This window comes from Caretta caretta, chromosome 6, assembly GCF_965140235.1.
Source record: "Caretta caretta isolate rCarCar2 chromosome 6, rCarCar1.hap1, whole genome shotgun sequence".
NCBI lineage: Eukaryota > Metazoa > Chordata > Testudines > Cheloniidae > Caretta > Caretta caretta.
Window position 1 is genome coordinate 61,783,918 of NC_134211.1, and position 994,998 is coordinate 62,778,915.

Consider the following 994,998-nt stretch of genomic DNA (forward strand, 5'->3'; position numbering starts at 1 on the left):
CTTACAGTTTTTCCTCTTCAGACTTCCAGCCCATCTTTCAAAGCAGCTGCTTGTATTACAGTGTGATTCAGTACAAGAGTCTTCTGCTAGTGCCAGGCTTCACCTGCTGCCACACCCAAGGTTGAGGTCCTCTGTATTGTTTCTTCAGACCACCAGTTCCACCCCACTGTTTCCCTACACATTGCAATTATTAATAGTATCTGAAATTATTATTATTAATACGGGACACACAAGACACTAATTTAACGATAAATTCCTTTATTAAGTCCAAAGGCCAAATGGTATTTTATACCATTGCTTTTAACATGCCTGACAGCCTAAAATTAAGCAATCACTACACCCAATACAGTAATAACGTATTCATAAGCATGTGATCAGTATACTTACAACTCATCCTGGCATGCTCTGTGCGCAGTTAAGGTAGACGTCTCATGTATGATCACATCACCCTCTCCATACACTGCCAACAGCCTGAAAAACAAAACAATTTCTGTGTACCCTTAGTGGGAACCTCTGAACAATTTTAACTGACTAGCATGTCTTTCCCAAGGACCCTTGAAGTGCTGTGCCTGGATAAATCTACCTTTTGTTTGTCCAGGAGAAGTTTTTTTTAAGCATAAACCAGGCAATTGTTACATCTTTTTTGCAATTGGGCTGGCTACCTTAAATCACTGAAAAGTAGTACAGTAGAACCTCAAAGTTACGAACTGACCAGTCAACCACGCACCTCATTTGGAACCAGAAGTTCGCAATCAGGCAGCAGCAAAGACAACAACAAAAAAAGGCAAATACAGTACAGTGCTGTGTTAAACATAAACTACTAAAAAACAAAGGGAAAGAAAAAAATTTGACAAGTTAAGGATACTTTCTGTGCTTGTTTCATTTAAATTAAGATGGTTAAAAACAGCATTTTTCTTCTGCACAGTAAAAATTACAAGTTGTATTAAGTCAATGTTGAGTTGTAAAGTTTTGAAAGAACTGTAACGTTTTGTTCAGAGCTATGAACGCTTCAGAGTTACAAACAGCCTCCATTCCCGAGGTGTTCGTAACTCCAAGGTTCTACTGTATCAGTATTTTGGTGGGCCCCTGAAATACATCATGCACTAATCTCAACATTTCCCTTTGAAAGGGCTGTAAAGGAATCCAAACCTGGTAAGGCAAATCATCCCCTTCACTGAGCAATGAGTTATCCCTAACAAGGGGTTGTTTACCATTTAACTGGTTTAACTCCCCAAGCATTACTGTTTGATTAAGAGCAGATAACTCTGGATCAGATTCTTGTAATGTTACTAAGGCCTTGTCTACACCGACTAGTTTCTGCGCAGTAAAGTAGCTTTCTGCATTGTAACTCCAGAGGTGTACACACTGCCAAGCCACTTAGTGCACAGAAACCGTGCAGTTGCAGCGCTGTAAAAAAAAAACCACCCCGACAAAAGGCATACAGGTTTCTGTGCTGGGGTACAGCTCCTCGGTGCTGGTATGGACACCCGGGTCCATTACTACACTTTGATTGGCCTCCGGGAGGTTTCCCACAATGCCTGTTCTCACCTCTCTGGTCACTGGTTTGAGCTCTACTGCCCTGCCCTCAGGTGACCAACCGTCATCCCCACCATTTAAATTCCTTGGGAATTCTGAAAGTCCCCTTCCTGTTTGCTTGGTGATGCGTGCAGTGGTCTCAGTGCATCTTTCCAGGTGACCATGTCTGCTCCACGCACCAGGCGATCCCCCGCTTGGAGCAATGCCGAGGTGCTGGACCTCATCAGCATTTGGGGAGAAGAGGCTGTCCAGTCCCAGCTGTGTTCCAGCTATAGGAATTATACCACCTATGGACAGATTTCACAACCAATGACAGAAAGGGGCTAGGACTGTGACACACTTCAGTGCAGGGTCAAAGTGAAGAAGCTGCGGAACACCTACCACAAGGTGCGGGAGGCAAACTGCTGCTCTGGTGCTGTGCCCACAAGCTGCTGGTTCTACAAGAGCTGGACGTGATACTCAGTGGTGACCTCACCTCCACTGCGAAGGCCCCTGTGGATACTTTGGTGGCTCTTTCTGCATGCAGTCATGATGCTTTCTGCAGCCGAAAAACAAGAATTGAAGGAGTGGCGGGACAGCGAGAAGAGGGACCGAAAGGAGAACACGGTGCGCCAAAACGAAGCCATGGAGTGGCTCTTAAATGTTATGAAGCGCCAAGCGGACATGCTCCATGCACTATTAGCACTGCAAACAGAGCAGTTCCGTGCCTGCCCTCCCTTGCAGCCGCTGTCGCAAAACTCTTTCCCATGCGCCCCCCCCCAGACACTGCCAACACACTCTTATCAACCTCCTGGCTCCAGTCTGTACCCGCTGCATTCCACTCCTGCCCCACCACAGTCCAGCACTGCAGACTCCCAGTACCCACTGCACTCAACACCCATCTCTCTGCAGTTTAGCCGTGCTGAAGTACAGTACCCACTGCACTGTACTCCAAAGGACAAGGTTGGATATGATACCTGGACATAAACAAATCTTTAACCGTCCTGGGACCCTCCCTTTCCCCATCCCCCTCAGTGCTGATGTGTTTTTTTGTTTGTCTCTCTCCACCGGTTGTTGTTTTTTAATAAAATAATTGTTTTGGTTTGAAAGCAATCTTTAGTCCATTAATTGAAAGCAAACAGAGTCCTGCAAAGCAACAGGCCATTTTCTTAGATCTTCATAGTGCATCGTCTGCACCATTCACAATAATCTCCTAGCATTACAAGCACTGCACTCTCAAGCACAGCAACAAACATTAGTGGCTTTCAGCGTCAAACTGCTGCCTCAAGGCATCCCTGATCCTTATGGCCCCACACTGCACCCCTCTAATAGCCCTGGTCTCTGGCTATTCAAATTCAGCATCCAGGTGCTGAGCTTCAGCGGTCCAGCCCTGAGTGAAGCTTTCACCCTTCCCTTCACAAATATTATGGAGTGTACAGCATGCGGCTATAAACATAGGAATATTGCCATTGGCCATGTCCAGCTTCCCACAGAGGCAGTGCCAGCAGGCTTTTAAATGGCCAAGTGCACACTCCACAGTCATTCTGCATTTGCTCAGCCTCTTGAACCGCTCCTTGCTGCTGTCAAGTTGCCCAGTGTATGGCTTCATGAGCCACGGCATTAAGGAGTAGGCAGGGTCTCCCAGGATCACACTGGGCATTTCGACTTCCTCTATGGCGATCTTCTGGTCCAGGAAGAAAGTCCCTGCTTGCAGCTTCTTGAAGAGGCCAGTGTTCCGAAAGATGCATGCGTCATGCACCTTTCCAGACCAGCCTGCGTTAATGCCTGGAGAACCACTGAAAAATACCCCTTGCAATTAATGTACTCGGTGGCTAGGTGGTCTGGTGCCAGAATTGGAATGTGCATGCCATTTATCGCCTCTCCGCAATTAGGGAAGCCCATTTATGCAAAGTCATCCACAATGTCATGCATGTTGCCCAGAGTCACGGTCTTTCGGAGCAGGATGCGATTAATGGCCCTGTTCGATCAACAAGACTCCAACGGTTGACTTTCCCACTCCGAACTGATCAGCGACCAATCGGTAGCAGTCTGGAGTAGCCAGCTTCCACAGTGCTATCGCCACACACTTCTCCAACGACAGGGCAGCTTTCATTCTCGTGCCCCTGAGCCGCAGAGCTGGGGTGAGCTCATCACACAGTCATACGAATGTGGCTTTTCTCATGCGAAAGTTCTGCAGCCACTGCTCGTCATCCCAGACATGCATCGCGATGTGATCCCACCATTCAGTGATTGTTTCCCGAGCCCAAAAGCGGTGCTCCACTGTGGTCAGCACCTCCATGAATGCCACAAGCAATCTCGTGTCTTAGCTACTATGCATGGCAAGATCAATGTCGCTCTCCTCTTGCCTTTGTAGTTTGAGGAATAACTCCACTGCCACTCATGACTTGTTGGTCAGAGTGAGCAGCATACTGGTTAGCAGTTTGGGATCCATTCCTGCATCCTGAAACAGGCAGGGCACACAGTACACAAACTGTTGAAAGATAGTGCCAAATGTGAACAGCAGCACAGGGATTGATGGGATGCATAGCAATGCATCACGGGGCATTGAGACTGGACCTAGGATGCCCCGCGACCCCCTCCATCTTCCCACAAGTCTTAGAAGCAAAAGAAAAAGTGGTGCTCTGTGGGATAGTTGGGGATTGGTCCTGCTTTGAGCAGGGGGTTGGACTAGATGACCTCCTGAGGTCCCTTCCAACCCTGATATTCTATGGCTGCCCAGAGTGCAGCACTGTGAATAGTGCTGCAAGTGCCGCAAGTGTGAACATGCTATTGTGCGGGCAGCTGTCAGTGTGAACACACAACAGCGGTTTCCCTTCTGCACTCTCTGAGCAGCGCTGTAACTGCCGGCCCTGTAACTTTGCAAGTGTAGACGTGTCCTCAATCAGTGTTTTCTGTTTGTGCTTGGGTGGTAACAGCAAGGATAATCAGGGTGGGACCCATACCACAGCCTCCCTAGCAGCAGCAGCTTCATCCACATTTATTCTTCTTCCTTACTTCCTAAGTCTAGGATGAGCTTTTACCTTAACCACATATCACCGAGTTACCCAATTTATCTGCCAATTCCTATATATAGGACAAAAGGGCTTGAGAAGCGTAAAGGCTTGTGATCTGCACTACAAAATGAATTCATACTCCACCCAGGGAGGTATGTTGTCAAGGCATCACAGATCCACTGAGTTTGAACATATCACACCAACCAGTACTTGTCCTTTATTACAGAATGATAATGCCTTTGACACAGCAGCCACTTCAGTACGCTTGGCTGAGTGTGTACTACACCTGTGCTGCAGAGGTACAGCTGCCTGAATGCGGGGAGCTCAAACAGCAAATCTTGTGACTAGGGTCCCTTTTTGGTGACAGGGTGACGCATCAACATATATTGCTAGTCCCTCAGGCTACCGCCCTTCAGAATTTAACTTATGTACTGCTCATGGGATAAAAGGGTTAAGGGCCCCTTTTTAGAGAAAATTTCTCCAGAACACTCACATGGAGTACAATTAACAATCCTGCTGGTAAGGGTGACTGGGTTTTTGAGAGGACAGACTTCAAGATGGTGCTCTGCCAGCAGCAAGGACCATGTCATTTTAGAACTTGACACTGTACCATTTTTGATTTTACCAGACAAAAGATACTTTTAAAGAGTATGAGCCACATAGTTTTATGCGTCCCAGCCCCACCAGATATCTAAAATATGTCAGAGCCCACTAAAAACCCAGTAGTATTTTTCATACAGGCATACTGCTTTTCAACTCCATTTAATACCCAGGAAGCATAACACTAACGCTTTTCTCTGTTGTGAGATACTGAGTTAATAGCTGAAATGGCTGTTTCCCTGGTTGCTACAAACAATCCAAAAGGTTTTGTATAAGCTGAGGTGCTAAGAACTGGAGCTTGTGCTAAAAGCCTCCTAACTTATACGCTGGCAGGGTATGCTGGGGGGTATCCATTCCCACTCTGTCTTCTTCTGGGGGAGGTGGTAGAGGGGTGCAAGGATTACAGTGTAACCAGGGATGAAATCCCCCACAAAAGCCTGTCACACCCAGCAGTGATCTAGTGTTGTTTCTGAAATATGGAGGGGCAGTTCTAAAAAAAAAAAATCACATCACATGAAGCTTTTGTTTGGAGCATACAGGCCTGGTTGAAGGGTTAGTCCCAGGAAGGAAATCTCCTGCTTCATGAGCTGAGCCTTTTTTGGCTTTAGCTTTAGTCCAGCTTTCATTAAAACCTAACACAGGACTTTTAATACCATTACCTGTCTACACCAGAATATCATCTACATCTTATACAACATTTTAAAAGGTTTACCCAACCCTAAACCATCAGTTGCATTCATTTGCAATTTACTAAGGCATTTAAATGTTGTATACACTTGCTTTAGTTTAAATACAATTCTTTTTTCTATTTACAAAACATTCCCATATAGATTCTCACTCCCTAATAACCTTTACTTTACACCACAGTTAATCAGAACTTTTGGATACAATTTTTAGTGGTTAATCATCATTTCTTACATTCACTGATCTTTCTTGGTGCTGAGTTGGTTTCTGCTTCCAAAACACACAGCCATCTGAAAAAGCCTCTTTGGAGCCATGATAGGATTTTAATTAAGTAGTATGTCTTGTTTACATTTCTTTTACAGTATACACTGCATGTTCCATAGAAATGCTCACTCCTTTCATAATTTAACTTTCACTTTTTTATTTGCTATAACTTATTAGCCATATCAATTATATATATATATACACACACACACACATATACACATACACACACACTATACATTAATATTTTATTTTTCTTCTGCAGCTCTCTCAGCTGTTGCTTCATTACTGAAAAAGGGATGCAGGATCTCTCTCCACTATCCCAGTTCTGCCTGTGCCCTTTTATTCCCTATTTTCATTTACTGGTTTATATTTAACATTTATAACTTAATTAAAAAAAAGTTAAACTTTGTAATAGCACTGAGACACCCAAAGTGTTAACTAACAAAGTTAAGACTGCCCAGACATGTTGGCTGCTGCTCAAAGAGTGTGTGTGTGGGTGTCAGCTTTGCAATCTTGAATGAAAGATTTGGATGGAATTTTAATGGAATCTTTTAAAAGCCAATTCATTTTAAACATACAAAAGAGGGTACTACAAACTCTCTCTCATCAACAGAAGTTGGTCCAATAAAAGATATTACCTCACTCACCGTGTCTCTCCATAGTCAAATAGTTCTAATCAGACTGTCACTCTGCCAGCAGCAGCTATTTACAATTGATTATTTACAGATACATTTCTCCAGAAGCGGTCTTTTCCTTCTAAACAGCTGTAAAGGCTTTTGGGGACAAAACATAGTTGTGCCCAACTGATCTCCCCTTTACATAATTTGTTTCATTACTAAGGCATGACTGCATGGAGTTGTACTGCCATTACTGGGTTTCACTATCAACCCAAGCATTTTTTTTTTTTTTTTTTTTTGGTAAAACACCAACATTCTGTAACATTTAATCACTTCTAATTTTTTAACATTTTATTACTTGCACTACCCTCGACTATCGAGTCCCCTCTGAGCTCTGCAGAGTTAATTTGCACAAAAGCTCCTTTTAACTGCACATACCTTTTCCTTAAATTACTCACTAGTTTTTCCTTGTTTAATAAGACACTTCCCAAGACCGCACTAGCTACTAACTTCTGGGACTATAACTCTTCTGTCTTATCTCCCAGAATAACATTTCTCTGCTGACTTTTTCTTAGTCTCTAAGTTTATCTTTATGTTTTTTGCACTTATTTCTTAACTTAGTACACTTTGCCTGCAAAGCTGTACTCACTAAATATGGTCCTTGAAAGACAACTGCTTTTCACTTTGGATTTATGCGACAGACGTTGTTTTTTCCTTCCAGGAATCTTTTCCATTTAGCTTGTTTCCTTCTCTACAACTTTGATTTGTTCTCTATGCTTTTTGCATTCATCCCTCAGGGTGGCATATTTCGTTTGTAGCCACCAGAAATAATGCTTGTGAAACTGCTGCTTTATTTTGGCTCTTTTTGCCTTAGGATAAAAGAAGCTAGATACTGTTTTTTCTGTGGCTGCCAACGGTTTTTTTTGTTTTTTGTTTTAATTTCAGTGGCATTCAACAGACTTCTGCCAAGCATTCTTTTACATAGGTATCTAGAATACCTCCCTCTATTCCCCTTATTTTATTGAATTTCTCTTTTCAAGAGAATTCTATATTGTCCCTAGATAACAGGTCCGTTCACTTTGGGGGTTTACAGCAACTAAAATTGTCAGGGGTCCTTTCTGGTCACCAAAAATTTTGGAATCATTAATAGTATCTGAAATTATTGGAGACCACCAAATGCTAAATTTAATCAACAATTCCTTTATTAAATCCAAAGACCAAATGGTATTTTATACAACTGCTGTAAACATACATAGCACCCTAAAAATGAACAGTCACTACACCCAATACAGTAATAAAATATTGATAAGAACATGATCAGTATACTTACAAACAGGCCTGACCTAGGGAAAACCATTTCATCTCCAGCATGATCAGGTAGGATCTGAAAAAGAACCGGCAGCTTCATGGCTCTCTTTATACACTTCAGCTAACTTGCTAGCTTTAGCAAAAACCCAGTTTGAAGCAGTTTATCCTCGCTACTTTCTTTCCTCCAAGGCCTTCCTTTCGGCTCCTCTCTCCTTATTACCAGCTAAATAATGGGATGGTTTGTACTTGTTTCTTTTAAGACCGTTTTCCTTTGTCTTTTTGCTTTATCAGTTACTTTTTGAACCACATATATCTTTTCCACACTATAAGTAATAATACTTATTATTTTCATGGCCTTCTTTTACTTGCTGATGGGGGCTTTTCCGTACTAGCCACAAATTATAAACCAAATTTAAGCTAACTTTAATTCTTTTAATTTCATAAGTACCTCTGCAGCAGGCATTCCTAGGCATGGGTTCTTCAGTTCCCTCTCTTGTCTACTCCTTGTGAGGTATGGTGACAGCAGCAAGCCCTCAGGTCCAAAGAGTATTCACCCAAAAGTTCTGAAGGATTTAAGAATTAAGTGGGTGAGCTGCTAACAAAACAATGTAATTTACAATGAAAGCTAGCTGATATTCTTGAGGACTAGAAGGTAGGCAATATTAGGTCTATTTTATTAAAGCATTAGGATTAAGTTTGACATTTAAAGGCCAGTATCTTTACTTCAGCACTCGGCAAGTTGTTTGAAGCAATATTAAGAAGAACACCTGTCCTAGAGAAACACAATACAAGACCCAATTAATGTGGGCTTTAACCGAGAATCACATCCCTCAATTTAGGAGAAGTCTTTGAGGGTGACAAAGGAAAACCAGTCGATATTATTGGTTCAGACTTTCAAAAAGCTTTAATCAGGTTCCTCATAAGAAGGTGTAGTTAAGGAAACTAGATACAGGGTGTAAGAGAAGTTCTTTTGTGTAACAGAAATTGACAGAAACAGAAAAACAAACAGGAATAAGTCATCAGTTTTTAAATCATGGAATGAAGCAAATAAGAGGATATTGCAATGATTTATACTAAGAGCAGTTTAAACTTATTTATTAAAGACCTGGAGAGGAAGGTAAACAGTGACCTGGCAAAATCTGCGCATGACACAAGATTATTTAGATTAGTCAAAGACTACAGAAGACTGAGGAAGTTCAGAGGCACCTGAGTTAGAGAATTAAATAAAATTCACTGTAGATAAATATGATGCTCACAGAGAGGAACAGTTTAAATTTCTAACACTGCTAGATTTTAAAATAAACAGATATTCAGAAAAAGTATCTAGCCGTACCTGTTGACAGTTTATGAGAGAGTCATTATGGTGTAGTAGCCAGGAAAATATTTGGGAGTCTCTTTCAGACTCTCTTACCTTAGGATGGGTTTATCCTATTTGTCTGAACTTGATTTTCTAGGACTCCAGGAGGATGCTAGCGTGTGTCCTTGTTATAGGATACACCTGGCAAGACCAGGTAATCACCCTGCTAAGAGTGGGACTAGAGAAATTTATACCAGCATAAAGCCCCACTGAAGTCAACAGGGTTCTGCCTGCATGTTTTACCTTATTAGGGCTCAAGCACTAAGTAGAATCAAAACGTGGCCCCATTCATTTCAATTACAGAATTGAGACACCTTGGGCCTGATTGTCAGAGGTGTTGAGCGTCTGGATCTCCCCATGCCTTTATCTGGATCGGGAGTGCTCAGTGCTTCTGAAAAATCAGGTTCAATGGAGCTCAGTTTTAGATGGGAGGCCCCTACAATCAGCAGCCACGGACAACCTGGGCCTTCGCCTTTCACAAACTACGGCTCTTCGTGAGGAGCCACAACCACGCCTCTGACTCGGTGCCTGTGAATTGGGCCAGCACTGCTGTGCGGCGACCACTTGCGGGTACGGATAAGGGCACTGGGAGACTTAAGTTCCCCGCTGAACGAGCCCATGGGGCGGAGGGCAACAGTCTGTCACTCGGGGGCCGCCTCTTCAGCTGGGCGGCCCCTGGCCTCAGGCTCCCCATCCCTCAAACAGAGATCACAACGCTCCCCTGCTCCAGGAGGGGCCTGCGCACCCCAAAGCCGGGGGCTGCTGCGTAGGGCGGCTCGGCCCCGGACTCCTCGGGCAGCAGCTCCCGCGGGGGCGGGCGGTTCAGGGGAGGCAGGAGACCGAGTCAGGTCAAAGGGCAACACGGGGAGCGAGCCCGGGCGGCGGCGGCGGAAGTGAGAGCTCTGTACCATGGAGCTGGCGGCAAGTGGTGGCTAGAGCGGCGGGCAGCCGGGGCCGCTCTGCGCGGCGGGAGGCCCGCTCGGTGCGGCTGGCTGGCTGGCTGGCGGGGCAATATGGAGGAGGGGGTGTACCGGGCCGTGTCCGGGGGCCGCATCGCGCTGCAGCGCCGCCAGTACAGCGCCTCCTGCCGGGAGTTCTCGGTGCGCTGCCCCCGGCTGCAGCTGCGCTCGCTGAGCGCCGCTACCTGCTCCGTCTGGCTGGCGGCTTATGGGCTCTTCGTGCTCAGCCAGGTACCGAGGGGCCCTCCGGGCCCGCGCCGCCGGGGCTGGCGGGGGCCCCCAAAGCCTCCTCCGCCTTGCGGGCGCCCAGGTCATGCGCCGCCACGTTCTCCCAGCCCCCGTGAGGGGCCCCCGAAATCCGCCGTCAGGGGAGCGCTGGCGTCAGCCCGCGTCCCCTGCGCCCCATCAGGGTCCCCCATGGCCCACTGCTCATTTATCAAAGTGCTGCAGTCTCCAGGCGGGCACGGAAATGTCATTATTTAAAAGAAAGGACCTTTTGTCATTATTTACCCAGGGAATCCCTTTGCCCCCACCACCTTCGCACACAGACACCAGGCAGCAGCCAGCGCCTTAAACCGGCGCAAATTCCGAGAAAGGCATAACAGGAACAAAAGTTAAAGGCAGACAAATTCAAGTTAGAAATAAAGCACAAATTTAACAGTGAGGGTGAGTAACTGCTGGAAGAAGTGAGCAGGGAAGTGGTGGATTCTCCATATCTTGATGTCTTCAAATCAAGACTTTCTGGATGCCTTTCTGAAAGCTATCCTTTAGTCAAACTGAAGTTGTTAGATGCCGTATAGGATAGGGCTGTCGATTAATCGCAGTTAACTCGCGATTAACTCAAAAAAATTAATCGCGATTAAAAAATTAATTGTGATTCATTGCAGTTTTAATCGCACTGTTAAACAAGAGACTACCAATTGAAATTTATTAAATATTTTGGATATTTTTCTACATTTTCTGTCTTATATTCTGTGTTGTAATTGAAATCAAAGTGTATATTTTGATTACAAATATTTGCACTGTAAAAATGATAAACAGAAGAAATAGTATTTTTCAATTCACCTCAGACAAGTACTGTAGTGCAATCTCTTTGTCCTGAAAGTGCAGCTTACAAATGTAGATTTATTTTTTTTTGCATAACTGCACTCAAAAACAAAACTATATAAAACTTCAGAGGCTACAGATCCACTCAGTCCTACTTCTTGTTCAGCCAATCACTCAGACAAACAAGTTTGTGTACATTTACAGGAGATAATGCTGCTCTCTTCTTATTTACAATGTCACCAGAAAGTGAGAACAGGCATTTGCTTGGCACTTTTGTAGCCAGCATTGCAAGGTATTTAAGTGCCAGATATGCTAAACATTCATATGCCGTTTCATGCTTTGGCCACCATTCCAGAGGACATGCTTCCATGCTGATGATGCTCATTTAAAAAAATAATGAGTTAACTAAATTTGTGACTGAACTCCTTGGGGGAGAATTGTATGTCCCCTGCTCTGTTTTACCCACATTCTGCCATATATTTCATGTTATAGCAGTCTTGGATGATGACCCAGAACATGTTTCAGAGTAACAGCCGTGTTAGTCTGTATTCGCAAAAAGAAAAGGAGTACTTGTGGCACCTTAGAGACTAACCAATTTATTTGAGCATGAGCTTTCGTGAGCTACAGCTCACTTCATCGGATGCAGATTTGACAAAGGCAAAGAAGGTACCAATGTGAGATTTCTAAAGATAGCTACAGCACTCGACCCAAGATTTAAGAATCGGAAGTGCCTTCCAAAATCTGAGAGGGACGAGGTAGGGAGCATGCTTTCAGGTGTCTTAAAAGAGCAACACTCTGATGTGGAAACTACAGAATCCGAACCACCAAAAAATAAAAACAGCCTTCTGCTGGTGGCATCTGACTCAGATAATGAAAATGAACATGCATCGGTACATCTAGCCCCCAGATGTAGAAATCTAGGGGCTAGTGAGCATGAACACTCACTCCATCTGACTTCAGCTGCTATGATGGCTTATGGAGAGCAAGATGATGCACCAGGTAGCTGAGACTCTGATAATACAGGACAAAGTAAAGTCTTAGAAGTGAATAGAAAGCCAGTTCCTAGCAAATGGATGTAATATATCACTATTCAGGAAGACTGACTGATGTTGCTGTTAAGTGATCTTTAGGGGTATCCCCATGTAGAGCATTACTGCAATTCTGCTTGAGCTGAGCTTCTGCTAGTTCACATCCCAAGTCTTGGGCTCATCCAGGCTCTGGGAAGGCAAAGATGCTCTGTCATCTTCATTTGATGAAAATGAGTCAGAGTTGCATGACAGCCACATTCTGATCTCATTATTTTCCCAGAAGCCTCAGTTAGTTTGTAAGCTTCTTCAGGGCAGGGATCATGTATCTTTTATGTATATGGATCCATGTCTAGCATATTGATGGGAGCCAGATTATATACACTGAACAGGAGAGATGAGTGTCTGGAAACCCACAGGAGATATTTCTTGGGGGCAGAGAAGTGATCACGGAGAATAATTCTCTCAAATTTTTCTGAGGGGAAGAAGGGCACTCCACTAGCAATACCATCTACGTACTTGTGATCATGTGTCAACAAGACCTTGTGGGCAAAGATTTTAAAGACTGTTGACAGATCTAAAAGAATAGGCATAAATATCTGACCTTTAGCATTACTAAGAGATTGTGAACAACCAATGAGACCAGTGCAATCTCTATAGTTTATATTGAAGCCAAAAGATGGACTGAAAAGGCTCAAGAAAGTCTGAGGACTACAGTTAACACTAGCATTGCCATACGACAACCTTCTCAGTGACATTTCCCAGAAAGCAAAGATAAGAGACCAGGGTGATAATTGGCAAGGTTGTCAATGTCAGAAGATAGTTTATTGAGCAAGGATTTAACAGCCACTTGTTAGTGGGGGAATTGTATCCTAAATTCCTGTAAGAAGGCATTAATCTGTCAGCAATTGCCCCCAGTGCCTTCCTACTTGATTATACAAGCTGTGAAGAACACTGATCCAAGCTGTACACCATTGGTTGAAATTCTTCCATTACCCCAAGAGCCTGAGCCTCAATCTCACCACCCTCTTAGTGCAGCGCAGGACCCCTTTCTCCTGTAATAGTGCTAGCGAGCAGTCCAGCATCATTCCTCCTTCAAGACAGCCACCAAGGATTATTCAGTTTGGGAAGTGGCATGAAATGAGTTAGAACAACAGAGTTTTGGTCCATTAGTGATAGAATTAATATTTCCTATGCTCAGCAATGTTCTCTCTAAAATTGGTCCTGGGGATAGAGCACTGGATTTTGAGTCAGGACACCTGGATACTATTCCCAGCTCTCCAAGTGACCTGCTGCTTGAGTTTAATCTAATCATTGATTTAGCATGTATTATTTATATTGTAGTAATACCAAAAGGTCCCAAGATCAGGGCACCATACAAACACCTAGCAAGGCACAGTTCCATCTCCAGAAAGCTTACGGTCTAAATATACAAGACAAAGCATTGAAGAAAGGGATAAGTATTACTACCATTGTACCGATCAGGGTACTAAGGCAGAGAAATTAAGATTAATAAAGGTCACACATGGCAGAACTAGACTGAACTCACATCTTCTGATTCCAATCCAGTGCTTGAACCACAAGACCATCCTTACTCTCTAATCATGCTGGGCCTCTGATTCACCATCTATAAAAAAGGGGTAATACCTGTCTATCTTTGTAAGTGTAACTGCATCATAATCTGCATTTATATGACAGTCTGTCTTGTATGATATAACTTGGTGTTTTGGGGCAGAGTTAGTAGAACAAAGTAGACAAAGCCCTGGCTGGGATGATTTAACTGGGAATTGGTCCTGCTTTGAGCAGGGGGTTGGACTAGATGACCTTCTGGGGTCCCTTCCAACCCTGATATTCTATGATTCTATGAACCCACTGGTCAGTTATAGGTCCCCCTCCAGGCCTGATCCACTGAGGTATCAGTCTGTTACAGCATTCAACCACAGAGCTTGGCACTTAATTAAGTTCAAGGTATAGAGACTCATGCTTCTTGATCTAGAGGTTAGTCCACAGTGTGTCAAGCAAGATGGGAACTATCAGACTTTCATGGATGACCCTACAATTTACTGTACATAGCCCCATGTCTATGCTTGCATGCAGTTAATTGCAGGGTTGGAGCCTAAATGCCTGTTTGGTTTTCTTTACAGAACAGCATGGTGCTCTCAGCTGCTATATTTATCACCCTGATTGGCTTGATCGTGTACCTGCACTTTGTGAAAATTGACCACGAGTCCCTGTTAGTCATTGGCTCACTTGGCATCCAGATGACCTCATCCTATGCTTCGGGCAAAGAGAATACAACCTTCATTGAAATGAGCCAAGTGAAGGACGTGGTCATCAATGAGGCCATCTATATGGTAATCAGCTCATACAGCCTTTCTTCTTGTACAGCATAATCAGTACTGCATCTGTTATGTTTTCCCGTGTGCTTGGGCTAGGAACAACTGTTTTAACTGGGCAATGGATTCAGATTTTGTTGTCAAGGCATGAAATTCTTGGACTGGTGTGGTGTCCTTAGCTTCACCAACATTATGTTCTATATTCCTGATTTCTCTTCCCATTGCACCATCTTTTTCCTTTCTGAACCCTGCTGGAAAGAGGACATTTAAAACAAAAGGCCACATTCATCCCTGATATAATGAAGTTGATGGTAGTGGATTTACATCAGGGTGAATTTGGGTCAGCGGTTGTAAACATTCCCTCTTGTGCTGTTCCTGTGAGTGTTGGTCCCGATGTCAGACACACCAAATGGTTTATAAATCAGAAGACAGACCACAATACATCTCATTATGTTTGTGGTTTTCTGATTTTGTTTAAGGTCTTACGGGAAAGCCGCAACTATCCTCTCAATTTATTGGAGTTGATTTCATATTAAAAGTGTAATATTAAATGTGGCTAAAATTGCACATATATTGGGTGACAGTGGAGGGAGGGAGTTGCAGTGTCAATGTACTGTAATGTAAACAGGGCCTTAGAGACTGAGGTGCATGGGCTGTGTATGTTTTGGGATGATATATTGGTGTGGGTGGGTGGGTTTGGTTTGGTTGTTTCCCTAGATTTGTTCCCTTCCAGTGTAGACCGGGTACAATTGTGCTTGGCTTGTAAGATTTGAAGAGATCTCAGCTGTAGATGGAATGGCTGCAGGAACTCCATTTTCCTCTGAAAAGTATTTGAGAGAACGCTTTTGAAGTTGATTGGTATAGAAAGGAGATACCTGGCTTCTTGGAATGAAAGAGCAGGAAAACCTCTTGGAGTTCATAGCACTGCAGTGCAGATCTTAACCAAGATCTGCAAAAGAAAAAACAACTGAGCTTGGACATATTTTTTTTTTTCTCTCTTCATTTTGATGGCTAAAGAAGGCTTGAAAGTCTTTAAAATTTGTTTTTTGTTGCTTTAAGTCTATTCAGGTCTGATTAGTCTGGAAGACTCTATGTGCTGCACTAAATAACAAAATGTTACCATGTTTAAACACAGTCATGAAGAAGTGAGTCTACTGACAGGATGTCACTGGCAGCGTCTTTGTAGTCAGTGCAGACCAGGACAAATCCTTTCTTGATTCTTCACAATCCTGTTTAATTATGATATAATTTTATAGGAAAGACACATCCTGTGATAACTGGAGAATTAGTAAAATGATATCATGAGTCAAAAGGGTAAGAGCGGAAGGAATTTTTAGTCAGACTGTTTAAAACACTTTTTGTGTTTGCTTTTTGTTAATACCCATTGAACTACAGTGACTGATGAACATTTTGGAAAAACAACGTCTTTGTTAAAAATTCAGCACCATTACCCTTTCAGTTAAAGGGAAGGAGATCACAATATCTATGCTATAGGAGCCTTAAAAGATCCTCCAGCAAAACCCATAAAAACAGGGCATTCCTGATATTTCTAAGGTAAAACACAGTTGGGAGATGAGAGGAGACCACATCATTTTAAAGCAAAAATTGTTCCTTGTTTAAATCAGCTGTTGGTGCTGAGTCATCTCAATATGCCTTACCCCTTCCCTCAGGTCACTTTTGTTAGGAACAGATCCCCTCTCACTGATAATTTAAGGCACTCTGATAAAATTCTCATGCTTTGTTGGTTTTTGCTTTTGTTTTTTAGCAAAAAGTTATCTATTACCTGTGCATCCTTCTCCAAGATCCTGGGGAACCTCATGGGGTGTCTGAGGTGGTGCCGCTCTTTCAGGTGAGAATGAAATGGATTGTGGAGAGACTCAGATTTGTAGTTTGTTGGTATTACTGGGGTTCTCAGCACTTTTCATTCCATAACCCCTCACTCAGCCCATTGCAGTTGCTCTCTCCGAGATGTGCCTCGGAGTCCGCCAGCTTGATTCCTACAGCACTTTATAGCTGGTGCCACAGGAGCAGTAGAAATTAGTGTTGGGAAAACACTTTTGGCTCTCGTGTAGTCCATTCTGGATTCAGAGTAGGAATAGAAAGATGTGCAAATCTCAACCCAAGAGAAAAGCTCATTGGTCAGCCTAGGAACCAAGGCTGCTGAGTTTCATACAGCTTGGTTTATCTGGCTTCTGTGTGTCGTCTCCTCCTCAGGCTATACAGTGCTGCCACCAGTAGAGTCTCAGCTACCCACGTCAAAGGTTCTGGTAAGGAGGTACTCTGAAGTAAGTGGATGGTCTCTGCCTTTTTTACCCAATGACAATCAAAGGTATTGAAACAGAAGTGGTGAGCTGAGACCTCTGCTTAACATTACCTTCTTTCCTCTCTTCTCTGCCCATTTATTTGTACGATCCACTCGTTGTGACTTGTCGTAACCTAGGTTATGAGCTCTTTGGGGTTGGGAATTCCGTTTTACTGTTTGACTCTGTACGGTGCCTAACACAGTGGGTTTTCCTTTCACGTTCCTAGGCACTACTGAAGTACAAATATAGTAATAACAAATTTTTGTATACTTTGTATAATGTAATGACTCTACAGCCTTCTCTACCTGTGAAAATTACCTACTGCTGAGTGTCAGGTTTTAGCCATGGTTTCTGAATCACTACTGAACACAATTTGTCAATGGCTACACACAGCTAAATTGCATTCAGCTGCACGTGTTGCTGATGATAGGCAAAGATCTCAAAGATACTTACAAATGTTAATGAATTAAACTTCTTCAGCAAATCCAATGTCACTTGCAATGAGTGAATTCCTTACAGCTCCACTGAGAATCCTGGCATCGGACTGTGATCTCAGCTGCCTCTATTCATTGCCAATGCCAAGGGATAGGCTTGTATTTGGGTGTGGTTTCTCGCATCCACCCAACTCTGAACAATGCTACTTTCAAGGGTATACTCTGATACTTGTATTTGATTCTCCTTTAACCACTCACTACCAAGGACCTAGGAAAGAGGATGCTTTAGTCTGAAATGCAGTACCCCTCAAAAATTCTCACCTAAGACAATCTGACATGCTCACTTGAGGGTGTATTCACAGATACTTTAACAGGAGCAGTAACCTCTTGTTGCCTCCACTGTATAGTCTTTATTTCTCTCTGTTATGCCAACTTTAGAGAAGGCAATTTTAATGAATATCATCTGACGGAGCCCGTTAACACGTCTGCACTGACCTGACCTATTGTTCTCTCAAGCTGCCATTGGCAACATTTACAAAGATAACTTTTAGGTGGACTTCATACTACACTGCTGTTTTGGGAGCTCAAAAGTCATAAAACCCTGGGGGACTAGATGACTCAGAAGGTTAGGAATGGGATACAGAACCTTTCACCTCTCTGTTGGCTTTAATCTGACCCAGGTCAGTAGTGACAAAAAATCATTATCCTTTGACTGCCATTTAGTGATTATGTGGAATGAATTGGTGGTTTCAGTCCACGTCCTCTCCTCTTGTGGACAGTAGTAGAAGAGGCTAAGCACTGTGGAGTCTGAACTCCCCTTTCTTAAAGGTAGATCCTCCAGGGCAGGATCCAGATACATTGGGTCAATATGAGGAAAGCTGCTTCTTATGGTAAATAGAGGAGGAGTAATATATGGGGGTAACGATTAGGTTATGGGTCTGAGAATCAGGACACCTGGGTTTTATTCCACAGTCAGAGACTGATTTGCTTTTTGAAAAATCCTCTCACCCTCTGTGTGCTTCAGTCTTACCTATCTGCAGAATGTAGAACAACACTTAACCATTTTTATAAAGTACTTTGAGATCCTTGGATGACAGGTGCTGTATAAATGCCAGTAAGTAATAGTATTCTATTTCCTCATCATAAGTGATATTTGGACCATGTGGATGTTTTGCAGCTATGGCATTGATGGCTTATTATAAGGGGGTCAAGGCTGGGAAGCACAGACTAACAAAATGTCAAAAAGGTAACAATAACATAATACTCTTGGTGGAATGCATTTTGGCATTACATATTATATACACCAGCATCATAGTGCTCAGTATGATATATGTACAAGGCCAATAAAAAGAAGCTGTAGAGATCTCACCAAATCCCCGTTTACTGAGTTATAGTTAAAGCCCAAGGACCACTGAGGCTTAGCAAAGGTTCATTAGTAACTTGCCAGGAACCTGAAAGCCACACTTGATTAGTATAAGAGGGAGCCAATTGCAGTAGTGCCCTTCTTTATTATGGAGGTATTTCTATCTCCTGTCAACCAGGTCCTTCTGGTTTCTCTGTAAATACTCCAAGTACTGACAGTGGACGATTGCTCTCTGTCTCATGTCACATAATTTGTTCCCCACCCTCTCATGAGATATATATGTGTTTCACCTGTAACAAATGTATGTATTAGCATGTGCAGTCAAATTTTTTCTTTTCCCTGCATCTGGCACTGATTTACTGGGCTAAATTAAGCCATTGAATTTAGCAATTACCCCTCCTCATACCAACGTTCAGTTTGGACAAGTCCTCTGAATAAAATCAGTTTATTCGTCAATAAAAAAGATACGCTTACTTTGAAGAGTATTGTGAGGCTTAATTAGTTTACAAAGCCCTTTGAGAACTTCTGAAAAAATGTTACTATTATATTATTACTGAAAAGTCAAGGAATTTTAAACTGGAAAAATGTTACTGTTATATTGTTGGTGAGATTGGGAAGTTCAAAGTTGTGGTTCCTGTGACAATTGTAATTCTGTCCTGTTGCACATGTATATTGAGGCATTAAATTAAAGCTCAGATTTAGTAATACAGAATGCTATATGTACAAAGGATAAAAGTTACAGTTTCTGTGTGACCCATCAACTTGAATATTCTAGCCTCTGGGTGTTTAAAACCTCAACCATAACTTTGCATTAACTTAAAGAACAAAGTGGATGTCCTGTTCCTTAAAGGGACTGCATTGACAGCCTTGAGGACTGAAGTCCTCTAACCACAGTACAGGTACAGCACAGGCTATGTTCATACAATCATTCCCCTCCAATCTGCCTCAGCCCTTCCTTGGAGCCTGATGGATCACCTCGAGTTGTATGGATACAAGAGGAGTTCACTCTATAGAGTCATCATCTTGCTTCAGAAAAATAATCTACTGCAGATGCCTTGCTTTTGAGTTCCCTTTATATCCATGCCAATGGTAGCTTGCTTTGTGTGAGCCTTCTTCCCGCTCCTTCCTCCATCTGACAAATGTTACTGTGGATGAATATTAAAACTCTTACCTCTTCAGCAACTAGCCCAGAGCCTGACTGTTTTTCCTTGACCTCTAGAGCTCCAAGCCACGTCTAGACTGTCTGGTTGAAGTGTACCGAAGTTGCCAAGAAATCCTGGAGCAGAGGAAGACTTAAAACTTCATCAGAACTTTAAACTAAAAAGCTCATCAAGGTAGAAAACTCACAGCAAACTAGGATAGATTGTATATAGTAAATGAACCCCAGACCAAAACAGTCCTGCAGTTGTCCTTCATTAGATGGTGCATGTAGACTGTGATCCAGCAGCAAGTGAAGTTGTTGCTAGTGCCCTGGCTGGTGGCCCACGGTTATGGAAAAATTTTTAGCCCATCCACAAAATCTATCCTTGCCAAGATGATGATGTAAAAGTTAATGACAAATTTACTTGGCTGTCCAAAATATTAACACAACTCAGATTAGTAGAATTTTTCAAGACTGGAGCCTCAGAGATGGGATTTCCTTCCCCGCTGCCCACCCTGCCAATAGAGGGATGGGACTAGGTATGGGGAGATCATGCAACAAATTTAAACTCCTTTAATAAATCCTAAAACAAATTCTGATAAGCACACATTACAACTTTGGCCAAATTGCCAATAAACCCACAAAGAACAAACGAACCAAATGCCCTCTACAGTGAATATTTGTATTACATTTTTGTTGTAAAATTCTTTAAACCTTTTGTTTGAAAAAGGAGGTATCGTCCCTAAGTGAGCCAAAGCCAAGCAGATGTGCGAAGAGGAGAGCTCTGGTTCTCTGGTCTGAGGAGAGCTAAGAGAAGGGAAACTTGCCCAGGAAAATGCCAAACTTACTGCAGCATTTAATTCTTTGTTTTCTGGACTGTTTACCAGTTACTTTGTTTGGATGGTAAAGGCCACCTATAAATGTCTGGGACTCCTTGCGTGTGTGGGGAAACCTGCCACTGATAATGTTGTGTAATGAGAATGTGTGTAAATAAAGTTTTTATTGGCTTGTGCCCTTGGGAGTATTTCATGGTGTGAATTTGTATTGTACCTCATTGTTATCCTGAAGATTATTGTAGCTTTTAACTAAGATGACCTAGAGGTGTGGGGCTTTTTTGAACTCTTTCATAATAATATAACCTGGGCAGCTAAACCTTTGCCTACCTAAAGGACAAGTCAGCAGCTCATCAGGAGCCTATGGCTCACACATAATTTGCATAAAAATGGAGCTAGGTGTGTCAGTATGCAGTGCTCCAGCTGCTAAGATGGCAGTGACTCTGAAAATGTTAAATTTACACTTTAGAAAGAAATGCCTTCCTATTACATGTTAGCACATAAGGCAAGAGCTCTGGGTTCTGCCACTGACTTCTGGGTGGCCTTGGTTAAGTCATTTAACCTTTCTGTGCTTCAGTTTCTCACCCATACTTTAATTCATGTCTTAATTACTGAAGTCATACCTGGAGTTGTACAGACTTTAAGAGCTAAATCTTGTCCTGGTATAAGCTGGTTGGACTCCACTGAACTCAATGAAGTTGCATCCTTTAAGAGCGGGTGCTGTGAGCCCAGGCATAATTGAGGTTTGGCCTTTTAAGAGTGGGAAGCCATGGGAGGTGTAGTTTCCAGGAGGGATTGTTTGAGATCCTGTGAGTAGGGACTGTGGTTCAGTGAGTGAGGGGAATGAAGGTATGAGGTGGGGTGGTTTCTCCTTGGTTGTAGGCTTCAGGAGACAGCCAGGTCACCGGGTAGAACAGAGCTGGGAAAAGACATGCGAGAGATCTAGGGACAGGATAGAGAAAGACCCTGAGGAGGGGCATTGCCAGAAGGAAGTAGCCTGGGCAGGATAGTGCAGAGGGATGTTGAAGAGAGTTGATGCTCAATTAGGGGGTCCAGGCTGGGACTTTCAGTGACAGTGGGAGGAAGCCTTCTGTCTATGGTTCTGTGCCAGCAAGGCAAATAGACTGTTGAGCCCAGGAAGATGGTAGAAGAGGACCTATGGGTGAAGATACTATGTGGCCCTGTGAGGGTGCCTACTGAGTGAACAGGAAGAACTACCTAGTCTGAGGAATGCTGGAAAGTTGTTTTTTAATGCCAGAAGGGGTGGAGTTCTTGTGGCTTACCTGGAGGCCTAAGTCACCTCAGTGACCCCAAGCACTGAGAGCTGGAGGCCCACCAGAGAGAAACAGTGGGTCGGAAAGGGAAAGTTGAAGCAGGTGCATGCCCAGAAGGCAAGGGAAATACGGCCATCTTTTTAACATGCCTACTTACATCCAGGCTGGTTTTGTCTTCTAAAAGATTATCACAATTTGACATTAAACTGCTGCTGAAATGCTGATTATGATATAATGAAACAAACACAGCTTGAGTCACTGACAACTGCATTTTATTAAGAACAAAAAAACCTCACAGTATCTCACAGTTATCCTTTTACATACAGCACAGCAGTTAGGCTTCTGTTATTCAGTATCTCATTCTACACTTTAGAAAATGTCCAGTCATTGCCAAGGGTGTTGACGAAAATAAAAAATTAAATTCTCTACCCAGCAATCAAAAAAATAGTTAAGCTAGCTACACAGTTTTCTGAAGTCAGGTAAGCTATAAATAAGAGGTATATGGTGGCATTCATCAAAGTGGGGGTGTTCCCTGAAATGCTCAAGTATTGATGAATGCTCACAAGATCTAATGCCTAAAGGAACAACATGCCATGCTGTAGAGTTTAAAGTGCAGTTATGGTCAGAAAAATGACAGTAAAAATGGCCCGCTTCTTACTCAATTTCTCTGCTTCCTGTGTATGAGTCAAATCGTTAATGTAACAAGTGTTACTCCCGTAGGGCTTTGTGCATCATTAACACAAGTAACAGCTCAATTTGGACTGAGGAATCTTTGTTGCTGGTGATAACGTAAGAGGCAGAAGGCCAGCTGGATTCTCATATCCCAGGGGAGGATTGCAGCGCAGGCAATTGGAAAAAAAAACACCATTTGACTCAAATTGGCACATTTGTACTGGGATTAGAGAGAGAATAAATACCAGAGACCCCAATGTCAAGATATGTAGTCACTTTTTTGACTATATCTGCAACTTTTAAAAGGCTAAAAATCAAAACTTTGTCAAAATTATTCTTTGACTCAGAAAACCCACAGCTCATCTCAATAGTGTGATGGGAAAGTCCCCGAACATGTGAGAACTCGGTAAATTACAGTATGTGTAAATCAGGTCTCCAGGATTTATCAGCTTCAGACCTGCTGTTTCTGGCACATTAACTTTCACCAGCCCGCCAGCCTTTCTATATTTTAGAGCCCTAAAAGGATTCTGTCAAGAAATTGCTTAGAATCATACAAGATAATTTTCCCAGTTCCATGCTCTTCACTATTTGTGCCTAATTAGTCATTGGAAGCTTGAAATTGAAACCTGCTTTCTTTCTGTAATGTCCTCGTTGTATACACTGGCTTGTTGTTGTAAGGTTGCTTGTAGTTTGCAGGGTTGCTGATGGGCACGAAATTAAGCACATTGACAATAACAAAACAGTTTGCTCATTCTGAATGCTGGGCTGGAAGAACTGGTTTGTTACCGTAGAACAGCTCATGGGGACTGGATTCTTTTGGTGCAGTGCCCATGTCAGCTAGGCAGAGCACATAGTTTGTTATAGGTTGTTCGTGGGTGCTAGGGAGATAACAATTTAAATTTTTTTAAAGCTTTTTAGAAAGCTAGAAGATTGATGAGCACAGCATAAAAACCTAGCTAGGTAGATTTGTGTGTCTTTGAAGAATAATTTAAAAAAACCTATGTGAAACCTCTACAAAAAATTTCACATTTTGGCCCTTCCGACTTTGACAGAGTCCCTTTGGGACTGGTGAAACAGCACTAGTTAGGAAGGCCTGAAGGACAGTATTTGGGAATATATTTGCTAGCCACTTTCCCTTGCCCTAATGGTATGGTGGAAGCTGGGGTTTGGAAGTAACTGCACCTATGAAATTAGTGTGGTCTAGCTATTTCTAAAAACTACAGCAGTTGCTGGAAGACATTATAAATACAAAACTCATTTGCCTTGCCATCCCAATTCGTAGAGATCACGTGCAGTAATGTTATACAGTAGTGAACACATCCTGAAATACATACAATATAGTGGTGAACACCAAGATTCTTTGAAAGCATGTGTCTGGCAGGGGACTGGGCATGATAAATACAGCCCTGTGGTGGAGACCTAGCTTTTTGTCCATTATATAGACCAGCCTGGCATTCCATGGTACCTCAGTCCTGCAGGAGTAAGGACATCGTCAGACATCTGTTCCAGTCCTATTCACTCTTTACTAAGTTCTCAAAATGCAGAGATGTTGCCACATTTCTGCCCTAATTTTACTAAAGCAAAATCGCCCTGGCCTTTGTTTTTAAAGTAGTATTAAACTCTCCTCCTGTACTCTCCCTTTTCTCTATAATATGCTCTCTTCAAAGACAGACTGTGACATTTCTTTGCTTGTCAGCTTAGCGTCCTTTCATCTAGTCAACTTTATTTTTTCCCTATGTCTTTCTTAGACTACAGGTCAATACAGGCTCAGGACTGCATCAGCTTTTGAATCTGAGCACCAATCACATTGATGTGTCAGCACAGCTGTGGGGTTAAGTTCACTTGTAGTCTTGGTTTGCATGCATATTCAGCAGCACAGTACAAAATATTGTAGGTCATACAGAAAGACTGGTTATTTTAACTTGTTTTGGGGTTGGCAACAGTGAATTTAAACACCACTGGAAAGTCTTTGGAACATGGAGGACATTCACCACCAGAGCATAGGGTTAATGTTGTACCTAAACTACATGATAGGGTCACCGTAAAGCTCCATTATATTACTCTTTACACTCTGGTAATTGTCCTGTTTTGGTGCATGTATTTTCTGATCCAGGAATATAAAACTTGTCATACTGGCCGTATTCATTATGAAGTATCCTTGCAGAAGGCTCATACCACAGTTCTCATCACTGTGTATTATGCTTGAAACACACAAAAGTCAAAGTCCATTGCCCAAGTTGTTTACAGTCTAATTCAGGTGAAGGACAGGTAAGTTAATGATTCAAAAGTGAAGTGGACATACAGGATTTGTCAGGAGACGAATGGTGAAAAGCTACTGAAAAGGGATGTGTTAAGGATACAAGAGAGCTCACGAGGAGCGCAAGAAGTGGGAGACAGTTTCTAGGCATAGGGGATGGTGACCTGAGACAAGGTGCAAAGCCAGAATGGGAAGGGGCACACTTATAAGAGCAGCTTGAACATGACGTGGAAGTAGGGTTGCAAACCCTCCAGGATTGTCCTGGAGTCTCAAGGAATTAAAGATTAATCTTTAATTAAAGCTTACATCGTGTGATAAAAACTCCAAGAACATGTCCAACCAAAATTGACAACCCTATGATGGAAGGAGTGCAAAAGCTAGTGAAGAGATTCAGAGGGAGTGATGTGATTGGAGCAGCAAGAAGGGAAGATGACCTTAGCCACAATGTTTAGGATAGCATGTAGCAGAGAGAGGAAATGTGGACAGACCCCAAAATCTAGTCTTTAGAAAAGAAAGGATATTACCTCTAAACATACTTCATACCACACTAAGGAGAGAGAACTGGAGTCTGCATTAAAACAGGATACATAAACAGCAAAATCACGGCAGTCCTCAACTCAAAATTGGGCAGCTTGCAAAAAAACCCAAAACCACTAAAGCCCAAAGGCACTGAGAACAAGCACTCAGAGCAGTGTAGGCCCCTTGGTAGTACGGGGCATGGAAGGAAAGAAACACTGGCTTTGAGTTTCCCAGAGCTTTTTAGTTGGCATTGTGCTCAAAGGCGAGATGATGTTCAGAGAAGGAGGTGCAGGAGACAGGAGGGGAGTCAGTGCACAGTAGTTAATATAGCTGGCAATTAGAAGAGTCACCTCAACAATCTGTGGGAGAAAGAAAATGATTAACGGTAGATCAGTTAGAGGGAAAATGCACTTTGGTTTCCAGCACCCATGTGCAGAGAAATTGCTGAGTATGGCAATGTCTGAAAGCTGAGTTGCTCTATTTAGGGCTGAGCGAATACATTTAGGGCTGGGTTGAATGGATCAATCAGTTTGAGGCCCACACCCATGAGGGGCTTTCCAGGTTGAAAGCACAGGAGGGTTAGTGCAGAAAGGAAAGGAACAATTCCTTTGGAAATACACCAAAGGCCTAGCAGGTTTTAATACACAGTTTTTCTGCTGCCAGGTGGAAGGGACCTATTTTGGTGTTTGTCTTATACCCACCTTTGGAGCTGCCATTCTGAAAAGTAGTTTTTCAGTGCTGTTTTTCCCAGAACTCCTATCCTTCCCCTGACTGACTACAATCATGAAGTCATCCCGACAGCCTCCAAAGGTCAGCACAGACGGGTATGCATAAGATAGCCTTAAGTGCTGCAGACAATGGAGAGAAAGTTCAATCGGCAACTAGATTCTTTTAAAAGAAAAAAAGTTTCCCCAAAGAGTACTCTTGTTATTTGCTTAGGCAACATCAGATTCCCAGTAATGAAAACAGCTGTAAGCAGCTCTGCTGCACTGAACAGAATGTAGACATACTGTTAATAGTCCAAATTTACGCCCCTGTTTGGGATTTAGCTTTATTGGTAATTCAGATAACAAAGAAACATCTCAGCCTAAGCTTGATCCCCGTATTAGGCTGTTCCTAAGATTTCCCTGCAAGCCCGGTGCCTAGCTGCCTCTGAGAGAGATAGTCCAACCGTTTTAATAGCCTGGTTGGAATTAACAAATTGCATCTGCCACTCTGACTCAGCAGTAATGACCCTGTATCTTTATGCACGGTTCAAATACAGAAAACCTTTTCCATCTCTAACTTCTGTGTGTCAAATCCTGGTCCCATTTGAAGTCAATAGAAGTTTACCATTGATTTTAGTGTGGCCAGGATTTTACTCTATGAGTCAAGATTGTGGGAATGTACTTCTGCAGGGATGAAGTTATTTTTCTCAATCAACATGCTTCACCATACCATAGTATTGTAATCCAGTATGCTAATGCCATCTTCATTCACAGCTATCCAAACTGGACAATCTTCCAAGGGAGAAGGAAGGACAGGCTGGGGAAATAATAAATAATTTATACAGGTATTTATACAGCAGCGCAAAAATAAGAAATTTCCACCATATTTCTTGGGTATTGAGGACAAGCTAGCAGGGAACTGAGATTCCTGTACATTAGCTAGCCTGACTGAATTTATTTAACTTGCAATAGCTACTTCATCATTGCATATCTTGTAGAACTGATCCCAGTGACTGATATAATCTTGTTCATGAGAATAGTTCATCTCCATGGTTTTAAAATGTGTTTTCTTTTAAAAATTAAACTAAGTCAGCATACTGAAAACTGAATGTAATGCTGGTCCAAGATGCCAGTTTGACAGTCATAGTCTATTCAGGTTCTTGTGTTGCTTCCATCACCATGGGGTCTGAGGCTGACATCCTTTGTTCTTCCACAGAACAGGTACACTGTGGGCAGCAGCAATGCAGGTGTCCCTACACGGTCTTCTGTCAGTGTGCTTCAGTCCTGTCCTCAAGTAACAGGGTACTGCAGCTCAGTGTCCTAGACTGATATTGCCAAGAGGCCAATTAGTGCCAGTTGTGGGGGTATCCTAAGAACTAGACTCAGATTACCAATGCATTTTACCTAGGCCATCAGAAAGCAATGGTCACTGTCAAACAAGGCTATATCTGAGCCAGTGATTTAGATGAGAAAAACTCTCTAGCCTATTAGCAATCCCCTGAGCTATCCAGTACCTCCACAGTCATTTTCCGTATACAGTATTTATAACATGCCAGAAATCCTGGGGGAGGTGGCAAATCTATGTCCATCAGAGAATTCCAGCCAGAGGGACAATGGTGTTTAGAATTTATTTTGTGTGAGATGTGTTACTTGACATGGACTGAGGATATCCAGGGACTAGAGTTTCCTTCTCAGGAAACTCTATGCTTTAAATTAAGCAACTCAGAACTGCTAATTATTTAACATGAGTTGTGCTCATGTGTGAAGGTTTTTATCTCATCAGAATGAAGTCTGTTTTATCAAAGACAATTCAGATTGTTTGGTAAACACAGGAGACACTGTGTTGTGCATTATTGTTATGGCTAATGCCACTAATTTGTCATGGGACTCTGTGCTGTGTTATTGTTATGGCTAATTCATAGTTCTGGCAGTGTAACTATCAGAAAGGTGTCAAACAGATTGTTCTTTAAACTCTGGATGGAATTATTGTATCTTCTGCTTTTCAACCCCACTGACTCCAAATGCTTGTGATCTTTCCTGCTTTTACTGGTGACAGCCACGGAATTTAAGGAAGCCTGTATGCTCTCTGAACTCAAAGGAAACTTCCAGTTTAACTGCACACAAGGGCAGTACTTTTACTTTAAGATTTTATTTCAGAAAGTCAAGTACTTTGATTGCAAAGCAAGAGACCAAAGGATCACAACTACTATCTGCAATTAAGAGCATGTCTACACTATGACTCTACTGGCATGGTAGGTTGGCATGGGGTTTTTCTGTCAGTGTAGGAACATCACCTCCGTGAACAAAATTAACTGTATTGACTGAAGTCCTCTTCCACTGACCTCACTATGTATATACAGGGTTTCATGCTGGCATGGCTGTGTCAGTCAGGGCTGTGGTTTTTTGCACATTCCTGACATGGCTATACCAATATAACTTTCCTGTGTAGACCTGGCCTTAGGGTATGTCTACACTGCAGGCAGGTCTGATTGCTGCACATGTAGACATACCCAAGCTAGCTCACTAAAAATAACAGTGAAGCTGTGGGAGCACTAGCTAGCCATTCTAGTATAAGCCTGCCTTGTACCCTGGGTACCAATTTGGGTGCCTAGCCCATGCTGCCAGCTGTGCTGCTGCAGCTTCACTGCTATTTTTAGCAAGTTAGCTTGATCTGAGTTAGCTCAGGCATGACTATGCATGTAGCGATCACACCTGACAACTGCAGTGTAAACATACCTTAATATGGGAGGATGTAGTAGACTAGGTCTCTAAGTTTAGGATGGTTGAAAGGTTAGAACAAACTGCTAGAAGCCAGGACTCCTGGGTTCTGTTCCTGGCTGTGCCACTGATGTGATTCTTGGAAAGTGAACTTAGCCAATCTGTGCTTCAGTTTCTCTCTTTGTACAGTAGGGATAGTAATACTGTTTGCCTTCCTCACATGAGAACAGGGATTGTTGCACAGTGTTACCTACAGAATTGAAACATCGGTTCTCTCCATTTACATGTCACTAGCTACAGGGTATGATTTACAGAGGTTTTTTCTTTTTTCTCCTCTGGTAAATACTTAAGGAATACTATTTTTTAAACTATGTTTGCTCTTGTCATCAAAGGCACAGTATTGATCATTAAGGATTTGTCTACACAAACACACAGTTTGCAGCAAGCTGGCATGTAAATCTGCCCTGCACGAGCCTGCTGCGTACTAAGTGTCCATGTAGACCCTGCTGCTACGCGCTAAGGAACTTTTATGGTGTCGCAGCAGGGTTCATGTAGACAATTAGTGCCTGGCAGGTTAGTGGAGGGGAGATTTACACTCCAGCCTGCCACAAACTAAGTTTGGTAGACAAGTTCTGACTCCTAAGATCTTCAGCGTGTAATTTGTGGCACTCTAGCAACCCCTAGTGTCTCTAAAACATATTTGTCTTCTCTATTCCATCTAAACAGATGGGAAACTAAATACAGCTTGGTCAGCCAGATGGAATGGTATGGAAAGTGCTGTATCTCTAAATAACTTCCAAAGGTGGGGAGAACGGGTTCCCCATGAGGTATGAGCTCTTTTAGCAAAGACTGTAATAGAAGCTGAGCTGAACAAATTTAACTTGGGGGGTAAAGAAACAAAGTACTCCAGCAAGAAGCCACTTGTGATTACCTTCGCAGCAAATACCTTGGCTCCAAAGAGAGGCCATTTCCGGGCCACTGTCAAATAAATTCTAATGCATTCTAGTGCAGAGCATCCCTGCAGCATCATCCACTTTGTAGCCAGCCAGTCAGCCAGCCGCCTGTGGGAATCCAAATTACATTATAACATTTGCTCATGTCTTCAAATAACTTATTATAAAAATAATGTTACATTTATACAGTGTTTTTCATCTTGAAGGGCTGGAAGCGTCTTTTAAACTACTGTAGGCAGAGCTGCTAGCACCACCTATTATTTAAGTTGCCCAAGACATCCTAGGATAAGATCTTATTCAGTTGTTCATAAGTTTGTCAGACTTTAACCATTTAGGCTGAAGTTTTCCATGCTGGGCATCTGCCTCAGGCTGAATCTTTTTGGAAAATTTTAGCCAAATGGTTCAGTCATCTAGGAGAAGGAGGCTAGGGGAAAATACATTATCTCGTCCAGGTTAAAAAAAATCTGGTGACCTTTTCTTTTTAAAGCTCCAGTGACCCCATGCTTTGGAGCAGGGATTTGAAATTTGGCAGGGGAGTAGCCTCCGTGTTAAGGCTCTGCTTTTTCACATCTCCATGAAAATCTACCCAGATTTGGTCAAGTCATAAATACACGCTCAGAGACTTCTTCAATTCTAGTCACTAAACGCTCTGAAGATTTCATCCTCCGTGAGCTTGCTCGAGTATCTCACAGCTCCAAAGTACAACTAGGCTGCACATACACCATCCTCACAGAGAAAGTAAGTGTGCTCTATACCGTCACAGCTCCTATATGGGACTAAAGTGTGCATGTGCCATCCTCACTGAGCATGCTCTAGGCCAGGACCAGACTGTTCCTGTAATTGCTGCTTCAGGGTGCTCTGAGCCAGGATGGAGCTGAGCACTGGAAATGAGAGCAGGGAAACTGTTTCTCCTGTGCTCTCAATGACTCCCTTGCTAACGCACAGGCACTGTGGAGGAGGAAGCTGTCAGATTTGAATATAGAGGGGACAAAAGCCATGCCAGAGGGGTAGGAAAGGATTTGATTGGGACAAGGAGTGTGATGAGATGGGAAGAGGGAAGGAGATAAACTGTGACACTAGGGGCTAGAGGAAGGATGACTGGGACTGGCTGGGCATTTGAGCAAGGAGCCTAGGATTGGGTAGAGGCAAGGGAAACTGGAACTTGTTGGGCAAGGAGACTAAGACTAGGAGCTAGGGGGAGATTGGGATCCAGTAAGTGAAATGGATCAGATGACTTGGAGCCAGTTGGCTGGGGAGGGGACACTGAGATTGAAAAAGGAGCTGGGGGGACTCTGACTGGCTGGATAAGGAATGTGGGACTAGGAACCAGTGTTTGGGGGAAGAACAGAGCAGGGGGAGGAGAGACAGATCTGAGAAGTAGTTGGAGTGCAGGGAGAGAACTAGGACTGTCTGGGTAAAGAGACTGTGATGAACCAGGGAGACGGTAAACGGGGCAATGAGTGGGGGAGGGGAAGTGGAGATCGGGACTGTGCAGGGGATGAGACTGGAACTGGGAGCCAGATGGAGGGAAAGGGGGGAGTGGGAACTGGGACTGGCTGGGCAAGGAGACTGAGATTGGGAGTCAGGGGGAGATTGGGACTTGAAGAGTGAGCCTGGAGGGGGAAACTAGATCCATCTGTGCAAGGAGACAGGGCCTGGGATGAGAAGTCTGAGGAGTAGAGACTGGTACAGGGTAGGCAAGGAGGATAGGACTGGGACAAGGAGACGGGGTGAGGAAAAGACAGGACTGGACTAGGGACAGATTGGAAGGGATGAGGCAGAAGGAGTCAAGCTTGTGGGGGAAGAGGCAGAAGTCTGTGCCCACTGGAGCACACTCCCTTCCAGAGGCTAGAATGGAAACCAAAGATTCTGAGTCTCACCAATTCCCCTGCTGTCAGCAAATATCTGTGATAACCACTGGTAAAGGGTGTGTCTCAGTCTCCTCTAGTGCTGGTCCTGTAGGATAACACCTACTGTTGCTAACAGTTACTCCGTTAGCTCCAGTGGCAGAGGTCTGTGCTGTTGACCTAAAGGTTCCAACCCTGCTGATGAACCATGTGGGTGTCAGTATGATGCTGGATGATGGAATTTCTGTATATTCAGTTTGGTTTATTTAAAACCTAGGAAATTACACATTAAAAAACGACATTAGAAGAACATTACTAAGGTTGCAAAGTCAAGCAATCAAAAGTTAGGAGATGCCAGAATTAAGTTTGTCTGTGCAACCTTAATTTGGCCCTCTTGTGCATATGCAATATGATACAATCTTTAATTATATGTCAGTATTTTTTCCACAGGACCCCTGCCTCCTTCAGTGCAGAGGAAGGAACTGCTGTGGGCATTGATCAGGATTTTGTTGTGAAGGAGGCTGATGTCTGTAGGACTCCTGTGTCTTTTGTTGCAGAAATTGGAAGATCTATGGCAGTGGTGGGCAACCTGCAGCCCACAGGCCACACGCAGGCCATCAGGGTAATCCACTGGCAGGCTGCCGGAGAGTTTGTTTACCTTTGCGCGACCGCCCGCAGCTCCCAGTGGCTGCCGTTTGCCGTTCCTGGCCGAAGGGAGCTGCGGGAAGCAGTGGCCAGCATGTCCCTGCAGCCCGCGCTGCTTCCCGCAGCTCCCATTGGCTGGGAACGGCGAACCACAGCCACTGGGAGCTGCAGGCAGCCGTGCAAATGTAAACAAACTATCTAGTGACCCGCCAGCGGATTATCCTGATGGGCCAAGTTGCCCACTACTGATCTATGGTGAATGAGGCAGGGAATTGCAGGAAGAGAAAGGATGATCTCATATTTAAGGCAGGTGAATGTTGCCCTGGACAACTGGATTCTATTCCTGCCTCTTCCACAGAGTTCCTGTGTGAATATTAATTGTTATTATTATTTTATTTATTATTATAGCAGCACTTAGGAGCCCCTGTCATGGACCAGGACCCCACTGTTCTCGGAGCTGTACAAACAGAACACAAAGAGTCTCTGTGCCTGGTCAGCTGACTTCAGTTAGGTTTAAAAGAGGCATTTGGGCCTGGGGAAAGAGAGATTGAGTGAGAAAGGGAGACCTGGTGAGTCAGAGCTAGAAAACTCCAGGAAGCAGGTGCAGTGGACTGCCAAAATTCCCCTCAGAGGGGAAGCAGTGGGAGATTGAGTGGTAAATGGGAAAAATCCCCGAGAATAAAATCCCAGGGTGACCTGAAGAACTGTAATCTATAAAAATAATTTACATTAAATTAAAAAACATATTAAGCTGTTTGCTGTCAAATTTTAAAGAACATAAATCTACTGACCTGGTGCAAGTCACTAGCTAAAGCACCTGGAACCAGTTTGTTGAAGTGCTAACCCAGCTTTTGACAACCTTCTGCAGGTACAGCAAGAATATTTCATTTATTTCAGTTTGTTCAATGAGTTCAGTTCAATGACTCTTTCACTGAAACTTATGAAACTGACTGGAAGTTGGAAAAAGCAGGAAAGCTTATTTTCCTCTTCCAATCTATGAATAAAATCTAACTGTGAGAGAATGAGATCTATTAATTCTAAAATTTTAAGGGACATGTGACCAACAACAATCAGTTCAATTCACTAATTACAGACAATACTTTCTTTGTTTAATAAATTAGTTGGTTTTAATTGCAAAACATATTTGATAAATTTACTTTTTTCTTCTGTATCCAGCCAATTTAAGATTATTTAACTAATAAAAACAAACTGATTTTAAAATGCTGTTTTTGTGCATTTAATTGAATTTCAGTTTCCATCCAAAAGCAACTTGACACAAATCACAAGTATAAAAACTAATTTAGTAAATAAGAAATGCATAATTCCCCATTTTCTAACATAATAAAGTAAAAATTAAGAATCTGAATAAGTGTATGTTAAGCTATGTAGTTGCTTAAATAAATGTGTATAGCTGTATCCTGGTTAGCAAAAGAATCACCACATTTAGTGTAAAGGCTATATTTAGTTACAAATCAACATGTTTGAATAGTTATCAACCTATCAGAATCAACCTTTCTTTAGGAAAGTAACTGAAGTACAAATGCAAAACAAGATTAAAATTCTCTATTTAAATCAACATTTTCTGCTTCCTGATTTAAATCACTTTCATTTAACTCGGTCCACCTTGGAAGAAATTAACAATTCTGTCTTCGGAACAGGGTTTGAATAGTGAGCAGTAAATATGGCCTGGGGCCACACATTGAAAATGTGGAGAAAATAAAATATTGAGTAGCTGCTCATTGATTGTACACTGAACGAGGCAGGGATCCTGTGGGGAGGAATAGTATGCAATAATGTAACTGACGACTGTATCATAATGCATATGCACCAGGGGGCTGAACTAAGAAAACCTTAATTCTGGTATTTTCTAACTGTTGAGTGCTTGACTTTGCAACCTTAATAATGTTCCTTTAACTGTCTGTGTAAAATATAGGGATCACTTCACCCACCGCAGAAGTGCAGCCCCTTCTGTAACAAAAGCACATCAGTTTAGCAGTGCAAAGCAATACTGCACAGCAGTTCAGGATAGGGAGTGATGGAGAACGGAAACAGTGGAAATGTATAGTCTCAGAGGATCTATGTTGGAAGCTCCCACACCTTAACTGAAGGGGTGATGTTGTTGAATTTTTAACAAAGGTTTCCTTTTTTCAAAATGTTAGTCAGTGAAGTTAGCGATTTGGTAGGATCTTATGCCATGGTTGTGCAGGAGATAGAGAGGTTCTTTGCTTCCACATTATTATTGTATTGTGATAATTTCTAGGAGCCCCAGTCACTGACCAGAACCCCATTGTGCTAGGAACTGTGCAACAGTATCTGAAAAATCTCAAATAGTAGCTTTCTTCCATGTGGTAGAAGCCTGTCTAACCCAGGCTGTCTTCTCCCAAGGAGAAACCATTTTTCAGGTGCATACCTTAGTACCATCATCACCTGTCACTTCACAGTTAGACCGTGGTAAAGTTAAGCAGCATGTCTTGCTATGAGAATATGAAATCTGCACCAGTTCATTCCCAGGTAGAGTTAATATATTAGTTCTGATCAATAAAGCCCTTAAAAGACTTAGGACCTGCCTATCTCGGAGATTGCCTTGCTTCCCCGACAACATAGCTGAGATCAGTGGAGGCCCCTGAGCTAGAGCTCAGTTGGTACAGATGTGGATTCTTTTTTAAAAAGTGATGCTTAGACTTCAGAATTCACTCTCTCACGGTCCAAAGAAGCCCAGATTTGTTGAACTTTAGGGCATACTTCAAAGCCCATCTATTTGGCCAGACATTTGGAGAGAGTTGTGGTTTGGAGGGAGTTCAGATAGGGCATGGCTTTTGATTTGGGGCATATCAGGATTGTTGGAGCCAAGGTGGGTAACACAGGTTTTTTAGACTGGCTTCCTTTGTGCATAGAAGGGTGGCTTGTTTGCGAATGCTGTTTTAGTCTAGGTTGGCTTGTATATCACCTTTCAAGGGTATCTATTGCCTGGGATCTGAGTTCTTTTTATACTTATATGTTGAATTCAAAATAAATTTGTGTATTTAACTTGACAGTTTCTCCTTAAACTTTCTTTCTAAATAAGAAAAGGGATGGATGTATTATGAAGTAGCAAGTGGTCTATTTTTTTTCCCCACAGCAAAATTTTATATAACCGAACAAGGCCCATTTTAGTCTCACCTGAGATGCTCAGGGGTAATGTTTTGTTTGTAGCATTTGGGATAGAATTTGTCCAAGACCTGTTGGAGAAGATGTTGCATTTTGGACTGTGGTGTCCCCCCAGGGCTTGAAGATACTGGTCGATCCAAGTCTCCATATTCCACCTGCACCAGAATGTCAAAGGGTTTTGGTTTATATCACAGTGAAAAATGACAAGGTCTCGCATCAATATCCTTTCCATACAGAGCAAGTGACTCTTGGGGATAGGCCTGCCCAGGAAATTTCTTAAATCTGTGGAGGGTGCAACAAGATTTGGGCCAGCCACTCTGTGTGCCAGAAAACTGAACTCTATGTATTGCTATTTTTTTCCCAGTTGGCCAATAAAAAAACAGCTTATTTGTAAACTGCATAGGCAAGATTGCCCAGTCTGCTGCAGTGCAAAATTGCTAGAGATACATGGGGGAGATTTCTCCCTGCTTAGGGGAACTCTGCTGGAAGAAAGGGCTCTGCTCCCTCCAGTGCCAGCTGTTCCCCATAATCCCCAGCAAGATCCCCAGGGATCTTAAAAGGCTGGGTGGAGAGGGGATTCCCCCACTGGGGTAAGGTCTCAGATGGATCTCATGCCAATGGCACAAATTAAAGCTATTCCTTGCAACTTTCACTTACTCTAGAGCTGACTGAGTGATGATCAGGGTCCCACAACTAGTTCCCTGCATCACCCCCATCTCCACTGTACTCAAGCTCTGCTTGAACAAGGTGGAGAGCCTCTCCTCCTCCTCCTGTGTCTAAGAAATGTCCTTTTCAGGGTACTTTTCCCTGATTGGCTTAGTGAACAGACTCATCATTTGCTTGAGCCAATACAGCAGGTCAGTTAAAGTCCAGTAAGACACAACTGTCCTGTCTACTACAACACTTGCCACACAATGTGAATAAATCCACAGTGGTAATATGGTACATGTAACTTACATATGGAGGCCTAATTTAGGACCTTGCAAGATGCTTTTCCTGAGTGAGGTTCTAGGCTGTTAGCAATATAACAGGGAGGGCTCAGACCATTAGGCTAAGATCAGAACAGTGATATTTTAATATCTCCATCAGAATGGCTGTGCAGAGCTGTTTTGAGGCTTTCCCAGGCTGGCTGTGTTTTCCTCAAGCTCTTGCTAGAATAGAATTCCTTTGAGGGAATGATGGATGCACACATGCAATCAAAGCAGTAAACATCATCAATGACGGTCTTCCTGCAGGAGCACCTGCAACAGACTATCTTATCCCCTCTTTTTGTATTAAGACCGTTGCACATGGATAACACTGCTTCTTAGCTTGGTTTCAGTTTTTCACTGTTTATGGTGAATAATTTACTTGAGTGATGTTGGTTTGGCATGACGTGACTCATTCTGTGTGTGAGCAGTTTGATAAGAAACACCATCTCTGTTGTAGCAGCCCTAATTGCTTAATTGAGGAAATGCAATGTACAGCTTGGCTGATGTGCAGCCCAACTAACTGGGCAACAGGACTTACACTTACAATGGAGCACATGAAAATGGCAGAGTCATTGTAGCATGTGGGGAAAGGGGTGTGAATTTTCTCCTATCCTTCTGCCCCAGGTTCTTTATAGAACAGAAATAAACAGTGACGAAAGATCACCACCAGATACCACATCTTTCTCTTTGGACAGTCCAAAACAAAGCCTAAAGAGATGGTTTCCCTAGCGCAGGGTTTCTCAAACTGGGGGTTGTGATCCTCAGGGGGTCGCAAGGTTTTTATGTGGGGTTGGGGGGGATGGTCATGAGCTGTCAGCCTCTATTCCCAAACCCTGCTTCGCCTCCAGCATTTATAATAGTGTTAAATGTAAAAAAAAAGTGTTATTCCCACAGCACACTGGGCTGGTTGCTCACCTGAGCCATCAAAGCCACCATTTCCAGAGCCAGCTCCTTATTGACAGGGAACCTCCCACTGGCTATTTCACTGCTGACCTGGAAGGCCAGCAGCAACCGCTCTCTATCTGTCTCACCTTTTGCCTGGTTTCGAAAATACAATCTAAAAAGGAGAGAAATGCAGGAGAAAAGGTACCAGGCACTAGCTGCGAACAGAGTTGAAATAGCCATTATTTTCAAAGTGAGTTTTGTGCATTAGAAAGGAGTTGTACTGAGAGCCCTGAAGACTAAAGCCCTCTGTTCATGGACAAGGAGAATAGCTTTTGAAGCCATTCCAGTCTGTGAGCCATCCATTTACTGAAAGTGTCTAGTTAGCTTAGCAATATTTTATAAAACTGGGGGAAGAGATTCCCTTCCGTTAAGTACAGACATGGATGGTATTTATTAGATGGCCTTTAACTCCTCCACCTATCACAGAATCCAGATCTAGCTCTGACGAAGCTACAAAGAGAGTATTGCATGAACCTGTCGTTCCATTCCCTTACTTGTGTATGGGTGCTGATACAGAAAACCTTGATATTTAATTCTTCAGTTCCTAAGGAGGGCTTACTTTTGCTAGCAGTGTGGAACCCTTCAAAAGGATGTCATGACCTCACCCTCACTCACAGACAGCTCTCCATTGGCTCCCTATTCCTTTCAGAGTCCACTTCAGAAATGCCCTTCTTATGTATGAAGCCCACCATGAACTCAGTGCAGCTCTCCCTATGGATCTGTCTCCTACTTCCCAACTGTCCCAATTCATCTAGCATCTCTCCATTGTCATACAAGAGCCTCCTCCTGTGCAGCTCCTGCCATTTAGAACAGGCTTTCTGTATTTTCTTGTCCCAATGACTTAGTTTCATTGCAAGGCTCAGGCAGCCTACATTTCCCCCCCAGCAACATAGACCTATGCTTTTTCAATTCTCTCTTGCTCTTATGTAGTATGTATTATTTAATTTTGTTTCAGGATCCAGCCTGTATGGATGGAGCTACACAAAACTTTAGTTGTACTGTATCTAGTTTTTATTTGGTTCCAAGTCTGTTATAACTTTCACAGTGTATTGATTTGATCTTTCGCCCATATACCCCTTCCCATACATTTGGGAATGGAATGCAGCCAGACTAAAGGTTTGTCTACACAGGGAATTTGTCTACACAGGGAATTTTTCTGGGATAGCTATTCCTGATTAACTCCGTGTGTGGATACTTTTATTCCAGAATACGAGTGTTTTATTGAAAATTAACTCCATGTGTGGACACACATATTCTGGAATAAGAGTGGATTAAAAATTGATTAAGCTAATCAGGAATAGTTAATGTGCTTATTATTATTTATTTGTATTATAGAATCCACAAGCCCCAGTAATGGACCAGAACTCTATTATGCTAGGTGCTGTACAAACACAGAACATACAAAGCCCCAAAGAGCTTACAATTTAAGTATAAGACAAAAGATGGAGACAGATAGATGGGGAGAATACAAGGAAACAATGAGACCATATAGGTCAGGACATCAGCTGCCTAACTAGTGTCAGTTTTTTGTAGGCCTCCCAACAAAGCAGAGTTTTGAGGATGGATTTAATGTGGATAATGAGTTAGTTTTGCACATGTTTATGGGGAGTTTCTCCCAAATACGAGAGACAGCATGAGGATGCTTGTTTTAAAACTTTGTGGTGATGAAGGCTGACGTCATAGGCCAATTAAACATGGGAACTGACTTTTCAATACTGAATGAAAAATGATATGGTAGGGATGGGTCATGAAGAGCCTTGAAAGTAAAGACAAGTAGCTTTACATTATTCTGGATTAGTTTTCATGTGTAGACAAGCCCTAAGCAAGTTCTGCCAGTTCTAACAGTATTGTAAAAAGTTATAGGCCCTGTAGGTGGATCTCTGCTCTCAATATTTAACGATGACTCCCTCAAATCACTCAGACCTGAAGAAGAGCTCTGTGTAGCTCGAAAACTTGTCTCTCTCACCAACAGAAGATGCTCCAATAAAAGATATTACCTCACCCAAGTTGTCTCTCTCTCAAACTATGCACAATACCTGCTTTTATAGGTCAGCTTCACTATTCTTGTGCTACCTTCATATTTCCCAGGATGCAGTTCTTTCAAGGCTTGTTCCCATTTTGAAATAACATCACAGATCTGTAAAGAGATCACAGAGAGACAAGCTGCTTAAATGAAAAGTAAGCAAACAAACTTTGTGGGGTTTGGGTATGGAAAGGAGAGAGTGGATCAAGAACACATTCGGCCAGAAAATCACATACAATTCCACCATACCTTTTTTTCTTATAGACAACACATGATAATTAGAGTTACAGACATACTTGCTGACAGGAATTTTGAAAAAAAATGACCAAAAATAATTGAAACTGGTGTGATTATATGGTGTTATTTTGACAAATAAAATATGCAGAATTTTTCAGAATTTGAAAATACTGTGTGCAGAATTTTTAATTTTTTGGTGCAGAATTCCCCCAGGAGTTACTGGCTGCACTGTTGTCAATGGAAAGTTAGGGCATATTCAGTAACATGGCAGGAAGTACCTGGTACCTTCATCAAGAGATGGTATGTGTGTATTTATCAATTCAGTCACTGAGTTTGAACTAGATGTACCTGGCATCCCACAACACAACAGGAACTTGTCTTGACTAGCATCTATAAGTGTAATGTTAAATCGTGCTAGCTAGCTCATTCTGACTAACACCATGTAACACTCTAGTCAAGACAAGGCAAGTTCTACTTCTGCTAAGAAACTCAAGGCTCCTTACTAGGCTTTAACTCTTGCTTTGTCTTTATTAGACTAGTGGGGAGGGAATTACCTTCACATTGCCCTGCAGGCAGTGTTCCAGATCCCTGCCAGAAGGATCATCTGTAAAGAGGGAAAACCCAATGTGGGATGGTTTCCTCATTCCTGTCTCCTGGTTCAGTCGCTGGAGGAATTCATTCACAGTTGAGGAACCATCAAAACCCACGACCTGAAATGGAACAGGAGATTAAAGTAATTAAATAAGTCTATCTTGGGGGACAGAACTAGCCACAAGTGGCGAAAGAATGTCAACACCAGCAAAAGCCCAGTGTAGGACTCAATTACCTGAGAGGTACCCGGTGCCCATGTCTTACCTGGTAGGTTCCATTCATGAAGTGCACTGGAATGCTGAAGGGGAGTGAATGGTGGAAGGGATTCCGCAACAAAATAGACACAATCTCCATTCGTGAAGGCTTGGCTTCCCGTTCTCCAGTGTGCAACGTGCGCTCCACAGATCTCTGACAGTAGATGGCATACTTGCCTATTTCACTCCTAATCCCAGGGTGAGAGCGTGACAACACAAACACATGCTTTGGATACACTTATTGTGCCCATTACCATTTCCTCTCCCTCGTGACTCTCTCCCCGGCATCTTGCTCAAGTGAAAATGTGTGTATTTGCAAATGTCCTTATTCACCTCTACAGAGTTGGAGATTAGATTTGATTCAGATAAACAAAGACGCGTTAGGATTGAGATCCAAACCTCTTCAGAATGCAAAACAAGGCTAGATGCTAGGTTCTCTTTTAAGATTTATAGAATTTTCTGCTTCCACCTATTGAGATCTGGGAACGAGTGGGCACAAGTTCGCCTGTGTCTAAAGATCCCTCTCCCAGTCGAAGGGTGGGAGCAGCTGAACCCGGGACTCAAATAATTCCAGGGGACAACTATGGAGAAAACAGGGACAGGAGTGAGGTCATAGGACCATTATCAAGGAACCAGAGGGTGACACCAAGCAGAGAACCCTGGACAGCGCCCACAGTTCCTCAAAAGTGTCTAGGGAACCAGCAGATGCTGCCCAGAGGAACTCTGCCCAGATACGTGATTGAAGAGAGGAACGGAAGTAGATCCCAGAGTCACAGAGCACCTCCCCACCCAGCATCCTCCTCCTGGTTTAATAAATGGCCACTTTAGCCAATGCCTGGAGGAGCTTGATGAGGAGGTCCTGCTACTTTGTGGGGCCATGGTCAGGGTGTGCATAAATCAGGAAGCGTGGGGAAAAATTCAGACAGAACCTTAGGAGAAGGTTCTGGAGGAGCCGGAAAAGGGGCTGCAACCTGGCGCACTCTAAATAGACGTGCTCCAGCGTCTCCCTCACTCCACAAAAAGGGCAAGTGTTCGGGATAGGGGTGAACCACGCCAAGTACACGCCCATGCTCACGGCTCCATGAAGGAGCCGCCGGCTGATATCCCTGGCAGGCCGTGGAACATCAGCAAGAAAGATTATACAGACTCTTTCAAATCCCAGGAGAGTTTTGATTTGAGTTTTTGACAAAGGTGTATCTAAGCCTGTGTTTGAAATGACACAGCTGTTTACCCACGTTTAGTCTTCATATAGCAATAAACCACAACAGGGTGTGCATTACCTGGCCACTGATACATGCCCCAAGAGTATAGGGAGACTAAAGGCTGAAGTCCAAGCTCCTTAAACTACCCAAGAAATTTATTAACAGACAACTAATGTACACCCCAGGATGGCTTATTGCTATGGGTACCCGCATGGCCCCACAGTATGCCAACATTTTTATGGCTGATTTAGAACAACGCTTCCTCAGCTCTCGTCCCCTAATGCCCCTACTCTACTTGCGCTATATTGATGACATCTTCATCATCTGGACCCATGGAAAAGAAGCCCTTGAGGAATTCCACCATGATTTCAACAATTTCCATCCCACCATCAACCTCAGCCTGGTCCAGTCCACACAAGAGATCCAATTCCTGGACACTACAGTGCTAATAAACGATGGTCACATAAACACCACCCTATACCGGAAACCTACTGACCGCTATTCCTACCTGCATGCCTCCAGCTTTCACCCTGACCACACCACATGATCCATTGTCTACAGCCAAGCTCTGCGATACAACCGCATTTGCTCCAACCCCTCAGACAGAGACAAACACCTACAAGATCTCTATCAAGCATTCTTACAACTACAATACCCACCTGCGGAAGTGAAGAAACAGATTGATAGAGCCAGAAGAGTTCCCAGAAGTCACCTACTACAGGACAGGCCTAACAAGGAAAATAACAGAACGCCACTAGCCGTCACCTTCAGCCCCCAACTAAAACCCCTCCAACACATTATTAAGGATCTACAACCTATCCTGAAGGATGACCCAACACTCTCACAAATCTTGGGAGACAGGCCAGTCCTTGCCTACAGACAGCCCCCCAACCTGAAGCAAATACTCACCAACAACCACATACCACACAACAGAACCACTAACCCAGGAACCTATCCTTGCAACAAAGCCCGTTGCCAACTGTGCCCACATATCTATTCAGGGGACACCATCACAGGGCCTAATAACATCAGCCACACTATCAGAGGCTCGTTCACCTCCACATCCACCAATGTGATATATGCCATCATGTGCCAGCAATGCCCCCTCTGCCATGTACATTGGTCAAACTGGACAGTCTCTACGTAAAAGAATAAATGGACACAAATCAGATGTCAAGAATTATAACATTCATAAACCAGTCAGAGAACGCTTCAATCTCTCTGGTCACGCAATTACAGACATGAAGGTCGCTATCTTAAAACAAAAAAACTTCAAATCCAGACTCCAGCGAGAAACTGCTGAATTGGAATTCATTTGCAAATTGGATACTATTAATTTAGGCTTAAATAGAGACTGGGAGTGGCTAAGTCATTATGCAAGATAGCCTATTTCCCCTTGTTTTTTCCTACCTCCCCCCCACCCCGCGACGTTCTGGTTAAACTTGGATTTATGCTGGAAATAGCCCACCTTGATTATCATACACATTGTAAGGAGAGTGGTCACTTTGGATGAACTATTACCAGCAGGAGAGTGAGTTTGTGTGTTTTGGGGGCGGGGGGGTGAGAAAACCTGGATTTGTGCTGGAAATGGCCCACCCTGATTATCATACACATTGTAAAGAGAGTGATCACTTTAGATAAGCTATTACCAGCAGGAGAGTGGGGTGGGAGGAGGTATTGTTTCATGGTCTCTGTGTATATAATGTCTTGTGCAGTTTCCACAGTATGCATCCGATGAAGTGAGCTGTAGCTCACGAAAGCTTATGCTCAAACAAATTGGTTAGTCTCTAAGGTGCCACAAGTACTCCTTTTCTTTTTGCTGTTAAAGAAGCTCTTGTTTGTTTTCATCGCTTGCATGTTTTCTTGTTGGTATGTTTGTGGCGGGGAGTGCGGGGGAGGTTAGAGTGTTATGCAACATAACCTTCCACTCTGAAACATAATTCCTACTAAAAGGTTAAAAGGGTAGGGAGAAGGTGATGGAAGGTCCTGTTTTGTTTTAAATAACTTTTCTTATCTCTTTGGAATTCAGTTTGGGTTTGTTAACCCAGGAATCCCCCTTAATTTTTTTTTATTTGCACTCCCCCCCAGCCTCTTTTCCTGTCCCCTCAGAAGCCCTGCTAACCTTTCAGAAGCATTTATACTCACTGTCTTTTATAAACAGTCACATGGACTAGGAAACATTCCCACTGAAAAGTGGGTCAAAAGTGATTGAAAGATGGCTTCTGAACAAGGACAGCCTGGCACCTTGGAGAAGGCTTCTTATGTCATCTCCATCCCCAACTCACCTTTGCATGGGTCAGTCATAAATTAGCCTTACTGTACTACAATCCTGTAGTTGATACAGAAAGGAATGGAAGCAACATAGCCAGTGAAAGAAGAAGATGGCATGCTATTTACCTGGGGTCTGCATGCCGCTGCAGGTGTTGTTTGATATACCAGAGGAAGTGGTGCTGAGGAAGAAAGAGAGGAGCACACAAAGCCAGGAGCTGCCAGCACTGTGAAGAGAAACAGGCCACCAACAAACTAAGGTATAATCACTCCTCTCTGCTCTTGTTGCCAGGTATCCATGTGGAAAACACTCGGGCCAAGAATTTGAAGAGTGACTAGGATTTTTGGGTGCTTCCATTTTTTGGGTGTGCAACTTGAGATGCTTTAAAGGGGCCTGATTTTCAGAGGCAGGTGCTCAGCACTTTCTGAACATCAGGCCTCTTTGACATCTCAAATTGGGCACCCAAAAATTCAGGCACCACAAATCAGTTGTCACTTTTCAAAATCTTGGCCACTGTAACTAGAGCTGTGAAAATAGTTCCCAACTACTAATTCAGTAAATTTTGCTTTTTTTATTGTCTGCAAACAGATCACAAAACTCTCAGAATTACTCATTATTTCAAATTATTCATAAATTTCTCCTGCTGGTCATTCTTGCTCTCTACATGATTTGAACTGGGAATATTACAATCAAGAATCCAATAGACACTTTGGCTCAGATCCACAAAAATATTTAGGATCCCAACTTCTACTGAAATCAATGGAAGTTAGGGACCTAAATACCTACGGGGATCTGGGTCTTTGAGTTGTAATGGATGCAGGCAGCTAACTTAATAAGCACATCACAAAATTCAAAATGCACATTCAAGTGTAATAATTAGCCAACAGGATACAAAGCATGATTAAGTCACAATTAGACATGGAACCAATACCCTGTGACTTAGGCAACTATTCAACGCAACACAAACTGAATTTTGCAACTGAACAGTATTTGGAATTTGCTTTTGGTGAATAGTTGAGCATTCAACCTAAACATGCTTTTGCAAGTAAATTGCATTACTCAGTACTTTTTTTTTTCCTTTGCGCATCACATTTCAGATTATTTTTGCCCCCACAATCCTTGAAATGTTTAAGGTGACTAGTCTTTTATGGGGACTAGACCTAATGCTAATTATTCAACATATGGAAGCTTGCAGCCTGGAAGTGGCCGAGCAAAGCTCACCTGAATAACTGAGTGGTTCTGAGGCTGCCGGCAGCTAGTCTGTTTAACCAGTTGGCAGTAGATTTCATTCTGTAGCTCAGTATGTGTCAGACAGACTTGCAATGCTGTCTGAGCAAGTGACACATGGTAATCAATAGATGGAGCCTCCACAGGGACATTGATGAACAGCTGACAGGACTACAAAAAAGGGAAATTAGCATGTGCGGTAATAATAATACTTCACTTTTCCCCCACAGCACCTTCCAGCTCCAGTATGGCTCAGAGGGGAAATGAATTCTCCAAGGTGTCACAGCACATCAGTGGTAGAAACAGGGAGAAAATCCAGATCTCCTGACTTCCAAGCCTATGCTTTAACCTCTACTAGGTCAAGCTTCTCTCATACAAACTTTCTCCCCTTGCCCTATATGCTTCATACACAGACTGGTCCTTAAGTAGCCCATCCTTTGTAGCACGTGCAGAAAGCTACAATCATGCAACATTACACAGCAAGAAAAGCCAGGAACAGAATCCCTGACTTCCAGCCCACTGTTCTAGCCATTAGACTATACTGCCACTCCATCCCCGTTACGATTGGGGTCTAGGAATGATGCTAAACTTAGGGGAGTTCAGATTACCCCATTATTATAAAAGGCATCTTGGTCACACTAATAAATCTGCCACTGGGCTTCATAGCTTGGAAAACCAAGGGTGCTACAAATTTATGGTAAAATACTCAGAGAAGTATCGGGGGTAGTTTGTCTGTATCCACAAAAACAACAAGGAGTCCGGTGGCACCTTAAAGACTAACAGATTTATGTGGGTAAAAAAACCACTTCTTCAGATAAGAAGTGGGTTTTTTACCCACGAAAACTTATGCCCAAGTAAATCTGTTAGTCTTTAAGGTGCCACTGGACTCCTTGTTGTTTTTAGTCAGAGAAGGTGCCTTTATAAATGATAAAATACTGCAACAGTCAACAGTAATGACCCCAAACACTACAAGTGAGACTACTGTAAGATGCAGAGTTTCAGACTATTCCTGTACCATACTGTAGGATTCTTTTATAAAAATTTATTATCCCATTTTGTAGAAGGGAAAACAGAGGCACAGAGGTTAAGGAACTTTCCCACTCTCACAGGGTGAGTGAGTGATAGAGCCATGGTTAGAATTCATTAGTCCTGAATCAGTCCACTGCACTAACCCCCAAACACAACTTTTTATTGTATCTCTCATGTCATTGAATGCAGTTGTTTTTAAGAACCCTCTCTACTGTTACCTGCTCCCCTCAGCGATCCTCTAATCTCATCCTTGCTTTCTAGTCTTAGGGCTTGTCTACGCTTAAAACGCTGCAGCTGCGCCGCTGTAGTGCTTCTGTGCAGACACTACTTATGCCAACGGGAGGTTTCTGGTAATCCTCCTCTCCGAGAGGGTAGCTATGTCAACAGGATAATTCTCCTGTTGACCTAGCCCTGTCAACACTGGGGGTTAGGCTGGTTTAACTGTGGATTTTTCACACCCCTGAGTGACGTAGTTATACCGACCTAATTTCCTAGTGTAGACCAGGCCTTAATGTTGGCATTAATGTTTTCAGGGCTCAAAGCGGAGGGAGAGATGTGGAAATCAGGTGATGAGTTGCCTACCCGAGGTACCCTGGCTGGAAGGCACTAGGGAGTCTGACAATAAGTTGTTTCCTCTCTTTCCAGTGCTGCTATTGGAGAAGAAGATAGACAAGTCCTGCAATTCAGAAGCTGGCTCTGAGATACCTGCTCCCCCACTCCCCCCACCCCCCCCAAAAGTGAGGGCCCAAGTGGGTCTCTGCATAGAATAAAATACATCTGGTAGACAGATTGACCTTTTTTATTACAATTGACACATTAGCCCCATCTGTGCCAACAGTAGCGGCAAACAAAGCCGCAGTAAATGTCTTGCACAGAGCTTACCCCTCCCTTAAGATATTTGAGTAGAACATCTGAAATCTTTTATACTGGTTCCTTGAATACCTTGAAGAGCTTGAGGGCTTCTGTCTGCAGCGCCTCTGATGGCAGAGTAGTGAGGGAGGTGTGCAGTCCATCCTTACTGTAGCACAGCATGGGGTGTTTCCACAAAGGAGATTCTGGGTGGCAGATGAGGTAAAAACATGCAACCTCAGAAACGTAGCAGTGTAAGTTTGGTACAAGGTGAGACAGACTCTCCCAGCAAAATCTCCCATGTAGAGCCGCCTCAGATCTCTGCAGAAAAAAAACCTGGCCCAACTAGCAAGCAATTAGGGCAAGCAGCATTATATTGGGCCACGTTAATCCTTGGTGTCACTCTGTTGACTCCAGTGAAGCCATGACACTAACAGTGGCCAAGTAGCTATGCATGCCAGCAAGTAATGTCAGATGGCTCCAGAGAGCAGCCCTGCGATTTGCCACCAGGTCATCTGAGAGCTTCACACAGGCTGGACTGTGGTGGGAAGCAGCTCAATTTGTTGATGCACATGAGAGACCGATTCTGTGAAACAGACACACACTATTGGGATCTTTATCAGTGGAAGCTATTATGGCACATTCATCAAAGCTCAGAGACAGTTTATGTCTATATGTGGGTGTGCAGGAGAGAGTATGTGCGTATTCAGGGGTGTGAGAGTGTATCTGTGCATGCATGTTGGCACTTGTACGCGTGGTATGTATACCTCAGAATGTGTGCAGGTGGTATGTGTGAACGTGTCTACATGGAGATGAGTGAGTAAACAGATGTGTATGTATGTGTGAGACAGTATATGCATGTCTGTGGGAATGAATGTATGTGGCTGTGAGTGTATATCCAGGGATATGTCGGTGTGGATGCACACATACATACATACATGGAGAGCTAACTGTGTGTGTGTGTATGTGTGTGTTTGAGAAACAGTATATGTGCATGCAACCATGATACATGGGTAAGTGAAACTCAAGGCAAACAGTGCCAGGGAGTCAGAGATTCAGACTTTTCTCTCTTAAGTTCTTATTTATTAAGAACATCCCAGATTTGGATCAACTTTCTGTGCTCAGTATTTACTATAGTTTGATCTGCAATGTAAGAGGAACTGCAGATCCTTTGATAAATTAATTGACAGAGTAGGTTCACTGTAGTGCCTGAGTCCTTTGCTGAAGTGCAACTGTCTAATTAGAGGTGAAAGATACCCTATCCCGTTACTGATCTATCGAGCCATTCCCTCTACTCTTCTGTGGCTGTATTCAAACCAGTGACAGAGATAACTATTCCGCACCCTTTCCCACTATGGAAAGATATTTTGGGGTTTTACTTACGTGAGTCTCCCTCTGCATCCAGTAATTTTCCAATTAGCTGTTCATATGCTGTGCCCACTTTGGCACTGCTGCTGCCTGCTGCTACTGTCAGATGGTACAGCCACGTATCCTAGGGATAAAGGAAAGAACAGCATGAAAAGAACAGGTAATGCTGGAAACCCAGGACATTTCACTGTCATCTTTATAAATGACCAGCCATCAAGGTGCCAAAAGCGAAGGGTCACCATTAAAGGTAAATATGTTTCTCTCTCTCTTAAACACACGCACACACACACACACACACACTGGGGTTTGGAAATCTTGGTATCCTGAGCCCTCAGCTGCAGAGAGGGCAGCAAAAATGAAAAATAAATAGAAGGGAAAAGAAAATCATTAAACCAAAATCTCAACCCGCCTGTTGGGGTTGAGTTTGGGAAAACTTTTAAGTTGGATCTTATTTTATCCAAACTGGTTTAATCATCTGTATTTTCCACTCACTGGTGCCAAGCTATACCAGCATCACATATCCCTGCTCTCCAAAGACACCAGCTCATACCTTCTCGTGTTTGGTACCAATGAGTAAGTAGGTGGGACTCTGATCTTGCGGGTGAATCACCAGGGTGTAATGGGATGAGAGGAGACCCCCTGCAGTGGCTTCATAATCTTCATCTGAGTCACAGGAACGGTCCACCTCCTCCACCTTTGATTTGCGTATGTGCAAATGCCCCAGAGGACACTGGGAAAAGGAAATGAACTCAGATAAGTATGCTGTCTCAGTGTAGAGAAGATGGAGAAAAAGAAGAAACTGAAACCAGGAAACCCTGGTCAGATTGCTGGGAGTGCTAGAAAATGCAAGAACTAAACTATAAAATTCTATGTTCAAATAGTTGGTTTTAAAGTGATAGTATCATTTTGCATTTCTGTAGCACCTCTCCCCCTTCATGAGCCTAAAGTACTTTACAAACTATGGCCCCAATCCTATTCCCATTATTATTATTGTATTGTACTAGCACTAGAATCCCAGTCAGGAATTAGAGCCCTTATCACTGGGTGACTGGACCCTTTAAGGAGCAGGGTCCAGTGCACGTGGGACTCATCAGCTGCCTTCTAATTGGGTTTAAGTGAAGGCACCTGGGCTGTAGGGGAAGGGCAGCACAGATGAGAACTGCTTGATAGCAGGCTGAGATTCAGAGAAGGGCAGGTGAGAACTGCCTGAGGAGAAAAAGGGAGCCCCCAGGAGAAGCAGAGGAGAGCTGTACAGAGACCCTATGGGAAGAGCAAAAGGTGAAGAATGTTGTTAATGAGGTCTGGGCAGAGGTGGGCGGAGCCCATGCGGAGTTACAAGAGAGCTTGTACAGACGCCTTAGGAACCAGGGGAAGACCCAGCCTGATTAAGGGAATCTGAGCCTGAAACATGAGGGTGGATGCTGAAGGGTGAGTCGCAGGGGTAGGACTCACATGGGTAGGGAGGCCTGGGTGAGTGGAATGCTCCGGGAAGCTCTCTTGCAGCAGGCCTTAGTGGAGGGCTGTGGGAAGTTGAGCCCAGAACACGGGCTTGCCATTCCCTGAGCAGGGGTAGGACTCGCAGGTACAAAGACAAAGGAAGTGAGAGAGAGACAAGTGGAGCAATCTGGGAGACAGCAGGAATCCACTTTGTTAGTTATGTCTCTTTGGTATTTTTAAAGACTATTAATATATTTGTATTTATAGTAGGAGGTGTAGACATTTTTGCAGAGTGGGAGGTACTAGTTGGGGCTGAAGTGAGGGAGAGGATGGGATTGTTGGAGTAAGAAGGGACAGTAGGTAAAGGAAGATAGAAACTACATGAGACATAGCAGAAGGAACACAAAGTACCTTATCCTCATTATTTCGATAGTAGTAAAAGATTTTCCCAATCAGTGCGCACCAAACCAACTTAGAGTGACCATGCTTCACCTACAGGAAGGACAAAGGAATGAAAGATTTTAACCTAGGAACTGGATCCTAGTGCAATGCCAGCAGTAGTTTTTGGGATTTTTTCTTCCCATTCAAATCTCTTGTTGGAAGGTTCTCTACACTAGTTAGTCTGAGCTAGTGTAAACTATCCTTCATTTGTGATCCCTGCAAAGATGCAGGGAAACATTTTCAAAAGCACCTAAGCCAGTTAAATGCTTTTGAAAATGGAATTTAGGTGCCTAAGTGATTGAGAGTATGTCTAGACTGCACAGAAAACTGTGTGGCCCTGAGTCTAGGTCAAATGACTTGGGCTCGGGCTGCAGGGCTAAAAATAGCAGGATAGACGTACTGCTCAAGCTGGAGCCTGGGCTCTGAAACCCAGAGAGGTGGGAGGGTCTCGGAGCTTGGGCTCCAGCCCAAGCAGGAATATCTACACTGCTGTTTTTAGCCCTGCGGCCCAAGCCCCAGTCAACTGACCTGGGCTCCAAGACTTGGTGCTGCGGGTTTTTCTTTTCAGTTTACACATATCCTGAGATCCTTTTGAAAATTTTACCCAAAGTGACCTATTGTTGTTGTTTTTTGAAATGCAATATAAAAAATATATGAATAAAAATGTTTAAATAATGAAAAAAATTCAACATACCAAAGCAGACCAATAGACTATCTAGTCTAGTGACCTTTCCCCTGCTACACAGGAACAGACCAATGGCTTCCAGGGGGTACATCAACTCATCTAGATATTTGCCTAGTTTTACAACAGGCTAAATAAAAAGCACTAAGAAAGTCAGTACAAACTAAAAGTTCATGCAGACAATGACTTGTTTATATTGCTCTATATCAGGGGTGGGAAAGCTTTTTGGCCTGAGGGCCACATCGGCATTGCGAAACTGTATGGAGAGCCGGGTAGGGAAGGCTGTGCCTCCCCAAACAGCCTGGCCCCTACCCCCATCCTCCCTCTCCCACTTCCCGCCCCCCTCAGAACCCACAATCCATCCAAACCCGCCGCTCTTATCCCCTGACTGCCCCCTCTTGGGACCCCCGCCCCTGACCACTCCCTGGGACTCCACCCCCTATCCAACCCCCCCTGCTCCCTGTCACCTGACTGCCCCGACCCCTGTCCACACCCCCACCCCCAGATGGCCCCTCCAGGACTCCCATGCTATCCAACCACCCCCTGTCCCCTGACTGCCCCCAGGACCCCCTGCCCCTTATCCAACCTCGCCACCCCCTTACCATGCTGCTCAGAGCAGCAGGAGCTTGCAGCCCCGCCACCCAGCTGGAGCCAGCCACGCCGCCCACACTGCACAGCAGGAGCAGTGGACCAGAGCGCTGGCGGTGCGGCACACTGAGGCTGTAGGGGGAGGGGGGACAGCAGGGGAGGGGCCAGGGGCTAGCCTCCCCGGCTGGGAGCTCAGGGGCCAGGCAGGATGGTCCCGTGGGCTGTAGTTTGCCCACCTCTGCTCTATAAACTATACACTGAAATGTTAGTACAATATTTATATTCCAATTGATTTATTTTATAATTATATGGTAAAAATGAGAAAGTAAACAATTTTTCAGTAATAATGTGCTGTGACCCTTTGTATTTTTATATCTGAGTTTGTAAGCAAATAGTTTTTAACTTGAGATGAAACTTGAGGGTATGCAAGACAAATCAGACCCCTGAAAGGGGTACAGTAGTCTGGAAAGGTTGAGAGCCACTGCCCGGAGCAAACTACAGACCAGCCAGACTTTAGTCTTCACTTGGACATTAGCCTGTGCAGCATGAAGGAGCCCCATAATGCATCTTGTGCAACACTGTTCTATGGGGAGAATAAAAAATTATTTCCTGACTCCCAAGTAGTGATCATTTTTTGTCCTGAAGCATGAGAATCCATAGTGCCTGGAAGTGTATCCTGACTAACATAATTGCCAATGCAATTCTTATATGAATATGTGTTCAATCCATTTGAAACCTTACTAGACAATTTCCTTGATAATATCCTACAATAGCAAGTTCCATACGTTAATTATATGTGACATTATAAAAGCATTTACTTTAATTGGTATTAAATATTTTGCATTGTTCTTGCACTGTACTATTGGAGAGGGTCAATGTGTCCTGATAGGGTGCTCTATGCCATTCTTCAGTGTATATAATTAGCACATCCTCTTTCCCTGCTCCTTTGAACTTCAGGAATCCACCTCTGCCTCTCTGTAACCCCCCAAGTTTCCAGGGAGAATTAAAACACACACCTCTTGCAGGCCCTCAGTATATAAACCCAGAGGCCTGTTGTCTGTCAGGCCATTGGGTGTGGAGGGAGACTGACTGGGGTAGAGCCACCTTACCTTGGTGAGCCAGCCTTTCACAGTGGGTTTGGCATCATTCTGAGGGATAGCAGCAGAGCTGGTCACCTGCACCTTGAGAACGCTCTGCAGAACACGGATCCATTCTTCCAGGATGTTGGGAGAGTCTGCAGTCAGGAAGTAGGTCCTCTTTTCAGTGATGAGCTGGAGGGAAAGGAGGCAGGGAAATGACACTGTCTGATCACGTGTGATCGCTCCTTCAGATGTTGAGTCATATGGTACTTTTATAAGAGTAAAGGAGTTAACCCCTATGTCCTTGGCCAAATTCAAACTCAAATAGTTACATGCTACATCTGTAAATTCCCCCCATGTTTTTGCTGGATACTATATTTTTCTTCATTTCCTCTCCTGTTTTGCAATGTTGCTTAGGTCTATTAAGTAGCTGCTCTATGTCACTATAGAGGTAGCTGCATTTTAGTGGTGGGTAAAGTAGTGTCTATCTCTTTATTTATACATCCATATTTATAGCCAATTGTTTCCCTCTGCCTTCAATAGCTTCCAAAGTGATTTGGGGTCCTTTGAGAGGAAAGCTGTTCCATGAATACAAGATATTACTATTAACTCTCAGTTAACTTCAGTGCGAGACGGGCAGAAGGGAGCTCACTGTATGCTAGTCCCACTCAGAATGCAAGGGAAGCTTTAATATCTCGTCTCCTTTACAAAGAAGTCCCCTGGCATTGATGCTTTGGCCGAGGACAAGTAAGTAGGGCTAGTGAGGGGCCAATTTCAAATGGTTTGGAGACTCAGTTTTGTGATGCACCCAAAATTGTAGATGTTTCTCCAAAGCATATGAGAATGGTCTCGCCAAGAAGATTCTTTGTACCCCTTCTTTTGGTTGAGCCAGAAGCAACACAATAACAGTCTCTCTCACAGAGGTTCAACCTTTCTTAAGAAGGTGCTGGCTGCACAGAGGGAAATGCAGAGGGGGAAAGTTATCTGAACTTCTTTAAACATCAGAAAGCTGGGTTTGAGCTTTAGGTTGCATTTCGGACCTTTGCTCATTTTTATACAAAACTGACTGCCTCCCCAAGCTGAAACACAAGGCAAATAAAAGCCAGGAAAGTCAGTACACATCTGTCATGACCAAGTACACCATCCAGACTGAAGTAACTCCTCTCCCACTTAGCCCTGTTTACATCCTTGAGCATGTGGTTATGTGCAAGGTCAAAAGGCAATTCTCACCTGAAATGTCTGGGACCCTTCACCCCGAATGATCTGGCAAGTAGAATTCAGCTCAACCTGCCCCTGAGGCTTGCGGATAACATCGCTCTGTGGAGAGAAAGGCAACATTCTCAAAAGGATCAGCACTAGCTTCACCAGCCAGCTAGAAGTATGGAGTATGAGACATTATGCCTGGATGCATCTTAGGCAACATGTGGCTGTCTCCCTAGGGACAGACTGAGAGGTGCCTCCTCCACCAGGCTAATGAGAACTTAGCTCCCAGGGACAGAAGTACAGCACACCCATGACCACAGGCACCACCAATATGAGATATCCCCACACTATGCTAGCCACGAATGTGCAGAGACAGAAGAGCAGAATGCTTTTTATTTAAAACTATTTCTCTGTTGAGGAAGTTTTAACAAATTTAGAAATCTGTAAATGTCAGACACAACACAACCATCATTACAATAGCGAACTTTTGTTTAGAGAAACATTATACAGTAATAACAATCAGATCTCTCTTTTTAACAGGGTGTTAACATGTTACAGAGTGAGCATCTTCACACTATCCATGACATGTTCTTTTAGTGTTTTGTGTTGACTTTTTTTTTTTTTTGAGTGAAATCTCTGATTACATGCATTTAACAGACCAGGTAAGTCTATCAGATGTTAATATTCAAAAAAATTGAAAAGGTGTGCTGGGTTTTTGGTTGTTGTTTTTTGTTTTTTTTGGCAGGTGAATGTACTTTGTCTGAATATTGAATAAGTGGTAACCAAACATCTAAGTATCTCTTTCCTCTGTCTGTTTTGCTGGGTACGTAATTGGTGCATTAAATTTTCCATAACAACTCCCATATTTTTTTGAACAATTCCACCAGAGTTTAACTATTTTTTTCTCCAATGAGCAGCTATAAGAAGCAGATCAGCTACTAGCTGATGAGAGATGAAATCTTAATTTCCTTTTGTGGGATCATTTCCACTAGGAAGCCGCCAGGAGGATTACCAAAAATGAATCAATGAGTGGTCTGCAGGGCTGGCCTTTATGTCATCTTTAGGATTTCTTATACTGTGCACTTTCAAGGGTACATTCTTACACAGGTATGGAAATCCATGCAAGACTAACAAACTAATTGCCTTTTGGCCGAATGGTGTACAAGTGCATACTTCAGTAGCAATATTGATAGGCACCAGTTACCCTTGACTGGCTGGTGCTTCTTAGTCATAAAACTGGATAATTTCCTTTTCCTTTTTTACCTTGTAAGCAGATGTTATTTGAGCCAAATGGGTATCCTTCAGAAAATGGAAACCCAGCCCAAGTTAAGTCTATAGAAAAGAAAATGAAATAATAGTAGATAAAATGTGAGAGAGAAATTAAGAGTGCAAAGTGGGAATTGAAGAGGAAATAGCCAAAAACATAGAAACAAATAATGACTTTTTTTTTTTTTAATAGAAGCAGGAAGCCTGTTAGGGAACTGTTGAGTCTACCAGAGAGTAAAGAGAAAATTTAAGGAGAATAAGGACATTGCAGAGAAACTAAGTATTTCCTTTCTGCAGAGGATGTTCCTCAGACCTATTTTTCTGATCTGTTTAAGATGAGGTGCTGGAACAAAATGATAAATTTAAGAGCAACAAGTCGTTAGGTGCAGATGGGATTGATTCAGGTGTTCTGAAGAAATTTAAGAATAACTGGGTGAGCTGCTAAAAAAGTTATGCAATATCTCATCAAAATAAGTTCTTTGACAGAGGACTGGAGAGTAGCAAATATTGTATCTATCATAACAAAGGCACTAGGAATGGGTCTGGGAATTACAAGAGAGTAAGACTTACTTGAGTACCAGGAAAAATGGTTGAAACAGTATTTGAAAAACTGAATTATAAACACTTTGAAAAATGTGATATGGTAGAGAGTAATTAGCATCACTGCTGTAAAGGAAGAGAGACCCAATTTTCCTACCCTTTAGAACAGCTTCACAAAATAGTGGATAAAAGAGAGAACATTTGCTCGATGTGTAGCAGATGTCAAAAGGAAAAATAAAGATCTATTAGAAAAGAACACTGAAAGTATTGTAATGCCATTACAGAGTTCAATTGTGTACCCTCACCTGGAATAATGCATTTAATTCTGGTCACTCTAGCTCCAGAAATGTGAGGAAGGCTCAGAGATGAGTAACAAAAATTATTAGGGGCCTAGGAAGGCTTCTGTGTGAGGGAAAATAAAAAGACTGCCACTGTTTAGAGAACAGATGTAAATAAAAGAATGAATGATATGGTGATGATAAATGGGTGCTCATGTCTACACTTCTTTGAATATCTCTTTTTACATTAACTTGAATGACAACAAATTTAAAACTGATAAAAGGAAACCTTTTTTTTTTTCTTACCCAATTCATCTGCGGAACTTGCTGCCATTAAATAGCAAAGAGATCAAAAGTTTGTAAGATTTTTAACAGAATGAGGGTTTATGGATAATGAAAACATCTAAAATTACCATAGGTCAGATTTAAAAAAAAAAGGTTAAAACCCACTCATGTTTCAGGTCATAAGCCAGCCACAAACTGATGGGAATTTAGGAAGAAATATCCCCTATGTGGGGATAACTGTCCACAACAGAATTTCTTGCACACATACCCCACCCTGTGACACAGATCATGTTGGCCACTTTTGTAGTTGGGATTCTAGACTAGTGGGTCCTGTTAGCTGATTTGGCAATGTCTACATTCCAAGGAAATCATATGAAAGAAAATGTTAACGTGGCACAGTTAAGCACTTAAAACTTAGGAAATATGAAAATTAAAGTTAAACTGGCAACACAAATCAGCCCCTTGTTTATATATTGTAGTACTCCTTAAATGATCACATACCACTAGGTGGAAAAAAATTGTATGCTATTGTATTATTTGAGAAACAGTGTGTGACCATGCAATTAACACTGAATTGTATGTTTATACAAGGGGAAGAAAGAGTTAAGAGTCTGTGGTCAGTTCTAACTTCTTCACATCTGAGTGCCTACCTGCATACCCTTAATGTTGCACTAGCATTTATTTTTGCATTTGCTTTTATATTACAGTAAGATCAATGTGAGGATAAACACTTTTTTTTTTTTTTTGCTTTCAGTGGTCTGTGTGTTGTCAGTCAACAAGTCCCAAGCCAGTTCCTAGTGGATACGTTGTTATTTCACAAAAACCACCACTACACACGGCCCCTCTGTCTGAACAGAGAAACCCATGACTGAATGGAGACTCCCCTCATCGTTGAGGTCATACTCCAGGGTTGGGGTGAGGCACATTGGCAGGGTAGTGGGGGACAAGTCTGCACTGCAGCTGCCCATGTGGTCTCTGTTATATGAATAAACAGAGGATTTCAGTTGCCAGGGCTAGCCGTGTGGCACCTTTCACCAGTTAATGAAACTAACTCAGACTTCAAGCGGCCTTTCCCCTGTGTCTGACACTGGTGTGTTTGCCTCTCACTCACCGGAGACTTGTAGTACATGATTTGTCCATTTCTCAGAACAAACCAACGTCTCTTCCATGTCTTCACCTGGCTTCCCATCTTCAGCAAATACCCTGATTTCTCCATGGGCTCCTAGAGGATAAAGGATAGGTGGATTATCCTGACCCCAAGATGAAAGCAACTGAGAAGTGCCCACATGAAGGGCTGCCATCTGCCAGGTCTCCAGCATCCCCCATCTTCTCTTGAGCTCAGATTGTCAGATGTCAAGGCCCACATCACTGCATAACTTTGAGAATCTGCTCCTGCTCATGTATGTGTAAGTACCATGGTGGATGTGTGGGGCAGTGAAGAAGGTATCTGAAGGCAGGACTGGTCATGCTTTCACAGCTTGCCTGAATCACTGAAAATTATTTTCCCATACAATGTGCTAAGCACTCTTCAAACATAAATGAAGTAAGGGTAAGCCCTAGGCAGCAGTAAGTCTCAAGCCTCTTGCATGTATACTCCTTTACTTTCAAGGATAAGAGAGTAAAAAAAAAATGGGTGGAGGGATGGGTAAATAATGGATTCACATGAGAAATTCATTGATTTTTAAGGCCACAAGGGACCACAATGATCATCTAGTCTGGCCTCCTGAATAACACACAGGCTATAGAGTTGGACTAAGTGGTCCCTGCATGAAGTCTATAATTTGTGGCTGAGCTGAGGAGATGGGAGCTTAAACAAAATATATCTCACGCCACTGAGCTATGTGCTTCACCCTTTGTCCTTACCTTGCTGCTAGGCAGGAGTAACGTGGTGGCTGCACAGCAGCATTCTCGTTGATGCAGCATGCTGTAGCTGTGCTTGCAGAATCAAGCCCATACCAGCAATGATAAAGTAACACTGGGTATTTATGGAATGCTTTTCATTTGGTAATCTCACAGCTCTTTACAGAGGTGTGCAATTATCTTTACCCCCATTTTATAGAGGAGGAAACTGAGGCACAGAGCGGTTAAGCAACTTGCTTGATATCACACAATGAATCAGTGGCCGAGTTGGCAATAAAACTTGGGTCTTGTGACTCCTGCTATGTTGCTCTAATCACTAGATCAAAATGCCTCTCATGTTTCCAAATGAAGAACTTTTTGTTTCTACACAAATGGGTGAGGTCACAACCATCCCCTAAAGAAGAGTGGGATGTGCCAAAAACTGGTATGGATAATCAAACTTCATGCTGATGGCCCCGGGGTTAGGAAGGACTATATCCCCAGTGCTCAGCACTACACAGTTGGCAAAGTACATTATGGGGGTTCCTATGAAGTATCAGGCAGTGGCTGATGCCAGAGACAAGCTGGATCAACAGTCTGATTTGGCATGGCAGATCCTTCATACTGTAGCTTTGCCACTTCCCTTTCAGGGTCAGTGCTGTGTCCATATCCCAGACTGATGTCCGAGGGGGCATAAAACTTACACTGCCGACTCCGCCATCAGTAGAATAGGAAGATGTCCGCTGCAGCTTGTGCTCTGGCTCTGAACAGTCACCATCCAGGGAGTAGGCATCAGGGGGGATGGCATAATCACTCTCTGAGCTCAGCGAGGACATAGAGACACCTGACAGGAATTAAGGGACAGTGGGAATTTTAGGTGCTCAGGATCGCTGTGATATCTGTAACTTGCAGCCTGAGCCTGCGCTGCCAGAAAAAGCCTCCAGTTCAACCCCAAAGCTACTTGGTTCAAGGTGACCAAGTCAATCAGATACTGTTCCAACCCTTGGACAGCCAAACCCCACCACCCAGGCCTGTGAACCCAGTCTTCTCTAAACCCCACCACCCAGGCCTGTGAACCCAGTCTTCTCTAAACCCCACCACCCAGGCCTGTGAACCCAGTCTTCTCTAAACATGAGAATGGGAAGGAATTCTATAATGTAATGAATTCAGGGCTGCCTAAACACAGGCAAGATACTCACTACCCAAACCACACATGATAATTTTAACTAATAGAGCTCAAGAACCTCTGCTGTCAAACCACAAGCCTCTCCCACTTGAACTAAAGGAAAACCAACAAGGAGTCTGGTGGCACCTTAAAGACTAACAGATTTATTTGGGCATAAGCTTTCGTGGGTAAAAAGACACTTCTTCAGTTGCATCTGAAGAAGTGGATTTTTTACCCACGAAAGCTTATGCCCAAATAAATCTGTTAGTCTTTAAGGTGCCACCAGACTCCTTGTTGTTTTTGTGGATACAGGCTAACATGGCTACCCCCTGATAAAGGAGAACCCTGATCATCTGTTACTAATAGTGCAGCTTCACTTTCCGTAATCCTTCTGCCTCTAGATTCCAGTGGCACACAGACACATTCGCAAGTACAGCACAGGAAGAGACCATTTTAAACCATGTATAGCATGAGAAGAGACAATTTTAAACTATTTACACAGAATTCAGGCTTATTGTTTGCCACTTGCAATGACGGTGCTGCTTTTTGGAAAGTTAGATTGGATCCATAAGTCAGTTCTCATTCTCATGTTTTTCACCTTCACTTATACTGAACAGGATGCAATTTATCTGATGCTCCAAAGGCAGGAAAGAATTGTGCACCTTTTTAAGTGTCATTTGGCTTCTGATTCAGAATTTACCAGATTTGACAGAGCTAACAGGCGCCAACAAGAAGTTGATTGACATGAGTTGGCATTAACATGCCTAACAGATGGCCTGGAAAGAAAAAGGTGTTTCTTTTAGCTAATGTAAAAAAGCTCATGATTCCAAGGATCTGTGTGTCATAATCATTTGGCTGTAACAATCAAATGGGGAGATCCCCAAACTGGTCCTGGTGTCAGAGTTCCACCGTAAACTAAGAACTATTCTAGAAGACTGGTTTCTACTGAGCAATGGTTGGCAGCCCAAGTCTGCCTGCTCTCCCCATCTTACTGGTTCACCTTACCACGTTTCACAGCACGAGGACTGCCTGGCATGCTGCTCTTTCTGATCTCAGATCCACCATTGGAGGTTCTGAAGCTGGCATGGGAGCTGCAGTCATCATCAGAGCCTGAGGACTCATCTAAGAAAGGAACGTTGCTGATCTGGGTGGCTTTCTGGAAAACAAGCCTTCAAGATCAAAATGTGAGGAAGGGGGAGCTCCAGTACAGACACATGCTACAATTCATAAAGAGACAGCACAGGCAGAACAGGCCAGTCTCATTTCTTCAAAGCTACCCAGGCCCTCTCACCATCATGCTGAGGTTTTCAACTCTCATTCCTCATTCTCCAGGGACTCTCCAGGCCATGTTCCCCTCCAGGTCCCCTATTCCCGAGTCTCCCCAGATTTTATCTTCCTAGGGCTCCACAAACCCAATCTTTCCCCTTAGGCTCCCAAGATCCATCTTCTATTTCATTCTCATTCACCCTCCAGACTCCATCCTCCAAGACCTCACTTGTCTCCACCATACCCATCTTCCTGAATCTTCCCAAGAACTGCCTGGTCTCAAACATATACCAGGGTTCCATCCTCCCTGAATGGGGATCTGTAACTTCAGTGGACTGAACCTTTGTACATTTCACTTTATGCAAATTTGATGATGTATTCACGGATTTAGCAAGTTGCCAATATTGCCCTCAGTTTGGCAAAGATAAAATAGTTTTAAATATATCTATTACTACCATGTGTGTATGTGGCATCTGCTGCTCCACTGCAGCCTGTCAGCCTGCAGGGCTCCCTGGCATTCTCAAGCCCTCTTGTCTGCTCAGTGTTGTCCCTTGCTGCTCTCAAGATGGTAGCAACTCTCCCCATTCTTTTCTTAACACAAAAGGTGAAGTAATCCCTTACCCCCTTCAGCGTGGTGTAGACTGGAACCGTGACATTTCTGTAGATGAGGCAAGTGAATGGCCCAGAAGCTGAATATGATGGAAAATTCAAAACTAGAAAATTTAGAGAAAGAACAAAGACTGGTGAAAAAACAGCAGGTTTTAATGGAGGGAAGTAGGTGTGATGGCACAATGTAGCAATAGGGAACCCCAACAAGACAAACTAGTGAGAAGGAGGTAGTGTCTTCCTGGAAGACTTGATCTTGCAAAGGTTGTGGGAGTTACTAATTTTGGAAAGTTCTCGGAGGTACTGCACTTTCTCTTCCATGGTGCCTACAGGACACCTCACCCACCCTTGCATTCCTCCCAGGCACAGTGAACCACATAGTGAGAGGCAGAACCAGCAGATTTTAGCATTCTGGTGGATAAGTGCATGACCAACCATGACTTAACTGAACTAGAGTGAGACTGTTTGGCCATCTTACTAACAGAGCACACAAGAAAGGTATTCCATTGCTCCTCACTTTGTGGGCCCAGGGCTAGCCTTAGATCTATTCAATCCCTATAGCTACATAGGGTCAACTTACCGAGGTTCATACACATACCAGAGATGCCAGCCAGAGCACTATGCCCAAGAAAGTTAGTGCCAGAGGGCCATGCCAAATAATTAATTCCCTAACTACCCCATCTTCATTTTGGAAGGTTCCATGCCTAGCTTCCTGTGCCATTTTGGGAGGTCACCAAAGGTTGTGGGAGCTCAGAAATAGGTGGAAGGTGATGGCGGGGTCACCACAGCCTGAGAGCAGATCACAGGCAGGCAACAGTAGGGTATGCAGAAAAGTGTCTTGTCATAAGTGCGGAAGGAGCTAAATTGGTCCCCCCATAGAAGTTACTTAACATAGAGGCCAAAAAAAATCGAGGATTGGTCCTTCAGGGTATTTCTGTGCTGCAACTGAGGGCAAGCCTCCCAGTCCAGGTCCACAGACTCATGCTAGCATGGTTCATGCTACCGTGCTAAACATAGCAGTGTAAATATTGCTTTGACATTGCAGCTCTCACGCCCTCCCGCAGGCTCGGGAGCCCGAACAACATCTACACAGTTATTTTTAGTGTGCTAAATCAAACCCTGCTTAGCACAAATCTATGGACCTAGACTGGGAGACTCGTTCTGAGATGCAGTGTAGGCATACCCATCTAGGCCCAGATATCTTCTTCAACCTGGCTGACAGCCAGGGCGAGATCTGATTTGAAAACAGGCAAGAAAAGGAGAAAACATGAACAGCCAGAGGCTAATGTCCTACAGCCTCAGCCTAAGCTCTCTCTGGATGGATCTTATCTCAAACTTACTCTGGCTGGGAGAGTCAGTCCTGAGGGCCACCTCCGACAGCCTCATGCCAGACTTGGCTACTGCATAGATCCGACTCTCCTAGAACAATAGCATTGCATAGGGTAATGGTCAGAAAAAGCACCAGAATATAAAAATCAAATTGTAAGTCAACTGAACTATTTCATTTGTTCAGATCTAATGGCCTCACGTCCCTTTTTGTCCCGACTGGCAGCCGCATCCATTAAGGAAAGAATCTCTAAGGAGAAACTGATCCATCCCACTGCATGGTGGTTGGAAGGGAGCTGTAGTTGTGATATCCAGTCCCACCCCCGAATCACAGCTGAATTGCTGGTAGTGCTACAGAGATTACATCCTCAAGCTGGGCCATCTATACTCAATCATCAGTTTAAATAATAATTTAGAAATGCTGGTTTCATTGCTATGCAAAATGCATTAAAATGTACTAAAAAAAGATCTAAAGTGAACATCTGTGAAAAATTCCCATTCTTTGCCAAGAGAATGGAGGCAATGGCTGGAATTATTTGAACAAGCCTTGGTCTGAGTTACCATAACATATGGCATTTCCTCTCTAAAGATTTCGAAGAGCTTCACAAATGACACAAATTCCATGGGGAAAAAATCTGACACTAATGCAACATTAAGCTTGAGAAATCAAGCAGTCAAAAGTGGGCAAACACAGAGTTAAGATTGGAAGATAATCCTTAATTCTGCAACCTCACACTTATTCCTGAAAAACGCTATCGCTGTATAATTAAACATTGTCAAATAATATATAATATTACACATAAACTACATGAAAATCAAGCACCCAAAATTTAGGATATGCCAACATTCAGGTTAACCATATGCATATGCATTATAATACACTCTTTAATTACATGAGCACATTCTATTTTTTCCATAGGAGCCCTGCCTCATTCAGTGCACAGCACGAACAGTACTCATTGAATGAGTAACTATTCAATAATTTGGTTTCTCCTCATTGTTTATTGGGTGGCCCGATGCCTTATTTAATACACACAGTTCAAATCTGGCCCTGAAGAAAGTTATTAAATTCTTTATGGAAATTCTATGGCACTCATGACTACAGTATCTGAGAGTTTCACAAACATTAATTAATTTATCTTCACAACACCCTTGTGAGATGAGTGTGTGGTTTTATCCCCATTTTACAGGTGGGAAACTGAGGCACAGAGAGATTAAGGTTAAAAGTGTCCATTAATTTTGGGTGTCCAACTTGAGACTTCGGACCTGATTTTTCAGCGAGCTTAGCATTATATAGCACTTTATATGTTCCAAGCACAGCTCCCATTGACTTCAGTTGCAGCTGTTAGTGCTGAGTATTTTTGCAAATCAGACCCCAAGGCACCCAACTCAAGTTGGGCACCCCGAAAATGAGGAGTGCACAATTAGTGACCACCAGTGAAAAATAAGGTTTAAGTCAGTGGTGCCCAAACTTTTCCTGTGGCGCCCACCCTTACCAATAATGCAATCTTTCCACATGCCCCCTGCATTCCCGCACAGTTGGCTAAGCAGAAGAGCTTGGGCTAGAGGCAGTGCTGGTCAGGGGGTGGACAGAGAATGAGGGCAAAGCTGGGGTGGGGCTGGAGGCAGAGGGGTGGAGCGGAGCTGCAGCTGGGACTGGGGCAGAGCAGGGCTGGGGGCACTTCCTCCCTGCCCCCCATGGGGACTGGCCTGCCCCCCCCCCCAAGTTCCACCCCCTGAATGTTCCTCCATGCCCCGCCCCTAGGGGGACCACACTCCACAGCGCCCTTAGGGGGACCACTTTTTAAAGTGATTCGACTAGCATCACACAGGAACTCTGTGGCAGAGACAGAAACAGAACCCAGTTCTCCAAGGCAGCATTCAACAGCCTTAACCATGAGACTGTCCTTTCTCTTCCTGCCTCATTCGCCACACACCTCCCAAATTCTGCAATAAGTCAGGCAGGAGTCCTACAGGCAACAGCCTCTTTCACAATACAACCCTGATTCATCCCCAGAGAAGGTTCATCCTGTGCACTGATAAAGGAGGGGTCCTGTGAAAAAAACTGTGTAATTAAAGGCTATGTCTGTACTACAAGCTGGGGGCATGATAACCAGCTCACGTACACATCCTCATGGTAGCTCAATGAAAGCTAGTGCCAGTTGTGCACACAAGCTGGGAATTACATCCCTCGCTCATGATATAGACGTAGCTGACTATATCATAAAGCACATGCATAACGGGGCCAAATTAAGGTTGCACAGGCAACCTTAATTCTGACATTTCCTAACTTTTGAGGGCTTGAGTTTCCAACCTTAAAAATGTTCTTTTAATATAGTTTGTGTGTGTCGTTTCCTGAGTTTTTAAAAAAACAAAGTGAATAAACACCCACATGAGTCCTCAGCAGGGTTGGAACATTTAGATCCCCCACAGAGACCTCTGCCACTTAAACTAACTGGTACTAAGCTAAACTAATGGAGTAACTGGTACTAATATTTGTAGGCTGTTATCTTCTATGTGGGCTGGACACTAGAGGGGGATGACACACATGCTTTGCCAGTGCCACATTTTACTTTTGCTGATAGCAAAATAATGTTGAGACTTTGGAATATGGAGTTCCTTTTCAGATTCTGGAGGGAAGCATTCTCTAGTGGTGACAGTTCTTTCTGACCCTGTCTCCTACAATAGTCTGTCCCAGTGCTATTTCTCCCCGTCCCGCCTATCCGGCTTGTAATTTCACATGGGAACAGAATTAATGATGAACCTTCAACTGTAGATTTGCATTTCTTGACTTCTGAGTTTGATCACTCAACATTAATATTTCTTTGGTGGGAATTTTTTCCAGAAATCTTTTGCTTTTGTTTTTTTAAAGAAAAGAAAAGAATAAAAGTTGCCAATGTGAACAGTATGTTCCATTATCAGGAACTATTTGGCTTGATAAAGATGGCTGCCTTCATAAGTAACTAAGGTTGCCAGGAGCCAAACAGCCCAGATAAAGGTCACTATAAGCCTTCATCTAGGCAACCCAAGCCCAACCATTATTGACAGAGGCACCCAAATACTGATGAAAGCTGAGCAGAACAGTATCCGTAGTGTCACCTGTGTTTCTTACCCAGGATGGGAACCTGTGCAGTGGTGGAGTGGGAGGTTTGCCTCCTGGGTCTAGTGGTCCAGCTTCAGAATTCCCAGCTTCATTTTTGCCTGAATCAGGATGCTGATCAATCTCCACACCCATCCCAACCTTTCCCCCCACTGGGCATCCTTCTGTCTCCATCTTCTCTGGCAGCTCATCATCATCAATGTCTGTCTCCTCCACTTGTGCAGGGCAGAGTGTTGAGGTTGTTATGGGCTGGAAGGTGCCAACCTCTGTGCTCATTACATGATGGAAGCGATCAGCACCGGGCTGGGGTTGGCTGTAATGTCTCTTTGCTAGCTGGATACTGTCTCTTGGGGTGCTGGGTGTCCGGATTTTTGGGAGAGTCAGACTATTGCCTAGTCCACATTCCCTCCCTGAAAAGCTTGGCTGTGTTGAAGTAATGAATGATGGCAAATCCACTGTTGGCTCTGCAGTTGGGAGACAGCCATCAGGGGTACTCATCATTTCCCCTGAGGATGAGGAGTCCAGCCTGTGGGAGCGGAACTTGGCACTCAGCTCATCTGAGGAGTTGCCCAGCTCTGATTCCATCTGATCTGAGGTGCTAAGAGAGCTCTGGTTTCTCCCCAAGGAAGACTGGAAAGCCAGGGCTTCAAGGACACTTGCGGACTCAACTGCAGGGTCCTGTAGTGTGGGATCAGGGCACCCTGAGCTACTGTCAGAGATTACAGTAGAGAACGTATCTTTCTCTACAGAGGGCTTCCAGTTCAATGGGTCAGGGATGACCCTGAGCATGTTCTGGGAGGGGAATGATTTAATGGCTTCTTCTGCAATGGAGGCTTCATCAACGAGGATCATAGTTGGTGTAGGGGGAACACCTTTAGCAGCTCTTCCCGGACACTCCTGTTTGACACCCATCCCAAGGAGCACGGGATTCTGGTCTGGTTTCTCAAGCAAGGGTGACAATAGCATTCTGGGCACCATAGGGTTATAGCTCCAAAGAGATTCAATAGGAGGGATGGTTGTCAGATCTAAAAAGAGAGAAAAAGGATAGTTAGGGCATTTAAATGTTTTTTGTCCAAAGTGTTGCTTGTTAGGATGAGTTCCTGTCAGACGTATTTCAGCCACGGGGTATGTCTACACTGCATGTGGGAGCAATTCTCCCAGCACAGGTCCACAGACTTACATGAGCAGAGCTAGCATTAGCATACTAAAACCAGTGTTTACTTTGTGCCAGGGTTTAGCCCCAGCACCTGTGGGCTTGCCACATCAGTTATTAAATTTACAAAATTGCTTGAGACCCAGGACCTAATTGCTTGAGCCCTGGCACCTCTTTCATTACAAATTAAGCACTGACTAAAAATAACTGTGTAGATGTTGTGGCTCGGGCTCTCAAGTCTCAGGGGTGGAGAAGGTAGGCTTGAGAGCCCGAGGAACTGAACCCAGGGCACTTGTCTCTCAGCACTGTGCTTAGGTCATTAGCTCATAGCTACTCTAATGGCAGGACTGGTATTAAATTTTCAATGAATACCTGTGGAGCTGGTGAGGGAATAGCACCTCAGAGGGCAGCCATATCTCCATCCTGATCCCTCCCCTAGGTATAGGGCCTGATCTGAACAATGCCTTAATGTGAGTTTGGAAAAGGAAGTGCGGAAACTGCTCATTGAAACTCTCTAGGCCAGATCTGCTGTCTCACTCCACATAGAACAGCTGGACAAAGAGGAGAGGGTTCTGCCCCCTGCCTTTTGACTTTTAGCCCAAGGATTAGAACATTGACCTGAGATATAGGAAACCCAGGTTCAAGTCCCCCCTCTCTGCCAGAAGGGTAGAAAGGATTTGAAAAGGAGTCTCTAACCACTGAACTATTGGATATTCTCATGTGGGGTTCCCTCAGTCTCTCCTCTTGAAGCTGTTCCACTGTGGACAACTTATGAAGAAGTGATTGGCACACTAACCACTGGACTGTACCACCATTCTCACTTTCTCTCTCTCTCTCTCTCTCTGTGTCTCAATGACTGTTTAAGTGTTTATCCACAATGGAACAGTCCTGGGACTTATGTGACTAAACCTAAGGCTTAGGCCCCTAGGTACCTTTGTGAATCTGGGCCTAAAACCCACATTCTTGAGAAATATCACAGGGTGACTGGCCCTTTGAGAGGGAGCAGAGTCCTGTGCAGCTGCGACTGATTACCTGCTGCCCAACTGGGCTTAAGGGAAGGCACCTGGGTCTGCAGCACAAGGCAATAGGAGAGGAAGCTGCAGAATAGTTTGAGACAGTAGGGGAATAAGACTGCAGCCTGCCTAGCCCAAAAAGCCGGGAAGAATTAGAATGAAGCTGGAAGGCTTGGATCCTCTTCTGTGGGAACACCCAGGACTAAGTTTGACACACTGTGGGGTGGGGGAACAGACTGTGGGTGGGTGTTGGAGTGGACTGGGGTGAGAAGGATTACTAGTACTGAGTGTTTTTGAATTGTATATACATAAATTAGACCCATTAGAGGAATGTTTTAAGGACTCTGGACTGGGAGACTTATTTAAGGAGCCCTGAAGATGGAAGGCAGGGTGCTGTACTGGGCATATATGTCCTCTTACTAGATATAAAGGAACAAGGACCATCAGTGCATGACCCTAGAGGCACAAGGAACTGATTGTGACACCCACCCAGTCCTAATATGATGCCTGTATAAATTCTCCCAACCCTGACATCAGTGTAACTCTGCAAAAAAGTCATTCATATGAAATATTACAGTATGTTTCCAGAATCCCAGGCATGTTGGGAGATGCCTGTAGATGAAGCTGTTAATATCAGCATGGCTGGTTGCAAGAGATTTATCGGTCTACTGAGGCCTCTCAATTTAGCCTGGCAAAGTGAGTCTATGCAATTAGGTGGGGGTAGGGGTTGGGTGGGCAGTGCTGAGCTGTCTGCTGTTCAATGGGTTGGGATCCAGGGAACACTTAATACTAGATTATTAACACAGCTTACCAGTCATTCTGTCTGTGTAAACAGCCAGAGCCAGAGGGGATGAGAGAAACCCACTTGCAAAGCACCTGACCGGAAGTGTGCTGGGATTTGGCAAGAACTTTGCATGGTTTCCCTGGTGATTGAAGGGTGGGGGCGAGGCATAAAACATCTCAGAATAAGAGTTTAGCAGGAGAGAAATGCTCCCTATCTGCCTAGTGCAAATCTAGGTCTTCTGCTCCCATTTCTAGACTTTTTTTTAAATGGACTCAATTTAGGCTAGAAAAGTTGGGGAAAAGGAAACTCCCTCCTTTTAACAGTGAATTATATTCTGATGAAAGGTGCTGGATTCACAGTCCTAGAGAAGAAAGCCTTCTCTTTAGCCACAGAAAAGGTCAGGGGTGCTGGAGAATGTGTATAGTGGGTGCTGAGAGCCACTGAACCAAACTGTAAACCCTGTATATAATGGAAACCACTTCAAGCCAGGGGGGTGCAGTAGCACCCCTAGTTCCAGCACCTATGGAACAGGTACAGCAAAGGCATAGGCAATGTAAGCTTCTTCCTTATCTGCCAAAATGCCTCAACCTTGTGCCGGAGGGAACACTCTCCTCCCTCCCCCCAGAGCAATGGGGAGAGTTCAGTCTTCTTGGCTCAGTCAGTCCTTACTTCCACTCTGGTAAGATGTCAACAAGAAGTCCAATAGTGCCTCTTGTGATGGTGACTCTCTGGCAATGTGGATGCCTCTACCCAGGGAGGAAGTATAGTGAAATTCATCAAGGACTTGATCTTGCACTACTGAAGTCAATGAAGGTTTGCCAATGACAGCCTTGACCCCCTGAGCAAAAGGACCAGCCAGGCCCATTAGCTTGGAAGCAGTCGCAGCCTCCTAAACCAGAGGTCCAAGATTCAATCCCCACTGGAACCAAATAAGGAGCATTGTTAGGATAAAAGCAACTTGCCGTCTATAGCTTCTTCCATCCAGATGGTTTTACAAACATTGATATAATTAAGCCTCACAGGTCAGCATTATTGTTCACATTTCAAAAATGGGCAAATTAAGGAACAGAGGTTATGCCACTTGCCCAAGTCATACTTACTAATCTATGGCAGAACCCATGATTCCCGACTACCAGTCCTCAGCTGGTTACTAGGTTACAATTCCAAAATGAACATATTTACCTTGTAATGCATCTTGAAGGGCTTCAATTTGCTCTGTCAGCCTCTGATTACAGTTTTTCAGGTGGTAATTTCCTAGCTCAAGCTATGAAACAATAATAAAAACTGAAAAAAATTATTCACACACTCTCCCCAACATTAAGAAGTGTTTAGGTGTCTGACTGCAATTAAGTGTCAAGATAAGAACAAGAAAAAGAACAGATAAATTTAACTTTAAGCTCTGAAGCCCTTCTCAGCAGCAGCTTCTGCCAGTTGGAATAGCCCTTCTGCACCTACCCACTCTTCCCAAATATCCTTGGAAAGCACCTTTCTTCTCCCCTGCATAGGCCCCATCATTTCTCTCACTGCTATTATTTATAATTTACCTGTAAAATATTTTGGAAAACAATTGGTATGAAAGAGACAGCTAAACTACTATTACTTGGGAGTGTCAGCTTTCCTTCCTCTTGCACACAATGTAATGGGATCCCCCCTGTGCCCCAGGAGGGACTGGGTGGGGAACACATGAAGTTAACCCTCACGAATACATATTCAAGGGAGGGGAAAGAAACACATCACAGCGAATAATCCAAGCAGTACTAAAGAGACTGGGGACTCTCACCCAAACACAGGGTTCACATAAAGAATCCCTGCACGACCTATAGGTGTAAAGCACCATGCTAACAACTTCCTTCCTGAAACAAATTGAGAAATCCAAAGTTTGGAGATGTATGTGTGGCCTCAATCCAAGGAGTAAAGAGTTACTGAGTCTTTTAAAAAGTGCTTTGAGATGGGACAGCAGGAACCTGATCCAGTGCGCACTGAAGTCAGTGGAAAGAATCCCATTGACTTAAGTGGGCATTGGAATGAGGTAAAGCCCCAGGAGCTGAGAGGGGTTTGGAAGAGAGGGGAAGGGCAGACATGAGGGAATGCCATGCTGGAGGAAAACAGTGTCAGACAGAGTTAGTAACTTTAAGGAATAGCAGGAAATAAAATGGCTATGTGCCAGGTGCTGCCTCGGGAGGAATGACAGGAACTGCATCTCAGGATTCACAGGAGAGGGTGACCGTGGGGAAGTCTTTTGCTTCCTCTAAATGAGAGAACAATTTACTTCAAATTCTGGTTCTTGGAGGTGGAAATCTGATCATGGCAACTCAGCACCAGTTTACTCCATTAGGCACAAACTTTGCCCAAATCAGTAAATTGTCCTAAGTCAAGGACAGAGGATCTGCCCCTGCATCATGAATTGTGTGCTCTGGCAAACATTAACTCCTTTGTGGCAATGAATATCTTTACTCCTGGGGAAATTCTGTACCAAAAAATTAAAAATTCTGCACACAATATTCTCAAATTCTGAAAAATTCTGCATATTTTGTCAAAATAACACAATATAATCATACCACGTTTCAATTATTTTTGGTCATTTATTTCAAAATACCTGTCAGCAAGTATGTCTGTAACAATACAGATGACAAAAAAGACCCCCATGTGTCCCTCCACTCCCACTCAGACAGCCATTTTCCCGATCCCCATGTGGCCCTGCACCTCCCTCCCCAGTGGCCCTGCGCCTCTACTCTCATTCAGCCCCTGCCCCAGTCTGTCCCACACTAGCCCTTATGAGCCCCCCTCTGACTCTCCAGCAGCCCCACAGTGTCTGTCTCCCCATATCCCCTTTCTCCAGACCTAGCCCCACAGGCACTGTGAATAAGGCAGGCTTTTTCTCTTCCCTAGCTGGCCAGGAGCTGTAGCTCTGTTCTATCACCACAGCGCCATCTGGTGGGGAAAAGGAGGAACTACAGCAGCTTTCCAGCTGAATGACAGGTTTCAGAGTAACAGCCGTGTTAGTCTGTATTTGCAAAAAGAAAAGGAGTACTTGTGGCACCTTAGAGACTAACCAATTTATTTGAGCATGAGCTTTCGTGAGCTACAGCTCACTTCGCTGTAGTTCACGAAAGCTTATGCTCAAATAAATTGGTTAGTCTCTAAGGTGCCACAAGTACTCCTTTTCTTTTTCCAGCTGAAGTTATTTTCTGCTGAGGCTGCTCTGTTCTAACACTGTAGTGCCCTCTTGTGGGCAAAAGATGGAACTGCAGCAACTTTCTGGCAGAAGCTTTTTTCTATGCAAAAAATTAAAAATATGCATGGCACATTAAGTATGCGCCTGTTCAGTGGCGTTGAATTCCCACAGGAGTAAGCCAGTGTAGGAGAATACAAGCATTTAAGACAACATTAAAAGTTTCACTCAGTGCAAGAAGAGACCTGACATGAGTTTCTGTATGTAGATATCACCCACACTCTAGTCTGATGGCTGGTTAGTTAACTGGGTGGCACAATAGCTATGCCTTTGAGTGACCACATTTTGTCAATGACTTTGGAGAGCCCATCCTGCCTGTTGGCATGAGGCAGTGGTACAGAATTCCCCCAGGAGTAATAATATCTTGCTTTTATTGTCCATACAAAGTGCTCGATTTACAACTCCAGCAACATATAGAATCACCACTCCCAACTGCACACCACAGAAGATGACAACAGGCTGGAGACTCACCTCTCTTAGCTTAAATGTTACCCATTCCTTGATCTTGGCAGCTTTGTCTTGAACAATTTTAGCTTCCTCAGCCCTCAACTGCTTCTGTGGCAAAGAGAGGATTAAATGTATTATGGGAACATGGTCATGATGTTCTTAGTGGGTTAATGTAGCAGTAGTGGTTTATAAACTGGAACTTCCATTTAGTGAAGTGGTCCCGGGACTAAAGTGTAGTTAGATATTAATGCTCACCTGGCCTCTGATATCAGGCCCCTTTAAGGTGTCTGGTGATTTCAAGATCCACTTGAGTCATTTTTGAAAATTTAGGCTAACAATTCCAGGGTATCTGTTTTGGGGCCCTGTTGTATCTTGGCCTAATTCTATCTTGAGCAATTACATTCTGCCTCCCAGAGTTTCATTTGTACATAGTCTTCTACTCCTCTTATCCTACATTATTATGTAATGTTGCTCTGCGGTGTTAAATAGCTGTAGTTTTCCACCCAATCGGTGGCTACATGTCAGTGGAGAATTAAACAATTCCTGTGTGTACCTTGTAAAATGTTTTGCAGTCCTTCAGAATGAAGAGAATTCTATAAATGTCAATAGTTCTATCTGGAGCTTAGAGGGCAGGTGTTAGAGTTGGAGGTTTAGGAAGGATGGTTACTTTGAAAGCCTGAAATCCCATCAAGGTCCCTGTGACACACAGCTGTTGCTCTCACTGAGAAACCAAAGTCAACGTAATATAATCGGGGACAACAGGCTCAAAACCTGAGACTGGACACCCAGGGAGCACTGGTCTGTCTATAGGTGGTATATTGTCACAGAGTGACTGAGCCCCTTTTTAGGAAGAATGTGTCACACCTCCTGTGACTGAACTGGTGTATCCTAGCTACCACTGATTAGGGGATGAGGTAGCATCTGGGGTCAGGAGATATAAGGAGGCCTGGGAGTTGGAAGGAAGAGAGACAGGCCAAAAGCAGACAGATGGAGACTCTGGAGCTTTGGTTGAGCCTCTAAACTTTATCAGGAGACGATGGGGATAAGCCCAGCAACCTTCTATTTGAAGGAAGATTGAGGACTGAAGAAGAGTCAAAAGTGACAAAAGGCAGCAGAGCCAGAGGCTCTAGTTTATGCCTTTGAGATGTGCTTAATCAAAAACTATCCTGTGACAAAACTGTTCTCAGCCCAAGACAGCACTGAAATGTTTGGAGGGACCCTGGGAGGGAAGGGGGAACTGAGTCAGGGTGCCTACGGGGCACCTTCCTACCATGAGGGGAAACTCAAGGAGGATTTTACAGGTATGTTCTGTGTGTGTACAGTGCCTAGAATAAGTTCCTGGCCAGGTCTCGTAGGTGCTACAATAATATTACGAAGAGTAATGTTTGAGAAATCAAACAGGGAGTATTCTTCCCAAGTGATTGCCAGGGTAATGACACCATGCCATCAGCTTTGCGGTTATGTCATTTTTCTCTTTTTCCCTTCTTAAGGGAATTTGCTGCTGAAAGATGCTAGACTGATACTGCTGGAAAGTGAAGGCCTCTGTCTAGCCTCAGATCAGGTATAGCGTGGGTGGTGGCAGTGCAAGGCTCCCCACTCCAAAAATAGCTTAGATACCTTACAAGGAGAAACCAAGCCTACGAGCAAGAGGGAGAAGTTCAGTCTCCCTGGCTCCTTCAGCCATTGGCCTCTCTACTGAGGCTGACAACAAAGGTGACAATTGTGATAGTGGTTTTGTGCCAAATCTGCTGGAGGCTTTTATAACATGGAGTCTAGTTCATTAGAAACTAAGGATAGTAAAAATGATCACTCGCCTCCTTTTTGCACTCTCACAAAGTAAGAGAATAAAGGGTTCACTCAATCATTGACACGTTCAGATACAACAAATAAAAATAAATCTGCTACTTCATTGTTTTAATTGCTCTGTGCAACTCAATGCCACAGCAGCACATCTAGTTCAGATACTGTTTCTGGATTTAAATAGTCCTGGATAATTCTATGACCAAATAATGACTCTTACTTTAATATGCTTAACTACAAATGTTATCAAATCTCATGCTTCATGTCAGGGAGGTAGGATTCTCTCCCTTTCCCCCCTTGAGTACAGCATTGTAACATTTGCAATGTGTATTACTCTACTTGTTTGCCTTCCTCTGAAGCATCAGGTGCCAGCTTCTGCTGGAGATGAGATTTCAGACTTGATTGACCAGTGGTTTGATAAGACCTGGCAAATCTTATATAATGCATTTTACATAGGCCTTTGAACATCAATCAAATTGTAATGACCCAGACTAGATTCAGATCAAAGACATAATGGTAAGAGACTCACTATCCTATTACCACACCCCAGAACCACTAAAATCTCTACACTTAAGAATTGAATCATATAGACAATCAGGATGTCAAAGGCTGTTTTCAGTCTGAGATGTCCACTCTCCCAGTCTAGTCTGAATTTAAACCAGTGATCCCAATAAAGCATTTTCCCATCCCATTATGAATCACCATCAGCCCAAACTTAAATGGGGGCAGATTTGACTTTGGTTTTGTCTATTTGGATTCCTGTATTTCTCCTTGGCAGGAGACAGGTTTCAGAGTAACAGCCGTGTTAGTCTGTATTCGCAAAAAGAAAAGAAGTACTTGTGGCACCTTAGAGACTAACCAATTTATTTGAGCATAAAGTTTCATGAGCTACAGCTCATTTCATCGGATGCATACTGTGGAAAGTATAGAAGATCTTTTTATACACAAGATCTTCTATACTTTCCACAGTATGCATCTGATGAAGTGAGTTCCACAGCATGCATCCGATGAAGTGAGCTGTAGCTCACGAAAGCTTATGCTCAAATAAATTGGTTAGTCTCTAAGGTGCCACAAGTACTCCTTTTCTTTTTGCAGGAGAGGAATCTTGCTTTGATCAGAGAACCATTGTACGAAAGACTCGGGTCACCCTACCAGCCAGAAGGAGATTGTTTCCCTTCACAGATTGGCATAGATGAAAGCACATGGATGCTAGAGAGATAAGCAAAGCCTTGCACCATATGTTACCTACAGTCCCACTGGCCCATGCATGCTACAGATCTCCCAGTGGAAGGTGGCTTTACCTGTTTCTCCAGCTGCATTTTCAGTCTGCCGATCAGATCATCCTTTCCTTGCACTGTGCCCAGCAGCTCCTGGTATTTTCTGTATAGGGTACTCTCTGATTCGCTGGTTTTCATATTGGCCAATTTCACCTTCTCTTCCATTTCTCTGACCTGAAAGATACCCTCACACTTTCACTGTAATGACCATGGGTGGTGGTGGTGGTAGTGGTGGAGTTAATGAAAACTGAATGTGATGGCATGAGTTTCTTTAGTGGTAACCACTCTGAATGGGGGCTCATCTTTATGATGGAGGGAAAGAAAGAAAAATCTGACCTTTGAAAAAACACTCTTACAGGCCTAAGGTACTCTGCAATTAATTTTATTTTCAAATGCAGTGTGTTCAGTTCTGACATTGCCACTGGCATCATTGGGGGACAGGGTGAAAGGCAATGAGAAACAAGAGAAGATACAAGTTTGTATCTGAGCACTTCACAATCTGTGGTAATAGGGAGGCCATATAAATACCCTACATTATATAGAAAGGCAGGGCTCTCTACACTGACTACTGCGAATACCATATTGAATTATTTACCCCCATTAATACCAGATTCAATACTTCAAGATCCTACTTGTCCTCTTCAAAGCCTTTGTGTTGTAACTACACTGGGGAAACTTACCAAAAAATTCCCACTGCTATGATCCCTAGTTTAGACAAAGCTTTGACAGCTTCTGGTGGTTTTGCAACTGTGCAGGTTAAACCTGCTAACTAACACAGTGGTAAAAATGCTGAAACCCATCAGAGCCTTGCCTCCCTTTGGGCTCCCTTCTATTCTACTTTATGTAGGTTTTTATACCATGCTTATCACTGTAGTATTTGATGGCCTTCTAGTAGTGCATTAAGCCACGTAACACTTGTGTGTGTGCTCTCTCATCCTCTCCCGAGAGGGAGAAGCATGTGCAGTGAAGTGTCTTGTTTTGAGGGAGGGGGCGTGTTTTAAATATAACTATCTGCAGCTACGTGTTTATATTAGAGAAGGCAAGGTCAAAATAATGCACCCTGCACTTGGAGTGGAAAGTGGTGAGGTTTGTGATGGTCCCTAGTTCCTGGGGGAGTTCATGAGACAGTCTTAGGCTGACCACCAAAGAAAGTTCTGTCTCCTGCACAGATGAGCTTTACTCTTGTTAAGAGTCCATTGTCCCAGTGGAGCAGAGTTGTTGACCACAGTCTCCATCCTGGAGCTTTAGATGATCCTTGTGGGTATCTTGGGCCCAGGTCATGGAGTGCTTTGAAGATAAGGACAGACCTTGAACTTAATTTGATAAGTCTATTGGAAGCCACTTTAGCTAGTGGAAGACAGGTCTGATATGTTTGCCATAGCCTGTGTTGCTGAGAAGACAAACATTGCATTTTGCAGTAGCTGGAGTTACGCAGAAGACAACACTGCATTCTGCAGTGCGGAAGACTTCATGCCCAGGCATTGCTATAAACCATCTAAGAGGTGATGAATGAGTGAATAACTGAGGCCTGACCTTTGTCCACTAGAATGGGATGGAATTTTCTAGCCGAGTGTAGATGGTAAAAATGTTACTTGCAGATGCTGCTATGTGAGAGAAATCAGAGTACACCTAGGCTATGGACTGAACTGACCAATTGTAGGCACGTGTCTTCAATGACCAGAGACTGCAGCAGGGCTGCAAGTCCTTCAGAATACTTTCATCTGCCCACCAGCATCACCTCTGCCTTGCTTGGGTTTAGCTTTAGCCAACTGGTATTAATTTAAAAGCTGATCTCACACAAGCACTGGGCCACCTTGGTGGTAGTGGTGTGGTTGTACATGGTAAATGACAAGTATTATCTGAAAATTGCTGGCACTTGAGTCTGTGCAATCTGACCAGTTCACTTAGTGGGTGCATATAGATGTGGAAAAAGATCAGAGAGTAAATTGATCCTTGTGGAACTCCACCAGTAAGGGGTGCAATTTCCTCATCACTGCTTGTTGGGAGTGATATTGCAGGAAGGGCTCAGCCCAGGGGTGGAAAAACTATGCCCCGTGGCCACATCCAGCCCTTGAGCTCCCGCCAGGGAGTGGGATTGGGGGCTTGCCCTGCTCCACGTGTGCCATGGCTCCTGGAAGGAGTGGCATGTCCCCGCTCTGGCTCCTACATGTAGGGGCAGCCAGGGGTTTCCGCATGCTGTCCCCACCCTAAACTCCACCCCCGCAGCTCCCATTGGCCAGGAACCACGGTCAATGGGAGCTGCAGGGGCGGCACCTGCGGACAGGACAGCGCGTAGAGCCACCTGGCCATGCTTCTGTGTAGGAGCTGGAGAGGGGACATGCCACTGCTTCCAGGAGCTGCTTGAGATAAGTGCCGCACAGAGCCTGCACCCCTGACCTCCTCCCATGCCCCAACGCCCTGCCCCAGCTCTGATCCCCCTCCCGCCCTCCAAACCCCTTGGTTCCAGCCCGGAGCACCCTTCTACACCCCAAACCCCTCATCCCCAGCCCCACCCGGAGCCCTCACACCCCCCTCACCCTTGCCCCAGCCTGGAGCCCTCTCCTGCACCCTGAACTCCTCATTTATGGCCCCACCCCAGAACCTGCACTCCCAGATGGAGCCCTTACCCCCTCCCGCACCCCAACCCCCAATTTCGTGAGCATTCACGGCCCGCCATACAATTTCCATACCCAGATGTGGCCCTCAGGCCAAAAAGTTTGCCCACCCCTGGCTCAGACCATTTTAGCACATTCTACCCTGGACTTCTACTATCTCTCTCAGGTGAGATGGCAGAATCTCATGGTCAACAATGTCAAATCCGGCTGAGGTCCAGCCGGATGCCAACACTAGTTCATGTGAACAGGTGGGAATTCTTTTGTATTACAAAGTTTTAGTGCTCTAGAATCTGACTTTTCTTTGCAACCCTCTGAGACTACTACTACTACTTTCTTTCCCAAGCCTATTTCCTAATTCCCACTGTTATCATCATCGTCTAACCCTATGAAGTGTCTGAGTCTAGTTTGTATGGAAGATTCTATAACGAACTTGTTTTGCTAGATAGTAAAGTTCCTTATCAATGACAAACTGACCTCCTTCAACTTAACTCAGCCTGGTAATTACAAAACTTAATGAGTGTCAAATACCCGGTACCATTGTCTTGTCAGTAAGACTTGAGTTGTGAATAATTCTCAAACCAGCTCTTCCCAAATGCCATTCTGTCTTGACAAAGGCTTAGGGCCAGTATGGCAGAGTGCTGGCAATGACCAGCTTTCTTCACAGATTCTGCATGAGAGAGCAGCTTACGCTCCATTGGGCAGCCCTCACCTCAGACTTGCAGAAGCTGTGTTTTGTCCCCTTGTCTGTCTGCATTAGACAGAGAGAAGCAAACTGCTTCTCCCTTGCACTGAATCAGAAAGGCAGGCACCTGCCATCCCAGCCAGAAAGCTAAGCTCACTGAGTCGGATGTTTTTTATGTGTGTGTCTGATGCCCGAGTGCTGACTCTGTACTGGAGGCTCAGAGTAGGGACTGCAGACATGTGGTTTCTTTAATTGAGGATGGCAGCTGTGGGAGCCCATTGAATTAGCAATCCAAACAGCCAGTTTCATGGGGTGAAAGAAAACAAAAGACTCTAAACTCCATGGGGAGCCCTTTCATTTGCCAAATGCTTCTTATTCACCCAGAATATACCTGTTTGTGGGAGGGGCAGCTCCACTTCCTAAAGCTGTTGGATGTAATTAAAGCATTTCTACTGAAAAGCCGCTTCTCTCTCGATATTGATATGGGTAGTGCTGTTGGAAAAGCAGCAACTTTTGGGGCCCAAGTCACTCCCCTGGGTTCTGCCCATGTATGGCAGTACAGCCTGGGCTGCAGGCCTCTCACTGGTGGAAAGTGTGCTACGGTAAGGGTCAGTCACAGTGGCACACACCACCAACCTGAAGAATCTCCACTCTGCCAGAAGTACAGAACGGGCTTGTTTTTCCCAGAAAGTGGGAAGAATCGGCTGGAAGGGTCAGCCTCTGTTAGTGGGTTTCCTACAGAGCCTTGGCTGGAATGTAAAACAATGCTGTCCTGGCAGAACACCTGGAGGGGAGAGGTAGATGCCATTGCTCTGCTGGTTCAGGGGGTGCAATTGCCACCTCTGTATCAGCAAGGCTGAATCAAGGCCATTACCTTTTAATTAAGTCACCAGGTGGTCTAGTGACCTCAACAATAGCAATAGCTACAATCTCTTTGCCTGTCTCACCCACTGACCTGTGTTACAGTCCTATGCTCAATCCTTTCCTAATCCGCTGCCCACTCACTTCTGCCATTATCATCTCAGCATTCAACAATGAGCTGTTCACAGGGAGCAGGGGGAGGAGAGGAACCTCTGATAGCATGGTGCCAACAACCCAGACATTTTGCATGGGGACCAGCTCGTTGTTAACTTCACACACAGTATAATTTTATTGGGGGTTGGGATGTTTCTAGTTGAGATGTTGCTTGTTTACATTTCATAGTACACTTGCTTTCACTTTGGAAAAACTGCACCAGGGTCAGAGAATCCCACATGAGGGCTAATGGGTCTGGAATTTAAGCTATTTTGTTACTTCTCTGGAGTGATATGGGGCTCCTGGAAGAGAGGAGATGATGCTCCTGGGGCAATGCAAGCTTCCCTCTAAAAGCTATGTCAATGTACTTCAATCCTGAACTGCGGTAGCGCCAGCTATTCCACTCTGAGGCCCCTAAAACAGGAACCAGTGGATACTGACCCCCATGCAACGTGACATAGGTATATAATATCTTGTAATCTTGAGCAATGTCATGGGATTGGGGCCAGGAAATAAGTCAGTCTCACAACAGCATTCCTGTGTATTGCACTGTGTTTTACAGCCTCTATGGTGCCCCAACATTGCACTTCAATCTTGATCTGCAATAGCCCGCTGTTATTCTGTGGTCCAGTGTGACATACTGTGTGACAGTTAGTCACTCCATTGGCTTATCTGCCTCCATGCCACAGATCTGTAGGTAAAGGTGCAGCTTCTCTGCAGGATTCTTCAACTATTTTGGTTGCAGAACTGAAATGCAGGTGTCATGTGTTGGGCTTAACTCCTTTAGGGCCACCCTTGAAACTCAGGCAGGAGGATAGCGGGGCAGGACCAGAAATATTAATTCATTGCTCTGTAATAAGTGTCTCCCCAGTGAAGCTTCATAATGTTGGGTGCTCTCTCTACAGTGGTTTGGAGACTGTTAAGAGTGCAGGCTTGCTGGGTTCATAACAGTGTCAGTGTTGGAGAACCTCTTACCTGTTTTTCTGCATTCTCAGCCCTCTGCTCTGCCTCGACTACTCTCTGCTCCAGCTCCTGCATCTTCACAGCCAGAAAAGAGATTTGACAGTGAGCAGAATCATTAATTTTTTTTTTACTCATAAGCTGCTGGTTTCTTTAACAGGAACTTTGATCTTTGGCATTCATGGGGTTAACTGGACAGCTCTGACCAGGAAACAAAGATCTTTGATCTCCCCCAGCCTACCCTGCCACCCCTTTTGGATTTGCAAGAACCATTTCCTCATTAGTGAGCTTCACCATTCATTACATGGGTCAAAGGAACATCCCTGGTGCCCTGACCCGCCTCTGCAATTTATACTTGGTGGGTTGTCTCTGCAAGTAGTGTGACTATAGCCCATCCTTCTTTCCTGTGCTTTCTCCAAACAGTGACTCTTTATTAGGGGGAAATAAAACTGAATACAGCTCTGAATGGCTCCCAGTAGGCTACATACACTATCTAAATCTAAATAGGTCGAGTAGATACTGTGGTCTAGCTACAAAAGCAGCCCCTAATCTCACCAACTACAGGTTAATGATCATTTAACATTCCTATTGTACCTTTCATCCCAAAGAATTTAACTAACTGGTCCTTAATTGAAGGAAAGCTCACAGCAAAGTCAATGGATGTCTCTGCTTGATTAAAGAGTACGGAATTTAATCCTAAACATACAGGAATTCCTTCACCTTCAGTGAAATGCAGCCATGTCTGGAGTGAAACACAAACACACTACATAACTATGTAACGATAAAATATGAAGTCAACTGTATCCAGTTTAAACTGGAGAGAGGATTTAGAGGCAGAATGTAGTTACCCAAGCTAGAATTTGGTGTAGGGCCTATTTTTGCCAAAAATATCATAGGCTTTACAAGTGGTTACAACCTCTGTTGGACAATTCAAGCAAGAAGTGGCACCCCGGCAACGAACACACATGCCAGCTGTCCCTACAGGCCCTACTTGTAGCACAAAGTATAGGGTTTTTTCACTCTATTATTCCAAACCACTATAGAACCCCTATAGAGTTAACAGAAACTATAAACTTTCTATAGACTTTGATAGTGAATTGTATCTAGGCCCCTACTAAATTCATGGTCCATTTTGGTTAATTCCACAGTCATAGGATTTTAAAAATCATAAATTTTATGATTTCAGCTATTTAAATCTAAAATTTCAAGGTGGTATAATTGTAGGGGTCCTGACCCAAAAAGGAGTTGGGGGGGGGTGTCGCAAGGTTATTGCAGGGGGCGGGGGAGGGTTGAAGTACCACTACCCTTACTTCTGTGCTGCTGCTGGCGGTGGCAGTGCTTTCAGAGCTGGGCAGCTGGAGAGCGGCGGGACTGGCCGGAAACCCAGCTCTGAAGGCAGAGCTGCCACCAGCAGCAGCGCGGAAGTAAGGATGGCCTGGTATGGTATTTGCCACCTTTCCTTCTGCGCTGTTCTGGCAGCGGTTCTGCCTTCAGACCTAGGCTCCCAGCCAACAGCCGCTGGTCTCCAGTCACCCAGCACTGAAGGCAGCTCAGAAGTAAGGGTGGCGGTATTGCGAACCCCCTGCAACTCCCTTTTGGGTCAGGACCCTTAATTTGAGAAACGTTGGTCTCCCCCATGAAATCTGTATAGTATAGGGTAAAAGCACACAAAAGACCAGATTTCACCAGGGAGTGTGTGTGTGGGGGGGAACGGACACACACACCAGATTTCACAGTCCACGATGCGTTTTTCATGGCTGTGAATTTGGTAGGGCCATGTAGCAAGGTGCTGCTGCAAAAGCACCTAATTAGCCCCTGCTCAGCCAGCTCCAATCAAGAGGAATAGATTCGGACTGGTGTAACAGGCATGATTCCTGGCCTGGGGATTGGCTCCACCTGTGGGCCTGACAAGCCAGTAGTTATGAGGGCTGGGAGCCAGTATGAAGGGGGGCTACCAGGAGAATGGGCAGTCTTCTGGCTGTGGGCTGATTGCTTGGGAAGGAGGGAACTAATCCTGTAAGCCTTGTACATAGCTCCACACTGATGGTGGGAGAACTGTGTGTGTAAATAAAGTCAAAGGTGCTGCATAACAGGAAGCCTCTCTGAGCTTTATTGGGGCAGTCAGCGGGCCCCAGGAAGAGGGGCGGGCAGAGGACCCTGTTACAGGCCCTAATTATATCCCTGCTATAGAATTCTACAGGATAGTTCAAAAAAACACAGAAAAACCTCACTCTCTATTAAATTCTATAACTTTTTTGAATTTTTTCTTTGGATCCCTAACTAAAGGTCTGTAAAGATTCTGTTGGTTTCATCCCTTCTAAATTCTACAAGACTTTTCCATAATTTCAGTGGCATTTAAAAGAATGTCCCTATTTTTCCTTTTCATGTATCCCTTTTTGTAGCTCTCAAATGTTAGCAGGTAAGGAGCACAGCACATCCTAACAGCATGCTGTAGCATTGATTCAGCACTAACTAATTTACTTTTCACTATTGATGCCACATTTCCTCCATTTGCATTTCAATCAGCTAGGATAGTCAAACCAGAGGGTCAGATTCACATCATTATTAACAGAAGACTCAGTTTATCATTCCCCTTGTGATAGGACAGGAGTAAGGCCTGTCAGTGCATATCCCCACTGTCGAGGGGCCCTGTGCCAGGCACAAATCGGGCTCTGCCGCCTCTGTGCTGTCTCTGCAGCAGCCCAAAATGTGTTGGGTGTAAAATGTGATGGGGTATAAGCTAGGCAGACCTGTATCCCAGTGATTGTGTTCTTCAAAACCCATCAGGGACACAACTTAGGGCAGCCTTCAGGATCGCCCTCACCCTGGTCATACCCCCACCCCCATCCCATCCCTGCCTCAGAACCAGTACTTAATTTGCAATGAAAGAGGTGCTGGGGCTGAAGCAATTTTTTTTTTTTTTACTTTCATAACTGACTCAACAAGCCCAGAAGAGCTGGGGCTCAGCCTTGGCAAGTCCTGGCACAAATTAAGCACTGCTCATAACCCTCTAAATAGAAGAGGCACAAACTACCTCCACTCCTTCTGTGGCAGTATCCTAGAGAGACAAGGTGGGTGAGGTAATAACTTATAGGACCAACACCAACTTCTGTTTGGTGAGAGAGACAAGTTTCCAAATACACAGAGCTCTTTCTCAGATCTGGGAAATGTACTCAGAGTATTCTAACCAATTTCATTTCCTGGTTCCAGTGCTCTAGTACAGTGTGCTCTGCTGCGTCCACAGGTTCGGCCGATCGCGACTCCCACTGGCCGCGGTTCACCGCTCCAGGTGAATGGGGGCTGCATGAAGCAGCACAAGCCAAGGGACGTGCTGGCCACCCTTCCTGCAGTCCCCATTGGGGTAAACAAAACGGTCCGGCGCGCCAGGGGCTTTCCCTGAACAAGCGGCGGACTGGCTTTGAGAACCACTGCTCTAGTACAAAGGTGCTGGGTCTAGATTTTCAGAGATGCTTCAGGGGAAGGTTTACATCTGTTCTCTCCTAAAATGAGTAGATTTTTTATTTCAGGACATACTTGTTTACATTCAGTTCTGTAACTGCCATCACTTCTAATAAAACCTACATTTTGGGCTTGAATCAAGCCCAAATAAAGTTCAGCTCTTATTTCCCTTCTTCAACAGTGTCAAGGATCAGGGGGTAGCCGTGTTAGTCTGTATCCACAAAAACAACAAGGAGTCCAGTGGCACCTTAAAGACTAACAGACCAGGTAACCTCAGGTAACTCCCTTCTCTTCATGTGCCAGTATATTTATATCTGTATCTGTAATTTTCACTCCATGCATCTGAAGAAGTGGGGGTTTTACCCACGAAAGCTTATGCTCAAATAAATCTGTTAGTCTTTAAGATGCCACTGGACTCTTTGTTGTTCCTCAACAGTGTCATCCCCAGGGCTTTAGCCTCTTCTATGGAAACATTCAGCACTGTCAAGAACTCCTTCCTTCAGAGCCTGTCTGGCTTTGATCCCTCTCAAGCTTTAGCTAGTCCTTCCCAGCTCCTCTCTCTCTCTCTCTCTCAACAAAGTAATATTTGCACACTTACTGATCCTCCTACTGGAGAAAAACACAGAGCTGTAGGATAGGGTCCTGGAGACCCTTTGTGTTCACAGGGCTGTGTTTGAGAGCTTCCTCCATTCCCATAACATTTCCCTGGAGAGTTGACTCCGTGCCAGGAAAACCTGGAGGCCAGAGACAGCACCTAGGAAACACATGGACCTTTCATTCCCTCTTGCTTTACTACAGCAACAGCATTGGTGGATGCTTTTGCAATATGGACTACTACTTGACTCATATGTTCCCTGTCCCCTTTTCCAAATATTCTTTGCAGTAGGGGTGAACTGTGAAAGATTCAGTTTATCTAAATTCCCAAAACTTAGATGCTTGTCCCAAACTCTTCAGTCTGCACAAGATGAGATTAAACCCAGACCCTTGGAATCCAGGGCCCAATATCACAGGGAGCCTGGACAAAGCGATGAGTATGAAGCAGCAGATGGTAGTTCTGTGCACAGCTGTTTGCTGCTGGTCAGCTGCCTCACTTGAGAGAAAGATCAATAACTCAGAGTAGAAGACAAGCTCTCTAGGAGAGAAGTGGTAGGAGCAAGAGACTGTTCTGGGGAGGCGACAGGGTTTTGGGGTAGCCTTTTGGTAGTTCTGGGTACTATGATTTAGTCTTAATCCATCCTGGGTCTGCAAAAAATGTTGGAAGCCTCACAAGAACATGTTCGCATATGAAGCTTTCAGTACTTCCTAATGTCCTTATAGAAGAAGGCATGAGGACAAATTGGAGAGTCCAGTGGAGGACAACAAAAATGATTAGGGGACTGGGGCACATGATTTATGATGAGAGGCTGAGGGAACTGGGGTTATTTAGTCTGCAGAAGAGAAGAGCGAGGGGGGATTTGATAGCAGCCTTCAATGACCTGAAGGGGGGTTCCAAACAGGATGGAGCTAGGCTGTTCCCAGTGGTGGCAGATGACAGAACAAGACGCAATGGTCTCAAGTTGCAGTGGCGGGAGGTCTAGGTTGGATATTAGGAAACACTATTTCACTAGGAGGGTGGTGAAGCACTGGAATGGGTTACCGAGGATGGTGGTGGAATCTCCGTCCTTAGAGGTTTTTAAGGCCCGGCTTGACAAAGCCTTGGCTGGGATAATTTAGTTGGTGTTGGTCCTGCTTTGAGGAGGGGATTGGACTAGATGACCTCCTGAGGTCTCTTCCAACCCTAATATTCTATGAGGCAGAAGCAGGTGGTAGCAGATAGACAGTTGTAGTTGAGCTCATGTAATACTGACAGACCCCAGTCGCTGGCGGGCGGGATCAAACCTGGGGCCTCTGGAGCTTAGTGCATTAGCCTCTACCACAAGAGCTAAAAGCCAACTGGCTGTTACCTAAGGCTGTAGAGCAGACTTATTTTATCTCTCTCTCTAAGTGGCCTCAGTGCCATGAGATGGGACAGAACACCACACCCAAGAGGTGTGTGCGTTACACAAAGAACTAAGAACAGGGATACCTGGTGTGACATTGCACTCCATATGCTTTATGGAAATATGCTTATGAATATGATGTAACTGGAATATGCTTTATGCAAAAGGTCTCTTGTAAGGTATCATTACAAAGCTTATAATGTACTGAGTGTTCATCCTATTTGTATGTATGCATCGTTCTTGTATCTGAAGTTAGAAATATGAAGTATAACTCTGAGGTCCTATTGTAATTATGCAAAGTGTGGGCCATTAATGGTGGATTAGAATCTTGATGGCTCCCATTGACTAGAACAACTGGTTGTAGATGGTTTATTTACCTGCAAGCCTTTCTGTAAAGGTGTGGGGTGGGCTAGCCCGTGGGTGTGTAATGAAGAATGAGGTCTCGCAGGACATGTGACCATGTCACCTGATACTGGAATCCATCTTAAATCTGGTACTTTTTCATTTAGAAGGAGGGGTGGGGACCCAGAGAGACAAAAGATTCCCACCTTGTGCCAAAACTATAAAAAGGGATGGAGCAGGACAGGGAAGTGTGGGGCAGTCATGAGAAAACCCCCGCTTTCCACCTTAGCTGTCTGCTGGAAGTAACAAGGACTGTACCACAGAAAGGATTGGGCCCAGACCAGGAAGGAGTCTAGTCTGTGAAAGAAGCTTATTGGAACATCTCTGAGGGTGAGATATTATCTGTAATCAGTTTCTTAATGTATTAGGCTTAGACTTGCATGTTTTTGCTTGGTGACTTACTTTGTTCTGGCTGTTATTACTTGAAACCACTTAAATCCTACTTTTTATGCTTAATAAAATCACTTTTGTTTATTAATGAACCCAGAGTAAGTGATTAATATCTGGAGGAGCAAACAGCTGTACATCTTTCTCTATCAGTGTTATAGAGGGCAGACACTTTATGAGTTTACCCCCTATAAGCTTTATACAGAGTAAAATGGATTTATTTGGGGTTTGGATCCCCTTGGGAGCTGAGTGTTCGGGTACTGGAGGCAGGTGACCTGCTAAGCTGTTTTCAGTTAAGTCTGCAGCTTTGGGGGCATAGACCAGACCCGAGTCTGTGTTACACCAGGCTAGCATGTCTGGCTCAACAAGGCAGGGTTCTAGAGTCCCAAGCTGGCAGGGAAAACAGGCTCAGAGGTAGTCTCAGCACATCAGGTGACAGTCGCAAGGGGGTCTCTGTGACCAAACCTGTCACAGCTGGGCTCTATTTATCTCTGAAATGATGTGTGACAGAGGACAAAATGTAAAGAGCAATTAAAGTTAGTGGGAGCAGCAGATCAGTCCCTTGGAAAAATTGGGCTTTAAGCATCTCAAGCTGATCACCTAAAATTAGTGCCATCTTCTTGAAAATGCGGTCATAAACACTTCTGAGCCCAAGTGTCCCCATATGTAAAATGAGAATGATGTTACTCCCCCCCAGACAGAGGGATTGTAAGCACTAGTTTAATTATTGTAGAGCATATTCATATCCTCAAATGGAAGGTAGCAGAGGGGTGTGTGTGTGTGTGTGTGTGTGTGTGCGCGTACACACATTTTAATGATCAAACAGCAAACAAAATTACATACACTAAACTTAATGTTTGGTAGGGCTAGCATAAAATATCACAATGAGCACTAAATTCCCCTCATTTTCAGTGTTCTCAGCCAAGAGGCCAAGGCTTTAATGGGCCATGGAGCCTGACTCCTCTCCAGCTTGTAAAGGTAATCCGTCTAGGTGAGGATGGAATAGTTCAGCAGGGAAATGTTATGGAAGCTTGCCTGGGTACTGTCCATGCTGCACCTGTTCTGATTCCTGGCCAATCAGTCCTTGGTAATCTTGGCAGAGAAGTCAACTTGGAGGCTATTTAGTGTTAATGGTAGTGGTGGGTCTTGTCATGTGAACATAAGTCCACTAAGACTGGAGATTCACCACTACATTTGTCATACAGTAAGCCCCTGAATAGCCACCGCCAAATGGTAATAGCTTCTGACAGCTACCAGTATGGGCTACATGCAAACTAGGGACACTTTAAATGTGGAACAAAAATCAATGCTGGATGACCATTGTGTTAGAGTCAGCGGAGGAAATGGCTTTATGCCCTCACTGTTACCCACAAGATGGGCATTTCTGTGACTTTTCTCCCCTTGCCTGTATTGCTTAAATTTTATAGAAACATCCCCCACCTTATGATTCAAATGAGCATGGAGTTGACAGCTCAAAATGCACCCATGCTCTCTTGCTGAGTGTACCTTTGGAACTTGTCATCCTGGATTTGGGTTTTTACCAGATGCTGTTGAATATCCTAGGTATGTAACCATCTATTAATTCCTGCAGAATTAACTCTTCCTGCTGCGATACCATTATCTCCCACAAGATAAGCAGGACTGGAGCAGGTCAGGACCTGGATGATAGATTTCCAAGAAAACTCATGATTTTTCAGGAAGTATTGGCTTTTCTTCCCTCTGAAGTAGCATCATGCTAGCTGGCTTAGTACTACTCTAACTGGTGACTTTTGAAGGATATAAAACTGAGGTCATGACTACTTGTGGTCACTAAAGATTCCATACACTTTCTGTAAGATTGAGGTGACCAGGCTAAATTACAGAGGAGTTAAATTCTGACACCCAAACTCCCCATGCAGTTTAAAGTGAACTGATAGTCTTCACTTCCTGTACTAACCGGTTGTGTATCACCTAACTCACAGGGCCTGCGATAAGACTTAATATACTCCTGTTTGTAAGGCTCTTTGATATTCCTAGGGGAATTAATAATACTTAGTATTTATATAGCTTCTTCCATTTTAAAATCTGAAAATACTTCATAATTATACAGATAGGGAAACTGAGTCACATTGATGAAGTGACTTGTCCCCAGACACACAGCAAATCAGTTGAAGAACCAGGATTAAAAGGCCTCTCTCCCAACTCCATTCCTGTACTTCCACCATTATCCCATGCTATCTCCTGCATATGCTACAGAAAGGCAAAGATTTGTCATTCAAATGTCTCAAAATGAAGCTAACATCAAAGCCCCATGGCCATATTAAACCCGAGCGTATAAGAGGCTTTTCAAAGGATTGCTATAAGATGCATCCCTCTTCCATACAAACAAGTGAGAAGCCATGCAACTGGTCCCTCTAAAGGCTGCGTAGGAACCTGCCTGCCACGTACATGAACAGACCTCTGCTCATATGTTCAGTCAGGCATTCAAAATAAAACCAAGGCTTAAAGTTAATTTGTTGCTCAGCTTTTTTGTGTGTTCTTTTTTCTGAGAGGCCCACAGCTCACTTGTAACCAGGTCATCATGCTGCCATGGCAACAGTCTGCCATGTCACTCACCAACAGATGATTATCCCCCTCTGTGTGTGAGAAACCCAGAGAGTGGAAATAAATGCCTGTACCAAAGACACACAATCCCTGATGATGTACATATACTCCTAGAACCCAGTCTCTAGCACCTATGGCGGGCTGAGGGGAATGCAGAACTTTCTCATAAAGACATGGTATTTTAGTATCTTTGACATAGTTTTAAGGACCTGATTCTACAAACACCTAAATCTTAGTAACTTTACTTATATAGTTAAGTTTCCATGGGATCAGGCTGTCAATACGTAACCTCACAAGTGCAACTCCACTTCCTCTGTCCAAAACTGCATGGAAAGGACACTGGGTTAAATTGTATTAGCTTTATAAACATTCCTTATGTTACAAGCAGCACTGTAGATTACTCAGTCTGAAACCCTTTTTAACATTTAATGTATTTGCATCATAAAATGTAGAGTATTACCAGCCACAAGGGTTCAAAAATCATTAGTCAGATCAGATCCCCCAAAATATCATTAGATTGGCTTAAAAACCCAAACTCTTTATTTGCCTTCTGGTTTCCGAGTCTTTACAGTACATGTGGTTCACTTTTTCAAACTTTTATCCACAGCTATGAGGGCTAAACATTTTTGAAAGCTGAGATTCTCTTGATTCTAACAGGCAAGGCTTCATTATCATTTGTATTACCCTAGCACTTGGGAACCGCAGCCATGGACCAGGAATGCATGGTGCTAGGCTGTCCCTGGCCTAAAGAGTTTACAATCTAAGTAAGAAATATCAAATATTACAAGACTTGTGCTAAAATTGGCAACACTACCTGTGGAGTATTTTCACTTCACTTCACTTGGATAGCAATGCTAGACTGGTCAGTTTCACTCTGGTTCACTTTCCAGTTCTCTCAGTGCTATAATGTTTAGGTTGCAAATGCTCTAAAGGGATGGTTGCTTAACAACTTGTTTCCCTTGGAATAAAAAAAATGGAAATATTTGTATTGTCTTAAATTATGCAATAGCTATTTCTTTTTGGGCAATTTTTTTTTCTTTTTAAAAATTTCAGATAAAGTTCCATAACTGGTGCCAGTTAATTTTGCCATTATCTTCAATAGGAGCAGGAGTGGTTTTATATGGCTGAACAAATTTACTAAAAATGTATATATTAAAGTGTCACTGTTCTGATATCTCCATAACCATTACATTGATACTTCTCATGAACAACTTGGCAAAAGTAGGGACTTCCAGGAAGTAGGTCTGAGCTGAGTTGCAAGAGACTGTCCACTCAGGGTGATAAGGTAGCAATTTTGGCACACAGAGGGGTTCTACTCTGCAGTGAGGGGAGGGGGAAGAGATTTGGAGCAGGGGTGTGTGGGAGGGAAAGATATATGGGAGCTGAGAAAACACTGTTCTAGTCCCTCATCATAGAGCCCTAGAGATGAGTGTCTTGTCCTGACAGCACTAAGGATCGGATCACAAACAAATGCACACAACCCAAATATTTTTCTCCGTTCATCTATTAAACAGATGAATGGAAATTGCCAAGGGGTGTCAGTTTGGGATGATGTGAAGGGGACACTTATCCACTGAATGGGAGTAAGCATTTGCCCTCTACATCCCCAGCACACTCATTTCACATAGGCCAGTGGTTCCCAAATGGAGGCTTGTGGGACTACTGGGAATCTAAAAAGGCACTTCCTGGTCATCTGTAGAATGCTGGTCAGTCATATCATGCTGGTCCTCCTTGTTTTCAACAGCTTATACATAGTTCAGAGTCTTCATTGTAAAGAAGAGCCTGGAGGACTGTACTAGCAGCTGAAAAGAAGGAAGAGGAGCCAGCCACCAGCAGGTGAGGAATGTCCAGGAAAGAAGGGAATGAGGCAGCCCAGGCAGTACGACCAGGGGAAGGAGAGGTACCAGCTGAAAGAGAAATCTGTGTGGTACAGGAGAAGGAGAGACAGACAGACATTCTCAGAAGAGGTGGGGTAGGGGTTGGGGAACAGAGAGAGGGAGGAAGAGCGGAAATGAAGAGCAAAAACAGACAGTAGGATTCTCTCTCCTCAAAAAGAACACTTATTACCTTCAGCTAAACAAACAGATGCTCTCCTAATATACCCTTTCCATGTAAGCAATTGCCATAGTTGCTACAAGGCTGGTAAGAGACTGTGAATGAGGAGTGAGTGAGTCTGCAGACAGTCTTCCAGTTCAGAGAGATTGAACCCCTGACCCAGGCCACCTAACCACGATCAGATGGTGGAGAATCTGTATTCAGCAGGGGCACTGTGTACTGTAAAACTTCACTTGGACAAGCAAGTTCACATATGTCCTGAAACCTGACCCTTAACTTGTCCTCCTCTCCTCTCCCCTCCTGATATACGTTAAGTATATGGGGCCCCGCTCTTTGACCTTTCATTAAACCACATCACAAAGCCATACAGCTGGTTACAGAGTAACTTGATCACTGAACCAAACTGTTGAGATTAGGGAACAAAGGGCCTATTGCTTTGACTGAAGGGCTGGATTAGCCCCAGAGTCGCTTCCCTTTCCATAGCAGGGGGCTCCCTGAAGCAGGTGACACTGTCCTTGGCCAGGATTTTCATCAAAGGTTCTATGGAGGGGAGAGTCAAACAAGCGTATGGTGTGTTCATGCTCCAGAAGGAGATTTAATAAACAGTTTCATTAGTTTGATGTGGATTTAGTCTAAGAATTTCCATGGAAAGAAATAAAACTAGGAAGTGGCTATACACAGCCTAAGAAATGAGGCTTAGATTTCCTTGGTGTCATAAAAGCTGGTCTGGCTGCCTTAATACCAGGCCTACGCTCTGGCTCTGTACAGTGCATAAAGTTTGCTTAGCTGCCTGGCTTTAAAACTGGTTAGAAAGTCTCCCCAGTATGGACAGGCCTTGGAGGAGCTCAGCCCAGATGCTGCCTTCCCAAAATGAAGTGAGCTGAGAGTTTCTCAGACCTGTATGAAGTGTGAAATGAACAGGACTGGAACGCTCTATATCATGTTAGTGCAAATGTAATTAAAGTGAAAGTAAGATTGAAAATCACTACAGGGGTTGAGATAACTGTGCTTTCTGAAGGAATGTACAAACAAGGGTTCCTAATGTAAAATGGAGCAAAACTGATGTAGGTCACAATTATCATCAGGGACAGATTAAAAAAGTGTTAAGATGTCTGCAGCTTGCCTACTTAACTATGACTGAAGGAAATTGCTACCACCATACAAATAACTGATTGGCTGAACCCTCTTAAATTGGATTATCATAAACCACGTTGGATCCAGTGAGGGAATCAAAAGCAAACTATAAGCTGTATTAATACAGGCATGAGGTTAATAAAAGGGGTCCCAGCAAAAATGCATGTGGCTGAAAGTACTATTCTTAATTTCTAAAGGTTAATCCTGTGCCTTATGCTTTGTGGGAACCTGTAGAAAGGCAGTTACTAGAGCTACACTAGCAGGAAATAATTTCACATGAAGAGTTCAAGGAATGAGCTTTGACTTGCAGCCCTCTGCAGAACATAAATAAACCTGCTGTTACCAGAGCATTTCAATCTCACTTTCCAGACAGATGGTGTTTTCCCCTCTTCAAAACACTGATAAATTAAAAAATATAATCTCAGAGAAAAAGAAATCCAGGTGTGTGTGTGTGTGTATAACACAGAATATCAAAAGTAAAAACCTCCTTCTCTCTTCCTCCCCAACTTTGAGTGAATTTAGTGGACAAGAAAGTGAGGGACAGACAAAAAGTAGTTTTTTTAAGACAGAAAGGTGCTGTACAAGCTTCCCCTGCACAACACTGATAATGCGTCTCAGTCCTGAGCGGCTGTTCCCCTTGACAGTTTTGGCCTGGGACCTGACACAACTGTCACAATACAGCATAGTTCTGTACCCCTCTAAGCTCTTCTAATACCAACCCAATCTGGACCTGCAGCATCCTCCACTATTGTTGGCCCAAGATCCAAATCAACTCTGCTATTGTGTCTATGCCCTACAGTAGTCAGAGTCATTCCCTGGATAGAGACTGCCAATTGTGCCAGACTGTGTGGTGGTGTGGATAAACAAGAAGCTGGAATAAGCCTGCAAAACTCCTTTCATTTGTGACTTGAGACAAAATCTCAACAAAGGTCTCCAGAGGTGAAAATTTAAAATATTAAATTCCAGTGAGCCACTAAGGAGCCTTTGCATTAAATGAGTCTGATGGTATAATATGTCAGATGCACAGGACCCAATTTTCATTTACACTAATGCCACTTTATACCACGCTGGGAGGCACATCACCATCAGGCTCTTTAACAATATAAAGTGACTATAGTGTAAGTGGGAATTAGGTCCAGATGTAGTACAACTGACTGATTGTTCTTGCTCATTGATTTCACTGCATAGCCCAGTAATAGGTAGGTAGACATGTTCTAGTACATAGCTTTGGCCTCACCTTTTCAGCTAGTAACTCTCGGATCTTGCTAGCCTGCAGACGGAATTTGAAGAGCTGGGATTCCAATGCGAGGCACCGTTTCTGCCAGTCCATGCAGCTGCTGTTCTCCATTGCAAGCTCTGCCATGGCAAAGCTCTTCGTCTCCTTAGGCAGAGCCTCCAAAGTACTCTTTAAAAAAAAAAAAAAAAAAAACACTGAGAAAAGAAAAATACAAACTTTGAAATGATTATCTGGCAGGGTTTTTCTCCATTAGTTCCTCTCCGAGGGCATGTAGGGGAGATGCCTTCTCCCAAAGCTTTTGGCTTTAGCCTACTATGTAGAGAGTTGAATAGTGTAGGTTTCCACCATGCTATTGTGGGGTGTCCTCTTAAAGCCATCCTACCTTTAACACAAGACCTCCAGCACAGCCACTAGGACTGGTAGTCAACATGGACTATCATGAGACAAAGCTTTGTTAATGTTAAGGTTTTTAAACTAAGAGCTGGGGGAAAGCCGACAGCTGAGAGGAGCACATGGTTGGGACTGAGACATTCCTTTGGGGACAATCTATTAATTATAGTAGTAAGTAAGTAATATAGTAAGGAGGAGAGGATCGAAGATGATAAAATACGTGTATGATCTGATGAGAAACAGTCAAATGAAAGAGTCCCATTCAATTACATCACATAATGGCAGACAGCAAAAAAGTGACAATTTTTTTTAAAGTGCTTATACACAAATGCTAGAAGTCTAAAATCTAAGATGGGTGAACTTGAGTGCCTCATATTAAGTGAGAATATATTAATATAATAAGCATCACAGACACTTGATGGAATGAGGATAATCGATCGGACATAGTAATACCAAGGTACAATATATCGGAAGGACAGACTAGGCATATTGGTGGGGGAGTGGCATTATATGTGAAAGAAAGAAGAGTCAAATGAAGTAAAAATCTTAAATCACACTGTACCATGGAATCTCTATGGATAGTAATTCCATGCTTGAATAATAAGAATATAGCAGTAGGGACATACTACCGATCACCTGACCAGGATGGGGATAGTGGCAATGAAATGCTCAGGGAAATTTGAGAGGCTATACAAATTTTAAAAACGCAATAATAATGGGGGATTTTAACTATCCTAACTTTTAACTATTAGGAAGGCCAAAAAAGAATTTGAAGAACAGCTAGCCAAAGACTCAAAAAGTAACAGGAAAAAAAATGTTTAAGTATATCAGAAGCAGGAAGCCTGCTAAACAACCAGTGGGGCCACTAGACAATAGAGATGCTAAAGGACCACTCAAGGACGATAAGGCCATTACAGAGAGACTAAATTAATTCTTTACATGGGTCTTCATGGATGAGGACGTGAGGGAGATTCCCAAACCTGACCCATTCTTTTTAGGTGACAAATCTGAGGAACTGTCCCAGATTGAGGTGTCATTGGAGGAAGTTTGGAACAAATTGATAAATTAAACAGTAATAAGTCACCAGGATCAGATGGTATTCACTCAAGAGTTCTGAAGGAACTAAAATGAGAAATTGCAGAACCACTAACTGTGGTAGGTAACCTATCATTTAAATCAGCTTCTGTACCAGATGGCTGGAGGCTGGCTAATGTGATGCCAGTTTTTAAAAGAGGCTCCAGAGGCAATCCTGGCAATTACAAGCCAGTAAGCCTAACTTCAGGACCAGACAAATTGTTTGAAGCTATATTAAAGAACAGAATTATCAGACACATAGATGAACACAATTTGTTGGGGGAAGAGTCAACATGGTTTTTGTAAAGGGAAGTCATGCCTCTCTAATCTACTAGAATTCTTTGAGGGGGGTCAACAAGCATGTGGACAAGGGTATATGGTTATAGTATACTTCAACTTCCAATGGATATAGTATACTTCAACTTCCAGAAAGCCTTTGACAAGGTCCTTTAGAAAAGACTCTTAAGTGAAGTAAGTAGTCATGGGTTAAGAGTGAAAGTCCTCTCATGGATCAGTAACTGGCTAAAAGACAGGAAATAAAGGGTAGGAATAAATGGTCAGTTTTCAGAATGGAGAGAGGTAAATAGTGGTGTCTCCCAGGGATCTGTACTGAGACCAGTACTATTCAATGTATTCATAAATGATCTGGAAAAAATGGGTAAACAGTGAGGTTGCAAAATTCGCAGATGATACACAAATACTCAAGATAATTAAGTCCAAAGCAGACTGCGAAGAGTTACAAAGGGATCTCACAAAACTGGATGACTGGGCAATAAAATGGCAGATGAAATTCAATGTTGATAAATGCAAATCAATGCACATTGGACAACATAATCCAAGCTATACATATAAAATGGGGTCTAAAATTAGCTATTACCACTCTAAAAAGAGAGCTTGAAGTCATTGTGGATAGTTCTCTGAACACATCCACTTGGGGATGTTCAAATTTTGAACACTGATCTGAATTTTTAGCAAATGGCCCCTGATGAACCAATATCCCAGATTCTGAGTGGGAGTCTAGGAGAGAGTAGTTCCTCTTGTCACTGAAGAGAGCCAGGATGGATTGTGCTTCCCTAAGCACAATCCCTCCTAGAGCCACTCCTGGGCAGCTTGGTCCACTCTAGCACCAGTGCCACCAAGCATGTACATTACACACTTGGTCTGGTCCCTTTGTATCTTAAATGGGTTGGATGAACTGGAAGATAGGACTTCTCACTCACAGAAATAGGGTGAATTGGAAAGGCATGCTGAGATTTCCAGTCAACAGGAGGAGGACAGATAGAAAACTCAATCTATCCTGACTCAGTGGAATAGTGAGTTGGGGACAGGTACTTCTGGACTGTAAATGAGAATAAAACGCAATATGTTGTCAGTACTTTGGGATTAGGGAAGGTCCAGTTTCTGGTCTTTATACAGAAAATAGGATGCTGGTGCTTCTAGTTAATAGTGGGTAGATGAACTGAGTGGGAGGATGTTCTGCAGTTGGATCTATGAACTAAATGTGGTGAGTTGGTGGTGGTCTGAAAATCTGTAACCATATTAGCAGTCTAGAGTGCAGAATGGGTGGGTAAGAGAGTTCCTAGTCTATATTCTGTGGCTGAGCAGGGATGTGGGGACAGAGTTATGGTTGAATATGCAATGTGATGTATTAGTAAATAACTTTACGGAGATTGTATGAACATAAGAACAGCCATACTGGGTCAGACCAAGGGTCCATCTAGCCCAGTTTCTGGTCTTCTGACAGTGGCCAATGCCAGGTGCTTCAGAGGGAATGAACAGAACAGGTAATCATCAAGTGATCCATCCCCTGTCGCCCAGTCCCAGCTTCTAGCAAACAGAAATTAGGGACACATTAGAGCATGGTTTTGCATCCCTGCCCATCCTGGCTAATGGCCATTGATGGACTTATCCTCCATGAATTTATCTAGTTCTTTTTTGAACCCTGTTATAGTCTTTGCCAGAGGGTGTTGTGAAGGCTAAAAGTTCCACAGGTTGACTGTGCATTGTGTGAAGAAATACTTCCTTTTGTTTGTTTTAAAACTGATACCTTTGAATTTCATTTGGTGATCCCTAGTTCTTGTGTTATGAGTAACTAGCATGTCCTTATTTACTTTCTCTACACCACTCATGATTTTATAGACCTCTATCATATCCCCCCTTAGTTGTCTTTTTTCCAAGCTGAAAAGTCCCAGTTTTATTAATCTCTCCTAATATGGAAGCTGTTCCCTGCCTCAATCATTTTTGTTGCCCTTCTCTGTACCTTTTCCAATATATCTTTTTTGAGATGGGGCAACCAGATCTGCATGCAGTATTCAAGATGTGGGTGTACCATGGATTTATATAGAGGCAGTATGATATTTTCCCATCTTATTATCTATCCCTTTCTTGATGATTCCCAATAGTCTGTTAGCTTTTTTGACTGCTGCTGCACTGTAACCTTTCCCAGCAGGACTTACACATTGGCAGGCTGTGGGAATCTAAACATGAAAACCTGCTGCTATGTGGGGAAGACTGGGAGGATGGGGGATAGGGACAGACACAGACATATTTGTCTCTTGACTAAATATTTAAAGTTCACATAGCCAGAGATTCCACTTCATTAGGAGGCCAGGGGCTTAGTGTCCTCCTGCATGACAGCAGTCACGGTAGGGCAAACCTTTGGCTGCAAGCTATTCAAGTGTTGCAGAGAACAGGGGAGATAAAGCCTCATTCATTAGGCTTTTGGAGAAACTGGCACTGTTACCCAGACTGGAGCATATTCAACTAAGTTTATGCTTCCGTTTGCAAACTATAATGTCCCCATTCCCTCTCCCCAGGATCACATGCCTAACACAGTCTGAGTAATCAAGGATGAAGACGACCTTTTGGTAGAGCTGGGCAAATACCTTAAATACGTTCCCCAAATATTTGCTTGACTAAAACTTGGGATTTGTTTTGTCCTTTGACTGCACCTCTTTCATGTTCGTATCCCACAAATATTCTAATGCATAAGTTTACTAGCATGAATGGTTGCCAAAACAGTGAATTTACAGCACTATATACTTTCTACAACTATTCTGAATTTTGAACTTTCAGTTGCAAGTACTTACATTGGAGGAGTATAACTCCTGGAATGGTTCCCAAACAGGAAACAGAAATAATACCATGTGACCTTCTTTACTTAAAAGAAGTAAAATCTAGCCAAACTAGGTTGGCAGTATAGGGGGCTGAGAAAAATTGTGTCTGGAGGACCCTGACAATTTTTCATGGATTTAGGGGACCTATTGTGTCCTAATATAGCAGCTGTAAAACAAGGGTGATTTCTTTACAATGGGAAGTAGGCTGTTTGAGAACAGAAAGAGAGGCAGCCTCAGCAAACTTATTAAAAGTTATTGCACACAGAGGGAACACAGCTGGATCTAGGCAGTGGTAGCAGGGACTTTGGGAGCTTACTTGCTATTTAGGGTGCAGAGTGCTAAATAGTTGGGATAAATTTTTAACCAAAGACCTTAAGAAACCTGCAGTGGAGGTTTAAGGTGTTACAGAGAAGATAGTCCACTCATTCAATGCAGAGAGCTATGCATCAAGAGACCTGGGCTCTCCTGCCAGCTCTGCTGTTGACTCATACTAGGATACTAAACATTATCTCCCTGCGCTTCATTTCCACCCCCATCCTTCCCAACCTATAAATGGAGGAGTAATAAAAATGTATCCACCTTTGTTAAAACACTCTGGATGAAAATATGGAAGGTATAAATAACTTGAGTTTTAAATTTTTGGATAATTTCATGAGCAATAATCATATCTGTACCTATGCAGGCTACAATGAGGTACTCAAGTCTATCACCTTCTGGCATGAGCTGGTTGCTACAGTTCACTTCAGTTCCCAGAGGTCAGCTGTCCATATCATATACACTACCAACACCATTGTTGTTAGGTGGTGGTCTTGTTGACAGTCTCAGCAGAGAGGCTAAAATGAATGGGGTCACCTACTGAATTCCTTTCACACCCTGCAAGTGCTCTTTCCCAGACTGGGGGTGGAGTATGGTATGCCTATAGAAAAGGAGTACTTGTGGCACCTTAGAGACTAACCAATTTATTTGAGCATGAGCTTTCGTGAGCCACAGCTCACTCACGAAAGCTCATGCTCAAATAAATTGGTTAGTCTCTAAGGTGCCACAAGTACTCCTTTTCTTTTTGCGAATACAGACTAACACGGCTGTTCCTCTGAAACCTGTCGGTATGCCTATACTGTTCCTTTATTGTGCAATCCATAAATAGATGACTTAAATATCCAAGGCTGTCAATCTAGCATCTTCCAATCCAGATGAAGTTCTCTCACTCACACATACACCCTAACGCACACCAAAGTGTTACAATCAGTGCTTAATTTGTGCTGGGGTTTGCCAGGTCTGAGCTCTGGCACCTCTAGGTTTGGCAGTTCATAGTCCCGGCACCTCTGGGCTCCCAGCCAGCAACTGCCTCTCCAGCCACCCTGCTCTAAAGGCAGCGCAGGCATCAGCCATAGTGCAGAATAAGGGTGGAAATACCATACCATGCCACCCTTACTTCTGTGCTCCTGCTGGCGGTGGTGCTGCCTTCAGAGCCGGGCACCCAATCAGCAGCCACCACTCTCAGGCTGCCCAGCTTGAACCCTGGCACCTCTTTAATTACAAATTAAGCACTGGTTACAAAGACATTTTGGTGCATTACCATGAAACACCATAAAATGATGCTAGTAAGGGTGGGTGAGCAGGGGGAAGGTGGAAAATACAAGCCCAGTATTTCACTGTAGTTTAGACACTTAAAAGTTTGGCTCCCAGTTTCCTCAGGTATCAGATTCCAAGAACAATTTTCAGGGAGGATGTGGTGTTTTATCTTAGTATTGCAACAGTGGACCCATTACCCAGACAATCCAGCTATTGCAACAGATACAGATTCTTCCATCCCTCAGTGGGAACAAACTAGAACTGAAAGACAAAACATCCACAATCCTATGTCCTTGTTCACATCTAAAGAGATAAAACAGAACTGTGTAAAGGTCACAGCCATGGGTCAAAAACCCTGCATTTGACCTGCTTTATTTGTCTCTTCAGTAACTGCTTGCAAAGTTCTGATTTTTTTTTTTTAAGGTTTGTTTTCCAAATATATGCATGAGGAGTCTTACATACAAAATGAAGTAGAATCATTGAATTCAACCACCTAGAATCCACAAGCAACCTTACAATAATGAACTGGTGCGTGCTGCCTCACCTACTTGTGTAATCCTACAATAACAAACTAGTGGAAGGCAAAAATATTCAAAGACACGGCTTTTAGTTACTGAGCCCCCAAACCAGCAAAGCACAATTAAGTATGTCCTTGAGTAAGTAAGTAAATAATCCAGTTTACTTCAATGGGACCTCACATGCTTACACTTAAGCACACACTTAATTGCTTTGCTGAACTGGGGCCTAAGTGAGAGAACAAGAATTCAAAAAAAGTGAGGCAAAATCCCTGAACATCATGATCTTTAAGTCTACCATCACAAGATAGAAAGAGAGAACTTGTTCCTCTAGATGTAATCATCTCTGAGTCTTCTGCCTTCATCTATAAACCTTAGAAGACTTGGGATCAGAACTTAAGTTCAGCTGAAGTAGTCTGGAGCCCGTAAATATTTTCAAACCTGAGGGAGCCCTTGCAACCAACCCCTACCCCGACCTGGGGCTGAAGCCCTAAGCCCCAGTGTCCCATCCCTCCTCCCCCCAAGCTGGGCTGACCTGCCCATATTTTCACATGATCTGTGAATTAGAGTTCCACATCAAAATGCATGTTCATTTAATACAGGGGAATGACATTGCTCAGGATCTGCATTGTATTGTGGGGCATGCAAGTAACAGACCTGTTCAAAGAATAACATTCTACAAGCCCCAGACCTAAAAACTATTCCAAAATAAGAGCTCGCTCCTCTCCACATCACATTTTGCACAGCTCAATACAGCAGGTATATCATTCTCACCTACAGCATACACATACATATAGTCACAGTCTCCTAGGCACACTCACCACTACATCAGTGTTTACATCTCTAGTGCCTGATATACACCATTACTCTAAAGCCAGTGCACGTGCAATGGTCACGAAAGGTTGAACAACACTGTATAACTACGCTGCCTTATCAATGAAGTTAGAACTCTGTTCTAATGTGGCTCTTTGGACAGAGATCATAAGTGAAACGCTGCTCTCTTTTTATACTGGCATAAACAGATTTTAGCCTGACATCTTCATGCATAGATTTTAAGGCCAAAAGGGATTGTTATGATCATCTAGTCTGACCTCCTTTTAACACAGGCCATAGAACCTCACCCAGTAATTTTGGCATATAGCCCATAACTTCTGGGTTGAGCTATAACATATCATTTAGAAAATATCCAGTTTGGATTTAAAGACTGATGGAAAATCCACACAATCTAATTATATGGCTGAACTGTTCGTTTTCCTAATTTGATTTTACCCCATATGAAATATTTGGGATATTTTTGCTTTAACACAACAACAACAACTGCCTAATCCCCCTAATGGAAAAAAATTATTAGGGATGTTAATTAAAAATTCAGATGTAACAGCATTCTCAATACCTGTGAAATAGAAAGCAGCTGCTTAATTTAATAGGGGCAGGCTTTTCAAAACTAGGGGTCTAAAGCTACATTCTTAAATCCATATGTACACACTTAAATAAGTGGCCTGATTAAATCAAGGTGCTGAGTATCCAACAGCTCTCATTGACTTCAACAGGAGCTGCTTGGCACTTAGCACTTTTGAATATGAGGCCACTTATTAAGTGCATAAATATGGATGTAAGAACCTAGCTTTAGGCACCTAATTTTAAAAAATCTTTGCTGCAGCTATAAAATTTTTGAGTAACTCCAAACTCTGGATCCAAAAATTAGGGGACCTAGGTCCAATTCCAATTTTGGGAAATACAAATCTGGATCAGAACTTTGTGGTTAATCTGTGACTCTCTAGTAGGACCACCTAACATCCCTGCACTTTCTGATGTTCTAGCCTTGATCTAGAGAGCGCCTATATTTTCCACTAAAAGCCTTTTGAAAATGACGAAGAACAAAGTGATCAAGCAAGATGACTGTAAAAGTTCTAAAGTGAAGATCTCCGTGCATGTAGTGTTAGGAGAATCAATCCTTTTTTATTGTGAATTTTTATTCCCTACAAAAATGAAAGCCACAGAGACAATATTTCCATATCTCAACTACACATTTCTCCACGCTAGAGCATCTGCTTAAGCACCTGCTGGTCGGTGATGTTCGAACCAGCCAGTCAGTGTAAAAGAATAAAGTGGAAATGCTTGGAACTGCGCGGACAATGCCCCAGATTCTCTCCCTTGAGGCGCAGTTCAGCTCGGTCTGTTTCGAAGGCTCCCAAAAAGGAGTCAGCGAAGGTGCTTGCTGTGTCTCAGCTGAGCAGCGGGAGGCTCCTCCTGGCTCCAGTCAGCACTCAGCGCCGAACCCCCCCCCCCCCATTAACCTAACGCCTCTTCTCGAGCATCCTGTTCCCCCCTCCCCCCAGCCCTTCACGCCGTCCCTCGGTTTTCCCCTCGGGGGATGTTTCGGAGTCACCGAGAAAGCCAGGCTGGCGAGGGTGTCCCTCACGTCTGTCACTGCTGGCTCGCAAATCCAGGGTGAATCAAAGCAGGGGAATGAATAAGGCGAAAGAGGCCGGTCTATGCGCCAAAGGGCAGGTTGGGTCAACTGAGGAAAGGAGTGGGGCGAGCCCCCCTTTCTAGCCATGCCAGAGGGATGAAGTGGAGGGGGGACGCTCACGAAAGCTCATGCTCAAATAAATTGGTTAGTCTCTAAGGTGCCACAAGTCCTCCTTTTCTTTTTGCGAATACAGACTAATACGGCTGTTCCTCTGAAACCTATGAAGGGAGAGGCGGTTTGTCACTTACTCTGTAAGGACGTCGTTCTCCATGGCCCCGGGCTAGCCGGAGGGCCCCCATGAACTGGATTTCTCCCTTGAGCTACAGCCTTCTCCTGGCCCCTCCTGCAGTTTACTAATCCTACCCAGGGGGCCTCGCCTAGGACGCGCCACACACCGCCGCTCGCACACTACTTCCCCCGGGCCAGCGCGAGCCCCCGCGGCGGCACCTCCGAAAGACCCCGCAGAAGCCCCCGCCTGGCTTCTCCGCGCAGAAGAGCGAACAACCAGCGCCCGACGCTCCGGCTGGAGGCTGCTTGGCAGTCAGGTGCGGGCACTGCCCGGGGACAGCAGCCTCCCGCCCTCACCTGCGGCAGGCTGCTCATGGGCAGGAGCTGAGCAGCCCAAGTAGCCGGCCGGGGAGGCACGGGGACGGCTCCGAGGCATGAAGGGCTCCCAGCGGCTGACCTTGTGTTGTTCTTGGGGTCTGGTGCTGAGGAGCGGGGCGGAGCGGGGCCCTGCTCCTGGGGCGCTCCCGCAGCCGGCGAGGCGCGCGGCTCCCCTGGGGCGCTCCCGTATCCACGCGCTGCTCGTCTCCGTCCCATTCAGCGCTGTGCCATGCTCCCGGGCGCTCCGCTCGCCTTAAAGCGGGAGAGCCTGGCTCCAATAGCAAGGGCAGCCCTCCAAAGCAGCACAGGAACTGACATCATCGGCCCCGCGCTTTTAACCCCTTCTCTGGCCCTGCGGGGAGGCAGCCGGGCCAGACGGATTCTCCAGCGAGAACTGAAATATTGAAAAGCCTGGATTGGACCCAGCCTTCAGCCCCACGCACCCACCCTCTGGCACTTTGGGGGGCTGAGTGGAAAATGGCACTGAATAGATGTAAAGAAAACTGGCCACCTGCTTTATGTGGGCCCCAATAACTGCGGCTCTGCCACTTCTGGTTGCCTCCTTTTCCACCTGCTTGGACAAGATCCGTTTACTCGGCCTCCACTCTATGCAGGTTCACCAGCATTGCACCTTCAGCTGCAGCTCCGCCCAAACGCCCTGAGGCTTTTTTGGATACAGCTAGGCAGGCCGGGGAACTCCCCCAACCTAGCAGGCATGGCTGGAGGGCAGACTCTTCTTCTTTGCCTCTTGTATACCGGGAAATAAATCCAGCGTTGGTTCCTTGACTGCACCTAGAATCCCCTCTAAACTCAGCAGCATGAGGTCCCTCATCCATAAGAGTCGCAGATCCCAAACCTGTACTGAAATAGTGAGTGTTCTGCAGCCAATCCCTCCAACCTAAGGAGGAGTTTCTGTGCTGGACCCTGGGTGGTCACAGCAGCTCACTTACCCCATTCAGTTGTGTACACCGTTGCCCGCCGTGCAGCTTGGGCACTAGCCTCCTCCAAACTTCCATGCCCCGTCGCAGGTTATGGCAGTAGCAGGGCCCTGGGGTCTAGCAGTGGGGTTGTGGCCTGAGTTCAGGCTGCATTAAGGTGCAGGGAAAGGGGATGCGGTTAAGTGGTTGCTGCGTGTTATAGCTGAAGTCTACCTCTGGTTAACAATCCATTAGAGGAACTACCCTCCCCTGCATGCTCAGGCCATCCAGAACAATGGTTATAGAAAGTCTGGGGAACACAAGTTCATGATTTACAAAGTTTTGGGGGGTGTCCACTCTAACATGCCAGATGTTTTAGTGGGGGAGATGGGCATTAGCAGCCATCTCTTCAGATCTACAGAACACACTTGCTGGATACTAGGGCAGGCTATATTATTTAAACAGAGCTCGAAGGCTACCTGTCTAGCCTCCCTCAGCAGCTTGCTGAGGTGCGTATGTGTGCGCACGTTGCTTGCTACTGTCCTCTGCTGGAAAGAATATATAACCAGCCTTCCTTGTATGCTTCTAGGGGCTGTTTGCAGAGTAGCTCCTTTAGTTCACTGGAGTCTGGTGTGTATGCAGAAGAGAGTTGGGCCTAAACTTAAAACCAAACTTCCTCAGACTTTGTAGCTTAGGCCACCCATCTCTAGCTTGCAGCAAAAAGATTGTGAATTCTGGTTCAGGTGTTGCACTTCTGTAGCAGTTACCTTAGCAGGATCCAGATGACTTTCACCAATTGGATAGTTTATAATAACAGCAGAAGTTCCCATGGGCATAGCCAGCTGCAAAATAATTTCCCCACATTAAATCACACCAGCTGACATACATGTGCTTTTGAAACCAGGGAGTACAACTTTGTCTCTTGTCTCCAAAGGGGTGTGGTTTGGCAAAAAGAGGGTGTGGCTTGCTGGGGAGTATGTACAAGCACAAAGTAAATTGTAATGTGACTGTAAGGACAATTCCTAAGTTTAGATTGCTGATGAGATCATCCATGTACCACAGAGGCAGAGCTCTGAGACAGTATGAAATAAACAGAGTTTAGACAATAGAACTGATTTAGGGAAGAACAGGGATGAAGAAAGGAGCTAAATCAAATCTTATTACTCTAAGCAACACTGTACATTAAACATACTCAGGTAACATCCTGGTTACAGTTATCCAACCCAGGGATGTCCCTCAGTCTACCCAAGTTCAATTGTAGTCTCCCATCTCATGTTTGCAGCACAGTTCTGCCTTCTGCTGGAATCCCAGCAGAGAAGCAACGGGCAGCAAGTCAGGCACTCAGCACTAGTAAAAAGGCTGATCATGTGATGAAATCAGTAACATATTAAAAACAATATTAGAAGATTTTCAAACTTGGGTGCCTAAAGTTAGGCTCCTAAATCCATACTTAGGCACCTAAATAAGTTTGATTTTAAAAGGGGCTGAGAACCCATCAGCTCCCATTGACTTCAGGGAGAGCAGACTCAGGCTTACCACATTTTCTGGATTCCAAGGGGCATTCTGCATGTTAGTTGAATCAGGCAGCCTGTCCTGCTGCATCAGAAAGGCAGACAATGATCCACAGATGCATGAGAAAGGTGGGAAGGAAGCTGGGCTGAGACAGGCAGAGAGCTGGGCAGAGTTTGGAAAGGAACTGGCAAGAGACAGAAGGTGAGGGCAGGAACCTGAGCAGAGATGGACCTGGTAATGGCAACATTACCACTTTCCACCCAAAGAGATTCCCCCAGTGATTCCCACTTCTGCTGCCAACAGTACCCGGAAGAAAGGGACTCTGGTTGCTAACAGTATGTTTATGTTAATCATTATTCGTGTTGGTTAAAGTATTGTAATAAATAACCAGTGTCAAGGTACCTAAGATTTGCCCAAAGGGTTTCCTTTTAGGGGAGAAAGGAACTTATTGTGACTGAGTTATTTATTTTTGTCACCCTGGTCCAGGTTCATAGAGTTTAAGACCAGAAAGAGACCTTTAAGATCATCTAGTCTGGCATTCTGCACAACACAGGCCATAGAACCTCACCTAGTAATTTCTGCATCAAGCCCATAACTTCTGGTTGAGCTACAGCAATTTGTTCAGCAGTTGGCATTAGTCTGGGATTATTAATTTTTGTTGCTCTTATATTTTATGTCCATTTGATTTTTTTTAAGGGAAGATTTAACGCTAACAATTTGGAGTTGCTGGCTACTGACCGTGTTGTGTGACCAAGGTATTTATATTTGTCACCCTGGCCCAGGTGCATAGAGTTTAAGACCAGAGGGAGACCTTAAAGATCATCTAGTAGTCTGACTTTCTGCACAACACAGGCCACAGAACCTCACCCAGTAATTTCTGAATCAAGCCCATAACTTCTGGTTGAGCTGTAGCATATCTTCCAGAAAGATGTCCAATCTTGACTTAAACACGTCATGTGATGGAGAATCTACCACATCCCTAGGTAAGTTATTCCAGTCATTAATTATCCTCACTGTTAAAAAAAATGCACCTTAGTTCTAACCTGAATTTGTTTAGTTTCAACTTCCAAGCATTGGATTGTATTTTGTTGTGCCTTTTTCTGCTAGATTAAAAAGAAATCTACTGTCAGAAATCACTTCTCCACATAAATACTCATAGGCCGTAATCAAGTCTTACCCTTCTCTTGGATAAACTAAGTAGATGGAGCTTCTTAAATCTCTCCCTATTAGGGTATGTTTTCCAGACTTCAAGTCATTCTTGTCAATGACTTGGTCATAAGACTGGGACCAGGAAATAAAGTCCAGTTTCTTATCAGCACTCCTGTATGTGTCAGACCTTTATTACAGGCCTTGTCTTCACTGCTAAATAAGATGTACTTTTTTACTTTGTGGGTAATTAACACAAGTGAGCTATCCCAAGGTAAAAGCACAGTGAAGACCAGGCACTTTAGTTTTTACAGGTTAAACTCCCTGAGATCAACCCCTGGCGGGCCTATAGGTCTGTTTACCTCTTGGTTTACCTCATGATAACACTAACATTTTCTAAAGTGCCTAGTTTTTACTGTGTTTTTATCTCAGAATAGGTCACACTCATTAGTTACCCAAAGGGAAAAATGCACCTTTTTTTAGCAGCAAAGACAAGGCTGCAGATGGTAAAGAGGAGTAGGCAATGTGGGAGTAGACAGGCAGAAGAGGAGGAGAATGGTACTTGGTAGCATATTTGTTTTGTATGATCATTGTGTGTCTGGTATTAGGTGGTATGCAGCATATTACGTTTTCACATACCAGAGTACTCCCTGCACCTTTCTCTGAGTCCACAGGCTACAGAGGTAAATGCTGTGTAAGTGATGTCATGCATTATATATCACATGGAAAAACTGTATCAAACTCCATTGCTGTGGGTGTCGAGGTTGCATGTAACCACCCAGAGGGATGAGAAACTCAATGAGGGGATGAGACCAAACTCAGCTGAAGAGGAGTAAAAAAAGGTTCTGGTTCAGGGGACTGGAAATAGGATCTAGAACTTTTCATTTCTAGATTGCGGGTTCAAATTCAGACCATTCTGTAGAAAGCAAACACTGTTGTGATCTGATGGCTGTTAGGGGGCTGATATGAAAAGCTGTGGTGGTCTCAGTCCAGTTCTTCATAGCCAGATGTCCACACCACAAAACCTGCAAATACAATTTACACTTCTGACCCTCCCAGTACAGAGGCCAAGGCCTGAGTGGATCCTGGAGACTGAATTCTCCTCTGAACCTGACAGGTGTTTCTTGGAGGTAAGGGGTCGGGTAAGGTGCAGGAGGTACTGTTGCTGTCTATGTACCTGTTTAGAGGATGCATAGAGGATTTCAATTTCCAGAGCTGTCAAGCCAATACTCTAAACAAGTAAAGAGGAAAGTAGGTCTTGGGGTGCCCTTCTGATCTGTGATTACCTCAGTTCTCAGTGCAAACAGCCTGCAGCAGCACAGTGCTCAGAACAGAATAGGATTCGGAGATGAGCAGAATTCCCTGTTATAGAATCCCTATTTACTGAAGTCTATTTCACTGGAACAAGTAGGTTGGAGTGTTTTGTGTGGGTGAGGGGAGAGAAGAGAAAAGTTTCTAGAACAGATATGGCTGGCTTTGTTGGAAGGGCTTTTGGCTCCCTTCCTGGTCTGACACAGGAGTCAGACATGCAGCTGCCAGATGTTTGCATTCCCTGCTCTGGTATCTTTCAGGTCTGTCAAGGAAATGTGTGATGGGAAGGAATTATCTCACTGGGGGCTTGGGGGAGAGTTTGTATGGAGAGTGCCCCTGCTGTGCTCTCCTCTGCCTGAATCACCCAGGGGAGGTCATTCTCAGGTTTCTTGTAAATAACCATGGAGACTGTGCCAGCTAGAACATTGTCCCAGACAACTGTGCCAAAACAAAGTGGTGATAGAGCAGTTCTTCTTGGGGCTCCCCTGACATGAGACTCCTCTCTCATTAGTTTCCATGGTGACTCACAAAGGGAGCAGGAAGACAAATACTGCTCTCCTAGCAAAGAAGAATAACAAATAGGTTAGTGACTGGCAGTGCTCTTGCTGTGATGTCCAGCGGAATACCTTAGATTCAGTGCCAGTCCTAGTGCCTTGCTCCCTGACCTGGCCTGGAGAGTTCTACAGTGCCATGCCATGGTGGCAATATTACTGAAGGCAGCAGTTGATGCTGGCAGGTGGCATTAGGTGGCGCTGCTACAATGATGCCAAAGTGGTGTTACTAGGCAGCACTGGCAAATGTAAGCAAGTGGCACAGGCAGGTGGCATTACATGGCAGAGGCAAGTGGTATCCCTGAAAGGTGGCATTAGTTAGCACTGTCAGGGGATACAGGCAGTTGGCATTAGCATATGGCATTGGCAGATGGCACAATAGTGTGTATACATGCACATATTCTGTATAGATTTAGCATGCACTCTCTAGGCTTTCTGATATCTCCAAAAAGGTTTTCATATCAAAATATCTGAGGTTTAATCTTTGTAGTATATGAAAAAGATGTGTGCAAAGAATGGTCCGCTAGAACATCCAGTTCATCAGATCCCAGCAGCCTTCACCCACAGACACTGTCCTGAAGGTCTCACCATGACCTGCTCGCCATTACAAAAGCAGCAGACATTACTCTGCACTGTACCTTTCAGTCCAGCTTGTCAGCTGCTGTCTGCCTCTTACTCTTCAGCCCCTCCATGGAGCAACTTGTGATGCAGCAGTGATCAGACATAGAGCAGGCCTCAAGGGTGAAATGAGACAGAGGAGGTGGGTGAGTGGTGAATTTCTGATCTGTATCTGTTTTGTTTTGTAATGTAAGATTTCCGGGAGAATTCCAGGGAAAGGAGAGGAATAGAGGGGGCTAAAAGGTAAGATGGCTTTTAAACATGGCCAAAAACTTTGGGGGGAGGGATAGCTCAGTGGTTTGAGCATTAGCCTGCTAAACTCAGGGTTGTGAGTTCAATCCTTGAGGGGGGCATTTAGGGATCTATCTGGGGCAAAAATTGGGGATTGGTCCTGCTTTGAGCAGGGGGTTGGACTAGATGACCTCATGAGGTCCCTTCCAACCCTGATATTCTATGATTCTAAAAATAGCCACTAATCTGTGGTGCCTCCATTTCTGGCTGACCAATTTGAAACGTGATAGGCCATATTTTAGAGCTGCTGAGCACTCCCATAGGCTTGCTCAGTGTCTGGTTTTTGACTAAAACACCAGGTTGAAAAGGAACCCTGGTGGCTCTGGTCAGCACTGCTAATCGGGCCATCAAAAGTCCAGCTGGCAGGCTCACTGCCCAGCTCCGCACAGCTCCTGGGAAGCAGTCGGCATATCCCTCCGGCTCCTAGGCTGAGGAATGGCTACAGGGGCTCTGCATGCTGCCCCCACTCTGAGCGCTGGCTCCACAGCTCCCATTGGCCAGGAACCACGGCCAGTGGGAGCTGCAGGGGCAGTGCCTGTGGACAGGGGCAGTGCGCAGAACCCCTGGCCACCACTCAGCCTATGAGCCAGAGGGACGTGTCGCCGCTTCCTGGGAGCCACCTGAGGTCAGCACCCCGAATCCCTCCCACACCCAAACCCCCTCCCCCAGCCCTGAGCCCCCTCCTATACCCAAACTCCCTCCCGGAGTCCGCACCCCCTCCCGTATGCCAACCCCTAGCCCCAGCCTCAGAGCACCCTCCCGCACTCTGAATCCCTTATTTCTGGCCCCACCCCAGAGCCTGCACTCCCAGCCCAGAGCCCATACCCCTCCCACACCCCAACCCTCTGCCTCAACCCAGAGCCCCCTCCCACACTCTGAACTCCTCAGCCTTATCCCCCAGCTCGGAGCCCCTTCCTGGATCCCAAACCCCTCATCCCCAGCTCCACTCCAGAGCCTGCATTCCCAGCCAGAGCCCTCACCCCCCTCCCACACCCCAACCCCCTGCCCCAGCCCAGTGAAAATGAGCAAGTGAGCAAGGATGGGGGAGAGCGAGCGACGGAGGGAGTGGGGATGGACTGAGCGGGGACAGGGGCCTCAGAGAAGGGTTGGGGCAGGGCCTCGGGGCAGAGGATAGGGCAAGGGTGTTCAGTTTTCTGCAGTTAGAAAGTTGGCAGCCCTACACTCACAGTTTCAGTGAAGTCAAGGGGAGCTGTGGGGACTGAGCACTTTTGAAAATGGAACTCAAAGTGTTTCTAACAGGTCATGGAAAAATAATGGCACCCCAAATAAATGGCCACTTATAAAGATGTTGACCTAAATATTTAATCATGTAACATTGTGAGCAGGGCAAGCCTCCTCCCCACAGTGGTTAGAGTCTGTGACAATAGCACCACCTCCTAATAAGTGTCTGTGACAGCAGCTTCTCCTAATGGTATAGGGATAGGGTAACCGAGGCCTGGTTCTGCCTGGGTTATGAACCAAGGGCCCTCTTGAGCACTTTAAGGCAAATGTCCACTACCTACAACCCAGTTAACATTCTTCCCTGGGTCTCTTCCCAGCACTTGGCCCCTCCTTGGGGTGCTTTCTAGTTCGTGGCTATCCCTGGCAATCTGGTCCATAGGCTTCAGCAGGCTAGGGAGTCCAGTGTTGTGCAGCAGCCCTTTCCTGGGGATGCCCTCCTGGCAGAGTTCCTCCCTAGCAGTGAGCACAGATCTGCCGTCTCTCCGCCCACCACCCTGCTGTGCTGAAGACACTCCCTTTTAAATCTCTCCTCCAACTGGATAATGCCCACAGCCCCAGGCCTGAGAGGTTGGGGCTCCCAGGGCCCAGAGTTATTTCTGCATCCTTATCTCTCCAGTGTGGGGTTTATCCGCTCCATCACAAACCTCCTTTTGACAAGTGCCCCGGCTACAGGAGGCATAGGTATGAATTCCAGACCTGTTCTCTCACTCTGCTGGGAAGCTGGGATGAAATTGTTAACTCACTGAAATCAATGGGAGTTTTGTCATTGACACTCCTGATGATTAGTACCCTACAGGAGACTCACTTACAAGTTTCAGTCCTCTTTTCTCATTCCTCTGACGAGGGCTGATTTGAGCACCACTGGAAATCTCTTAAAGCCAACTTGTTTGAAGCCCTCTTTCTGGGTCAGTAGTTGCGTCCTGTTCCCCATACCCTACATATTATTATTAACTGTACAATAATTATTAATAATTAATAATTAATATACAATAACTGTTCACACCCTGAGCACCCACATACCTAGAGAGAATAATTCTAGACAGATGGCCAATAGAAAAGACTCAGACAGCTCCAAGCATAAAAGCAAACTGGGATTCTTTACGAGGCTGTCATATCATAATGCCACATGGCAAGAGGGCAAAATGACAGATTCCAAACAGAAAATGGATAGTTTTAGTCAGGGGGAGATATGGGTTCCAGACTCAGTCCAGATCTCTCACACTTCTGGGAATCTAGTGTCAATGCCAAGTGAGAGTCATATCTGCTTTACTCACAGATATGACTCCTTCAGTAATAGTAAGGAAATAAATCCCTTGGAATTCTCTAGAATGGGGCCAGAAGAAAGAGAGAGAGCTCAACACTAGGAGAATCTCCCAAGGGTGCCCTCCTGGGTGATCCTTCCAGGCTTCAGGGCTCTGAACCAGAGTTTTTCAATGGAGTTTTTCATGCATTGGTTGTAAAAAATCACTTGCTGTATGTAGCTGCAAGTAGGGCTGGGAGAACATTTTCTGCTGAAACTTTTTTGACAGAAAATTGAGTTTGTAACTAAATGAAGATTTTTTTAGAAAGTGTCTGCTTTCCACAAAGAAATTCAATTTTTAGTTGGAAAACCAAAATTTTTTTTGGTTTTTCAGATGAAAAATTTGGGTTTTGATTGCTAAAAAACAGTTCTTCATTTTGTAGGGGTTTTTGACAAAAGTCAGTTTTTATGTGGGGAGAAAAACATTTCCCAAGTAGCTCTAGTTATAAGCATGTTGCTATATCAATCTGAGTAAATCCCTATCTTTCTTTGTCTCAAACACAGATTCTTGTTTTTTATTTTTTTTTAATGTATTCTGGAGTACTTGGAGCTGTGTTTAAAGCTCTCTGCTGAGAGTTCAGAAGCAAGACCTCCCCAAGTAGTTTATTCATTCACCCTCCTCTGCACGATTACTGTGAAGCTGTCTCTTAGTGGCACCTTAGAGACTAACCAATTTATTTGAGCATAAGCTTTCGTGAGCTACAGCTCACTTCATTGGATGCATACTGTTCTACACTTTCCACAGTATGCATCCGATGAAGTGAGCTGTAGCTCACGAAAGCTTATGCTCAAATAAATTGGTTAGTCTCTAAGGTGCCACAAGTACTCCTTTTCTTTTTGCGAATACAGATTAACACGGCTGTTACTCTGAAACCTGTCTCTTAGTGCCATCTAGCTGCTGCAATTATTCATGGTTTCTCCATGGTGCCCCAGTTTCCCACTGTAAGGAGGAATGAGTGTCAGTGCATAACTTCATGCCGGGAAACTTTCTGCCTTATAATAACGGGGATAAGGAAATAAGGAAAAATCTAGGCAAGATTCTATATCAGGCATGGCCAAACTGTGGCTCGTGAGCCGCATGAGCTCTTTTACAGTTAAGGTGCGGCTCATGGAGCCCCCCCGCCCCCACTCCCTCCTATTCTCTGCCTACCAGACTGTGGGAGGGAGCTTGGGGCTTCTGCCCTGTGTCAGGGTGGTGGGTAGGGGATTCTGCCCTGCAGGGAGGGGAGTCTCAGGGCTTTCACCCCATGGCAGGGGCACTGGCGCTCAGGGTTTCAGCCAGGTGCATGTCCCAGCAGATGCCACCCCTTGGGGATGAACCCCCGAGCCCTAGCAGGCACCGTCCCATGGGGATGAAGCCCCAAGCCCCATCAGGTGCTGCTCTGTGGGCCAGGGTGTGAGTGTCTTATAGCTCTCAAACTTTTGAATATTATCGAATGCGTCTTGGAAAGTCAGTAAGTTTGGCCACCCCTGTTCTATATTTTACTATTATAAAGATAGATACCTAGATTCTATCATTGGAAGCAATATATCTAGGAATTAAAGCAGAGGATTAGCAATCAGGAGACTTGGGTGCTATCTGGTTCTCCCTCTGACTTCCTGCATGACCTTTGGCATTAGTTAAGTCACAGCCAAATTTTGGCAAGTAGTCTCCACTTTTAGATGCGTCAGTTTTTGGGTTCCATATATTGGTGCCATATATATGGGTGCCATATTTTTGGGTGCCATATATGTCTGCAGTTAGGCACCAAAAATTGAGGTTCGCAAAGTTAGTGGCCACTCTTGTGGTCTTAACCTTTCTGTACGTAGATTTCTCCATTAATAAAATGGGTATGTATTTAGCAATATGTAAGCTGGTGTAATTTCAGTGGAATTGCATCCCTTTATAGCAGGCTGGATGGGGCTCAGGAATGCAGTGTTGTAGCCACGTTAGTCCCAGGATATTAGAGAGACGAGGTGGGTGAGGTAGTATCTTTTATTGAACCAACTTTTGTGGGTGAGAGAAACAAGCTTTAGAGCTAAACTCTGTGTAGCTTGTCTCTTTCACCCACGGAAATTGGTCCAATTAAAGATATTACCTCACCCACCTTGTCTCTCTACCTCTGGAAAGCCCTCTGAGATCTTTGAATGAAAGGCACTGCAGAAGTACAAAGTATGAAAGACTCACTAATTTGCACTTTGCTAAATGGGACATCAAACACTGCAAACCAAACAGAGCTCTCTCTTCACATCTCAGGGCTTGTCTACACCACGCAGCTTTTAGCGACAAGGCTTTGTCGCTAAAAGTCAGCGTGTGTAAATGCTCTTTGTCGGTACTTTGTCAGCACTTTTGCTGATGAAATACTTCCAGCCCTGCAAGCGTTGTTAGCTTTGTTGGCAGGAGAGCGCTTCTATCGACAAAGACGTGTTCACACTGCCACTTGTGTCGGCAAAACTTTTGTCTTTCGTGGCGGCGGGGGGGAGGGGGAGAGCTTTTTTAAGTACCCATGAAAGACAAAAGTTTTGTCTATAGCTTTGCAGTGTAGACATACCCATAGTGTGAAATGTAAGTTCTGCAAAGGAGAGGTGCCCCTGGGGCAGGGAGTCAGTGTTTTGTTTACAAACAGAGGCAGGGTGATTAAGATAAGAAAGGGCTGGTGATTAAATTAAGGATATGGAAGTTTAGCCTGTAAAAGAGGAATCCCTCTGGGGGGGGAGGGGGGGGTGACTCAGAAAAAATACAGCAAAGCATTGAGCCAAGATTGCATTCAGAAAAAAGGGGAGATTTTGGGGCATAGGTGAAAAGAAAGGGTCAAACCCAGGGAAAGGCTAGCAGTGTATAGAGAAGTTCCCACTCTACCTGAGGTACTTATGTGGCCCCATCACCATAGTATCTGAGGCTGCGCCTCACAATGGCTAACCTTAGAGACTAACCAATTTATTTGAGCATGAGCTTTCGTGAGCTACAGCTCACTTCATCAGATGTTCATCTGATGAAGTGAGCTGTAGCTCACGAAAGCCCATGCTCAAATAAATTGGTTAGTCTCTAAGGTGCCACAAGGACTCCTTTTCTTTTTGCGAATACAGACTAACACGGCTGTTCCTCTGAAAAATGTCTAACCTATTTCTCCTCCCAGCCCCTCCGTGAGATAGAGCAGTGCTGTTATCCGCATTATACAGATAGGGCACTGAGGCACACACAGACTAAAGGCCAGATTTTCAAAGGTATTTAGGCACCTAGTGAGATTTTCAAATGCACTTAGAAGGTTAGGTGATTTGTAAACCCCACTAGATATGTAGCAGCATCTTTGGGTGCCTAAAAACCTTTGAAATTCTGTCTTTAAAGCACTGGCTTTAAAGCATGAGCTTAAAGCTTAAAGCATGAGCTTTCGTGAGCTACAGCTCACTTCATCGGATGCATATCCACGGTATGCATCCGATGAAGTGAGCTACAGCTCATGAAAGCTCATGCTCAAATAAATTGGTTAGTCTCTAAGGTGCCACAAGTACTCCTTTTCTTTTTGCGAATACAGACTAACACGGCTGTTACTCTGAAAAGTGTTGTATGAGTATCAGATGTGTTTATGCCTCAAATTCTTAGGGTGTCAGCTGTATTCAGGCCAAATCAAGAACAAAGAACAGAAACTGCATCCACAGAGGCCATAAAGTTGACGATTATTGTCATGATTTGTATTATTCACTGGGCACCATCTGTGTGCTCAGCACTGTTCAGAATATGCCAGAAAATCCAGTCCCTGAGCCAATGCATATAAGATGTGTAACTCTGGATAAGATGGCTCAGATATTTAAATATGAAGTGTATAGTTATTGACCACACATGTTATCACATGTTTACTGTGATGTTTATATCTGTGAGTGGAGGCACAGATGGCAGTAGAAGTTTTACTTGATCAAGGACTAGCAGATTTGACCCTCCAACTTTCTTTCCAGAGGAAGAGCTGCCCAGAGCTCCTGTACCTGTTTATTTTCCTTTCCTGCCTGCAGTGGCCCTGATATACCTCAGAAGTCGCAGTTTTTTTCTCAACTTTAAAATATAGAATTTTCTTGGTGTTTGGTTTTAAATATTCTCCTGTGAGAACTGCAACTCAGTCACTGTAGTGTTGTGTTTAGAAGCCTTCTGGAAAGTAAGTAGCCTTTAAACAGAAGTAAAAGCACTGTTGCCAACTCTCATGATTCTGTCATGAGTCTCATGATAATTGTTTTCCTTAAAGACCCAGCTCCTGGAGTCAAGTGGATAGGTGATGATTTCAGCCTGCATTCTTAAAGAAAAATCAAGTTTCTAGTCCTCGTGGCTGTGGAGAAAGCTTCAAAATGTGACCCTAGTGCACTCTAAAGGCTCAAAAAGCAGAAGGCAAATAAAAAGAACCCCAAATCTGTTATTTTTACATAATCTCATGATTTTAAAACCAATCTCATGATTTTTGGTGAGCCTGATTCATGATTTTTGCACATTTGGGATTGTTAATACTGTGAAAGGGACTTGAAAGTGTCAGATTCACACCTGTTTAAGGTTTAGTTTCTAGTCTATTATTTGTAGTGAGGTAACACCTCTAGAGCCCCAGGCAGGTGCAGTATAAACTCATGGGGCCTTGCCCTAGTAGGATGTTTCCAAAGTTAAATGATCTATTCCAAGCTTGTTGAACTGCAAAAAAGTGAGATGAAGTAATCTAGGTTTTTCTATAATTGTTTCAATTGTTGTATTCAAGAGTTAGTAACAAAGAATATACATTAAAATTTTAAACCTAACCAGTGTCCCTTACGTGACTTGACACAAGATGTGAGAACATGTTAGTATTAGAGCTGAGTGGGTCTAATATTTATTAAATCCTCTGAAATGGCGCCCCTGTGCACTGGACAGCCTCATGTCTACGAGAGGACATTTCAAAGGGTATTGCAGCAGCTGTACTGCCCTGGGATTCCCAGAATCATCCCCTCTGCGGCACAACCTCCAGAATTGCCTGCTGGGGCAATGCCCCTCTACATCACTACTACCACAGGCTGTTGTTTACAGCCATAATTTAGCCCTATGTGTCATCAAGTCACATCTGTTAACTCCATTGTCATAAAAGGTGTTTTCTTCTATTAGCCCTGCAGAAGCCAGTAGAGCTATAGGTCTATTCTACCTCCTACAGAAACAGTAAGATTGCCAGCCAAGTGGCAAATGCTGAATCTTCCATGAGTTTTTGTGCTGTGAACATTATCACCAAAATTGATCATATTTGTGGCACTCACAGTTAAAAAAATAATCTATGGACTCTTAAACTGAGCACAATTAATCTGGACTCACTGAAAAGAAATGTGGGAGCCTGTTGTGTCATTGATTATGCAGACACTTTCCTGAGTGTAACTATAAGTTTGGGCCAGCATGAACATCCTTCTTTAAACAGCAAACATCAGAGTTAAATAATTACTCTTTGCCTTTGCTGTTTGGCTCTCTTGCATACCAAAGCCTTAGCTCTTAGCAACATGAAAACCCATCCTAATTAGCCTTTGCTTAACAATAACTCTCTGTACCATTCTCAGGATGCCAAGATCCTTTTATTCTGGGGCTACAAAAGTGGGAAACAGTTTATTTAAAGCTCTGGTGCAGAGTTTTATGACTCTTTATGTGAAGTGAATTGCACTGTTGCTGTACTTTGGACCTAGCAGACTCAGCTTGAAAACTAAAAGCAGCACTTGAGATATAAAAGGTGTCAGAGTAGCAGCCGTGCTAGTCTGTATTCGCAAAAATAAAAGGAGGACTTGTGGCACCTTAGAGACTAATCAATTTATTTGAGCATAAGCTTTCGTGAGCTACAGCTCACTTCATCGGATGCATACTGTGGAAAACACAGAAGATGTTTTTGTACACACAAACCATGAAAAAATGGGTGTTTATCACTACAAAAGGTTTTCTCTCACTCCACCCCACTCTCCTGCTGGTAATAGCTTATCTAAAGTGATCACTCTCCTTACAATGTGTGTGATAATCAAGATGGGCCATTTCCAGCACAAATCCAGGGTTTAACAAGAACATCTGAGGAATAGGAGGGGGGTAGGGGGAGGAAAAAACAAGGGGAAATAGGAAATAGGTTACCTTGCATAATGACTTAGCCACTCCCAGTCTCTATTCAAGCCTAAGTTAATTGTATCCAATTTGCAAATGAATTCCAATTCAGCAGTCTCTCGCTGGAGTCTGGTTTTGAAGTTTTTCTGTTGTAATATCGCAACTTTCATGTCTGTAATCGCGTGACCAGAGAGATTGAAGTGTTCTCCGACTGGTTTATGAATGTTATAATTCTTGACATCTGATTTGTGTCCATTTATTCTTTTACGTAGAGACTGTCCAGTTTGACCAATGTACATGGCAGAGGGGCATTGCTGGCACATGATGGCATATATCACATTGGTAGATGTGCAGGTGAATGAGCCTCTGATAGTGTGGCTGATGTTATTAGGCCCTGTGATGGTGTCCCCTGAATAGATATGTGGGCACAGTTGGCAACGGGCTTTGTTGCAAGGATAGGTTCCTGGGTTAGTGGTTCTATTGTGTGGTATGTGGTTGCTGGTGAGTATTCGCTTCAGGTTGGGGGGCTGTCTGTAGGCAAGGACTGGCCTATCTCCCAAGATTTGTGAGAGTGTAGAAGCCCTCTACACCAACATTCCACACAAAGATGGACTACAAGCCGTCAAGAACGCTATCCCCGATAATGTTGTTGGGGACACTGGGGCATGGCCACTAGGTAACTCGAGGGGATGGAAGACCACGAGTGTCGATGAAGCCCCCTCGCACTAGGCCCAGGTGTCCTTGGCCCCCCACTCCCGCCTGGAGGCACTCGCAGCAGCTCTGCGTACTGGGCTCAAGTATCCTTGCTCCCCCGCCCCCCCCCCGGAGGCACTCACAGCAGTTATGCTGAGGATCTGCAACAATATGTTGCAGAGTCAGACTGCCTGAAACTAAGCAAGGTCGAACAGGGCAGATATGGAAGAACAATGCTGAATAAAGCAGCTTTATGTATAGTTTAACAAATGATACCAAAAACAAGGGAACTAGCTGGTAACTGGATTGGCTGGCTATATGGATACTTAGGGCAGCTTGCTATTGGATAAGTATGCTGGGAAAAAGGATGTATAAAAGCCTGTGTAACTTCCTGTTCTGTGTGCAGTATTTGAGATCTTATTCTCCCTGTACCTTTTTGCAGCTGCAAATAAACTTTTCTGCTTCTCCACTCCATTGTGATTATTGGGTGTAGCACACCGGGTAGCGAACCAACTCCAGCTGTTGTTTAGCCTCTCGGCACTGGGTGCCGGCAACAATGTCACAGCTAACCTGGTGGCTGAACTTTGTGACTTTGTCCTTACCCATAACTATTTTACATTTGGGGACAATGTATACCTTCAAATCTGCAGCACTGCTATGGGTACCCGCACGGCCCCACAGTATGCCAACATTTTTATGGCTGACTTAGAACAACGCTTCCTCAGCTCTCATCCCCAAATGCCCCTACTCTTCTTGCGCTATATTGATGACATCTTCATCATCTGGACCCATGGAAAAGAAGCCCTTGAGGAATTCCACCATGATTTCAACAATTTCCATCCCACCACCAACCTCAGCCTGGTCCAGTCCACACAAGAGATCCACTTCCTGGACACTACAGTGCTAATAAACGATGGTCACATAAACCCACCCTATACCGGAAACCTACTGACCGCTATTCCTACCTACATGCCTCCAGCTTTCACCCTGACCACACCACACGATCCATCGTCTACAGTCAAGCTCTGTGATACAACCGCATTTGCTCCAATCCCTCAGACAGAGACAAACACCTACAAGATCTCTATCAAGCATTCTTACAACTACAATACCCACCTGCGGAAGTGAAGAAACAGATTGATAGAGCCAGAAGAGTTCCCAGAAGTCACCTACTACAGGACAAGCCTAACAAAGAAAATAACAGAACACCACTAGCGGTCACCTTCAGCCCCCAACTAAAACCCCTCCAACGTATTATCAAGGATCTACAACCTATCCTGAAGGATGACCCAACACTCTCACAAATCTTGGGAGACAGGCCAGTCCTTGCCTACAGACAGCCCCCCAACCTGAAGCGAATACTCACCAGCAACCACATACCACACAATAGAACCACTAACCCAGGAACCTATCCTTGCAACAAAGCCCGTTGCCAACTGTGCCCACATATCTATTCAGGGGACACCATCACAGGGCCTAATAACATCAGCCACACTATCAGAGGCTCATTCACCTGCACATCTACCAATGTGATATATGCCATCATGTGCCAGCAATGCCCCTCTGCCATGTACATTGGTCAAACTGGACAGTCTCTACGTAAAAGAATAAATGGACACAAATCAGATGTCAAGAATTATAACATTCATAAACCAGTCGGAGAACACTTCAATCTCTCTGGTCACGCGATTACAGACATGAAAGTTGCGATATTACAACAGAAAAACTTCAAAACCAGACTCCAGCGAGAGACTGCTGAATTGGAATTCATTTGCAAATTGGATACAATTAACTTAGGCTTGAATAGAGACTGGGAGTGGCTAAGTCATTATGCAAGGTAACCTATTTCCTATTTCCCCTTGTTTTTTCCTCCCCCTACCCCCCTCCTATTCCTCAGATGTTCTTGTTAAACCCTGGATTTGTGCTGGAAATGGCCCACCTTGATTATCACACACATTGTAAGGAGAGTGATCACTTTAGATAAGCTATTACCAACAGGAGAGTGGGGTGGGGTGAAAGAAAATCTTTTGTAGTGATAAACACCCATTTTTTCATGGTTTGTGTGTATAAAAACATCTTCTGTATTTTCTACAGTAAGCATTGATGAAGTGAGCTGTAGCTCACGAAAGCTTATGCTCAAATAAATTGGTTAGTCTCTAAGGTGCCACAAGTACTCCTTTTTCTTTTTGAGATATAAAAGACTCTGAACCAAATGCAGCCTGGTGCAAGTAGGAAAAACTGCCATAGGAAATTTTGGGCCAATTTCAACACTGTTGTAAAAGCTGGTATGGATGACACAGAAAGTGTGTAGTAGTCATAAAACTGCTGTAACATAGTATAAGTAGTAAGGCTGTGTAATTTGCTCTAATTTGTCTCCAATTTGAGTGCAAAATGATTGTAACATACTGTACATACTAATGGGACAGGAAAGGTGTGTAAAATCAAACAACCCCTCCATACATACGTACAACCACCACCTCTACTTTAATTTACACCTGTACCATTCCCAACACTTCCCAGAACAAATTTAGCCCTTGTGCATGTTGGTACTACTTCTGTTCACTTCAATAAGAGTTGAGCCTGCTTATGCCAGAGTCCCATGTTATCTATGGTCCCCAGGGGATACTGAATCAATGAAAGTTACACTGCTTTGCATCTTACACCGACTTGCACCTATTTTCTGATCATGATACACCTATTATGTAACTTCCACCAGCAGTTAGGTTTACTGCTGACTTTGACTCACTGGTAAGAAATACACACACACACATACACACACACTCTGTGGATGAGTAGAAACTCAGAGACTTTTTACTGAATCTTCTATCTTGCTGCCCTCAAAGCAGTGGCACAACTGCACTGGCATAACAGAGTAAACACCTGCATTTCTACACCCCAATTTTTCAATAACTTAGGCCTTGTCTACACTGCCACTTTACAGCACTGCAACTTTCTCACTCAAAGGTGTGAAAAACACCCCCCGAGCTCTGCTAGTTTTAGCGCTGTAAAGTGGCGGTGTAGACAGTGCACCGGAGCCAGGAGCTACTCCCCTCGTGGGGGTGGTTTTTTTACAGTGCTGCAAGAGCCCTCTCCCAGTGCTGGTGCCGGGACTACACAGCCATGTTCAAGTGCTGCCAGGCAGTGCTTTAACGTTGCTAGTGAAGACATACCCTGAGGCACATAACTGCGCTTGCAAAATGCATGCACAATTATGCACCTAATTGGGATAGAAAATGACCATGATTACAAATGCAAATTGGCCACTGAAGATGCCAATGGCCACAGGTCATTTGCATGTGCAGTTGCCCAGGTAGTTCCTCCTTAAGCTACTGTAAACTGTTCCCCTCCCAGGAAAGTCTTTGATCTGCACTCAGCCATAAACATGCAGAGAGTTTCACAGCCATCCTGCTCCACCAGGGAAACCACTTGCAGTCTGTTTCATTCTTTTTTCTCCGAAACTTTGACCTACTTTCCCTCCCACAAATCTCCTCCTCTAATTCAGTTTGCTCTGTGCTAGTGAATAATGCATGATGTCCTTCAAATCATGTCTATCAGCATTTGCATCAAGAGTCTTTGTGGTTCACTCAGCCTCACCTCCCTCTGACATCTCTCCTCCATCAAGAAGCTATGCAAGCGGCATGTTCACTAAAGGAAGGTTCATGGCTGCCAAATTAAGCAGGAGAGTCCCTTCATGGAATGAGTGTGATACATGTTCTTAAAAGAAAACAGTAGTGTCATAGCACAGTTCTTCTGATCATTGCCACTCATTATAAAGAAGTAGGGCTGTCAAGCGATTAAAAAAATTATTTGCGATTAATTGCACTATTAATAATAGAATACCACTGATTTAAATATTTTTGGATGTTTTCTACATTTTCAAATATATTGATTTCAATTATAACACAGAATACAAAGTGTACAGTACTCACTTTATATTTATTTTTGATTGCAAATATTTGCACTGTAAAAAACAAAAGAAATAGTATTTTTCAATTCACTTCATACAAGTACTATAGTGCAATCTCTTTATTATGAAAGTTAAACTTACAAATGTAGAATTATGTACAAAAAATAACTGCATTCAAAAATAAAACAATGGAAAAATTTAGAGCCTATGAGTCTACTCAGTCCTACTTCTTGTTCAGACAATTGCTCAGACAAACAAGTTTGTTTACATTTGCAGGAGATAATGCTGCCCGCTTCTTGTTTACAATGTCACCTGAAAGTGAGAACTGGCGTTCGCATGGCACTGTTGTATCCAGGGTCACAAGATATTTACATGACAGATGTACTAAAGTAGGGGTTGGCAACCTTTCAGAAGTGGTGTGCCAAGTCTTCATTTATTCACTTTAATTTAAAATTTCGTGTGCCAGTAATACATTTTAACATTTTTAGAAGGTCTCTCTCTATAACATAACTAAACTATTGTTGTATGTAAAGTAAATAAGGTTTTTAAAACATTTAAGAAGCTTCATTTAAAATTAAATTAAAATGCAGATCTTATCAGTTTAGTGTGATCCTTGCCCTTGCTTTTCCTTGCTGAGTTTTCCAGTGTCTGGCACGTATTTGGATAGTTTAAGCTGCACACAGGCTTCTGAGTGATCAGTTGTTAACCAGTTCCGAGAGGGACAGAGGACAGATTTCATGTGTTAAAATACCTGTTCACACAGGTATGTGGATCTAAATGCTGAAAGCATTGCAAACGCAATTTTCTTCAAACAGTTAAATTTCACTGACAGGGACGTCCAGCAGGTCAGACTAGAGGCCCCATGATCTCTCTAGGTAGCTTTAAGTGCACTCCACAGATCTCCAAACTGATGCCCACTATCTGAGCTTTTTAACTGAACGAGCTGCATTTCAAAATCTTCAACACCCATCCACTGAAATACAGATAAATCCAAGTCGCTTTCTTTGAACTTTTCAAGTTTAATTAGAAAAGAAAGCATTGGACCAAATCGCTGGAAATCTTGAAATCTGTCAGAAAATTCTGATTCCAGTTCTTGCATGTACATTCCAATCTCATCGACACTGACAGTGCAACGTGTCGATAGTGCTTTTATGTGTTGGGAGTAGCGGAAAGTCGAAGTTTGAATATCCCGAGAAAAAACTGCTAGTTTTACAACAAATGCCTTCCAGGTTTCACAAAGATCCAGAACCGTTTGCTCTGCACCCTGGAGACAGAGGTTGAGTTTGTTTAGGTGAGCAGTGATGTCAGTTAGAAACATGAACTTACACAGCCATTTGTCATCATCCAGTTTGGGGTAGTTTTATCCTTTTTCAACAAAAAGGCCTTGACAGTTTACAAAGCGCACCAAAACATTCCACGACTTAGCCACCAAATGTTGCTGTGACGTGAAATGAATGGACATCTAACTTTGCTTTCTTAGGAGCTGACATTTTGTCAAATGTACCCCTCAACTTACAGTGGGAAAAAAAATCACGACAGACGGCACGCACAAGGTCAAACACAATGTGCTGCTCCACGTGATGTGATCGTGATGTAAGCAGCAAATCAGGAGTTAAAAATATCCCAGTACAGTGGTGCTGAAACAATTTTTAAGGTGGGGGTGCTGAGCTGTGTCCCCTCTTGCCCCTGTCTGCACCCCTCACTGCCCCAGGCTGAGGCCAGTGGGCCACAGCTGGAGGCAGCTGCAGAGCCCCGGGCTCGCGGCCGGGACTCCAGGATGGCAGCAGAGCACCCGGGACCGGTGGCCGGGACCTGGGGCCAGCAGCGGGCTGAGCGGGGGCCGGCGGAAGGGGTCCCGGGTGGCAGGGAGCCGGCGGTAGGACCCCAGGCTGGCAGCAGAGCCCCCGGGTCTGGTGGCCGGGACCCGGGCAGTGTGAGTGCCACTCAAAATCATCTTGTGTGCCGCCTTTGGCACGTGTGCCATAGGTTGTTGACCCCTGTACTAAAAGTTCATATGTCCCTTTATGCTTCAACCACCATTCCAGAGAACATGCGTCCATGCTGATGACGGGCACTGCTTGATAATGATCCAGAGCAGGGCGGACCAACACATGTTCATTTTTATCATCTGAGTCAGATGCCACAAGCAGAAGGTTGATTTTCTTTTTTGGTGGTTCGGGTTCTGTAGTTTCTTTTAAGAGTTCTGAAAGCATGCTCCACGCCTTGTCCCTCTCAAATTTTGGAAGGCACTTCAGATTCTTAAACCTTGGATCGAGTGCTGAAGCTATTTTTAGAAATCTCACATTGGTACCTTCTTTGTGTTTTGTCAGATCTGCAGTGAAGGTGTTCTTAAAAACAAACATGTGCTGGGTCATCCGAGACTGCTATAACATGAAATATATGGCAGAATGCGGGTAAAACAGAGCAGGGGACATACAATTCTCTCCCAAGCAGTTCAGTCACAAATTTAATTAATGCATTATATTTTTAACGAGTGTCATCAGCATGGAATTATGTCTTCTGGAATGGTGGCCAAAGCATGAAGGGGCATACGAATGTTTAGCATATCTGACATGTAAATATCTTACAATACCGGCTACAAAATTGCCATGCAAACACCTGTTCTCACTTTCAGGTGACTTTGTAAATAAGAAGCAGGCAGCATTATCTCCTGTAAATGTAAACAAATTTGTTTGACTTAGTGATTGGCCGAATAAAAAGTAGGACTGAGTGGACTTCTAGGCTCTAAAGTTTTACATTGTTTTGTTTTTGAATGCAGTTATGTAACAAAAAAAAAAATCTACATTTGTAAGTTGCACTTTCATGATAAAGAGAGTACACTACTACAGTACTTGTCTGAGGTGAATTGAAAAATACAATTTCTTTTGGCTATCATTTTTACAGTGCAAATATTTGTAATACAAATAGTATAAAGTGAGCAGTGTACACTTTGTATTCTGTGTTGTAATTGAAATCAATATATTTGAAAATGTAGAAAAACATCAAAAAATATTTAATAAATGTCAATTGGTATTCTATTGTTTGACATCGTGATTAATCACAATTAATTTTTTAATCGCAATTATTATTTTTTATTTAATCGTTCGAGTTAACTGCGATTAATCAACAGCCCTATAAAGAAATGTAAATTCCCTGCATAAAACACTTTAAGGGGAAGTCATGGTTGCACACGTCTAGAGTGGTTAAATCACTCTACATTTAGTGTTGCAGCCCAGTTCCTATTGTAACCCCTGTTTTTTAATTTCCTCTAAAACTCGCAAATAAAGACCTTGGGGGCTGACAATTAGTAAGTTGCCTCTACAGTCAAGACAGAATTTTGCTAACATATTTCACACAAACTGAACAGGGATTCTGGAGCTACAGAGCCCCCAGAATCTGGCTGGCACTTGCAGTTTAGAAATTCCTATAACTGTTTGGCACAATCATTATTCAAAAAGCATATGGAGTACAGACATGAAACCTACATGTGAGTGACACCCAGCTCTGTAAATCTGTTGGATTAGTGTCAGATGGTACAGTTGAAGGACCATGTGTCTAGCTAGGATTTACTGAAGTAAACCTTGACCCACTGGGGGAAGCAATCAGATGACATGGTGGAGATTGTATTAGATCCCCTGACTGAGGGAGCTTACATTTATTACTCAGGTTTGTAATCTAAGGGTCTTTTTGGATCTCTTGTTGATTCTGGATTTCTACACACGAGCAGTGGCTAAGACCATGTTTTTCATCTTTGTTTGGGGAGGGGCTGCAGACTTTCCTTTTGGATGTAGACCTTGTCACTGTGACCCACGCCTTTCATAGAATCATAGAATATCAGGGTTGGAAGGGACCTCAGGAGGTCATCTAGTCCAACCCCCTGCTCAAAAGCAGGACCAATCCCCAATTAAATCATCCCAGCCAGGGCTTTGTCAAGCCTGCCCTTAAAAACTTCTAAGGAAGGAGATTCTACCACCTCCTTAGGTAACGCATTCCAGTGCTTCACCACCCTCCTAGTGAAAAAGTTTTTCCTAATATCCAACCTAAACCTCCCCCACTGCAACTTGAGACCATTACTCCTTGTCCTGTCCTCTTCTACCACTGAGAATAGTCTAGAACCATCCTCTCTGGAACCACCTCTCAGGTAGTTGAAAGCAGCTGTCAAATCCCCCCTCATTCTTCTCTTCTGCAGACTAAACAATCCCAGTTCCCTCAGCCTCTCCTCATAAGTCATGTGTTCCAGACCCCTAATCATTTTTGTTGCCCTTCGCTGGACTCTTTCCAATTTATCCACATCCTTCTTGTAGTGTGGGGCCCAAAACTGGACACAGTACTCCAGATGAGGCCTCACCAATGTTGAATAGTTACCTCAGGAGTGCCTTTGGGCTCAGAGCTGCAAATGTGGCTGGTGAAGAAAGTGGCCACACACCCACTTAGTGGTAATTCTCAGAGAGAGCACATTGCCCATGCGCTCCAGAGTTTGCACTGTCTTCCACGTGATTTCTGGGTGAAGCCTAAGGTGTTGATTTTGAGTTATGTAGCCCTCAAGTAGTTCTTTCGACCTGAAAGGCTGCTTCTCTCTTCATGTGATGCCACAACACTTGTGTTCAGTATGGTGCTGAAGCTCACAGTTCTGTGATTTAAATTGGAGAAGTTTCCTGGCAGGATGTTCTCAGAAAAAGAATCTGGACTTTGAAGTTTACTCATCCCCATGGTCTCACACAGCCTGGATTTGATTATGGTGACAGTCTGCTGCAAAGCTTCGTCTATTGTGCAAGCCTTTCTGAGAGGGAATGTGCTGAGCTGTGGCATGAGTGGGCAGAGAGGTGATAATTTTATCCTGTTTGGCTGACAGTAATATACTGATCTAGTAGTATATTTTTGTATGTATGTGTTTTTATAGATGATCTATAAAAGCCCAGAATTTAGATATATGTTTCTCTGCTCCTGATTATGATGGGCGTCCCACATCCTGCTGGTGGGGCTCTCCGCATGAAAGCACCATTTTTACTTTCTTTGATTGCAGGGATTTCTCTGAATTGAGAAGTCACAGCACAGCATGGACCACGGCGAGAGAGATCCCACTCTTTGCACAAGAGCTGAAACTCTGGTCAGGGGTAAATCCCACTGCAAACTTTCTTGTGCTGTGACTCTCTGCATAATGGGTGTCTGCACTGCTATTGTCTCACTCAGAGGCTGAGATCGCCTTCTTGGGGGATCCAGGAGTTCTGTTAGGAGGGAGGTGACAACTCTGCCCCTAGCAGCTTTTCTTCATCCATCTGGGGGTTGAAACAGTTCTTCACCCAGATTATTTTTCCTATCAGTTTTTGGCATCTCTAGAATTGTTTCTACAAACAGAAGGTTTCAGGACCCCTTCCAAGAAAGATTATTCTGGCACTGTGAAAATGACTTGAAAGCAGATTTAATTACCACAAGCTGATGGAAGAGCTCTGCTGGAGGATGTCAGCTCTACTGTTAGGCTGTCCATCTGGCAGCACAGCCTTGGTCATTTTTGCTTCCTCAAATCATGGGATGGAGACATTGGGAATAGAGGGGATTTTAAACACTGGGGGAAAGAAGATGACTAGCTGCCCTAGTGCAGAATATAAAGAGAAGAACACACTAAACTGTTAGAGAGCTTTTTATTAACCTCAGCTAGACGAGTGATCTAACAGTCTGAGCACAGGCGTAGGAGCCAGGCACCTCTGGGTTAGTTTTGTACTGATAGTTGCAGGTAAGTACACAGCCAAGTATTCATTAAATACATAAGAGGGTATGGAGGTGTGAGGTGTGGTGCAGTGGAGCTATGGCAGGGACTCGAAAGTTAAGCTAGCATGGCCTGATCTGTACGACAAAAAACAGCCTAGCGAGAGCACTTCGTTAGAATAGTTGGCCCCTGACCGTGTTACAGGCTTTGGTCCAATTTCAGAATGTGGTTAAGGCTGTATCTGCAAAGTGGACTCTTTCCAGTTTTTTCACCTCTTTTTCAAACGGTGGTGCTGAAAACTGGACACAGTACTCCAATTGTGACCTCACAGTGCCATGTTTAGTCACTTTTCAGAGTAGACACTTGTTAAGACTTATTTTTAAAGTTCAATGTGCTGTACATGAGCAAGCAGGCATTTGCTAATGTTATATTATTATATTTTCTTATTGAAAATGTCGTGAACTGACATTCCCCAATGCTGTGCAGTCAAGTGACTAGTTTTCACAGCTATTTGTATTCAGGTGGATTTCTTCACAAACAGAAGAGCTACGAACACAAATTTTTGTAATAAAATCTTAGATACTGTGGAAAACATGCCCCCCCCCAAACCACCTTTGCAATCCATGTTGGGGTTATGCCCACTATGCTTTCATTACACAGAGGATATATCAGAATTTGGTGGGAGGTTTTATTTATTCAGTATATCAATAAGAAACTGATATCTTTCTGTACTGACTGGGCCTCAAAGATGGGCTCCCTTTCTCAGTCAAGCAAAAGATTCTGAGAACAATTTGGAAAATCACGCCAAATTGTCTCCTTGCCATCTCTTGAGATCAAGTATTTGGCACACAGACATTGTATGAAGATAATCGAAACACAAAAGGAAAATGAAAACTTATTTATATTATGCAGTTTAAAAGGGCCACGACCTTCCTGATTTAGCACTCTTTGACCCATGTATATTTATTTGGGAGACAAGTGGTTAGGTTAGAGGACTGTGAGTCAGGACTCCTGAGTTTTATTCCCAGTTCTGCCTGATTGGCTGTTTGACCTTGGACAAACTTCTCTGTGCCTTTGTCATAAACATACAGCTAAGGGTAGCATAAAATCCCTCCTTTACCTGTAAGAGGTTAAGAAGCTCAAATAACCTGGTTGGCACCTGACCAAAAGGACCAATAAGGGAAGAAGATACTTTCAAATCTGTGGAGAGAGGTTTTGTTTATGTTCTCTTTGTTGTGTTCTCTCCGGGACAGAGAGGGACCAGGGCAGGAAAAAAACATCTCCTAAAACTCTACCTGAAATAAGCATTTAAGATTACAAAAATTGTAAGTAAAGCAAGGAAATGCATTAGATTATCTTTTGTTTTAGATTGTGAATTTTCCCTATGCTAAGAGGGAGGTTTATTCCTGTTTTTTGTAACTTTGAAGTTTTGCCTAGAGAAGAATCCTTTGTGTTTTAAATCTTATTACCCTGTAAAATTACCTTCCATCCTGATTTTACAGAGGTGCTTCTTTTACTTTTTTCTGTATAATAAAGTTCTGCGTTTAAGAACTAAATTGGTTTTTAGCATTCTAAAAACCCAAGGGTCTGGTCTGTGCTCACCTTGTTTACCTATTTTCTTGGTATATTATTCTCAAGCTCCCCAGAAAAGGGGGTGAAGGGGTTTGGGGGGATATTTTGGGGAAACAAGAATTCCAGGTGGTCCTTTTCCTGCATCTTTGTCTAACTCACTTGGTGGTGGCAGCAATACCGTCCAAGGACAAGGAAGAATTTGTGCCTTGGGGAAGTTTTTAACCTAACCTAAACTAGTAGAAATAAGCTTAAAGGGTCTTTCATGCGGGTCCCCACATCTGTACCCCAGAGTTCAGAGTCAGGAGGGAACCCTGACAGCCTTGGTTTACTTCTCTGAATAACAGGTATATTAATATATGCCTACTTCACACGGGTGTTGTGAGAATCAGTTCTGATAAAACTTGGGGATGATAACAAAGATTGGGAAGGAGTGGTAAGTAATGATGAGGACAGGGCAGTCATGTGGAGTGATCTGGATTGCTTGCAAAGCTGGGCCCATTCAAACCAAATGCATTTTAATGGAGCCAAAAGCAAGGTCATTCATCTAGGAATAAGGAGTACAGGTCATATTTACAGAATGGGAAACAGTATCCTGGGAAGCAGTGACTCTGAAAAGGATTTAGGGGTTATAGTGGACAAGCTCCTGAACATGAGCTCCCAGTGCAATTCTGTGGCATAAAGGACTAATGTAGAACTGGTTGAAACTCCAAATTTTCATTCTGTGGGAAATTCTGACATTTCAAAAAAGTTTTCATTGTAAATCAGAACAAAACCTAGAAAATCTGAAATTCCTGCAGAGAGAAAATTCTGAAAAAAATTGTTTAGGAAAAATCCAACTGCTTCAATTTTCATTTTGTTTTTGATCCCCAGCTTGAGCTGGAGTTCTCAGGGCTTCCTGGCTCCCAGCTGTAAGTCCAGAGGTCCCATGCTCTGAGATAGTCAGCATGGCACGGCAGGGCTTCCCTGGAGCCATGGACCCTGGGAGCCCTTGGGTTCCTCTCCCCAGGGCTGTCCACATGTTAGGGGCTGCCTTGGGGTCACAGACCCTAGAAGTTCATCCAAGTTCACACTTCCCAGCAGCCAGTTCCTCAAAACCAAAATCCTTCCACAAAACATTTTGGATTAGATAAATCAGTCTTTTCTAATGAAAAAACATTTCTTAAAAAAATTCCTGACCAGCTCCAGGTGACTGCAATCCTTGGGATGTATAAACAAAGGAGTAGTGAGTAGGGAGGTGATTTTACCTCTGTACACTGCATTGGTGAGACCAATACTGGAATACTGAGCACAGCTTTTAAAAAGGATTTTTTTTAAAATTGCTCAGTCCTCCTCCACCACCCCAAGCTCTCAGACCTTCCAGCGCTCTGATCCCATGAAGCATGCACTGTGGGCCAGTGAAAGGGTACAAGTGTGGGGGCAGTACCAGAAGAGTCATCCCTCCATTCCTCATGGTTCGTCCTCCTGCTATTCCCCCCTCATTATAGCCCTCATCCCATTTATCTTCTCCTCTCCCACTATTGCCTCTAAGTCTAACCCTGAGCCCCTCCTACCTGGCTCTCCTTCCCTCACTGTGACATTCTCATCTGTACTAACCTTCCCCACACTCACTCTGCCTCCGCCTTCCATTCTCCTCAGTGTAATAGCTCCTTCCTCTGCCCGATCACTGTAACTAGAGGGAAGAATATAGATTTGCATGTTCATCTCTCCTACTTTTTTTTCTTTTACTCTCTTCCATTTCTGTACATTGATTTCCCCTTCCTGCCTGTGGGTGAGTCTTTCTTTCTAACTAGGGAGCATTCTTTTCTTACTTCCTCACTGATCTTTCCCTCATCTCTCACTCCCCGCACAGCATACTCCTTTTCTTCTCACGCTGCAAAATGGTCTTGGATACTTTCCGAAAGATGCGACCCAACAATAAATTGCATTGCACTGTATCACATTGTGGTCCTCTTTCTGACTAATTTATCATCTATTGTATTTGTAAGGGGCATTTCACTGTAATAGCTAAACAGCCTCCTTTTCAGATCTCTTGAAATCTATTCAAAATAATTATTTTTTTTAAATCAACCACCATATCCTAAATGTAGCAATAATAGCCCAGCTTGCAAAGGTCAGCCGCTGAGTTATAACTCAGCCATATGCTACATTTTATTTCCCCATCAAAATGCTCCATGTTTCTGATACTCCTGTTCTTGCAGAGAAATTGGTGTGGTCAGGTGACTCTGTAACAGGCTGGTTTGCTGCATTGTGGCATATTAGGAGGAATCACATTCCTTTGTGCATAGAACTACCTGAGTGAATATTCACTCAGAATGAGATCCTAATAACACAATATTCTTCTCCAGTGTAATCTGGGCTCTGATATCTGCATGGTGCTGAGCACTTACTGGCTCTGCAACTTCTCTTTGATTCCTGACACTTTTATGCTGAAGAAGTTGTCTGTGATAGATAAGAGTATCTATTGTGGCAGGATCCTTTGATGGTCCCTCATTATAGGGCATCCCTTAATTGCCTCTGTCTGGCACAAACCTGATGTTGCCTCGCTCCTCTGACATCAGAATGCAGAGACATAAAATTAAAGTTATAAAAGTGTTCTTATTCTCTCAGATACATTAACTTTGTGCTTCCAGCATTGTTCATAGGTCAGAGGGGACCCCAGTCATCTAGTCTGGCCTCCTACGTAACTCAGGCTATAGAGCTCCCTGAAATAATTCCAGTTTGAATTAGAGCATATCCTTTAGAAAAACATCCACTCTTGATTTGTAATATCCTGTGGTGGATAACTCACCACAACCCATGGTAAATAGTTCCAATGATTAATGACTCTCACTGTAAAAAACATATGCTTTATTTCCAGTTTCAATTTGTCTAGCTTCAGTTTTCAACCATTGGCTCATGGCTTTGTCGGACTGAAGAACCCTTTATCCCATGAAGATACTTACAGACTTATTAACCATAGAAGCCAGGAGAGACACCTGAGGACTATGAAAAAGAAACATGGAATCTGTTGTTCAGATAGTGCTTGAAGGAGAAAGAAAGAGCCACAAAGGGAGTGGCTGATTGGAGAAGAGAGATCATGATTAAAACATGAGACTCAGAAGCAAGTGTTTTAGATTCTATTTCCAGTTCTAGTACAGACAACCTCAGGTGGTGACACAGGAAGTGTCATTTTATCCATCTGTACCTCACTTTCTCTCTCTGTAAAATAACCAAACCTTGTACTTCCCCGCCTTCTATCAGAGGATCTTAAAAAACATTTGTGATGGATTTGGTCACAGAAACTCCCTCAAGACTGTCTCTAGATGTGCTGGGATACCACTGAGAGCAAGCCCCCCTGCCAGAGAAGGCTTCCCTCCACTCCCATCTTGCTGAGTTAGACACTCTAGTCAGCTACAGCACAGACCAAGAGGTTGGGCCACACACCCCCTGCAGTGCACAGAAACTAAGATTCACTTAGCCCAGAGGCATCTCAGGTAACAGGGACTTTTCCAGCACCCAGTATTCAGTCTTTCTGGGAACCTAAACCCCAAATGAATCCGTTTTACTCTGTATAAAGCTTATACAGGGTAAACTCATAAATTGTCCACTTTCTATAACACTGATAGAGAGATATGCACAGCTGTTTGCTCCCATAAGTATTACTTACTCTGGGTTCATTAATAAGCAAAAGTGATGTTATTAAATATAAAAAGTAGGATTTAAGTAGTTCCAAGCAATAACAGACAGAACAAAGCAAGTTACCAAGCAAAATAAAACAAAACGTGCAAGTCTAAGCCTAATACAGTAGGAAACTGAATACAGGTAAATCGCACCCTCAGAGATGTTCCAATAAGCTTCTTTCACAGATTAGACTCCTTCCTAGTCTGGGCCCAGTCCTTTTCAGACCAACGTTGTGGTTTATGGCATGGGTCCAGCAATCACTCACACCCCCGTAGTTAGAGTCCTTTGTCCCAGTTTCTTTCAGGCATCTCTTTGGGGTGAAGAGGCCATCTCTTGAGCCAGCTGAAGACAAAATTGAGAGGCTTCCAGGGCCTTTTATATTCTCCCTCTTGTGGGCAGAAACCCCTTTGTTCTTCTGTGCAAAATCACAGCAACAAGATGGAGTTTGTAGCCACTTGGGCAAGTCACATGTTCATGAATGATTCAGCTTTTTGCAGGCCAACGCCATTGTTTACATGTTAGTTTGAATGTTCCCAGGAAAGCTCAGATGTGGATTGGCATCTCTTAAAGTCCATTGTCAGTTAAGTGTTTCTCGATTGGGCACTTACTCACAATAGTCCTTTTTCAAGAAGCTGACCAAATGCTTTATTGATGCTACTTAGAATCAAACACATCAAGATACAAGTACAAAGCCAATATTCATAACTTCAGATACAAAAATGATACACACATACAGACAGCGTAATCATAACCAGCAAATTACAACCTTTCCATAGACACCTTACTTGACCTCCTTTGTACAAGATTTGGTGCAACTATGGGACCTTGGTTGCCACAATGATCTATGCAGTCAAAGTTCATGTTAATAACATCACAACGTTACCAATGTTAACTAGCTAATCCTCCTCCTTGGAGACTTTCTTTCAGATAGATAGGTATTATTTCCATTTTACAGATGAGGAAACTGAGGTACAGGGAAGTTACATGCTTGCCAAAGGTCACACAGGAATTCTGTGTCAGGAGCCAAATCTCCTGACTTCTAATACAGTGGTTTAATCACAAGAACATTCTTCCACCATGCAAAGAGCAGGCAATTTTGCAGAAGAGTTAACACAGAGAAAGAAGGGAATCTGATTCTGTAACTTTAATTTATTTTCATTATTCTCCATCGGCAAGCTTAGTCAGGGAATAATCTGAAGAGGACTTTCTGGTGGAAATGGAAAAATGGTAAAGAGATTGTTTCAGCATGTAGCAGTGAAGCCTTCAAATATATATTTCTTGCTATGTGTGTCTGATCTCATACACTACAGGGGTGTCAGTGACAACAAATGACATTGGGATCTAAGTTCCCTCCAAGCTGCGTGGCTGCCTATTAAGCCCCATACAGTGGCTCAGGGCTGCAGCAGGGAGAGGCTCCCCTCCTTGCCGGCCCCAGCATGGACCTGTCCCGGACTTGCCATGGCTGGGGGAGAGGAGCTGCCAGGAGGTGCCTCTCCCCTGGCCCTGAGCTGCCGAGGTGAGAGAAGGCTGGGGGGAGTCCTCTCTCCTCACCGAAGCCCCGGGGAAGCCTGCACCTCAAACCCCTTATCTCCAGCCCCACCCCAGAGCCCGTGCCCCCTCCCACATGCCAACCCTCTGCCCCAGCCCTAAGCCCCCTCCCACACTCTAAACTCAGCCCCACCCCCACCACATGAATTTTGTTATGTGCACCAATATGGAAGGTGATGTGTCACATATGACCTCCATATTGGTGCACATAACAAAATTCATTCCGCACATGGACGTAAACAATTAGAGGGAACACTGCTTGGGATTATATTCTTTGACCTTTTTTTTCTTATGTTTCTTAGGTGTTTTATACATAAATTATTATTAATCAGAAATCATATGTGGAATCTGTCTTGTATCTACATTAAGGAAAAGTATTGAAATGACTGTGCAATGCCTAGTGTCCATTCACAACAGCTGACCCAGGCCTTTGACAAGCATTGGTTACCACGTCTGAGAGCAGGTTTTTAGTTAGAAAACTGAGCGGAAAATATTTACCACTTTACAGAGGTGTGAATGAGTGTTTGCAAAGGACCTTGAGATTGTAACAGGTTGGTTTGCCCCTGGGCTGGAGAGCCTGGGGCTAAACCAGCTGTGATTACAAGATGAGCCAACCTGAGAGGAATCAGAAAATTAAAGTATAAATGGCAGTAGGAAGGTGAGGAGGATAGGGTAGTTGGTTGAGGGAAGTAGTAGAGCCTACTAGAAGTAGGAAGCCCTGAAGGCTAGCTTAGCTTTGGGGGGGAGGGATAGCTAAGTGGTTTGAGCACTGGCCTGCTAAACCCAGGGTTGTGAGTTCAATCCTTGAGGGGTCCATTTAGGGATCTGGGGCAAAAATTGGGGATTGGTCCTGCTTTGAGCAGGGGGTTGGACTAGATGACCTCCTGAGGTCCCTTCCAACCCCGATATTCTATGATTCTAAGTAAGTGAGGGAAGCCCAGGAAACAGGATGCTGCAAGCAGCTGGAACTGGTGAAACACTTTGCGTTTGTTTTCGGACTTTTGAGTTCTGTTTTTGATTAAACTCTGTTGGCCTCCAGGAGCGGCAGGTTTGTAGAAACTTTGGTGATGCCCAGAGGGGGGCCCCCCCCAAACTAAGGCTCTGTGAGGGAGTTTGGGTGGGGGAAGGAGGTCTGAGGTGCAGGTCCTGGGCTGGGGCAGAGGATTGGGGTGTAGGATGGTTGAGAGGTTGGGCTCTGGGATGGAGTCTGGGGTGCAGGTTCTGGGGTGGAGTTTGGGTGCAGGCTCCAGGCTGGGGCAGGGGGTGGGGGTGAGGGTTACAGGCTCTGGGATGGCGTTTGGGAGCCAGAGGGGGTGTGTGGGAAAGGGGTGGGGGTGCAGGCTCTGTGGGGGAGGGTGTGTGTGCAGCGCTTACAGGGAAGGGACTGCCATCACACGTGGCTTCCTTCCTCCCCTGCTGCCTCTCACCATAGCCTCACTGGGGGTGGGGGATGGGGCTGCTCCTTGCCCAGCGTTGGGCAGGGGGGTGGGGGCAGATCACAGGGTCAAACACTCACCAAAGCCCCAGCAGCTGCTCAGGTGAGTGAGGTCCACTCCAGATGTCTCCCACCAGAAGCCCCCTCGGTGTCTCCTCCTGATGCGTGCACAGGGAGGGGAGGGCTGCTAAGCATGTGTGCGCCTCTACCTCCTCCTGAGGTGCAGCCGGCTGCCTCAGCCTGCCACCAGCACGGCTCTTGTGCTGGGCTGTAGCTGTAGGCGGCAGCAGCAGCCGCCAGTGCAGGCAGGCGAAGGAGAGCTGTGCCGCTTTCTTTCAGGCAGGGACGCTCTGGGGCCTGGGTGAGGCGCGCGGGGGTGGGGTGGGGCCGGTGGGGGCCGGGGGCTGCTCCAGGCAGGGCTGGGGGAGAGACCCAGCTCCAAACACTGGTGGAGCAGGGGCCCCAGCCCTGAATATTCCTTTGGAGCCTGGGCACCACGGGCCCATACAACTCCTTGCCCCTGCCTGGTAAAGAGTGAATTAAAGGATTTTGGACTGAGAAGGTGACTGGAAACTGAGACAGGAATTCTTAAAGGCGCTCTCATGAGGGGGAAATTGAGGTAGGTGGCAGACACTGTACTAGAGATCATCCAGTAGAAGGTCAAGAGCCTAGGATCTATTCCAGCTAAAGAACCTGAGTAGATAATAAATCAGACTGAGGCAGGAATGAGGCCTGCAAAGATTAGGTGACCCAAGTGCTCTCTTCTAGCTCCTGTTTTTGTGTCCTTTGTTTTGGGCCTTTGTCCCATATTTTGGCCTTGGCAAGCAAGGAGGTATGTCATAGCTGGAATACTGATGGGAGGGAGGTGTCTATTTTCCCTGCAACCCCTCATGGCAACTACAGCATGTAACACCAGGATTCTGAAGCATCACCAGAAAGTCAGTTACCTGTCTTGGTGGACCAGCAGTCTGATGGCGCCTAGCAAATCTTAAATTCTCAGGAGCTGGTACCTGAGTTGCTTCTGTGTTTAGCAGCTACAGATGATGCAAAGTCCTTGCGTGTAAATTTACCAGGTAAATTATTAAAAATTGGAAGAACTGCGCAGAGGGGAACGGTGACCTGAATTAACCCTTAGCAAGCCAGAGAGAGTGCGCTGGAAAGCCGATCCTGCTCTATAGGAGCTGCTGTAGGTGCAGGCAGAAGGCCAGGGGGTGGGAGCAGGTGAGCTGAGGCCTGCAGCCAGATGATTTTCCCTGCTAAAGTCCCCTCCACCATCACCTCCCTGTACCGCAGCTGGCTCAGGACAGCAGCGAAGGAGTTAAGGGCTGGTGCGGGAGAAGGCCGGCTGTAAGGAGGGAGCATGTGCAGTTTGCAACCGCATCCATGCTACGGGTTAGTGTCACTGGAACATTTAATCTCCAGCAGCCGCCGCCTCGAGCCATCCATGGAGGCGAGGAAGACAATGCGCGGCTGAGCGGAGGAGGCGGGAGAGGCAGGAGCGAGGCAGAGCGTGGCCGCAGCAGCTGCCCTGGAGCGCTCTCTCCCCATCTCCGCCAGGGTAGGGGCAGTGGGAGCCAGTCCAGGCCTCCCGCAACGGAGCTGGCGGATGCTGGGCTGGGCGGGGGGATGCCGGGCCGGCGTGGGAGCCGGAGGGAGGGCTCTGGAGCCCGGCCTCTGTTGCTTTCGGTTTCTCGCTGCGCGGGCTCCGGCTCCGCTTCCTGCCGCGGGAGAGGAGTTGGAAGGGGGGTGAGGGGGCACCTCGCACCCGGAACAAAGCGGGCTCCGGGGCAGAGGGGGCGGGGGCGGGGGTTGCCCGGGGCAGCGGAAGGCAAACCCAGCGGGAGGGCAGCGCCCGGGGCTGGGAGCCAGCGCAGTGGAGCGGAGTTGCGGGGGGTTGCGAGAGGGAGCCGGAGCCGGAGCCGGGGCCGGCCACGAGCGGGGCGCTGGAGCCACACGGACGATCCCGGGTCAGGATCTGTCGCCCTCTCCCGGGAATCGGCATCCGCGTGGGGCACCTGGCAGGCGCTGAGACCCGGCTCCCAGCGAAGGGAAGGCGCCTCGCCTCGCCTCGCCTGCCCCGGCAGGCTCCGGCGCTTGCCCGCCCTGGCTGATCAGACGGCAGGGCACAGGCAGGAAAGACCCCTGGCACCTGCAGCGTCCGGGGTGCTGGGGAGGGTGCTGCACCTCTTGGCTTGAAGTGGTTTCTATCATATATATATATATATATATATATATATATATATATATACAGGGTTTACATTTGATTCAATGGCTCTCAGCACCCACAGTATTCAAATTGTCCCAGCCCCCCTGGCTCTGCTCTTTCTCTGCGCCTTCCACGCTGTGCCGGTCTTCCCCTCCTTCCTTTGTCCCCTGTGGCTGTGAAGAGCCGGGGCTGGCATGCACTGTGGCAGGTGGAGGGTAGGCAAAGTTTCTTTGTGTGTTTCACATTCAGCCAGAGCTGATTGAGATGAGGGGCAGGGATCCTCCTGCGGTGTACTGGGGGCTTCCTGGTAGAGCTGGCTGAACAATGTACATTAACCTGGTCCCTTCGGCAAAGCAACGGGTCACCTTTGACACACAGCATTTTCTGTTGATTTGGGGAAATTTTTGTTTTGGGAAACAAATGAAATGGTGTTTGAATAGTGTCCATGTGCCCTGCTTTTTCTGAACAGCATGGCTCAATTTTTCTCTGCCCAATGCCATTCATTGTTTTGACATGAAACTAGTTTTTCAAAAGGTTGGATTGGGAATCAAATGTTTTGATTTTATTGAAATGAAGAAATTTTCAGAATTTTGTGTTTGCAGAAAACTTCTTTCCTTTTTAGTTTTTTTTCCTTTTTCGGAATCGGGGGGGGGGGAACGTTGAAATTCTTGAGGTTCCCACTAAACTGAAAATCTGGCTTCTGCCCATCCCTAGTCCTTGGTACCGGGATTTTTTAAGCTACCCTTAGACATTTGTGACGGCTGGGATATTAAGAGGTTCCCAAGCCCCTGTCCAAGCTCGTGTGTCACACCAGGGCTTCCTTGTCTGGTTTTGGCATCCTCTTGCGCTGGACCTGATAGGAGCCAAGGTTCAGAAGCTGGACCTGCTCTCCTTCCCACCAGAGGCAAGGAAGCTTTCCCAGCTTCAGTATTCCTTTCAGTTTGTTGCATTGCTTAATAACAGGAGGATCCTCTTATTTCCCTCTTGCCTGCTGGAAAAGATGGTCCCTCCAGGAGCTGAAAATATTTATAGGCAGGATGGTGAATTTGATTACCTGAATTGTATTTATCCAGTGTCTGTAAAAGAAATAAAGCACTCAAGAGTGCAACATCCTTTCATTTTCATGTATGCAAATACATTAATACTTATACTGCATTGATCGGGGACTTGATAGCAATAGATGATTCTATGATAGATAATAAATCCCAAAGGAAAATTTTTCAAAAAATTGAGTGAGCAGAAAAACAGCATTTGTTACAATGAGACCTCTACTGGCAGCAGCCACTGCAGGCTACAAGTCAGGCAAGCCATTCACTATGTACCAAATGTTAAGGACATACTTATGTCCTATTTACATCATGGGATTTAAACCTCAGCTTAAGTACTTCCCTGAAGTGCGGTCATAATGAGCTGGTCCAACATAGTCCACACATAGATGACAGTAGTGAACATGTTCCCAACAATGACACAATTCATTGCTGCTGGGAAAAATGTATTACACTTCAAAGTGGATGGGGTATGGTAGGGAATCTCCTCCCTGAGTTGTGTTGTACATGTTGATGGCCTATTCTGCACTGCTTATGCAGAGGACCCTTCCATTTGAGAGACACTATTACCATTTTGTAAAAGGGGAAACTGAGGCACTGTCAGTAGTAGATCTGGGCCTACAACCCAAGAATTGACTCCCATGCCTTGGTTTAACCATTAGTTAACACTGCCTCTCAACAAAGGATAACAGGGAGAGCAAGGCTCACTTATTATTTTTTGTTGTTATTGTAGGGCCTAGGAGCTCTAGTCATGTGTCAGGACCCTGTTGTGTTACATGCTGTACAGACACAAAATGCTTTGAGATCCTCCTGATACTTTGTACTCTGTGCATTTTATTAGCTTATCTCCCCCTACCCAGGAAAAGTGGCATACAGGCACTGGAAAAAATATTTACTTTCTCCTTTATTGAGGTTGTCACAGCATGACCAAAAGGGAGGTCAGTATTATTGTATCTATTCTACACATGGGTGAAAACTCAGGCAGACAGAAAGTGAGTGACTTGCTCAAGGTCACACGGTGAATCAGTGGCAGAGCAAAGAATAGCCTCTAGGAGTCTTGCCTCTTATAGCTACGCTGCAATCAGGCATTGTCATTGTAGCACCTATAGATGTGCCCGAGCTAGCTCAAGTAACAATGGCAATGAAGCCACAGCAATCTGGGCAGCTTCATGGGCTAGCTCTGCCAGTCCAGGAGCCTACATTTCTACTTGCGTGGCTGCTGACTATGCTGCCATGGTTTAACTGCGCTAGTTCCTTGTGCTAGCTTTGACCTAGCTTAGGTCAAAGCTAGCTAAGGTATATCTACACATGCTGCAGTCACATCTCCCAGTTGCACTGCAGACACCCCTCCAGTGGCTTGCCCTGGTCACAGTACTACATATAATATAAACTCCAGAACTGACACAACTACGGCCCAGTTATAACAAACAAGCAAAACACCCTAATCAAACAAAAAACAAATAAATCCAGAATAAATGGTTGATCTATTTGATTAATAATGACTTGTCATAGCAGCAGTTCTGCCCGTAAGGGTCAAATCTTGGCATTCTCACAGTACTGCAGATTAGTGTAAAAAAACTCATGGAGGGTCACACAAATGATCCAGGGGCTGGAAAACAAGCCTACAATGTGAGGCTTAAGGAGCTCAACTTATTCATCTTATTGAAGAGAAGGTTGAGAGGTGACTTGATCACTGTGTATAAATGCTTACATGCGGAATGAGAGCTGATCACCAGGGATCCTAGTTTTCTGTGATTGAAAAAATACCAAAATTCTCTGATTTAAAAAAAATAAAAATTTGCAGTTTTCCATGATTAAAATGAGACACTGAATTTTAGTTTCCCTAGCCACAATACATACAGGTATCAATAAAACATTGTATTCAACTGGTATAGAGCGGAGCCCCATTTGTCCGATGTAATTGGGATTGGGGTCAGACTGGATAATCAAAAATTCAAATAATCTGGAGAGTTTCATCCCCGGGTGGCAAGGCTCAGGCTGTCAGCCCTGGTTTGTAGGGAGAGCTGGATAATGGAGGTGCAGATAAACAGGGTTCTTATTTTTATTTTTTCACAAAATGTAAAAACTAAAGATTCTATGTAAAAATGCAAAATCTGCATTTTTCCATGGCAAACGGATTTCTAGGATTCCTGCTGATTACAGAGGGCTTTTCAACCTTGCTGACAAAGGCATAAAAAGATCCAGTGGTTGGAAACTGAAGTTAGACAAATTCAGCCTTGAAATAAGACACAGTTTCCTAGCAATGAGGGAAATTAAATATTAGAACAGCTTACCAGGGGAGGTGGGGGGCTCATCATTAAGAAGACATAGGATATCTTTTTTTAAAAGATATACTTTAATCCAGTTTCTGGGAGAAATTCTACAGTCTATGTATGCAGGGGGGCAGGCTGGATGGTTGTGGTAGTTCATTCTGGCCTTGGAATCTGTGACTTTATGAACCATAGTGTCCATTCCCTTCTTTTATGGGCCATGGGGACAATGGGAAGTTCTCCATTTCCCTCAACATGCTCATAATATTTGCAACTCTGCAGTAAGACAATGACAATCTCATGCTTCAAGGGCTTCAGCCATTTGCCTGCTGGGGTCAGGAAGGAATGTTTCTTTTCTCTAATGCACAATTGTCTAGATGTATTCTGAGGGGTTTTCCCCATCTTCTTCTGAAGCATCAGCAATTGGCCACAACTGGGTACAGGGTGGACCCGTGCTCTGAAGTGGTACAGCGAATCCTCCGTCTTGATGCCTGGCGGGTGTGTTTTGCTCATCTGCTCAGGTTCAAACTGATCACCAGATTTGAGGGCAGGAAGTAATTCTCCCCCCAGCCCAGATTGGCAGAGACATTGGTAAGGTGCGGGTTTGTCTTCCTCTGCAGCATGGAGCATGGATTGCCTGCTGGATCATCGGGTCATATCTCACCTAATCATTTCCCTGCCATTGCAGGAACCTTGGGCATCGATGGCATCTTGGTCTCCTGTTTTCTGCCTGTGGTGCACATTATTAGTATTATTATATGTATTATCATGGCACCCAGTCGGAGACAGGACCCTGTTAGGCTAGGTGCTGTACAAATACAGAGCAGAAAAATACCCCCTGCTCCAAAGACCTTACAGTGGGATACAGACAGATGGGGTAGTACAAGGAAACAGTGAAACAATATTGGTCAGCATGATCACCAGCAGTCGAACTGTTGTCAAATTATTTGTAGGTATCACAGAAAAAGGAGTGTTTTGAAGGAGGATCATGAGTTAGTTTTGCAGATGTTTACAGGTAGCTTCTCCCATACATGAGCAGCAGCATGGGGGAAAGCAAAAAGGTGCTTGTTTGAAAATTTAACAAATGGGTGATGGAATCCGGCTTCCTGAGCTAATCAGAGGGAAGAGTTGACCTTTCAGTACTGAATGAGAGATGATAGGTAGGGTAGGGATAGGTCATGAAGGGCCTGGAAAATGAAGACAAGCAGCTTACGTTTGATGTGATAGAGAAGGGGGAGGCAGCAGAGGGATATAATGAGAGGGAACATGGTCAAAGCAATAGGCTAGGACAGGGGTTCTCAAACTTCATTGCATTGCGACACACTTCTGACAAGAAAAATTACTACATGACCCCAGGAGTGGGGACTGAAGCCTGAGTCTGCCTGAGTCCCACCGCCCAGGGTGGGGGGCCAAAGCAGAAGCCCAGGCCTGTAACCTGAGCCCTACTACCTAGGGTCAAAGCCCTCGGGCATCAGCTAGGGTTGCCAACTTTCTAATTGCACAAAACTGAACACCCCTGCCCTACCCCTTCCCTTCCCTGAGGCCCTGTCCTTCTTGCTCCATTCCCCCTCCCTCCGTTGCGCACTCTCCCCCATCCTCACTCGCTTTCACCAGGCTGGGGCAGGGGGTTGGAGTGGGGAGAGGGGTGAGGGCTCTGGCTGGAGGTGCAGATTACGGGGTGAGGCCAGGGATGAGGGGTTTGGGGTGCGGGAGAGGGCTCTGGGCTGGGGCAGGGGGAATAGGGTGGGGGTGTGTGTGGGCTCTGGGTGGGGCCAGAATTGAGGGGTTCAGGGTGCAGGAGAGCACTCCATCCTGGGGCAGGGGTGGGAGGGGTAAGGGCTCTGGCTGTGGGTGTGGGCTCTGGGGTGGGGTTGGGAATGAGGGGTTTGTGGTGCAGGATGGGGCTCCAGGCTGGGCAGGAGGTTAGGGGGGTGCAGGCTCCGGGAGGGAGTTTAGGTTTGGGAGGGGATTCGGGGCAGGGGGTTGAAGTGTGGGAGAATGGTTGGGGTGTGGGGTCCCTGTGGTGCTTACTACAGCTCCTAGGAAGCAGCCGCCAGGTTCCTGTGGCGTGGGTGGCCAGGGGGACTCTGAGTGCTGCCCTCATACTTGCAGGTGCCACCCCCACGCCTGCAGGTGCCACTCCCGCAGCTCCCATTGGTCACATTGCCCGGCTCTTGGGGCGTGGGCAGCACGTGGAGCCTTCCTGCCCGCTCAAGCATCTGGGGCCGCAGGTACTTGGCAGCCACTTCCAGGAGCTGTGTGGAGCTAGGGCTGTCTTAGCGCCGGGCCCCCGCTGCACCACTGACCAGACTTTTAACGGCTCAGTCAGTGGTGCTGACCAGAACCGCCAGGGTCCCTTTTTGACCAGGTGTTCCAGTCAAAAAATGGACTCCTGGCAACCCTAGTTTCAGCCCTACGCCCCAGTGAGTCTAATGCCAGCCCTGTCACAACCCACTTTGGGGTCCCAACCCACAGTTTGAGAACCGCTGGGCCAGGAAAATGATCTTTGTAGCGGCATGCTGAATGCATATAAGTGGAACAAGATTGCATCTCTCCGGACCAGAGAGAAGAATGTTGCAGTACTTCCAACACAAGATAATGGGCGCCTGGATGAACATTTTAGCTGTGTGGATGAATAGGAAGGGCCCTCTCTTAGATATGTTATGCAGAAGGAATCTGCAAGACTTAATCATAGCCTGGATGTGAGGACCTAGAGAAGGGTTCAGGTCAAAGATGATAACCAGATTATGGGCCTAAGTGACAGGCAGGATGATGGAGTTGCCTGCAGAGAACAAGAAAGTTTAGTCTCCTGAGTACGGAATGGTTTAGTCTAACCCAAGTTATTGGGTTCAAAACAGGGGTAACTAGGTGAAATTTAATGGCCTGTGATATGCAGGAAGTCAGACTAGATAATCGAATGGTCCCTTCTGGCCTTAAACTCTCTGAAACTATGAAGGCAGAGAAGCAAATTTTTCATGGAAAATGAAAGGAAAGTGTCCTGAAAAGACGGCTACAAAACAGTAAAGATTTGGTAAAGCCTACTATTTGTGAGGAGGTGAAGGCTACAGTGGCATATGTTAGAGAGCTTATTCCTTCACTCTCCCACTTCCCTCGTCCTTCTCGCATGAACAGAGAGCAACAATACCCGAAGTCCGAAGGTGCAAACAATTCGATGTTTATTGGGGTGAACTTCCAGCAAGCTTAAATACAAGTTCCTTTTTCCTTATTTTCGAATCCCAACTTACTTCCTGTTTGCCGCTAATTTATATAGTAATATTCTTAGCTATACCTTAACCAATCATTCTACTGAAATTTAACTAACCAATCCTAACATATTGTAACATGATTAGCTAACCAATTATATCCCACCACAATAATTAGATTACACCCAACAAAATTAACTATACAGCAGACGGAAACAATCACAGAACCAGACAGAGACCATGCCAATAAACAATAGCAAAGTGGGAACTATAATGACAAAACAATACAGAAGTGGGGATTTCACAACTACATCTATAAAGACATAAGAGTTTCCCAGCTGTGTCTATTGATAAGTGAGTTCTTACCAAACAGAAAACTATCAACCTCAATTTCCTTTTACATCTTCTAGGCACTTCCCTTTCTCTTCTTTCAATGTGACTAGTTTGGAATGTGAGGATGTGACCGGTCGCTTCCCAGCTTATGGCTGCCTCTGTCGCTTAGCCAAAGGCCTTAGCCTAAGAACAGGGCCTCAGACTGTCACAGTAAGAGAAGGACCTTACACTGGCAGACAGTGATTTTGATTCTTTCTTTTATACCTCTAACTAGCCAAGTGATAAGAATACACCTAAATTCTTAAAGTACAGGCCTTTGCAGACAGGCCTGAATATCTATATCCTAACAGCATAGAAAAGGGAGCTGTTTGTCATGGCACTAGAGCCATACAAGGAGTAGGGTAGTGGTTATTTCTGTTGATGCTATGTCACCCTCAGGATTTTGTGTGTTTCTGGATTTCATTTAATAAAAGTAATATTTAAATAAATAAAGTGAAGGGGCTTCCAGACATGGCTTTCCGTGCCAAACTCCCTGCCACCCTCAGCAAGATAGACTAGAAAATTTGTAATGCTAATTAAAGGGAAGGAATATTCTTTTCCCCTTGGGTTAATTATTCTGGGGAAACAGGGTCAACTGCTCTGAGTAAACTTGTTGTTTACCAGTGGGAGTCAGATTGAGATATTTTTTCCTTTCTCCACCTTCCCCTACTGGAGAGTTTTGTATATTTAGATATGTTCTGGGGCTCTTGCATCTTTCTTTGCGTAAGGCATTGGCCACAGATGGAGACAGGATCCTGACTAGAAGAATGATTGGTTTGTTCTGCTTTGTCAGCTCCTATGTGGCCTGAGAGTGAAGCAAGACTTTACAAAGGTACTTTTGGTTTTGGTCTAAACTGAAGTGCACTGGGGATGAATTTTAAGCATCCAGCAGTGGGAGTTCCACCTTCCAGAGAAAAACCTATGTGTAACAAGAAGGTGAAAGTGGCTATTTTCTCGTTTATTTTCAAAGGAAGATTTAGCACCAAGGGAGCTAAATATACTGGCAATTCCTGTGCTCATCATAGCCAACAAGTGAATATATAAAAATGGCCCCATTTTGCTTCTCAGATCTGCTTCCCATAAATACCTTTGAGTAAGGTCTGCTGCTTGAATCATCACAAGAAATGTTTCCTCCTGTTAGCCCTGCAAGCCCAATACAGATGTAGTAGAGTGAACTGGAGTCTGTTCTGCATTCTAAGTCAGCAACAGAGTTATCTGGTCAGCTTCTAGTCTCTCCATTATCCATGATGATGTGTAAGGCAAAAAGACCCAGATAGTTTCTCACATCCTAGATGAAGGTTGTGTGCTGGCAGCCAGAAAAAGCACATTCTTTTGAGAACTGAGCCAGCTGGATTTGGAAGTCACACAAGAATGGGCATACTGTGTCAGACCAGTGGTCCATCTAGCCCAGTCTGTTGTCTTCTGACAGTGGCTGGTGCCAGGTGCTTCAGAGGGAATGAACAGAACAGGGCAATGTATCAAGTGATCCATCCCCTGTTGTCATGGAGAGGGGATAAATATGATGTTTTTTACAGCTCCACTTTTCTGCCTATATCTGCACTCTAAGGTACAAATACCATCTGTGCTGGACGCTTGTGACATGAAGTTTAGGCGGTGATTCTGTCTGATAGTGAGTAGGAAAGAAAGCAAACTGAGTTGAAGCTCTGGCTCTGCAGCAACAGATACTAGCATCTGTGCCAGTTTGGAATGATGCGCCCCTTTCTGGTTGGTTAGCATGCCACATTCCTGTTAGCTTCTTTGTAAGTGATTGTGGAAGTATAACATTGTATAAGTATAACGTTGTATAAGGGGACATGCTGGATACATTGTATATGAGAGGGCATGCCAAAACATGTTACAAAGTATCTGAGGGAGCACACGTAGGGACATTTAGCTTTTGAATGGAGAAGCAATTAAGATAGAGCCAGCATGTCTAAGAAGCAGGCATCAGAATGGAAGGTGTGAAGGGCAATTAGTTAAGTTAACTGGAAGTTGTTAAAGGAGATTGTTAAGGGTGGCAGGTAATTGAAGATATGTGACTGGTCTCAGAGATCTCGAAGGGTGGTGACTAAAATCTTTTTCTTCTTTTGTCTGTAACTTCTCTGTAACTTGTTCTCCAAAAAACTGTATAAATTAAAAGACACAAGCCCCACTCGGGGGGCTCACTTCTAAATGTATTAGCAGAGCAGCTTTGCTAATAAAACAGAGTGGTCTGATAAATTGTGAGTCTGAGTCAAACTTTGACATGATACACCCATTGATGTCTGTTACAAGTCAAAGGTTGTTCATAAACTCAAAGGCACCTAACTCCTTCCCACCACCCCATCCCACAAAATGCAAAAGATATAGGTAATTTCCGAGGTTGCATGTGTGCATGTTCATAACTGTTTTTAATGTAATATTAGCCTGAAGGGAAGCTGGGCAGCTTTAGAAGTTTCTCTTGTACACTGTAAATTCCACTCTGAGTGGGGAATCGGAACTGGTTCCCGTTAGTGGAGGGCAGGGAAGGATTTATGTCATCCTCTGCTTGCGTATTGCCATTAAACGCAGCTAATCAAATCTAGTACAGTAGTTCAGAGCAACCCCACTCCTAAACCTTCTCCTTCTCCACAATCTTCTTTTCAAGCTCTTCATAAAAGTTGGATTAGCATATAAAGAGGCTCTTGTCCATTAAGTCTTCACTATCATGTGTTATCTTTCCTTCAGTTGTACAAGGCTAGAGCATTAGTGCTCATTAGATCAGCATTGATGGGGTAAGCTGGCAAGTCTTGAATGATCAGTGAACTCCTTTCTTGCTGGATCATCCCCCTCAGGCTGATATGTTTGTCTTGAATTAAGGCAGCATCTACCAGAAGTACATATTATAAAGAAGCTCTGAAAATCAAACTTCTGTCCTTGAGTTCTGCTGCTCCATCGCGGCTAGTGGGAAAAAAAGGGATTCTAAGTTGCTTTGTGCTGTCAAATGGCTGCAGTGCTCCATTTCGGAGGTGATGCACTTCAGTGGTGCTTGTAGTAATCTCTGTATAGGTGTCCTAGATGTAAAATTCAAGGGGGACAAACTCTAAAAGAGCATAAATGGGCATAGCTCCATAAATCTTGTCCAAGGTATTGATTTAGATCTATAAAAGCCAATATTAGCCTGGGAGCATAACACAGTAAAATCTCATTCCATGGGCAAGTTAGTGATAGAACGGTAAGGGAGGTGTCATTTGATTCGTAAAATTCTACAGAAGCATAATTTAAATGGTGTCATCCTCTGTAGTGTGGCAGGGGAGATTCAGACCCCCACCTCCCAGCTTCAGGTCCTCCAGTTGGTGGAAATTTGAATAATACGATGTTGTCGGAAATGGGTCAAGTTGGGTATCATTCAAAAACCCTTTCTGCATGAACACAATGGTACCAAACCTGACAAACCTACTACAATTATGTAGTTATGTATTTGAGAAAATGTATAAAAATCAACTTTTTAAAATTATACTTTAACACAGTGATGCAATGCTTATATAAAAAAGATGTTGATCTTTGGTAATCCAAGGATAGTTAGTCTTGACACGTAGGAGTGAAACCATTTATTTATCAAAGTCATTATACGTGTCCTCTCTGTCTAGGGCACCACTACTAGACCTAGCAGCCATGTTAGTCTGTATTCGCAAAAAGAAAAGGAGTACTTGTGGCACCTTAGAGACTAACCAATTTATTTGAGCATGAGCTTTCGTGAGCTACAGCTCACTTCATCACCTGTCACACTGATCCTCATCTGCGCCACACTCTCACATCTCTGTGCAAGGCAGGCTGCTGGCCAAACATTTGCAGGACAGTGAACATCCTGGTCTTTGCATACGAGCTTTTGATTACCTGAAGGATTGATTTGGGAGCACGTGATATTTCACACATAACTGGTTTGATCAGTGCATCCCACAAGACTCATCCATGCCTGATAGTGAGAGTTTCTGGATCCGCTCAATCATCCCGGAGCCATTCCATTGCTTGATAATTTGGCCTCTTGATAGCAGGTATGAATGCATCCCTTGTCAGTGGCAGTTTTTCTCCATTTGTCTATTTCTTGGAAAACATCCACAAGCCTAGCTCTGCAAGTGTCATAATGTTGGTCTTCAAATGGTAAACTCAGTATATGAACGCCTCCAGTGCGGTTATGACCTCATCAGAGAGACTCTCAGCTGTTCTGAGGATCCTGAGAGAGAGGAGAGTCTTTGGAAGCTGAATCAAATGCCTTTCAGTAAGATAATTTGTTCTTCCCTGCCAGCCTCCCAGTAGTGTCACATCCTGAAAGGGTGAAGAAACCTGGCAGTGTGGGGGCTTTTAATGGTGTGAATGATAGGAACACACCTTCTGAGAGAGAGACAACGATTCTATTTCCCAGCAGCAGGCACAAAACCAGAATCTTGCAAAAATCTTGGGTAGTGTCTCACAGAAACACTAGAACATCTGTGTCTTGTGCAAAGATCTGGAGTTTAGTAGCATTGATTTTTCTATGGCATTGATGACGTGCAAGATAACTTTAGTGTCAGCTTCCTCAATTAAGAAACTCTACTGAACAGTGCAAGGCAGCAGCTTCATTATGCCATCCAGTGTCAAAATTCTTAGAGCAATTCTTCACATGCTGGAGTATTTTTCCTGTAAGGTATGTGGTTAACTCATCCTTTGTGTGAGTATGAGACAGTAACTTCTTCACTGTGACGTTGGAGATGTTCATGAAGTCAGTGATTTTTGTATTGGACAGGTGCAATATCATGGAGTCTCTTCTTTCTGGTAATATTTTTAATTAATTCCTCTGCATATGTATCAAACACCAGGTGGACTTCGCCATAGGGCCAATATTTTCTCTGTAGCCTAATAATGAAGTGTTCAGCCAAATCTCAGCAGGTATTAACAGTTTTTGGTTTGTCAAGAGCTTGCACCTCAGCCATACCAACTATGATTCTATGCTGAAAGGCCTCTGGTTCATAAGATACTGGTCATGTTGTCAGTAGATGCTGGCTAAGGAAGCCATGCAGGATACGTATTAGTTTGCTTTTTGCCCGGCACATGTAAATTGTTCTGTCGTATTGAAATGTGCATTGTGGTACCACGGAAAACTCATACTTCAAGTCTCACATAGATCAAGCTCATACTGAGATTTGAACACAACCAGGAAATGAGCAAACAACGACCTGTCTGTGGTTAGCCCTGTAATAGTCCTGCCACACCTTCACTTTGACTTTCTTCTTTGCATTCGAGCACAGCTTTAGTCTGTTTTTGATCAGAGCCCATAGATTGATGGAGCCTTGGATAATTCTTTGAATTTTGAAGGTTTCATACATGTGGTGACCTAAAGTATCCATTTGGCTGACATCTTTAGCTATCATATCCCTGAAGACTGCTTTCATCATGATATTAATGAGCTCCTGTCTGTCGTACTCTAATAGGTTGCCAGTATGAGTAAACTCATCCTGTAGCTTTAAAATTTCCCCTTCTTGGCATTTAACAATGCCTAATGAGTCTAGATGGTGCTTGCTTACTTCTGGGGACAACATCCCAGCTATACTTAATGTTTTGTTCTAAATTGGATGGACTTCTGCGGTTGACAGAAAACACCAGGAAAGAGTATTTGGATGCTGTGCTACCAACCCCATAATGACTTTCACTGCTCTGTTTTCCTGTTCTAGGTTTTCAGCTGAACCAAGTATGCAGAAGGGAACTGGCGACCTTTTTTAACAAGTCAATTTCCTTTTTGAAATTCCTCCCATGTGTCAGGGTCAGACTTTTCTCCACCTGCTATTTCAGTGAGGTATAGGGCAATCATTGCAGAATAGTTGGTTAAATCTAAAGCAAAAAACTATTTCACAAACCGCAATGTTCCCTCTAATTTTTTCCATCGATTTGCGGAATGAATTTTGTTATGTGCAGCACCAATACTGAGGTAATGTGTGGATGTGCACTACCAGTAGAAACAAAAAAACTAAATATAATATATATATTTTTTAAAAGCCCGCTCTCCCTGTCGCAGCCCCGGGACTGGGGGAGAGGCCTCTTTCCCCGCCACAGCTCTGCATGCCCCAAGCTCTCCCATCACTGCCCCCCATCTCACCCCACTGTCCACACCTACCCCGATTCCCCACCTCACCCTACACATCCTCCAGGCCCACCTGTGCCTACGCCCCCTGTGCTGGGTGTGTGCCTGCACTAATCAGGTGTGTGCCCCTTGAAACCTCTTGTGTGGCTGCGCAGGCATGCACCTTAGAGTGAACACAGTCACAAAGTCTTCCAGAGCTGTGAGGTGCAAATTCCAATTAGCCGTCCTGACAGATCAAATAAAGAGCAGCAAACACCTGTCAGCAGCTGGCATTTGTCCCGTCATCTTCATGTTTCTCCTGATCCTTGATGAATTTCCTCAACCTGCCTTGCCAAAGCCAATTTATGGGCACACTTCTCATAGCATGTAAGATGCCACTGAGTGCTGTGTTTAAGTAGGTCCTCCACTGTGGTATTCTCCAAAGATTCTGCTACTAGTTGGTACTCTTCATCTCCCCATTGATGCCTAAAAATGATTGAGACAAAAGTAAAAACAAGGATTTTGTAATAAGTTACTTTGAGATTGTAATTAGTTACTTAACATACATTACGTAATTTTGTGCATGCTGTTCGATTCTTGTAATTTTCGGCTTGATGCTGATGTCTTAACCAGTGCCTCATTACAACTCATTTGGCATAATAAACAAAGCTGACAATCAATACCGCTGGTCCCCTTTTTTTTGCTGATGATGGCAAATGAACTTGAAGCCCTCCTTCCATTTATATTAATCTGTCACATTAAAAAAATTAATTAGGTATCATGTTCTGAGCATTAATTGATAGCACAATATTGTTAGTGAAGGACCATAATTTAACTTTTTGTGAGGGCTGCATGTCTGACGTATCTGTGCTAAGATATAATTAAACATTCTTTCAAATATATATCTACATAATTGTTCTAGGTTTGTCATGGTTGGTACCACTGTGTTCCTGAGAGAAGGGACTTTTGAATGAAATCCAGCTCAACGCATTGCCAATGACATTGTGTTATCAACATTTACATCTACCAGAAGATGTGGTGCTGGGAGCTGGGGAGGAGGTGAGGGAGTATCCCTGCAATGCCGCAGAGGGTGACACCATTGAAATTCTGTAGATGTTTGTGAATCAAATGACTGCTCCCTTACTTTCCTATCATTAACTGGCCCATGGAATAAGACATGCTCCCAGACTTTATTGTGTGTGGTTCTTGGCTACCTCCGAGACTCCCATTCCCTTGTTACTGTATATTTGCTCATAGTGCCTCGGTCTGAATGTCTGGTTGCTGGGCATTCTCAGTGGAGGGTTTGCTATTCTGGAATTCTTGCTAATCTGACAAAGCCCAAGCCAGTTGAGTTTCAGGGCACCCTCTTGGGACCATGTATCATCTCAGACTTTTGCATGAGCAGGTGATTGTGGGAAAGACATTCCAGGTAAATTCTTGAGGAGGAGGAAGTCTCCTTCTTTGTTTTGTGATTTTGGTGTTATAATGTTGTGTACATTTTCTTGGAGTGGCTTGATGGGTGCAGTGTAAGCAGATCGAAATAAATATAGGGTCTGATCCCGCAGTCCTCTCAAAGGCACATTATCCAGTGAGGCTTTTAATTGGCAGCCCACTGGAGGGACTACAGGATCTGGTGAATAGTTTGTGAAATACTTTGAAATCTACCAGGATGAGATCAGCTAATATGAGATAGCAAGAGAAGCAAGACAGTAAGGTATGGTAACAATTCCATAGTGATGTAGGACTTCACTGTTGCCACTCTGATGCTCTCCATGGCCATTAAAAACTTCACAAAGACAATAGGGAGAAAATTCAGATTCCCACCACCTTCCAAAAGCGCAAGCCCTTGCTGCTTGGGATAAAGGAGAATATCTGTTATATGTGAACAGCATGGGGGCTATCCTATGGAGTTGAGCAGTTCAGATGCCAACCAGTAGAGGGTAGTGGTAGATGTATAAAACAGCCAGTTTATTATAATATTACGATAATATACAGTTTGGAGATAATTACATGTTTTGGAAACAAGGTCTGAGATTTGACTTTGACATTGTGAGGTATTAGTGATCACCATAAAGGTAATAAAAGGCATGATTCTTTTGTAGGTTTGTTAGAATTAGATCAGTTTTCAAAGATGAAGTCCATAAGTAGAAGACATCCATTTCTAAAAATGTTGCACAGCTACTGAATTACACCTGTTCATCAGAGGGGGAGCTCCATTAATTTTTGTGATTGCTTTTACTCCAAGTTTAAGTTTGTGTGTTACTCCATTTTTTTGGCTACATCCCAGGGATGGGAATGAGGGAGGGTATCACATTCCGATCGGAGAGACATACTTTTAATATTTTGGTACTTGAGATACCAGTGAAGGAAAGGTTTCAGAGTGGTAGCCATGTTAGTCTGTATCAGCAAAAAGAATGAGGAGTACTTGTGGCATCTTAGAGCCTAACAAATTTATTTGAGCATAAGCTTATGTGGGCTAAAACCCACTTCATCGGATGCATGCAGTGGAAAATACAGTAGGAAGATAGATAGATATATATATACACAGAGAACATGAAAAAATGACGGCTAGTGGCGTTCTGTTACTTTCTTTGTTGGGCCTGTCCTGTAGTAGGTGACTTCTGGGTACCCTTCTGTCAATCTATTTCTTCACTTCAGCAGGTGGGTATAGTAGTTGTAAGAATGCTTGATAGAGATCTTGTAGGTGTTTGTCTCTGTCTAGGGGTTGGAGCTCTGTCTAAGGGTCTAGGAATCTCAGAAAGCCCAGATTTGTGCTGTAACCACTGATCTCTACTTTATTATCAGTAAAGAGATTAAATGGGTTGGTTACTTGTGGCAGTAATTTTTTTTGATTGGGTAAGGAAACATAAGAATGACAAATGATTATGTGACAATGATATCTAAAAGTGTATGTGACACTTAGGAAAAGGTTATTCAGACAAGTTTCTAGGCAACAGTGTCCTGCCTTTGATTACCAATCAGCCAATGAGAGTTTGTTCTGATGTTGTAATGTTTGTACTCTAATCCTTGATAGAGCATGTGTGGGTCGAGTTTTGTGACAACTGGTCACTTTGTTTAGCGAACACCACAGCTCTCATCCTGCTAAATTAATTTTATTTTAAAGACACACTATTAAGTCAAATTTGACCTCCAATTTAAATTTGGCAACTTAAAAAAGTTTTTATAAAACCTAAGAGCAATAGAAATGTTTCAGTTATTTTAAAATACCGTAATTCAAAAGTAAATTTTTATAAATACATAACCATTCCTTTCTGCAGTGTTTGCAATCCAAACATTTTAATGTTTTGCTGGTGCCTGAGAGCACAAATGTGAAACAAATATGAAACTGACCGGTCTATTATTATTTTTCATTGTTGAGCAGAGAAAAATTTAAAAAGTGAATAATATAAACAGCAAAAAAGTAATAAGAATTTAATAATTGAAGGCACTTAGTAATAATAGCACTTAGGAAAATATGTGTTTGTTTTTAAATGTTGATTTTAACTGGGCTACGTCCTGTGTATGAAAACAGTTGTAGTCAGAAAATTTTTTTTTTTTTACACTTAACTATTACTTGAAAACACAGGAAAAGTCAGATTTTGCTCCTGGCAGCAAACTGCCAGGAAAATATTTGAAGACATTATAATTCTTCTGTGATACAGGCATCTCCCCAACATTTGTGACACACAGGGTGGCAATGAGGCAGTTAAAAAGAAATGTTGTACTCTGAAGTGCTACTATTGTGATTCCCAACTCTTTGCCTCAAGTTTTCACTTGGGCTGCTGTACCTAGTAGCATTTAGGAAAAAGGATAACTCGTGCATAGCACCTACGATTGTTTGCTTTCATCATTTGCATCTAGAAGTTGTCGTCACTGTACAGACTTGGCTTGAAATGTACAGTAGAGCAATTGTTCTCTTGGGTAGGTGGGGAATGTGTGGTAGCAGTATACGGCAGATAACTTGCAGATTCGAATTCAGGGCTTTCATAGGGAAAACTCAGCTGTGAATATGAGCTCATGTTTTGCCTACTAGTCGAAGTTTACAAAAGTTCAGATTCCTGCTGATCGCTATACAAATTTCAAAAGGCATATGAAGAACTTTGGGTGTCTAATACACTGTGACACAGCGCTCTCAACCGTATTTTCATAAGAGACGGGACTGAGTTTCTGAAAACAGGACTGGGAACCAGGAATTCCTGGTTTCTGTTTCCAGCTTTGTCAGTAACTCACAGAGAAACATTGGGCAAGTCACATAACCTCTCTGTGCCTACATTTCCTATTTGTAAAATGGCACTTAATACTCTATCATGGAATTGTTGTATGGACTGATTAGTTAATTAGTTTTGCAAAGCACTTTGAAGAAAAGTTCAAAGTAATAAATGAACCAAAATACAGAAAAATACGTGGAAGAAATACAGAAACTCCCACTTTCCAGTCAAGAATTGACTCCCCTTTTTTGTTTGGTTACTGCAGATACTCTTATTTGGTGAACAGAACAAGTGGTTAATCCTACAAATGTGCAATCTCCAGCCTTGTTTACATTGGGAACGTTAGTGCCCATATTACAACAACTGCCAGCAATGGCGCATCAGTGCGAGTGGTACAACAGTGTAAGTGCTAGTGGTTCATTGGGTTCCTAATAGATGCCTGAGCCTGGCCTACGCTAGTGGATTTTATTTATTTCTGTCTAGGTATCTTGATGACCCCATCACCATTATCAAAAGATGCCTTCACAAGCATTTCACCTTTTAAGCATTGATATTGCAAACATGTCAGCTTCGTTACAAATTGAACGCAAAAAAAATAAAATAATTTTGGACCCTTACAGTTGCATTATGTGCTCCAAGTATGAGGCTGAGCATGCATCCTTGTCCGTTCTGCTTTACTCATATGCTTTACGATATACTATTTCTCAGATAATATTTTTCATTCAAATGTAGATACACACATGTGCTTAAGGTAATACAGACTGTATTGTAATGCAGCTGCATTATTTTAGTGAAAGGAGGTGTCTCTAGCATCATTGTGCCCCCTCATCCCATGGTAGGCCACTGGTTACAATTGAGTTGTAGGTAAAAGTGCTCCCTACTGAACCCGAAACACCGCTTCCTAGAGCATTGAGTTTTTCCGTGGCAGTGGAGGCTCTCATAGAATCATAGAATATAAGGGTTGGAAGGGACCCCAGAAGGTCATCTAGTCCAACCCCCTGCTCGAAGCAGGACCAATTCCCAGTTAAATCATCCCAGCCAGGGCTTTGTCAAGCCTGACCTTAAAAACCATCTCAGCACTGTCCCAAGATGTCAAATTCCACAAACTTAACAAGGTCAAGATCACTGGTCTAGGTAGTAGAACTGCAGGTTTTTTTTATTCCTGGTCTCTCATCCTGAAATATCTAGACCTATCTTTTTTTTTTTCTTCATTCTTAAATGGGGATGGGTGGGGTTACAGACACCAAAAATGTCTGTGGAGATCCAAATATATAGAAGAGAGCTGCCTTCTGCTCCCCTCCCACTAACCTAGTTTTCAGAAGATAGACTTCTGACCATGAGTTCTGTCCTTGATTCTAGGGCAGCTCCCAATACCGTTTAAGTAAATAGCAACACTCTTATTGGCTTGAATGGAAGCAGTGACCGTGACAATATGGTGCAAAAATATAAAGAAGAAATTCATGCTATGGCCAAAACTTTCAAAAGTAGCCACTGAATTTGGGTGTCTAAATTGAGACACCTTGGACCTGATTTCAGAAGTGTTGAGCAATGCACAACTGCTGTTTAAGTCAGCTAAAAATCAGGCACAAGGCACCCAAAATAAGTGTCCACTTTTGAAAATGTTGGCCTAAATTTTTCATAAGTTTTGCCCCTGTTTCGTGCTTCAGAACTGGCAGTCAGGAGCTCTAGGCTATTTGTGTGCACAGGAACTGTTTCAACAGTTAAAAGGTATTTCACCTTTAAACGAGAGAGCAAAACTAAGGGAATGAATTGGAGTCATAGCCATTAGTTTAAGTACAGTAGTGCATTTTCCATATGAGAGTGAAAAGTACATTTCCAAACATAGAGGATGGATTTGCGCAGTGAAGGAGTTCTGAATAACTGCAAACCTTTCTGTTCGTATGTTCTTTCTCCTCATTTTTTTACAAAATTAATTATGGACTGATAGATTTGGCTATCTAAAAATGTTCACAATATTCTCATTGTTTTGGGGAGAACAGTTATATGCTTTCTCTGCATCTCAACCATACAAAGTTAAATACAAAACCCTACAGCCAACTGAGACAAGATATGTAAAATTAAATTAACATACAATTAAATTTTTTAAAAGCATTATAAAATATATAACAATATAAACCACAGTTAACCCAGTTACAATAGAAAGGCCTTTTCCATATCTGATCCACTAACACAATCTTACTATAATAGCAATGTTATTCTCAGAAAGAGAAGCCTAATTAGATTTAACTCTATCTAAGTAAATATGAAATGGGTGCCAACTCTGTGTCTCTAATTCCCATGGCACATTGATTTAATTAAATGTTTATACTCTTATTAATTATTGTGTAAATCTTGGTGGGAGGGTTTTTGGAGGGGGAGCTTAGTCATTTAATCTGCATTCATTTTATTGGAATACTTTTTTACATTACTACTGTATAAATTAAAGCTGAAGTTTTTGACGGAACCTAAGGGGCTTAGGCACACAAATCCAATTCAATTTCAATCCTAAATCGATTAGGCTCCTTTGAAAATCCCAGCCTGTATGTAGTCTGATACGTAGGGCTTGTCTGTACATGTAATTGTTCCTGATTGAACTCAATGTGTGGACAATCTTTTTTCACAGTAAAGTGCCTTGTTCCTGTTTAGCTTAATGCACAAACAAGGCAGTCTTATTCTGGAATAAGTGGGTCCATACGTGGAGTTAATCATGAACATCTCCATGTGTAAACAGGCCCTTAGAAGATCAGGGACCATCCTGTAATGATATGTTTATACTGTGTCTAGCACAATGGGGCTTGGACTGCTAGGCACTACATCCGTACAACTGCTATTACTAGGTAACTTAGGACAACATCATTCTTCACATACTGGCTGTTGTCTCTGTTAGTCACCTTTTGGTTGGGTTTACATTCTTCTGGACAATAAAATAGGGGCAGCAGACAACTGTAGGGAAAACTTTGAGTTAGTATGGGAGAGTTTTGTGCTGATTCTAGCTGATTCTGATTGTTTGTTACTTGGTGTAGGGAGGCAGAATGGCCTCGTCTAACCTCGCTCTGCCCCCTCTGGAGGAAGTGCAGGGGCAGAGCAGGAAGTATAAGAACAGGGCCCTGCAGTAGGGTTGCCAGGCATCTGATTTTTGACCAGAACACCCAGTTTAAAAAGGACCCTCGCAGCTCCAGTCAGCACCGCTGACTGGACTGTTAAAAGTTCGGTGGTGGCACAGCGGGGCTAAGGCAGGCTCCCTGCCTGCCTTGGTTCTGTGCAGCTCCTGGACCGGGAGCCTCCTGAGGTAAGGGCCACCAGGCTGGAGCCCACACCCTGAACATCCTCCTGAACCTCAACCCCCTCCCACACCCTAACTTCCTCCCAGACCCCGCCTTCCGACCTGCACTCCAACCCCCTGCCCCAGTCCTGAGCCCCTTCCCGCACCCAAACTCCCTCCCAGAGCCTGCACCCTGAATCCCCTCCCGCACTCCTCATTCCTGGCCCCAGCCCTGAGCCTGCTCCCACACTCCAAACCCCTTGGCCCCAGCCTGGAGCCCCCTCCTGCACCTCAAGCCCCTCATCCCCAGCCCCACCCCAGAGCCCACAGGCCCAGCTGGAGCCCACCCCCCCCCACCCCAACGCCTTGTCCCAGCCCAGATCTCCCTCCCCCACGCTGAACACCTCATTTCTGGCCCTACCCCAGAGCTCGCACCCCCAGCTGGAGCCCTCACCCCCTCCCACACTCCAACCCTCTGTCCTAGCTGAGTGAAAGTGAGTGAGAGTGGGGGAAAGCAAGCGACTGAGGGAGGTGGGCTGGAGTGAGTGGGGACGGGGCCTCAGAGAAGGGGCAGGACCTCAGGGCAGGGACGGGGCAAGGGGTGGGGCAAGGATGTTCAGTTTTGTGCAGTTAGAAAGTTGGCAACCCTACCCTGCGGTGCAGCCCAGATAGGGCCGGACAAGGGAAGGAGATGGATGTCCTTCCAAGGGAGCTGATCCCTCAGCCGAGCCCGTGACTGGGAGCAGAAAAGAAAGGCAAACCACTGCCTCAGGAGACGGAAGGCCCCGGGGGGAGACTAGAGGAAGGACCACCTGATCGTGACACTGAGGGCCAGGTCCCAGTGGTGACGGAGTACTGCCAGCAGGATCCAGTAGAAATTAGCCCAGGGAAAAGAGATTTTGTTCAGGGTGTGCTGCCAGGCAGCGAGGCAGCTATCACATATTTCCCTGCTGATCCTGGCTGGGATTGCCTGCCATGTCTAGGGCCCTGGGCTGGGACCTGGTGGAACAGGGTGGGCCCGGATCCTCCTCCCCCCAGCCTCGTACAGGGTCTGGTTGCACTCTAATCTTTAGGCCAGAAGGCCGGCAATATATACTGTTTAATTGCTCAGCCTGCATTCAGAGGGCCTGAGCCATAGAGTATTGTTGTTCACCCCACACCAGGAGGCCTGAACTACCAGCCAGCTGGTGGTTTGCTTAATCCTCCTTCAGAGGTTTGAACTGCTATTTGGGCAATTGTGCAGCTGCAGTCCAGGCTGCCTGACAAAACTGCTGGTGGTCGTACTGACTCCTCACCACTGCCGGAGGAGGCACCCTGGCCCTGAGAGATAGGAAGGCTACACTTGGGCTACAAGAACATTGAAAGGCTCCAAACAAGATTGGGACCCCTTTGTGCTAGGTGCTGTACAAACAGTTAGTAAGCTTTCCTGGTCCAAGGAGCTTACTGTGAAGGACGCGGGGCTGCTCTGCAATAATTTATGAATTATTGACTTTCTTGGCTGCAGCCAAGTTACACAGATTACTTACCAAGGCTGGGACCCAAAAGATCAAAGGACAATAAAAATTTAAGACTCTCTGCCCAGAGACGAAGTGAGGGAAAAAGGCCTAAGACCTGTGGGCAGCACTCAGAGAGACCAGAGAAGGGGTCTGAGGTGCAGGTGGCTTGGCAACTGTGGCACTTAGAATCTAAATAGATGATATAACAGACAAAGGATGGGAGGGGAAACAGAGGCACAGAGTTGAAGTTACTTGCTTAAGGTCACAGTGCAGGTCAGTGGCAGAGCACGGAACAGGATTCAGGTCTCCTGAATTCCAGTCCCATGCCTATCCCACTGGACCATGCTGCCTCTGATTTTCTTTCTTTCCTTTTGGATCACATTGTTCTGGTCACTCATAATTAGTTGCTTAAACAACTGTGATGTTACTATCTCTTTAATGCAGCATAAACAGGTGCACTCAGGGCCAATAAAAATAAGCACAGAAAACAGCAGCTAGGGACTAAAGGAAAACAGCAGGTAAAGAGTAGAAGATCTTGTGGCTAAAGCACAGGGGTGTGTCAGAAGATCTGGATTCTATTCTTGGCTCAGCAAAAAAGTTGATGTATGATTTCAGGGCCTGACTCACCATTGTGACAGGTTTCAGAGTAACAGCCGTGTTAGTCTGTATTCGCAAAAAGAAAAGGAGTACTTGTAGCACCTTAGAGACTAACCAATTTATTTGAGCATGAGCTTTCGTGAGCTACAGCTCACTTCATCAGATGTATACCGTGGAAACTCACCATTGTGTTACTCCAGTTTGACACTAGTATAAATCCACTGGGCTCAATTCACCATTGCTCTGTGCCTTATGTAGTCATTTATACTAGTTGCAGAGTGGGCGTAAAATGCTACCGAATCAGAATGGTTGACGGACACAGTCGACTTTATGTACTTGATCCAGGCAGCTGTGGTTGGCATTGCAGGGTAAATGTAACAATCCACAGACTCCGCAGTGGTCGCAGAGAGTGCTTGGTGGGGCTGCAGTGTGTTTTGTGCACCTAAAACAGGAGGCCTAGTATGGATGATCTGATCGTTACAGCCTGCAGCAGTTCAAGCACACGGTTATTAGCTGCACCAGTGCAATTCTATAGTGTGGACCAATTTTCATTAATAGCTCCCAGTACTTGCAGTACTTCCTGGTCGTCTTTATCTTACCTTATAACTCTGTTTATAACAAGGCAATCCCCCTAATATCTCGGTGTGGAATATGTGCAACTCACATGGACCCAACTCTCCATTCCTCCTTTGATTTATCCTCTGTCCCAATGGGGCTCATTCTTAGTGGCTCTCTTCAGGAGATCCTTGGCTGTGGCATTCTTCACTTCTACTACTGGGGGAAATCCTGCCCAAAGAGAGACTGTGATATCCCTTAACCTCCCAACCAACCTCTCCCGTACCCCACAGATACTTCTCCTTTAGTTAACAATTGTTTTACATAGCACATCTGAACTGCATTGTCCAGCTGAATTTGCAGTTGGGAACCAGGTGATTCTCACGCATCCCCATCAGCTGGGGAGGGAAAGAGATGAGGTTGATTGCAGAAATGCTGACATGGGTAAGCAATATGAGCCTAGGGCTCCAAATGTGATCTTGCTGCCCTTTACTCAGCTGAAAACAGTGCTTCAGTTGGTAGAAAACTGTCATCCACTGAACTGTAAAGTTCAGGTCAGCACTGTGGCAAGGTTACAATAAACCAGGTGTCAGCAGGGTTCCTCAGAAAGCTGCTGGTGGTCTGAGCTCTTGGAATGAATCCAAGGGTTGTGTCCGTGATGAAGCTGTGAGCATGGTTATTAAAAAAGCTGGTAGGAGTAGTGCAAGTGCTGCTTCTCGCTTGCCCTCAAGAGCCATTAAAGGAAGCACAGACATCTCCCATTACTGTTAAAACAAAAATCAAGCACCCGGGTGGGCATAAAACCCCCCAGAGATGTTGGCAGCTGAACAAGGCTATGAATAATTCATCCCTCAGATGCCTCCTGTGTGTTCCATCCATTTAGGCTGCTCAGAGTTCTAGCCACTGAATATGCGGACAGATCTACTTCCAAAGCTACAGGGACGAAACCCTACAGACTGTGATTGCCGCTTCTGTGAGCTTGTCCTCCAGGAAGCTGTTGCAATGTTGCAGTGACGTTTCCCAGGCCAAGAAAGTGATTCTGTGACCTTTGCTCATCCTGCAAGCCATGCTGTTTTTTGAAGCAGTGTCGCTCAGCAAAATTGGGACTAGCCGTTTTCTGGGTGAGTAAATGAGCTGGGGCTGAGCTGGGAAGTAGTAGTCTGATGTTTTCTACAAGAAGGTGTGTGATGGGCTAGTTGGGCAGTGGCTCTTTGCTTTGGGAATTTGCACCTTGAACACTAGTTTATGTGCCAAGCAGTCTCTTGTGAGTCCATGTTTGAAAACAGTCTAGGTGTCCCCTGCTGAAAGTTCCCGAGACACGAGTAAGGATTTTTCCCAGCCCAAACTGTCTCAATGGAAGAGAAGATGTTAAATGGCTGTGCCACAGCCTATGTGAAGTGAGATAGTTGTTTCAGCTCATTTGCTAGTGAGTGGTTGTAAGCATCATGCTTGGCCACCTTGTTGGCAGCCTAAGCAGGGAGGCTGAAGATTCACTCGACTACAGAGTCTGATTTCCCCTCCCACTCCCACAGAAGTTCCTCTTCGATCAGGAGTGAGTTTTTTTGCCAGGGCAGAATGAGGGAAGGCTGCACTGAAGAGAAAAAAGGGCTTTGCTTTCCAGGGCTGTCAACCTGGTACCTGTTCCTCAGCACAGAATTCACATATTAGGCTGCAGAAACCTCTCTTATAATTTACCCCTTCCCTGCTGGTTTATGTTAAAAACCTCTCCAATCATTCTATTCATCGTCGTCATCATCATCATCCTGTTCCCATTTATGGCTTTGACGTTTAGGGCAGCGACGAAAGCACTCTATTAGCTCTGGTCAAAGGATGCTGCCAGTTAGGTTCATCAGAATTCCCCCATCTCTCCTCCACATCCCCCGGAATTCCTGTTGACCCAGAAGGCTTTTTCCCAGCTTGCAGACTCTCAGCTGGCTTTCCCTCACTGTAATCACAGCAGCTACAGAGATGACTGACTGCTTAGGGCAAGAATTTAACCCTTTGCATGTCATGCTTTTTGAGATATCTGTCATCTTAAGGACATTTCAACTGACCTGCCTTCCAGAGCTGCCTTCCCCCAAGAAAAGCTTGGGGAGGGGGAAAGGTGGGATGACAAACTGGTAAAGAGAAGACCACCTCTTAGCTGAAAAATATTTCATGATTTCGATTTGAGCCAGCTGATAGGACGTGTATTCTGGACTTGCCTTGCTCCTCAAGCTAATGAAGGTAATATTCTGGCTTTCTGGGTGGAAGGACTGCAAGTGTTTTCTGGTTTTTCTGTGTAGGCAAGGACAGGAGCCTCCGAAATGGGCATCTGATGGCACGGGAAAAGAGGGATTATTGATGGTACAGCGGGAGAGAGGGCTGGAAGGATTCATAAAAAGGGCTGGGGGGACCGGGCGCCAAATTGAAATGGCAGGTGCTTGTGGGTGTCAGGTAGTCTGGAAAGAGGTGAGAAGGAGTGCCATGGAAGAATACAAAAACAACGAGGCGTCCTTGTGGCACCTTAGAGACTAACAAATTTATTTGGGCATAAGCTTTCGTGGGCTAGAACCCACTTCATCAGATGCATGGAGTAAAAAATACAGTAAGCAGGTATAAATATACAGCACATGAAAAGATGGGCGGGTCAGTGCTAACTAGGCCAATTCAGTTAGGGTGGATGTGGCTTATTCCCAAGAGTTGACAAGAACGCCACCAGCCATACCCTACAGCCCTCAACTAAAACCTTTCCAGTGCATCATCAAGGATCTACAGCCTATCCTGAAGGACAATCCCTCACTCTCAGAGACCTTGGGAGGCAGGCCAGTCCTCACTTACAGACAGCGCCCCCCAACCTGAAGCAAATACTCACCAGCAACTACACACCACACAACAGAAACACTAACCCAGGAACCAATCCCTGCAACAAACCCTGCTGCCAACTCTGTCCGCATATCTATTCAAGGGACACCATCATAGTACCTAACCACATCAGCCACACCATCAGGGGCTTGTTCATCTGCATATCTACCAATGTGATGTATACCATCATGTGCCTGCAATGTCCCTCTGCCATATACATTGGCCAAACAGGACAGTCTCAACGCAAAAGAATAAATGGACACAAATCAGACATCAAGAATTGTAACATTCAAAAACCAGTAGGAGAGCACTTCAGTCTCCCTGGACACTGAATAATAGACTTAAAGTGGCCATTCTTCAACAAAAAAACCTTCAAAAACGACTTCAACGAGAAACTGCAGAACTGGAATTAATTTGCAAAGTTGACACCATCAAATTAGGCCTAAATAAAGACTGGGAGTGGATGGGTCACTACAAAAAATAATTTTCCCTCTGTTAATACCCCTTCTTGTTAACTGTTGGGAATGGGCCACATCCACCCTGATTGAATTGGCTTCGTTAGCACTGACTACCCACTTGGTAAGACAACTCCCATCTTTTCATGTGCTGTATATTTATATCTACTTACTGTATTTTTCACTCCATGCATCTGATGAAGTGGGTTCTAGCCCATGAACGCTTATGCCCAGATAAATGTGTTAGTCTCTAAGGTGCCACAAGGACTCCTCATTGTTTTTGCTGATACAGACTAACACAACTACCCCTCTGAAACATGGAAGAATACATTACTTATTAGGAGAAGAAATACACAGACAAAGCAAGCCGGGTTTTTCATTTGTGTCTGGGTGGTTTCTATAGCAATGTAGCTGTGGAGCCCTTTGTGCTGCTGGTCTTGAGCCTCACGGCAGTTCCACTTAATGGTTTATAAGTGCTCAACTCTCATACCAAGGGAAATGTATCCAACTCAGAAGTGGGATGGAAATCCCAAGACAGGCAACTGTGGATACTTATGTTTATTGTGTTTGCTGTGTCCCCTGAACAAACTTTAACACCAGAATGTTGGAAACCATCGCTCCTTTGCTTCCAAGTGTGAGGCACTGAAACTTCACATGGATTTTGGGATAATACAGTAGCTTCGGCAGCAGCAATGATATTATAAGCACAAGGTTCTGATGACCCATATCCCTTGCTCTCACACGCACTACAAACCATTAGTACTCACACCTAACACATTCAGAACACATACACCAATCTCAAACATACACTAATCACAGGCACATACCTAACGCATTCAATACACATTAATTGATCACAGGCATAACCTTTGGATACACATGCTTCTGTCACACACACACACCTATCACCTCACTTGCATATGTGAGTCGTAAGGGCAAGAGTATGATTATGGCTGCAGGTAGGTCATGAAATTGTGGATTCTAGTATTTTCATGGGGGGGTGGGGTTGTTTTTTAATAGCCGTGACTTCTGACATTTGAGGATTTTTGTACAGAGTAGGGTGGATCTGACTGTTAATAACTGAAGGTGAGAACGTTTTAAAAATGGCTTTCAGGAGAGGCTGAGAGAGCATCATCTTTCTTTGTTTCAGCTAGTGGTTTGTCAATTGGTCATAGGGATGGAAGGGCACAGAATGTGTGGTTTCTCTGTTTTTCTTTGGGTGTGGGGAAAGTCCTTGAGCTAACATAGCTGGTTTAAGAGGTGACTGTACAATGCTGCTTTTTTCAAAGGCCGAGTTCAGGACGGGGATAGAATCATAGACTTTAAGGTCAGAAGGGACCATTATGATCATCTAGTCTGACCTTCTGCACAACACAGGCCACAGAATCTCACCCACCAACTCCTGTAACAAACCCCTAACGTATGTCTGAGCTACTGAAGTTCTCAAATCGTGGTTTAAAGACTTCAAGATGCAGAAAATCCTCCAGCAAGCGACCTGTGCCCCATGCTGCAGAGAAAGGCGAAAAACCCCCAGGGCCGCTGCCAATCTGCCCTGGGGGAAGATTCCTTCCCGACCCCAAATATGGCGATCAGCTAAACCCGGAGCATGTGGGCAAGACTCACCAGCTAGACACCAGGAAAGAATTCTCTGTAGTAACTCAGATCCCACCCCATCTAACATCCCATCCCATCACAGGCCATTGGGCATATCTATCGCTAATAGTTGAAGATCAATTAATTGCCAAAATTAGGCTATCCTATGTTGAAGAGTGACATTCCTCTGCCTTTCTCACCAGTGCACACCCCACCCCCATTATACACCAGTCACAAACATGCATACACCAGTGGCACCCAGTCATGCACTTCCCTGTGACTGCCACATGAACTAACACAAACAGCACACCCACTTATCACACTGACTTACACACTACCAGAAGTATCAATCTTGTGCACACAAATCACACACAGAGACACCAGTCAGATATGTCCTGACTATACTCCTATGACTAATGCAGCCATGCCACGCTGAGCCTTACGTATGCGCTATGCACCTGCCACCTACTTGTACAACACTTACCCGCACACCAACACCTGACATACATCAACTAATCATATGCCCAGATGTTTACAACAACCAATCGCACATGTACCACTCCTCCATATCCACCTGCATGCACTGATCTCTCTGAGCCCCAACATCACTGCACAGGTTGAATTCAGTTTGGATGGCAGCCTCCCATCCTGAGGCCTGTCCATTGTTTTCCTAGGTATGAAACATCGGCATTGTTGTTGGACGCTTGTTTTTCCATTTTCCTGAATGGAAGACCCTCTTCTAGGGCCTTTGTTTTGCTTGTTTAGAGCTGATGTAATGAATGTAATGGGTGCGCTGTTCTCTTTGTAGAAACGAATGTTAATTATTTTCAGCAGACGAATTACACTGCTAATGAGAAGCTGTACTGCAGTGATAATCCCTTTAATTACTTGTTCTTAAGTGCTGTACCGAGCCACTTTTGAACATGCTATTAAATGCAAATGCCTGTGTGTCAGGGTTCCCTCCCTACTCTGAACTCTGGGGTACAGATGTGGGGACCCGCATGAAAGACACCCCGTAAGCTTATTTCTATCAGCTTAGGTTAAAAACTTCCCCAAGGCACAAATCCTTCCTTGTTCTTGGATGGGTACTGCTGCCACCACCAAGTGAGTTAGACAAAGATTCAGGAAAAGGACCACTTGGAGTTCCTGTTTCCCTAAAACATCCCCCCAAGCCCCTTCACTCCCTTTCCTGGGGAGGCTTGAGAATAATATACCCACCAAATAGCTTAACAAGGTGAGCAGAGACCAAAGCCCTAGGTTTTTAGGACATTAAAACCAAGCAGATTCTTAAAAAAAACAGAACTTTATAATAAAGAAAAAAAAGTAAAAGAAGCACCTCTGTAAAATCTGGATGGAAGGTAATTTTACAGGGTAATCAGATTCAAAACACAGAGGATTCCCCTCTAGGCAAAACTTTAAAGTTACAAAAAACAGGGATAAACCTCCCTCTAAGTATAGGGAAAATTCACAAGCTAAACCAAAAGATACTCTAACGCATTTCCTTGCTATTATTTACCATTTCTGTAATTTTAGATGTATCATTCAGTAGGAGCTGGATTACTTGCTTGGTCTCTCTCTTTGTCTCCCGAGAGGACAACAACAAAAACCTTCCCCCACAGATTTGAAAGTATCTTCTCCCCTCATTGGTCCTTTTGGTCAGGTGCCAACCAGGTTATCTGAGCTTCTTAACCCTTTACAGGTAAAAAAGGGATTTTATGCTACCCATAGCTGTATGTTTATGACATGCCTCCCAAATCATAAATGGTGCTGGAGAGCCTGCTCCACACTGAATCAGAAAAGATGGCCACATCATCAAGGTAGGCAACTGCAGAGTCTCCCAATCATGCTAGGAGACTATCTACAAGTTTCTGGAAGGTGGCAGGTGCATTTCGCAGCCCGAAAGGGAGCACATTAAATTCATACAGCCCTACATGGGTGATAAAGGCTGACCTTTCCTTGGCGGATTCAACCAGAGGTACTTGCCAGTACCCCTTGGTTAAGGTAGAGATGAACTGGGCACACCCAAGTTTCTCCGATAATTCATCTGTGCGTGGCATTGGATAGTTGTCTGGGTGAGTTAGAGCATTTAGCTTATGGTAGTCCACGCAAAAGCGTATCTCCCCATCTGGTTTGGGGACTAGAACCACTGGAGACGCCCAGGCACTGTTAGAGGGGTGGATTACACTCATCTATAGCATGTTTTAGCTTGAGGAGACACCCGGTATGGTTGGGCTCTAATTGGACGAGCATTACCTGTGTCAATGGAGTGGTATGCCCGTTTGGTCCATCCTGGGGTGGCTGAGAACGTCGGCGTGAAGCTAGTGCACAGCTCCTTGATCTGCTGTTGCTGCATACGTCCAAGGGTCATGGAGAGGTTCACCTCTTCCACGCCACCGTCACTTTTTTCTTTGTAGTACACACCTTCAGACCACTCAGCGTCACCTCCTCCCTGGGCTGTAAACTGACAAACCTTTAATTCTCTGGAATAAAAGGGCTTTAGAGAATTAACATGGTACACCTTAGGCTTTAGGTTTGAGATGTGGAATGCTATGAGATAGTTAACAGCTCCCAGGCGCTCTTGGACTGTGAATGGCCCTTCCCACGACACTTCCATCTTATGGGCCTGGAGCATCTTCAAGACCATGACCTGGTCCCCTACTTTGAAGGAACACTCTCCAGCATGTTTATCATACCAGGCTTTTTGCTCTTCCTGAGCATCTTTTAGGTTTTCTCTAGCAAGAGCTAAAGAGGTTCAGAGGGTGTTCTGTAGGTTGGTTACAAAGTCCAGAATGTTAGTTCTTGGAGAAGGCATAAACCCCTCCCGTTGCTGTTTCACCAACTGTAGTGGCCCCTTAACTTCATGGCCATACACAAGTTCAAATGGTGAAAACCCTAAACTGGGATGTGGTACAGCTCTGTAGGCAAAGAGCAACTGCTGTAACACTAGGTCCCAATCATTGGAGTGCTCATTCACGAATTTACGTATCATGGCCCCCAAAGTTCCATTAAACTCTTCACCAGGCCATTTGTTTGATGGTGGTAAGGGGTGGCAACCAAGTGATTCATCCCATGAGCTTCCCAAAGGCTTTTCGTGGTCCCTGCCAGGAATTTAATTCCTGAATCCATAAGGATGTTGGAGGGCCAACCTACTCTGGCAAAAATGTGTGTTAATGCCCGGCACACACTTTTAGCCCTGGTGTTGTTTGAGCTACTGATTCTGGCCATCGGGTGGCAAAATCCATGAAAGTCAGTATGTACTGCTTTTCTCTGGGTGTCTTTTTTGGAAAAAGACCCAGAATATCCACAGCTACTTGCTGAAATGGAACCTCAATTACGGGGAGTGGCTGGAGAGGGGTTTTAACCCAGTCTTGGGGTTTTCCCACTCTTTGGCACACCTCACAAGATTGCACATAGGTAGAAATGTCCTTGCCCATTCCCTCCCAGTGGAGTGACCCCCCCAAATAGTCTTTGGTCCTGTTCACCCCAGCATGGCCACTAGGATGATCGTGGGCTAAGCTCAAAAGCTTTACTCGGTACTTAGTTGGAACTACCAACTGTCTTTGAGGATGCCAGTCCTCCTGGTGCCCACCAGAAAGAGTTTCCTTGTATAAAAGTCCTCTTTCTAGCACAAACTGGGATCGATTAGAAGAGCTGAGAGACGGTGGGTTGCTCCGTGCCACCGTCTAAGCTCCCTGGAGGCTTTCATCTGCTTCCTGCTTGGCCTGGAACCGTTCCCTTGATGCTGGAGACATGGACTCACTGGATTGTGGACTTGGGCTTGGTCCCTCTGGAAGTGATGTAGGTGATGGGGCTGTTTCTGTTTACCGTGAACCGCTCTCCGCTGGTGCACTATGTTGTGTTTCAGGCTCCAGTTGAGCCTCTTGCACAGGTTTAGCTGCTGCTGTTAGTGCGGGCTTGGGGGTGCCCTCTGGTGTTGGAGTTGCCGATGGATTTGCAAGCTCTAGATTCAGTGCTGGCAATGGTTCTGGTGCTGGTTGATCCACCAGTCCCGGTTCTGGGAGTGGCTCTGGCTGGGTCTCTGCGACTGGATTCACTACTGCTGTCGCAGACGTTGGCATGAGGTCTGGTTCCATCCCCTCAGTCTGAGTCTCTGGTAACACAGACTGAGCCCTTTTAGCAATCTCAGGAACAGAGCTAGGTGCGACAGCTTGTTTAGCCTGGCTGCGGGTGACGATTCCCACCCTCTTGGCTAGCTTCACATGGTTGGCCAAGTCTTCCCCCAGCAGCATGGGAATGGGATAATCATCATAGATTGCAAAAGTCCACATTCCTGACCAGCCCTTTTACTGGACAGGCAACTTGGCTATAGGCAAGTCAAAAGAGTTTGACTTGAAGAGTTGAATCATCACTTGGACCTCTGGGTTGATTAAGATAGGGTCCAGTAAGGATTGGTGGTCCACTTGTGCTCCAGTGTCCCTCCATGCTGTAATCTTCTTCTCGTCCACACTCACAGTTTCCCTTCGCTCTGAGGGTATCTGGGAGACATCTGGACCTGAGGACCTTTGGTGTGACCCCAGTACAATGAACTGTAATCTATTGGGGTTCTTGGGAAAGTTGGCCTTTACATGCCTCAGCTTGTTACATTTAAAACATCGCCCAGCTGACTGATCACTGGGGCGAGGTGGGTTGCTGGAGAATGGTATGGTGGGACGATAAGGTGTCTAGGGTTTTCCTTGGGGTGTAGTTGGGGCCTTGGGCTGGTATGGTGTGGTCTCGGGGTGTCCCTTCTGATATCCATCCAAACTGCGACCAGGGTTGTTCCTCTCTGTTACCTCCACCCATTTTGTTCCGATTTTTTCTGCCTCTCTGGCTGTCTGGGACTGCTCGTATTGATCAGCATAAGAAGCAAGACTTTCTGCTGAGTCCATTTTCTTATCCCATAACCACTGTTTTACATCATCATTGGTCATAGTCAGGAACTGCTCCTGTACAACCAAATCACACATTCCTTCAAAGCTAATTACAGCCCTTCCTTTGACCCATTTATCTAAGAGATCCTTCATCTGGTTTACATAAGACACATTACTTAGTCCAGCCCCTCTCTTAAGGGCTCTAAATTTTACTCTGTAAGTTTCAGGTGTAATTTGAAATAGTTTCAAAACCAAATTCTTAATTTTACCATAGTCAGAAGCATCCTCAATAGGCATCTTGTTGAATATGTCCAGAGCTCTGCCAGTCAATTTTGCTACCAGTGTGGTCATCTTGTGATTGTCAGGAATTGCATGGAGGGTGCACAGTCTCTCAAAGGTGAGGAAATATTCAGCAATATCACTGGATTCATCATACTGTGGACATAGTCGCTCCCATTTGTGGATTTTTGGGGAAGTGGAGCCAGCTGCTGAAGGGTTCCATCGTTTCCACTCCATCACCTCCAGTTCATGCTTCCTCTCTTTTTCCCTCTCCTTCTCAGCATGCTGCCTCTCTCTTTCCCTCTCCCTTTCCCTCTCCTCCCTAGCAGCCTTTCTCTGGCCACTTGTGCATCAATCTCCATCTGTCTGAGTTCTAGCTGTCTTTCATGTTCCTTCTTTCTTTCCTCAGCTTCAAATCTGGCTAATTCCAGTTTTTTCTGGACGTCACTTTCTGTCATCCTAGCTTTGCTGCGCTTATCTTAGCTTAACCCGGGAGCTAGAAAGGGGGGGAAAAACAGCTTGTGAATTCCCTTGCAGGACTTAACTACTCTGCCCTGAGGCAGAGAAAAAAAAACCTCCAGCTGCTCTCAGCTAATAGGAAAAAAAAAGTGTCCTTTTTTAAAAAACAACAACAACTCCCTCCTTTCCAAGCAGCCAAAAGAAAGAAAAAAAAATCCTTTTAATATCCTGAGGTTTGTGTTTCTGGTTCAAAATGATCCCACTGCTACCACCATGTCAGGGTTCCCTCCCCACTCTGAACTCTGGGGTACAGATGTGGAGACCCGCATGAAAGACACCCCGTAAGCTTATTTCTACCATCTTAGGTTAAAAAATTCCCCAAGGCACAAATCCTTCCTTGTCCTTGGATGGGTACTGCTGCCACCACCAAGTGAGTTAGACAAAGATTCAGGAAAAGGACCACTTGGAGTTCCTGTTTCCCTAAAACATCCCCCCAAGCCCCTTCACTCCCTTTCCTGGGGAGGCTTGAGAATAATATACCCACCAAATAGCTTAACAAGGTGAGCACAGACCAAATCCCTGGGTTTTTAGGACACTAAAACCAAGCAGATTCTTAAAAAAACCAGAACTTTATTATAAAGAAAAAAAGTAAAAGATGCACCTCTGTAAAATCAGGATGGAAGGTAATTTTACAGGGTAATCAGATTCAAAACACAGAGGATTCTCCTCTAGGCAAAACTTTAAAGTTACAAAAAACAGGGATAAACCTCCCTCTAAGTATAGGGAAAATTCACAAGCTAAACCAAAAGATACTCTAACGCATTTCCTTGCTATTACTTACCATTTCTGTAATTTTAGATGTATCATTCAGTAGAAGCTGGATTACTTGCTTGGTCTCTCTCTTTGTCTCCCGAGAGAACAACAACAAAAGTCCCAAACAAAAACCTTCCCCCACAGATTTGAAAGTATCTTCTCCCCTCATTGGTCCTTTTGGTCAGGTGCCAACCAGGTTATCTGAGCTTCTTAACCCTTTACAGGTAAAAAAGGGATTTTATGCTACCCGTAGCTGTATGTTTATGACACTGTTTCTGGCTTGGAGATGTGTCTTTGGACTCCCTGGAAGAAATGCTTTGCTAAGTTTTGAGTCCATGTGATACAGGCAATTGAACAAATGGGCATAGTTCTCGGAGCCACCTAGGCAGGAACCCTCCAGAACAACCGTTTGCTTTATTTTCTGTATGAATTCTGTGCTGGTGAAAATGAAGGATTGTTATTTCTATTCCAGTAGTGCCTGGAGGCCTCAACCAAGATCAGGGCTCCACTGTGCTAGGTGCTGTAGTACTATATAACTAGACATGGTCCCTTCACCAAAGAGCTCACAGTCTAATGAAGCAAGACAGGCAAAGGGTGGGTTGGGAAATTGAGGCACAGAGAGAGATTAAATGACTTGCCCACGGTAGTGACAGAGCTGGGAATAGAATCTAGGTCTCATTAGTCTTAGGGTGATCTATCCACTGAACCACATTGCCTCTAACGTTATGCTTATAGCCAGTACGACTAATAGTTTGACTAGAGCCAGCAGACATATTGCATGCTCGTAGTGCAGGTCACCTTCAGCCAACTCCACAAGTACACTTTAGCCCTGATCCCTACGTGTTCCTATGCTTCTCTCCCTGAATCCTGCAGGTCTTCTCCTTATGTCCCCCAAAGTCTTTTCTACCTAAACTGCTGACAAAATGGCATAGTTTATGTCTGTCCTGAGAGAGTCACTGTACTGTAGCTGGTATTCAAGTCCTGGTGCCCTCCCAGCAGCGCTGGTCAGTCTGCATCTGCAGCACCTCCTTTTATCCGAATGCTGGACCACCTCTGCAAAGGTACCTCTTGTTTTTCTGCAGCACCTTCACCTGTTCCAGTCCTGGCCCCTCTCACCATTCTCCCAATGCACCTCAACCCTGACCTATCTGATGCCCATAACTTGAATTGTGAGACTCCGAACACACAGTAAGCTCTGCCAATGCACCTTAGTGTGGTTATTCCAGTCACAGGGGAGACGTGGGAGGGGGTGGTACTGTATTACTGTCACTTGCCAGGGAGGAGGAAATGCTTGTACAATGACCATGTTAGGAGCCAGTGAAAGATGGAGTGTAGATAGGATTCCAAAAGTCCAGTGCATCTCAGAGTTACAACAGGCAACTTCATGTGTAGTTAAAGCAACTAAAAGTCAGGGGATTTTTGGACCTTCAAAAGGAGCAAAGTGGACCCCAGGAGACAGAAAACCCTACCCAGGAGGGCACTTTCAGCATGATGTGCTGAGAGTTGTCCCCAGAACTCTAAATGGCCCAGCGTGTCTTCTGGAATAAATGTGGATACCGGGTATGTCAAGGTTCCTCCCCCACTCTGAACTCTAGGGTACAGATGTGGGGACCTGCATGAAAAAAACCCCCTAAGCTTATCTTTACCAGCTTAGGTCAAAACTTCCCCAAGGTACAAAATATTACACCCGTTATCCTTGGAATGGCCGCTACCACCACCAAACTAATACTGGTTACTGGGGAAGAGCTGTTTGGACGCGTCTTTCCCCCCAAAATACTTCCCCAAAACCTTGCACCCCACTTCCTGGACAAGGTTTGGTAAAAAGCCTCACCAATTTGCCTAGGTGACTACAGACCCAGACCCTTGGATCTTAAGAACAATGAACAATCCTCCCAACACTTGCACCCCCCCCTCTCCTGGGAAATGTTGGATAAAAAGCCTCACCAATTTGCATAGGTGACCACAGACCCAAACCCTTGGATCTGAGAACAATGAAAAAGCATTCAGTTTTTTAAAAGAAGACTTTTAATAAAAAATAGCAGTAAATAGAAATAAAGAAATTCCCCCTGTAAAATCAGGATGGTAGATATCTTACAGGATAATTAGATTCAAAACATAGAGAACCCCTCTAGGCAAAACCTTAAGTTACAAAAAAAGTACACAGACAGAAATAGTTATTCTATTCAGCACAATTCTTCTCTCAGCCAATTAAAGAAATCATAATCTAACACATACCTAGCTAGATTACTTACTAAAAGTTCTAAGACTCCATTCCTGTTCTGTCCCTGGCAAGAGCAGCACACAGACCCCTTGTTCCTCTCCCTCCTCCCAGCTTTTGAAAGTATCTTGTCTCCTCATTGGTCATTTTGGTCAGGTGCCAGCGAGGTTACCTTTAGCTTCTTAACCCTTTACAGGTGAGAGGAGCTTTCCCCTGGCCAGGAGGGATTTCAAAGGGGTTTACCCTTCCCTTTATATTTATGACAGGGTATAAAGAGCACCCTCAGAATGGTTGCTCTCCCGAGTGTGGGGCATCCTAGCAAACTGGGCTGATCTCCTTCATGGGGCAGTTCCCACCTTTGTTTGGGTTTTCTGAGAGGCACCTGTCGAAAGCTCAGTTCAGTTTGGCAGGAGAATGCCTTTTCTCTCTCCTGGCAAGCACTGCGCCTGCCCCTCATGCTCTCTTTGGAGCAAAGAGGTTGCCGAGCTCTGGGAGGCTGAGTGGGTGGGTAATGAGTTTGAGTCTGCATCGCTGGTATCAGACTTCTGAGGGGACGATAATCCCTGGGGGGGAAATTCTTGAGAATACAAGTAGGTCATTTGTTTGTGCTTCTCGCACTTCCTTTACTTTTTCTTGTCTTCCCCTCCCCCTCCCCCACTGGCTGTTGCTTGGCTGCTCAAAATGCTCTGAAGCAGTTTCACAGTGTTACTTTAAAGCTTGCTGTTGAGATAAAAATTATGGTCCAGGCCCTCCAATGCAGCGCAGTCACTTTGTACCACACTGCTGGCATAAACTGCCCCGACAGCTGGTGGAACAGGCCCAGGCAGGGTCACCCCAGCGCAAGGGTGATCCTCCAGTGGTGCAGAGATGACACAGGATTTTATGCATCACTTCCTGCTGCTGTGGTCGGAGGGGAAAGAGGTGTGGCCAGAGGAAATGGGCATGGCTAGGACACCCCGTTTCTAAGCCAATCCTTTGTTATGTTTTTGCTCTCTTGATGCTATTTACAAACAGCTGATTAAAGCCGATTGCAAATGGCTCCAATATGTTGAAGGTGGGGAGCTAGGTTGGTCAGAGGTAGTAACAGGATGAGGACAGTGCACAGATGGTCATTTAAGCCACCTTTGGACACAAACCTCTGATGTGGACTCCACAGATCATCTGCTTCCCATATTGAGGTCCACATATATACCATGTAAAGTTCCCTTACCTGCCTGACTAATAACACAATAATATTTTTGATCATTACAGTGGAAAGAATTTTGAAAATCTTTGCCCCACTGAAGCCATTTGTCTATTCTTTGGACTTTACTCATCTCTGACAGTGAAACTAGACAGCTCAGTTTCATCTTGTAGGTTGCAAGCCAGCGCTAGGCTAAGTTTAAAGGGAGTATAAAAACCTACTAAATCTGAATGATAGCCTTTTACATTGACTTTGCACAGGTGTAAATGACTGCACAAGCTCCAATGCAGTGGAGAATCAGGCACTGTGAGGTGTCTGTATGATATGAGGATTGATTGCATATATTTCAAAATTAATGATTTGGGGATCCATAGGTAGCCTGGTACTTGTGGATTTTATCAGCATCACTTCCTTTTAGTGTGGATGGAGCCGAACAGTTGAATTCTTGCTTGCCACTGATAATGCACCTCTTAGAATAGGCGACATAACACAATATATTCATCTAGTGTGTTATACCTACTTGGTTTCATGTAAGCTCCTCCGCACTGTGCACATGCCTACCCGAAGAGAAGAATGGGCAAAATGCCCAATGCCAGCTACTTCAGGGCTGTCAGGGTGCAGTTTGAGAGCCAGGACCTCCAGGACTCAAGGATTCAGGCACTGAAGCTGCAAATCTTTTGTCCTTTGTAAAGAGTGGGACAACACTGGCTCAGTAGCTGGTTCCATTTGTTCTAGGTTAACAGATGTCATGCTTGCTTAACAAGTTTTAAACATGGGCTAAAACTAATTGAGGCTAATTTAGTTTAAACACAATTTGGTTGGCCAGGCTGGACAGGACCAAACTGTGTTTCACTGATGTTTAGAAACTGTATTCTGGTTTAGATAGCTATCAGGAGCCCATCACCATAGCATTTAGGTGCCAGTGTCCCCATGTTCACTCAGTCCCCTGCCCAGAAGACATTGTGCAAGTTGGTGTGCACCAGGAAAAGAAGAAAAAAGAACAGTCTCATTGTACAGTGAGTGAGTGTTGAAATAAAAGGTTTGCTTAGACTTCGTAAGTCAGTTATGACCTGTCAGGTGAATAAGTGATCAATCAGAATGGTACCCAGGCGTAATATTGATATGTTAGAGACTGAACCTCAGTAAATCTGTCCCTTGGAGATGCAGTTATCAGCATTCCTAAGAGCTATGTGCCTGCATTAAGGAAGGAGCACGGGTCCTTAGTGTTTAGCTACCAACTAAATGTATCTTTTTTAAAATAATGAACGAAGTGGTTATTTAGATGTTGAAGGTATTAATTATGTCCATTGCTAAGTAAAACTCAGGGGCTGAAGACTGAAACCAGCAGTTAAGCTCACTATAACTGCTGTAGGCATATGGATGGCAAGATCAAGGGCAGGAAATACACCTATCTCTGAGACTCCTACTACAGAACAGTGCAGTAATTAACAATACAGGATACCTGTGCCATAGCTGGCTGAGACTATTCTTTCTCTGTATAACAGCTGTTAATTATATGCCACCTGGCTAAGATTTATGTTACAGTTCAACATGTCAGCTGATCTGGTAGTTCAGTTAAAGGGCCAGGTGTCCTTATATGATTCAAGAGCTTCTTGGTGCTGCAAGCTCACCACTGTGGTGCGTCCCTTCCTTCCAGTGCAGAGTGTGGCACAGCCATAGCTGCTGCCTTCTCAGGCAGTTAGGATCTGATTCTGGGAAGAGTTGAGTGCCAGGTGAGGAGGAGACCCCCAGCCTCTCTCAGAGGGCGTCCGCTGAAACTAATAGGAGTTAAAGTTGCTCAATGCTTTTTTTCCTTCTCTTAACAAAACTAATTTTTTTGGGAGGGTGGTAAATTTCCTGAGTGGCCAACTAAATAAAAATGACTTCAGCTGCAGGCAGGAAGTGGCCTTCACACCACTTCCTCTTGGGAGTTACTGTGCAGAGTGAGCTGCTATGTAGTAGGAGCACTGGCAGAACGGGGTTTTTTCTACCTTCCAGCCAACTGGGAGCAGCCTTTGCAGTGGGATTTAGCCTCCAAGATGCTGTGGGGTGCCTGGAAACTTAGCCTCTCAAGAGAAGTGAGCAAGGTACATTATGTCTCAGTGTGCTGGTGGGTTTTCTGAATGAGAAGATGTTCAGTTTGATACTCTCCCTGAGACGTGACACAGCCTGATACCAAGATGATCAGATTAAAGTAATTGAGCAAACAGTGTAGTTCTCTGGTAGACCTTGGACTTCTTCTCTTTTGCCCCTTATGTCCATGTGTCCAGAGGGCCCCTGGGTGACTATTGTTAATGTTTTTGTAAAGTTAGTTCAGTGTTTGTAAATGGTGTTGGTTTGACAGTCCGGAAGATTCATGTGCTCCGTTTATACAAAAGAAAGCAAAGCACCAGCAATGACTGAGTCTGTTTTCCCTATAGCAGTCTGTCGCAAGGCTGCCCTGGAGAGACCTGCCTTTAGGGGCAGGAGGGGGAACTCAGAACTCCAGTCAACTATGGAGACTGGCTTCTCTGCTGAGGATAACAGTGAGAGCCAAATAGTGTTAACTGTGGCGATGGTTTGATTATAGAAATATGGGGGTGTCAGTCATTGGGACTGAAACATATACAAGAAAACCAGAGAGAGGGAGTCAAATGTGCTTTGGGATAGGGAGAGGGGCTGACAAGACAAGACACTCTCTCAACAGCCTCACTCAGAAAGCAAACAGGATTCTAATTTTCAAATTCCCCTTTTCTAAAAGGAATCCAACGCTGACTAAGAAATGCTATTAGTACAGAAAGCTCTCTGGGACAGGGACAGTCACTTTATGCCTGCACAGTGTTTAGCACAATGGGGCTCCCAAACTGGTTGAGATGTCCAGATGTACTGCAGTATAAATGCTGTAGTAATAATAAGGAGCTTTATGCTTTGCTCTGGAGTATCTGGCACTAGACACAAGCGGAAAGGATAGAAGACACAAGGGAATATTGTTCATTCCTGTGTTTGTTAGGTTTTAGCACACTTTTATTTTGAAAAAGTTTTCTTTTTGGTTGATCTATAATGTTTGTATCCTATCCATCCATTTTAGGAAACAATGGCAATAGCTGTGTTTTTGTGAGCCTCTGCTGGGTGATGGGGCTAAGACTTAAGATCCCAGTTACACTACAGAAGTCTGAGCTAGAAAATCACTTTTTAAAACTAGCTAGTCTTGAGAGTGGTTTCCAAAAGCTGTTTGAATCAAATTATGCCACATCTATTCAGGTAGCAATGCCAGATTACTGGAAACCATTTTAAAATTGATATTTAAGAACAATTTCCTAGCATAGTCAATTTTGTAGGGTAGAAGGGACTGCGTGAATGATACAATCCTACCTCAGCCATTTTATCTTTTATCTGCACACGGCAGCTGTTGCGCTGTGGACAGAAGGAAGGGTTGCAATAGTCCAGCACAGAAACACTTACCTGAGAAGCTGTAACAAACTTCCTTTCAATAAAGCTGAAACAGTGGCTTGTACCAGGAGAAATTACTGTCTCCTTAACCTCCCTGAGCAGGTCTATTGTCTGTACAGTACTCTTCTCAACCGTGACTTGCCTGAACACCTTTTGAATTGGACTTTTCTGGCTGTCCAATAGTTTATCCAATCAAGGGAAAATGTTCTCCAGTCACAGTGAGATACCCAGTCATCTTCCCACCAGCCTCTGCCTCACTTCCTGTGTTTTCTTCCTGCATCCTACAGAGCAGAGTGGTGCTGGTCTGCCAAGGAGGAGCCTCAATCGGTAGCTGCCCAGTGGTCCAGTTTGGAATTATACTTCCCATGTTAGCTGTGCAATTGAACAAAATACTCAGATTAAGGTAGTCCTAAACAGGCTTCTAAACACAGCTGTATTCTAATTTAAGGGACTAAATTGCTCAAATGTATCACTTTAAAAATATTTCTTTATTCTCTGTGTTCACCTGTTTGGACATGCAGCAGCTTTGTATCTCTCCTGCTCTCTTCCTTTCAATAGATGCCTGGTTGATACTTGAGCGCAGCTTGCTCTCAGTGATCCATCAGCAGCCCAGGAATGAGAGGAAAATGGTCTTTGCTTTCCAGACCAGTTAAGGTTCTCAGGCAGGTTTGTTTGAAGGATCCTGATAAGAAGAGAGTGGAGTCATGAAACAAGTTGAAATATTCTGGTATTCCCATATTTACCTGGGCCCTGTAATAGCCACAGAAGAGCAATGCATCTTCACTAGCTCCTTCTCACAGAAGGGATCTCCAAAGGTGACTAACTACCTAAGTATAGCAAGGGTGGGGGAGGATTCACTAGCTTGTCTCCCAGATAGCCCACCCCAGGAAGACCTCTACAATACTAGAGGTTACATTTTTAACAGTGAGGGTAGTTACCCACTGGAACAGCTTACTACGGTTTGTAGTGGCACAGATAATTTTTAAATCAAGGCTGGTTGTTTTTCTAAAAGGCATGCTCTAGTTCAAACAGGAACTAATTCAGGGAAGTTCTATGGCCTGTGTTATGCAGGAGGTCAGATTAGATGATCACAATGGTCCTTTCCACTTTATAACCTATGAAACACACCTTCTGTCTCACTCCCTCCAGTGTGTTCCTTCTTGCTCCTCCATTACACAATCACTGCACTTCTCCATCCCACCTCCATTAATCCACTGCCTCAGATCACTCATCTGTTTTGTTCTGCAGCCTTCCCAAAATGGAGGGGGCTTCAGCTCCCCACACTCAGCCTCTCATTTCCTTCTGTGCCTTCTTCTCTGTGGTCATTGAGAAGCTAATAGAATTCTGGGCCTGTAGTTAGCAGGTTGGAGGAATCTAAAGCAGCAGTAAGGAAAGTCTCCCCACCTTCTAGCAAGGATCAGTCCTATGTAACAGGGCTCAAACCCCAGTCTCCATTTCCCACTGCATCCCTGCCTTCATCAGGACTGCGCTAGTCTCCTCCATCGGAGCATGGGTATTGGCTCCTATTTGGAGTGCTAGCTAGTGGGAAGGGAGTGAGAGTTCAGCATGACAGCGTTCCCTGCCCCTCTGGAAAAGAAGGCTTCCATTCAGTGACACCCGTGCTAGCCCACCCTGCAAAAGGCTGAGAGTCGGATTAGAACTAGCAGCCTTGGAAACTTTTGCCCTCTGAGGCACAGTTGTTGTCAGTACTTCAAGGAGAATGTATTGCAGATATTTTGTCATGATTGGTGAAATTGCATCAGCCCTGAAGTTATTTCAGGACTTTCGATGCCCCAGGAAACTGCAGGATAGTGTCACACAAGGCTGGACGTTCCCATCAAAGATGAATTGCCAGCTAAGCTTCAATTTTAGAATCTTTATTTCTGGAAAGAATATGAAAGGCAGAAAGGCACACCTGGATTCTGCAATACTAGGAGGAGTTCATGGCACCAGAAGCTAGAAAATGATCTTTAGATGCATAGGCAGAGCATGCTGGCTCTAGAAATCACAAAGAGAATCAACATGGGATTCAGTCTAGAGCCAGACTGTTGGCCCAAGCCAAAGTGCAGAGGGTGCAAGTAGGGATGGCAACATCTGTGCAAAGGTGGCTTAAATCTCACCTTGTGCTCTTCGTCATGCAGGGGCCAGTCCCTTTGCACTTGGAGTAGCATGGAAGGTGCCCTAAGTTACACCAGGCTGCAGTGGCCCCAGTGGATAAAAATGCAGCTAAAGATCAATAGAGGTCAAGTGCAGGGGCATCCCGGGCAGGCCATCTTTCTCCTGCTACGCTGGCAGCAGGGAGGAAGGGTGGTGTGAGAGCCCCTGCAGTGGCTCTATGCCACTAGAGCAGGGGTCGGCAACCTTTCAGAAGTGGTGTGCCGAGTCTTCATTTATTCACTCGAATTTAAGGTTTCGCGTGCCAGTAATACATTTTAACCTTTTTAGAAGGTCTCTTTCTATAAGTCTGTAATATATAACTAAACTATTGTTGTATGTAAAGTAAATAAGGTTTTTAAAATGTTTAAGAAGCTTAATTTAAATTAAAATGCAGAGCCCCCTGGACGGTTGGCCAGGACCCGGGCAGTGTGAGTGCCACTGAAAATCAGCTCGCGTGCTGCCTTTGGCACATGTGCCATAGGTTGCCTTGCCTACCCCTGCACTAGAGTATCCCCCTTGCACTGGGAGGATCTTCCCCTGGCTAGTTAAGCCAGCTTTAGAGCCACTTTTCACTGAAAATGTAGAGCCAAGCAGCTGTCCTTTACTGGGGAATCTGTCCTGTCATTTATACAATGTCTTTTCTGATTTTAGCTGCCCCTTCTGGCCCTGTTCTCCACTGTCCTGGTCCTTGTGTACTTGCTTGCATCACGGCACAGTGAATGTGATGTTGGGTAAAATGCAACTACTCTGATTTGATAGCATTTTATGCCGTCTTTGCAAATGACAGCACAAGGCAGTGGAGAATCCAACTCACTGTGTGGGACTACTCTCCTGGATCTCAAGTTCCCTCCAAGAAGGTCTAAAGTTCCTTGCCCTCCTTATCCTTTGGACAAATGAGCATTGACTGTGTGGTGGGGCCAGCTGTATCTAAGCCATAATAACTGGGGATTCGCGGGTTGCTCATTGTTCTCTATTTTCAAGTGTCTGCATTGAAGAGTGCCTGGATAATAGAGAATAAAACTCCCCACTAATTCCTCTGACTGTACAATATGTTTCCACTGCTAATGATACACTTTGAAAACCACGGAGGCAGTGAACTAATCCTTGTGGTAAGCTAATTGCTGGAAGCCAGCAGGAGAGTGGTTTATTCCCACAGAAACTGCTTAGGGGACCTACGTTTCCCAGTTGTAAACACAGTGGCTCTTTTCAGAAATGTATCCTAACAGTCATGCCCACCAATGGCAAAACTTCAGAGTCAGTTTTTATGTTGCACATTTGTTTGTTTTAAAGTAGAGGTCCTGTGCTCAGTGGTTGTGATGTTTTGTTTTGTTTTGTTTTTGTTGTTTTTATTAGGGAGAAGGAAACTTTACTGGAATTGGCCAAGTAGCTCCCAATCAGAAAAGGAAGAAGGAATTTTAAGGTCTTTGGGGACAAATTGCAGTAGCAAGGAAAGGACGTATTTTAATGAATAGTCAATAGGTTTTTGAAGTGTATCCTCTCCTCATCCCCATCCCCATCCAGGAACTATATGATATTTGTATCACCTAGAACCTGTGAACTAGGACCAAAGAACATGACAGAACTACGTTACTGGAGACTCTCAAGGGACTGTCTGGTCAGAAAGAAACACACAATACTTCGAGGATTATTATGAGGAATTTCAGGAATCCCAGATTGGTAAATGGCAGCGAATACAAAGGTTCCTGCGCTGGTATTCGGAGGAACTGATTCCGTGGCATCTCAACCTTCATGTGATAGAAGGAAGATGTGCTTTTTGGGGCGTGGGGGAGGGTGGAGGAACTACCCTTGAAGGGTAATTATACTGTATGAGAGAGCTCTGGAATAAGATAAATATATTTCACAGTGGAAAGGATTTAAAAAAATTTTTTTTTTATAATGTCTTTGCCTTGGATGTTCAGAAAGGTTTATAAGAAAGAAAGTTCTGGAGAGAAGAAAATTTGTTTCCTTCAGTTGTACCTTTACTTGGAAAGCGGTTTGGAAGCTGTCATTTTGTTCTCCACTAAATAACAGGTACAATTGTAGAAGCCTAATTTGCCTGAGACAAGCTAATAGAGTTTGTCAGTTCAACATTTCTAAAATCAATCTTTTACTCTCTGCTTCTAGCTCCCCAGAAGCTTAACATCCTACCTATTTTACCCTTTTCTATAGCACTTTCTGTCTGAGAATCTCCAGGCATTGTACAAATGTCAATGAAAGGTTTCAGAGTAGCAGCCGTGTTAGTCTGTATTCTCAAAAAGAAAAGGAGGACTTGTGGCACCTTAGAGACTAACAAATTTATTTGAGCATAAGCTTGCGTGACGCAAGCTTATGCTCAAATAAATTTGTTAGTCTCTAAGGTGCCACAAGTCCTCCTTTTCTTTTTGACATGTCAATGAAGTAAGCCTCACAGGATTCCTGAGAGGGAGGGAAGTTATGTTATCCCCATTCGTCAGGAAACAGGCAGAGACAATTTAAGTGACTTGCATGAGGTCACACTAGCAGAGGTAGCAATTTAGATGCTCCTAATTTTGTGCCTTAGCCATAAGACCCTATTTCCTCCAGACCACCCTTCCTAAAGCTGGTATGTGTTTTCACTGCCAAATGTGGCTTTCCTCCATTGCACACTGATACTGGTTTTGATTATCACAGTTTGCTCAGAAGAGCTGGGCTGAACATGTTGATTTATTATTGTAGGGTTGCTCCTGAGCGCTGGCTTGCTCACGTTGATCAGTTATTGTAGGGTTGCTCATGAAGGGTGGGCTGGTGGAACTGATTTTCTTTTTGGAAAGAAGATTTGTATCTTTTCTGAACAAATTTCCCACATTTAAAAAGAACTTTGTGGATTTCCAAATGGCTTTAGGAAATCACATAAGATAGGTGACAGTGCCCTGAACTTGATGGTGTCCTCCCTTGAGGTCTGCTAGCTGCAGTGACCGTGCAGAAGGTGATGGGGACTGCAGTGCTTCCTAGGTGGCTGGATGCTGTGAGCTCCAGGATTCACGCATCATTTTGCAAAAACAAACCAATGAGCCGTGATGCACGTAGTACTCAGCTGATTGCTACGCTTGCTGCCATCCACTAATACAATATTTAGGCTCAAACTTTCAGAAGTTGCTACTGATTCTGATTGCACCAATATTTGGGTGTCCTTCTTAACAGACTAGGGGCTTGATTTTTCAGAAGTACTGAGCACCCACTTCTCCAATTAGGAGGTCTGAATGCTCGGCTCCAATGACACAAAACAGCCCTAAAGCTGGCTTGGAAAGCTACTGGAGGATTCCCCTGATGTCAGGGGATCCCTGGGTGCTGTTAAGCCACTATCGCAGCTCCTGGGCCCAACCACCTGCGCCTGACCGCTCGAGCAGGAAGAATAGCATCTGATATTAATTAGAACAGCCCTGGCCCTGAGGGACCTTTCTGGCAGCCGGAGACTACTAGGCTTTCTTCGTACTCCTCCAATGCTCCCTTCCGCTGCCAGTCATACTGGTTTATTGTATGACAGGGGTCAGTCCAGAGGCCGCTGAGCCCCAGCATCGGAGGGGGGCAAATGCCTTTGTACACTCCCCTTTCAGCTCTGCGGAGTGCTGCTCAGCTGCAGCTGAGACTTTGGCCTAGGGAGAGCAGAAGTAGGTCCTCAGCTAACATTATCCTTTTTAGGCTTTTTCTACATTTACAGCAGAGTGCAGCGTATATACGCTGTATGCCCCCCAGCATGAGTATAAGTAGCAGTGTAGGTGGGGAGGCACTGCTCAGGCGAACACACCAGAATCTTAGGGTATGTGCCCTACGCAGCTCTCTACGTGCCCCTGCCCACACTGCTATTTTTAGCAGGGCAGTGTCTCACTGCCAGAGCCTTTCACTGCTGCGTGTAGCTACACACTGCAATGTGGACACAGCCTGCTTCTCACTGTGGCATGTAGCTTCAGGTACCCTCCACGTCTCCTCCAGTGTAGGCCAGGTCTTAGACTCTTTGTTCATTGCTGTGCTGTGAATTTTCTCTCCTGGGAATTACACTGGGCCTGTCCCCTGTGAGCACCTGGAGGTAGCCAAGCAGGCAAGCTTTGAATGGCCAACCTGTGATATAAACAGAATCTACTTGTTGAGAAATAGACAGGTGCCACAGCATAACCTATTAAACACAAGAAGTTATCTAAAGCAATGAAAACAGTGACATACATACCTTTTGAAATCCAGTTCACAGCAGAGACTACCACAGACTTTGGGGCGAATGCTTCTTCATAAAGTTACATCTGTGGTTAGGGAGAGCCAGGGATTATATTTTTATGGGTCTGTAATTCCGATTTTGTGTACATTAGGATCCCAAGGTGGATGGGATTTCAGTTTTTTATGGGTCTTTCATGTGAGTCTGGCACTTGCAGGACTATAAGAAGGTCCTGAAATTTGTAGGCATCCTCCTTGCATAGAGCTACATGCTATGGTCTTTAAGTGTCCCCACTCTTCTTACAGAGACCATGCAATAGTATGCAGGAGTGCCGATAAGAGAGTGAACTTTATTTCCTCTCCCCAGTCACCTGACCCGGGTGAGAGATACAAAGGTTAATACACTTGTGACATAACATGGATCAGTATCCACTGACTCCTGTGGGGGGGCTGTCCCCCACCCTACTGCCAGTGAGTGACCGTCATGAACCCTTGAAAATATTCCAACTTGGCCAGGCCATTCATTAGTGATTAAGAAGCCTTTGGGGACCAGAGTGGAGTGCTGGTAGGAGCCAACCCCTCACTCAGCAGCACTTTGCTTTAAGTAGCACAGAGTTTCTTCTGATAACCCCCACACATGTGGCCAAAGGATTTAAAACCTTCCTGCTAATACTATGCCTGCAATTCGTCTCCAGAGTAGCCTGGCTGGCTGTGAATGAAGTGCCAGTCTCAGCCAAGGAGTCAGTCTGTCCCAACAATTCTTCATAAGCTGCTGGATTGCGTGGACAGGCACACATGCATTATTTAATATGATAGTAGCAATCAGGAGATTAGAATCAACCCCCCATTCTATTAGGCTCTGTACAGATACAAAACCTTGGTCTAAGAATGTATGTGGGCCGTGCATGTGTATGATGGATTACATGTGAGCGTGCATAGACCAGGGATGAGCACATGGGTGCAAGTATTCAGAGGTGAAGACATAAATAATTACATATATTTGTGGTTATATTCATGCCTGTCAGTACATGTTGGTGCACATGTCAATGTGGGTGCACGGCTGCTGGTGCATTTATGAACGTAGGGTGCAGGTGTGAGAGTTCATATATGTACTTGAGTGCCTGCAGACATGTGCATGGGATGTGAGTGTGTGCATGCCTACAGTACATATGCCAGACAGTAGAGTTATCTGTACAGTAGCAAGCATCCCTCATCCTATTGTAAACATAGAGCCTCTGTCTTCATGGCTCCCAGGTTAGTGTTGCCATCTGCCAGGCTTAGTTGCAGTTTTCATTCTCTGCCTTACATTTCGTGGCCCCTGCATGAGGGTAATGGGAAAGTGCAAGCTTTATATTCTTCTACTGCCATTCTCCATCGTTAAAGTCAGTAAAATCACTATATTAATGATGATGCCTTCATGTTCTCCCTTTACTCTGGGGGCAGTCACCTAGCGAAATGGACTGGGGCTGCCTTACTGCTCCCTTGCAATGAATCGTGCCTTCTGGGCAGCGTGAATGGAGGAGTATTACTGTTAAAACCCCCAAGGACTCAACTCCTTTGACTTAGCTGGTAATTGGATTCATGTAATCTTCTTTGGTCGTCATTCTTTTTTATTGTATTCATATTCTCACTGGGAGAGATTTGAGAGATTGGCAGAGATCAGCTGCTGCCACCAGCTACAGGATGTATTGGTCAAGACACCAGAAGTGATTGGGAAGGTGTGGGCCCTGGAATGGGAAAGAGGCAGACATTAAGAGGCAATTACACAATGTAGGTTTGGGGTCTTGTTTGTATCTTTAAAAAGTGTATTCTTAAAAACATGAACATATATTATAAAATTTATTCTCACTTATTTTGGTGAACTTCCTTAAAAATTTAAACTTAGTGATGATTGATTTAAAAAGAAATCTTTGAATAAGGAACCAACTTCAGCCTTGTTAAAATTCACCTGAGCCTACATACATACATACATACATCCCAGCTGGGGGAACTCTCAGCCTCCAGTCTCCCATAAATTTGAAGAAATGTCCCATGAAAAACTTAAATAAATAAATATTGGCAACTCAGAGGTAGGTAAGTTACCCTGAAAAGCATCCAAGGTAAGCTTGCCAGCCCCTGTGGGGGTGCAGGGTGGATACGTAAGATCCAGGAGAACCTTTGGAATACCGGGCACAGATCAGCTGATTTGGCCTTGCTCTCCTGCTGTGGTGGACCTTCTAGGTAGGAGAACTTTGACAAGTAAGCAGACCATCTTCTCCATTTTTGATCACACATGCACATGACACACATTAGCATGTTCCACAAAGTGCTTATGTGTGGCAAATCTGCCCTGCTCTGTGGGTCCCACATCACCACACTTTCTGATTACTTCTCTACTGCTAGCCTGGATGCAGCTTGGGCAATGGATAGTGTCCAGCATCAGAACAGAATGTCAGCATCATAGTTGTGCTCGCTCTCAGATATGCACACATGCAGTGGGCTTCAAAAGGGAAAGTGACTATGACTGCATGATCTCTGCATATAGCTTGCTCTGTGTAAAGGACCACATCTCAGGTTGTTAGACTGCATCGGGGTATTGGCTTGTGTGGTGCAAATATTGGTTGGGAGGGGGCAAGATAACCTTTTCTTTTTCCCAGTGTATTTCTTACGATGGGAGGAAAAGGGAAGAATTAGCTCGCTCCTACTTTTAACTTCCGGAAGCATTTCTCTAGTCGTATGTGAGGCAGAAAGATGCTATCTTCCCCCTGAGGAATTCCACCATCATTTCAACAATTTCCATCCCACCATCAACCTCAGCCTGGTCCAGTCCACACAAGAGATCCACTTCCTGGACACTACAGTGCTAATAAACGATGGTCACATAAACATCACCCTATACCGGAAACCTACTGACCGCTATTCCTACCTACATGCCTCCAGCTTTCATGCTGACCACACCACACGATCCATCGTCTACAGCCAAGCTCTGCGATACAACCGCATTTGCTCCAACCCCTCAGACAGAGACAAACACCTACAAGATCTCTATCAAGCATTCTTACAACTACAATACCCACCTGCGGAAGTGAAGAAACAGATTGATAGAGCCAGAAGAGTTCCCAGAAGTCACCTACTACAGGACAGGCCTAACAAAGAAAATAACAGAACACCACTAGCGGTCACCTTCAGCCCCCAACTAAAACCCCTCCAACGCATTATTAAGGATCTACAACCTATCCTGAAGGATGACCCAACACTCTCACAAATCTTGGGAGACAGGCCAGTCCTTGCCTACAGACAGCCCCCCAACCTGAAGCAAATACTCACCAGCAACCACATACCACACAACAGTACCACTAACCCAGGAACCTATCCTTGCAACAAAGCCTGTTGCCAACTGTGCCCACATATCTATTCAGGGGACACTATCACAGGGCCTAATAACATCAGCCACACTATCAGAGGCTCGTTCACCTGCACATCTACCAATGTGATATATGCCATAATGTGCCAGCAATGCCCCTCTGCCATGTACATTGGTCAAACTGGACAGTCTCTATGTAAAAGAATAAATGGACACGAATCAGATGTCAAGAATTATAACAATCATAAACCAGTCGGAGAACACTTCAATCTCTCTGGTCACGCGATTACAGACATGAAAGTTGCTATATTACAACAAAAAAACTTCAAATCCAGACTCCAGCGAGAAACTGTTGAATTGGAATTCATTTGCAAATTGGATACAATTAACTTAGGCTTGAATAGAGACTGGGAGTGGCTAAGTCATTATGCAAGGTAACCTATTTCCCCTTGTTTTCCCCCCCCCCCCCCCGACATTCTTGTTAAACCCTGGATTTGTGCTGGAAATGGCCCACCGTGATTATCATACACATTGTAAGGAGAGTGATCACTTTAGATAAGCTATTACTAGCAGGAGAGTGGGGTGGGAGGAGGTATTTTTTCATGCTTTGAGTGTATATAAAAAGATCTTCTACACTTTCCACAGTATGCATCCGATGAAGTGAGCTGTAGCTCAAGAAAGCTTATGCTCAAATAAATTGGTTAGTCTCTAAGGTGCCACAAGTACTCCTTTTCTTTTTGCGAATACGGACTAACACGGCTGTTACTCTGAAATTGGCAAACTGACATTTGAAGCCTCCATCTCAGTGCCATCTTGCAGTCCTGAGCCAGAAAATCTAGCTCTGATCCTAAAACCAGGTTTCTGTACGGTAACACAGCCCTTTAAACGTAGACTGTCAGGCATTTTGCTTTGAAAGTGCCCTTGTCAACTGCAGATAGAGGTTCTTGGCTTCTGTCCTGTCAACAAATTCTATGATTAACCACAGAGGCCTTGCCAGGCAAGAAAGGGAGTTCGGTACGGTCTGTTCCCAGGTACACAGTGGGGGAGGATGATGTGTAATTTCAATACTTAGACCTTTTCTCTCTCTAATTCTATCAGCAGATTGGGAAGGTAGCTCCTAAAAGGAAAATGGTAGCAAATGCTGCGCTAGGTTAGCCCTGTTCAGACAAAACATAGAAATGTAGGCCTGGAAGGGTCCTCCATGGGTCATCTAGTCCAGTCCCCTGCAATGAGGCAAGACTAAGTATTATCGAGACCATCAATGACAGGTGTTTGTCAAACTTGTTCTTAAAAACCTCCAATAATGGAGATTGCACAACCTCCCTAGGTAACTTGTCCTACTGCTTAACTACCCAGACAGTTAGGAAGATTTTCCCAATGTCTAACCTGAATCTCCCTTGAGGCAATTTAAGCCCATTACTTCTTGTCCTGTCATTAGTGGTTAAGGAGAACAATTCATCACCCTCTTTATAACAACCTTTTTCATACTTGAAGACAATTATGTCCCCCTCAGTCTTCTCTTTTCCAGACTACCCAATTTTTCAATCTTTTCTCATAGATCATGTTTTCTAGACCTTTAATCATTTTTGTTGCTCTTCTCTGAACTTTCTCCAATTTGTCCACATCTTTCCCAAAGTGTGGTGCTCAGAACTGGACACAGTACTCCTGCTGTGGTCTTATCAGTGCTGCGTAGAGCGGAAGAATTACTTCTCCTGTCTTGCTTACAACACCCCTGCTAATACATCCCAGAATGATATTAACTGTTTTTGCAACAGTGTTACAGTCTCATATTTAGGTTATGATCCACTGTAATGCCCAGGTCCTTTTCTGCAGTGCTCCTTCCTAGGCAGTCATTTCCCATTTTGTATTTGTGCAATTGATCGTTCCTTCCTAAGGCCAGGTCTACACTATATAAACATCCATCGGTATAACTACATCGCTTAAGGGTGTGGAAACTCCCTCCCCCCGCCCCTGAACAACGCAGTTATACCAACCTAACCCCTGGTGTAGACCGTGCTATGCTGATGGTAGAGGTTCTCCTGTCAACATAGCTACTGCCTCTCATAGAGGTGGATTAACTACGCTGACACAAGAAGCTCCCGTCGGCACAGTAGCATCTTCACTAAAGTGCTACAGTTGGAGCTGCACCAAGGTAGCGTTTTAAGTGCAGACCTGCCCTAAGTGCAGTACTTTGCATTTGGCCGTATTGAATTTCATCCTATTTATTTTAGACCATTTCTCCAGTTGATCAAGATCATTTTGAATTCTAATCCTGTCTTCCAAAGCCCTTGCAAACCTTCTCAACTTGGTGTCATCTGCAAAATGTATAGATGTACCTACTATACCGTAATGCAGTCATTTATGAAGCTATTGAATAGAACCAGACCCAGGACAGTGAATCATTGATAACTACTATCTGAATATGTTTTTTCAACCAGTTGTGCACCCACCTTATTGTAGGTTTGTCTAGGCCAGGGGTTCTCAAACTGGGGGTTGGGACACCTCAGGGGGTTGCGAGGTTATTACATGGGGGGTTGCGAGCTGTCAACCTCCACCCCAAATTCCACTTTGCCTCCAGCATTTATAATAGTGTTAAATATATTAAAAAGTGTTTTTAATTTATAAGGGGGGTTGCACTCAGAGGCTTGCTATGTGAAAGGGGTCACCAGTAAAAAAAAGTTTGAGAGCCACTGGTCTAGGTTATATTTCCCTGGTTTTCTTATGAGGTCAGGTGAGACAGTATCAAAAACCTTACTAAAGTTGATATATATCACAGCTACTGGTTCCTCCCCACCCCGGAACCACATGGCTTGTAAGGCTTATTATCCTGTCAAAGGAGGTTAGGTTGATTTGACAAGAACAAATCCATGTTGACTATTACTTATTACTTTATTATCTTCTAGCCGTTTACAAATTGATTGTTAGATTATTTGCCCCATTATCTTTCTGGGTAGCAAAATTAAGCTGTCTGGTCTATAATTCCCTCGGCTGTCCTTATTCCCCTTTTTATAGATAGAGTACCTATCTGCCCTTCTCCAGTCCTCTGAGATCTCTCCCATCCTCCATGAGTTCTCAAAGATAATCACTAATGGCTCGGAGAGCTCTTCAGCCAGTTCCTTAAGTATTCTAGGATGTATTTTGTCAGGCCCTGCCAACTTGACATCGAACTCGTCCAGCTTGGTCTATGCTGAAGTGCTACAGTGGCCTAGTTGCAGGGGTGCAGCTGAGCTGCTGTAGCATTTTAAGGGTAGACGTATCCTAAGTAATTCTTAACTTTTTCTTTCTCTATTTTAGCCCGAGATCCTACACCATTTACACTGATGTTTCCTGTGTTAGTTGTCCGATGACTGCTAACCTTTTTGGTGAAAACTGAAGCAAAAGAACCTAAAGAAGAGCTCTGTGTAGCTTGAAAGCTTGTCTCTCGCCAAAAGAAGTTGGTTCAATAAAAGATATTACTTCACCTGCCTTGTCTCTCTTATATCCTGGGACCAACAGGGCTTTAACACTGCATGAAACAAAAAAAGGCACTTAACACTTCGGCCATTGCTGCATTTTCATGCTAAGTTTGAAGGTACCTCTTTCACTTTAAACATCTGAAATGTAAAGTGAATCTAGTGCTGGAGAAAGGTGCCAGTTTCACAGCCTTGAATAATTGAAGTCCTCCGTTTTTCCACTCAACTTTCTAGAAAACATCTCATACTGAGAGCTAACTTTAATAGCAGTGGTGGCATCTGGTCAATTAGGAAACAAAAAAATTATAATTAATTCTTATTATAACAATCCATAGCCCACTAACAACCCCCATCCCAACTTCTTATGCTAAACAGACTGTTCCACCTTGTATTTAGCTGTGACACTCTGTGTATATCTACACTGCAATTAAAAACCCAGGACTGGCCTGTGCTAGCTGACTCTGGATCACACGAAGTGGGTATTTAATTGCTGTGTACATGCATGGGCTGGAGCCCGGGCTCTAGGACCCTGTGAGGTGGCAGGGTGCCGGAGCTCAGGATGCAGCCCAAGCCGGAATGTCTACACTCCAGTTAAACAGCCCCTTAGCCCAAGCACTGTGAGCACGAGTCAGCTGGCATGGACCCGCCATGGGTTTTTAATTGCCCTGTAGATGTACATTTCCCAGACCTCGGGAAGAGCTCTGTGTAACCTTGAAAGCTTGTCTCTCTCACCAACTGAAGTTGGTCCAATAAAATATATTAACTCACCCACCTTGTCTCTAGAACTAATTTATATCAATCTTTGCAGGCAGCTTTCCTAACAAAAAGTGTCCATATGTGACATCCTGGGAACAGGATGTGGCTAGACAAATTACTCCAGAGGAATGGGGTTTCATCTGGAAGAGGACCAGCAACATCAGTAGGTAGCACAATAAAAGAAAATGTCTTTAAGATACTGTCAATGGCACCTTGCACTAGTCAGGTTAAAATAGAGAGAGGGATTGAATGGGGATAAATGGTGAAGAAATTGTGGTGAAAAAGAAGATTTTAATGCTTATATGGTGGATATGTCCAGTCTTTAAAGAGTATTGGGTTGCAGTCTGTAACAAAATACCACAAATTGTTAGATGTTTATTACCAAATGATCTGCTGGCAATGCACCTTGGGCTTCTTATTGGAAATGGTCAGACACAAAGAGGAAAAAGAATTAATCTCTCATCTTCTAGCAAATGCTCAGCTATTGGTAGCCTTTCACAGGAAAAATAGCTCAACTATAGAGGAATGGCTTAAATAAAAAGGGGGGAGGGTTGTGGTTATGGAAAAATGAACACACCAATTACATACCCAGCAAAATGGACAGAGGACAAATAGATACGTAGATATTTGATTACCTTTTATTCAATACTCAAAGTGCATTCACTTTCAAAAACAAAACTACACCTGTCCAGTTTTTTAAATGTTAATATTTGATATTCAACAGACCTAGTATGTCTATGTGTAATCAGAGAGTTCACTCCAATTCATAAAATCACTAGAAACAACTTTGGGGTTTTAATGATGCTAACTCTGTAATTTGGCAACACCCTGTTAAATAGGAAGCTCTGATGATGACTGTAGTCCGGTATAATATCTCTTTAAACAAAAGCTCACTGCCATATAAATATCAGAAACAATCATTACAACAAAGATTTCTAAACATGTGAGAACTTCCTAAATAAATAAAGGGTTGGGTTTTTTTGTTTTTTTTTTTTCAGTGCAGCATGAGCAGTAGCAGAACAAGCTTTGCCTATGCTGCCCACTGCCAGGGGGACCTGAAAGGATGACCGCCAGGGGTTGGAGAGGAGTGCAGTCTGTGCCCCATTTACTTTCAGCTGTAAACAATCAGCAATGTGCCATCTGTGGGGCTGGCTTTGGGGAAGTGGACACCTGTCTTGCTGGGAATTGCACTGATATACCCCAACTCATTACCCACCAGTCACAGAACAGCTATCAACTCTTAAAAGCTTTTTGATCACTACTGCTGTCATTTCATTAGGAATCCTGTCATCACCTTCAAGCTTCTCTTTGCCTTTAAGACTGTTCACAAATCTGCTCCTTTGTTCTCATCTCTTATCACATCTAGCTTCCATTTCATAGATTCTAGGGCCAGAAAGAATCACTGTGATCATTTAGTCTGCTTCTTGCACAAATGGCTCCATGCTTTCTTTCAGGATGCCCCTTGTGCATAAAATGCTGTCTTTGAATGAATCTATAAGGCCACTAATCTCTCCTCCTTCCTGTCCCTCCTCCAGAGCCACTTCTGCTGTGATATTTACAAGAAATCAGCAGGGCTAGGGGTGTAGTGCTTGGGGATTAGCTGGTTTTTATAAACACTTAGATGATTTAGAACCACTGTGTTGTGCAATTGCTAATCTGTGTAATTATGTGATTTTATTGTTTCTTACATCTCCCCCTCACATTTCCCTTCTGTTTGTTACTCACATGTCGCATCTTGTATAGAATAGAATGTAAGTACTTCAAGGTAAGCGCTGTGTCTTCCTATACATTTGCACAGTGCCTAGCAGGAGGGGGCCTGATTTCATTTGGGGACATTGGGCATTACCAAAATCCAGGAAAAGAGAAATGCAGGCCTTGTTTTGGAATGTTTTAATCATCAAGGAATCTCAGGGGTCAGCTGTAGAGCTTGTCGAAAATTTTTCAATGGGCTATTGTCCCATGGGAAAATGCTGATTTACTGCTGTTGAAATGTTCCCTGGGAACATGTGAATTGTCTCAGATCTTCCTCAGAACATAGGCAGGTTTCAAAACCAGCATGGATTTTTGCCATCCTTAGTAGCCTCAGTGGTGGACTGCCCTGGAGTTGAGACTCTTGGGCATCCAGGCCCGATGGCTGCACAGCAAGGCGTCTGGGAGCCAGGGCCGAGCCGAGAGCTTCAGAGCTTTGGCTTCTAAGAAGACTTTGATTAGAAATTTTCTAAATGAAATGTTCAGGTTATTTCGAAATGTATTTTTCAGAATTACCCTTCTGCAGGAAATTTCAAAGTTGCTACTTTTCATTTTGAAACAGTGACTCTCTCCAAAAATGTTGGAATTTCTCACAGAAAGGGGCATTCTGACTTTCAAACAACTCTGGTTAGGAATTGATGGGGTTGTCACTTGAGGCATATGCATAGGGATAATGTCTCCACAGAATTCGCTGGGAGTTATGTACATAGGTGTGGCTGACACTGCTGTCAGTTGATAAGTGCATGGTTACCTGATTCATTCCCAGCACAGCTGATAATTGTGGGCAGTTGAGTTTTCATTCGTGATTGTCACAAGGCTCAAAAAAGACCAGTTATGGTCTGTCTGGTGAACTAGTTGCCAGTGCAAAGTACGGCCTGCAGGAGGCCTGTGTTCAATTTCTGGCCTCAGTCTCCCATTGTGTGGACTAGATGCCTATTTGGAAAAATGAGAGAGAAGAGAAGAGAGAATGTTGACTTGGCCTTGGGTTAGTCCCCTGGATGGATAATTATCTAATAAGTATGGAGTGTATATTATCAGTAAAGAATGACTTTCCTCTGAGAGCACCACAACACAGCTCTGGGAATGCTGGCTGTGCACTGGAAGGGGTGAAGTTTTAGTCTGGACTGCAGTTACAAACCAGATGCACCTGCACAGCAAAGCTGGCCACCAGAAGGGGGCACTGCTAGGTGGACACATCTCCCCAAGTGTTTGATCACCAGTGGGCAGGCTTAAGGCAACTGGACTTGAACAGAAGCATTTGTGACTTTGAGAGAAGGTGCTTACTGCATCTTTCAATGCTTCTCTTTCTGAGTTTTATTTCGTAAGGCCCCAGAACATTTTGAAAAGACATTTCGGAACTTACTGGAAAGAAAGACCTGAGTATGCAGACATCACTGGGGGTGTGGGAGTTCTCAACCAACAGAATGCAAACACAGCTCCTACAGAGTGGGGGGAAAGTTAGAAAGGCTTGTGGAAATGACTTTAGAAAAACCTCAGCCCTGGACTGTGTCCTCCCTTCTACTAGGTGGTGAGGACTCCCCGACTCTTCTCCTCTCCAGACAGTGGTAGCTCCCTGTGGCTTGTCTTCCCTGGATAGGAGTAGTTCCTCTAATCCTTCTCATAGCTCCTGTCGTCCCTCAGACACTGTCCTGGCCTCCCCGCACTCCATCTCCGACTCCTACCTCTAACTAGTGGGTGTATATATATCTATATCTATATATCTATATATATCAGTTTGCTCTTCAAATCATGTGAAAATGGAGGAATGATATGAAAACTTATTGGCCCAGGTGTCTCAGCTGTGCTGAGAAGGAACCCAGTAACAGCACATTGAATAACTGCTGGCAGTTCCCCTGATCACCCTCAGGAACATTAGTGACATGCACTGCATTGAAGCTCTCATGGATGTTACACCTACACATGTCTCAGGCTACAACCCTATTGCCCTCTGATCCTCAGAGTTTCTTGGCTGATTAAATCATTCTTAGGTTGGGGTCTGAATGGCTCAGAGAATTTTCGAATGACTTTGTAGTCTTTCACTTGTAGGTCAACCAGTTTGATATTGACCCAAAGTCTGTAGCACCTGAAGGCTGGTCAGTGGCCTTATGTAAAATGAGTTAGTGGGAGGCACGGTGTGCCTTTGCAGGTATCCTGCCCGCAGCTCCCTCTGGCTTCTTGGAATAATTTGTTCCCATGCCAGAATACTTAAAGTAAGATCCCCCTAGTTGGTATCATTTATTAAGTCTTATTGGCACTTTGTTCACCCAGTTCCAAACCTTGTTCCCTGTAAATCAGGAGTCCTACAGCCATCCTTCTTTGGCTTGTGCTGTGATTAAAGCAGGGGTTTTTCTCCATGACTGAGGAGTCCCACGGCCTTCCTGCTGGGGGCCTATACTGTGATTAGAGCCAGTTTCCAGCTCTACTTCACAAAGCACCTCTTCTCTCCTTTGGTTCCGGGGCCTCACAGCCCTCCTGGGGCTCTGCTTAGCAGACAGGCTGTCTCCTTTCTGAGCTGTCTTTTCTGCTCCTTTTAGCTTTCTGGGAGCCTCTCTCTTTTCTCTAGGTCTGGACTGAGTTTTAAGCACATGACCTACCTGTTATGTCGCTACACTAATTTTTCCCACCTGAGGAGGAGGGTTGAATGAGTCATAAGTGAGGCTAGACCCATTACCTCATAAAAGGGCCAGTCACCCTGTGACAGTGAGTCTCAGTTCATTGCCTAGTGGGACAGGTGCGCACTTCACAAAAAACATCATGACAGTGGGCGCTGGTTGGTCATCTTAATGGCTCTCATATAAGAGTGAGTGGGCCATGGGCACTCCTCTCCCCACAATAATTTTCCTTCCCTTTATGCCATTTTTAGGTAAATCTCCTCCCTCTGCCATCTTCCCTCTGTCCATTATTTGGCTGCCTTTTCTCCTTTGGAAGTCTTCCTTCTCTCCCAAACAAATCCTTCTCTCACTCACCTCCTGTGCAATTTCATACTGTATAGAGAGAGGCATCATGTTACAGAGCAGGGCGGTTTTACGCTCTCTCTCTCTATGGCATTGGTAAGACCACAGCTTATATTCTGCAGTCAGTTCTGGGCATCTTGTACCATAAAGCTGTCCAGTTCAGAGGGCGCCTGAGGAAGGAAGTTAGAAAGCAGCATCTGAACAAGGGACTGGAGAAACTGATTTGTAAGGATTAGATTTTTAAAAACTGAACTGGTAAGATTCATTTCTGGTATAACTCTACTCAAGTCAATGGAGTTACACCAGGATGAACTTAGGACAATGTGTATAGCTTGGCTAAGTAGTGATTAAGACATGATAAATCTCCACAGATATTTGAAGGATGTAATAGTAATTGTTGGGGGGAGGGGTGTTGAACTTGTTTAGAGTGATGAAGAAGTTATTCCCTTTTAAAACCTTTTTCTCCACCCTCATGTCTATTCCTGTAACTTACACTCCAGTATACAGACACAGAGTCCTTGTTCCAAACCCCCACTCAGCATGACTAACTATATCTCTACTCTCAACTTTCCTTTTTATTCTCACCCTTTATGCTTCCTGTCCAGAAGCCAAATCTGAATGTATTTCAATAGATCTCTTGTGCCTTTTGACAGTAAATCAGGCAATTCTGTATTATATCAAATGCTTCCCTGAATCCCAGATATCTTATGTCTGCCAGTTCCTTAATGTACAGCAACGGTTCAGTTGAACGGGCAGGTGTAACAGCTGAGAACACTCCTCTTTGTTCCTCTCACTAGCCAGTTTACAGAGCACCCTCAAATCCCTGTTTGCTAAACTGAGATTTCTGGGGGCATGAACCATGGAGGGCACCATAAGGGTCTAAGATTATTTCAATACCTTACTTTCCTCATCTGTCCCACATTGCCTGGGATTCAGCAAGGGAGGAGAGGGGTCAGTGCTACTTCTTTCAGAACTAAAGGACTTTTTCCTCCTGTATTTTTCATAGTAATACTTATTTCCAGTAAGCTGATTTGTAGTCACGCTACCCTTCATCTCCCTCATTACCAACTGAGCACCAGCTCGATCCAAGTCCTCCTGGTAGGGCAGTGTCCAGGAAACCTGCGGCGCTGCTGCCTGATTGCCAGCCTCTTAGTCACCAATCTGTCAGCTTTCACCAGCTCTGGTTTTGCATCTCTGGTTAATCCTGTCCTCAAAAGGGATATGTCTCATTTCTTGACTTCCCTCTTGTCGATGTTGTTAATTTACTCGTATTCCTCCCAATGAGATGAGACCCAGTGATGTCCTTATTGATTTCGGCCTGTCTTTATTCCTTTCAGAGTTCCGGCTGGGGATTGTGTGGAATGATGGCTGCTGCGGAACCCCTGACTGCCTTCTCACGGTGGTACCTCTATGCCATTCATGGCTATTTCTGTGAGGTGATGTTTACGGCTGCCTGGGAGTTTGTGGTCAACTTTAACTGGAAGTTCCCAGGTGTCACCAGTGTCTGGGCGCTCTTCATCTATGGCACCTCCATCCTCATCGTGGAGAAGATGTACCTGTATCTGAAAGACAAGTGTAACATTTTAGTGCGATGCCTCATTTACACCCTCTGGACATACCTTTGGGAGTTCACCACTGGCTTCATCCTGCGCCAGTTTAATGCCTGCCCTTGGGACTATTCACAGTTTGATTTTGACTTCATGGGCCTGATCACCCTAGAGTATGCCATCCCATGGTTCTGTGCTGCATTCATCATGGAGCAGCTGGTTATCAGGAACACCTTGCGCTTGCGATTTGATGAAAATGCTGAGCCAGGGGACCCCAGCACCACAATCGCCTTGGCCAATGGCCATGTCAAAACCAATTGAACAATAACCCAACGCCACACTTAAAGTGAGAGAGCCCGCCCACATCCCAGACTGGTCTCAAAGACTGATACGTCCTGTATGATACACAATCCCCTTTATGATGGGGTCATGCATGGGATATAGCAGAATAAAAATGGAACCAATAGATTTTCTATGGATTTTACATTTTTGGCCACAAGAAGCAGTGTCAGCTACTTCTTGGTTAGGTAGTTTCTGACTTTTAACTTATTATGGAAAAAAAAGGCCTGTAAGCTGCATTTTACTGTATGTGGAGAAATGAGAGAAAATGCTACAGTTGAAATGTATACAAAAAACAAACTAGTGGATGGGCATAGACGCTCCGGCTAAATTAGTGATTTGGCTTACTCCATTAGGCAATATTCAGGTGCTTGCTTGCAACCAATACCTCCCATGGGACCTGAGATGCTGCAGGATCAAGGAAAATCCATCTGCTGTTGAGAACGACCCAACAGTGGTGCTCTACTGGGGAGGTAGACAGCGCCCCCTCTTTTGGTTTCCCTGACCTTCCCCTGAGGTTCTTTATTGCACCATGGTATGTTATGGTGCTGGACATCTTGCTGGATTTATATGAAACTTGTACTTTTTGAATTCTCAGTCCTGATACTCACTCGAGAGTTTTCCCCACTCCTTTTTATAAATAAAAGGCCTTTTCTGCCGGGTGAATTCCACCATACTCTGTGCAATCCGAATCACGGCAAAGTGGCCAAAGAGAGAAAAAGCTGAAGTCTTCCCCTCACAGTGGAACTCATCACAAGGGCTGCTCCAAGCTCCAGCTCCATTTCCAACCAGGCAAACCCAATGGAGATGCCACCTGGGGTCTTCTGCCTTCCTTCCCAGGGATTTCTCTGTCACTAAGGATGCTGATGACTTAATTCTGACTGCAGCCCCTTGCACTGCCTGATGTCAGAGTCCTCATTTGACTAAGGCAGCAACCAGGAATCAGTCGGAGTCCTCTGGAACAGACTCTATCGCCTGTGTCTATTTCCTTCTGCACCAGTTGATCTTGTCTCAGCTTGGTCCAGTGTTCTCCTCCGAGTACTGACTTTATTTTTCCTTCCCAGATGCTATTTTAAACTAAGTACAGCAAACCCTCTCCATAAAGCTGATTTGGGGCAGCACAGGATGTGCCTCAGTGCCCAATATCAGGGAGTATGCTAAAAAAGAAAGTTTCTAAGGAGCACAGTAGGACTATTCCTCGATTTCCTCCAGTTGAGGATGGGGTTGGGTTGCGAGAGGGGCAGCAGGGAGATGGAAGGGCTGCAAGGTACTGTTGCTCTATTTTAGAGCTATCTCAGCTAGAGAGAGTTTCAAATTTAGCCACTTGGGAACAATCCTGAGGCTGTGGGGGAGGTGGTGGCATGAAAGATGCATAGCTCTGGCAGCCACAGATTAATTGTCCTGAGGACTCTTCTTGGCTGCTGGCATAAGCAACAAGGATGCACTGTACCACATGTTAGTCTTCTCTCACTCAGAGCTTTATGAGGAGGGTGTGCTGTAAATAGGTATATGAGGCCTGATTAATTCCAGGTGTCATTCCACTGAAGTCAGTGGCATTGTACCAGCAATGAATTTGGTTCAAGATGTGAATGTGTGTGTGATTGTGGAATCTAGCTTTTCTGTTGTGTTGGGAATGGCTGAATTATTACCATGTTGGTCCATGACTGTTCTCTTTAGCCAGTACTCAGCTCATAAATCTGCCCATTGGTCTGTGGAATTCCATTCCAGAGGGAAAAGAAACTCTGTTGCTATCAATGGAATTGTTTGTAGGTAACGCTGCTGCTTCTGAACAAGAATCAACACACACAGTGTTAATTTTTTCTGTACTGCACAGAGTGCAATTGTTTTATTCCTCCCTATGCCCCATTTCACATGACATCCTTTGCCGGCAACGGACATGTGAAAGCAGTGGAAACAAGGAGTTAATCAGCTCTGTCCTGTGGTATGCAATGCCTCCGGAAATACCCAGAACATAGAGAGAGGTATTAGTATTCCCTTTTTGTAGTTCATTAAATTAAACCAACAAACAAAAAACAGAGAACAGAAATGTGTTTTCCATGCTCTGATGCCACTACCATGAAATCAAAGAAATAATAGGTTCACTTTATCAGCCAGGGAAATGATGGTTTCAAATATTTAGATCTCGGCAAAATAATCACTTTGGGTATACAAATAGCATATGGGGGCAATTCATAGGCAGTAGAGTCAGATATTAGGGGGTGGGGTGAGGGAGAGGAGGTGCAGACAGGAACTGAGACATGCCTATCCATTGTGACCGTTGCATTCATGAAGAGAATGTGTGAGGGTGACTAAGGTCAGTGTCTAAATCCAAGGACCCTTCTCGCTGCCCAGTTGAACTCTGGTGTGGCACTGCCTTCCATGCAGCATGCAATGTCTGCGCCAGGCCACGCCCTCACTTTGGAGCAGGTCGCACTGGAACTGTGCCGTTACAGAAACATTAAGAAGGTTTAAGTGGCTTAGTGAATTGGCAGCACAACCAGTGACCGCACAGTTATGACTCCGTGGTGGGGGCAGCTATCCACGGTGGTGACCAGCACCTCAATCATGTGTTCTTTGGCTTTAGAAACTCCCCAAGTGCAACTGTTCTTGCACTGCCGCATAACAATCAGTGGTTCACTTAAGGAGCGGTCCCTGAGTGGCCTTTTACATGTGGTTATATCATGCAAATCAGACCCAGTTGCCCCCAAGTTACCACTGTGGCACCTATTCAAGCTTATTTTTCACCAATGACTGACAAATACCGCTCAGCTCTTGCATCCTCATGGGGCTCTAATTTACCCACAGAAGTGCACTTTACTTGCAGTTTGCACAGCAGGAACTGAATTGGACCCAGTACATTATTAAATCACTGTGTAGCATCCACTGGATCACTCTCCTGCTATTACTGGGTACCCTTGCACCTTCCAACAAAGACACCATTGGCCACATTTCCAAAAGTGCTGAGTGCTCTACAGTTCCTGTTTTCAATGGCACCTGCTAGGTGCTGAGCACTTCTGAAAAGCTGGCTATGTATCTGCTGCTACACCATGCAGGTCTCATTTCTCTTTCTGAAGAGCAATGCGGCTGCAGTCAGAGATTTAATCTCCCCTTTAATACAAGTGAATACTACTGATAACATTTTACAACAAGTTTCAGAGGAACAGCCGTGTTAGTCTATATTCGCAAAAAGAAAAGGAGTACTTGTGGCACCTTAGAGACTAACCAATTTATTTGAGCATGAGCTTTCATGAGCTACAGCTCACTTCATCAGATGCATACCGTGGAAACTGCAGCAGACTTTATATATACACAGAGAATATGAAACAATACCTCCTCCCACCCCACTGTCCTGCTGGTAATAGCTTATCTAAAGTGATCAACAGGTGGGCCATTTCCAGCACAAATCCAGGTTTTCTCACCCTCCACCCCCCCCCCCCCACAAATTCACTCTCCTGCTGGTGCTAGCCCATCCAAAGTGACAACTCTTTACATAATCAAGTCGGGCTATTTCCTGCATAAATCCAGGTTTTCTCACATCCCCCCCACCCCCATACACACACAAACTCACTCTCCTGCTGGTAATAGCTCATCTAAGCTGACCACTCTCCAAGTTTAAATCCAAGTTAAACCAGAACATCTGGGGGGGGGGTAGGAAAAAACAAGAGGAAACAGGCTACCTTGCATAATGACTTAGCCATTCCCAGTCTCTATATAAGCCTAAATTAATAGTATCCAATTTGCAAATGAATTCCAATTCAGCAGTTTCTCGCTGGAGTCTGGATTTGAAGTTTTTTTGTTTTAAGATAGCGACCTTCATGTCTGTGATTGCGTGACCAGAGAGATTGAAGTGTTCTCCGACTGGTTTATGAATGTTATAATTCTTGACATCTGATTTGTGTCCATTTATTCTTTTATGTAGAGACTGTCCAGTTTGACCAATGTACATGGCAGAGGGGCATTGCTGGCACATGATGGCATATATCACATTGGTGGATGTGCAGGTGAACGAGCCTCTGATAGTGTGGCTGATGTTATTAGGCCCTGTGATGGTGTCCCCTGAATAGATATGTGGGCACAATTGGCAACGGGCTTTGTTGCAAGGATAAGTTCCTGGGTTAGTGGTTCTGTTGTGTGGTATGTGGTTGTTGGTGAGTATTTGCTTCAGGTTGCGGGGCTGTCTGTAGGCAAGGACTGGCCTGTCTCCCAAGACTTGTGAGAGTGTTGGGTCATCCTTTAGGATAGGTTGTAGATCCTTAATAATGCGTTGGAGGGGTTTTAGTTGGGGGCTGAAGGTGACGGCTAGTGGCGTTCTGTTATTTTCTTTGTTAGGCCTGTCCTGTAGTAGGTAACTTCTGGGAACTCTTCTGGCTCTATCAATCTGTTTCTTTACTTCTGCAGGTGGGTATTGTAGTTGTAAGAAAGCTTGACAGAGATCTTGTAGGTGTTTGTCTCTGTCTGAGGGGTTGGAGCAAATGCGGTTGTATCGCAGAGCTTGGCTGTAGACGATGGATCGTGTGGTGTGGTCAGGGTGAAAGCTGGAGGCATGCAGGTAGGAATAGGAAACCTACTGACCACTATTCCTGCTGGAAATGGCCCACCTGTTGATCACTTTAGATAAGCTATTACCAGCAGGACAGTGGGGTGGGAGGAGGTATTGTTTCACATTCTCTGTGTATATATAAAGTCTGCTGCAGTTTCCACGGTATGCATCTGATGAAGTGAGCTGTAGCTCACGAAAGCTCATGCTCAAATAAATTGGTTAGTCTCTAAGGTGCCACAAGTACTCCTTTTCATTTTACAACAAGGGCGCCCAAACTGCATGACAGCGAGGCCCACATTAGCAGCTCCTCAGGAACCTGGGAGCTATACCTAATTTGCAGAGACATTTACCAACACCCTCCCCCTTCCCCCCCCCCCCCCCCACAAAGGCCTAATATTTGCTTGTACATGTATCTTCTTCAATAGATTAAAATTGCCTGTTTGAGTTCACCAGCAATAAAAACTTGTGATTTATCAGCTTTGTCCTCACTCTGCAGCTATTGGGAGAGGGTGGCCCAGAGCTGCATTTTTGGATATGATGGGCCACATTTAGCCCTTGGGCTTCACTCTGGGCACCTCTATCTTATCTTTCAAAGCACCTTTCATCCCAAAGAATCCCCAAGCACGTCACAAAATATAGACACTGGTGCCTTGTGCACGTGATCGTTCCTGCTTCCAAGAACTTGCCAGTGCAGAACGGCTGATATTAAAGCCAAGTTAGCTAAACTGTTTAATTTCAGCATTATGATCTAGATGCAGGGATACCAATGTACCAGGTTCTGGTAAGTCTTCCCACTGCTTCTGGTCTAAGTCTGTTTTGTAATTGAAATCCTCCTTGCATAGAGATAATCCTGTCAAGGCTTTGCTTGAACTACAAATAGTTGTTTAAAAATAAAAGTAGGCGAAGAAAGACTGAAAGCTTGAACAGGTTTGGAATTAGCAAACAGGTAACCTGAGACCTGCTGGGTGCAGCAGCACTGGTCGTCAGTAACCAATTTACCAAAACCTGCACTGAGGGAAAAGGGATCTCATATTTAATTTGAACTTCTGCCCTTTCTGCATTATGAATATAGTACACAAGTCACTAGTAAGATGAGACTTTCAGATGAGTTTAAACAAAATGTCCTTTTGTTTCAGCGTGTCCTGGCTTTTCTGAATTGATGCAACATACCATGCAAGAGGTAAGTTTACAGACCACTGCTCTCTGCTTCCCATTCCTCCTGGCTTTTAACCAGGATCTTCTATTAACAAACAAAATGCGTTTTTTTCCCCTTTCCCCCTCACCTGTACAATAGAAGGATACCATTACAATCCCTGCTTTTGAAAACAGAAAGTGTCACTGCTTTCCTGGACTCCCTTCCAAGTCAACTGCTGGTCCTACAATGCCACACCTCCATCCAATGGCTTTAGCATTCACCCTACAGGGGAAGGTCACGGAGCTGAGGAGAACTCTAAGAGCGTAGTTCAATTTTTAGCAAATAGCTAATTACATTTCTGTCTCTTACTACCCCAAAATGGGCTTTTCATGATCTGGAGCCATTGAGAAGGGGCTTTCCACGATCTTTATGTAACCCACACTTGCAGATTGTGGCATTCTATCACTGTCTGGAGCAGGAGTGGCCAACCTGAGCCTGAGAAGGAGCCAGAATTTACCAACGTACATTGCCAAATAGCCCCAATAATACATCAGCAGCCCCCCCATCAGCTCTCCGCCCCCCGCGCCTCCTGATCAGCTGGTTCGTGGTGTGCAGGAGGCTCGGGGGGGGGGGGGGGGAGGTTGAGGAGTGAGGGCATGGCAGGCTCAGGGGCAGGAAGAGGTGGAGTGGGGGCAGGGCCTGTGGCAGACCCAGGGGTTGAGCAGTGAGCACCCCCCGGCACATTGGAAAGTTGGCGCCTGTAGCTCCAGCCCCGAAGTCGGTGCCTATACAAGGAGCCGCATATTAACTTCTGAAGAGCCGCACGCGGCTCCGGAGCCACAGGTTGGCTACCCATGTTCTAGAGGGTGGGCCAGGCACAGAGGTGGATAATTCTGTTTTAGCTCAGCCAGTAAAGATTCATGCTTTTTGATCCAGTGCTCTCTGCTTCAACCCCCACTGTCAACAACCCACGCAGGAGCATCATGTTATGTGCACATCAGTGGGATTAGCTTCCCTTTTCTCTAAGTTGCCTAGGGCTCAATTCACCCAGAGTCTGCCCTCCTGGCACTGAGTCTTACGGCTATCCAGTTGGAGAGGGATTACAGTGGCACAAGATGCCCTCGGTCCCTGCTCTACCAGGAGCCCACAGGCAGCTAGCACAGCCCCCAAAGTAGACAATGCTGCTTTGGAAGGGCCAAAGCTAGGGTAGCTGGGGATGCATTGATTAGTTACTGACCTGTGGAGCCCCTGCTGCAAATGGAAAGTGGTCCTTCTCCGGTGGAGTGCCCAATGAATATGGCAATGCAAAGGCTACCTGTCCTTCCGCAAGGGCAAAGCCCTCCTAAAATGCCAATACTTGCATTGTCTCAGAGAAGGAGGGGAATCTCACATCTGTTAAGTCTCCTGTTTCCCTGGGAGACTCCTAGTTCTATGAGTTCCCCACTGAGTGTCTGAATCACCTGGGGAAACAAGGAGGCTTAAACAGGAAGTGGGGGTGAAATGCTCCATCCTCAAACCCTCATCTTTATGGTTTTAGCTAGGTTGCTCTGGTTTATGGATGGAGCAACTTAGCTGAGACCTTAAGGACCAGAGGTGGATGGGGTAGTGTTCACCCTGACCTCATGTCAGACCTCGGAGCTGTTCATTTCCTGTGTGAAGCAGGGAAGGGCTTTCACAGGGTTAGCTGGGGCTGTAGCGAGATGAACAGCAGGAGTAGAGCCAGCAGTGATTGCAGAGCAGGGGCTGGAGATAGAGTGACCAGATGTCCCGATTTTATAGGGACAGTCCCGATTTTTGGGTCTTTTCCTTATATAGACTCCTATTACCCCCCACGCCCTATCCCAAATTTTCACACATGCTGTCTGGTCACTCTAGCTGGAGATGGCATCTATGATTCCAGCTGTCAGAGGAGATGGACAAGTGCGTCTGAAACAGCCCAGTAGTGATGGAGTCTCCCACTGAAGGAACTTGGCTCCTCCTGCTTGGGGCTTGTTTGGAGTCTAACATTATTAATGGCATTAATGTGGCATTTTTCTTGGTTTAGCTGAAGGAATACAGTTCTCATCCCCTCACCCTGGTGTCTGGGCTCCTCGCTCCCCCTCCATTAGTGGCTTTTGGCATTTCTGATATGAGACACTCCATCAGACTGCCAGCCAATACTATTTTTAAACAATAAATCCAAATGTTTGACTTCAGTTTTTATTTATGCTTCAGTTTCATTAGGACTTAAAAGACACCTAACTATCTAGTAAAGTTATTTATTTTTACAGATGTTATAACATGCCTATCATGGTTGGGGTGGTGAGCAACTGTTACTGCATGAGGGAGCAGGAGTGGAAAATAAAAACAACTTGTTCATTAAAAAGACTACTTATGCAGATGAGTCCTATGCATATTAAATATGCAAACTGCAACATTGCATTATTTGCATAAAACCTGCAGATAGCTGGGTCATCGGATTTACCAGACACAGGGATATACTTTACACCCACTTCTCCAATGAGGGAAGTGGAACTAATCCCTGGAACAGAATGTTCCCCTCCTACCGTTACCACCTGGGGTGGACTCTCTTTTCCATAATGGCTACCCCATTCCCAGCATAGCCACCATAATCTGGAACAGGCTTTCCCTGGTGTTTTGTTTAGAGTAATAATACTACTTAGTCTTTTTGTGGCATCTTCCATTTCAAGGGATCTCACAGTGCTTTTCACACATTAAACCTCATGTCAGCCCTGTGATATAGGTCAGTATTATCCCCATTTAACAGGGAGTGAAATTCAGGCATAGAGAGTATTGCTCACATGTGGGAGCAGGGGCCCTCCAAGCCTCCCAAAGATCTTTTCAGCATTGGAAAAGTGGGCTTATCTCTGCCCATCTCCAAAAGATTCTAGATTTGGAGAACAGACAAATTCCATCCCATGAAAGTCCTGGGATGAGGGAGAAAGGCCGCCTGACTTCGGACACATGGAGCTGAGTTGGGAGCAATTTGCTACTCATCTCTCAGCTTTTTCCATCTGAAGACTCAGGTAAGGCTGGGTGAGGGCTATTCAAGATACTGCCAATTGTTTTTCATTTATCCAGTACTGCTTATTGGGTAAAATTCTGAAGTACTCACTCAGGGCCAGATTGACTTCAATTAAACTATGCTGATTTACACCAGCTGGGCATCTGGGCCTCAGACTTCAGTGGGGACTTAGCTTGAATAAGGGCTGGGTGAGAACTTCATGTGGTCAACCATTATAATTAAATGTTTCTAAAGAGCCCACCATTGTAATCCCTTGGGCCCCTGCTGAATGTTGATTAACTCTTAACCAGTATACATTTAAACTTCTTAATCCAGTCCAATCTTGCCCATAGAAAGACATTTGTCTCTTGATACAACAATGGTACAATTAGTAGCTGTTCTTGACAGTTCACTTTTACTGGCATTTCCCTAGTATTCCTATCCGCTGTGTGGTATAGTTTGTTTTCTGAACCACAATACTGCATTGTAGCTTACATATTCTGAATTAGCTTTTGTTATATTTTCCCAGTAATGTTTAATTGCTGTCCTATTAACTATTTCCATTTATTTGTATTTAATCTTTATATTATGGTAGTGCCCAAAGACGCCAGTTACGATCAGGGTCACATTGTGTTAGGCACATGAGCACTGGAAGCTCCCTAGAAGTGAGGGGCCACTGGCGCCTGAAGTCCCATCCCCCTTGTTCCCCCAAAGCCCCGCCTTTGCTCCGCCTTTTCCCATGAGGCCCTGCCTCCTGCTTTCTCCTCTCTGACTCTTCCACCTCATTGCTTGCCTTTAAGGCAGGTAATAAGCTGGAGGGCATAGCCTTCCCACTTTTAAAAGTGATGGGACAATGGCCCTCTGCCTGCCGCCCCCAGCTAGGTGCTGTACAGATACATACGAAGACACAGTTGTTGCCCCAAAGATCTTACAGTCTAGTGTTTATGCCACTTCATTACCAAGTAGAGTTGTACATACTATGTGGCTAGCTTCAATCCAGGGGTAGGCCAATGTAATCCCAGGAAGAAAGGCTGCTGCAGGGAGATTGTGGCAGTGTGAAGACAGCTAGGATACAAAAAGCACAAAACAGCTGGGATTTAGTGTACTATGTAGGGCAGATAGCACTTATAAAACCTGGGGCTCAGAACATTTTGATGTCTGCTCGTTGAGTTACTGCATGACAAGCCAGGGTGTGAATCTACAACACACCAGTTTGCCGCATACCAAGTCACCAAGTGGACATTGCTACTGTGCAGTGAAAGTCCCCGAGTGTAGCTAGTTGCTGTGCTGTAAATTTGCTGTGTAGACAAGAGACACGTTCTTGCTGCGAGAGTGGAAGGAAGAGCTTTGTCTTCTATACTAGGTGTCTCTATGAGGTTTTTGTTGTTTTATGAAGGAGCTCTGTATATCCACCTTCACAGTGACCTTCCCTGCATTTAAATGGGTGCTTTCCACTTTTGGACATGGTAACTGCTGCATATAACTTCCTTGTTTCTCTGCAAAGCCTCCTTACTCTAATTCCTGGGCCTGCTTTAGAGGTTGTCTGTACATTTCTGGTTCTGATACTGTGTTAGACACACTAGGCTCCCGGAACAGGATCAGCTATAGGAGGTTGCCCAAGGCCCTGCATAGTTATCAAAGTTTACAACTGAAAACATAGATATCCAGATTCTGCATCAGAAAAGGGCTACACTTGCAGCAAGCTCAACATAATTTGTTGGTCGGCAAAACTGGCAAACAAAGGGGACAGCGAATTTATAGCAGGGCTGTGTCTGATTCAAAACAAGATAGCTGTGCCCATTGTGTCTGCCAGCCCACCTCATCTTCCTCAATGGAGTACTCTCAGGTGAAGATTTTGAGTTGGGGCAACCAGCCAGGTTAGTGGATATACTGTGGTGACCATCTGCTCTATCAATTCATGTTGTTGCTGTTACTGAGCCCACTATATGTCACAGCTTCTGTTGCTGGATCACTCACCATCTGCAAGCAGGAGCTGTTGGTCTGTTTCTCTACCAGCCATACTGGCAGTCTATCATGGGCACTGTGATGGGACATGCTCCCATCCCTAGCAAACTTAACCAGTGTCCCTTCACTCAGGCGGTGCCAATTAGGTGCACCTGCCGAGCATGCGCTGCCCAGAAAAGGGGAGCTTACAAAGGTGAAGCTGGCCAAAGAAAAAGTGGGGAGTTTACACAAGAGGAGAGGCTGGTAGAGCTAGCTCTAGGCAGCAACTGGCCTTCCTGCCACCCGCCATTTAGGGTAGACAGATACTCTAGCCCTGAGAGGGGCTCTCCATCAATGCCCTACAGCTGGACTTGAGGAGCAGCACCAGGGACTGGAGGTAACTGGAGTCAGAAAGGACCCTAGGAGTGAGCTTGCCCAAGAGTGGGGTTCTGGAGAGGATGCAGGGGCAAGAGATGATGGCTGAGCCCTGGCTGACTACAGGCATTTAAAGCTGGATATATAAATCCTTATTTAGGCAGCTAAATAAAAGTGGGCTGCTTGCTGATCAGCTGCAGGTTCCACAGACTTCAGTGGGATTTGGAAGTGCTCATACTTCTGAAAATCAGGGCACAAGACACCCCTATTTAAGAGCCTAAGTTTAGGCACCTGAGTTTGAAATTGTCATCCTGTGTTTGCGTTAGAGTGTCTGAAAAACTGAATGTAAGCAGTTTTCTCTATCCTCTGTGAATCTGTTTGTCCTCCATAATTAGTTTCAGCTGAGTCTGCCTATATGCCTACAGGGTAAGGGTGCTCTGCAGTCTCTGCAATGAGGGAAGACATCTGCTGTATGGTAGTTCTTCCCTCAAAAAAGGAGTTTAACAGTGGGCAGGGCTCATATATGCAGGCCCATTTTTGTATGTGCAAACTGGAGAGAACCTGAATCAAAGCCCAGCATGTAGATCTAGATTAAGATGACAGCTCATAGTTTAAGAGGGTCTGTAACTAGCTGAATCTGAACACATTAGCATTGGGGAAAGCTGCTATTCATATCTGCGTTTGAAATCTCCACATTTGGGGTGTTTGGTTCCTAGTATGCAGTTAGGCCCTTGGAAAAGAGATGTGGTTTGGACACACGGATGGAGTCTGCATCAGGGGCTTTGGTTCAGGCTCCTCTCGGGGGTAAATGTATAATTCTTTTCTGCTTCATCTCTAAAGGAGGAGGAATCTATGCTGCTGGCTTAGGGGCATCTTCCAGTGTCTTTGCTATGGGCTTCATTCCCCTCTTCATGAGCTTAGGGGATGTATACTATCGTTAATGAGAACTATGTGCACTCGCCTAAGGGAGAACAGACCAATCTGAATTCCCAGATTCATTCCTCTTGTTGGACTGTTCTTGGGAGCTTGAATATGGATAGAGTCTTTATACTGAATATCCCATTAGGGATACAACAGTGTATTTTCCACAAAGTCCTATTGCTACTCAACTTCAGCTGGTGTCTTAAATGTGCTAGAAGGGGAGATCCTCCAAGGGAATTACTATGAGCACAGGGAACTCAGTTTAACAGGGTAGATAAGACTCTAGCAGGAATATGGTAGGGATACTGCTGCAAAATGTATGGGGCATCAGATTGGATGATCCAAGTGGTCTTTTCTGACCCAATCTGTCTGACTTTAGGAATCCCCATTACAGAAACAGACATGCTAATCAATGAAGCAGGGGTATTATGCTAGTAACATGCAAAACAAGCTTCCTTGAGCTGTAGGGAAACAGCCTTACTACAGGTTTCAGAGGAACAGCCGTGTTAGTCTGTATTCGCAAAAAGAAAAGGAGTACTTGTGGCACCTTAGAGACTAACCAATTTATTTGAGCATGAGCTTTCGTGAGCTACAGCTCACTTCATCAGATGTGAAGTGATGATGAACATCTGATGAAGTGAGCTGTAGCTCACGAAAGCTCATGCTCAAATAAATTGGTTAGTCTCTAAGGTGCCACAAGTACTCCTTTTCTTTTAGCCTTACTACAGAACATGGACCAATGACCTAGCTGCAAAACCAGTTTTTCCTCAGCCTCATTGGCTAGAATAAAGTTTTCCCAGTTATCCTGTCTGTCCTTAAATTCTATGACTCTAAAATGTCTCTCAAAGCCCTTGGTGCCAGAACTAAAAATCCAAACTCAGTTCCATTAACAAAAGAATTTGTCCAGCATTTTCCTGCATGGTAATGAGACATCTTTATCACTTTCCATCTAGCCTCTTCTACCAATGTCACAGCGTAAGGAGAATCTTCTCTGCTAATTTAATCAACTCAGCATGAAAGCAGAGAAGAGAATTCAGCAACAAATACTGTAAACAGACAACAAAACTCATCTACATCTGACAGATGGGTACATGGATTAGCAGATAGCAAGATATTTTAGCTGCAGAGATATTTAACAGCGGGATATTGGTCTGGTTCTTCAGCTAAGGGAGACTGGAACTAGCATGGTAGTCATAATGATGTAGCGTGACACAATGTTGTTCTTAAGCTCACAGGGAAGGCAGCACTGCCCTGGCATTGCACTTTTGATAAAGACAGTGGTGCCTTTGAAGCTTCATGAATGGTGAAGACAGCACTGTCCCTGGCAGCATGCTCTGAGCAATGGCTGTGATTATCCTATCACGGCATTCTCAGCAAAAGCAGTGGTTACTCCTGGTGCCAAAGGCAGTGTGGCTCATGGCGCTACCATGAAGGTAAAATTGCTCCAGCACTGTGTTTTTGGCAAAGGCTGCATGTGAGCTTCTGGCTTCCCACCTCGACCATAAAGCAGTTTTAAATCTTAATTTTGGCTTATGCTGTGTACAGCCAATTAGCCCCCCATTTCCTTTAACCTTCAAACTCGCTGAACAAGCAGTTTACTTTCATAGCTTCAATTCCATTCTTGATCTTCTCTTCACTCAACCAAAATTCCTCTCGACAAGGCTTCTGACCAATTTGTGGCTGGCCTCTGCAACATTCTCATCCTCTGTTTGCCTGTTTTGCTATTAGCTGCCCTTTACAAATAGAATGTCCTTCCTGAGGTGACCCACCAGGAGCTACCCACTCCATATTCAGGTGCTTCAACAAACCAGCTGATTAACTGATCTATTTCACTTATTTATCCTATGAGTGATCTGTTTATTGTGAAGGAGTCAATTGTCACAGGGGAGGGAAATAAGAATACTGGAACTGAAGTGGGGTATGAGTGTGAAGGTATATAAGAACACTGTGTGGGGGTGAATTTTCTGTGTTTAAATTAAATACAAATAACCAAAACAACACAGACAAACATGTAGCAGAGAAGTCGTGTTCCTATCCTGCCCCGGCTCACTCTGCTTGTATGTTGTACCTTTTTCCTCCTTGGTACATTGTGTTCTTTTCCTCTTCGTTATGTCTGTCCCCGTCTTCGGGGCAGGGACTTTGTCTTCCTCTGTGTTTGGAAAGTGCATACCACATTTTGGGCACTGAGGCAATAGAAGGACATACATAACAGACACCCCCTTCTTCGGTGACCTCAAAGTTAATGGACATTTTTTTGTCAGACTGATTAATTTGCTATGCTCCATTTGACCTCTTTGCAGCTATGTGACTTCCCCAGTACAGCAGAGAGGCCATGTCTACACTACGAAATGAGGTCAAATTTATAGAAAGTGGTTTTGTAGAAAGCATTTTTATACAGTCGATTGTGTGTGTCCCCACACAAATGTTCTAAGTGCATTTAGTCGGCGGAGTGTGTCCACAGTACCGAGGCAACCATCGACTTCCAGAGTGTTGCACTGTGGGTAGCTATCCCACAGTTCCTGCAGTCTCCGCCGCCCATTTGAATTCTGGGTAGAAATCCCAATGCCTGATGGGGCAAAAACATTGTCGCGGGTGGTTCTGAGTACATATTGTCAGGCCTCTCCCTCCCTCCCTCCATGAAAGCAACGGCAGACAATTGTTTCGTGCCTTTTTTCCTGGGTTACAAGTGCAGACGCCATACCACGGCAAGCATGGAGCCCGCTCAGCTCACCGTCACCATATATCTCCTGGGTGCTGGCAGATGCAGTACTGCATTGCTACACAGCAGCAGCTCATTGCCTTTTGGCAGCAGACAGTACAGTATGACTGGGAGCCATCCTCGTCGTACTCCAGGGTGCTCTTTTAGCCGACCTTGGTAAGGTCGGTCAGGGGCACCTGGGCAAACATGGGAATGACTCAGTCAGGTCATTTCCCTTTTAAGTTTTGTCTCATGGCGATTCAATCCTGCCAGCAGTCCTACTGCACCGTCTTCCACCGAGCACCCAGGAGATGACGATGGCCAGCAGTCGTACTGCACCGTCTGCTGCCAGCAAGATGTATAAAGATAGATGAAGTGAATCAAAACAAGAAATAGACCAGATTTGTTTTGTATTCATTTTCTCCTCCCTCCCTCCGTGAAATCAACGGCCTGCTAAACCCAGGGTTTTGAGTTCTATCCTTGAGGAGGCCATTCTGTTTCTCCTTGATGCAAAGCCACCCCCTTTGTTGATTTTAATTCTCTGTAAGCCAACCCTGTAAGCCATGTTGTCAGTCGCCTCTCCCTCCGTCACAGCAACGGCAGACAATCGTTTCACGCCCTTTTCCCTGGATTGCCTGAGCAGACGCCATAGTACAGCAAACATGGAGCCCGTTCAGCTCTCCGCAGCAGTTATGACCATTGTAAACACCTCGCGCATTATCATGCAGTTTATGCAGAACCAGCACCTGAAAAACCAGGCGAGGAGGCGACAGCAGCTCGGTGATGAGGACATGAACACAGATTTCTCTAAAACCGCGGTTCCCAGCAATTTGGAGATCATGGTGTTACTGGGGCAGGCTCATGCCATGGAATGCCGATTCTGGGCCTGGGAAACAAGCACAGAGTGGTGGGACCGCATAGTGTTGCGGGTTTGGATGATTCCTAGTGGCTCCAAAATTTTCACATGTGTAGGGCACTTTTATGGAACTTTGTGACTTGCTTTCCCCTGCCCTGAAGCACAAGAATACCAAGAGGAGAGCAGCCCTCACAGTTCTCAAGCGAGTGGCGATAGCCCTGTGGAAGCTTTCAACGCTAGACAGCTACCGGTCAGTCGGTAATCAATTTGGAGTGGGCAAATCTACTGTGGGGGTTGCTGTGATGCAAGTAGCCAACACAATCATTGAGCTGCTGCTATCAAAGATAGTGACTCTGGGAAATGTGCAGGTCATACTAGATGGCTTTGCTGCAATGGGATTCCCTAACTGTGGTGCGGCTAGATGGAACGCATAGCCCTATCTTGGGACTGGACCACCAGGGCAGCCAGTACATAAACCACAAGGGGTACTTTTCAGTGGTGCTGCAAGCACTGGTGGATCACAAGAGACGTTTCACCAACATCAACGTGGGATGGCTGGGAAAGGTTCATGATGCTTGCATCTTCAGGAACTCTGGTCTGTTTAAATGGCTGCAGGAAGCTACTTCCCAGTGCAGAAAATAACTGTTGGGGATGTTGAAATGCCTATAGTTATCCTTGGGGACCCAGCCTACCCCTTAATGCCCTGGCTCATGAAGCCGTACACAGGCACCCTGGACAGTAGTAAGGAGCTGTTCAACTATAGGCTGAGCAAGTGCAGAATGGTGGTAGAGTGTGCATTTGGATGTTTAAAGGGTCGCTGGTGCAGTTTACTGACTCGCTCAGACCTCAGCGAAACCAATATTCCCATTGTTATTGCTGCTTGCTGTGTGCTCCACAATCTCTGTGAGAGTAAGGGGGTGACATTTATGGCAGGGTGGGAGGTTGAGGCAAATTGCCTGGCTGCTGAATATGCGCAGCCAGACACCAGGACGGTTAGAAGAGCACAGCAGGAAGCGCTGCACATCAGAGAAGCTTTGAAAACCAGTTTCATGACTGGCCAGGGTACTGTGTGACACTTCTGTTTGTTTCTCCTTGATGAAAACCCACCCCCTTGGTTGTCTCTAAATTCCCTGTAAGCCACGTGCCCTCTCCCCTTCGATCACAGCTTGCTTGCAAAGGAAATAAAGTCACTATCATTTAAAAAACATGTATTCTTTATTAATTGATTATAAAAATAGGGAGATAGTTCACAAGGTAGCCCGGGTGGGATGTGGGAGGAGGGTAGGAGGGAAGGAAAAGGCCACTTTAAAACTTCTTGAATGACAGCCTTCTGTTGCTTGGGCTGTCTACTGGGGTGGAGTGGTTGGGTGCCCGGAGCCTCCCCCACCGTGTTTTTGGGCGTCTGGGTAAGGAGGCTATGGAACTTGGGGAGGAGGGAGGGCAGTTAAACAGGGGCTGCAGTGGCAGTCTGTGATCCTGCTGCCGTTCATGAACCTCCACCAGATACTGGAGCATATCCATTTGATCCCACAGTAGCCCCAGCATTGCCTCATGCCTCCTCTGATCTTCCTGCCACCACCTCTCCTCACGTTCATCGGCCACTTTGCTGTACTCTGCTATTGTATCCCTCCACACATTCTGCTGAGCTCTGTCAGTGCCAGACGACTGCATGAGCTCAGAGAACATTTCATCGCGCGTCTGTTTTTTTTCACCGCCTTATCTGAGATAGCCTTTGGGACGGAGGAGGGAGGCTTGAAACATTTGCAGCTGCTGGAGGAAAAAAAGGGAGTGAAGTATTTTAAAAGATACATTTTACAGAACAATGGCTATACTCTTTCACAGTGAACAACACTATTCACATTACACAGAACATGTGATTTTGGTACAAGGTCGCATTTTGCATCTTATATTGAGTGCCTGCGGCTTTGGTGTTAGAGATCACACACGCAGTGCCAGGCAACAGAATTCGGCTTGCAGGCGGCCATGGTAAGCCACAGTCTTTCGGCTTCTGCAACCTTCATAATAGCAGCGCCCTCTTCTCCCATACCAAGCAAAGCACGTTGAGTTGGCCATTTAGTGCTGCGGTTTTCCTGTTAACGTGCAGCAGCAAAAACCAAACTAACCCCCCCCAGATCCAACTCTCTGGGATCATCTGTTTACCCCTCCCTGCACCGTGTGGCTGGTATCAGGGAAGATCCCTGCTAGCCAAACACGAACAGCTCAGCACCAATCCCCCGCCCACCCCCACGTGGCTAACTGTGGGGAGGGTTTCTTTTCAGCCACAGGCAAGTAGGAACGTCCCCTTAATTAAATTCCCCTATTTCAATCAGGTTACCATGAATGATATCACTCTCCTGAGGATGACACAGAGAGATAAAGAATGGATGTTGCTTGAATGCCAGCAAACACCAGGACCATACGCTGCCAGGCTTTGTCATGCAATGATACCAGATTACTTGCTACTAGCATGGCGTGGTAAAGTGTCCTACCATGGAAGACAGAATAAGGCTGCTCTCCCCAGAAACCTTCTGCAAAGGCTTTTAGAGTACCTCCAGGAGAGCTTCATGGAGATGTCCCTGGAGGATTTCCACTCCATCCCCAGACACGTTAACAGACTTTTCCAGTAGCTGTACTGGCCACGAATGCATCCCAAGTCCTCAGGGCTACTTAATCATTAAAAACGCTTGCTTTTATAACGTGTATTATATTTAAAAAGGTACACTCACCAGAGGTCCCTTCTCCGGCTTTGTTGGGTTGGGAGGGTGTTTCAGTCAGGGTAATAAAAAGATCCTGGCTGTCGGGGAGAACAGTGTGCGGTGTGCTCTCCTCAAGCTCGTCATCCTCCTCCTCATCTTCCCCATCCACAAAATCCTGAGGCATGGCGGAGAGTACCCCATCATCAGAGTCCACGGACAGGGGTGGGGTAGTGGTGGCGGCCCCCTCTAGAATTGCATGCAGCTCAGCGTAGAAGTGGCATGTCTGGGGCTTTGTCCTGGAGGGTGCGTTTGATTCTCTGGTTTTCTGGTATGCTTGTCTGAGCTCCTTCAGTTTCACGCAGCACTGTGTTGCATCCCTGCTGTAGCCTCTGTCCCTCATGGCCTCAGAGATTTTTTTGAAATGTTTTGGCATTTTGTCTTTTGGAACGTAGTTCTGATAGCACGGATTCCTCTTCCCATACAGTGATCAGATCTAGTACCTCCCGTTCGGTCCATGCTGGAGCTCTTTTTCGATTCCGGGACTGCATGGTCACCTGTGCCGATGAGCTCGCCTGGCCAAACAGGAAATGAGATTCAAAAGTTCCCGGGGCTTTTCCTGTACACCTGGCCAGTGCATCAGAGTTCAGAGTGCTGTCCAGAGCGGCCACAATGGTGCACTGTGGGATAGCTCCCGGAGGCCAATACCTTTGAATTGTGTCCACACTAACCCTAATTCGAAATGGCGATGTCGATTTCAGCGCTAATCTCATTGGGGAGGAGTACAGAAATTGGTTTTAAGAGCCCTTTATGTAGAAAAAAATGGCTTAGTTGAGTGGATGGGTGCAGGATTAATTTGATTTAACGCTGCTAAATCCGACATAAACTCATAGTGTAGACCAGGCCAGAGACTGTGCAGCTCCCAATGGGCAGAAGGATTTGCATGTAATGTTGTTAGAGTGATTTCCCTAAACTCAGCTCTATTTTCCATCTGTTGTGTGCTATTACTTTCACAGGACACACAAGGAGGTGAGATGTTGGCCGGGCACTACAGAAATCTCTTGGGTCACCACGCTGAGCACTAGATAAAAGAACCCTACTTAGTCCAACAGAAAGATACTGTTTTGTGTGTGAGAACTCTTTTCAAATTGGGTTATTTTTGCCTTAAAGCCCCAGTGATTCATTATAGGATTCTGCAGTGAGTGATTTTGGGCTTTGATGGCTGAGCTCCATTCAGATTTAACACAGCACATGCAGCATACACTGCCAAAAGATGATAGTTCTTCATGTACAGTAGGTCTCCTAGGAGATGATACGTACAGGGCCAGCATAGCAGAGGGGTAGCATTGGGCTGCCTCTATGGCTCCCGAGGACGGTGATATACTGTTACAGTGCAAACATCTGTAAAGCACAGGGCATTCCTGAGGGGGGGTCAGCAGTTGACTCTCTGATACTGAGAGGTAGGTGAACCCCTCTGATCGCTCAGTGGAATTGTATCTCAAATGCCAGGTGACTTTTATAGTCAAATCATAAGCATTAGTCAAATAGCTTGCATTTCTGTCGTGTCTCTCATCCCCAGCTTTTGGCACAGCCTCACTTAGATGAGCAGCTCTTACTCACGCACACAGCCCCTTAGTCCCCCCCTCCGGATTCCAATGGGACTATACACATGAGTAAAGAGTACTTGCCCCAGCAGAGGTTTGCAGGAGCAGGTGCTTTTTGTACAGTACAGTAGTACGACGCTACTATTGAAATGCAGACATATCTGGTGAAGACGTCCTCATCACCTGGCCAGCACATAATACACTGCGCAATACAGGCAGGAAAGGAAATGCAGCAAACCTCTACTACTGCATGAAATGCCATGGGATCATTAATGCACACACAGACAGGCCAGAAAGGAGCTCAGTTTTTAAGATGTTCTCAAAAAACTCCAGCTCTGCATGACATTCAATTTATCTGTTTCAGATAATGAAGGATTAAAAGCTGAATAAACCCCACTGGGATATGAGCTTCTGGTTCCACAAAGTCTCAGTATTCCTATCCTCAGCTCACTCCCTTAAAACACCTTCAGGCTATCACACCTGTTAACCAACCAGGCATCAAGTCGAGGCTATGCTATAACATGATCTTGCTTCTAATGCCTTGTTATTGAAAGACATTGCAGGACAAATTCTGGCAATTCTGGCATTCTTCAGGACCAGATTCTCCATTGCCCTGCATCTTATATAGTCATTTACACCAATGGCAAGTGGGCCTAAAAGGCTACCAAATTGGAAAGGTAATAATGATCCATACCTACTTTGCACTAATGTACTTGATGACACATGGGGCAGGGCAACCGAAAACCTAGCCTTCAGTGGCTATTCAGTCCCAACTTTTTGACTTCACTGAGAGTTATGCCTGAATAAGCACAAAGCAAAAACTAAGGCAGGATTTCAGAATTTAATTCAGAGTGCTGAAAACTGAGCCAGAGAAAGAGCTGGTTTCAGCAGGTGCATCTCAAAGCCTGCAAAGCCCTATCCAGAGATCAGTTTTCAAGCATTATGGAGCTATGCGCTGCAGCTGACTCTCACATACAAAATGCCCCATCATCTTTTCCATGTGCACAACTTAATACCAATCAAAGGTAAGTGGCAGGAAGCGTTAATGTGTAGGGATGTAATAAATATGGTTAGGTAACCTAGTGAGCATTATGGGGGGCTGTAAGGGCTTATATATAAAAAGCTCTAAAAAGACCACAAAAATACCTAAAATAACCCCATTCCCCCTTCACTGTGCAACAGCAGCCCTGTGCTACAGACATGCTATCCCCCATGTACTGTAAGAGGGTAAAATTAATAATGAATATAGGGTTGGATGTCTGTGGGTCAGAATGTGCTATCCTGGCACCTGCCCCCTTATTGGCTAGTAGCAGCATTGCAGTATTCCACATAGGTGTGGCAGACATCATGGGTAGGATGACATGAACCAAACATTTATTTCTAAATTACTGCTAGGTAAAAAAGCAAAGCTCCCAATGTTGCAGAAGTCGAGACAGGTCCAAACTGCAGAATTTGGATCCAGATCTGAACTTCTTCAAATTTTGGATGGCTGGGGCTGGGAGTTTAGTTTGAGCCCACCTCTGGGGAGAAGTTTGTTCAGAATCAGTCTGATAATATCCTGGTCACTGGTGCCATTGGTCATCAGACACAAGGTATCACCACTGTTGCCCTTGTTGTACCTTAGCTAAAATAGTGGGGCTAGGAGTGGTGGCAACACCAGATTTTTCTCTCTCTTTTAAATAGGAGGAAGAAGAAAAGTGTTAGACTGGGTGGAGTCTGGGGCAAGTAGGGGTGGGTTCATAGTAAGAACCGCCTGTATGGGAGGATGAAGAAGCTGACCTCCACCACAAGTATGTCTCCCGTTTTCACTAAAGCACGTTACATTTATGTTATTTATAGATTTAGATTTATGACAAAATATACTTAAAATGTGCCTGTCCATTACTCTAGGCACTTTTGGCAGATATTTAGGAGAACAATCCAACTAAGATCCACAGCTAACCCACAACACTACTCAAACCCCAGCCAAAAGCTTCATCCAAGCGAACCAAACATCAGCCTTCCTCAGGCGCTCTGGGCTGATGACAGGGCTCTCAGCCTCTTTAGTGGCTCCAGAATTGCTCTTCAGAGACAGCACGCCTGCTTGCTTACTGATTTTGAAGCAGCTCTGATGTGCTTTGCGGAGGATTTCACAGCTCTTCTTGATGAGAATGGCCCACGGGAAGCAGGGCTTGGAGGATGGGGGAGCTATGGAGCAAAAATGGAAGGGGGAAAAATATGTGTGAGTTACGAAAGGGACATAGATAACAGCTTGGGGAAGGCTGCTATGTCATTTCACAATTGAAAGAAATGAATCTGTTTTTCCTAGCAATTCAGAAAAAGGAGGATGAAAAAATTGTTTAGGTTTATAAAATGTTAACTGGATTGGTGGTATTTATACTGCACTATTTAGCTAATGGTCCCACAAAATACTACAGAGTTTGAGGTTTTCATTCTTTGTAGGAAATCAATGTTCTGGTTAATGGAGAGATTGTGGCACTTGCTATCTGGGAAGTGCCAAGTCTCTATAAATAAGGCAGTAGAAGCCAAAAATGATCAGTAGTACAAGAGGGAAAATCCATTCCTTGCCTTGACTTGAAAACCACTGCCCCCACACTATTTCAGTCTCTGTTCCCTCCACATCTCAGATGATACACATGAGTCCTGAACTGCAAAGTACCACCCATTTTTCAGTCCTTGGAACATGACCACAGCTCTTTCAATGCACCTCTGTCTTGTCCTACAGCATATTCTACTAGCCAGTCCTTGTTTACGAAGGGAAATTGGGAAGTCTATGATTTTCTTTTCAGTTGACATTCATTTACCCTCCCAGTTTCTTTTCTCTCTGACCACTTGGGAAAAAATGGCTGAAATAAAAGATTAATGTGTTTATCTCCTATATTACTAAGCCCCCAAAGGCTTGAGTCGGTTCACACCAGATTTACATCTGTGTAACTCCATTTATTTCACTGGACTTTCTCCTGATCTACACCAATGTAAGTGGAAAATCAGGCTGTTATATTTTAACATATATTCCTCATTTAAAAAAAACAGTTTCAGGAGTTAAAAATAAACTAGTCTCACCCTCCTCCTTCCATCTCCCAGCCCTGGTGATTTGTATTATAACTTCAGGCCCAAATCATCAACAATTGCTACTGATTTTGGGTGCCTCAATTTTTGGATCCCCAGGTGGGGACATTTTAAAACCTGATTTTCTAAAATTCTGAAGTCAGTGGCAGCTGGACATGCTCAGCACCTCTGAAGAATTAAGCTTAAAATGTCTCAAATGGAGGCACCCCAAAAGAATGGTCCCTTTTGATAACTGGGGCCCTAGTGTCTGGTACCAAGTTCCAGCTGAGAGGAGGGGAATACCCTCAACTACCAATGAAAGCAGCTGAGACCTTCTGCAGCTGCTTTTGTGTGGCTATGGGGGGACAAACACAGCCAAGGGCAGGACTGCCCCTTCAGAAGCCATGCTTGCAGTGGGAAGAAGAAGCCAGAACAGCCACATACAGGAAATCATTTGTGCAGAATGACTAAATCCTCTGTTGACTTGAAAGTGCCTTTCCTTGTAGAAGCCTTTAATCTGTTCCATTTCCCACTCTCTGGTTCCATGTCCCAGTCCCCTAGTCCCATATTCAATTCCAGTCTGCCCTTGGGTCCATGCCCCAGTCCCACACCCTCCTCAGGCTCTTTTTCCCAATGCCCCACCTCACTCCTTTTCCTACTGGCTCCTTGTCCCCTTGCCACCCCCCAAGGCCCAGCTTCTTGCTCCTCTGCATGCCATCCAGCCTGCTTCCTCCTCCTGGATGTCTGGGCCCCAGCTGGGGTAGCACTGAGAGCATATGTAAGACAGGCTCCCTACTATCAGTTCCTGTGGCCTGTGCCAAAGTGGCCCAGAGCAGCCAGGAGGTACCAGTATATAAAAAAAATCCTGCTCAGCCCCTGCGACCCTGGGATGGAGCATGCTCAGTGCAGAAGGAACCACTGGAGAAAGTTAGCTGCCACACCAGCACGTTTCTACTGAGCGTGTATGAATTGAGAATTTTTGGCAGCTCACAACTTGGCTAAATTTGAGCAGATTTTCACAGAAAGAGCAAAAGGCACAAATAGGACTACATTAATGCAAACTAGGTATCTTTTAGTCCACACTAGGAGTATCTACATGGGGCAGATAAAGCACAAAATGTTAGTGCACGCTGCAACTCACACCCCCATGGTCTGCATTATGGGGCTGTGTAGACAAACCCTTAGCTCCCTTTGAAAGAGAATTCCAGAGTTCACAATAAATGCAGAGTCAGTGCACTACAATGAATTGTACAAATCTCAAAGCAGATTAACTCAAAAGGCTGCGAATTAAATCCCAGTGTAGATAAGTCGGAAGCCATCTTTGTCTGTGCATAGCGTTCCTTCCAAGTTTTGTCATGGACTAGTTAGGAGAGGAGGACAGAAGCACACAAAATATCTATTTAAGCTGCAATCCTCCCAGTATTTAAGGGCTGGACACCTCCCCCGTAAAAAATCCGGAGCACTGGATTTTATGTCTAGCACTGCTATTGACTGTGTGACCTTGGGCAAGGCACTTCACTTCTCTGTGTCTCTCAGTCTTCCCATCTGTGAAATGGGGGCCATGATATCTGCCTAACTCACAGGGGATTTACTCGGCTTAATTAACTAATATTTGCAAAGCACTTGGAGGTTATTTGACAGAAGAAGCTATAGAAGGGCAAGAAATATCATTTAAGTCCAAGTTCTATTGGCCAGACTTTCCCCCTCCACTTTTCATCTCCAGGAGAACAAAGGCTCTGTGACATGGTACATGGGCACTGCTTGCTTCCCAGTATACAAGAGGTTAACTCCAGCTTCCCCTGCCCCATTCCTTGTACAGGTATCAGGAGATGGGCTATAAGAAGGGATGCTGGGGAGGCAGAAGAGGGAAGTATCTGTGAGAGAACAGAGTTAGGCTGGTTCTGTTATTTTTGTTTTTACATAAAGTAGGTTGTTCTTAATGCACGATTATAAAGATTTTCTCCCTCTCACAAGAAATCCTTGGTGATTATTGTGCTGTCATCCCACCAGTTTACAGCCTCCTCATCTAAGAGGACTTTAATACAGAGTTATAAAAAGCCTGCAGACATAAATAAGGTCTGCTGCTGTCCCTTTAATCAAAAAAACCTAAAGGAAGTAGGAAGAAGCTTTTGGAGGGCAATCTGCTTAGAAGAGTAAAGGCTAAATGTGGAATAATCCTTGAGGCCTCTTATTTAGCCTGTTATGCTTTGGCCAAAGAGTAAACACAACTCTCCCTCTAATCAGTAGTCCTTCAAAGCTGTAACATGTGAGTTGGTCGGTCACCCTGTGTGTACAACGTGCATTTTCTTGTCTAGCAGCGGCAGCTGTTCTGGTTTGCTTAAGCAAAGGGGCAGGAGATACAAAAGTTCTTTTTTAAGAAAGCAGATAACTAATGAGAAATGCAAAACTTATTTTTGGGGGAAGATGCAAGATGCAACTTAATAGTGATGCACTAAACAGTGCACAACCCATACTTCCAGTCCTCTGCACGTTGGGGTGGAAAGCAGGGATTTTGGGAACTGCCCCATCCGGAAAAATCTGTTTCTTTAGGTCCCACTTTGAGAGGCATCCCTATTACTTATTTTTTGTACTACCACAGGGCCTAAGAGCTGTAGTCCTGGACAAAGACCCCATTGTGCTAGGTGCAGTACAAACTCAGAACCAAAAAGAACAGGAGGACTTGTGGCACCTTAGAGACTAACCAATTTATTTGAGCATGAGCTTTCGTGAGCTACAGCTCACTTCATCAGATGCATACCGTGGAAACTGCAGCAGACTTTATATACACACAGAGATCATAAAACAATACCTCCTCCCACCCCACTGTCCTGCTGGTAATAGCTTATCTAAAGTGATCATCAAGTTGGGCCATTTCCAGCACAAATCCAGGTTCTCTCACCCCCTCACTCCCCTCCAAAAAAAAGGGGGGTGAGGGTGTGAGAGAACCTGGATTTGTGCAGGAAATGGCCCACCTTGATTATCATGCACATTGTGTAGAGAGTTGTCACTTTGGATGGGCTATTACCAGCAGGAGAGTGAGTTTATGTGTTGGGGGAGTGGAGGGTGAGAAAACCTGGATTTGTTCTGGAAATGGCCCAACTTGATGATCACTTTAGATAAGCTATTACCAGCAGGACAGTGGGGTGGGAGGAGGTATTGTTTTATGATCTTTGTGTGTATATAAAGTCTGCTGCAGTTTCCACGGTATGCATCCGATGAAGTAAGCTGTAGCTCACGAAAGCTCATGCTCAAATAAATTGGTTAGTCTCTAAGGTGCCACAAGTACTCCTTTTCTTTTTGCGAATACAGACTAACACGGCTGTTACTCTGAAACCAAAAAGATGGTATCCCAGGGACAATTGCAGCCAGGGGAAGCCCTGGTGACATGGCTCTGCTGGAGCTGTACTGCTAGGCAGAGGAGGCGGGATTCAGGGTCTTGTAGCTGGGGTGCAGGGATAGAGCCTCCCTGCACATTACTGGCCTCCTGTGGAGATGTGCAGGACTGGGAATAGATCTGCATCTCATTCAGGAAGGATAGCTGTAGGGAGAATACTACTCTTCCCTCATGGAACAAAGTGGATTCCTTTGTGGAATTTTTCATTCTCGTAGGTAACCTCTGGTGGGTTTTATCCCAGGAAAGCTTGATCTGGCCTGTAATGATTTCCCAGGACAGGAGAATGTATTTTCTCCTCCATAAGAATGTGCTAGGTATCAGTCAAATAGTCCAGTTCTTTGGAGATGTCTATTTCTAGACAGCAAGAATAAACGGGAGAATGATCCATCCTGTGCATTTTGTGACTGAACTGGTTTTGGTCTGCCTACACCAGGTCTGTTTCTGCATTGACATGAATAAACTGAATAGCACTGGTTCGTGCAAAGGCAATGGGAGTACTCTCGTGAACAAGTGCTAGGCAGCAGGAGTCAGAGCTGCAGAACTGGGCACTTAGTAAGCTCTGGGGTAGGGACTGTGCGTCTTCTGAGCATGTGCTTAAGTGTTCTCCTCCCACACTGTATAACTCTAAAGAAATAATGAATAAGTAGAAGATAATCTTGAGAGATCTAATGAATAGAGACTCTGAGATTTACCTTTGTTTTTCAACTGGCTGAATAATCTGAAACTTTTTGCTACTGTGTAAAACTGTTTGCTGAAGATACATGTGGCAGGCTGCCTTGGGTTACCAAGAGAAACTGTTGTGCTGATTCCTGTTCAGGAATTTGCTGAATGGGTCCTGTCCTTTACCTAGCAGGAGCCCAGCAAAGTCATCCAAATGATGAGGGATTTACACTGACAAAAGCTGTTAAGTATTCTATCCTCCACCATTCACATCAGGTTAATTTCCCACTGGTTTGCCCTTAGGCATGCTAATTACTATTAAATTCTTGATGGTAATTGATCTGCTTGACATTAGAACACTTTGCTCCTTCAAAATCTCATTTGTTGTTGCTGTTGTACTTTGTTTCTTTGTGACAATCTTCCTCTGGAGCCTCAGTTTAGTGGAAGCTCCTTGAATGAGTGCAGTGAGACTCGATGTTCATGCAAGTAACTCTCAGCTTTATTATCACCATTTTATTATTTGTATTCCAGTTAGGGTGACCGGACAGCAAGTGTGAAAAATTGAGATGGGGGTGGGGCGTAATAGGTGCCTATATAAGAAAAAGCCCCAAATATTGGGACTGTCCCTATAAAATAGGGACATCTGGTCACCCTAATTCCAATAATAGCACCAAAGAGGCCCCAGCCAAGATCAGGGCCCTCTTGTGCCAGGCACTGTATATATACATAGTGAGAGAGAGTCCCTGCCTTGAAGAGTTCACATTCAAATAGACAGGAAAAAAGGTGGGAAGGGAAATATAGGCATGGAGAGATTAAGTTACTTGGCCAAGGTCATACAGCAGGCACAGCTGATATTATCATAGAATCATAGGGTTGGAAGAGACCTCAGGAGGTCATCTAGTCCAACCCCCTGTTCAGAGCAGGACCAACACCCACTAAATCATTAGAACAGGAACAGGCAAACTTTTTGGCCTGAGGGCCCCATCAGGGTATGGAAATTGTATGACGGGCCATGAATGCTCACGAAATTGGGGGTAGGGGTGCGGGAGGGGGTGAGGGCTCTGGCTGGGGGTGCTGGCTTTGGGTTTGGTCCAGAAATTAGGAGTTCAGGGTGCAGAAGGGGGCTCCGGGGTGTGGTGTGTGGGGGGGTGAGGGCTCCGGGGTGGGGCTGGGGGGTTTGGGTGCAGGAGGGGCTCCAGGCTGGGACCGAGGCATTTGGAGGGTGGGGGGAGATCAGGCTGGGGCAGGGGTACGGGGGAGGGGTGTGGGCTCTGCGGTGGCCAGAGACGAGGTGTTTGGGGTTTGGAGGGGGATAAGGGATGGGGCAGGCTGTTGGGGTACTGGGCGGGCTGAAGGCTCTGACTGCAGGTGCAGGTCTGGGGTGGGGCTGGGGATGAGGGGGCTCTGGGCTGGGATTGAGGGGTTCAGAGGGCAGGAGGGGTTCAGAGATCAGGGCTGTGGCAGGGGATTGTGGAGCGGGGGGCGCTCAGGAGTGCAGACTCCGGGCGGTGCTTCCCATAGGGCTGAAGCCTCAAGATCCCTCTCCCCGCAGTGCAGAAGCCCCTAGCCCCACCGTCCTGTTGTGGAACTGAAGCCCTGAGCCTTGGACCAGCAGGGTGTGCCTCCTGTGGGGCTGCAGCCCCAAGCCCTCCCCCACTCTAGCAAGGCTGAAGCCTTGAGCCCCAGCATGCGCACCCTGGCTCTTGAACCTCTGAAGATTATATGTGGCTCAGAGGGTCAGTAAGTTTGGCCACCCCTGAGGTAGACAAACACGTGATTTGGTACACAAGGAGACACTGCTGGCCAAAACCAGGCTAGATTTGGCAATTGTAGAATGAATATAAAATAAAAATGGCAAACCTTTTACCTCTTGACAGCCAGGCACCTCTAGCCTACAGGAATATAGCAGCTCTCCTTGACTCATGGGCATATCAGAATTTATTATTCCTTTTGGCTACTAGATTAAATTATTGTGCATGCCATATTATATGTGGAGCTGGCAGCACTGCCTATTATTACAGTTCCCCAACACTTCCCATTATAAGACCCTCTTTTCAGTTGCTTATAATTTTGCTAAAATTTGGGCTAAAATATTTCATACCAGCTAATTTATAAGCTGATCTCGTGAGTATGATTATGTCTCCCTTTAGTCACTGGTCCTAGCAAGTACACAGCCTATTATTGCTACCTCTTAGCCATACCCCTGTCTGCCCCCCCGGATCTGGCAGCCAGGACCAGCGGGTGGGGACCCAGAGGGCCAGGCCCCAGGGCACTGGAGGCCGGCAGCAGAGCCCTGGCGAAAAGCTGAGGGTGCTGCAGCATGCCCTGCACCCTCATCCCTGCGCCTATGCTTGTAGGTAAAGGAGTTCTCTTTTAGCTTGAGCATTAGGGACCTGTGCTTTTGTTGTTGAAGGCCTGAGGTTCCATGCCTACTGATGACCATGGTGTCTGTATGTGTATGTGAACTTAGTTTGTTTTGCACACCCACATAGGGCCAGAATAAGGGGGCCCTAACTGCTGGAGGCATATGATTATGTCAGAATCTTAAGAAAAACTTGAAAATCTGACCCAAATGTAATCAACACAGTGATATCTGCCCACAGCTGCAGATGGCCTGGAATAGTAGCTCTGAGAGGGATGAACTGCCCTATGCATCTTAATGGGGTATTAACTGCAAACTTCACTGCTCTGGGAGAACCCTGCCAACACCACCTTACACTGGTGTGGACAGGAGGAGAAGAGTGCTATAAATCCAGCCCATGCCCCTTGCAGATACCCCTATATACTGGGGTAAATACTGGGGGATTTGCTGCTGCTGCTGCAGCTATCCTGCCTTTCTGGAGGAAGAGAGAGAACGCTGCTTCTCCTGAGGTGAGGGGGAACTCTGCATCTGGAGAAGACAAGGAGACCTGTGCTACTGCCACTCTGGGAGAAAGGGGGGGCCCTTGTTATTGCCATGCCAAGTGGGCAATGGGGCTGTGATATCGCATCCCAGATTGCCTTAATCTGGCCCTGGGTATCTCTATACCCTGCCCACTCCACTGGAATATGCAAACAGCTTTCCCTCCCTTGTCCAACCTTTTTCATTGCAAGTCCATCTTAAAGTCCATTTTTGACTGCAGACTTTTTTACTACACTAGGTGGCACTCTTTCTCCATTTCAGAGTAGCAGCCGTGTTAGTCTGTATCCGCAAAAAGAACAGGAGTACTTGTGGCACCTTAGAGACTAACCAATTTATTTGAGCATAAGCTTTCGTGAGCTACAACTCACTTCATTGGATGCATGCAAATAAATGCTCAAATAAATTGGTTAGCCTCTAAGGTGCCACAAGTACTCCTTTTCTTTCTCCATTTCATCTCCCATCTCCTTATTCTGCTAGTTACTATCTAAGGCTGTATCTCTGTATTTGACACATTGCGTGCTCTTTTACCTATTCCTTAAATCCTCTGTGGTATTTCTCATTTAAGACAACTCCTTTCTTTCTTAGTGTGAACTCCCTGTTCCATTCACTTTTTTTGATTGTATATTTGTTGGCTTTCTCATGGCTAAGGCTACATTTTAGTCACAGGTATTTTTAGTAAGTCATTGACAGGTCACGGGCAGTAAACAAAAATTCACAGCCCGTGACCTGTCAATGACGTGTGCTATACCCCTGATTAAATCTTGGGAGTGGGGCTGTGGGTGCTGCGGGGGGGGTGAGATCTGGGGGGGGGGGGTGTCATGGGTGCTGGGGGAGTGCGGGTGCTTGTGAGGGGCAGCCCGGGGAGCTCCACGAGTGCTGTGGGGGAAGGGCAGTCTAGGGGGCGCTGTAGGTGCTTGGGTGGGAGCAACCCAGGACCCCAGCTAGTGCTGTGATGGGGGGAGTTGGTGGAGCTGGCAGGTTCCCTACTCGGCTTCTCGGAAGCAGCGAAGTGGCGACATGTCTCCCCCGAAGCTCCTAGCTCCGTGCGCTGGCAGCTCCACAGCTCCCATTGGCCGGGATCCGCGGCAAATTGGAGCTGTGGGGACAGTGCCTGCAGGCAGAGGCAGTGCATGGAGCTAGGAGCTGAGGCAGGGAGGGACATGTTGCCGCTTTTGGGGAGTCCCCCCCAAGGTAAGTGCCGCCCAGTGCCCTCATGCCCTCTTGTGCCCCTAAGCCCCCTCCCACACCCAAACTCCTGCTACTTTTGGCCCGAGACTGCCCCAGCAGTGGGCAGTGAGACGGGCCCAGGGGCTGCCTAAGCTGCTTGGGCAGCCCCGGAGCCAGCCGCGCCGGCTGTTGCAGAAATCACGGAATCCGTGACAAACTCGCAGCCTTACTCATGGCCTCTTGCTATATCATATCTTTCACCATGTTTTTATGACTTGCTGCAGATATGGATTAGGGGTTTGTGGGACCCTGGGCCAGAACAAGTGGGAGCCCTTCCCCACCCCTTCCGCCTGCAGTCCCCCACCCCATCATCCCTCTCTCCCGGCATTCCTGCTGGAAAAATGGGTTGGGGCATGGGGGCTTGCCCCACCCCCCCACCTGGGGGCGCCCATTTTCAGGAGGCCCCCAATTGGCCAGGGCCCTTGGGCACAGGCCCTGTTGGCACAGCGGCTAATCCACCACTGACTTGCTGGTTTTATAAAGTATTGAACTTGCTATTGTATTTTTTTTCAATTCCACTATATTTTTTTATTGCACTACACACACATAAACATACAGTTCATGGCATGTATCTCCCTCAATATATATTCCAAATGATGTCAACATATTTTTTCAATCAACTAGGTTAATCTTTCGGACTAAATATTATGACAATGATTAATACTGTAGATAACACAAATAATACTCTTCACTTTTTAGGTGTCTTCCACCTGACGATTCCAAATTACATTGCAAACATTAATGAATTAAGCCTCACAAAGTAGTTGTTTTAGAGGTGTCACCGAGCAGCTAATGGATTTGTCCTAGGCTGGAGAGGGAGTCTGTGATAGGGCTGGCTGGCCATAGAAACGAAATCTCTTGACTCCAAGTCCTGAGTTTGAGTCAAAAGATAATCCTTCTCTTATTATTCATTATTACCGTAACTTTATATTTTATACTGAATGCTCCCAAATGATTTGTAGACTGTAAATGATTTGTAGACTGTACATACAGAGGTGTATATGCTAACCTACTCATGGAATGGAAGTATGGGCTGGAAGAATGCACTATAAGGTGGGTAGAAAGCTGGCTAGATTGTCGGGCTCAACGGGTAGTTATCAATGGCTCCATGTCTAGTTGGCAGCCGGTATCAAGTGGAGTGCCCCAAGGGTCGGTCCTGGGGCCGGTTTTGTTCAATATCTTCATAAATGATCTGGAGGATGGTGTGGATTGCACTCTCAGCAAATTTGCGGATGATACTAAACTGGGAGGAGTGGTAGATACGCTGGAGGGGAGGGATAGGATACAGAAGGACCTAGACAAATTGGAGGATTGGGCCAAAAGAAATCTGATGAGGTTCAATAAGGATAAGTGCAGGGTCCTGCACTTAGGACGGAAGAACCCAATGCACAGCTACAGACTAGGGACCGAATGGCTAGGCAGCAGTTCTGCGGAAAAGGACCTAGGGGTGACAGTGGACGAGAAGCTGGATATGAGTCAGCAGTGTGCCCTTGTTGCCAAGAAGGCCAATGGCATTTTGGGATGTATAAATAGGGGCATAGCGAGCAGATCGAGGGACGTGATCGTTCCCCTCTATTCGACATTGGTGAGGCCTCATCTGGAGTACTGTGTCCAGTTTTGGGCCCCACACTTCAAGAAGGATGTGGATAAATTGGAGAGAGTCCAGCGAAGGGCAACAAAAATGATTAGGGGTCTGGAACACATGAGTTATGAGGAGAGGCTGAGGGAGCTGGGATTGTTTAGCCTGCAGAAGAGAAGAATGAGGGGAGATTTGATAGCTGCTTTCAACTACCTGAAAGGGGGTTCCAAAGAGGATGGCTCTAGACTGTTCTCAATGGTAGCAGATGACAGAACGAGGAGTAATGGTCTCAAGCTGCAGTGGGGGAGGTTTAGATTGGATATTAGGAAAAACTTTTTCACTAAGAGGGTGGTGAAACACTGGAATGCGTTACCTAGGGAGGTGGTAGAATCTCCTTCCTTAGAGGTTTTTAAGGTCAGGCTTGACAAAGCCCTGGCTGGGATGATTTAACTGGGAATTGGTCCTGCTTCGAGCAGGGGGTTGGACTAGATGACCTTCTGGGGTCCCTTCCAACCCTTATATTCTATGATTCTATGAGTCTATGATAATGCCCGAACTCTAGGGTAGGGCATGGCAGACACTCTGCCCCAGCAACGATATGAATGTTTTTCAGAGGGACACAGTAAAGACTAACTTTGGCAACTGAACTGCAAGGAGAATTTAAGTCAACAGAATGTGATTATCCAAATGGATTTGAACAGGATATTTTCTAGCTCCCTACTAGATCTTTTTTCATGTTGCTTTTTCTGAACAGAGGATGCCAGTAATACCAAATTGTGCAGTGGCTTTGTGAAATAGACAAATGAGGACTAATTAGAGACCAACCAAATTATTTTTATTTGAGACCTATGTCTGGGTTCTGAATCCTGTTCTCAATCATTTAGGATTTTGACCAAATAATGTGGAACTTAATGGAGATTTCCATCAATTATGTTACCATACTGTTTTTTTATGAGATTCAAATGATGAGAAATAACTTACCTGATTGTGGAGTGAATCTCATTTCTTTTAAAACTTCAGAGAGCTGGACCCCTAGAATGGTTAGTATTTAGTGTAATCTAAAGCATAATTCCTCTTTCTGTTAGCAGTTCTACTTTAATATTGTGTAATCAGTTAGAATCCAACCCTGCCTTGGTCCTTGAAGGCAACCTTTGGCTTTGCCTCCATTACTTGAATAATTTCTTTGTGGGTGTTTCCAGAATTCCCTGCAGGTTGATCTGACAATTTTCTCAAAAGTAGATTAATGTAAAGCTCTTTCCCCTCATGTTGTAATGAATCTGAATGCTTGTGAATAGGTTACTCTGCCATTAGGGTCCCCCCCTTCTCAAGAAGGGAACACTCTCTTTAAAATTACCATGCAAGAATTTGCTACAGGTAGAGACAGCTACCTGCTAACTGGTTTGTACCACGATGATTATTTTATATGCATTTATAATTTGAAATTGCACCAGTGGCTCCACTGTCAGTAAACAATCTTTCAAACATTTTTATGGCTGACTGAGAACAACGCTTCCTCAGCTCTCGTCCCCTAAAGCCCCTACTCTACTTGCGCTATATTGATGACATCTTCATCATCTGGGCCCATGGAAAAGAAGCCCTTGAGGAATTCCACCATCATTTCAACAATTTCCATCCCACCATCAACCACAGCCTGGACCAGTCCACACAAGAGATCCACTTCCTGGACACTATGGTGCTAATAAGCAATGGTCACATAAACACCACCGTATACCGGAAACCTACTGACCGCTATTCCTACCTACATGCCTCCAGCTTTCACCCAGACCACACCACACGATCCATTGTCTACAGCCAAGCTCTACGATACAACTGCATTTGCTCCAACCCCTCAGACAGAGACAAACACCTACAAGATCTCTATCAAGCATTCTTACAACTACAATACCCACCTGCGGAAGTGAAGAAACATATTGACAGAGCCAGAAGAGTACCCAGAAGTCACCTACTACAGGACAGGCCCAACAAAGAAAATAACAGAACGCCACTAGCCATCACCTTCAGCCCCCAACTAAAACCTCTCCAACGCATCATCAAGGATCTACAACCAATCCTGAAGGATGACCCATCACTCTCACAGATCTTGGGAGACAGGCCAGTCCTTGCTTACAGACAGCCCCCAAACTTGAAGCAAATACTCACCAGCAACCACACACCAGAACCGAGGAACCTAACCTTGCAACAAAGCCCGTTGCCAACTGTGTCGACATATCTATTCAGGGGACACCATCATAGGGCCTAATCACATCAGCCACACTATCAGAGGCTCGTTCACCTGCACATCTACCAATGTGATATATGCCATCATGTGCCAGCAATGCCCCTCTGCCATATACATTGGCCAAACCGGACAGTCTCTACGTAAAAGAATAAATGGACACAAATCAGCTGTCAAGAATTATAACATTCAAAAACCAGTCGGAGAACACTTCAATCTCTTTGGTCACTTGATTACAGACCTAAAAGTGGAAATCCTTCAACAAAAAAATTTCAGAAACAGACTCCAATGAGAGACTGCTGAATTGGAATTAATTTGCAAACTGGATACAATTAACTTAGGCTTGAATAGAGCTTGGGAGTGGATGGGTCATTACACAAAGTAAAAGTATTTCCCCATATTTATTCCCCCCCTCCACTCCCCACTGTTCCTAAGTCGTTCTTGTCAACTGCTGGAAATGGCCCACCTTGATTATCACTACAAAAGGTCTCTTCTTCCCCCCCCCCCCCCACCACTCTCCTGCTGGTAATAGCTCACCTTAAGTGATCACTCTCTCGTTACAGTGTGTATGGTAACACCCACTGTTTCATGTTCTCTATGTACATATATCTCCCCACTGTATTTTCCACTGAATGCATCCCATGAAGTGAGCTGTAGCTCATGAAAGCTTATGCTCAAATAAATTGGTTAGTCTCTAAGGTGCCACAAGTCCTCCTTTTCTTTTTGTGAATACAGACTAACACGGCTGCTACTCTGAAACCTTTCAAACTCTGTACATCTCAGTCTCCCCCATCAGAAAATGGGAATAATGCTTACCCACCTTTGTAAATCAATTTGAGATCCTCAGATTAAAGAGGCATATTAATGCTAAGTAACAGTAATCACATTTTAAAAGTACCTCCATTTTCCCAGTGTATGTAGCTTGAGCTCTGCCTTTGGACCAGTCTCTACAAGGAAAGTAACTTTAGTGGTCCCTTGACTTCTAACATTCCGAGCCTCTGGGCAGCTTCAAACCATCATGTACTTGTATATACACAACCACAGCCAAGAAATTATGGGGGAAGAGGAATTCTCTTATCTTTCACCCCTTGAAAACAAGCCGGGGCGGGTACCTTCCACTCTAGATACACTGCAGGGAGCAAAACCACTGCACACCTCATACCCACACTTCACTGCGCGCGCCTCCCCCAGAGAACTACACTTCCCAGCACGCCCCGCGCTTGGTTAAACCATAACGTTACAGTTGATTGGTCGGTGGCTTAGGGTAACGGGCCAATCGCTACCCTGGATGTTGCTCGGTGGCTCCACCTCTGACTCGGGGAAGTGGGAGACTTTGAAAAAGTTGCCAGGTCAGGGCGCGGGGCCGTTGTGGCGGTTGGATGGTGGAGCCCAAAGGGAGGGGCTCGGCGGCCCCAGGGCAGGAGGAGTGGGCTGCAGCCAGCAGTCGCCGGGCGGGGCAGGGGGAGCCTGGCTCGGCGCGGGAAGGCAGTGTGGCTGCCCTGGGGCGCCCTGCACTCCTGCGGTGTGTGTGCGGGGCATCCCCGCGCTATCCCACGGGGGAAGCGGAGTCGGGGCAGAGTGAGGGGCGCCCCCCGCCGCCTGTTCTCTTGGGGGCGCTGGGGTGTGTGTGTGGAGCGACTCGCTCATTACAGCCTTCTGGGCCATGCAAGAAGTGGGGGGTAGGTGGGGAGGCCTCTCCCCCCTCTGGGGGCATTCACAAAGGAGAGGGAATAGCTGGGTGATGCAGTTGCAGGATCCGCGCCATAAACCCTGTCGGCACTAGCAGCATTAGGACCTGTAATTCAGTATCGGTGCAGCCCCGCTGGTGGAAACTGGGATTAAACTGAGGCTATGTATGCACTACAGTTTACCTCGGTATGCGTTATGTCACTCAGGAGTGTGAATAAGACACCCCACGAATGACATAAGTTACATGACCTAAGCGCCGGTGTGGACAGCGCTATGTCTGCAGGAGTGCTTCTCCCACCAACATAGCTACTGCTGCTCTCCGGCTGGAGTAAAGAAGTGGACGGGAGAACTCTCCGTTTGGCTTAGAGCGTCTGCCCTGACAATGCTACAGTAGCACAGCTGAGTTGCTGTAAACTCTGTAGTGTAGCCATAGCCTCAGGTGTCATTTTTGTACCATAGCATCATCTGAGTAGGGTTAAATAACATGGTGGAAGTAACACTTGAGTCCTGTCTACAGGTTCTACTGTATCTGTGATGAATTAGGAGTCCTGTAGACAAAACCTTAATGTCACAATGCAAACATGGCAATGAATTTTCAGAGTATCTTGGCTTTCTGGAACTCCCAATCAGTATTTTCCTTCCTCCTTGTCTCCCTGCTAATCTGTTTCATTTTTTTTTCTTCGAGGCTGCTTCGGAAGCAGCTCTTGTCCCTTTGCCTGGTGCAATGTCATGTGCCAAGGGTTATGGGTACCATTCCTGTGACTAATTGTTTTCTTCTCTTCCTGAAACTAAGACAAGTCACAGAATATCTGATCAGACACATGGGTTTTGCAAGAGCAGTGTGAGAGAGACATGAGAGACTGTTGCTACTCTAGAGCTATGCGCTGAGTGTGTGGATGTTATATTAAAATGGAAAAATATTTACTAATTTAATTCTTTTCATGGCTGTCCTTTTAAAATCCTGCAAATCCTATTCTATGACCAACCTTCTCTTCTCGATCTCCAGGACTTTTACTGCTTTCTCTGGAGGAACCGGAACATGTAAAGATGTATCCTCTGTAGTTGCAGGAGGAATTTAGCTCTTTAATAAAAAGAAAAGGAGTACTTGTGGCACCTTAGAGACTAACCAATTTATTTGAGCATGAGCTTTCGTGCTCATGCTCAAATAAATTGGTTAGTCTCTAAGGTGCCACAAGTACTCCTTTTCTTTTTGCGAATACAGACTAACACGGCTGTTCCTCTGAAACCAGCTCTTTAATAAAATTTCATGGCAGCCAAATGACAAAGATGTATGTTTTGAGCTCTAAAACCCTATAGTGAGATACATAACAATGAACTCCATTGACAGTTTCTGCACTGCATGAGTATTCACACAATACTAACATAACCCCAAGGCTTGACCCACCATGCACCAAGATCAGTGGGATACCTGAGGAACGTTCAGAAGAGCCAGTCTCTTTGAAGTCCTTGTTATGAACCCCAGGATATTATGTGTGAAAGAATAAAATGATTGAATATATGTGTAGATAGGAAGACAAATGTGTATAGTTGCTTTAGACGATCTGTGACATCTGCTTTTCAATTGCCAGGCATACTGGTATCTTTTATGCCCTGGTTGAGAGATTAAGAACATGAAAAATGGTACAATTGTAATATCCCAGCTAATTAATAGATTTAAAGGCCAGAAGGGGCCATTGTTATCTTCATGTCTGAGGTGCAGAACACAGGCCATAGGACTTCCTTGAATTCATTCTTCGCGTCCAATAGCTGTGGCTGAACTAGATCATATCTTTAAGAAAAACAACTAATCTGGATTTAAAAATTGGAAGCGATAAAGAATCCACCACAACCCCTGGAAAGATGGTCTAATGGTTAATTAGCCTCACTGTTAAAAACATGCACCTTTTTTCTAGCCTGAATTTGTCTAGTTTCAACTTTCAGCTATTGGATTGTGTTATACCTTTGCCTGCAAGATTGAAGAACCCTCTATTATCAAATTTCTGTTCCCCATTTAGGTACTTACAGACTCTGATCAAGTCACCCCTTAACTTTCTCTTAGATAAGCTAAATAGATCAAGCTCCTTAAATCTCTCACTGAGGCATGTTTTCCAATCCTTTAATCATTCTCGTGGCTCTTTTCTGACCTCTCTAATTTCTCAGCAACCTTGAATTTTGGATACACTATTCCAGTAGTGGTTGCACCAGTGCCAGATACTCTCTACTTCTACTTGATATTACCCTACTTATACATCCCAGGATTGCATTAGTCCTTTTAGTTACAGCATTGCAGTGGGAACTCATGTTCAGATGATTATCTTCTATGACCCCCCCCCCCCCAAATCTCTTTCAGTCACTGCTTCCCAGAATAGAGTCCCTAATCCTGTATGTATGACCTACTTTCTTTGTTCCTAGGTGCATGGCCTTGCATTTGGCTATTTATGGGTAATTGTTATTTAACAGGAGTTGCTCTGTGATCACTTACACACTCCAATAGTACAAAGATTTGTAGTGTCTGATATGTTTCCATTCTTTAGAGTAGAGAGTGTGTGTTTGTGTGTTGGTATTGTTTGTGTTGGTATTGCAAACTGCTTTTCTAGATTTGTTTTGCTGTACTGTGTGATTGTTTTTCTGTTCACCAGATGTGGGAGCATGGCCACTAAGAAATTAAGAAGAGCAGGGTTATCTCAGGAACTTTGTGACAGGTTGAGTCGGCATCAGATCAATACCTGTCAGGTGAGACTTTCGCTTAATAGATTTATTTTACGTTGGGTTATGTGGCACTTTGACACATGTATGGCCTGCTGCCTTGTAAAGGTGTAGTCTTGAATGTGTGCAGAAATATAACTTCCCCACAAGTTCATACTTTACATTTATATAGAGCCTTTCATCCCAAAGATCCTAAAGTAATGTAGAGATCACTTCTGTCACCAGTGAAATTCAGCTGCCACTTGGGTGGAGCAAGACAATTGTTTAACTATGTACAGCAACACAGTACAAAAGGAAGTGAAGATGGTCAGATTAAACTGAAACTAAAAGTGATGTTTTCGCATTCTCTTCTCAAATCAGAGTTGTTAATCTGGTGTTCTGTGACTTTGTCTGATACAGGATGATTCAGGGCTAGATCCTGCAAGTGTCTGTATGAATGGATCCATAAGCAGATCCAGGGTCTCTGTGCAGAGGCTGCAGTCCTCTGACATGAATCCAATTGTAGGATCTGGCCCTAAGTCTGATAATCAGAAGATGAGACATCATTTGAGGTGGTCTGTGATCATTTTTAAGTTAAGGCAGAGGCTTGTGAGGAAGGCAATATTGTTGTTTCATCCCACCCCAAAATGACAATAACTGAATACTTAATTTCTTCCGCCCTCCCCACACCCACTCAGCCCTTTAAAATGTGAGGCAGAATTAATGCCTTGTATAATTCCATTGTCTTCAGTTGAATTGTATCATGGGAGAATTTGGAATATGAACTGATTCTTTATAAATATATTAAATGAATGAAATCTCTTTTCCCCCTTCAGTCCCCAGATTGAACTCTGTTCCTTTTAATCATCTTTCAGGACTTTCTGTGTCTTTCACTCTTGGAGCTAATGAAAGTGACTGGACAAAGTTATTGGAATGTACGGAAGCTTCTTTGCAAAGTCAGCTTAGCTTGTGCTCCCAAAATGCAGACTGTAAGTATCCTTGCGGTGATACTGTTATGAAATCTGACTACAGTCAGTTTTATTTTTATCTAGCAAGGGTATAGTGTAGTATAGGTTTGTTGCAAATAAAATGAGATGGTGTGCCATCCAAGATGTAAACAGTGGGATTCCATTATAAGGATCAAGTCAGACTATGCCTGTGTTCATTGCTAAATTCAGATCCATAAGACAATGAATTTCTCACTTCAGAAGTGTATAAAAAGAAAATTTTCTTGTCAGAATACAGTGAGTTCAGCTAGGCATTTTAGTGCTTAAGCAGGTTGCTCAGGTTATAACAATAGGATATAAGTAGCACTTCTACAAATGACGTATGTATGCTGAGAGCCACTCAAAAAGATAAGGAATTCTTTCCTACCTTTGAGAATATCAAAGATATTGCTGCTTCCAATCTGAGCCTTACAACTGAAAGTGCCATTGATTAGTGTAGGTGAAGGGTAGGAACATCAGTGCTCATAGAAACTGGCTTTTAGAAAGTAATGTTAGTGCCATAGAGCAGAGTGATCATTAAAGCTATATTCTGCTCATTTTGGAGAATCTCATATTCTCTCATCCTAGGCAAATGGGAATGTGAAGTGGCATGAAGATGATGCATCTGGTGTTAGAGAGTTGGTGAGAGTGGAGGGAAGGAGACAGAAGGTGTGGGCTGCACTCCTGTTGACTGGATTATTTTGGCTACTGTAAGAGAACATGTCTGAATAAGACTGTTCTTGTGTCCTTCCAGCCAGAAAGAAAAGATGCTAATGATGGTAGCCCTCTTGTGGCAGGAGGGGGGAGATAGGGCAGAGAAAACAGGGTGTCAAGACAGTGCAGGTCCAGGTAACTTTTGCTGCAGTTTAAGAATTGGCCAAGAAGCTCTCCAGATAATCAATGTGAATTTTTAATAAACCTTGGGCAACTGGGGAAGTTCCAGAGGACTGGAAGAAAGCCAATGTTGTGCCAGTATTCAAAAGTTAAATGGGCTGACCTGGCTAGCCTGACCTTGATCCGAGGAAAAAATAATGCAGTGGTTGATATGGGATTCTATCAGCAAAGGAAGGAAATATAATTAATGCCAATCTGCATATATTCTTGAAAAACGGGTCTTGTCAAATGAACATGAAATTGTTCTTTTATCAACCACACTTGCAACCTTGTGAAAGGTAACAATTAATATAATGAACTTTTGTAAGGCATTTAACTTGGTGTCACATAAAATTCAGATTAAAATTAGCACTATACAAAATCTAAATAGCACATATTAAATGGATTAAAACTGGCTGATAAATTTCAATGAGTAACTGTTAACTAGGAATCATCAAGTGGTGAGGGTGTTTCTAGTGGGGTCCCACAGGGATTGGTTTTCAGACCATCCTTATTGAATATTTTTATCAACAAGTCTGGGGTGTATTTTGTCAAACAGTGGTTCTGCAAAGGATTTGGGGTCTTGGTGGATAAGCAACTGAACAGGAACTCATAGTGTGATGCTGTGGCTAGTGTGATCCTTGAATGAAAAAAGCAAATACTGAGTATGGGTAAGAAGGTGGTAGTCGTAACAACATTGTTCTATACTGGGGTGGGCAAACTTTTTGGCCCAAGGGCCACATCTGGGTATGGAAATTTTATGGCGGGTCATGAATGCTCATGAAATTGTGGGTTGGGGTGCAGGATGGGGTGAGAGCTCCCGCTGGGAGTGTGGGCTCTGGGGTGGGATCAAGGGGTTCAGGACTGGGGGTTGGGTCACGGGAGGGGGTCAGGGGTGCAAGCTCCAGGTGGTGCTTACCTCAAGCAGCTCCCAGAAGCAGCAGCATGTCCCCACTCTGGCTGCTACACGTAGGCATGGCCGGGCAGCTCTATGTGCTGCCCTGTCCGTAGGCACTGCCCCTGTAGTTCCCACTGACTGCGGTTCCATGGAACCATTGGTGGTGCTTGGGCTGGGAGCAGCATGTGGAGCCCCCTGACTGCCCCTATGCGTAGAGTCAGAGCAGGGACATGCCGCTGCTTCCAGGAGCCATACGGAGTGCGGCAAGCCCCCAACCCTGCTCCCCGCCTGGAGCGCTGGAGTGGAGCAAGTCCTGGACTCCGCTCCCTGATGGGAGCTTGAGGGCTGGATTAAAACGTCTGAAGGGCTGGATGTGGCCCCTGGGTCGTAGTTTGCTCAACCCTGTTCTATACAGATATACTACTAGAGTTCTGTGCCCAAAGATACTGAAAAATTGGAGAGGATTTAGAAAAGAGTAACAAAAATGGTTTGCGGTCTGGAAAATTCCACTCAGAATGGGAGACTTAAGGAGCTGAATCTATTGAGTTCATCAAAGGAAAAGTTAAGAGGTGATTTGATTGGTGGCCAAGAAGTACCTATAAAGAGAGAAGATATCTGATATTAGAAAACTCTAATTGAGCCTGCAAAAGCATAACAAGATCCAGTGGTTGGAGTTGAAGTCAAAAAAATTCAAAGGGGAAATAAGATGGAAAATTTTTAACAATGAACAGACTAAGGGATGTGGTAAATTCTCTTTCACTTGGAGTCTTTAAATGAAGACTGAATGTCTTTCTAAAAGATATGTTAACAAAGCCACAATTTCTTAGATTCAATACAGGAACTATTGGATGAAATTCTATGGCCTGTGTTATGCAGGAAGTCAGATTAGATTATCATAATGATCCCTTTTGACATTAGAATCTATATGAGGCAGATCCACAGCTAGTGTAAAATGTCATCGTTTAAAAAAAGACTAATTTTGTACTAATGAAAAAATGTGTGCAAATTCCTTATCACTCCATGCATTCCTTTTTCCAATTAACCTGAACCCAAATCCATCAGGACGTCACTGGAGCCAGTTTTGCTTTGTGGTGTTTTGTGCCCTGAAAAGATCAAAACAGATGTTTTTCATGTACTTGGTACAGTTCTACTCTCTAGAACCTTTTGGCTGAGGATCTCCAAGTTCTTTTCAACTATTAACTGGTTAAGCCTGCTGTCCAGTATATGGGGAAACTGAGGCATAAAAAAGGGTGAGTGACTGGCCTCATATCTTAAGTCAGCTGGAAGAAGAACCCAAATTTCCTGCCAGTCCGGTGCCATACTCACTAGATCAGGCTCACAAAACCCAAAAGCTATGCTAGGCTCTGGTATTGACCTAGGCTTGTTCAAACAGTTTACAAATCTTAATGAACCTTTCAGTGAACTCGAATGGTTTTGAGATGCCAAGTTCAAAATCAGCCAAATTCTTGGTTTTGGGTTTCATTGTGAATGCTTTGCACAGCTCTGCTGACCACAGGGTTAGTATTTCCTTGTTCAAAAGTAGTAGTTTCGCAGATCAAAAGCAGCACGTGTTGGCCAGGGGAAAAAAAACCATCACTTTTGCAAAGTTATTGTAAAGTGCTTTCTATAATTTGACATTGTGATGTGGGAGAAAAGTGCAAAAGCCTCAGTGTATACAATAAACTCCTTTAAATCTACTTAGTGGTGTCTGCATTTAAGTGTGGTGGAGACTCAGGTGAAGAAAGAACACAGGGAAGGATGAGAATATAGTTTAGGATTTGAACAGTAAACTTGTGGGCAAGTATTAAATCATGCTAGATTGTTGGGGAGCAAATGCCAGAAATTTCTCTTGTCAGCTGAATAAAACTTTTTTTGTGTGTGTGTGTTAATTTTTGCTGTTATAGGCTTATGAGATGAAAATGAAAAGGGCTATCAATCCATCCTCAACCTTCTTATCCACTACCCTAGATGGTTTGGATAAAGCCCTGCATGGTGGAGTGGCCTGTGGATCCCTCACAGAGGTAAAATTAATATTTACAGTTTTTACTGCAGTAGCGCCTAAATGCCACAACCTTTAGTGGGGGTCCATTTGGGCATTATATAAATGTATAATAAATGACAGTTCTTGACCCAAAGAGCTTTCAGTCTAAAATGTATATGTGGGACTCTTCACTCGTACAGTATGTTAAATATATTTTGCTTCCACTTTTCAAGGTAGGTAGGACAACAGTATTTAAGAGATGTTTGTGATTATCTTTTCTGCTTAAAAAATTGCTGTTTGAAAATTCTCCTAATGGTTGTAAATGATAAACACTTCATATTTTTTGTAATATGAATGCACCACTCGCTGACACTTTCGAGTGAGGAAAGTTAAATTTTGTAAACAGCTAGTCAAATGTAATTTTGTAACATGATAGAATAGGACCATAGCATATCTGTTGGTTAGAGCTCAAGACTTGAAATCATGATTTTATTCCTGATCTGACATTGACTTGTCATGTGACCTTGGCAAGTCACTCTTTTTCTGACTACCTTAGTTTACCTATCTAAGTTACTAAAGATATAATGGACCATTACAACAAACAGAAGTGTAAGAATGCAAGGATGAAAATTATTTTTATAAGGAGGATCATGTGTAGCTAAGGCTGTAAAAAAAATTTTATAACTTTATTATTTGAAAAATACATATGATAATGTAATTAAAGACTGGATTGTAATGTGTATGCACAACAGGACAGAATTAAAGTTGTATGTAAACCCTTAACTTTGTCACTTTCTGACTTTTAAGTTTAACTTTAAAGTTTTCTTAACAGAGCTTTTGGCATGGCATTTCCTATGTGTGTGTTAAGATAGAGCTTCATTATCCAGTACTTAGAAACTATGCTGTCTTGCAAAAAGTTGCCAGTAATTGATATACATTCTGTAATTTGCAATTTGCAATGTTGTAGTAATGTGTAATGACAGAATTTGGCAATATAAGGTGCACACAAATTGCTCCCTTAAACTTTTTGTACCTTTTGAATCATTCAGGGGCTGAGGTAAGCACTTCTAGTGACCTTGTTCTCTGAAAACATCCACTCAATGTGCATCGGCAGTCAAAAAAGTGAACAGAATGCTGGGAATAATTAAGAAAGGGATAGATAAGATGACAGAAAATATCATGTTGCCTCTATATAAATCCATTGTACACCCCCACATCTTGAATACTGTGTGCAAATGTGTCTCCCCATCTCAAAAAATATATATTGGAATTGGAAAAGGTTCAGAAAAGGGCAACAAAATGATTAGGGGTATGGAATGGCTTCCGTATGAGGAGAGATTAATAAGACTGGGACTTTTCAGCTTGGAAAAGAGCCGGCTAAGGGGAGATATGATTGAGGTCTATAAAATCATGACTGGTGTAGAGAAAGTAGATAAGAAAGTGTTGTTTACTACTTCTCATAACACAAGAACTAGGGGTCACCAGACGAAGTTAATAGGCAGCAGGTTTAAAACAAATAAAAGGAAGTATTTCTTCAGACAACGCACAGTCAACCTGTGGAACTCCTTGCCAGAGGATGTTGTGAAGGCCAAGATCATAACAGGGTTAAAAAAAGAACTAGATAAATTCATGGAGGATAGGTCCATCAATGGCTGTTAGCCAGGATGGGCAGGAATGGTGTCCTTAGCCTCTGTTTGCCAGAAGGTGGGAATGAGTGACAGGAGATGGATCACTTGATGATTACCTGTTCTGTTCATTCCCTCTGGGGCACCTGGCACTGGCCACTTTTGGAAGACAGGATACTGGGCTAGATGGACCTTTGGTCTGATCCAGTAGGGCCGTTCTTATGTTCTTGTCTAAACCCATAAATATCTTAAATAGATTGATAACAAGTTGCTCAAGATCTATCTACCTTCTTATACTGTGCCCATCACTTAAGTATCCAAATGCCTGCTCTCCTTAACCCCTGCACACCTCACAAAGTATGTAGGAACCCTCCTTCAACCCTTGCATTTTTTTAAGCTGCCAAGGTGCTAAGGGAGGCCTCCTAAGCACTTTAAATTGCATAGGAACCCACAATATATTTGACTAGATTCGATGCACTTGAAGTAAGTTAAAAACCCTACTACTCGGTATGTAATTTTCAAATGCTCAGAGCTCAATCAAGTCCAAACCAATTTTCTCTGGATCACTGACAGTCACTTCTACTCAGTAAGGGCCATTTCCATGCCAAATTTCAAATTTCAACTCAGACATTGTGGTTGTAGAGCTGTACAAATAAGAAGATTGCAAAAATTCTTTTATCACAGGGGAAAGTATATTTTTCCACTCTTCATAATTCAACATGACTGAACTGTTTTTGCTCAAACTTAAAAAGAAATCACCTTTGAAGCATGAAAGTAATAAGTGAAAATGGGCTGGAATGAAAACAGTATTGCAACTTAAACTGTAGTGGTTTCTGCTTCAGTAAATGCTTATATAACAGGGTTGGGGCTGTGACCTTAGAGACATGAAAGAGACCTGTTTTCTTTCTGCTCCAGGTGTAGACTGATGCACAGATTATCTCCATAGAAGTGCTCAAGAGGGTATCTTGTGAATTTATTTTGTCCCTCATTGAATTAATGAAGGTTTTTTCAGATGTGGGTATTGATACCTGTGTTGATAACTGGCCATAAGGGGGTCATGTTGCACAATCCTGCCTGAAAGTGATCATCACTGTGGCTTAGACTGCATTAGGGAAAAAGAGCAATGTTTCATGGCTGGCTAAAGATGAAACAGCTGCTCTTTGGGCAGATAGAACTAGTACTGAGTCAGATGGGATCTTGAGACTATGCAGATGTCCTCAATAGTGGATGAGCACTCAATTCCTGAAAATACTTCTCTCTGTCTAGCAGTAACTGTGGTTACTCACCTGGGTTAAATCAATGCTTTTCATCCAGATTTTAGTTTCCTCCAGACACTGGGACAGTTGGTGAATTCAACACTATAAATGTTTGAGAAGGAGATTGCAGAGCTACCTTTTATCAGATTATTGATGACACTGGAGCCACTGGTATCTCCCAGGCTCCACTGTGATTATGAATGAGAGGTGACAGGAGTGAGCTATGAGGGATTGTATAAGTGAGCACTCAGGGATAAGGAAAAAATACCTGTCATGGTTCTGGGATCTGTCTAAGAGGAATGAGCAAAACCAGCTTAATGTGGCTCTACATCATGCTGAGTTCCTGTAAGTGAGTTAGAAGTACCTCATGATCAGTATAAAAGGCTGCTGATAGATTTAATAGCATTATCTGGGATGCTTGTCTTTTTCCTTCAGCCATAAAGTGACTGTCATTCAGCTTGACCAATACATTCTCCAGGCCATACCTTCACCTGAAGGAGGGCTTTTAGATATTAGCAGAGATTAGGTTTTGCTGGAATTGGCTAGCTACTATCTTTGACCTTGCTTAAGATTAAAGAGATTAAAGACAAGTGGTGGCTACTGAGTCAGTGGGAGTTTTGCTTGAGTTAAGAGACTAAGTTATGAATTCTGCGTCACAGAGTTACAGAATTTAGGACCAGAAGTCATTGATATTCATTTTTGGTCTTTATCTGCATGCACAAAGTGCTGCTGCAGTAGCAAATGATGGGTCCATTTTGTGCCAAAGGCATAAATTTTCTAAGGTGGGCTCAGAGAATGCTCTTTTGGACATGAATACAGATGTACAGTTTTGGAAAATTATTTAAACGTTTTGTAGATCTTTAGGGCCACTTTCCGGTTGGGTTAATTATCACATTGCCTAATGCCCTAATGCAGGTACTTACAGTACATTAAATCTGTGCATTATAGTACTGACTACATGACATGCTGAAGTACATGTCTTCAAAAGAGACACCTATTTGCTTAGACTGGAATTGCACTTGGAATCTGCTCTACAGCAGTAGGCTGGCCTTGGCTGCATTGCTGCTCCAGGGTAATTATATTATATTGTCAGTATTGTACTCCTAAACGTTAAAAAATCACGAGTCGGGCCCCAGAAAATCATGAGACTGGCTTGAAATCATGAAATTTATGAAAGAAAATATAGGGCTCTTTTTATTTGCCTTCTAGGTTTTGAATCTTTAGGGAGCACTTGGGTCACTTTTTCAGGCTTTTCTTCACAAGCATAGTAAAACATTGGTTTTTATTTAAAGTAATCTTCAAAACAGCAAAAGCTGAGATTTTCACTTAATCACTTGACTGCAGGACCCAGGGCTTTAAGAAAAACACCAGATATCATGAGACTTTCAACAAAATCTCAAGAGTTGGCAAGACTGCAACTCTTCTTTGTTTAGTATTAATATAGGTGTTAGTATAAGTCTATCCGCATTCTATTGCTGCTGCTTAATTATGGAGGTGAAGCTTACAAAGAGTTCAGGTCCCAGTCTACAGTACTCTGTATTAAGTCAAGTGATCCTGCAACCTTTAATCTCTCTGATCTGCACCTCCTCTATTAAAATGAGCACCCCAGTGAGCAACATACTAGAAGTTCTTGGGCCATGGCACAGTTGACCTGAATGTTGCACTTGGGATACTTTTGCTTTTAGACAGTTGGTTCAAGCCTGGGAGAAGTTCTCACAAAGCATGTTTCTTGGAGCATGTTTCTTCCCCGTTGGTGTGGGTAAAGCTTTTACTATTTTCCTTCCCATTCCTCTTATACTACGCAACAGCAATTGTGGTTTGAAATTTGGAATTTGAATACATGAATCATGAGAGGATGTCAGTGGTATCTCTACAGCCAAATCTTGTCCTAGCTTTTTGAGTGCCAGAGGCAAATGACTTACACTGTTCTGGCTCTGACACCTTTTTCCAAATCACCAGTGGTGTTTAGGTTAGAAATTAATCATAACTGAAATTTTGTGTTCAAATATCAGAACTTTTGACCAAATCGTTTGAGCAGAAATTTGGTTGTGGCTATTTGAATGTTTAATCCCCTGGGTAACTCTGAAGGAGAATTATCTCCTCAAGACCTTGCCTTCTCCTCCATTAATCTCCCCCCCCCCCCTCACAACCCCTCCCCAAAACCCTGTTCAGATGTGCCTGGGAAAATAACATATAATGTACTGAAAAAGAAAAGTGCATTTTTTTAAAAGTACAGACACATTAAATACTGTTGTAGTTCTGAAATCTCTATTATCAGGGTGGACTCTTGATTTCAAAACCAAGCTTAAAAAAAGACAAACTCATGGACTTTAAGGCCAGAAGGCCATCATAATCATCTAGTTTGACCTCCTGCGTATTGCAGGCCACAGAACCTCACCCACTCACTCCTGTAATAGACCCATAACCTCTGGCTGAGTTACAGAAGTCCTTAAATCATGATTTAAAGATTTCAAGTTACAGAGAATCCGCCATTTACACTAGTTTAAACGTGCAAGTGACCTGTACCCCATGCGGCAAAGGAAGGTGAAAAAAACCCCAAAGTCTCTGCCAATAATCTGGAAAAGAAAAACAAGCTTTCCTGCTTTTTCAGGTCCCAAACAATTTCTCAGTTTGGAATGAATTAGTCCAAAGGAAGAAAATATTCTTTCTACACTGGCAGAAGAAGCTACCGCTGTTAAAAGTGAGATTATCACTTCAACCGTCTCTGAATCCAAGTGCTTAAGTGACTTCCACCAGTTCACTGGTGTGACTTTCTTTAAAACAGCATCAGCAAACATATATTTCTTGAATGGTTCACCCTTAGCTCTGAAGTTTATTATAGTTGGCATTATGGAGGGATGATTGCTGGATGTCCATGTCATAGCCAACTCCTCTTCTTCAGCAGTTAAGGTTTGACCCTGGTACCGAGTATTGAGAATATTTGCAAGAAAACGAGCTGGTGATCGCGCTTGTCCCATTCATTTTTTTAATGCTTGTAATTTAACTCTGTCATTGCATATTTCTCTTTTTGAGATCTCACTCAGTTCCTTCCAGATTTCAACAGGGTCAGCAATAAAACAGCTATTTCCCTTCATTTTGTTCAAGGTTACAGAAATAGGTTTCAGGGTACTCAGCATGGTTCAACATTTCTCTTAAGCCCAGTGCTGAAAACTTTGGTTGTTACAGTGTGTGGCAGGGCAGGGATAAAACCCCCTTTAAAGCCCTGCCAAAATGCTGGCTGCAGATGGCTGTCTGGTCGAAAGGCCAGGTAGGGAGACATGGGTATGCAGCTGTAAGCCCTAATGAGGGCTAGCTCAGAGCAACAAGCTGGGCCGAGTGGGAACAGCTGGGCTAAGGACTGGGACGGCTATAAAAGCCCTGGGAAAGCCTCAGTGAGGGGGTGGACTGGGAGGAGACAGGAAGGTTGTTTCCCTGTCTTCTTACCTACTGGAAGGAACCTCAAGGGCCAGAAGACCCTGGGAGGGGTCTTGGTGTGATTGTTGTTGGGGGAATCCAGGACTGCACAAGAACACTGTAAATAGAGACACAAAGGTGAAACCACTGAAGAAGGTGGTGGGACTCTTTATTGTATGAGCCTAAACACAGGGTGCAGGCACAAAAGTGGGAGTGCCGGCACAGACCCTGTGACACAGTGCCATCTATTTTTTCCCGATTTTGTTCACAACTTGTCATCAGATTAGGCCAGTTCTTGATACAGTGCTCAAAACAGTCCACTGCTGAATTCTATCGCACGTCTTGTGGGAGAGTTAGCTTGGTTCCTCCCACTTTTTTCAGAGCAGCTGCTGCAAAGTGGTTGTTATGGAAGTATTTTGCCATTTCAACAACATTAGCCTTTATTTCTGGAACACTGAAGTCTTTGGCTAGGGGGTGCATCAAATGAGCACTGCAACCATATGTAATTAGCTTGAGACTCTCTTCTAAATTTCTTCTCATCTTGGATACATCTGTAGCATTGTCTGTGACCAAGCTGCATAGTAGTCATATGAATTTTTTTTCAGTTTGTTATAGCTTTTACTGCTACTTCTTGTAAGTATTCTGCTGTGTGTGCATTTCCTGATGTATCAATTGTTTCTGTAAGGAAGACATTCCTTTCTTCTGTTGACGCACACGCACATACAACAGGATCATTGTGGACATTGCTCCACCCATCAAGATTCAGGTTAACAATTTCACCCTCTAGACCTTTTGCACACTGCTCAATTTCTCTTTCATACACTTTATCTAGCAATTTGCCTGCGACATATGCTCTGTTTGGGTGGACTGTATCCTGGTCTTAATGACTGAACCATGTTAATGAAGTGTGGGTTCTCCGTCATATGGAAAGGAGAGTTTGCTGCATAAACAAACTGGGCAATTTTTTCATCAATTACCTCTTTGTAATCTACTGCTTCTTATCACAAACTTATCTATGGTTGTTTCTGGATGATGGAGTTTTGCCACAGGTGGTATACTGTGGCTATGTGACCTACATGATGTGACTGAAACACTATAATTGGCAGATAACTCTGAAACTATAGAAAATGATGGTGATCTTGAAGGTGGATAGTCTTCACAATCCTGTATGTTGAGGATGGATTCTCCTAAACAAAATAAGTCAATGCAATTATTTAATTATTATTACCATACTGCTCATTTAGTATTACTCATTGCATTCACTGACACTCAGTACTACTTTAAAGGTCAAATTGTAAAAGGAAGATCTGCTTATTTCAGCTATTTATTTTTTATCACAGCTGCATCTAAAATGATAGTACCACAGAGTAACAACTATATTTTTTGCTCAAACATGAGAATTCAAGAATGGTCCAGAAGGAAGGCAGGCAATCCTTAAGAAAGAAGTATGAAACACAAAAGTTTACCAACCTGAAGATCCTGCGTGTTCAGACATGTTCCTTTCATCATCTTCAACGCAGCGTCCTCCTGAGAAGGAACACTTCTCCTGATGTTGTTTCATTCGGGCAACCAGGCCTTGCATTTCTTTGTTGCACTGTTTGCATTTTGCATGTATGCCTGTCTTACCCGCAGGTAGAGGAACTTCATTAAAATATTCCCAAACTGGGTCTCTTTTATGGCCTGCTGCCAATATGGGTTTTCCCTTCTAGTGAGAGAATGGTATATAATAGATCTCAAATCAATGAAGACTACACTCAGAAGGACCTCAAGACTTCTGGAATATGCTGCTCAAACAGTTTCACTTTTGTTTCTACTGCCTGTCCCTCCCTTCCCACATTTATCTCCAGGCTTCTTCTCCTTGTCCAGATCTATTCCGCCCCCAACAATCTTTCTATTCATTGAACTTTTTGAAACTTTGCACTTTTAGAGAGAGGTACGGGATTGACTCTGTGTAGACAAATTTGCAGAGGGACAATAGGGTTGATGTCTGTTATTTCTCACCTCTATATATTATTTATTTATTTTAAAACATTTTTGCTGTTAACAAGCATGTTATCTCTGGAGACACAAATCCACAGTTTGAGAACTGCAAAACTAAGCATCTCTGATGGTATCTTCTAGACTGAGCACTGAGTCCCATTGGGTAGATAGAAAGATTAACCTAAATAATCTATACAGAAGCTCCTGGAACCCCATAAGCTTGGGTCCCTAATCCATGAACTATTGGAACTCCTTTACAAAACTTCTCTTAAACATTATATGACTATATTGTCTCATTAGAATTTATAATCCCTCTTCCATGATGAGATATCTTTGAGCTATAATGTATCTTAATTAAAACTATCTTTAGATAGGTTTTTTCCACAAAAAGCATTTTATCAAAAAAATCCAGTTTAAATAAAAAAAATCTGATTTTTTTTTAAAACCATTGATTTTTATCCACCCTGATTTTAACCTATTATGCATCCCTATTTCTTTAGACCAGGAGTGTCAAACGTATAGCCCTCTGACCAGATGCAGGCTGCTTGATGTACATATGTGGTGGCTTCCAAAAGTGACCTGAGTGTAACTGATGTAGTGATGTCTGTCTGAAACAGTGACTCGGGTTGTGAACACGTTGACTCCCTTTATAATCTCACTGGAATGTCAGTTCTAAAACTCAGTAATGGAACTTCAGTAACAGCAGTAATTATTTTGTTGCTGATCAATTTAAGAGATGGAAAGACAAAGAGGATAGGAGTGAAGCCCATAGGGGAGAGAACTGGGAGTGGCTGCAGGGAAGGCAATGCAGAGGGAAGAACATAAGAGACTCACGGTGACACAGCAGAGGGAGTGAAATAGAAAAAAGAAGATGGGAAGGAAGTGAAACAAAAGGCAGGAATACCACTAGTCCTGAAGCTGAGTGTATTTTCTCATCGAGTGATACTGAATATGACAATAATGAACAAATAAAAAATGACAAATTTAGTCACCACATAAAGGCCATACCTAACCTTTGTGTAAACTCCTCGCTGATATCAGTGGGAACTGTGTTGTAAATTGAAGAGGGGTGCATGGAGTCCTAACTGCTTATTCTGACGCAGGGGCTGTAATTAGGCCCTTTTTCCCAATGAGTGTAACACCCCTAGTTTATATGAATACTTTTCTTTTTAGGTAACCGGCCCAGCGGGTTGCGGCAAAACTCAGTTTTGTCTTATGATGAGTGTACTGGCTACTCTGCCTATCAGCATGGGAGGACTAGATGGGGCTGTCATATACATTGACACAGAGTCTGCATTTGGTGCTGAAAGGTAAGAAGTATATGTTCTAAAATAATACTTTCAGTTTCTCTAGCACATTTTATCACACAGCCTTAAAATGTTTTCCAAGCGTTAATTAATTAAGCATCACATCTCTGTGAAGTAGGGAGCTATTTTGCAAATGGGGAAGCTGAACTGCATAGTCTGTGACTTCTGATATATTCACTGTACATTGCCCCATAATATATCATAAAGTTTGCAACTAAAAAACTACATGTCCAATTTTTTTCATTTTGCATATTAGTTTCTGGAGTTAGCAGGGAAATTTTTGGGAGGCAGAGTTTCACTAAATGAATCTTTTGAATACAGGAGAGATCTTAGATCTTCTAGATAAGAGGTTTCAGGAACTTGGCCTGTGTACTGGATGTGCTGCTGTTGATGTATTTCATGTGGCCTGACTCTTCAGCATCTGAAGTATGTGTATTTATGTGACTCAGATCTCCAGCATCTCAAGTTTTCATTTAAAAGAAAAAAGGAAAAAGTGTGACCTAGATACGTCTTGGTGCCAACTGGCAGAAGGCACAGGGAGTGCACAGGGGTTTACAGGGATCTATGGGCCAGATATGTGCATAATTGTTCACCAAAGAGTGGTATGTGCAGTCTCTACTGAGAGCCAATAGCCCACTGGTTGACATAATCATTGTGAAATGTATATATAGATAATATTTAAGGCATATGTATCTATATTAAAATCTATGTTCTTAGGATGTTGGCATTAAGGCAGGTCACATACCTCAGAAAATTCCTTTCAGTCAGGAGGCAGCAGTCACCTATCTCCTTGTCTGGTCATTTCTGTGTATTGTATGCATCACAATATAGGCCTAATTGCATATTGAGCCACAGGCAAGAGAGGAGAGTGTGAAATTGATAGGAGAGGAAATTGACAAAGGATTGTTAGGGTCTGTGTCTGGGTACAAGGAAACACACAGGATCCTTCACCTAGGAGGCAAGCTGACAGTGTGTCTGTCTCATGAAAGGAGGGTCACAACTAATCTGTCTGTGAAATGTTGCAACGGTATTGGGAGAGTAATATTCTGCAAGACAGGAGAGTATCTTATTAATTAAGTCTAGGTCTAGAATGCATGCTATGATTTTGTTTTATATGTAACTGTTTCCAATGCTCCTACTTGCTATTACTTGAATCTCTATGCTTTATTAAATAAACTCATACTTGATTTCACTAAAAAAAAATCTAAGTGGTGTGTGTTAAACGGAGCAGTGATCTGAGGTGGAACTGGTAAGATGGGGTGTACTGGTTTTTTTGGAAGCAGCAAATCTGTGAACACTGCAAGTGTCCAGTAGACCTGGGGCTGAACACTCCAGGGAGGCGCTTGGAGGGCTTGAGGATAGGCACAGTCTAATCATTAACCTATAGAGAGAGAGCAAGGCCTAGAAGGGAGTGCTTATGTTGCCAGTGGCCAGTGGAGTAAGGAGCTGACCCATGGCAGGGACAGGTGGTAGCAAAGTGCCTCTCAACTCTGGGTACTCCCAGGAAGTGTCACAGTAAAGTTCTAGCCCCCATGGTTGTCAGGTTAACCTTGCAGATGTTTGAAATTAGTGCAAACTGATGCAGTGTTGTCTTTCTGAGTCGACAGATGGTCTGAAATAGTTGTACTGAAAAGTATGAATTCCACTGCCTCTATTAATATTAATGTGCTAACTTGGATGATGACCAGTTGCATATAAGCACTGACTTTCATTGCAGATCATCCTGTCGGAGGGTGGGAAATGGGGTGGGAGTGAAGCCCAGTGCGGGCTGCAGTTGCTGTAGTGATGCAAATGCAGAATGAAGAAAGGAAAAATGGGACACACACACACACAGAGATATGGAAGTGGGAAAGAAAGAGAGAGGAGGATGGGGAAGGGAGAGAAACACTTCAGAAATAACAGTGTTTCTAAATGTGAGAATATAATTTCCACTCACCAATGCTAAATGTGATTTAACAGAGACTAATGGTATTTAAAAGTTTTTTTTTACTACAGACAGGCCATAAACTACATTTGATCTTTGATCAAACCTCACATTGACATGCATGGAAAATCCACAGAGAGCTGAAGATCATATGTAGTACTGAGTTTAAATATGTACCATCATAAAAGTGGAATTCAGTCCTTTCCAAAATTCACTTTAACATAACTGTTCTAGAAATGTCAGGTGAAAAAGGGCAAATATCAAGCGTATTTAATAATAATTTTTAACAAATAGATAAGCAGGGAAAACCTTTCCTGTCATTCTTTATCTAGACAAAAATTCACTGTATCAGAAAGTCAAGGATAATGTTCATAGCCCTGCTGTATTTTAGGAATAGGGGAAATGGAAGTATATACTGTATCTGCTGTGCCACAGGCTTTGGTCCATGCTTCATGAAAAAGACACTCATAGGCAGTTGGCGAACTCCCCCACCCTCGCCCCTTTGAGACATTCTTTTTGTCTTTCTGGTTAGGAATTGGTCAGATGGTGTGAAAGACTTAGTTCAGGCACCGCCCCCACAATGTTGCAACTTTCTCACACGGGTGGGAAAAACACCTCCCTGAGCACTGCAAGTTTCAGTGCTGTAAAGTGGCACTGTAGACAGTGCACCAGCGCTTGGAGCCACTCCCCTTCTGGAGCTCTGTCCCAGTGCTGGTGCCGCGACTACATGGTAGTGCATGGCAGGCTGGGGTGTAAATCTACAGTGCATAGTTTGCTGCCCACAACTGACCATGATGTAGGCCATATTACTATGCACTAAAAGTTAGTGCACTTTGACTTACTACTGTTTAAACAAAGTGCACTAGGGAGCTTTTAGTGCATGGTAGAAAAGTCCACTTGCAGGTTTGTGGGCTGTAGATTTACACCCCAGCTTGTGGAGTACTAACTCTCTGGGTGGCCAACCCTTAACTTACTCCTGGGGGAATTCTGCGGGACTGTGTGCCTGCAGAAAATGCCCCTCCCACCACACAATTCCTGTGCTTCCCTGCAGAAAATGGCAGGGAAGCAAAGGGAAGCCACGTGGGGGGATGATCATGGGTGCCGTTTTGGGGGGGATTGCCTCCCCCAAACAGAGGTGAGGCTAGGGGGCGTACACAAGGTTATGTGCCACTGTCCCCCCCTCATTTCTGCAAGTGCAGAGCTGCCCAGCTGAAGGAGGCTGAGTCTAAGGGATACTGAACTGGAGCTGAACGCCGCCTCCTGGGTCCTAGTGCCAGTCATACACTTCTTCTGTGTGCTGAGAGCCTTCCTGTTTTCTGTGCAACAGTGAGTGACTGTGGTGGGGCTGGATAAGGGAGGGTGGGGGAAATGGGAGAAGTGGGGGTGAGGGGCTCGGGGGAAGAGGCAGTGGGGAAGGAAGGGGAGGTGGAATAGGGAAGGGAAATGTGGGAGTGAGGGGAGGGTGATGGGGCAGTGGGTGAGGGGAATGAAATAGGGAAGAAAAGGGGCTAGGGGGAAGTGGGAGCCTGGCATGCAGCATCCCCTCGGCAGCAGTTGGGGCTCCCCTGTTAAGCAGGCCCATCAAACCCTAACCCTGACAAACCCTACCCCCGTAAATCTGGACCCCTCCCACTAAGCCCCCCACACCCAGACCCTGCTGATGAGCGCCATCTCCCCACATCCAGACTCCCACTGCTGAGCCCCAACCACGTTCACCTGGATCCCCTGCAGAGTTCCATTGCCCTGGCATCCAGGATTGGATACCTAAGCAATGCACTGTTGCAAGCTTCTTCAGCAGTTTGTATAATTTAAAATCATAATTTAAATAATAATAAAATCTTAATAAATAATAAACAATAATAAATCATAATAAAAAGCCATATCAATGCAGTGGATATTCTGCATCTTCATCAACAAGCTGTCACTAGAACAGGTAGGTGAAAACATCTCTGTTAATACAGTAAACTGAAGTTGTTTTCAGTTACGTTCTTATTTTTTTGTAGCAGTTCAGTACAAAAGTAACCAGTTAGTGACTGAGGAATCTGTACTATATTTGTCTACTGAGTGTATGAAAAGCATGTTCTCTGTTTGTTCTTTCTTTATCTATGTTTATGGTTTGTGAAAAACACTGGATAAAATCACTGGAAACCAAAGCCAAAGGCATTGTGAGGTTTTCCACCCTGTCTGGGTAAAATGCCTCAACCCTGGTCTTCAGGGAATACAATTAAGCTCCTTTCAGTCCTTGGCCTCTCATAATGAATAGTAATCCTTAGCTCTTACAGAACTTTGCACCTACACTGTGCTGTGCAAACATTAACTACATCTCCCTGAAATTGCCAGTACAGATGTCATTTTAGATTAATCATACTGGTGTTTTTTGTGATGTGGACACCTGTCCTTTAGGAGGTGGATTGAAGCCAGCAAATCTTTCATCCAGACCACTCACTGAATGGCTGCCATATGATAACATCACTCCTTATGAAGAGTGTCCTATCCAGAGTAAGAAAATAGTGGTGTTTTAGAACCAATGTACATGTTAGCAAATATATTTTAATGTTTGTAGCCATCACTTAACACCTTCTGTCGAAGCGCTGAACACCTTTAAAATGTATTAGGCAATGTGAAAAAAACAATGCTTTTACCCTGCTCTAGACAGGGCCTTGGGTTAATAATGAGTTGAACAAGACCCCGAAGCTCTGTTCCACTTTGACAAACAGAAGAGTGCGGGGAGGGATGCCCTCTCTTGAGAGGGAGGCCAGTATGTCAGGTAGTTGAGTGAAATTTCCCCTTTTGACCAATATTCCTTTGGTCTTCCCTGGGTTGAATTTGAGCTGCTTCTCATCCAGGTGTTGATCTCCTGTTGGCCTTGTGATATCCTTGTTATGGCATGGTTGCATATGTGAAAAATGAGTTGTTCATCCAGGTGTCATGGACATGTTTTTTGCAATGAAGCCTGTGCCTTCTCATCAGCTTTCAAACTGTAAATGAGAGTAACTCATGTGCCGAAGGAGGTGAGGCAGGATGGATAAAAATAAAAAGTATTTGTTTGATTTAAATTGGATATCTTTTATTGATTTGATTGAATTAGATACATTTTAAAAATCTATTTAAAATTAAATTTGAAATTATGATAATTTGTTAAGGTCTAAATTTACTATAATCTTTTAAAACCAAGTAATTGAAATAAAAAAATAGACAAGCAGTACATGTTTGCTGTCCAAGTTGTAAAGAAAGTCAGACCCCTGACTGGTGAAAGTCACTGGCTAAAAACCTGGAACCAGAGTTTGTTGAATGCCAAACCAGCTTTTGACAGCAGTAGCTTTTTTTTTTGTAGGTACAAAGAGAATATTTTCTTCGTGCCAGTTTATTCAGCTAGATCAGTTGAATGACTAGTTCATTCAAAGTTCAGAAACCGATTGGGAGCTGAAAAAGCAGGAACGCTTGTTTTCCTCTTCCAGTCTATGAATTAAAATGAGGTGTGAGAGAATGAGATTTACTGGTTCTAAAATCTTGAAAGACATTGTGACTACAATCAATTCAATTCACTAATTACAGATAACGTTATCTTTGTTTAATAAATTAGTTCATTTTAAAAGCAAAACATGTTTTTATAAACTACTTTTTCCCTTAGGTATCCAGCACATCTAAGATAGTTTTAACTAATAAAAATAATTTTACAGTGCTGGTTTTGTGCATTTTTAAATAAATTCAAATTTTCAGCCAAAGGCAGCTAATCACAAATCACGAGTAAAAAAAAAAATCATTTTGTAAATAAGAAATGAATCAGTCATTGTTTTCTAATATAAAAATTAAGAATCTGAATACATGTACCTTAAGCTATAAAAAAATTAATTAAACATATATAGATATAGTGTATCCTCCTGGTAAGCAAAAAGAAGTACTGAATTATACCAACCATTGAGAAACAAACTTTCTTTAAGAAAATAACTAAAAAGTACAAATGCAAAATAAGTTAAAATTGATTATTTAAACCAAGGTATCCTGCTTGCTGATTTAAATCATGATTAAAATTGGTGACTTCATTCACTTTGATTTAACTCCATCCTACCTAAAATGAACTAGGAAAAGCTAACAGAAGGACTTGCCTTACTTCCTTTTACCTGTTGTTTTTTCACGCTACTTCCCCCTCAGCACTCAGCTTGCATCAATTTGGAGTTCAGTTGTGGTGCAGAGTGAGTAAGTTATTATTGAATATTGTTACAGTGCTCGCAATGTGCTGTGCAATATACTGGGCTAATTGAAAGACAAGGTCTCTGCCCTGAAGAGTTGGCTCTGATCTTCTAGATGCAGCAAGTAGTCTTAGTAGTAAATAGAGGAAGGAGATTAATGAAAAGGTTATGTTAGTAAGATTACACTGTTAGTCAAGATGTGAAAATGCCTAACCTAATGGTTCAATTAAGAGTTTATTTTTAAATAAAGTAAGCACAAATTATAATGAAAAGTAACATACATTTCCAAAATAGCTTCAGTTTTAATAATATTGTTATTTCTTGTAAAACAGAGGAACACATTTTATAATATGATTTTTATCTCAACGGTGCAGTGTTTGGGAAAAAATATCACCCACCAGATGTCACTCTCTTCATACATACAGTATGGAGTGTAAATACTACCGAGCAAAGTTAAACAGTTTCTCTTCCTTGTTCATTTTGAACATTGCAAAACAATTTACAATAATCATAGGGATCAAAATTTTTAAACACCAGTGCCTAAAGTTAGGCTCCTAAATCCGTATTTAGGTACCTAGATAAATGTGGCCTGATTTTTTTTTCTGTGGCTGATAATAGCCCACCTTAATTAATTGGTCTCCTTACAGTTGGTATGGCAACACCCATTTTTTCATGTTCTCTGTGTGAATCTATATCTTCCTACTGTATTTTCCACTGCATGCATGTGATGAAGTGGGTTTTCGCCCATGAAAGCTTATGCCCAAATAAATTTGTTAGTCTCTAAGGTGCCACAAGTACTCCTCAGTTTTTGTTTTCGTTTTGCTGATACAGACTAACACGGCTACCACTCTGAAAGGTGTTTGAGTCCTTCCAACTTGCACTGACTTCAGTACAATTTGTGGGAGCTCAGCATTTCTAAAAATCATGCCACTTCCACCTCTGTACCTGAGTAATTTTAAGCACCTGAATTTGAAAATGTTGGCCTTTGAAGACTGAGAATTATTTAGTTTCAGAGTTGTGATTGTGGGTTTTTGTTTTTTTTCCAGACCCTGGGTTTTGAATATAATAATGTTTGGGACCAGGTGAAAAACATTCATTGTGCTCTGGATTTTTTGGTTTGATCCATTAATGAGATGCACTTACTAGCATAAGCAATAAGCAACTGCAAATCTTAATAATGACAACTAATGGACTGGATGGGTCAGGGACTTGCTAATGGGGTATAGAATATTTCATCTCTAGGCCACTCATTTAAATGAGTCAGTAGTATCTCAAAGTTGCTGTCATTTAAAAACTGTTAAGTGACCTATATCGGTGTTTCTTAACAACCGGTCCATGGACTGGCACTGCTCCCTGAGATCTCCCTGACACAGGTTAGGAAGGCAGCAAGCTGATCTTGGTATCAGAAAGATTGAAAAACACTGACCTATGTGAAGCGAGATGATGGTGAAAGACCTGTCTTAGTGACCCATCACAACCTCCTGCCAGCCATCTCGGGTAACCTCTTGGTTGGTTAACTATATTGTGTCTGTTTTGTGGTTAAACGGAATATTTTATTTGCTGGAGCTGTCCATCTAATGATCTTTCACTGTGGCCTGAAAAATACATTTCCCTTTTCTGCTTTAGGCTTTCACATGTCTTTTTAAAAATTGGGTAAGTGGCAAAATCAGAGAATTGTCCATTTGAGAGATTTTCATGCTGAAGCAAACTTTTAAAACAGCACATAAATGAAAAACCATTTGACTTGGTCAAGAACTCTCTCCATATCTGTGCTGCTGTTACCAATTTGCATTTGAATCATGATATCTTCCTCCCAGCTCCACTGTTTTGTCCACTGGATGTTGCAGTGATGTCATAAGCCTGTATATATTGACATCAGCTTATTGCCAAAGAAATTTCTGTGATGACACAAACTCAGCTTTATGACCTCACTACAGGGTTGAGGCAGAAGAGAAGATGATCTGGGATCATCAATACCCGTATTTAAATGCAAATATCATTGATAATCAGAACTATAGCAATAATACTTTGCACTTTAGTAGTGACTTTTGTACAAGAATCTTAAAGTACATTTCATTCAGGCCTGGTCTGCACTACAGAGTTAGGTCGATGCAAGGCAATTAACGTTGACCTAACTATGTAAGTGTCTAAAATTTTGCTCCTGCCAATGTAATTGCCCCACTACACCAACTTAATAACTCCACATCCACGAGAGGTGTAGAGTCAAAGTTGATGTAGTTAGGTCACTGCAGTGTCAGTGTAGACCAGGGGCAGGCAAACTTTTTGGCCTGTGGGCCACATCAGGTTTCCAAAATTGTATGGAGGGCCAGTTAGGGGAGGCTGTGTCTCCCCAAACAGCCAGGCGTGGTCCGGCCCCCGCCTCCTATCTGGGCCCCCCAGGACTCCTGCCCCATCCACCACCCTCTGCTCCCTGTCCCCTGACCACCCCCAGACCTCCCACTCCGACTGTCCCCTGATGCCCCATCCAACCCCCCCGTCATTCCTGACTGCCTCCCGGGGACCGCTGCCCCATCCAACCCCCCCTGTTCCCTGCCCTCTGACCACCCTGACCCCTATCCACACCCCCAACCCCTGACCACAGCCCCTGAACTCCCCTGTCCTCTATCCAACCCCCCCTGCTCCCTGCCTCCTTACCGTGCTGCCTGGAGCACTGGTGGCTGGTGGTGCTACAGTCACGCCGCCCAGAGCACCGGGTCAGGCCGCGGCTCTGCAGCTGTGCTGACTGGCCGCCCAGAGCGTTGCGCCGGTGGTGCAGTGCGCTGAGGCTGCGGGGGAGGGGGAATAGCATGGGAGGGACTGGGGACTAGCGTCCCAGGCCAGGAGCTCAGGGGCTGGGCAGGAGTGTCCCACGCGCTGGATGTGGCCCATGGGCCATAGTTTGCCCACCTCTGGTGTAGACACTAAGTTGCTTACATTGACTGTTACTGACTTTCAGAAGCCATTCCACCATGCCCCTCACTGACAGTACAATCGATTCAAGTGTTTCTGGTGAAGAGACACATCGCTTACACAAGGAGCAAAATCTAAACACATACCAGTGATATAATTACTGTAGCGGCTGTATGCTGACCTAAGTTAGGTTGACTTATTTTTGTAGTGTAGACATGCCGGTAGTAACTAAACCTTACAATTCCCCTTTGACTTAGGGAAATGTTATTACTTTTATTTTATTCATAGAGGAGCTAACACAGAGAAGTGGTGTCTTGTCTAACTTCACTAACGACTCAGTGGCATAACTGGGACTAGAACCGTCATCCCCTGACTTCTAGCCCTCCACTCTGGCCGCTTGAATGTGCTTCCTCCTTGGAAAAGGAAGTCAAATTAGCTTAAAATCTACATCTGCTCACCCTTCCTCTATTTAGTTAATCAAATATCTCTTCCTTTGTGTACTTTGAATTTATGGGGGTGGTGGAAATGGTACAGGAAGGTTGCTGTCTTGTTAGCCCAGAATTTGCTGTGATGTGCCTTTTGAATTTTAACAGGTTGGTTGAGATAGCAGAACACCGTTTCCCTAATTATTTTGGCACAGAAGAAAAGTTGTTTTCAATGACCCGTAGCATTCATCTCTATCGGGAGCTCACCTGTGACAGTGTGCTGAAAAGGTATTGTTTGCTTTGGAGTGCAATGAGAAGCCCGTCATTGCTGAATGGTCTGTAATGAATGTAATGTTTTACATCTCAAGCTTTATGTACAGTAGTTCACTTCTTTGGCCTTTACATTTCAATAACTAGGCAAGTCTGACTAGATAAAATTAGTGCAAAATGACCAACAACCCTGTATCTTGATGCATGTATTTGATCCCCTTTATTCGGAAGGTTTTGAAAAAGCTTTCTGAGATGTCTCGTTTAGCGTATGACCAATTGATATTAATGTTGCTATTTTTATAATGCAGCAAACTCTAATACACAGCCAGCAAAATGTGGTTTGCAGGAATCCCTTCATAATCCTAGATGTAGCTCTGATGGAGTTTGTGCAGCTGATGGGCTCCTGGCTTTCTCTAGCTCAGATTAGGGTAGAGCAAAATCATCGAAGTGCCTCCTAATTATTCCTCCTATCTTCCTCCCATCCCCACATTATGAGGGAGGAAGAAAAGAAGATGGTGGGATCGTCCTGCAAATAGAGAGAGGAGCCCCACTCATGACTGTCATCCAGGAAAGCTTTTACATGATGATCCTGTGTTGCCATGTTACTTTGTCAACTTGTGATGATACGTTGTCATGAAGACAGGTTATGATGTGGCAAGGACGTTTTGCCATTCTTCTTGTGTGTATCTGCAAACATGTTAGTAGCAGACTACTTGTGCTGTATACTACCTACAGCCCCATCAGAGAGGATGAACTCTTAGCATATTATTAACCAAATATATTTTGACATGTATATTACATTGCAAGTATGTAGAAAGGGACCTGGCCCAGTGGCTGTAGAGGGGACCCACGGTGGTAGAAATGGGATGTTTCTCCTATGTGAGAAAGGAGACCGGGCACAACCTCTGTGTGTGCATATCTCCCTGATTACCCCCATGACTGCATGGGACAGAGCAGATCCATATTATGTGTCTCCTCTAACCCTCCACTTCGAAGGGGGGACTTTGGGATACAGGAGCTATGGCAGCCTGAGAGCTGTGGTAGTGGTTATGGAGCGGGATTCCTTCCCCCTTCCACATCTCCATAACCTAGCAACGGTGACTCTTGACAGAGGGGCTTGGCCATATAGAAAAGTTTTAGTATAATTTGGTGTAACAAATTTATGCTTCTAAAATATTTTTTGTGTGTTAATCATAATATTTATACAACTAACATCCCTCTGTCTGATGTTACTGCTTCACCTAAGTCAATACTTATTATTATTATTATCTTTTTTTTAAGGATTGAGACTTTGGAAGAAGAAATCATTTCTAAGAAGGTTAAGCTTGTAATAATTGACTCTGTTGCTTCAGTGGTCAGAAAGGAGTTTGATACGAAACTTCAAGGCAACCTGATGGAGAGAAGTAACTTTCTGGCTAGAGAAGCATCGTTGTTGAAGTACTTGGCTGAGGAATTTTCAATACCAGTAAGTTTTTCCTTTTTTTTTTTTTTTTAAAGTCTCTGGCCCACAGTATCATGTCATAAAATTAGAGAAGCATGAAAATGACAGGAAGATAAAAAACAGATGACCATTTTAACAGAGATGGACAAGCCAGTTACCGTAAGCACATCTGTGGAAAAAAAATCATTCTATTTGGACAGTTCAGTTGGTGACTTTGTTGTGTTTTCCTTAATATTTATTTCAGACTTTAGAGATGACTTTACAAGATTCTTTCTACCATTTCTTTTCAGTGTTTAATTTTCTTTAGCTTTTTGTAAGGCTGTTATCTGTGTTGCTTCAATTTGACTTGGCTCATTTAGTTCCATAACTTCCTTTTGACACTGTCGTCTAAACTAGCAGTACTTCCAGTGCTTTTTGGTGAGTCTTACCTGCTGATGGTCCATTTCCTGCCCCTCCTGTTAAATTTTGTGGCGTCTCAAATGGAGGTTGGCTCTTCCAGGCCCAAGTTCTGTGATTGTGAGTTTGGGATCTGGAGCAGCGACCTTCCTTTATGAGTTAAAGTACTCACAGATTTGTGGCAGGAAGGTAGTGACAGTGCACCAGGACACAGGCTTATCAGTAAGCCTAGAGTACCACTCACAAAAAGCTTCAGAACCATACCAGGATTGGGTGAGGTTGATTAAAGTGGTATTACAAGATGTAATGGCTTTGAATGAAAGAAGGGAAAGTTCAGATATAAAGAAAAGCTTTTAATAGTAAGATCAATTTGAGAATGGAAAAAGTTGCCAAGTGATGTCAGAGAGACTCCACCAACAGAAATAGTCGAAGTATAAGAGAGTAAACTGCTGTAGAGACTTTAGAAATGTGAGGTCTTGTCCATCGGTAACTTCTGTGGTTTGTATAGCTGCCCTCTCAGTCAGAGTTATGCATATGTCAGGGGGAGAATCTATCCCTAGCTTAAGAGGAATTGGATTCTGTTTACTCTGTAAAATATCAAGACATTTGGATATCTTGAGAAAATTAAAAAACCCTGCATCTGTGCCTTGAAAAATTGTGTGCAAATGTAGTGTCCCAAATTCCTGCACCCAATGATATTTATAGAGCTAAAAAGAAGCCAGGAAAAATATGAAGTTTGCAAGAAAGTGTGTATTTAATGACACTTTTATTCATATTTAGGGAAAATGTGATGCAGTTCCCTGGCAAAGAAGAAGGTTATAAAGTTTATACTGGAAGATGTTCGTTTCTCTCTCTCATATTTTTTTAAATTTTGATTTTAGTTGTTAAAATGGTAAATTAGAGCTGGCTGTGAGCCATCCAGAGACCATGCTTATGGCCCTGCTTAGAAACAGGGAGACAGAATATTAATATTCATGGAGCTTCTAATGATTTACAGAGACACTGAATGAATGGAAAAGTTAAGGGTTGTGTGCTTATATTATTTATTTCATCCTTTGGACTTGTTTAACCCCATATAAACCATTTACAGTTGGTTAAACGAAAACAAAAGTTCACCATTTAAAGTTCTTCAGTGTATCCAAACTGCAGGGTAGTGTTTTGAGGTACGTATTATACCTGCTGTCTGTTGGTCCTTTCTTGATTTCAGGGTTCTGTCCATGTTTACCCATTAGAAACCTTCTGTGCAGAGGTTTAGAATTCCAGCCATAAATTTCTGCCTCTGAGTTAAACTTGATATTTGCAGCTTTGGACCAGGAGAGAATTTAAGTTCACAATTTCAAAAAAAAAAAAATGTAAATGGAGGGTGTCAGAAGTCTTAGAACTATTAATAAAAAAGTTTGCCAAATTGTCATTTGAGCACTAGTAGTCCTCAATACCAGTATTGACTGATCAGTGGCTAATTTACTATTATAATTGCTTTTGAAATCTTGTAAAGAGAGTTGATTTACGATTGTTGAAATATTTGTCCTTAGAAATGGACTAAGTCAGAAAATACACCTCTTCATTGTTTTTACTCCTTATCATATCAATTATTATTGGCTAGTTTTTTGTATCAGTTCACAAGGTGAATGCAGCTGTCCTTTTATTGTCTGAATATGTACAGCACATGTATGGAGTTGCTAGGTTACATTAAAAATGTTTAAATTTGTATTGCACAAAAAACAGGAGGGTCCCCTGTAAATTAGCATATTAAGAAGATCGGGTTTTGGATGAGAGGATGTAGGAGGGGTCAGTAGCACTGTCTGTTAAGGTTGTCTGACACTTAGCATTACAAGACCCTTTTTTCAGTTGCTTTTAACTTTTCTAACTTTATCTGTTTGGACTAAAATTTTCTATTTTGAATGGTTGCCTCAAGCAGAATTTTTTTGGAAATTTCAGCTAAAAAAAGAAAATAAGCTTTTTGTTCATATTTAAAAAAATCTGGTGACTTTTTTTTTTTTTTTTAAAAACAGCTCCAGGTCCACTATGCTTTGGAGTAGGGGTCTGGAATGGCTCAGAACTGTGAATGCCAGTCTCAGGTCAGACTGTCAGAAAACAGGGCGGACACCACAAACCGGTGGCATATTCTATAGTTAGATTTCACCAAGCCAGTAACAAATGTAATTTCCTGGATCACTATATTAGCATTACCATGGAGACAAGGACAATCCCCCTTAGACTCTCCAGCCTATCTTACCAGCCAGAAAACCGGACTTTGTGATACTAGGTTACTCCCAACTCCAAAGAATTAGTCACTTACCCCAGGTCAATGAATACTTTTGATCTTACATCAAGACAACGCTTACAACCAATTTCTCTAGTAAACTAACTAAAGGTTTATTAGCTAAGAAAAAGAAATGAGAGTTATCGAGGGATTAAAGCAGATAAAATACATTAACAGATAAGTCTAAATTTGTACATCCACAATGATAGTAGAGATGTAGTAATTTGCTAGTTTTCCATAAGTCTCTCAGAGTTACCCAAAATAAGTTTGAGGATCTCTCTCTTGCATCTGGAACACTTTCATTTGAATGTCCAAATAGTTCAGAGATACTAGATCCTTTTTTGAATTCATATTTATAGCTTTTCCACACAGAAAGCAATCTGATAAGTGTCTTTATTCCTCCATGTCCCCTTGCTTTGAAAATAGCATTTCCTGTTACAGCCATTAAGTCCTTCATTAGCATTTCCAGGGTTCCATTCCGATATGAAAAAAGAAAAGGAGTACTTGTGGCACCTTAGAGACTAAATAAATTTGTTAGTCTCTAAGGTGCCACAAGTACTCCTTTTCTTTTTGCGGATACAGACTAACATGGCTGCTACTCTGATTCCCATTTGATGAATTAATCACAGGGATATACACAATATAAAATGTAATGTAATAGGAAACAAAAATCCATTAGTTTCCATGAAGTTTACACATCAGGTACATTCTTATCTTAACACACATTTGATCTAGAGTTATTTAATTATCAGGATATACATACTGTAAATGTAATTATAGGGGTATATGCAATGCAAATATAATGTAATAAGAGACAATTGCTTACTGATAAGTGAATACAGTAACATTAGCATCTCTCTTTTATCTCTATCAGCATATGAGTGAGCTAGTCTGACCGCATACTTAACACTTCTTTGATATTCAGACACAAGTGAGTTGGCCTATGGCTCTGATCTGAGTTGCCACCCTGGAAGACAGCTTCACACTAAGTATAAAATAAAATCCATCAGATGGACACAGACTGACAGGAAGTACAAGGAAACAATGAATGGTCAGCTTGATAGGCAGTGGAATCAGCACACTCGAGGCCTGATCATGGAAAAGGACAGTTTTAAGGGATTTGAAAGAGGATAGTGAGGTAACATTGCAGATGTTTATGGGGAGTGCCTTCCAAGCATAAGGACCAGCATTGAAGAAAGCACAAAGGTGCTTGTTTGAAAAGTTAACAAATGGGTGATGGAGGGTGACATCATGGGGATTGTAGCAAAAGTTGACATCTCAATAGTGAATTCAATAAGAGATGATAGGTAGAGTGGGACTATGCTGTAAAGGGCCTTTAAAGTGAAGATGAAGCTTATGGGGGAGTTAGAGGATGGATTCAGGGAGAGGGTGATGTGGCCAAAGCCATGGGGTAGGAAAATTATTTTTGCAGCAGTATTCTGAATGGATATGTGTGGGGCAAGATCGCATTTGTCAAGGCCAGAGAGAAGAATGCTGAAGTAATCAAGACAAAAGATTATGAGAGCCCAGATGAAACATCTTAGAGATGTCTACATCTTGCAGATTCTTTCTGCATAACTTAGCCTGGATTTGAGGACCAAGAGAGAGATCCAAGCTGAACAAGACGCCTAGGTTACAGACCTGAGTGACGGATAAGATGATGGTGGTCTCCACAGTGATCAAGAAAGGAGATAGAATGGCAGGCTTGGAGCTCTATTTTAGCAATGCTGACCTGAGGGCTAAAAAACCATGAGGAGATGTCAGAGACAGGCTGAGATTTTAGTTTAGACAGAAGGAGACAATTCTGCAGTAGAAAGGTAGATTTCTGAGTTGTGAGCATAGAGATAACAGCTGAATTTGTTTGCAGATTAGATTACCCAGAGATAACATGTAGAGGGAGAAGAGAAGAGGACCAAGAACAGAACCCTGTAGAACCCTTGCAAAAAGTTGGAGGAGGGTGAGAAAGATCCTCTGAAGGACACACTGAAGAAGCTATTAAAGAGGGAGTAGGAGGAGACACAGGAGGGGGAAGAGTCACAGAAGCCAAGAGAGAGGACAAGGTTTCAAGAAGGCCATAATTGATGGTGTCAGAGGTGGCTGACAAGTCAAGGATGGGGATGGAGTACTGGTTATGAGCTTTAGCTAAGAGGTCATTGGTGACTAGACTGCATGCACCATCCCTTGAGAAACTGAGCATGCTCCTATCAGCTCAGGACTAAAGGGTGAAGCCAGAAGTTCCTTGTAGTTGCTGCTCCTGCACTGGGACTGAGAGCAGGGAGCCTGTCTCTCTTGTGCTCTCAGTGATTTCCCTGCTTGAAGCTAGACAGCATGGAGGAGGAAGCTCTCTGATCTGAATGCAGTGGGGACAAAACCAAACTAGGGAAAGGGAAATGAATAGATTAAGACAAGGACGCTGGTGAGACTGAGATGGGAGGGGAAAGGAGGATGGGTCTGAGAGCCAGAATTGATGGTGGTGGAACTGGGGTTGGGAGCTGGAAATGTGGGTGGATGGGGGAAGGGAATGAAGCAGGAACTGGTTGGGCAAGAAAACTGGGAGCCATGGGGAGGGGGACTGGGTCTGGGAGTCGGGGGGGGGGGAATAGTGATTTAATTGATTGCGGTGGGTGGGGGGAGATGGGCATTGAGATTGGAGGAGAAGGGAAGAGACTTGGCCCAGCTGCATAAGGAGACTGGGAGTAGGAACCAGTGTGGCAGGGAGTGGGGAGACGAATCTGGTAAGGAGTTGTGTGCAGAGGGAGAGCTAGGAATGGCTGGGCAAAGAGGCTGGGTCAAAGAGTCAGGGAAGGAGGAGATTGGGTCAAAGAGTCATGGAGCAGAGACAAAGATTATATGAGGAGCCCAATGAGGGAGACTGGGACTGTGAACTAGTGGTGGGGGCAGGTAGGGGAGAGAGAGATTGGATGAGGAGCAGGGAGGGGAGAATGGAGACTGGCTGGTCAAGGAGACTTGGAGTGGGATGAAAAGCGTGAGCAGTGGAGACTGGGACTGGGTAGGCAAGGAGAATGGGAGAAGGACAGGGAGCCAGGGGTGGGGAATAGACAGGACTGGGACAGGATGGAGGGGATGGGGCGGTCAAGCTTGGAGGAAAATAAGCATAATAGTCTGTGTGCTCACTAAAGTGTGCTCCTTTCCAGAGTTGGGAGTGGAACACACAGCAAATATCTGTGAAACCCACTGGCAAAATGTGTGTGTCATTCCCCTCCAGTGTCATTATCAGGTATTCTTTTAGCTCAAGTGGCAGAGGTCTGTGCAGTGGATCTAAAGATTGCAACCCTGCTGATGAACCGTTTGGATGTCAATATGACACAGTCTTTAATTACATGACCATATATGATTTTTTTCCACAGGATCCCTGCCTCATTTAGTTCTCTGGATGGATCTGCTCTGGGGATGAATTGTGGTTATGTAGTGAAGGAATCTCTTATCTGTAGGACCCTTGCCTCATTTGTTGCAGAAGTTGAAAGGTGTGTAGTGAATGAGGCAGGGGATTGCAGGAAGGGGAAAGATGGTCTCATAATTAAGGCAGTTGAATGCTACCCTGGAGATCTGGATTCTATCCCTACCTCTGCCAGAGTGCTTATGTGATGCTAGGCAAGACAATTAAACTAAATTTTTCACAGGTAGTTATTGAAAGGAATCCTAAGGTGGTTATTGGTCCATTACTAAATGGAAATGGTAGAATTGTCAATAATAATATAGAAAAGACAGAAGTGTTCAAAAAATATTTTTGTTCTGTATTTGGTAAAATGCAGCATGATCTATTCATATATGATGATGGTGAAACACTTTCCATTCCAACAGTAACTCAGGAGGTTGTTAAACAGCAACTACTAAAGTTAGATATTTTAAAATCAACAGGTCCAGATAATTTGCATCCTAGAATTTTAAGAGTTGGCTGAGGAGCTGGCTGGACCGTTAATGATACCATTCAATAAGTCTTGGAACACTGAGGAAGTTTCAGAAGACTGAAAGAAAGCTGATGTGCCAATTTTCAAAAAGGGCAAACGGGATGATCTGGGTAATTAGGCCTGTCAGCCTGACATGGATCTTGGGTAAAACAGTGGAAAGGCTGATATGGGACTTGACTGATAAAGAATTAAAGGAAGGTAATATAATTAATGTCAATCAACCGGGGTATAGAGAAAATAGATCTTGTCAAAAGAACTAGATTTTTTTTGGAAGATTAGGAGTTTGGTTGATAAAGATACTAGTATTGATGCAATAGACTTTTGTAAGATGATTGACTCGATACTGCATGATGCTTAGATTAAGAAACTAGAACAATGTACAATCATCATGGCACACATTAAACGGATTAAATGGCAGACTGATAGGTTTCAAAATGTAATTGTAAACAGGGAATCATAATGACATGGCTGTGTTTCTAGATAGGCTCTTCATAGAGTGGTTACTGGCCCTATGCCATTTAGCATTTGTATCAATGACCTGGAAGAAAACATAAAGTCATTACTGATAAAGCTTGCAGATGACACAAAGATTGGTGGAGTGGTAAATAATGAAGAGGACAGGTCACTGATACAGAGCAATCAGTTGGACGCAGGCAAACAGTATGTGTTTCAGAATGGCCCAATGTAAAGTCATACATCTAAGAACAAAGAATGCAAGTCATACTTACAGGATGGGGGACTGCATCCTGGGAAGCAGTGACTTTAAAAGTGTTGGTGCCCACAATAAAAAAATGTTTAAAAATTGGAGCGGGTTCAGAGAAGAGCCACAAGAATAACTAACAGATTGGGACTCCTTGTTGTTTTTGCTGATACACACTAACACGGCTACCACTCTGAAACCTAACAGATTGGAAGACATACTTTATAATAAAAGACTCAAGGAGCTCAATCTTTTTAGTTTATCAAAGAGAAGATTAAGCGGTGATTTGATCAGTTTATAAATACCTATATGGGGAACTGAAACTGGATAAAAAAGGGCACCTCAGTCTAACAGACAAAGGTGTAATGAGATCCAATGGCTGGAAGCTGAAGCTCGACAAATTCGGTCTAGAAATAAGACTGAATTTTTTTAAGTGAGGGTAACTAACCTTTGGAATAGTTTACAAAGGGTTGTGGACGATTTTCTATTGCAAAATTTTAAAATCAAGAATTGAATTTTTTTTTTAAAAAACATGTTTTAGTTTAAACAAGAATTAATTCAGGGAAGTCATATGGCTTGTATTATGTGGGAGGTCAAATTAGATTATGACAATCTAATCTGGTGAAGTGAGCTGTAGCTCACGAAAGCTTATGCTCAAATAAATTGGTTAGTCTCTAAGGTGCCACAAGAACTCCTTTTCTTTAATCTGGCCATATAATTTATAAATTTATGAATTATTGTGTTCTTCATTTTCTGGGTGCCCAAATTGAGTCTCTGGGGTCTGATTTTTTTAAGAAAAAAAAAGATTTGCAGAATTGCTGAGGACTCACAACTGCAACTGAAGTAAATGGGAGCTGTGCTTTGAATATATAAAGTGCTGTATAATTCTTTGAAAAATCAGTTCCTAGGTCTCCCTAATTGGGCACCTAGAATTAGTGAATACTTTTGACCTTAATCTCCCTGTGTCTCAGTTCTCCTTTTGTCCTCAAAGGTAGGTATGAATTGTGTGCAGTAAGGAATGGGGGCCATACATTAAACAATGAAGTAAAAGTAAAATATTGAATAGCTCAGTGGTTTTCAGTCTGTGGCCTGTAGACCCCTGGGGAGCCTCAGACTATGGGGTCCGCAAAAGGTTGTTGTTACCATAGAACAGTGGTTTTCAACCTGTGGTCCGTGGACCCCTGGGGGTCTGCAGACTGCGTCTAAGATTTCCAAAAGGGCCTGTGCCTCTAAATTTTTTAGAGGTCCACAAATGAAAAAAAGGTTGAAAATCACTGGAATAGCTTCTTAAATGAGCACTGTATAGTCTGTGCACTGAATGAGGCAGGGGTCCTGTAGAAAAAATAGTATGGGATCATGTAATTTAAAAACTGTATCATAATGTGCACAAGAGGGCTGAATTAATTCTTAACTTTTGAGTGCTTGACTTTATAAACTTAATGTTCTTTCAATGTCTTTTTTTGTTTCTGATATACATATAGATTATCTATCTATCTATATACACACACACACAAAATTGGTAAAAAAATCTATTGTTTGTAGAATACATTGAAGATATAAAACAATATAGAAAGCATTTTTTGTGTTTATAAAAGCTATTAAAAAAAGGGAAATTAATAGCACGGTGCATTAAAGGGCATTTGGATCCAAAGGAATGTACCCAATATTGATTCTTTAATAATATACAACAATGATTTAGACTAACTGATCACTAGATTATTAGTATTTTTCATGCTAAAATATTTAAACAATCACCACAGTCTCTCAGATACAAAATTAATTTTTCCCTCATGAAAAAATGGCAGGGCCTAAGCAACTTGAGAGAATCTCTGGATGTATTATTTTGGACTTAACATGGAATGTGAGTCCTTCTGAGTATATGCCACAGCAAAACATGGTGTTGTATGTATTCTTTGGCTTTTCCATGTTGTACACACTGCTTCAATGTGATTTTGTGTTTTGAAACCATTTTATTAATAAGTCGCATCTTCATCACTCGATGAAGGTGGAAGCCAAAACACATTCTGGATTTACAGATGGGTGAATTTTGTTTGTTTTTATTGTGTGTGTGCATCCCATACTTCACACAGGTATATTGTGCCAAAGTTTGGAGACATTACTAAATCACATCCGAGGAAATGTTCATTCTTGCATTACGTGTTTTCTGAGTAATTTTCCCAGGGAGAGTATGTGGCTGATGAGTTTTACAGCTTAGGTTAATTTTTATATGAAATGCATGTGGTGCTTATACTGGTCTGGAAACAAGTGATATCACTATTCCAATGAGAGAGAGAGAACTAGACTTGAATATATAGCAAGAATAGTACTGATCATATTGCTTTTCTTGTGTCAGATTTTTAAATAGTTTTCTGATTACCTACTCAACTTCTGTAAATATTAATTTCTGTGGGCTAGCCTGCTGATTAGTAGTAACAATTAACAAAATGCATGTGGGTGGCTAGCCCTTCTCTCTAGATAGCATTTTTAAAAATGGTACCTGCAAATGTAAACTATAGGAATAATTCTGTTTAATAAATAAAAGTGGAAAGAAGACTGAGGGAGGCTTAGGATGAAATTCAGCTTTTTGTAATGCCATTGATTTACGGTAGAGATGAATTTGGCTCCTAGTGCTTTGTCCTAAACATTGTGGATGATCTCTTCACAAATCTCAGCAAATGTGTCCTCCTGCATATGTTGAGAACATTGGTCAAAGCTGTTACAAGAAAATGCATATCAGTTTGTTTTTAAAAGGGGGGGGGGAGTCCCCCTCCCGCTTCAAAGAGACAAATAGGCTTTGGAAGTGAAATAATTTAAGAGATGGAGAGATTTCCCTTTATCATCTATGAATATAGTGTAAATGAAAGTGGGACATTTTGGGATCAGGCTCTTATGCTGTTTATAATTAACTACTATAATTGTAAAAAGAAAAGGAGTACTTGTGGCACCTTAGAGACTAACCAATTTATTTGAGCATGAGTTTTCGTGAGCTACAGCTCACTTCATCGGATGCATACCGTGGAAACTGCAGCAGACTTTATATACACACAGAGAATATGAAACAATACCTCCTCCCACCCCACTGTCCTGCTGGTAATAGCTTATCTAAAGTGATCATCAGGTTGGGTCATTTCCAGCACAAATCCAGGTTTTCTCACCCTCCACCTCCCCACACAAATTCACTCTCCTGCTGGTGATAGCCCATCCAAAGTGACAACTCTTTACACAATGTGCATGATAATCAAGTTGGGCCATTTCCTGCACAAATCCAGGTTCTCTCACCCCCTCACCCCCCTCCCAAAAACCACACACACAAACTCACTATCCTGCTGGTAATAGCTCATCCAAAGTGACCACTCTCCCTACAATGTGCATGATAATCAAGGTGGGCCATTTCCAGCACAAATCCAGGTTTTCTCACACACACAGCCCCCACCCCCATACACACACAAACTCACTCTCCTGCTGGTAATAGCTCATCCAAACTGACCACTCTCCAAGTTTAAATCCAAGTTAAACCAGAACATCTGGGGGGGGGGGTAGGAAAAAACAAGGGGAAATAGGCTACCTTGCATAATGACTTAGCCACTCCCAGTCTCTATTTAAGCCTAAATTAATAGTATCCAATTTGCAAATGAATTCCAATTCAGCAGTTTCTCGCTGGAGTCTGGATTTGAAGTTTTTTTGTTTTAAGATAGCGACCTTCATGTCTGTGATTGCGTGACCAGAGAGATTGAAGTGTTCTCCGACTGGTTTATGAATGTTATAATTCTTGACATCTGATTTGTGTCCATTTATTCTTTTACGTAGAGACTGTCCAGTTTGACCAATGTACATGGCAGAGGGGCATTGCTGGCACATGATGGCATATATCACATTGGTGGATGTGCAGGTGAACGAGCCTCTGATAGTGTGGCTGATGTTATTAGGTAGGCCCTGTGATGGTGTCCCCTGAATAGATATGTGGGCACAATTGGCAACGGGCTTTGTTGCAAGGATAAGTTCCTGGGTTAGTGGTTCTGCTGTGTGGTATGTGGTTGTTGGTGAGTATTTGCTTCAGGTTGCGGGGCTGTCTGTAGGCAAGGACTGGCCTGTCTCCCAAGACTTGTGAGAGTGTTGGGTCATCCTTTAGGATAGGTTGTAGATCCTTAATAATGCGTTGGAGGGGTTTTAGTTGGGGGCTGAAGGTGACGGCTAGTGGCGTTCTGTTATTTTCTTTGTTAGGCCTGTCCTGTAGTAGGTAACTTCTGGGAACTCTTCTGGCTCTATCAATCTGTTTCTTTACTTCCGCAGGTGGGTATTGTAGTTGTAAGAAAGCTTGACAGAGATCTTGTAGGTGTTTGTCTCTGTCTGAGGGGTTGGAGCAAATGCGGTTGTATCGCAGAGCTTGGCTGTAGACGATGGATCATGTGGTGTAGTCAGGGTGAAAGCTGGAGGCATGCAGGTAGGAATAGTGGTCAGTAGGTTTCCGGTATAGGGTGGTGTTTATGTGACCATTTTTTATTAGCACTGTAGTGTCCAGGAAGTGGATCTCTTGTGTGGACTGGACCAGGCTGAGGTTGGTGGTGGGATGGAAATTGTTGAAATCATGGTGGAATTCCTCAAGGGCTTCTTTTCCATGGGTCCAGATGATGAAGATGTCATCAATATAGCACAAGTAGAGTAGGGGCTTTAGGGGACGAGAGCTGAGGAAGCATTGTTCTAAATCAGCCATAAAAATGTTGGCATACTGTGGGGCCATGCACGTACCCATAGCAGTGCCGCTGATCTGAAGGTATACATTGTCCCCAAATGTGAAATAGTTATGGGTAAGGACAAAGTCACAAAGTTCAGCCACCAGGTTAGCCGTGACATTATCGGGGATAGTGTTCCTGACGGCTTGTAGTCCATCTTTGTGTGGAATGTTGGTGTAGAGGGCTTCTACATCCATAGTGGCCAGGATGGTGTTATCAGGAAGATCACCGATGGATTGAAGTTTCCTCAGGAAGTCAGTGGTGTCTCGAAGGTAGCTGGGAGTGCTGGTAGCGTAGGGCCTGAGGAGGGAGTCTACATAGCCAGACAATCCTGCTGTCAGGCTGCCAATGCCTGAGATGATGGGGCGCCCAGGATTTCCAGGTTTATGGATCTTGGGAAGCAGATAGAATACCCCTGGTCCGGGTTCTAGGCATGTGTCTGCACAGATCTGTTCCTGTGCTTTTTCAGGGAGTTTCTTGAGCAGATGGTGTAGTTTCTTTTGGTAATCCACAGTGGGATCAGAGGATAATGGCCTGTAGAATGTGGAGTTAAGAGCTGCCTAGCAGCCTCTTGTTCATATTCCAACTTATTCATGATGACGACAACACCTCCTTTGTCAGCCTTTTTGATTATGATGTCAGAGTTGTTCCTGAAGCTGTTGATGGTGTTGTGTTCAGCATGGCTGAGGTTATGGGGCAAGTGATGCTGCTTTTCCACAATTTCAGCCTGTGCACGTTGACGGAAGCAATCTATGTAGAAGTCTGTATCTTCTCTTTCCTTTTATGATACGTCCTCCCTTTTATCTCTGTTGTCAGTAACTTTTGTATTATCCTTAACACTGCACTTTCCTTCTCTGTTTGAGTGTGCAGTTCAGTTAACACCTCTGCAAACTCTATCTCTGAACAAATTAGTATGTTGGGGAGGCCCATATAAAACTGGAAAGAATTTGAGGAAAAAATATGGAAAAAAACAGTATTACACTGCCACTGGATATGAATATGGGAAAAATTAGGTAGTCTGTCTTTATAGTGGCATTGATAACCTGTATGTTCTGATATTTCAAACAGCATAGAGATATGTTAACAAATTTGAATTTCAAATGGCCTTTAATTGAGCAATGTCTAGATTGTAAGTTATTTGGGGTGGGACCTTGTTTTCATACTTGTCTGTATAGCATCTACTAGAGTACCTTATTGATGTTATACAAATAATCACATTTGCCTGTTGTTGTCTAGTTCAGGGGTTTTCAAACTTCATTGCACCGTGACCCCTTTCTGACAACAAAGAATTACTACATGACCCTGGGATGATGGACTGAAGCCTGAGCCTGCCTGAGCCCCGCCACCCTGGGCGGGGGGACCAAAATTAAAGTCCAAGGGTTTCAGCCCCAGACAGGGGGCCTGTAACCTGAGCCCTGGCACCCAGGACTGAAGCTAAAGCCTGAGCCCTGCTGCCCAAGGCTAAAACCCTAGGGCATCAGCCCTGGGCAGTGGGGCTTGGGCTTCGGCCCTCGGCAGTGGGGCTTGGGCTTTGGCCTGAGGCCCCAGCAAGTCTAAGCCAGCCCTGGCGATCCCATTATAATGGGGTCCTGACCCACGGTTGGAGAACCACTGGTAGTTTTTCCTCCACCTTTTTCTTGAACAAACCTATGTCTGTTTTCTAAGTGCCTGCCTCACCATGCCCCTTTTGAGTCTGTCTAAACAGTGAGAACTGTTTTTGTATGTTATGTCGTACAAATGTTTGTTTGGTTAATGAGGTGCTGACTAAGAGAGAGAAGCATTTAGAGAAACTTTACTGTCAGTTTGAAAAATGTACCAGCCGTGTTCTAGCCAGAGGACCAGGCCTGTTACCCAGAAATTATTGTGTACAACTTGGCTTCAAACAGATAGTTTCACAGGCAAGATCTCAATGAGAAGTCCACTTCCTCTTCTACCAGCTGCTGGCAAGAAGGATGATGCTGGGATTTTTAGCAGAGTTCTCTCCTTGGACCCTCTAGTGGGTCCGATCTTTTATATCAGTCTCTGGTATGTGTTGTATGAATTTGAAGCCTCTCTTGCACAATTGCTAGAAGGGAGGAGCTTTCTGTCTCTTCTCCCCCACGCTCAGCCTCCTGGCTGCTGCATAAGTAGAGTGTTCTAATCTAGTCCTTATCCAGCCATCTGGTTGCTGCAAAGGAGATGAGGTCTCCTTGATGCTCTATCCCTTCTTCAACCTCTGGTTTTTCAGTCCTTCTCCCCAGTGAATAACTCCAGTGCCTGACTGCGCTGCTGCTGTATGCAGCTTTCTTAATTAAATTGACATGATTTGTGATAAATTCCTTGTAGGGTTCTCAATAGCAGTTGTGAAGCTGATAAGTTTTGTTAATTTTACTCTGCTGCTTCTTGGAAAAGCTAAGGAGCAGCAGCAGAAGTATCTCTTCAGAATCAGGAAGATGAGAAGATACTGTTGCTTTACAAAAAAAGAAAAGGAGTACTTGTGGCACCTTAGAGAATAACAAATTTATTAGAGCATAAGCTTTCATGAGCTACAGCTCACTACAGTCATTGTATTTGGAAGGTTATCTTTGCAACTGTAAGGGCTCGAGATTTGATGTTTATAAATGATAGATTCCTTAGAAGCTGATGAGTCTGAATATTATTCATGTTTATAAACTAAAGCTATATAGATTTTCAATTACCCCGATTTTATATATACATTTTAATTTCTGCGTTGCATACCTATTGTACAGGGAAGAAGGGTGGCCTTGTAGTTAGGTACAGGATTGGGAAATAGAAGTTTGGGTTCTATTCCCAGCTCTTCCATTGCTTCCAGTGTGACCTTTGCAGAGTTACTTAAACTTTGCCAATTTCTCTGTCTATAAAATAGGATAAGAATACTTGCTTGCTTCATAATTGTGTCGTGAGGCTAAATAAATGTCAAGGGCACAAAGATCTTCCGATAGAAGGTGATATATAAATGCAGCGTGTTAAGGCATCTATGATGGTGTTTTGTGTTAATTCTGTGAAAAGACTAATACAAATTAAATCATTAAGAAAGATCACTCACAAAACATGACTTCTGAAAGATTAACACCAACCATACTTGGACCAATAAAAAAAATATTAATTTGAGCATGTGCTTGGATCACGATTTGGCACTGTCCCCACCAACCAGGGAACCAAACTGTGTTAGAAAACAGGACAACAAGAGCTGTATTTGAACCGTGTTTTAATATGGCTTTCAAATACATTTTTCCTTTGATGTAGATAGACCCCCTTCAATGCACTTCAACAGTTCCTGTAACAAATTCTATAAGAAAACATATAAAGCATTTTATATTCAACTGCATGATTTTTTTCTTCTACATTATAAACTTGTAGCAGTGTTTTCATTCAGGTAGCTGAGTCCATAGGTTTGTTTTTGGTTAGCCATTTCTAGTGTACTCAAAACAGACATTGTTTTTTCTCTCTCTCTCTCTCTCTTTTTTTTTTTTTTAACAAACTGTTGAAGTATAATTGCAGTGAAAATACCTCACTTATGTGTAGGGTTCACCTTGGGAAAGTATTTTTTGGAATCAGCTTCCAATTGCATTATTATGTACAGTAATAAAAACTAAGAACTTGAGGGAAAATCTGTCAACTGAAGAGCAATGTTCTTACTTTTTCTACATAAATTTTCACTAAATTACTTTTTATTATTGACACAGTGGCCATGTTTAAATTGTGTTACTCCGCTCCATAGTATTGTGCAAAAACTTTTTAATGAAGGAGAATTATTCTGGTTTACTACTGAATGTGTCAATACAAAGGGAATTGAGATGCTTTTGTATTCCAATGTTGATTGTTAAAAAATTATTCTCAGAAAGCACAACTTTGTGTTAGTTGAAAATGACTAAAATGTAATTATTACCATTTTCAGTACCGATGCAATATGCATTCTTTGTTATAGACCTCTGGAGAATATGCATTTCTGCAGTTTATGGCCTGACACAGTGTTCCTTTTGGAATATCCACACTCATAAAATGTTTAATACTATTGAGAAAAAGGAATGAAAACCACTAGAGCAGTATTTCCTGTTTTCATGGCATGGTGAAATTTATAGAAGGAGGTGGTTTAATGTTATAAAATACTGGAAAGTAATTTTTTCTTTGCTTTTAACTTTCACCCCATTATTTTTTCCATTTTACAGTGCAAATGACCCTGCCAAAAACTAACATCCTGCATAGATGCAGGTACAGCATCATGTGGAAGGAAGGAAGCGAATGGCTTTGTGGATAATGTGCAGGCATGGGAGTTGGGAGACTAGGGTTCTATCCCCAGATTTTCCATTGGCTCACTGTGTGATTTTGGGCAAATCTCTTACCCTGGAAGTGTATTGATTTCCCTATCTGTAAAATTAGAATACCTATTTACTTCATGTGGGGGCTATGAGGCTAAATTCATAGGCAGAGTTGGTAGCCTATTCTTAAGGTGGTTGGAAAATCAGTATAAAGCCCTGTTTTCAGTTGTTTATAATTTTGCCAGACTTTACTTGTTCAGGGTGAAATTTTCCATGCTAGGTATCTGCCTCAGGCTGAATTTTTTTAAAAAAATTTCAGTAAAAATGGTTCAGCAATTTCCAAGGACAAGATTAGAGAAAAATATGTTTTGTTCAGGATAAAACAATTCTTACAATTGTTTTTTTGGGAAGCTGTAACGCCTTCCTGCTTTTGAGCAGGGACTTGAAGAGGGGGAGGGGCTTTGTATCAGCTATGTGCCTTTTGCTGTTTCTATGAAAAATTGTCCCAATTTGACCAAGTTATAAGCCTTTAAAAAATCTCAGTTTGCATGTGCTCAGTAGAGATTTGTTGAAGTTTGACATGAAAATTGCCAAAGATTCCATCTGCACTGAGCAAGCTCCACCCCAGTTGCTGCTGCCAGTTGCTGTGACACCAGGCAGCAGAACTGAACAGTACAGGTGAAAAGAGATGAAGGTATCAGTGGAAATGAAAGTGAGGCAGCACATATGATTGCTGTGGAGCTGTTGTTGATAAGCAGATTTTTCAAAAAGGACCATATCCTCCCAAGGAAGAATGAAAAGAGTAAGCACTTTCTATCATTTCCTGGAAACTGACAGAAGAAAAGAAAGGAAACTAATGTTGCAATATCTCCTCCTTCTGAGTCTACAGAAACCCCTTTATGAGAAAACTACACTAGTAGGAGCTTTGGATATATTGCTGGGGTACAGCTGTTTCATACGGTGTCATCTCCTGACAGCCCCATGGGAGAGTCTCTTTCAGAAGTTAATGCTAACCTGTCAACACTGTCTCTCAGAATTTCTACCGTGTGGGTTCCCTCCTGTGTTTGGGCAGTTGGGTGGGAGTGGTAGTATCTCCAGGGACAGGCAGAGAGACAATGGCAGTACGGTGCTTGAGGGAGCCATACTGCCTTGAGGACAGGAAGGCCTGAATAACAGCATAGATGTTGTTAGCTTCTGTGAATTTACCTTCTGATCTCAAAGATCTTGTGCATGTGAAGAGCCATGAGCCCTGCCCTTATTGGTGGTGCTCCAAACTCAGCCTTGTGATAGGATGATGAGTCAGGAACTGTGAGTTGCAACTTGAGGAGTTTCCTGAGTAATTTCACGCCCGACTTTTTTTTTCTACTGGAGTGTTTGATCTGATCCATACTTTGTATGTCATTTCTTACTTTAATAATAGAGAAACCTATATTTTCATTTTAAACAAAAATATACCTCTCACTTTTTCTTTGCAGAAATAGGCCTTGTAGTGTAACCCAATTGCTAAGGAGGCTTGTCAATAAAAAGACAGAATTTTTCCCACCAAAAGACTCACAAGGCAGGCTCCTTTTTTCAGTAGAAAATTGGGGTGAAAATATTACACATCTGGGTAGCTGTAACTAAGCATTTCAATACTTTTGGCAATATTCATGTAATCAGCCACTACAAAGAAACTTTCTAAATGCACAGTCTCCATCCATAAGTCCATTTGATTTTAACTCCCTTATAAAACATTGTTTGCATTGCTTCTCATTTAGATATGCATAGCATTGTCCCATGTGAGACTTTTGGGTTTTTGTGGTAATATTTTGGGTTATAGGTGCTGACTATGTGGGTGCTCTGGGGCTGGAGCACCCATGGAAAAAAAAGTAGTGGGTACTGAGAACCCACCAGCCACAGCTGTTTGGTGGCTGGGGGAGGGGTTTGGGGGAGGGTGGAGAGCAGCAAGCTGGTGGGGGCCTCGGGGAGGAGGCGGGGCAGGGGCAGTAGGAGGTGAAGTGAATGCAGGGCCTTGGGGGAAGGAAGCAGAACAGGGGTGGTATCTGAGGTCTTGACTTTCTTTTTGGCAGTCTCCAGTATTTTTTTTTCCATCCTATGTTGGTTAGTTAAGTGACTGTTAATATGGGAACCACACACTTTTTTTCTTTTTGGGTCATTAAAAATAACTTTTCATATCCAGAAAAAAAAGACTTAGTTTTCTTTTAATACCTCATGTTTGGGCTCTACCTGCTATCTGGAGGTTCTCAAACTTCAGTGCACTATAATGCCCTTCTGATAACAAAAATTACTACATGACCCCAATTCTGAGCATGCCTGAGCCCTGCCGCCCCGGGCAGAGGGGCCAAAGCCAAAGGACTTCAGCCCCAGGGAGGGGGCCTGTAACCTGAGCCTCACCACCCAGGGCCGAAGTCTGAGCCCCCCTGCCCAGGATTGAAGCCCTCGGCTTCAGCTCTGGGTGGTGGGGATCAGGATTCAGCTTTAGCCCTGGGCCCCAACAAGTCTAATGCCAGCCCTGGCGACCCCATTAAAACAGGGTCGCGACCAATTTTGGAGTCCCTACCCACAGTTTGAGAACTACATTGCTATACCATACATTCCCTCATGAAAAAACTTGTTTAAGGCTGCTGGCACACATCAGTGGTTTGGTTAAAACAAATAAACCTGCAAATGTTGGAAATCAAGGAAATGCAGAGCTAAAGTTATACTTCTCAGACAAGGCACACAAATTACCTTAATGTAATGTTCCCTGATTAGATTGTGAGCCGTTAGGTACGGGACCATATCTACTTCTGTATTTTGAGGCTTAGAAGGGAAACCTTTGCACCACCTAAGGCTCATTAATGACAGGTTTCAGAGTAGCAACCCCGTTAGTCTGTATTCGCAAAAAGAAAAGGAGTACTAGTGGCACCTTAGAGACTAGCCAATTTATTTGAGCATAAGCTTTCGTGAGCTACATTAGGTGACCTGTAAAAAGAAAAGGAGTACTTGTGGCACCTTAGAGACTAACCAATTTATTTGAGCATAAGCTTTCGTGAGCTACAGCTCACTTCATCGGATGCGATGAAGTGAGCTGTAGCTCACGAAAGCTTATGCTCAAATAAATTGGTTAGTCTCTAAGGTGCCACAAGTACTCCTTTTCTTTTTGCAAATACAGACTAACATGGCTGTTACTCTGAAACCTATCATTAGGTGACCTGTGATATTAGGTGTTCTCTCTCCAGTAAACCTGAGAAGGTCCAAAGGAAGGTGAGAAATGCCCTCTAATCTCCTTTACTCAATCCACCACCTACATGGATTTCCTAAAGTCTGCAAGAACAGTGTGCTTCATTCTTGTGAACCTCAGGAGGTCAACAAAAATGGGCGGAGAGCCCTTGGGCGGATATCAGAGGTGCATTATCTCCTCTTCCATATCCCAATGGACTTCCTAAGGGCTGCAGGAAGAGATAACACCCATGGAATCTTAAAAGGCTTATCAGCCTGTCTCATGAGCCTTTTGGTGGGAAAAATTCTATATTCTTTTCATTGATGAGTCTCCTTAGTGAGTGGGTTACATTTTGAGGCCTGTCTCTTCAAGGAAAAAAGCCAGAGCATATTTTTGTTTAAAATGAAAAAAATATAGGTTTCCAGAAATCCTCTGCTGTCCTGAAGTTATACTCCCTAACAATGTTACTAAGGAAAATATCAATTAGTTTGGTAATCTAACTTTAACTACTGGCCTCTAGATCTCTGCAAGAGGAGCCTAGTAAAGTAGGGAAGTAAGCAGGGAAGGGACATAATAAGAAATCCAGGAGTCTTGTGGACAAATCTGAATTGCTGCTGCTATTTGCTTAAAAAAGAGAGAGAGAGGCACAGTGCAGTTGGCTCTGACTAGGGGAGAAGTCAGTCCCAGGAAGGAAATAATCAGGTAGCAATTTTTCAAATTTTTGTTTATGGTACATAAGACAGGATTATAATGCTAATTCAGCCGTGCTCATTATTTTTCTGTGATCTACAAGGTGTTGTCTTTCTAACATATTGATATCCAGTGAATTGTTTTGCCCTCCATCTGCAACGTTCACATATGAATCCCTTTAATTTTAAGGAGAGGCATGTCTGGAAGGTAATAATTATAATGAGTACTTATTCAGAACAAGAATTGACAATGTTGTGGTTTTTAGGGCCTGGTTGTGTCAGCAATTGTGTTCCAAGAGGAAATTGTTAAGTCAAAAAACCTTTAAATGTGTGTAATAATAGAATTTCTTATGATGTAATACATGCAGTTCAGGTTGGTGGATGGTGTATCTCACAATAATGAAATGGTGTTCTTTTATAGATACTCTCTATGGCGGGGGCGGGCACACTTTTTGGCCTGAGGGCCACATTGGGTTTCCAAAATTGTATGGAGGGCTCCCCCCCTCCCCCCTGGGACTCCTACCCCATCCAACCCCCTTTCCCCAATGGCCCCCCGCCGGGAGCCCTGCCCTGCCCCCTGACTGCCCCCTGCCGCCCCATCCAACCCCTCCTCTCATTCCTGACTGCCCCCCCAGGATCCCTGCCCCATTCAACCTCCCTGTTCCCCACCCTCTGACCGCCCTGCCCCCTCACCACCACCCCTGAACTCCCCTGCCCTTTATACAATGCCGCCCCCCCCCCCCCGCTCCCTGCCCCCTTACCGCGCTGCCTGGAGCACTGGTGGCTGGCGCTGCTACAGCTGAACCGCCTGGCTGGAGCCAGCCATGCCACCGCGCAGCACAGAGCACCGGGTCAGGCCGGGCTCTGCAGTTGCGCTGCCCCAGGAGCTCACAGCCCCGCCACCCAGAGTATTGCGCTGGCAGCGCAGTTATCTGAGGCTGCGGGGGAAGGGGAAACAGCAGGGGAGGGGCCGGGGACTAGCCTCCCGGGCCAGGAGCTCAGGGGCCGGGCAGGAGTGTCCCGCAGGCCGTAGTTTGCCCACCTCTGCTCTGTGGGTATGTCTACATTGCAATTAGGCACCTGCGGCTGGTCCGTGCCAGTGGCTCAGTCTCACAGGGCTCAGACTGCTGAGTTGTTTAATTGTGGTGTAGACATTCCAGCTCAGGCTGCAGCCCAAGCTCTGGGACCTTCCCACCTTGCACGGTCCTAGAGCCTGTGCTCCAGCCTGAGCCTGGAAGTCTACAATGCAATTAAACAGCCCCTTAGCCCAAGCCCCGCGAGTTCCAGTCAGCTGGCCCGGGCCAGCCCCGGGTTTTTAACTGCCGTGTAAATATACCTTAAGTGCTTTACAGACATTAAGTCTCACAGTACCAATGATGAGGGATCGATAAGTAGTGTCCTCATTTTACAGACAGGGAAACATAGACAGGTTAAGTTTCAGAGTAACAGCCGTGTTAGTCTGTATTCGCAAAAAGAAAAGGAGTACTTGTGGCACCTTAGAGACTAACCAGTTTATTTGAGCATAAGCTTTCGTGAGCTACAGCCTCCGATGAAGTGAGCTGTAGCTCACGAAAGCTTATGCTCAAATAAATTGGTTAGTCTGTAAGGTGCCACAAGTACTCCTTTTCTTTTTATAGACAGGTTAAGTGAGTTTCCCAAGGTCAGAGCTTCAACTGGGACAGAAAATTCTTGAATAAAAGGCTTAGTATAATTGAAAGAGACATCCAGGGCATTTTTCAGTGTAAATGGGCAAAAAAAGCTATGCTAAGCATTAGTATGCCTTTTAGAACCATAATAATTTTATGGAGAATTCAATTACATGCATTTCTGTGATGGTTTCTGCCTTTGACAAGAGGCAGTCAAATCTCTGGCTGTATTGTCTGTCCCTGCATCTCAAAAAGGTTTTCTTACCCCTGAGGACAGTTTGTTAATAATTGTAACTCCGATTTAGTATGTATGTACTGGTTTAGAAATGCATCGCAATCTGTTGTGTTTGTAGGCTGTAAGGAATCCATGCATAAAGCATTATAATTGAGGTTAGGGCCGGCCTTAGGGAAAATGGCACCCTGGGCGAACTTGTATTTTGGCACCCACCCCGTCACCTCTGGGCCCCGCTGCTTCTCCCGGTGTTTAATTTATATTGAAAGAGATGCCAGAGGCTAGAGCTCAGCCCTGGCACAAATGAAGCACTGGTAGGGCATCATATACCATGCACCCAGCTCTGAAGGCAACGCTACCGCCACCATCAGCGCAGAAGTAAGGGTGGCATGGTATATGATGTATTGCCCCCTTTCTGTGCTGCTGCTGTGGCTTATGGCGCCTGATGCCTGGCATGTGGCTCAAGGCGGGCTTCATGCTGTCACATGGGAGCTGCATCTTGCCAGAGCCCATGGCCTTCCTGGCTCACCCAGGGCGCCATCTCAGATTTGGGGGTGGGGGAGGGGGAGGAAACTTTAACCATGATTCCATGAAACTTAGGCATCTGAAAACTCTAAGTTTTTGCAGATAATAGCTTAGGAATTAGCTGATGGGAGCACTGTATCTAATTGTTATATAAAGAAAGAAAAATATATACAAACTCCAATTAAAGCCACATTTAAAGTTTATATGTAAATTTAGAATGATCAGGAGATAATACAGCAAGATATTCCCAATCCCAAGCCTTGAGGTATCAATTCTAGAGCTTTAACACAGATATCAGAAACACAACATTTGATACTTTGTACACTATCTTTATTAGAGATACATAAAAATAAATAAAATCTGCGTTACTGCCATTATCTACTCTATTTTAGTCAGTTGTTTTTCACTAAAAACATAATTTTAACATATGTGATTAAGGGTTTTTTCTTTTTTATTAAGAAGAGAATTTGTTTTTCTAATTATTTTGGCATTTATGTTTACCAATCACAATCATGTATGTGACTCACTAACATTTTACGCCATCATTGCTATTGGTATCATAAGTGGAACTGCATTTATTTTCATGCAAATTTTAAGTTATTTTACAGATATAACTAAAAATACCATTTGAAAATAAGAAACCATTCTCTGCCCGGTGTCTAAAGTTATGTGTTTAGCTAATATTTTTTAAACTGGCATTACTAAGGTTAGTACAAGCTAAAGTTACATTCTAGAAGGATACCATTCTAGTATCCTTCTAGTACAACTGGCATTACTAAGGTTAGTACAAGCTAAAGTTACATTCTAGAAGGATACCATTCTAGTATCCTTCTAGTACAAGCTAAAGTTACATTCTAGAAGGATACCATTACTCCTCGTTCTATCATCTGGTACCACTGAGAACAATCTAGATTCATCCTCTTTGGAACCCCCTTTCAGGTAGTTGAAAGCAGCTATCAAATCCCACCCCATTCTTCTCTTCTGCAGACTAAATAATCCCAGTTCCCTCAGCCTCTCCTCATAAGTCATGTGTTCCAGCCCCCTGATCATTTTTGTTGCCCTCTGCTGGACTCTTTCCAATTTTTCCACATCCTTCTTGTAGTGTGGGGCCCAAAACTGGACACAGTACTCCAGATGAGGCCTCAACAATGTCGAATAGAGGGGAACAATCATGTCCCTCGATCTGCTGGCAATACCCCTACTTATAGAGCCCAAAATGACATTGGCCTTCTTGCAACAAGGGCACACTGTTGACTCATATCCAGCTTCTTGTCCACCATAACCCATAGGTCCTTTTCTGCAGAACTGCTGCCTGGCCACTTGGCCCCTAGTCTGTAGCAGTGCGTGGGATTCTTCCTTCCTAAGTGAAGGACTCTGCACTTGTCCTTGTTGAACCTCATCAGATTTTTTTTGGCCCAATCCTCTAATTTGTCTTGGGCCTTTTGTATCCTATCCCTACCCTCCAGCGTATCTACCTCTCCTCCCAGTTTAGTGTCATCTGCAAACTTGCTGAGGGTGCAATCCATGCCATCCTCCATATCATTAATGAAGATATTGAACAAAACCGGCCTGAGGACCGACCCTTGGGGCACTCCACTTGATACCTGCTGCCAGCTAGACATGGAGCCATTGATCACTACCTGTTGAGCCCGATGATCTAGCCAACTTTCTATCCACCTTATCGTCCATTCATCCAGCCCATACTTCTTTAACTTGCTGGCAAGAATACTGTGGGAGACCGTATCGAAAGCTTTGCTGAAGTCAAGGAATAACACGTCCGCTGCTTTCCCCTCATCCACAGAGCCAGTTGTCTCATCATAGAAGGCAATTAGGTTAGTCAGGCATTACTTAGTGAATCCATACTGACTGTTCCTGAAGTTCTTCAAAATTGATTCCTTGAGGACCTGCTCAATGATTTTTCCAGGGACGGAGGTGAGGCTGACTGGCCTGTAGTTCCCCAGATCCTCCTCCTTCCCTTTTTTAAAGATGGGCAGTACATTAGCCTTTTTCCAGTCATCCGGGATCTCGCCCGATCACCATGAGTTTTCAAAGATAATGGCCAATGACTCTGCAATCGCATCCACCAACTCCTTTAGCACCCTCGGATGCAGTGCATCCGGCCCCATAGACTTGTGCTCATCCTGCTTTTCTAAGTAGTCATGAACCACTTCTTTCTCCACAGAGGGCTGGTCACCTCCTCCCCATACTATGCTGCCAGGTCCAGTAGTCTGGAAGCTGACCTTGTTCGTGAAGAGAGAGGCGAAAAAAGCATTGAGTACATTAGCTTTTTCCACATCTTCTGCCACTAGGTTGCCTCCCTCATTCAGTAAGGGGCCCACACTTTCCCTGACCTTCTTCTTGTTGCTAACATACCTGTAGAAACCCTTCTTGTTGCTCTTAACATCCCTTCCCAGCTGCAACTCCAACTGTGATTTGGCCTTCCTGATTTCACTCTTGCATGCCTGAGCAATATTTTTATAGTCCTCCCTGGTCATTTGTCCAATCTTCCACTTCTTCTAAACTTCTTTTTTGTGTTTAAGATCAGCAAGGATTTCACTGTTAAGCCAAGCTGGTCACCTCCCATATTTACTATTCTTTCTACACATCGGGATGGTTTGTTCCTGCAACCTCAATAAGGGTTCTTTAAAATACAGCCAGCTCTCCTGGACTCCTTTCCCCCTCATGTTATTCTCCCAGGGAATCCTGCCCATCGGTTCCCTGAAGGAGTCAAAGTCTGCTTTTCTGAAGTCCAGGGTCCGTATTCTGCTGCTCTCCTTTCTACCTCGTGTCAGGATCCTGAGCTCGACCATCTCATGATCACTGCTTCCCAGGTTCCCATCCACTTTTGTTTCCCCTACTAATTCTTCTCTTTTTGTGAGCAGCAGGTCAAGAAGAGCTCTGCCCCTAGTTGGTTCCTCCAGCACTTGCACCAGGGAATTGTCCCCTACACTTTCCAAAAACTTCCTGGATTGTCTGTGCACTGCTATATTGCTTTCCCAGCAGATAGCGGGGTGATTGAAATGATGAGAGCCAGGGCCTGAGATCTAATAACTTCCGTTAGTGGCCTGAAGAAAGCCTTGTCCATCTCATTCCCCTGGTCTGGTGGTCTATAGCAGATTCCCACCACGACATCACCCTTGTTGCTCACACTTCTAAACTTAATCCAGAGACTCTCAGGTTTTTCTGCAGTTTCATACTGGAGCTCTGAGCAGTCATACTGCTCTCTTTCATACAATTCCCCCACCTTTTCTGTCCTTCCTGAATAGTTTATATCCTTCCATGACAGTACTCCAGTCATGTGAGTTATCCCACCAAGTCTCTGTTATTCCAATCACATGATAATTCCTTGACTGTGCCAGAACTTCCAGTTCTCCCTGCTTGTTTCCCAGGCTTCTTGCATTTGTGTATAGGCACTTAAGATAACTTGCTGATCGTCCCGCTTTCTCGGTATGAGGCAGGAGTCCTCCCCTCTTGTGCTGTCCTGCTTGTGCTTCCTCCTGGTATCCCAGTTCTGCACTTACCTCAGGACTTTGGTCTCCTTCCCCTGGTGAACCTAGTTTAAAGCCCTCCTCATTCAAATTGTTACTCAAACTGTCAGTGGATTGTGTTGTTTATCAAAGCATTTCTTTATAGATTCTGCTCATAGTTTTCATAGTTCTTGAAACATTTTTTTAAGTTAGAATTATGCTTGTGAAAGTTGCCAGTTTGACTTTCTAAGGATCCTGACTTGGAAGGCCCACCTCTGGGGAGGGAGGGAGAGAGAGAGAGAAAGGGAGAGAGAGGGGGAAAAAAAAAAGCATTTATTCTTTGTGGGCCATTCATTTTTTGATTCCTCTCCACTCAGGCCATTGAGAAGGTTGTAAGTTGTTTGTAATTAAGATATTTGTTCATTAGAAACTGGACTGAGACTCCAAAGTCATCTTGTCCGGGTTGCCGAACAGCTATTGAACAGCAGCAATTTTATTTACCGCTGATGTGTTCTGGATTCAAACCTGTGATCTGAAGGTGACCTATTGCATTCACTTGTGCAGTCCAGTGTAATTTACATACTTCCACTACCATCTAATACACAAGGCACTAGTTGGTATCACTTGGGGACTGATGGATGCTTCCAGCCTCTCCCTACCCATTCCCAATAGTGGCACTAGATGAAACCTGTCCAGACATGAATGGAAAGTTTTCAGATGAAGCGGTGTTGCTGTATGGTGTGATGGGTTGGATCACAGAAACCCCTTTGGGGCTGCCAACTGATGTGCAAAGACTACTACTGCCCCTGATTTTCCTGCCCTCTCAGCTTGGGACTTCAGTGCCCTGCCTGGTTTGAGCCAGACCTGCTAGCCTGCTGCAAACCCAGACCCAGGTCTGAACCACATCCCTGAACAGCTGTAGGGTTAAACTGAAAGCAGCTTAAGAAGTGTTCCCGTCTTTAACACTCAGATGCCCAACTCCCAATGGGGTCCAAACCCCAAATAAATCTGTTTTACCCTGCATAAAGCTTATAGAGGGTGAACTCATAAATTGTTCGCCCTCTATAACACTGATAGAGAGATATGCACAGCTGTTTGTCCCCTCCCATGTATTAATATATATTCTGGGTTAATTAATAAGTAAAAAGTGATATTATTAAATACAGAAAGTAGGTTTTAAGTGGTTTCAAGTAGTAACAGACAGAACAAAGTGAATTACCAAGAAAAATAAAATAGAACATGCTAGTCTATGTCTAATACCCTAAGAAGACTGAATACGGATAAAACCTCACCCTTAGAGATGTTCCAGTAAGCTTCCTTTTACAGACTAGTCACCTTCTAGTCTGGGTCCAGCAATCACTCACACCCCCTGTAGTTATTGTCCTTTGTTCCAGTTTCTTTCAGGTATCCTTGGGGTGGAGAGGCTATCTCTTGAACCAGCTGAAGACAAAATGGAGGGGTCTCCCAGGTGTTTAAATAGACTTTCTCTTGTGGGTAGATACCCCTCCTTCCCCCTGTGTAGAATTCCAGCTACAAGATGGAGTTTTGAAGACACATGGGCAAGTCACATGTCCATGCATGACTCAGTTTTTACAGCCAGCAGCCGTTGTCCACATGCTACCTTGAATGTCCTCATGTAGACTTCTTATGTGGATTGGAGCCTTCCAAGATCCATTGTGCTTTAAGTGCTTCTTGACTGGGCACTTAACTTGCAAATTCCTTTCTAAAGAAGCTGACCAAATGCCTTACTAAGGCTATTTAAAATTAAACAAGTATACAGTCAGTATTCATAACTTTGAATACAACAATGACACATGCATACAAATAGGATGAATATATTCAGTAGATCATAACCTTTACATAGATATGTTGCATGGCATATGTAGCATAAAACATATTCCAGTTATGTCATATATACATTCATAAACATATTTCCATAAAGCCTTATGGAGTGCACCATTACATATGTTTAAAAGGTGTTGTGTCCTACCACTGTGTCATTTATGTACGTATACCAGTACCTCAATAGTCGTGATGAAGTCCTTACTGGGTTATAAAAGGCAGAGCCATGTGGTAAATTACATTTATCATTCACAATTGGCTGTCCCATCTGCATTCAGTCCACTCATGCCTTTATAGCTGGACTACGAGTAACATTCCAAAGCTCTGAGCAGTTTCTTCAAACAGTTGTTGTTTAAAATAAACAGAAACAAGCTCTGTCAAAGAAATGTTTCCATTTTTACTTCCAAAAATTCCGAGGTCCAGAACTCGCCCACGATGAGTAGGTTTTTTGAAGTAGATTTTTTTTGTGCAGGAATGTTCTGTAATATAAATATAATGATAGCTTGAAGGAAGTTCCTATTCAGGTATTTTAATTTCTACCATCCCCTAATTTAATTTCTCTTTTGTAAATTGCCCTTAAATGCTACTGTTGTTTACAATAAGATGAAGTTGGTTTCATAGTTACTTATGAGGAAATCACTCTCTAGTAGTAATTAGGAAACAGACATCTGTTCTCTCAAAGGAGACAAAGATAAGTGTGTCAGATGACACAAGGGCCAAAGATTTGTAAAACCTGTGATGTTCCCTCCCAAACTGTATCCCAGAAAGCGTGGACACCATTTTGGATGCAATGAGCAAACAGCCTCTGGATATAGGGTACAGTCACGCGGTCATGGAAAAGTACTAATTCCTATATCAATATGCTGTGTATGTTACCCTTGACCTTTACCGGGTGGAAAGTCAGACCTGTTCAACTATGTGTGATCATGTCACTCCCTGTTGGCTGGAGTACACAGACGCTATAAGGCCTAATACTACCACACAAGTGTAACTGTGTCATGGGCTATCACTATTGTTACGAATCACATTTATTATGGTAGCACTTAAGGGCCAACCAAGATGGGCCCCCATTGTGCTAGGCACTGTACAGACAGAGAGTAATAGATGGTCCCTGCTCCGAAGAACTTACAATCTTACTACAGATAGTCAAGACAGACACAGGATGGAGGAAGGGGCAGGACACACAGACAGAGCGAATAATGTGATGATAGCAAATGGCATGTTAGTGCCAGGATTTATTTAATTCGGGGTTCTCAAACTTCATTGCACTGTGACCCCCTTCTGACAACAAAAATTACTTCATGACCACAGGAAGGGGGACTGAAGCCTGAGCCCACCCAAGTCCCACTGCTCTGGGGGGGGCCAAAACCCAAGCCACACTGCTCCGGACAGGGGGGCCAAATTTGAAGCTCAAGGGCTTCAGCCCCAGGGAGCTGGCCTGCAACCTGAGTGCTGCCGCCCAAGGCTGAAGCCCTTGGTCTTTGGTGTCGGCCCTGAGTAGTGGGGCTCAGGCTTCAGCCCCAGGCCCCAGCAAGTCCAAGCCAGCCCTGGTGACCCCATTCAAAGGGAGTCCCGACCCACAGTTTGAGAACTGCTGATTTAATTTATTTGGGGGAGAATCAGCTAAATAGAAAAGAAAAGAGCAGGGCAGGGCAGAAGGTGAGGTGGACCAGGCAGGGAAGGAATTGGTGAGAGGTGTGGAGTGAAGCTGAGATGAAGAAACTGGGTGGGGGGAAGAAGGAGGGGGACGGTTGGAGTAAACAGCCAATCAGCGGAGAAAGTTCAGTCAACGCTGTAGAAAGTTCTTTGAATGTCCAGAGTCCCTGCTTTGGCCTCTTCTGCCCCTGGAGTCGGGCTGGATCCCCTTTGCAGTGGCTGATGCGGGAGTCACCACCGAGTTCCAGTTCCCCGTGTGTTCATGAGGGGGGGTCTTCTCTGCACAGTTCTTGGTACACAGGGGCGTTGGGGAGAGGTGGGCCCAGCTGGTCTCCATTTTATCCCCTTCTCCCTCTCGTGCAGCAGTCCCTGTTTTCGCTGCTTTTTCTCCTGCTGGATGGAGTCTCTACTCTTTACTCATTACTCTTGAATTATGGGACACAATGAAAACTGTTGAAATATCAGTTAAATGATGCGCTTTCAGTAAGGGCCAATAGCATGTGCAGTACCATTTTATTATTATTATTTATTATTATGTGGTGTTGGGCTGAGCATGCTGAAGATTAGAACGTTGCTCTTAGTATTATCTAGAGTGGTTGCATTGCTAACCTGCCTTTATTTCTGTATTATAAGTTGTTTTACAATAAAATAGTAATTCTTCCTTTGGAGCTAGAGGCCCTTCTCATCCTTGTTTCAGACACTGGAGAAGCTAGGAGTATCCAGAAATTTTTTAGTGGCCCAGTTACAGTAAATAAAATTGGGTTGACACAAATCTCTGAAAGGAAGGTTGGAAAATCTTGAATTAAGTCTCATTACATACACACAGAAGCTTATGTAATTGCTGTGGGGGTGAAGGGAAGTATAATGTTTTGGACAGTAGGATCTGAGGTGCTTGCACAATGCTTATAAATGACTAGATGTGGAATTTTGCTTTCTTCCTCCTAGATAATTTCCATGTAATAGAATCATTTTGTTGGACTGAATGATTTACAACTTGTCTTGTGCTTGTCCCTTGCATATGCTACCCTGCTCCCTCTCTTGGATGCATGCACTCTCAGAGGAAATCTGAAAATCTGATGTTCCTGTACAAAGACATTGGGTCTACAGCTATTTAAATATAAAGGCAAATAAGTCCTCCTCTCCCCCACCCCCCAATGAAATAAGGGTTGAATACAGGTGAGCTGGGGAAAGAAGACAGGGCAACAGAGGACTCAGCAGCAGCTGGTGGAATGCTGATATCACCTCTCCTCCAACATAGTGCTTGTGCACTTGGGAGGTGGGCAGGCTAGTATTCCTGGCAAGGAAGCATTACCGGCAAGGAAGCATTACCAGCCAGGAATGGCTCTGGCCACGCTCTGGAGCCCCTGCTGACATCTGTGGGAGGCATAAGGTGTGAAGCACACACCACACCAAGTGTATATGAACAGCTAATGTCTCAGATAACCTCTGCTTGGCTACTACATCTGTATGTGCTCAGAGCTCCTCAAAGAAGCAAAGCCATGATTGGACCCACTCTGTATTTTTATTTTTGAAAAATGCATACCAAAAAAAAAAAAAAAAGACCGTATGTGAATAGTAAAGGTGAATACTAATAGTCCCTATCCAGGCTCTCATCTTTCTGGCCTCACCACTTTGACAAGTTGCCTAGCTGTCAGTGGAGTATGTTGGCTGCAGATTTCAGTGATGCCATTTGAGTTAGTAATGCAATCTAAATGTTAAGAACTAGTGGAAAGTGTCACCCATAGGTGAACCTGGAACCAGGGCCATCCTTACCCATATGCAAAGTACACAGCTGCGTAGGGCACCAGGAAATTTGGGACACCAAATTTCCTGGTGCCCTACGCAGCTGCGTGCTGCTCCTGCTCCGCCTATTCCTGCCCAGCCTCTGATCCACCCCAGCTCCGCCCCCACTCCCCTAAGCTCTGCAGCAGGGCTGGGCCTGTACTCACCAGTGGTGGGAAGTGAGTGACCTGGCCCCAGCCGCGCCACTGTTGAGTGCTGGGGGGTGGTTCCCCCTGACCCCTAAGCCAGCCCCGTCCCCCCTGCCGGGGGGCTGCATAGAACCCCAGAATAGCTAGGGCCAGCCCTGCCTGGAATTATAAAATCCAGAGAATACCTTGCAGTTTTGAGCATACATTGTGGAATCTTGTTTGCTCCTGAGTTTGAAGCGTATGCCATCTATGCAAATAGTCTTCTTTGCTTTGCTAAATTAACCTTACATAGTTGCATAAGTAAACTATACGGCACCAAACACTGATAATTTGTATACTGAGTTTAACTGTAAAAAATGCAAATAACTATAGGACATACCTCAAATGGTCCAGGTATTTCAGTGGTTTGCACGATATACTAGATAACATCCAGTGATCAGTTGGCATCCTGTTAATCTGTCAAGGGCTGACAGCTTTTAACTGGATCAGCATACTCAAGTGGGCTCATGTTTTTGATAATTGGATATATGGTCTGTAATTAGGATACTGTTGTATAAAATACACTGTATAACAGTTCTAAGCATTTCATACTCAATAGAATTCTAATTCAGCTTCAGTTCCCATCCTTTATCTCCCATCCCTATTTATACACACATTTTGTTTCAAACCAGTTAGTTTAGCTGCATATAAAAGAGAGAATGGATAAAGAGAAAATAATTTTAAAATATATAATTCACTACATAGCAAAGATGGCTGGTTCATAATATTGTGCTGTGTATTATAGATGGCATTGTATAAGCAAGAGTCACTGCAATGATACAAGTCAATCTTAGAGTTCTACATATATAAACTAGATGATTTTTTTGTCATGCTTCATTGCACGATCAGAAGCTCTAGATGAAATTGTAGCTTCCTAATTTATCACTGGCCCATGCATTTTCCTGTATTCCCTCATAAACATTTATACACTGAAGTCTTTGTGGCAGAATAAATGTCAGACTTTACAGTAAAGTCTGACCAGTGCACAGACGCTTTATTCTGAAGTCCTAGATTGTAATTGTCACATCTTTTTGAGGCGCCTCAGTGAAGTCTGTTACCTATTTAGAGTCGGGGGAATTGCTAACAGGCTTTGAAATCTGTATTTGAGGGTCAAGGGACAGAGTACAGACATTAAAGCCTCCAGTGTTTCCTAACCAGAACCCCTGCTTATCTGACGGTCTTTTGCTCTCAAATAATTAAGATTATATTGTATATTACAAAATTTTGAACTCTTATTGTAATTTACATGTATATTGCAATCTCTTTGTGCTGGTATAAATGATATCACAAAGTACAAGCCCTTAGTGCCTTCAAAATGTCTCTTTAGTCACTGAAAATGTTTCTCTTACCACTCGTTAGGGAAAGGTAGGAATCCAGTGAAATGATACCTTAAGAGAAGCACAATTACTTAAATGGAAATTACACACCCATTTGTTCCAGGGCTGAATTGCCCCTGGGAGCGGTAGACCAGATGTGGGAGTTAGTTAAAGCACGGATTGAGCCTTCTTGTTAATTATTTTTACCCAGCACCTTTCCATTCCCTCTTTGTACAAATTACTCATTTTGCCTACCTATTGGATGCCAAATTGGTACAAGTTAGACAATTTTTTGGAACTTACATCCACACTCTGACCAAATTTACACCATTTTTTTCAATCACTGCTGAATTTGGTCTGGAGGCTTCCATGGGAGTTTCATATGCTTACTTCAAGGCTGCATTTTGCTGAGTTTGGCCTGGAGAATTTTGCTTTGTTTCCTCATGAAGTGGCATGGAAATGGTGGGTGGGTGGTGAGTACATGGTGTCCATATCAGAGTTAATCAAACATGACACATGAGATATCAAAGATCCTAATACTTGCCTATCCTTGTGGTTATTTTTATTTGGATCATGACATATGTATTTTTGATTGCATATGTGATAACTGAATTGAAGTGCATTATATTTCATTTCCGATTTATTTTCCATAAATATAAGTGCATTGATGGATGGGATGGCAATGACTTACAGGAAAATAATTTCATCCAGGGTTTCTGCTTACATCTTAAACTTCAGGAAAGGACTTTAGATCATTAGAACCCTGAGACAGAATGTAACTCATCACAATCCACTTGTTTCTTTTTAATCTATTGATTTTAAACATATTACAACTTCTTAGTGAATCAGTTACACTAGAAACGATTGTATCTATGGAAAAAGTTTCAAGAATAATGAATGTTGGCTTAATTTATTCTCATACATTTTAACTGAAGTTATTTGATCTACACTTCCCAAGATGCTCCAGTAAATGATGTCTGAATATTCTAAAAATGTCAGTTGATTATGTAGCTGATATCAGTGTGGATTTTGATTTTCTGATGTCATGGCAATTGAATTTTTAAAAAGCTATAAACATTTATTGCCACCTTCCATACTGTGAGCCGTAGGTGTATTGATTTCATCAAGGCATATCATGATGTTTAGTTTGCTAGTGTTGAGAGCCCCATTCCATTGTACATCAATATTTCTTTTTTTGAGATGTGTTTTCAGTCACTTAATGAGAGTGTGTGTTTTTTAGTAATTAGGATTTCTGGCTCCCAGGCTTTCTCGGAGTCTTGTTCCCAGCTCTGCTGCTAACCCTTCTGTGTTTGTTTACACTTCTATAAAATATGGATATTTACTAACTTTGAGTTAGTTGAGGCTTAATTAAGAAATGTAAGGAAAATGGTCAGAGATGAAAGCTGCTACAGAACTACAAAGTATTGTGGATTTGTTACTGATTTCAATTTGTATAGAAGTAACTGACACATAACTATGTAAATGTGATCTTAGCAGGTTTCAGAGTGGTAGCCATGTTAGTCTGTATCAGCAAAAAGTTAACAGTTAGCCTCATTCTTCCTACCCATTTTCTTCATGTTGTTGTACAAACAGTTGGGAGTATCTTGTTCTAAATTAGATTGTAAATGTTTTGCTGTGGGGATTGTCTATTAATGTGTGTTTGCACAGCATCTAGCATAATGGGGCTGTGATTCTGTTTGTGGCCATTGTGTTATTCTAGCATTTGACAAATAATAGTAGTCCTCAACACCGAAGCAGTAATTGTGAATTAACTTGCAGCATTAGCAACAGTTAATGCTGTTTGTTACAGAAGTGATAAACGTATAGATGGGATGCTGGAGAAGCTTGCTGTCCTATTGTAGGTTAAACAAATTCACATTTTGGGGTATTAGCATAATTGGGTTATTGTGAGGGTTGTTTTTTACTAGCCACTTCTAAATCAAATACATTACAGCCTTAATTATTCACACTTGTTATGCAAAACTTCCTATTATCTGAAACATGCCAAGCCCTCATACTGATAATTTTAATTACTGATAATTTTCTCATTATCCAAAGGTATTTGATGTCCCCAATGACTTCTGGATATTTGGGGTTATGTTGTATTAGAACTGTTTCTGCCCATTGCTGATGCCTCTTTCACAGGGAAAGCAGCCACTAGATGGTGCCTTTTCATCATGCAACTCTTTAAATTCAAGAGGAAAGTGAGCTAAAAGATGTATAAAGGATTGCTGGCTTTTTGCCTGCAGTTTGGCAGAAAGGAAGAATTTAGATAGCAAAGTAATAGTTTTGACCCCTTTCTCTCTAAACAAAAGTTAACACCATCATTCTGTACTGTTTCAAACACTGCTCTGTTGCAGAGGTGTCAGCGTGTGAATGGTTTGAGTTGTGGTACTCAGAGGCCCAGAACTAGAGAATAGGATAGTGACAACTGTAAATCAGGATTGAGCTGAATTTGTAGAGCTATGAAAGAACCAGCCCTGGAATAAGAGAAGTTCTGCAGGTCAGGTTTGAGGTAAATTGCCAGAGCTGTTGGTAAGACCAGGAGTAGAACAGCAAAAGTTGCTGCATGTCAGGATTAAGCTGGTGTATTAATTCAGTGGTGTAAAACCCAAGGGTGGAAGATCAAAGGGTGCTGTAGTCCACTGCTGTGGCAGAGGATTCAGAGGGTAGTTGGCATAGTGTCTGTAGGCACATTAAGTCTGATTTAGCCAGCTTGATCAGTCTTTCACTCCAGTGCAGAATAATCAACACTTCACTCCAAAGATTGCCACTTCAGTTACATTTAAGTTTATCTTTATAAGTTTAATATAATTGAAGGCGATACAATTAATAAATTGCATGAGATGTTCTCATCTCTTGTTTAGTGAGAATTGAAACTAGGTATTCAAGGGGGGAGTGTTTTTTTTTCACTTGACCTATATGTATTTCCCATCTGTGAGCCCCCTGGCAACATGCATAAGAACCAAAACACAACTGATAGGTGAAAGGGGCACTGCCTGAGCTGACAGACCAAACACGTAAATACTCATCTGCTCAGTACTTTAAAAAGAAACTGCATGGCTAAGCAATTATATTTTGAAATCTTTGCAGGATCTTCCTATTAGATGTGCACAGTTTCAGACACCAGGGCTGTCAATGGGGGGAAAAAATCTGTTTCTCTCAGGTATTCGCTGCATTGTATCAATTTTCATTGAAACTAGCAAACCTCAGACTCCTTTCTTACCTCTCTGCAAAATTTCCTGCTATAAATTGGTCATGTGTTTGCTTGTGTGTACCTCATGACCATTGCAGAATATTTGTGGTATTTTAAACCCTGCATTGTGTGCATGATGGTGTTTAGTTTGGAAATGAAATTTAGTTTAATCACACATGTTGAGCTTCGTGTTTATTTTGGAATCCAGAAGTGGGAAGGGTCACTTTTAGTATTTTATAAGTGTGGACACAGTCTGTTACTTGATAACCGTGTGCGAGATTGAACTCAGAAATCAATATTCAGAACAGTGTTGAAATGCTGATGACGTTTGGGTATAGCCTCCCATTCACTACACAATTTCAGTATTTTCAGATCTCTCTCACAAGGAACAAGACACAAAACCCTAGGAGTTAGTGACAAAATGGCTATTTGTTTAATAGAAGATTTTGAAGTATTGTGCTCTACATGCTAGTGGAGTGGGATGATTTGGAAACAGTAAAAAGAACGGGAGTACTTGTGGCACCTTAGAGATTAACAAATTTATTAGAGCATAAACTTTCGTGGGGTACAGCCCACTTCATCGGATGCGTAGAATGGAACATATAGTAAGAAGATAGATAGATATATACACACGCACATACAGAGAAGGTGGAAGTTGCCATACAAACTGTAAGAGACTAATTAATTAAGTTGAGCTATTATCAGCAGGAGAAAAAAACTTTTGTAGTGATAATCAAGATGGCCCATTTAGACAGTTGACAAGAAGGTGTGAGGATACTTAACATAGGGAAATATATTCAATATGTGTAATGACCCAGCCACTCCTAGTCTCTATTCAAACCCAAGTCAATGGTATCTAGTTTGCATATTTAATTCAAGTTCAGCAGTTTCTCATTGGACTCTGTTTTTGAAGCTTTTCTGTTGCAAAATTGCCACCCTTAAATCTTTTACTGAGTGGCTAGAGAGGTTGAAGTGTTCTCCTACCGGTTTTTGAAAGTTATGATTCCTGATGTCAGATTTGTGTCCATTTATTCTTTTGTGAAGAGACTGTCTGGTTTTCCCAATGTACATGGCAGAGGGGCATTGCTGGCACAAGCTGGCATATATCACATTGGTAGATGTGCAGGTGAACGAGCCCCTGATGGCGTGGCTAATGTGATTAGGTCCTATGATGGTGTCACTTGAATAAATATGTGGACAGAGTTGGCATCAGGGTTTGTTGCAAGGATAGGTTCGTGGGTTAGTGTTTTTGTTGTGTGGTGTGTGGTTGCTGGTGAGTATTTGCTTCAGGTTGGGGGGCTGTCTGTAAGCGGGGACTGGTCTGTCTCCCAAGATCTGTGAGAGTGAGGGATCATTTTTCAGGATAGGTTGTAAATCTTTGATGATGCATCTACTACAGGACAGGCCCATCAAAGAAAATAATAGAATGCCACTAGCTGTCACCTTCAGCCCCCAACTAAAACCTCTCCAGCGCATCCCTCACTCTCACAGATCAAACTGACTCTGATCAGGAGCACTTCCCTACAGAGCCCCCTGCCTGTAACAGGACTAGAGAATTTAAAGTGATACATCACAATTGTAACACAGTTTAATACACCATCACTATCACAATATCAATGTTTGAGATAGGTTTCAGAGTAGCAGCCGTGTAGTCTGTATTCGCAAAAAGAAAAGGAGGACTTGTGGCACCTTAGAGACTAACACATTTATTTGAGCATAAGCTTTCGTGACCTACAGCTCACTTCATTGGATGCATTCAGTGGAAAATACAGTGGGGGAGATTTATATACATAGAGAACATGAAACAATGGGTGTTACCATACACACTGTAACGAGAGCGATCACTTAAGGTGAACTATTACCAGCAGGAGAGCGGGGGGAAAAACCTTTTGTAGTGATAATCAAGGTGGGCCATTTCCAGCAGTTGACAAGAATGTCTGAGGAACGGGGGTGGGGGGTGTGTGGGGGGGGAAATAATCATGGGGAAATACTTTTACTTTCTGTAATGACCCATCCACTCCCAGTCTTTATTCAAGCCTAAGTTAATTGTATCCAGTTTGCAAATTAATTCCAATTCAGCAGTCTCTCGTTGGAGTCTGTTTTTGAATTTTTTTTGTTGAAGAATTGCAACTTTTAGGTCTGTAATCGAGTGATCAAAGAGATTGAAGTGTTCTCCGACTGGTTTTTGAATGTTATAATTCTTGACGTCTGATTTGTTTCCATTTATTCTTTTACGTAGAGACAGTCCAAAACCAATGTACATGGCAGGGGGGCATTGCTGGCACATTGATGGCATATATCACATTGGTAGATGTGCAGGTGAATGAACCTCTGATAGTGTGGCTGATGTGATTTGGCTGGTGTCCCCTGAATAGATATGTGGATACAGTTGGCAACGGGCTTTGTTGCAAGGATAGGTTCCTGGGTTAGTGTTTTTGTTGTGTGGTGTGTGGTTGCTGGTGAGTATTTGCTTCAGGTTGGGGGACTGTCTTTAAGCAAGGACTGGCCTGTCTCCCAAGATCTGTGAGAGTGATGGGTCGTCCTTCAGGATAGGTTGTAGATCCTTGATGATGCATTGGAGAGGTTTTAGTTGGGGGCTGAAGGTGATGGCTAGTGGCGTTCCGTTATTTTCTTTGTTGGGCCTGTCCTGTAGTAGGTGACTTCTGGGTACTCTTCTGGCTCTGTCAGTCTGTTTCTTCACTTCAGCAGGTGGGTATTAGAATCATAGAATCATAGAATATCAGGGTTGGAAGGGACCTCAGGAGGTCATCTAGTCCAACCCCCTGCTCAAAGCAGGACCGATCCCCAATTAAATCATCCCAGGCAGGGCTTTGTCAAACCTGACCTTAAAAACTTCTAAGGAAGGAGATTCCACCACCTCCCTAGGTAACGCATTCCAGTGTTTCACCACCCTCCTAGTGAAAAACTTTTTCCTAATATCCAACCTAAACCTCCCCCACTGCAACTTGAGACCATTACTCCTTGTTCTGTCATCTGCTACCACTGAGAATAGTCTAGAGCCATCCTCTTTGGAACCCCCTTTCAGGTAGTTGAAAGCAGCTATCAAATCCCCCCTCATTCTTCTCTTCCGTAGACTAAACATCCCCAGTTCCCTCAGCCTCTCCTCATAAGTCATGTGTTCCAGTCCCCTAATCATTTTTGTTGCCCTCCGCTGGACTCTTTCCAATTTTTCCACATCCTTCTTGTAGTGTGGGGCCCAAAACTGGACACAGTACTCCAGATGAGGCCTCACCAATGTTGAATAGAGGGGAACGATCACGTCCCTCGATCTGCTGGCAATGCCCCTACTTATACATCCCAAAATGCCATTGGCCTTCTTGGCAACAAGGGCACACTGTTGACTCAGTGTCTTATTGTACTTGTAAGAATGCTTGATAGAGATCTTGTAGGTGTTTGTCTTTGTCTGAGGGGTTGGAGCAAATGCGGTTGTATCATAGAGCTTGGCTGTAGACAATGGTTTGTGTGGTGTGGTCTGGATGAAAGCTGGCGGCATGTAGGTAAGTATAGTGGTCTGTAGGTTTCTGGTATACGGTGCTGTTTATGTGACCATCGCTTATTAGCACTTTACTCACTTCCTATTCTAAACTTCTGCATAGTGATATCTCCAACACCGTTAGATAGTAACTGTTGACAATTGCTGCCATTTCAATGGTACCACTGTGGGACTTTTCCATCTCTAATTTATGTGATGTCAGGTTGGCAGATGCAAGAGCACTGTGAAAATGGTATCCCCTGTAGGGGGAAAAAGCTGAATAGCATTCCTCTGAGTGGCTGCAATAGTATGTGATCAACCATACTAGAAGTAGATTGAGGAGGGAGTGAAGCAGAGGAAAATGTTGGGTCAGAAGGAAAGGGTGTGTGAGAGAATCTGAAGATCTGTCTTGGACCAAGATAACTTGAGTTCCCTGCCTGAGAACGGTGACAGCCTGAGGCTGGTTGGCATATATGCCATGTGTCGGGATAGTGGGTGAGACTGGGCATACTGTATCAAATTTATTTGATATAAAAAGGGCAAATTTCTTCCTGGGTGTAGCTGACATTTGTCAGCAGAAATACTGGACTCCTAAACAGATGCAGTAGATGGCGCTTTAGTTCTGATTTTGAAGATACAGAGGAGATTAAGGCTAACTCAGCTCTTGAAGAAAGAACAGGAGTACTTGTGGCACCTTAGAGACTAACAAATTTATTTGAGCATAAGCTTTCATGAGCTACAGCTGACTTCATCGGATGCATTTTCCACTGAATGCATCCGATAAAGTGAGCTGTAGCTCACGAAAGCTTAAGTTCAAATAAATTTGTTAGTCTCTAAGGTGCCACAAGTACTCCTGTTCTTTTTGTGGATACAGACTAACACTCCTGCAGCTCTTGAAGACTTTTTTTAAACAGGCAATATTTAATCAGAAGAGCAGTTTCAAAGCTTTTGCGTTTGATAAGATAGGCACTCCCTAGAAGATAACAAAAAATCTTTTTCAGTACAAACATGTTTTCTCAGAGTCCTTGATTTTCTTTCCATTTGCCTCTTTGAAAATAAGACATTTTCAGTTTGAACCATAAGTACATAGGGGCTAGTTGTATGCTCATTTTCCTTTTAAATGTTGCCAGCCTTTTTTTAAAATAATCTGTTCCTTCCATCAGTTTCTCCAGTACTCTTTTCTTTTTTTGTTTCCTGATCTCTTTCTCGCTCTACCTCCCCCATCCCCTGCCCATCTGCAGTAGTAACAGAGTTTCAGAAATTTGTTAACGAAGTGGGCTTTTAGGAATAAAACTTTTTCATAAAACAGCCAGATTGTTGCACAACAGATTCCCTTATTCTAGCAGTGCCTGAATGCCAGAGTTTTGTCTTAAGGGTCTGTCAGTGTTTCTGTTAATCGGAATGTAAAATACAGGGATGAGGACACGGGTGGCAGGTTTGTAGAAATTTTGGTGGTGCCCAGAACCTGCCCCCGCCCAAACTCCACCCCCCACCTGCCCAAGGCTCTGGGAGGGAGTTTCGGTGGGGGAGAAGGTCTGGGGTGCAGGCCCTAGGCTGGGGCAGGGGATTGGGGTGCAGGCTTTGGGAGGGAGTGATGGGAGGGGGTGCAGGATGAGGGCTGTGGGGTGTGGCTGCAAATGAGGGGTTTGGGGTATGGGAGGGGCTCAGGGCTGAGGCAGAGGGTTGGAGTGCAGGGGGAGGAGGGCTCTGCCTGGGACTGGGGATAAGGTGTTGGAGGGGCTCAGGGTTAGGGTAGAGGGTTGAGGGTGCGGTGGGGGAGTGAAAGCTCTGGCTGGGGGTGTGGGCTCTGGAGTGGGGCAGGACTAGGGATGAGTTTGGGGTGCAGGCAGGCTGCTCCAGGACAGGGGCCAGAGAGGAGGACTCCCCCCAGCCCTTTCCCTGCCGGCAGCAGTGAGCTCTGGGGGAGGAGCCCCCCTTTCCCGCCCCCCCAGCAGCACACTCACCCCCACCACTGTCACTGCATGTGCTCCTAGGGCCCCTCTCAGGTCCAGGAATCTCCCTCGCCTCCCCTGTGGTGGGTGCTGGGGGTGCTGTGTGCGCCTCCTCCCTTGCTGTTGCCCCTGACTGTAGCCTCACTGGGGGTGAGGGATGGGGCTGCCTCCTTGCCCAGCATGGGGCAGGAGTGGTGACTGCGTGCGGGGGGGCCCCCTGTGCTGGTGGAGGGTCCCGCTGGAAAAGGGAAGGTTCTGAGGTGGAAGGGCAGGCTCAGTCAGTCTCCCCTGGCAGTTGAGATAGGGGGCACTAGGACCCTGCGGCAGCAGTTGCTGCAGGGAGGCAGCATGGAGCGGCAGGGGCAGGGACGCTCTGCTCCAGGGCCCCGGGGAGGCGTACGGGGGGCCGGGAGTAGCAAGAGTGGGCTGGGGGACACTCAGGAGAGGCCCGGGGGGGGGGGCGTGGCAGGTGAGGGCAGGGGGGACACCCGGCCCCAAATATTGGTGGAGCTGGGCCCCTGGGCTTTGAATATTGCTGGTGCTAAGGCACCAGGTGGAGATATAACTCGCTGCCCCTGGATAAGGATATTCTAAGTCAGTGGTTCTCAGCCTGCAGCCCAATTAGCAGAGAGCTGCAGTCCATGTGACATCCTCAGGTCCACAGAGGTAGTATTGGATGCAGTCCACATAACACATTGTGGTAAATAGGTTGAGAACCACTGCTCTAAGTGCTTACCTAGTGCTATCTTCAGTGCTGCCCTCATGGCCAGTACTATCTAGTCTTTTATTTCTTTTCAAATATCCAGTTTTCGGTACTGGTGAAAGGTACTGGACTAACAGCCCTGAAAGCTGAAGTGGCAGTAGACATTTCTCCCATAGAGCTCTGCCACCAGGACTCAACTTTGATCTGCAGGGACCCTTCAGGGAATAAGAGGATAGCTCAATCTCTGTTGCCCATTCATGCCTTTGGCCTTTCTTTCTCCAAGTAGTGTTGGTGTGATGGACACATGCAACCCAGAATGAAGCCCCTAATAATCATAGACTCATAAATTTTAAAGTCAGAAGAGATCATCATGATAATCTAATCTGACCTCCTGCATGTTGCAGGCCACAGAACCTTGCCTACCCACTCCTGTAATAGACCCATGACCTCTGGCTGGGTTAATGAAGTCCTCAAATCATGATTTAAACCTTCAAGTTACAGAGAATTCACCATTTACTGGACTGAAACCACGAAACTCATTTCACATAGATGTCTGTGTTGGTGGTGGTGTTCCGTCATTCTGCCAATTCTAGTCTTTTCTAAGGTGATAGATATCAACTTGTCAAAGCTGAAAGAATGTCTATACAGCAGTCTGTCTGCAAGAGGGCAGAACTTTTCAGCTGTATATCTTTCATTTTATTGATAAAATGGCTCATTAAGTGGAGATGTTTGTATTTGGTTAAAAGCATTTATGTGATAGTTTGTAATTGCATCCTTTGGGGGAATGCTACTTATTATAATAGTGTTAAAATAGTAAAGGTCAGTGGCAATTAATATTATTGGGAACATCTTGGTTTGGTTTTTGGACTTGACTACTCCCAGGACAAAGAGGGAAAGCTTCATATCTGTGGGTACTAAAGTGTTCTGGAGGGGAGGGCACCTAGCACTGAAGAAGGAGTGAGAAATTCAGGACACTCTGTGGTGCAGAGCCTAATAAAAACTTTTTTTAGCAGCTTGTTAGTTGTGTACATAAAGTCCTACTTCTTTCTTATTTTGAATGAGGCTTCCAAATGCACCAACAGAAGGTACCTCTTTGCCCAGCCAGTTGGCTAAAATGCACATCCGTATGCAAGGACTGCCTTGGAACACACACACATTTCATTTTAATTCCAGGCTGCCTTCCCGCCATGGCTGCCTTCAGAAGCAGAAGAAGTGAACTAATCTGGAATCTTGAAAGTAAAGTACTTAGAGAAGCCCTGGGGTTTACTGTAATTCCAGTTGGCATAATTGAGGAGAGGAACTGTACACCCTGTACCTGATATTTTAAATTAGTCTTCCTTTGATCTGGTCTCTCAGTTAAACTCAGATCCAAATCAACACCCTGCCGCTATATGTTGTTTAGCTTCACTCATTTCTAAAGTCTGATGAGGAGAGGGGAGTTCTTGCCTTCACTTTCTGTTTTTGATAGAGAAAATTATCTTGGCTGCCCTCCCTCCCAACCTGTGATTTTATATTGGAACTTTAACCCTGAATAGCTGCCTCCTTCTTCTAGTGCTTGCTCATGTCCATTCCACATTAGGTGTGTGTGTGCTGAGTGCACTGTTGCCGGAGATTTTTCCCTCAGTGGTATTCATCAGGCCGGCTATAGCGGCCTCTGGTGCCACACACTTACGTGCTGGTATAAGGGATGCTGCTGACCCTCTCAGTTCCTTCTTACTCCCGTGATCGTTGCTGGAACAACTCCTTTTGCTTTGGCAAGGCATTTTTCAGTGATTTCTTCTCTGTATCCTAGTTTATTAGTTTTAGTATAGTTGTAGTGTAAATGTTGTAAATAATACTTGTGTAGGTAGATAGAACCTCTCCTTTATCATTGAGGGGCTCCCTTCACTCCTGAGATCGGGCATGCCCCGGTCCTGGGCTTCCTTGTGCCTCCTGTGGCAAGCCTATGCCCATAATCGACCCACAGTCCAGTTGTCTGAAATGTTTGGGAGAGGCTCACATAAAACAGCGCTGTCAGATTTGTTGGGACTTTAAGACTTGTACTATGAAAACCAGAGGCTAGACTGAGGGCTATCCTAATGGAAGCCGTTCTTAGTCCAGTTTTGGAGTCAAGCTGCTCGGATTTGGCATCGAGCACTTTATCCTTGGTGCGAAGAGCTCCTCTGGTACCACACACATCCCGGCACTGTTCCCCATCTCCGGTGCTGAGGAAGAAACATAAAAAGCAGCGCTGTGAGAGAGGGCACTTGCTGGTACTGAAGAAAGGGAAGCAAGGAGAAGGCAGTGGAGTGCAACTTGTGTTGGGCTGCTCCTCCTATCCCGGTCCCATGGCGGCACCATTGACTCCACCCAGAAGGTTGAGTGCAGTGCAAGACCCCCTGCTGACACCAGGCAGTCATTGCGGCACCAGCGGAATCACAGTGTCTTCAACCCCAGAGGCTTTTGTTGTAGCAACCAGGAACTTCTTATTGCTCCCAATACCACCGACTCCGGTGGGCCGACTTCCAGCTCTGATGAGCATGATCAGGAGAGAGCCTGGTGCTCTGAGCTCCTTCCCAGCACTGGGACCTTCAGTACCTTCCAGGGCAAGCCAATCCTGCTTTCTTCTGTGAGGTTGTCCCCGGTCTGGCACTGGTCCCCAGACACCCAGCTGATCGGTGGAAGTGAGGGGTACTGGTCCCCCATGGTCACTTCAGGAGAACTCTGTATCGGAGTCCGAGGTGGAGCCCTATACCCATCCCAAGAACTGCCACCAGTACCCATCTTATGTGACACTGGACCCCTGTGCGAGACCCCTGGTACCTGGCCAGATGGACTGTGGTCTATGCAATGATCTCTCTAGAATCCATGGGGATTTCCCCTGGTACTTGGACCATCTTCTCACTGATCATTCTCAGTTGCTTCTGAGAGGAGGGCCCCTACATCGCTCTGGTCGGCACCAGACCCTGACTCTGGTACCGAACCCTGTATGGATACACAGAATGTGGGCTGCATGGAGGTAGTTGAGGTTGAAGTAGAGGAAGAAGCCTCACTCTGGTACAGGCCTGTTCCTCCTCTTCCCCAGACAAGGCCGTCTCGGGACTGAGCAGCTCGCTGCCACAAGATGACTTTAGAGCCCATCATGAGCTTCTAAAGAGGTTAGCAGCTAATCTGGGGCTAGAGGTTGAGGAGCTCAAAGAAATGTCCCATAGCCTTACTGACATTTTGGCTACAGCAGCACGATCTAACATAGCACTACCGATTAACAAGGCTGTAATGGGTCCTGATCTTCTCTCCTTCCCACTTGGAAGAGGGAGCCAAAGGGTACGAGTAACTATACTCTCACTCCCCTGAGAGGGATAGACAGGGCCAAGCAACTGCTACTTCCAAACGGAAGGATGCAAAGAAACTCTAGGAGAAAAATTTATTTTACAGGTGGACTACAGCTATGTGTCTCAAACCAGCAAGTCTGGCTGGGGAGATACAATTACAACTTGTGGGACTCATTGTCCAAATTTAAAGACTCTGTGCCTGAGGACTCAAGGCAAGAATTCTCTGCCCTGTTAGAATCCCCAAGCTGCTGCTATTTATTTTGTATAGAGTGCTATTAAGTTAAAATTGATTCTGTGTTGAAAAACAGATTCCTTTTACTATGATGTAGATTATATATATAGTTATATTCCTTGTTCCACCCTTTTTGTATGTTGCTTGTTGTCTTATATTGTAAATTCTGCAGTGATTTTTTTTCTGTATGTATTAGCATAGGCGCCGACTCCGTGGGTGCTCCGGGGCTGAAGCACCCATGGGGAAAAATTGATGGGTGCTCTGCACTCACCGGCAGCCAAGCTCCCCGCTTTGCCCCCCCCCAGCTTGCCTCCGCTCCGCCTCCTCCCCTGAGCGTGCTGTGTCCCCGCTTCTCCTCCCAGTGCTTGCCGCTGCAAAACAGCTGTTTCGCGGTGTAACAAGCTGTGGGAGGGAGGGGGGAGGAGCAGGAATGCAGCGTGCTCAGGGGAGGAGGCGGGGAAGAGGCGGGGCCGGGGCGGGAATTTGGGGAAGGAGTCCAATAGGGGCAGGGAGGGGGCGGAGTTGGGGTGGGGACTTTGTGGAAGGGGTTGGAATGGGGGCAGGGCAGGAGCAAAGTCAGGGCGGGGCAGGGGTCGAACACCCACCAGCACCAGGAGAAGTTGGCCCCTATGTGTATTAGGATAGTGCCTACCATAATGGGGCCTTGATCTTCATTGAGGCTTTGGAAAGCTGCTCCAATATAAATACTATATGATAATATTGGTCTTACATTTTAGGAAAACAAGCTTTTGCAAAACCTACATTTTAGGCCACATTTTAGTGTCCATTTAATTTTGAAAAGCATGGAATCACATATAAAGTATTACATGGTCTTTGCATACAGATATCAAAAAAAGAGGAAAGTAGGCCAATTTTGGGGTGTTGCAACCTTCGCTATATTACAAATTAACCATAGAATACCTACTAGTGATACGCAAGCTTCCCCAATTAGAATGAACCATAAGAGGAACATATTTAAAATGTCTCTTTTTTTTTTTTTTACAGGAACATTTTTATGTAAACCATTGTATAATGTTCCTATGTGCTGTTAAACAGTTAGCATACTCTCTCAGAGGTGTCTGCATTTCCTTTCTGACAAGAATGATTCCTATATGCATATGTGTGGAAAGTGCTTTGCATTCCTTAGAGAGGAAGGGCACTCCACTCTATAAAAGTATGCTCTACAAATTGTTCATTGTTTTGATCATTGTACTTCTAGTTTTAATTATTTACATGTAATTGAAAAACATATTTTTTTAAAGTTACATTAAATACAACAAATTGGTTAAGTTAGGATTCAGTCACTTACACTGATGCTGTTTAAATAAGTGAAGTTAACCAATTGTGAACTCTGAGTAAACTCTGCTAAATGCAGGTAGAGATCAAATGAAACTGTTAGACAAGCACTGTGGTAAGCATACAAAATGCATCCATCATTGCCTTGCATAAGCAATCAGAGTTTAAATTACAAGTCCATTTCAGTTTGTTGCTTCCTTAAGTGAGCATGAGGAATCTCATCATGATTACTTGACAAATGCAGTCAAGCTTTTTGGCTTTTCCCTAAGTATTGAAAAAACAGATGCTTTCAAACTTGCTGGCTTTTAGAGAATTTGTGGGGAGATGATCAGATATTCTGCTCATGATGCAAGTACATATAATTGGTAGATAGAATTCCTGACACCCAGTGTGCAGTCTGAGTGGTTTGGTTGGACTGAGGATCTCTTAAATGGGATTTGAGCAGTGGAGGGGAATCCTCCCAATTCCTAAAGACTGGGCCACTCAGAACACCCTGGTTGTGACCTGTAGCCAGAGCCGGCGAGGGGCACTGCGCCCCGACCTCGGGGAGGGTACCACACCGAAGGCGCAGGACCCTACCATGGTGGGGAGGGAGCGCTGAGGGGCACGGCTCAGAGAGGCTGTGGCCTCAGACCCAGCCAGTGAGAGGGAACCGGGCCCCATCCCTTCCCCAGCCACTGAGTTCTAGGCCGAGTTGCAGAAAGATCCCTCCTTGCGGAAGCTCAGGGACCTGGCCGACCTCAGTGTGGTTGGTGTGTAAGTGCCTATTGGATCTACATAGCCACAGATTTGCTGGCCCCATTCCCTGCTTCTCACCTATCCTGTTTTCCTCTACCACAAAACTGAGTGTTGAAACACAAGGGACCCACACAGAGCCCCTTTGCAGCAGAACTGCACTGCTTCTGCTGGGCAAGAGCCCTCTGAGGATAGTAATGCACATAGGGGAGAAATTTGGCCCAGATTGCAGTGAATACAATTTAAAACTTGAAATCAAAACAATTAGAGATGATAAAGCCCCAAAGGAGATCTAATCCATCACCTACCAAGGGCCAGTGCAGAATGATTCCTAATTGTATATTCTCCAGAGTTTTGTCCTGCCATTTTAAATGTATGTAGCAAAATGCAATTTAAAAACCTGGATTTAAATTCTGCCCTGACTTTCAACCTGTGATGCCCTAGTTAAAAATCAGTAGGATTGCACAGGATGTGAATCAGGGCAAAATTGTCTTGGGTTTGATTGAATCAAAATTGGCCCAAACGTGTCAGGAAGTGAGAGATTCGGTGGAAGTAAAGGCTAAATGGACTCTCTATCTATTGTACGTCAATATATACTACCAGTGTTTAATTTGTGCCAGGGCTGAGCATTTCATAGCCCCAGCACCTCTGGGCTTGCTGCATCAGTTATGAATATAAAAAAAAATTCTCGAGCCCAGCACCCTTTTCACTACTGACTCAATGCCTTGTCAAAACCAGCTCTTGGATGAAGAGCAGCTCTCTAAACCTGTACCTGGGCAAGCCTAAGGTTATGTTTGTCAGTGAGAGCCACTGTAAATAACTCAATTCTTTTGAACACCGCTGCCCCTCCTAATATAGATGCCATTTGTTCTCAGATTGGTCAGTTGGTTGTCTGGGGTTCTCTTGGGCTTCTCAGTGCTACTGGTTGTCCAGGTAATTATAGTGGTTTCACAAAGTGGCTGTCCCCAGTAAAAGAAGTAGGTCCAGCTCCCTGTGCCAGAACAGGTGCTCCCATTTGGCCAATTAAGAGGGCAGGGCCACACCTGGGGGCCATAAAGGCCTGAGGAGAATCTAAGGGAGGAGACCCACTTAGAGAGTGACCTGGTGAATCAGAACTGCCTGCGTTGGGGTCAAGGACAGGTGTTTTCCCTGCCCATTCTTAAAAATGTCCAAGGATGGGGTTCCATAATCTCAGTTCATAACTAGTTCCAGTGCTTTCCTATCCCTATAGTTAGAAAGTTTTCCATAATATAGTAGAACCTCAGAGTTACGAATGGAGGTTGTTCGTAACTCTGAAATGTTCGTAACTCTGAACAAAATGTTATGGTTGTTCTTTCAATAGTTTACAGCTGAACATTTTCTTAATACAGCTTTGAAACTTTATTATGCAGAAGAAAAATGCTGCTTTTAACCATCTTAATTTAAATTAAACAAGCACAGAAACAGTTTCCTTACCTGGTCCCATCTTTTTCTTTAAACTTTCCTTTTATTTGTTAGTAATTTACATTTCATACAGTACTGTGCTGTACAATTTTTGCTTTTTTTGTCTCTGCTGCCAGACTGTGTTCTTCCAATTCCAAATGAGGTGTGTGGCTCAACTGTATCTGAGGCTCTACTGTATCTAACCTAAATCTCCCTTGCTGCAGATTAAGCCTGATTACTTCTTGACCTAGCTTCAGTTGCTGCGGAGGACAATTGATCACTGTCCTCTTTATAACAGCTCTTAACATATTTGAAGACCGTTATCAGATCCCTCCCTAAATGTTCTTTCCTCATAGGTCAGGTTTTCTAAATGTTTTATCAATTTTATTGCTGTCCTCTGGACTCTGTGCAATTTGTCCACATCTTTCCTAAAGTGTGGTGCTCAAAACTGGACATAATACTCCAACTGAGAACTCATCAATACTAAGGTAAAGTGGGATAATTACTTCATGTGATTTACATACGAGACACCTGTTAATACACCCCAGAATATTAGTCTTTTTTGCAACTGCATCACGTTGGCTCATAAATTCAAGTCATGATCCTTTTCAGCTGTACTACTGCCCCGCCTGTTATTCCCCATTTTGTAGTTGTGCATTTGATTGTTTGCTTTCTAAATATAGTACATTGCACTTCTGTTGGTTGAATTTAATCTTATTTCAGACCAATTCTCCAATTTGTGAAAGTCATTTTGAATTCTAATTCTGTCTTCCAAAGTGTTTGCAACCCCTCCCAGCTTGATGTTATCTGTACATTTTATATGCATACTGTCCATTCCATTATCAACACCATTAACAAAAATATTGAATAGTATCAGCTCCAGGACAGACTCCTGCAAAATCCCACTAGATGTGTCCTCCCACTTTGACAGCTAACCATTGATGCTAACTCTCTGACTTCAGTTTTTCAACCAGTTGTGCACCCACCTTGTAGTAACTTCATCTAGACCACTTTTCCCTAGTTTGCGTATGAGAATGTCATATGGGACTGTGTCAAAAGTCTTATTAAAATCAAGATCAATGTCTACAGCTTTCCCCTTATCCACTAGGCCAGTAATCCTGTTAAAGAAGGACATTCAGTTGGTTTGGGGGTGATTTGTTCTTAACAAATCCATTTTGGCGATTACTTATTACCCTATTGTCCTCTAGATATTTACAAATTAATTGTTTAATAATTTCTTCCAGTATCTTTCCAGGCATTGAAGTGTGGCTGACTATAATTTACTAGGTCCTTTCCCTCCCGCCCCCTTTTAAAGATAGGTACTCTATTTGCCCTTTGTCAGTCCTCTAGGACCTTATACATCCTCTGAGATCTTGAAGATAATTTCTAATGGTCCCAAGATTGCTTCAGCTAGTTCCTTAAGTACCCTAGTGTGAATTTTGTCAGGCCCTGCCAACTTGAATATTTATCTAAATATTCTTTAGCCTGTTCTTTCCCTATTCTGACTCGTGTTCCTTCCCCCTTGTTACTATTAATCGTGGTAAACATCTGATCACAATTAGCCTTTTTAGTGAAGACTGAAGCAAAATAGGCATTAAACACCTTAGCTTTCTTGATGCCATCCATTATTAGCTCTCCTTCACCACTAAGTAATGGACCTACACTTTCCTTCCTTATATACTTAGTGTCTTGTTTTGAAATGCAAATATGGAAGGCAAGTATAATTACATCTTATTTATGCTGTTTCTCTTCTTCACTGAAAACAAAATCCTTAGTACTATCAGATTTTGAGCTCTGGAGACTCAGAGGCTGATTTTTTTCTATTTTTTTTTGGAGGCGGGCTTGGTGGTAAATGGGGAATCGAGAGTGTGTGTATTTACTTGTCAAAGAATTGAAATTCACAGCAATTACAGAGATTAAAATAGAATTGGCTAAGGATTAAAAACTTAAGCAACACAAGTTTATATGCTTCTTTGGGAAGACACCGTTTTCCCTGTAGGCGCCTGGGTGCGGGTTTCAGAGATTGTTTCTTTGTGTTGTCTGAAATGATTTATTTAGTTATGATTTCAACATGCCCCCAGGGCTAAACCCCGAAAATGTTTCATAACAAAGTTAACCAGAACAAATGGTGTATGGCTTCTTTATTCATTTGCAAACTGTGAACCTGAAAGGAAGCAGCACTGTTTTTCATGAATGTTTAAGTGATATCTAGTGTGTTTGACTTTTGGGTGTTGCAAGTTCCAGTCATTAAAGCAGTGGGACAGGTTTCAAAGAGAATAACAGTAAGTGAAAACACTAGTCTGTCCAGTTAGATTTTGGAACACTCTCTGTAGGCCTGATCCAAAGCCATTAAAGTCAATAGCTGGGTGCTCATCACATTTGAAAATCAGGCCACTTATTTGGGTGGCTAAATATGGATTTAGGAATTGAAATTTAAGCAGCCATTTAAAAAAATCTTAGCCTCAAAGTTTTAAAACAAGCCCAAACTGAAGAGGTTTCCTACACAATTTATCATTGTTTTTAGTACTACAAGGGGGATAAAGGTGCAGAGAAGAGGGGGAATGGAAATTTACGCAATCAAAACAAACGTGGTTTTAAAATCTAAAACAAAGATAAGATATTCAGAATTAAAACGGAAATATTACATGGGATATTGAACAGAGAACTCTCAGTAACACAAGGTATACACTGCAATATTAAGGCACAATGGGACAAGGAGAGGCTGCATGTTACTTCTCAGCATTTCTGGGTATAATTCAGATCTTTAATTTGCTTTGTACTTATTGCTTTGCTTGTTGTATTTCAGTACTCTGTATTATGCTTGTAAATGTGCACCAGCTTCTTTAGTTTACTTGTAATTTGATCACTAAAAGGGAGACTGCTCCTCCTTCGTTAAAACAACATAACCTGGTTTTATGACACTGAACTTCAGGCTGTAATATTGCATTTTACATTGAAATACTTGTTTGATCATAATCATTTGAGACTTTTTATTTACTGTAATAAGCACATTTTCTATTGACATTGATATATTTTACAAAAGCTACAGAAAGGGAGGCTATTTTTTAACCTCATAAATCTAACTTGGGTCATCTGGTTACAAGCTCCGCATCAGTTTTGAGATGACAAAGATAACAAATGTCTTGTTGACCTTTAAAGCACCTTGGATGCTTAACACACACTGTCAAGATTTGAAAGGCCCTAAATTTTACCTTTTTTTTTTAATCAGTTGGTAAAGCCTATGTAATTATGTACCTGTATCTTTCAAAACAAATGGTTCTTTACATTTTTTTCTTAAAATAAATAAAAGGCCTGTAAACTAGAGCAGCAATATCATACAGCACAATTTGTTATAATAGGGTTTGGGACATCGGTTGTCCCAATCTGTGTTCAGTTTGGACAGTTGGAATACCATACCCATGTCTTAATCTCATATTTTAGAATCAGAAAAATGTAGGTCTGAAAAGGGACCTTGAGAAGTTATCAAGTCTAGCACCCTGCACTAAGGCAGAACCACATAAACCTAGTCCATCCCTAAAAGATGTTTGTCCAACCTGTTCTTAAAAATTTCCAGTGATGGGGATTCTGTACCCTCCCTTGGAAACCTATTCCAGAGCTTAACTTCTCTTATAGTTAGAAAATTTTTCCTCATAACTAACCTAAATCTCCCCTGCTGCACATTAAGCCCATTACTTCTTGTCCAACTTTCAGTGGACATAGAGAACAATTGATCACAGTCCTCTTTATAACAGCCCTTAACATGTTTGAATCCTGTGATCAGGTTCCCCCTCAGTCTTCTTTTCTTAAGACTAAACATGCCCAGTTTTTTTTAACCTTTCCTCATAGGTCAGGTTTTCTAAACCTATTTTCATTTTTATTGCTGCCCTCTGGACTTTCTGCAATTTGTCCACATCTTTCCTAAAGTGTAGTGCTCAGAACTGGACACAATACTCCAGACAAGGCCTCACCAGTGCTCAGAAGAGTGGGACAGTTGCCTCCCATATCTTACATATGACTCTCCTTTTAATACACCAAAGAATATTAGTCTTTTTTGCATCATATTGTTGACTCATTATGACGCATGGCCAGAGAGAGTTAAACATCCTGTAGAATAAATGACTCAAATTTAACCTTAAAGATATATGGGGAGATAATGTTTGTGTTTTTGTATATGGGTAGTGGTCAGCAATGTAAACAACAGTCCCTGTCTATGCTGTATTCTGTTAATTCAAAGATCAAAAGAACAACCTAGCATTTAAATGAATTGTAAAAACGTGATATCGCTGTATGGAAAAACAGGCCATTGCCTTATGTTAATCTGTGAATAATTAGCAAAGATGCTTAGGAAATGAGGGCCTATTGTTCCCTGAGGGACTCCAACTTGTCAAAGAAGGCCTGAAATTGTATAAAAGATCCTTTGGACCTGATCCTTTTTATCTCAGATCTGCTTAAACTTCATCAGGGGAAGTTTGCGTCCCACAATTGAGGTCCCAGTTATGCTGGTACTCTCTGAAGGTGACATTGGACTATAACCTATGAACTAAATTCTAAAATAACTCTTTGCAACTACAAAGCTCACCATCTCTGCTATGTGTTTGAACCTCAAGAATTGAACTCATGTCTTTTGTATGTATATTGATCTTTTTGCCATACTCTCTCTCTTTTCTTTTTTAATACATTTTAGTTTAGTTAATAAGTCTTGGCCTAGATTACACAATAAATCAGTGGCAGAGAAGGTAATGGAATTCACTAACTACCCATAAACCCAGTCTGTTGCTCTGTGCCCTACTTTTAACTATTTACATGCACTACAGTAGTTATCAGAGGCCCCGATTCTGACTCTACCCTGAACAAGACCTGAGTGTTCAAAAGGGGTGAATTAACCTTGTGACAGGCTGATAAGGTCTAATTGATGATGAAACCCAGCTGGGCAGGGGCAGGCTGAGCTAGTATAAAATCAGGAAGTTGGTGGCAGAAGATGGGCTGCAGGGAGGAACACTCTAGTTGCTCCCTAGATAGGAGGGGAGTTGGCAAGAGACAAGGAGGAGTTCTAGGGGGTAGTAAGCTCTGGCATCCTGCCTGGGAATACAGACACTGGCAAGAACCTGAGAGGCAGTGGAATAGCTACATGGAGTAGAGGAAGCTCCACAGGTAACCTGGGGGGAGGCAGAGCTAGAGAAGAAAGGTAGGAAGGAGCTCAGGGTAACAGCAATAGGGTCTGGGATTGCTTAGTCCATAGTTGCTAGTCATAGGGTCCTTGGGCTGGAATGTGGAGTAATGGGTGGGACTGGGTTCCCCTACCAGCCACTGGATAAGTGGCACAGTCTGGGTAGTGGATCAGAAGACTGCCTGAGATGTTTGTCCAGAGGGACTTTGATACCCCCGAAGGGGAAAACTAATGATCTGGCTGCAGGGCCCAGGTCCAAAGAGGGAGCACCCTGAGTCACGAAGATGGAGTAACCTGATTCCAGGGTAGGAGAGAGACCATGGGGCAAGCCACTGAAGGAAGAGGCATCAGACTGGTTGGGAGCTAATCTCCAGACAATGTAAGAAGGAGGTACCATAGCAGTTAGTAGTATACCCCATGACGGTGCTGTACAAACATAAACTAAGAGGTTAACCCTGTCCAAAGAGCTTATCATCTAAAAATAGTTAAACTGAAGCGGTTTTAGTGTAATGAAAAAATCAATAGAAAATCACCATCTTGACAGCAGATTGTGGAGATAGACTTCTTTGTGCAAGGAACCGCATCATATTTTGTAAAAGAGCAGAAGCCTTGTGAATAGATGCCTGGTAAATGGATAGAAGGGAACTGGGCAGAATCTGGCTAATTGAGCTAGGGGCCTATGGTTTCCAAAACTTTTGGCTAGTCCGTTTCATGTTTGCCTTTTTAGGATCAACTTTGGAAGTGGGGAAATTTCCAAAGACTTATTCCTGTACTTGGGTTTTTGTTCCAATTTGCACTGAAAGCTTTTTTTTAATTGCTTGCTCTTTTTCTCTCCACGTTGCTCAACATCATGAAGTAAAGATTTATAGCCTTCACCTGCTGCAAGAACCAAGCACGAGGTCACCCTGACTGACTAGTTTTCTCAATCGCTATTGTTAAATTTTGTTTTTCCAGGTACATTTTTGTTCAAAACCTTGTCTTTTGTCACGAGCGTTTCAGCATCAACTGACTGTCATTTTTGATTTCACAAAGAAAAATAGAGTTGAAATCTGCCACCAGTATTTTGTTGGGGCTGGTAGTGCACGAAAACTGTGTTCTTCCACTCTCCGCTGACTGAAGTCTTTCTTGCCAAGGATCTTTTTACTGAAATCTGCAGTCGTAATCCTTCCTGTGATGTGTCACTTTTTTCATAAATTAATTCATCTTTCAGTAGGTTGGGGTGCTTGCTGGGCCCACACTAACACTCTGGATATAAACACCTGCAGGCTTCCAAGTGTTCAAAATCCAGATCTGAATTTTACATACCACAGCTGTACTTTTTCTTTAAAAATAAATAAATAAAAGCCCACACCACCAAACATACCAGTTGCTGGGAAGAAAAGTGAGGCCCCGTCCATGCTGAGCTCAGAGTCCTACAATTTGTAACTGCCTCCACTTAGGGCTTGTCTATAGGAGAACATTTTTCCAGTTATACTAGTATAATCATCCTAGAATAGTTATAGCGCTGGAACTCCCCCATGTGAAAAATCTTTTTCTGTAATAAGTAGCTTTTTTTTAGCATGGCTTAAACCAGTCTCAAAGTGACATAAACTAAACTGGAAAAAGGCATTATCATTCTAAGTGTCTGCTTGGGGAGGTATACTTCATAACCATCTCTGAAATTAATGTATGCTGAAATTAGGGGATGCCCTACTCACCGACTCCAGTGGCTCATAAACTGTTATCTATCAAACTCGTGAAGTTGTATCTACCAAATTCAGTATATTCAATGTTTGGAGTGGGACACATACAGCAGTATCTGAGTACATTTCACTTGCTCTGTATCTAAAATCCCCATTTATGTAAATAGAGAGTTTCACTGCAAGTTTAGTTTTGTATATATCTCTAAAGCAGTAAGGAATATTCAGCCAGTTCTCAATTAGCTATACATTCCGCACCTCATTAAACTATAAATAGAGAGGCTACAGTTGTAGTCCCTCCCCTAATAGCAAAATCTCATATTGCTTGCGATGGGGTTGGCAAACCCCATAATGGGCCAGGACAGGAATGGATTAATGGAGTGCCATGGAGAAAGGAGTTTAAATCAGGTGATGAAACACCTGTGAAGCATGAAGTACAGACCCATCAGCTATGGTTGGTAATCAAGTAGTGCATCAAACTTAAGAATAGGAGTACTTGTGGCACCTTAGAGACTAACCAATTTATTTGAGCATAAGCTTTCATGAGCTACAGCTCACTTCATCGGATGCATACTGTGGAAAGTGTAGAAGATCTTTTTATATACACACAAAGCATGAAAAATACCTCCTCCCATCCCACTCTCCTGCTGGTAATAGCTTATCTAAAGTGATCACTCTCCTTACAATTCTACACTTTCCACAGTATGCATCCGATGAAGTGAGCTGTAGCTCACGAAAGCTTATGCTCAAATAAATTGGTTAGTCTCTAAGGTGCCACAAGTACTCCTTTTCTTTTTGCGAATACAGACTAACACGGCTGTTACTCTGAAACTTAAGAATGTATATCAGGACCTACAGGCAGAATACAAAGGTGAACAAATGGGAGAGATGATTTGTTTACATTATTACAGTAAAAAAGCAATCGCAACATGACACAAAGGGGTCCAGCACAAGTTGTGTGGTGTCCTGTTTTCAGTAAAAGCAACCATTTGACAAGATTCAGAGTGGTAGCCATGTTAGTTTGTATCAACAAAAATAACAAGGAGTTCTTGTGGCACCTTAGAGACTAACAAATTATTTGTTAGTCTCTAAGGTGCCACAAGGACTCCTTGTTATTTTTTCATTTGACAAGAGTGTCACAAATTGCCAAAAAATGCATAATACATTAATGAAGATACAACTGGAGGACAAAGCTCTGGTGATAATATAAAGTTTTGTTGGGTCTAAAAAAGCTAAGTCATAGAAGCTTCAGTTTGTGACACTGGAGATAAATGAATAAAAAGTTAATTTCAGAATAGAAGCTCGAGATTAGTGTGGTGTCCTCACAGTTGGTAGGTTGGGCCTTCATTGCTGTGACACATGCATAGTGATAAATATTGAAAAGCTTATGAGGCATATGCATGCTTCATCCAGTTAAAAGTTATCAGGAGTGGATTTGGAGCATGAGAAGGTTGTTAAAAGAAATCAGTTAACTAAGTAAAATCTCCTATATTTCAAAATGTTTCTGAATGTTGTCTGTGTAAAGGCATACATGAGGTTCTGCTGACAGTGACTATGAAGGAATAGCAGACTTCACGCATGTTCTGTTTTGCAGGGAGCTGCTTATCTTTGTTATCTCTAACCGATGGCCAGAATATTCAGAAAGCACCTTATAATTAAGCGGTAAGGACCAAGAGGCAGCATCTTCCTGGGCAATTTATAGCATGGCTCTTGTGTTGTCATAAAGCATGGTGTCAAAGGCTGGCTATCTATAGCCATTCAGTGTAAAAAATAGTCTAAGAATGCAACACCTGATGTATCCAATTGCTATTCATACCAAAAATAAGATGGAAAAAGTCAGACTTGTGTACTTAATGTGGGCATAACTAACAAAGGTATGATGCCACTGATGGCCAATCATAATAATAATTTGCTCCAGTTTTTTCCACTGAATGCATCCGATGAAGTGAGCTGTAGCTCACGAAAGCTTATGCTCAAATAAATTTGTTTGTCTCTAAGGTGCCACAAGTACTCCTTTTCTTTTTGCGAATACAGACTAACACGGCTGCTACTCTGAAACTTGCTCCAGTTGTGTCTGCAGTCCTGAATTTGATTCTAAGCCCTTTTTGAAACCCAATAGTAAAACAGAAGAAGGATTGGGTCCTGATGTGCTGTTCACCCACAATTCCCATTGAAGTCATTGGAGTTGAGTGGTCAGTATATTTCATAATTGAGCCCAAGATTATCACCCATCCAAATAAGCATGGTTTGGTTGCCAGGTTTGATACTGATGGGTTGAGTGTTCTTTCATGAATTTTGGATTATGAAACCATGAAGGTCAAGTCATCTCTTTGATTTAGTCAACCTTGATTATGATGTGGACATGTCTGCTTTTTTCCCTCGATAATCCATTCTTTGCCTATTTAGGGGCTGAAATTCTCACTCTCTGGACTGGCACAGAGGGATAGTTTAACTTCTTAATTGTTAATTGGCATCTGCGTGTCTCTGTCTTGTAGCCCAGACATGTCACTCAATTTTAGTTGTTTTGGTGAAGTATGGATCTTCTTTTCTGAAAAAATCTTAAGTATTTCTTTAGAAATAACAGAAATGTTATCACTTTGGAAGTCTAAGTGAGCAGATGCAGTCAGCTCCCTTCATATGGGGAGTGATAGCAAGTGAGTTCCCTTTTTTTATCTCCATCTGCTGGTAAGAAAACTTAAACCGACTCTCTTGAAATAGAGGATCTTGGAAAAATTCAAGTTTACAGGTAAGAAATTGCCATCATCCTTCTCCTTGCCATAAAAACTTTATATAAGGTAGAGATGCATCTTTCCATGGTTACTGAAACAGAAATACAGACAATCAGATTTTAGTGATCTGGTAAAAGAAAGGAGAATGTCACAAGCAGTAGACAAAGCTTTTAAAATCACCTTTGTTAAAAGCCCTCTGGCGAATGCTGTGTAAGTAATATTAAACGCTTACAGATGTGTACTTTCTCCACAATAACAAATGAGGATGAACTTGGTCTCCAGGGAAAATCTGGGAGCAGTGTTTTATTGTCTTGATGGGGAGTAATGCCATATGAAATGATTTATCCCAGAAATGTTCCCTCCGGCTAGCTTGCAGCACTGGCTTTAAGCCTTAAACTATCAAAGCAGAAAGTGTCAGAATTTCAGAGTATTACAGGTATTAAATAATGAACAATTCACGTGGTCTGATCCTTACTGTGCCTCAAAGCTATGCTTATGGCCAAACATTTTGACAGAGGTATAAAGATAAGGAATACATGTCTATATCTTTTGTGGGTGAGGTGTTTAACAGAACGGAGATGTGTAATTTTTCAGTAATGGCTTACCATTTGTAAATGGAAAATACCGGTCATGAAATGTTAGAGTTAAGTACTGAAATGCATTCAAGACAGGAAATCAAAGTTAAGGTTCTTATAGCAATCTAAAATTGTCCTTGTGTGTGTATAGCATTTTCTATTGATGTATTGTACATAATATTGAATATATGTTGCTTACTACAGAAATAAAATGTAGTCAGGTAACAGTTTTTCTGAATCTATAACTTGGAATTACTTGATGTCTGTGTAGTCTTCAGTCACTTTCTCTAACTGTTGTGTAGTGTTGAAGTGTGCTGTTAAGCAGTATCTGCATTCTACCACAAAGGCGGTTGTGTTTCATTTATATGGATCCCTAAACTCTTTACAAACTTGAATAACTGTTTGTACTAGCTACACACCCTTTCACCCACCAATGAAAGAAGCTGTATAAATGTAAAATTGCTGTTTTATCTGACCAAATTCTGTGGTATTTTATGATATGTAAACCTACATTTTCTTGGATAAGTCATCTACCCACACTCTTCTAAGAAAAATAAGGAAGAGGATCAAGCTTCTGTACTGCAGAGCAAGGGCTCGGAGAATGGAAAATTAGAAGGCGCCTTGTATATTTACTTGGATTATTTGGGGGATTTAAAATTTGAACTGTTGAACCGATACTTGTCTGGTTTTGTAGCCCATACTGTTAACTTACTTCAGATTTTTCTTGCAAATAACTACTGTTTCTATCTGATTTTGAAGTCAGATTTGTGTATGTCCTTGTCTGTGAGCCAGACACATTTGTTCTCTTTTGTGTAAAAGGGGCACTGTTAAAGTAAAAATTATGGTCTTAATCCTCTGGTCTGGTTGAACAGTGCATGGCATAGGACACAGAAAATTGGGAGGTAAAGTTTGATGTATGTGAATTAATATTCTCGTGATCTCAAGGGCTGCTGGAAGCTGATTTGGCCCCTAGCATGTTAGAGCAACATCAGGGATTCTCTAATCTATGGCCACCTGCACTTAACCTCTTGGGAGAGGGGTGTTGTAGAATTGGCTTTGTCAGCTCTTCACCACCCCAGTGATTCCTCTAAACTATGGGATTCCTCAGATTGCCACAAAGATTACCTTAAGGGAGCTTTTGGTAATGCTGGTGTGATGCAAAGCAGCCTTATTAGGGCTGAGAATCTGGCCCCATATCTAAAAATAATTATCACAGAATCATAGAATATCAGGGTTGGAAGGGACCTCAGGAGGTCATCTAGTCCAACCACCTGCTCAAAGCAGGACCAGTCCCCAGCTAACTCATACCAGCCAGTACTTTGTCAAGCTGGGCCTTAAAAACCTCTTAAGGAAGGAGATTCTACCACCTCCTTAGGTAACCCATTCCAGTGTTTCACCACCCTCCTAGTGAAAAAGTTTTTCCTAATATCCAACCTAAACCTCCCCCACAGCAACTTGAGACCATTACTCCTTGTTCTGTCATCTGCTGCCACTGAGAACAGTCTAGATCTATCCCCTTTGGAACCCGCTTTCAGGTAGTTGAAAGCAGCTATCAAATCCCCCCTCATTCTTCTCCTCTGCAGACTAAATAATCCCAGTTCCTTCAGCATCTCCTCATAAGTCATGTGTTCCAGCCCCCTAATCATTTTTGTTGCCCTCCGCTGGACTCTCTTCAATTTTTCCACATCCTTCTTGTAGTGTGGGGCCCCAAACTGGACAGATTACTCCAGATGAGGCCTCACCAATGCCGAATAGAGGGGAATGATCACATCCCTCGATCTGCTGGCAATGCTCCTATTTATACAGAACAAAATACCATTAGCCTTCTTGGCAACAAGGGCACACTGTTGACTCATAATTCCTTATTTTACCAACTGATCTTATTAAATCTGAAGTAATTTTAAAATACAACTTGTCTTTCACCATTTATCCAGTTCATTTTAACATGTCATTCACCTTGGATAGTGATAATAGATGTGTCTGATTCCCTTTCAGTTAATAGTCAGATGTTTAACTTCCTTATTGCGGGGAGCTAATATAATGCTGTTTTATTTTGGGTTTCCACAGTGTTTAAAAACGGAACAAAAACAGTTTTTATTTAATTTAAATTATAATCACCAAAATCTTGTACTGTAGGTTTTTTAAACTAATCCTAAATTTTTGGTCTAAACTTCTTGAAAAAGTCCTATGTATTGAATATCCTATTTCATTAAGCACATTACTTGTGAACATAAATTATTTTCAAATTCATATTTTTTTCATTTGAAATTGCAAGAGTACACACATAAAATTAGAGCTGAAGGATGACATTCTATATAGATGAGTTTTTCACCTTCTGTAATTTCCATAAAGTTCACACAAGAACAGAGTGACTAAATTGAGGAGTCAGTGCTAATGTTTCATACTCTACAAATCTAAAGGTTTCAGAGGAACAGCCATGTTAGTCTGTATTCGCAAAAAGAAAAGGAGTACTTGTGGCACCTTAGAGACTAACCAATTTATTTGAGCATGAGCTTTCGTGAGCTACAGCTCACTTCATCAGATGTTTCCACGGTAAACATCTGATGAAGTAGCTGTAGCTCACGAAAGCTCATGCTCAAATAAATTGGTTAGTCTCTAAGGTGCCACAAGTACTCCTTTTCTTTCTACAAATCTAAAGAGACTTATTAATCAATAAGAAATACACAGCAATATATATGAAAGAAAATAATCATTTGTCTTCCATAGGCTGGAACATTAGATTTTGTCTCAAACAGGCATAATAATGGAGGTAAATCTGAAGTATACACATCAAACAGACTGAAAGTCTGGAATAACAGAATTCTTCTTCATTGAAATGTGATGAAAGGCCTATAGTCGATATATGTTCCATTCACTTCAGTGGGAATATTGCCTATATAGGGAATACAGAACTGGTCTTTCATTAGATTTAGATGAATTGATGAGAAATTCTATCTATGACAAGAAAATCCCAAATATCCAAAACCTGGGTGTGGCGGTGCGCTGGGCAACAGCAGCTGAGCACGTGCTCTGGTCACTGCAACTCTAATTGATGGGCTGAGGAGAGAACTAAGAGGGTAATAGGCTGATGATACAAAAAGTACAAGAAGGAAGTGGGAAAGGGAGGAAGTAGAATGCTCTTTCCTGCTTGCCTCAAGAGATGGGGGCTCTAGGGCTAAGGCTTTATAGTGTATAAAGGTGGTGGAAATTGATATTATAAATAAATTGCACCAGGTGTTTTACCAGCAAAAAAGGTCTCTGAGCTGTTTGTGGACTTGCCCAGAGGCAGGAGCAAGTGGGCCCTGTCACACTAGGTTATCCTACATTTATCCCTTGAATCTGAAATTTGTTTGACACTTAATTCAGTACTGGCTCAGGGAACAGTTGGGTTGTGAGTCATTTTCCCTGCCTCTTCTCTTCATTGAATCATAAGTGTTAGGAAAAGATGGGACCATTATGATCGTCTAGTAGTTTAACCTGCATAACAGTGTGACAGGTTGGACCACCTGGGATGTCACCTGATGTGCTGGGGCGCCACTGAGTCAGACTATTCTGCCAGCCTGGGCCCCCTTTTACCTGGTCTTGCTGGGCTAGGCTCCCCAGCCTTTTCCAGCCAAGCACACACGCAGGGCCACACCAGGCTGCACAGAGAGACAGAGCTCTGTTCTGAGAAGGCTTAGTTTAAGGGGCTTGCCAAGGCACCCAGATGTCCACCCTCCTTTGGGGTACAAACCCAAAATTATATGAAATTCACCTCTCCCCTCAATGCAGAGGAGCGTGTGCACAACTTCCCGCCCCTCTAGTTAGAAATTACATAAACTGGGTTATATTATAAACCAGAAATAAATGTATTAACTATACTAGGTGTATTTTAAGTAGTTAAGGATTTAGCAGACAGAACAAGGCAGATTACTAAGAAAATAAAACAGAGCACACAAACTAAGCTTAATACACTAAAGAAACCTGTTTACATGTAAATTCTCACTGAAAATGAGGTTCTAATAATCTTCTTCACAGGCTAGACGTGCTTCCAGCCTGGGTCCAGTTCTTTTCCCCAGTTCAGTCTTATGGTTAGTCTACTTCGGCAATGCTAAAGCGCTGCCGCTGCAGCGCTTTAACATGGCTTGTGATCGCAGCAGAGCTTTTGTGGTCTCTCCCAGCACTCTAAAAAACCCACCTCCACGAGGGGCGCAGCTCCCAGCGCTGGTGCACTGTCTACACTGGCACTTTACAGCTCTGAAAGTTGCTGCGCTCGGGGGTGTTTTTTCACACCCCCAAGCGAGAAAGTTGCAGCGCTGTAAGTTGCCAGTGTAGACAAGCCCTTAGTTGTTTTCAGCCCTTAGCGTGACCAGACAGCAAATGTGAAAAATCAGGCCAGGGGGTGGGGGGTAATAGGAGCCTATTTTAGAAAAAGACCCCAAAATCAGGACTGTCCCTATAAAATCAGGACATAGGTCACCCTATCAGCAGTCATCTTGGTTGTGGTAGCAGGGGAGAACTGACGACCTGGATTACCTCACTCCCTGCCCTTAAATAGGATTTGCATAAGGCGGGAGTCCTTTGTTTCCTAGTTTGACGCCCCCCATATCCTCCCCCAGCTTCTCGTGGAAAAGTACAGAATTCAAGATGGATTTCAGTATCAGGTGACATGGTCTCATGCCTCTGTAGGGCCCCTGTAACCATTCTTCACAGGCTGACCCACACATTCACAGGAAGATTAAGCTCTTTTACAGTCCATTGTCTCTTGTTGATGGGCCATCAGCACTGTCCGGCTTTTTCATTGTTGTTACCTGAAGTGCTAGCAGGGGGCGTCTCCCAAAGTAACAAAGTTGAAATCTAGATACATAGTAAATATTCCTAATTTCAGATACAGAAATGATACATGCATACAAATAGGATAATCATAGTAAATTATAACCTTTCCAATGATACCTTACAAGAGTTATCTTGCATAAAGCATATCTTAGTTTTGTCATATTCCTACCACAAGCATATTTTCAGAAAGAATATGGACTACGTCACACACAGGCCATGGGACTTGCTTGAGGCACCTTAAGGAAATCTGATTTTCAGGTGATTGGTACTCAGCAGTTTCTGAAAATGAGGCCCAAAATGTGTCAAGTTATAAACTGAACACAGAGCAGGAGGAACAGATGTAAACATGGCTAATGGATAGTACTGCTGAATTTATCCTTCATGCATATAAAATCAAAGATCCATATCTCTACCCCAAATCTGTAGGTAGTTATTACAGTTCACTGCATTAAAATGGTGGGAAATTATGGAAGTAAAAGCATGAGACAGGAAAAGCTTAATTCAGAATGTCAGTTTTTAAAAGACCTACACTCCTGTCCAGCATCGATCGATGTGTGTTTTTAGCATGTGTAGTTGATTTTGTTTTAACTTGTAATAGGCAAAGTGTTTGAAAAAAAAATCGGTAAACATGCATCTAAGTGCAGAAACAAGTGGTAAGGCTAGACTGGGAACCTGAATATAGTGTTCTTAGGTTTTCTGAGGCCCTCCTCTGATGACACCTTGCTCCCGGGTGTAGAAATCTAGGTGCAATACAATGTTAATGAAAGCATACATAACTCCAAGCAGTTCTGTCAGAAAAAGTCTTAGTAAATAGAGAAGATTTACAGGGAACTGTGGTCCCATCAGATTGAGGAATCAAGGTATGGGTCTCAGAATTGAGGTCCTCTTTCCAGAACACCTTGCCTCCAGATGTATAAATCTAAATGCTCAGATATTACAGCAAGGTCAGAACCAAGGTAGACACTGTTATCTCAAGAGTAAATCTGATCTTAGCTGCAAGTTAAAATGTGAATTATAGCTGTTTCTAAGTAATACAGAACCCAAACCATTATTAAATTATCTAGACAATCTAGTCAATGGCTACAGAAAAATTAAACTTATGTTTTTCTATATTTGGGATAGCAGGTCTTTGAAGACATGCCTTGTAGAAGTATTACTAGAAAATGTCATATGAGAGAATGATTCATTTCATTTAGAGGATATTGGTGCCAAATGGGGAGAAACATTGAATTACCTAAATAATTAACAGATTTCAAAGAAGTTTTGGAACTGTTTGTCTTCTTGATAGAATAAACACCGTCAGGGAAGTCCAGTATAAGGGTTTTACAGTAGGTCCCTTAACTAACTACTGTCTGGAACAATTTATCTTGTATGATTATTTACCTTGGAGCACCAAGTTAGAATCCACATCACAGTCCCTTTATTTAAACCTAAAACAAAACTTTTGCTTACTCAGCATATACTTTAGTGAAGACTTTGTTAGGAGTAAAAAGAAAAGGAGTACTTGTGGCACCTTAGAGACTAACAAATTTATTTGAGCATAAGCTTTCGTGAGCTACAGCTCACTTCATGATATTCTCCACAGTGTGGTATTGTGCGTGTGTGTCTTTGAATAACTTGGCAATTATATTCTGTGTGAAATAACGTTAAGGGGTAGTTCAGCCAAAGTTTATTCAATGGAACGATTGAAATTGGAACATTTTTATAACACAGTGTAGGTAACATCTATGGTACACTCACAGCTTTCCATTAAATAGCCAAATTATGATTAAACACCATGATAGTTTGGATAAAAGGCAGCAAAAATCAAGAAATGCAAAGGTAAGTCCAACAAAAGCTGCTGTTCACATATGTTATTGTATTAATCTTAAAATTCCAACCTTACCTCAAATGCGTTTTTACATTTTTAAATTCACAAAAAAGTAATTTAAACCAGTACTCTTCTGAAGAGTTTCTCTGTGCAGACCTTTGAGGAAAATTGCAGTGACTAGATATAATTAAAGCTGTGCAAATAAACCATAGTAAAACAATTTGTTAAATGTAGCCCCTTCTCTGTTTGCAAATTGGCCACAAAAGACATTACATTTTCCATACATTTGTTCAGTGTTTGCATTTACTTGATGACTCCTTGGTGGGGTATATTTCTATTTATGGATTCTTTTGCACACTGCTGCAAGTACTGTATTGCTGTTAGCCCAAATATTGAATGTGAATATCAAATACTGAGGTTTGCCACCTAAGTCATGTGCTACCATTTCAGTTCCCTGATTGAATTACTTTTGTAAGAAGGAGAGGGCCTGAATAAGTTTTGATACTCATTTTTCCTTCAGTATGTGTGGTCTATTTGGAAAAAGTACAGCTAAGGCTCCCAATGGAGTCATAAGAGTAAAATCTTATATCATATCGATGCAATATTTTTTACTACTTCACCTAATCTGTTGTGTAGTTCATTGAAAGTGTTGTGTTTTTTGAGTGCTTGCTCATGTCCATTCCAATGTAGGTGTATTCTTTCCCCAAGCAGTGCCGATGGAAAGTTTTCCCTCAGTGGTGTCCGTCAGGTCGGCTTTGTTGCCCCCTGGAGTTGCACCCTCATAGTGCCAGTATATAGGGCCCACGGTGCCTTCAGTTCCTTCTTAACACCCATGACAGTCGCTGGAACTTCTGCTCGTTCTTGCATTTTTCCTGCAAGTACCTTCTCTCAGTGGACTTGTATTGTAGATTGTAAATAGTTACCTTTTTAGAGTTAAGTTTTAGTTAGTTAATTAGCTAGTTAGTAGTATAGTCAGCAGCATACCCTGCTTAGTAGGGCTAGTCCTTCCCCAGCACCAAGATATGCCTTGGTCCCTGAGGTTCAAACCATGTGCATTGTGCCATAAACCAATGCTGGTTAATGACCCACACTCTAGCTGCCTTAAGTGTCTGGGGGAAGCTAATGTGTAGGAGTGTTGCAGGAGCTTCAGACCCAGAACAAAAAAAGACAGGGACACCAGACTGAAGTTCCTCCTCATGAAGGCAGCGCTCCATCCCCCTTCAGAGCTGAGTCATGTAGACTCGGCACCAAGCACTTCGATTTCTGTAAGAAGCGCCCCGCTGTCTCTGAGGGAGGCGCAGCGGCGTTCTGCCTCCCTGGCACTGAGGAGGGACTCTGTGTCTACGGCCTTGGACTCCTGACACCGACACACATTCCTGGTGCTGAGGAAGTCAATTCAGGCATGGGACTCTCGGCACCACTCTCTATCACCGATGGTGAGAGAGGCTCACCAGGGGCATTCTCCATCCTCAAGGTCCATGGGCCATAGAGATGCCAATAGAGTGAGACTTGTGCCAGGCCACTTGGAGACACCAGCGGGGCATGCGGTACTATAGACTCTGGCTCTGGGAAGGGCGTCATTGAGTCCAGTACCATTGGACTCTCTGCCAAGTGAAGCCATTGGAGTTTGACAGTCCTGGCACTACCATCGATGCTGGAGGCATTTGCGGCAACGAGTAACTTACTGTCCCTCCCAGTACCACTATATGTGGCCATTCGGGAAATGACAGTGGCAGCACCAGGAACGAGGACCACCGTGGCACCAAGGCAGGTGCTGTCAAAGGGTAAGATGATCAAGTCGACGCAGTGCCAATCTCCTCCCCCCAGCACTGTTCTCCAGCACCAGTCGGTACTCCGCCCTGGTTGCCAAGAACTGACTCCTTGGACTCCAGTTCTGAAGCGGAGTCCTACACTTCATGCAGGATCAGACACCGTTTTGATCGGCGATATCCTATGGCTGACATGAGCTAGGGCATGCTGCCAATAGCCTGGCCATTGAACAATGCCATCCTGAGGCCTATAAAAGCTCTATGGCAGACTCCTGCATCACTCCAACATCCTGCAAAAAGGATGGAGAAGAAGTACTTTGTCCTTCCCAAGGGGTATGAATTTTTGTATTCCACCACCACCACCACCACCACCACACACACACAGACTAGGTTTACTGGTTGTTTCAGTGGCAAACAAAAAGCAGAGACCAGGTCAACAGGGGCCGACTCCCAAGGCTAAAGATGCAAAAAAACTCTACCTTTTTGGTAGAAAGTTCTGTTCAACAGGTGGTCTCCAGTTCAGGATTGCTAACCATCAGGTGCTCCTGGGCTGGTATGATTTCAACTCCTGGAGCACAATGGTGAAATTTAGGGAGCTTTTTTTCCCTAGCTGAGGAGGAGAAATTAGTGGCTAAGGCGTCCTGCCATGTAGCTCTGGATGTGGCAGACTCTGCAACTCATTCCCTGTCTTCAGCGGTGGTCATGAGGTGAAGCTTGTGGCTTCAGTCTTTGGGGTTGCCCTATGAGGTCTAGCAGACACTTCAGGACCTTCTGTTTGAATGCAAGTCACTCTTCTTGGGGCAGACAGACTTGAAGCTGCATAGCTTAAAGGACTGTAGAGCCAGCCTTAAATCCCTGGGGCTGCATACACCAGCCCCCGCCAGGAAGAATTACAAGCCTCAACCCAATGGCCTGCTTCTGTCCATCAAAGCAGAGACAGGAGTACAGCAGGAGAAGGAACAGAGGCTACAAGAGGAGGCCTCCACCCCAATCCTCATCTGCCCCAGTGCTTCCCTCCTCCTCCCCCCTGTACCGAGACACTTGGCGGGGTCTAAGCAGGCCTGTTGATGGGACACTCAGGGACGACATACCAGGACACTGTAGGGATCTGATTCCCCTACATTTGTGGACTGGTTTTCCCACTTCTATCAGGCATGGGTCCGCATTACCTCAGACCAATGGGTGCTATGCATGATAGAAGTGGGATACATCCTTCAATTCAGTTGTTCCTCTCCCTTTCCGTCCCTCTTCAGAGACCATCTCATGAGACACTTGTAACGTAGGTGGTGCAGTCGCTCCTATGGGTGTGAGCAGTGGAAGAGGTTGCACTAGAACAAAGGGGCCGGGAGTTCTATTCCTGCTACTTCCTAATCCCAAAGGCCAATGGTGACCTCAGACCAATCTTGGATCTGTGAAACCTCAACAGATTCATGAAGAAACTGAAGTTTCACACGATCTCCTTGGTCTCCATTATCCTTTCTCTGGATCCAGGGAATTGGTATGCTGCCCTCAACTTGAAGGACATGTATTTCCATATTGTTATCTTTCGGGGACCCAAAAGGTTCCTACGATTCGTTGTAAACCACAGGCACTACCAATTTGCAGTACTCCTATTTGAGTGTCAGTGGCTTCTTGTGTGTTCACGAAGTGCATGGCAGTTGTTGCAGCCTTTCTAATGAGATAAGGAGTTCAGGTCAGCCAGTTGTCTAGATAAGGGTAGATCAGAGGTCGATCCAAGGCCCGGGTGAAGGCAAACATAAAGCTAGTACAGTCAACTTTCCAGGACTTGGGGTTGTTGATAAACATGCAGAAATCTACTCTTTGCCTGGTTCAAAGGATAGAATTCATCGGGTCCTCTACTCGACCCATGCCAGAGCCTTTCTCCCAGAAAACTGGCTCAGAGCTCTAGGGGTTCGTAGAGAGAGCCTGAGGAGTCACCCCATCACCACAGCAAGAAACTGCTTAAATCTTCTGGGGCATATAGCATCATACACCTATGTGGTGCAACATGCAAGACTGCAACTCAGACCTCTCCAATCTTGGCTAGTGTCGGTATACATACCAGGTCAACACTATCTGAACAAGGCGGTCTTAATGCCCCTGTCAGTGATTTCCACCCTCCTTTGGTGGCTGGACCTGGGGACAGTATGTATAGGAGTCCCATTCTCAAGATCCCAACCATCAATGTCTCTTGTCACAGATGTGTCCTCGTTGGAATGGGGGGCTCACTAGGGGACCCTCAGAACTCAAGGCTTCAGGTCCCCGGAGGAGCTTTCATTACACATCAGTGTGAGGGAACTGAGATCCCACTGGTGGACACTTGGGTGCATCTGTTGTCAACCTTCAAGGCAGAGGCAAGGCAGGGGTAGCCCAGAGGAAAGAGTTTGAGTGGCTAAGAGGCTGGTGGTCTTAGGGAGCTAACACCCATCTAGTACAGGCAAGACTCCCTTGTGCTGGAGGCTGATGGCAACAAAGTGAATCACAGCCCTGGGAGCCCCAAGAAGTGTCGCTGGTTAGTGAGCTCTGATCCATACGCCTTTGAGATACACAGTATAGTTCACCCATACATCCCATCCTTACATATCAGCCACTTAAAAAAACCCCAACCAATTAAAAATAAGGCATAAAAAGCCAACAGGCTGAGAACTAGGCTATGGAAGATGGCCTGGTTCAGTCAATGTTGGGGATGAAGAGGAATTTGCATGGATCCTGGAGGAACTCCATGTAGGTAGGCAGTGCTGATGGCAGAAATAAGGGAATCTAGCAACAAGAAGCTGTTGGTCAGCTAGCAAGGATATGGGGGTGACAGCTGGTGCTTAGCAGAAGGCTTGAGGTGGATTAGGAAGAGGAAGGGGTCTTACCCAAAAGGGAGGGAGTAGAGTAGAGTGTGGAAGGAGGTAACGGGGAGGCAGAGAAGGAAAGGATCTGGAGTTTGTTTACTTTGCTCCTATAGATGCACCAGAATGCATTTACTCCTTCTTAGGGGTCTATGAGCTAAAGAAAAATATCACTGAAAAGTGAATTCTTGACCATATGCAGTAGCTAATTGGCCAGGTTTTATATCTGAGGTTTTATTTAATTTCAACTTGTATTTTTATTTCAATAACTCATATTTCACAGTGTGTAGGCAAGAAGATATATCACACTGTACAACTGATACATTGCAGAACAGATACTTAGCAGACAATATCCAGAGACAAAAGGGTTTTAGCATCTTACATAAGAGTGCTGTAGTGATTTATCTTTTGGTTTAGGTGTAAAATCGTAGTCCTTACCATTTGTGGCCATTAAGCATCCCCTGTCAACTTCTGCAAGAGTTTAGAGATGTTAGCCCTGGTATCTAAACTGCAACTTTGGTAACCACAGTCTGCCTTCCTAAATCCCATCACAGTAGTTTGTTAAATATTGCTGTTGTGCTATTAAATAGCTGTCAGTCTATCCCAGGTATGATTGCATTTCAGTGGTGGTTATCAAATTCTCTCTACTCACACATTTAAAAATTCAGCTATTTCCATTAAAAGAAGAAATGCTTTCAGGCTGCAAATGTGTAACTCTGTCTGGTCTCACCTGCTCTCCTGTATGGGGTTAGCGTAGTTATGGAGATTTGGTTTTAAATTGCAAATTATAGGTAGAAAAATAAATGTAAAAATGAGATTGTGGGGTTCCCAGTTTTCATTATTAATGATTTTGAAACCCTCTTTTCCCTCCCAGATCACCTGGGAGCAGGCTCAACACTTTTCTAGGGACCTGATGTTCTTGAGGATAATGGAGATTCTGGGAAGGTCCCTGTGGTAGTGTTGGATAGTTGGAAATCTTCTATCCACCCATCTGCAGCAGCTCTCTACTCATAGGAAGAATGACAGTTGGTGGTGCCTCCACCTGGCTATATACTGCATACCTTTGTTAGAGTACCTTGGTAGCTTCCAGGAACTACTCTGGCCTAGCAGATAAGGGCAAATAATACTTACTGCTCTAAGGCCGGGGTTCTCAAACTTCATTGCACTGCGACCCCCTTCTGACAACAAAAACTACTTCATGACTCCAGGATGGGGAACTGAAGCCTGAACCCACCCGAGCTCCGTCGCCCGTTGGAGGCCCAAGCCCAAGGGCTTTAGCCCTGGGCAAGGGGCCTATAACCTTAGCCCTGCTGCCCAGGGCTAAAGTCCTCAGGCTTGGGCCCTGGGCGGTGGGGCTCAGGCTTTGGCACAAGTCTAAGCCAGCCCTGGCGACCTCATTAAAACGGGGATGCGACCCACTTTGGGGTCCCAACCCACAGTTTGAGAACCGCTGCTCTAGGGAGATCGTTAAACACATAAGTTGGAGCCAGGATCAGCTTTACTTTGAAGTAATATAGCAACATACAATGATAATGCAATAGAAAAAAGAGTACCTACTGTAATGACTGACAAGTAAACAAATGGCATTGTAATGGTTCAGCTAATGGTGACTGCTTATAAACATTAAAGTAAACATATCTACTACTCACTACATCTGAGGCTTATGTTACACAAGAACATTCACCATTACATTGTGCAAACCCTGAGCGTGCACTCCCCTGTAGTTTTAAAATCCCAGACACATTCTTGTGATGGCATGCTTAACGGACAGGAGTTCAAGGGCGGCACTAGGTATTTCTGAATTTCCAGAGGTTGTCCAGATAATAGGAGTGAGACACTCTTGCATAGAGCAGATTAAAATTGACACAGCAGTAGCTGGTAATAATCCTGGTTATTAAACACGAGCTACCAACGCTAAGCAGGCAATCACTTTTCTTACAAGCTTCTTGGTCTTCACCTCAGCTAACCTGTGATGAGACACTGTCCCTAGCACAAAGACTTTCACTCCAAACCACCACGGCGACTGACAGGGTCTCCCCAAACAAGGATAGTCTCTGGGGTACTCACACTTTCCACAATTGCCTGTGGGCACACCTCAGGATCTGCCTGCAGCTTTCAGTGGTCAGCTGCTGAGAACGAGGAAATGTGATGGAGCTTGTTGCTAGTAGGCCTGTGGGTGCAACATTGCCTTAATACCGATCGTGTGGTCTCAGCCGGGACAACTTGACAGCAGAGTCTCCTAAATCTCTACTTCTAAACATAGGCAACTGCTAATAGTTCCTATTCTGCCAGATGCCTAAACCTGGTAAATTAGCACAGCTAGCTCCAGGTCTAGACTTCCTTTCTCATGAAACTTCTGACATTCTTTTTCAGGTACTTGATATCCCCCGCCCTCTCAGCCTTATCTGTCTTCCAGCTTCCCTTTTCTAACTAATGGTACCACAGACTCCACCCAGACTCTGAAAAACCAGCTAGCTTTCTTTTGCCTCGCATCATCAGAAGTAATACAATTTAGCAATCAGAATGTAGACTGCACAAATTCTCTTGCTGATGTGCAAAGTGGAGTAGAATTCAGGTCATTTCGCCAAAGCTGTACTGATTGCAGCTGCAGTGCTGAGGAATAAAATTATATCAGTGTGACCTGGAAACAGAGCCAAATCCTGTTCACTATATCAAACTCTCCCATGGTGAGCAGTTTTGGCCCATGTGGAGCAGACATATGAAGTAAAAAGCTGCCATTTTAATAGCCATTTTATTGATTAAAACTGTGCTTTGATTGTAACTGCTAACAGTGACACTTTAACACTTTTTATTGTTAAAGGCTTGGGATTGGCACTGTTCTACTCTGGTGTGTGTGAGTTTGGGGTGGGATATGTGTTGTAAACACTTTATCCAAAATAATATAACCAATTTAAGCTCTTCCTTTATTCTAAAGTAATTACAGTACTACAAGTAAAATTAAAATCCTTAAAATGTTTCTTTGCTGAAATGAGTATACATAGGACTGTTATTTCTCTGAAACCCAGATTGGTGGGCATTCCTTAACAATGAGACTGTCAAAAGCTCTCTTCACAAGACGACCCCCTCTTCCCCATGGAGTAAATCAGTTATCTTAACTTCTAATGTCTTTGTGTCATTAGCACACAATTGGAAACAATCACTAACACAGATGTTTGCCTCCTACATACATATGTAAAAGACACCACAGATCTATGAAGCCACTTCAGTCACAACTGCAACTTCCACTGCTATTCCAGTACTAAAGTTCAGCTCCATAGTGACTGACAATTATGCAAAAGTATACAAAATGGTGTGGCTCTATGGCAGGGATTAGATACAAGGGTTAGACTAGCTAAAACTCATTTCATTTATATTCATATGTATTTCACAGATCTCTGGAGCAAAGATAATATTTTAATTCAATAAAGGCATGCCAGAGTGAAATGCATTGACAAGTGTGTAAATGCTCACCCTTTTATTAAAAATGTATTTCCTCTACCCTTCCAATAATTCACAGCATGAAATAAATTCTGTACTTTAACATCTCTCCATTTTAGTTGGAGCTCTATAAGTGGCACAGTGCTTATCCTCACAATTGCTATGGCAGACTTTCAGGATTGCTGACTTTATAGGTTTGACTAAACTCTGCACATCTGTGACAGGATACCCCCTTGTGTTGCTTAAGCCCACACGTTGCATCTACATGGCTATTTTTAGCCATGCTAGCCTGGGTAAAGCTAGTACAGATATGTCTAACTGAGCTCCAATCACATCTTGACTTGCAATATACCTGTACTCTGAGTGATTGCCTACGGTATGCCTGTGTGGCTGGCTGAAACAATCATATGTCCGGTTTCAGAGTAACAGCCGTGTTAGTCTGTATTCGCAAAAAGAAAAGGAGTACTTGTGGCACCTTAGAGACTAACCAATTTATTTGAGCATAAGCTTTTGTGAGCTACAGCTCACTTCATCGGATGCATACTGTGGAAACTGCAGAAGACATTATATACACAGAGACCATGAAACAATACCTCCTACCACCCCACTCTCCTGCTGGTAATAGCTTATCTAAAGTGATCACTCTCCTTACAATAAGAAAAGGAGTACTTGTGGCACCTTAGAGACTAACCAATTTATTTGAGCATGAGTTTTCGTGGCTCACTTCATCAGATGTATACCGTGGAAACTGCAGCAGACTTTATATACACACAGAGAATATGAAACAATACCTCCTCCCACCCCACTGTCCTGCTGGTAATAGCTTATCTAAAGTGATCAACAGGTGGGCCATTTCCAGCACAAATCCAGGTTTTCTCACCCTCCACCCCCCCACACAAATTCACTCTCCTGCTGGTGCTAGCCCATCCAAAGTGACAACTCTTTACATAATCAAGTCGGGCTATTTCCTGCATAGATCCAGGTTTTCTCACATCCCCCCCACCCCCATACACACACAAACTCACTCTCCTGCTGGTAATAGCTCATCTAAACTGACCACTCTCCAAGTTTAAATCTAAGTTAAACCAGAACATCTGGGGGGGGGGGTAGGAAAAAACAAGAGGAAACAGGCTACCTTGCATAATGACTTAGCCACTCCCAGTCTCTATTTAAGCCTAAATTAATAGTATCCAATTTGCAAATGAATTCCAATTCAGCAGTTTCTCACTGGAGTCTGGATTTGAAGTTTTTTTGTTTTAAGATAGCGACCTTCATGTCTGTGATTGCGTGACCAGAGAGATTGAAGTGTTCTCCGACTGGTTTATGAATGTTATAATTCTTGACATCTGATTTGTGTCCATTTATTCTTTTACGTAGAGACTGTCCAGTTTGACCAATGTACATGGCAGAGGGGGCATTGCTGGCACATGATGGCATATATCACATTGGTGGATGTGCAGGTGAACGAGCCTCTGATAGTGTGGCTGATGTTATTAGGCCCTGTGATGGTGTCCCCTGAATAGATATGTGGGCACAATTGGCAACGGGCTTTGTTGCAAGGATAAGTTCCTGGGTTAGTGGTTCTGTTGTGTGGTATGTGGTTGTTGGTGAGTATTTGCTTCAGGTTGGGGGGCTGTCTGTAGGCAAGGACTGGCCTGTCTCCCAAGACTTGTGAGAGTGTTGGGTCATCCTTTAGGATAGGTTGTAGATCCTTAATAATGCGTTGGAGGGGTTTTAGTTGGGGGCTGAAGGTGACCGCTAGTGGCGTTCTGTTATTTTCTTTGTTAGGCCTGTCCTGTAGTAGGTAACTTCTGGGAACTCTTCTGGCTCTATCAATCTGTTTCTTTACTTCTGCAGGTGGGTATTGTAGTTGTAAGAAAGCTTGACAGAGATCTTGTAGGTGTTTGTCTCTGTCTGAGGGGTTGGAGCAAATGCGGTTGTATCGCAGAGCTTGGCTGTAGACGATGGATCGTGTGATGTGGTCAGTGTGAAAGCTGGAGGCATGTAGGTAGGAATAGCAGTCAGTAGGTTTCTGGTATAGGGTGGTGTTTATGTGACCATTGTTTATTAGCACTGTAGTGTCCAGGAAGTGGATCTCTTGTGTGGACTGGACCAGGCTGAGGTTGATGGTGGGATGGAAATTGTTAAAATGATGGTGGAATTCCTCAAGGGCTTCTTTTCCATGGGTCCAGATGATGAAGATGTCATCAATATAGCGCAAGTAGAGTAGGGGCTTTAGGGGACGAGAGCTGAGGAAGCGTTCTAAATCAGCCATAAAAATGTTGGTGTACTGTGGGGCCATGCAGGTACCCATAGCAGTGCCGCTGATCTGAAGGTATACATTGTCCCCAAATGTGAAATAGTTATGGGTAAGGACAAAGTCACAAAGTTCAGCCACCAGGTTAGCCATGACATTATCGGGGATGGTGTTCTTGACGGCTTGTAGTCCATCTTTGTGTGGAATGTTGGTGTAGAGGGCTTCTACATCTATAGTTGCCAGGATGGTGTTATCAGGAAGATCACCGATGGATTGTAGTTTCCTCAGGAAGTCAGTGGTGTCTCAAAGGTAGCTGGGAGTGCTGGTAGCGTAGGGTCTGAGGAGGGAGTCTACATAGCCAGACAATCCTGCTGTCAGGGTGCCAATGCCTGAGATGATGGGGCGCCCAGGATTTCCAGGTTTATGGATCTTAGGTAGTAGATAGAATATCCCAGGTCGGGGTTCCAGGGGTGTGTCTGTGCGGATTTGATCATATGTCCACGAGCCCCAAAATAACTAAATGCAAAGAGAAAAGGAGTACTTGTGGCACCTTAGAGACTAACCAATTTATTAGAGCATAAGCTTTCATGAGCTACAGCTCACTTCATCGGATGCAATAATGCAAAGATCTTACCCACTCTTAAGAGTTTATTGGTTATCATTGTAGATTTACTGAAATACAAGAAGAGTCTGTGGCCTTGTCTACACATTAACTTGCCTAGGTTTAGCTAAAGATGTTTTTCCAAGCACACTTAATTAAACCAGTGCAAGTTTGTGTGTAAATATTTTTTATTTCAGTTCATCTTAATCCATCTTGTTTACAGGATCAAGATATATTGAAGTTAGACACGCTTAAACGGAAATCAGTGCATTTACAGCCTGTATAATGTTTGAGGTGTCCTCCCACTTTAGACATCCAAGTGAAAATTTTGGCGATTGTAGTTTTTACAATAGCATTGGGAAAATTGTTGAGTGTTGGGGTGTGCATGTCAGTGAACTAGGATAGGGAATAATCAGTTTTCGAATTATTAACCAATGTAAATTAGCTACTATCCTATAGCTTTGGAGAAGAGACACCTACTGCATCTTTTACTTCATGAGATGGAGTGAGATAAAAAGCAACATAAGAGAAAAGGTTTGTTCCAATGGAAATTATTTGAACCTATTTTCTCTACAAGTCTAGTTGTGAAAGCATTCTGCCTGCTGTTTCCAAGCAGTTCTCTGTGAAACAGTTAAACATCAACAAAGGAAGCCACTATTGCCATGTAAGCAGTTTTCATCATTTGTTTTAAATGCCTCCAGGTGAGAGAAACAGTGTTTCTCAGCATAACTGTCTCTGACAACTATATGAAAACGACTCACCTGGTGATAAAAATAACCTACAAACATTAGCTGTGTTTGTTTAGAGACAAATGCTTGGGTGTTTTTGGTCAGGTGGCTCTGTAATCACTATTTCCTTTGTTGACATATGCTAATACAATATGTCACTCTGACTGCACCCAAATGCTATTTCTAAAACTGTATAGACTTTACAAATGTCTGTTAGTTAGGGGCTTCTGGCCTTGTCTACACTTAAAAATTTGTGGCTTTATCTATGCTGCCAGCATAATTTAAAGTGTCCAAAAAGCCCACCCTTGTAGATGTAGTTGTACTAGTATAAAAATTCTTATAGCTATTCCTGCTTGGTGAAGCGAATTAAGCCATATGGGTATTAAATGTACTGTACTGGTACAACTGTGTCTACAGTAAGGATTTAGCTGACATAACTTTGCTGTTAAAAATTATACACCTCACTGACATAGTTATGTGGCAGAACTTAAGTGTAGACCAGGCCTCTGTCTCTGAGTCTGTGTAGTGGCACTAATTCTGTGGAGGGTCTCTGTAGAAGATTGCTTCATTGGATTTTGGTTTTAAATGAAACTCATGCTGAGTAAATTCATTTCACAGCTGTTTTTTGCTAAGTGATTACATCACTCTAATTGCCTTATTGGGCTCGATTCAGTGATTATGAAAAGGTTGGTTCAGTGATTTAAGCAAAGGGAAAATAGTCACCTAGGATATATGAGAGAGAAGTATTATTTGCACATTGGGGCAGTTCAGTGGTAATAAAACTGTGGTCTAAATTCCCTTAGTCAGAGTTGGGGTGGTGAATGCAGTGTGAGAAAGGAAAAAGGAGGTTCATGGCGTCTGTTCATCCATTCTGGTAGTGTTGCTCCATATACACTGTTTCACCAGCTCAGACATCCAGATTTGAACTTGATTACACTGGAACACCGTTTTCAACAGCAGTTGCAGAGGCATAATAGAATGCGATTTGTTTTTCTTAAAGCAAGTTGACAATGTGTACAATAGACTCAGGCCTAGTCTACACTTAAAAGTTTTGCTGTGATCAGGGCCGTTCCTAGGGCAGTTCAGGGCCCCAGTACACCCCCCCATCGCCCCCATACTCCAGCCCAGGCCCCGTCACCACACCACCTTTCCCCCGAACACCCTGCCCCGCTTCTTTCTGGCTTCTGCCCCCTCCCCCAAGAGATGCTGTGAGCTGGTGGAGTGGGGCGGGGTAGGCTAGGACCAGGTCACTTATTGCTGCTGGTGCCAGGCCCCCTGCTAACTGCACAGGGTGCCCTGTACCCCACGTCACAAAGCACCGGGTCCCCCAAAGCACGGGGCTTGGGGCAGTTGCCCTGGTCTGTCCTACAGACAGGACGGCTCTGGCTGTGATACCTATGTTGGTTAGGAGTGTAAAAAAAATCGCACCTTTATCAGACCTAGCTATGCCAACTAAAGCCCTAGTATAGATGCAGTTATACTGAGATTTTTTTTTTCCAGTAGAGCTTGTAATTCTTGGGAAACTGGTATAGACTACATTGGCAAAAGATGTGAAAATGGAACATGAAAACTGAAGCAAAAATGTACCTGCAGTTGTCAAAAGCAACAGTTTTTCTTACTTTTTCATAAAAGTTTTAAATTTTTAATATTTGCTTCCCTTTTTGTGTGGGAGGGGGAAATCTTCTGCCTGATAGTCCCATTATTTTCTGGCAACTCATTTGGGAGGAAGAGCCTTAGGGCCATGTGAACTCTGTAAGGTTCCTTCTGTTTAACTGTTGGTCAACCAGGGAAGAACTTGCATCCATACTGGGCTATCAGGGAGACTTCCTCTGATGTAATTCTCTAGCACCTGACTTTTAAGGCATTTGGATGGGATAAAGGCATGGTTTCTGCTTCAGGAAGTCAGGAGTGGGGAATGGCGTAGGATGTTATGTAAGAGGTAGGCAGTAGTCCCAATAGGGAGGTGATCCTATGTTGTTGGCCTCAGGAGAACAGAGTGGGGCAGAGAGTGAAGAATGCATGCAGCTGCTCAGCCCAGGGCGGTAGCTAGGCAGGAATCTCCAAGATGGAGAGAGCAGAGTAGGGACAATGGGAGAGGGTAATAGCTGGGCATACGTGATTGGGGATAGAGTGGGGTTACAAGGAGAGGGTAGTGTGGGGCTATGTGTGGGAGAGTGATTATGCTCTTCCAGTGAAGCCAACCAATGGCTGTCCTCTGCAAGAATGCACTGCAGGGCTCCCTGCACCACCTTCTCCCTCAAGCACAGGGCCATCTCTAATTAAATTCTTTAAACATTAAACACAAAGTTCTTGAGATTGTTTAAGAGTAATATGTATGAAGTATGTATTAATAATTAAGAGGCAGTGTGGTGTAGAACAGTCAGATGACCTAGTTTGCATTCCCAGCTCTGCCCTGACATGCAGTGATATCAGGCATATGACTTGCCATCTCTCTGTGCCACTGTTTCCTGTGCCACTCCTTCTCTGTTTAGATTGTAAACTTGTTGGGTTATGTGCTGTCTCTGACTATGGACATGTACAGTGCCTGGCACAAATGTGGCACTCGTCTTGGTTGGGGTTTCTAAGCATTACTGCAATGCAAATAATAATAAAAAGGAAAAATATTTAATCCAGAAATTCCTGTTGAAATTGAACATAATTACTTCCATGGATATCCTGGGATTTAAAGCAGATGGAAACCAGTTTACAGTTTTACTTTAGGTACTTCCCAGAGAATAGTGGTGTCACAGATGAGGTTGGTTTTTCAACAAGATGTACAATGCCAGCAGACAGCTTGGTGATGCCAGTGTTAAGCAGAGACTCTAAATTCAAATATACTTTAAACCTTATACTCAACAGGAGTGCTCCTTGCTGTGTGAACTTTCAGAACTCTGCAGGGGGCAAAATTGGATGCATCTTTCCATATAGATTCGTTAAGCTTCTATTTCCCCTTCTCATGTCTTTTCATTTTATTTAACACTTTTTTAAGATGCCTGTCATTCAGCATCTAAATGCTATGCAATAAAATGAAACATAAAGATCCAACTAGCCTGTATGGATTAGCAGCCAGAAGTCGATGTTTGCATGGGCAAACACAGTAGGCCTCAGGCAAAAGCATCTTGCCAAAAAGGAGGAACATAAAAAGGGAGCGTTAAAAAAAAATAAAGAAAGAAAGCGATTGGCATATAGAAAAAGGAAAAATGTGAACAAGGAAAATGGGTCCCAAATAAACAGTCCAAAGCAAGCTTGCTGAAATTGCATTGTTTATAAGGACATGTGCATTTTATTCCATTAATGGCTATGGTAGTTTTTCCTGTGTTTTGACATAGTGCCTTAAACAGGTATCCGTTTTTCAGATTTAGTTGGCGTTAGAATGAGTTGGAGCTTATTTTTCCTGAGATCAAGAAACCTATGCTGTAGCTGTTGTCTCCACTGTAAGCATGTGTACAGAGCAGAGTACAGCTATCTTATGGCATTCATGTGAACACAGTTTTAGAGCCTGGAGGAAGGTAGTTTTCCTGCAGCTGGCACAAGACTGTAATTTTCTTTTGATGGTTAATTTCATTACAGTTATGCATTTTCTGTACAAAGTCCAGTTTAAAACAACTGGATTCTGAACCCACTTCTGTACTGATTAAGAAGTTTATTTATATGGTGTGGGATATGGAGGCACAACCTGTTAACAGCTGCAAATTTTGTTGATTAAACTAGGTGCAGACAAATTTACAAGGGAAACTGTTCCCTGAAACATTCCAGTTCACTGACATATGAAGGTATCCTGGCCATTTCTTACCAGTTTCCACAGTCTCTTGCCAAGAATAATAAAGGGTTTCTTGCGAAGTGTTGACACCAGAGGTTTTAAATGCTAAATGTTTTATCGATCATTGTGGGTTGTCTTGAATCCCGATAAACAAACAGACGTATCTATGTAGACACCTGGAGATGCTCTTAGTCTGTGAAGATCGTATTCTTTTTAGGCAGACATTCAGATCCCTATGTGGCCATAGTGCTAAGTAAGTTTGTGTCGACTGCTGAGAGGCACCAAATAGTAATGGAAATTACAGAACACTGGCCTATATTTTGTTTGTTACACAGTCAGTGAAACTCTTGAATGGTAATATTCACAATGAATTTGGCCTGCAGGTAGTACAAATCCTATAATTTATTAAGCTGTGTTATATATTCTGAAATCTTGATATGTGATTATTTGTGTAGTGTCTTTCACCTATGGGTCTCAAAGCACATTGCAAACAATTAAATCTCTCAAAACCCCTATGAGATAGGAAAGAATTACGAACCCCATTTTATGGATGAGTCACTGAGGCACAGAGAGGTTAAATGACTAGCCCAAGAATAGAGTGAGTCCATGGTAGAACCAGGACTAAGACCCAACTCTTCTGATTTCCTGTCCTTTTATCTAACACTAAACTGTTTCCTCTTTGAATCCAAAGTTAAAAGGACAGTGTCAAGTTTGTCATGCCCAAAATGTTGATCTGCTTTTTTTCATGTATGTAATTTAAAAGCTCATGCTCATCTTTCAATGTATTTTTTCTTACTCAAACCAGATGTTTAGAAACTTTTTAAAACAAACAGTCCAGTGCTCATGATTTCCTTTAACAGACCAGTGTGTACAGCCCAGTTTGCAGTAACAAACCAGTGTGTGAATACAGTGGAAGTATATCTTCATAAGGAAATGGATTGTAGTTTGTAGCTTTCAGGATGTTGTTATAAAGGAGTAAAGAACAAAAGAAAAAAAGACACCCTCCTCCCGCCCAATCTGATGAAATACTTTGTTCCATTTAAATTAAAATCTGTGTGTGTGTGAGAGAAGATTGTATAGAGCCAAGGTGACGGACAATTCTGAGTAGGATGTCAAAATAGAACTGTAGCTCTTCCATACAAATTCTTTATTGTGAATTACAGATGGGACTTTTATTATTTGGGTATTTTGAAAAGAAACATAGTCTGCTATTGCATGTGAAACACATCTCCTTTTCAGAAACACATTATTTCCTTGTTCACCTATATTCTTGACTAAAATACTTCTCTAGATATATAGATTTTTTTCTTTTGTTCTGAGACAGTAACTTTAGATAGCTAAAGATTAAGGAAAGTGAGCTCATTTAGCAGAATAATCCAACAGGTGCCAAGCATATTTGCTGATAGCCAGATTTTAATGCCTTGTGGGAGGGCAAGCTAAATGATAGAAAACACTGAAGACTATTTCATGAAAAGACGCAAGTCTGTTTAGGTCACCTAGCAAAGAAACATAGCAGAGAACAAACAGTATACTATTTTAAAATCTTCTTAATCCGGGGACTGACCATCTCTGCAGATTGGTAATATGATATCAAGCTTTTTACCTGGAAGTCAGCAATTCACATCGAGACCAGTTGATCAGGTACCACAATGATGGGGTGCTGTATAAAAACCAAAGCATAATATTACACACACACACAAAACTACTTTGAAAGAACATTATTAAGGCTGCAAAGTCAAGCACTGAAAAATTAGGAAATGCAAGAATTAAGGTTGCCTATGCCCCTGTATGAATTTACATTATGATATAGTCTAATTACAGGATCTCATACAGTTTTTTCTACAGGGCTTCTGCCTCACTCAGTGCACAGGATGGATGACTCTCCCTTAATGAACATCCATTCAATATTTTGTTCTTCTTCAGTGTGTGGTCCAGTGCTTTATTTACTGTTCACTATTCAAACCTTGCTCTGAGGACAGAATTATTAATTTCCTTGTGGGCTTTTGTATTCACTTCTCACTATAGTGTCTGAGTGCTTCACAAATATTAAATTTACCTTCACAACACCTCTGTGTGATGAGGGGGTATTATTATCCTCATTTTACAAACGGGGAACTGAGGCACAGAGTAATTAAAGTCAAAGGTTTTCACTAATGTTGCGTGCCCAATTTGAAACACCTAGAACTTGATTTTTCAGAGTACATAGCATTAGATAGCACTTAATACATTTAAAGTGCAGCTGCCGTTGATTTCAGTTTCAGTTGTAAGCGTCCAGCAAGTCTGCATATCAGAACCCAGGATGAAGTCAGGCACCCAGAAAATGAAAAATGCACAACTAGTGAACACTTATGAAAAGTTTTGGTTTAACCTAGCATCACATAAGAACACTGTGGCAGAGGCAGAGATAGGATCCAGTTCTCCATGGCAGGATTCAGCTGTTTTAACTAGGAGTCTGTCCTTTTTCTTGCTGCAGTCCCCTGCCTCATTCACTACACGCTCTTCAGATTTTTGCAACAAAAGATGTAGGACTCCTACAGTCAAGTCTACTTCATTACACAACCCTGATTCATCCCCAGAGTACCATCCATCCTGTGCAGCAAATGAGGTGGGGACGGGGAGAACTAGTATGTGATCAGTAATTAAAGACTATATCATAATGCATATGCATGGGAGGGGGAGGAATTAAGGTTGCACAGACAACCTTAATTCTGGTTTCAGAGTAACAGCCGTGTTAGTCTGTATTCACAAAAAGAAAAGGAGTACTTGTGGCACCTTAGAGACTAACCAATTTATTTGAGCATGAGCTTTCGTGAAGTGAAGTGATGAAGTGAGCTGTAGCTCACGAAAGCTCATGCTCAAATAAATTGGTTAGTCTCTAAGGTGCCACAAGTACTCCTTTTCTTTTTGCGAACCTTAATTCTGGTATTTCCTAATTCCTGAGTGCTTGACTTTGCAACCATAATGTTAGGCTTTTTGTGTAATTTGCTAGATTTTAAAAAAGCAAACTGAAAAGACAAATTCCATCATGCAGCATCATAATGACAGGTATGTGGGTCATCAGTAAGGTTGGGAACTTTTAGCTCAATGGCTCTCAACCTTTCCAGACCACTGTACCCCTTTCAAGAGTCTGATTTTGTCTTGTGTACCCCCAAGTTTCACCTAACTTAAAAACTACTTGCTCACAAAATCAGACATAAAAATACAAAAGTGTCACAGCACACTATGACTGAAAAATTGCTTATTTTCTCATTTTTATCATATAGTTATAAAATCAATTGGAATATAAATATTGTACTAACATTTTAGTGTATAGTATATAGAGCAGTCTGAACAAGGAATTGTCTAGCTGAAATTGTAGTTTGTACCGACTTCACTAGTGCTTTTTATGTAGCCTGTTGTAAAACTTGGCAAATATCTAGATGAGTTGATGTATAACCCTGGAAGACCTCTGTGTACCCCCAGGGGTACACATACCTCTGATTGAGAACCACTGTTTTAGAATAACCTCAAAGATCTCTGACACTGCTAATCAAGTAAATGATAGCAGTAGTAGATTATAATCCTCTATGTGAACCTGTCCTAAAAGGGATGGGACTCTTTACCAGAGAGCTTCACAGATACTTGCTGACAGCAGAGGAATAGTGAGACAGGAATCCTGGACTCCATTCCAGGTTCTGGAAGGGAGTGTGCTCTAGATGGCACAGACTCTTCTGCCCATTGCTCCAAAGTGTAAGCCTTTCTGACCCTTCCTCTCCAACCTGTTCATGTCCCAGTTCTATTTCTACTGCACGCCTGGCTCCTCATCCTATTCCATTCTCATTTAGCCAGTCTCACTCTCCACTTCTTGGGCTTCCCATCTCAGTTCTAATCTCCTTCCCCAGCAAGTTTTAGCCTCCCCATTCCTTGTCCAATGTATCTTTCTTGCACCCCTGACCTCCAGTCATTCTCTCATCCATGTTCCCTGTCCCCACTGGCTCTCAGTTATGGTCTCTCTCCCTGGGGTCCTCATCGAAGCTCAGTATCTCATTTACCCCACCCACATTCTAGCTCATTGTCCTTGACTCTTTGCCCAGCCAAGTTCTCCCCCCACACCTCGATTCCTCATCAGATCTGTTTCCCCTCACATTATTTTTCCCTAGCCACCTTCTTGGAAGTTGATGGGAAGAAAAAAATCAGCTAGAAGTAGACATCCAACATGGAAGGTTCCAGCCCGGAAGGTAAAGTTTGGCAATATAATGAACAACTGAAAACAGGATCTTATAATGGGAAGTGTCAGCCGATGTTATTAGACGGTGCTACCAACACACCTATAATTACAGAGCATGTTGGCTAATAATGATAAAATATGATGGCTGCTCATAATTTCGGTTAAATGAATCTTAGGCCTTGTCTACACTGCCACTTTACAGCACTGAAATTTTCTCGCTTAGGGGTGTGAAAACACCCCCCCCCCCGAGTGATGCAAGTTTCAGTGGTGTAAAGTGGCAGTGTAGACAGTGCACCAGCGCTGGGAGCCGCGCTCGTGATGCTGATAACTACTCCCCTCATGGAGTAGTCACGCTGGTGCCGCGACTGCACAGACGTGTTAAAGCACTGCTGCGGCAGTGCTGCCATGGCAGTGCTTTAACGTTGGTAGTGAAGACATACCCTTAGAGCCTCAGCCCAGTTTATAATGAACAGGTGTGCCCTTTATAACCACTACTGCCATGTTTAGCACTCTTGACACTCTTGCTAAAAGGCCGGACTAAGTGGTCACAGAGGCTGAATTTCTCCTAAAATACACAGACTACCTGTTGGTGTCATGTGCGATAAAGTTTTTGTGGTACTTATTTGGGATTACCTGCAGGTTGTTCTCACAGGCAAAGACTTTCAAAACTGGGTGCCTAAATTAGGCTCCTACTACATATTCAGACACTTACATTTGTGGCCTGATTTTCTAAAGTTCTGAATATGCAGCAGCCCCCATTTACTTCAGTCGAAACCGTGGCATGCTAACTACTTTGGTAAATCAGGCTTGTTGGGTGTCTAAATAAGAACTCAGGAGCCTAACTTTAAATATGCAGTTTTGAAAATGTTGCCCAAGAACTGGGAATGAGTTGTACCAGTATAAGAATGTGTAGAGTGATCTCTTCATCTGACAACTTTCCGCTTGTGCCTAGTAGTCAGAGTCTAAACTAGGCATAGAATTCTGACATTGGTGAGAAACTTGAATTTAAGCCTAAAATGTAAATGCTGGTGAAGAGTAATGTATGGGATTGATTGCCCGCCGCAGAAAGCAGAGATATAGAGTGGTTTTATGTTTAATGTTGGAAAGAGGTTACAGAAGGACTTCTGAAAACAGTATGATGTACTCAAACTCTTCTATGAGGAGTCTTAGTTTTTCCCAGGTTTTTTCCCCCACTTCAAAGGGTTTACACTACAGGTGGGCAAACTACGGCCCAGGGGCCGCATCTGGCCCTTCAGACGTTTTAATCCAGCCCTTGAGCTCCCAACGGGGAGCGGGGTCCGGGGCTTGCCCTGCTCAGTGCGTGCCATGGCTCGGTGCAGCTCCCGGAAGCAGTGGCATGTCCCTGCTCCGGCTCCTAAGCGGAGGTGCAGGCAGACGCCTCCACAGGCTGCCCCGACCCAAGTGCCACCCCTGCAGCTCCCATTGGCCGAGAACCATGGCCAATGGGAGCTACAGGGGCGGTGCCTGCAGATAGGGCAGTGCGCTGAGCTGTCTGGCTGTGCCTCCATTTAGGAGCCGAAGTGGGGACATGCTGTTGCTTCCAGGAGCTGCTTGAGGTAAGCACCACCTGGAGCCTGCACCCCTGAGACCCTCTCGCATCCCAACCCCCTGCCCCAGGTCTGATCCCCCTCCCGCCCTCCAAACCCCTCAGGCCCAGCCCGGAGCACCCTCCTGCACCCCCAAGACCTCATCCCCAGCCCCACCCCAGAGCCCTCACCCCAACCTCCTACCCTACCCGGAGCCCCCTCCTGCACCCTGAACTCCTCATTTCTGGCCCCACCCCTGAGCCCAAACCTCCAGCCAGAGCCCTCACCCCCTCCCGCACCCCAACCCCTAGTTTCGTGAGCATTCATGGCCCGCCATACAATTTTCATACCCAGATGTGGCCCTCGGGCCAAAAAGTTTGCCCACCCAAAAAGTTTATACTGTTGAAGCCTTGTGTTGCAATTGCTTTGATTTTCTTGTGATTGGATCTTTAAAATAGTTTAGAAAGAATCCTAATCTCTTCCCCCCACTGAAGACAGAAGATTCTGATCTTTGGGGAGGACTACACAAGGAGAGCAGACATGGGGACTGGAAACTAATCAACTTGCAGTTTTGCATTGGGAATACAGGAGAGGTAGAACAGAACCGTGCTTGCCTCTGGAAACACTTAACTTTGGCACCTAGCAAGAATCACTTTGCAAGCATGTTCCTTCTATAGGCTATGTCCCAGGTGATTAATTATATCACAGTGCAAGTTTCTTCAGAGGAAATCCCACAGTAACTTTGCCTTTCTGATTGTCTCATATTAACCTATCACTATCTGGAGGAAAGTGGGGAGAGGTTATTGTTTAAATCTTATTTTTGCTTTATTTTCCCTCCCCAGGTTATTTAAATCTGTTTTGGAAGAAAAGTTTAAATGTTAATTATCCAATAGAAAAGACATGAATTACGTAAATGTATCACTTTCATCATCATAATGGGGGCATCAGTCTTAGCTCTGTAGCTAAAGTTGATTTCATATTGCGCTTAAAGCAAGGACTCAGCCTCTTTTTTATATGAAGGTATAGTGTATCCTCCCCAAGTGAACAGCACTTACTTTTCGAGTATAGAATGACTTTTTTTGAGCATTTAATTGTAGATCTGTAAATTAGTTTGTTAAAATTTGTAAAAATAACTTTACAAGAGTAACACACACTCATTATACTTTCCATATAGTCAAAATGAATTGAAATTATATGCATAGGCTATATTTGAAGAAATTAAGTTGTAATTAAATTATTAATGTTTGTATCTAAATATAGACTACAGACAGGGTCAGGATCAACTCTGCATTTCTTGATATGCTTTGTTGTGGAGTAATAATAACAGTCCTTTAATATTTTTTACCTTTTTAAAGGTGTGTCTTCACTACAGAGTTTCCCCAGATATGGGAACCAGGGTTAGCCAAGCCCAGGTTCCCATATCCACACAACTAGGTCACGCTTGGGTCATATCCATTAAGCTGTGTCCACACTGGCACTGCACTAACCCAGATTAGGTGCTAGGATTTCCAGGGAGATATCCTGTAGCTCTTAGTGCTGCACTAAGCTGCACTGCTTTATTAATTGTTTTGTGGCATATTGTGGGAGAACTTGTCTGTCTTTCCCAAGTCCCTGTGTGGAAATTTTATCAGCTCACCAATTCAGTGAATGAAAGTGCTTTCAACTGGGCACGCTCTTTACTTCTGTCCACAGCCCGCATTGCAGACAGTAGCAAGATGTTCATCCAGCTCAGGACAGTGACCTGTTCCAGCTGTTGTCACTGTTAATGCAATGCTTACTTGGCAACAGAAGACAGCATCATGCCTTGGTGAGGAGATCACACAGGCTTCCAGCAGACATGGTATAGTGCAGAAGTTGATGCAGGTTTTAACAGCTGTGAAATCCTTCTGTGCTGATTGGTGGTTCTGGCAGAGCACCACAGGTACAGAGTGGCAGGACTACCTCCTCATCCAGATCTGGGATGGCCATCAGCGGCTCAAGAACTTCCATATGAAGGAGGACATCTTCATGCAGCTGTGTGAGGAGCTTGCCTTGAACCTTCAGTGGCAGGACATGCTTCTATACTCTATAGCCTCCCTTATCTGCAGGTTGCTACCTTAGGCTATGTCTACACTACCTCAGTAAAATGACCTAAATTATGGTACTCCAGCTACGTGAATAACATAGCTGGAGTCGACATAGCTTAGGTCAACTTACTGTGGTGTCTACACTGCGCTGAGTCGACAGGAGACACTCTCCCGTCGACTTACCTTACTCTTCTCATTCGGGGTGGAGTACTGGGGTCAACCAGAGAGCGATCTGCAGTCGATTTGGTGGGTCTTCACTAGACTGTCTTTATTTAGTAGCGGTGCCTCATGGTCTCGGACACCATCCGATGGTCCAGGGACATCTATATCGAGCACATCACCAGCCACCGACAGTACCAGGAGGAGTGAGCCGGTACGACGTGCACACACTGTGGGAAAGAGACTGAGAGGCCTTCCCCATCGGACCGTATGAACTGGAACCGTAAACCCACTGAACATTAAACCCCACCAAATGAGGGTAGACCCATCCCCACCCCCGTATTCACTCACTATACCCAGCATACTGAACATAGCCGTTGTGTGGATAACTTACCCCATATCTCAATGTCTGTACTCTGACCGGTTAAACTTTTCCCCCAGTCGGGGAGATTGCAGATTATTATGTGATCCTTGCTCCACTAGCTCCTAAATCAAATTTTGCACCCCTTGATAATCTGTACCTTATCCCCTGACAACCAGAAACTTTTATGCTTGAACTCTGTACCGTTCCTTATTTCAACATTATCTTAATTAATCTGTTCTTTGGTTAGCTGTGTTGATCACAGCCATGCACTTTGTGCCTCACTCTAGGAATTTCATTTGCATTTCTTTATGTTCTGCTGCTTTGCATGTGAATGATGCCTTTTCAAGTATAAGGTGTGTGTCACTAAGGATATGTCTACACTGCAATTAGACACCTGTGGCTGACCTGGGCTTGTGTGGCTCCAGCTAAGGGTTCTGGGTTGGGCTGCAGGCCAAGCTCTGGGGCTCTCCCACCTCTCAGGGTCCTAAAGCCCGTGCTCCAGCCTGAGCCCAAACATCTACACCACAATTAAACCTCCCCTACTTAACCCAAGCCCCACGAGCCCAGACAGCTGGCATGGTCAGCCACAGGTTTTTAATTGCAGTGTAAATGTACCCTTTGTAGCTTTTCTTGTACTTTTATACTGATATTTAATGAAGGGAGTCTTCTGATATTCCAGATTCATAAGACTCTGGAAAATATATTTTTCATAGGTAACACAGGAACTAGAGTTGGCTGAAATTTTTTCAACGAGTAATAACTTTGCAGAGAAATGCATTATCAGGACACCAAAACTATTACTGAATTTGGGTTGAATATGGCAAATAGTTTTGGCTGGGGGGAAAAAGACGTTTAGTTTTTACACTTCATTTCAAAACAACGTTTTTGAAATGTTTCGTTCCACCTAAATGAATTTTTGTTGTTTGTTTCAGCCATCAAACCAAAAAATCTATTATATGCTCAGCTCTACTAGGGACACACTAACAGTCACAGATTTTCATTGCTCTCTTTTCTTTCATTTCAGACTGACTGCATTGTAAATATGTAGATCTTCTCCATCAGCTACCATCAACAGCAGTGCAGTTTTTAGCCCAACTTCCATTTTACTACCATCTACATCTTAAATTGCAGTTTGAACCTTTTCCAAGTTTCAGAATTCTCCATGAGATTTATGATCGGTGGATTTACATGTTGCAGTTGTACAGGCTCAACAGTAGCTATTTTTTGTTTGCTTTTCAACCTATTAGTAGACAACATGATTTTCCTCAAGCATTTGCAATCTGGCTGTTTTTCTTCTGGATTTTCTAGGAATCTGCGGCTTCTATTTCTGGAACCATGGAGTATTTCAGTAGTGATCTAGGCAGCACTTAGGGTAACTTATTTAAGTAGCAGCAAGAAATACAGCAAACAGTTATGCTGCTGCTGTAATCTCTCCCGACTATGTTCACTGTCTCCATCTCTGTCGTTGTTTCTTTTGTGTCTGTGGGAGTCAGCAAGAAATGAGTCACTGGATAGTGTCCCGCAGGCTATGTGTCAACTCTGAACTTCCTTTGGAAGCCTAACCATTAATAGCACATGGCCCTTTATCTTTGCAGTATATGGTCTCTATCAGATTCATACTGCACGTGTCAGCATCAAAAAGACCCATTACAGTTGGCACTAATTGGCTCCCATGTTGGCAACTTTGCCAAAGGCTGACTTGATCATGAACTCTGAACTCTCTTCTTACCTCTATAGTTGGTCCTCTTAGGGTAGGGTTGAGAGATTGTAGCAGGGCAGTGCCAAGTAGTTTTCAGTAGAACTGCCTCTACTGTACCAAATCTGTGGAAAAACATAGGACTTTAGTCTCCAGGGGTGTCCATCTGGCAACTAAATTCTCTTTTTAAGGATCCAGCTGAGAATTTTCTTTTTTGATCTTGTTTATGTAACGTAGCACTGGATCTGACAACTCCTAAGGGTGGTCACTGTAAACAAGTACAAAAATACTTGAAAAATGCTTTTTGATAACTGCAATGATATAAGCAAATCTCCTCTGGCTCATAAATGTGACCTTATTATCTTAAGTGGATTTATTAGATTTTCCATAAACAAGCAACATGATAAAATAAAACAAAGGTAAATATAGGAAGAAATATATTGTTGCAACTATTCAAATACAGGTTTCAGAGTAGCAGCCGTGTTAGTCTGTATCCGCAAAAAGAAAAGGAGTACTTGTGGCACCTTAGGGTATGTCTACACTACGGAATAAGGTCAAATTTATAGAAGTCGGTTTTTTAGAAATCGGTTTTATATATTCGAGTGTGTGTGTCCCCACAGAAAATGCTCTAAGTGCATTAAGCGCATTAACTCGGCGGAGCGCTTCTACAGTACCGAGGCTAGAGTCGACTTCTGGAGCGTTGCACTGTGGGTAGCTATCCCACAGTTCCCGCAGTCTCCGCTGCCCATTGGAATTCTGGGTTGAGATCCCAATGCCTGATGGAGCTAAAACATTGTCGCGGGTGGTTCTGGGTACGTATCGTCAGGCCCCCGTTCCCTCCCTCCCTCCGTGAAAGCAAGGGCAGACAATCATTTCGCGCCTTTTTTCCTGAGTTACCTGTGCAGACGCCATACCACGGCAAGCATGGAGCCCGCTCAGGTAACCGTCACCCTATGTCTCCTGGGTGCTGGCAGACGCGGTACGGCTTTGCTGCACAGTAGCAGCAACCCATTGCCTTCTGGCAGCAGACGGTGCAATACGATTGGTAGTCGTCCTCGTCGTGTCCGAGGTGCTCCTGGCCACGTCGGCTGGGAGCGCCTGGGCAGACATGGGCGCAGGGACTAAATTTGGAGTGACTTGACCAGGTCATTCTCTTTAGTCCTGCAGTCAGTCCTATTGAACCGTCTTATGGTGAGCGGGCAGGCGATACGGACTGCTAGCAGTCGTACTGTACCATCTTCTGCCAGGCAGGCAAGAGATGGGGATGGCTAGCAGTCGTACTGTACCATCTTCTGCCGAGCAGCCATGAGATGTGGATGGCATGCAGTCCTTCTGCACCGTCTGCTGCCAGCCAAAGATGTAAAAGATAGATGGAGTGGGTCAAAACAAGAAATAGACCAGATTTGTTTTGTACTCATTTGCCTCCTCCCCTGTCTAGGGGACTCATTCCTCTAGGTCACACTGCAGTCACTCACAGAGAAGGTGCAGCGAGGTAAATCTAGCCATGTATCAATCAGAGGCCAGGCTAACCTCCTTGTTCCAATAAGAACGATAACTTAGGTGCACCATTTCTTATTGGAACCCTCCGTGAAGTCCTGCCTGAAATACTCCTTGATGTACAGGCACCCCCTTTGTTGATTTTAGCTCCCTGAAGCCAACCCTGTAAGCCGTGTCGTCAGTCGCCCCTCCCTCCGTCAGAGCAACGGCAGACAATCGTTCCGCGCCTTTTTTCTGTGCGGACGCCATACCAAGGCAAGCATGGAGGCCGCTCAGCTCACTTTGGCAATTAGGAGCACATTAAACACCACACGCATTATCCAGCAGTATATGCAGCACCAGAACCTGGCAAAGCGATACCGGGCGAGGAGGCGACGTCAGCGCGGTCCCGTGAGTGATCAGGACGTGGACACAGATTTCTCTGAAAGCATGGGCCCTGCCAATGCATGCATCATGGTGCTAATGGGGCAGGTTCATGCTGTGGAACGCCGATTCTGGGCTCGGGAAACAAGCACAGACTGGTGGGACCGCATAGTGTTGCAGGTCTGGGACGATTCCCAGTGGCTGCGAAACTTTCGCATGCGTAAGGGCACTTTCATGGAACTTTGTGACTTGCTTTCCCCTGCCCTGAGGCGCATGAATACCAAGATGAGAGCAGCCCTCACAGTTGAGAAGCGAGTGGCAATAGCCCTGTGGAAGCTTGCAACGCCAGACAGCTACCGGTCAGTTGGGAATCAATTTGGAGTGGGCAAATCTACTGTGGGGGCTGCTGTGATGCAAGTAGCCCACGCAATCAAAGATCTGCTGATATCAAGGGTAGTGACCCTGGGAAATGTGCAGGTCATAGTGGATGGCTTTGCTGCAATGGGATTCCCTAACTGTGGTGGGGCTATAGACGGAACCCATATCCCTATCTTGGCACCGGAGCACCAAGCCGCCGAGTACATAAACCGCAAGGGGTACTTTTCGATAGTGCTGCAAGCTCTGGTGGATCACAAGGGACGTTTCACCAACATCAACGTGGGATGGCCGGGAAAGGTGCATGATGCTCGCATCTTCAGGAACTCTGGTCTGTTTCAAAAGCTGCAGGAAGGGACTTTATTCCCAGACCAGAAAATAACTGTTGGGGATGTTGACATGCCTATATGTATCCTTGGGGACCCAGCCTACCCCTTAATGCCATGGCTCATGAAGCCGTACACAGGCAGCCTGGACAGTAGTCAGGAGCTGTTCAACTACAGGCTGAGCAAGTGCAGAATGGTGGTAGAATGTGCATTTGGACGTTTAAAGGCGCGCTGGCGCAGTTTACTGACTCGCTTAGACCTCAGCGAAACCAATATTCCCACTGTTATTACTGCTTGCTGTGTGCTCCACAATATCTGTGAGAGTAAGGGGGAGACGTTTATGGTGGGGTGGGAGGTTGAGGCAAATCGCCTGGCTGCTGGTTACGCGCAGCCAGACACCAGGGTGGTTAGAAGAGCACAGGAGGGCGCGGTACGCATCAGAGAAGCTTTGAAAACCAGTTTCATGACTGGCCAGGCTACGGTGTGAAAGTTCTGTTTGTTTCTCCTTGATGAAACCCCCCGCCCCTTGGTTCACTCTACTTCCCTGTAAGCTAACCACCCGCCCCTCCTCCCTTCAATCACCGCTTGCAGAGGCAATAAAGTCATTGTTGCTTCACATTCATGCATTCTTTATTCATTCATCACACAAATAGGGGGATGACTACCAAGGTAGCCCAGGAGGGGTGGTGGAGGAGGGAAGGAAAATGCCACACAGCACTTTAAGCACAGCACTTTAAAAGTTTACAACTTTAAAATTTATTGAATGACAGCCTTCTTTTTTTTGGGCAATCCTCTGTGGTGGAGTGGCTGGTTGGCCCGGAGGCCCCCCCACCGCGTTCTTGGGCGTCTGGGTGTGGAGGCTATGGAACTTGGGGAGGAGGGCGGTTGGTTACAGAGGGGCAGCAGTGGCAGTCTGTGCTCGAGCTGCCTTTGCTGCAGCTCAACCATACACTGGAGCATACTGGTTTGGTCCTGCAGCAGCCTCAGCATTGAATCCTGCCTCCTCTCATCACGCTGCCGCCACATTTGAGCTTCAGCCCTGTCTTCAGCCCGCCACTTACTCTCTTCAGCCCGCCACTTACTCTCTTCAGCCCGCCACCTCTCCTCCCGGTCATTTTGTGCTTTCCTGCACTCTGACATTATTTGCCTCCACACATTCGTCTGTGCTCTGTCAGTGTGGGAGGACAGCATGAGCTCGGAGAACATTTCATCGCGCGTGCGTTTTTTTTTCTTTCTAAGCTTCACTAGCCTCTGGGAAGGAGAAGATCCTGTGATCATTGAAACACATGCAGCTGGTGGAGAAAAAAAAAAGGGACAGCGGTATTTAAAAAGACACATTTTATAAAACAGTGGCTACACTCTTTCAGGGTAAACCTTGCTGTTAACATTACATACATAGCACATGTGCTTTCGTTACAAGGTCGCATTTTGCCTCCTCCCACCGCGTGACTACCCCCTCAACTTTCCCCCCTCCCTGTGGCTAACAGCGGGGAACATTTCTGTTTAGCCACAGGCAAACAGCCCAGCAGGAATGGGCTCCTCTGAGTGTCCCCTGAAGAAAAGCACTCTATTTCAACCAGGTGACCATGAATTATATCTCACTCTCCTGAGGATAACACAGAGAGATAAAGAACGGATGTTGTTTGAATGCCAGCAAACATACACTGCAATGCTTTGTTGTACAATGATTCCCGAGTACGTGTTACTGGCCTGGAGTGGTAAAGTGTCCTACCATGAAGGACGCAATAAGGCTGCCCTCCCCAGAAACCTTTTGCAAAGGCTTTAGGACTACATCTAGGAGAACCGCAAATGCCAGGGCAAAGTAATCCTTTCACATGCTTGCTTTTAAACCATGTATAGTATTTTAAAAGGTACACTCACCAGAGGTCCCTTCTCCGCCTGCTGGGTCCAGGAGGCAGCCTTGGGTGGGTTCGGGGGGTACTGGCTCCAGGTCTAGGGTGAGAAACAGTTCCTGGCTGTCGGGAAAACCGGTTTCTCCGCTTGCTTGCTGTGAGCTATCTACAACCTCCTCCTCCTCATCATCTTCTTCGTCCCCAAAACCTGCTTCCGTATTGCCTCCATCTCCATTGAAGGAGTCAAACAACACGGCGGGGGTAGTGGTGGCTGAACCCCCTAAAATGGCATGCAGCTCATCATAGAAGCGGCATGTTTGGGGCTCTGACCCAGAGCGGCTGTTCGCCTCTCTGGTTTTCTGGTAGGCTTGCCTCAGCTCCTTCAGTTTCACGCGGCACTGCTTCGGGTCCCTGTTATGGCCTCTGTCCTTCATGCCCTGGGAGATTTTGACAAAGGTTTTGGCATTTCGAAAACTGGAACGGAGTTCTGATAGCACGGATTCCTCTCCCCAAACAGCGATCAGATCCCGTACCTCCCGTTCAGTCCATGCTGGAGCTCTTTTGCAATTCTGGGACTCCATCATGGTCACCTGTGCTGATGAGCTCTGCATGGTCACCTGCAGCTTGCCACGCTGGCCAAACAGGAAATGAGATTCAAAGGTTCGCGGTTCTTTTCCTGTCTACCTGGCCAGTGCATCTGAGTTGAGAGTGCTGTCCAGAGCGGTCATAATGGAGCACTCTGGGATAGCTCCCGGAGGCCAATACCATCGAATTGTGTCCACAGTACCCCAAATTCGACCCGGCAACATCGATTTAAGCGCTAATGCACTTGTCAGGGGTGGAGTAAGGAAATCAATTTTAAGAGCCCTTTAAGTCGAAATAAAGGGCTTCATTGTGTGGACGGGTGCAGGTTTACATCGATTTAACGCTGCTAAATTCGACCTAAAGTCCTAGTGTAGACCAGGGCCTAGAGACTAACAAATTTATTTGAGCATAAGCTTTCGTGAGCTATAGCTCGCTTCATCGGATGCATGCAGTGGAAAATACAGTGGGGAGATTTATATACACAGAGAACATGAAACAATGGGTGTTACCATACACACTGTAACAAGAGTGATCAGGTAAGGTGAGCTCTTACCAGCAGGAGAGTGGCTCACCTTGATTATCACTACAAAAGGTTCCCCCCCCCCCCACTCTCCTGCTGGTAAGAGCTCACCTTACCTAATCACTCTTGTTATACTATGTATGGTAACACCCGTTGTTTCATGTTCTCTGTGTATATAAATCTCCCCACTGTATTTTCCACTGCATGCATCCGATGAAGTGAGCTGTAGCTCACGAAAGCTTATGCTCAATTACATTTGTTAGTCTCTAAGGTGCCACAAGTACTCCTTTTCTTTATTCAAATACACTGTCCTCAACAGGATATGAAGTAAGCTTCAGCTTTACTGGATCCATGGTACATTGTGATTACATTTAAAAGTCATAATTTTGTGAAGGAACCCAACATCTTGTCCCAGAACAGGCTGCCAGTGTAAAATGAGGAATACAAACTCATTGTATTCTGTGCTATTGCAGTAAAGCAATGCGCACATCCCCAAAACACATCAGAGAGGAGGAGTACAGTAAAAGCTGTGTTATCCAGCACTTTACCAGCTGAAAAGCTCTATAAACCAGCATTTCTGATCTTCATTGAAAATCCGGTTAATAGTCCAGTTGATGTGGGGCCAGCAGGCTCCCTTCCTGGCTCCTCATGGCTCCCCAGAAGTGGCGACATGTCCCTGTTGCTCCTAGGCGGAGGAATGGCCACGAGGGGTTCGGAGTGTGGGAGGCAGTGCAGGAAGCGGGCTCTGAGAGGGAATTTGGGTGCAGAAGAGGGCTTGGAGCAGAGGTGCAGGAGAGGGTGTGGGGTGCCAGATCTGGGCAGAGCTCACCTCTGACAGCTCCCCTCAAGCAGCGACCTATCTCTGGTGCTCCTAGGCGGAGGCGCGACTAGGCGGCTCTGAGCGCTGCCCCGTCCCTGTCCTGAGTGCTGGTTCTGCAGCTCCCACTAGCTGGGAACCAGAGGTCTTACAGTATATCTACACTACAATTAAAAGCTCATGTCTGGCCCGTGCCAGACTCGGGCTCGTGGAGCTCAGGCTAAGGGGCTGATCAATTGCAGTATAGATGTTTGGGCTTGCGCTGGAGGACCCTGCAAGGTGGGAGGTGCCAGAGCCCAGGCTGTAGCCCAAGCCCAACATCTACACTGCAGTTAAACAGGCCCTGAGCCCAAGTCTGAGCCAGCTGGCATGAGCACACCGCAGGTGTCTAATTGTGGTGTAGATATATCCTAAAAGACCTGTTGATGTCTCCTGGCGGGAACGTACAGGTTAGACATTATTTAGATAGGTTTCAGAGTAGCAGCCATGTTAGTCTGTCTTTGCAAAAAGAAAAGGAATACTTGTGGCACCTTAGAGACTAACAAATTTATTTATCCACTGAATGCATCCGATGAAGTGAGCTGTAGCTCACGAAAGCTTATGCTCAAATAAATTTGTTAGTCTCTAAGTTGCCACAAGTACTCCTTTTCTTTTTATTATTTAGATACTTTTTTATATATATTGTTATCTATATTCCTTTTCCTATCTTCTTGTTGTTGGAACATTTGCCTGAAAATAGGTTATTTCTTCAGGTTCATAAACTCTTGTAACTTACTCGTCACCAGAAAACCATAATCCACTGTGATGGTATAATTGGTTGTCATGGAAATAATTATAGGTTGAGTTCTTATTGATGATATTTATATTGCTCCAGGCAGGGGTGCTGGAACAATTTGTATGATGGGGGTTCTGAGAGCCATTGAAGCAAAATGTAAACCCTGCATATGATGGAAACCACTTCAAACCAGGGGGTGCGGTAGCACCCCTAGTTTCAGCACCTGTGGCTCCAGGATCAAGGAGCATCCTCATTTTTAAAATGAAAGAATCACCTCTGATATTTCATAGGAAAGACTAGAACACCCATAATGGATCTAATGAAGCAAGACTGTAGTATACTATATCATGTAGGGAGATGACTTCCTGGCTGAAGCCAAAGATAAACTTAGGCCTAGAAGCATGAGACTTTAGAACCCTTGTAAATTCCATGTCTTCAAGCAGGTCTTTGGGATTCAATTGTTATTCCTTGTTTACAGGATATGTCTGGGATGATTTGTGTAACTTCCAAATCCTATTTGGTATTGCTTGGGTGTGTCTGCACCCAGAAACTGCCTTTCAGAAGTAAAAACACAAATTAGAAGAGGCAATATGGACAAAATTCATGTAACAACAATAAGAGGAGAATATTTTGAGGTTTGATCCAACTGCTCTACTATAAAATAATCTGAGACATATTGAATATTCTAGCGATAATATAGATGCAGGTCAAGACAACAAATAGTAGAGATGGGAAGAGATCTAACACACAGCCCCTTGACTTGTCCAAAAGTTTGTAAAAAGAACAGGAGTACTTGTGGCACCTTAGAGACTAACACATTTGTTAGTCTCTAAGGTGCCACAAGTACTCCTGTTCTTTTTGCTGATACAGACTAACACGGCTGCTACTCTGAAACCAAAAGTTTGTGGGTCTGGGAGTAGCAGTATATCATAGACAATATTGATACTTCGCACTTATATAATGCCTTTCATCCAAGAATCTCAAAGCATTTTACAAAGTTAGGTATGCAATGTTGTCTCCATTTTACAAATGGGGGTACTGAAGCACTGAGTTGATAAGTGACTGGCACCAAGGTCAAACAGTGCTTCCGTGGTGGACGTAAGAACAGAATCTTGTGACTCAATAATATTCTGTTCTAACTACTTGACACGCTGCCTTCCGATAGGATTTGGAGTCATTTGTTATGGAGAGTTCAATTTATCCTTCTACATATTTGCTCAGTAAGGGCAAAACCTTGCTGCCCACATGGACAAGCAAGGTTATGAACACAGCAGAATCAATGTGAGAGGGCAGGAAGGAATCAGTACAGTTGTCACTCTTCCCAAATATGCTGGAAGAAATGTGCCAAAGGAGGAGTAGGGATGGGGCAGATGGGTCTGCCATTTTACCCCACAGTGTGTATGTGTATGTTTGTGCTTCATTTGTGGGAGTTATGGCTTCAACAACAACCTGGAAGTGATTAGCGGCATGAGGATTCAATCATCCCTGCTAGTTCCCTTGAAGGGCTTCTTTGGGCACAGCCCAAGTACTTAACCTGTGTGTTATAAGGTGGATAGAAAGTTGGCTAGATTGTTGGGCTCAATGGGTAGTGATCAATGGCTCCATGTCTAGCTGGCAGCCGGTATCAAGTGGAGTGCCCCAAGGGTCGGTCCTGGGTCCGGTTTTGTTCAATATCTTCATAAATGATCTGGAGGATGGTATGGATTGCACCCTCAGCAAGTTTGCAGATGACACTAAACTGGGAGGAGAGGCAGATACGCTGGAGGGTGGAGATAGGATACAGAGGGCCCTAGACAAATTAGATGATTGGGCCAAAAGAAATCTGATGAGGTTGAACAAGGACAAGTGCAGAGTCCTGCACTTAGGACGGAAGAATCCCATGCACCGCTACAGATTAGGGACCGAATGGCTCGGCAGCAGTTGTGTAGAAAAGGACCTAGGGGTTACAGCGGACAAGAAGCTGGATATGAGTCAACAGTGTGCCCTTGTTGCAAGAAGGCCAATGTCATTTTGGGCTCTATAAGTAGGGGTATTGCCAGCAGATCGAGGGACATGATTGTTCCCCTCTATTCGACATTGTTGAGGCCTCATCTGGAGTACTGTGTCCAGTTTTGGGCCCCACACTACAAGAAGGATGTGGAAAAATTGGAAAGAGTCCAGCGGAGGGCAACAAAAATGATTAGGGGACTGGAACACATGACTTATGAGGAGAGGCTGAGGGAACTGGGGATGTTTAGTCTACGGAAGAGAAGAATGAGGGGGGATTTGATAGCTGCTTTCAGCTACCTGAAAGGGGGTTCCAAAGTGGATGGCTCTAGACTGTTCTCAGTGCTAGCAGATGACAGAACAAGGAGTAATGGTCTCAAGTTACAGTGGGGGAGGTTTAGGTTGGATATTAGGAAAAACCTTTTCACTAGGAGGGTGGTGAAACACTGGAATGCGTTACCTAGGGAGGTGGTGGAATCTCCTTCCTTAGAAGTTGTTAAGGTCAGGCTTGACAAAGTCCTGGCTGTGATGATTTAGTTGGGGATTGGTCCTGCTTTGAGCAGGGGGTTGGACTAGATGACCTCCTGAGGTCCCTTCCAACCCTGAGATTCTATGATTCTATGATTCTAGGCTCCCTGATATGCTCCAGTTGAAGAATCTGCAATTAGAGAGTTGTATTATCATGTGGTTAGCAGATAGTTGAATCTTGTCTGTTTTTGTATTTGGCATCTGGGCCACCACAAGGTAGAAAAACAGTTTTAAAAGGCATCACATCACTCACTCATTCTCAGCAGAAATCCCTCTCTGCACTCCTGCAGAACTGGACCCTGAAGTTTAACTTTATATACATGCATATGCATACACACACACTACAGACTGTCGTGATTTTTAACTGTGTATCTGTAACATGGCATTAACTGGACCCAGTGATGATGATGATGATGTACCATTTGTTGATGCTGTACAGCAGGGGTCGGCAACCTTTGAGAAGTGGCGTGTCAAATCTTCATTAATTTAAGGTTTGGCATGCCAATAATACATTTTACATTTACACAGGCCAACGGACGGAACCCCAGACTGGCAGCAGGGTGAGCGGGGGCTGGTGGCCAGGACCCCAGGCTGGCAGTGGGCTGAGCCGCTCAACCCGCTGCCAGTCTGGGGTTCCGTCCGCCGGCCCCTGCCAGTCGGGGTCCCGGTCGCCAGCCCCGCTCAGCCCGCTGCCGGCCCGGAGTTCAGTTCATCCAGGCCAGCAGCGGGCTGAGCGGGGCTGGCGACCGGAACCCCGGCTGGCAGCAGCGTGCCACCAAAAATCAGCTCGCGTACTGCCTGTGGCATGTGTGCTGCAGGTTGCTGATCCCTGCTCTATAGAAATGTACATATTTCACAGGTTTAAATTTTGAAATAGTTTTGTTGTGATGCCTGCACAAAATCAGCCATACAACAAGGTTGAAGGATGTAGCTGATATTATTTTTTAATTATTAAAGAAACAATCAAATCCAGTGTCACACACTTTCAAATGATTTGGACCCATTAAGTTGCATATATAGCTCACCTACATGATCTTGTTGCCCGCCACTTTCATTCTCCTTTCTCTTTCCCTCCTATTGTGTGTTTCATTCATTTGTTGCATGTTGGTTTAAATCAGATTGTAAACATTTTCAGGGCAGGGATCGTGTCTTCCCATATCTTTGTACAGCATCTAGCACAATGGGACTCCAATGTTGTTAATAAAGCCCTGTGTACATTAAAACAGTAATAACATTAAGAATCAATTTTTCACCATATATGTTGTTTAACTTTTTGCATTCCTCTTGCTTTGACCGTGAAAATAGACGGATCTGTTTCACTTTTCCTACTCAGTATCTCTTTGGGTTTCTTCTTCTGTGCTAACACAGTGCTATTGTGTTTAGGTTTACAGTATTGCAATGGAATGTTTAAATTAAAAAAAAGTATAAACTTCACACTGTTTAAACTGAGCAGGAACAGCTGAATATATTATAGACAATGTGTAAATAAAACAAACAAATTCCAAACCCTTCCACCTTGCTCATGTACACATAATTCTTTAAATGCTTGTGTGAATCCAGCATTAAAACATAGATTCATAGATATTAAGGTCAGAAGGGACCATTATGATCATCTAGTCTGACCTCCTGCACAACGCAGGCCACTGAATCTCACCCACCCACTCCTGCAATAAACCTTTCACCTATGTCTGAGCTATTGAAGTCCTCAAATCATGGTTTAAAGACTTCAAGGTGCAGAGAATCCTCTAGCAAGTGACCCGTGCCCCATGCTGCAGAGGAAGGCATAGGAAACATCCACACGTTTTTTGTGTACTATGGTAAAACTTGACAGTCTAAATTTTTCTGTAAGCGATATCTTGCATTGATAATGTGATGTTCACTTTCCCAATCTAAAAACTTTTATTTAGTAACAAACATTTCCATGCGGTACTTTGGAAAGGCAATCACTCAGTTTTGTTCTCCATGCTGGAAAGGTATCTAAATATAACTAAATACATCTAAATATATTACATGTCAGATATGAATCAATATAACTCTTCTAATATTTAAGGGACTAACAGTAGGGTATCTCTTCTTTTAAATAGTGCATTCCGAAGCTGTTAAGCAATGTTTGAAAGTGATGGGGTTTGTGTACAGTGGAGTAGAGAGAAGGGTTGAACCTTGGAATAAATCAAGTTTTGTAACTCTTTGAGGTACATCTTTGTGTGAAGAGGTTGGTAAAAACAACATTTGGTTCTGTTTTTCACTTCTGTTGTCCTGTACAACTCCCTAAAGACAAGGTTCAGATTGTAGAACTTCTATCCATGTTACTGTGGTTCAGAGAAATCTTGAAAAGGTCATGTAATTTTTTTTTTAATGCAAGAGCAAATAAATCTGAAAGGAAACACAATCTTTACAGTTTGTTCCTCTCTCATTGTTAGTTTTATAAACTGAACCTACACTGCATGTTTTGTAGGTTGGGGAAGGGGACAAATTGTCTGTAAGCCTTCCAATAAAGTGATCACTTCTGATTGTCCATGGACAACTTTTTCCCCTATCGAAGCAATCTGAATGTGCCATACATCAGTCAAAATGACATAATCCATATATGTCAAACATGGCTTTTCCTTTTTGAATAGGTCAGCTGAATGCCAATCTGTACAACCAATGGTTCATACATGTCTTACCAGTTAAGACAGTTTACTATGCACAACTTGTGGAGCACAAGTTCCTTCAGCAAAATCAGAGCGACTGGTGTTTAGGCAATGGAGTTTTCAGTTGGGTTCCTTATGTTAAATCTTTCTTCTGTCTGAAACAATATAATTTTTTAGAAGTTTAATATGACCTGCGTTTAACAATAAATCTGATGGAAAGGTACATTAAAAACACAAGTACTGTCACAGTCTGAAAGCTGAAATATATTGAAGAAATATGACTTGACATGCTGACTATGTTGAACTATCATATGACTTGTTGGTTATAATGTCATATGATGGGTCTTCTGCTAGTGAAATTGTGTAATTGAGTGAAAATGATTACATTCAATAATTAGGACTCACAAACAAAAGTGCCCAAGTGTTTATCTTTTACAGTGGTAGTGTCAATTGCTGACACTTTTCTCAGTTGGTATAAATAGATCTTATTCAGAGGTCAGTGCTTCATGACCCAAAACATTTTAGCCTCAGCTGTTTTTGAAAGTGCTCTATAGTCATTCAGATTCTAGTTTACATTGTTCATCTGCTACAGTTCTATACATGTATGCACACATTTTCTCACAAAATTGGCTATGTCAACATAGAAAGGAAAGAGTCCCACTTTGTGAATGAGGGTAAACGTTTCTTTAAGAGGCATGACTTCTGTTGTTTGGGAAAGCTCAGTGTTATCAATGTGTGTCTAATGAGAAAGGTGAGTAAAGGTTCCCAGGGTGTGCCAAGTCAGCAGTTTGTGCATGTTGAGACCAAGGAGTGAATTAAATAGACTGCAAGAGTTTTTAACAAGTCAGAACGTTTTCACTATTTCCATATTTATCAAACATGTCACGGAATGTGGTCACAAGGCTTCCAGGGATTAACTGCTCTAGTACTTTGATTGTTTTTGTTACTGTGAAGGAAGCCAAGTTCTCAATGTGCTACAGTACTTTCATATCCTCAAGTCTGAAAATGAAGACGATTGGGTGTTGTTGGAGATCCTTTCTAAACAGCAGGCAGATTTCTCTTAATGCTAATTCATTTACCCCTTGAAATTCATGTTGACCTATGATATGGGAGATGACTAATATTTTGGCACATCTCCCAGGACCAAAAGGGTGGAATGAATTGTCTGAAGTGTCTGCAAATGCTTTTCTTTGGATCAACCAGTGGAGGATATTTTAAAACACACACCACCTCCCCAGTGGATGAGCAAGTTACGATTTATAGCCTCGGCAGTGAACTTAATCTCCACGAGCTTGCAAAACCATTCTGAATATCTGACCATCAGTTCATACAAGATTTTGAAAATCAGGAAGAACAATTTCACTTCCTCCAAAAAGACAGAGAAGACTCACCAGAAGAGAACAAGAAATGAAGGAAGCAAACACAAGATTGGGTCTAGAAAATATTGATTCAATTAAAGCAAAACATTTTGCAAAAACATGTCAATTTTGATGAAATTTCTTTTCAAAGGAAAAATTGAGAAAAAGTGTTTCAATAATGTCAAAACATTATGTTTCAACACTTTTGGAATGGAACATTTCAATTTTCCATTTTGACCTAAGTTTCCATTTCATTTTTCTTTTATATTATAATAATAAAAAAGTTGAAATCAGAATGAAACAGTGTGACTTTATCAGAATGAAATGCTTTGTTCAAAATAATTTTTTGGTGGGGGTGGAGGGAAAGATTTCATTTTGTGGGAAATCTAGAAATTTTCTGTTTTTGAAATGGAAATTTCAAAATCATGGATTTCCCTGCAAAAAGAAAAACCTGGGTCCTGCCCCAGTTCCAATATGGACAAAAAGAGATTTGTGGCATAGAGTTGGCTTGTGGGCACTGTGATGGACAATTACGTGCTTGATATAGGAATCACATGGTGAAATTCTATAGCCTGTATTATGCAGGTCAGACTAGATGATTGTAATGTTGTCATCTGGCCTTAAAATCTGTGAAAGGTCAAGAATGAACCTCTAGTTTTAGAGTTTTATATCATTCTCCAGAGCAATATTGAGAGATAATTGGTGCCTTTATTATTATTGTGGAAACATCTCTGTCAGCAGAAACAAGAAGAATAGAATAAATCTGACTTATTTCTTTACAGAATCTAAAGAAATGAGAAATCTAAGGATTCTAGTGGTGACCCAAATTTTGCTTGGGTGTAACTTCAGAGTAACACTGGAATTACTTCAAGTTTACATTGGTGTAATTTAGCATAATTTGGCTCCAGTATTTTCTGAAGTATACCAGGGACAATACCTTTCTTTTTGTGTGTGTTGTCTTCAGGTGACGGTGTTTATGCCCTTAAAATTGGTTTTTGATCTCAATGAAACTTTGTCTAGAAAATTGTAAAATACTGTGTATTGATAGTCAGTTTAAAATCTCATTTATGTGCTTCTTGGAGCAAACATGGATTATGTCTTTTCTACTTGTATGCTTTGGCAGTGTGAATGTGGAAATATATATTGGCAATGCTGGATGAGGTTGGTCTTATTTAGTGATAGCTTCAGTAGAAATAAGGGTTTCAATAGAATCTCTTCAAGTTTTCTTGGTGTTAAGTCCTGTCTGTATTACAGTTCTTATAGTGTTAGGCAGTTCCATATTTAATGCAAGAAAGGTGCTAAAATGTTTTTTCTGGCCAGTATGGGAAGACATAAGCATGCTATAGATTGCTGGGAACGGGTAAATCTGTCTGTAGTGTTTTTTTGTTTTGTTTTTGTTTTAAAACTCCTTATAACATAGTTAGGGCTTGTCTGTCCTGGATAGGAGAAGCATTTTAGCACCTTTCTAGCAAAACCTGTATTTTAACACAGTTCTGGCTAACAGCGTTAGAACTGTAGTGTATGCAGGGCATGAGGTTTAAAGAAATATTTACTAATAAAAGTCTGCTAGAGGAAGTAGATAGTAGTAATAATACTTTCCCCTCTATAGTACCTTTCACCTGAAGATTTCAAAGTACTTTATGCCTCACGCTTCTGTGTGATGGGTATGTTCCTGTTTTACAGATAGGGAAAATAACTATCAAATGCAGTACAAAATGTCACAAGAATCTTAAATCTCAGTTGCTGCTCTATGCTCAGATCCTGCAAACAAACAGCTGCTTAACTCTGGCACTACTCAGTGCTCAAAGTTAGGCACTTGCAAGTTCCTGGCCTTAATTATTCGGCAGTATTATGTTTGTTTATGCTGAAAAGGATAAAAATGCCAAACTTTTTTCAGGCTGCTCATGGGCTTCCGGTTCTGAGAACATAAATATTTTAATTGTGTTGAATAATGCCTGTAAAATTGTACTGTACAACATTGCATTTGTTTCCCCCAAAAACCCCCCTCCTTACACAAAGAAATAAAAATGGAAACACAGACACCCTAAATATGTTGCATAGAACACAATTGTTCTGAAGTTTGGTAACTCTGAATTGAAGGATGTTGAAAAATTGTTCAGATTGCTAGTGAAAATGGTTCAAAAATTCCTCTCCATTTTATATTTTTCTTTTTTGTTACACTTTATTTATTAAAAATGTTCCATGCATACTTCCAACTGAGGAACTATTGATAGTATACTACTGTAAGGAGGTTTGAGTTCCTATACTGCATTAGTCTTATGTGCTTTCAAAATAAGACAAGTTCATAAGCTATTTCAGTTGTGTGTTCACTTAACTTTTCATAAAATCAATGGAGCAGATCTCTAGTTGGTGGAAATTCTCATAGCTCCATTAGTGGCCAATGTACATAAACTGAAGATCTGCCCCAATAATTTTAATAATTTTAGCTTTAATAATTTTAAAGTCTTGGACCCGTATCATGAGCCATGGCTGAGGAACACTGAGTGCATTTCATGGGTCTGTGCAAAAGTAGCCTTTAGCCATATTTGTGCTACCCTAATCCTGTGGCTGTTCTGAGCTAAGGGGCTTCCTGTCATAAATTAGAGCGGACTGAAGGTCGTTCTAATATATGCAAGCTACCAAGCGCCCCATAGGGCTACTTTGGCAGCTGGGGATTAGCCAAATAAAAGGGACTTTTGCTTGCCCACACTACATTGGTGGCCAGGAGGAGTGGTGGTGAAGGAGACCTGCAGGGGATCTGTGCTGTCCAAGGATCCTTCTGTGCTGAGGGAATCCTCCAGTGCCTTTATTAGCTGGTTTTTGGGCAACTTTGCAACAGTGGAGAAGTGATAAGCTGATGCTGTTTAAAAAAAAAAAGACTTAAAATCCCAGTATATTCCCAGTGAGTTGGTTAACTGATTTGAACGTACTACAATGTTTATATTGTAACTACAGCTAATGTTAGATAATTGAGAATTATAGCTAGTTACAGCTTAGATGTTAGTAAAGCACTTTGCATATGAAAAGCACTAAATTTTATTAACACTATTGATGTGAGGATAGGGATTGAATGATCAGTTGCTGTATGTACATGCATTAGTGTTACTGCTGAAAAGACTTGGATTTTTCCTTTCAAAATGAATAAATAAGCCATAAATATGAGAAAGGAAGAGAGAAGTGGTTGGGGGGAAAAATCATGTTATTGTTGGATCAACAAAAAGCAAAAATTTCTTAATCACAAGACCAGAGATTGGTAGTAATTATATGAATTGTTTATTCCAGTTCCAAAGTCAATAATTATAGATGCAGGAATATCATTTACTGTACTAAAATTATGAAAATTTTGTTTTCATGGTTGAGGTAACAAGCAAACTGATAGAGGGATCACTTTTTCTGGTTCTGCCACCATGAAGAATCACTTTACCCAGTGTCTCTAGGCAAAAAGGGTGCTGCATGTAGCCAGGAATAATCCTATGTCTTTGACAAATCATTCAGCTTTTTAAACGTCATTGTTCTGCTTTTGTCCATGGGCATGTAACATTGGATTCACAGACGCTGCAGTGAATATATAGGACAAGTGCCTAAGTAGCTTATAGCTGTTTATGACACAACTTGCAAGCTAAAAGCAGAGAGAATTTTTAATTTGTGTTCATTTGAGAAATACAAGAATGGGTGGAAGCAGCCACAATAAGCAACGTATTTGGTTTAGATTTACAGCAGTAAAGAGACTGGTTAAAACTAAAAATAATTATTATAAAACAAATTCTCTTACCTGTGTTACTGATACATGTTGGATTATTAAAACTGAGAGAATTTTTAAAATCTGATTTATTTTTTACTATTTTATCTACTCTTTTGCATTTTTCTCAGCTTGGTCAGTGGAAATAGATTGATTAAAAATGACCCGTTTCATTTTCACTCTCATTCAAAAAAAAGCATAGTGGTTCAATGTTTAGGTTGCAAATATGGCTGGGGCAGCCCTGCCAAATGTCATGCACTTAGCATGGCAATTGCACTTGCAACACCATCCATTTTTATTCCTGTAGCTCGGCTAGAACCTCATGGATCCTACTGAGCTGCAAGTTTTAATCAAAAGTACTCCTTCTAGCTACCGGGGTGGTTGTGGCATCAGATATGAAGGCAGCTGGGCTCTTTGGAGCCACTGTTGACTTGCAGCCTTCAAGGAACTTTCAGTCTTGAAGCATCCCTAGACAGCAGGGAGGAGGAAGAGGAGAACATGGCAAAAGCCCGCTGCTTCAGTGCGCTGCTCTCAGGGGAAATAAGATGGGTAGATTGGAGACAAAGGCTAAAGGGCTCACAGTGATTTTGGGAAACAGAATAGAGTGAAGGCTAATGGAGTGGCTGGGCCTGCCAAGGCCGTATTGTATGACAAAGACCCACAATGAGGGACACTAAAATTATTCATGCAGGAAATTTAAAATGCAGATTTATGCCTGTAGTGTAAATAACTCTTTCCATAATCAGTTACCTGATTCCTTATTTCTGATTTAAATAATTTTTAATGATAAAAGTGAGGGGGACACCAAATTTGTGTGGAATGTAGGGGCAACTTTGGGGCTAAAATGAGCAACATCCCTCAAAGTAAGGGACTTTACAGGGGCATGGCTGGCTTGGAGAATAGGATGGGGTCCAAAGTTGAACTGAGTGGGTTAGGAGCTGAAAGCATCAGGAACAAAATATAGCTAGCTTAATAGGGTGCAGGAGTACAATGGGGGAGCCTCCCACAATTCTCCCTCCTAGCCCCAGCATTCCAGGCTCCTTCTCTCGCTCTGAACAATCTTTAATGTGCTCCTCTCTCTCCCTGCCCCCCCGATTCCTGACACCACTTCTGGTGGTTTACTCAAAAAAACCCACAGACTCCCTCCTGGCCAGAACATCCTTATTCAGATTCACACAGTTACCTCTGGTTTTCTGCGAGCTGCCTCTGCTCCCCCACCCCAAGCTTCCTGACACCACTTCAGCAGGGTATAGAGAATAAACTCCGGTTTCCCCATTCACTGCCTATTATGGAAATAAGTAACTTGTCATCAGTGAGAAATGTCACACATGGAACTGCACAAAACTTGGCAGTTCTTCAGGCAAAGCAGTTGTTTCTAAAAACTTTTTATTTGATTTTTTAAAAAAAGCGTGGAAACATAGTTCTGTTGGCCTTGTGAAACCAAGCTCATAATAAGTCCGCCATTTTGGATGGCAACAGTGGAAGTTGTAAATTTTCTCAGTAAATGACTCAGTGTGAGAAATCACTGATTCAGTAGAAGTAAGGGAATGAGACTCCTCAGGCACTGTTTACGTAGATTTTCCACATGGGGTGCGTCCAGCAAGACTGAGCTCAGTTTCCTCTCTTCTCCCAGGAGCAGCATAAAGGAAAACACATAAGCACTGGAATCACAGGCAAGTATACAGACAGGAGGTTGCTGAGGTGGCAAAGTGTTTTCATCATATGAATTAGTAATTTCAATTAAACCAGCCACAGATTCTCCTTGTCTCTGCCTTCCCAAGCTGATTGAGCATCCTGTGCTGCTATGAGCCTTCTGTTTGCACCAGTAACCAACTACCTCACTCAGAAGAAATTCCCTCTTCAGCAGCAGGACCTGCCCCTAGTTGCCATGGTGGATCTTCTTATAGGAAATTACAAGCAGATCTGTCTGTGATGCCAGCAAGAACTGAAAGGGGCGGGGGCAGTTGTTCTTTTGGCTGAATAACTAAGAAAAAGGTATTAAGTGGGAGTCTAACATGGAGGAACTTCTAAAATGGTAATAAATTAGAGCCTTGATGGTGCTATGCTTAAGGTTAAGCTGAGTTTTTTTGTTTGAAATGGGGTACTATTCCACCTTTTACTGAATATTCAAATAACATGATCACATAAGTATTTGCTCTCACAGTAGTAGGATATTGTTGTTTTATTACTTTCTTTGTATTATAGTAGTGCCTAGAGGGACCCCTGAGATCAGGGCCCCATTGTGCTAGGTGCTGTCCATATATACATAGGAAGAGATATTTTCCCTGCTCTGAAAATCTACAGTTTAAATGAACCAGACAGCCCCACTGAATTTCAATGGGAATTGGGTGCCTAACTACCATGGATTCCTTTTGAAATCCCAGTGCATATGGATAGGGTGAACATCTGCAGTTACAGCAGTAAGAATTAAAAGAAGTCCTTAGAATTAAACACTTGTACTTCAGGACATAAACCATCCCACTAACTGCTGGGAGTTAGGAAGGAACTTTTTTCTAAGAACTGGTTATTTCATAACTGACTACTGCAGGGTTTCTTATACCTTCCTCTGAAGCATCTGGTACCAGCCACTGTCATAAACCTGTTACTGGACTAGGTTGACCATTGGTCTGATTTGGTATGACACATTCTATGTTCTTATGTTTGTGTTGTAGCAAAACCAATCCGAGGTCTCTTCTGGTAGCTCATTATTTAATAAAAATGGTACATATAATTCACCTTGTGTTTCATATTATGTACTGTGGCTGGATAGATTGCAGTTTACCTCAATCTATCCTTCCCAAGGAATATTGGCCCCATTCCCTTCTCAAAGGTCAAGATTCCCCTCCACTCCTAGTAATTCAGTAAATGTTTGCTTTTGCACAGGGGGTAAACAAATGCCTTTGCATCTAGTTTAGATTTAGGAGACTCACTTGGGCATGTGATTCTCACAATGCACTTTTCAGAGTAACAGCCGTGTTAGTCTATATTCGCAAAAAGAAAAGGAGTACTTGTGGCACCTTAGAGACTAACCAATTTATTTGAGCATGAGCTTTTGTGAGCTACAGCTCACTTCCGATGAAGTGAGCTGTAGCTCACGAAAGCTCATGCTCAAATAAATTGGTTAGTCTCTAAGGTGCCACAAGTACTCCTTTTCTTTTCACAATGCACTGTCTTTGCTTTATCTAAGTACCATGCAACTAGACATATATCTCCAATTAGCTATGCTCTCCGGTTGTGGTTCCAAAGTAGTTGGGTTTTTTTTTGAAGGCTTGTTATTTATGGATCTGAAATATTTCTTTCTAATAATGGTTAGTAGGTTAGAGTTGATCCCATAGTTTGGATTACTTTGATTGTATGGTCACTATCTGTGACCTGTTTTTGCCACTACTTGTTTCCCAGTTCCTGTGTTCAGTTCCTCATTTTGCACCCTGCTGTATCCAGTATTTTACTGTCACATAGATGATGGTGGTTGCAGCAACCTTTTGGATGCTCCCCGAGTACAATAGTGGTAACGCTATCTTTCCCTGGTCTTTTGAATTTTCCCCATAAATTCCCTTGCAGCAAATATTTGACCTGGGCTCATCTTTACCAGTGAAGCCACATGAATGGCTAGCTCTTAATATAATTGTTGTTGTCTTCCCATTTCTGAAACAGTTTTCTTCCTTGTTGACTTTCAGATCTGCCAAATATTGTCTCAAATATTGGCTAATTTCAGCACAGATATGATCACTGCATGTCCTTGTCATTGTTCGTTAGCATTGGCTCTGGACCTGTTTTAGATGATAGTTCTCATCTGCTTGGCTTCGTCAAGTGCAGAGATAATGCACGGCAGCAGATCTATCAGGTAAACAGCCTTAAGAACGAGGAGTACTTGTGGCACCTTAGAGACTAACAAATCTATTTGAGCATAAGGTGCCACAAGTACTCCTTGTTCTTTTTGCTGATACAGACTAACACGGCTACCACTCTGTAACCTGCAAATAGCCTTGTGCACCAAATCTGCTGCAGGAGGATGAGGAAGTTTCCCCGCTAGTTACTACCCAGTTCCAGCCATAGGTTTATAGACTTTATTAGAGCATAAATTTGTTAGTCTCTAAGGTGCCACAAGTCCTCCTTTTCTTTTTGCAGATACAGACTAACACGGCTGCTACTCTGAAACCTATGCAATGTTAGTCTTTCCATAATACTTTTGTATCTTGGTCTAATTTAGTGCTCCAGATTACTTACTGTAGCTGATCCAATCTTTTGACAAGTTTTTCCAATTTGTTCAACAATTACGATCTACTTAGGGAACATTTGGTACCATAATTGTTGTATTTGTGTTTTTAAAATTCAGCTTCCGATACCTTAGTCTTAGATTTATAGAATTTTGGGGGGAATAATATTCACCTCTCTTAAAGTAATCACAACTATTTATATAGGAATACCTTATTTCTATTAATAGTTCTAGAGGGTTCAAAAAAGGCTTTTAATGGACCTTCTGCTTTCAGACTTAAATATGGAGTTGTGTATATGGTTGCATATAATTTCTATAAAATTTTATAAATTATAAATGTTATAAATTATAAAATTAATTTTTAATATTACAAGTCCATATAACCATAATTTTTCAAAATGAATCATGGAGACTGCTTTTATTTATTATTGAATACCTCCTGTACTTTGAATACCTCCTGTACTTTGGTTTGAAAAAGTATGAGAAATGTTTCTGGCTCACATCAGAGTTCACATCTCATTTTCCTCTCTTTCCCCTTCCCCCATCATTGTGTTGGAAATGTTTGACAAGAGATTATGAAGTGAAAGAAATAGGACTGACATGTAGGTGCAGAGTGCTTGGCTTAGATGTATTAATGGTTCCTTTCCCCACCTAGGGAGGAAGAAAAAGGGGGTCAGTGGGTCATTTGCAAGAGGAGTGCATGTTTAAACCTTGTCAAGTTAATTAGCTGACTTGGACTGAAAATTCCTTGTATGTTTTACAAAAGGATTTATCCGGGTTTGTTATTTGGGGGAGGGAGAAATATTCCAAAACAAAGGGGCCTATATTTTTGTTCTCCAACATGCACATGTCGTAAGAGAAAGCATGTGCAAGGTATTTATTGTTGACATTCTTTTCTGTGGAAAAAGGTTATCATGAATTTCTTTAAGTTGTGTGACATTATGACGAGATAACTGGTTCTGTGGATGAAGGGAAAGCAGTGGACTTGTTGTTCCTTGACTTTAGCAAAGCTTTTGACACTGTCTCCCACAGTATTCTTGCCAGCAAGTTAAAGAAGTATGGGCTGGATGAATGGACTATAAGGTGGATAGAAAGCTGGCTAGATTGTCAGGCTCAATGGGTAGTGATCAATGGCTCCATGTCTAGTTGGCAGCCAGTGTCAAGTGGAGTGCCCCAAGGGTCGGTCCCCGGTTTTGTTCAATATCTTCATAAATGATCTGGAGGGTGGTGTGGATTGCACCCTCAGCAAGTTTGCAGATGACACTAAACTGGGAGGAGAGGTGGATACGCTGGAGGGTAGGGATAGGATACAGAGGGTCCTAGACAAATTGGAGGATTGGGCCAAAAGAAATCTGATGAGGTTGAACAAGGACAAGTGCAGAGTCCTGCACTTAGGATGGAAGAATCCCATGCACCGCTACAGACTCGGGACCGAATGGCTCGGCAGCAGTTGTGTAGAAAAGGACCTAGGGGTTACAGTGGACGAGAAGCTGGATATGAGTCAATAGTGTGCCCTTGTTGCCAAGAAGACCAATGGCATTTTAGGATGTATAAGTAGGGGCACTGCCAGCAGATCGAGGGACATGATCATTCCCCTCTATTCGACACTGGTGAGGCCTCATCTGGAGTACTGTGTCCAGTTTTGGGCCCCACACTACAAGAAGGATGTGGAAAAATTGGAAAGAGTCCAGCGGAGGGCAATAAAAATGATTAGGGGACTGGAGCACATGACTTATGAGGAGAGGCTGAGGGAACTGGGGATGTTTAATCTACGGAAGAGAAGAGTGAGGGGGGATTTGATAGCTGCTTTCAACTACCTGAAAGGGGGTCCCAAAGTGGATGGCTCTAGACTGTTCTCAGTGCTAGCAGATGACAGAACAAGGAGTAATGGTCTCAAGTTACAGTGGGGGAGGTTTAGTTTGGATATTAGGAAAAACTTTTTCACTAGGAGGGTGGTGAAACACTGTAATGCATTACCTAGGGAGGTGGTGGAATCTCCTTCCTTAGCAATTTTTAAGGTCAGGTTTGACAAAGCCCTGGCTGGTATGATTTAGTTGGGGATTGGTCCTGCTTTGAGCAGGGGGTTGGACTAGATGACCTCCTGAGGTCCCTTCCAACCCTGAGATTCTATGATTCTATGAAATCTGTAGAAGGAATTAACATCCTTACCTGTTGTTTTCATTGAGGTAGTATCCCACTACCAGCTTGAATTCAGAGAGAGATTGTAAAGAAGTATTAACTCCAAAAGGTTGGTCTGGTTTGTTGTTCTTCATGTAGTCAAGGGAATATTACTCTTTAGGATAGGACTCTCCTAAATGCAGTCAGTAGAATGTGTGTTTATGGCATATCTCTATTATAAAATGTCCTGGTTCATGATTTTATTTATTATTTACTAGGCACAGGTGAATTAAATAATAAATGTACCAAATGGCATAAATATCAGCCATATTCATGAAGACAAATATTAAAAAAAGAAAACTATTTGCCTGAAAGGCATGTGAGAGAGTACACATAAGGAAAAAATGGGAGGTAAATTTCCCAGTTTCAGTATAACATTCTAAGCAATCCGAGGCCAGATTTAGATTATAGTGCCGACATTTTCAAACTTCAGGCCTACTTAAAGCTGCTCAACAAATACTTACATTGTGAATAAAGATATTTTTTCTTTACTGTCTTCATTCTCCTTTTTTAAAAAATAAAAAAAATTCTCTTTCAAGCAGAGACACCACCTGGAAAATTTGTTAAAGTTTTACATGACTGAAAAAAGGCCTGAGGAATGGAAATGGTTCGTTCAATGGCTCTCAACCTTTCCAGACCACTCTACCCCTTTCAGGAGTTTGATTTGTCTTGTGTACCCCGAAGTTTTACCTCACTTGAAAACTACTTGCTTACAAAATCAGACATAAAAATACAAAAGTGTCACAGCGCAGTGTTGCTGAAAAATTGCTTACTTTCTCATTTTTACCATATAATTATAAATCAATTGGAATATAAATTTTGTACTTACATTTCAGCGTATGGTATATAGAGCAGTATAAACAAGTCATTGTATGAAATTTTAGTTTGTACTGACTTCGTTAGTGCTTTTTATGTAGCCTGTTGTAAAACTAGGCAAATATCTAGATGAGCTGATGTATCCCCTGGAAAACTTCTGAGTACCCTTAGGGATATGCATACCCCTTGTGGAGAACCACCAATGCAGGTAACCTTATCGGTAGGTATTACTATTTACTCCAGCTGTGACACACTTCATCATTGTCATGATAATGATCTTGTTGTTCTGTTCAATACTTCTCAACCAATTATGTTGAAAAGAAAGGAGCACTCAAAACCAAAATAATAAAATTATTGTGAAATATGTATTCATTTTACTGATACAAGTGACAGCACTTGGTAAATATGCAGCATCTTTCATCAGTGGATCTCAAATCATTTTCCAAATACTTTAATTAGGCAATTATTTCACTTAATTTAAAGATAAATAACGGAAGACAGGGGCTAAGTGACTGGTACAATATAATACAGTAAATCAGTAACAATCTGAAATGGAATCCAGGAGTTTCGGCTCCCAGTTCCCTGGTGTCACCAGATAATGGCAGTGGAGTGCCTCATTTTGCATCTGTATAGCATAACGTTGCATAAAACAATGAATAATTGCAGAGCTTAAGTTTTCAGAACTGTATTGAAGCTGATAATTTCTTATACTTTCTCTACACTGGTGTCACAGAGTTTGTTTGAAGTTCTGGAAGCAGAGTACGTCTGCTTCTCCATTCTCCACAGAATGAAGTAATGCCACTGTCATATAGGCTTTGGCAAAAACTGGGAGGGCCAACGTATTATTGTAACAAAGTGAAAACTGCAACTCTTTTAAATGGAGTCCTTACTGGGAACAGTCTCTATTAAATAAACATTGACTCTGATGGGTTCCTGTAACTCAGTGGATTTCTCATTATTTGAGGTTATATACATTTTTGTCTGATATATATTATTTTAAAAGATCTTTTGAAGATTACATTGGCCCTGAATTCTTGGTGTTTATCCCTTCCAATGTTTAGTTATACAACATTATAACAATTTTTCCTCTTTTTATTCAATAGAGGAATGGACTAGAAGTGGTAGTAAAGTATCCGGCAAGAGGAACACCACTGAGCATGATTTGTTACCCTTCTTTTGTACTGTTCCCTTTGGGGCTGAGTAGGAACAATAGTATAGATCTTCTGTTGTATCTGGTGTATTTAACCTTTACCTTTTTGCTCTCCCTAGTAAAGAATAATCTCTTATTTACTGGAAGCATGCATGTATCTGTTGGCAGCCTAACAAAGGCTAGAATCTGTAAAGCCTATTCCTTAGAGTGCCTGCAACACCTGCTTCCAAGGTTGTGGCATATAGATCCTGCTACCAAATAGCCAAAAGGCATTAATGTGACATAATACACACACAAACCCTCCAGAGGGAAAGCTACTGTAAGACTCTTTGTTCTCTTTTGGACCCATTCTTGGGACTAACCTTTTAGAAGGTTCTGAAATATTTCTTTCTTCCATCTTACTCCTGGTTATTTTCTTATGACTTCTGGGGTCTATTTGGAAGTGTCAAGATACAATGAGAGAGGTTGTTACTAGCCCCTCTTGTGAAAGAGCTGCTTCTTCGGAAGTTGTGGTCAAATAGTGCAGATTCAGGAGGTTTGGAGAGCTCAGACAAACTTTGGGTAAACATTTAAAGCTTCTGGGCTCTTATTTGAACAGAGTAAACTTTGATATTTGATCTTTTAAAAGACTGCACTTAGCACATCATAAATCTGGATGCATTGGAACTTTGGCATTTATGTGCAAGAAAATGTCTAGGCATGTCCGCCATTTGTTATGAAGGACTAATGCATCAGAATGAGGGGTTGGCCATATGGAGACTTTGAGGTCAAAGCACACTACAGAAGTGCTAGCAAGGTCCACATGACATCTAGTGTGCATCAGACTAGAGTGCTGTAGATTTACACTGGCTTGCCATGCACTAAATCTCTGGGTAAAGAAGCCCTTAGAAGACAAACCTTTTGTATTATTTTCTTCTTACATGCAGTGTTAGTTTCATTTTCCTGAAGGTGACTAATAACATAGAATCATAGAATCTCAGGGTTGGAAGGGACCTCAGGAGGTCATCTAGTCCAACCCCCTGCTCAAAGCAGGACCAATCCCCAACTAAATCATCCCAGCCAGGGCTTTGTCAAGCCTGACCTTAAAAATTGCTAAGGAAGGAGATTCCACCACCTCCCTAGGTAACACATTCCAGTGTTTCACCACCCTCCTAGTGAAAAAGTTTTTCCTAATATCCAACCTAAACCTCCCCCACTGCAACTTGAGACCATTACTCCTTGTTCTGTCATCTGCTAGCACTGAGAACAGTCTAGAGCCATCCACTTTGGAACCCCCTTTCAGGTAGTTGAAAGCAGCTATTAAATCCCCCCTCATTCTTCTCTTCTGAGACTAAACATCCCCAGTTCCCTCAGCCTCTCCTCATAAGTCATGTGTTCCAGTCCCCTAATCATTTTTGTTGCCCTCAGCTGGATGTTTTCCAATTTTTCCACATCCTTCCTGTAGTGTGGGGCCCAAAACTGGACACAGTACTCCAGATGAGGCCTCACCAATGTCTAATAGAGGGGAACGATCATGTCCCTCGATCTGCTGGCAATGCCCCTACTTATACATCCCAAAATGCCATTGGCCTTCTTGGCAACAAGGGCACACTATTGACTCATATCCAGCTTCTCGTCCACTGTAACCCCTAGGTCCTTTTCTGCACAACTGCTGCCTAGCCATTCGGTCCCTAGTCTGTAGCGGTGCATGGGATTCTTCCGTCCTAAGTGCAGGACTCTGCACTTGTCCTTGTTGAACCTCATCAGATTTCTTTTGGCCCAATCCTCTAATTTGTCTAGGGCCCTCTGTATCCTATCCCTACCCTCCAGCGTATCTGCCTCTCCTCCCAGTTTAGTGTCATCTGCAAACTTGCTGAGGGTGTAATCCACACCATCCTCCAGATCATTTATGAAGATATTGAACAAAACCGGCCCGAGGACTGACACTTGGGGCATTCCACTTGATACCGGCTGCCAACTAGACATGGAGCCATTGATCACTACCCGTTGAGCCCGACAATCTAGCCAACTTTCTATCCACCTTATCGTTCATTCATCCAGCCCATACTTCTTTAACTTGCTGGCAAGAATACTGTGGGAGACCGTGTCAAAAGCTTTGCTAAAGTCAAGGAATAACCACGTCCACTGCTTTCCCCTCATCCACAGAGCCAGTTATCTCGTCATAGAAGGCAATTAGATTAGTCAGGCATGACTTGCCCTTGGTGAATCCATGCTGACTGTTCCTGATCACTTTCCTCTTCTCTAAGTGCTTCAGAATTGATTCCTTGAGGACCTGCTCCATGATTTTTCCAGGGACTGAAGTGAGGCTGACTGGCCTGTAGTTCCCAGGATCCTCCTTCTTCCCTTTTTTAAAGATGGGCACTACATTAGCCTTTTTCCAGTCATCCAGGACCTCCCCCGATCGCCATGAGTTTTCAGTGATAATGGCCAATGGCTCTGCAATCACATCCACCAACTCCTTTAGCACTCTCGGATGCAGCGCATCCGGCCCCATGGACTTGTGCTCGTCCAGCTTTTCTAAATAGTCCTGAACCTCTTCTTTCTCCACAGAGGGCTGGTCACCTCCTCCCCATGCTGTGCTGCCCAGTGCAGTAGTTTGGGAGCTGACCTTGTTCGTGAAGACAGAGGTGAAAAACATGAGAAAAGCTTTCTTGAAAATTTCACTGCAACAATTTTAATTGTTTTTTTAATTAATGGGGGTTACCTGGTTTGCATAAGAAAGTTAACAGAGTTACTTGGCAGGATTACTCCTTTTCTTATTGCATTGTTGTTCATGTACTAATAGAAAGCCAACTGAATTTCTCATGGGAAAAGTCACACTGATGGAAATACGCAGCAAATCAGGACATTAACTTGAACTATGCTGAAATTAATTTACCTGCAGGACAAGACAACATGAATCATGATAAAGTGTGATGAGTTAGTAAGGAAAGTTAAAGAAGATTGTGGCCTGATCAGAAAAGTTACCCTAAAAATAGTTACAAATTATTGAACACCGCTGCATTATATGGATTACTATTATACATTTTGGTGCTTAAATAATAAGCATCTTACACATGATCTATGAATGCATATTTGTTCATTGAAGACAGATTTGCTGCTTTTACACTGAATAGTACCATACTTTGCAATAAACCACGTTAGTTTCAGTGGTGCTGCTCACAGCGAAAGGTACTAATTAACATCAGTAAAGATGGCACAATATAGCTCTCTGTAATTTCAGAGTGAGAGGCTCAATGTGTTGACAAAATAAATCTATACTTCTTTTGGGCCTGCAGAGCCAGTATATCTGCTAAAGATTGAGCTGGATTGTACTGTCTCTCACACATCAACAAAATAACTGAGTTCTGATTTTGGACTCATTGTGTGTGGTGAAGTACTGGGCTTAATTTGCAGAGATATTGCTGAGCTTGTAATGCTCTCACAGCTAGAAAAATCTGTTTTTAACTTGTAAAATGAGCAAATTTGCTCAGGAGTGAGAGGGAAGAATAATGTGAAACCAGAAGATGTCATTTTACAAAGTCACTTTTTGAACCCACTTTAATTCAAACACATTGTGTAAAATATGTGTTTACTTGAGTTAAGATTGGTCTTTGTTCTGATGATTTGGCTTGATTTGCAAAGGTCTGTTCCCTTGTAAATTGGTAACCTAACTGATGAAGTCCCAGGAGTGCTGTTTGGAAGGAAGGCAGGAGACCGTTTAGTCCATTGAGTACAGAAAATGGACAGGCTTTTATCTCTTCTTTTTAATGCCTCCCTACTTCATTTCTATCTAGTGCAGATCACTCTCTTCTCAGGAAGAAGCATGTATTTTAATTCAGAGGGATTAAACTCTGAATTAAACTGGTCTGTGCTTCAGTTTCCCTATCCATAAAATGCTTACCTAACAGCAGGATTGTGAGCCTCAGTTCATTAATGTTTGTAAAGAAGGAAGGTGCTGTAGAAGTGCAAAGTATTATCATTTTAGCTCTGTTTGCATTTCTTCTTAGTTCTGGATTTCCAGTGTGAATGAAAGCAAATATTTTCCTTATCATTCAGACCCATTTGGATCATAAGAGCCACAGCTGGAAAGTAGTTTTCTTTCTCACCCAAAACTTTTAATTTTCCCTCCTTCCTCTTTACGTATTTTGGAAACATTCTCATGTTGCTGCATCTGCCTCTGTTGGTTATGCCAGGACAACTATTTGCATGCCAACACTTTTGTTTATGTTTAATGTAATAGTTTTTTCCGCTTCAGACAGTCCTGAATGTCTTCAGGGCTCAGCTTTGGCTGCCCTGTGTATGTAACAGTAGAAGAAGGGGGCAATTAAAAACCTGAACAAATTGACTAACAGCAACAGGTTCTTTACTGTTCCTAATAAAATTGTGAAGATGCGGAAAATATCTGTTAGTGTCATTTTCCTCCCTGTATTCATGCTCTTCAGGGAGCTCTGACCCAACAGATCCTTCTTTCAATAAATCTAGCTGAAACTAAGAATGGCTTTTTATTGTGCAACATTTTTGTGTGTTTGAAAGATCTCCTAAACCAAAGCCTGCCCTTTTTACTTCTTTTCACTGAAATGTTGTTCGTTTTTCTCTTGCAACCTCTCTACCTGCCTCTTACCTGGTCAGTACCTCAGTTCTGCCTTCCTTTTGTATACTCTGCTTTGTGTAACCACTGGAAAGCAAGGTGACTAAATGGTCCCCAAATACAGACATGCTAGTTGTCGTTTTTATTCCTGTTTGATTATTTAACATACTGTGTTTGTTCCCATATAATCTTTTATTACTCTTATTTATGGAAAAGATTGCTCCTGTTAGGTTAAAAAAGTGAGGCAGGAGGTGAATCCTTTTAACATGTTTCATTTTAGCACTCAGTCTTCATTAATAGCTCATTTTGGGGGCTGGCACCATGCTGGGGGTGACTGTTAGCCCTCTTATGGTGCATTGAAGACTTAAACACTTGATACTCTGCTATAAAGATAGAACAATAACTCAGCTTCAAACAAGCTCTTGATGGAACAAATCCATGCAGCCACCTCAATACAGCGCTATTCAATTACTGGCCTTGCTAATGGTGTTTCATATTTTTTTCTGATTGTGGCTCTTTTGATGGCTTGGAAGAACCATTTGATTACAGATTAACATGCTGTGCAGATGTGAAAAATACCACAATTCTGATTCCTACTTGGGTGTTCAGATTACAGCTCCGGATTACTTGGTAAGGGTTTCAAACAACAAACATATATCAATAATGTTATGTTGTTTGCTTCCAATGGCAGCTTTATAGAATATCTGCTATCTGTGAGAGTATTGTCAACACACGCTATTAGAAGACAAACAGCTGCAATTTACTTGCTATCAATTAGAACCTACTTATTATCAGAAAATAGGATTATTTTTGGTCAGTCTAAGAGAAAGGAAGATTAATTTTGGTTAGTCTGTGTTTGTTATGCTAAAGCAGGGCCTGCCCCTCTAGTATTTATTTTTTCAAATTAAGAGCTTTTGCTGTGTCTTCCTGTAAAATAAATTCCTTTATATTCCCTTTTTAGGATAGACTGAACTGGTATTCATTGGCGTAATTTACTGAAAATTTGTTCTAGACAGCTTCCTTGCCCTCCCCTGCTTCATTCTGTGCATGAGGTGAGTGAAGTTGACAAGCTCTCAGAAGCACTATCAGAGCCACGGAAGTTTTATCAGTTTCTGTGCCCAGTGCCACATGCAGAAAGATGGTGAGGAGGGATCATGTTATAGTTCAGGGATCGGCAACCTTTGGCACGCGGTCCGCCAGGGTAAGCCCCCTGGAGGGACGGATCAGTTTGTTTACCTCCCGCGTCCGCTGGTTCGGCGAATCGCAGCTCCCACTGGCCGCGGTTCGCTGCTCCAGGCCAAAGGGGGCTATGGAAAGCGGCATGGGCCAAGGGATGTGCTGGCCGCCCTTCCCGCAGCCCCCATTGGCCTGGAATGGTGAACCGCGGCCAGTGGGAGCTGCGATTGGCTGAACCAGCGGACGTGGGAAGTAACACAAACTGATCCATCCCTCCAGGGGGCTTACCCTGGCAGGCCACGGGCCAAAGGTTGCCGATCCCTGTTATAGTACAATAGTGCGCTAACATTGTTGTAGTGTAGTTTGGCCATACCTTTGTAGATGGGATCAGTTCTTGTTTTCAGTGTCCGTATTATGTAATTATCCTTTAAAGTCCTGGAAATACCAGGAAAGTAGCACAGTTTGGTAATCTTGTGCTGCCTCCTCTGCAGTGATGCCAGACTTTGCCTGTTCATCAACTTTTTGCGCCTATGTTATCTTGACTTCTGCCACGCTGCCTCTTGTATGTGGACATTCTCCCTGACATAGTCCGTAATGCCATTATCCGTTCCTTTTTCAAAACCCTCCTCAAGAACCATGTATATTGTGACCTATAAAAATCAGCCAAATAATGACGACTAGGTAGAAGCCAATGGCGTTAATTCACACTTTATTAATAATTATTGGGGAACAGCACTTGTAATGTGATTGAACGGAGGTGAACTGCATTCCTGACAGTGTATGGAAAAGAGAATGCCAAGTACCTTTGATCATAATCTGTCTGACTTTTTTCATTACCATTTATTATTTTTCATTCTGATCATCTTTGGTGGAAAAATGGACTTTCTTTTTAACTAAAAGTATAGAACAAACATAAAAAGAACCAATAAAGCAAAATTATTGATTCCTATCAACTGCGGCTCCTTTTAGACAATTTTTCAAGTTCCTTACGAAATTAAACCCATAACACAGTTGTCCTGATTCACATATGGTGTCTGGTTTGCCAGATATGATCCTCCAACTGAGACCATATCTACACTGCAGAGCCTATGTTGGATCGCTATGCTGGCATGGCTGTCTTCTGTTGCAATAGCTGCATGTACACCGGGGGTTTTGTTGACGTAAATATCTCAAGGCACAGTGTGTTTTTTCACACCCCTGACTGACATAGCTATTCCAAATTTTAAGCATAGACCAGGCTTAACTTTTAGTTCATGAGGGCACTGAAGAATCTAAAGTTGGTTAGTATTTCATCTGCTTTTTCTGTTTAGCATCAAGAAAGTAAGATATCTACTCTTCAACAGACCAGCCATTACCCAGCAAGTATCATTAAAAGACAAGGATTTATGGATGGTTGAGGAATCAGGATCAAGGAAGATAGTTTGGATTTCTTGTTTTCAGCTACTGAAAATGGGAAGATCCACCTCACCTGCTCTTCCTTCCTCAAGTCAAGATTCAGGGACTGGAATTTTTTAAAAATCCTTCTGTCTGTTAATTTGGAATTGTATATAGCAAGATTATGTTCCAACATGAGGGAAGATCTTTAGACTAGCCCTGTATGCAGGTGTGTGGATGAACTAGTTCAACAAGTACATAAAAGATTGTTACAAGGAAGAGGGAGAAAAATTGTTCTCCTTATCCTCTGAGGATAGGACAAGAAGCAATAGGCTTAAATTGCAGCAAGGGCGGTTTAAGTTGGACATTAGGAAAAAATTCCTACCTGTCAGAGTAGTTAAGCACTGGAATAAATTGTCTAGGGAGGTTGTGAGATCTCCATCATTAGAGGTTTTTAAGAGCAGGTTAGACAAACACCTGTCAGGATGGTCTAGATTATACTTAGTCCTGCCATGAGTGCAGAGGACTGGACTAGATGACCTCCTGAGGTCCCTTCCAGTCCTATGATACTACGAACAATGATAGATCAGTCCTTCATTCAGCAAGTTTTCCTCCTGAAGGTTTTATTCCTGAGGCTGTAGAGTGCAGGGATTACAACAGGAGAAGCACAATTTTTTTTTTAACATATTAAACAGAAAAAGAAACCTGGCTTTGACTACAACCTAGCTCTGAAACAAAGTGGGTGTTAGAGCTCCACCTTCTGAAAGTCCTTTCCCTTATAATTTTCAAATGGCTTTTTTAGCTTATCTGTACAGACACCCAGATTAGGCCTTTGGTCTTCTTCCATACTCTGCCCATATGGCTGTGTCAAAGCAGGCAGTTAATTTTGCCTTCTAGTTTGCTGAAAAACAAGCAAGTCATCTGGACCCTGTCACAAGCATGCACACTCAATGTTGTTAGATCAAATGTGACCTAGTTTGACAACGGCAAGTATGTCCCCACTGATGAAAGTAATTGAAAAGCTGTTCTAACTGATGTTTGCTTTAATGATGATGATTAATTTTCACTTGTTCCAGTTCTTTCATTCAGGGATCAGTTTTGTTCCTGATTTTATTTTCAGTTGCTTTGTATTCAGTTGAGAACTCATTGATAATTCAACACTAAAAATTTAACCTGTTTCCTAATTAGCCATGTGCAAAAAGATATCCTTATGTACAAAGACACAAAGAGTTTTCATTCTTATTTTACTTAAAACTGGTTCTAATGATTTGGTTGAAGGTTTTTTTTAAATCACCTTTGTGTTAAAACTGAGTATAAGACATTTCATTGTAAAGTTAGAACGTTAGGAAATGTTACGAAGGAACAAAAATGAAGGTTTAGAAGGGAAGCGATGTCTCTTCCTAAGGCTGGGAGGTTGTGAGGTCATATCCTTTCCACAAGAAGACTGCAGCTGAGATTCCTCCACATGTAAAGGTGGGAATGATTCTCATATTTGATTAAAATACAACACTGCTAATTTCATTTTGTAGAGGTACCTGTAGACTGTTTTCCTTTTGGGAGTCTTACCCCCACGTGGTTGCTAAATTTTGTAAGAAACCCTTTGTAGTTCACCTTTAAGTGTATTGGTCTGTAATTTCTTGTTTAAGTTTTTGAACCTTTTTAAAATTAATGGAGTTATATTTGCTGCTTTCCCAAGCCTTGAGAATTTTGCCTGAATCTCAGGAATTTCTAAAAAGGTTTGTTAATTTCCCTGAACACTTGGGGCTAAATTGTGTCAATTAATCTTTGGCCTGCCTTGTCAGATAGTGTGGAATTGCGCTGCCTGAGTGTAGCTCAGGGAGGAATTGTGGCTGAGGTTATGTGCAGAGAGGGTACATAGACTCTACTATCTTTTAGAATGGTGTAGCCTGGTGCTGAGTGGCAAAGTGAAGGATTGTAGTCCTCTCTCCTTTTTCCCTGCATTGGGGTGATGTGTGTCCCTGGGGACAAATAGAGGGAGCAGTCCCTGCACTGCCTTGAGTGGTACAGAAGGGAAAGCCCCTTGTGCCCTTTATCCCCTCTATGCATCCACATTGAGAGCCAGTTGCAATCTTGTCTTTGGTATATGCACATGATGCTGTCAGTCACTATTTGAGGGACTGCTTCATTTACAGAATTACCATGACACCGCCTCTGGTGTATCTTAGGAACATCAGAACACACTTCTGTTAAATATAATGGTACAGTTATGGTCTACGATTTCAGCCAGCAGAGCAAACAAGGGAAGCCAAGTCAGGATGTAAACTTGTGGAGTTTACCTCTGTTTCAATCTGATTAAGCTCATTTTACAGCAATGGAATTTATTCCCAGTGTGAACCAGGCCTTTGTTTTTAGAGGAAGGGTCAGAGAGTCAGGGTTCCTGAATTCAGTTCTCAGCTTTTCTGCTTTGTCACTGTATGACCTTGAGCAGGGCACTTATTCTCTCTGAGCCCTGGTATCCTCAGCTGTACAATGGCAATAATAATACTGACTTGCCTCACGCATTGTGTGGGCTGGGGAGTTGGGATGCTAAATTAATTAATGATTGTAAAGTGCCCTGACATGCTCGGATGCTGATTGCTTTAAAAGGCCAGTGTCTTATTATTTCTCTTGGATTTTGTCTGGAAGAAAACATTCCTAGGAAGTCTGGGTAAATTTGCCTTTCTGTTGAGGCATTTGACAGGTGGACTGACAATACCACGTAACACTGGTGCTGTGTCAGAAGTGAACCTGATATTGTTATTGTTCCACTTAAATGAAATTGTGTGAAGAAATGCCAGCTCTTCTATTGAGAGAACGCAATCAAGTAGAAGAGTTTTCAGTTTCTTGCATTAGGAGCTGCCAAACAAATGGGGAGAACTGATTAAATCTGAATATGGCAGCTAACTTGACAAGCCTCTGAAGGAGTGGAACGTAAATAAATTTTGAACGTTGCAGGGGAGGTTCCTGGCATGTAAACCACAGGTGGGAAACATTCCTATTCAGCTGGTTGATTTTCTTTGTGTGTGTTGCAAAAGCCCCTTATTTTTTAAAAAATGATTAAATCATTGCAGGGTGTTGAGAATTAGACAACACAAAATTTCACTATAACTGTCAAGAGAAGGGGAAGACAAGGCTGTTCAGACCAATTAAGGATCATACAATGGAAATTAAAATAAGTGTTTTCTTATACAGTGTAATCTTCTCTTACTACTGCAACTAACCGTACTGCTCACACGCTCTACCGGCGAAACTTCAGGATTCAGGCTTGTTGTTTTCTTGTGGGACTTGGGGGCTCCCCCAATGTCTTTATTTGTGAAGACCAAAATTTTCCAAAATGGGTGCTTAAAGTTAAACTCCTAAATCTGTGTCTATGCTCCTAAATGAATTGTCTTATTTCCAGCAATGGTGAGCATTCAGCAGCTTTCATTGACATCAGTGCTCAGCAGTTCCAGAAATCAGGCCACTTATTTAAACATAAATGTAGGGGATTAACTCAAGGCACCCACTCCTGGAAATTTTGGATGAAATTTCTAGAGAGCTGAGAAACCTCTTGAAGTTGCAGACCAAGTTTTATAGTACATCATAGCATAGTTAAAAGAAAATAATGCAAACTACAGAAAAAGGAAGACATGAAGAGGGAACAAGTACAAGTTACTGTTTAGATTCAGGAAGAAAGAGGGTGTTTTGGGAGGTTGGAGAAAATGCTGGTTTCAAGGGCTTCTGCCCTTTGAAAAAATTATTGGGCTAGTGCTATATAAAATCCTGCTACCAATACTGCTTTGCACTATTATAGGACCTTCCAATGTGAATCATAATTAACTTTACAGGCATTAATGAGTTAAGCCTCATAATACCCAATGAGGAAGGTAACTATATTAGACCATTTTACAGTTGGTTAAACTGATACACAGAGAAGTGAAGTGTCTTGCTTGAGATTATACAGGAAGTCTGTAGTAGTGCGGGGAATAGAACTAATCTTTCCTGGCTCTGTCCTGTTTTTGTAACCACAAGACCATCCTTCCTCTTCTCTGAAATGTTGCAACAACATTCAAAATCTTGTCAAACTCATTGTTCAGAATTTTTTACACATATTTTAAACTAGCTCAGATTAGTGAAAAGGTCCACTACTGTTCCCAAGCGATTTGATAGAACCTGGAACTATTCTGAGCAAATCTGGATTGATATGAATCAGTTACTTTCACAGAATTTTGCTTTGAGTTTTAAGATTCCAAGTGAAACTCAGCAGTGGTAACTGAAACAAATAAATAGTTCACAAAAATCTCTGCAGTCTAAACTGCAGAATTTCACACACCTATACCTGAAGGGTAGTGTATCTTCGATTTGATCTGGTTCTTCTCCTGATTTGGAAACTGCCTCTGAAAATTAGAAGTGTTGTAAAATTTTAGTTCAGGGTTTAGATCCAAATATAAACTTTCCCAGAGTGGGTTGATGTTTTGACTTAGCCCATTTTAGAGAGAAATCTGAGTCACAAAGTTTGGTTCCAGGTCTCAGTTTTCTGAAGTTTTAAGTTCACCCCCATCTTTAACAATTGATGTGAATAGCTTCCCTCTGAACCAGATTTTATGGGTTGAAATGATCATGGGCAAGTCGTCTTTTCCCACTTATGTGTATTTGCACATGATCAAAAACTTTTGAAAGATAGGCATGAGTAAAGTAACAAAAGGGAAGAAAGGAGAGCAGCAGAATACGGACCCTGGACTTCAGAAAAGCAGACTTCGACAACCTCAGGGAACTGGTGGACAGGATCCCCTGGGAGGTTGGGGAAAGGAGGATGAGGGGGAAAGGAGTCCAGGAGAGCTGGCTGTATTTTAAAGAATCCTTATTGAGGTTACAGGGACAAACCATCCTGATGTGTAGAAAGAATAGTAAATATAGCAGGGGACCAGCTTGGCTTAACAGTGAAATCCTTGCTGATCTTAAACACACCAGCAGCAGGAGAGTGAATTTGTGTGGGGGGGTGGAGGGTGAGAAAACCTGGATTTGTGCTGGAAATGGCCCACCTGTTGATCACTTTAGATAAGCTATTACCAGCAGGACAGTGGGGTGGGAGGAGGTATTGTTTCATATTCTCTGTGTGTATATAAAGTCTGCTGCAGTTTCCACGGTATACATCTGATGAAGTGAGCTGTAGCTCACGAAAGCTCATGCTCAAATAAATTGGTTAGTCTCTAAGGTGCCACAAGTACTCCTTTTCTTTTTGCGAATACAGACTAACACGGCTGTTCCTCTGAAACCTGACAAAAAAGAAGCTTAGAAGAAGTGGAAGATTGGACAAATGACCAGGGAAGAGTATAAAAATATTGCTCGGGCATGCAGGAGTGAAATCAGGAAGGTCAAATCACACCTGGAGTTGCAGCTAGCAAGAGATGTTAAGAGTAACAAGAAGGGTTTCTTCAGGTCTGTTAGCACCAAAGAGGAAGTCAAGGAATGTATGGGCCCCTTACTGAATGAGGGAGGCAACCTAGTGACAGAAGATGAGGAAAAAGCTACTGTACTCAATGCTTTTTTTGCCTCTGTCTTCACGAACAAGGTCAGCTCCTAGACTGCTGCACTGGGCAGCACAGCATGGGGAGGAGGTGACCAGCCCTCTGTGAAGAAAGAAGTGGTTCGGGACGGTTCGGGACTATTTAGAAAAGCTGGACGAGCACAAGTCCATGGGGCCGGATGTGCTGCATCCGAGAGTGCTAAAGGAGTTGGCAGATGTGATTGCAGAGCCATTGGCCATTATCTTTGAAAACTCATGGCAATCGGGGGAGGTCCCGGACGACTGGAAAAAGGCTAATGTAGTGCCCATCTTTAAAAAAGGGAAGAAGGAGGATCCTGGGAACTACAGGCCAGTCAGCCTCACCTCAGTCCCTGGAAGAATCATGGAGCAGGTCCTCAAGGAATCAATTCTGAAGCACTTAGAGGAGAGGAAAGTGATCAGGAACAGTCAGCATGGATTCACCAAGGGCAAGTCATGCCTGACTAATCTAATTGCCTTCTATGACGAGATAACTGGCTCTGTGGATGAGGGGAAAGCAATGGACGTGGTTATTCCTTGACTTAAGCAAAGCTTTTGACACGGTTTCCCACAGTATTCTTGCCAGCAAGTTAAAGAAGTATGGGCTGGATGAATGGACGATAAGGTGGATAGAAAGCTGGCTAGATCGTTGGGCTCAACGGGTAGTGATCAATGCCTCCATGTCTAGTTGGCAGCGAGTATCAAGTGGAGAGCCCCAAGTGTCGGTCCTGGGGCCGGTTTTGTTCAATATCTTCATAAATGATCTGGAGGATGGTGTGGATTACACCCTCAGCAAGTTTGCAGATGACACTAAACTGGGAGGAGAGGTAGATACGCTGGAGGGTAGGGATAGGATACAGAGGGCCCTAGACAAATTAGAGGATTGGGCCAAAAGAAATCTGATGAGGTTCAACAAGGACAAGTGCAGAGTCCTGCACTTAGGTCGGAAGAATCCCATGCACCACTACCGATTAGGGACCGAATCGCTCGGCAGCAGTTGTGTAGAAAAGGACCTAGGGGTTACAGTGGACGAGAAGCTGGATATGAGTCAACAGTGTGCCCTTATTGCCAAGAAGACCAATGGCATTTTGAGGTGTATAAGTAGGGGCATTGCCAGCAGATCGAGGGACATGATCGTTCCTCTCTATTCGACATTGGTGAGGCCTCATCTGGAGTACTGTGTCCAGTTTTGGGCCCCACACTACAAGAAGGATGTGGAAAAATTGGAAAGAGTCCAGTGGAGGGCAACAAAAATGATTAGGGGACTGGAACACATGACTTATGAGGAGAGGCTGAGGGAACTGGGATTGTTTAGTCTATGGAAGAGAAGAATGAGGGGGGATTTGATAGCTGCTTTCAACTACCTGAAAGGGGTTCCAAAGAGGATGGATCTAGACTGTTCTCAGTGGTAGCAGACGATAGAACAAGGAGTAATGGTCTCAAGTTGCAGTGGGGGAGGTTTAGTTTGGATATTAGGAAAAACTTTTTCACTAGGAGGGTGGTGAAACACTGGAATGCGTTACCTAGGGATGTGGTGGAATCTCCTTCCTTAGAAGTTTTTAAGGTCAGGCTTGACAAAGCCCTGGCTGTGATGATTTAGTTGGGGATTGGTCCTGCTTTGAGCAGGGGGTTGGACTAGATGACCTCCTGAGGTCCCTTCCAACCCTGAGATTCTATGATTCTAAGTCCTTCATTCATTTAAAAAAATCTGTGTCCAATATTTTTAAAATGTGTTTGTCTTAAAGTTAGACACCTAAACAAAAAATGGTCTGATTTTCAGAGGTGCTGAGCACCCACGCCTTCTAGTGACTTCCATGGCACTTGTAGATTATAAAGGTAGGATACTAACCATTTGTGGTCAATGGAAAATGATTCGAGTTTTTTGGTTTTTGTTTGGTTTTTTTTGTAAGATAAGCAGTTTTCTCTCTGGTGTTCTGGCCAGATTTGAACTCAGGAAACTTTTTTATGCCTCCTTAAATTTCTGCTTCAGTTTCATTTGACTATATTTATCTTCAGTTATTTTTTTCACATCCTAAATTGCTGCGTAGCATTGCTTTATGCTATTCAGTAATGGGTGACGTGATTCCTATTTGCATAGCACTTTGGGATCCCTTAGCATGACAGGTGCTATAGAAATTGATGGTAACGTTTTATTTAGTTTAGAATATTAAGAAACTTGGGATTGCCTTATATATTAGCAGTTAATTGTTTGAAATGCACAGTACAGCTAAAGTAAATATCCTACTGATGTTACATATATTTGACTGTGCTGAGAGTAGAAAAGAGAAATGCAACAAAACAAATGGTATTTTAAAACTCTAAATTTGAATATTTATTTTAAACAACAGCAATCCCCATGGTGTAGAGCAGGGGTGGGCAAACTTTTTCGCCCGAGGGCCACATTGGGGTTGAAAAACTGTATGGAGGGCCTGGTAGGGAAGGCTGTGCCTCCCCAAACAGCCTGGCCCCTGTCCCCTATCTGGCCCCTCCCACTTCCCGCCCCCTGACTGCCCCCCTCAGAACCCCCATCCCATCCAACCGCCTCCCGCTCCTTGTCCCCTGACCGCCCCCTCCTGGGACCTCTGTCTCTAACCGCCTCCTGGGACCCCACCCCCTATCCAATGCCCCCTGTCCCCTGACTGCCCCAACCCCTATCCACACCCCCGCCCCTGACAGCTCCCCCCCGGGACTCCCACCCCCTATCCAACCGCCCTCTGCTCCTTGTCGCCTGATTGCTCTCTCCACTCCTAACTGCCCCCTGAAATCCCACCCCCTTATCCAACCCCCCTGCTCCCTGTCCCCTGACTGCCCTTCCCAACCCCTATTCACACCCCTGCCTCCTGACAGGCCCCCTGGGACTCCCACTCCCAACCCTCCCTGTTCCCCGTCCCCTGACTGCCCCCCCCCCCCCGAATCTCCACCCCATCCAACAGCCCTCTGCTCCCTGACTGACCCCCGGGACCTCCCCACCCCCTTACCATGCTGCTCAGAGCAGCAGGAGCATGCCACCCGGCCGGAGCCAGCTGCGCTCCCTGCGCTGCCCGGTAGGAGCTGCGGACCAGAGTGCTGCCTGCACAGCGGCGTCGCTGCGGAGGGTCAGGGGCAAGCCTTCCCGGCTGGGAGCTCAGGGGCCGGGCAGGATGGTCCCGCTGGCCGGATGTGGCCCACCTCTGGTCTAGAGAATGTCCTGTGGATCAAGGAACAGCTGGGATTAATTGGCCCCTCCCAGATGCTCATTAATCTCCAGGAAGTACTATGCATTTTGAGCGCCAGGATTAGTTTACAGTTTTCAGCTTGTTTTCTCTAATGTGGGATTGATTTTAAGGTTTTAGTTTGGTTTCAGTGATTATACCTTTCAGTCTCATAGGATTCCATGGTCTCATATTATATGGCAAGGTATCAAAGTCCTACCCAGGAAAGTTTCCTTAACAGTCCATGATATCAACAATATTGATTATCTCCTAGTATCTCATCTACAGTTAGATCTCAGCAACTCATCAAGCAACCTGTAGGCTGTTACCTATTTTCCAGAAAAAAATATTTCTTTCCCGTGATTTTTAAGTTGTGGTGTGAAATGACTGTTGATGGGTTAATTGGAAGTACAAGTCATGGAGGTTCTTCAGTGTTGGACAGGACAGAAACCATGTGGATCTGTGTGATTAGTATATGTGCATATTATATTATCCCTTCTGTTCTTAAACCCATAGTCTGAAAAAATATTCATCTGATATTCTTCTGGATGGTACAGGGACTCAAAATTACACGGGTCCAAGATTTGCTATATTCAGTCCTATGAAAGTATTTGTGGGGGTGTGGGGGAAGCAGTGCTTAGATAGAGGGAGGAGAGGGGGCACTTAAAGCTTAGCATAGTTTTAATTAAATTGCCTGATAAGTAGCAAGAACCTGGCCTTAAAATCATATTATTCCTGCTGTTATCTGAAAAGTGTGAGATTCCCCACTAGGTGATTTGTAGGATCCTGCATGCTTCTACAAGATTTTTTCAGGATTTCTCATCTGATTATTTAGCAGAGCCCCTCATGCTGCAAATTCCAACAGTGTATGCAAGTTGGATATGCTTATCAGCCTTGTATCACTGTACTTTGAACTTTGACAACTTATGGTCCATTGAAGTATATGTATTTTTATATTAGCAAACATACAACTAGAGGGAAAAATATGCCCACATTTTTCCTAAGACTGTATTACAAGATATTGTGATGTATTAAGGTGGAATTACGATGCCATATCTTGATACACATCACCAAGATGACTGCTGTTATTTTAAGGACATAAGAACTGTTATATTGGTACAGACCAGAGGTTCATCTGGTCCAATAGCCTGTCTCCAAATATAGGCAATGCTGGATTCTTCAGAGAAAAGAGTAAAACCGGAGTAATGCTGCTAATTAGTTAATATGTGGGTTTTATATAGTTTCCTCCTGTCCTCAGCTGGTGGTAGTTGATGCCCTACAACATGAGGGTTAAAGAGCTCTTGCAATTTTAATCACCATGTAGTCCCACTGTAGATGTTCTTTCCTGTGTCAGCATTGTATTCATTTTTTTAAACATTCTAAGATGTTTCAATAAGAGCTTGGGACAGTGGGTTCCCTGCAGATTGCATAAACACATATTTAGCTTTATTTGTTTGTTTTTTAATTAAATCATAGTTTAAAAATAGACTCAAAACAATTTAGTTTTGCAACAAAATTGGCCTATGTTAACACATACTCTTATTACTATTTACTTCATCCTCCCTCACTTACCTATTCCTAATGTTTGTTGTGTCTTGTCTTGAATCAGATGGCAAGTTCTTCAAGTCAGGGACAGAACATCTCTTTGATGTGGAGATAGCAGCAAAATGAGGACAGAAACATACATGGAATTAAGTGGCAGGCCACAACTTTTATTAAACTTTAACACAGGGGAGGGTGCTACCTGCCAATTACCCATACTCTCCTATATTAGGCATTTAATTGGTTCCAGGGGTGTTACAGGGCTCCTTACCATATAACCCATAACTGGCACCAGGGTTACATGGTTTCTTACCATATAACCAATAACATGAGGTAGGCTCTCCTCAGCCTACCCCACAGGACTCAGCTCTCTCTGTGAGAGGCTACCTCAGCCTGCGAGGGCCACAAGGTCTGACCCTATCACATGAGCCCAAAACCCAATGCCCAAAACCCAACACCAAAATCCCAGGTATTTTACCTCTGAGAACCATTCATTTTATTCTCTTAACCCACTGGAAACTGGCTGCAGGTTGTGATGAATGAACTACTACGCCCCAGTACCTCAGTTAGGTACTAAGCCTGTTCCTACTCAACCCACTGTGGCTTGCAGGTTCTGCGAGGAAGGCAAAAAAACCTCTCTGGTTCTCTGCCAATTGGCCCATGGGAGGAAAAAATTCTTTCCTGCCCCCATAAAGAGATGATTGGCTAGACTTGCAGCATCTGTCAGGCTGGGTTCCATTCCTACTTTGGGTGGGTAGAGTGGGCTGCTGGAACAGAGCCGAAAGAGACTCCGCATGGCCCTGTGCTGGGCTAAATCCTGAGAGCTGGGGGATGCTGGCCAGTCAGAACCTCTCTTCCTCAGCTGGCTAATGGGTGCCAGAGACTTCCAGGGGGAGGAGCTACTTTTTTTCCCTTGGTGAGTGTCTCCCTCTGTTGGTATTGGGACTGTCCCCCTTTCACCGCTGGCCCCATCCATTTCCCCCACCTGTTGATGCAGGTGGATGTCATGTATTTATACAGTGCCCAGCACATGGGGACCTGATGTTGCGTGTTGATTTCATTGTGTGTCCCCTCGTTCTGTACAAGGAATGGATTCCTCCCTACCCTGTATTAAAGTGTAATGAGTCATCCATGGCTTCCAAAACCACTGACACGCCATGGATCATTTAGACACTCACACTATTAAAGCTGGAGACAAATCCCAGAAACACAAGCTAATAACATCTGCTTAATGGGTTCATGAGACTTCTTTATTTGGTGTTTTTTACAGCCAAAAAAGCACTGAGGTTCCAGAGTTACATGCCAGGTCAATTTTAAAGGGCTGCTTCCTTTTCTGTATGCATGGCTTCCAATGCCTTCATTGACATTGGGCCAAATTCATCCCTGCTATAACTCAGATGAAAGGAGGGAATTACACCAGTGATATATTTGGTCCTCTTGCTTCTTCATAACCCTAAGTCTAAGTGTGTTCGTTAAGATTATTATTTATATTATGGTAGGATGTGGAATATTCAAGTTGCCTTGAAGGGGATACAGTCCAAAAGGACAAGGACAGAAGAAGGGTAGGGGAAAAGGGGTACAATGTTTAAGTCGAGTGATCAGTGTAATAATAGTCACATGACTTGCTTGTTACAAGCGTCAAGGGGAAACTGTTCCACGGAGCAGCACTAGTTTCTGGAGCTGGGACTTCTGGGTGGAGCTCTTCCTTTCTGTTGCTCAGAACTCCCATGCCGCATTCTGGTCTGCCTCCCCACACTGTCTCATCTCCCTTTAATTGTCAGGTCCTGCTGCTTGCTTGGGCAGCTGCAGCAAGGGGCAGAGAAATCCTTATCTGGAGCCCAGATAAATTCTGTGCTAAGGAGACAATGGTCAGGTGGGCAAGGTTTAAGAGGCTCTCTACCTACTCAGGGGGCACCTTTCAAATGCCTTGCTTGGGCAAAGAAATGTGAGGGGTATCACTGAGAAGCTGGAAGAGGGTGAGAGGCTGGGGAAGGAGAGAGGAAACTGAGTTACCTCTGCTCCCCTTCCTCATTATAACCAGATGTGTTCCAAAGTTGCTGTATTTTTCAGAGCAACAAGACTGTTACCCAACTAAACAGGAATAGTGTAATCTCTCACGGTTCCCATCATGGCGTAACTTCATCAATGATGTAAGCCAATGCAACACCACTGACTTTAGAGAAGCTGCAGATGTTATCGCCAGCAATGAATTTGTCTCCAAGTTTCCACTCAGACACTAGCTGGCTAAATAATGGTACACAAAGTTCTTATAAGTGGATTGCAGCAAAGTTACAATGGGTTTTATACAGTCTTGACAGACACAAATGGCTTCATTTTGGAGGCTGATAATGAGATTTTCAAACACACTGAGGATTCAGGTCTGAACCTGTTACAACTTTATAAGGTGGTATTGCTCCACTTGTATACCTAGCTGAATTTATAAGATAAATATTTTCAGTCTGTTCATTTGTGAGGTATTTAACCCATGTAGATTAGATTTAGGACCAGATAATTAGGGTAAGGACTGGAGCTTCTGGTGTCCTAAACGGGACTAAACTAAGTGCTGTCAAACCAACATCTTTCACCAGCACATAATGTTTATGGGGAAAAATAAAATAACAAATTCTGATCTCTGAGTATGTCCCCTCTGCCTTGGCGCTTACTTATTTTGTAGGTGTGAAAGGCTAGCCCTGCATGCAGTTCCCATAGTCTGTACATGTGTTTATATGAGGCTGAGCTTTACCCCAGCCTGTCTTTCCCAGGCTCTGTATACATGCATTTTGGTTACTTTATTTGTATTACAGGGTCAAATGTGACCTTGGTGCACGGGGGTCTGTCTTAAGCAGAAATCCCCTTGATTTTTATTGAGATTGCCCCTGTCCTTCCCCCAACCCCAAGTCATTTTTTGACAACTGATATGATTGGAAATGGGCAGAATCTGGCATGAAATGCTATTATGTCATTTTTGTTTTTATTTCCTACCACTCATTCGTTTTTATTTAATGTTATATTAATTTTTCAACAGAGAGTGACATATTGTTATAATTACATCATTTGGAAATGTGTTTATCCCTAAGAGCCCAGATTTGATTTAGGAACTGTTTTTCCTGCTTTCAGTCTGTTATTCATGGCATGGCATGACCAGCAGGCTTCTGCAGCAGGACTTGACACTTACACCACTTTAAATGACTGCAAGCCAAAACACAAGAGTCTATTGATGCATATTGCGGGTGGGGTTGATTTAAGGTTTGATAAAACCCCTGCTGGTTGAATAAACTTTAATAACATCTTGGTGGTTCAGTGTAGACTATTAATTCATTCGTATCTCTTTGCTTTTTGAACAGGAATGTGTTTTTATGAGTGTTTTTACGTGTTTATATAGGTTGCTTATATGGGGTTGAATGTCCGGCCCTCAATCTTGTGCAGCAGGAAGCAATATCTCTTGAGGTTATTTGTTAAAGGAAAACTGCAGTGAATTTTAGAACTGCTTTAGGTGGCTACAAAAAAGCCATTTAATTTGAGTATGTATGTTAAGGACATTTCAAAACAGTATTTAAAAATACAAGAAAATATGCCAAAATCTACGAATTTATGAATTAAGCAGCTGTGTAAACCCTGGGAGCTGCCTTTTTAGTGATAATTACAACAGGAAGCACAGCTGGATGATATCTATCCGGGCAGGAAGATAAGAACTGCAGCTAGAGACACAAGAGAGAGCAGGAATTTTCTGAGGTATAGAGTTCAGAGGCAGTCAGCATTTTCTGGTATCTCTGGACTCCTTGCTCTGATAATAGGTATAAGTATCATATGCATACTGAATACACATGAAACAGAAAATCCCAGAAAAAGATACAGAATGTGCCCAAACAGAGAGAGAAACTCCTGCTCCTCTTTGAGGGTCTGTCCACTGTCCACTTGGCCTGATAGATTGTCAAAATGACAATATGGCAGCTTAATTAGTAGTTACATTTTATAGAGAGAATATTTGAAACAAATTATTAATAATTTAGGGCCCAATCCTGCAATCTCTTAGTTTGTAAATAGTTCCTGAGATTATTCATCTGTAAGGAGGTTTTCAGGCTTGTGCCCTCAACCATGTTGTACATTAGATCAGATGATTAGAAATTAATTTTTATGCCAGTCGCCTTTTCCTAGAAGAAAGAAACAAGTTTTTATTCTGGGTAAGGTCAGGGCCTAGAGGTCATGTAACAGAGAATTAAGGCTCTGCTCAGTATCAGCCTGTGCACAGTGTGTCTAAGAATGGAACTTCAAAAAGTGATTGTTAGTGTGTTGGAGGGAGGGGTTATTGCCTTGCTGTAATGCACAATTGGTTTTCACATGCATCCTTCTATATGCTTTATATCCCTCTTTTCAAATGAATTTGTATGCTTTTGCCAGATGGAATGCAAAATCTCTTACTATTCACATTGGGTGAATAAAAGAATTTTGAATCATAGCTTCAGCTTTATGACAATTTAAGATGTTAATTTTAACCAGTCGGTTTACATTGCCAATGACTCCCAGTCTCCTGGACACATTCATTTCCCCATGCACTGATTGCTCAACTTACAAAATGAATTCAAGTAAAAGCAGCAATGGGACACACAGTAAAACTGATCTTTATTTCTCAGCCCTGCTCACATAATATGTGTGATGGGTACAAAAGATTATACCCTTCTCACTTGGCTGGAGTCAGTATCCACTTACTACATTGGGACTGTGACATCTTTTCTTTAAAAAAAATCAAATGCAAATAAAACATAATGTAAACTAAAACTATAAACCACAAAGGAATACAGACATTTAATAAAACATGCAGCTAGGATAGTGAACAGAGCAAATGTCCTGAATACCTATGCACTGATGAGATTATGCTCTGCGTTATTGGACACCTGTTAATAATTAACTGTTAACCTCAGTAGTTTTGTGATCGCACATCCAATAGTTGTTCTCAGAGAAGTTCCTCCTGGAGTGGCCTGTTTGACTGCTGCAGTGTGTGTTTTTCATTGTCAGTGAATGGGTGGGCATGTATTATTCTGACAAGGATTGTCAACAGCATTCTGGATGTTCTCAAGTATCAGAAAGCCAGTCTGTTACAGTAGCAGATTACTTTCCCCACTTCTCATAATGTTATTGTTCATCTTTACTCTAGATCAGCATAGCAACAATATTTACTTCCCCCACCGATCCTGATCCTCAACGATGTGGGTCATGATGCTTTGGTACACCTCACATGATGAGGCAGACTCACAGGGAAGTTGCTTGAAAAGCAGGAGTTGCACGGTTTGGCATTTCCTGTTCCAGATTCTGTCCTGGACCAGAATACAGTGAGCATTGGCTTGGGGAGAGGGGGAATATCAGGGAGCCAGTTATGCCCTCCTGATTCTTAAGGTGCCCTAACCCTGATGTAAATAAGAACAACCTGTGGGCTCTTTTATTAACACACCTCTAGTCTTCTAGAAGTGCTCAGCGTGCTCTTGACTGGAGTGAAGGCTACTGTCATGGCTTGCCTTAGACATATTTCCATATTAGAAATCTCATGAGCTACTGCTTGGAGCTCGATTAATGTTCTGACAAAACAGTACTCCTAGATCAGATGCATAATTGGTAAGCAGTATTAAAATAACTTTTATTTAATTATTCTTTGTCCCAGCACCCAGAGGGAGGAGTACTGCTTGCCAGAGTCCCAAGGGTGGGAATGTACAGAGGCCACTCGAAGAAATGAAGTTCCTCAAGATAACCTCCTCTGCACATTCACACTCCCCACCATCCTTTCGCTCTTCCTCAGAGTCCTAATTTCAGTTTTGGACTGGAGAAAGCATTGGAAAGAACTGAGGCGTTTGGCATGCCACACTGTCTTTGATAGCTCCACCCTCTGAGCATCTGGAGCTACAATGGGAGGGGCAGGAGGCACAAAAGCGCTCCATTGGGCAAAGCTACTAGAAGGTTCCATTGGTCCAAGCTATGTTGCTGTTGTATCCCAAGAGTGTGAATGTATAGAGGTCATCTTGAAGAACTTCAGTTATCGGTGAGTAACCTTCATTTCCTGATGCATCCCAATTCATTAAGCTCTCCAGAAAGTTCTTTGAGACTACGTTATGCATCCTGTTTGGTGGATAGTTTATAATTCTATTTGATCATCTACATTTGCAGACTGCTCTTCAACCCGTGAACACATTGGGCTTCCTGTTCCACTGTATCAAAACCCACTTAGCATCAATCATGACAGCTATGCAACATAGACTAATTTTGTCCCTATTATATGAAATAAATTTAATTCTGTATTTTCCCATTGTATGATCGCTAACCTTTTTATATGTTTGCTGAGATTGTATTGCACTCACTTCCAGTGATCTATCCTGAAATAATTTTTTTGGTCAAGTTTTTCATGTAACAAACCAATATTTTGGAGAACTTGGCTTTATAAATGTATTAAAAGAGCCAACAAATAACTTTGTTTCTGTATTATCAGGAGATGTTTGTCCAGCTCTATGGTTATGAATGTGTTTTGCTTTTTCACTTCTTTGCAGTATGTGCAAAATGTTACCCAGAAGGTTAACAAGATAGTTGCTTTTACTTCACTCGTTGTATTGGGCATTTTTGGTGTGGGTTGTGATACCCTCCACTTTTATTGCAAACAAATCACATCTGATGTTTACCCATGTATTCAGTTTTGAGGTCTTGGTTTGTTATGATTTCATTTGATTAGCTCAGTGTTTACTAGATGCTTCAAAGAACTAGACATTTGCAGAGGAGATCAGTTTCTTGCTATAATCTTCCTTTGACCTGGTTTACACTTAGACAAATTAGAGACCCAGTTTGTGGTATATCTGTGAATTCTTTACATTCACCTGACTTAGCTTTATTATGTAGGTCTGTAAAACAATGGTCAGTGATCTCACTTGGCAGCTGCTCTCAAATGAAGAAAATGTGCCTTTTCCAAATCACATTCTTCCATGGATCAAAGTGTTCTTGAATGTTTTTAATGAACGTGTTTAGCAATTTGTAGCTCCCAAGGAATGTACCACTGCTCTGCAATTGCTTTGGCCTGCTGTATGTAGTAGCATGGAAAATTTCACCTTCTCTGATTTCTCTTCAATATCACTTTCTTCCAAGAAAACCTGGAAGTACTGCAACTATCTCCCAGATTCCCTTCCAGAATGAAGGATTAAGGTGGCTTCATTTGGTCCATTTTTGCCGCAGTTTTCTTGTGACCCCAGGAAACAACAATGTGATATGGGAATGCCAGTAAAAGAGACTGATCTTAATTTTTTGGCCCCAAGTCACCTGACATGGGTGAATGAGAGTCAGAAAAGGTTTATACTTTTTTAAAACATGCAGGAGTCAGCATTCACTGATTTCAGTGGCTGCCATTAGAGTAATACTTGCCTAGTGCCTGATCCTGTGAAATTCTGGACATCCTCAACTACTATTGACGTAAATGGGAATTGAGGGCACTCTGCACTTCACAGGATCAGGTTCATAATATTCCCTACCAATTTTACCACAAGCAGAATTTATTCACTCATGTTTTCCCTATCCCCCCATTTGTTCTTTCTGTTTTCCACTATAATTTTGAAATGACACTGTAAGTTATATGTGTTTCCTAAGCTAAAACTGATTATTTTCTCTTTTGGGGGTGGGTACGGTTGAGGGGGGAGACAGTTTTCAGATGCTTGACATATGTTTTGAACTTTTACTGTCTCTCTGAGAACAGAGAAAATGAATTATTCACAGTTGATTAAATAGGAACTTGAAATGATTTTATAAATTACATACAATAAAATGCAACACAGCTGACTGAGAAAGGGTTGGTCAGAAGTTGATTTTACTAATGCAGATGTGCTGGATAAAAACACACATGGTGCTTGATTAACAAACTTGGACTGATATTCTGTCAAATAATATCAGAAGATAAGAATGTTAAAGGGCCACTGTCAAAATTAAAGTTATATATTTTAAAAAAAATCCTTGCTAATAGTATATCACTAATTATAATGTTAGATAATAAAACTGAAAGACTTTAAAGATCTAAAGTACTCTTCATCACTTATGCAGGTTGTTTATCTTTTGTAGCTCATTGATCTTGGAGGGGAAAATTAGGATGGTGAATTTCACTTTTCTTTAAAGAAAGCTCAATTTATTGGTCTCCACACACTAGCACAATGCTACTATGTTTGGGTTTCCAGTGCTAGTGGGGAACATTTTTGAATGCCAAAATCCTGCTTTCTTTTAAATAAAAAGTATTTAAAACGCCTAAAAATGTTTTTATCCTCTTAAAATGTATAGTCGCACCCTTTTTAAAAGAACGTAAGTTTCAGACCTACTGGAAGTTGTCTCTCTTTAAAGATTATATTTGCTTCCTGAGGTTTGTACAGTATGTCTCAGCATATCCATCATTTTGTCATTAACTTCTAAATTAGAGTCAATCCTATACCTAATTGTGTGTAGCCTAGAGTTTAGACCTGAGGACTGGGAGAACTTCTGAATTCAATTTACAGTTTGGCCAGAAACCTTGAGCAAATCACCACCTCTTTGTGCCTGAATTTCCCCTATCAGTAAAATGGGATAAGACCCACCTCTTCCAAAGAAGGTATGATTAATACTATTAAAGAGAAAGCACTTTTATTATGGTGAAGAAACATTTTGTGTAAATCTGCGTACTGTTTGTCATTGTTACCTCATTTCTGCTCTGCCTGTCTGTGAAAGAATATTCTGAAAAGTCATTATCTGGAGACAGCTTAAATGAGAGGAATGGTCAGAATAGGTCAATGAGTCTTTTTGTGTGTCAGATCTTTAGTGTGTGGAGCATTTATATAGAGTGAAGACTAGTCCTAACTGGGGCATGATTAAAGGGAAAGCAAATCTATACAGCAAAATTCCTATTTGAATGTGAAGAAATGTTCAGATCACATGATGAGTTAGTGAACTGATGTCTGGATCTTGAGTTACTGAGGTAGGAGCAAACACATTTTTGCTGTGATCTGACAAAAAGGCTATCAAATACTAAAAGTAATGAGTGAAATTCTGTGATAACAAGAACTTACATAGGTAGACAAATTCATTCTTTGTGAACTCTGTTGAAGTAAACAGGGTAGCTCTAGATCTGAATTTGGCCTGCTGTGCCTAGTTGATAACTACCCACCTCCTCAGAGTGAAAGAGTGGTTAAAACCCACAGAACTTCTACGTTTTTCCTGAATGATCCTTCATACTGTCACGGCTGCCTGTTTGCAATAAACTTTCTTCATAGTGTTTTCCTAATGCAAAACACAAGTTTACTGGGTGACAGAAGTGAAAGATGCAAACTACTTTCAGTTCACTTGTTATTTCAGAAACCTACAGCTTTGAATTAAGGATAACACTTCCAGCTGTGTTATAGTTTGCTAGAAATTGAATTTCAGCACCTTTCAAAATCAGGCCACCCTAAGCCTCAGTTCCCACTTCTGTAAAATAGATATAATCATACCTACTTCATAGGGATATTTTGAGTTTTATTCATTGTTTGCAAAGTGCTTTGAGGACCTTGGCTGGGAGGCACTAAGGATGTGCAAAATATTATTGTTACTAAAATCTGTAGGAGAAGTGTACTGCATTAGTAGATGTATATAATCCCAAGCTCTTCAAGCTTGTGTTTATTGTTATCCTCAAGCTCTTGGCTAATTTTTAATTGTGTGTAATGTCTCAAACCTAGAATTCTGTAATTCAGAGGAAATTATCATGTGATTGAACTGTAGTTGTTTTAGTGCAGACTTGGGAAATAAAAACTGACAGCTGTGTTCCAGCTGCATTCCAGCTGTACTCCATTAAGAGGAAGCATGGAGAGGCAGCAGCAGCTTTGGGGTTATTTTTCCATCATTGCTGAGAAAACTGAGTTGCCTTATCTGGTTGACCTGTGAAATATTTGCCAGGTGATTTAAGGCCAAAATAATAAGAATGGGAAAAGAAATGCAGTAAATAGATGGAAATATAGTAATAACAAACAACACGCAAATACAAGTACGTGCCTGTGGCTATTCTGAATATATGAATGATCAGCTTTAAACTCCTTGTAGAGCATGGGAAAGATTGTGCCATAGATGATAGGAAATTTGTAATAAAGGTTGTAATAAAAGCTCAAATTTAGCATTTAGTGACCTCCATGTCACTACTTATTAATTATTGCCAGACATCTGATATATAGGAAAACAAATAGTTGACTGTTGGTGCCTTTACTAGAGTTTAATTTACAAGGATAAAGTTGATTAGTAAATCTCCTTTATTTCTAAAATTGAATACCCCTGTTCCTTAGGCAAGGAGAAGCTCCACTAAGAAATACATATTAATACTGGTACCTTTAACTATAAAGTGATGTTTCCATGTTTGTTCCTACTATGGTGTCTTGAGATAGATGTAAAAGTAAAGCAACTCTGTAAATCTGAATGTCAGATCAGAGGCTGCCTGTTCAAGGAAAATCCAGGACTAGAAAGGGGAGGTGATGCAGATCAGAGCTGAATTGCACGATGAATGATTTAAAGCTACTTATTTAAAGATATTCGGTTTTACTTCTACCCTTAGAAGTATTGGATGTATTGGGTCAAATTTTCAAAAGTGTTGAAGAGGCTTAGGAGTCGAAATCCCACTGGTGTTAAGTCAATGCAATTTAGGCTCCTAAGTCACTTTGGTTTTGAAAAGTTGTCTGTTTTGGTTTTATGATTTTTATGTTAAGGCAACATGAAGTCTGTGAACATCTATATACTTTGTAACCTCATAAGAAAAAGACATAATCATCCTTATCTCATAAAGGGCATATCAGAAATAGAAAAGGTTCAAAGAGGATACAAAATATTACTTTGTTCTTTATTGGCGGGTCTCAACTATTTAGGATTACAAATGTTAATGAAGTAAGCCTCATGACAATATGTAAGATAAGTTATTCTTAACCACGTTTTTGAGATCAGGTAAGTGACTTGCTCATGGTTACATGGTGAGTCTGAGGCACAGCCAGGAATAAAACCCAGATCTCATGATTCTCAGTCCTGTGCTATAGCTAATGGACTGTTCATGCCTCACAAAGACCACCTATGCCAAAAATGAGTAGAGAGACAAGGTGGCTGAGGTAGTATCTTTTATTGGATCAACTTCTGTTAGTGAAAGAGACAAGCTTTCGAGCTTACACAGAGACCTGAAGAAGAGCACTGTGTAAGCTCGAAAGCCAAGTTCTGACAATTTAAATAGTTATATTAACTGTTTGCACTGCTGATATGCATTCTAGCAGAAACATTACATTAGTGTGTTTCATCACACATCTGAAGGTCCTGACTCTAGAAGGCACTTGAATGGGGAGGAATTTAAGCATGCATTTAAGACAATATGTAAGGGTGTGCTTAACTCCCATTTATTTAAACACGTGCTTAGAGTAATCACGTTTAAGTGCTGTCCTGAATTAGGGCCATTTTTTGTGTCTTCTCTTGTGCCAGAAACATCAACTGTCCACTAGTCGGCTAGCCAAATCCCTAGATTTCCCCCTGAGAACCTTCCAGTGCAAGAGATTCTGCCTTCTTATAAACAGAAGTGCAGCATTCCTCTGGGCTTCATCTATGCTGACAGAGGATTTCAGAAGTGGCATGGGCGCCAGGAGAAATTCTGGAATACAGTGGGAGAACTGATGGATGTTGTCCCCCAACTTCCCTATTTCCTCTGAAACCCAGGAAGATATTTCATACTACCCTGTGAAAATTGCTCAGAATGTGGCGAAGCTGGAATCCATGTAAAGGACCCTAAAATAGCTACCTGCACTGTACTTAATTAGCTGCAGTGTAGTGTTGTGTGGACGCAAGGTTTGGAATGTGCACACTATCAGTTTTGCTGGATCAGTTTAACATATAGACATGGCTTTTGAACAAAGTGTGGTCAACACAAAAATAAAATAAAATAAAATTAGTTTGATATCAAAATAATTAATCTAATAAACTAAAGGGCTGCAGATTTTGGCTCCAGCTTGTTGCAGGGTACATGTTCTTCCAAGACTGTTCAATGTGTACTGAACCATGGTTTGCAATCCAAGTTAATGTGGACATTGCCTTCAGTATTTCTCAAATGTAAATTCTTTCCATTAACAGATCTCAAAGCCTTGAAAACTCTCTGCCTGCTGGTTTTCTATAAGGTCAGGAATTCTTTCAGCTGTGATATGTGTTTCAGATGTGACAGCTTGTTGCTATGGAGTTCTGAACAAGCTTTCTGATCTGAAATAAGAAAAACTCTAGCAATCTGAGCGTCTGAGTTCTTAGACTAAATTTGCAAGTGACCTATCAGTCTGTCTCTCTCTCTTGCTGATTATTCACCGCATAAAAGAATAATTAACCTACTAAAGGCAACATTGTGCTGAACTGTGATTTACTTACTACAATGAAAACTTTGTTCTGATGCTGTGTGAGCAAATATTTTACCAGTTTGCATATTTTTTACATTGGGACAGTGGAGTATTGCATGAAAATAGCATTGGTTTGCATCTGGGATCAGTGCAATGCCTGGCACCCTATAGAAACTGCCTTTTGAATGCCAACCAAAGGGCAATGATTAGAAATTTCATGTGCTCTCCAGAGTGAAGACTTAAAGAGTGGATGTGGTTTTCTGGACAGAGTATACTAGCATCATCAGCTACACAATGAAAACAGATCATAAAAACAACTAGAGATGGAAAAGGCCTATTAGATCATTTAGTTCATCCTCCTCCCCACTCACCTCCGGCCAGTTTAGGATTACTCCCAACATGTGCTGCAAGCCAAACCAGTGGTCACCCATTTATTTGGCTTGTAATAAAATTTCATCCCAGTTTTTGATTGTTATGGAAACCTTTCCAATTGAGAGATTATAAAAGGGAGCCAACAAAATGATTATAGCTGAAAGGTTAGAGACACCAAGAGAGGAAAGTCAGCCCAGTGTTCTTTTGAGTTTGAGTTTGGGTGGAGACAGTAATGTGTATTTGACAGCCCAGTGTTCTTTTGAGTTTGAGACTTTGGAGAATGGCCTCTGTGTGGTGTGTAAATGCCAAATAACTTAAAGCCTGGTAACTTATGCAAAGTCTGCCAAAGTTGGAATCCAAGCCCACCCTGTGATGCTCCGTTCTAGAAAGCACTTTTAGTGACTAACTAGTAACACCGGACTATAATCCAGTATCCTTATTTCTCAATCCAAGGCTCAAATTCATGGGACACTGTGCTTCTTGGAACTTTTTCTCTTTGTATTAGTTTATTTGAGTAGAAGGAGTACTGTGTGTCACTGCAACACACTCCTCATTGTTACAGGAACATGATGTGTGAGTTCTAAAGGAATCCCACATAGACTTCTTTGGTGAGGGGGAAGTTCAGGAGAGCACGAGGCTTCACTGTGGGTAGTGTGGAGTTCTAAATCAGAGGAAATTGGCAGGTTCTTCAGGGCTGCAGGAGGGATGTAGAGGACACTTCCTAAACCCCCAAAATGCTGTTGATGTACTATACAGATAAATAGCTCTGTGGAAGTCCTTGTAATGTAACTTGGAGACACTGCCCCAGGAAAGCTTAAACTCCAGCTGCCTCAGTGTATCTGCTACATTGGACAATGTTAGTCACATCTTCCTCCTTTCTATTTGATGGTCTTACATGACTGGGTGCTTGAATAATTCTCCTCTTACTTTCTTACCCGCTCCATCGTCACCCTTCTTGGTTCCACCTTCTCCCTTGATGTCCATCAGGGCTCTTCCTTGGCCTCCTCCCCTCCACCCTTTATATTATGTTCCCGGGTGAGCTCCTCATCTAACATGAATTTAACTTCCATTTCTAGACTGGCAACTTCTAAATCAACTGCCTTTGACCTCTCTTTTTCTGTTTAGTCTTGGATCTGAAACTGTCCATCTGTTGTGGGGACAGTTTGACCGTGTGCTCGATTGGGAGATGCTGCAGCAGGGAGGCTTCCTTGATGGGACTCCTATGTGATGGGATTTATGTGATATAAGCTCCCCCACCTTGCTAGGGACCACCGTCTGATGCTTGCTGACCCTGTCAGTGAGAGCTAAACAGAAAACTGTCCATCTGACATCTGATCCTGGACATCATGCCACAAACTCAGCATCATCATGGCAGAAACAGAAACAGAAATCCTTATCTCCACTATCTTCTCCTGATTCCTGAGTAGAGGAAGGTGGGGACTTGGCAGCAAGGGGAGAGTAGCTCTCACTGACAGGGTCAGCAAGCATCAGACGGTGGTCCCTAGCAAGGTGGGGGAGCTTATATCACATGAGTCCCATCAAGGAAGCCTTCTTGCTGCAGCATCTCCCAGTGGTCTCACCACATCCATCTGGGATCTTCATGGTTTCCTAATGGTTAATGTTGTAAGCTGGTAGTTTGGATCTGGAAGTGCAAACCTACAATAACTAATATGTTTGGAGAACAGACAGCTGTGGGATATGCAGTAGCTCTTTAATTCCTTTAGACCCACCTTCCCACATCAAATTCAACATATGTTCCAAGAGTAGAGGGAACAGTTCATTTTGAAACATAAGCTGAGAATTCTGAAAATTTACTAAAGCAAAATACAATTCAGAGCTCCACTTAGGCTTTATATATGACTTCTGAAAGAGCCCAATCTGCCTCCCAGTTTTGTTGCTATGATACAATAACCTTATGTTATATTAAAGGAAAATGGTCTGTGTGTGATCAGTTTATAGTGGTGCCACCTGAAAGTGCTGTTTCTCTTCAGACCCTATGGGGAATCAAAGAAAAACTGACATGACAGGCCCTGAACAGTTTCCCTGTACTGCTCTTCCCAGAAGTCTTCACTTTGATACACTATTATTGTTATTTATTATTAAAAAGCCAAGGCCATGGAGCAGTGTCATAGTCCATCAATGTTAGGTGATGAAATTATTGGTTGCCTATACATGTACATGGTACTTTACAGTCAAAAATGGCAGGTCCCCGTTCTAAGAAGCCTGCAATCGAAACTCTCAGTAATCTGCATGGTAGTAGAAAAGTGTATTTCTAGGGTTTATCATTTCAGGTGGTAGAAACTTTGCATAGGGCATTTGGTAATTGTCCCATATGTACCCCTCTTCCACTTCTGTTTACCAGTTAAAGCTGCAGTTCCCAACAGAAAATATATGTACATGAATTGGCAAATCATGCTTTTGCCAGTGGTAGTTTGCTGGATATCTGTTGCCCTCTGCAATACACTTTCCTACCTTAAATATAACTTACACATTGAATTGTGGTACGGCACTGCTTCCCATCTCCAGTTCATTTTGACATTATTCTGATGCACAATGAAGTTTGGGCTGCTGCAACCCAAAATTCATGCTGTCTGGAAGGCTCTAGGACTTGGGTCTCCCCAAGGTCCATGATGCATATGGGAGTGTACAAATGGATGGACAGGAGTGGCCCAGAAGCTGAACTTCGAAATCACCACTAATGGGATATAGGGGAAAGAGACTGCTGACAGCAGTATTCTTTCTCACTTCCTATCTAAACTGTTGTGTGTTGTTACTGTGAACTGCTGAACAGCTGTCATGTTCCACCCTAGAAGTGGTTGTATTTCAGTGGGTGAAATATTTTTGGACCCATTGGGATGAAAGATACTATTGAAATAAGAGTTGCCATTGTTACTTTCACCTTCTGCATAATTAATTCCTCTTTAGGGAGGTAGAGCAAGTTAAAAAAATAATTTAACCTCATCAGAACTGAGGCACAGGACCATATGTCCCAGTAGTCTGTGTTATCCCAGACACAAATATTCCAACAGAGAGGGGAAAAGTAAAGTAATAGCAAATGGACTGTGCCATTCGTCCCTCCTCTGCCTGAGAGCAGGTAATGTATTTATTTAAGGAAATGGTTCTGTTGAACTAGTCCTGATGCTGATCCAAGTCAATTGGTGATTGCCTTTTCCATGGGGAAGTGAAGTGAATGTGTTATGTTCTAAAGTAAGCTCTTTAGCTGCTGCTGTTCACAGGTTCAGTCTATTAGTTGTTTGTTCAGCTGGGCATGACAAACTTCTGTCTTAACTGCACAGAGAGAGCTTAGCTCAGCTTCTTCCCCCACTTTTATTTTCTCTTCGTCCTCAGGCTGCTGTGATTAATTTTCAGGATTTCTTTCTAAATTATGTATCCATGTCTGAGATCTGTTCCTCAACTCTGTACTGTACACTGTATCTATAAATGTTACTTTCTCACTTAAAAATGAAAGGTCATTCAAATACTGTTTAGTCTCAGTGGCTCTGAATGGAACGGTACAGTAATTAGTTAGATTAAGGAAGATGTTATTTGCTGAAGCCAAATAGTGGGAAGGGAGGGAGAAACAACAGATGTAACTACCATTTTTTCTATTGTAATTGACCTACAGTTGGGCCTAAATTGCCTAGCTCAGATATGGAATCTGTCCCAAATCTGAATTTCTCCAACGTGTGGGGGATATTTGGCTCTAGGAATCTATTCTGAGAGAAGACTGGACTCTGAAAATGGAGGCCAATGTCTCAAAGTCAGAGCTGCCCAGAGGGGTGGTGGGGGCAAGTGGGGCAATTTGCCCCAGGCCCCGGGGCAATATACTAGAGTATTGCAACTTTTTTTTATGGAAGAGGCCCCCGAAATTGCTTTGCCCCAGGCCCCCTGAATCCTCTGGGCGGCACTGCTCAAGGTTCAGAATTGGAATCAGAATCAGATGTAGAGTTGCTAAAAGTATGAAGTGAAATATTAAGGCACTTGATCTCATTTTCTGGTTCATGCATATCTCTTACTTGACCTGCTAATATAACAGGTTGTTTGTCATAAAAAACAATAGTCAGATGTTGAGTTAGTTAAGTTAAATGTTGGCTTTTCCTATCCCATTTTGTTAATTACTTGTTATTGTGATCCTTGCATATTATGAAAAACCCACTGCAGATAGAATAGCTACTTTTGATTCAACAGGCATTCAGTACCAAATCCCTAATCACAGTAAAAGGTGGTTATTTCTGTTTTCTGTTAAAACATTTTGGCAATTAAATCTGTTTAGATTTAATTTAATTTAGATTTAGAAAAAAATGTACTTTTCTTTTATAAAATTAATAGTTTTCTTTCTAAAAAGTAATAAAGTGGGCTCAATGCACTCTGGTAAGATTAAAGATTGTAAAAAGTCATTCTTGGCAGTGTCATTGGTGCCCACATGGAGAAGCAGGAAGGGGTAGCGATCCGAGGGCTTGATGAGTCTCGGCAGTCTCTCCGTCACATCATGAATCCTAGCTCCTGGCAAGCAGCAGACTTCTCGGTTTTCCCGGTCAGAGCGGCAGATAGATGACTCAGTCCCCCTGAGGAGAGAGTCCCCAACCACCACCACCTGCCTCCTTCTCTTGGAAGCGGTGGTCGTGGAACCCCCAACCCTAGGACAGTGCATCTCATGCCTTCCAATCGGTGGAGTCTCCTTCTGTTCCCTTCCCTCAGATGTATCATCTAGTCCACTCTCCGCATTAGTACCTGTGGAGAGAACATGAAAACGGTTACTTACCTGTATCTGCGTTGCTGGTACATGGACGCTCCCCTTTCTTCTTCTGGAGGTCACATGCTGCCAAATTTTTTCACCGTCCTCCTGTCCCCTCAGTGCAGCCTGCTCTGAATCTTCAGAACATTGTGTCCGTAGAAGCATATCCTGATGTCTGTCCAGGAAATCTTCAGTTTCTCTTATGCAAGGCAGGGTCTTGCTTGTTGCTCCAGACCTTGAACCTTCTCTTCCAATATGGAGACCAGCTTGCACTTTGTACAGACAAAGTTGCTTCTGTCCTGTGGAAGAAAGACAAACATGGCACATCCAGTGCAGGTCACAACAACTGAACACTCCCCATCCATATTACCTTCCTTCTACGAGCTTCCTCAGGAGTTGTAGTAACTACTCAGAGAAGCCGGCAAGATGTAAGCTTCAGTGGGCTCTCCCCAGGCGAACTCCCAGGCAAACTCCCTCTGTTAGCCTGTCTGCTGTTTGCTGCTCAGCTGGTTCGCAGCTGACTGGCTTTTTATAACAGTCAGGCCCACTCAAGGCTCACCTGGAACAAAGCACTCCCAATTCACACTTTTCAAACAACCAATCGAGCGCACGGTCAAACTGTTAAACTGTCCCCACAACAGACACTCACCAACACAGCCTCCTTAATGCAGCCCTTAGCGTACCTCCTCTCAGGCAGATCCCAGACAAACTCCCTCTGTTAGCCTCTCTGCTGTTCACTGCTCAGCTGGTTCACAGCACTTAGAGGACAGGAAAGTGATCAGGAACAGTCAGCATGGATTCACCAAGGGCAAGTCATGCCTGACTAATCTAATTGCCTTCTATGACGAGATAACTGGCTCTGTGGATGAGGGGAAAGCAGTGGACGTGTTATTCCTTGACTTTAGCAAAGCTTTTGACACGGTCTCCCACAGTATTCTTGCCAGCAAGTTAAAGAAGTATGGGCTGGATGAATGAACGATAAGGTGGACAGAAAGTTGGCTAGATTGTCAGGCTCAATGGGTAGTGATCAATGACTCCATGTCTAGTTGGCAGCCGGTATCAAGTGGAGTGCCCCAAGGGTTGGTCCTCAGGCCGGTTTTGTTCAATATCTTCATAAATGATCTGGAGGATGGTGTGGATTGCACTCTCAGCAAGTTTGCAGATGACACTAAACTGGGAGGAAAGGTAGATATGCTGGAGGGTAGGGATAGGATACAGAGGGCGCTAGACAAATTAGAGGATTGGGCCAAAAGAAATCTGATGAGGTTCAACAAGGACAAGTGCAGAGTCCTGCACTTAGGACGGAAGAATCCCATGCACCGCTACAGACTCGGGACCGAATGGCTCGGCAGCAGTTGTGCAGAAAAGGACCTAGGGGTCACCGTGGACGAGAAGCTGGATATGAGTCAACAGTGTGCCCTTATTGCCAAGAAGGCCAATGGCATTTTGGGGTGTATAAGTAGGGGCATTGCCAGCAGATCGAGGGACGTGATCGTTTCCCTCTATTAGACATTGTTGAGGCCTCATCTGGAGTACTGTGTCCAGTTTTGGGCCCCACACTACAAGAAGGATGTGGAAAAATTGGAAAGAGTCCAGTGGAGGGCAACAAAAATGATTAGGGGACTGGAACACATGACTTATGAGGAGAGGCTGAGGGAACTGGGATTGTTTAGTCTACGGAAGAGAAGAATGAGGGGGGATTTGATAGCTGCTTTCAACGACCTGAAAGGGGGTTCCAAAGAGGATGGCTCTAGACTGTTCTCAGTGGTCAGCAGATGACAGAACAAGGAGTAATGGTCTCAAGTTGCAGTGGGGGAGGTTTAGTTTGGATATTAGGAAAAACTTTTTCACTAGGAGGGTGGTGAAACACTGGGAGGTGGTGGAATCTCCTTCCTTAGAAATTTTTAAGGTCAGGCTTGACAAAGCCCTGGCTGGGATGATTTAGTTGGGGATTGGTCCTGCTTTGAGCAGGGGGTTGGACTAGATGACCTCCTGAGGTCCCTTCCAACCCTGAGATTCTATGTTATTAGTCACCTTCAGGAAAATGAAACTAACACTGCATGTAAGAGGAAAATAATACAAAAGGTTTGTCTTCTGAGGGCTTCTTTACCCAGAGATTTAGTGCATGGCAAGCCAGTATAAATCTACAGCACTCTAGTCTGATGCACACTAGATGTTATGTGGACCTTGCTAGCACTTTGGAATTTAGAATGAGGAGGAGTCTTGACGGTGAGATCGATATTTACCTCCTATCTACCAAAATTTGTTGGTAATGGCAAAAATGTAGTTTAAAATACATGTTGTAAGAGTGAGGCAAGGGCTGGGGACTTGCAAACGGCACAGAATGGTGGAGGGATGGAAGGTTACTTACGCCTCCCTCCTGCTGAATGTCCCTGCAAGAGCCATGGGGCAGGATCAGAGAGAACAGTTATTGGAAGCAGTATATACATAAACATGTAGAAATGAAATATCCTCTCCCTAATTGCCCTGGAACAATTTTCCAGATTGGTTGGGTTGCATTGTGTTGTGCTGAGCTGGCCTGCATGAATGGTACATGTCATTTGAAAAAATATGGCTTGCAAATTGTTCTGAAGTCAAGATATTGTTTTTTCAAAGAGCTTTGTTATAAGTGGGTTATAAAACTTTGCCATGGAGTGATTGTGTAGCGCAATTGGTCTGACGCACCTTTTGGTGGAAAATGTCTATTCATGATGGCCAAGAAAACCTGGCAACAACTGTGTTTCAGCCATGGTGTTGACAGGTGGCTAGTGTTTTGGTTTTTTGACTGGTTATGAGTAAGAAAAGATTCACTGTTATATGTAGGGGGACAGAACTTAGTGAAAATGTTGGTCAGATTATAGAAAAGGAAAATCCCCTTCTTCTCCCTCCTGAAGGGAAGAGTAGAACAATGTGATAGCAGAACTCCATGGACACTCTGGAAGATGAAAAAATGAAACTCCAATTTTCTGCCCCCCTGCTTGGGTGTAACATGCACAGGGATGTGCAGAGCCTTGAACTAGTTAAATTAAAGGGGAGGTGATGCAGATTTCAAGATGAGTATTTTTGCTACAGTTTTGATTGTACTGATCACTGACCCATCAAATGAGATTGTAAAACAACTCTGTAAGAAGGACCTCAGCTATTCACTAGTCACCATGCTTTCTTCTGAGTTACCTCTCAGTCAGTGCCTGCCCCACAATGATGGAAGCTTAGTCACTGGGTGGTGTGTAACCACAGCTACCCATTAATGGAAGGCTGAAGGAACAGGTCTCAAGCATAGTCAAAGCCCACAAAACTAACAGCTTTAAAAAAAAAAAGTGCCAGTTTAAAATCAACGCACAACTTTCTTGGCAGACAGTGTATACCAAGCAAGGTATAAAATTATCTTCATAAATTACATGAGTGAATAGTTATTCCACTTGAAGATACTGCAAGCAACAGGGCAGCCATACTGAGGGCCCTGTATAAAGGGAATTTTACAATTGTTGAGTCTCATCGTCACTGGGGCCTTTGTACTTGGTGCCAAGATAGCAGTACCTGAGATCAATGCCCAGTATCATTAGATTCCCAGTGGAAGATCACAAGCATCCTTTATTTTGTGGGACTGAGTATCAGCCTTAAAAGATATTGCTTATCAAACTGGATTGACTGCCAGTTCTGGGAAGTGAACAAATTAGGAATTCTTGCATTTTACAATTTAATAAGCAGAGGCAGGGTTCCCTTGGAGTCCTGGCCTTCTCCATGCGACCAGTGGAGTTGCATTTTGGAGGAGGCAGGCACCATTCCACTTGCTAGATTAATTAAAAAATAAAGCTCTCCCATGTTCTTCACAGAAGGCCAAGAATTATTTCACCCATTTTACAGATAGGTAAACTGAGACAGGGAGAGGTTACATTTTGTCCAAAAGCATGCCTTGAGTCAGAGACAAACTCATGTGGAGATTCCAATCACTTGTAGAGCGCAGTGCCAACAGGAGTACTTCATTTCAGAAAGAAATAAATTATATTAATATATTCTAACACTTGTTGGCTCAAATCTCTTAATGCTACTTATGTGTTATTTTTGTTTCACAATAGATAATTTGAAATTTAATGTTTCCTGTATGAAGAGTACAATACTGATCTTGGTGACAGTGGTAATTAGAAATAGATCTTTGGAAAATAAAATTTGGTTTGCATTTCCATTGTGCAAATATAGCACACTAACGAATATTTGTTTTCTCCATTATTTGTATCTTTTACGTAATACTGGTTCTGTTGAGCTTACATAAGCAAAGCAAATAACTTAACGAAACAAGCCCATTTTAAATTACTTGGACTGTAGTTATTTGCACATATCAGTCACTCTTGGTATTATGCATGTCCCTGCATGTTTACATTTAACTTGTCTGACTCCAGATTCTTTACGTGCTTATTCCATATTGTAAGATATTTGTTGGGTGAAAACGTTTCCTCTGTTGTGGCATTTTCTACTAAGACCTTGAAGCAACTTTGTGGCTAGATAAGGTATTCTGCATCAGAAGCTGAGGTTGCGTGTGCTGTGGTGCAGTGGTTCCCACACTTTTTCACATAAGGCAAAGATCCTTTCATAAACCACCTGTCTTCCTAATCCCCACCCCACCCCTTCTTTGCAGTAACTCCAGTTTTGTATACTTGAAAAAGTGTTACTGGGACATTATCCAGAAAACAAAGAGATGACATGAAAATAAACTAGTTGTAATGCGACTGGTGCCCCTCCTGATTTGTATCTTTGCTGTTTATTTCCTCTCCCTCTGTGTATGTGGGAGTCAATATCCCCTTTCTGCCTGCAGTCCCTATTTCATGTCACTGTGACCTTCTCTATTTTTGGCTCTGATCCTTGGCTCTGGCTGAGTCTACAAAAACAGCCTTAAGCCACCTCTATGTATCTCTGACCCTGAGCCGGTTGTTGCCAAGCCAGTCTCCCAGCATCAGTTAGAGTAGACTGAAGACTTCTTTGAGTTATTCCAGCTGTCCATGTCCCTAAGAGGTTGATGTGACATCAGGATCATCAAGTTGCCACATCGCCTTTCTCCAGTCACCACCTCTGCAGGGCTAAGAGTGACATATGAGCTGTGGTGCTGTCTCTATACTGCCTGAGGCTCCCTGTGTGCTGAGGTTATCTTCTTGTGGCTGATTCAGGTGGCTTCCGGGCCACTTTGTATTGGTAGTGTGATGCAAAGCAGCCATTAAACATGGGAAAAACTGGGTCTTAGTCATATGCTTAAATTGGTTTGTGCTTGAATTTACACCAGAGAAACACCCAACAAAGAAATACATTGAGTTCCATTGCTCTGGTCTGGATTTGGGCCCCAGACCTGAGAGCAGGAAGCCTGTGTCTCCTGTGCTCAGTGTCCCCGCTGGGCCCAGACAGTGTGGAGGAGGAAACTGCCTAAGTCACATCCAGAGAGGACAACCTCCAGATCTGGGTAGTAGAGTGGGAAAAGGAGCTAGGGGATGGGGAGAAGATTGGGACTGGAGGCTGGCATGGAGGAGGGAAAGGGAAACTAGAATTGGGAGTTGTGGGTAGACTGGGAGGAAAGAGACTGAGACTTGGAGCCAGGGAGGTGAAACAGGGAATGGACTAATATCTGAATAGGAGATGGGGTGCAAGTTGTCCTGGCTGGGAAAGGAGAGTGGATTCAGGAACCGGAGGGAGAGGGTGGTGGGGGAGAGAGGAGGAGGAGGATGATAAGAAGGGGCAGGGGGACACCTTTGATGAGAAGCCTGGTATGGGCTGAGAACTGGGATTGGGCTGGGCAAAGAAAATGGGACTAAGATCTTGTGGAGAAGTGTTGGACTCTGAGATTGTAAGGGGACTCTGGGGAGCGTGTTTGGGACCAGAAGTCAGTGGGAGTCGGAGTGACTGGAGGCTAGTGATGGGAGAAAAGACAGTTTATCCGAGGAGATAGGAAATGGGGACTGGGACTGGCTGGGCAAGAAGACTGGGGACAGGAGTCGGGGGACTCAGAATGGGTGGGTGTCACAGTTACAGGGTAATAGGCAAATCTGATTCTTTTTTGGTCATTCCTGAGTGTAATCTTAAGTGACAGGCCCTGTGCATTCACTCATCTCAGAGTGGAATCCTGTGATTCTCCTGCTCACAGACCCAGGTTCCTGGGCTGCAGCACTCTTGTTTACCAACAGTGTTTCCTCAACAGGTCTGGCTGGGTTTGACGCTTTCCAGAGACTTCCTTTTGGGAGATGTGACCAGTACGTTAATGCAGTGACTCAGAACAGTGTCTTCAAAACAAAGTATTTATTTAACCATAGGAACATAGCATTCAGAGGGAAAAGAGTTAAAACAACAAAAGACTCATGGGACCTAACACATCTTAGCTAAACATTAGCATTTCCCTCAAAGCTTAGGCAGGCTCTGTCTCTGGGGACTGAGTTTCATTCTGCTTCCCTGCAGATGCTGCATCCGTGTCACCATCTACCCTGAGCTTCAGAAAGTGTCTTTTTATAATAGGCTGGCCACTTTGTTCTCTGTGTTCTTGGGCTGGGACCAACTTCCCTTCCCTGATGAGCACACCAAGGGTGGAGGTAGACCATCAAAGAGGACAGTCCAGTCATTGTTTCGTGTTGGTTAGATGTCTGGCTTTCTTTTCTGGGGACTGCTTTCCTGTAGACATGTAAGTAATTCCTGCAGGAATTAAACTCCTTGTCACTGTATGGCAGACCACATCATAACAATCAAATCTCATATATACACAAAATATTCATAAAAATAATACACATCTCCCATGATCTTCACACAGACTAGGATAAAAAGAATAGAGAGTGGCCTGAAGAGGAGAATGGAACTGGGACGAGGAGCCGTTAGTGAGGAGAGTCAGGACTGGAACAGGGACAGGTTAGGGGTAGAGGGGTCAAGCTTGGGGGAACAGGTAGAAGAGTCTGTGCCCACTCTCTTTGGGACAAGGATTATCTGCTACTCTCTGTACAGTGCCTAGCATAATGGGGCCCCATGCGTGGTTGGTCTTTAGGAACTACTATAATAAACATGATTAATAGTGAGGTTGAATCAGGATTTGTAGGGAAGGAGACTCACTCTGTCTGATTGCTTCATTTGTTGCAGAAGTTGGAAGGTGTGTAGTGAATGAGGCAGGAGTTTGAAGGAAGAGAAAGGATGGTCTTGTGGTTGAGGCAGTTGCCCTGGAAAATTGAATTCTATCCCTGCCTCTATCACAGAATTCCTCTGTGATGCTGGGCAAGTCAAATAAACCAGGATTTTCATAGGCTGTGACTAACTGTGCATTCCTCATTTTCTGGGTGCTTGACTTGAGACACTGGGGACTGATTTGCAGATTTGCACAGTTGCAAGTGCAGTCAATGGGACCTATGCTTTGAACATACAAAGTGCTATGTAATGCTAAATTCTTTGAAAAATCAGGTCCTAGACACCTCAGATTGGGCAACCAAAATTAGTGGATATTTCTGACATTAATCTCTCTTCTTCATTTCCCCATCTGTAAAATGGTGATGATAATGCCACCTGACCTCACATGGTTTTTGTGAAAATAAATTAATGTTCAAGAAACATTCAGGTACTATAGTGATGAGCATCATAGAAAAGCCCACCAGGAAATTAATATTTCTGTGTTCAGAGCAGGGTTTCGATAGGGCACAATAAATTCGTACTGGGGGCACACACTGAACAATAAGAAGAGAGCAAAATACTGAACAGCTTCTCATTCAGTGAGCACCATGTATCTTGTGCAAAGAATGAGTCAAGGATCCTGTGGAAAAATAGTATATGATTTTGTAATGAAGGACTGTTTTATAATGCATATGCACAAGGAGGCATGGGCAACCTTAATTCTAGCATTTCCTAACTTTTGAGTGCTGAACTTTGCAACCTTAATAATGTTCTTTTAACATTTTGTGTGTGTATGTGTTTGTAATATTTACATATACAAAACCATATAAGAGCATTAAAACATTGATTTAAAGAAAAAAGGGATAATAATACTATTTGATGGAGACATAGCTATTGTTGCCCAAGACACCAGAGCAAAATTTATTCCTGGTATAACGCCATTGAAATTCAATGAGTTTGTCTCAATAATTGTAATATCAGTAATTGAAGCATCCCACCGGATATAATAGGTCTTTACACAGATCTGTATCACTTAGAAGTTTTCAAGATTTGTGTTTTGACCACTGCAAATTGAAACAAAAGAGCCAAGGAAGAAAAAGAAAAGTTTTGCTTTTCATTTTTATTATTCATTAGGAATCAAGTCAGAAATCACATGTAATCCATCTGACTCCTTGATTTTTCTTCTGCTCAGCTGGGCTGCAGGTGTTGTGAATTTTGGCTGAGTTTTCAGTACTGGGAGGTTACAGTCATTACTAAAATTCACTGGCACAGCATCCCCTTGGAATGCTGCTGATGTCATGGAAAGACGGGACCTGAGTGGTAACCCCTAACAACCAGAGCTGCAGTAAACAGAAAATGTTACCTCCACCAAGATGCTGGTTTTTAAAGAGATTTAACAGGATGATGTTTGCCTGCCAAGCATCATAAAAATTGTACTTATAATTTTATCATAATGTTCCTAAAAACACCAGCACGTTGCTGGAGTTTAGCCATGTTATTTGTATGCCTAGTAAAAGTAGAAATAATTCTGTTTGTCTTCAATAGAAGTATTTGATTCTTCCACCACCTAAAACTTCCTTGGCTTTTCAAATTGTAGAACAGTGTTAGTGTGTTAGTTACAAGGTAATTAGTAAGGTAGTTTTCATAATTTTAAAAACATAATTTCTTGCCAAAATATATTTTTCCTGTAATCAGATGAGTGCATTAGTTTGTTACTGTAGGGTTAAGAAAAAGCACTGCACCGCACATATTTTTGTTTGTGCTTTTGTAGGTTCCATTCTCAGCCTTGAGCTTTGTTTTGTATGGTCACTCCTGAACGTTGAGCTGTGCCTCCTGGTTTGTTGTTCATGAAGCATAAATACATTTGAACTGCTTGCATTGATTTGGTTTTCCTTTCTTGGAAATATGGCAATGCAGCATTTGTGAACACTGCACCACTCTGACTCCTTCCCCCATATAATATTTACTTGGACTTTGTAAGTAAATAATAGTGTGGGGGAAAAGAATGACTAGTTTAAAATATACCTGGAAAGGGTCCTTTTGATAATACATTCATATTTCTCATGGTGCTTTCTAATGATAGGACTTAATTGACTATGGTTCTGTTTGATGCCATGTTCACATTCTGTGTTCTTTGGCCTAGATTATGTGCTGCAGTTCAGTTACTTTGTGCTTCTAACGGGTGCATATCCATGTATGGGAGGATCACAGTTTAGAGGGATGCTAGTATAGTGTTTCCTACCCTCCTTGCCAGCAGAGGGCGATTATTGCTCTTCTGCAGACCCATAATTAAGCAGTGATGTCCTTGGGCATATCTGGGGATCTGAGCCCTTGATTTCCTGTGTGCAAAAGCAGGTCTGAATTTGTGTAAGCTCAAGAGCTTGTCTCTCCCACCGACAGAAGTTGGTCCAATAAAAGATATTACCTCACCCACCCACTTTGTATCTCTAATATTCTGGGAGCAAGACGGCTACAACAACAGTGCATATAAATGTATAGCATAAGAAAAGAAACTGCAGTGACAAGATTTCGTTCCTTAGGTGCATACAGATTTCTGCATTTCCATGTGCCGTCCTGCTGCCATTTGTATTTCATCCACATTTGGAAAAGCTCTGAAGAAGAGTAAAAGCTGGGGCACAATTTTAGGGGCCATCCTGAATGTATAGATGGCTTGGAAATCTTGGCTACTACACTTACAGTCATTATCTAACAAGATTAGGTCCCAGGAAGAGCAAACCCCATGACTAGCACAAAACAGCATAATTGTCATGATTTAAGGTCTGATATCGGGGGACCTGCCATTTTAGCCACTACTGATATATGTCCAGTTGAAAATCTAGAAATCTCCCCTTTCCAATAGTCTAAAATTCTATTTCTAGTTATTGTAGAATTTGGACCCTAAAAGTGTGTCTGGCCCTGGACTGACTATTTCGTCTCTTGGACCATGGAACAGAACATAGTGAGAGTTTAGGAAAAAAGTAGACACTTGTGGGCAGAGCAGGGATGGAAAAGGAACCATTTCTGTGGTTGAGGTTTTTTTTAAATGGTGGCTGTTCAAATTGTTCAGAAAGTTGAAATATTAGAAATGCTCCTGGTGTAGATACAATGGGCAAATTTGCAGGGGAGCCTGTCAAATTGCATAATAAATGCAATGTCACTTGACTTTCTAACTGCTACCATTAAAATAAAAATTGATCTGCTAATTTAAAAATATCCCCCTGACCCCCCAAATTACACAGATGTGAAATGTCGCACACACAATGTTCAGTTGTGGAAAAATGTTTTATTTAAAGTCCAATGTCTCATGATCCTGCAGAAAGGGCAGACTGAAACTTGATTCCTTTTTTGTCACTTTTTAAAGCATTTTCTGTTAAAATCATTGGGCACCTAGGAAACAGCGATGAGTCTGTTGCCCCACTCCAGAGAGTTGGCTGGTGTGCTTGCCCTTCCCTGAAACTCCTGCAAATAGAGCCTGCAGTTTTTGTTGTTCTTTTTACAAGTTTGTATCTGCATTCTTTTGCTTTTTGTTTACAAATGTCCTGTGGGATATTTGGTTTCTTTCAGATTGTTTGCCAGACAGCTTTTTCCACATAAAACATTTTCATACATGTAGACACAGCAAGATGGATGAACTTAGCTCAGTCAGAATCATAGAATTTCTTTTCCTACTACCTTTCATCTTCCCATTTTGATATATTCTCACCAGTTTTTCCCTGCCTCAGTATCAGTGAAGGCCTCTGGTCAAGTTCACTATCACAGTACCTAAACTGGCTATCAGTGAAAGTGACGAGACAGGCACCCAGGCCGTGTAGGTTTAAGAAGCGAAAGGTTGTGTATAAAAATCAAGAACAGTTCTCTTATTGTGGACTCCTAGAATAGCACTGCCAAGTCACCAGTCAGTGTCTTCATTTTTAATGGTACTGCTAGTATGACAATTTCAGATTTCCTGATCCCTCGTTTGGAAGTCGTGATAGTAATAAATCAGTTGTTTCATAGTGTACTACCCAACTGTCCACTGTTCCTTTTATTACAAAATTCCTCAGCCTTCCTTTTTTTAAGGGATACTGTTGTGAATATCTTTTCAAGTTGAATGATGGCATGTCAAATTACTTTCTTGACAATCCCAGTGTATCCACTTTTGAATGTTGTTCTTTGTTTCTGAATAGTTTTAGGGAAAAATATGGCCAAGATATTAAAAATAGGAGCCTAAAGGTAGGTTCCTAAATTGATATTTATGCAACTGATTTGTGGGGGGAACTCACAAAAAGAGAATATTAGTTTTACCAGCTTTTCAAATAGAACCTGTAAAACTACATATGTGGATATGATCAGGAGAACATTTACAAAAGATTAAAATGTCCCTGTGCAGAAGGCTGGCACATGGCTCTATGTACCATTTCAGCATCTCTTAAGGACATAAGTGGGACTTTAATAGTGCAGAGGATTTTCAACAGTGTCTTTGTGTTAGGATGAATTTGTCCCAAATGGAATAGGTAACTCTATATTTTAAAGAAATGTGGAATTTGGGAGTTCAAACTGCTTAACAGCATCAACTGGGTGAGAGTAGGATCAGAAGGTTAAAAAGTATTTATTGCATTATATTTGCCTTCAGTGTGGTGCTGGTGCAAAGAAGCAGGCTGCATTTAGAAACTGTTTCTGCCCTTCTTTTCTTGCCATTTGCATCTGAGCCTGGCTGAATTCTTTGCTTGTTTTTCTTTGTATATCAGTCAGGAAGTTTTCAAAACATGAATCCACCATAGAAAACTGCCTGAAGTACCCCTTTGATTTGAGCTCTGGTTTTCAGCTTGTTTAGCAGAATGTTTATAAAGCCAAAGCTTCACTTCAGGGAATTCTAAACACTATGATAATTTAAAAAAAACAACCAAAATTACTGTCATGTTCTTTTTAAAATCATATTTCCTTTATCATTAGTTTAGATTACCAGGGAATTTTTATGTAAATAAAATCTCTTTATTGTCATCCTGGAAATGATTGTATTGTTCACTAATTAAATTATATTTTGCCATTACTACAGCAATTTTTAACTGAGCTTTTTAAAAACCTTAATGAATTAAATCGAGACTCCTGCCTTATCCCATGAGGCAGTTAATTAGTATTTCCATTTTACAGATAGATAGTGCAAGTAGATGTGAAAAGACATGCCCACCATGAACCATGTCAGTAGCAGAGACAGAAATAGAACTTAAGACTTTTGAATCCCAGTGCCTTGCAACATGCTTGCCTAGTTTTTCGGAGATACTCAGCAGCAATGGTGAATGATATCACTTAATTATCAGGGCAATTTAGAAACTAATGCTCCTGTTTAAAAACTAACAAACAAAAACCCTTGGTCACTTACCAAATGAGTGTGTGTGAGGGGGAGACAGTTAAATGGAAAGTCCAATAAAATATTAAATTCAGTGCTATTTGCCAGAGTCCCAACAAAATCTCTTTAGGGGCCTGATCTGCAAGCACTTACGCATGGGAGTGACATTACTCTCCTATTGAATTTATTAAGGTTACTCACCTGAGTAAAGTTGCTCACATGCATAAGTGTTGCAGGCTTGGGCCTTAAAATAGAAAACATCACTATACCAGCTGTATAGAAAATTGTGATACACTATCAGAATACATTAAGGGGTGCTAACACTTTATGGTAGTTCCATCATCTTTGTTAATAGATGCTGGATAAGAAAGAAACAGAAAATAGTTAAAAACATTTTTTTTTAAAGCATTGGAATTTTTCCATACATGGAACAGGAGGGAATAAGGATTTGGTATCTGAAATGAGTGATTAATATGCAATCAGTGTTGTTAATCCACCGTTTCAGCAAAGCGTGACTTGCCATGCATTGAATTAAAAAAAAAAGGGAGGAAAAAAAAGATGGAGAAAAATTGTTCTCCCTTGCCACGGAGGGCAAGACAAGAGGCAATGGGTTCAAACTACAGCATAGCAGATTTAGGCCATGACTACACTACCACTTATGTCAGCAAAATTTAAGTTGCTCAGGGGTGTGAAAACACACACCCCTGTGCAACATAAGTTTCCTGCATCATCACATTTTTCTGAGCCAAATGTTTTGAGGTTTCATGTTGTTGGCCTAGGAGGCATTAAGGAATGGTAATAAATGTGTTTAATTTGTTGTTTCTTGTATTTGTGTGTTTATCATCATGGAATAATTTCCAGTCGCGTGGCAGGATATGTGCTGCTGTCTTGCACTAGAGTGACTAGTTACTGATCCTGCTGACCTTATCTCCTGAATTGGGGGGAGAGTTCTCACATTTTGGCACTGAGACAGCACTTTCAAGCACAGTATCTCAAGGGGCTTAACACAGCACAGGTCTGCATACCTAAGATACTTTATTGAAGTCTAATGCCTACTTGGCAGTTTTCAAAGGCCTCTGTCAAGTCATATTTATTTTTACTCAGTTTATTATACATTCATAGATAATCATTACAAGCCAAATATCACTTAGTAATCTATTCTGTAGATGAACAATAATCAAACAGAAAAGGAGGACTTGTGGCACCTTAGAGACTAACCAATTTATTTGAGCTAAGGTGCCACAAGTCCTCCTTTTCTTTTTGCGAATACAGACTAACACGGCTGTTACTCTGAAAATAATCAAACACTGGACCTTTAAGTGACTCCCACCTCAGAAATGCTAGAAGTGAACAAAAGGAAAATTCAGTGTAGAGTTTCATTTGTAAAGTTTTAATCGAAAGCCATTTATGAACTGAGCTCCAGATCAGCCTCTCCCACAGTCAGAGAGCAATGTGGAAGGGAACCTTTGCTAGGATCCCATTGTGGAGGTTCTCCCACATCTCTCTGTCACAGGTGTGGGGTGGAATTTAACTCTCTGACCCTGTCATGGCACAAGTGTGGGACCTCTCTCAAAGATCTTGGGTTTTGAAGGTTCCACTGAAGGCCAGGCTCCTGGATTGAGATTTTCAAGAAGATGACTAGAGAAACCCCCTGTAGTTGCTGTGGGGCTAAATTTTAGTCCTTTGAAAATCTCAACTCTGGTCCCCACTGGTTTCTGTGGCACCCTGGCTGTATGTTTCCCCATTGGAAATGTGCTACCAAGGACTCACCGTAACCTTCTGGGGGCTGCATGAAAAATATAAAACACCTTCAGTTTGTATTTTCTTTTCCAGGGAGTCCCTGTGGGGTCAGAGTGAGTGTTACTTTCTACCGCAGTCCGCCCACACCTGCACACAGCCTATGCAGTCTCTTAATACTCCCCCAGTGTAGATCCTAGACACATACAGTGTCCTCTGTGCAATCTGGAAGGAGATAAGAGGGAATGGTGCCATGGAGGAAGCAGAGTGTTTTTCTGTGAAGGAAGAGGAAGGCAGTGGGAAGGGGAGCTTTACAGAGTCCATATATGCTCAAGGAAGGGTGAACAATGAAGGTCCTAATTCTGAACAACCAACTTCAAATCAGTATATCTGATAGTTGTGGGGAAGGTTGAGGTTCCTGAATGAAGGCATGGAAAGGAGCTTTTTTTCTGTTTGGTTGTTCAGTGCTTCTGGCGAGCTGAGTCTATGCTGCTCATATGAATGTTCAGGGCTGGTGGGTCATTATGATGTTTTTGTAAGATTCATTATTAGGATACCTAGAACTCTTTGTGTAGGCTTTTCTAAAACTATTGTTTAAATGTAAATAAATAAGGAGCCAAAATGTATTAAAGCTCTGCAGACAAGGCATTTTAAAAAATAGTTTGTATTCGGTTAAATTCTCAAAGCTCCCTTGTTAATTTGGCCTTTTTAATTTGGATATTTGTTTCCTGTGCCTAAAATAAGGGAAGAGCATATGCTACACAATTTAGTAATGAAAAATAAAACAAGTGGTGGAATGTGGAGGTAGTAGTGGGCTCATAAATCTGTGTACATGGGCTAACCACTAGATGAGGACAAAGAGTAATACTGTGTTAATGTAGTTTTACGCAGGCATATAATATGACCTGTTTCTTCCGGAAAACAATTGGTAAAGTGACTTGGGTTTCTCATATTAGAAGAAGGAGTTCAATTCTCAGCTCTGCTTGAAATGACTTTGTCTAATCTCTCAGTTATTTTATCTGTGGAATGAGGGAAGGACAGCTGCCAGTCCTAAGGCCCTGTGAAGTGCACAGAAATATTAACAGCAGTCAAAGGCCTGGGACTAGAACTAATGGTCTCTTGGTTTACAGCTCATTATGCATTCCCCTAAACTACAGGGTATTGTGTGGGGTATGTCTGTCCTTTTAAAAAAGTTAGAAAACGTGAGCATCATGTGAGATGTGTGACACTAGCCAGTTCTGTATTAGTTTTTTAAAAAGTAGAACATTCCTTACTTAAGTTTCTAATAACCCAACAGTTTATCAAAATTGAAAGAGCTGAAAATTCTAATTGATTTTTCATTATCTGAAAGTCTGTTTGTTTTTTACTTCATTCAACTGGGACAGTAAGGGCCAGATCCTTGGCTGCTTTGTGTCACTCTATTCGTACAGAGGTTCCCTAACTCTGGGTTTCCTGGTCACTTTATGATTACCCTTGGGGATCCTCTCTATCATTTGCTCTGGATGGAATTTGGGATTTCAGAGAGTTGCAAGAAAGATAGAGTGACGGACAGATCTTGGTGGAACATCAACTTAAGTTTCCCCTCTATGTTCAGGACAATTCCATGGATATCTTCCCAAAAATCAGACCTGGTAAGATAGCTGTTGTCTCTGGACCCTGCTAACTTAGTGTTCCCCTGCTGTTTGAATGTCTTTAAAAATTTCTTTATTTTTAAAGGTTCAGAATCCATTTGTGTGCTCTGCATAGCCAACGTGTGGCAGAGGCCTTGTCTTACTTACAGGCCTCTCATTTTTCTCCTCATTTTCATTAGCTCCTTAAAAAGGACAAAAACAAATTGGGAGCCCACAGAACACTGCAGATGAAGAGAGAGTTTTCAGACACACAATATCAAGTGACAAAATAAACTGAAGTGAGTCAGAAGTTTGAGCAATTTATGCTCTCCTTCTCTATTTCAGTCTCACCTAATAAAGTATTCTCCTTAAGGATATTAAATACTTGTGGGTTTTTAAAACCTGATCTTCACTCTGCATCTCAATATTGAAAATAACAATCACTAAAATTAAAATTACAGTTGGTTGCTTCCTGTGGATCTAGTGGTCTTTCTTGAAATGATGGGTGCTCCTCTAGTGATCTATATACTAAGTACAGTGCCGCTCCGATTTCTTCCAACATTTTGTGAGAAATCTAACTTGGAATATCTCCGGAATAATAAAATAGCTAGAGTAGACTTACAAAGTGCTCCTGTTCCCAGTGATTTATTTATGAAATGTATAGAGGGTTTGGATGGGGAATCGCAGACATAAGAGAATGAAAAGGTTTATTAGATCAATTATTCTATTGTGGAGCCCAGTGCAAGATTGTTTCCTACCATATAGTTTTCAGTGCTTTCTTCAGGCCAGTATTAAATAACCCATACAATGAGGCTTCCACAACTTTTCCTGGTAAAGTATTCAATAGTTTAATAGGTCTCACTGCTGTGAAGTTTTTTCTGATTATACATCTACATTTTACTTGGTTTTAATTCATCCTTTTACTCCTGGTCATGCCTCATGTTATCACAGCACTGCCAACCCCAGGCATTCAAAAATCATGAGACTGGCTTAAAAATGAGATTTCTGAAAGTAATAAAATTTGGGGTTCTTTTTATTTACCTTCTGGTTTTTGAGTCTTTAGGAGTTCCCATTTTCCAACTTTTCTCTGCAACCACAAGGGCTGGAGCCTTACTCTCTCTCTCTCTCTCTCTCTCCCCTCCCTCCCCCATGCACACACCTTTTTCTTCCTTTAATGAAAAGTGGGGCTTCAAGCGAAATACTAAATATTGGTGACTCCTAAAATCACGAGAGCTGGCAATATCGGTACCAATCTAAACAATTCTTTCCCATCATTGATGTTTACAACCTCAAAATACTTATAAGCTGTTATCGTGTCCTCTCCTAGTCATTGTTTAGCCAAGTTACTCATATTTAGCTTTTTTTATTCATTCTTCCAGTTCCCAGATCATTCTTTGCTCCTTTCAGAACTCTCTCCAATTTGTCTCCATTTTTTTCATTTTGAAGTATCCAGAGTTAAATGCAGCCCACTAACACTGTATAGGCAAAAAGAAAAGGAGTACTTGTGGCACCTTAGAGACTAACCAATTTATTTGAGCATAAGCTTTCGTGAGCTCAAATAAATTGGTTAGTCTCTAAGGTGCCACAAGTCCTCCTTTTCTTTTTGCGAATACAGACTAACACAGCTGTTACTCTGAAAACTGTATAGACAGTTGTTTCCTGCTCTGATTCCTCTGGATATACAGCGCCAAATTGTATTGGCCTTTCTGCTACCCTGCTGCTTTGCTGAGAAACAGAGCTCATCATAAAATATACTGCAAGCATAGAAAACTATGTAGTGAACTAGAGTGTCTCGTTAGGAAGTTATTGAACATCATACGCCAGAGAACTGTTTATTTTCAGACGGTGGCTGGGGCTGAAATTAGCCTGGCTTTTCCCCCTTCTCCTCAGAAGTAAATTTCTGTCTGTTCCCTAAATATGTTAAGATGAGAGTTAAAATTCCATATATCTCTTTTGCAAATTAGGATCCTGATCCTGCAACTACTTTACACTTGAGTAACTTTACACACATGACAGGTATTTTCCACTGAATGCATCCGATGAAGTGAGCTGTAGCTCACAAAAGCTTATGCTCAAATAAATTTGTTAGTCTCTAAGGTGCCACAAGTACTCCTTTTCTTTTTACACACATGGGTAGTCTTATTGTACTCATTGGGGTTGTACTTGTATGTAAAGTGATTTGTGTGTTTGCAGAATTGGGACCTAGGCTTTTAATAGTGGTACTATCTAATGATATAAAACACGAGTGTTTTCCTTCCCTATTGTCAATCCTATGCTGCAGATCTTTCCTAAATGTCTGCTCTTCTCTCTAAGCATCTTCAAAATGGCATTTTGATCCTTTGGTTTTATGAGCTACAACAGAAAGACAGACTCCATATTTGACTGCCTCTTTAACTCACATTTTAACATTAATAAGTCATGTGTTTGGGGTTCCTGGTTAAACAGAAGAACTTGCCTTCCCAGATAAATTACTATAGAAGGCAAATTTCAAGAAAATCTGACATCCTAAACAGGTTGTTTTGAAATACGTCCAGTTGGGAATTTTATTATTTAGATTTAGGCCAATTGTCTAATATCTTCTTTTCACATCAAATGTATGTCAATAATAATTTTATACCATATCTCACAATTGCTATACTTTAAACAAAAATTTATGTAATCACATTTAGATGTGTTAACAACACACAATGGGTCCAATAGAGAGTTTATATAATTTTATTTTCATGAGTGCACTAAAAATATTGAACGTATCAAAATAAAGAGAGAACTATTCAGAGGAGGTTTGAAGAACAAATGACATTTTCTGCTTCATGTTTTTCTACAACATTAACCAAACATATTTTTGTCCCTTTGGCCCAAGTGGGTAGCCAGTATCCAGGGCCATGCAGTTATGATGAGAAATTTGTGGTACAAGTAAAGTGTATTTTTAGTGTAATCTTGTTTATTCACAAAAATGTGCACATGGTGCTTTTTCTCTGAATTACAGTAGAAACAATAGCAGGAAGTTTCTATGCTCAGAATTTCCCACATCTGCCACTATAGCAATCTCTGTGCCCAATAAGTCATACCCTCTGCTTCCACTTTGTGTCACATTTGCAACTCTGTGTTTTAGCTTTCTGCCTCCAGTACATACAACCTATGTCTTAGCCCTGCCTTTATAACCAAGGAAATGCCCCAGTCCACAAGGTTAGCTCTAACCTGTCATGTGACCTATTGTCTTCAGTTGTTGCCACCATGGTCTGCAGCTGTCTTTACTACATAAAGAGGCTTTATTGCTCCTTCTGTGGAGCCTGAGAGTGTGCTTGGCTCATTGGCTTTAATGAGTGCTGTGATTATCTTTATAACTAAGGCTGGGTCTACACTAGAAACTTTTGTCTGTATATAAGCTGCATCTACACTAGGAGGTTTGCTGTCATATATGTAAAATCAGCAAACCTTTTCTAATGTAGACTAGATCTAAGACTCACCTGCCATCAGCCATTAGCATCTTTCAGCACAACAGTATAACTCATTGGGTAATATGCACCTTTCCAAAGCTCATGCTGGAACATATTTAAATGTGAATGACCTGTACAAATTAATACGTTATCTGATCATGATTGCAGGTTTAACCATTAGGTAGATCCTTATGGATTTATAACAAATGTCCTGTTTTTCTGCACTGGATGCAAGTTGCTAATTTATTACGTAATAAGGATGAGAAAATGCTTTTAAATTCCCAGATCTCAAATTCCTTTACCCCATAAACAGGTTTGTGATATACCATGTTCTACACCATCACTCCAGAAGATGGTGACTTCTTTTTCATACCTGTACTTCAGAAAGAACTGCAGATTTTACATGTTCTTATGCTTTTATGTGGATGTTAGAGCCAAAGTATCCAAACATTCTGTGTGACCCCAAAGAAAAAAAATACAGAAAGATACCACTTCAAAACAAAGAGTTGTCAGTAACACAAGTTTCCGAAATTCATGGATGCTTTCTTCTGAGTAGGGGAGGAGAGGATATAATATGTATAACCGATATTGCATTAGAAAGCAGTTAAAGCCAGAAAAAAGGAGATTGTGGGGGTCTCATATTCATTCTCTTTTGGTGGATCTCAGATTATATGCAGAGAGACGAGGTGGGTGAGGTAATATTTTTATTGGACCAACTTCTGTTGGTGAGACAGACAACATTTTGAGCCACACAGAGCTCTTCAGATCTGAGAAAGGTACTCCCAGTGTCACAGCAAAATGCAAGGTGGAACAGATCGTTTAGCATAAGTAGTTAGCACATATTGTGAGGGACCATTCAAGGTAGAGTGGCCCATTAATACCTCTGCAGTCATAGGACAAAAAGGGGGGGTTAGTGGGTTACAGATTGCTGTAATAAGTCCTATGATTTAGGCTATGTCTACGCTGGCAATTGAACGACAAAAATTTTGTCTTTCAGAGGTGTTAAACCACACGCCCCGCAAAGACAAAAGGTTTGCTGCAACAAGTGCCAGTGTGAACAGCGCCTGCTGACAAAGCTAACCCTGCTCGTTGGGGGTGGAAGTTTTTTGTCTGCAGGAGAGCCGACAAACAGCAGCTACACTGTGTCGGCTCTGTCGCTAAAAGCTGTGAAGTGTAGACAAAGCCTAAGTAACTTTCAGCACCAGAACTATCCCCCAGTCCAGCTATGCTATTTCTGCTTCCCTCACCAGGAAGAAAACTTCTGCAATCAGAACTTGGCTGACAACTCTTATGCTGATACATGATGCAAATAGAGTCCAGTTCACTCTCCCACAGCTATATCGGCTAGTTCTGCAAGGCTAACAGGAGGAAACATCATTATGTCAGCAGGAGCAGCCCTATCCATGTTGGCAGCCAGGGCAAAAAATGTTTTTGGGCTCTCCCCCCACCTCCAAAACCAAGAAAACCCACAGTCAGCCAATCAGTATGAAGTAAAAATGTCTGGACAATCAAAGCAGAGCAAAAAAACCAAAAAACCTTATCTAGTAGCACAATGATACAGCACCCCCGTGGAATTTGGTGCTCAGAGCAACTGCCCTGCTCTCTCACCTGCACATGCTTGCTAGCTTGTGCTTGCTCTCTCTCACCCACCAACCCCCCAAAACAGCACTGTGTGTCAGTAAAGTGAGCAGCTCTGATTTGACGATTGTAGGGAGCAGATAGGTTGATTAAGAACTCTGTAATTTTACATTATCAGTTTTTGGACCATAACTGCTGGGGGTAAGAGATAATTGCAGTGGATAGGTACTTGCTTTGAAGCTCCCAATGGAGCTGCAAGAGCATGAATGCCAACCTCAGGGCAAACTGTTAAAAACCAGGGCACAAACCTCCAAATGGTTGTGAGTTCTAAATTAGGATTTCACCAACAAGATAGATAAAAGTTGTTCTCTTTTGCTATAGAGGGCAGCACAAAAGGTAATGGGTTCAAACTACAACATAGCAGATTTAGATTAAATCTCAGGAAAAGCTTACCATCTGTAAGAATAGTAGGACAGTGGCACAGACTGTCTAGGGAAGTTGTGGAAGTTCCTTCACTGGATGTTTTCAAAAAAGGAGGCTGGATAGCCATCTGTCTTTGGATGGTTAGGCACAACAAATCCTGCATTTTAGCAAGGGGTTAGACTAGATGATCTTTGTGGTCCACGATTCTAAGTGCAAACTCTTTGTGCATTCTAACAGCCTTCTGTAGCTCACAAAAGCTCATGCTCAAATAAATTGGTTAGTCTCTAAGGTGCCACAAGTACTCCTTTTCTTTTTGCAAATACAGACTAACACGGCTGTTACTCTGAAACCAGCCTGAATACGGAGTCACAGACAGTCCCCTGAGGGTATTCTGGTCTGTCTTGCCTCCCTGGTATGTGTATCTTTGTGATAGAGGGCCCCTTACAGTAAGAATCACAGCAATATTCAGGTTATTCCTAAACCCAAAGGACCAGTCACTTACCCCAGGTCAATTGCGCTTTAGATCTCAGGCCAATTGTAACTATTTCTGAAGAAGTGCAGTTCTTCACACTAATTAATATAGATTCATACAGCCACAGAGGCTGGCAATACAACTGCTCAAATATTACATTACAGAATAGAATACAGATATTACAAGTAACATTAATGTATGCAGCAATTCAAAAGCAATCAATAGAGACTAAACACTTTCTTGTAACTCGAATGCCTGGCTTATCAATAGTAACCCAAAAGTGAGTCAGACAGATTCTAGCTATGTATCTGTGAATGTCCAGTTGAGACATGGGGCCCATGGCATGAGCTTGCATGGCTGGGGCTAATGTTCTTTGACTTTCATGAACATTATGTTTGCTTAGGGCTTATTAACGCCCTTCCCTTCCCATTCCCTCCCACCCCAAGTCCTGCAAGTGCATTTTGGTTGGTGACTGTAGTGTAGCTGAACTAAACTGTAAAATAGTAGTTCTTGCAAGGTTTGGTATCCCAGATTTTGTGGAATGTCCCTCAGGAGAAAAGGAATAACATCCAGAGGATGTTATGAATATGCGTGGGATAGGCTGTCAAATTTCTCCTACAAAATGGGGACTTTGTGATACAGGAAGAGTGCCTGCTTCTCTCTCCCTGTGGAATGCGTTTCATATCCTACAGCTGCTGGTTATTTGGTCTGACACCTCAGAGAAATCAAACTTTTTGAAAAAAAAAAAATTATACGGTTGATCTGACAGGGTTTGATCCCATTCGTTACTCCAAGTACATGCGGTTTCTGAATGCCCTGCAGCTGTTCTGCATTCAGAAAGCTGTTGGGCTACTGTGTTCAATCAAAAAAAAAGTAAAGTGGTAAAAATATTACTTTGAAGTTGTGGAATGACAGCAGTTTCTTTCTATGGGTGTTATGAAATTTCAGTTACATAAAGTGGTGGTTTTGTTCTATTTTTTAGTCATAATGCTGAGTATAACACATTGATGACTGAGATTTATTACTGGACAAAGCAAGTATTTTTGTTTGGTTGTTTTTTTAAACTTTTTAGGCAAACCGAATTCCCATGAACTGAGGGACTATTAATACTGTATTGGCTAGTGGCAGATATAACTTAGATAATTTATTCACTTCAAGGTCCAAGAGACACAAACAAGGATTTCATCTCGAGGCCAAAAGACCAAAAACATCAAGACACTTGATCACAGCCTTTGATAGGCCAAGAGACTACTTACACTTGATCTTTAGTGCATGTGTTCCCAGTGGACTTCTCTCATGAACAGCTTTGCCATCAAGCTTTGGTCCAAACCTGTAACACCTGCTGCTTCAGTTCTGAGCCTACTCCAGGTCTTTCAATATAATTAGGTACTGATCTAAACTATCCTTTGCTGTTCTTATCCTGAACCTGTTCTGACTGAGATTGATAGAGTTGTGTCAGAGATCCATTAAGGACAAGACCTGTTCCAGAATTTGAACTCAGATCTCCAAGGGTGAAAGGTTAATGATCTCATTCCCTCTTGGTTAAAGAAAAGTTTACCAGTAGGATCACTATGCATTCTGTGAGATGAAGAGGTAACATGCTGGAAAATGGGTAGTAATGTGTATAATCTGGACTGTCGGACTGTTCTTGATTCTAATGTAGCCATGTATACTTACCTTAGTAAATGCAATTCTGGTATAGGTTTCTGGTCAACCTAGTATGGTACTTTGTCTCTGATTGGCAGCTGCTTTACAAGAAGTTTAAAATCCCACACTGCACCTGATAGTGTAGTATAATTCCATAAACAATTCTTCAATTAGAAGGACTCAGGGTTGGTTAAATATGACATACCTAAGTGTAAATTAAACAGCAAGAAAATCCGTATTATGGGGCATCTCTTAACCCTAATACCCACAAAACTTTTCAATTGAATATGTCAAAGACTCCATATCTTCACAAGAAACCTTATTCAGCCACCAACAGAACACAGTAATCTCTCTTACAGTAAAAATGGAAAACCTTAATTACGTCCTCAGCAGCATTGGCGGGTGTTCATGTTTAACATACATGCACAGGTTAAGTGTACAGTGTGTTATGTGTTTATGGTAGAAGTGTGAAGTTTTAAATAAGGTTTTGGATAGATGAAAGGTGAAGGAGAAAAGCAATATTGGTATTTAGGTGGTTGCACTTAAAATTATTTTTACTTGTTTCATTGGTAGATAAGATATTACTGGTTGGAGCAAATGGCATCTGTTTAGCACACACATACCAGCTTTAACCAGATCTGTAATTCAATCAATCAAAGAACTAGTTCAGTGGTTTTCAAACAGGGTGCACATACCCCTGGGGGTACGGAGAGGGTACATCAAGTCATCAGGATATATGCGTAGTTTTATGACAGGCTACACAAAAAGTCTAGCAAAGTTAGTATAAACTAAAATTTAATACAGACAAAATGAGAAAGTAAGCAATTTTTCAGTTATCGTGTTCTGTGACACTTTTGTATTTTTATGTCTGATTTTGTAAGCAAGTAGTTTTTAAGTGAGGTGAAACTTGGGGTATGCAAGACAAATCAGACTCCTGAAAGGGGTACAGTAGTCTGGAAAGGCTGAGACCCGCTGAACTAGTTGATGTCAAGCATTAATACTTTCCATCATAACAACACTCTCCAACTCCGCTCTACCCATCTTTCTAGTTCAACATTTTTACACCCTGAATAACTTATGTCCCAGATAGAAAAGAAATAATAATGGTGGGTGAAAGGGAAGAATGGGGAGCACACAGAGTCGATAGAGAGGGAGAGGGAGGGGACACACAGGGCCCTGGGCATGTGGAGAAGGGAGGAATGGGGGCACACAGAGTCCTTGGCATGAGGGGAGAATATGAGACAATGGTAGGGAGTGGAGGAAGACATGGGGGACACATACAGCCTCTGACATGTGGCAGAGGAGGGATTGGGGACACGCATACAACTTCTAGCATTGGGGAGAAGACAGATGTAACAGATATTGCAATTCCATGCAATATCTTTGGGAACGATGTTGTATTATGTTTATGTATCATTGTGGGCCAAGGATTATATGCAACTCCAGGGGGGAGGACTACAACAGTTCCTCCAGGAACCAAAAACAGTGGGGGGGAGATTAAGATGAATCACTTAGTTTGTAAACACCTCCAGAGAAGTACCACACCTTGTGATGTTTGCATATAATGGTTCACACTGGGTTATTCAGAGACTCAGACAAAGAAAGGGATTTTGGTATGCAAAGGCTGACTTTGAACTGGCTCAGGGCTCTCTTTCTAATCCAGCAAGCAGACGGGATCTTCTGTCCAGAAGAGGCCCTAAACCTTACAGAAGGGTTAGAAAGACTTTGGCCAACTAGGGCCCCATAAGAGTGGTGGTGATTCCTGGTATGTTTAGTATGCGTTTAAATCTGTTTTTTAAAATATGTTTTCTCTGTAATGCTTTTACCTTAAGAATAAATGAGCTTGCTAAGAAAGAACTGAGTGGTAACTTTTAACTGCTGGCAATGCACTGGTCAGAGCCCCTGAGAGAAAGCAAAGCTAGCCTTTTGGGGAGACTGGCTTACTGGGTATATCACAGTGTAAGGCAGGGATGGATAAAAGCCCTGGTCACAAGGCTCCCTGTCCAGGCTGGATGGCTGGAGACCTGAGACCTGATTGGGGACTATTGGAGTGAACCATGGAGGGGAATACATGTGCAATTACCTTGAAACTGTGACAGCAGGAATGGAGGGCGATGGGAGTGGGGGGTGGGAGGTGCACAGAGCCCCTAGTGTGAGGGAGAAGGTCGGGGTGTTGCAGGGAGTCCCTGAAATAGAGCGGGATGGGACGGTTGCACACAGACCTTATGGGGCACAGTGGATGAATGCAAGAAGCCCCTGGTGTGCAGAGAGCTCAGCTTACAGAAGCAGAAACAAAGGGCATGGCTACACTTGCAGATGTAGAGCGCTGTGAGTTAAACCAGCCTTCGGAGACCACAGCAGGGAAAGTGCTGCTGTGTGTTCACACTGTCAGCTGAAAGCGCACTGGCGTGGCCACATTTGTGGCACTTGCAGCAGCATTGGGAGAGGTGCATTATGGGCAGTTATCCCACAGAGCACCTCTTCCCATTCTGGTGCTGTGGATTGTGGGAAGGGGGCGAAGGGGGATGGGACATTCTGGGTCCTGTCCCAATGCCCCGTGATGCATCGCTTCACATCTCAGCATTCCCTGTGCTTACGTCCACATTTGGCGCCATCTTTCAACGTTTTTTTGTACTGCGTGCTCTGTCTTCCCTTTCAGTCCGTGGGAATGTATCCTGAACTGCTGAGGAATATGCTGATGGGTCTCGCCAGCACATCACAAATTGCAGTCGAGTTACTCCTTAAGCTACAAACTGATGGTGAGGAGTCTGACGATGATGTCGACTTGCAAAATGCATATGACATGAGATTCTTGTGGCATTCACGGACATGCTCACCACAGTGGAACACTGCTTTTGGCTTGGGAAACAAGCACTGAATGGTGGGATCACATCGTCATGAAAGTCTGGGATGACGAGCAGCGGCTGCAGAACTTTCGGATGAGAAAAGCCACTTTCATGGGACTGTGTGTGGAGCTCACCCCCACCCTGCGGTGCAAGGACAGGAGATTGAGAGCTGCCCTGACGGTGGAGAAGCAGGTGGCTATTGCAATCTGGAAGCTGGCAACTCCAGACAGCTGTCTATCAGTTGCTAACCAGTTTGGAGTGGGAAAGTTGACCGTTGGAATAGTGTTGATGCAAGTTTGCAGGGCCATAAATCGCATCCTGCTCAGAAGAACCATGACTCTGGGTAACGTGCATGACATTGTGGCTGGCTTTGCACAAATGGGTTTCCCTAACTGCGAAGGGGTGATAGATGGGACGCATATTCCAATTCTGGCACCAGCTCACTTAGCCTCCGAGTACATAAATTGGAAGGAGTATTTCAAGGAATCCCTGTTGAGGTTACAGGGACAAACCATCCCGATGAGTCGAAAGAATAGTAAATATGGCAGGCGACCAGCTTGGCTTAATGGTGAAATCCTAGCGGATCTTAAACATAAAAAAGAAGCTTACAAGAAGTGGAAGGTTGGACATATGACCAGGGAAGAGTATAAAAATATTGCTCGGGCATGTAGGAATGATATCAGGAGGGCCAAATCGCACCTGGAGCTGCAGCTAGCAAGAGATGTCAAGAGTAACAAGAAGGGTTTCTTCAGGTATGTTGGCAACAAGAAGAAAGCCAAGGAAAGTGTGGGCCCCTTACTGAATGAGGGAGGCAACCTAGTGACAGAGGATGTGGAAAAAGCTACTGTACTCAATGCTTTTTTTGCCTCTGTCTTCACTAACAAAGTCAGCTCCCAGACTGCTGTGCTGGGCATCACAAAATGGGGAAGAGATGGCCAGCCCTCTGTGGAGATAGAGGTGGTTAGGGACTATTTAGAAAAGCTGGACATGCACAAGTCCATGGGGCCGGACGAGTTGCATCCGAGAGTGCTGAAGGAATTGGCGGCTGTGATTGCAGAGCCATTGGCCATTATCTTTGAAAACTCGTGGCGAACGGGGGAAGTCCCGGATGACTGGAAAAAGGCTAATGTAGTGCCAATCTTTAAAAAAGGGAAGAAGGAGGATCCTGGGAACTACAGGCCAGTCAGCTTCACCTCAGTCCCTGGAAAAATCATGGAGCAGGTCCTCAAAGAATCAATCCTGAAGCACTTGCATGAGAGGAAAGTGATCAGGAACAGCCAGCATGGATTCACCAAGGGAAGGTCATGCCTGACTAATCTAATCACCTTTTATGATGAGATTACTGGTTCTGTGGATGAGGGGAAAGCAATGGACGTGGTTATTCCTTGACTTAAGCAAAGCTTTTGACACGGTTTCCCACAGTATTCTTGCCAGCAAGTTAAAGAAGTATGGGCTGGATGAATGGACGATAAGGTGGATAGAAAGCTGGCTAGATCGTTGGGCTCAACGGGTAGTGATCAATGCCTCCATGTCTAGTTGGCAGCCGGTGTCAAGTGGAGTGCCCCAGGGGTCGGTCCTGGGGCCGGTTTTGTTCAATATCTTCATAAATGATCTGGAGGATGGTGTAGATTGCACTCTCAGCAAATTTGCGGATGATACTAAACTGGGAGGAGTGGTAGATACGCTGGAGGGGAGGGATAGGATACAGAAGGACCTAGACAAATTGGAGGATTGGGCCAAAAAATCTGATGAGGTTCAATAAGGATAAGTGCAGGGTCCTGCACTTAGGACGGAAGAATCCAATGCACCGCTACAGACTAGGGGCCGAATAGCTAGGCAGCAGTTCTGCGGAAAAGGACCTAGGGGTGACAGTGGATGAGAAGCTGGATATGAGTCAGCAGTGTGCCCTTGTTGCCAAGAAGGCCAATGGCATTTTGGGGTGTATAAGTAGGGGCATAGCGAGCAGATCGAGGGACGTGATCGTTCCCCTCTATTCGACATTGGTGAGGCCTCATCTGGAGTACTGTGTCCAGTTTTGGGCCCCACACTACAAGAAGGATGTGGATAAATTGGAGAGAGTCCAGCGAAGGGCAACAAAAATGATTAGGGGACTGGAACACATGAGTTATGAGGAGAGGCTGAGGGAACTTGGGGATGTTTAGTCTCAGAAGAGAAGAATGAGGGGGGATTTAATAGCTGCTTTCAACTACCTGAAAGGGGGTTCCAAAGAGGATGGCTCTAGACTGTTCTCAATGGTAGCAGATGACAGAACGAGGAGTAATGGTCTCAAGTTGCAGTGGGGGAGGTTTAGATTGGATATTAGGAAAAACTTTTTCACTAGGAGGGTGGTGAAACACTGGAATGCGTTACCTAGGGAGGTGGTAGAATCTCCTTCCTTAGAGGTTTTTAAGGTCAGGCTTGACAAAGCCCTGGCTGGGATGATTTAACTGGGAATTGGTCCTGCTTCGAGCAGGGGGTTGGACTAGATGACCTTCTGGGGTCCCTTCCAACCCTGATATTCTGTGATTTCTCTGTGGTTCTCCAGGTGCTTGTGGATCACCGTGGGCGTTTCATTTACATTAAAGCAGGCTGGTCTGGAAAGGTGCATGATGCACGCATCTTTCGGAACACTGGCCTGTTCAGGAAGCTGCAAGCCGGGACTTTCTTCCCAGACTAAAAGATCACCATAGGGGAAGTCAAAATGCCCATTGTGATCCTTGGAGACCCTGCTTACCCTTTAATGCCATGGCTCATGAAACCCTACACAGGGAGCCTTGACAGCAGCAAGGAGCGGTTCAAAAATAGGCTAAGTTGGTGTAGAATGACTGTGGAGTGTGCTTTTGGCTGTTTAAAGGGCCGCTGGTGCTGTCTGTATGGGATGCTGGACCTGGCCAATGACAGCATCCCCACAGTTATATCTTCATGCTGTACCCTCCATAACATTTGTGAAGAGAAGGGTGAAAGATTCACTCAGGCATGGACCTCGGAGGTTCAACACCTGGAGGCTGAATTTGAACAGTCAGAGAGCAAGTCTATTAGAGGGGCCCAGTGTGGGGCTGCAAGGATTAGGGATTCCTTGAGGGAGCAATTTGAGGCTGAAAGCCACCAGTAATGTTTGGTGCCCTGCACGAGAGTGAAGTGCAGTGGTTCCAATGTTAGTAGGAATACGTATGATGCACTGACTTGCAGTGCCTGTTGCTTTCCTGGGCTACGGTATCTTTTACTTAATGCAATAATAAAGAATGTTTTCAAAGCCAAAAAATTCATTTATTGAAAAGAAACACAACTGCTTGGGAAACAGAAAGGGCATGACACATCTGTGCTGTGTGGGACGAGGGAAGGGGGTGGGGTGGGGAATGGGACAATCACAGATTTGCGTATGTCCTGTTATCATACTCAGCCTTCCTGTTTGGAGTGCCATGCAGTGAGTGCTGCACTTCAGGCTGGCTAAAGTGCATGGTGGTGGGGGTTGAGTGCAGTGGGTAAGAGTTGTAGTTTGCAGGGCTGGGTGGTGAAGCTACAAGTGCTAAAGGCAGCTGGTGGCGATAAGAACCCAGATGTTGGGGAAGGTGGTTGGCAGTGACATGGGGGCACAAGGGAAAGAGTTTTGGGACAAGGGCTGCTGTGGGGGCAGGCACAGAAGTGTTCCGCCTGCTTTGCTATGAGTGCCTGTATTGAGTCCGCTTAGAGCTCCATGATGCTTAGCAGCTGCTCCGTGCTTTGGTGCCGGTGATCCGCATTCTGCTGGCGGACCCTCCTTTCACTCTCCTGCACTTTTTGATTTTCATTAAGGGACTGCTGCATGACTTTATGCAGCATGTCCTCTTTGCTTCTTCGTGGATGCTTCCTGATTCTTTGAAGTCTTTTGGCTGTTGATAACAAGGACGTCTGGGATCTCTAAGTTGCATCTGTAAAGCCAAAATGCAACACTTAACGGAGGCAGCATTGTTCACACCAGACAGAGCAATGATTCAGCCATACTTAAAGACAAGCACAGTGTACACAATAGCAGAAATTGCCCCTCCCAGAGCGAGCGCACATAACCCACAGGAGCCCCAAAATGGTGAGTGAGCACAGGGGTAAGGGGGACTGAATGTTTCACGGCCGTACTGTCCTCTGGGGTTCTGTGCCTTGGGGAAAGCCAACAGCTGCTGGGGGCCCCTATACTGAACACTGTCCCCACATTTTCCACAGGAGTTCGTCCTGGAAGATATCTCGCTGCAGAGGGGGACCTGGGAAGCAAGGGAGGGTCTTCTACTACAATTCGGCTTCCACCCTGGCCCATATGCAGCTTGCCTGTGTGCAGCAATGGTCCTCCCGCCCGTCACGGCACAGTAGTGCGGACATGGTAGCCTTACTGGGACAAGGAGCACAGTACCTCTGCCAAGGAACCTGCGCAAGCGGATTGCCTAGTTTCTGCATGAGACTTTTGAAGAGATCACTGAGGCTGATTACCACAATGTGAGAGAGCACATCAACGCCCTATTCCGTATCTAGGCATGCAGGCAGCCCTAACCCTCCTTGCTCCAAGAGCCTGCACCGAACAACTTCCTTCCCAAAATAAAAGCCACTTACCGGGCACCTCCTCTGCTGTTTGTTCTTTCCCAAGCACCGTTTGCTGCGACTGGCTACCTTCCTCCTGGCTCGAAAACAGCTCCTGGCTGCATGCATCTCAGGATTCCAGGCTATCCCCCTCCTCCTCAGCACCCTCACTCCCGCTTTCCTCTTCCTTCCTTGTTGAACTGGGCTCTGAAGTGTCCATGGTGGTCTTCAGGCTGGAGGTGGGATCGCCCCCAAGTATTGCGTCAAGCTCTTAATAGAAATGGCAGGTTGTGGGGGCAGCACCAGAGTGTTGGTTTGCCTCCCGCTCTTTGTGGTAGGCATTCCACAGCTCCTTCACTTTAACCCTGCACTGCTCTGCGTCTGGTCATGGCCCCTTTCCATCATGTCCCTTGATATCTGCCCAAAGGTATAGTAATTCCTATGGCTGGAGCGCAGCTGGGACTGGACAGCTTCCTCCCCCAAAACACTGATGAGGTCCAGCACCTCGCTATTGCTCCATACTGGGGATCACCTTGCGCATGGAGGCATGGTCACCTGGAAAGGTTCGCTGAGAGCACTCCACGCCTGGCTGAGCAAACGGGAAGGGGATTTTCAGAATTCCCAGAGAATTTAAAGGACGGGTCTGACTGCTGGTCACCTGAGGGCAGGGCAGTAGAGTTCAAAGTGATGATGAGAGTGGCTAGAACAGGCATTGTGGGGCACTTCTGGAGGCCGATCAGAGCGCATTAATAGACCAGGGAGTCCACACTGGTGCCACAGTGCTCCAGCTGGGGTGCAGCAAGCTTTAGGTTCTCGTGCAGGTGGATTACCAGGAGCACTCCAGCCATGGAGTCCGAGCACTCTATGTGCCTTGCCAGGGTGGACGTGTCAGGAGTTAGGGTGCCCGGAGCTGCTTTAATGCGCTCTAACTTGCAAGTGTAGCCAAGCCCAAAGTGTGTGACCCCTTAGGATTCCCCATTACAAGTATAAGGATTACCTGCTGAAAATGCTAAAACCTTACCTAATGGTAAACAGCTAAAAGAAAACTGTTCAATGTGACCTAATGTGTTTTTAATTACAGGAACTGACATTCATTTTGTAAAAAATGCTCAATTTGCTGACCGAGAACAATCTCATTTATCACATGTGCTTGGATGCTGCATAATTACAAAACATACATTGGCACTTAGGAATGTACTTCCATCTCCTAAATGATTTACATAAAAATGTAAATTAGAATTAAGTTCAAGCCACAAAATTCTGATTAGGAGTCACATTTCAGATATCCCAAAATTCAGGATCCTAAGTTTTGATTAGAGTCCATCTCCAATTTAAATGTTAGTACAAAATGAAACACTCAGAAAAAAATACATTGATGTGGCTTAATATACTTGCAGTATGTGAGTATGATTCAGAATCTGGATTGCATTCTGATGGCAATCTGAAGGTGATGCTAATGGACTGAGAGACAGCCCTCTTTAACACTTGCCATAGCATTTTTACTAACATATACCAGATGTGGGTAGTTAATTGTTCTCAGATGTGATAAGTACCTACCAGTGCTAATTTTGTTTTTGGTAAACAGTGGCCAAAGGCTCTTGCTGTTCATTTGATAAGCTTGTGACTGTTTACACTTTATCTATTAATAAAAGTGTGACACTCCTTTAGTTTTCCTTTCCCAGGGCCAGATAAAAAATTTCAGACACTCAAGGTACCTGTCTTAAGTACTCAGACAAAGTAAACAAATGAGGCAGGTTAACTTTGTAACCTGGTTCAGTGTTACCTTTGGAGTTCAGCTCAATGCCATAAAAACTGCATTAACTACATGCCATTTTAAATAAACCTTATAGCATGAACCCTTCTTTCTTTTATGGATTTAGTACATTTCACAAGTTCTTTCAGCTTTCGAGCAGTCATAGTACCTTTCACTGTGTTCCTGGTGCAAGAAAAATAATGTTTAAGATGACTGAGTTGATTCAGGTTTCGTTTGTTTTTGTGAGTTTTGAGAGATTTTTTTTAAGTGCTGGTGAAAGTGCTAAATTGACAGCTGTGGAGACTGAAGTTCTCTATTCACAGAACAGGTACAACATTGGCAGTAACCCCATGCTGCTGCTTGACATTTTTGCCCCAGCCAGAACTTGGAAGGATCAGCTATTGGTATGACTTGAGAGCAGAATTGTCTCAATTGCTCATTTAGTCTCTGTCCTTTGTTGAGACTGCTAGCAATTTGTACTTGTCCTGTCCCCTAGGAACTAGACCAAGACATGCACAGTATATATACAATGTATATGAGGCATCATGGTCTTGTAGTTTCAGAAAAGGACTTGGAGTTCTGTTTCTGGTTACATAGTAAGAATATGGTGAGGATTAGAACCAAGAATTCCAGAGTATAGGATGGCCCAGTGGCTGTAGCATGGTGTAGTAGTATGTTAGAGAGGGAGAGGAAGAGGAATCAGTTGTGTTTGGGATGGGCTGCAGCAAAGAACTATTTGATAAACCTGCCCAAAAAATGCAAAGACCTACTTTACAAACACGAGTCAGAACAGTAGAAAAAAGAGACAGTGCTTGTTAGCATTGCCACCCACAAATCTCAGAACAATTGTATGTTCCTGTTAAACAGTCCACAGAAATATACTTCAATGGAAAGGTTTCAGAGTAGCAGCCGTGTTAGTCTGTATCCTCAAAAAGAACAGGAGTACTTGTGGCACCTTAGAGACTAACAAATTTATTAGAGCACAAGCTTTCATGGGCTACAGCCCACTTCATTGGATTCATAGAATGAAACATATAGTAAGAAGATATATATACATATACATACAGAGAAGGTGGAAGTTGCCATACAAACTGTAAGAGGCTAATTAATTAAGATGAGCTATTATCAGCAGGCAAAAAAAAACTTTCATAGTGATAATCAAGATGGCCCATTTAGACAGTTGACAAGAATTATTCCCCTAAGTTAAGTATCCTCACACCTTCTTGTCAACTGTCTAAATGGGCCATCTTGATTATCACTACAAAAGTTTTTTTCTCCTGCTGATAATAGCTCATCTTAATTAATTAGTCTCTTACAGTTTGTATGGCAACTTCCACCTTCTCTGTATGTGTATATATATATCTTCTTACGATATGTTCCATTCTATGAATCCGATGAAGTGGGCTGTAGCCCACGAAAGCTTATGCTCTAATAAATTTGTTAGTCTCCAAGGTGCCACAAGTACTTCTGTCATTTTTTCAATGGAAACGTTATTAAGTAGTCACCATTAGGATTCCGAGTTAACACCACATCAGCATGAGGGCTGCTCACAACTCTTGGAACTCTTGTTCAGCCTATCAGAGTTGCTGAGGCAGACTTTCACATGGTCACATTTAGATGGTTTTCTTTGCAACCATAAGACTGCTAGAAATTTAACTTAAAAAAAAAAAAGCTTCAGTTCTTCAGAAATGGATGAAGCTGCCTGTAAAATGCTGGGACAGCATAGTACCACGTAACAGAACAATCTTATCCCTGAGGGCAAAAGGACAGAATCCCAAGAAGGGTCTCAGTGGTGCCGTTTCTGACTGTAGGCCATACAGGATATTACAAGTGCAAAGGCTGTATAATGTTCCAGCCAGTTGCATGTCAGTCTCAAAAATAAAATGAAAAGCTCAGGGAAGCAATGACACAGTGATTGCTCCCCAGTCCCTCCAGAGTATAAACCTGTTTCCTCAAGTGTAATACCCAAAATACCACACTTATGGTCATTGTTAAACACATCTATCCTCTTTCAGGAGAGAATGTATTCTCGCAAATGTAGGTCAGCTATAATGATAAAGCAGGTGAGGTGTCAGTTTCCTAAATGTCAAGGATTACAATTTGTGTGTCTGTGGAGCGGGGGCTGATGTTGTGATGGAAGAGAGATAACAGCAGGTGTCTCGGGACTCACCTGAAAGGGGTAAGAAAAAACAACTGTTGCAATGTAAACTGCAAATAAAAATAAAATGCCACCCACTCTGAGTCTCAGTCCCCTACTGAGCCATGCAGGTGCTTTCTACAGCCTCTTGCTAGGTCTCTGATGCTTATCATTAGGACATTTCCTTTAGATTTATCTTAGGTCACACAGGGGTCAAAGTGCTCTACCTAAAATCATGGTTTATGCCCACCTCCTCTGGCTGTTTGATTTGGGTGGCCTTCCATTGTCTCTTGACAGATTTGTACTGCGTAATGTGACGAACCTGGTGTGATTGATACACAGCCATCATATCACTGAAATAAATACAACTGCATAAAGGTTTTAAATGAGTACATTGTTCTGTCCACTGACTCCTGGGGCTATTTATATGTCCCATTCACTGGCAGTGGCAGTATGATTACCTTCTGTAGGGAGCATAATTAGTGATGGAGATACTGCCTCAATGTCTCTCTTATGCATACAGAATTGGTTTAAAATTTCAAATTATCCTAAATCTCCAGAAGGTCTCCATGATGATGTACCTCTGATTTAGAATGGTTGAACACTCTTCCTCCATCTTCCTTAAAATTCATGTGTTCATGAAATTTACAAACCTGATACCTGGAGATATCAGTGGTACATCTCGTAATGTGTTCCTATTGGGCATCCATTTAGAAGTACAGCATGGTGTTTATGGAATTCACGTTTCAATTACCTCGTAATAAAGAACAGGAGAGGCAAATTTAAAAATAGCTACCTCTTTCTGCCATTAAGAACCCCAATACTGTAGACACACCACTGTTGTTTTTTTAAACATGTTGGCCAAAATTGTGTAAGATCTTGCAACAAAGGAATAAAATATATACAGACTGTAGCAGAACTATGTGACTACCCCCAGCTGCATGATTTAGATGAGAATTTTAGCTGTGTCATGTGCATATCGAGGGGGAAAAGCAGGGCCTAAATACTCCTCTTTTCTATGGGATCTATATGTCTTCACTAACTGCTCCAGATTCTAAAAAGGGATTAAGGTACCCTGATATATTTGTGACAGCTCCTAATTAGCTGGCCAGTTGTGAAGTGCTGAATATGGGATAAGGAAGGAATTTGTTCCCCATGTAGGGCACTGCACAACAGGCCCTAGATTGTTAAGTGTTTTATCCTTCCTCTGAATCTTGACATATTTGTCACTGTTAGAGGCAAGACAGCAGATTAGATGGACCAATGATCTGGTTTATCCTCTGTCTGTGATGATAAGGATAATGAGGGAATATTGGCGACAGCCAGGAGTAGCAGGGTTTGAAGGGCTGCTCTTTGCTTACAAATCTAGACTCCACCTAACTAAGTTCTCCCTAGCCAGCATTCTACCTCTTAGTCATTTGTACTGTATACCAAGGAGCAATAAATAACCTGGAAATGGTTACTGCTGCATGGCAGCAGTTTCTAATTTTAGATACTTTGCTTCATTTTAAAACCCAGAAACAAATATATTTCATAGGCATCAAATACAGATTCCCTTTTCTAGACTGTTTGCAGCGGTCTAAGTGGAACATTATTACATATCAGTTGAGGAATTCATATTAAACAGCATTCATTCTCAAAATCTTACTACATCATCCAAACATTGTTATAAATAGGCTGATTGATGGGGACTGAATCGCTTGTGGCCTTGTGCTACATGCCTTTCGCTTACCCGGTGTTTAAACCAGACTTTATAACAGACACACAGTAAAAGGGCTCATGAATCTTAATAATCTAAGTCAGTTTTTTAGAAGTGGTTCATTTGGATGGGTCATATCTACTTAAGTGATCAATCCATATACTTTTCCAAAATAGGTCAATTAGCTTAATAGAAATAATAGGATGCTATAATATTGACATGCAGTTAGCACAAAAGAAGTTTTTTAGGTAGTGAATTTGGTGCTCATGACATGGAAGGATTAATAACATTTATTTCAATCAAGCCTAGTGCAGGAAGGCACTGTTCAAGCTTTTTCCACCCAGCTCCAGCAACATGTTATTCCTGTTTAACTATTCCACTTCCAAAGCTAATTTGGAATAAGACACTTTTATTCCAGAACAACAGCATCCACACATGGAGTTAATCTGCTTTAAATTTACACCTCCTGAATCTGGATTAATTTTTATTAGGGCTGTCAAGCTATTAAAAAAACCAATCGTGATTGTGTGATTAATCGCACTGCTAATAATAGAATACCATTTATTTAAATATTTTGGATGTTTTCTACATTGTCCAATATATTGATTTCAATAACAACATAGAATATAAAGTGTACAGTGCTCACTTTGTATATGATTACAAATATTTGCACTGTAAAAAAATTGTATTTTTTAATTCACCTGATACAAGTACTGTAGTTCAACCGCTCTTTATCATGAAAGTTGAACTTACAAATGTAGAATTATGTAAAAAAAAACCTGCATTCAAAAATAAAACAATGTAAAACTTTAGAACCTACAAGTCCACTCAGTCCTATTTCTTGTTCATCCAATCGCTCAGACAAACAAGTTTGTTTACCTTTGCAGGAGATAATGCTGCCTGCTTCTTGTTCACAATGCCACCTGAAAGTGAGAACAGGCATTCGCATGGCACTGTTGCAGCCGGCATCTCAAGATATTTACGTGCCAGATGCACTAAAGATTCATATGTCCCTTCATGCTTCATCCACCATTCCAGAGGACATGCATCCATGCTGATGATGGGTTCTGCTCGATAACAATCCAAAGCAGTGCTGACCGACGCATGTTCATTTTCATTATCTGAGTCAGATGCCATCAGCAGAAGGTTGGGATTTTCTTTTTTGGTGGTTCGAGTTCTGTAGTTTCTGCATTGGAGTGTTGCTCTCTTAAGAGTTCTGAAAGCATGCTCCACACCTCATCCTGCTCAGATTTTGGAAGGCACTTCAGATTCTTAAATCTTTAGTGGAGTGCTGTAGCTATCTTTAGAAATCTCACATTGGTACCTTCTTTGCGTTTTGTCAAATCTGCAGTGAAAGTGTTCTTAAAATGAACAACATGGCTGAGTCATCATCCAAGACTACTATAACATGAAATATGTGGCAGAATGTGGGTAAAACAGCCAGAGACATACAATTTTCCTGCAAGGAGTTCAGTCACAAATTGAATTAATGCATTATTTTTTTAACGAGCATCATCGGCATGGTAGCATGTCCTCTGGAATGGTGGCCGAAGCATGAAGAGGCATATGAATATTTAGCATATCTGGCACATAAATACCTTGCAATGCCAGCTACAAAAGTTCTATGCAAATCATAGAATATCAGGGTTGGAAGGGACCTCAGGAAGTCATCTAGTCCAACCCCCTGCTCAAAGCAGGACCTAATCCCCAACTAAATGGCCGTTCTCACTTTCTAGTGACATTGTAAATAAGAAGTGGGCAACATTATCACCCGCAATGTAAACAAACTTGTTTGTCCAAGCAATTGGCTGAACAAGAAGTACCACTGAATGGACTTGTACGCTCTAAAGTTTTGCATTGTTTTGTTTTAGGGTGCAGTTATGTAACAAAAAAATCCACATTTGTAAGTTGCATTTTCACGATAAAGAGATTGTACTACAGTACTTGTGTGAGGTGAATTGAAAAATACTATTTCTTTTGTTTGTAATCAAAAATAATAATATAAAGTGAGCACTGTGCACTTTGTATTCTATGTTGTAATTGAAATCAATATGTTTGAAAATGTATAAAAACATCCAAAAATAGTTAATACATTTCACTTGGTTTTATTGTTTAACATTGCAATTAAAACTGCGATTAATCATGATTAATTTTTTTGAGTTAATCGTGTGAGTCAACTGGGATTAATTGACAGCCCTAATTTTTGTGTGTGAACGATCTCTGTTTTGAACTGTAGAACCCCCAGCTATTTAAGCCTTGGCTTCTTTTACACAACTCTGCCAATATGCCTCAACCTTTTCCTGCTTTGCTTAACTCCTTGCTGTTTTAGTATGGGGCCCACATAGCTCTGCCAATGCATCTGTATCCTGACCTTCAGCAGCACTGACTTTTGCTAGCAGCAAACCCTGTGTAGCTTTGCTAGTTTTTTACGGCAATCATTCCTGAGTATGAGAACCCCTGGCTATTTCAGAAATGAGTCCATATGACACTCGGTCAATGCACCTCAGGTTTCACCTGCAGCACTCTTCTTATAGCCAACCTGAGCCTCTCATGAGCAGACATTATCAATTATGCTAAATGCTGCAGTGGGTCTGGGACCAGTAATTTAAGGTGTAGGGAAGGCTGCAGGCTAACATAAAGAACTTGAGAGATTTGAACTCTTGGGAATACATCCCTATTCCTTTCTTCTTTCTGCAGTGGCTGACACGTTTTTTTGCTTGCTGGGTGTGTTCACAAGTAATGAGACCTGCATTGTGAAAGAGAAATTAGACACTTATCCTGTTAATTATTAACCTCTGTGGCCTCATTCACTTCCTCTGTCATGCCTGTATTGTACCTTATTTGCTCAGTTCTAAAAAAAGTCTCAGTGGCATTTTATCATAGTTTTCAGACATCTGAGTACGTGGGGAATGAAACTATCAGGTTCAGCAGATGTGGGAGCTGGGTTTCTTTTTCTGAGAAGTCACCTGTATAAACATCTATCAAGAATATGTGGAATCCATTAGTGAGAGTGGTGGTGGTGTGGAATCATAAATAGTTTTCCTATACATTGCTTGATAAAAGAGCCTGTATATCCTCTAATCCAAAGATTCTCAACCTTCTTCTTTCTGAGGCCCCCCCAACATGCTATAGAAACTCCATGGCCCAGCTGTGCCACAACAACTGTTTTTCTGTATATAAAAGCCAGACCCAGAATTAGGGGGTAGCAAGCACGGCAATTTTCTGGGGCCCTACACCACATGGGGTCCCACAAAGCTAAGTTGCTCAGGCTTTGGAGTCAGCCCTGTGTGACGGTGCTCGGGGCCCTGGGCTGCAGTCCGCTTTCTGCCCTGGGCCCTAGCCAGTCTACCACCAGCCATGCTTGGAGGACCCCTGAAACCTGCTCACAGCCCCACAAGGAGCCCCGGAACCCTGGTTGAGAACCACTGCTCTAATTTCTAATTGTATATCCCTGATAGGTGCCCTTGTTTCCTCCAGCCGGGCAAGGAATGGATGAAATGCCCATCCATACAGTTGTTTAATCAGTTCTGGGCCTGGAGCAATAGAAATGGGATGTCAGATCTCCCATTTGGACAATTAAGGACCATAAGAATGTCCATAGTAGTTCAGACCAAAGGTCCATCTAGCCAACCATCCTGTCTTCCAATGGTGGCCAATGCCAGGTGCCCCAGAGGGAATGAATAGAACAGGTAATCATCAAGTGATCCATCCCCTGTCACCCATTCCCAGCTTCTGGCAAACAGAGGCTAGGGACACCATCCCTGCCTATCCTGGCTAATAGCCATTGATGGACCTATCATCCATGAACTTACCTAGTTCTTTTTTGAACCCTGTTATAGTCTTAGCCTTCACAACATCCTCTGTCAAGGAGTTCCACAGGTTGACTGTGTGTTGTGTGAAGTACTTCCTTTTGTTTGTTTTAAACCTACTGCCTATTGATTTCATTTGGTGTCCCCTAGTTCTTGTATGAGAGGAGTAAATAACACTTCCTTATGTACTTTCTCCACACCAGTCATGATTTTATAGACTTCTGTCATATCCCCCCTTAGTCATCTCTTTTTCAAGCTGAAAAGTCCCAGTCTTATTAATCTCTCTCCTCATATGGAAGCTGTTCCATACCTCTAATAATTTGTATTGCCCTTTTCTGAACCTTTTCAAATTCCAATATATCGTGTTTGAGAAGGGGGGACCACATCTGCATGCAGTATTTCTAGTAATTGAAAGGTGCCAAATTGACAGATACTGAAATCCTCTTTATCAACAGAATGGGGAGTGCAGCATGGGCAGCATTAATGAGAGTTTCCCCAGAATGTCCTATCAATATGTCTCAAGGCAGTTCAGAACAATTTAGTCTTTGTGGCCCAATCAATTCTTGGCTTCTCTGCTGATGCTGCCACCAAGGGTGCTGACTGATTTTTGTGGTCTTAACACTTCTCCTAGGAAGTGGATTGCAACCAGCAACTCATCTTGAATAGGTCACCAAATCATCTGCAAAGAATAAAGATAAATGATTAATACCAACCTCATTTTATTGGAAGCTCTAATCTGCTATCTGATCTTTTTGTGTGTTTTGAATAAACTTATCACCATGGTACCATATATGGTGATGTATGGATCCACGTCTCACCAACATTTTGGTCCACCGAGTCCCCCTCTTTTGTGTTAGGTTTATTGTCATGGTCTCTAAGCATTAGTTCAGATTGTTTTTGTAATCTCTGTAGCAAAGACAACTACTGGGTGAAAATTTTTTAAAAAGACATTCTTAGTACTAGATTGAGACTGTGCAGATGGATCCACCCAAACTATAGATTAGTACAGTAAATATAATAGAATTCATATTTATAATGATCACTTAGCTAAATGAATTAAATCTTACTTTCCAGAAGTCATCTCCTATTGTGCCTGATGTGTTTTCTCCTGACATATAGTATAACTGAGGATTTGGTTAAATATGTCATATAAACTTAACTACCTTCTTCCCTCCACCTCACACCCTTTCCCACACTAGTGGGTTATTTAGCAGGGAAAGTTTTCACAACAGTTACCTGTTTACCTCTTCTGCGGATAATTGGTGGAATCTGGGGTCATGTCTCACAAAATAATTTTATGAGCCCTAGTGTAGGTAAGACTCCAAAAGCAGAGGAGCATCTTTAATTGGGATGGTGATAAAAATGCCAGAAGCCATCAGAACTTGTTTTGTCTTCATTAGAGCTGCCATTGATGCTTGCACTGTTTCAGCTGAATCAGTGTGACTCAGCTATGGTGTGAATTTGTTTTGTAAAATCCTCTAGTGTAGAGGAGGTCTACTAGGACTAGAAATCCAGCCTTCTTCACTTGCTCTAAATTCATGTTTAAAAGAGAAAGAGAGCTGTGTTGTTTTGTACCTGCCATGGGCACCACTTCAAAAAAGTGACACAGAGTTAAAATATTTCTCCCACGTCGTCATGTCTGGCCAAGGAGTGACCTCAACCCTCTCCTTTTCGCTTTGAGTCATTGCTAAGTTACCTGGGTGCCCAAAACAGACTCTGAGGTAAATTGCAGTGCCAGAAATTGTTTTTTTTTTTTTGAGTGTCTTGGATGGCTACATGCACACAACCTTGGCATTGTTAGTAAGGGCACTGTTACACCCAGGAACTGTAGGTGTAGTAGCAGATTAACTACTCCAACTACTTTCATGTTTGTAATCTTTCTAATCTTGATCTGGTAGCCATGTTGTTTGTCTCCTTCTGCACGTAGGCAGAACCTGGCCGTGGGATTGTTCCCCAGGCTGTTTTTTATAGTGGCAGGTACAAACTAAAATACACATTTATTCTAAAGAGTGCAGATGCCGCATGAAATGTTATGCTAACACTTACATAGGAGCTGAATCTGAAAATCCCTGCTCTACGGCATATTCAAGTAACCAAAATACATTATTAAAATGACCCTTTTAGGAAACATAGAGGATAAGTGCTGTTCATACAATTGAAAGTAAAGCTTTAAACTTCTGTTCTCCACTGCCCTAAAATAGCATATGTACATTTGTTCATCAGGCTATTGATGTGTCAGACCCAACACACTGCCTCCAGCAGTGGTCAAACTGGTGTTTCAGAAGAAGGGGGGAAAAAACAACAACAATTGTATAGTGTTGGCTGCATACGAGGCAAAAAAGGATTATTTCCTGATCATTGCAGCATTCAGTTTATGCCCTGCAGCATGAGATTTGATTACACTTATTTTAGCTTGCCTAACTACAAATGTTACTAATCATAAAACTAGACCTGAAGTAGAGCTCTGTGTAAGCTTGAAAGCTTGTCTCTCTCACCAACAGAAGTTGGTCTAATAAAAGATATTACCTCCCCCACCTTGTCTTTCAAATAAAAACTATCCAGGCTTTTTTAAAATCTAGTCTCAGTATTAGACTTTGAAGTGTGAACAAGAATTTTTTTTCTTTCAGGAGCCAAAAAGGGAGCTGTTTTTAGACCTTGTATCAATGTGAATTACACTATTTCCAGCAAGGCTGTTTTGGTTTGCCAAGGTTTCTACTGCAGCGTGGAGAGAGGAACCCTTTTTTCCCTTGGAGCTTTTAAATGGTGATGGACAGTGACACTCTTCTAGTGGCATTATTCGTATGTTCCTTTACACATCTTTATGAGAGAACCTCTGGAGTGGCAATGATGTCTTTGAATGACAACAGCAGAATTCATTAAACTTCCTTGTTTTCCCTAGGTGGCAGCCCCTGAACTTTTGGGGATTTTTTTGTGATAGGATTTTGCCCACTCTCGTTCTTCTCTGAGATATTTTCCTCTACCTGGAGGGCACTGACTTGATAGAAGAATTGGTTTGATAAATGGAGACACATTCCATGGCACCCAACTAAAATGTAGTCATGCCCTCTGACCTTCAGGCCAGTTAACAAGGACAGGGTCTGCAGCAAGAATAACATTATGGTGCAATGTAGTTACACAGCCTTGTACTATGTTAACATCATGGCAGTATAAATAGTGCAGTAGCTGTACCTTACTTGTATTCCGAGACACACAAACTTAAGGTGGAGAGTACCTATCATCTGGGTTTAAATTGGGAAAAATACAGTGATGATTGTCACAGAAGCTCTGCCCACAGTCTATGTTCCACTTAGAGTTCTTCCTGCCATATGGCACATCTACCCTATACTAGTCTATATAGGTTCTAACACTGCACTCATCACTATTATATCTGACAGATTTCAGAGTAGTAGCCATGATAGTCTGTATTCGCAAAAAGAACAGGAGTACTTGTGGCACCTTAGAGACTAACAAATTTATTTGAGCATAAGCTTTCGTGAGTTACAGCTCACTTCATCGGATGCACTCAGTGGAAAATACAGTGGGGAGATTTATATACATAGAGAACATGAAACAATGGGTGTTACCGTACACACTGTAACCAGAGTGATCACTTAAGGTGAGCTATTACCAGCAGGAGAGCTGGGGCGGGGGGGGGGGGGGGACCTTTTGTAGTGATAATCAAGGTGGGCCATTTCCAGCAGTTGACAAGAACGTCTGAGGAACAGGTGGGGGTGGGGGATAAACATGGGGAAATAGTTTTACTTTGTCTAATGACCCATCCACGTGACCCCCCTACACCCCTCCCGCTCTCCTGCTGGTAATAGCTCACCTTAAGTGATCACTCTGGTTACAGTGTGTACGGTAACACCCATTGTTTCATGTTCTCTATGTATATAAATCTCCCCACTGTATTTTCCACTGAATGCATCCGATGAAGTGAGCTGTAGCTCACGAAAGCTTATGCTCAAATAAATTTGTTAGTCTCTAAGGTGCCACAAGTACTCCTTTTCTTATTATATCTGAGTACCTTAAAGCCCTGGTCTGCACTGGGGGGGAATTGATCTAAGTTACACAACTTCAGCTACGTGAATAACGTAGCTGAAGTTGATGTACGTAGATCGACTTACCGTGTTGTCTTCACCACAGTGAGTTGACTGCTGCCACTCCCCCGTTGACTCTGCCTGCACCTCTTGTGGTGCTGGAATACAGGAATCGACAGGAGAACACTCGGGGGTTGATTTATCGCGTCTAGACTAGATGCGATAAATCGATCCCCGCTGGATCGATCGCTGCCCGCCGATCCAGCAGGTAGTGAAGACATACCCTAGTAGTGGATTGAGTGACATGACTAGCATCCATCATGTGTCATTTACTCTCTCATCCTCTTCCCAGGGGGAAAATTGCGTGTGCAGTAGTGTTTTGTTTTGTTTCGGTGTGTGTGTGTTGGGTTTTATATGCACATGCCGCTTTGTGTTTATATTGGAGAAGGCAAGTCAAAGAAATGTGCCTTGCACTTGGAGTGGAAGGGGGTGAAGTTTGTGATAGTCCTTAATTCCTGTGGGAGTTCATGCCACAGTCTCAGACAGTGGCCATGCTCTTTTGACCATATCCCTGTCTGCATTGACCTGCTCTCCAGCTTATTTTCCAGTGGTCATCTCCATCATTTCTGAGATGAATTAAGAGAGTGAAAAAGAGAAACCGTGAGAGTTTGGAGGATTGGGCGGGCAGAGAGGGGAAAATCATAAGGGAGGGATGCCCTTTCCTTTTGTTAGCCATGCAGATTTTAGAGCATTTAAAGTCCAGCTTCAAACACAAAGCTCATTTAACCATTAACTGTAGTAGACCTGCCAATCCTCTATAATATAGCTGTTGGGGAACATCTAACGCCAGTCAGAAGTACAGTGTTAGAAAGAGAACATGCCACAAGCTTCAGCCTGGTGCGTTTGTGCTGGTGCACTTACTGCATTTTGTATCATGCAAGCCTGGGGCACCAGTTAGTCATACCCAGAGGAGGCGCTCTTTGAGAGAGCGTTAATATGAAAGCGAATAAGGTGGATTGTGAAAAGATTTTGCCACCTGTTCTAAAACCAAATCAGACACTGCATTTTGTGCCAGAGGTAGTAAAGATTAAAGTTGAATGTTTACAGAGATGATCTGGGTTTATCCTGGGACTCTTGAAGGTAATCAGCGTGATCAGTATTTTGGGAACACTGCACCATGTATCTAAGCTGCTAAATAACTGTGAGTTTTTGTAGGGAGACATTGTGAGAGGCTTGTAGGTAAAATTCTTTACTTCTTACTTCTCAAATAGTAGCTCTCTTTAATGCATTCCAGGAGTTTAGCCTGCTTGGCTTAAAGTAGAACTTTCATACTCGGGAAGGTAATTATTCCCAAATAATAATACTTTGCACTTCAATACCAAGATGTGTATATAAAGTCAGCTGGTCAGAACTTTGCATAAGGAGGGGCTATAATATTTCACAAACTTATTTTTATGTTAATGTTTGGTTTGTTTCCAATATTCTTACTCACTCAGTGACCCAAACACCTTCTTTGTCTATACAGTGCATGAATGGAAACCTGAACAGGACCAAAAGCAGGTGTTCATGGCACAGAGGGGAGCTTTAGAACAATATTTATAGGCTATTCAATTTGTTTTCTTTATTTAATTTATATGTAGTTCTTGCATAAGGTTGAAATTGAAACAGAAAACAGAGCAAAAGTTCAGCTATATCCACAGAGCCAAATTTAACCCTGGTGTAACTTTGCTGAAGCCAGAGGACTTTCACCAGGAACTAATCTGAATTTGGCCCTTTCCACTGGCTGACTGATATGTTTGCTTAGGGCCTGATTCTGCCACGTGTACTCACATTACATAGTACCTTACTCTAGGATTAGAAATCATTGTGACTACTCTCCATGAGCAGTCCTGTTGAAGCCAGTGGGACTACTTATGAAATAAGGCAGGTCTTTATATGTGGAGCGGTGGCAGAATCAGGCCCTTTGAAAATAGAGTAGGAAGCATACAAAACCCAAGCTTCTGTGTTTAAATCTCTTTCCATCCCCTGCCTGATTCCATCTGTATGTCAGTCCTTTAATTGTGATTGTACATTAAAACTCAGGGCCATGAGAAAATGGAAAAGTTTGGCTGACGTTGAACATCCTGAAGGAAAGCATGCCTTGTGGGTGGTGTTCAGCGCTGCTGTGTGCACAAATCAGGTTTGATGGTTTGTTCTGGTCTCTCCTTCCCTGTGCTAACAGGAGCTGGAAGTGCTATGGATACTGCTCATTTGTCCCTTTGGAAATAATATTTTAAGTTGCTCAATAGCAGTCCTTTGAGCTGATTTTGGAGTAGTGGAGGTGCATGCCAAGGGGATAGAAAGATGGTGGCTGAGAGGAGGGAACCTCTGATTGGAAGTTTAATTGCTATATGGGGAACGACGGGGTAAGAACTCTATTAGGCATACATAATTCTGTTTCAAGTAACAGTCAAATATCCTTACATTTTTGTAGTAAGAGTTGTGAGTTTAAAGTGTTGATTTGGTCAGAAAAGTGACTTATCTTGTAAGTTAGATATGCTGGTTTTACTCACAATTATACATTTTCCTCCTATTAGCCCTGCAGATCCCATACAATTATGAGAGAGCAACCAAGCTGGAATATATTCTGCCCCATTCATCATCTGTTAAATTCCAGATGATGAATCTCTATTACCGGAGTGGATGTCAGAGACAGAGGGCCCAGGTAGGGTTTGTAGCAGCACTAGTATTTAGAAATATCATATGTTAATTTGTAAACTGAGTATGTTCTGTCCAGAGTCATTGAGAGAGAGAATGTGGAGTCTTTCCCTGTCATTTATCCAGAGTCAATTTTCTGATGGAAACCACAACTTTAAGTTGCAGTCAGATTCATGAGAGGAAGTATTAGCATTCTTCTCTTAAAGATGGTATTGAAACCCATTTAATTTAAATGAAAGATATGATGAAGGTATGTATAATCCCATTTCACCCATTTAATATCCGGTCAGCATGGATTTCCTTTTAAAGAGCTGCCCTGCAAAAGCCGGGTAACACCGTTTGTGACAAGTAATTTATTGAAATCCATTCCTAAATGTTCTGGTTTCCATGATGCCATGCTTTAGGGGCAGCAGACCTCTTATGGGAGACTTAATTTCTTTCCCTTCCAAAGATTTGAGTCTCTGAAACTTCCATTGGCTGGTATCCAGAAAGAAAAAAAGATTTGTTGGTACAGCCTAGTGTCTGCAAATGTGTGGTGATATAAATATCCACTCAGCTGTTTTCATTGTGGTGAGAGCTGATAAAACACTTGTGGCTAGAGGTGAACAGAGTCAAATTCTGCCCTTAGAAACGTGCACTTATTCCACTGAATTTTGATGGTTAGGATTCTATATGGGAGGTCATTTCACTTGTACACGAACTCCCCTAGTGGGAAAAATGAATAGCTTTTTTTAAGGGAGGAAGAAAACAACTTAAATCTTTTTTCAAAAAAAGTTTTAATGTTATAGTTGGTATGGAGTGAGTGCAGAGCAAGTGAGGGTTTATGCTGCGGCAAGAAAAGGATTATTACTCTTGGAGCTCTTTAATGAAAACCCAGTTCACTCTACATAGTTGTACAGGGTTGAAAGCCCTCCATGTCCAGAACAGTTTGTAGACAACTCTGCCACCTCAATCCTATGTACTTTTAAACTTTTTATGACAGCAGAGAGGAGAGCAAACACATTTCACTTGCATGCAAAACCCAGCCAATCTGTGGCAAAAACATGCTCAGTGAAGATTTACCTGCTGACTCTGAAAAGTGTCCCTACGCATAAAACTGACAAATACCTGCTTAATTTGTGTTCATATAATCCAGTTTTTGCTTAAATAGGTATTATTTCACTCTATCAACTCCCCTGAAAGTACATTTCACCTCTTCACCACTCCATATATGGTCTATTGTAGTGGTTCTCAACCTTTTCTCTAGTGTGACCCCATCTTACAATGCAAAAAAAATTTGGCTCCCTGCCCCATCTAGCAATAAAGAAAGGAAGTGTAAGGTCCTGCAGGTCTCGAACCCAGGGCTGCAGAACAGTCAGGCAGCTGACATCTCCAGGCTGTGCATGACCCACTGTGAACACAGACTGTGGGAAGTCCCACCTCACAGAGTTTGACAGGCAGCAGCCTCATAGCTCCTGATTGGCTCTGCACCCTGTATAAATGCAAGGGGCATTCCAGGAAGTATCCCGGCAACAGAATGGATTTCTTGTAGCTGCCACAACCATTTCTCTCCTTGCTCTTGAACTCTTGGCTTTGACCTCAGTTTGATTTGGACTTCGCCTTCTGACCCAGACCCTGAAACGTGACTTGGCCTCTGACACTTGGTATCAGCCCTGGCCTGGAACCTGACTACAGACGCCTTTGCTACTCTCTTACCGTTAGTCCTGACTGTCTTTGTTAGGATCCTGACAGGAAGGGTGGTCACTGCCCTTTGAAACCTGTTTGTGACCCCTGGTGATCACAACCCTCATATTGAAAACATGTGGTGTAATTGCTAGGATAGGGAACTGTGAGAGTTCAGAGACATGAATTTTGTTCCTGGCTGTGCCGCACACTTTCTTTGTAACCTTGGATAATGTACTCAGTCTTTCTGGTCTCAGTTTCCTGATCTGTAAAATGGGGTAATACCACTTCACAGTGACTGTTAAGAAACTTAATTTATTAAAGTTAGTAAAGTGCTTGGAGCTCCTTGGCTGGAAGACCCTTTGAGATTCCAAGTACGTTTAACACTTTATTTTTACACACATTCCATACTAACTTAAACTCTTAACATATTTTAATGATTTTAGATTTAGAAACTTTCTATTGGATGAAACACATATGACATGGAGCTTTTTGTCCCAGTGCTAATGCTTGCAAATCTATCATGCTAAAGGTCCCAGCTTCCAGGAACTCTTAAAAGCCTTATAATTTGAGACTTTAAGAACTAGACTAGACAAAGTACTAGAAAAATGTACTACAGAGAACAGTTCTGCATTGTTAGGGAGATGGACTGGATGATCCTATAGGTCTTGCCCATTTATTTTTAATGCAATTCTAAGTGTTCAAGATTTTAGTTCAACTCCTTTGTCCAGTATTGTCAGGTTGTACTGGACCTGGCGCACAAAAGCTGACTTTGCTAATTCGGAGAATGAAACTTCAAGGGTGTAGTTTAAGAAAATATTGATTCATTTTTTCTTCCAGATAACAACAAGCAGGCATTTGCCCAGTAGGGTGGGGTAGTAAAGTTATCTTGACTCTGTAGTAATAACTTCAGTCTTTGGCTCTGAAACCTTGAGAACACTTGGACAACATTTGACAGGTGTTTGCTGTCAGCCAGATAGAATTGTTGTTTCTAGACTTGTACCATAGATTGACTTTTGCACAAACCAATAGCACGGGGATTTCCTACACTTGCAACATCACTGGTTTTCCAGAAGTATGACATACCTTGTGTGCAGAAGAGTTAAATTTCAACCCAAGTGCCTCTTACTAACCCCAGTTACTCATCCGTTGGACAAAGCCATGTTCGTTACTCAAGCCAGCAGAATATCTTTCTCAGTGTAAGTAAGCACTATACAGCTATCCCATTTTGAAATACTACATCACATATAAGTTACAGGTGTTATGTTCTTTTAGCTATGTGTTCTTAACCAGCTGAATTCTAGTTCAGTGTTTTAAACGTTTTCCTAGTGTGGATGTGGCAGAGTAATCACCTGAGAGCTAAAGGAACAGAGGGCCTGGTCTGAAGTCAACAGAAACACACCCATAGATTAAATTGGACTTTGGATTAGGCCTTGAGAGAGCTACTGAGTACATAGTATATAACAAATCTTGTTGGTCTTGATTGGAGTGGAGCATTTGGAGGCCTAGTCCACCTGTGGCTCTTTGGGCTCCGCCTCCACTTCTAAAATCCTCAGTTTGGGAGCTTTCTGAGGGGCATACCCTAGAGATGTTTCCCCAGGAGGGGTGTGCTTTCCAACAGGGGCTTTTCTACCAATGGTTTTGTCTCAGAGCTTGAAGCTAGAGGAGGGTTTTTCTTGGTAGTGGCCAGGAAAGAATTGATGTTTTTGAGTTGGGGTTTGAGAATTGATTTAACCCAGTTAAATCTCCTAGGGAATTTGCTGAGTTTGGAAATGTCCCTTTTACTTGAGGATATGGATTAAATGGCCTGTAAGTAAGGAAATTTTAGGACCTGACCACTTCCCATTGAAATAAATTTCAATGGGCATCATCCAAGTCCAGTTTTTCCAGTGCAATATCTGAGTTTTAAAGTCTTACCCTATTTTGGTATTACTGATTAAAAGCTTGTTCTGGTGTGTGAAGATCACTTCTTCATGGAATTAATGTTGAGGGCAAATTAGTTTACCTCCAAGCAATAGTGCACCACTTCATAATAAATAAATTGTTCACGTTATCAGTGAGGAAGCTGAGGCATAGAATGATTTAAAACAAAATTTCCAGTGCCCAGTAATTTTCGGTGCCCAACAGTAGACTCCTTTAGCTTGATGTAACCCAGTAGGTTTCAGAGTTGCTGAGTACCCACTGCTTCCCCTGAAATCTGTCCATTTGGATTGCACCAGAGTTGAGCAGTAATTTAGCATTTTTTTTCAGTTTGAAGTAACACAAACTTATTGCATTCAAGACAGATTTGTTTTGTAATGTGCACGTCCTTGGATGATTAGAAACTGTTAACCACTGAGTGAATGAGAGTGTTTTCTTTGGAGGGATATGGTTAAGACAACTGTGCGCTGTGAAGAGCCATTGAGTAATTTGTACTTTTAAGAGGTAGATATCTTCTCTTACATCCTCTATTGTAACTCCCTTCTTGCTGACCTCTTCAAGTGCCGGCTCTCCAGACTCCATTTTGTGCAGAATGCAGCTGTGTGAGATAACGATCATTTATGGCTAGGTTTTTCATGCCCTTCCCACCAAAGGATCAGAAAGTTCTCTGGTAATTTTGTAGATGCTATAGCTTTGGAAAATATCTCGGTGCCACAGAAGGGAGTAATCTCTGCTCTTTGATGTTTATACTGGCTGTTTTTCCTTTTTAATAATCAGAACAGGAGGAAATGTGGTGAATTAACCGCATGACAGAAGCAGAGGAATTCATTAAAGAAACTAAAATGAATTCTACTCAAGTTTCAGGCTTTAGGGTTGGAGTCACAAAGCAGTAATCGTCTTTCAGTTGTTTTTAATGATTTCTTTTGTGGTACCTTCCTTGTCCATGAAACTGATATTTACCTTGGTGTGGGTGAGCCTGAGAAAATGAGCAGTATAGTGGAAGCTTTGAACAGGGATTTTTAGCAGCATTAATATTAACCAGTTCCTTTCAACTGTGTTCTCTGATGTGGGTCAGGACTATTGACAGTGTAAAGGGAAAGAGAAATTGGATGGTTGAGGGGATTATAAGGGATTAAGTAGCCCTTCATTTGTAGCCCAGGTTGGTAGTGATTGGAACTTTTTACCATCTGATGGCAGTTTTGTGGCCTATGTGAAATGAGTTAGTGATTTTATAATGAACAGGTTTCCCCATCATGTCTGGCACTAAGCAGGCCTCTTGTTGGGCTGTCTCAGCAGAATACTGTAGCTAAGGATTGAATGGGCTCTGGAGACTAAACTGCTCTCTCATCCCTAGAAGTTGTCCCTCTAGGTCAGGGTTGCATCACATTGGTGGGGGTGTGTGTGGAAAAGCTTGCAAGTGGGCTTCACTCTTCAGGACTCAGAGACATTTTAACATCACTAAATATTTTGTTTGGGTTAGAGCCAGCTAAGCAACAAACTTCTGTGAACCAAACTTGAGCTCTAGACTTGGAGGGTTGCATATCTTGAGCTATCAATGAGAGACACAAATATTTTCTTATTAACTGCTAGTTAATTAGAGGCTCTCCTTTCTCAGCAGCTATGTTGCCATATTCTAGACCTGATTCAAATTGCCTGCACAAGCTGGTCATCCATTTCTGCAAAAGGTAAAGATATATGGGAAAGAACATTATAGAAATATAAGGCCAAATTTCTAATGTTACATGCATGTTGTTGTGGACACACATTTTCACATGCTTAACTTGTGAGTCCGAGAATTATGTACATGCACAGTCAGCTAATTTACACACGCACGCATGCAATAATCAAGCAGTCAGTTTCCGTACATAAATTGTGAAAGAGGTACTGTTGTCCAGTGGTTAGGACACTAGCTTAGGACTTGAGAGACCTAGGTTCAAGACCCTACTCTGCCACAGGTTCTCCTGTGTGACATGGGTAAGTCATTTAGCCTTTCTGTGCCTCAGCTTCCCATCTATAAAATGGGGATGACAGTACTTCCCTATCTCATGGCGTGTTGTGAGGATGAATATTTTAATTAAAGATTTGGAAATGCTACAGTAATAGGAGGGGCCATGTAAGTATGCAAGATAACTAAATTGTGGATCGGATTTTTGAAAGACAGTTGTATGCCATGATATATAGATACATTTGTGTACACCAAAACTCATATGTGCAAAACCCCAATATACATGTGTATGGGACATTATATTTATTTTCCTGGAAGTAATGACACATATGTAGCTCCACCCCTGTTTTTATTGAACAAAGCAAGCATCACACTGCAATACAATGTGATGAATCAGCTGAGCTGCAGGGCTGACTCGTCCTGTTCCAGCTTTATTGGCTCTGTTATCTTTACTCTGGCACCCATCGCTATATGAACTTCATTCAGAGAAGAGTTAAAGTAGATGTTCCCCAGTTCCCAACTGATTCTATTATGTGTAAGCTTTCTCCACAGCTTTTTCTTTTGAGTTGAAAATTTGGACAGGTGAAGTCTCGTTCGAGAGAAACTGGTAGTCTAGTAGGAAAAGGGGAAGGAAAGACTTGTGCCACTGATTACTGTTGTTGCTCTTCTCTTAACTACAGGAGTATTACCAGGAAAGTCCTTAATACTGGATTTTCTGTCTATTACTGAGAATGAAAAAAGCCTCAGATTCATATATTTGACAATAGAGGTGCTATTACTGCAATCCTACACACAAACACCCTGCTACATGTGCAGAGGTCCACAGCAGAATCAATACAGTTCTGCTGCATGGGGAGAGGGGACCAATTTCTGGGGAACTTGTGCAGAGCTTCTGCACCCACTGAGTGCCATGGATCTATAGGACTGCAGACTCCAGTTTGCCGGAAAATTTTGGAGTAGGTTCTCAAGAGTGTGCAGGGGGTTCATCACAGGATCAGTAGATTCATTATTATGGAGATCCACCTCTTACTCACCCACGAAGAGCAGGTGTGGCAGAAGTTTGGCTGAGTGTAACCATGAGGTAAGGGTGCAGATCAGCTCCACTGCCACTCCATGGCCAAGGATATTCCTTCCTTCCATAGGTCCTGAGGGTTTCATCAACACACAGCTCAGCTTCTCAATTTGTATACAGAGACCATGATTTGTCCTTTATAACGTACCAGTTTTTCAGTTCTTTCTGTCTTCAAAGTGCTTCAAAGTAACTAATACTCACAACATCCCTGTAAGATGGGCAAATAAATATGGTAAAATAATTAAGTACACTTTTCTGTATAATACAAGCTTTATTTGGAAGTTGGTATAGTGGCTTTCCCCCAGAGATGGCATATATTTAGTTGTATGTTCTGAATTAAGTTCTGTTTTCCTACTGGCAGGACCGTCCTTAGGCATACGCAGCTGCATGGGGCACCTGAAAATTTGGGGCACCACTCCCCTCGCTGGCCATGCCTGGTATCCTCTCTTCTCTGGCCCTTTCCCCCGTGCTGGGCCAGCGGGCTTCTCGCTGCCCCCAATCCCGCCCCCTCCCTCACTCGCTCCTCAGCTGGCTGACTGAGGGCTCCAGCCTCCGGCTCTGCAGTCCCAGCCCCAGGGAACCCAGAGCAGCGTGGCTGGTCACTGGCGGCCCAGCCCACTGCTGCCTGGAGCAGAGTCCATCCCTGGATCCTGCCTGCCTGTGCCACTTGGTCTCCAGTGGGGGCTGGGCCGGGGCCAGGACAGGAGAAGCGAAACCGCCATGTGAATCAGTGGGGGTGAGGCGGGGACTTAAAGTCACAGTGCGCTGACTGTCTCTCACACTTCCCTAACACACACACAGGCTCTCACAGCCACATATACTCTGCCTCTCACGAGTCACAGTCCCCCAACACACAGTCACATACACACACACTGGCTCTCTCTCTGTCTCTCTCAAACGCATTGGCTCTCTCTCACACACACATACACACTCATGCACACACACACACTTGTATTATTATTGTTGTTATTACTGCTTGTTACTTCCCGTCAAAATGCTCATGGTGAGGCAGGAGTGGCAAGGGACTGCAGGAGGGCTGTGGGCTCTAGCAAGATGCCGCCCCCATGTGACAGTGCGAAGCCTGCCTTGAGCCACTGCCGATACGAAGCTTGGTGTGTGTCAGCAATGAGGGGGGAGGTGGCTGTGCCCTCTCGACACACTGGGGTCAGCGGCGCCGGCTGGGGACTGCCTTCAGTGGAACATAGGGGCACCAGTTTAATAATACTGCGTAGGGCCCCATATATCCTAAGGACAGCCCTGCCTACTGGTGCTGGTAATAGCAAATAGCTAGTAAAATGACTTAACTGCACATGCTTGACCAGATTATAATCTATTTCCCAGTGTAGGTCTAGAGTATCTCTACTGGCCTAAGTGTAGTTAATCCAGATTTATATGAGTGTAAATGCAATCAGAATCTGGTTCCACCATGGCTAGTTGTATTTGAGCCTTCCTCTAGTTGACATAAATATAAAAATTGAGAAGGAATCTGTCTGTAGAAATAGAATCTATCAACACAGAGATTTTAGGTTTCAGAGTAGCAGCCATGTTAGTCTGTATCCACAAAAAGAACAGGAGTACTTGTGGCACCTTAGAGACTAACAAATTTATTAGAGCATAAGCTTTCGTGGGCTACAGCCCACTTCATCGGATTCATAGAATGGAACATATAGTAAGAAGATATATATACACAGACTGATAAGTTGGAAGTTACCATAGAAACTGTGAGAGGCTAATCAGTTAAGATGAGCTATTATCAGCAGGAGAAAAAAACTTTTGTAGCGATAATCAAGATGGCCCATTTAGACAGTTGATAAGAAGGTGTGAGGATACTTAATTTAGGGAAATAGATTCAATATGTGTAATGACCTACATTTTAGGTTTTAGGTACTTCTGTGGTCCCCATTATAGTAGTATCTGAGAACCCCAAATCTTTTAACGTATTTATTGTCAAAGGGCCCATTTGATGTAGGGAAGTACTATAATCGCCATTGTACAGATGGGAACCTGGGGCCCAGAGAGACTAAGGCATAGATTCACAAAGGTACTTAGGCACCTAAATCCCAATTTTAGGCTCCACTGTGATTCACAAAACTCCTGCTGAACCCTGTAGGTACCTAAACTCACTCAGCACTTTTTGCAGTTAAAAAGTTCCCTTGGTACTTTTTTCCTGCATCTGGGCATGTGCACTGCTGCCTCAATCTAGTCATAAGTGATGTATTCAAAGTCTATGGTGGAGCAGGCAAGTGAACCCAGATTTCTTGAGTCTCTGGTTAATGCCCTGACCACTGGCCCATCCTACACACTGCTAATATTGATTAAAATATTGTTGGTACATTTGTGTATTGTGCAACCAGTTTAAAAAAATGAACTTGAACCAAAAAATCAGCTGCCTTTTATAGCAACACTGTAAATAGAAGTCAAATTAGTTATAAATATATACAAATTTGCAAAGTTTTCCTTGAGGTGCCAGCAGCTCATTAATTAGAAATTTGGTAGTTTTGATGGAAGATGATTGTAATAGCCTGCCAAAGCTGTACCAGAAAAACGCTTTGTACTTGATACCAGTTACTCCTGAGTAAGTTAAAGAGGCTTCCTTTATGGATGGTGCAGAACTACAGCAATATCTTGAGCACACAGGGTGTTAGAGGTTATATAATTTTATAGAATTATATAAAAAGAAAGTGAAAGAAAGTGTTCTTTATTCAAAATGGAAAGATATATGAACTACTATCAATATTTTTTCATCAGTACCTTCATAGAAGTTGTGGGACTAGAAGTAACAAGAAAAACATCTCAACAGCTAGTAAATATTTCTTTTCCATATTAGCTTCCAGAATTCAAATAAAGTTATTTTAACCTGATATAATTTACAGTTAGAAAGCATTTTCGAACATGCACATGCCCAGCGAAGAATGGTAGTGGTAGGATGGCTTTATAGTCTATGCATCAGGTTTGAAATACTCACACTTCCTGGAACTACTGGCTGAAATCCTGGCATCGTCATCTCAACCGTACATCCTTCCATGGTAGCTTGAGTATTGTACAGTCAACTAGGTGTCTGTCATTTCAATGAGCCCTTAAAAACTGAGGTCAGGTATGCCCTGAGTGGATTTTAATGATCCCATGACACTCTTATAAATGTATGATGGGGAGAGTTTCCAGGAATCCTTGGCCAAATTGTCCCCTTCCTAATCCCCTGTTGTGCAACATTGTGTGCTCCAGTTGTTTGTTCCCCTCCACCCTGTTTCAGTGATCCAGGTGATATGTACAGCTATCTGGTATTCTTTGGAATGAAAGGCACTTGATATTCAGTCCCAAAAGAACATTGCTTTTAATATTGCTAATATTTTAAATTTGTCCTTATAGTAGCCATTTCCTATTGGAATTGTGAAATTGCCAAATTCTACAGCAAGTACAGTACTGTAGCTTGTATGTGACATTGTATATGTTGCACTTAGTGACCTGTGCATACTAACATAGATAGTACATTCCCCCGGGAACTAGTGATTCATACAACACTGTGGGAAGTACTACGCAAGGAAACTCGAACTAGAGAAGATCAATTAGATTTCTAGTCCATCACCCTGCTGTTCTATAGTACATTTTTTAGTGCATTGATTGGTTTAATTTTTAAGTGCACGTTATGGTGTTAATACAGCCTAATGCATTTAGTTGTCAGAACGTTTTTCCTGATATATTTTCTCTTTCTTAGTTTTATCCATTGTTCCTAGTTCTAATTCTTTTTATTGCCCGAAATAATTCCTCTGACTGTTGGCTGCTTGCACACTTCAAATATATCTAATCTGTTCTTCTTCGAGTACTTGCTCATGTCGATTCCATTATAGATACATGCACTCCCACGTGCACAGTCATCAGAGATTTTTGCCTTAGCGTTATCTGTAGGGCCAGCTGTGGCGCCCCCTAGAGTGCTGTGCTCATGCTGTGGTATAGTTCCTTCTCACCGCCCGTGGTGGCCAGTCAAAGCGTCTCTGTCCCTTGCTTCGCAAGTGGCCAGCGGTTCCTTTTCCTGTCTCAGCCTCGTCAACACTGGTTTGCCAAGTTGCTGAGTCGGTCAGCAGCCACCCTCCTGCAGCTGCCTCTTCAGCCAGATCTGCTATCTCAGAACCACGGCAATCTGCTGCATCCGAACTGGCTGGCGCTGCACTTGACAGCCTGGCTGCTGCATGGCTAAGTGAAGAGGAATGACAGTATTCCAACAGTGTCCAGCAAGTCCTGCTGGGCAGGAGGAAGCCTTCCACCCAAGCTACTTATGTGGCAAAGTGGAAGCAATTTATGTGTTGGGCCTCGGATCGTCACATCTGTGCAGAAGAGGCCCCGCTGCAAGACATCCTGGACTATTTGCTGCACCTCAAGCTCCAGGGCCTATCACTTTCTTCAGTCACGGTGCACTTGGCAGCCATTTTGGCATTCCATACTCCGTTTCAAGGCAGGTCGGTCTTCGCCCACCCTATGACAGCACGATTTCTGAAAGGCCTGGAGCGCCTTTACCTGCATGCCTGGGATCCAGGACACCCTTGGGACCTGAATCTTGTGCTGTCAAGGTTCATAGGTCCCCTTTGAACTCCTAGCTTCCAGCTCCCTCCTGCTTCTCTCCTGGAAGGTCTTCTTTCTAGTCGCCATAACTTTGGCCCATCAGGTGTCCAAAATCAAAGTGCTAACATGTGAACCACCTTACAGGGTCTTCTATAAGGACAAGATTCAGCTGCGTCTGCACCCAACCTTTCTGCCCAAGGTCATCTCCCAGTTCCATACTGGTCAAGCCATATACCTGCCAGTCGTTTGTCCCAAGCCCCATGCGACAGATGAGGAACGCAAATTGCATACCCTGGATGTCAGACGGGCTCTGGCCTTCAACATAGACAGAATGAAACCGTTCTGTAAGTCGACGCAGTTGTTCGTCTGCCCAGTGTCTGCCCAAAGAATATCATTGTGGATCACAGCCTGTATCCGCTACTGTTATGAGGTGGCGAAGGTCCCCCCATGGCAATCATGACAGCTCACTCAACTAGGGCACAGGCATCCTCGGCAGCCTTCCTCACTCAGGTGTCGACCCAAGAAATTTGTTGGGCCGTGACCTGGTCGTCCATCCACACATTTGCTTCACGCTATGCACTGACCCAGCAAACTCAAGATGACGTTGGCTTCGGCAGAGCAGTGCTCCAATCTGCAAGTCTGTGAACTCCGAGCTCACTTCCAAGGATTCTGCTTGTGAGTCACCTACAGTGGAATCGACATGAACAAGCATTCAAAGAAGAAAAAATGTTACTTACCTTTCGTAACTGTTCTTTGGGTTGTGTTGCTTATGTCCGTTCCATTCCCTGCCCTCTTACCCTTCTGTCGGAGTTGTCGGCAAGAAGGAACTGAGAGGGCATAGGGCTGGCAGCGCCTTATATACTGCAGCATGAGCGTGGCACTCCAGGGGCCCCATGGATACTGCTAAGGCAAAAATCTCCAATGGACACACACATGGGCACACACACACCTACAGTGAATGCACATGAACAACACATCTTGAAGAACAACAAGTACGAATGTTAGGAAACTGTTTTTTTCATGTCTCTCCCCCTATGTCCTAAGTTATCATTTAGATAAGCTATACATATTTAGCTCTTTAAATCTTTCCCCATAAATAAACTAGGGCTGTCAAACGATTAAAAAAATTAATCGCGATTAATCACGCGATTCGTCACACTGTTAAACAATAATAGAATACCATTTATTTAAATATTTTTGGATGTTTTCTACATTTACAAATATATTGATTTCAATTACAAGAGAGAATACGAAGTGTACAGTGCTCACTTTATATTTATTTTTATTACAAGTATTTGTACTGTAAAAAAAATAGTATTTTTCAATTCACCTAATACAAGTAATGTAGTACAGTCTCTTTATCATGAAAGTTGAACTTACAAACGTAGAACTGTGTATAGAAAAAACTGCATTCAAAAATAAAACAATGTAAAATTTTAGAGCCTACAAGCCCACTCAGTCCTCCGTCTTGTTCAGCGAATCACTCAGACAAACAAGTTTGTTTACATTTGCAGGAAGTAATGCTGCCCACTTCTTGTTTACAACGTCACCTGAAAGCGAGAACAGGCATTCTCACAGCACTGTTGTAGCCAGTGTTGCAAGATATTTACGTGCCAGATGCGCTAAAGATTCATATGTCCCTTTGTGCTTCAACTACCATTCCAGAAGACATGCATCCATGCTGATGCTGGGTTCTGTTCAATAAAATCCAAAGCAGTGCGGACTGACTCATGTTCGTTTTCGTTATCTGAGTCAGATGTCACCAGCAGAAAGTTGATTTTCTTTTTTGGTGGTTCAGTTTCTGCATCGGAGTGTTGCTCTTTTAAGACTACAGAAAGCATGCTCAACGCCTCGTCCCTCTCAGATTTTGGAAGGCACTTCAGATTCTTAAGAATGCTGTAGCTATCTTTAGAAATCTCACATTGCTACCTTCTTTGCTTTTTGTCAAATCTGCAGTGAAAGTGTTCTTAAAATAAACAACATGTGCTGGGTCATCATCCAAGACTGTTATAACATGATAATATAATAATATACAGTGATTTCAATTACAACACAGAATACAATATATATGAAAATGTAGAAAAACATCCAAAATATTTAATAAATTTCAATTGGTAGTCTGTTGTTTAACAGTGTGATTAAAACTGTGATTGTGATTCATTTTTTCATCGCGATTCACTTTTTTGAGTTAATCGCGTGAGTTAACTGCAATTAATCAACAGACCTAAAATAAACCCCTTCAGCCCTCTAACTGGGGGTTTTGGCTCTAGTTTGAACTCCCTCCCATCGCTACCTTTTATTTGCCCAGAATCAAATGCAATATTCTATGTGTGGTCTCTTTTTAAAAACAAACATTTCCCGCCTCCACTCCCTCCCAGATAGTCAAAGCTGCCTGCAAGCACAGGATTCCTGGTTTTCACCCAGGTGGCCTGGGTTCCACTCCCAGTGTGGGAATAGTGCAGAGCACACAACCTCAGGCTTTGATCTCGCCAAATCTCACAAGCTGAAGAGGACGAGTCAGGTTAGTACTTGGAAGGGACTAAGAGAGATCTCCAAAGAAACACTTGGGTGCTGCAGGAAATGGTATTAGTGAGTCAATAGACTGGGAATCAGTAGTATAGCATGGTAATAGAGAACCCCAAATAGTTTACATGCTGTCATTGTGGGGTGTGTTATGAAATCAAGGACCAGAGCAGTTATTGTAATTAAAATACTCACTGAATTTCTCCCATAACTGGAGGTGTCAGCTAAATTGTTTCCGTGGCTAAATTCCAGGTGGAAACTATGCTGCATTTTGCCTACTTATATTCTCCTTGCAGTTTCAGTTGAATACAGTATTTTTTTTTACTTTCTCCCCTAAATTATTGTGTAATGTTGTATGCTGTTTAAGAGCCACTTCCCTCAAACCCAGAGGTTGCTATATTTCATTGGAGGCTGAAAACTTTCATGTGCATACTGGTTTCATATAGATTCTCATAGTATTACAAACATCCATTGTTAGCTCAAATACAGGTCTCTTGTCACAGCACAAGACTCAGTTCTCTGTTCTCTACTCAGGCAAATATCCATTGATGTCGTTGGGTGTTTTCTCTGTGTGAGGATTGCGGAACTGGGCCCACAGTATCTAAAGCACTTTGTGATTGTACAGGATGAGAGGCCTTGTACATTTGTATGAATACTGTCAGCTTGTCATATTATAAAATCCAAAGCACTTTCCTTTTCAGCAATATATGTAACACCTGTGATGAATTGAAACTGAAAGAATTTTTAAAATCTAATTTAGTTTTCACCATTTTATAAACCATATGGTCTCCAAAGGCTCAACCCAAGTTCCACTAAAGTAGCTAGAAAGATTCCCATTGACTTGAATGGGAGCTGGATCAGATCCTGATACCATGTTTTGTTTACATTAGTCTAGCACTAGTTTTGCTTAATTTTAGCACATGTGCCTTAAAGGGAGAACATACCCCTTTGTAGGAAGTTAGATGATGTAGAGTAGTTTACATTTATGGGAAATAATGCTGCCAGCTTCTTATTTACAAAGTCACCTGAAAGTGAGAACGGACGTTTGCATGGCACTTGTAGCTGGCATTGCAAGATATTTATGTGCCAGATATGCTAAATATTCGTATGCCCCTTCATGCTTTGGCCACCATTCCAGAGGACATGCTTCCATGCTGATGACACTTATTAAAAAAATAATGCACTAATTAAATTTGTGACTGAACTCCTTGGGGGAGAATTGTATGTCTCCTGCTCTGTGTTTTACCTGCATTCTGCCATATATTTCATGTTATAGCAGTCTCGGATGATGACCCAGAATGTTGTTCATTTTAAGAACACTTCCTTTGCGTTTTTGATGGTACCAATGCGAGATTTCTAAAGATAGCTAGAGCACTCGACCCAAGATTTAAGTATCTGAAGTACCTTCCAAAATCTGAGAGGGATGGGGAGCATGCTTTCAAAAGTCTTAAAAGAGTGACACTTTGATGCGGAAACTACAGAACCCGAATCACCAAAAAAGAAAATCAACTTCTGCTGGTGACATCTGACTCAGATGACGAAAATGAATATGTGCTGGTCTGCACTGCTTTGGGTTGTTATTGAGCAGAACCTGTCATCAGCATGGACGCATGTCCTCTGGAATGGTGGTTGAAACATGAAGCGCATCTGGCACATATATACCTTGCTACGCTGGCTACAACAGTGCCATGCGAATGCCTGTTCTTACTTTCAGGTGACATTGTAAACAAGAAGCGGGCAGTATTATCTCCTGTAAATGGAAACAAACTTGTCTGAGCGATTCGCTGAACAAGAAGTAGGACTGGGTGGGCTTGTAGGCGCTAAAGTTTTACACTGTTTTATTTTTGAATGCAGTTATTTTTGTACATAACTCTACATTTGTAAGTTCAACTTTCATGATAAAGAAATTGCACTATAGTACTTGTATTAAGTGAATTGAAAAATACAATTTTTTTTATTTTTACAGTGCAAATATTTATTAAAAAAAATATAAAGTGAGCACTGTACACTTTATATTCTGTCTCGTAATTGAAATCAGTATACTGAAAATGTGGAAAACATCCAAAAATATTTATATATTATTGTTTAACAGCGCAGTTAATTTCTTTAATCGCATGACAGCCCTAATCATTAGCTACCAAAATGTGATCAGATTTTGTGATAACTCTGCTGTTTTGCTCTTCTCTACCTGCTGTGCCCACGTAGTTTAAAAATGCTATAGTATCTTTCATCTGAGGATTTCTTAAGTGCTTGACATACCATAACAAATTAAGCACACCTACACGTATTTTTGTTATACACTTGAGAAAAATAACAGCTCATCACTGACCAAACACAGTCATGTGGCTAGTGAATAAGCTTCTATCTTTTACCTCCTAAGAGGTTTGGAAATAATTTTAATCAGAAAAAATATACGCAAATTAGTGACTTCTGACTTTCTGTATTGAAATCAGATAAATCTATCATCTCCCAGGAGGCAAGTGATGTTTTTTACCAAACCCTTTAATTTCATCTCTATTTTAGCATATTAGTTTAAATGAAGAAAACTGTACTTTTGAAATACACAGCCATAACACAGTAATTATCAGATATTTCTGATGAAGACATTTAGAATGTATGAAACAATACATGGTAATATTGATATCTGGTTTTGGTGAACAGAAGTTTTATTGTCCATCAAGGAAAACATTCCCTCTACTTTTACATAAGTCAGTATTTCCACCTTGCTCAGTATCCCTCGATAGGCATCTTAAAAAATAAAAAAGGTGTTATATACTTGTTCATGTTTCTACATGTGAAATTAAAGCACAGAGAGTCAAGGTATGTCTATGGTGGAGCTGGACGTGTTATTTCCAGCTCTGGTAGACGTTCTTGTGCTAGCTCTGATCAAGCTAGCCTTCCAAAGGTACCATTGTAGCCTCCACAGCGTGGACAAAAGGGAGAGCTAACTGCCCAAGTACGTATATAGGGTCTCAGAAGGGATTGTATTTGGGGCAGCTAGCCCATCCTGCTGCCCACGCTGTGTCAGATTTACACTGCATCAGCTTTACACTGCAAGTATTTTTAGCACAATAGCTCTATCAAAGCTAGCAGGCACACATCTGTCTGAGCTGGAAATTACAACTACAGCTGCAGTGCAGACATACTTGAAGGGTATGTCTACACTGCATATAAAAACCCGTGGCTAGACCAGGCCAGCAGACTCGGGCTGGCAGCGCTCAGGCTAAAGGGCTGTTTAATTGCAGTGTAGATGTTCGGGCTCAGGCTGGAGTCTGGGCTCTAGGACCCTGTGAGGTGGGAGAGTCCAAGAGCTCTGGCCGCAGCCTGAACCCGGACATCTACACTAGAATTAAACAGCCCCTTAGCCCGAGCCCTGTGAGCCCAAATCTGCTGGCTCGGGCTCAGGCCAGCCGCAGGTGTTTAAGTGCAGCATAGACATACCCTAAGAGAATTGCAGTGAGTCAGTAATGAAGCTGAGAATTGCATATAGATCTCCTCTATCGACAAGACTAATATGGGTCAACCGTATGAATAGTTACAATAGTAGCCTTTGTATTTTGTGCACTTGCAATATCACATGCCTTCTGTAAAGCCTCATTCTTGATTTATAGCCGTCACTGGTGCAAAATAATTCCCTTGGATATAGCCCTACCTGTAGTGCAATGTCTAAGCACAGCAAGGCCGATTTAAGAATACTGTAGCCGTGATAGCTGAAGATGTCCTTGCCTTTGTTAATTTAACTTTAAAAGGTCACTGTTGAGATAAATACCATTTCCTGACTTTACAATTCTATTTGGATTTAACTGTTCTGCTGTGCCATTAACTTTTCTTCCAGACAGTGCATAGAATTCTTCAATACACTTTTAGTATGTTCTACTTCAAAATTCACATGATAGGGTCCCATATGCATTTACTTTCAACCTTCTGCAATGTGCTCAATCAAGTCAGAAAATGTTTCTTCTTTCTGCCAGCACCACAAGCTCCCCTGGGACCCTGAGAATCCAGCTGCATCTTTCTGTCTCATTAAGAGATCTTCATAAACTTCAAAAAAAAACATATTTCTGTCTCAAAATGTTTCCCCAACTATAGTTACAAATTGTACCTAAGATTAGTGTAATAGAAAGAGGTTAGAGGAAAATGATTTTTCATTTCACTTTGTGCATTTGACAGCACTTTGTGTACAGTTAGTTTCAGTGTTTCATCTGAGTAGTCAGACACTCTCCCCAGTTATTTATGTTGTCTGTCACAGGGAATCAGGGGAGAGACATTTAAAAACCAGAAAAATATGATTGAAACCCACAAAAATTCTCTTTAAACCCATTGTTTGAAAATGATGAGATTTCAGGTGAGTCCCTTTCATAGTCAACAATTGGTACTTAGCTGAGAATGCTTTCCCTAATATTGGAGACAGAACAGAATCCAGCTTGCTTTTCTGTAGATCTATGGGACACAGCTGAGTTAACAGAACCAAACACTTGTTCTCATTCATATACTGCTATTGAGCAATGACATGAAGACACACTCTAAGCAGATATTGTATATTGAGTAAAAAGGTTTTCATAGTTAAAGGGTGACATTTCAGACCATATCCACATTTTAAGTGAATATGTTTTTTAACATATTTTGCATAATCTACAAATCCAATTTTGAACCGTCTGTAAATTTAGATTCAGACTGAAAGCATTCCATGCTGTTAAGGAAAGGGTAAGACTCTGCCTTCACCATATGGTTTCCTTTAAAGGTATTTGTGTTTTAAAAGTCTGCATTATATTAAGTTTGAAACCAAACTTAAAAATGCTGGAGTATTTGGCTTTCATTCAGAAGAATAACCTTTGAAACGCAATTCCCTAATGTAGAAAATCTGTTTTTAAGCATTGTTTTCATCTATAAATAAAGTTTTATGAAAATATTTCACTCTCCAAAGCTTTTTATTAAAACAAATTTTAACATAGCAACAATACCATAGTGTGTGTCATATGTTGAAATGCTTATTCCCTCCTCTAGTGAATGTGTTGCACTAATACTCTAGTGCAGAGGCTGAGCTTTTTCCAAACCATGATCCACATAACAGCAGAATAAGGTTTCAGGTTCTCTTTCCCATCTAACTATAAAGAAAGGGAGGATTATTGTGAGCCCTGGACCTTTTCTTGTTACCCTAATGCCTATGGCCCCCAAGTTGAGAACTGATGTTGTATTGAATCTAGTTCAGATGATAGGTATTGGATTGGTAGCCCAGAGATGGAAGTTCTCTATTTTTATCCACAGATCAGGTACAACACAAACAGCGGGTTCCTCCCTTCACACACGATCTTGCCAATATACTTCACCCTGAAATAGTGACCAGTTCTGTAGGGATGGCAGGGAGTTCGGTCTTGAAATTTGTTCAGTCCTTCATCTCTTTCCCTAAAAAGGGCAGCAGTTTGTTGCCAATTGCAACGAGTTTTGGATTTTTTTGTGATACAGAAATATGTCTGCTAGGAACTAGACCATGACCACCCACTCATTTCACATAAGCCATGGATCACTTGTCAGTTGGCAAAGGCTAAGGAAGTAAGATTTAACATACCAGATCAGACTCTTAATTTTGTATCCCCCTCGTCTCAGAGTAAGGCAACATCCTCTCACCTGCCTTTCTTGCTATGTTCATGTGCATCAGAACAATGTGCAATGCTATGCATGGATGAATGAATGGGTGGGTAAACATGCACCCCTCATGGCTTTGACGATCATTTACACTATGAGGCATGAGGTTTGATTACCCTTTTCTCAGTTTGCCTAACTACAATGTTGTTTTTGGTCATAAAGTTGTGTGGCCCTTTCTGAATTTGGCCCTAGCTTCAAGTTTTGTAAAAATATTCATTTGCAAAACCTGAAACCAATAGAAATATTTCCATCTTGTTTAAAAAAAATTATGTTTGAAATGTTTTTCTCTAAACATATAGGCATTCTTCTTAAGTGTTTGCCACCCCGATGTTGTTACATTGTGATAGTATGTGAAAGTGAATTGACGAGAAATTGCTGGAAAATTAACCAGAGTAGAACTGATCAGCTTGCCATTATCCAAGCTAAGTGAAATGCAAAAGATAATAAGTAAATTGATCGTTAAATCTTCTGGGTTTGAATATCCTAATATACTTAAATAAGCCGATCTGTGATGTTTTTTATTTTAATACACAATGGTGCTGATCCAGGAAAGCACTTACGCACGTGCTTCACTTTAAACAAGTGAATAGTTCCACTGAAGTCAATGGGACATAATCACATGTTTTAACCATATGTTATGTTCTTTTAAATCTAGCTCTTTTGTGCTACTTCATTACTTATGATTCTGGTCTATACAAGTTGGAAAAGCAGAGGCAGCACAAATAGTGAAAAATAAATTTAAAATAATGTACATCTTTTAAACGCCAAAAGTTTCAGTTCAAGTTTGTGTCAAAGATTCAAGATATGGTCCTCTAATATGTCTATCACTGTGCAGTCTTGCTGCCAAATACAAAAATTAAAGGAAGCATTAAGTTTATTAAAAAAGGACCCTGTTCTGCCTCACTCTTTCACTCAGCAACTGCTACTGAAAGCTTTTTTGTTTGAAGAAAGATGCAGATTCATTCTTGAGCTCTCTTGATTAAGAGGAGGCTCTTGTGAAAAAGATGGGCTTTGCCGTGCATTCTGAAAGCAGTCAAACTTGCAGCAGAAGATCTATGTCTGGGGCCCCACTGCAGAAAATGTTGGTGATCTCAGACCAATATCAACATTGCAAGAACTATCATTACCACAATTCATCCCTTCCGCAGAATGCTGAATTACTATGGAAAATGAACTCCTCCCTCAACCCTAGAAGTGGCTTCTCCAGAATAGGGTTTGGCAAACAATGCTAAAGTAATGTGGGGGAAGCTTCCACAGCTACTGCCCATGCTATAATTATTCTCTATATTTCAGACTTCATTTTCTAAGGTAGTCATGGGGCGGCTTTGTGATGTTCCCCTGGTGTTACCTGGATCAGTGATCTGCTAGGTCTAATCCTCGACTCTGGGAGCCACCTGCTCTGCTGTGAGAACGCTCACTCTCGGGCTGTTCATGCACAGCCTCTAGCATGTAAGCTGCTCCCAGTTACGTGAGTGAGCACTTTTGGCCAGCCGCTGCTTGGATTGTACAACCAAATGACACTAGCCAATATCTCCAGTCCCAGATACAACCTAGAAACCTCCGTCTTGCAGTGTCCAGTTATGCCTGCTCAACGCTGCAAGCTTATATGAGTTTGTCAATTTAACAAAGAAATTGATATGTACCAGGCTTGTTATCCCAAGGGGAGTCTCTGGCACGCTTCAAACCAAAAGCACTGCTTCAGGTAGAATAAACAAACTAATTTATTAACTACAAAAGATAGATTTTATGTGATTATAAGTCAAAGCATAAGAAGTCAGATTTTGTTAAATGAAATAAAACTAAAATGCATTCTAAGCTGATCTTAACACTTTCAGTGCCCTTACAAACTTAGATGCTTCTCACCACAGGCTGGCTGGTTGCCCTTCAGCCAGGCTCTCCCCTTTGATCAGCGCTTCAGTCGCTTGGTGGTGGTGTATGTAGATGGAGGTGGGAGACAGAGAGCATGGCAAACGTCTCTCCCTTTTATCGTGTTCTTTCTTCCCTCTTGGCTTTGCCCCCCCTCTTCAGAGTCAGGTGAGCATTACCTCATCATAGTCCCAAACTGGCCAAAGGAAGGGGGGGCGACTCAATGGAGAGTCCAACAGATCCTTTGTTGCTGCCTAGGTCAGCATCCTTTGTTCCTGTAAGGCTGGGCTGGGTTTGTCCCATACATGCCCTGATGAGGTGTGAACTGCCCCTGTACTCCTGGAGAGTTTTTCCTGGGCCTCTGCTCATGGAGAGTTTTTGCCTGGGCTTGTTTTAAGCCATGAGGACACATTTTCATCCTCATAACTATATCCATGAAATTACAACCTTTATAACATTACTATAACAATAAGGCTCAGTGCCTTCCAAAGACACCCGGAATGACAAACTTTGCATTGGATTTCACACAATCATATTATAAGGATGAACATGGGGGTGCAGGGTGTTCCCCCGAGGTACAGAGCATCACAGGCTTTCACAAACACTAAACTCACTTTAAAAAAAGATTAGGAAAAATGTGATACATAGAGATATATACATAGGTCTCCCTCCACGTATATATCCTTCCTATTGTCTATATAACTTATACAACAAGAGGGATTGACAGCAAGTACTCTCATCTGAGAGAATGCAGTAGCCCAATAAAAGAAAAGGCTTTTTATTGATGATGGAGCATATTTCTCCAGCTGCGTGTACTTATTCCTAAATATTTTGCCTTTTGTCCATGTTTTCCCTATGGAGTGAATAGCTAAATGTCCACTAGTGTGCTCTCTTTGGTTTTCAGAGTTTGTGTCACATTGGATAGTCTATAGACAGACAAGGTATTTAACAAATTTACTGTTTAAAAAAACCTGCTAAAACAAGACAGTCCACTGCACATGCTTCTCCCTCTGGGGGAGGATAAGAGAACAAACAACACATAACAAATATTGCTTAGAGCACTATTGGAAGGTGCTTAGATATTACGGGGATAAGCGTGCTATAAAAATGTTTATACTGTAAAATGTAATATTTGCCTCTTACTCAAGCCTACCTACAGCACCCCTATGGGCGACGGGTGGAGCCCCCCTCTGGGGAGGCTAGCCCTGGCTCCGCCCCTTCCACCCACACCCTCCCCATGGCTGGAGCCCCGAGACCCCCTGTCCCCATTGACAGAGCCAGAGCCACAAGTCCCACCCTGGCTGGAGAGCCCCCCCCCCACCAAACCACCACCCCTGCCTGGAGGAGACCCAGGCTGGCTGATGCCCCAAGTCTCCCTCCCTCCCCTGCCTGGATGAGGCCGGGTTGGCCGAAGCCCCGAGCCTCCTACCTCCGCCCATAGGAGCCCAGGGCTGGCCGCAGCCACGCTATGCCTCCCCTCCCTGGACACAACCCGCCCAGGGGAAAAGCATCTGTTGTTAGAAGACACTTTTGATATACCCCATGCCGGTTCCGGGGCAGCTGAGGAGGCAGTATGTTCCTTCTCAGCCGCCCTGGAACTTACATGGGGCATAATAAAGCAAAAACTTCACTGCCAAACCCCACAACCAGGGCTCCAGCGGCCACTGCAGTGCTGTGGAAGGCAGAGTCTCCCCTGGCCTATTATACTCGCTGCCTATGGCACCCCCTGCTATTCCAGCCCCAGGCTCCCCACACAGCTTTTTCAGTCATAACATGTAACGAGCTCCTGTGAGAAAACTGTAATGTGGTACAAAGGCTTTGAGGCTGGGATTCTTGGTATAGTCTGTGGAGCTTATTTCACTGAAACCTTGTTAAAGAAATAATTCTGTAACATAGAATATGTTTTCATTCTGTCGCTCTGCTATAATACCAGATAGAGAAGCCTTAAGAAATGGATCCCTGACAAAGGACTAGAGATGTGACCAGAAGAAAACTCTAAGGTCCCAAATGGTAAAATGTAGAAAAACATAAGAATAGCCCTACTGGGTCAGACCGAAGATCCATCTAGTCCAGTATCCTGTCTTCCGACAGTGGGCAATGCCCAGTGCCCCAGAGGGAATGAACAGAACAGGTAATCGTCAAGTGTTCCATCCCATCACCCATTCCCAGCTTCTGGCAAACAGAGACTAGGGAAACCATCCTTGCCCATCCTGGCTAATAGCCATTGATGGACCTATCCTCCATGAATTTATCTAGTTCTTTTTTGAACCCTGTTATAATCTTGACCTTCACAACATCCTCTGGCAAAGAATTCCGTACGCTGACTATGTGTTGTGTGAAGAAATACTTCCTTTTGTTTGTTTAAAACCTGCTCCTATTTATTTCATTTGGTGACCCCCTAGTTCTTGTGTTCTGAGGAGTAAATAACACTTACTTACTTTCTCCACACCAGTCATGATTTTATAGACCTCTATCACATCCCCCCTTAGTTGTCTCTTTTCCAAGCTGAAAAGTCCCAATCTTATTAATTAATCTCTCCTCATACGTAAGCTGTTCCATACCCCTAATCAACCTTAATACCCTGTACTATGCAAGCCCTGGGTCTCTTCTGAAATAACATGGTTAATAATACAAATTTTGAAAAAGAAAGTATTTAAGGACATAGATATAAATGGTAATTGGGATAAAACACAACATGGTTTCACAAATGGTAGATTGTGCCAGACCAACCTGATCTCTTTCTTTGAGAAGATAACTCTTTTTATTTTTTTTAGACAAAGGAAATGCAGTAGGTCTAAGCTACCTGGATTTCAGTAAAGCATTTGATATAGTTCCACACAGGAAATTATTAAGTAAATTGGAGAAGATGGGGATTAATATGAGAATTGAAAGGTGGATAAGGAACTGGTTAAAGGGGAGACTACAATGTGTCATATTGAAAGGTGAACTCTCATGCAAGAGACCAATCTTATTAAACATTTTTATTAATGACCTTACCTAAAAGTGGGGTGTGCTAATAAAATTTGCAAATGACACAAAGTTGGGAGATATTGCCAATACAGAGGACTGGAATACCATACAAGAATATGGACAATCTTGAAAACTGTAGTAATAGAAATGGGACAAAATTTAATAGTGCAAAGAGCAAGGTCATGTTCTTAGGAGTTAACGAGAATTTTTGCTATCAGTTGGAAGCAACAGAGGAGGAGAAAGACCTGGGTGTATTGGTTGATCACTGGCAGTTCATAGTCATGCTATGTGATACAGCCATGAAAAAGGCTAATGCAATCTTAGGATGCATCAGGCGAGGTATTTCCAGTAGAGATAGGGAAGTGTTAGTACCATTATACAAGGCACTGGTGAGACTTTATTTGGAATACTCAAAAAGAAAAGGAGTACTTGTGGCACCTTAGAGACTAACCAATTTATTGTTATGCATCCGATGAAGTGAGCTGTAGCTCACGAAAGCTTATGCTCAAATAAATTGGTTAGTCTCTAAGGTGCCACAAGTACTCCTTTTCTTTTTGCGAATACAGACTAACACGGCTGTTACTCTGAAACCTGACATTTGGAATACTGTCTGCAGTTTTGGTCTCCCATATTTAAGAAAGATTAATTCAAACTGGAACAGGTACAGAGAAGGGGTACTAGGATGATCAGAGGAATGGAAAACCTACTTTGAGAGAAGACTCAAAGAGCTTGTCTTGTCTAGCCTAACCAAAAGAAGTCAGAGGGGAGATATGATTGCTCTCTGTAAATACAGAGGGATAAATGCCAGGGACGGAAAGGAGTTATTTAAGTTAAGCACCAATGTTGGCACAAAAACAAATGGATAGAAACTGGCCATCAATAAATTTAGACTTGAAATTAGATGAAGATTTCTAACCATCAGAGGAGTGAAGTTCTGGAACAGCCTTCCAAGGGGAGCAGTGGGGGCAAAAAAACCTAACTGACTTCAAGACTAAGCTTGGTAAATTTATGGAGGGGGTGGTATGATGAAACTGCCTACAATATCATGTAGCTGATCTGCAACTACTAGCCACAAATTATCTCCAATGGCTGATTATGGCACACTAGATGGGGAAGGCTCTGAATTACTACAGAGCATTCTTTCCCGAGTGTCTGGTGGAACTTACGAAATGCTCAGGGTTCAACTGATCTCCATATTTGGGTTTGGGAAGAAATTTTTACAGAGGCCATATTGGCAGAGACCCTGTTTTGCTTTGTTTTTTGCCTTCCTCTGCAGCATGGGGCATGGCTGTCTTGCAGGTTTAAACTAGTGTAAATGGTGGATTCTCTGTAACTTGAAGTCTTTAAATCATGTTTTGAGGACTTCAGTAACTCAGCCAGAGGTTATGGGTCTATTACAGGAATGGGTGGGTGAGGTTCCGTCACCTGCAATGTGCAGGAAGTAAGACTAGATGATAATGATGGTCCCTTCTGGCCTTAAAATCTATGAGTCTGTGTTTGGTGATTTGCACAAATGAGCGCTAGAATGAGATCACTATTCTTGTTTTCATCTGGAGTCTAAGTCTGTGCATAATTTGGATCTCCAGAAATAATGGCAGAAAGGTGGCAGTACACTACTGCTCTTGCTCATGACAAATATCCCAAGAGCTCAGCAGGTGAGGCTGGTACAAGGAGATAGAATTTACATCTCTTTGCACCAGCAAGAGTTAATCTGGTTCAGTAGCTTGATTTCTGCTCTCTTTGGCTGCTCACTATATGCGTCTCAAAGCAAATGTGTTGTCAAAGTTAAATAATCATTGTGGGTCTTTTCTGCTTTGTCATAAGGTCAAGGGTTAAATAAGAAGGGGTCCAAGTGTTTTTAGTCAGCGGAAAACCCCTGAGTTTCCAAATGTTGCAATCCTCATTTCACATGGGCCTTAGTCAGAGTTCAGCACTCTTGTAACTCTTTAAACTCTGTGTTGACTAATCATTTGCATGCCCTGACTCATTCAAGTCTTGAGGAAATAGCTTCAGATTCTGGCTGCATCTCACTATAGATCAGGCTGGTTAGATAATAAATAGGCTTATTATTGGTGTCTAGAGAAATGGGATGTATTGCCAAAAGTGTATAGGCATGCTGTGCTGAGATGTTAGTGGGCTCTTGCCAGAGGCTGCTGCAGATCAGTCATGTATTCAAAACAGGATGTTAATTGAAAAGCCTTTTCATATGTATTATGAAATGTTAGTTTATTTTGAAAGTATTTAGGTCCTTCAAGATGCATTCATTAAAGAGTTACTCCATTTACTTTCTTTTTATGACTTTGTTACAAATAATAACAAATAAATATGTGTATCATGTACTAAATATGCAACCATGCCACCTCAGGCTGTGATTTTTCTCACAATTCACAGGCTAAACAAGGTTGGGCTTGGTCAATAAATGGATAGGAGACCACCAAGGAAACAGGAACTGGTGTTGGTAGGTGGGTAGGTGACTCAGGACTGACCCAGAGACAGGGTTTCCAGTATCCCTGCATAAAGGGGCCCTGTGGTACCGGAAGTGCCATCTGTCTGATGAGATGCAAAACAATGGTCGTCTCTTATGCTCTTTGAAAAGCCTCTTGAATTTTTCACAAGATTTCGGTGTCTTGGACAAATTCCAATTCAGTACCTGCATTCCACCTTCCTAAAATACCCCCTGCAATTTAATTTTGCAAGGGTATTCTTCTCTTCCTCTTTAAAACTGTAGTGACGGGTTGCTGTTTACTGTTTAATAGCTGTCATATTCAACTATAGAGGTGGCTGCAATTCACTGGTGGATAAAGTAGTCCCTTTACTATATATCGTTTCAGAGTAACAGCCGTGTTAGTCTGTATTCGCAAAAAGAAAAGGAGTACTTGTAGCACCTTAGAGACTAACCAATTTATTTGAGCATGAGCTTTCGTGAGCTACAGCTCACTTCATCAGATGTATACCGTGGAAACTGCAGCAGACTTTATATATACACAGAGAATATGAAACAATACCTCCTCCCACCCCACTGTCCTGCTGGTAATAGCTTATCTAAAGTGATCATCAGGTGGGCCATTTCCAGCACAAATCCAGGTTTTCTCACCCCCCCACACAAATTCACTCTCCTGCTGGTGCTAGCCCATCCAAAGTGACAACTCTTTACATAATCAAGTCGGGCTATTTCCTGCATAAATCCAGGTTTTCTCACATCCCCCCCCACCCCCATACACACACAAACTCACTCTCCTGCTGGAAATAGCTCATCTAAACTGACCACTCTCCAAGTTTAAATCCAAGTTAAACCAGAACATCTGGGGGGGGGGGGTAGGAAAAAACAAGAGGAAACAGGCTACCTTGCATAATGACTTAGCCACTCCCAGGAAGTGGGGTGCAAGGTTTTGGGAAGTATTTTGGGGGGAAGGACGCGTCCAAACAGCTCTTCCCCAGTAACCAGTATTAGTTTGGTGGTGGTAGCGGCCAGTCCAAGGACAACGGGTGTGGTCTGGGGTGGTCCCTTCTGGTCTCCGCTCCAACTGCGACCAGTTTTCTTCTTCTCTGCCACCTCCACCCATCTGGCTCCAATCTCTCCTGCCTCGATTACAGTTTTGGGCTTCCCGTCTAGGATGTATCTTTCTATTTCCTCAGGAACACCCTCTAAGAATTGTTCCATTTGCATTAGGAAGGGCAAATTTACTGGAGATTCAACACTTGCTCCTGATATCCAGGCATCCCAATGTTTCACAATGTGGTAGGCATGTCGGGTAAATGACATGTCTGGTTTCCACCTTAGGGCTCTGAACCTCCGACGAGACTGCTCGGGTGTTATCCCCATTCTGACTCTCGCCTTGGATTTAAACAGTTCATACTTGTTCATGTGTTCTTTAGGCATTTCAGCTGCCACCTCAGCTAAGGGTCCACTGAGCTGCGGCCTCAGCTCTACCATGTATTGGTCAGTAGAGATGTTGTACCCAAGGCTGCAATCTGTCTGTATGAAAGAAACTATATAATAAATGTAAGATACTACTATTACTATATAATTTTAAAATCTGAGTCAAATTACCTTTTCTGCTTTTCCATTAACCTCTTTTGCTTTATGTGCAAATGCTGTTGCATTCCTACAGTGAATAAGCTATTGTATCAGAGTTCCTGTGCAAAGAAGCCTGTCTTGGACATATGAGCTAATAGCTATGCTCTATTACAGCCAAACCACCAAAAATAGAAAACCCTGGAAAGACAGTCTAGGCCTTTTCTCTGGTGAGGGTGTGTTATAGAATATCTCACAGGGTTTTGAAATTGTAGAGGGTTCTTAATTAAGTGATCTCTTGAAGTATTGGATTTCCGTTTTTCCTTCAGTCCCACTTCTAGTAGCAGACTAAGCTGAAGTGAATGTTCTCCAGAGGTACCTTCATGTCTGTCCCATAGAGATCTAGGATATGGGGCTCATTTCACTAGCACATTCAAGACAATGAATATTTGAAATCACTAGGCTAATTCAGTAATGATATAAATCTGCTAATTTCAGTGGATTGGCCTCTACTTACATGAGGTCTGAATTTGGTCTTGTCTTTTTTTCAAAGGTAAAATGAACTTCCCCCTGTGGTTTAAAAACATCAGTTTGATTGGTCCAGGGTCAGAGAACAAATTAATCAAATCACAGGGTGAGACCTGCCCGGAGATCCATTGGTAATTCTGTTAATTCTACCAATAAATAAACCAGCATTTCCGAGAAATAGGGTCCAGTTATCTCTCTTGTTGACAGCAGCAAGGATTATATAGCTGGGTAGTGGAAGAAAATAGTACTCTTTTGCATTGTCACATGGTATAACAAAATATGGGATATAGCTGTGCTGAAAAACGACCCCATCAAGTTCGAATCCAAGGTAGATAAAAATCAATGGCATTTGGCTTCCATTTATTGAATTTTAAGTCAGGGAACATTCATGTACTGTGAAAAGGAAAACGTCTTGCATGATTACTTTGAGTAACAACTACAAATATTTATGCAGCAGGAAAACAAAATTCAGGAGTGAAAAAAGATACTAGGTTTGTACATGAGGACATTCCATTAAAACTTCTGAAGAGTAGACAGGCCTTCATTAAATTCAAGACTATTACAATGCATTGTTCTATGAAATTAAACTTTTTATAAATGCATGAAAATAATGTTTTGCTAGCTTGTTAATGTTAATTATGAAGGAAGGATAGACTTGTTGTCAAGGTATTGGATTGGAACTATGGAGTTTTGGATTAGAGCCCATTCTGCTACAGGCATCCTTGGTGACCTTGGGCAAGATGCCTCAATTCCCTATCTGTAAAAACAAGAACAGTAATGCTTTCCCAACTCATTGAAGTGTGGAATTAATTATTTTGAGGCTCTTTGATACTGTGGTTATGGGGCTTATATAAATACCCAGATATCTAGCTAAAATATTATTGTCCATAATATAGAAACTGTTGGTATCATTTTAAAATCTGAAATTAAAAGCTCTAATCAAAAATACAAATTTGGGCATCAGACTCAGTAATGAGTCCAATCTGCTGGAAGAAAAGGAAACAAAAGACAATAAAAGTTGTAAATCCAGCCAGTAAATCCATCACTGCATTCCCACTGTACCATAGATATTGCTGAAAACGCTTCCAGTCACATTACATATTGAAGAGTTGGCTGGCTTCTCCTCTGGCATTCCCTTCCATAGATTTCCTAGAATACCTCCTGGAGAAATTCTGTAGGTGGGATGCAGAGGTGCTGCCTTGATAATTAATCTATGCTTGACTGAAACAAAAACAAAAATACCCTCTTCCAAGCCCTCAATCGTAGGAGTGTAAAGCTGCTAAAAATGTTTCACTTGGAGAAGGCAATGTTAGTTTGTCTAATGTATACTAGGCAGTTGGAAATGAAAGGCCTAGAGGACCCAAAGGAGGGAGTGTATGTTTATTGTAGATGGCAATGGATAGCCACCAAAACTAACAAGGTATAACAAGCCTTCAGTGGAGCTTTAAATGAAGGATAGACAGAATATGTCGGTTTAATACAAAGAGCAGTTAACCATACTACCTTGTGCTGTGATCCCCGTAAGTCTCACAGGCTAAGTACAACATTAGTCCAGGGTAGTATTTGAACAGGAGGCCACCCATGACTGTAATGGCCCAATAATGTAGGTAAACCTCTGATAGGACATTACGGGGAGAAGAGTTCCTAGTTCATTGAAGGCATTCTTCTCTCTGAGGAAATGCTTTCCCACTGCCTATATGTGGAGATAGGGTCTTTTTCCTCCTAGAAGTACTGAGTTTTGGATGAAATGTAAAACGGGAATCCTGACCACTTGTGATAATTAAGAATCCCATGGAACTTTTCCGCATGAGTTTTGGATTTCTGACGCATCTAATTATGGCCTGGCTCTCTAATTTCCCTCTGCAGTTTCAGTTGGATAGCATATTCTTTTTCACTGCTTTCCATTTCACTGTTGTGATGTTACTGTTAGCTGTTCTCTTCCATACCAAAGACAGATATTCAGCAGTGGCGAAGTGGTACTTGTGCATAGTTTACATTTGTAAAGTGCCAAGAGGTCCTTTGGTGTGAATGGTGCCATAGAGCACAAATGAAAGATCTAATTTTTTTGTTATTAGATCTCAAAACAGTAAGGCATGGTGAGAACTCCATGATTAATTTAATTCATTTTTGGGGAGTAGGGAGAGGGAGTCTTCTAATTTCCTCTCCATTTCTTCCTTTATTTGTCAGAGTGGTCTCTAAAGGCATTTCTCAGCCCTCTCTTCTCTCCTACTCTGTGAATTCCAGCTCCTGCTGGGATAGTATTCTGGTTTAGACTCCGCACATATCTAAGTGTTCTACTGCCACTAGCCATTTGGGCTGGCCCATGAACTAATTGAATTAATATATTGTGTATAGGACATAAATAAGAGAGAAGAGGATTTCTCCTTTAAAGAGACAAATCCTGTCCTGGCGAGTGCTGTAAGAGAGAGTGGAGATGCTGTTAGATGCTCTGCAGTTGGAATCCTTCCACTTTCCAGGCTACCAGGTTACATGCTGGAGTCACCTTTATGTTGCTCTGCTGAAAATGAACAGTGTGTTCTCTTGGCTAATGTGGGCAGATGATGGCAACTTACACTAGAGGTTGCTGGGGATTGAATACTCTCCTACCCAACTGGTAGACTGTACCCTTTTGTAATTTGCCAGTTATAAAAGGACTTTGTCAGTCATGATAAATCCTTAGTTATGTTGCTAGTAACACCTGAGATTCTTATAATCGAAAGGATTTGAAAAATGTAGTTTAACTTTCCCTAGTAATGCAGTTTCTCTACATTTACACTTCAGCAGCTGGGACAGTGAATTTAGATTAGTCAGTTTCACTTTTTAAAAAATCAGGCTACTGTCTTTCATAGCATCATCTGGAAGTGTTTGGATTCACAACCTCACAGGGAAATGATTTTTCCTAAAGAACTATTTTCTGTGAGACAATATGAGCATAATCCTGAAAATATTTTTAATTATTATTATGTTTGTATTTTTCTAAATGTTGGACTTTATTGTTGCTGACCTTGGCAGTGGATCATTTTTAAAATTATAAGTGGAAAGGGAGGTAGGAAGGGAAAAGGAGTGTATCATATAGATTACTGTGGTGTTAATGGCTTTGTCTCTGATAAAAGTGAGTAGCTGTTATTTTTACAGACAGTGTGAAATATCTGTATTTTATATTGGCATCTATAGAAAAATTGAATTTGTTTTTTATTAGGGTTATTGTTTTAAATTTGCAAAGACTTGCATTAAAATTTCTAACGTATCCATAAGAACAAACAGTAGGTGGCAGAATAACTGCATCCAAAGATCAAGTTCCTTAGCTTAGCCCACCCTTCCCTATGTGAATTTACACATTAGAGAAAAACAGATGTACCCATATGAGATTTAACCAATTGGTACCCCAGACAATTTTTTAACAGAGAATGCACTGAGGGAATTCCAAAACAGATGCTGCAAGATTTTCTTTACTTATCTTTTTTAAGATTCTCTGCTCCTTGATTCTGTGCAACAGCTATGTATTTTATTTTCTAGAATGTTTTCAAAGAGAGCTCATACCTATGGTTTACTGCTGCAGAATACACTTTTGTTAGCAACATGCTTAACTTAGAATAAATGCTATTTTAGAAGGTTTGTGTGTCTATGTAAATACACACACAATTCTTTTTTTTTTAAGGGTATGTAATTATGTTACCAACAAATGCATGTTCTGCACCAGTAAGCCACAGACTAATACTGCTGTCAGTTTTATAAATATATGAAAGATCATTGAAAACATTCTAGTAAATAAAGACTACAATTTTTTGACAATTGAAGAGTAAAAAATCTAAATAAGTTATTGAGGGGGTTGGGAGGGGGGGAGGAGGAGTGTGACAGCCATGAGACAAATAAGATTTATCACGCACTTCATACCAACCCTTCTACATTCTGCCCACTAATCCATCTCCCCGGGACAACTTCTCACGTTCCAAAACTCTGAGCAGCTTCAAAGAGTGCCATTTAAAATAAAGACAGGTTTCAGAGTAACAGCCGTGTTAGTCTGTATTCGCAAAAAGAAAACGAGTACTTGTGGCACCTTAGAGACTAACCAATTTATTTGAGCATGAGCTTTCGTGAGCTACAGCTCACTTCATCGGATGCAAAGTGAGCTGTAGCTCACGAAAGCTCATGCTCAAATAAATTGGTTAGTCTCTAAGGTGCCACGAATACTCCTTTTCTATTTAAAATAAATAAAACAGTCTACTAGCTGATTGTTTCCTTCCCCTCTCCATCCAAAAATTACATTGCTTTAAGGTGTACAATAGGCCTTGTTCAGTCCTGCAGCAGTGACTAGTCTCTGAACTCTTCAGATCCATCAGGGCTAGAAACAGAGGGCCTGATTCTTTTCTATACTAAGGCCCCTTTACACCATGCTAGCATGAGGGTAACTTTAAGGCCATTTTACACTGCAAGAGACATGACAGTTAGGCCTAGGATCATTGTACCATTGGGAAGGGGAGATTCTCAGCACTTGCTTCTAGCCCTGCTTGATCCCTTCATATAGGACCCAATCTTGGATTTTGTGCTATTTAGAAAAAATAACTGAGGTAACTTTTAGAGCTTTCTAACATTTTCAGGGTATATTTTTCTTCCTTGGATGCCTACACAGTTGGACTCACGAGAGAAGTGGAGGGATATGAAAAATAGTACCAAGACTGTTTTCATATTGTCTAAAATATTTCTAAACTAATTTTTCTGTAAAAAACATTCCTTATACAAAAAGAAAGGAGTACTTGTGGCACCTTAGAGACTAACCAATTTATTTGATGCATACGATGAAGTGAGCTGTAGCTCACGAAAGTTTATGCTCAAATAAATTGGTTAGTCTCTAAGGTGCCACAAGTACTCCTTTTCTTTTTGCAAATACAGACTAACACGGCTGTTACTCTGAAACCTGTCATTCCATATACAAACTACATGAGGGTGCAGTGGGTTCGAAAGAATTTATCAGCATTGGTTTGGGATGCCAGCATCACATGTGAGTAACTGCACCACTCATGAGTGATACAGCCATTCCAAACTCAAATTGATAAAACTTTTATAACATCAAATATTCATATATTTATATGGACACATGGAGTAAAACTTCACATAACGCAACAAGTAGTACGAAAAGCAATGATAGATTGGTATTGGGCTGTGACATTTTATCTGGATCTGAAGAGGAGGTAGGTAGTAGTTTTGCCTTCATTGCTCTACTGAATTCCAACATGGTGGTTGCTGTAACATCCTCCGACTGACTCCTTTGTGTTGAATGCTACATCACAAGATGGCCATCTGCTGCTCTGTTCTAAACTAAGCCTAAGAGCAGTAGTACTGTAGATGACTCTGCTATGCACACAAATATGAGAAACAAAAAATATTGTATGCTGTAAAACCAGGCCACAGATGAGTGCAGAGGAAGGGAAGACAGCCATGCTATAAACAGCAACACTATGCGAACAAACACTACACTAATTGAATAGAACAATGGTGGGGACTTTGGGTATCATCAGACACATGAAAATGATGTGGTGGGCCAGGCAATTTAAAGTGGGGCTTTTAATGCTCCTCAAAATGAAATTCACTAAAAAAATCCATTCAGAGGTGAAATTTTGTAGAGAGAGCTCTTTTATTAGTATTATACTGCTACTAGGAATTGCCATATAAGATTTGACTAGAGGGTTATCTAGTCCAGTTTGGATTTTTACTTGCTGTTCCACATTGAGCAGGGGTCTTCATTGAACTGTCCACAGTTAGGCCCAGATTTTGAATTGACCTCTCACAGTTAAGTTACAACCTAGCAGTTTGTGTGAGTAGTTCAAATTATTCCTTCCGTCTGTCTACACTGAATTTCATCTGCCGCTGTTGCCAATTCATCTAGCTATACTAGGTCCCACTGACTTTCATCACAATTCACACTGGCCTTGACTATGCTAAATAATTTTGTGTGTGATCTGAAAATTTTGCCACCATGATGTTCAACTCATTTCCCAGATTGTTAATAAATAGGCAATTTGGGTGAAAGTGATCATGAAAGGGTAGAGTTCATGATTCTAAGGAAAGTAAGGAGTGAGAGCAACAGCCACCACACAACAGAACCGCTAACCCAATAACCTATCCTTGCAACAAAGCCCGTTGCCAACTGTGTCCACATATCTATTCAGGGGACACCATCATAGGGCCTAATCACATCAGCCACACTATCAGAGGCTCGTTCACCTGCACTTCTACCAACGTGATATATGCCATCATGTGCCAGCAATGCCCCTCTGCCATGTACATTGGTCAAACTGGACAGTCTCTGCGTAAAAGAATAAATGGACACAAATCAGATGTCAAGAATTATAACATTCAAAAACCAGTTGGAGAACACTTCAATCTCTTTGGTCACTCGATTACAGACCTAAAAGTTGCAATTCTTCAACAAAAAAACTTCAAAAACAGATTCTAACGAGAGACTGCTGAATTGGAATTAATTTGCAAACTGGATACAATTAACTTAGGCTTGAATAGAGACTGGGAGTGGATGGGTCTTACACAAAGTAAAACTATTTCCCCATGTTTATTCCCCCCCTCAACCCTCCACTGTTCCTCAGACGTTCTTGTCAACTGCTGGAAACGGCCCACCTTGATTATCACTACAAAAGGTTCCCCACCCCCCTCCCAGCCCTGCTCTCCTGCTGGTAAGAGTTCACCTTAAGTTATTGCTCTCGTTACAGTGTGTATGGTAACACCCATTGTTTCATGTTCTCTATGTATATAAATGTCCCCACTGTATTTTCCACTGCATGCATCCGATGAAGTGAGCTGTAGCTCATGAAAGCTTATGCTCAAATAAATTGGTTAGTCTCTAAGGTGCCATAAGTACTCCTTTTCTTTTTGAGAATAAGGACACTGGCCTTCAAAGAAGGCTCAGTTTACCTTTGCAGAAAAGGAACACTCATTGGTGAGTGTTTCAACCAATTCCGTTGGTACTGAGTAAGACTGGCTAGTCTGCATTATCATTATGATCTCTACTGCTTTTTCCTTCTTTTTTTTAAGTGCAGCATTTCTACCCTCCAGTTCTCCAGCACAGTAATTGATTTTTATGAGCAAGTGCATAATTTTTTTAGCTGTTTAGCCATTTGACATAAGTTTTGTCACTGTTCTTGGGTGTCTGCCATCCAGTCCTGGTAGCTTGTTGCTCCTTCACATATCCATATCCTTCACATATCCATCTTTCCCTTCAATTACTAGTTGCTGGTATTATGTCATCTTTGTTACCCAGAAAGAGTAGGTCCAGGTCAGGTATTTCCCCAGCGTTCTCCATGGTGAAGACTGATGCAAAGAAATCACTTAGTTTCTCCTCATGGTCCTTATCCTCCTTAATTGCTACTTTTTCTCCCTTGTGATCCAGCAGACTCATGGATTCTCACTCAGGCTTCTTCCATTCAATGTATTTTAATAATTTCTTGTTTGTTTTTATGCCTTTGGCTATTTGCTTTTCAAGTTCCATCATAGCCTTCCAAATTTCCTTCTTACATATTGACTGCTGAAGTTTATTCTCCTTTCCATTGACTACACTAGATCTGGATTTCAATTTTTTGAAAATTACTTGTCTAGCTCAAATAACTTCTTCACGTTTGCCATTTAGCTCTACTGGCTTACCTCTTGCCTTTCTGTTTCCTTTTATGTTCAGGGGCATGCATGCCATCTGAGACTGTTACAGTATGCTTTTAGGTAGCCTCTATGTCAAAACTACAGGGTTTGGGTTTGTTTGTTCTTTACTTTTAATTTTAGAGCCTTTTTCACTAGCTTCCTCTCTCTCTCTCTCTTTTTAAATCCCCCTTTCTTTGAAATTCCTCTTTCTAAAGTTTAAAGCAACGAGGCTAGTTTTTGATATGTTTTCCCTCCCCAGATGATGTGGGATTGTGGGCCACTTATCTAGTGGCACAACTATAGTGACTCAACTTCTCTGAGTTTCTTAGGACTGAGTAGAGGAAGAACCTCTTGTGCTCTAGCTATTCCAGAAAGGCAAGATCTTGAGAAATTGCTTCTCGAAACCTTGTCCTGGTTGACTTTTGACCAGTTTATGTATGGTAAGATGAGAAGTCACTCATAATTACCATTGTGTTAGACTTACTTTCCTCTTTGATCTTCCTCAATGTTGTGCACTCAACATCCTTTTCCTGAGCTGAAGACCAGTTGTATATTTGTATTCTAATTACTTGGATTTATGTTAATAAAGATTCTACTGTGATATCTTCGACTTACACTCTGTATATCAATAGGTTATATGGAATCATTTAGGTATAGTGCTACTCTACCACCTCTGAGACCTTGTCTGTCCGTCCTTTATAGTTCATAGCAAGGCATTGTCATATGATATTGACTTTTGTTATTCTACTGTTTCTCAGTAATGTCTATTATGTAAAAGTCCCCTTCTGTTGCCAAGTGTTCTAGTTTGATAATTTGTTGCTTTCGAACTTTTCACATTGGTATACAGACATTTATAATATTTATTTTTGACAATATGCCTAATTTAATTTAACTGCTTATCTCATACCCTCTTAATTATCAGAAATAATTTCTGTGGTCTACATATGTCCCCATTACAGTTCAGCTGTTATTTTATTTTTATGTATTATTTGCAATCCAGGAGGGTTCTTAATATGTTATGTGCAATCTACGCATACAGGAAGATTCAATCTCTGCCCACAGTATTTTGTTTTCTAATAGTCCCTTCACTATTGCAGGTATTAAGTAAAGCTATGTGAATACTGCCAAAAATTTACTGTTAACACCCATTTGAATTTCTAAGAAAACTCATGCTGGCCCTGATTCAGGAAAGCACTTAAGCCCATTGAAGTCAATTGTTCTTAAGCAAATGCTTAAAATTAAGCATGTGCCTGCTTTCCAGAATAGTGGTGCTTTCCTGAATCAGAGTATTTGGCCGTGTTTTCATCCCTTATGATGTTTGTTTTTTAGAGATATTTATAAATCTTGCAGGTCAAACGTGCTTAACAATGTCCATTGTACTGGTCAAAGTCTTAGAACAGTCCGTTGTTAGATACTTTCTTTGATCTATCCTGGTGCTTGTGGAAAAGAATGTGGTTCCCTTTTCATTTCTGAAGTTTGAGATGAAAAATTGTATTTGAGGTGATTTTTCTGGAGGAGGGAGGCCCTGGTTTGGTCTTTGCTTTGAATGTTATATAAATAATGTATTAACTTGTCAGTCAAAATCGATTTTAAAGATTTTTTTCCCAGTCTTGGTTGCATGCCCTGAAAGTAGATGCAGTCAGATGAATTACTGAAAAGAATAAAATATACACATTTATGGAGTAAAGTGCTATACAGAGGAAAGAAATACCTTGTTTCACTTCCCCCACTGGTTACCTTGCAGTTGTATCATTCTTTAGGTCTGCACAAAATTCTTGGGGGTTAAATCTGGAGAGACAGATCTGAACTTCATGGCTCAGGCCTATCTCTACTCAGCAATATCTAGAGTTATCACAGTGGCCCAAATTCTCAAAGTACAATGGATTCCTGAGCTGCCGCCCCCCCTCTCCCCCGAGCATGTTATTTACCTGGATTTGGATTCAGGAACATTCCTGCCAGGAAGGAAAATGGCAGGTAGAAAGGTAGCCTGAATAGAGCTACTTGTTAGTTCTACTTTAAACTTGCACAGTAATATCTTCTGGGGACCCAGAGAAGCAAAGGAGGTTGAGTAAACAAGTCAAAGGCTTTTTGCATCACACTCTCTCCCATTCTGCGTAGATATCACAACTCTTTGAAGACATTAAAGACAGAGTTGAAAGACACTGATTGGGACTATCTCCTTCTTTTCCATGTGAGACCTAACAAAGAATTTCTAAACCCAAGTATTCAAAAGTCATGATGCAGGCCCCCAAAGTCACGAAACTCTCTTAAAGATGAGATTTTTAAAATACATTTGGAGGTATTTTATTTGCCTTCCAGTTAGAGTCTCAAGAGTTCACATTTTCCTGCTCTTCTCTGCCACCAGGAGAACTAGAGACTTTTTTTTTTAAAGGAAAGCTGAGATTCTCACATAATCAAATATTTTTAGGAGCTGGGCCTCAAGAAAACCACCAGATATCACGAGATTCACTATAAAATCATTCAACTTGACAGCACTGCACCATACCACTTAATGTAGGTAAAGTTAGTCTGCTGCAATTAGGCCTGTTTGCGCTACAAATTCAGCAGTATTGGGGGCTTAGTTACAACACACTTCCATTTTGCAGCCCTTTCCCTTATGTCAGGGGTGGGCAAACTTTTTGGCCTGAGGGCCACATCGGGGTGCGAAACTGTATGGTGGGACATGTAGGGAAGGCTGTGTCCCCCAAACAGCCTGGCCCCCGCCCCCTTTTCACCCCCTCCCACTTCCCACCCCCTGACTGTCCCCCTCAAAACCCCTGACCCATCCAACCCCCCCCGCTCCTTTCCCCTGACTGCCCCCTCCTGGGACCCCCCCTGCTCCAAACCTCCCCCTGGATCCCACCCCCTATCCACCCCCCTGCTCCCTATCCCCTGACTACCCCGACCTATCCACACCCCTGCCCCCTGACAGGCCCCCCAGGACTCCCATGCCCTATCCAACCCCCCCATTCCCCGACCCCTGACTGCCCCGGAGGACCCCCTACCCAACCTCCTCACCGCTGTGCACGCACCGTTGCGCCCCCTTACCATGCCGCTCAGAGTGGCAGGAGCTCACAGCCCTGCTGCCCACACAGCGGTGTGGCTGCATGGGAGGGGGAACAGTGGGGAAGGGGCTGGGGGTGAGTCTCCTGGGCCAGGAACTCAGGGGCCGGGCAGGACGGTCCCGCGGGCAGGATGTGGCCCGCGGGCCATAGTTTGCCCACCTCTGCCTTATGTAATTGATTCCTCGAATAGGATTAGTCTGCAACCCTGCTATGTCTGATGAAAAAAAGCACACACATTCCTCCCCCCCAAAGCACCATTGGTCCTAAATTGAAACAGCTGACACCACCTATTAGCTAAGATTTAGAGACAGCATGCAAACAGCCATGACTGAGCCTAAACCATTTTCCTAATTGTCTTACAAGAGTGACAAGAAATACAAGGAGTATAATAATGTACGTCAACATTGCAACCACACAAAGACAGCATAGCCATTCAAAAATGATAAAAAGGTTTGTATCCTTGCGTAGTAGAGGAAGGACAGTTGCAGTTAAACTTACTCTGTCTGAAGGCCTCCTTGTAAACATGGTTCAGGTCATGTTTTGATTTGGTTATCAAAACATACACAAAATAACTGTGGTGAACCTGAAGAAAACATGATGATAATACTTGTCCTACTAGCCCATCTTTCATCAGAAGTTCTCAAGGTAGGAATTATTATATCTGCCTTACAGACTGGGAAACTGAGGCACAGGGATGTTAAATTACCTCCTTCACATTACAAGACACCACTTTCTAGGGCACCCTCACCAGTGGCAATGGAGAGGCAGTAAACCCAGGGAATAGAAGACTGTATCCCAGTTACACTGAAGAGTGATGTTGGAGATAAACTGCCTGCTTCACAGATTATGTTTATGAGGAATGTGTGGGGAGTTGAAGGACCTATCAGCTGAACACCCAACATGCCAGTGGGAGGAAAGAGCTACTTGATTGTCCCCCAAAGACATCAAAGGTGGGGGAAGGTTGCAGTTTACTCCCAAAAGACATAAAAGGGTATGGCATGGTGTGCTAAAGATTGTTTGGAGGAAGAAGGGTTTTGTCTGTTCTGTTCCAAAATTTTCTGATATATAGTCTCAGCCCAAAACCAGGCAAAACCTTAGTTTTGGCTGAATTTTCCAGCTTCATTTAATGGAACTCTTAGAGAAATCCAGAGGGTGCAAAGCAACACAGACTAAAATCAAGGAAAAGTTTGCCAGGTGAACTGAAACATCTGAGCTTTGCACTATCCTAGCCCCAGTTCCCTGTCCCCAGCTCTCTCCTTACATGGGAAAGGGACAGTTAAACAACACCTCGTCCCCATATGGGGAAGAAGTTGTTATCTCTTAGCTGACAGCTCTGGATTAAAATGAAGAGAGTTTATAGAGGAAAACATCCCAACTCAGCTGACCTAAGTTGTTCTGGCTGTCTGAATAGCAGCACAGTCAGACTTGAGACTTTATGTGGCTGTGCTGGAAGAAAAGGGCTGTTAGAAAAGAATGCATTCCTTTCCCAAAATGATCTGGGGAATAGGAAATAGGACTAATACAGTATCATTGTATTTGAGCAATTCAAAAATTGACCTGTCAAATAATTATTTTACACGATGCAATACAAATAAAAAGATGTCTTAGATAGACAATTGGCTTGTGTTCTGTTCTTACTCAGTTTATAAGTTATTCAGAATTGATGGTATCTTATGGGGGATTTTTTAGTCCAGTAAATTTTCTGGAATAATCCTCTGTCACAAACCATGTGACAATGCTCCATGTTAAACTTATCCTCATGTCAGCAGTCGCAAGCTGGCAAGAACTAATGGAGCTATATACATTTCTTTGGTACTCCTCATTAAAATGTTTTGGTTGTGGATTAACTTTTCTTTGCCCATTGTTTATTATTACAGGCTAACGGGAATGTTGAGAGACAATTAACATAATCTGGCTAATGTACAAGGCATTAATGCTCAAGAAATACCTTGTACACACCAGCTGAAAATACAGCAGCATTAATACAATCCATGTAATTTTCATCTTATAACAGCAATAAAATCACATTTTAGGGAAGGTGTACAGCATTCAATTCCTTGACTTAGGAGAGGTTTGTAACAGCAGTGTTTGTTTTGTTCTTTCTCATAGGGAATTACAAGACAGTCCTCTCTAATGTACTGTGACAATGGGGGTATAGGGACATGCTATTACTCAGCACTTGCTTACCACACAGGAGTGTTCTGAAGTAAGCATTAGTCCTATTTTACAGATACACAGACTGAGGCACTGAGAGACTAAGTACCAAGATCTCAGAGGGAGTCAAGGGCATAATTAGAACTCCTGAGTTTTTGGCTTCCATTTCTGTGCTCAGACCTGAGAGCCTTTGCCACTGTAACAGTTTGATTAGTGGGGGAGCATGTACTGTAAATTATACAACAGTGTTTAAGCAGAGGCACTTGCAAAAGAGACAGTGAAACTGAACAGATGCATTCAGGTAGTCAAAGTGCCCTCAGTTTCTTTTTCAGACAAAGGAAACAATTAAGGAACATTCAATTAAATGCATGATATTCCTTGGGAATATATGACTAGTTGGGAGGAGGAGGATGCCCTGAGGGGCAGCCAAAGGACCCACAGATTGTCATTTATTATCCAGAAATAATGTACACTTCAGATATCATCACTAATTGTTTCATCTGCCTCAGATTGGAAACTGCAGCTGTTATAAGATGATAGAACAGTTATCTAGTTTCACTTATCGTACCTAGCCTTTGATAAAACACAGTTTAACTTAAAACAAAAATTCCTCAGTCAAATATAATGGATACATTTAGAAGACAATGCCAAGCAGGACTGTTTTCGTCTCTCTCATACAGTGGAAGAACTCTACAGTCTCAAATCTTTACTAAATGAGAGCCAAACTTCCTGCAAGTTCAAGGACATTTAGATAATTGATTTGGGCCCAGATCTATTCTTGGTGCTTTTCTCAGTAGCTTTAAGTTTACCATACTTTGAAATTCTTCATAATCCTGTTGGTGACTGTTACACAGTCATTCATAGACCTCTGTGGTGGCCTCCATGCCATGCTATTTTACTGCCCATAACAGGCACACTTTCATCAAGTTCAACAGATTGGTATTTTGGGAGAAATGGCTTCTTGCAGAGAACAAATCTTTTATTTATTGCCATGTTACTCACAGTGTAAGGAGTATAGTAAGTCTCTGGAACTCCATGCACTTTCTGTGGCTCCAGCAATAGGGCCTGATGACCCATCTTGTCCTAGAAGTGCTCTATTAATTGAAGTGAGGTCTGCTCATTCTGCTGTTCCCATTTATGTTTGGCACCAGTCTTCCTGAACAGCAGAACATATTTTCTGAAACAACCAGATTGTAGTAGGGATTTGTAAATGGGTGCTAACATGCTTACCTGCATCTCTTATCCTGGGCTGCAGTGGTCTCTTAGCATTGTAAATTCCGTCTTTACAAGATATAACAGCTGGTCTCTTTTCAGGTATGACATGTTCATGTTTCCAGGTGATCAGGCTCCACTGGCTTCCTGTCCATTTAACAGTCCAGTGCAAAGCCTCCCTCCTAGCTTTCAGGATCTTCCTTAAACTAGGCCCCCAATTGCCTCAATTTCTGCATCAATATTCCCTACACTTCTCAAAATGCTTATAAGGAGGCTCCAAGCCACAGAGTTTAGATCTTGATTCAAACATCCAAACTTTGGGAAAGTTCTCCTCTGACATTTTGGTTCAGCCTATTAAAGAGGTCAGCCAGAATTCACATCTGAAGCTGAGCTTCCTCAAGCCTTCCAGGGTGTTTTGGTCTGGTGTTGTGATTTGGGCTTTTCTCTCTGGAAATACCAGATTTTTTTCCCCCTCTTTCTGCAATGGGATGCAGTCTTCTCCCACACTGCCCCCACCATCTGCAACTGATTCCTTAACTAGCCTGATAGCTATAAAACTGCTGTGAGGTCAAAATCAGGCCCATTTCAGTCTTCAGGACCCTGGAAGATAGGTAACTATTGTCTGCATTTTACAAGTAAGTGAATCGTGGCACAGAAAAGATATGACTTTCACAGGGTCACACAATAAATCAGTGACAGAGCTAAGACTAGAAACCAGGAATTGTGCCTCTCTGCCCTACTCACTCAGTTCTTCTAGCTATTATGCCTCACACTGGTTCTGGTTATTTCATAACCTTCACCACCCTGGAACTCCCAAATTCCTCCCTGCCTTGCGAAACAGTCAACGCTTCTCCAAAACACCCTCCACAAGAGAACCACAGAAGGAATTCACCAAGTCAGAACCACAAGCTAAAACTTACATTAAAAAAACCCTAATATTATTTTAATAAGGAACTAACATTTCACAGCCATGTGCCCATGCTAGAGCATAAAGGTACAAAGCCAAAGGCAAATTTTCTCCATTTTTCCTTCCCAACCCCCAATACATGCAGTGGTGGTACTGAGTCTATGCTGCACGTCTCAGGGAGTGGGGAAAGATGTTAAGAACTTCTGCTACAGTGCTTAAAGGCCTGCAGCTACACCCACAGAACATACAGTACTGGGATACTATTGCTTAAACTACAAAAAACACCTCCACATCAACCATGTTGAGGGGATTACAAGAGTAATTTCTCCTTTGTGACAGGGTTGGGCCAGATGGCTACAAGAGAGTGATAGACGGCAGATATATTAGCCCCAGGTTAAGTAGGTTCCTTTTCCCTGGGTAAGGTAACAGGGAAGGTTCCAGAACAATCAGGAACTTTCTGGAAACAATTAAGGCAGACAGGCTGATTAGAACACCCACAGCCAATCAAGAAGATGCTAGAGTCAATTAAGGCAGGCTAATCAGGGCACCTGGGTTTAAAAAGGAGCTCACTTCAGTTTGTGGTGCACGTATGAGGAGCTGGGAGCAAGGGGCACTAGGAGCTGAGAGTGAGAAGGCGTACTGCTGGAGAACTGAGGGGTACAAGCATTATCAGACACCAGGAGGAAGGTCCTATGGTGGGGATAAAGAAGGTGTTGGGAGGAGACCATGGGAAAGTAGCCCAGGGAGTTGTAGCTGTTGTACAGCTGTTCCAGGAGGCACTCTAGACAGCTGCATTCCACAGGGCCCTGGGCTGGAACCCGGAATAGAGGGCAGGCCCAAGTTCACCCCAAACCTCCCAACTCCTGATCAGACACAGGAGGAGTTGATCTGGACTGTGGGTTCACGAAAACGGCCAAACTGAGGGCCGCCGTGAATCTCCGAGGTGAGCAAATCCTCCAATAAGCGCAAGACCCACATAGGTAGAGGAGGAACTTTGTCACAACTGGTGTCAAAAGTGGGATTTGGTGTGCACAGCGCGGTGGAAGAAGGAGGGTGATTTTAAAAAAACAAAACAAAACAAAAAAAAACACAAAAAAAAGGAGGAGAGGGTTTATTTTTTTCCCCCACCACAATGGAGGACATAGTGTGGGCACTGATACAAGCCACGGCTGTCCAGCAGGAGGCTATCCGTGTCCAGGCAGCTGCCCAACAGGAGGCAGTGCGGCTGCATCAAGAGACTAATCGCCTGCTGATGGACCAGGCTGCTCAAGACTGGGAACTGATAAACCAGGTAAAGGCCCTTACAGAGGTGAAGTGTGGCCATGATGGAACGCAGGTCATGCGGGCCAGCAATTGGCTGCAGAAAATGACGCGGGAGGATGATATAGAGGCGTACCTCCTGGCCTTTGAGAGGACAGCCCTGCGGGAGGCTTGGCCCCAAGAACAGTGGTCTGGCATCCTCGCTCCATTCCTGTGTGGGGAGGCCCAGAAGGCCTACTATGATTTACCTGAAGAGGCTGCGGCAGACTACCCCCAGCTGAAAACAGAGATCCTGGCCAGATCTGGGGTAACAACCGCAGTGCGGGCCCAGCGATATCATGAGTGGAGGTACCAGGAAAACAAAACCCCTCAGTCCCAATTATATGACCTCATCCATCTCACACAAAAGTGGTTACGAACTGAGTTCCAGAGTCCGGAGGAGAAACTAAAGGTTCTTGTCATCGACCGGTACATGAGAGGACTACCGCCAGACCTTCGCGCCTGGGTAAGCCAGAACGACCCCTCCACCTACGACGAGGTTGTCACACTGGTAGAGTGGCGAAGGATGGTGAGGGAACTGACCCGACCATTTAGGGAAGAAGCACCCCAGGTTAAACGAGCAGCACCAAGCCCCAGAGCTCAGGTGACTGGGCCACGAGGAGAGCCCAGGTGGAAAACGAGAGGGGCTGAAGGCCCACCAGAAGCCACAAAGAGTCAGAGCACTGAGGGGGAAGAGGATCGTGATGTTAGACTGCCCAAACTAAGAGACCGGGGAACGTCTAGGGCTCCATACAGATGTTACGCCTCTGGGGAGTGGGGACACATAGCTGCACAGTGTCCCAATGCTGAGGAGCCTATGCATTGTAACCTGGGGAACTGGGCAGACTCATGCTCCCTAATCCACCTTGTGCGGGTCTCACTAACCCCACATATGTTCACCAGACCAGTGAAGCTAAATGGGGTAGAGACCACAGCACTGGTTGATTCGGGGAGTGCTATCATGCCTGTCTCGGGGAAGCTCGTGAAGCGTAGTCAGCTGCTTTGGGCTAAGTGTACGGGGATAACATGTGTCCATGGGACAGTTGGTTATTTCCCAACATCCCAGTAAAAATCGAGATTCAGGGGAACGCTACTGAGGTAGCAGCAGGGGTAGTCCCTAAACTCCCATACCCAGTGCTCATAGGGAGGGACTTCCCAGGGTTTGGAGACTTACTCCCGGTAGGGGAATTGGAGAAAGGGGGAAACCCTGAAGTTAGTGAGGCATCCACAGTAGACTGTCAACCCCCAATCTTCTCTGAAATATCCCCAGATTTGTTCTCCACTCCCAGACAGGGTAGGAAGTCGAAAAGGGAAAGGAGGGCAGCTAAGGCATTGGGAACCTGAATACTGACCCAAAGCCAGAGGGTCACTCTCATAGGTAGGTGGACCCGAGCAGCTGAAAAGGAGGCCACCTAGGAGGGAGAAGCACCCGAGTCTGACTCACAGCCGAATGCCTCTGAACCAGAAGAGGCAACAGAGACTGGCCCCCTAGATCTTGGGCAGATTAGCCCCGGGAGAGGAAATTTTGGACGGGACCAGGCTGAAGACCCAAGGTACGACCACATTAGGAAGGAGGTGACCGAAATAGATGGGGTCCCCGTGGAAGGGAAAACCCATGGACCAGGACCCTACTTCATAATGAAGAAGAATCTCTTATACTGGGTTGCACCAGTACAGGGGCAGAAGGTACAGCAGATGCTAGTACCTCAAAAACACCAGAATGCAGTATTAAGTCTTTCCCATAGTCATCTTTTTTGGGGGGGGGAGCATTTTGGGGTAGAGAAGACCCTGGCACAGGTCCTGTGATGATTCTTCTGGCCCGGAGTACATGAAGGTACTCATGCATCCTGCCCAGAGTGTCAGCTGCACAGTCCCTGTCCCCACTTGATGGCACCTTTAGTACCCCTTCCCATCATAGAGGTCCCCTTTGAGCGAATAGCCATGGACTTAATGGGACCCCTGGAGAAGACTTGTTGTTCTGGATTATGCTACTCGCTACCCAGAAGCCGTCCCCCTGTGGAACATGGCCTCTAAAACGATAGCTAAAGAGTTGGTGGGCATCTTTGCTCGAGTGGGGCTACCAAAGGAGATATTAACAGAGAAAGGTACCCCATTTATGTCGAAGCGAATGAAGGACCTCTGTATGCTGCTCTATATGCATACCCTGAAAACTTCAGTCTATCATCGTGCAGACCATTGGGCTGGTAGAAAGGTTTAAGCAAACCCTCAAGGCAATGACAAGGAAAGTGGTAAGTCGAGACGGGAAGGATTGGGACACCCTACTACCCTACCTTATGTTTGCAATCTGGGAGGTACCTCAGGCCTAAACTGGGTTTTCCCCCTTTGAGTTATTATACGGACGCCACCCCCGTGGCATATTAGATATCGTGAAAGAAATCTGGGAAGAGGAACCCAATGAGGGGAGAAATATAATTGATCATGTGTTGCAGATGCAAGAACAGATAGCCCGGGTCACCCCTATTGTACAGGAACATTTGGAAAAGGCACAGGAGGCCCAGCGAACCCATTACAATTGCCAGGCAAAAGTCCGACAGTTCCAATGAGGTGTTTGGGTGATGATGTTGGTATCCACGGCAGAAAGCATGCTTTTGGCCCAATGGCAGGCACCCTATGAGGTGGTTGAACCCGTGGGGGAAGTAATGTACAAAGTGCGGCAGCCAGGACGCTGGAAACAAGAACAAATGAATCACATTAACCTCTTAAAGCCTTGGCACCAACGAGAGGCATACGTAGTGGCCCAAGAGACCCCGATCCAGGGAAATAACATGCAGGAGCAGATCAGGATATTCACTGATCTGACACCAAACCAGAAGAAGGAGGTAACTGAGATGATCAACCGATACCAGGATGTGTTTTCAACCAAACCAGGCACTCTAGACAGGTGCATTCCACAGGGCCCTGGGCTGGAACCCGGTTAGAGGGCGGGCCCAAGTTCCCCCCAAACCTCCCAACTCCTGATCAGACAACAGGAGGACTTGACCTGAACTGTGGGTTCACGAAAACAGCCCAACTGAGGGCTGCCATGAATCTCCGAGGCGAGCAAATCCGCCAATAAGCACAAGACCCACCAAGGTAGAGGATGAACTTTGTCACACCATGTACAGGCCTTTTCTCCCAAAGATTTCAAAGTACTTTGAAAACATCCACTGTTAAGCCTCACAATACTCCTGTGTGGTAAGTATTAGCCCTGCTTGGGAAACTGAGGCACAAAATTTAAGTGACTTGCTCATGGTTCTACAGCTGCTCAAGGTCAGAACCAGAATTAGAACCAGGAGTTCTGACTCCCAGACTGCTCCTATCACTACTAGATTATGGCTTCAGGTGAAGAATCAGGAATAGGAGAAGATGAACTCTAACCAAAGATTCTCTTTTTTTGCAAATGTCTTTAGTAATAAAGAATGAAAGCAGAGAGAGACAAGCAATGGATCAAACATTTCCTTGGGTTAACTCCCTTCAAGTCCATGGAGTAAGAGCTAGGATTAACCTGGCTCATTATGAAATATAAACTGAGTAATTTTAAAAAAGAATATCAAAATGTTTTCCTCAGCACATCAGCTCTTCTGTTTATCCTGGCCTAAATTCTATAGCCAGATACATATCAAATGTTCTTCTGGATAGGTGTGTTAAAGATGAAATAGCAAACTTCCCTCTCTGTTTCCATGTGCTTATAAATTTACATACATCTTTTTGATCGCTACATACACAGTTACTATGCAGGTCAGGTTTGTACAAAACGCAACAAAATGTGGCAATGTTTGCAGGAAAAAGGTAAAACAAACTACAGTAGGTTGGTTGTCCTTAATAATCCTGGGGAGTAACCAATGGCTAAAGGGATTTTTCAGTGTTATTAATTCCAACAAACAGTTTTCTAGTTGATTCTTGTTTTGATGATCTCAGGAAAACAGACAGGATAGCTTGAAGCATCTATTGCAATTGCCATTATGCTTGCAGAAATTGCAATGCTTATATCATACAAGGCATTTTGCAAAATTAGCACATAGCTAAACATTTGATGTGAATGTAGTTTTCATGATAAACTTTAGCTAGACTCAGATGTAGTCAGGCAGCTGCTGTTCAAGCTGTTACACACACTGCTCTGCTAATGCACCCCACTAAACTCTCAGCACTCCCTTTATTCCAGTGCTGATGACTTGTATCTGTCTGCCCATACATCTCAGTCCTGACCTGCAGCTCCCCCTTACTATTCCAGTGTTGGATTCCTACACATCTCTGCCAGTATGCCTCAAACCTGACCTGTGGCACCCTCTTCTGTCCCACTGCTGGGTTTCCACACATCTTTGTCAATACACTACATTCCTCCTGGCAGGTAGCACAACTTTGCTGTTCCAGTCATGGGGGCTACATGAAGGTCTACCAGTGCACTTCAATTCTCCTGATTTACAGGATAATTTACTTTTCTACTCCTGCACCCCCACAAAACTTAACCAATGGACCTGAGTGGTAACAGGCAGCATCTCTTGCTAGTCCAGTGCTGGGCCTCTTCTGAACGGAGACTGCCAATTGAATCTAACTGTGTTGTGATTTTTTGAGGAAGACCTTGGAGTAAGCAAATGCAGTGGAGGCCAATGAAAAGCGCTATCCTGTCAAATTTGCAGCAAACAAAAGAAATTATATAATACACTGCTAGCAGCCTTGAGCAGTCAATCCTGCAACTCTGCAAAAGCCTAGTCTATTAACAAGGAAATGCCAGACATTTTTTACTGCTGCCATTAAACATAGTTAGTAAGATATGCAGCAAGAGAGTCAATAGGTGACGTTCTGCTCTGATGTTTACCCTGTGTAACCCCATTAGAGCCAGAGCAGAACTTGGCCCTATAAATTTAATTCCCAGTGCACATTCCCTTTGGAATTCTGAAATATCCTATATCTAGCACTATCACAAAATGTTACCCTAAAGCAGTGGTTCTCAAACAAATGTACTGGTGACCCCTTTCACATAGCAAGCCTCTAAGTGCGACCCTCCTTATAAATTAAAAACAGTTGTTTATATATTCAATACCATTATAAATGCTGGAGGCAAAGCGGGGTTTGTGGTGGAGGCTGACAGCTCGCAACCCCCCCCATGTAATAATCTCGCAACCCCCTAAGGGGTCCTGACCCCGAGTTTGAGAACACCTGCTCTAAAGGATAGCATCCCTAAAACTGCAGCAACATAGTTACTTTACCAGAGCTCATGACCCAAACTTGCTGTAGTTTCAGTGTCTTAAAAGAAAAGACAAGAAAAAAAGACATGCAGGTATGTATTCAGAGAGGTATATGTTGTACTAAATAAAGGTGATAAGGTTTATGTTCTTTTCAGTCATTATATATTAGTTCTTAATATGTCAGTTGAACAGACTAATCATTCCTATAGACCCCTCTTCTGGAAGTCAGAGGAGTGACTCCCATTAACTTCAGTGGAATCTGAATCAAGTTCTTTCTATATATTTCACTGTTAGCAACCTTTCAATTGAATTTAACATGGTCCAGTGAAATGTTGGTCCAAACAGCCCTGCAGTGTGCAGTCCTCTGGGTGTCCTTCAGGTTCAGTACAGGCAGTGGCCATGCATGCTTCACCCACACTGCTCTTCATGCATATATTACTGCAGTGACTGTAGAGGTCACCTCTAGGGGTGAGAAGGTAGCTAGTGCACATCTTTTTTATGGTTCTGAACTGTTTCTCAGACAATCTCAAATGCTATTTTTATTTTATTATGCAAGAGGAAAACCAAAAGGGGAAATGTCATGCTGCATTCTGAGCACAAAAATGACACTCTGCATTTTTCTAAGTTCACTTTCCATCCTAAGCTCTAAATTTCAGAGGTCTGGGGTAATTTACATTTCCAGAGTAAGGACTAGCTATCTGCTTGGCGAGTTAATTAATAGAAGGTTGTCATTTTTAAAAAAACATAAGCCCCAGTTTTATTGGGAAAGCACTAACTAACTGTGATTCTTAATAATGGAGTTAGAAATAAGCCAAAGAACCTCAAGAAAATGCCTCTGATGAAACCCCAGAATAGCTTAACCAGCAAGACCATTTTTTTGTTTCTGTCAGGAAAGGAAACTTGGCCACTTCTGTTTTCCCTCTGGGTAATATCATATAAGACATGCTTGTCAAGCAATCACGTATACTCAAGTCTGTCTTCTGCTTTTTTATGAGCTGTCCAGCTATATACCTCTGTTTGTGTTATATGCAGCATATAGCGCATGTGGTGGTGCAGTTGCAATGGGTTGGGGGTTTTTTAGGGGGTTTGGGATGGACACATTATGTATAAATGGGGGAGCTAGTCATGTCACACAAGTGAAACTAAAATCTTCACCCCACACCCCACATCAGCACACGTTCTGTATATGACACACATTTTGCAGGACAAGAGCTTTTAGGAATTCTTTATAGGGTTTTAAAAATTGTATTGAGACTCTACATTTTAATATTTTTCTGCTTACAAAGCTAGCTGTCTTAGTTATCACCATCCAACTGTAGAAGCTTTGGAAGCAGTGAAAAAAATACCTAAACAACTTTTCTTTGCACAAAAATATTGCGACTTTATATTATAGGGACTTTGATATCTAGGCTGGAAGTAATGCTAGTTATCCCAGTGGAAAGTTTAAGAAATTCTCTGTTCCAGTGGTATAAAGTTCCCATTCCCAGCCCCAACAGATCACGTGGTATTGGACATGTCAGTGGTGCTGGACTGAACATTGCCTGGCCTTTGCACCACTGATATTTGGAGTGGGGTGGGGAATTTCATATTTTGAGGAAGTGACGGAAACATCTTGTAAGTTAATTTTTTTTTAATGGTGACTGAAGCTCCTGAGAGGTCTGGAATAATGTAAGTAGTTCTGGCAGAGATGGAATAGTGGTCAGAGTGACAAAGGTGCACGATAAATGCAATGCAGCACATAGATATCAGCACATTAGGATCATAGAAATATAGGGCTGGAAGGGAACCTCAAGGTCATCAAATCCGGCTCCCTGTGCTGAGGCAGGACCAAGTAAACTTAGACCATCCTTGGCAGGTGTTTGTCCAACCTGTTCTTAAAAACCTTCAGTGATGGGGATTCCACAACATCCACTGGAAGCCCATTCCAGAGTTTAACTGCCCTTATAGTTAAAAGATTTTCCTAATATCTAACTTAATCTCCTTTGTTGAAGATTATAAGCCCATTGCTGCTTGTTTTAACTGAGCATGGACATGGAGAACAATTGATTTCCCCATCCTCCTTTATAATAGTCCTGAACATATTTGAAGACTGTTATCTGGCCTCCCTCAGTCTTCTTTTCTCAGGACTCTACATGCCCAGTTTTTTTGACCTTTCCTTCTATGACAAGTTTTTTAAACCTTTTGTCATGCCTGGGAAAGTCATGCCTGACTAATCTAATTGCCTTCTATGATGAGATAACTGGTTCTGTGGATGAAGGGAAAGCAGTGGACGTGTTAGTCCTCGACTTTAGCAAAGCTTTTGACATGGTCTCCCACAGTAGTCTTGTCAGCAAGTTAAAGAAGTATGGGCTGGATGGAAGCACTACAAGGTGGGTAGAAAGTTGGCTAGATTGTCGGGCTCAACGGGTAGTGATCAATGGCTCCATGTCTAGTTGGCAGCCGGTATCTAGCGGAGTGCCCCAAGGGTCGGTCCTGGGGCCGGTTTTGTTCAATATCTTCATTAATGATCTGGAGGATGGTGTGGATTGCACCCTCAGCAAGTTTGCATTTGACACTAAACTGGGAGGAGTGGTAGATACGCTGGAGGGTAGGGATAGGATACAGACGGCCCTAGACAAATTGGAGGATTGGGCCAAAAGAAATCTGATGAGGTTCAACAAGGACAAGTGCAGAGTCCTGCACTTAGGACGGAAGAATCCAATGCACCGCTACAGACTAGGGACCGAATGGCTAGGCAGCAGTTGTGCAGAGAAGGACCTAGGGGTGACAGTGAACAAGAAGCTGGATATGAGTCGACAGTGTGTCCTTGTTGCCAAGAAGGCTAATGGCATTTTGGGCCGTATAAGTAGGGGCATTGCCAGCAGATCGAGGGACGTGATCGTTCCCCTCTATTCGACATTGGTGAGGCCTCATCTGGAATACTGTGTCCAGTTTTGGGCCCCACAGTACAAGAAGGATGTGGAAAAATTGGAGAGAGTCCAGTGGAGGGCAACAAAAATGATTAGGGGACTGGAACACATGAGTTATGAGGAGAGGCTGAAGGAACTGGGATTATTTAGTCTACGGAAGAGAAGAATGAGGGGGGATTTGATAGCTGCTTTTAACTACCTGAAAGGTGGATCCAAAGAGGATGGATCTAGACTATTCTCAGTGATAGCAAATGACAGGACAAGGAGTAATGGTCTCAAGTTGCAGTGAGGGAGGTTTAGGTTGGATATTAGGAAAAACCTTTTTCACTAGGAGGGTGGTGAAACACTGGAATGCGTTACCTAGGGAGGTGGTGGAATCCCCTTCCTTAGAAGTTTTTAAGGTCAGGCTTGACAAAGCCCTGGCTGGGATGATTTAGTTGGGATTGGTCCTGCTCTGGGCAGGGGGTTGGACTAGATGGCCTCCAGAGGTCCCTTCCAACTCTGTTATTCTATGATTCATTTTTGTTGCTCTCCTCTGGACTCTCTCCAGTGTATCCACATCTTTCCTCAAGTGTGGCATCCAGAAATGAACACTGTACAAGAGCTGAGGCCTCACCAGTGACGAACAGAGCAGGACAATTATCTCTCATGTCTTATCTAAGACATCCTGTTAATACATCTGAGAATGATATTTTCCTTTTTTGCAACTGCAACAGATTATTGAGTCTGATTCAATTTGTGATCCACTATAACCCCCAGATCCTTTTCAACAATATTGCCAGTATTCCCCATTTTGTAGTTGTGCATTTTATTTTTTCTTCCTAAATGGAGTGCTTTATAGTTGTCTTTATTGAATTTCAGCTTGTTGATTTCAAACCAGTTATCCAATTTGTCAAGGTTGTTTTGCATTCTAATCCTGTAGACCAGAGTGCTTGCAGCCCCGCTTCCCACTAGCTTGGCATCATCCAGAAATTTTATAAGCATACTCTCCACTGCATTATCCAAATCATTAATAAAAATATTGGCTAGGGTCTGACCCAAGACTGACTCCTGCAGGGCCCCACTAGGTGCTCATGAGAATGGTATGTGAAAGTATGTCAAAAGACTTATCATGCCTATTGCTTTCCCCCATTCACTAGGCCAGTTACTAGGGTGGTACACACATATGGCATATACACAATACAAATGATTGACTGCTATTCCTTCTCATTTCCTTCCATGTGTATTTCTGAGCATGAGAATAGAGAGAGGCAAAACTGACAGTGGTTTTGGATAGAATATGTTTATTCAACAACTAACTATTACTGAATGAGTTAAACCCTCCATCCTTTCCAGCTGATGGTGGCTGAAGTGTTTGCAACACTTTGGGGTTACCAGAGAGAGACACTGTTTCTCCAGATAAGCCTGATTGTACTGACTGATGCTGTATTCACTTGTACAGCTCTTATTTTGTTAATAACTTTCTTTGCGTTTTGTGGAAATCATTGGTGTTTTGATGGGATAATCATACTTTTATACAGTGCCTTTCACCCCAATGGATTCTCAAAAGGCTAGAGAGATGTGGTAATCTTACCTTAAATAAATAGAGAGGGAGTTTGCAGAATTCCCTGTTCTTCCCTATATTTAATGTAGGGAATACTACAAATGTTGAAGTCATGTTACTTAGCTGTTTAGGGCAACTGGCAAGTTTTTATGGGTAACCACTGTATATACATACAGAACTCCATTCTCTCACCCCTGAAATGCGTTCAGTTTTCAATGCAGGGCAGCAGGTACAGTAGTATAGTGGGAGAGGGAGGAGAAACCTCCATCAAGGACATTATGGAAAGCCCCTATTATGAAAAGCACCCTGGAAGCCGTAACATCATTTGTAGACTAAATAGAACTTAACTACTGTACTTCAGGGAGGCTATGAGGACACGTTAATAGTAAAACAATGTAAACTTTTGCAGAACAATGAAGTATTTATTGATATTACAGTTGGTGCCCACTTCAGCTTGGAGGAGCAGAGAGCAGTACTGGGTAGGGGAGAACAAACATCCCTACAGTTATCTGAGTTCTGCTGCCTATCACAAAAACTTGGAGAACCCCAACCCAGCAGACTCAGGACACAAAAAGAGGGGTTGAATGGTAGTAGAAGCTTTATTGGGAGTACGGGGTGGTGCATACTTTGTTATGAGATTCATTTCATTGTCTAAGTCTGGATCCAAGCAGGGAGAGTTGCTAGTCAGCTGTTCATCTATCACTTCCCTCATATTGTACAACAGCTTGTATGTGGTTTGTGAATTTTGGAAACTGCACATGCACCGTGTGACATCCTGCCAGAAGATGAGACTGTGCTAGCCCTGCCCACTCCTCTGCCAAGTTTCCTACCCCAAAGCTGACCTGATGAGTGTGCTCACATGTACCGTACAAGGTTACGCATCTCAAAACTAGTCCCTGGGCCAGATTTGAACACCTTCTTTACACTGCTCCAGTAGCAAACACTGACTGTAAATGGGTGTGGGTTGTCTATGAGGAGGATGCCCACAGCACAGGGGCAGCTAAGTCCAGTGTATATAACTGTACACTGTCCCCCTGGCATTCCCTGGCGTAGGAGAATGCTGAGGAACAATGGGGCATAAGGAGAAGTTGTCGATAGGCAGTTGAGTAAAGCTGCTGTAAATCAGAGTACCCCAAAGGCTGCTCTGACTTATACCAGAGACCTTATTGATCCCCAGAGTAGCCCAGAATCTGGGAGGTACAGAGGTGAATCAAGCCATTCTAATTCTGGGCCATACCATTTGTGCTCTACCTCTCTGATCCTGTGTGTGTGTGTATTGTGATAGGAAGTGTCTTTCCCACGCACTTCTCAGAGTCAAATAAGAATGCCAGTATATTGTGTATCAGTTTTGCAATAAGCCAGATGCTCATGATAGAAGCTAATTAAGTATTTTAGGAAAAAGTGTGAAAGTGGCCACCAACAAGTAGACTGCCTAGAGCTACTCCAGCCTGGCCAATATCAGTTGCCTTATTGTAGTCCCAAAAATGCAAAGGAAAGAGCTCCATTCAGAAAGCTGTGTCCTTCTGCAGAGATTTCTAGAGGGGAGGGAAGGCCTGTTCAAACTAACCCAGAGCTCTGGGAGACTGGCAGGGTGTAAAAGCAGGTTGGCAACCTGAGCCACCCTGGCCCTTGGGGGAATGTCTTGCGTATATCTCTGCAAACAGGTCTGTACAGGCTGCAGAAGCATGGCGTGTTGGATGTGACACCTGTCCAGGCACATAGATCTTTTTGAGAAGCACAATGAAGGGGTGCCAGAGCCTAGATTTGGAAGGTTACATTTGTGTTGGCTGCGTTCCTTGCTCAGAGAAGAGGAAAGGCAAAAGACCTTGGGCTATCTCTGGGTGGTAGTTGTTTCAGCTTGAAGACATGTAGCTGCCTGACAACCACACATTTTTGTGTTTTGTTTTGTTTTTTTCTTCCTGTGGAACTTTTATTAATTGTGATTATTTGTGATTATTTTTAAGCACTTGGCACAGACTTGCAGCCAGTCTCTGCCTCTCCAGCAGTCTTTTGGAATGGAATTGCATAACTCTGTACTTTTCCTGTATAAAACAGAATAAATTGGAGCTAATATACAGTGGCCATTTGGGTGTTTTGTTTCTGAAAAGTTCCTTGTTTTCTTCCCTATCCTATTTATACCCAATGAAGTCCAGTGGCTCTAAGTAGCCTGTGCCATTATGAATTACCCTGCTGAAGGAGAAGAGCAGAGGAACTTGAGTGGATGAGAGGTGGTAGCAAAGTAGGAGTTCAACTTCCATCATAGAAGTCTAATAAGATCAGTTTCCCCCAGCAGCCTTGGGCAAAGTGCCCTGAATGCTAGATTTCCACTGTGTCAGTACAATTCCTTTAGAAGTTACTCATTATGCATTGTTTCTCAACTATTGGACTGTCTAATCAACATTTTTTATCTTGATGAGACACAGCTGAAAACACACACAGATAAAACTCAGCTCAGACAAGACGGGTGGTGCTCACGGGGAGAGGAAGCAATTGAGTTGGTTTTTGTTGGTTTGTGGGTGCCTGCAATTCAGGGAATTATACCCATTTCTAGGGAGACAGCTTTGAAATTTGAGGGTTACTCTCTTGTCAGCTTTCAGCATGGAGGCCCCAGCTTTTTCAATGTTTTCAATTGTTTGTCACGTCTAAAATATCCACCCACTTACCTCAGATGTGTGCCTCGTGCCTTTGTCACATCTAGGTAAAACTGCTGTCATGCATTGTTTATCAGACTTTCCTTTAAACTCATCTGGCAACTGCAACAGTTGCAGAACATGGCAGCTTGTCTGCTCCTTAGGACAGGAGCAAAGGACCCCTGTCACTTCCCTCTGTGATCTACATTGACTGTCAATACAGCACTTAAAAGCATTGCTGTATAAAGCCCTTTCTAACCTGGGCCTTGATTAAGCAAAGCACTAAAGCACATGCTTAATTTTGAATATGTGATTAGACCCATTGACTTCAAGGGCTTGCCCTTCAGTCTAGTTCTCTAGTTCTGGCTGATGATCTGCCTGGGCTGGTTGTTCTTATTTTTTTATTTTTTGTGTAATGTTTAGATGGTTGCTCCTATAATTGCACCAGGGCACTATGCCATCACAGTAGTATAGTGTCAAGATCCAGAGATACAAAGTTATCTCATGAAAATTCAGTACCAAGTCATAAAAAGTGGGATTGTCCTTTGAATTTCAAGATTGGTGGTGATACTGTTTGGGTATGGTAACCAGCTCCCTCTCAATAAGCTAGTGGGGCTGGCCAGAGATTAGATATGAGAACAGATGGACACCTGGGAGAAGAGAACTGAGCTGTTGTGGTGAAACAAAGTCTTTTTGTTGCTTTGGGTTTGGACAGGGTAAAAATCTGCTTTTTCATGTGTATTTGATTCATATGAGCCAAGAGAGATTTTAAATTTCCTGAGAATATGAAGGACATAAAATCCTGTTTCTGTAAGAGCACATGCATTTGGCCTGATTCCCTAGAACAGTTCTGCCCCAAACACACTTCCTCTGAGATATCTAAACTCTACCGTAAGGGTAGAGGCTGAAGAAGACGAACTCGGTGTAAGCTCAAAAACTTCTTTCTTTCACCAACAGAAGTTGGTCCAATAAAATATATTACCTCACCCACATAGTCTTTCTAATGGGAGGGGCTGTTGGTCACATAAACCTGGGTTCCCCTGTGGCAGCATGACTTGCCATCATCACAACTCTGAGCCCTTGAGTTCTTTCAGGAAAACTCTGGTATTGCTTGGTTGTTCTGATACTTCAACTCCAACTTCTCTCTTTCTATGTCCCTTACACCTTCATTCCACAGAAGGTGCTGATTTTTTTTTTGTTTTTTTGGAAAGGCTGCTAATATGGTGATTTACAGTAAGTCTCTCTGAGGTCATGGGCAACTTTTCAACAGTCTCTATGGCAAGTGGCTACTAATCCTGACTCTACCTGAAGAGAGACTGGAGCTGAAGGAAATGCTAATCCAGTGTCTAGTCTGAGTTCTGTGTCGTCAGTAAGTATCCCCTTTCTCCAATGCCTGTGCTAGCTGGGATACAACTGCTCCCCTTGTACAGAGGCTGAGGCTAGTCGTCATCACAGTGAAAAAAAGCTGTAACAGGTTCCCACAGGAGGGCTGAAGTTCTCATCAGTCTTTGAACTGTGCCCCACCTCAGTGTTGTCACCACTCCATCTTTCCATTTGTAACCCCAGTGCTGCTCCCATCTGGCACTATGCTGTTTCCTTTCCTGCTTTGTGCACATTCTCCACCAGAACCTAGACAATGGTCATCGTTGTTTAAGTCCATTATAAACAGTACTGACTATACTTGAATGTGGCATATTAAAAGCTGTCTGCTCTAGGGCAAGGGAGAGGTGCCTCTTTAGTGACAGGAATGGAGAATGTTAAACTCGGATCTGCTCGATAGGGACAACATTGAAATGTTGGGGATTAAAAAAGCTTGTGTCCCCCTTCTCCAGCATGCTAAGTCAGCATCCTACCTTTGCAGACTGACTGTCACTTATACCGCTTTATCTCTGACTGCACTGCCAGAGTGCAGTAAAAAAACACAAAGAACATGCGTTAATGAAGGACAGAGTCGTTTTGGATTTTTGTTTGTGTTTTTGTGCTTGCTCTTCCAGCTCGACAGGAAGCCTTTAATAAGAGTTTTCCTAAATGATGCTGCATGTCAAATGGCAAATTTTACTCTGTTCTCTTAACAAACAGCCATTTCATGAGACGGTTTTTCTGCCCCTCTCAGTACATTCCAAAAGGCTTTATACCTCTTCTGGTTACTGATTGATGGCTCTGTGCTGAACTCCCTTTAATTTTGCAATAAACCAACTAGGAGGCTGAGACCACAAGTTTACAGAGAATGACTTATTTACTTAACTGCATTTACAAGGATGACAAAGTCAGATTTAGTAGTTTCAGTGTGGTCCTTGGGAGGGCAGGAGGAGTACTTGAGGAATTATACTGTATAAATAACCAAACAAAAAATTGCTTGCTTATTCTTCCATGTAAAAGCAGTCATATTTCAGTTCCTAGGCCAACTCACTCCGAGGCTCTGCAGGGGCTTTACACTTACAAAGGCTGTTCACTGAGGCAAGCATTTTCAAACTTGGGTGCCTGAGCTTAGGCACCTAAAAAAGTCTTCCGATTTTTCTGACGTGCTCCCAGACCATCAGCCACTGCTGAAGTCAGTTAAATTGGGGAAGATTCTGTTGGCATGATGAGCTGTACAAGTGTTGCCAAAGCATAAAAAAGACATGTGCACGTCAGGTATCTCTTACAGGTAGGTAAGATCCATCCAGGCTATGGCTACATTTTGGGGGGCTTAATCCCCTATGTTCCTGTTTACAGTGGCAGCACCTCTGAAAAGCAGGCAAATGATTTAGAAGCCTTAATATTTCTTAAATGCCTTACTTTAGGCACCCAAGATTGAAAATTCTGCCCTTTCTGTCCCTCAGTTTCCCTATCTGTAATAGAGGATTGTTATTTCTGTAACACCTTAGTTGTTCATAGTGCTTTACAGATAAGAGCAGGAAGGAAGATGTGGATCATGTCCCAAGGAGCTTAGACTCTAACGTTAATATGCTGCTACTAATACTTAGCTTTCTTATGGGAGAAACTAATTGCAAAGTATTTTAAGATATTAAGAAGTTCAAACTTTTCCAATAAATGGCTCTGACATTTGAATAGATCTAAATAAACTTTTAAATAGTATTTGCAATCTAATCATGTTTTGCAGCCTCTGGACTGTTAAACTGTTAGCTGTACTGGTCAAAATTGGCCATGCTCAAAGGTTAAGGGGCAGTGGTTCACTGAACTCAGCAGGAAAGTGAGACAAGTTTCTAGCAGCATTGACCTATACAACTGACCTTTTTAGTTTCGTTGCAGAGGGTGTTTTCTATTCATGTACAGTCATTGGCTGGGGAAGCCCCTCATATTGATTTTACCATGAACAGGGAACAGAAAACTATAACACAGCCCACTGCCTATTGCAGATGTTTGGGGTTAGCTGGGGCTGGAGGAGGGAAGGTGGTGTTTCCTGTTCCCTTGCTCTGTAATGATTACTCTAATAAGAATGAGACAGAGCTTTGTTGGGTTAATTGATACCAGACAATAGGATCGGTCATGCGTTAAAATGTTGCGTAACAGAATTCTCACCGTTGAAAGCTCTGTTGGAAGATAATGGACTAGTAATTTGAGTTGTGCCTCTTAAGTTGAAGCCAGGGCTGCATGGTCTGAAGTCTATTATGTGTTAGGAGAGCCCACAACAGAAGGGACTGACTCTTTCTTTACTCACTTGGGCTGGGATCCTGGCAAGTCTCATGAACTAAACAGAGTAAAATATGGTCAATACTTGGATGGGAGATCGCCAAGGAAGATTGCAGAAAGTTGCATGGTGACTCGATTGAAGGCACTTCCCCCCACTAAATCAGTTCTGGATCAATGCTCCAGCATGTTATTAGGAAGCACTGCATAGTTAGAGATGACATCTTTCAGGCAAGAGACATAAGAGATGAAAGATGGATATCCTAACCTTTCCAGCTTTCTCTGTATATACAGCCCTTATGTTTATCCCTGGTGATTTGTGAGATATTGGACCTTAAAGTCAGGCCAGCACTAGGTTTTGTGGGACCTGTCTGAAGTACTATGTGTGTCCTTCCCTATCTGTAAGTGTGACACCCTACCGGGAAATCGCATGGCCATGTCTCACCACCCTTCCTTTGTCTATCTGAATCTCTCCTTCCTCTCAGGCTGTGGTGACTCTCTCACGCACCTGTTTGTGAGGCTCAGCACCTGCTGGTGAGCCATTTATATGTATCAGGAGGTGAAGATGAAGTGCACTTCTAAAGCTGGTGATGAAGACATTGAAGGAATATAATACTTGTGGCCTGCTGACACCAGAGTAAAGTGGGGGTGGCATTCTGGTTGGTGAATTGAATGTGTCTGTATGCTGAGGGACCCCGGGAGATGTGGGGCCTCATGTGCTGCTGCTGTTTACAAATGGGATGTTCTGCTGTACCAAAATCCTATTTTAGAAATGCAAAAAACTCTAATAAACTCATGAGTCCATATCTGAAGCCCTACATTTTCAGAAATGTCTTCATTTTTTTTGCTGCCCAGCATGAGACTCTTTGGGCCTGGTTGCCACCCTTTGCTGAGTACCCAAAATTCCAATTTAAGCCAAGAAGAGCTGAGGGTACTCAACAATCTTGAAAATCAGGCTCAAACTGGGGAGGCTGGGGACCTGGAAATGTATTACCGGTTGATGACATTGGAGATACGCAGCTATAACTGGGGGTAGACGTTGCAGGCAATGGGGTTGCACAAGTGTAACTGAAGCAGAATTTGGCGCTACATTTGGTACTTAATTACCAATTGTGTTAATTTATGCTTGAATGTCGCTTCCAGCTCTGTTAGGCCAAGAGGAGTAAAGAATAGCGTCACTTTATTTTTTTCACAGAAATAAGCTTTCTGAATACACATGGGGCTCCAGTTTCAAAAAGCATCCTTACTCAGGGCACTACTTAAGCACTTGCTCATCTACCACTGAAGCCAATGGAACTTGAGCACATGCTTAGTTGTCATCCTGAATCAGGGCCAGAGTAGCTGAGTAAAAGTGTGCCATTTTTACAGTCACTTTACAGACGTTTAAGTAGGGAATGATCCGTGATGATCTATTCAGAGATAAACTGAGCTTTAGTCCCATGGAAGATAAGAATCAGAGGTATGGCTGGTTTATAAAGCGAAGGGTGAAGAGGATTACAATCCTCCATCCAGACCAGTGCCACAAGGTTCCCTGACATGGGGAGAGCTGACCAACCTGAAAGGTACAGAGTCCAGTTATGCAATTTCTAGTTTTCTCTCAGTTTGAAGCCTGTAGAGTCCACTGGAAGGGGAGGAATATGAAATATGGTACCTCTAGGGTTTTTTAAAAAAATCTTAAATACAGTAGCTTTTCTCTCAGATGTATGACATAAACTTTATACTCTGCCATCATATTTTGTTTATCTTGGCCCAGGGTTGGGTTGACTGTATCACTCATGGGTGCCTTTGACACTTATGAGTAATGTGGTCAGTGCAAACTTGTGCCAATAAAAACATCGTACCATACCAGAATGCATATATACATATAGCAAATATTTATTTAATTTTAGGTATTACAACTAATCATTGAAGTTTCTCTTTCAAACTGTATAATGATGTGACTTCTATTCTACCCCTCCTTTTACATCTGCCTCTGTTTACTTGGAGTTTTCTATAAGCTTCTATCAGGCTTGTGCCTTGGGCTCTACCTTATCATTTGAATCGAGGTTTGTCCTATTATAATCATAAAACTGGTTTCCAAGCGCCTGACTCTTCCACCCCCTTGAATAGCTTATTTTCTATTGGTATCTGAGGTACATGCTCTGTGCTGAGGTTCTTGTGATGATAGTGACATTAATGGTGTGTACCAGATTGTTACTTGAAAACCTGAATTCTGGGGTTTCTCTTTTGTAATAAACTTTCACGATGAGCCTGTCACAGAGGCACCAGGCAAACATGCTGGACCTGCTATGTATGAAGCCAGTCAGGACTCTGGTGTAGCATGCTTCACACTGTCATCAGGGCAAGAAGCTTACATAGTTTCAGCCTTCCTGGGTCTGACCTCAGAGCATTCAGCATCCCTTTTCACACCGTGCGCTTCCTCCAGCGAGTCCGCCTGGGCGGGGCTCCTGGGGAAGCCAAAGGACCCTGCACCTCAACTCTGCAGTCAGCCGGGACTCTCAGCCAGTAAAATGAAAGGTTTCTTAATCGACAGGAACACAGTGTAGAACAGAACTTGTTAGCACAGAAATCAGTGACTTTCAGCCAAGTCCATCTTGGGGGAACTCCGGGCCAGACACCCTGGACTCCCCCCATCCTTGAGTCCCCTCAGCAGACTGAACTCAACGCTTCTGGCTGGCCTCTGACATGCCCGTTGCTCCTTCTCTGGTCTTTGTCTCACTTCCTGGGCAAAGTGTCACTGCTTGCATCCCGCTCCTGGTTCTCAGGTTACGAAAGGCACTGTCCATAGTTTACAAGCAGGGAGCTGGAGCAGCCTCACCAGTCCCTAAGGGTCTCAGCAAAAGTCACACACCCTTATCCCCATCACCTAGGCATTGGTGCAATACACAAGGAAACTGAGGCACACATAGTATTCATGCAAAACAGTAAGACTCACATATGCTTACATACAATATAACAAGGGGAAAACCCCACTTTGTCACAGCTTTAACACCCAGTCCTGCAAACACACAGGCATTACTTTCATGATTATTCCCATTGGAGAAGATCCACAGTTCCCTCTATGCCATTTTGCTGGATGCCATTCTGGTGATACAAAGCAGTCAGCATGCTGACATAACTGGCTGTCTGGGAATTCCCCTAGTGTAAGGAGCCAGCTCTTTGCCAATCCACCTTTTAGTACCCAGCACAGGGAGCATGTTGTTGTGGTGGAGTCATTGCCCTATGGTGATGCCCAGCTACCAGAAGAGGCTCCTGGGGTCCATTGCACCTGAGTGCAACTTAGGCCACCTTTGTGCCTTCCTTCACTGTGTCAGGTAGAGCTGAAGCTCTGGTCCAGTAACTTCAGTGGGAGTATGCATGGAGTTGGGTTACTTACACGTGCAACCATTAGCAGATTTGGCCCCTTAGACCCATGCCTATAGCTTTGCTCAGTCTCCAAGAGTGGGGATCAATTATCATTGGTAATTCTGGGGAAATGGTAATCACTTACATTGCCACCAAATGATTACACTGCAATAGATCCACACTTACCCAGTCAGTCTCACTGTATAGTTGGCATTATGCGTTTGTACTAGTTTGTTTCTATCTCTCATTAGAAAAAATAACTGAGCTTTGAATTTATACTGCTAATGGTTCATCCCCTCAGCAAGAGGAATTAATATTTGTATAGTACTAGATAAGTGCTAAGTTGTATTATTATTACTAAAATCTCTTGAATCAGTAAAACATGGCAGGAAACCTTGTGAAAACAGGTTACCTTGTGAGATCTGGAGTTCTGCCTACCTCTGGTCAATGTGGAAATATGATGACAACAGCTTTTCTCATGGTGCTGTACTTCAGCATTTCTGCTCCTGGTCTCCGTCAGAACTAGGGAGTGCAGAAGGCCACATGCAAATATATAGGGTGGCAGAGGGATACCCACTAGGAGGAAAAGAGCCTCCAGGAGGAGAGTCTTAGGTGGCAATGCTCAGCTGCAGGAGCAAAGAAGAACTCTGCAGGGCTCAGGAGTAAGGGTGAAGAGCAGGGAGCTTCAGCATAGCCCAAGATGGGGAGAAGGATCATTTGTTTGGATTTTCAGTTGGGCTTTTGTTACCCCAAAAGGGGACTGAACTTGAAAGGTGACCTGGCTGGATCACAGAGTGACATGCAATATGGGGTGCTAGAGCGGAAAGATCCCTGCAACACCACTTCTATGCACAGGGGGCGCTCTCTGGGGCAGGATCCCATTACAGTCTCTCTTGAAAAAAGGCAGTATGGATATACAGGGTAGGTAATATTTTGTCTTTGACTAACTTCGAAAGTCTCCTCAGTTTGCTGTACTTTTTACAATATCCCTTTGACGAGTTATTGCAAGTAGCTCCAAATTTTCCAGGAGAAATGAACTTGATGAAGGTCAGAGTGTGGAGTTATCTCTCTGTCTTTGTATGTTCTAGTTCTCGTCTGGGCTGCTACCTGCCCTCCAGTAGCTATAATAATTAATTTTTCCTCCTGTTTGCAGGTTATCTTGACAAATCAGATTACCACACGGCTGAGTAATGGCCTTGATATCCAGGCAGACCTGGTGTCTCCAGCTGATGACATGTCCCCCTCTGAAGGTAGGAGCTCCATTTGATCACAGCTGAAACTTGATACTGTCACAAATCCCCACTATCACTTGCAGTCTCCTGTTGATATTCGGGGGCACATGGGATTGGGGTTATCAAGCTTAGCATAAAATATAGCTGGAGTTCAAAAACATTTTAAAACTTCTTCGTAACTTTCATCATTTAAGGGGGAAGATCACCCATGTTAACCAAAAGACTACCTTTCCTAGGGGCCACAAAGAAATTTTCAATGTCCAGTTCTATAGTATTTTCCTCCGTAGTATCTCTGGCGCATAATTAGCCATGTGCACTAGGGGGTTTTCCCCCTTCCTCTGATGCCATTGTGAGAGGCAAGATACTGACTAGACACTGGCTTGATCTGATATGGTAAATCCTATGCACCTGTTCATTGATTGTAATTATCAGCAATTCAAAAGAGAAACACCTTGCCACAAATCAAAGAGGATAACCTTTCATTTGTGTCCACTGGACTATACACCAATCATACTTCAAGTACAGTGGCTCAAACTGCAGATCTCAATATTACATTCATGCTACACAAATGTACCATGCCTTGTAACACCTTTCTCATAATACTGCATTTTCTTTCTGTGCTAATTTCAGGGTATTGTATTTTCCATAGAAATTGAAGCAATAATTACACATTTTCATGCAATAATAAGAGAGTTAACTTCTCAGTGTATCTATCAGCGAGCAGAAAAGAAAAGGAGTACTTGTGGCACCTTAGAGACTAACCAATTTATTTGAGCATGAGCTTTCGTGAGCTACAGCTCACTTCATCGGATGCATACCGTGGAAACTGCAGCAGACTTTATATATACACAGAGAATATGAAACAATACCTCCTCCCACCCCACTGTCCTGCTGGTAATAGCTTATCTATTAATAATCTATTATATTAATAATTATATATTAATAATCTATTATATTAATAGATAAGCTATTACCAGCAGGACAGTGGGGTGGGAGGAGGTATTGTTTCATATTCTCTGTGTATATATAAAGTCTGCTGCAGTTTCCACGGTATGCATCCGATGAAGTGAGCTGTAGCTCACGAAAGCTCATGCTCAAATAAATTGGTTAGTCTCTAAGGTGCCACAAGTACTCCTTTTCTTTTTGCGAATACAGACTAACACGGATGTTACTCTGAAACCTGAGCAGAAAAGGTAACTCCGAGTAAGAATTCAAAGCCGATCACCACCTTGTATGGTAACTGCAGTTTCTAGTGTGACAGACCCAGTGGATCAGTGGGATACAGAGTCTGGTAGAAGGCAAATATATTGGCCACTGGATGAACAGTTTTCTGTTCCCTGAGAGACCAGAGCAGGGGCTGCCCTAGAGCAATCAAGAGCCTGCCAGAACCAATTAAGACAGGCAAGCTAATCAAGACACCTGGAGCCAATTAAGAACTTTCTAGATTCAATTATGGCAGGCAGGCTAATCAGGACACCTGGTTTAAAAAGGACCTCCCATCAGTTAGTAAGGGCGTGTGCCAGGAGCAGGGAGTGAGAAGGCGTGCTGCTGGAGGAGTGAAGAGTTCAAGTGTGATCAGGCTTCAGGAGGAAGTTCCTGCAGTGAGGATAAAGAAGGTACTGGGAGGAAGGCAATGGGGAAGTAGCCCAGGGAGTTGTAGCTGTCACGCAGCTGATACAGGGAACATTGTGGACAGCTGCTATCCACAGGGCCCTGGGCTGAAACCCGGTGTAGGGTGTGGGCCTGGGCTCCCCCCCATCCTCCCCAACTCCTGATCGGACACAGGAGGAGTTGACCTGGTCTGTGAGAAACACCAGAAGGGAAGGTCTAAATTGGAAAGGGATCTGCCCTGTCCCCGACCCACTAGATGGGACACAGAGACTGCGGGGATTGTTCTCTGTTTTCCCCCATGCTGGCCAGTGATGAGGTTAGCTGAGTGGACGGCAGGTTTGAGCCGCTAGTAAGAGTGGCCAAACTGAGGGCTGCCATGAATCTCTGAGGCAAGCAAATCCGCCAATAAGTGCAGGACCCACCAAGGCAGAGGAGGAACTTTGTCACACTAGCTATTCCAAGAATAGTTGGGCCCATACTACATGCTGCAGACAACTGTAGAGAAGTTCCCTATTTAGAGTTCAGTTGTGTCAGAGGCCCCACTCTACTGTGGTAAGCAAGGTTTTTCCTCTAGTGGGTTCCTCAAAGAGTATTGCTGACCTGATGTCAAATTTGCAACTTGGCAGGATATAGTAAGTAAGGTGGTTTTCACTCTTCTTCTTTGTTGCACCTTTCTGGTGGGTCTTATCAGCTACTCTCTTACACCAGTTCTCACACTGATCACAGGAGATTTCTCCATCCTGTATGACACATCCAAAGGGGTATTGCTAAAGAGAAAACAGAACCAGGCTAGAGTTCATACTTGTAGCCCAGTGTGGGCCTATCAGCACTGGTTCTCCACTTTCCTGGTGCTGTCAGTGAAACCCCAATTTCATTTCCACTAGACTCAGAGCTAATCTCCCGGGATCACGGTTGCCTACCCCACCCAAGCCTACAATCCCTTCAGTTAACTGCATGAATGCTCCATGGCTAGACACGCAAGAGCAGGCTTGCTCAAAAGATGTTCAAAAGATCCTACTAAATAGTAGAAAGTCTTCTACAAGAACTTACCTTGCTAAATTGAGGCATTTTTCCACCTGGTCTTGGCAGTAAGGCTATCACCAACCAGTTCTTCAGTTCAACATTTCTGGACTACTTATTATTCCTGAAATACAAAGATTTGGTGGTTAGTTCCATCAAAATACATCTGGCTGCTATTTCAGCATTCCATTCTAAAGTTGACAATTGCTCTGTTTTTTCCAATGATATGTCCATGCGATTTTTAAAGAGCTTAATCAAATTATACCCTCAAATGCAAGACCCCATTGCTCTGTGGGATCTAAACTTACTATTGCCAAGACTTATGGATCCCCCGTTTGAACCATTGGCTACCTGCTTGCTGTTGCATCTATCAATGAAGGTGGTATTTTTGGTGGCCATTACCTTGGTCTGAAGAGTAGGGGAGCTGTGGGCATTAATATCAGGGTCTCCATGTACAGTCTTTTTTTAAGGACAAGGTTTACCTGCATCCTCATTCAAAGTTCATCCCAAAGGTAGTTTCCTTTTTCCATATCAATCAGCCAATTTATTCACCTGAATTTTACCCAAAGCACACACGACCAGGGAGGAAGAGCATTTGCGTATGTTTGATGTCAGAAGAGCATCGGCATTTGTGACGCTCTGTACCTCGGGAAAACACCCTGCACCCCCATGTTCATCCTTATAATATGATTGTGTGGTATCCAATGCAAAGTTTGTCATGTTGGGTGTCTTTGGAAGGCTCATGATGTACTGAGCATTGTTGTTATAGTAATGTTATAGGTTGTAATTTCATGTATATAGTTATGAGGCTGAAAATGTGTCCTCATGGCTTAAAACAAGCCCAGGCAAAAACTCTCCATGAGCAGAGGCCCAGGAAAAACTCTCCAGGAGCACAGGGGCAGTTCACACCTCATCAGGGCATGTATGGGACAAACCCATCCCAGCCTCACAGGAACAAAGGACACTGGCCTAGGCAGCAACAAAGCATCTGTTGGACTCTCCAGTGAGTCACCTCCCTTCCCGTGGTCAGTTTGGAACTATGATGAGGTAATGCTCACTTGACTCTGAAGAGGGGGGGCAAAGCCAAGAGGAAAGAAAAGACATGATAAAAAAGAGAGACGTTTGCCATGCACTCTCTCTCTTCCATCTACAGACACCACCACCAAGCGACTGAAGCGCTGATCAAAGGGGAGAGCCTGGCTGAACGGCAACCAGCCAGCCTGTAGTGAGATGCATCTAAGTTTGTAAGGGCACTGAAAGTGTTAAGATCAGCTTAAAATGTGTTTTGCTTTTATTTCATTTAACAAAATCTGACTTCTTATGCTTTGACTTATAATCACAAAAAACCTATCTTTTGTAGTTAATAAATTCATTTGTTTATTCTACCTGAAGCAATGCATTTGGTTTGAAGCATGCCAGAGACTCCCCTTGGGATAACAAGCCTGGTACATATCAATTTCTTTGTTAAATTGCTGAACTGATATAAGCTTGCAGCGTCGAGCAGGCATAACTGGATACTGCAAGACGGAGGTTCCTAGGGTTGTGTCTGGGACCGGAGATATTGGCTAGTGTCATTTGGTTGTACAATCCAAGCAGCGGCTGGCCAAAAGTGTTCACTCACGTATCTGGGAGCAGCTTACATGCTAGAGGCTGTGCATGAACAGCCCAAGAGTGGGGGTTCTCACAGCAGAGCTGGGTAACGGTGGCTCCCAGAGTCGAGAATTAGAGTGCCCTAGCAGATCACCGGTCAAGATAACACCGGTCACAGCATTTTACCTGGACAGAATCAGACACTTTCGTAAATCCTCACAGCTGTTTGTAGCAGTTGCAGACAGAGTAAGTGGTCAATCAGTCTCCACTTAGAGCCTTTCTTCCTGGATCACATCTGGAATATGCATGAGCTATGACTTGGCTAATGTTGCTCCATCCAACAGAGTCATCACTCATTCAACGAGCTCTCAATCTGCCTCAGTGCCCTTTCTGGCACAAGTTCCAATTGCAGATACTTGTAGAGCGGCAACCTGGTCCACACGTTTGCTCCCACTATGCTGTGCCTCAAGACTCCAGAGATGATGCTAGAGTGGGAAGAAGAAAAAATGGTTACAAGCCTGTTCCGTAACAGTTGTTCTTTGAGATATGTTGGATATATCCATTCCACAACCCATCCTCCTAACCCCTTCATTGGAGTTGCAACAAGAAGGAGCTGAGAGGGTTAGGGGCAGCTCTGCCCTTTATATCTGCACTATAGGGAGCCAGGGTGGCTTCCTTCCGAACCAGAGAGTAAAGAGCCACCCTCTCAGCCTGAGTGGGTGGGGCCAGACCAAGCATACTCCAATCCCCGGAAGGGGAGGGGTGGAACAGGAAGTACAAAGGGCAGGGCCCTTTGCCCAGTGCGGGCAGCACCAGGGAGGGAGACAGATACAGGCTGCTGGCTGTTCCCTCCAGACCCTGCTGCCGACCCAGGAGAGGCCTTGGGCCAGGTGAAACCTGATCTGGAGGAAGGACTGAGGCGACCAGGACTGCCAGCCGCCGGGTACCCGGAGGACCTGGAGGGGCCAGGCTGTAACCCGGGCCAGCGTGAGCCTGACACAGAGCGGGAGCTGGAGCTGCCAGCAGCTGAATACCCGGACGAGCTGGAGGGACCGGAGAGGCCCTCCTGAGCAATCGGGTAGGAAGTAGCCCAAGGGCAGAACTGCACAGTGTGGTGGGTGTATTTGGTCAGCGTGGCGTGGACGGTTCCCTGGTGACCCAGCAGCGGGACCCTCTCGTCCCACCACTGTCAGGGCCCTGGGCTGGAACGCAGTGGAGTTGGGTGGGTCTGCGTTCCCCTACTCCGGCCAACCTGCCTTGGGTAGCAGAATCCCAAATGCCACTGACTCGTGCCAGCGCTCCCCTGCCTGAGGGGCGCGCCACAGACTCGGGCTGGCACACCTTCTCCGCTAATTCCCCAGTGACTGAAACGGGTGACTAAGGCCTGCCAGTGGGACAGTAACTCTCCATCGCCCCCTAGAGGCTCGGTGGACCGATTGAAACCTGTCACATGCACACAATGGTGTGTGGCAGCAGGGGAAACTTGTGCTGCCCAATGGGTACTGTTGAGGGGAAACGTTTCCAACAGCCGTTGGAACGCACTGACACCGAGAGGAATGGACATGTGCAATGCGTCTGAAGAACAACAGTTACAGAACAGGTTCATAACTGGTTTTTTCTCTGTTAAATGTAATTTGTGGCTTTGGTTAATGTCAAAAAGTCCTGAAAAAAATGCTGAAATATACATCTATTGTTAGATAGTATTGGATTCCCTGTACATGAAAAATTGTGTTAGTGGCTCATGCAAGCAAAGATGATGGTATTCTAAAATCAGGACTCTGGAAGATGGCATAGGTATAATTTTTTGTAGTGATTACGCTAAGTTGTTCATGCAGCTATTGTGGATAGTAATGGGAGTTAGTTGTGTGTCTAAATTTTCTGGTGCCATTGTTTCGAACTTTTGCCCTGGAGCGCCCTGAATGAGGTGGGATTTGTTGACCTTTGTATGTGAATTTTTTTTAATTAGGTGAATTCATGCTGGTGAAAGGTGCTGGAGTGATAGTTGTGGGATTTTGAAGATCTCTCTTTATCCCCAGAACAAGAAAAAACAGGCAGCAGAGGTGCAAGTTTTTCCTACAAATTCTCCCACTAAATGCTTCAATCCTCACCTATACTAACCACCTCTGTGAGTGAAGGTGGAATTCAGACCCATTCAGTACTTTTCCTATCTGCCAGCAAGGGGCTCAGCTGTCATGATGGTTTTTGCACTGTGGACACTGGTTCACTAGGAATTGGACTGAGACATCCTCCAAACTCATTTGATACTACCACCAAACAACCTGCAGATAATAATAATACTTTGCAATTTTATTTCTCTTATCAGCTGAGTAGCTCAAATGACTTTAAAAACATTCATGAACTAGCCTACCAACACCCCTGTGATGCAGGTAATTATCATTCCCATTTTACAGTGGTCAGAGCTTAGGCCCTTCAACATGCAGAGGGGACTTTTGGTAGGGGAGCCTGATCCTTCCCACTCCACTGAGATCCGGCCCAGGGCCCTGTGAGGGTGACACAAGGGTCTGACGCTCAGGAGCACCTTAAGACTGTTCTCCCATGGCCACTTTCTACCAGCCCGCTATTGTCCAAAGTTTGCAGTCTGTCCCAGGAGGCTGTTAAGGGAGGCTCACTGCTTGGCATCTCTTTGCAGCCGGGCGTGGTGTGGTAGCTGTCTTCCTCCTGGGGTGGTGGCTGCCTTCTGCCATGCCTTGGCCCTCCGTGCAGGTCAGTTTCAAGTCTCTCCCCTTCAGGGGTAGTCCATAAACAAAACACAGGGAATCAACACAAATAAACTGGGTTAGTAAATTGTGGTGGTGAATGCCTCCCTCTCTGGATATAACAGAAACAGGTCTTCCCTTCCCTCAGGGAGTGACCTTCAGGCAGTTGTTGAGGGAAAGATCTTGCCTTCCCTTAGCGCTTTTCTCAGGACCTACAAGGCAGAGGTTCTTTTCTCTTCCTTGGTCTGCCCACAAGTGAGCTGTTTTGCTCCCTTTTAACTCCTCTTCCAGACTGTACATCTCTTGCAGGTGTGGCGGACCAGGGCTGGTTGAGCCCAGAGCAGCTCCATAACCCCTTGTTGTCCAGTGTGGGGTTTCTATACCCCAACACATAAAGTCAGGAATATAATCTGGAACTCATGACCATGTTCTTATCATAAGATCATCATTCCTTTCATTCATCACCAACTTGAGCTGGATTTGAGCTTGTAACCTAGTTGTGAAGGGATCCATAATACAATATTAGTCCCACAAGGAATTAATTCTGTTGGATTATATATATCTAAAACCTTATGTTAGCCACGTCAAAGTCATGTTTCTGTAAACTGTTTGGCGTATGGATAATCTTTTAGAAAAACATCCAGAAATGAACCTTTCACTATTCTAAATATGCTATTAGGAAGAAACAAAATGCTACAGTGGCTTTTATTCTTTGCTCCTGTGTTTGATTGTGCATTAGAAAGGAATTTGTTGGGCCATTATCATGTGTTGGATCAGGCCCAATCCCCACCTCATTTCTACCCTGGAGCAGTTGCAGGGTTGGGTCCTAAAAGGTTGCATAAGAAAAGGTAATATTTTCCTACAACAGTAGAGATCTTTAGGGCTGAATTAATAGTGGTGTAACTGGTTTAAATCAGTGGCATTTCAGAAGGGCTGAATTTGGCTTTTGGTGAGGAGGTGATACAGGCAGAAATAAAGTGAGCAAGATCCTGGGCTCTGTTAAATCTGCTTTGTACCACTCCTCAGACGCAATGCAAATGTAGTTAGTTTAATTGGGCAGCTGAAGATTCCTCATGCATAGAGGAATCCTCCAATGGTGTATAGTGGTGTAGCATAGCTGGCCCTACACCAACCCTCTTGCAGCTCCCAACATAGAGGTTGTGTTGGGGCATGTTCAGAGTGTTGCTGCACTTCAGTGAATCTTGGTTTATAGAATAATCCCCTTTTGGGCTGTTGCAACCAGATGTAACTTAGAGCAGCTTCATGGCTGCTCTGAGTTGCAGTGAGGGCCAAACCGGCTCTCAGCTGTCACCAGGCTCAAAAGCATTACCTGAGGAGCTAGCCCTCAGTATACCAATGTGTTACAATGAGGACAAACTCAAAATATCCTTGTTAGTAATGGAAAGACCCAGAAGAAATAGATTTAAGCTGTGTCAGGTTAAACAAATATTAGAAGTAGAGCTTTTTAACAACTATTGCAAAACACTTTCTGTGAATATGCATTCAGATACTTAAACAAATTCACTGTGGCCATGGTTGTGCCCTTTCATTTTGCTTTTGCAATCATTCACATGATCGGGTTATGCCAGCATGTGCACTCATGGAAAAAGTGAATTGTAGGCTTGCGTGTTTGAATCCTAGTGGAAAGCAAGTTTTAAATTAATTTTCCTTGAGCGTTTGTCCCAGAAATCTGTTTTTTAAGGGAAATGCACATCCATTCACGGAACAGAAACAATATCAATTCACTAATCACTTTCCATCTATCTAGGTACCCCACACCACATTATCTCATAGTTGCCGCAAAGCTTGAATAGCAATGTGTAGCGTAAGCAACATTTTAAAAAAATGTACTTTAATAGTTTTGCACAAAGAATAAATTAGAAAAAATGCCGTCTGTTTCCACAGATATTCTTTGAACAGAAGAGGAAGTAACATACGTAGGATAATTTATTTGTTACTAATTATTTACTCTGTGAGGTGCAAAGGAAGGCTCTGTATTGCCATCAGTGGGGATGCTCAGGATTAAGAATAAACATCCCAGGTTTAGGAAAAATTAAGCCACTCCTACTTTGGTGTTGGGGGATGTGATGGCATAACCCACTCAAGGACCCTTCTAAACCAAAAGACTCTATGATATTAATATATATTCGAGCCACAGGACCAAAAGCTGCCTCTTACAGCGATCAAACAAATGCCCTATCTCACTTGGGCAAAGGTCATGACCATGTTGCTGTGGCCAAGAGCAGAGCCCTGCCCTCTCTGGCAGGCACTGCGGTATAAGAAAAGGGAGGAAGGGAGGGAACTCTTAGATTTCTTTAATCTCAGCTAACTAGCTGCTGTCTTGAAATGTTTGTTTGGAAAAGTTAGAGATATTCTTTGACTTGACTTGGTCTGTAGGTTTCTGCTAGGTCTGGAAAGGCTGGTGTTCCCTTTCATTCTCTTTAAAACAAGCACAGATTGCTGGACAGTACTTTTTAATTCATAAGTGTAACAGTGGGTTTAGCGTGTCCTTTCAATCTTGCTCATCATTGCCATCTTAAATTGTATTAGACTTTGGAGCAAGGGTGGCCTTCCAATTTGTGGGGATGAAAGGTTGGAAGGTGCCACACAACCCTCACCGGACAGGACCCTTCCTCCTTTGGTCTAAGAAGTTTAGTCTAGTGGACAAGGCAAGGGACTCGGTGGGAGGCCTGGATTCTGTTCCTTACTTTACCTTTGATTCATTGAGACCTTCAGAGAGTCACTTCACTACTCTGTGCCTTAGTTTCCCTATTTTTAAAATGGGGATAATCTCTCCTACTTTGTGACTGATTTGTTTTAAAGCACTTCAAAATCCTGTGGAAAAAGCCTGAGTCCCACTACCGGAGAGGGTAGCTACGCAGGCAAGTACTATAATTTACTCCCCTTCAGGCCTGCTGCTGAATGGAGAGAGGAAATCAGGCAGGGAATTAATAAGATGACCAAGGGCCCCCAAACTTCACAGTTCCTATTTTTAAGGCTAGCCCTACCGGTAATCTTATCTCAGTCACAAAGATTGTTAATCCCTGTGAAAACACAAACACCTCTGTCTTGCAGAGGCTTAGAGCTGATGAGACAGCCATTAAACATGCTTTTTAATCAGTGCTGTTCCTCTGTAGTTTTATAAGCCACATGAAACTGTGCTTGTTCCTGTGAAGTGCTCCAGCACTTCATATTGAAAAACATTAGAAAGAATCATAACATTTTGACATATATTAGATTACTCTCTTTAGTGTTATGGCCGCAAGCTCCTTAAAACCTTTACAGGCTGGTTTACACAAGTTCTGTCTGACAGAAGAGAGGTTTTGTCTTGACATCTTGTGAAATACTGAGGATTTGTCAGATACCCAGTTTAACTAGAGTACTTTTTTTTTTTAAAAGGACAATTCATAAACAAATAGTCTATCTTTTTAGAATACAAATCCACGGAATTAGCTTTCTGGGGTTTGTATGTATTTGGATGATAAGCAAAACCCAGGTCTTTCTTTCATTATAATTGACAGTACTGTATCTTTCCTAATGATTGAGATATTTCATTTCAGTCTTGTACAGTGCTATGCAATCATCAAAGATGTCTTGATTATATTCCTTCTTGAAAAGGCCCCTGTAATATTAGTGGAATTTATGTACCTGCATTTGTCGGGGAGAAGAGAGTATGTCCTATTAATTTCATGGAACTTGCATACCCAACTCTTAGGCTTTGTCTACACTGCCAGTTGAACAATAAAAGTTTTGTCATTGACAAGTGCTTAAAAAGCCTTCCCTCCCATCCCCCCACCCCTGCCCCAAAAGACAAATGTTTTGCCAAAGCATGGCTCCTTGTCAGCAGGAGTGCTCTCCTGTCAACAACATGAACCCCGCTCCTAGGTCGTGGAAGTATTTTGTCTGCAAAAGTGCCCACGAACTGCATTTACACTGCCCGAACAGCATTTACACGGCCATGTCGCTGAAAGCTGTGTAGTGTAGACAAAGCCTTACAGAGGTGGGGTTGGAAAGAGCCCAAAACAATTCAGATATGCACATGGAGAAGGAAAGACCCCACCTAATATTGAGTTGCATATGAGCACCAGAGAGGGAATAGTCCCCAATTTTGTTAATGGATATTAGTGCCTTTATTAAGTAGTATAGGTAGGCTTGGAAGAATTAGATTTTTATCTGTAGATAACATAAACATCAATTTCACTGTACACACACAAACCGATGATTAAATATTTCCATTTATGATAATTGAAATTTATGGATGGCAAAGAAAAATGGTGCTTGAGAACTTAGAGTTTGAATTAAGGATATTTACTTTGTATATTTTGAACCATTCAAAATCAGTTCAGAAGGACTCATGAGTGGCAAGGCAAATCGAACTGGGTAAATGCATGGCGGGGCCAGTTATAATAGACTGGTTGCTGATGTCAGCTGCAGACCATTCTTCACACCATGTTGATGTTGCAGAGAAATCTGAGCAGGGCAAGCAGGTCCACAATGGGTGCCTCAATGACAAGCATGCTCTTGGGTGGTCAAAGAGGTGTGTGTTTGCCCTGATCTTCTCAACCATTCTTTAGTGTCATCATGATGGATGTGTGGAGGAGTGATGTTGCTTAACTCTAGGATCCAGAGTATTGGTGTGGGTAGAAGCATCCCAATTATGATGCGCATGGTTGAGTACAGTTGTGTGTCAACCGATTTGACATGGGACGAATGGAGCCGGTCTGGAGCATAGTATTCTGATGCAGAGTAACAGAGGTCTAAACTGAATAATTAAAGAGTTTGAGCGTTTGCTCCCCACAAACTGATGGCCCATTTGCTTAGAAGGTTATGTGACCTCACCTTAGTCACAGTTTTACGAAGATATGTGAGAGATCTATCTAGGGTTACTCCAAGGTAGACAGGGTGGGAATCCTGTTTCAAGAAATGTCCACTGAGAAAGATAGTCAGTTGTTGGGTTGCTCTGGCACAGTAAAGACGGAATGCAGTCAAAACTGTTTTGGTCACACTTGGTTGTAAATACCACTGACTACTGTATTTGGCCATCTTAATCAAGTGACCTTTAGGGAGTCTTCAAGTTCTGCAAATGACCGTGCTTGGACGTCTAAACAAATTACATTTGTTTAATGTGAATTTGCAGAATTGGGTAAGTGGAAAGTCATTTTGTGTACATGTTGGAAAAACATGGGTGCCAGCACAGACCCTTGCGATAGACTGTTGGTTTGTCTTTTCCATGCCCTAGCTCTGTCTCCCATGTGCATTTGGAAACACCTGTTGCAGAGGAGAAGTTCAATGACATTGACTACTCATGCTGGGAGTGCTCTTGACAATTTGACTAGAGCCCCATGGCCAGACCATGCCATGTGCTGCTGTCAAATCCACAAATATGCTTCCCGTCTTCAGACTTTTCTGAAAACCATTTTCAATAACTGTTGTCAAAACCAGCACATGATCACAGGTGCTCTCACCTCTCCAAAAGCCTGCTTGCTCTATGCTGTGTATTGACTCCACTTCTGGAGAGGTGCGCTGGCTTCCTTGATGTCAGTGGGTGGTAGTAATGGGCATCCAAAGGGATCGGACCTTTTGTTTATGTTAGTGGAGCTTATAATTACACACTGAGAGGGAGTTTACAGGGTTATGGCATGGATTTTGAACAGAGTTAAATTATGGTTCGCTCCTTTATATACCATGCTTTAACCATGTCAGGGCATTGCCATGCTAATCCCTCAACATACTTAATAAATGAAGATGGGACCCAAGGTCCGGATACATTTTCTAAACTCAGTTTGGCTCACACTTGACTAGCTTTGTATATACATTGGGTAAGGGAAATAGAAGTAAAATTGAGACTTTGTGTTTCACTAGCATGCAGCCCTGTGTTCTGTGGAGTTATATAGCACTAACAACTGATCTCTTTTCATTAGGAAAGTAGAGTTTGGGGGATGTATATGCATGGGAAAACATCCCTGTGAAGGGATGGCTGTTGACCTGCAGAAACATGTACAGCATATGACTCACTCTCCAAAATGAGATCATGCAAGAGTGGCCCAGGGTTGATGGGTATGTGTGTGTGTGAGGGAGAGGGAACAGACTTCAAAGTCTCATGCCTATATTCTAGTTCCACTTACATGTCTGCTTTCCAGCTGGATTTGCTCTGGATTTACTGCAGGATGTTTGAAAATTGGACTCCTTGTTAATTCTAGGCAGACTGTATGATTAATGGCTCCCCTTATTTGTAATAAAAATGAATGTATTGGTGTTTCTGCTTAAATTGTGTGTATTTCCTGCTTTAGTATTGTAATTGTGATTTATTGTCCTAAATCATGCAAGTTTAGAATTGGTTAACTTTCTTTGGAGGTTGGAGCTGGGGGGGTGCTGGCATGTGAGTGAACTTCTTTCTGGGGATGGGCTGCTCCTAAAAGGATAAATTCAAGCCCACTCCCCCCAAAAAATCAACAAAAATGGCTTATCTCTGAATATAATCAAAATAGGGAGATTTTCTGAGCTCCTCTTTTGGTTGTGAAGCAGCAGATTTTACACACTGAACAGGGGGTGCATCACATTTGGCTGCTGCTTGTCTTTCTGCAGTAGAAATATGTCAAACAATTGAAGAGCATTCAGAGAAGAGCAACCAAAGCGATCAGAGTGCTGGACAGATTGATTTATGAAGAAGATTAAAATAACTTAATCTGCATAGCTTGGCTAGACTAAGGCTTTGTCTACACTAGCCTTTTTTCTCTCTGAAATTTCCCTCTGTAGCACTGTTCCCATAGTAGCAATGATCCAACTCTAGGAAAGACAAGGATCCAGCATCGGCTGCTGTTTTAACCATAGCATTACCTAGATCTGTTTTGTGCAGAATTAGATGACATGGTGGTTAAAATACTGAAGGCTGCTCTGTGCTAGTGTTCCGACCATTAATGATGGGAAATTTGAAGGAAAAAAGGCTAGTGTAGACACTCACTGAGTAAGTGGGGACTTGGTAACTCTTGGCAAGTACCTGAAGAGGGGGAGGGGTTAATGTAGGGCAGGATATGAATGAAATGTAGCTGAACAAAAGAATATTTGAGCTGAATATCAGGAAAAATCTGTTGGACTCTATGGAAAAAATATATGGAATCTGTTGGACTGATGAATAGTCGCTCAAGGGAAGTGGCAGAAGCCCTCTTCCAGGGCAGGATCAACCCAGTGAGTGCCTTTAAGTCCACTTGGAAAATGTAATCTGTTAGATCTGGCACACCACTTTGGTAGTGCATCAGGAACAGCACAGAGATCAAGGGGTTGTAATCCTGCACACCCTGCTACATCCCTTTTTCATGGAATTGTTTCTTTATCCCACTTTCCCACCAACTGGCTGGCAGCAGATGCAGCTCCTCACCTAGGATGTCTGGCACAGTCACAACTGCTCAATGTGTACCAACTGACCATTAATAACTCATGCATCCCCTGCTTGCCCTTCTGTCTGTGTGGCTTGCCTTGCGTCTGCCTCTCAAAACAGCTCCCCCATAACAGCTGCACCTTTAACTCATGACTGGATAGCCCTGGCTCCATTGTTGAAGTCATTTAAAACTATACCGGACAAAATACAATACCAAAGGGCAGAATTCTGCATTAGTAGGGGGTGGACTAGATCTTTTCTTTCTGTAGCTTTTGTAAGTCTGTGGCTGGATTCATACATCTGTGCATACTCCTGTGGATGTTAGCAGTGATCTTACGATCTTGGGATATAAATGAAGAAGTAAACAAAAAGCATTTTCATTGTGGCTACGATGCTGGAAGGGCAGATGCCAGCTCTTGCCCAGGCTGCAGGCATTAGCTAAGAACTGAGAAACTCATAGCTGGAGACCAGACCAGTTTACCTGTATGGTAAGATTTGCTCAAAATAGGTATTAGTCTTATAAGGATGTATTTTGTGTTTAGATTCTATGAAATGCTTGTAAGTCACTGCATGTGTTAATATCACTTGTAATGTCGACAGTCTGTCCTATAAGAAAATATGGAAGTTTTGCTTAATAACTTTGAGAGTGTTTGCTCTGAACTTGTGAACCCAACCATGCGAATCATTCTCCCACCAGCAATGCTCAATACCAATGAGATATTTGGATGTGAAACAGAAAATTACCCATTTAATAAGCACCTTCCACAAGCCTGCCCATATTGTTTACCGATTTCATAATCCAGTGTCCATGACATCATCATTCACAGTCATGGTAGTGAAAACAAAGGATTGAAACAGCAAAATCAGGAAGGAGGCGGAGCCTGACTGGAAAGGAGAATTTATTCTGTTTATATACATACAAAGATTCTGGTAACTGCTAATGATGTGGGGGGGGGCATGCGGGGGAGGGAGGGAGCGCCAAGAGAATATGACAGTTACTCATAGTTTAGATAAAATGGTGTAATTTATAAAATTTGCCTGAGTTTGGCAGTCTGTGCAAGTCTGGGTTTCCAAAGCTCTATACAGGGCTCTTTGTTTAGGGATGTTGCTGGACTGGTTTTCTGTCAGGCAGGTGTAGAGAGCATTCAGGCTGAAACACAAACACCAAAGTCAACTCCTTATGGTGGCAATCTCCAGGGTGACTCAAGGAAATAAAGTCAGCAGTGTCTCTTTCTACAAGCTGGTACTGTACATGCTACTCCTGAATTATTTTTTTTAACTTTGTATCCGTAACTTAATAGTCTCTTAAAAACTAATTGTATGTCAGAAAATGGAGCACAAAGGCTCCTCCATCTGTCCAGGTTGGATATGGTGCACAACGGAGCATATCCAATTTGCAGTACCTCTTAGGTAATCAGATTAATATCTCCCGAATTGAATTTACCCTTTTGATACAGAACCTTTCATGTGCCTCCCTTCACATCTCACGTTTTGATGAAGCTCCATGAACTTTTAGTAATTTCCCTGAAATCTATATGCAGGACGTCTGCACTCGTTTGAGGAGTTCTTGGGACTTGTATAATTAAATATGTTTCTGGCACTCTGTTAATGGCATACTCTCTCCCCTGAGTGAAAAACTGCTCCAAATTCTGAGGTCATTTGTTTAATTTAAAAGCAAAGGTTATGGAACAACAATTTCAGGCTTCACCAGCCAAGCCCCCGTGGTTTTGAAGGAAAAAAAATCTAATAAATTTGATGTCCTACGCACAGAATAAATTAACTATTGTGTCACATTTAAAATGATATCAGATTTCAGGCAGGTTTCCCCTCCCACTCTGTCCCCTGCTCTTCTTTTCATTTTAATTCTTTCTCCACTTATTAAGTTTTAGACTTCTTGCCTGGCTTTGTTGCTCGTTGTTCTTGCATAGCAAACATCTGGATGGTATTTTGTCAGCTGGATTTGTCGAAGAACTGTAAATGATGCAGGTTTTTTTAAAAAAAATTAAATTTATTCATAGCAAGTCTGAAGTCAGAATCATGTTTTAAATGGTTTTTGCTTCTGGCTGTTGGTTCCCTAGGAATGCACAGCGTAAGATGGTTTGCTGCTGTTTTCTCAAGGATACTTAGGGTGGAATTATGTAATTCCCCATTCTTCTTCATGTGGTGGTCCCTATATGTATTCCACACATGCATGTGTGCCATGCTCTTGAGGCCAGAAAACCCTGCAATTAATGTCCATTGGCCTGCACTCTGGAGCTCCTTTTGCTCAGTACCAAATGTATAAGAGGAGGTGTAGATTGACCGCCTCTCCAGTTCCTTCTTACCACCACATGGCCTGAGTCAGCATCATCTATGTCTTAAGCTTCTTATCTGTAAATATAATTTTATATAATTCTTAGTGTTTTAGTGTGTTTGGTAGTCTATTATAGTTAGTGTAGATTAATTTTTCCCCATCTTGGGAACACTGTCCATTTCCCCCACCCCTTGGGTAAGGACTGTGCCCAGAGTTCCAAGGTTTAAGAACTGTGTCTCCTGTCCTCGCTCTTTCTTAATCAGTGATGAACACCAGCACTGTCTCTGCTGGCTTGGGGAGGCACATATCCCAATCACTCTAGTATCTGCCTCTCCTTCTCTCCCTGGATCCAAGAGGGACAAGCCTCGATTGAGGAAGTACCTCATAGAGAAAGCCAGGAGACCCCAGTCGGCCCATATCCTCTTCTACATTGGCCTCAGTTCTTGAGCAGCGCCCCTCTGAGCATGAGCTCCAGAGCAGAGGTCAGATCTGATAAACCCAAAGACCATGGTCTCAGGCTTCTCTTGAGAGTAAGGGACAGTCTCACAGGTACAAGAACAGATTGCACCCCAGATCCCTCCCCAACTCCCTCCAGATCAGGCGAGTTCTCGCACTCATGTCTTAAAGACTTATATCTGCTTAAGCCTCCTGACCACAAGGGTAAAGTAGCAGGAGCAAGCATCCAAGGGTACCAACTCTGGTACCAGCTAGTAAGCCAATGAATCAACCTCTGCCAGCACTGACCAAGAGCTTCAGGCGGGACTCTTCTCTGACTGTTCTGTCGTGATTATGTAAGGACCTGCTGAACACTAAAACCATGGATGTGCCGGATTCAATGAGATCAGTTAACTACTGGGACCCAGTGACCTCTAGGACTGAGACTTATGCCTCCCTGGGGGATATTTTTGTCCTCCCATGCCCACACAATCCCAACTATACATATAAAATGATGGCGTCTAAATTAGCTGCTACCACTCAAGAAAGAGATCTTGGAGTCATTGTGGATGGTTCTCTGAAAACATCCATTCAGTGTGCAGTGGCAGTCAAAAAAGCTAACAGAATGTTGGGAATCATTAAGAAAGGGATTGATAATAAAACAGAAAATATCAGATTGCCTCTATATAAATCCATGGTATGCCCACATCTTGAATACTGTGTGCAGATGTGTTCGCCCCATCTCAAAAAAATATATTGGAATTGGAAAAGGTTCAGAAAAGAGCAACAAAAATGATTAGGGATATGGAACAGCTTCCGTATGAGGAGAGATTAATAAGATTGGGACTTTTCAGCTTGGAAAAGAGACGACTAAGGGGATATGATAGAGGTCTATAAAATCATGACTGGTGTGGAGAAAGTACATAAGGAAGTGTTATTTACTCCTTCTCATAACATAAGAACTAGGGGTCACCGAATGAAATTAGTCGTCAGCAGGTTTAAAACAAAAGGAAGTATTTCTTCAGACAACGCACAGTCAGTCTGTGGGACTCTTTGCCAGAGGATGTTGTGAAGGCCAAGATTATAACAGGGTTCAAAAAAGAACTAGATAAGTTCATGGAGGATAGGTCCACCAATGGCTATTAGCCTGGATGGGCAGGGATGGTGTCCCTAGCCTCTGTTTGCCAGAAGCTGGGAATGGGTGACGGGATGGATCACTTGATGATTACCTGTTCTGTTCATTCCCTCTGGGGCACATGACATTGGCCACCATTGGAAGACAGGATGGTTGGCTAGATGGACCTTTGGTCTGAACCACTATGGCTGTTCTTATGTTCTTAATCTCATTTGCTTTCGGGTTCAATCGTTCTGAGGGACATTTTGACACCAGAAGAGGAAACCACTTTGAGGAGAGAAAGCTACTTTCCCACTCTGTCCATGAGCTGGAGCCTCCATCCACCATTACTGACACTACCACCAGTGGATCTGGTTCCAACCTTCTTGTCATCTGAATGTGACATCCAGAATGAACCATCGACTCAACAAAGAGAGATTAGCCTGGACAGGGCTTCTAGACTATCTTGGACCTATCCTCCGCCCAGACAAGATTACCTTCCAAGATAGCTCTGGTACCCAATGCCCTTGGGGTCCTCCAGCCTTTGAACGATCATACTGGCCCTGTGGGGTTCATGGGATCCCTGTACACAGCACCCTGGATCTGTGTCAGAGTCTCACTGGCCCTCTTTCCCTAGGCAACAGCAACCAGCTCTGCCAGAATATGTGGAGGGGGAAGACATGGAGCCAGATCCAGTGGTACCGATGGTACCGACAGACATATCATCCTCATCTGATGATGCAATTGCCCCAACTTTGTCATTGCTCTCTAATGACCATAGGCAATGAGTAGGTGGGGAGTAATGAGGGGTCAAGTGCACCCCCACCCCTCAGATTTCAGCTTGGCCTGCCAGTGTAGGGAGAGGAGCTCCCTTCTCTCGCAGCACCTGCCCCCTGGCATGCTTGACCCGTGTACCTGGCAGCTGGGCCTGGGCAGGGAGCGGAAGGGGCAGGACCAGCCACTTCTCATGCCAGCCACTTCTCAGGCATACAAGAGCCCGGCTGGGGAGGTGGCAGCAGCCTTCCCTGTCTGCTCCCAACCTGGGACTGGCTGCCGGGGACAGGGACTGAGAGAGCCGGAACCCACCCTCCAGCCCAGCATGTTTCCAGCCTGCTCGGCTCCTGTCCCTGGTATCTGGGCCTGGGTGGGAGGCAGGCCACTGCCGCCTCCCCAGCTGGGTTCTCGTAGGCAGCCTCCACGCTGCACAGGGCAGTGACCTGGTATGGCCAGTTTCAGCTGTCATGAGAAGTAGCTCCGTCCCCCTCCCCGCCTGGGCCCGGCTGCCAGGAAGAGCAGCCGAGCGAGCTGGAAACATGCCAGGGGGAGGCACAGTGTGAGAAGACAGAGCCCCTCCACCTCCACAGGTAACTCTGGTGGGGTGGGGAGAGTGTGGTAGCCCAGGACTGGGCACCAGGGCAGGAAGTTGCTGGGGAAGGTGCCAGGAGCAGTTTCCATGGTCTCCGCTCAGCCAGAAGTAGGGTCATTGCCTGCACCCTGCGCCTCCCCGCTGAGGTGTCTGCGAGTTCTGGGGGGACACTGGTGTAAGTCTCCCCAGGCTGGGGCTGGCCCCAGCCGGGCACAGAGTCACATGCTCCCTGTTTCCGTGGCCCCAGCTCCCCAGGAGCTGGCGGGATTGATGGCCTGGCTCAGGGATGTGAGTCCAGGAGTTCCGCTCAGAGGAGAAATGTGGGGCAGTCGGTGTCCTTCCCTTTATATTATGCCCCTCCAGTATCAGGAGGTGCAAGTCGTCTATGCCAAGTACTCTTGCAGAGGGTGACTGCTGAACCTGAAATCCCACTTCAGGAAGTTCATGATTACTGATACATAAGCTCCTGGACATCCTATAGCCCACTCGACCCAATCAAGTAGCTCTCCCAGTAAACAAGGCCATTATGGAACCAGCCAGAGTGGTATGGCACACACCTCATGCACCCCAGTCCCCAAAAGAGATGAAACACAATTCTTCATTCCTGCAAAAGGGGCAGAATTTTTGTTCACCCACCCTAGCCCCAACTCCCTAGTAGTATAATAAGCCGCAGAAAGATCCACGCAACAACACCCCAAGACCACCCCTATGAACAGGGCACCTAATGACTTGACCTTATAGGAAGCAAGATGTTCATATCCACCAGCCTCCAGTTTAAAATTGCTAACTACCAGGCCCTGTTAGTGAAGTATGATTTTATGAGCTAGTCAAATTCCTCGAGTGCAAAGTTAAACTCCACCAGGAGGACAGGGCCCAATTCAAAGCCCTTGTTGATAAAGGTAGACTTATGGCAAAAACTTCACTCTAACCCGCAGTGGACTCAGCTGTTTCCGTATCTGGAGTATAGCAACTGCAATAGTAGTGTGGCGAAAATTGTGGCTTCACACTTTGGGATTCTCCAGTGAGATTCAGAACACCATCAAGGATTTGCCCTTTGACGAAACTAATCTCTTTGCAAAGACACATCTGTCTTCTAGTTAGTTATTAATACTCCAGGACAACTCTCTGATGCTTGGGCTTGTATACCCTGGCCCAGAAAAGGAAGCAGCATAAACTGATGTATAAACCAAGCCCTCTTTCGCAGCCTTTCTACCACCTATAACCATACGAACCATGATGCAAGCATCAAAAGTTGGAAAGGCCAAGATATGCAGCCCCATCCACCTTGCCATTAGTGAAAGGTTACTTTCAACAGGACATTCAAGGGTTGCAAACTATCACTTATGCCACCCCACCTGTTTCCCAAATGTTTAGTGGCCAGCTAGTATATTTCACCCACTACAGAACAAGTGGGTACGAAGTATCATCCACTTCGGCTACACCATTGAGTTTCTTTCTCTTCCTCCCCACAAACCCACTTCTTGTCCCCTCTTCAGGAACCACACTCATGAAGTGATCCTCCGACAGAAGGGAGAGCCTGTTCTCAAAAGAGAGGGCACCTCAGTGCCAAGGAAAGGGTTCTACTCCAACTATTTAATAGTTCCCAAGAAAAAGCATGCACAGAGGCCTAACTTGTGTCAGCAAAATATTTGTATTCGCCCATTAAAATTTCTCATGGTTATGTTGGCATTGATAATTCCGTCCCTGGAAAAAGACACATGGTTTGGGGCTCTCAACATGAAAATGCTTACTTTCATATGGATGTTCACCTGACCCACAGAAGGTTCCTTAGGTTTCTGGTAGGACAAGAACATTATAAGTTCAGGATACTCCTGTTCAGTATGGCAACAGCACCCAGAGTCTTCACAAAGGTCTTTTAGGTGGAGCAGCACAGATTAAATGAAACAGCTACACCGTCTTCCTGTACTTGGGTGACTGGCTCCTAACAGGCAGGTTCAGCCAGGAAGTTCAGTTGGCAATCTTATCTTTGCTCCACCTCCTGGCAACTCTGGGGATCTGCGTAAATATGGAATAGTCTACTCTTGACTCCCATGCAGACCATAGATTTTATAGGAGCAATCCTAGACTCAACCTCAGCAAGGGCCTACCTTCAAATGTACAGATTCCTGGTCTTGTGCAGCTGATAAAACAAATCACTCACAGACCTTGAACGACAGTCTGTCTTTCCCTACTAGGCCACATGGCTTTTTGTACTTATGTAATGCCCTTCCCAGGCTTCACCTCTGTTTACGGGCCTGGCTTCAATCAGTGTACTTGCCAGACAGAGAGAACATGAATAACAAAATGACAATCCCCACCAATGTCAGGGCTTCTGTCGCCTGTTAGACAAACCCAAGGCAAGTGCACAATGGAGACTCTTTCCTTCCTCCCACATCCAAAACAACCATAATCACAGATACATTCCTCCTAGGCTAGGAAGCCCACATGGGCAACCAAACAACACAAGATACATGGACACCTTTGGAGGCCAGGATGCATATCGATCTCCTGGAACCAAGAGAAGTCAGATGGGCCTACAATGCATTCCTTCCACTTATACAGTCCCAACACGTCTGGATAATGTCGAGCAACATGATGCCTGTCTTTTACATAAACAAACTGGCAGGTATGAAATCCCTTAATCTCTGCATAGTGGTGGTCCACTTATAGAACTGGTGTATCTGAAACCACATCCCGCTCTTGGTGATGTACCTCTGAGGTGAACAAAATTTGCTGGCGGACAATTTCAGCAGACACTTCTCCACTGACCACAAGTGGGAGATACACAATTCAGTGCTAAACATAATCTTCACTCTGTGAGGAGTGTCATCTTGGGACCTGTTCACCTCTCAGAAGTTCAACATATAGACAGGAAGTTCAACATATACAGCTCCAGAGCAGTGCTAGGTTTGGAATCCAAGGGTAATATCCCTCTACTATCCTGGATAGATCACTGAGGTATGCCTTTCCTCCCAGACCTCTTCTACCCCATGTTCTGTGGAAGATTTGTCATGACAATGTGTGAGTCATTCTCATTGCACCCAACTGACACAGGTAGTTCTGGTTTCCAGACGTTCTGCAAATATTAACCTATCCTCCCATTAGTATCCAATCTTTCCCGGATCTGCTAACTCAGGATAACGGTGGAATCAGACATCCCAACCTGGACTCTTCACTTCATAGCTTGGTGTTTGGATAGGTGGCAGACCTAGAGCATTCATATTCGGAGGCTTATTGAGGTTCAATAAGGATAAGTGCAGGGTCCTGCACTTAGGACGGAAGAACCCAATGCACAGCTACAGACTAGGGACCGAATGGCTAGGCAGCAGTTCTGCGGAAAAGGACCTAGGGGTGACAGTGGACGAGAAGCTGGATATGAGTCAGCAGTGTGCCCTTGTTGCCAAGAAGGCCAATGGCATTTTGGGATGTATAAGTAGGGGCATAGCGAGCAGATCGAGGGACGTGATCGTCCCCCTCTATTCGACATTGGTGAGGCCTCATCTGGAGTACTATGTCCAGTTTTGGGCCCCACACTACAAGAAGGATGTGGATAAATTGGAGAGAGTCCAGCGAAGGGCAACAAAAATGATTAGGGGTCTAGAACACATGAGTTATGAGGAGAGGCTGAGGGAGCTGGGATTGTTTAGTCTGCAGAAGAGAAGAATGAGGGGGGATTTGATAGCTGCTTTCAACTACCTGAAAGGGGGTTCCAAAGAGGATGGCTCTAGACTGTTCTCAATGGTGGAAGAGGACAGGACAAGGAGTAATGGTCTCAAGTTGCAGTGGGGGAGGTTTAGGTTGGATATTCGGAAAAACTTTTTCACTAGGAGGGTGGTGAAACACTGGAATGCGTTGCCTAGGGAGGTGGTGGAATCTCCTTCCTTAGAAGTTTTTAAGGTCAGGCTTGACACAGCCCTGGCTGGGATGATTTAATTGGGGATTGGTCCTGCTTTTGAGCAGGGGGTTGGACTAGATGACCTCCTGAGGTCCCTTCCAACCCTGATATTCTATGATTCTATTCAAACTGTTCTCCATCACAGCAGAAAGGACTCCATCAGAAAAAGCTTTCTAGCTAGAGGCATCTCTTTCCACCTGGGTACAACAGAAACAATTATCCCCAGAGACAGCAAGTATTCCTGCTATTCTAGGTTACTCCCTTACTCTCAAGACATCAGGCCTTTCTGTTAGCTCACTGGGGTACACCTAGCAGCAGTGAGTGCCTTCCACCTTTGGATAGAGGGCTATTCTATTTTTACTCACCCAATTGTAACCAGATTGCTGAAGGACCTCACCAGGACCTTTGCACCAATAGTGAGGCTAACACTAAAAAGGGACCTCAGTCTTGTAGTCTCAATACTTACCAGGCCACCTTTTGAACAAGTGGCCATGTGCTTGAAGTCCCACCTGTTTATGAAGATCATCTTCCTTGTCATCATCACATTGCCTAGTAGAGTGAGTGCGCGAGGGGGCACTCATGACCAACTCCTCATATGCTAAAGAGAAGGTATCCCTTTGAGTCCACCTGAAATGTATTCCTAAAATAATTTCAGAATTCCAAAAATCAATCAGTTCACCACTGGTATTCTTCCTGAAGTCTCATACTTCCAGTCAGAAGCAGAGGCTTCATTCTTTCAACATCAAATGAGCTTTGGCCTTCTACCTGCAAAGAGAAAAATCTATTAGAAAAACAGCTAGACTGTTTGTTGCTATAGCAGAATGAACATTGGTTCAAGTGATATCTGCTCAGAGATTCTCTCAGTGGATTTCTGGCTGTATCCTTCTTTGCTAGCAGTTGCTGCATCTCCTTCCTGCAGATGAGGTGAGGGCCCATTCCACTAGAGCACAGGCAACCTCAGTAACATCTCTTCAACAAGTGGTTATGCTGGACATTTGTAAGTTGGCAACCTGATGTCCATATGCACCTTCACAAAGCATTACACTTTAGTCCAAGTCTCTTCTGAAGACACAGCTTTTGGGATGGCAGTGTTACAGGCATCTATAAGACCTACATCCTCACACCTTCCTCCTATTTGACTACTGCTTACCAGTCACCCACATGTGGAATACACACAGAGACCAGCAATCCCTGGGAGGAATGGAGGTTACTTATACCTGTAAGTGGAGGTTCTTTGACCTCCTGATCTGTAGTCCACTATCTACCCTCCTTTCACTCTGCTTCAAATCATGACTGGGTTCACAGTAGAGAAGGAACTGGAGAGGTAGTTGGTCCGCACTACCCCTTACACCCTCCATGCTGAGCATGAGGAGATTCAGAGTGCAGGCATGGACCAACAGACACTACATGCAGGATTTTCTGGTCTCGGGTGCATGCTGCTCATGGGTAGCCAAGTGTGGAATACAGACCACATGTGGACCACATATCTTGAAAATCCTCAGTTACAGGTAAGTAACCTCCATTTTTCCACAGGACCCCTTAATTATGCACTCAAACATCTTTGTACAATTGTGCTTCAATCAATTTATAATGTCAATATGTTACACGGAGAAACACCAGAAAACATCTAACACAAGTTAGGCACTACATTTCTGGGTGCAGTATGTGGCAGTATGTCTAATGATTAATGGAAAGGACTGAGTGTCAGTATTCCTGGGCTCTGTTCATTCCCAGCTTATACCACCAAATTACTCTGACTTTTGGCAAGTCTCTTATCCCCTCTAAAATTCAGGTTCCCTAACTGAAAGTTGTGGATGCTAATATTTCCTTACCTCTCAGCAGGTGGGATGGGGGTTGCCATGTTGTATTTTGAGGCTTAATTAACATTTCTGAAGCTCTTTGACAAGCTCAGCTGAAAAGTGCTATAGAAACCTACTTTGCTACTTGAGGCAGGCATCGGGCTGGAAGAGGAGTGACTCTCGACAGAAATATTTCTCGGTGTCCAGCACTTACAGAAAACTATGCAGTGAGCATGTTCCTGCTAGAGCTCAGTGTAAATGGAGGCCATAAGTGAAGCTGGAATTTAGGATAAACCTCAATGCATTCAAGCTATGTAGTATCAGGCAGTGAGAGGCAGGGGCAGGGCGAGAGCATAAGCTGCTGGAGAGAGAGTTCACAGTATGCCCAGGTTACGTGCAGAACACCCACCAACCATTGTTTGGGGTTCCTAGTTTATTTTACAGTGTCTGTTGCTTAGCCAGAATAACACAAACCTGCAAAGTCTCTGACCATATTCTCTCCACAGTTTAACATTCTGTAAACTCCTAACAAAACAACATCAACAGGGGATGCTTTATGTCTCATGGGCTGCCTGCCTTGGGTTCTGGTCAACAAATCCCCATCTCACCTCTTCCTGAGAACAGCTTGGCCACTTGTGGAATTGGAATAATGGACTTGATGAAACAACAGTCTAATTTGGACTAGCAAATCCTGTGGCTCATGTCCTGGCTCTATCCCTTTTGTGCCACTCTGGCATTGCAAAGGAGATGGGATATTCATTTAAAAAGTCAGCTGGGGACGCCTCTTATGTAACATGTAGGGGAACCCCCTGAGTGGTGTAAAGTCATAAGCGCTCTATGTGCTCCACTCCTGCCCCTTCCCTCCATGAGGGGCATATTAGGGGCAGCAGAGGGAATTGCAGGACCTCTAACAATCCTGAACCAGCAGAATGGCCCTTAGCAGGCCAATCTCAGCCAAGTTAGATGCTGCTGCTGTAGTTTGTGGCTGGGGCTTAACTGCTTTCCTCCACTCTCCCGCATTGAGGATTTGAGAGGAAGACAGGTGGCAGAAATCCACCATTAATGTGAAAAGAGAAGGAAACAGCAAATAAGATTTGCTGCAGTTCCTATAAAGCAATGGAGTTTCAGCTGAATGCAACATTATAAATCTTTCTTAGTTCCCTCTGAAATTGTGACACCTGATTTGCTTTTTTTGCGGATATATCTGGTAGTGGAGAACAATACTGTAGTTTCTCTGTTTTATTAGGGCCTGCTTGTGACACCCCCCCCTTACTCACATTGGTGAACACTTACTCTTGTGAGTAGTCCCTTTGAAAACCTTTGAGAACTTGTTTAGTGTCAGTTGTTTAATCTCTAAAGCAATGTTGTTGCTTTAAAATTTAGTAGCAGTGATAGGCGTGAAAACCTGCAACCTCTTTAAACTGAGTTCACTGTTTCCTCTCTATAGTGTGGTTTCCTCCTTTGGCACCTTCAGAGTGGAGCGGTACTGGGTGTTAGTGAGATCACATGCCCTATTTACACTTAGATGGAAAAGACTGCGTCACAAGCGTTTGAAGCAGTGTGGGGTTTTCTTACCTCAGCCACCTAAATCAGACTTCCTGTGAGCACCTGATTACCTATTTTGAACACTAAAATGATCTTTCTAGCTTTGATGCTGCCCGTTGTTTTAAACTTCCTATTCTGCACTTGAGCATTTTAATACAGCCCCTGTTCATTGTCTGTAATAGAGAATTTCTGGTAACACTGATGCACAAAGGATCAAAGAATAAATATTAAGTTCATAATGATGGTCCATTCATTCCTACTAGCTATAATTAGCTTCTGAAGAAAACTCCCCGACCTTGTCTGCGTCTTCTTTTTATCTCTGTCTTCTCTCCATATCTCCAGGATCATCACATTCATGCAGCTTCTCCACATTCAGATCCTCACAGAGAGACCCACAGATGCTAACTCATGAGTGTAAGAGCTATCACAACACCATAAAGGAAAATCTTCTAACCTGTCATCTTTTTCTGGGTCTTCTAGTGAAGTGTTTCTCAATGACTGGGCCATCTCCCTGACACAGTTGAGGAAGGCAGCAAGCGAGTCCCTGATATGAAAAAGGTCAAACACTGTTCTAGTGCATTCCTGGTTTGGCTGCAAGTGTAGATTGTAAGTTCCTGAAGGCACGGACTATGCCTTCTTTTATGGTTTTTGTAGGCCTGAGCCCACTGTTGGCATTTAATTTGTAAACTGAATATTAATGTAAAAGTACATCACGGTTTTGTTTGTTAGTATGGTGCCTAGCATTCTCTTGGCATGCCCTTTCACATGTCACTCAGACATATTTTGGAAACAGAGCTATTGTGTAGTTATCAGTAGCCACTTCTTTTTCCCCCCTCTTACTATATTGTTGGAATTTCTTTTGTGCTGGAAGTTTCTGAAGTCTCGATGGAGATCAGATTTAGTTAGGGCCCCATATTCCTTTCACACCACAGGCTGGCTGTGACTGAGCAACTGCACCACCAAGTAAAGCTTGAAAGATTTATCTGCTAGTCCAAGGACTAAGTCTACTAGCTGTGACAATCAGGGTCCAGTCACCCGAATGGGAGAACAGGGGTCTGAACCCCAAAGAGTAAGCAGTTGCATTAACTGATTGTATGCAGTGTTACTGTGCTATAAAATATGTCAAGTAAGGTCTTCTATCAAAGTTTGTAATATTCTAAACTTAACAATCGTCATGATATGTATAGCAGGAGAGGCTATGGTTATGAATTTGTCTATCTGATGTATTAATTGATGTGTGTATATATAGAATGGGGTTCATAAGCTTTGACCCCATCTCACAGCAGGACACTAAGTAATCAGAGAGGGAGGGGCACCTCCCAAGCCAGGTGTTTACTCCTAACCGGCTCCAAGTAAATGATCCATTGTCCACCCCTGGAATAGACAAGGATGGACCATTAGAGTTAGTGGAAAGACTTTGAGATATCCTGCCCCTCAATTCAAGAGGGGTTTTCCACCACTCTGAATAAACATAGATTGAGGGGATGGGGGGCAGTGGAGGAAAAAAGTTTTAAAAGCAGACTTGGGTCTGAGGTTTTTCATCCAGAAACTGAGGGACAGCCTCTAAATTGGAAGCTGTCTGGGAAATGCTGGATCCCCCCTATACCTAGGAGGGTACGCTGGGAAATTTTAAAAAGGCAATAGGTAGCCTGTATTGGAAAAGGGATTTTATCCAAAATAGAAGTGTAAAGTCTGAGTTGCATCTTTGTTTATTTACTGAGTAACTTCTATGTGTTTGCTCTCCTTACCATTTCATCTTTGAATCTTTGTTTTTTCTATTAAATAAACCTTCTGGTGTCCCCCCCACCATGTAGGTCTCTGGTGTGCAGACTGTGTAGAGTGTATTTGCCAAAGTAAGCTGATATCTGGGGGGGCTGGTTTCATTCCTTTGGGGGATGAACCAGAGGGGAAAAGTCTGAATGTCTATTAGTTAAGGACTTGGGAAGGATGGATTTGGGGAAACTCAGGACTAGGAGAGTCGTTGGAGGTCACTCTCCAAGGATCACTAGGCTGATGGAAGACAGGGTGAGATTTTGTGCTTGTGGGCAGGCTACTGGTGTCTGGGATCTGAAGGCACCCCAAGGTTACAGGGCAGGTGGTAACAGAACCCGTTACTGGTTCATGTCATACTAGCCATTGGAAATACCTTTCCTAACAGTCCCCAGAGTCCCTGCAAGTTAAAGGAATAAAATAGTTGTATGTGTTCATTGTGTACCATGTTTAATTGTGGCGGTGTGGATCCACTTTCTATATAGCATGTTTTTAAAATGTAACTTATTACTACAGCTGGTTGAATAGCAGGGGAAAATTAGCTAAATATTATTCAGTGAATTTCACAGGGATTTACTGAGTATATATTAGTATATAGTCATAGGCCAATATTTGATGAGAATAAAGCTAATTGAAACCTGCAAAAATAGTTTTATGGATTGGGTCAAACACTGTTGTGGATCAGACATGACTACTGCCTTCCATTCAGAATAAATGTAAAGAAGCCATTGTAATTAGTTGGCTGAAACAATGGCAGTAGCACCCATAACCACAGATAAACGAAAAGCTGAATCACATAATCCAGGAGTTTTAAAATGCATGGGCTGTGGCTTTGATTGATGGAACTATGGGGTGTGTGTGAGAGAGAGAGAGAGAGAGAGTGATTGGGAGAGACAGAGACAGGACAAGTGGGAGCAAGACAGACTGAGACAGACAGAGGGACAGCCTGAACAAACATGGTGTATGATCCTGGGAGAAGATAGAGAGGAGACTTCTAGGCCTGGTGCTACCTAAAGAGACTTGGGGCTATAAACAAGCTATTCCCTGTGTTTTTGTTTTGTTTTGTTTTTGTTTGTTCCTCCTGCATTTGGAAAAGCAGGACTTCCTCCATTCCTTGTAAGTAAACAAGACTGCATCAAAGAAAATACCTGATTTCATCATCAATTTCTACTCCCAACTGGAATACCCTCTGGGGCTCCTACCTTTGACTAGTTGCTCAGATCAAAAAGGCGCAATAACAGTTAAAAGAGAAATTCATTAATTAATTTCTGACACAAAAACTGTTCAACTCGCAGCCTAAGTTTTCAAAACTGGCTAGTGATTATGGGTGCCTCTGTTTTTGGATTACTAACTTGAGATGTCTTAAACGGGCCTGGCTTTCAAAAAGTGCTGAGCCCTTTAGTAATCAAGCCCCTCATGTTGGGCAACGAAGATAACTAGTGAATTTTGAAAACGTAATCTGGCATCTTTTAAAAAAAGATGTTCTTTGCTTTCCTGCCTTCACACCACTTTTTAATTTTATTTCCTGTAATGGATCATGGGACCTCTTTCTCAGAGTTGTTTTCAGTGTCTGCTTCCTCTTTTTCTTCTCTCCATTCACCTGCTTCTCTCTCTTCCATTCTCTTGCCCTACATTGTGATCTCTACCGCCTCCTATGTATTTTATTTCTCCTTTCTTCCCAATACCTTGAGAACTAACCCTACTAGTCACAGACCATTATGAAAGACAGAAGTCCCTCTGTCCTAGGGTAATGCCAGGACACCGACCCTTATCCATCTCAGGCTGCTAAGGATGCTGGCTCCTGGATGGTGGGAGATTTTGCTACTCTACCCCTCCTTCTGACTCTGTGGGGTTTGATGGAGCTTGTAAATAAAGAGTTTCTCATTTTTGTTTTTATTTTCTTCCTGGTGTTTTCCTCCAGTTGAAGGCACTGTAGATATATTAACACATCTCATTTTGGTAGCTCAAGTGGGCAGCGCTTGGAAGAGTACTACTGTCTTCCCAAACCCTGGACATAGCAGATAAGAAAATTCAGTCCCTCTTTAAATGAGCAGTTGCTTGTATAGTGGAAAAACTAGCTTTTTTGGTATGAAATCTGGCAACAGATAGTGGTTAATTGCAGATATATAGACCTAGGACATCCCCAAAGCTTGGCTTAACAAGTATCCTGCAGTGTCTCTAAAGAGTGTATCCAGTTCTATTGCAGTACTGATTCCCTCTTAAATCTCAGTTTTCTCCTCTGATATTAATCCCAGGGTAACATTAAAGCTACCAATAAGTCATTGCCCTCAAATGTTGACATTCCTTATAAAGGTAACTGTAACTGGATAAAATATCAGTGCTGACTGTACTGTAACTAAATGGATCCAACCACAGCGTAAAACAAATAAAAACCCACTGGTAGTCAACATTCTCATTCTTCTAACACCTAATATGTGATAGCCAAAATAATATTTATCTATGTTAGAATATTGGTGTGAATGTCTTTACTTTCTACTTACATCTGCAGTGAAGAAAATATTGACTATAAAAGGAATGTACTTTTAAAAACGGATTTAGGGTACAGCACAGGCAGCAACCATACAGACTTTCCCGCACCACCTCACTAATACGTTTCTGCTTTGATCTGGAGACTCCACTTTCAATAGTAAGAGGCCCATTCAATCTTCTGCCTTTCTTCTAAGATGATCGTCAAGGAGGTTTGTTGTGATGTAGCAATATTAGGAACTGCAGTCAGGCCACAAATTCATTTTGCATTGGGCACTCAACAGCTGTCATATGGTAACATTTGGTTACTACTGATCTGTACTGGATTCAGATCAGTGACCTAAAGGTGAAATATACTGTCTCTCAGAACCATCCAGTCTCTTGACTTGAATCGGATTTGAACTAGTGACCTAGAGGTGAAAGGCTCTGTATCCCATTACCAATCCTTTGAGCCAAAAGACTGTATTACTTCAGAGACTGTGAGTAACTCAAGTCTAGTCTTAGGTCTGGCTTGTTCTTTACTGCATTCATAGAACAGATGCTTGAAAAAACACAGCTAAACACTGGCAAATGTTTTCAAACCTAGGACTTGATTTTCAAAAGTGCCAATCACACATAGGTCCCATTGGCTTCAAATGGAGTAGTGGGTGCCCTGCTGTTCTGAAAATTAGGCCCCAAACATTTTGCCTCTATTAAACTGTCCTGTAATTTTAATGTTTTCTTTCTCCTAATTGGTGGCTAACAAGGAACGTGTGTGTAAACAACAGCTTTCTTTTATCCATCCAGCCTATCCTCCTGCCTGTCTTATTCAATGATACAGCAATTTAGTGTCTGAAATTACAGTCACTTCTGACGATGTCACAAGAACTGGACAGTGATGTGTCTGAATTAATCATGCAGGAGACAGGAAAACGACGATAAGGGAGAACGATGTTACAATCACATATGCACGCTCTCTCTCCTTGGCAATCAACAGCTGTGAAAGGAAATAATGAAAAAGAAAGTTTAATGTAGTTTTAGGAAAAATATTGTTGTCCTTTGCTCTTTACACAACAAACATAATATGAAGGAACCACACAGGCACGGTGGGGTCAAAATAATCATGGTTACTTAGTATACACAACATTCAAGACCTAGCTACACACATGCTGCTGCTCTGGTTGGGTTCTGGTGGCTGCTAAGGTATAACAAACGTGGTGCCAGTGTTCCACAAGTGGATGATCCCCAGTCTGTTGTATTGGACCCAACCTTTGGATCTCACCTGCTGTATTTGGGCAGAATCCAGACAGAGTCTTTCGTTCTGGCCTCTCAGGGTGCAGACTCCCTGTTTGTCCCCTACCCCCTTGGCATATGCAAGTCTGCAATCCAGTTGCCCTGGGCCCTGAACTGGCTCCCACAATCTAGACTGAAAGTTACCATAGTAAATGCTATTAATAAAAGAAAAACGAATTCATAAATTGGCATAGACTTATTCCCAAACTGTCAGTCAGTTCTTTAAAAGAAATAATCATTGTGAGGGGTCTGTCATTGGGATAAGTATATCCTTGATGTAGTATGAACTTATTGTTTGCATTAATAATACTCTAGTGAGGGTGAGGTGGCCTTTCCATTTTAAACTACTACAATGCTTAGTCGCTTGTTCAAATATATATTTTCTCTATATGAATTGAGTGCTGATGAGAGGCGCAGCTTAATTCCCCAAGATAGTGAAGTCCTGTTTTTCCACAGGAGAATTCCAGTATGGGCAATGAGAGTGCAAACTTCCCCTTCCATTGACCCAGCAATCTGCATCAACACTAGTCTTGTGGGCCACCTTTAGGGGTAAGATGATTGTTCACGATCTGTAACTACACAGTTTTGACTCCCCGTTGAGATGGCCAGTGCTTTCCATGTCCAAAGCATGATACAGACACAAATCCTGATGACACTTCTGAGAGGCGGCTGAATAAGATACTATTTCAGTTTTATAGATTGGGAAACTGAGGCAGCTTGCCCAGTAAATGCAAACCACTTGGTATAATTTTTATGGGAAGGGACAAAGCTTGCTACAGCAGGGGCATGCGGTTCCTGAAACATCTTGCCAGAGCCATGGCAAAGAGGCAGGTAAGTGAGGGAGACTTTGTAGTGTCACATATACACTCACTGTATGTGAACACGATAGAAAAATTAAATTCTGCATTGAGCCACTGAAACTGACACTAGACTAACTTTTCTAGGAATTATGCCTCAGGAATAGCCTGTGAATATACATTCCCTAGTGTTGATGTAAACATACATTTCTGGTATAGGTACACAGTACAAAAAAATTTGTCTCACTAGAAATCTCTGTTTAGGAGCTGGTTCTAGTGGTTTGAAAGTGCAACTGGAGGTGGGCCTGAGATATTTCTAGTCTATTCTTTTACCACACTAATAGACATGTATCAACCTACAGTGCAGTACCTAACATAATAGAAGTACAGTACTATCTGAGAGCCATACCACACCCATTGAAGCCAATGGAAATCAGTCTTAAACCCCTTGCCACTCTGAAAATGTACCCATGATGTTGGGTAGCGTTCCATTGCTGATATAAAGATTCTTGGAACAATTATCCTCAGGAAATGGAAACTTTCAAACGAAGCCCTGAATATAGCAAGCATACAACAAAGAAGAGAAAACAAGAGACCCTCCAGATGTATCTTTTTGGAGTGACTGAATTTCATGTATTTTGGATTAGGGAGATGAGGCCCAAGGGAGGGTGCGGAGAGCAAGAGAGAAGAAATTCTGAGGCTGCTTCTCCTTGTTTGCTCTTTTATGTGATAGCACAACACAGTCTTTATGATTCCTGCAGCAGAGCTATTTATACCTGATGACTTGCCTAAGGACAGCTTCCTGTGTTAGTGTTTTTCCACTTTGAGTCAAAATTAAAACAGGTTTCAGAGTAGCAGCCGTATTAGTCTGTATTCACAAAAAGAAAAGGAGTACTTGTAGCACCTTAGAGACTGACAAATTTATTTGAGCATAAGTTTTTGTGAGCTACAGCTCACTTCATCGGATGCAACTTAAAACAGTAGCTTTTTCGCTAAGCTACTGTTAATAAATTTCAAACATTATTTGAATGATGAAGTAGAAAACAGAACAAAAATCTCCTATTCGTCTGTTGTTCTGAGTTTTCTTCTGTTCAAAAGTGGCTTGTAGTGAAGGAAAGATCTGTCTTATGCGACAGGAGGAAGTAAGGCTCGTGAATGAGGAGGGAGACAGAGGGATTATTCTATCTACAGAGTGGGGAACCTGGGTACGAGTGGTTTCCTTCCCAATATGCCCAAACCTGCTATCTTTGAAAATAGGATTCAGATTAGCAGTGACCTTCACCTATGACTCTGCTGCCTTCAGAGGGAAGATATATCTGTCCCACAAATGGCATGCTTCGTGATCTTGTTGCATCTGGAGGGAGGGAGAGTCAGTGAACAGTGGCTCTCGTGTGTATCTCATTGTAATTGGCATCTCATTTTTGGATTTGGTTTCCTGTCATCTGTCAAAACTCTCTTGGATACTTTCAGTTCCTGTAAAAATAACTGCCTCTCCAAAGAACCTCTCACAGTGAAGTGGTGATTTCAACTTCCTTTTGACTGAGTTCCAATTCATGGGATAATGGATCTTTTTTTCTCTTGGGTTGCTGCTTTCCCTGCTCATCTTTATAATCTTTTCTTAATGAGCTTGGCAAAAGTGGATGTATGTCCCATTGCAGATAGTGGGGTTTCTGTGATTATTCATGTCAGGGAGAATGGTTTCAAGTATTTCAGCTACCAGTGTGACAATGATGCTATTTTAATTCAGGGTCTGTGGAAATCCAAGTCTCATGATTATCATCATTATTTGATTCTGCTAGTGTCCAAGACGTGCTAGGCATTTTCCAAATAGAAATAAGTCACAGTCCCTGCCTGCAAGGAGTTTACAATCCAAAGTCAGACAAACGGATGTTAGGGTAGTGGCATGCCATCTGTGCATGCCCCAGAAATAAAAAAAACATGGTTTAACTGGTGGCCCACAGGTCAGATACGACCTTCAAGATGATTCTGTCCAGCTCCCAAACATGCATTGTAGAACAAAATGGTGTGCTCCACACAGCATAATCTCACACATACAGTGCATGCGAGATCACATTGTGTGGAGGACGCCATTTTGGAGCACCTAAGGCATTCACATATATAACTGCATGCCTTACTAAAAATATCACAGTATGCCACTAGGTTGGGGTAAAGAATATGAAGTATAAGTAGAGAGATGAAGATGGTGCTTGGCGGTCTCTTAGGTTAGATTATGGCTTCCCAAACCTCTGAAAGCTGAAGCCCCATTCAGGAAAATGAAACCAGTCATATCCTTCCCTCCTTGTCTAGCCTGGGACGTCACATTACACTCTTTGAGAGAGGCTGAGCTTCTCAATGTAAGTCAGCTAAATTCCTCCTTGCAACTGCAAAAGTGAGTCTTTAAGAAAGACTCAAATGCTGAGAGTGTAGGGATGAGTTCAGGAAGGGTGTACTTTACCTAGGGGACGGCATGGAAGAAGGCACAGGAGATATTTATTTGAGAAGTTACTAAATGGCAGGTGAAGTTGACATTTTGTGCAGCAGAGGTGGATGGAATTAGATGAAATGATAAAAGATTAGCTGGGAGAAGTGGAGTTATGTTGGACTTTAAAGATGCTGCTAAGAAGCTTGAATTTGATGCAGTAATGGAGGGGAAACTAGTGGAGGGTTTCAACAGAGGAAGGGGTGACATGGTTAAAATGATGAGGAATAAAAATGATTTTAGCAGTGAAATTTTGTATGGACTGGAGAGGTACAACATGGGACTTTAGAAAAGGTGATCTTTTTCATGTTCATCTTTTTCATCTTCCTTTTTGTCCTCTCAAAATATTATTTATATTTGTACTGTATGTTCAAAACTAGAGCCAGCCTTCAACCAAAATGTGGATCCAAACACCTATAGTGCAACAGAAATAATAATAATTAACTCTTTTAGCCTTTCTTAGGCCATTTCTGCCTAGCATGCAAACATCTTTGTTAACCCTCCCCAAATGGATGCTCTTCAGTTTGATGACTTTCTTCTATATACATGAAAGCAGGCAGGCATATATGATGTGCAGATAAAATATGCAGTAATAAGGGGACATACATGGGGAAGCTCACATCTGTATCCATACTTCCCCAAAGTTCAAGGGAGATAAGATCATAGGTTTAAGTTCAGCCTACTAAAGAGTTAAGGACTAGTCCTGAAATTCTGATTTTCATTGATTCATACATTCCAAGGCCAGAACAGACTACTGTGATCATCTAGTCTTGACCTCCTATAACGGGCCATAGAATTTCACCCAATATTTCCTGCACAAAGCCCAATAACTTGTGGTTGAAGAGGAATAGCCAGTTTTCCTCCTCCCTGATACAGTGCCTTCCAGTGGCATATCAAACCCTCAGAAAACTCAACTGTCCTCCTCACCTCTTGAGGTGCTCTTTCCACAACAATTGTGAGGGGAAAGCTTTCACTGGTGCTACTCATTCTGTACCTGTTCTGTGGGTTAGAGGGAGTTTTGTCTCCAGGGTTGTTAATGTAAGACTTTTCCCCTACTGTGAAATCACATGAAAACTTTTTAAAGGGATTCATTTTATAACATTCAAATGACCTCCCAGATAGCGTTTGCATAGGTCTTTGCTTAGCTTCTTGTGTTGATCTAGAAACCTAGTGCTCAGTTTTAACTTTGTTTCCATACTTGCCCCTACTAAGTTAGTTTCTTCAAAAGACAAGAGTATCAAATTCTATGCCACGGTTTCCTCTCAAAAGAACTTTTTTTCTCTCAGAGATGAATGTCTGTAACAGCTGTGACTTTCATTCTCCATAAATGCATTCTGCATAGGCACATACCAGACCTCATATATAACAGATTAGGTACCTGTGTGGGTGGATTTACTGTTAAAGCTTTTTAATTAAGGTTGTTGATAAAAGCCTATTTTTTAATAGTAAAAGTCTGGATTCAACAGAGGTGTCATTTCAGGATAACTCAAGGAAGTGAGGGATCAAGCCCTAGTCTCTTTTTCTTGAGCCCTGTTTTGATTTCTAAGCGCCTTTTCACCCACAAGGGAGAATATTTACCTTTTGGAGACTGCAGATTAGAATCAGGTCAAATGTTCATAATAAAGAGTTTGGGGTCACAAAACTTACAAATTCTGAAGAGGATATAACAGGAATCCTACATGTATGCAGAGTGGGATTTCTGGGATAACATGGGGATGGAGACCTTCTAGCTGTGATAAGGGTGAATGTGTGTTAAAGTGCCTGAAAATTAGGAGCATGGAAACTTGAGCATTAGTCAAATTGTCATTACACGTTGGTACAGTTTGCTGAGCCTTTAACTAGAGTCCAACCATCTCATCTGATTCACATCTGCAGTTCATGGAACACTGACATTAAAATATTAAGTTACCCAACAGCATATTAATGTTAACATTTCAGAAGTCTTGTTAACTTCATAACTCCCTTACCTCCCCTCATTCCTATCCCACTGATCTCACAATATCTTGCTCATACTGATACAGAACAAAAGCCAGTAGCAAACTGTAACTTATTGTCACTATAGAAATACCTCTGAGTGTACCTGTCTTTGCATTGAAGCCCACATTTGTCCCATCAAAGCAATGTGAGAAATTACAATTGTCCCTTTACAGGAACAAACATTCATGAAATTTTAAAGGTAAAAATTGGTTCCCTTGGTTTTGTCCCATTAAAGTGGCTATCAAATTATCTGTATCATGTTTTATTATTTAGAAATCTAATACTAATTCCTTATTTCTTTTGAAGATTAGACATTTCCTAAAAATAAATATCCACAAATTACAATACCCTTTCCCTTCCATGTACATCGCAAAGGATTCACTGCATATCACTGCAGTATATTCCCCCAGAATGTATTTTAGTGTCTCAAAAGACTGGCATGAGTAAAGATCACATATCCTAAAAGTTATCTTTTTTTGAGAGAGAGAGAGGAGAGCTTTCATGAACTCCTGCATGGAGCTCATCCAATTTCCTGCACCTGTGGCATAATCTGTGAAAGATTGTGGCGGGGATCATAGAAGAGAGAGAGGTGGAAAAGATCATCTGGTGCATTCCTTTGCCCAATGTAAAATTGATCCCTTCATACCTATTGTCCTGTGCTTTGTCTAGTCAGATATTAAATATCTCTAGTAATAGGTTTTCCACCACATTCATATTCTAATCCAACAATTCTCAATGATAGATAATATTCATTGCAATTAAGCCTACACATTTATCCTTTCTTCCTTTTATCCTGTGACCCTGTACCCCACATTTTACAGTGTTTCTCCCCAATATTTTATTGCAATTCTTAGAGCCCTGGCTTGTACCTAGTTTCGTAAACTTTTTTTTCCTGCTCAGTATGTGGGAGCTGGTGGTGTCTAGCACTTTTTGAAGAGCCGCTTATTTCAGTTTAGCAGCCAGTTTTGAAAATGTACTCCTGAGGTAATGCAAAATGCTTTAGTTCAGTATCAGTTTGTTTCACAGACTCAACCCTTCTGATCACAATAAGTCCCACATTATATTCAAATGACTAACTTTAAAACTACTTGTTTAGGCCCTGATTCAGCAAGTCACTTATGCACACGCTTACAGGTAAATGGCTTGGGGTTGAAAGGTCAAACCCAGAAAAGTGACTGACACACAGTATTCTAAATATTAGGTTTGGAATAACCAAGCATTAGTGCCATGTGCGGCAACACACTGGATTCCTCTTAAAAATATCCATCTAAGTACTAACCATGGCCTGGTATTGCTTAAATTTGTGAAAACTGGTAAGATTACACCCTAAGATAGTAATGGCTGCAAGATAGTTTCATTATGGATGCACAAGACAATGCAGCACTCTGTGATAATAATGTTTGGGTTTATGAAATAAATATCCAGTAACTGTAAAGCTTAGCTCATGCTGGCAGTGGTTTTCTCTCAGCAGAATTGGTGTCTTAAACATGTCTGGTGGCACACATTAAATAAAATTAGTCGTGGGTTTGTTTATTTGTTCTGAATGTTAATCCTGAAAAACAAAATGCTAAAACTCCTTTCAGATTTTTGGGCTGGCGCATGTATATTTTTTTCTTGCCAAAATTAGCATTTTTTTCTTCTTGCCAGAATGAGAAGTTGACAGATTTAGTATCTAAATAACAAAGCAAAACACACCATCTCCTCTGAAAACCTGGAGGATAACTAACTTTGTTGACAGTCAGATGTCACAAATGAGTGTGCTACTGCTTGTGATTAACACACAATCTTTGTAGATTTTGTATCCCAGCCATGCTTGTGTATAGGAAAATGAAATAGAGACCATTAATGTCCTAGTTAAAAAGTAACTATAAAAAGATGTATATATTCCTCAGAGTTCAACGTGTAGTCAGCAAAAAAAGAATATATGCTGTGAATTGGAAAGAAACCAGTGACTTTGAAATTGTATCCCCCTCTCTGCCATTGGCATATCCATGCTCTCAACCTGACTGCAGCTTTTAGCTTCCACCACATGTTTACGTTAGAAATCTGTCTGTGCACATATAGAGTTTGTTCTCTTATGAAATCATGTCTCGGGGGAAGGATAATTTAAAGCCATTTCCTTTTGTTATGTCTGAGCTGAACTAGACTATTAGGGCTTGTTAACGCAGGATAAACTCAAGACCTATAACTGCCTTCATCTGTGGATTATAGAATCTGTCCAACAAATTGCATTCTGATATTACCAGAATAAGGAACAGGGGGACATTTTGTATCCAATGCCACGGCCACCCAATAGTCACTGGCATGGAGACCATGTCATTTTGGGGCAGTGGAGACTGAGATTTTAAAAGTCAAGTCAGGCTATAGCTAATATACATTCAGATTTATAGCCTGCGTCCCTCCTGCTGCATAATGGTATGACAAAACCTGCAGTGGTTATTTGTAATACCAGAACTGGTTTAAGAGTCTCTGTCAAAGCTACTTTAGACTACAAGGGCTAGATTCAGACTTTAGGCATAGCCCTGAGCAAGCTGCGAGACATAAGGTGCATAAGTAGCCCTAGGAGATACTTAGAGGCACATCTCTAAGGCGATATTTGTCCCCTGCTTCCTCCTTGCTTTGGCAGGGTAGGAGGATGATGGTATAGCACTTTAATATTGGCCTATTCTAGCAGTAAATGTTATCCCTTGCACTGGCACAGACACTGTTCAGTGAGTAGGGTAGATGGGACCAAGTCTCGACCCACTCCCTACCTCTTTCTTTTCCGTCCCTGCCCACCTCCCCCAGGGTGGAAGTAAGATCTACTCCTTTGTGATTTAGCCCAAGGTCCAGATAGCCCAGGTAGGGATTCAAGGCAGACCATTACTTCTTTGCAAGTCAGAACCTAGCCAAAAATCTAGCCCAATCCCAAGTTTAGATATTAATTATTGGTTATTTATAGACAGGATAAACTTAAAAGTAGGGCTGTCAAGTGATTAAAAATTAATTGTGATTAATTGCATGATTACAAAATTAATAACAATCACACACTTAATAATAGAATACCATTTATTTAAATATTTTGGGATGTTTTCTACGTTTTCAAATATATTGATTTCAATTACAACACAGAATACAAAGTGTACCGTGCTCACTTTATATTTAGATTACAAATGTTTGCACTGCAAAAAAACAAAAGAAATAGTATTTTTCAATTCACCTAATACAATACTGTAGTGCAATCTCTTTATCATGAAAGATGAGCTTACAAATGTAGAATTATGTACAAAAAAACTGGATTCAAAAATAAAACAATGTAAAATTTTAGAGTCTGCAAGTCCACTCAGTCCTACATCTTGTTCAGCCAGTCACTCAGACAAACAAGTTTGTTTATATTTGCAGGAGATAATGCTGCTTGCTTCTTGTTTACAATGTCACCTGAAAGTGAGAACTGGCATTCTCATGGCACTGTTGCAGCCAGCGTCACAAGATATTTACATGCCAGATGCGCTAGATTCATATGTCCCTTCATGCTTCAGCCACCATTCCAGGGGACATGTGTCCATGCTAATGATTGGTTCTGCTCAATAACGATCCAAAGTAGTGCGGATGGACGCATGTTCATTTTCATTATCTGAGTTAGATGCCACCAGCAGGAGGTTGATTTTCTTTTTCGGTGGTTCAGGTTCTGTAGTTTCTGCATCAGAATGTTGCTCTTTTAAGACTTCTGAAAGCATGCTCCACACCTCCTCCCTCTCAGATTTTGGAAGGCACTTCTGATTCTTTAACCTTGGGTCGAGTGCTGTCGCTATCTTTAGAAATCTCACATTGGTACCTTCTTTGCGTTTTGTCAAATCTGCAGGGAAAGTGTTCTTAAAATGAACATATGCTGGGTCATCATCCGAGACTGCTATAACATGAAATATATGGCAGAATGCGGGTAAAACAGAGCAGGGGGCATACAATTCTCCCCCAAGGAGTTCAGTCACAAATGTAATTAATGCATTTTTTTTTAATGAGCATTATCAGCATGGAAGCATGTCCTCTGGAATAGTGGCTGAAGCATGAAGGGGCATACGAATGTTTAGCATATCTGGCACGTAAATACCTTGCAATGCTGGCTACAAAAGTGCCATGCAAATGCCTGTTCTCACTTTCTGGTGACATTGTAAATAAGAAGAGGGCAGCATTATCTCCTGTAAATATAAACAAACTTGTTTGTCTTAGCAATTGGCTGAACAAGTAGGACTGAGTGGACTTCTAGGCTCTGAAGTTTTACATTGTTTTGTTTTTTGAGGGCAGTTATGTAACACAAAAAAAAATCTACATTTGTAAATTGCACTTTCACGAGAAAGATTGCACTACAGTACTTGTATGAGGGGAACTGAAAAATACTATTTCTTTTGTTTATCAATTTTACAGTGAAAATGTTTGTAATAAAAATAATATACACATTGATTTCAATTACAACACAGAATCAATATATATGAAAATGTAAAAAAAATCCAAAATATTTAATACATTTAAATTGGTATTCTATTGTTTAATAGTGCAATTAAAACTGCAATGAATTGTGATTAATTTTTTTAATCATGATTAATTTTTTTTGAGTTTATCGCGTGAGTTAACTGCAATTAATTGACAGCCCTACTTAAAAGGTTTAGAGGCTTGTTTCAGATAAATAGTCCTAAGTGTGGATGCTTCTCTGAACCTCTTGTCTACAAAATTGGGCTGTAAATCTCACAAAAATATATTTTCTGGTGAGATTTTTAGTATTTCTTGCTTCTGTTTGAGGTGGAAAAAGAAAACACTCTTTCTCTGTGGTAACACCCAGATTCAACTAGGAAGTGTGGCAATGCACAGAAATGAAATATAAAAACAAGAAGTTAAAGCAACCCCCCAGTACATTATAACGTGTTCTAATTACATACTTGCTAAAAAAAATTCACTGTTTTTAACACTGCCTGAAGCTACTGTGTCCCCTCCACACTCTGGCCCTAATTTTTAGAAGAGACTGTTGATTTTGGATACCCAATTTGAGAAACCTTAAATGGGCTTGAGATTGGGTGTGTGTATTTGGCATTTTCTGAAAACCAACCTCCTTTTAAGGTGTCAAGTTGGGCATCCAAAATCACTTGTCACTTTTTAATATCTTTGCCTGTGTTTTTTCATTAGTAATCCATAAAAAAACAGATTGAGAATATTCCAGTACTAACTTGGAGGGATTCAGTTGTACTACTTCTCATTCTCCACTGGCATAATCCATGAGAGAGAGGGAGCAGAATCATTCACTGGTCTTTTTTACAGACACTAGGGATAATTCAAACAGAGGCCATACCCCTGTATTCCTTGCCTTCATCTTGGAGTCTTGAGGAGGCAAACTATGCAAGATTAAGCTTAAAGTGTCTTGTTTCAAAATGGACTCTTGTTGAACTTTACTCTACTGCCCGATTCTTATTGTTTACCTAATTTTCATGAGAACTTATAATAAAAAGAGTCAAATTAATCTCTGGTGTAATTTTTACTTCAAATGGCCTTACACCAGGGCTGAATTTAGTCCAGGATTTGCTGAATAATGTGGCTCTGCTTTTTGTGACCTCACCTTTTGTTCTCTCTTCTTTCCAAAGCTACTTACAATTCATATGTAATGTGTTCTATACTTAACTTCACCATGAGAAATTTAAAATATTTTGTGGTGTTTTTAATGCAGAAAGCACAAATCAATGTAACTTAAACTTTAGATCACAGAGTGCAGAGTCAGCTGAGTAATCAGTGAACAGGAACTTCACATCAGTGAAGAAAAGAAATGGAGTTACATACTACGATCTCCTCGTGTGCCTGGAGAGAGGCTAACTTAAAACACAGACACTACAGAATTCTTCAGAGTATATATTGGTTGCCAGCTAGACTAAAACTATCTGGTGTAAGATGTCACAGTTGTTGGAGACATAAAGGAATTACTGTGGTGTTGGATATAGACTTTGACCTCCTCCTCACTTGAGCATGATAGCAGGATCTGAATACTTTATGTGAACAGTTGAGTGCCCTTGTCGCTCATTGACTGTATGGGAGTTGTGAATGTTCATTTTCTTGCAGGATCTAGCCCATTATGAGTTAGTAGCGTTAGAACAAAATAAAATACATCCGTTACTATTATTTCTTGGCTAACAGTGCCCCACGTTAAGGATTTGTAATCCTAGGTGCATCCAAACGGACAGCCCATAACCCATCCAAGTAGTCCTGTTATAATCACTGTGGTTACCTGTGTGTGTAAAGCAGGCAGGATTTGGTCCTTCTCCTTGTGCACGATTCCAGAAATATACTATATGTGGCATGCCTTACAGAAGATGAAGTGAGACATCATTCTTATGCGCAAAATATATTTTCCAGCATAGATGGGGAAAAATCCTTTGCCGTTTACCTTGGATGACTGATTTTTGACTATTGGGCACAGCTATTTATTCTTTACTCAACTTGCAATGGGTATGTATTTGTTGGGTGAGCCTCTCTTGTTTGCTTTCTGTCCTTCTTCTGTTGCTTAGAACTAGATTGTCTTGGGACTTATTTGACTGCACATGAGAGTAAGAGATAATGTGACCCCACTTGCTTCCCTTTCCTGTTCAGATTGCAACTCTGGCTGTGGTGGGGCAGAGCTGGAGCTGCTTGGCCAATACCCGCCACTGTGCACAAGAGTGGGGAGAGGGAGAGTGTGACATCCCCTAGGGTACAGTCTGGACTGTTGAACCGCTGTGTCCCTTTAACTCTCCAGCCCAGGGTGCCTTTTACACTGCTTTGCTAGTGGTCTCTCCAAGCAGTCTCTCCAAGCTCTGCTCACGCATGGCCATTAGCATGGAAAGTCACTCCTAGCAAAGTTACATGAATGCTCTCCCAGCTACTCATGAACTACATACAGGGAAACACCTGCAACTTCCCCAGTCTTGCACCTCAGGAATGTGCATCTTATACTGTTCAGTAGACTCCTGTGCAGTATAAGTTCATATTAGTTTGACATTGCAACAAAGGGTAATGTTTATATGCCCCAGCCTTGTTGTCTCAAGTGGAGTCCCCAAGCACTTCAATCCAAATACACACTGGATTAGGTAAAACTGTGAAACAAGTTTACTAACTAGAGAAAGATCAAATTTAAATTATTTACAAGTGGAAGATATAAAGGTCGGAATTGGTTACAAAAGATATAAAGAGATAAAATCACAATCTAATTCCTAACCTTTATCAAGCTAGATGAGATTTGAAAGCAAAATGGTTTCTCTCACCCCAAACTTTCAGCAGTCCATACTAACTGGAAAGTCTTCCCCCCACTCCCCCCAGTCCAATGATGCGCCTATTGTCTTTCCAGTGATCTTGCTGCAATGAGTAGAAATGGGAGAGGAGAGGTGGCCAGAGGCCTTTTTTTCTCCTCCTTATATCCTGACCCTTTTCACTGGAAACGTCCTTGCTGGGTCATGCAGTTCCATTGGGTAAGTGATCTGCCAGCTGTCCTTCAGGTGAATTACAAATACCCTGTTCACAACTCCCCTGCTGGTGAATCTCTGATTAAACAAGTAACGGTCCACCCTTAATGATGTGTCTTGATAACTTTTCAACGCAAGTAACTAATTCAGAGTTACCAATGTGCTTAAATTTGCTTGACATGTTAACTCTCTTTTAAGATCTGTATTTCCATGTATATTGCTAACTTTTAATGTTGGAAGGTCTTTTTAATATCTTGTAATAATGATTGAATTGTCAGTTGATCTCCATTATTCTGTGTTTGTGGTTACTTCTGATGTTTGTCTATACATGTTACTTTATGTTACCAGCATTTTGAACAAAATTCTTTAAACCGTTTTTAGGTGTCTTAAATATAATTTGAAAAGAATAATTTACAATCAAAAAGAAAACCACCCACCACTTTGAAAATTTGAGGACTGGAAGAATGTAATTTAATCTAGGACTGGAAGTACCAGTGTCAACATTAAAAAACTGGAAATTTTCCCAATTCTTGTAATATATGTTCTTTAATATTTATATTACATTTTCGGTTAACTTATTCAAATGTTGTAACCAAAACATGATCCTAAGGTAAATTCAAACTGTCTGAATTCCTTCCAATGGCAAAGCAAGTCAATTCAGTCCAACTTTGCATCAAACAGGGCCCCAGTCAAGAAGAAGAAATTGCGGTAGCATTCCTTGGTAAAATACACATCAGCAACATTCACTTAAACAGAGACAGTGATTTGTAAAAACTTTTTTTTAAATGTATTTTTCAGTCATTTGTTTCAATGGGTTTGTCTGGAGTGTATAAATTAGCACAGAATTTGGTCTATTTAACAGGACTTTCTGAAACTCTGGAAAGGTTGGAAATTTAAGCTTGGTGCAATTGTTGCACAAGGCTCAGATTGAATCGAATTGCTGTGGTCACTTATGGTTTTGAAAAGAGAACAGAGAGTATGTTTGTTTTTGTTTGTTTGCCTGACTCCTGGAAGTGTATTATTCCATGTTAAAACATGCAAGGATTGCCTTACTCTCAGGTCCTGTTCTCTCCAGAATGAGTTTTGTTTACTATTTTCATTCATCCATCTCCAGAAGTGCTGTAGTTTTCTGTAACCCCACACAATCAACAGCTGCCACTCCCTCTGTATTAAACCCCATACAAACCAGGAGAAGCCATCCTGGTCATGAAAGCTGGGACTTGCTTTTTCCTTTTATATCAAGTTGCAGGGTGAAATCTTCAACTTTTTATTTTCAAAGTGAAAAACATAGGAAACAATATATTGATGAGGAGAGAGAAATCACCAATATGCGTTCTTGTCATGGTTGGAGCTCCTGACTCCCAAGATTTGACAGGATTGGAAGAAGGATCCTCACTGTTGAGTAAGTGGTTGAAATGCTCTTATCCTCCATAAAGGTAGAAGCTAATCTATAGTAGGGGTTCTCAAACTGTGGGTTGGGACTCCAAAGTGGGTCACAACCCCATTTTAATGCGGGCCCCGGGGCTGGCTTAAGACTTGCTGGGGCCCAGGGCCGAAGCTGAAACGTGAGGGCTTCAGCCATGGGTGGCAGAGCTCAGGTTGCAGGTCCCCTGTCTGGGGTTGAAGCCCTGGGGCTTCAGTTTTGGCCCCCTGTCAGGGGCAAAGGGGCTCGGGCTTTGGTCCCAGCCTCCCCACCCAGGACAGCGGGACTCAGGCAGGCTCAGGCTTCGGGCCCCTCTCTTAGAGTCTTGTCGTAATTTTTGTTGTCAGAAGGGGGTTGCAGTGCAATGAAATTTGAGAAACCCTGATCTATAACATCCTTCTGATTTAAACTCAAGACATTTTAGTTTTCTGTTTAGTTTGTGGCTGAGTGGTTCCTTTTTTCACTTGTGGATAGTTTGTTTATTCTGTGTTAAGGGTTATTATTTTCCCCTTGCTGTCTTGGGAATTGCTTGAGCAATGCTGTTTTATTAAAACTTATTATGTCCTACTGTAGATGCCAGCAGGTGCCATATAAAATAAAAACGTTATCATTTTCAGTTTGCCACGGACTCTGAATGACCAGTGATGGTCTGTTTAAACTAGGAGCCTTTCTTGGGATACCTGATCTGTGAAGGTCCTTAGTGTGTACAGGACCATCCTTCTCATGAGAACTTTTAAGAGACTGAGGGCTTGTCTACATGAACACTTAGTTTGTGGCAAGCTGGGGTGTGATTCTACCCTGCACTCGCCTGCCATACACTTACTGCCCCTGTGGACCCTACTGCTGTGCATTAACAGATTGTTCATGTGATTTGATCTAATCCCGTTTCAAAGCAGGCTAGATCAAAGTGCACTAACAAAGTGCTAATGCATGGCAGCAGGGTCCACACGGACAGTTAGTGTGTGGCACAGTAGTGGGGGTCGATTCACACCCCAGCTTGCCATGAACTAAGTGTTTATGTAGACAAGCCCTGAATGCCATCAGTGTGGAGTCCCTCTATGTGGAACCATTTGTGGTCACCACAGCTTGGATGGGGAATGTTTGGAAGTCCATTCCTGGTTGCCTCTGAACTGCCATTAGGTGAGCAAGGCTTGGAAGTCATCCATTACCTAGAGGCAATGTGAGAGTCCCTGTGATCCTCACTTCTACTGCAATCGTAGGGTCCAGTGAATTAGACTGGAGACATGTCATGGAGTACTATTAAGACATCCAAGCAGTCACTTGCTACCTTATACATATCCTTTTTGCCAAACTAGTGAGTCCCTCTAACCTCTCCTAGGGCAGGATATCTTTTGTTTGAGCCATGTGTGTACTCCAGTGGGGACAAGCTGGGAATTTCAGTAGTTTATCATGAACCTTAGTGATTCCAGTTCCCTAGTGGTGACACTGATTTATTTTTTGACACACTTCAGAGTGAATTCCTCAATCAGGCAGTCATCCAATGGGGAGTGCATATGCTCCCAGTGTGGTTTTTGCCTTCTATATCAAGACCTCCACCTGCTTTACAAACAACTTCTCTAGGGTGTAAGATAGGTCCTTGAGCTGGATTTTTGGTCACTGACCCCTGAGGAAGGGGCCTTGCCACCATCTCACCCACCTTAAATGACACCCATACCCAATGCTGGGCCACCTTTAAGTCGATGTGGACTAGCTCTCTTAGCTGCTGACATTTCTGTTGTAGAAGAGTCAGTCCTGGTGGAGACCTCTCTCCATAGCTTTACCTGACTTTTGGCCATGAGGCCTTGTAGTTTTGGATGCCAAAGGTTGCAACACAGTCTTGCAAACCCTTCATCCAAAAGAATCCCAGAGTAACAGCTCAGGGTTTTGAGGCACACTACTGGAAATACAGCCAATCTCCCTCTAGCTATGGACATCACCAGCACCAAGCTCTTATGGAGAGGGTGGAAGACATAGCCAGCAGCATCCTCAGGGAGGATATGCTTTTTCTAGACAGCTTCTGAGACAGGGCAGCCGTGTGAAACTTATGCTACATTCTTCGTCATTAGGTCCAAAATAGGATGCAAGAGCACACAGCCTTATTGAATGAGGGTTCCTGGCCTAGGTAACTCCCAGCTGTGGCTCTTGTAGATTCTTTGACTGCTTTCAGTTCAAAATAAAACTGTCTTATACTTCTTCTGTAAGAACTAGGCAAAGGTGGGATCCTCTCCTGCAGAGTCACTGTCCTGGTGTTTGTCTTAAATAAATCCACCACAGGAGAACCAGCAGCTAAATTGGTCTGTCATGAGTGATGTGTGACAGCAGGCCTGTCTTAGCCACTAATGGACATTTGTCTATATAATAAAAGTCTTGTTGTAATTGTTAGTGCCAGCTCTGAATATGGTAGCAGTGGGATAATACTAGAGCCTTTGCAAAGTTTAATTGAAGTGCATGGGCAGCATTTCATTGGAGAAGCTTTCACAGCCTGTTTGGACTCTAAGCAATCTTGTCACATTAGCGTTCACACTGGAAACATCCCTAAATTCACAGATGAGATGCTCATGCTCTCCTGAATTGCTGGTCTGTAAATTTTATAGTGGGAATGAATTGATGTTTTACTCTGTTCCTGCTCATGCCCTGCAGTAATGAAGATAGAAGAAAGAAAACTGACCCATACCTTTTTGAGGATTGTAGGCTTGCTGCTCAGTGCGGTATATTGGCATGTGATAGAGACAGGTACAGAGACTGTAAACCTTGCTTCTCCGAAAACACACCTCTCTAATCCCTTCTGTCCACCAGGAGCCCCCAACCCTGCTGTAAAAAGTCTGTTTTTTAGAGTGATTTGATTCTCACAGCCATGGATAAAGGCACCCAAGCAGTTCTTGTGCGATTAAAAAGTGGAAACTTTTGCTAGAGGCTGTAAACACAAAGGGCTGCTTTCTGAAACCACACAAAGATGGAAGCCAGATTGGGGCTTCTGCTCTTGTGCGGAGTTATGGGATTTTTAAGGAAATCATTAACTCTCTGGAAAGTATTGCTCTTTGGAGAGTCATTGTGCTAGATTCTAGGGTTCAGCTCAAATGCAAAGTGCAGGTCGTGTGTGTGAGTGAGTATGACAATGGTTTAAAGATCACTTTCACCTTCCCTTGGTCATTGGGCTGCTCTGTGCACTTTAGGGGCTGTTCCAACTTATTTCAGAGAGACAAGGTAGGTGGTAATATCTTCTTTGGACCAGCTTCTATTGGTGAGAGACACAAACTTTTGAGCTTCACAGAGCAAGTTGGAACTGATTATTACGCATAAGGGGTTCACACATGCTTTAGGAGACCTTTTAAAATGAAGTGGGCAATTAAGGGTTAGCAGACAGTGGGGTATGTTACTAATTGTTGTAATGAGCCATGAAGCCGGTGTCATGTTAAGTCCACGGTTTTTAGTATCTAGCAGAGTTATGAACGTAAGTTTCCAGGCTCGTCTTTTGAAGGTGTTGTGCAGGTTTCCTTTGAGAATGAGGGCTGAGGGGTCCTAACTTATTTCAGGCAGTAACTGCTAAAGAGATCTGAAAATGTGACCAAGGATAAGCATATCACTGAGGCTGCTCAGCCATGCCCACTTTCCACAACATCATCCCCTTTCACTGCTATGCCAGCAACAGAGAGGGAGATTGTATTGGAGCCTCTGCATTGGCTGTGTGCCACCCAAGTCTCACCCTTGTCCTGGCGTAATCCTTCCAGGGCCAATTGTGCCAGTTTTCAGTTCATATTCGTTTAGTTATAGGACCAGAAGTTCTCAAAGTGGCTGCCCCGCATCAAGGGATCTGAGCCATTGTCTTTTGAAGACTGTGTTTAGTTAGCGGTTTATTTAATATAAAATGCTATTTTAAAGGTTCTGAGTTTCCTCTCCTGCACCAGGTATTCCTAGTTTCATCAACAACCATTGTTTTATAGATTGTACAATAATTTTGATTCTCTTTCTTTTCCAGTCATACTTTCTTATTTAAATGACCATTGGCAAAATAAAAATGAAACAGAACAATTTCTTTAACCTGTTCCTGATGATATCTGAGGTTATTAAGACTGAAAGATTTTGAAACATCTTCTTTACTTTTGCCTTTGTGTTGTTTGTTTTTTCATTTCACTCTGACTGGAGAGTGAAACTCAATTGTTTAATTATTGTTTGCAAAGAACAAAGATGATGAAGAGTGCGGTATAAATGCCAAATATTATGACCAGTTTCACTTCCCCAGGCTGAGACACTAACTCAGTGCTGTTTGCAGTGTTTGGGTTTCCAACACTGCATGTAAACTTGATATACATAAATACACGCACACACACATGTTCACACACTTTCAGTAGTGTTCTGAAATTACAGCACTGGGCATCTGGAGATCTGGAAAAATCATGGAGTAGGTCCTCAAGGAATCAATTCTGAAGCACTTAGAGGAGAGGAAAGTGATCAGGAACAGTCAGCATGGATTCACCAAGGGCAAGTCATGCCTGACTAATCTAATTGCCTTCTATGACGAGATAACTGGCTCTGTTGGTGAAGGGAAAGCAGTGGACATGTTGTTCCTTGACTTTAGCAAAGCTTTTGACATGGTCTCCCACAGTAGTCTTGCCAGCAAGTTAAAGAAGTATAGGCTGGATGAATGGACTATAAGGTGGATAGAAAGCTGGCTAGATTGTCGGGCTCAACGGGTAGTGATCAATGGCTCCATGTCTAGTTGGCAGCCGGTATCAAGTGGAGTGCCCCAAGGGTTGGTCCTCGGGCCGGTTTTGTTCAATATCTTCATAAATGATCTGGAGGATGGTGTGGATTGCACCCTCAGCAAGTTTGCAGATGACACTAAACTGGGAGGAGAGGTAGATACTCTGGAGGGTAGGGATAGGATACAGAGGGCCCTAGACAAATTGGAGGATTGGGCCAAAAGAAATCTGATGAGGTTCAACAAGGACAAGTGCAGAGTCCTGCACTTAGGACGGAAGAATCCAATGCACCACTACAGACTAGGGACCGAATGGCTCGGCAGCAGTTGTGCAGAAAAGGACCTAGGGGTTACAGTGGACGAGAAGCTGGATATAAGTCAACAGTGTGCCCTTATTGCCAAGAAGGCCAATGGCATTTTGGGCTGTATAAGTAGGGGCATTGCCAGCAGATCGGGGGACGTGTTCGTTACCCTCTATTCGACATTGGTGAGGCCTCATCTGGAGTACTGTGTCCAGTTTTGGGCCCCACACTACAAGAAGGATGTGGAAAAATTGGAAAGAGTCCAGCGGAGGGCAACAAAAATGATTAGGGGACTGGAACACATGACTTATGAGGAGAGGCTGAGGGAACTGGGGATGTTTAGTCTCAGAAGAGAAGAATGAGGGGGGATTTAATAGCTGCTTTCAACTACCTGAAAGGTGGATCCAAAGAGGATGGCTCTAGACTGTTCTCAGTGGTAGCAGATGACAGAACAAGGAGTAATGGTCTCAAGTTGCAGTGGGGGAGATTTAGGTTGGATATTAGGAAAAACTTTTTCACTATGAGTGTGGTGAAACACTGGAATGCATTACCTAGGGAGGTGGTGGAATCTCCTTCCCTAGAAGTTTTTAAGGTCAGGCTTGACAAAGCCCTGGCTGGGATGATTTAATTGGGGATTGGTCCTGCTTTGAGCAGGGGGTTGGACTAGATGACCTTCTGAGGTCCCTTCCAACCCTGATATTCTATGATTCTATGATCTGGCTTTGACTTAAACTTCCTGAGGGACCTTGTGTAAGTTTGAACCTGTTCGAGAAACTGGCCCAATACTGCATTGGGGGCAGTACAAGCTGTGCTGTCCCAGAAGAAAACTGGAGCCCTTATAGAGCTCTGTGGTGCACTGTAGGGACCACAAACTGCTACAGCCTTTCAAAGAATGCTGCATATTTTCCTGTGCTGGATTGTGGAGGATAAAGGGAGCTATGGCTCTGCCTACTCCCCAATTCTGCTTGCCCCTTTTGGGGTACTGTGCACCCCCTAGGGATCATCTTGGTAGCAGCCCTGCAGTCCCTGGAGTGCAGGGGCTTATATTCTGTACAGCTCTTACATGGTCATACAGAGCGGGAGGCTTCTTACTCCTCACTCCACATTGCATGGCCACATGAATGCAGGGCAGGATCTAGCCCAAACCTCTCCGTTCTCAATTTCCTAAGCCTATGCAATGGAGATGATTGTGCATATCACACAGAGAGACTGTAAGCCACTACCTCATCAAATCAGGATTCTACAGGGAAGAAGGAAAAAAGATTACTTAGAAGTCTGGTAGAATTTTTTGGAGTTTGTTGGAAGAAGACATCATTGCCTGCTATCAAAACTGATAGTTTGAGAACTTGTCTTGGAATACTAAGGAAGGGAGAAATCTCTTCAACAATAGTCAAAAAATAAACTCAAAATTAAGATATTAAAATAAGGAAAATAGATTAGGGGAAATGAGAAAATCTTAATATTATGTAGTTTTGATAGGACAACTACTAAATAGGTGATGCCTCTAAATGTAAGAAAAACAGAACTTACGGACCTAAACATGAGATAGTGAAAGACTTTAACGGACGCTATCAACTGATGAGACAGAAGAAGAAGATAAAGAATAGAAAAGCATCAACCACAATATGTGATCAGTACCACAAAGTTTAAGAAAGTGACTGGTAGCAGGTCTTGTCAATATACCTTTAAAGTCTTCTATAGGCCAATTGATAATTGTGTGTATATACACATTTATCTCTTTTCAAGTTGCAAAACAAGTTTTATAAGATTTCTGTTATAAAAGAATGGATCTGTTAACAAATAAAATAAAAATTGTAACAAGCTTTGAAATCCTCTAATGGTAGGTACTATAGAAGTGGGAAATTTTTAATTCATTGACATTTGACAGGGAGGTGCTGTAGTTTGCACTCCAGATGCAGGTTTTGTGTGTATCAAATAAAAAAAGGTTAAAGAACCTAATCATCAGATTAATGTTTTCATGAACTTAAAAATGAAATAATTGAAGACCATTTTTGTTTAGATTTAAGCATTTTCTGAATGTGTTTGTAGATATTATAGTGCTGTGCCTGAAAGTGAAACTGATTCCGAATTAAGTCAAATATAAAAAGCAATCAAAGAGCATCCATCATTAAAAATACATTAGATTTTGAAAATGCAGTTTGAATAATCTGATGTTATTTCTAACACAGCTAAGTATTGTTTTAAAATATATGATTTTTCACCTTACAGTTGTCTTCTTAAAAATTCTCTCTCTCCCAAGATACATATGCCTCCCAGCACCAGAGTATCTGAGTGCCTCCTAAATCTTGAAATTTAGAAATAGCAATCTCTCTCTCCCTTTCCATCCTGTAGGAGATATAGCTTGAGTAGTTCATAGGTTTTTTGCTTGTCTTGGTTTGTGGGTGTTGTGTTTGTGGTTGTGATGAAATGTGACGAAATGAGTTTTGCCTTTGGCTCTGAAGGCAGCTAGTTTGTGCCATTCTTTATCTGTTCGTGGAGTGAGTTCCAGAGTTTGTGAACTGTCTGCCTCCTGCTGAACTCTGAAGCTTCTCCCATTAGTCAACAGTTTAATGGTTCTAATGGAATGCAGCAGCTGTTGGGGTGCAGAGGGCATGGAGGGAGCGGCTATCACTTGGGTAGTGATGTCCAGTCCATAGAGGGCTTTGGATATCAGGGCAGAGACCTTGAACTGAACTCTGTATTCTGTGGGGAGCCAGTGCAAGCACTGAGATGAACATTTATTGGGGTTTATCTATACGAAGACTTAGTGCGCAGCAGGCTGGGGTGTGAATCTATAGTACACCAGCCTGCCACGCACTCAGTGGCCATATGGACCCTGCTACCGCCCACTAAAAGTTCTGTAGTGTGCTTGACGCTACAGGAGGGTGTGAGGAGCGAGCAATCAAAGAAATGAGGAATGAGAAGACCAGAGAAGAGCAAGCGAGAAGTGTGTGTGCAAAGTGATCCCGCAAGATGCAAGGAGTGAACTCTGGGCCCTCTTGTTACTTCCCCTTCACTCACTCTTCCTAGATCCCAAGCCCTTTGACTCTGCTGGGCTCTGGATCAGTTTCACTTAGTTACTTTTCCTTTGTTCATTCACATCTAACACAGCTCATTTGCTTACGCACTGCTCCCTGCTCCTCTTTTGCTCCTTCCCCTCCTCTCCTCTCCTTGCTCGTGAAACAGGAGATACATTTTCTTATCAATTATATGTTTAAATAAAAATTAAAAATGGCAGTGACTGGAGCACTTCTTCAGTGGTTAAGTTTGAGCAGTCACTAAGTCTGGCCAGGTAGAAGAGCTATTAGTTAGTAGAGAGAGAGTCTCGGGAAGAGCAGAGAAGTATACTTTGCTTTCGCAGGAGCTGTGACTGTGATCCTACCTCTGACTAGCCTGCAATTGAAGATTCTAGAGTATGTGAGACAAATGCCTGCTGTGATGGGGATGTCCCAGTAGGGTTAGCATTGGGAGACAGGACAGCAAGGACTTAGGCCCTCCTGCAGATCTGCCTCCCCACCCCCTCTCTTTTCTTTTGCAGTTACACACAGTGCTGTGGCTCAGGGGTCATTTGTTTCCCACAGCTTCACAGAACACTGTAGCAGAAAGGGGGACAATGATCTCTCACAAGGGGCAATGTGAGTCCTCCTTTCATCTAAAATAAACCCCTTCACTAGTGCTGGGAGGCCTGTTGTGTGTGGGTTTTGTTCTGTTTTTTTTTAATCCTTTTGCACATAGTTCCAGCGTGAAACACTCTGCGGCTTCAATTGATATAAAGCATCTAGGGTTTTTTTTTTTAATGGCCGACTTTTGGCGTGTTGCAGCCTGAGGTGGATTTTCTATTCAGCTTGAGCACATCAGGAAACGTCCCTTCTCCTTTTCACACAGCTATTAGAATCCAGAGTCCATCTGGTCGACGTCGTCAGAAAGGCTGCATTGAGAAAGCAAGGAGGGGAGGGGGCAACTATCTTTAGCTCCCCTCTGCCAAGCACAGACTTCTCGCTGTACGCTGCTTAGCAGAGTCTGCTCACTGAACATGTCAGGAGGATGCCGATTCAGTGAATTCACTATCCTAACAGTTGCTTGAAAACCCCGGGGGCAGCTATTTATGGACTCAATAGTCAAAGAATAAATAATAAAAGGTGGTGTCTCCCCAATCTGAGGATGTAGTGGAATTAAAATTCTATACCTGCCCTCTAGAGCCTGAGAGCCAAATTGTTGGGGCCTTTGACTATGACAGAAAAGGTTGTTCTAAAAGTTGGGGTTCCACACTCAGTGCACATCTGTCTTTCTGTGCTTGCTGACTTGGGCACTAGAGGGACACTGATTCACTCTTAGGATCACTTGAAAACAAAGGTATAACTCTCTCTTCCCTCAGACATCTCTTTGCGCCATCTCTATATGTTACTTCTACTCACTTGCCCTCTCACCCTTTCTTCACACAGCCATCCTTTACCCCGTCATCCCACTGGCCAGGTATCCCGCTGCTGCCATGTCCTGCCACCTTCTGTCCAGCCACCCTGCTGCTCTGCCAGCCTCCACTCACCACCCTGCTACTCTCCCCAGATGGTTCTGGAGAAGCTGGATGTCAGAGTCCTGCAGAAACATCTTTCTGAAAATGAGAGAGCTGTAAATTAGCTGAAAGGGCAAACTTGTGACCTAAGGGCACCAGATGTGACATTAAACTCTCAAGGCAGATCTGTGTGTTCATTAGTTACTAAGTTGGCAGGGCAGCAGGCTTTCAGGTAACATAATTTGCCATCAGAGGCACTTTTTGCTATCTTTTTTTGTAGTTCCCTGCTCCGGGTGAATGGGCCTTGGTGTGTTTTTAGCAAAATTCTTTACCCAGCCCTTTCTTATGATGAAAATTCATTGACCAGTGACCCTCTAGGAAGGGTTGCTTATTACAAATTAAATCAATGGTCAGAACATGAGAGGAATAAAAACATTATGAAATACTAAGACACAAATTGTTATACCAGTTTGGATCAGTGGTCCGTCAAATGTGGTATCCTGCATTCAGTAGTGGCCTGTGCCTGATGCTTCAGAGGGAAGCAACCATAATCCTTCCCACTCTGCTTCCAAAATCTCACTCCATAAAGCACCTCACCCCACTGTGCAGTGCTTTCCTTTGGTGTGGGGGAGACTCCTACCTGGCCTCTGCAGCAATGAGTTTATACCCTGGAGCATGAAAATTGATTCCTCTTATCTTAGCACACACTGTTACTACACATGTTGCTATTGGTCATGAAATGATCCACCCACCCTTTCAAAGCCAGCATTTAACTTGGTGGCCTCGTGTTGCAGTGAATTCTGATGGCTAACAACACACTGCACGTACACCCCTTTATTTGTTTTCAATTTAAATCTTCCGTTCATTTCACCAAGTGACCTGTTATATTTATGGAATTATTCTCTTCATAATCTTAAGTACCTCATCTAAATTACTTCTAACTCATTCCCCTTGCAGCTGAGTAATCCTAGTATTTGCATATGTCAATCCCACGGTAACTCTGTCTTTATTAACTTTACGTGGATCTCTTCAGTGTCAGTGCATGTATGTCTTAGTAAATGGCTGTGTTGTCTGGACACAGAGGACTGTTCTATGTGGCTGTCATCATGTTAAACTGATGCCTGTAGTATACAACGAATGTTCAATCTTGAATTCTTTTTCTAAATCAGTTCCAGCAACAATCAGAAAACCCACCTACCAAGGATCACTTTTCTGGTTGACTATTGTTCTTCTCACATAGTTGAGATCACTCAGCCTCATTCCATTCCAGCATCTGAGGCAGGGTGTACTGGCCTTGAAGTGCACAGCCTGTTCTTCTTGTGGTCTGATCCTATATTCCGTACTAACACGCCACAGCCTGAAAAGGCCGTTAAATAGCTTGGTGAAATGGTTAAGCAAGAGTTAATACATATAGCTTTGGTGCCAGTTGCACCCCACTGCATGTTTGTGTTTGTAAAATGTACTACATTTTCTTTTGCCTGATGTAAAAATATAAGGTAAATATACAGTGTTACCATGGGATGTGCATTTCACTGACCATGGCTCTGTCTCGTGAGAATCTCACTGGTAGTTTGAAGCCAAGTTAGTGAAAGAGCCACTATCATTATTTTCTGTACAAGACCTAACCTGGTGAGGAAACTGAGCTGTCACCCTGACAATACCAAGTACTGCAACTCTTTAGTTTGGGTTCATTTGTGGCAGTTATGTCCTGGCCTGCATTAGGGTCAGTGAAAAGCCCCACCTCCTTCTGTAGTGATCCAGGTGGGATTGTATCTCCCTCCTGGAGCTTTCGGGGTATGCAAGACAGGTCAAGGGGGGTTTAAATTATCCTCCTGGGAATGTTTAGCTCACTTAACTTGCATGTGCATTGCACTTGCATCTGCCTGACAGGTGCACTAGGATTCCACAGCATTTTGGACCACAGAGGACAGGGAGTGCTGGAAGGAAGACAATTTTAGACTTCAGAGAAAGAGGAGAGAAAGAGAGACAGTTCTTGGGACAGGCCATCTTCCTGCCACCTAGTACAAAGTTATGTGAAGTACTAGAGGCAGAGGCAAGGTGCCAATAGGTGGGTGAATAGCAGGAGATGGGGCCACGGTGGGGAAGAGATGTGTGGTGGGGTGGCAGGTAGTCAGAATAGTTAATGGGGCTGTATTGATGTTCTTTGGTAATTTTTAAAAATGAAATTGCTCTGTATGCCAATTCACTTTCTCTACTCAACACTACCTTGGATGGTGAACTCTGAATGCTTTGGTAACTGGATTGTGAGGTTGTTAGTTTCACTGTAATGTGTGTAAATTCCTCTCTCAAATGTGCTCAAATGCTGTTGTATTACTGTGTGCAGCAAACACTTTCCAAACATACAAGACATCCCTTTGCTTTCTAGACAGGGGTGATGTAGCCTTCTGATTCAACAGGTGCATTACACTTCACTCTTCTTGGATGTGATTTTGAGTTGTAGTCAAGAGGGGAACTGTCGACTTGCAGAAGCACCCTCTGCCCCAGCAACCCTAATCGTGGCCCAGTGCAAAGGGAGAGGGCCTGGAGAGCGAGCCCACCCTGCACTCATCCCACAGCAGTGGCTCCTGTCTTGTGGGTCTGGGCACAGCTCCTTACTCTGGGCATTGTGACCTGGCACCCGGAGTAACAGCACCACTCAGGTTTGGCACTCATACTTTCATGATTTCTGTGGGTTCAGCTGAACCAGGGATCTGTTTTTCCCCTCTTTGCCCAGTGCTAGAACCCCCCAGTGTTACTAAATGCTAATGTTATGGTTGGCCTCTAATTGTCTCCACAGTTAGATTGCTTGTGCACTTCAAGCACAGACCTGTGCCGTGGCAAGGGAAAAAAAAGACAATGATAAAATAAAACAAATCCCTTAACTCCATCAATAACTCAGCTTGTAGAGCTCAATATAAACAAGGTATAAAATTGTTACAGTTACATCATCAGCCTACTTCAAATGCAAAGACCCAAAGAACCTTCCATTAGGTAAACCTTGAGCATCTCCTCTGAGGCCATGGGCATGTCAATATATCCCACCCATGTCTTTGAGACACACAGTGAAGCACTTGACTAAATTCAACGTGGTGACCAAAAATGTGGAACAGCAAAAAATCTAGCAGTGGTGGGCTGTGGAGCTGGTAAATAATGAGCTTGTTGTCTCACACCCCAGTTAGAGCTCTCAAGAGGTTCTTATGTTGCTTGCATTTAGCAAGAGTGTAAATGAAACCCCTGTTGGCCTTGCCAGATATTGGCCTCTTCCATGACCTTGTTTGAATGAAACAAAAAGTCATTGGTGGAACAAAATTTCATAGCTAGGAACTTGTTTGAAAGAAAAGGGCAATTCTCTCAATTGGGTAATTGGATCACCATCCCAAGTGCCTTTGGGCTTATATCAAATATAGAAGAAGGGGATTAATAACTTCAGTGTGTAAACGGACTTCAGGCAGGTTCCAACTGTAACATTTCACTCAAAGAAACTCTGGGGCATAAAAACAGGTCTCTTCTGAGTGCTTGAAGTGTTCTTTATGAAATGCAGGAAGGGCTGTAAACGAGAATCCTTGTGATTGTGCAGTGTCAGGTTTGAACTGTGTAGTTAATGCAATATGTGAGCTCCTCCTTGATGGGGAAAGGGGCGGAGTTTGTGAGCTGTGCATTAGCAGGGCCAACTGGAATGGACTAAAATGAGATAAATTGTACTTTCCTTTCAAATCCTGGTTATTGCTTTGTTGTGCAGCAAATTGACAAGGCTTGTGGAAGGGTCTTCTCAGTGGAAGGCTAAGCTTTGCTTTGTGTACAAAATGGGGAAGTGAATCTCTGAGTCAAAGGCTCTGCACTAAGAGCACCTGCCCCTGTACAGAGAAATCTGGGGACCCTCAGATAAGGCTCCCAGCTCATGTCAGCTCAGAATGAAGCACAAGGGAAACAACGATCTCTGAAATCCAAAGCCCAAACTATAAAACCGTAAAGGGCTTTGCAGATCAAATCCAACACTGAATTGCACCCACCCAGGAGAGAATTGGAAACTAGTGCAGTCTGAATGAATTGAAACCCAGACCCCCCCTACACAGTCTTCTGACTTGCTCCAGAGACCTCTCAGGACTCGAGTCTGTGGACTTGCCCAGGGTATGGGTCTAAGCCTGCGTCCTATTGTGGCATGGATCCAAGCTAACTCATTTTCTAGTGTGGATGTTGTTGAAGACTGGATCACCAGGCTTATGTCTGGAGAGTCCTCCAACACTACCCCACACCTTCCAAAACCCACCAGCCAGTCTGGGGTCAAAATCGACCTTTTGCATGAATCCATTCATAACAATTTTACTTGAAACTTGATCCAAGCACTAACTACGATACACTGATTTACATTCACTTCTGATTTACACCAACATAAACCAGGAAGCTGAAAGGTTCCTCTCAGCTACCATGGGGGACAGACCAGCCTGAAAAGCAGGTATGTTGGCCATAATCAGGCCTTGGCCTGGACTACTGGAGTATGTGCTGATCGCTACTGCAGTCTCTGAGGAGCCCTTGATGGAAAGCTGCTATCCATTAGTGGAGACCCCAGCGGAGAGCAACAATGGAGACATCTCCGTCCTTCTGTTGGGGCACTGCCATTTTTGCTGGTGCAGGGAGGTGCTATTTGCCCGTGCATTTACTGGTCAAGGTTTATCTGGCACAATGAGTTTGCCCTACCGAACATGTGGCTAAATGATTCAAATTCCAGTGCTTAGAACGCAAAAACAGAGAATTAAATACGAAGCCACCACGCTTCTCCCACCTTCAGTATCTATCTATAGAGAGCTGAGCTAGCACTGACATAGCAGAAATAGGACAGCAATTGTCATCTACGCAAAAGAATAAGAGGGGCTAACAGTCTGACAAATATACGGTACTGATGACTTTCATCTTTCCTAGAGTTAGGCCTGAACATAAATCTCAAGTCCAAGCACGCCTGAACGATGAGCCGATTCAGAGCCACACACGAACTGAGCAGCTTTCCTTTGACTGTTTGGAAGTAAAGTCTTCATTACCCCATTTTCTCTTGTACTTATAAAAACTGTGGTGCATACAGAAGTTCCAGGCAGTTGAGAAATAATGGAGCCTTTCATTGGATCTTCCTGGTGGCTGCAATTTACCAGTGAGATAACCCAGCTCATCTGGTAGCCCAATACAGAGAAGGCTCCTCGGAATTCTAAAAACTTACTCACCACCTCTTTCCATGAAGCTAAGGGTTTTTCTTTTAAAAGTGATTTACTAGTGTAGTTTATAAACATCTCCTTAGAATAAAACTGTATCCATTTAGTTGGCAGTCTGAAAGTTCAAAATAATACCACTCTGCCCTTCTTAAGCCATAGTTCATCCAAGGATCTCAAGGCATTTTAAAGACATTAACAAATGAAGCCTCAAAGCAACCCTGTGTGATACTTCAAGGAAGTATTATTATCCCCATTTTATAGAGGGATAAACTGAGACACACAGTGGTTCATGCCTTGCAAAGGGCCAGGTGTAAATCAGTGGTAGACATTACAATAGAACTCAGGAGTCCTTGGTCCTAGTTTCTCTTCCTTAACCAATAAACTATCATCTTTTGATCCCAGGAATAAACTGAAAGCTATTTGAGATGGTCCATAAATTACATAGGCTCTTCTCTGAGATATCTGGTACTTTCTTCTACAGGTGGGTCAGAAATGAGAGATGCAATGAAGTACTGATTGGTGTTCAATCCATGCACACATTCTAGTATTTTGACAGTATTGATAATTGATCAACTAAAAAAAATACACAAATTTCAAGTACTTATAATGGCCTCTGTCTCAGGGTGGTAGACACATAAACTGTGCTGCAAAGGTTACTCTGTGTCTTTCCTACATGACTCAGAGTACTGTACACTCATTACCTTTCATTGTCCTGTCTGCTTCCTACCACCCTTTATTAGTTCCAGCCAGTCTTTTGCCACTATTCCACAGTCTAGCTTGACCCTCAAACTTCATCTGTAGTGCAGAGATGCACTCCCTTTCACTTCCTCCCACTGACTTGCCTTACCCCCACCACCCCTCCCTCAACTGCAGTATTCCCCCTCTGTCCTACCCCATACACTCCTTTCTATAGGCGTGGCTCCTTCCCTTAACCCAGGGGTGGGCAAACTTTTTGGCCTGAGGGCCATATCTGGGTATGGAAATCATATGGTGGGCCATGAATGCTCATGGAATTGGGGGTTGGAGGGGGTGAGGGCTCCAGCTGGGGGTGCAGGCTCTGGGGTGGGGCCAGAAATGAGGAGTTCAGTGTGCGGGAGGGGAGAGGTTCCTGTCCGATGGGAGCTGCAGGGGCGGCGCTTGTGGCGAGGGCAGTGTGTGGAGCCCCCTGGCTGTCCCTATGGGTAGGAGCCCCCTGGCTGCCCCTATGCATAGGAGTTGGAGTGGAGACATGCTGCTGCTTCTGGGAGCCGTGCAGAGCAGGGCAAGCCCTGGATCCCGCTCCCCAGCAGGAGCTCAAGAGCCAGATTAAAACATTTGAAGGGCCAGATGTGGTCCCCAGGCCGTAGTTTGCCCATACTTGCCTTAACCCTTTCAGAAGTCAAAACAACTGATGATTGTGCAAAATGCACACTTTAGAGTATTGACTGGACTTTCAATGCAACAGAAAGGAATCAGATGTTTATGATGCTAAAATCTTTGGTAATCTACATGCTTGAAAAACTGAATTGCCGGGGAGAGGGGGTGGAAAGAGCTGAATTTATTGCTGTTGAGTTAGGTTGGGACATACTTAGGTCAGCAGTTAAATCTCAGTGCAGCCACTTAACATCCTTTTTCACCCCTCCCTACCCCGCCCTACACGCATTGGGTTGGCAACTACAGATTAACAATATCGTCTTGTTAGGGGATTTTCCATAGACTCTGTCAGTCCCCCTTTCCCCCAACCTCTTTTTACCCAGGAGATGTTTGGTCTGAACAGGGTACATGATTCACCGTCCCTCAAGGAGGAGGCATGGTTTGCTGCTGATCTCATGCAGTTTATCTTTCACTGGGCATATCTTGTTTTACTGGATTGTTTGAGGTAATTTTGTACTCAGAAATTACATCACTGGTAAAATTGCTTAAGGAGAATGTCCTTTGTACTGCAGGACACAAAATAATATGGAACTTTTGCTGCAGGTTGGATGCTAAAGCAGAGCTAAGTGACTCATTTAATCAACTACAAAAGCGATTTAGAACAAAAGGATGTCTGGCTCCATGGATGTTATGCAGTATCATCTTGGGTTGAGACTCCTTTGGATCTAACAAAATGAGTAGGTTTGGGCTCAGCCATTGTTTTGAATGGGAAACCTCTAAGGAAAAGCAGGATATTGCAGAAAATGATGTATGTGAATGCAGAGCCAGCCTTTGGGCCCTGTGAAGCCTGCAACTGCAGGCCCCATTTATTTGTGGGAACTAGAATTGTAAAGAAGAATCGCAGCTTTCATTTTTTGAAAAAATATGTGGCCCTTTACCTTACAAAGAGAGCTTTGAAAACTTAACTAATAAAAACTGATTGCTATGCTATAAAGATGCAAACAGCTGGTCTCCACTACTACAACAGGCAGCTAGTGGGACCTAAAGATACCTCAGATGCATATTTTATGTGAAATAAATCAGAAAAATTTGGGGTGTATCTGAAAAAATCGTCTCATTAACTACTTCCAAAAACTATAAGCCAGCTCTGTGTCTGGCAGTGTGATAATTGTACACAGGAACTGGTTATGTTTGGGTTGGTGGAATGGCAAAAAATTGTCCCATGGGCCTGGCCAAATGTACCAAGGCTGTCTTTATGTGCATCCATGAGTAGCACTCTTCTCTCTGAGTCAGTACTGAGCTAGCATCTGTCCTCAGTATGGAGTCGGGGCAGCATTGCTGCTGGGGATGCCATCTTTTGGAAGAGAAGCAAAGCTGAGGTCCTAAACCTTTCTGGTCATTAAAGAATCTGTGGCACTTACTACAAGAATAGAGTAGAGAGGTATTAGCCCTAGAGCCCTGGCCCCTGGTTTGGGTAATTGAGCTGTGTGAAATGTTTGCCAGAAAACCCAAAGGCACACAAAACTTGTCTGTATTTGGAGTTCATTACAAATACAGACCAAGTTCATCAGAAGGCTCATTTAAACGTCACAGACATTTCAAGAATACTTGGGCCAGTTTGTGGTTTCTTAGTTTTATATGGTTTTAATTCAGTCAAGGTGAAACTCATGTTTTTCCAGAGCATTCAAACCTGAAACTCTGGGGGTGTAAACCCTGCAGGATCAAAAGAACAACAGAAAATGTGCACAAACCCTGCAAAATAGGATTGCCAGGTTTTGTCTAGCAATGAGCCAGCAAAGGGACTTGTACCACTCGGCATTACTCATAATTGTAGTGTTGGTATGGTGGAAATCTTGCTTTAACCAAAATTTTATTTGCTAGGCAGGTGTTCACAGTTAGGGAGTGACCATTAGCAGAGATTTTCACTGTCCATTTTGCTGACATAAATTCTTCCTGTTATTTCAACTGGATACAATATGATATGTCACTTCCCATCTCAAACTGCTAAGTAGTGTTGCTCTAAGTTAAACTGCTGCATTCCAGCCTAGAATACGGTATCTACATTTCTATGAAGGACAATTGATTGCAATGCATAGTTTATAAAATGCTTAAGGATCTTTAACAAGGAAAGATGTTACAGTATATGAATGTTCCGTTTTGTATTATTTTTATTCTCACCATTCCTGTTTGACAAGGAAACTTCAAGTCAGCCTATCACACACCCAAAAATATCCTTCTGCTTGGGGGCTGGGCAAGGATGGAGTTAAGAGAGCCAGTGATCCAAAGAAATAATTGCAATTCCATTAAATTAGTGATTTTAGTAAAAGCATTTGCTCAGTTCACAGGCAAAAAACTACAAAAAAGGACTGGGTAGTTATTAAATATTAATTATTGGTATTCAAGAATAATTACTTGAATACCAGTGCTATGTCAGGGGGGAAATAAGATGAGCTTCATAACAATTATGATGATCCTAGCTCATATGCACAGAGTTGAATCAGACATCAAATATAGGATGGGAAGGAACATGCCCCACAGCACATTGGTAATGTCCCCATTTTTTCCACAGTCCTTCAGTGAGTATCTCTGGGTTCTCTCATCATGAAAGAATTAGATATGTTAATATAAATATTTAACATTATGCATTTTGTATGTTACTGTATTTTAACTATCCTTGATATGCTGCTAGGTTTGGTTGGCCTGTTAAGGGCTCATTTTTTACAAGAGTTCCTTAAATTGTTCTTTGTGTCTAACTGCACAGTTACATGTTGTAAATTAGCTCATATTTTTCGTTTATTGTTCCTGAAGGTGATGAGCTCTAGCTGACCTGAATTAGAGACAATGAAACAGTCACTCCTTAGCTCACTGGGGTTCTGTTTTAAAATAACTATGGCTTTCCAGAGATTTCTTCTTCTATTTGGAAAAAACTGACAAAGTGAAATGCAACTAGAATACTGAAGATTAGCAGCCAATACATAGCTTAATCTCAAACCAGAAATTTCAGGATGACCACTAAACGATGTGTGATTTTCCTATTGAGCCTTGGGCAAGATAAAGCATCACTGGTCTAATTAAAAAGAAAAGGAGTACTTGTGGCACCTTAGAGACTAACCAATTTATTTGAGCATGAGCTTTCGTGAGCTACAGCTCACTTCATCAGATGTATGCTGTGGAAAGTGTAGAAGATCTTTTTATATACACACAAAGCATGAAAAAATATCTCCTCCCACCCCACTCTCCTGCTGGTAATAGCTTATCTAAAGTGAAAAGAAAAGGAGTACTTGTGGCACCTTAGAGACTAACCAATTTATTTGAGCATAAGCTTTAAATTGGTTAGTCTCTAAGGTGCCACAAGTACTCCTTTTCTTTTTGCGAATACAGACTAACACGGCTGTTACTCTGAAACTGGTCTAATTAAAGTCTATCACATCCAGTACTTACTAGTCCCACCCTGACGTGAGAAAATATCATATAAGCATAGTACCCAAACCCAGTAGTACCCAGCATTTATATACCCTCTGCAGTATTCTGAGGTTCTCATGTATGGTTCTAGGTCACTTGTAGGTACTCAGAGTAGCAGCCGTGTTAGTCTGTATTTGCAAGAAGAAAAGGAGTACTTGTGGCACCTTAGAGACTAACCAATTTATATGAGCATAAGCTTTCATGAGCTACAGCTCACTTCATCGGATGCATGCAGTGGAAAATGCAGTGGGGAGATTTATATACATAGAGAACATGAAACAATGGGTGTTACCGTACACACTGTTAACAAGAGAGTGATCACTTAAGGTGAGCTATTACCAGCAGGAGAGAGGGGGCGGGGGGAAGAGGGCAAGTTGCAGTACTTGGCAAAGCAGCTGAAGTTTTTTTTTCTCTTGGGCTGTGATTCATTTTGACTGAATCTATTGCACTATAGCATATACACAGAGAGCATCTAATGCCATACATTTGTACAGAGCAGCAAACTGGGGGAATTTTAGGAGACAGAGCTTGGCCAGTGATAGTTATGCCAGTTTAGAATCAAAAGTGATATGACAAATGGTATGATTTCAAATATTCTTAAGAGTTTAAATTTGGTGAGGGAAAAAAGGTCTCTCGGTCTGGAACGAATAACCTGTCGGGGTAGAAAGAGACAAAAATCCCCAATTGACTAATTAACTATAACACATGGGTCCATCATGGTTCAATCATTGTGGGTTGTGTTCTGCCTGGGCCATACATGGGTGTGCTGTAAAAGGCCAAGGCATAAATAGCTTTCTCCACTCCTTTTGCATTGCTGGCATAAATTCCATGCACAATTTCAGTCCCAGTGCTCAGGTGAGCACAGAGATTGCTCTGCCCTAATTCTGCAGGGCTGCATGGTGTCCCAAAGACAACTTGGGCTTGAATAGAGACTGGGAGTGGCTGGGTCATTACACAAATTGAATCTATTTCCCCATGTTAAGTATTCTCACAGCTTCTTGTCAACTGTCTGAAATGGGCCATCTTGGTTATCACTACAAAAGTTTTTTTTCCCCTGCTGATATTAGCTCATCTTAATTAACTAGCCTCTTAGAGTTGGTATGGCAACTTCCACCTTTTCATGTTCTCTGTATGTATATATATCTTCTTACTATATGTTCCATTCTATGCATCTGATGAAGTGGGCTGTAGCCCACGAAAGCTTATGCTCAAACAAATTTGTTAGTCTCTAAGTTACCACAAGTACTCCTGTTCTTTTTACAATAGGAAGAAATATTATGGACCTGAGGGGAGGATGTTTTGTGTGTGCCTAGTCACGTAGCTGCTGCAGAGAGACTCCCAGAAAATATAACTGTTAGTTCTTCTGTCTTTCAAATGAGATTTAAAACCCAAGCAGTCCTAACCACATATGGTCATTAAAGATCCCATGGTACTTTAAAAAAAAAAAAGTGTGTTAATCCTGGTGTTGTGGCCAAATTCCCACTGAGGTAATTACATACTGACTTCTTAACTTCCCCTACCAGTTTCAGTGAGATACAATGTTCTTCATTCCCTGTCCTATTGCTAATTATTATTTGTTTTAAAACAATGCCTGGAGCCCCTGTTATGCTGGCACAGTATAAACATAGAGGAAAGGTGGTAGTGTTACTGTGGACTGCTAAACAGCTGCTGTGTTCCACCCATTGTTAAAGGCCAAAGTTTGTGATAATTTATTAGGTGATGACATTGCAACAGGAGTTAATCTATTGTAGTCAGGGAAAAACCCCTCTTGGGGTCCATTGGAGGGGCGTTAGGGAGGGAAATGTTGGGTTGCTTGTGGTCCCTCTGTCCCTTTGGGTGTATTTTGTGTGACCATAAAATATTTTGCTACAAAGGTTTTCTGGTTGTTGTGAAGTTTTTTTGTTGGGGGGAGAGAGAATCATCTTTGGTTTTGGGGTTGAGGAAAACAATGGCCTCAGATTCTGCAATGTTTAGGAGGACCCCAAGTTATTTCAGAGCTGGGGGTGGGGGGACAGTGTAATCCATGCTGTTACTGATGGCACCAAAGGAGCCATAAACTTCCTTTCAGCTGTCTGCATGTAGCTGAAACCTGAGCCCTGTTGCCTAGTGCTGAAGTCCCCAGTGGTGGGGCTCAGGTTTTGGCTTTGGCCCTGGGCCCTAGCAAGTCTAAGCCAGCCTGTTACCTGCACAAAATTCTCTGTTACTCGCACACTCTAGGGGCACCCACCCTTACCTCGTTCCTAGGGCTCAGGGCATAACCTTCTGCGGGTTTGCAGCATCTTTTACCAGTGAATAAGCCTTACACAGTAATATCCTACTTAACCTCTATTTATTAACAATTACCAAAACAGGATGCACACGTTATGCATAAAATGCTCACCACTCCCAATAAAGCAAATGAACTTTTCCCTGCCGGCCAGTCAGGATCAGGCCATCGGGGGACTCCAGCTTCTGCACGGTGTGCTTGGCAGGATGTTGAGGTCTGGCAACTCTGATCTTGGGGCTGTGTGCCTGTGTCCTGGAGTTAGTTCCCAAGAACTTCCTTTTGGAACGCAATTTATACAGTGAAACTTGAGTCCTGCTTAGTTGTACCTTAACCAATCATTTTACTAAATATTTACTAACCAATCCTAATATATTGTAACAAAATTCTATAACCAACCCTACCCCACCACTTCAATTGATTTACACCTAGCAAAATTAATTATGTAACAGACAGAAACAATGAAAGAAGCAGACAGAGACCATTCAGACAAACAATAGAGAAGTGGGGACCATTCAGACAAAACAATAAAGAAATGGGGATTTTACAACCTCAACTATTGATAAGTGATTTCTTGCCAGACAGGATGCTATCAAACTAAGTTTTCTTTAACCACCTTAAGATCTGTTTCTTTATCTGGTGATGGTGGGTGCTATTAGGACAGGAACCTTCTTAACAGCCTGATATTACATTGTTTTAATGTCATTTAGATGGAATGTGAGTATGTAACTTTTTGCTTCTTAGCTCATGGCTGCTGCTCTCCTAATATGGCTGCAGACAAAGGCCTTAGGCCTTAATGTGGCTACAGGAAAAGGCCTTATCCTTATAAGCCCTGGCGACCCCATTAAAATGGGATCGCAACCCACTTTGGGGTCCCGGCCCACAGGTTGAGAATCGCTACACTAATATATCCCCACGACTCCTGTTGCACTCTGATAACTGTGCATGCATGTCTGTCTGAGGGCAGAAATGGGACCATTGTATTGTAAGGATACATTTAACATCATAATTTGTAATCCAAAACATCCCACCTGTGCCGAGTAAGCAAGGTAAGAATTATATTTTCCGACTTTTGATAGTTTGAAATTGTAACTTTAGTTGTAAATTGTGCTTGATTTCCTTTGGGCTTTTGTTGTTTTAAAAGACAAGTTAAAACTGATGAGCATTTTAATCTCTTCAGTGATTCTGCTGTTTATTTCCATAGTTGCATCATTTCTTGAATATGCAACTGTGAAAGTTAATAGTGAACTAGTTATCTAGCTGTAGTTTTATGCTAACTTCAGTATTATAGGCTAAATTTTACCATTGTTAGGGATGTGAGTGAGGGCAGAATTTAGCATTGTGTATTTGTTTATCCATGATCCCAAAATGTGGCCCAGTGGATATTTCATACAGATCATTTGCAAAACCAATTTTTCAATCCTATATGTGACTCTTTTAATATTTTTACAAATTGGTCCAGAGACTAGTCTTCAGTGAGAAGTAGATTACCAGATTTTAAGGCCAGAATGTACCGTTGTGATCATCTCGTCTGACCTGCCTAATACAGGCCATAGAACCTCACCCAGTAATTTCTGTATTGGGCTTGTAACTTCTGGCTGAACTATAGCATCTTTTTAGAAAAAAATCCAGTCTTGTTTTAAAGATTTCAAGCAACAGAGAATCCACCACGTCCCTAGGTAAATTGTTCCAGTAGAACCAGACACCTGGAAAGTCCCTGCTTCCAGCATAAGGGACTAATCCCGGAAATAATTACTACCACACATAATGCTTTCTCCCATGAATAGTCCCTCTGTAGTTAATGAGGTTATTCACAGCAGTAGGCACTATGCCAGGTAGCAATTTTCTCAGTCTGGGCCTAAGACTGTCAAGATGGCAGCTTCCAATTTAATGGCTAATTTTTACAATTGTATTTAAGGTACCTTAGAAATTAATGAATTTACTTTAATTTAGAATTACAGTAGTTGTAGCGATTAGAGTATACTTTATATTACACGTTTGTATCTCTATGTGGTGTGGAACTGACTGCACTGTGGGAGAAATCTTCCCTGGGGAAGCTATAGTCGGAGGGAGTGCAGTGGAGAAGTATGTAATGACTGCATTGCAATAAATAAACTGCAAAGATACTGCATTGCCATCTGTCTTTGTTTTGTTAACTTGCTTGATCAGACACCACATTTTGCTAATCCCTAATAATGAATGTGAGCCAAACCTAGAGAGGAAAGCATCTGCATCTCTAGGTTAACAGACCATTCGGTCTGCATGCCAGTTAAACCGTAGCTTTTTCCAGAGCAGAAGCTACCAGCTGTGCCATGTTGGACTTTTTGCCATTCTTGTGGAGCCAGGTTCTGTTCTGCCTGCTGAAGACAGAGGTGGCGCTGCTCAAATGATCTCTATGAATGAGGAAATGCCAAAGAGGGTGAACAGTTTGGATGTTCAAAAATTCCCTCTGCAAGGCTCTCCTTGGTACGTTGCTGTGCTGTAGCTACGACTTTGCCACGAGGCCACTCTCACATTCTTTCCTTCTACAGGTAGTGTCATTTTATAGTTGACAGCTGTTTCTTTGGGTCTCGTTAGGAGCAGTTGGCTCCTGCATAGGACCCCAGTCACTTTAAAGATGGCGTCTCTCTGCCTTGCTCTGTTACCAAGAGAGGTGTTGTAGACAGGCACATTCCCTTTCATGTCTGGGAGGGGCTTGAACACAAACTGGCCTACTCTGGACCATCAAAAATCTGAGCTCCAACATACAATCAAATTTGCATGGTCAAAGCCTATAGGAAATGGTATGTTTTCTTCCATGTGCTGTCTAAAGCATCACCAAATCCAGTTTCTTTATTATAATTTCCAGGTCTTCTAGGGCCAGATGGTAAGTACCTGTCCCCTTTACCCAGCATCTTCAGAAAGCAGTTCCACCACAACACTGCCGCTTATACTTTCCCAGCAGGCCAATGGGCATCTCTCTCCCTTTCCCTTCCCATGGCACATCTCTTCTGGTAGTTGGTTGACAACCTCAGGGACATCCTAATACTGCCACTGGGTGCTGTGGACTAGCTGATTCCTCTCTCCTTCCCTAGCAGGCTCTTCTTTTGCGCTGCCATCAGACAGTGATGTATAGAGCTGGGGGCAGCAGGGAAAGAGAGCAGGTCTGTTGAAGAGGGAGAAAAGCTATCTGCCACCTGCCTGATACTCTGTGATGATGCTGGTGAGAAACCCAAAGACACCTGCAGAAATCAGGAAGATGGGGGAGGAGTGGGGGGTCTAGTTAAATGCTTCAGATGAGCAGTGAAGATTAAAATGAGAGCTTCCCAGTTGAGGCTTGTTGGGGTTCCCCTGAGACCTCTTCCACGTGGTTCTCCAAGAACTCAATTTGACTCCAGTTTCATCAGATTCCTTATGCCCAGGCCTATATGGCTAGAGTGACCAGATGTCCCAATTTTATAGGGACAGTCCTGATATTTGGGTTGTTTTTTTATATGGGCTCCTATTACTCCCCACCCCCTGTCCCGATTTTTCACACTTGCTATCTGGTCACTCTATATATGGCTGAGAAGAGGTGAGAGGGTTGGTTGAGAAGGAGGCTAGGAGAAACTTGGGGAGGGGGAGTTTGGGGCCAAAATGTGGCCCTTGATAAAAGGAAGTGATGGGTTTATACCATTTTCTGATACTTTGACACATTACAATCAAGGAGGAGAAAGCACTTTTTAAAGCCCTCTTTAGCTACATGACTGAAACTCCCAATGAACAAATGAAGAACACTTCACCAGTGGCTGTGGGTTACAGCCATTGTTCCAGGACTGAGTTCCAGCGAGTATAGTCACATGCTGCACGCTCTCTTCAATTCACAAGGTAAATGAATGACAGATCGGAAATACTTAGGCCCTAGCAGACTGAAAAAATAAATCCTTCCAATGGGATGTCGGTCTTTCCTTCCAGGCCTGTTGCTGCTGCCATCATTCTGGTCTTACTGGTATTCCCACAACTATCTTAATGCTCTGATCTAACTTTATATTATTGTTATTTGTTTAACAGTAATGACTAATAGTTCCAACTGATACTAGGGCACCATTGTGCCAGGCACTGTGCAAACACATCATAAGAGACAATAGACAAGACAGATAAAAGATAGGAGGGCAAACAGAGGCAGAGAAGTGTAAGACTGGAAGAATTCAAACCTTGGCCTCTTTGTTGAGACTGCCAACACGAAGCTATGGGTGGTGGTAGTTTTTGCAATGTGGACATATGCCTCCAGGAAGCAATCTGAAACCCCAAACTCATCTCACCTAAGCCACCTCACAGCTGTTAAATGTAACTGTCAATTTTAATAGCTTTTTTGAGAGCTTTGATCAGGGCAAGATTTGAAATCGGGTCCCTCAAAGGGAAAACTAAGATATATCCCTCATCCATAGTAATACTTTGCTCATACATCTGAAGTTGGTATTACCTTTATCCCTCAGTTGGCTTTATGCCAATGGAGTAAATATTAGAGTTCTACTTTTTATCTGTGATTTTTCTCAAGTACTTTCTCATTTCATTGGCTCAGTGCCATGCCATGAGATCCACTTGGAAAGCATACTTGGGATTCCGTTGGACTGCGCCACTCCCTTTTTTGCTCAAGTTATTTCATTATACAGTTCTGGCCAGAAGAATGTTGAGTGGTTTAGCAGAACGTACTGCATAAGGCAGGTCAGATAGCTACAGAGGTAGTATAGCAGTACTGGCGCACTGAAGTTACCCATTCTGACCATGTCTAATATGTGTTCTTGCCATTGTGTTACTGTTTAGGCACAGCACACAACATGAGCTTGGCCACAGTGCTCCTTTGTAGAAACAAGAAGTCAGATGGTGTTATTCATGCCAAGAAAGAATAATGAGGTCACTGTGCTTCTACTAAGCATTTGGGGGTGAGTGAGATGCTGCTTTCTCCAATGAGTAGAATGCCCCATATTACACCAGCAGTCCGTGATTACACTTCTGGCCATCATCTCATTCTGGAGAACTCCCTACTTTAGTTGCCTCAGGCTATCACATATACAGCTCAGCTTGTCAACTCTGTTTTCTGCTCTTGAAACCTTACCAGGAATATGTAGAATATCAGTATTGTAAAGATAGAGGCATGTCATGCTATTAGGAAATGGTCCTGGACAACAGCAACTTCAGCAACAACCTTTTCAGGGTACTACTGAAATCAGGGGTGGCCAAGTAGCCATTCTAATTCTTGGAGTAGTATAATAAAACAGTGTATTATGTTGTCAAGGGCCTCACATTGCAATTGCTCTAGGTTAGAATGGCATAAGGCAATGTTTCCTGGCAGCCTCAGTTGTCACCCTTCATTTACCTAAACACAAACACTTTTCAACACACTCCATAGCTTCCAGATAGGTTAGTTTGATTTGACAGAACAAGGAGTAATGGTCTCAAGTTGCAGTGGGGGAGATTTAGGTTGGATATTAGGAAAAACTTTTTCACTAGGAGGGTGGTGAAGCACTGGAATGCGTTACCTAGGGAGGTGGTGGAATCTCCTTCCTTTGAGGTTTGTAAGGTCAGGCTTGACAAAGCCCTGGCTGGGATGATTTAGTTGGGGATTGGTCCTGCTTTGAGCAGGGGATTGGACTAGATGACCTCCTGAGGTCTTTTCCAACCCTGATATTCTATGATTCTATGATTCTTTAGCTTAATTAGTAGAGGCCACTTTTTGTATCAAAGGTCACAGATTCAATCCTCACAGATGAGCTCAGTGCAAAAACTCCCTTAGACTATGGTAGTGCTGATATTCTATGATTTGATTCTATTTGATAGGCTTCCTATCCCATCCCATCCTCATTGCATAGCATCTGGATGCATCTGAATGCAATTAAACAAAGTGACTAACGTCTGTCATGTGTGGTTCATTCTCTCTCTCACCCTTTCCCCGGAGGAGAATTGTGGGTGGAGCGTGGTGTTTTATTTTGTGTTTTAAATGTACACTTTTCTCTGTTCTTGTTAGAGAAATGCTCCTTCCACTTGGTGCAGAAGGTGATGAGGTTTGTGAAGGTCCTTAGTTCCTGTATGAGTTGTTTCACAGTCTTGGACTCGCCTCCTGGAAAGCTCTGTCTCCTGCACAGATGAGATTTACCCTTATGGTAGAAAGTTCTGCTATGCCTGAGAAGCAGAGGAACATTCACATTCTTACAGCCTGTCTACAGAGGGCTATTTTTTTTAAATACAGGATTGGGGACTTTAAAATAATAGTACTAGCCTTGTACCTCTGGGACTCTCCTCCTCACACCCTCTGTTAAAATGTAGTCCCTAATAACATGAGAACAGGTCTCAGAATTTCAGAGTCTCACCCTTCGCAAGCTTTAAGACGGAATCCTCACAAAAGCGTCACATACAGCATGTCACATTTGCCAGCTCCAGGAACTGAGCTAAGCCTAGAAACTGCATAACATCTCACCTCCCGGAGAGAATGTCCCCCAGATCAGGGGCAAAATCTTTGGCAGAGCAAGCACAAGGAAACTCACTTCAGATCTGGCCTGTGGATAAATAGGATGTGGCTTCTCAATAGTGCCAATTGTCTGACATACAGGAGCACAAATGTTCACTTACCTGACCTTCCACCTACACCCCACTGTCCCTCTGATCGTTTTTTAAAATATGTGCCGATCATTGGTAAGGGGTAAGTGAGCGTATCCACTTGGTTACCATAGAAAATCCAGGAGAGAATAGACCAAAGGGACTGCCAAAATATTACAAATGTGTGATGTTCTCTGATAGCTGCACAGACAGTCCTTTTTATCCACTAACCTTTGTTTGCCCAGTCATCTAAAACAGACTGAGAGTATAATAAGCCCAGCTCCGAGCAAACTCTCTCTAACCAAATGTTGATTTTTCCTTTTTAAAAAAAGAGTCTGTTTTGGTTGCATGGTTGTGAGGGTTTTCTGTTTTTAAGGAAAAATCAACATTTGGTTAGCGAGAGTTTGCTCAGAGCTGGGACTACTTCAAAAGCACCAGTTTTGGGGGTGTAGAGGAGAATGACAAAATACAATATTTTAAAAGCATTTTTCAAGCCAGAACTTTTCAAACAACCTGCATGTTCTTTCCTCGGTATTGTGACAACCCCCACAAAAAACACACCTTTCTCATTCTTAACCAACAGCTCCCTCATGTCCCCCTCTGCCTCTGAACAGAGTGTAGCAGAACTCAGTGGATCTAGGCTGGGGTAGTACACACTCTATGGCTTACCCTCCTCTTCTGCTTGAATCCTCAGAAGTCCTTTTTGGACATTCTGTTATTGTTCCCACACCCAACACACAGGGCAACTCAGTCTGAGTCGCTGCAGCCCCACAGGCTGAATCTACAGCTACATGTAGGTAACTGCTGTTCATCTGTTGTAAAGGTTGGAGAATTGAGCCTTTATCCATGTTCCCTCTCTATACTGCGAATGCTCCCACCTGCAAGGGTAGTGAGTGGCAGTGAAGTAATTGGTAAAGTGGTTTCCTCTGAGCTGTGCTGCCTTGGGTGCTGGAAGAGCAGTGTGGAAGTTCAGGGCCTCCTGCCTCTGGCAGCAGCCCTGAGAGCCTCAGGATTGACGGCTTAAACCCACTGCTATTTCTGCAGTAGTGGAAACTTCAGGAGAAGGGGATGTCTGAAATTCTGCAGGTTTCCAGCCCTTACAAGGGAATCACCCATGGAAAGGCATGTCAGGTCCAGGGTTACCTTTTGCTACATCTGACATGGTTGCAATTTACAGAAATATGTCAACAGAAATTAATTTAGCATACTGTTGCCTGCAAGCACTCTCTGCTGTGATCCGTGCACATCAGCCAATCTAAAAAAATCTTCTCTTCAGTACATAGACATGCCCAATATATAACAGAAAATATTTATATTCTGGTAGCACCAAAAGGCCTGAAAATCAGGATTTGGGCACCGTTGTGCTGGGTGCTATACAAACACAGATCTAAAGAAATAACAAGTATGTGTATAAAATGTTGCAGATTGTACTATAATGAACGTAGGTCAGTTTGAAGGCCTAGCATTCTCGCCAGTGTCTGTTTAAATCCTGCATCAGTTCATTAATATTGTATATACACAAATCATGCACATACAGATTCTGAAAAACACTCCATGACTTTCCTCATATTAATTTATACAGCAGAGGAGTCAGAAGGATGTTTTCTCCCATGAAAAGATACTAAGTTTTATCTAAGTATATCTTTAAAAAATTACAATTACAGTTCAAAGGTCTGGAAAATATACTCGCATGTCCAAGATTTTAGTAGCAGGAGCTTGACTGGAACCCACAGTTTGAGTTCCTTTGAATGTACTGTATTTTCCCTCAAAAAATTATTTAAGGCTGGTAAACTACTGTGTAGAACAAAATGTGAACAAATAGCAGTTGAATATATTTGAAAGTAATTGTGCATGTGACTTTTAGTGGCCCTTGAGTCTTTAATAGCTTGGAAGCTCTGCACTAGCTTTCTGTGCAGCAGCATCCTGTGTGGACCCTGTTGCAGTGCAGTGAAATTCCCGGAGTGCAGCTTAACGCTGCTTCAGCACAATGAAAGTCCTTAGTGCGGCTTAACACTGCTTCAGCTCAGTGAAAGTCCCAGGACTTCGTGTGCTGTAGCAGTGTCCACCTGGTGAGTTTCTGCACAGCAACATAGTGCGCTGTAGAGTCACACCCTAGTTTGCTGTGCAGTAACTTGCTGTGTAGACAAACCCTGTGAGCCAAGCTTGGGTCACTCACCCAGAACCCCAAGATAATGTTTCCGTGTAGCACATAAGTTGCATGATTCTGTGTTATAAAAATAGTTAGAATGTTTGTTTGAAATGTCTGTCCATATTGCATAACCACAGACATAATCTTAGTGTTGCTAATCCATCATAGAACTGGATGTCAGATCTCACAAGCTAAGTAGGTTGTCAGACTGGTAAAGTACTTGGTTGGGAGCCCTTCATGGAAAATCCAGTGTACTGCAGGAAAGGGTGTTGGTTATTGTAAATGATGGCACTCTTCCCTCTGAATCTGTACTGAACCCATAAAACAGTGGTATTGGAGGAGAAGCTTTCTCTAGTGAGCCATAAAACCAAGGTCCTGATCACTTCTGACACTGTTTACATGGGTAGAAGTGTTAGCCCTCACACTTTAGCCCAGTTCCAGCTTGGGCAGTTGTGTTCCATCTCCTCCTATTAGGCTAGCAGTTCAAATAGACCTGGTACTCTTGGTGAGTGAAGGGGTGTGTGTTACCATTGACTTTAATGGGGACAGAGTTAGACCAACACTGAGTATCTTTGAAAAATCTCACTCAGAACATGTAGATACTTACACATACAGTAGTTTGTTCAGTCAGTAAAGTTTGTAAAGCACTTTGTATAGCATATATAAATTTCTAAAAATTTCAAAAGAGAAGCAGACAACATAAAAAGTCATCTTATGACAGGGATCATCGATATATATGTGATCATTGTCATAAGGTGACCTATGCTGTCTGCTGCTCTGTAGGAATTTTCAGTAACCATACAGCATAATAAATGATGCGTGAGCTCTTTTATGATATCTGTCTTCTTGTGGAAATGACAGAGAACTCATGTGTGGCGTAAGAGGTCATTTAACATGTTATATATATCTTACATTTTTATCTCCCACGGTTCTTGCAGAGAACTTAAATTGTTTTAGACAACAGATGTGGAACATTTAAAAATACTTGGAATGTGTGGGAATATACCGGGGAGCCACCTGTCCTGACATTTGAAAGACAGATCCAATTTGTGAACGTTGGTCTCCGCATCAGCATGAGTAAAACAAAGACACAAACACACAACCAAAATAAAACAATGAGAGCTATTGAATACATCCATTACCCAGAGAACCACAGGGAAGGCTGGCAAATTAACTGATCAACTATTCATACTTAGCCAGTCGGTATTTGAAATGATCATTTAATAATCATGCTCTTGGACGTTGCATTCTAAAGAAACTAATGATTAAAAAATTGATTGGATTTTGTTTGATTTAATCTAAATAACATATATTTTTACTTTTAATGTTTGACGGTTTTACCATATAACATCTATTCAGAGTCACACATTAGTAACTGATCAATCTATCACTTCTAGCAAAGTGAATGTAGCACTGTGCAGATAGCCTGCAGACAAACATAATTTAAACAATAATTTGGTTTTCTATATTGCTGTACAACCAAGGATCTCAAAGTGCTTTATATACTTTATTGAAGTATCCCTTTCCACACCCCTTTAATGTATAGTAAATATTATAATTCCCATTTCACAGCTGGAGAGACAGGATAAGTGATTTGTGCAGCACTTGCAGTCCTTTGCTGTGACATTTGGTATATGATCACCCATAATTTCTCTATTATCTTTTCCCTTTATTTATTATTGCAAAGAAGGAAATTTAAATTGGGATGATGCTTACTTACTTCCCTGCCTCAGGAGTCAATCATGAGGATTTATTGGTTAATATTTATACACTGCTTTGAAAAATATCAGATGTTATATAAATTAGAGAGAAGTTCATATTAGAAATCCAGATCCACCCTACACCCCCCTCAAACTTTGGGGAAGTTCAAGTCTGCATATGGATTTAAACTTCATGGCTTAAGCCTCTCTCTGAATTTTTGGTGTGGATGTGAGCTGAATTTCCCAGCTCAGGTCACTCTCTAATATTAAATGTGCAATGTCATTAAATGAAAGCAACTGCTGGTGCAATATTGTAATTAAGAATTTCCACATACAAAGGACAGGACATTATTAGCTATGTTTCCCACAGTGAGTGTAACTCTGCTTTTTTATATGATGGCGCAATTGCTGAGTGCTATGAAAGCAAATTCCACTCGCTGAGCAAGGGATGCAGTTACACTTAGTGTGGGAGCCACTACTTGAAATTTTCCATCATTTTTGCATGCAAGACTTAAGCATTAACATTATTGCTTTGCACTTAAATATTTATAAAGTTGCTGTAAATTAGCTGGAGGGGAGGGCCTTGTGATTAAAGGAAGCAGGTTTCATAGAGCAAAACAAGTTCTGATCTGTCCTTTTTTTCACCTCGAATCAGGGCAAAGACCAGCAGCTTGAAGCTGACCTCTCCAAAAAATCTTGCTCTGAAAAGGAAGATGAGAAAAGCTGGAAATGTTTCTTCTAATGCTCTGCACTGGAGCCAGGAAAAGGCAGCTGTTTCTAGTCCTTCTGGGGTTTTTTGTTTGTTTTTTGTTTCTTGGATTTTTTTTTCTTGTGGCTGAAACCTGGGCTTGTTGCCATATCTGTTTGTCTGTCTCCCCCTCTCTCGTGTTGTTTTTCTCAGAGAGCTTCAGAGGCCAGTTGCCCATAGCGAGTTGCTGGGAACAGAGGTCGTTCCTTGTATCGTCTTAACTCTCCATGCCAGAGTGTTCATGCTTGAATGGGAAACAGCAAGATCTGTCAATATAGCCCTTTTCTTCAGAGCTTTGAGGCTGCATTCTCTATGGCCATCTGTTCCCTTTCACCCCTTTGGACAATGTTGCTATTTGAAACCAGCAATTCTTTACTCTCTGGCTCTCTCTCCCTTTCTCTGCCTCCTCCCCTCTTCTGTTTGGGGGTGGGGGAGTTTTTCTGGCTCAGACTGACCTCTTGGGGCTTCAGCCCTTCTATGATTCAAGTTTTAAAAGTGACATTTTGTAACTTTTTATTTCACTGACTTTTAAAAAATGTAATACACCTCAGGAGAGGAGTTCAGTGCAGTCAAATGAGCAGTTTGGGTTCATACTGAGACGAATTGCTCTCTTCCGAGCAGCCATGGGTCTTTCTTTGGTGTATGCTGCAGAGTGCAGTTAAATACTTGCCATGCCCTGGGATATTTTTCATTATAACCGGAATGGAAATTAAGGCCATATCAGCGTTTTCATTCTAGCTCTCTGTGGTCAGTCAGTGAAACACTCACCTTTTCAGGTTGAAAATTTCCACGCTTAGGCTCTGTCCAAAGATGAATTTATGTGATAGGTTTGAGATAAAAGTGATTAATCTCTTTTTGAGAATGACTGTTTTTATAATGCCTAGTGCCCCCTGCCAAGATCAAGACTCCATTGTGCTAGGTGTTGTACATATAGTAAGAGACCACCCCTGCACTGACCAGCTTGCAGTCTACACAAACAAGACAGGATGGGAAAAGGCAGTACTATGATCCCCATTTTATAGATGGGGACCTAAGTCACAGAGAGATGAGGTATTTGTTCAAGTTCTCCTGGCAAGTCTGTGATAGGAATTGAGTCCAGAACCCCTTAGTCCCAGTCTATCTTAACTATAAGGCCATCCTTCTTCATCTTTCTTTTGAAAAAATACACATTCTGCTTTGTAAATGAGTGAATTAAGACCCACGGGTCATTATAGTCTGTACATATGTAATACATTTTGCAGTGTTTTCTTACTGATCTTGTAAAGTATGCAGCTAAAGGAGGCGATATATGTGTGACTACATAGCTATGCAATAAAAAATTTAGTTAGGGTGCTCAGTGAATGAGACAAAGTTCTGCAGGGACTCATTGCGTCCCTTAATGTGGATCCCATAAGATAAAAACTGCCCAGCTGCCAAGGTTTGCAGGTTCCTTCCTTCAGACCTCATACAATGCATGGGCTAGGGCATTAATGTAGTGCCTAAACAAATAGTTCTGCATTTTGAATTTTTTCTGTCATTTTTTTAAACCTAGGACATTCTGTCAAAAACTGTGTTGAGAATATTTATGTTCAGGGTTAAATACTCAAAAGATAGTAAATTCTACAATTAAGGTTGATGTTAGTCTTTATTTCTCAAAAAAAGTATCATTCTGCATACACACAAGGGGCATATTTAAGATTACACATGTAACCTTCCCTTTAATGTTTCCTAATTTTTAAGTTCCTAATTGTGCAACCATAACATTCTCTTAATATAGTTTTTGTGATGGTTATTATTGAAAGATTCCAAATTCCAAAGGTGAAGACCTCCTAATTTGCAAGCATACTACTCTGGACCCAAAATGTCTGGCTTACTCCTACTTTCAGGGTATGGACTAGAGAGAAACTCCAGGTCAAATCAACCCTTATTTTGGGAAGAGTTTGGATATTGTTCCAAACTTTACAGTTCATTCTGATCTGTGATTATTTAAGCCCAGCAGTAATTGTTCTAATTCTGAATTATGTGGGTAGTTCTGAAAACATTTAGGGCTGCACTTTCTGAGGTGTGTGTGAGGTCATAATGCACAAAGAGGCACTTTGCCTGCTTTGCATAGAGAACTGCACATCTTTCATGTGCAATTTACGCTTGTCTTTTAAAATAATTGAGCCTTTGTTGTTAAGAGTAGTGTTGTGTTTTATTAGAGAATGTTTCAACTTAGGCTACCACAAATTGTTGCTCATTGAGATTTGAAAGTAATTACAAAGGTAGAACAGTGCTGAAATATTCCCAAATTTGGGGTGAATGGATGATTTAAATTGCAGATTCAACTCCAGCTCAGTTAACAATAATCAGAAATTGTACTAGCTGATGACTTTTTGTTACCCTATGTTAAATGAGTTGACGAAGTCTCAGTCTGCTCCCAAGGAGACAGATGGCCGGGTCAGAAATCCTTATCGCGGTTGGCACTAATTGGTCCTCTTGTAGGGCATCTTGACAGAGAAGCCAAGGATTCCACATACAATGGAGACTGGACTCCACTCACAGCCTTTCATATGAAACTTGAGTTTCAATGGCAGCTTGATGCATGGGAAGTTTGCACTGCCACTGTCTGCGCTGTACCAGTTCTGTGGATAAACAGAGGACTTTGGACTCTAGGGTTCCCAAACCATCACCTTTTCACCAGGATATAATTCATGAAAAATATAAATCTAGGAGTTATCGTAAATCCTATACTGTGGCTTCATGAGATGCCCATGGAGTAGTGAGCAGCATCCTGTAGGACTCCTTAAGGTTACTGCTATTTCAAAATGTATCTCTCTCCCTCTTTTTCCAATTCCCCCCCCGGGCGAGGTTTTGATTTTGGCCATCTCTCCTTCTTTTCCACTTTACTGGGACAATAGACACATAGGCTTCCAAACTTCAAGCTGCTTTTTTTCCTTGTCAGGGGGGAGAGTTGCAGCAGGCTCTTTTGGTTTTAGCTTGGGAAGTTTAGAAGAGGGGCATCCAGATGACAGGTAAGCGCTAGCAGAGGTTGACACAGTTGAGCAGCTGAGATTAATCAGCATGGAAAAATAAAATGCTGTACACTGCGGTTCTTCAAGACACTGTGCCAGGGAGCTTGCAGTTGTCTTGACAGAGCAGTACTAAATCTCCCTTCTTTATTCTAGCTTTAAGGGACATGAAAACATTAATTCTAGCATTCTGTGCTCTCACCCCTATGTGCACTCTGATTATTATCATGATCTATCCACTTCCCTCGGGGGCGGTGGGGGGGATTTAAAAAAAATAAGTAATTTGTAGTATGATTGATTAGATGATAATTAAAAGCATTCTCCAGTTCACAGGGCCTTAGTGTTGCCAAATGCCCTGCTTGGACAAGGATCATTTTGGACCTGTGTGCCCTGGATATGGGTAAACAAGACAAAATTCTGACTCTTTCTGAAGAGTGTGCACACTTGGGAAATGTTTTTGCTGCTAGAATGATTTGCTATTGGAAAAACAGGGTTAAATGATGGGACAGGAGAGGGGGGTTGTTTTGTAGGGGGCAGGATGATGTCAGGAAGATCTGGGCAGCAACAAAGAAAAGGACGGAAAAAGTTACAGTGTGGGAGGATCAGCGGTGGTCATTGAGGAGATATGTTGCAAATCAGTGGAATAGTAGAAAAAAAGAGAGAATTTCTCAAGCCTATTCATAGAAAGGCCAGGAGGGAGGGTGAGTTAGTGTGTAAACAGTTTATCCTTGGTTATAGGGAGGAATCCATTTGTGACCACTCTACTGTGTCCTCTTGTACTCACCTTCACCACATCACCTTCCCAAGTACTTCTGATTGCAAGCATCCATTAGAAATATGGGAATATTGGCGTGCTGGAAGCTGATCAGTTTGTGATTTATTGCCAAACTACAGAAGCAAAAGGTTTGAAGTGGTGAAAAGAAACCATCAGCTTCCTAGGATCATGACTCTCTGCACTCCCCAGATCTGGGCCTGTTTCAGGTGCTGTAAACCACCAGTTGTCTTTTCTCCTCCACAGAGCTCCTGAGAGCTGACCATTTTGTTCAGGGCTGGTGGATTGTCTGGCAAGAAGTCAGACCAGCTGGATTCTCTTGTTTCTTAACGTCAATTCCATTTTTAAGTCAGCAGACAGGAGCCTCAGTACTGGCTTGAGCATTTGCTCTTTCACTGACTTTCAGAATAAAATGGAATCAACATGAACTCATTGATGCCAGGAGTTGAGATTCCCTAATTCAAAACATATTGATGATAATGGACATGCTGGCCAGCATCGAGAAGCATGAAATTAACAACAAAACCGCATTTGTCTTATTCTCTGGAAGACCCATCCCACATCCTGATACTGAATAGAGGTCCCAACTTATTTCTAAAGATCCTCAGATGTCTTATAGAAAATATTGAAATATATTCTACTCATAAACAATTCTGCTGGCCTATCACTTATTTGCTTCTCTTTCCTTGTTCTTTAAAAAGGATTATGACTTTAGGTGGGCAATAATCAGCAAGAGCAGACAGAGTCTGAAACCTCAGTAAAGGGCAATGTCTACACTATGAGCTAGGGGTGTGAATTCCCTTTCTGGTGTACACGTACTTGCACTAGCTCTCATCAATCTAGCGTGAGTATAAATGGCATTGTTGCCGTGGTAACATGGGTAGTACCACCAGAGGCCATGCCGAGTACGTGTCCACCATTTTCAGGCAGATTTGTACTCAGGTTCAGCTGTGCTTCTGCTTCCACTGCCACTACCAGTGCTACCATGGCTACACTGCTAGTTTCATACTCATGCCAGCTCTTTGAGAGTTAGCATGAGTATGTGTACACGAGCAGGGAAATCAGCACCCCTAGCTCGTAGTGTGGACATAGCCATACTCACGACAGTGACTGTAAAGTCGGGGGGGGGGCAGGAACCATCTTTTTATTATATGTTTTGTACAGTGCCTTGCACAATGTAGCTGAGGACTCTAGGAGCTGCCACAATACAAAAAAATAAATGAGAATAAAATAGAGTGTAAAAATGACATTAGAGTCACTTACTCTCTCTCTGTGATCCCAGATGACTTGGACTGGCACTGCAAATGCCACCCAGGATATAGGAATCCAGCTTTGTCTTGTTCCCTTCATTATCATCAGTAGTAAACATTCTGCAACTGGAACATAGCTGACAATTTTCTTTCTCTTGACAATAATTAGGTAGAATAGATTGCAGCACACTCTCCTGTAGCTGTGTAGCTTCTGCGGTGCTAAGATGCCTGATAATTTGGGCTGCTCAACATTTTTTCCTTGAAACGGGTTTTGAATAGAACTTTCTGCAAAGTGTCTGCTTCCTGTGGAAAATGTTGACTTTTCATCAAAAACCTGAAATCCTGGAAACCAAAATGTTTTCAGCCAAAAGCTGAAAACTTCTGGCTGCAAAATGTTTAGTTCTCAATGAAAAGCAGAAATTTTCTGCAGAAAAATTTTCTTTCTGACCCGCTCTCAAACTCGCTTGCTTTTGTCAGTAAAGTTGGCAGGTCTGACTTGCGCACTCACAGGGAGAAAATGTATTTAGTAAGAAGGTGCATGTTTCTCACCAGTTATTTTCATGGCCAAACTTAACTTGCCACAACAAACATCCAGTTTTCATGAAAATGTCCTTAATAATAAAAGAACAAATGGTGAAAAATACAGAAAATATGTTGTACTCTAGATCTCCCCCTCAAAAAAACTGAGCCACATTCTGCCCTTCCCTACAGCTGTATAACCCATTGACTCTAATAGGGCATAATGAAGGATAACATTTGCCTCTATATTTTTCATAAGGCATCTGCATTTCATGCTTGGCAATTACTTAGATCTTGATAGTGCCCTTGTGTACCTCCCACAGTGTTTTGCCCTGTGTAAGTAATTTTAAATGGTGAAAAGGGTAGGTTTTTTTATTGTTGTGTTTGTGATTTATGCTTACAGGGCTGGCACGTGAGTTTGTCCGTCTTTGCCTCCCACCCACTGCCTATTAGTTCCGTGTGGACTGGCAGAGGAGGGTATGTCACATAAAGGGTACGGAATGCACCTTGGCCAGCCAACTCAGAGAATGAGATCATCACGACTGAACGGCAAGGCAGTCAAGCTCCTGTCCTGACTAATGAACATACTGCAAAGGAAAGAGCTTAAAATGGCAGAGGACGGGAAGTGGGTGGTAGAAGGGCACTGTGGTTAGTGACTTCATATAGAAGTTTGTCCTGTGGCTTTTTATTGGGTAATGGGTTTTTCCACCATTAGATATTTTTATACCTATACTTTTTGAATAGGGTCAAACTGCGGGGGTGATAGCTTCTTCTGGTGTCATTAGAGACCTGCTCAAAAAAGCCAGGCTAAGTAAAGTACAGGTGAAGAGCAGTGGTCTTTCTATGCTCTGCCAATGAACCACAGCTCCTGCCCTGAGAAACCCACACTGTCTGAGCACAGAGGGAAAGTACTTTCATTCTTATTTAAGAACATGCCCTTTTTGTTGAGCTCAGAATATTAATTCATTTATAAATATTTTCTCTGTGCTTTTCAAAGTTTTTATTTTTAGTGAACATGTTGTTGCTGAAAGATGACAGAGTTGACTACTTTGGAGACCATTTTCCTCTGTTTACTTCAGTGTGATGTTGTGTGTAGACCCCTTGCCATGTATGGTGGGGAAATATTTTAAACCCAGTTGCTGAGGGTTTGGGAGGGTGATTTCACAAACCATGCCAAGTTACACCAGTCTGCAACATATACCTGTTGTGTAGGGAAGTGAGAGATGCTTGTGGGTTTGGTTTTTTTTTTTTTAGTTTAGTTGATAGAAAAAGCAAAACTCCTAAGTACATCTTGGGCTTGGGTTATAACTAGCACCAGGTGTCATTGCATGAAGACTGATGCATGCACAACTGACACTTTTTAGGACAACAAAGCCTCATCTTATTTCAGCTGTACATGGCTCATCTTCTTGCTGGAAGTAGCATTTTGGATTGCACATTGAATTTATTCCTTTCTTTAGTTTTTCCTCTGGCTGTGGAAAGCCATTAACTTTGTATTTGACTTTAGCCACAGAAGGCTTTACTTTCATTTGTGGCAGCAGTCAAGTGTGACCCAGCCAGTTTTTCTGTGGACAGAAATTGGCCTACCATGCACTTGTACTCCAAAACAGTTACAGCCCCTTGTCAATGTTACTCCTGACCAGAGGGACCATCTTTTGTGGAGGAGAAGATAGAACATTCTTTATTCTCATTCAGTCCTTGGCCTTCCTGTTGATGTTGCGAACAAGGTGGTCAATTAGTGCCAGTTGCCAATGGGATTTTGTGATATGGACTGAGACCTCCAACTCATTTCATATACTTTACTGATCAGCCAATAGACAGGAACTCGACCTGGATTGGAATCAGTAACCTTGAGTCCAAATGGCAACCTGTGTTCTATTACGTGTCTCTTGTTTATGAGCTTGATGCTGTCTTTGAGCCCAGCTGCAGGGTGATCTGGTACAAAAAATCTGCAGATATGAAACTACTAGAAATGGGAGGGAGAGGCAGAGAGTGCAGGGAAGGGATGTTTTTATGAACACAGTAACATTTGTTCACCTCCTTTCATGAGCTCATTAATGATCAAATAGCTTTTGAAATAATAGAAAAGATACGAATTTTTTAACAGTGCATTTTAATTTTAATCCATTTTCCTTCCATTTCCTCTTTCCTGCCTCTGAAACATCTGCTGTCTTCTGGTGTTTGGTACAGGGAGGAGGGGAAAGAATATCTATCCTCACCATCCTTGAACTTTCCTGCAAAGTTCCCCACTTGCTAGTTTTTCCTCTTGTTTGTTGCCTAATATATAAGTCTGCAGCAGACCTACAGTATCTCTTTAAAATGGAAACCTTTTCTGCAAAGCATTCCTTTTCACCCTGTAAAAGTTCTGCACTGTAAATTTGCTCCAGCTTTAATAACCACTTTGCACCAGAGTCATAAATTTGAATAACTTCATGGAAGAAGATTTGCTGGAAAGTGGGTCACACAAACAGTCTTCTTCCTGACAGGTGCTGACACAGCCTGGTACAACAGCATTTTTCCTTTAAAAAATGAAGAGGCTACAGCAATTAACTTGCCTGCCTTCTTTTAAACTGCCGTGAGCCTGGTCCTGCCCTCCTTGCACCTTCAGAATTCCTGTTGGCATCAGTGGGAATTTTGGATCTGCAAGAAATGCAGGATCAGGAAGAGTAACGGCGTGTTTTCTCCTCAACTCAGACCCTAGACATTTAACTATTTCATTGCCCAGCTCAGCCTTCCTGTCTTCATTGAAATGTCAAGATGGTCTATCAAATAAGGGCTAATATCAGAGGCACAGAATTTTGGAGGGTTCATCTCTGAACTTCATGGGTAGCCCCTTGCACTCTAACAGGCCAATCTAAAACTCACATGTGACCCCCACCTTTACTTTGTGATCCTTGCCCATTTCTAGCTGTGATTAAAAAAAAAAAAAGGACAATACAGTTTGGATGCAGGCCTCCACTTTATGCCACATGGCTATGAGTGGGCTGGAAAATCTTAAGGCTCCCTCCTTTTACTCTCATTCTCATCAAGTCTGTTCTAATAATAATGTAATACATTTTGGCCTAATATAGAGTGTTCTGTCCAATGATGTCGAGTCTGAGCACTTTGCAAACCTTAATGAATTGCAGTAAATAACTTGCTCGGTGTCACCAGAAGGATCAGTGAGTGGCATAGCTGGGAGTTATTTTCAGCGCATCTGCCTTTTCAATACAGATTGGTTAGACTAACCGAACAGCATTCCTGACATTGCAACTTCCCATTTGCTGTTGCTGCTGCTGCTTCTGGAGGTATTTATCCATGTGAAAGCTTGACATGTATCAACATAAAGAAAAGCGATTCTCAGAGCAGGATAGTGCTAGTGTGGATTGTCTTCAAACCAGATCACATAATGTTCTGGAAAAGTGCTTGCATGTGGGAATAAGGTGTAGCGTTTGGATACAATGAAAGAAGTAATTCAAAGTAGCACAGAGTATAAGTTCATACTTAAGCACTACCTTTGATAAGAAATGTTATAAATTTCATGTGTGGTTTCAAATGTTTTAGAGTCTGATTCAAAACCCCTGATATCAATAGCGTATCAACTTATGCCATTGATTTACATGGACCGTGGATTAGCTAGGATGGACTCCATATCTTTCTGGCTCAGAGTGTGCTTAGTGCATGACAAACACTATATATTTACCATCATTTGCAAGTTACCAACCTTACTGGCAACCATACAAGTTACTGGCAATTACTCTTTATTAATACTTTTCTGGTGGCCTCACCAATTTTTCCAAAGCACAAGTTCTAAATTAAAAAAAACCCAACAACAATATTTCTGTCCTATATAGTTGTGAAGAAAGCCTTCCACATGTGAAAGTGCTGATGGCTCTGGTCCTAAGTCTACAGACAGCCTGAAACAGTAGTTCTAGTTGAGGTATGAACTTCCCTTTTCACCTCAGTGAGGTATTTTTTCAGAACCCTACTGGTTACAAATTCAGTGTCCACATTAACTATTTCACTGTTGATCGTTTTAACAGAAGCATCCAGCTATTCTGGACTCTTGGGTGGAGAGCAAGTAAAGAACCCCCTCTTTTTTCTCAATCCAACTTCTGTTTCCCAGTTTGAAATATGTCATGCTGCATGGCCACGTGAAGTAGCTCTTCCTGCTCCATGCTTGAGAACACCTTTAAACGCTAAGAAGGTTTTAACTCTTTGTTTATACCAGCCTAGAAGCTGAAGAAAGAAAAGAATTTGATAATGTGGCCTGATGGCAAGGGTAGGATTTCTCCCTACAGTATATTCTCCAGAGTTTTGCTCAGTCTTGTTTTAATTGGCTCAAATGATCAGGATTTCATGGTGTCCTTGGGAAACTCTTCCACCGTGTAATAAATCTGTCAGGAAGTTTCCTGACATTCAATATAATTTTCCTTTTTACTCATCCTCAGTCCAATACTCTTAGTTATACTCTCTTGTACTATCTCAGAAATTCACCTCTCTACTCATACATCAGTCTCTTCCTACCCCCTTTAATCATTTTTGTTGCATTTCTCTGAATTCTCTCCTATTTCTCCCTATTTTTCTTTTGTTGAGGTACCACTTGGAGTAAAAACAGATCAACCATCTATCTCTCCATCTTGTATGGAACATGTGGTATTCAAAAGAAAAAGAGCTAGGGCTTCTGCCAGCATTATAGATGGATCGGTCTCCTATTTTAGGATTAGAAAAATCAAGTGAAATGGTAGGTTAGCAAGCCAGGTCACGCTGCATTATTAGAAATGCCTTCCCCTGTGTCATCATAGCTGACCAGCACAGAGTATGCTGAACGCATTTTCCCCAAGGCTTGTACAGAGTTCACACAAATGAAAGATTCCAAAATCTAACTTCCAGTTAGGTTGGGGGAGGGGGCAGTTTCATCCCAGATGTAACTCCATTAACTTCATTAGTATTACTGGTATCTGAGGCAGGATTTGGCTCAGTTTTTGGAGACATCTGATATTAACTCAAGTTTTACAGAATCTGTGAAATTTCTAGTAGTGTGGGGTCGAGTTTAACTTTGAGATCAGAGGCATGACTGATCTCTTTCCTGGCTCCACAGTTATGCCCCATAAAACTGCTCCTTCATGATTTCTTTTAATAACTTCTCTTTCCTGGCCCTCTCCCTTGTCTCCAGACCTCCAGAAGATGGGACTGCATGGAAGCAATAGGCTTAAAGAGAAAAGTGGGTGGAGGGGATGAGCAAGAGAATGAGCATGGTTCTGTTCTGATGAACACATAATAAACAGAATTTTGGATCTCGATATTGTTCTCAAATTTCTTTCCCAGTACCTGAAAGTGCTTCTCCTGCATGGTGCAACACCAGGTACTTAGAAAAGCATGGTAATATGCATTGGAAGTTAGACTCTGCTTTGCGATATAATGATAGTCCATGGTAGTACTCTGCAAGAGGAGGACTTACAGCAGACCCATGCCTACAAGATAGGGAATGCTTAAGAAAAAGTGGAGAGTTCCTGCAATTGAAAGTGTAAGCCAAGCATTCATATGAATGCTTAGTTTGTGGAATGAGCTGACACACATGGCAAAGATTCCTCAGTGAAACACATCCTTGGTGCAGGCATGACACACTGAACTCAGAAGTTGTATTGTTTTTAGTTTCAGGAACATCTGGGAGCAAGGACAGGGAACCCAGCTATGTGACAGCAGCACTGGGGAACACATGGAGTCACAGCGTCAACACCAGGCTCATACTACAGTATCATGACTTGCACACAAGACAGGTGAGGAACTTATCAGGAAAAAACAGTAAAAATTGAGTGCTCAGAGCCTCATAACCTGTGCTCTAGGGGATGGGCTCACTGTGAGCTGGCTCAGAGAGGGCTCTGTGAGAACGCTGGCCCCTTATGCTTGGGGTTATGGTTTATGGAGTGCATTGGCACCATGTTTTTTTGGATAGGGGCCATTCCTTGAGTGCTCTGATACTGTGTGTTCTGGAGCAGGGATGTCGTTTTCTGAGTGACTTGGTACCTGATGTTCTGGAGATGGAGGGTTGTCCTTTGAGAACCTTCCCACTCAGTGATCTTTGGGGCAGTTCTCCATGTGCCCTGAACTCTGTATACTATCTGAAACTCCTATAGTTTTTGCACCAATCTGCAAGTGAAATTTTCCTGTCTCCACCTGCAGTAATAGCTTTTGACTGCAAATACGGTGAAAATTTTCCAGGAGTATTTTTGCAATAGCGAGAGAACTCTCCATTTTTGCTGAGAAATGTTATGATGTGCAGTGAAGTGCGGTAGAATTTTTTGCTTGCAAAAATCACCTTTTTCATTTTTGAAAAAAACAATGAAAAATTGAGATTCAAGACATAATAGGTTTGTTTTTTGAGAGGCCAGCACAAGTCATGATGTAATATATTCCCTTTGGATGTCTGTGTGGTTGGACTTTCTTGGTTTTGCATGTTTCATTATTACGCACTGTAACTCTTTCCAAAGATCCTGCTACTCTTTCTAATGTTACTGATTTCCTGTTCCTTAAAGTCAGGGTGTTGTCGGAAAAATGACTATGTAAAACTTGCACCTTCTTATTTCTCATATTTGCTCCCTATATGTCTGCCAGTCAGAGCTTCTGATTTTACAGCCACAAACCAATGGTTCCTTCTGCTAGCTGACCAGGGCCCATACAGCTATAGGAGAGTGATTCTACCATGCACATAATCAGTGAAGTTCTCATTTCAGCATCCTTATTCCTGGGGATGATGTACAGTGTGAGGCAGAAAATTCAGCTGGATTCTCAAATCCCAAGTTGAATTTGTATCAAAGACAGGTAGAAAAAGAATCTTTTGACATATAGAGTGGGCAAATTTACTTTGGAGTCATTGAAAAGTAAATTTGGAACCCAAAATGTCATTTGTACAGAAACACATTTCTGAATACAGCTGCTCTTTAAGTTCTCCCTAGTTCTGCTTTACATTCTGTGCTACAGGGAGTTCTGGTCCCTCTAGACATGTTGTGAAAGGTAGAAAGAAGCCAATTGTGTCCTGGATCATTTTAAATGAGATTTGCAGCGGGCTGGGGTGACTGGGTTTAGTACTGCTTTATAATGTACAAAGCAGGCTAAGTAGGCTAAACATTCTGCTGTTTTCACCTGAGAGAAATTCAGGGTATCAAGTCAGGTCTTCCCTGACTTTGCTGGAGAACTCATGGAAATGTGTAGAAGGTGTTTCCTTAGCCCTTAATTGAACCTTTAACAAAGAGCTTTTCTCCTGAGTGCTTTAGTTGAATAGATGTTTAACAAAAACAAAACATTTGAGCCAGTTTGAATTGTTAATTATAATTATTAATAATTATTATCATCATCGTGCCAATAAGTCCCAGCCATGGATAATCATTCCCCATCTCAGTTAATTATGTGTCATCTCCTTGGTACTTATGATGTCATATCCTCGTATTCCTCCAGCCACACCCTGACAAGAACTGAATTTATGTGTAAAAATCAAAAATCCATAAAACACATCCATGAGGGGAGAGGGTCCCATAGCCCAGGCTCCAACCCAAGCCTGAATGTCTACACTGCAACTTCATAGCCTCACGGCCCAAGCCTTGCAAGCCTGAGTCAGCTGACCCTGGCCGGCTGTGGGTGTGTTTTTGCAGTGTAGACATAGCCGAAGAGCACAGCCTGACTTTCAGATGCCACGTGGAGCTTGCTGTTAGGAAAAATCTTGGTTCTTGTGACCTGAACAGATTTGTTATCAACATTAGTGAGACAAAAATGCAATTTGTAGAGACGCTTTTCAGATTAGGACCACACTTTAAGTATTGATTTCCACTACAATCCTGGGACCAAACAAATCTCATGCTAAACGTGGGGCCAGAGTATCCCTACAAGGGTTCCAGATTAAATCTTGGATTTCTGCTGCTGTAGCTGGAACAGGCTGTCGGTTAGTGATATTGACAAGCATTGCTGTTCTGTTAGATCAGTTTACCTTAGCTTTAGCCATGAAAGTAAGTAGTGTTATGGCAAAGGTTTGAAAGTAACAGATATGATAGGGTTAGTTTGAAGAAATAACTGTTAATCCTCTTCATCACAAGTATCACACTTTTTTCTTTTGCAGTTAGATATGTTTAAAATTAGAAAGTTTTGTGAAACACCCTTAGTGTATACTGGAAGCTGTAGTCCAGTACACAGCAGCCGCATCACTGGGCAGACCTCCAGCTAGATCACCATGGCATACCACATCATCTCCCTAAAAAGATGGAGGGCATGTGGGGTTTCCAAAGTGCCAAAGTAGGACCTGGGCATCAGATAGAGGGTTTGCTACCCTGGGAAGGTGGCATGATGACCTGTGGCTGGACCCGGTTCAAAATCCCTCCTGCAAACAACAGGAGATCCTTTCTGGCATAGAAGAAAAACCCTGTTTGGGGAAAAAAGTCCTGGTTATTTATTTTAGAGCACCAACCCAGGGTAAAAATGTCTTCATAAAGGCTCTCAGATCCTCAGTTTACCTATTGAAAACAAGGTTTACGATACAAAGTAAGCAAAGTAAAGTGCATACGGTTATAGTCGTGCCTCAAGAAGTGAAAAGTAATTTTCTTTTGGCAGCCAACTTCCTATGATACTGTCCTCTGTATAAGTGCTCTTTGAAAATTAGAGGCATCTGTCCTGCATCGATCCCTTGAGTTCACTCAGACAAGGGAAAAATCAGCACCTGAAAGGCAGAGGACTGTATGGCCAGATTCTATCAACTCAGCAAAGGAGTGGTGTCCTTCCTAGTATGAAGCTAGCATAAGTGAGAGAGGATCCATAACTAGGACAAAGAGATTTCCTAAAGCATAATAAAGAGGCTGTGTTTTGGATTGAGGTAGGACTTTCACAGCCTAGACCAGGTGACAGATTGCAGTTTTCTTGATTCAGGTAAAAGTGTTGCAATTCCACAAATCCATTGTGACTCATAAAAACAAGCACAAGACTTCCCTTAATCAAAGTGATACCAGACATAACTTTCAGGGTGTCCTTGGTTACAGACCAGCTGTTCTTTTGCTGGTTTGCTTAGTACTGTATGAATAACATTCCAATCTTGTGACTATCAGACAACCATTATCTTTGGTGGAGGGGTGGAGATATATAATGAAAAAATGACTTTCAAAAAATTTTGGGGGCGAGTCTTCCAGACTGTATATATGTTTGTCTACATGCCGTGTGGTTGTAGCCATGTCAGTCCCAGGATATTAGCGAGACAAGGTGGGTGAGGTAATATCTTTTATTGGACCAACTTCTGGTCAGATATTACGTCACGCACCTTGTCTCTTTAGATGTTTGTCTGTCATTCCACCGATGACTAAGGAATGATCATTAAACATACTGCAGAACCTACAGTATTTTTATTCTACAGCCACTGGAGCAAAAGTTAATTAACTCAATTCTAAGGAATTTGCTGATAGCAAATGAGGGGATTGAGATAAATTAGTGTCAGGCTGGCTTTTTCTCAATAAGAAGGAGAGAAAGCAAATAAACCACATTGTATTTGCAGAGAGGAGAGGAAATAAGTGCTAATCACAGGGGGGAAATGTGTGGTTAATACTTTTTTTAAATCTGCATTAGTAAACTGGAGTATAATGAATATAGTGATTATATTTTCAAATGGTGTCAAATTTAAGCAGGTGTGCAAACAGAGTGGAGGATTATTGCCCCAAATTACAGAGGATTCTGGATATTTTAGAGAGATGGACATATTTATTGCAAGTTATGGAATGTTGAGATTTAATCTAAAGAAATTGAGTATATTGAATTTACTGTGGGTGGGGATCATGACCAGCACAAGTACAATATAAACAATATAGTTGTGTATTCTAGTGTCTCCCCTATAAACTGGATCCCCAAATGCTTTATGGAGTTGCTATAACTAACAGTTACAAAGTTAATGATAAAAACAAATGATGTCATAGACAGGGATAGAAGATATTCACGGATGAGTCTTGAAATTAGTTTAGGGGATGTCTGTACAGCAAAGAAAAATCTGCGGTTGGCCCATGCCAGCAGCTACAGGTTCACAGGGTGTGGGCTGGGGGGCTGTTTTGTTGCTGGGTAGACTTCTAGGGTTGGGCTGGAATTTGGGCTCTAGGATACTGTGGGGTGGGAAGGTTCTAGAGCTCAGGCTCCAGCCCAAGCCCGGAAGTCTGCACAGCAGTGAAACAGCCCCATGCAACCTGAGCCCTGTGAGCCCAAGTCAGCTGGCCTAGGCGGGTTCTTCTTTGCTGTGTAGACATACCTTTAGGACAAATCAGAAACACATAAAGCTATTCTAGATGGCAGGATCTGCAGTGGTAAGACAGAGAAGAAGCCAGGTCTGTTTAAGTGAGGGGAGTAGAGAGAGAGCCAAGAGCTTTGAGGTGGGCATGGGCAAGCCCTTGGAGAGTTTCAAACACAACAGCAGATTTGAACTGGATTCTGGACTAGAACTTGAGCCAACGAAGGTGTTTAAGTACGTGGGGACTATGGTTGTGTCTCTTTGCATGTGTGAGGCAGGAAGTATCATTCTGCTCATGCTGCAGTCCGGTAAGCTGGGATTTGGGGAAGCCACAGAGAAGGAAATTTCAATAGTCCAGGCAAGAGGAGATGAAGCCCAGGATGAGGATTGCAGCAGAAGTGTAATTCAAAGCATTGACATGCCCAAGTGTACATGTACAGACTAAGTGTCTTCTAGTGGCCTAGATCTGTGTGGGAAATCCCAGCTGACATCCACCTGAGTACCATATACTGATCGAGGACAGCATATGGCCCAGTAGAGTGCTGCTTTTGGGGCAGTAATGCAGGAAAAAATTGGGAGATGATATTGAATAATGTGTTGACCGTTAGCTCAATGCAAAGTAGTGGCAAAAAAGGATATTACTATTCCAGATAATTGAATGTGGAAGGTAAATAATACCTCTCTAGGGCAGAGGGCTGGGTGTTGAAGTAGAAGTGGAATTCACTTAGAAGGTTGCCTGTTATAGACATCCATCTATATTGTGCCATGCCATTATATACCATACCTACAATATAGAACATGAGCCTTCTGAAGATAACACCAGGTAAAAAATAGATTTCCTGCCAAGACAAAGAGAAATGACTGTTTGAATGAGTCATTTGAAGGGATGAATGTATTGCCAGAGAGTACATTTTCCAGGTGGGGGTTATACTTTAATGGTTCAGTGTTATGAAGAACATAGCTTCAAAGTACGTCAATGCACTTTAACACAGGCTTGTTCCCAGACCACAATGCAGGTTTAGGTAACCAGATGTACAATCTCATTAACCCAGACTCTGTATCACACAGTTTATGGGAGGAGGCGTTCTCCGAGAAGATTAGTTTACCCAAGCTTGTAGAATTTGCACAATTACATAACTGGAAAATAAATCTCCTTAATACAGCACAGCAAGATAAATCGTTTTTGTTTGCCAAACCCTCAAAAAAGGCTGGAAATACTTTTTCTCATCATTTTTAGTCTATATCTATTTGAGAATCATGCTATTTCCCTTGATGTCCCCATTTTCCTTGTGTTTCCAATGGAGTTAAAATTGTAGCGTGACTGATTCTATTTAACCTTACTTCACTGTTTATTCTCAAATGCACTTTCCTGGTGTGTAATGTCTTTCTGCATCAGCATCATCAATAGTATCTTTCTAGGAACTGTATTTGTGGGGTGAAGTGAAGCTGTGGGCACCGCACATGTCTCTTGCAGGTTAGGTGGTAGCCTATCTCTCATTACTCATTGGATTTGTTTGCTCTTTCTTAATTTATCCTAGGTTTCCTTTTTCTCAGATACTCATCAAAATCATTGCTCCCAGGGAGAAAAGAACAGTGAAGTGACTTTCTAATACCCCTGAAGCAGTGCCGGATTAATGATTTTGCCACCCCTATGCCCTGAAATAATTGCCGCGCCCCCCACCCCAGCTCACCTCCGCTCTGCCTCCGCCTCCTCCCCTGAGCATGCTGCCGGATCCTGCTTCTTCCCACTCCCTGCCAGTGCTTGTGCGCGAAACAGGTTCGCGAAGGAGGAGAAAAGGGGGGAAAGTGGCGCACTCAGGAGAGGAGGCGGGGCTGGGGCAGGGATTTGGGGAAGGGGACCAATAGGGGCAGGGAGGGGGTAGGGAAGGGGTGGAGTTGGGGCGGGGCCGGGGGCGGAGGGCACGAATCGGCATTGGGGGAAGCAGCCTCTGGCTGCTATTATAAATTTGCCACCCTAGGCCTAGGCCTTGTCGGCCAAGGCGTTAATACGCCGCTGCCCTGAAGAAGAGCTCTGTGTAAGCTCGAAAGCTTGTCTCTGTCACCAACAGAAGTTGGTCCAATAAAAGATATCACCTCACCTACTTTCTTTCTCTCGTGTCTCCAGCTGGCTCTTTTATTTTTCTCATTTTGCTTTTTGTGTGGCAGGATCCTTCTCTTGGTCTTGGAGTTTGAAAGAATGGCAAGTGTGGAGACATTGAGGAAGCTTTGATCAGAATTCTGTGAACTCTACTACCTTCTGTCTTTTGTGGATCCTTTCTCTAGGATAGCTGGGCTACTGCTGTGTCCTGTCTCCTCTTGACTTTTTTTATTTAGACTTAAGGCCTAATGATAAAATTTTGGTAATAAAATTGCACAGTATGTGACAGGTTCAAATTTTTGTGCATTTTAAACAATTCGCATGTCTTTAAAAAAAGAAAAAAAAGGTCAGATGAGCATGGGTGAAAGGTTCTCGACTGATAGCCCTGTAGACTAAAGTCTTCCACTTATCCACAGGGCAGATACAGTCACAGGCAGTGGCAATGCAAGCTTAGTGACTTGTATGAGAGCAAGGTGAGGCTGCACATATTAACATACTGTGTAATGATTACATAAATATGGTTAATATAACAAATCTGGTGCAGTGTTAAACTAGCTAATGCTCTCAATGCAAATGATGCAATAAAGTAGAGGGAAAAGCACAATAACAAGTTTCTAAAGATGACATATCATCAGGCCACTTTGCTGACTTATGTGTTTGTTTATGCTTCTGCTGTTTGCAGTGAGCTATCCCTGCTAATGGACTTGTGTGGGATGTATGCACAACATAAATACTGCCTGAGTACTGTCTACACTAAATGGGGCTGGATTTATGGACCACTCCTCTTATTGAGGAGCTTTTACACAGGAAAAATGTTTACATTATATCAGTCTTAACCATGGACCATTTACTCAGGGGCTCAGAGACTGCATTGGTGTATAAGAACCTAAAGAGCAAGGAAAGAACCCTCAAAAGAATGGAGTAGAACAGAATGGAATCATGTGTTTCACTCAATCTTTCATTTAATCAGCTTTTTTAAAATGTTAAGTGATTTTTATGCTGGTGAAGGGTGCCAGATTGAGAGCCCTGGAAACTGTTTATTCCCAGAAGAGATAAAGCATAAGCAGCAGCTGTGCAAACTTCTCAGCTCCTGCTTCTACTGATGTTGGGCATTCCAGACAAGGAGTGGGAACAGCTCTAGGGATGTGAGGCAAATTCAGTCCTGAGCCTTTTTGCTGAAACCTGCCAACAAAGGGGGGCAGCTGTGTTTTGGACACTTGTCTACTAGTAACTGAACTGCAACATCCAAGTTATTTCTCACAGACCAATCAGGCTGCTTTCAGATGGTAATTCCTTTTGGTCACTGCCAACTTGGCTGGATCACTTAATAATCATACTAGTTCTTATACAGGGCATCACATTTTCAAATTACTGTACAACCATGAATACTTAATCCCCACAACACCCCGCGACACAGGTCAATATTATTCCCAGGAAACTGAGTCACAGAGAACTGAAACACAATGACTAGAACCATTTTCTAATCCCTCTCTTTAAATTTCTTCACAGCTTTCCTCTACTCCATTACTTGAAATTTTAGCTTCTTGTCTTGTCTTTCTAAGGTCCTGCATAAGTCTGCCCCTCCATTCTTATCCAACCGTATTTCTTATCCCACTGTCAGAAGGGAGGGGGTCAAGGGCAGTGATAGGCTCTTCAATCCTCATTGTCCATCTCCAGGCTTTTTTCCATGCTGTCCCTTTATATATGGAATCCTTTTTAAAAGATGGTCTGTAAGGTCCCTGTCTTCTCACTAAGAAAAGGAGTACTTGTGGCACCTTAGAGACTAACCAATTTATTTGAGCATAAGTTTTCGTGAGCTACAGCTCACTTCATCGGATGCATACTGTGGAAAGTGTAGAAGATCTTTTTATATACACACAAAGAATGAAAAAATACCTCCTCCCACCCCACTCTCCTGCTGCTAATAGCTTATCTAAAGTGATCACTCTCCTTACAATGTGTATGATAATCAAGTTGGGCCATTATCATACACATTGTAAGGAGAGTGATCACTTTAGATAAGCTATTAGCAGCAGGAGAGTGGGGTGGGAGGAGGTATATTTTCATGCTTTGTGTGTATATAAAAAGATCTTCTACACTTTCCACAGTATGCATCCGATGAAGTGAGCTGTAGCTCACGAAAGCTTATGCTCAAATAAATTGGTTAGTCTCTAAGGTGCCACAAGTACTCCTTTTCTTTTTGCGAATACAGACTAACACAGCTGTTACTCTGAAACCTGTCTTCTCACTAATATCCCTTCAGAAGACTGACTTCTGCCACCAAGACTACAAAAATGAGCCAACAGTGGCATTAGTATATTGTTGTTGAAATTTTTATATCAACAAAAAAGAAACTCTTTACTTTTCCATGCTGTGTACTAGCGTTTGCTAAGTAACCATAATCTTATTGTCTTGCCTTTCCTCCCCCAAATCTTCCCTACTGTTTTTTTACCTTATCCCCTTCATTGCATGATCTGTGAAATTAATTTGTAAACTCTTAGGAGCAGGGACTGTCTTCTAGTCTGTATTATGAGGCATCTACCATGTGTTTGGTCCCAGCAGGACAGGATTGGAACACATTGCCAGGGTAGGGTGAGGAAGTTTACTTATAATACAGCAATTCTGATGATAAACAGAGGACTTTGGCCTCCAGGCTGTCAATCTAGCACCTTTTACAAAAACTAAACTCACAATTCATTAAAACAACATTTTTTAAAAGGAGAGGAGAGGGGAAAGGCAGAGGGGAACCCAATTTGATTTTCAGACATTGGCTGAGTTTTTAGTTAGAGAAATCATTTCATGGCTTGTACGCTGAGCTTGTTTGCATTGAGAGAGAATAAATATGGAACACTGTCGTTTTTTATAGAGAAGCACTTTTCTGACTTGAACTGTACTTCAGTGTCATGCTTCCCCCAGACTGGAATTAGCCTAGGGGAAAATTTCCCCTCAGTAACTGGAACACCATCACTCCTGACACCAGAAGTATAATATCAAGAAGTGTTTACCCTTGGAATACCTTGACAGATTTCACTGCCTCCTGTCCCTTACCAGAACCTTTGTACCTCTCACTTGATTAAAAAAAACCAAACCTGAACAAGAGTGAATTATTTTTTAAAAGTTCTGCTAAATCAATCTGTTCTCTGACATAGGCTGACACTGAAGTACAGGTAAAGTAAAAAAAGTGATTCTGTGTAAACAAGATGACGGGACTTCCCATCTATTCTCGCTCCTCATACGTGCTTAGTTTATAACCCAGAAGACAGTTTTTCTAACTGCAGACTCAACCCAGGTCTAAAAACTTAACTGTGTGGATTTTCTGCTTGATCACTAGATTATTTGACATTTCTTCTTAGGTCAGGTCTATGTTAGAAAATGTTTTCCATTTTGTTGTATCTGTATAGAGTCCTTTTGCCAGTATAGCTTATACTGATTCACCAAGCAAAATAAGCTGTTCTGGCAAATGTGCTTTATGCTGATATAACTTGGATACATTAGGGCTTTGCTAGCATAGAAAAGTTGTAAACAATATCATACTCCCTAGCTGACATTACTATACCAGCAAAAGTTTCTGGCATAGACCTGGCCTTTGGCAAGCATCTGAAATACGAAATATTTCAGGTTTCAGAGTAACAGCCATGTTAGTCTGTATTCTCAAAAAGAAAAGGAGTACTTGTGGCACCTTAGAGACTAACCAAGTCTCTTCTTGTCTAGAAAGAAAGAGACTAACCAAGTCTCTTTCTTTTTGAGAATGTACAGATTACAGTACATATGGGAAATGAAAGTAGCTAATTTCAGCAGGGAGTACAAAAGTAATAACCTGTAGACTCCCTGTGTAGGTGCATACACATCATCCTGGCATCAGTCCGTTTGGATACAGAAAAGAGAATTGTAGTGTTGGTGTACTGATACCAGCCCTTTTGATCTTTTGAGAGGTTACTATCAATGCTGGTTCCTGCTGACAGTCTCCTGTTCTGTTAGGAGCCTGAGAACATGTGAAGGATTCTAGAGGTGAACTGTAAGGTTCTTGGTTGTGCTACGTCAGCTACATTACAGTAAGTGCTCAGACTTTATGCAGATACCCTGACCCCTGCCAACCCTTCTATATTAAGTGCACTGGCACATAGGGTCTAGTTTCTTCCCCAGCTCTTACCACAAACAGGTCTGATATCAAGAAGATCTGGGGCAATGTCTACACTATCAAGCTTAGAACGGCACAGCTGTACTGATGCAGCTGCGCAGCTGTAAGATCGCTTGTGCAGCTGCTCTATGCTGACAGAAGAGACTGCTCCCATTGACCTAATAAAACCACCCCCACGAACAGTGGTAGCTATGTTGGCAGGAGAGCATCTGTCCATTCCGGTGCTTCTGTTGGTATAACTTGATGTCGCTCAGGGGGGGAGGTGTTTTATTCACACCTCTGAGCGACATAAGTTATACCAACAAAAGTGGTGGTGTGGACATGGCCTTCCCATTGTCACATGGTTAATCTAGCTACCACTCAAAAGCAAACATCTCATGCAGCATTTTCCTAATGGTTTTTGAGAAAAGGAGCTCAGTTGGCACTATCTACATCCTGTGGTATTTGCGAAAACCTTTCAGATGTGTCAAAGCTAAGAGAACATTTTAACACCAGACAAGTTTTGAAATACTGTCTTCAGTGGGCAAAATATACTGTACCTTTCATAAAAAGGGCTGGAGTCAGGCATGCCAGATTCAGGCAATGCAAACTTTCACCGTGCTCTGAGCACATTAGCAGCACATCTTCTAATGCACTCAGTCATCTCGAGATTTCACTTGAAGTAATGTTTTTTAAAGTGATACCAATGCGAGGGAAAGATGCTGGATTGACAGCCCTAGTGACTGAGGGCCAGTGTGTGTCCTTAGAATGGGTACCGCACAGGCAGTACCAAGTTCTCTTCATAAGAACCCTACAAATATACCCAGCCCTTGACCTCACGGGGACATCTCTAGGGGTGCAAGGAGTTCGTTCTTTGTAGCCTGTTCCATCCTTGGTGTCTGTTTAGAATTCCCATCAGTGATGTCAGTTTGTGCCTTTAGTGGTGATTTTTTAAAAATCTGTTTCCTTGAAACTGAATTGAGGCCACTAGCTCACTTCACACAGGCCTTTCACAGGGTGACTGGCCCTTTAAGGGGTAATGGCTCCAGCCTCACCTGACTGACTCAGGTTTCCTCCCAAAGTGGGGGCAATTATCATAGCTATATGACAGGTAGGTCATGTGGTTAAATGAGTCCAGGCTTGCCGATAAAAAATAAGCCTCCAGAGTGGTAAAGGAAGGAGAGAAGGAGGCTGGCCTGCCCACCTGCCCCTGGCCTTCCCCCCACTCCAAGCCTACGGCGGGAACCTACCTCAGGACTGGCCCAGAAGGAGGGCTGTGGGATCCTTGGAACAAGGGTTGGATTTGAGCAAAGAAGTAAATTGATGTGCTGTAGGACAGTGATGCCCAACCTTGTGTGGGCCAAACAGATTCTACATATTTTAATAAGATTTAAAGTCACTTGTATTGATTTATATTTTAAGTCCAGCTTGTTTCATAAGTATTTAGATAGGTTGTTTTTATGAACAGTATTGTCTATGTACACACTTGTGTAAACTAAAATGATATAAACCTGATGATAAAATGTTAATGAATTGGCCATTAGTATATTGTGTTGAAGCAGGCAACGGCCCTTATGAAATGTTCTGGTGGGCTGTGTATGGTCCGCGGGCTGTAAATTGGGCACTTCTGCTGTAGGAGATTTAATAAATTAGACTCCACAAAGGGGGGATATTAGTTTAAGTATTCTGGCTTGGGAGGTAAGTTCTTACAAGAGCCAAGAGGGAGCTATGGGTAGCGAACCAGCAGGGCTATGTCATGCCACATAGAGGCTCCCTGAGATGGCTTCCTGTTACAAGGCCACTAAACAGTCTTATACGATAGTAACAGCCTTTGATATCCAGTCCCTCCTGATCTGGGCGGGGGGTTGGGGGGAAGCGAGAGAGGAAAAGGAGCAAGCTGCTGGGGAAGGGGGGGAAGAGGAGTGAATGGGAGGAGGTGGGGCCTTGGGGGAGGAAGAGGTGGGACAGAGGTGGGGTCATGGGGGGAAGAGGCGGGTTGGGGGAGGTTCTGGTACTCCTGCTGGAATGTTTGGTTTTTAAATATTACAAAGTTGGCAACTCTAATCACCAGAGGTCTGGGCTGGACTTAAAACAGTGACCTAGAGCAGTGCTTTCCAAACTCTAGTCTGCAGCAGGGGTTCTCAACCTTTTTCTTTCTGAGGCCCCCACAACATGCCATAAAAATTACACAGCCCACCTTTGCCACCACAACTGTTTTATCTGCATATCCAGTAGATTAAAAGACAGGGCCAGCATTAGGGGATAGCAAGCAGGGGAATGGCCTGGGACCCGACACAACAGGCAGCACTGTGAAGCTAAATTGCTCAGGCTTCAGCTTGAGCCCTGGACAGCAAGGCTTGGGCTTGGGCTTGAGCCCTGGGCATCAGGGCTCGGACTTCAGCTTTCTGCCCTGAGCCCCAACAAGTCTAACGTCAACCCTGCTCTCTGGTTTATTTTGGCAGAACCCGTGAAACCTGTTCAGGGGCCCCCGGACCCGTTGTTGAGAACCCCTGGTCTACAAGCTCTTGTGGTGGCCTATGGAGAGCTTGGTTGGTTATGATGCTAGGTCATCATCATAATTTCCACTAACTACATTGCATTAAAAAAAAGCTAAAAATATATTATTTTCCTGGGATTACGTTTCCATGTACTAATTGCTGTAGTTGTCATTCGGGTGTTATGTGATTGTAAACGGGAAGACAATTGCCTGCACACTCATGAACGGGTGAGAAATCCCGGGAGGTCTATGAGACAGTCTTTCTATTAAGATGTGGCCCACACTGTCAAAAGATTTGAGATTACTTGACCTAAATTTAAAAGGCCCTGTCCTATAATCAGTCATCTGAGCCTTCCAGTCCGCCAGCTTGCACTCATGTTATTTTTGCCTGCACTTTTGGCTCCAGCAGATTTGGCTCCTGCGTACATATTCAGAATAATATCATATGCTTCAGTCAAGATGGACTTCATTGTTTCCAGATGGATATGCTTTCGATGTAACACACTGGATTACTGCAGCCGTTCAGCCTCTCCTTGTTTGGGTGGTGGGAGAAGAAGGGGGAAATGTGGCTTTCCTTGTATTTTGGCATATTATGATGATTACTACTAACCAGATTCTTCTCCAGTATGTCCTCAGGAGAAACATCCTATTCATTGGCCAAGGACAGGCTGCCATTGGACTTGATGTAGCTTGATCTGTTTTTAAATCAGTCCAGAGTGAGACAAAACTTCAGGTGGATTTAGAAAATCAGCTAAATTCCCTTTCAGCAGCCGTTCGTTTCTCATATTAGATGTGATCCAACTCCCATTAAAAGTTAATGGATGCTGGATTATGCTATTTTTTCTTTATATTATTCTTACCTTGCGCTGAGACAGTGGTGATCTAAATCTTTGTTTAGATCTATTTGAAACCACTGGAAAGACCACAACTAGGGGCCAGAGGTGAAAATTAAGAGGGAAGAAAAATGTAAGAAAGTATTATTTTATGAAGAGAAGTGAATAGATAGGATGGGCTTCTAATTCAATTGCATTGTAAGCATTTGATAGCTATATGGAACTTAGTACATAAACACTTTGTGTTGGAACTCACTATCTGCCTTTTGGGTACAGGGTGGGAGAGAGAAGGTTAGAAGAGAATTTTTCACTTATGTTTCCCCCCCCAAGTTGCATAGCTTTCGGGGGCTTTTTGGCATGGCAGTATTTATATCTGATATACCTATCTGAATTTCTAAAGCACCAGTCACCATAGTACAGTATCTGGGCATTGTAGACATAAATACAACTCCCAATAATTCTGTGACAGGAAGGATCCAAACGCTTCACCTCTCCCTTGATTTACCCAATGACAAGAGAGGGTTCATTTTTGATGAATGTCCTCCATGGCACATTTGTTATCAAAACATTCCAGTCACAATGAATCTAAGGTGCTGCTTCTGGTCCTACATGACTATGTAACTGTCTGTATCATGCATAAAAGAATTCAGTGAAACAGAACATGTTTTCCTTTATCTCAAATAACAAAATTATAAAGTAATTCAACAAAAATGTATTAATCAGAAGCCTCCAAAATTTAGACCAACTCTCCTTAAGCTCTTCTTGTTTATTAAAGAAATGGTTTGCCAATGTTATTCAACCAGTGTAGAACATTCAGCAGTACAGATGTGTTTTCCATTTTTGTAAGGCCACTAAACTTGCCCTTAACACAATATTTTCTTCTGCCTTGGTAACATCGCTGTTGTTAATATTTCTCATGACAGAAAAGCTGGGTACCATAAAAAGTTTTAAATTTAATATTAAATTAAAGACTGCCTATCACCCTTTCCCAAAATGTATAAACATGAGGGCACTCCCAAAGGGTGTATTTCATTTGCTTTTATCAGACTGACAAATCCAACATCTATTATCATTTTTATTCATGTCCTCCAGTGGGACCTGAAGTATATTCTACTGAATATACTAATGGTTTTTCTACTGGAATATACTGCAGGTATATTCTACTGAATATTCTGCTGAATATACCTGAAGTATATTCTACTGAAGCCTAGGAAGATATGATGAAATTAGTGTCTCATTCCTAATATGAGTTCGCAATTGTTATTGTTAGATCTTCTCCAAGAACTTTACTTTTTGGAAAAGGATGGAGTGAGCTGAAAAACAGTTGGAAAACTTTTTTTGTTGCATGCTTAAAGCTTTTTGCAGCCAATACTGTGGGTGAAAATATTTATGTTGTGGTCTAGGGTTTGGTTGAATCCCATTTCTTCCTGGCCAGTGTCTGGGAACTTTAGTTTGTGGCTTCACATCAAGAAACCATGAGGGACATTGTTGGTTTTAGTAGTGTCTAGAGATGGTGAGTGTGTGTGAGGGAGAGAGAGAGTCACTTACATGCCAAAAGAAAGCAAAATGCTGACAATATGTGAGAAAGGGCAATGTGTTGGCTGCATGAAGATTTGTGAGGGATTAAAAATCACGGAATCAGAGATTGCATTGGCTTTATCTATCTGTCTGTCTGTCTGTCTGTCTATCTATGCAATTATATAACATTTTCTTCCAGTAGAAACCACTTGGGAGATATGTTACAAAGGGACTTATTAATGAGGTTCACCAAGATGAGGAAAGAAAGAAGCCCAGACACAGCAGCGGTGCATGTTAACTTTACCTACCGATGCATACCTATACCCATATATAAAACGTATGTGTTTGTGTACTTGTTATGATACAATCATTAATTACACAGTTTCATTAATATTTCCACACTAGTCCTGCCTTATTCAGTGCACAAGTTCAATGTGATAAGGTAGTGTTTGTGAAATCAGAACATAAAGCCGGATTGAACAGTTTGGTAAACATAGAACCCTTTTCTTGTTTCTAGAACCAAACTCAAACCAAATATTTCTGAAGGCTCTGAAAAACTACATTAACTTACATGGTCTATGTGTATATAAATCTTCTCACTGTATTTTCCACTTTATGCATCCGATGAAGTGAGCTGTAGCTCACGAAAGCTTATGCTCAAATAAATTGGTTAGTCTCTAAGGTGCCACAAGTACTCCTTTTCTTTTTACATTAACTTTGTGATTTTCATTTTTCTCTGTGCCAGTGGAGACCTTAGGCCTGTGCAAGCTACAGTATTCAGCCACGTAGGGGCATGCGCTCCCAGGAGCTTCACACCACATGCACACACTCCTGACCTGCCAGTCAGAGCAGATTCCCCCTTTTCATATTCCTGTTTCACTTTGATACCAGAGACCTGGGGCCGACTGAATTCCCTAAGTGTCCTTCCCCACTTGGTAAATTGTAATGGCTTTATCTCCTGAATTCCCCCTCCATGTAGGAGGCTCACCAGAGGCTATGGAGCTTCAAACATATTACAGCATAAGGGGTTGCCATAATCAGTCTTTCTGTGAGGTTTTTGGCCTCTTGAGACTTCTTATATTGACTGGAAAGCCAGGAAAAGGTCAACATGCAATTTAGGTCGACTGGGAAGCCAGGAAGAGACATCAACCTGCAATTTACGAAGTAGAGTGATAAAGGATGTTGCAAAGAGACAGGAAGTGGCCGTGGAAAGGGGAATTTCATGAAAATTGGGTGGTTTATCCAGTCATAGAATTGGATAGAGCTGCATGGCTTTCCTCACACATTATTTTATAAAGAGCCACGGAAACCCTAGATCTGAGCCTACTCTGTGATTCTGGATGAGATCGGAACAAGTCTTTCTGGTCTGAATGAGAGAAAGTACCCTCAGGACAGACTGCTTTTATGAGATTTCCAGCCCAGTTTCAAAAGTTGGGGTATTTAAGACATGATTTGGATGAACACCTAGAACGTTGTATGCTTATCTGAACATAACCTCAGAGCATGTAATGTTTACGATCACTAAGAACAATTTCCTGCCAACAAAGTGTTTGTGAATCTCTGAGTACATCAGGCTGGCGAAAGGCAGACTGTGAAGGTTAAAGCTTCTATTTGCAATCTGGGATAGTAAATGAAGAAAACAGGACAGTTAGGACAATTTTTATGGATTTGGATTTGGCCCATCATACAGAGTGCTGTGAGGCTTTGGGGCATGTCACAGTATTGAATGGGTGGTCACCTTCTTGGAAAGTTTTGTTTTTCTGTGGGCATGTGTCAAAGCTAATTCCCCACTCTGGCACTTTGAGTACAGAAGTTGGGGGCCCGCAAGGATTCTAAAAATTAATACTCGCCACTCCAGGCTTGAATTAAACTCCCAAGGTTACAGCTTTTCTCTGACCTTGGATGGGTAGATGCTGCCATCACCCAAGTGCAAAAACCACTTTGAGAACCCAGGAAGGTGCACTTCGGAATTTCTTCCTGTGGAGTACCCTCAAGCCCTTTCACCTCTCCGTGCCCCCCCCCCATCCCCTGGGGAAGAGCTGAGAAAGAAAAACAAAGGAAATCAGCTGGTGCCACCAGCTAATTAAACAACATGTGCACAAACCTCTTAGGACATAAAAATCTAAGCCTGTTCTTAAAAAAGGTAAATTTTATTAAAACAAAAAGACAGAAAATACATCTGAAAACTCAGACTATTGCTAGATTTAAAAAGAACCACTTATAAGGATTAAGCATCAAAATAACTTTCTTGAGGTCCATCTTAAAAGTTACAAGCAAAACAAAAGCATTTGGGTTTAGCACAGAGGAATTCACAAGCCATAAAGAAATAAAAGAAATAAACCTAATCGCGTCTTTCTAGATGTTTCCTGATCTACTTACATATCGGGGGTTTCAAATGAATAGTTTCTAGATATGATCTGATGATTTTTCATACCTGGCCCAAGTTTTTTACAGCATTGTTCTGCCCTGTTCCCTCTCTCCCCGAGAACAACACAGACAGACAAAGGGGAAATTTTTTCCCAATTTTTAAAAGTTCTAGCCTTCACATTGGCTCTTGTGATCAGGTGCCCACTCCCTTTCTTTTACCTATCCAGGAAGACTTTTTAACCCTTTACATGTAAAGCAAGTAGACAACAACTACTAAGAGGGATCCCATAGCTAACTGGCTGGCTGGGTGTCCATAAAAGGGAGCTACCCCCCGCCTTCTTTTATCAGAACATATTTGTTATTCATTTGAGCTTTTGCTGGTTTCTTTCCAGTGAAGTTGGGTTTGCAGAATCCAGGGATATCTAGAGGTCATTTTATAGTGACTGAAGCCAAAACCATGTCAAAATGGCAGGACATTTTCTCATGTTAAGGCTCTCTCACTAGATGTCTACGGTCAAATCAATGCATACACACCACAAGAGCTGGAACAATATAGAGACGTTTGCTCATCCAATGCCATCAGTTATGTGGACAAAATAGATTCAAGATGTGGTAGGTCTGAAGAATTAGATTCCTTTACATCAGTGTCTAATGATAGCATCCTGATGATGGGAAATATCTGCATGGAGCCATTTGGCGATGGTGGAGAATCCAGGTGCCAAAATGTGTGCCCTTGTTTCTTCTATGGGGGAAAGAGGTGATCGACCCAACTGGATTTGGAGAAAAATGAACGCTAGAGTTGTTGCTCTTTAACCTTTTCATTGCAGCCTCTATGTGGGGAAGAATGTGGTGTAGTGGGATATATAGCCCCTAGCATTTTAGTTGGCTGATAGAGGATTAACACCCTGTCACTAAGCAATGAAGTTACTGGAGGTTTCTGTCCCCATTCCAGAGTTTGCTATGGACCTTAGGCAGTGGCACAGCGGTTTAGTGATTTACCAAGTGTCACACAGTGAATTGGTGGCAGAGCTAGGAACAGAACTCAGTAATCCTGACTCCCAGCTCCCTGTGATCAGCAAGATTTCTTTTGCATATTCCTCTCTAGGAGCAGGAGCCTAGGCAGCCATGTATGGCAAGACTTGAGATTTACAATGTATCTTCTCTCCAGGAGTTGGTCCTCTTGTTCATGAGGAGGCTTGTTTTTCATTTCTATCTCCTTCTTTTGTGTGTTTTTTTCTATCCTTTGTGAGCATTGACTGGCTCTTCTGGGAGTAAGCCTAAGCACATGTGTGTGCAGGAATCATTTATTTTAGTAGAGTCATTGCTTATGATGTTATTCATTATTATGGGAAGAGCTGGACTAGCAAAGTGCTTTTGATAACTTTTTTTGTGTGTGCTTTTGCTTTCATCTTTGTAATATTAAGTTTTGTTTCATAGATGACCAATTAGAGACTAACTGCGGTTGTGGTCTAATGGTTTGAGAACTGGACTTGATTTAATTCTTGTGGGGTGGGGTTTAGTTCAGTTCTTTATCCTCCGATGATTCCATCTCATGTTTCCCCTTTGCCCTCATGAGTTCACTCACTTATTCAAACCTTTGTCCACCCACTGTTGCTCCTGCTATAATATTTTCTTAAATTTGTCCTGACTTCTCCATCCCTAACACCTTTCCACATCTCTCAACTTGACTGTAATAAACTCTTCTCTTGCCTCCCATATTTCACATAGATGCCCTGTCCCAGTCTGTACAAAATGCTGCTGCTAAAATCATCTTTCTTTTCCACCTTTCTGACCAAATCGCTCCTCTCTTTGAATCCCTTCACTGGCTATCTCTCACCTACCACCTCACATCACCTTGTTGTGTGTGAATGTATTGGAATAATACGATCAGTGTCCATTTAAGATTGCAAGTTCTTTGGGGCACAAACTGTGTCTTCTGCCATGTTTGGTGAGTTTTGAGCATGTGATGGACACTTGATACATAATAGTAATAATAATAATAATAATAATAAAGGAAGGAGTTATGGTCTTGGATTTCTCATTGGCGTACTGTGTGAACAGGAACATGTCGCTTAAAGACTTTGTGCTCCAATTTCCCCCCCTGCAAGAAGGCAATAATGTTTTTTATTAATTATAGTGTATTAGTGCCTGGGAATCAAAGATCCAGGGCCCCATTGCATTAGGGACTGAGGGTAGAATTTTCTAAATCATCTAAGTACCATTTTCAAAAGTGACTTCAGCATGTAGAAGTCTAGGCCCCATTGACTTTCAATTAAAATTAGGCTTCTAGGTGTCTAAGTCATTCTGAAAAGTAGGATTTAGGTGCTTTTGAAATTTTTATAAGGCAACAATGAATACAATCTAGGTGTCAGGCAGGGCACAAAGCTGGACAAAACAGAGCTGGGATATGTAGAAGGATATTGAGACTGGCTGGGCAAAGAAACTAGGACTGGGAGGTGGGGAAGGAAAGGAGGAGGGGCTGGGGAGCAAGTGAATGATTGTGGGGAGAGTGATATCAGACGAGGAGCTGGAAGGAAAAGACTGGCTGGATTAGGAGTCTAGGCCTGGGAAACAGTGGGGCAGGAGGAAGGAAGTGGTGGGAGAGGGGAGACAGACCTGATGAGGAGCCAGGGTGCCAAGGGAGAACTGGAATTGCTGGTTAAAACTGACTGGGACAAGGTGCCAAGTCAAGGGGACACTGAACTGAGGGAGACTGGGACTGGAAGCCATTGAGAATGAGGAATGTAGATACGGGGATGACTGGAGCAAGGGGGAGTTGGGGACAGACAACTCTGGTGAGGAGACAGGGGAGGGGAACTGAAAATGGCTGGTCAAAGACAGAGCGCAAAGAGTTGCGGGTGGAGGGACATTATACAGGAAACCAACAAGGAGTCCGGTGGCACCTTGAAGACTAACAGATTTATTTCGGCACAATAATGCCCAAATAAATCTGTTAGTCTTTAAGGTGCCACCGGATTCCTTGTTCTTTTGTGGATACAGACTAACACAGCTACCCCCTGATACTTGACACTATATAGGAAACCTTAATTCTGACATTTCCTAACTTCTGAGTGCATGACTTTGTTACCTTAATAATATTCTTTCAACTTAAGCTGTGTGTACACTACAAGAACTATTGTGGCATAGCTATGGCACCATAGCTATGCTGATATAACCCTGTAGTGAAGATGCATCCTACAGAGATGGAAGGGGGTTTTCGGTCACTGTAGGAACTCCACTTCCTTGAGCAACAGTAGTAGGTCAGTGGAAGCATTCTTCCATCGACCTAGTTACGTCTACACCAGAGGTTAGGTCAGCATAGCCACAGTGTTTAGGGTTGTGTCCACACCACTGAGCACACTATAGCTATGTTAACCTAAGTTTTAAGTGTAGACCAGGCCATAGGGTTTTTTGTGTGTAATAGAGTATATACATTGTTCTTCGAATAGTGGCCCTACGGGTGCTCCACTTCCAAGTGTGCATGTGCCTCTTAATCCCTTGATTGGAGAATTTCCATTAGCAGTGTCTATTCAGCCCATGCATGTTCCCTATCCCTCCTCATCCTGGACACTGAGGCTACATAAGATTGCACAGGTGAACCACCTCTGTTCTTTCTCAATCGTCTCGGCCTGAGATGGAGCCTTAGTGTGTCTGTCTTGAGCACATATCGGCTTTCTTGTATACAGTTTTCCTATAGTAGTTTGTTTAGGATTAGTTAGTTGTTTGTGATAGTTATAGTTGGTTGGTTGGTTGGTTAGGTAGTTAGCTAAGTATAATTAGAGAGAGGATTGTTTTGTTTCTCTCCCATCCCTTTGGGAGCCTTATTCTCCTAGCAGGGCATGCCTGGCTCACCAGTCTTAAATGGTGCCAGTCCTGCTCTAAGAGTGTCCATTGCTTGGGGGAGTCCCATGTCTCCCAGAAGTGCAACTTCTGCCTGGCTCTCAAATCCAGGGCAAGGAAGAACAGGGATATTAAACTCAGATGGTTAAGGATGGAATGCTCCCTTAATCAGCTTCTGAGTCAGGTCAGGAGCCCCCTGCCCAAATGTCAGGCTCAACGGGTAGTGATCAATGGCTCCCTGTCTAGTTGGCAGCCGGTATCAAGCAGAGTGCCCCAAGGGTCGGACCTGGGGCCAGTTTTGTTCAATATCTTTATTAATGATCTGGAGGATTGCCCCCTCAGCAAGTTTGCAGATGACACTAAACTGGGAGGAGTGGTAGATACGCTGGAGGGTAGGGATAGGATACAGAAGGACCTAGACAAATTAGAGGATTGGGCCAAAAGAAATATGATGAGGTTCAACAAGGACAAGTGCAGAGTCCTGCACTTAGGACAGAAGAATCCCATGCACTGCTACAGACTAGGGACCAAGTGGCTGAAAGGGGGTTCCAAAGAGGATGGATCTAGACTGTTCTCACTGGTACCAGATGATAGAACAAGGAGTAATGGTCTCAAGTTGCAGTGGGGGAGGTTTAGGTTGGATATTAGGAAAAACTTTTTCACTAGGAGGGTGGTGAAGCACGGGAATGGGTTACCTAGGAAGGTGGTGGAATCTCCTTCCTTAGAGGTTTTTAAGGTCAGGCTTGACAAAGCCCTGGCTGGGATGATTTAGTTGGGGATCTGCTGGCAATGCTCCTATTTATACAGCCCAAAAATGCCGTTAGCCTTCTTGGCAACAAGGGCACACTGTTGACTCATATCCAGCTTCTCGTCCACTGTAACCCAGAACTGCTACCTAGCCCCTCGGTCCCTAGTCTGTAGCAGTGCATGGGATTCTTCCGTCCTAAGTGCAGGACTCTGCACTTATCCTTGTTGAACCTCATCAGATTTCTTTTGGCCCAATCCTCTAATTTATCTAGGTCCCTCTGTATTCTGTCCTTACCCTCCAGCTTTTCTACCACTCCTCCCAGTTTAGTGTCATCTGCAAACTTGCTGAGGGTGCAATACACGCCATCCTCCAGATCATTAATGAAGATATTGAACAAAACCAGCCGCAGGACTAACCCTTGGGGCACTCCACTTGATACTGGCTGCCAACTAGATATGGAGCCATTGATCACTACCGGTTGAGCCCCATGATCTAGCCAGCTTTCTATCCTTGTGCTAATGGACTTGTGTAGGATATACACACAGCACAAATATTGCTCATGTACTGTCTACCCTAATTAGATTGAATTTATGGCCCACTTCTCATAAAATACTTCAAGCAGCTATTGCACTGTTCTATAAAAAAAGTAGAAAGGAAACCCATTTCTAAACAGTTTCTGCTGGAAGGTTTTTCTTGTGTGGGAAGGGGAGATATGATGCATTTAAACTGCCCTATAAATAATTTTATTGGCCCATTAACCTGGTCTTAATGAAACCCAATTTCTCCATTGAAGTGCAGAGACAAATTAGACATGACATTTTTCTAGGGAATCATTTTAGGCTAGATTGTGCCTTGATGCTTCATGGGTGCACAAGGTGGGGGAAGATATTCCAGGAGCCCATGCCCCTTCAGAGCAGTAGGGCACAACTGAAGTCCTGTCATCCCCACTCTGTGCGCTCCATGGTGCTCAAGACATCCTAGAGGATGTAGGGTCATGTCTCGCTACCTTGCCCCAGGGGGTCATGTCAGAGACTTTCATATCGTGACCCCTGTTAATCTCTCATGGCACCTAACCATGGGAGGGACCAAATCTGACAATACACCCTGAGACTGCAATAGAAGACATAGCTGTCAATATAAACAGACCCTTTCAGCCAAAATCGGCACATAAAATCATCAGTTTTTATGTGGAGAGATTCTCTGCAGAGAAGGTTTACATGAAAGCAGATGTTATGTGCTTGCAAGAGACACATAGAGAGACAACAGGACCAAGCATCCCTGGTATGCATATTGCTGTGAATTTCAAAAGCAACATCTATGGCAGCACAATACTTTTATGTGACAAAAGACTGGTGGAAACTGCTGCTGCGAAACACCATGGTACAATAGAACTTATCATGGTTGAACTTAATCAAATAGTAGTAGTTTCTGTTTACAAAATACCAGGTGAAAAGTTTGGATGGCCAACCAAATTTCCACTGCCAGAAAAACTGTCTTGTCATAGGTGACGTCGGTCACACCACCATCTGGGGAGACCCCAACAATGTGGAAGAAGTTGAGAAGTGGGCAGGAACAAGCAACTTGACCTTGCTCTACAGCTTCAAGGACACATGCACCTTCCAAAGCGCACAATGGAACAAGGTGTACAGTTCTGACCTAGCCTTTATCACCTCCGAAAATGTAGGCAATTTCAGAGGGGGGCAGCTGTGATAGCAAGCCCAAGATTGCAGCATTGACCAGTGCAAGTGACAATAGAGGCTGCACTACAACGCAGGGAAACAAAGTACTTGCTGAGATTGAACTTCAGAAGGGCTGACTGAGAAGAGTTTACCTTTGAATTGGATGGATCCATTTATAATATTACTCCGACAAACAAGCACAATGGAGAATTTGTCTTCTGGGTGTGGAAAACTGCCCCAAAGCTCATCCCTAGGGGATGCTGGACACTCTATATAGCTGGGCTTTCAGAACAGACAAGCCAACAACATGAGAGATATTCAGAACTGTTTGACCTGGATCCCTTTGGTGAAGAAACCACTGGGCTCAGGGAAATGCTTATTAAAGAGATTGGGAAGGAGCGATACCATCTCTGGAGGGAGCTGATAGAAACAACAAATCTGTGCCATAATGCAAAAAAAAAAGTCAGGATCACCATTTGCAAACTGAATCCTGATCAACAAAAACCATAGCTCATCACTGCAGTCTCTCCCAACCATGCTGTGTACCAATTATCCTAAATTGAAAACCAACCCATGAAACAAGTCAAGCCGCAACTTTTCTCACTCTTTCGAGAGAGCAGAATTTTCAGTGAGGAGCTCAACATTGAGGAGTGACAAGAGCCATGACAATGCTGAAATGTGGAAAGGCAGGTGGACTCAATGGTATCAACTAATCAACTATTACTACACTTTGGGATGAGAGTACAGAAGTAGCTGCTTGACTTCTTTAATTCTTGCATGGAGACAATGCAGATACCTAAGCTGAGGAGACAGGCCAAAGTGTTTGCACTACTCAAAAAGCTCCTGCCTCTGCAAAGAGTTACCACCCTGTATACTCAGTCTGCTCAACTTACAAGCTATATAAGCAGATGATAATGGGCAGAATAGTGCCAGTAATGGAGGGGCAGCTGACTGATAACCAAGCCGGTTTCCACCCAGGACATTCATGCTGTGGCCAAGATGTAAACCTAACTCCATACACTGAAGATGGCTTCGAAACCTGTAAAATTATAGAGGCTGTGTTTGTTGATCTGTTAGCTGCTTACAACACTATGAACCATTGTGCACTTCTTCTGAAATTGGCAAGAATTTTGAGAAATAGCATGTTGGTCTCTTCCCTGCTCAAGAATTGAAGTTTCCTTGTAGATATGGATGGTCAGAAAAGTCGATGGCATACTCAGCAGAATGGATGGTCCCAAGATTCAGTGCTATCTCACTGGCTGTTTAATGTCTACACGAATGACCAACCAGAATTCCCCAATGTGCAAAGATTCATTTATGAAAGATTTGAGGACACTGAGCACATTTTAACTGATTCCAAGTGTACTTGAAAAATACTATCACACATCGTTCCTGAATGCCAACCATAACAAGACACAAACGTGTACCTTTCACCTGAAACGCCACCAGGCAAGCAAAAACTCCAGATACTGTAGGATGCTACAATCCTTTAGCATTATGAACAGCTTGTACTTTGGGGTCATATTGGACCAAAAGCTGACATTCAAAGAGCACATCAAGAAGCTGAAAAAAAAGTGAACTCCAGGAATTGTGTACTCTAGAAATTGGCCAACACAAAATGGAGAGCTGACCCCAAAACACTTTGAAGAACCAGTCTTGCCCTCTGTTACTTAGCTGTGGGGCACTGTGTCCCGGTGAGGCCTTGCTTGAGCCAGGCACACAAAATTGACACTGAACTCAATCAATCCTGTAGGATTATCAAAGGGCCTTTAAAACTGACTCCCACCTTATTGCTATACAGCCTCACGGGGATTGCACCACCATCAGTAACGTGGGATACCTTCAGTAAAAAGCAGAGACAGAAAACAGGCACATGATCCAAGACACCCACTGTATGGACACATTCCATTACCTAAGAGGCTTACCTCTGTGGAAGGCTACAAAGTAATAAAATGGCAGGTAATGCAGATGAACTTGAAGAACTTGGTTCCTTCAAAACAACTCCCCCCAGGCACTGACTTCAAATGAAAAAAATGACATAATCTAAATCAAGTGACAGCTGGGGTGGCAAAGACTGGTGACAATAACACCAAGTGGAAGCTGAGGAGTGACCCCAAATGTGCCTAGGCAAACAATGGAAAACTACCTGACATGATTCCCCTGTCAACATGCTATTCTCCCAAGGAACTGTTTGAAATAAGTGACAGTATCAGGTCTTTGCTTAGGTTTTGGAGTGACAAGCTATGATGATGATGAGTTGTCAGACTGTGGAGGATGGAAGGATCTTGCAGTCCCTTCAGGGGCATATCAGCAATAACACTCCCCATACACACTGAGAGACCCAGGGAGGCAGAATTAATGTCAGAGCTCCTTGTAGGGTGATGTGCCTCCGTACTTCACAGTGCAGGGCTGTGCCTTAAAGTCACATTTGAGATCTTTGTAATTATAAGGACTAAGGACTTATCCACCTTACGGTTCTATGATTAGTTCAGTATACCATGCTGTTTCATTCTTTATTCAGAGGTGCAGATCGTACCTTCAGGCAGAAAAAATGCAGGAAGAGATTCTGGGGCAAAAAAGCTCTGTGAGCATCCCTTCTTGTGATCCTCCCACATCATCCCATCCGGGGAGTGATGTTTGCTGCTTCTCTGCAGAAAAGGCTGGAGGGCCTTCTCCCCAAACTTGTACATTCTAGGGGATCTAATGGAGATTAGGACCACCTAGGCAAGGGCCCTGTGCCTCTGCACTGGGTTCTGGTCACCAGCTCCCTGACAGAGTGGCACCATTACAGTAATTTACCAAGGACTCCCTTTAGCTGTGGAAGCTTCCAGGACCCTCAGGGAGGCTACGTGGAAAAGATAACACAGTGGAGATGTCACAGATCCTACCAAGTACCGCCTCCCTGAACATCCACTAGGTCTGCTGAGCGGAGAATCCAAGTATTTGTGCTCTAAGACTCACAGGGACTCTGGTGCTGGGTAAAGATCTGGCAGCACACTGTGCACTGTGCCTTCTCCTGTCTTGGAAACAGTCCCACTCCCTCCTTAAACATGCTCCCTGTGTGGAAGAGAATGGGAAGTAGATGGCATACAGCTGTCTGTGCTGCCTCTATGCCATTCTAGGATTCCCCTCTCTCGGGGAATCCTTGGTTGCTCCTGTAAGACACCTTTCCGATTGTGCTGGGGCAGCACAGAGCAGCTAGGGTTAAGAATTGAAGCTGTCATGATCCTGAGAAAAATATAGACCACCCCCAAAATAACAACTGCTGCTTTAATTGTTTCATTCCAGCCTCAGGATTTGCATTTCTAGAATGTATCAAGTCCCTACACATTGGCATTAAAGCGGTAGGTGAACCCCAACAAGGGACAGAAGATTCAAGCAGCAAGAAAGAAAAAAATGGTGTCTGTTGAGTTATTTGGTGCAAAATCAACTTGGTTGTTTTCCTCACTCTTTTACTAGGCTCTGAAGCAGCTGAAAAAACATCTCTTCTAAAGCTACTCTAAGCGAAATTCTGGCATGAGAATTGTCTGTCCTAGACATTTGGCACAATCAGAGGAAAGATTTGTTTTGTTTAGCACTGGTTTTATTAGTACATGCATCTAATTGAACCTTCAAAGATAATCACTTCCCTGTTGAATGACGTTGCCAGTTCAATGGGTTTCCTTCTCAGTTCTCAGCTACGCTCTTCCAGGCAAATGTAGTTGTCAGTAATGCAGTTGAGAGTTCTATTGGGAATTCATGGTTAACAAAACAGACTAATTTTTCTGAGGTCATTTCAGAAGAAATAACTGCAGTGGTGGGAGATAGACTCATTTTGGAAATCTACTACATTTGGTGGTTTATCCATGCATTTTAGACATACAACCTCCAAAATACATGTTGGAGTGGTCATAGCCATAGTTTTGTTATTAATTAAAAATCCTTTGTATATGTATGTGTGTGTGTCACTTGGGTATTCCCCCTTCCTTCCTGTTACCCCTCAGTCACTGACAACAAAAGATGAGATGGGGTAAATCCACCAGAAAAGAAAAAAAGAAAAAAGAGAAACTTTGTCCTTTTGATCAGGAGCAGAATTTCTTTCCAAGGAAATAAAAACAACTAAGAAAACGTAGCATAAAGGGGGAGGAGGGTGGGTAGGTTAAGGCAACCTGCGGGGAAGCCTAACATGAAGCTTTCTTTCCTTCGGCTGGAATGTGCTACAATAATATTTACCCCAGCTCTTTAGAAAGAAAAAAAAAAGCAAGTGCTGTCAAAACCCTGTTATTCTATGACATCTACCGGGCCAGTGCATTAATACTGATGTGTTATTTAAGAAGACATGCAAAGGAATAAAATGCTATTGACAAAGTCAGTTTTTGGTTTCCAAGCTGTAATATTGTATAGCAGGTATTGACAGGTTTAGTTGACTGGAAGGCAAAAGGGACAAAAGACTAGAAGGGTCTGTTTTGTGAGGCATCAACTCTCAATGTAACTGATTTGTCTGGCCAAAATAATGCAAAACAGGAACTTGCATTAAAAGTTCCTTTAGCTTTTGCAGTGTTTGAGGGTATCTCACTTTCTGTAGCTATACAGGCCCAAATTTTTAAAGAAATTTAAGCATCGCTTGACTCAGTGTCGCAACACCCAACTGACTTATGAACTTAAATCTCATTTTAAGAAATGATTCAGGCACTTAGGAGTCTAAGTCCCATTGACTTTCAAGTTGAGCAACACACTATGAATGTGTGATTTCTAAAGCACACTAACATGTTGGTCCACATAAGCACCAGCAGGGTCTACATGGATCAATTAATGCTCAATGCATTAGTCTGTATTAGAAATCACACCTCTCTAATGCACATTGCCGCACCATGTAGGCAAGCCCTTAGACTCCTAAATCAGTTAGGCATTGCAGCGGGGAGCAGAGCAAGGCCTAAATACCTTTTAAAAAATTGGGCCTACAACTTTTTGGAACTCTTTTGGTGGGGTAGTTTCTATGAACATTTGTGGCAGGAATTTGGAAAAGCACATGGCCATTCTTAGGAATCTCTGTCATTCTTATTAATTTTGACGTCCTAGTATTTTCAAAGGAGTCTCTAGCATTATCTGGTTTTGGTTAATAAATTATTCAAATATTCTAGCTCCAGTGTTGCTATATGGCATTTTCTTTTATTACATTTTTCAACTTTTTTCCTGCCACGGTCAGAACTTTCTTTGAACAAATTTCACATTCTTCTCTGGTTTGGCCCTAAACCAGGATGTGAGTACCACTGGGATCTCCATACTGCCATCTTGTTGAATACTTTTCATACACATTGAGATGCTAAAAGGTGGCTCTTGGAAACAATATCTGCCGTGTGGTATGGTGCATGTGGTATATCTAGGTGTCATCCACGGGTGTTTCCCAAAATCCTCTGGATATGTCCAAAACACTGAAGGGTTTAGTTCCACTCAGTCTGCTACTTACTTCTTTCATATTTGGGAGCTGAAAATGCTCTCCATTTGTAGCTTTGTTCAGTTCCTTGGGATCTAGGCATATTTTTGGGGACTTGTTTTGTTTTTCTAATAGTGCTATTGAATTTATTGAGTCAGTTGCTTCACTGTTTCTTTTTTTGTTAAGCTGCCCTGAGCCATCTTAGCCAGCCACTGGAGGATAGTCCCACTGTAGAGGGATCCTACAGTGGAATAGAGTAGCAAGAGCACCTCCTACACCACCCCTTCCTTCCAGGCTACCAGCACAGCAAGTATGGTTAGGTAAAAGGGGGCAGAAGTAGATACCTCTGGACATCGTCAATCCCAATTGCTGTAATGGCTGCTTGGAGACTTTGGTAGCTGACATAAATTAGAGGAGCCTTCAGACTGTTCTAATTTATGCTATAGATTGGCCTGGTGCCCGGACAACTCCAGGATTGATGAATGCAAAAGTAGGCTTAAAACCATTTTTGCATCCATTCCGTCTGCAGCTGCAGCTGCAACTAGTGTTCCTTAACCACTGCTGAGAATCTAGGCTTCAAGTGGTTTACCTTCTTTAGAATTCAATTTCTCAATGTGCCGGGGGGGGGGGGGAGGTGGAGGAGAATACTGGGGTTTCATCATGGTTTGAACAGAAATGAAGTATTATCCTTAAGGCAACTCATTTAATCAAATACTTCATCAAATTCTCCTAGTTTGTGATTTCATTAATATCTTTAGACTTCCATTGTGAAATCTTATTTCTTCACAAACTTTAGTCCCTTTTACAGGCTAAGGTTCCATAGCTACAATCAAAATAATCTCACAGACTCCAGACTTGTCCCAACTATTGGTGATTTAACTCCACTGTATTTTGATAATTTTACCTTTGGTAGCAGATTTATTCCTGATTTTCTTTGTTTGCTGGCAGCACTTGGGCTCTGGTATCAAGTTTGATTGTACTGACGTGTCCATTCAGTTCACTGTCCATTCACCATATTCCTTGATATTGTCATGTATTTATATAGCTCTGCAGTTACACCACTGACTTCTGCAATTCACTTCTTCCGCAAAGCTCACAAACGGTAACCTGTGTTAAAAAGAATGCTTTCACGAATTAAACAAAACTCCATTAAGACACCTTTTTTCTCTTGTTGTCATTAGGCCTCCCAGCATCTTGTACGTTGGGATTGTGCTATCTATCTTCTCTTATTTTATCTAATCTAACCATATCTATCTAGTTACTAGCCATAGTCATCAATGCAATATTTGAGCTCCTACATGGTATCTCTGTATCTTTGTAATCTCCTCAAGGCAGGAACCATATTTTCTTCTGTGGCTTATATAGCACCTATCACACCTTGTTAGTAAATAATAATCATTACAAGCCTGTCTAGAGTAAATCTGTGACACTGAAATGAAAAGTAACTGAAAAAAGATTTGACGGTTCTTGCCAAGTCAGGGCTTTGGCATGACTTTGTTTCCAACTTCTGCTATCATCCAACTCTACCATTTGCTTTCAAGAGTGACTATTGTATAATGAATAACCAGCTTACGTTTTTATGGGCCACTCCACCCACCTTAAAATGTATACTCTTGAGGTGAAACCTTGGCTGCAGTGAAGTCAATGGGAGTTTTGCCATTGACTTCTATGGGGACACGTTCTCATCCTTGGTGTATTGATTAAATAGATTAAGAAGTTTGTAAAAAGAAAAAGAGTACTTGTGGCACCTTAGAGACTAACAAATACAGACTAACACGGCTGCTACTCTGAAACCTAAGAAGTTTGTGTAGCTTAACTCATGTCATTGCCTTTGTATCCTTTTCAGAAATACTGTTGTGTAACTTCCTACACTGAAGTTTCTTCTCACTGAATCACCTCAATTTGTATTATATGTCACCAACCAACAGGACACTACACTTTCACCATGCCCAACAGGACACCAGTGCTTAAATAGTGCTGCGAGATGTCAGGACTGTAGACATGTACACCTACAGAGGATTAGAGGATTTGTGTAGTAGTTTTTCTCCATGAAACCGAACAAATGGCTGGGAAAAACCCTCCTTTATATAAGAGCGGGGTGCAAATGTCAGAGATGGATTTTGAACTCTCAGAGTTTGGGGCTGTTTGATTTTTTTTTATTTTGTTTTAGCCTGTTATAAAGTTAGGCATCATATGCAGAATTTGGATTTCAATTCCGGTTCAGATTACAAAACCCCTCAAATTTGGGGTGGGAATGACTAAAGCTGGGGTAACATCTATAGTTAACATTACCTGGGCATTTCTAAGGCACGTTTTCTCCATTAGATCTGTCTGCTCAAATGTTCCTGAACCTTTGTTGTACTGGAAACCTTATCTAGTTGGCCAAAACCCTTCAGCTGGCCACCTGAACATTCTACCTCCGGTGAGAGAAACCGGTGCTAGCTACAAGTATTCCTGAGCAAGGTGGTAATGAGAGCCATTTACCCATAAATTAACTTCTGGAAAATAGCAAGCTTCCCTCTTCCTCCTTTTACTCCATCATCCTGCAAATCCTTAATCACATGAGGGATATCAAGGAGGTTGCTGGTTTGGGTGGTCCCAGTCCACTGGGCCCTGTGTGTATGAGATGGGCTGGGAGGGTTGTACTCCCCACCTCCCTTCAGGGACATGGAATGCTGTGTACTGCCTCAAACTCAGGGATAGTCCTGGGTGCTATTCTGTATTCCTGTCCTCTGTTCTCCTAATCTGGTGGTTGAATAGGTACATATATGCATATCAATCAGGAATACTTTGCAAAACTATGTTCATGTAAAATTTAAGATTTCATTTGAAAAAAATGAATATCTAGCCTTTCTGGTTGGAAAGATAACCTTTAAAATAAGACTGTGTAAAGCTGTCTTTCTGAATCTGCAGAAATGTAAAATTAAACAAAAGCTTTGCCTGGCATGAATTGCCCCCATTCTTCTGAATGGAATGTTAACTCTGAACCCAAATGATAATTTATGGCAAATTTTTCAAAGGAGACTTGTGGTGTACCTGTGAAAGTGTGCACGCATATACAGATTTACACTTATTTATGCACATACCAAGACTGTGCATAAAACTATGGTAACTGAATGCACAAATGGTCATTTGGATGTCTGTCCATTTGTGCATGCAATTAATGTGCATGCAAATATAGATTAGCAATTGTGCCCCCGATTTTGCACAGAGTACTGATAATTTGACCTTAAATGTCAAATTTCTAAACTATTTATCTGTAGATCTGTTTAACAGAAACATCCTGCAGTTCTGGGGGAGACTGTAGTAGAGCATCATTACTGTTTTTTTGTCTCAGTTTGACCCCAGATGAATGAGAATGAACACTGTTTTCAGACTATAGTAGTATGCAACAAGCATGGTAAGGACAAATATGGTGGCACCTTTTTTTTTTTATTATTTCTATGGCTTCTCTCCCTCCCCACATTCAATTGAGAAGAGCTGGAACATTGAAGTGAAAGATGGGGGGTGGGAAGTACAGGAAAGGAAATTCTGATACTGTCAGGATGAATCACAGACACGATCTCTAACACACTTCTTTCTCCAGCAGCTTGTTACAGTAAGAACAATAATTAATGTGCAGGAGGGGAAAGTGCTTGCTTTGCGGGGTGTTCCTGCATGGAGCAGGTCACAAAGGTTACATTGCATCCTGAGATGGCTTTGCTGACTTCTCATGGCTCAAGCAAAACATTGATGCTGGTGACTGACCCGATGTTCTTTGGCTGTACGTGCTGTATTTGTGTGTCCGCCTTTATTTCATACCTTACTAGTGAGGGTAAATTGCCAGGCCAACAAACATTACATATAAATTCTGAAGACCATAAGATTGAACCTAGTTTTGAAGTAGAGAAAATGTGGATCATCCTGGTTAGGTTTAAAGACCAGATGTCAGGAGGGTTTTTTTTTTGCTGCGTTTATCAGAATAATATGAGACTGGGTCACAAGAAATCTGAATATGATCTGTGTGCTGACCTATAAGATAAATAGAGCATAGCTACTGTATAGATCTCCTTGGCTTTTACTGTGCCATGCAACACCGTGACCCTAAGAGCACCCCAGTGCCATATGGCAAGGGACTCCCTGGTACAGAGCAGTGAGTTTCAGATGGTCTGACCAGCCCAGTGTACCCCAACTCACTGTTATCATAATGTATATCTAAAATGGATCATGTAAGGTATCATACGCAAACTGGTGACACATTCATGATTAATTTCATTGTGAAATGTATGTATTAACACTATGTGAGGAATTATGGATACTCACTAATACTATGCTTTAAAGTCTGTGACCAAACAAAGATGGAAACAGGTTTTCCCCCAGAGAGGAGGGAAGGCAGCTATCTATCTATCTCCAGTGAAATTAAGGAAGGTGGGACCAGAAAAAATGGAAGCCCCATTTACATATACAAATCAGCAGAAGGGTGGGAAGTCCACAGGAAGATAAGAATAGTATCCTGAGTCTGGGGACAATACAGTGAATACAAGAAGAAGCCATCTTGACATCCATCACAGGACAGACACAAGGAGCCAGAGCTCTTGCAAGCTGAGAAAGATGGGCCCTTCGTCCAAAGGGGTTGAAGTCCCTGGGAACTGAATATATGTGAGAAACCTGCTTAGGCAAAGATCTTTCACCTAGGAAGACCAGGGAAACCAGCACCTTGTACTTATGAAGGTCCTGACTCAGAGAAAGTCGGCCACGATTGGATGTAAAAAGATTAGCGAGAAATCTACCTTGAACCAAGGCTGTAGTTTGTTGAGTCTTCACCACTAAAAAACATATTTTATTTTTATGTGCTTGTAACCATTTTGTCTGTATTCTTTGCACTTGATCTCACTGAAAACCTATCTCTTTTTGTTAAGTAAACCATTTTACTTTTAATCTAAACCAACCCAGTGCTGTGTTTGAACTGAAGTGATTGTTAACTCCACTTAAAGTAATAAGCTGTGCTTATATCTCTTTAGAGGAGCAATGACCTTTATTTGCTTCTCTGGGTATTCCAGGAGAGGGCTGAGCCACTTCAGGGCAGATAATTTTGGGAGAATTCGGGACTGGGGGTGTGTTGGGGTCACCCTAAAAGTAGTAACCAAAGACTGGTGGAGACAAGAGTGGGGCTATTGTGTTGTAGGCAGGCTGCTGGGGTCAGAGCATTGAACCAGGGTTGCTCAACACACAGACACTTGGTGCATACTTGTATGCTAGCTGGGAGCATCCAGACATGAAGCTACATCTGCAGAGCATTTTAAGATATTTGGGATTACAGGACAAGTGGTGATACCACCTCTAACTGGTCTTAATCACACTCCAAATTGTGACAAACACTTGTTGGAAGGTTAAGTGTCGTATGATTCTTCAGCTGCACAATCCACCTCTTGCTGCCGAGTTGTGCTCCAGAATATAAGCCTTCATTGCCGATATTGTTAAACTCCTAGCCCTTGCATTTGTGAAGAAACTTTCCAAACACATATGAGTGTAAAATGATGCAGTCTTGTCTGCCCAAGTTTACAGTCAAATCTTAAATAAGAGTTCTGAGTGGGGTGAACTTCCCTCATTACCCATGGAATGTTGTCTTTGAAATCTGGTGGCATAAAAATGGTTAAATATTTTCCTTCTGATCATTTTAGCAAAAACATCCAGCTAAATTGCTTGTCCAGCAATCCCCAACTTAGTTAACTTAAAGTTAAATCCATGCTTGTATGTTTTGCTGAATTGGGTCCTGACTTTCAGAAGTATTCAGCACTCGCAACTCCAGTTGAAATCAGTGGGAGCTGTATCTCTTTGCATCAAGCCATTATTGTATGAACTGTAATAAACATGCAGATTTCAAGGGATAACTCTGCACCTGGCTGTGTTATTTAACAGGCATTGAGAAATGACAGAGCTTTTTGCACATCCTGGAGCAGAGGGAGATGTGGGGTTTTATAAGACACATGGCTTCAGGACTTTAATCCCTAAGAAGAATGGCCCTAAAACATGCTGCTAGGAGGGCCTTATAGTTGTTGCTAAAAGGAATTTATACATAAAGAAATAGACAAAGCAGTCAGACCCGGTATAATAGACACATGGGCATGACATCGCTGCATTTAAAGCATGTGCTTTGGATCAGCAGCCTACTTAAATGGAGCCCTTTGAGTTGTGAGGCTGGGAACACTGCTCTGAAAACCAAAGGCTGGTAACCTGATTTCCAGTTTCTTTCCTTTCTTGGGAGGAAGAAAAGCAGTGAGCATTCAAGTGTTTACCAACAACTGTCAGTGTCACCTTCTCCTGCAGTGTCCATGCAGGAATCATTGGTTCAGGATTTGGGCTGATTACCCTTCATGCAGTGCTTGGCACGTTTCAGAGAGGTGATAGAGATCTCTCTTTTTTCAGCGTATGTTGTAAGTCAGTGATCCTCAACCTGTGGTACAAAAAGCCAGTGATACATCAGGCTTTGGTGACTGGTACATTAAGCTACAACTCTCTACCTTAATGATAAGCCTGTCTCTTGTGTATCAGAGCTATGGCACAGCCCATCTCCTCTTCAGTGGTGTGTGGTCAAACCTGTAATGGAGCTAAGGCAGCTCTAAGACTGGGCTTTGGAGCATCCTAGACCTGATTGCAGATTAGAGCTCACACAGTCGAATACTAGGCTAAATTCAAGTGCCCTGCTGTCAGGGAACACACAGCAGAGCAGCACAGCCTTAAAGGTGAGTGCCACTGGGATGGAATAGAGAGTGGCCAGGATGTGCATCTCTGCAGCCGTCAGTGGAGATTAAAGCAGTTCTTACTCAGAAAACCCTCCAGGAAAGTCAAGCACTGGTGGTGCCACCAGCCTTCACTCAGCTGAAGCCCTCTGGGTACAACTGACTGCACCAGCAAGAGAGTTCATGATATTTGACCAGGGTTAATAAACACTTGTGAGAAGTAGAGAAATGGGGGGAGAGTGTGCAGTTTCCATGAACTGCACACTTCCATGAAGTTCTTGCAAGACCCATGAATCCTTTTAAAATGCCAGCATGATCTGTACTTGTTTTTCATAAGAATCTCGGATACTTTAGAACTGAAGAGACGTAATCAATGGCCATTTTATAGTCCCTCTGCAGCATACTGTACCTTGTACTTTAACTCATGGTAGTAGTTTCAGAAAAGTAAATCTACAAAGATTAATCCACAAACTTGAGTTGTAATCAATACATTTTAGGGATTTCTTGTTGTTGTTCTGCAGGTCCTGGTTGCTAAATCTCCCGTTGCTCCATTCTCAGCTTTCTTCTACACCATTGAAAATTCTGGTCTGGTTCTTCAAGGTAAGATCACAAATTGTTTTACCAATGGGTGTTTTAAGTAGGCTGAAGGCAGGAAACACTGTGATTGTTTAAAATAGTGCCTTGATAACTAATTAAAATAATGTATTAGAGCAAGCTGGCTGACAAGCACACTCCCACTGCTCCTTTCGTTGTACTGTCTTGAATTATACTGTATTGGGTTGCTGCGTATTTCCATATATCTGAGAGCAGATGAGCCGTGAAGCAATTAATCAAGTCTCCCAGTTTTCATTCAAGGTAAAACCAAATTATTCTGGTAGCATCTCTCCAGTAGGTATACTTCTCCTGGAGAAACATACATGTCTTGAAATATGATAAAAATATGCAATATTAGATTGTCCCCTCGTAGCCATTAGACTGAGACCAATAAAAACACAGGAAATCATTATCACTCTCCTTTCTTATACATGTCTTGTTGTGATTACCTTAAGGTGAAGACCATCTGGCCATAAATACACCTATGATTCTGTATAATAGGGAGTGGTCTACTCATTTGTTGATATGTTTAAAAAAGTGGACTCACCGTACTGAATCCATGTTTTGGTGAACTGGTCTTGGTTGATTTCCACCCATTTTCCTAATTGATCCAAATTACCAGAATAAATTCTTAAGGTAGACCTATCGGTGCCTGCCCCTCCCATTCAGATGTATGCAATCTGACCTGCTATGGAGCAGATATTGTTTAAAAACCTCAGTCTCACAATTCCTCAGTCTTCAGTGGCTGGGAAATCACTGGTCTAGCTGATCCTATGAAACAGTGTAAGCCTTGTATTTAACTACATACCAAAAAGCCATACTCCCAGACTCAATGGTGTGTTTATCTATGGCTGGATTCTGCTAGGATAGGCTTGGATCTGTGGCAACTTAAATTGTAAGCTCTTTGGAGAAGGGGCTATCTTTTTGTTTGGTCTTTTTACAGAACCTCGCACTGTGTTTTCCTGGTCCATGACTGGGGCTTGTAGGTTCTACTTATGTTAATACAAATAATAATAGCAATTTACAATGGTCAGAGAAAAAGGGTACTCAGATGATTTTCAATGCAATGTATCCATTTTTGTTTGTTTGACTCAGTTGTGTGCTTGTTTGTGGGGTCCACTAGTTGCTCTCTAAACAGTTGGACACTATATCCAATGCATTCTTACTGATGTTGAAAGCTTAATCTGCCTCATTTGGTATCAGTAACCTAAACAGGCTACAGAAGTCAGGAACAATTTTCTTTACTTTAAGTGGAGTAGGCTAGTAGGGGTGGGTATGGATATTTTTAGACCCAGCCCAGAGTAAAAGAAAGGGCTATTTTATGTCTGTCCCAAACATCTTCATAGTTCTGGAGGATCATTCTAACCATAATTAGCAAAGTGGACCCATCTCCTGATGTATCTATCCCCAGACACTAACACTGAAAATCATTCCTTCCCAAAGGTCTCTTCTGTCAGAACATGGAAGTGTTTGTCTGATGAATATTTTTGTTTGTTTGAGTCCACTCTCTTCAACCAGGAGTACAGGTTCCCCATTGATTGGATTCTGCCCTTTCAGAGGAACAAATTGGCTTGGTCATTTACCATGATCGTGGAGTAGGAGCCTCTTATAGCTGGCTTTTAGACTGCATTGTTGCAGGGAGATGGTAGTTGCTTTTTGCACTTTATTGTTTGTCTCCAGGTGTACAATGTTAAATCACTTTAAAAAAAAAAGGAGGATAAAAGATAAACCCAGATTAATCTAAACAAATCCTTTGTCATACATTCTTTACACATCTCAAAAGCAGTTTGAAACTCATATTTATTTTATCCACATATTAGATTTTGACCAGGCAGTTATAATTTCAGATCCTTGTTTGTTTGTTTGTTTGTTATTTTCCCTTTCTTATTGCTGTGGAAAGTTGACTTTAATTAAAGATAGGGAGGAAAACAAGGTCCTGTTTTCTCTAGTAATTTGCCACAGTCTATTCCATTTAGTAGTTAACCTCCTAACCAGAGATCAGACTCCAGTGTCTGAACCTTAGATGTCACAGGACTCAATCTGAGTCTGTGCTTTTATGTAATCCACCTCTGTTCTTCTCGGTTCTTTTTAATGAGTTCAGTGTTATTGAGAAATGGTGTCTAAGCACTAAGGCCCTGTTTACACTTACTTACACTTGTGAGCACTTTCTCAGATGAGTAGAGTCTCATTTACTTGAATGGGGTTACTCCTGTGAGTGAGTGTTCTACATTCAGCCCCCAAATTACTATTATTATTATTATTACTATTATTATTATTGTTGTTGTTGTTTCGTTTATTCTGTTCTGAGTACCAAAAATGGGCTTGTTACTGCTCAAAACACAGAGGAAGGAGTGTAACAAAACATTTGGAAATGCTGAGTGTCAGATAGGAGGATACCTAACCTGCTAGCCAAGAGGTAACTGGGTATCTAGTACAAGGGGAGACCAGGTTTCTGCCTGAAAAGTGCCTGGAAACTATGGGAGAGGTAGAACCTGTGCTTCTTTCTGAAGAGAGGCTAGATGCTGAGTAATGGGTGACAGGCAGCTAGCTGAGGCATGTCTGGCGAGAGATGGTACCTGTGCTGCTGGCTGAAAGGCAACTTACTGCTAACAAATGGAATCTATCCCATAGGCTGATAGCAGAGGCAGCTTTTCCATTTAGTCTTTGTTGTGCACGGCAGTCGGTGTCAGGAAGGGGAGCACATTCAGGGCGTCTGACAAGAGAACAAGGGGATGAGTGTGGGAACTGGTGAGAAACAGCAGCTGTCTGAAATGAAATGCCCAGGATTCTTTCCTCTAACTGTGGGGGTCCCATCATTAGTCTATTAACCAGGAGGCCATAAACAAATTGACATTGAAAATGTACCTGGAAACTCCTTGATTATAAAGGAGGAGGGGGGAATAAAAGACAAAGTGAAAGTTTGATTTAACAGCTCCACAAGCAATTCCCATTGCCGCCTCTGAGGGATTAGGATATGTGAAACGGGCTAAAAGCAGGAGGAGCTTTTCCCCGCTTTGTTCCATGGACCAGAGGATAATAAATAGCAGGAGAGGCGGTGCAGCTAGTTAGGGATTTCACAGGCTGCTATTTGATGCAGTTTAAGGATCTCTTCTGCTATTGTTGCAATTAAAATGGAAAGCGGAACTGTTCTCCATTTGCAAAAGTCTCCAGCGTCCTTAGGAAAAGAGGGCTGAGAGCAAATGGCTATTAACATGGTAATGCTGCCCATTCGGAGGAGTGCATCAAAATCCTCTTTGTTGATGTAAATTGCTGCTCTGTTTGCCCGGTCTCTTTGGATCTCATGGCCTCAGTATAAGCACAGAAAATTGTTCAGAGAGACTCTAATGAAGGAAAAACCACACCTCTTATATCATTTGAGAAGAGCTCCAAGCTGCCCAAGGTCACTGCAGAGAGAAACTTCGCTGCCTTTGTAAACTTGAAGCATTCAGGGTTGAAAAGAATCCAGTTATTCTCTCCTTCTATTCCTGTTTTCAATCTAAAGAAATGCAACTTGACAATTGGAAAACAAGGATGACTAGTCAGAGGCTTAACCAAGGAAGCCAGTCTTCAGCCATCCTCATCCTCAACTTAAAATATGGTGTGTAGGTGTGGATGTGTGTGTGCATTGGGGGGGCGGGGGACTCAGAAAAACCCTATTAGTTTTATGATATAATGTAATGTAGATCCCTCATGAGTCTGAACTTTGACTCCAAAATCCAGTCCTAGCTGCAGATCAAACAGCCTTTACTTAAATAATCAGACAAACCAAAAACCTGGATCTGAACATCCCAAAAATGTTCAAGTTTTTGAAATCTGGATCCAAATTGTATTGCTTGCGTCCCTCTACCACCTCTCCACCCCCACCCCGCCCAAATGCAACGTAAAATTGCAGTTAAAGTGAGGAAAGTGACTCACTTAAAAAGAAAAATAACAGTAATAATAATGACACAAGATTCCTTATTTATATGTATTCCCTTCCAATGATTTCAGATCTACTAGACTAAGTATGTAAGTCAAAAGATTATTTTTTAACCGTTAGTGGGATAAACTCCTCCTGGCATCAGAAAATTGAGTTCTTTCAGAGTGACACGCCAGTTCTGGTAACTATTGCAGTCAGTGATTACCTGACAATTCTGTTTCTGATGCCTGAGTCAGAACAGACTCCAGCTCGCTCTCCCATAGTTGTGAGGTTTCAATGGCGCTAAATGGAACAAACATTTGTTTATGTCTGTAAAGTTGGTAGATGTGACTCAGCCACATGTACACAACCAGGAAGAAGATAAGTTGAATCAGAGGATGTCAGTTTTAGGTTGTATACTGTATACATCTCTGACTATAATTATTTGAGAACAACATTCTGAGAGATATGTTGGACTCTCTATTGTGGTAGCGTTAGTACAGATTCTACTGCCTGTGAAATTGTCTCTCTCCTCCCACCTCAACCAAGTATCCTCTCTGTTAGTGAGAGGACAGTACTTAAAAGAATGACTGGGCAGAACGATGGCCATTTGCACAAACACCTTCTTTCTTCATCCCCAAAGGATAAACCTACTGTGATTTTTCACTGAATCCTAGTACCAGGTGATTTACCCCAGTGCTTAGTGAAATAATTCACTCTTTATAAGAGGTACCGAAACACAAAGCAATAATATTTATGCGTGAAATGGGAGTTGGTATGAGAAATTACTTCTTTGGGGTTTTTTAGATTCATAGAGTTTAAGGCCAGAAGGGACCATTAGATCATCTAGTCTGACTCCTGTATAAAACAAGCCATAGAATTTCACTCAGTAACCCCCGTATTGAGCCCAATAACTTGTGCTTGGCTAAAGCATCTCTTCTAGAAAAGCATCTAGTCTTGATTTGAAGACATCAAGAAATGGAGAATCCACCACTTCCCTGGGCCATGTATTCCAATAGTGAATCACACGCACGGTTAAACACTTGTGTTTTATTTCTCATTTGAATTTGTCTGGCTTCAGCTTCCAGCCATTGGCTGTGCCTTTGTCCACTAGATTAAAAAGCCATTTAGAGTTACTGCAGAGTTGCTCAGGTGTACATGAGATCACTGAGTCTATGTTTTATTCTTTAATTTTAAAAAGCTGTAATTTTACTGTGATTGGGGGTCAACACTCTCCCCCTCGTGCAGACTGATTCCCCTCACTCCCTGACACTGAATACACTGATAAGGTTCCCTGTACTGCCATGTGACAGGTTTTGACTTCTGGGACCACAGGAGTGCGGAGCATTGTAGAAATGATGATTGATTCTTGAGGGGATTGTAACATCCTGACTTCCCCCTCCACCCCACTCGCCCATCCTTTTAGCAGGTGTTGTGGAACGTTAAGTATGTTGTGTGTCACGAGTTACTGGGACAGGTGACTTGTGGCTTGTAGAGATAAGGGATGTGTGATTCTCTTGGGAGGGAGAATTTAGGGTACAGGTTGAACAGATCGGAGGGAGTGCAGGGTGGCAGTTTTCCACAGGTGGAACAATGATTGACACCGATAAATAAAATAAAGGGGATATGCAAAGTATGGAAATATTGGGCATCAGAAAGAAATGTGGAGGAGCCTACAAGCAAGGAACTAGATTCTGATTGCATTTCAGAGCCATTGTTTTTCTTACAGCAATGCCTCCAGCTTTTGCATCTGGGGAATCAAGTGTTAGCACTGAAAACAGTTTTCATCTTCCTCCACTACCCTGCTCCCTAAAGAACTCACCAGAAGGCAGAGGTGAAAGTAAGCCAGTACACCTCGGTATGGCGTACCGGCAAGAGCCAGTGCACCGTACTGGGGTAGCCCGGCTTCCCCAGGGGGCAGTTTAAAGGGCCTGGGGCTCTCAGCCGTGGCTGGAGCCCCAGGCCCTTTAAATTGCCTCCAGAGCCCCGCGGCTGGAGCCCTGGGATAGCAGCTGCGGGGCTCCAGCAGCTATTTAAAGGACCTGGGGCTCCCCTGCTTCTACCACCCCAGCCCTTTAAATAGCTGCTGGAGCCCCACCGTCGCTGCTCCAGGGGCTATTTAAAGGACCGGGGCAGTAGAAGCAGGGGAGCCGCAGGCCCTTTAAATAGCCCCCAGAGCCCTGAGGTAGTGGGGGCTCCAGGGGCTATTTAAAGGGCCAGGGCTCCAGCTGCCTCTGCCACCCCGGTCCTTTAAATAGCCGCTGGAGCCCCGCCACTTTCCCAGGGCCCCAGCGGCTAATTAAAGGACCGGGGCAGTAGAAGCAGGGGAGCCCCGTGCTGCTGCTGCTACCCCGGTGGGGGAGGGGCGAAAGGAGGAGGAGAAGGTGGGGGCACTTACCTTACAGGGTGGGCTGGGGCTGGTTCTGACCCCCTCAGCCCCGCCCCTTCCACCCTAGGCCCCACCCTTCCGAGGGCCAGAGCTGGCCCCAACATACCGGTAAGTCACTCGACTTACTTTCACCCCTGCCAGAAGGCCACCCACTCAGCCATGGCATTCTGTGGCACATAGGTCACACCAGGATGCCTGTTCATCTTGGCATGCTGTGAGAGACTGATTGAAATAGCAGGGAAAGTTGTAAGGGAGAAGGTACGTTAACAGAGCTGTTGTGGGGACTTCAGGACTGGCCTAACTGGGCTGTTGCAAGTCAGGACTGAGATGTTTGGCAGTACCAGAAGCTTGTACAGCCCCTGTCTACACGCTAGCCAGTACTCTTTTTCATTACTGCCAAATACTCGTACTTTATTCTTAAGTATCTAGAGATACTTCATGGTGAAGAATCCCAGAGGCTTCTGGAGAAAAGGGAATAAAGAAACTGAAATTATGGCTTGGGTTTAAAATGTAATGCTTCACTGGCTGGGGAATCATTAATGAACATTCACTAAAAGCACATTTTAAAATGTCTTGGAAATGTGTCCTCAGTGACAGACAGAATATGTCTGTGTCTGTTTATCAGTGTTCTTAAATGTGGGGTTTTTTTAGTTCATACATGTAAAGCTATATCTAGGAAAGGTGCTTTTGTATTGGTCTAATAGAGTAGACTCTAGTAGAGTGTATGAGTTCCTCTCTTTGTCATTCAGCGCATGGTGCAAAATAAGATGCTTTTTTAAAAGGAAACTTTTCATTAATGTTACCAGGCTTTCCTTGTGCTTCTCCTGTCCTTTCTCAGTGATGACCACCTTACTGTCTTCTCAGATACAAAATGTCTATGAGCACCTCTAGACTTCTTCCTTAGAATTCTAACCTTTCCCCTTGGAACTATGTTATAGGGGCCATCCATTATTTCCCATAACATTTTCTAAATATAGAGCTAGTAACTTGCAAGACCCTTTTGAATCAGTCAGCAGAGCCCATGAAAACTTGGATTAGGTATAAGTAGTGGAGCAGAATTCCTGGAGAATAGCTTTAAGAGGACAGTATGCGAATTAAACAGAGGGATATATCAGGCCTGTGTCTCCATTCCATTTTTTGTTCTGTTTTGTATTTTTAATGTGTAGGTGGATGAAGTGCTCATAAAGTGAGGGACTGACTGCTGTCAACTCCAAACCTGTCCTGGAGTACTCACTCTTAATCCAATCATGCAGCCCCACATTGTTCTGACAATGGACTTCATTCCTGATCTTCAGCATCCCAGGTTTATCCCAGTCCTGACCCTCCCATTTATCTTTGCTAATATACCTATGTCCTATGCTTCAGTGCACCACTTGCTGTGCCAGGCCTCCGAGGGCTCCACACAATCCTACCAGTGATCTCAATCCTGACCTTCAGCAGCCCATATTTATACCAGTACTGCCCTCCCGCTCTCACAGCTCTGCCAATGCACATCAGTCCCAGCCTACAGCATCTTCTGCTTACTCCAGTCCTAGGACCTCAGATACTACTTCAGTCTGAACTTCAGTCTGACTCTGCAGCAAACTAAAAAAAATGTCAAATGATTTGGAACTGTCAACTTTTGCCGCAACCTTTGTATCATGTGTTCTTTATCAGGTATGTGTCAGTGTGGCTCATGCTGTAGGTGCACATGTGCCTCATGTATGCAAGACTAGAATTTTTTTTGAATAACAGTATCCATGCCACCCTCCTTCATAGAATCATAGAATCTCAGGGTTGGAAGGGACCTCAGGAGGTCATCTAGTCCAACCCCCTGCTCAAAGCAGGACCAATCCCCAACTAAATCATCCCAGCCAGGGCTTTGTCAAGCCTGACCTTAAAAACCGCTAAGGAAGGAGATTTCACCACCTCCCTAGGTAACCCATTCCAGTGTTTCACCACCCTCCTAGTGAAAAAGTTTTTCCTAATATCCAACCTAAACCTCCCCCACTGCAGCTTGAGACCATTACTCCTTGTTCTATCATCTGGTACAACTGAGAACAGTCTAGATCCATCCTCTTTGGAACCCCCTTTCAGGTAGTTGAAAGCAACTATCAAATCCCCCCTCATTCTTCTCTTCTGCAGACTAAATAATCCCAGTTCCCTCAGCCTCTCCTCATAAATCATGTGCTCCAGCCCCCTAATCACTTTTGTTGCCCTCCGCTGCCCTCCTTCCCTGTCCCCTCTTCCAGCACCCTTCACACAAGAGTCTGTTGCAAACAGAAGTGGCCTTCTTGCTTTGTCTAGGAGCTATAGGAGAGGTTCCATCAGAGTTCAGGGGAAGAGGTGTCTATTCTCAGCATTTCCTCATTCCAAAGAAGAAAGAGGGTCTTTGTCCTATCCTACACCTGAGGAGACTCAACAAATACATATACCGTCTCTGGTTCAGAATGGTAACAGTTCCCTCCATCCTTCCATGTCTCCAAACTCAAGACTGGTTCACAGCTCTTGACTTATGCATACTTCCATATAGCCATGTACGTGACCCATAAGAAATCCCTGTGATTCACAGTGGAGCCCAAATATTGCCACAATAGGATTCTGCTCTTTGGGTGCTCCATGGCACAGAGAGTATTCAGAAAATGCCAAGCCATAGTGGCATTGCAGTTAAGGAGGCAGGGAATCCCATGTCTAGTTGTACCTGGAAGACTGACTGATCAGGGGCAGGTCCCAAAAGGAGACTGCAACAGCTTTGGAATAGGTCCTTTCCCTGTTCCCTTCTGAATTACATATAACCATCCCTTACACCCTCTCATAGATAAAGTTCATAGGCGCTATGATTGACTCAAAATCCACCAGAGCCTGTCTGCCACAGGACAGATTCTGATCTCAATGGCAAACAGACTAAAATCAAATTCAATGAATTCATGCATATGTATCTGGGACTTTTAGGCCACATGTCAGCATGTACATACATGGCACTGCTTACCAGACTTCACCATCAGCCCTCACAATTATATATATGCTCTGTCCAGACACCGTATGAACAAGAGGATCACTGTCCCACTTCAAATCCTGCAAAAGCGTGCTTGGCAGCTACATACAGTAAATGGAAAAGTGTTCCCATTCCTTACCTCCTTCCCAACTATGACATTTATCACAGATGCTTCAGGGACAGGCTGGGGTGCCCACCTCAGCCATCTGCAAATGCAAGGGACATGCGCAGGCCTACTTAAACTACATATGAACATCCTGGAGCTGAGATCCATCACAGTGTTTCTGCCTGTTCTGTGGAACTCCTTGTTGCAGATCTTGAGGGAGAACACGTCTGCAGTGTACTACATAAACAAGCAAGGAGATGTTTGATCATCCAATCTGCCCCAAGAAACCATCAGGCCCTGGATGTGGCATTATAAACATGGGATAAGTCAACAGGCTCTGCACCTCCAGGGCCAGCAACAACCTAGTAGACTTCTTGAACAAGCATACAGTGACCAACCACAAGGGGTTGCTGCAGAAGCCTGGAGATGATATTCCCTCGGTGGAGGACTACCATACTGGACTGATTTGCAATAGAGACAATACCAAATGCCTGAACTTCTGCCTCAGGGGGGCCTGAGCCCGGGCTTATTATCAGATGCCTTTCTCTGCCTGTGGTCTCAAAGACTCCTATATGCCTTCCCGCCAATTCCCCTGATTCCCAGGATAGTATCCAAGATCAGACAGTAAAAGGCTATGGTCTTCTTTTAGCCTCTTACTAGGCAAGGCAGTTTTGGTTGACAGACCTGCTGAAGGTGTCCCAGCGACCTCCCATACATCTCCCGACTTGTCCAGATGTAATATCTCAGAACCAAGTTCAAGAGGGCAGTACTGCAATTATTGCTTGACTGATACAGTTGAAGCTCCTCATTCCTACCATGCAGTGAGGATACTGCTTGCCTGTCACCTACAGTGGGATCCACACTGGCACATAGGAAAAGAAGAGAGAGAGCGAGAGCGGTTACTTATCCTACAGTGACAATAGTTCAAGATGTTGTTGTCAGTGTTGATCCCATGACCCGCCCTCCATCTCTGCCTTGTGTGTCCTTGCATGGCAGTATGAGGAGACACAGGGCACAATAGACACTGCTGTTCAAAGCAACTTTTGGTCTCATCCACATGAGGCATACTGTGCACCTACAGTGGGATCTACACTGACTACAACATATCAAAGAACTAGTTACTGCAGAGCAAATAACCATTCTCTATGGTTACTGTTGCTCTTGACCTTCTCTTCTGTTATTTGTTCCACTCACTACTGCATCTTGCGTCAGCTTAGACTATAAAAGGGACATTGTCTTTCTGGTGGTATTATTTGTCAGATCCTGTCATCTTTAGTTTTCCATATACTGGCCTTGGAGTGGCAGAAAAAAATATTGTTCGATTTTTTAACACTAGAAAGTGACTCAATATATTCTAGTTTTAACATCTAGTATTGGGACCTCCCTTTTGCTCTCTTGGTCCTCTGGATCCTAGATTGGAAGACCTTCAGGACATGCTGTAAAGTCTATCTGTATTCCCAGGCTTTGGGGCGGCGAGAGTGTTGAGTGTGGGCTTGGAATAGATGGTTGGAGTGAGCTTTCAGCTGGCATTATGGTCATTTGTAATTTTTTGTTTAGTTATTCTAAATTTCTCTCCATATGCTAAAAGATTATTGATTAGTGAGGGAGAAAGAGCATCCTGAAAGAAAGAGAAGCATTATCTGCACCGTATTGTGTGAGTTTGAACGAGACACAATAGTTTAGTGCATCAAAAGATTTTATTCAATTGAAGAACAGTTACTATTTAGTGACCTTTGTCCAGAGCAGAGTGGACATGATCTACAAAATGAAGCAGAATTGTACTTGTTGACTGGAGGGGATGGAAGACAGATTAATGGGAATTAAGGTGTTTGTTGCTATTGAGCTGGTAACAGATTTGTGCATGGTTCAGTCAGTGATTTCAGACACAAGTGGGTAGATGAAGGTGGATCTAACACTGTTAGGGTCTCTGTGGAGTGGAATGAGTTTTGCTACATTCACCATTGGACACTGAGAACTTGATGATGTTTGTGAAAGATCTGCAGTATCAGGACCAGAAAGCATTAACAATTGTTAGTCTAAAAAATCAAAGGCTCTTGAGGAGCAGAGGGATCTAACTGTTTTCATTACAGAGGTATAACTAACTACAAATGGCAATGAGAGGATGAGGAGGAGCCACCTCTTTGAATTTTGAAGAAAGACTGGTGACATTTTGGACTTGATGAGTTTAGATCAAATAGAAATAAGAAAAACCGTCAATACAAGGTAGTAAAATATTTCCCTTTAAAAAGAGAAAACCTTTATAGTGGTACACTAGTTAGGTGATAGGCTTGTTTCGACTCTGACTGCACTTTTGGCTAGTAATATAACTTTCGGCAACTTGAGGGAACATATTAAGTAGTTTTAGCCCCAATCCAGCAAAGTACTTAAGCACGTGCTTAACTTTAAGCATGTAAGCAATCCCACTGAAGCTCCTGGAACTACTCGTGTACCGAAAGTTAAACATATCCTTAAGTGCTGTGCTCAGTCATGGCCAATGTCCCAACATTTAGATTTTTTAAAGTCTTACAAAATCTAATGTGAAAGATCCTAACATGTTTTAATGGTTCTTACTACCTTCAGTGAAAAAACATTCATGTGTATGTTTATTTAATATAAACTTTCAGCTGCAGTTCTGGAAACCACTCAGGCTTGAATACTGAAAATGAACCGAAGTAGGAAGTCCTGCTGTTCACCATGGGTAGAGCCTCCTGCACCAGCACTGTCCCTGGTGACCCTTCTTTAAGAGGGATCATGCAGTGTAGAGAATGATCAGGCTTTGGGACCAGGGGAAAAGAATGGATTCCCCCCTCTCACCCCCGCCGACACACACACACACACTTCTCCCTTTCTTCATGCACAGATCCTCCATTTCAAATCTATTGAGCTACCTCGCAAGATTCAGGCCAGGAGGACAGCTAACCTGGATGTAGCCAACCTTTCCTAATGTATGACAAGGGCAGATCTTTGTAGAGGAAGCATGATCTGACCTTAAGTTTCTAGGTTATTTTGATTCTGTTTCTCTGCTGGCCCCACTCAGCTCTATAGACTTTTCAGTACTTGCATGTCATAAAACTGAAGACCAAATCCGTTCTCATTTACAACATTGTAACATTGAACTAAATGTGATTACCCCTGGTTTACAATGATGAAAATGACAGCAGAGTTTGGTCTTAATTTTGCAAATTCCTTCACTCCCCCGCCTTCCGCCCAAATACAAGACATGATTCACATGCCCTGCAAACGTTCCAGAACAAAAGTATTCTCACAACCTCAGATTAGAGAGAAACTTTCCCTTATTATTCTATTGGTAATGAATTCCTGATCCAAGTAAGCTGTTTCCATGTGTTTTCAGTAAAAAGCTGAAGCAAATGCTGCCATAGTATACTTCCAAGAGGCTTTGGACATAACGGATGAAGTCTCTAATAGATGACAGCTAATATCTGTGATTTGTGTCAGTGCATCCTCCTGGGAACTGAAATATGAGATGGAGAATGATTTCAAGATCTAGTGGTCCCATATGGCTACATCAGCAGTTTTTTGCTTTTAACATAGAAGATGTTACATTTTTACAGCTTTCGTGCTACAGATTTGTAAAATATCATCAAATGGACTTAATGGCTGTAACATTCTCAAGATAGCACGGTCCTGAATATGAAGCCAGGAAACTGCAAATCCGAAAACATCCTTTTCAGCCGGGATAGACTCATGTGTTTTTGTACCATAAGATCATGAAAGTAAGAGGTAGAAAAGACTGTCATCTAATCCAGGGGTTCTCAACCTTTTTCTTTCTGAGGCCCCCGCAACCTGCCACGGCTGAAATATGAGACAACAGTTGTTTTTCTGCATATAAAAGCCAGGGCCAGCATAACGGGGTAGCAAGCATGGCAATTCCCCGGGGCCACACACCACAGGGGGCACTGCGAAGCAAAGTTGCTGAGGCTTCGGCTGCAGTCCTGTGCGATCAGGCTTTGGCTTTCTGCTTTGGGCCATAGCAAGTCTAATGCTGGCCATGCTTGGCAGACCCACTGAAACTTGCTTACAGCCCCCCAGGAGGCCCCAGACCCCTGGTTGAGGACCACTCATCTGGTCTTTTCCCTCATGGATACAGTAGAATTGCTACCAATATGTTCCAATGTTTGTTCAGTCCACCATTTTTGTGCTGCTGCTTAAACACTAAGTCAGCTCATGTTGTCATTTCACCTTGACTGCTAACCATAAGCTCTCCTGTCCTGAAGAATGATTTACATTTCAGTTCTATGCACAACATCTCTTTAGCTTTAGGGATACTGGTGAAAGTTCATTGGATGACCCTGTTTTGAGTTGTAGTTTTTCCCTGATATTGTTTGGGACTGTAACACCCTGGAAAGAGTAGGATTGAATTGTGCATTGTTCAGAGGACTAAAGCACCCCTACATTGTGAGAGACAGCGGCAAACCAACAAGAACCCCATGGCCAGGTGAGTCAGACCATGGTGGCTATGAGGGGGAATCATAGAGGCCAACCCACTTACAAAAACACTTTGTTAATAAAATACCGACATCGTACCAGAGCTTTGGTAATGTTAGTACTTAAAAAATCCCTGCCTTTAAAGTATGATTCTGTGGCCCCTTTCATGGTTCTGAGCTGCTTGCAAACATTAATAAATGTATCCGCACAGGTAAGAAAATGTTATCCTTGTTTACAGATTGGGAGCTAAGGCACAGAGAAATGAATATGGACCAAAGTTAGAGAAATGTCTCTGGAAAGTGACATTGTGGAATTCAGTATTTCTCTTTTTGGCTTCCAGATCAATGGGCTCAATTGTAGAATTAAAAGGTGATTTTATAATTATCACTGCTATAAATTCCACCTAGGATCACAGACTCCAGCTGGGCTCTTTCTAGCACTGACAACATCCCCAGTCTAAAGATACTGCAATTAGAACGTAGCTAACAATTTGGTTGATGGTGCATGATGCAAATAGACTTCAGCTCACAATCCTATAGCTGTATAGGCTCTGTAGAGTGAATAGGAACATAGAAGTGTTTGTTAATTATTTACTACATTTTATACATTTATTTACTGGTATCAGTGAAATCTGACTTTAAGACACATAAGAAGAGAATATATTGAGTAAGAAGGTGCCATTTGACATAATCCTGTTTCTGATCATAACCACCCTTTAAGGATCAGAAGGGTAGCCTTGTTAGTCTGGATCTGTAAAAGCAGAGTCCTGTTATGCTCCAATACGTCCGTTAGTCTATAAGGTAACACAGGACTCTTTGCCGCTTTCACCCTTTAAGGGTTACAGTGGACTCCATTTAAACTGGATTCAGATTCTATAGGCAAACCAAACTGACTCTCTCTTTAGGCTCTGGCATAGGGAACACAGAAACATAGCTTTTCTGGATATTTTCTAGCTCCTAGCTTTGTCCTGCTGTTTCATTTCTTCATCTGCACCCTCTGTTCCTCTCCAATTTAAGCCTCAGTATCTCTTCTCATTTAAGGCCTAATCCAAAGTCCAGTGAAAGCAGTGGACTTCAGATCAAGCCCTACGAGCAAGTCTTTCCTCCAATCTGCATTGCAGATCTTTGGTGCATATATTGCACTCATTCTTCTGGTGGAATGCCCATCAGTGATTGGTTCTCTTCACCATTGCCTCAACGTGGTCATTACAGCTCCCCTAACACTTTTCATAACGATATGGGTTGTTAGTTTCTGTGTGCTGGCTAAATTTTTACTCACACAACTATATTCTACCTCCCTAAATTCTCCCCAGTTTCACTTGGATATGTTTTTTTTATTATCTGACTTAACTGTTGTTTAGTTTTGTTGTGCTCTGCTAAACAGCTGCCACATTCCACCCATGGACATGGCCACATTTCAGCAGTTGGGTGAAGTTATCCTTGTATATAGTTTTTATATGAGTTAGTAAAACATTTGGGGATCCATAAGGATGAAAGGTATTACCGAAATGTAAGACAGTAAGAGGGCCACATCCTCAAATGGTATTAATTGGCATAGCTCCATTGAAATCAATGAAGTTATATCAATTTTCACCACCTAAGGATCTTGTGACAATGAGAGTTCTTTCCGTGAACTGACTGGAGAATACGCAGTTGAGATCCCCAGTCTGGATCACAGAGGAGAATTTTGCCATTAGTGTGGACATTAGGTAAGATGGAAAAATCCATTTTAAAAGGATTCGATTGACATTTTCAAAGCACAGTATTAGTCAAAAAGGTGCTTCCTCCGTTTTCCTATTGAACACCCATGTAGCTGCCTTATCCAACACACAGGGTGAAATCCTGGCCCCACTGAAGTCAATGGGAATTTTGCCATTGATTTCAATGGGAACAGAATGTCACCAACAATGTCTTGTTCCTTTTTTGTGTATTGTTTAAAACAGATAAAGGTATCAGAGAATCCTCTCAGGCTGCCGCTGTAAGTAATGAAGCAATCTTCAAATTCTTAAGTCTTAATCAGGTATTTGCCCTGGAAGCCTGATTCTAAGAGTTATATTTATCCAATCAAAAAATATACTATGAGACCTATGTATCATATTAAAATAGTTTGAAATTTGAATAACAAATACTTGCAACTGCTCACCAATAAGCTACAAAATTATACAAAAAAAATTATTCAGCAGTTAACTCATCTTCCTTGTGGGCCTGATTCTGATCTTGATTACATAGCTCCATTGACTTCTGTGGAGTTATTCCACATTTTCACTGATGTAACTCAGATACTGGCCCTCTATGATACAACGCCATTGGGACCTTGAAAAATTCTTGAGATTAACTGCAGGTCTGGATCAGGGTAGTGAATAATTATGTGAATGCTGGCGTTAATAGGCTAAGTCAAGATACCAGGGTTAGAGCACACTGAGCTGGCTAGCTCTTGGGGTTGCCATTTGTTTGAATCCCTTCCAGAGGGACCTGCTCTTAGGCTCTCTGCAGGTGGTAGGGAGGTGAAATTGCACCTTGCTGCAAAGATGAAGAGGGAATACAAATGGATGATGCTCACAGGGATCAAAGGAATCAAGTCTTCGCCAAGATATTTTATCTTTGGGAGTATTTTGTTCTTATATCCATTTTCCACTGAATCTATGTTTTCATTTAAACAAAGAAATAAGTTTCTATACTTTCTATTGAAGAAATAACTCCCACACATAATCCAATGCTCTGTGAATGTGGCCTCATAGAAAACTCTCCCCTAGCAAGCAGAAGGAAAGATGTGAAGAAGTGACCTTCAAAATCTAGTTGGATTATTTAAATTGTAACATTATTAAGCAATCTGCAATATAAGAAACAATAGCTGACAGCTTTAGGTAGGACACACAAAATCTCAGCCAAGATTTTTACAGTGGGGTCACACAAGTCAAAATATGTGGCCTGATTTTCCAACTGCTGAGCATCCAGCACTTCACTCCTAGAAATGTTTCCTGCTTGTTAGGGGTGAGACTCATTGGCTGGGCAATGCAGGGGAAGCTCACATTTCTTCTGCCCAGGCTCTTCGTATTCTATGGATAAACACAGGACTTCTATTGCCAGAGATGTCAGGATGGAACTTTACTTAATTAATTTTCAAGGGGAAAGATCTTAAATAGCAAGTTGTCTTCCCTTTTGCTTTTTCCATTCAGTATTTGTGCTGTGAACAGAACAGTTTCAGCAAGCAGACAGTGAGATATGCGCACATATTGTAGCCATTTATTTGTGGCCCATATCCTGTCTGCCTTGGTCACTTAGTGAAATTCACATCCTGTTTGTTTAGTTTCCTTTTGTCTACCCTGTAGCAGTGCAGGGAGAATATTCCTACATATATCTTTTCTCTTCTGCTCTGAAATTGGATAACAGTGCAAATGATTGTGCTCAATAGCTGGAAATGCTGAGGATGTCCGATTGCTGAGGTCTCTTATTTTAAACTCCACATGTCAGGAAGGGTGAATTGGATCCCACCAGCTTAGCACTGTAGGGTGCAGGATGCATCAACAGGAAAACCAAACAAAACATGAAGTGAAATTCATTTGAAAAGGGAAGGGACTGGTGTACCACCCATTAGCAGTGTTTAAACTGTTCGTACTCTCACACAATAGGCTTTTTATTTTCCTTCAGCTCTTCCCAATATGCAAAGCTCTCTTGACCTGACTTTCAGAGATGCAGTCTCATTGAAGTCAGTAGGAGCTACAGCCGCTCAACACCTTTGAAAATCAAGCCAATATAATCCTAGACAGTAACGAAATCCAGAGATTAGAATTGTTAAAGTGTGGATCATGTATTTCTATAACATGGCCAGTGGCCAGTATAAAGATGTGCCTGAGGAGATCACAGGCTCCAGCATACAGGGCATCATTTTAGCTGAAGGCTGCAACACCTTTCCAGACTTTGAGGTCCACTTCTTTGTGGTCTTGTTTCATGGCTACAATCCTTCCAATTGAGTGACAAAATAGGACTCCTTTTGGAATCTGTGAAAGAGGCTTTTTAATCACCCAGAAGGATTGTTTCTTGAGAAACAAGTTTCTTGCTCTCCTTCTCCCCTGGGTAGCATTCAGAGACTGATGGCCTGGGCAGTGAGGGACCAGCAATTGACACTGAGCTTTCCACCACCATAGCAGTATAGAGCACTAACTATGGAGCCACTTTCATTACATCCTGGTGGGAAACAGTCACAAGCAGTGGCCAGTAGTAGGAACAACTCCACACTCCTCCCTTAGCTCTGTGTGCAGAATCAATTAATTAAATTTCACCACCAAGTCTGAACATGAGTCGGGGAGACAGCCTGCTGGCTGGTCACAGCTCTCTGGGCTCTACACAGGAACCACCGCTTGCTGTATCTCCCAAATGCACCAGAAACTCCAGCACACAAACTAAATCTGCACAAATCAAATCCTTCCATGGCAGAAGGCTTAAATGGCTTTATCTAGATCTGGGGTTGCAACTAACAATATTGCACTAACAGATTTCAGCTTCCTTTGCATTCTTGTTTCAGTTTCCGCCTTGCACAGGTAGATCTTGCAGAGGGAGACCTGATTGAGTGATTTAGGAAAAACCTGTTTGCCTCTCATTAGAACCCTGCCTCTCCCACATGTCAGTATCCATTGCTTTCTAATCTGTCTGCTAAACAGAGGACTTCAGTCTGTAGTGTCAGTTTGGCACCCTCTCTTTAACATGTAGGGGGGCAAGGGGATGGTGGGGAATCCTATTTATCACCAGCTCTGCAGAATGTACATATTCCCTGGTAGCTCTTTAAGTGCTGAGGAAGCTACCTTAACTGGTGAACTGATCCTCACAGTAACCCTGTGTCATGTGAATTGGAGTTAGTAGAGGAGGTAACTTGATGATGCCTGTGATCAATAGAGCTTCCACTTGCTGAGGGAGTGATAGGTTGTGGTTTGCCTCTGAAGGTGATTTCTTCAAAAAAGGGAGCAAGGAGAAAATGTAAGGAGAGTATGGATCCCTGTCTCCTGACTGCCTGAGGCTTTGCTTACACTGTTATAGCTGTACCAGCAAACCAGCTGAGTGGAGACACAACTTAGACTGGCAAAAGGGTTCTTTTGCCAGTTTATCTATACCAATTCCTCAAATGAAAATTCACTCTACCAGCAAAAGGATTTTTTTGCCCTCATAACTGCATCTATACTAGGGCTTTTGCTCATAGTTGTGTCAGCTAGGGTGGTTTTTTGTTTTGTCTTAACACCCCTACCTGGCATATCTATGCTGGCAAATCTTTTAAATGTAGGCCCAGGTCTGAATTAGAGCAGAAAATGCCAGTGTAATGGTTAGTGTTCACTCCATTCTGGACAGCCATATGTAGCAACTGCAACAGAAGGTGCTTGGGGTTGGGAGTAGTGCCTGGGGCAACTGTGGCCTAGTGGATTGAGCATAAAACAAAGAATTAGGAGACTTGGTTTCTGTACCCACTTCTGGCAGCGATTTGCTAAGTGACCATAGGCACTTAAGTAAATTGTTTAATCACTATGTGTCTCAGTTTACCTGTCTGTTACATGGGAGTGATATTGTTTAATCACATTTCTAAAGTGCTTTGAAATGAAAAGTCTCATATCCATTCTATGTATTATTATTTATCTTGATCCATAAAAACAAATGAAACACTTTGAAGCAGTACCTCACTGAAGTACATTTTGCAGCATGTCACTAGGCACTCTATTTAAAGTGATCTGCAATAAACCTCTGAAATAATAAATGCTTGTGTGTAACAATTCAACTGCAGCTTGGCAAGTGTCTGGTACAAGAATGGAATAGAATGTTGTTGCTGAATACACAGACTATGACAGATATTTAGGATCAGAGAGGAATATTCCAGATGTTCATAAGCAATGATGTACAGCATCAGATGGGAGGGTGTAGGACTGGGAGTCAGCTGATTAGGAGCAGGCTAGCTCTGCTTGGATCAGACAGAACTAGTGGAGAGCCAGACAGCACGCTCCAGGCTCTGCAGTTTTGAAGCCTCCTCTTAACCATGCATACATGGATTGGTGGGAAGGGAGAAATTATAACTCACTAGCACAGTCGTGCAAAACTGTCATGAAAATTTATGGGCTCAGGCACAAAATATACTCACCTGCCCTTACTATGATGACCAATGATAATGAAAAATTGAATATCTTACTCGCCAAAATAACTGCTTGTCCAAGGCAAGTAGAATTTTTCAAGAATGTACAAACACGAAGGCCATGAGATGAAGGCTGTGCCACGAGCCAGGCATAGACTAGAGGATGATGATTTTGCTCCCAATCCTTATGGAGAGAGAATGAGAGAAAGAGAAGGAAAATGACCTGAAGGTCCTTTCATCCATCAAGGAGTAGATGTGGTGGGAAAGGACCTAGTGCTAGTACTGACTTGAGAGAGAGAAACCTGACAGCAAAATACCTCTATGTGTTATGTGTACCAAATCTGTACTTAATTGTTTGGTAGGAAACAGAAAGCTTCTGTTTCTTTTAAGTGCCTGGTGTCTAGATGCAGCAGCTGAGCCAGTTTAGAGACAACTAGGATATAAACTGTCTTTTATTCTGATTTGCACCTTAAACTGGCAGTTTGCCTTCATGCCTGCTCCTGGAACCCTCAGGCACAAGACCTTGGCTGACTGGCCCTGTGTAACCCAACCTTTCCGTAATAGCACGTACTTTTGGTAAAAGGATTATTTTTTTTAAATAAAGGAAGTAGAGGTAATGTTGACCCTGAAACACCAACAACTCAAAGGGCCATTCACGATTTCCTTCAAAACAAAACCAAGTGCAAGATAATACTAACCACGGCTCTGTTCCTAAGAGAGCATCATAATAAAGCACCCACTATTATTGTTTGAACAGTGTTTGTTCTTAATGTGAACAAAAGGAAGGAAGAGAACTCTGCTATCAGGCTGGAGAGGAAGGATGCTGTCTTTGTGGCCCTTGGCTACCCTAACTTTAAATGCAAGGAAGTACAGGGCACTGCAGCATAACCTTTCTGCAGTAAAAGATGGCAAAAATTGATAGTTCAGGGCATAAACTGTGCACACTATTAATCTGGAGAGCAGGCCTCACATCAAAGCTCTAATTCAGGTACCTGAGTGCTAGTGGTTTATCCAGGGCTGGATTGAGGCAATCTGGGGGTTTAAGCCCCCACATTGCTCTGCCCTATGCCCCCTACCTCCCAGAATGTGGCCCCATCCCACCTCCATAACCTGTTCACTACTTGTAATGGCAGGAGACATACCTTCCTACCCAGAGTGCCAGGAGCTGTAAGAGTCTCCCAGTATTTATCCCAGCATCAGGAGTATATCTACTTGGATGAGTGAGACAGGCCCACTGCACTCTTCTCCTCTTGTCATACACATTGAGTCCTCTGCTGGAGTGCAGTGGCAGGCCCCCAGAGCAGTGAGTCTTGGAGTTAACACACCATCATGATTGATGATTGAGGCAGTTCATTGGTCTCAGAGCTGTTGTTTCATGCTCTCTGCAGACTCAGAAAGTAGTTGCACCATCAGTTACACTAAGTCATGATTTCAAGATTTTCTTTGCAGCCATGAAGGGAAGATACTTACTTTTTTATTAAATGAAATCAGAGATTCTGATGTCATCACATGACTCCAGGAGCTGGGGCATTGCCCTATGGTACATATCCCCTAATCTGGCCTTGGGTTTATCTAATCCTGTTACCCTCTCTTTGATAGTGGCCAGAGGTTTAGAGAATGGTGCAGAAGCCTTGTTATTCCCCAAAGTATGCAATCCTATGTCACAGGGTGTTTGAACAGGCTGTATCCTCATGGTACTTTCAGTACAACACACACTATCTTAATTCCTGAGCATAAAATGCTTTGAGACCCTTGGATGTAAAATGCTAGAGACACTGGAAGTGTAATTCTTTATTTTATTTGTCTTGATAACCAGCTGCACTGGCCCATGGATTAACTTCCTTGCATTTTTTACCTGCCAGGTATATGGGCTATAAAATTGCACTGTTTTATGTCTGTGATACATCAGTACCAAGGGTCAGAAGCTCTGTGTGCTCACAGCTCAATCTCACTGGGTAGCTGGGCTCAGGGATGCACATGCTTGAGCCTCTGAGTCACATACATGGGTTTGGGGAGTTTGCTTGCTAAAGCACATAACTCAGTGGTTTAGCAAGTTGCTTGTTACATTAGGATTCTGCGGATGTTTCAGTAGCCAGGTGAATAGCAAACACATGTCAAAAACACGCAAACTGAAGAGCATATCAGCATCCTTCAGCTAATGTGGGTGTTTAAGTGCAAACAGATTGAGCTAATCAATTAAAAAAAACAAAATAAGGTAGTATGCTACCATCAAAGTGGAAAGCATTATCAAGAGAGGATGGGGAGATTCCCATGAAACAATTAAGAGAGTCAATCTTATGATTTCCACTTAAGGAATATTTTAAAAATGGGTCAGGATATCCTTATAGTATACAAAACTGATCAAACCATAAGGATTGTAGCTGAGCTCAAATTATATGTCTAGATTATACTTCTAATGTGTTAAAAGCACCTTATGTACTATAATGTGTATATGTGATTGATCTACCTGAAGGCCATGTTTAAGACTATTGGAAAAATTAAACAAATGTACCATGTTATAGTCTGGGCATTGTGGTTCTAAAATAAAGCCACAAAGTTCAACACAGAACATGGAAAGAAAACTCTTACTGCCCTGGAAAATAAAATTAAAGAATAAATTGAACTGAGACCACCCACCTAAGGAGTTAGCCTTCTGGAAACAAATTATTCTTTACTTCAAAATGTTAGATTTGAAAGTGCAAGTAGGACATGGAAAATCTAGATGGAGAAGTGGAGACAGAAGGTCCGTCCAGACTCATCTTTTTTACATTACTGGAACTTAAAATGTGATTGTTTACTGAAAAGTAACTGAAAAATGACATTGTGCTCAATATACAAATGTGCTCAATTTACAAGTGATTTTTTTTTAATTGGCAACTCTGCACACACTCTTGGTCTCTGAGAGTGAAGGTGGGCTCTTTCCTTCTTCTATACCATCACCAATAATAAAGTTTCTGCAGGCCAAATTATGCCCACAGTATCAGGTATGCAATCCCATTGTCTTTAACTTATGCCCTCAGTAATGCCTTTGCTTTAAATTCACACTTTCCTGGTTTGTTTTTTGATTGGGACTTAATAAACAGTTCTGTTGAAGATGCTCAATAGAGATCAAACCCAGTTTTGATCTCTCTTAGCTGTGTTGGCTTTGTAGAGCGAACAGGAGTAATTAGTAGCACAAACTGATCATCACTGAAGTCAGTAGATAAAATTCTGACTACATTCAGGGAACAGATTTGTTGAGGAAAGAGGTGCCATTTTGGCATTGTTACTTCTCAGAGTAGAACTGCTCTTCAGTGTTCTATACTTACTGGTATTTGCAGCCTTTTGTTGAAATGCTGCCTCCATGCATTTTTCTGTAGGAGCTTCAGGGGGAAGCAACAACACTGTGACTTTCTTTCTAGAGACCAATTTTATCACTTTTCTACTGAATTAGACTTATCACAGACAGACATTTCTGTGCAGCTATATAACATACCAGATGACCAGAGATTGCAAGGTCCAATTTCAAAACAGAGTCAAGTGGGAGATTATTTTGATCCTTTCATTTCTTTGGTGGAATACCATTGAAAGGCTTCTGGGGAGAGTCTTGCAGAGGGATTTAAATGAAGAGAGCGGGTAGTTGTATGGAACAGAAGAAGAGGAAGACTGAGCCAAGCACCATTTTAAATACAAATTAATAGGCATTTCTGCCCAAAAGCACACACTGTGCTCTCAGATACAGACTTTACTCAGTCTGCAGCGTGGTGCTGTGATCCACTCTTTACATGTAGATGAAGGCACAATGGAGGAATTCTCAAGGGCCTCTCCTGTATGTGCTGAAACCAGCACAAATTTGGTTTTCATCCTCACATAAAACATGAATACAGCACAAGGCTACTTTAATTGGGGTTCTTATAAAGGAACCAGGCCTGTTCACAGAATATCATGCTCTGGGGCACCCTCCTGAAACCTGCCTGAAGATACAGAGAAGCCTTTTTTAAATGAATCCCAGATCAAAGAATAAACTGGTTGCCAGGAGGAAACTTTTCAAGGTGCATTGTAAAATGATGATGACAGCAAACTGATCTCATGGAAAAAACAATCTAATAAATGACACTTTCCTTCAAACCATATAACGATTCCTGAAGGAACAGTGGTTTTTGTATCCACAGGCTAGTTATAAGGACATTGCTACAGGAGAAATTTGGTTACAACAGATTCACAGGTTTCTGCTATGTAATGTTGGGGATATACTAATGGAATCAGTAGAATACTCCATAGAGAGAGGACAGGAGAGATTCACTACATGTAATTTACATTCTCCCTCCAACAAAAATCACATTCAGGAAAGCCACAGAAAATCCTTATCTCAGTTTATTATTAGATGTTGAGATATGCATTTATTACAAGAAAGTAGAAACAGCTCACTCTAGCAAACGTATCTGAACTTAGTCTTTCCCTCATGTTATCCAAAAAAAGCACACAAAAATATAGCTTTGTTTTATAGCCAAGCACTTAGAATCCAACACAGCTACAGTGGAGGCAGCATAATAAAATCTCAAGACAGGCTGACAACACTTCCACTGCTGAGGTGCCCCTTGTTACAGACAAGACAACAGATGAAGAAATCTTGAGAATGACCCAGAACAACACTCATTAGTGAATGAAACACAGGCAGGAAATGGGACAAGATTCCTTTTGTCATAGACTTTCACCCAGCTGTCCACCCTTCCCACAGCCACCCACACACAAAAATATTCCCTAGCAGTCAAACTCAGAAAAAGCTACACAAATAAAATGTACAGTGATCTCCTACAACGGCTTTCTAGTTACATATACCTTGCTAGAACAGAGTGAAAATTTACTGCTGCACATCCATGCATGTTAGCACTCTGACAGACAGACATTAAAAGTTTGTATATGACAGAGTTGAAGTAACTGATTGTAGTCCAGGCAAACTTGACAGGATAACATAATTCCTGCACGTAAATCTACTAATGTATTTATTATTCAGTACCAATACCTTTATTATATTATGCAGATATCTGTTGCAGCTCCATTGTTAAGGTAGAGATGAGGTTTGCACTTAAAGTATCCAACGTCTTTGTTGTGTGGGAAAATACAGCATATTCACTCCAAAATTACAGCACTTACTCTAAGTACAGAATGAACTTCCTGGAATTCACTAGTGAATCTGTTAATTAGTTTGACTTATAATTAATTTTTAAATGGATCCTTTAAAAAAATTAGCATCCAATGTCAGATTTTTAAAATAATGTTAATAATAGACTCTTGATATCTTCTGTATATAATTAAAATTCACTGAAATCTTTATGCATAGGCTACATTTGACATTTTTAATGGATGAAAAGTCATTTTTGCCAGTTTTCTTGGTGAAAGTTTCTCCTACAGCAGAGACTGAAAAATAATGTTCTATTACAAAGAATTCCATAAAGAACTGTCCTCTTTCAGAATGGTTGCCATCCTTTTGTTCTCATTGGGACTGAGATCACAGGTTGTTCTTAGCAAACATGACCACCATCACTATTCACTGCTCTTCACAGTGTTATTCTCAGTCTCCTGGCAACTTGGCTTCACTCTGGTTGTGAAGGTAGTGGCCATTTGGAAAGAGGGCAATTCTTCATAAATTTCTCTGAAGGAGGACCTTTTATACAACAGCCACTACTGACAGATAAACGTTACATTATGAAAAATAATGGCAAAAATTACCATCAATCCTAAATATTTATTTTTTTAAAAAATGCATTGCACTCACTCTATTCAACAAGGGAGGGCAGGTGAATGAGGGAAACTAGCACTGTATATGCACACAGAAGAATGATGTGGGAAATGGGGATGTGTATTTTCAAGGGAATGGAGGTGGAATTTGGTGTGTGTGTGTGTGTGCAGGGGAATATAGGGGGTAAAGAAGGAATAAGGCATTTAGGGGTGGGTCTGAGCAGGAGAATGTGAAAGACACGAGGGAAAGGTAAACTGACCTTGACACTGGCTGTTTTTTGCTTAACCACCCAGTATGCTATGGTTGCTTAGTGTTTCTCCAGAATGGCATAAAGCAGCAGAGCATACTGGTGAATCTGGTCTTAAAAATTATAAATTTTAAAAAGATAATTTAAGGTTTATATTACCAACCTTTAGATCATTAGAAATGTCACCTGATAGCATTCTTTTACTGGTTAGGTATGATATTGTTAAATAAAAATATACAATGACATTTCTAGACAAAATCTATGTTAAGAGAGTGTTAAGTTTCAGAGTATGTATGAGTCATTTAGGGTAAAATACATTACAGGGTTGTTGTAATTATCCCAGAAACAAGCAAGATTAAACCCAGGAAATTCAGAGTTATGGTTAAACTTAAAAGAAATCCAGACATCTTAAGATATAGAAATGCCCAGTTAGGGCACCCAGGTAACCTTAACTCTGCCCTGTAGTGACACCATGAGAAAAAGAAAAAATTGAATGTGTCTTTAAAAAAACCAATTGAATCTAATTTGGGGCCATAAATACTAAAATACTTTTATCATAATTATATAATGAGTATGTGATGGTTATGTGTATCAGGATCTACATATAACATTAGCATATGGCTGTAATAATGAGGAACCGTGGTAGAAGTGACTCTGTCATTCTTTTCCATTGTCATCTGACAGTTGTCCCAAAGCCTCTGTGCACCTTATATCAGCTGGCACATTACCAAAAAATAGGTTTCAGAGTAACAGCCATGTTAGTCTGTATTTGCAAAAAGAAAAGGAGTACTTGTGGCACCTTAGAGACTAACCAATTTATTTGAGCATAAGCTTTCGTGAGCTACAGCTCACTTCATCGAATGCATCCGATGAAGTGAACTGAGCTTTAGCTCACGAAAGCTTATGCTCAAATAAATTGGTTAGTCTCTAAGGTGCCACAAGTACTCCTTTTCTTATTACCAAAAAAGAAGATTCTCTTGTATACCTCTTTCAGTGTGCTAGTTTGCTTTTTCTATTCAATACTCATTAGAGCTGTTCCGTATTGGCTTCCTTGGAGAGAAGGAGAGGAAAGGTTATATATAATGGCTAGCAGCATTTCAATAGATGCATTATGATGTTTGGTTTTGGTTGTGTTTTGCTTCTTCTGTACTATCTGGCACCGGCCTTTGTGGTTTACAGTTTAACTCTCTCCAGGGTATGCAGTAGTTGTGAAGCAGTCAACACACTCACTCACTCTCGCTCTCTCTCTCACACACACACACACATACACACACACACACATTTTGTTCAATCTATTAACTTTATGCTTTTTACTTAACAGGTAAAGCACAGGAGAATATAGATCATATAAAACATCATAAACACTATGTCCCTCACTAGGTCAGGCCAGGTTCTCCACCCACTTGCCTACCCTTCCTCTTTTGCCTGCCTAATCTTAATCTGGTGCCGAATGGCTCTCTCTCCCATTCCTTCCAAGAGTCCCTTTATAGACTCCTGTCCTGTTGGGGTCACCTGTTTCTTCTGTTCTGTTTCTTAGTAATTTTCCATTACTTCCAAACTCCCCTCCCTTCAGGCAAGAGGAGGAAATGTCTTCTTCCAAGTAGAACAAATCCATTGTTCCAACATGTTTTACTTTGAATAGAGGATAGTTAAATGCTGATTATGCACCATTGTCTCTGACCTGCCAGAGACATGACTCAACCTTACTAACTCCTGGGGGATCCATATCCGTATAGGCTTTCCATTACATAGTAATTTCATGATAAAATTTCATAAAATCAACCAGGATTCAGAAGTGGTACTGACAGAACCCCCAATTTGTCAGAGTGGATTACATCTAGGTAGTTTAGTCTCCCTCTTCAAAGGACATGTCTGTCTCCTGAGGTTGCCTGCAAGGAAGACAGCTCCAGTAATAATGGCAGCTTTTTTATATTGACACCTATCCACTAGGAGGTAGTCTAATACCACAAACACACTTCACTTTGGCCACCAAATAGACATGAGAGGATAAAAGCTTTCAGTCACTACCAACCGAGTCTGAATTTAACCAACCAGAAGATGAAAAACTCTCAAACCAGTCTTTGGGTCATCCAGTTCCCCATCTTTGGAATCTTTTTAACATCTGTCATTTTGATTGTTATTGTCAGTCATTACTACAGCTCCAATCACCAGAGCATTTGGGCATAGAATCACTAGAATATTTGGTTGTTTGTATGTTTTCTTCTCCCCCCACAACTCCCATTCCTCAGCTGCACTTGGATAATGGGCTTGTTCAGCAAGTTGGCTAATGAAGAGCAGATTTCTTACTCTTTCGGGTATCTTTTTTCATTTTCCCCTATTTATATAATACGCAATTTTTAATCTTTTTAAAACCAAAGGGGAGAGAAGGCTTGAGTTCATCTAGATTAAAATCAGCTGCAGTCTATTAATGGACTGAACCCAAGATTGAGACTTTAGGAAACAAAAACACTGGACTAAATTAGACTGAACTGGCCTCTGTCTCCTGGTGGGGGATATGGGGGGGGGAGAGGGAGTGGATCTCCATGTGGTTTTAATTAATTTTGATTCTCTTCCTGAAACTAATTTACCCAACACAAAGCATGTGTAGTGCTGTGCAAGCCAGCTTTTAGAGGCTTGGCTCTCACCGATAAACAACTGGATTCCTATTCTGGAGGTCTGAGTGAGTTTGGTGTGTATAATTAACAGGTTTAAAGTGATTGTTTTGGAATAGAGAATTTCAATTGCATGGTAAAGTCTTTTCATCATCTGCCAGACAGCATCCCAAGGACTTTTACATAAATTTGTCAAACTCCTCTGCTCTCTCACTCTGGAAAGGTTCAGGCGGGAGAAAACCAGGGAGTGACTGGGGTTTGCAGTGTGATTACTGATATTTACATGTACAGACCAGTCAGGTAATGGCCCAGTGATAACATGCCAAACTGCATCATCTTCTTTAATATTTTGAGAAACATCCTGCAGGGTGAGAGGGAGGAATTGGGACTGTGTGCAGCAGGCCTCAGTTTGGAGGAGGAGAGTTGTGGTAAGCATGAAAGGAATTGGGTGGAGCCCAGGCCCTGGAAGGCAGGGTCAGTGTGCGGCCGTCCCCAGGCCTGAGCAGGCTTGAGAAGGATTGGGACAATATCTGGGAGGGCAGATTGGGATGGTGCCAGATTCCAGTGGATCCAGTGGGAGGAGCTGGTTCTCAGTGCCATAGGCAAATAGTTTGTTACTGCAACCACTAAAACATATACCTATCACTAGTTCTGGTTTAATTTTGTTTTTAAAAGCCTCAAAATTCAGCATTAACCATGAAAAACTCCTTCTTGAATGTGCCCCAGCTATGATCAGTACTACTACTTGTGGTTAAATCCTAAGAACATCTGGCTTCAGTTTCCATCTCTGCCACGGATTTTGTGTGTGACCCTAGACAGGTCATTTCACTTTTCTGTGCCCCATTTTTCATCTCTATGAAATGTGAGTAATACCTCCCTGGCTCACAGAGGTGTTGTGAGTATATTCAGTTGTGTATGTGAGTTGCTTAGGTTCTACAATGATCAGAGCCATGTAAGTAGATACATAGATAAGCCAGGTGTTGGCAAATCTTCAAGAGAACCTGGAGGGTGATCTGGCCATAGCATACAGGATTGGACTTGCAACTGACGTCTTTTGTGGTTTAAGCCCCAATTCAGCAAAGCATTTAAACATTTGCATAAATCCCATTTGCTTCAAAGGACTTGAATGACTTCCCACACAGGCTAAAAAAGGAGAGGAAGTTACCAATCCTTTCGGAGGCTGGATGGAACAGGACTGGCTCCCTCAAGGAATCTTGACTCTTTTCTCCGTGGCCCCAGGCCACATCTTCTTTCTGTAACCCTTCTGCCAGGCCAAGTTGATAGCAGCAAGGGCCGGGTTCAGTACACAGGGGCTCCCTCTCATCAAAACAAATGCAAAACTGGCTCGAGCCCCCACCCAGTGACCTGGGAAAATCTTACACACCCCCTGGGCGCCTCAAAGAGGCAATACTTCCCCTCTCGCAAGCACAGAGTCTCGGTGTAGTAGAGAATCTTTAATAACATGAGGTAAACAACATCAGCATTAAATTGGGGAAACACCACAACTAGTGCTCATTAACCAAACCATGAGCAAAGACCCACCCCAGAAAATTGGGCCACATCCTTTCCCTCGGGTTCTTGAGTCCCAGAACCCAAACGTCTCTTGAGTCCAGCAATCCACAAATCACCCAAAGTCCAAAAAAGTCCAGCCCCAGAGTTCAAAAGTTCATCTGCAGAGTGTTACTCCCCAGTCTGGCTAAAATGTGCCTGTGTGTGGGGGAAAGAGGTAAGGGGCACCTTACGTGTCCTGAAGCTGACTGCCCCACAGGGCTCTGCTCTGCTATGCTGTCTCACGAACGGCTCTGCTCCACCACGGCTGGCTCCGCTCTGCACAGCTCGCTGTCTCACGAACAGCTCTGCTCAGCTCGCCGTCTCATGAACACACCGCTGTCTCACGAACAGCTCCACTCAGCTCGCCGTCTCACGAACAGCTCTGCTCACCTCGCCGTCTCACGAACACTCCGCCAGCCTATCCACGAACAGCACCGCTGCACTCTAGATCTTCCGGCTCCCCACTACTTGACACAGTGCTCAGTGACTTCAGTTCTCAGTGATTTCAGCTCATAGTAGTGGGAGCCTTAGTGCTGGTGCACCATAAGGCCAAAGTGAATGCAGCACAGTACCTGTAGCAAGACTCTTAATAGACCCAAAATTAGCTCTCTGACATTCCACAGGGGAGAGAGACAGAGGTGCAATGGGTGCTTCAGGCCCTCACAAAGGGACCCACACCACCAGGTACTAATACCTGTCTCAAGTCTCTCTCGATTCACAGAGTTTTGGAACCCATGTCCCTTGCCTAGCGTGTGCTACTCAGTTGATGGTGAGTCCCTCCACCATAACAAAAGGCCAAGTACAGTTCCAAGCACAGTTCCCATAATCAGGGTAATAACAATTTATTCTTCCCACCCCAATAACAGAGACACTGGGGGTCCCACAACAGCCAAAGTGACCATTTGGGCAGTTATGGCCTCATTCTAGGCGGGGTGGGTGTGCCTATGCAAATGAGATCAGCCCCTGAAGTTCTTTTCCACAACTTGCCACACCTCACCACCAGATGTCAGGGTGGAGCCCATCCTGACTCTGCTTACATTTCCAACACAAAAGGAGTACTTGTGGCACCTTAGAGACTAACCAATTTATTTGAGCATGAGCTTTCGTGAGCTACAGCTCACTTCATCGGATGCATACCGTGGAAACTGCAGAAGACATTATATACACACAGAGACCATGAAACAATACCTCCTCCCACCCCACTGTCCTGCTGGTAATAGCTTATCTAAAGTGATCATCAAGTTGGGCCATTTCCAGCACAAATCCAGGTTTTCTCACCCTCCGCCCCCCCCCCCCAAAACTCACTCTCCTGCTGGTAATAGCCCATCCAAAGTGACCACTCTCTTCACAATGTGTATGATAATCAAGGTGGGCCATTTCCAGCACAAATCCAGGTTTTCTCACCCTCCGCCCCCTCCCCACACAAACTCACTCTCCTGCTGGTAATAGCTTATCCAAAGTGACCACTCTCCTTACAATGTGTATGAAAATCAAGGTGGGCCATTTCCAGCACAAATCCAGGTTTTCTCACCCCCCCCCCATTCCCAACAGACACACACAAACTCACTCTCCTGCTGGTAATAGCCCATCCAAAGTGACCACTCTCTTCATAATGTGTATGATAATCAAAGTGGGCCATTTCCTGCACAAATCCAGGTTCTCTCACTCCCTCACCCCCCTCCAAAAACCACACACACAAACTCACTCTCCTGCTGGTAATAGCTTATCCAAAGTGACCACTCTCCCTACAATGTGCATGATAATCAAGGTGGGCCATTTCCAGCACAAATCCAGGTTTTCTCACCCCCACCCCCATACACACACAAACTCACTCTCCTGCTGGTAATAGCTTATCTAAAGTGATCATCAAGTTGGGCCATTTCCAGCACAAATCCAGGTTTTCTCACCCTCCGCCCCCCCCCCCCACACAAACTCACTCTCCTGCTGGTAATAGCCCATCCAAAGTGACCACTCTCTTCACAATGTGTATGATAATCAAGGTGGGCCATTTCCTGCACAAATCCAGGTTCTCTCACCCCCTCACCCCCCTCCAAAAACCACACACACAAACTCACTCTCCTGCTGGTAATAGCCCATCCAAAGTGACCACTCTCCCTACAATGTGCATGATAATCAAGGTGGGCCATTTCCAGCACAAATCCAGGTTTTCTCACCCCTCCCCCCCACCCCCATACACATACAAACTCACTCTCCTGCTGGTAATAGCTCATCCAAAGTGACCACTCTCCCTACAATGTGCATGGTAATCAAGGTGGGCCATTTCCGGCACAAATCCAGGCTTTCTCACCCCCCCCCCCGCCCCGGGAAACACACACACACACACACACAAACTCACTCTGCTGCTGGCAATAGCTCATCCAAACTGACCACTCTCCAAGTTTAAATCCAAGTTTAACCAGAACGTCTGGGGGGGAGGAGGGGTTAGGAAAAAACAAGGGGAAATAGGCTACCTTGCATAATGACTTAGCCACTCCCAGTCTCTATTTAAGCCTAAATTAATAGTATCCAATTTGCAAATGAATTCCAATTCAGCAGTTTCTCGCTGGAGTCTGGATTTGAAGTTTTTTTGTTGTAAGATAGCGACCTTCATGTCTGTGATTGCGTGACCAGAGAGATTGAAGTGTTCTCCGACTGGTTTATGAATATTATAATTCTTGACATCTGATTTGTGTCCATTTATTCTTTTACGTAGAGACTGTCCAGTTTGACCAATGTAAATGGCAGAGGGGCATTGCTGGCACATGATGGCATATATCACATTGGTGGATGTGCAGGTGAACGAGCCTCTGATAGTGTGGCTGATGTTATTAGGCCCTGTGATGGTGTCCCCTGAATAGATATGTGGGCACAGTTGGCAACGGGCTTTGTTGCAAGGATAGGTTCCTGGGTTAGTGGTTCTGTTGTGTGGTATGTGGTTGTTGGTGAGTATTTACTTCAGGTTGCGGGGCTGTCTGTAGGCAAGGACTGGCCTGTCTCCCAAGATTTGTGAGAGTGTTGGGTCATCCTTTAGGATAGGTTGTAGATCCTTAATAATGCGTTGGAGGGGTTTTAGTTGGGGGCTGAAGGTGACAGCTAGTGGCGTTCTGTTATTTTCTTTGTTAGGCCTGTCCTGTAGTAGGTGACTTCTGGGAACTCTTCTGGCTCTATCAATCTGTTTCTTCACTTCCGCAGGTGGGTATTGTAGTTGTAAGAAAGCTTGACAGAGATCTTGTAGGTGTTTGTCTCTGTCTGAGGGGTTGGAGCAAATGTGGTTGTATCGCAGAGCTTGGCTGTAGACGATGGATCGTGTGGTGTGGTCAGGGTGAAAGCTGGAGGCATGTAGGTAGGAATAGCGGTCAGTAGGTTTCCGGTATAGGGTGGTGTTTATGTTAATTTAGGCTTAAATAGAGACTGGGAGTGGCTAAGTCATTATGCAAGGTAGCCTATTTCCCCTTGTTTTTTCCTAACCCCTCCTCCCCCCCAGACGTTCTGGTTAAACTTGGATTTAAACTTGGAGAGTGGTCAGTTTGGATGAGCTATTGCCAGCAGCAGAGTGAGTTTGTGTGTGTGTGTGTGTGTGTGTGTGTTTCCCGGGTGGGGGGGGGGGGGGGAGGGTGAGAAAGCCTGGATTTGTGCTGGAAATGGCCCACCTTGATTACCATGCACATTGTAGGGAGAGTGGTCACTTTGGATGAGCTATTACCAGCAGGAGAGTGAGTTTGTGTGTGTATGGGGGTGGGGGTGAGAAAACCTGGATTTGTGCTGGAAATGGCCCACCTTGATTATCATGCACATTGTAGGGAGAGTGGTCACTTTAGATAAGATATTACCAGCAGGAGAGTGAGTTTGTGTGTGTATGAGGGTGGGGGGGGGGTGAGAAAACCTGGATTTGTGCTGGAAATGGCCCACCTTGATTATCATGCACATTGTAGGGAGAGTGATCACTTTGGATAAGCTATTACTAGCAGGAGAGTGAGTTTGTTTGTGTGGTTTTTGAAGGGGGGTGAGGGGGTGAGAGAACCTGGATTTGTACAGGAAATGGCCCACCTTGATTATCATACACATTATGAAGAGAGTGGTCACTTTGGATGGGCTATTACCAGCAGGAGAGTGAGTTTTGGGGGGGGGGGGGGGCGGAGGGTGAGAAAACCTGGATTTGTGCTGGAAATGGCCCAACTTGATGATCACTTTAGATAAGCTATTACCAGCAGGACAGTGGGGTGGGAGGAGGTATTGTTTCATGGTCTCTGTGTGTATATAATGTCTTCTGCAGTTTCCACGGTATGCATCCGATGAAGTGAGCTGTAGCTCACGAAAGCTCATGCTCAAATAAATTGGTTAGTCTCTAAGGTGCCACAAGTACTCCTTTTCTTTTTGCGAATACAGACTAACACGGCTGTTACTCTGAAACATTTCCAACACAGAAGCAGCATTCCACAAGCCCCTTGAAAGCTTATCAGACCTGATGGTGCAGAACATTTGAGGATTGGGCAGTCTCTTATGAGTAAACATCATTTATTGTGACTGTACAATAGTGAAAGATAGGTGTGTTGGGAACAGGGGTGAAGGACCTGAAGTGCTTTCAGCAACTTCCACCTTTTCCAGTTGGTTTTTGCCAAAATTTAAAGCAGTAATTTTGTTAATCTGCCTGATTTCAGGTATGCCTGAAATAAAATATGCCCAGGAGTGTTGAAGTGACCATTCCACATATTTCTCTAGGCTTTCCTCTGAAACAGATAGAAACAACTTCCCTCCCTGTCTCCTAGCCTTTTTTTTGTTTTTGATTTTGTTTTATATTAATGCTCAGTAAAACTATTCCTTGTCCAAAACTCAGACACATCCTATTATTTTCCTTTTAAGGTATATTAAATACAGGTGGGTCTGATGGAGGAAGTTGGGGCTTAGTTGATGACTAGTAGAAAGTCATTAGCTAGGGCCAAGATAAGGTGTGGGTAAAAGATGAAGCTGAAATCCCACTCACCTGCTTAATATGTTTCAGAGATTTATTTTAAGCCTCCAAATTGACTATCAGGATTTCAAGATAGTAAATCCATTTTGAATGGCTTCCTTTCAGGAATCACCAAGTAAGAAATAGTCTCTGAGAACCCTGTTTTGGGCATTCTTTTAACAAACCAGGACAGTGATTTTCTTTAGTATCTTTTATTGCCTCCAGTATCCCAGCATGATTTACATGGCAGTCATTCTGTCTTTAGCAATGACTTATAGACAGCCTTTCCTGTCTTAGCTGGTTTTGAATGTTGGCTAGAATACTGTATTCATCCTCAACTCTTTGTAAATTGCCCTGGGATCTTTAAGTTCCACCCAGACCATCAATTTGAGAAAAGCAGAAAGGAATGTCTGTTTAGTATCAGCTGTGATGGATGGCACCCCTGGCAGTACAGCACTGCATAATACAATAGTGCCTTGCATTGTCAGCATTAGGCACCCATAAGCAAAGTGGATCTCTGTTTTCTCTTTGACAGAATAATACGGCAACAATGCCGCAACCTCCATAGTATTGCAATGCAACATCAGAAATGAGTGAGGGTCCTATTCTTGGTGTGGTCTGGAACCCAACTGAGCCTTATTCGCACCAAAATAACCCAACTGAACATTATGTGCTACATATCAAGAATGAGACCTGGAGGTGTGATGTGAACATTAGTATCATGAAGGCAGCTCCAGAAAACCCGCTCATCATTGTCCCCACTGGTACTCATGACACAATCAGCAGCTTATTGAAAAGAATCATAGACGACTTCAGAGATCTGGACCAAGAATGAGATAAAAGCACAGGTGTGACCTTTGAGAAATTGCCAGATCCAATGGCAAAGAAATGAAGCAAGAAGCAGGATTATGGAGGAAGATATCTGGCTGAAGGTAGAGAGACCTGGATTTTCAGAGCAGTTCTATTGTGTCTGTGGAGAGAGGAGCTGTAGGTATTGGATGGCCTGCACTTGAACAGCAAGAGAACCAATCTGCATAGTAGTAGGGGCTTGATCCAAAGCCCAGCAAAGTCAGTGAAAAGACTCCCATTGATTCAGTGGGCTTTAGAGGAAACCTTAGGAGAGCAGAACAACTTTTTAAAAGCTTTAAGTTTGGAAGAAAGGGAGAGTAGCATGGCAGGGAAATAAAAGCCAAACAAATAGGGAGAATATTACGGAAAGCTGCCACAAGGGGATCAAATTGGGATGTAGAAGCCAGTTTGGGGGAACTTGTTTCCGGCCATCTACAGACTCTGGCAGGCATCACTGGGTTGGTTGCACTCAGTTCACAGTGTCATTGCAAGCATAGGGCTAGAAACCTTTTTTTTTTAAATGAAAGCTGAAATTTGAGAGCACAATTTGCAAGCACCATGAAAAAGTACCATTTCACCATGCTGCCATGAGCCAGCCCACCTTGACCCCTGGCTGTAGTATAAAGTAGGGGGTGCTAGAGAATCCTGGGGCTGTGATAGAACAGATGGGATGTGATTATGTGTCAGTGCTGGTAGCTCCTGTGGGCTTCCGTGGAGACTGAACTCCTATTACCCCAGAGGTCAGTGATGAGGTGGATTGGCTGGACCTGATGTGATGGAAGCTTGCACAGCTGTTGTCCATACTGTACCTATTCTGACGATAAATAATGGATTTCAGTATCCAAAATCCACAATCTGCCATTTTTCACAAACACAAAACTATCTTTAAAAAGAAAAATTAGAGCAAAAGGGAGAGAGAAATTATACTTTCATGTACTCAATCTCTTAGATAGGCATACGTGAGCATGTGCACATACCACCCCTCCAGTTAAATGCGCTCATGCACACATGCACTTATGTGACTGAGAGTGAGTGCCACTCTTCTGGTTTGGTGACTGTTAACAGAACAGGAAGTGGGGACTTTTGGGAGGATTTATTTTAAGATTCTGAAGCGTAATATTTTTTTCTTTAGGCAGAAATATCCATTGCAAACAGATGGACGTTCTCCTGGGGATGCTCTGAATGAGCTGCAAATCAGGTCACCTGTGGTTTTTGTTTGTCTTGTTGCAGCCTACAGTTAAGTGTAATTCAGAACAAACTGGTGGGCTATCAACTTGAGCTCTTTGCATGTTGTTTCACTGACTGTAACAGACAGTTAAGGCTGGCTGCTTCCAAATATATTCCTGTTTGTGTCTTTAAGATTATTTCTGATGGTTTCAGTAGTATATTCATATTTTAACCTTAGATACAAACTCTTCCAGGGGCTTCTGCAGTGTAGTATACTTGTATGTTTTGGGGAGAGGAATACCTTTAGGTTGTCATGGGGGGAAGCTGCTGTGCGATGCATATGTAAACACCCACAGTATTATACTGACTTTATTAACGGCAAACAGGAAGAACAGTACACAAGAGAATTCCATAATTTGCTGTATCTACAGAATTCCATTGGGGGAGGAGCTCCATCACCCACTTCAGTATCTTGTACGTTACATTTTTGTAAGTCTTTCTTAAAAGCAACCTGCTTGGGGTGGCTTGATGATTTACAGGGCTCTAAACAGTGAAGCTACTGCAAGGCCCCTAGAGTGTGAAGGCTTCCCCATGGGTGCTGGTGCTGGATGTGGGGAACAGACCACGAATTGTCCCGCTCCTCTAGTACCCCACTGTTTGACTGGCATAGAGGATTGCACAATGAGATTTTTTTCCCCCATCTCTGATCCTGCTGCTGGACAAGGGGTTGGTTGGAGCCTGAGGAAGAAGAAATCAGCAACGTGATGAATCATGTGAACAAATGATCCCTTTCTTCTGTTGTTCAACTGAAGTTGCAAGGAAACTGAGTTGGCAGACCAGGCTTCGTTTTCACTTGGTTGATTGTATCTGTCAGTCATTGCTTCCAAGATTTATGTGTAGGTCAGTTCTTATCTCTTGGGTTTTTTTATTCTCCTAGTTGCCAGACAATAGAGATTTCCTAGCCTGGGTTGAAGTCAATTAGTCCTTCTGGCTTGTATCTTATAGCACTTTCCAAGAGGAGACTGCTGTAAATACTCAGCTCTTTGGGGAGTTGGTTGGTTGGTTTACTTAGCTGCTGTGCGTTTTAGTATCAGTCTTAGTGTGCTGTACAGACAAATATGGACAAGTCAGAAAAGCAGAAGTTGCTGAACCATCTGCCCTTTCAATAGTATCTGAGTCATAGCATGAGTTTAAGGCCAGAAGAGATTATTAGATCTAGTCTGACCTCCTGCATATCAAAGGCCACCAACACCACCCAGGACCCCGACACTAAACCCAACAACCAAAATTAGACCAAAGTTATACAGCCCTCAAAAGACTAAACTATTATGTACTAGTCAGTCATCAGTTTTCTGAACACATTTAGCACTAAAGTCTGGTTCTGCGGGTCCCAAATAGTGATGGGCTAACATTGGAAGGTCTGAAGGTTCTGTTTGGTTAATCACCCAAAAGTCTGGATGCCTGTAACATCTTATCTGAACCTCTCGAATCTGCAAAATTGTTATTACCATAGCGAAGATGGCCCTACTCCAAAGGGTTGAAATCAAACAAGCCTTCTTGTGAGATTTTTACTTCCAGTTGGGCTGGAATTAGGCCGAGAGTAGCATGTGTCATGTTATTTGTCATTTCCCAATCCGCATCCCTGTGGGAAACAGATTTTCTGAAGCCCAGAGGCAGCACAAATATGAAAAATAGTAAGAAAAACAATAATTTGAACATATTCATGCATGCACAAAGGTTCAGAGTTCAGGTTTTTGGACAAGTTTAAACAGAAGTTTGGGGTGGCTATTTTATCCAAACCCACTTATCTATTCCTAATTACCTACCAGGGAGCTATTCACACAGCCATATTCCCGACATACAAAGTACCAGACACATAACGTACACAGCAGCCACACACATGGATACATGTGCCAACCATCAGGTACACCAAAATGCTCAGGAATGTGCTTTCCCAGGCTTCTGAGTAATGCACCTCTAGCGCCCCTCCCTCACAAAGTGTAGAGAAAAGGCCAGGCCAAGCAGCAGGCTAGTTTCAGCCAGGAGAGTAACATGCTTGATACCAGAGGTGACGTTGAGGGGAGCATGTGGGATCATGTGCCCCGCCAGATTTCTGCTAGGGTTTGCCAGTTCCGCTCAGTCACATGGTGCGGTCAGGCCCCCTCCCTGCGCAGCAACTGCCAGAGCCCACAAGCTGCATCCCACCTGGAGAGGCAGGAGCAACAGCTGGGAGCTGCAGGGAGGGGCCTCTGCTTTCTGGGAAGGGAGACTGAGGGTAAGGGGGGGAGCCCTGTCTGGGGGAAGGCCATGACCTGAGCTGTTCTGGGGGCTGCTGAATTAAATCGTGCCAACCCCCTACTATCAACAGGTACAGGTCATCTGCTTCACACAAAACAAATCACTAGGAATAATTTTTTCCCCTCTTTCTTCCCCCTAATTCCCCTGGTTCCTCTGTCTTTTCCCAATAGTGTGTGTGTGTGTGTGTGAGAGAGAGAGAGAGAGAGAGAGAGAGAGCAACCGTTTATTTCATTTCCTCTTTCTTAACTGTACAAGAAAACAAGACCCTTTGGGAAATAAGAATCAAATGTAGATTTCCACTCCCACTCCCCACAACCTTCATAATCTGTTGCTTTTAGTGATTCCCAACCCCTGCCTCCTCCCCCCCCCCCCCCCCAACCTTGCTGTTAACTAATGGACTTTGTTAGTAAGCTAGCCTTTCAATACATGCCACCATGCCAACAAGTGTGTGTATAGCCATTCTGTCTGCTTTGGAAGGCCTCATTTGCAGCCAGAGCGAGAACAATCCCTGTATTGATCCTGCGCTTGTCAGTTAATCTGTCATAAGGCATGGGAATCCTAGCCCCTTCCACATCTGTTTGCATAACTGCAGGGGGAAAAGCAACTCCCTGAAGCTTTTGCGGGGAAACAAGAAAGAGAAGAAATGGAAACTTGCAGGGAAAGAGGGCCTTACACTGGTGGGCCAGTGGGTCATGTGATCATCTGAGTGCTCCACCCCTCTTCCCCCCAATTCTTTTCATCCTTCTTCAGGTCAGCAGGATCAGGTTTATGTTAGCGAACTATGAGGCTTATCAAATAAATGCTGCAGCAGCAGATGTTTGAATCTGGCTGTCTCCACAGACCAAGCCTAACAAGGTTGACATTGTGGCTGAGGCCAAGGTAATGCAGTAATTACTTTTTCTGAGTTTGGAGCCCCCAAGAGGTTTCTGGGAACCAGTTAGAAAAACAAATGTTGCTAAGAGCAGAGGATTTAAAAAAAAGAACAGTAGTCCCCTCTGTGCCAGACTGTGAGGACAAGCTTTTCAAGTGCAGCATCCAGCTCAGTGCCCAGTTTCCCTTTAACACGCCTCATGTTACTGTGGGGGTGGGGGAGGCACTGTGTTTGTGTCTGGGTGTTCTCATCTGGAGGGGCAGCTTATTTTGGCCCTAGCCAGCATGTGGAAAGGCAGCTGTTTTCTTTAAAGACATTAATATGCTACCAGGAGAAGAAAGAAGCAGGGTTGGGGGGCCCTCAAGTGTTTGCAATTCCACCTACATAATTAAATTTGGTTTACAAGTCAGGAGTTAGATTACATGGCATCTTCCACTGCTGGGTGTTTCTCTTGAACTGCTCTCATGTAAAGTGCCCGTGAAGAAGCTGAATTTTTGAATTGTGATAAACACTAAGGACCCAATTTAAGCAAAAGGGAATGTGATTGCAGAAATGGGCTCCCATCTACCATACATACTCTTGTATCTTGGGTAATTTGCTTTGGAGGGAAAGGAAATGATACTTCACCAGGAGTTTGTTAAAACTGGCCTGTGTAGTGTTGTTGGCTCTTTAATCAGGCTGCTGACACTATGCAGCAAGAAACTTGCACACTTACGCATGTTTTAAAATGATGGTGAGCCATGAACACTGTCCCCCTTTTGGAAAGATTAAAGAGAGATGATTAATTTATTTTAGGCCAAAGAGGTTTTTAAAAAAACTATTAATATAAGTATTTGTATGGACTTTTTAAAATGACAATTAAAACAGCTTTTAAGGATTTAAAACTTTTCCTGAAGTATTAGAAACTCAACCACAACACCTTTGTGGTGTTTCATGAGACCAGAATGTGAAAGTGACAAGAAAAGAAAGCAAAACTGACTATCATAGAATTATACATCAAATTAATCTTTGGGCTGCCTGCCTGTCTTTGTAAAAATAGCATGTCTCAAAAGGTATGTTTATTCAGAAAGAGCCAATAGAATTCTTATCAGCTTTGGGTTCTTTAAAAATACGTCTCTGCTTTTGAAGCAAGCCACACAGTAATGGCTGGCCCATGCTGTCCTTATGTGGTAAGGGAATCTATGAGATGAGTAAATGTTGCTATTTGTTTAAATTAGTCTAATAAGGCTTTTTTAATCCCTACTGTGTATTTGTCAGACCCTGGGAAATGAAACTTTGCCTCCCTGTGTTACATTGCAAGGATCTATTGCTGGGGTGAGACTCAGTTCAGACATGCCTCCCATTCTCTCTGCTGCTGTCCTGGCAATTAGTGCAGCCATGGATTTTACCACCTGTGCATATAGAAATTCCTCTAGTTTCTTTTGCAGTGAACGTTGCCCTACAAACAAACCTGTGCTTTGTGTCACTGTACAGAATATATTGTCAATGACTTCACTTTCAGGAGTTGCTGAGAGTGCTACAGTACGCCAACCCCCAGATGTTTAATAGCATGACATGCCTGCACTTCCTGAATGATAAGTCAGGTGTTGCTCCTCTTCTGTCCACACAGAAGAACCTCTAACCTAGGCACAACTGATTTAAAGCCTAGTCTACACTAGAATAGGTTTTCTGGTATAGCTATATCGGGAAACCCTCCTAGCGTAGACACAGCTTATACCGGCAAAAGTGATTTGCTGGTATAGCTGATTACTAAGGCTACGATTTAGTCACTAGTATTTTTAGTAAAAGTCATGGACAGGGCATGGGCAATAAACAAAAATTCACAGCCTGTGATCAGTCCATGACTTATACTAAAAATACCTGTGATTAAATCTTGGGGGAACGGGGGAGGGGGGAGGAGTTGGGGAGGGTTGCTGCTGGGGGGAGCATCCGGGGGGACCACTGCTGGGGGGTGCATGGGGCCAGTGGCAACAGGTGCTGGGGGCTGTGGACCGCAGCTGCTCCTGCCGGCAGGGGACCATTGCCTGGAGCCGCCAGAGCAGCAGCTGGTGTGGCTGTCCCTGGGGCCACCTGAACAGCTGGCCCCAGAGCCAGCTGCTTGAACGGCTGTGGGGTCATCCACATTGGCTGCTGCAGAAGTCACGGAGGTCACGGAAATTCCGTGACTTCTGCAACCTCTGTGACAGACACGAAACCCTACTTATTACACCAGTTTCCCAAGCAAAATAAGCTATAATGGCAAATACACTTTTCTGCCAGTATCACTGCATTTACACTAAGGCTTTTGCCAGCATAGAAATGTCATGAAATTTCACACTTCTAACTGACATCACTATCTCCACAAAAGTTTCTTGTGTAGACCTGGCCATAGTTACAAACAAAAATGGCAAACACAACACACAAGTCCCTACCCAGCCCGTAAGGGGCAGTCCAGTACTGGAATGTGAAGGTGGGGCTCCCCCAGCTGGTGCCAGGGATACTCACTCCTGGCAACCCCTCTCCTGGAGGGTACTACACACTGGCCTGCAGATCTCCCTCTTAGGTATGTCTACACTGAAATTAAAACCCTGTGGCTGGCCCATGCCAGCTGACTCAGGGTCTGGCTAAGGGGCTATTTAATTGCAGTGTAGACATTGGGGCTCAGGCAAGAGCCTGGGCTCTCGGATCCCACAAGGTGGGAGGGTCCCAGAGTGTGGGCTGCAGCCTGAGCCCGAACATCTGCACCACAGTTAAACAGCCCCTTAGCCTGAGCCAGCAGCAAGTTTTTAATTGCAGTGTAGATATACTCCCAAAGTCCAATCCTTTTGTTCAGTAACTCATTTTGTGCAGCCTCATCTCCCTGCTTCCCCCTCTGTTTGCTGGCCACTCCTGGCTGTACACCCATCACAGCTACCAGTGGCCTTTTATCAAGAACAGACTGTTGATATCCTGGCTTTCAGTCCTCCAGTCCCAGCTCCTAATCTGCCTGACCTTCTCTCTGCAGCCAGCTTCAGGCTTCTGCCTCCAGCCTACTATCCTGCTGGCTCCTTCCCAAGCCAAGTCCCCTCTGACCTTAGGCAGTACACTCCTTTTCTGTGCTGGAGGGAGTATGGAGCCCTTTACTGGATGGATATTGCACTGGGGGTTAACACAGTGTTCATTAAGGAGCCAGCAGGTTCATTATAGTATTTTGCACCATGTTCTCTTTAGGGATCCAGTGTTGACCCTTGAGATTCTGCCTGACCCCTCAGAGTACCAAATGGATTTCAAACTTGCTGTCACCCTTAGTATTAATAACTATGTAAATTCTGGTAGACTGTTGACTGGTGCTGGGAGGTGCGCTCCCACTTCACTTGTGTCTTGACATGATGTTAGATTAATGTCAGTGAGTTCTGTCCTTGACACTAAGCTATTTTATGAGGCTAGGTGTAAAACTGATGTTTGTGCTGCTGTCTGCTTCAGTAAAGGGCAGGGTTTTGAATTAGTGGCATTCACATGTTAGTTGTGATGGGTCGGGGTAAGTTTGCATTTCCTAGTATGGCAAGAGTTATGCTTGATGAAATGATTAATTGCAAATTTGTGCAGCTTGTTGCTGCTGACAAGAAAAATATGAAAGCCCATACTAACATAGACATTTGTTATTCTATAGCCACGGATCTGTTTACCACGACCCTTTCATTTGATTTTTGCAATTTGTACTCGCAAACCATTGCTTAATGTAATTATTATCTTTCACTCCACCATTTTACTATTCAGCACGCCACTGTTTGCTTTTTCACGCTTGGAATCCAAGTGTGATGCCTGGAGCTTGGAAAAGCCAAGAGCTGTCTCTGCACTCTTTGTTAGGAAATATAGAAAGCCCTCATCCCAACACTACCTGACTTGACTAATCATCCAGCCCCACCACGTCCCTGTCTTTATTGTGGAGTTTTGGGGGTCTCCTAGGACTCAGATGAAATGGGGACAGCAGTTCAAGCAATTCTGGGAAGGGGTTGGCAGTGGTGGATTAAAGACTCTGATATTCCAGGTCTATCTTGAGATGCATGGTTGTGATGACAGGAGCTGAGCACACATGAGAAAAGCTGAGTGTCACCTCAGGATACATACAAAGCCCTCAAGCTCACTTGAGAGAAAATATCCATAGGCCTCCTTAGCAACAGCAAAGCTTCCAAAGACTGAGTTTAGGGTCTGGGGAAAGGAAAACTGTTGTTGACTGGTGCTATGTGTAAAACAGGGAAAGAAGAGTGGACAAGTTGATTTGCACAAGGGGGGGTTGCTTATTGTGCAATTTGCAAACTTCAGCAGCTACAAGTGAATTTATCATTTGGAGGCAGAAGGGAGGATTGAGCTGATTTGGGTTTGCAATCCTCATCACAAATTAAAATAAGTTTGGGAATCTTTTCCTAATTCTAATTTGTGTATAGCACAAAACTACTGCAAAATTGGGCACAATTGGTTGTTTCTGCTTAGGAAAGACCCTGAGCCTCTGCAGGTCAGAAATGAGATGTCTATTTAGATTGTAAGATCTTTTAGGCAAAGACCTGTTTATATTTGTCTGTAAAAGGCATGCCCATCTGTGGCTGATTAGAATAAGAGTAAGTCATGTGTATTGATAGAGCTGGGAGGTGAGGGGTGCAGGATTGGAACAGTGGGAATGTTGCAGGTCAGGATCAACTAGAACTTTATGGGAGTCCAGTACCAAAATATCAAAGGGAACCTGATGTACATCAGAACTCATGTGCTGATGCAGAGCTGGGTGTACGACCCTCATGGAGCACTTAACACTATACCTGACTTGAGCCAGTCTATTTATTTTCTATTATTAATGTAGTTACGATTTTAAGAAACTGTGTGATTGGAGGAAAGTGCTAGCTTTTGAGTATGTGCAACGAGTGACAGTGTTCTGGAACTGGGAAGCGGTAATTGTTTATGTTGTCATATGAAAGCAGGAACGTTTCTTTTTTAGGCCCAAAACAGTTACTGAAGCACCACCTGAATCTCAAGAAATAATAATGGAGAGGAAAACAAATGACAGCAGAATAGAGCAAAATATTTTATATACTGTGACATTTTGTGTAGTAGTCTGAAAAAAGAAACAAAAGGGAACTTTTGGGGGTCATTGTTTGGAAACAATTTTTGCAGCTGATCAAGTTCATCTTTGCCAAGAGAACCATTAATAAGTGTCTTTTCAAGTGGTTCAAAGAACTGCCCTGATACATCAGCTGTTAAAAGGATCATTTAATTAGATAAGAGAGTTGGAATCTATTTGAAGTTAGCATAGAGTCCATTGACATCCTTTCCTACGTACCATATGAAATCTCTCCATCTGCAGTCTAGACAAACACACCTCCAATGCAGGATTTTTATGTCATTTGTGTGTTCGTTAAGGTTTGTGTGTGTGTGTGTGTGTGTGTTTACTATTCCCTTTTTTCAATAGAGGGGGTCAGTTCTGGCTATAAAAATAATGAAAATGTTTGAGGCTTTCAGGGATTGGTTGGTTTGGGGACTTGGTAATTGGTTAGAGCCATCACCTAAGGTCTGAATTCAGCCCACAGCAGTAGGGATCAAAAGTCATTGTTCAGTGCCCAATGTTAAGTGAGTTGGTCTCATCCCAGTCTTTAGTAGAACAGTCTTCTTTCTGATCCCACAACGCAAAAACCACCATCACAAGAGCAATAGTTGGATCCCTACCTACCAGAAAAACCAAGGACCGAATAGACCACCCACATTGAGTTTCCCCTCTCACCTCAAAGAATAATCTTTCTTTTGTTCAAGTTTGAGGTACATAGGTAGAGACATATGGCATTGTCATCCATCCTGATATTTCCAGAACAGTTTTGAAGGTGTGATCCAGCTGTCTGGATGTTAAAGCTAGGCATGGATATTTCCCTGGGTCTATAAAATTAAATAATTCATTGCCCTAAACAAAGTGTACCTATTCTTCGTTTGTCTTTGTGGACCTGAATCCAGCACTTACTTCTCTACCAGCCCATTGACACTATAACCGAGCTATGACTGAGACAAATATCTCATAAAGAGGCAGTGCTGAAATTGGTTTCTTGATCCATGTGCTGTTTACATAGAATCACCTCTAAGGAGCTTCTCAGTCTTGAGATCTACTCCATCTATGTGTTGAATAACTGAATAATACTGATAAATAAAGAGATCCGATTATTATTAGGGATTACACTTCAACAGAAAATAAATATATATTGAGTATATACACAAATATATATTTGAGTATATACACAAAATTGTACACTGTGTTAACTATGTATAATACAACACCTCATCAGACCTTGACTTCAGTATTCCTGTATCTTTACATTCAGACTAAATACCTGAAAGTTTCTTCCTAGATAGAGTCATTTGCCATGGATCTTCTCATACAATCCACAAAATTCTACTCATTTAATCCAGCAGTTCACCTGGAATGATGAAGGGATTTTTCACAAGTCAAGTTTCAGAGCATCAGCAGTTTTACAAAAGAGCAACTAATGCCAGCAATCTAGCTGGGAATACTAGAAAGCTTTCTCTTCGGATGCACTATGCAGAGTTGAGAATGTAAGAAATGTTCAGATACAGGAAAAAGTCCAACATGTCAGCCTGTTTAAATTGTAGTTTAAACCTATCTTCCTTTTGTTTATTTTTCTTTTTTAGAGACACAATACTGCTCAAATTCCCTGTTTAGTCCTTGCTTCCACACTGTTAGATTATATCCTCTAGTTTTTGAGGCCATCACCGGTATTCAGAAAAAACATTATCAAGACTTCATTGTATTAATTATTTTGAACAAAGCTATTAGGTCACTTTGGTAACTCTTGTTTTCCAATCATTGTAATACATTAAATGTATATAGGACCAGATCTTCAGTTTATGTAAATTGATGTATTAATGAAATTAATGAAGTTGTACCAGTTTACAGCAGCTGAAGATCTGGCCCATATTGATTTTCAGGAGGATCCCAAAGCAACTTAGTAACTAAATAGATGGGATCACTCACCCACCCTTGAAATGCAGTAGCCCTTCCACCCTGGCAGCAACAATAGACAATGATTTTGTAGGTTGGGGATAATGTTTCCAGTTGAAACTGCAGGGGGAATGTTAGGCATGCTGAATGTAATTACTCAGGTTGGGTTTTTTTTTAAATTCTCAAAACCTGTGTTAGCCCAATCTGCTAAACTGTACTAAAGTATATTTTTAATTTTTTAGAAGTTTGGCCCTGTCCATGCAGGCTGGCCAAATCATCTTATAATTAGATCAGCCACAATCAGATTTAACTGTTGTAAAATTTTGTCATTTGGCTATGTAGATAGGGCTTAACATTCAACAGCCAGTGACTTCATTGGCATCACAGAGACTTGATGGGATAAATCTTGTGACTGGAACATTGGTATAGAGGGGTATAGCTTGTTCAGGAAGGACAGGCAGGGTAAAATAGAGGAGGTGTTGTGTTATACATCAGTAATGTATACACTTGTTCCGAGGTCCAGAAGGAGGTGAGAGGCAGACCAGTCGAAGTCTCTGGGTAAAGATAAAAAGGGAAAAATAGGAATGACGTCATGGTAGGTATCTACTGTAGACCACCAAATCAGGAAGAGGATGTGGGTGAGGCATTTCTAGAACAAGTAACAGAAATATCCAAAATATAAGACCTGGTAGTACTGGGGGACTTTAACTACTCAGACATCTGTTGAAAAACTAATATAGCAAAACAAATTTCTAATGAGTTCTTGAAATGCGTTAGGGACAATTTTCTGTTTCAGAAAGCAGAGAAAGGGACAGCCATTTTAGACTTGATTCTGACCAACAGGGAGGAATTGGTTCCTAATCTGCAGGTGGATGGCAATTTAAGTGAAAGTGATCATGAAATGATAGATTTCATTCTAAGGAAAGAAAGATTGAGAGCAGCAGAATAAGGACAATGGACTTCCAAACAGCCGACTCTAACAAACTCAGAGAACTCATAAGTAAGATCCCATGGGAAGAAAATCTAAGGGATAAAGGAGTTCAGGAGAACTGACAGTTACTCAAGGAGCTAATATTAAATGCACAACTGCCAATTTTCTCAATGTAAAGGAAATCAAGAACAGTAAGAGGCCAGTATGGCTCCATCAGGAGCTCTTGAATGACCTGAAAATCAAAAATCCCTGTGTCCAATTCTGGGAGCCATGCTTTAGGAAAGATGTGAATAAATCGGAGAGTCCAGAAGAGAGCAACAAAAATGATAAAAGGTTTAGAAAACCTTATCTATAAGAATAGTTTTACAAAACTGGGGACGTTTCGTCTTGAGAAAAGTCTGTGAGGGTCACTTGATAACAGTTTTCAAATATGTTAAGGGCTATTATAAAAGGAATGGTGATCAGTTGGTCTTCATGTCCACAAAAGGTAGGACAAGAAGTAATGGGCTTAATTTGCAGAAGGGAGACTTAGATTAGATATTAGGAAAAACTTTCTAACTATAAAAGTAGTTAAGTTCTGTGTGACGGGTTCGGTCACAGAGACCCCCTTGGGACTGTCACCTGATGTGCTGAGACTACCTCTGAGCCCGTTTTCCCTGCCAGCTTGGGATTCCAGAACCCTGTCTTGTTGAGCCAGACATGCTAGTCCTCTGCAACACAGACACAGGTCTAGTCCACGCCCCCAAAGCTGCAGGCTTTAACCAAAAACTGCTCAGCAAGTATTCCTGTCTCCAGCACCCAGACATCCAGGTCCCAATGGGATCCAAACCCTAAATAAATCCATTTTACTCTGTTTAAAGCTTATACAGGATAAACTCATATAATGTCTTCCCTCTATAACACTGATAGAGAGATATACACAAATGTTTGCTCCCCCAGATATTAATCACTTACTCTGGGTTAATTAATAAACAAAAGTTATTTTATTAAGTATAAAAAGTAGGATTTAAGTGGTTTCAAGTAATAACAGACAGAACAAAGTAAGTTACTAAGCAAAATAAAACAAAACACGCAAGTCTAAGCCTAATACATTAAGAAACTGAACACAGGTAAATCTCACCCTCAGAGATGTTCCAATAAGTTTCTTTCACAGACTAGACTCCTTCCTAGTTTGGGCCCAATCCTTCCTCTGGTGCAGTCCTTATTAGCTCCAGCTCAGATGGTAACTAAGGGATTTCTCATGATTGGCAGCTCCCTTTGTTCTGTTCCACCCCCTTTTATATCTTTGGCACAAGGCGGGAATCCTTTGTCTCTCGCTGGGTTCCCACCCTTTCTTCTAAATGGAAAGCACCAGGTTTAAGATGGATTCCAGTATCGTGTGACATGTTCACATATCCTGTGAGACTTCATTATTCATTGGCTGGCACCCACCTGTACAGGAAGGCTTACAAGTAAACAGAGCCATTTACAACCAGTTGTCCTAGTTAATGGGAACCATCAAGATTCCAAGCTACCACTAATGGCCCACTCTTTGCATAGTTACAATAGGACTTCAGAGTAATACCTCATATTTCTAGCTTCAGATAGAAGAATGATACTGTGATGGGTTGGATCATAGAAACCCCCTGGGGGTTGCCAACTGATGTGCCAAGACTACTTCTGCCACTGCTTTCCCTGCCAGCTTGGGACTCCAGCACCCTGTCTTGCTGATCCAGACATGCCCATCTGCTCCAACACAGACCCAGGGTCTGAACCATGTGCCCTAAAGCTCCAGACTTAACTGAAAGCAACTTAAGAAGTGTTCCTGTCTTTAACACTCAGATGCCCAACTCCCAATGGGATCCAAACCCCAAATAAATCCATTTTACCCTTATACAGGGTAAACTCATAAATTGATGGCCCTCTATAACACTGATAGAGAGATATGCACAGCTGTTTCCCTCCCACCACCACCCCCAGTATTAATACATACTCTGGGTTAATTAATAAGTAAAAAGTGATTTTATTAAATACAGAAAGTAGGATTTAAGTGGTTCCAAGTAGTAACAGGCTGAACAAAGTGAATTACCAAGAAAAATAAAATAGAACACACAAGTCTATGTTTAAGAAAACTGAATACAGATAAAAACCTCACCCTTAGAGGAATGCCAGTAAGCTTCCTTTTACAGACTAGTCTCCTTCTAGTCTGGTTTCAGAGTAACAGCCGTGTTAGTCTGTATTCGCAAAAAGAAAAGGAGTACTTGTGGCACCGTAGAGACTAACCAATTTATTTGAGCATGAGCTTTCGTGAGCTACAGCTCACTTCATCGGATGCATACCATGGAAACTGCAGCAGACTTTATATACACACAGAGATCATGAAACAATACCTCCTCCCACCCCACTGTCCTGCTGGTAATAGCTTATCTAAAGTGATCATCAAGTTGGGCCATTTCCAGCACAAATCCAGGTTTTCTCACCCTCCACCCCCCCACACACAAACTCACTCTCCTGCTGCTAATAGCCCATCCAAAGTGACAACTCTCTACAAAATGTGCATGATAATCAAGGTGGGCCATTTCCTGCACAAATCCAGGTTCTTTCACCCCCTCACCCCCCTCCAAAAAACACACACACAAACTCAAGGTGGGCCATTTCCAGCACAAATCCAGGTTTTCTCACCCCCCCCACCCCCATACACACACAAACTCACTCTCCTGCTGGTAATAGCTCATCCAAAGTGACCACTCTCCCTACAATGTGCATGGTAATCAAGGTGGGCCATGTCCAGCACAAATCCAGGCTTTCTCACCCCCCCCTTTTTTTCGCGGGGACACACACACACACACACAACTCACTCTCCTGCTGGCAATAGCTCATCCAAACTGACCACTCTCCAAGTTTAAATCCAAGTTTAACCAGAACGTCGGGGGGGGGGGGGCAGGGGGTAGGAAAAAACAAGGGGAAATAGGCTACCTTGCATAATGACTTAGCCACTCCCAGTCTCTATTTAAGCCTAAATTAATAGTATCCAATTTGCAAATGAATTCCAATTCCACAGTTTCTCGCTGGAGTCTGGATTTGAAGATTTTTTGTTTTAAGATAGAGACCTTCATGTCTGTGATTGCGTGACCAGAGAGATTGAAATGTTCTCCGACTGGTTTATGAATGTTATAATTCTTGACATCTGATTTGTGTCCATTTATTCTTTTACGTAGAGACTGTCCAGTTTGACCAATGTACATGGCAGAGGGGCATTGCTGGCACATGATGGCATATATCACATTGGTGGATGTGCAGGTGAACGAGCCTCTGATAGTGTGGCTGATGTTATTAGGCCCTGTGATGGTGTCCCCTGAATAGATATGTGGGCACAGTTGGCAGTGGGCTTTGTTGCAAGGATAAGTTCCTGGGTTAGTGGTTCTGTTGTGTGGTATGTGGTTGTTGGTATTTGCTTCAGGTTGCGGGGCTGTCTGTAGGCAAGGACTGGCCTGTCTCCCAAGATTTGTGAGAGTGTTGGGTCATCCTTTAGGATAGGTTGTAGATCCTTAATAATGCGTTGGAGGGATTTTAGTTGGGGGCTGAAGGTGACGGCTAGTGGCGTTCTGTTATTTTCTTTGTTAGGCCTGTCCTGTAGTAGGTAACTTCTGGGAACTCTTCTGGCTCTATCAATCTGTCCAGCGAGAAACTGCTGAATTGGAATTTATTTGCAAATTGGATACTATTAATTTAGGCTTAAATAGAGACTGGAAGTGGCTAAGTCATTATGCAAGGTAGCCTATTTCCCCTTGTTTTTTCCTACCCCCCACCCCCCCAGACGTTCTGATTAAACTTGGATTTAAACTTGGAGAGTGGTCAGTTTGGATGAGCTATTGCCAGCAGGAGAGTGAGTTTGTGTGTGTGTGTGTGTCCCCGGGAAAAAAGGTGGGGGGGGGTGAGAAAGCCTGGATTTGTGCTGGACATGGCCCACCTTGATTACCATGCACATTGTAGGGAGAGTGGTCACTTTGGATGAGCTATTACCAGCAGGAGAGTGAGTTTGTGTGTGTGTGGGGGTGGGGGTGAGAAAACCTGGATTTGTGCTGGAAATGGCCCACCTTGATTATCATGCACATTGTAGGGAGAGTGGTCACTTTGGATGAGCTATTACCAGCAGGATAGTGAGTTTGTGTGTGTGTTTTTTGGAGGGGGTGAGGGGGTGAGAGAACCTGGATTTGTGCAGGAAATGGCCCACTTTGATTATCATGCACATTGTGTAGAGAGTTGTCACTTTGGATGGGCTATTACCAGCAGGAGAGTGAGTTTGTGTGTGGGGGGGTGGAGGGTGAGAAAACCTGGATTTGTGCTGGAAATGGCCCAACTTGATGATCACTTTAGATAAGCTATTACCAGCAGGACAGTGGGGTGGGAGGAGGTATTGTTTCATGATCTCTGTGTGTATATAAAGTCTGCTGCAGTTTCCACAGTATGCATCCGATGAAGTGAGCTGTAGCTCACGAAAGCTCATGCTCAAATAAATTGGTTAGTCTCTAAGGTGCCACAAGTACTCCTTTTCTTCTAGTCTGGGTCCAGCAATCACTCATACCCCCTGTAGTTACTGTCCTTTGTTCCACTTTCTTTCAGGTATCCTTGGTGGAGAGGCTATCTCTTTAGCCAGCTGAAGAAAAAATGGAGGGGTCTCTCAGGGGTTTAAATAAACTTTCTCTTGTGGGTGGATACCCCTCCCTCCCCTTGTGTAGAAGTCCAGCTACAAGATGGAGTTTTGGAGTCACATGGGCAAGTCACATGTCCATGCATGTCTCAGAACTTACAGGTAGCAGCCATGGTTTACATGCTACCTTGAACATTCTCATGTAGACTTCTTATGTGGATTGGGGCCTTCCAAGATCCATTGTGCGTTAAGTGCTTCTTGATTGGGAACTTAACTTGCAAATTCCTTTCTAAAGAAGCTGACCAAATGCTTTACTGAGGCTACTTAAAAATCAGGCAAGTACACAGCCAATATTCATAACTTCGAATACAAAAATGATACCATAGGATTAATAGATTCAGTAGATCATAACCTTTACATAAATATGTCACATGGCATATGTAGCATAAAACATATTCCGGTTATGTAATATGTACATTCATAAGCATATTTCCATAAAGCCTTATGGGGGCACCATCACAGATACATTCATACAAATAGGATGAACACACTCAGTAGATTATAAGCTTTGTAATGATAGCTTACAAGAGACCTTTTGCATAAAGCGTATTCCAGTTACATTACATTTACACTCAGAAGCATTTATTTCCATAAACATATGGCGTGCAATGTCACATTCTGGAATAGGCTTCCAGGGAGGTTGTGGAATCCCCATCATTGAAGGTTTTTAAGAACAGGTTGGACGAACACCTATCACAAATGGTCTCTGTTCACTTGGTCCTGCTTTAGTGCAGGGGGCTGGACTGGATGACCTCTGGAGGTCCCTTCAAGCCCTACATGTCTGTGTTTCTATGATCCCTTCCCTGCTTAGTGTAGGGGGTAGGGAGAGCTGCAGCTCAGATTTCAGCATCCTGTGATAGCACTCTGTCTACCAAGCATTGGTCAAGGCCTCTAGCAAAAAGAAAGATCACTCAGGGCCACATAATCATAGAATCATAGAAGTGTAGGACTGGAAGGGACCTGGAGAGGTCTTCTAGTCCAGTTCCCTGCACTCAAGGCTGGATTAAGTATTATCTAGGGCAGAAGTCACCAACCTTTTTAGGCCCAAGATCACTTTCTGACTCTAAGGGCAACCCAGGATCTACCCCGCCCCTTCCCCAAAGCCCCGCCCCGCTCACTCCATCGCCCCGCTCACTCCATCCCCCCACTCTCTGTCGCTCGCTCTCCAGCAACCTCACTCACTTTCACTGGGCTGGGGCAGGAGGTTGGCGTTCAGGAGGGGGTGCAGGCTCTGGGCTGGGGCCAAGGGGTTCGCAGTGTGGGAAGGGGCTCTGGGATGAACTTGGGGCAGGGGGTTGGGGTGCAGGGGGGATGAGGGGTGCAAGCTCTAGGAGGGAGTTTGGGTGCAGGAGGGGGTGCAGGGTGTGGGCTCTGGGAGGGAGTTTGGGTGCAGGAGAGGGCTCCTGGCTGGGGCAGAGTTTTGGGGTGCAGAACGGGGTAAAGGGTGCTGGCTCTGGGAGGGGGGGTCATGGCTGGGGCAGAGTGTTAGGATGCAGGAGGGAGTACAGGGTGCTGGCTCTGGGAGGGGGGTCCAGGCTGGGGGTTGGGGTGCAGGAGGGGTTTGGGTTGCTGGCTCTGGGAGGGGGTTTAGGAGGGGGTTTGGGGTGCAAGAGGAGGTTTGGGGTGCTGGCTCCAGGAGGGGGTTTAGGAGGGGGTTTGGGGTGCAGCCTCCTACTGGGTAACACTTACCTCTGGTAGCTCATGGTGGGCGCAGGAAGACTAAGGCAGACTCCATTCCTACCCCGGCCTCACACTGCTCCTGGAAGGGGCCAATGCACCCCTGCAGCCCCTGGCGGGGGGGTGGCTCCGCACGCTGCCCCTCTCTGCAAGCACGACCCCTGCAGCTCTCCTGGCCAATGGGAGCTGTGGGGGTGGTGCTTGCAGGCAGGAGTAGCGCGCGAAGGGAGACTCCTGCCCTCCTGGGGCTGTGGGGCTGTGCTGGCCGCTTCTGGGAGCAGTTGGGGGCCGGGGTAGACAAGGAGTGTGCGTTAGCTGCAGCCACACTATGCCGCCGGAGATTGCGATCAACTGGGAGATCCTCTAGTATAGACCAGTCGATCGCGATCGATGGGTTGCTGACCACTGACCATTCCAGTGCTTAGCCACCCTGACAGTCAGGAAGTTTTTACTAATGTCCAACCTAAACTGCCCTTGCTGCAATTTAATCCCATTGCTTCTTGACCTATCCTCAGAGGTTAAAGAAAACAATTTTTCTCCCTGCTCCTGGTAATAACCTTTTATTTACGTGAAAACTGCTATTGTATCGCTCCTCAGTCTTTTTTCCTCAAGACTAAACAAACCCAATTTTTTCAATCTTCCCTCATAGGTCATGTTTTCTAGACCTTTAATCATTTTTGTTGCTCTTCTCTGGACTTTCTCCAGTTTGTCCACATCTTTCCTGAAATGTGGTGCCCAGAACTGGACATAATACTCCAGTTGAGGCCTAATCAATGCGGAGCAGAGCAGAAGAATTACTTCTCATGTCTTGCTTTCAACACTCCTGCTAATACATCCCAGAATGATGTTTGCTTTTTTTGCAACAGTGTTACACTGTTGACTCATATTTAGCTTGTGATGCACTATGACCCCCAGGTCCCTTTCCGCAGTACTCCTTCCTAGGCAGTCATTTCCCATTTTGTATATGTGCAACTGATTTTTACATTCAGTGTAAAAGTCAAGGAGACAAAAATGCCTGGAGTCATCTATACATCACCAGGTGTCAGGAATGAGGTCGTGCAACAGAGCCAGTCTGGAAACAGGGCCCTGCAGCAGACCCAGTTTCCAGTGATCCTAACAAGCACTGCTGGTCTGTAGTAGGCTGCCTGATTGGTAGGAAGAGTCAGCAGACCTGCTTTTAAGCCCAAGAACAGCAGTAGTTCAGTGGCTGCTCAAAGCATTTGCCCCTTGCTCCACTGGCTGCTGTGCTTGCTTGTTCCCAGTTGTGCTTCTGCCTTGTTCCAGCCCTGTTCCTGTTTTTACCTCACCCCAGGTAACCTGATCATGACCCTTGAGTTCAATTTCTGACTTTTGACTTTGGCTCTGACCTTTGGCTCTGGTGCCCTGGCATATGATTTCAGTTCTGACCCTGAATGCAAATTCCTAACTACTGACTGGTGTTCTAACCACTAGGAATGACTCCTGCTCTAACCTTTGGGCATGATGACCCACATCCCTGTCTCTGACACCAGGGAACAGGAAAGGGCATGAACACTCTTTATGTATGTGATTGCTTTACAGCTGTGTAGTGTGCATTTGGCTCCATTTTAGAAAAATTGGGGGCGAAACTTCAGTGGTCTGGGTCCTCCGCTGCATCAGAGCTAGGGAGACGGGCGGGCAAAAGCTGCTTAACACCACCTTTGTCTTCTCCTGATCCCCAGGGGCTAAACTGGCCTTGGGACTGCTCTAAATTGTGCTGCCTTGTAACAGCCCTCAAGGGGCCATTAGATCAGGGGGATCAGCAGAGTGCTGTAAGCTCTGGTGGCCGTGCCCCCAGCAAACCCCCTGCACCGGGAGGAGTAGCACAGAGCTGGCAATGCCAAAAGAAAATCCCCCTTAACTGCCTGTTTACGGCAGTTTTATGGACCCTTTGCAGTCAGGGTGATGGAAAGAAGCAATAGCACAGGCCAGGAAATGGCCCAGTGTTTATTCCCTTTACGAAGAGGGGGACAAGATAATTTTTAGATGCTTTTACCAAAAGGAGACTTAAAAAAAATCCCCAAAACAATATTAAACAAATGATGACAGGACAATATTGTGTGAATTCTAGTGCTTGCAGACATGCTTTTAACATTACGTTCCCCCAAACGATGTCTAAACCTCGCACTGCTTCCACTTGACAGAATGTTGGAGCTTGAACCTGTTTGTTTTAGTTAAGCTGACAAAAAACCAGACTCATAAATGCCAATCTAACTCCTTTGAAGTCAGTTCCAGTAATGCAGAGAGGCTAATAATAAGAGACCTGGTTTAGGGACTTAAGCCACATTTCTAATGTCCAGTGTCTCCTTTCACAAGACTGCCTTTGAGGCCTGCCAGTGCCACATGGGGTGGGGGATGGGGTAAGTTAAGAAAGAAATTTTCAAGCGTGGACTCTGTTTTAGAGTGCATTGATTTTTGGTTACTCGACTTAAGAGATCTTAGACCTTGACACTGTATTACTCCAGTTTTATGCTGCTATGACTCCACTGATTTCAGTGGAGCTACATGAGTATGAAACTGGAGTAACAGTGTTGAGTCAGACCTCTTGAGCCTGATTTTCAGAGGGAAGAGCACTTGCAGATTTTGTTATTTATTATTTGTGTTGTGGTAGCACGTAGGAGCCCACTGTTGGACCAGGACCCCATTGTGGTAGGCACTGTACAAACTCAAAATAAAAAGATGGTCTCTGCCCTATTGACTTCAAATAGTTTATGGGTATTCCACATTTCAAGTAGTCTCAAGTTAGGCATGCGAGAATTAGGGCAAATAAAATCAGTGGCCACTTTTCATAGGCTAAAAAAATTTAGACCATGTTAATCAGCATCTAGCCATGTACCATTGGACACTGGAAGCAGATTTCTGCCCTCTGATTGGCATGTCAACCATTCTCACAAGCAACATCACGTGGTGGAGGGCTATCACAGCATCCATGTCTCCTAAGGTCCAGGAGTGGGATCACGCTTCTTTGAAGGAACTAAGAAAGGCAAGGCATATTTTTTAATGACTGCCTTGGCAAAAGGCAAGGGCAGCTGGGAAAAAAGAGAAACAACATATTCTGATGTGGCAAGTGCTCATGACCAGGCCATGAATACCAAGACCTCATGAAAGAGCCCTGTAACATGTTTGACTAGTTTTGTTTAAAGATCTTCTAGATAGAAAAGATCCCCACAGTAGTGACCAGTGGCCTCTGTAAAGCAAAGGCAAGGCCATTAGGCTTTCATTGCTGTGTTCCATTCTGTGTTTGCAGTAGTTTTGCACTGTAGTGTTTGTAGGCATTCATTCCATTTTCAGCAGTGGCCCCAGTCAGCAATAGGACCTTTAAATCCCAGTGAGGAAAGAAAAACCTGCTTGTTTTGTTGGAACGAGCAAGCAAAGGACATGCTGAGCCAAAATAGAAATAGGAGCAGGGGCAGGGCAGGGCAAGGCCCTCCATTTCATTAGCCGGGCTTGGCTATGGGTGATTAAATACATACAAGAGACTCTGAATAGGGCCATGGAGGGAGAAAGACATTGTGGAATACAGAAAAGTCATTCTTTGCCACCCTCAGCTGGCTGAATATGGGATGGGACTTAATTACAAAGATAAAAGGAATTTATTTTAATTTTGGAGAGGAGTGAGCTCTTTTCCATTTAGCATTTTTTATCTGTGGGCCAGGGGGAAGCCTCCAACTAAATGAGCTAAAACGAATCCAGATAGCCCCAAGGTGCATGTTGGCCTCGCCTGTAATTTTTGCTGGAATAATTGTATCAAGGCACAATAAAAAGGACAAAATTATACAAAGCCCTGTTAGACTTTGGGGGGGCAGTTCAGATTTGAAATTGACCTTCTGGGCCTGTTTCACACCAGGCATTTGAGGGGAAAGGGCATGTAAAGAATGGGGCTTTGACGCAGAACAGGGTATTATTTGTACTGGGGCTCTGGCCATCTAGCACAACTTTGCTATGGGGCTTTACTGACTCATTTAGCTTTTAAATTGCTGTATGATAATTTTTATATTATGTTTATTGTAGTTTAGGCAGCCAGGGCTATTGAATGGGCACTTTTTGTAATACCTGTAGCCCCTGATCCTGGCCTGGGATATTTGCTCCCAGCCGGTTAGAAACTGGAATAAATTTAAATTTGGCCTGAACACCAAAGTTAACTTAACCTTTGCAAACCTTTCATGAGGTCTTTAGTGATCCCAAGCGTCTGGATCTCAATGTTATGTCTCTGATAAAAGATGGCACCTCCAGAAGCGCAGCACTCCATAGTGTCATGGTGGGGGGTAGATCGGAATCAGCTCAGCGCTGTTCTGTCTATGCTTAACTTTTGTACTGATTTAACTAAATTGGTAGAATAAACAATCCTACCTCTCTGATACTTGGTACCATGCAAAGAATAAACAATGTAGTTAAACTGGTGCAATCCCCCTGTGTGAACACCACTATTCTAGTATAAAGGTGTTTCTGTCAGTATCGCCTCACTGGTGTGTGTGTGTCCTTCTCTACTCAACACATCTAGAATACACAATAATTCTCTCCTTGGACAGTTTTGCACACCCTGTCTGCTCTGATACAATAAATATAGTCTGTTCACACAGAGAAATCTTTTGCTCTTTTGAAACTCATTTAGCAGTGGAGATAATATTGAAGTCCAATTCATTGGCTGAGGATCATGGTTTGATTTGTATGTTTTTCTGCTGGTGAAAGGTGTGGGATACACAGTCCTGGAGACTAAAATCACCAGAACAGCAGCATATTGCAAGCTTCTCCCATATTTCTCTGTGCTTCTACTCTGATCCCAAGGGAGGCGAGCATATTAAGCATCCACGGGCCACCCAGTCCTTAGCCTGTGTGTTGAAATTGTAAGCAAGGGGCCCCATTCAGTGCTACCTGTGTGGTGTGATCATCAATTTATTGAGATGGTCAGTAACCATCAATATTTCATATTCGTTATTGGACATTCAATCAAGTGGAACGAGGAGTCTAGCCAATTCCGAGAGCCCCAGATCCAATCAGGAGTCCTGGGACTGGCTTAGACTCTGCTGGAGAGCAAGGGCACCTAACAGTCCCCAAGGACCTGTCTCCAGCCAGGGTTCCTAAGGCTGCCAGGCTTTCTGCTGGCGGGCTGCCTGTGTTTCAGCAAAAGATTGGTCGAATCTGCAGTAGATTTGACAAAACATTGTGGCCCAACAAACTGACATTTTCTGATAAAATTTAGTTTTGTTAGAAAATTTCCAGCCGGCTCTACTCAACTACCAATAGTTCGGTCCAGTCCTCTTCCCCCAATTAGTCCACCACCAAGTATTGCCTAAGAATGGGCTTGGAGGTTGTGTGTGTTTAAAGACTTTCTAACAACTAGCATTAACATAAATTTTAAGTTTCTGAGTTTTGGTTGACCCCAGTGTTTCTCAGTATATGGTTGCTGAATCAACACTGCTGTTTCAGTTTACCAGTCACTACAGATTTTAACTGCAAATTGATTGTGATACTCTATCCTAATTCTTTCATTCACCTTCTTCCTCCCTACCCCTCTTCTTCTCTTTTTCCCACTGTTTTCCCTTTCTCCTCATCTCCCTCACCCATCCACTTCCACATTTTCCCAATTCACCTTGCATTTTCCCCTTGCCTTCTCTCTATCTCTTCCTTTCTCCCACTTTACTTTCTCCCCTACTTCTGTTGATCCCCCATGCCATCAACGTTCTCTTCTCTCTCCCTCATCACCTTTTCCCTTCTTCCAGCCAAGCAGCTGCTCTCTCCATTCTGATTCCCATCCTCCTCTTCCCAGCCTAACTTATCATCTCCTCCGATTATTTCTTGAGGACAGGGGAGTGCATCAGGACTGTGGAGCATTAGTAACGTCATATAAACATACCCAAAAGACTCCATCCCTGTTTCCTTCCCTCCCTTCTAACTTCTTCAATGAATAAATACTAGCAACTGCAGGTCCAAATCGTGCATTGATTGATTTCACAGATTTTATTCCTTTACTTCCTTTTCACTGTGAAAATTTTTCTTTAGAAATCTAGGATTGAGAGAAAGAGGGAGATGCACGATTCTGTTCTTTTGTCCCCACATGGATCAAGAAGATTTCACTGTGGCCTTTTCCTTTATACATGGTACACTAACAGGGTGCCCTGCCTTGGAGAACTTTGTTTTTTCTTCCCCTGAGGTTTTCTTATAGACCTTTTCTTAAGTGAATGAAGAGGAGTGAGTTTCTTGTATCACAGCATTCTTTTCTTTCCCTCCTCCCTTCAGTGCAGTCACATCCCTAATTAATTGAATTCCCTACTAGCCCTTTTGTGAGTCATTTCAATTGCCCATTAGCAGAGGAGCCTGGGATTTGTGCTATGTTTTCAGTCATCTTACTGGAATTTTTCCTCTCCTTCCTCTCCCCCCTCTCTTTTTTTGTTATTGCTTTGGTCTGTGAAAGGCATTAGATGAGCTTTAGTACAGAGTGCCTATATTGTTCACAGACCCAGCTGCATACTTCTACACACTGCCTTGTGCGTCACAGCTATTCATCTTGTTTTGTACTTGGCTTGGCTGCAGACGCTGTAAATATGGTAATTTTAGATTCCCTGATTGGAAAGAGTTGCAGGGTGGGTCCGGTGGTAAGAACAATGTTTGATTTACTCTAGTTTGTACTAGTTTCACAGAGTTCTGGGGGTTTAAGGTTACAGCTGAAGTTAGACATGTTTTTTAATGCAAACTCTTTTTTTAGCGCTGTGAGACTGATGCAAGTGATGTCAGCTCTCTGTATGTATGTGCACAATTGCTATTCTCTGAATATTCACAGTAGACTGTAGAGAAACTAAACTCAAGCAGGAGATACTGCCTTAATCCCAGGTACTGGAAGGATGAAATGGCAGTATTGTAGAATTTAAATGCACTTGCATAGGATGCTTTTATAAATGCAGTTATCAGCAAAACACATGGATGGAAAAACTCTTGGGTATGGAGTGGCCACGGACAAACTGAATTTCTTAGATAACCCTCAGGTACAGAGACAGTTTAAACTCAGGACAATCCCTGAATAAAGCACAATGAGTAATGCATTTCTAGAGTTTTTTTGGACTCTTTGGGTAGGATATTAAAGGCTGATGTACAGGGTTTCTGGAGGATATTAGCACATCTTGGGCAGTGATAAAAGACATCTTTTGATGGATGCAGTGATGGCCTTGAAACACGCTGCCTGGAGAGCCTTACTTCTATTTTGAAGTCATATTTTTACAGCATGTAAAATAAGGGAAGCACTTATATCCAGGATATTCCCTGGTATTCCCAGGCAATGTAGACATGGCTATGGCATCACTGGACACCAATCAGAAAGGCTTCCCTTATGTCCCAAGTTCCAAAACTGATTCACGACACTCACATTACTCTGCCACCTTCCGTATTGCTTGGTCCTGTGAGGTTGGAGTAAGCTGCAGTTTATGACATGAGTGATTTGGCATGTGGTGATATTTGCTGTGAGACCTAAAGAGATGATTTTTTTCTCATAGATTTGAAAGTGATCTTGTCAATCTCTGAACTGACAAGGAAGACTATTATTGAGGTTCCCTTGACATTTGTGCTTGCATATGCAGAATTTTTTCCTTCTTGGTCTCTACCCCTTTAAGGAAAGGAGGAAAGTAATGGTAGGAAAACAGTAATGGAAAAAAAATAAAGGCTTGCATGGACTGTCAAGAGCATTCTATGAGACCTATTTGGGAATTATTTTGTTATGCCTTGAAATTTTGAATCCCTTCCAGTAACTTTATTCAGGGGTAAATTTCAGGTCAGACTGTGATAAGACCAGCTTTTCCACACAGATCAGAGACATGGGTGACCAAGGAGAGGCATTTGAGAATATTTTAAGTCATTGAAATGAGATGTTTGAGTACAGTGATGGGATGACATTGCTGGACTATATGAGGAATGATGTCATCAGGAACATGAGACCAAGGTCTGTAGTATCAGAGAGAAACTGCAAGAGAGGAGCCTTGAGGTGGTATAGACAAGTACAACCGATGAAGGAAATTCCATTAGGGAAGCACTTGAGATAAGAGTATGTGGGCCAAGAACAAGAGGATGGCTTAGAAAATGGCAGACAAACTGCATCTGGGAAGATGGAGTAGATATGCAGCCAGCATTGGACCAGTAAGCCTGAAAAAGAGTGATCTGTGACCCAACCCCAGCTGGCTGGGAAAAGGGAAAGAATAAATTTCAGGGGGCTTATTAGGCTATTCTAGTGCTTTGTGTATCACAGGGTTGCATTGCTCAAGCCTAAATACATTAATTTTAAGAGAGAAACTGGCTGATGAAAGGTGTCATATATGAGCCCTGGCAAGTAGCCATTCCCTATATATTCACAGGACCTGCAGCAGCAGTGCAAACTGGGCCCATATAATGTAATTGCAGCATCTCAGACATTGACTCTTGGCAGCACATTATCTAGTTAGTTCTTGTCTTCTGGGTTTTCTTGCAGGCATGCCATGCCTGGTAGCACATTACAAGCTGCTTTTTTAAAAAAAAAAAATCTCAGCCAAGCTTTGTGCTTTTTTTGGATCATGCGTACAATCAAAGGGTACGTCTCCTCTGAAGAGTTAACCTGGGCTCTTAGCCAGGTGTTACCCAATAACCCCCTCCCATCCACACACAAAACCCGCTGATAGCCAGGTTTGCTGGTGTTTTCAAACTGGGCTAGTTGACAAAGACTTGGGGTATGGGTTGGAGCCTGGGTGCTGATAACCCACCCTCTTCGTTTTGAGGACACAAGATAAATTACTCGAGTGCTGCTAGTGCTCCAGTGCCTTCCCACAGTTCCTCCTGCGCCGCCAGAAAGACGGATAAGTTCTCTCACATTCTCTAGAAAGAACCATAGAGTGGTTGAGCTTACTGCAGCACGAAGAACCATGGGATATGCCCTGAAGTTCTAGGGTGTGTCTACACAAGTGCTGGAAGGTACCAGCTCCAACTGTACTACAGCACCAAAAATAGAAGTCTAGCCATGGTGGTGGGACAGGCTGCTGCCCCAAGTACATGCCTCGGGTCTCGGATGGGATCATACTTGGGTGGCTAGCCTGTCCCATTACTTGCCCCACTGCAGTTATGCTTCTATTTTGCTAGCTCGATCAGAGCTAGCATGGGTATGTCTACTTGCACTGGAAATTGCACCTTCTGGCTCTAGTGTAGACACAACCAAAGTGGCAAACACAGAGATGGATTGTACTAGAAGTGGCTACAGCACCAGTGAACACAGAGTAACTCAAGTTTCAGAGTAACAGCCGTGTTAGTCTGTCTTTGCAAAAAGAAAAGGAGTACTTGTGGCACCTTAGAGACTAACCAATTTATTTGAGCATGCGCTTTCGTGAGCTACAGCTCACGTGAGCTGTAGCTCACGAAAGCTCATGCTCAAATAAATTGGTTAGTCTCTAAGGTGCCACAAGTACTCCTTTTCTTTTTGCAGAGTAACTCAAGTAAGATTTTCGGTATTGCTGATCGCACACAGGCTAGGTTAACCCAGGTGCCAATCACCCAGGCTAACTGCAATATGGACATACCCACAGATATTATAGATGGAAAACCCTGTTAGATAGGCTAAGTCATACCCTCCAGCTAACTCAGAATGGTTCTTTGAAGTATGTTTTCCAGGGCTTTGTCCATTCTATTGATTGACACCAATAAGAAGTTTTTATTGTTATTAACCTTCAGTTTTCCCTTAGCCCAGTTTTATCCTATTATCCTGATTACATTCATCCCATGGAGTTAACTTCATTTACCTTTTGGGGTTTAAATGTTTCAGATACTGATACTTGTAAATGGATATACTCCAGCCCTTTCCCCACTGTCTTCCCCCTTAGTTATTGTTTAGATAAGCTACCTATATTTTGCTCTTTTAATTTTAATAAAATTCCATTTGGTGCCTAGAATCTATGTTGCCCCATGTCCCTACAAGTCCTAAATCCACCCTGAACAGTGGATTCTAATGCACCAGGTGAATCCTTGGGTAGCCAGCTGGGCTGGCTTTAAAGCCTGCACACAGCAGAGGCCAGAATCTGTCTCTTAGTATCTAGAAGTGCTAGCTTTGTTTTCTTCCAAGCAAATGTGATAGGAGGAAAAATTATTACTATTTAATATTCATAATATGGAATAACTCAAGAGGTGTCGCTCAGGAAGGGACTCCATTGTTTTTACTATCTAAGAAGACAAGCAGCATATGAAAGGCATGGAAGATGGAAACAATCAGATGTATATGTTTCTTACAAATGTATTTATATTTGCTGTTTTGTATCATTTGAATGTGTAAATATCAGTTTTCCTCAACTGCTCCTCAGCTCTACTGTCACGTTAGCCAGTTTTTTGTAGGAGTCATGGCACAAGTGTTTCTTGAGAAGAGATCTGAAAGAGGAGAAGGTAGCAGCTTTACAGATCAGTTCATCCGATGAAGTGAGTTGTAGCTCACGAAAGCATATGCTCAAATAAATTGGTTAGTCTCTAAGGTGCCACAAGTACTCCTTTTCTTTTTGTGAATACAGACTAACACGGCTGTTACTCTGAAACAGTTCAAAGAGAGTACCCCAACCATACAGAGCAGCCTGGAAGACAATGTGGCGCTTATGGGAGGAATGGTCAGATGGGTGGTTGAGGCTGGCACTCATGGTGGAAGAGTGGGACAAGAAAGTGATGTTTTAAGAGACAAGAGTGAATAAATATGGAGAGGCAGAATAGTGAAAGGCCCTGAAGGTCAAGACTGAAAGCTTGAATGAGAAGAGGGATTCAAAAGTGGGGTGATGTGATGGGAAGGGGCAGGGTGGGACAGCTAGCCAGCAGCCCGGGACTTGGACCAGCTGGGGCAGGGTGGCCTGGGGCAGCTAGGGCGGTTTGGCTGGCAGCTCAGGGCTCCGGCACGGAAAAGGGGCGGAAGGGCCGGGGCCTCAGGGTAAAGGGGCAGGGCCAAAGGCTAGCCTCCCTGAACGGGGGCTTCATGTGCCGCCCATGCAGTTCATAATAATAGTTAGCATGCATGTAGCACCTTTTCACGTTCAAAAACACTTTGCAAACATTGGACCTAATCTTGTACTGATTGCTCTCAACTCTCCTTGTACTCAGGATATGAGTTAACAGTGTGCCCTTGTTGCCAAGAAGGCTAACGGCATTTTGGGCTGTATAAGTAGGGGCATTGCCAGCAAATCAAGGGACGTGATCGTTCCCCTGTATTCGACACTGGTGAGGTCTCATCTGGAGTACTGTGTCCAGTTTTGGGCCCCACACTACAAGAAGGATGTGGATAAACTGGAGAGAGTCCAGCGAAGGGCAACAAAAATGATTAGGGGTCTGGAACACATGACTTATGAGGAGAGGCTGAGGGAACTGGGATTGTTTAGTCTGCAGAAGAGAAGAATGAGGGGGGATTTGATAGCTGCTTTCAACTGCCTGAAAGGAGGTTCCAAAGAGGATGGATCTAGACTTTTCTCAGTGGTAGAGAATGCTGGAACAAGGAGTAATGGTTTCAAGTTGCAGTGGGGGAGGTTTAGGTTGGATATTAGGAAAAACTTTTTCACTAGGAGGGTGGTGAAGCACTGGAACGCGTTACCTAGAGAGGTGGTGGAATTTCCTTCCTTAGAGGTTTTTAAGGTCAGGCTTGACAAAGCCCTGGCTGGGATGATTTAGTTGGGGATTGGTCCTGCTTTGAGCTGGGGGTTGGACTAGATGACCTCCCGAGATCCCTTCCAACCCTGATATTCTATGATTCTATGATACTCAGTGGGAATTTAGGGCACTTAAGTGTCTGTCAGGAACTACTCCATACCTTTATAGAATCGGGCCCATTATCTGGTTAATCCTGAAGTAAAGTATTATTATTCCCATTTTACAGAGGGGGATTAAGGCTGAGAGGTGAAGTGTCTTGCTCCAGTCACAAAGTGAGTCTGTATCAAAGCCAGGATTAGATCCAGAATTTCCTGATTCCCAATCCTGCATCTAATCCTTTTAGAGATCACGTCTAATCTAATCCTTCTTTCCGTAGGACTACACTTACTATAGATGGAGAGATGAGATTGTCTTTATGATATATAGATAATAATGATGTAGTGTCTATTGTATTGAAAGAAGATGGGGAAAGATTCCTTTTGTTGCCCCTGTGAAGAGCTTGTAAATCAGCATTTTTATATATATATAAAATGCACCTTCGTTTTGTCTGTCAGAGGCATCTGTAGGTTCTTTGCCGTGGATTGGGGCAAAGCAATTCATAACTCTCTCTCTCTCTCTCTGTATGCCCCCCACTGGCTAGCTTGATGGCAAAGCCACAGCCCAAACCCATCTATTTTCTCTCTGATCAGGAGAGGATTTGTATTTGATTTTACAAAGAGAGGGTGCTTACTGTACCAAGGAAGATTTCCTCCCTGCCCAGTACTTGGAGTGGGTTGGTGTGCTTTTCTGCATCCTTGATCTCTTACACTGGAAAAGGGTTGGGTGCTCTGCTCTGGATTCTCAGAGTGGGCTGTCATGCTTGCCCTCCATGAACCCCTAGATCTGGCATCTTACCCCATCCACAAGCCCTCCAGCAGCTGGAGAGGTTAAGCTAAAAGCAACATCCATAATAGCTAAACTCCCAATTTGAAATGTGTCCATTGTATCTGATGTGTGTGTGCTCAATTCAAAAACAACATATCCAGGCAAGTTCAGCCCTTACAAGTAGTACCCCTGGGCTTTTTTTATGCCAAAGCAGAGATATTTACCCAAGGAAAACAGGGAAGTGACGGGGTAACAGAGTACACATGTTATGAAAATATGCATGCAGGGACTGAAGAAAAAATAACATTCTGCCATAAGTAGCTGCCTTGTTCCCTCACTTTTTTTTTTCCTCAAGATTAGAACCAGCCATTTCTTGTGCTCTTTCGAGCACCTTCTGTGGTTTCCTGACAGCTGGCTGGAAAGGATTGAAATTTGGCTTGAAAAATGGGCCATGGGTCGTGTAATTTTCAGGAGGGGAGAAACTGAAATTCTCAGATTGGTCAAAATTCACAGTTTCTCTTTCTTTTTTTATTGGGAGCCAGAACACTAAGGCAAAACCTTATTTCCAGTCTCAAATGATGGATTAATAAAAAATAGCTACAGAATCAACGCTCCACCCACATCCTCTCTCAACCAGAAATCAATTTATAATGGTAGACAAATGTCTGCTATTCAGTGTTGAGTATCTGCCCATTCTGTTACTCTCAGGAGTCAGATTTTGAGAAGAAAAATGTTCAATCTACTATAAGAATGTGTTGAGGGTTTTTAATGATGTGCCAACACTTATTTTCCAAAACCTGTTTCATTAACAAATGGACAACTCCGAGCCATAGTCTCCAATTTTTTGTATGCTAGCTACTGATTGTGCAACGTCAGAATTAGCAACATCAGTATACCCAGACTTATGGTCAGGCAAACATTTTCTGTCTGGGGGTTTGAATTTTCTTTTAAGCCTCTCCATTCCTTCGTGTTATGGAGAACATGTTGTTTCCAAACTTTTTTAAGTGAATATGTAGCTCATGAATGAAAGTGCTGGCGTAATTGACCTCCATTTTAGGGAGGGAAGCTCCTCCCTCAGAAACAGAATTGTCCTCCTCCCCCTTCCACAAAGGTACTACTGTCAATTGAGTTTAACAAAAGAAAACAGGTGTAGGGTCAGAGATGCAAGGGGAGAATGTCAATAGGAGACAACAAGCAGAGAATCCCAGTCAGCAGCCACTGCTCCATGAAAAAATGTAGGGAGCCCAGTGGAATTCCAGCTGTATGTGGGAATGGTCAAGGGTAAAGAAAAATGACAGTACTGGTTTAAGAGCCCTGGAAGTCCTATCTTAACCCCAGAACAGTTATAGCATAGGCAGTAGTAGGGAAACTTTTTCACTCTGCCTTAATAGTATCATATGCCTCGATCCTGCCTGTGAAAGGACCAGCTATAACGATGAAAGGGGGGGGTTCAACTCTATGGTCCAGTCAATCCTTGGCACCTCTGCTCAGACTACCAACAAGCAGTCCAATTAATAATTGTAGTGATGACTTTGTGATGTGAACTTTGGTTCACTAGGACCTCAACTGACATATTCCCACCCATTTTACACAGGCCTCTGAATAGTGAGTCCTTTATGGATGAATCTGTTAAAAGGTGAATGCATCATACAACAGCTGATTTTAAATGAGTACAGCATGGTATATTCACTAAAATAGATGACATGACTAAAGACCTGGAGCTCCTGAATTTTTATCTTAACTCTGTTACCAATTCATTGAGTGGCCTTGGACAAATCATTTAACCTCTCTGACTCACTTTGGAAATAATAATATCTCCTCCAGAGGGATTGGGGAGGTAAATTAGCTAGTTTAAAAGTAGGTAATTTTTATTAATAGGCAAAAAGCAACCTACAAAATATGGGAAAACAGGCCAAATGAATGAATCTGTTCAGCCTATTTATGTCTATGCTCCAAATGACAAAATTTGACTCAAATACTTGATAAAAGATTAAATTTACTGGACCACATTTACCTCTTGCATAAGTGAGTTACATTGACTTCTTTGGAGCTGTGCCCACTAGCACCAATGGTGAATTTAGCTCACTGTCTTCAGTGTGTAACTAAACCAAATTGTCTAAAACAGAAGAGTCAAACTCATTCTGAGGTGATGGCTGAATTACGCTTTTAGTTGTGGCCTGTGGGCCAGAGAAACAAAAATCCGTGGTAAGAGGTATATTTCACAATCTTCAATTGCAGAATGTGCCTTTTTAGTGGTAGTAACTCTTTCTCCCCCACACCCTTAGCAGAAAGTCAGCAGGAAAGTAGATTGGCTGGTGGAGGCCAGAGCAGGTCATTCCCATAAGCCTTGTGTCACCAGTCTCCATCTACTTTTTGGATATAGTCCAGGCACTCAAGTTTAATTAAGGAATATTTAATGAGGAAGGCAACACAATTGAATGGTTAGAGAAGAGCAGTGGGAGGCAGGATTTCTGAGTTCTAATCTCAGCTACGCCTTGGAGACATTGGCCAGCTGCTTCAACCCTCTGTGATTCACTTTCTCCTTCAGCAAAATGGGTATAATAATATTTATGAACTTCACAGGCTTAATTAATTAATGTTTGTAGAACTGTTAGAGTCTCTGACAACATTTGCTTTTAGAACTGCAAAGTATTCTTATTATATCATAACTTTGAAGAAAACTGCTATCTACTTTTTGGTGGTGTTTATATGAGCTGGTCACAGTAGCAGTGGCAGTTCCATTCTTCAAACCCTTATTTTCCATACAGTATATTTCATTCTCTATTGTTCGAAATCCCCTTTAGAACACTTAACAATAAGGTTTCTCTCCTAACTAGTTTTGTCCTTTTTCATTTGGCAAACAGCGATTTGATTTTTTTCTTCTTTCCTGTTTATCTAAAGTAGCTGAAGGAAAGGGACACATTGCGTCAAGGCTGACAGGGCAAGAATTAGACCTACTGTATGTACCCGTTATATTCTAGATCACAGGCACTTCCTTTCTCCTCCTCCACACCCGCAGCCAGCTCCGCTTCATTCTTTCCAGCAGGCAGGGTATTGAAATGTACAAGACTACTGCTCTTTGAAGTGCTGGGAGACCAAGGTTCTTGTAAATTTCCTTAAACTGCCAGTTCACAAGCATGAAGAGAACAGGTACAGTGGAGAGGGAGGAGGGAATGCTTCCTGTGCACTGCTGCCAACGGATTTGCCTTTGGAATGGTTGCCTAGTACTACAAGAGTTTTTGTAGATGTTTGGTATTTTAAGGTCTGCTATGCCAATTTAGACTCACCCTACGCTTCCTTGTGTAGGGGCAAATTCTTTTCAGGTTTATATCTCCTGCATACTTGTTGACTTCCATGGAGATGCACAGCATGTATATCAATACAAAATTTGGCCTCCTGGAGTCACAAAGGCCTTGTCTACATGGAAAATTTGCACCAGTTAACCTACTGTGTGGACACACTTATTTTGGTTTAGTTTTAACATGTCCCAGAATAAAAGTGTCTACACTGGGATTTGCACCAGTTAAAATACCACTTTTAGTTAAACTTTCATAAGCCTTACATTCAGTTAGACTCCCTTAGACTAACTTACACCCACTCTACTGATGCCTATAAAGGAGTCTAAATTGATTTAATTTATATGCCATGGAGCAGTGTTACTATATCCTCCACTGTGTCAACTATTTTGTGTCTTATCATATGTCACCTGTAGATGTGGGCACTACACATCTAATTCCATTTCCCAGTCAATGCTGAACACTAGACAGAGCAGGTTTCAGCTCTAAACCCTATATGGTACCTCACTTATCACTTCTCTCTGCAGCAGTTTACTGCCATTAATTATGATTCTTTGGGTGCTCCCTACAAACCAGCTTTTAGCCATTTCTCTGTTGTTTTTTTACCTTGTTCACCAAAGGCATGATCCAATGTCCCATGAAGGCAGTGCAAGTTTTTCCACTGACTTAAATGGGCATTGGATCAGACCACAACTGCCTGTGTTGTCATGAAGGAAAGACAAGAAAAAGGGAACAACCTTCTATGCAAACCAGGAAACCCATTTTAGAAATAAGAAACAAATATGTAGGATTCCATGAGCCAAGCTCAGAGATGATGTATAAGATGGTGTAGGTTAGACAACATCCCCCTCTACAGACACTCACACTAACTTTCATTCTCCATTATGCTCTGTTAGACTCCCTTAGATGGACTTGTATCTCCTTTACCCGTGTGTAAGGGATTATAAATTAGTGTTGCAGATCCAACTTAAGCCACTTTATACATTTCCTCTGCATTTTGCCCTTTGTATTTTACACTTGATGCACAGATGTAACTCCCCACTTGGAGTTACATTGTACATCAGATACTCTTTTCAAAGAGATCTTAAAAATAGGCTGCTTAACAGGGAAGAGATTTTAGTGGAATAGCAGATGAGAGCAGAGATTGTGCACCCACTTTAGCCCTATACTATCCAGACTGTTTCATGCCCAAGCTTGCTCTAAAACTTGTAGGTATCGCCAACCTCTCTCATTGTGTTAAAATTAAGGTGATAAAAAAAGGACTGATCCTTTAAAGGAGCTAGGTCCTGTGACTCCGTCGCTTTTAGGAGGGAGGAGGACTCAGCTAGAGAAAAAAACAGACCTCCAACTGCGGCGCACTCTCTTTTCCATCCTAGTAAGTGGACCAAGGTGAACAATTGGTACTCCAAAGTGGGGTTGCTCATCTAGATCACTTCATTGTATAGGAACCAACCCAGCCCTGCCATATGTGACTAGACAGCTGTGAAATGGCTACTAAAGACTGTCAAGTATAGAACCTAGAACTCTGTTTCTGTGTCTCATTAGAACTGAAAGTAACAGACTGAATGATTCCTAACTAATGACTCCACACCAATGTGAAGAATAAGATCATTACAATAAAATACAGTTCCAATTCTGCACAAGATTCACAACTGCACAAGATTCACAAGCTGTCCAGTAGCTAAGGTGAAATTAATTAGGGGATCTCACTCCAGCTCTTAGTGGTCAAGAGGCCACAGCACAAATATACACCACCACAGTTAGTACTGATGTCCTATTTGTCAGTCTCAGTAGTGAGGTCAGGGAGTGAATGGGTCATGGAGACTGCCTTTCCCTCCCACCTGTAGCCCTGGTTCCTCTGGGGTGACACACATTGGTACAGCAACGTTTTGGGGAAGCTGGTGCTGCTGGTCTATCCATGTTGTACCTGTTCTTTGGATAACGAGAGGAGCTCTGTCTCCAGGGCTGTCAGAGCTGCACCTTTCACCTTCTCTAAATTAACTTTAAAACAGATTTAAAATTTTTCATTAAAGCTAATGTTTAGAATCAGATTTACACAAGTTAAAGAGGAAGGTACTGTACATCTGGGGTCAGGTTTGAGTTATGAGAGATGACAAGTATCGATTACAAGGTTTACAAGATACATACATATTACATAACCAGCATAGACCCGGATTGGGGTGCAGGAGTTTTTAAAGTGTCAGTGGATAAGTGGCCTCGGGTACGCCACCCATGGAATGTTTTTCAGAGTCCAAGTCAGTGTTGGTGTAATGAAGAGGTACATGGGTGGGGTGCGTCCCTTGGTTCGTCAGGGGAGGAAGTGGGTTATTTCCCTGACTGGCAGTCTTGTTTACTCACCCTAGTACTGATGGTGGCCAGTGATGTGCTCCATGTAAATGTCTCTGGACCACCTGATGATGTCGGACATAGTAAAACAAAGATTTGCCCAAGTAATCCTGCTTTTATTGTGCTTTGTTTTCCCTATGCTAAGTGATCCTTTGCAAAAGGAGAGACCTCAGAGGAGGGGTATTTGAGGAAGGAGACAGGAATCTTTATCTTTACACCTGCAAAGACAAAAACAGTGCTTAGGGCAAGGGTATTGTTAGTCTGTAAAATCCGAGGCAATGACCTGCAAAGGAAACCTGAAGATTGAGCTAAGCAGAGAAAGATGTGCAGAACTGCCCCCACTATCCAGGCTGCAGGGGACATTTAGCACATAAATAAGTCTACAGTAATCTTTTAAGAAGTTCTCTACAGCTCCCACAGACTCCTCTGGGCAGTTCTGTGTTTGCTGCTGCTGTCACTGATACCAGAAATGGAATGGTAGTTTATTATAGGCAGAGCTGGTAGCTATAGTCAAGTATTCCTATCTCTTTCCATTATATGACCCAGTTTTCAGCTGCTTATAACTTGCCAAGCTTCAACCACTTGAGCTGCAGGTTTCCATGCCATGTGTCTGTTCCAGATTGTGTGTGTTGGGGTGGGGGGTTGTTTTGTTTTATTTTTAATTTCTGCAAAAACAGTTCATCAATTTCTGAGAATGAGTTTAGGGAAAATATGTTGTTTTGCCAGTGATAAATTCTTAGTGACATTTTCTTTACAATTTCTAGTCCCTCCATGCTTGGAGCACAGATTTGGAATTTGGCTTGGGGAGAGGATCTCCTTCCTCCCAGAGAGGAGCTTTTTCTTGTCCTCATGAAAACCCACCCAACTTTGGCCAAATTATAAGACTCTGAAGATTTTCCTGCAATTGTTCCTCCCAGCTTCTAGGGACAGCTGTGGCATTGGGTGCCAGAACTGATAGCAGAAAGTTTCTCTCTCCTGTTTTCCCAGTACTCCCCGTGCTGGCACCCTGGCAGCTGGAGAAGGAGGGAGCTGCCTGAATTGAATGCAAAGGGGCTGGTTTCCCAACCTATGCGGGTTTTGTTTTTGATTTTTTCTGATTGGGCTATTTTTGAAAGGCCTTGCTGACAAAAAGTCTTGAATCAGTAACAGGTGACATTTGGGGCTACAGATCACCCAAATCTTGCCACAAGAAAGTGACATTACTGTCCCCCCACCCCTTTTGCTCCCCAGTCCTTGTCTCTTTGCTGCTACCTGGTGGCCTTTTGAATGAGGTGCTGTCATTGAGGCGCATGCGCAGCTGGACCAAAATCTTCCTCCCTTGGCCATCGGAAGCCACATGGTGTATGCACAGTAGGGAACAGAGCCCCACTGGTCCCTGTATAGCTGGGCTTCCTATTGGCTGCAGGATGTATGGAGCCAGGCAGGGAGGCAGCCAGTGGGGAGACAGGGTTGGGGTATCAAACCAGAAGCAGCCCATGTGTGAGTGAGATGTGGCTATTACAATGTGGCCAACCTCAGTGACTTTCTTTTGAAATGGCAAAAATTGGAGGGGGGGAAGGGGGGGGATGTGAAGCAAATTGTTGTTTGGTGATTTTTAGGCTACATTTTGCATGCAATCAGCAAAAACTCAAGCTTTGAGGTTGGCAACACTGTGTGAGGAGTAGACCAGGGACAGGCTAGGAGCAGTGGGATTAGAGGGGGAGAGCCAGTAGCTGAGGGAGACAAGAACAGGCTGGGGGGACAGGGCAGAAGGCTCTGTATAACCAGTAAAGAACACACTGGCCTCCAGAAACTCAAACTGATGCCAGGATTTTTGGTGCTCAGCATTCCTCTGCCATCTGGCAATAGTATGTTTCATTGCCCTCAAGTGACTGGTCCATAGAGAGGATAACGTCCTTCTACTTCTATCATTTACTCCATTAGTGCAGGCACTAGTGGTCTGTGCTGTGACTCTCTAAAGGTCTCAACCCTTCAGATGACCCAGGTTAGTGTCAATATAGTTCCATAGGATGGAATTTCTGGGGGGTTGGTTTATTGGTTTGTTTGTTTGGGGGGGTTATTTTCAATTTGTTTGTTTTTTTAAACTTAGGAAGTTCTGTACAAAACCATGTGCTTTGTGTATATATACTAAAATAATTTAATAAAGGGGAATTTTGAAAACCATGCAATATACAGCAACAAAACAATCCAAACTCCTGTGACTAATCTGATCCCCAATGGGCCTTTTCCGTGCAATCACTGAGGCCTTGTCTACACTGCCACTTCACAGCGCTGCAACTTTCTCGCTCAGGGGTGTGAAAAAACACCCCCCTGAGTGATGCAAGTTTCATCACTGTAAAGTGGCAGTGTAGACAGTGCACCAAGTGCTGGGAGCTACTCCCCTCGTGGGGGTGCTTTAACGTTGCTAGTGAAGACATACCCTGAGTTTTCTTGTATCTTTGACGTCCCAGAACAGTGCATTTTGGGGGATCAGGCACATAAAAAGTAGGAAGACTTTGTGTGAGCCAGAAATAATTTTAAAGGTTAATTTAGACTTATTTCTGTGTGAAATCAACCTTCAGTTTTTGTGTTTCCTCTGTAAGATCATGTCTGTCTCTCTGCGTATGTCTACACTGCAGCTGGGACCAAGCCTCCCACTGGTTGTAGATAATCTCATTCTGGTGAGGCTTGAGCTAGTGCACTAAAAATAGCAGTGTGGACTTAATGGTTTGGGTGGGAGCTTGGGCTCTGAAGCCCACCTGAGCCCCCTTGGCTTGTGCTCAGGTGGCTAACCCGAGTCTCCTCTGGAGCCACAATACCCACACTGCTACTTTTAGCACACTAGCTCCAGCCCCATTAGTGTGAGTCTGTCTGCCTGAGCTGGGAGGCTTGCTCCTAGCTGCAGTTTAGATATACCCACAAAGGATAGCTCATCTGTTTAAGAAACATGGTAGCAGTAGTAAACATACAGTTTTTGGCTGGGAGCATCTGTTTCCTTGGTGATGACTAGATTTGTGCCCCAGCCTAGATCTAAGTTTCTCTAAAGTTTGGGGTGCTCAGATGTAGCATTTGGTTTGGGCCCATTTCTAGTGATAATAGTAGTCAAGCTTGCTCCAAACTCCTGTTATTTTAAGGTTTTGTGTTAAGATAATGGCAGCTTTTAAACTCTTCTCATCTTCCTACTTTTTCATCAGAAACTGAAAGTGTCTTGATTTGTGTGGGTGGGAACTCTTTTAAATGACAACTGTGAAATCTTAGGAGACTGTAAAACCTATCCCAAAGCTCAGACCCATTAGCATGTTAGATTTACCTTGGCATGACTGTCTAAAAGTTTACCAGAATGTACACAAATAGTTACTGGTTCTAAGAACTGTGCAGACCTCAGTTTTGCATATGGCAGTGTCTCTAAACCACAACTCACAAAAGAATGTCAGTATGATGTTTGGCTAGGTAAAGGAGGGCAGCACTGCTGAAGCAAGCTTGTGGTTTGACATGCATGCAGTAAGAGTCCTGAATATTAGATTATTTTTCTCAAACATGTGATCATTTATTTTTTCCTCAGCTTGAAGCAGCAGCACCTGTGTAACCTTGTTTAACTGGCTTCAAGCGCCTTCCTGCTCTCAGCTAATATTCTGCCAACTTGACAAACATTTTCCTCTCTAACTACAAAATACTCTGAAAGCTGTATTCTCGGTGATTTAATAAAAGGAAAACTGCAATGGTTAGTTGCAATATTGTGTGTGTGTGAGAGAAAGAGATGATTTTTTCAAAACTGTTTTAGAAACGCTTGTCTCATAACTGAATGTCACCTAGGTTTCTCTTAATGAGAGCTGCCATTTTACTGATAAAGTGGATGCACTTAAAATGTTTCTCCTGGTCGGAGAGAAATTATCAGTTCAACTGGTATTCCCCATTTTCAGCATAGGGCATATCTCTCAGGCTAGCAGAACCTTTCAAAACAGAAGAAACTTTTAAAAGGCAATCACAGTACTTTACTCCAAAAAAAAGGAGGCAGGAGAGAAGTGGCATCTCCATATTGGTTACTGAATGGCATTGTACTTCCCACTTGCCCTCTTTTGGCATCTAGCCCTGCCTCCCTGCACAGAGTTGCTTTGGCTTTCATGCTACTTCTTACCCACTACAAGCTGAACTGATTTTACACTCCTCAGTTTATAATCTTGGGGAGGGATCAAGAACTGATAGCAGAGGAAGTCACCCCAGGAGAAGCACAAGTTCCTGGCAAGAGGAGGTGAGACAAGGCTGGATTTGCTCCTCCCAAGAGTCCCAAATGTTTTGCCCCCTCAGTGACCACAGAACCTTGTTTCAGTGGTGAAAAGTCAGTTAGCTCTTTAATCAGCTAAGGGGTCACTAGTAACACGTGTGAAGGAAATTGTAAAAATTTTCGGCCCACCTTGATTATCATGCACATTGTAGGGAGTGGTCACTTTGGATGAGCTATTACCAGCAGGAGAGTGAGTTTGTGTGTGTCTGTTGGGAATGGGGGGGGGGTGTGAGAAAACCTGGATTTGTGCTGGAAATGGCCCACCTTGATTTTCATACACATTGTAAGGAGAGTGATCACTTTAGATAAGCTATTACCAGCAGGAGAGTGGCGTGGGAGGAGGTATTGTTTCATGGTCTCTGTGTATATAAAGTCTTCTGCAGTTTCCACAGTATGCATCCGATGAAGTGAGCTGTAGCTCACGAAAGCTTATGCTCAAATAAATTGGTTAGTCTCTAAGGTGCCACAAGTACTCCTTTTCATCTCAACACTGTCCCTTTAAACATTTGTCATCAATGTGCAGTATATAACTCCGTATCAACAAGTGAAACAATGAGGATCAAGAAATACTTTAAAAAAATTAAACCACCAAGGCGGGGTTTGTATTTCCTTTCCTGTAGAACATATTTGGAGCTTCCCTGTCTCCAGTTGGTTGTGGGAGTAGAGCCAGCCCATAATGGTTGCAGAGCACAGTATGTGCACAGGGAAAAGGGCTTTCACCTGATTGATGACTCTGGAAAAGTTTGCAGCATGAGGAGTGCTGAAGCTGGTAGCGCTGAAGTTTGTTTGGAGGGTGAAGATGGATGTTTTTTTCAAAACCTGGCAGTTATTCCCTGTGAGGCACAATAAATGGTGCGTGAAGGGTCTTGTTTCATCTCCTTGTGAGCGCTCCGCTCCATGAAACCTTTTGAAGTGGTTGCCAGAGGATATAGCTGAGATTGGTTGAGCTTCCTCAGGGTTCTCTCCCCTGGTAGTGCAGCATCCTTTTGATTTGGCTCTAGAATGTTCTATTGGCAGGGCTGCCTGGCAGGACTTTGCTGTCATGGAGAGCCCGGAATAGGTGATGACGATAAGCCCCCTACCTTGATATATGTGGTGATCTGAGAGTTTGAAGAATCTACGGTAAAGTGTGCAATCTTATTTGAAATCCATGAAGCATCTTCCACAGTTTCAGAATCCTCCCCCTCCCCCCCACTCACGCCTATTTGCTCCTTCATTGGCACTACAGTGCCCCAATTTTAGCACAGATTCCTCAGAGTCCATGTCTCTCTCTGTTTCTACCTGACCTGATATAAACTGATCCTGCCCTCATTTTCATCTGATATTGCAAATATCTTATTGTTCCAAGTGACTTAAGCTTTGCATAAGGATTTTGAAGTCCCTTGTAGCATCTTCCTCAAGAAATGCTGCCAGCCTTGAGCTTGGGGAAATTTCAGATGGCTCCAAGGGGAAGAGGAGACAACTGAAATTGCTGAATCCTTTCAAACATGTTTCAGAGTAACAGCCGTGTTAGTCTGTATTCACAAAAAGAAAAGGAGTACTTGTGGCACCTTAGAGACTAACCAATTTATTTGAGCATGAGCTTTCGTGAGCTACAGCTCACTTCATCGGATGCATACCGTGGAAACTGCAGCAGACTTTATATACACACAGAGAATATGAAACAATACCTCCTCCCACCCCACTGCCCTGCTGGTAATAGCTTATCTAAAGTGATCATCAGGTTGGGCCATTTCCAGCACAAATCCAGGTTTTCTCACCCTCCACCCCCCCACACAAATTCACTCTCCTGCTGGTGATAGCCCATCCAAAGTGACAACTCTTTACACAATGTGCATGATAATCAAGTTGGGCCATTTCCAGCACAAATCCAGGTTTTCTCACACACCCCCCACCCCCATACACACACAAACTCACTCTCCTGCATGAGGAGAGTGAGTTTGTGTGTGTATGGGGGTGGGGGGGGGTGTGAGAAAACCTCGATTTGTGCTGGAAATGGCCCACCTTGATTATCATGCACATTGTAGGGAGAGTGGTCACTTTGGATGAGCTATTACCAGCAGGATAGTGAGTTTGTGTGTGTGGTTTTTGGGAGGGGGGTGAGGGGGTGAGAGAACCTGGATTTGTGCAGGAAATGGCCCAACTTGATTATCATGCACATTGTGTAAAGAGTTGTCACTTTGGATGGGCTATCACCAGCAGGAGAGTGAATTTGTGTGGGGGGGTGGAGGGTGAGAAAACCTGGATTTGTGCTGGAAATGGCCCAACCTGATGATCACTTTAGATAAGCTATTACCAGCAGGACAGTGGGGTGGGAGGAGGTATTGTTTCATATTCTCTGTGTGTATATAAAGTCTGCTGCAGTTTCCACGGTATGCATCCGATGAAGTGAGCTGTAGCTCACGAAAGCTCATGCTCAAATAAATTGGTTAGTCTCTAAGGTGCCACAAGTACTCCTCTTCTTTCAAACATGGCGATTGTTATTCTGGAAGAGTCCGCATGCAGCTGGGCAGGGAGGATGTAGGTGTCATAGGTTAGCTGAAGATTTACAGATTAGAGATGCAGAAAAAGCAACAGCGTGTTAGGCAGGATATCAGGGAATGTGGAGTTAGCCTCAGAATAGCACTTTAAAGCTTCATTGTTTTGGGAGGGAGGGGCATTTAAAAGTATCCAGGAGGTGGTAGGAGAGAGGAGATGAAGGGAAGGTGGCACAGACCTTGCGTATCTAACTCTGTTTCATCTGCAGAAGTGAGACCAGAAATCTCATGAGAATAGGGTTTCCTGTAAGATTTCAGGTTCTTCTTGCCTCTGACCAGCTCAGAAATACTGTGAGTGTGGCCTGTTTTGTGGTATATTGGTGCTTCCCTTTGGAATCTGAAAGTGCAGAGATGCTTGAAAATGAGGCAGGGGGGATTTATCTTAAATGTCAAAAGCAAAAAAAAAAAAAAAAATTGGAAATTTTGGAGCTGGGTTTGATTTCTGGGCAGATACTCAGGACAAATCTTATTTTGTTTGACCACTTCCCCCTACTAACGGGTGACATTTTCAGTAGTGATATGATGGGCAAAGCCCAGGGAGATTCCACAGCATTGCCTTGTTTTGCAGCTGGCTGTGAATAGAACACATCAGCTACAGTCCAAGGCTCACTCCAGTTCAAAAGGGGATATGGTGATCCTTTGTGCGCACATACACACATGCCAGATTAAACCAGTTCTCTCCTGCTTGCTGGGAAGTCTCAGTTACACTGTCTGAAGCCAGAGTTTGGTTTAAGCTATTCTAACTCCTGATTGCTGTCTCCCTGCCTCCCTCTCTCAGCACAGAGCCTGCAAAATACTCCCCCCTTCCAACATGAATGGCACAAAAAGTAAATTGGACTCAAGCTTCCCTTTGCAGTTGGTACTTATCAGTCAGAACACACACACACAGGTCATACGTGGGAACTCACCAAAGCGCTAGATCAGTGAGAGTTGGTCAGGGGATTGTAGCAGGAGGAATAGGGCTGGATTCTTTTTTTTATCATCATTATTATTGTTGTTGTTGTTGTCTGCAGTTTAAGAAGAGAAAAGGAAGAAAGATTACAGCAGTTTTGCTATTAAATGAAAAGATTAGCATGCCTTGGATGCTTTGCTGGGGCGTGATGAGATTTGCAGCAGATGAGTTGGTTGCTAGGTGATGCTAATGAAAAGCAGGCCCTGAAAACTGCTGTGCCGTGAAGGCCCCAAAGTTATCTTGCCTCCCTCCCCCATCCCCCACGCAACCTTCCAAATATTTATAAAATCCTCACCAGAAACAAAAAAGCCAGACACAGAGCTGGGCTTTTGACAGCTCTCTTTTCCTGAGCTGCTTGTATGAGACACACACACAGTCAGCTTTTTTCTTACAACTTTTTTTTTTTTTTTTAAAGCACTGGCTCCTCAACCCAGCCCAGTCTTGGATTTTGGAGTTCACTCGGAGTTTAAGGGCTGGCTGGCTGTGTGTGTGTGTGTGTGTTGGAGGGGGATGATGTGTGTTTGTTTTCTGTTTAATTCCATCCTCAAGCTGAGATCTAACTCTTCTCTCTCCCTGCTTCCCTTCAACAAGCCTGCTTTCCCTTTCAAGGCCCTCAGACACAATGGGCTTATTTTCCCATGCTCCCTAGGAAAGCTTGGGATAGGCAAATGAAAGCTGCCGCCTCTGAGGACCCTTTTAAACTGAAAAATTGAGTATTGCTCAAGCTACAGACATAATTCTGGCTATTTTTACAAACGACCCAAGTTCACTTCCCTTCTCAGGGGTATCAGCATTCTTAGATTTCCTACCATCTGTCCCTTTTAATTTTTTTAAGTAACTTTAGTGCTGGTGTGACCACCTTGAAGGCTGATGTATTCTTCTGTTTATCAACAGAACAGCAGAGCAAGCTTCTCCTCATTGCCCTGTTAACTTATCTCGATCCTAAAGTGTGAAGGGACCACATCTAGGAGTGAGAGGTAATGTCTCCATGGCCCAGTCAGTCCAGAAACTGCTATTAAGGGGGACAGTTAGTGCCAGTTGTGGTGGTAATGATCTGATGATGTACACATCTGTCCAAGTTAAAAAACACCCAGATCATTTCATATAGGCTGCCTAACAGTCATCAAGTAGTAACACCTTTTGGTTACTATGCTGGCCTGGTCTAGATTTAAACCAATGACCTACTGTAGTGATTAAAGACTCCATATCTGACTATCAGTCTGTCTCATCCATGTGTTACCATGTCTTATTCTAAGGGGTCCATTCTCTCCTCAGTGTATATGTGTATTTCCCATGAATGCTACTAGGGAGTTGTGAGCATGAATCAGTGAGAGAAGAGAACTGAAAATTATTACAAAGACTTAGCTGAGGGTCTCAGTCAAAACAATACATACCTCAGTTTGTCAGAACCTGGGAATTACCTGTTCTGTTCATTCCCTCTGGGGCACCTGGCAACAGCCTCTATTAGAAAACAAGATACTGGGCTAGATGGACCTTTGGTCTGACCCAGTATGGTCGTTCTTATGTAGAGCACCAACAATACATGAAGAGCCTAGAGAAGCTACTGGCACTTTGGGAAATGGAAACAAGGGTCTGTTTTTATTATTTGTTTTGTTTTTTTAACTACACTGGTTTTCCATACACCTTTCTCCGTGACTCCAATATAAATTGCTCAGGTGTTCAGAGTTTGTGGTGCCAGGCACAATCTTGCGAAGACTATGCTTTGGATGGCACAGGCCCATCTATTCTCTTCCTCCTTTGTCTGCATTGTGTTGGGGCCAATGGGTGGATGGAGGTGTCATGTTTCAGATGAGCTATTAAACCAGGGTCTTGATCACATGTGGTGATTAAAGATCCCATAGCACTTCCCCAAACTGTTAACCGTTCAGATATAAGTTTGGAGAATTACCTTCTACACTATGACAGGTTTCAGAGTAGCAGCCGTGTTAGTCTGTATTCGCAAAAAGAAAAGGAGTACTTGTGGCACAAATCCCACATGCGATTTTCAGTTGGATACACTATTCTTTTTCACTTCCTATCCTAAACTGTTGTGTAGTGTTGCTGTGCACTATTAAATAGCCATTGCATTCCACCACAGAAATGGCTGCATTTCAGTGATGGATGTAGTGATTCCTTTATGTAGTTTGTAAACTGCTTTGGAATGCTCCAGGACAAAGTGCTATACCGTATAAATGTAAAATAGTATCATCTCTCTAGATAATCATTTGGTGTTCTATATTGTTCCCACATTAGCAACCATCACCCCACCTTGCCCTGTATATAGGAGGGCTTTGATTACCAACAGAGCTGTGTTGCCCAAAAAATCCATCTGTATGGGCACATATTGAAATACTAAGTGTACTTAAACTGTGACATTGTTTGCAGAAAAGACCTTATCTCCACAGCTCCCATTAGTCAGTGTGTTCAGGAAACATTGCTTTGGGGTGCTTCTTTGGGAACTACATAAAAAAACATGTGCAGATACTGCACAACATTTTCTATTAATAGTTAATTAGCTTAATAAAAACAGCTGAGTAATCAAGTTTTATTGGCATGACTGCCCATAGAAAACAAATGTCACATTCACATGCATGATCATCTGTGGAAACTGTATTTTATAGTTCCATGTGTGAGAATTCACACTGGAATTCTTATATGGTCATCCAGTCAGGAAAGAGAAGCAATACTATGTGATTTACCTGACCAGTCACAACAATACACCCAGCTCAAAAAGCAACTGTTATTAAATAATCATATTTTTGATCAGTCCAAGCTTATTAAGTCACACACAAATTAATTGAATAAGTTTGAATAATTAATATTTTTGAGGGCATTTTAATTTTCAGCTGACCTTCATTTAATACCTCCTTTGGCAAAGATAAAAGAATGAAATGCCCCCTACCTTCAAGGAGGTCTTGGCAGTTGTATCACAATGTTTGGGCTTATTTAGGGTTAACGTTTGCAGCTGTTTGTTCTTCAGAATAAATCCATTATGTCATCTCATCTCACCGTGGTGTCATGGCAAAATTGTCATCATACTGTTGTGCAATATCACAGTGACATCATATCACAATACAGAGTGACTGCATCAAGACATAAGGTTATCATGTCACTATATGATGTCATAAGGTGCCAATATTATGCTGTCATGAAATAGTTTTGGGAATCGTTGCAACTTGCAGGATATGAAATTAGGACAAATCTGTTGCAATCAGGATGATCCTACAAAGTTCAGAATGATTGGCATCTGTAAGTAGCTAAATTATTTCAAACGTGTTACGATAAATTGCTCATCTCATTAGCAAGTCTTTGGCTCAATTGCTTCAAAGTGAAAAGTTCCAGACAGTAATCCTCCCCTTCTCTCATCTAGGGCTTGATCCTGTGCCCGTTGAAGGGAATGGTAATGCTCCTATTAACTTCAGTGGGGAAAGATCAGGCACATAGTAATCTTTTGGGGTGAATGCTAGTGGATATGTGCAAGCAAAACAGCATTTGCTAGGCCTAGTTTATCGAGTTATTTCACTTGTACCTCAAAGTAACACTTCCTGTTCCACAACTGCTGTTGCCAGTACTACACGTTGTTTAGAGAAGGTCCTCCCTAGATTCACACACACACTCAATTGATCATGAATGAACCTCAGAGCAGTTATTAATCTTATTGCCCTGATGCACTCTAAACCCTCTTCTAATCCAGCTTCTGTTCTCATGGACAATGAATGCAGTGAGATGAAGGCAGGATCAGTGCCAATGTGGAGCTGCCCTTTTTACTAGCCACTACAGCAGGGGTTTGTACATCAACAGCAGTGCTTCTTCCTTCGGCATATTAAGGGAGCGGGGAGTGAAGGGGAATTAAAGGGGTCAGAAGTTATGCTCTAGGAGGGATGATAGTCTCACCCTGGCTTTTGGTGCCTGGTGAATTTCTGGACTGGGCTCCTTGTATTTAATGACTAACCTAACAAGACGTTGCAGCCCTCCTGCCATTTGGAGAGCAATGAAGAGCTCAACAAGAATTAAGAAAGAGTGCATTGTGCCTTTGATCCAATGGACAGTATTAAATCTGCCAGGCTGTGAAATAAAATCTCAGTGGAGCCTCAGTTCACTAAGTTCCCTTTCCTCTGCCATTGGTTGTAGACTATTCTTCCTTATGTTCTGCCAGTGGTGCTGTGGAGAAATAGGGCCTTCATGAGCCTAAATTGGTTATAAGCAGCTGGTTGAGACCAGTTAGAGGCCTGCAGTTGGAATAGCAGGAAGCTAGATGCTGCTTGAGTCTTTTTGTTCTTTCTTGTGCTTCGAAGTGTCCCTCTGCCTCACACACAATGCTAAAGCCTTGCTGCAGGCCCACAGAGGAAAGCCAAAACTGATGGTGGTGCTTTTTTGTCAATGTTTTGAGCAGCATTTGCATGACAGGGCTGGGTCCAGTGCCGTTACTTTATGCCTTCTGGAACCATGGGTGTTGGAACAGTTTTTATAGTGGGGGTGCTGATAATGGAAACCATGGAGACAATGTATTTGGTGTATGTTATTATTACTTCAAGACGGGGGATGCGATAGCACCCCCGGCACCCCATAGTTCCAGCACCACCGTCTGAAACCTTATCCAAATCCCAGTCAGTAGTGCATGCAAATAGTCGACTCCAAAGCTGGTAGAGTGAAGAAGTCCACTGCCATGCAATCATCCCTTGAGATAGTTTTACTTAGATCAGGAGATGGTCAGAGAACAAAGTTAAGTATAGGGAAGATTTTACAGCAATTAATCAAGGGAGCTTCAAGCAGTGACCATCCCTTCCTCTTCAAAGCAGCCTCTCTAACAAAAAAGTAAAGTGTTGGAAGGAGTGTAGCGCTGGACAAGCTGGCAAATAGCCACCTTGGGAGCGACCACTTTCTTGAATACTCAATACTGAGGCAACTTAGCACTCAGGTCTGAAAATGAAGTACTAAGCTCCAATTGGGATTTTGGGATGCAGAATCTAAACAAGTCCAAATATGAAAATCCATAGATTTGTGCCTAAAGAGTGGTTTGTTTGAACATCTGATCACTTTAGCCACACGCCTCCAGCTTTGTCTGCTCCCTCTCTGCTGCTGTTGTGGAGGAGCTGGTTGTGTCTCCATGGTTAATGTTGCAGTGAGAATTCCGATCGAAGCCATATGTTGGGCCCCCCCCGCCCCACTCTAACTTTCTGTAGAAAGGCAATTGATATGAAAATGACTGTGCTTAGTTTAAGGAAGGGGAAGGATTTTACTGAGATTTTTTTCAAACTTGCAAGATGAATACTCAAACCTTAGCCCTTTTTGAAATGTAAAATAAAGATCTTGTGATTTTTTTCCAGCCACCACTAACTGAAACAGAATACTCTGTAAACTCAAACATTCATTCCTAGATTGTTTCTCACTCCCATGCATAGTATGGGCTGTTGGAATGTTGGTTTTGAAACAAAAATGGTGTTTTATGGATTATTCATAGATATTAAGGTCAGAAGGGACCATTATGATCATCTAGTCTGACCTCCTGCACAACACAGGTCACAGAATCTCACCCACCCACTCCTGCGATTAGATCTCTACCTGCCACTTAGTGGTAAAAATTTTAATTACCATTAATTAAAGTTTTAATGAATGAAGTTTTAATTGCTTGGTGAATAAAGTTTTCTTTACTAAGCATGTAGCAACTGAAGTTTTAACATGGCACAGTAAGTGACTAATTGTCAGCTACTGGGGTTCAGGGAGTACTGTGTGGGTTTGGAGGGATTAGGAAAGGCTTCAATCTCTGGTGTGCAGGGACTTTAGCACCCAGCAGACCTGATGGGGTGCAGTGGTTAGAACCTCCATTTCAGGGGACCTTATATGACCCAGCAGAGCTGGGATCCCCTCCTGTAGGCCTCAGCAGAGGGACACCGATACTGTAATTTACACAGTACTTTAAATATAGGAGTGGGAGGGGAAGAGCTGCATTCAGGAAGGCCAAACTGTTGTTTGGAACTGAGGTGTACAGGGGTAGTGGTGACTGTCAAAAGGGATAAAGAAAACAAAGTGAAATAACATGAAGGGAGAAGGGAAGCAGTCATGCAGAAGGCAATGAAGATTTGTGAGACTTTTGGAATAGTCTGCCAAGGGGGACCAGAGAAAGCACTATTACCTGAGATTTAAAATTAGACCAGACAAAACAATGGAAAATCCACTGCACTAGCCCCTTTGGGAGAGACTAGATAAACCACCAGGTCTCCTTTTGCCCTCTGCAAGTTTACTTACTCTTTTGCAACTATCCCTGAACATTTCCATTCCAAATAATCATTTGCCCTCCCTGAATATGAGAATTCTTCCCCTCCCCCTCCGCCTTCCCTTTTAAGAAAGGAGCTGTATTTGATGCATTGTGTAAGTTGTCTCTGAAGCTGTATATTGATCCCAGGGGTGCGAGCTCACAGTACTGATGAGGGTACGAGTGATCAACTACAGGCGTTCCTGTTGCTGGGTTTGCTGATGGCCTGACCATTTTTAAGACTTCAACAGATGTTTCTGTTTAGAAACTATTGGCATCTTTATGGACTGTTTTTTCCATTCTTCCCTCTCCCCCTGTGTCCCAGCAGCAATGAATTATGTAAGACTACATTCCAACCTTTTCCTTATTAATATTTCGGTAGACACATCCCTAAGAAGTGGATCCATGTTTTCCTCTCATACTTCTGAGGGCATGGACATTTTCTTGCATGTGTGTGCATGCACATTCACCCAGAGACTGTTAAAACACATACACACGTGCTCTCTCACATCCTCACAAGTTTATTTGCTTCTTTAATTCATTCAAAACTCCAGAAAGCAGACACTAAACATGTCCCATGGATAGTTTCAAGTTTTCCCTTGGTCTTCATATTGCAGTCCTACTTGCTATGCTCTGTGCATAGTCCCTACACCAAGGAGCTAAGTTCTGTCTGCATTTGTATCTTCGCACAACTGACTACACTGCTGGTGCTTAACAAATAGCAATAAATAATAATAAGCAATGGAAATAGATGTAGCAGTTGCTGTTTCTGTTTGCAGCCAGACTTGCAACTGCACTAATAAACGTGATCCCAGGTTTAGTGATTTAGCTGACAGTTATTAAAAAATAAATCATTCAGACAATTGTGTGTGGGCTACATGCACTAAACCAGTTTATTTGCATTCTTGATAAGGTAATCCCAAAAAGTACACTGTGTAATGTGTACAGGCCAAACTGGTGCTGTCTGGTTATACTTAACCAGTTTACATTTTTCTGAAAAACTTAAAATCTGGCAATTGGTTGGATTAAATTTTGAAAAAGATTATGTAAGTAGTGTGTGCAGAGCCATATGCAAAACATTTTACCTGTTGATTCATGAATTGGACGCATTTTCCTCTTCAGGAAACTTGGGGCGGCACAACCATTTTTCATACTCACTATTTGTCTATCATCTCCTCCTCCTCCTTTCCCTTTTTTATAAATCTGATTTAAGCCTTCAGTTTTTTAAATTTACTTCAGGTAACTAACTAAGATTGCTGGAGGCGTGCCTACTCTGCTATGTTTAGATTTCCCTCTCGATTTGAACATACCAGGATTTTTTGATCTGGGATTTTGGACTGGCCCAGTTTAAAGACATTGCAGACACTGAGAGCAGAAGCAGATCCAAGCATTACCATAGTCTAAGGGAGTTTTTGCACTGAGCTCATCTGTGAGGATTGAATCTGTGACCTTTGATACAAAAAGTGGCCTCTACTAATTAAGCTAAAGAATCATAGAATCATAGAATATCAGGGTTGGAAGAGACCTCAGGAGGTCATCTAGTCCAACCCCCTGCTCAAATCAGGACCAATCCCCAACTAAATCATCCCAGCCAGGGCTTTGTCAAGCCTGACCTTAAAAACCTCAAAGGAAGGAGATTCTACCACCTCCCTAGGTAACGCATTCCAGTGCTTCACCACCCTTCTAGTGAAAAAGTTTTTCCTAATATCCAAGCTAAACCTCCCCCACTGCAACTTGAGACCATTACTCCTTGTTCTGTCATCTGCTACCACTGAGAACAGTCTAGATCCATCCTCTTTGGAACCCCCTTTCAGGTAGTTGAAAGCAGCTATCAAATCCCCCCTCATTCTTCTCTTCTGCAGACTAAACAATCCCAGTTCCCTCAGCCTCTCCTCATAAGTCATGTGTTCCAGACCCCTAATCATTTTTGTTGCCCTTCGCTGGACTCTCTCCAGTTTATCCACATCCTTCTTGTAGTGTGGGGCCCAAAACTGGACACAGTACTCCAGATGAGACCTCACCAGTGTCGAATAGAGGGGAACGATCACGTCCCTCGATTTGCTGGCAATGCCCCTACTTATACAGCCCAAAATGCCGTTAGCCTTCTTGGCAACAAGGGCACACTGTTGACTTATATCCAGCTTCTCGTCCACTGTAACCCCTAGGTCCTTTTCTGCAGAACTGCTGCCTAGCCATTCGGTCCCTAGTCTGTAGCAGTGCATGGGATTCTTCCGTCCTAAGTGCAGGACTCTGCACTTGTCCTTGTTGAACCTCATCAGATTTCTTTTGGCCCAATCCTCTAATTTGTCTAGGTCCCTCTGTATCCTATCCCTACCCTCCAGCATATCTAGCACTCCTCCCAGTTTAGTGTCATCTGCAGACTTGCTGAGGGTGCAGTCCACTCCATCCTCCAGATCATTAATGAAGATATTGAACAAAACCGGCCCCAGGACCGACCCTTGGGACACTCCGCTTGATACCAGCTGCCAACTAGACATGGAGCCATTGATCACTACCCGTTGAGCCTGACGATCTAGCCAGTTTTCTATCCACCTTATAGTCCATTCATCCAGCCCATACTTCTTTAACTTGCTGGCGAGACCGTGTCAAAAACTTTGCTAAAGTCAAGGAATAACACGTCCAGTGGTTTCCCCTCATCCACAGAGCCAGTTATCGCATCATAGAAGGCAATTAGATTAGTCAGGCATGACCTGCCCTTGGTGAATCCATGCTGACTGTTCCTGATCACTTTCCTCTCCTCTAAATGCTTCAGAATTGATTCCTGAAGGACCTGCTCAATGATTTTTCCAGGGACTGAGGTGAGGCTGACTGGCCTGTAGTCCCCGGATCCTCCTCCTTCCCTTTTTTAAAGATGGGCACTACATTAGCCTTTTTCCAGTCATCCAGGACCTCCCCCGATCGCCATGAGTTTTCAAAGATAATGGCCAATGGCTCTGCAATCACATCCACCAACTCCTTTAGCACTCTCGGATGCAGTGCATCCGGCACCATGGACTTTGATTTAGTTGGGGATTGGTCCTGCTTTGAGCAGGGGGTTGGACTAGATGACCTTCTGAGGTCCCTTCCAACCCTGATATTCTATGATTTGTGCTCATCCAGCTTTTCTAAATGGTCCCTGTCAAGGTTCCTCCCCCACTCTGAACTCTAGGGTACAGATGTGGGGACCTGCATGAAAAACCTCCTAAGCTTATCTTTACCAGCTTAGGTCAAAACTTCCCCAAGGTACAAAATATTCCACCCTTTGTCCTTGGATTGGCCGCTACCAACACCAAACTAATACTGGTTACTGGGGAAGAGCTGTTTGGACGCGTCTTTCCCCCCAAAATACTTCCCAAAACCTTGTACCCCACTTCCTGGACAAAGTTTGGTAAAAAGCCTCACCAATTTGCCTAGGTGACTACAGACCCAGACCCTTGGATCTTAAGAACAACGAACAATCCTCCCAACACTTGCACCCCCCCTTTCCTGGGAAATGTTGGATAAAAAGCCTCACCAATTTGCATAGGTGACCACAGACCCAAACCTTTGGATCTGAGAACAATGAAAAAGCATTCAGTTTTCTTACAAGAAGACTTTTAATAAAAATAGAAGTAAATAGAAATAAAGAAATCCCCCCTGTAAAATCAGGATGGTAGATACCTTACAGGGTAGTTAGATTCAAAAACATAGAGAACCCCTCTAGGCAAAACCTTAAGTTACAAAAAAGATACACAGACAGAAATAGTTATTCTATTCAGCACAGTTCTTTTCTCAGCCATTTAAAGAAATCATAATCTAACACGTACCTAGCTAGATTACTTACTAAAAGTTCTAATACTCCATTCTTGGTCTTATCCCCAGCAAAGACAGAATATAGACAGACACACAGACCCTTCGTTTCTCTCCCTCCTCCCAGCTTTTGAAAGTATCTTGTCTCCTCATTGGTCATTTTGGTCAGGTGCCAGCGAGGTTACCTTTAGCTTCTTAACCCTTTACAGGTGAGAGGAGCTTTTCCCTGGCCAGGAGGGATTTCAAAGGGGTTTACCCTTCCCTTTATATTTATGACAGTCCCAAACCACTTCTTTCTCCACAGAGGGCTGGTCACCTCCTCCCCATGCTGTGCTGCCCAGTGCAGTAGTCTGGGAGCTTACCTTGTTCATGAAGACAGAGGCAAAAGGAGTGACTTCATTACTGGGTAGCTACAGTAGGCTCTTACTTTCCCTGTGGACTATCTGGTAGAAAAGGACGTGATGCTCTTAGCCAGTTTGTTAACTGGGGGTGGGGGGGTTGGTTCAGGCCCTTCTGTAGTTATTGCAGGTTTGTAAATTATTGCAGGTTTGTAAATCCTCCTTGTATCCTTTTGCTACAGAAGTACATTTTAAGAAATGTAATTTGTTGTCCATCACTGTGAATGTGAATATGAATATCTTGTCCTAATTGAATAGGGTTCAATATTTCCAGCTATGTTTGAAATGAGCTTTTTGGCTTTTTAATTTTTTTGTGAATCTGCTGTAGCTGAAAGGTGCTGAATGGACAGCCTTGGGGGCTAACATCTTCCATGTATCTATATTGTAGGTACAGCTCAGGCAGCAATTGAGCAAAACCCCAGACCCCTCACATTACCTTACCAATGTGCCTCAGCCCTGACCTGAAGGGATCACTGCTAGAGTAGAAAACTGAGTCCATAGTCCATTTATTTCTTGGCCTCTCAACTGAGACTGCCCAACAAGGGAACCAGTAGCAATGATGGTTTTAATGATGTGGCCTCGTACAGCTGGTGAAAAGATTCTAGCAGTTAGAGTCTTCTGCCTGTGAAGAGTTTCAGAGTAACAGCCGTGTTAGTCTGTATTCGCAAAAAGAAAAGGAGTACTTGTGGCACCTTAGAGACTAACCAATTTATTTGAGCATGAGCTTTCGTGACGAAAGCCTCACCAAAGCTTTCGTCACGAAAGCTCATGCTCAAATAAATTGGTTAGTCTCTAAGGTGCCACAAGTACTCCTTTTCTTTTTGCCTGTGAAGAGTTAGAGCATGGCATTGGCAGTGCAAGCATTCCTTATGCTATCCTGCTTTTAGGCCTTTTTAAAGTCCATCTCTACCCATAAAGAAGATAGAGACACAGTGGGGAATATCTTTTATTAGACCAACTTCTGTCCTTTTATTAGACACAGAAAGCTTGTCTCTCTCACCAACAGAAGTTGGTCCAATAAAGATATTCCCTCACCCACCTTGTCTCTCTAATATCCTGGGACCAACAGGGCTACAACACTGAAAACATAAAGAAGATAGTCTATGATATATTCTACTTTTAAGATGGACCAAATTCATACGCTAGCATGAGGTGGGTACAACTGTCATTGAAGTCAGTGAAGTAGCCCACTGACACCTACCTTCTCCTAGGAGTGGGTCTTTTTCTGGACAGAATTGAGAAATTTCTCAGTAGGCTAGGATGGGTGACGCTTCCTTTGTCACTGCCTGTGCTGTACCTGGTCTGTTGACAGAGGGCTCTAGTTTCATAGTTCATAGGCAAGCACCTTTCACCAATAATGTATTCACTTAAAAACTTTGTACAATAGACGGTTTGGTTCGGCTTTGCATTTTTTAACTCTTATCCAGTAGATAAGCTATTACTGTTTGAGTGGTTATTCTCTACACTTTTAATGGGGAATACCACTGGAACTGGTAATATTTTTCTTACTGATACAAAGGAAAAAAATGTTGTAACTGTACCCACATGCTTCACAGAGCTTGATGTTTTATTAACACCTTAGAAATATCAGTGGTACAAATCCTAACCACAACATGTTTTTGTTATTACCATTATTTTTAGGAAATAGTATTTTACAAATAGTCATACAGCAAGCTAGTGGAGAGCTAGGATTAGAACTCAGGAATTCCTGGCTCCCAGTCCTGTTCTTACTCCACTATTCCACACTGTTTTCTGCTTTTCCTATGGAGAGTTAACTTCACTTCAGGTTCTAGCAGAAGATGCCAAGTTATGAGCCTTTATCCAAGAACAAAGATCTGAAAAAACACCAAATGGAGCACATAAACAGACTTGCCAAGGAACTTGATACTCTCTTTTCCCAGAGATCTCGGTGCTGAAGGTCTGCTCAGACCTCTCCCCGTTAAAAATCAACTCTCCCAGCTACCTGGACCTGTGGCTCACTGGCTGAAGGCTTTTGGCAAGCCCTGTTTTGTATGGTTGTATGGCTGATGATGCATTTTTACAGGTTTATTATATTTCCCCATATTCTGAGAACTGATCATTCCACTGTCAACAGACAAATCTCTTTGCCCAATGAACAATTTTCCTTTAGCAACTCAGTGCTCCCATACTATAGGGAGCTGTAAAAAACAGTGTTTACACTTTCTGCGATTATAAGAACATTAACATATAAACAGAGGGGAGATTTAAACAGGCTAAAACAACCCCAGCCTGGCCTGTTGGGAAGGGGTGACAAGCTGCTTTTTCAGAGTGCTCACCAAGGATGTCAACTTTTCTGTAGGTTTATTGCACGAATGAAAGGCTTAAGGGGATGGAAAGCTTTTGTCTGACAAAAGGAGGATCCATCAGGCTTAGAAATGGACTGAATGATGTCTTGCCTATAGAGAGTTCCCTATGAGCATGTTGCGGGGGGGAGGGCAAAGGCAGGGGGTATTCCATTAGAAATCACTGGTGAGACCTTGGAAAGAATTCTCATACAATACTAGATCTGCCCAAGTGCTAAGAATGTGATTATTGCACATGGAACAAGCATGTGGCCTTAGGAAAAGAAGTACAAAATAACCTTGGTTTTGTGTAGTATCATTAATACACACTGCATCTCGAATGCTTTACAGTAAAATAATAAAGAAAATCATTTACCTCTCCTATCTTACCTATATATGCTATCCATCCACCCATCGTATTTCAAAGGTGCGCATCACCAGTGAGCAATAAGTACTAATATTGGGGTTACTACCAAATGACCCATCTTTCCTCTTATCATTAATGCAATTTCAAAACTGCGTGTGTTTTATTATAAATAAAATATTGAAAATAGAATAAACAATAGCACAAAAGAGAGAAATGAAGAGAACGAGGCAAGGGAGTTCTCACCACCAGGGGTGAGACTATGTGAAGTAACAGGCCGGAGATCAGTACCAGATGAAAAGGGGGAGAGGAGTAATGAGAGATGAGAGTAGGCTGGTGCAAATCTCTGTAGCATTTTAAAAACAAAGAGGGCAGTTCTGAAGTGGGTTATTCTGAAGTGAACGAAAGAAACCAATAGATGCAAAGTACTGTATTTTATACACTTTTTTTTTTGTTACCTTCCCTTATTTTGCTGAGGGATGAAACCCATCTTGTCCTGGTGCAGTGCCGTCATGTCATAGATCAATAGATAGCATAGCCTGAGCAAGCCGCTTGGTATTCCAATATGACCCTGATATTTCACAGGACACCTCCCAATTTTAACTGGTTTAAATATCAGCTAGTGCAGATGCCTTAAACCTCCCTTGGAGTCCTAAAGCAATTTCTCACCCACTAGACAAATGCAGGGCTCTCATAAATATCCTTCCAATGGGATAAAGAATTGGGACTCCTAAAATTTCAAGACTTCATTTAAAATTATACTACATTGAACAGGATGGCTCAGTACTAGCCACTGGGATATGGAGACTCTCATTTCTAGGTGTCAGTTTGAATCTGATCTAAGTTGACAGTCCCTCTTAAATTATCATCTGATGTTTGTTCTAGTAACCATGTGAAATGAGAGGGTTTTTGTAAGGGATGCGTGGAGGCTCTTATGAAGTCCCAAAGGACAGGTGTCAGAATTACCAAACCCCCCACCATAGCTGGTACAAATCACTACCTTAGTTGGCAGGCTGATCAGAGTGGGTCATGGACTGAATAGGCGATGGAGAGTTAACTCCCCACTCACTCCTAGAGGTGTGAGGCACAGAAACAGTGAGTGTGAAGAGAAACATGCCCTGCTGCTGTTTTTGCTGTACCCGTTCTGTGGGTAGAAGGTTTCAGGCTCCAGGGCTGTTGATCCATCATGTTGCATGAGCAAAAGCAGCCCATTTATTACAAGTAGGTTGGTAAATTATGGTGGAAGCCAGTACAGGGATAGAGTGGAGGCAAACTAAAGTGCTGAACTGGCCTTGGGACTGGATTTGGGTCCACCCGCTGTGCCTTCCCTCCACTGGGGGTTGATAAATATCCTCCTTCCCCCAGCCCCATTTTCCACTGCAAAGAGCAGAGACAAGGGGACCCTTTCATCTTGGCACAGCCTTCTGCTGATTAATGTGATGCAATGTTCCCATGTAGGCAGAGGCAGCAGTATGTCCACCGTGTAATTAGGAGCGAGATAATGAATGCTTTAGAGGCTATTCAAGCACTGCTGCCCGCCTCCCTGCAGAACGAGGCTCTTTCTCAGCAGTTAAGCCAAGTGGAAGGAAGGGCGGCAGAAATCTCATTGGCTCCCTGCTTAATTGTACTGGAAACCGGGGCCTCACACTACAGAAAAGAAGAGTAAGGGTTGGTAGGGGAGAGATGGCTAGTGGGTTTCCTCTAACATTACAGGACCAAAGTTTTGTTGTTATTTTTAATGTGTTTGACCTTGTGGCAGAAGAAGCTTTAAACATACACATCTTGGCTTTGTGTATGCGTGCCTTTTTTGTTTCAAATCATATGAGAAAGCCATCATTTAATAAGCATAAGACTTTGCCTTCTCAGTAACCCAGGGGCAAAGATGCTGCTGCTGCTGCTTCATGGCCTTTGAAATGTGGGAAACAAGCCAGAGACACAATAGGTTTATTCTTTATTGTGAGACTTTACAGTTACAGCACCATTGTCTAGTTAATAGTTGCAAAAAGGACACTCCCCTTCTCCTGACCCCTATGCACACACAGGGAAAACAACCCATTGGTTCTAAACACTGCTACCCAAACTTCCCCAGATTCATATGAGAATCAAATGAGAAAGAAGCTGAAAGTTTGCCTGATCAGCTTGAAGCCAGTGAATCCATCCTTTTTATTAGAAATTAAGCTTACTCCCCATATGGTTTCCTAGATTATTTCTGATGTTTGCTAATGAAAAATCATTTTAAACTTCATAACTGAACACACAGCAGGCTAAATTCAGCTAAATGCAGTCAGATGTTAGCAGGTATAACTCCCAGAAGAACCAAATTCACTGGTAATATAAATGTGGTGTAAATTTGATAGTGGGTGTAAATTAGTCAGAATACAGCTTTGAACTAGATGGTAAAGTGAAGAAATTTGCAATGATTTGGTATTGTCGGTGTGCAAACTGAGTGCAACTTTCGCAGCAAGGGGCCAATGGAGGATTGGGAATAAAATAAAGCAATGCTCACACATGTTCAGATTTATGCCTGATCCACCCCAACAATCTCTAGAGTAAAATTCAAGACTAGTATAAATAGGTACATTCCCATTAGCTTCAGTGATAAAATTGATCCCCACAGAATACCAAAATGGGGTAAGGCACACTTTATTTTGCACACACCCTGGTGCCAAATGGATGCAAGTTACATTACTACATCACTTGCTCTCATTTTTAATCAACCCAATATGTAACTGAAACCACCATTCACGGCTGGTTTTCACCCAGTTATCTGATAGTGGAAGCTCCCTGTGTAATTTTCAGGCTTTTCTTGCATATATAGAGCCAAAGGAAGAGACGGAATTGGATATGTAACATGATGATGCAGTTATGACAAGATCAGATTTTCCCCCCACCAGAAATGTATATTCATAACCACATACCACGTGCAACTGGAGTTAGTGGCAGGGAAGGCAGCTGTACAAAACAATCAAAACCACCATTCCGTTGCTATCTCCCGGAAATCCCACAGAGCTATCCAGTCGTACACAGACACACATTAACTGATATACTTGCACACACACTTGTTACACCTCATTTTGGTCACGCTGTACCAATGCACAAAATACCACTCACACATGCTCGCTATGGCACTCGGATTTCCTGGGCCTCTCACGTGTGCCCTTTATTTTTATTCTTTTTCTCTCTCTCTCTCATGCCTGAGATCCGGAGAGAAAAAGTTGAGGAGTGGATAGTGGAAATAAAGTCAAGATAGCCCTGTCCAAGCTGAGGGACGCACAGAAAGTAAATAACATAAAGGAGAAACACCAGAACCCCATTCCTAAAGCAGATTAAAATGGTTTCCAGAGTCTCCTCCTATTGATGAAGCTGGCTGGCAGGAAGTGATGCCACATGATGTAAGTGTTTCTTCCTCTAGAAGAAATACAGAATGTCCTCCAGAGAGTGTAAAGTCATTGATGGCATTGACTGTAGGTCTATAAACCATAGTATCTCTAAATATATCATAGGCAAACCTGCTGATGAAAAAACATTTGGTGATCTAACTGATGACTTCAAGTTTCATTCCTGTGCCAGTGAGCAGATTCTATCTGTGACTGATACTAAAAGAAATATGCACAAGAAAGAGCTAGACAAGAACCAGGATTAATTTGGTGTGTTGTAGAAGGCTGCAACGTATCCCTACGCTACAACTTACCTGATGATGAAAACAAACCTCACCAGATTCTTATTTGAAGAGCTACTTGTTCAGCATCTACCGTCCATCATCTGGAGGATTTCCAAGTGAGTAAGGCATTCATTTGCCACAAAGTTCCACTGATGTGACCTCTCTCAGGGCAACACACGAAGACACTGACACTTCTATAGTCACATAACTTTAATGGCATTTGCAATTTAGTTGTGTCTGCAAGAACACAGATGTTCTGTCCCTGCTAGTCACCGACTCCTCCCACACCCGTGTTTATTGTTCAAAACGCTGAGTAAAGTTGGTTACAGCCACGAAATGAAAATATATTCCCATGGAAACTGTCTTGCAGAAGCTGCCATGTGAAGCTCAGACATCTCTGCTGCCTTCCATGTCCTGACAGGATGAGATACTAGGTCAGATCTGCAGGTGTGGTGCAGTTTTTTTTAGTGAAACTGCCAGTATACTGTGGCTGCAAAACTGGTCCGAATTTCCTAGGGAGGATCGCTGCAGCACAAGTGTAATCCTGAGGATGCATAGAGTCAACATTGGGATTTATATGCCATATACTCTCTTTGCTGCCACCATCGCAAGGGAAAGGGAGGTTGGACTGGGCCACTTCTATGCTATACCAATCCCAGCCTACGTTTTCTGCCTCTTTTATGGCTCTTACAGGCCAGTGTAAATCAGAGCAGTCCTCAGGCTGCTCTAGGACAGCCTGGGGAGGAAGAGGTACTCAGAATAGCACCAGGATCAGAGCAGTGTAAGGGTGAGTTTTAATAACTACCTTTGAACACCACTTGGCCTGGTTCTTCACTGCCCTGTGCATCTTGGCATGCAAAGTGAGTTCAAATTGGGTGCAAAATGCTATCAGATCAGAATGGTAACAGTTTATACTCACTTTGCATTCACTATGCACAGGTGTAAATGAATACACAAGATGCAAGGCACTGGAGAAGCAGTCCCTTCCTCTGGCTTGTTCTCTGCAGGCCAGAATCTGACCTATCATATAGTGTTCTGGAGGGGCAAAGGGGCTATAAAGCTGTCTTACTCAACCATCTGTGGACTGCCCCAGTGTGGAGGAATCCCCAGGTGGCATGGAGCTAGCGTGGCTGGCTCTGTGCCACTCCCTTCCCTGCCCATAGCACAAGGGATAGAGCCAAGGAAAAGGGGCATAGCAAGAGTTCTGTTGCACTCCAGCAATCACCAGCAGCCAGAATGGCCTTTGGCACAACTCAGAGCAGCCCTCAGAGGGCTGTTAGTTGTGTCAGGCAAAGAAAACTCCCAAAATTATGTTAAACTAAAACTTCCCCAAAATCCCACCCACACAATATGTATTTGGTCAGCTACTCCTTCCCACCAGGAGTCACATAACACATTGGTTCCTTCCCTGCGGGGCTGGGGTCAGTTTTAAATGGGCATTCCAGGTGATGGGCATTTCACCATTTCCACTGGAATGTGATCTACAGTCTCATAGTATGGCAGATGAGGAGCTACTATGTAATAATCTAAGAATAGGGAGATATGATAATTTTATGAAGACTATGTGTAACCTTGTCAGTGAGGTAGTTACTGTATTACTGAGTTATTTAACTTTCCTGTGTGACTGTATTGGTTTATTTTAATAGAGGTGCTGTTGGAAAAACAAGCAGGAAAGCAACAGAGTGGCTCTAGATCAGTGGTCTCCAACCTTTTTCAACCCAAGATAACTTTTTAAATTTAAGTGCAAACCAGGATCTTCCCTGCCCCTTCCCCAAGGTCCCACCCTGCTCACTCCATCCCCACTCTCTCCGTCGCTCGCTCTCCCCCACCCTCACTCACTTTCACTGGGCTGGGGCAGGGAGTTGGGGTGCGGGAGGGGGTACAGGCTCTGGGCTGGGGCCAAGGGGTTTGGAGTGTGGGAGAGGCTCTGGGCTGAGCCTGGTGCAGGGAGTTGGGGTGCAGGAGAGGGTGAGGGGTGCAAGCTCTGGGAGGGAGTTTGGTTGCAGGAGGTGGCTCTGGTCTGGGGCAAGGTTTTGGGCTACAGAAGGGGATACAGGGTGCTGGCTCTGGGAGAGGGCTCAGGGCTGGGGCAGGGGGTTGGGGGTGTAGGAGGGGATTTGGGCTGCAGGCTCAGGGCTGGGGCAGGTGGTTGGGGTGCAGGAGGTGGTATGGGGTGCTGGCTCCAGGAGGGGGCTCAGGGCTAGGGCTTGGGTAGGATGTTGGAGTGTGGGAGGGGTGTGGACTTCCACTGGGCAGCACTGACCTCAGGTGGCTCCCAGTCAGTGTCGCAGCAGGGCTAAGGCAGGCTTCCTGCCTGTCCCAGCCCTGCACCGCTCCCTGCTCACAGGGATTTGCTGGCCGATTCCGGGAGCGGTGCGGGGCCAGGGCAGGCAGGGAATTGCCGGACTTTTAGCAACTGGAGATGGACTGTCAGAGGCTCCAGGATCAACCAGTCGATCGCGATCCACTGGTTGGTGACCACTGCTCTAGATGAGCAACCTCCCAACACTTGGGGGTCAGTTACAAGATAATGGCCTATTTCCAGGCTCCATCCCAAAGTTACAAAGCAGTTTTGCCAAGCTGAGAGCCTAGACATCAAAGGGACACTAAACAATTCAAAAGACCCTCTGGAAAGAGTGAGGGAATCGTGAATGTGCTATTCCTGGGCATGGAACACAGACACGTACCCTGCAGGATGTCTGAAAGCAACTCGGGCCTTCTCCAACTTCCAGGGACCAGTAAACCTTAGAGAAAGCAGGTTATTATTTTAAGGTCTGTTTTCTCTGGGATGTTTGAGTTTTAAATAAACAAATCTTTGCTTTAAGAAGGCTGTCTGGTGACTGGACACCACTTGTCATAGCTCCTGGAAGGGAAAGGACTAAAGGTACTGAACCTAGCTAGAACCTGCTGAGGTTATCACAGCTAGCTGCTGGGGACTGCAGCCAAGTCTTGTTCTAAAAGTGAGAGAATCACATAATTCCATCGCAAGAGAGGAAATATTTCAAGGCCTGAGACCTCAGAGGGGGTGCGTTCAAGTAGACCAGGAGGGGTCAGAGGTTCAGTAAGCGCAGTAACTGACACATAGATCCACTGTTCCCCAATAGCCTACATTTCCTTTCCTTAGTTTCATCGTTTACCCAAAGATATACCCCAGTGCCTTTGTTTTGCTAATGAAATGGCAGCACTCTTGGGATATCAACTTGTTGGAATTACCAGGGCATATTAAAAAAGAACAGCAAAAAGCATGTTCTTTATTATTGCAGTATAATGCCAGGCCCAGTGATGCTTCCAGAAGGCGAGAGAGAGAGCAGAGCATAACGTGTCCCCGACCTGTCCAGAGGGACATAACAGAAGAGGTTTTATTTTATTTGTTTATACAGTGACTCAGTCTGTAGTAACTGGGCTAAAGTCCACTTAGAAATAAAGAGAACAAAATGCCTCCTGTTAGTACTGGACATTTTCCTCTTAAGATATCACAGAAAGGATTTAAAAAAAAAAGAAAGAAAAGAAAAACTCCAGCAGGATACAGGAAGCCACAGGCTTATAGGAATGTAGCAGCACTTCGGAAAGGAAAACACAGCCTCAGACTTTCATCTGCAGATTTTTTTCTTCATTTTTCCTTAGCTTCTCTACAGCCCATTGTAGCTGAAAGCATTAGCAAGGCCAGATCTCCAAAGACTACAGGGCACCTAAACAGAGGGCAAGCACATGGGTGGGGGCAGATCACTGGATCCAGTGTTCCCCAGACAGAGAGGAAATACACTGGACTGTGCCAATCACTGGAGTTTAGCCTTCCAGGGGCTTCTGCAGAGAGAGAAATTGCACTGGTGTGGCTGTATCCCACAGCCACTTGATCCCATAGTCCTTTGTCAGATTGACAATCCTTCAATGGTCAGAATCCTGGATCCTAGAGAACCTGCTAGAGAGAATATATAGGGCATTGATTATTATTATTTTATTTTGCACATCTAATCACCTCCTTTATACAGGTATCTGAAAACACTATCTAAACATTAATTAAGCGACACTGTCCCCTGTGTGGTATCAAGAAGTGTCTGAAATGTTTGCAGTGAAAGTATTTGAACTGGGAGGGAGCATGGGGCTGCATTTTATTACAAATGCAAACTCTGTCTTAATATCAGTAAACTAAAATTTCATGAATTTTTTTTCAGATTTTTTTGAATGGAAATTGAGTAATTTTCAAGTGAAGGTGACTAGGCAGGAGAAGCATGCCAAAATGAAGTTCTGAATATGAAGATAACCATTTCACTGAATTTTGCAAACATACAAAATTGAAGGAGTTGGCAAGTGCCTCAGATGAAATGATGGCAAATTTCATGACTAATTTGTCACTCTTTTATACAGTTCTAGTTAGTAGTAGTATCCCCATTTTAGATTGGAGTAACCAGAGGTGATAAACTGTGAGGTGACTTGCCTAAGGCTACACAGCAAGTCTGTAGTTCAGTTGTTTGGTCAGAAGACTGTCAAAAATATTCCCAGTTAATTTATAGAAGTTTGAGACTTTTTTGTGTTCCAAATAACTCCTGAACAGCTTTCTTCACACCCTCATGACTTCGTTATGCTGCCTTCATTGGGGACCCCTACCTAACATTATTCAGTAGATTTCAATCTTTTACACTGACAAAAAAAAACAATCATTCTTAAAAATGGGGATCTGGGGGACTAGATGGTTTAAGGGATTGGTAATGAGATACAGAATCATTCTCCTCTAGTTTACTGATTCAAATCTAACTAAAGTCACTGGTAACCAACAGCAATTAATATTGAAGACTTGTTTATATTTTATGTGAAATGAGTTGGTGGCCTGGGTCCAGTTCCTAAGGACAATTGCTCCTGTCAGTAAAATCACCATAGTTGTCACTGACTTCGATACGTGGAAAAATACTGGAACAAATTATTAAACAATCAATTTGTAAGCAATTAGAGGATAATAGGGTGAAAAGTAATAGCCAACGTGGATTTTTCAAGAACAAATCATGCCAAAGCAACCTTTTTTCCTTCTTTGACAGGGTAACTGGCCTAGTGGATGGGGGGAAGCTGTAAACATGATTTACTTTGATTTTAGTACACTTTTGCCACAGTCCCACATGACATTCTCATGACCAAACTAGGGAAAAGTGGTCTACATTAAATTACTATAAAGTGAGTACACAACTTCTTGTAAAACCTACTCAGAGTAGTTATCAATGGTTCTATGTCAAACTGGTATGACATATCTAGTGGGGTCCCACAGGGGTTTATCCTGGGTCTGGTAGTGTTCAGTATTTTCATTTAATTACTTTAATAATAGAGTGGAGAATATGCTCATAAAATTTTCAGATGACATCAATTTGGGAGTGACTGCAAGCACTTTGGAGGACAGGATTAGAATTCAAAATGACCTTGACAAATTATAGAATTGGTCTGAAATCAACAAGATTAAATTCAATAAGAAAAGTGCAAAGTACTACATTTAGAAAGGAAAAGTCAAAGGCACAACGACAAAATGGAGATAACTGGGTAGGCAGCAGTGTTGCTGAAAAGGATCTGGGGGTTATAGTGGATCACAAATTGAATATGAGTCAACAATGTGATGAAGCTGGAATAAAGGCTAACGTCATTCTTGGGTGTATTAATAGGAATGTCATATGTAAGACACAAGAGGTAATGGGCAAGTTGAGCTGGAGTATTGTGTCCAATTTAGGGTGCCACACTTCGAGGAAGAGGGGTGCATAGACTTGGGAGAGTCTAGAGGAAAGCAACAAAAATGAAAAAAGGTTTAGAAACCCTGACCGATGAGGAAAGGTTAAGAAAGGCTTGTTTAGTCTTGAGAGAAGAAGACTGAGAAGAGACCTGATAAGTATTCAAATATATTAAATGCTGTTATAAAGAGGACAGTAACCAATTGTTCTCCATGTCTGCTGAAGGTAGGACAAGAAATAATGGGCTTAATCTGCAGCGAGGGAGATTTAGATTAGATATTAGAAAAAACTTTCTATCTATAAATTAAGTTCTGGAATAGGTTAGCAAGGGAGGTTATGGAATCGCTATCATTGGATGTTTTAAAGAAGAGGTGAGAAAAACATCTGTCAGAGATTGTCTAGGTATACTTGGTTCTGCCTCAGCGTGGGGGTCTGGACTTGATGACCTCTCAAGGTTCATTTCAGCCCTACATTTCTCTGATTCCACAACTGTCTTTTTTATTGGCATTTCCAGCAAAAAGTCCTAGGACTAAAATCCCTACTCATTCTGTGACCTCATAGGAGGCTTGTCTATAATGGGAGAAATCATCATATTAGAAAACGTATTAACTAAGGGTATGTCTATGCTGCAGCTTCCTGCCAGCCTGGATAAATAAACTTGTGGTAGCAGAGCACATGCTAGCATGCTAAAAATAGCTGAAGGCTTACACTAGGCACCCAAGTTCATCCCAGAAAAGTTCTCCCAAAATTTTCTACCCTGTTGCAGTGCAGATAACCATGGGTTTTACTCCCAGAAGTTTTTGTGCCATAAACAGGGGAATGCAGCTCCAGTGCAGACACAGCAGCTCTCGTGTTTCTTTGCAGTGTGGCCTCTCTCAGCTGAGCTAGGCTAACTTGAGAGAAGTAACGTGAGAGTAGAGATGCTACACACGGCTCATGCGGCACCTCATGGTCTCGGACACCATCCGATGGTCCAGGGACATCTACATCGAACACATCACCGGCCACCGACAGTACCAGGAGGTGTGAGCCGATACGACATTGTACATCAACTATGGGAAAGGGACTGAGAGACTTTTTCCATTGGACCATATGAACTGGAACCATAAACTCACCGAACATTAAATCCCACCAAATGAGGGTAAATCCATCCTCATCATGGTATCCACTCATTATACTCCACACCTGAACACAGCCATTATATGAACAAAATACCCCCATATCTCAATCTCTGTACTTTGACCCGTTAAACCTTTACCCCCAATGGGAGAGACTGCAGATTATGTATTCCTTACGCCACCTGTTCCTAAACCGAATTTTGCACCCCTTGATAATCTGTACCTTATTCCCTGATAACCAGAAACTTCTATGCTTAAACTCTGTACCGTTTTCTTTTTACTTCAACATCATCTTAATAAAATTATTATATCTTGCATGAGCTCTGCAGTGAAGACGTATGCAACACCTATGAACTAACATAGTGTTAAACACTACTTTGTTTTTAGTGTGGCCAGTGATAATCATGTTTAAAAACATATTAGCCTGATCATGGTTATCTCTAGAGAGGATAGTGTTAACCACTCAGCACGTTTAAACTTGTCTAGAGTTATCCACCCTGACATACTACATTATGTTAGAACGCATGTTAACTAACACTATGCTAAGCACTCAGTGTAGGAAGTATAGTCTCACTTAAAATTATGTCAGCTAGTCTCCTTAACATTTGGGATAACCACAGCAATTTGATATGGTTTTAAACATGACAGTCCTTGTAGTTAACCATGATCAGGTGCTGTGGTTTTAAACACAGTAGTCCCTGTCTATACTGTGTGCTGAGTTATATTTAAGATCACTATGGAGTAAGGGATAACATTCCTCCGCAGTCAGAGGCCTGGAATTGGCCTGGCTGCCTGATTAGCCCACCACCCCCTGCACCTGAGGAAAGAGGTGGACCTTAATTATCTGACCCTTAGAAAAGAGGGCAGCAGGAATAAGGGAGGGGGGACTCCAGGAAGTTGTAAGTGCCAGTGCCTGGGCAGTGCTTCAAATGGATTGCTGTTAGAGTTACTGATGAGAAAAACTGCTTCAGAAAACCAAATGGACAAGAGGGAAACTGTTTGGGGAGCCCTGGAGTGTTGAGGCAGTGAGGTAAGGGCCAGAAAATCTTGCTATGGGAATTACTGGTGCAAAAGACTGATTTGGGGAAGGGACTGTTATGCTTGCATAGACTTTGAAGTAAGAATCTGTAAAAGGTGGGTTTGTGTTTAAGAAGGCTCAGTTATAGAAATTACTCAGCTGACAATTGCTTCTTAAGGAATTGAAGGAAACTCAGTTGAAGGGAGTGAGCAGCTGGCCCAGCAGACTAAAGTTTGGCCTGACAGGAGGAGGGTGCTCTAAGATTGTCCCAATTTATTACAGTCACATTAATTAATGTGTATTCTAACATAATAAAATTTTTTAGCTCAGACAAGTCCACGGAGGGCAAAATTGTGTTTAATGCCATGTTAATTACTGTGTGTTGGAGAAGGAGAATGTTCATTGAACCTTTGCTTCAGACTCCACCTTTCTAGGCCTCGGGAGATGCATTCTCCTCTAACCCATCTGGTAAGGCACTCTGGAAAACCTCAGCTTGGCCCACACCCTCCTCAGCCCCTGAACTGTGTAGTTCATATGCTGCCAGAATCACTAACTGCCCAGTTTCACATATCTCCAAATATCTGCAGTGGAACTAGAGAGCATATATATGAGAGAGAGGACATTTTGCGGCTTTTAATTGTACCCAGAAACTTGCCTTTCACTCTTCTTTCTCCCCTGCCATTTCTGGCAGGACCATGTGAGGAGTGAGGGAGGGGAAGAAGAGGAGGAATAGAATTTGGGGGGATGTATGAGACTTCTCAAAAAGGGCTGGAAATTCTGTCTGCCGTGAGGGTAGGGTTGAGTTTGCTTTTGAAATCCCCTTCTTTTTGGAAGGGATCCTACCTAAATTTCTGGTTTTAGGATGTGATATTTGATAAGTGCAAATGCACCAAAAATATTTTGAGATATTTTTTTTTCCAATTCTGCACGTCTGCTGCCTGCTTTAGGAGGCCGAGTCTGATTTGTAACAGCAGTTGCCAATGTCTGTACAGCCAAATGGGGCCAGCAGTTTTCCCTGACCCCAGCTTACAGCTTCCCAAATGAACTTGCTGCGCCTGAGCTTCTACTGCCAAGGAGAGCAAATGGACAGGCAGCTTCTGTAGCATTTCAGCAGTGGTAATGGAGAACAGAGTCTGCAAATGGTGAACACGTAAAAAGAGTTCAAGGGCAGGAGGGCTAGTGTTCCCAAAACCTTCCCACACCAAACTATCATATCTGTTTGTTTGCAAAGGCCAAGTGATTCTTTGTATTTGCAAATGAAATGCAATGGCCCTTTCTGGTGGGGAGGAATTAGGATCAGCACTATAATTAGGATGTGTAACCCACCTAGTCGGGGACAAATCCACACTAAAATAGTGGGCATAGACCTGCCAATGAGACCTACACAAATGCAGGGAGAGAGAGGCAGGAGGGGAAAGAGATGCACATTAACAGAGCAGAAGTGAGGGACTATAGAAGGAAACCTATGAAAACAAAATAAACCAGGAGTAGCAGACTGCTGTTGTGCACCCAGGCAGTCCAAAGCAAACCTTTCCTTGTACTTCCCATGACACCCAGAATTACATGCCCAAGAAATTAATTTAAAAACTCGTTCCAGGCCATTCATCTGCTAACTGATGAGGCAGAAGCTAGTGTCAGCTTGAAACAAGGCTAAAACTGCAGGAATGCAAAGAGACTACTTCACACAGCATTCAGGCTCTGGCTACATTCATTTTCTTTCTGAAAAACAGTTCCTTGATACTAATACTATGGCAATGCCACTGGTGACACAAATAGTGGCAGCTCTAATGCAAGCAAGGCTCTAGGCAGCGGCTGGTTTTAGCTGCTGTGTCATTCAGACCTGTGCAGAGCAAGTCTGAATTGCATGGTGTTACACGCGTGGCTGCTGGCACTTGGTGTACAGTAGCGCTTCCACTACCAGCATTGGAGTTGCTCTAGTGGCAGCAGCAGTGAGCTCTTTCTGCCACCCCTGCGGGACCCTGCAGTGCACAGTTTGACCCCTATAGGATGAACTTGCTCTGAGTGTATTTAGTATTTAAAGCCATTACTAATTTAGGATGATCTGCAGCAACTTCATTCAGTGGGGCTGGAACTGCTGACCACTCTGCATTATATAATTCCAAGAGGGAAGGGTTGGGGACTGTACACAGAACACCCGGTACTGGGGAATTCTCTGTATTTCAACAGGCAGGGAGTATATCCTAGTGGATAGGGCACTGGACAGGGCCTCAGGAGACCTGGGTTCTGTTCCCAGTTCTGTTATTACCCATGTTCCCCAGAAGGGCAAGTCACTTTGCCCTCTTGTGCCTCAGTTTCCACATCTGTAAAACAGAGATAATGATACAGCCCTCCTTTGTAAAGCACTTGTATCTAAAGATTAAGAGCTGGGTGTTAGTATTATACACCAATGTACTTCAGTGGCTCGTCATCTCTTTTATGGTTGCGGGGAGGTTTGGAAGGAGTTATTTTTACCCCAGTTCTTAGATCTTGTTTTGTTATCGGGCTGTATTCCCATATAGAAATTTCTGCAGCCATAAGGTCTTTGGGTTTGAACAAATTAAATGTAGTGTTGTTGAAATAAAATGTGATGGCAGTCCTAGTTGGCCCCTATCTCTTCCCTTGGACTGTGCAGAGCTTTGATCAGCTGTTGGGTTTCCAGTTGTAACCTGAGCCCCTCACTCAGTCCTGTTAGGAGCATATTGTAACCAGTCCGAGGGCAGGAGTCCAGACACAGAATGTTCTAATGGGGGTGACGAGACTGGAGTTTATACTCCCAAGGTCAGGGACAAGAGAACAGTCCCTCTTCAGCTTGGGCAATTAAATGGCCAATGAGTTCAAACTCAGTAGAAAGGGACAGGATAGTGGAAACGGAAATTACTCCTTCGGTTTTTTTTTTCTTTCAGTGTTGGTTTAAAAGGCTGAGTAACTTCAATCTAAGTGCACACTGAACCATGTACAGTCCAGTCTGGGTGATATAGGCCTGGACAGAAATGTTGCTCATGTGGAAATGGGTGGGGACCTTGTATTGACATGTTAAAAACCTTTTCTCTGAGATCAGAGTCAGGCTGTGTACCGGAACAGAACTACTCCTCAGGAATCCTGATGGGCTGAGGACTCCAGAGCTTAGCAAATTCTTTATGGCCTTCCTGTGTGTCAGTATCTTTCTTTGTCTTGCTAAATTCTTCCTTTTTTAGTTATATCAAAAGAGCAGAGGTATTTGTGAGGGAGCTGGTGGGAAGAAGTGAAGGGGAGGGGAAGCCATTACATTCGCTGTTGCGTGCACATCCAGAACTATTCCAAAGGCAGGAAAGCTGTAAGAAATGTAAGGATTCTGTGCTGGCAGCTTGGCATCTCCATGGTAGCAAAGGACAGGGTAGATTTGCGTCCCTGTGGCTGCTCAAGAGAGAGGAGCCCAGTGTACTTGCTGTGCCGTAGAATGGGGCAGTTCTGATGTCTGAAAGGGAGGTCCCTGTGGTGGTGAGGGACAGAGCAGCTCTGTTATCCAGTCAGTTGGGAGGACTGGAACAGCTCTGTGTCCCTCTGTGGCAGCTCAGCATCCCAAACACCACACACAATGCTTCATCTCCAAGTGAAGAACCTGCCAAAAGAGTGATCCAAAGCCAGAAAACAGTTTACAACTCTTGACCCTGGCTCAGAGGGTGTGTGTGTGTGGGGGGAATAAGCAATATAAACTGACACAGCAAATAATCCCAGCATAGAGGAAAAGGTAACGTTGTGACCCAGTTTCAACAAAAAGCCCTTGAATTATGCAGAGAAGTCATTAAAAAACACGCTGGCTTCAAATCCAAGCCATTCATGCACAAAAATGAAGCTGTGCCTGTGTACTAGAATTTAGCACCAGGTGTTTTCCTCTTCTAACCTGTTCAACCTTTTGGTCGAGAGATGACAACCAGTCTCTTCCCTTTCAAAAGGGTTAGTCTCAGGTCTGATGATTTGTAGGGAGGAGGAAGAGGAAAGTCTTTGTTCAGAAGCCAAATATGATAAGGAGAGACTCTCTCAGTACATTATCTGTAACAGGAATAAAGTCTTTCTCTCTCTCTCTCCTCTCTCCCCATTCCCCCTTCCTTTCATACGTGGGATTAGCTCCTTCATAACCAGAATCTATGTAGTCACAAGTAGGAAGGATTTTGAAACTGGAGATGGCACCTTCTCCTGGGAGTTAAGAGCTTTGTTGCAGGGTGTCTTTTCTTTACTTCCCTGTTTTGTGGTGTGGTGTTCTGTTTGTTGTTCCCCCACTCTACCAGAGATGAACATGAACCCGGAATTCAAGGGTTTGGATCTTTGGAAGTGTAGATCTGGATCCAGACTTTGCGTCTGACTATCTCACTAATGGGTTAAACCAAAACCCCTGATTCAAACAATCCTAAACTTTAAGAAAGTTTGGTTCCAGAGCCAAACATCAGTTTTTGCCTGATTTTGCTAGATTCAGCTTTGTTTCCCAATTACTGGCCAGAAACCATGGTGAGATAAGTGAGATCAGATGGGAGAAAAGGAGGCCTACATTTGTGGGAGAAAAGTTCTGAATATAAGAGTTGGCTGTGTTGGTGTCCAAGGCGGAAGGAAGGAATCTCTCCTTCTATCCTCATTTGCCCCCTTTTTTAAACCTCCTTCTGAACTGATATAGACAGGATATTAGACTGGATAGACCTGATCTAGTATGGCAAATCCTCTGTTCCTTTCTAGCTGTTCTCTCCTCTGGCAGGTTCAGAAGTGTGTATTTAAGATAAGACACCTGGAGTTTTCTCTGGCGCTTTTGTGTGTGTGTGTGTGTGCGCACCTCTTAATTATTTTGTTTTGTGGGAATGTAGGTGTAGAAGGACTGAAGCCCTATAATGGGTTGGGCAAGCTCACTTTGCTTAATTTCAAATCAGTTGGATGTTGTAACCTTGAAAATTCAACTCATGTGGTATTTGGATTCAAGTGAAGGGCAGGGGAGAGAATTTAATGACCAGTAAGGAAGTGTAATGTCTTTCATGGTGGAGAAGAAACAGGACTGTTGTAAAGATTTAAAGGGGATTCTTTTTTGAGGTTTCTAGATGCAGGCAGGACTCTGTAGTCTGGGAACAAGAGGGCCAGAAAGAACTATCTAAACGAAACTTCTTCTTTCCACACAGGTTCACCCTAACTCGTGCATTGACTCGGCAGTCATGGGGAGGCACTTTCAACTCTATTACTGGAAGTATTATCTCCCTTTTACAGATGGGGAAATTGCCACAAAAAGAAGAGAATTAGGCCCAGTTTTATAGTGGTGTGACTCAGTTGACTTCAGTAGAGCTAATCTTGAATGACATTTGTGTAAGAGAGAAGAATCAAGCTGAGTAAGTCTATGGCAGAGCTGGGAATAGAACTGAAGAGGCCTGACTGACTGCTAGTCCCTTTCTCTAATTGCTGTGCATTGTTCTTTCTCCTGGATTGGAAAAACATGTTTGTGGGTTAAATGAGAGTTCCTTTTAATTTGCTCATTTTCCCCTTCATTGTGTCATTCATCCAGGGTCTCTCCTCTGCTTATCTAAACACAATTCTTACACACACAGCCCTTGCTACAGAAGAAGCCAGTACGTTTCCTTTTCTTCCCAATGCATTTGGACTTGTCCGTCACACACAGAACAGAACGCAATCAAACCAGTCAACATAATACATTATCCTATTTCTTCCCCCCCCCCCCCCGCTTCCTCCACCCCTACACTCGGGACCATGGGACAGATGCGTCTCCTGCCTGCTACTCCACGTTACTGTGATCTAGCTTGTGCCCTAAGTGCATCTTAAGTTTCTAATGGGGGTTTGTAGGAGACTGAAAAAGACCTTTCACCCGCTCCACTGGCTCACAGCTCTGGGTGCCTAGGGTAGGGTTGACCTGCCCTGCCCTCTGACCCCTGACTCTTCCTCTGACCTTGCTGGATTATTCCTGCTGTGCTTTCTGCAAGAGAAGGCCCCTTAGCTCTGCAGACGAAAGAAAAATACCCTTCTCTCCTCCTCTTTCTCTCCCCCCTTCTCCCCTCCCCCATGATGACTTGCTGTTGTTTGAAGGGAGTAATCCATACTCTGGGCACCAAGCTGAAGCGGCAGAGGGAAGGCTCTTTAACTCTCCCTGTGCTGAACTTTCTCTGGGCTCTTTGCCCTCCTCACAGCCAAGCTCAGCTGCCTTTGGTTTGACTGGCTGCACAATGCTGATTAAGAAAACTGTCTGTCATAACTGTAGTCTGTGTGGAGGAGAGGGAGAAGGGACTGGACAGAGCAGCAAGTGTGCCTTTCAGAAACAGACCAGCAGGAACTTCTCTTGGACACTTGTCTCATCTCATTACTCCCTAGGGGCCCTCTCTCAGTCCTTGGAGGTATCCCCTCATCTCTTCCCTGATGTTTAATAACCTCTAATCTGTCACATTTACCATCCTTCCCAGAAAGGAGGACTGGAAGCAGGATTTCCATTAGAGTTTGTCACCACCTCTCCCTCATCAGCCAGAAGAGTTTGCTGTAAATATCATAAGGTGTTGCTCTCAAGCCCACTGTGCAGTAACCAAGGAAGCATTATGGTGGGGCTTCTGGTTCTTTACTTTGTTTTGTTTGCCTTCCTCTAAGGCACAAAGCATTGGCTTCTGCTTAAGACAGACTTGATGGGCCTGTTTTGGTTTTGCAAATTCTTTTTCCCCTGAGCATGTGACCACTGAAGCACTCAGACCCTGCCAGCTGGGGAGAGAGAAACTAGGCCCAAGAATTGAATCTGGAAGGCCAGCCCTATTTCAGCCAGGTATAGTTAACAAATACTCTAAACTCGAGAAACTGTTTTCTCTCCTCTCCTCCCCCCCCCCCCCCCCCCGGGTCATTTCTGCTGGGCCAGACCAGCTAAGTTAGCATTTAGATATTGAACGAGAATCCTCTAGTGGTGAGAGCAAGAGCACAAGGACTGGAGACTACCTCATCGCTGCCTTTGACATTTGGTGGGAGCTTGGCCAATTTAACTTGCTGTGTCTCTCACTAGGTATAAAATGAGGACCATGATATACTTTGACGTGGTGGTGTGAGGCTCAATTAATTAATGGAAGTAAAGAGATCCTTTGAGGAGAAACACTACAGATGTGCAAAACTGCAGGATTCTCTCTCACTGGACTTTGTGGGCTCCACATCACATCAGAGTGGAATCTGTTACATCAAATGCTTGCTTGCTCTGTTGAATTTCTGTTCTTCATCCTTTGCAACAGGAACAGGGTATGGCATGTGTTCTGTACAGTAGGTTGGACACAGACCTGAGCAGGATTTCAGATCCAAGGCGTGCCTTGTTTCATCACAGGGATTAGTAGTGAGGTGTGACTGGAGATAGCAGCCAACCACGCAAGTCTCGCCTCTTTATCATTGCACTTTGGCACAAGGATAAAAGAGTCTTAGTTCACTTGTTCACAGCCCTGGCATTTCTTAGATGTCTGTAAAGTAGTGTCAGGCTCTGCTTTATGTGAAAGCAGAAGGAGTCTTTGCTGGAGCGACTGTCGCTCTTTGGCAAGCTTAAAATGAGTGTTCAGCAGCACAACTGGCAAATCTTTAATTGTGTTCAGACTGCTGCACTCTATTAAAATTTTGCATACTGCTTGCAGCTAGGTTAGTGTGTAAATGACTGGAGCTTTGCTCAGGATCACAGGCAGAGTTAGCAGAACACCTATCTCAGGAGCATTTTCTGCTTTGTATGTTTGATCACAGGAAAGTTGTCCTCTTCCCATCTACAAAAACAAGGGGATGTGGCTCCCTCTAGCCTTTTCCTTATCCCATACAGAAAGACACTTTAACAGGAGGAACCACTTCCCCTCCCAGCAGCCAGAAGGGAAGAGGCAAACACCAGCCCCCACACATGGATACAATTAACTTAGGCTTGAATAAAGACTATTTCCCCATGTTTATCCCCACCCCCACCCCCCAGAAGTTCTTGTCAACTGCTGGAAATGGCCCACCTTAATTTATTACTACAAAAGGTTCCTCTCCCACCCCCTGCTCTCCTGCTGGTAATAGCTCACCTTACCTGATCACTCTTGTTACAGTGTGTATGGTAACACCCATTGTTTCATGTTCTCTGTGGGTATAAATTTCCCCACTGTATTTTCCACTGAATGCATCCGATGAAGTGAGCTGTAGCTCACAAAACCTTATGCTCAAATAAATTTGTTAGTCTCTAAGGTGCCACATGTACTCCTTTTCTTTTTACTTTTAAGGTCTTACAAAAACATGTATCTTGGGAATAGAGAGAAGCATTTCTGACTGGTTTAAACAGTAAGACAGGATGTCTGGGTTCTGTTCCAGGCCTGTCATTGACTCACTGGATGACCCTAGGCAAATCACTTTGTTCATTAATGTTTGTAAAGCACTTTAAGATCCTTAGATAGAAGGGCAACGTATCATTATACTAGTAGGTGATGGGTAATAGTAATAGTGTGCCTCTAATGTACGATGTAGCCAAAATCTGTGGCAAAGCAAATAGCAGCATCCATTGCCTATGTTGTGATGAAGATCTGTTAGAATAAGTTAATTGCCCATCCTCTCCTCCCTCCTGCAGGACTTTGCACAGATGAAATTCTTCTGTGTTTTGTGACCTGCAATATGTTTCCATGGAAGTCACAATGTGGATTAGAGATGCAGCATTATGACTTCAAAGTGAGATCAAGCAGGGGTGGGAAACTCTTGTTTGAAAACAAGGAAAATGTCAGAAAATACTTGATGGGTGAATGGATTTTGATTTTTAAACTTGTCTTTAGATCAGAAACCTGGGTCCTTTACTTCAGTGGTTCTCAGCAAGGGGTCTGGGGCCCCCTGGGGTCTGTGAGCAAGTTTCAGGGGGGCCACCAAGCATAGCTGGCATTAGACTTGCTAGGGCCCAGGGCAAAAAGCCAAAGGCCCACCATTTGGGGTTGAAGCAGAAGCCTGAGGAACTTGGCTTCGCAGGGCCCTCTGTGGTGTGGAGCTCCAGGCAATTGCCCGGTTAGTATCCCTTAACGCCAGCCCTGGCTTTTACATGTAGAAAAACAATTGTGGCACAGGTGGGCTGTAGAGTGTTTATAGCATGTTGAGGGGGCCCCAGAAAGAAAAAGGTTGAGAACCCCTGCTTTACCTCACATAAAGGAGCATAATCTGCGTTCTGTTTTGTAGCCTTGGGCGAGTCAATTAACTCCTCTGAGCTTTGGTTTCTCCAGCTGCGAAATGAGAATATCCTACAGGTGGGGTGTGAAGAGTAGGTAGTTAATATCTGTAAAACCATGTTAAGATTCTCATCTGAAAAGTGCAATATACATTCAGTGATAGAGTGGGAGTGACAATCAGATGGAGGAACCCTGTGGGGATTCCCAGCATCTTCAAACTGGGCAGAAATCTTTTGAGTTGTCTCAAGGTTGACTTTTTTTTTTCATTTTATTTTTCTCTCAGCCTGCTTTCCAGCTTTACTGTAACTTGTGATCATTGCTTTATCTCTCATAGGACGTGTAAGATGGTTTTTCCTTTTTTTTTTTTTACCTGGGAAATTGTAAATGTGTTGGTATCAAAGGTGGCTTTTGTTGAGATAAGATTGACAAGAAAACATAAGCTTTCACCCTCCTTATCTGCAAACTATTAACAAAAATACTCATTAGTAGAAGAATGAGAGAGAGGAAAAGGAATCTTATGCACCTGTACCATCCAGGTTTCAGAGTAACAGCCGTGTTACTCTGTATTCGCAAAAAGAAAAGGAGTACTTGTGGCACCTTAGAGACTAACCAATTTGAGTATGAGCTTTCGTGAGCTGTAGCTCACGAAAGCTCATGCTCAAATAAATTGGTTAGTCTCTAAGGTGCCACAAGTACTCCTTTTCTCTGTACCATCCAGTTACTCTTAAATTAATCCTCTGAATATTCCAACATGCCTTTTAATAGAAGCCTCCGTGAAAATGAACAATACTTTCCCTTCTAAAGTGCCTTTCACCTAAAGTTCTTGGAGCACTTTAGAAACATCAGTTAAACCGCACAATTTCCCCATAAGGTTAGTAAATATCACTAAACATATTTTACAGATGGGAAAACTGAAGCACTGAGTTTGTGGCAGAACCAGATGCTGTATGAATCAATAAATTCACAGCGAGCGCAGAACCTTTAAAAGACTTTTTTTTTCTTTTTAAATCTTTCTATGGTAACATTTATTTGATACCTCAAATCAGAGATTTCCTCCAAGATTCCTTTAAAATCAAGAGGCTAAATCTGTGTGATTGGGGTCAAAGAGATAGACATTGGACACAGCCAATTCATATTAACTCAGTGAGAGTAGCACATGGACCTCTTTCTGCATTAAGCCCAGTATGAGGTACAAAAGTAGCCTGAAGGTCTTGTTTCCTATTTCAGTGTTCCTCATACTTTTTAATGACCGATTTGGGAAGTTCCTCAAATTCTTTGTCTAGAAGGATGCTGTCACGTTTTAAAGTCGAGACTACCTACTTTAAAGTTTTATCTGATGGAAAAATTCCTCTCACTGCGTACTTATATGGCCCTTATCACCATGGTATCTGAACATCTCCAAAGTATCTAAAAATAGAAATGACAATCTCTCTTCCTTCCCAACCTGGAGGAGCAATAACTTGATTAGTTCAAAAGATTTTTCCCCCAACCCCCCCCCCCAATGGGTTCTAAATAACAGTGTTTTATCAAGGGGTGGAGGAGCTATCCGCCATTGCTTGTATAAAGCCCTCAAAGCTGTAAGGTTTTATGCTCCCTCTGCTGATTCCACTCCAGCCATTAACTAACAAACCCTATTCCAGGGTTTGTTAATGCTCAAACACGAGATGTCTTGGAAGGATCCAGTGTTACCAAAGTTGTTGATGTTTAGGGAAAACTGCTATGTATGTTAATTTCCGCTTCAGTTGAAATGTGGGGCTGAAGGAATCAGTGCTTGCCAAATGGAAAGTGATTAAGAAAATATTCTATTGCCACATGAAGGCAGTTGTTCAGTGTGTCAATTAAACAAGCGTCACTTTTCCTTTTTTTCCTTCAGTCTGTCCTACCCTCATTATGGTGATACAGAACACATTATAGTAATCAACATTGATGATCTCTCCTCTGACCTCTTCCCTTTTCTATTGGGCAATAGACTGAGCAGCTTATGTTGTGTTTTTACGTTAATTATTGTGGAGAACCATTGCAAAAGGGTGGGTGGAACTGGTCTGAAGACCATAAATTTGTCTAAGGGAGTGCTGAAGCTCTGTCCCCCTGGCCCACTTTGTGAGATACTTCAGATCCATCCCACTGAAAGCTCTGAAGATCAGAATTAGGGGGGTTGTTTGTTTTGTTCTGTTTTGATTGGGTGTTTTATGGGGAGTCAGTAGTGCTGGGGTGAAGTGGTCATGATGATTCATTATTTAATAGGCAAGCTGCTACATATAGGACCAACTGGAGACTCTTCAAGTCTTCCCATGTACAGTGCATTACAGTAATCCAATCTGGAGGTCATGAAAGCTCAGTACTCGGATCACTGTGGCCAGATCCTCCTCACAAACTGAGCCCTTTGGAACTCTACAAATGAAAGTTATCATGTCAGAGAGCAACTTCCCACCATCATCCTCTGGGACTGGCTAAAGAGGAGGGATATGATGCAACTCAGGGGCTTTCCGTTTACCCTGACAGACCTTTAAGCCAAGACAGCACTGTTTCATGATCAATGGTGCTGAGTAGTAGAGTGCTAGATCTCTTAAAAAGTATAGGTATTGAACAACTTACAAAAAATGGATAATACTTCAATTTGGGAATTTATAAAGTTACGTATAAGAGATGATCCAGTTACAGAACAGCAGAAAGAAGAAATTAAGAAGAATAAGCAATAGTGGGGGCTTGTCTCTATAATACATTTTTATGAAGCATGACTTTTCCACCTGGATTCCTATGTTTCAGCCAAAGAAAAGACCCCCTTGTAGCATTTTTTTAAAAAAGCATTTCCTTATGATGTGTCTCTAAGGATCTCACAGCTAATAAACTTTTAAAGAACTGTCAGTGGTTTGTGGGGGAAAACTCTGAAAACCACTCTTTTTAGAGACAATTTTGTAAATATATCTTTTTCTGCAGTTCTCACTTTTTATTGCTGGCAGCATTAGCTTGGAAACCAGATCTGTCTGAGTGTTCATGCAAAGTTCTTGCTTGCTGTTCACCTGACATCATTGTCTGCTTGTGATATCTGGCTTTGGAGATGAGTGTGAAGGCACAAGCCCAGGATGAGGAATAAGCAGCAGGTCTAACTTCAGAACTCCTCACAAACCAGAGAGTTGGTGTTCAACAAGTTAGCTTTAGAGGGGAATTTGTAAATGAAGAGGGTCTTGGTGCCTTGCACTCTGTAGTGATTTACACCTCTAACATTGAGGGCAAAGACCATATTGGTTAAAAACCAACCTTGTTTGCAGGGGAAGTGAAAGTATCTGTAAAACAAAATACATAAACAAATGGAAAAGGGGGAAGTTGCTAGTGATGATAAATCAGGAGCTAGGAATTGTAGAAAATTGATAAGGGAAGTCAAGGGGCACAAGGAGAAATCTGTAGCCAGCAAAGTTAAAGACAATAAGGAATTTAAGTATATTAAGGACCAAAAGAATTCTAACAAGGGTATTGATCCATTACCCTATGGAAATAGAATTATCCATAATAATGCAAAAAAGGCAGATGTATTCAATAAATATTTCTAGTCTATATTTGTGGGGGGGAAAATAGATCTAATCCACCATATGATTATAACACTTTCAATTCTACTAGTATTTCAAGAGGATGTTAAACAGCAGCTAAAAAAGTCAGACATTTTTTTAAATCAGCAGATCTAGATAACGTCTATCCAAGAGTTGTAAAAGAGCTGGTTGGGGAGCTTGCTGGACCATTGTTGTCCATTTTCAATAACTCTTGGAACACTGAAGTTCCCAGAAGACTGGGGGGGGAAGCTAATGTACCAATATTTTAAAAGGATAAATAGGCTGACCCACATATTTATAGGTCTGTCCGTCTGACATTGATCCTGGGCAAGATAGTGGAGCGACTGATGTGGGACTCTATTACCCACCTTTATTTATTAATATAATTAATGCCAATCAACATGGGTTCAAGGAAAACAGAACCTGTGTTACTGATATTTTTTAATAGATTACCAGTTTGGTTGATAAAGGTAATATATTTGGACTTCTGTAAGTCCTTTGACTTGATACCACACAACATTTTATTTAACCAGAATGCTATATTCTTTTTAACATGGCACATATTAAATGGACTAAAAAATGGCTAACTGATAGGTCTCAAAATGCAAAGGGAATCATCTAGTGGGTGTGTTTCTAGGGGAATCTAGCAAGGATCGGTTCTTGGTCCTATACTATTAACACTTTTTTCTTTCAGGTCATTGATTTTAAAAAACACAATAATCACTGATTATACAAAAATTAGGGGAGTAGTAAATAATGAGGAGGACAAGTCACTACTACAGAGCTATCTGGATCGCTTGGTAAAATGGGTGCAAGCAAACAATGCATTTTAAATATGCTAAATATAACCCTATACATCTAGGAACAAAAAAATGTAGGCCATATTTACACCATGGGGGACTCTATCCTGGAAAGATGCAACTCTGTGCGGGGGGAGGGGGGAATTTTGCTTCTCTACAAAAGAAAAAGGACACTAAACTTTCTAAACTACTACATGCTACAAGGGGCCACAGCAATGGTCCCCTCAACCCACCTAGCAATATTGTTAACCTATCCAACTATAATCTCAGCCCAGCAGAAGCAGCTGTTCTATCTCGGGGCCTTTCCTTCTGCCCCTCCACCCCCACGAACATGATACAGTTCTGTGGTGACCTAGAATCCTATCTTCGACGTCTCCGACTCAAGGAATATTTCCAAAATACCTCTGAACAACATACTAATCCACAGAGACCTCCCTACCAACACTACAGAAAGAGGGATTCTAGGTGGACTCCTCCTGAAGGTCGAAACAGCAGACTGGACTTCTACATAGAGTGCTTCCGCCGACGTGCACGGGCTGAAATTGTGGAAAAGCAGCATCACTTGCCCCATAACCTCAGCCATGCGGAACGCAATGCCATCCACAGCCTCAGAAACAACTCTGACATCATAATCAAAAAGGCTGACAAAGGAGGTGCTGTTGTCGTCATGAATAGGTCGGAATATGAACAAGAGGCTGCTCGGCAGCTCTCCAACACGAGTTTCTACAAGCCATTACCCTATGATCCCACTGAGAGTTACCAAAAGCAACTACAGCATTTGCTCAAGAAACTTCCTGAAAAAGCACAAGATCAAATCCGCACAGACACACCCCTGGAACTCCGACCTGGGATATTCTATCTACTACCCAAGATCCATAAACCTGGAAATCCTGGGCGCCCCATCATCTCAGGCATTGGCACCCTGACAGCAGGATTGTCTGGCTATGTAGACTCCCTCCTCAGGCCCTACGCTACCAGCACTCCCAGCTACCTTCGAGACACCACTGACTTCCTGAGGAAACTTCAATCCATCGGTGATCTTCCTGATAACACCATCCTGGCTACTATGGATGTAGAAGCCCTCTACACCAACATTCCACACAAAGATGGACTACAAGCCGTCAAGAACACTATCCCCGATAATGTCACGGCTAACCTGGTGGCTGAACTTTGTGACTTTGTCCTTACCCATAACTATTTCACATTTGGGGACAATGTATACCTTCAGATCAGCGGCACTGCTATGGGTACCCGCATGGCCCCACAGTATGCCAACATTTTTATGGCTGATTTAGAACAACGCTTCCTCAGCTCTCGTCCCCTAAAGCCCCTACTCTACTTGCGCTATATTGATGACATCTTCATCATCTGGACCCATGGAAAAGAAGCCCTTGAGGAATTCCACCATGATTTCAACAATTTCCATCCCACCACCAACCTCAGCCTGGTCCAGTCCACACAAGAGATCCACTTCCTGGACACTACAGTGCTAATAAACAATGGCCACATAAACACCACCCTATACCGGAAACCTACTGACCGCTATTCCTACCTGCATGCCTCCAGCTTTCACCCTGACCACACCACACGATCCATCGTCTACAGCCAAGCTCTGCGATACAACCGCATTTGCTCCAACCCCTCAGACAGAGACAAACACCTACAAGATCTCTGTCAAGCTTTCTTACAACTACAATACCCACCTGCAGAAGTAAAGAAACAGATTGATAGAGCCAGAAGAGTTCCCAGAAGTTACCTACTACAGGACAGGCCTAACAAAGAAAATAACAGAACGCCACTAGCGGTCACCTTCAGCCCCCAACTAAAACCCCTCCAACGCATTATTAAGGATCTACAACCTATCCTAAAGGATGACCCAACACTCTCACAAGTCTTGGGAGACAGGCCAGTCCTTGCCTACAGACAGCCCCGCAACCTGAAGCAAATACTCACCAACAACCACATACCACACAACAGAACCACTGACCCAGGAACTTATCCTTGCAACAAAGCCCGTTGCCAATTGTGCCCACATATCTATTCAGGGGACACCATCACAGGGCCTAATAACATCAGCCACACTATCAGAGGCTCATTCACCTGCACATCCACCAATGTGATATATGCCATCATGTGCCAGCAATGCCCCTCTGCCATGTACATTGGTCAAACTGGACAGTCTCTACGTAAAAGAATAAATGGACACAAATCAGATGTCAAGAATTCTAACATTCATAAACCAGTCGGAGAACACTTCAATCTCTCTGGTCACGCAATCACAGACATGAAGGTCGCTATCTTAAAACAAAAAAACTTCAAATCCAGACTCCAGCGAGAAACTGCTGAATTGGAATTCATTTGCAAATTGGATACTATTAATTTAGGCTTAAATAGAGACTGGGAGTGGCTAAGTCATTATGCAAGGTAGCCTGTTTCCTCTTGTTTTTTCCTACCCCCCCCCCCAGATGTTTTGGTTTAACTTGGATTTAAACTTGGAGAGTGGTCAGTTTGGATGAGCTATTACCAGCAGGAGAGTGAGTTTGTGTGTGGTTTTTGGGAGGGGGGTGAGGGGGTGAGAGAACCTGGATTTGTGCAGGAAATGGCCCAACTTTATTATCATGCACATTGTGTAAAGAGTTGTCACTTTGGATGGGCTATCACCAGCAGGAGAGTGAATTTGTGTGTGGGGGGTGGAGGGTGAGAAAACCTGGATTTGTGCTGGAAATGGCCCATCTGATGATCACTTTAGATAAGCTATTACCAGCAGGACAGTGGGGTGGGAGGAGGTATTTTTTCATATTCTCTCTGTATAAATAAAGTCTGCTGCAGTTTCCACGGTATGCATCCAATGAAGTGAGCTGTAGCTCACGAAAGCTCATGCTCAAATAAATTGGTTAGTCTCTAAGGTGCCACAAGTACTCCTTTTCTTTCAGCTGAATAGAAGCTCCCAGTGCATCACTATAGCCAAAAGGGCTAATGTGATGCATGCATGCATACATCTTAAGTAGGAGGAGAGGAGTTATTTTACCTTTGTATTTGGCACTGGTGTGACCACTGCTGGAATCTTGTGTTCAATTCTGATGTAAACAATTCAAGAAGGATGTTAAAAAAAAAAAAAAAAAAAATTTGTAGGGCTCAGAAGAGCCACAATTAAACTATTAAAAAACATGCCTTATAGTAGACTCAAGGAGCTCAGTCTATTTAGATTAACAAAGAAAAAGGTGACTTGGTTATAGTCTATAAGTACCTACAGGGGAACAAATATTTGATAATGGGTTCTTCAGTCTAGCAGAGACAGGTGTAACATGCTCTAAGGGCTGGAAGTCGAAGCTAGACAAATTCAGACTGGAAATCAGGCATAAAATTTTAACAGTGAGAGTGGTTAACAATTGGAACAATCAACCAAGAGTCATGGTGAGTTCTCCATCACTGACAACTTTTAAATTGATTGGAAACTTTTCTTAAAGCTCTAGTAGTTATTTTGAGGAAGTCCTATCTTCTATAGGAGGTCAGACTATATAGATCACAATGGTCCCTTCTGGCCCTAGAATCTATGAAAGTGGGTATAAATCATACACCCTTATCTGATAGCTTTTACATCCAATTTTTACTGGGCTAAATGACTGCACAAGATGCAAGGAAATGATGAATTGGTCCCAAAACCCCTGTAAGAAAAGATTGGCTAACAAACATTTGGCTCTTTTGGAGAGAGAAGCTTCGCTATTTAGTAATAGTACTAGTTAGTATTACCAGAAAAACTATTCATAAAGGGGTAAATCCTGAGCTCTGAGGCCAGAAACCTGTGGTCACAAAGCATGTTTGCCACTGGTTCCGATTCCATTTCCTCTGAAATCTTCAGCCAGCCCGACCTCTCACTCTGTACAGTGTCTAGCATGTGCAGAATATTCCAGCGAGTGCCTGACTGTTCATGTGTACAAAGAAGCCAGACGACTACTTCGCCTATTCTCAAGCACTGCCACCTACTCCCCACTTATTTCAGGACCCAGTTCAAAATCACCTCCCTATTATATAAACCCTCCAGTGGCTTGCAAAATCTGAGCTCAATGACTCTTTACTACTACCACCACAATACACTCATCTAACACCGGCCTTCTCTCTCTCCCTCTACAAGCACTCAACAGCCTTCCAGTCTCTCTCTCCATCTGATTTCAAATATTGGCCATAATCATATATTTTCTGTAAAGGAGATAAGCTTTGTTTAGGTAGTTTCAGCATGGGAATAGAAATCAAGAATTCCTGAATTCTAATCCTATCTCCGACACAGAGGTCTTCACACCTATGCCTATGATATGTTTCTCCATATTTAACATATGGAAATAATTCCTACTCACAGCGCTCTTAGGAGGTTAATTAGATATTGTTCCAACCACCAGATGGAACATAGAAACACTACATACAGGTGCTAAGAATTTCTGATTTGTAAAATGTTGGTTTATGAAAGACACTACAGTGAACTGAAGTAATTAAAATTTTATTATTTTATCATCATCATGGGTTAAAAATTTACCATTGTTTGTGGGTTAATGCATCAGGGAGAACAATTATACTTTACTTTTTCTTAAACTGCCATTCAACGATTCAAAGTATTTTACAACATTAGGGCTCTTTCCTGCAAAGAAACTTACATGTGCTTCACTTTGGATACATGAGTAATCCCATTGATTTTTGGTGCATAATACCGCCTAGCTCTTATTACACACTCTTCATCCACAGATCTCAAAGCACCTTACAGAGGAGGGTATCATTATCCCCATTTTACAGATAAGGAAACTGAGGCACAGAGAAATGTAGTGACTTGCCCAAAGTCCTATAACTAACCACTGGTGGGCACAAAACCCACATCTCCTGGATTCCACTCCTGTGCTTTAACAACAAGGGGGTCTAATGCTGGATATACTTGGTAACCACCCCCCACCCCCAGAGCTTACCTAGACTCCTGGGGCTCTGTGTGTTGGTAGCTCAGGGAGAGGCACACTGTCTTTGGTACAGAGTGGGAGCCAAGGGTAGACTCGGTGCCTGCTTGGAAACCAATAGAGAGTGAGATGCCCTTCCTTAGGAGCTCAGGAGAGGGGAGAAGCCATTTTGGAGCAGTCTGGGGCTAGCCATGGAAAGGGCAGGACTGGCTGTGTGGGGGACTGGTGAGTCCTAGGCTTGCATGCAGAGTTCCCCCTGAGAACTGGCCTCTGGGGACCTAGAACATAAGAACGGCCATACTGGGTCAGAGCAAAGGTCCATCTAGCCCAGTAGCTTGTCTTCCGACAGTGGCCAGTGCGAGGTGCCCTAGAGGTAATGAACAGAACAGGTAATCAAGTGATCCATCCCCTGTCACTCACTTCTGGCAAACAGAGGCTAGGGACACCATTCCCGCCCATCCTGGCTAATAGCCATTGATAGACCTATCCTCCATGAACTTATCTAGTTCGCTGTGGTGTGGTGTGTTTAACAAAAAAACCTAAAAGCAAGATCCCTCCGCTTGGCCCTTTCCCTCTCCAAGGTAACTCCAAGTTTGTAAAGTTTTGTTGAGAAAACTTCACCAAGCCAGGTTGAGTTAGCCCTCCAGCTCCCTAGGTGAGATCAGGCACCACTGTTCTGGCTGCTAGTCCGGGGCTGGCTGCCTGCCTGCTGTGAGTGTGTCTGAGCACTGTGGTGAGAGACTAAAATTTGGGTTTTAGTATAGTTTTGTAATCTTCATAAAGGGGTGCAGGGCTCAGAGTGGTGAGGGGAAATCCTGGCACCAGAAGCAGCGTGACACCAGCCTCTCTGCAGTGCCTGAGGAGTTCAAACTCAGGATAAACCTGAGGATCTGTCACAGAGTTGTGAGTGCACCATCTTTTAGTTAGCTACTCAGAGAAATTGGTTGGGAGACCCCTTACTCCCTGAACTGTGTTCTCAAGCCAGGGAGTAAGTGTTTTCGGATTTTGTTATCTGCTGCCTATTAAATCTGCAGAGGGATTTACCACCTTATCCTGCTTGTGAGTCTTTTGGGCTGTACTGAACAGCCCCATTGCTAACTGCTGCACAGAAGATATTGTGGTCACGGGTCATCAAGGGCCCCTACAAGGTGTATGTACCCACAGGATGCTAATTTTACATTTGCCATAGCAGATCACATGAGTGGAGAAATTCATGGGTATTCTCTTCCTGGTGACCCTTAGAATAGTGTTTTACCCTGTTATGTTATGTTTATCTCCTGTTCAATACAATGACTGTGTTTATTTCTTGGAAGTCTCCAACTATCTGGCAAGTAAGGGGGGGGAGGGGGTTTACCCTGTAATTTAGAATTTTCCTCCCAAGCTGCCCTGGTGACCCTGCCAGGAAGGAGCAAGGGGGTGGAGGCACCGCCAAATAAATTCATATGGGAAGAAAACAGTTACACCTGCTGAGTGGGTGGCGTTCAAAAGAACCCAGGCCTGTACATCAAAACCTGTAAGGAGATTGGTGCTAAAGGAGGCTACTGGGTGGAAAGGGGGTGCTACATACTGAATTTGTAGGTTCTGCGTTTTAGGTTGTGGAGGAGGAGATTAAATGATCTTCTTCTCCCCCCCCCCCCCCCAAAAAAAAAAAAAAAAAACAACCCCACCACAGCTCCTCTACTGCCTAAAACCAGTAAAATGCAGGAAATAAACATCAGTGGTGAAAATAATAGATTTTTAAAATTTTAATGTACATGTTTAATGCTCAGTTGTTAGCATCATAGATCACTTTTTAAAAATGTGGCCAAATTCTGGTGTCCACTAGACATGCATGGTCCCTTTGATTGTAATTTAGTGTGTGTATAATAGAGGGCAGAAATGACCCTGCACTTTGTGTCTCTGATGTTCCTTCAAGACTTGTACTACAGCAGTGAAAGGGTTAATAAAAATTCCCCATGTACCTGGTGTATAAAACTGTCATGTAATCAAATGAGAGGAATGTACTCTAGCAAACGCTCCATGCAAGGGGGCTGGCTGTGGCACACAGTTTTCAGTGTTGCCTTGCACAACAAAGCCCTTCTTTGTTCTCTTGGCTCTGTTTGAAATATCTGCTGACTATTCCACACCATGTCAGTGCCAAATCCTCCAGCTTTGCTGCAAAGTCTGTGCAACAGCACATTGTGGGCAGATTGGGTGGGGACGGACTGCTGGCATGTTGGTATCTCCCATTTCCTTGCCTCTCAGGCAGGTCCTCTTATTGACTCTTCCATCTCCCTGTTTCTATAACCCCTGGCATCCACCTTGATACACTTCAAAGCCAAAGAAAATAACGGAGTGATGAGCCAAGTTTGGTTCCTGACATGGCAGTTCCACTCTTGAGTATGGGCCAAGGTGGGTGTAGTCATTATCGAGTCGAGGCAAGGCAAATAATTCAGAGTGCATTCTTCTTGCAAGGAATACCTTTGTTGAAACTTGTTGCACTCATACTGTCTCTGACTATGATCTTGTCCAATATTGATAGCTATGCAGCCCTGGGCCTTGAAAATAAATAGGAGTTTATCTGGGAACAGCTAGGTGCTACAGAAAGAGGGGATGGTGACTCAGTTGGTGGTGGTCCTCCCCTTGATTCAGTATTGAACCAATACCCAGGAAGGCATTAGAATCTCCAGCAGCACAGCACTCCTGTCTTTCTGATGAGATGTTTAAAGCAGGGTCTTGACCACATGTACTCATTAAAAATGCCAGTATGCTATTTGCTTTTTAGAGTGTATACTGGACACATTCTAGTTTGGGTGACTGTCCTGTCTGTTCAGATTTCTCCTGTAGTTTGAAATGTTTCACTTCCTTTTGGGTGTAGCATTACTGTACCCATTCAGTTGCTGCTGTGTTCCACTCAAACGATGGCTGCACTTCAGTATGGGTGAGTGATCCTGTATTGCTTTGGGATCCTTCACTATGAAAATTCTTAATGTCATTACGATCATGAAATAGTCTCCTTGATGGGCCTAAATCTGGTACCTCTGACCAGGAGGTACTTCTAATTACTATAGCAGAGACTTTCTGGATAAACCAGAAGTTAATGATGTTTCCTGAAAAATTCTAAAAAGCCCACGAAAAGAGACTCTGCCTCTTCTGGGTGAATGAAATAAGCAATACTGTGAGTAAAGAGGAAAGAAGAAAATCTGAGAGATGCTTAGCCCATGGGTGACAACTCAATTTTGTGACTAACTCATATGGAACATAGACTGCTCAGTTTTAGAGCTGGAAGAAATTTTAGGGGCTAAACTTTTTCTCCATTGAAAAATGCAGATTTGGATTCATCAAAGTACTTAGTGAATTTGTGTTTTTGTCTGGAAGAAAAGTTTTTGGAAATGTCAAAACAAACTGTTTCTACACTTCTGACACAAAACATTTTTACTTTTTTCAGGCTAGATTCACAAGGGAATGTAGGTGTCATTCACAAAAAGGAGAAGGAATTGGGCTATTGGGTATAAAGGGATGTAAGTGCACTTATGTAGGAGATCCAACCAAGTTGGGGAGGGAGGGTGATCAATGGAAGCAGTTGTAGGTCTGTCCCTTCTAGATGGGTGGTGTGCTTCTGAACCACTCAGTTCTATTTGTAATGCTAGCAGGGACTTGGAGCAGTCGTATTCAACGCAAGTTGTGTGAGTCCCATAATCTCTCTAGTGTCCCCCACCACAATTACAAGCTCTGTATCCGAACTCCCCCATCCCCTTCCAGCTTCCAAACCCACTGGCACCCAACCTCCCTGGCTTTCTCTCAGCTGTCAAACCTTTTAACACAATCCTCCTTCCTCTCTGCTGCACTCCTGTCCCCAAGCCATCATTTGGCATAACGTTGCATGAGGCAGGCTCTCTCCTTGCCGTTGCATACTGCCCTTTTCTCCAAACATGATATGAGCATGGATCTCTTATTAAACCCATGATGATGATTGAGGTAATCAGATATACACACATCAATGAAATCTCACCCCAGAACTCAAGTTGGTCCATTGAATTAGTGTGGATGATATGAGGGAGTCCTCTCCTGACCATCACCTCCTCCCTCCAGCTGTCATGGTTTTATGAGGACCATTGTATATGGATGACTTGGAGCAGGGGCCATGTGTTAGAATGTGAGCTAAGAAAATGCAACACTGGCGGTGCTCTAAAGAAGAAAAAATATCTTGTGTTCTTTCTCCACTGTGTGGGCAAGTCAGCCCCTGTATCTCCAGTGATGATAGCAATGTCTGATGCACTGAACAAATCGGTCTTGAAGGATGTGAGGAAAGGTGCTATAATCTGACTTCCTTTCTTGCTACAGCATGAGGGCTCAAAATGATATTTAATTCTTTGTTAGACAATGTAAATATTTGGCTCTGCAAAAATACTAAACTTCTCTTCTTCTATCCCTCCTCTTCCAGTCCATTTATCTTAATAAAAACAAAATCCAAGTCGTCCATCAAACAGATTTTTCTCTATGGAACTGACTTGAATAGGCCGGGCACCATTCAAAAGTTCCTGACATGATGAGGTCAAGAGTGACTGACTGTTTTTCTAAATCAGTCAGCTGGTGACAAACTGGACACTCATGCAGATCTTTAACGAGGAAGGCCATTTCCTTACTTCATACTACTCACCTTAGCATATGTTTATTTGGGAAATCAAAGGTGATGGTAGGTGGAAGTTTTCCATTGACTCCCTGACTACATTTAATTATTTTGTCGGAAACACGGTGAATTTGATAATCTACACAATGACTAGAAATATGACATGTAGAATAACCATAATTGGTATAAAGAAAAGGAGTACTTGTGCCACCTTAGAGACTAACCAATTTGAGCATGAGCTTTCGTGAGCTACAGCTCACTTCATCGGATGCTCACAAAAGCTCATACTCAAATAAATTGGTTAGTCTCTAAGGTGCCACAAGTACTCCTTTTCTTTTTGCGAATACAGACTAACACGGCTGTTACTCTGAAACCTGTCATAATTGGTATATGACTTAGGGTTTGCACCCTGGCTCTGTTGACGGGATCTCAGCTAGTTAATAAATATAACTTGGGTGTACTGCCAGTATTTTCACAAGGGACTCCCATAAAAATGTTCTCTACCCTCTCTGCCTATGAAACTCCAGTGCCCCAGGGCTGCACATGCTCATAGAAAGAAGGGGGGAGGGGAATTATTAATTAATTTCCCTAATTAAACAAAAATGCTCTTCATTTTTTTTTTTTTTTTTTTTTTTAAAGGCAGTGCTATTTGGCAAACAAACTTGTGTAAAGCTGCCCCTTTTCTAGAAGGGCTTATGCTTTGTTCCTGGAACATCTACCAAGTATATTGCTAATTTAGACTCAATGGGCCCTGCATTATGTTTGTAAAGGGGGTGGGGCTGAAGGCTTGGGGAAGGGAGTCTGCAGGTGTCTTCCCCTGGGAAATGTTTAATACCTGCTACTTGGTACAATCTGGCCCACTTCAAAGGCAAAAAAAATTGCTCTTCTAAAGAATTGTTGTGAGCCTCTGGTGGGGATGATTTAGCAGTATTCAGGGAGGGGGTGAATTCCATCAGAGCCCAACCTTCCCTTTATTTTTGGGTGGTACAGTTTTAGTCAGAGGCTCTCAGGATCCCTTTTTCAGCACCTTGGTGCTATAATGCTATTCAACCTCAATAACCAAATAAACAAAGACTATATACATTTTTCTGTTTAAAGTGAATTTGGGGCTGGTGAAAGGTATTCAGCTGACAGCACTGAAGCCTTGAGTCCTCTATCCACAAAACAGATGGAGCGCAGACTGCTGACTGATGCAGTGGCAGGAACCTGACCACACGTCTTCCTTGCTCCTTTTGAGACGACTAGCACTTACTGAGGCAGTCCGGAGGCAGGCCCTGTGTACATAGAATTACAGTCATTGCTGTGCCCTAGCTGGTACTGGCGGAGAAGATGGCTTGCATGCCAACAAAAGGCAGCCACAACCTGGCTCTTTTTGTTGTTGTATAGACATAAAATAAATTGACAGGTTTCAGAGTAGCAGCCGTGTTAGTCTGTATTCGCAAAAAGAACATTCCACTGAATGCATCCGATGAAGTGAGCTGTAGCTCACGAAAGCTTATGCTCAAATAAATGTGTTAGTCTCGAAGGTGCCACAAGTCCTCCTGTTCTTTTCATAAAATTATTTCACATTTAAAAAAAAAACAAAAAACCTGCAACAGATACCCTTATAGCCAAAGTATAGGAAAACCCTTATTAAGCTTCTCACATGAATGGTAAAGAAGCAAAACATGCAGTAAATTTTAAGTCTGATTAGCATGGGATTTGTCAGGCATGAAACAGGCCTGGCATGAACAAAGAGATCCGCTTTGTTTGACTATACAGGGCCAAATTCATCTTTAAGGGAACTGCAATGAAGTCAGTGGAGTTGCCCTAGGGATGAACTTGGCCCTTTGCCTTTGAGTCAATTATTTATAGCCATCCTCTCTTTCTGTTACATTAATGAAAAATATCTAGTCTGCCAGTAATCCCTCCGGAGCTGGAGAGAGGCATGCTGGGGGGTATATGGTGTCTGTGCTGTACCTGCTCTTGGAATAAACAGAGGACTTTGGGCTGCAGAGCTGTCAAGTCAGCACCTCCTACCACCATTAAAACATTAAAAAACGCCCCCATAAATGGCATCACACCATTACAGATCCCAGCTCTGTAGAAGGGAAAGGAAAACAGTATCCTTATGATACAGCCACCCCCCTGGTATTTACAATACAGTATATAAAAGGATACAGTAGATGGCCCCAAAATGAATAGAAGGCTGTAATTCACTTGAAGAGCTCTGCTGACATCCCAAACCGTGAGAGCGCAGCTGGAGCAGTTTATGAACAGCAGTCAAGTTCCAAGAGGGAAGTCAGGCCTTTATTATTCACACTACAGTCACCTATTGTTTTGCGGCTTGTTTTTCTCAACATGTTTAGATGTCTGGCATGCAGGAAAGTGAAAGATTGGGAGTGTTGGCTGTAGCCAGCCACAACCTCTGCAGATACTGTGCAAACTTCCTCCAAACACAGCTCTGCTACTGCTGCTTTAATACCAAGCTGCAGCTCCCTCCTGCTCTTTCAGTTCTGGGTCCCCACGCCACTTAGCCAGTGCACCTTGGTCCTGACCTGCATCCCCTCTGCTATTTCTGTCTGGAATCCCACATACCCAACTTTGAGGTGCAGTGGTTGAGCTAGCAGCAGTCCCTACTACCCAGTTCTGGGTCTTGAGAGGAAACTGCAAATGATGCTCAATTATGTCACATTCTGTAGTGATTTTGTGATTAGAGCTAAGGACCAGGGTGAACCCTGTTAACCTCATTTCAGTTATGACCTCAGACCGGGTGAATCCTGCTCTCCAGTGGCAAAAGGCCTTAATCATTAATTGTTTGTGGGTCAATTCAAAGTATAATATAAAATATTTCAATTTCTTTGCATAAACATCTAACATTTGTTGGCTGAATAAAAATGTTGGGATAGGATTCTCCAGTCCACTAGCGCCATTGTAAAAGCATAAAATGACCTTAAAGCAGCCAGAGATAGCTAGTGGAGAATTCCTCCTGCACAGGTGAACATGAACCACCAGCTGCCTACTCTTCCCCCAACAGAAGGGAGGGAGCAGAGCTCAGTGTGCTCTGATCTCCATTGGCATAAGGTCCCTGCTTCTCTGTAGTTCTCAGTTGGACCAGAGCTGGGCCACTAAGGGTCCAAGAGCTACAACTAGCTCCCTGCTGTCCTCCCAGTCCATCCAAGTGGAGCTCAGACAGAGTGGAGAATTGAGCCCACTTAAATTACTATAAATCATCTTAGCTATTTCGTTATCACCATTTTCTTGACAGTCCCATCACTGTCCAGAAGTTGATGTGCTATAAAAACACATGGGGCCAATTTTCATCACTGGTGTAACTCCCAGGGATGAATGTGGCCCATAGTTGGTCCTCTGTGTTTTAAGGAATCTTGACTGCAGTATAGGATGATGCAACGAGGCTAGGGGAGTTTCCCCTGTAAAATACACAGAAGGACGCCCTGTTCAGTGTCCCAGACTGCTTAGGACAGATGGTTTGCAGGCATTCAGACTTGTGTACTCGGAGCATGGCATGCCAAATAGCTGGAAAAAACAAACCATTCTGAGGATAGGGGCGAGGGATGCATGCTATTTACGTGGGACACACAATAAAGGAAGAACATTTTTTTTAAACATGTTGGATTAATGTCTCCAACACTCTAAATATAACCCAGCTGCAGCAAGCTGCTTTTTAGCCTTAACCAGATCCCCACATTCACCTCACTCCTTTAGTCTAAAAAATTATTTGCAAAAGATCAGAATTTGGTTCTTCAGAAGAGGCATGAATTGTTCAGACACACTGTCTGGTGTCAATGGGGTGGGTGCATGTAGATGGGTTTCTGTTTTTCTTCCCACTTATCCCTGCTGGAATAGAAATGCCTGGGGCTGGCAGTAAGGACAAATGAGCCTTTTTAGGATGTAAAGTTGTCTTGTCTCTGAGGTAAAGTTATTCTCTTTTTAAATTCACCCAAGTCTTCTCTACATTAGGAAAATTACCCATTACAGACAATGGATGTCAGTAACTGGCACGGATATGAGGCAGTGGTGAAGAGGGGTTTCGGTTAGGGTTAGTAGGGCTAGGGTTAGGGTTTAACAGAACAAAGTCTGGTCAGCACCATTTGAGAAACCATGGTTAACGCTCCAAGGTGGCAGTTAAATCATGGCCAGCACCTGAATGTGTTGTTGGCAAGAGGTAAGTGTACTACTATACAGAAGGCTCTAGCTGTACCAGATCAGGGGTTCTCCGGCCTTGCTTTTCTGGCCAGCACTAACTAAACATAGTTGCTTTCTGAGTGTGTTTTATATTAGGGAACATGTAACATATGAAAGGAGCAGATTAACTGACCTGGGGACTAATGTCCACTAGCTACAGAACAGGAAGAGACTCAGCAATTTAGGCTTCCCCACAAGGCCCTAAACACCAGCCTGATTTTCCATTCTCTTCCATCTTGTGTATTTGTTTATACCTGTGTAAAGGGCTCCCAGACCAGCATGGTGGGATTTTGCAAAGGTGTCAGTGATGACATAAAGGTGCCAGGTAGCTGGAGAATAATCCATAAAGTGCCTCATCTCTGGCCCAAAGAAAACACATACAGAGATGAAAGAAGAATCCTGTATCCATGAGCTGCTCGGTTGGCCCATATGCACAGTCAGTGCTGATTGCAGTGGTGGTTTTCTTATTTGAAGGTCCAGCAGCATGCCAACCATAGTACTACTGTCACTGCTGGTTCGCAGAGTGTGTGTGGAATTCATAGTGCTGTTGCCAATGAACTTTGATGGTTTTACTATTGTCTACTTCTTGTATTTATTTTCCCTTTTTGACGGACCACTTAATGATCTTTCCAAATGTTGTTTGTATCGTTCGCTAACTGTTGTAAAGTGCTTTTGATAAAAGCACTATATTTAAAAAAAACTTAATAATAATTAATGTTTTGGGGTTCTACAAATAAAAGCACACGACTCATATTTTAATATCAGTAGTCTTAACTTTCTAATGTGATGGATGTGGCCTCTCTCCCTCGCCACGGCAGCCCCCGAGTTGGGGCTGGGAAGGAATGGGGGGTCTCTCCCCCGCCATGGTCCTGGCGTTGGGAAAAGTCACCTCTTTCTATGGCCGCCACAGCCCTGCACTTCCCAAATTCCCCCCACCCCCTCTTCTCACCCCACTGCCCCCTCCCACCTACTCCCTATTCCCCCCCAAGGCCACCACCTCACCTTACATGTGCGTCTTCTCCTGGGTCCATGCACTTAATTAGTGGAGCCCCGCCTGCGCGGCTCCACTAATTGGGTGGGTGTACCTTCATTCTGTCATGTGTGGCTGCCCAGGTGCACACCTTAGAGGGAACTATCCGCGGACCACCTGAATGGAGCTCGCGGACCACTGTTTGAGAACCTCTGATCTAGAACACTTGAGCATGGGGACAACCTAAGGTTATTTACCCAGAAAAGTTGTGTTAAAATGAGATGGTTCACTTTACAAAGGTGACATAGACTTCTCTTCTCTTATTTCTGTCCTCTTCATGTTGTTAGCACCTCAGTAAAGTACAATCTGCTAATTGGGGATTTTGCTTCTTCCACATCCACTCTAGCTAGCTGTCTACCTATGTACCTTCCTTCCATTCCATCAGGCCACTGACACGATGGCTGAACACTTAAAATCCAAACTTGTAGCAAAATAATTTGAAGTGAAGCTCAGACCCATAATAAAGAGGCTGCCTAATTCATAAGAGCTGGAGAAGCCCTGCTAGAGCCTACTGCAAGATGCTTCCTGGTGCTCAATCTAGGATTACTCCCTACAGTGCATTCTCCAGTGTTTTGGCCAGGACTATCTTAAATATCCCAAGCAATGTGGCTTTTACCTCCTCCCCAGCAAAGGGGGTTTTGTCCTTGTGACCATGCTCTGGCTGCTGTCTGCGGGTGGTATTTGCTCACTCACACCTGGGTGAAGTATACAAAGCAAAATGCTCTTAATTGCTTCTGGAACAGTACAGAGAATTGTTTTAGACTAAATTTGCTGCTCTGATTTGTGGCTTTCAACTAAGTGTGCTAAGAGACAGAGCTGACCTCTGCCAGAACTACAAAGAGCACCCAGCTGAGGCTGGATACATCTCTTAGGAAACAGTTTGGGAGCAAGCCTGACTCACTGACGAATGTTGCAGCACTGATTACAGTAAATCCTCATCTTCTGCTGACTTCAGCAGACTATTTTCAGACAGGAGTCCTGGTTCTAACAGTACCTCAGAGGTTAAAACAAGAAGCCTATGATGCCAGAAATCAACTCAATTGTAATTGTCCCTCTCTTTAGCAGCCTTAATTTACAATACTCGAAGTTTGGGTCTTATTTACTTTGGAGTTTGGGATTAGAGCTCCCCCAGCCCAGTCAGCTTGTCTCTGCCGGTCCACTGAGAGAATAAGTGGGGAGGGGAGTGGGCTACGTTAAAGAGCTTCAGGACAGGGGCACTGATATGGAAAGAAAACAGGGGCTTTTGGGACTTAAGTCTCTGGAGTGGTAAAGAGTTTCCCTAGTAGGGCAAGACATTAACCCATTCACTCTTTAGCTTCTGGGGGCTGGGCACCATGCCAGTCACTTCCATGACTCCAGTCCCTCACTCTTCCCACAGGGGTTACAGATTTATATACTGCCCCAATTCCTCTACCTTCCTACTGGCCCTTCCTCCCTGTCCTAATCCCTGTGTCTACTCTGCGGCTTGGTCACTGCTCCTAACATCCCCCTCGCCCGCTGCAGTATAGGCATTGCCCCAACCTCTCCATCTGTTTGTAAGGCCCAGCAACTGGCCCAGCCCCATCCTTTTCTTATCTGGCATGGTTCTCCCCTTGCCTGGGGAGTCCCATGTGCTGCCCTGGTCCCTTCCAAACACTGAGGTAGAGGCACTACCTTAATTCCTGCACCCCATCCCCATTGCTTCAGGATAGTTATAGCTCTAAAGATGGGCATCTTGTTATCTTTTACCTATTTGTCTCCGTCTGTTCACTATCCCTGTGTGTGTTGTGTTGGGGGCATACAGGGGCATTTCAGATCATTGGCAACATAACACAAGACATATACCTTAGCTACTGTTTTTGTGGCTTCTGTGAAGTGGGTTGGTTTGGTCTCCCTCCACTTCCTAGCAAATATACATGCACATAGCAAATGCTGGTTGGCAGACTCAGCAGAGAAACCAAGAATTAAATGGGCCATGGAGATAGAACTCCCCTTTCAGTCCTAGAGGCAGGCCTCCAGGTCAGGGCTGAGGGCATTGGCAGGGCAGCATGTGTAATTCTGCTACCTAAGCAGTATTTGTTCTGTGCATAAACAGAAGGCGTCCATGTTCAGAGGTGTCAGTCCTGCACCTTTCACCAGCTTGAAATTCATATAAAAACATTAAAGAAAATAAAAAGAATGCAAATATCAAATTGGGGTAAATAAGTGAATATTCAAGTTCCTCCAAATTTTAAACTGGTATGGAAGCCAGATGGACAGTGCCAGTCTCTGCTCCATTTCCACACTTACCGTCTCATAAGAATACACAATAGAAAAAGCTGACAAACCAGGATGGACATGGGGGGGGGGAATATTTTGAAGTAAATTTTATTAAAGCTAATGTTTAAAATCAAGTTTACACAAGTTTAAGAAGGAAGGTACTGTACATCTCAGGTCAGGCTTGAGTTATGGGACAAGTGTCGATTTACAAGATACATACATCCATATACATAACCAGCACGGACCCAGATTGGGGTTTGGGAGTTTTAAAGTGTCAGTGAATAAGTGATCTTGGGTATGCCACTCATAGAATTACTACAGGCTAAAGCAGCCAAACCTGCTACGTTCTTCTTGCCCTACCACTAACTGGCTGCTGTACTCACCTGCACTTCAGAGGCAACACTTTTCGCTTTCACTGGTGTTCAAGAAGGTATCACACTCCTCTACATTTACCACCCCTGATTCTCTGCTGCCTTGTACCTTGTGCAGTCACTTATACCTGTGCAATGCAGTTATAGGGGGAAGCATTTATACTGGTGTAAATTACATAAATGACATGGTCACTTAGCTTAATTTGAACACCAGATGGGCCATTAAATAAGAATCAGACCCACAAAACCTACAGTAAGATCCCTTTACACTGTTGTGGCTATAATGTAATTTACTTCCACATTACTACCCTTTTACACTGCCTAAGTGTAAATGAGAAATTGTTGTAGAGAGTGAGTTACACAGAAAACCCAAAGGAATAAGTATTATTTAATGACTTTTTTTTCTGTCCAGTGAAAAAAGTTCTCATTTTTTATTTAAACTTTTCCATTCAGTGTTTGGAGACAGGGACCAGAGAACTGGAAAGTGAAACTGACTAGAAATAGGATGAAACTGACTTATGCAGTTATCCTGTCCAAGTTCAGTGAAACATGAAAAGTAAACAAACTGCATAAATGGTGGAAATGAGAACTTGATTTTAAAATTCTGTGTTTTAATCATTCAGGAGTTTACAAGTACTATGGGTAAGGACTTCAAAAAATATTTAGGCCATTTTCATCTTAAGTATCTCTCTATAAAAGGCAGTCTGTAACTTCATTAGTAATCTATTTATAAGTATGCCCAGGAGAGTGCACAGTAATATATACATACTTAACAAAGAATTTCCAAAGCATTCTCAGCTCCATATAATATTCCCATGCAGAATCCCTGCAGATGCAGTTACTTTATGGGAAAAGTTTCCCATGTCAGAGTGAAGGAACACATTTAGGCAATTTCTACCAGATAAAGGAGAAATACATGTGCATCACAGATCAATGCGCTAACTGTTCTGTGCTTGGAATGCTTTGAACATTCTTTTAGGGTGGTATTTATACTGAACTATGCATTATCTGTAGAGTGTTTATAAATATGTCTGCTAACTCTATACCGTGACTCTCTCTCCAGCGGCCTTTATAACAACATGTCACCCTTGGTTTTATTTATTCCTTTGCCAGGCCGGTGGTTCCCCCCCCCCACCCATTAGAATTTCTTTAGATGCCTAACACTGCCAACTTCAAATTTGCTTCTCTCCCCGCCCCTCCCACCCCCCACAAATTATTGCAAGTCACTATAGTCCTCATATCTGTTTTCCAGATGCTGAGATCTTGGCATACATCCTTAAAACATTCCAAGCTAATTCATTTCTCTCTCTCTCTCTCTCTCTCTCACACACACACGGACTTACACACATGCACAGAATTATTCAAAAGAAAGTTACTGGGTTGGATTCAGTGCAGTGAGAAAAGAACAGTATTTCCCTTTGCAGAATGGAGGCTATTTAAGTATTTATTCTCCTCATTCATGTAGCATCTTGGCTGGTTTTTTTCCTCCTTGGTTACTGACACCATTTCATTGTCATAATGGTACAGTATATCTTTATTGATGTAGGCATTTTAGCTAAGTTTTTGTCTCCTTACAGTGTGTGGTTTGATAATTTAAGTCCAAATCTTGCAATCTGATCCATGTAGGCAGATCTTACTCCTACTGCCGCTTGTACAGACTGGAGGATCTGGGCCTAAATCTCAAATATTTCAGCACTCAATATGAAAGTTTCAGACTGAAAATGGGATTAGAATAGAAACACTTATACAGGCTTGAACTATAGCAGTAGGTTTGTTTTGGATAAGACTCCCACAGTTTGAAGGCTTATTTAAAGCTTATCCCAATAACCAGATCTGCAGCACTGGGCTGGAAATCTGATGAACAGAAATATCCTTCTTCACTTCCTGCCCCATATCTGTTGTGTGATGAGGTTCATACCATTGTAATGTCTCTCTCACCAGTCAAGCGACTATTTTGATACTGAGTGAAGTGAACCTTGTACAGGGTATTTAATACTTCTACCCTGTAAAGTAGCTTGAGCTTGCCAAAGGCACAGTATAAATCTATTATTTTTATCATTTGTCAATGAATTCCATGAATTCTATGGTATTTTTCAACACAAAGGATCCCAAAGTGATTTACACCAATACTCAGAACAAACAATGTATTGGGATTACTTTATCCACCACTGAAGTGCAGTCACCTCTGCACTGCAGTATGGCAGCTGTTTAGGGCAGGAAGTGAAGAATCTTGTATCTAATCAAAATTGTAGGGGGGAATTTAGGTTGGCAGAATGTAGTAGGGACTGACTTTTCTGTGTGTGTGTGTGTTTGTAGGTGCACATACAGAGCCTAGCTTATTGGGGCCTCTGTATGCTACCACAATATAAATAATAAATACTAATAATACTGGACAACAGGGTTAAATTCTGTCATAATATTTTGCAAATTGCACATGGATTTATATTGACTATAAGTGATGAGGGCCTCAATCTCACCCAGAGGACAGTATCTCCAGCCTCCTACCACCAATGATTCATTATTGTCTCAGAAGTGTGACTCCTACTAAACCACTAACCCCACTTCTTGCAGTACCTGGTCCCAAGAATTGGCCCAGCCCTGCATGGCTTGTGAGGCCTGATAGGAATAACAGAGGGGTGTGGATGGATGCATTCAGTTATTTGAATAATAATTATTTAATGACACAATGCAGAATATCTAAAAACAACAGGAGAATTCTGCAGCTAGATCGCGTCTGGTTTCCAGGAGTTGTGCAGCTTCTTGATGTGCTGAGTACCCTGCTGAGCTGATGGAAACCAGCTTCCCGGGAGGCTTCCAAGTCCTTGGGACTCCAGAAGTAACAGTGGTTCCAGGTGCTGCTGCCATGCCTCTCCTATAGCAGCTTGTAAATATCAGTATCAATGACTGGTTTGCTGTTCTTATACCTCCAAGGAAGTTATAACAAGCCCTACACCATGTATTTCACAACACAGCGTGTCATTCAAAACAGAAGATAGCTGCCGTTCAAAGCAGGGTTGGCGGGAAAGGATCACTCAGGGTGTGTTATGTAAGCCCTCCCAAGCATTGTGCAAGCTGGTTTGGTGGGGAAAGAAGGGGGGCTGAGGCTGTAACAAGGCAAACATTGTTTGCCTGCCTATCAGTTGGTTTCTGATTCACCCACAGCCAGTGCTTCATGATCAGATCACAGCTGGCCCAAGGATATGCTTTCCAGTGCCTTTAGTATTTGGAACAGCCCCAGATTTCAAGAACACATGGTGGGAGGAGGGGACAGCTGTGATATTGGGAAGAGAGCTGATTTTTTTGTCTTCTTTCAAGATTGGTGCTCTTTTCATAATTTTGGTAGCATTAGCAGCATTTGAGTAGTATGAATTACAAACCTGTCCAGGTCAGGGAGAAGGGCAGACAGAGAAGGGATGGAGGATCATATGGGCAGCTGGGTATATGTACTGCCACATGTCCCGCTCCCATTACATTGAAGCTCTGCCTGTCAGTGATCTGTTATGCCAGTTCTGGTAGCAGCTCTCAAATAGATCCCATGTGTTTAACTTCTTTCTCCATTCAGCTAGGAGATTTTGAAACACACTAGTTTGGCTCTAATTTGGGGGATATCTGCCTCATTAGTCCACCAGAATATAATCTATGGCAAAAGCTGATCTTTGTGTTTGAAAGTTGTTCATTCTGAGGTCAATTGGACAGTGGAGAGGAATGTAATGGCTGTGGGAGGGGAGTGAAGTCTAGATTTGAACTTGAGTTCTGCTTTGGCCTTTTAATTTATCTTTAAAATTCAGGGTTTAGGGACTGCTGAGCTTTCTTGCTCAGGTTTCCTGTAAATCATTAAACCTGCTATTCTTCTTCACCTCCTAGCCTAAACTACAAGGTAGTGTTTCTGTGTGCTGTAAACAGCTATCACCTTCCAACCGAGAGGTGGCTGCAATTCAGTGATGAATGAAGGAGTTCCTATTCACGGGGCCAGTTGCAGGCTATGGAAGTAAGCTTGGAATCTGGGACCATCCACAGAATCCCCCATCAGCAGCAGTGGATCCAGAAATGGTTCCATCTCTCCTTCCCTCCTTCTGCAGCTGATCCCACAAAGTCAGAGCAACTGATGGTGTCTAGGTTACTGAGCGTGGCAGATTCCACTGAAACCTAGCACAGAAATTAATGACCGCTTGCCAGGGAAAACTACAGGTCCTGCCTATGCATTATAACCTACAGATCTGTAAAGCACTTTAATGCTTGAGGCAATATATAAATCAGTAATCATAATAAACCGGCTTTTTTCTCTTCTCTCTAAGAAACCCCAATCCTATGGAGCGTCATAGAAGCTAAACATAGAAAAGACCTACCTTATCATCAAGCCCATCTCCTGCTAGTGCAGGGTGGTTCTGTTGTACTATTTTTTAGTGTTGTCCCCAGTGTAGTTTTAAATGTCCCAAGTGATGGGGTTTCTGCCATTTCCCATGGGAGATTATGCCCAGCCTAACACAGCTCACTGCCTGGAAGATGAAAAGGAGGACTTGTGGCACCTTTGAGACTAACAAATGTATTTGAGCATAAGCTTTCGTGAGCTACAGCTCACTTCATCGGAAGCAAGATGTTTCCAATAGTCCTCTAAATTGGCCTTTATGCTAATTAATTCTGTAACTCCTAGCCACACCCCTGTAGTCCCTGCAAGATAGTGCATGCCACTAGCAAAACAATCCCATTTTCCCTTAATGAGGTAGGTGAGGCAGCAGTCTATTTGGCCTGGCCTGCCTGCATTCAGATCTAATTTCCTTTACCCTTCAGTGGGGTGGGAGGAGCCCTCTTCATATTTTCCCTTGAAGCTGAGCAATGAAAAGTAGTTTTTTGCCAAAATCTTTCACCTTCAGCAGATACACTAACAGATGTTTTCTACAATATAAACAAAGAAGCAAAGAATGTTCATGATTGGGGGAGGAGAGGTAGTTGGGAGGAAGGGAGGGATTATGCGGGAGAAATACAGCTTGAAATACTTGACTGCGGTTTGATCCCTTTCTGAAATTTAAAAGAGCTGCTCCCACTACTATAAGGAGCAGTGCCAGCTGCAAAATCACGAGCAGCTTAATATAACATACACATTCAAGCAGTCTGTCTTTTTGTCTAGGCATTTTTATGCACCTATCATCACAGTATCTAGATGCCATATGTACAAATTAAGAAGAGTAACAAAACTGGCTGATGAGACCAAGTCTCAACCCTCCATCATTGACATATTTTTCTAAATAGAACTGCTTTTGTTTGTCTCCAGGAGACGCTCTGCCATTCATTATTACTGAGAGCAGTCCTTCAGGAAGAGATGTGTCTAAGGATAACAAGACTTGCGTGTATCCTGATCTCTAGATTATAGGGCACTCCATAGCTGAGAGCCTGCCACTGAAAATGTCCAGCATCTGAGAATTTCACCATGGACTCTGGTAGCCACATCATCTCTGTTGAATGCAGTTGTTTCAACTGATCAAAGTGGTCATCTCTGAGACAGCCTGGTTTATCTCATTGCAGCCTTTAAAGATTAGCTGTAGGACCTTGGAGAGCATATGGAATTGCTTGGGGACCAAATGTGGGGTCCTGAGCACTGGTGTGGGGTGATGTCATATGGTTCAGGCTGCCGCAGTTTGAACCAACTGATGCTTCAACATGGCTTTCACAGTGAATTCTAGATAGAGTATATTGCAGTGGTATAATTTGGAGGTGAAGAAAGCATGAATCACTGTGTCTATGTCCCTATCTGTAAGGAAACAACACAGTCTTCCAACCACCTAACAGTAGGAAAAGGTATTTTTGGCTATTGCTGCTGTTTGAGTGTCAAGTAATAGCCATGCGTCCATGATGAGACTCTGACAACTGGAGGCACTTCTGATCCGGAGGGTGTTCACATAAGCCCCTTTGTTAAAACAATGGTGCTTTTGGTCCAGTGGAAGAGAAGTTCAACTTTCATATTAAACAAGAGTGAGTTTCTAGCCCGTTTCCTTGTGAAACGAGCCTTGAAAACAACAGATTAAAAAAAAAACTGGTACAAACCAATTGCTGTAGATGAAAGAGTCAAGCATGTGGGTTCCACTTAAGCAACAGGAGGCTTGGGTGGGAACCTAAAGATCTCTCATGCACTCACACATACATTATATAGAATGAATCAGGTAGATTTGGGATGTAGCCACTCATTAACCCTTCCTCAAACCCTGTGGGGGGAGCAGGGGGTGGTGAGAGGTGCTGAGCCAGAGGTGGTGATAGTGGAAGGATTAAGAATATGAAATTTAGTGTATTATGGATGGAACTGATGGTTTGTGAGGGGGCTAAGAATACAGAATGGAGGGAGTTTTGATGAGTAGGCATTTGTATGTAATGGATGCTTTTTAAGGGAACAGGGATAAGAGAGTGTGGGACTGCAGTTGAGGTTATCCCCTTGCAAGGGAGATGTGTGCAAGAAACCTTTCCCCCTTTACTCATTTGAGGACTGGCCACAATTTGACCTCAAATCCTTGCTAGGAAAGAGCTAGGAAAGTGGGGAAAGAGCTTTGATTTTGTGTTTGTATGGAGTGTGGGGAGTAACAAGATTTTACTCTCTCGCATACAAAAATATGAAGAAATATATTTTGAGCTTTGCTGTTTTGTGAGGTTGTTGACTGAAGGACAATCATAGTTGCAGGGTATCTTTGTTAACTCTAAACACCATGTTCCATTGAAAATATCTATCTGGGCTTCCCTACTATGCAGTGATTTCCCACTTTTAAAAGGGAAATGTATTACTAAGAAACCCTTGTCGCTATCAAAAACATATCACACTGTGAATAAAAACTCAGGTTGATTGTAGTAGTTAAGATTGAGTCTTGCTTTCTGTCTAAAAGTGAACTATTCTAAGTGCTCTAAAATCTACATGCTACCTTGGATTTTCTTGAAATTTGCTGTGCCTTCTGGGGGGTGCAATGTCCGTGGTCCAAATTTGGGGCCATCTGAGCTAGCGGTTAATGAAATACAGCCCCCTCCCATAAAGCATTTTACAAATCTCATTCATCTGACTTTTTGTGCATACCTGGGGTTCAAACTATAGCACTGATCCTCCCCAAACTGATCATAGCCAGTCAGGGTTTATCTCAGCTACTGCACAGCACTCACTCTCACTTGCAAGAACAAATATTGAAAAAATTAAAGGTAGTTTGTGATTCAAGGTCAGCACATGCCAAACTGATGTGCCTAAAGAACAGAAATGTGCATGGGCAACAAGAGTAGGACTCTGTTGAGGCAAGAGAGTTTCCAGGCAGTAGGGTGGCTCAAGGTGACATACTGTGGTCATTCAGAGAATGTGTGTTGTGCATGTTCCTTGCTCTCCGCCTGTGCTCTGCAGAGGCTCCTTTGGGAACTTTTGTCATGAGGCCAAAATTTCTGTTTTAAGAACAACCTTTTAAAATGCTCTAAAATCCATGTGCAGATTCTGATTTTAACTTTAATCAATACCGATTTCCTTGAAAACTCTTCTAAGTAGAGGGAAGATGAAAGAGTCTAGTAGGCAATTAGAATAATGTAATCAGGCTTTCTGAACAATGGAAATGAATGTGATCAAAGGAAAGCAAGTTGCTGGTTCATTTGCTCAAACTGATAAACATCCCTACCCCCCAACATGACCTGCTCATACACTTTCAGATTATTTTAATTTTTTGGTGGAGAGATAGGGAATGGTGGGAGTCAGAGCAGTGAGGGGGGGAATGTGTGGGAACATTGGAGCTGTGCTGGGTGTGGGCGGGGGAGACAGGGTTGGGAGAGTGCAGAAATCTGACTGAAATCATTGGAGTTCTGTAAAGCTGAGACACCTCCACACATTCAAGCAGTGCCCCCTGCAAGAAGCTCTGTCGAAATCAAAAGAGCACCAAAGGATGCAAACTCTTCCTTTGCAGTTTTATGTTTCTTCTAGTTAGTTTGTCTTGAGGACTGATAATGGCATATGGAATTTTTCACCGCTTGATCACCTGTCTAACTCTAATTGATAGTGAATGAAAGTTATTATCATCTGATGGTTGTTTTGTGGACACTGTGAAATGAGGTGGTGGTCTGTCTAGTTCTTAAAAGTCAGGTGTTCTCACCATCATCCACCCCACCCAATTTGTCCCTGTTAGTATTTTCAGCAGAGATCCAGAGTTAGAAATGTCCTATTCTCTAGCCACTAGAGCTTGTTTCTCCAGAAGAGATTTGAGAAACATTTTCAAGATGATCCCCGGCTGAGTCATCCGTACCACATCCTGCTGCACCTTCATTTTCTGTGGAATTCTCCCAGCCTAGTACCTGGCCTGACCCTGTTTAGTTTGTGAGAGCTGGAAAGTTCACAGCCCAAGATGGGCTGGCTGCTGGCCAAAGTGGTAGGCCAGGTAGGCAGGGTTCTCCCTGCCTGGTACTGTAATTGTTGTGAAATCGTGTTTGGAGCACAGGCAGATTTTTTTGAACAAATCTCTTGGAAATGTGCTGCCTTTGAAGACTGGAGCTCAGAGACCTGACTCTCTCAACAATAGATTTATGGATTCATGTCATTCTGTAAGGGTGAGGGGAGGGACCCCAGCCTCTTCAAGTTGCTGTTTGCATGGCTGAGAGCCAAAGGGGGTCAAGAGCATCATCTGTTTCCAAGAACATATTTTTAAGAATCACTTCTTGACCTGCTTTTCCAAGAGCCCTCATTATTTTCAGACTTCTATATATGGCTCTTTTCTATGCAGCACAACAGAGCCTTTGTTAGTCCCTCCACAGAGTAGCTAAGAGGGTAAGGACTGCTTCCTCTGTTGGGCGTTATTCCACCCAAATGAGGGGCCAGTCCTGCAATCCTGACTCCCATGACTAGTCCTTATTTGAATAGTCCCATTGACTTCCATGGGGCTACTCTTTTCAGCAAGGATTGCAGGATTGGGCCCTGCTCTTTATGCAGCCAAAAGAAGCACTGCTGTCATGGAGGAACCTTCCTATCTTCATGGGAGGTATGTAGTGGACAACAAGCAGCCTTTCCCCCCACACCCACTCCACTCTTACTCCCATGTACCACAATCCTGCTTTGTACAAAGGGTAGAACAGCAGAGCTCGGTGGCATATGCCACTTCATTTGTATCTTGTTTATATATAAACTGTATTTTTTTTACTCCATCTTCCCTTTCCTCTCTTCTTCCCTCTTTAACAGCCCTGTAACTGTCCCAAGGAATGCATTATTCAACGGTAAAGGTGTCCATTTGTTTGCAGGGATATCGGAAGCACCCTAATCTTCTCTCCCCTGCATCACCAGTTTGAATATTTTTCCAAATTTTGGAGGGGCAGGGAGGGAGAATTCAGTGCTCACACAGTGAGTGACTAATATACGGGGCGGCTCTAGGCACCAGGAAAACAAGCAGGTGCTTGGGGCGGCACATTTCTAGGGGTGGTGTTCTAGGGGCCATGCCGCCCCTAGAAATGTGCCCCTGCTGCCCCAGCTCACCTCCGCTCCGCCTCCACAAGATCCCCTGGGAGAATAACATGAGGGGGAAAGGAGTCCAGGAGAGCTGGCTGTATTTTAAAGAATCCTTATTGAGATTACAGGGACAAACCATCCCGATGTGTAGAAAGAATAGTAAATATGGCAGGCGACCAGCTTGGCTTAACAGTGAAATCCTTGCTGATCTTAAACACAAAAAAGAGGCTTACAAAGTGTGGAAGATTGGACAAATGACCAGGGATGAGTATATAAATATTGCTCGGGCATGTAGGAATGGAATCAGGAGGCTAAATCACACCTGGAGTTGCAGCTAGCGAGGGATGTTAAGAGTAACAAGAACAGTTTCTTCAGGTATGTTGGCAATAAGAAGAAAGCCAAGGAAAGTGTGGGCCCCTTACTAAATGAGGGAGGCAACCTAGTGATAGAGGATGTGGAAAAAGCTAACGTACTCAATGCTGCTTTTGCCTCTGTCTTCACGAACAAGGTCAGCTCCCACACTACTGCACTGGGCAGCACAGCATGGGGAGGAGTTGGCCAGCCCTCTGTGAAGGAAGAAGTGGTTTGGGACTATTTAGAAAAACTGGATGTGCACAAGTCCATGGGGCCGGATGTGTTGCATCCGAGAGTGCTAAAGGAATTGGCGGATGTGATTGCAGAGCCATTGGCCATTATCTTTGAAAACTCATGGCGATCGGGGGAAGTCCTGGAAGATTGGAAAAGGGCTAATGTAGTGCCCATCTTTTAAAAAAGAGAAGAAGGATGATCCTCGGAACTACAGGCCGGTCAGCCTCACCTCAGTCCCCGGAAAAATCATGGAGCATGTCCTCAAGGAATCAATTCTGAAGCACTTAGACAAGAGGAAAGTGATCAGGAACAGTCAGCATGGATTCACCAAGGGAAAGTCATCCTGACTAATCTAATCGCCTTCTATGATGAGATAACTGGTTCTGTGGATGAAGGGAAAGCAGTGGACGTGTTATTCCTCGACTTTAGCAAAGGTTTTGACACTGTCTCCCACAGTATTCTTGTCAGCAAGTTAAAGTAGTATGGGCTGGATGGATGCACTACAAGGTGGGTAGAAAGTTGGCTAGATTGTCGGGCTCAACAGTTAGTGATCAATGGCTCCAAGTCTAGTTGGTAGCCGGTATCTAGCGGAGTGCCCCAAGGGTCGGTCCTGGGACCGGTTTTGTTCAATATCTTCATTAATGATCTGAAGGATGGTGTGGATTGCACCCTCAGCAAGTTTGTGGATGACACTAAACTGGGAGGAGTGGTAGATACGCTGGAAGGTAGGGATAGGATACAGAGGGACCTAGACAAATTGGAGGATTGGGCCAAAAGAAATCTGATGAGGTTCAACAAGGACAAGTGCAGAGTCCTGCACTTAGGATGGAAGAATCCAATGCACCGCTACAGACTAGGGACCGAATGGCTAGGCAGCAGTTGTGCAGAGAAGGACCTAGGGGTGACAGTGGACGAGAAGCTGGATATGAGTCAACAGTGTGCCCTTATTGCCAAGAAGGCCAATGGCATTTTGGGATGTATAAGTAGGGGCATTGCCAGCAGATCGAGGGACGTGATCGTTCCCCTCTATTCGACATTGGTGAGGCCTCATCTGGAGTACTGTGTCCAGTTTTGGGCCCCACACTACAAGAAGGATGTGGAGAAATTGGAAAGAGTCCAGCGAAGGGCAACAAAAATGATTAGGGGACTGGAACACATGACTTATGAGGAGAGGCTGAGGGAACTGGGATTGTTTAGTCTACGGAAGAGAAGAATGAGGGGGGATTTGATAGCTGCTTTTAACTACCTGAAAGGTGGATCCAAAGAGGATGGATCTAGACTATTCTCAGTGATAGCAAATGACAGGACAAGGAGTAATGGTCTCAAGTTGCTGTGAGGGAGGTTTAGGTTGGATATTAGGAAAAACCTTTTTCACTAGGAGGGTGGTGAAACACTGGAATGCGTTACCTAGGGAGGTGGTGGAATCCCCTTCCTTAGAAGTTTTTAAGGTCAGGCTTGACAAAGCCCTGGCTGGGATGATTTAGTTGGGATTGGTCCTGCTCTGGGCAGGGGGTTGGACTAGATGGCCTCCAGAGGTCCCTTCCAACTCTGTTTATTCTATGATTCCACCTGCTCCCCGAGTGCGCCACCGCCGCTCCACTTCTCTCCCCTCCTTCCCTTCGTGCGGCAAGCCTGGGAGGGAGGGAGGAGGCGGCGGTGGTGGTGGAGCGGAGGTGAGAGGGGGCGGGGAGTGGTTCCTCTACCCTCCCCCTTACTTCCTGTGCCCCCCCCCACCTCCGCTCTGCCTGGTCCCCTGAACCTGAGAGGGAGGGGGGAGAAGCAGAGCGGCAGCGTGTTCAGGGGAGCAGGCGGAGCGGAAGTGAGCTAGGGCAGGGGATTGCAGGTGGGGAGCCGCAGGAAGCAATGGGGGGGAATTCAGCATGCCCAGGAGAGGAGGCGGGGCCAGGGATTTGGGGAAGGGGTTGGGAAGGGGCAGAGTTGGGGCAGAGCCAGGGGCAGGGGGAGCACGAAAAAAAAGCGGAGGTGGCCAAAAACTTTTTTGCTTGGGTTGGCAAAAATCCTAGAGCCGGCCCTGCTAATGCACCAGCCAGAGCCAGGCGGAGTGTGGATAGGCTTTGCACAAGACTCTCCTGTGTAGCTCTCTACCAGTTCAACCTGCAATCCTCTTCTAGTCCTGGGCTCTCACACACACAGCTCTACTAATGCATCTTAATCCTGACCTGCAGCATCCCTGCTATTCCAGCCCTAGCATCCTGTCAAGCAAGTGCCCAGTCCGCAAACACACCTGCTTAAATCTCCTGCACCTTGGTACCCAATCTTCCCGCTCAACTTCAGAATCTGCTGGAATCTCACTCTCCCAGCTGCCAAACCTTCCATTGACCAATCCCTTACCCGGGAAACCAGAGATGTCCCGTGAATTTTACGATGGCTCATTTTGATTATTTGCCTGGAAGTTGTGCTTTGAAAAATGTACTGCTCCAGACAGTGTTTGTACTAGTCTATAAACTGTAAGCACATTTTCCCCACGTGATTTTTAGCAAGTGATCTCCCACAAGAATCTGTAGTTAGAGATTAAGAGCCAGATCCTCATGTAGTTCCATTGACTTCTGTAGAACTACAGTAATTTAAATAAGCGGACAATCTGGCCTATAGCCTTGATTCCTCTCTTGTTTACACTGGTTTTATCCCACAGACTTCAGCTAAATTACTCCAGATTTACACTGGTGTAACTAGGAGCAAAATCAGTCCCTTATTCAGCTGGTTTCTGACTGCATGGGCTCTCAAGATAGACACTCTAAAATTGTCAGAATTCAGATGCAGGAAAAGCAAGCTGGTAATCAAAATGGCATGTTAAGGTCTGGAATCTCAAAACCTACCAAAACTAATAATGGAATATATGAAGCATATATGCCATGACTGAATTTTCAAGATGGAGGACTAGGTGCTGGCTCAAGCCTTTAATCCAATCCAATGGCAAAATTCAGATTTGGCAGAAATGAGCACAATTCCCATTGAGTCAGTGGGAGTTGTATCCACAACAGGGCTGAATTTAGCCCTAAAGGTTCAATGATCTTTAGCAAAGTGCCTACTGTCCTCAAACTAACAAGCAGTATTGGTTAAATTCCATATCACAGCTGTGCAATTGACATGAGAGAATGGGAATTATTGTAAAATTATAGTCTGGCTAATCCCTGCAAATGAGAGAGGGCTTGAACAGTTTAGGGGGTATAATGGGAGGCAGAAGCTATCAGATGTAAGTCACCAATTTGCATCTCACCCAGGCTGATAGTCACTAAAAGTTGTTGGCAGCTGATGGCAATTTAGACCCCACTGTAAAATGAGTGGATTCAGTCAAGTTCCTAAGGAAAAGGCATCCACATCACGAGAAAATTTACATGCAGTGGGCACCTGTGTTGGCCCTCAACAGAAAGACCAAGGACTGAACTATAAAGGAAACTGAACTTACCTGCTCACCTTTAGAGTTGATTCCTTGTTGGTGTGAGTTGAGGGGAGAGGTTTGCACTGTTACTGCGCTTCCCATACCAATTCTCTATGAACAGAGGATGTCAGTCTCCAGGACTTACCATCTGGCACTTTTCATCAGCACTAAATTCACTTGAAATTGAAACGAAAAGATCTCTTTGAAAACTCTTCAGTTCTAAAAATGGAGACCCAGCTGTTTCTTATCTCTTTGTAACTTAACATTTGTTCAACATGAAAAGTTCGGAAGGCAGATTCAGCCTTCCAAGATCCATAAACGTGATCAGTATTTTTATACCCCAGGAAACAGTGGCCTTGTTTATCTCAAAATGTCGAAGATTAAGCTGATTTTGTTATTGTTAATCGATCCGGAAATAAGCAGAGAGGATTAATTGCAAACAGTCTGAACTTTATGTAGGAAATATGTATGTCCTTTGGGGGCACCTAGAAAGTGAAGGTCTGAAATTAAAACCCTATCCCCTTCTCCCTTGCTCCCTGAAGCATGTAGGCCTGAAATGAGAGAGCCTGCTGTGTGCTAGCATCATATCTCAGTAGTTCCTATCCAGTGTAATACTCCAGCCATCTCAGTACTGGATTAACAGATGTTTCCTGGCATGTAAGAACTTCAGGTAACTAGAGATGCATGTGTTTGTAGTGAAAGTATTTATTTAAAGAGTCTAGAGATAAATTAGAAAAATTAACAGCTGCTATACTAGCAACCTAATTCAACTACATGAGCACGGGGTGAAGCAGGAATGTTCTGCCTGATTTGAGAGCTTCACCCACACGTTTCCCAGCAAAATGCCAGCACACCCAACAAATGAAACAGAAGATAAAAAAACAGAATTACATTGTCAGAACAACTCCTGATCAATGATCCTGAGGACAGGACATACCTGTCTATAAACCTCCAAGAGCCGCACTGTGTAGTGGATAACACATACCCTGCAGCAGGTTTCAGAGTTGTAGCCGTGTTAGTCTGCATCAGCAAAAACAACGAGGAGTCCTTGTGGCACTTTAGAGACTAACAGATTTATTTGAGCATGCTCGGTGGTCACAACTCGGGGGTCGCATGCCCAAATAAATGTGTTAGTCTCTAAAGTGCCACAAGGACTCCTTGTTGTTTTTGCACATACACTATAGGACAGAGCAAATGGATTCAGCTTAAATAAAAGCCCCACACAAACTTGCAGGAAAAATTTGAAATGAACCCAGAAAAAAGGGGGTGGGTGATGTGTTCCAGTGTCAGTCAGCCTCCAGTCTCAATTCTAACACTGACTCCTTATGGGACCTTGAGCAAATCCCATCTTAAGCTCTCTTTCTCAGTTTACAGAGAGGGAAAATGGGGCTAATGTGCTGCTTCCCTTGTTTGGAAAAGTATTTCCTACTCTACACATGTAAAGCCCACCACAAATGCTTAGTGTTATCACAATAAATTTGGTTTTAAAAAATAGATTTAGTTCATGTTAGCGACTGCTTCTGAACTCCAGGTTCAACCAGGGCCCAGGCGCACTGAAATGCTGCATGAAAAATTGCTCTCATGAGATTTCCTTCCCCCCAGGTTTGGAGAACCAAGAAGTTTGGGTGAGTTTCAGCACACGCCAACCTTTCGTCTTCTTCCCTACAAAGCCTCTCAGGCTTTTGAAACCCCCCTGTTTTTAAGTCTGATTTATTGACACACAAGCAGCAAAGCCTCCTATTTTTATCTGAAATTTCTGTAAAAGAAAAGTTTTGGGGGTTGCAGAGAACAGGGCCCATCCCTCCTCCTACCTCACTGGTGCATCCGATGCAGTGAGCTGTAGCTCACGAAAGCTTATGCTCAAATACATTTGTTAGTCTCTAAGGTGCCACAAGTCCTCCTTTTCTTTCTACCTCACGCTGTTCATCCTACTGAAGGATTCTTCAGAGCAGCATAAAGAATCCATATCTCGGTCTGGCTCAGGAAGAGTGCTGCACACCATGCACCTTCCCTTTGTTCAGTACTCTCTCCTCTTAGCACACCTTTTGGACAGAAGCTAAAATAGGAGCTGAGCGAAGCAAGCCCTGGTAAGTCGCCAGTCACAAACTGACTGGAGATGGCATAGGACTGCCATGCCTAAAGCTCGGGGCTATCCAAAGATACAGGCTAAATCCCAGGCGCAGATGCCTGGAGAATCTGACCGATATGCTACAGTAAATGTTTATATCCAGCTGCTCCCTGCAAATCTCCTAGCATTTTGGTTCTCACTTCTGAGCTAAAATTCTATCCAGGCTGGACATGAGAAATGAAGAGCCTATGCCCCAGGACATGTCTCAGGAATAAGGGAGTTGGAGGAAAGTGTTAGTCTCCTGTAGACTGTGCTGTTTTTGAAGGTTGCAGCCACTGCACTCTTGTAGACTGAAAATCAGTACCATATACCTGCAAGGCTACACCATGCTCTGTCAGACTGTATCACATTCCTGCAGGCTGGAGCCCGTGCTATGCACCTCCAGGCAATGCTGTGCTTCTGGAGGTCATGCCACACTTTTGCGTTTAGTGCCAAGTTCCTACAGTCTCCAGGCTATGCCATGCCAGTCTCCTACTGACTGTGCCATAGTCCTGAAAACTGCAATTACTGTCATGCTCCTTGCAGTCAGCAATCATTGCTACACTCCCTGGTGCCACGCTATTCCTTCTGTCTGAATCCCAAGCCCAGTGGTCCATATCCTAATTCCTGTCTGGTAGGCTCTAACTTCTGAATAGCTGCTGGCAAGAGCGTGCACAGGAGACCAGAGATCCTTAGATTTATTGCTTGTAAACCAAAAAGTATATTAAAAACAGGGAGAGATAAAAATAGATGGGGAGCGTAGGGACCGGAAAGGCAGCCAGTGGAGATTAGAAGCACTGCTGGTTGACTCACCCAACTTGTTTTATTGTTCTAATAATTCTAATAACGGCTGTATTATTCTAGCTTACATACAGTGAGGAGACATTTGTTAGCGCTTTTGCACACGAACATTGTACGTATTTCATCTCTGCCAGTTTCTCAAAATGTGGGCTTGTGATTGCAAACAGGAGGGGGGGTGGCTCCAAAAGACAGCCAGCCAAATCCTTAGCTGGTGCTAATCTGCAAAGCTCCATTAGCTTCAGTGGAGCTATGCTAATTTACACCAGCTGAAGATCTGTCCCAATGTCTATCGTAAGATGTGTTCCACACTATGACAAGGTTTAAGAGAGCCTCAGAAAAACAATTTTCTTCAGTAGTGAATTTAGTGCTGGTGAAAGTACTGACTTGTCTGTCAGCTCTGGGAAACGAAGTCTTTTGCTTAGGCACAGAACAGGTACAAGATGCACTGTAATTGTCTAAGCTTCCCAACGTGTTTGGTTCAGCCTGTTCAATCCATGGCTTCTTTAGAGCCTGCCAAGGGGAGCAATTAGTGCCAGTTGTGGTATGGACACCTGTCCATTGGGAACTGGACTGAGACCACCCACTCATTTCACAAAGGCCGCCAACTACCTACTGCATGATGATTTTTGGTCATTATCAACTCGGGCTGCATTCAGACTTGGCCTAGAAGCAGGAGTTCATATCTCATTACGAATCCTTGAGCCATCCAGTTTCTATCGTGTTAGCAATTTAATGCTGTATTGCTATTTGTTTTCATTTGATTTTGTTGTGATTTTAATTGAAAAGTTTATTTACATTTTGGCTTCATCTGTTGTTCCTTAGAAATTATGAAAGGAACAAATGCTCTGAATTGTGGAGCTGTTTTAACTCTTAGAAGTGCTATAATCTTCCCTCTTTTGCTTTGGATAAGAAAAAAAAACCACCCCACAACAGTGACTTTATTTCACTCTGCCCCCCTGTTGTGGGAGTTGTGTTATAACTGGCTTTAACATAGGGCCAGACTGTGGATGGCATATATAGCTCTCAGTCCTTCCACACCACAAATGTGGCACACGGACTCTTTCTTGAAATGTGACAAACACCCAGTCAGCGACACAACCAAACAAATAACACAAGAGAGGGCTCAAAATGACAGATGCTTTTATAGAAATGAACTATAAGGTGAAATTCATCCCTGGGGGTAACTCTACTACTGGCAGTGAGTTTCCACCAGAGATGAATTTGGCCCTTACTTTTTTCCATAACCTTTTCAAGCTTTTGCATTTCTGATGGTAGTAATTTACAGGAATAAACAGTGAGGTAACAGCAATTTTGTGTGGGAGAGGTACATTTTGGTTTGAAATAAGTGATGCAGACCATAAAGAGGAAGAGTCAAGAGGTAAAGCATGTGGGAAAATGGAACATTTCTGCAGCTGAGTGAGAATGCAGTAGGGAAAAGGAAGCCACAGTACAAATTAAAGATTGCAAATAACAGGGCCAGATGCCAAGAGCCTTAGGAAAAAAAAAAACTTGATTAGACCAACTGTTTGCTTTACTATATAAAAACTGACCTCTTTGAGGAACTCATAGCCTTGGCCTCTTGGGCGTTTGAGTACGTGCAGCTGAACCTCACAGTTCTTAGCCTTAAAATGGCAAGACCACGTCCATCATGATAGAGCAAAAATATACAAGAAGAATCTTCTGCCCAGTAGATTTCCAGTTGGACCAGCTGCAAATGCCTTTCCTGGAAAGAACTCTTGCCACATCAAGATGATAGCACCTTGTGCTTTATCCAACTTAGCAACACATGCCAATGTTTTTGTTGCTGAATTACTGTAATAATCCAACTTTGATTGCGTGGGCAGACAGGGTCGCTACTGCCAACTCTGACCATCCATAACTAGCAGACCTGGCTTGCCTCATGGGAAGTAGTACCTGGACTGATGAATCTAGAGGCAATGTGCCAAACTCATCCCTGCACTTAAGATGAGCTCAGCACAGGAACTGAGGGAAGAACAGAAGTGGCTTTACACCTCTCCTATGCTGAAGCTTCTAGAAGTTAGTTCAATCCTCAGCACCTATTACAGCAACTCAGGGGTTGCCCAACCTTGCTCAGCTGCAAACTGCCCTTATGGCCCATCCTGGTAGCTGGAATTAGAGGGGGGTGTAAAAATATCCAAGTAGTGCCTCCTTCCTCCCAGGAATGCCTCCTGCCTCGGGAACTTCTATGGAGGGTGACGTAGAGTCAACTATGCCAACTGTATATCTGCTGGGGACTTGGTACACCAGGGAAATTCTCCAGCACAAAACCACCATAGGACTACTGTGAATGAGGCCAAATATACTTTGTCCTAATGAAAATGATCGTTCACTGCAATGTTTTCCACCATCTGCCACTCTTCACTAACTTGTTTTTCATCTGATCATTTCATGAGGCCTTTACTGGGTGGTGTCTTTCTGCCACCATGTTTCACTGAAAGGGAGAGGGAAATTCAAGAGCTACACTCAGTATGCATGGCCACCATGTCTTGCATGTGCTTTAAGGTCTTCTCCATTTGTGAAGCTGAGGAGTTGTACCCTGGACGCTACATTGTGAATGAGGAGCACCATCACAGAGATACAAAGCTGCTCTGAGTAAGCAGGCAGACAGCATTTGTATATAACACATATATTCCAAAGCTTCCAACAGCACTTTTTCCTACTTTTATTTGCCTAGCTGTTACCTGCTTTCCAAACCCCCATCCTCCATTCCATAACTGTAAAGTAGCAGCAGGGGAGCTCTGTGCATGAATTCTGCTTATGCAATGTAATTAACGAGCACAAAGGTTACCAGAAAGGAGCTCTAGCTCTTGCTAACTGCACAGAATAGCAACACATCAGGAACTCCAGAGCACCCTATCTCTTCCCACTTGCAATGAAATAGCAAAGCGCATGACACTTAATACTTAGCACGGGCAAACCTTTTAGAAACATTGAGGAACGGATTGTAACCAAAAGCCCTGTGAAACAGGAAAGTATCGGTATTCCCATTTTACAGATGAGGGGTTGTTTTCCCAAGACCACTGAGGTATCTTGGTTTAGAACTCAAGAATTTGCTGCTCCAAGCTTTGTGCTTTGAGCGCTGGACCATGCCTCTTTGTAATGAACTCAAAAGTTCTCTTTTGTACCCCTCCACTGTAAACCTGCAATAGCACAATCCAAGTGCAATTATTTCCATCGCCTGGGATACCTAATCTGCAAAATTATTCTATATGCTGAAATATGTTTAGTGGTCAGTATGGCCAAAAGACTTTTTATAGATATATATTAAAGAAATACCAAAACATCCATGTATAAAACACTTGTAACCTTCCTCCCTATATGTACTAGACAGCTGGGGAGGAGGGTCAGGTGAAGGTAATTGCAACTGCCTCAGGCCCAAGCTGTATGAATATTTGAGATTTGCTATGTTTAAAGGTGCATTCCAGCATCTTTTCTAAGGAAGCAAACAATGATTTTAAACTAAAATGGAATAAAATCCCTCGAGCAAGCTTAATTCAGAAATGTGAGGGTACAGTACCAGTGGCAAGGGGGAGTCACTAAAAAAGGAAGGAAGGGCATAGACTACTTTGCAGTAATATTGTACCTTTCATCCAAGGATCTCAAAGGTCTTCACAAACATTAATGAACCCTCACAACTCCCCATGAGATGGCTTTTACTGTTCCCATGCTACAGATGGGGAAACTGAGGTACAGATGACCACTCCTCCCCCATGTAATTCAGTGGAGTCACACCAAGGGTGTACTTGTCTCAGAGAAGGTAAATAACTCTCACAAGGTCAAACAGCAAGTCAGTGACATCTAATTTAGGCCTGATGCAACTGTTGATTTCAATGCAGTTGCGGTAAAACTAAAATCATAGCATTGGTGGCTCAGTGGTAAAATTCTTGCTTTCCACACAGGAGACATGGGTTCAATTCCTGGCCAAAGCAATATATGCAGGAAAGCTAAAATTGTCTCCAACAGTCCTGATTCCCCACTTTAACCACAGGGCAACACAATGAGTCATTTTACTTCTGCTTAATTGAGTAATCAGGGTTTTAAAGAGGGGAAGGGAGCAAATCAACAAATGGTCTCGAAGTCCTCGGATATCATATGGGAGAAATTTAGAGGTGTTAACATGCAGGTTGCTTCTGCTTGAATTTCTTTAGTTAAAGTTAAAGATGGGGAGAGACGTTTTAGGGAAGAGAATGTGTGGTAGTAGAAATGAAAGCAGAGGGGTCTGAAGTCCTAGAAACACTCTCTCTACTGTCCAATGGACCGCAGCACATGGAAAATGCTACTTAACTAGTGAAACTCATGAACCCGAGTTCAAAACCATGTTAATGTAGCCAAAATACTGGCAGCCATATATTAACCAGTCAGAGAGAAGTGGAACATGAGTACTTTGTGAAAATGGTCATACTTAGTGTGCACTGTAACTGTTTTCATCCTAAGATTTTTATTCTGCTGGCTTTTCTGAAAACAGTCTGCCATGTTCCAACACAATCTGAAAGGAGACACCTAAGGCTGCCAACTTTCCATTTGCAGAAAACCAAACACTCTTGCCCCTGATCTGAGGCTACACCCCCACTCGCTCTCCCCCACACTGTCTCACTCGCTCATTTTCATCGGGCTGGGACTGGGAGTTGGGGTGCGAGGGGGGTGAGGGCTCCGTCTGGGGGTGTGGGCTCCGGGCTGGGGCTGAGGGTTTCGGAGTGTGGGAGGGGGCTCCAGGCTTGGACAGGGGGTTAGGGTAAGGGGGGGGGGTGAGGGCTCCATCTGGAGGTGTGGGCTCTGGGGTGGGGCCAGGGATGAGGATTTTGGAGTGCAGGAGGGGGCTGAGGGGTTGGGATGCAGGAGGGAATTCAGGGTGTGGGCTCTGGCTTAGCAGTGCTTACCTCAGGCAGCTCCCGGAAGCAGCCGGCATGTCTGGCTCCTAGGCGAAGGGGTGGCCAGGCAGCTCCCTGGGCTGCCCCTGCAGGCACCGCCCCCGCAGTTCCCATTGGCCGCGGTTCCTGGCCAATGGGAGCTTGAAGAGCCGGCGCTAAAGGCAGGGGCAGCACGTGGAGCCCCTGTGGCCACCCCTGGGCCTAGGAGCCAGAGGGAGATTCCGGGAGCTGCGCAGAGCCAAGCAGGGAGCCTGCCTGCCCCACTGTGCTACCAAGTGGACTTTTAACGCCTGGTCAGCAGTGCTGAATGGAGCTGCAAGGCTTCCTTTTCGACCAGGCATTCCCAATGCCTGGCAACCCTAGAGACACCTGCAATTGCAATCTGCTTAGAGCAACAAGTCCAAACAAAGATTAAAGGGAGATGGGAATTTCTATACAGTTCAGGTAGAATATATTAACCTGCCTCTTTCATCTTCAAGGATCCCAGAGCACTTTATAAATGTCTGCACAGGGGTCATTTTCCCAATGCTGAAATGCAGCCACCCCGGGCTAGAATGTAGTGGCTACCCAGGCCTCATCCACAACAGTGTGGGGTCCTTTACAGGAGGGAACAGGAGGAATAATGTGTCCAGTTGAAACTACAGGGGAAATGGTGGCTGTATGTGTGCAGTAATCATTGGTGTTAGGGTTTGGTGCCCTAAGTCACTCAGTCCATCCCTCTGAAGAACAGCAATCCACCACCATTTGATAAACTCTCTCTCGTTACAAAAACAACAAGGAGTCCCTGTGGCACCTTAGAGACTAACAATAGAAATTATAATAATAATAATATATATTATATATATTAATAATATATAATATAAATTATATAGTATTATATTGTTAGTCTCTAAGGTGCCCCAAGGACTCCTCGTTGTTTTTGCTGATACAGACTAATACGGCTACAACTCTGAAACCTATCTCTTGTTACAATCAGACTTAGGGCCAAATCCTGCTTGCTTTACTCATGCAGAAAAAGAAGGAAAAGGCCAGTGCACTTGTGACTCAGCAGATGATCTGGATTTGGCTTAAAAGATAGGCCCTGTATGGGAGGGAGACCTGTTGAATCAGAGCTGCCTTAGAGTTCAGATGGAGTCAGTCAGAAAACAAGGGCAGGTGAGAGCTACCTCAGAGGTCCCTGAAAGAGGACAGGAAGGGATAGGTGAGAGTTTCCTGAGCACATGAGAGAGACAGAAGGAGCAACAGAGTGGTGTCCTGGAGGGGGGACCTGCAGTGAGCAGAAGGCTCTGCAGGCCCTACATGGTAAGAAGGAGGAATTGCCCGGAAGCCAGTAGAGGGACAGGCAGGCTTGCTCATCTTCCTGAGCCAGAGAGACAAGGCCAGAGAAGGCAGAAGAGGGCTGAAGGCTAAAAGCAGCAGAGGGAGATGCCTACTGGCTCTTTGAGCTGGCCAGAGAGAACTGAAGGCTGGGGTGGGGGATAATATGTGGGAGGTGAGTGGGGTGACAGATGCTGGAGCTGCAGAGAACCTGAGTGGGTGAGGGATGTTGGAGCTGTATGTTGATGGCATAGGCAGTTGGTGATCTGGCTACTGGGGGAGGCGAGCCCCTGGCCCCTCCCCTTCTGCCCAAGGCTCTCCCCCTCCGCCACAGGAGGCCCCAGCGCCAGGCAGCACGGCCAGGATGGCCCCTGCCCCGGAGCGCCTTGCGGCGCAGCAGCAGCACCCCCAGCACCAGGCAGCCGGGTGGTGCGGTCCCAGTGCCAGCCGCCCCAAGTCCTCCTGACAAGCCGTCCAGCCCCTGGGAATGGCAGGAGAGGGACTGGGGGAAGAGTATGTGCGTGGCCACACTAGGCTGTTTGGGTGGGCACAGCCTGTCCCAGTCTGATACCCACCACCCATGGTTGATGGACTCTTTGGGAGGTTTATTTGTTATGGTTTATATGCACAACACTTTCTGCTGTAATAAATGAACCTGCAAGGGCTATTTATACTCAGAATGGCCGTTTGGACTATTTTTAGGGAACCACTGAAGGGGAAACTGAGGCAGGCACTTGATGCAGGAGGGTGCCCTGGTCAAGGGCTGCCATAGGACTCCCAGTGAAGTCAACAGGGCAATTCTCATGAGTAAGGCAAGCAGGAAGATCCCTTGGGAAAAATCCTGGCCCCACTGAAGTCAGTGGCAAAACTCCCATTGATTTCAGTGGGGTTAGGATTGCACCAGTTATTCTCTTACCTGCATGTAAAGTGCCTTGCACAACAGTTCTGCCTTTCAGCAGTGCCCCACACAAATGAGCAAATTGTCCAGAAATAGTTCACTGGAGTTCAAAAGGGGCATGTCAAGCAGGCAGACTGAGTTATCTCACACACGCTCTCTATTACATGGTTCCACTCCTTGCAGGGCCTAATACTGCAGTCCTTTAACACATGCAGCTCCCCTTTCTGTCTCTGTGTGACAGCAAGATCCCACTTGTTTACCCTTCAGCATCAAAGCACGCTCATAATTTACTGTTAGAGAGTGGCCGGGATGTTAGTTCAGCAGTTACAAAGATAAGGGCCTGTGGGGAAGTTGTGATCTATATCTAACCTCCCCCTAAGGTTCAAGGGGGTTCTGATCTGCAGTTCAGTTTCTGACCCACCTCTAGTTACTTAGGAAGCCCAATAATGCAGATTTCCAACCCAGACCAAATTTAAACAACTTTTAAAGCTACGTGCTCCCCTTTTCATGGGAGCACAGAGTCTCATGTCTCACAAGAGCTTGTGTTTACAGCAAAGTCATTATGGATTATGAGTGTACAATGGCCTTTTTTTTTTTTTTTAAAAAAGGCAAGAATCTGAGGAGGCCCCTGGATTCCTTACTGGAATTAGCCCTTCCTTTTTGAATTCCAGAGTTAAATGTTGTAAATGTGATTCTCATACTCCTTCCCCGCACCCAAGAAGAGAGATCTGCTGAGCAGAGCAAGGGAAGATGTGGTGTGAGTCAGGAGCCTGGAAGGCTGAAAAGAATAGATGGGAGAGAGCTATGCAGCCTTCAGTCTTTGTAAGATTTACTGCCTTTGCCTCTTGCAAAGACCCTGTGTGCGTGTGCATGTGTCCGTGTCCAGGGCAGGCAGTAAACAAGAACTTGGAAGGGGGAAGGAAGCCAAAAGAAAGTCAGGCATATTAGTCACACAGCTGCATTTCCTGTCAATGGACCCCAGTTGAGTAATCACTCAAGATATGCTGGTTGGTTTTCCCCCTATTTTAGTTTATTTGAGCCTGCCAATATCTTTTGTAATTTTTTTAAGTCAGCCTGAAAGGGAAAATGAAGAAGAAGCAGACACAACTTTTCAGATTTTCTTTCTCTTTTAATTAACTGAATGCTCTTCAGTCACTTTTCAAGAATGTGAGCAGTGCATAGTAGATCTGGGCCAAAGCATACTCCACATGAGACAGGTCTGATGTTTCCAGGGTATATATTTACAGCAGGGGCTGGTTCTGTTTCCAGCTGCTGCCACTGACTCACTCTGAAACCTTGTTCAAGCCATATATCGGCTTCTCCATAACTCAGTTTAGCCATAGGTAAAATGCAGCTAATACCTAACTCATAATGGTGGTGTGAGTCTTAATTAATTAATGCTTCTAAAGAACATTGGGGTCTTTTGATGAAAGGTGCTGTAGAAGTACACGTATTTTTCTAAGGGAAAATTGAAAGAAGAGTCCAGCGGGTGGTTAGTAGAGATTGCAATGAGACCCCAGTTCCACTTCATGGATTTTAATTAAACAGTAGAGCATTTCTGTGAACAGATTTTAAGAGACGTGGTTAAGTGGCAGAAGAGTAATGGCATCAGATTAAGGAAAGGAAAACTTGCTGACATTTAGTGCCATTAAACTGTGGAATAATGTCCTAAAGGAAGTGATGGAAGCATGATCTCTTGAGACATTCAAAATTAGACAAAACACTAGCAGACATACGATAGGGGACACTCGTGTAATATTAAGAAAGAGATTAGATCTAATACTGTAAGGCTTTTCCATTGCTAGATTCTGTGATACAAAGGTACTGGCTCTAGCTATGTGATACCCGTCAGGAAGATGTATCCACAAAGGCGATGAAGAAATGAATGCCTAAAATGTTGCATTTTTCCTCGTGTTTGCAAAGAGAGTGCCTCATTTCTCAACAAATATAACACCAGAATGATAAAGCCCACATTATACAGGCCACCTATGAAGAATACCATGAGCCTACTTAAAGACCTATGCCAGCCAATGGCTTATAGCCCTGGCTGTAGGTCTGACTAGGTGACCCTTTGAAAAGGACTGTGAAGGGGAAAAAAAATCTGTTTGGTGGCTATATAAACATAGAGTTGATCATTGTAACTTAAAATGTATAACACAGCTTCATACGCTGCATGAGGAATGAAATTTACATTTGTGTGTAAATTAGTGGTAATGTCATCTAATTCTCCAGTTTGGTATCTCAGATGTGTAATGTTTCCAAACCACAGTTTATGAGTAAACGTGATGTAAACAGCTTTCTCAGCCAGTAAAATTGTATAAACTCAACTGAATGTCAGGTTTATACAGATTTACTTTTAAAGGAAAGTTGAAAGGTTGTTTACATACATTTTGTAAAGTGATCTAAAATTTTCATTTGTACATATTTATACTACACTGAAAATGAGACACTTCTTAATCATGGCCCAAATATTGACAATTCCCCCATTTAAATTGTGCAAAATCTGCACTCTCAACTTTTCTGTGAGCAAACTCTAAAAGAGGCAGTATGTTCACTTTATTTACATCTGTAATAACTTGTTTTGTGAGGGCAAATGGCCTTTTCACCCTCACAGTGGATATGTATGTGTATTTTGTAGGCAAAGTTTAGGTGCACATTTTCAAATATTTGGCTCCATGTGTGAATTAACATAAATCACCAGTTTGCTAGTGCCGTATAAACTTTATAAATTTTCCTTTTTTTATGCAGTGTGATGTGTGAATCTTTCTTGTTTTCTTATGTTAGTTATATGTACTTATAAGGTTCAAATAACTGTAATACCTAATATACCAGAATCAAGTATAGTAATAGTATGAAATTAATACTTAGCATTTTCAAATCAGCATATAAACAATAACTAATTCTGCCTATCTGCTGACCTACCTATTTATCTTAGGTACTTACGTGGCTCCCATCACCATAGTGTCTGAGCATCTCACTTTAATGTATTTTATCTTCACAATACCCCATGGGGCAGGGAAGCGCTATTATCCCTATTTTACAACTGGGGCACTGAGTCATTGAGCAACTGAGTGACTTGCCCACAGTCCCACAGGAAATACGTGGTCTCCTAACTCACCTGTGAGACTGGCAAGAATTACCCTCCCAATTTTACAGATGGAGAAACTGAGACGCGGAGAAATTAAGTGATGTGCCTAAGGTCAAATAGCGTCAGAAGCAGAATTAGGACTCAGGACTTAAACTCCTAACCCCTCTCTCAAAGTAGTAGACTGCTCTCTCGCTCTCTCCATCAGTGAAATAATCACATCTGGTATAGTGAGCAGCAGTCAACACTGTGTTAATATAGTGGTTATGTGATGTGCAGAGAGGTGAATTAGAAAAAAAAGTGTTTTATTGAGAAGCTAAATCAACTGGGGAAGCAGCATGGTGGGCAGTGGATTTGGACTCTTGGGACCTTCCCAGCCCTGCAATTGGCCTACTATGTGAAATCTGACAAGTTACTTCACTTCTATATACCTCAGTTTCCCCATCTGTAAAATAAGGATGACCCTAATACTGACGTGCTTTGAGATCTGTGGATAAAAATTGCTATATTGTTCTGCTTCAACTCCCATTAAAAACAATGGAATGATTCTCAACAAATTTACTGGATCGGGCCCTATAAAATTAAGTATTATTATTATTAGCTCCATGAGCAAGAGCGCTAGAGTTTTGTCATCAGAATGGTTTCCGAAATTCTAGACATGCAACTCTCCAGCCAGCATATCAAGTGAAAGCACACAAGCTGTGAAACACAAGTTAGAAACCGTACTTCATCAGAACAATCTGTGAGTGGCTAATCAGTGACTCTAGAGGAAGGAAACTATTGCCTAGAAAGTCAAATAGCTGGACATTTCTTTCATGGATATCAAACACACCACAATCCACGCCTGCCAATGCACAACCAAACATACTGGCATTTCAAAGATGTGAAGACATAATTTTTATAGTGGGTGGGGAGGAAAAGGGAACCAAATTACTTAAGGACACTAGAGTCTGATAGCTCTTATACAACTCAGAATAGAACTAGATGAAATAAAAACTCTAAGAGGGTCTTAAATCTCTAAAGTTTTCAGTCATCACATCCTTTAAACTGTGAGACAGGAAATGGGGAGAGCCATTAGAGTTTTCCCATTTTATTGTTTCTACTTTTTGTGATAAAATTGGGAACTTTCCCTCTTGAACTAGGAGTGGTTGGTAAGAAAATTCCACACTGGTGAGAGCCATATGCTGGCAGAGGACTTTTCGATAGAGGCATGGGAAGTAGTGGTGGAAGGGGTGCTGCAACACCCCTGGTGTTGTGCACGCAGGGTCCTAGCTGCCGGCCCCACTCCCAGCTGTGCATGTGGGGTCCTGACTGCTGGCCCCGCGCCCAGGGTTCTGTTCCCGGCGCCGCATGTGGGGTCCTGGCTTCCGGCCCCGCACTTGGGGTTCCATTACTGTCCATGCACGTGGGATCCTGGCTTCCGGCCCCATGCCTGGGGTTCCACTCCCGGCCCCGCGCCTGGGGTTCCATTACTGTCCGTGCACGTGGGATCCTGGCTGCTAGCCCCACGCCTGGGGTTCCACTCCTGGCCCCGCGCCTGGGGTTCCATTACTGTCCGTGCACGTGGGATCCTGGCTGCTAGCCCCACGCCTGGGGTTCCACTCCCGGCCCCGCGCCTGGGGTTCCATTACTGTCCGTGCACGTGGGATCCTGGCTGCTAGCCCCACGCCTGGGGTTCCACTCCTGGCCCCGCGCCTGGGATTCCATTACTGTCCATGCACGTGGGATCATGGCTGCTAGCCCCACGCCTGGGGTTCCACTCCCGGCCCCGCGCCTGGGGTTCCATTACTGTGCGTGCACGTGGGATCCTGGCTGCTAGCCCCACGCCTGGGGTTCCACTCCTGGCCCCGCGCTTGGGGTTCCATTACTGTCCGTGCACGTGGGATTCTGGCTGCTAGCCCCACGCCTGGGGTTCCACTCCTGGCCCCGCGCTTGGGGTTCCATTACTGTCCGTGCACGTGGGATCATGGCTGCTAGCCCCACGCCCGGGGTTCCACTCCTGGCCCCGTGCCAGGGGTTCCATTACTGTCCGTGCACGTGGGATCCTGGCTGCTAGCCCCACGCCTGGGGTTCCACTCCTGGCCCCGTGCCAGGGGTTCCATTACTGTCCGTGCACGTGGGATCCTGGCTACTAGCCCCACGCCTGGGGTTCCATTACTGTCCGTGCACGTGGGATCCTGGCTGCTAGCCCCACGCCTGGGGTTCCACTCCTGGCCCCGTGCCTGGGGTTCCATTACTGTCCGTGCACGTGGGATCCTGGCTGCTAGCCCCATGCCTGGGGTTCCATTACTGTCCGTGCACGTGGGATTCTGGCTGCTAGCCCCACGCCTGGGGTTCCACTCCTGGCCCCGTGCCTGGGGTTCCATTTTTGGCCATGCACATGGGGTCCTGGCTGCTGGACCTGTGCCTGGGGTTCCGTTCCTGGCTGCGCAAATGGGGTCCCAGCCCCCTTATCCCTCCTGGAGACATGGCCCTTCTCCCAGCCTCAGCTTGGGGGGGATGGGGTAAAACGTTTGGGGATAGTTTTGCTGGGTTTCAGCACCCCTACTATAGAAAGCGTTCCAGCGCCACTGACCACTATAGTGCTCCTGTGCAAGAGGGCACTGGGGTTGCAGCTAGGCACTGGATGTTCTGCACCCCTTCTACATTAAAGACAGGCCCCACACCAGTACTGGATATGCCCATATGGAGGGGAGGATAGGAAACTGAATGGGGAATTTGGGTGTTGATCCTACAAGCTACTTGATGTAGACTGGCAGCTGCAAAGAGGCCTCAGAACTGGGGTTCCTTTCCTCCAAAATCAGTGTTGGATTGCCACATAAGGTCAGATTACGCACAGGCTTCAAGAATTTCACTTCCAGAGCAAATATGACTGGCAAAGGGTTAACTTGACTAATGGCAACACATCTGTGAAAATGGAGAGGGTTGAATGCAGCTCCTGAGCCTTAATAAAATGCAGGTGTTTTTATAGTTAGTTTAAAAAACCCCAGCCTCCTACTGCAGCAAGCATGTAAAAACAAGCACCTAATGCTGTGGAAAAAATGTGCTATTGGGTAATGAGAGAGCAGTTTGGAAAGGCAGCAATGGGTTGTGCTAGGAATGCAGCAGTCACTAGTTGAGGTCTACCTAAAAGTTCACAGAGAAAAAAAACACATAAATCTTAAAAGACACATAAAAAACACATAAAAGAACAGCTCCTCTGACCACATGAATTTGGCCTCCAGTGTATTATACCAGGGATTAATTTTTGACATTCTCCTCACAGTCATTGTGGTCCCTGTCTCTCAATCTCTCCCTCCAGATTATTTGAGACATAGTTTATTTTATTTTTTCCTTCCTCTGTTTTCTACTCTATGTTAATGGAACTCACAAGGAACACACATAGCATGTAGACGCATCCTATATGCACAAATACTGTGTACACACATATCCTCTTGTCTGTTGGTGTAAGGCTGCCTTGAGGGAGCAAGCGTTATTAAAATTATAGGACAAACTAGTTAAAAACTTTAAAAATACATATTTTTTCTCTGAATCATAGAATCATAGAATATCAGGGTTGGAAGGGACCCCAGAAGGTCATCTAGTCCAACCCCCTGCTCGAAGCAGGACCAATTCCCAGTATAGAATCATAGAATATCAGGGTTGGAAGGGACCCCAGAAGGTCCTCTGTTTGTGCCCACCTCAATTTCTCCACTCCCAGGAAAACACTGTGGAGAACATTTATGAAACACCCAGGTTTGAATGTCTACAGTTTTATTAGAGGAGATGGGTCTGGTCTGAGGGACTGAACCTTGTGTTTCACCCGATTATCAGTCAAATCAAAAAGAGGAAATTATTATTTATTTATTCATTTATCTTACTGTAGCATCTAGAAGCCCTAGTTATAGACCAGCACCCATTGTGCGAGGTGCTGTACAAACACAGAAAAGAGTTTACAATCTAAGTATGAGACAACAGATGGATACAGACAGGGTAGTATAAGTAAACAATGAGACAGTATTAGTCAGCATGATAGGCAATTGTCTCTGCACACCAGCAGCCTCATCATTGTCAGGTTTTTTGCAGTCTGTGATCACAGCAAAGGACAGTTTTGAGAAGGGATTTGAACTCAGATAATAAGGTGACTTTGCAGGAAGTAGAACACAAAGACTTGGGAAAGCAAGGATTCATTCATAGTGCCTGCCCCTTGGTACTGAGGGTTGGTGGAAGCAGGGCTTTTACAATACTGTCATCCTCACGTAGTAGTTCCATGATTAGTACCATTGAGACGGCTATGGATTTTTTGGTACCTGTATAATGAAAGTTACTGCACAATGTAACAGCCTCCATGAAAACTCAGCCTCTTGGAGAGAAAAGGTACAATGATCAGAATGAGCACAGCTTTTAAGATACTGGTGTCCTTCCACTTGTGGAACAGAAGGAAATAACTATTCTCCTTTTTGTGTTACTACAGCAGGGGGAGGAATACCTTTTATGATATTTGGTGTAAGAAGTTACACAACAGCATTTTAGCAGAGGATACAAAAGCACCAGTGAAACTAGACAACCTGCCAATCCATTCATCAGAGGGCCTGCAGCTACCATTTCAAGGAAGATGAAGCAGTAATAAATACTGAACAAAGCAAATTAATCTGTGCCCAGAAACATTTAAAAAGTAAAGTAAAACAAAATAAGAGCAACTGCATTAGCTTTTATGCCAGCTCGTGTTAAAATGGGAGCAGAATTCTCCCTTATGACAGTATGAGCCAAAAAAAAAAAAAACCCTCCCAAAAATCACACCCAAACTATCCTATTCTTGACATGTTATCACTGTGTAGTGTGCTTCTTTGCATCCATTACCTCATTCCAACAGGTCTAGGATAGTCCCAACCTGAGGCATCAACAATGATGGACAGGAATATAAGGCTGTGGATGAAGAAGGGGGATGCTTTCTTTCCTTGCTTTGACCTATCTATCATCTTTTCCACACTCACTAAAACGTCTCCCTCCCTGACTTCCCACCACCATCAAAAACTAAATGAACTTTAAGAAGCCTTTTCTCCTGATGCAGATTTAAAAATAAAGGTCTATACTGCAATAGGTGGCTCAGTGGTAGAGCCCTTCATTAAAAGTACCTCAGAGATTCCCATCAAGACCCTGATCCAAAGCCCAGTAATGTCACTGCGAGTCTTTCCACTGACTTCAGCGAGTGTTGGGTCAGACCCCATTTGAAGGGCCTAACACAGAGACAGCTCAGTAAGCATCTGCCCCTGCCCTTCTCCTCTCCTCCAGCACTCCCTAGGATTCTGCCTTTTCTCTGGATTCTACTCTCAGGTATGGCTAATTTGTGCAGCTCTGTTCAGGTTTTGTCTAAGTAAGGACATCAGGATTTGGCTTATGGTCATAAAGGAGGAAATATTCTCTAAGATTGCAAGTGGGACAAAGTGCTTGAATGTTTAACAGGTATCCAAGTGCACAATAGGATCAATATGCTATGAGTGTGGAACAGTTATCACACTTCTCCCAGTGTTCACCTTGCAATGGTTTGAGCATAGCTGAGATGGGTAAACAGGAGCACTGCTGCAGAGGTCTTCACCCCACAGCAGGGCTGAGAAAGGATGGCTGGATAGGAATGAACATGGTTCTGTTTGCTTTCCCTATCCCGTGCATTACTGTGAGCTGTTTCCAAACATTTAATTAAAGCTCAACACAGAGATAGCTGTGTTTTCTTGAAAGAACAACATAGGAGCACCAAAGAAAATACAAGGGTGTCACAGAAGGAGCCAGGAAAAGACAAATGAATAAAAAAGCATATCAATTGAAGAATACATTTCCCAGAATACAGCACTCAAAGGTCATGAGGTCACAGATGCTCAGCTGCTCATGCATATCCTCTGTTCTCTCCGCTTGCATGCCTGCCCCAGTGAGGACAAAGATTTAATGAGACTAGGGTTCGCTTTTGTAGTTCTCACCCTTCCTCAGCCCCTACATCCCAAAACCCCTTTGAAGATGGACTAGACACACATGGAACTAACCCAGTGCACAAGCACAATCTGGGTTTTTCTGAGCAGGTACAAAAGTACAAGGTAGCTGTTGTCCTCAAACTGCCCTTGATATGAACAAAACCATAGAATTGAAGACTCCTCACATTTAGGAATGAAAAGGACTTTACTGCATTAGGATGTCTTGTCTGCCACTTCCTCCATCCACTGCCTCCTGGCCAATGCACTTGCAGGCAAACTTAAATTCTCAGATTTTGATACAGGTTTTGATTGAAAGTACATCTGCAGTAAAGTATGCATTAATGCCATAATTTTAATGGATCTATGCACCCTGAATGGGAGAAAGAAGGCTTAACGTTAGCCAGTCTCACTCTAAAGTTAATTAAAGTTGTCTGTGCACAGAAGATATTTCAGTTTGTTTTGGATCATTGGGGACAATTTTTAGGTCTTAATTTGGAAATAGAAATATCAACTGCCTTTACGGTCAAAAACATTCTGTGGGGAGGGAAGGGCCTTCATGCCAAGCCTAGGTTTTACCTAATGTTCAAAGGCACCCTAGTAATTGGAGCCAAAGATAAAATACTATGATACAGTCTTCTGTAGAGTGAGAAGTATTACACTTCCTGCTCCCAGGAGTCATTCCATCACACAGAGTTCTATTTTGCATCTGTCCCCGCACTATCCAGAATCTGATCAGTAGCTACCCACGTGAGAGTTTATAACACTTTCTGTTAGCCAGTACATTGCTCCTAAGATATCACAAAAAATCCCAATCAGTCACAACAGCAGACTATTTAGAGATTTGTTAGAATCAAAAAGTGACTGTAAAACCAGTCCTATAGTAGTGCACATACAGTGTCTGTTTTGTGTGGGTGTGATTTAGGATTCAACAGTCTCTGATTGCTGTCTGCTCGTGTCTTCATAGTCAGATTTGTTTGGTTTAGAGACAAAAAACAAACTCTGTCAGCCCTTCAGAGCTGATATAGTTTCTTCAGGACCACCCAATCTACCTTGAATTCCAACCCCCCTCAGCTACTTAGTCACTTCCTGTCTTTGAATTTCACCGTAAAGCCTCTTTTCCAAGTTAGCCCCTGATTGACATTAAATCCTAGTCAAAGTTTCCTTCCCCCAACTTTCATTACTGCTACCTCCCACTCTTCCCTCACCATAACGCTCATCCCTACTCACCTTTGCCTCACCCTAACCTCGTGGGTGCATAAACTATAGGCTGGTAAATCCATGTTCATCTTCTTTCTGGATGACCTTGTAAACTAGAGTAATAGTAATAGTAATAGGATGAAATTTAATAGTGAAAAGTGCAAGGTCATGCATTTAGGGATTAATAACAAGAATTTTTGTTATAAACTGGGAATGCATCACTTGGAAGTAACAGAGGAGAAGGACCTCAGAGTATTGGTTGATCACAGGATGACTATGAGCCGCCAGTGTGATATGGCTGTGAAAAAAGCTAATGTGGTCTTGGGATGTATCAGGTGAGGTATTTCCAGTAGAGATAAGGAGGTGTTAGTACCATTATACAAGGCACCAGTGAGACCTCATCTTGGAAAACTGTGTGCAGTTCTGGTCTCCCATGTTTAGAAAAGATTAATTCAAACTGGAACAGGTACAGAGAAGGGCTGCTAGGATGATCTGAGGAATGGAAAACCTGTCTTATGAAAGGAGACTCAAAGAGCTTGGCTTGTTTAGCCTAACCAAAAGAAGGCTGAGAGGAGATACGATTGCTCTCTATAACTATATCAGAGGGATAAATACCACGGAGGGAGAAGAATTATTTAAGCTCAGTACCAATGTGGACACAAGAACAAATGGATATAAACTGGCCATCAGGAAGTTTAGACTTGAAATTAGACGAAGGTTTCTAACCATCAGAGGAGTGAAGTTCTGGAACACCCTTCCAAGGGAAGCAGTGGGGGCAAAAGGCATATCTGGCTTCAAGACTAAGCTTGATAAGTTTATGGAGGGGATGATATGATGGGATAGCCTAATTTTGGCAATTAATTGATCTTCAACTATTAGCGGTAGCTATGCCCAATGGCCTGTGATGGGATGTTAGATGGGGTGGGATCTGAGTTACTACAGAGAATTCTTTCCTGGGTGGCTGGCTGGTGAGTCTCGCCCACAAGCTTGGGGTTTAGCTGATAGCCATATTTGGGGTCGGGAAGGAATTTTCCTCCAGGGCAGATTGGCAGAGGCCCTGGGGTTTTTTTGCCTTCCTCTGCAGCGTGGGTCACGGGTCACTTGCTGGAGGATTCTCTGCACCTCGAAGTCTTTAAACCACGATTTGAGGACTTCAATAGCTCAGACATAGGTTAGTGGTTTGTTACAGGAGTGGCTGGGTGAGATTCTGTGGCCTGCATTCTGCAGGAGGTCAGACTAGATGATCATAATGGTCCCTTCTGACCTTAAAGTCTATGATTCTATGATCTTTTATTCTAGTGCAGGGGTCAGCCACCTTTCAGAAGTGGTGTGCCGAGTCTTCATTTATTCACTCTAATTTAAGGTTTCGTGTGCTAGTAATATATTTTAACGTTTTTGGAAGGTCTCTTTCTATAAGTCTATAATATATAACTAAACTATTGTTGTATGTAAAGTAAATAAGGTTTTTAAAATGTTTGAGAAGCTTCATTTAAAATTAAATTAAAATGCAGATCTTATCAGTTTAGTGTGATTCTTACCCTTGCTTTTCCTTGCTGAGTTTTCCAATGTCTGGCACGTATTTGGATACTTTAAGCTGTACACAGGCCTATGAGTGATCAGTTGTTAACTGGCTCTGAGAGGGACAGAGGACAGATTTCATGTGTGAAAATACCTGTTCACGCAGGTATGTGGATCCAAATGCTGAAAGCATTGCAAACGTAATTTTCTTCAAACAGTTAAATTTCACTGGCATGGACGTCCAGGAGGTCAGAATAGAGGCCCCATGATCTCTCTCGGTAGCTTCAAGTGCACTCCGGATGCCCACAATTCTGAGCTTTTTAACTGAATGAGCTGCATTTCGAAATCTTCAACACCCATCCACTGAAATACAGACAAATCCAAGTCGCTTTCGTTGAACTTTTCAGGTTTAATTAGAAAAGAAAGCATTGGGCCAAATCGCTAGAAATCTTGAAATCTGTCAGAAAATTCTGATTCCAGTTCTTGCATGTACATTCTAAGCTCAGCATCAGACGCAGTGCGCCGTTCCACGTGGCGTGATAGTGATGTAAGCAGCAAATCAGGACTTAAAATTATCCCAGTACAGTGGCGCTGGAACAATTTTTAAGGTGGGGGTGCTGAGCTGCACCCCTCTTGCCCCTGTCTGCACCTGCAGTGGGCCACAGCTGGGGGCGGCTGCAGAGCCCTGGGCTGGCAGTCGGGACCCCAGGCTGGCAGCTGGGACCCCGGGCCAGCAGCAGAGCCCCCTGGACCGGTGGCCGGGACCTGAGGCCGGCAGTGGGCTGAGTGGGGCTGGCGGATGGAACCCCGGTTGGCAGGGGGCTGGCAGCCAGTACCCCAGGCTGGCAGCAGAGCCCCCGGGACCGGTGACCAGGACCCAGGGCCAGCAGTGGGCTGAGCAGGGCTGGCGGACGGAACCCCAGCTGGCAGGGTGCCGGCGGCTGGTACCCCAGGCCAGCAGCGGAGCCCCCGGGACCAGTGGCCAGGACCCAGGCACTGTGAGTGCCACTGAAAATCAGCTCGCATGCTGCTTTTGGCTCACGTGTCATAGGTTGACTACCCCTGTTCTAGTGTATCTCCATACCTTGCTGTGTCCTGCCTATGAGAGTCGCTGTCCCCAAGACACCACCTTATGCTTTCTATTCCCCCTCTCAGTGAGAAAAGCATGGCATAATACAGTGGCACAAAAGTTACTATATATAAATTTACTGTACGGATGTGACAAATATCAGATTTGAATTCAGTCTGTACATAGATACCATGTACAACTCTCCAAAATAGAACTGACACAAACACCAAGTACTTGCAATGGCCACTGCTGCATGGTGGCAGCCATTTTAGATGAGTTGTCTCCTGACACCAGATCTGATGACATAAAACTCTCTCCTTGTTTCTTCCCAACACAGCACAACCCTTATAGTCAATATCTCCCAGTGGAGCATGTGTACTTTGTAGTACAAGTAGGCTACAGAGATGCTATGGTGATTGGCACCAATATGAAAATTAGATAGATCTTCTCTTTCATGCCCTTACCACACAATGACATGGCTTGGAAATAGACATAGCCACTTCCCTCTTGAGACCTATGAAGGATTCCGACTCAAAGGTCTTGACTCTATGTCACCTGGTGATTCCAACCTATTTCAGTGTGATTCCCAGCTGACCAGATCCACAGCTTTATAGTCCATTTGCACCACCATACCAAACCCAAGAAGCAGACCTACATTTGCTGAATACCATTCGGAAGGGTATTTTATATTTAGCAAATCTGAAATGAGTGGATTTGTCCCATCCCTGCTGAACTGTATAGTCTCTACCAGCAATTTTTTTTTTTTTTATGTAGCCAGTTGCCACCATCTCTTTCTCCTTCTGCCTGGCTTCCCACTTTTCCTGCTTCGTGCCCACCTGCCTCTCTGTCACTCTGTTTAGACATTTGGATTTCTGCGTTCTCTTGTTGCTTTCACTTATAGAAACAGGTTATAATGCAAATAAAACCCGAAGACTTCCTATCAAGCACAGGGGGCTGGGAACCAACTGTATCAGGAGGCGGGAGGTACAAGACATTCTCATTAAGAATCTCCTTTAATTTACCTTAGACCAAATTATATTTTTGCAGTGCAATCACTGCCACTCTATACCAGTCCCACCTCTGCATGTAAGATGAAAACAGCCACTTGAGCTCCTTCTAGCATGCTTTTGAGTGGGCCTGGTACTAGGCACAAAGTAGAGATCAGCAATGCATTGAAGTTATAGTATCATTGAGACGGAGGGGTCAAGCAATGGATAGAAACAAACCATCCGTCTGGCACAGCCTTTTTCCTGAATAGAGGGTAGATCAAGGAGCTCAGATTCAAGTGTGTGACTGGAGTCAGTGGCCTCTCAGCTGATGACAGATTAGACTCTGGGCCTAGTGAAAATACAGTGATTAGCTCTGAGTGGCATCCTGTGTTTGTCTCCAGTGCTAGAGGAATTACTGCTACAGGCTGTGGTTTTTCCCAGCAAACTGTAATTATGTCAGGGACCCTCGTTCCTGTAATTTTTCTTGACAACCAAAGTGTAAAAGAATAAGAGAGAGAGTAGGTAGGTAAAGGTGGTGGGAAGCAAGAAATGGACAAGGAAGCAGGGGAGATACATTTTGTCCTATTTCAGTTCAACTAGCAAAAACTCAATTAACCTCTCTTTGTTCCCCAGATTCAGATTGCTCCTATGCAATTTTTCACACCATTCATTGTCAAGTTTTGAGTCCCCAAAAGTGCCATACAGTCAAGCTAAATCTGATGGGCTGAGTCTGGGTCTTCAAATGTTCTAGCATTGGTTAAATGAATGTAGTGCCTATGGAAGGTGCCAGTCAGACCCCTGTGAAGGAGGGGCCGCATTGAAAGGTGTCAGATTGACATTGCTGGAAACCAAACGTAATTGTTTATCCACAGCGCAGGAATGGGTACAGCATGGGTATAAGTGCAGAGTGGTGCTTTGTGTTGTGGACTGCTGCCCACTAGAGACTGACCAGGGTGAACTAGATTTGAACCCTGGTCCCAGAAGCCTTTTCTAGACTAGGATTTAAGGGGTTGACGTTAGAAGGGATTAGGTTGCACATCCTAACTAGCATGTTTGAAAAGACTAGAGTAGACAAAGCATTGTCACCTTTAACACACAGTAAGGACTGATCTACACTTAAAATTTTTTCCAGTGTAGCAATTAGAGCAGTGGTTCTCAACCAGGGTACGTGTACCGCTGGGGGTATTCAGAGGTCTTCCAAGGGGTACATCAACTCACCCTGTTGTAAAACTAGGCAAAAAAAAAAGCACTAGCGAAGTCAGTACAAACTAAATAGACAATGATTTGTTTACATTGCTCTGTATACTATACACTGAAATGTAAGTACAATATTTATATTCCAATTGATTTATTTTGTAATTCTAAAGTAAAAATGAGAAAGTAAGCTATTTTTCAGTAATAGTGCGCTGTGACACTTGTATTTTTATGTCTGATTTTGTAAGTTTTTAAGTGAGGTGAAACTTGGGGGTACACAAGACAAATCAGATTCTTGAAAGGGGTACAGTAGCCTGGAAAGGTTGAGAGTCACTGGATTAGAGGGTTTGATATTTTTGTGACATTTCTGTACCGGCAACTGGCGTAGTGTCGATGCAGTTATATCAGCAAAAAAGGGCTTTTGCTAGGAACGTTTATTTCATTTGGGAATCTGGTATAAACTATACTAGCAAAAGGACATTTTTTGCTGGAATAAACTGCATTTATACAAGGCCTAAATTGGTGAAGTTAAAGCCTAGACTTCCCCTAGGTTTTATTTTGATCAGTTTAGCATATGTTAAAGGCAAGGGTCCTTTGCCTACACTTGACTTTTAGAATCTGTTAGCACATGTTAGCAAAACACATTCTAACATTGGACCTTTTAATCCTCGCTGAGACAAGGTCAGAATTGTTACTGTCGAGACATGTCGCCCGTCTAAATCAGCCAGCAGACCTGGCTGGCATTGGAGGGAAATGTGTACTGTAGTCCCTGGAGAAGTGCAGCAGCAAGCATGCTCCCCCTTGTGCCTGAGAGCTCCAGGAGACATTGTGTTGACTATTGGATCCCCTTCAAGCTCCTGAGCCAAGACTCACACTGAATTCTAAGCCTGGTCTACACTTAAAAACGTAGGTCAACATAGCTATAGCACTCAGGGATGTGAAAATTCCACCCCCAAGTGTTGCAGTTATGCAGACCTAGCCCTGGGTGTAAACACAGCTAGATGCACGGAATAATACTTCAAGCAACCTAGCTACCGTACCATCATTCGCACAGGTGGTATTCCTACAGCAATGGAAAAACCCTTCAGTCACTAGTCTGCGTCTCTGCTGCAGCATTACAGTGGCATAGCTACGGCACCACAGATATACCACTATAGCACCCTCAGTGTAGACATGGCTTTACAGATACACAGCTCCTTTCACCTGACAACAGATGCCAGCAACTTGCTTGGCTGGAATTAGCAGAAAGGACACTGTGAGTAAGAGGAGGGAATGGAAGGGATTGAAAGAATTCTTATATACTTCTTCATTTCCTTTCCCAACTGTTGTGTGATGTTGCTGTGAGTTATTGAACAGCTGCTGTGTTCTATCCCAGAGGAAACTGCATTTCAGTAGTGAGTGAGCCTGACTGCTAAAGTAAGTGCTGTGGAATGAAAGGGGCTACAGAAATGGTTCTCTGTAATTCATTATTATGTTAAATACATTTGGGACCACAGCACCTGAGGCCTTATCCAGAGATGCCATTCTAGCTCCTCACATCTACAGTCTCTGACACTCACTGGGTGTTTCTGACTTATCACTTGTGCAGTAGGAGGATCTCTTTTTTTTCCCCCTTCCAGGCAGCTCCTTGCAATACTCCACTGGCTGGTTCTGCAATTCTGAGGAGGCCAGATTACTCAGGCAAAAGGTGTTTGCAGCCTTCAAGGCTTTATGACTTCGGGGCTTCTGGAGATAAGGGTAGTGTGTGGAGGAGAAGTGGGTGTATTGCAACTGCCCAAGGGCTGTGAGGGAGAGCATTCTTTTGCATCCATTCAGACACTCAGCTATTTCCTGCTTTGCTCCTGCAGTCAGCATGCTCCACCTGCTCTTACTTAACCATTTCCTGTTTACTGTTTTCAGAAACCCTGTAGTGCAGTTGCTAGGCTAATCTGTTGCTGGATTAGTCTATATATACAACCCTTTTCAGACAGGCCTTCACTCAGAATTCTTGCACTCTAGTATTATCTGTATGTGAGTCTTCCAGAGAGATCCAGCAAGTGTGTGTGTGTGCGCACATGTAATTGTTACTCAGGGCAAAGTTCATCTTCAATGTAATTCCACTGAAGTTGATTTTGCCCCTTAGTCTCTGTCACTTTCTGTCTCTGTCTCTTTTGTTCTTATGGTGCTTTCTGTTTGTTTCTGTGGACTTGACCCAAGAGATGAGCAGTACGTTGGAGGCAAATTCCCCTTTCTTTAGAAAAGAAGCTACTGAGATGTTTTGAACAGAGTCACCCTGTTGCTTTCTAAATAGCTTTAAAACTGTCCTGTCCCAAGAATGAGGGATTTGTCTGCATGGTTTTCCCCAACTCCAAAATATTTTCTAGCTTTCTTCCAATTTCCCACCCCCTCCTGCTTCTCTTGCATGTAAGGTAAGAGGCAAGGAGCAAGGAAGAAAATTATCCGTGCAATAGGTCTGTTTACAGTGTTGAAGTGTAGACGGTTCCTAAGACAATATTTCTCATGAAAATTCTCAGGTGGCAAAATTAATTTTAAAGGAACACAGGCTCAAAATCATTTTTTCTTGTCCATGTTACCAGTAACTCCTTTAAGTTTACAATGTATTGAGCTTTTCAAAATCCCTTTTTCTCTTTGCCCTTTGTGCTGGGTTGGGTTCTCCCCCCATTTTTTGCGTTTTGGTCTGCTTGGTCAGTGAAAATAGATTATTCATTTTCACTCTCTGACTCTCAAACTCTAGCACAGTGCTGGAATGTTTGGGTTGTGGTGAACCCTTTAGGGGAATGTTTATTTGTGAAAAAGCAAACAAAACCAACCTGTTCCCACTGCCAGTCTGTAAAAAGAAGTAATGGAAACATTTCATTTGAAATTAGGTTTGTTTTACAAAAACAATCTGGGGCCAGCTTTGACCTGACAGTATCCCAAAGGTATCTGCTGTATGCCAGTGTTATACTAGTATATATGAGAATTGCAATTACCTTCTAAGAATGCTGCAGATTTAGGTCCCATCTACATTAGAGGAATCTGCACTACAAATCCCTAATATAGACACACTGTGCCAGTGTAAAGCATGGCACTTACCACTGTGGCTTGCTCTGCTAACTTAGCCGAGCAAGTCAGACCTGCATAAACCTGGTTTTGTATGGGGGCAGCATGTCTACATTAAGGATTCACTCTCATGTAACTGCATCGATGTAGTTACACCAGTGTGTATTTTTTAAAATGTTCCTAGTATAGATGGAGCCTTGTTGTGATTGTAACATGGATTTTCACTCTTAGGTGTTATAGATGCAAACAGGACATCCCAAACAGATATCAGCTGCAGGAATAACATAATTACAGTTACGTCAGGGTTTTCTGGAGTGCCTATCAACTCATCCTTGAGGAGCTTCTGATGCTTCTTTTTAATCAGGAAGGCAAGCAGTTGTTTTCTATACATCAGTGCTTTCAGACTGGATCACATATATGAAATAGTTATTTTGGTTACTCTTACTGTTAGGGTACCTGTCATCAACAGCACTAGCCCTGAATGAGTCACACCCCATGCCATGATTTGCTTAAGCCAGCAAATCTCTACTTTCCCCCACTTTTTACAGGGTACACGCCTGTTACATTCATAATCGTATTGCACCATACAGTTCTTCCTACAGCAGGCCCTTGCCCTCTAAACAGTCTGTGGATCCAAGAGCTCAGCTGCTTCAAGACATTTTGGTTCATTGCCTGTCTTCATTTACCAGGTGTGTTCTTTTGCCACTTTGGTTTCCTGTTGAATATCAAATTTGGAAATTTCTTCTTACTAGAAATAATTAGATGTAATTAAGAGAAAATGTAGGCAGGGTAGTGAGAAAATGTAATGATGTTGAGGTCAATTGTACTGTAGAATACTCTTTTCTTTAAATCTAAGATGAGCAAAGCCCAGGAAAATATACTGTAGGAATGATACTTCACGGGCCTCTGGTGCAGGGAAAGAGACTAGTTGGGATCATATAGGTATTTTCTATCTTAACTTACATGATTGTTAGTAACATGTTAATTTCTCTATTGGCAATTCATTCATAAGGGCATTTCTGTGTGGGGTAGAGGGGAGGTTTAGTGTCCAGAAAATATTAATCCTCATTTTAGCAGGTACAGAGTGAAGTGTGTTCCCTTGTACTCCACTGTAACTGTAAGCCTTGCCAAGCCCTTACATTCTTTTCTGAGTATGTAAAAGATAAGATAAAACATGAACGCTTAGAGCTCATCCTACCCTAAGCATCTCTATCTATCTTTCTTCCCTTTACCCTCCGCACCCCACAACTTGGAATTGGCGGAACAGACCCAATACTTGACATGTTTGGGCCTTTTCTTTCTTATTGCTGCTAACCATGCAAATGAAAGTAACGAGGGCTGGAAGCCTTTCAGAGGCGGTTTGAAGTCCTGTACAGATGCAGAAAGGGAGGAGAGTAAGGGTATGTCTAAACAGCTGACGTTAAAGCAGTGCCATGACAGCGCTTTAACGTGGCTGTGTAGTCATGGCTCCAGCACTGAGAGAGAGCTCTCCCAGCGCTGTAATAAAACCACCTCTGCAAGGGGAATAGCTCCAAGCGCTGGGAGCACGGCTCCCAGGGCTGGTGCACTGTCTACACTGCCACTTTACAGCGCTGAAAGTTGCATCGCTCGGGGGGGGGGTGTTTTTTCACACCCCTGAGCGAAGAAAGTTTCAGCGCTATAAGTGGCCATGTAGACAAGGCCTAAGACAGAGCTGTAGCACACAAGCACCATCCTAATCAGCTCATAATCATTTTTAGACATCAACAAACACTAGAGGCAAAGAAGAGATGAAGAAAAAAAGGTCTAATCCTAAAGTGCTTTTTTCTGTTGCTATCCCCCTCCTTCTGCCCCCACATAGTGACCCAAAACACTGACAATAAACAATGGCAAGACCCAAAGTTTGGATTTCAGTGCAGGTTCAAAGGATAGGGTGGCCTCAGGAGCATTGTCTACACTAGGACTCCCACCACTGCTATCACCAGTGGAGCTGAACTAGGGTTAGCAACAGTGCAAAATGTTTGCAGAATTAGTCTTGTGTAGACAAGGTCTAAGATTCCCCCAAACTACTCCCAGTTCCCACCTTGGCAAATCTGACCTAAAGCATATAAAGGTTCATTATCAGCTCTCTGTCTTATGACGCTGTTTACATAAGATCTTTCATTTGGGTCCCAATAAAATCATGGTATGTTTCTAGGCAAACCACTAGTTTTAGATTATAGAAATTAGGGATGGAAAAGACCTAGAGATCATTCAGGGCTTGTCTTCACATACCCAGAGAAGTGGTAGCCAGGTTGACAGGAGAAGCTCTCCCGTCAATTTAGTGCTATCTATGTGGGGGGAGGAGGGGAGGACGGGAGGAGGTATGACTATGTTGCTCAGGAGTGTGGATTTTTGACACACCTGAGTGACAAAGTTATACCAATATAGGTCTATAGTGTAGACCTGGCCTCAGTCCATCCTACTGCAAGATCACAATATTGCCCCCCTGGTAGAGGCATTACAGGTATCCAGTTGATAAGAACAGAGAATATAGCTACTCTTAGCCAAAAGGCCAAGAGCTCTCTTAGAATCATGGAAATTAAAGATGAATAAAATCTACTAGGCCATCCAGTGCTCTTCTCCCTCCCGGGGCTAGCACAAGATTGTTCCTTACACTGTAGTTGCTAGTGCTTTGAACTGTTTAGTTTTAAATGTTTCAAACAACGGGAGTCTTAACTGCAAGACTATTCAGCAGTCCTGAGAGCCAGCCTTTTCTTAATTTAACCCCCCTGCTACTCCTAGTTGAAGGTGACCCACCAAGGATTTAGTTTTATTTTTGTTTTGGTAATTATCTGTGTGCCCTTCTTTTGAACAATTTTTTTAACAATTGAAGAAGGCCTGGGAAGTTGCTTTTGGTCTTTCTTTGTTTTTTACCTTAGAAATACTAGGAATAATAATGCATAGTGCTTCTCATCAGTAGAAGCTCAAAACACTTCTCAAAGGAGGTCAGTATTATTATCCCCATTTTACAGATGGGGAAACTGAGGCCAGAGCGGTGACATGACTGGCCTAAGGTCACCCAGCAGGCCAGTGGGACAGCCACAAATTGAACACAGAGTTTCTGAGTCCCAGGCCAATCCTCTATCCATTAGGCTATACTGCCTTCCTTGGCAGGGTTAATTTCCCTTGGCTTTTTTTTGGAGAACCTGTGGGGACCCTTCACTGAAATTTATTCAGACCTTTCATATCTTCACTGAAAGGGCAGTGTGTTGGCTATTCAATAAAGATATCCTGTCTGCCACATGCTTGTTATGCATTGGCGTTAAACAGGCATGAATAAAGGCCAAAAAAAAAAAAAAGAGTTTTAAACAAACTGAGTCAGTTCTTCCAGCCTCCTGATCATTTTCTGAATTCCCTCCAGTTTGCCTGCATCTTCCTGGTAGTGAGTTGTCCAGAACTGAACACAGTATATCAGCTGTAGTCTTACCCATGCAGTGCAGATCACTCCCAATCAGTGGCATGATGCTTCCCTTGCTTGCTTCATTTACATTTAAATGCAATTTTAGGTAATGGTGCCTTGTTTCTTACAATCTGTGTGGCTGTTGGAGTTACTTATGTTCCACTGGGGACTTTAACACTAAAGGTTAATGCTGTCCAGTCTACCAGTTTAATAGACACTGACTGCAGGACTTCATCTAGTTTAGATTACAAATGAAAGTGGCTTTGTTTTCATCCAAGCCTGCATTTGTGAATGTCCATTGTGACTTCAGCATGACTCGTAGTATTTGTTCAGGAGAAGTCCCAGGACTGGAAAGGGACCGAGAGACTTTTTCCATTGGACCATATAAACTGGAACCATAAACTCACCGAACATTAAATCTCACCAAATGAGGGTAAATCCATCCTCATCATCGTATCCACTCATTATGCTCCACACCTGAACATAGCCATTATATGAACAACATACCCTCATATCTCAATGTCTGTACTTTGACCCATTAACCTTTTACTCCCAATTGGGGATATTGCAGATTATGTATTCGTTACGCCATCCGATCTTAAACCGAACTTCGCACCCATCGATAATCTGTACGTTATTCCCTGATAACCAGAAACTTCTACGCTTAAACTCTGTTCCATTTTCTTTTTATTTTAACATCATCTTAATAAAATTCTTAAATTTGTTCAGGAGAAGTCCCAGGACTGGAACCAGAAAGACACTGCAAGTCATGCTTGAGGTGTACTGACAGAACTGTGTGGGATCTTGGAATGCTAAGAACAGGTGGTGTGGAGGTCAGGGTTGAGATGCTTTGGCAAAGTTGTATTTGGGGGCTGGCATGTACATATCTTCTTGGCTGCCAAGCTCTTCTGCAGTATCCCAGCACATAAACCAATCCTCTATCCCACTCCCTCCAGCTGCCAAACCCTTCTCATTTCCAAGTGTTATCCACCTGGAATGGGATGATCTGAAAGCTGCAAGATTGTTGTAGGTCACTGAGCAATCATCATCATTGCTTTCTGAGAGAATTTGAGAAATACCAGCAGGGGCGTGCTTGGTCTTTTGCCTCCTGGCTATGCTAATAGAGGAAGTTGAGAAGCAGCAATAGATTACATAAAGTAGGGAAATTCCCGAAGACCTCACCCAGCCAATCTTAAACTGAAGTTGTTTTGCATACACAACAGATAACCCTGCAATTGCCTGCAAGGGTTACATAGTCATACCCTTGTCCTGTAATCATTCAGTCCGGTTAAACCAGCTGAACCATAGAGACAAAGTAAAAATCCCTGAAACAGATTTTTTTACCTTTTCCAGGTCACAGCTACATGGAACTCCAAACGAGCTTAAATTGCAGCAAGGGCAGTTTAGGTTGGACATTAGGAAAAACTTCCTAAGTCTCAGAGTAGTTAAGCACTGCAATAAATTGCCTAGGGAGGTTGTGGAATCTCCATCATTGGGGATTTTTAACCAGAAAAGCAGGTTAGACAAAGACCTGTCTGGGATGGTCTGGATAATACTTAGTCCTGCCTTGAGTGCAGGGGACTGGACTAGATGACCTCTTGAGGTCCCTTCCAGTCCTATGATTCTATGATTACACATAGCATCAGTCTCTCCCACACCAGAATACACACTTTGATAATTATATTTCCATAGAAATAACAGCTCCCTACCTCAGGTATCAGTTGCTGTGAAAGCCAGTGTTGCTTCTAAAAATGTGCCACATTTTGCATATGTGTGATTATGGAATAGTAGTACTCACTCCACAGTTAAAGTTGCAGATGAGTCCATTAGAAAACCAGTTTGGCAGAGAGTGGATGCTTATGGAATTCACAAAGAAGTCATGGCAGCTTCAAATGGTAGGTTAAGTCTCGGGCTAAGGCAGAAATTTTTTTGCAATATTTGAAATGAATTATGCATGACATTCTGAAGTCTAAAATTCTAAAAGCAGTGAATGTTGTTAAACATGGTTCCAAAACTCTTCTAACTCTTTTGGCCCTTTGTAGCAAACCTCCAGAGAGATGGAGACAGAAAAACCTTCCTTTACTGGATTATCCTACTTGAGATATAATACCCAGGACCAAGATGAAGTTCATTCGTGTACAATTACAAGTTATTAATGTTTTCTTTAATGGCATTGCTGAGGAATGTTGGTACAAGTTCATTAAAAAAAATACTACATCTCTAGCCTCTTTCTTGCAGAGACAGACATCAGTGTAGTACCAGTTACTAGGGAAGTTTATCAATGGAAAAATTAACTTTTTTCCAGCAAAAGTCTTGTTATTTTATTGAGTTTCAGTGCTGTAACTTGTAAATGGGCCAAGAATATGAAGTAGAATGGCTTAGAGTAACAGTTGTTAAGGGGTTGTTAGCAGCTGTCTTTGGGGAAAGGGAGAGGGAGGCCACAATCCTGTAAGGCTTCTGTTCCCTTCCACAGCCTGCTGTTGCAGTAAATTTCAGTGTTGTTGGAGCCATGTTGATCCCAGGGTTTTAGAGAGAGAAGGTGGGTGAAGTAATATCTTTTATTGGACCAACTTCTGTTGGTGAGAGAGACAAGCTTTTGCACTTGCACAGAGCTCTTCTTCAGGTTTGGAAAATGTACTCAGTACGTCACAGCAAAATTTCTGGCCTTCAAACAACCCAACTTTGCCAAGCTCATCATCGGAAGCAAGCTCCCCACAGACCAGGACATGCCAACTCAAAGCAGCACCAGACCCTGCCAGAACAACAGATGCAAAACTATAGACGTATCTCCACTGGTACGATGATCAACACCCCCTACAACACACATTTCAAGATCCATGTCTATCACATGCAGTGAGCCTCATAGGTGCCTGACTGGTGGGTGCTCGACGCCCCCCGCCCGTGGCCCTGCCCTCATTCTACCCTTTCCCCAAAATCTCTGCCCCCTTACCGCCCCCATTCCACCCCCTTCCCCCAAGTCCCGGCCCCTGCCCTGCCTCCTCCCCTGCGCGCTCCGCGTCCCTGTTCCTCCCTCTCCCTCCCAGAAAGTCCTAAACGCTGCCAAACAGCTGTTAGGCGGCGGGGTGGTGGGAAGCACTGAGAGGGAGGGGGAGGAGCAGGCACATGGCACACTGAGTGGGGAGGAGGAGGCGGGATGCGGTGTGCTGCTGGTGGGTGCGGCACACCCACTAATTTTTCCCCATGTGTGCTTCAGCCCCAGAGCACCCACGGAGTCAGCGCCTATGGTGAGCCTCATCCAATGCAACAAATGCCCTCAATAACAACTAGGTGGATGAAATCAGAGAATCACTGCACTCTCAAATGAACTCACACAGAAAAATGATCACTCAAGTGGTCACTCCATGTCTGATCTCTCGGTCCTCATCCTCAAAGGAACCCTGCACAACACCTTAAAAAGACTGAGCCTGGGAGCTTAAATTCATAACTTTGCTGGTTTCAGAGTAGCATGAATTTAATACAGACACTGGATTTATGGCTTATTACAACAATCTGTAACCCACTAACCCCCCATTTTTGGTACTATGTCTGCAGATGGGTGAACTAGCCACTTTACCTTGTATAGTCTCTTACAATATGTGTTAACCACTTATGCTAAATAATCCATTCCATCTTGTATTTAGCTGTGACACTGAGGGTATGTCTACACTACAAAATTATGTCGGCCTAAGTTACGACAATGTACAGCTGCCACAGTAATTAAATCGCATGTCCACATTACGCTCCTTGTGTCCTCATTAGGAGCGCGTGCAACAATTTAATTGTCAGCATGGGGCATTGTGGGATGGCTTCTGAAAGCCAGTAACAGTCAATGTAAGTAATGCAGTGTCTACACCGGCACTGCATCAACCTAACTACATTGACCTACCTAAGTGTTACCCCTCTCATGGAGGTGGAGTTAAGTCGGCGTAGCGGGTGAGTTACATCAGCAGGAGCAACATTTTAGGTTGATGTAAGCTGCCTTGCGTCAACATAACTCTGTAGTGTAGACCAGGGCTGAGTACCTTTACCAGACCTGAAGAAGAGCTCTGTGCAAGCTCAAAAGCTTGTCTCTTTCACCAGCAGAAGTTGATCCAATACAATATATTACCTCACCCACCTTCTCTCTCTATATTTGCTATCATTTGCAACGAGTCCTCTTCCAAAGCTAGAAATGGTCATTAAACCACTGCACTGATTCCTGAGGCACATCCCATGAAGCCGTGCAAAGGACGCTGCGCATTTGCAGAGGACTCATTACAAGTATCTTAGGCTGGGTCTCCACTAAAATATTTTGCCAGTATAGTAACGTTGAGGTGTGATTTTTTTTATGAGATTTCTATATTGGCAACACACCTAGTGTAGACTACTCAATTATACTGACAAAAAAGTGCTTTTGTGGTAGAGCTTATACTGATCTACTGGCAAAAACACTTATTTGCTGGTGTAAACTGTATCTACACTAGAAGGGTTTGCTGTGGATAGTTATACCAGCAAACCTTTTCTAGTGTAGACTGAGGCTTATTATGGGTATCACACAGCATCAGGCAGACTGAGAGAGGAGAAAGACAGCATTAGACAGGAGAGAGAGTGGCAAGTCTCTTCACTTCAAAACTCCAAATAAACCATAAGAAAGGACTTCTTTCCTACCTGGCACATTGTCCCTTCTGAACTGCCACCTCTGCTAATGCTGGTATTATCCTGGCCCCTTTCAGTCCATCAACCTACCTCCTTTCACTCAGCTTTATTGACTTTCTTCAAAGCTTTGATAGCGAACAATAGCAATTGGCCCATGCAGGTGTTGACTGCTCTGCAGGGTCCTTGAGGGAACTGTACTTTTCTGTCCTACAATGGAGCTTGTCTGAATGATCAGAAGTACATATTTGCCTAGGACTATGGCAACTTGCAGTGCAATTACTGGCAGCAAACAGGTCTTTTCAGTCTAATTCCTCTGTCAAACAGGAGGACGTGCTCTGACTGGTGATTCATTATTACCTGGGATATTTTGGTTCTGATAATTGCTGGGTGCTCTTTCAGTTCATTATCTCACCTCTTCATCTGCCTACAGCATAGATCAAGATGATCTTAAAGAGTACTCTTATTATGGTTATCTCCTCCCAATAGATAACAGTGCATCTGCTACATGCTGTAGTTAATCATAATAATATAACATCTCTACATTTATATAGCATGTTTATTCTCCAAGCACTTCACACACTATATATGTCTAGCACTGCTGAAATGGGATTGAGTCTGAGGTGGGGGGCAGCAGCCAGGCAGAACACTGAGGGGAGTGGAAGTTTTAGCCAAGTACACGAGGCAAAGTCCTAATTGGCCACAAAGATTCCTGTGTGGAAGTCTAGTTTTCTAAGACCCCAATTAAGAGCAGAAGTAGCAAACTGTAGCTCCCTAGGGGAGAAAGAAGTTGAGGTTTGAAGAGATTCAACCACCCTGTGAATAAGAGCAGAGTGTTCTCCAGAGAGGAAAGAGTATCCCATATTGTTCGACAGAGACCGTTCAGATAGGCTATGAGTCAGCACTGTCTTACTGGGAAGGCAGTCGCAGATAGCTCTCAGCCCAATGGATTGTAAGGGGGCATAGGATGGAACACAGACAGCCTTCATTGCCTATATAAATTCACCTCCACTGTTTAAAATCTAATAGTTAGTCTTCAAAGTCTAATGTAAAACTTTGGATCTGGATACCAGTGCAGAGGGATGTAAATCACAGAAGGGAGCAGAGGAATATCCTAGGATGACAACAAAAGAGTCCATTTTGCTTACTGATGTATTTAGTGCCTAGATGCTATGGTACCAGAGCGTATAACACCATAGATTGGTCTGATAGACAAGCCATGAGGTGTTCTGGCTATTGGCATGACCTGACAAAGGATTCTGTGACACTGATGTGCTTTACCACTGGAGAGAGAAAGGGAGTGGGAGGAATCCCCCTAGCTGACTCCAGCTGGGTGAGGAGGCATTAGGGATAGTGATTCAGTGGGGAGTATGTACTGTGAGAAGTTAAATATTTCATTGTATTTCAGTAGATGATATAGAGGTACTTAAGGAAAGTACATTTAGACAAGTCTATCAGTCCATTTATTAACATGCCCACTCTTATTGTTTCAAGAGGGATGAAACACTGAAGGTATTGGTGAGCAACAATACTTGGTCTGTATTCACAGCAGTTTGATTAAAAGTTGGAAAATAATTTGCAAGCCCTGAAGGTACTATCTAACCCTCGGACATTTTTTTAAAAGCACTTTTACCTTTAGACTATAACCTGTAATATGGAAATTGGGTAGATAAGTGGAGTAGGTTACATCCCTATCAGCTGGAGGTCTCTGCAAGGACAGCCTAAATGTGGACCTTGACTGATACACATAGGGCCAGATCCTCAGCAGGTGCAAATTGGCATAGCTTCACTGACTTCAATGAAGATATGCCAGTTTACACCATCTTAGGAGCTGGCCCTTAGTGTGATCTAGTGAAGAATGATTGAAGGGATTGGATCAGGCTAAGGTTTGGTTTATAGACAAAGGGATTGATCGGGGGAATCAGAGAAGGGGCAGTTTGACCCTATCACTTAGATGCCCAGTGTGGGAGTTTGCCTCTGTGAGGAGCATCATAAACTCTGAAAAAGCCAATCAGACAAACTAGAAAAAGGAGCTAGACCTACAGTACTTTTGCATGTGTTGTTCCAAGCCAAACAATCCAGTGACTGCAAGGCCCCAAGACAGCCAATCAGGCTGCTGGAGACATGATCATTATTCACTGATTAAAAGTTAAAAATCAAATAAGTAAATTCAGCTTCAGCCAGTCAGAAACTGGCTTACACTGAAAAGTTTAATGTGCTTTGCTTTCATGGGTAAACCAGATTTCTGACTGGCTGAAGCACACAATATGTCTTGTCTCTGCACTAGGGGAAATGCTACCATTTGGTCATGATCCAAGTGCATTCCATGATTCATTGGCCTTCTTGATTGTGTGTTTCAGATGGAAAGGACCACCCAGATGCCAGCTGGGAAGGCTCCAGTCCTGTACTGCAGGCCATAAGAGTGAGAACCAATATCTTGAAAGATGGCTTCCCCAGTTCCACTGCTGAAAGCCTCAAGCTAGCACAACCCATATGAAGAAGAATGTGTCTCAGCTGGAGAGAGGCATGACACAGATATTTTGCCTAATGTGATTTCTTTAAATTCCTGTGAAGCACTTTGTGGAATTGCTGCTTCTTTTACCTCTGAACAGAGTGACTTTGAATGTGGTTCTTGTTCTTTGTACATGAGTAGCCATATTATATTTAGTGATATAAAAGTTCTGTGTTAGTTCTGGTTAATTTAGGTGACATGCTGAAGAAAGATGCAGGATTGGTGCTCTAAAATAGATACAGCTCAGGCTGTGGCATCACATGCATCCTCATCTTACCATGGCCTTGCCAATGGGCTTCCTGACCTGGAAGACCCACTTCCAAGAGTGAGAGGGGAATTCAATTAGTCCTGAAATGTCAGTTCACAATCTCCAGGGAAATGTTGAACCAACCAGTTGGTTTGACTAAAGCACAGCAGTTCAGTGGCTCTTGAGTCTATGATGTACTTTAGAATAATCTTAGCCTATATTTTCCACTGAATGCATCCGATGAAGTGAGCTGTAGCTCACGAAAGCTTATGCTCAAATAAATGTGTTAGTCTCTAAGGTGCCACAAGTACTCCTTTTCTTTTAGCCTGTTGTGTATCACAGTGAAATCTAATCATAGGCTTATGGCAATTCAGGGTTGAGGGAGAAAGCGTAGCAATGATTGCAGTCTCGTCCTTCTCGTGGCTAAATTCTAGAAGATTAGTTTCAGAGGAACAGCCGTGTTAGTCTGTATTTGCAAAAAGAAAAGGAGTACTTGTGGCACCTTAGAGACTAACCAATTTATTTGAGCATGAACTTTCGTGAGCTACAGCTCACGGTCAGCTTTTTCTGTCTTCAAAACACTTCACATTCACAACACCACTGCAAGGAAGGAAAGCAATTGTTACCCATTTTACAGGTGGGAAAATGTGACCTATTCAAGATCACACCTGGTCTACACCTAAAAATTAGGTCGATCTAGCTACAGCACTCAGGGAAGTAAAAACGTTTCCAGCCTATGCAACACGGTTAGAGCAACGTAACCCTCACTGTAGATGCAGCTAGGTTGATGGAAGAGAGATGGATTTATTACAGCAATGGTGAAAGCCCTTCTTTCAATGTAGGAAGTGTTTTCACTACAGTGGAACAGCTGCAGCATTGTAACTGCGCCGCTGTAGCATAGACATGGCCTGAGCTGGGATTACAAATTCCTGGCTCCTAATTCTCTGCAAGCACAAACCATGCCCATCTCTCCATAACTAGGGAGATCACTCATCTGGTTTTGGCCTCTTTTGGGGTGGTTTGTCCACTATCCAGTACTGGGACAAAAACCAGACATGATATTGTCCGGTATCGGATGGGGGCCACTATTTTTCAGAGTGCTTTGCTCTGCCCGCTCTGGCGTGACATTGAACACACCATGCATTGATCAAAAAGAGAAAACCAAGTGATGAAATGCAAAATGAGGAATCCAGAAAAATGCTACATGGCTGAAGAGAGGTTTTCCCTTTAGGGCCATTCCACTCCAGCCAATGTTGATAGTGAGTGAAAGTCATTATCATTTGCTGGCTGTTGGGTGGTCTTCGTGAAGTGAGCCAATAGCAGAGGTGGATTAAGGTCTCTTTGGGCCCTGGGCCAAAGCAAGGGGGAGGGGCGCTGATGCCAGAACTGTGGCCCTGCCCCACCCCTTCCTCCTGCTGCTCCGCCCCTTCCACCTGTGGCCTCACCCATGGCCCCACCCTATTCTCCCCCTTCCCCCATGGCCCCTCCCCATTCTACCCATAGCCCTGCCCCACTCCACCCTGTGAACCCCACTCCCATTCCACCCCTTCCACTGCATCCCCGTTCCCCACTCACTCCTTTCTGCCACCTCCCCGCTGCAGCCCCAAGACCGGAGAAGCTCTGGCAGCAGCGGGGTGCGAGAGCTCCTCCATCCCCAGGGCCGCTGTGGGAACCCCTAGGCATGGCCCCATAGGCCTGTGCAGTAATCCTCTATTGGCAATAGCCTCAATCCAGTTCCTAGTGGACAATTGCTCGCATCTCAAAAATGCCATGACATGTGTCACTTACTGACACTCACGTTGGCAGTCCCAGCAGAGAGGTTAAGCATGGGATGGGGCACAGAAAATAATCTTCCTTCTTACTTAGTAAGTTGGGAGAGCAACCTGGAGAAGAGTGCTCTGCATACACACACTCTCTCTCTCACATTCCTCTCTCTGGAAGTAGCCATTGCTATAGTTGCCAAGCATGTTATTCCATTTCAATAGGCTACTTCATAAAATTTCCGAAATGCTTCTTGGGGAAGAGAAACTCCCTGGCTGTCGTGTTATTGTTGGGTACTTTGAGGAGGCTTTTTTTATTTTTAAACCAAAGTCGAAGTTTTCAGCTTGACGATGTTGTCTGCCATGGCCGCTTTTTAATAAGGTCCCGCTGCGCTAGTATGTACCAATTTCACGTGAGTAGCTTATACATGTTTGGTAGCACACTCAGACGCAGAAGTGTTTCTGCTCTTACCAGAGGCGGTGTTAGCCACTGGGGGCCCTAAGCAGGAATATTACACACACACACAGCAAATAGGGCCCCCCCCCTCGAGCTGCTCAGGGTCCTAAGCAATTGCTTAGTCTGCTTATGCCTAGCGCCAGCTCTGGCTCTTACAGTCACATGCCTGAGTCCAGGACCTTTCAGAACTACAAAAGGCTGAAGGGCAGGGAAAATTCCATCGAGAAGCATTCAGGTCACCAAGAAACAGCCAGGATCTGTTTAGGCTTAAAACGCCTTGTTGTTTTGGGGGGGAGGTAGAGGAGGGGAGCACATAGTTTTTAAATGTTGAAATGCAAGGATTGTTTAACTGATTTATCCTGCATTATAGGAATGTTATGCTTGGGGGGGGGCACTAAGCTTTTTAATATTTCTAAGGAGTTAGAGTGTTTTTTGAACATTATTGTATGCAGTGATGTTGTAGCTGTGCCGTTCGCAGGCTATTAACGAGACAAGGGGTGTGAATAAAAGATATTACTTCACCCACCTTGTCTCTCTAACATCCCCCACATTTTCAAACCTTAATAATTATACTTCCCCTTCTGTGATGTGACGGCCTCAGCACACCCTGAATAACAGCCCCTGTACTCCTTGTTCATCCCCTGGGAAGCACAGAGACCTGCTGACTACTGCTCCGCCTTGGGATTAAGATGACGAAAATGGATGGTGGGGAGCCAAGGTCAGAGCTCTATCCCCCTCTACACTAGCTCCCAGGGTGGGGCTGGTGCACCAGTGAGAGCAATCTGAGGCACAATCTCTCCAGTGTTTCTGCTGGGCCTGGCCAGTTCTGCTCCACCACCGCACAGACAGAGCTGTGGCATAAATGTCACAACCAAGCCCATATTACCAGAGAAGCCTGCTTTTGCAAGGAAATTAACCAGATGAACCAATAATTCTCTTCTGTTCCTATTCCTGTGATTCCATGGCCCTACAAACACATGATGTACTCAATTCCTGCTGCATCCCATGCTATGAATCTTGCAACTAGACTGCTGCAGCCGTCTCCTTTCTCCTCTCTAAGGACAATAGTAAAATCCACCAGCCACTTCCTGCACTAATTGGATCAGGCTCTCTCTAAGAAATTAATTGCCAGTTGAACAGATTTGTTTCCACTATGGGTGAGCAAAAAAAGAGCATGAACATGATTTATTGTGTGAAAGGGACCACTACAGGTTTGTAGTTCAAAAGCCCTGGACTGATTTCTTTTCTCTTTTCCTCCCCTATCCAAATTCCTCTGTAAGCAGATATGCAAAAGGGCATATACTGAGTTAAACTGACTTTTTGAAGGCTTCTCACACTGTACAAACAACTTCTGAGGCCAGTCAGGAGCCAAACCAGCATGTAGCAGTTCATTCCAGCACTTGCAGAGGAAAGAGGGTGAGAGAAAATTAGATCACTCAAGGACAGCTTCCTCCTGTTTCTTCTATGTCCCACTACGCCCCCAGGCCTGTGACCTGCGAATGTCCTTTTCCTCTTTGTGACGTCATGCCCCAGTTAAGATAATGGCATGTTTGTACATTTCCATAGCACCTTCCACTGTAAAGGATCCAAAGTGCTTTGAAAATTCTTTTCACAGCACTCACTTCGTCCATCACTGAAATGCAGCCAGGTCTGAGTTGCAACATGGCAGCCACTTAACAGTGCCTAGCAACGCTACACAGCTGTTGAAGACAAGAAGGGAAGATGTCTATACACAAATGCAGCTACAGGGACAATTTTACATAGGGAGGATATAAATAGCAGAGTTGAAATTTGGCCAGAATGCTGGGGTTAACAAACCAACTCTTGCTGGTAATGCGTTGGGTTCTGTAATAACCACAAACTAGTGAGTGCCTCTGATTTTCATCTCATCTGAATGACATCAGAATAGTGCCCCCTATTAATGTGCTTGGGCATTGCTTCAACACAGATTCAAAAGGAAGCATGCCTGACTCCACTGTACCACCCAGCTGCTGCCCAATGCCAACAGCAGCAGACAGGCTCATAGCCCAAAAGGGATATGGCATGGATTGTATCACACTTTTACAGTAAAATAATCCACCTCACGCATGCACTCCAGGAGCCTGGCTGCTCAGCTGGCCTGTAACTAGGGGGCTGCACACTTTGTGGGTTTGATAGGCCAAGCGCATTGCACACAACAAGGACTCCTTGCACTGCTCCATTACCTCCCACAAGCTCCCTGTGTGCCACCCTCTCTCTATATTTCTGGGATTCCCTGCAATGCCCACCACACCTCCTCACCAGTGGTGGATTTCCCGTAAAACAGACCGTGTGGTGGCATGGGGCCCCCAGCGACAGGGGGCCCCAAAATGCAGGACAAATCTGACAAATGACTGAATTTAATAAGTGTTGCAAGTCGCGAAGCGGTCAAGGCTTTCTGCATTCTGCGACCTGTGCTCCAAACTTGTTTTTCTGAAGTAGTCCAGCAAAGAATTTTGCTTTGCCATTTTTTTCGCTGTCTCAGCAATAGCATAACAGCAACTAAGGGAAATTGTCATTTGCCAATCAAAGTCTGTCTGCTTGACCAATTATTCAATTGAACAAAAGCACCCTCCCCCACACTTTGCAACAATGCTTGTGATTTGTCACTAAAAACGCGGGATTAACTGCATTAAACCTAATTGGGTGGTCCACGGCCCACCGAAGCCCATCCGTGGCTATGCCCCTGCTCTTTCAGACATTTTTGATCTACCTAAAATCAAGGTCAGTTTTTTAGCAACAATGAAGCAACACTGAGTCTGGCAGTCAAAAACGCAAAAAAATGAAGGTGAGACAAGAAGATTAAGCTAAACACAAAGACAGTTTGTCATCTTATTTTAAAAAGCTTGAAGTATTGACTAGTGGACATGCATCAGAAAGTATGGGCGAGGAAACATTTGAAGTATCTGATCACTTGCTGAGTTGTGGGGATACCACAATGATTGCAAAAGTTGAACAAGTGGACTATGAAGTGACAATGGAACTACAAAATATTGGTAATTTTGTCAGAGTAAGGGAAGAAACCTACTCTGAAGATATTGCATTATGGCCAAAATCTGTTTCATTGGATATGATAGAATATTTCTTAGTAAATAAACCGAAAAATGTAGGTAATATGGAAAATTTGAGAAATGAGTATGAGGTTGCAGAACAAAAGCAATTTATAGGTCTTCATGAGTCCTGTTTTCTGAGGATGAAGAAAAATGGGACGACAGACATGAGAATTTGGTTGATTTTTTTTTCCAGAAACAACTAAGGCAGTCTACTGTTATGTTTGCAGATTATTCCCTGACCATAGTAAAGGAAAACAAACATTTGTTGACGGGCACTCTAATTGGAGAAATGTTGCAAGACATATTGCTGATCATGAAACTTTCAAAGCTCATATTAATGCTGTGTATAAGTTCGTTTAAAGGTGTAAAGTATCTGGAAGAATTGATTCTGTGTTATCGGCTCAGTTTAAAAAGGAGTGTGCTTATTGGAGGAAAGTGCTGAGACGTGTTCTTGCCACGGTCAAACTGCTGTCTTCTTTGGGACTAAGAGGACATGATGAGTCATCATTGTCAAATCAAAAAGGTAATTTTTAACCTGCCTTGAGTATCTTAGTGAATTTGATGATTTTCTCAGAGACCATTTGAAAAATTATCAGTATTGTGGCTCAGGGAAGACCAACTTTTTAATCCACCAAACCTACGATGAATTCATCACTATAATGGCAGAGCAGCTCAGAAACCAATTCACTGATGAAGTAAAAGATGCCAAGTACTATTCCATAATAGTTGATTCAACACCAGATGTGAATCATGTAGACGAATTAACACTAATTTTAAAATATGTGACCGACAATGGTGATGTTGTAGAGCATTTTCTTTGTTTTGTCCCGCTAAAATCCCACACTTCTGAATGTCTAGAGACAACTGTTTTGGAAATCATTGCAAATTTAGATTTGGGCATCAAAAATTGTCATGGGCAGAGCTTTGATAATGCTGCAAATATGGCAGGAAAATAATCAGGTCTATAGGCAAGACTGAACAATGCAAGCCCCTCTGCTTTATTCATACCATGTTCCAGACAGTCCTTAAATTTAATCTGCAAAGTTGCAGCCGAATCTTGTGAGGGAGCTACACATTTTTTTGACTTTGTTCAAAATGTATATGCCTTTTTTTTCCGTTTCCATGCATCGGTGGAGTATGCTACAATCACGTCTGGAGCAGGCAAATACAAAACATTAAATAGTCAAAAGACTGTGTGATACCTGGTGGTCTGCTTGTGCAGATGCTCTTTTGGCTTTGAAAATGAGCTGCTATGATATAAAGAAAACCTTATTGGACATAGCCACATCAAAATCTGAAAAACCGTGTGCGAAAACTGAAGCAAAATCCTGAGTAGAAAAGTTTGAAAAGTACAGTATTGCTGTTTTTACTCTTTTGTGGAACCATTTACTTCAAAGAATTAATGCCATTAGGAAATCACTGCAAAAGGTTGATACAAATGTATTGAATGCTGCACAATTGTTAGCCTCAGTTAAAAGTTTTGTCATGGAAGTTTGAAATGACTATAGCTCGGGGGAAGCAAAGGCACTAACATTAACAGAAAATATAGGTTCCCCTGATATATCTGATGAGAAATGGAAAAAAAGCAGGAAGTTATTTTTTGATGAAACTAGAGACAATGAAATCAATTTAAAAGGGAAAAAGATTATTGTTGAGACTGTCAATGTTATTTGTGACACAATAATAGTGCAATTGCAGAGTAGAGGTGAATCTCTAAAGAAAACTGTTGATTTATTTTGCGTGTTTTTTGACAAAAGTATAGATGAAAATGCTAAAAGCCACTACAGTAAGAAATTAAGTGAATTCTACTGAGGACATAGACACAAATCTTTTTGAAGATGAAGTGAAACATTTCATTCATTTTATCAAAAATTATGAGGTCTGTGCTTCGAGATCACCAGTTGATTTGTGTAGACTTGTACGTGACGGTTTGCAGGCAACCTTTCCAAATGTAGAAACCATTCTGAAAATATTTTTAACAATACCTGTCCTTCTGGTGAATGTTCTTTTTCTGTATTGAAACGAGTTAAAAATTATTTGTGAAATACGATGAATCAGGAACATTTGACAAGTTTGGCAATATAGACAATTGAAAGTGCCTCTTTACAAAATATTACTTACAATGACTTAATTGATGATTTTGTAAAGAAAAAGTGTAGAAAAAAAGTCAGGGGGTTGGATAAGGAGCAGGGAGTCCCGGGGGGCAGTTAGGGGACAGGGGGCAGTTGGATGGGGTGGAGGTTTGGGAGGGGGTGGTCAAGGGACGGGGAACAGGGGGCGGTTGGATAGGGCAGAGGTTCTGGGGGGGGCAGTCAGGGGACGGAGAGCGGGGGGGGTTAGATGGGGGTTGGGTTCCCAGGGGGCCATTGGGGCGGGGGTCCCGGGAGGGGGCAGTCAGGGGACAAGGAGCGGGGGGGGGTTGGATGGGTCAAGGGTCTTGAGCGGGGCAGGCAGGGGGCAGGAAGTGGGAGGGGGCAGATAGGGGGCAGGGGCCAGGCTGTTTGGGGAGGCACAGCCTTCCCTACCCGGCCCTCCATACCGTTTCACACCCCGATATGGCCCTCTGACCAAAAAGTTTGCCCACCCCTGAGATAAGGCAATCCAGGTGTCAACATGTTAAACTCTGTTGGGAGGATAGGCAGAGATTAAATGGGGTATTATGAGGCTGAAAGGCATTAATGGGTGTCATCAACTAGTTTGATGCAATGGCAGAGGTGCTTGAAGCTGTGACAATGCTAAAGAGCTGGGCGTCATGAGTCCCCTATTACCTCCCTCCCTCTTTTGGTTTTCTAGTCCCGTTCTTCTCCCCCACTCCCCCCATAACCAGTATGGTTTTGACCACATATGCTTAGAACATTCCCTGAAATTTTGGCATTGAGCGGCTGTGGCGTTCAAAAATTATTCTACTACACAAAGACAGGGCAATGCCAGAAAGCTGGGTGAAAGGCCTGTGCAAGCTTAGCCACTAACTTTCATTAGTCAGCACCCAGGCCCCAAAACTTTAACCAACTGTAAAGAAAACTGTGGAAAAATAGGGTAGCCCACACTAATCTGTTATTACTCCAGTGGAAACAGAACCAGGAGCCCCACCCCAGGCCTCATTCTCTGCTGCCTGGCACCATGGCCGTGTAAAATTCTACCAAATCAGATTGGCAGTGGTTGATTGCATTTGCGCTGGCATAAATGACCATGTAAGCTGCAGGATCATGACCAATTAGGCCCTTCATCTCTGCCCAAACACATACAAGAATGTTTCCCAAACTGGTCTGTGAGCTGCTGACTGGCAGTGTGCAGCAAGCTGGCTGGTTGCACAGTGCTGGCTCCTCCACTTTGCTTCCAGCTACTAAATCACATTCAAAGAAGCTAAGCGACATAAATATTTGCCCAATATTACTTTCCATATAAGCAATTGCTGCATTTACCACAGGGATGTTATATGACCACAAACAGGCAAGGAAGTGGTTCAGACAATCACAAATGGGAAGGGAGGTCTAAAAGGCAATCTCTCTACCAATACATGCCCCACACTACGAAGAAAAGTAAGAATCCCTGGCTTACAGGAAAGCAGTGATCCACAAACAGTGGGCTACAGAGCACAGCTATATAGTGTACAGAACTGACAGCCTCCCAATGGTGAAGAATGTGCAATGGAAACAAGAGGGTTTCCTGCCATCCTAGAAAGTGTAATTTGTGCATAAGCAATTCCTTATGCAGACTTTCCTTCTATGCCAACTGGGGCTCTCTGTATGCTTCTGACTGGCTGGGCTGCAGCACAAGCATTGAAATCCATTAATGAGTCTCTTTTTTGTTAGGTGTTCCTTTAGTGTAACCTCACCAGTGACGAAATTTGTTAACAGTATCTAAGTCAGAGGGATAACAAATGTACAGGACAGACTCAACGTGATTTGCAGAGTAAACCAGTGGCCGCTGCAGGCACCAGGAAATCCAGTCCTAATAAATAAAAATTCTGACAGCCAAGGAGAAGAAATAAATGGCACCAATGCAAAATGAGGTGAGGAATCCTGCATAGTTGTCAGCCAGTCATTGCCTTACACTGAGCTGATTTTCATTTACTAGTGTGCTAACTTCTTCTGTGAACATGCATTCTCACTGCTGCAAGGAAAGTGTGGGAGTGGGAGGCTATGTGGTCAAAGAGCTGGTGTCTGTCAGACATTGTCAACAAGCACTTCAGTTAAGGAAGCCAGCAGAACACACGTATCCAGACCTGCCCCTAAAGTGAAATAAAAATATTTTTTGTTTCTAGCCTTAGCCCTGGATGATGATAAAAGATGATTCTACAGGGCAGTGTGAAGAATTGTAGAGTCATGCTTCCCAATGGCAAATGCCCTGCTCCCATCACTGATAATGTTTACAGATAACACAAAAATCAGGGAGGCATAAGAGGACATAGCACCGATTTAGAGCAATCTGGATCACTTGGTAGATTGGGTGCAAGCAAACAATATGTGTTTTAATATGGTTAAATGTAAAGGTATACATGGAGGAACAAAGAATGTAGGCTGTACTTACACAATGGGAAGCAGACACTGAAAACAATATGGTGGTCATGGTGGCTAATCAGCCGAACATCAGCTCCCAGACTTGATACTGTGGTCAAAAGGCTATTTGAATAGGAATAAAGAGGTTATTTTACCTCTGTATTTGGAACTGGTGTGACCACTGCTGGAATCCTGGGTCCAGTTCTGATGTCCACAATTCAAGAAGGATAATAAATTGGAGAGGGTTCAGAGAAAAGCCATGAGAACGATACAAGCATTAAAAACCCCACACATTCTAGTGATAGGTTTAAAGAGCTCAATGTATTTAGCTTAACAAAGAAAAAATTAACAGGTGATTTGATTGCAGTCTATAAGTGCCTACCTGGGGAATAAATATTTAATAAAGGGCTCTTCAATCTAGCAAAGAAAAGTATAACATGATCCAGTGCCTCAAAGTTGAAGCTAGACAAATTCAGACTGGAAATAAGATGTTAATTTTTAACAGGGAAGGTAATTCATCATTGGATCTTTACCTACAGTCATGGTGGATTCGCCATCACTGACAATTTTTTTAAGTTGGATGTTTTTCTAAAAGCTATGCTCTAGGCCAAACTTTAGAAACCTGAGGACCCCCATTTTGATTAGGGTTGCCAGGTGTCCGGTTTTCGACCGGAATGCACAGTCAAAAAGGGACCCTGGCTTCTCCGGTCAGCACCACTGTCCGGGCTGTTAAAAGTCCAGTTGGCAGTACAGCAGGGCTCAGGCAGGTTCCCTGCCTGCCATAGTTCTGCATGGCTCTTGGAAGCAACAGCATGTTCCCCCTCTGGCTCCTATGCTTAGGGGAAGCCAGGGGGCTTGGCACGCTGCCCCCACCCCAAGCGCCAGCTCCACAGCTCCCATTGGCCAGAAACCATGGCCAATGGGAGGTGCAGGGGTGGTGCCTGCAGACAGGGCGGCGCCTGCAGATGGGACAGTGTGCAGAGCTGCCTTGACGTGCCTCCATGTAGAAGCTGGACTGGGGACATGCTGCTGCTTCCAGGAGCTGCTTGAGGTCAGCACCACCCACTCCTGCACCCCAACCTCCTGCCCCAGCCCTGATCCCCCTCCCACCCTCCGAACCCCTCTAACCCAGCCCAGAGCACCCTTCTACACCCAAAACCTCTCATCCTCAGCCCCAACCAAGAGCCCGCACCCCCAGCCGGAGCCCTCACACACCCCCACACCTCAACCCCCTACTGCAGCCCAGAGCCCCCTCTCGCACTCCAAACCCCTCAGCCCCAGCCCGGAGCCCCTTCTACACCCCAAATCCCAAATCCCTCATCCTGACCCCACACCAGAGCCTGCACCCCCAGCCAGAGCCCTCCCCCCTCCCTGCATTGCAACCCGCTGTCCCAGCTCGGAGCCCCCTCCTGCATCCTGAACCATGTATAGTTTGTCCCACTGTAGTTTGTCCACCCCTGCTCCAGGCATTATTTTGGGGGAAGTTCTGAGGCCTGTGTTATGAAGGCCAAACTAGATGACCACCATGGTCCCGTCTGGCCTTGAAATCTATGAATCAATTAATGAATCCCCCCAAGATTTGACATTTGGGATGGTCAGCTGTTACTTCCACTACATGTCCTCTAGTCCTATATTATTTCACTATGTGACTTTTGCCTTCTGACTCTGCACCAACCTCTAGGTAATTGATCCTAGGTTCCTTAATTAATGACCATTAGTTTTTCCCATCACATATGCAGGTAGGCCAAGAGTGAAATGTCTCATTTAAAAAGCTGTCACCTCATTACTGTATTCAAGACCTAATCATGTTGGATCCTTTTATTATGCAAGACATAGAATTATAGAATCATAGACGATTAGGGTTGGAAGAGACCTCAGGTGGTCATCTAGTCCAACCCCCTGCTCAAAACAGGACCAACCCCAACTAAATCATCCCAGCCAGGGTTTTGTCAAGCCGGGCCTTAAAAAACCTGTAAGGAAGGAGATTCTACCACCTCGCTAGGTAACGCATTCCAGTGCTTCGTCACCCTCCTAGTGAAATAGTTTTTCCTAATATCCAACCTAGACTGCCCACCGCCTGCAACTTGAGACCATTGCTCCTTGTTCTATCATCTGCCACCACTGAGAACAGCCTAGCTCCATCTTCTTTGGAACCCCCCTTCAGGTAGTTGAAGGGCTATCAAATCCCCTCTCACTCTTCTCTTCTGCAGACTAAATAAGCCCTGTTCCCTCAGCCTTTCCTCATAAGTGATGTGCCCCAGCCCCCTAATCATTTTTGTTGCCCTCCGTTGGACTCTCTCCAATTTGTCCACATCCTTTCTGTAGTGGGGGGACCAAAACTGGATGCAGTACTACAGATGTGGCCTCACCAGTGCCAAAAAGAGGGGAATAATCACTTTCCCCGATCTGCTGGCTATGCTCCTACTAATGCAGCCCAATATGCCATTAGCCTTCTTCACAACAAGGACACACTGTTGACTCATATCCAGCTTCTCATCCACTGTAATCCCCAGGTCCTTTTCTGCAGAACTGCCACTTAGCCAGTTGGTCCCCAACCTGTAGCAGTGCATGGGATTCTTCTGTCCTAAGTGCAGGACTCTGCACTTGTCCTTGTTGAACCTCATCAGATTTCTTTTGGTCCAATCCTCCTATTTGTGTAGTTCACTCTGGACCCTATCCCTACAGCACATCTACCTCCCCCTCCCCCCCAGCTTAGTGGCATCTGTGAACTTGCTGAGTGTGCAAGCTATCCCATCATCCAGATTATTATTGAAGATGCTGAATAAAACTGGCCCCAGGACCGACCCGTGGGGAACTCTGCTTGATTCCGGCAGCCAACTAGACATTGAGCTGTTGATCACTACCCATTGAGCTCAACAATCTAGCCAGCTTTCTGTCCACCTTATAGTCCATTCATCCAATCCATACTTCTTTAACTTGCTGGCAAGAATACTGTGGGAGACTGTATCAAAAGCTTTGCTAAAGTGAAGGTATATCACATCCACCGCTTTCCCCGTATCCTCAGAGCCAGTTATCTCATCATAGAAGGCAATCAGGTTAACCAGGCATGACTTGCTCTTGGTGATTCCTTGTTGACTGTTCCTGATCACCTTCCTCTCTTCCAAATGGATTCAAAATGGAACATAAGTTTCCCACGAATACAATAATTTGTCACACCAAAGGTTGTGGTGTACTCCCAAACAGAACATTGCCTTATTCTACTTATTACAATCAGAATGCTGTTTTATGTTCTTGTTGTGGTAATTTTTAAGAGGCTTGATGTCACATTACCAGTCCTCAGGATGTTGAAGCTCTACTTTGTTTTCATTGTTATGAAACACTTAATGCCCTATCCTTTCTTCTGTGTTGCAGAACCATCTGCAGAAACCAAGCAATGTGCAGTGAGTTACTCCAGGGTGGCAAATGTCTCCATGGACAATTGGCAAGCAGAGCTGGAAGCTGAATGGCATCAGCCTTCTTAATCATAGGATACTGTTGTAGAGCGTGAGTTGGCAGGTTAAGCAAAGCGGAAAAGTCATTCACAAATTGCATGCATACATCTTACTTCATTCATCACGTTGTGTTTCCCTTTCATCCACATCCCTGAGCCCCATACACATTGCTGGCATTCTCGCTCCATCCCATAGAAGTACAAGGTTGCCACAGCCACTGCTTCCCAAAGACATCTGCAGTCATTGAACAGCCAGCTCAGTCACATGCAGTGTTATGTGCTAGAGTTTAAGCTTTTTCTACTGACCCTTTTTTATTTCTTCGTCTCTTGAATCTGCTGCAATGTTTCCTGATCCAGTACCAGAAAAACTTTGGAGGGAGCAGGGTGTTACAAAAGTAATCACTCAGCCCCTCAATGCCGGCTCCCTTGAGCTATGTTCCAAGGTCTAAATGCCAGCCATAGAGCAAGCTTTGAAAACAGTGCATCTCTGACAATTCTGTATAAGGTCCTGAAAGACCAAATTGGAGTTTCCAAAACTGCATTGTTTCCCTTCAGCTCTTCTCCTGCACCGTAAGAACAATTATAGTTCATAGCCACATAAAGATCCTTAAATAACTACTTAACTCCTTATCTGAAAAAGAAAACTCCCCATAGCCTCTAAAATTATCTTCATTATAATTCACCACAGTAAGTTATATAATCAACAAAGCAGATACAGTCCTTGCCCCAGATGTTTTAAGTAACAAATTACACATCAGAGTTCAGATGTAATACACAATATGACCAGAAGATAACCTAATATCTCCCCCTACCCTTCAATATTTTGGGAGATTAACAGTGCAAGGCTACACAGAAGAGATATGGGTTTGGAAAGGCTTGAATGAGGGGCTGGCAATGACTGGATTCCTTAATGTACATGGAAAACAGAATTTTTCCGCCACTGACCCACTCACTAGCTGGGTAATTGCAAAGGGTGCTGGGGTCTCATTCAGAAGAAGCTGCTGATGGACTGATACTTCCCAGCAAAAACACCACTCCAGTAAGTACGCAAGTGTACATGCACTTTTGTGGTTATAAGTTTAAAGGTCATGCCAGACAATTGACTCGCAAAGTTGTAAGGTAAATTCTGTTTTCTTTTGTGTTTAGTCTGTTCAGTCATTATCCCCATCCTCACCAAAATAAAGAATTCAAGTAAATAATAGAACTTACATCACTTTTGGAGGTCTCTGCTATTCAAATGTGTTTCCTTTGTCTCAAATTACATCATCAGACTGTCAAGAGGGTGGCTTCTTGTTTATGTATGAATTCCTTTTTCTCTATTTTAATACAATTTTTAAAAAAAATCTCACTACTCTACCCTTCATCCAGGCCTAAAACCAGCTCTAACAAAGACTGCCTAAAGCCAAATGTAGCCAGTTAGAACCAACTTCTCCAACTTTAATTATGGTACCTGTACTTACGATTTTTCTTTAGTATTAGAAATGTGAGAGACTCTATCTTGCTTCAACTGAAAATTTTCAAACTCAGTGCATGTATGAGACTTGGAAAATCCTGTCCCTCCCAGAAAAATCTTCATGTAAATAACATAGGAGTGACTTCTCCCAGCGAGCGAAGGGAATATTAAAAGAATCAATGTTTATGTACTGAGTTGTAATCACCCAACACTGCTGGTCTGTCTGAGGGGGAAACAGCCACCAATTAGGCAGAATGAATTCTAATGACCAATCAGTAGGAATGATCCGACATAGCAATGGCTGACTTTCTGTGGCAGTTGGCAGTAGACAAATGGCTGCATGACTGTTCAAAGGGAACAAGTCATTCATAAATGCAATGCACACTTTGTACTTAATCCATTGGTGTCAGAAGGAGTTACACGCACACACGAGTCACTGAGAACATCAGAGTGGAGGCACTTTCCCTCGATAAGGGGTGCTGGGAAATGGATGGTTCCCATCATCCTGACCAGAAAAATCAAGAGGTTAAAAAAATAGTTTCAAGAAAAAATTGTATTAAGGAAATTGTGTGACATTTAGTCAGGCATTTATTTTAACAGTGTGAATAAACAAGCAGACAAAGTCCATGTTTTTCAACTTCAGTGGGGGCTCTTGGCCAAGAAGAATAAGTAAACTAGATGGGCTGTGTCGTTTTAAACTTTTTTTACTGAGAACACATGCAATATTTCTCAATCAGTTCAGGAGTTGTCATTTCCGGTATGGTAAGACTGCTCCTGTCCCCCCTCCCCCCTCCAACCCTCTCCCTGGTGTTGGGGGGAAAAGTCAAAGTCATTGTAAGCTACAGTACTGCTATCTGCTCACAGAATGGCAGGCACTTTTGAGTTTGTGTACAGTTATGAATAACAATCTATTTGTAAGCAATGTCAAAGAATACTGAGCACATGCATTCGCACATATATACGGTGGCAATGATCCAAGTATTCTGCCTTGCTCCTTGCAGCCTTACAACCATCCTGTCCCAAGCAGGGTTGGATTATGCCACTACTTGGCATGTTGGAGAGACATAAGTATCTCTTCGGGCATGTCTTCATTGCAGAGCTAACTGGGGTGACTGGCATCTGGGTCTGAGTATCCAAGTTGGCCTCTCTTGGCTCAGTGGCCACACTGCAAAACCATATTTGAGTGTGTCCACTTGACTGCACCCACATTGGTGCTGCATTCACTTGTGTGAGGCACTGAGACTTCTGGGTGTCAGATTCCAGGGTTCCGAGTGCTGCAGTAAGCTGAGCCACTCTATGGCTTTCCTAGTGAATTGTGGGAGAACTTGTCTGTCCTTCTAGGCACATGGGGTGGAGGGAATTGTAGGAAGGCAATGGAGGGCTAGCTGCACTTTAGTGGTGTAGCATTTGTATCCCCACTGCAAAGTGGGCTGGATATCAGGTCAAGTGCAAGCAGCACTCTGGCTTTAGCCTATAACCCAGCACCGGCCTGCTTGCTGAGGTGTAAAGCACCACGACTTGAGAGCAGAGGGCATGGCTAAAGGGGCAGTTTGCCCTAGGCCAGCAGTTCTCAAACTATGGGTTGGGAGCCCAAAGTGCGTCACAACCTCTTTTTAATGGGGTCGCCAGGGCTGGCTTAGACTTGCTGGGGCCCAGGGCCAAAGCCAAAGGCGAGGGCTTCAGCCATGGGTGGTGGGGTTCAGGTTATAGGCCCCCTGCCTGGGGCTGAAGCGCTTCAGCTTTGGCCCCCCAACAAGGGTAGCAGGGCTCAGACTTTGGCTTTGCCCCCCCTCCAGAGTAGCGGGGTTCAGACTTTGGCTCCGGGCAGTGGGACTTTGGTGGGCTCAGGCTCTGGTCCCCCGTCCTGGGGCTATGTAGTAATTGTTGTTGTCAGAAGGGGGTCGCGGTGCAATGAAGTTTGAGAACCCCTGCCCTAGGCCATTTGAGAGGGCTCCCAAATTGAGTGATGCTGTGACTCCACACACTGGGTCGCAGTGCTATTCACTGAAATTTTGCCAGCAGCCCTCCATCATGATGGGCCAGACCTGAGTGGTATTGTGCCCCTGCACGCCATTTTGCAATGCTTGGAGCAGGAGCCGGGCCCAGGACAGGAGCAGCCGCTGCAGGGTGATTGTAGTCTGGGCTCACGCTCCAACACACACAGAGAGAGTCATCTCCCCTCAGCAATAATTTTATTTAGAAGAGTGCAGGTAGGGGGTGGGGTCCTCAGATTTTGCCCTGGGCCCCCTCAAAAACCTCAGTGAGGCCTTGCATTCATGTAAGGGGTTGGGGGGGGGAGGGAGTGAGAGAGAAAGCCAGGTTAGGGGCAATGCCTTCTCTGCAGTGAAGAGAGAAGGTAGTGTTGATGAGTTAGTTGTTGGCATGCTTTCCTTGTAAGTAATTACTGCACCAGTGCCCCAGCATATTGAGGGAGGTGGGGCGCTGTGTTGATGGGGGTATCACTTTCCAATGAACTCAAAACTAAGGTGTTGATCATTTGTGGTCATTAAAAATTTCATTTGCCTACGGGTAAACTGGACAAATTCAAGTTCAGTTCATTGCATTATATCTTCTTAAAACTGACTTGCCGTTTCAATCATATATAGTATTCTTGTTCTAAATTGTTAGACAGTGTTGCTGTGCACCATTAAAGAGGTGCTGTGTTCTGCTCCAGAGCTGGCTGCATTTCAGCCCTGGCTCTTGTTGCAGACCAAGAGTTTGTATGTTTAACATCTAAAGTGCACTGGGATCCTTCAGGCTCAAAGGCACTGAAGAACTATACTATTGTTATTTGATGGAAGACTGAAATAAATGTTTCACTTGTTTTGTGATCTACATTTGCCTCTGCAAAAACACATATCGGTTACCTGCATAATCTGTGTAAATGCCTAGCAATTCTGATCACACTAAAAATGATTGATGACTATGGTTAAATGTCTGATGTAAAATTTGCAGCTGAAAATCTGCTCACATGATTCTAATTACTACAAATAAGTTCAGGGCTGTTGAGATTTTTGCAGCTTTGTGTGAAAGTCCAGGCCAGGAGTCATCCCCTTGAGGTTAGAAAAGGTTTCATCTGTCTGTGGTTAGAAAAGGCTCAACCACTTAGTTATCCAGAAATGCATAACAAATGATGGCTATAGCCAGAAGCACATTTTGGGAGCCACAACAGGCTGTGAGGCAGTCACCGAAATCAATCCCATTTAGAACTGGTTCAGACACCTTAATGATATTTTTCCCTTTCAATTGCTGGGGTTCAGTGTAATGGAAGTAGATTCAGATTTCAGGCCTGAATGTGACCTCAGGCAGTCGCTGAAGACATAGCATGGACTCTCCACTTTTTGTTGACAGCAAACCCCCTTTTCATTTCAGATTGTATCTACCTAGGGGCTCCCAGTTCCATCTAGGCAAAGAGGGGGAGACTCAACTGCCAGTGGCTTATGATACACACAGGGGTAGCCATCTTCATCTCCAGGTGTGTCTTGGGGCATGGCTACACTTGCAGATGTAGAGTGCTTTAGTTAAACCAGCCTTCGCAGAGCTCAGTAGGGAAAGCGCTGCAGTCTGTCCACACTGACAGCTTCAAGCACACTGGCGTGGCCACATTTGCAGCACTTGCAGCAGCATTGGGAGCGGTGCATTCTGGGCAGCTATCCCAGCATGCAAGTGATTGCAACGTGCTTTTCAAATGGGGGGGGTGGAATGTGATAGGGAGTGTGTTGTGTGTATGTGGGGGGGAGAGAGAATGGGTTTTGGGGGGGCTGAGAGCATGTCAGCGTGCTGTCTTGTAAGTTCAGACAGCAGCAGGCCCCCCGCTCCCGCTTCTCTCTCTCACACACAGCATTCCACACTAATGGCTTGCTTTGTCTCAATCTGCTCCGGCTGTCAGAAATGGAGCTTTCAAAGGGCATATCCGCATTCCTGCAGGGATTCAAAAACAATGACAAGAGTGGCCACTTGACTTAAAAAGAAAAGGAGTACTTGTGGCACCTTAGAGACTAACAAATTTATTTGAGCATGAGCTTTCGTGAGCTACAGCTCACTTCATCGGATACATCTCACTTCATAGGGAGCATAAGCTTTCGTGAGCTACAGCTCACTTCATCGGTTGCATCTGATGAAGTGAGCTGTAGCTCACGAAAGCTTATGCTCAAATAAATTTGTTAGTCTCTAAGGTGCCACAAGTACTCCTTTTCTTTTTGCAAATACAGACTAACATGGCTGCTACTCTGAAACCTGCCACTTGACTTAAGGGGATTATGGGATGTTTCCAGAGGCTGATCAGAGCACAGTAATGCAACACCTCATCCACACTGGTGCTCCAGCAGGGGCACAGCAAACATTATTCCACTCACCGAGGTGGAGTACCAGCAGCGCTGTAGCCGCAGAGTCAGAGCACTCTACGTGCCTTGCCAGTGTGGACGGGGAGTGAGCTAGTGCACCTGGGGCTCCTTTATTGCGCTGTAACTCGCAAGTGTAGCCAAGCCCTTGGACAACCCGAACAAAAGACTCGCTTTGTTCTTGTGATCCTGTATGCTGCCACATAAGCGAACTGGTGAGGCGAATCTGCAGAAGGTCCTATCATGTCACTGGCAGCATATTTAACCATAGCAAGGTTATTAAAATAAAGTCCTGCTGTTGAATAGACTCAGGGCAGGGGAAGGGAACAAATGTTTAACCATGTAATTGCTGACTAATGTACCTGGTATATCTCCAGTATATGCACAGTCTCCATGCTTCCAAACGGAACAGATATTGTGTGTCTCCAATATATACACTTTCCATGCCACCAACTGGGTCTGGTACAACTTGGTATATGCCTGTATCCTGCCCTAGCAAATGGATAGTGCACATCCTATTCTGTGAATGAAGTGTGTCAATGTAGCCACAGTGCTTTACTGCAAACCTGGTACAGCCATGCCTCGCTCTCAAGGGATTTCACTGAGCTTGGATTGTGAGCTCCTTGGGCCATGACCTATGTCTTCCTACTTGTTCAAACAGCACCTAGCACAATGGATTGGATGCAGTGTGGGTGGATCCTCTGGGCACTGCCATAATATAAATAAAATAATTTATATAAACTGACAGCACTCGAGTCGTGTGCAAATCTCCATCAGCAAAGGCATTATAATATTTATTGGTATGCAGAATTTTACGGTGTGGTTGCTCACCACTAGACAATTGGTAAACAATTGACTAGCAGTGGCATTGTGGTTATCCATGTTTCTAAACTTTACTTGGGTTTCAGTGTAGTAGACCTTTATAATTGGGAAGGTTTGTTCGCCATTTTTCATCAGGCACTGCAATGATTTCTTTTACCTTTGGTTTATTCTCTTTCTCTATGAATCCTGAGATGTATTTAGCAATGACTTCTGCCCAGAAATAGGTAGATTAGTGGTAGAAGATGCTGGTACAAAACCACTATATGTGGGAAAATGTTAAACAAAATTGCTATTGGAAAGACTCAACGCTGTATTAAAAGGCAGAGTAATTAGACTGAAAACATGGTGGGAACTGAAACAAAAAAGCTGATAAAAGTTTTATAAATTAATTTGAAAAATATCAGTAGGCGCAGGAGATAAAGGAATATCTGAATCTCTTCTTAATATTGAGATCACTGCCTCCTATACCAGAGACCAGTTATCCACTATGCTAAACATTAAAATTGAACACGTCAGATATGCTAAACAAATGTAGTCTGCATATGTCACCAAAGCAAGCCAATCAATTAAGGGCCACATCCAACTCCCATTGAAGTCAACAGGAAACTTTCCATTAACGTTAATAGGAGTTGGATTGGGTTGTGAGGAACAAACGGGCACCCAGAGTGGTAAGACATTCTAAAATATTCCAAAGGGAATTATTGCTGCAGCACTGACCAAAAGGTAAATGCAGGCGGGTGGAGAGGCTTGGATCAGAGCCATAGCATATCAAAATTCAGAATATGCTTCAACTGAGCATTAGGCATTTTTGGAGCCATAATCATGGTCTATAGTGATGTGATCTGAGTGGAAAGGCCAGTTTTTAAAAAGGAAAAAAATTGATACTCTCCTAATTGTAGTTGCTGAAAGAGCCTCTCCCACCGTCTGTTGGGGAATGTTCCTGCCCCATCATCGCAGGGACTGCCCAGTCCTAATTTTAGAAAACACTTGTTGGGCAAAACAGGTTATTTTAAGATGCCTCCTTTTTGTAACTGGAATCTTTCTATTGATCCCAGAAGCTCTAGTTGTGCATATCTTATTGAGGGGGTGGCTATCAACCACAGCCCCTCTCAGGTGCCCCATAGGCCACCCCTCTATACTACCATCCCACTATAAATAACTCACTGCACATTTTAGCATGGGGATTACTCAACACACTGAAGTGTGAAATAATCCCCATTTCAAAGAAAGCGGCTGTCCATCCTACAGTCTCCTGCTGGGGGAGGCCTGATGCCTAGATGGTGATCTGCATAGATCAATTCATCCCTGTTGTTCAAATACTTGTAGTGTTCCTTACTAGGCATCAAAGAAGCAGCTGCGTTAGTCTGTATTCGCAAAAAGAAAAGGAGTACTGGTGGCACCTTAGAGACTAACAAATTTATTTGCGCTCAGATAAATTTGTCAGTCTCTAAGATGCCACAAGTACTCCTTTTCTCCTTATTAGGCAGGCGCAGAAGAAACCCCTGCATCAAAGTAACCTTGGGAAACCAGCCTGCAAGTTTCAAGATTCAGCTGTTTAAGGAAATACATTATAGACTGGTGCAGCAAAATGGCTTTATGTTTGCATATGAGCATGTTAGGTATATAGAAGCTTATGCATTGGTGTAGATAGGTGTGAGCATGTTTATTAGGTGGGTCTGCATGGGAGCATACATATCTAATTACATGGGTACTAGCTATGGATGGAGAAGAGTACATATCTGCATGTGTGTATTAGGTATGTATGGGAGTATACATGTGTGTATATCAGGTGTTTAAGCAAGGGAGTAGATGTCTGCAGGTGTGTACTCTAGTAGGCATGCGTGGGAGCATATGTGGCTGAGTGTATGTACCTGTACAAATGATACGTATATATGGATGAGGTGAATGCAGCTATGCAGGAGAGCATAAAGATACATCCTCCTCCATGAGATTACCTCTGCAGTCAGTGCCATTCTGTAGGAGGTTGCATTGGCTCAGAATTGTAGTTACTTTTACCTAACCTCCTGTCTTCAGGAGGATGTAGGATGTAGCAATGGGGAGACCTCTCTGGATGAGTCATCCTCCTTTCCCACATCTACCCTGAATTAGTGAGAAATAGGCAGTACAATTGCAGTGTTGTTGGTTTGTCACCTGCTGTGGGTATAGGCTGAAGGGCGGAGGAGAAGCACTCTAGTCCATAATCCTCCCCTCAGTCCTTCAAATCATGCCATGAGGTTACCTCAGAAGAGGGGGGCCTACACATCTGGGAGTTCTATAACTCCCATTTGGCCAGCATGCAGGACACATTGGATGTGCATGTTGATATGGACCAGGGACCAAAGTTTTAGATATTCCAGGCCAATTATAATCTGACTGCATGCATGTTTGTGTGTGTGTTTCTGAGCCTGTCCCCTGCCTTCTATCAATTGGAGAGGATGTGAAAGTAGCCCCACTCTGGCTGCACCTTCACCTCCAGCACACAGAAAAACAAACACAGCCATTCTTCTGTTTGTTGTTTTAGTGCAGGGCGCTCCTTCCATAACAAAACCATTTCCCTGCAGGCAGCAGGCTGAGACCTGTTTGCTTATTATTCTGCAAAGGAAAATGAGGGTTTTGGGAGGGGCACAGTCTTCAAGTATCTATATCCTGTTGATAAACAGAGAGAATGGAAGGAGAGAGCCCTTCCAGCTGCCTCCTGCAAATATCCTTCTGAGGCTGTGGTATGTTTCCTCCTCATTCATGATTTCATGTGTTCTGTCTCACAGGCTAGGCCCATTTGGTGTGTGAACATTTCCCCTTGTCCCCTGCATCAGATGTGAACCTGGAAAGGGAAAACCTTGTTGCAAAGAAAGTTAATCCTTCACTGTACCAGAGACATATATAACAGAGATGGATATGAACTCAGGAATGTGGAGTCCAGATCTGCATTTCACAGCTGACCCTTGCCTCTACAATGTTCAGAACCAATCCCACCCCCACCTCCCTCAATCCAAACGTCCTCAAATGCTGGGAAAGTTTAGTTCTGGATCTCAACTTGGTGGCTCAATCCCATCACTAATTTAAACATCCTCCTAGCTTTTAAGGGGTCAGGGCATATTTGGACCCCAAGAGTGAAGTATTGACTTGTTGCAAGAGAACCAAATGGACACAGACTCAGGACAATCTTTGCTAGTCTATTTTTAATGTACAAAATGCACACGACAACAGTTCCTGTCATTGATTTGAGCAAGAATGGATAAAAATAGTGAGAAGACCAGCAAAGTTTACCCAGAGGTAGCATTAGTTTTTCACTACTGCAGTGAAATAGCTCTGTTGTTGCATCCCCCAGCAGACTGCAGTTTCTGTTTGTGAGACAAGGTGGGTGAGGTAACATCTTTTATTGGAACAACTTCTGTTGGTAAGAGAGCCATGCTTTTGAGCCACACAGAGCTCAAAAGCTTGTCTCTCTCACCAACAGAAGTTGGTCCAATAAACGATATTACCTCACGCACCTTGTCTCTCTAAGATCCTGAGACGGACACAGCAACTACACCGTTTGTGTTATAATTCCTCCCCAAATAATGAAAATCCTTTGTTCCTTCATTGTCTGACAAAATCACAACTCTTTTGGCTAGTAGGATGTGTCACTTAGATACCCTGGGCCTTATTCTCCTCTCACAGTAATGTAAATCAGGAGTAACTGCATTAAAGTCAATGGAGTTACATCAGAGTAAATCAGGAGTATGTAAAATCAGACCCCATATACCTGCTGCTGTTGAGAAAGTGGGTTATTGTCCAACTGTTCTGCAACACAAAAGAAGCCCAGCAGAATTAAATTAACCTCCTTAAACACAGGGTTGGAGTGGGCCACTAACTTCCCATCAGCTGTTGTTCTCACTGAGGTAATGAACTAACTCACTAACTGTATCTGTGGTGGCTGTCAGTCCCTTCCACGGGGTCCAACATCAGAAGTTGATTTCAGTAACTATAATGCCTTCATGGCTTTATAGTTTTGTTACAGTCCATGGCATAATTAACCTAGCGCTTTCTCTCACTGAGCTGTTTGCAGATAAGAATCACTTCACTGACCACTGAAGTGCAGCCACCTCTGGGATGGAATGTGGCACAGGAACACAGGAATTGCCATACCAGGTCTGTCTAGTTAAGTATCCTGTCTCTGACAGTGGTCAGCACTAGATGCATCAGAGGAAGGTGTAAGAACTCTGCAGTAGGCACATGTAGGATAATCTGCCTGTGATGTTGCACTCCATATGATTTTATGAAAATATGCTAGTAAGTGTGAATATAATATAACTGGAATATGCTTCCTGCGAAAGGTCTTTTGTAAGGTATCATTACAAAGTTTATAATCTACTGAGTATGGTCATCCTATTTGTATAAATGTATCGTTCTTGTATCTGATACTAGAAATATGAAATATAACTCTGAGGTCCTATTGTAATTATGCAAAGTGTGCGCCATTAATGGTGGTTTGGAATCTTGATGGCTCCCATCAACTAGGACAATTTGTTGTAAATGGCTCTGTTTACTTGCAAGCCTTCCTCTGAGTCAGGCCAGGAAAAATGAAGGCTTGGGGTCTCACAGGACATGTGACCATGTCACCTGGTATTGGAATCAATCTTAAACCTGGTACTTTTCCATTTAGAAGGAGGGATGGGGACACAGAGAGACAAAAGATTCCCGCTTTGTGCCAAAGCTATATAAGGGGGTGGAACAGAACAACGGAGGTTCCAGTAATGAGAAATCCCCTAGTTAACACCTAATCTGGAGCTAACAAGAACTGTACTGGGGAAAGGATTAGGCCCAGACTAGGAAGGAGTCCATTCTGTGAAAGAAGCTTATTGAAACATCTCTGACGGTGAGATTTCATCTGTAATCAGTTTCTTAATGTATTAGGCTTAGATTTGCGTGTTTTGTTTTATTTTGCTTGGTAACTTACTTTGTTCTGTCTGTTATTACTTGGAACCACTTAAATCCCACTTTTTATATTTAATAAAATCACTTTTGTTTATTAATTAACCCAGAGTAAGTAATTAATACCTGGGAGAGCAAACAGCTGTGCATATCTCTCTATCAGAGTTATGGAGGGCAGACAATTTATGAGTTTACCCTGTATAAGCTTTATACAGAGTAAAATGGATTTATCTGGGGTTTAGATCCCAATGGGAGCTGAGTGTCTGGGTGCTAGAGACAGGAGCACTTATTAAGCTGTTTTCAGTTAAGTCTGCAGCTTTGGGCCATGTGGTTCAGACCCTGGGTCTGTGTTGGAGCAGACTGGTGTGTCTGGCTCAACAAGGCAGGGTTCTGGAGGCCCAAACTGGAAGAGAAAATGGGCTCAGAGGTAGTCTCAGCACATCAGGTGACAGTCCCAAGGGGGTCTCTGTGACCGAACCCATCACACTGCCCTACATATTAGATCTTATCCTGGTCTCTAATAGTTAGAGACTGGCTTAAACCCTGAAGCATGAGGTTTAATATCCCTTCCAAAATTCTATCAGTACTTATGATAAGTCTGGATATTCTTAATATCCAGAATATGTCCAGTCCTTTTCTGAATCCTACTAAATTTTTGGCTTCAACAACTTCATGTGGCAATGAGTGCCACAGTATAAATATTCATCATGTGAAAAAGTATTTCCTTTTATCCATTTTGAATTTGAATTTATATTTTAAAGCTAACAGTTCAGATCAATGCTATGTAACAGTTTAGGAGAGGTGCTTAGCTACTACAGCTATAGACACCTTAGAAATACCTGATGGAGATAGGTAAGATAAAAGAGAAGACTATTACATACAATTGACATTTCAAGGAAAATTTAAGTTTTCAAACTGTAATTACACAAGTTTGAATCTGACCAAGACATATGTGATAATGGGACTAATACACCTAGTCTTGTAAAAAGTGCCAAGAGATCTTTAAAGATCATTAGTGGTCAGGACCTGAGATGCACAGAACACGGCACCTGCAGCAGCACAGCAGCCCCTAAAACCATGCTGGGCTACCGGTTTAGTACTAACCCAAAGGGAAGAATGGCAGCAACTGAATCACTTACTGCCACTACAACAAGTGGGTTTTCTTTTGCAGTTTCCCACCTTAGTGTTGCCTAAGCCTAATTTGGTTTAATTTATAAGAGCTGAGATGAGAGCACCAGCCCAAAATAGTATGGCCACAATTTCTTGGTTTGGTTTGGTAGACATGTGGGTTGAACCTAACAGCTTACTATTTCTTACCTTATCAGGTAGAATCATAGACTCATTGGGTTAGAAGGGACCACAAGGGTCTAGTCCAAGGGCGGGCAAACTTTTTGGCCTGAGGGCCGCTTCGGGTTTCAGAAATTGTCTGGAGGGCCCGTTAGGGGAGGCACTGCCTCCCCAAACAGCCAGGCATGGCCCGACCCCCCCCTGCTTCTCACCTCCTGATGGCCCCCCCGGGACTCCTGCCCCATCCAACCCGCCCTGTTCCCTGATGGCCCCCCCAGGACCCCTGCCCCAACCACCCCCCTGCTCTCTGTCCCCTGACCGCCCCCAGACCCCTGCCCCTAACTGCCCCCTGCCGCCCCATCCAACCCCCCCTCTCCTTCCTGACTGCCCCCCTGGGATCCCTGCCCTATCCAACCACCCCTTCTCCCTGACTTCCCCTGGAACCCCTGCCCCCATTCAAAATGCACCTGGCCCAGCTGGAGCCAGCCATGCACTGCGCAGCACAGAGCACCTGGTCAGGCCGGCCTCTGGAGCAAAATGCTGCGCTGCCCCAGGAGCTTGCAGCCCCACCACCCAGTGCATTGCGCCAGCGGTGCAGTGAGCTGAGGCTGCGGGGGAGTGGGGATGACAGGGGAGGGGCCAGGAGCTAGCCTCCTGAGCCAGGAGCTCAGGGGCTGGGCAGAATGATCCCGTGGGCCGGATGTGGCCTGTGGGCTGTAGTTTGCCCACCTCTGATCTAGTCTAACCCCCTGTCAAGATGCAAATTTGTATTAAATGTGTATGAAGTATTGCTCAGTGCATGCCCATCTCTATATATTCCATTGGCCAAATCCTGGCCCCACAAAACAGTCCAAATAAACCACCTACTTAGGAGAGTTCTATGGGACCTGGGTTGTGGATGACAGCCCAAATCCTTCCCACACAGGGTATTTACTTTTTTAACATGTCTTCACTGATGAAAATGTCAGTTTCTCAGAGCGGTTGTTTTATTGCCTCATTTTCCTGTTGCCTTTCACCTGGCAGTGCTCTGGAGGTTGGGAATGGGTTAATTCCTTTTACAGGAATTCATTTCTAAGGGCTGCCATAAGGATTCAATATGAGGCAGTCAGTGGCTGCCTACAAAACTGTTTAGACTGTCGCTGCACGTAATAGAAAATGAAATGCTGATTCTAGGCAGCAAGACAAGAACATCAAGGGTTTGTTTAACTTTCATTGCATATACTCCTAAAAAGTCAATGCACGTCTCTACAGTTTCACAGCATGTCCATGCATCACTACACATTTTCTTAAGCCCTGGCTTCAGTGCATGAAGACTGTTGTCGTGTAAACAGGTCTGTTTCTTTTTAGGCCTTGACAGGGGGCTGAACCACTGACGTTCAATTTGAAATTATCCACTGTTGTGTCTTTAATTCAAAATAGGGTTCGGTAGATCTAACACACACACAAACTTTCTCTATGAACAGTCTTGCTATCTGGGAAGTGCTGAAATACCCTAAGAAGAAGTGATGAAGGTGAGATCTAGGCCAGGTTTACAAATTCAATGGGTTTGGCTCAAATTATGAACTTCTGGGTACCTATCACAAACAATCTTCTGCCAGTTGCTCATTTGTAGATACTGTAATATTTGTTAGAATCTGGTGGCCAGAGGTCCCAGGATGGGCTCTGAGGTTTTGCCACCTCATGACATGACCAGGGGCTTCCTACACTTACAGCACTGCAGCGCCGCTGTAGCTGTTAGAGAAGACACTGCCTACGCCAGCATGAGAGCTTCTCCTTTTGGCATAGGTATTCCACCTCCCCAAGAGGCAGTAGTTATGTTGATGGAAGAGGCCTTCGCATCAACATAGCGCTGTTCACATCGGGGGTTAGGTCGGTATAACTAAACCAGTATAATTTATACTGACCAAAGTTTGTAATATAGACCAAGCCTAAGAGAAGCTGAATAAGCAGACACAGCTCTCTGGTAATCATGTATTACAAGCAAGATCCATCACACATCAGGGTTACATGCAGATAGGGAGGATTTATTTAACTATACCCAATGCACTTTGAAGTACTATCAGAGTATTAATATATGTCTTATTCCAAGTGCTGCACAAACATTAACTTTCTATTCCATACTGTATCCTGGTAAGGGCTGTACTATTATTATACATACCTAATAGATCAGGACACTAAGGAAGAGAACTACAGGCCCCAGCTACACCAAACTATCACCGAGTCATGGGCCCTTGTTACAATATAGTTGTTCCCTGACTATGTTAAAAGCAGTATTGAAAACATGTGTAATGGTGTCCCTGTCACCTGGTTAAAGCCTTGGTCTATCAGGGATTTTAAACTGATTAAGTTCCAGCTACATTATAACTTTAACCCTGGTATTCCCAGGTTGGGGACAGCTGTCTTGCACATGGGTCCTCCTAAATAGTTATAGTTGTAGGATGGGGATCTTAAAAGCACCTGACTTTCAGTGGGACTTGTGCTCCTAAATCACTTAGGTACTTTTGAAAATCCTACCCATAGTGCATATAGAGTGACTTGCCCAAGGCCACACAACAAGTCAGTGGCAGAGCCAAGATTTGAAGAGGTCAGACTTCCTGGCTCCTAGTCCCATCTTATTCCTATATACTACACTGTCTTCTAGTACTAGTTCTTCATTCTCCACAGTAATAGATACCTTAGCCAGGGGAATCTGGAGTATCTCTGTATGCACCAGTTTCCTCTAAGAAGCATAGAGTACTGACTGGTACACAAATGCAAAATGGCCTCCTCTCTTCTGTGTCTGAGAGCAAGGGACACCATTGGGCTAACCTTGAACTGCAACCGTGCCATCACTGAAAGGCAAATCCTTTTGACTCTAAAAACAGCCCTTTTATGGGGCAAAAGGGGGGATGGGAATTCTAAAGCATTCGCAAGTAAAATACCTTGAGACCACCTCTGTGTGTGCTTCCCAGAGGCTTGGCTCCCAAGTCTGCAGTCTCTGGATAACTTCCATCCCAAATGTATGTCACATTTCCTTCCAATAAAAGCAAAATATTTACACTAATCCGGGGTCACCCAGAGGCCATCCTGCTATCGCAAGTTGGAAGCAGCTGTGATACTGTAAATCAAGGGGAGTGAGGGCGGATAGGATTAACAGAGGCCTCCAGAATAAATGATGGGATTCGCTCTCAGCTTCTGCCGGGAGGTGTCAGAAATGGGGAGAGTCACTGCCTCCTTGGTGGGTAATCTTGAGCTGGGACAATGAGGTGCGGGCAGCAGAACCATGCTTGAGTCTTCAACACGGCATGATGAGCACAAAGAAACTGAATTGGGAGGATTGTGTGACAGCCATGTACTGTAGCTGGTAGAATGCAGAGGGAAAGGGAACCCATAGTAAAGCCATGCCCTGTCCGCTGGTGATCAATACATAATGGCATTGACAGCCAAATAGGAAGTTCTGGAAGATGTAGGGAGAGGAAGCTACCAAATGAAGGGGAGGTAGGGTTAAAGAAAATCACCCTTTTGCATTTTTAGAGAAGGGCTGAGCAATTCATTAGCTAATCTGCCTGGAGAGAATTTTCTGAGCCAACCCTGAAGAAAAGAAACATGAAAGTTCATATCATCTGGATGATCCCAAACCAGATGTTAACGTCTTGTAGGGGGTGGAGTTTGCAAAATACTTTGGGATTTTCCATCATCTGGTTCTCCTGGTCCCACTGACCAACCTTTCTGGCAGAACTGTATAATGCTATTCATTTCTGTAGTTTGGTAGAACACCAAGGGCTCTCTCCTGCCAGATTTCTGTGAAAAGAGATGCTTTTGGCCAGCATGTATGGCTATGGCCATGACATAACTTCTCTGCCCACCTTCCAGAACCTGTTTGGAAAGATGTCTTTAGTCCTGGACGGATGCTGTAAATACAGGGCACGTCCATGATAGAGGGGAACTTTCTGTTTGGGTGGGAACAGTGTGACGGGGTTATTCAGTCACTTTTGGAGACAAATCTCCTCCACTATAGATAATGCCCTTGATATACAGCCAATCATTTCTGCATCTTTCCTGTGTATGGATAATATAAGCCAAATTCTGCATATATCCACTGAAGTCAATGACTCAGAGTCTCGTCTGCATTTGGACTGTTTTTACCATACCTTCAGGGCAATGTGACCCTAAAATCAGTATAGCCAGCCACAGGTAGATCACCCCAGTGTAAGGGATCCTCTGGTGGCACAGAGCTGGCATAGAAATGCCAATATGGGGGCCTCCCTGTGAGTGAGGTTGGGGATATGGGGGGAAGGGCAGGTGCCTGATCTTCAGCTACTGTAACAGCTCCTTGAGGCCACTGGCAGTAGGATATCTTACAATATCATGAAGTCAGTATTTCTAATTTATACTTAGATGCCTGCCCAGTTCACAGCTGACCCAGGATCAGGAGCATACAAAAATTGCTTAAAGTCACTTTTACACCATTCCCTCCTGAGCTGCACTGGGCTTTTTTCAAATGCAAACGAGGTTCAGGCCCAACACGGTTGCATGAGCAGAATTTAGCCCTACTGTTGGATGATTTTTGGAATAACTTACCCTTCTGGAAAGTTTTGTGTGCATTGAAAGGTCTGATCCTCATTCTCTGGTTAGGAAGCAGAGCTGGTAGTGGAGTTGCAATGCTTGATGCCAATGATGTAGTAGAAGTAGATTTCAAGATGCAAACGATCTTCTTGAATGTGAAGGGCTGCCTAAAAGTAGAGTAGATATCAGTAATTTAAAGGTAAAAATAATTACTAGAACATTGCAGTTAGCAAAAAACAATCAGAACTCCACGCCACGCCACCACTGCCCCCAAGGAGTCAGAGTTCAATGAAACTTAAACCCAATCATTTAAAATTATGATTATTCACAGTTTAGGTACCCGCTCTGCCTTAACTCTGCCCTTCACCATGATCCCCCTGAGAAACTTGCTTGTACTTCATTATCCCTCCACAACAGTTCCCTCTTATCAGTGACCACAAATACAAGAATGCTTTAATCTTGCTCACGCAATGATTATGCCAACTACATACTTCATTAAGGTCATATTAAGTCCACAGGAAAAAAATGTATTTAAAAAATTCCTGACTAGACAAATGGCACTGGATGGCAATTATTCCCCGTTCCTCCTTCTTAACGGCCTGCTCAGCCGCTCGCAGGAGCGGGTGCTATGAGTTTTATGTGCCAGCCAATTATCAAAGTGTCATTAAACAAGAAGCTAGCATGAGTCCACACCCTCCCAGGTTGTGAAACTGACACGTACATGAAATAGGTCACACTTAGTACTGGCAACACGTGTGCATGAATCCAGTTCTAAAGCCCGTGTTTTCAGAAACACACTTTCTGTACTCCACCACACAAAACGGCAAATGGGAGACTGCTTGCTTCTTAACGTTCAAAGGCATTTCTCAGTCAGGTCACGGATATGTACTTTCAGTCTTAACTCCAGGTTGATAAAGTTTTTTGTCTAGGGGCATTTTGAACTTTAGTTGGACACGCTAATAACTTCTGAAGTGTAGTGAGGGCTGAAGGTATCTATTCAAACAGAATGTGTTGCAATGCCAGCAATGGGAGCAGGAGGTGATACTGTAGCAAAAAACCCAAACCACTAAACCCGTCTTTCTCAGCACTAATGTCAATGGTGCACTTCACCTTACATATAGTCCTGGAGGCACCTCCTGACTGACAGTTACTGCCTGCCTCCAACTGCCATAGAATCTTGACCCTATTCAAATAAGCATGAGCACTCTGCTGAACATGGTCATTCTAATATGAGCGTACAAGTGGGTCTCTTCCGGTAACAGCTCAACAGAGGGAAGTGATACACATAAAATTTTAAAAGATCTGTCTAGCAGTGTGTTAGCAAAATGGCTGTATGCCTGCTAAATGCCATGAAAACTGTAGCTCCCCCCGCCCCAAGGAAATTTAAAATTATGTAAAAAGAAAAGGAGTACTTGTGGCACCTTAGAGACTAACAAATTTATCTGAGCATAAGCTTTCGTGAGCTACAGCTCACTTCACAAGATAAGCCCAATATTGATGTCAATTGAGTTTTGCCACTGATTTTAAATGGGAACAGGAGCAGGCCTGACATATTCCCATGACTGCCTGTGTTCTGGCAGTGCAGCATGGACCCTTCCAGTAAAAGCAGACATTGAATACTCCAATGTAAAGGCTTCTTTAGAGCCCAAATCAGAGTTCTTGTTCACAAACTGCAGCACTTCTTCTTTCCAATCTGTAGGCAGAATGTGTTCTTCCTGTAGCAATGGCTCATCCTTTCTCGCCTTCCTCTTTCAGTGGAAACTCACATAAGGAGAGACAGTGTATGTGAGTTTTAGAATGTGTGCTTATGAGTGGGCCCATGTGCAAGGCATGTATGTGTGTGTGTGCGCGCGTTGAGGAAGGCACGACAGCAAAGGCACATACAGCGTTTCCAGTGATTCCATATTTGTGCACAGTAAGAAAATATAAGGTGAAAAGCCCTTTTAAGAAGCAGTTGGAATGTTGGAGGCTGAAATTTCTATGGCAGGCAGTTGGAAGGTGATACTTAGAGACCAAAGAAGGGACAGCCTATGGCGCTGAAAGGAGAGATGAAGCCCAGGCTACCCTACATTATGTCCCGTGTTAGGAAACAATTTTTAAACAGTGGATTTTTAAAAGGTTTTCTGTAAACACGGATATGCCACCTAGTGTGGACAAGACCATAGCAACATACGATTTTTACTTAGTTCTCCAAACAAGGTAGTGCCTATTTTGAAAGTGTGGTAGAAGTGTCAGTGTTTTGCAAGAGCGGAATTTTAGCTCTTAGCTTGAATCCATTTTGCCTGATCAAAAATCCTTGCTGCAGTGTCAAGTGACATGAGGGCAGCTTCAGCCCTGATGTAAGGAGCTGCAACGCCATTAAAGTCAGTGGAATTGCAGTTCCGTACACCAGGGCCAAGGTTGGCCAGTGGTTGGAAAATGTTTTTAAATAATAGCTTCATCAAAGTTCTGCTCTGTTCACATGGGCTGGTATAACTATGTTTGCAGAAACCACTGCAAGGCCCCTGTCTTAAAAATGGTTTCCCAATGCAGGGGAAAGTGTAAGGCAAGCTAGATGAGAAGCATGTGAAAAGCAAACAAAAAACATACAGAGCAAAAAAGGAATGTGATTTGTAAAGTGATTTCTGCTCTAATACTCTGAGGTGTAGTTAGTTACAGAGGTAAAGAAACAGGGTAAATGATATAGGTGAAATTCTGTCCTCGTTGAAGTCAATGGGAGTTTTGCCATTGACTTCAATGGAGCCAGAATTTCACCCTATATTTTATAAACAGATGTCCCTATGACAACATGAAATTAATGTAATTCATCTGAACTCTGCAGAATCACATAATATTTTGCTTCATAAACAGTGCTTGCACATGCTTCTATATATTTCCCATACGTGTGCAATAGATTTATGACAGATATGTAAGCAAGTTTCCGTTTTTCCCCCTTTCCTTTCCTAATGGCCCCCGTAGACATCTGCCATTTCTAGATATCCATCAAGGTCAAAGATGACTAAAGTGGAACAGATCAAGTAAAGAAAACAAACTTCCCCCTTCTCCTCCTCCTCCCCTAGAGCGGTAAGCGTTTCACTCACAAACAGTTCTTAACTCCTTAGTCTCCTCCCTCCAAGATTACTGGTGTGGTGAAAGTGGAAAGCATTTTAAAGGAAAGATCTTCTCTGACGCTGTCACTCATCAAATAACCAGGCCTCTGTGTGACACAAAAATGTAAATATGGGGTCTCACAACACTTCATGGCAGTGATTAATGAAACCTCATCAAACCCAGTGAAGTACCATTCACATTTTACAGAGCACTAAACTGAGTTTGAGTGGCTCAGCAACTCAACCAAGATCACATGAGTCAGTGACAGAGCTGAACAAAACGCAAGAGCCCTGATGCCCAGTCTCTTGCCCTAGCCACTCAAGCACGCTGTCTCCAAAAAGGTATTTGGCTATTTTTCCTGTCCATTCTATACTAGGATTTTTTTATTTTTTTTTGGTCACTGCTGAATAGTTCTTGGACCTTCCCAGTGATTTCATTCCCCTCTGCTCCTCTGAGGTATTGGTTGTAGCCAGAGAAGGGAAAAACAGTTCAGACAAAATAAGAACTGCCCTGAACTTTCCATCAGAGCTCTAACTGAAGCCAAGCCCTGAAATGTTCCCTTCATTTTTTCATTCTTTGTGCAGCAGCCTTTGCCTTCTGATTGTGACGGGGAGTGGAAGTTCTGAATTCTGTGGTAGACTGTTCTCATAGCACTTCCGTCCTGAGCGGAATCAGGAAGTATGGTGAATCTACCAAGAGAGTTGCTCCTCGCAAGCTGTCAGCCCAGTTTTCCAGAGCTGCGTGGTTCATATGTGCAGCCAAACTTGGCTGGTTAGTCAAATGCCAGGCTTTCTGAGGTTTCAGAGGAACAGCCGTGTTAGTCTGTATTCGCAAAAAGAAAAGGAGTACTTGTGGCACCTTAGAGACTAACCAATTTATTTGAGCATGAGCTTTCGTGAGCTACAGCTCACTTCATCGGATGCATACCGTGGAAACTGCAGCAGACTTTATACACACACAGAGAATATGAAACAATACCTCCTCCCACCCCACTGTCCTGCTGGTAATAGCTTATCTAAAGTGATCATCAGATTGGGCCATTTCCAGCACAAATCCAGGTTTTCTCACCCTCCACCCCCCCACACAAATTCACTCTCCTGCTGGTGATAGCCCATCCAAAGTGACAACTCTTTACACAATAAGAAAAGGAGTACTTGTGGCACCTTAGAGACTAACCAATTTATTTGAGCATGAGCTTTTGTGAGCTACAGCTCACTTCATCAGATGTATACCGTGGAAACTTCAGCAGACTTTATATATACACAGAGAATATGAAACAATACCTCCTCCCACCCCACTGTCCTGCTGGTAATAGCTTATCTAAAGTGATCATCAGGTGGGCCATTTCCAGCACAAATCCAGGTTTTCTCACCCTCCACCCCCCCACACAAATTCACTCTCCTGCTCACTAGTTGTAGCTGACATTTACTTTTTATCTCCCCTTTTTGCCTTCTGAGTGAAGAAAAACAAATGCAAGTTGAAGCTATGGTACCTCTGCCCTTGTGATTGACACCTTCCCTCTGCTGCTGGGTTAAGACCTTTGCAAGTGGGAATTCCTTCTACTGAATTAATTAACTATAGTATTGTTATTACCCTTGATCTACTGCCATAGGAACGGGAGTGGGTGCTATAAAAACTCCACTTGTGTACATTTGTTACACGCACAGCTCTGAACAGAATATTGAAGGGCTCATTTATAAGACAGCGGAGCAGAAATATCCACACACACACCCCATATGCCTTTGGGACTCACGCCTCACTGCAGACACTGTGCAGAATTGATTACAGACCTCTAGTGGCCTTATTTATATGACTTGTTTAGCCTCATAATTGCTCACCAGTATAATATCTTGGAACACTGTATGCAGTTTTCCCATAGGGATTACAACATGGTGTCATTTCATCTCCTCTACATTTCCCATCGTGTTGTCTGTTTGTTTTATTTTCCTTGCCATAACATCTGTCCCACATTGCTGAGAGGTTTCACAATTTGGAACCTGCAATAAATTATGACGCAGAGTCAACAGGCTTCAGAGTTTCACTGTTTGCGTTCTGCTTTTTTTTCAAGGGAGGCTTGGTCAGCCACCCCTTTTAAATGGGCTTCAGTTTTTTCAATTTTTATTCCGTTGGTTGTAAAAACTGCCTTTAGACGCTGAAAAATTACAGTTCTGTCCCTCCTACTTGTGCCCTTTTCCACGTGGTGCACTGGTTTTCCTTCAGATTGTGCGTGGAACTCAAATTGAACTGCTTTAAAAGGCTTGCAAAAAGAGCAATAACACGGTCTGTACCAAACGACCTGGCAGAAAATTCAGATCTAGACCAGCACAGCCACTCGTTTTTCTATTTGCCAGTGGCTGGGAAAGAGCCTGTGGTAGTCTTAGCTCAGTCAGCAACTGCCTCTGCCTCCATACCCCACAGCCACAAATTGATCTGGGGTCCCTACCAAACTAGAAGGCAGCACCTCCCTGGATTACATGGGCCACAGAGACCAGCCCTGGATGGCTGTGTGGGAGACTGTAGGTAACATCTGAATTTTGGGACGAATCACAGTGGCAAACTTTGAACACTAGGGACTGGTTCACACTGATTTACTTTGTCAAGATTACAATAGCGTATCTCCACCACAGAAAGGGCCAGACACTTTTTTAAAAAAATGGAATCTAAGATTAGCCTTACTTTCCTTTGGCAGTATAGGTCTATACCACCACAAAGCAGGGATGTGCCTACAACTGACCCCTTGGTACCTTCCCTTGCCATTCAAACCTCTCTTCTCCAGAACAGACAGCAGCTTGCAATTCCTTATGAAGGGAGTAGCCTTCATTCATTTGTCTTCATTCGAACAGGGAAACTGCAAATGCTCCACAACCACCAGCCTTGGTTCCTTCAGGAACCATTCCATGATAGAAGCTGTTGCTTCTTTCTTCAGGATTGCAGTTGTTTTGTTGGAATCTACTGGTAATAGTTTCAAAGCTTCTGCTTCCCCAAAAAAGGGGCCTGATACTGAGTTTGCACCATTTTTACACCAGTATAACTCCTCTGATTTCAGTGTTAATCGGGGTAATTCCACCATCGTAAGGAAGATCAGAATCAGACCCTCTCACTCACTGTTTGGCTACATATGTGACTAGTCTATATTTATCAACGTCCACCTCTGCTGGTCAGTATCTGTTTAATACATAGTCCTTCACAGCATTCTAACCCAGATATAAGAACGAGGAGTACTTGTGGCACCTTAGAGACTAACAAATTTATTTGAGCATAAGCTTTCGTGGGCTAAAACACACTCCATCAGACGCATGCAGTGGAAAATACATATATATATATATATATATATAATAGCTCACCTTAACTGATCACTCTTGTTATAGTGGGTATGGCAACACCCATTTTTTCATATTCTCTGTGTATATATATATATATATATATATATATCTTCCTACTGTATTTTCCACTGCATAAATCCAATGAAGTGGGTGTTAGCCCATGAAAGCTTATGCTCAGATAAATTTGTTAGTCTCCAAGGTGCCACAAGTACTCCTCGTTCTTTTTACTGATATAGACTATCAAGGCTACCACTCGGTAACCCAGACATGGATTTCAGAGATCCCAAAGTTCAGGAGTGTTCAGATTGTTTTTCTTCTGGCTTTTTCCTTGGCCTCACTGTTGCTGACTCCGTTCTCAGTGGGCCAACAGTGCAAAGTGGATGTTGGTGGAATTGGGAGCATTGTTTGGTTTTATGTCTTCGGGGAGCTCAGCTTAAATCATTTATGGCTCCCTTTTCATGAGAGGTATAGTCATCCAGACTCAAGCCAATAGAAATCCTAGCACTTCTTACTCTATCACATTTTCTCTAGCTGCACAGAGATACCAATAGCCTACTGCTTACTAATGAAGATGCTGTCATAATTCACAGCTACAACAGCAAATCTGTATTTCATTGCTGTGGTGATATCACAATGGTGTTCTTTTTAAAGAGTCTGATGAGCCTGTGAGATATGTAGACATTAAGTCTATCTTTCTGTTGCCAAGGAGGAGGTGAATTTGAGAGGGTGCTGCAGTTCCTTACAATCAGGCATGATTCACTTCACATTAACTGCTGTAACATCAGGTGATACTGAAGGCATGCAACCAGGAGTGGATTCTCAAAGGAAAAGCAGAAGTACCTAGTCTTCTTCTTTCCCATTCAATTTCTTTTCTTCTTAGAATTCCTGAGTCTTTTGCAATGTCAGCCATTTCAATCACAGATTAAATGATGACAGAGACGCAGGAACATTCTTAAATTTTCATCCATCTTGGTCAAAGACTGACCATACCCAGTGAAGCCAAAGATTGCAACATGTGCCCACAGTTATTGACACCTCTTGAAAATAAGCTAGTGAGCTAAATAGTATGGTATGTGGGGAGGGCAGTGGGATAGGAAGGGAGGTACTGACACTTGACCAGGGAGGAGCTGTCTCTGGGTTGGGAAGGAGGGTCTTGGGGGTTCCTACCTGCTCCCCAGCCTGTTCAAGCACCTCTGGGTCCCACTCCCTGGCCCAGTCCTGGGCCTGGTCCCTGCTCCCCAGCACAATCCCAGGCCCCATGGGAGCTGCTCCAGCTGGTCTAACCTTCTGCTTAACACAGGCCATAGAATTTCACACAGCAATTACTGCATCAAAGTCAGTACTTCTGGTTGAGGTATAGCTTATCTTTTAGAAAGATATCCATTCTTGATTCAAAGACTTCAAGTGATGGAGAATCCACCACACCCATAGGTACATTGTTCCAATGGCTAATTACCTTCACTTTAAAAAAATTGCGCCTTATTTCTAGACTGCTTTTGTCTAGCTTCTGCTTCCAACACTAGGTTTTATTATGTTTTTCCTAGATTAAAGAGCCATCTACTACAAAAAAAATCTCTTCCTCAGGTCGGCACTGACAGACCATGATCAAGTCACCTCTGAATCCCCTCTTGGATAAATTAAGTAGATTGAGCTTCTTTAGTCTCTCACTATAACACGGGTTTTCCAGACCTCGAGTTATTATCATAGCGTTTTTCTGAGCCAGTGTCAATTTGTCAACATTCTTTTTAAAGTGCGGATAGCAGAAATGGACAGAGTATTCCAGTAAGGGTCTCACTAATATAGCAATAGCACTCGTAGCAACACCGCTGCACTCCTACTCCTACTCCTACTTGATATTCCCCTGCTCACACACTAAAGAGCCAATTCTGTATCATTGACATTTGTGGGAATGTTGCTATTGACTGCCGTGAGAGCAAGATTGGGCAATTAACTTTCAAAATCCTGTTCCAGTACATACTGAGTTCAGAATAAAACTGGGAGGGATTCCCTGGGGACAGCTTCTTCTCTGGTTGTTCTAAAGTGCTGAGCACCCAACAGCTCTCATGGAAGTCAACTAAGGTACTGAAATCAGTAGGAGCTATTGGGTACTCAGTACTTTTGAATATCAGAACATTGATTTAGGTGCCTGCCTGCTACTCTGCTAGGCATCACAAATCCTGAAGATCTCATTCTGGCTATATTTTTCTTGACCTTAATGAGAAGGCTACCAGATTAAGGGTGGAGTACAGAACACATCTTCAGATCAGAGGGAGAGAGAGCACTCCTTCAGGAAGCCAGAGGCTCAGAGTTCTGAGTGGCCTGATATCATGCTTCAGCATCATGAAGTTGCAGTATGATTATTGTGTCCTGCACAACATTCAAATAGATGGGTATCCTATGGATAATGAGAGCAAGCTTTTTCATCCAAAAGGTCAGCAGTGTGTGGGACATGTGGCCATGTATCATGGTAGGAGCTGGAAGTGAAAATGAATATAAGACCAGACCATCTCCTCTGCTTGTGTGTGAGCAAAGCACAAAAGCCTGAAGGCTGCAGAGTAGGATATAAGAAAAGGAAGAGTAGTGCCACCCCTTCCCTGAAACTCCATGGAAGCGCTTCTACTGGGATTGATGCTCCATGGTACAATACTCTGGGGCCAGCTTACTCCCCAGATTGCCACTTGGAAATCCAAGGAAAAGTAAGTGTTGCCTGAAGTGGCATTAGCTGTTTCTGATTCCAGATGCCCCTACGTGGGCTGCCTGCTGGACACTAGCTGCGAACAGGAGACAAAAAGCTGGTACTTTTGTTTGCTCTACAATAAAAATATTGATTAGACAAAGCTCTCACTTCCACTTATGATTGCCAGTGAACATTGGGCATGCATGTGCCTGCAGGCCTTCTGTCATAATGCAACCACTAGAGAGATAAAACCACCCTCCCCCAATAAAACTCCTGCTAAAGCTATTGGACAATACAATCCAATGCCATTCTACTAAAGTGAAGCCTGAGGCCCAGCTTTAACAGATGATTACTCTGATTGGAATAAAACCCCAGCAGAAACTCTACTTGGCTTGGCCTACCATTAAAAGTTTTGCTAGCATAGCTGTGTCAGTTAAGAGTGCGAAAAAAATCAACCACTGGAAAAAACCCTAGTGTAGCCACAATTATACCAGCAAAAAGTCCCAGAGGTTATTTCATTTGCGGAACTGATATCAGCTAGATCAGCAAAAGCACTCTTTTGCTGATATAAGCTGCGTCTCCGCTGGGTGGATTTATCAGCAAACTCTTTCTAGTGTAGACAAGGCTGTTCCGCCCAGGAATTCGAGCAACAACAATGGCTGCAGAACAGGTTCCCCCTGCTAATCACCGTACAAAAAAGAATATTCAGTTTCTGGTGCCATTCCAACCAAAGCTACTGATGTTCCCTCTGCCACTAAGCACCAGTAGATCAAAAACTAAATTTGAACAAAAATGTGTTCCACTTCTAGGCATCATTGTTCCTCTTCAGGCCCAACAACTGTAAACTGCCAATAAGTGAGGCGAACTGCCCTGCCTACAGCTGAAAGGTACTTGAGGTGCTAGACCAGCACCAAAAATACCAAATCACTGAGAAGACTATTAATCCCTACACAGAATTATCACACTAGTAGCCTCCTTACTGCAACAAAATGTGCCAAGCTACGGCAGACTCTCCCCAAATACAGAAGCAGTGATTATAAACTGTAAGTGGAAGCTGGGAGGCACAATGCACATATGAAACCTCGAGAGGAGTGACTGTGCAACCAATGTACCAAGAGAGATTGGGGTGTAAAGTGCCTCTCAGCCTCAATGTCTGAAATGTGAGGGAGCGCATGAAAGATATTTTCTCAGGATCACAGGACTCACAAAAGGCTTGTCATCAAAAAGTGATGAAGAAAGAGTATGCCTGGGCCTGGAAGAAAGCAGAGATGGCTTTGCACTATGTAGCAACCTATCACTGCATCAGGAACTTACAAATGAACATAAGGGATCAAACCTCAAATACAGCGAGTCTGCTTCTCCATTGCTCTGCATCTTGTGTTATTTGCCCCAGTGGAGAGTAGAGTACAAAGTGGGTGTGAAACACACCCAAAGCAGACTGGGTGCATTTTACATGCACGTTGCACTAGTGTAAATGACTACACTTGGTGAATGCAGAGCAATGGCAATTCAGGACCACTGGGTAGCCCTGGCATGGTAGCTCAGACCTATCTCTGAGATACCTTAGTGGTCCCACTCTATTATAAGTTTTTATCTCAGTAAGCAAATAAAATCTCATTGAGCTTGAATTTGCCTAGGCAGTATGAAACTGAGCATGAGTGTGTGTTTAATGAATGTGCTAGTGTCTATGCCCACACATACATACATGTGTGTATATGTCTGAGAAGGAGCAACACTAATTAAAGGGTCCCTAGTGAGCAGAATCTCTCCCTACTGGTATTTCCAGCTGAAGCACTTTGCTGGAATACAGTGTGGACACAGCTTACACCAGCTAAGCTGCACATTGGCCGGCATGGCTCATTCCAGCCCCACTCCCCGGCCAAGTAAAATAAGCTATCCCAGCAAAAGTGCAGCTATGTTAGTCACAAATCACACCCCGGACTGACACAGCTATGCTGACAAAAGCTTGTAGTGTAGACTTGGCCCAAGTTAGAAAGCGTTAAGAGCCGATGGCTTGCTTTTTAGAACCCCTGATCCCTCTTCAGAGGAAAGCCCTCAACTGGAAAGGATTGTCTTACACCAGCCTGCAGAAGGATCTTCTGACACCTGAAAGAGATCAAACAGTAAGGCTCTGTTCTCAGGCTGAGCTGCCATGTGGCAAATGCTCTCCTCTTCATGCAACAAGGGAACCTGCTTGTTCCTATGGCAGGGGAGGAACTACACAAAGTGGGAGGGGCAAGGAATTAACCAAAAAGGATTTGCACATTGAAAAACTACAGAAAAAACATCTGTGTGAAATAAATAACTGTATACGTCCTAGGCGAAGCCAGATGTCTGTGTGTCTCACCTGCCCAAATGGCTGGGTAGCTGCACAGTTTGAGTTGAGAATGGAATTCTTGGCAGGGGTGGAAGTATTAAGGGAAGAGGGCATTGCGCAGGCGATATGGTGGCTTTTAAACCACAAGCTCCATTGGGGGCAGGAAGGGGGAGGATGCAGCGATGCTGCTCAGCGGCAGGAGTCCTTGGAGACATTCTAGCAAAGGGCAACAGAATTCTTCTGGGGAGTACATGCCAGAGTGGGAGGTGCTCTCTTACTGTCTTCTTGCCCTAGGGCCCTCTTTTAATGGCCCCTTGCCCTAGGCAGCACCCTCTTTTAATGCACAGATCTTTTCACCTCCTTAAACCTGAGTGAAATTAGAGATGGATGAACTAGGTCAAATTAAAAAGAAACACTCTCCCCAAAACCTGAAACTTTTGCTTTTGAATTCAGACTTGACCCTAAACTTCACTGCAGTTCGAATAGTTTAGTTAACTTTTTTTATACTGCTGTTATCTTTCCTGGGACATTGGCTGGCTTGGTTGGCAAGAACTGGTGAAGGGTTATGGTACCTCTGACTGTTAATTCCTTTCCTGGGAGTAAACCCAAGACCTGCAGTCTCCAGTGCTGTCAATCTGGTATCTTTTACCAGGATTTCGACTCACTTTTTCAAAAATGTTTAAACGGACGATTTATGGAAAACCCTCAGGAAAATAATTACTTTTTTGTACAAAGCGTTTAATCAAGGAGGTATCCAGCTCCCCCACTTTGATAAAAGAGCCTTCCGTGCTGCAGGGGGAGGAATAAGATAAGTCAGCTCAGCTTGCCTCAATTTAATGAGCTCTTTTAGGCCTTATCATTCACCAGGGGCTTTCCCCCATTGTGAACTTTACAGCCTCACCAAAAAGGGCTGGCTTTTTTTTTAAATCAGACTCTGTTTGATCAGCGCTTTCTCTCCACAATCCCCCACATCACGCTGGACCTAGTACCACTGGTGCATGTCAGCGTGCCCTAGCAACAGAGAGCTTAAGGGAACTACCAGCTCCAGACAACGTGCTGGCTGGGACTTACTAATTAGCTGCAGAGAAAGAAATGGGTGAGAACAACACTTTAGCTGGGGCAGAGAAAGCACCATGGATGGGTGATGTAGTTCTGCTGAAAGAAGATTCCCCTCCCGCAAAACCTGGGCTTATGACTCAGGCCAAGCCATTTTTTAAAAGTCTTTGTGTACAAGTGAAGCTAGCGCTGATGAGAAAGGCTGGAGACTAATACACAGGAAGAATGTAGACTAAGGCAGTGCAAGTTCCCCAGCCCCTGCCCCCCACCCTGCCCATTCTGCCATGTGCCTCAACTCTGCCCTATAGGCAGCAGCTCCAGGATGGAAAGAGGAGTTCAGGCTCCATGGCCCATTCAATCTTAAGCCTCTCTTCTGAGATCAGCAGTCTTCACCTTGAAATCACTCTGGGGTCAATTACTGCCCAGTACAGTGACCACTAGTGGAATGAAATCTGCAAGCTCCGTTCAAACCAGATCGGTGTAGAGCATACCCACCTTCAGTCATCCATGACTTCAACATCTACATCTTTTGTGAAATTTTGAAGACATTCTGCTATGTCCCCCCCGCCTCCCTTCGTTCATTTTCTTGCTGCCGCTGCACTTCTTGATTCTGTCTGTAAGTGGAAGTGAAAGGGCTTAAAGAGAAGTTTTTCTGGTGATATTTCTGGCCTGACCAGGAAGTACCAGAAATGTTGAGAAACAGCATGTTCTTGAGATTTCCAGCCCAGTTTTGCAAACTCAAGAGGTTTAGATAATATGGGTATGATTTTAGAAGCATCCCAATTGGCAGTTTCCACGGTATGCATCCGATGAAGTGAGCTGTAGCTCACGAAAGCTCATGCTCAAATAAATTGGTTAGTCTCTAAGGTGCCACAAGTACTCCTTTTCTTTTTCCAATTTCTAGTGTTTATCCAAACTGAACTGCCACCTTAGGGATGAGCACCAGCGGAAGTTAATGTCCAAACTTCCCTAAGCATTAGTTCATGGTGTTACCACAAGCCCTGAGAAAGGGCCAAGCATGGTTGTGCTGCCCCAGGAGCAAATCTGGGACAGTATTATGATGAGAGTCACAATTTGGTCCCTGATGCCCTCTTTCTTTGGGCGGGGAAGTTGCACAAACCCTTTACTGTGCAGGCTGGAATACTGGGAGGAGGGGGACAGAGTCAATTCGAGGTATAGGCGAGGAATAGTGTCCTATGGAGACTGCACGTGCACACACACACACACACACACATACACATTCATTGCAGGAGAGTAAGGGAGTGCCTTATAAACCCATACTCCCCTGTGTGGGTGCATCCTGCAAGTCACAATATGGCCCTAAACGTTGAGCGTGTGCAGGCTGGGTGCAGAGGAAAGGTTATAGAGGGACCAATTTGCAGGAGGGAGAAGGGGGTTCAGATTGGGGATTTGATCTATGTCCATTTCTAATCCAGTCCTTTTGCACTTCACTATAAAGCACCAGGCTGGAACCAGTGGATTGAAGGGGTACAACACAGCAGTGACAACAAGTTTCTACATACCACCACGACTGGATGTGGTGGGAGACAGGGAGAAAAAAGTCTTGTGGAACAGTAGTTTGGAAGGAAGAGATTTTGGGGATCCAGGTGCAGAAAGATCAAGGGCTGGGAGGAAATATCTCTTTGTGCTGAGGGGAAATGATTTTTGGGCGGTGTCACATTTATGCCTCCAGAAAGCACATAGGTTTCAAGTGCATGCCTAAACGTAACTATTTCCCTACGAGCTCGAGTTCTGGTGTTACTCCCACAAGTCAGGTGGGTAAACTGTGACTTCTAGCCTGGTCCACCTAAACATTTTTCATGCTTGTTTCTTGGGCCCACTCTATTTGGTGTCACTGCTTTCTGCAGTCATGGCTGTCAGTGACCCAAGAGAGATGATGGTTTTCCTAAGTTGGGGGGAGGAGTGGGCAGAGGGCAGGTTTTGTGCCCATCTGGGTACCTCATGCTGTCACCAAGAGTAGATGCACTACTGAGGCCAGTCTTGCCTCGTAACATCAGTGTTGTCATCTGTCAAAGGAATGGCAACAGAAAGGACACTTCTCTCTTTCTTTTTGGAGCCCACTTGGCCCGGGAGCCCAGCATAGTAGGTCTGGCTCTCCACATGTTTCACCTTATATAGTCATTTACGTCTGTGCAAAGAGATTGCAAAATGCTGCCCAATCAGAACAGCAGTGTTTTACATGCACTTCAGGGGGATTTGGAACCAGGGATTTGGCTCAGGCCCATAGTTGTTTGGGGCATTAAATGTTGAAAGCATTAAATAAAGAAGTGAGTTGAATACAGCTAGCATATCTGGGACAGGTGTCTCATTGAGCTAAATAGCTCCTGAATTTCTGTACGTGCATGTGATCACAATCTAATGCTGGCACAGGAGCAAAACACAAGAGCAGACATTTAAAATTCAGCCAGATTAAGGTGAAGGCTAAGCATTTCAATGTGCTTTACAAATGTTATCTAAGGCTTGCCTACATGAACATTTAGTTTGCAGCAAGAGGGTGGGGGTGCAAATGTACCCCATACTAATCTACCACACACTACATGCTTGTGTGGACTCTGCTGCCACACACTAAAAGTTCCCTAGTGCACTTTGATCTACTCCCACTTCAAAGCAGGGTAGCTCAAAGTGAACTATGGAACTTTTAGATGTTATACACGTTAAACTTGTAAATATTTGTAGACAATCCCTAATTGTTCCTCTCAACAAGCCTGGGTAGGTAGGTAAGTTTTATGATCTCCCGTTCCCAGATGGAACACTGGGGCAGACAGATCAAGTGGTCTTGCTTAAAGACCAGAGGACATCAGTGTGAGAGAACAGGGCTAGAACACAGTACAGCCTGATTTCTAGTCTCTGTCTAAATGGGACTGCACATCTTTCAACTTAAAGAACTATGAACTATAATGGAGGGAACAATATGTCACTGACATGGGAGGAAGCATTAGATTAATAGAATTTAAGGCCAGAAGGGAACACCAAGATCATCTAGTCTGACCTGCATGTCGCAGGCCACAGAACTCACTCATGTAACACACACACACCCTCCCCCCCACCCCCCCAGGGTCTCTGCCAATCTGTCTTGGGGGAAAATTCCTTCCTGAGCCCAAATACGGTGATTAGATAGATTTGTGAACATGTGGGCAAAACCCACCCGCCAGACACCTGGGAAAGAATTCTTTGTAGTACCTCATAGCCATCCCCACCTACTGTTCCATCTCAGGCCATTGGAGATATTTACTAATAGCAGCTGTGGATGGGCCATATGCAACTGTAGACAATCTCATCATACCGTCCCCTCCATAAACTCATCAAGCTCAGTCTTGAAACAAGTTAGTTTTTTTGCCCCCGCTGCTCCCCTTGGAAGGCTGTTCCAGAACTTCACTCCTCTGACAGTTAGAAATCTTTGTCTAATTTAAAGTCTAAACTTATTGATGGCCAGTTTATATCCATTTGTTCTTGTACCAACACTGGCCCTTAAATAACTCCTTTCCCTCCCTGGTGTTTATCCCTCTGATGTATTTAAACAGCGCAAACATATCTACTCTCAGCCTTTGTTCTGTTAGGCTAAACAATCCAAGCTCCTTAACTCTCTTCTCCTAAGGTAGGGTCTCCATTCCTCTGATCACCCTGGTAGCCATTCTCTGCACCTGTTCCAATTTGAATTTATCTTTCTTAAACATGGGAGATCAGAACTGCACATAATAATCCATATGAGGTCTCACCAGTTCTTTGTATAATGGCAATAACACTTCCCTATCGCTACTGGAAATACCTCGCCTGATGCATCCTAGGATTGCTTTAGCCTTTTTCATGGCCTCATCACATTGGTTGTTCATAGTCATCCTGTGATTGATCAATACACCCAGGTCTGTCTTCTCCTCTGTCGCTTCCAACTAATACATCCCCAGCTTACAGCAAAAATTCTTGCTGTTAGTGCTTAGGGCAATGTGCAAGGTCATGCACTTATTAAATTTCATCCCATTTCTATTAGTCCAGTTTTCAAGGTTGTCCAAATCTTCTTGTATGAGATTTGGGTCCTCCTCCGTATTGGCAAGACTGCCCATCTTTGTGTCATCTGCAAATTTTAGTAGCACCCTTTTTGTGCCAACGTCACTAATGAAAATCTTAAATAAGACTAGGCCCAAGACTGAGCCTTGAGGAACTCCACTAGTAACCTCTCTCCAGCCTGACAGGTCACCTTTCAGGGTTAGATGACAAATTAGTTCTTTTCCATCAGTAATGTCTATGACACTATGATAACCATCCATTCCCCCAAACATGCTGTAATTATCAACATTTAAAACTACTTTTCAAACAAAATACCACTAAAAAGGAAACAAGAATGTCTTGAGCCTCACCCTGAAAGTGTGGTTTTACTTTTAAAATATAGGATTGAAAAATGGCACCAACTCACTCAAAACATCTGCTCCTGGCACATATTTACACTCACATCTGTTGACATTAGTGACAAAAAGCAGTTTTTACTGTTTTGTACTCCCGTTAGCGCCGCAGAGCCAACAGCAGCAGCAGCAGCAGAGAGAGTGAGCTGCAGAGTCCATTTTTTATTGAACATCATCATTGAAGTCCTTTACTAAATTCCTATCAGCTACACTTGTACAACCTCACTGAAAACAGTACACAGAATTTTGTGGGAGATTTCGTAAAACCTCTAGAATTGGTATGATTCTCTATTCAATCCTATCACTTTCAAGAGTAATTTCTATAGAATCCTATTAAGTGTCTCTAGCATTCCATTGATTTCATATCTCTGACTTTTTATGGGACCTTTGCCATAAGTGTTTCAACAGAACCACTTTTCCAAGCAGAACTGCACTTGTTAATGTGCTCTGTCTGTGGAGGGAGAGAACATTCCAGAGTTGCAGGTTCCCAATGGAAAAGGCTTTGCTTTCTGTCCCCAAATGCTTGGCAGGGACAGGAGGCAACAGTCCCCTAGAAAATTAGGCAAAGGTAGGGAGAAAACAACTTTAAAATATTTTGTGGTAACTGTTACAGCATGGCCTTTCTTACTGTGGCTTGGAAGAATAGCATTTCTGGCAGCTTCCCAGCCCGGGGGATCATTACACCACAAATATGCCATTATGTTTATATGTGAATTGGGCAACCTAAGACAATGCTAAGGGTTAAAAAGCATTTCCATGGATCCCAGACCAAGATAACCCTCCACCTCTGTCAGAGGTGATTGTGATGTTTACACAAGAGCTTATGTAAATAAGGCAGCCAGTCCCTCCAGCACTTTAGAAAATGGGAGAGCCTCTCTGTTCCCTCTCTCCCGTATTCAGCTTTTATATGGAAATGAATCTGCAGCAGCAGTGTTCATTAGTCAATGCTTTCTCTTTTTCCATCCTTCCCTTTTCTGCTATTTACTCCCCGCCCTGCATGTAAATATCTTCTCATCTTGCAGCCTCCAGTCTTGAAGCTGGAGATGACATCAAACCCAGAAGCTCCCAGGACTAAATGAGACTGAGCATAGCGTGTGAGTGAAGCACCCATCCCACCCTGGAAGCCGCTGAAATTCTTCTTGAGGGGGGGTCCTCTAGTTTGGTTCCTCTGAGCCAGAAAGGCTCCCAAGATCCCCAGGCAAAACTACAGCATATGTATGTAACACTTGGTTAAACATCATTTAGCTCCTACTTGGCATTAGCCAAATTCATCCCCAGTCACTGGAATGTATGTGAATTAAGCAGGAGTCACTACCATCCATTCATATGGAACATATGTATATATTTTACTCTCAGACATGGCTGATAAGTGTCTACAGAAACTTTCTAAAAAAATGAATATGGGCTTAAGACCTAATGTGGGAAAATTCAGCCCAGAAGAATTTTATTTAAGAAAGTTAACTGAATAAGGGGCGTTATGCTGGACATTACACTTCAGTTATAGCGTTGCTACTGCTACAATATACAGACATAACTGAATCACTTTAAATACACCCCTAGTCAACGAGAGAAATGAGTGACCTCTGCGAGGGAACACAGCAGCTGCAACTCTGCAAAACAGTAACACTAGCAAACAGGGGAGGACAGGAAGTGAATAATTTTCTATCAGACTGAAATTTTAGAGGGAATTTAGAGGGGCATAGTATAATTACATGCGTTGGAATTTGGACAAAACAACCAGGGGAACTCCACTACTCTTGTGAAAAAAGTGCCAGCAAATTTTAAATGATCACAAGGGCTCAGGGTCTAGGTTTTATATTCCACTCAGAAGATGTAATATATAATAGACCCATTACAAAATTTAAGGTTTCAGAGGAACAGCCGTGTTAGTCTGTATTCGCAAAAAGAAAAGGAGTACTTGTGGCACCTTAGAGACTAACCAATTTATTTGAGCATGAGCTTTCGTGAGCTACAGCTCACTTCATCAGATGTTTACCGTGGAAACTGCAGCAGACTTTATATACACACAGAAATCATGAAACAATACCTCCTCCCACCCCACTGTCCTGCTGGTAATAGCTTATCTAAAGTGATCAACAGGTGGGCCATTTCCAGCACAAATCCAGGTTTTCTCACCCTCCACCCCCCCCCACACAAATTCACTCTCCTGCTGGTGCTAGCCCATCGAAAGTGACAACTCTTTACATAATCAAGTCGGGCTATTTCCTGCATAGATCAAGGTTTTCTCACATCCCCCCCACCCCCATACACACACAAACTCACTCTTCTGCTGGTAATAGCTCATCTAAACTGACCATTCTCCAGGTTTAAATCCAAGTTAAACCAGAACATCGGGGGGGGGGGGGTAGGAAAAAACAAGAGGAAACAGGCTACCTTGCATAATGACTTAGCCACTCCCAGTCTCTATTTAAGCCTAAATTAATAGTATCCAATTTGCAAATGAATTCCAATTCAGCAGTTTCTCGCTGGAGTCTGGATTTGAAGTTTTTTTGTTTTAAGATAGCGACCTTCATGTCTGTGATTGCGTGACCAGAGAGATTGAAGTGTTCTCCGACTGGTTTATGAATGTTATAATTCTTGACATCTGATTTGTGTCCATTTATTCTTTTACGTAGAGACTGTCCAGTTTGACCAATGTACATGGCAGAGGGGCATTGCTGGCACATGATGGCATATATCACATTGGTGGATGTGCAGGTGAACGAGCCTCTGATAGTGTGGCTGATGTTATTAGGCCCTGTGATGGTGTCCCCTGAATAGATATGTGGGCACAATTGGCAACGGGCTTTGTTGCAAGGATAAGTTCCTGGGTTAGTGGTTCTGTTGTGTGGTATGTGGTTGTTGGTGAGTATTTGCTTCAGGTTGCGGGGCTGTCTGTAGGCAAGGACTGGCCTGTCTCCCAAGACTTGTGAGAGTGTTGGGTCATCCTTTAGGATGGGTTGTAGATCCTTAATAATGCGTTGGAGGGGTTTTAGTTGGGGGCTGAAGGTGACGGCTAGTGGCGTTCTGTTATTTTCTTTGTTAGGCCTGTCCTGTAGTAGGTAACTTCTGGGAACTCTTCTGGCTCTATCAATCTGTTTCTTTACTTCTGCAGGTGGGTATTGTAGTTGTAAGAAAGCTTGACAGAGATCTTGTAGGTGTTTGTCTCTGTCTGAGGGGTTGGAGCAAATGCGGTTGTATCGCAGAGCTTGGCTGTAGACGATGGATCGTGTGGTGTGGTCAGGGTGAAAGCTGGAGGCATGCAGGTAGGAATAGCGGTCAGTAGGTTTCCGGTATAGGGTGGTGTTTATGTGGCCATTGTTTATTAGCACTGTAGTGTCCAGGAAGTGGATCTCTTGTGTGGACTGGACCAGGCTGAGGTTGGTGGTGGGATGGAAATTGTTGAAATCATGGTGGAATTCCTCAAGGGCTTCTTTTCCATGGGTCCAGATGATGAAGATGTCATCAATATAGCGCAAGTAGAGTAGGGGCTTTAGGGGACGAGAGCTGAGGAAGTGTTGTTCTAAATCAGCCATAAAAATGTTGGCATACTGTGGGGCCATGCGGGTACCCATAGCAGTGCCGCTGATCTGAAGGTATACATTGTCCCCAAATGTGAAATAGTTATGGGTAAGGACAAAGTCACAAAGTTCAGCCACCAGGTTAGCCGTGACATTATCGGGGATAGTGTTCTTGACGGCTTGTAGTCCATCTTTGTGTGGAATGTTGGTGTAGAGGGCTTCTACATCCATAGTAGCCAGGATGGTGTTATCAGGAAGATCACCGATGGATTGAAGTTTCCTCAGGAAGTCAGTGGTGTCTCGAAGGTAGCTGGGAGTGCTGGTAGCGTAGGGCCTGAGGAGGGAGTCTACATAGCCAGACAATCCTGCTGTCAGGGTGCCAATGCCTGAGATGATGGGGCGCCCAGGATTTCCAGGTTTATGGATTTTGGGTAGTAGATAGAATATCCCAGGTCGGGGTTCCAGGGGTGTGTCTGTGCGGATTTGATCTTGTGCTTTTTCAGGAAGTTTCTTGAGCAAATGCTGTAGTTGCTTTTGGTAACTCTCAGTGGGATCATAGGGTAATGGCTTGTAGAAACTCGTGTTGGAGAGCTGCCGAGCAGCCTCTTGTTCATATTCCGACCTATTCATGATGACAACAGCGCTGTTGTCATCATGAATAGGTCGGAATATGAACAAGAGGCTGCTCGGCAGCTCTCCAACACGAGTTTCTACAAGCCATTACCCTATGATCCCACTGAGAGTTACCAAAAGCAACTACAGCATTTGCTCAAGAAACTTCCTGAAAAAGCACAAGATCAAATCCGCACAGACACACCCCTGGAACCCCGACCTGGGATATTCTATCTACTACCCAAGATCCATAAACCTGGAAATCCTGGGCGCCCCATCATCTCAGGCATTGGCACCCTGACAGCAGGATTGTCTGGCTATGTAGACTCCCTCCTCAGGCCCTACGCTACCAGCACTCCCAGCTACCTTCGAGACACCACTGACTTCCTGAGGAAACTTCAATCCATCGGTGATCTTCCTGATAACACCATCCTGGCTACTATGGATGTAGAAGCCCTCTACACCAACATTCCACACAAAGATGGACTACAAGCCGTCAAGAACACTATCCCCGATAATGTCACGGCTAACCTGGTGGCTGAACTTTGTGACTTTGTCCTTACCCATAACTATTTCACATTTGGGGACAATGTATACCTTCAGATCAGCGGCACTGCTATGGGTACCCGCATGGCCCCACAGTATGCCAACATTTTTATGGCTGATTTAGAACAACGCTTCCTCAGCTCTCGTCCCCTAAAGCCCCTACTCTACTTGCGCTATATTGATGACATCTTCATCATCTGGACCCATGGAAAAGAAGCCCTTGAGGAATTCCACCATGATTTCAACAATTTCCATCCCACCACCAACCTCAGCCTGGTCCAGTCCACACAAGAGATCCACTTCCTGGACACTACAGTGCTAATAAACAATGGCCACATAAACACCACCCTATACCGGAAACCTACTGACCGCTATTCCTACCTGCATGCCTCCAGCTTTCACCCTGACCACACCACACGATCCATCGTCTACAGCCAAGCTCTGCGATACAACCGCATTTGCTCCAACCCCTCAGACAGAGACAAACACCTACAAGATCTCTGTCAAGCTTTCTTACAACTACAATACCCACCTGCAGAAGTAAAGAAACAGATTGATAGAGCCAGAAGAGTTCCCAGAAGTTACCTACTACAGGACAGGCCTAACAAAGAAAATAACAGAACGCCACTAGCCGTCACCTTCAGCCCCCAACTAAAACCCCTCCAACGCATTATTAAGGATCTACAACCCATCCTAAAGGATGACCCAACACTCTCACAAGTCTTGGGAGACAGGCCAGTCCTTGCCTACAGACAGCCCCGCAACCTGAAGCAAATACTCACCAACAACCACATACCACACAACAGAACCACTAACCCAGGAACTTATCCTTGCAACAAAGCCCGTTGCCAATTGTGCCCACATATCTATTCAGGGGACACCATCACAGGGCCTAATAACATCAGCCACACTATCAGAGGCTCGTTCACCTGCACATCCACCAATGTGATATATGCCATCATGTGCCAGCAATGCCCCTCTGCCATGTACATTGGTCAAACTGGACAGTCTCTACGTAAAAGAATAAATGGACACAAATCAGATGTCAAGAATTATAACATTCATAAACCAGTCGGAGAACACTTCAATCTCTCTGGTCACGCAATCACAGACATGAAGGTCGCTATCTTAAAACAAAAAAACTTCAAATCCAGACTCCAGCGAGAAACTGCTGAATTGGAATTCATTTGCAAATTGGATACTATTAATTTAGGCTTAAATAGAGACTGGGAGTGGCTAAGTCATTATGCAAGGTAGCCTGTTTCCTCTTGTTTTTTCCTACCCCCCCCCCCCCCGATGTTCTGGTTTAACTTGGATTTAAACCTGGAGAATGGTCAGTTTAGATGAGCTATTACCAGCAGAAGAGTGAGTTTGTGTGTGTATGGGGGTGGGGGGGATGTGAGAAAACCTTGATCTATGCAGGAAATAGCCCGACTTGATTATGTAAAGAGTTGTCACTTTGGATGGGCTAGCACCAGCAGGAGAGTGAATTTGTGTGGGGGGGGTGGAGGGTGAGAAAACCTGGATTTGTGCTGGAAATGGCCCACCTGTTGATCACTTTAGATAAGCTATTACCAGCAGGACAGTGGGGTGGGAGGAGGTATTGTTTCATGATTTCTGTGTGTATATAAAGTCTGCTGCAGTTTCCACGGTAAACATCTGATGAAGTGAGCTGTAGCTCACGAAAGCTCATGCTCAAATAAATTGGTTAGTCTCTAAGGTGCCACAAGTACTCCTTTTCTTTTTACAAAATTTAAGCCACTTCCTCCGTGAAGAACAAGCTGATTCCTGCTTCCATCTTCTCCTATTTCCTCATAACCCACAGGCAAAATGGAATTATTTGATTTCAAAAAGTAGAACGTTCCTCTGCGGCACTAAACAGACAGATACAGTTTGTGGTTACTGCCATATATATACACAGAGGGCCATTTCTAGCTAGCGGCCTTGGAACTGACTGTGTGTATACTTGCCCCTGCCTGCTCTGCTCATCAGCACACAGAGGCAGAGGTATGCGCTGCCTTTAAACTAACATTACATCATCTGGAATACTGGAAGTCTGCTGCCTGGTTCTTCACATGGGGGATGTGAGTCTTCAGCCAAGCTCCATGGGCATTACTTTTCTTTCTTCCTCATCTCATGTTACTTTTCTCTTTCAATATTTGCTTCCAAGATGTGACTAAGTGAGATGGATGAGAGATGGTTCACACTGGAGCTGCTGGGTGAAGGCAACCTGTCCACAGGAGAAATGTGGATTACTTATAAGCAGTTCTCATAATTCCAGAGATCCCAAAGCAATGAGTTAGAGACCAGAAGTGCAGTGACTATACGGCACTATCGTGCACTCAACAACGGAATACACCCAGCTTTCAATATCAAAATCACTGCTGGAGTAGCCACTGGTTTGACATCTCCAGTGGCTGGTATTTCGCACAGTGCTAAGTACACACACAGTACTACACTGCAGTGTCAGCACTGGGTGTGAGATCAAGTCCCTGCATGAAATTCAGACCCATTAACTTCCAGCCTGAAGTGCTACTGACTTCCTTCAGGTTGAACCACCGCAGTGCATCATGGGAGATGTAGTCCACTCAGGAGTCTGGACTACAGAATAGAATAGGGATAATAATGCATCTAACCTGCAACTCCCATGAGGCAGCAGCTAAAGCACACAGGGATTAATGTTGAATCAATCTGCAATGAAATGTTTAGATTCTGTTCAGCAAACTGAAATATTTCAGTCTGAGTCTGTACAACCAGAAATAAAATATTTCATGTTGATTTTCCCCACAAAAATTAAAAAAAAAACTTCAGCAAGATCAAAATTGTCCTGTGGAACACTCATAGTCTGCAGAAACTGGGAATTTTTCTTTGAAACTTTTCTTGATGGAAAATGCAATCAGCTCTAGTCTCTTGCTATGTACTGGGGGGAAAAGGGTCCAGCTCACTGCCCAGGGCTGTGTTGGCTCAGCAGGGTTTATAGGAGTAAACAGTTGTAAAACCTTGTTTTTGTCACTAAGCTCAGCTGCTGTGCTTGAATATACACTTGCTTCACCTTTCACTGACCCTAGGTTTACACCAGTGTAACTCCACTGACTTCATTGGGGCTACTCCAGATTTACACTAGTGTGAGAGGCGAATCAGGCCTAAGGAGCAGATCTGCTGAGTAGAATGATGGCTTTTTTTTCCCCCCCACATTTCAGAGTAAAGCATTGAAGACTAAGCTGCTTTTGATTAAATGTTTGCTCATTTGCTATCAAATTTTGTTTGTCTTTTGGAAGTTCCTAATATCTCTGTGTGCCAAGCCAAAATATTGTGTCATGCTGTTTGTTGGTGTTGCTTGCCTAACATATTAAGATATCAAAACAATAAATAATTGAGTTGTAATGACTGATGCAGATAGGTGGCAAGAATGACAGTTTTCTGACCTGGATTTAGAGCTGCCATCTGTGCAGGTCTGAAATGCAAAAGAATCTGTGCAGGGTAGGTAGGTGTCAGAGAACCTCAACCTGGAGAGCCCTGAGTCAGGTAGGACATTAGATTCTCAGTGTGAGCCAAGCATCCTCTTTCCAGTTACTTTGGGAAATCCACCTGTTCCATGAGGCCTATGGCAATAATGACTGCAGGTCCCTCTTTGTTTCTTAACAGAGTCTATGGATTTGTCTAATTAGTTCCCAGCAGGCTGGGGTGTAAACAGCGTGGATTTGATTTAAATCAAATTGATTTAAATCACTAGTCAGGAAGACTCGATTTAGCCATGGTTTTCTACATAAAAGTGCATTCTTGTTGGTTATTATAACCTTCATACATATTCTTCACAACTCAGAGATAGATGTAGGTTTCATTTTTAGAAGGCACACATTATACATTTTTAAACAGTGATTTATTTTGAAAACCTCAGATTAGTTTTACAGCTATATCAGAAAATGAATGATTGATTGTTTGGTTATTTCATTTACCAAAGGTAATTGAAGCAGATATTTATGAAGTCATTGGGAGGTGAACTATCTCCAATTCAACAGGTTAATCATTAATATTTGGAGGATTTTCTTGCCATGCTCTATTAAGAGGAGAACATCACCAGACAGAGATTTAAATTGTTTTATTTAACTAAAACAACAAGTTAAGTATTCTGGATTTTTTTCTTCAACAACAACAAACATATAATATTTTAACAAAACAAGCATATGTCCCTCGCTTCTCACTTTTATCTCCAGACCTCTTCTCCTTGTCCAGATTTATTCCATTCCCCGCCCCCCCCATCTTCTATTCATTGAACTTTTTGAAACTTTGCACTTTTAGAGCGAGGTAAGAGACTGACTCTGTGTACACAAATTTGCAGAGGGACAATAGAGTTGAGGTCTGTTATTTCTCACCTCTATATATTATTTAGTTATTTAAAAATATTTTTGCTGTTAATAAGCATGTTACCTCTGGAGACACAAATCCACAGTTTGAGAACTGCAAAACTAAGCATTTCTAATGGTGTCTTCTAGACTGATCACTTGGGTAGATAGAAAGATTAACCTAAATAATCTATACAGAAGCCTGTGGAACCCCATAAGCTTGGGTCCCTAATCCATGAACTACTGGAACTCATTTACAAATCTTTTCTTAAACATTACATGGCTATATTGTCTCAGACTATAGAATTAGAATTTATAATCCCTATTCCATGATGAGATATCTTTGAGCTATAATGTATCTTAATTAAAACTATCTTTAGATAGGTTTTTTTCCTCAAAAAGCATTTTATAAAAAAAAAATCCTATTTGAATAAAAAAATCTGATTTATTTTATTTTTTAAAAAAGAATTTATTTTTATACACCCTGGGTGTAAATCTACCCCGCACTAAGTGTCTGCGTGGACCCTGCTGCCATGCACTAAAAGTTCCCTAGTGCTCTTTGATCTACTCCCATTTCAAAGGGAGTAGATGAAAGCACATTACAGAACTTTTAGTGTGCAGCGGCAGGGTCCACACAGACACTGGTGCCTCGCAGGCTACTGTGAGGTAGATTTACATGCCAGCCTGCCATAAACTAAGTGTTCGTGTAGACAGGCCCTGTTCCTTTAGAGCAGGGATGGCCTAAAGGTTTCTGCTACCCTGGGCAAAAAAATACTCTGTAGTTCACAGGAATCTGAGTGACAGCAGTACATTCTTACCTTAACATGCTTGAGAATCTGTTCTTGTTCCCCAGTGCCCCTTCTATTTCTTTATTCCTTGTTTTTTCTTTCCTCTCAAATTTCATTCTCTTTTCTCTCCACTTTATTTTCACTTTTATCCTCCTTCCTTTCTATTTTCTCTCGCTTCCTTCTTCCATTGGCTCTTCTCTTCCTCTTACTCCATTCTCTTCCCTCCCAGTCCATGGTGATCTGTTTTCCTCCCAGTACCCCCAATATCCTTCTGTGACCCATTTCGTTCTCTGGGCCCCATCAGGGCTGTCGTTAGGATTTATGGGGCCCCACACAGTATTATTAAACTGGTGCCCCTATGCCCGACTTGCTCTTAGCAACACAAACATAAGCTTACAGTATTGGAAAACTTGCCACATGCTCTTTATTAAAAACAATTTAATTGTGCCACCTTCACCCCTAACCTCTGCACAGTGTCACCTTCACCCCTACACTTCCCTCCCACCTACACTCCTAACTGCGCGCTGCCAGCTTGCCCTGCCATACCACCCCCCTGCCCAGCAATCCCCCATGCCCAGTGGTCCCTCACCCAGAGAACTCCACCACAGATCCCTATGCCCAGCGATCTCCCTCCAACAGACACCCCCCCGCACTGCCCAGCACCCCATATTCCTGACGGAATTCAGCACCAAAAAATTAAATTCTCTGCACAATATTTTAAAATTCTGCAAATTTTGTCAATAAATAAATGTGGAAGCTCCAGCATGGTAGTGACAAACATAGGCCACTGGCTGCATGGAGGTGGGAGATCACCCTGCAGCCTTCCCCCTCCCCCCTCCCCTTTTCTCCTAGGATAGGGACTTACCTCTGTGTGCATGTCCACAGGGAAGCATTTTACATGATGGCTGGGATGTCAGCCATGACCCAAAATCCATTTGAATAACAAAAAGGAAATAGCTGATACCAATGGGTGAGTCCAGCCCCCATCCAGGCCCTTGCCTACCACTGCTCTGGGCCATCAACTTCCAAATGGCCTTTCATTCTCCCTAAACTAAAGCATTTCCTTCTAATTCTGAAAAGTAAAGAGGGGCTTGGGATGTGCACTTTAATAAGAAAAGGAATTATATTCAGGCACCAGTCTTTTTTTCTGCCCTGATTTACACACCTGGTTGCCTCACACGGCTCAGTGGGATTCTACTGGGGATAACTCAGGGCTAGAGTACACCGGCAATGCTAAAGTGCTGCCGTGGCAGGACTTGAATGTGGCTTGTGCAGTAGCGGCAGAGAGCTCTCCCAGCGCTCTAAAAAACCCACCCCCACGAGAGGCGCAGCTCCCAGCGCTGGGGCACTGGCTACACTGGCGCTTTACCGCACTGAAACGTGCTACGCTCAGGGGTGTGGTTTTTCACACCCCTGAGCGAGAAAGTTGCAGCGCTGTAAATTGCTGGTGTAGACAAGCCCACAGCACATAGTTTCAACAATGCTTCAACGGAGGAGCTGGAGCCATAACCAGCCAAGTCTCATTTGAACAGGGGCTCTTGTTTTGCATTATTTAAGGCTGTTTTTAAAGGTCTTTCCCATGGGTGAGGAAGAAGGTGCTGCATTTTTGAAGGGCCCTTTAAAATCCCACTCAACTCCGCACTGGTTAGAACTCTTCCTCTTTCAAAATGTTACCAGCTTGAGAGACAGTCTTGGAGATACTTGGATCCACAAAAAAAAAAAAAACATGTCCCTTTTCCCGAAATAAAAGTTTTCAGCTACTCCAGCCTTGTCAAGTGCGAATCCATCTTCCTCCCCAGCTAAGAGGTCGCTCCCTCCCTTGCATTCTGCAGCCCTGGTCCCTGCTTTTCTGCTCCGGGTGCACCATCCTCCCCCCCCCCCCCCCCCCCCACACACACACTCCTTTTGTTTTAGTGTCAGTTTCCTCCTGTTGACACCGGGATATTGTGAATGAGCAGGAAAAGCAAACGCCACCTTCTTTTATTTTCCTTTAACTTTCCCTCCTCCCCAGCCTGGTTGTGTCTGTGCCTCTCCCTCCTCCCAGCCCCGTCTGCTGCTGATCCCTGCTGGGGAAGGGAGGAGAGGAAAAGGTGACGGTCCAAAGGCCATCTGGGCTTAAACTTCAGAGAAAAGGGAGGTGGAGTGAAAAGGAGACTAGGAGAGAGATTGCAGGGAGTTGCCGGCGGGGGAAGGCACATGGGCAGAAAAGGGGAGAGGTTCAGGTACAGTGTGGGGCTGCTCTCCCCCCAGGGCCACCAGCCTGCTCCCCATGAGGCCCGAGCGTGTTCGCTGCTTGCTCACTGAGCCAGACAAAGAATCCCCCCTCTGCTCTTTTCCCTTCCCAGCCTGGCTCCCCCCAGCCATCCCCAGCCCAGTTCCTCCTCCTCCCTCCCGCTCCCCAAAGTCCCGTGCCCAGCTCTACTCCCTAAGCTTGGCTCCCCCCCTCTTCTTCCCAGCCTCTGGGTGTCCCCCCCGCTCTATTTCCAGCCTGGCCCGCCCCGGCTCCCCCAGCTCACTCACAGGCAAACTTTCACTCCTGGCCCTGTGAGGCCCTGCCTGACTGAGAGCCCTCAGCAGTGGGCTAAGAAATGAGTGGGTGATGGGGAGGGGACAGGGGATCATGGAGAAGCGTGGTGGCCCAGCGCGGGGGAGCGGCCGGAGAGTCAAGGAGCCCACACAACAGCCAGTGAGGGTGGTGCACCAAATTTTCGGGTGCCCTGTCCAGCCGCGTATCCTGCATACGCCTAAGGAAGGCCCTGGGCCCCATACTTTCCCTCCCTTGCAACCTCTTCCTCTTTCTGCTCTCCATTCTGGGTTCTCTTACCTTTTTTCTATTGCCCCAGTTTCACCCTCTCATACTATTTCTTCATTCTCCAGTGGGTGCAGGGAGATCGTAAGATACCGTTGCCATTAACCACATACTTCTGGAATTGAGATCCTGGAGGGCACAGGCATCTCAGGCTCAAATGAGCCTCAGTCACCTCTTCTGATGGAATGTTCACCTGATCTGATGCAGAACAGACTCTGGGACACCTCAAATCCCAGAGTACCAACTTGTGTGTGTACTGGAGAGATGGGCAGAAGCAGACAGGGTGGGTCCTGTGTGCTCTGAGAACAGGGGGATGGAACCTTCTATTTTAACTGATATTGCAGCCTGCAATCTGAGCACGGGCAGCGACCGATCTTCAGGCCAAGAGATTTTAACATCTCCTGCAGTGTGGTGCCCAAAGAGACTGTCTAGTCAGTCTGTGCCTAAAGCCGTCACTGTTTTAGGCTACTGCATACATACAGCTACATTAAAAGAACATTAGGGTTAAAAAGTCAATTTAGAATATACCAGAACTAACGTTGCTGGTGAAATTCAGACCCCTTGCACGAATGTGTTATGATACAGTCTTGCCCAACAACAGAAACAGCAGGAAGTTTGCAGTTTGCAGAGCCAAGAATGGAATCCTGCTCTCCTCGGTCCCAGTCCAGTACATTAAAGACAAGAGAATATCATTTCTGTTGTGACACCCTCTGCCTCATTTACTGTCCATCCTGTGCACTGAATGAGGGTGGTGTCTTGTCGAACAAATAGTATGTGACCAGAGTCAGAATGCATACTCACAAAGGCCCTGAATTAAGATTGCACAGGCAGTTAAAAGCAGTACATCATTAGACAAATATCTCCTTGGCTGGTCATAACCGGCTACATCCTACTCGGAGTGAAGTCAAAGACCAGAGTCCCATTGACTTCAGTTGGAGCAGGATTGGGCCTATGATGAGGTCAGTACATAGTTGCTAGCTGCTAGTGGAAACGATACCCTTAAATGACAGCCTTTTCATGCATAACATATACACCACACCTAGCACTTACACTTATTGTTCAAGTAGAGATATTAGTCCCCAAGTCCCAGGGGAGGTGTTGTAAAAGGAAACTTGCTTTGCCTTTGCAGTACCTGTTCTTACTGTTATTTGTTAATCACTGTCAATGTACTCAGCACTGAACAAAAGACACAGAAAAAATTGGTTCCTACCCCACAGATCCTGCCAGCCAAACAGTACGGACAATAAGTACGACCAGAGGAAGGTTAATAGATAATAGGCACTTCTAAGCAATGTGGGTCTATGGGTAAAAATGGGGACATCAGTTACCAGGCTCTAAAATAAACAAACAAACAAGACTCAGATTTTACAAACACATCCTAGAGATACTTCAGCCAGAGCCCTGCCGCTGGTGTGGGGAGTGATTAAATGAAATAAGTCCTTTCCAGCACACATGTTTCTCGGAGGCTATCATTCCTTCACTATTGCCAAACAGTGGGATATGCTGCTGCTTCTCCTCACTTTGGTGTTTGGCAGAATTGAGCCCTTCTTCCTGTGCTGAACTTAACTTATTACTATTAATATATGCTTATTCCTACTTGTATTACAATAGCACCTAGAGGCCCCAACCAAGATCAGAGCCCATTACGTTAGGCATTGCTCCTAAGTATAAAAAGGCACAGTCCCAAAGAGCTTACAATCTCAATTTAAGACAAGATGGGAGAGAGGAAGTATCCTCGTTTTACTGTTGGGGGACTGAGGCACAGAAAGATTAAGGGGACATTCTGTGCTGTGCCTCTTTGGGTTACTGAGTTTGCATTCCAGTCTACCCAAAGAGGCCCTGGGTTTAACTTAGACAGCCCTAAGGCCCATGACAGCTGTCTTCTGCAGTGCCTGGGGAATCCTCCCCAAATCAGATATGGGACAGTTAGGACCTCTATGTCAGTGGTCTCCAAACTGGGGTGCGCGCACCCCAGGGGGTGCACGAGATGATCCCAGGGGTTTTTTTTTCTTTGGCAGCAGCTCTGCACATCCACGGCTGGTGTTCCGCTCCAGCGGTGCACCTGCGGCAGGTCTTCTGGTCCTGTTCCGTCGGTGGCACGTCTGCGGTAGGTCTTCCGGTCTTCACCCTGGAGGTGCGCAAGCCAAAAAGTTTGGAGACCACTGCTCTATATTGTTCCAGCCCCCCTTTTGTATACAGGGCCAGAGCAAGGTGAGAATCTCACCCGAGGAGTTGCCTAAGGTCTCACAGAATTTTGTGGTAGATACAGGAACTAAATCCAAATCTCCTGAGTCCTTGTCCAGTGCCTTAACCACAAGGCCATTTTCTTCAGCGTAAACTTCTGCTCTATTAGACCGTGGACTATTCTTCCAAAGGCAGACCTCCTGTCCAGCAACCTTGTCCAACAACCTTGTCCAACTTTGCCCACAGCACACTTGAGTAAATCTATGTGCACTTCCTCCACTGCTGTGTTTTTCATATTAAACTCAAATTACATTTGTAAAGCATTTTTTAAAAGGAATTATTCCTGTAGAATCTGGAGGAAAGCTCCCATCTGGTGATGAACTAAAGGTAGGCCACCTTTGAAACCAAAACTCTACTTGACTTCATTGGTTGGTTTGTTTCTGTTCTTACGTACTTCATGGAATCTTCCTTCATACCAACCTTACAAGAAACATTTTTTCCATCTTCAGCAAACTTCTGACCCATCTTTGAGATCATCTTCTTCTCTATCACTGTGGGTTACCTCCTACTGAGTAAAGAATCATACTAATTATAATGACAAAGACCTACTTGACTCACTTAAAGAAAAGGAGTACTTGTGGCACCTTAGAGACTAACAAATTTATTTGAGAGTAAGCTTTCGTGAGCTACAGCTCACTTCATCGGCTGCATTCAGTGGATGTATCTGAGCATAAGCTTTCGTGAGCTACAGCTCACTTCATCGGCTGCATTCAGTGGAAAATACTTTCCACAGTATGCATCTGATGAAGTGAGCTGTAGCTCACAAAAGCTTATGCTCAAATAAATTTGTTAGTTTCTAAGGTGCCACAAGTACTCCTTTTCTTTTTGCGAATACAGACTAACATGGCTGCTACTCTGAAACTTGACTCACTTAGTCTCTTGTCTGTGGAGTCGGTGCAGGATTGTCACTATAATATATTAAAGAGCAAAACATCTGCCTAGTTTTAAAATACCATGTGACAGAGTTCAACCACTTCCCTTGAGAAACTAATTATTCCCCAGCCTAACAAAACTCAGTGAGGATGCTTTCTGCTATTCAATCTAATGTTTTCTTTGTTTAATTTAGTCTCATCTCACCTCATTCTATTCTCTTGTACAACGCAAAATAATTCCATCAACTACTTTGCGTTTGTACATTGGTGAGTTTGTTTTGAACCCCCTCTACTCTGTGGATTTGAAAGTTGGACTTGAATGCAAATGTTACTGGGTTTGCATTCCAGGTAGGGGAAATGATGATGAAATGGGCAGAGAGAGGGGCAGAGTGAAATAATCCATCAGGCAAAGAAGGATAAAAAAATGGAGCCGCGAGTGTGGTGAGTACAAAACATCACAAGGGACTGTGAAAAAAGGCTTGCAGAGAGGGAAAGAGAGACAGGTTGAGAGATTCTAATAAAACAACAAATGGAGCATATATACCATATGTAGGACACCAGCCTGGTTTTGAGGAGGTTGTTTATCTCTAACACATAGTGCAGACTTCTCTTTAGCTAGAAAAACATTATATTTTAACAGTGAGTCAGCCTTGAGAAAAACGTGGGTTTACTTTGCTAGAGGAAAAAGGTTTTGTGAACTCTAATTTTGCAAAACCCCAAATAAGAAGGTTCACAAAATCTTACACTTCACAAACCATGTGTCCATCCTAACCTCCCACACATGGGGCTAACAATCAAGCCCCACTGACAGCTTGATATGTACCATTTAGGCATAGACCTGTGCTGGAGCTGCGCTGCTCTGGGAGACCTCCTGGAGATGCACTTCAGGGAGGCATAATGTGTCTGGGAGCTCCCCCGTTCACAGGGGAAACATACCCACTGCAACACCCTTAGCAGGGTACTTCATGTGCTCCCCAGTTGTTCAGAGGAAAGGAGTGGGAATATGGCCCTGCTGTCTGCCCCTGCTCGTGCCTAGTGGGCGTTAGCAGGGACCAGGGCCTCTTCCTGGACCCGGTGTGAAGTGTGAAGGAGGGAAGGCCCCCTTGCACCTTCCTTCACTTTCACAGGCATAATCAAGAATCATGTTTCGCTTCTCTCATACACTGGTTTTACACTGGTGTCATTCCATTTACTTCTGGGGAGATACTTCTGTTTTATACAAACATAAGTGAGAGGAGATCCAGGCTCTTAGGGCCAAATTCTGCTTTTAGTCACACCCCGATTTAAATTTAGAGTAACTCAGATTTACACCAGGTCACAGCCAGTCCTTAGTTTTCAATCTTCCAGCCCCTTAATCAATTCAAACACCAAGTGTGTTCTCTGGGCATCACCTATTGTTCTAGCATAGCTGTAGCCAGACACCACTGAGGCTGGGAGCAGTAAATATTTATTTGTCAGGTTGTGAAATGTCTAGTGATTCCACAAGGAAGTGAACACCATGGGAGGAAGGATGATCATGCAGTTATAGCTTAGGACTGTCAGAAGATCAAGATCCCTTTCTTGGCTCTGCTGCAGTCTTCCTGCATGAACTTAACCTCTCTGTGTCTCAGGTTTCCCATCAGTAAAACAGATAATAATATAGAACAATATTCTCCCACCTCCCATGATGCTTGTGAGGTTAGATTAATTAATGTTTGCTAAGCCCTTCGAGACCCACAGATCTACAGAAGAGCAAAATATTATTATTAAATGTTACTTAGGGTGAACCTAGCGGGATGGCTAGGAATAACAAGATAAAGCCAAACAAAGGAAAACTTAGGATGAATATCAGGAAAGAAACCCTAATTGTAAATCTGTTATTAGGCAGGAAAATAGTCTTCTAAGGAAGAGGTGAAAACTCAGTCTCTTAGGACATTTAAAAATAAATGGAGTGAAAGAATATTCTGTAGCTAACAGACCTGTACTAGCGCTTTTCAATGGACACTAGCTGGTCTCTAATGCCTTACAGGCCAAATTCTGCTCTGTTTATACTGGTGTGTATTTGGAACAGTACCACTGAAGTAAGTGGACTTGCTCCAGATTTACACTAGTAAAAGTGAGAGAAGATTTGTGTCAAGGTCTTTTCCATCTGTTAAGTTCCATGGTTTATGATTCATGTGCAAAAAAAACAAGGGTGGTTAAAAAAAAAGTTGTTTTCAGTTGTGTGGTGATGAAATACAGTAACTGAAAATGCTGTGGGTTTTGAGGTTGGATTTTGTGATTAAAATATTGTTAGGTTAGGGACAGGATTGGTTGGCATGCTCTATAAGGCATTATGCTTTCACCTCTGGAGAGCTGAGTTCAAACCTGGTTTAAGATCACAAAACCAGTAAATAGACTGATTAACAGTTTTTAGAGGGTGCTGAAGATCATGATCATGACTGATGTCCATGCATTAGCAGTACAGGATGGGGACCCAGGACTGGAATAAGAGGGGGCAGAGAGAGTGAAAATAGAGCTGCATTGGCAGAAATATGGAGGGAGCCAAAGATCAGAATAACAGGAGATGATGCAGATCAGTATTAAAATTTTCTGGCAGAGCTGTGTGGGTTCAGGACTGGAGTAGCAGGTTGTACTGCAGACATGGACTGAGGTGCCTTTGCAGAATTGTGTTGGGTCAGTGCATCTTTGCAGCTCCTGAAATTCTAATAAAGGTAAGTTTATAGTCAGTTATGTGCCAAACACTCCTTGTTATTTCAGGCATTCAGCACCATCTTTAAAATTATCTCTCATTTCTCAAAAACATTTTGCAGTTATATTGAAATTCAGAGTCACATGTTCCTGTTACAGACAAAGCACAGCTGTAAGAACAATGCTGGCCGCCAGCTTGGACTAACATTTTGAAAATGGTTCTCCCCTCAACCCCCTCTTTCATTTTCAAATGCAGCTTTTCTTAAAAGGAGGTACTCTGCCAGCATGCACATACCCAGCCGAGACAGTTGTAATCTGCTTCAATGCACTGGTAACTGCTAAATGCAAACCAGTGGACTAGACATGAGATTCACACCTGTGAAGAGGGCCAGCCCGAGGCCTATGCAATAGTTAGGTCCCATTTAAGCACCAAAGATAAGGCTTAAGTAAGACATGAGTGATGCTCCTTTGCTGCTCCTTTGCCCTACTGTTAACAAAAAGCAGCAGATTTGCTCATGAGTTAATAGCCATCTTAATATTCTCTTGATCTAGTCAGCTGGAAACCAAATTTAGCTTTTTCTCTCTGTATTCTTGGGTACCTCCAGCTGCTTCTGGAAGGTTTTAAAAATAATTTTATATCCTTATTTTTTCTACACTTTCCCATAATTTAACTGATGCCTAAAATGCAGCAGAAGTGTGATGTACCTTTACCTTAGATACTGTAGAAGGTCTTTTTTTGCAGAAAAGATATTCTCTCCTGGGGCTCCTGAAGGTTAGCTCATGTGGGGAGTTAAATAAGCAATAGTAATAGTTAAAAAATACCATGCTTTGAGGTTCTATTACACCTTTCAAGTAAGAATCTCCATGTGCTTTGCAGAGGGGGAGTATCATTTCCCCCCATTTTAGAGTGGGAATGGAGGTCAGTGGCACAATGTGGAACAGAACCCATGGCTAGTCCTTTACTCTAACCACTACACCACACTACTATTCATGTGCTCTTGTCTCAGCTTATGATGAGCCAGTCAGTAGTTCTAACAGACTAGATATATGTATGTATTCATTTATTTATTTCTATTTTAAATAACTAAAAAAAAAAAAAAAAAAGGCTACCCAAGGTTCTAGGAGCCTTTAACAATGCAACTGAATCTCAGCAGCATTTCAATTCAACAGGAACCCAGCTAGCCAGACACCACCAGAAACTCCTTTCCACCTGTTCACTGCTCTGGGAAGCGTGCCCATAGCCCTCTACAAAAACCCTCTCAGATATTTGTCTTCTGCAGGTTGCCCAGAAGGTCACCTATTGTGGGCCATTTTGGACCAAAAGGGGTGTGGGAAATGAGTTCCAGAGTCCCGCAACCTCTCCCGACGGTTTTAAAGTGTAACCCCATGTAGAACACATTGCAGCAGTCTGATTGGGAGGTTACAGAAGCATGGATAATATCCTATGGGTGGGCAATACTGCAAAACTTTTACATCCCATGACCATCTCAGCCAATTAGATGGCAGGCGTTGAAGCCCTCCTGTCAGAGTAGGCAGTGTCTTCACTGAAGCGTGACAACAGTGCAGTTGCATCAGTGCAGCTGGGCCCTCCAGCCTTTTAAATGTAGACAAGCTCTTAGACTAGACATAAAGAAACAGTGTGTTGAACGCTGAGCCAGCAAAGCCACCTCGCCTGCCCAAAGCTGTAGTGTGTTAGTCAGCGCCACAACCCCCTCTCCCACCTCCAGCACCGCCAGCCAAGCCTCCGTTCCAGCACAGAAACAAAGTAAACCAACAGGGGAAGTGTGGTTAATAACACCCAGGACATGAAGTTCTCGACAGCCTTCGTGGCTTTGTGATGCAGTGCTGTAAGGGAAGGAGGGTGAGCTTAACCTGTGGGAACAGGGCATGCTGCAGCAGGCAAGTGTTTGTACTTTGCTGCCAGGCCCCACCTGGCGCTGACGTACCAAGTGTCTTCTCTGACAAACAGAACAAGCTTTGGGTGACCCTCCCTCCTACCAACTGGCTGAAGGGCACCAAGAGGCAGCACTGAGCTCCACCCACCGCCTTTATTCTTCTCACCTCCTCTCCTGTTATCCCCAGGGCCTTCTAGCTGGGGTGTAGTACGGTGAGGTTGCTGCTTGCAAAACCGCGCTGGAGAGTTTGGGTTTGAGGGAATGCTACTGGCGTGGGAGAGTGCTTCGAATTTATCCCGCAAAAGTATTTCTCTGGCCCCTGCTGTGGTGCTCTACTAACACCATACACAGTATTGGGATAGGGCGGAAATGGACAGTTACTGTGATATCAACAGTCTCTCACATTACAAATGGGCTTAGTTACATAACCACATTGACTTCTCCTCATGTGCCCAGAGCTAAACTGATCACCAATAGGCATATTCCATTAGTGAAAACTGTCAGTGGTTTCTCCCTTGTTTTAAGAGCACTGAGCAGTGACCATACATTAAGATCAGGTTCCGGGAGCGTCCACAGTCTACTGCCCATAATTTGTCTGCTTCCTGTGCTTACATGGAGGGAGGTATTAGGCATGTGGGGGACCTCAGTCCTTCCTATTGTATCTTCTACTGTTTGTTTAATTAACTGCATGAATGCAGCCAAACCTACCAGGTACATGAGGCAAAAACTCCCCTCTGGTGCTGCATCACAATGATAAATTGGCACTTCAGAGGATACCATCAGATTCTTCCACAGAGACTATGGCAGAATACAGCGCTGAAGCATTTAACAATCAGTCAAGAGATGTAGAGGTCTGCAATAAATTGAGCCATATCAATCTAAGCCACTGCAACTCACGATTTACCAAAACTCTCACTAGCAAATGTCTTAGCAGGAAACTGAAGGAAAAGCAGCACCCGAAGGCATAATTTCTGGGGAGATATATGTTGTGGTGCCCTCACCAGTGAGACTGGCAATGACACTCACAGGGAGAGAGGAGGTAGGGAGGCAAGCCACTTGCTTGGTCAGTATCCTGCCAACATGTAAAGCTGATTCTGTCCAGGGGGCCTTAGCTAGGGCTTGTCTACACTGGCACTTCACAGCGCTGCAACTTTCTCGCTCAAGGTGTGTGGAAGAAAACAAACCCTGAGCGCTGCAAGTTTCAGCTGCGCTCCCAGCACTGGGAGCTATTCCCCTCATGGAGGACCGTTTTTTAGAGCTCTCTCCCAGTGCTATGCTGCGATTACAGTGAAGATGTGCCCAAAGAATGTGTTTACTTTCTCATCCATAAAGTGCTAACACAAGGAAATGAGATGGGGTGTTCCTCTGTGGTGAAGGGATGGGGTTGGAGCAAGAATTCTTTTTTATGGGACCTACTACCAGTGCAGTAGTGTAGGTGACAGAGAAATACCTTTTTGAAAACATTTAATTTAATTTAATTCAATTCAGAGTTTTGTCTTTTTTTTTTTTAATTACAGGAATTTCCTCAGGGGAATTCTGAAACTAAGAAGGAAGGCCACTAGTTATATCTAGCAGCCTGGATTTTTGTAAAGGGATCACTCAGTTCAACAAAAAACATTTCACACACACTGGACTGCAGGCTGGAAACTTGCTGCTTTGTTCAGCTGCGTCACAACAGAGTGGTGGAGAAAAACATCCCCTGATTAAATATGCAGTAAGGGAAGAGTGGAGCAAGGCTCCATCCCATAATGCTCTGGGTAATCCAGTTAACCCTATCATGACCACTTTACTATATTAACAATGTTCTTTCACTGTATCACCATTTCATACATTTAGTGCTGGAAAAGGATGCTGGGTTGACATCCCTGAGGATGTCATATCCTTTGTCTACAGAATATGTACAGCATGTGAAGCAGCAGTGCAAGCTTCTTTCCTCCACCTTTACCAGCTGGACCTGAAGAGCCACCTCAGTGGTGAAAGAGGAATTGAATCTTCATGACCCATTCATTCCTTGGCTTCTCAGCGGAGACAGTCAGCAGGAGGTCAATCAGCAGTGATTGTCAAGGGGAGTGTTGGGATGTGGACACTAAGGGTATGTCTACAAGTAAAACATGACAGCGGCACAGCTGCACCACTGCAGTGGCAACGCTGTAGCACTTCAGTGTAGACACTACCTATACCAATGGGAGGCTTCTCCCATCCGCATAGGTAATCCACCTCCCAGAGAGGCAGTAGGGGGCCTACAAAAGAATTCTTCCATCCACCTGGCACTGGCTATGCTGGAGGTGAGTCTGGCTTAACTACACTGCTGAGGGGTATGGATTTTTCACACCTGAGCGATGTAGTTAAACTGACTTAATTTTCATGTAGATCAGGCCCTAGACATCAACACCACTTCACAAAGGTCACTGAATAGCCTCCATATACCTGGGCAGGATTGGAGCCTGGCTCTAGAGGTGAAAAGCTCTCTAATATCTTACCAATCACTTGAGTCATCCAGTCTCCCACTGTCTCATTATTTAAAATTGATATTTTTTAGTAATGGGGAATAGCAACAGTAAACAGCAAACCAACTAATGTATCATCACTTAGATACCAACATGGGAAGCACTCTAGAACTATCGCAAGTAGGCAGAGAGATACCAACGTCTCTTAAGAATGGAGTATTTTGGAGAGCACTCTTAGGTGAGGACTTTTGAAATTAGTCACATTGTTTACCAAAGCTTCCTTTAAGCCTCCCCTCCGCACAGCACCTCGGATTCTCATTGCTGCTTACACCTAGGTCAGGTTCCACACAGATTAAGAAACACGTCCATTCGGTGCAAGGCAGCAGTGAATTTGCAGTACACCCCAACAGGACTTTGAACTCTCTGGGTCAGAATCATCAGCCTGTGAAGTCTTCTCTGCATGGTTCTAAGGGCACAAAACAGATGTGCACAAACCCAGCTTAACCAGGGGTGCCTATCCAGGTTTTCCCAGGATTGTCCTGTTTTAGAACTAGCTGTGCTGGTAAATCTCTGGGGGGCTCAGTACCCACTGCCAGCTGTCCAGTTTTATGGGCTCAGGATCATCCTGGGTGTCTGGGGTTTTTTGTACCTCAGAGGTGGCAACCCGAAGCTGAACTAGCTACCTGGGATTCCCCCAGTGTAGGGCAATCTCCAGTCTGCCTAGGACGGGGCCAGTGAAGCAGCTGTTATGCCACCTGTCCCTCCCAAACCCAGCACTGGGGATATGTCCAGGGAAAAATGTGTCTGGCTGGGGATCTACCACTAAGTGCACTTGATTTCCAGCTACTGTAAGGCCACTTTGGACCATAGATAGCTGCTGTAAAATAGAACCGCCCTGAGGATGCTTTAAATTGTGTGAAGGACCAGAAGTTTGTATGCTGACTCCCAGCTCAGGGAGCCAGAAATAAGGCTCAAAGTCACTTTGCTGAACTCCCTCTGGATTTGCACCAAGCACAGCTCAGCCAGTCCAGTGAGTCTTGGCCCTTTTAGCCATGTCTAAACTGACAAAGGGCTAGGCAATGAAGACACTGCCTTTTGTTCCCGTCACCCTCACAGAAGCTCTGCACTGAACTCTTTTGGGGCCTACCGGCACATCCCCTAAAAGCTCCAGCTACTTACAGTAGCTGTACTCCACTGCCTGACACCTTGTGCACATGAGGAAGGGGAGAGCCAAGTGGATGAGAAATGCTACCAGTTGTGTAGGTGAATGGTTAATTCTGCTTGGTTGTGTTTTATATACACTTTGCACTGACTCTGTACAGGTACAAATGACTACACAAGGTGCTAGGCAGAGCAGAGTAAGATCCTTATAGTCTCTGGCTCATCAGTTGTCCCTGTAGGTTCCAGCTTTGCTTAGGCCTCTTGGAGGCTGGTGACATTTGAAAGTTGGTAGAAAAACCTCATACGCATTGGAATGGGTCAAAACTATGGATGTGGCCATCAAAAACAGTGCTGAATTTTAGTGCATTCATTCTCTGAAAAAGTGGACATGGGTCAAGCAATTTTCATATGCAGAGGCTGCAAAATCATTCTAGGCACATACTGTTAAAAAAAAAACCAACAAAACCATTACATATGTGCTGGGCTGGTTTTAAATAGCCTCCTCTCTTATTCTGCCTGTCCAACCAAACTGTCTACACTTCTGTTGGAGACAGGCAGAGTTGGGGGAGTAAATGAGAAGCTCTGTGTATAGTCAGGGCTCACCAGTCATTACTGCAATATGTTTTCACTGAAGTGGGGGAATGGATGCCTCCCTCAAGGAGTGCAGAGTTAGTAGATTACTCCTCTGGTCTTTCAGATGATGGCCTGAATTCCAAGGTGAAGTGCAATGATTAAAATTGATTTAAATGCAGATTTCTGTGCTGAATGTCCCAAGGGACCAGATTGGGTTGGGGCTGGGGAGTGAAGGGCATTCAACACAGCGATCAGTTTTAACCCACCTTTCAAAAATTATTTTTCCATCTGAGGGAATCCTCTTTGTTCTTGCTGGCTCACTGAGGAGATCCCAGAATGCAATATCACAATTCCCAAAAGTCTCATTACAACCCATGATATTTGTGATCTGCCACAGAATGATGCATTCTGGGACTCTCTTTGGTGAACCAAGAAGAACCAAGATTTCGTAGCAGGGGAAAATATTTGTAAAAGGTCAATTAAAATGCATTTATGTGCTTAATTATCCTCTCTCTATAGCCTGATTAATGAGTATGTTCAGCACAGAAGTCGAACCTTATCTCCATATTAATGTTTGCCTTGCACTTTCAAATTCTACTTAAGGAATTTTTAATCAATTCTTTTTTTTACAGTATTATTAGTTTTATGGCAGCCTTCAGAGGCTCAAGCAGGTAGACCACAAGTGAAAATGAATTCGATCTAATATGGTCTCCTTTTGTCTCAGCCACAAAACTGCAACACAACATAACATGACTGGCAGTCTCTTTCCAGAGGAATAGCCAGGACTAGAATATTTGGGGTATTGCATGTCTAGACTAAGTGCATCATAGCAGAGCTATTTTAGGGAGCCTGTGATAAGAAGAGCAGGTCATAGAACTAGCTGGAGAACTTCGTATAGCAATGGCCTGCACTCTTTATTGCTGTATCCAGTTTCCCATTTCCCTGAGCCCTAAAATTCACCCCGATTAAATTAGACAAAACCAGTCAGAGCCAGCTGCTAGGTTTGTCCACAGGAACCAATACTGCAGTCAAACACACTGATTGACAAGGACTCCTGTGCCTTGCAGTTAGAAATGACCCTGAACCAACTAACTACCTCACCCTCCCAAGCATCCATACCTAACCTTGGGAAGTTGGGATTCGGATCCAGAGCTGAATTTGGCAACTAGATTCTCTCTTTGAACCCAAATCCCAGAACCCAAACCCTGTGAACTTGGGGGAATTTTGGATCTGAACATTGTGTCAGATCTCAACCAGTACTTTTTCTCTCCTCCTTCAGCCAAGTAAAACAAGAGTTTTTCCCTTTTTTAATGGGCAAAGACTCAACCCACCTCCACCTGCTCTGTGATCATTTGCCGAATGGCAGAAAACATAGAAAACAAAAAAAGCCACTTGGGCTAATTCTTATTATTTCTCCTCCTCTAGGAAAATGCCTGAAAGTTCAGTACAGCCAGTTCAACCCAGTCAGGCATGGCTGCTGGCATAGGAAGATACTTCAGGCTCTACCCTAAACTAGTGAGTTTGTGAATGATGTCAGTTTGGTCTCTTGATGGCTGCTGTTCTCATCAGCCAGGGCTGATAAGATGTGTGTTATAACAAGGCATGCTGCGGGGTTTAACCATATTATCATGTATGAAGTGGCCAAGGAAATACTGAGTTTCCTGGTTCAGTACCCTTGCTGAGGCTAGCTGTATTTCACAGGTATTGCAGTGACATTCTCTGACACATTTCGCACACATGAAAGACTGCTGACTAGTTTAAAGGCCAGACATGATCACAAGTGTTTCAAAATCCAGCCCTTCCCCCAAAATACGTTTGGGGGTCTTTTTCTGTTTCTTTTCCTCCTCTCACTTGCTGTCTCTCTTTCCTCTTCTTCTTTAATATTCTACCCAGTGGATGAAACCAGGGACTGGTACAACTGTCTAGAGCTAGGTATGGTGTCGGCAAGGTTCCCCCTGACCGCTCTGCTGGTGTACCACAATAAAAATCTGCAGCACCTTCTGCTATTTAAATTCTGGGGCACCCATGATATTTGGCTTGCACATTTCTGTACAGCCCAGCTCTGCTGAGCCCAAAGGCACTCAGAGCTGATATGGAGCACCCCCTGGTTTTCAAGCACTAAGACACCGCCTGCCACGTCACATCACTCCTGAAGTACTCTTTTCTAGTCAAAACTGGGCCTACATACAGCGCTGCCACGGCTTCTCAGTCCCAGCTTGCAGCACCAATTGCTATTCAAGTCCCCAGGCTTTCACATAGCTCTGCTCTTCAGTCTTGACTTGCAACTCATTACTCCTGTTTTGGACTTAATATTGAATATTATGTTTTGGTTCTTCAGCAGAGACGAATGATAACAGTAACTCAAGGACCAATTCTGCACAGCTGAATTAAGTAGTTGTAACATTGATTTTACTGGAAGCTGGATTGGGTTCTAGTGGCCCAATTCTCTCCTCCCTATAAGCACCTGAAGAAGCTGAGGGAAGAACAATTTGTGGGTCCCCAATCATGAGGCTGGTTCTACGCCATCCCCATCCCCCGAATAGTTTAGAGCAATCTTGGGGCTGCTGTACACTATGGCAGCTGGCTGTGGCCCCAACAGGCCAGTGCCCTACTTGGGGAATCACTGGAGTACAGTAGCACTCCAGCCAATCCCTTCCTCCTCGCCATATCCCCTACACTAGGGGCTGGGGGAAGGTAGCATAGGAGAGGTTATGCTTGCTCCATGCCACTCAGGGATTCTCCCTTGGCAGGAATTGCACTGTGCTTTCTGGCCTTTTCATGCCACTGGAGTGGAGAATCTGGCCCTCCATGTTCAAGATGTAGCAATCCATCTGACAGTGAAAAAGTAAAGAACTGCTAATAAAAGTACAACTTTAAAGGGACACTTAAGCTCAAAATCCTTCTTTTAAAATGCTTGTTCCTCCTTTACTAATAAATAACACTTCTGATAGGTAAGACATAATGTTTCTACTTAGATCAGTGGTCCCTCCTTACCCTTGTCCTCATCCTCCTCCCTGTCCCCCGGGAGCTTTGATCAGGAGCCAGGGCTGGAGTAAGGCTATGGCTCTGGTGTGGGGGGTGAATAGGGGGCTGAGGCTGGGGCTGGAGCTGGAGCCATGGCTGGGTCAGGAACCAGGGGTCAAGGCCAGGGGCGGGTCTGGGGCCAGGACTGGGAGTGGAGCTGTGGTCAGGCCACAGTCAGAGCCAGCAGCCGTGGCCGGGTTTGGAGCCATAGCTGGGCTGGGAGCCAGGGACTTAGTCTGGGGCCACAGCTGGGGGTGGGGCCGGGGCCAAGGCCAGGAGTGGAGCTGTGGCTGGGTCCAGAGCAGAGCTTGGAGCAGAGTGGGGCAGGGTGGCACTCCCTCCCTGCCCCCCCAAACATTCCTCCGTGCCCCGTTAGGGGGGCACGCCACAAAGTTTGGGGACCACTGACTTAGATATTTTTTGCTGTTTGAGGCAGGGAAGGTCATTTTGTTTTCCGTGTTTGTACAGCACCTAGCACAATGGAGTCCCGCTCCATGACTAGGGCTCCTAGGTGCTACAGTAATACAAATAAATAAATAATAATTAAATATAATGATTTTAGATCCCAATTTACTTTTTTCAGAGGAACAGCCGTGTTAGTCTGTATTCGCAAAAAGAAAAGGAGTACTTGTGGCACCTTAGAGACTAACCAATTTATTTGAGCATGAGCTTTCGTGAGCTACAGCTCACTTCACAGTGAGCTGTAGCTCACGAAAGCTCATGCTCAAATAAATTGGTTAGTCTCTAAGGTGCCACAAGTACTCCTTTTCAATTTACTTTTTGCCATTCATGGTGTTTGTTTACATTTTGTATTTTGATGCCTCCCCCACTTCACTGTGCAGGATGGAGTTCAGACACAGGAGAGAATCGGGCTCAGAAACCCTGAGATCCTTATCCATTCATAACAAAGTCTGATCTAATCAGTGACCACAAATACTAGAATTCCTAACTCCTAAGTATTCAGTGATTGTGCCAACTCTGGCCTTTTTACTTGCTAGCCACAGGAAAAAAAAAAAAAAGGATTTGCACTATTTCCCATTCTTCATTAAAGCTCCATGTGACAACAGTTAAACAATTATCAGTAAATACAGTGCTAATGTGTTTATATGTACAAACCTGCTCTGCCCACCTAGGGAATTATTGCACTTATATGAAAAGAGCAAAGGTTAATGTGGTGACAAAACTTCACACTTCCAATGAGTGTCTTACATGCCTGTCAGTACAAGCTGTACACGTGCAATGTCCTCTCCAAATGTAGATTTCTCCAAAAACTATATGTTTCTTATTAGAGACCTTGTGAGAAAGTTGAAGAAGGGAAGTGGGATAGGAAATACAGTGGCTTTTCCAAACAAGATGACCTCAGCCTTAGTCTTTGAACTGAGAACAGGTAATTGGTTAAAAAATAACACAATGCCTGATCCTGCAAACTCACATGAGTAAGATCAGGCCCTAGGTATAAAAGGAACACTGATGAGTGATGACTACAACATTCAAAAGTGATTTTTCCTTCCTTGGTATTCTACTATTGAGAACAGCCCACTTCCACTTTAATTGAATTGTCTCGTTAGCACTGACCCCCCACTTGGTAAGGCAACTCCCATCTTTTCATGTAGTGTGTATATATACGTACCTACTGTATTTTCCACTTCATGAATCTGATGAAGTGGGTTTTAGCCAGTGATGAGCTGTCAAAATCTTAACAACGGGTTCCCTCCTCCCCCCATGAGGGGGTCGTTGCCCACCCCCACCCCGCAGGACTCCTGCCCCATCCAACCCCCTGTGTTCCTTGATGCACCTCCCCAGGACCCCTGCCCCATCCACCCTCCTCCCCTGTCCCATGACTGCCCCCAGAACCGGGCAGGAGGGTCTCGTGGGCCACCGTAGTAGGTGCCCACCCTGCCCCTAAGAGCCAGAGAGACCTGCCGGGGGGCGAGGTGGGGAGTCCTGGCAGTGCTTACCTGGGGCAGCTCCCAGAAAGCATACTGCAGGTCCCTCTGGCTCCTAGGGGTGGGGGAGTGTAGCTGGGGGGGAGCAGGGGGAGCGGCTGCTCCCCCACTGATCACATCAAAAGTGGCGACTTAGGTGCCGACTCCCTGGGTGCTCCATGGCTGGAGCCCCCACAGGGAAAATTTGGTGGGTGCAGAGCACCCACTGGCAGCTCCCCACCCCGCGCACGGCCCCAGCTCACCTCACCTCCGCTCCGCCTCCTCCACTGAATGCGCTGCCCCGCTCTGCTTCTCCCCCCCGGCTTCCCGCGAATCAGCTGTTCGGCAGGAAGCCTGGGAGGGCTGAGAAGCAGGCCGCGGCTTCCCGCTCAGGCCGAGGTGAGCTGGGGCAGGGAGCGGTTCCCCTGCCCCCCCACCCCCGGGGGTTACCTGCTGTGGCGCGGGCAGCCCTGCTCGTGCCCCCCTGCCCCAGTTCACCTCCGCCTCCCTGGGCCTGAGCGGGAAGCCGTGGCCTGCTTCTCAGCCTGCCCCAGCTTCCCGTGGGAGTAGCTGATTCGCGGGAAGCCTCGGGGGGCAGAGAAGCAGAGCGGGGCGGTGCGTTCAGGGGAGGAGCTGGAAGCGGAGCGAAGGTGAGCTGGGGCCGGGGGTGGGGTGGGGAGCTGCCGGTGGGTGCTCTGCACCCACCAAATTTTCCCCTTGGGTGCTCCAGGGCTGGGTGCATTTGGTGCCGAAGGTGGGTGCCTAATTTTCCCCTTGGGTGCTCCAGGTGCCTAAGGCCGGTTAAATTTAGAAGCGGAACAACCGGTTCTACAAGGGCTTCTAAATTTAACAACAGGTTCTAGCAAACCAGTGCGAACTGGCTCCAGCTCACCACTGGTTTTAGCCCACAAAAGTTTATTCCCAAATAAATGTATTAGTCTCTACGGTGCCACAACTACTCCCCGTTGTTTTTACAACATTCTTGTAATTTTTTTTAGCCTTAAGTTATTGATACGTGATCACTACCTTAGCTCCAACTTAACAATGCAATTTGTCTGTGACTGACTATTACAGCATCACTGGTGTGCCTGATGCTGTCTATAGACATGTCAAAAGACATTTCCTTGTCCTACGGAGTTTCCAGCTTACAGCTGAGAATTGTAGCATTTGGCCCTAAGAAATCAAAAATCACATGTACAGTTTTCTTGGAAAATTTTGTTCATCTGTGTGCTTTTGTGGGGGAGAGTTGGCTCGGAGTGAATTGGGCCAGTTAAGAAGGAGGAATGATAGGGTGAGCTAATTGAAATAGCCATGCTTAATATGGGGGCCCAGAGGAAAATGAAGGACAGTCCAAACTCCACTACCGCATGTGCAGCTGAGCTAGGTGGTCAGCAGGCATGTTATGAGATAGAAGAGCTTGATGTGCATCCTATACTACCCAAAGGCTGGGTGTACCTGCCACAAGAAATGCACACAGACCTCGAATGCTAGCAGAGGGCCTTGGAATTAGTCTCCAGACAAGATTTGGTTCCAAAAATATAAATCCACGTGGCATCTGAGGAGGAACCAGAGGGATACAGGAGAAATCTTTTGGTGTAGTACACCACTCAGTCTCTTCCCCCAGGAAGCTATTATTTTGAGAAGTGAGGGCAGGAAAAGGAGGCCACTCAGACACTGGACACCACTTCATAGTCATACAGTTCGTGGCAGCAATTCTGACAAAGGACCCACACATGATGCCAATAAGGACATTTGTCCCTAACAGCTTTTACCGTAGTGATGGTGAGCAAAGACACAGTTATCTAAATGTCACACCCAGCCCAACTAGCATTGTCCAAGCTGCTGAAATTCCAGAAAAGCCCTTCAACTGGATGGGCAGGAAGAGCAACACCAAACCGGCTTTTGCTCTGCAGTGGGGCTGGGAATGGTGGAGATGGATGAATGGGCAGAAGCAATGCTGGAGAGACCTGTCCCAGCAGCAGGGCTACAAATAGCTGCTACAGATGGATGAACAGGAGAACAGTGCTGAAGGGCCTGCAGTGAGCTGAGAGTGGCCGACATGGGTGGACGGACAGGAAAGGCCTTTGCCCTACAGTAAGAATGAGAACAACTAATGGAGATGGATTATCAGGAGCAGAGATGATAGTAGACTTTGCCCTGCCTTGGGCAGAGAATACCTGCTAGGTACACTGGAGGACAGGAGAGAAGCAGGGGAAATAAAAACACAATTAGGAAAAGAGAGCGAGTGTCTGATTATTGTTTGCCAGTAGTTTGCCACATGCTGTGGAAGTTTAGGGCCGTAGCCCAGGAACACATTACCTCAACATATTCTCCCAGCTTTAATGCAGGGTCTGTTCTCTGCTTGTGAAATCCTAAGCAGATGTGGCCAGACTCCGGTGCACCCAGAGATGGATCCATCATGGCTTGCTCTGCAGATGACAATGAGGACTTAAATTAACAACAACAACAACCAAAAAAAAAAAAAAAAAAAGAGGAGTCCTTGTGGCACTTTAAAGACTAACAAATTTATTTGGGCATAAGCTTTCGCAAGCAACCCACATCCTTTCATATGTTTATACCTGCTTCTGTATTTTCCACTAGATGCATCTGATGAAGTGGGTTCTAGCCCATGAAAGCTTATGCCCAAATAAACTTGTTAGTCTCTAAGGTGCCACAAGGACTCCTCGTTTTTTTGCTGATACCACTGAGACTTAAATAGCTTCAGAAAATGGACACTATTTCTTCCTCCCCCTTCTCCTAAGCAGTCTCTATAATAAGGTAACTAAACTGAATCAGCTCCTTCTGCCTCCTGCAGAACTTGCTGATTAGGGAGGGCTGGGGGGGCGGGGGAAGGGAGGAGAGTTGCCTCTCTCTCTTCAGCAGACCTCTGCAACTTCCTGTCAGCTGAACTACCACACAGCAAGCACAACATACGCTTTGTGCTTGAACTGAATCCAAAGAGAACGCGGCCCATATGCTGCCTGCACTCATTCCTGTCCTTTACTACACACCTACTCTGACTCACTTTCCAACCATGTTCTCACCGTAACCCCTTCTGGGGTGCAGGGATAAAGTTTTATCACACTGCGTGGTTTCAGTTGCTAATCATTTTGCATGTGAGAATACAGCCATAGTCTGCATCAGAAAGGCAATTGAAAGAGCAGATAAGGGTGACCCAATAAACAGACTGTGGTCCCATGAATTTTCAAACACCTTTTGATAAAGGTCTCTTAGAAACAACTATAACAGAAAATAAATAACCAGAGGTCAAGGGGCAAAGTTTTTCATGCATTAAAAGTCAGTTAAGTAATAGGAAACAAAGTTAACGGCTACTCTTCAGAGTCAAGAGCTGTCCGTGGACGTCCCACGGACTGGTATAAAGATCAATACTATTTTCCATATGGAGGAAGAGGCAGACAGTGGGTGCTCGTTGCTGGTAATATGAAAGCGTGGTTCCACTCTGTCAGGAATCAGGGCCCGCAGCAGAGCTAATCTCCAGGCAGCTTCATTAGTACAGTTGGCCAACAGCAGGCTGCCTGATTAGCCAGACCACCTAACTGGCTGGAGGGGCCAGCAGGCCAGCTCTGAAGTCAGCAGCAGCAGCACCTTGCTGGATGCTCAGTGCTCATGTCCACCCCGTGCTACCTTGTTCCTGCTGCTCCTGCCCTGCCCCGAGCAGTTCTATTATGTTGATGTGTAACCTGCCTCTCATGGGGTCCGTGTGCCTTGTGCAGTATGGTTGTTCAGGTGAGCGCCCCAACCCAGAAGGGAAGTGATGATGGCAGTGGGGATAGGAGTGTTGAAGGGAACACCCACTCTCACGCTCTCCAGGTTCAACCACCAGGCAAGAAAGGCGATGGCTCTGGCAGGAACAGACACCCTGAAATTGATGTGATCTTTGGAATGTAGACAGACCAGAACAAAGCCTGCAGACATCATAAATGAAGCTTGGTGAATGGCATCTCACAAGTACACATAGCCATGTGGCCTAAAAGGCACATTCTGACTGTAGTTCTTGGTCTGCAAGTAATCCAGACTATCTCTGCTGCTCATTAACTGAAATCTTTCTGTGGGAAGGAAAGCTTTCATGGAAACAGAGTCCAGTGTCATGCCGATTAAGTTTATTTTCTGTGTGGGTGATAAAATAAACTTTTCTTTGTTTAGGCAGATGTCCAGAGTTGCTAGAAGATGGAGCAGAAAACCCATTGCCACTCTTGGCACGAGTGACCTACTGAGAGCCAATCGTCCAGATATGGGGAAACTGTGTAACTCTGATATCTCATTTGGGGTGGCACCACAGAAAAAACTTTTGTAAACACTCTGGGTGCTGTTGCTAACCCAAAGGGAAGGACTCTGAACTAAAATATTCTTGGCCCACCACAAGCTGCAGAAACCTTCTGTGGGAAGGAGGTATGTCTACATGAAAGTATGCATCCTTCATGTCGAGAGCCATGAACTACATTTCCTCCCATAGGGAGGGAATTATCGATGCTAATGTAAGCATCCTGAATTTCGACTTTCTGATAAAGATGGTTAGTTGTTGAAGGTCCAGAATGGGTATCCATCCTCCATTTTTTTGGAGGACTAGGAAATACTGGGAATAGAACCCTCTCCTTTGATACTGAGGTGAGATGTGCTCTATTGCCACTTGTTGTAGAAAGGAGTCCACCTCTTGATGAAGAATCACCTTGAGAGAGTGGTCCCTGAAGGGCGAAGGGAGAGGAACTCCATGGAGTATTCTTGACAGATAATATCCAAGACCCAACTGTCTGTCATGATCAAGTCCTAACTGTGGGTGAAGACTGCAAGATGGTCTCTGAATATAATGGGGGAAGAGGTTGTGGCATCTTTGGTAGAAGGCGGGTCAAAAACGAGACGCAAAAACAGCCCTTTGCAGATGGCTGGGAATGAGTAGAGGTCATGGTGGTAAAGGGGGCCAAGAATCAAGGCCTCTGGCCCTCTGATATTTCTGTGGAGGTGTGGCTGAATGCTGGGGGTAGAACACTCAAGGATAGGGGAGAGGCATGCCTATCCACTTTTTAACATGGGCATAATTTGGGAGGCAGGGAGGTTGCGTTGGTCCCCCCAAACTGCAAGTCTCAGGCAAGCGTGAAGCGGTACCACCAGCCACTGCTGGCAGTGCCAGCCTCTTCTTGGTGGGGGACTGAGGTGGGCTTTAGTCCCCCCTTGCCACGAGGCTCAGCCCCTCTCAATGGCCCCACCTCTGCTCCTCCTGTTCCCCCCCAAGGCCCCACCCCCAGCCAGGCCAGAAGCCAGAGCCCTAGACCACAGGTAGGGAGTCCACAGGATGGGGAAAAACAAGCTATACTAACTAAACTATACTAATATAAAAGCTATGAAGTATAGAAATTATTTACAAATCTATGTACAGTTTCTATCTGGCCATGGTCAGAGACAGGATATTGAACTGGATGGACTGTGGGTCTGATCTAGTATGGCAACTCCTGTGAACCTAAATATGAATTTAGGAGTCTGATTTTAAGAACTCGGGTTTGAAAATCTTGACCTTCATTAATAGTTAAATCAAGTAGCCTGTCCAATACAGAGAAGCAGCTTAAAAATTAGATGGTACTCCTGGCTGCATTAAAAGTGATTTTAAATGTTCTGACAGTTATGATGAACTCTTTTGGAAGTGTGTGTGTCTAATTTTGGTTGCCTCTTTCTTTGCCCTGATTGGCTTTTCACAAGCCTTTGCTGACTGGCAGCCGGTCTGCACAGCCTTTCTGGCCTGTTCCAGCCTTTTCTCTCATGGAGTGGGGCAGCTGCCCCATTACAAAGAGGTTAAAAAATATCCATAGAAAAGCAATAAAGTTGTTAGAGGTCTAGGTGGGATTTACATTTGACGAGAGATTATATAAACTAGGATTATTTGGGATAAAAAAGTAAAATAGCAAAGGAGACTTGATTGGTGTATTCAAAATTATGAAGGCCACAGCGAAAAGTGAAGCATCCCTCTCTCTTATTCTGGCCAATAATACGAGACCAAAAGAGTCGGTCGATAAACCTAAAGGGCAGTACACTCAGAGCAAACAAAAGGTACTACGTCTTTACATAGTGTATGGTCACCCTTTGGAACTGAGCTGATAGTACTGGACCTTGTGACCTCCCCTATGGGTGATTTTTTTAAAAGGCTGGATAATTTTATGACCATTATGACAGTTATAACTATGCGAATTCATGGTAAGAGGGATTAAACTGGCTGTTATGTTCAGGGTTTGAGCACCCCAGAGACAAGAAGTATTTTTTTCCTTCAAGAGGAGGACTGTACAAGTGACCAGGTGCTATGGGGCTCAGAGGTGCAACTTACACTGAAGCATCAAGTATTATCCACTGCCACAGTACATTACCCAAACCTTCAGCAGGTGGGCTGCTTGGAGGGTTCCAAATACTTTGAAGGATAGTAGTACAATCAGAGCAGGCTCTTAATAGAGCGGAAAAGAAAAATGAAATTCAGTAAAGGAATAATCATCACACAAACATGACATGGGCGAGCACTGGCTAGGCAGGAGTGCTACAGAGAAGTGTCACAGGCCTCAGAAGATAACAAACTGAAGAAAAATCAGCAATGTGATGCTGTGACCAAGGTTAAATGCTGTATCTGGTTGTATTAGTAGAAGGATAGTATCTATCTCCATCTTGGCAGTTATTCTGCTCTTCTTAACCCAGGTTAGGGATGTAAAGAGATGTTATCAAGAGGGTAGTGTTCTATTTTGATTAGCCAAAAAGGACAGGGCAAGAAATAAATGGACTTAAACTACAACAGGATAAATTCAAGGTAAATATTAGGATAAATATGTAAACATTAGGACAGCTTGAGCAATGGAACATGCCGCTGAGAGAATTCTGTGGGCTTGTCGGGAGTGGAAGCATTCAAGGTTAACACTAGACAGCTATCTGTATCTGAGGTGGTTTCGGGATAATGAAATCAGTCCTGCCGTAGTTAGAGGGATGGTCTAGATGACTCACTAGAAGTCCTTGCCAACCCTAATGATATGATAACCCAGCAGGCCTCCTGCCTCCCATTTCCATCACGATGCTCACTCCTCCAACTGCCTGTTTTAAAGTTATCACAAACTGTTTTTGTTTTTTAAAAAGACAACTTTTCCAGCTGTTCACACCCATCATAAAGTGCTGTTATTGTCAGAAAAGTGACCGTAACAATGGCAGATCTCTCATTCGACAGATCTGTTCCCAGTGTGCGCTCAGCTGACTATTGGCTGAACTTAGTGAACAAAGTTATTACTGGTTTTCTACTGCTGTGAGACATGCTGGGCTAGCATAGGTAAGAGGGAGCAAGCTGGAGTCAGTCTTTACTTTTAGATCCAGGATGAATTTTTAGGGCTGGCAGAAAAGAAAAAAAAAAGCTTGATTTACAAACTGAACATATCAGATCTGGAGGTGATGAGAGAAAACGAGAATGGAATTTTTCAGGGAACTACTGCACTTCTTAAAGAACATGACTACTCCATTGTTGACATGACTACTCCATGACATTCCATGGTCACATGACTGCAGAGTCATGCCGAAACCAGGATTCGTATAGCCTCCTTAACTAAAAGCTGGAACGGCAGTGGAATCTCACTCTCCCCAGTCATTAGGAGGGTAAATGCTGATATCTTCCAAGCATGTCTTCCAAGAAATTCCTTAAAAGCACATATATCAAAAGCATTTAAAAATAACTTTGCTTGCTTTTGTTCCATGTACTCTAGTCTCTTTTTCAGGGTCTGTGACTATAGACCTAAGCGGTACTGGCATTTCTATTACTTGTGTTCCACATCCTTGTCCTGTGAATTAACATTGGCACCTGTACAGGAAATATTTGCCATGGTCTAAAGATTAAAACAGAAAGGTAGAAGTCAGAAGTCCTTTTCCTAGCTCTTCTGCTGACAGACTGTGTAACTTGATCAAGTCACTTGATTTAACTGCTTTGTAGTTCAGTTTCTGCATCTATGAAATAGGTACAGTGATATTTGCCTACCTTAAGAAATGCTCAGCATTTTAGTGAAGTGCTTCCAGATCCACATGTGAAAGGAAACCTAAAGAAGCGCTAAGTATTACTTCTACCTGGGCAGTACAATATATCCCAATTGTATCCCCCCTCCTTTTCCATGTAGGATATAAAACTCCAGAGAGATGGCAAGACACATGGCTAAACTTCCCCATGACTCTCACATCTAGGATGGTGGGCTGTTGAAAGCCCAGTGCTACCACGGTGGGCATTCCAGTTTCAAAGCATTTTTGCCCGATGCCACCAAAGAGGGGCAATAGGATTTGAAAAGCTAAGAAATATAAATTTGTTTCCACTGGTTCCCATTCTTCTTTTTACAACATACCAACATCCATTTAGAAACTGGGAGGGAAACACCACCTCACAGGCTCTGACCTCTGTGACAGTTGTGTAGCTGGAGCCATGTGCTACACAGACAGTTATAAAGCCTGGAGAACGTTAAATGGAGAAGTTTCACTTCCATGTGTTGAGCAAGTGGTAGTGGTGGGTGGAGGAGGACATAAAAATAAAACCGTAAAAAGATTAATTTGCAGAAGGAATGAGAGCTCCAAGCTCATCCTTTGCATCCCTGTAAAGCAGCACAGTTTTGATTAAAGCCATGTCACCAAGAAGAGGTGCAGAGAATGCTAACAACAAAACAACATTAAAAATCTTTGGAAAATTAAGACCTAGAATTCCAAACATTTGCAGTATAATAAACCCCACCCAGCCCAGAAAGCTGTGCTAACCAAACAGGAGTTCTGGTCTCCCCATGAGGAAACATAAGAAACTGCCACACCTGGCAGCCACCCACCCACATTCCCATTTCCTCCCTGGTTTACTGCAGAATTGTATTCCTCAATGCCCTTGCCTATGCTTAATGTGTCTGTTTCCAGCAGAACCCCCCTTCATTCAGAAGGGGAGGTTATAAATTAGCTACAATGCTGCCTGAGGGGCTTAGTCACAGCACAGCAGGTATTGATTTAGGGTGTTTTAAAGAACTTTTTTTAATTGGAAGTTTTCTAGAGAAAATGTACAGGCTTTGTGAAAAGCAGACATGGAGCCACAGAGTCTCAGAACAAAGGATAACGTACACCACTGCACAGTATCATCTTCTAATGATCCGGATTAAATTGGCCCTTTTCAAAGTTCTAAGTATAGTTCCATGAGTTCATGAAACACTATTCCCAAATCTTTGCTGACAGGATTCTCATGTTACTAGGGTGCCTACCTGAACTCCCATTTCTTGAGGAAAGACAGGAGCTGTCTCAATTCCTCCTTCCTTACCTCAGTGCAGCCTTTGGCATCATAGAGCACTCCTTCTCCCTAGACTTAGCCCCCCAACCAATGCAATGATTCCTGCACTTCCCTCCTATTCTGGCTCTGTTCTTACCAAACTGTCTCCAGTATGGGCTCCTCCTCTGGACCCAGTTCTCTGTTGTCCCAACAAGACTCCATTCTTGGCCCTCAGTTGTTTTTCCATCTACTTTTCACTCCACTCGTCTTTTCACTGCGTATAATAACCATAGCTACTGCTGTTACTCCTCAGACCATTTTTCAACTTCTGTGACTTGTCCCCGACCCACATTGTCTGGCTTTCCATTTCCTTCAACTTTCAAAAACAGACAGAGTAAGGAGAGTGGTCAGTTTGGATGAGCTATTACCAGCAGGAGAGTGAGTTTGTGTGTGTGGGGGGGGGGGGGGGTGAGAAGACCTGCATTTGTGCTGGAAATGGCCCATCTTGATTATCATGCACATTGTGGGGAAAGTGGTCACTTTGGATGGGCTGTTACCAGCAGGAGAGTGAGTCTGTGTGTGTATGGGGGTGCCGGGGTGAGAAAACCTGGATTTGTGCTGGAAATGGCCCATCTTGATTATCATGCACATTGTAGGGAGAGTGGTCACTTTGGATAATCTATTACCAGCAGGAGAGTGAGTTTGTGTGTGTGTGTGTGTTTTTGGGGGGGGGGGGGGGGGAAATGGTGTGTGTGTGTGTGAGAAAACCTGGATTTGTGCTGGAAATGGCCCAACTTGATTATCATGCACATTGTAGGGAGAGTGGTCACTTTGGATAATCTATTACCAGCAGGAGAGTGAGTTTGTGTGTGTGTGTGTGTGTGTTTTTGGGGGGGGGGGGGGAAATGGTGTGTGTGTGTGTGAGAAAACCTGGATTTGTGCTGGAAATGGCCCAACTTGATTATCATACACATTGTAAGGAGAGTGATCACTTTAGATAAGCTATTACCAGCAGGAGAGTGGGATGGGAGGAGGTATTGTTTCATGGTCTCTGTGTATATAATGTCTTCTGCAGTTTCCACAGTATGCATCCGATGAAGTGAGCTGTAGCTCATGAAAGCTCATGCTCAAATAAATTGGTTAGTCTCTAAGGAGCCACAAGTACTCCTTTTCTTTTTGCGAATACAGACTAACACGGCCGTTACTCTGAAACCTGTCAAAAACAGACATGGTTCTTTGGGCATGAGGCGCCTCCCCAAGCAGAATTTCATCTCAACTCAGCCCTTCCATTGGCTTCCATGGTTTGCAACCTGAGCATTGTCTTTTGCTCTGGACTCCCTCTCCTCACCCATGTGCGTCTGTCCATCCACACCTCTGCAACACTACTCCTTTACATCAGCGTTGGAAACCAACCCCTCCCCCAGTCTTCTCTCACTGTTGCAGCTCCTCTCTCTATAGGTTCCCCAAGCCCCTGCTCTCCAGACTCAGATTCAAAGGCTCCTGGTATTCTTCCCACCCCCAGATCCTCTTCACAACACTCCACCCGTTCTTGAGGCATTTCTGGAGAGCCAGTTCATTGCTGCTTGTAGCACCCGCAACAGCAACGGAAAGTTAGTACTGTGTGAACACAAGAAGGCCCGATCCCTGCTCCAACCTCTGTTTATAAAGTGTTGTATGGATCTGCTCTACCCACCCACATCATTTAGCAGCAACCTCCTACATGTCCTTTTGCACATGCGCATTCTGCTTTCTAAGACAGCCTTACCTGGGCAGCTCATTTCATTCTCTGTTTATATTGTGGTAGCAGCTAGAGGCCCCGTCATAGACCAGGGTCCCATTGGGGTAGGCACTGTACAGACAGAGAGTCCAGGTGCTTGAGGAGCTTGTAACAACCTTCCTGTTTTACTCAGAGTTCTTAAATCACAGCTGGAGACAGTTTTCCTTTTATTCATCTCTTAACTATACTGCACTGACAGAGCAAAATAGAAGCAGAAGAGAGAAACGCAAGAGTTTGCAGGATGCTGTTTTTAAACCTGTTTTGCTTTATCACTCCCCTTTCATATTCCAGGCACATTACATCTATTTAAAACAGACTAAACCCAGCACATCAAAAAATAGACAGCAGAGAGACCGGTTTCCCACCCCCGTGAAGAACCCACCTCACTCTGCATGCCTCACGTCCAGAGGAGGTCGGGCAAATAGGTGAGTCACTTTGCATGTTTTGCCAGAGAGGTTGGATTTGGTGTCTGTCACACCAAGATGCCTCAGTATGGGGAGAGGAAAGCATTTCAGAGCTCCATCTTGTTTATTCCAAGTCCTGGGGCTGGTTTTGTTCAATATCTTCATAAATGATCTGGAGGATGGTGTAGATTGCAATCTCAGCAAATTTGCGGATGATACTAAACTGGGAGGAGTGGTAGATACGCTGGAGGGGAGGGATAGGATACAGAAGGACCTAGACAAATTGGAGGACTGGGCCAAAAGAAATCTGATGAGGTTCAATAAGGATAAGTGCAGGGTCCTGCACTTAGGACGGAAGAATCCAATGCACCGCTACAGACTAGGGGCCGAATGGCTAGGCAGCAGTTCTGCGGAAAAGGACCTAGGGGTGACAGTGGACGAGAAGCTGGATATGAGTCAGCAGTGTGCCCTTGTTGCCAAGAAGGCCAATGGCATTTTGGGATGTATAAGTAGGGGCATAGCGAGCAGATCGAGGGACGTGATCGTTCCCCTCTATTCGACATTGGTGAGGCCTCATCTGGAGTACTGTGTCCAGTTTTGGGCCCCACACTACAAGAAGGATGTGGATAAATTGGAGAGAGTCCAGCGAAGAGCAACAAAAATGATTAGGGGTCTAGAACACATGACTTATGAGGAGAGGCTGAGGGAGCTGGGATTGTTTAGCCTGAAGAAGAGAAGAATGAGGGGGGATTTGATAGCTGCTTTCAACTACCTGAAAGGGGGTTCCAAAGAGGATGGATCTAGACTGTTCTCAATGGTAGCAGATGACAGAACGAGGAGTAATGGTCTCAAGTTGCAGTGGGGGAGGTTTAGATTGGATATTAGGAAAAACTTTTTCACTATGAGGGTGGTGAAACACTGGAATGCGTTACCTAGGGAGGTGGTAGAATCTCCTTCCTTAGAGGTTTTTAAGGTCAGGCTTGACAAAGCCCTGGCTGGGATGATTTAACTGGGAATTGGTCCTGCTTCGAGCAGGGGGTTGGACTAGATGACCTTCTGGGGTCCCTTCCAACCCTGATATTCTATGATTCTAACTACAAGCTAGAGTTCCTCAGCTATTACAACTGCTATACCATCACAGAGGGGGAGAGGCAGTCACTCAAACAGGTTGGGCCTAAACCATGTAGAACTTTGCAGATCAAAATCTGCCCTTAACACGCCAGACATCAGGTAGCCAATGCAGAGCATGGAGAGAAGTATCACTGCTCAGCAAGCTGCTTTATTCTAACTAGCTGCAATTTCTGGGATGGTTTGAAGGTTGAGCACATTATAGACAGTAACCTCAAGGCAACAGAGGTAGGGAACAAGTGAGGCCTGGGGCTGAAAGAAATGGATGCAATCTTGTCAAGCAGAGACGGCAAGCAGCAGTCTTTTGAACAGCTACTTAAACTTCAAGTAGCGACCTCAGGACCACCAAAAGCCCTGGGTGGAGAACCTTAGAAGCGAACAGCAGGCAAACCCCACCAATATGGGTTGCTGAGGTAGGTTCTGCCATCTAAGTTTGTTTCCCCTCAACCTGTAAGCATTCTTCATCTTAGCTGTCCTGAGTCTGGGGCAGCTGGCTCTCATCCATGCGTCAGTCTGCATGTTAGGACACTGACCAAGTCAGAAGAGATTGAGTGGGCTATTAGCATACTGAAGACACTATTGCCCATACTTCATTACCCACCTTGACAACTGCATATAGTAATTGAAGAGAGGCAACAATACTAGACAAGGCCCTTTAGATCAGATGAGCAATTGCCCAAGACTATCCTCCAGCACTTCTCAGAAAAGGAGCAATGAAGCCACTTGGTGACTCAATTTCATCTTCCTAACATTGATGACACATCACCCTCATCTCATGATTTAACAGTTTTAGATTTGTCAGCTGCTATCTAGAAGGATCAATATGGATAACTGAGCTTCATCCACTTCCAGGAGAATAGCAGCACCATTAAGATAGGCCTGGCTATAGCATAGCAGCTAACTCAAAGTAACTGGTGTCAGAGACCAGGAGCCTCCCATTATTAAAAAGAGGTCATACAAAATAAATGTGCAGTGTGGCCTGCTCCGAGAGGTTACAGAGTGTTTCCTTCCCCTCCCCTGTCCACCCAGGGCTCAAGTTTAGTCTAATTAACTATTGCAAAACACCCCCATAAAAACCAACTGTCAAAGGTGTGTCATCAAGACAGAACCATCCAAAGACAAATGGTGGCCTGTTTCCAAAGGCTGGCACACTAGGGCCCTGCACAGCGAGGGGAGCCGCTCAAGTACTACACCCAAAGGTCTGCTTTTAAAGCACAGCATCCTAATTATTCCTCAGCAAGCAGCATGCAAGTAGCACAGCTATTTCCTTCATCAATTATTAACAGGGCAAAGCACATTCATTCAAAGAACTCTGCAGAATGGTGAGCAGCTTCCAGCTCCATGCTCACACCCTGGAATATGCCAAAGGATCCTTTGCCGCTCAAAGCATTTATCTTTTTTTAAACCAAACCGCCATTAAACATTCAGGGGAGACAGTTAAGCAATTACTGCTGCAAAGCACCTTATGGTAGATACCAGTCTTTCAGGCTTGAATAGTTTTGCATAACTGAGAATGTGCAAACATAAAGCAGAAGATCGCTGCAGCCTGTGCAGTATGTTTGAAGGACATTTGTCAAACATTAGTAGAATGGTGGCTGGGCCTGGAGCTCTTCCCTCATGGGCAGTGTGTACTGCATACCAGTTAGGTGAAGTTCTGCTGGATAAAATTCCATATGGCTTTTACATGATCCAATGTAACCCATCTCTCAACCAGCCACCTCCCACTCCACCTTTACCTCTTAAATTGCCCCTATACAGTGCAGTTTGGCAGAAACAGAAATGCTAGGTCCAAAGGGCCTCCAATATCACAGGTGGAAGTTTAGTATAGGCCCTGAGGTGTCCTGCAGGTTTTGTGTTAGGAAGATGTTCTTCTACAGTAAGTATGGAAAGATTTTCTCCTGAACTTCCTTGATATGGGGCAAGAGAGAGCATGGATGTTTTTGTAGGTTTTCCCACCCCCAACAACTTGGGAAGATGCTGAAACATGTTCAGATGGGTAGAGGAGCCTCAAGCAAGTCTGAGTACAAGAGTTACACTGTAAGCATCACTAGGGAGAAAGCGCCCCAAGACTATATGCTTTCAGCAGTCCCTGTGAGTGCCAGTAAAATTTTGCATTGAAGGAGTAGGTGAGGGTTCGGCTATGATTTGGGATGAGATTTATTTATGCATTTTGACTCAACTGCTTTTAATTGGTGTTTTCACCTTGTAAAATATGTAGTCCCTCTAAAAGCCTAACTAGAACACAGTTACTATGTACAAACTGAAATCTTAAAGTAATTAGAATAATTTAATCAGAAACTTCAGTTTACCAGAGAGTCTAGTTCAAAACATAGCTCATACTCTCCTGGTGCAAGAAAGGTCCATCCCTTAGAGCAGGAGTGGAAGCCAGGCCAGGAGATCCAGATACAAATATGAGGAGAGGAAGTTTGTGGGAAAAGCCTGAGTGACTTTGAAAGTTAAGACAAGAGGAAGAACCCAGTGTAAACATGAAGATCAACAAAGCCTGATCGAATAAGCCACTGCATGAGTCTTCAAGGAACTACACACATTTACTTGTTTAAGTTGATCAGCATATTCTCATCTCAGAGAAGGAGAGATGGTGTATCAAAGCCCCCTGTGCAGACTGTGGGTTAGGAGGAGCAAGTATTCTATATTTAAGTGGCTATCTTAAAAAAACAGCATCTTGTTTTTGCAAGAAAAACCAATTTCACTGTCAGTTTCTTGAAAAAACTTGGGGTTTATTGATTTAAACTGCAAACAGTCGTTACAAAAGAGATTCTTTTAAATAAACTCAAAGAGGGAAAAAAAGCAATGTAGTGAACAGTAACAGGGGGAAAAAATTACATTCATTGTTTTCTTTGTGCCAGTCCCGTTCACCTCAACAAGGAAAACTCCAAACTTGGAATACAGAAAGGCAAAGACAAACTGCATTTGGAATGTCTTCAAATAGGCACTTTAAGCCAAAGGCTTTTGTCTCCTTTAAGAAGCTATCAAAAAAAAGGAAGTAAAATGTCTTCCTTCCATACTGTCTCACAACAGAGCTTATACACATACATTCTAAAGCCCAGGTGTGTATGACCTAGGGGGGAGGGGAAGGAGGAAGAGGAGGAGGAAGAGAAAAGGCAAAGGAGCACACATTAACTCAATTTGCAGTCCAACACAAAAAAAAGAGGGGAAATTCTAAAATAAATAATCCAAACACAGTTTTTGCATTTTTTTAAATTAATTTTTCATTTTTTAAAATAAAATAACCAAAAAAGTGTAAAGTTACAAAAATGTCATTGTAGTATAATATATTAAACTGTGGGGGGAAAAAAGGAAAAAAGACACTTCACAATCTTAAGATTAATATGGAAGATCATAATTTAAACATAAAAGAATATATTCTATGGATTCATCATCCCGATAAATATGAACAAAATTAACAAAAAGCATAGGTTTCGGCAATAAATACGTTTTGATAAGTTAAATAAGCTTTTTTTATATTGTTGTGCAGTGACAAGCAAAATTTGCTCTCCAATTTCTGAAAAGTTATACAAAATTAAAAACCCAGAAAAAAATAATAAAAAGCTTGGCGTGAGTGCTCTAAGATAGATCTAATGTACTCTAGAGCAAAACCATTAAAGCTATGTCTACTGGAACTTGGAATACACGGAACTTGCGTGTGTGGAATGAATTCCATTTGCCCACCCCCTCTAGTTTTATTTATTGTTTGTAAAGATGTCACATGTATACATGGGGAACTTTTAGCACCAAAATCAAGTCTTTCATAGTCCATCTGGCTTTTTCCCCCAATCACAAGTTCCACTCATGTTACAATCTTTGTCCACTCTCAGCTTTTCTTCCTGCAGACCTGAGCAGACCCAGGCAAGATTAGTCTTTAAAGGGGAAAAGGGTTGGATGTTAAGTGCTGTCCACATGCCATAAGTCTAGCAGAAACTGGCCAATGGGAAGGGAGGGGAGAAGGAACAATGCATTATTGTGGCCAGTGGAGGGAGCAGTTGGTTCTGGATATTCCCTGCACATCTGGAAGTGCACAGAGCTTTAAGGAGGCTGCTGGTGCCCTCTGCAGCCAGAGAGGTAATACAGTCACAGTGAAAATGTTCAAAGGCACTAATTTTGTAAACGGTTATTGCTTTTTACTGTAATTTGGCACTTAAGGTGTAAGCCAGTGAGTCAGCTACAGGCAAGTGGACAGCCTTTATGTTAACATCTAACCCTTAGATTGGGGGGCATTAAGGAGGGGGGTTCAGCTTAACATTGTAATAAAGGTGGGAGGAGGGCAAGAGGAAACCCCAGTTTAGTCATCAGAGATGGAGAGTCTGCTGAAGATGGGAAGACGTCTCGAGTTATCCAGGATGGGTGAATCTGAGCCACTGTGGCTGCTGCTGGAGCTGCTCAGATAGCCTTCCTGATCAGAGAGGGAGTCCTGAGGACTGGGGGGTGAGTCAAACATGTTGGGGGACTCAGACATGGGCCTGAAGAGGAAAGCAGTGGGTGAACCCCCACTGGACACCTGCACCCCTATGCTGGGGGCAAAGAGAGTGGCCAGCTCCTGGCTGGAGAAAGTGAAGGGGTTGCTGGCACAATCTGGCAAGGTGGGCGAGCCCAGAAGGTCATCAGCGCTCAGCATGGGTGGTGGGGTGACTGAAGTGGGGCTGTCCAGCAGCCCATTGGCAGCGGCACTGGGGAAGCCAGCAAAGCTGAAGCTGTGTTGGAGGCGGGGTCTGTCAGCGATGGTGGGGTCCCGGCCCCCAGCCACAGCACGGCGCTCCTCGGCATTGTGGATGAAGTGACAACGAGGCCCATAAGGGCAGAAGCCGATGGTGTGGAAAGTGCGACACAGCTCCGTCTTGTACTTGGGGTGGCGGGTTAGGCTCCGCAGCTCATGGATGCCGTGGGCAAACTGGCACTTGTCACCGTATTTGCAGGCACCGTTCTCCTCGAAGGGGCGGCACAGCTCTGTCTTGTAGCGGCTCGAGTTGATTTGTCCCCCGGGCTGCTTCTGCTGTAGCAGGCGCTCGCCACCTTCGGAGAAGGAGCGGTCCCGAAAACGGCTTTCCCTGGGACCCAGCACAGGGGCCGGCTCCCCCTTGAGGCTGCTTAGGAGCTGGTTCTGGTGAAACTTGGAGTTGGGCAAGGTGACCGAGTGCCTCCTGGGGAAACCCCCGCCAGCTGGGGTGCCCACTGCCTTCCTATCCAACAGACACCCTCCAACACCTGAAGGGCTGTAGTTCAACATCTTGTTACTCTGCAGAGAGAAAGCAAGAGACAGTCAGTCACCCAGCCTGCTCCAGCTCCCCCCTGCAGCCTATTCCCAATGCAACGCATCAGTCAATGACCTGATCACATCCAGCCCCATCATATCAAACCTAGCCTCTATCTTCACCAGCCACATCTCTCTGCAAAATAACCCTGCTTCTAATATCCCACCTTGTAGGACAGCAAATCATCCTGTTACATGGCATCCCCTTGCCCTAGGCAAGGACCAGGTGCCCCACCTACCCACACAGTGACCCTGCAATACATATAACCTCCCCCGCCCTAGGCAATAACTTGGGTGCCCCACCTACCCACACCTAGTGCTGCCTACAAGAGCCAAACCCACTATTCTTCCTTCCTAAGTTACACAGTCCTCCCCTGCCGCAAGCAACTGCCCACCCTGCTCCACCTCCAGTCCCACAGCCACATCTCCCCCAGGTTCAGGACCCCTTCCATACCCAAGAACCAGTACTTCCTTTTTTGAATTATTCCATCCTGTTCATAGACCCCTCTAGTGTCCGAGACTACTGTAGAAACCTTTGAGAATTGTAAATTTTCTGTACTATAGAAAAGTACAGAAGCATTATCTGGGACAGTCCTACTTCAGGAACAGGGCGTATGTGTGAGAAACTGGTGGGGGCATGAGACTTTTTGGAAATGCATTAATTACTGATCTAAATTAATCCCATTTCTCTTGCTCTTCCAGCACAGCAATAGCATTTCATCTGATCCAGGCCAGTCTTCACCCCTAACCACAAGAGGATTCCTTTGCAATTAGCCTTTGGGCTGCAAGGAAAGTCTGGAAGGGATCAGGAACCAGTTACTTCATCTGCAAACTCTGTTTTAAATATTAAAAACACTCGTTTGGGGAGAAAAGTTACACAGGTTTGCTACAGTCACAGTTACTTTGAAAAGCAGAGCTTTTTAAAGCTCTTCACCTGTCCAGATTAAACAGGTTGTTGTTTTTTTTTAAAAGGGGGAGGCACAGCCCTTGTTCATGCTCATAGCCCTGTTTTAGTAGTGCAGCTTCATTGTCAACTCTCAAGAAAGTAAAGAGACAAAACTGAGTCAGTCTAGAATTTCTATTTGTAATCATTCTACACTGATCCTTTCAAAACAAGGAAAAGTCTCAGGAGTAGGAGGAAAAGTACTTTCTTGACTATCAGCATGTTGGGGGTAGAGAACTCTGCTTTTGTTTCCCTTTTAAAACCAGCTCTATTAGAAACTAAGAAAAAGTGTCTGTAGACAGAATTTCGCTAAACAAAGGATAAATCCACAGGGGGGCGGGAAGGAACAAAGCTGATCTGGAGGGGAGGAGGAAAATAAGAAAAGTAAAACTGCATTGAGTGAATGGAAGCAGCTGTGAGTGCAGCACACTGGCCTGCAAAGGTTATTAAAGGAACCTCACCACCAAATAGTTTGGCCCCTAAAGTAAATTTGCAGCTGTAGGAGCAGAAGCAGAACTAACTTGGGAAAATCATAGCAACAAGACCAGGCGTGTTACAGCAGCCTAACACTTGAGCAATTAAAAGTGGCCGAGCAACAACTCGGAAGAAAAAGCTTTCCAACACGGTAAGATTCCTTCTACCAACTCCCCACGTCAAACAGCTCTATAAAGCCAGGCACAGGCACATGCAGCCACAGAAAGGAAGGTTTCCGTTTCCAATGCTTTTCGAATCCTCCCACTTGAAAAGCACAGAACTCAGGGAGAAGGGAAACGTCCTGAACAAGTTGAACAGGACTCCTTGGATTCTTGGGATTTCATACCCGAAATCATTAAAACCAGACATCTCCGCGAAAGTCAGCGATTAACACATTAGAAAGGCCACCCTCCCAGAGGTTGGGGGGGGGGGGGGGGGAGAGAAAGAAAGAGGAGACAGTGAAAAAGGGAACAACTCACAAACAGTTTGGCCACATTCACGAGTTCTCTTTACAACTTCACTGGGCTCCAGAAGGCTATTTGCAAAAAAACAAACCAACCAACAAACCCGCAGCCCCGAAAAGGCGCTCAAAACATTTAGCGAGGTCGCTTGGCTGGGCTCGGTCCTTCCTAGGGGCAAGGAGCGGCAGGAAAGCCAGCCCCCGGCGGGCAAGAGAGAGGTGAAACAAGCCAGCCACAGCTCAGGAGGGAGACGAGCAGAGGGATGTTTACGGCAAGCCGCAACTGACTGACGATCGTCGAGGCAGCACAGCCGCCCCTCGCCGCACGAGGCGAGCGCCAGGGAGGGCTGGCGACCAAGTTTAGTCCCAGTCCAAGCAGGCACCGAACTTCGCTCCAGAACGAAAAACAAGGACCCACCCAAGCTCCGTTCCCTAAAGCGAGCCGGGCCGAGGGGCCCGGTCAGCGCCGCCCAGGCGAGCCCCGGCTTTACCTTGCACAGAACTTCGCTCAGGTCGAAGATGGTCGGGGACACCAGCGCCGTGGACATGGTGGGCGATGGCCGGAGGGCGGCAGAGCAGCACGAGCCCGGCGCAAGGGATCACAGGGTGGGAAGTCAGGCACAGCCTCCAGCGCCCTGCTCCGCGTCCTTCCCCCCCTGCTCCGCCGCCACGCCACGCCGCGCTCTGCCTCCGGCCGGCCGCTCGCTTTCCCCCGCCGCGCTGCCTAAACTCAATTTATAAAGTTTGCAAGCTCCCGGCCCGGCCCGGGGAGGAGCTCGCGGCTCATTGCCAGCCGGGGAAGGAGGAGGAGGAGGGAGATGATTGACAGCGCGCTTGACTCACCCCGCCGGCCGGGCCCGAGAAAACTTTCAAGAGGAGGGAGCGGGAGGGGGAGGGGAGGCAAAGCCCGTTCGGAGCCTGCGCTGGGCTCTGGGTACGAGGAGGAAAGTTTTTCAAAGCTCCCCCCCCCGACGTGCATGTGCAACTTGGTTGTGATTAGAAGGAGGGGGAAGGGCCCGCGCTCCTTTGTGAGTGCTGGAATTATGCAATGGGTGGTGACATCACTCGCTGCACCCACTTTGGGCTGCTTCCCCCCAGCTCAGCTTGCACTGAACTTTTGCAAAACGGCCCAGGCGAGAGCTGTGTCTTTGCAGCAGGCTCTGCGAGTGCCCAGATCCCCCGCCCCCCAGGTAGTTTCCCCGCTTTCCTTCTCGTGTGCAGGAAAGAAACGGCAACTTCAGCTGTTTGTAAAGGCAGGCAGGGTGTGCGCGCAAGAGTAGGTGCGTAGTTGTGGTCTGGTCGGGGGTAGCAGAAAAACAAAACAAAACTGATCTTTGCAGAGACTCATTTTCCGAAATTTCTCCCAGCTGTAATTACCGTGAAACTAAAGAGGAAGGACTGTTCGTGTTTGTTTGCATGATATTGATTCTGTGAGCTAGGTCGTAACGTTTGCTTTTTTCGATTGAAGCTTTTTCCTCTCTGCTGGACACCAGTTGCATGCTTACGTGTTGGAGATTTTTTTTCCCCAAGGAGATCTATTTCATCAGGAAAACAGGGGCCCAGTTTTTATCTGCTTAGCTTTTCTTCTGCCTGACCAACACGTTCGCAGATTTTTATTTAAGATGGTGTCTGCGAAGGCGATCAGATAGCAAGTGACACTGACAAAAAACAAGAGGCCCTCTCGATTTCCCCCCTTTGCTCGATCGAAAGCTGGAGTACTATTTGGTGTGTTTGCACGGGGTGCGCTTTCTGCATGAGTACCCGTTGCATTCTGTGCTCCCCGCCCTTCTCCTCTTTGAATGGAACAGATGGTTTTTCAGTCCATCCAGGTTTCATTTCACTCTTGTTATTAATTTTTTTCTTCTTTTGGCGGGATGACAAAGGAGCGGGGCACATGGATTGAAACATGACAGACTGACTAAAAAAAACAACCCATAAACTTGTTTATCTGCTATTTGCATCAGGAAAGCAACACGTTTGCAAAAGCTGATCAGTTTCCCCTCTGCCCCTCTGAAGTTCTGAAATGGAAGACTAGACTGAAGTGGAAATATTAAACTCTTAATTTCTTTCCTACATATTTCCATGTGTCCTTTATCACCTCCTCGTCCTTTTTACAGTAAGTGTCACCCACTCCAGCCCTCAGATGTTTATTCCACAACACTTTTAACTCCTCGATCTGTTATGAAACAATGTGTGTGTTTAGTGCATTTTCCATTGCAATATAATTAGGTCACCTAATTATAAGCACGTTTCTTTAGAAAGGCAAAATTAGAGTATGAATCGGCTGGCTCTCCTCCTCCTGACAAATTTTAACAGGAATTTATTTAATCAATGTAAAATAAAATATCAGAGCGCACACAAACTTTAGACTTTACTCCTTAAAGCTTTAAGGGCTGCAGCTGAGCTGTGCGTTGCATTTCACAACTATAAAGAATTATTTCCAGTTTGGGCTGGCTTGGATTTGTCTACTTTGATTTAAATTGATTGAATCCATTTTTAACATTGCTGCTGTCTTTGCATTTTTGGAGGCTGACTGTCTTCAAGTTGATTCACATCTCCCACCCCCTTAGTCTTACGGCCTTTTTCCAATTTTGATTGAAACCTGGCAGGCTCTGCTAAAGGAAATAACTCACATCCATATTAATTTAAATAATTAAAATGTGTTTAGTTCTTAAAGTGGTGTTCGCTAATTTCTGCCTTTGCTCTCCATTCTTCCCCCAGTCCCCAAAGGGCACTTTTTAGCAATTTGAAATAATAAAGCTTGGGGGTGTGGGGAGGAGTAAAGTTTCTTAGCAAATAATCTGTTCCAGATTTTAGTACACAAAGAATTATGTATACTGATATTGATGGAAGGAGGGGGGAGTGGTTTCTTTGTAACAAGCTTGTTTCAAGGCTTCTAATGTGGGGCTCCTTAAATGTGAAACTTGTTGGGTCAAACCCTGCAGTCCTTACTCGGGCAAAACTTTGACTGAAGTTAGCGGGAGTGAGAGTATTGCCAGAGGAAGGCCTGTGGGATTTGGCCCCTTGTTATTAATCCATCCAGACTGAGACTTGAACTATAAACTCCTTCTTAAAATGCATCTCACGATTGTACTGAATATTCTGCTTCCTCACATAGCCCAGACTTCCAAGGAGAACTGAAACCCTAACTGCAGAGTCCAGAATGCAAGCCCAGCTAAGAGCGCATTTAAAACAAACGATCCCTGTTCCCACTTCCTCTTCTGTTTGCTTCAGTCTCAGGAACTGGGCTTTAAACTTGTCTTCCTGACTTTCCCCTCCTTCGATATCCAAGAACAGCCAAAATAACGAATCGAGAGCAAACACCCACAGAGTCTGTCCCTTCCATATTTCCTTTTTTATTCTTTATTTAAGGATAGAACCCTAGTTCCACTCATTTTCCTTCTCTTTCTAGATACATTTTTGTTTAGTTTTTTGCCAGAATTGAAAAGCAACCAGCAGAGAGAGCAGCTTGAACATGTTATTTTCTGCAGTTGTTTACTGGCTCTGTGGATGGTGCTTGTTCCCAGAGCTCTGAGCCTCTCTATAATTAAACCTTTTTTAATTGTTAGGTTGGAAACATCATTCCAGGGACTTTCCAAGGGTTACCAAGTCCAAATGAGGAAGCCAGTACAGATAACTATTTCATGACTGACTTGCTTGGAGCCTGGCTTTTTCATTGAATCTGATCTCCTGTACTCTGATTACTCAAAGGTCTCAGAACGAGAGTGGAGTCTGTGCCACAGTGGGCACAATCCTGCATTCCTTGCACACCCAACCCACGTGGATTTGAATGTGAGTTTTGGTTGCACAAGGAATGCAGGATTGGACTCTCTGTTACATGCCCCATATCAATCAACTCACCAAATTGTATGTATGTTATGTTTAATATTGTTGCACATATTTTGTGCCTTATATTAAATGTATGCAATAGGATACACATACACTTACTATGGGAACTGTAGCTTTCTGTTTCAAAACCTCTTTGCATTTAGGGTCAAATGCTGGTCATACTGCTGTCCAGTGAGAATTTTGATGGAATCTGGATTTAGGCTGTAAGAGCCTGACTTTCAGCCACGAGGTATGTCTGGATTTGTACACAAGCAAATCCCTCCTTTGAGCACGTGCCTGGATAAATATAAGCCAGACTTTTGCCACATGCATGCACAGAATGGGAATTTTTGTGTGCACCTATGCACGCCTCTCTGGGGGCTGAAAAATCAGACAGGTCCATTCTCAAATATAACATTACAGTCACATTTTTGCACTGAGTTTAATTGCGACGTTTGTTTTTTTAAAAGAAAGAAAAAACCATTTCTAGCCACCACACACTTGAGTAAACACATGGGTGGGTTTATCTGAATGTAATGTCATGTACTCTGGGGTTTGTACAGTAGCTCTTTAGTGCAGTGCACCTACTTTGCAGCTTGGATGGTGCAAATGGACTTGGGGGTCAGCAGTAAGGCTGCCAAATTTGTTGAGCCTCTTCTGCAGCCATCTGTAGGCCTCTTTTGTAGGTGCTGCTTCTTGAGTGCCATCACATAAGCCTTCATCATCAGATTCAGGTACAGGCCAACTGGTTGACTGGGCCTCCCTTCACTCCTTATTGGCCAAGCTCACCCAGTGACATGGTTTTAAAAAGAGGGGGAGATGAGTCTTATCCAGTCCACATACACATAGAGGAACATGGAAATTGCCAGAGTGGATCAGACCTATGGTCCCTGTAGTCTAGTATCCTGTGTCTGATAGTGGTCAGTACAAGATGCTTCAGAGGAAAGGATGAGAAACCCCGCATTAAGCAGATATGGGATAATTACTCCCCCACCTCCTCCAGTAGGTCTCCTCCTAATAATCCCTAATAGTTAAAGTTGGCATATCAACGGCTCCACCAAGTCTGGTAACCTCGCTCCTGAATTACCTTTATCTTTTCATGGGACATGATGACATCAATGGGAGTTTTACCATTGTCTTCAAGGGGAGCAGCATATATTGCCCATGGCTGTTAATTTCCAATTCTGTGCACTTTTTTTCAGATTTCAATGCAGAGTACCACAGTTTGAAAAATTGGAATTGGACATGTACTGTCATATTGTTTGGGCCAGGTGGCGAAGACTCCAGCACAGGGAAATTTAAACTGATCTCTAACTGGTCTCATAACCAGAGAACACTTTATTTCAACGTGCTTGCCTCAGATGGATCCACAAGAACTACAAGCCTCAGTACATTGTTAAAAGATAGAGGAATAATCCTTAGTCTTTACTCTGATTAACTCCCAGTGACTATAATGAGTGGTTAGACTAAGGGCCAAGTTTAAACCAAATAAAGATTCAGGATTTGGATCATGCATAGTCTGTGATTTTATAATTCTTACAACCATGGAGAGATTTGGTTTTCTGCAGAAATACCAAAATTACCAGAGACACCTGTTCTCATCTGAGAAGGTTATAAGCCCTTGAAAATAGGGGTTTCCTGTGTAATAAATGTGGCTTCTCAGTCATAATGCTTTAGTGTACACTGAGTTTAAACAGGTTTCAGAGTAACAGCCGTGTTAGTCTGTATTCACAAAAAGAAAAGGAGTACTTGTGGCACCTTAGAGACTAACCAATTTATTTGAGCTTATGCTCAAATTGGTTCAATTTATTTGAGCATATTTATATGCTCAAATAAATTGGTTAGTCTCTAAGGTGCCACAAGTACTCCTTTTCTTTTTGAGTTTAAACAGGCATAGTAACCTTCCTGTATCTGTTTCAGCTGGTTCACTGGAGTATTAATATCTTCTGGGTCACAGTGCTATTTGTGTGTGTTTTGGGGAATGGGTAAAGGTAGATTTCTTTTAGTCTCATGTACCCCCAATGTCTTTTTTACACATTTTCCCCATTCCATGTACCAGTTCTTCAGCAGCCTTTACAAATATTGTGCATGGATAGGTGAGTACAGGCATGCCTCTTTCTTTTTTTCCCCCTTATAATGTGTCCTTAAGGGTTGTTTGTTTTTTTAAAGTCTGTTATTTTGGTCTTGTGATCTCTATATGTAACACTTCTCTGTATCCATTGGGAAGTATGAATGGCCCAAGTTGGAAACCATTGCTTTTAGGTACACCCTCTGCTGGGCACTGCTGGCTCCTTGGGAAATGCCTAGCTTTCTGGTCAAAAGCAAAAAGGTATATTTGCAGCTGCTTGGTAAGAAAACAAACTCCCAAAGATACAGGAAAGTGCGTGGAGGTGGTAGGAAGCGACGGGAGTGCAATTCCTGGCAGCTTGGGTGTGTAAACATTTATAAAAGAGAGAGAGAGAGAGAGTGTGTCTACTTTGCGGTAGCAGGAAACCTAAGTTGCCAACACCATTATTTTTGCAGGAGTTGGAAGATCCAGCACCAGGCAAATATTAAAAACTCTTAATCCTCCCGACTTTACACCTGTAAATAACATAAAGAACATCCAGCATGAGATAAATTACATGATATCTTTGCTAATCATTTCTGGGTTTTAGGATCTGAGTTTGCTGGTCACAAGAGGGTCTCATAGTTTCTTAGTAGCTCAGATATTTGAACCTGGTTGGTGTGGGGCGGGGGAAGGCAGAAGGTGAGGACAGAATTTGCTCTCTGCAGAAAAGATCAAAAATATTTGAGTAACTTGTGACAAACTTAGCACTGGTGGCCTTGACAAGATAGTGCTGTGGAAAATGCAGAGGTGTCATTTTGGCAGGCTATCGAGTAAGGAAACTTAATGGACCTAAGTTATAATTTCCAGTAGCAATACTAATGCCATTAATATATTTCCACATAACAGGACACCGAGCCTATACTTACGTTTGTTTTCTATGATTAGTTTTCTTGTGGCCAATATATTGCCACTGTTAAGTAGCTGTGAAGAGGGATCCAAACATGCTGGAGGGAGGGAAGAGCAGGCACTAACTGCACAGCAATGGAAAAACAGTGGATGATACAAGAAAAGAGTTAAAATCTGTCAGGAGCCCCTGCTGCCCATCTGTGTAAAATAAATGTGCTCCAGATGTCATCTTGGTCTTACATCTCTGCTCTTCCTTTTCCACTGTTTGCAGCATGCTTGCCTTCATTTTTTTCTGGCTGTGTGCCTTCTACTATACTGCCCCCTATAGACCAAGTTCACCATTGTCTTGCATCCTGTTGTAGCTGTTTACATGAGTACAAAGTGGGTGTAGAAATCACTACCATTCTGATTTGGTAGCAGTTTACATGCACTTTGCACTGGTGTACATAACTGCACAAGGTACAGGGCTGCAGTGAATGAGGCTGTTTGTCTGTAATAGGCCATGTATCCTCACCTCATAGCCACCCTCTCAGCTCTTCAAAACCCACGTTTTCAAAACAATTCCTTCTTTCTTCTCATTAATACCATTACCACCCACCCACTTGCTTGTACTATTGTCCTGTGTCTTATCTTGTGTTTGTTCTGTCTAGCTTAGAGTGTAAACTCTTCAAGGGAGGGAGCATGTCTTATCACTGTTTGCAAAATGCTAGCAAGCTAACTAGGCCATATAAATGTTTTTAATATTCATAACAACATGGAAAGTAGGCCAGTTTAGTAAAAGAAAGTGCAACCATATGAAGGTGTGGGAACAATTTCTCCACTGCAGATTGATGTTGCACCATTGGTGAATTATGGCCCTAGAGCCAGCCTAGTTAGCCAGGGTTAGAGCACCCACACATAGGGGGAGTCTAGTGGCATAGAGCTGGCATAATGACTCCTACACCACTATCTCCCACCACAGCCAACACAGCTTCCCTATGCCCCATGAACTCCCAGCCGCACTATCAACCCTGGCAGCCAGCATCAACTTTCAAGCTGCTGTAGGTTGTACCTGAGGATCGGCCTGGCACACAAAAGAAGTTTTCCACCCCCCCACCCCCCACTTCATTAGCTTTGCTCTGTGCTCACTGGCTGAAGCCAAGGATCTGGGCCAGGGGTCGGCAACCTTTCAGAAGTGGTGTGCCGAGTCTTCATTTATTCCGTCTAAGTTAAGGTTTCGCATGCCAGTAATACATTTTAACGTTTTTAGAAGGTCTCTATAAGTCTATAATATATAACTAAACTATTGTTGTATGTAAAGTAAATAAGGTTTTTAAAATGTTTAAGAAGCTTCATTTAAAATTAAATTAAAATGCAGATCTTATCAGTTTAGTGTGATCGTTGCCCTTGCTTTTCCTTGCTGAGTTTTCCAATGTCTGGCACGTATTTGGATAGTTTAAGCTGCACACAGGCTTCTGAGTGATCAGTTGTTAACCAGCTCTGAGAGGGACAGAGGACATATTTCATGTGTGAAAATACCTGTTCACGCAGGTATGTGGATCCAAATGCTGAAAGCATTGCAAACGTAATTTTCTTCAAACAGTTACATTTCACTGGCAGGGATGTCCAGCAGGTCAGAATAATCTCCATGGTCTCTCTCTCAAGTGCACTCTGCAGATCTCCAAACTTTGATGCCCACAATTCTGAGCTTTTTAACTGAATGAGCTGCATTTCGAAATCTTCACCACCCATCCACTAAAATACAGACAAATCCAAGTCGCTTTCGTTGAACTTTTCAGGTTTAATTAGAAAAGAAAGCATTGGGCCAAATCGCTGGAAATCTTGAAATCTGTCAGAAAATTCTGATTCCAGTTCTTGCATGTACATTCTAAGCTCAGCATCAGACGCCGTGCGCTGTTCCACGTGGCGTGATAGTGATGTAAGCAGCAAATCAGGACTTAAAAATTCCCCAGTCCAGTGGCGCTGGAACAATTTTTAAGCTGGGGGTGCTGAGCTGCACCCCTCTTGCCCCTGTCTGCACCCCTCACTGCCCCAGGCTGGGGCCAGTGAGCCACAACTGGGGGTGGCTGCAGAGCCCCGGGCCGGCGGCCAGGACCCCAGGATGGCAGCAGAGCCCCCAGGACCAGTAGCTGGGACCCGGGGCTGAGTGGGGCTGGTGGACGGAACCCTGGCTGGCAGGGGGCCGGCAGCTGGTACCCCAGGCTGGCAGCGGAGCCCCCGGAACTGGTGGCAAGGACCCGGGGCCGGCAGCGGGCTGAGTGGGGCTGGTGGATGGAACCCCAACTGTCAGGGGGCCGGCGGCTGGTACCCCAGGCCAGCAGCGGAGCTCCCGGGACCGGTGGCCAGGACCCAGGCATTGTGAGTGCCACTGAAAATCAGCTCGCATGCCACCTTTGGCACGCGTGCCATAGGTTTCCTACCCCTGATCTGGGCTGTGGTGCAGAGCATAACAGCCACGTTAGAAAAGGAAAAGCCATTTTAATAGTTTAGCTTCAACCTAGCCTGATTAGAGCTACCTTTGTTTTGTTCAGTGCACAAAGGGCAGTCAAAGACTCTCAGGTACAGGGCTTTTATTTTAGATCAATGGAAACTACAACAACCCAAGAAAGAACTACAGTAAAGTCTCCGTGAGAGAGCAAGTGGTACCTGCTGCAAATCTGAACAGAAACTGCTCTCCAAAATGGAGGGCCTCATAGAAGCTTAAAGGTGCAGTACACAGAAAATAGCACAAATTCCAGACTTTTTTCCAAAATCTCACTCCAGATTTATAAACCCATGAATGTTGTTCTATACAAATCTAAATTATTTAGATTTGTATAGAACCTCCCATCCAGAAGGAATATAAAGCAATTCAGTCACTATGTGCCAATATCTGCTCAATTACATTGGTGCAATTCCAACTGTGTCTGACAAATTTTGACCCGTGCAATTTTCCATGCTTGGTCTCTTTGCCAGAGGTTGAATGTGCTAATGAATTTTTGCCAGTGTTAAATATTTGTCTAGGTATTTTGTTGTTATTTGTTTGAAACAACTCTAGTGCCTCCAGGGTTTGGAGTGGGATTTTGCTACTTGGCAGGGATGTAGCACAGAGGTCAGGGTGCTGCCTTTTTCTACCTGCTTGCAAATCCATCCAGATTTCGCCAATTTATAATCTGGGGAGGGGGGAGGGAGGATTGCATATCCATGATGGAACTTATTCTGCACTTGTTCCATAATTTTCTGAACATTCCCATTACACTGCATATGCTTCTAAACCTCAGTGAGGTGTTTGCACCAGCCAGTCAGGTTGCTTTCCTGCCCATCCCATCAAAATGCCCTTTAGCCTGGGGGAAGGTACAGTGGGCAGGGAGCCAAGTTCAAGTCTTGTCTCTTCTGATGAACCTCATGCCTGTGCATTTTGATGCAATCTTAAAATACATGATCACATATTTTTTTTCACAGGATGGAGTGTTAATCTATGCCATTTGGGGATTATTGGAGTGCACCATGCTCCAGCCATGTTTCTGACACACCTCCTACATCAGGAGCTGTAAGAGGAGCTGCTACACTGGCTCCTCTGACCATTGGGTAGATACAGGGATTTTCCTTTCCGTTTGTTTCACAGAAGTGGTTCAGAGAGAGTAGAACTGGGGCAGATAACAAAAGAGCCAATGGCAATCCCTCATCTGGAATACTGGGCCAGGTTAAGATTTACCACAAAGGTAAATTATTGCCAGTTGTGGTGGTAGTTTTGTGATGTGAACCTCATCCACTGGGAGCCTGTTTGTTTTCATTAGCAGAGAATGATGATGAATGCAGGTTAAGTTGAACACATAAAACTTCATGAAACTCTGTGGACTGCTCTGTCCACATGGCTAGCTTGCTTCCAGCCTAACTCCCTGCATTCCCTGTTCCACTGGTGTCCCATCAATAAAGGTCCCCCACACCCAGAACATGGGCCCTCTGACTCCAGTTCCACTGATCATGATACAGTGCTCGAGATCACCAACCCATTTCACTTAAGCCAATAAATAACCACCAGATGGTAATAAATTTCAGTCACAGGAGCTGGATTTGAACTGTCAGCCTGGAAAGGCTCCAAATCACATTACTAGACTAAACTAAATATTTATTAAACTCCTGGGGGGCAGGGTCCATGTCTTACTATGTGTTTGCATATCACCTAGCCCAATGAGGCCCCAATCCTCCCCAGGGCCTTTGGGCACTGCTGCAGTACAAACCAAAAATTCTATTAGTAATGTATTAATCTGCAAGCCTTGATGAAATGCAGCTGGGAATTTTAAAAGAACTCAAGGGACATTGAGAAATAAGCACCGGTGAATCATGAGAGTCAGGAGAAGCTACTAATGTGTGGGAAAAGGCAAATGTGCTAACTATTCTCAAGCATATAATAAAGCTCTATGTAATAATAATTATTGTTATGGTAATGAAGGCTGTGAGACTATTTGGGAGAAAGATGTCTAATAACTGACAAACAACGTGGCTTGGATTGTTTTGATCTGAGATTTAAACAATGGTTACGTAGGTAAGACAATATTACACAGGGCACAGAACCCTGGCATAAGACCAACCATGTGCACGACAATTTGGTTTTATATAGGTCATGCCAAAGAAATAATAGTTTTCTTCAGCATAATTACTGATTCATTAGGTAGAGGGAATATAATGGAAAGACTCTGGGTTTCAGGGAGGCATTCGATATACTAAACGTATACATTTAGGCCTCGTCTACACGGCCACTTCACAGCGCTGCAACTTTCTCGCTCGGGGTGTGAAAAAACACCCTCCTGAGCGCTGCAAGTTCCAGCACTGTAAAGTGGCCGTGTAGACAGTGCACCAGCCCTGGGAGCCGCGCTCCGAGCACTAGTAGCTACTACCCTCATGGGGGTGGGGGGTTTTCTCCCAGTGCTGGTGCCGCAACTACACAGCCACATTAAAGCACTGCAGGGGCAGCACTCTAGTGTTGCCAGTGAAGACATACCCTAATGGAGCTTCCAGACCATCCAACATGGACCTAACTCTGCTCCCACAGCAGTCAATGGTAAAATTGCCATGGACTCCAATGGGAGAAGAGCTAAGACAACATTAAACACTTTTGAAAAACCTGCCATTAAAGTTTAATAATCAGTGGTCCTTCTATAATGCTTTTACCAATCATCTCATCTCTTACATCCCTATATAACAACATTTTATAGGTAGATTGGGAAACTGAGCCACAAAGAGATTAAGTAACTTGCTCTTGACCACACAGCAAGTCCAGGGCAGAGCCAGAGATAGAGCCCGTACTTCCTGTGTCTCAATCCACTGGTGTAATTAGCACTCTACATGCCTTCTCTGAACAAGGAAAAGAACCCAGGTGTCCTGAACCCCATTCCTCTCCAATGACTAGAGAGCACTCTTTCTATTATAAAGAAGTTAGTAAATAACTACATTTTTTTTAAAAAAGGATTTTTTTTTAAAGAATGGATAAAAATGGATTAAAACCATGGATTAAAAATTAGTTTTTCTCAAACTCAAGAGCAATTGGGCAGTAGACTAGACTTCTGAGGTAAATGGTTGAGGCACCATCATGGCAGATGTTCAAGAGGAAATGCTGTACAAACATGCTCCCACTCACCCTGAAATCAAAGTCAAAACTCCCATTGACTCCAGTGGTGCAGGCTGAAACCCTTGGTGAGTAGCCTTACAAAATGTCTAGCTCTGATATTGTCTATGTTATGAAAACTGGAAGGTGCCAATCTTCAAAAAGGAGCTAATGCAGATACCAGAATGTATAGACCTCCTAACCCTGACCTTTGTTTTGAGAAAAACTGAGCAAAATCATAAAACAGCTGAAGGAAATGAGTAAGATTTGGTAGCTTTTTGCAAGGCTGAATCATGCTTCTCTAATCAGCTGACTTCTCCAAGTTACTAAAACAGCTGATCAAGAACAAGGATGGACTACAGTAAATGTAGTTTCAAAAGACTTCTTGATAAAGATCTTCCTGAGAGTCTAATAAAGAAACTTGGTAACGAGAGGATGACAGGGGAAGCCTTGTCATGGATTAAAACCTGTGTCTGAAAGAGGAAGAAAAGAAGTGGAAAACTGGCCGTTTATTTCTACATCGAAAGAGGTTAATTCAGGGGAAGAGGACGAAAATAGTATTCTGAACGATATTAATGGAAATGGGTAATGGAAATGGGCAAGTAACAAGGCAGCAAAATTTGCTGACAATGCTAAATTATTTACTGCAGCTGCAAATTAGTCAAGGCTAGTGAGGATTGTGGGACACTAGAAAATCCTAACAAAACTAGGAGATTGGACTCCAGGATGCTAGATAAAGTTCAACATAGGCAAATGCAAGATAATACATTTTGGAAGAAATCATCTAAACCACTCATACACACCTGCATGCTCCAAATTAGTGGTTAACTTCTCAAGAGAAGGATATAGGTGTCATCGTGTCCACAGGGCAATGAAACCATTTACTCAAGATTCAGAGTAGCAGCCATGTTAGTCTGTATTCGCAAAAAGAACAGGAGGACTTGTGGCACCTTAGAGACTAACAAATTTATCTGACCATAAGCTTTCGTGAGCTACAGCTCACTTCATCGGATGCATTTACTCAAGAGTGGTTAGTAAAAGGGATAAGATAGTAAGCTTGAACTAAGAAGGAGCTAAAGATCAATATGGAAAATATTATAACATGGTATAAACTAGTGGTACATAGTCACTTATTGTATGTCACTTGGTCTCAGAAAGGACATAGTAGAAACAGAGAAGGCCCAGAGAAAACAAACACAACAGAATAGAGCTGCATAGGCTTAAGTCAAAGATGACTAGGATGGTGAGGGGAGGTATAGAAGTCTAGTACTTCTTAGTTTAAGGGAGAAGCACAATGACAGAAGCATCTAAAACAATAAATATAATTAATAGTGCCGTCTGGATGTTCCTTTTTATTATCCAACTTTAAACTGTCCAAGGGGAAGATAAAGCTTCAGAGGCATCGTTTTGGGGGGGGAAGAGGGCGGGAAGTTGAAGGTAAAGCGGGTGTTCTGGTTAACATTCTGTCTCTCAGTATTGTTCCAGCTGGTGTGAGATTTACTGATTGGATTACTGTAATTGCCACATTCCCTAATACAATTACTGTGCTAACAATGTCTAACTCAGTGCTCTCAGATCTCTACCATCGGCATTTAGACTGTGCCCGTTAAAATCGTATCTGAATGCCATAGAGTCTGAACAGTACTATAGAGAAACAATATGCACTGCAGCATATTGTAAGATAAGACCCCTGTAATAAGAAAGAGAGAGAAATATATAAGTAATTTAGGTTTCAGAGTAGCAGTTGTGTTAGTCTGTATTCGCAAAAAGAAAAGGAGTACTTGTGGCACCTTAGAGACTAACCAATTTATTTGAGCATGAGCTTTTATGAGCTACAGCTCACTTCATCGGATGCAAAGCTTATGCTCAAATAAATATGTGAGTCTCTAAGGTGCCACAAGTCCTCCTGTTCTTTTTATAAGTAATTTAGTCTGCTATAATCCAAATGCTGCCAGACTTCACTATATTTTTGTGCGTCCGGTAGACACTGACACAAAATAGAAATGCTGAATTTTTGGAGACTAGATTGAGCTGGTGAATGGGCTTTACAGGGAAAGCAAACTGAACTCTGCCATGAAGACTGGCATCTGTGATAAATGAATACACTGCAGCACACATCAGACCTTGTGGTTGGTTTACCTCTAGCCCCTGTAATCAGTGGATACTAAAACCTCAAATGGAGCAAACTAGTCCTCCTGAATCCTTTATTCCAAAAGGGAGTCTGGCTGGGAAATGGAGGAGGTGATTGCAGAGCGTCTACATTTTCCTGGAAGCAAGTGACATTGCAGAAAAATTGGAGAGGGTGGAGTCCTCCACATTGCAACACACGGAAGGCCCAGAGACATTGGACAGCTACCATACATTCCAGTGGGAGCATGAAGGGGGCTGCAAATTGCTAGATAATAGCATTCAAAAGTTTCAAGCATACTTTGATCCACACAAGTATGTCACTTGGGAAAAACACATTTTTTCTACAAGCTGGCTGCCAGGTGAGACTATTGATCAGCATGTTACAGCCATATGTAATAAAGCCAAGTTATGTGAATTTGATGAGCTAACAGACGAATAAATTAGAGACGGAATTATTTGTGGTATATAACTGATAAGGTCAAAGCAAAGTCAGGATAAGTGGGAGGAGAGGAAAAACTTTTGAAAAGGTAGTCCTTCCTTCTTAGTAATTGTTTATTAGGTGATTTTACAGTCTTTGAAGTTGACTCAGAAGATGAAGTGAGCTGTAGCTCACGAAAGCTTATGCTCAAATAAATGTGTTAGTCTCTAAGGTCCCACAAGTACTCCTGTTCTTTTTGCGGATACAGACTAACACGGCTGCTACTCTGAAACTCAGAAGAGTAGCTCACAAACCTTACAAGATAAGCCAAGCTGAACTTTTCAATACTAAGATGGGCGACCTCACCCCCCTACAAAGAAAATCCAGAGCATTGCAGTGGTGCTGGTGATTTAGTAGATGATGTTCCTCCCTCTTAATCGATACTGAGACAGAGGTTTAGCAGCGTGCTAGGGGTGCGGTGCTGCTGGAGGGACAGTCATTTGGATGGGAAATAAAACTGAGGCTCAGATCACTTGCCATTTAAAAATCTATTCCTACTCGTCACAAGAGTAGAAATGTTAGCCCTGGAGTCCTAGCTAAATTCCAACTTAGGGCATTACTATCTGCTACCTAAATAGTCACAGCACTTTCAGCTGCACACAGCATTCTCCACTTGCTGTCCTCATCTGTTGTGTAGTTTTAGGGGATGCCACTATGCAGCTTCTGTGCTGTATCTGTCTGTGAGCTGCATTTCATTGGTAGGGTATTTCCTCTATACTCTGTCTCTGCTTTGTAAAGTTGGGATAAACTATGTTGCATAAATAGAATTTATTTTTTTAGGCTGCCTGGTGAAAGCAGTTAGTGCTGCTGATGCATGGGAAGGAAGGCCAGGTCTCACATTTTTAATGTGAGTCTCACAAGATTTGCTGTTTTTCTTAAAAGACCCAGCCCTGGGAGTCATGTGATTATGTGAGACTCTCGGTTTTCATTTTAAAAAAAATGTTTTTAGCTCTTCTGGTTGCAAAGGAAAGCTTGAAAATGTAACCTCTGGAGATGCACAAACCAAAACGCCCATATAGAAAGAATCCAAATTGATTATATTTTAAAATTGCTTGATTTTTAAGCCACTCATGCTATTTTGGATAGAGCAGTTCTATCTCCTGGTCTGTAGATGCAGCCCTTAAATTCACATAGTCACTTAAAGTTCCTTTTACTAAGAGCATGCCTGCTGATTGTCACCAAACTTAAATTGGAAGATAGTGTAGAAACCTTAGCAGCAGTTAGGTGATCATACAGCAGCAGTGATCAGGATGGAGGAAGTGTGCTGCTCTTTACAAGTTCAGAGATATCATGAACTGTGGGTCAAAGATGAACATCTCCCTCACCTTTAGTGCCCTTGATGGCTTAAGCAAACACAAACTCCAGTTGTGGTGGTGATGAATAGTGGCGTGCTGGGTGAATAATTGATTTTTTGGTTTGCTGGCAGTTCTGGGGCGGGTGTGAGGGAAACTCAATTTGGGTGAACTCTAAATCGAAAAGTTGGGGGAAAAATCCTTTAGTGTTAAACAAAATGTTTTGTTTCAATTTTGGGCATTTTTAGCCATTTTTTTTTTCAATAAAAGGAAATGATGGGTTAGAGTCACAGAACCAAGGAGAAGGAAAAGGTGGTGCTGCCCCCTTTATGCCAATAACCCACTGGTTAGGGCAGTCACCTGGGATGTGGGAGATTCAGGTTCATCCATCTGCCCGCTACTGGCTTTTCTGGGGTCTCTCAGACTCTCCTATTGAAGCTGCTCCGTTTTGTGTAAATAATTCAATGTTCATTGGAACAGGCATTCAATCAGGATCTCGGACATCCCAGGTGAGTGTCCTAACCAATGGCGTAATGGGTATAAGGAGGGGCATCTCCACCACCTTCTCTTCTTCTGCCTCGGTTTTGTGAATGGTACCTAAATCCCCTTGTGAATCTAGACCAACAAATTGAAACATTTAGTTTTGGAAATGTCAAAACAGTTCATTTTGACATTTCCCCAAAAAATCTTTTTTTAAGACCAAAACAATGTGCTTAAATCAGCACAAATTCACAAGATGTTTCAGTTGACCTGAATCTGCATATTTTGACAAAAAAAGTTTATCAAAAAACTTCACCCAGCAGCAGTGATGAATGTTTCTTGTTGCAACTGTTTCCAAAATAACACTGCCTAGTTATCAGTGCCAATCAAATGATTGAAGAACAGAAATTCATTACGAAGGATGGATAGATAGCAGAGCCTTCCTGTGTGAAAACTGTTAAGATGAGTAAACCTGTTACTAACAGAAAAAGTGCTATCATCACCTAGGGTGTCATACTCAAAATAATAATAATGATAATAATTAATACTAAACCAGCAAGGCATCAGAAGTTGAAAAGCAAAAAAGAAATTAAGCCAGCAGAAAGAGTTGTTCTGGTCAATGAAAATACTTCCAATACACCAAACCAAGCTGCAGCCAAGCTCTCTGACCCCCAGGCCAGTCACAGGGAGAAACTCTGCTGAGGTAATAACACTATGGAACAGTAATGAGGTTATACCCAACTCACATGCTTCAGCTGTATAAAATTGTAGTCCATTTTCATTTGTGGAACTCTTATTTTCTCTCTGGTTGGCTTATACCAAGGTGTTTGTGTTTTGTGGATGGGTGTCTGTGAGTGATAGATTACGTAGGGAGTGGGTGTGTGTGTGTGTGTGTGTGCGAGACTATGCAAGAGGTGGGTGTGTGTGGGAAAGAGACCATTATTTAAAAATTGTGGTCCTGAAAGAGTGGGGTAAGACAGATTTTTTCTTGGTGTTTATGTAGCATGTGGCTTAGTAAAGAGTTAAATTGGTAAAGAAGATTCTAGAGAGACTCCTATCAGCTATAAACAGAATGATCAGCATACACAGGATGTGGCAAGCAGCTAAAGCCATCCAATTATTAACTTCACTTTTATTTCAAGGGGATTCACTTCTCTGTTCTGTTTCCCATTGAGGATGTGAAACTCAAGCTCTCAGTGCCATGTTTAAATTGTTTGGTCACAGCTCATTTATTCTTCTTCTCTTAAAAAGAAAAAAAAAGATTTTGCTTTCCCTTTAATGGGGAGTGCATCAATTTATCAGGTAATATAGTCTCAAGTCTTCTCTGTTTCTCTCCTGAGGAATTTTCTCAAGTACTTTCATTTACAACTATTAACTTTGAAGTAAGTATTTTCAGGAACACATCTAGCTGAGGAATTTGGTGGAGTCAGCACAGTGAAATGACATTAAAGACTATGGGTGAAATCCTGGCCCCACTGAAGTTGATGAGACTACCTTATGGGTTCTTTTTAGTAGAGCAGAATTCTGCACTGAAGTCCTACCTCCCATTCAGCCCACTCAAAGTGCTTTGTAAAGATTAATTAAGCTTCACAAACCCCTCTGTAAGGTAGGGTAATAGTATTATCCCCATTTTACAGATGGAAAAACTGAGATACAGATAGGTTAAGTGACTGCCCAAGTTACACAGCATGTAAGTGGCAGAGCCAGGAACAGAATCTAGGCTCTTGGTTCCCAATCTCCTGCTCTGACTATTAGTCCACATTCCCTCCCAGAACATTCTATGAAAGTAATGCCAACCCCATATGATTGCTGCCTGCTTGTCCTGTGGAGGAATAATCATGTAATGATATGTCAGTGTTAACAACTTGACATCACAATGTTGTGCTAATGCAGGGTGACAGTGTCATCATGTCATGAGACATTGCTATGGTTTCATGATGTCACTATGCCTAAATAAACGCAGGACTCTCTCAGTACCCTGCAGGATGCAGGGCAGAACCCTGGAAATCAGTAATGCTGCATCCACAAGCCATGCTAACTTGCACCAAGACACAATTTGATTCAACTGAGCTGCAGCTTGCCACCTAAAAAACCTGCCCCTCTCATGTTTTTCCCCTCTACCTTTCTATTGCCCCCATTTTAGACCTGAATTGACTTCTGTCCTACATAATCCTGATGCAAACGACTGAGATCAGAAATGTAGATTCATGAGGTTATGAAAAATGTTTCTATGTCCTATGGAATTTGCTCCAAAGAACACTGTCAAACTGAAAAATTGTGGCCTACATGTTCAAAAGGGCCTAGTGATTTTGGGTACTTATCACTTTCTGAAAATCAGGACCTGTTAAGGAAACGCAAGTTAAACACCCAAGAATTGATTGTTAAAATTACTAGTCACTGGCACTGCTGAACATTTAGGTCCATATGTTTTTTAGCCTTTTACTTGTATTATCATCATCCCACCCCAGTATAGAGCTAAAACATAAAAAACAATTATATTCACCTAATTTGATTTTCAGGCTGTTTACATTGTTCATGATTTCCATTATCTTGAACTCATTGTAGGCTAGTCAGATTCACTCTGTGAATCCAGCCAGTCTCAATGTGTAGTTCTCATGCACTAACAGGATGCCACTGTAATGAGATTCATAACACGTCCCAATGAGTAACTTTCTATACAACTTTTTTATAAAGTTCCCATTAAGGTCTGTTATGCTCTTAAATTTTAACCTTTGCAGATCTGGGTCCGTTCATTGCGTTGATTTGTAGGGTGGCTACATCTCTACACATGTAGGGCCTGAACCAAAGCCTACAATTAAGTCAGTGGAAAGAATCCCACAGATTTCAGTCAGCTTTGGATCAGGCCCTTAGGGCCCAATTCTGCAGCCATTGAAAGTAATGGCAAAACTCCCACTGATTTAAAGGAGTGCAGGATCGATAAAGCCCTCAGAAAGCATTTGGTGGCCCGAGGAAGGCGTGATACTTGCAATGTAAGTCCCTCAGTACACAGCCATAGCGTACAGACAATTCAAGAGCTGTATTGATGGTTTCACAGAGTGCCCATCCACACCTTCTCAGCTGCAGAGTGTGTTTTGGGGTGGTGATGGCGGGGGAAGGGCGAGGGGAAGATCTGCAATTGGAGAAAAATGGGGTTAGGGAAATTTTAGAGCGCCATTAGTAATGCGGAAGAGACTGCCTTGGAGAACAAGTATAATCTAAATTATATTCATCCACAGACGGCCTTAACTGTGGCCAGATTGCATCTGAAACCTTGAGAGGCTCAGCAGAGGCACAGTGGCAGACTGCTGGGTTTCTCCTGTGGAGTATAAACGTCCAATCAATGCTGAACATTAAACTGGATCCTCACAGGGAGGTCACCAACTGGGGAGGGGGAGTAGGCTAGTACTGCCTGACTGCCACAAAGCTGGAGGGACTGCAGCTGGTACTGGGGGGAGTGTGGGACGGTGTATGGCAGGTACTCTAGTCAGCACCTTTCATCCAAAAGAACAGCAGAGTCTCTCTTGTTGAACTGGAGTAGAGTTAATCTCATAGTTAAAATGTTACTGGACTTTACCTGCCCTTATCCTTCCACAGTGCAAGGGGCAAGGGGTTTAACAGGTCATCTGGCTAGTGTCTGACAACAATTAAAGGGACATGGTCAAGGCACATAATGTGACCTACACCTTTTCTCTTAGCCCTGGTCTACACTAGGAGTTGAGGTCGAATTTAGCAGCGTTAAATCAATTTAACCCTGCACCCGTCCACACGACGAAGCCCCTTTTTAAGACTTAAAGGGCTCTTAAAATCGATTTCCTTACTCCACCCCCGACAAGGGGATTAGTGCTGAAATCGGCCTTGCTGGGTCGAATTTGGGGTACTGTGGACGCAATTAGACGGTATTGGCCTCTGGGAGCTATTCCAGAGTGCTCCATTGTGACCGCACTGGACAGCACTCTCAACTGAGATGCACTGGCCAGGTAGACAGGAAAAGGCCCACGAACTTTTGAATTTCAATTTCCTGTTTGTCCAGCGTGGCACACTGCAGGTGACCATACAGAGCTCATCAGCAGAGGTGACCATGCAGAGCTCATCAGCAGAGGTGACCATGATGGAGTCCCAGAATCGCAAAAGAGCTCCAACATGGACCAAACAGGAGGTACGGGATCTGATCGCTGTATGGGGAGAGGAATCCGTGCTATCCGAACTATGTTCCGGTTTTCGAAATGCCAAAGCATTTGTCAAAATCTCCCAGGGCATGAAGGACAGAGGCCATAACAGGGACCCGAAGCAGTGCCACGTGAAACTTAAGGAGCTGAGGCAAGCCTACCAGAAAACCAGAGAGGTGAATGGCCGCTCCGGGTCAGAGCCCAAAACATGTCGCTTCTATGATGAGCTGCATGCCATTTTAGGGGGTTCAGCCACCACTACCCCAGCGTGTTGTTTGCCATTTTAGGGGGTTCAGCCACCACTACCCTACTCCTTCAATGGACATGGAGGCAACATGGAAGCAGGTTTTGGGGACGAGGAAGATGATGATGATGAAGTTGTAGGTAGCTCACAGCAAGCAAGCGGAGAAACCGGTTTTCCTTACAGCCAGGAACTGTTTCTCACCCTGGACCTGGAGCCAGTACCCCCCGAACCCACCCAAGGCTGCCTCCCAGACCCTCCAGGCAGAGAAGGGACCTCTGGTGAGTGTACCTTTTAAAATACTATACATGGTTTAAAAGCAAGCATGTTTAATGGTTAATTTGCCCAGGCATTCGTGGTTCTCCTGGATATACTCCCAAAGCCTTTGCAAAAGGTTTCTGGGGAGGACAGCCTTATTCCATCCACCATGGTAGGACACTTTACCACTCCAGGCCAGTAGCACGTACTTGGGAATCATTGTAGAACAAAGCATTGCAGTGTATGTTTGCTGGCATTCAAAAACATCCGTTCTTTATCTCTCTGTGTTATCCTCAGGAAAGTGATATCATTCATGGTCACCTGGTTAAAATAGGGTGCTTTTCTTAAGGGGACATTCAGAGGTGCCCATTCCTGCTGGGCTGTTTGCCTGTGGCTGAACAGAAATCTTCCCTGCTGTTAGCCACAGGGAGGAGGGAGGGGCTAGCCACACGCTGTGGGGAGGCAAAATGCGACCTTGGAACGAAAGCACATGTGCTATGTATGTAATGTTAACAGCAAGGTTTACTGTGAAAGAGTGTACCCATTGTTCTATAAAATGTGTCTTTTTAAATACCACTGTCCCTTTTTTTTCCTCCACCAGCTGCATGTGTTTCAAGGATCACAGGATCTTCTCCTTCCCAGAGGCTAGCAAAGATTAGAAGGCGGAAAAAACGCACTTGCGATGAAATGTTCTCTGAGCTCATGCTGTCCTCCCACACTGACAGAGCACCAACGAATGCGTGGAGGCAGACAATGTCAGAGTGCAGGAAAGCACAAAATGACCGGGAGGAGAGGTGGTGGGCTGAAGCTGAAAGGTGGCAGCAGCGTGATGAGAGGAGGCAGGATTCAATGCTGAGGCTGCTGGAGGATCAAACTAATATGCTCCAGTGTATGGTTGAGCTGCAGGAAAGGCAGCAGAAGCACAGACCACTGCTACAGCCCCTGCATAACCTACCGCCCTCCTCCCCAAGTTCCATAGCCTCCTCACCCAGACGCCCGGTTAAAAGTGCTATGTGCTGTGTGGCCTTGTCCTTCTCTCCTCCACCACCCCTCCTGGGCTACCTTGGTAGTTATCCCCCTATCTGTGTGATGAATTAAAAAAGAATGCATGAATGTGAAGCAACAATGACTTTATTGCCTCTGCAAGCAGTGATTGAAGGGAGGAGGGGAGGGTGGTTAGCTTACAGGGAAGTAGAGTGAACCAAGGGGCGGGGGGTTTCATCAAGGAGAAACCAACAGAACTTTCACACCGTAGCCTGTCCAGTCATGAAACTGGTTTTCAAAGCTTCTCTGATGCGCACTGCGCCCTCCTGTGCTCTTCTAACTGCCCTGGTGTCTGGCTGTGCGTAACCAGCAGCCAGGCGATTTGCCTCAACCTCCCACCCTGCCATAAACATCTCCCCCTTACTCTCACAGATATTGTAGAGCGCACAGCAAGCAGTAATAACAGTGGGAATATTGGTTTTGCTGAGGTCTAACCGAGTCGGTAAACTCCACCAGCGCGCTTTTAAACATCCAAATGCACATTCTACCACCATTCTGCACTTGCTCAGCCTGTAGTTGAACAGCTCCTGACTACTGTCCAGGCTGCCTGTGTATGGCTTCATGAGCCATGGCATTAAGGTGTAGGCTGGGTCCCCAAGGATAACTATAGGCATTTCAACATCCCCAGTGGTTATTTTCTGGTCTGGGAATAAAGTCCCTTCCTGCAGCTTTTGAAACAGACCAGAGTTCCTGAAGATGCGAGCGTCATGTACCTTTCCTGGCCATCCCACGTTGATGTTGGTGAAACGTCCCTTGTGATCCACCAGTGCTTGCAGCACTATTGAAAAGTGTTCCGGTGCCAAGATAGGGATATGGGTTCCGTCTATGGCCCCACCACAGTTAGGGAATCCCATTGCAGCAAAGCCATCCACTATGACCTGCACATTTCCCAGGGTCACTACCCTTGATATCAGCAGATCTTTGATTGCGTTGGCTACTTGCATCACAGCAGCCCCCACAGTAGATTTGCCCACTCCAAATTGATTCCCGACTGACCGGTAGCTGTCTGGCGTTGCAAGCTTCCACAGGGCTATTGCCACTCGCTTCTCAACTGTGAGGGCTGCTCTCATCTTGGTATTCTTGCGCCTCAGGGCAGGGGAAAGCAAGTCACAAAGTTCCATGAAAGTGCCCTTACGCATGCGAAAGTTTCGCAACCACTGGGAATCATCCCAGACCTGCAACACTATGCGGTCCCAACTGTGCTTGTTTCCCGAGCCCAGAATCAGCTTTCCACCGCATGAGCCTGCCCCATTAGCACCATGATGCCCATATTGCCAGGGCCCATGCTTTGAGAGAAGTCTGTGTCCATGTCCTCATCACTCTCGTCACCGCGCTGATGTCACCTACTCGCCCGGTATTGCTTTGCCAGGTTCTGGAGCTGCATATACTGCTGGATAATGTATGTGGTGTTTAATGTGCTCCTAATTGTCAAAGTGATCTGAGCGGGCTCCATGCTTGCCGTGATATGGCGTCTGCACAGAAAAAAGGCACAGAACGATTGTCTGCCGTTGCCCTGATGGAGGGAGGGGCAACTGATGACATGGTTTACAGGGTTGGCTTACAGGGAATTAAAATCAAAAAAGGGGGTGACTTTGCGAGAAACTGAATGGCCCCCTCAAGGATAGAGCTCAAAACCTCAAGGATAGAACTCAAAACTGGGTTTAGCAGGCCGTTGATTTCACAGAGGGAAGGAGGGAGGAGAAAATGAATACAAAACAAATCTGGTCTATTTCTTGTTTTGAGCCACTTCATCTATCTTTATACATCTTGCTGGCAGCAGACTGTGCAGTACGACCACTAGCCATCGTCATCTCCTGGGTGCTCGGCAGAAGACGGTGCAGTATGACTACTGGTCATCGTCTTCTGCTAGCTGCAGATTAAAAGACAGTGCACTGCCAGTAGGACTCAATCACCATGAGACGAAACAAGGGAAATGACCTGGCTGAGTCACTCCCATGTTTGTCCAGGCACCCGGTTAAAAGAGCACCCAGGACTACGTCAATGACGGCTACCAGTCATACTGCACTGTCTGCTGCCAAAAGGCAATAAACTGCTGCTGTGTAGCAATGAAGTACCACGTCTGCCAGCACCCAGGAGACATACGGTGATGGTGAGCTGAGTGGGCTCCATGCTTGCCGTGGTATGGCGTCTGCACAGGTAACTGAAGAAAAAAGGCACAGAATGATTGTCTGCCCTTGCTTTCACGGAGGGAGGGAGGGAAGGGGGGCCTGACGATATGTACCCAGAACCACCCGCAACAATGTTTTAGCCCCATCAGGCACTGGGATTTCTATGCAGAATTCAAATGGGCGGCGGAGACTGCGGGAACTGTGGGATAGCCACCCACAGTGCAACGCTCCGGAAGTCGATGGTTGCCTCGGTACTGTGGACACACTCCGCCGACTACAGGCACTTAGAGCATTTGTGTGGGGACACACACAATCGACTGTATAAAAACGCTTTCTACAAAACCGACTTCTATAAATTCGACCTAATTTTGTAGTGTAGACATACCCTTAGATACATTTCTAAAGTTCATCTCATTCTTTTAAAGTGTTTTTCATGCCTCAGTGCTATATTCACTCTACAAAACAAACAACTAAAAACGCTCACATCCAAGCTAGTGTGTGTAGCACAACACTTGTGAACTGCCTTACAACAACACAGTAGTGCACAGAGTGCTCATGAACAACCCTACCATAACAAATCACTAAACGGAAGTCCAAGCCCATAACCAGTGCTGCAATTACAACGCACAGTGCTCAAGATGGAGGAAATAAAGTCTGTGAGAACACATATTCCAGGTTCAGGATTCCAGGAGACAAACAACAGGGAGTAAAAAACAAAAAGGGGATTTTTAAAAAATAGGGTAACTCCTTGCCACTATCACATACTCCCACAGGATCCCTATAGACAAAACCACATTGCAATTGCAGTCAGGGCCCTGTGTATTCTGGGATTCTGTGACTACAGAATGTCATCACAGAATCCTCCGAGCCAAAGAGTTTTGCTCTAGAATCTAAACTTTCATTTCTGAAAATTACATTTTTGCTATTATGGTTGTGATGGAAACTGTTCAAATGTGAACAGAGTGTAAACAATGTTGACGTCCTGGGTACCTGGTGGAGACATATATGCTGCACACATTCATCTAAATGAGCAGTGAACTCTGAAACCTAATGATGAGGATGTAAACCATCATTATGCAGCTAATTTACTTACCCACAATCCCAAAGATGCTAAAAAAACCCAACCCAGCTGCCAAAATCTCCATCTTCTCTGCTGACAACTTCTATAATGCAGTTCAGCTTCATCAATACTGAAACTCTGGGCACGTTGCAAACATAGGGAGACAGGAAAATAAATTGAATTTCATATCAAAACTAATGACACAGGATAGAGTCAAACTAATGACTGCACTTTTCATTGTCATTGAATTCAGTAAGCACCTTTAAAAAAAAATGTTCCTGAAACTGGTGCAGAATTTCCAGTCTGCAGCAGAAAGCCACAGATTCCATGTGTGAGCGGAACATAGGTACAGCTTGCTGCAGACTACACAGGGCATTATCTTTCCTCCAAGGCTCTCAAAGCACTTTACAAAGATTAATTAATCCTTTGAAGTAGGCCGGAATCATCTCTATTTTATAGGCAAGGAAAATGAAGCACAAAGAGGTGAAATGACTTGCCCAAAGGAAAATAGCTTACTTGAGGGCAGAGGAATAATTGAAGGGAGTGCAGTGGTTTATAGACATCAGCAATGCCAAAGACGAAGAGCTTGATTTCCACCCCCTTCTTTCTCATCAATGGAAATTCTCTAAAAAGATATTGAGCTTGATTAATCTTTTCACCAAGGTAAATTAGTACCTTTCTATCTATGGTGCTTATCTGGTCCTCATTATAGTATTGTCTGAGCACATCACAATCCTTAGTGTATCTAGCCTCGCAACAGCTATGTGAAGTAGAGAAGTACTATTATCCCCGTTTTACAAATGGGAAACTGAGGTCCACACAGAGTAAGTGACTTGCCCAAGATCACACAGGAAGCCTGTGACAGAGTAGGGAAACGAACCCAGCTCTCACAAATTCTATGCTAATACTTTAAGCACTGAACTGTACTTCTACTCCTTCATGTCAATGGAATTATGCTGGTGTACAATGGGTGTGACCCATAAATTGCAATGCATTCACACAACTCGTATTATAATATTGTCCATCCAGATATATTCATGTTTTGCAAATTTCTTTAGCAACAGAAAAGCCAGATGAGCTAGACAATCCAAGTCTAGGCCATCAGTCATTTTTCTTTTCTCATTAACTAATGGAATAACTCTCTGCTTTCCAGAACTAGCAGAACTTTAGGAGAAACTTCCTGATGGTGAGATGTATCGAAGTGGATGGAAACCCTGTAGCTTGAGACATTTAAAAGTAGATTGTACAATACCCTAGAAAATTAAAAGAGGGAATAATTGCCTGGACTAGAAGATGGACAGGAGGAGCAAATGGTTTTCTCCATCTCTAACATCTCTGATTCTAGGGACTTCTATGTATTGGAGTCAGCGCATGAGAAGCTTGCTGACTGCAGCTATGGATCTGCTGTTTCAGCTCCACTGACACGTCATTCCCTCTGAACACCCAGTGACCAGGTTAATCTAGTTCCTCACTTCTGATTTGTCCCTGTAAATGATTTATGAACTGGCGAGGATCCCTGTTTGCTTAAGGAGGCACACGACGACCTCTGGCAGGCCTTCTGCACAAAGATACAAGCCACATTTGTCACCTGTCTCTTAGTCTTAGCTCGTGACTGTCAGTGTAGGGAGCAGGAGGCCAGCGCTCTGGTGGAGGCTTGCGGCGAGAGTCAATAAGGGGAATTGTGGGTAATGTTTACAGGGCTCTGTGGATTGAAGCTAGTAATTGTGCTTTGTTAGCTCTACAGCAAAAGCACTTTCCTACGGCCTACCTGGGCCTCTTCTGATCTCAGTCACAACACCTCGCCTGTAAGCGACCATACTGACTGGTACATAGAGAAGTGGATACAGAGCAAGGCTATTATCTAATGTGAAAAGAATTCATGGCCAGACTTAAGTGTTCCAGGTACCCCAAGTAAAAATAACGTTGGTATCCACCACCTCACCCCTCTCCACCAACAGGAAAATAGTGTCAGCAGTAATTATATTTGTATTCATAGAATCATAGAATCTCAGGATTGGAAGGGACCTCAGGAGGTCACCTAGTCCAACCCCCTGCTCAAAGCAGGACCAATCCCCAACTAAATCAAATTGCATAGGTGCTGGTTGTAGCTCTGTAGTTACTGTGAAGTTGAGCTTTGCATTTAAAGAAGGGATTTGCCTCTTTGTTATGTGTATACATAATTATAAGCATAGTGTATATACTATTACATACCAAAAACTACATGAAAAGGTTGTTTCGGTTGTAAAGTCAAGCACTCAAAAGTTAGGCAGTGCCAGAATTAAGGTTGCCCATGCAACTTTAAATAGCCCCCTTTGTGCATATGCATACATGAGCACATACTATTTTTTCCAGAGGATCCCTGCCTCATTCAGTGCAGAAGACAGAAGGTGCTCACTTAATGAGCAGCTAATCAATATATAAGAATCAGGGGTCACCCAATGAAATTAATAGGCAGCAGTTTTAAAATAAACATGGGTGAAGTAGTACTTGACACAACACACTGTTAACCTGTGGAACTCATTGCCAAGGGATGTTGTGAAGGCCAAAAGTATAACTGTGTTAAAAAAAGAACTAGATAAGTTCATGGAGGCTAGGTCCATCAATGGCTATTAGCCAAGATGGTCAAGGATGCAACCCCAACTCTGGGTGTCCCTAAACCCCTGACTGCCAGAAGCTGGCACTGGATAACAGGGGATGGATCGCTCAATAATTGTCCTGCTCTGTTCATTCCACCAGAAGCATCTGGCACTGATCACTGTCAGAAGACAGGATACTGGGCTAGGACGGACCATAGATCTGACCCAGTATGGCCATTGTTATGTTCTTCTGTAATATTTTGTTTTATCCTCCTCATTTAGTGTGTGGCTCCATCTCTTATTTACTGCTCACTACACACTGTTCAAACCCTGCTCTGAATACAGAAGTATTCATTTCATCATAGGCTTTTCTATGGCATTCATCATTACTATGATATCTGCATGCTTCACAGCCATTAATGATATTTTTCTTCACAACCTCCTTGTGAGATGAGGGCTATTATTATCCTGATTTTGCAGATGGGAAAGCTGAGGCACAGAGACACTAATGTCAAAGGTGTCCACTAATTTGGAGTACCATAATTTGAGACACCTAGGATCTGATTTTTCAGATAATTTAGCATTATGTAGCCCTTTAATATGTTCACAGCACAGCTCCCATTGACTTCAGTTGCAAATCAGTCCCCTTGTGTCTCAAGTTGAGCACCCAGAGAATGAGGAACACACTAGTAATGGCCACCTGGGAAAAGTTTGATTTAAGTGACTTGCCCAGCACCACACAGAAACTCTGTGGCAGAGGTAGAGAAAGAATCCAATTCTCTAGGGCAACATTTCATATCATAGGACTGCCTAAACTATAAGACCATCCCTTCTCTTCCTGCCATCCCCTGCCTCATTCGCCACACCTTCCAACACCTTCCAACTTCTGCAACAAATGAAGTAAGAGTCTTACATACAACAGTCTCTTTACTACTCAAAGCTAATTCATTCCCTGAGCACCATCCATACTGTGCACAGAATGAGGCCAGGCTCCTGTGGAAAACATAGCATGTGATCATGTAATTAAAGACAGTATCATAATGCAAAAGCGCAGAGGGTCTGAATTAAGGCTGTCCAGGCAAACTGTAATTCACACATTTCCAAACTGTCAAGAGTTAAGCTTTGCAACCTGAATAATATTAATTTAATACAAGTTCTTAAGTGCAATTTTCTAGCTTTTAAAAACAGCAAACTGGAAAAGCAGAAATTTCATAAATATTGCATCATATTGACAGCCATATGGTTCATCATCATCAGGGCTGGAATCTTTAGACCTACAGCACACACCTCTGCCACTGGAAGTGACAGAGCAGCAGCTGATAGAAGTCTCATGCTGTCCTCCACTATGTGCACCAGCCATTTGTGACGAAGTGGGGTTTTATTCATCTTGTTATGTTGCCTGTGAGTCTTACTGCCCTGTACTAATACGGTGTGTACCTTGGTTTCCCAGTGTACTGCACTAATACTTCGGTGGTGGGAATTGGGTGTGTGATTTTGCTGAGGCCCTCAGGGCAGGTGAGACTGCCCAGCTATTTGCACCTATGTAACCTAAGACCCAGGATGGGGGTGTGACCAGGTGACACCTTTGGCCAGGGAAGTGAGACAAAGAGAAGGAGGAGGGGCATCAAGGGGGGCATCAGAGGTCGGGTGGCTGGAGGCTGACACTCTGTGTGGGGGGACTGGAGGAGGGGGAATCCAGGGGCCTGGCCCAGGATTCCCAAGATGGACTGGGCTGAAAGTCACTGATGTCTGTAATAGCCAGGTCTGTTCTACACTGTGTTCCTGTCGACAAATAAACCTTCTGTTTTACATCTGACTGCAGAGTGGGGATGCAGGGCCCTCTGGCTTCCCCAGGAGCCCTGCCTGTGCAGACTCACTGTGGGAAGCGCACGGTGTAAAAAGGGATGCTGAATGCTCCGAGGTCAGACCCAGGAAGGTCGAAGCTGTGTAAGCTTCTTGCCCTGGAGACAGTATGCTCAGAGAGAGGAGGCATGCTCCCCCGGAGTCCTGACTGGCTTCCTATGCAGTAGTTCCAGAGCATTGCCTGGTGACTCCGTGATACCATTAGAAGGGGAGGAGGCATACATTTTCATAGCTATTTGCTAACAGCAGAGGAAAGGTGAAGCTCAGGAATCTTTGAGTTCTATTCCAAGTTCCAAGGGGAGTTTACTGTAATGGACACAGAGTCTTCTTCCGCTGTCCCTCCCAAGCCTGACCCCATCTACTGCTGGCCTTTCCAGCCTGTTCATGCCCCCTTTTGAGTCTCCTCTCCCACCCCCTTTGGCTCCTCATCCCAATCCCAGTTCTACCCAACCCCTTGGCTCCTTGTTTCAGCCCTCCATCCCCACTTCCCTGTCCCAGTCCCCTTTAACTCCTCCTCCCAGTTCCCCACCCTCCCCTCAGTGCCTTGTCCTGATCTTCCCGTTTGCCATCACCTCAGGCTTGGCTCCTTGCTAATGTAGCCAGATACATCTGCAGAGGAAGCTTAAGGAGACAGAATGTAATTACCCACAATGCAAAATGGCCAGGACAGCTGGTCTGACACCCATACTCTTACAAAAAGTGCTATATGATCTTTAAGGCCTACAGTTGGTCAGGCAGGGCTGGTTCAGAAAATGTTGAGAGACCTGTAGCCACAGGAGAACCATAGTCATGGGCCCTCCTCCCCACCTGACATTGGTTGAAATGCTAGGGGAGTGTTTACTTCTCACCCCAGACCCCCTGGCATGAATCACAAACGCCTTTGTGCTGACTAAGAACTTAGTGGTGATAATTATTTGAGCCCTCTGAGGAATAAGGCTGCACAGCCCTTTACCCTTTCTAGACACACCACAGGGTTTCCTCACTTCTGTTTCAGAGGAGCAGCCGTGTTAGTCTGTATCCGCCAAAAGAACAGGAGGACTTGTGGCACCTTAGAGACTAACAAATGTATTTGAGCATAAGCTTTCGTGAGCTACAGATCACTTCATATGCTCAAATAAATTTGTTAGTCTCTAAGGTGCCACAAGTCCTCCTTTTCTTTCTATTTAACAGGAAACATCAGTTCACCATTTCCTTATCTCCCTCTACAAACTAACACACTGGTTCTGAATACATTGGGCCTGAGTCGCTTATGATTTGTCCCCCTGTACACCACTCTGGCATTGTACAGGAGGCTGGTAGAGATGTACTGGCAGTATTCCCCATGGCCAAGAGTCTGCCCAGGTCACCATGGAGCTGCCATAGTCACACAATGAAGTAAAAAAAAGTGTGTCCTTAAAAATTAATATAATCTGGGATCACAAACACTGTTATGTACTAATCATAAATATACGATTATGGTAAAGCATCACTACAGGGCAGAGTTAAGGGTGTTTGGGTGTCCTAACTGTGCATTTCCATGCTCCAGTACGTTTGGACTTCTTTTAAGTTTTACCTTAACTTTGAATTTCCTGGATTTGTAATGCTTGGTTTGGAGACGATTACTTCCTCCTTGTGATGTGTTTTACCCTAAATTACTAATCCATATGTTCTGTCTTAAGTACTTCTATGGCTTCTATTACTATCGTATCTGAGCACCTCACAATCTTCAATGAATGTATTTTCCTCACAACCTCCCCGACAGGTAGGTAGGTGTTATTATCCCCATTTCGTAGATGGGGATGTGAGGCACAGACTAGAATCCAGATTTTCAAAAGAACTCGCCACCCATGAAGGCACTTAAATAAAAGACCTCCTTGTGCTGGGTGCAGAGCTCTTCTGAAAACCTGTCATATGGGACTGGCCCACGCTCGCACAGGAAGTCTGTGGCAGAACGGGGAAGTGAATCCGATTTTCCCAAATCCCAGGTTAACACCCTACCTACTGAATGCTCTTTCCTAACTCTCAGCCTTAATTTAGTTTTCATCATGGTATTAGAATATTCCCAGTGGTATTTTCTGTCCTGTTCTTTATATAACCTAAGGCTGTTGGGTTACTTTTTTGACCACCACTGTAAATTGAGCAGTTGGTTGCACTGAATTGAAACCATCTTGTTGCTCCCCTCTACCTTTAAGAGGCTGAAGTCCCCCAGCTGACATGGCAGAGCCTTTAGGAGAGGTCAGACAGAGGTCACATGCTGCCTATTGGTTCTTACAGAGGGGAATCCCAATTGAGTGGCTTTCCAAGGGGACCGAGATTTGATTGAACGAGCCCTGTGGTCAAGGCTACAGTCTCATTCAGAGGATGGCAACCCCCTCCAGTAGCAGCCTGTTCCTCACTCTGATTTTGGGACACTGGCTCAGATGGAAGAGTCATCAGCACCACTTGCTACAAGCATCTGTTTTTTAACTTTGTTCTCCCAGCCAAACACTGATCAGGCTCAAACCTGAATCATGTGCAGTGTGGGGTGTGGCTGCAGACAGTAAGTGAAGGAGATAATAACCTGTTCTTCTTGGGCCTGATCCAATACCCGTTGAAGTGAACACAAAGGCTCCCATTGACTTAAATAGACTTTCAATCAGGCCCTAAATTACTCATACTCTTTTTTGTGTTTTCCTAAAATGAAAAAGCTGTTTTCTGTATTCCATCCATATTCATCTACCCTACCCCTCAAACTTCCCGAGCAGTAGGAAGTGCACCCATATACAGTACTCATCACCTTAGGATCAGAGAATTACATGATAGGCGATCCACAGCCTTGTTCACTATGGAAATCAAACTGATTTTAAAAAGTTATAAGCTGTATTTGTCCAAATGTACAGGCTTTCCATTAAATGTTCCAGTTTAGTGCTTGTAGTTTTAAAGGTGCAAGATAAAATCACAGGCTAAACAAAAATCTCTTCCATTATCAACTCCCGAGGTTATCAATTTAAAAATCATGTTTACTTTTCCCTATTGACGCTGTTTGCTTGCTTTGTGCACTTTGCTCACTCTGGACTGTGACAATTGGTGGGTCAGTTCAAGAGAGGAACGATGGTCCAGTGGTTAGGGCAGGCAACTGGGACTAGATAGACAAGGGTTCAATTTTCTCCTCTGTCACAGACTTCCTGTGTGACCTTGGGCTAGTCACATAGTGCCAGATTTTTAAAGGCATCTAAAGATGCAGCTGTGTGCCCAGTGGGATTTTCAAAAGAGCCTAAGTACCTACTTCCCATTGTTGCATCCAACACAAGGGAATTATATATTAGACTTCATCTTGACAGATAAAGAGGAACTGATCACAGAACTAAAAATTAATGGTAACATAGATACAATGGTCATGACTGGATCAGACTTATAATGTGCAAAAGGAATAAAGTCCAAACCAGTGATATATATACTTGGTGCTTTTAAAGGGCCAATTTCACAAAGCTGAAAACAATTATGATCCAAATGCACTGAGAGGAAGAATTTAAGCAGAGAAATGTGAATGATAATTGGGAATTGTTTAAGAATGCTTTACTAGATGCATAAAAAGCCACAACCAAAAAAGGTGGCCATATTGATTAAAAACCAACTTTGTTTAGAGGGGAAGTGAAGGCAATCATAAATTTTTTTTAAAAAATCTATAAACAAATGGAAGATAATGGAAATTGATAATAATGAATATAAATCAGAAGCTAGGAATTGTAAAAAATTGATAAGGGAAGCAAAGAGGCACAAGGCAAAATCTATGGCCAGCAGAGTTATAGTAGGAACAAAAAGAATCCTAACAATGGTATTGGTCCATTACTAGACAGAAAGGGTAAAATTATCAATAATAATGCAGAAAAGGCAGACATGTTCAATAAATGTTCTGTTCTGGTAGGGGCGGAAGACGATGTAGTCACATCATATGATACCTTTCTTTCCATTCCACTAGTATCTCAGGAGGATGTTAAACAGCAGCTATTAAAGTTAGACAGTTTTAAATCAACAGGTCTGGATAACTTGTACCCAAGAGAGTTGCCTCTCACTGAACTGTTACTGTTGCTTTTCAAGAAGTCTTGGGACAGTGGGGAAGTTCCAGAAGGCTGGACAAAAGCTAATGTTGTGCCAATATTTAAAAGGGGTAAACAGGTTAATCTGGATAATTACAGGTCTGTCAGTCTGACATCAATCCCCAGCAAAATAATGGAGCAACTGATATTTACAAGATGGGGGACTCTATCCTGGGAAACAGTGACTCTGAGAGATTTGGTGGTCAAGGTGGATAATCAGCTGAACATGAGCTCCCAGTGTACTGCTACGGCCAAAAGGGCTAATGTAATCCTTGGATGCATAAATAGGGGACTCTTGAGTAGGCATAGAAAGGTTATTTTACCTCTATATTTGGCACTGGTGTGACCAGTGCTGGAATACTGTGTCCAGTTCTGGTGTCCACAATTCAAGAAAGATGTTGATAAATTGGAGAGAGTTCAAAGAAGAGCCATGAGAACGATTACATTGAATCTACCTGTTTAGCTTAAAAAAGAGAAGGTTACGGGGTGACTTGATTACAGTCTGTAAGTATCTACACAGGAACAATTTTTTAATAATGGGCTCTTTAATCTATCCAATGGTTATAAGTTGAAACTAGACAAGCTGGAAATAAGGTGTAAAATTTTAACAGTGAGGATAATTAATCATTGTACCAACTTACCAAGAGTCATGGTTGATTCTCCTTCACTGGCAATTTTTAAATCAAGATTGTGTATATTTCTGCTCTAGGAATTATGTTGGGGAAGCTTTATGGTCTGTTATACAGGAGATCAGTCTAGGTGATCACAATGGTCTCTTCTGCCTCTGGAATCTATGAATCAATGAGTCAGAATCATAAATCCCACAATGCACCTATCTGCATTTTTAGGCATCTAAATACCTTTAAAAATGTGGTCCTTAATCTCTCTGTCTCAGTTCCCCATCTCTAAAACAGGGTTGATAGTACTTCCTTACCTCACAGAGGTGTTGTGACGATGAATATATTAAGGACTGTGAGGCACTCAGATACTACAGTAATGTGGTCCACATAAGTACCTTAGGAGTAAATTAGATCAATAGCCTCATTTCTGCCCATAGTCAGCTTCACTGTGGTTCCTCGATCACTTCTGTTAGTATTTACAACACGGTAGGGGAACATTTACATCACTCCCCCCAGAGCCTGCTCTCTTTCATTTTAAATATAGAAAGAGATCATAAAAACATTTCTAAACATTCTGAGATTTGGTGGATTTCCCCTTTCCCCCATTCACACACTTTAAAAAACGGTTTGCAAATCTACATTTGGATCCTAAATTAGTGTCCATAAACCACAGACAGGGAACCTTTGATCTATTAGGTATAATTTTTTTAAAAATAGTAAGAATTGCAGAGAAATTTACTCTGCAAGCACCTTGAGCAAAGTGTGCATTTGCTGCTGTTGAAGTCTTATTCGCTTAAAGCTAAATTATTTTATCTACCTAATTGTGGAACACAGTTAGCAGGAAAGATTAGGGCTTCAGTTCCACAAAGATTTAGGCATGTGCTTAACTTACTCAACAGGACTGTGTCAGAGAGCAAAGAGAGTGAGGGAACTGCCTGCAGGAGACTTGAAGCCTGGAGCAGGCTTGTTAAATGAGCCAACCAGAAACATCTGGTGTGGGGAGGGAACTTGAAGCAACTGGTTCCTTATAAGAGAGGTGTAGTATCTCTTGAAGAGGGGAGCTGATTCTAGGAAGTTTGTAGGGGAATCATCCCTTAGCAGGGTAGTTGCAAGCCAAACCCCATAAGGGAGCACCTCCTAAGAACTGATAAAAGGCCCTGGTGAAGGAGGCCCCCTTGCTCACCCAGGCTCTGAGGTAAGAGCCAGGCCCTGGGACAGCCTTTTGGGGCTTTTGCTTTTTCAGTTCATTTGTCTGAATGAACCCAGACCCAATAAAGGTGGTGACTGGATGAGCAAGCATGTGGAGTCTGTTTAAAAGGACCTGCAAGAAGGAGGATACAGAGCAGGGTGGCGCAGAGACATCCTGGCCCTGAAGGGGCACCCAACTTGTTTACATATGGCACCTACCCACATACTTAGGGTATCTGGTGGGAAACAGGTAAGTACACAACCCTTGGTTGGCAGAGTGGAAGCCCCAGCTAACTTATTCATTCTGAAAACAAAAAATCAAGTTTGGGCATTGCTTGGGCTGGCAGGGTATTATAGGCAATTTGTACCCAAGTTTGCCTCCCTTGTAGCTCCCCTTAGTGATCTCATTTTAAAAAAAAACAAAAAACAGTTCCTTGCCAGGTCAGTAGGTCTCCCCAGTATGATCAGGCATTCTGAGAAATTAAATGGATTCTTTTTAACAAACCAGTACTGTGTAGCCCTGATTTTCCCCATGAATTTGTTTTACACACAGACCTCTCACACCCGGCCCTGGGAGCGGCACTCTCACAGAAGTTCTATGGTGAGGAACATCCTATCTTGTACATGAGTAGGAAACCCGTGGACCGTGAAACATGGTATTCAGTCCTCAGGAAGGAGTGTCTAGCAATACACTGGCCGGTGAAAGCCCTGCAATATTATTTGTTTGGGACTCTCTTTCTTCTCATTCCTGACCACTCGGCACTCTGAAGGCTTCAGACAATGAAAGATTCACGTGCCTGGTTACCCATTAGTACCTCACCTTACAGGTCTTTCATTTTCATACAGAGCATCGTTCTGGCTAGAACCATCAGAATGTGGCCTTTCTGTCCAGGATGGATGAAGAGAGCAAGCCACACAGCGAGTGTCTTCACAGGCACAGTTACAGGGGAGGCGGGGTATGTGAGAGAGCAAAGGAGTCTGTTTAAAAGGACCTGGAAGAGGGTATCTAAGGAGCAAGGCAGTGCAGAGGCACCCCCAGGCACAAGGGGCACCTGGGGGCAGCCAACTCATTTACAGACTGCTCCCTAAATCTGTGCCTACAGGAACTATCAGGCTGACCATAGCAAACACTGCTCTTTTTCATTGGAAACTCATATATTCATATAATCATTCATGCTCATTTACAGGTAAATATGAAGCCAAAAGGTAGGGAAATCCTTATTTCTGTGTGCTTATTAGTGGTTGGGGGGAGGGTTAAGAAGAAGGAAAAAAGCAAACCCAGTTTGTTTTTCGTGAAATATTGACTGCATGTAGCTCTAGGGCTGAACTAGCAAACTCTAAATCCAGCGTTCCATTCTATTTTTAAAATTAAGTTTTCTGTGCAGTATTTTGATTATGTTCATGGAATAATATGGGTGCCCTCTAGAGGCCAAAATAATATACCTGAAAATGCCTATGGATGTGAAGTATATTCTGTTTATCTGTTTCCTAATTGGTGTTCATAGATAACATCCCCTGCGGTGGTATCAGAGTGCTTTACAAATACATTAAAAAGTGACCACAGGATGATCTCTCTCCTTCCCCTGTTGTGCAGAGATTTTTTTTTTTTTAAATGTGTGATTTTGGTGGAGTTATAGCAGGAAGACTAAGTGTGGGGCAGAGGCTTTGTGTTGCTCTACCAGTCAAAACTGGCCCTACAGCCAGGCTAATTTCTGATTTAGGACCATCCCAGCCAACGGGGATCCTCCAATGGAGTAGAGTCCTGTACCTCTCCCCGCACTGCTGTCAATAGTGGAAAAGGGCTGTGATTGGAATGCCCAGCACCATATTGATCTTTGGCTGCGATATTTGTTCCTTGTGCCCAAATGGCATAAATGAGAGCAGACCTCAGTCTTCTCTACATAGAGCAGGGGACTAGCCCTGCCCAGAGGAGCAGCAGGATCAGACAAGTACAAAGGTACCATGCAAATCAGCCATCTCCACTCCCCCCAGATCTGGTCCCAACTCTCAGTATGGAGCGTAGAGTCTGGGCCTTGCTTTTGTTGGTACAGCCTGTACTGGGAGATCACATTTAATTTGGCATTCACCTTCCACTCCCAGATCATCTTCTGCACTGCTATTGTCTAACCACGTTCTCCCAGTATGCATTTTTATTTAGTACTTGTCTTCCCCCAGTATTTCCCTGTGTGTGGTGCAAGAGCTACTTCATACTGACTGAGAACTCTGCGGGGATAACATCTTGAGCATCATGGGGAATCAGATAGGGGTTACTCACTGCTACCGAAAAGCCCTCCATAGTCCTACACGCTACTTGTGGATACATTATCTAATCCCCCCTCCCCCACATAGAACTGAGCCCCTACACCCACCCCAGCTAGCAAGGCAGAGCAGTTAGAAGTGAAGCATGGAGGGGAGGGTTGTATACGGAATTCTGGGTCTTGCAGCCTGAGAGGCCCAATCAAATGGCTTTGCAGAGGGCCTGAGGTTGGTTTAAGCACACCCTGACCTCTGCCCTACACGGGCTGTATTATAAAGCTCCCCATCATGTCCCCTATTCCTCTAGGCCTCCAGCCTCAGCACCAATTGCACTTTTGCAGTCCATCAGCCATGAAGGTGAAAGTGGAGGCCTCGACACAATCCGTTCTCCCTAACTAGGAGTCTCTTGCCCCTGGTATTGCCTTGTCCAAGGGGCTCATGGGAGTGCTCTCCCTTTTACTCAAGACAAAAGGATTAGAAGTTAAATTGAAAGCAGGCCCAAACTAAAGCAGGCACGCTTACATCAGAAACAGGGGAAACAGCTATTTCATGACAGCCAACACCAGCAAAGTTCTGCAGATGTGTCTAAAAATAGGGCTGCCCCCCTCTGCCCCTGCAACCCTTCCGTCCTGACCCTGAAACACGACACACAGCTTTTGCCTCCTGCAGGCCCTGGCCTCTCCTTGTTGCTCACTTGTCTTATGCCCTAGCCTTGCAGTGCAGCAGCTTCCTTTCTATAAATAATGTCAGGAGCTTTGAAATGCAATCTACTCCACTGCACTGCCATTTCCCCCAGCCCTCCTTGTCTATTATGAATAGCGCTCATGTCTTAGAGGAACAGTGGTGTGTGGTTTAGGCCCAAAATACAGCTTCCGTTAATAAGAAACTAAAAACAGTAGAGTGTAACAACAGCAGCTTTTACAAAACCTAGCCAACAGAAATCTTTTCAAGAATGTTGTTTAAGTAAATGAAAAGGAGGTTTGCTTTTTAAATAATTGTGATTTAGGATAGCAGTTTCAAAAGCACTTCTGTCCCACTTTTAAAAGAGACTTAAGTACTTAAAAGCCTAAAATCTCTCTGAAAGTCAGTGGGATTTAGGCTCATAAGTCACTTAGGTGCCTTTGAAAATGTTACCCCGGGCCTTGAAATGTTGGGTGCTTTAACTCAAATCTAACAGCTTGGCACCTCATACATGAGATCTAGGAAGTGCAAGTGAGTCCCATTTCACCGTCCAAGCTGAGTGAAAGGAGAAAAGCAAACAGCAACAGTGATGGAAAGTGAACACTATTTGGAAAGTTCCTTCAGTTTTAATAGAGGAGGAGATCCACAGGGCATGACTTAAGTGCAGTGAGCTGGCAGAGCTGCTGGACAGAGAGGGCCAGAACCCAGAAGCAGAGTGGCATGGATCTTACATGTCAGGACTGAGGTATAGTAAAACCTGCAGGCAATGTAGGACCAGAATAGCAAGAGGAGGGAACAGCCAGCACTGGAATGCATTGGCAGAGCTGCATGATAGTTCAGGACTGGAACACAAGGGATTTGCAGCTCAGGGTTGAGGAGCATCAACAGTCTTGTGTGAGAAGAAAAGGAGTACTTGTGGCACCTTAGTGAGCTTTTCGTAGCTCACGAAAGCTTATGCTCAAATAAATTGGTTAGTCTCTAAGGTGCCACAAATCCTCCTTTTTTTTTTTTCAGGATTTTATGGTTTCTGTCACATGGGAGGTGACATTTTCAGGGACGGAGAAGGGATCTTCTGAAAAGTGTTAGTGCTAATGGGTTCCCCCAAAGGTAAGTGGTGAAAAGACAGTGAGGGGAGACCAATTAAACTAATCCCTTTTTTCACATTCCAAACCCATGCACACATACAGAACCACAGGGAACCACCCCTCTCTGTTCCATGGGCCAGCAAGTACTGGGAATGTTGTAGATCGAGGCAGCGTGTGCTGAGCTCCTCGTGGGAAGAATAGGGCCAGACTTAAGCACAAGCAGAGCAAGAGGCCAGCTGGGGTACTGTGTCATGTGCAACTCACAGGCCCTGGCCTTATTTCCTTCTACGACAACAGGACCAGAAGAGGAGGAAGCAACCCACCACCTCAACCTCAGGAGCAGAGATACTGGCAGCTCTTGGCCTGATCCTCTCCTCCAGCAACTTGGGAGTCCAGCTGCTCGTGCCTAGAGCCCTAGAAACTGAGAAGTCCAGCCCTGGAGAAGGAACACCTCACATTATACTTGGAGCAGCAGCCCCAGGGGCCTGATGCTGCTTCCACTTAACTTCAGGATAAATCGGAAGAAATTATTAAAGTCAGTGGGATAACACTGCTGTAAAACTGGTGTAAGCAAGAGAGAATCAGGCGCTCGATTAAAGATAGGCCAAGTAGTCCCAAGATGCCCAGTCAGCAGGCCCAACATCTAGTCAGCACAAAGCATTTCCCCAAACCAAGCCAAAAGATATTTCCTGAATCCCCTTAGTCATCAGACCCACCTGGCAAATATTACAGAGAGGTCTGCTGCAGGAACAATGCTATAGTGCAGCAATGACTGGCAGGTTCTACTACACAACAGGTACCCACAAAGGACCCAGAGAGAGAAGAATATGCTGGATACTCGCTGAGATGAACTTCCTCTGAAGGCGAGGGATTCCTGTCCCCATGAATGGGGTTTCGAGGCACAGCCAGGTTCTGTCTCTGGAAATCTCAGAGCAGACATAACGGGAGCTGGCTTTTCTACATTACCTCTTGGACCCTGTTCCCCTGAGGGACTCTTGCAGTGTTAGGATCTCCTGACCCAGGCCTATGCCTTAACACCTCTCAAGAACAGGGGAAAGGGAGCAGGGCCAGCTCCAGCTTTTTTGCCGCCCCAAGCGGCGAAGAAAAAAAAGAAACACCCGATTGAGCTGACGCCCAAGTGCCGCCAAAGAGGAAGGGAGGGAATGAAGGGCTCACTGCTGAATTGCCACTGAAGACCTGGACATGCCGCCCCAATAACAGACGGAGTGCCGCCCCTTTCTATTGGCCGCCCCAGGCACCTGCTTCCTTCGCTGGTGGCTGGAGCCGGCCCTGAAAGGGAGTGACTGCCACTCAGAGAAACATTGAAATCTGCTCGAGTTCAACCAGACACCAATGGATCTCAATGGCTGCCCCTTCCTAGGGCCTGGTACGCTAGGAAATTCCTTACCCATTTTTCATCAAGGGTGCTGCTACCAATAGCTGGAGGATTCACTTGCTGGAGGATTCTCTATACCTTGAAGTCTTTAAACCACGATTTGAGGACTTCAATAACTCAGACATAGGTTGGGGTTTGTTACATGAGTGGGTGGGTGAGATTCTGTGGCCTGCGTTGTGCAGGAGGTCAGACTAGACTATCTTAATGGTCCGTTCTGACCTTAAAGTCTATGAATAGGGGGCAGATGTTGTCAGCACCATGGTAGGGAAACCTGCTCAGAACAGGGTTAGGTGACGTGGTGGTAAAAACACCGGCTCACAATCTACACTACAATGCTACTGAAAAACAGATAAGGAAAGTCATAGTACGGATGAGGCCCTAGGTTTCATTAAATCTACCTAGGTACTCTGCTGAGCCCACATTCAGTCTTCTTCAGACTGGCTATTTAAACAGCTATTCCCTTCTCTCATATGGCTGTTTTTCTAGCTCCCTCATATTTCTGTGACTTTTTCCTAACTTGACTTTATTTGGCACATGAAAAGAGGTGGCTCAGATCATTTTGAAAATTGCTTTAGAAGAGTGGCAATAATAAATCTACAATCACACTGTTGGGATGAGCTGGACCAGATATACAGCCCAGGCAGGACAGAGATGCCACACTCGCTCCCTTTTCCTGGCTAGTTGTGTGGGTATTTTGGGGCTGGCTCCCCTTCAGATATGTTGATTTCTTTCTCTAATTCAGAAGTGAAGCCCGTGTAGCTTTTTCTACTTACAAGTCCTGCTAATTGTTCTCCCCACAATGAAAGCCAATAAAAGGCTCCCTGGGTGGTTGCTTTGTGTTTAAATTTGTAATTTAAGTATCTAGATCCCAGATCATCTCCTCAGTCAATTTGTGCAAATGAAAGCACTAGAATTCCCCTGCCAGTGGCCACACAGGAGAGAAGCAGAGGCCTTTATGAAATTGTTACCTGCTTCCTCTGCAGGGTTGAGAGTCTGCACTTGGGTAGAGACTGGGCTGGGGGACAGATGCACATCAACCCTGCTGGGATTCCCCACAACACTGAGCCACACAGCTGAGCGGAATACATCACAGGGCGGACTCCAGAGACAGATGCCAATGAGAGACTGACTCCAAAGGAGCCATTTTTCCAGGGAGCCAGAGGGTCGGTGTGGGAACCGGGAACCAGTATGCGAGCACAGGACCTCTGCACACACAGTCTGGGCTCCTAGCAGAGCCTTCAAGAACTGCACACATCTTGGGTGATCTGCTGATTTTGGGGGGCAACACTCCTGCTTCCTTCAGAGGAGTATGTGCAGGACCCTGTGCAAGAGTTTCCAGACCCCTTTTTCTACAGAGAAGATGGTTTGAGTCATGATTACTGTTCTAAAAGTCGTCTGTCGTAAAATGCTCACTTGTGTAATGCAGTGTGGCAGCACCATCTGGTGGCTATGATAGGTAGCAGGTATGTTTTCTTTAGGGATGACCCTTTCACAGAACTCACAGATGACAGGTTAGAGATTGGGGTAGTGTCCAATGGGCTCCTTAAAATGAGGATTAATTGTGCTCTATTAAATGTCCCAGGTAACACAAACTAGCCCTTACACTGCACGAGCAAGGTTCCCCTGAGCAAAATCAGACTGCGATGCCAGGTAAAAGGGGAACATTTTAGAATGGGTTGGAGAACTCGTAACAACAATACATGGCTCTAACATGCCCATCAGCAGAGCATCTACCAGGCATTAATAATTGTCCCTCATACCACTCCTTTCTGTATTATTAACACCACTGAGCAGAGGGGGAAGCTGAGGTGTAGAGATTAAGCAACTTGACAAAGTCTCAGGAGTGGCAGAACTACAGACTGATCACAGCAGGTCTGACTTGCAGTCCCATGCTGGGTCATACACGCTGATAGAGCTCTCCACCCACAACTGCCTTTCCTCAATCCTTAGGACACGGGTAGTCCAAAAGTATTAAACACATCAGGGTTATCTGGGAGTTACCAGGGAGAGGATGCTGTGGAAAGAGGAAGAGTTTCTGGCTTCTGGGAGACAGCACCAGGCCATGACACTAGGCTGAAGTGAGTCCATATTAGCCCTGTCCTCCAACCTGCCAGAAATCTCCCTCTCTTGTTAGTGTTTTTGACACCATGTCATATTTTTGTTCACTTTATGTGGGTATATGCGATAGTCAGAGAAACTCAGGGGGAGAGAACAAACTTTTACTAGTTTCTGCAAAAAGTTTCCCTACAGAGCTGCACTACAACTAACAACATGCATTTCTCCAAGATCCAACTGCCTGTATACTAGGGTTTCCCCTCCCACCATTGCTATTACCAATGGCATTGCCAAAACATTCTAGTGTAGAGAAGGGTAGCATAGAGGGCAGCACAGCTAGGGTGACCAGATGTCCCAATTTTATAGGGACTGTCCTAAAAATAAAGGGAAGGGTAACCACCTTTCTGTATACAGAACTATAAAATCCCTCCTGGCCAGAGGCAAAACCCCTTCACCTGTAAAGGGTTAAGAAGCTAAGATAACCTCACTGGCACCTGACCGAAATGATCAGTCAGCGTTAAGATACTTTCAAAGCGGGGGGGGGGGGGGGGGGAGACACAAAGGGTCTGTCTGTCTGTGTGATGCTTTTGCTGGGACCAGGTCAGGAATGCTTTTCAGAATTCCTGTAAAAAGTTAGTAAGCAATCTAGCTAGAAATGCGTTAGATTTTCTTCTGTTTAAATGGCTGGTAAATAAGCTGTGCTGAATGGAATGGATATTCCTGTTTTTGTGTCTTTTTGTAACTTAAGGTTTTGCCTAGAGGGATTCTCTATGTTTTGAATCTGATTACCCTGTAAGGTATTTACCATTCTGATTTTACAGAGGTGATTCTTTTACTTTTTCTTTAATTAAAATTCTTCTTCTAAGATCCTGATTGCTTTTTCATTGTTCTTAAGATCCAAGGGTTTGGGTTTGTGTTCACCTATGCAAATCGGTGAGGATTTTTATCAAGCCTTCCCCAGGAAAGGGGGTGTAGGGCTTGGGAGGATATTTTGGGGAGAAGACATCTCCAAGTGGGCTCTTTCCCTGTTCTTTTTTTAACACGCTTGGTGGTGGCAGCATAGGGTTCAAGGACAAGGCAAAGTTTGTACCTTGAGGAAGTTTTTAACCTAAGCTGGTAAGAATAAGCTTGGGGGGGGGTCTTTCATGCAGGTCCCCACATCTGTACCCTAGAGTTCAGAGTGGGGAAGGAATCTTGACAGGGACAGTCCTGATTTTTGGGTCTTTTTCTTATATAGGCTCCTATTACTCCCCACCCCCGTCCCGATTTTTCACACTTGCTGTCTGGTCACCCTAAGCACAGCCCAGGGCTTAGACATTTCAGTGGATTTACCCAACTATGTAAGGTCAACTGACCCATCATTTGTGAAGTTTGTTGAGAATTTTGGAGTCTTTGTATGAAAGTTGATTTCTAAATATCAGCTACCGTTAGAGGATATGGTATGCAATGTGAGGACCTTGGGGAGTGGAGGGGCAGCAGGAGGTGTCAGCTATTTGAATAACTGAGACATGTTTTCTGCACTATGACCAGATATGGCTTGTAGGATGTCCCAATATAGATCTTACAAGAGGGAAAAGCAAATGAATGCAGAAGGAGGTGGGATGCGGGCAGGGAGTCTGCAGAAAGAAAGGCAGAATCACTCTAGCAAGCCCGGAAGACCAATAAATGTAGTCAGAAGAGATTCCTGGATTTTGTTAGAAATGGCCTTGGCAGTTAGAGGAAAGGAGTTCAGGAAACATTTTAACAGATAAGAGGCTAGAATTTTGATCACACAGCTTTTTAATTATACATTCATTGGAAATAACAGCTATGTGGAAAACAAGGAGAGGGACATGTCTTTGAGATATGGCAGGACTATTATCTTATGCTTTTTGTCAAACATCCAGGATCTGAAGTTTTTCCGGACTAAACCTTAGGAAAGAAAGAAGCCAAATATGACAAAAACAAACACTTTGAACTAGAGAGTACATGGGTGTGGGGTTTAACCCTGGTTCCTCTGGAGCACAGCATACATCCATGGCCACAAATCTATAGGGCCAGGTGTGAAAAGAGCTCAAAAGCAGATTTTCAAGCACTCACAATTGGGGCAGATTTTCAAATGAGCTTAAGTCCCACTTTGCCCCCTCCAGGAGAGCCAGAGTTTTAAAAGTGCTCAGCATTCCACAGCTCCCTGTGGTGGCCAGATTTTCAAAAGAGCTCAAAACCCAAGGTGCACCCAGCATGTTGAGCCCTTTGGAAAACGATGGCCACAAAGGCTGGGTTGTTCAAAGGTGCCCACGTGCCACTGAGTTTCAGTGGGAGTTGGGCATCTTACCCTCTGAGGCTCCTTTGAAAATCCCAGAGAAATCATGGCTTTCAGTAGGGACTGGGCCCAAGGCCTTTGGCACCAAAGCACAGGTCCTTGCCACTATAGTTCAAGGAATAACTCTTAACCGTAGCTGTGACACGCAAAGCCTTCAGGGAAATCAGCCTCTTCCCCTTGGTATTTCTTCTGCCTCTCGCTTCCTTTCCCCATTTCATTCTGTATCAGTGAGGTACCAGTGTCTACTTCAATCCCCACCATTGCATGGACATCTTAAAACAACTTCTTTTCCCCCAGCTCTTGTTGATTTCAGTAGGTGGAAGTGGAACTCCTGTACTTCCAACATTACCTGCACAGCACCCGCAGCAGTGTCCCCTACTCCCCTCTCTCCCGATCTCCCATGGGCTCAGTCTAGAACCCCGAGTCTGGCCAAAATTGTCAAAACTGATTTGAGGTGCCTGCATTTTGGGATGCCCACATTATGAGCCCCCTTTTCAGAGGTACTGAGCACCTGCAGAGCTTACTGGCTTCAGTTAGAGCTGTGGGTGCTCAGCACTTTTAAAAATGGGGCGGAAGATGGCTCAAGTTGGGTACTTAAAAACTGAGGCACCCAAAATTGAGTGGGTCCTGTATCTGGAAAGGGCAAATCATCGCCCTCCCACCAGGGAGCACTGGCTGTATATTGAAGGGCATGCAAAGGAGCTAGCCCTTGTGACTGTTGGGCTTAGTCTGAACTCAAGACTCCCACCTTGGAGTCCCTAATTATGCACTCCCTCCACCTCTGTCTGTGTGTGCACACAGACACAGAGAGCAGGGCTGGTTCTTCGAACCTGGGGCCTCTGGAGCTAAAGGCATGAGCCTCTACTGCATGAGCTAAAAGCCATATGGCCCTTAGCTAAGGCTGTAGAGCAGACTCATTAATCTTTCTCTCTAAGTGGTCTCGGTGCCACTAGAGTGGACAGAACAGCACACCCAGAAGGTGCGTGGGTTACACTTCTAACACTGCCCGCCCCAGCAGGCACTGGAGTAGGGCTCCAAGCTGCCATCTGTTCTCTTTCGCTCTCCCCACCCCCACTCCCCCTTTTCCTAATTTGCTCTTTTATCTTGAGCTGCTCTCAAAACACCCTCCTACATTGGGACAACACTTGGAACCGGATCCAGATCTCAGCTTTGCAGCTCAGGCCCAACTCAGCTAAGATCCAATATGGGGCAACTTATGTTGAGTAACAAAGTTGAGAACAAGGGGAAATATTTGATAGTGTTTGTGGTAAGCAGCCATTACATGATACAAAATCATTATTCAACTCCTATGAAACTCTTATCTTTTTATTTAAAACCCTTCATTACTCCTGAAGAGTGGGTTTCCCCTTACTCTTTCTCTTTCCCTATCACTAGCTCATTCTTCTAAGCCGCGCAATAGTAGTGATTGTCCTTTAGAAATCTTGAGCATATCCAGACACATGCAGCTGCTATTACCCAGCATTTCAATACAGCATATAATTTGCCTTAGTTTATATTTCGGGCCACAGGCTAACTAACTCTTTCACTTCACTCTTAATGCTGCCTCTTTGTGGTGACTGGACAGTTCTGTTGTCTGGAGTCGATATATCTGCTCTGTCCCATCCGTTACATTGACACGTGTATGGTACACTGATTGCGCCACCATCTCTAACTGCTCCAATCAGTGTTACACTCCTGGTAAATTGCCCCTGGGTGAAAGAGGACCGGCTCTCCTGTAGGTCTGTAATGACGGCAGGAGGAGAAGAAACTGATTGCAGGGTTGATAGGAAGGGAATTGTGCCCTCAGGTACCTTACACAGAGCCTTCAGTCTCAAAACAAAGAATGACAAAAAAGGAGAGGGAGGAGGAAACATGCCTGAAATGAAATGATGCTTGTCATTACAACATACCTGAAGCCACCGAAGGAACTACTTTACGCTCCGTGGTCTCTCAGAACATTATGGCAGCTGCAAGAGCAGACAGACCAGAGAGCTTCTGGCTCCAAAAAGCACAGTTCAGCTAGCTGAACGTTTCTGCCAGTGTATTATCATTGTAATTACTGGAGCTGCCCACTACATCAACCCCCCTAGGGTGCCAGTACCATGCTTGGAGGCAACACTGTAGATGCTTCAGCAGCTAGGCCTTGTAGGTCCTAATAGCCACTTAGACACATGGCTGAGACGTTTGTATTAAGGCTGGCAGGAAAAGGAAAGTTTGCAGTTACCGTAGGTGCAGAGGCTTACACAGCTGCAGTTCAAAGTGAGCAACAGCAATTCTTGTTTGAATCCCTGGAGCACTGCACCTGAGAGTTAGGGCTCTGTGGACTTACTACTTGGAGTGTCCTTTCCAGTCCAGTCTCTCTATTCAAGCAACCCTTGTGGGTTTCCAGGCAAAGCTCAGACAGTGTCCCTCTTTGGCGCCCTGTTGCACCGGTTCCCTGCCCACCTGCTGTTACTGCCCCAAAAATCCTACATAGACCTGCACCCAAGCTGTAATGTCTGGCAGTCACAGCCTGTTCCAAATGCAGCTTTGTCCACAGTTCCTGGGGCTTCTCTCTAGCTCCCTACTGCTGCCATGCAACTCCTCCTTGCCATGCAGTCACCACTCCCAAAACAGAGCCCACCCGCTTCCTGGTTCACGACCCTTCCCCTTACCTGGCCTGGGAAAAGTGCTGTCGGGAGGGGGCAGATGGGAGTTGTAATCCCTTGCTTTGCAGGTGCATCACATTATAGGGTCTATGACACACAGCTGAGTGGTAGAAGGCAGTGCTACTGACCAACAGTTCATTACAGAGTTATTGCCATACTGTTGAGCAGAATGATTGTCAGGCAAAATGAAACAGGTGACTTTACCACGCATCAAGGTCAACAGAGATCAGAATTTAATTTCAGTTCAGGTCAAAGTGAGGCTTAGAGTTTATTGGCTCGTGAACTATAAGGTCCCATTGCCTGCTGCAGAAGCCTGTCTAAGGGTATGTCTACGCAGCAATCACAGGGTATAATTTCAGTTCATGTAAACATACCTGAGCTAGCTTTAAGTTAGCTAGCACAGGTCTCAGAGTGGTGAAGCCACATCAGCACAGCTTCAGTGTGAGCCAGCCACCCACGTAATTACCCAGGGTCACGGGTAGGCATCTACAGCCCACACTAAAACCTGTGCTACCACAGCATTGTTGCTTCAGTACCCAAGCTAGCTAGATTAAAGCTAATGTGGGTGTTATGGGTTCCCTGGGGTGCAACCTGGAACTGGGGTATTGCTGAGCCCTCTGTCTCACCAGCCTAGGCTCCCTCTCACACTGTGATGCTGTGACAAGCTGCAAACCCCTCCAGGTCCTGCGCTTGCACAGATATCTACAGGCAGCGACACACCCAGCTGAATTACATGAATGCTTCTCCTAGCCACTCATAAACCAACAACAGAGAGGCTCCAGCCAATTACCCCAACTCCCCAGCCTAGGACCCCAGAGCTGTACCATCTTGCCCTGGTCAGAAGCCTAACCAGTGTAAGTTTATTATGTGGTCTGCCACTTCTACAAAGGAAAGTGGACGTGCACCAGCTTTTGTACACTGAGCAGATTCCCCAAGCACTTCAAGCAACATACTGTTTTAGGTAAAATATAAAACAGATTAATTAACTACAGAAAGAAAGATTTTAAGTGATTATAAGTAGTAAGCCTACAGATCAAAGTTGTTACCTAAGAAATAAAAGTAAAATCGCAACTTGAGTTCTATAAACTAGACAGGATTTGAATCAAGCAGTGTCTCACCCGGATGGTATAGTTCCTTCCTATGCAGGCTGGGATTCTCCTTTCCAGCCTGGGACCACCTACCCAGCTCAGGCTTTGTCCTCCAGACATGTTCCCAGGTCTTGTGTTGCTGGGGTGGGGAAAGGAAGAGGCCAAATGATGATGTCATTTCTCCTCCTTTATAGGTTCCTCCAGCTTGCTGGAAAGATCTTTTTCTATGTGTCAAGCGGTGTCCATTGTTTACATGCTATCTCTGAGAAGTCTTCATTGTACATAGATCCTGTGATAGTCCTTGATACTGTGAATTCCCCTTAATGCGCCATCAACACAGTCTGGCTTCTTCACTGTTGTACCTGAATGGCTGGTTGTGGGTGTTTCCAGCTTCACACCATATTTCAGTAACATACACATAGCAAAACTTCATAACTCCACATACAATCCAACAGTGTGTTAGTGTTCAACAGATCACAACTTTTAGAAGGATGCCTCACAAGGCATACTTTGTGCAAAACATATCATAATCATATCACCATGGTACATATGGGGGTGCCAGGGTGTTGCTTTGGGATATAGTGTCACAGAATATCTACATGAGCTGCAATCACACTCTCTGATTACAGTGTGGACATACCCTAAGTGTTGGCCTCAGGGGACTGTGGAGGCAGAGGGCTCAGAGCAGGAATACAAGCACATTTGGGAGCCCATAAAGGGCAGTGATGTTCTTTGTAGGAGTGAAAAGAATATGACAAATTCTTGTCCGTTTCTAATTGGACAAATATATTTTATAAACCTTGAAATTAAAGTGACATTTTTCAGAGAAAGGGCTGGAATAGATTTCAATGAATTTTATAAGAATTTGTTAATAGATAGTCATGGTTTTAGGGATATAAAATAATGTCTGGTTTAGTGAAGATAAATCCAAAGCTCCTATTTACCCTCCTTCTCATTTGCTGTGGACACACTAATTTTGGAAAGAAGTCCTGAAGGAACAAAAAGGTACTCCATCCCTGTAGCTGTGTTTGAGGTTTGAAAGAGAAATGCATTGTCTTTGTCTAATGGATACAAATATCTTCAGACCTTGTGTGACCCCGAGGCCCATTGGTGGTTCAGTACTCTGCAGGCAGCTGCAGGAGGCAATATTTGAAATGGCTTGGCCACCAGCCATCCTCTCTCACTGTACACTTCTAAATGCACTGCCAGCAACACAACTATGTCCAATTTAGAAAAGGTACTCGGGTTCATAAATGGTTATCACAGATTGTCACCTCATGTGGAGTTGCTGCCACTAGCACCCAGATTACAAAGTCGGTGTTATGTCTCAGAGATAGTTTTGGGGTCAGGGAAAGTGCAAGATAAAGATGTCTTCCTTTCTGTACATCGCTAGAACGTATGGGTGGGGAAAGGGTTAATATCCATTCCCTGAAAACACTGATTCAAGATGCAGTGATAACTTTTGACCCCTATTTTTGACACTCCAGTATGCTCTGAATTATGCTGTTGTTTCATCTTTATTCTTGAAAGTGAGAAGTTTTCCACATAAGTCTATGAAAATTAAATTCCCTCGATGTCATCCCTCCAAAGGCAGTGATTGCAAGTACAGTCATACACCACTAGATGGTGCGAGACAGACACTAATCCAGGGGTGGGCAAAATCCGGCCTGCCAGCCGTTTTAAGCCACCCCTTGAGCTCCTGCTCAGGCGCTCTTAATTTAGGCAATTGCTGCAGTTCCAATCTGCATCTCTCTCTCTTTTAGCTGCTGTGTCCTCCAAATAGACCTTTGTGATTCTGAACCTTAATTCACTGAGTAGGGAACAAAGGGAAGATGGGACTGGAGAAGATTATATTGACCACCCTGTATATTGATTGCTTGAGACCAAAATGGAGATATCAGACCAAGAATAGGAGGAAGGCACGGGTATGTGAGATATGTTGATCAGTATGGAGTTATACCCCTAGGACATGGTTCTGCTTCCGCCTTCTTCCTGGATTCTCCAGGTACAGGAGACCTGAACTGGACAAGACGCAACAAGGGGAGATGGGAGACCCAGACCCAGTTTATGTGCTGGTCAAGACTGAGCCCTTCAGCTATGCTGGAGAACTAGCTAGCCCCACCTCCAAGCCAATTAATGAGCTCAGAGGGTTTGCATAACACTGTGATGGTCAGGGGCTTCTGAACTTGCTTTAGTCATAGAAGGAACAGTAGGAGTTTCAACACCACCTGGAAGTTTCTAACCAAACCTCTCCACCTTGCCAGTGGCCCCAGACCCTGCCAGATTACCCAATGACCTCAGATATTAAGGAGATCTGAAAAAACAGACTCTCTGGGAGTTTATGCTGAGGCTGGATTCCAGCATCAGGATGCATGGTGCAGCTTCATGCATCGGATGTCAGTAATTGCTACTGGGAAGAGCAGTTCTGTCTGGGACTGTAATGAGGGATGCCCTTGCCCCTGGGGAGAGAGGAATCAAGTGAGAAGGAAGTCTAATCTGAGGCTTGTGGAAATTAGTCCCATGACTGAACTGCAGCACATCATGGAGATGGCAACCTATGGCCTTTAAAATGCTGCCCTTATGAAAGAGTGCTCTAACTTAATAGGGCTGATGGCACTAGGGCCCTGTCAAATAGGGCCCTACACAGATGATTTAGGGCCTATAGAATTTAAGAGAGATCATAGCACTGGTACAGAATTCTAGAGATTGGCTTCAAAATCACACTCTGTTAAATTCCATAGGAAACTTCCATAAAGCATGGAGCAGATAAGAGAGATGGAAAGGGTCAGTGGGGAATGGAATGGGGCCATTCTACCTCAAATCCTGCATTACAATTCACGTAACATGTCATTGGATAGTTTGAGGCATTTGTATTGTTTCTTGTTTTTATTTTGAAAATCACACCTTCCTAAATCCCTTCCCAGACCCTCTGTCACATTCTGCCTTTTGGCTCTGTCTTTCCACCTACGGTACTTATGTGGCCCACCTTACTGTAATATTTGAGTGACTCACCATTTTTAATGTATTTATCTTCACAGCACCCATAAGATAGGAAAGTGCCATTAGCCTCATTTTACAGTAGATGAACTGAGGCAGAAAGAGTAAGTGAATTGCTAATATCACACAAGGATTCTGCAGTGAAGCTAGGAAATGAACCTGATCTCCCAAATCACAGGCTAGCACCCTAACCACCAAACCATCCTTCCTCTCTGGACCACTCTCTCTCTGTCTTTCTGCATCCTTGGGGAAAGATGCAGAAACAAACAATTGAGAGAGAACTGGTGCTGATACAACCCTTGGACCTGGATTCTGCCCTTGGCGGTGGGAGGGCTTTTGACATTGCAGGCTCAATTGAGACTGAATAGTGGGTTTGCCTATCTTGGATGTTGATGGAGACTAGAGACTGTTGGAATTAGGACTACATAACAGTGAAATATGAGCAATTCAGAGCTGGAAGAGCCTTTTAGTCAGATTGAATTCTTTTGTTTTTCAAACATTTAACACAAACTTGAGAAGAAGTTTGTTAAAGATTTCACACTTCTCCTTAAATTCCAAATCCACAGT

At 43.4% G+C, this 994,998-nt stretch overlaps 6 protein-coding genes and 4 long non-coding RNA genes across 33 annotated transcripts; 4 read left to right on the plus strand and 6 right to left on the minus strand.

Moving 5' to 3' along the window:
• Positions 1-261: 261 nt before the first annotated feature.
• LOC125638390 (uncharacterized) lies at positions 262-10,290 on the minus strand. The gene is made up of 4 exons (XR_007357207.2): positions 8,454-10,290; positions 8,028-8,081; positions 1,918-2,074; positions 262-471 (listed from the first exon to the last, which is right to left on the minus strand). It is a non-coding gene; the product is annotated as an uncharacterized LOC125638390 (long non-coding RNA).
• A 30-nt stretch (positions 10,291-10,320) lies between these two features.
• Positions 10,321-20,982, plus strand: PIGH (phosphatidylinositol glycan anchor biosynthesis class H). Of its 3 annotated transcripts, XM_048854083.2 has the most exons (5): positions 10,324-10,552; positions 14,538-14,747; positions 16,495-16,578; positions 20,049-20,163; positions 20,701-20,982. In XM_048854083.2, exons 1-4 carry the CDS (start codon positions 10,376-10,378, stop codon positions 20,124-20,126), a joined length of 549 nt encoding a protein of 182 aa, XP_048710040.1. In that variant the 5' UTR covers positions 10,324-10,375; the 3' UTR covers positions 20,127-20,163; positions 20,701-20,982. The 3 variants fall into 3 exon arrangements, with proteins under 3 accessions (XP_048710041.1, XP_048710040.1, XP_048710039.1); XM_048854084.2 differs by lacking the exons at positions 20,049-20,163; positions 20,701-20,982 and adding an exon at positions 16,944-20,040 and having other exon boundaries at positions 10,321-10,552; XM_048854082.2 differs by having other exon boundaries at positions 20,049-20,982.
• Positions 20,983-22,332: 1,350 nt separating this feature from the next.
• Positions 22,333-103,869, minus strand: PLEKHH1 (pleckstrin homology, MyTH4 and FERM domain containing H1). 7 transcript variants are annotated; one of them, XM_048854067.2, is made up of 29 exons: positions 103,547-103,869; positions 93,822-93,989; positions 80,601-80,663; positions 75,339-75,488; positions 72,262-72,345; positions 69,741-69,822; positions 65,621-66,633; positions 62,523-62,601; positions 61,198-61,289; positions 60,316-60,466; positions 58,850-58,989; positions 57,418-57,528; positions 53,965-54,051; positions 52,765-52,926; positions 50,356-50,436; positions 49,058-49,237; positions 48,523-48,631; positions 47,233-47,345; positions 45,256-45,432; positions 44,163-44,260; positions 40,574-40,751; positions 40,273-40,428; positions 39,495-39,595; positions 37,429-37,570; positions 35,555-35,697; positions 29,882-30,011; positions 26,963-27,049; positions 26,227-26,373; positions 22,333-24,221 (listed from the first exon to the last, which is right to left on the minus strand). In XM_048854067.2, the coding sequence occupies exons 1-29, from the start codon at positions 103,781-103,783 to the stop codon at positions 24,216-24,218; spliced, it is 4,467 nt and encodes a 1,488-aa protein (XP_048710024.1). In that variant the 5' UTR covers positions 103,784-103,869; the 3' UTR covers positions 22,333-24,215. The 7 variants fall into 7 exon arrangements, with proteins under 7 accessions (XP_048710024.1, XP_048710022.1, XP_048710025.1 ...); XM_048854065.2 differs by having other exon boundaries at positions 22,333-25,884; XM_048854068.2 differs by having other exon boundaries at positions 22,333-25,884; positions 103,647-103,775.
• A 29,338-nt stretch (positions 103,870-133,207) lies between these two features.
• Positions 133,208-137,253, minus strand: LOC142072347 (uncharacterized). Its single transcript, XR_012668742.1, has 2 exons — positions 137,102-137,253; positions 133,208-135,244 (listed from the first exon to the last, which is right to left on the minus strand). It is a non-coding gene; the product is annotated as an uncharacterized LOC142072347 (long non-coding RNA).
• A 283-nt stretch (positions 137,254-137,536) lies between these two features.
• On the plus strand, positions 137,537-217,567 carry TMEM229B (transmembrane protein 229B). Of its 10 annotated transcripts, none has more exons than XM_075129640.1 (6): positions 138,490-138,578; positions 193,387-193,663; positions 194,353-194,463; positions 200,341-202,871; positions 206,566-206,609; positions 213,762-217,567. In XM_075129640.1, exons 3-4 carry the CDS (start codon positions 194,401-194,403, stop codon positions 200,869-200,871), a joined length of 594 nt encoding a protein of 197 aa, XP_074985741.1. In that variant the 5' UTR covers positions 138,490-138,578; positions 193,387-193,663; positions 194,353-194,400; the 3' UTR covers positions 200,872-202,871; positions 206,566-206,609; positions 213,762-217,567. The 10 variants fall into 10 exon arrangements, with proteins under 10 accessions (XP_074985746.1, XP_048708251.1, XP_048708253.1 ...); XM_075129641.1 differs by having other exon boundaries at positions 215,109-217,567; XM_075129642.1 differs by having other exon boundaries at positions 216,101-217,567.
• RAD51B (RAD51 paralog B) lies at positions 138,448-926,653 on the plus strand. Of its 6 annotated transcripts, none has more exons than XM_075129636.1 (12): positions 138,496-138,578; positions 206,566-206,609; positions 240,034-240,127; positions 240,955-241,068; positions 244,741-244,857; positions 254,266-254,402; positions 264,017-264,136; positions 265,400-265,583; positions 529,719-529,815; positions 620,315-620,439; positions 657,253-657,331; positions 844,974-848,110. In XM_075129636.1, the coding sequence occupies exons 3-12, from the start codon at positions 240,044-240,046 to the stop codon at positions 845,108-845,110; spliced, it is 1,194 nt and encodes a 397-aa protein (XP_074985737.1). In that variant the 5' UTR covers positions 138,496-138,578; positions 206,566-206,609; positions 240,034-240,043; the 3' UTR covers positions 845,111-848,110. The 6 variants fall into 6 exon arrangements, with proteins under 6 accessions (XP_048708243.2, XP_074985737.1, XP_074985738.1 ...); XM_075129637.1 differs by lacking the exon at positions 138,496-138,578 and adding an exon at positions 202,834-202,871; XM_048852286.2 differs by lacking the exon at positions 206,566-206,609 and having other exon boundaries at positions 138,448-138,578.
• On the minus strand, positions 360,243-361,950 carry LOC125637613 (uncharacterized). The gene is made up of 2 exons (XM_048852288.2): positions 361,368-361,950; positions 360,243-360,778 (listed from the first exon to the last, which is right to left on the minus strand). Exons 1-2 carry the CDS (start codon positions 361,948-361,950, stop codon positions 360,243-360,245), a joined length of 1,119 nt encoding a protein of 372 aa, XP_048708245.2.
• Positions 754,389-924,707, minus strand: LOC142072536 (uncharacterized). 2 transcript variants are annotated; one of them, XR_012668945.1, is made up of 3 exons: positions 924,599-924,707; positions 875,987-876,138; positions 754,389-758,323 (listed from the first exon to the last, which is right to left on the minus strand). It is a non-coding gene; the product is annotated as an uncharacterized LOC142072536 (long non-coding RNA). The 2 variants fall into 2 exon arrangements; XR_012668946.1 differs by having other exon boundaries at positions 754,389-758,326.
• Positions 926,654-937,549: 10,896 nt separating the features above from the next.
• On the minus strand, positions 937,550-942,680 carry ZFP36L1 (ZFP36 ring finger protein like 1). Its single transcript, XM_048852289.2, has 2 exons — positions 942,467-942,680; positions 937,550-940,083 (listed from the first exon to the last, which is right to left on the minus strand). The coding sequence occupies exons 1-2, from the start codon at positions 942,521-942,523 to the stop codon at positions 939,133-939,135; spliced, it is 1,008 nt and encodes a 335-aa protein (XP_048708246.1). The 5' UTR covers positions 942,524-942,680; the 3' UTR covers positions 937,550-939,132.
• Positions 942,681-942,854: 174 nt separating this feature from the next.
• On the plus strand, positions 942,855-947,314 carry LOC125637619 (uncharacterized). Its single transcript, XR_012668947.1, has 2 exons — positions 942,855-944,091; positions 947,006-947,314. It is a non-coding gene; the product is annotated as an uncharacterized LOC125637619 (long non-coding RNA).
• The last annotated feature ends 47,684 nt before the right edge of the window (positions 947,315-994,998 follow it).

Excerpts from the sequence above, each read along its gene's own strand:
- PIGH (XM_048854082.2), top strand. The coding sequence starts at position 10,376 with ATGGAGGAGGGGGTGTACCGGGCCGTGTCCGGGGGCCGCATCGCGCTG. Across the intron at positions 10,553-14,537 it reads GGCTCTTCGTGCTCAGCCAG|AACAGCATGGTGCTCTCAGC; the intron begins GTACCGAGGGGC and ends TTTTCTTTACAG. Across the intron at positions 16,579-20,048 it reads AGGTGGTGCCGCTCTTTCAG|AGCTCCAAGCCACGTCTAGA; the intron begins GTGAGAATGAAA and ends CTTGACCTCTAG.
- RAD51B (XM_048852286.2), top strand. The coding sequence starts at position 240,044 with ATGGCCACTAAGAAATTAAGAAGAGCAGGGTTATCTCAGGAACTTTGT. Across the intron at positions 240,128-240,954 it reads ATCAGATCAATACCTGTCAG|GACTTTCTGTGTCTTTCACT; the intron begins GTGAGACTTTCG and ends ATCATCTTTCAG. Across the intron at positions 620,440-657,252 it reads ATGACTTGCACACAAGACAG|GTCCTGGTTGCTAAATCTCC; the intron begins GTGAGGAACTTA and ends GTTGTTCTGCAG.
- TMEM229B (XM_075129640.1), top strand. The coding sequence starts at position 194,401 with ATGTGGCTAGACAAATTACTCCAGAGGAATGGGGTTTCATCTGGAAGA. Across the intron at positions 194,464-200,340 it reads GAAGAGGACCAGCAACATCA|AGTTCCGGCTGGGGATTGTG; the intron begins GTAGGTAGCACA and ends TATTCCTTTCAG.
- LOC125637613 (XM_048852288.2), bottom strand. The coding sequence starts at position 361,950 with ATGCAGAGCTCATCAGCACAGGTGACCATGATGGAGTCCCAGAATTGC. Across the intron at positions 360,779-361,367 it reads AGGCGGAGAAGGGACCTCTG|CTGCATGTGTTTCAATGATC; the intron begins GTGAGTGTACCT and ends TTTCTCCACCAG.
- ZFP36L1 (XM_048852289.2), bottom strand. The coding sequence starts at position 942,523 with ATGTCCACGGCGCTGGTGTCCCCGACCATCTTCGACCTGAGCGAAGTT. Across the intron at positions 940,084-942,466 it reads TGAGCGAAGTTCTGTGCAAG|AGTAACAAGATGTTGAACTA; the intron begins GTAAAGCCGGGG and ends TTCTCTCTGCAG.
- PLEKHH1 (XM_048854065.2), bottom strand. The coding sequence starts at position 103,783 with ATGGGACGGAGACGAGCAGCGCGTGGATACGGGAGCGCCCCAGGGGAG. Across the intron at positions 52,927-53,964 it reads AAGGGTCCCAGACATTTCAG|CTCATCACTGAAAAGAGGAC; the intron begins GTGAGAATTGCC and ends CTTTCCCTCCAG. Across the intron at positions 48,632-49,057 it reads TTGGTACCAAACACGAGAAG|GATACGTGGCTGTACCATCT; the intron begins GTATGAGCTGGT and ends CTTTATCCCTAG.